We start from the raw sequence: 1,144,327 nt of genomic DNA on the forward strand, positions 1-1,144,327 counted from the left end.
GCCCAAAGTGTCACAATGGCTCCTTGCCTTCACATGCAACACCTGGGTCACAATGGTCTCCTTGATTCCATGAGGCCCCACTGTGTCACAATGGCTCCTTGGTTCCATCAGGTTCCGCAGTGTCACCATGGTCTCCTTTGATCCGCACTGTCATCATGGACAATTGGTTCCATGAGGCCCCGCAGTGTCACAATGGTCCCTTGCTTCCATAGCTTTTACGTTGTAACAATGGACTCCTTGCTTCTATGAGCTAGCCTGCTTTTTGCAGAGGTGTCTTTGGTTCCAACAAGGCCCCACTGTGTCTCAGTGCACCCTGGCTTCCATGCGGATGTGGAGTATCACAAAGGCTCCTTGGTTCCACCAGGTCCTGCTGTGTCACAATGGGTCCTGTGGTCCCTGAGGCCCTCCAAAGTCATTGTGGAGGCTTGCTTCCATGAGGTTCCATTATGTGCCAGTGGTCATCTTGGTTCCAGGAGTTTCCTTAGTGTCACAATGCTCTCCATGCTTCCATTAGGCCCTGCTTTGCCACAATGGTCCCCTTGTTTCCATGAGGCCCCGCTGTGTCACAATGGACGTACGGTTCCATGATGTTGCGTGGTGTCACCGTGCTCTTCTTGAATCCGCCGTGTAACCATGGACCATTGGTTCCATGCGGCCTGGCCGTGTCACAATGGGCTCCTTGATTCCATGATTCCCCACGGTGTCACAATGGAGCCTTGTTTCTAGGAGGTTCTGTACTGTCACAATTGCCTCCTTGATGCCATCAGCCCCTGCAGTGTCACAATGGCTCCTTGGTTCCATGAGGAACACAAGAGCTTGGCATAAGCATTGAGCAACAGCTGCTGAACACACCTGGCAACATCTGCTTGCATCAAAAGAGTGCTTCAAGCTGACAATGGCACCAGCAGCTTCCATCTGAAACAGAGACCCAGGAAAGGACAGGCTGTGCCGGTTTGGACAAATGTGGAGGAAAATATCCTCTGATAGAAGGCAGGTTACACCCAGCCCTCCCCCACCAGGTTTTTGGAAAAAACAACTTTCCTGGGAAGAAAGTGAAAGAGATAAAAACTATTTTTTTAACAAACACACAGGAAAAGGATAGCAATGCTAAATATTAAAAGCTCTCGCTGTGCAGAGAAAGCTGGGATAATTTGAGAGTCCTTCCGTGTTTCGGTGGGGTCTCCTGAAACATCCATAGACAGCGAGGCCCGTGCAAAGAAACAGGGAGCGATTCTTGAGAGAAGTTGCAGAGCTCTTTCTTCTCCAGCCACATGGGCGGGGCACTGCCAAAGAACTGAGCAATCACAGCACAACCAGGGCCCTCCTCGCACAGGGCAACACAAAATAAGCAGTGCTGAACAGGATTAGGGCACATGTGAGCAGGGAGCAGGGAGACCCCGTGCCCAGGCCATGCCTCTACCCCAGGGTCCCCTCTCCCATGACCTCATGGCAGGGGGGAGGAACCCCAACACTTCCGTAGGTGTAGTCTCTCTCTTCCTCCTTGCAGCTGGCTCATGGGCCCACATTCAGGGCCCCCACCTCGGGAGAAAATTCTCCCAATGTGGTCTGATGTTGAAAGAGTCAAGAAGAGAAGGGGAAAAAACCCCCAAAGTCCCAGGAAAACAAAGTTCAACTCTCCATCTCCCCCCAGAGAAAAGGAGCTGAAAACTGGCTAAAAAGAAACAAAGTTGCTTCCTCTGCTCTTGCTGCAAGCAGGATGCAGAGGAGCGTGTATGTGTGTCCTTGAAAAAACGCTCTGAGAAGTTTGTCCGGTTTTTTTCCTCTCCCCCCTCTCAGGCTCAGTTGAAAGGCACAGAAATGCACAAAGTTCACTTCTGGGCATAGAGCAGCAATAGGGGATACACACGATAAAGTCACCCCAAGACACAGGGACAGAGAATTCAGTGGAAAGACTCCGAGAATTCTGCTCCCAGAGATCATTCCTGCTCACACTGACCCTTGTAGAAAGGGGACATCGTTCCAGGCAGCCTGTACTGAGCATGTGGCTCCTGAGTGGGGTTTGTTGTTTAGGAAACCTGCTCAGGCTTTTCCATTCTTTCCTTCCAAACAGGAAAACTTCTCCTGGGGCTGTGTGCAGGCAGAGCCCTGAGGAGAGCAGGTGGCACATGGTGCGCTGGGCTGGGACAGCCAGCTGCAGAGCTCAAGGGAAGAAGCCCAAAGTGTCACAATGGCTCCTTGCCTTCACATGCAACACCTGGGTCACAATGGTCTCCTTGATTCCATGAGGCCCCACTGTGTCACAATGGCTCCTTGGTTCCATCAGGTTCCGCAGTGTCACCATGGTCTCCTTTGATCCGCATTGTCATCATGGACAATTGGTTCCATGAGGCCCCGCAGTGTCACAATGGTCCCTTGCTTCCATAGCTTTTACGTTGTAACAATGGACTCCTTGCTTCTATGAGCTAGCCTGCTTTTTGCAGAGGTGTCTTTGGTTCCCACAAGGCCCCGCTGTGTCTCAGTGCACCCTGGCTTCCATGTGGATGTGGAGTATCACAAAGGCTCCTTGGTTCCACCAGGTCCTGCTGTGTCACAATGGGTCCTGTGGTCCCTGAGGCCCTCCAAAGTCATTGTGGAGGCTTGCTTCCATGAGGTTCCATTATGTGCCAGTGGTCATCTTGGTTCCAGGAGTTTCCTTAGTGTCACAATGCTCTCCATGCTTCCATTAGGCCCTGCTTTCCCACAATGGTCCCCTTGTTTCCATGAGGCCCCGCTGTGTCACAATGGACCTATGGTTCCATGATGTTGCGTGGTGTCACCGTGCTCTTCTTGAATCCGCCGTGTAACCATGGACCATTGGTTCCATGCAGCCGTGTCACAATGGGCTCCTTGATTCCATGATTCCCCACGGTGTCACAATGGAGCCTTGTTTCTAGGAGGTTCTGTACTGTCACAATTGCCTCCTTGATGCCATCAGCCCCTGCAGTGTCACAATGGCTCCTTGGTTCCATGAGGAACACAATAGCTTGGCATAAGCATTGAGCAACAGCTGCTGAACACACCTGGCAACATCTGCTTGCATCAAAAGAGTGCTTCAAGCTGACAATGGCACCAGCAGCTTCCATCTGCAACAGAGACCCAGGAAAGGACAGGCTGTGCCGGTTTGGACAAATGTGGAGGAAAATATCCTCTGATAGAAGGCAGGTTACACCCAGCCCTCCCCCACCAGGTTTTTGGAAAAAAGAACTTTCCTGGGAAGAAAGTGAAAGAGATAAAAACTATTTTTTTAACAAACACACAGGAAAAGGATAGCAATGCTAAATATTAAAAGCTCTCGCTGTGCAGAGAAAGCTGGGATAATTTGAGAGTCCTTCCGTGTTTCGGTGGGGTCTCCTGAAACATCCATAGACAGCGAGGCCCGTGCAAAGAAACAGGGAGCGATTCTTGAGAGAAGTTGCAGAGCTCTTTCTTCTCCAGCCACATGGGCGGGGCACTGCCAAAGAACTGAGCAATCACGGCACAACCAGGGCCCTCCTCGCACAGGGCAACACAAAATAAGCAGTGCTGAACAGGATTAGGGCACATGTGAGCAGGGAGCAGGGAGACCCCGTGCCCAGGCCATGCCTCTACCCCAGGGTCCCCTCTCCCATGACCTCATGGCAGGGGGGAGGAACCCCAACACTTCCGTAGGTGTAGTCTCTCTCTTCCTCCTTGCAGCTGGCTCATGGGCCCACATTCAGGGCCCCCACCTCGGGAGAAAATTCTCCCAATGTGGTCTGATGTTGAAAGAGTCAAGAAGAGAAGGGGAAAAAACCCCCAAAGTCCCAGGAAAACAAAGTTCAACTCTCCATCTCCCCCCAGAGAAAAGGAGCTGAAAACTGGCTAAAAAGAAACAAAGTTGCTTCCTCTGCTCTTGCTGCAAGCAGGATGCAGAGGAGCGTGTATGTGTGTCCTTGAAAAAACGCTCTGAGAAGTTTGTCCGGTTTTTTTCCTCTCCCCCCTCTCAGGCTCAGTTGAAAGGCACAGAAATGCACAAAGTTCACTTCTGGGCATAGAGCAGCAATAGGGGATACACACGATAAAGTCACCCCAAGACACAGGGACAGAGAATTCAGTGGAAAGACTCCGAGAATTCTGCTCCCAGAGATCATTCCTGCTCACACTGACCCTTGTAGAAAGGGGACATCGTTCCAGGCAGCCTGTACTGAGCATGTGGCTCCTGAGTGGGGTTTGTTGTTTAGGAAACCTGCTCAGGCTTTTCCATTCTTTCCTTCCAAACAGGAAAACTTCTCCTGGGGCTGTGTGCAGGCAGAGCCCTGAGGAGAGCAGGTGGCACATGGTGCGCTGGGCTGGGACAGCCAGCTGCAGAGCTCAAGGGAAGAAGCCCAAAGTGTCACAATGGCTCCTTGCCTTCACATGCAACACCTGGGTCACAATGGTCTCCTTGATTCCATGAGGCCCCACTGTGTCACAATGGCTCCTTGGTTCCATCAGGTTCCGCAGTGTCACCATGGTCTCCTTTGATCCGCATTGTCATCATGGACAATTGGTTCCATGAGGCCCCGCAGTGTCACAATGGTCCCTTGCTTCCATAGCTTTTACGTTGTAACAATGGACTCCTTGCTTCTATGAGCTAGCCTGCTTTTTGCAGAGGTGTCTTTGGTTCCCACAAGGCCCCGCTGTGTCTCAGTGCACCCTGGCTTCCATGTGGATGTGGAGTATCACAAAGGCTCCTTGGTTCCACCAGGTCCTGCTGTGTCACAATGGGTCCTGTGGTCCCTGAGGCCCTCCAAAGTCATTGTGGAGGCTTGCTTCCATGAGGTTCCATTATGTGCCAGTGGTCATCTTGGTTCCAGGAGTTTCCTTAGTGTCACAATGCTCTCCATGCTTCCATTAGGCCCTGCTTTCCCACAATGGTCCCCTTGTTTCCATGAGGCCCCGCTGTGTCACAATGGACCTATGGTTCCATGATGTTGCGTGGTGTCACCGTGCTCTTCTTGAATCCGCCGTGTAACCATGGACCATTGGTTCCATGCAGCCGTGTCACAATGGGCTCCTTGATTCCATGATTCCCCACGGTGTCACAATGGAGCCTTGTTTCTAGGAGGTTCTGTACTGTCACAATTGCCTCCTTGATGCCATCAGCCCCTGCAGTGTCACAATGGCTCCTTGGTTCCATGAGGAACACAATAGCTTGGCATAAGCATTGAGCAACAGCTGCTGAACACACCTGGCAACATCTGCTTGCATCAAAAGAGTGCTTCAAGCTGACAATGGCACCAGCAGCTTCCATCTGCAACAGAGACCCAGGAAAGGATAGGCTGTGCCGGTTTGGACAAATGTGGAGGAAAATATCCTCTGATAGAAGGCAGGTTACACCCAGCCCTCCCCCACCAGGTTTTTGGAAAAAAGAACTTTCCTGGGAAGAAAGTGAAAGAGATAAAAACTATTTTTTTAACAAACACACAGGAAAAGGATAGCAATGCTAAATATTAAAAGCTCTCGCTGTGCAGAGAAAGCTGGGATAATTTGAGAGTCCTTCTGTGTTTCGGTGGGGTCTCCTGAAACATCCATAGACAGCGAGGCCCGTGCAAAGAAACAGGGAGCGATTCTTGAGAGAAGTTGCAGAGCTCTTTCTTCTCCAGCCACATGGGCGGGGCACTGCCAAAGAACTGAGCAATCACAGCACAACCAGGGCCCTCCTCGCACAGGGCAACACAAAATAAGCAGTGCTGAACAGGATTAGGGCACATGTGAGCAGGGAGCAGGGAGACCCCGTGCCCAGGCCATGCCTCTACCCCAGGGTCCCCTCTCCCATGACCTCATGGCAGGGGGGAGGAACCCCAACACTTCCGTAGGTGTAGTCTCTCTCCTCCTCCTTGCAGCTGGCTCATGGGCCCACATTCAGGGCCCCCACCTCGGGAGAAAATTCTCCCAATGTGCTCTGATGTTGAAAGAGTCAAGAAGAGAAGGGGAAAAAACCCCCAAAGTCCCAGGAAAACGAAGTTCAACTCTCCATCTCCCCCCAGAGAAAAGGAGCTGAAAACTGGCTAAAAAGAAACAAAGTTGCTTCCTCTGCTCTTGCTGCAAGCAGGATGCAGAGGAGTGTGTATGTGTGTCCTTGAACAAACGCTCTGAGAAGTTTGTCTGGCTTTTTTTTCCTCTCCCCCCTCTCAGGCTCAGTTGAAAGGCACAGAAACGCACAAAGTTCACTTCTGGGCATAGAGCAGCAATAGGGGATACACACGATAAAGTCACCCCAAGACACAGGGACAGAGAATTCAGTGGAAAGACTCCGAGAATTCTGCTCCCAGAGATCATTCCTGCTCACACTGACCCTTGTAGAAAGGGGACATCGTTCCAGGCAGCCTGTACTGAGCATGTGGCTCCTGAGTGGGGTTTGTTGTTTAGGAAACCTGCTCCGGCTTTTCCATTCTTTCCTTCCAAACAGGAAAACTTCTCCTGGGGCTGTGTGCAGGCAGAGCCCTGAGGAGAGCAGGTGGCACATGGTGCGCTGGGCTGGGACAGCCAGCTGCAGAGCTCAAGGGAAGAAGCCCAAAGTGTCACAATGGCTCCTTGCCTTCCCATGCAACACCTGGGTCACAATGGTCTCCTTGATTCCATGAGGCCCCACTGTGTCACAATGGCTCCTTGGTTCCATCAGGTTCCGCAGTGTCACCATGGTCTCCTTTGATCCGCACTGTCATCATGGACAATTGGTTCCATGAGGCCCCGCAGTGTCACAATGGTCCCTTGGTTCCATAGCTTTTACGTTGTAACAATGGACTCCTTGCTTCTATGAGCTAGCCTGCTTTTTGCAGAGGTGTCTTTGGTTCCAACAAGGCCCCGCTGTGTCTCAGTGCACCCTGGCTTCCATGTGGATCTGGAGTATCACAAAGGCTCCTTGGTTCCACCAGGTCCTGCTGTGTCACAATGGGTCCTGTGGTCCCTGAGGCCCTCCAAAGTCATTGTGGAGGCTTGCTTCCATGAGGTTCCATTATGTGCCAGTGGTCATCTTGGTTCCAGGAGTTTCCTTAGTGTCACAATGCCCTCCATGCTTCCATTAGGCCCTGCTTTGCCACAATGGTCCCCTTGTTTCCATGAGGCCCCGCTGTGTCACAATGGACCTATGGTTCCGTGATGTTGCGTGGTGTCACCGTGCTCTTCTTGAATCCGCCGTGTAACCATGGACCATTGGTTCCATGCAGCCGTGTCACAATGGGCTCCTTGATTCCATGATTCCCCACGGTGTCACAATGGAGCCTTGTTTCTAGGAGGTTCTGTACTGTCACAATTGCCTCCTTGATGCCATCAGCCCCTGCAGTGTCACAATGGCTCCTTGGTTCCATGAGGAACACAATAGCTTGGCATAAGCATTGAGCAACAGCTGCTGAACACACCTGGCAACATCTGCTTGCATCAAAAGAGTGCTTCAAGCTGACAATGGCACCAGCAGCTTCCATCTGCAACAGACACCCAGGGAAAGGACAGGCTGTGCCGGTTTGGACAAATGTGGAGGAAAATATCCTCTGATAGAAGGCAGGTTACACCCAGCCCTCCCCCACCAGCTTCGGGAAAAAAGAATTTTCCTGGGAAGAAAGTGAAAGAGATAAAAACTACTTTTTTAACAAACACACCGGAAAAGGATAACAATGCTAAATATTAAAAGCTCTCGCTGTGCAGAGAAAGCTGGGATAATTTGAGAGTCCTTCTGTGTTTCGGTGGGGTCTCCTGAAACATCCATAGACAGCGAGGCCCGTGCAAAGAAACAGGGAGCGATTCTTGAGAGAAGTTTCAGAGCTCTTTCTTCTCCAGCCACATGGGCGGGGCACTGCCAAAGAACTGAGCAATCACGGCACAACCAGGGCCCTCCTCACACAGGGCAACACAAAATAAGCAGTGCTGAACAGGGTTAGGGCACATGTGAGCAGGGAGCAGGGAGACCCCCCGTGCCCAGGCCATGCCTCTACCCCAGGGTCCCCTCTCCCATGACCGCATGGCAGGAGGGAGGAACCCCAACACTTCCGTAGGTGTAGTCTCTCTCCTCCTCCTTGCAGCTGGCTCATGGGCCCACATTCAGGGCCCCAACCTCGGGAGAAAATTCTCCCAATGTGGTCTGATGTTGAAAGAGTCAAGAAGAGGAGAAGGGAAAAAAACCCCCAAAGTCCCAGGAAAACAAAGTTCAACTCTCCATCTCCCCCCAGAGAAAAAGAGCTGAAAACTGGCTAAAAAGAAACAAGGTTGCTTCCTCCACTCTTGCTGCAAGCAGGATGCAGAGGAGTGTGTATGTGTGTCCTTGAACAAACGCTCTGAGAAGTTTGTCCGGTTTTTTTTCCTCTCCCCCCTCTCAGGCTCAGTTGAAAGGCACAGAAACGCACAAAGTTCACTTCTGGGCATAGAGCAGCAATAGGGGATACACACAATAAAGTCACCCCAAGACACAGGGACAGAGAATTCAGTGGAAAGACTCTGAGAATTCTGCTCCCAGAGATCATTCATTCCTGCTCACACTGACCCTTGTAGAAAGGGGACATCGTTCCAGGCAGCCTGTACTGAGCATGTGGCTCCTGAGTGGGGTTTGTTGTTTAGGAAACCTGCTCCGGCTTTTCCATTCTTTCCTTCCAAACAGGAAAACTTCTCCTGGGGCTGTGTGCAGGCAGAGCCCTGAGGAGAGCAGGTGGCACATGGTGCGCTTGTCTGGGACAGCCAGCTGCAGAGCTCAAGGGAAGAAGCCCAAAGTGTCACAATGGCTCCTTGCCTTCCCATGCAACACCTGGGTCACAATGGTCTCCTTGATTCCATGAGGCCCCACTGTGTCACAATGGCTCCTTGGTTCCATCAGGTTCCGCAGTGTCACCATGGTCTCCTTTGATCCGCACTGTCATCATGGACAATTGGTTCCATGAGGCCCCGCAGTGTCACAATGGTCCCTTGCTTCCATAGCTTTTACGTTGTAACAATGGACTCCTTGCTTCTATGAGCTAGCCTGCTTTTTGCAGAGGTGTCTTTGGTTCCAACAAGGCCCCACTGTGTCTCAGTGCACCCTGGCTTCCATGCGGATGTGGAGTATCACAAAGGCTCCTTGGTTCCACCAGGTCCTGCTGTGTCACAATGGGTCCTGTGGTCCCTGAGGCCCTCCAAAGTCATTGTGGAGGCTTGCTTCCATGAGGTTCCATTATGTGCCAGTGGTCATCTTGGTTCCAGGAGTTTCCTTAGTGTCACAATGCTCTCCATGTTTCCATGATTCCCCACAATGTCACAATGCTCTCCAGGCTTCCATTAGGCCCTGCTTTGCCACAATGGTCCCCTTGTTTCCATGCGGCCCCGCTGTGTCACAATGGACGTACGGTTCCATGATGTTGCGTGGTGTCACCGTGCTGTTCTTGAATCCGCCGTGTAACCATGGACCATTGGTTCCATGCGGCCTGGCCGTGTCACAATGGGCTCCGTGATTCCATGATTCCCCATGGTGTCACAATGGAGCCTTGTTTCTAGGAGGTTCTGTACTGTCACAATTGCCTCCTTGATGCCATCAGCCCCTGCAGTGTCACAATGGCTCCTTGGTTCCATGAGGAACACAATAGCTTGGCATAAGCATTGAGCAACAGCTGCTGAACACACCTGGCAACATCTGCTTGCATCAAAAGAGGGCTTCAAGCTGACAATGGCACCAGCAGCTTCCATCTGCAACAGAGACCCAGGGAAAGGACAGGCTGTGCCGGTTTGGACAAATGTGGAGGAAAATATCCTCTGATAGAAGGCAGGTTACACCCAGCCCTCCCCCACCAGGTTTTTGGAAAAAAGAATTTTCTGGGAAGAAAGTGAAAGAGATAAAAACTACTTTTTTAACAAACACACAGGAAAAGGATAACAATGCTAAATATTAAAAGCTCTCGCTGTGCAGAGAAAGCTGGGATAATTTGAGAGTCCTTCTGTGTTTCGGTGGGGTCTCCTGAAACATCCATAGACAGCGAGGCCCGTGCAAAGAAACAGGGAGCCATTCTTGAGAGAAGTTTCAGAGCTCTTTCTTCTCCAGCCACATGGGCGGGGCACTGCCAAAGAACTGAGCAATCACAGCACAACCAGGGCCCTCCTGGCACAGGGCAACACAAAATAAGCAGTGCTGAACAGGATTAGGGCACATGTGAGCAGGGAGCAGGGAGACCCCGTGCCCAGGCCATGCCTCTACCCCAGGGTCCCCTCTCCCATGACCTCATGGCAGGGGGGAGGAACCCCAACACTTCCGTAGGTGTAGTCTCTCTCCTCCTCCTTGCAGCTGGCTCATGGGCCCACATTCAGGGCCCCCACCTCGTGAGGAAATTCTCCCAATGTGCTCTGATGTTGAAAGAGTCAAGAAGAGAAGAAGGGAAAAAAAAACCCCGAAGTCCCAGGCAAACAAAGTTCAACTCTCCATCTCCCTCCAGAGAAAAGGAGCTGAAAACTGGCTAAAAAGAAACAAAGTTGCTTCCTCTGCTCTTGCTGCAAGCAGGATGCAAAGGAGTGTGTATGTGTCCTTGAACAAACGCTCTGAGAAGTTTGTCTGGCTTTTTTTTCCTCTCCCCCCTCTCAGGCTCAGTTGAAAGGCACAGAAATGCACAAAGTTCACTTCTGGGCATAGAGCAGCAATAGGGGGATACACATGATAAAGTCACCCCAAGACACAGGGAGAGAGAATTCAGTGGAAAGACTCCGAGAATTCTGCTCCCAGAGATCATTCATTCCTGCTCACACTGACCCTTGTAGAAAGGGGACATCGTTCCAGGCAGCCTGTACTGAGCATGTGGCTCCTGAGTGGGGTTTGTTGTTTAGGAAACCTGCTCCGGCTTTTCCATTCTTTCCTTGCAAACAGGAAAACTTCTCCTGGGGCTGTGTGCAGGCAGAGCCCTGAGGAGAGCAGGTGGCACATGGTGCGCTGGGCTGGGACAGCCAGCTGCAGAGCTCAAGGGAAGAAGCCCAAAGTGTCACAATGGCTCCTTGCCTTCACATGCAACACCTGGGTCACAATGGTCTCCTTGATTCCATGAGGCCCCACTGTGTCACAATGGCTCCTTGGTTCCATCAGGTTCCGCAGTGTCACCATGGTCTCCTTTGATCCGCACTGTCATCATGGACAATTGGTTCCATGAGGCCCCGCAGTGTCACAATGGTCCCTTGCTTCCATAGCTTTGATGTTGTAACAAAGGACTCCTTGCTTCTATGAGCTAGCCTGCTTTTTGCAGAGGTGTCTTTGGTTCCAACAAGGCCCCGCTGTGTCTCAGTGCACCCTGGCTTCCATGTGGATCTGGAGTATCACAAAGGCTCCTTGGTTCCACCAGGTCCTGCTGTGTCACAATGGGTCCTGTGGTCCCTGAGGCCCTCCAAAACCATCGTGGAGGCTTGCTTCCATGAGGTTCCATTATGTGCCAGTGGTCATCTTGGTTCCAGGAGTTTCCTTAGTGTCACAATGCCCTCCATGCTTCCATTAGGCCCTGCTTTGCCACAATGGTCCCCTTGTTTCCATGAGGCCCCGCTGTGTCACAATGGAGCTATGGTTCCGTGATGTTGCGTGGTGTCACCGTGCTCTTCTTGAATCCGCCGTGTAACCATGGACCATTGGTTCCATGCAGCCGTGTCACAATGGGCTCCTTGATTCCATGATTCCCCACGGTGTCACAATGGAGCCTTGTTTCTAGGAGGTTCTGTACTGTCACAATTGCCTCCTTGATGCCATCAGCCCCTGCAGTGTCACAATGGCTCCTTGGTTCCATGAGGAACACAATAGCTTGGCATAAGCATTGAGCAACAGCTGCTGAACACACCTGGCAACATCTGCTTGCATCAAAAGAGGGCTTCAAGCTGACAATGGCACCAGCAGCTTCCATCTGCAACAGACACCCAGGGAAAGGACAGGCTGTGCCGGTTTGGACAAATGTGGAGGAAAATATCCTCTGATAGAAGGCAGGTTACACCCAGCCCTCCCCCACCAGCTTCGGGAAAAAAGAATTTTCCTGGGAAGAAAGTGAAAGAGATAAAAACTACTTTTTTAACAAACACACAGGAAAAGGATAACAATGCTAAATATTAAAAGCTCTCGCTGTGCAGAGAACGCTGGTATAATTTGAGAGTCCTTCTGTGTTTCGGTGGGGTCTCCTGAAACATCCATAGACAGCGAGGCCCGTGCAAAGAAACAGGGAGCAATTCTTGAGAGAAGTTTCAGAGCTCTTTCTTCTCCAGCCACATGGGCGGGGCACTGCCAAAGAACTGAGCAATCACAGCACAACCAGGGCCCTCCTCGCACAGGGCAACACAAAATAAGCAGTGCTGAACAGGATTAGGGCACATGTGAGCAGGGAGCAGGGAGACCCCGTGCCCAGGCCATGCCTCTACCCCAGGGTCCCCTCTCCCATGACCTCATGGCAGGGGGGAGGAACCCCAACACTTCCGTAGGTGTAGTCTCTCTCCTCCTCCTTGCAGCTGGCTCATGGGCCCACATTCAGGGCCCCCACCTCGTGAGGAAATTCTCCCAATGTGCTCTGATGTTGAAAGAGTCAAGAAGAGAAGAAGGGAAAAAAAAACCCCGAAGTCCCAGGCAAACAAAGTTCAACTCTCCATCTCCCTCCAGAGAAAAGGAGCTGAAAACTGGCTAAAAAGAAACAAAGTTGCTTCCTCTGCTCTTGCTGCAAGCAGGATGCAGAGGAGTGTGTATGTGTGTCCTTGAACAAACGCTCTGAGAAGTTTGTCCGGTTTTTTTTCCTCTCCCCCCTCTCAGGCTCAGTTGAAAGGCACAGAAACGCACAAAGTTCACTTCTGGGCATAGAGCAGCAATAGGGGATACACACAATAAAGTCACCCCAAGACACAGGGACAGAGAATTCAGTGGAAAGACTCTGAGAATTCTGCTCCCAGAGATCATTCATTCCTGCTCACACTGACCCTTGTAGAAAGGGGACATCGTTCCAGGCAGCCTGTACTGAGCATGTGGCTCCTGAGTGGGGTTTGTTGTTTAGGAAACCTGCTCCGGCTTTTCCATTCTTTCCTTGCAAACAGGAAAACTTCTCCTGGGGCTGTGTGCAGGCAGAGCCCTGAGGAGAGCAGGTGGCACATGGTGCGCTTGTCTGGGACAGCCAGCTGCAGAGCTCAAGGGAAGAAGCCCAAAGTGTCACAATGGCTCCTTGCCTTCCCATGCAACACCTGGGTCACAATGGTCTCCTTGATTCCATGAGGCCCCACTGTGTCACAATGGCTCCTTGGTTCCATCAGGTTCCGCAGTGTCACCATGGTCTCCTTTGATCCGCACTGTCATCATGGACAATTGGTTCCATGAGGCCCCGCAGTGTCACAATGGTCCCTTGGTTCCATAGCTTTTACGTTGTAACAATGGACTCCTTGCTTCTATGAGCTAGCCTGCTTTTTGCAGAGGTGTCTTTGGTTCCAACAAGGCCCCACTGTGTCTCAGTGCACCCTGGCTTCCATGCGGATGTGGAGTATCACAAAGGCTCCTTGGTTCCACCAGGTCCTGCTGTGTCACAATGGGTCCTGTGGTCCCTGAGGCCCTCCAAAGTCATTGTGGAGGCTTGCTTCCATGAGGTTCCATTATGTGCCAGTGGTCATCTTGGTTCCAGGAGTTTCCTTAGTGTCACAATGCTCTCCATGTTTCCATGATTCCCCACAATGTCACAATGCTCTCCAGGCTTCCATTAGGCCCTGCTTTGCCACAATGGTCCCCTTGTTTCCATGCGGCCCCGCTGTGTCACAATGGACGTACGGTTCCATGATGTTGCGTGGTGTCACCGTGCTGTTCTTGAATCCGCCGTGTAACCATGGACCATTGGTTCCATGCGGCCTGGCCGTGTCACAATGGGCTCCGTGATTCCATGATTCCCCATGGTGTCACAATGGAGCCTTGTTTCTAGGAGGTTCTGTACTGTCACAATTGCCTCCTTGATGCCATCAGCCCCTGCAGTGTCACAATGGCTCCTTGGTTCCATGAGGAACACAATAGCTTGGCATAAGCATTGAGCAACAGCTGCTGAACACACCTGGCAACATCTGCTTGCATCAAAAGAGGGCTTCAAGCTGACAATGGCACCAGCAGCTTCCATCTGCAACAGAGACCCAGGGAAAGGACAGGCTGTGCCGGTTTGGACAAATGTGGAGGAAAATATCCTCTGATAGAAGGCAGGTTACACCCAGCCCTCCCCCACCAGGTTTTTGGAAAAAAGAATTTTCTGGGAAGAAAGTGAAAGAGATAAAAACTACTTTTTTAACAAACACACAGGAAAAGGATAACAATGCTAAATATTAAAAGCTCTCGCTGTGCAGAGAAAGCTGGGATAATTTGAGAGTCCTTCTGTGTTTCGGTGGGGTCTCCTGAAACATCCATAGACAGCGAGGCCCGTGCAAAGAAACAGGGAGCCATTCTTGAGAGAAGTTTCAGAGCTCTTTCTTCTCCAGCCACATGGGCGGGGCACTGCCAAAGAACTGAGCAATCACAGCACAACCAGGGCCCTCCTGGCACAGGGCAACACAAAATAAGCAGTGCTGAACAGGATTAGGGCACATGTGAGCAGGGAGCAGGGAGACCCCGTGCCCAGGCCATGCCTCTACCCCAGGGTCCCCTCTCCCATGACCTCATGGCAGGGGGGAGGAACCCCAACACTTCCGTAGGTGTAGTCTCTCTCCTCCTCCTTGCAGCTGGCTCATGGGCCCACATTCAGGGCCCCCACCTCGTGAGGAAATTCTCCCAATGTGCTCTGATGTTGAAAGAGTCAAGAAGAGAAGAAGGGAAAAAAAAACCCCGAAGTCCCAGGCAAACAAAGTTCAACTCTCCATCTCCCTCCAGAGAAAAGGAGCTGAAAACTGGCTAAAAAGAAACAAAGTTGCTTCCTCTGCTCTTGCTGCAAGCAGGATGCAAAGGAGTGTGTATGTGTCCTTGAACAAACGCTCTGAGAAGTTTGTCTGGCTTTTTTTTCCTCTCCCCCCTCTCAGGCTCAGTTGAAAGGCACAGAAATGCACAAAGTTCACTTCTGGGCATAGAGCAGCAATAGGGGGATACACATGATAAAGTCACCCCAAGACACAGGGACAGAGAATTCAGTGGAAAGACTCCGAGAATTCTGCTCCCAGAGATCATTCATTCCTGCTCACACTGACCCTTGTAGAAAGGGGACATCGTTCCAGGCAGCCTGTACTGAGCATGTGGCTCCTGAGTGGGGTTTGTTGTTTAGGAAACCTGCTCCGGCTTTTCCATTCTTTCCTTGCAAACAGGAAAACTTCTCCTGGGGCTGTGTGCAGGCAGAGCCCTGAGGAGAGCAGGTGGCACATGGTGCGCTGGGCTGGGACAGCCAGCTGCAGAGCTCAAGGGAAGAAGCCCAAAGTGTCACAATGGCTCCTTGCCTTCACATGCAACACCTGGGTCACAATGGTCTCCTTGATTCCATGAGGCCCCACTGTGTCACAATGGCTCCTTGGTTCCATCAGGTTCCGCAGTGTCACCATGGTCTCCTTTGATCCGCACTGTCATCATGGACAATTGGTTCCATGAGGCCCCGCAGTGTCACAATGGTCCCTTGCTTCCATAGCTTTGATGTTGTAACAAAGGACTCCTTGCTTCTATGAGCTAGCCTGCTTTTTGCAGAGGTGTCTTTGGTTCCAACAAGGCCCCGCTGTGTCTCAGTGCACCCTGGCTTCCATGTGGATCTGGAGTATCACAAAGGCTCCTTGGTTCCACCAGGTCCTGCTGTGTCACAATGGGTCCTGTGGTCCCTGAGGCCCTCCAAAACCATCGTGGAGGCTTGCTTCCATGAGGTTCCATTATGTGCCAGTGGTCATCTTGGTTCCAGGAGTTTCCTTAGTGTCACAATGCCCTCCATGCTTCCATTAGGCCCTGCTTTGCCACAATGGTCCCCTTGTTTCCATGAGGCCCCGCTGTGTCACAATGGACCTATGGTTCCGTGATGTTGCGTGGTGTCACCGTGCTCTTCTTGAATCCGCCGTGTAACCATGGACCATTGGTTCCATGCAGCCGTGTCACAATGGGCTCCTTGATTCCATGATTCCCCACGGTGTCACAATGGAGCCTTGTTTCTAGGAGGTTCTGTACTGTCACAATTGCCTCCTTGATGCCATCAGCCCCTGCAGTGTCACAATGGCTCCTTGGTTCCATGAGGAACACAATAGCTTGGCATAAGCATTGAGCAACAGCTGCTGAACACACCTGGCAACATCTGCTTGCATCAAAAGAGGGCTTCAAGCTGACAATGGCACCAGCAGCTTCCATCTGCAACAGACACCCAGGGAAAGGACAGGCTGTGCCGGTTTGGACAAATGTGGAGGAAAATATCCTCTGATAGAAGGCAGGTTACACCCAGCCCTCCCCCACCAGCTTCGGGAAAAAAGAATTTTCCTGGGAAGAAAGTGAAAGAGATAAAAACTACTTTTTTAACAAACACACAGGAAAAGGATAACAATGCTAAATATTAAAAGCTCTCGCTGTGCAGAGAAAGCTGGTATAATTTGAGAGTCCTTCTGTGTTTCGGTGGGGTCTCCTGAAACATCCATAGACAGCGAGGCCCGTGCAAAGAAACAGGGAGCAATTCTTGAGAGAAGTTTCAGAGCTCTTTCTTCTCCAGCCACATGGGCGGGGCACTGCCAAAGAACTGAGCAATCACAGCACAACCAGGGCCCTCCTCGCACAGGGCAACACAAAATAAGCAGTGCTGAACAGGATTAGGGCACATGTGAGCAGGGAGCAGGGAGACCCCGTGCCCAGGCCATGCCTCTACCCCAGGGTCCCCTCTCCCATGACCTCATGGCAGGGGGGAGGAACCCCAACACTTCCGTAGGTGTAGTCTCTCTCCTCCTCCTTGCAGCTGGCTCATGGGCCCACATTCAGGGCCCCCACCTCGTGAGGAAATTCTCCCAATGTGCTCTGATGTTGAAAGAGTCAAGAAGAGAAGAAGGGAAAAAAAAACCCCGAAGTCCCAGGCAAACAAAGTTCAACTCTCCATCTCCCTCCAGAGAAAAGGAGCTGAAAACTGGCTAAAAAGAAACAAAGTTGCTTCCTCTGCTCTTGCTGCAAGCAGGATGCAGAGGAGTGTGTATGTGTGTCCTTGAACAAACGCTCTGAGAAGTTTGTCTGGCTTTTTTTTCCTCTCCCCCCTCTCAGGCTCAGTTGAAAGGCACAGAAATGCACAAAGTTCACTTCTGGGCATAGAGCAGCAATAGGGGGATACACATGATAAAGTCACCCCAAGACACAGGGACAGAGAATTCAGTGGAAAGACTCCGAGAATTCTGCTCCCAGAGATCATTCATTCCTGCTCACACTGACCCTTGTAGAAAGGGGACATCGTTCCAGGCAGCCTGTACTGAGCATGTGGCTCCTGAGTGGGGTTTGTTGTTTAGGAAACCTGCTCCGGCTTTTCCATTCTTTCCTTGCAAACAGGAAAACTTCTCCTGGGGCTGTGTGCAGGCAGAGCCCTGAGGAGAGCAGGTGGCACATGGTGCGCTGGGCTGGGACAGCCAGCTGCAGAGCTCAAGGGAAGAAGCCCAAAGTGTCACAATGGCTCCTTGCCTTCCCATGCAACACCTGGGTCACAATGGTCTCCTTGATTCCATGAGGCCCCACTGTGTCACAATGGCTCCTTGGTTCCATCAGGTTCCGCAGTGTCACCATGGTCTCTTTTGATCCGCACTGTCATCATGGACAATTGGTTCCATGAGGCCCCGCAGTGTCACAATGGTCCCTTGCTTCCATAGCTTTGATGTTGTAACAAAGGACTCCTTGCTTCTATGAGCTAGCCTGCTTTTTGCAGAGGTGTCTTTGGTTCCAACAAGGCCCCGCTGTGTCTCAGTGCACCCTGGCTTCCATGTGGATCTGGAGTATCACAAAGGCTCCTTGGTTCCACCAGGTCCTGCTGTGTCACAATGGGTCCTGTGGTCCCTGACGCCGTCCAAAGTCATTGTGGAGGCTTGCTTCCATGAGGTTCCATTATGTGCCAGTGGTCATCTTGGTTCCAGGAGTTTCCTTAGTGTCACAATGCTCTCCATGCTTCCATTAGGCCCTGCTTTGCCACAATGGTCCCCTTGTTTCCATGAGGCCCCGCTGTGTCACAATGGACCTATGGTTCCGTGATGTTGCGTGGTGTCACCGTGCTCTTCTTGAATCCGCCGTGTAACCATGGACCATTGGTTCCGTGCAGCCGTGTCACAATGGGCTCCTTGATTCCATGATTCCCCACGGTGTCACAATGGAGCCTTGTTTCTAGGAGGTTCTGTACTGTCACAATTGCCTCCTTGATGCCATCAGCCCCTGCAGTGTCACAATGGCTCCTTGGTTCCATGAGGAACACAAGAGCTTGGCATAAGCATTGAGCAACAGCTGCTGAACACACCTGGCAACATCTGCTTGTATCAAAAGAGTGCTTCAAGCTGACAATGGCACCAGCAGCTTCCATCTGCAACAGAGACCCAGGAAAGGACAGGCTGTGCCGGTTTGGACAAATGTGGAGGAAAATATCCTCTGATAGAAGGCAGGTTACACCCAGCCCTCCCCCACCAGGTTTTTGGAAAAAACAACTTTCCTGGGAAGAAAGTGAAAGAGATAAAAACTATTTTTTTAACAAACACACAGGAAAAGGATAACAATGCTAAATATTAAAAGCTCTCGCTGTGCAGAGAAAGCTGGGATAATTTGAGAGTCCTTCTGTGTTTCGGTGGGGTCTCCTGAAACATCCATAGACAGCGAGGCCCGTGCAAAGAAACAGGGAGCGATTCTTGAGAGAAGTTGCAGAGCTCTTTCTTCTCCAGCCACATGGGCGGGGCACTGCCAAAGAACTGAGCAATCACGGCACAACCAGGGCCCTCCTCACACAGGGCAACACAAAATAAGCAGTGCTGAACAGGGTTAGGGCACATGTGAGCAGGGAGCAGGGAGACCCCCCGTGCCCAGGCCATGCCTCTACCCCAGGGTCCCCTCTCCCATGACCGCATGGCAGGAGGGAGGAACCCCAACACTTCCGTAGGTGTAGTCTCTCTCCTCCTCCTTGCAGCTGGCTCATGGGCCCACATTCAGGGCCCCAACCTCGGGAGAAAATTCTCCCAATGTGGTCTGATGTTGAAAGAGTCAAGAAGAGGAGAAGGGAAAAAAAACCCCCAAAGTCCCAGGCAAACAAAGTTCAACTCTCCATCTCCCCCCAGAGAAAAACAGCTGAAAACTGGCTAAAAAGAAACAAAGTTGCTTCCCTCTGCTCTTGCTGCAAGCAGGATGCAGAGGAGTGTGTATGTGTGTCCTTGAACAAACGCTCTGAGAAGTTTGTCCGGTTTTTTTTCCTCTCCCCCCTCTCAGGCTCAGTTGAAAGGCACAGAAATGCACAAAGTTCACTTCTGGGCATAGAGCAGCAATAGGGGATACACACAATAAAGTCACCCCAAGACACAGGGACAGAGAATTCAGTGGAAAGACTCCGAGAATTCTGCTCCCAGAGATCATTCCTGCTCACACTGACCCTTGTAGAAAGGGGACATCGTTCCAGGCAGCCTGTACTGAGCATGTGGCTCCTGAGTAGGGTTTGTTGTTTAGGAAACCTGCTCCGTCTTTTCCATTCTTTCCTTGCAAACAGGAAAACTTCTCCTGGGGCTGTGTGCAGGCAGAGCCCTGAGGAGAGCAGGTGGCACATGGTGCGCTGGGCTGGGACAGCCAGCTGCAGAGCTCAAGGGAAGAAGCCCAAAGTGTCACAATGGCTCCTTGCCTTCCCATGCAACACCTGGGTCACAATGGTCTCCTTGATTCCATGAGGCCCCACTGTGTCACAATGGCTCCTTGGTTCCATCAGGTTCCGCAGTGTCACCATGGTCTCCTTTGATCCGCACTGTCATCATGGACAATTGGTTCCATGAGGCCCCGCAGTGTCACAATGGTCCCTTGCTTCCATAGCTTTTACGTTGTAACAATGGACTCCTTGCTTCTATGAGCTAGCCTGCTTTTTGCAGAGGTGTCTTTGGTTCCAACAAGGCCCCGCTGTGTCTCAGTGCACCCTGGCTTCCATGTGGATCTGGAGTATCACAAAGGCTCCTTGGTTCCACCAGGTCCTGCTGTGTCACAATGGGTCCTGTGGTCCCTGAGGCCCTCCAAAACCATCGTGGAGGCTTGCTTCCATGAGGTTCCATTATGTGCCAGTGGTCATCTTGGTTCCAGGAGTTTCCTTAGTGTCACAATGCTCTCCATGTTTCCATGATTCCCCACAATGTCACAATGCTCTCCAGGCTTCCATTAGGCCCTGCTTTGCCACAATGGTCCCCTTGTTTCCATGCGGCCCCGCTGTGTCACAATGGACGTACGGTTCCATGATGTTGCGTGGTGTCACCGTGCTCTTCTTGAATCCGCCGTGTAACCATGGACCATTGGTTCCATGCGGCCTGGCCGTGTCACAATGGGCTCCGTGATTCCATGATTCCCCATGGTGTCACAATGGAGCCTTGTTTCTAGGAGGTTCTGTACTGTCACAATTGCCTCCTTGATGCCATCAGCCCCTGCAGTGTCACAATGGCTCCTTGGTTCCATGAGGAACACAATAGCTTGGCATAAGCATTGAGCAACAGCTGCTGAACACACCTGGCAACATCTGCTTGCATCAAAAGAGGGCTTCAAGCTGACAATGGCACCAGCAGCTTCCATCTGCAACAGAGACCCAGGGAAAGGACAGGCTGTGCCGGTTTGGACAAATGTGGAGGAAAATATCCTCTGATAGAAGGCAGGTTACACCCAGCCCTCCCCCACCAGGTTTTTGGAAAAAAGAATTTTCTGGGAAGAAAGTGAAAGAGATAAAAACTACTTTTTTAACAAACACACAGGAAAAGGATAACAATGCTAAATATTAAAAGCTCTCGCTGTGCAGAGAAAGCTGGGATAATTTGAGAGTCCTTCTGTGTTTCGGTGGGGTCTCCTGAAACATCCATAGACAGCGAGGCCCGTGCAAAGAAACAGGGAGCAATTCTTGAGAGAAGTTTCAGAGCTCTTTCTTCTCCAGCCACATGGGCGGGGCACTGCCAAAGAACTGAGCAATCACAGCACAACCAGGGCCCTCCTGGCACAGGGCAACACAAAATAAGCAGTGCTGAACAGGATTAGGGCACATGTGAGCAGGGAGCAGGGAGACCCCGTGCCCAGGCCATGCCTCTACCCCAGGGTCCCCTCTCCCATGACCTCATGGCAGGGGGGAGGAACCCCAACACTTCCGTAGGTGTAGTCTCTCTCCTCCTCCTTGCAGCTGGCTCATGGGCCCACATTCAGGGCCCCCACCTCGTGAGGAAATTCTCCCAATGTGCTCTGATGTTGAAAGAGTCAAGAAGAGAAGAAGGGAAAAAAAAACCCCGAAGTCCCAGGCAAACAAAGTTCAACTCTCCATCTCCCTCCAGAGAAAAGGAGCTGAAAACTGGCTAAAAAGAAACAAAGTTGCTTCCTCTGCTCTTGCTGCAAGCAGGATGCAGAGGAGTGTGTATGTGTGTCCTTGAACAAACGCTCTGAGAAGTTTGTCTGGCTTTTTTTTCCTCTCCCCCCTCTCAGGCTCAGTTGAAAGGCACAGAAATGCACAAAGTTCACTTCTGGGCATAGAGCAGCAATAGGGGGATACACATGATAAAGTCACCCCAAGACACAGGGAGAGAGAATTCAGTGGAAAGACTCCGAGAATTCTGCTCCCAGAGATCATTCATTCCTGCTCACACTGACCCTTGTAGAAAGGGGACATCGTTCCAGGCAGCCTGTACTGAGCATGTGGCTCCTGAGTAGGGTTTGTTGTTTAGGAAACCTGCTCCGGCTTTTCCATTCTTTCCTTGCAAACAGGAAAACTTCTCCTGGGGCTGTGTGCAGGCAGAGCCCTGAGGAGAGCAGGTGGCACATGGTGCGCTGGGCTGGGACAGCCAGCTGCAGAGCTCAAGGGAAGAAGCCCAAAGTGTCACAATGGCTCCTTGCCTTCCCATGCAACACCTGGGTCACAATGGTCTCCTTGATTCCATGAGGCCCCACTGTGTCACAATGGCTCCTTGGTTCCATCAGGTTCCGCAGTGTCACCATGGTCTCTTTTGATCCGCACTGTCATCATGGACAATTGGTTCCATGAGGCCCCGCAGTGTCACAATGGTCCCTTGCTTCCATAGCTTTGATGTTGTAACAAAGGACTCCTTGCTTCTATGAGCTAGCCTGCTTTTTGCAGAGGTGTCTTTGGTTCCAACAAGGCCCCGCTGTGTCTCAGTGCACCCTGGCTTCCATGTGGATCTGGAGTATCACAAAGGCTCCTTGGTTCCACCAGGTCCTGCTGTGTCACAATGGGTCCTGTGGTCCCTGACGCCGTCCAAAGTCATTGTGGAGGCTTGCTTCCATGAGGTTCCATTATGTGCCAGTGGTCATCTTGGTTCCAGGAGTTTCCTTAGTGTCACAATGCTCTCCATGCTTCCATTAGGCCCTGCTTTGCCACAATGGTCCCCTTGTTTCCATGAGGCCCCGCTGTGTCACAATGGACCTATGGTTCCGTGATGTTGCGTGGTGTCACCGTGCTCTTCTTGAATCCGCCGTGTAACCATGGACCATTGGTTCTGTGCAGCCGTGTCACAATGGGCTCCTTGATTCCATGATTCCCCACGGTGTCACAATGGAGCCTTGTTTCTAGGAGGTTCTTTACTGTCACAATTGCCTCATTGATGCCATCAGCCCCTGCAGTGTCACAATGGCTCCTTGGTTCCATGAGGAACACAAGAGCTTGGCATAAGCATTGAGCAACAGCTGCTGAACACACCTGGCAACATCTGCTTGCATCAAAAGAGTGCTTCAAGCTGACAATGGCACCAGCAGCTTCCATCTGCAACAGAGACCCAGGAAAGGACAGGCTGTGCCGGTTTGGACAAATGTGGAGGAAAATATCCTCTGATAGAAGGCAGGTTACACCCAGCCCTCCCCCACCAGGTTTTTGGAAAAAACAACTTTCCTGGGAAGAAAGTGAAAGAGATAAAAACTATTTTTTTAACAAACACACAGGAAAAGGATAACAATGCTAAATATTAAAAGCTCTCGCTGTGCAGAGAAAGCTGGGATAATTTGAGAGTCCTTCTGTGTTTCGGTGGGGTCTCCTGAAACATCCATAGACAGCGAGGCCCGTGCAAAGAAACAGGGAGCGATTCTTGAGAGAAGTTGCAGAGCTCTTTCTTCTCCAGCCACATGGGCGGGGCACTGCCAAAGAACTGAGCAATCACGGCACAACCAGGGCCCTCCTGGCACAGGGCAACACAAAATAAGCAGTGCTGAACAGGGTTAGGGCACATGTGAGCAGGGAGCAGGGAGACCCCGTGCCCAGGCCATGCCTCTACCCCAGGGTCCCCTCTCCCATGACCGCATGGCAGGAGGGAGGAACCCCAACACTTCCGTAGGTGTAGTCTCTCTCCTCCTCCTTGCAGCTGGCTCATGGGCCCACATTCAGGGCCCCAACCTCGGGAGAAAATTCTCCCAATGTGGTCTGATGTTGAAAGAGTCAAGAAGAGGAGAAGGGAAAAAAAAACCCCAAAGTCCCAGGAAAACAAAGTTCAACTCTCCATCTCCCCCCAGAGAAAAAGAGCTGAAAACTGGCTAAAAAGAAACAAAGTTGCTTCCTCCACTCTTGCTGCAAGCAGGATGCAGAGGAGTGTGTATGTGTGTCCTTGAACAAACGCTCTGAGAAGTTTGTCCGGTTTTTTTTCCTCTCCCCCCTCTCAGGCTCAGTTGAAAGGCACAGAAATGCACAAAGTTCACTTCTGGGCATAGAGCAGCAATAGGGGATACACACAATAAAGTCACCCCAAGACACAGGGAGAGAGAATTCAGTGGAAAGACTCCGAGAATTCTGCTCCCAGAGATCATTCATTCCTGCTCACACTGACCCTTGTAGAAAGGGGACATCGTTCCAGGCAGCCTGTACTGAGCATGTGGCTCCTGAGTGGGGTTTGTTGTTTAGGAAACCTGCTCCGGCTTTTCCATTCTTTCCTTCCAAACAGGAAAACTTCTCCTGGGGCTGTGTGCAGGCAGAGCCCTGAGGAGAGCAGGTGGCACATGGTGCGCTGGGCTGGGACAGCCAGCTGCAGAGCTCAAGGGAAGAAGCCCAAAGTGTCACAATGGCTCCTTGCCTTCCCATGCAACACCTGGGTCACAATGGTCTCCTTGATTCCATGAGGCCCCACTGTGTCACAATGGCTCCTTGGTTCCATCAGGTTCCGCAGTGTCACCATGGTCTCCTTTGATCCGCACTGTCATCATGGACAATTGGTTCCATGAGGCCCCGCAGTGTCACAATGGTCCCTTGCTTCCATAGCTTTTACGTTGTAACAATGGACTCCTTGCTTCTATGAGCTAGCCTGCTTTTTGCAGAGGTGTCTTTGGTTCCAACAAGGCCCCGCTGTGTCTCAGTGCACCCTGGCTTCCATGTGGATCTGGAGTATCACAAAGGCTCCTTGGTTCCACCAGGTCCTGCTGTGTCACAATGGGTCCTGTGGTCCCTGAGGCCCTCCAAAACCATCGTGGAGGCTTGCTTCCATGAGGTTCCATTATGTGCCAGTGGTCATCTTGGTTCCAGGAGTTTCCTTAGTGTCACAATGCTCTCCATGTTTCCATGATTCCCCACAATGTCACAATGCTCTCCAGGCTTCCATTAGGCCCTGCTTTGCCACAATGGTCCCCTTGTTTCCATGCGGCCCCGCTGTGTCACAATGGACGTACGGTTCCATGATGTTGCGTGGTGTCACCGTGCTCTTCTTGAATCCGCCGTGTAACCATGGACCATTGGTTCCATGCGGCCTGGCCGTGTCACAATGGGCTCCGTGATTCCATGATTCCCCATGGTGTCACAATGGAGCCTTGTTTCTAGGAGGTTCTGTACTGTCACAATTGCCTCCTTGATGCCATCAGCCCCTGCAGTGTCACAATGGCTCCTTGGTTCCATGAGGAACACAATAGCTTGGCATAAGCATTGAGCAACAGCTGCTGAACACACCTGGCAACATCTGCTTGCATCAAAAGAGGGCTTCAAGCTGACAATGGCACCAGCAGCTTCCATCTGCAACAGAGACCCAGGGAAAGGACAGGCTGTGCCGGTTTGGACAAATGTGGAGGAAAATATCCTCTGATAGAAGGCAGGTTACACCCAGCCCTCCCCCACCAGGTTTTTGGAAAAAAGAATTTTCTGGGAAGAAAGTGAAAGAGATAAAAACTACTTTTTTAACAAACACACAGGAAAAGGATAACAATGCTAAATATTAAAAGCTCTCGCTGTGCAGAGAAAGCTGGGATAATTTGAGAGTCCTTCTGTGTTTCGGTGGGGTCTCCTGAAACATCCATAGACAGCGAGGCCCGTGCAAAGAAACAGGGAGCGATTCTTGAGAGAAGTTGCAGAGCTCTTTCTTCTCCAGCCACATGGGCGGGGCACTGCCAAAGAACTGAGCAATCACGGCACAACCAGGGCCCTCCTGGCACAGGGCAACACAAAATAAGCAGTGCTGAACAGGGTTAGGGCACATGTGAGCAGGGAGCAGGGAGACCCCGTGCCCAGGCCATGCCTCTACCCCAGGGTCCCCTCTCCCATGACCGCATGGCAGGAGGGAGGAACCCCAACACTTCCGTAGGTGTAGTCTCTCTCCTCCTCCTTGCAGCTGGCTCATGGGCCCACATTCAGGGCCCCAACCTCGGGAGAAAATTCTCCCAATGTGGTCTGATGTTGAAAGAGTCAAGAAGAGGAGAAGGGAAAAAAAAACCCCAAAGTCCCAGGAAAACAAAGTTCAACTCTCCATCTCCCCCCAGAGAAAAAGAGCTGAAAACTGGCTAAAAAGAAACAAAGTTGCTTCCTCCACTCTTGCTGCAAGCAGGATGCAGAGGAGTGTGTATGTGTGTCCTTGAACAAACGCTCTGAGAAGTTTGTCCGGTTTTTTTTCCTCTCCCCCCTCTCAGGCTCAGTTGAAAGGCACAGAAATGCACAAAGTTCACTTCTGGGCATAGAGCAGCAATAGGGGATACACACAATAAAGTCACCCCAAGACACAGGGAGAGAGAATTCAGTGGAAAGACTCCGAGAATTCTGCTCCCAGAGATCATTCATTCCTGCTCACACTGACCCTTGTAGAAAGGGGACATCGTTCCAGGCAGCCTGTACTGAGCATGTGGCTCCTGAGTGGGGTTTGTTGTTTAGGAAACCTGCTCCGGCTTTTCCATTCTTTCCTTCCAAACAGGAAAACTTCTCCTGGGGCTGTGTGCAGGCAGAGCCCTGAGGAGAGCAGGTGGCACATGGTGCGCTGGGCTGGGACAGCCAGCTGCAGAGCTCAAGGGAAGAAGCCCAAAGTGTCACAATGGCTCCTTGCCTTCCCATGCAACACCTGGGTCACAATGGTCTCCTTGATTCCATGAGGCCCCACTGTGTCACAATGGCTCCTTGGTTCCATCAGGTTCCGCAGTGTCACCATGGTCTCCTTTGATCCGCACTGTCATCATGGACAATTGGTTCCATGAGGCCCCGCAGTGTCACAATGGTCCCTTGCTTCCATAGCTTTTACGTTGTAACAATGGACTCCTTGCTTCTATGAGCTAGCCTGCTTTTTGCAGAGGTGTCTTTGGTTCCAACAAGGCCCCGCTGTGTCTCAGTGCACCCTGGCTTCCATGTGGATCTGGAGTATCACAAAGGCTCCTTGGTTCCACCAGGTCCTGCTGTGTCACAATGGGTCCTGTGGTCCCTGAGGCCCTCCAAAACCATCGTGGAGGCTTGCTTCCATGAGGTTCCATTATGTGCCAGTGGTCATCTTGGTTCCAGGAGTTTCCTTAGTGTCACAATGCTCTCCATGTTTCCATGATTCCCCACAATGTCACAATGCTCTCCAGGCTTCCATTAGGCCCTGCTTTGCCACAATGGTCCCCTTGTTTCCATGCGGCCCCGCTGTGTCACAATGGACGTACGGTTCCATGATGTTGCGTGGTGTCACCGTGCTCTTCTTGAATCCGCCGTGTAACCATGGACCATTGGTTCCATGCGGCCTGGCCGTGTCACAATGGGCTCCGTGATTCCATGATTCCCCATGGTGTCACAATGGAGCCTTGTTTCTAGGAGGTTCTGTACTGTCACAATTGCCTCCTTGATGCCATCAGCCCCTGCAGTGTCACAATGGCTCCTTGGTTCCATGAGGAACACAATAGCTTGGCATAAGCATTGAGCAACAGCTGCTGAACACACCTGGCAACATCTGCTTGCATCAAAAGAGGGCTTCAAGCTGACAATGGCACCAGCAGCTTCCATCTGCAACAGAGACCCAGGGAAAGGACAGGCTGTGCCGGTTTGGACAAATGTGGAGGAAAATATCCTCTGATAGAAGGCAGGTTACACCCAGCCCTCCCCCACCAGGTTTTTGGAAAAAAGAATTTTCTGGGAAGAAAGTGAAAGAGATAAAAACTACTTTTTTAACAAACACACAGGAAAAGGATAACAATGCTAAATATTAAAAGCTCTCGCTGTGCAGAGAAAGCTGGGATAATTTGAGAGTCCTTCTGTGTTTCGGTGGGGTCTCCTGAAACATCCATAGACAGCGAGGCCCGTGCAAAGAAACAGGGAGCCATTCTTGAGAGAAGTTTCAGAGCTCTTTCTTCTCCAGCCACATGGGCGGGGCACTGCCAAAGAACTGAGCAATCACGGCACAACCAGGGCCCTCCTGGCACAGGGCAACACAAAATAAGCAGTGCTGAACAGGATTAGGGCACATGTGAGCAGGGAGCAGGGAGACCCCGTGCCCAGGCCATGCCTCTACCCCAGGGTCCCCTCTCCCATGACCTCATGGCAGGGGGGAGGAACCCCAACACTTCCGTAGGTGTAGTCTCTCTCCTCCTCCTTGTAGCTGGCTCATGGGCCCACATTCAGGGCCCCCACCTCGTGAGGAAATTCTCCCAATGTGCTCTGATGTTGAAAGAGTCAAGAAGAGAAGAAGGGAAAAAAAAACCCCGAAGTCCCAGGCAAACAAAGTTCAACTCTCCATCTCCCTCCAGAGAAAAGGAGCTGAAAACTGGCTAAAAAGAAACAAAGTTGCTTCCTCTGCTCTTGCTGCAAGCAGGATGCAGAGGAGTGTGTATGTGTGTCCTTGAACAAACGCTCTGAGAAGTTTGTCTGGCTTTTTTTTCCTCTCCCCCCTCTCAGGCTCAGTTGAAAGGCACAGAAATGCACAAAGTTCACTTCTGGGCATAGAGCAGCAATAGGGGGATACACATGATAAAGTCACCCCAAGACACAGGGACAGAGAATTCAGTGGAAAGACTCCGAGAATTCTGCTCCCAGAGATCATTCATTCCTGCTCACACTGACCCTTGTAGAAAGGGGACATCGTTCCCGGCAGCCTGTACTGAGCATGTGGCTCCTGAGTGGGGTTTGTTGTTTAGGAAACCTGCTCCGGCTTTTCCATTCTTTCCTTGCAAACAGGAAAACTTCTCCTGGGGCTGTGTGCAGGCAGAGCCCTGAGGAGAGCAGGTGGCACATGGTGCGCTGGGCTGGGACAGCCAGCTGCAGAGCTCAAGGGAAGAAGCCCAAAGTGTCACAATGGCTCCTTGCCTTCCCATGCAACACCTGGGTCACAATGGTCTCCTTGATTCCATGAGGCCCCACTGTGTCACAATGGCTCCTTGGTTCCATCAGGTTCCGCAGTGTCACCATGGTCTCTTTTGATCCGCACTGTCATCATGGACAATTGGTTCCATGAGGCCCCGCAGTGTCACAATGGTCCCTTGCTTCCATAGGTTTGATGTTGTAAGAAAGGACTCCTTGCTTCTATGAGCTAGCCTGCTTTTTGCAGAGGTGTCTTTGGTTCCAACAAGGCCCCGCTGTGTCTCAGTGCACCCTGGCTTCCATGTGGATCTGGAGTATCACAAAGGCTCCTTGGTTCCACCAGGTCCTGCTGTGTCACAATGGGTCCTGTGGTCCCTGAGGCCCTCCAAAACCATCGTGGAGGCTTGCTTCCATGAGGTTCCATTACGTGCCAGTGGTCATCTTGGTTCCAGGAGTTTCCTTAGTGTCACAATGCCCTCCATGCTTCCATTAGGCCCTGCTTTGCCACAATGGTCCCCTTGTTTCCATGAGGCCCCACTGTGTCACAATGGACCTATGGTTCCGTGATGTTGCGTGGTGTCACCGTGCTCTTCTTGAATCCGCCGTGTAACCATGGACCATTGGTTCCATGCAGCCGTGTCACAATGGGCGCCTTGATTCCATGATTCCCCACGGTGTCACAATGGAGCCTTGTTTCTAGGAGGTTCTGTACTGTCACAATTGCCTCCTTGATGCCATCAGCCCCTGCAGTGTCACAATGGCTCCTTGGTTCCATGAGGAACACAATAGCTTGGCATAAGCATTGAGCAACAGCTGCTGAACACACCTGGCAACATCTGCTTGCATCAAAAGAGTGCTTCAAGCTGACAATGGCACCAGCAGCTTCCATCTGCAACAGACACCCAGGGAAAGGACAGGCTGTGCCGGTTTGGACAAATGTGGAGGAAAATATCCTCTGATAGAAGGCAGGTTACACCCAGCCCTCCCCCACCAGCTTCGGGAAAAAAGAATTTTCCTGGGAAGAAAGTGAAAGAGATAAAAACTACTTTTTTAACAAACACACCAGAAAAGGATAACAATGCTAAATATTAAAAGCTCTCGCTGTGCAGAGAAAGCTGGGATAATTTGAGAGTCCTTCTGTGTTTCGGTGGGGTCTCCTGAAACATCCATAGACAGCGAGGCCCGTGCAAAGAAACAGGGAGCCATTCTTGAGAGAAGTTTCAGAGCTCTTTCTTCTCCAGCCACATGGGCGGGGCACTGCCAAAGAACTGAGCAATCACGGCACAACCAGGGCCCTCCTCACACAGGGCAACACAAAATAAGCAGTGCTGAACAGGGTTAGGGCACATGTGAGCAGGGAGCAGGGAGACCCCCCGTGCCCAGGCCATGCCTCTACCCCAGGGTCCCCTCTCCCATGACCGCATGGCAGGAGGGAGGAACCCCAACACTTCCGTAGGTGTAGTCTCTCTCCTCCTCCTTGCAGCTGGCTCATGGGCCCACATTCAGGGCCCCAACCTCGGGAGAAAATTCTCCCAATGTGGTCTGATGTTGAAAGAGTCAAGAAGAGGAGAAGGGAAAAAAACCCCCAAAGTCCCAGGAAAACAAAGTTCAACTCTCCATCTCCCCCCAGAGAAAAAGAGCTGAAAACTGGCTAAAAAGAAACAAGGTTGCTTCCTCCACTCTTGCTGCAAGCAGGATGCAGAGGAGTGTGTATGTGTGTCCTTGAACAAACGCTCTGAGAAGTTTGTCCGGTTTTTTTTCCTCTCCCCCCTCTCAGGCTCAGTTGAAAGGCACAGAAACGCACAAAGTTCACTTCTGGGCATAGAGCAGCAATAGGGGATACACACAATAAAGTCACCCCAAGACACAGGGACAGAGAATTCAGTGGAAAGACTCCGAGAATTCTGCTCCCAGAGATCATTCATTCCTGCTCACACTGACCCTTGTAGAAAGGGGACATCGTTCCAGGCAGCCTGTACTGAGCATGTGGCTCCTGAGTGGGGTTTGTTGTTTAGGAAACCTGCTCCGGCTTTTCCATTCTTTCCTTGCAAACAGGAAAACTTCTCCTGGGGCTGTGTGCAGGCAGAGCCCTGAGGAGAGCAGGTGGCACATGGTGCGCTGGGCTGGGACAGCCAGCTGCAGAGCTCAAGGGAAGAAGCCCAAAGTGTCACAATGGCTCCTTGCCTTCACATGCAACACCTGGGTCACAATGGTCTCCTTGATTCCATGAGGCCCCACTGTGTCACAATGGCTCCTTGGTTCCATCAGGTTCCGCAGTGTCACCATGGTCTCCTTTGATCCGCACTGTCATCATGGACAATTGGTTCCATGAGGCCCCGCAGTGTCACAATGGTCCCTTGCTTCCATAGCTTTTACGTTGTAACAATGGACTCCTTGCTTCTATGAGCTAGCCTGCTTTTTGCAGAGGTGTCTTTGGTTCCAACAAGGCCCCACTGTGTCTCAGTGCACCCTGGCTTCCATGCGGATGTGGAGTATCACAAAGGCTCCTTGGTTCCACCAGGTCCTGCTGTGTCACAATGGGTCCTGTGGTCCCTGAGGCCCTCCAAAGTCATTGTGGAGGCTTGCTTCCATGAGGTTCCATTATGTGCCAGTGGTCATCTTGGTTCCAGGAGTTTCCTTAGTGTCACAATGCTCTCCATGTTTCCATGATTCCCCACAATGTCACGATGCTCTCCAGGCTTCCATTAGGCCCTGCTTTGCCACAATGGTCCCCTTGTTTCCATGAGGCCCCGCTGTGTCACAATGGACGTACGGTTCCATGATGTTGCGTGGTGTCACCGTGCTCTTCTTGAATCCGCCGTGTAACCATGGACCATTGGTTCCATGCGGCCTGGCCGTGTCACAATGGGCTCCTTGATTCCATGATTCCCCACGGTGTCACAATGGAGCCTTGTTTCTAGGAGGTTCTGTACTGTCACAATTGCCTCCTTGATGCCATCAGCCCCTGCAGTGTCACAATGGCTCCTTGGTTCCATGAGGAACACAAGAGCTTGGCATAAGCATTGAGCAACAGCTGCTGAACACACCTGGCAACATCTGCTTGCATCAAAAGAGTGCTTCAAGCTGACAATGGCACCAGCAGCTTCCATCTGAAACAGAGACCCAGGAAAGGACAGGCTGTGCCGGTTTGGACAAATGTGGAGGAAAATATCCTCTGATAGAAGGCAGGTTACACCCAGCCCTCCCCCACCAGGTTTTTGGAAAAAACAACTTTCCTGGGAAGAAAGTGAAAGAGATAAAAACTATTTTTTTAACAAACACACAGGAAAAGGATAACAATGCTAAATATTAAAAGCTCTCGCTGTGCAGAGAAAGCTGGGATAATTTGAGAGTCCTTCCGTGTTTCGGTGGGGTCTCCTGAAACATCCATAGACAGCGAGGCCCGTGCAAAGAAACAGGGAGCGATTCTTGAGAGAAGTTGCAGAGCTCTTTCTTCTCCAGCCACATGGGCGGGGCACTGCCAAAGAACTGAGCAATCACAGCACAACCAGGGCCCTCCTCGCACAGGGCAACACAAAATAAGCAGTGCTGAACAGGATTAGGGCACATGTGAGCAGGGAGCAGGGAGACCCCGTGCCCAGGCCATGCCTCTACCCCAGGGTCCCCTCTCCCATGACCTCATGGCAGGGGGGAGGAACCCCAACACTTCCGTAGGTGTAGTCTCTCTCCTCCTCCTTGCAGCTGGCTCATGGGCCCACATTCAGGGCCCCCACCTCGGGAGAAAATTCTCCCAATGTGCTCTGATGTTGAAAGAGTCAAGAAGAGAAGAAGGGGAAAAAACCCCCAAAGTCCCAGGAAAACAAAGTTCAACTCTCCATCTCCTCCCAGAGAAAAGGAGCTGAAAACTGGCAAAAAAGAAACAAAGTTGCTTCCTCTGCTCTTGCTGCAAGCAGGATGCAGAGGAGTGTGTATGTGTGTCCTTGAAAAAACGCTCTGAGAAGTTTGTCCGGTTTTTTTCCTCTCCCCCCTCTCAGGCTCAGTTGAAAGGCACAGAAACGCACAAAGTTCACTTCTGGGCATAGAGCAGCAATAGGGGATACACACGATAAAGTCACCCCAAGACACAGGGACAGAGAATTCAGTGGAAAGACTCCGAGAATTCTGCTCCCAGAGATCATTCCTGCTCACACTGACCCTTGTAGAAAGGGGACATCGTTCCAGGCAGCCTGTACTGAGCATGTGGCTCCTGAGTGGGGTTTGTTGTTTAGGAAACCTGCTCCGGCTTTTCCACTCTTTCCTTCCAAACAGGAAAACTTCTCCTGGGGCTGTGTGCAGGCAGAGCCCTGAGGAGAGCAGGTGGCACATGGTGCGCTGGGCTGGGACAGCCAGCTGCAGAGCTCAAGGGAAGAAGCCCAAAGTGTCACAATGGCTCCTTGCCTTCACATGCAACACCTGGGTCACAATGGTCTCCTTGATTCCATGAGGCCCCACTGTGTCACAATGGCTCCTTGGTTCCATCAGGTTCCGCAGTGTCACCATGGTCTCCTTTGATCCGCATTGTCATCATGGACAATTGGTTCCATGAGGCCCCGCAGTGTCACAATGGTCCCTTGCTTCCATAGCTTTTACGTTGTAACAATGGACTCCTTGCTTCTATGAGCTAGCCTGCTTTTTGCAGAGGTGTCTTTGGTTCCCACAAGGCCCCGCTGTGTCTCAGTGCACCCTGGCTTCCATGTGGATCTGGAGTATCACAAAGGCTCCTTGGTTCCACCAGGTCCTGCTGTGTCACAATGGGTCCTGTGGTCCCTGAGGCCCTCCAAAGTCATTGTGGAGGCTTGCTTCCATGAGGTTCCATTATGTGCCAGTGGTCATCTTGGTTCCAGGAGTTTCCTTAGTGTCACAATGCTCTCCATGCTTCCATTAGGCCCTGCTTTGCCACAATGGTCCCCTTGTTTCCATGAGGCCCCGCTGTGTCACAATGGACCTATGGTTCCATGATGTTGCGTGGTGTCACCGTGCTCTTCTTGAATCCGCAGTGTAACCATGGACCATTGGTTCCATGCGGCCTGGCCGTGTCACAATGGGCTCCTTGATTCCATGATTCCCCACGGTGTCACAATGGAGCCTTGTTTCTAGGAGGTTCTGTACTGTCACAATTGCCTCCTTGATGCCATCAGCCCCTGCAGTGTCACAATGGCTCCTTGGTTCCATGAGGAACACAATAGCTTGGCATAAGCATTGAGCAACAGCTGCTGAACACACCTGGCAACATCTGCTTGCATCAAAAGAGGGCTTCAAGCTGACAATGGCACCAGCAGCTTCCATCTGCAACAGAGACCCAGGGAAAGGACAGGCTGTGCCGGTTTGGACAAATGTGGAGGAAAATATCCTCTGATAGAAGGCAGGTTACACCCAGCCCTCCCCCACCAGGTTTTTGGAAAAAAGAATTTTCTGGGAAGAAAGTGAAAGAGATAAAAACTACTTTTTTAACAAACACACAGGAAAAGGATAACAATGCTAAATATTAAAAGCTCTCGCTGTGCAGAGAAAGCTGGGATAATTTGAGAGTCCTTCTGTGTTTCGGTGGGGTCTCCTGAAACATCCATAGACAGCGAGGCCCGTGCAAAGAAACAGGGAGCAATTCTTGAGAGAAGTTTCAGAGCTCTTTCTTCTCCAGCCACATGGGCGGGGCACTGCCAAAGAACTGAGCAATCACAGCACAACCAGGGCCCTCCTGGCACAGGGCAACACAAAATAAGCAGTGCTGAACAGGATTAGGGCACATGTGAGCAGGGAGCAGGGAGACCCCGTGCCCAGGCCATGCCTCTACCCCAGGGTCCCCTCTCCCATGACCTCATGGCAGGGGGGAGGAACCCCAACACTTCCGTAGGTGTAGTCTCTCTCCTCCTCCTTGCAGCTGGCTCATGGGCCCACATTCAGGGCCCCCACCTCGTGAGGAAATTCTCCCAATGTGCTCTGATGTTGAAAGAGTCAAGAAGAGAAGAAGGGAAAAAAAAACCCCGAAGTCCCAGGCAAACAAAGTTCAACTCTCCATCTCCCTCCAGAGAAAAGGAGCTGAAAACTGGCTAAAAAGAAACAAAGTTGCTTCCTCTGCTCTTGCTGCAAGCAGGATGCAGAGGAGTGTGTATGTGTGTCCTTGAACAAACGCTCTGAGAAGTTTGTCTGGCTTTTTTTTCCTCTCCCCCCTCTCAGGCTCAGTTGAAAGGCACAGAAATGCACAAAGTTCACTTCTGGGCATAGAGCAGCAATAGGGGGATACACATGATAAAGTCACCCCAAGACACAGGGAGAGAGAATTCAGTGGAAAGACTCCGAGAATTCTGCTCCCAGAGATCATTCATTCCTGCTCACACTGACCCTTGTAGAAAGGGGACATCGTTCCAGGCAGCCTGTACTGAGCATGTGGCTCCTGAGTAGGGTTTGTTGTTTAGGAAACCTGCTCCGGCTTTTCCATTCTTTCCTTGCAAACAGGAAAACTTCTCCTGGGGCTGTGTGCAGGCAGAGCCCTGAGGAGAGCAGGTGGCACATGGTGCGCTGGGCTGGGACAGCCAGCTGCAGAGCTCAAGGGAAGAAGCCCAAAGTGTCACAATGGCTCCTTGCCTTCCCATGCAACACCTGGGTCACAATGGTCTCCTTGATTCCATGAGGCCCCACTGTGTCACAATGGCTCCTTGGTTCCATCAGGTTCCGCAGTGTCACCATGGTCTCTTTTGATCCGCACTGTCATCATGGACAATTGGTTCCATGAGGCCCCGCAGTGTCACAATGGTCCCTTGCTTCCATAGCTTTGATGTTGTAACAAAGGACTCCTTGCTTCTATGAGCTAGCCTGCTTTTTGCAGAGGTGTCTTTGGTTCCAACAAGGCCCCGCTGTGTCTCAGTGCACCCTGGCTTCCATGTGGATCTGGAGTATCACAAAGGCTCCTTGGTTCCACCAGGTCCTGCTGTGTCACAATGGGTCCTGTGGTCCCTGACGCCGTCCAAAGTCATTGTGGAGGCTTGCTTCCATGAGGTTCCATTATGTGCCAGTGGTCATCTTGGTTCCAGGAGTTTCCTTAGTGTCACAATGCTCTCCATGCTTCCATTAGGCCCTGCTTTGCCACAATGGTCCCCTTGTTTCCATGAGGCCCCGCTGTGTCACAATGGACCTATGGTTCCGTGATGTTGCGTGGTGTCACCGTGCTCTTCTTGAATCCGCCGTGTAACCATGGACCATTGGTTCTGTGCAGCCGTGTCACAATGGGCTCCTTGATTCCATGATTCCCCACGGTGTCACAATGGAGCCTTGTTTCTAGGAGGTTCTTTACTGTCACAATTGCCTCATTGATGCCATCAGCCCCTGCAGTGTCACAATGGCTCCTTGGTTCCATGAGGAACACAAGAGCTTGGCATAAGCATTGAGCAACAGCTGCTGAACACACCTGGCAACATCTGCTTGCATCAAAAGAGTGCTTCAAGCTGACAATGGCACCAGCAGCTTCCATCTGCAACAGAGACCCAGGAAAGGACAGGCTGTGCCGGTTTGGACAAATGTGGAGGAAAATATCCTCTGATAGAAGGCAGGTTACACCCAGCCCTCCCCCACCAGGTTTTTGGAAAAAACAACTTTCCTGGGAAGAAAGTGAAAGAGATAAAAACTATTTTTTTAACAAACACACAGGAAAAGGATAACAATGCTAAATATTAAAAGCTCTCGCTGTGCAGAGAAAGCTGGGATAATTTGAGAGTCCTTCTGTGTTTCGGTGGGGTCTCCTGAAACATCCATAGACAGCGAGGCCCGTGCAAAGAAACAGGGAGCGATTCTTGAGAGAAGTTGCAGAGCTCTTTCTTCTCCAGCCACATGGGCGGGGCACTGCCAAAGAACTGAGCAATCACGGCACAACCAGGGCCCTCCTGGCACAGGGCAACACAAAATAAGCAGTGCTGAACAGGGTTAGGGCACATGTGAGCAGGGAGCAGGGAGACCCCGTGCCCAGGCCATGCCTCTACCCCAGGGTCCCCTCTCCCATGACCGCATGGCAGGAGGGAGGAACCCCAACACTTCCGTAGGTGTAGTCTCTCTCCTCCTCCTTGCAGCTGGCTCATGGGCCCACATTCAGGGCCCCAACCTCGGGAGAAAATTCTCCCAATGTGGTCTGATGTTGAAAGAGTCAAGAAGAGGAGAAGGGAAAAAAAAACCCCAAAGTCCCAGGAAAACAAAGTTCAACTCTCCATCTCCCCCCAGAGAAAAAGAGCTGAAAACTGGCTAAAAAGAAACAAAGTTGCTTCCTCCACTCTTGCTGCAAGCAGGATGCAGAGGAGTGTGTATGTGTGTCCTTGAACAAACGCTCTGAGAAGTTTGTCCGGTTTTTTTTCCTCTCCCCCCTCTCAGGCTCAGTTGAAAGGCACAGAAATGCACAAAGTTCACTTCTGGGCATAGAGCAGCAATAGGGGATACACACAATAAAGTCACCCCAAGACACAGGGAGAGAGAATTCAGTGGAAAGACTCCGAGAATTCTGCTCCCAGAGATCATTCATTCCTGCTCACACTGACCCTTGTAGAAAGGGGACATCGTTCCAGGCAGCCTGTACTGAGCATGTGGCTCCTGAGTGGGGTTTGTTGTTTAGGAAACCTGCTCCGGCTTTTCCATTCTTTCCTTGCAAACAGGAAAACTTCTCCTGGGGCTGTGTGCAGGCAGAGCCCTGAGGAGAGCAGGTGGCACATGGTGCGCTGGGCTGGGACAGCCAGCTGCAGAGCTCAAGGGAAGAAGCCCAAAGTGTCACAATGGCTCCTTGCCTTCCCATGCAACACCTGGGTCACAATGGTCTCCTTGATTCCATGAGGCCCCACTGTGTCACAATGGCTCCTTGGTTCCATCAGGTTCCGCAGTGTCACCATGGTCTCCTTTGATCCGCACTGTCATCATGGACAATTGGTTCCATGAGGCCCCGCAGTGTCACAATGGTCCCTTGCTTCCATAGCTTTTACGTTGTAACAATGGACTCCTTGCTTCTATGAGCTAGCCTGCTTTTTGCAGAGGTGTCTTTGGTTCCAACAAGGCCCCGCTGTGTCTCAGTGCACCCTGGCTTCCATGTGGATCTGGAGTATCACAAAGGCTCCTTGGTTCCACCAGGTCCTGCTGTGTCACAATGGGTCCTGTGGTCCCTGAGGCCCTCCAAAACCATCGTGGAGGCTTGCTTCCATGAGGTTCCATTATGTGCCAGTGGTCATCTTGGTTCCAGGAGTTTCCTTAGTGTCACAATGCTCTCCATGTTTCCATGATTCCCCACAATGTCACAATGCTCTCCAGGCTTCCATTAGGCCCTGCTTTGCCACAATGGTCCCCTTGTTTCCATGCGGCCCCGCTGTGTCACAATGGACGTACGGTTCCATGATGTTGCGTGGTGTCACCGTGCTCTTCTTGAATCCGCCGTGTAACCATGGACCATTGGTTCCATGCGGCCTGGCCGTGTCACAATGGGCTCCGTGATTCCATGATTCCCCATGGTGTCACAATGGAGCCTTGTTTCTAGGAGGTTCTGTACTGTCACAATTGCCTCCTTGATGCCATCAGCCCCTGCAGTGTCACAATGGCTCCTTGGTTCCATGAGGAACACAATAGCTTGGCATAAGCATTGAGCAACAGCTGCTGAACACACCTGGCAACATCTGCTTGCATCAAAAGAGGGCTTCAAGCTGACAATGGCACCAGCAGCTTCCATCTGCAACAGAGACCCAGGGAAAGGACAGGCTGTGCCGGTTTGGACAAATGTGGAGGAAAATATCCTCTGATAGAAGGCAGGTTACACCCAGCCCTCCCCCACCAGGTTTTTGGAAAAAAGAATTTTCTGGGAAGAAAGTGAAAGAGATAAAAACTACTTTTTTAACAAACACACAGGAAAAGGATAACAATGCTAAATATTAAAAGCTCTCGCTGTGCAGAGAAAGCTGGGATAATTTGAGAGTCCTTCTGTGTTTCGGTGGGGTCTCCTGAAACATCCATAGACAGCGAGGCCCGTGCAAAGAAACAGGGAGCCATTCTTGAGAGAAGTTTCAGAGCTCTTTCTTCTCCAGCCACATGGGCGGGGCACTGCCAAAGAACTGAGCAATCACGGCACAACCAGGGCCCTCCTCACACAGGGCAACACAAAATAAGCAGTGCTGAACAGGGTTAGGGCACATGTGAGCAGGGAGCAGGGAGACCCCCCGTGCCCAGGCCATGCCTCTACCCCAGGGTCCCCTCTCCCATGACCGCATGGCAGGAGGGAGGAACCCCAACACTTCCGTAGGTGTAGTCTCTCTCCTCCTCCTTGCAGCTGGCTCATGGGCCCACATTCAGGGCCCCAACCTCGGGAGAAAATTCTCCCAATGTGGTCTGATGTTGAAAGAGTCAAGAAGAGGAGAAGGGAAAAAAACCCCCAAAGTCCCAGGAAAACAAAGTTCAACTCTCCATCTCCCCCCAGAGAAAAAGAGCTGAAAACTGGCTAAAAAGAAACAAGGTTGCTTCCTCCACTCTTGCTGCAAGCAGGATGCAGAGGAGTGTGTATGTGTGTCCTTGAACAAACGCTCTGAGAAGTTTGTCCGGTTTTTTTTCCTCTCCCCCCTCTCAGGCTCAGTTGAAAGGCACAGAAACGCACAAAGTTCACTTCTGGGCATAGAGCAGCAATAGGGGATACACACAATAAAGTCACCCCAAGACACAGGGACAGAGAATTCAGTGGAAAGACTCCGAGAATTCTGCTCCCAGAGATCATTCATTCCTGCTCACACTGACCCTTGTAGAAAGGGGACATCGTTCCAGGCAGCCTGTACTGAGCATGTGGCTCCTGAGTGGGGTTTGTTGTTTAGGAAACCTGCTCCGGCTTTTCCATTCTTTCCTTGCAAACAGGAAAACTTCTCCTGGGGCTGTGTGCAGGCAGAGCCCTGAGGAGAGCAGGTGGCACATGGTGCGCTGGGCTGGGACAGCCAGCTGCAGAGCTCAAGGGAAGAAGCCCAAAGTGTCACAATGGCTCCTTGCCTTCACATGCAACACCTGGGTCACAATGGTCTCCTTGATTCCATGAGGCCCCACTGTGTCACAATGGCTCCTTGGTTCCATCAGGTTCCGCAGTGTCACCATGGTCTCCTTTGATCCGCACTGTCATCATGGACAATTGGTTCCATGAGGCCCCGCAGTGTCACAATGGTCCCTTGCTTCCATAGCTTTTACGTTGTAACAATGGACTCCTTGCTTCTATGAGCTAGCCTGCTTTTTGCAGAGGTGTCTTTGGTTCCAACAAGGCCCCACTGTGTCTCAGTGCACCCTGGCTTCCATGCGGATGTGGAGTATCACAAAGGCTCCTTGGTTCCACCAGGTCCTGCTGTGTCACAATGGGTCCTGTGGTCCCTGAGGCCCTCCAAAGTCATTGTGGAGGCTTGCTTCCATGAGGTTCCATTATGTGCCAGTGGTCATCTTGGTTCCAGGAGTTTCCTTAGTGTCACAATGCTCTCCATGTTTCCATGATTCCCCACAATGTCACGATGCTCTCCAGGCTTCCATTAGGCCCTGCTTTGCCACAATGGTCCCCTTGTTTCCATGAGGCCCCGCTGTGTCACAATGGACGTACGGTTCCATGATGTTGCGTGGTGTCACCGTGCTCTTCTTGAATCCGCCGTGTAACCATGGACCATTGGTTCCATGCGGCCTGGCCGTGTCACAATGGGCTCCTTGATTCCATGATTCCCCACGGTGTCACAATGGAGCCTTGTTTCTAGGAGGTTCTGTACTGTCACAATTGCCTCCTTGATGCCATCAGCCCCTGCAGTGTCACAATGGCTCCTTGGTTCCATGAGGAACACAAGAGCTTGGCATAAGCATTGAGCAACAGCTGCTGAACACACCTGGCAACATCTGCTTGCATCAAAAGAGTGCTTCAAGCTGACAATGGCACCAGCAGCTTCCATCTGAAACAGAGACCCAGGAAAGGACAGGCTGTGCCGGTTTGGACAAATGTGGAGGAAAATATCCTCTGATAGAAGGCAGGTTACACCCAGCCCTCCCCCACCAGGTTTTTGGAAAAAACAACTTTCCTGGGAAGAAAGTGAAAGAGATAAAAACTATTTTTTTAACAAACACACAGGAAAAGGATAACAATGCTAAATATTAAAAGCTCTCGCTGTGCAGAGAAAGCTGGGATAATTTGAGAGTCCTTCCGTGTTTCGGTGGGGTCTCCTGAAACATCCATAGACAGCGAGGCCCGTGCAAAGAAACAGGGAGCGATTCTTGAGAGAAGTTGCAGAGCTCTTTCTTCTCCAGCCACATGGGCGGGGCACTGCCAAAGAACTGAGCAATCACAGCACAACCAGGGCCCTCCTCGCACAGGGCAACACAAAATAAGCAGTGCTGAACAGGATTAGGGCACATGTGAGCAGGGAGCAGGGAGACCCCGTGCCCAGGCCATGCCTCTACCCCAGGGTCCCCTCTCCCATGACCTCATGGCAGGGGGGAGGAACCCCAACACTTCCGTAGGTGTAGTCTCTCTCCTCCTCCTTGCAGCTGGCTCATGGGCCCACATTCAGGGCCCCCACCTCGGGAGAAAATTCTCCCAATGTGCTCTGATGTTGAAAGAGTCAAGAAGAGAAGAAGGGGAAAAAACCCCCAAAGTCCCAGGAAAACAAAGTTCAACTCTCCATCTCCTCCCAGAGAAAAGGAGCTGAAAACTGGCAAAAAAGAAACAAAGTTGCTTCCTCTGCTCTTGCTGCAAGCAGGATGCAGAGGAGTGTGTATGTGTGTCCTTGAAAAAACGCTCTGAGAAGTTTGTCCGGTTTTTTTCCTCTCCCCCCTCTCAGGCTCAGTTGAAAGGCACAGAAACGCACAAAGTTCACTTCTGGGCATAGAGCAGCAATAGGGGATACACACGATAAAGTCACCCCAAGACACAGGGACAGAGAATTCAGTGGAAAGACTCCGAGAATTCTGCTCCCAGAGATCATTCCTGCTCACACTGACCCTTGTAGAAAGGGGACATCGTTCCAGGCAGCCTGTACTGAGCATGTGGCTCCTGAGTGGGGTTTGTTGTTTAGGAAACCTGCTCCGGCTTTTCCACTCTTTCCTTCCAAACAGGAAAACTTCTCCTGGGGCTGTGTGCAGGCAGAGCCCTGAGGAGAGCAGGTGGCACATGGTGCGCTGGGCTGGGACAGCCAGCTGCAGAGCTCAAGGGAAGAAGCCCAAAGTGTCACAATGGCTCCTTGCCTTCACATGCAACACCTGGGTCACAATGGTCTCCTTGATTCCATGAGGCCCCACTGTGTCACAATGGCTCCTTGGTTCCATCAGGTTCCGCAGTGTCACCATGGTCTCCTTTGATCCGCATTGTCATCATGGACAATTGGTTCCATGAGGCCCCGCAGTGTCACAATGGTCCCTTGCTTCCATAGCTTTTACGTTGTAACAATGGACTCCTTGCTTCTATGAGCTAGCCTGCTTTTTGCAGAGGTGTCTTTGGTTCCCACAAGGCCCCGCTGTGTCTCAGTGCACCCTGGCTTCCATGTGGATCTGGAGTATCACAAAGGCTCCTTGGTTCCACCAGGTCCTGCTGTGTCACAATGGGTCCTGTGGTCCCTGAGGCCCTCCAAAGTCATTGTGGAGGCTTGCTTCCATGAGGTTCCATTATGTGCCAGTGGTCATCTTGGTTCCAGGAGTTTCCTTAGTGTCACAATGCTCTCCATGCTTCCATTAGGCCCTGCTTTGCCACAATGGTCCCCTTGTTTCCATGAGGCCCCGCTGTGTCACAATGGACCTATGGTTCCATGATGTTGCGTGGTGTCACCGTGCTCTTCTTGAATCCGCAGTGTAACCATGGACCATTGGTTCCATGCGGCCTGGCCGTGTCACAATGGGCTCCTTGATTCCATGATTCCCCACGGTGTCACAATGGAGCCTTGTTTCTAGGAGGTTCTGTACTGTCACAATTGCCTCCTTGATGCCATCAGCCCCTGCAGTGTCACAATGGCTCCTTGGTTCCATGAGGAACACAATAGCTTGGCATAAGCATTGAGCAACAGCTGCTGAACACACCTGGCAACATCTGCTTGCATCAAAAGAGGGCTTCAAGCTGACAATGGCACCAGCAGCTTCCATCTGCAACAGAGACCCAGGGAAAGGACAGGCTGTGCCGGTTTGGACAAATGTGGAGGAAAATATCCTCTGATAGAAGGCAGGTTACACCCAGCCCTCCCCCACCAGGTTTTTGGAAAAAAGAATTTTCTGGGAAGAAAGTGAAAGAGATAAAAACTACTTTTTTAACAAACACACAGGAAAAGGATAACAATGCTAAATATTAAAAGCTCTCGCTGTGCAGAGAAAGCTGGGATAATTTGAGAGTCCTTCTGTGTTTCGGTGGGGTCTCCTGAAACATCCATAGACAGCGAGGCCCGTGCAAAGAAACAGGGAGCAATTCTTGAGAGAAGTTTCAGAGCTCTTTCTTCTCCAGCCACATGGGCGGGGCACTGCCAAAGAACTGAGCAATCACAGCACAACCAGGGCCCTCCTGGCACAGGGCAACACAAAATAAGCAGTGCTGAACAGGATTAGGGCACATGTGAGCAGGGAGCAGGGAGACCCCGTGCCCAGGCCATGCCTCTACCCCAGGGTCCCCTCTCCCATGACCTCATGGCAGGGGGGAGGAACCCCAACACTTCCGTAGGTGTAGTCTCTCTCCTCCTCCTTGCAGCTGGCTCATGGGCCCACATTCAGGGCCCCCACCTCGTGAGGAAATTCTCCCAATGTGCTCTGATGTTGAAAGAGTCAAGAAGAGAAGAAGGGAAAAAAAAACCCCGAAGTCCCAGGCAAACAAAGTTCAACTCTCCATCTCCCTCCAGAGAAAAGGAGCTGAAAACTGGCTAAAAAGAAACAAAGTTGCTTCCTCTGCTCTTGCTGCAAGCAGGATGCAGAGGAGTGTGTATGTGTGTCCTTGAACAAACGCTCTGAGAAGTTTGTCTGGCTTTTTTTTCCTCTCCCCCCTCTCAGGCTCAGTTGAAAGGCACAGAAATGCACAAAGTTCACTTCTGGGCATAGAGCAGCAATAGGGGGATACACATGATAAAGTCACCCCAAGACACAGGGAGAGAGAATTCAGTGGAAAGACTCCGAGAATTCTGCTCCCAGAGATCATTCATTCCTGCTCACACTGACCCTTGTAGAAAGGGGACATCGTTCCAGGCAGCCTGTACTGAGCATGTGGCTCCTGAGTAGGGTTTGTTGTTTAGGAAACCTGCTCCGGCTTTTCCATTCTTTCCTTGCAAACAGGAAAACTTCTCCTGGGGCTGTGTGCAGGCAGAGCCCTGAGGAGAGCAGGTGGCACATGGTGCGCTGGGCTGGGACAGCCAGCTGCAGAGCTCAAGGGAAGAAGCCCAAAGTGTCACAATGGCTCCTTGCCTTCCCATGCAACACCTGGGTCACAATGGTCTCCTTGATTCCATGAGGCCCCACTGTGTCACAATGGCTCCTTGGTTCCATCAGGTTCCGCAGTGTCACCATGGTCTCTTTTGATCCGCACTGTCATCATGGACAATTGGTTCCATGAGGCCCCGCAGTGTCACAATGGTCCCTTGCTTCCATAGCTTTGATGTTGTAACAAAGGACTCCTTGCTTCTATGAGCTAGCCTGCTTTTTGCAGAGGTGTCTTTGGTTCCAACAAGGCCCCGCTGTGTCTCAGTGCACCCTGGCTTCCATGTGGATCTGGAGTATCACAAAGGCTCCTTGGTTCCACCAGGTCCTGCTGTGTCACAATGGGTCCTGTGGTCCCTGACGCCGTCCAAAGTCATTGTGGAGGCTTGCTTCCATGAGGTTCCATTATGTGCCAGTGGTCATCTTGGTTCCAGGAGTTTCCTTAGTGTCACAATGCTCTCCATGCTTCCATTAGGCCCTGCTTTGCCACAATGGTCCCCTTGTTTCCATGAGGCCCCGCTGTGTCACAATGGACCTATGGTTCCGTGATGTTGCGTGGTGTCACCGTGCTCTTCTTGAATCCGCCGTGTAACCATGGACCATTGGTTCTGTGCAGCCGTGTCACAATGGGCTCCTTGATTCCATGATTCCCCACGGTGTCACAATGGAGCCTTGTTTCTAGGAGGTTCTTTACTGTCACAATTGCCTCATTGATGCCATCAGCCCCTGCAGTGTCACAATGGCTCCTTGGTTCCATGAGGAACACAAGAGCTTGGCATAAGCATTGAGCAACAGCTGCTGAACACACCTGGCAACATCTGCTTGCATCAAAAGAGTGCTTCAAGCTGACAATGGCACCAGCAGCTTCCATCTGCAACAGAGACCCAGGAAAGGACAGGCTGTGCCGGTTTGGACAAATGTGGAGGAAAATATCCTCTGATAGAAGGCAGGTTACACCCAGCCCTCCCCCACCAGGTTTTTGGAAAAAACAACTTTCCTGGGAAGAAAGTGAAAGAGATAAAAACTATTTTTTTAACAAACACACAGGAAAAGGATAACAATGCTAAATATTAAAAGCTCTCGCTGTGCAGAGAAAGCTGGGATAATTTGAGAGTCCTTCTGTGTTTCGGTGGGGTCTCCTGAAACATCCATAGACAGCGAGGCCCGTGCAAAGAAACAGGGAGCGATTCTTGAGAGAAGTTGCAGAGCTCTTTCTTCTCCAGCCACATGGGCGGGGCACTGCCAAAGAACTGAGCAATCACGGCACAACCAGGGCCCTCCTGGCACAGGGCAACACAAAATAAGCAGTGCTGAACAGGGTTAGGGCACATGTGAGCAGGGAGCAGGGAGACCCCGTGCCCAGGCCATGCCTCTACCCCAGGGTCCCCTCTCCCATGACCGCATGGCAGGAGGGAGGAACCCCAACACTTCCGTAGGTGTAGTCTCTCTCCTCCTCCTTGCAGCTGGCTCATGGGCCCACATTCAGGGCCCCAACCTCGGGAGAAAATTCTCCCAATGTGGTCTGATGTTGAAAGAGTCAAGAAGAGGAGAAGGGAAAAAAAAACCCCAAAGTCCCAGGAAAACAAAGTTCAACTCTCCATCTCCCCCCAGAGAAAAAGAGCTGAAAACTGGCTAAAAAGAAACAAAGTTGCTTCCTCCACTCTTGCTGCAAGCAGGATGCAGAGGAGTGTGTATGTGTGTCCTTGAACAAACGCTCTGAGAAGTTTGTCCGGTTTTTTTTCCTCTCCCCCCTCTCAGGCTCAGTTGAAAGGCACAGAAATGCACAAAGTTCACTTCTGGGCATAGAGCAGCAATAGGGGATACACACAATAAAGTCACCCCAAGACACAGGGAGAGAGAATTCAGTGGAAAGACTCCGAGAATTCTGCTCCCAGAGATCATTCATTCCTGCTCACACTGACCCTTGTAGAAAGGGGACATCGTTCCAGGCAGCCTGTACTGAGCATGTGGCTCCTGAGTGGGGTTTGTTGTTTAGGAAACCTGCTCCGGCTTTTCCATTCTTTCCTTGCAAACAGGAAAACTTCTCCTGGGGCTGTGTGCAGGCAGAGCCCTGAGGAGAGCAGGTGGCACATGGTGCGCTGGGCTGGGACAGCCAGCTGCAGAGCTCAAGGGAAGAAGCCCAAAGTGTCACAATGGCTCCTTGCCTTCCCATGCAACACCTGGGTCACAATGGTCTCCTTGATTCCATGAGGCCCCACTGTGTCACAATGGCTCCTTGGTTCCATCAGGTTCCGCAGTGTCACCATGGTCTCCTTTGATCCGCACTGTCATCATGGACAATTGGTTCCATGAGGCCCCGCAGTGTCACAATGGTCCCTTGCTTCCATAGCTTTTACGTTGTAACAATGGACTCCTTGCTTCTATGAGCTAGCCTGCTTTTTGCAGAGGTGTCTTTGGTTCCAACAAGGCCCCGCTGTGTCTCAGTGCACCCTGGCTTCCATGTGGATCTGGAGTATCACAAAGGCTCCTTGGTTCCACCAGGTCCTGCTGTGTCACAATGGGTCCTGTGGTCCCTGAGGCCCTCCAAAACCATCGTGGAGGCTTGCTTCCATGAGGTTCCATTATGTGCCAGTGGTCATCTTGGTTCCAGGAGTTTCCTTAGTGTCACAATGCTCTCCATGTTTCCATGATTCCCCACAATGTCACAATGCTCTCCAGGCTTCCATTAGGCCCTGCTTTGCCACAATGGTCCCCTTGTTTCCATGCGGCCCCGCTGTGTCACAATGGACGTACGGTTCCATGATGTTGCGTGGTGTCACCGTGCTCTTCTTGAATCCGCCGTGTAACCATGGACCATTGGTTCCATGCGGCCTGGCCGTGTCACAATGGGCTCCGTGATTCCATGATTCCCCATGGTGTCACAATGGAGCCTTGTTTCTAGGAGGTTCTGTACTGTCACAATTGCCTCCTTGATGCCATCAGCCCCTGCAGTGTCACAATGGCTCCTTGGTTCCATGAGGAACACAATAGCTTGGCATAAGCATTGAGCAACAGCTGCTGAACACACCTGGCAACATCTGCTTGCATCAAAAGAGGGCTTCAAGCTGACAATGGCACCAGCAGCTTCCATCTGCAACAGAGACCCAGGGAAAGGACAGGCTGTGCCGGTTTGGACAAATGTGGAGGAAAATATCCTCTGATAGAAGGCAGGTTACACCCAGCCCTCCCCCACCAGGTTTTTGGAAAAAAGAATTTTCTGGGAAGAAAGTGAAAGAGATAAAAACTACTTTTTTAACAAACACACAGGAAAAGGATAACAATGCTAAATATTAAAAGCTCTCGCTGTGCAGAGAAAGCTGGGATAATTTGAGAGTCCTTCTGTGTTTCGGTGGGGTCTCCTGAAACATCCATAGACAGCGAGGCCCGTGCAAAGAAACAGGGAGCCATTCTTGAGAGAAGTTTCAGAGCTCTTTCTTCTCCAGCCACATGGGCGGGGCACTGCCAAAGAACTGAGCAATCACGGCACAACCAGGGCCCTCCTGGCACAGGGCAACACAAAATAAGCAGTGCTGAACAGGATTAGGGCACATGTGAGCAGGGAGCAGGGAGACCCCGTGCCCAGGCCATGCCTCTACCCCAGGGTCCCCTCTCCCATGACCTCATGGCAGGGGGGAGGAACCCCAACACTTCCGTAGGTGTAGTCTCTCTCCTCCTCCTTGTAGCTGGCTCATGGGCCCACATTCAGGGCCCCCACCTCGTGAGGAAATTCTCCCAATGTGCTCTGATGTTGAAAGAGTCAAGAAGAGAAGAAGGGAAAAAAAAACCCCGAAGTCCCAGGCAAACAAAGTTCAACTCTCCATCTCCCTCCAGAGAAAAGGAGCTGAAAACTGGCTAAAAAGAAACAAAGTTGCTTCCTCTGCTCTTGCTGCAAGCAGGATGCAGAGGAGTGTGTATGTGTGTCCTTGAACAAACGCTCTGAGAAGTTTGTCTGGCTTTTTTTTCCTCTCCCCCCTCTCAGGCTCAGTTGAAAGGCACAGAAATGCACAAAGTTCACTTCTGGGCATAGAGCAGCAATAGGGGGATACACATGATAAAGTCACCCCAAGACACAGGGACAGAGAATTCAGTGGAAAGACTCCGAGAATTCTGCTCCCAGAGATCATTCATTCCTGCTCACACTGACCCTTGTAGAAAGGGGACATCGTTCCCGGCAGCCTGTACTGAGCATGTGGCTCCTGAGTGGGGTTTGTTGTTTAGGAAACCTGCTCCGGCTTTTCCATTCTTTCCTTGCAAACAGGAAAACTTCTCCTGGGGCTGTGTGCAGGCAGAGCCCTGAGGAGAGCAGGTGGCACATGGTGCGCTGGGCTGGGACAGCCAGCTGCAGAGCTCAAGGGAAGAAGCCCAAAGTGTCACAATGGCTCCTTGCCTTCCCATGCAACACCTGGGTCACAATGGTCTCCTTGATTCCATGAGGCCCCACTGTGTCACAATGGCTCCTTGGTTCCATCAGGTTCCGCAGTGTCACCATGGTCTCTTTTGATCCGCACTGTCATCATGGACAATTGGTTCCATGAGGCCCCGCAGTGTCACAATGGTCCCTTGCTTCCATAGGTTTGATGTTGTAAGAAAGGACTCCTTGCTTCTATGAGCTAGCCTGCTTTTTGCAGAGGTGTCTTTGGTTCCAACAAGGCCCCGCTGTGTCTCAGTGCACCCTGGCTTCCATGTGGATCTGGAGTATCACAAAGGCTCCTTGGTTCCACCAGGTCCTGCTGTGTCACAATGGGTCCTGTGGTCCCTGAGGCCCTCCAAAACCATCGTGGAGGCTTGCTTCCATGAGGTTCCATTACGTGCCAGTGGTCATCTTGGTTCCAGGAGTTTCCTTAGTGTCACAATGCCCTCCATGCTTCCATTAGGCCCTGCTTTGCCACAATGGTCCCCTTGTTTCCATGAGGCCCCGCTGTGTCACAATGGACCTATGGTTCCGTGATGTTGCGTGGTGTCACCGTGCTCTTCTTGAATCCGCCGTGTAACCATGGACCATTGGTTCCATGCAGCCGTGTCACAATGGGCGCCTTGATTCCATGATTCCCCACGGTGTCACAATGGAGCCTTGTTTCTAGGAGGTTCTGTACTGTCACAATTGCCTCCTTGATGCCATCAGCCCCTGCAGTGTCACAATGGCTCCTTGGTTCCATGAGGAACACAATAGCTTGGCATAAGCATTGAGCAACAGCTGCTGAACACACCTGGCAACATCTGCTTGCATCAAAAGAGTGCTTCAAGCTGACAATGGCACCAGCAGCTTCCATCTGCAACAGACACCCAGGGAAAGGACAGGCTGTGCCGGTTTGGACAAATGTGGAGGAAAATATCCTCTGATAGAAGGCAGGTTACACCCAGCCCTCCCCCACCAGCTTCGGGAAAAAAGAATTTTCCTGGGAAGAAAGTGAAAGAGATAAAAACTACTTTTTTAACAAACACACCAGAAAAGGATAACAATGCTAAATATTAAAAGCTCTCGCTGTGCAGAGAAAGCTGGGATAATTTGAGAGTCCTTCTGTGTTTCGGTGGGGTCTCCTGAAACATCCATAGACAGCGAGGCCCGTGCAAAGAAACAGGGAGCCATTCTTGAGAGAAGTTTCAGAGCTCTTTCTTCTCCAGCCACATGGGCGGGGCACTGCCAAAGAACTGAGCAATCACGGCACAACCAGGGCCCTCCTCACACAGGGCAACACAAAATAAGCAGTGCTGAACAGGGTTAGGGCACATGTGAGCAGGGAGCAGGGAGACCCCCCGTGCCCAGGCCATGCCTCTACCCCAGGGTCCCCTCTCCCATGACCGCATGGCAGGAGGGAGGAACCCCAACACTTCCGTAGGTGTAGTCTCTCTCCTCCTCCTTGCAGCTGGCTCATGGGCCCACATTCAGGGCCCCAACCTCGGGAGAAAATTCTCCCAATGTGGTCTGATGTTGAAAGAGTCAAGAAGAGGAGAAGGGAAAAAAACCCCCAAAGTCCCAGGAAAACAAAGTTCAACTCTCCATCTCCCCCCAGAGAAAAAGAGCTGAAAACTGGCTAAAAAGAAACAAGGTTGCTTCCTCCACTCTTGCTGCAAGCAGGATGCAGAGGAGTGTGTATGTGTGTCCTTGAACAAACGCTCTGAGAAGTTTGTCCGGTTTTTTTTCCTCTCCCCCCTCTCAGGCTCAGTTGAAAGGCACAGAAACGCACAAAGTTCACTTCTGGGCATAGAGCAGCAATAGGGGATACACACAATAAAGTCACCCCAAGACACAGGGACAGAGAATTCAGTGGAAAGACTCCGAGAATTCTGCTCCCAGAGATCATTCATTCCTGCTCACACTGACCCTTGTAGAAAGGGGACATCGTTCCAGGCAGCCTGTACTGAGCATGTGGCTCCTGAGTGGGGTTTGTTGTTTAGGAAACCTGCTCCGGCTTTTCCATTCTTTCCTTGCAAACAGGAAAACTTCTCCTGGGGCTGTGTGCAGGCAGAGCCCTGAGGAGAGCAGGTGGCACATGGTGCGCTGGGCTGGGACAGCCAGCTGCAGAGCTCAAGGGAAGAAGCCCAAAGTGTCACAATGGCTCCTTGCCTTCACATGCAACACCTGGGTCACAATGGTCTCCTTGATTCCATGAGGCCCCACTGTGTCACAATGGCTCCTTGGTTCCATCAGGTTCCGCAGTGTCACCATGGTCTCCTTTGATCCGCACTGTCATCATGGACAATTGGTTCCATGAGGCCCCGCAGTGTCACAATGGTCCCTTGCTTCCATAGCTTTTACGTTGTAACAATGGACTCCTTGCTTCTATGAGCTAGCCTGCTTTTTGCAGAGGTGTCTTTGGTTCCAACAAGGCCCCACTGTGTCTCAGTGCACCCTGGCTTCCATGCGGATGTGGAGTATCACAAAGGCTCCTTGGTTCCACCAGGTCCTGCTGTGTCACAATGGGTCCTGTGGTCCCTGAGGCCCTCCAAAGTCATTGTGGAGGCTTGCTTCCATGAGGTTCCATTATGTGCCAGTGGTCATCTTGGTTCCAGGAGTTTCCTTAGTGTCACAATGCTCTCCATGTTTCCATGATTCCCCACAATGTCACGATGCTCTCCAGGCTTCCATTAGGCCCTGCTTTGCCACAATGGTCCCCTTGTTTCCATGAGGCCCCGCTGTGTCACAATGGACGTACGGTTCCATGATGTTGCGTGGTGTCACCGTGCTCTTCTTGAATCCGCCGTGTAACCATGGACCATTGGTTCCATGCGGCCTGGCCGTGTCACAATGGGCTCCTTGATTCCATGATTCCCCACGGTGTCACAATGGAGCCTTGTTTCTAGGAGGTTCTGTACTGTCACAATTGCCTCCTTGATGCCATCAGCCCCTGCAGTGTCACAATGGCTCCTTGGTTCCATGAGGAACACAAGAGCTTGGCATAAGCATTGAGCAACAGCTGCTGAACACACCTGGCAACATCTGCTTGCATCAAAAGAGTGCTTCAAGCTGACAATGGCACCAGCAGCTTCCATCTGAAACAGAGACCCAGGAAAGGACAGGCTGTGCCGGTTTGGACAAATGTGGAGGAAAATATCCTCTGATAGAAGGCAGGTTACACCCAGCCCTCCCCCACCAGGTTTTTGGAAAAAACAACTTTCCTGGGAAGAAAGTGAAAGAGATAAAAACTATTTTTTTAACAAACACACAGGAAAAGGATAACAATGCTAAATATTAAAAGCTCTCGCTGTGCAGAGAAAGCTGGGATAATTTGAGAGTCCTTCCGTGTTTCGGTGGGGTCTCCTGAAACATCCATAGACAGCGAGGCCCGTGCAAAGAAACAGGGAGCGATTCTTGAGAGAAGTTGCAGAGCTCTTTCTTCTCCAGCCACATGGGCGGGGCACTGCCAAAGAACTGAGCAGCCACGGCACAACCAGGGCCCTCCTCGCACAGGGCAACACAAAATAAGCAGTGCTGAACAGGATTAGGGCACATGTGAGCAGGGAGCAGGGAGACCCCGTGCCCAGGCCATGCCTCTACCCCAGGGTCCCCTCTCCCATGACCTCATGGCAGGGGGGAGGAACCCCAACACTTCCGTAGGTGTAGTCTCTCTCCTCCTCCTTGCAGCTGGCTCATGGGCCCACATTCAGGGCCCCCACCTCGGGAGAAAATTCTCCCAATGTGCTCTGATGTTGAAAGAGTCAAGAAGAGAAGAAGGGGAAAAAACCCCCAAAGTCCCAGGAAAACAAAGTTCAACTCTCCATCTCCTCCCAGAGAAAAGGAGCTGAAAACTGGCAAAAAAGAAACAAAGTTGCTTCCTCTGCTCTTGCTGCAAGCAGGATGCAGAGGAGTGTGTATGTGTGTCCTTGAAAAAACGCTCTGAGAAGTTTGTCCGGTTTTTTTCCTCTCCCCCCTCTCAGGCTCAGTTGAAAGGCACAGAAACGCACAAAGTTCACTTCTGGGCATAGAGCAGCAATAGGGGATACACACGATAAAGTCACCCCAAGACACAGGGACAGAGAATTCAGTGGAAAGACTCCGAGAATTCTGCTCCCAGAGATCATTCCTGCTCACACTGACCCTTGTAGAAAGGGGACATCGTTCCAGGCAGCCTGTACTGAGCATGTGGCTCCTGAGTGGGGTTTGTTGTTTAGGAAACCTGCTCCGGCTTTTCCACTCTTTCCTTCCAAACAGGAAAACTTCTCCTGGGGCTGTGTGCAGGCAGAGCCCTGAGGAGAGCAGGTGGCACATGGTGCGCTGGGCTGGGACAGCCAGCTGCAGAGCTCAAGGGAAGAAGCCCAAAGTGTCACAATGGCTCCTTGCCTTCCCATGCAACACCTGGGTCACAATGGTCTCCTTGATTCCATGAGGCCCCACTGTGTCACAATGGCTCCTTGGTTCCATCAGGTTCCGCAGTGTCACCATGGTCTCCTTTGATCCGCACTGTCATCATGGACAATTGGTTCCATGAGGCCCCGCAGTGTCACAATGGTCCCTTGGTTCCATAGCTTTTACGTTGTAACAATGGACTCCTTGCTTCTATGAGCTAGCCTGCTTTTTGCAGAGGTGTCTTTGGTTCCAACAAGGCCCCGCTGTGTCTCAGTGCATCCTGGCTTCCATGTGGATCTGGAGTATCACAAAGGCTCCTTGGTTCCACCAGGTCCTGCTGTGTCACAATGGGTCCTGTGGTCCCTGAGGCCCTCCAAAGTCATTGTGGAGGCTTGCTTCCATGAGGTTCCATTATGTGCCAGTGGTCATCTTGGTTCCAGGAGTTTCCTTAGTGTCACAATGCTCTCCATGCTTCCATTAGGCCCTGCTTTCCCACAATGGTCCCCTTGTTTCCATGAGGCCCCGCTGTGTCACAATGGACCTATGGTTCCATGATGTTGCGTGGTGTCACCGTTCTCTTCTTGAATCCGCCGTGTAACCATGGACCATTGGTTCCATGCAGCCGTGTCACAATGGGCTCCTTGATTCCATGATTCCCCACGGTGTCACAATGGAGCCTTGTTTCTAGGAGGTTCTGTACTGTCACAATTGCCTCCTTGATGCCATCAGCCCCTGCAGTGTCACAATGGCTCCTTGGTTCCATGAGGAACACAATAGCTTGGCATAAGCATTGAGCAACAGCTGCTGAACACACCTGGCAACATCTGCTTGCATCAAAAGAGTGCTTCAAGCTGACAATGGCACCAGCAGCTTCCATCTGCAACAGAGACCCAGGAAAGGACAGGCTGTGCCGGTTTGGACAAATGTGGAGGAAAATATCCTCTGATAGAAGGCAGGTTACACCCAGCCCTCCCCCACCAGGTTTTTGGAAAAAAGAACTTTCCTGGGAAGAAAGTGAAAGAGATAAAAACTATTTTTTTAACAAACACACAGGAAAAAAATAGCAATGCTAAATATTAAAAGCTCTCGCTGTGCAGAGAAAGCTGGGATAATTTGAGAGTCCTTCCGTGTTTCGGTGGGGTCTCCTGAAACATCCATAGACAGCGAGGCCCGTGCAAAGAAACAGGGAGCGATTCTTGAGAGAAGTTGCAGAGCTCTTTCTTCTCCAGCCACATGGGCGGGGCACTGCCAAAGAACTGAGCAATCACAGCACAACCAGGGCCCTCCTCGCACAGGGCAACACAAAATAAGCAGTGCTGAACAGGATTAGGGCACATGTGAGCAGGGAGCAGGGAGACCCCGTGCCCAGGCCATGCCTCTACCCCAGGGTCCCCTCTCCCATGACCTCATGGCAGGGGGGAGGAACCCCAACACTTCCGTAGGTGTAGTCTCTCTCTTCCTCCTTGCAGCTGGCTCATGGGCCCACATTCAGGGCCCCCACCTCGGGAGAAAATTCTCCCAATGTGGTCTGATGTTGAAAGAGTCAAGAAGAGAAGGGGAAAAAACCCCCAAAGTCCCAGGAAAACAAAGTTCAACTCTCCATCTCCCCCCAGAGAAAAGGAGCTGAAAACTGGCTAAAAAGAAACAAAGTTGCTTCCTCTGCTCTTGCTGCAAGCAGGATGCAGAGGAGCGTGTATGTGTGTCCTTGAAAAAACGCTCTGAGAAGTTTGTCCGGTTTTTTTCCTCTCCCCCCTCTCAGGCTCAGTTGAAAGGCACAGAAATGCACAAAGTTCACTTCTGGGCATAGAGCAGCAATAGGGGATACACACGATAAAGTCACCCCAAGACACAGGGACAGAGAATTCAGTGGAAAGACTCCGAGAATTCTGCTCCCAGAGATCATTCCTGCTCACACTGACCCTTGTAGAAAGGGGACATCGTTCCAGGCAGCCTGTACTGAGCATGTGGCTCCTGAGTGGGGTTTGTTGTTTAGGAAACCTGCTCAGGCTTTTCCATTCTTTCCTTGCAAACAGGAAAACTTCTCCTGGGGCTGTGTGCAGGCAGAGCCCTGAGGAGAGCAGGTGGCACATGGTGCGCTGGGCTGGGACAGCCAGCTGCAGAGCTCAAGGGAAGAAGCCCAAAGTGTCACAATGGCTCCTTGCCTTCACATGCAACACCTGGGTCACAATGGTCTCCTTGATTCCATGAGGCCCCACTGTGTCACAATGGCTCCTTGGTTCCATCAGGTTCCGCAGTGTCACCATGGTCTCCTTTGATCCGCATTGTCATCATGGACAATTGGTTCCATGAGGCCCCGCAGTGTCACAATGGTCCCTTGCTTCCATAGCTTTTACGTTGTAACAATGGACTCCTTGCTTCTATGAGCTAGCCTGCTTTTTGCAGAGGTGTCTTTGGTTCCCACAAGGCCCCGCTGTGTCTCAGTGCACCCTGGCTTCCATGTGGATGTGGAGTATCACAAAGGCTCCTTGGTTCCACCAGGTCCTGCTGTGTCACAATGGGTCCTGTGGTCCCTGAGGCCCTCCAAAGTCATTGTGGAGGCTTGCTTCCATGAGGTTCCATTATGTGCCAGTGGTCATCTTGGTTCCAGGAGTTTCCTTAGTGTCACAATGCTCTCCATGCTTCCATTAGGCCCTGCTTTCCCACAATGGTCCCCTTGTTTCCATGAGGCCCCGCTGTGTCACAATGGACCTATGGTTCCATGATGTTGCGTGGTGTCACCGTGCTCTTCTTGAATCCGCCGTGTAACCATGGACCATTGGTTCCATGCAGCCGTGTCACAATGGGCTCCTTGATTCCATGATTCCCCACGGTGTCACAATGGAGCCTTGTTTCTAGGAGGTTCTGTACTGTCACAATTGCCTCCTTGATGCCATCAGCCCCTGCAGTGTCACAATGGCTCCTTGGTTCCATGAGGAACACAATAGCTTGGCATAAGCATTGAGCAACAGCTGCTGAACACACCTGGCAACATCTGCTTGCATCAAAAGAGTGCTTCAAGCTGACAATGGCACCAGCAGCTTCCATCTGCAACAGAGACCCAGGAAAGGATAGGCTGTGCCGGTTTGGACAAATGTGGAGGAAAATATCCTCTGATAGAAGGCAGGTTACACCCAGCCCTCCCCCACCAGGTTTTTGGAAAAAAGAACTTTCCTGGGAAGAAAGTGAAAGAGATAAAAACTATTTTTTTAACAAACACACAGGAAAAGGATAGCAATGCTAAATATTAAAAGCTCTCGCTGTGCAGAGAAAGCTGGGATAATTTGAGAGTCCTTCCGTGTTTCGGTGGGGTCTCCTGAAACATCCATAGACAGCGAGGCCCGTGCAAAGAAACAGGGAGCGATTCTTGAGAGAAGTTGCAGAGCTCTTTCTTCTCCAGCCACATGGGCGGGGCACTGCCAAAGAACTGAGCAATCACGGCACAACCAGGGCCCTCCTCACACAGGGCAACACAAAATAAGCAGTGCTGAACAGGGTTAGGGCACATGTGAGCAGGGAGCAGGGAGACCCCCCGTGCCCAGGCCATGCCTCTACCCCAGGGTCCCCTCTCCCATGACCGCATGGCAGGAGGGAGGAACCCCAACACTTCCGTAGGTGTAGTCTCTCTCCTCCTCCTTGCAGCTGGCTCATGGGCCCACATTCAGGGCCCCAACCTCGGGAGAAAATTCTCCCAATGTGGTCTGATGTTGAAAGAGTCAAGAAGAGGAGAAGGGAAAAAAACCCCCAAAGTCCCAGGAAAACAAAGTTCAACTCTCCATCTCCCCCCAGAGAAAAAGAGCTGAAAACTGGCTAAAAAGAAACAAGGTTGCTTCCTCCACTCTTGCTGCAAGCAGGATGCAGAGGAGTGTGTATGTGTGTCCTTGAACAAACGCTCTGAGAAGTTTGTCCGGTTTTTTTTCCTCTCCCCCCTCTCAGGCTCAGTTGAAAGGCACAGAAACGCACAAAGTTCACTTCTGGGCATAGAGCAGCAATAGGGGATACACACAATAAAGTCACCCCAAGACACAGGGACAGAGAATTCAGTGGAAAGACTCCGAGAATTCTGCTCCCAGAGATCATTCATTCCTGCTCACACTGACCCTTGTAGAAAGGGGACATCGTTCCAGGCAGCCTGTACTGAGCATGTGGCTCCTGAGTGGGGTTTGTTGTTTAGGAAACCTGCTCCGGCTTTTCCATTCTTTCCTTCCAAACAGGAAAACTTCTCCTGGGGCTGTGTGCAGGCAGAGCCCTGAGGAGAGCAGGTGGCACATGGTGCGCTGGGCTGGGACAGCCAGCTGCAGAGCTCAAGGGAAGAAGCCCAAAGTGTCACAATGGCTCCTTGCCTTCCCATGCAACACCTGGGTCACAATGGTCTCCTTGATTCCATGAGGCCCCACTGTGTCACAATGGCTCCTTGGTTCCATCAGGTTCCGCAGTGTCACCATGGTCTCCTTTGATCCGCATTGTCATCATGGACAATTGGTTCCATGAGGCCCCGCAGTGTCACAATGGTCCCTTGGTTCCATAGCTTTTACGTTGTAACAATGGACTCCTTGCTTCTATGAGCTAGCCTGCTTTTTGCAGAGGTGTCTTTGGTTCCAACAAGGCCCCGCTGTGTCTCAGTGCACCCTGGCTTCCATGTGGATCTGGAGTATCACAAAGGCTCCTTGGTTCCACCAGGTCCTGCTGTGTCACAATGGGTCCTGTGGTCCCTGAGGCCCTCCAAAGTCATTGTGGAGGCTTGCTTCCATGAGGTTCCATTATGTGCCAGTGGTCATCTTGGTTCCAGGAGTTTCCTTAGTGTCACAATGCTCTCCATGCTTCCATTAGGCCCTGCTTTGCCACAATGGTCCCCTTGTTTCCATGAGGCCCCGCTGTGTCACAATGGACCTATGGTTCCGTGATGTTGCGTGGTGTCACCGTGCTCTTCTTGAATCCGCAGTGTAACCATGGACCATTGGTTCCATGCAGCCGTGTCACAATGGGCTCCTTGATTCCATGATTCCCCACGGTGTCACAATGGAGCCTTGTTTCTAGGAGGTTCTGTACTGTCACAATTGCCTCCTTGATGCCATCAGCCCCTGCAGTGTCACAATGGCTCCTTGGTTCCATGAGGAACACAATAGCTTGGCATAAGCATTGAGCAACAGCTGCTGAACACACCTGGCAACATCTGCTTGCATCAAAAGAGTGCTTCAAGCTGACAATGGCACCAGCAGCTTCCATCTGCAACAGAGACCCAGGAAAGGATAGGCTGTGCCGGTTTGGACAAATGTGGAGGAAAATATCCTCTGATAGAAGGCAGGTTACACCCAGCCCTCCCCCACCAGGTTTTTGGAAAAAAGAACTTTCCTGGGAAGAAAGTGAAAGAGATAAAAACTATTTTTTTAACAAACACACAGGAAAAGGATAGCAATGCTAAATATTAAAAGCTCTCGCTGTGCAGAGAAAGCTGGGATAATTTGAGAGTCCTTCCGTGTTTCGGTGGGGTCTCCTGAAACATCCATAGACAGCGAGGCCCGTGCAAAGAAACAGGGAGCGATTCTTGAGAGAAGTTGCAGAGCTCTTTCTTCTCCAGCCACATGGGCGGGGCACTGCCAAAGAACTGAGCAATCACGGCACAACCAGGGCCCTCCTCGCACAGGGCAACACAAAATAAGCAGTGCTGAACAGGATTAGGGCACATGTGAGCAGGGAGCAGGGAGACCCCGTGCCCAGGCCATGCCTCTACCCCAGGGTCCCCTCTCCCATGACCTCATGGCAGGGGGGAGGAACCCCAACACTTCCGTAGGTGTAGTCTCTCTCTTCCTCCTTGCAGCTGGCTCATGGGCCCACATTCAGGGCCCCCACCTCGGGAGAAAATTCTCCCAATGTGGTCTGATGTTGAAAGAGTCAAGAAGAGAAGGGGAAAAAACCCCCAAAGTCCCAGGAAAACAAAGTTCAACTCTCCATCTCCCCCCAGAGAAAAGGAGCTGAAAACTGGCTAAAAAGAAACAAAGTTGCTTCCTCTGCTCTTGCTGCAAGCAGGATGCAGAGGAGCGTGTATGTGTGTCCTTGAAAAAACGCTCTGAGAAGTTTGTCCGGTTTTTTTCCTCTCCCCCCTCTCAGGCTCAGTTGAAAGGCACAGAAATGCACAAAGTTCACTTCTGGGCATAGAGCAGCAATAGGGGATACACACGATAAAGTCACCCCAAGACACAGGGACAGAGAATTCAGTGGAAAGACTCCGAGAATTCTGCTCCCAGAGATCATTCCTGCTCACACTGACCCTTGTAGAAAGGGGACATCGTTCCAGGCAGCCTGTACTGAGCATGTGGCTCCTGAGTGGGGTTTGTTGTTTAGGAAACCTGCTCAGGCTTTTCCATTCTTTCCTTCCAAACAGGAAAACTTCTCCTGGGGCTGTGTGCAGGCAGAGCCCTGAGGAGAGCAGGTGGCACATGGTGCGCTGGGCTGGGACAGCCAGCTGCAGAGCTCAAGGGAAGAAGCCCAAAGTGTCACAATGGCTCCTTGCCTTCACATGCAACACCTGGGTCACAATGGTCTCCTTGATTCCATGAGGCCCCACTGTGTCACAATGGCTCCTTGGTTCCATCAGGTTCCGCAGTGTCACCATGGTCTCCTTTGATCCGCATTGTCATCATGGACAATTGGTTCCATGAGGCCCCGCAGTGTCACAATGGTCCCTTGCTTCCATAGCTTTTACGTTGTAACAATGGACTCCTTGCTTCTATGAGCTAGCCTGCTTTTTGCAGAGGTGTCTTTGGTTCCCACAAGGCCCCGCTGTGTCTCAGTGCACCCTGGCTTCCATGTGGATGTGGAGTATCACAAAGGCTCCTTGGTTCCACCAGGTCCTGCTGTGTCACAATGGGTCCTGTGGTCCCTGAGGCCCTCCAAAGTCATTGTGGAGGCTTGCTTCCATGAGGTTCCATTATGTGCCAGTGGTCATCTTGGTTCCAGGAGTTTCCTTAGTGTCACAATGCTCTCCATGCTTCCATTAGGCCCTGCTTTCCCACAATGGTCCCCTTGTTTCCATGAGGCCCCGCTGTGTCACAATGGACCTATGGTTCCATGATGTTGCGTGGTGTCACCGTGCTCTTCTTGAATCCGCCGTGTAACCATGGACCATTGGTTCCATGCAGCCGTGTCACAATGGGCTCCTTGATTCCATGATTCCCCACGGTGTCACAATGGAGCCTTGTTTCTAGGAGGTTCTGTACTGTCACAATTGCCTCCTTGATGCCATCAGCCCCTGCAGTGTCACAATGGCTCCTTGGTTCCATGAGGAACACAATAGCTTGGCATAAGCATTGAGCAACAGCTGCTGAACACACCTGGCAACATCTGCTTGCATCAAAAGAGTGCTTCAAGCTGACAATGGCACCAGCAGCTTCCATCTGCAACAGAGACCCAGGAAAGGATAGGCTGTGCCGGTTTGGACAAATGTGGAGGAAAATATCCTCTGATAGAAGGCAGGTTACACCCAGCCCTCCCCCACCAGGTTTTTGGAAGAAAGAACTTTCCTGGGAAGAAAGTGAAAGAGATAAAAACTATTTTTTTAACAAACACACAGGAAAAGGATAGCAATGCTAAATATTAAAAGCTCTCGCTGTGCAGAGAAAGCTGGGATAATTTGAGAGTCCTTCCGTGTTTCGGTGGGGTCTCCTGAAACATCCATAGACAGCGAGGCCCGTGCAAAGAAACAGGGAGCGATTCTTGAGAGAAGTTGCAGAGCTCTTTCTTCTCCAGCCACATGGGCGGGGCACTGCCAAAGAACTGAGCAATCACAGCACAACCAGGGCCCTCCTCGCACAGGGCAACACAAAATAAGCAGTGCTGAACAGGATTAGGGCACATGTGAGCAGGGAGCAGGGAGACCCCGTGCCCAGGCCATGCCTCTACCCCAGGGTCCCCTCTCCCATGACCTCATGGCAGGGGGGAGGAACCCCAACACTTCCGTAGGTGTAGTCTCTCTCCTCCTCCTTGCAGCTGGCTCATGGGCCCACATTCAGGGCCCCCACCTCGGGAGAAAATTCTCCCAATGTGCTCTGATGTTGAAAGAGTCAAGAAGAGAAGGGGAAAAAACCCCCAAAGTCCCAGGAAAACGAAGTTCAACTCTCCATCTCCCCCCAGAGAAAAGGAGCTGAAAACTGGCTAAAAAGAAACAAAGTTGCTTCCTCTGCTCTTGCTGCAAGCAGGATGCAGAGGAGTGTGTATGTGTGTCCTTGAACAAACGCTCTGAGAAGTTTGTCTGGCTTTTTTTTCCTCTCCCCCCTCTCAGGCTCAGTTGAAAGGCACAGAAACGCACAAAGTTCACTTCTGGGCATAGAGCAGCAATAGGGGATACACACGATAAAGTCACCCCAAGACACAGGGACAGAGAATTCAGTGGAAAGACTCCGAGAATTCTGCTCCCAGAGATCATTCCTGCTCACACTGACCCTTGTAGAAAGGGGACATCGTTCCAGGCAGCCTGTACTGAGCATGTGGCTCCTGAGTGGGGTTTGTTGTTTAGGAAACCTGCTCCGGCTTTTCCATTCTTTCCTTCCAAACAGGAAAACTTCTCCTGGGGCTGTGTGCAGGCAGAGCCCTGAGGAGAGCAGGTGGCACATGGTGCGCTGGGCTGGGACAGCCAGCTGCAGAGCTCAAGGGAAGAAGCCCAAAGTGTCACAATGGCTCCTTGCCTTCCCATGCAACACCTGGGTCACAATGGTCTCCTTGATTCCATGAGGCCCCACTGTGTCACAATGGCTCCTTGGTTCCATCAGGTTCCGCAGTGTCACCATGGTCTCCTTTGATCCGCACTGTCATCATGGACAATTGGTTCCATGAGGCCCCGCAGTGTCACAATGGTCCCTTGCTTCCATAGCTTTGATGTTGTAACAAAGGACTCCTTGCTTCTATGAGCTAGCCTGCTTTTTGCAGAGGTGTCTTTGGTTCCAACAAGGCCCCGCTGTGTCTCAGTGCACCCTGGCTTCCATGTGGATCTGGAGTATCACAAAGGCTCCTTGGTTCCACCAGGTCCTGCTGTGTCACAATGGGTCCTGTGGTCCCTGACGCCGTCCAAAGTCATTGTGGAGGCTTGCTTCCATGAGGTTCCATTATGTGCCAGTGGTCATCTTGGTTCCAGGAGTTTCCTTAGTGTCACAATGCTCTCCATGCTTCCATTAGGCCCTGCTTTGCCACAATGGTCCCCTTGTTTCCATGAGGCCCCGCTGTGTCACAATGGACCTATGGTTCCGTGATGTTGCGTGGTGTCACCGTGCTCTTCTTGAATCCGCCGTGTAACCATGGACCATTGGTTCTGTGCAGCCGTGTCACAATGGGCTCCTTGATTCCATGATTCCCCACGGTGTCACAATGGAGCCTTGTTTCTAGGAGGTTCTTTACTGTCACAATTGCCTCATTGATGCCATCAGCCCCTGCAGTGTCACAATGGCTCCTTGGTTCCATGAGGAACACAAGAGCTTGGCATAAGCATTGAGCAACAGCTGCTGAACACACCTGGCAACATCTGCTTGCATCAAAAGAGTGCTTCAAGCTGACAATGGCACCAGCAGCTTCCATCTGCAACAGAGACCCAGGAAAGGACAGGCTGTGCCGGTTTGGACAAATGTGGAGGAAAATATCCTCTGATAGAAGGCAGGTTACACCCAGCCCTCCCCCACCAGGTTTTTGGAAAAAACAACTTTCCTGGGAAGAAAGTGAAAGAGATAAAAACTATTTTTTTAACAAACACACAGGAAAAGGATAACAATGCTAAATATTAAAAGCTCTCGCTGTGCAGAGAAAGCTGGGATAATTTGAGAGTCCTTCTGTGTTTCGGTGGGGTCTCCTGAAACATCCATAGACAGCGAGGCCCGTGCAAAGAAACAGGGAGCGATTCTTGAGAGAAGTTGCAGAGCTCTTTCTTCTCCAGCCACATGGGCGGGGCACTGCCAAAGAACTGAGCAATCACGGCACAACCAGGGCCCTCCTGGCACAGGGCAACACAAAATAAGCAGTGCTGAACAGGGTTAGGGCACATGTGAGCAGGGAGCAGGGAGACCCCGTGCCCAGGCCATGCCTCTACCCCAGGGTCCCCTCTCCCATGACCGCATGGCAGGAGGGAGGAACCCCAACACTTCCGTAGGTGTAGTCTCTCTCCTCCTCCTTGCAGCTGGCTCATGGGCCCACATTCAGGGCCCCAACCTCGGGAGAAAATTCTCCCAATGTGGTCTGATGTTGAAAGAGTCAAGAAGAGGAGAAGGGAAAAAAAAACCCCAAAGTCCCAGGAAAACAAAGTTCAACTCTCCATCTCCCCCCAGAGAAAAAGAGCTGAAAACTGGCTAAAAAGAAACAAAGTTGCTTCCTCCACTCTTGCTGCAAGCAGGATGCAGAGGAGTGTGTATGTGTGTCCTTGAACAAACGCTCTGAGAAGTTTGTCCGGTTTTTTTTCCTCTCCCCCCTCTCAGGCTCAGTTGAAAGGCACAGAAATGCACAAAGTTCACTTCTGGGCATAGAGCAGCAATAGGGGATACACACAATAAAGTCACCCCAAGACACAGGGAGAGAGAATTCAGTGGAAAGACTCCGAGAATTCTGCTCCCAGAGATCATTCATTCCTGCTCACACTGACCCTTGTAGAAAGGGGACATCGTTCCCGGCAGCCTGTACTGAGCATGTGGCTCCTGAGTGGGGTTTGTTGTTTAGGAAACCTGCTCCGGCTTTTCCATTCTTTCCTTGCAAACAGGAAAACTTCTCCTGGGGCTGTGTGCAGGCAGAGCCCTGAGGAGAGCAGGTGGCACATGGTGCGCTGGGCTGGGACAGCCAGCTGCAGAGCTCAAGGGAAGAAGCCCAAAGTGTCACAATGGCTCCTTGCCTTCCCATGCAACACCTGGGTCACAATGGTCTCCTTGATTCCATGAGGCCCCACTGTGTCACAATGGCTCCTTGGTTCCATCAGGTTCCGCAGTGTCACCATGGTCTCTTTTGATCCGCACTGTCATCATGGACAATTGGTTCCATGAGGCCCCGCAGTGTCACAATGGTCCCTTGCTTCCATAGGTTTGATGTTGTAAGAAAGGACTCCTTGCTTCTATGAGCTAGCCTGCTTTTTGCAGAGGTGTCTTTGGTTCCAACAAGGCCCCGCTGTGTCTCAGTGCACCCTGGCTTCCATGTGGATCTGGAGTATCACAAAGGCTCCTTGGTTCCACCAGGTCCTGCTGTGTCACAATGGGTCCTGTGGTCCCTGAGGCCCTCCAAAACCATCGTGGAGGCTTGCTTCCATGAGGTTCCATTACGTGCCAGTGGTCATCTTGGTTCCAGGAGTTTCCTTAGTGTCACAATGCCCTCCATGCTTCCATTAGGCCCTGCTTTGCCACAATGGTCCCCTTGTTTCCATGAGGCCCCGCTGTGTCACAATGGACCTATGGTTCCGTGATGTTGCGTGGTGTCACCGTGCTCTTCTTGAATCCGCCGTGTAACCATGGACCATTGGTTCCATGCAGCCGTGTCACAATGGGCGCCTTGATTCCATGATTCCCCACGGTGTCACAATGGAGCCTTGTTTCTAGGAGGTTCTGTACTGTCACAATTGCCTCCTTGATGCCATCAGCCCCTGCAGTGTCACAATGGCTCCTTGGTTCCATGAGGAACACAATAGCTTGGCATAAGCATTGAGCAACAGCTGCTGAACACACCTGGCAACATCTGCTTGCATCAAAAGAGTGCTTCAAGCTGACAATGGCACCAGCAGCTTCCATCTGCAACAGACACCCAGGGAAAGGACAGGCTGTGCCGGTTTGGACAAATGTGGAGGAAAATATCCTCTGATAGAAGGCAGGTTACACCCAGCCCTCCCCCACCAGCTTCGGGAAAAAAGAATTTTCCTGGGAAGAAAGTGAAAGAGATAAAAACTACTTTTTTAACAAACACACCAGAAAAGGATAACAATGCTAAATATTAAAAGCTCTCGCTGTGCAGAGAAAGCTGGGATAATTTGAGAGTCCTTCTGTGTTTCGGTGGGGTCTCCTGAAACATCCATAGACAGCGAGGCCCGTGCAAAGAAACAGGGAGCCATTCTTGAGAGAAGTTTCAGAGCTCTTTCTTCTCCAGCCACATGGGCGGGGCACTGCCAAAGAACTGAGCAATCACGGCACAACCAGGGCCCTCCTCACACAGGGCAACACAAAATAAGCAGTGCTGAACAGGGTTAGGGCACATGTGAGCAGGGAGCAGGGAGACCCCCCGTGCCCAGGCCATGCCTCTACCCCAGGGTCCCCTCTCCCATGACCGCATGGCAGGAGGGAGGAACCCCAACACTTCCGTAGGTGTAGTCTCTCTCCTCCTCCTTGCAGCTGGCTCATGGGCCCACATTCAGGGCCCCAACCTCGGGAGAAAATTCTCCCAATGTGGTCTGATGTTGAAAGAGTCAAGAAGAGGAGAAGGGAAAAAAACCCCCAAAGTCCCAGGAAAACAAAGTTCAACTCTCCATCTCCCCCCAGAGAAAAAGAGCTGAAAACTGGCTAAAAAGAAACAAGGTTGCTTCCTCCACTCTTGCTGCAAGCAGGATGCAGAGGAGTGTGTATGTGTGTCCTTGAACAAACGCTCTGAGAAGTTTGTCCGGTTTTTTTTCCTCTCCCCCCTCTCAGGCTCAGTTGAAAGGCACAGAAACGCACAAAGTTCACTTCTGGGCATAGAGCAGCAATAGGGGATACACACAATAAAGTCACCCCAAGACACAGGGACAGAGAATTCAGTGGAAAGACTCCGAGAATTCTGCTCCCAGAGATCATTCATTCCTGCTCACACTGACCCTTGTAGAAAGGGGACATCGTTCCAGGCAGCCTGTACTGAGCATGTGGCTCCTGAGTGGGGTTTGTTGTTTAGGAAACCTGCTCCGGCTTTTCCATTCTTTCCTTGCAAACAGGAAAACTTCTCCTGGGGCTGTGTGCAGGCAGAGCCCTGAGGAGAGCAGGTGGCACATGGTGCGCTGGGCTGGGACAGCCAGCTGCAGAGCTCAAGGGAAGAAGCCCAAAGTGTCACAATGGCTCCTTGCCTTCACATGCAACACCTGGGTCACAATGGTCTCCTTGATTCCATGAGGCCCCACTGTGTCACAATGGCTCCTTGGTTCCATCAGGTTCCGCAGTGTCACCATGGTCTCCTTTGATCCGCACTGTCATCATGGACAATTGGTTCCATGAGGCCCCGCAGTGTCACAATGGTCCCTTGCTTCCATAGCTTTTACGTTGTAACAATGGACTCCTTGCTTCTATGAGCTAGCCTGCTTTTTGCAGAGGTGTCTTTGGTTCCAACAAGGCCCCACTGTGTCTCAGTGCACCCTGGCTTCCATGCGGATGTGGAGTATCACAAAGGCTCCTTGGTTCCACCAGGTCCTGCTGTGTCACAATGGGTCCTGTGGTCCCTGAGGCCCTCCAAAGTCATTGTGGAGGCTTGCTTCCATGAGGTTCCATTATGTGCCAGTGGTCATCTTGGTTCCAGGAGTTTCCTTAGTGTCACAATGCTCTCCATGTTTCCATGATTCCCCACAATGTCACGATGCTCTCCAGGCTTCCATTAGGCCCTGCTTTGCCACAATGGTCCCCTTGTTTCCATGAGGCCCCGCTGTGTCACAATGGACGTACGGTTCCATGATGTTGCGTGGTGTCACCGTGCTCTTCTTGAATCCGCCGTGTAACCATGGACCATTGGTTCCATGCGGCCTGGCCGTGTCACAATGGGCTCCTTGATTCCATGATTCCCCACGGTGTCACAATGGAGCCTTGTTTCTAGGAGGTTCTGTACTGTCACAATTGCCTCCTTGATGCCATCAGCCCCTGCAGTGTCACAATGGCTCCTTGGTTCCATGAGGAACACAAGAGCTTGGCATAAGCATTGAGCAACAGCTGCTGAACACACCTGGCAACATCTGCTTGCATCAAAAGAGTGCTTCAAGCTGACAATGGCACCAGCAGCTTCCATCTGAAACAGAGACCCAGGAAAGGACAGGCTGTGCCGGTTTGGACAAATGTGGAGGAAAATATCCTCTGATAGAAGGCAGGTTACACCCAGCCCTCCCCCACCAGGTTTTTGGAAAAAACAACTTTCCTGGGAAGAAAGTGAAAGAGATAAAAACTATTTTTTTAACAAACACACAGGAAAAGGATAACAATGCTAAATATTAAAAGCTCTCGCTGTGCAGAGAAAGCTGGGATAATTTGAGAGTCCTTCCGTGTTTCGGTGGGGTCTCCTGAAACATCCATAGACAGCGAGGCCCGTGCAAAGAAACAGGGAGCGATTCTTGAGAGAAGTTGCAGAGCTCTTTCTTCTCCAGCCACATGGGCGGGGCACTGCCAAAGAACTGAGCAATCACAGCACAACCAGGGCCCTCCTCGCACAGGGCAACACAAAATAAGCAGTGCTGAACAGGATTAGGGCACATGTGAGCAGGGAGCAGGGAGACCCCGTGCCCAGGCCATGCCTCTACCCCAGGGTCCCCTCTCCCATGACCTCATGGCAGGGGGGAGGAACCCCAACACTTCCGTAGGTGTAGTCTCTCTCCTCCTCCTTGCAGCTGGCTCATGGGCCCACATTCAGGGCCCCCACCTCGGGAGAAAATTCTCCCAATGTGCTCTGATGTTGAAAGAGTCAAGAAGAGAAGAAGGGGAAAAAACCCCCAAAGTCCCAGGAAAACAAAGTTCAACTCTCCATCTCCTCCCAGAGAAAAGGAGCTGAAAACTGGCAAAAAAGAAACAAAGTTGCTTCCTCTGCTCTTGCTGCAAGCAGGATGCAGAGGAGTGTGTATGTGTGTCCTTGAAAAAACGCTCTGAGAAGTTTGTCCGGTTTTTTTCCTCTCCCCCCTCTCAGGCTCAGTTGAAAGGCACAGAAACGCACAAAGTTCACTTCTGGGCATAGAGCAGCAATAGGGGATACACACGATAAAGTCACCCCAAGACACAGGGACAGAGAATTCAGTGGAAAGACTCCGAGAATTCTGCTCCCAGAGATCATTCCTGCTCACACTGACCCTTGTAGAAAGGGGACATCGTTCCAGGCAGCCTGTACTGAGCATGTGGCTCCTGAGTGGGGTTTGTTGTTTAGGAAACCTGCTCCGGCTTTTCCACTCTTTCCTTCCAAACAGGAAAACTTCTCCTGGGGCTGTGTGCAGGCAGAGCCCTGAGGAGAGCAGGTGGCACATGGTGCGCTGGGCTGGGACAGCCAGCTGCAGAGCTCAAGGGAAGAAGCCCAAAGTGTCACAATGGCTCCTTGCCTTCCCATGCAACACCTGGGTCACAATGGTCTCCTTGATTCCATGAGGCCCCACTGTGTCACAATGGCTCCTTGGTTCCATCAGGTTCCGCAGTGTCACCATGGTCTCCTTTGATCCGCACTGTCATCATGGACAATTGGTTCCATGAGGCCCCGCAGTGTCACAATGGTCCCTTGGTTCCATAGCTTTTACGTTGTAACAATGGACTCCTTGCTTCTATGAGCTAGCCTGCTTTTTGCAGAGGTGTCTTTGGTTCCAACAAGGCCCCGCTGTGTCTCAGTGCATCCTGGCTTCCATGTGGATCTGGAGTATCACAAAGGCTCCTTGGTTCCACCAGGTCCTGCTGTGTCACAATGGGTCCTGTGGTCCCTGAGGCCCTCCAAAGTCATTGTGGAGGCTTGCTTCCATGAGGTTCCATTATGTGCCAGTGGTCATCTTGGTTCCAGGAGTTTCCTTAGTGTCACAATGCTCTCCATGCTTCCATTAGGCCCTGCTTTCCCACAATGGTCCCCTTGTTTCCATGAGGCCCCGCTGTGTCACAATGGACCTATGGTTCCATGATGTTGCGTGGTGTCACCGTTCTCTTCTTGAATCCGCCGTGTAACCATGGACCATTGGTTCCATGCAGCCGTGTCACAATGGGCTCCTTGATTCCATGATTCCCCACGGTGTCACAATGGAGCCTTGTTTCTAGGAGGTTCTGTACTGTCACAATTGCCTCCTTGATGCCATCAGCCCCTGCAGTGTCACAATGGCTCCTTGGTTCCATGAGGAACACAATAGCTTGGCATAAGCATTGAGCAACAGCTGCTGAACACACCTGGCAACATCTGCTTGCATCAAAAGAGTGCTTCAAGCTGACAATGGCACCAGCAGCTTCCATCTGCAACAGAGACCCAGGAAAGGACAGGCTGTGCCGGTTTGGACAAATGTGGAGGAAAATATCCTCTGATAGAAGGCAGGTTACACCCAGCCCTCCCCCACCAGGTTTTTGGAAAAAAGAACTTTCCTGGGAAGAAAGTGAAAGAGATAAAAACTATTTTTTTAACAAACACACAGGAAAAAAATAGCAATGCTAAATATTAAAAGCTCTCGCTGTGCAGAGAAAGCTGGGATAATTTGAGAGTCCTTCCGTGTTTCGGTGGGGTCTCCTGAAACATCCATAGACAGCGAGGCCCGTGCAAAGAAACAGGGAGCGATTCTTGAGAGAAGTTGCAGAGCTCTTTCTTCTCCAGCCACATGGGCGGGGCACTGCCAAAGAACTGAGCAATCACAGCACAACCAGGGCCCTCCTCGCACAGGGCAACACAAAATAAGCAGTGCTGAACAGGATTAGGGCACATGTGAGCAGGGAGCAGGGAGACCCCGTGCCCAGGCCATGCCTCTACCCCAGGGTCCCCTCTCCCATGACCTCATGGCAGGGGGGAGGAACCCCAACACTTCCGTAGGTGTAGTCTCTCTCTTCCTCCTTGCAGCTGGCTCATGGGCCCACATTCAGGGCCCCCACCTCGGGAGAAAATTCTCCCAATGTGGTCTGATGTTGAAAGAGTCAAGAAGAGAAGGGGAAAAAACCCCCAAAGTCCCAGGAAAACAAAGTTCAACTCTCCATCTCCCCCCAGAGAAAAGGAGCTGAAAACTGGCTAAAAAGAAACAAAGTTGCTTCCTCTGCTCTTGCTGCAAGCAGGATGCAGAGGAGCGTGTATGTGTGTCCTTGAAAAAACGCTCTGAGAAGTTTGTCCGGTTTTTTTCCTCTCCCCCCTCTCAGGCTCAGTTGAAAGGCACAGAAATGCACAAAGTTCACTTCTGGGCATAGAGCAGCAATAGGGGATACACACGATAAAGTCACCCCAAGACACAGGGACAGAGAATTCAGTGGAAAGACTCCGAGAATTCTGCTCCCAGAGATCATTCCTGCTCACACTGACCCTTGTAGAAAGGGGACATCGTTCCAGGCAGCCTGTACTGAGCATGTGGCTCCTGAGTGGGGTTTGTTGTTTAGGAAACCTGCTCAGGCTTTTCCATTCTTTCCTTCCAAACAGGAAAACTTCTCCTGGGGCTGTGTGCAGGCAGAGCCCTGAGGAGAGCAGGTGGCACATGGTGCGCTGGGCTGGGACAGCCAGCTGCAGAGCTCAAGGGAAGAAGCCCAAAGTGTCACAATGGCTCCTTGCCTTCACATGCAACACCTGGGTCACAATGGTCTCCTTGATTCCATGAGGCCCCACTGTGTCACAATGGCTCCTTGGTTCCATCAGGTTCCGCAGTGTCACCATGGTCTCCTTTGATCCGCATTGTCATCATGGACAATTGGTTCCATGAGGCCCCGCAGTGTCACAATGGTCCCTTGCTTCCATAGCTTTTACGTTGTAACAATGGACTCCTTGCTTCTATGAGCTAGCCTGCTTTTTGCAGAGGTGTCTTTGGTTCCCACAAGGCCCCGCTGTGTCTCAGTGCACCCTGGCTTCCATGTGGATGTGGAGTATCACAAAGGCTCCTTGGTTCCACCAGGTCCTGCTGTGTCACAATGGGTCCTGTGGTCCCTGAGGCCCTCCAAAGTCATTGTGGAGGCTTGCTTCCATGAGGTTCCATTATGTGCCAGTGGTCATCTTGGTTCCAGGAGTTTCCTTAGTGTCACAATGCTCTCCATGCTTCCATTAGGCCCTGCTTTCCCACAATGGTCCCCTTGTTTCCATGAGGCCCCGCTGTGTCACAATGGACCTATGGTTCCATGATGTTGCGTGGTGTCACCGTGCTCTTCTTGAATCCGCCGTGTAACCATGGACCATTGGTTCCATGCAGCCGTGTCACAATGGGCTCCTTGATTCCATGATTCCCCACGGTGTCACAATGGAGCCTTGTTTCTAGGAGGTTCTGTACTGTCACAATTGCCTCCTTGATGCCATCAGCCCCTGCAGTGTCACAATGGCTCCTTGGTTCCATGAGGAACACAATAGCTTGGCATAAGCATTGAGCAACAGCTGCTGAACACACCTGGCAACATCTGCTTGCATCAAAAGAGTGCTTCAAGCTGACAATGGCACCAGCAGCTTCCATCTGCAACAGAGACCCAGGAAAGGATAGGCTGTGCCGGTTTGGACAAATGTGGAGGAAAATATCCTCTGATAGAAGGCAGGTTACACCCAGCCCTCCCCCACCAGGTTTTTGGAAAAAAGAACTTTCCTGGGAAGAAAGTGAAAGAGATAAAAACTATTTTTTTAACAAACACACAGGAAAAGGATAGCAATGCTAAATATTAAAAGCTCTCGCTGTGCAGAGAAAGCTGGGATAATTTGAGAGTCCTTCCGTGTTTCGGTGGGGTCTCCTGAAACATCCATAGACAGCGAGGCCCGTGCAAAGAAACAGGGAGCGATTCTTGAGAGAAGTTGCAGAGCTCTTTCTTCTCCAGCCACATGGGCGGGGCACTGCCAAAGAACTGAGCAATCACGGCACAACCAGGGCCCTCCTCACACAGGGCAACACAAAATAAGCAGTGCTGAACAGGGTTAGGGCACATGTGAGCAGGGAGCAGGGAGACCCCCCGTGCCCAGGCCATGCCTCTACCCCAGGGTCCCCTCTCCCATGACCGCATGGCAGGAGGGAGGAACCCCAACACTTCCGTAGGTGTAGTCTCTCTCCTCCTCCTTGCAGCTGGCTCATGGGCCCACATTCAGGGCCCCAACCTCGGGAGAAAATTCTCCCAATGTGGTCTGATGTTGAAAGAGTCAAGAAGAGGAGAAGGGAAAAAAACCCCCAAAGTCCCAGGAAAACAAAGTTCAACTCTCCATCTCCCCCCAGAGAAAAAGAGCTGAAAACTGGCTAAAAAGAAACAAGGTTGCTTCCTCCACTCTTGCTGCAAGCAGGATGCAGAGGAGTGTGTATGTGTGTCCTTGAACAAACGCTCTGAGAAGTTTGTCCGGTTTTTTTTCCTCTCCCCCCTCTCAGGCTCAGTTGAAAGGCACAGAAACGCACAAAGTTCACTTCTGGGCATAGAGCAGCAATAGGGGATACACACAATAAAGTCACCCCAAGACACAGGGACAGAGAATTCAGTGGAAAGACTCCGAGAATTCTGCTCCCAGAGATCATTCATTCCTGCTCACACTGACCCTTGTAGAAAGGGGACATCGTTCCAGGCAGCCTGTACTGAGCATGTGGCTCCTGAGTGGGGTTTGTTGTTTAGGAAACCTGCTCCGGCTTTTCCATTCTTTCCTTCCAAACAGGAAAACTTCTCCTGGGGCTGTGTGCAGGCAGAGCCCTGAGGAGAGCAGGTGGCACATGGTGCGCTGGGCTGGGACAGCCAGCTGCAGAGCTCAAGGGAAGAAGCCCAAAGTGTCACAATGGCTCCTTGCCTTCCCATGCAACACCTGGGTCACAATGGTCTCCTTGATTCCATGAGGCCCCACTGTGTCACAATGGCTCCTTGGTTCCATCAGGTTCCGCAGTGTCACCATGGTCTCCTTTGATCCGCATTGTCATCATGGACAATTGGTTCCATGAGGCCCCGCAGTGTCACAATGGTCCCTTGGTTCCATAGCTTTTACGTTGTAACAATGGACTCCTTGCTTCTATGAGCTAGCCTGCTTTTTGCAGAGGTGTCTTTGGTTCCAACAAGGCCCCGCTGTGTCTCAGTGCACCCTGGCTTCCATGTGGATCTGGAGTATCACAAAGGCTCCTTGGTTCCACCAGGTCCTGCTGTGTCACAATGGGTCCTGTGGTCCCTGAGGCCCTCCAAAGTCATTGTGGAGGCTTGCTTCCATGAGGTTCCATTATGTGCCAGTGGTCATCTTGGTTCCAGGAGTTTCCTTAGTGTCACAATGCTCTCCATGCTTCCATTAGGCCCTGCTTTGCCACAATGGTCCCCTTGTTTCCATGAGGCCCCGCTGTGTCACAATGGACCTATGGTTCCGTGATGTTGCGTGGTGTCACCGTGCTCTTCTTGAATCCGCAGTGTAACCATGGACCATTGGTTCCATGCAGCCGTGTCACAATGGGCTCCTTGATTCCATGATTCCCCACGGTGTCACAATGGAGCCTTGTTTCTAGGAGGTTCTGTACTGTCACAATTGCCTCCTTGATGCCATCAGCCCCTGCAGTGTCACAATGGCTCCTTGGTTCCATGAGGAACACAATAGCTTGGCATAAGCATTGAGCAACAGCTGCTGAACACACCTGGCAACATCTGCTTGCATCAAAAGAGTGCTTCAAGCTGACAATGGCACCAGCAGCTTCCATCTGCAACAGAGACCCAGGAAAGGATAGGCTGTGCCGGTTTGGACAAATGTGGAGGAAAATATCCTCTGATAGAAGGCAGGTTACACCCAGCCCTCCCCCACCAGGTTTTTGGAAAAAAGAACTTTCCTGGGAAGAAAGTGAAAGAGATAAAAACTATTTTTTTAACAAACACACAGGAAAAGGATAGCAATGCTAAATATTAAAAGCTCTCGCTGTGCAGAGAAAGCTGGGATAATTTGAGAGTCCTTCCGTGTTTCGGTGGGGTCTCCTGAAACATCCATAGACAGCGAGGCCCGTGCAAAGAAACAGGGAGCGATTCTTGAGAGAAGTTGCAGAGCTCTTTCTTCTCCAGCCACATGGGCGGGGCACTGCCAAAGAACTGAGCAATCACGGCACAACCAGGGCCCTCCTCGCACAGGGCAACACAAAATAAGCAGTGCTGAACAGGATTAGGGCACATGTGAGCAGGGAGCAGGGAGACCCCGTGCCCAGGCCATGCCTCTACCCCAGGGTCCCCTCTCCCATGACCTCATGGCAGGGGGGAGGAACCCCAACACTTCCGTAGGTGTAGTCTCTCTCTTCCTCCTTGCAGCTGGCTCATGGGCCCACATTCAGGGCCCCCACCTCGGGAGAAAATTCTCCCAATGTGGTCTGATGTTGAAAGAGTCAAGAAGAGAAGGGGAAAAAACCCCCAAAGTCCCAGGAAAACAAAGTTCAACTCTCCATCTCCCCCCAGAGAAAAGGAGCTGAAAACTGGCTAAAAAGAAACAAAGTTGCTTCCTCTGCTCTTGCTGCAAGCAGGATGCAGAGGAGCGTGTATGTGTGTCCTTGAAAAAACGCTCTGAGAAGTTTGTCCGGTTTTTTTCCTCTCCCCCCTCTCAGGCTCAGTTGAAAGGCACAGAAATGCACAAAGTTCACTTCTGGGCATAGAGCAGCAATAGGGGATACACACGATAAAGTCACCCCAAGACACAGGGACAGAGAATTCAGTGGAAAGACTCCGAGAATTCTGCTCCCAGAGATCATTCCTGCTCACACTGACCCTTGTAGAAAGGGGACATCGTTCCAGGCAGCCTGTACTGAGCATGTGGCTCCTGAGTGGGGTTTGTTGTTTAGGAAACCTGCTCAGGCTTTTCCATTCTTTCCTTCCAAACAGGAAAACTTCTCCTGGGGCTGTGTGCAGGCAGAGCCCTGAGGAGAGCAGGTGGCACATGGTGCGCTGGGCTGGGACAGGCAGCTGCAGAGCTCAAGGGAAGAAGCCCAAAGTGTCACAATGGCTCCTTGCCTTCACATGCAACACCTGGGTCACAATGGTCTCCTTGATTCCATGAGGCCCCACTGTGTCACAATGGCTCCTTGGTTCCATCAGGTTCCGCAGTGTCACCATGGTCTCCTTTGATCCGCATTGTCATCATGGACAATTGGTTCCATGAGGCCCCGCAGTGTCACAATGGTCCCTTGCTTCCATAGCTTTTACGTTGTAACAATGGACTCCTTGCTTCTATGAGCTAGCCTGCTTTTTGCAGAGGTGTCTTTGGTTCCCACAAGGCCCCGCTGTGTCTCAGTGCACCCTGGCTTCCATGTGGATGTGGAGTATCACAAAGGCTCCTTGGTTCCACCAGGTCCTGCTGTGTCACAATGGGTCCTGTGGTCCCTGAGGCCCTCCAAAGTCATTGTGGAGGCTTGCTTCCATGAGGTTCCATTATGTGCCAGTGGTCATCTTGGTTCCAGGAGTTTCCTTAGTGTCACAATGCTCTCCATGCTTCCATTAGGCCCTGCTTTCCCACAATGGTCCCCTTGTTTCCATGAGGCCCCGCTGTGTCACAATGGACCTATGGTTCCATGATGTTGCGTGGTGTCACCGTGCTCTTCTTGAATCCGCCGTGTAACCATGGACCATTGGTTCCATGCAGCCGTGTCACAATGGGCTCCTTGATTCCATGATTCCCCACGGTGTCACAATGGAGCCTTGTTTCTAGGAGGTTCTGTACTGTCACAATTGCCTCCTTGATGCCATCAGCCCCTGCAGTGTCACAATGGCTCCTTGGTTCCATGAGGAACACAATAGCTTGGCATAAGCATTGAGCAACAGCTGCTGAACACACCTGGCAACATCTGCTTGCATCAAAAGAGTGCTTCAAGCTGACAATGGCACCAGCAGCTTCCATCTGCAACAGAGACCCAGGAAAGGATAGGCTGTGCCGGTTTGGACAAATGTGGAGGAAAATATCCTCTGATAGAAGGCAGGTTACACCCAGCCCTCCCCCACCAGGTTTTTGGAAAAAAGAACTTTCCTGGGAAGAAAGTGAAAGAGATAAAAACTATTTTTTTAACAAACACACAGGAAAAGGATAGCAATGCTAAATATTAAAAGCTCTCGCTGTGCAGAGAAAGCTGGGATAATTTGAGAGTCCTTCCGTGTTTCGGTGGGGTCTCCTGAAACATCCATAGACAGCGAGGCCCGTGCAAAGAAACAGGGAGCGATTCTTGAGAGAAGTTGCAGAGCTCTTTCTTCTCCAGCCACATGGGCGGGGCACTGCCAAAGAACTGAGCAATCACAGCACAACCAGGGCCCTCCTCGCACAGGGCAACACAAAATAAGCAGTGCTGAACAGGATTAGGGCACATGTGAGCAGGGAGCAGGGAGACCCCGTGCCCAGGCCATGCCTCTACCCCAGGGTCCCCTCTCCCATGACCTCATGGCAGGGGGGAGGAACCCCAACACTTCCGTAGGTGTAGTCTCTCTCCTCCTCCTTGCAGCTGGCTCATGGGCCCACATTCAGGGCCCCCACCTCGGGAGAAAATTCTCCCAATGTGCTCTGATGTTGAAAGAGTCAAGAAGAGAAGGGGAAAAAACCCCCAAAGTCCCAGGAAAACGAAGTTCAACTCTCCATCTCCCCCCAGAGAAAAGGAGCTGAAAACTGGCTAAAAAGAAACAAAGTTGCTTCCTCTGCTCTTGCTGCAAGCAGGATGCAGAGGAGTGTGTATGTGTGTCCTTGAACAAACGCTCTGAGAAGTTTGTCTGGCTTTTTTTTCCTCTCCCCCCTCTCAGGCTCAGTTGAAAGGCACAGAAACGCACAAAGTTCACTTCTGGGCATAGAGCAGCAATAGGGGATACACACGATAAAGTCACCCCAAGACACAGGGACAGAGAATTCAGTGGAAAGACTCCGAGAATTCTGCTCCCAGAGATCATTCCTGCTCACACTGACCCTTGTAGAAAGGGGACATCGTTCCAGGCAGCCTGTACTGAGCATGTGGCTCCTGAGTGGGGTTTGTTGTTTAGGAAACCTGCTCCGGCTTTTCCATTCTTTCCTTCCAAACAGGAAAACTTCTCCTGGGGCTGTGTGCAGGCAGAGCCCTGAGGAGAGCAGGTGGCACATGGTGCGCTGGGCTGGGACAGCCAGCTGCAGAGCTCAAGGGAAGAAGCCCAAAGTGTCACAATGGCTCCTTGCCTTCCCATGCAACACCTGGGTCACAATGGTCTCCTTGATTCCATGAGGCCCCACTGTGTCACAATGGCTCCTTGGTTCCATCAGGTTCCGCAGTGTCACCATGGTCTCCTTTGATCCGCACTGTCATCATGGACAATTGGTTCCATGAGGCCCCGCAGTGTCACAATGGTCCCTTGGTTCCATAGCTTTTACGTTGTAACAATGGACTCCTTGCTTCTATGAGCTAGCCTGCTTTTTGCAGAGGTGTCTTTGGTTCCAACAAGGCCCCGCTGTGTCTCAGTGCACCCTGGCTTCCATGTGGATCTGGAGTATCACAAAGGCTCCTTGGTTCCACCAGGTCCTGCTGTGTCACAATGGGTCCTGTGGTCCCTGAGGCCCTCCAAAGTCATTGTGGAGGCTTGCTTCCATGAGGTTCCATTATGTGCCAGTGGTCATCTTGGTTCCAGGAGTTTCCTTAGTGTCACAATGCTCTCCATGCTTCCATTAGGCCCTGCTTTGCCACAATGGTCCCCTTGTTTCCATGAGGCCCCGCTGTGTCACAATGGACCTATGGTTCCGTGATGTTGCGTGGTGTCACCGTGCTCTTCTTGAATCCGCCGTGTAACCATGGACCATTGGTTCCATGCAGCCGTGTCACAATGGGCTCCTTGATTCCATGATTCCCCACGGTGTCACAATGGAGCCTTGTTTCTAGGAGGTTCTGTACTGTCACAATTGCCTCCTTGATGCCATCAGCCCCTGCAGTGTCACAATGGCTCCTTGGTTCCATGAGGAACACAAGAGCTTGGCATAAGCATTGAGCAACAGCTGCTGAACACACCTGGCAACATCTGCTTGCATCAAAAGAGTGCTTCAAGCTGACAATGGCACCAGCAGCTTCCATCTGCAACAGAGACCCAGGAAAGGACAGGCTGTGCCGGTTTGGACAAATGTGGAGGAAAATATCCTCTGATAGAAGGCAGGTTACACCCAGCCCTCCCCCACCAGGTTTTTGGAAAAAAGAACTTTCCTGGGAAGAAAGTGAAAGAGATAAAAACTATTTTTTTAACAAACACACAGGAAAAGGATAGCAATGCTAAATATTAAAAGCTCTCGCTGTGCAGAGAAAGCTGGGATAATTTGAGAGTCCTTCCGTGTTTCGGTGGGGTCTCCTGAAACATCCATAGACAGCGAGGCCCGTGCAAAGAAACAGGGAGCGATTCTTGAGAGAAGTTGCAGAGCTCTTTCTTCTCCAGCCACATGGGCGGGGCACTGCCAAAGAACTGAGCAATCACGGCACAACCAGGGCCCTCCTCGCACAGGGCAACACAAAATAAGCAGTGCTGAACAGGATTAGGGCACATGTGAGCAGGGAGCAGGGAGACCCCGTGCCCAGGCCATGCCTCTACCCCAGGGTCCCCTCTCCCATGACCTCATGGCAGGGGGGAGGAACCCCAACACTTCCGTAGGTGTAGTCTCTCTCTTCCTCCTTGCAGCTGGCTCATGGGCCCACATTCAGGGCCCCCACCTCGGGAGAAAATTCTCCCAATGTGGTCTGATGTTGAAAGAGTCAAGAAGAGAAGGGGAAAAAACCCCCAAAGTCCCAGGAAAACAAAGTTCAACTCTCCATCTCCCCCCAGAGAAAAGGAGCTGAAAACTGGCTAAAAAGAAACAAAGTTGCTTCCTCTGCTCTTGCTGCAAGCAGGATGCAGAGGAGCGTGTATGTGTGTCCTTGAAAAAACGCTCTGAGAAGTTTGTCCGGTTTTTTTCCTCTCCCCCCTCTCAGGCTCAGTTGAAAGGCACAGAAATGCACAAAGTTCACTTCTGGGCATAGAGCAGCAATAGGGGATACACACGATAAAGTCACCCCAAGACACAGGGACAGAGAATTCAGTGGAAAGACTCCGAGAATTCTGCTCCCAGAGATCATTCCTGCTCACACTGACCCTTGTAGAAAGGGGACATCGTTCCAGGCAGCCTGTACTGAGCATGTGGCTCCTGAGTGGGGTTTGTTGTTTAGGAAACCTGCTCAGGCTTTTCCATTCTTTCCTTGCAAACAGGAAAACTTCTCCTGGGGCTGTGTGCAGGCAGAGCCCTGAGGAGAGCAGGTGGCACATGGTGCGCTGGGCTGGGACAGCCAGCTGCAGAGCTCAAGGGAAGAAGCCCAAAGTGTCACAATGGCTCCTTGCCTTCACATGCAACACCTGGGTCACAATGGTCTCCTTGATTCCATGAGGCCCCACTGTGTCACAATGGCTCCTTGGTTCCATCAGGTTCCGCAGTGTCACCATGGTCTCCTTTGATCCGCATTGTCATCATGGACAATTGGTTCCATGAGGCCCCGCAGTGTCACAATGGTCCCTTGCTTCCATAGCTTTTACGTTGTAACAATGGACTCCTTGCTTCTATGAGCTAGCCTGCTTTTTGCAGAGGTGTCTTTGGTTCCCACAAGGCCCCGCTGTGTCTCAGTGCACCCTGGCTTCCATGTGGATGTGGAGTATCACAAAGGCTCCTTGGTTCCACCAGGTCCTGCTGTGTCACAATGGGTCCTGTGGTCCCTGAGGCCCTCCAAAGTCATTGTGGAGGCTTGCTTCCATGAGGTTCCATTATGTGCCAGTGGTCATCTTGGTTCCAGGAGTTTCCTTAGTGTCACAATGCTCTCCATGCTTCCATTAGGCCCTGCTTTCCCACAATGGTCCCCTTGTTTCCATGAGGCCCCGCTGTGTCACAATGGACCTATGGTTCCATGATGTTGCGTGGTGTCACCGTTCTCTTCTTGAATCCGCCGTGTAACCATGGACCATTGGTTCCATGCAGCCGTGTCACAATGGGCTCCTTGATTCCATGATTCCCCACGGTGTCACAATGGAGCCTTGTTTCTAGGAGGTTCTGTACTGTCACAATTGCCTCCTTGATGCCATCAGCCCCTGCAGTGTCACAATGGCTCCTTGGTTCCATGAGGAACACAATAGCTTGGCATAAGCATTGAGCAACAGCTGCTGAACACACCTGGCAACATCTGCTTGCATCAAAAGAGTGCTTCAAGCTGACAATGGCACCAGCAGCTTCCATCTGCAACAGAGACCCAGGAAAGGACAGGCTGTGCCGGTTTGGACAAATGTGGAGGAAAATATCCTCTGATAGAAGGCAGGTTACACCCAGCCCTCCCCCACCAGGTTTTTGGAAAAAAGAACTTTCCTGGGAAGAAAGTGAAAGAGATAAAAACTATTTTTTTAACAAACACACAGGAAAAGGATAGCAATGCTAAATATTAAAAGCTCTCGCTGTGCAGAGAAAGCTGGGATAATTTGAGAGTCCTTCCGTGTTTCGGTGGGGTCTCCTGAAACATCCATAGACAGCGAGGCCCGTGCAAAGAAACAGGGAGCGATTCTTGAGAGAAGTTGCAGAGCTCTTTCTTCTCCAGCCACATGGGCGGGGCACTGCCAAAGAACTGAGCAATCACAGCACAACCAGGGCCCTCCTCGCACAGGGCAACACAAAATAAGCAGTGCTGAACAGGATTAGGGCACATGTGAGCAGGGAGCAGGGAGACCCCGTGCCCAGGCCATGCCTCTACCCCAGGGTCCCCTCTCCCATGACCTCATGGCAGGGGGGAGGAACCCCAACACTTCCGTAGGTGTAGTCTCTCTCCTCCTCCTTGCAGCTGGCTCATGGGCCCACATTCAGGGCCCCCACCTCGGGAGAAAATTCTCCCAATGTGCTCTGATGTTGAAAGAGTCAAGAAGAGAAGGGGAAAAAACCCCCAAAGTCCCAGGAAAACGAAGTTCAACTCTCCATCTCCCCCCAGAGAAAAGGAGCTGAAAACTGGCTAAAAAGAAACAAAGTTGCTTCCTCTGCTCTTGCTGCAAGCAGGATGCAGAGGAGTGTGTATGTGTGTCCTTGAACAAACGCTCTGAGAAGTTTGTCTGGCTTTTTTTTCCTCTCCCCCCTCTCAGGCTCAGTTGAAAGGCACAGAAACGCACAAAGTTCACTTCTGGGCATAGAGCAGCAATAGGGGATACACACGATAAAGTCACCCCAAGACACAGGGACAGAGAATTCAGTGGAAAGACTCCGAGAATTCTGCTCCCAGAGATCATTCCTGCTCACACTGACCCTTGTAGAAAGGGGACATCGTTCCAGGCAGCCTGTACTGAGCATGTGGCTCCTGAGTGGGGTTTGTTGTTTAGGAAACCTGCTCCGGCTTTTCCATTCTTTCCTTCCAAACAGGAAAACTTCTCCTGGGGCTGTGTGCAGGCAGAGCCCTGAGGAGAGCAGGTGGCACATGGTGCGCTGGGCTGGGACAGCCAGCTGCAGAGCTCAAGGGAAGAAGCCCAAAGTGTCACAATGGCTCCTTGCCTTCCCATGCAACACCTGGGTCACAATGGTCTCCTTGATTCCATGAGGCCCCACTGTGTCACAATGGCTCCTTGGTTCCATCAGGTTCCGCAGTGTCACCATGGTCTCCTTTGATCCGCACTGTCATCATGGACAATTGGTTCCATGAGGCCCCGCAGTGTCACAATGGTCCCTTGGTTCCATAGCTTTTACGTTGTAACAATGGACTCCTTGCTTCTATGAGCTAGCCTGCTTTTTGCAGAGGTGTCTTTGGTTCCAACAAGGCCCCGCTGTGTCTCAGTGCACCCTGGCTTCCATGTGGATCTGGAGTATCACAAAGGCTCCTTGGTTCCACCAGGTCCTGCTGTGTCACAATGGGTCCTGTGGTCCCTGAGGCCCTCCAAAGTCATTGTGGAGGCTTGCTTCCATGAGGTTCCATTATGTGCCAGTGGTCATCTTGGTTCCAGGAGTTTCCTTAGTGTCACAATGCTCTCCATGCTTCCATTAGGCCCTGCTTTGCCACAATGGTCCCCTTGTTTCCATGAGGCCCCGCTGTGTCACAATGGACCTATGGTTCCGTGATGTTGCGTGGTGTCACCGTGCTCTTCTTGAATCCGCCGTGTAACCATGGACCATTGGTTCCATGCAGCCGTGTCACAATGGGCTCCTTGATTCCATGATTCCCCACGGTGTCACAATGGAGCCTTGTTTCTAGGAGGTTCTGTACTGTCACAATTGCCTCCTTGATGCCATCAGCCCCTGCAGTGTCACAATGGCTCCTTGGTTCCATGAGGAACACAATAGCTTGGCATAAGCATTGAGCAACAGCTGCTGAACACACCTGGCAACATCTGCTTGCATCAAAAGAGTGCTTCAAGCTGACAATGGCACCAGCAGCTTCCATCTGCAACAGAGACCCAGGAAAGGACAGGCTGTGCCGGTTTGGACAAATGTGGAGGAAAATATCCTCTGATAGAAGGCAGGTTACACCCAGCCCTCCCCCACCAGGTTTTTGGAAAAAAGAACTTTCCTGGGAAGAAAGTGAAAGAGATAAAAACTATTTTTTTAACAAACACACAGGAAAAGGATAGCAATGCTAAATATTAAAAGCTCTCGCTGTGCAGAGAAAGCTGGGATAATTTGAGAGTCCTTCCGTGTTTCGGTGGGGTCTCCTGAAACATCCATAGACAGCGAGGCCCGTGCAAAGAAACAGGGAGCGATTCTTGAGAGAAGTTGCAGAGCTCTTTCTTCTCCAGCCACATGGGCGGGGCACTGCCAAAGAACTGAGCAATCACGGCACAACCAGGGCCCTCCTCGCACAGGGCAACACAAAATAAGCAGTGCTGAACAGGATTAGGGCACATGTGAGCAGGGAGCAGGGAGACCCCGTGCCCAGGCCATGCCTCTACCCCAGGGTCCCCTCTCCCATGACCTCATGGCAGGGGGGAGGAACCCCAACACTTCCGTAGGTGTAGTCTCTCTCCTCCTCCTTGCAGCTGGCTCATGGGCCCACATTCAGGGCCCCCACCTCGGGAGAAAATTCTCCCAATGTGCTCTGATGTTGAAAGAGTCAAGAAGAGAAGGGGAAAAAACCCCCAAAGTCCCAGGAAAACAAAGTTCAACTCTCCATCTCCCCCCAGAGAAAAGGAGCTGAAAACTGGCTAAAAAGAAACAAAGTTGCTTCCTCTGCTCTTGCTGCAAGCAGGATGCAGAGGAGTGTGTATGTGTGTCCTTGAACAAACGCTCTGAGAAGTTTGTCTGGCTTTTTTTTCCTCTCCCCCCTCTCAGGCTCAGTTGAAAGGCACAGAAATGCACAAAGTTCACTTCTGGGCATAGAGCAGCAATAGGGGATACACACAATAAAGTCACCCCAAGACACAGGGACAGAGAATTCAGTGGAAAGACTCCGAGAATTCTGCTCCCAGAGATCATTCATTCCTGCTCACACTGACCCTTGTAGAAAGGGGACATCGTTCCAGGCAGCCTGTACTGAGCATGTGGCTCCTGAGTGGGGTTTGTTGTTTAGGAAACCTGCTCCGGCTTTTCCATTCTTTCCTTGCAAACAGGAAAACTTCTCCTGGGGCTGTGTGCAGGCAGAGCCCTGAGGAGAGCAGGTGGCACATGGTGCGCTGGGCTGGGACAGCCAGCTGCAGAGCTCAAGGGAAGAAGCCCAAAGTGTCACAATGGCTCCTTGCCTTCACATGCAACACCTGGGTCACAATGGTCTCCTTGATTCCATGAGGCCCCACTGTGTCACAATGGCTCCTTGGTTCCATCAGGTTCCGCAGTGTCACCATGGTCTCCTTTGATCCGCACTGTCATCATGGACAATTGGTTCCATGAGGCCCCGCAGTGTCACAATGGTCCCTTGCTTCCATAGCTTTTACGTTGTAACAATGGACTCCTTGCTTCTATGAGCTAGCCTGCTTTTTGCAGAGGTGTCTTTGGTTCCCACAAGGCCCCGCTGTGTCTCAGTGCACCCTGGCTTCCATGTGGATCTGGAGTATCACAAAGGCTCCTTGGTTCCACCAGGTCCTGCTGTGTCACAATGGGTCCTGTGGTCCCTGAGGCCCTCCAAAGTCATTGTGGAGGCTTGCTTCCATGAGGTTCCATTATGTGCCAGTGGTCATCTTGGTTCCAGGAGTTTCCTTAGTGTCACAATGCTCTCCATGCTTCCATTAGGCCCTGCTTTGCCACAATGGTCCCCTTGTTTCCATGAGGCCCCGCTGTGTCACAATGGACCTATGGTTCCATGATGTTGCGTGGTGTCACCGTGCTCTTCTTGAATCCGCAGTGTAACCATGGACCATTGGTTCCATGCAGCCGTGTCACAATGGGCTCCTTGATTCCATGATTCCCCACGGTGTCACAATGGAGCCTTGTTTCTAGGAGGTTCTGTACTGTCACAATTGCCTCCTTGATGCCATCAGCCCCTGCAGTGTCACAATGGCTCCTTGGTTCCATGAGGAACACAATAGCTTGGCATAAGCATTGAGCAACAGCTGCTGAACACACCTGGCAACATCTGCTTGCATCAAAAGAGTGCTTCAAGCTGACAATGGCACCAGCAGCTTCCATCTGCAACAGAGACCCAGGAAAGGACAGGCTGTGCCGGTTTGGACAAATGTGGAGGAAAATATCCTCTGATAGAAGGCAGGTTACACCCAGCCCTCCCCCACCAGGTTTTTGGAAAAAAGAACTTTCCTGGGAAGAAAGTGAAAGAGATAAAAACTATTTTTTTAACAAACACACAGGAAAAGGATAGCAATGCTAAATATTAAAAGCTCTCGCTGTGCAGAGAAAGCTGGGATAATTTGAGAGTCCTTCCGTGTTTCGGTGGGGTCTCCTGAAACATCCATAGACAGCGAGGCCCGTGCAAAGAAACAGGGAGCGATTCTTGAGAGAAGTTGCAGAGCTCTTTCTTCTCCAGCCACATGGGCGGGGCACTGCCAAAGAACTGAGCAATCACAGCACAACCAGGGCCCTCCTCGCACAGGGCAACACAAAATAAGCAGTGCTGAACAGGATTAGGGCACATGTGAGCAGGGAGCAGGGAGACCCCGTGCCCAGGCCATGCCTCTACCCCAGGGTCCCCTCTCCCATGACCTCATGGCAGGGGGGAGGAACCCCAACACTTCCGTAGGTGTAGTCTCTCTCCTCCTCCTTGCAGCTGGCTCATGGGCCCACATTCAGGGCCCCCACCTCGGGAGAAAATTCTCCCAATGTGGTCTGATGTTGAAAGAGTCAAGAAGAGAAGGGGAAAAAACCCCCGAAGTCCCAGGAAAACAAAGTTCAACTCTCCATCTCCCCCCAGAGAAAAGGAGCTGAAAACTGGCTAAAAAGAAACAAAGTTGCTTCCTCTGCTCTTGCTGCAAGCAGGATGCAGAGGAGTGTGTATGTGTGTCCTTGAACAAACGCTCTGAGAAGTTTGTCCGGTTTTTTTTCCTCTCCCCCCTCTCAGGCTCAGTTGAAAGGCACAGAAATGCACAAAGTTCACTTCTGGGCATAGAGCAGCAATAGGGGATACACACGATAAAGTCACCCCAAGACACAGGGACAGAGAATTCAGTGGAAAGACTCCGAGAATTCTGCTCCCAGAGATCATTCATTCCTGCTCACACTGACCCTTGTAGAAAGGGGACATCGTTCCAGGCAGCCTGTACTGAGCATGTGGCTCCTGAGTGGGGTTTGTTGTTTAGGAAACCTGCTCCGGCTTTTCCATTCTTTCCTTCCAAACAGGAAAACTTCTCCTGGGGCTGTGTGCAGGCAGAGCCCTGAGGAGAGCAGGTGGCACATGGTGCGCTGGGCTGGGACAGCCAGCTGCAGAGCTCAAGGGAAGAAGCCCAAAGTGTCACAATGGCTCCTTGCCTTCACATGCAACACCTGGGTCACAATGGTCTCCTTGATTCCATGAGGCCCCACTGTGTCACAATGGCTCCTTGGTTCCATCAGGTTCCGCAGTGTCACCATGGTCTCCTTTGATCCGCACTGTCATCATGGACAATTGGTTCCATGAGGCCCCGCAGTGTCACAATGGTCCCTTGCTTCCATAGCTTTTACGTTGTAACAATGGACTCCTTGCTTCTATGAGCTAGCCTGCTTTTTGCAGAGGTGTCTTTGGTTCCAACAAGGCCCCGCTGTGTCTCAGTGCACCCTGGCTTCCATGTGGATCTGGAGTATCACAAAGGCTCCTTGGTTCCACCAGGTCCTGCTGTGTCACAATGGGTCCTGTGGTCCCTGAGGCCCTCCAAAGTCATTGTGGAGGCTTGCTTCCATGAGGTTCCATTATGTGCCAGTGGTCATCTTGGTTCCAGGAGTTTCCTTAGTGTCACAATGCTCTCCATGCTTCCATTAGGCCCTGCTTTGCCACAATGGTCCCCTTGTTTCCATGAGGCCCCGCTGTGTCACAATGGACCTATGGTTCCATGATGTTGCGTGGTGTCACCGTGCTCTTCTTGAATCCGCCGTGTAACCATGGACCATTGGTTCCATGCAGCCGTGTCACAATGGGCTCCTTGATTCCATGATTCCCCACGGTGTCACAATGGAGCCTTGTTTCTAGGAGGTTCTGTACTGTCACAATTGCCTCCTTGATGCCATCAGCCCCTGCAGTGTCACAATGGCTCCTTGGTTCCATGAGGAACACAATAGCTTGGCATAAGCATTGAGCAACAGCTGCTGAACACACCTGGCAACATCTGCTTGCATCAAAAGAGGGCTTCAAGCTGACAATGGCACCAGCAGCTTCCATCTGCAACAGACACCCAGGGAAAGGACAGGCTGTGCCGGTTTGGACAAATGTGGAGGAAAATATCCTCTGATAGAAGGCAGGTTACACCCAGCCCTCCCCCACCAGCTTCGGGAAAAAAGAATTTTCCTGGGAAGAAAGTGAAAGAGATAAAAACTACTTTTTTAACAAACACACAGGAAAAGGATAACAATGCTAAATATTAAAACCTCTCGCTGTGCAGAGAAAGCCGGGATAATTTGAGAGTCCTTCTGTGTTTCGGTGGGGTCTCCTGAAACATCCATAGACAGCGAGGCCCGTGCAAAGAAACAGGGAGCGATTCTTGAGAGAAGTTTCAGAGCTCTTTCTTCTCCAGCCACATGGGCGGGGCACTGCCAAAGAACTGAGCAATCACGGTACAACCAGGGCCCTCCTGGCACAGGGCAACACAAAATAAGCAGTGCTGAACAGGATTAGGGCACATGTGAGCAGGGAGCAGGGAGACCCCCCGTGCCCAGGCCATGCCTCTACCCCAGGGTCCCCTCTCCCATGACCTCATGGCAGGGGGGAGGAACCCCAACACTTCCGTAGGTGTAGTCTCTCTCCTCCTCCTTGCAGCTGGCTCATGGGCCCACATTCAGGGCCCCCACCTCGGGAGAAAATTCTCCCAATGTGCTCTGATGTTGAAAGAGTCAAGAAGAGAAGAAGGGAAAAAAAACCCCCGAAGTCCCAGGAAAACAAAGTTCAACTCTCCATCTCCCCCCAGAGAAAAGGAGCTGAAAACTGGCTAAAAAGAAACAAAGTTGCTTCCTCTGCTCTTGCTGCAAGCAGGATGCAGAGGAGTGTGTATGTGTGTCCTTGAACAAACGCTCTGAGAAGTTTGTCTGGCTTTTTTTTCCTCTCCCCCCTCTCAGGCTCAGTTGAAAGGCACAGAAATGCACAAAGTTCACTTCTGGGCATAGAGCAGCAATAGGGGATACACACAATAAAGTCACCCCAAGACACAGGGACAGAGAATTCAGTGGAAAGACTCCGAGAATTCTGCTCCCAGAGATCATTCATTCCTGCTCACACTGACCCTTGTAGAAAGGGGACATCGTTCCAGGCAGCCTGTACTGAGCATGTGGCTCCTGAGTGGGGTTTGTTGTTTAGGAAACCTGCTCAGGCTTTTCCATTCTTTCCTTGCAAACAGGAAAACTTCTCCTGGGGCTGTGTGCAGGCAGAGCCCTGAGGAGAGCAGGTGGCACATGGTGCGCTGGGCTGGGACAGCCAGCTGCAGAGCTCAAGGGAAGAAGCCCAAAGTGTCACAATGGCTCCTTGCCTTCACATGCAACACCTGGGTCACAATGGTCTCCTTGATTCCATGAGGCCCCACTGTGTCACAATGGCTCCTTGGTTCCATCAGGTTCCGCAGTGTCACCATGGTCTCCTTTGATCCGCACTGTCATCATGGACAATTGGTTCCATGAGGCCCCGCAGTGTCACAATGGTCCCTTGCTTCCATAGCTTTTACGTTGTAACAATGGACTCCTTGCTTCTATGAGCTAGCCTGCTTTTTGCAGAGGTGTCTTTGGTTCCAACAAGGCCCCGCTGTGTCTCAGTGCACCCTGGCTTCCATGTGGATCTGGAGTATCACAAAGGCTCCTTGGTTCCACCAGGTCCTGCTGTGTCACAATGGGTCCTGTGGTCCCTGAGGCCCTCCAAAGTCATTGTGGAGGCTTGCTTCCATGAGGTTCCATTATGTGCCAGTGGTCATCTTGGTTCCAGGAGTTTCCTTAGTGTCACAATGCTCTCCATGCTTCCATTAGGCCCTGCTTTGCCACAATGGTCCCCTTGTTTCCATGAGGCCCCGCTGTGTCACAATGGACCTATGGTTCCATGATGTTGCGTGGTGTCACCGTGCTCTTCTTGAATCCGCAGTGTAACCATGGACCATTGGTTCCATGCAGCCGTGTCACAATGGGCTCCTTGATTCCATGATTCCCCACGGTGTCACAATGGAGCCTTGTTTCTAGGAGGTTCTGTACTGTCACAATTGCCTCCTTGATGCCATCAGCCCCTGCAGTGTCACAATGGCTCCTTGGTTCCATGAGGAACACAATAGCTTGGCATAAGCATTGAGCAACAGCTGCTGAACACACCTGGCAACATCTGCTTGCATCAAAAGAGTGCTTCAAGCTGACAATGGCACCAGCAGCTTCCATCTGCAACAGAGACCCAGGAAAGGACAGGCTGTGCCGGTTTGGACAAATGTGGAGGAAAATATCCTCTGATAGAAGGCAGGTTACACCCAGCCCTCCCCCACCAGGTTTTTGGAAAAAAGAACTTTCCTGGGAAGAAAGTGAAAGAGATAAAAACTATTTTTTTAACAAACACACAGGAAAAGGATAGCAATGCTAAATATTAAAGGTCTCGCTGTGCAGAGAAAGCTGGGATAATTTGAGAGTCCTTCTGTGTTTCGGTGGGGTCTCCTGAAACATCCATAGACAGCGAGGCCCGTGCAAAGAAACAGGGAGCGATTCTTGAGAGAAGTTTCAGAGCTCTTTCTTCTCCAGCCACATGGGTGGGGCACTGCCAAAGAACTGAGCAATCACGGCACAACCAGGGCCCTCCTCGCACAGGGCAACACAAAATAAGCAGTGCTGAACAGGATTAGGGCACATGTGAGCAGGGAGCAGGGAGACCCCGTGCCCAGGCCATGCCTCTACCCCAGGGTCCCCTCTCCCATGACCTCATGGCAGGGGGGAGGAACCCCAACACTTCCGTAGGTGTAGTCTCTCTCCTCCTCCTTGCAGCTGGCTCATGGGCCCACATTCAGGGCCCCCACCTCGGGAGAAAATTCTCCCAATGTGCTCTGATGTTGAAAGAGTCAAGAAGAGAAGGGGAAAAAACCCCCAAAGTCCCAGGAAAACAAAGTTCAACTCTCCATCTCCCCCCAGAGAAAAGGAGCTGAAAACTGGCTAAAAAGAAACAAAGTTGCTTCCTCTGCTCTTGCTGCAAGCAGGATGCAGAGGAGTGTGTATGTGTGTCCTTCAACAAACGCTCTGAGAAGTTTGTCTGGCTTTTTTTTCCTCTCCCCCCTCTCAGGCTCAGTTGAAAGGCACAGAAATGCACAAAGTTCACTTCTGGGCATAGAGCAGCAATAGGGGATACACACAATAAAGTCACCCCAAGACACAGGGACAGAGAATTCAGTGGAAAGACTCCGAGAATTCTGCTCCCAGAGATCATTCATTCCTGCTCACACTGACCCTTGTAGAAAGGGGACATCGTTCCAGGCAGCCTGTACTGAGCATGTGGCTCCTGAGTGGGGTTTGTTGTTTAGGAAACCTGCTCAGGCTTTTCCATTCTTTCCTTCCAAACAGGAAAACTTCTCCTGGGGCTGTGTGCAGGCAGAGCCCTGAGGAGAGCAGGTGGCACATGGTGCGCTGGGCTGGGACAGCCAGCTGCAGAGCTCAAGGGAAGAAGCCCAAAGTGTCACAATGGCTCCTTGCCTTCCCATGCAACACCTGGGTCACAATGGTCTCCTTGATTCCATGAGGCCCCACTGTGTCACAATGGCTCCTTGGTTCCATCAGGTTCCGCAGTGTCACCATGGTCTCCTTTGATCCGCACTGTCATCATGGACAATTGGTTCCATGAGGCCCCGCAGTGTCACAATGGTCCCTTGCTTCCATAGCTTTTACGTTGTAACAATGGACTCCTTGCTTCTATGAGCTAGCCTGCTTTTTGCAGAGGTGTCTTTGGTTCCCACAAGGCCCCGCTGTGTCTCAGTGCACCCTGGCTTCCATGTGGATGTGGAGTATCACAAAGGCTCCTTGGTTCCACCAGGTCCTGCTGTGTCACAATGGGTCCTGTGGTCCCTGAGGCCCTCCAAAGTCATTGTGGAGGCTTGCTTCCATGAGGTTCCATTATGTGCCAGTGGTCATCTTGGTTCCAGGAGTTTCCTTAGTGTCACAATGCTCTCCATGCTTCCATTAGGCCCTGCTTTGCCACAATGGTCCCCTTGTTTCCATGAGGCCCCGCTGTGTCACAATGGACCTATGGTTCCATGATGTTGCGTGGTGTCACCGTGCTCTTCTTGAATCCGCAGTGTAACCATGGACCATTGGTTCCATGCAGCCGTGTCACAATGGGCTCCTTGATTCCATGATTCCCCACGGTGTCACAATGGAGCCTTGTTTCTAGGAGGTTCTGTACTGTCACAATTGCCTCCTTGATGCCATCAGCCCCTGCAGTGTCACAATGGCTCCTTGGTTCCATGAGGAACACAATAGCTTGGCATAAGCATTGAGCAACAGCTGCTGAACACACCTGGCAACATCTGCTTGCATCAAAAGAGTGCTTCAAGCTGACAATGGCACCAGCAGCTTCCATCTGCAACAGAGACCCAGGAAAGGACAGGCTGTGCCGGTTTGGACAAATGTGGAGGAAAATATCCTCTGATAGAAGGCAGGTTACACCCAGCCCTCCCCCACCAGGTTTTTGGAAAAAAGAACTTTCCTGGGAAGAAAGTGAAAGAGATAAAAACTATTTTTTTAACAAACACACAGGAAAAGGATAGCAATGCTAAATATTAAAAGCTCTCGCTGTGCAGAGAAAGCTGGGATAATTTGAGAGTCCTTCCGTGTTTCGGTGGGGTCTCCTGAAACATCCATAGACAGCGAGGCCCGTGCAAAGAAACAGGGAGCCATTCTTGAGAGAAGTTTCAGAGCTCTTTCTTCTCCAGCCACATGGGCGGGGCACTGCCAAAGAACTGAGCAATCACAGCACAACCAGGGCCCTCCTCGCACAGGGCAACACAAAATAAGCAGTGCTGAACAGGATTAGGGCACATGTGAGCAGGGAGCAGGGAGACCCCGTGCCCAGGCCATGCCTCTACCCCAGGGTCCCCTCTCCCATGACCTCATGGCAGGGGGGAGGAACCCCAACACTTCCGTAGGTGTAGTCTCTCTCCTCCTCCTTGCAGCTGGCTCATGGGCCCACATTCAGGGCCCCCACCTCGGGAGAAAATTCTCCCAATGTGCTCTGATGTTGAAAGAGTCAAGAAGAGAAGGGGAAAAAACCCCCAAAGTCCCAGGAAAACAAAGTTCAACTCTCCATCTCCCCCCAGAGAAAAGGAGCTGAAAACTGGCTAAAAAGAAACAAAGTTGCTTCCTCTGCTCTTGCTGCAAGCAGGATGCAGAGGAGTGTGTATGTGTGTCCTTGAACAAACGCTCTGAGAAGTATTCCGGTTTTTTTTCCTCTCCCCCCTCTCAGGCTCAGTTGAAAGGCACAGAAATGCACAAAGTTCACTTCTGGGCATAGAGCAGCAATAGGGGATACACACGATAAAGTCACCCCAAGCCACAGGGAGAGAGAATTCAGTGGAAAGACTCCGAGAATTCTGCTCCCAGAGATCATTCATTCCTGCTCACACTGACCCTTGTAGAAAGGGGACATCGTTCCAGGCAGCCTGTACTGAGCATGTGGCTCCTGAGTGGGGTTTGTTGTTTAGGAAACCTGCTCCGGCTTTTCCATTCTTTCCTTCCAAACAGGAAAACTTCTCCTGGGGCTGTGTGCAGGCAGAGCCCTGAGGAGAGCAGGTGGCACATGGTGCGCTGGGCTGGGACAGCCAGCTGCAGAGCTCAAGGGAAGAAGCCCAAAGTGTCACAATGGCTCCTTGCCTTCACATGCAACACCTGGGTCACAATGGTCTCCTTGATTCCATGAGGCCCCACTGTGTCACAATGGCTCCTTGGTTCCATCAGGTTCCGCAGTGTCACCATGGTCTCCTTTGATCCGCATTGTCATCATGGACAATTGGTTCCATGAGGCCCCGCAGTGTCACAATGGTCCCTTGCTTCCATAGCTTTTACGTTGTAACAATGGACTCCTTGCTTCTATGAGCTAGCCTGCTTTTTGCAGAGGTGTCTTTGGTTCCCACAAGGCCCCGCTGTGTCTCAGTGCACCCTGGCTTCCATGTGGATCTGGAGTATCACAAAGGCTCCTTGGTTCCACCAGGTCCTGCTGTGTCACAATGGGTCCTGTGGTCCCTGAGGCCCTCCAAAGTCATTGTGGAGGCTTGCTTCCATGAGGTTCCATTATGTGCCAGTGGTCATCTTGGTTCCAGGAGTTTCCTTAGTGTCACAATGCTCTCCATGCTTCCATTAGGCCCTGCTTTCCCACAATGGTCCCCTTGTTTCCATGAGGCCCCGCTGTGTCACAATGGACCTATGGTTCCATGATGTTGCGTGGTGTCACCGTGCTCTTCTTGAATCCGCCGTGTAACCATGGACCATTGTTTCCATGCAGCCTGGCTGTGTCACAATGGGCTCCTTGATTCCATGATTCCCCACGGTGTCACAATGGAGCCTTGTTTCTAGGAGGTTCTGTACTGTCACAATTGCCTCCTTGATGCCATCAGCCCCTGCAGTGTCACAATGGCTCCTTGGTTCCATGAGGAACACAATAGCTTGGCATAAGCATTGAGCAACAGCTGCTGAACACACCTGGCAACATCTGCTTGCATCAAAAGAGGGCTTCAAGCTGACAATGGCACCAGCAGCTTCCATCTGCAACAGAGACCCAGGAAAGGACAGGCTGTGCCGGTTTGGACAAATGTGGAGGAAAATATCCTCTGATAGAAGGCAGGTTACACCCAGCCCTCCCCCACCAGGTTTTTGGAAGAAAGAACTTTCCTGGGAAGAAAGTGAAAGAGATAAAAACTATTTTTTTAACAAACACACAGGAAAAGGATAGCAATGCTAAATATTAAAAGCTCTCGCTGTGCAGAGAAAGCTGGGATAATTTGAGAGTCCTTCCGTGTTTCGGTGGGGTCTCCTGAAACATCCATAGACAGCGAGGCCCGTGCAAAGAAACAGGGAGCCATTCTTGAGAGAAGTTTCAGAGCTCTTTCTTCTCCAGCCACATGGGCGGGGCACTGCCAAAGAACTGAGCAATCACAGCACAACCAGGGCCCTCCTCGCACAGGGCAACACAAAATAAGCAGTGCTGAACAGGATTAGGGCACATGTGAGCAGGGAGCAGGGAGACCCCGTGCCCAGGCCATGCCTCTACCCCAGGGTCCCCTCTCCCATGACCTCATGGCAGGGGGGAGGAACCCCAACACTTCCGTAGGTGTAGTCTCTCTCCTCCTCCTTGCAGCTGGCTCATGGGCCCACATTCAGGGCCCCCACCTCGGGAGAAAATTCTCCCAATGTGCTCTGATGTTGAAAGAGTCAAGAAGAGAAGAAGGGAAAAAAACCCCCAAAGTCCCAGGAAAACAAAGTTCAACTCTCCATCTCCCCCCAGAGAAAAGGAGCTGAAAACTGGCTAAAAAGAAACCAAGTTGCTTCCTCCGCTCTTGCTGCAAGCAGGATGCAGAGGAGCGTGTATGTGTGTCCTTGAACAAACGCTCTGAGAAGTTTGTCTGGCTTTTTTTTCCTCTCCCCCCTCTCAGGCTCAGTTGAAAGGCACAGAAATGCACAAAGTTCACTTCTGGGCATAGAGCAGCAATAGGGGATACACACGATAAAGTCACCCCAAGACACAGGGACAGAGAATTCAGTGGAAAGACTCCGAGAATTCTGCTCCCAGAGATCATTCATTCCTGCTCACACTGACCCTTGTAGAAAGGGGACATCGTTCCAGGCAGCCTGTACTGAGCATGTGGCTCCTGAGTGGGGTTTGTTGTTTAGGAAACCTGCTCCGGCTTTTCCATTCTTTCCTTCCAAACAGGAAAACTTCTCCTGGGGCTGTGTGCAGGCAGAGCCCTGAGGAGAGCAGGTGGCACATGGTGCGCTGGGCTGGGACAGCCAGCTGCAGAGCTCAAGGGAAGAAGCCCAAAGTGTCACAATGGCTCCTTGCCTTCACATGCAACACCTGGGTCACAATGGTCTCCTTGATTCCATGAGGCCCCACTGTGTCACAATGGCTCCTTGGTTCCATCGGGTTCCGCAGTGTCACCATGGTCTCCTTTGATCCGCATTGTCATCATGGACAATTGGTTCCATGAGGCCCCGCAGTGTCACAATGGTCCCTTGCTTTCATAGCTTTTACGTTGTAACAATGGACTCCTTGCTTCTATGAGCTAGCCTGCTTTTTGCAGAGGTGTCTTTGGTTCCCACAAGGCCCCGCTGTGTCTCAGTGCACCCTGGCTTCCATGTGGATCTGGAGTATCACAAAGGCTCCTTGGTTCCACCAGGTCCTGCTGTGTCACAATGGGTCCTGTGGTCCCTGAGGCCCTCCAAAGTCATTGTGGAGGCTTGCTTCCATGAGGTTCCATTATGTGCCAGTGGTCATCTTGGTTCCAGGAGTTTCCTTAGTGTCACAATGCTCTCCATGCTTCCATTAGGCCCTGCTTTGCCACAATGGTCCCCTTGTTTCCATGAGGCCCCGCTGTGTCACAATGGACCTATGGTTCCATGATGTTGCGTGGTGTCACCGTGCTCTTCTTGAATCCGCAGTGTAACCATGGACCATTGGTTCCATGCAGCCGTGTCACAATGGGCTCCTTGATTCCATGATTCCCCACGGTGTCACAATGGAGCCTTGTTTCTAGGAGGTTCTGTACTGTCACAATTGCCTCCTTGATGCCATCAGCCCCTGCAGTGTCACAATGGCTCCTTGGTTCCATGAGGAACACAATAGCTTGGCATAAGCATTGAGCAACAGCTGCTGAACACACCTGGCAACATCTGCTTGCATCAAAAGAGTGCTTCAAGCTGACAATGGCACCAGCAGCTTCCATCTGCAACAGAGACCCAGGAAAGGACAGGCTGTGCCGGTTTGGACAAATGTGGAGGAAAATATCCTCTGATAGAAGGCAGGTTACACCCAGCCCTCCCCCACCAGGTTTTTGGAAAAAAGAACTTTCCTGGGAAGAAAGTGAAAGAGATAAAAACTATTTTTTTAACAAACACACAGGAAAAGGATAACAATGCTAAATATTAAAAGCTCTCGCTGTGCAGAGAAAGCTGGGATAATTTGAGAGTCCTTCTGTGTTTCGGTGGGGTCTCCTGAAACATCCATAGACAGCGAGGCCCATGCAAAGAAACAGGGAGCGATTCTTGAGAGAAGTTGCAGAGCTCTTTCTTCTCCAGCCACATGGGCGGGGCACTGCCAAAGAACTGAGCAATCACGGCACAACCAGGGCCCTCCTGGCACAGGGCAACACAAAATAAGCAGTGCTGAACAGGATTAGGGCACATGTGAGCAGGGAGCAGGGAGACCCCGTGCCCAGGCCATGCCTCTACCCCAGGGTCCCCTCTCCCATGACCTCATGGCAGGGGGGAGGAACCCCAACACTTCCGTAGGTGTAGTCTCTCTCCTCCTCCTTGCAGCTGGCTCATGGGCCCACATTCAGGGCCCCCACCTCGGGAGAAAATTCTCCCAATGTGGTCTGATGTTGAAAGAGTCAAGAAGAGAAGAAGGGAAAAAAAACCCCCGAAGTCCCAGGAAAACAAAGTTCAACTCTCCATCTCCCCCCAGAGAAAAGGAGCTGAAAACTGGCAAAAAAGAAACCAAGTTGCTTCCTCTGCTCTTGCTGCAAGCAGGATGCAGAGGAGCGTGTATGTGTGTCCTTGAACAAACGCTCTGAGAAGTTTGTCTGGCTTTTTTTTCCTCTCCCCCCTCTCAGGCTCAGTTGAAAGGCACAGAAATGCACAAAGTTCACTTCTGGGCATAGAGCAGCAATAGGGGATACACACAATAAAGTCACCCCAAGACACAGGGACAGAGAATTCAGTGGAAAGACTCCGAGAATTCTGCTCCCAGAGATCATTCATTCCTGCTCACACTGACCCTTGTAGAAAGGGGACATCGTTCCAGGCAGCCTGTACTGAGCATGTGGCTCCTGAGTGGCGTTTGTTGTTTAGGAAACCTGCTCAGGCTTTTCCATTCTTTCCTTGCAAACAGGAAAACTTCTCCTGGGGCTGTGTGCAGGCAGAGCCCTGAGGAGAGCAGGTGGCACATGGTGCGCTGGGCTGGGACAGCCAGCTGCAGAGCTCAAGGGAAGAAGCCCAAAGTGTCACAATGGCTCCTTGCCTTCACATGCAACACCTGGGTCACAATGGTCTCCTTGATTCCATGAGGCCCCACTGTGTCACAATGGCTCCTTGGTTCCATCAGGTTCCGCAGTGTCACCATGGTCTCCTTTGATCCGCACTGTCATCATGGACAATTGGTTCCATGAGGCCCCGCAGTGTCACAATGGTCCCTTGCTTCCATAGCTTTTACGTTGTAACAATGGACTCCTTGCTTCTATGAGCTAGCCTGCTTTTTGCAGAGGTGTCTTTGGTTCCAACAAGGCCCCGCTGTGTCTCAGTGCACCCTGGCTTCCATGTGGATGTGGAGTATCACAAAGGCTCCTTGGTTCCACCAGGTCCTGCTGTGTCACAATGGGTCCTGTGGTCCCTGAGGCCCTCCAAAGTCATTGTGGAGGCTTGCTTCCATGAGGTTCCATTATGTGCCAGTGGTCATCTTGGTTCCAGGAGTTTCCTTAGTGTCACAATGCTCTCCATGCTTCCATTAGGCCCTGCTTTGCCACAATGGTCCCCTTGTTTCCATGAGGCCCCGCTGTGTCACAATGGACCTATGGTTCCATGATGTTGCGTGGTGTCACCGTGCTCTTGAATCCGCCGTGTAACCATGGACCATTGGTTCCATGCAGCCGTGTCACAATGGGCTCCTTGATTCCATGATTCCCCACGGTGTCACAATGGAGCCTTGTTTCTAGGAGGTTCTGTACTGTCACAATTGCCTCCTTGATGCCATCAGCCCCTGCAGTGTCACAATGGCTCCTTGGTTCCATGAGGAACACAATAGCTTGGCATAAGCATTGAGCAACAGCTGCTGAACACACCTGGCAACATCTGCTTGCATCAAAAGAGTGCTTCAAGCTGACAATGGCACCAGCAGCTTCCATCTGCAACAGAGACCCAGGAAAGGACAGGCTGTGCCAGTTTGGACAAATGTGGAGGAAAATATCCTCTGATAGAAGGCAGGTTACACCCAGCCCTCCCCCACCAGCTTCGGGAAAAAAGAATTTTCCTGGGAAGAAAGTGAAAGAGATAAAAACTACTTTTTTAAAAAACACACAGGAAAAGGATAACAATGCTAAATATTAAAACCTCTCGCTGTGCAGAGAAAGCCGGGATAATTTGAGAGTCCTTCTGTGTTTCGGTGGGGTCTCCTGAAACATCCATAGACAGCGAGGCCCGTGCAAAGAAACAGGGAGCCATTCTTGAGAGAAGTTGCAGAGCTCTTTCTTCTCCAGCCACATGGGCGGGGCACTGCCAAAGAACTGAGCAATCACGGTACAACCAGGGCCCTCCTGGCACAGGGCAACACAAAATAAGCAGTGCTGAACAGGATTAGGGCACATGTGAGCAGGGAGCAGGGAGACCCCCCGTGCCCAGGCCATGCCTCTACCCCAGGGTCCCCTCTCCCATGACCTCATGGCAGGGGGGAGGAACCCCAACACTTCCGTAGGTGTAGTCTCTCTCCTCCTCCTTGCAGCTGGCTCATGGGCCCACATTCAGGGCCCCCACCTCGGGAGAAAATTCTCCCAATGTGGTCTGATGTTGAAAGAGTCAAGAAGAGAAGAAGGGAAAAAAAACCCCCGAAGTCCCAGGAAAACAAAGTTCAACTCTCCATCTCCCCCCAGAGAAAAGGAGCTGAAAACTGGCTAAAAAGAAACAAAGTTGCTTCCTCTGCTCTTGCTGCAAGCAGGATGCAGAGGAGTGTGTATGTGTGTCCTTGAACAAACGCTCTGAGAAGTTTGTCTGGCTTTTTTTTCCTCTCCCCCCTCTCAGGCTCAGTTGAAAGGCACAGAAATGCACAAAGTTCACTTCTGGGCATAGAGCAGCAATAGGGGATACACACAATAAAGTCACCCCAAGACACAGGGACAGAGAATTCAGTGGAAAGACTCCGAGAATTCTGCTCCCAGAGATCATTCATTCCTGCTCACACTGACCCTTGTAGAAAGGGGACATCGTTCCAGGCAGCCTGTACTGAGCATGTGGCTCCTGAGTGGGGTTTGTTGTTTAGGAAACCTGCTCCGGCTTTTCCATTCTTTCCTTGCAAACAGGAAAACTTCTCCTGGGGCTGTGTGCAGGCAGAGCCCTGAGGAGAGCAGGTGGCACATGGTGCGCTGGGCTGGGACAGCCAGCTGCAGAGCTCAAGGGAAGAAGCCCAAAGTGTCACAATGGCTCCTTGCCTTCACATGCAACACCTGGGTCACAATGGTCTCCTTGATTCCATGAGGCCCCACTGTGTCACAATGGCTCCTTGGTTCCATCAGGTTCCGCAGTGTCACCATGGTCTCCTTTGATCCGCATTGTCATCATGGACAATTGGTTCCATGAGGCCCCGCAGTGTCACAATGGTCCCTTGCTTCCATAGCTTTTACGTTGTAACAATGGACTCCTTGCTTCTATGAGCTAGCCTGCTTTTTGCAGAGGTGTCTTTGGTTCCAACAAGGCCCCGCTGTGTCTCAGTGCACCCTGGCTTCCATGTGGATGTGGAGTATCACAAAGGCTCCTTGGTTCCACCAGGTCCTGCTGTGTCACAATGGGTCCTGTGGTCCCTGAGGCCCTCCAAAGTCATTGTGGAGGCTTGCTTCCATGAGGTTCCATTATGTGCCAGTGGTCATCTTGGTTCCAGGAGTTTCCTTAGTGTCACAATGCTCTCCATGCTTCCATTAGGCCCTGCTTTGCCACAATGGTCCCCTTGTTTCCATGAGGCCCCGCTGTGTCACAATGGACCTATGGTTCCATGATGTTGCGTGGTGTCACCGTGCTCTTCTTGAATCCGCAGTGTAACCATGGACCATTGGTTCCATGCAGCCGTGTCACAATGGGCTCCTTGATTCCATGATTCCCCACGGTGTCACAATGGAGCCTTGTTTCTAGGAGGTTCTGTACTGTCACAATTGCCTCCTTGATGCCATCAGCCCCTGCAGTGTCACAATGGCTCCTTGGTTCCATGAGGAACACAATAGCTTGGCATAAGCATTGAGCAACAGCTGCTGAACACACCTGGCAACATCTGCTTGCATCAAAAGAGTGCTTCAAGCTGACAATGGCACCAGCAGCTTCCATCTGCAACAGAGACCCAGGAAAGGACAGGCTGTGCCGGTTTGGACAAATGTGGAGGAAAATATCCTCTGATAGAAGGCAGGTTACACCCAGCCCTCCCCCACCAGGTTTTTGGAAAAAAGAACTTTCCTGGGAAGAAAGTGAAAGAGATAAAAACTATTTTTTTAACAAACACACAGGAAAAGGATAGCAATGCTAAATATTAAAGGTCTCGCTGTGCAGAGAAAGCTGGGATAATTTGAGAGTCCTTCTGTGTTTCGGTGGGGTCTCCTGAAACATCCATAGACAGCGAGGCCCGTGCAAAGAAACAGGGAGCGATTCTTGAGAGAAGTTTCAGAGCTCTTTCTTCTCCAGCCACATGGGCGGGGCACTGCCAAAGAACTGAGCAATCACGGCACAACCAGGGCCCTCCTCGCACAGGGCAACACAAAATAAGCAGTGCTGAACAGGATTAGGGCACATGTGAGCAGGGAGCAGGGAGACCCCGTGCCCAGGCCATGCCTCTACCCCAGGGTCCCCTCTCCCATGACCTCATGGCAGGGGGGAGGAACCCCAACACTTCCGTAGGTGTAGTCTCTCTCCTCCTCCTTGCAGCTGGCTCATGGGCCCACATTCAGGGCCCCCACCTCGGGAGAAAATTCTCCCAATGTGCTCTGATGTTGAAAGAGTCAAGAAGAGAAGGGGAAAAAACCCCCAAAGTCCCAGGAAAACAAAGTTCAACTCTCCATCTCCCCCCAGAGAAAAGGAGCTGAAAACTGGCTAAAAAGAAACAAAGTTGCTTCCTCTGCTCTTGCTGCAAGCAGGATGCAGAGGAGTGTGTATGTGTGTCCTTGAACAAACGCTCTGAGAAGTTTGTCTGGCTTTTTTTTCCTCTCCCCCCTCTCAGGCTCAGTTGAAAGGCACAGAAATGCACAAAGTTCACTTCTGGGCATAGAGCAGCAATAGGGGATACACACAATAAAGTCACCCCAAGCCACAGGGACAGAGAATTCAGTGGAAAGACTCCGAGAATTCTGCTCCCAGAGATCATTCATTCCTGCTCACACTGACCCTTGTAGAAAGGGGACATCGTTCCAGGCAGCCTGTACTGAGCATGTGGCTCCTGAGTGGGGTTTGTTGTTTAGGAAACCTGCTCCGGCTTTTCCATTCTTTCCTTCCAAACAGGAAAACTTCTCCTGGGGCTGTGTGCAGGCAGAGCCCTGAGGAGAGCAGGTGGCACATGGTGCGCTGGGCTGGGACAGCCAGCTGCAGAGCTCAAGGGAAGAAGCCCAAAGTGTCACAATGGCTCCTTGCCTTCACATGCAACACCTGGGTCACAATGGTCTCCTTGATTCCATGAGGCCCCACTGTGTCACAATGGCTCCTTGGTTCCATCAGGTTCCGCAGTGTCACCATGGTCTCCTTTGATCCGCACTGTCATCATGGACAATTGGTTCCATGAGGCCCCGCAGTGTCACAATGGTCCCTTGCTTCCATAGCTTTTACGTTGTAACAATGGACTCCTTGCTTCTATGAGCTAGCCTGCTTTTTGCAGAGGTGTCTTTGGTTCCCACAAGGCCCCGCTGTGTCTCAGTGCACCCTGGCTTCCATGTGGATCTGGAGTATCACAAAGGCTCCTTGGTTCCACCAGGTCCTGCTGTGTCACAATGGGTCCTGTGGTCCCTGAGGCCCTCCAAAGTCATTGTGGAGGCTTGCTTCCATGAGGTTCCATTATGTGCCAGTGGTCATCTTGGTTCCAGGAGTTTCCTTAGTGTCACAATGCTCTCCATGCTTCCATTAGGCCCTGCTTTGCCACAATGGTCCCCTTGTTTCCATGAGGCCCCGCTGTGTCACAATGGACCTATGGTTCCATGATGTTGCGTGGTGTCACCGTGCTCTTCTTGAATCCGCAGTGTAACCATGGACCATTGGTTCCATGCAGCCGTGTCACAATGGGCTCCTTGATTCCATGATTCCCCACGGTGTCACAATGGAGCCTTGTTTCTAGGAGGTTCTGTACTGTCACAATTGCCTCCTTGATGCCATCAGCCCCTGCAGTGTCACAATGGCTCCTTGGTTCCATGAGGAACACAATAGCTTGGCATAAGCATTGAGCAACAGCTGCTGAACACACCTGGCAACATCTGCTTGCATCAAAAGAGTGCTTCAAGCTGACAATGGCACCAGCAGCTTCCATCTGCAACAGAGACCCAGGAAAGGACAGGCTGTGCCGGTTTGGACAAATGTGGAGGAAAATATCCTCTGATAGAAGGCAGGTTACACCCAGCCCTCCCCCACCAGGTTTTTGGAAAAAAGAACTTTCCTGGGAAGAAAGTGAAAGAGATAAAAACTATTTTTTTAACAAACACACAGGAAAAGGATAGCAATGCTAAATATTAAAAGCTCTCGCTGTGCAGAGAAAGCTGGGATAATTTGAGAGTCCTTCCGTGTTTCGGTGGGGTCTCCTGAAACATCCATAGACAGCGAGGCCCGTGCAAAGAAACAGGGAGCGATTCTTGAGAGAAGTTGCAGAGCTCTTTCTTCTCCAGCCACATGGGCGGGGCACTGCCAAAGAACTGAGCAATCACGGCACAACCAGGGCCCTCCTCGCACAGGGCAACACAAAATAAGCAGTGCTGAACAGGATTAGGGCACATGTGAGCAGGGAGCAGGGAGACCCCGTGCCCAGGCCATGCCTCTACCCCAGGGTCCCCTCTCCCATGACCTCATGGCAGGGGGGAGGAACCCCAACACTTCCGTAGGTGTAGTCTCTCTCCTCCTCCTTGCAGCTGGCTCATGGGCCCACATTCAGGGCCCCCACCTCGGGAGAAAATTCTCCCAATGTGCTCTGATGTTGAAAGAGTCAAGAAGAGAAGGGGAAAAAACCCCCAAAGTCCCAGGAAAACAAAGTTCAACTCTCCATCTCCCCCCAGAGAAAAGGAGCTGAAAACTGGCTAAAAAGAAACAAAGTTGCTTCCTCTGCTCTTGCTGCAAGCAGGATGCAGAGGAGTGTGTATGTGTGTCCTTCAACAAACGCTCTGAGAAGTTTGTCCGGTTTTTTTTCCTCTCCCCCCTCTCAGGCTCAGTTGAAAGGCACAGAAATGCACAAAGTTCACTTCTGGGCATAGAGCAGCAATAGGGGATACACATGATAAAGTCACCCCAAGACACAGGGACAGAGAATTCAGTGGAAAGACTCCGAGAATTCTGCTCCCAGAGATCATTCATTCCTGCTCACACTGACCCTTGTAGAAAGGGGACATCGTTCCAGGCAGCCTGTACTGAGCATGTGGCTCCTGAGTGGGGTTTGTTGTTTAGGAAACCTGCTCCGGCTTTTCCATTCTTTCCTTCCAAACAGGAAAACTTCTCCTGGGGCTGTGTGCAGGCAGAGCCCTGAGGAGAGCAGGTGGCACATGGTGCGCTGGGCTGGGACAGCCAGCTGCAGAGCTCAAGGGAAGAAGCCCAAAGTGTCACAATGGCTCCTTGCCTTCACATGCAACACCTGGGTCACAATGGTCTCCTTGATTCCATGAGGCCCCACTGTGTCACAATGGCTCCTTGGTTCCATCAGGTTCCGCAGTGTCACCATGGTCTCCTTTGATCCGCACTGTCATCATGGACAATTGGTTCCATGAGGCCCCGCAGTGTCACAATGGTCCCTTGCTTCCATAGCTTTTACGTTGTAACAATGGACTCCTTGCTTCTATGAGCTAGCCTGCTTTTTGCAGAGGTGTCTTTGGTTCCCACAAGGCCCCGCTGTGTCTCAGTGCACCCTGGCTTCCATGTGGATCTGGAGTATCACAAAGGCTCCTTGGTTCCACCAGGTCCTGCTGTGTCACAATGGGTCCTGTGGTCCCTGAGGCCCTCCAAAGTCATTGTGGAGGCTTGCTTCCATGAGGTTCCATTATGTGCCAGTGGTCATCTTGGTTCCAGGAGTTTCCTTAGTGTCACAATGCTCTCCATGCTTCCATTAGGCCCTGCTTTGCCACAATGGTCCCCTTGTTTCCATGAGGCCCCGCTGTGTCACAATGGACCTATGGTTCCATGATGTTGCGTGGTGTCACCGTGCTCTTCTTGAATCCGCAGTGTAACCATGGACCATTGGTTCCATGCAGCCGTGTCACAATGGGCTCCTTGATTCCATGATTCCCCACGGTGTCACAATGGAGCCTTGTTTCTAGGAGGTTCTGTACTGTCACAATTGCCTCCTTGATGCCATCAGCCCCTGCAGTGTCACAATGGCTCCTTGGTTCCATGAGGAACACAATAGCTTGGCATAAGCATTGAGCAACAGCTGCTGAACACACCTGGCAACATCTGCTTGCATCAAAAGAGGGCTTCAAGCTGACAATGGCACCAGCAGCTTCCATCTGCAACAGAGACCCAGGAAAGGACAGGCTGTGCCGGTTTGGACAAATGTGGAGGAAAATATCCTCTGATAGAAGGCAGGTTACACCCAGCCCTCCCCCACCAGGTTTTTGGAAAAAAGAACTTTCCTGGGAAGAAAGTGAAAGAGATAAAAACTATTTTTTTAACAAACACACAGGAAAAGGATAGCAATGCTAAATATTAAAAGCTCTCGCTGTGCAGAGAAAGCTGGGATAATTTGAGAGTCCTTCCGTGTTTCGGTGGGGTCTCCTGAAACATCCATAGACAGCGAGGCCCGTGCAAAGAAACAGGGAGCCATTCTTGAGAGAAGTTGCAGAGCTCTTTCTTCTCCAGCCACATGGGCGGGGCACTGCCAAAGAACTGAGCAATCACAGCACAACCAGGGCCCTCCTCGCACAGGGCAACACAAAATAAGCAGTGCTGAACAGGATTAGGGCACATGTGAGCAGGGAGCAGGGAGACCCCGTGCCCAGGCCATGCCTCTACCCCAGGGTCCCCTCTCCCATGACCTCATGGCAGGGGGGAGGAACCCCAACACTTCCGTAGGTGTAGTCTCTCTCCTCCTCCTTGCAGCTGGCTCATGGGCCCACATTCAGGGCCCCCACCTCGGGAGAAAATTCTCCCAATGTGCTCTGATGTTGAAAGAGTCAAGAAGAGAAGGGGAAAAAACCCCCAAAGTCCCAGGAAAACAAAGTTCAACTCTCCATCTCCCCCCAGAGAAAAGGAGCTGAAAACTGGCTAAAAAGAAACAAAGTTGCTTCCTCTGCTCTTGCTGCAAGCAGGATGCAGAGGAGTGTGTATGTGTGTCCTTCAACAAACGCTCTGAGAAGTTTGTCCGGTTTTTTTTCCTCTCCCCCCTCTCAGGCTCAGTTGAAAGGCACAGAAATGCACAAAGTTCACTTCTGGGCATAGAGCAGCAATAGGGGATACACATGATAAAGTCACCCCAAGACACAGGGACAGAGAATTCAGTGGAAAGACTCCGAGAATTCTGCTCCCAGAGATCATTCATTCCTGCTCACACTGACCCTTGTAGAAAGGGGACATCGTTCCAGGCAGCCTGTACTGAGCATGTGGCTCCTGAGTGGGGTTTGTTGTTTAGGAAACCTGCTCCGGCTTTTCCATTCTTTCCTTCCAAACAGGAAAACTTCTCCTGGGGCTGTGTGCAGGCAGAGCCCTGAGGAGAGCAGGTGGCACATGGTGCGCTGGGCTGGGACAGGCAGCTGCAGAGCTCAAGGGAAGAAGCCCAAAGTGTCACAATGGCTCCTTGCCTTCACATGCAACACCTGGGTCACAATGGTCTCCTTGATTCCATGAGGCCCCACTGTGTCACAATGGCTCCTTGGTTCCATCAGGTTCCGCAGTGTCACCATGGTCTCCTTTGATCCGCATTGTCATCATGGACAATTGGTTCCATGAGGCCCCGCAGTGTCACAATGGTCCCTTGCTTCCATAGCTTTTACGTTGTAACAATGGACTCCTTGCTTCTATGAGCTAGCCTGCTTTTTGCAGAGGTGTCTTTGGTTCCAACAAGGCCCCGCTGTGTCTCAGTGCACCCTGGCTTCCATGTGGATCTGGAGTATCACAAAGGCTCCTTGGTTCCACCAGGTCCTGCTGTGTCACAATGGGTCCTGTGGTCCCTGAGGCCCTCCAAAGTCATTGTGGAGGCTTGCTTCCATGAGGTTCCATTATGTGCCAGTGGTCATCTTGGTTCCAGGAGTTTCCTTAGTGTCACAATGCTCTCCATGCTTCCATTAGGCCCTGCTTTGCCACAATGGTCCCCTTGTTTCCATGAGGCCCCGCTGTGTCACAATGGACCTATGGTTCCATGATGTTGCGTGGTGTCACCGTGCTCTTCTTGAATCCGCCGTGTAACCATGGACCATTGGTTCCATGCAGCCGTGTCACAATGGGCTCCTTGATTCCATGATTCCCCACGGTGTCACAATGGAGCCTTGTTTCTAGGAGGTTCTGTACTGTCACAATTGCCTCCTTGATGCCATCAGCCCCTGCAGTGTCACAATGGCTCCTTGGTTCCATGAGGAACACAATAGCTTGGCATAAGCATTGAGCAACAGCTGCTGAACACACCTGGCAACATCTGCTTGCATCAAAAGAGTGCTTCAAGCTGACAATGGCACCAGCAGCTTCCATCTGCAACAGAGACCCAGGAAAGGACAGGCTGTGCCGGTTTGGACAAATGTGGAGGAAAATATCCTCTGATAGAAGGCAGGTTACACCCAGCCCTCCCCCACCAGGTTTTTGGAAAAAAGAACTTTCCTGGGAAGAAAGTGAAAGAGATAAAAACTATTTTTTTAACAAACACACAGGAAAAGGATAGCAATGCTAAATATTAAAAGCTCTCGCTGTGCAGAGAAAGCTGGGATAATTTGAGAGTCCTTCCGTGTTTCGGTGGGGTCTCCTGAAACATCCATAGACAGCGAGGCCCGTGCAAAGAAACAGGGAGCCATTCTTGAGAGAAGTTTCAGAGCTCTTTCTTCTCCAGCCACATGGGCGGGGCACTGCCAAAGAACTGAGCAATCACGGCACAACCAGGGCCCTCCTCGCACAGGGCAACACAAAATAAGCAGTGCTGAACAGGATTAGGGCACATGTGAGCAGGGAGCAGGGAGACCCCGTGCCCAGGCCATGCCTCTACCCCAGGGTCCCCTCTCCCATGACCTCATGGCAGGGGGGAGGAACCCCAACACTTCCGTAGGTGTAGTCTCTCTCCTCCTCCTTGCAGCTGGCTCATGGGCCCACATTCAGGGCCCCCACCTCGGGAGAAAATTCTCCCAATGTGCTCTGATGTTGAAAGAGTCAAGAAGAGAAGAAGGGGAAAAAACCCCCAAAGTCCCAGGAAAACAAAGTTCAACTCTCCATCTCCCCCCAGAGAAAAGGAGCTGAAAACTGGCTAAAAAGAAACAAAGTTGCTTCCTCTGCTCTTGCTGCAAGCAGGATGCAGAGGAGTGTGTATGTGTGTCCTTCAACAAACGCTCTGAGAAGTTTGTCCGGTTTTTTTTCCTCTCCCCCCTCTCAGGCTCAGTTGAAAGGCACAGAAATGCACAAAGTTCACTTCTGGGCATAGAGCAGCAATAGGGGATACACACAATAAAGTCACCCCAAGACACAGGGACAGAGAATTCAGTGGAAAGACTCCGAGAATTCTGCTCCCAGAGATCATTCATTCCTGCTCACACTGACCCTTGTAGAAAGGGGACATCGTTCCAGGCAGCCTGTACTGAGCATGTGGCTCCTGAGTGGGGTTTGTTGTTTAGGAAACCTGCTCCGGCTTTTCCATTCTTTCCTTCCAAACAGGAAAACTTCTCCTGGGGCTGTGTGCAGGCAGAGCCCTGAGGAGAGCAGGTGGCACATGGTGCGCTGGGCTGGGACAGGCAGCTGCAGAGCTCAAGGGAAGAAGCCCAAAGTGTCACAATGGCTCCTTGCCTTCACATGCAACACCTGGGTCACAATGGTCTCCTTGATTCCATGAGGCCCCACTGTGTCACAATGGCTCCTTGGTTCCATCAGGTTCCGCAGTGTCACCATGGTCTCCTTTGATCCGCATTGTCATCATGGACAATTGGTTCCATGAGGCCCCGCAGTGTCACAATGGTCCCTTGCTTCCATAGCTTTTACGTTGTAACAATGGACTCCTTGCTTCTATGAGCTAGCCTGCTTTTTGCAGAGGTGTCTTTGGTTCCAACAAGGCCCCGCTGTGTCTCAGTGCACCCTGGCTTCCATGTGGATCTGGAGTATCACAAAGGCTCCTTGGTTCCACCAGGTCCTGCTGTGTCACAATGGGTCCTGTGGTCCCTGAGGCCCTCCAAAGTCATTGTGGAGGCTTGCTTCCATGAGGTTCCATTATGTGCCAGTGGTCATCTTGGTTCCAGGAGTTTCCTTAGTGTCACAATGCTCTCCATGCTTCCATTAGGCCCTGCTTTGCCACAATGGTCCCCTTGTTTCCATGAGGCCCCGCTGTGTCACAATGGACCTACGGTTCCATGATGTTGCGTGGTGTCACCGTGCTCTTCTTGAATCCGCCGTGTAACCATGGACCATTGGTTCCATGCAGCCGTGTCACAATGGGCTCCTTGATTCCATGATTCCCCACGGTGTCACAATGGAGCCTTGTTTCTAGGAGGTTCTGTACTGTCACAATTGCCTCCTTGATGCCATCAGCCCCTGCAGTGTCACAATGGCTCCTTGGTTCCATGAGGAACACAATAGCTTGGCATAAGCATTGAGCAACAGCTGCTGAACACACCTGGCAACATCTGCTTGCATCAAAAGAGTGCTTCAAGCTGACAATGGCACCAGCAGCTTCCATCTGCAACAGAGACCCAGGAAAGGACAGGCTGTGCCGGTTTGGACAAATGTGGAGGAAAATATCCTCTGATAGAAGGCAGGTTACACCCAGCCCTCCCCCACCAGGTTTTTGGAAAAAAGAACTTTCCTGGGAAGAAAGTGAAAGAGATAAAAACTATTTTTTTAACAAACACACAGGAAAAGGATAGCAATGCTAAATATTAAAAGCTCTCGCTGTGCAGAGAAAGCTGGGATAATTTGAGAGTCCTTCCGTGTTTCGGTGGGGTCTCCTGAAACATCCATAGACAGCGAGGCCCGTGCAAAGAAACAGGGAGCCATTCTTGAGAGAAGTTTCAGAGCTCTTTCTTCTCCAGCCACATGGGCGGGGCACTGCCAAAGAACTGAGCAATCACGGCACAACCAGGGCCCTCCTCGCACAGGGCAACACAAAATAAGCAGTGCTGAACAGGATTAGGGCACATGTGAGCAGGGAGCAGGGAGACCCCGTGCCCAGGCCATGCCTCTACCCCAGGGTCCCCTCTCCCATGACCTCATGGCAGGGGGGAGGAACCCCAACACTTCCGTAGGTGTAGTCTCTCTCCTCCTCCTTGCAGCTGGCTCATGGGCCCACATTCAGGGCCCCCACCTCGGGAGAAAATTCTCCCAATGTGCTCTGATGTTGAAAGAGTCAAGAAGAGAAGAAGGGGAAAAAACCCCCAAAGTCCCAGGAAAACAAAGTTCAACTCTCCATCTCCCCCCAGAGAAAAGGAGCTGAAAACTGGCTAAAAAGAAACAAAGTTGCTTCCTCTGCTCTTGCTGCAAGCAGGATGCAGAGGAGTGTGTATGTGTGTCCTTGAACAAACGCTCTGAGAAGTTTGTCCGGTTTTTTTTCCTCTCCCCCCTCTCAGGCTCAGTTGAAAGGCACAGAAATGCACAAAGTTCACTTCTGGGCATAGAGCAGCAATAGGGGATACACACAATAAAGTCACCCCAAGACACAGGGACAGAGAATTCAGTGGAAAGACTCCGAGAATTCTGCTCCCAGAGATCATTCATTCCTGCTCACACTGACCCTTGTAGAAAGGGGACATCGTTCCAGGCAGCCTGTACTGAGCATGTGGCTCCTGAGTGGGGTTTGTTGTTTAGGAAACCTGCTCCGGCTTTTCCATTCTTTCCTTGCAAACAGGAAAACTTCTCCTGGGGCTGTGTGCAGGCAGAGCCCTGAGGAGAGCAGGTGGCACATGGTGCACTGGGCTGGGACAGCCAGCTGCAGAGCTCAAGGGAAGAAGCCCAAAGTGTCACAATGGCTCCTTGCCTTCACATGCAACACCTGGGTCACAATGGTCTCCTTGATTCCATGAGGCCCCACTGTGTCACAATGGCTCCTTGGTTCCATCAGGTTCCGCAGTGCCACCATGGTCTCCTTTGATCCGCATTGTCATCATGGACAATTGGTTCCATGAGGCCCCGCAGTGTCACAATGGTCCCTTGGTTCCATAGCTTTTACGTTGTAACAATGGACTCCTTGCTTCTATGAGCTAGCCTGCTTTTTGCAGAGGTGTCTTTGGTTCCCACAAGGCCCCGCTGTGTCTCAGTGCACCCTGGCTTCCATGTGGATGTGGAGTATCACAAAGGCTCCTTGGTTCCACCAGGTCCTGCTGTGTCACAATGGGTCCTGTGGTCCCTGAGGCCCTCCAAAGTCATTGTGGAGGCTTGCTTCCATGAGGTTCCATTATGTGCCAGTGGTCATCTTGGTTCCAGGAGTTTCCTTAGTGTCACAATGCTCTCCATGCTTCCATTAGGCCCTGCTTTGCCACAATGGTCCCCTTGTTTCCATGAGGCCCCGCTGTGTCACAATGGACCTATGGTTCCGTGATGTTGCGTGGTGTCACCGTGCTCTTCTTGAATCCGCCGTGTAACCATGGACCATTGGTTCTGTGCAGCCGTGTCACAATGGGCTCCTTGATTCCATGATTCCCCACGGTGTCACAATGGAGCCTTGTTTCTAGGAGGTTCTGTACTGTCACAATTGCCTCCTTGATGCCATCAGCCCCTGCAGTGTCACAATGGCTCCTTGGTTCCATGAGGAACACAATAGCTTGGCATAAGCATTGAGCAACAGCTGCTGAACACACCTGGCAACATCTGCTTGCATCAAAAGAGGGCTTCAAGCTGACAATGGCACCAGCAGCTTCCATCTGCAACAGACACCCAGGGAAAGGACAGGCTGTGCCGGTTTGGACAAATGTGGAGGAAAATATCCTCTGATAGAAGGCAGGTTACACCCAGCCCTCCCCCACCAGCTTCGGGAAAAAAGAATTTTCCTGGGAAGAAAGTGAAAGAGATAAAAACTACTTTTTTAACAAACACACAGGAAAAGGATAACAATGCTAAATATTAAAACCTCTCGCTGTGCAGAGAAAGCCGGGATAATTTGAGAGTCCTTCTGTGTTTCGGTGGGGTCTCCTGAAACATCCATAGACAGCGAGGCCCGTGCAAAGAAACAGGGAGCCATTCTTGAGAGAAGTTTCAGAGCTCTTTCTTCTCCAGCCACATGGGCGGGGCACTGCCAAAGAACTGAGCAATCACGGTACAACCAGGGCCCTCCTGGCACAGGGCAACACAAAATAAGCAGTGCTGAACAGGATTAGGGCACATGTGAGCAGGGAGCAGGGAGACCCCCCGTGCCCAGGCCATGCCTCTACCCCAGGGTCCCCTCTCCCATGACCTCATGGCAGGGGGGAGGAACCCCAACACTTCCGTAGGTGTAGTCTCTCTCCTCCTCCTTGCAGCTGGCTCATGGGCCCACATTCAGGGCCCCCACCTCGGGAGAAAATTCTCCCAATGTGCTCTGATGTTGAAAGAGTCAAGAAGAGAAGAAGGGAAAAAAAACCCCCGAAGTCCCAGGAAAACAAAGTTCAACTCTCCATCTCCCCCCAGAGAAAAGGAGCTGAAAACTGGCTAAAAAGAAACAAAGTTGCTTCCTCTGCTCTTGCTGCAAGCAGGATGCAGAGGAGCGTGTATGTGTGTCCTTGAACAAACGCTCTGAGAAGTTTGTCTGGCTTTTTTTTCCTCTCCCCCCTCTCAGGCTCAGTTGAAAGGCACAGAAATGCACAAAGTTCACTTCTGGGCATAGAGCAGCAATAGGGGATACACACAATAAAGTCACCCCAAGACACAGGGACAGAGAATTCAGTGGAAAGACTCCGAGAATTCTGCTCCCAGAGATCATTCATTCCTGCTCACACTGACCCTTGTAGAAAGGGGACATCGTTCCAGGCAGCCTGTACTGAGCATGTGGCTCCTGAGTGGGGTTTGTTGTTTAGGAAACCTGCTCCGGCTTTTCCATTCTTTCCTTGCAAACAGGAAAACTTCTCCTGGGGCTGTGTGCAGGCAGAGCCCTGAGGAGAGCAGGTGGCACATGGTGCGCTGGGCTGGGACAGCCAGCTGCAGAGCTCAAGGGAAGAAGCCCAAAGTGTCACAATGGCTCCTTGCCTTCACATGCAACACCTGGGTCACAATGGTCTCCTTGATTCCATGAGGCCCCACTGTGTCACAATGGCTCCTTGGTTCCATCAGGTTCCGCAGTGTCACCATGGTCTCCTTTGATCCGCATTGTCATCATGGACAATTGGTTCCATGAGGCCCCGCAGTGTCACAATGGTCCCTTGCTTCCATAGCTTTTACGTTGTAACAATGGACTCCTTGCTTCTATGAGCTAGCCTGCTTTTTGCAGAGGTGTCTTTGGTTCCAACAAGGCCCCGCTGTGTCTCAGTGCACCCTGGCTTCCATGTGGATGTGGAGTATCACAAAGGCTCCTTGGTTCCACCAGGTCCTGCTGTGTCACAATGGGTCCTGTGGTCCCTGAGGCCCTCCAAAGTCATTGTGGAGGCTTGCTTCCATGAGGTTCCATTATGTGCCAGTGGTCATCTTGGTTCCAGGAGTTTCCTTAGTGTCACAATGCTCTCCATGCTTCCATTAGGCCCTGCTTTGCCACAATGGTCCCCTTGTTTCCATGAGGCCCCGCTGTGTCACAATGGACCTATGGTTCCATGATGTTGCGTGGTGTCACCGTGCTCTTCTTGAATCCGCAGTGTAACCATGGACCATTGGTTCCATGCAGCCGTGTCACAATGGGCTCCTTGATTCCATGATTCCCCACGGTGTCACAATGGAGCCTTGTTTCTAGGAGGTTCTGTACTGTCACAATTGCCTCCTTGATGCCATCAGCCCCTGCAGTGTCACAATGGCTCCTTGGTTCCATGAGGAACACAATAGCTTGGCATAAGCATTGAGCAACAGCTGCTGAACACACCTGGCAACATCTGCTTGCATCAAAAGAGTGCTTCAAGCTGACAATGGCACCAGCAGCTTCCATCTGCAACAGAGACCCAGGAAAGGACAGGCTGTGCCGGTTTGGACAAATGTGGAGGAAAATATCCTCTGATAGAAGGCAGGTTACACCCAGCCCTCCCCCACCAGGTTTTTGGAAAAAAGAACTTTCCTGGGAAGAAAGTGAAAGAGATAAAAACTATTTTTTTAACAAACACACAGGAAAAGGATAGCAATGCTAAATATTAAAGGTCTCGCTGTGCAGAGAAAGCTGGGATAATTTGAGAGTCCTTCTGTGTTTCGGTGGGGTCTCCTGAAACATCCATAGACAGCGAGGCCCGTGCAAAGAAACAGGGAGCGATTCTTGAGAGAAGTTTCAGAGCTCTTTCTTCTCCAGCCACATGGGTGGGGCACTGCCAAAGAACTGAGCAATCACGGCACAACCAGGGCCCTCCTCGCACAGGGCAACACAAAATAAGCAGTGCTGAACAGGATTAGGGCACATGTGAGCAGGGAGCAGGGAGACCCCGTGCCCAGGCCATGCCTCTACCCCAGGGTCCCCTCTCCCATGACCTCATGGCAGGGGGGAGGAACCCCAACACTTCCGTAGGTGTAGTCTCTCTCCTCCTCCTTGCAGCTGGCTCATGGGCCCACATTCAGGGCCCCCACCTCGGGAGAAAATTCTCCCAATGTGCTCTGATGTTGAAAGAGTCAAGAAGAGAAGGGGAAAAAACCCCCAAAGTCCCAGGAAAACAAAGTTCAACTCTCCATCTCCCCCCAGAGAAAAGGAGCTGAAAACTGGCTAAAAAGAAACAAAGTTGCTTCCTCTGCTCTTGCTGCAAGCAGGATGCAGAGGAGTGTGTATGTGTGTCCTTGAACAAACGCTCTGAGAAGTTTGTCTGGCTTTTTTTTCCTCTCCCCCCTCTCAGGCTCAGTTGAAAGGCACAGAAATGCACAAAGTTCACTTCTGGGCATAGAGCAGCAATAGGGGATACACACAATAAAGTCACCCCAAGACACAGGGACAGAGAATTCAGTGGAAAGACTCCGAGAATTCTGCTCCCAGAGATCATTCATTCCTGCTCACACTGACCCTTGTAGAAAGGGGACATCGTTCCAGGCAGCCTGTACTGAGCATGTGGCTCCTGAGTGGGGTTTGTTGTTTAGGAAACCTGCTCAGGCTTTTCCATTCTTTCCTTCCAAACAGGAAAACTTCTCCTGGGGCTGTGTGCAGGCAGAGCCCTGAGGAGAGCAGGTGGCACATGGTGCGCTGGGCTGGGACAGCCAGCTGCAGAGCTCAAGGGAAGAAGCCCAAAGTGTCACAATGGCTCCTTGCCTTCACATGCAACACCTGGGTCACAATGGTCTCCTTGATTCCATGAGGCCCCACTGTGTCACAATGGCTCCTTGGTTCCATCAGGTTCCGCAGTGTCACCATGGTCTCCTTTGATCCGCACTGTCATCATGGACAATTGGTTCCATGAGGCCCCGCAGTGTCACAATGGTCCCTTGCTTCCATAGCTTTTACGTTGTAACAATGGACTCCTTGCTTCTATGAGCTAGCCTGCTTTTTGCAGAGGTGTCTTTGGTTCCAACAAGGCCCCGCTGTGTCTCAGTGCACCCTGGCTTCCATGTGGATGTGGAGTATCACAAAGGCTCCTTGGTTCCACCAGGTCCTGCTGTGTCACAATGGGTCCTGTGGTCCCTGAGGCCCTCCAAAGTCATTGTGGAGGCTTGCTTCCATGAGGTTCCATTATGTGCCAGTGGTCATCTTGGTTCCAGGAGTTTCCTTAGTGTCACAATGCTCTCCATGCTTCCATTAGGCCCTGCTTTGCCACAATGGTCCCCTTGTTTCCATGAGGCCCCGCTGTGTCACAATGGACCTATGGTTCCGTGATGTTGCGTGGTGTCACCGTGCTCTTCTTGAATCCGCAGTGTAACCATGGACCATTGGTTCCATGCAGCCGTGTCACAATGGGCTCCTTGATTCCATGATTCCCCACGGTGTCACAATGGAGCCTTGTTTCTAGGAGGTTCTGTACTGTCACAATTGCCTCCTTGATGCCATCAGCCCCTGCAGTGTCACAATGGCTCCTTGGTTCCATGAGGAACACAATAGCTTGGCATAAGCATTGAGCAACAGCTGCTGAACACACCTGGCAACATCTGCTTGCATCAAAAGAGTGCTTCAAGCTGACAATGGCACCAGCAGCTTCCATCTGCAACAGAGACCCAGGAAAGGACAGGCTGTGCCGGTTTGGACAAATGTGGAGGAAAATATCCTCTGATAGAAGGCAGGTTACACCCAGCCCTCCCCCACCAGGTTTTTGGAAAAAAGAACTTTCCTGGGAAGAAAGTGAAAGAGATAAAAACTATTTTTTTAACAAACACACAGGAAAAGGATAGCAATGCTAAATATTAAAAGCTCTCGCTGTGCAGAGAAAGCTGGGATAATTTGAGAGTCCTTCCGTGTTTCGGTGGGGTCTCCTGAAACATCCATAGACAGCGAGGCCCGTGCAAAGAAACAGGGAGCCATTCTTGAGAGAAGTTTCAGAGCTCTTTCTTCTCCAGCCACATGGGCGGGGCACTGCCAAAGAACTGAGCAATCACGGCACAACCAGGGCCCTCCTCGCACAGGGCAACACAAAATAAGCAGTGCTGAACAGGATTAGGGCACATGTGAGCAGGGAGCAGGGAGACCCCGTGCCCAGGCCATGCCTCTACCCCAGGGTCCCCTCTCCCATGACCTCATGGCAGGGGGGAGGAACCCCAACACTTCCGTAGGTGTAGTCTCTCTCCTCCTCCTTGCAGCTGGCTCATGGGCCCACATTCAGGGCCCCCACCTCGGGAGAAAATTCTCCCAATGTGCTCTGATGTTGAAAGAGTCAAGAAGAGAAGAAGGGGAAAAAACCCCCAAAGTCCCAGGAAAACAAAGTTCAACTCTCCATCTCCCCCCAGAGAAAAGGAGCTGAAAACTGGCTAAAAAGAAACAAAGTTGCTTCCTCTGCTCTTGCTGCAAGCAGGATGCAGAGGAGTGTGTATGTGTGTCCTTGAACAAACGCTCTGAGAAGTTTGTCCGGTTTTTTTTCCTCTCCCCCCTCTCAGGCTCAGTTGAAAGGCACAGAAATGCACAAAGTTCACTTCTGGGCATAGAGCAGCAATAGGGGATACACACAATAAAGTCACCCCAAGACACAGGGACAGAGAATTCAGTGGAAAGACTCCGAGAATTCTGCTCCCAGAGATCATTCATTCCTGCTCACACTGACCCTTGTAGAAAGGGGACATCGTTCCAGGCAGCCTGTACTGAGCATGTGGCTCCTGAGTGGGGTTTGTTGTTTAGGAAACCTGCTCCGGCTTTTCCATTCTTTCCTTGCAAACAGGAAAACTTCTCCTGGGGCTGTGTGCAGGCAGAGCCCTGAGGAGAGCAGGTGGCACATGGTGCACTGGGCTGGGACAGCCAGCTGCAGAGCTCAAGGGAAGAAGCCCAAAGTGTCACAATGGCTCCTTGCCTTCACATGCAACACCTGGGTCACAATGGTCTCCTTGATTCCATGAGGCCCCACTGTGTCACAATGGCTCCTTGGTTCCATCAGGTTCCGCAGTGCCACCATGGTCTCCTTTGATCCGCATTGTCATCATGGACAATTGGTTCCATGAGGCCCCGCAGTGTCACAATGGTCCCTTGGTTCCATAGCTTTTACGTTGTAACAATGGACTCCTTGCTTCTATGAGCTAGCCTGCTTTTTGCAGAGGTGTCTTTGGTTCCCACAAGGCCCCGCTGTGTCTCAGTGCACCCTGGCTTCCATGTGGATGTGGAGTATCACAAAGGCTCCTTGGTTCCACCAGGTCCTGCTGTGTCACAATGGGTCCTGTGGTCCCTGAGGCCCTCCAAAGTCATTGTGGAGGCTTGCTTCCATGAGGTTCCATTATGTGCCAGTGGTCATCTTGGTTCCAGGAGTTTCCTTAGTGTCACAATGCTCTCCATGCTTCCATTAGGCCCTGCTTTGCCACAATGGTCCCCTTGTTTCCATGAGGCCCCGCTGTGTCACAATGGACCTATGGTTCCGTGATGTTGCGTGGTGTCACCGTGCTCTTCTTGAATCCGCCGTGTAACCATGGACCATTGGTTCTGTGCAGCCGTGTCACAATGGGCTCCTTGATTCCATGATTCCCCACGGTGTCACAATGGAGCCTTGTTTCTAGGAGGTTCTGTACTGTCACAATTGCCTCCTTGATGCCATCAGCCCCTGCAGTGTCACAATGGCTCCTTGGTTCCATGAGGAACACAATAGCTTGGCATAAGCATTGAGCAACAGCTGCTGAACACACCTGGCAACATCTGCTTGCATCAAAAGAGGGCTTCAAGCTGACAATGGCACCAGCAGCTTCCATCTGCAACAGACACCCAGGGAAAGGACAGGCTGTGCCGGTTTGGACAAATGTGGAGGAAAATATCCTCTGATAGAAGGCAGGTTACACCCAGCCCTCCCCCACCAGCTTCGGGAAAAAAGAATTTTCCTGGGAAGAAAGTGAAAGAGATAAAAACTACTTTTTTAACAAACACACAGGAAAAGGATAACAATGCTAAATATTAAAACCTCTCGCTGTGCAGAGAAAGCCGGGATAATTTGAGAGTCCTTCTGTGTTTCGGTGGGGTCTCCTGAAACATCCATAGACAGCGAGGCCCGTGCAAAGAAACAGGGAGCCATTCTTGAGAGAAGTTTCAGAGCTCTTTCTTCTCCAGCCACATGGGCGGGGCACTGCCAAAGAACTGAGCAATCACGGTACAACCAGGGCCCTCCTGGCACAGGGCAACACAAAATAAGCAGTGCTGAACAGGATTAGGGCACATGTGAGCAGGGAGCAGGGAGACCCCCCGTGCCCAGGCCATGCCTCTACCCCAGGGTCCCCTCTCCCATGACCTCATGGCAGGGGGGAGGAACCCCAACACTTCCGTAGGTGTAGTCTCTCTCCTCCTCCTTGCAGCTGGCTCATGGGCCCACATTCAGGGCCCCCACCTCGGGAGAAAATTCTCCCAATGTGCTCTGATGTTGAAAGAGTCAAGAAGAGAAGAAGGGAAAAAAAACCCCCGAAGTCCCAGGAAAACAAAGTTCAACTCTCCATCTCCCCCCAGAGAAAAGGAGCTGAAAACTGGCTAAAAAGAAACAAAGTTGCTTCCTCTGCTCTTGCTGCAAGCAGGATGCAGAGGAGCGTGTATGTGTGTCCTTGAACAAACGCTCTGAGAAGTTTGTCTGGCTTTTTTTTCCTCTCCCCCCTCTCAGGCTCAGTTGAAAGGCACAGAAATGCACAAAGTTCACTTCTGGGCATAGAGCAGCAATAGGGGATACACACAATAAAGTCACCCCAAGACACAGGGACAGAGAATTCAGTGGAAAGACTCCGAGAATTCTGCTCCCAGAGATCATTCATTCCTGCTCACACTGACCCTTGTAGAAAGGGGACATCGTTCCAGGCAGCCTGTACTGAGCATGTGGCTCCTGAGTGGGGTTTGTTGTTTAGGAAACCTGCTCCGGCTTTTCCATTCTTTCCTTGCAAACAGGAAAACTTCTCCTGGGGCTGTGTGCAGGCAGAGCCCTGAGGAGAGCAGGTGGCACATGGTGCGCTGGGCTGGGACAGCCAGCTGCAGAGCTCAAGGGAAGAAGCCCAAAGTGTCACAATGGCTCCTTGCCTTCACATGCAACACCTGGGTCACAATGGTCTCCTTGATTCCATGAGGCCCCACTGTGTCACAATGGCTCCTTGGTTCCATCAGGTTCCGCAGTGTCACCATGGTCTCCTTTGATCCGCATTGTCATCATGGACAATTGGTTCCATGAGGCCCCGCAGTGTCACAATGGTCCCTTGCTTCCATAGCTTTTACGTTGTAACAATGGACTCCTTGCTTCTATGAGCTAGCCTGCTTTTTGCAGAGGTGTCTTTGGTTCCAACAAGGCCCCGCTGTGTCTCAGTGCACCCTGGCTTCCATGTGGATGTGGAGTATCACAAAGGCTCCTTGGTTCCACCAGGTCCTGCTGTGTCACAATGGGTCCTGTGGTCCCTGAGGCCCTCCAAAGTCATTGTGGAGGCTTGCTTCCATGAGGTTCCATTATGTGCCAGTGGTCATCTTGGTTCCAGGAGTTTCCTTAGTGTCACAATGCTCTCCATGCTTCCATTAGGCCCTGCTTTGCCACAATGGTCCCCTTGTTTCCATGAGGCCCCGCTGTGTCACAATGGACCTATGGTTCCATGATGTTGCGTGGTGTCACCGTGCTCTTCTTGAATCCGCAGTGTAACCATGGACCATTGGTTCCATGCAGCCGTGTCACAATGGGCTCCTTGATTCCATGATTCCCCACGGTGTCACAATGGAGCCTTGTTTCTAGGAGGTTCTGTACTGTCACAATTGCCTCCTTGATGCCATCAGCCCCTGCAGTGTCACAATGGCTCCTTGGTTCCATGAGGAACACAATAGCTTGGCATAAGCATTGAGCAACAGCTGCTGAACACACCTGGCAACATCTGCTTGCATCAAAAGAGTGCTTCAAGCTGACAATGGCACCAGCAGCTTCCATCTGCAACAGAGACCCAGGAAAGGACAGGCTGTGCCGGTTTGGACAAATGTGGAGGAAAATATCCTCTGATAGAAGGCAGGTTACACCCAGCCCTCCCCCACCAGGTTTTTGGAAAAAAGAACTTTCCTGGGAAGAAAGTGAAAGAGATAAAAACTATTTTTTTAACAAACACACAGGAAAAGGATAGCAATGCTAAATATTAAAGGTCTCGCTGTGCAGAGAAAGCTGGGATAATTTGAGAGTCCTTCTGTGTTTCGGTGGGGTCTCCTGAAACATCCATAGACAGCGAGGCCCGTGCAAAGAAACAGGGAGCGATTCTTGAGAGAAGTTTCAGAGCTCTTTCTTCTCCAGCCACATGGGTGGGGCACTGCCAAAGAACTGAGCAATCACGGCACAACCAGGGCCCTCCTCGCACAGGGCAACACAAAATAAGCAGTGCTGAACAGGATTAGGGCACATGTGAGCAGGGAGCAGGGAGACCCCGTGCCCAGGCCATGCCTCTACCCCAGGGTCCCCTCTCCCATGACCTCATGGCAGGGGGGAGGAACCCCAACACTTCCGTAGGTGTAGTCTCTCTCCTCCTCCTTGCAGCTGGCTCATGGGCCCACATTCAGGGCCCCCACCTCGGGAGAAAATTCTCCCAATGTGCTCTGATGTTGAAAGAGTCAAGAAGAGAAGGGGAAAAAACCCCCAAAGTCCCAGGAAAACAAAGTTCAACTCTCCATCTCCCCCCAGAGAAAAGGAGCTGAAAACTGGCTAAAAAGAAACAAAGTTGCTTCCTCTGCTCTTGCTGCAAGCAGGATGCAGAGGAGTGTGTATGTGTGTCCTTGAACAAACGCTCTGAGAAGTTTGTCTGGCTTTTTTTTCCTCTCCCCCCTCTCAGGCTCAGTTGAAAGGCACAGAAATGCACAAAGTTCACTTCTGGGCATAGAGCAGCAATAGGGGATACACACAATAAAGTCACCCCAAGACACAGGGACAGAGAATTCAGTGGAAAGACTCCGAGAATTCTGCTCCCAGAGATCATTCATTCCTGCTCACACTGACCCTTGTAGAAAGGGGACATCGTTCCAGGCAGCCTGTACTGAGCATGTGGCTCCTGAGTGGGGTTTGTTGTTTAGGAAACCTGCTCAGGCTTTTCCATTCTTTCCTTCCAAACAGGAAAACTTCTCCTGGGGCTGTGTGCAGGCAGAGCCCTGAGGAGAGCAGGTGGCACATGGTGCGCTGGGCTGGGACAGCCAGCTGCAGAGCTCAAGGGAAGAAGCCCAAAGTGTCACAATGGCTCCTTGCCTTCACATGCAACACCTGGGTCACAATGGTCTCCTTGATTCCATGAGGCCCCACTGTGTCACAATGGCTCCTTGGTTCCATCAGGTTCCGCAGTGTCACCATGGTCTCCTTTGATCCGCACTGTCATCATGGACAATTGGTTCCATGAGGCCCCGCAGTGTCACAATGGTCCCTTGCTTCCATAGCTTTTACGTTGTAACAATGGACTCCTTGCTTCTATGAGCTAGCCTGCTTTTTGCAGAGGTGTCTTTGGTTCCAACAAGGCCCCGCTGTGTCTCAGTGCACCCTGGCTTCCATGTGGATGTGGAGTATCACAAAGGCTCCTTGGTTCCACCAGGTCCTGCTGTGTCACAATGGGTCCTGTGGTCCCTGAGGCCCTCCAAAGTCATTGTGGAGGCTTGCTTCCATGAGGTTCCATTATGTGCCAGTGGTCATCTTGGTTCCAGGAGTTTCCTTAGTGTCACAATGCTCTCCATGCTTCCATTAGGCCCTGCTTTGCCACAATGGTCCCCTTGTTTCCATGAGGCCCCGCTGTGTCACAATGGACCTATGGTTCCGTGATGTTGCGTGGTGTCACCGTGCTCTTCTTGAATCCGCAGTGTAACCATGGACCATTGGTTCCATGCAGCCGTGTCACAATGGGCTCCTTGATTCCATGATTCCCCACGGTGTCACAATGGAGCCTTGTTTCTAGGAGGTTCTGTACTGTCACAATTGCCTCCTTGATGCCATCAGCCCCTGCAGTGTCACAATGGCTCCTTGGTTCCATGAGGAACACAATAGCTTGGCATAAGCATTGAGCAACAGCTGCTGAACACACCTGGCAACATCTGCTTGCATCAAAAGAGTGCTTCAAGCTGACAATGGCACCAGCAGCTTCCATCTGCAACAGAGACCCAGGAAAGGACAGGCTGTGCCGGTTTGGACAAATGTGGAGGAAAATATCCTCTGATAGAAGGCAGGTTACACCCAGCCCTCCCCCACCAGGTTTTTGGAAAAAAGAACTTTCCTGGGAAGAAAGTGAAAGAGATAAAAACTATTTTTTTAACAAACACACAGGAAAAGGATAGCAATGCTAAATATTAAAGGTCTCGCTGTGCAGAGAAAGCTGGGATAATTTGAGAGTCCTTCTGTGTTTCGGTGGGGTCTCCTGAAACATCCATAGACAGCGAGGCCCGTGCAAAGAAACAGGGAGCGATTCTTGAGAGAAGTTTCAGAGCTCTTTCTTCTCCAGCCACATGGGCGGGGCACTGCCAAAGAACTGAGCAATCACGGCACAACCAGGGCCCTCCTCGCACAGGGCAACACAAAATAAGCAGTGCTGAACAGGATTAGGGCACATGTGAGCAGGGAGCAGGGAGACCCCGTGCCCAGGCCATGCCTCTACCCCAGGGTCCCCTCTCCCATGACCTCATGGCAGGGGGGAGGAACCCCAACACTTCCGTAGGTGTAGTCTCTCTCCTCCTCCTTGCAGCTGGCTCATGGGCCCACATTCAGGGCCCCCACCTCGGGAGAAAATTCTCCCAATGTGCTCTGATGTTGAAAGAGTCAAGAAGAGAAGGGGAAAAAACCCCCAAAGTCCCAGGAAAACAAAGTTCAACTCTCCATCTCCCCCCAGAGAAAAGGAGCTGAAAACTGGCTAAAAAGAAACAAAGTTGCTTCCTCTGCTCTTGCTGCAAGCAGGATGCAGAGGAGTGTGTATGTGTGTCCTTGAACAAACGCTCTGAGAAGTTTGTCTGGCTTTTTTTTCCTCTCCCCCCTCTCAGGCTCAGTTGAAAGGCACAGAAATGCACAAAGTTCACTTCTGGGCATAGAGCAGCAATAGGGGATACACACAATAAAGTCACCCCAAGACACAGGGACAGAGAATTCAGTGGAAAGACTCCGAGAATTCTGCTCCCAGAGATCATTCATTCCTGCTCACACTGACCCTTGTAGAAAGGGGACATCGTTCCAGGCAGCCTGTACTGAGCATGTGGCTCCTGAGTGGGGTTTGTTGTTTAGGAAACCTGCTCAGGCTTTTCCATTCTTTCCTTCCAAACAGGAAAACTTCTCCTGGGGCTGTGTGCAGGCAGAGCCCTGAGGAGAGCAGGTGGCACATGGTGCGCTGGGCTGGGACAGCCAGCTGCAGAGCTCAAGGGAAGAAGCCCAAAGTGTCACAATGGCTCCTTGCCTTCACATGCAACACCTGGGTCACAATGGTCTCCTTGATTCCATGAGGCCCCACTGTGTCACAATGGCTCCTTGGTTCCATCAGGTTCCGCAGTGTCACCATGGTCTCCTTTGATCCGCACTGTCATCATGGACAATTGGTTCCATGAGGCCCCGCAGTGTCACAATGGTCCCTTGCTTCCATAGCTTTTACGTTGTAACAATGGACTCCTTGCTTCTATGAGCTAGCCTGCTTTTTGCAGAGGTGTCTTTGGTTCCAACAAGGCCCCGCTGTGTCTCAGTGCACCCTGGCTTCCATGTGGATGTGGAGTATCACAAAGGCTCCTTGGTTCCACCAGGTCCTGCTGTGTCACAATGGGTCCTGTGGTCCCTGAGGCCCTCCAAAGTCATTGTGGAGGCTTGCTTCCATGAGGTTCCATTATGTGCCAGTGGTCATCTTGGTTCCAGGAGTTTCCTTAGTGTCACAATGCTCTCCATGCTTCCATTAGGCCCTGCTTTGCCACAATGGTCCCCTTGTTTCCATGAGGCCCCGCTGTGTCACAATGGACCTATGGTTCCATGATGTTGCGTGGTGTCACCGTGCTCTTCTTGAATCCGCCGTGTAACCATGGACCATTGGTTCCATGCAGCCTGGCTGTGTCACAATGGGCTCCTTGATTCCATGATTCCCCACGGTGTCACAATGGAGCCTTGTTTCTAGGAGGTTCTGTACTGTCACAATTGCCTCCTTGATGCCATCAGCCCCTGCAGTGTCACAATGGCTCCTTGGTTCCATGAGGAACACAATAGCTTGGCATAAGCATTGAGCAACAGCTGCTGAACACACCTGGCAACATCTGCTTGCATCAAAAGAGTGCTTCAAGCTGACAATGGCACCAGCAGCTTCCATCTGCAACAGAGACCCAGGAAAGGACAGGCTGTGCCGGTTTGGACAAATGTGGAGGAAAATATCCTCTGATAGAAGGCAGGTTACACCCAGCCCTCCCCCACCAGGTTTTTGGAAAAAAGAACTTTCCTGGGAAGAAAGTGAAAGAGATAAAAACTATTTTTTTAACAAACACACAGGAAAAGGATAGCAATGCTAAATATTAAAAGCTCTCGCTGTGCAGAGAAAGCTGGGATAATTTGAGAGTCCTTCCGTGTTTCGGTGGGGTCTCCTGAAACATCCATAGACAGCGAGGCCCGTGCAAAGAAACAGGGAGCCATTCTTGAGAGAAGTTTCAGAGCTCTTTCTTCTCCAGCCACATGGGCGGGGCACTGCCAAAGAACTGAGCAATCACGGCACAACCAGGGCCCTCCTCGCCACAGCACAACCAGGGCCCTCCTCGCACAGGGCAACACAAAATAAGCAGTGCTGAACAGGATTAGGGCACATGTGAGCAGGGAGCAGGGAGACCCCGTGCCCAGGCCATGCCTCTACCCCAGGGTCCCCTCTCCCATGACCTCATGGCAGGGGGGAGGAACCCCAACACTTCCGTAGGTGTAGTCTCTCTCCTCCTCCTTGCAGCTGGCTCATGGGCCCACATTCAGGGCCCCCACCTCGGGAGAAAATTCTCCCAATGTGCTCTGATGTTGAAAGAGTCAAGAAGAGAAGAAGGGAAAAAAAACCCCCGAAGTCCCAGGAAAACAAAGTTCAACTCTCCATCTCCCTCCAGAGAAAAGGAGCTGAAAACTGGCTAAAAAGAAACAAAGTTGCTTCCTCTGCTCTTGCTGCAAGCAGGATGCAGAGGAGCGTGTATGTGTGTCCTTGAAAAAACGCTCTGAGAAGTTTGTCCGGTTTTTTTCCTCTCCCCCCTCTCAGGCTCAGTTGAAAGGCACAGAAACGCACAAAGTTCACTTCTGGGCATAGAGCAGCAATAGGGGATACACACGATAAAGTCACCCCAAGACACAGGGACAGAGAATTCAGTGGAAAGACTCCGAGAATTCTGCTCCCAGAGATCATTCCTGCTCACACTGACCCTTGTAGAAAGGGGACATCGTTCCAGGCAGCCTGTACTGAGCATGTGGCTCCTGAGTGGGGTTTGTTGTTTAGGAAACCTGCTCCGGCTTTTCCATTCTTTCCTTCCAAACAGGAAAACTTCTCCTGGGGCTGTGTGCAGGCAGAGCCCTGAGGAGAGCAGGTGGCACATGGTGCGCTGGGCTGGGACAGCCAGCTGCAGAGCTCAAGGGAAGAAGCCCAAAGTGTCACAATGGCTCCTTGCCTTCACATGCAACACCTGGGTCACAATGGTCTCCTTGATTCCATGAGGCCCCACTGTGTCACAATGGCTCCTTGGTTCCATCAGGTTCCGCAGTGTCACCATGGTCTCCTTTGATCCGCATTGTCATCATGGACAATTGGTTCCATGAGGCCCCGCAGTGTCACAATGGTCCCTTGCTTCCATAGCTTTTACGTTGTAACAATGGACTCCTTGCTTCTATGAGCTAGCCTGCTTTTTGCAGAGGTGTCTTTGGTTCCCACAAGGCCCCGCTGTGTCTCAGTGCACCCTGGCTTCCATGTGGATCTGGAGTATCACAAAGGCTCCTTGGTTCCACCAGGTCCTGCTGTGTCACAATGGGTCCTGTGGTCCCTGAGGCCCTCCAAAGTCATTGTGGAGGCTTGCTTCCATGAGGTTCCATTATGTGCCAGTGGTCATCTTGGTTCCAGGAGTTTCCTTAGTGTCACAATGCTCTCCATGCTTCCATTAGGCCCTGCTTTCCCACAATGGTCCCCTTGTTTCCATGAGGCCCCGCTGTGTCACAATGGACCTATGGTTCCATGATGTTGCGTGGTGTCACCGTGCTCTTCTTGAATCCGCCGTGTAACCATGGACCATTGGTTCCATGCAGCCGTGTCACAATGGGCTCCTTGATTCCATGATTCCCCACGGTGTCACAATGGAGCCTTGTTTCTAGGAGGTTCTGTACTGTCACAATTGCCTCCTTGATGCCATCAGCCCCTGCAGTGTCACAATGGCTCCTTGGTTCCATGAGGAACACAATAGCTTGGCATAAGCATTGAGCAACAGCTGCTGAACACACCTGGCAACATCTGCTTGCATCAAAAGAGGGCTTCAAGCTGACAATGGCACCAGCAGCTTCCATCTGCAACAGAGACCCAGGAAAGGACAGGCTGTGCCGGTTTGGACAAATGTGGAGGAAAATATCCTCTGATAGAAGGCAGGTTACACCCAGCCCTCCCCCACCAGGTTTTTGGAAGAAAGAACTTTCCTGGGAAGAAAGTGAAAGAGATAAAAACTATTTTTTTAACAAACACACAGGAAAAGGATAGCAATGCTAAATATTAAAAGCTCTCGCTGTGCAGAGAAAGCTGGGATAATTTGAGAGTCCTTCCGTGTTTCGGTGGGGTCTCCTGAAACATCCATAGACAGCGAGGCCCGTGCAAAGAAACAGGGAGCGATTCTTGAGAGAAGTTGCAGAGCTCTTTCTTCTCCAGCCACATGGGCGGGGCACTGCCAAAGAACTGAGCAATCACAGCACAACCAGGGCCCTCCTCGCACAGGGCAACACAAAATAAGCAGTGCTGAACAGGATTAGGGCACATGTGAGCAGGGAGCAGGGAGACCCCGTGCCCAGGCCATGCCTCTACCCCAGGGTCCCCTCTCCCATGACCTCATGGCAGGGGGGAGGAACCCCAACACTTCCGTAGGTGTAGTCTCTCTCCTCCTCCTTGCAGCTGGCTCATGGGCCCACATTCAGGGCCCCCACCTCGGGAGAAAATTCTCCCAATGTGCTCTGATGTTGAAAGAGTCAAGAAGAGAAGAAGGGGAAAAAACCCCCAAAGTCCCAGGAAAACAAAGTTCAACTCTCCATCTCCCCCCAGAGAAAAGGAGCTGAAAACTGGCAAAAAAGAAACAAAGTTGCTTCCTCTGCTCTTGCTGCAAGCAGGATGCAGAGGAGTGTGTATGTGTGTCCTTGAAAAAACGCTCTGAGAAGTTTGTCCGGTTTTTTTCCTCTCCCCCCTCTCAGGCTCAGTTGAAAGGCACAGAAACGCACAAAGTTCACTTCTGGGCATAGAGCAGCAATAGGGGATACACACGATAAAGTCACCCCAAGACACAGGGACAGAGAATTCAGTGGAAAGACTCCGAGAATTCTGCTCCCAGAGATCATTCCTGCTCACACTGACCCTTGTAGAAAGGGGACATCGTTCCAGGCAGCCTGTACTGAGCATGTGGCTCCTGAGTGGGGTTTGTTGTTTAGGAAACCTGCTCCAGCTTTTCCATTCTTTCCTTCCAAACAGGAAAACTTCTCCTGGGGCTGTGTGCAGGCAGAGCCCTGAGGAGAGCAGGTGGCACATGGTGCGCTGGGCTGGGACAGCCAGCTGCAGAGCTCAAGGGAAGAAGCCCAAAGTGTCACAATGGCTCCTTGCCTTCCCATGCAACACCTGGGTCACAATGGTCTCCTTGATTCCATGAGGCCCCACTGTGTCACAATGGCTCCTTGGTTCCATCAGGTTCCGCAGTGTCACCATGGTCTCCTTTGATCCGCATTGTCATCATGGACAATTGGTTCCATGAGGCCCCGCAGTGTCACAATGGTCCCTTGCTTCCATAGCTTTTACGTTGTAACAATGGACTCCTTGCTTCTATGAGCTAGCCTGCTTTTTGCAGAGGTGTCTTTGGTTCCCACAAGGCCCCGCTGTGTCTCAGTGCACCCTGGCTTCCATGTGGATCTGGAGTATCACAAAGGCTCCTTGGTTCCACCAGGTCCTGCTGTGTCACAATGGGTCCTGTGGTCCCTGAGGCCCTCCAAAGTCATTGTGGAGGCTTGCTTCCATGAGGTTCCATTATGTGCCAGTGGTCATCTTGGTTCCAGGAGTTTCCTTAGTGTCACAATGCTCTCCATGCTTCCATTAGGCCCTGCTTTGCCACAATGGTCCCCTTGTTTCCATGAGGCCCCGCTGTGTCACAATGGACCTATGGTTCCATGATGTTGCGTGGTGTCACCGTGCTCTTCTTGAATCCGCCGTGTAACCATGGACCATTGGTTCCATGCAGCCGTGTCACAATGGGCTCCTTGATTCCATGATTCCCCACGGTGTCACAATGGAGCCTTGTTTCTAGGAGGTTCTGTACTGTCACAATTGCCTCCTTGATGCCATCAGCCCCTGCAGTGTCACAATGGCTCCTTGGTTCCATGAGGAACACAATAGCTTGGCATAAGCATTGAGCAACAGCTGCTGAACACACCTGGCAACATCTGCTTGCATCAAAAGAGTGCTTCAAGCTGACAATGGCACCAGCAGCTTCCATCTGCAACAGAGACCCAGGAAAGGACAGGCTGTGCCGGTTTGGACAAATGTGGAGGAAAATATCCTCTGATAGAAGGCAGGTTACACCCAGCCCTCCCCCACCAGGTTTTTGGAAGAAAGAACTTTCCTGGGAAGAAAGTGAAAGAGATAAAAACTATTTTTTTAACAAACACACAGGAAAAGGATAGCAATGCTAAATATTAAAAGCTCTCGCTGTGCAGAGAAAGCTGGGATAATTTGAGAGTCCTTCCGTGTTTCGGTGGGGTCTCCTGAAACATCCATAGACAGCGAGGCCCGTGCAAAGAAACAGGGAGCGATTCTTGAGAGAAGTTGCAGAGCTCTTTCTTCTCCAGCCACATGGGCGGGGCACTGCCAAAGAACTGAGCAATCACGGCACAACCAGGGCCCTCCTCGCACAGGGCAACACAAAATAAGCAGTGCTGAACAGGATTAGGGCACATGTGAGCAGGGAGCAGGGAGACCCCGTGCCCAGGCCATGCCTCTACCCCAGGGTCCCCTCTCCCATGACCTCATGGCAGGGGGGAGGAACCCCAACACTTCCGTAGGTGTAGTCTCTCTCCTCCTCCTTGCAGCTGGCTCATGGGCCCACATTCAGGGCCCCCACCTCGGGAGAAAATTCTCCCAATGTGCTCTGATGTTGAAAGAGTCAAGAAGAGAAGGGGAAAAAACCCCCAAAGTCCCAGGAAAACAAAGTTCAACTCTCCATCTCCCCCCAGAGAAAAGGAGCTGAAAACTGGCTAAAAAGAAACAAAGTTGCTTCCTCTGCTCTTGCTGCAAGCAGGATGCAGAGGAGTGTGTATGTGTGTCCTTGAACAAACGCTCTGAGAAGTTTGTCTGGCTTTTTTTTCCTCTCCCCCCTCTCAGGCTCAGTTGAAAGGCACAGAAATGCACAAAGTTCACTTCTGGGCATAGAGCAGCAATAGGGGATACACACGATAAAGTCACCCCAAGACACAGGGACAGAGAATTCAGTGGAAAGACTCCGAGAATTCTGCTCCCAGAGATCATTCCTGCTCACACTGACCCTTGTAGAAAGGGGACATCGTTCCAGGCAGCCTGTACTGAGCATGTGGCTCCTGAGTGGGGTTTGTTGTTTAGGAAACCTGCTCCGGCTTTTCCATTCTTTCCTTGCAAACAGGAAAACTTCTCCTGGGGCTGTGTGCAGGCAGAGCCCTGAGGAGAGCAGGTGGCACATGGTGCGCTGGGCTGGGACAGCCAGCTGCAGAGCTCAAGGGAAGAAGCCCAAAGTGTCACAATGGCTCCTTGCCTTCCCATGCAACACCTGGGTCACAATGGTCTCCTTGATTCCATGAGGCCCCACTGTGTCACAATGGCTCCTTGGTTCCATCAGGTTCCGCAGTGTCACCATGGTCTCCTTTGATCCGCATTGTCATCATGGACAATTGGTTCCATGAGGCCCCGCAGTGTCACAATGGTCCCTTGCTTCCATAGCTTTTACGTTGTAACAATGGACTCCTTGCTTCTATGAGCTAGCCTGCTTTTTGCAGAGGTGTCTTTGGTTCCCACAAGGCCCCGCTGTGTCTCAGTGCACCCTGGCTTCCATGTGGATCTGGAGTATCACAAAGGCTCCTTGGTTCCACCAGGTCCTGCTGTGTCACAATGGGTCCTGTGGTCCCTGAGGCCCTCCAAAGTCATTGTGGAGGCTTGCTTCCATGAGGTTCCATTATGTGCCAGTGGTCATCTTGGTTCCAGGAGTTTCCTTAGTGTCACAATGCTCTCCATGCTTCCATTAGGCCCTGCTTTGCCACAATGGTCCCCTTGTTTCCATGAGGGCCCGCTGTGTCACAATGGACCTATGGTTCCATGATGTTGCGTGGTGTCACCGTGCTCTTCTTGAATCCGCCATGTAACCATGGACCATTGGTTCCATGCAGCCGTGTCACAATGGGCTCCTTGATTCCATGATTCCCCACGGTGTCACAATGGAGCCTTGTTTCTAGGAGGTTCTGTACTGTCACAATTGCCTCCTTGATGCCATCAGCCCCTGCAGTGTCACAATGGCTCCTTGGTTCCATGAGGAACACAATAGCTTGGCATAAGCATTGAGCAACAGCTGCTGAACACACCTGGCAACATCTGCTTGCATCAAAAGAGTGCTTCAAGCTGACAATGGCACCAGCAGCTTCCATCTGCAACAGAGACCCAGGAAAGGACAGGCTGTGCCGGTTTGGACAAATGTGGAGGAAAATATCCTCTGATAGAAGGCAGGTTACACCCAGCCCTCCCCCACCAGGTTTTTGGAAAAAAGAACTTTCCTGGGAAGAAAGTGAAAGAGATAAAAACTATTTTTTTAACAAACACGCAGGAAAAGGATAGCAATGCTAAATATTAAAAGCTCTCGCTGTGCAGAGAAAGCTGGGATAATTTGAGAGTCCTTCCATGTTTCGGTGGGGTCTCCTGAAACATCCATAGACAGCGAGGCCCGTGCAAAGAAACAGGGAGCGATTCTTGAGAGAAGTTGCAGAGCTCTTTCTTCTCCAGCCACATGGGCGGGGCACTGCCAAAGAACTGAGCAATCACGGCACAACCAGGGCCCTCCTCGCACAGGGCAACACAAAATAAGCAGTGCTGAACAGGATTAGGGCACATGTGAGCAGGGAGCAGGGAGACCCCGTGCCCAGGCCATGCCTCTACCCCAGGGTCCCCTCTCCCATGACCTCATGGCAGGGGGGAGGAACCCCAACACTTCCGTAGGTGTAGTCTCTCTCCTCCTCCTTGCAGCTGGCTCATGGGCCCACATTCAGGGCCCCCACCTCGGGAGAAAATTCTCCCAATGTGCTCTGATGTTGAAAGAGTCAAGAAGAGAAGGGGAAAAAACCCCCAAAGTCCCAGGAAAACAAAGTTCAACTCTCCATCTCCCCCCAGAGAAAAGGAGCTGAAAACTGGCTAAAAAGAAACAAAGTTGCTTCCTCTGCTCTTGCTGCAAGCAGGATGCAGAGGAGTGTGTATGTGTGTCCTTGAAAAAACGCTCTGAGAAGTTTGTCCGGTTTTTTTCCTCTCCCCCCTCTCAGGCTCAGTTGAAAGGCACAGAAACGCACAAAGTTCACTTCTGGGCATAGAGCAGCAATAGGGGATACACACGATAAAGTCACCCCAAGACACAGGGACAGAGAATTCAGTGGAAAGACTCCGAGAATTCTGCTCCCAGAGATCATTCCTGCTCACACTGACCCTTGTAGAAAGGGGACATCGTTCCAGGCAGCCTGTACTGAGCATGTGGCTCCTGAGTGGGGTTTGTTGTTTAGGAAACCTGCTCCGGCTTTTCCATTCTTTCCTTCCAAACAGGAAAACTTCTCCTGGGGCTGTGTGCAGGCAGAGCCCTGAGGAGAGCAGGTGGCACATGGTGCGCTGGGCTGGGACAGCCAGCTGCAGAGCTCAAGGGAAGAAGCCCAAAGTGTCACAATGGCTCCTTGCCTTCCCATGCAACACCTGGGTCACAATGGTCTCCTTGATTCCATGAGGCCCCACTGTGTCACAATGGCTCCTTGGTTCCATCAGGTTCCGCAGTGTCACCATGGTCTCCTTTGATCCGCATTGTCATCATGGACAATTGGTTCCATGAGGCCCCGCAGTGTCACAATGGTCCCTTGCTTCCATAGCTTTTACGTTGTAACAATGGACTCCTTGCTTCTATGAGCTAGCCTGCTTTTTGCAGAGGTGTCTTTGGTTCCCACAAGGCCCCGCTGTGTCTCAGTGCACCCTGGCTTCCATGTGGATCTGGAGTATCACAAAGGCTCCTTGGTTCCACCAGGTCCTGCTGTGTCACAATGGGTCCTGTGGTCCCTGAGGCCCTCCAAAGTCATTGTGGAGGCTTGCTTCCATGAGGTTCCATTATGTGCCAGTGGTCATCTTGGTTCCAGGAGTTTCCTTAGTGTCACAATGCTCTCCATGCTTCCATTAGGCCCTGCTTTGCCACAATGGTCCCCTTGTTTCCATGAGGCCCCGCTGTGTCACAATGGACCTATGGTTCCATGATGTTGCGTGGTGTCACCGTGCTCTTCTTGAATCCGCCGTGTAACCATGGACCATTGGTTCCATGCAGCCGTGTCACAATGGGCTCCTTGATTCCATGATTCCCCACGGTGTCACAATGGAGCCTTGTTTCTAGGAGGTTCTGTACTGTCACAATTGCCTCCTTGATGCCATCAGCCCCTGCAGTGTCACAATGGCTCCTTGGTTCCATGAGGAACACAATAGCTTGGCATAAGCATTGAGCAACAGCTGCTGAACACACCTGGCAACATCTGCTTGCATCAAAAGAGTGCTTCAAGCTGACAATGGCACCAGCAGCTTCCATCTGCAACAGAGACCCAGGAAAGGACAGGCTGTGCCGGTTTGGACAAATGTGGAGGAAAATATCCTCTGATAGAAGGCAGGTTACACCCAGCCCTCCCCCACCAGGTTTTTGAAGAAAGAACTTTCCTGGGAAGAAAGTGAAAGAGATAAAAACTATTTTTTTAACAAACACACAGGAAAAGGATAGCAATGCTAAATATTAAAAGCTCTCGCTGTGCAGAGAAAGCTGGGATAATTTGAGAGTCCTTCCGTGTTTCGGTGGGGTCTCCTGAAACATCCATAGACAGCGAGGCCCGTGCAAAGAAACAGGGAGCGATTCTTGAGAGAAGTTGCAGAGCTCTTTCTTCTCCAGCCACATGGGCGGGGCACTGCCAAAGAACTGAGCAATCACAGCACAACCAGGGCCCTCCTTGCACAGGGCAACACAAAATAAGCAGTGCTGAACAGGATTAGGGCACATGTGAGCAGGGAGCAGGGAGACCCCGTGCCCAGGCCATGCCTCTACCCCAGGGTCCCCTCTCCCATGACCTCATGGCAGGGGGGAGGAACCCCAACACTTCCGTAGGTGTAGTCTCTCTCCTCCTCCTTGCAGCTGGCTCATGGGCCCACATTCAGGGCCCCCACCTCGGGAGAAAATTCTCCCAATGTGCTCTGATGTTGAAAGAGTCAAGAAGAGAAGGGGAAAAAACCCCCAAAGTCCCAGGAAAACAAAGTTCAACTCTCCATCTCCCCCCAGAGAAAAGGAGCTGAAAACTGGCTAAAAAGAAACAAAGTTGCTTCCTCTGCTCTTGCTGCAAGCAGGATGCAGAGGAGTGTGTATGTGTGTCCTTGAACAAACGCTCTGAGAAGTTTGTCTGGCTTTTTTTTCCTCTCCCCCCTCTCAGGCTCAGTTGAAAGGCACAGAAATGCACAAAGTTCACTTCTGGGCATAGAGCAGCAATAGGGGATACACACAATAAAGTCACCCCAAGACACAGGGACAGAGAATTCAGTGGAAAGACTCCGAGAATTCTGCTCCCAGAGATCATTCATTCCTGCTCACACTGACCCTTGTAGAAAGGGGACATCGTTCCAGGCAGCCTGTACTGAGCATGTGGCTCCTGAGTGGGGTTTGTTGTTTAGGAAACCTGCTCCGGCTTTTCCATTCTTTCCTTCCAAACAGGAAAACTTCTCCTGGGGCTGTGTGCAGGCAGAGCCCTGAGGAGAGCAGGTGGCACATGGTGCGCTGGGCTGGGACAGCCAGCTGCAGAGCTCAAGGGAAGAAGCCCAAAGTGTCACAATGGCTCCTTGCCTTCACATGCAACACCTGGGTCACAATGGTCTCCTTGATTCCATGAGGCCCCACTGTGTCACAATGGCTCCTTGGTTCCATCAGGTTCCGCAGTGTCACCATGGTCTCCTTTGATCCGCACTGTCATCATGGACAATTGGTTCCATGAGGCCCCGCAGTGTCACAATGGTCCCTTGCTTCCATAGCTTTTACGTTGTAACAATGGACTCCTTGCTTCTATGAGCTAGCCTGCTTTTTGCAGAGGTGTCTTTGGTTCCAACAAGGCCCCGCTGTGTCTCAGTGCACCCTGGCTTCCATGTGGATCTGGAGTATCACAAAGGCTCCTTGGTTCCACCAGGTCCTGCTGTGTCACAATGGGTCCTGTGGTCCCTGAGGCCCTCCAAAGTCATTGTGGAGGCTTGCTTCCATGAGGTTCCATTATGTGCCAGTGGTCATCTTGGTTCCAGGAGTTTCCTTAGTGTCACAATGCTCTCCATGCTTCCATTAGGCCCTGCTTTGCCACAATGGTCCCCTTGTTTCCATGAGGCCCCGCTGTGTCACAATGGACCTATGGTTCCATGATGTTGCGTGGTGTCACCGTGCTCTTCTTGAATCCGCAGTGTAACCATGGACCATTGGTTCCATGCAGCCGTGTCACAATGGGCTCCTTGATTCCATGATTCCCCACGGTGTCACAATGGAGCCTTGTTTCTAGGAGGTTCTGTACTGTCACAATTGCCTCCTTGATGCCATCAGCCCCTGCAGTGTCACAATGGCTCCTTGGTTCCATGAGGAACACAATAGCTTGGCATAAGCATTGAGCAACAGCTGCTGAACACACCTGGCAACATCTGCTTGCATCAAAAGAGTGCTTCAAGCTGACAATGGCACCAGCAGCTTCCATCTGCAACAGAGACCCAGGAAAGGACAGGCTGTGCCGGTTTGGACAAATGTGGAGGAAAATATCCTCTGATAGAAGGCAGGTTACACCCAGCCCTCCCCCACCAGGTTTTTGGAAAAAAGAACTTTCCTGGGAAGAAAGTGAAAGAGATAAAAACTATTTTTTTAACAAACACACAGGAAAAGGATAGCAATGCTAAATATTAAAAGCTCTCGCTGTGCAGAGAAAGCTGGGATAATTTGAGAGTCCTTCCGTGTTTCGGTGGGGTCTCCTGAAACATCCATAGACAGCGAGGCCCGTGCAAAGAAACAGGGAGCGATTCTTGAGAGAAGTTGCAGAGCTCTTTCTTCTCCAGCCACATGGGCGGGGCACTGCCAAAGAACTGAGCAATCACAGCACAACCAGGGCCCTCCTCGCACAGGGCAACACAAAATAAGCAGTGCTGAACAGGATTAGGGCACATGTGAGCAGGGAGCAGGGAGACCCCGTGCCCAGGCCATGCCTCTACCCCAGGGTCCCCTCTCCCATGACCTCATGGCAGGGGGGAGGAACCCCAACACTTCCGTAGGTGTAGTCTCTCTCCTCCTCCTTGCAGCTGGCTCATGGGCCCACATTCAGGGCCCCCACCTCGGGAGAAAATTCTCCCAATGTGCTCTGATGTTGAAAGAGTCAAGAAGAGAAGGGGAAAAAACCCCCAAAGTCCCAGGAAAACAAAGTTCAACTCTCCATCTCCCCCCAGAGAAAAGGAGCTGAAAACTGGCTAAAAAGAAACAAAGTTGCTTCCTCTGCTCTTGCTGCAAGCAGGATGCAGAGGAGTGTGTATGTGTGTCCTTGAACAAACGCTCTGAGAAGTTTGTCTGGCTTTTTTTTCCTCTCCCCCCTCTCAGGCTCAGTTGAAAGGCACAGAAATGCACAAAGTTCACTTCTGGGCATAGAGCAGCAATAGGGGATACACACAATAAAGTCACCCCAAGACACAGGGACAGAGAATTCAGTGGAAAGACTCCGAGAATTCTGCTCCCAGAGATCATTCATTCCTGCTCACACTGACCCTTGTAGAAAGGGGACATCGTTCCAGGCAGCCTGTACTGAGCATGTGGCTCCTGAGTGGGGTTTGTTGTTTAGGAAACCTGCTCCGGCTTTTCCATTCTTTCCTTCCAAACAGGAAAACTTCTCCTGGGGCTGTGTGCAGGCAGAGCCCTGAGGAGAGCAGGTGGCACATGGTGCGCTGGGCTGGGACAGCCAGCTGCAGAGCTCAAGGGAAGAAGCCCAAAGTGTCACAATGGCTCCTTGCCTTCACATGCAACACCTGGGTCACAATGGTCTCCTTGATTCCATGAGGCCCCACTGTGTCACAATGGCTCCTTGGTTCCATCAGGTTCCGCAGTGTCACCATGGTCTCCTTTGATCCGCATTGTCATCATGGACAATTGGTTCCATGAGGCCCCGCAGTGTCACAATGGTCCCTTGCTTCCATAGCTTTTACGTTGTAACAATGGACTCCTTGCTTCTATGAGCTAGCCTGCTTTTTGCAGAGGTGTCTTTGGTTCCCACAAGGCCCCGCTGTGTCTCAGTGCACCCTGGCTTCCATGTGGATCTGGAGTATCACAAAGGCTCCTTGGTTCCACCAGGTCCTGCTGTGTCACAATGGGTCCTGTGGTCCCTGAGGCCCTCCAAAGTCATTGTGGAGGCTTGCTTCCATGAGGTTCCATTATGTGCCAGTGGTCATCTTGGTTCCAGGAGTTTCCTTAGTGTCACAATGCTCTCCATGCTTCCATTAGGCCCTGCTTTCCCACAATGGTCCCCTTGTTTCCATGAGGCCCCGCTGTGTCACAATGGACCTATGGTTCCATGATGTTGCGTGGTGTCACCGTGCTCTTCTTGAATCCGCCGTGTAACCATGGACCATTGGTTCCATGCAGCCGTGTCACAATGGGCTCCTTGATTCCATGATTCCCCACGGTGTCACAATGGAGCCTTGTTTCTAGGAGGTTCTGTACTGTCACAATTGCCTCCTTGATGCCATCAGCCCCTGCAGTGTCACAATGGCTCCTTGGTTCCATGAGGAACACAATAGCTTGGCATAAGCATTGAGCAACAGCTGCTGAACACACCTGGCAACATCTGCTTGCATCAAAAGAGGGCTTCAAGCTGACAATGGCACCAGCAGCTTCCATCTGCAACAGAGACCCAGGAAAGGACAGGCTGTGCCGGTTTGGACAAATGTGGAGGAAAATATCCTCTGATAGAAGGCAGGTTACACCCAGCCCTCCCCCACCAGGTTTTTGGAAGAAAGAACTTTCCTGGGAAGAAAGTGAAAGAGATAAAAACTATTTTTTTAACAAACACACAGGAAAAGGATAGCAATGCTAAATATTAAAAGCTCTCGCTGTGCAGAGAAAGCTGGGATAATTTGAGAGTCCTTCCGTGTTTCGGTGGGGTCTCCTGAAACATCCATAGACAGCGAGGCCCGTGCAAAGAAACAGGGAGCGATTCTTGAGAGAAGTTGCAGAGCTCTTTCTTCTCCAGCCACATGGGCGGGGCACTGCCAAAGAACTGAGCAATCACAGCACAACCAGGGCCCTCCTCGCACAGGGCAACACAAAATAAGCAGTGCTGAACAGGATTAGGGCACATGTGAGCAGGGAGCAGGGAGACCCCGTGCCCAGGCCATGCCTCTACCCCAGGGTCCCCTCTCCCATGACCTCATGGCAGGGGGGAGGAACCCCAACACTTCCGTAGGTGTAGTCTCTCTCCTCCTCCTTGCAGCTGGCTCATGGGCCCACATTCAGGGCCCCCACCTCGGGAGAAAATTCTCCCAATGTGCTCTGATGTTGAAAGAGTCAAGAAGAGAAGAAGGGGAAAAAACCCCCAAAGTCCCAGGAAAACAAAGTTCAACTCTCCATCTCCCCCCAGAGAAAAGGAGCTGAAAACTGGCTAAAAAGAAACAAAGTTGCTTCCTCTGCTCTTGCTGCAAGCAGGATGCAGAGGAGTGTGTATGTGTGTCCTTGAACAAACACTCTGAGAAGTTTGTCCGGTTTTTTTTCCTCTCCCCCCTCTCAGGCTCAGTTGAAAGGCACAGAAATGCACAAAGTTCACTTCTGGGCATAGAGCAGCAATAGGGGATACACACAATAAAGTCACCCCAAGACACAGGGACAGAGAATTCAGTGGAAAGACTCCGAGAATTCTGCTCCCAGAGATCATTCATTCCTGCTCACACTGACCCTTGTAGAAAGGGGACATCGTTCCAGGCAGCCTGTACTGAGCATGTGGCTCCTGAGTGGGGTTTGTTGTTTAGGAAACCTGCTCCGGCTTTTCCATTCTTTCCTTCCAAACAGGAAAACTTCTCCTGGGGCTGTGTGCAGGCAGAGCCCTGAGGAGAGCAGGTGGCACATGGTGCGCTGGGCTGGGACAGCCAGCTGCAGAGCTCAAGGGAAGAAGCCCAAAGTGTCACAATGGCTCCTTGCCTTCCCATGCAACACCTGGGTCACAATGGTCTCCTTGATTCCATGAGGCCCCACTGTGTCACAATGGCTCCTTGGTTCCATCAGGTTCCGCAGTGCCACCATGGTCTCCTTTGATCCGCATTGTCATCATGGACAATTGGTTCCATGAGGCCCCGCAGTGTCACAATGGTCCCTTGGTTCCATAGCTTTTACGTTGTAACAATGGACTCCTTGCTTCTATGAGCTAGCCTGCTTTTTGCAGAGGTGTCTTTGGTTCCCACAAGGCCCCGCTGTGTCTCAGTGCACCCTGGCTTCCATGTGGATGTGGAGTATCACAAAGGCTCCTTGGTTCCACCAGGTCCTGCTGTGTCACAATGGGTCCTGTGGTCCCTGAGGCCCTCCAAAGTCATTGTGGAGGCTTGCTTCCATGAGGTTCCATTATGTGCCAGTGGTCATCTTGGTTCCAGGAGTTTCCTTAGTGTCACAATGCTCTCCATGCTTCCATTAGGCCCTGCTTTGCCACAATGGTCCCCTTGTTTCCATGAGGCCCCGCTGTGTCACAATGGACCTATGGTTCCATGATGTTGCGTGGTGTCACCGTGCTCTTCTTGAATCCGCAGTGTAACCATGGACCATTGGTTCCATGCAGCCGTGTCACAATGGGCTCCTTGATTCCATGATTCCCCACGGTGTCACAATGGAGCCTTGTTTCTAGGAGGTTCTGTACTGTCACAATTGCCTCCTTGATGCCATCAGCCCCTGCAGTGTCACAATGGCTCCTTGGTTCCATGAGGAACACAATAGCTTGGCATAAGCATTGAGCAACAGCTGCTGAACACACCTGGCAACATCTGCTTGCATCAAAAGAGTGCTTCAAGCTGACAATGGCACCAGCAGCTTCCATCTGCAACAGAGACCCAGGAAAGGACAGGCTGTGCCAGTTTGGACAAATGTGGAGGAAAATATCCTCTGATAGAAGGCAGGTTACACCCAGCCCTCCCCCACCAGGTTTTTGGAAAAAAGAACTTTCCTGGGAAGAAAGTGAAAGAGATAAAAACTATTTTTTTAACAAACACACAGGAAAAGGATAGCAATGCTAAATATTAAAAGCTCTCGCTGTGCAGAGAAAGCTGGGATAATTTGAGAGTCCTTCCGTGTTTCGGTGGGGTCTCCTGAAACATCCATAGACAGCGAGGCCCGTGCAAAGAAACAGGGAGCGATTCTTGAGAGAAGTTTCAGAGCTCTTTCTTCTCCAGCCACATGGGCGGGGCACTGCCAAAGAACTGAGCAATCACGGCACAACCAGGGCCCTCCTCACACAGGGCAACACAAAATAAGCAGTGCTGAACAGGATTAGGGCACATGTGAGCAGGGAGCAGGGAGACCCCGTGCCCAGGCCATGCCTCTACCCCAGGGTCCCCTCTCCCATGACCTCATGGCAGGGGGGAGGAACCCCAACACTTCCGTAGGTGTAGTCTCTCTCCTCCTCCTTGCAGCTGGCTCATGGGCCCACATTCAGGGCCCCCACCTCGGGAGAAAATTCTCCCAATGTGGTCTGATGTTGAAAGAGTCAAGAAGAGAAGAAGGGAAAAAAAACCCCCGAAGTCCCAGGAAAACAAAGTTCAACTCTCCATCTCCTCCCAGAGAAAAGGAGCTGAAAACTGGCAAAAAAGAAACAAAGTTGCTTCCTCTGCTCTTGCTGCAAGCAGGATGCAGAGGAGTGTGTATGTGTGTCCTTGAAAAAACGCTCTGAGAAGTTTGTCCGGTTTTTTTCCTCTCCCCCCTCTCAGGCTCAGTTGAAAGGCACAGAAACGCACAAAGTTCACTTCTGGGCATAGAGCAGCAATAGGGGATACACACGATAAAGTCACCCCAAGACACAGGGACAGAGAATTCAGTGGAAAGACTCCAAGAATTCTGCTCCCAGAGATCATTCCTGCTCACACTGACCCTTGTAGAAAGGGGACATCGTTCCAGGCAGCCTGTACTGAGCATGTGGCTCCTGAGTGGGGTTTGTTGTTTAGGAAACCTGCTCCGGCTTTTCCATTCTTTCCTTCCAAACAGGAAAACTTCTCCTGGGGCTGTGTGCAGGCAGAGCCCTGAGGAGAGCAGGTGGCACATGGTGCGCTGGGCTGGGACAGCCAGCTGCAGAGCTCAAGGGAAGAAGCCCAAAGTGTCACAATGGCTCCTTGCCTTCCCATGCAACACCTGGGTCACAATGGTCTCCTTGATTCCATGAGGCCCCACTGTGTCACAATGGCTCCTTGGTTCCATCAGGTTCCGCAGTGTCACCATGGTCTCCTTTGATCCGCATTGTCATCATGGACAATTGGTTCCATGAGGCCCCGCAGTGTCACAATGGTCCCTTGGTTCCATAGCTTTTACGTTGTAACAATGGACTCCTTGCTTCTATGAGCTAGCCTGCTTTTTGCAGAGGTGTCTTTGGTTCCCACAAGGCCCCGCTGTGTCTCAGTGCACCCTGGCTTCCATGTGGATCTGGAGTATCACAAAGGCTCCTTGGTTCCACCAGGTCCTGCTGTGTCACAATGGGTCCTGTGGTCCCTGAGGCCCTCCAAAGTCATTGTGGAGGCTTGCTTCCATGAGGTTCCATTATGTGCCAGTGGTCATCTTGGTTCCAGGAGTTTCCTTAGTGTCACAATGCTCTCCATGCTTCCATTAGGCCCTGCTTTGCCACAATGGTCCCCTTGTTTCCATGAGGCCCCGCTGTGTCACAATGGACCTATGGTTCCGTGATGTTGCGTGGTGTCACCGTGCTCTTCTTGAATCCGCAGTGTAACCATGGACCATTGGTTCCATGCAGCCGTGTCACAATGGGCTCCTTGATTCCATGATTCCCCACGGTGTCACAATGGAGCCTTGTTTCTAGGAGGTTCTGTACTGTCACAATTGCCTCCTTGATGCCATCAGCCCCTGCAGTGTCACAATGGCTCCTTGGTTCCATGAGGAACACAATAGCTTGGCATAAGCATTGAGCAACAGCTGCTGAACACACCTGGCAACATCTGCTTGCATCAAAAGAGGGCTTCAAGCTGACAATGGCACCAGCAGCTTCCATCTGCAACAGAGACCCAGGAAAGGACAGGCTGTGCCAGTTTGGACAAATGTGGAGGAAAATATCCTCTGATGGAAGGCAGGTTACACCCAGCCCTCCCCCACCAGGTTTTTGGAAAAAAGAACTTTCCTGGGAAGAAAGTGAAAGAGATAAAAACTATTTTTTTAACAAACACACAGGAAAAGGATAGCAATGCTAAATATTAAAAGCTCTCGCTGTGCAGAGAAAGCTGGGATAATTTGAGAGTCCTTCCGTGTTTCGGTGGGGTCTCCTGAAACATCCATAGACAGCGAGGCCCGTGCAAAGAAACAGGGAGCGATTCTTGAGAGAAGTTGCAGAGCTCTTTCTTCTCCAGCCACATGGGCGGGGCACTGCCAAAGAACTGAGCAATCACAGCACAACCAGGGCCCTCCTGGCACAGGGCAACACAAAATAAGCAGTGCTGAACAGGATTAGGGCACATGTGAGCAGGGAGCAGGGAGACCCCGTGCCCAGGCCATGCCTCTACCCCAGGGTCCCCTCTCCCATGACCTCATGGCAGGGGGGAGGAACCCCAACACTTCCGTAGGTGTAGTCTCTCTCCTCCTCCTTGCAGCTGGCTCATGGGCCCACATTCAGGGCCCCCACCTCGGGAGAAAATTCTCCCAATGTGGTCTGATGTTGAAAGAGTCAAGAAGAGAAGAAGGGAAAAAAAACCCCCAAAGTCCCAGGAAAACAAAGTTCAACTCTCCATCTCCTCCCAGAGAAAAGGAGCTGAAAACTGGCAAAAAAGAAACAAAGTTGCTTCCTCTGCTCTTGCTGCAAGCAGGATGCAGAGGAGTGTGTATGTGTGTCCTTGAAAAAACGCTCTGAGAAGTTTGTCCGGTTTTTTTCCTCTCCCCCCTCTCAGGCTCAGTTGAAAGGCACAGAAACGCACAAAGTTCACTTCTGGGCATAGAGCAGCAATAGGGGATACACACGATAAAGTCACCCCAAGACACAGGGACAGAGAATTCAGTGGAAAGACTCCAAGAATTCTGCTCCCAGAGATCATTCCTGCTCACACTGACCCTTGTAGAAAGGGGACATCGTTCCAGGCAGCCTGTACTGAGCATGTGGCTCCTGAGTGGGGTTTGTTGTTTAGGAAACCTGCTCCGGCTTTTCCATTCTTTCCTTCCAAACAGGAAAACTTCTCCTGGGGCTGTGTGCAGGCAGAGCCCTGAGGAGAGCAGGTGGCACATGGTGCGCTGGGCTGGGACAGCCAGCTGCAGAGCTCAAGGGAAGAAGCCCAAAGTGTCACAATGGCTCCTTGCCTTCCCATGCAACACCTGGGTCACAATGGTCTCCTTGATTCCATGAGGCCCCACTGTGTCACAATGGCTCCTTGGTTCCATCAGGTTCCGCAGTGTCACCATGGTCTCCTTTGATCCGCATTGTCATCATGGACAATTGGTTCCATGAGGCCCCGCAGTGTCACAATGGTCCCTTGCTTCCATAGCTTTTACGTTGTAACAATGGACTCCTTGCTTCTATGAGCTAGCCTGCTTTTTGCAGAGGTGTCTTTGGTTCCCACAAGGCCCCGCTGTGTCTCAGTGCACCCTGGCTTCCATGTGGATCTGGAGTATCACAAAGGCTCCTTGGTTCCACCAGGTCCTGCTGTGTCACAATGGGTCCTGTGGTCCCTGAGGCCCTCCAAAGTCATTGTGGAGGCTTGCTTCCATGAGGTTCCATTATGTGCCAGTGGTCATCTTGGTTCCAGGAGTTTCCTTAGTGTCACAATGCTCTCCATGCTTCCATTAGGCCCTGCTTTGCCACAATGGTCCCCTTGTTTCCATGAGGCCCCGCTGTGTCACAATGGACCTATGGTTCCATGATGTTGCGTGGTGTCACCGTGCTCTTCTTGAATCCGCAGTGTAACCATGGACCATTGGTTCCATGCAGCCGTGTCACAATGGGCTCCTTGATTCCATGATTCCCCACGGTGTCACAATGGAGCCTTGTTTCTAGGAGGTTCTGTACTGTCACAATTGCCTCCTTGATGCCATCAGCCCCTGCAGTGTCACAATGGCTCCTTGGTTCCATGAGGAACACAATAGCTTGGCATAAGCATTGAGCAACAGCTGCTGAACACACCTGGCAACATCTGCTTGCATCAAAAGAGTGCTTCGAGCTGACAATGGCACCAGCAGCTTCCATCTGCAACAGAGACCCAGGAAAGGACAGGCTGTGCCGGTTTGGACAAATGTGGAGGAAAATATCCTCTGATAGAAGGCAGGTTACACCCAGCCCTCCCCCACCAGGTTTTTGGAAGAAAGAACTTTCCTGGGAAGAAAGTGAAAGAGATAAAAACTATTTTTTTAACAAACACACAGGAAAAGGATAGCAATGCTAAATATTAAAAGCTCTCGCTGTGCAGAGAAAGCTGGGATAATTTGAGAGTCCTTCCGTGTTTCGGTGGGGTCTCCTGAAACATCCATAGACAGCGAGGCCCGTGCAAAGAAACAGGGAGCGATTCTTGAGAGAAGTTGCAGAGCTCTTTCTTCTCCAGCCACATGGGCGGGGCACTGCCAAAGAACTGAGCAATCACGGCACAACCAGGGCCCTCCTCGCACAGGGCAACACAAAATAAGCAGTGCTGAACAGGATTAGGGCACATGTGAGCAGGGAGCAGGGAGACCCCGTGCCCAGGCCATGCCTCTACCCCAGGGTCCCCTCTCCCATGACCTCATGGCAGGGGGGAGGAACCCCAACACTTCCGTAGGTGTAGTCTCTCTCCTCCTCCTTGCAGCTGGCTCATGGGCCCACATTCAGGGCCCCCACCTCGGGAGAAAATTCTCCCAATGTGCTCTGATGTTGAAAGAGTCAAGAAGAGAAGGGGAAAAAACCCCCAAAGTCCCAGGAAAACAAAGTTCAACTCTCCATCTCCCCCCAGAGAAAAGGAGCTGAAAACTGGCTAAAAAGAAACAAAGTTGCTTCCTCTGCTCTTGCTGCAAGCAGGATGCAGAGGAGTGTGTATGTGTGTCCTTGAACAAACGCTCTGAGAAGTTTGTCTGGCTTTTTTTTCCTCTCCCCCCTCTCAGGCTCAGTTGAAAGGCACAGAAATGCACAAAGTTCACTTCTGGGCATAGAGCAGCAATAGGGGATACACACGATAAAGTCACCCCAAGACACAGGGACAGAGAATTCAGTGGAAAGACTCCGAGAATTCTGCTCCCAGAGATCATTCCTGCTCACACTGACCCTTGTAGAAAGGGGACATCGTTCCAGGCAGCCTGTACTGAGCATGTGGCTCCTGAGTGGGGTTTGTTGTTTAGGAAACCTGCTCCGGCTTTTCCATTCTTTCCTTGCAAACAGGAAAACTTCTCCTGGGGCTGTGTGCAGGCAGAGCCCTGAGGAGAGCAGGTGGCACATGGTGCGCTGGGCTGGGACAGCCAGCTGCAGAGCTCAAGGGAAGAAGCCCAAAGTGTCACAATGGCTCCTTGCCTTCACATGCAACACCTGGGTCACAATGGTCTCCTTGATTCCATGAGGCCCCACTGTGTCACAATGGCTCCTTGGTTCCATCAGGTTCCGCAGTGTCACCATGGTCTCCTTTGATCCGCACTGTCATCATGGACAATTGGTTCCATGAGGCCCCGCAGTGTCACAATGGTCCCTTGGTTCCATAGCTTTTACGTTGTAACAATGGACTCCTTGCTTCTATGAGCTAGCCTGCTTTTTGCAGAGGTGTCTTTGGTTCCCACAAGGCCCCGCTGTGTCTCAGTGCACCCTGGCTTCCATGTGGATCTGGAGTATCACAAAGGCTCCTTGGTTCCACCAGGTCCTGCTGTGTCACAATGGGTCCTGTGGTCCCTGAGGCCCTCCAAAGTCATTGTGGAGGCTTGCTTCCATGAGGTTCCATTATGTGCCAGTGGTCATCTTGGTTCCAGGAGTTTCCTTAGTGTCACAATGCTCTCCATGCTTCCATTAGGCCCTGCTTTGCCACAATGGTCCCCTTGTTTCCATGAGGGCCCGCTGTGTCACAATGGACCTATGGTTCCATGATGTTGCGTGGTGTCACCGTGCTCTTCTTGAATCCGCCGTGTAACCATGGACCATTGGTTCCATGCAGCCGTGTCACAATGGGCTCCTTGATTCCATGATTCCCCACGGTGTCACAATGGAGCCTTGTTTCTAGGAGGTTCTGTACTGTCACAATTGCCTCCTTGATGCCATCAGCCCCTGCAGTGTCACAATGGCTCCTTGGTTCCATGAGGAACACAATAGCTTGGCATAAGCATTGAGCAACAGCTGCTGAACACACCTGGCAACATCTGCTTGCATCAAAAGAGTGCTTCAAGCTGACAATGGCACCAGCAGCTTCCATCTGCAACAGAGACCCAGGAAAGGACAGGCTGTGCCGGTTTGGACAAATGTGGAGGAAAATATCCTCTGATAGAAGGCAGGTTACACCCAGCCCTCCCCCACCAGGTTTTTGGAAAAAAGAACTTTCCTGGGAAGAAAGTGAAAGAGATAAAAACTATTTTTTTAACAAACACACAGGAAAAGGATAGCAATGCTAAATATTAAAAGCTCTCGCTGTGCAGAGAAAGCTGGGATAATTTGAGAGTCCTTCCATGTTTCGGTGGGGTCTCCTGAAACATCCATAGACAGCGAGGCCCGTGCAAAGAAACAGGGAGCGATTCTTGAGAGAAGTTGCAGAGCTCTTTCTTCTCCAGCCACATGGGCGGGGCACTGCCAAAGAACTGAGCAATCACGGCACAACCAGGGCCCTCCTGGCACAGGGCAACACAAAATAAGCAGTGCTGAACAGGATTAGGGCACATGTGAGCAGGGAGCAGGGAGACCCCGTGCCCAGGCCATGCCTCTACCCCAGGGTCCCCTCTCCCATGACCTCATGGCAGGGGGGAGGAACCCCAACACTTCCGTAGGTGTAGTCTCTCTCCTCCTCCTTGCAGCTGGCTCATGGGCCCACATTCAGGGCCCCCACCTCGGGAGAAAATTCTCCCAATGTGCTCTGATGTTGAAAGAGTCAAGAAGAGAAGAAGGGGAAAAAACCCCCAAAGTCCCAGGAAAACAAAGTTCAACTCTCCATCTCCCCCCAGAGAAAAGGAGCTGAAAACTGGCTAAAAAGAAACAAAGTTGCTTCCTCTGCTCTTGCTGCAAGCAGGATGCAGAGGAGTGTGTATGTGTGTCCTTGAACAAACACTCTGAGAAGTTTGTCCGGTTTTTTTTCCTCTCCCCCCTCTCAGGCTCAGTTGAAAGGCACAGAAATGCACAAAGTTCACTTCTGGGCATAGAGCAGCAATAGGGGATACACACAATAAAGTCACCCCAAGCCACAGGGACAGAGAATTCAGTGGAAAGACTCCGAGAATTCTGCTCCCAGAGATCATTCATTCCTGCTCACACTGACCCTTGTAGAAAGGGGACATCGTTCCAGGCAGCCTGTACTGAGCATGTGGCTCCTGAGTGGGGTTTGTTGTTTAGGAAACCTGCTCCGGCTTTTCCATTCTTTCCTTCCAAACAGGAAAACTTCTCCTGGGGCTGTGTGCAGGCAGAGCCCTGAGGAGAGCAGGTGGCACATGGTGCGCTGGGCTGGGACAGCCAGCTGCAGAGCTCAAGGGAAGAAGCCCAAAGTGTCACAATGGCTCCTTGCCTTCCCATGCAACACCTGGGTCACAATGGTCTCCTTGATTCCATGAGGCCCCACTGTGTCACAATGGCTCCTTGGTTCCATCAGGTTCCGCAGTGTCACCATGGTCTCCTTTGATCCGCACTGTCATCATGGACAATTGGTTCCATGAGGCCCCGCAGTGTCACAATGGTCCCTTGCTTCCATAGCTTTTACGTTGTAACAATGGACTCCTTGCTTCTATGAGCTAGCCTGCTTTTTGCAGAGGTGTCTTTGGTTCCCACAAGGCCCCGCTGTGTCTCAGTGCACCCTGGCTTCCATGTGGATCTGGAGTATCACAAAGGCTCCTTGGTTCCACCAGGTCCTGCTGTGTCACAATGGGTCCTGTGGTCCCTGAGGCCCTCCAAAGTCATTGTGGAGGCTTGCTTCCATGAGGTTCCATTATGTGCCAGTGGTCATCTTGGTTCCAGGAGTTTCCTTAGTGTCACAATGCTCTCCATGCTTCCATTAGGCCCTGCTTTGCCACAATGGTCCCCTTGTTTCCATGAGGCCCCGCTGTGTCACAATGGACCTATGGTTCCATGATGTTGCGTGGTGTCACCGTGCTCTTCTTGAATCCGCAGTGTAACCATGGACCATTGGTTCCATGCAGCCGTGTCACAATGGGCTCCTTGATTCCATGATTCCCCACGGTGTCACAATGGAGCCTTGTTTCTAGGAGGTTCTGTACTGTCACAATTGCCTCCTTGATGCCATCAGCCCCTGCAGTGTCACAATGGCTCCTTGGTTCCATGAGGAACACAATAGCTTGGCATAAGCATTGAGCAACAGCTGCTGAACACACCTGGCAACATCTGCTTGCATCAAAAGAGTGCTTCAAGCTGACAATGGCACCAGCAGCTTCCATCTGCAACAGAGACCCAGGAAAGGACAAGCTGTGCCGGTTTGGACAAATTTGGAGGAAAATATCCTCTGATAGAAGGCAGGTTACACCCAGCCCTCCCCCACCAGGTTTTTGGAAAAAAGAACTTTCCTGGGAAGAAAGTGAAAGAGATAAAAACTATTTTTTTAACAAACACACAGGAAAAGGATAGCAATGCTAAATATTAAAAGCTCTCGCTGTGCAGAGAAAGCTGGGATAATTTGAGAGTCCTTCCGTGTTTCGGTGGGGTCTCCTGAAACATCCATAGACAGCGAGGCCCGTGCAAAGAAACAGGGAGCGATTCTTGAGAGAAGTTGCAGAGCTCTTTCTTCTCCAGCCACATGGGCGGGGCACTGCCAAAGAACTGAGCAATCACAGCACAACCAGGGCCCTCCTCGCACAGGGCAACACAAAATAAGCAGTGCTGAACAGGATTAGGGCACATGTGAGCAGGGAGCAGGGAGACCCCGTGCCCAGGCCATGCCTCTACCCCAGGGTCCCCTCTCCCATGACCTCATGGCAGGGGGGAGGAACCCCAACACTTCCGTAGGTGTAGTCTCTCTCCTCCTCCTTGCAGCTGGCTCATGGGCCCACATTCAGGGCCCCCACCTCGGGAGAAAATTCTCCCAATGTGCTCTGATGTTGAAAGAGTCAAGAAGAGAAGGGGAAAAAACCCCCAAAGTCCCAGGAAAACAAAGTTCAACTCTCCATCTCCCCCCAGAGAAAAGGAGCTGAAAACTGGCTAAAAAGAAACAAAGTTGCTTCCTCTGCTCTTGCTGCAAGCAGGATGCAGAGGAGTGTGTATGTGTGTCCTTGAAAAAACGCTCTGAGAAGTTTGTCCGGTTTTTTTCCTCTCCCCCCTCTCAGGCTCAGTTGAAAGGCACAGAAACGCACAAAGTTCACTTCTGGGCATAGAGCAGCAATAGGGGATACACACGATAAAGTCACCCCAAGACACAGGGACAGAGAATTCAGTGGAAAGACTCCGAGAATTCTGCTCCCAGAGATCATTCCTGCTCACACTGACCCTTGTAGAAAGGGGACATCGTTCCAGGCAGCCTGTACTGAGCATGTGGCTCCTGAGTGGGGTTTGTTGTTTAGGAAACCTGCTCCGGCTTTTCCATTCTTTCCTTCCAAACAGGAAAACTTCTCCTGGGGCTGTGTGCAGGCAGAGCCCTGAGGAGAGCAGGTGGCACATGGTGCGCTGGGCTGGGACAGCCAGCTGCAGAGCTCAAGGGAAGAAGCCCAAAGTGTCACAATGGCTCCTTGCCTTCACATGCAACACCTGGGTCACAATGGTCTCCTTGATTCCATGAGGCCCCACTGTGTCACAATGGCTCCTTGGTTCCATCAGGTTCCGCAGTGCCACCATGGTCTCCTTTGATCCGCACTGTCATCATGGACAATTGGTTCCATGAGGCCCCGCAGTGTCACAATGGTCCCTTGGTTCCATAGCTTTTACGTTGTAACAATGGACTCCTTGCTTCTATGAGCTAGCCTGCTTTTTGCAGAGGTGTCTTTGGTTCCCACAAGGCCCCGCTGTGTCTCAGTGCACCCTGGCTTCCATGTGGATGTGGAGTATCACAAAGGCTCCTTGGTTCCACCAGGTCCTGCTGTGTCACAATGGGTCCTGTGGTCCCTGAGGCCCTCCAAAGTCATTGTGGAGGCTTGCTTCCATGAGGTTCCATTATGTGCCAGTGGTCATCTTGGTTCCAGGAGTTTCCTTAGTGTCACAATGCTCTCCATGCTTCCATTAGGCCCTGCTTTGCCACAATGGTCCCCTTGTTTCCATGAGGCCCCGCTGTGTCACAATGGACCTATGGTTCCATGATGTTGCGTGGTGTCACCGTGCTCTTCTTGAATCCGCAGTGTAACCATGGACCATTGGTTCCATGCAGCCGTGTCACAATGGGCTCCTTGATTCCATGATTCCCCACGGTGTCACAATGGAGCCTTGTTTCTAGGAGGTTCTGTACTGTCACAATTGCCTCCTTGATGCCATCAGCCCCTGCAGTGTCACAATGGCTCCTTGGTTCCATGAGGAACACAATAGCTTGGCATAAGCATTGAGCAACAGCTGCTGAACACACCTGGCAACATCTGCTTGCATCAAAAGAGGGCTTCAAGCTGACAATGGCACCAGCAGCTTCCATCTGCAACAGAGACCCAGGAAAGGACAGGCTGTGCCAGTTTGGACAAATGTGGAGGAAAATATCCTCTGATGGAAGGCAGGTTACACCCAGCCCTCCCCCACCAGGTTTTTGGAAAAAAGAACTTTCCTGGGAAGAAAGTGAAAGAGATAAAAACTATTTTTTTAACAAACACACAGGAAAAGGATAGCAATGCTAAATATTAAAAGCTCTCGCTGTGCAGAGAAAGCTGGGATAATTTGAGAGTCCTTCCGTGTTTCGGTGGGGTCTCCTGAAACATCCATAGACAGCGAGGCCCGTGCAAAGAAACAGGGAGCGATTCTTGAGAGAAGTTGCAGAGCTCTTTCTTCTCCAGCCACATGGGCGGGGCACTGCCAAAGAACTGAGCAATCACGGCACAACCAGGGCCCTCCTCACACAGGGCAACACAAAATAAGCAGTGCTGAACAGGATTAGGGCACATGTGAGCAGGGAGCAGGGAGACCCCGTGCCCAGGCCATGCCTCTACCCCAGGGTCCCCTCTCCCATGACCTCATGGCAGGGGGGAGGAACCCCAACACTTCCGTAGGTGTAGTCTCTCTCCTCCTCCTTGCAGCTGGCTCATGGGCCCACATTCAGGGCCCCCACCTCGGGAGAAAATTCTCCCAATGTGCTCTGATGTTGAAAGAGTCAAGAAGAGAAGAAGGGAAAAAAAACCCCCAAAGTCCCAGGAAAACAAATTTCAACTCTCCATCTCCTCCCAGAGAAAAGGAGCTGAAAACTGGCAAAAAAGAAACAAAGTTGCTTCCTCTGCTCTTGCTGCAAGCAGGATGCAGAGGAGTGTGTATGTGTGTCCTTGAAAAAACGCTCTGAGAAGTTTGTCCGGTTTTTTTCCTCTCCCCCCTCTCAGGCTCAGTTGAAAGGCACAGAAACGCACAAAGTTCACTTCTGGGCATAGAGCAGCAATAGGGGATACACACGATAAAGTCACCCCAAGACACAGGGACAGAGAATTCAGTGGAAAGACTCCAAGAATTCTGCTCCCAGAGATCATTCCTGCTCACACTGACCCTTGTAGAAAGGGGACATCGTTCCAGGCAGCCTGTACTGAGCATGTGGCTCCTGAGTGGGGTTTGTTGTTTAGGAAACCTGCTCCGGCTTTTCCATTCTTTCCTTCCAAACAGGAAAACTTCTCCTGGGGCTGTGTGCAGGCAGAGCCCTGAGGAGAGCAGGTGGCACATGGTGCGCTGGGCTGGGACAGCCAGCTGCAGAGCTCAAGGGAAGAAGCCCAAAGTGTCACAATGGCTCCTTGCCTTCCCATGCAACACCTGGGTCACAATGGTCTCCTTGATTCCATGAGGCCCCACTGTGTCACAATGGCTCCTTGGTTCCATCAGGTTCCGCAGTGTCACCATGGTCTCCTTTGATCCGCACTGTCATCATGGACAATTGGTTCCATGAGGCCCCGCAGTGTCACAATGGTCCCTTGCTTCCATAGCTTTTACGTTGTAACAATGGACTCCTTGCTTCTATGAGCTAGCCTGCTTTTTGCAGAGGTGTCTTTGGTTCCCACAAGGCCCCGCTGTGTCTCAGTGCACCCTGGCTTCCATGTGGATCTGGAGTATCACAAAGGCTCCTTGGTTCCACCAGGTCCTGCTGTGTCACAATGGGTCCTGTGGTCCCTGAGGCCCTCCAAAGTCATTGTGGAGGCTTGCTTCCATGAGGTTCCATTATGTGCCAGTGGTCATCTTGGTTCCAGGAGTTTCCTTAGTGTCACAATGCTCTCCATGCTTCCATTAGGCCCTGCTTTGCCACAATGGTCCCCTTGTTTCCATGAGGCCCCGCTGTGTCACAATGGACCTATGGTTCCATGATGTTGCGTGGTGTCACCGTGCTCTTCTTGAATCCGCAGTGTAACCATGGACCATTGGTTCCATGCAGCCTGGCTGTGTCACAATGGGCTCCTTGATTCCATGATTCCCCACGGTGTCACAATGGAGCCTTGTTTCTAGGAGGTTCTGTACTGTCACAATTGCCTCCTTGATGCCATCAGCCCCTGCAGTGTCACAATGGCTCCTTGGTTCCATGAGGAACACAATAGCTTGGCATAAGCATTGAGCAACAGCTGCTGAACACACCTGGCAACATCTGCTTGCATCAAAAGAGGGCTTCAAGCTGACAATGGCACCAGCAGCTTCCATCTGCAACAGAGACCCAGGAAAGGACAGGCTGTGCCGGTTTGGACAAATGTGGAGGAAAATATCCTCTGATAGAAGGCAGGTTACACCCAGCCCTCCCCCACCAGGTTTTTGGAAAAAAGAACTTTCCTGGGAAGAAAGTGAAAGAGATAAAAACTATTTTTTTAACAAACACACAGGAAAAGGATAGCAATGCTAAATATTAAAAGCTCTCGCTGTGCAGAGAAAGCTGGGATAATTTGAGAGTCCTTCCGTGTTTCGGTGGGGTCTCCTGAAACATCCATAGACAGCGAGGCCCGTGCAAAGAAACAGGGAGCGATTCTTGAGAGAAGTTTCAGAGCTCTTTCTTCTCCAGCCACATGGGCGGGGCACTGCCAAAGAACTGAGCAATCACGGCACAACCAGGGCCCTCCTCGCACAGGGCAACACAAAATAAGCAGTGCTGAACAGGATTAGGGCACATGTGAGCAGGGAGCAGGGAGACCCCGTGCCCAGGCCATGCCTCTACCCCAGGGTCCCCTCTCCCATGACCTCATGGCAGGGGGGAGGAACCCCAACACTTCCGTAGGTGTAGTCTCTCTCCTCCTCCTTGCAGCTGGCTCATGGGCCCACATTCAGGGCCCCCACCTCGGGAGAAAATTCTCCCAATGTGCTCTGATGTTGAAAGAGTCAAGAAGAGAAGGGGAAAAAACCCCCAAAGTCCCAGGAAAACAAAGTTCAACTCTCCATCTCCCCCCAGAGAAAAGGAGCTGAAAACTGGCTAAAAAGAAACAAAGTTGCTTCCTCTGCTCTTGCTGCAAGCAGGATGCAGAGGAGTGTGTATGTGTGTCCTTGAACAAACGCTCTGAGAAGTTTGTCCGGTTTTTTTTCCTCTCCCCCCTCTCAGGCTCAGTTGAAAGGCACAGAAATGCACAAAGTTCACTTCTGGGCATAGAGCAGCAATAGGGGATACACATGATAAAGTCACCCCAAGACACAGGGACAGAGAATTCAGTGGAAAGACTCCGAGAATTCTGCTCCCAGAGATCATTCATTCCTGCTCACACTGACCCTTGTAGAAAGGGGACATCGTTCCAGGCAGCCTGTACTGAGCATGTGGCTCCTGAGTGGGGTTTGTTGTTTAGGAAACCTGCTCCGGCTTTTCCATTCTTTCCTTCCAAACAGGAAAACTTCTCCTGGGGCTGTGTGCAGGCAGAGCCCTGAGGAGAGCAGGTGGCACATGGTGCGCTGGGCTGGGACAGCCAGCTGCAGAGCTCAAGGGAAGAAGCCCAAAGTGTCACAATGGCTCCTTGCCTTCACATGCAACACCTGGGTCACAATGGTCTCCTTGATTCCATGAGGCCCCACTGTGTCACAATGGCTCCTTGGTTCCATCAGGTTCCACAGTGTCACCATGGTCTCCTTTGATCCGCATTGTCATCATGGACAATTGGTTCCATGAGGCCCCGCAGTGTCACAATGGTCCCTTGGTTCCATAGCTTTTACGTTGTAACAATGGACTCCTTGCTTCTATGAGCTAGCCTGCTTTTTGCAGAGGTGTCTTTGGTTCCAACAAGGCCCCGCTGTGTCTCAGTGCACCCTGGCTTCCATGTGGATCTGGAGTATCACAAAGGCTCCTTGGTTCCACCAGGTCCTGCTGTGTCACAATGGGTCCTGTGGTCCCTGAGGCCCTCCAAAGTCATTGTGGAGGCTTGCTTCCATGAGGTTCCATTATGTGCCAGTGGTCATCTTGGTTCCAGGAGTTTCCTTAGTGTCACAATGCTCTCCATGCTTCCATTAGGCCCTGCTTTGCCACAATGGTCCCCTTGTTTCCATGAGGCCCCGCTGTGTCACAATGGACCTATGGTTCCGTGATGTTGCGTGGTGTCACCGTGCTCTTCTTGAATCCGCCGTGTAACCATGGACCATTGGTTCCATGCAGCCTGGCTGTGTCACAATGGGCTCCTTGATTCCATGATTCCCCACGGTGTCACAATGGAGCCTTGTTTCTAGGAGGTTCTGTACTGTCACAATTGCCTCCTTGATGCCATCAGCCCCTGCAGTGTCACAATGGCTCCTTGGTTCCATGAGGAACACAATAGCTTGGCATAAGCATTGAGCAACAGCTGCTGAACACACCTGGCAACATCTGCTTGCATCAAAAGAGGGCTTCAAGCTGACAATGGCACCAGCAGCTTCCATCTGCAACAGAGACCCAGGAAAGGACAGGCTGTGCCGGTTTGGACAAATGTGGAGGAAAATATCCTCTGATAGAAGGCAGGTTACACCCAGCCCTCCCCCACCAGGTTTTTGGAAGAAAGAACTTTCCTGGGAAGAAAGTGAAAGAGATAAAAACTATTTTTTTAACAAACACACAGGAAAAGGATAGCAATGCTAAATATTAAAAGCTCTCGCTGTGCAGAGAAAGCTGGGATAATTTGAGAGTCCTTCCGTGTTTCGGTGGGGTCTCCTGAAACATCCATAGACAGCGAGGCCCGTGCAAAGAAACAGGGAGCGATTCTTGAGAGAAGTTTCAGAGCTCTTTCTTCTCCAGCCACATGGGCGGGGCACTGCCAAAGAACTGAGCAATCACGGCACAACCAGGGCCCTCCTCGCACAGGGCAACACAAAATAAGCAGTGCTGAACAGGATTAGGGCACATGTGAGCAGGGAGCAGGGAGACCCCGTGCCCAGGCCATGCCTCTACCCCAGGGTCCCCTCTCCCATGACCTCATGGCAGGGGGGAGGAACCCCAACACTTCCGTAGGTGTAGTCTCTCTCCTCCTCCTTGCAGCTGGCTCATGGGCCCACATTCAGGGCCCCCACCTCGGGAGAAAATTCTCCCAATGTGCTCTGATGTTGAAAGAGTCAAGAAGAGAAGAAGGGGAAAAAACCCCCAAAGTCCCAGGAAAACAAAGTTCAACTCTCCATCTCCCCCCAGAGAAAAGGAGCTGAAAACTGGCTAAAAAGAAACAAAGTTGCTTCCTCTGCTCTTGCTGCAAGCAGGATGCAGAGGAGTGTGTATGTGTGTCCTTGAACAAACACTCTGAGAAGTTTGTCCGGTTTTTTTTCCTCTCCCCCCTCTCAGGCTCAGTTGAAAGGCACAGAAATGCACAAAGTTCACTTCTGGGCATAGAGCAGCAATAGGGGATACACACGATAAAGTCACCCCAAGACACAGGGACAGAGAATTCAGTGGAAAGACTCCGAGAATTCTGCTCCCAGAGATCATTCATTCCTGCTCACACTGACCCTTGTAGAAAGGGGACATCGTTCCAGGCAGCCTGTACTGAGCATGTGGCTCCTGAGTGGGGTTTGTTGTTTAGGAAACCTGCTCCGGCTTTTCCATTCTTTCCTTCCAAACAGGAAAACTTCTCCTGGGGCTGTGTGCAGGCAGAGCCCTGAGGAGAGCAGGTGGCACATGGTGCGCTGGGCTGGGACAGCCAGCTGCAGAGCTCAAGGGAAGAAGCCCAAAGTGTCACAATGGCTCCTTGCCTTCCCATGCAACACCTGGGTCACAATGGTCTCCTTGATTCCATGAGGCCCCACTGTGTCACAATGGCTCCTTGGTTCCATCAGGTTCCGCAGTGTCACCATGGTCTCCTTTGATCCGCACTGTCATCATGGACAATTGGTTCCATGAGGCCCCGCAGTGTCACAATGGTCCCTTGCTTCCATAGCTTTTACGTTGTAACAATGGACTCCTTGCTTCTATGAGCTAGCCTGCTTTTTGCAGAGGTGTCTTTGGTTCCCACAAGGCCCCGCTGTGTCTCAGTGCACCCTGGCTTCCATGTGGATCTGGAGTATCACAAAGGCTCCTTGGTTCCACCAGGTCCTGCTGTGTCACAATGGGTCCTGTGGTCCCTGAGGCCCTCCAAAGTCATTGTGGAGGCTTGCTTCCATGAGGTTCCATTATGTGCCAGTGGTCATCTTGGTTCCAGGAGTTTCCTTAGTGTCACAATGCTCTCCATGCTTCCATTAGGCCCTGCTTTGCCACAATGGTCCCCTTGTTTCCATGAGGCCCCGCTGTGTCACAATGGACCTATGGTTCCATGATGTTGCGTGGTGTCACCGTGCTCTTCTTGAATCCGCAGTGTAACCATGGACCATTGGTTCCATGCAGCCTGGCTGTGTCACAATGGGCTCCTTGATTCCATGATTCCCCACGGTGTCACAATGGAGCCTTGTTTCTAGGAGGTTCTGTACTGTCACAATTGCCTCCTTGATGCCATCAGCCCCTGCAGTGTCACAATGGCTCCTTGGTTCCATGAGGAACACAATAGCTTGGCATAAGCATTGAGCAACAGCTGCTGAACACACCTGGCAACATCTGCTTGCATCAAAAGAGGGCTTCAAGCTGACAATGGCACCAGCAGCTTCCATCTGCAACAGAGACCCAGGAAAGGACAGGCTGTGCCGGTTTGGACAAATGTGGAGGAAAATATCCTCTGATAGAAGGCAGGTTACACCCAGCCCTCCCCCACCAGGTTTTTGGAAAAAAGAACTTTCCTGGGAAGAAAGTGAAAGAGATAAAAACTATTTTTTTAACAAACACACAGGAAAAGGATAGCAATGCTAAATATTAAAAGCTCTCGCTGTGCAGAGAAAGCTGGGATAATTTGAGAGTCCTTCCGTGTTTCGGTGGGGTCTCCTGAAACATCCATAGACAGCGAGGCCCGTGCAAAGAAACAGGGAGCGATTCTTGAGAGAAGTTTCAGAGCTCTTTCTTCTCCAGCCACATGGGCGGGGCACTGCCAAAGAACTGAGCAATCACGGCACAACCAGGGCCCTCCTCGCACAGGGCAACACAAAATAAGCAGTGCTGAACAGGATTAGGGCACATGTGAGCAGGGAGCAGGGAGACCCCGTGCCCAGGCCATGCCTCTACCCCAGGGTCCCCTCTCCCATGACCTCATGGCAGGGGGGAGGAACCCCAACACTTCCGTAGGTGTAGTCTCTCTCCTCCTCCTTGCAGCTGGCTCATGGGCCCACATTCAGGGCCCCCACCTCGGGAGAAAATTCTCCCAATGTGCTCTGATGTTGAAAGAGTCAAGAAGAGAAGGGGAAAAAACCCCCAAAGTCCCAGGAAAACAAAGTTCAACTCTCCATCTCACCCCAGAGAAAAGGAGCTGAAAACTGGCTAAAAAGAAACAAAGTTGCTTCCTCTGCTCTTGCTGCAAGCAGGATGCAGAGGAGTGTGTATGTGTGTCCTTGAACAAACGCTCTGAGAAGTTTGTCCGGTTTTTTTTCCTCTCCCCCCTCTCAGGCTCAGTTGAAAGGCACAGAAATGCACAAAGTTCACTTCTGGGCATAGAGCAGCAATAGGGGATACACATGATAAAGTCACCCCAAGACACAGGGACAGAGAATTCAGTGGAAAGACTCCGAGAATTCTGCTCCCAGAGATCATTCATTCCTGCTCACACTGACCCTTGTAGAAAGGGGACATCGTTCCAGGCAGCCTGTACTGAGCATGTGGCTCCTGAGTGGGGTTTGTTGTTTAGGAAACCTGCTCCGGCTTTTCCATTCTTTCCTTCCAAACAGGAAAACTTCTCCTGGGGCTGTGTGCAGGCAGAGCCCTGAGGAGAGCAGGTGGCACATGGTGCGCTGGGCTGGGACAGCCAGCTGCAGAGCTCAAGGGAAGAAGCCCAAAGTGTCACAATGGCTCCTTGCCTTCACATGCAACACCTGGGTCACAATGGTCTCCTTGATTCCATGAGGCCCCACTGTGTCACAATGGCTCCTTGGTTCCATCAGGTTCCACAGTGTCACCATGGTCTCCTTTGATCCGCATTGTCATCATGGACAATTGGTTCCATGAGGCCCCGCAGTGTCACAATGGTCCCTTGCTTCCATAGCTTTTACGTTGTAACAATGGACTCCTTGCTTCTATGAGCTAGCCTGCTTTTTGCAGAGGTGTCTTTGGTTCCAACAAGGCCCCGCTGTGTCTCAGTGCACCCTGGCTTCCATGTGGATCTGGAGTATCACAAAGGCTCCTTGGTTCCACCAGGTCCTGCTGTGTCACAATGGGTCCTGTGGTCCCTGAGGCCCTCCAAAGTCATTGTGGAGGCTTGCTTCCATGAGGTTCCATTATGTGCCAGTGGTCATCTTGGTTCCAGGAGTTTCCTTAGTGTCACAATGCTCTCCATGCTTCCATTAGGCCCTGCTTTGCCACAATGGTCCCCTTGTTTCCATGAGGCCCCGCTGTGTCACAATGGACCTATGGTTCCATGATGTTGCGTGGTGTCACCGTGCTCTTCTTGAATCCGCAGTGTAACCATGGACCATTGGTTCCATGCAGCCGTGTCACAATGGGCTCCTTGATTCCATGATTCCCCACGGTGTCACAATGGAGCCTTGTTTCTAGGAGGTTCTGTACTGTCACAATTGCCTCCTTGATGCCATCAGCCCCTGCAGTGTCACAATGGCTCCTTGGTTCCATGAGGAACACAATAGCTTGGCATAAGCATTGAGCAACAGCTGCTGAACACACCTGGCAACATCTGCTTGCATCAAAAGAGTGCTTCAAGCTGACAATGGCACCAGCAGCTTCCATCTGCAACAGAGACCCAGGAAAGGACAGGCTGTGCCGGTTTGGACAAATGTGGAGGAAAATATCCTCTGATAGAAGGCAGGTTACACCCAGCCCTCCCCCACCAGGTTTTTGGAAAAAAGAACTTTCCTCGGAAGAAAGTGAAAGAGATAAAAACTATTTTTTTAACAAACACACAGGAAAAGGATAGCAATGCTAAATATTAAAAGCTCTCGCTGTGCAGAGAAAGCTGGGATAATTTGAGAGTCCTTCCGTGTTTCGGTGGGGTCTCCTGAAACATCCATAGACAGCGAGGCCCGTGCAAAGAAACAGGGAGCCATTCTTGAGAGAAGTTGCAGAGCTCTTTCTTCTCCAGCCACATGGGCGGGGCACTGCCAAAGAACTGAGCAATCACAGCACAACCAGGGCCCTCCTCGCACAGGGCAACACAAAATAAGCAGTGCTGAACAGGATTAGGGCACATGTGAGCAGGGAGCAGGGAGACCCCGTGCCCAGGCCATGCCTCTACCCCAGGGTCCCCTCTCCCATGACCTCATGGCAGGGGGGAGGAACCCCAACACTTCCGTAGGTGTAGTCTCTCTCCTCCTCCTTGCAGCTGGCTCATGGGCCCACATTCAGGGCCCCCACCTCGGGAGAAAATTCTCCCAATGTGCTCTGATGTTGAAAGAGTCAAGAAGAGAAGAAGGGGAAAAAACCCCCAAAGTCCCAGGAAAACAAAGTTCAACTCTCCATCTCCCCCCAGAGAAAAGGAGCTGAAAACTGGCTAAAAAGAAACAAAGTTGCTTCCTCTGCTCTTGCTGCAAGCAGGATGCAGAGGAGTGTGTATGTGTGTCCTTGAACAAACGCTCTGAGAAGTTTGTCCGGTTTTTTTTCCTCTCCCCCCTCTCAGGCTCAGTTGAAAGGCACAGAAATGCACAAAGTTCACTTCTGGGCATAGAGCAGCAATAGGGGATACACACAATAAAGTCACCCCAAGACACAGGGACAGAGAATTCAGTGGAAAGACTCCGAGAATTCTGCTCCCAGAGATCATTCATTCCTGCTCACACTGACCCTTGTAGAAAGGGGACATCGTTCCAGGCAGCCTGTACTGAGCATGTGGCTCCTGAGTGGGGTTTGTTGTTTAGGAAACCTGCTCCGGCTTTTCCATTCTTTCCTTCCAAACAGGAAAACTTCTCCTGGGGCTGTGTGCAGGCAGAGCCCTGAGGAGAGCAGGTGGCACATGGTGCGCTGGGCTGGGACAGCCAGCTGCAGAGCTCAAGGGAAGAAGCCCAAAGTGTCACAATGGCTCCTTGCCTTCCCATGCAACACCTGGGTCACAATGGTCTCCTTGATTCCATGAGGCCCCACTGTGTCACAATGGCTCCTTGGTTCCATCAGGTTCCGCAGTGCCACCATGGTCTCCTTTGATCCGCATTGTCATCATGGACAATTGGTTCCATGAGGCCCCGCAGTGTCACAATGGTCCCTTGGTTCCATAGCTTTTACGTTGTAACAATGGACTCCTTGCTTCTATGAGCTAGCCTGCTTTTTGCAGAGGTGTCTTTGGTTCCCACAAGGCCCCGCTGTGTCTCAGTGCACCCTGGCTTCCATGTGGATGTGGAGTATCACAAAGGCTCCTTGGTTCCACCAGGTCCTGCTGTGTCACAATGGGTCCTGTGGTCCCTGAGGCCCTCCAAAGTCATTGTGGAGGCTTGCTTCCATGAGGTTCCATTATGTGCCAGTGGTCATCTTGGTTCCAGGAGTTTCCTTAGTGTCACAATGCTCTCCATGCTTCCATTAGGCCCTGCTTTGCCACAATGGTCCCCTTGTTTCCATGAGGCCCCGCTGTGTCACAATGGACCTATGGTTCCATGATGTTGCGTGGTGTCACCGTGCTCTTCTTGAATCCGCAGTGTAACCATGGACCATTGGTTCCATGCAGCCGTGTCACAATGGGCTCCTTGATTCCATGATTCCCCACGGTGTCACAATGGAGCCTTGTTTCTAGGAGGTTCTGTACTGTCACAATTGCCTCCTTGATGCCATCAGCCCCTGCAGTGTCACAATGGCTCCTTGGTTCCATGAGGAACACAATAGCTTGGCATAAGCATTGAGCAACAGCTGCTGAACACACCTGGCAACATCTGCTTGCATCAAAAGAGTGCTTCAAGCTGACAATGGCACCAGCAGCTTCCATCTGCAACAGAGACCCAGGAAAGGACAGGCTGTGCCAGTTTGGACAAATGTGGAGGAAAATATCCTCTGATAGAAGGCAGGTTACACCCAGCCCTCCCCCACCAGGTTTTTGGAAAAAAGAACTTTCCTGGGAAGAAAGTGAAAGAGATAAAAACTATTTTTTTAACAAACACACAGGAAAAGGATAGCAATGCTAAATATTAAAAGCTCTCGCTGTGCAGAGAAAGCTGGGATAATTTGAGAGTCCTTCCGTGTTTCGGTGGGGTCTCCTGAAACATCCATAGACAGCGAGGCCCGTGCAAAGAAACAGGGAGCGATTCTTGAGAGAAGTTGCAGAGCTCTTTCTTCTCCAGCCACATGGGCGGGGCACTGCCAAAGAACTGAGCAATCACGGCACAACCAGGGCCCTCCTCACACAGGGCAACACAAAATAAGCAGTGCTGAACAGGATTAGGGCACATGTGAGCAGGGAGCAGGGAGACCCCGTGCCCAGGCCATGCCTCTACCCCAGGGTCCCCTCTCCCATGACCTCATGGCAGGGGGGAGGAACCCCAACACTTCCGTAGGTGTAGTCTCTCTCCTCCTCCTTGCAGCTGGCTCATGGGCCCACATTCAGGGCCCCCACCTCGGGAGAAAATTCTCCCAATGTGGTCTGATGTTGAAAGAGTCAAGAAGAGAAGAAGGGAAAAAAAACCCCCGAAGTCCCAGGAAAACAAAGTTCAACTCTCCATCTCCTCCCAGAGAAAAGGAGCTGAAAACTGGCAAAAAAGAAACAAAGTTGCTTCCTCTGCTCTTGCTGCAAGCAGGATGCAGAGGAGTGTGTATGTGTGTCCTTGAAAAAACGCTCTGAGAAGTTTGTCCGGTTTTTTTCCTCTCCCCCCTCTCAGGCTCAGTTGAAAGGCACAGAAACGCACAAAGTTCACTTCTGGGCATAGAGCAGCAATAGGGGATACACACGATAAAGTCACCCCAAGACACAGGGACAGAGAATTCAGTGGAAAGACTCCGAGAATTCTGCTCCCAGAGATCATTCCTGCTCACACTGACCCTTGTAGAAAGGGGACATCGTTCCAGGCAGCCTGTACTGAGCATGTGGCTCCTGAGTGGGGTTTGTTGTTTAGGAAACCTGCTCCGGCTTTTCCATTCTTTCCTTCCAAACAGGAAAACTTCTCCTGGGGCTGTGTGCAGGCAGAGCCCTGAGGAGAGCAGGTGGCACATGGTGCGCTGGGCTGGGACAGCCAGCTGCAGAGCTCAAGGGAAGAAGCCCAAAGTGTCACAATGGCTCCTTGCCTTCCCATGCAACACCTGGGTCACAATGGTCTCCTTGATTCCATGAGGCCCCACTGTGTCACAATGGCTCCTTGGTTCCATCAGGTTCCGCAGTGTCACCATGGTCTCCTTTGATCCGCATTGTCATCATGGACAATTGGTTCCATGAGGCCCCGCAGTGTCACAATGGTCCCTTGCTTCCATAGCTTTTACGTTGTAACAATGGACTCCTTGCTTCTATGAGCTAGCCTGCTTTTTGCAGAGGTGTCTTTGGTTCCCACAAGGCCCCGCTGTGTCTCAGTGCACCCTGGCTTCCATGTGGATGTGGAGTATCACAAAGGCTCCTTGGTTCCACCAGGTCCTGCTGTGTCACAATGGGTCCTGTGGTCCCTGAGGCCCTCCAAAGTCATTGTGGAGGCTTGCTTCCATGAGGTTCCATTATGTGCCAGTGGTCATCTTGGTTCCAGGAGTTTCCTTAGTGTCACAATGCTCTCCATGCTTCCATTAGGCCCTGCTTTGCCACAATGGTCCCCTTGTTTCCATGAGGCCCCGCTGTGTCACAATGGACCTATGGTTCCGTGATGTTGCGTGGTGTCACCGTGCTCTTCTTGAATCCGCCGTGTAACCATGGACCATTGGTTCCATGCAGCCGTGTCACAATGGGCTCCTTGATTCCATGATTCCCCACGGTGTCACAATGGAGCCTTGTTTCTAGGAGGTTCTGTACTGTCACAATTGCCTCCTTGATGCCATCAGCCCCTGCAGTGTCACAATGGCTCCTTGGTTCCATGAGGAACACAATAGCTTGGCATAAGCATTGAGCAACAGCTGCTGAACACACCTGGCAACATCTGCTTGCATCAAAAGAGTGCTTCAAGCTGACAATGGCACCAGCAGCTTCCATCTGCAACAGAGACCCAGGAAAGGACAGGCTGTGCCGGTTTGGACAAATGTGGAGGAAAATATCCTCTGATAGAAGGCAGGTTACACCCAGCCCTCCCCCACCAGGTTTTTGGAAGAAAGAACTTTCCTGGGAAGAAAGTGAAAGAGATAAAAACTATTTTTTTAACAAACACACAGGAAAAGGATAGCAATGCTAAATATTAAAAGCTCTCGCTGTGCAGAGAAAGCTGGGATAATTTGAGAGTCCTTCCGTGTTTCGGTGGGGTCTCCTGAAACATCCATAGACAGCGAGGCCCGTGCAAAGAAACAGGGAGCGATTCTTGAGAGAAGTTGCAGAGCTCTTTCTTCTCCAGCCACATGGGCGGGGCACTGCCAAAGAACTGAGCAATCACGGCACAACCAGGGCCCTCCTCGCACAGGGCAACACAAAATAAGCAGTGCTGAACAGGATTAGGGCACATGTGAGCAGGGAGCAGGGAGACCCCGTGCCCAGGCCATGCCTCTACCCCAGGGTCCCCTCTCCCATGACCTCATGGCAGGGGGGAGGAACCCCAACACTTCCGTAGGTGTAGTCTCTCTCCTCCTCCTTGCAGCTGGCTCATGGGCCCACATTCAGGGCCCCCACCTCGGGAGAAAATTCTCCCAATGTGCTCTGATGTTGAAAGAGTCAAGAAGAGAAGGGGAAAAAACCCCCAAAGTCCCAGGAAAACAAAGTTCAACTCTCCATCTCCCCCCAGAGAAAAGGAGCTGAAAACTGGCTAAAAAGAAACAAAGTTGCTTCCTCTGCTCTTGCTGCAAGCAGGATGCAGAGGAGTGTGTATGTGTGTCCTTGAACAAACGCTCTGAGAAGTTTGTCTGGCTTTTTTTTCCTCTCCCCCCTCTCAGGCTCAGTTGAAAGGCACAGAAATGCACAAAGTTCACTTCTGGGCATAGAGCAGCAATAGGGGATACACACGATAAAGTCACCCCAAGACACAGGGACAGAGAATTCAGTGGAAAGACTCCGAGAATTCTGCTCCCAGAGATCATTCCTGCTCACACTGACCCTTGTAGAAAGGGGACATCGTTCCAGGCAGCCTGTACTGAGCATGTGGCTCCTGAGTGGGGTTTGTTGTTTAGGAAACCTGCTCCGGCTTTTCCATTCTTTCCTTGCAAACAGGAAAACTTCTCCTGGGGCTGTGTGCAGGCAGAGCCCTGAGGAGAGCAGGTGGCACATGGTGCGCTGGGCTGGGACAGCCAGCTGCAGAGCTCAAGGGAAGAAGCCCAAAGTGTCACAATGGCTCCTTGCCTTCCCATGCAACACCTGGGTCACAATGGTCTCCTTGATTCCATGAGGCCCCACTGTGTCACAATGGCTCCTTGGTTCCATCAGGTTCCGCAGTGTCACCATGGTCTCCTTTGATCCGCATTGTCATCATGGACAATTGGTTCCATGAGGCCCCGCAGTGTCACAATGGTCCCTTGCTTCCATAGCTTTTACGTTGTAACAATGGACTCCTTGCTTCTATGAGCTAGCCTGCTTTTTGCAGAGGTGTCTTTGGTTCCCACAAGGCCCCGCTGTGTCTCAGTGCACCCTGGCTTCCATGTGGATCTGGAGTATCACAAAGGCTCCTTGGTTCCACCAGGTCCTGCTGTGTCACAATGGGTCCTGTGGTCCCTGAGGCCCTCCAAAGTCATTGTGGAGGCTTGCTTCCATGAGGTTCCATTATGTGCCAGTGGTCATCTTGGTTCCAGGAGTTTCCTTAGTGTCACAATGCTCTCCATGCTTCCATTAGGCCCTGCTTTGCCACAATGGTCCCCTTGTTTCCATGAGGCCCCGCTGTGTCACAATGGACCTATGGTTCCATGATGTTGCGTGGTGTCACCGTGCTCTTCTTGAATCCGCAGTGTAACCATGGACCATTGGTTCCATGCAGCCGTGTCACAATGGGCTCCTTGATTCCATGATTCCCCACGGTGTCACAATGGAGCCTTGTTTCTAGGAGGTTCTGTACTGTCACAATTGCCTCCTTGATGCCATCAGCCCCTGCAGTGTCACAATGGCTCCTTGGTTCCATGAGGAACACAATAGCTTGGCATAAGCATTGAGCAACAGCTGCTGAACACACCTGGCAACATCTGCTTGCATCAAAAGAGTGCTTCAAGCTGACAATGGCACCAGCAGCTTCCATCTGCAACAGAGACCCAGGAAAGGACAGGCTGTGCCGGTTTGGACAAATGTGGAGGAAAATATCCTCTGATAGAAGGCAGGTTACACCCAGCCCTCCCCCACCAGGTTTTTGAAGAAAGAACTTTCCTGGGAAGAAAGTGAAAGAGATAAAAACTATTTTTTTAACAAACACACAGGAAAAGGATAGCAATGCTAAATATTAAAAGCTCTCGCTGTGCAGAGAAAGCTGGGATAATTTGAGAGTCCTTCCGTGTTTCGGTGGGGTCTCCTGAAACATCCATAGACAGCGAGGCCCGTGCAAAGAAACAGGGAGCGATTCTTGAGAGAAGTTGCAGAGCTCTTTCTTCTCCAGCCACATGGGCGGGGCACTGCCAAAGAACTGAGCAATCACAGCACAACCAGGGCCCTCCTTGCACAGGGCAACACAAAATAAGCAGTGCTGAACAGGATTAGGGCACATGTGAGCAGGGAGCAGGGAGACCCCGTGCCCAGGCCATGCCTCTACCCCAGGGTCCCCTCTCCCATGACCTCATGGCAGGGGGGAGGAACCCCAACACTTCCGTAGGTGTAGTCTCTCTCCTCCTCCTTGCAGCTGGCTCATGGGCCCACATTCAGGGCCCCCACCTCGGGAGAAAATTCTCCCAATGTGCTCTGATGTTGAAAGAGTCAAGAAGAGAAGGGGAAAAAACCCCCAAAGTCCCAGGAAAACAAAGTTCAACTCTCCATCTCCCCCCAGAGAAAAGGAGCTGAAAACTGGCTAAAAAGAAACAAAGTTGCTTCCTCTGCTCTTGCTGCAAGCAGGATGCAGAGGAGTGTGTATGTGTGTCCTTGAACAAACGCTCTGAGAAGTTTGTCTGGCTTTTTTTTCCTCTCCCCCCTCTCAGGCTCAGTTGAAAGGCACAGAAATGCACAAAGTTCACTTCTGGGCATAGAGCAGCAATAGGGGATACACACAATAAAGTCACCCCAAGACACAGGGACAGAGAATTCAGTGGAAAGACTCCGAGAATTCTGCTCCCAGAGATCATTCATTCCTGCTCACACTGACCCTTGTAGAAAGGGGACATCGTTCCAGGCAGCCTGTACTGAGCATGTGGCTCCTGAGTGGGGTTTGTTGTTTAGGAAACCTGCTCCGGCTTTTCCATTCTTTCCTTCCAAACAGGAAAACTTCTCCTGGGGCTGTGTGCAGGCAGAGCCCTGAGGAGAGCAGGTGGCACATGGTGCGCTGGGCTGGGACAGCCAGCTGCAGAGCTCAAGGGAAGAAGCCCAAAGTGTCACAATGGCTCCTTGCCTTCACATGCAACACCTGGGTCACAATGGTCTCCTTGATTCCATGAGGCCCCACTGTGTCACAATGGCTCCTTGGTTCCATCAGGTTCCGCAGTGTCACCATGGTCTCCTTTGATCCGCATTGTCATCATGGACAATTGGTTCCATGAGGCCCCGCAGTGTCACAATGGTCCCTTGCTTCCATAGCTTTTACGTTGTAACAATGGACTCCTTGCTTCTATGAGCTAGCCTGCTTTTTGCAGAGGTGTCTTTGGTTCCCACAAGGCCCCGCTGTGTCTCAGTGCACCCTGGCTTCCATGTGGATCTGGAGTATCACAAAGGCTCCTTGGTTCCACCAGGTCCTGCTGTGTCACAATGGGTCCTGTGGTCCCTGAGGCCCTCCAAAGTCATTGTGGAGGCTTGCTTCCATGAGGTTCCATTATGTGCCAGTGGTCATCTTGGTTCCAGGAGTTTCCTTAGTGTCACAATGCTCTCCATGCTTCCATTAGGCCCTGCTTTCCCACAATGGTCCCCTTGTTTCCATGAGGCCCCGCTGTGTCACAATGGACCTATGGTTCCATGATGTTGCGTGGTGTCACCGTGCTCTTCTTGAATCCGCCGTGTAACCATGGACCATTGGTTCCATGCAGCCGTGTCACAATGGGCTCCTTGATTCCATGATTCCCCACGGTGTCACAATGGAGCCTTGTTTCTAGGAGGTTCTGTACTGTCACAATTGCCTCCTTGATGCCATCAGCCCCTGCAGTGTCACAATGGCTCCTTGGTTCCATGAGGAACACAATAGCTTGGCATAAGCATTGAGCAACAGCTGCTGAACACACCTGGCAACATCTGCTTGCATCAAAAGAGGGCTTCAAGCTGACAATGGCACCAGCAGCTTCCATCTGCAACAGAGACCCAGGAAAGGACAGGCTGTGCCGGTTTGGACAAATGTGGAGGAAAATATCCTCTGATAGAAGGCAGGTTACACCCAGCCCTCCCCCACCAGGTTTTTGGAAGAAAGAACTTTCCTGGGAAGAAAGTGAAAGAGATAAAAACTATTTTTTTAACAAACACACAGGAAAAGGATAGCAATGCTAAATATTAAAAGCTCTCGCTGTGCAGAGAAAGCTGGGATAATTTGAGAGTCCTTCCGTGTTTCGGTGGGGTCTCCTGAAACATCCATAGACAGCGAGGCCCGTGCAAAGAAACAGGGAGCGATTCTTGAGAGAAGTTGCAGAGCTCTTTCTTCTCCAGCCACATGGGCGGGGCACTGCCAAAGAACTGAGCAATCACAGCACAACCAGGGCCCTCCTCGCACAGGGCAACACAAAATAAGCAGTGCTGAACAGGATTAGGGCACATGTGAGCAGGGAGCAGGGAGACCCCGTGCCCAGGCCATGCCTCTACCCCAGGGTCCCCTCTCCCATGACCTCATGGCAGGGGGGAGGAACCCCAACACTTCCGTAGGTGTAGTCTCTCTCCTCCTCCTTGCAGCTGGCTCATGGGCCCACATTCAGGGCCCCCACCTCGGGAGAAAATTCTCCCAATGTGCTCTGATGTTGAAAGAGTCAAGAAGAGAAGGGGAAAAAACCCCCAAAGTCCCAGGAAAACAAAGTTCAACTCTCCATCTCCCCCCAGAGAAAAGGAGCTGAAAACTGGCTAAAAAGAAACAAAGTTGCTTCCTCTGCTCTTGCTGCAAGCAGGATGCAGAGGAGTGTGTATGTGTGTCCTTGAACAAACGCTCTGAGAAGTTTGTCTGGCTTTTTTTTCCTCTCCCCCCTCTCAGGCTCAGTTGAAAGGCACAGAAATGCACAAAGTTCACTTCTGGGCATAGAGCAGCAATAGGGGATACACACAATAAAGTCACCCCAAGACACAGGGACAGAGAATTCAGTGGAAAGACTCCGAGAATTCTGCTCCCAGAGATCATTCATTCCTGCTCACACTGACCCTTGTAGAAAGGGGACATCGTTCCAGGCAGCCTGTACTGAGCATGTGGCTCCTGAGTGGGGTTTGTTGTTTAGGAAACCTGCTCCGGCTTTTCCATTCTTTCCTTCCAAACAGGAAAACTTCTCCTGGGGCTGTGTGCAGGCAGAGCCCTGAGGAGAGCAGGTGGCACATGGTGCGCTGGGCTGGGACAGCCAGCTGCAGAGCTCAAGGGAAGAAGCCCAAAGTGTCACAATGGCTCCTTGCCTTCCCATGCAACACCTGGGTCACAATGGTCTCCTTGATTCCATGAGGCCCCACTGTGTCACAATGGCTCCTTGGTTCCATCAGGTTCCACAGTGTCACCATGGTCTCCTTTGATCCGCACTGTCATCATGGACAATTGGTTCCATGAGGCCCCGCAGTGTCACAATGGTCCCTTGCTTCCATAGCTTTTACGTTGTAACAATGGACTCCTTGCTTCTATGAGCTAGCCTGCTTTTTGCAGAGGTGTCTTTGGTTCCAACAAGGCCCCGCTGTGTCTCAGTGCACCTTGGCTTCCATGTGGATGTGGAGTATCACAAAGGCTCCTTGGTTCCACCAGGTCCTGCTGTGTCACAATGGGTCCTGTGGTCCCTGAGGCCCTCCAAAGTCATTGTGGAGGCTTGCTTCCATGAGGTTCCATTATGTGCCAGTGGTCATCTTGGTTCCAGGAGTTTCCTTAGTGTCACAATGCTCTCCATGCTTCCATTAGGCCCTGCTTTGCCACAATGGTCCCCTTGTTTCCATGAGGCCCCGCTGTGTCACAATGGACCTATGGTTCCATGATGTTGCGTGGTGTCACCGTGCTCTTCTTGAATCCGCCGTGTAACCATGGACCATTGGTTCCATGCAGCCGTGTCACAATGGGCTCCTTGATTCCATGATTCCCCACGGTGTCACAATGGAGCCTTGTTTCTAGGAGGTTCTGTACTGTCACAATTGCCTCCTTGATGCCATCAGCCCCTGCAGTGTCACAATGGCTCCTTGGTTCCATGAGGAACACAATAGCTTGGCATAAGCATTGAGCAACAGCTGCTGAACACACCTGGCAACATCTGCTTGCATCAAAAGAGTGCTTCAAGCTGACAATGGCACCAGCAGCTTCCATCTGCAACAGAGACCCAGGAAAGGACAGGCTGTGCCGGTTTGGACAAATGTGGAGGAAAATATCCTCTGATAGAAGGCAGGTTACACCCAGCCCTCCCCCACCAGGTTTTTGGAAAAAAGAACTTTCCTGGGAAGAAAGTGAAAGAGATAAAAACTATTTTTTTAACAAACACACAGGAAAAGGATAGCAATGCTAAATATTAAAAGCTCTCGCTGTGCAGAGAAAGCTGGGATAATTTGAGAGTCCTTCCGTGTTTCGCTGGGGTCTCCTGAAACATCCATAGACAGCGAGGCCCGTGCAAAGAAACAGGGAGCCATTCTTGAGAGAAGTTGCAGAGCTCTTTCTTCTCCAGCCACATGGGCGGGGCACTGCCAAAGAACTGAGCAATCACAGCACAACCAGGGCCCTCCTCGCACAGGGCAACACAAAATAAGCAGTGCTGAACAGGATTAGGGCACATGTGAGCAGGGAGCAGGGAGACCCCGTGCCCAGGCCATGCCTCTACCCCAGGGTCCCCTCTCCCATGACCTCATGGCAGGGGGGAGGAACCCCAACACTTCCGTAGGTGTAGTCTCTCTCCTCCTCCTTGCAGCTGGCTCATGGGCCCACATTCAGGGCCCCCACCTCGGGAGAAAATTCTCCCAATGTGCTCTGATGTTGAAAGAGTCAAGAAGAGAAGAAGGGGAAAAAACCCCCAAAGTCCCAGGAAAACAAAGTTCAACTCTCCATCTCCCCCCAGAGAAAAGGAGCTGAAAACTGGCTAAAAAGAAACAAAGTTGCTTCCTCTGCTCTTGCTGCAAGCAGGATGCAGAGGAGTGTGTATGTGTGTCCTTGAACAAACACTCTGAGAAGTTTGTCCGGTTTTTTTTCCTCTCCCCCCTCTCAGGCTCAGTTGAAAGGCACAGAAATGCACAAAGTTCACTTCTGGGCATAGAGCAGCAATAGGGGATACACACAATAAAGTCACCCCAAGACACAGGGACAGAGAATTCAGTGGAAAGACTCCGAGAATTCTGCTCCCAGAGATCATTCATTCCTGCTCACACTGACCCTTGTAGAAAGGGGACATCGTTCCAGGCAGCCTGTACTGAGCATGTGGCTCCTGAGTGGGGTTTGTTGTTTAGGAAACCTGCTCCGGCTTTTCCATTCTTTCCTTCCAAACAGGAAAACTTCTCCTGGGGCTGTGTGCAGGCAGAGCCCTGAGGAGAGCAGGTGGCACATGGTGCGCTGGGCTGGGACAGCCAGCTGCAGAGCTCAAGGGAAGAAGCCCAAAGTGTCACAATGGCTCCTTGCCTTCCCATGCAACACCTGGGTCACAATGGTCTCCTTGATTCCATGAGGCCCCACTGTGTCACAATGGCTCCTTGGTTCCATCAGGTTCCGCAGTGCCACCATGGTCTCCTTTGATCCGCACTGTCATCATGGACAATTGGTTCCATGAGGCCCCGCAGTGTCACAATGGTCCCTTGCTTCCATAGCTTTTACGTTGTAACAATGGACTCCTTGCTTCTATGAGCTAGCCTGCTTTTTGCAGAGGTGTCTTTGGTTCCCACAAGGCCCCGCTGTGTCTCAGTGCACCCTGGCTTCCATGTGGATCTGGAGTATCACAAAGGCTCCTTGGTTCCACCAGGTCCTGCTGTGTCACAATGGGTCCTGTGGTCCCTGAGGCCCTCCAAAGTCATTGTGGAGGCTTGCTTCCATGAGGTTCCATTATGTGCCAGTGGTCATCTTGGTTCCAGGAGTTTCCTTAGTGTCACAATGCTCTCCATGCTTCCATTAGGCCCTGCTTTGCCACAATGGTCCCCTTGTTTCCATGAGGCCCCGCTGTGTCACAATGGACCTATGGTTCCATGATGTTGCGTGGTGTCACCGTGCTCTTCTTGAATCCGCAGTGTAACCATGGACCATTGGTTCCATGCAGCCGTGTCACAATGGGCTCCTTGATTCCATGATTCCCCACGGTGTCACAATGGAGCCTTGTTTCTAGGAGGTTCTGTACTGTCACAATTGCCTCCTTGATGCCATCAGCCCCTGCAGTGTCACAATGGCTCCTTGGTTCCATGAGGAACACAATAGCTTGGCATAAGCATTGAGCAACAGCTGCTGAACACACCTGGCAACATCTGCTTGCATCAAAAGAGTGCTTCAAGCTGACAATGGCACCAGCAGCTTCCATCTGCAACAGAGACCCAGGAAAGGACAGGCTGTGCCGGTTTGGACAAATGTGGAGGAAAATATCCTCTGATAGAAGGCAGGTTACACCCAGCCCTCCCCCACCAGGTTTTTGGAAAAAAGAACTTTCCTGGGAAGAAAGTGAAAGAGATAAAAACTATTTTTTTAACAAACACACAGGAAAAGGATAGCAATGCTAAATATTAAAAGCTCTCGCTGTGCAGAGAAAGCTGGGATAATTTGAGAGTCCTTCCGTGTTTCGGTGGGGTCTCCTGAAACATCCATAGACAGCGAGGCCCGTGCAAAGAAACAGGGAGCCATTCTTGAGAGAAGTTGCAGAGCTCTTTCTTCTCCAGCCACATGGGCGGGGCACTGCCAAAGAACTGAGCAATCACGGCACAACCAGGGCCCTCCTCGCACAGGGCAACACAAAATAAGCAGTGCTGAACAGGATTAGGGCACATGTGAGCAGGGAGCAGGGAGACCCCGTGCCCAGGCCATGCCTCTACCCCAGGGTCCCCTCTCCCATGACCTCATGGCAGGGGGGAGGAACCCCAACACTTCCGTAGGTGTAGTCTCTCTCCTCCTCCTTGCAGCTGGCTCATGGGCCCACATTCAGGGCCCCCACCTCGGGAGAAAATTCTCCCAATGTGCTCTGATGTTGAAAGAGTCAAGAAGAGAAGAAGGGAAAAAAAACCCCCGAAGTCCCAGGAAAACAAAGTTCAACTCTCCATCTCCTCCCAGAGAAAAGGAGCTGAAAACTGGCAAAAAAGAAACAAAGTTGCTTCCTCTGCTCTTGCTGCAAGCAGGATGCAGAGGAGTGTGTATGTGTGTCCTTGAAAAAACGCTCTGAGAAGTTTGTCCGGTTTTTTTCCTCTCCCCCCTCTCAGGCTCAGTTGAAAGGCACAGAAACGCACAAAGTTCACTTCTGGGCATAGAGCAGCAATAGGGGATACACATGATAAAGTCACCCCAAGACACAGGGACAGAGAATTCAGTGGAAAGACTCCAAGAATTCTGCTCCCAGAGATCATTCCTGCTCACACTGACCCTTGTAGAAAGGGGACATCGTTCCAGGCAGCCTGTACTGAGCATGTGGCTCCTGAGTGGGGTTTGTTGTTTAGGAAACCTGCTCCGGCTTTTCCATTCTTTCCTTCCAAACAGGAAAACTTCTCCTGGGGCTGTGTGCAGGCAGAGCCCTGAGGAGAGCAGGTGGCACATGGTGCGCTGGGCTGGGACAGCCAGCTGCAGAGCTCAAGGGAAGAAGCCCAAAGTGTCACAATGGCTCCTTGCCTTCCCATGCAACACCTGGGTCACAATGGTCTCCTTGATTCCATGAGGCCCCACTGTGTCACAATGGCTCCTTGGTTCCATCAGGTTCCGCAGTGTCACCATGGTCTCCTTTGATCCGCATTGTCATCATGGACAATTGGTTCCATGAGGCCCCGCAGTGTCACAATGGTCCCTTGGTTCCATAGCTTTTACGTTGTAACAATGGACTCCTTGCTTCTATGAGCTAGCCTGCTTTTTGCAGAGGTGTCTTTGGTTCCCACAAGGCCCCGCTGTGTCTCAGTGCACCCTGGCTTCCATGTGGATCTGGAGTATCACAAAGGCTCCTTGGTTCCACCAGGTCCTGCTGTGTCACAATGGGTCCTGTGGTCCCTGAGGCCCTCCAAAGTCATTGTGGAGGCTTGCTTCCATGAGGTTCCATTATGTGCCAGTGGTCATCTTGGTTCCAGGAGTTTCCTTAGTGTCACAATGCTCTCCATGCTTCCATTAGGCCCTGCTTTGCCACAATGGTCCCCTTGTTTCCATGAGGCCCCGCTGTGTCACAATGGACCTATGGTTCCGTGATGTTGCGTGGTGTCACCGTGCTCTTCTTGAATCCGCAGTGTAACCATGGACCATTGGTTCCATGCAGCCGTGTCACAATGGGCTCCTTGATTCCATGATTCCCCACGGTGTCACAATGGAGCCTTGTTTCTAGGAGGTTCTGTACTGTCACAATTGCCTCCTTGATGCCATCAGCCCCTGCAGTGTCACAATGGCTCCTTGGTTCCATGAGGAACACAATAGCTTGGCATAAGCATTGAGCAACAGCTGCTGAACACACCTGGCAACATCTGCTTGCATCAAAAGAGTGCTTCAAGCTGACAATGGCACCAGCAGCTTCCATCTGCAGCAGAGACCCAGGAAAGGACAGGCTGTGCTGGTTTGGACAAATGTGGAGGAAAATATCCTCTGATAGAAGGCAGGTTACACCCAGCCCTCCCCCACCAGGTTTTTGGAAGAAAGAACTTTCCTGGGAAGAAAGTGAAAGAGATAAAAACTATTTTTTTAACAAACACACAGGAAAAGGATAGCAATGCTAAATATTAAAAGCTCTCGCTGTGCAGAGAAAGCTGGGATAATTTGAGAGTCCTTCCGTGTTTCGGTGGGGTCTCCTGAAACATCCATAGACAGCGAGGCCCGTGCAAAGAAACAGGGAGCCATTCTTGAGAGAAGTTGCAGAGCTCTTTCTTCTCCAGCCACATGGGCGGGGCACTGCCAAAGAACTGAGCAATCACGGCACAACCAGGGCCCTCCTCGCACAGGGCAACACAAAATAAGCAGTGCTGAACAGGATTAGGGCACATGTGAGCAGGGAGCAGGGAGACCCCGTGCCCAGGCCATGCCTCTACCCCAGGGTCCCCTCTCCCATGACCTCATGGCAGGGGGGAGGAACCCCAACACTTCCGTAGGTGTAGTCTCTCTCCTCCTCCTTGCAGCTGGCTCATGGGCCCACATTCAGGGCCCCCACCTCGGGAGAAAATTCTCCCAATGTGCTCTGATGTTGAAAGAGTCAAGAAGAGAAGAAGGGGAAAAAACCCCCAAAGTCCCAGGAAAACAAAGTTCAACTCTCCATCTCCCCCCAGAGAAAAGGAGCTGAAAACTGGCTAAAAAGAAACAAAGTTGCTTCCTCTGCTCTTGCTGCAAGCAGGATGCAGAGGAGTGTGTATGTGTGTCCTTGAACAAACACTCTGAGAAGTTTGTCCGGTTTTTTTTCCTCTCCCCCCTCTCAGGCTCAGTTGAAAGGCACAGAAATGCACAAAGTTCACTTCTGGGCATAGAGCAGCAATAGGGGATACACACAATAAAGTCACCCCAAGACACAGAGACAGAGAATTCAGTGGAAAGACTCCGAGAATTCTGCTCCCAGAGATCATTCATTCCTGCTCACACTGACCCTTGTAGAAAGGGGACATCGTTCCAGGCAGCCTGTACTGAGCATGTGGCTCCTGAGTGGGGTTTGTTGTTTAGGAAACCTGCTCCGGCTTTTCCATTCTTTCCTTCCAAACAGGAAAACTTCTCCTGGGGCTGTGTGCAGGCAGAGCCCTGAGGAGAGCAGGTGGCACATGGTGCGCTGGGCTGGGACAGCCAGCTGCAGAGCTCAAGGGAAGAAGCCCAAAGTGTCACAATGGCTCCTTGCCTTCCCATGCAACACCTGGGTCACAATGGTCTCCTTGATTCCATGAGGCCCCACTGTGTCACAATGGCTCCTTGGTTCCATCAGGTTCCGCAGTGTCACCATGGTCTCCTTTGATCCGCATTGTCATCATGGACAATTGGTTCCATGAGGCCCCGCAGTGTCACAATGGTCCCTTGCTTCCATAGCTTTTACGTTGTAACAATGGACTCCTTGCTTCTATGAGCTAGCCTGCTTTTTGCAGAGGTGTCTTTGGTTCCCACAAGGCCCCGCTGTGTCTCAGTGCACCCTGGCTTCCATGTGGATGTGGAGTATCACAAAGGCTCCTTGGTTCCACCAGGTCCTGCTGTGTCACAATGGGTCCTGTGGTCCCTGAGGCCCTCCAAAGTCATTGTGGAGGCTTGCTTCCATGAGGTTCCATTATGTGCCAGTGGTCATCTTGGTTCCAGGAGTTTCCTTAGTGTCACAATGCTCTCCATGCTTCCATTAGGCCCTGCTTTGCCACAATGGTCCCCTTGTTTCCATGAGGCCCCGCTGTGTCACAATGGACCTATGGTTCCATGATGTTGCGTGGTGTCACCGTGCTCTTCTTGAATCCGCAGTGTAACCATGGACCATTGGTTCCATGCAGCCGTGTCACAATGGGCTCCTTGATTCCATGATTCCCCACGGTGTCACAATGGAGCCTTGTTTCTAGGAGGTTCTGTACTGTCACAATTGCCTCCTTGATGCCATCAGCCCCTGCAGTGTCACAATGGCTCCTTGGTTCCATGAGGAACACAATAGCTTGGCATAAGCATTGAGCAACAGCTGCTGAACACACCTGGCAACATCTGCTTGCATCAAAAGAGGGCTTCAAGCTGACAATGGCACCAGCAGCTTCCATCTGCAACAGAGACCCAGGAAAGGACAGGCTGTGCCAGTTTGGACAAATGTGGAGGAAAATATCCTCTGATGGAAGGCAGGTTACACCCAGCCCTCCCCCACCAGGTTTTTGGAAAAAAGAACTTTCCTGGGAAGAAAGTGAAAGAGATAAAAACTATTTTTTTAACAAACACACAGGAAAAGGATAGCAATGCTAAATATTAAAAGCTCTCGCTGTGCAGAGAAAGCTGGGATAATTTGAGAGTCCTTCCGTGTTTCGGTGGGGTCTCCTGAAACATCCATAGACAGCGAGGCCCGTGCAAAGAAACAGGGAGCGATTCTTGAGAGAAGTTGCAGAGCTCTTTCTTCTCCAGCCACATGGGCGGGGCACTGCCAAAGAACTGAGCAATCACGGCACAACCAGGGCCCTCCTCACACAGGGCAACACAAAATAAGCAGTGCTGAACAGGATTAGGGCACATGTGAGCAGGGAGCAGGGAGACCCCGTGCCCAGGCCATGCCTCTACCCCAGGGTCCCCTCTCCCATGACCTCATGGCAGGGGGGAGGAACCCCAACACTTCCGTAGGTGTAGTCTCTCTCCTCCTCCTTGCAGCTGGCTCATGGGCCCACATTCAGGGCCCCCACCTCGGGAGAAAATTCTCCCAATGTGCTCTGATGTTGAAAGAGTCAAGAAGAGAAGAAGGGAAAAAAAACCCCCGAAGTCCCAGGAAAACAAATTTCAACTCTCCATCTCCTCCCAGAGAAAAGGAGCTGAAAACTGGCAAAAAAGAAACAAAGTTGCTTCCTCTGCTCTTGCTGCAAGCAGGATGCAGAGGAGTGTGTATGTGTGTCCTTGAAAAAACGCTCTGAGAAGTTTGTCCGGTTTTTTTCCTCTCCCCCCTCTCAGGCTCAGTTGAAAGGCACAGAAACGCACAAAGTTCACTTCTGGGCATAGAGCAGCAATAGGGGATACACACGATAAAGTCACCCCAAGACACAGGGACAGAGAATTCAGTGGAAAGACTCCAAGAATTCTGCTCCCAGAGATCATTCCTGCTCACACTGACCCTTGTAGAAAGGGGACATCGTTCCAGGCAGCCTGTACTGAGCATGTGGCTCCTGAGTGGGGTTTGTTGTTTAGGAAACCTGCTCCGGCTTTTCCATTCTTTCCTTCCAAACAGGAAAACTTCTCCTGGGGCTGTGTGCAGGCAGAGCCCTGAGGAGAGCAGGTGGCACATGGTGCGCTGGGCTGGGACAGCCAGCTGCAGAGCTCAAGGGAAGAAGCCCAAAGTGTCACAATGGCTCCTTGCCTTCCCATGCAACACCTGGGTCACAATGGTCTCCTTGATTCCATGAGGCCCCACTGTGTCACAATGGCTCCTTGGTTCCATCAGGTTCCGCAGTGTCACCATGGTCTCCTTTGATCCGCATTGTCATCATGGACAATTGGTTCCATGAGGCCCCGCAGTGTCACAATGGTCCCTTGCTTCCATAGCTTTTACGTTGTAACAATGGACTCCTTGCTTCTATGAGCTAGCCTGCTTTTTGCAGAGGTGTCTTTGGTTCCCACAAGGCCCCGCTGTGTCTCAGTGCACCCTGGCTTCCATGTGGATCTGGAGTATCACAAAGGCTCCTTGGTTCCACCAGGTCCTGCTGTGTCACAATGGGTCCTGTGGTCCCTGAGGCCCTCCAAAGTCATTGTGGAGGCTTGCTTCCATGAGGTTCCATTATGTGCCAGTGGTCATCTTGGTTCCAGGAGTTTCCTTAGTGTCACAATGCTCTCCATGCTTCCATTAGGCCCTGCTTTGCCACAATGGTCCCCTTGTTTCCATGAGGCCCCGCTGTGTCACAATGGACCTATGGTTCCATGATGTTGCGTGGTGTCACCGTGCTCTTCTTGAATCCGCAGTGTAACCATGGACCATTGGTTCCATGCAGCCGTGTCACAATGGGCTCCTTGATTCCATGATTCCCCACGGTGTCACAATGGAGCCTTGTTTCTAGGAGGTTCTGTACTGTCACAATTGCCTCCTTGATGCCATCAGCCCCTGCAGTGTCACAATGGCTCCTTGGTTCCATGAGGAACACAATAGCTTGGCATAAGCATTGAGCAACAGCTGCTGAACACACCTGGCAACATCTGCTTGCATCAAAAGAGTGCTTCAAGCTGACAATGGCACCAGCAGCTTCCATCTGCAACAGAGACCCAGGAAAGGACAGGCTGTGCCGGTTTGGACAAATGTGGAGGAAAATATCCTCTGATAGAAGGCAGGTTACACCCAGCCCTCCCCCACCAGGTTTTTGGAAAAAAGAACTTTCCTGGGAAGAAAGTGAAAGAGATAAAAACTATTTTTTTAACAAACACACAGGAAAAGGATAGCAATGCTAAATATTAAAAGCTCTCGCTGTGCAGAGAAAGCTGGGATAATTTGAGAGTCCTTCCGTGTTTCGGTGGGGTCTCCTGAAACATCCATAGACAGCGAGGCCCGTGCAAAGAAACAGGGAGCCATTCTTGAGAGAAGTTGCAGAGCTCTTTCTTCTCCAGCCACATGGGCGGGGCACTGCCAAAGAACTGAGCAATCACAGCACAACCAGGGCCCTCCTCGCACAGGGCAACACAAAATAAGCAGTGCTGAACAGGATTAGGGCACATGTGAGCAGGGAGCAGGGAGACCCCGTGCCCAGGCCATGCCTCTACCCCAGGGTCCCCTCTCCCATGACCTCATGGCAGGGGGGAGGAACCCCAACACTTCCGTAGGTGTAGTCTCTCTCCTCCTCCTTGCAGCTGGCTCATGGGCCCACATTCAGGGCCCCCACCTCGGGAGAAAATTCTCCCAATGTGCTCTGATGTTGAAAGAGTCAAGAAGAGAAGAAGGGGAAAAAACCCCCAAAGTCCCAGGAAAACAAAGTTCAACTCTCCATCTCCCCCCAGAGAAAAGGAGCTGAAAACTGGCTAAAAAGAAACAAAGTTGCTTCCTCTGCTCTTGCTGCAAGCAGGATGCAGAGGAGTGTGTATGTGTGTCCTTGAACAAACACTCTGAGAAGTTTGTCCGGTTTTTTTTCCTCTCCCCCCTCTCAGGCTCAGTTGAAAGGCACAGAAATGCACAAAGTTCACTTCTGGGCATAGAGCAGCAATAGGGGATACACACAATAAAGTCACCCCAAGACACAGGGACAGAGAATTCAGTGGAAAGACTCCGAGAATTCTGCTCCCAGAGATCATTCATTCCTGCTCACACTGACCCTTGTAGAAAGGGGACATCGTTCCAGGCAGCCTGTACTGAGCATGTGGCTCCTGAGTGGGGTTTGTTGTTTAGGAAACCTGCTCCGGCTTTTCCATTCTTTCCTTCCAAACAGGAAAACTTCTCCTGGGGCTGTGTGCAGGCAGAGCCCTGAGGAGAGCAGGTGGCACATGGTGCGCTGGGCTGGGACAGCCAGCTGCAGAGCTCAAGGGAAGAAGCCCAAAGTGTCACAATGGCTCCTTGCCTTCCCATGCAACACCTGGGTCACAATGGTCTCCTTGATTCCATGAGGCCCCACTGTGTCACAATGGCTCCTTGGTTCCATCAGGTTCCGCAGTGCCACCATGGTCTCCTTTGATCCGCATTGTCATCATGGACAATTGGTTCCATGAGGCCCCGCAGTGTCACAATGGTCCCTTGGTTCCATAGCTTTTACGTTGTAACAATGGACTCCTTGCTTCTATGAGCTAGCCTGCTTTTTGCAGAGGTGTCTTTGGTTCCCACAAGGCCCCGCTGTGTCTCAGTGCACCCTGGCTTCCATGTGGATGTGGAGTATCACAAAGGCTCCTTGGTTCCACCAGGTCCTGCTGTGTCACAATGGGTCCTGTGGTCCCTGAGGCCCTCCAAAGTCATTGTGGAGGCTTGCTTCCATGAGGTTCCATTATGTGCCAGTGGTCATCTTGGTTCCAGGAGTTTCCTTAGTGTCACAATGCTCTCCATGCTTCCATTAGGCCCTGCTTTGCCACAATGGTCCCCTTGTTTCCATGAGGCCCCGCTGTGTCACAATGGACCTATGGTTCCATGATGTTGCGTGGTGTCACCGTGCTCTTCTTGAATCCGCAGTGTAACCATGGACCATTGGTTCCATGCAGCCGTGTCACAATGGGCTCCTTGATTCCATGATTCCCCACGGTGTCACAATGGAGCCTTGTTTCTAGGAGGTTCTGTACTGTCACAATTGCCTCCTTGATGCCATCAGCCCCTGCAGTGTCACAATGGCTCCTTGGTTCCATGAGGAACACAATAGCTTGGCATAAGCATTGAGCAACAGCTGCTGAACACACCTGGCAACATCTGCTTGCATCAAAAGAGTGCTTCAAGCTGACAATGGCACCAGCAGCTTCCATCTGCAACAGAGACCCAGGAAAGGACAGGCTGTGCCGGTTTGGACAAATGTGGAGGAAAATATCCTCTGATAGAAGGCAGGTTACACCCAGCCCTCCCCCACCAGGTTTTTGGAAAAAAGAACTTTCCTGGGAAGAAAGTGAAAGAGATAAAAACTATTTTTTTAACAAACACACAGGAAAAGGATAGCAATGCTAAATATTAAAAGCTCTCGCTGTGCAGAGAAAGCTGGGATAATTTGAGAGTCCTTCCGTGTTTCGGTGGGGTCTCCTGAAACATCCATAGACAGCGAGGCCCGTGCAAAGAAACAGGGAGCCATTCTTGAGAGAAGTTGCAGAGCTCTTTCTTCTCCAGCCACATGGGCGGGGCACTGCCAAAGAACTGAGCAATCACGGCACAACCAGGGCCCTCCTCGCACAGGGCAACACAAAATAAGCAGTGCTGAACAGGATTAGGGCACATGTGAGCAGGGAGCAGGGAGACCCCGTGCCCAGGCCATGCCTCTACCCCAGGGTCCCCTCTCCCATGACCTCATGGCAGGGGGGAGGAACCCCAACACTTCCGTAGGTGTAGTCTCTCTCCTCCTCCTTGCAGCTGGCTCATGGGCCCACATTCAGGGCCCCCACCTCGGGAGAAAATTCTCCCAATGTGCTCTGATGTTGAAAGAGTCAAGAAGAGAAGAAGGGAAAAAAAACCCCCGAAGTCCCAGGAAAACAAAGTTCAACTCTCCATCTCCTCCCAGAGAAAAGGAGCTGAAAACTGGCAAAAAAGAAACAAAGTTGCTTCCTCTGCTCTTGCTGCAAGCAGGATGCAGAGGAGTGTGTATGTGTGTCCTTGAAAAAACGCTCTGAGAAGTTTGTCCGGTTTTTTTCCTCTCCCCCCTCTCAGGCTCAGTTGAAAGGCACAGAAACGCACAAAGTTCACTTCTGGGCATAGAGCAGCAATAGGGGATACACATGATAAAGTCACCCCAAGACACAGGGACAGAGAATTCAGTGGAAAGACTCCAAGAATTCTGCTCCCAGAGATCATTCCTGCTCACACTGACCCTTGTAGAAAGGGGACATCGTTCCAGGCAGCCTGTACTGAGCATGTGGCTCCTGAGTGGGGTTTGTTGTTTAGGAAACCTGCTCCGGCTTTTCCATTCTTTCCTTCCAAACAGGAAAACTTCTCCTGGGGCTGTGTGCAGGCAGAGCCCTGAGGAGAGCAGGTGGCACATGGTGCGCTGGGCTGGGACAGCCAGCTGCAGAGCTCAAGGGAAGAAGCCCAAAGTGTCACAATGGCTCCTTGCCTTCCCATGCAACACCTGGGTCACAATGGTCTCCTTGATTCCATGAGGCCCCACTGTGTCACAATGGCTCCTTGGTTCCATCAGGTTCCGCAGTGTCACCATGGTCTCCTTTGATCCGCATTGTCATCATGGACAATTGGTTCCATGAGGCCCCGCAGTGTCACAATGGTCCCTTGGTTCCATAGCTTTTACGTTGTAACAATGGACTCCTTGCTTCTATGAGCTAGCCTGCTTTTTGCAGAGGTGTCTTTGGTTCCCACAAGGCCCCGCTGTGTCTCAGTGCACCCTGGCTTCCATGTGGATCTGGAGTATCACAAAGGCTCCTTGGTTCCACCAGGTCCTGCTGTGTCACAATGGGTCCTGTGGTCCCTGAGGCCCTCCAAAGTCATTGTGGAGGCTTGCTTCCATGAGGTTCCATTATGTGCCAGTGGTCATCTTGGTTCCAGGAGTTTCCTTAGTGTCACAATGCTCTCCATGCTTCCATTAGGCCCTGCTTTGCCACAATGGTCCCCTTGTTTCCATGAGGCCCCGCTGTGTCACAATGGACCTATGGTTCCGTGATGTTGCGTGGTGTCACCGTGCTCTTCTTGAATCCGCAGTGTAACCATGGACCATTGGTTCCATGCAGCCGTGTCACAATGGGCTCCTTGATTCCATGATTCCCCACGGTGTCACAATGGAGCCTTGTTTCTAGGAGGTTCTGTACTGTCACAATTGCCTCCTTGATGCCATCAGCCCCTGCAGTGTCACAATGGCTCCTTGGTTCCATGAGGAACACAATAGCTTGGCATAAGCATTGAGCAACAGCTGCTGAACACACCTGGCAACATCTGCTTGCATCAAAAGAGTGCTTCAAGCTGACAATGGCACCAGCAGCTTCCATCTGCAGCAGAGACCCAGGAAAGGACAGGCTGTGCTGGTTTGGACAAATGTGGAGGAAAATATCCTCTGATAGAAGGCAGGTTACACCCAGCCCTCCCCCACCAGGTTTTTGGAAGAAAGAACTTTCCTGGGAAGAAAGTGAAAGAGATAAAAACTATTTTTTTAACAAACACACAGGAAAAGGATAGCAATGCTAAATATTAAAAGCTCTCGCTGTGCAGAGAAAGCTGGGATAATTTGAGAGTCCTTCCGTGTTTCGGTGGGGTCTCCTGAAACATCCATAGACAGCGAGGCCCGTGCAAAGAAACAGGGAGCCATTCTTGAGAGAAGTTGCAGAGCTCTTTCTTCTCCAGCCACATGGGCGGGGCACTGCCAAAGAACTGAGCAATCACGGCACAACCAGGGCCCTCCTCGCACAGGGCAACACAAAATAAGCAGTGCTGAACAGGATTAGGGCACATGTGAGCAGGGAGCAGGGAGACCCCGTGCCCAGGCCATGCCTCTACCCCAGGGTCCCCTCTCCCATGACCTCATGGCAGGGGGGAGGAACCCCAACACTTCCGTAGGTGTAGTCTCTCTCCTCCTCCTTGCAGCTGGCTCATGGGCCCACATTCAGGGCCCCCACCTCGGGAGAAAATTCTCCCAATGTGCTCTGATGTTGAAAGAGTCAAGAAGAGAAGAAGGGGAAAAAACCCCCAAAGTCCCAGGAAAACAAAGTTCAACTCTCCATCTCCCCCCAGAGAAAAGGAGCTGAAAACTGGCTAAAAAGAAACAAAGTTGCTTCCTCTGCTCTTGCTGCAAGCAGGATGCAGAGGAGTGTGTATGTGTGTCCTTGAACAAACACTCTGAGAAGTTTGTCCGGTTTTTTTTCCTCTCCCCCCTCTCAGGCTCAGTTGAAAGGCACAGAAATGCACAAAGTTCACTTCTGGGCATAGAGCAGCAATAGGGGATACACACAATAAAGTCACCCCAAGACACAGAGACAGAGAATTCAGTGGAAAGACTCCGAGAATTCTGCTCCCAGAGATCATTCATTCCTGCTCACACTGACCCTTGTAGAAAGGGGACATCGTTCCAGGCAGCCTGTACTGAGCATGTGGCTCCTGAGTGGGGTTTGTTGTTTAGGAAACCTGCTCCGGCTTTTCCATTCTTTCCTTCCAAACAGGAAAACTTCTCCTGGGGCTGTGTGCAGGCAGAGCCCTGAGGAGAGCAGGTGGCACATGGTGCGCTGGGCTGGGACAGCCAGCTGCAGAGCTCAAGGGAAGAAGCCCAAAGTGTCACAATGGCTCCTTGCCTTCCCATGCAACACCTGGGTCACAATGGTCTCCTTGATTCCATGAGGCCCCACTGTGTCACAATGGCTCCTTGGTTCCATCAGGTTCCGCAGTGTCACCATGGTCTCCTTTGATCCGCATTGTCATCATGGACAATTGGTTCCATGAGGCCCCGCAGTGTCACAATGGTCCCTTGCTTCCATAGCTTTTACGTTGTAACAATGGACTCCTTGCTTCTATGAGCTAGCCTGCTTTTTGCAGAGGTGTCTTTGGTTCCCACAAGGCCCCGCTGTGTCTCAGTGCACCCTGGCTTCCATGTGGATGTGGAGTATCACAAAGGCTCCTTGGTTCCACCAGGTCCTGCTGTGTCACAATGGGTCCTGTGGTCCCTGAGGCCCTCCAAAGTCATTGTGGAGGCTTGCTTCCATGAGGTTCCATTATGTGCCAGTGGTCATCTTGGTTCCAGGAGTTTCCTTAGTGTCACAATGCTCTCCATGCTTCCATTAGGCCCTGCTTTGCCACAATGGTCCCCTTGTTTCCATGAGGCCCCGCTGTGTCACAATGGACCTATGGTTCCATGATGTTGCGTGGTGTCACCGTGCTCTTCTTGAATCCGCAGTGTAACCATGGACCATTGGTTCCATGCAGCCGTGTCACAATGGGCTCCTTGATTCCATGATTCCCCACGGTGTCACAATGGAGCCTTGTTTCTAGGAGGTTCTGTACTGTCACAATTGCCTCCTTGATGCCATCAGCCCCTGCAGTGTCACAATGGCTCCTTGGTTCCATGAGGAACACAATAGCTTGGCATAAGCATTGAGCAACAGCTGCTGAACACACCTGGCAACATCTGCTTGCATCAAAAGAGGGCTTCAAGCTGACAATGGCACCAGCAGCTTCCATCTGCAACAGAGACCCAGGAAAGGACAGGCTGTGCCAGTTTGGACAAATGTGGAGGAAAATATCCTCTGATGGAAGGCAGGTTACACCCAGCCCTCCCCCACCAGGTTTTTGGAAAAAAGAACTTTCCTGGGAAGAAAGTGAAAGAGATAAAAACTATTTTTTTAACAAACACACAGGAAAAGGATAGCAATGCTAAATATTAAAAGCTCTCGCTGTGCAGAGAAAGCTGGGATAATTTGAGAGTCCTTCCGTGTTTCGGTGGGGTCTCCTGAAACATCCATAGACAGCGAGGCCCGTGCAAAGAAACAGGGAGCGATTCTTGAGAGAAGTTGCAGAGCTCTTTCTTCTCCAGCCACATGGGCGGGGCACTGCCAAAGAACTGAGCAATCACGGCACAACCAGGGCCCTCCTCACACAGGGCAACACAAAATAAGCAGTGCTGAACAGGATTAGGGCACATGTGAGCAGGGAGCAGGGAGACCCCGTGCCCAGGCCATGCCTCTACCCCAGGGTCCCCTCTCCCATGACCTCATGGCAGGGGGGAGGAACCCCAACACTTCCGTAGGTGTAGTCTCTCTCCTCCTCCTTGCAGCTGGCTCATGGGCCCACATTCAGGGCCCCCACCTCGGGAGAAAATTCTCCCAATGTGCTCTGATGTTGAAAGAGTCAAGAAGAGAAGAAGGGAAAAAAAACCCCCGAAGTCCCAGGAAAACAAATTTCAACTCTCCATCTCCTCCCAGAGAAAAGGAGCTGAAAACTGGCAAAAAAGAAACAAAGTTGCTTCCTCTGCTCTTGCTGCAAGCAGGATGCAGAGGAGTGTGTATGTGTGTCCTTGAAAAAACGCTCTGAGAAGTTTGTCCGGTTTTTTTCCTCTCCCCCCTCTCAGGCTCAGTTGAAAGGCACAGAAACGCACAAAGTTCACTTCTGGGCATAGAGCAGCAATAGGGGATACACACGATAAAGTCACCCCAAGACACAGGGACAGAGAATTCAGTGGAAAGACTCCAAGAATTCTGCTCCCAGAGATCATTCCTGCTCACACTGACCCTTGTAGAAAGGGGACATCGTTCCAGGCAGCCTGTACTGAGCATGTGGCTCCTGAGTGGGGTTTGTTGTTTAGGAAACCTGCTCCGGCTTTTCCATTCTTTCCTTCCAAACAGGAAAACTTCTCCTGGGGCTGTGTGCAGGCAGAGCCCTGAGGAGAGCAGGTGGCACATGGTGCGCTGGGCTGGGACAGCCAGCTGCAGAGCTCAAGGGAAGAAGCCCAAAGTGTCACAATGGCTCCTTGCCTTCCCATGCAACACCTGGGTCACAATGGTCTCCTTGATTCCATGAGGCCCCACTGTGTCACAATGGCTCCTTGGTTCCATCAGGTTCCGCAGTGTCACCATGGTCTCCTTTGATCCGCATTGTCATCATGGACAATTGGTTCCATGAGGCCCCGCAGTGTCACAATGGTCCCTTGCTTCCATAGCTTTTACGTTGTAACAATGGACTCCTTGCTTCTATGAGCTAGCCTGCTTTTTGCAGAGGTGTCTTTGGTTCCCACAAGGCCCCGCTGTGTCTCAGTGCACCCTGGCTTCCATGTGGATCTGGAGTATCACAAAGGCTCCTTGGTTCCACCAGGTCCTGCTGTGTCACAATGGGTCCTGTGGTCCCTGAGGCCCTCCAAAGTCATTGTGGAGGCTTGCTTCCATGAGGTTCCATTATGTGCCAGTGGTCATCTTGGTTCCAGGAGTTTCCTTAGTGTCACAATGCTCTCCATGCTTCCATTAGGCCCTGCTTTGCCACAATGGTCCCCTTGTTTCCATGAGGCCCCGCTGTGTCACAATGGACCTATGGTTCCATGATGTTGCGTGGTGTCACCGTGCTCTTCTTGAATCCGCAGTGTAACCATGGACCATTGGTTCCATGCAGCCGTGTCACAATGGGCTCCTTGATTCCATGATTCCCCACGGTGTCACAATGGAGCCTTGTTTCTAGGAGGTTCTGTACTGTCACAATTGCCTCCTTGATGCCATCAGCCCCTGCAGTGTCACAATGGCTCCTTGGTTCCATGAGGAACACAATAGCTTGGCATAAGCATTGAGCAACAGCTGCTGAACACACCTGGCAACATCTGCTTGCATCAAAAGAGTGCTTCAAGCTGACAATGGCACCAGCAGCTTCCATCTGCAACAGAGACCCAGGAAAGGACAGGCTGTGCCGGTTTGGACAAATGTGGAGGAAAATATCCTCTGATAGAAGGCAGGTTACACCCAGCCCTCCCCCACCAGGTTTTTGGAAAAAAGAACTTTCCTGGGAAGAAAGTGAAAGAGATAAAAACTATTTTTTTAACAAACACACAGGAAAAGGATAGCAATGCTAAATATTAAAAGCTCTCGCTGTGCAGAGAAAGCTGGGATAATTTGAGAGTCCTTCCGTGTTTCGGTGGGGTCTCCTGAAACATCCATAGACAGCGAGGCCCGTGCAAAGAAACAGGGAGCCATTCTTGAGAGAAGTTGCAGAGCTCTTTCTTCTCCAGCCACATGGGCGGGGCACTGCCAAAGAACTGAGCAATCACAGCACAACCAGGGCCCTCCTCGCACAGGGCAACACAAAATAAGCAGTGCTGAACAGGATTAGGGCACATGTGAGCAGGGAGCAGGGAGACCCCGTGCCCAGGCCATGCCTCTACCCCAGGGTCCCCTCTCCCATGACCTCATGGCAGGGGGGAGGAACCCCAACACTTCCGTAGGTGTAGTCTCTCTCCTCCTCCTTGCAGCTGGCTCATGGGCCCACATTCAGGGCCCCCACCTCGGGAGAAAATTCTCCCAATGTGCTCTGATGTTGAAAGAGTCAAGAAGAGAAGAAGGGGAAAAAACCCCCAAAGTCCCAGGAAAACAAAGTTCAACTCTCCATCTCCCCCCAGAGAAAAGGAGCTGAAAACTGGCTAAAAAGAAACAAAGTTGCTTCCTCTGCTCTTGCTGCAAGCAGGATGCAGAGGAGTGTGTATGTGTGTCCTTGAACAAACACTCTGAGAAGTTTGTCCGGTTTTTTTTCCTCTCCCCCCTCTCAGGCTCAGTTGAAAGGCACAGAAATGCACAAAGTTCACTTCTGGGCATAGAGCAGCAATAGGGGATACACACAATAAAGTCACCCCAAGACACAGGGACAGAGAATTCAGTGGAAAGACTCCGAGAATTCTGCTCCCAGAGATCATTCATTCCTGCTCACACTGACCCTTGTAGAAAGGGGACATCGTTCCAGGCAGCCTGTACTGAGCATGTGGCTCCTGAGTGGGGTTTGTTGTTTAGGAAACCTGCTCCGGCTTTTCCATTCTTTCCTTCCAAACAGGAAAACTTCTCCTGGGGCTGTGTGCAGGCAGAGCCCTGAGGAGAGCAGGTGGCACATGGTGCGCTGGGCTGGGACAGCCAGCTGCAGAGCTCAAGGGAAGAAGCCCAAAGTGTCACAATGGCTCCTTGCCTTCCCATGCAACACCTGGGTCACAATGGTCTCCTTGATTCCATGAGGCCCCACTGTGTCACAATGGCTCCTTGGTTCCATCAGGTTCCGCAGTGCCACCATGGTCTCCTTTGATCCGCATTGTCATCATGGACAATTGGTTCCATGAGGCCCCGCAGTGTCACAATGGTCCCTTGGTTCCATAGCTTTTACGTTGTAACAATGGACTCCTTGCTTCTATGAGCTAGCCTGCTTTTTGCAGAGGTGTCTTTGGTTCCCACAAGGCCCCGCTGTGTCTCAGTGCACCCTGGCTTCCATGTGGATGTGGAGTATCACAAAGGCTCCTTGGTTCCACCAGGTCCTGCTGTGTCACAATGGGTCCTGTGGTCCCTGAGGCCCTCCAAAGTCATTGTGGAGGCTTGCTTCCATGAGGTTCCATTATGTGCCAGTGGTCATCTTGGTTCCAGGAGTTTCCTTAGTGTCACAATGCTCTCCATGCTTCCATTAGGCCCTGCTTTGCCACAATGGTCCCCTTGTTTCCATGAGGCCCCGCTGTGTCACAATGGACCTATGGTTCCATGATGTTGCGTGGTGTCACCGTGCTCTTCTTGAATCCGCAGTGTAACCATGGACCATTGGTTCCATGCAGCCGTGTCACAATGGGCTCCTTGATTCCATGATTCCCCACGGTGTCACAATGGAGCCTTGTTTCTAGGAGGTTCTGTACTGTCACAATTGCCTCCTTGATGCCATCAGCCCCTGCAGTGTCACAATGGCTCCTTGGTTCCATGAGGAACACAATAGCTTGGCATAAGCATTGAGCAACAGCTGCTGAACACACCTGGCAACATCTGCTTGCATCAAAAGAGTGCTTCAAGCTGACAATGGCACCAGCAGCTTCCATCTGCAACAGAGACCCAGGAAAGGACAGGCTGTGCCAGTTTGGACAAATGTGGAGGAAAATATCCTCTGATAGAAGGCAGGTTACACCCAGCCCTCCCCCACCAGGTTTTTGGAAAAAAGAACTTTCCTGGGAAGAAAGTGAAAGAGATAAAAACTATTTTTTTAACAAACACACAGGAAAAGGATAGCAATGCTAAATATTAAAAGCTCTCGCTGTGCAGAGAAAGCTGGGATAATTTGAGAGTCCTTCCGTGTTTCGGTGGGGTCTCCTGAAACATCCATAGACAGCGAGGCCCGTGCAAAGAAACAGGGAGCGATTCTTGAGAGAAGTTTCAGAGCTCTTTCTTCTCCAGCCACATGGGCGGGGCACTGCCAAAGAACTGAGCAATCACGGCACAACCAGGGCCCTCCTCACACAGGGCAACACAAAATAAGCAGTGCTGAACAGGATTAGGGCACATGTGAGCAGGGAGCAGGGAGACCCCGTGCCCAGGCCATGCCTCTACCCCAGGGTCCCCTCTCCCATGACCTCATGGCAGGGGGGAGGAACCCCAACACTTCCGTAGGTGTAGTCTCTCTCCTCCTCCTTGCAGCTGGCTCATGGGCCCACATTCAGGGCCCCCACCTCGGGAGAAAATTCTCCCAATGTGGTCTGATGTTGAAAGAGTCAAGAAGAGAAGAAGGGAAAAAAAACCCCCGAAGTCCCAGGAAAACAAAGTTCAACTCTCCATCTCCTCCCAGAGAAAAGGAGCTGAAAACTGGCAAAAAAGAAACAAAGTTGCTTCCTCTGCTCTTGCTGCAAGCAGGATGCAGAGGAGTGTGTATGTGTGTCCTTGAAAAAACGCTCTGAGAAGTTTGTCCGGTTTTTTTCCTCTCCCCCCTCTCAGGCTCAGTTGAAAGGCACAGAAACGCACAAAGTTCACTTCTGGGCATAGAGCAGCAATAGGGGATACACACGATAAAGTCACCCCAAGACACAGGGACAGAGAATTCAGTGGAAAGACTCCAAGAATTCTGCTCCCAGAGATCATTCCTGCTCACACTGACCCTTGTAGAAAGGGGACATCGTTCCAGGCAGCCTGTACTGAGCATGTGGCTCCTGAGTGGGGTTTGTTGTTTAGGAAACCTGCTCCGGCTTTTCCATTCTTTCCTTGCAAACAGGAAAACTTCTCCTGGGGCTGTGTGCAGGCAGAGCCCTGAGGAGAGCAGGTGGCACATGGTGCGCTGGGCTGGGACAGCCAGCTGCAGAGCTCAAGGGAAGAAGCCCAAAGTGTCACAATGGCTCCTTGCCTTCCCATGCAACACCTGGGTCACAATGGTCTCCTTGATTCCATGAGGCCCCACTGTGTCACAATGGCTCCTTGGTTCCATCAGGTTCCGCAGTGTCACCATGGTCTCCTTTGATCCGCACTGTCATCATGGACAATTGGTTCCATGAGGCCCCGCAGTGTCACAATGGTCCCTTGGTTCCATAGCTTTTACGTTGTAACAATGGACTCCTTGCTTCTATGAGCTAGCCTGCTTTTTGCAGAGGTGTCTTTGGTTCCCACAAGGCCCCGCTGTGTCTCAGTGCACCCTGGCTTCCATGTGGATCTGGAGTATCACAAAGGCTCCTTGGTTCCACCAGGTCCTGCTGTGTCACAATGGGTCCTGTGGTCCCTGAGGCCCTCCAAAGTCATTGTGGAGGCTTGCTTCCATGAGGTTCCATTATGTGCCAGTGGTCATCTTGGTTCCAGGAGTTTCCTTAGTGTCACAATGCTCTCCATGCTTCCATTAGGCCCTGCTTTGCCACAATGGTCCCCTTGTTTCCATGAGGCCCCGCTGTGTCACAATGGACCTATGGTTCCATGATGTTGCGTGGTGTCACCGTGCTCTTCTTGAATCCGCAGTGTAACCATGGACCATTGGTTCCATGCAGCCGTGTCACAATGGGCTCCTTGATTCCATGATTCCCCACGGTGTCACAATGGAGCCTTGTTTCTAGGAGGTTCTGTACTGTCACAATTGCCTCCTTGATGCCATCAGCCCCTGCAGTGTCACAATGGCTCCTTGGTTCCATGAGGAACACAATAGCTTGGCATAAGCATTGAGCAACAGCTGCTGAACACACCTGGCAACATCTGCTTGCATCAAAAGAGTGCTTCAAGCTGACAATGGCACCAGCAGCTTCCATCTGCAACAGAGACCCAGGAAAGGACAGGCTGTGCCAGTTTGGACAAATGTGGAGGAAAATATCCTCTGATAGAAGGCAGGTTACACCCAGCCCTCCCCCACCAGGTTTTTGGAAAAAAGAACTTTCCTGGGAAGAAAGTGAAAGAGATAAAAACTATTTTTTTAACAAACACACAGGAAAAGGATAGCAATGCTAAATATTAAAAGCTCTCGCTGTGCAGAGAAAGCTGGGATAATTTGAGAGTCCTTCCGTGTTTCGGTGGGGTCTCCTGAAACATCCATAGACAGCGAGGCCCGTGCAAAGAAACAGGGAGCGATTCTTGAGAGAAGTTTCAGAGCTCTTTCTTCTCCAGCCACATGGGCGGGGCACTGCCAAAGAACTGAGCAATCACGGCACAACCAGGGCCCTCCTCACACAGGGCAACACAAAATAAGCAGTGCTGAACAGGATTAGGGCACATGTGAGCAGGGAGCAGGGAGACCCCGTGCCCAGGCCATGCCTCTACCCCAGGGTCCCCTCTCCCATGACCTCATGGCAGGGGGGAGGAACCCCAACACTTCCGTAGGTGTAGTCTCTCTCCTCCTCCTTGCAGCTGGCTCATGGGCCCACATTCAGGGCCCCCACCTCGGGAGAAAATTCTCCCAATGTGGTCTGATGTTGAAAGAGTCAAGAAGAGAAGAAGGGAAAAAAAACCCCCGAAGTCCCAGGAAAACAAAGTTCAACTCTCCATCTCCTCCCAGAGAAAAGGAGCTGAAAACTGGCAAAAAAGAAACAAAGTTGCTTCCTCTGCTCTTGCTGCAAGCAGGATGCAGAGGAGTGTGTATGTGTGTCCTTGAAAAAACGCTCTGAGAAGTTTGTCCGGTTTTTTTCCTCTCCCCCCTCTCAGGCTCAGTTGAAAGGCACAGAAACGCACAAAGTTCACTTCTGGGCATAGAGCAGCAATAGGGGATACACACGATAAAGTCACCCCAAGACACAGGGACAGAGAATTCAGTGGAAAGACTCCAAGAATTCTGCTCCCAGAGATCATTCCTGCTCACACTGACCCTTGTAGAAAGGGGACATCGTTCCAGGCAGCCTGTACTGAGCATGTGGCTCCTGAGTGGGGTTTGTTGTTTAGGAAACCTGCTCCGGCTTTTCCATTCTTTCCTTGCAAACAGGAAAACTTCTCCTGGGGCTGTGTGCAGGCAGAGCCCTGAGGAGAGCAGGTGGCACATGGTGCGCTGGGCTGGGACAGCCAGCTGCAGAGCTCAAGGGAAGAAGCCCAAAGTGTCACAATGGCTCCTTGCCTTCCCATGCAACACCTGGGTCACAATGGTCTCCTTGATTCCATGAGGCCCCACTGTGTCACAATGGCTCCTTGGTTCCATCAGGTTCCGCAGTGTCACCATGGTCTCCTTTGATCCGCACTGTCATCATGGACAATTGGTTCCATGAGGCCCCGCAGTGTCACAATGGTCCCTTGGTTCCATAGCTTTTACGTTGTAACAATGGACTCCTTGCTTCTATGAGCTAGCCTGCTTTTTGCAGAGGTGTCTTTGGTTCCCACAAGGCCCCGCTGTGTCTCAGTGCACCCTGGCTTCCATGTGGATCTGGAGTATCACAAAGGCTCCTTGGTTCCACCAGGTCCTGCTGTGTCACAATGGGTCCTGTGGTCCCTGAGGCCCTCCAAAGTCATTGTGGAGGCTTGCTTCCATGAGGTTCCATTATGTGCCAGTGGTCATCTTGGTTCCAGGAGTTTCCTTAGTGTCACAATGCTCTCCATGCTTCCATTAGGCCCTGCTTTGCCACAATGGTCCCCTTGTTTCCATGAGGCCCCGCTGTGTCACAATGGACCTATGGTTCCGTGATGTTGCGTGGTGTCACCGTGCTCTTCTTGAATCCGCAGTGTAACCATGGACCATTGGTTCCATGCAGCCGTGTCACAATGGGCTCCTTGATTCCATGATTCCCCACGGTGTCACAATGGAGCCTTGTTTCTAGGAGGTTCTGTACTGTCACAATTGCCTCCTTGATGCCATCAGCCCCTGCAGTGTCACAATGGCTCCTTGGTTCCATGAGGAACACAATAGCTTGGCATAAGCATTGAGCAACAGCTGCTGAACACACCTGGCAACATCTGCTTGCATCAAAAGAGTGCTTCAAGCTGACAATGGCACCAGCAGCTTCCATCTGCAACAGAGACCCAGGAAAGGACAGGCTGTGCCGGTTTGGACAAATGTGGAGGAAAATATCCTCTGATAGAAGGCAGGTTACACCCAGCCCTCCCCCACCAGGTTTTTGGAAGAAAGAACTTTCCTGGGAAGAAAGTGAAAGAGATAAAAACTATTTTTTTAACAAACACACAGGAAAAGGATAGCAATGCTAAATATTAAAAGCTCTCGCTGTGCAGAGAAAGCTGGGATAATTTGAGAGTCCTTCCGTGTTTCGGTGGGGTCTCCTGAAACATCCATAGACAGCGAGGCCCGTGCAAAGAAACAGGGAGCCATTCTTGAGAGAAGTTGCAGAGCTCTTTCTTCTCCAGCCACATGGGCGGGGCACTGCCAAAGAACTGAGCAATCACGGCACAACCAGGGCCCTCCTGGCACAGGGCAACACAAAATAAGCAGTGCTGAACAGGATTAGGGCACATGTGAGCAGGGAGCAGGGAGACCCCGTGCCCAGGCCATGCCTCTACCCCAGGGTCCCCTCTCCCATGACCTCATGGCAGGGGGGAGGAACCCCAACACTTCCGTAGGTGTAGTCTCTCTCCTCCTCCTTGTAGCTGGCTCATGGGCCCACATTCAGGGCCCCCACCTCGGGAGAAAATTCTCCCAATGTGCTCTGATGTTGAAAGAGTCAAGAAGAGAAGAAGGGGAAAAAACCCCCAAAGTCCCAGGAAAACAAAGTTCAACTCTCCATCTCCCCCCAGAGAAAAGGAGCTGAAAACTGGCTAAAAAGAAACAAAGTTGCTTCCTCTGCTCTTGCTGCAAGCAGGATGCAGAGGAGTGTGTATGTGTGTCCTTGAACAAACACTCTGAGAAGTTTGTCCGGTTTTTTTTCCTCTCCCCCCTCTCAGGCTCAGTTGAAAGGCACAGAAATGCACAAAGTTCACTTCTGGGCATAGAGCAGCAATAGGGGATACACACAATAAAGTCACCCCAAGACACAGAGACAGAGAATTCAGTGGAAAGACTCCGAGAATTCTGCTCCCAGAGATCATTCATTCCTGCTCACACTGACCCTTGTAGAAAGGGGACATCGTTCCAGGCAGCCTGTACTGAGCATGTGGCTCCTGAGTGGGGTTTGTTGTTTAGGAAACCTGCTCCGGCTTTTCCATTCTTTCCTTCCAAACAGGAAAACTTCTCCTGGGGCTGTGTGCAGGCAGAGCCCTGAGGAGAGCAGGTGGCACATGGTGCGCTGGGCTGGGACAGCCAGCTGCAGAGCTCAAGGGAAGAAGCCCAAAGTGTCACAATGGCTCCTTGCCTTCCCATGCAACACCTGGGTCACAATGGTCTCCTTGATTCCATGAGGCCCCACTGTGTCACAATGGCTCCTTGGTTCCATCAGGTTCCGCAGTGTCACCATGGTCTCCTTTGATCCGCACTGTCATCATGGACAATTGGTTCCATGAGGCCCCGCAGTGTCACAATGGTCCCTTGGTTCCATAGCTTTTACGTTGTAACAATGGACTCCTTGCTTCTATGAGCTAGCCTGCTTTTTGCAGAGGTGTCTTTGGTTCCCACAAGGCCCCGCTGTGTCTCAGTGCACCCTGGCTTCCATGTGGATCTGGAGTATCACAAAGGCTCCTTGGTTCCACCAGGTCCTGCTGTGTCACAATGGGTCCTGTGGTCCCTGAGGCCCTCCAAAGTCATTGTGGAGGCTTGCTTCCATGAGGTTCCATTATGTGCCAGTGGTCATCTTGGTTCCAGGAGTTTCCTTAGTGTCACAATGCTCTCCATGCTTCCATTAGGCCCTGCTTTGCCACAATGGTCCCCTTGTTTCCATGAGGCCCCGCTGTGTCACAATGGACCTATGGTTCCATGATGTTGCGTGGTGTCACCGTGCTCTTCTTGAATCCGCAGTGTAACCATGGACCATTGGTTCCATGCAGCCGTGTCACAATGGGCTCCTTGATTCCATGATTCCCCACGGTGTCACAATGGAGCCTTGTTTCTAGGAGGTTCTGTACTGTCACAATTGCCTCCTTGATGCCATCAGCCCCTGCAGTGTCACAATGGCTCCTTGGTTCCATGAGGAACACAATAGCTTGGCATAAGCATTGAGCAACAGCTGCTGAACACACCTGGCAACATCTGCTTGCATCAAAAGAGGGCTTCAAGCTGACAATGGCACCAGCAGCTTCCATCTGCAACAGAGACCCAGGAAAGGACAGGCTGTGCCAGTTTGGACAAATGTGGAGGAAAATATCCTCTGATGGAAGGCAGGTTACACCCAGCCCTCCCCCACCAGGTTTTTGGAAAAAAGAACTTTCCTGGGAAGAAAGTGAAAGAGATAAAAACTATTTTTTTAACAAACACACAGGAAAAGGATAGCAATGCTAAATATTAAAAGCTCTCGCTGTGCAGAGAAAGCTGGGATAATTTGAGAGTCCTTCCGTGTTTCGGTGGGGTCTCCTGAAACATCCATAGACAGCGAGGCCCGTGCAAAGAAACAGGGAGCGATTCTTGAGAGAAGTTGCAGAGCTCTTTCTTCTCCAGCCACATGGGCGGGGCACTGCCAAAGAACTGAGCAATCACGGCACAACCAGGGCCCTCCTCACACAGGGCAACACAAAATAAGCAGTGCTGAACAGGATTAGGGCACATGTGAGCAGGGAGCAGGGAGACCCCGTGCCCAGGCCATGCCTCTACCCCAGGGTCCCCTCTCCCATGACCTCATGGCAGGGGGGAGGAACCCCAACACTTCCGTAGGTGTAGTCTCTCTCCTCCTCCTTGCAGCTGGCTCATGGGCCCACATTCAGGGCCCCCACCTCGGGAGAAAATTCTCCCAATGTGGTCTGATGTTGAAAGAGTCAAGAAGAGAAGAAGGGAAAAAAAACCCCCAAAGTCCCAGGAAAACAAATTTCAACTCTCCATCTCCTCCCAGAGAAAAGGAGCTGAAAACTGGCAAAAAAGAAACAAAGTTGCTTCCTCTGCTCTTGCTGCAAGCAGGATGCAGAGGAGTGTGTATGTGTGTCCTTGAAAAAACGCTCTGAGAAGTTTGTCCGGTTTTTTTCCTCTCCCCCCTCTCAGGCTCAGTTGAAAGGCACAGAAACGCACAAAGTTCACTTCTGGGCATAGAGCAGCAATAGGGGATACACACGATAAAGTCACCCCAAGACACAGGGACAGAGAATTCAGTGGAAAGACTCCAAGAATTCTGCTCCCAGAGATCATTCCTGCTCACACTGACCCTTGTAGAAAGGGGACATCGTTCCAGGCAGCCTGTACTGAGCATGTGGCTCCTGAGTGGGGTTTGTTGTTTAGGAAACCTGCTCCGGCTTTTCCATTCTTTCCTTGCAAACAGGAAAACTTCTCCTGGGGCTGTGTGCAGGCAGAGCCCTGAGGAGAGCAGGTGGCACATGGTGCGCTGGGCTGGGACAGCCAGCTGCAGAGCTCAAGGGAAGAAGCCCAAAGTGTCACAATGGCTCCTTGCCTTCCCATGCAACACCTGGGTCACAATGGTCTCCTTGATTCCATGAGGCCCCACTGTGTCACAATGGCTCCTTGGTTCCATCAGGTTCCGCAGTGTCACCATGGTCTCCTTTGATCCGCATTGTCATCATGGACAATTGGTTCCATGAGGCCCCGCAGTGTCACAATGGTCCCTTGCTTCCATAGCTTTTACGTTGTAACAATGGACTCCTTGCTTCTATGAGCTAGCCTGCTTTTTGCAGAGGTGTCTTTGGTTCCCACAAGGCCCCGCTGTGTCTCAGTGCACCCTGGCTTCCATGTGGATCTGGAGTATCACAAAGGCTCCTTGGTTCCACCAGGTCCTGCTGTGTCACAATGGGTCCTGTGGTCCCTGAGGCCCTCCAAAGTCATTGTGGAGGCTTGCTTCCATGAGGTTCCATTATGTGCCAGTGGTCATCTTGGTTCCAGGAGTTTCCTTAGTGTCACAATGCTCTCCATGCTTCCATTAGGCCCTGCTTTGCCACAATGGTCCCCTTGTTTCCATGAGGCCCCGCTGTGTCACAATGGACCTATGGTTCCGTGATGTTGCGTGGTGTCACCGTGCTCTTCTTGAATCCGCAGTGTAACCATGGACCATTGGTTCCATGCAGCCGTGTCACAATGGGCTCCTTGATTCCATGATTCCCCACGGTGTCACAATGGAGCCTTGTTTCTAGGAGGTTCTGTACTGTCACAATTGCCTCCTTGATGCCATCAGCCCCTGCAGTGTCACAATGGCTCCTTGGTTCCATGAGGAACACAATAGCTTGGCATAAGCATTGAGCAACAGCTGCTGAACACACCTGGCAACATCTGCTTGCATCAAAAGAGTGCTTCAAGCTGACAATGGCACCAGCAGCTTCCATCTGCAACAGAGACCCAGGAAAGGACAGGCTGTGCCGGTTTGGACAAATGTGGAGGAAAATATCCTCTGATAGAAGGCAGGTTACACCCAGCCCTCCCCCACCAGGTTTTTGGAAGAAAGAACTTTCCTGGGAAGAAAGTGAAAGAGATAAAAACTATTTTTTTAACAAACACACAGGAAAAGGATAGCAATGCTAAATATTAAAAGCTCTCGCTGTGCAGAGAAAGCTGGGATAATTTGAGAGTCCTTCCGTGTTTCGGTGGGGTCTCCTGAAACATCCATAGACAGCGAGGCCCGTGCAAAGAAACAGGGAGCCATTCTTGAGAGAAGTTGCAGAGCTCTTTCTTCTCCAGCCACATGGGCGGGGCACTGCCAAAGAACTGAGCAATCACGGCACAACCAGGGCCCTCCTCGCACAGGGCAACACAAAATAAGCAGTGCTGAACAGGATTAGGGCACATGTGAGCAGGGAGCAGGGAGACCCCGTGCCCAGGCCATGCCTCTACCCCAGGGTCCCCTCTCCCATGACCTCATGGCAGGGGGGAGGAACCCCAACACTTCCGTAGGTGTAGTCTCTCTCCTCCTCCTTGCAGCTGGCTCATGGGCCCACATTCAGGGCCCCCACCTCGGGAGAAAATTCTCCCAATGTGCTCTGATGTTGAAAGAGTCAAGAAGAGAAGGGGAAAAAACCCCCAAAGTCCCAGGAAAACAAAGTTCAACTCTCCATCTCCCCCCAGAGAAAAGGAGCTGAAAACTGGCTAAAAAGAAACAAAGTTGCTTCCTCTGCTCTTGCTGCAAGCAGGATGCAGAGGAGTGTGTATGTGTGTCCTTGAACAAACGCTCTGAGAAGTTTGTCTGGCTTTTTTTTCCTCTCCCCCCTCTCAGGCTCAGTTGAAAGGCACAGAAATGCACAAAGTTCACTTCTGGGCATAGAGCAGCAATAGGGGATACACACGATAAAGTCACCCCAAGACACAGGGACAGAGAATTCAGTGGAAAGACTCCGAGAATTCTGCTCCCAGAGATCATTCATTCCTGCTCACACTGACCCTTGTAGAAAGGGGACATCGTTCCAGGCAGCCTGTACTGAGCATGTGGCTCCTGAGTGGGGTTTGTTGTTTAGGAAACCTGCTCCGGCTTTTCCATTCTTTCCTTGCAAACAGGAAAACTTCTCCTGGGGCTGTGTGCAGGCAGAGCCCTGAGGAGAGCAGGTGGCACATGGTGCGCTGGGCTGGGACAGCCAGCTGCAGAGCTCAAGGGAAGAAGCCCAAAGTGTCACAATGGCTCCTTGCCTTCACATGCAACACCTGGGTCACAATGGTCTCCTTGATTCCATGAGGCCCCACTGTGTCACAATGGCTCCTTGGTTCCATCAGGTTCCGCAGTGTCACCATGGTCTCCTTTGATCCGCACTGTCATCATGGACAATTGGTTCCATGAGGCCCCGCAGTGTCACAATGGTCCCTTGGTTCCATAGCTTTTACGTTGTAACAATGGACTCCTTGCTTCTATGAGCTAGCCTGCTTTTTGCAGAGGTGTCTTTGGTTCCCACAAGGCCCCGCTGTGTCTCAGTGCACCCTGGCTTCCATGTGGATCTGGAGTATCACAAAGGCTCCTTGGTTCCACCAGGTCCTGCTGTGTCACAATGGGTCCTGTGGTCCCTGAGGCCCTCCAAAGTCATTGTGGAGGCTTGCTTCCATGAGGTTCCATTATGTGCCAGTGGTCATCTTGGTTCCAGGAGTTTCCTTAGTGTCACAATGCTCTCCATGCTTCCATTAGGCCCTGCTTTGCCACAATGGTCCCCTTGTTTCCATGAGGGCCCGCTGTGTCACAATGGACCTATGGTTCCATGATGTTGCGTGGTGTCACCGTGCTCTTCTTGAATCCGCCGTGTAACCATGGACCATTGGTTCCATGCAGCCGTGTCACAATGGGCTCCTTGATTCCATGATTCCCCACGGTGTCACAATGGAGCCTTGTTTCTAGGAGGTTCTGTACTGTCACAATTGCCTCCTTGATGCCATCAGCCCCTGCAGTGTCACAATGGCTCCTTGGTTCCATGAGGAACACAATAGCTTGGCATAAGCATTGAGCAACAGCTGCTGAACACACCTGGCAACATCTGCTTGCATCAAAAGAGTGCTTCAAGCTGACAATGGCACCAGCAGCTTCCATCTGCAACAGAGACCCAGGAAAGGACAGGCTGTGCCGGTTTGGACAAATGTGGAGGAAAATATCCTCTGATAGAAGGCAGGTTACACCCAGCCCTCCCCCACCAGGTTTTTGGAAAAAAGAACTTTCCTGGGAAGAAAGTGAAAGAGATAAAAACTATTTTTTTAACAAACACACAGGAAAAGGATAGCAATGCTAAATATTAAAAGCTCTCGCTGTGCAGAGAAAGCTGGGATAATTTGAGAGTCCTTCCATGTTTCGGTGGGGTCTCCTGAAACATCCATAGACAGCGAGGCCCGTGCAAAGAAACAGGGAGCGATTCTTGAGAGAAGTTGCAGAGCTCTTTCTTCTCCAGCCACATGGGCGGGGCACTGCCAAAGAACTGAGCAATCACGGCACAACCAGGGCCCTCCTGGCACAGGGCAACACAAAATAAGCAGTGCTGAACAGGATTAGGGCACATGTGAGCAGGGAGCAGGGAGACCCCGTGCCCAGGCCATGCCTCTACCCCAGGGTCCCCTCTCCCATGACCTCATGGCAGGGGGGAGGAACCCCAACACTTCCGTAGGTGTAGTCTCTCTCCTCCTCCTTGCAGCTGGCTCATGGGCCCACATTCAGGGCCCCCACCTCGGGAGAAAATTCTCCCAATGTGCTCTGATGTTGAAAGAGTCAAGAAGAGAAGAAGGGGAAAAAACCCCCAAAGTCCCAGGAAAACAAAGTTCAACTCTCCATCTCCCCCCAGAGAAAAGGAGCTGAAAACTGGCTAAAAAGAAACAAAGTTGCTTCCTCTGCTCTTGCTGCAAGCAGGATGCAGAGGAGTGTGTATGTGTGTCCTTGAACAAACACTCTGAGAAGTTTGTCCGGTTTTTTTTCCTCTCCCCCCTCTCAGGCTCAGTTGAAAGGCACAGAAATGCACAAAGTTCACTTCTGGGCATAGAGCAGCAATAGGGGATACACACAATAAAGTCACCCCAAGCCACAGGGACAGAGAATTCAGTGGAAAGACTCCGAGAATTCTGCTCCCAGAGATCATTCATTCCTGCTCACACTGACCCTTGTAGAAAGGGGACATCGTTCCAGGCAGCCTGTACTGAGCATGTGGCTCCTGAGTGGGGTTTGTTGTTTAGGAAACCTGCTCCGGCTTTTCCATTCTTTCCTTCCAAACAGGAAAACTTCTCCTGGGGCTGTGTGCAGGCAGAGCCCTGAGGAGAGCAGGTGGCACATGGTGCGCTGGGCTGGGACAGCCAGCTGCAGAGCTCAAGGGAAGAAGCCCAAAGTGTCACAATGGCTCCTTGCCTTCCCATGCAACACCTGGGTCACAATGGTCTCCTTGATTCCATGAGGCCCCACTGTGTCACAATGGCTCCTTGGTTCCATCAGGTTCCGCAGTGTCACCATGGTCTCCTTTGATCCGCACTGTCATCATGGACAATTGGTTCCATGAGGCCCCGCAGTGTCACAATGGTCCCTTGCTTCCATAGCTTTTACGTTGTAACAATGGACTCCTTGCTTCTATGAGCTAGCCTGCTTTTTGCAGAGGTGTCTTTGGTTCCAACAAGGCCCCGCTGTGTCTCAGTGCACCCTGGCTTCCATGTGGATCTGGAGTATCACAAAGGCTCCTTGGTTCCACCAGGTCCTGCTGTGTCACAATGGGTCCTGTGGTCCCTGAGGCCCTCCAAAGTCATTGTGGAGGCTTGCTTCCATGAGGTTCCATTATGTGCCAGTGGTCATCTTGGTTCCAGGAGTTTCCTTAGTGTCACAATGCTCTCCATGCTTCCATTAGGCCCTGCTTTGCCACAATGGTCCCCTTGTTTCCATGAGGCCCCGCTGTGTCACAATGGACCTATGGTTCCATGATGTTGCGTGGTGTCACCGTGCTCTTCTTGAATCCGCAGTGTAACCATGGACCATTGGTTCCATGCAGCCGTGTCACAATGGGCTCCTTGATTCCATGATTCCCCACGGTGTCACAATGGAGCCTTGTTTCTAGGAGGTTCTGTACTGTCACAATTGCCTCCTTGATGCCATCAGCCCCTGCAGTGTCACAATGGCTCCTTGGTTCCATGAGGAACACAATAGCTTGGCATAAGCATTGAGCAACAGCTGCTGAACACACCTGGCAACATCTGCTTGCATCAAAAGAGTGCTTCAAGCTGACAATGGCACCAGCAGCTTCCATCTGCAACAGAGACCCAGGAAAGGACAAGCTGTGCCGGTTTGGACAAATTTGGAGGAAAATATCCTCTGATAGAAGGCAGGTTACACCCAGCCCTCCCCCACCAGGTTTTTGGAAAAAAGAACTTTCCTGGGAAGAAAGTGAAAGAGATAAAAACTATTTTTTTAACAAACACACAGGAAAAGGATAGCAATGCTAAATATTAAAAGCTCTCGCTGTGCAGAGAAAGCTGGGATAATTTGAGAGTCCTTCCGTGTTTCGGTGGGGTCTCCTGAAACATCCATAGACAGCGAGGCCCGTGCAAAGAAACAGGGAGCGATTCTTGAGAGAAGTTGCAGAGCTCTTTCTTCTCCAGCCACATGGGCGGGGCACTGCCAAAGAACTGAGCAATCACAGCACAACCAGGGCCCTCCTCGCACAGGGCAACACAAAATAAGCAGTGCTGAACAGGATTAGGGCACATGTGAGCAGGGAGCAGGGAGACCCCGTGCCCAGGCCATGCCTCTACCCCAGGGTCCCCTCTCCCATGACCTCATGGCAGGGGGGAGGAACCCCAACACTTCCGTAGGTGTAGTCTCTCTCCTCCTCCTTGCAGCTGGCTCATGGGCCCACATTCAGGGCCCCCACCTCGGGAGAAAATTCTCCCAATGTGCTCTGATGTTGAAAGAGTCAAGAAGAGAAGGGGAAAAAACCCCCAAAGTCCCAGGAAAACAAAGTTCAACTCTCCATCTCCCCCCAGAGAAAAGGAGCTGAAAACTGGCTAAAAAGAAACAAAGTTGCTTCCTCTGCTCTTGCTGCAAGCAGGATGCAGAGGAGTGTGTATGTGTGTCCTTGAAAAAACGCTCTGAGAAGTTTGTCCGGTTTTTTTCCTCTCCCCCCTCTCAGGCTCAGTTGAAAGGCACAGAAATGCACAAAGTTCACTTCTGGGCATAGAGCAGCAATAGGGGATACACACGATAAAGTCACCCCAAGACACAGGGACAGAGAATTCAGTGGAAAGACTCCGAGAATTCTGCTCCCAGAGATCATTCCTGCTCACACTGACCCTTGTAGAAAGGGGACATCGTTCCAGGCAGCCTGTACTGAGCATGTGGCTCCTGAGTGGGGTTTGTTGTTTAGGAAACCTGCTCCGGCTTTTCCATTCTTTCCTTCCAAACAGGAAAACTTCTCCTGGGGCTGTGTGCAGGCAGAGCCCTGAGGAGAGCAGGTGGCACATGGTGCGCTGGGCTGGGACAGCCAGCTGCAGAGCTCAAGGGAAGAAGCCCAAAGTGTCACAATGGCTCCTTGCCTTCCCATGCAACACCTGGGTCACAATGGTCTCCTTGATTCCATGAGGCCCCACTGTGTCACAATGGCTCCTTGGTTCCATCAGGTTCCGCAGTGCCACCATGGTCTCCTTTGATCCGCACTGTCATCATGGACAATTGGTTCCATGAGGCCCCGCAGTGTCACAATGGTCCCTTGGTTCCATAGCTTTTACGTTGTAACAATGGACTCCTTGCTTCTATGAGCTAGCCTGCTTTTTGCAGAGGTGTCTTTGGTTCCCACAAGGCCCCGCTGTGTCTCAGTGCACCCTGGCTTCCATGTGGATGTGGAGTATCACAAAGGCTCCTTGGTTCCACCAGGTCCTGCTGTGTCACAATGGGTCCTGTGGTCCCTGAGGCCCTCCAAAGTCATTGTGGAGGCTTGCTTCCATGAGGTTCCATTATGTGCCAGTGGTCATCTTGGTTCCAGGAGTTTCCTTAGTGTCACAATGCTCTCCATGCTTCCATTAGGCCCTGCTTTGCCACAATGGTCCCCTTGTTTCCATGAGGCCCCGCTGTGTCACAATGGACCTATGGTTCCATGATGTTGCGTGGTGTCACCGTGCTCTTCTTGAATCCGCAGTGTAACCATGGACCATTGGTTCCATGCAGCCGTGTCACAATGGGCTCCTTGATTCCATGATTCCCCACGGTGTCACAATGGAGCCTTGTTTCTAGGAGGTTCTGTACTGTCACAATTGCCTCCTTGATGCCATCAGCCCCTGCAGTGTCACAATGGCTCCTTGGTTCCATGAGGAACACAATAGCTTGGCATAAGCATTGAGCAACAGCTGCTGAACACACCTGGCAACATCTGCTTGCATCAAAAGAGGGCTTCAAGCTGACAATGGCACCAGCAGCTTCCATCTGCAACAGAGACCCAGGAAAGGACAGGCTGTGCCAGTTTGGACAAATGTGGAGGAAAATATCCTCTGATGGAAGGCAGGTTACACCCAGCCCTCCCCCACCAGGTTTTTGGAAAAAAGAACTTTCCTGGGAAGAAAGTGAAAGAGATAAAAACTATTTTTTTAACAAACACACAGGAAAAGGATAGCAATGCTAAATATTAAAAGCTCTCGCTGTGCAGAGAAAGCTGGGATAATTTGAGAGTCCTTCCGTGTTTCGGTGGGGTCTCCTGAAACATCCATAGACAGCGAGGCCCGTGCAAAGAAACAGGGAGCGATTCTTGAGAGAAGTTGCAGAGCTCTTTCTTCTCCAGCCACATGGGCGGGGCACTGCCAAAGAACTGAGCAATCACGGCACAACCAGGGCCCTCCTCACACAGGGCAACACAAAATAAGCAGTGCTGAACAGGATTAGGGCACATGTGAGCAGGGAGCAGGGAGACCCCGTGCCCAGGCCATGCCTCTACCCCAGGGTCCCCTCTCCCATGACCTCATGGCAGGGGGGAGGAACCCCAACACTTCCGTAGGTGTAGTCTCTCTCCTCCTCCTTGCAGCTGGCTCATGGGCCCACATTCAGGGCCCCCACCTCGGGAGAAAATTCTCCCAATGTGCTCTGATGTTGAAAGAGTCAAGAAGAGAAGAAGGGAAAAAAAACCCCCAAAGTCCCAGGAAAACAAATTTCAACTCTCCATCTCCTCCCAGAGAAAAGGAGCTGAAAACTGGCAAAAAAGAAACAAAGTTGCTTCCTCTGCTCTTGCTGCAAGCAGGATGCAGAGGAGTGTGTATGTGTGTCCTTGAAAAAACGCTCTGAGAAGTTTGTCCGGTTTTTTTCCTCTCCCCCCTCTCAGGCTCAGTTGAAAGGCACAGAAACGCACAAAGTTCACTTCTGGGCATAGAGCAGCAATAGGGGATACACACGATAAAGTCACCCCAAGACACAGGGACAGAGAATTCAGTGGAAAGACTCCAAGAATTCTGCTCCCAGAGATCATTCCTGCTCACACTGACCCTTGTAGAAAGGGGACATCGTTCCAGGCAGCCTGTACTGAGCATGTGGCTCCTGAGTGGGGTTTGTTGTTTAGGAAACCTGCTCCGGCTTTTCCATTCTTTCCTTCCAAACAGGAAAACTTCTCCTGGGGCTGTGTGCAGGCAGAGCCCTGAGGAGAGCAGGTGGCACATGGTGCGCTGGGCTGGGACAGCCAGCTGCAGAGCTCAAGGGAAGAAGCCCAAAGTGTCACAATGGCTCCTTGCCTTCCCATGCAACACCTGGGTCACAATGGTCTCCTTGATTCCATGAGGCCCCACTGTGTCACAATGGCTCCTTGGTTCCATCAGGTTCCGCAGTGTCACCATGGTCTCCTTTGATCCGCATTGTCATCATGGACAATTGGTTCCATGAGGCCCCGCAGTGTCACAATGGTCCCTTGCTTCCATAGCTTTTACGTTGTAACAATGGACTCCTTGCTTCTATGAGCTAGCCTGCTTTTTGCAGAGGTGTCTTTGGTTCCCACAAGGCCCCGCTGTGTCTCAGTGCACCCTGGCTTCCATGTGGATCTGGAGTATCACAAAGGCTCCTTGGTTCCACCAGGTCCTGCTGTGTCACAATGGGTCCTGTGGTCCCTGAGGCCCTCCAAAGTCATTGTGGAGGCTTGCTTCCATGAGGTTCCATTATGTGCCAGTGGTCATCTTGGTTCCAGGAGTTTCCTTAGTGTCACAATGCTCTCCATGCTTCCATTAGGCCCTGCTTTGCCACAATGGTCCCCTTGTTTCCATGAGGCCCCGCTGTGTCACAATGGACCTATGGTTCCATGATGTTGCGTGGTGTCACCGTGCTCTTCTTGAATCCGCAGTGTAACCATGGACCATTGGTTCCATGCAGCCGTGTCACAATGGGCTCCTTGATTCCATGATTCCCCACGGTGTCACAATGGAGCCTTGTTTCTAGGAGGTTCTGTACTGTCACAATTGCCTCCTTGATGCCATCAGCCCCTGCAGTGTCACAATGGCTCCTTGGTTCCATGAGGAACACAATAGCTTGGCATAAGCATTGAGCAACAGCTGCTGAACACACCTGGCAACATCTGCTTGCATCAAAAGAGGGCTTCAAGCTGACAATGGCACCAGCAGCTTCCATCTGCAACAGAGACCCAGGAAAGGACAGGCTGTGCCAGTTTGGACAAATGTGGAGGAAAATATCCTCTGATAGAAGGCAGGTTACACCCAGCCCTCCCCCACCAGGTTTTTGGAAAAAAGAACTTTCCTGGGAAGAAAGTGAAAGAGATAAAAACTATTTTTTTAACAAACACACAGGAAAAGGATAGCAATGCTAAATATTAAAAGCTCTCGCTGTGCAGAGAAAGCTGGGATAATTTGAGAGTCCTTCCGTGTTTCGGTGGGGTCTCCTGAAACATCCATAGACAGCGAGGCCCGTGCAAAGAAACAGGGAGCGATTCTTGAGAGAAGTTTCAGAGCTCTTTCTTCTCCAGCCACATGGGCGGGGCACTGCCAAAGAACTGAGCAATCACGGCACAACCAGGGCCCTCCTCGCACAGGGCAACACAAAATAAGCAGTGCTGAACAGGATTAGGGCACATGTGAGCAGGGAGCAGGGAGACCCCGTGCCCAGGCCATGCCTCTACCCCAGGGTCCCCTCTCCCATGACCTCATGGAAGGGGGGAGGAACCCCAACACTTCCGTAGGTGTAGTCTCTCTCCTCCTCCTTGCAGCTGGCTCATGGGCCCACATTCAGGGCCCCCACCTCGGGAGAAAATTCTCCCAATGTGGTCTGATGTTGAAAGAGTCAAGAAGAGAAGAAGGGAAAAAAAACCCCCGAAGTCCCAGGAAAACAAAGTTCAACTCTCCATCTCCCCCCAGAGAAAAGGAGCTGAAAACTGGCAAAAAAGAAACAAAGTTGCTTCCTCTGCTCTTGCTGCAAGCAGGATGCAGAGGAGTGTGTATGTGTGTCCTTGAAAAAACGCTCTGAGAAGTTTGTCCGGTTTTTTTCCTCTCCCCCCTCTCAGGCTCAGTTGAAAGGCACAGAAACGCACAAAGTTCACTTCTGGGCATAGAGCAGCAATAGGGGATACACACGATAAAGTCACCCCAAGACACAGGGACAGAGAATTCAGTGGAAAGACTCCGAGAATTCTGCTCCCAGAGATCATTCCTGCTCACACTGACCCTTGTAGAAAGGGGACATCGTTCCAGGCAGCCTGTACTGAGCATGTGGCTCCTGAGTGGGGTTTGTTGTTTAGGAAACCTGCTCCAGCTTTTCCATTCTTTCCTTCCAAACAGGAAAACTTCTCCTGGGGCTGTGTGCAGGCAGAGCCCTGAGGAGAGCAGGTGGCACATGGTGCGCTGGGCTGGGACAGCCAGCTGCAGAGCTCAAGGGAAGAAGCCCAAAGTGTCACAATGGCTCCTTGCCTTCCCATGCAACACCTGGGTCACAATGGTCTCCTTGATTCCATGAGGCCCCACTGTGTCACAATGGCTCCTTGGTTCCATCAGGTTCCGCAGTGTCACCATGGTCTCCTTTGATCCGCATTGTCATCATGGACAATTGGTTCCATGAGGCCCCGCAGTGTCACAATGGTCCCTTGCTTCCATAGCTTTTACGTTGTAACAATGGACTCCTTGCTTCTATGAGCTAGCCTGCTTTTTGCAGAGGTGTCTTTGGTTCCCACAAGGCCCCGCTGTGTCTCAGTGCACCCTGGCTTCCATGTGGATCTGGAGTATCACAAAGGCTCCTTGGTTCCACCAGGTCCTGCTGTGTCACAATGGGTCCTGTGGTCCCTGAGGCCCTCCAAAGTCATTGTGGAGGCTTGCTTCCATGAGGTTCCATTATGTGCCAGTGGTCATCTTGGTTCCAGGAGTTTCCTTAGTGTCACAATGCTCTCCATGCTTCCATTAGGCCCTGCTTTGCCACAATGGTCCCCTTGTTTCCATGAGGCCCCGCTGTGTCACAATGGACCTATGGTTCCATGATGTTGCGTGGTGTCACCGTGCTCTTCTTGAATCCGCCGTGTAACCATGGACCATTGGTTCCATGCAGCCGTGTCACAATGGGCTCCTTGATTCCATGATTCCCCACGGTGTCACAATGGAGCCTTGTTTCTAGGAGGTTCTGTACTGTCACAATTGCCTCCTTGATGCCATCAGCCCCTGCAGTGTCACAATGGCTCCTTGGTTCCATGAGGAACACAATAGCTTGGCATAAGCATTGAGCAACAGCTGCTGAACACACCTGGCAACATCTGCTTGCATCAAAAGAGTGCTTCAAGCTGACAATGGCACCAGCAGCTTCCATCTGCAACAGAGACCCAGGAAAGGACAGGCTGTGCCGGTTTGGACAAATGTGGAGGAAAATATCCTCTGATAGAAGGCAGGTTACACCCAGCCCTCCCCCACCAGGTTTTTGGAAGAAAGAACTTTCCTGGGAAGAAAGTGAAAGAGATAAAAACTATTTTTTTAACAAACACACAGGAAAAGGATAGCAATGCTAAATATTAAAAGCTCTCGCTGTGCAGAGAAAGCTGGGATAATTTGAGAGTCCTTCCGTGTTTCGGTGGGGTCTCCTGAAACATCCATAGACAGCGAGGCCCGTGCAAAGAAACAGGGAGCGATTCTTGAGAGAAGTTGCAGAGCTCTTTCTTCTCCAGCCACATGGGCGGGGCACTGCCAAAGAACTGAGCAATCACGGCACAACCAGGGCCCTCCTCGCACAGGGCAACACAAAATAAGCAGTGCTGAACAGGATTAGGGCACATGTGAGCAGGGAGCAGGGAGACCCCGTGCCCAGGCCATGCCTCTACCCCAGGGTCCCCTCTCCCATGACCTCATGGCAGGGGGGAGGAACCCCAACACTTCCGTAGGTGTAGTCTCTCTCCTCCTCCTTGCAGCTGGCTCATGGGCCCACATTCAGGGCCCCCACCTCGGGAGAAAATTCTCCCAATGTGCTCTGATGTTGAAAGAGTCAAGAAGAGAAGGGGAAAAAACCCCCAAAGTCCCAGGAAAACAAAGTTCAACTCTCCATCTCCCCCCAGAGAAAAGGAGCTGAAAACTGGCTAAAAAGAAACAAAGTTGCTTCCTCTGCTCTTGCTGCAAGCAGGATGCAGAGGAGTGTGTATGTGTGTCCTTGAACAAACGCTCTGAGAAGTTTGTCTGGCTTTTTTTTCCTCTCCCCCCTCTCAGGCTCAGTTGAAAGGCACAGAAATGCACAAAGTTCACTTCTGGGCATAGAGCAGCAATAGGGGATACACACGATAAAGTCACCCCAAGACACAGGGACAGAGAATTCAGTGGAAAGACTCCGAGAATTCTGCTCCCAGAGATCATTCCTGCTCACACTGACCCTTGTAGAAAGGGGACATCGTTCCAGGCAGCCTGTACTGAGCATGTGGCTCCTGAGTGGGGTTTGTTGTTTAGGAAACCTGCTCCGGCTTTTCCATTCTTTCCTTGCAAACAGGAAAACTTCTCCTGGGGCTGTGTGCAGGCAGAGCCCTGAGGAGAGCAGGTGGCACATGGTGCGCTGGGCTGGGACAGCCAGCTGCAGAGCTCAAGGGAAGAAGCCCAAAGTGTCACAATGGCTCCTTGCCTTCCCATGCAACACCTGGGTCACAATGGTCTCCTTGATTCCATGAGGCCCCACTGTGTCACAATGGCTCCTTGGTTCCATCAGGTTCCGCAGTGTCACCATGGTCTCCTTTGATCCGCATTGTCATCATGGACAATTGGTTCCATGAGGCCCCGCAGTGTCACAATGGTCCCTTGCTTCCATAGCTTTTACGTTGTAACAATGGACTCCTTGCTTCTATGAGCTAGCCTGCTTTTTGCAGAGGTGTCTTTGGTTCCCACAAGGCCCCGCTGTGTCTCAGTGCACCCTGGCTTCCATGTGGATCTGGAGTATCACAAAGGCTCCTTGGTTCCACCAGGTCCTGCTGTGTCACAATGGGTCCTGTGGTCCCTGAGGCCCTCCAAAGTCATTGTGGAGGCTTGCTTCCATGAGGTTCCATTATGTGCCAGTGGTCATCTTGGTTCCAGGAGTTTCCTTAGTGTCACAATGCTCTCCATGCTTCCATTAGGCCCTGCTTTGCCACAATGGTCCCCTTGTTTCCATGAGGGCCCGCTGTGTCACAATGGACCTATGGTTCCATGATGTTGCGTGGTGTCACCGTGCTCTTCTTGAATCCGCCATGTAACCATGGACCATTGGTTCCATGCAGCCGTGTCACAATGGGCTCCTTGATTCCATGATTCCCCACGGTGTCACAATGGAGCCTTGTTTCTAGGAGGTTCTGTACTGTCACAATTGCCTCCTTGATGCCATCAGCCCCTGCAGTGTCACAATGGCTCCTTGGTTCCATGAGGAACACAATAGCTTGGCATAAGCATTGAGCAACAGCTGCTGAACACACCTGGCAACATCTGCTTGCATCAAAAGAGTGCTTCAAGCTGACAATGGCACCAGCAGCTTCCATCTGCAACAGAGACCCAGGAAAGGACAGGCTGTGCCGGTTTGGACAAATGTGGAGGAAAATATCCTCTGATAGAAGGCAGGTTACACCCAGCCCTCCCCCACCAGGTTTTTGGAAAAAAGAACTTTCCTGGGAAGAAAGTGAAAGAGATAAAAACTATTTTTTTAACAAACACGCAGGAAAAGGATAGCAATGCTAAATATTAAAAGCTCTCGCTGTGCAGAGAAAGCTGGGATAATTTGAGAGTCCTTCCATGTTTCGGTGGGGTCTCCTGAAACATCCATAGACAGCGAGGCCCGTGCAAAGAAACAGGGAGCGATTCTTGAGAGAAGTTGCAGAGCTCTTTCTTCTCCAGCCACATGGGCGGGGCACTGCCAAAGAACTGAGCAATCACGGCACAACCAGGGCCCTCCTCGCACAGGGCAACACAAAATAAGCAGTGCTGAACAGGATTAGGGCACATGTGAGCAGGGAGCAGGGAGACCCCGTGCCCAGGCCATGCCTCTACCCCAGGGTCCCCTCTCCCATGACCTCATGGCAGGGGGGAGGAACCCCAACACTTCCGTAGGTGTAGTCTCTCTCCTCCTCCTTGCAGCTGGCTCATGGGCCCACATTCAGGGCCCCCACCTCGGGAGAAAATTCTCCCAATGTGCTCTGATGTTGAAAGAGTCAAGAAGAGAAGGGGAAAAAACCCCCAAAGTCCCAGGAAAACAAAGTTCAACTCTCCATCTCCCCCCAGAGAAAAGGAGCTGAAAACTGGCTAAAAAGAAACAAAGTTGCTTCCTCTGCTCTTGCTGCAAGCAGGATGCAGAGGAGCGTGTATGTGTGTCCTTGAAAAAACGCTCTGAGAAGTTTGTCCGGTTTTTTTCCTCTCCCCCCTCTCAGGCTCAGTTGAAAGGCACAGAAACGCACAAAGTTCACTTCTGGGCATAGAGCAGCAATAGGGGATACACACGATAAAGTCACCCCAAGACACAGGGACAGAGAATTCAGTGGAAAGACTCCGAGAATTCTGCTCCCAGAGATCATTCCTGCTCACACTGACCCTTGTAGAAAGGGGACATCGTTCCAGGCAGCCTGTACTGAGCATGTGGCTCCTGAGTGGGGTTTGTTGTTTAGGAAACCTGCTCCGGCTTTTCCATTCTTTCCTTGCAAACAGGAAAACTTCTCCTGGGGCTGTGTGCAGGCAGAGCCCTGAGGAGAGCAGGTGGCACATGGTGCGCTGGGCTGGGACAGCCAGCTGCAGAGCTCAAGGGAAGAAGCCCAAAGTGTCACAATGGCTCCTTGCCTTCCCATGCAACACCTGGGTCACAATGGTCTCCTTGATTCCATGAGGCCCCACTGTGTCACAATGGCTCCTTGGTTCCATCAGGTTCCGCAGTGTCACCATGGTCTCCTTTGATCCGCATTGTCATCATGGACAATTGGTTCCATGAGGCCCCGCAGTGTCACAATGGTCCCTTGCTTCCATAGCTTTTACGTTGTAACAATGGACTCCTTGCTTCTATGAGCTAGCCTGCTTTTTGCAGAGGTGTCTTTGGTTCCCACAAGGCCCCGCTGTGTCTCAGTGCACCCTGGCTTCCATGTGGATCTGGAGTATCACAAAGGCTCCTTGGTTCCACCAGGTCCTGCTGTGTCACAATGGGTCCTGTGGTCCCTGAGGCCCTCCAAAGTCATTGTGGAGGCTTGCTTCCATGAGGTTCCATTATGTGCCAGTGGTCATCTTGGTTCCAGGAGTTTCCTTAGTGTCACAATGCTCTCCATGCTTCCATTAGGCCCTGCTTTGCCACAATGGTCCCCTTGTTTCCATGAGGCCCCGCTGTGTCACAATGGACCTATGGTTCCATGATGTTGCGTGGTGTCACCGTGCTCTTCTTGAATCCGCCGTGTAACCATGGACCATTGGTTCCATGCAGCCGTGTCACAATGGGCTCCTTGATTCCATGATTCCCCACGGTGTCACAATGGAGCCTTGTTTCTAGGAGGTTCTGTACTGTCACAATTGCCTCCTTGATGCCATCAGCCCCTGCAGTGTCACAATGGCTCCTTGGTTCCATGAGGAACACAATAGCTTGGCATAAGCATTGAGCAACAGCTGCTGAACACACCTGGCAACATCTGCTTGCATCAAAAGAGTGCTTCAAGCTGACAATGGCACCAGCAGCTTCCATCTGCAACAGAGACCCAGGAAAGGACAGGCTGTGCCGGTTTGGACAAATGTGGAGGAAAATATCCTCTGATAGAAGGCAGGTTACACCCAGCCCTCCCCCACCAGGTTTTTGAAGAAAGAACTTTCCTGGGAAGAAAGTGAAAGAGATAAAAACTATTTTTTTAACAAACACACAGGAAAAGGATAGCAATGCTAAATATTAAAAGCTCTCGCTGTGCAGAGAAAGCTGGGATAATTTGAGAGTCCTTCCGTGTTTCGGTGGGGTCTCCTGAAACATCCATAGACAGCGAGGCCCGTGCAAAGAAACAGGGAGCGATTCTTGAGAGAAGTTGCAGAGCTCTTTCTTCTCCAGCCACATGGGCGGGGCACTGCCAAAGAACTGAGCAATCACAGCACAACCAGGGCCCTCCTTGCACAGGGCAACACAAAATAAGCAGTGCTGAACAGGATTAGGGCACATGTGAGCAGGGAGCAGGGAGACCCCGTGCCCAGGCCATGCCTCTACCCCAGGGTCCCCTCTCCCATGACCTCATGGCAGGGGGGAGGAACCCCAACACTTCCGTAGGTGTAGTCTCTCTCCTCCTCCTTGCAGCTGGCTCATGGGCCCACATTCAGGGCCCCCACCTCGGGAGAAAATTCTCCCAATGTGCTCTGATGTTGAAAGAGTCAAGAAGAGAAGGGGAAAAAACCCCCAAAGTCCCAGGAAAACAAAGTTCAACTCTCCATCTCCCCCCAGAGAAAAGGAGCTGAAAACTGGCTAAAAAGAAACAAAGTTGCTTCCTCTGCTCTTGCTGCAAGCAGGATGCAGAGGAGTGTGTATGTGTGTCCTTGAACAAACGCTCTGAGAAGTTTGTCTGGCTTTTTTTTCCTCTCCCCCCTCTCAGGCTCAGTTGAAAGGCACAGAAATGCACAAAGTTCACTTCTGGGCATAGAGCAGCAATAGGGGATACACACAATAAAGTCACCCCAAGACACAGGGACAGAGAATTCAGTGGAAAGACTCCGAGAATTCTGCTCCCAGAGATCATTCATTCCTGCTCACACTGACCCTTGTAGAAAGGGGACATCGTTCCAGGCAGCCTGTACTGAGCATGTGGCTCCTGAGTGGGGTTTGTTGTTTAGGAAACCTGCTCCGGCTTTTCCATTCTTTCCTTCCAAACAGGAAAACTTCTCCTGGGGCTGTGTGCAGGCAGAGCCCTGAGGAGAGCAGGTGGCACATGGTGCGCTGGGCTGGGACAGCCAGCTGCAGAGCTCAAGGGAAGAAGCCCAAAGTGTCACAATGGCTCCTTGCCTTCACATGCAACACCTGGGTCACAATGGTCTCCTTGATTCCATGAGGCCCCACTGTGTCACAATGGCTCCTTGGTTCCATCAGGTTCCGCAGTGTCACCATGGTCTCCTTTGATCCGCACTGTCATCATGGACAATTGGTTCCATGAGGCCCCGCAGTGTCACAATGGTCCCTTGCTTCCATAGCTTTTACGTTGTAACAATGGACTCCTTGCTTCTATGAGCTAGCCTGCTTTTTGCAGAGGTGTCTTTGGTTCCAACAAGGCCCCGCTGTGTCTCAGTGCACCCTGGCTTCCATGTGGATCTGGAGTATCACAAAGGCTCCTTGGTTCCACCAGGTCCTGCTGTGTCACAATGGGTCCTGTGGTCCCTGAGGCCCTCCAAAGTCATTGTGGAGGCTTGCTTCCATGAGGTTCCATTATGTGCCAGTGGTCATCTTGGTTCCAGGAGTTTCCTTAGTGTCACAATGCTCTCCATGCTTCCATTAGGCCCTGCTTTGCCACAATGGTCCCCTTGTTTCCATGAGGCCCCGCTGTGTCACAATGGACCTATGGTTCCATGATGTTGCGTGGTGTCACCGTGCTCTTCTTGAATCCGCAGTGTAACCATGGACCATTGGTTCCATGCAGCCGTGTCACAATGGGCTCCTTGATTCCATGATTCCCCACGGTGTCACAATGGAGCCTTGTTTCTAGGAGGTTCTGTACTGTCACAATTGCCTCCTTGATGCCATCAGCCCCTGCAGTGTCACAATGGCTCCTTGGTTCCATGAGGAACACAATAGCTTGGCATAAGCATTGAGCAACAGCTGCTGAACACACCTGGCAACATCTGCTTGCATCAAAAGAGTGCTTCAAGCTGACAATGGCACCAGCAGCTTCCATCTGCAACAGAGACCCAGGAAAGGACAGGCTGTGCCGGTTTGGACAAATGTGGAGGAAAATATCCTCTGATAGAAGGCAGGTTACACCCAGCCCTCCCCCACCAGGTTTTTGGAAGAAAGAACTTTCCTGGGAAGAAAGTGAAAGAGATAAAAACTATTTTTTTAACAAACACACAGGAAAAGGATAGCAATGCTAAATATTAAAAGCTCTCGCTGTGCAGAGAAAGCTGGGATAATTTGAGAGTCCTTCCGTGTTTCGGTGGGGTCTCCTGAAACATCCATAGACAGCGAGGCCCGTGCAAAGAAACAGGGAGCGATTCTTGAGAGAAGTTGCAGAGCTCTTTCTTCTCCAGCCACATGGGCGGGGCACTGCCAAAGAACTGAGCAATCACAGCACAACCAGGGCCCTCCTCGCACAGGGCAACACAAAATAAGCAGTGCTGAACAGGATTAGGGCACATGTGAGCAGGGAGCAGGGAGACCCCGTGCCCAGGCCATGCCTCTACCCCAGGGTCCCCTCTCCCATGACCTCATGGCAGGGGGGAGGAACCCCAACACTTCCGTAGGTGTAGTCTCTCTCCTCCTCCTTGCAGCTGGCTCATGGGCCCACATTCAGGGCCCCCACCTCGGGAGAAAATTCTCCCAATGTGCTCTGATGTTGAAAGAGTCAAGAAGAGAAGGGGAAAAAACCCCCAAAGTCCCAGGAAAACAAAGTTCAACTCTCCATCTCCCCCCAGAGAAAAGGAGCTGAAAACTGGCTAAAAAGAAACAAAGTTGCTTCCTCTGCTCTTGCTGCAAGCAGGATGCAGAGGAGCGTGTATGTGTGTCCTTGAAAAAACGCTCTGAGAAGTTTGTCCGGTTTTTTTCCTCTCCCCCCTCTCAGGCTCAGTTGAAAGGCACAGAAACGCACAAAGTTCACTTCTGGGCATAGAGCAGCAATAGGGGATACACACGATAAAGTCACCCCAAGACACAGGGACAGAGAATTCAGTGGAAAGACTCCGAGAATTCTGCTCCCAGAGATCATTCCTGCTCACACTGACCCTTGTAGAAAGGGGACATCGTTCCAGGCAGCCTGTACTGAGCATGTGGCTCCTGAGTGGGGTTTGTTGTTTAGGAAACCTGCTCCGGCTTTTCCATTCTTTCCTTCCAAACAGGAAAACTTCTCCTGGGGCTGTGTGCAGGCAGAGCCCTGAGGAGAGCAGGTGGCACATGGTGCGCTGGGCTGGGACAGCCAGCTGCAGAGCTCAAGGGAAGAAGCCCAAAGTGTCACAATGGCTCCTTGCCTTCACATGCAACACCTGGGTCACAATGGTCTCCTTGATTCCATGAGGCCCCACTGTGTCACAATGGCTCCTTGGTTCCATCAGGTTCCGCAGTGTCACCATGGTCTCCTTTGATCCGCATTGTCATCATGGACAATTGGTTCCATGAGGCCCCGCAGTGTCACAATGGTCCCTTGCTTCCATAGCTTTTACGTTGTAACAATGGACTCCTTGCTTCTATGAGCTAGCCTGCTTTTTGCAGAGGTGTCTTTGGTTCCCACAAGGCCCCGCTGTGTCTCAGTGCACCCTGGCTTCCATGTGGATCTGGAGTATCACAAAGGCTCCTTGGTTCCACCAGGTCCTGCTGTGTCACAATGGGTCCTGTGGTCCCTGAGGCCCTCCAAAGTCATTGTGGAGGCTTGCTTCCATGAGGTTCCATTATGTGCCAGTGGTCATCTTGGTTCCAGGAGTTTCCTTAGTGTCACAATGCTCTCCATGCTTCCATTAGGCCCTGCTTTCCCACAATGGTCCCCTTGTTTCCATGAGGCCCCGCTGTGTCACAATGGACCTATGGTTCCATGATGTTGCGTGGTGTCACCGTGCTCTTCTTGAATCCGCCGTGTAACCATGGACCATTGGTTCCATGCAGCCGTGTCACAATGGGCTCCTTGATTCCATGATTCCCCACGGTGTCACAATGGAGCCTTGTTTCTAGGAGGTTCTGTACTGTCACAATTGCCTCCTTGATGCCATCAGCCCCTGCAGTGTCACAATGGCTCCTTGGTTCCATGAGGAACACAATAGCTTGGCATAAGCATTGAGCAACAGCTGCTGAACACACCTGGCAACATCTGCTTGCATCAAAAGAGGGCTTCAAGCTGACAATGGCACCAGCAGCTTCCATCTGCAACAGAGACCCAGGAAAGGACAGGCTGTGCCGGTTTGGACAAATGTGGAGGAAAATATCCTCTGATAGAAGGCAGGTTACACCCAGCCCTCCCCCACCAGGTTTTTGGAAGAAAGAACTTTCCTGGGAAGAAAGTGAAAGAGATAAAAACTATTTTTTTAACAAACACACAGGAAAAGGATAGCAATGCTAAATATTAAAAGCTCTCGCTGTGCAGAGAAAGCTGGGATAATTTGAGAGTCCTTCCGTGTTTCGGTGGGGTCTCCTGAAACATCCATAGACAGCGAGGCCCGTGCAAAGAAACAGGGAGCGATTCTTGAGAGAAGTTGCAGAGCTCTTTCTTCTCCAGCCACACGGGCGGGGCACTGCCAAAGAACTGAGCAATCACAGCACAACCAGGGCCCTCCTCGCACAGGGCAACACAAAATAAGCAGTGCTGAACAGGATTAGGGCACATGTGAGCAGGGAGCAGGGAGACCCCGTGCCCAGGCCATGCCTCTACCCCAGGGTCCCCTCTCCCATGACCTCATGGCAGGGGGGAGGAACCCCAACACTTCCGTAGGTGTAGTCTCTCTCCTCCTCCTTGCAGCTGGCTCATGGGCCCACATTCAGGGCCCCCACCTCGGGAGAAAATTCTCCCAATGTGCTCTGATGTTGAAAGAGTCAAGAAGAGAAGGGGAAAAAACCCCCAAAGTCCCAGGAAAACAAAGTTCAACTCTCCATCTCCCCCCAGAGAAAAGGAGCTGAAAACTGGCTAAAAAGAAACAAAGTTGCTTCCTCTGCTCTTGCTGCAAGCAGGATGCAGAGGAGTGTGTATGTGTGTCCTTGAACAAACGCTCTGAGAAGTTTGTCTGGCTTTTTTTTCCTCTCCCCCCTCTCAGGCTCAGTTGAAAGGCACAGAAATGCACAAAGTTCACTTCTGGGCATAGAGCAGCAATAGGGGATACACACAATAAAGTCACCCCAAGACACAGGGACAGAGAATTCAGTGGAAAGACTCCGAGAATTCTGCTCCCAGAGATCATTCATTCCTGCTCACACTGACCCTTGTAGAAAGGGGACATCGTTCCAGGCAGCCTGTACTGAGCATGTGGCTCCTGAGTGGGGTTTGTTGTTTAGGAAACCTGCTCCGGCTTTTCCATTCTTTCCTTCCAAACAGGAAAACTTCTCCTGGGGCTGTGTGCAGGCAGAGCCCTGAGGAGAGCAGGTGGCACATGGTGCGCTGGGCTGGGACAGCCAGCTGCAGAGCTCAAGGGAAGAAGCCCAAAGTGTCACAATGGCTCCTTGCCTTCCCATGCAACACCTGGGTCACAATGGTCTCCTTGATTCCATGAGGCCCCACTGTGTCACAATGGCTCCTTGGTTCCATCAGGTTCCACAGTGTCACCATGGTCTCCTTTGATCCGCACTGTCATCATGGACAATTGGTTCCATGAGGCCCCGCAGTGTCACAATGGTCCCTTGCTTCCATAGCTTTTACGTTGTAACAATGGACTCCTTGCTTCTATGAGCTAGCCTGCTTTTTGCAGAGGTGTCTTTGGTTCCAACAAGGCCCCGCTGTGTCTCAGTGCACCCTGGCTTCCATGTGGATGTGGAGTATCACAAAGGCTCCTTGGTTCCACCAGGTCCTGCTGTGTCACAATGGGTCCTGTGGTCCCTGAGGCCCTCCAAAGTCATTGTGGAGGCTTGCTTCCATGAGGTTCCATTATGTGCCAGTGGTCATCTTGGTTCCAGGAGTTTCCTTAGTGTCACAATGCTCTCCATGCTTCCATTAGGCCCTGCTTTGCCACAATGGTCCCCTTGTTTCCATGAGGCCCCGCTGTGTCACAATGGACCTATGGTTCCATGATGTTGCGTGGTGTCACCGTGCTCTTCTTGAATCCGCAGTGTAACCATGGACCATTGGTTCCATGCAGCCGTGTCACAATGGGCTCCTTGATTCCATGATTCCCCACGGTGTCACAATGGAGCCTTGTTTCTAGGAGGTTCTGTACTGTCACAATTGCCTCCTTGATGCCATCAGCCCCTGCAGTGTCACAATGGCTCCTTGGTTCCATGAGGAACACAATAGCTTGGCATAAGCATTGAGCAACAGCTGCTGAACACACCTGGCAACATCTGCTTGCATCAAAAGAGGGCTTCAAGATGACAATGGCACCAGCAGCTTCCATCTGCAACAGACACCCAGGGAAAGGACAGGCTGTGCTGGTTTGGACAAATGTGGAGGAAAATATCCTCTGATAGAAGGCAGGTTACACCCAGCCCTCCCCCACCAGGTTTTTGGAAAAAAGAACTTTCCTGGGAAGAAAGTGAAAGAGATAAAAACTATTTTTTTAACAAACACACAGGAAAAGGATAACAATGCTAAATATTAAAAGCTCTCGCTGTGCAGAGAAAGCTGGGATAATTTGAGAGTCCTTCTGTGTTTCGGTGGGGTCTCCTGAAACATCCATAGACAGCGAGGCCCGTGCAAAGAAACAGGGAGCGATTCTTGAGAGAAGTTTCAGAGCTCTTTCTTCTCCAGCCACATGGGCGGGGCACTGCCAAAGAACTGAGCAATCACAGCACAACCAGGGCCCTCCTCGCACAGGGCAACACAAAATAAGCAGTGCTGAACAGGATTAGGGCACATGTGAGCAGGGAGCAGGGAGACCCCGTGCCCAGGCCATGCCTCTACCCCAGGGTCCCCTCTCCCATGACCTCATGGCAGGGGGGAGGAACCCCAACACTTCCGTAGGTGTAGTCTCTCTCCTCCTCCTTGCAGCTGGCTCATGGGCCCACATTCAGGGCCCCCACCTCGGGAGAAAATTCTCCCAATGTGCTCTGATGTTGAAAGAGTCAAGAAGAGAAGGGGAAAAAACCCCCAAAGTCCCAGGAAAACAAAGTTCAACTCTCCATCTCCCCCCAGAGAAAAGGAGCTGAAAACTGGCTAAAAAGAAACAAAGTTGCTTCCTCTGCTCTTGCTGCAAGCAGGATGCAGAGGAGCGTGTATGTGTGTCCTTGAAAAAACGCTCTGAGAAGTTTGTCCGGTTTTTTTCCTCTCCCCCCTCTCAGGCTCAGTTGAAAGGCACAGAAACGCACAAAGTTCACTTCTGGGCATAGAGCAGCAATAGGGGATACACACGATAAAGTCACCCCAAGAACCAGGGACAGAGAATTCAGTGGAAAGACTCCGAGAATTCTGCTCCCAGAGATCATTCCTGCTCACACTGACCCTTGTAGAAAGGGGACATCGTTCCAGGCAGCCTGTACTGAGCATGTGGCTCCTGAGTGGGGTTTGTTGTTTAGGAAACCTGCTCCGGCTTTTCCATTCTTTCCTTCCAAACAGGAAAACTTCTCCTGGGGCTGTGTGCAGGCAGAGCCCTGAGGAGAGCAGGTGGCACATGGTGCGCTGGGCTGGGACAGCCAGCTGCAGAGCTCAAGGGAAGAAGCCCAAAGTGTCACAATGGCTCCTTGCCTTCCCATGCAACACCTGGGTCACAATGGTCTCCTTGATTCCATGAGGCCCCACTGTGTCACAATGGCTCCTTGGTTCCATCAGGTTCCGCAGTGTCACCATGGTCTCCTTTGATCCGCATTGTCATCATGGACAATTGGTTCCATGAGGCCCCGCAGTGTCACAATGGTCCCTTGGTTCCATAGCTTTTACGTTGTAACAATGGACTCCTTGCTTCTATGAGCTAGCCTGCTTTTTGCAGAGGTGTCTTTGGTTCCCACAAGGCCCCGCTGTGTCTCAGTGCACCCTGGCTTCCATGTGGATCTGGAGTATCACAAAGGCTCCTTGGTTCCACCAGGTCCTGCTGTGTCACAATGGGTCCTGTGGTCCCTGAGGCCCTCCAAAGTCATTGTGGAGGCTTGCTTCCATGAGGTTCCATTATGTGCCAGTGGTCATCTTGGTTCCAGGAGTTTCCTTAGTGTCACAATGCTCTCCATGCTTCCATTAGGCCCTGCTTTCCCACAATGGTCCCCTTGTTTCCATGAGGCCCCGCTGTGTCACAATGGACCTATGGTTCCATGATGTTGCGTGGTGTCACCGTGCTCTTCTTGAATCCGCCGTGTAACCATGGACCATTGGTTCCATGCAGCCGTGTCACAATGGGCTCCTTGATTCCATGATTCCCCACGGTGTCACAATGGAGCCTTGTTTCTAGGAGGTTCTGTACTGTCACAATTGCCTCCTTGATGCCATCAGCCCCTGCAGTGTCACAATGGCTCCTTGGTTCCATGAGGAACACAATAGCTTGGCATTAGCATTGAGCAACAGCTGCTGAACACACCTGGCAACATCTGCTTGCATCAAAAGAGGGCTTCAAGCTGACAATGGCACCAGCAGCTTCCATCTGCAACAGAGACCCAGGAAAGGACAGGCTGTGCCGGTTTGGACAAATGTGGAGGAAAATATCCTCTGATAGAAGGCAGGTTACACCCAGCCCTCCCCCACCAGGTTTTTGGAAGAAAGAACTTTCCTGGGAAGAAAGTGAAAGAGATAAAAACTATTTTTTTAACAAACACACAGGAAAAGGATAGCAATGCTAAATATTAAAAGCTCTCGCTGTGCAGAGAAAGCTGGGATAATTTGAGAGTCCTTCCGTGTTTCGGTGGGGTCTCCTGAAACATCCATAGACAGCGAGGCCCGTGCAAAGAAACAGGGAGCGATTCTTGAGAGAAGTTGCAGAGCTCTTTCTTCTCCAGCCACATGGGCGGGGCACTGCCAAAGAACTGAGCAATCACAGCACAACCAGGGCCCTCCTCGCACAGGGCAACACAAAATAAGCAGTGCTGAACAGGATTAGGGCACATGTGAGCAGGGAGCAGGGAGACCCCGTGCCCAGGCCATGCCTCTACCCCAGGGTCCCCTCTCCCATGACCTCATGGCAGGGGGGAGGAACCCCAACACTTCCGTAGGTGTAGTCTCTCTCCTCCTCCTTGCAGCTGGCTCATGGGCCCACATTCAGGGCCCCCACCTCGGGAGAAAATTCTCCCAATGTGCTCTGATGTTGAAAGAGTCAAGAAGAGAAGGGGAAAAAACCCCCAAAGTCCCAGGAAAACAAAGTTCAACTCTCCATCTCCCCCCAGAGAAAAGGAGCTGAAAACTGGCTAAAAAGAAACAAAGTTGCTTCCTCTGCTCTTGCTGCAAGCAGGATGCAGAGGAGTGTGTATGTGTGTCCTTGAACAAACGCTCTGAGAAGTTTGTCTGGCTTTTTTTTCCTCTCCCCCCTCTCAGGCTCAGTTGAAAGGCACAGAAATGCACAAAGTTCACTTCTGGGCATAGAGCAGCAATAGGGGATACACACAATAAAGTCACCCCAAGACACAGGGACAGAGAATTCAGTGGAAAGACTCCGAGAATTCTGCTCCCAGAGATCATTCCTGCTCACACTGACCCTTGTAGAAAGGGGACATCGTTCCAGGCAGCCTGTACTGAGCATGTGGCTCCTGAGTGGGGTTTGTTGTTTAGGAAACCTGCTCCGGCTTTTCCATTCTTTCCTTGCAAACAGGAAAACTTCTCCTGGGGCTGTGTGCAGGCAGAGCCCTGAGGAGAGCAGGTGGCACATGGTGCGCTGGGCTGGGACAGCCAGCTGCAGAGCTCAAGGGAAGAAGCCCAAAGTGTCACAATGGCTCCTTGCCTTCCCATGCAACACCTGGGTCACAATGGTCTCCTTGATTCCATGAGGCCCCACTGTGTCACAATGGCTCCTTGGTTCCATCAGGTTCCGCAGTGTCACCATGGTCTCCTTTGATCCGCACTGTCATCATGGACAATTGGTTCCATGAGGCCCCGCAGTGTCACAATGGTCCCTTGGTTGCATAGCTTTTACGTTGTAACAATGGACTCCTTGCTTCTATGAGCTAGCCTCCTTTTTGCAGAGGTGTCTTTGGTTCCAACAAGGCCCCACTGTGTCTCAGTGCACCCTGGCTTCCATGTGGATCTGGAGTATCACAAAGGCTCCTTGGTTCCACCAGGTCCTGCTGTGTCACAATGGGTCCTGTGGTCCCTGAGGCCCTCCAAAGTCATCATGGATGCTTGCTTCCATGAGGTTCCATTATGTGCCAGTGGTCATCTTGGTTCCAGGAGTTTCCTTAGTGTCACAATGCTCTCCATGCTTCCATTAGGCCCTGCTTTGCCACAATGGTCCCCTTGTTTCCATGAGGCCCCGCTGTGTCACAATGGACCTATGGTTCCGTGATGTTGCGTGGTGTCACCGTGCTCTTCTTGAATCCGCCGTGTAACCATGGACCATTGGTTCCATGCAGCTGTGTCACAATGGGCTCCTTGATTCCATGATTCCCCACGGTGTCACAATGGAGCCTTGTTTCTAGGAGGTTCTGTACTGTCACAATTGCCTCCTTGATGCCATCAGCCCCTGCAGTGTCACAATGGCTCCTTGGTTCCATGAGGAACACAATAGCTTGGCATAAGCATTGAGCAACAGCTGCTGAACACACCTGGCAACATCTGCTTGCATCAAAAGAGGGCTTCAAGCTGACAATGGCACCAGCAGCTTCCATCTGCAACAGAGACCCAGGAAAGGACAGGCTGTGCCGGTTTGGACAAATGTGGAGGAAAATATCCTCTGATAGAAGGCAGGTTACACCCAGCCCTCCCCCACCAGGTTTTTGGAAAAAAGAACTTTCCTGGGAAGAAAGTGAAAGAGATAAAACCTATTTTTTTAACAAACACACAGGAAAAGGATAACAATGCTAAATATTAAAAGCTCTCGCTGTGCAGAGAAAGCTGGGATAATTTGAGAGTCCTTCCGTGTTTCGGTGGGGTCTCCTGAAACATCCATAGACAGCGAGGCCCGTGCAAAGAAACAGGGAGCGATTCTTGAGAGAAGTTTCAGAGCTCTTTCTTCTCCAGCCACATGGGCGGGGCACTGCCAAAGAACTGAGCAATCACAGCACAACCAGGGCCCTCCTGGCACAGGGCAACACAAAATAAGCAGTGCTGAACAGGGTTAGGGCACATGTGAGCAGGGAGCAGGGAGACCCCCGTGCCCAGGCCATGCCTCTACCCCAGGGTCCCCTCTCCCATGACCGCATGGCAGGAGGGAGGAACCCCAACACTTCCGTAGGTGCAGTCTCTCTCCTCCTCCTTGCAGCTGGCTCATGGGCCCACATTCAGGGCCCCCACCTCGGGAGAAAATTCTCCCAATGTGCTCTGATGTTGAAAGAGTCAAGAAGAGAAGAAGGGAAAAAAACCCCCGAAGTCCCAGGAAAACAAAGTTCAACTCTCCATCTCCTCCCAGAGAAAAGGAGCTGAAAACTGGCTAAAAAGAAACAAAGTTGCTTCCCTCTGCTCTTGCTGCAAGCAGGATGCAGAGGAGTGTGTATGTGTGTCCTTGAACAAACGCTCTGAGAAGTTTGTCCGGTTTTTTTTCCTCTCCCCCCTCTCAGGCTCAGTTGAAAGGCACAGAAATGCACAAAGTTCACTTCTGGGCATAGAGCAGCAATAGGGGATACACATGATAAAGTCACCCCAAGACACAGGGAGAGAGAATTCAGTGGAAAGACTCCGAGAATTCTGCTCCCAGAGATCATTCCTGCTCACACTGACCCTTGTAGAAAGGGGACATCGTTCCAGGCAGCCTGTACTGAGCATGTGGCTCCTGAGTGGGGTTTGTTGTTTAGGAAACCTGCTCCGGCTTTTCCATTCTTTCCTTGCAAACAGGAAAACTTCTCCTGGGGCTGTGTGCAGGCAGAGCCCTGAGGAGAGCAGGTGGCACATGGTGTGCTGGGCTGGGACAGCCAGCTGCAGAGCTCAAGGGAAGAAGCCCAAAGTGTCACAATGGCTCCTTGCCTTCCCATGCAACACCTGGGTCACAATGGTCTCCTTGATTCCATGAGGCCCCACTGTGTCACAATGGCTCCTTGGTTCCATCAGGTTCCGCAGTGTCACCATGGTCTCCTTTGATCCGCACTGTCATCATGGACAATTGGTTCCATGAGGCCCCGCAGTGTCACAATGGTCCCTTGCTTCCATAGGTTTGATGTTGTAACAAAGGACTCCTTGCTTCTATGAGCTAGCCTGCTTTTTGCAGAGGTGTCTTTGGTTCCAACAAGGCCCCGCTGTGTCTCAGTGCACCCTGGCTTCCATGTGGATCTGGAGTATCACAAAGGCTCCTTGGTTCCACCAGGTCCTGCTGTGTCACAATGGGTCCTGTGGTCCCTGAGGCCCTCCAAAGTCATCATGGATGCTTGCTTCCATGAGGTTCCATTATGTGCCAGTGGTCATCTTGGTTCCAGGAGTTTCCTTAGTGTCACAATGCTCTCCATGCTTCCATTAGGCCCTGCTTTGCCACAATGGTCCCCTTGTTTCCATGAGGCCCCGCTGTGTCACAATGGACCTATGGTTCCGTGATGTTGCGTGGTGTCACCGTGCTCTTCTTGAATCCGCCGTGTAACCATGGACCATTGGTTCCATGCAGCCGTGTCACAATGGGCTCCTTGATTCCATGATTCCCCACGGTGTCACAATGGAGCCTTGTTTCTAGGAGGTTCTGTACTGTCACAATTGCCTCCTTGATGCCATCAGCCCCTGCAGTGTCACAATGGCTCCTTGGTTCCATGAGGAACACAATAGCTTGGCATAAGCATTGAGCAACAGCTGCTGAACACACCTGGCAACATCTGCTTGCATCAAAAGAGGGCTTCAAGCTGACAATGGCACCAGCAGCTTCCATCTGCAACAGAGACCCAGGAAAGGACAGGCTGTGCCGGTTTGGACAAATGTGGAGGAAAATATCCTCTGATAGAAGGCAGGTTACACCCAGCCCTCCCCCACCAGGTTTTTGGAAAAAAGAACTTTCCTGGGAAGAAAGTGAAAGAGATAAAAACTACTTTTTTAACAAACACACAGGAAAAGGATAACAATGCTAAATATTAAAAGCTCTCGCTGTGCAGAGAAACCTGGGATAATTTGAGAGTCCTTCCGTGTTTCGGTGGGGTCTCCTGAAACATCCATAGACAGCGAGGCCCGTGCAAAGAAACAGGGAGCGATTCTTGAGAGAAGTTTCAGAGCTCTTTCTTCTCCAGCCACATGGGCGGGGCACTGCCAAAGAACTGAGCAATCACGGCACAACCAGGGCCCTCCTCACACAGGGCAACACAAAATAAGCAGTGCTGAACAGGGTTAGGGCACATGTGAGCAGGGAGCAGGGAGACCCCCGTGCCCAGGCCATGCCTCTACCCCAGGGTCCCCTCTCCCATGACCGCATGGCAGGAGGGAGGAACCCCAACACTTCCGTAGGTGCAGTCTCTCTCCTCCTCCTTGCAGCTGGCTCATGGGCCCACATTCAGGGCCCCCACCTCGGGAGAAAATTCTCCCAATGTGCTCTGATGTTGAAAGAGTCAAGAAGAGAAGAAGGGAAAAAAAAACCCCGAAGTCCCAGGAAAACAAAGTTCAACTCTCCATCTCCCCCCAGAGAAAAGGAGCTGAAAACTGGCTAAAAAGAAACAAAGTTGCTTCCCTCTGCTCTTGCTGCAAGCAGGATGCAGAGGAGTGTGTATGTGTGTCCTTGAACAAACGCTCTGAGAAGTTTGTCCGGTTTTTTTTCCTCTCCCCCCTCTCAGGCTCAGTTGAAAGGCACAGAAATGCACAAAGTTCACTTCTGGGCATAGAGCAGCAATAGGGGATACACATGATAAAGTCACCCCAAGACACAGGGAGAGAGAATTCAGTGGAAAGACTCCGAGAATTCTGCTCCCAGAGATCATTCCTGCTCACACTGACCCTTGTAGAAAGGGGACATCGTTCCAGGCAGCCTGTACTGAGCATGTGGCTCCTGAGTGGGGTTTGTTGTTTAGGAAACCTGCTCCGGCTTTTCCATTCTTTCCTTGCAAACAGGAAAACTTCTCCTGGGGCTGTGTGCAGGCAGAGCCCTGAGGAGAGCAGGTGGCACATGGTGCGCTGGGCTGGGACAGCCAGCTGCAGAGCTCAAGGGAAGAAGCCCAAAGTGTCACAATGGCTCCTTGCCTTCACATGCAACACCTGGGTCACAATGGTCTCCTTGATTCCATGAGGCCCCACTGTGTCACAATGGCTCCTTGGTTCCATCAGGTTCCGCAGTGTCACCATGGTCTCCTTTGATCCGCACTGTCATCATGGACAATTGGTTCCATGAGGCCCCGCAGTGTCACAATGGTCCCTTGCTTCCATAGCTTTTACGTTGTAACAATGGACTCCTTGCTTCTATGAGCTAGCCTGCTTTTTGCAGAGGTGTCTTTGGTTCCAACAAGGCCCCACTGTGTCTCAGTGCACCCTGGCTTCCATGTGGATGTGGAGTATCACAAAGGCTCCTTGGTTCCACCAGGTCCTGCTGTGTCACAATGGGTCCTGTGGTCCCTGAGGCCCTCCAAAGTCATCATGGATGCTTGCTTCCATGAGGTTCCATTATGTGCCAGTGGTCATCTTGGTTCCAGGAGTTTCCTTAGTGTCACAATGCTCTCCATGCTTCCATTAGGCCCTGCTTTGCCACAATGGTCCCCTTGTTTCCATGAGGCCCCGCTGTGTCACAATGGACCTATGGTTCCGTGATGTTGCGTGGTGTCACCGTGCTCTTCTTGAATCCGCCGTGTAACCATGGACCATTGGTTCCATGCAGCCGTGTCACAATGGGCTCCTTGATTCCATGATTCCCCACGGTGTCACAATGGAGCCTTGTTTCTAGGAGGTTCTGTACTGTCACAATTGCCTCCTTGATGCCATCAGCCCCTGCAGTGTCACAATGGCTCCTTGGTTCCATGAGGAACACAATAGCTTGGCATAAGCATTGAGCAACAGCTGCTGAACACACCTGGCAACATCTGCTTGCATCAAAAGAGGGCTTCAAGCTGACAATGGCACCAGCAGCTTCCATCTGCAACAGAGACCCAGGAAAGGACAGGCTGTGCCGGTTTGGACAAATGTGGAGGAAAATATCCTCTGATAGAAGGCAGGTTACACCCAGCCCTCCCCCACCAGGTTTTTGGAAAAAAGAACTTTCCTGGGAAGAAAGTGAAAGAGATAAAACCTATTTTTTTAACAAACACACAGGAAAAGGATAACAATGCTAAATATTAAAAGCTCTCGCTGTGCAGAGAAACCTGGGATAATTTGAGAGTCCTTCCGTGTTTCGGTGGGGTCTCCTGAAACATCCATAGACAGCGAGGCCCGTGCAAAGAAACAGGGAGCGATTCTTGAGAGAAGTTTCAGAGCTCTTTCTTCTCCAGCCACATGGGCGGGGCACTGCCAAAGAACTGAGCAATCACAGCACAACCAGGGCCCTCCTGGCACAGGGCAACACAAAATAAGCAGTGCTGAACAGGGTTAGGGCACATGTGAGCAGGGAGCAGGGAGACCCCCGTGCCCAGGCCATGCCTCTACCCCAGGGTCCCCTCTCCCATGACCGCATGGCAGGAGGGAGGAACCCCAACACTTCCGTAGGTGCAGTCTCTCTCCTCCTCCTTGCAGCTGGCTCATGGGCCCACATTCAGGGCCCCCACCTCGGGAGAAAATTCTCCCAATGTGCTCTGATGTTGAAAGAGTCAAGAAGAGAAGAAGGGAAAAAAACCCCCGAAGTCCCAGGAAAACAAAGTTCAACTCTCCATCTCCTCCCAGAGAAAAGGAGCTGAAAACTGGCTAAAAAGAAACAAAGTTGCTTCCCTCTGCTCTTGCTGCAAGCAGGATGCAGAGGAGTGTGTATGTGTGTCCTTGAACAAACGCTCTGAGAAGTTTGTCCGGTTTTTTTTCCTCTCCCCCCTCTCAGGCTCAGTTGAAAGGCACAGAAATGCACAAAGTTCACTTCTGGGCATAGAGCAGCAATAGGGGATACACATGATAAAGTCACCCCAAGACACAGGGAGAGAGAATTCAGTGGAAAGACTCCGAGAATTCTGCTCCCAGAGATCATTCCTGCTCACACTGACCCTTGTAGAAAGGGGACATCGTTCCAGGCAGCCTGTACTGAGCATGTGGCTCCTGAGTGGGGTTTGTTGTTTAGGAAACCTGCTCCGGCTTTTCCATTCTTTCCTTGCAAACAGGAAAACTTCTCCTGGGGCTGTGTGCAGGCAGAGCCCTGAGGAGAGCAGGTGGCACATGGTGTGCTGGGCTGGGACAGCCAGCTGCAGAGCTCAAGGGAAGAAGCCCAAAGTGTCACAATGGCTCCTTGCCTTCCCATGCAACACCTGGGTCACAATGGTCTCCTTGATTCCATGAGGCCCCACTGTGTCACAATGGCTCCTTGGTTCCATCAGGTTCCGCAGTGTCACCATGGTCTCCTTTGATCCGCACTGTCATCATGGACAATTGGTTCCATGAGGCCCCGCAGTGTCACAATGGTCCCTTGCTTCCATAGGTTTGATGTTGTAACAAAGGACTCCTTGCTTCTATGAGCTAGCCTGCTTTTTGCAGAGGTGTCTTTGGTTCCAACAAGGCCCCACTGTGTCTCAGTGCACCCTGGCTTCCATGTGGATCTGGAGTATCACAAAGGCTCCTTGGTTCCACCAGGTCCTGCTGTGTCACAATGGGTCCTGTGGTCCCTGAGGCCCTCCAAAGTCATCATGGATGCTTGCTTCCATGAGGTTCCATTATGTGCCAGTGGTCATCTTGGTTCCAGGAGTTTCCTTAGTGTCACAATGCTCTCCATGCTTCCATTAGGCCCTGCTTTGCCACAATGGTCCCCTTGTTTCCATGAGGCCCCGCTGTGTCACAATGGACCTATGGTTCCGTGATGTTGCGTGGTGTCACCGTGCTCTTCTTGAATCCGCCGTGTAACCATGGACCATTGGTTCCATGCAGCCGTGTCACAATGGGCTCCTTGATTCCATGATTCCCCACGGTGTCACAATGGAGCCTTGTTTCTAGGAGGTTCTGTACTGTCACAATTGCCTCCTTGATGCCATCAGCCCCTGCAGTGTCACAATGGCTCCTTGGTTCCATGAGGAACACAATAGCTTGGCATAAGCATTGAGCAACAGCTGCTGAACACACCTGGCAACATCTGCTTGCATCAAAAGAGGGCTTCAAGCTGACAATGGCACCAGCAGCTTCCATCTGCAACAGAGACCCAGGAAAGGACAGGCTGTGCCGGTTTGGACAAATGTGGAGGAAAATATCCTCTGATAGAAGGCAGGTTACACCCAGCCCTCCCCCACCAGGTTTTTGGAAAAAAGAACTTTCCTGGGAAGAAAGTGAAAGAGATAAAAACTACTTTTTTAACAAACACACAGGAAAAGGATAACAATGCTAAATATTAAAAGCTCTCGCTGTGCAGAGAAACCTGGGATAATTTGAGAGTCCTTCCGTGTTTCGGTGGGGTCTCCTGAAACATCCATAGACAGCGAGGCCCGTGCAAAGAAACAGGGAGCGATTCTTGAGAGAAGTTGCAGAGCTCTTTCTTCTCCAGCCACATGGGCGGGGCACTGCCAAAGAACTGAGCAATCACGGCACAACCAGGGCCCTCCTCACACAGGGCAACACAAAATAAGCAGTGCTGAACAGGGTTAGGGCACATGTGAGCAGGGAGCAGGGAGACCCCCGTGCCCAGGCCATGCCTCTACCCCAGGGTCCCCTCTCCCATGACCGCATGGCAGGAGGGAGGAACCCCAACACTTCCGTAGGTGCAGTCTCTCTCCTCCTCCTTGCAGCTGGCTCATGGGCCCACATTCAGGGCCCCCACCTCGGGAGAAAATTCTCCCAATGTGCTCTGATGTTGAAAGAGTCAAGAAGAGAAGAAGGGAAAAAAAAACCCCGAAGTCCCAGGAAAACAAAGTTCAACTCTCCATCTCCCCCCAGAGAAAAGGAGCTGAAAACTGGCTAAAAAGAAACAAAGTTGCTTCCCTCTGCTCTTGCTGCAAGCAGGATGCAGAGGAGTGTGTATGTGTGTCCTTGAACAAACGCTCTGAGAAGTTTGTCCGGTTTTTTTTCCTCTCCCCCCTCTCAGGCTCAGTTGAAAGGCACAGAAATGCACAAAGTTCACTTCTGGGCATAGAGCAGCAATAGGGGATACACATGATAAAGTCACCCCAAGACACAGGGAGAGAGAATTCAGTGGAAAGACTCCGAGAATTCTGCTCCCAGAGATCATTCCTGCTCACACTGACCCTTGTAGAAAGGGGACATCGTTCCAGGCAGCCTGTACTGAGCATGTGGCTCCTGAGTGGGGTTTGTTGTTTAGGAAACCTGCTCCGGCTTTTCCATTCTTTCCTTGCAAACAGGAAAACTTCTCCTGGGGCTGTGTGCAGGCAGAGCCCTGAGGAGAGCAGGTGGCACATGGTGCGCTGGGCTGGGACAGCCAGCTGCAGAGCTCAAGGGAAGAAGCCCAAAGTGTCACAATGGCTCCTTGCCTTCCCATGCAACACCTGGGTCACAATGGTCTCCTTGATTCCATGAGGCCCCACTGTGTCACAATGGCTCCTTGGTTCCATCAGGTTCCGCAGTGTCACCATGGTCTCCTTTGATCCGCACTGTCATCATGGACAATTGGTTCCATGAGGCCCCGCAGTGTCACAATGGTCCCTTGCTTCCATAGCTTTTACGTTGTAACAATGGACTCCTTGCTTCTATGAGCTAGCCTGCTTTTTGCAGAGGTGTCTTTGGTTCCAACAAGGCCCCACTGTGTCTCAGTGCACCCTGGCTTCCATGTGGATGTGGAGTATCACAAAGGCTCCTTGGTTCCACCAGGTCCTGCTGTGTCACAATGGGTCCTGTGGTCCCTGAGGCCCTCCAAAGTCATCATGGATGCTTGCTTCCATGAGGTTCCATTATGTGCCAGTGGTCATCTTGGTTCCAGGAGTTTCCTTAGTGTCACAATGCTCTCCATGCTTCCATTAGGCCCTGCTTTGCCACAATGGTCCCCTTGTTTCCATGAGGCCCCGCTGTGTCACAATGGACCTATGGTTCCGTGATGTTGCGTGGTGTCACCGTGCTCTTCTTGAATCCGCCGTGTAACCATGGACCATTGGTTCCATGCAGCCGTGTCACAATGGGCTCCTTGATTCCATGATTCCCCACGGTGTCACAATGGAGCCTTGTTTCTAGGAGGTTCTGTACTGTCACAATTGCCTCCTTGATGCCATCAGCCCCTGCAGTGTCACAATGGCTCCTTGGTTCCATGAGGAACACAATAGCTTGGCATAAGCATTGAGCAACAGCTGCTGAACACACCTGGCAACATCTGCTTGCATCAAAAGAGGGCTTCAAGCTGACAATGGCACCAGCAGCTTCCATCTGCAACAGAGACCCAGGAAAGGACAGGCTGTGCCGGTTTGGACAAATGTGGAGGAAAATATCCTCTGATAGAAGGCAGGTTACACCCAGCCCTCCCCCACCAGGTTTTTGGAAAAAAGAACTTTCCTGGGAAGAAAGTGAAAGAGATAAAAACTATTTTTTTAACAAACACACAGGAAAAGGATAACAATGCTAAATATTAAAAGCTCTCGCTGTGCAGAGAAACCTGGGATAATTTGAGAGTCCTTCCGTGTTTCGGTGGGGTCTCCTGAAACATCCATAGACAGCGAGGCCCGTGCAAAGAAACAGGGAGCGATTCTTGAGAGAAGTTTCAGAGCTCTTTCTTCTCCAGCCACATGGGCGGGGCACTGCCAAAGAACTGAGCAATCACAGCACAACCAGGGCCCTCCTGGCACAGGGCAACACAAAATAAGCAGTGCTGAACAGGGTTAGGGCACATGTGAGCAGGGAGCAGGGAGACCCCCGTGCCCAGGCCATGCCTCTACCCCAGGGTCCCCTCTCCCATGACCGCATGGCAGGAGGGAGGAACCCCAACACTTCCGTAGGTGCAGTCTCTCTCCTCCTCCTTGCAGCTGGCTCATGGGCCCACATTCAGGGCCCCCACCTCGGGAGAAAATTCTCCCAATGTGCTCTGATGTTGAAAGAGTCAAGAAGAGAAGAAGGGAAAAAAACCCCCGAAGTCCCAGGAAAACAAAGTTCAACTCTCCATCTCCTCCCAGAGAAAAGGAGCTGAAAACTGGCTAAAAAGAAACAAAGTTGCTTCCCTCTGCTCTTGCTGCAAGCAGGATGCAGAGGAGTGTGTATGTGTGTCCTTGAACAAACGCTCTGAGAAGTTTGTCCGGTTTTTTTTCCTCTCCCCCCTCTCAGGCTCAGTTGAAAGGCACAGAAATGCACAAAGTTCACTTCTGGGCATAGAGCAGCAATAGGGGATACACATGATAAAGTCACCCCAAGACACAGGGAGAGAGAATTCAGTGGAAAGACTCCGAGAATTCTGCTCCCAGAGATCATTCCTGCTCACACTGACCCTTGTAGAAAGGGGACATCGTTCCAGGCAGCCTGTACTGAGCATGTGGCTCCTGAGTGGGGTTTGTTGTTTAGGAAACCTGCTCCGGCTTTTCCATTCTTTCCTTGCAAACAGGAAAACTTCTCCTGGGGCTGTGTGCAGGCAGAGCCCTGAGGAGAGCAGGTGGCACATGGTGTGCTGGGCTGGGACAGCCAGCTGCAGAGCTCAAGGGAAGAAGCCCAAAGTGTCACAATGGCTCCTTGCCTTCCCATGCAACACCTGGGTCACAATGGTCTCCTTGATTCCATGAGGCCCCACTGTGTCACAATGGCTCCTTGGTTCCATCAGGTTCCGCAGTGTCACCATGGTCTCCTTTGATCCGCACTGTCATCATGGACAATTGGTTCCATGAGGCCCCGCAGTGTCACAATGGTCCCTTGCTTCCATAGGTTTGATGTTGTAACAAAGGACTCCTTGCTTCTATGAGCTAGCCTGCTTTTTGCAGAGGTGTCTTTGGTTCCAACAAGGCCCCACTGTGTCTCAGTGCACCCTGGCTTCCATGTGGATGTGGAGTATCACAAAGGCTCCTTGGTTCCACCAGGTCCTGCTGTGTCACAATGGGTCCTGTGGTCCCTGAGGCCCTCCAAAGTCATCATGGATGCTTGCTTCCATGAGGTTCCATTATGTGCCAGTGGTCATCTTGGTTCCAGGAGTTTCCTTAGTGTCACAATGCTCTCCATGCTTCCATTAGGCCCTGCTTTGCCACAATGGTCCCCTTGTTTCCATGCGGCCTTGCTGTGTCACAATGGACGTACGGTTCCATGATGTTGCGTGGTGTCACCGTGCTCTTCTTGAATCCGCCGTGTAACCATGGACCATTGGTTCCATGCAGCCGTGTCACAATGGGCTCCTTGATTCCATGATTCCCCACGGTGTCACAATGGAGCCTTGTTTCTAGGAGGTTCTGTACTGTCACAATTGCCTCCTTGATGCCATCAGCCCCTGCAGTGTCACAATGGCTCCTTGGTTCCATGAGGAACACAATAGCTTGGCATAAGCATTGAGCAACAGCTGCTGAACACACCTGGCAACATCTGCTTGCATCAAAAGAGGGCTTCAAGCTGACAATGGCACCAGCAGCTTCCATCTGCAACAGACACCCAGGGAAAGGACAGGCTGTGCCGGTTTGGACAAATGTGGAGGAAAATATCCTCTGATAGAAGGCAGGTTACACCCAGCCCTCCCCCACCAGCTTCGGGAAAAAAGAATTTTCCTGGGAAGAAAGTGAAAGAGATAAAAACTACTTTTTTAACAAACACACAGGAAAAGGATAACAATGCTAAATATTAAAACCTCTCGCTGTGCAGAGAAAGCTGGGATAATTTGAGAGTCCTTCTGTGTTTCGGTGGGGTCTCCTGAAACATCCATAGACAGCGAGGCCCGTGCAAAGAAACAGGGAGCGATTCTTGAGAGAAGTTTCAGAGCTCTTTCTTCTCCAGCCACATGGGCGGGGCACTGCCAAAGAACTGAGCAATCACGGCACAACCAGGGCCCTCCTCACACAGGGCAACACAAAATAAGCAGTGCTGAACAGGGTTAGGGCACATGTGAGCAGGGAGCAGGGAGACCCCGTGCCCAGGCCATGCCTCTACCCCAGGGTACCCTCTCCCATGACCTCATGGCAGGGGGGAGGAACCCCAACACTTCCGTAGGTGCAGTCTCTCTCCTCCTCCTTGCAGCTGGCTCATGGGCCCACATTCAAGGGCCCCCACCTCGGGAGAAAATTCTCCCAATGTGCTCTGATGTTGAAAGAGTCAAGAAGAGAAGAAGGGAAAAAAAACCCCCGAAGTCCCAGGAAAACAAAGTTCAACTCTCCATCTCCCCCCAGAGAAAAGGAGTTGAAAACTGGCTAAAAAGAAACAAAGTTGCTTCCCTCTGCTCTTGCTGCAAGCAGGATGCAGAGGAGTGTGTATGTGTGTCCTTGAACAAACGCTCTGAGAAGTTTGTCCGGTTTTTTTTCCTCTCCCCCCTCTCAGGCTCAGTTGAAAGGCACAGAAATGCACAAAGTTCACTTCTGGGCATAGAGCAGCAATAGGGGATACACATGATAAAGTCACCCCAAGACACAGGGAGAGAGAATTCAGTGGAAAGACTCCGAGAATTCTGCTCCCAGAGATCATTCCTGCTCACACTGACCCTTGTAGAAAGGGGACATCGTTCCAGGCAGCCTGTACTGAGCATGTGGCTCCTGAGTGGGGTTTGTTGTTTAGGAAACCTGCTCCGGCTTTTCCATTCTTTCCTTGCAAACAGGAAAACTTCTCCTGGGGCTGTGTGCAGGCAGAGCCCTGAGGAGAGCAGGTGGCACATGGTGTGCTGGGCTGGGACAGCCAGCTGCAGAGCTCAAGGGAAGAAGCCCAAAGTGTCACAATGGCTCCTTGCCTTCCCATGCAACACCTGGGTCACAATGGTCTCCTTGATTCCATGAGGCCCCACTGTGTCACAATGGCTCCTTGGTTCCATCAGGTTCCGCAGTGTCACCATGGTCTCCTTTGATCCGCACTGTCATCATGGACAATTGGTTCCATGAGGCCCCGCAGTGTCACAATGGTCCCTTGCTTCCATAGGTTTGATGTTGTAACAAAGGACTCCTTGCTTCTATGAGCTAGCCTGCTTTTTGCAGAGGTGTCTTTGGTTCCAACAAGGCCCCACTGTGTCTCAGTGCACCCTGGCTTCCATGTGGATGTGGAGTATCACAAAGGCTCCTTGGTTCCACCAGGTCCTGCTGTGTCACAATGGGTCCTGTGGTCCCTGAGGCCCTCCAAAGTCATCATGGATGCTTGCTTCCATGAGGTTCCATTATGTGCCAGTGGTCATCTTGGTTCCAGGAGTTTCCTTAGTGTCACAATGCTCTCCATGCTTCCATTAGGCCCTGCTTTGCCACAATGGTCCCCTTGTTTCCATGAGGCCCCGCTGTGTCACAATGGACCTATGGTTCCGTGATGTTGCGTGGTGTCACCGTGCTCTTCTTGAATCCGCCGTGTAACCATGGACCATTGGTTCCATGCAGCCGTGTCACAATGGGCTCCTTGATTCCATGATTCCCCACGGTGTCACAATGGAGCCTTGTTTCTAGGAGGTTCTGTACTGTCACAATTGCCTCCTTGATGCCATCAGCCCCTGCAGTGTCACAATGGCTCCTTGGTTCCATGAGGAACACAATAGCTTGGCATAAGCATTGAGCAACAGCTGCTGAACACACCTGGCAACATCTGCTTGCATCAAAAGAGGGCTTCAAGCTGACAATGGCACCAGCAGCTTCCATCTGCAACAGACACCCAGGGAAAGGACAGGCTGTGCCGGTTTGGACAAATGTGGAGGAAAATATCCTCTGATAGAAGGCAGGTTACACCCAGCCCTCCCCCACCAGCTTCGGGAAAAAAGAATTTTCCTGGGAAGAAAGTGAAAGAGATAAAAACTACTTTTTTAACAAACACACAGGAAAAGGATAACAATGCTAAATATTAAAACCTCTCGCTGTGCAGAGAAAGCTGGGATAATTTGAGAGTCCTTCTGTGTTTCGGTGGGGTCTCCTGAAACATCCATAGACAGCGAGGCCCGTGCAAAGAAACAGGGAGCGATTCTTGAGAGAAGTTTCAGAGCTCTTTCTTCTCCAGCCACATGGGCGGGGCACTGCCAAAGAACTGAGCAATCACAGCACAACCAGGGCCCTCCTCACACAGGGCAACACAAAATAAGCAGTGCTGAACAGGGTTAGGGCACATGTGAGCAGGGAGCAGGGAGACCCCGTGCCCAGGCCATGCCTCTACCCCAGGGTCCCCTCTCCCATGACCTCATGGCAGGGGGGAGGAACCCCAACACTTCCGTAGGTGCAGTCTCTTTCCTCCTCCTTGCAGCTGGCTCATGGGCCCACATTCAGGGCCCCCACCTCGGGAGAAAATTCTCCCAATGTGCTCTGATGTTGAAAGAGTCAAGAAGAGAAGAAGGGAAAAAAAACCCCCGAAGTCCCAGGAAAACAAAGTTCAACTCTCCATCTCCCCCCAGAGAAAAGGAGCTGAAAACTGGCTAAAAAGAAACAAAGTTGCTTCCCTCTGCTCTTGCTGCAAGCAGGATGCAGAGGAGTGTGTATGTGTGTCCTTGAACAAACGCTCTGAGAAGTTTGTCCGGTTTTTTTTCCTCTCCCCCCTCTCAGGCTCAGTTGAAAGGCACAGAAACGCACAAAGTTCACTTCTGGGCATAGAGCAGCAATAGGGGATACACACGATAAAGTCACCCCAAGACACAGGGAGAGAGAATTCAGTGGAAAGACTCCGAGAATTCTGCTCCCAGAGATCATTCATTCCTGCTCACACTGACCCTTGTAGAAAGGGGACATCGTTCCAGGCAGCCTGTACTGAGCATGTGGCTCCTGAGTGGGGTTTGTTGTTTAGGAAACCTGCTCCGGCTTTTCCATTCTTTCCTTGCAAACAGGAAAACTTCTCCTGGGGCTGTGTGCAGGCAGAGCCCTGAGGAGAGCAGGTGGCACATGGTGCGCTGGGCTGGGACAGCCAGCTGCAGAGCTCAAGGGAAGAAGCCCAAAGTGTCACAATGGCTCCTTGCCTTCCCATGCAACACCTGGGTCACAATGGTCTCCTTGATTCCATGAGGCCCCACTGTGTCACAATGGCTCCTTGGTTCCATCAGGTTCCGCAGTGTCACCATGGTCTCCTTTGATCCGCACTGTCATCATGGACAATTGGTTCCATGAGGCCCCGCAGTGTCACAATGGTCCCTTGGTTGCATAGCTTTTACGTTGTAACAATGGACTCCTTGCTTCTATGAGCTAGCCTGCTTTTTGCAGAGGTGTCTTTGGTTCCAACAAGGCCCCGCTGTGTCTCAGTGCACCCTGGCTTCCATGTGGATCTGGAGTATCACAAAGGCTCCTTGGTTCCACCAGGTCCTGCTGTGTCACAATGGGTCCTGTGGTCCCTGAGGCCCTCCAAAGTCATTGTGGAGGCTTGCTTCCATGAGGTTCCATTATGTGCCAGTGGTCGTCTTGGTTCCAGGAGTTTCCTTAGTGTCACAATGCTCTCCATGCTTCCATTAGGCCCTGCTTTGCCACAATGGTCCCCTTGTTTCCATGAGGCCCCGCTGTGTCACAATGGACCTATGGTTCCATGATGTTGAGTGGTGTCACCGTGCTCTTCTTGAATCCGCCGTGTAACCATGGACCATTGGTTCCATGTGGCCTGGCTGTGTCACAATGGGCTCCTTGATTCCATGATTCCCCACGGTGTCACAATGGAGCCTTGTTTCTAGGAGGTTCTGTACTGTCACAATTGCCTCCTTGATGCCATCAGCCCCTGCAGTGTCACAATGGCTCCTTGGTTCCATGAGGAACACAATAGCTTGGCATAAGCATTGAGCAACAGCTGCTGAACACACCTGGCAACATCTGCTTGCATCAAAAGAGGGCTTCAAGCTGACAATGGCACCAGCAGCTTCCATCTGCAACAGAGACCCAGGAAAGGACAGGCTGTGCCGGTTTGGACAAATGTGGAGGAAAATATCCTCTGATAGAAGGCAGGTTACACCCAGCCCTCCCCCACCAGGTTTTTGGAAAAAAGAACTTTCCTGGGAAGAAAGTGAAAGAGATAAAACCTATTTTTTTAACAAACACACAGGAAAAGGATAACAATGCTAAATATTAAAAGCTCTCGCTGTGCAGAGAAACCTGGGATAATTTGAGAGTCCTTCCGTGTTTCGGTGGGGTCTCCTGAAACATCCATAGACAGCGAGGCCCGTGCAAAGAAACAGGGAGCGATTCTTGAGAGAAGTTTCAGAGCTCTTTCTTCTCCAGCCACATGGGCGGGGCACTGCCAAAGAACTGAGCAATCACGGCACAACCAGGGCCCTCCTCACACAGGGCAACACAAAATAAGCAGTGCTGAACAGGGTTAGGGCACATGTGAGCAGGGAGCAGGGAGACCCCCGTGCCCAGGCCATGCCTCTACCCCAGGGTCCCCTCTCCCATGACCGCATGGCAGGAGGGAGGAACCCCAACACTTCCGTAGGTGCAGTCTCTCTCCTCCTCCTTGCAGCTGGCTCATGGGCCCACATTCAGGGCACCCACCTCGGGAGAAAATTCTCCCAATGTGCTCTGATGTTGAAAGAGTCAAGAAGAGAAGAAGGGAAAAAAACCCCCGAAGTCCCAGGAAAACAAAGTTCAACTCTCCATCTCCCCCCAGAGAAAAGGAGCTGAAAACTGGCTAAAAAGAAACAAAGTTGCTTCCCTCTGCTCTTGCTGCAAGCAGGATGCAGAGGAGTGTGTATGTGTGTCCTTGAACAAACGCTCTGAGAAGTTTGTCCGGTTTTTTTTCCTCTCCCCCCTCTCAGGCTCAGTTGAAAGGCACAGAAATGCACAAAGTTCACTTCTGGGCATAGAGCAGCAATAGGGGATACACATGATAAAGTCACCCCAAGACACAGGGAGAGAGAATTCAGTGGAAAGACTCCGAGAATTCTGCTCCCAGAGATCATTCCTGCTCACACTGACCCTTGTAGAAAGGGGACATCGTTCCAGGCAGCCTGTACTGAGCATGTGGCTCCTGAGTGGGGTTTGTTGTTTAGGAAACCTGCTCCGGCTTTTCCATTCTTTCCTTGCAAACAGGAAAACTTCTCCTGGGGCTGTGTGCAGGCAGAGCCCTGAGGAGAGCAGGTGGCACATGGTGCGCTGGGCTGGGACAGCCAGCTGCAGAGCTCAAGGGAAGAAGCCCAAAGTGTCACAATGGCTCCTTGCCTTCCCATGCAACACCTGGGTCACAATGGTCTCCTTGATTCCATGAGGCCCCACTGTGTCACAATGGCTCCTTGGTTCCATCAGGTTCCGCAGGGTCACCATGGTCTCCTTTGATCCGCACTGTCATCATGGACAATTGGTTCCATGAGGCCCCGCAGTGTCACAATGGTCCCTTGGTTGCATAGCTTTTACGTTGTAACAATGGACTCCTTGCTTCTATGAGCTAGCCTGCTTTTTGCAGAGGTGTCTTTGGTTCCAACAAGGCCCCACTGTGTCTCAGTGCACCCTGGCTTCCATGTGGATCTGGAGTATCACAAAGGCTCCTTGGTTCCACCAGGTCCTGCTGTGTCACAATGGGTCCTGTGGTCCCTGAGGCCCTCCAAAGTCATCATGGATGCTTGCTTCCATGAGGTTCCATTATGTGCCAGTGGTCATCTTGGTTCCAGGAGTTTCCTTAGTGTCACAGTGCTCTCCATGCTTCCATTAGGCCCTGCTTTGCCACAATGGTCCCCTTGTTTCCATGAGGCCCCGCTGTGTCACAATGGACCTATGGTTCCGTGATGTTGCGTGGTGTCACCGTGCTCTTCTTGAATCCGCCGTGTAACCATGGACCATTGGTTCCATGCAGCCGTGTCACAATGGGCTCCTTGATTCCATGATTCCCCACGGTGTCACAATGGAGCCTTGTTTCTAGGAGGTTCTGTACTGTCACAATTGCCTCCTTGATGCCATCAGCCCCTGCAGTGTCACAATGGCTCCTTGGTTCCATGAGGAACACAATAGCTTGGCATAAGCATTGAGCAACAGCTGCTGAACACACCTGGCAACATCTGCTTGCATCAAAAGAGGGCTTCAAGCTGACAATGGCACCAGCAGCTTCCATCTGCAACAGAGACCCAGGAAAGGACAGGCTGTGCCGGTTTGGACAAATGTGGAGGAAAATATCCTCTGATAGAAGGCAGGTTACACCCAGCCCTCCCCCACCAGGTTTTTGGAAAAAAGAACTTTCCTGGGAAGAAAGTGAAAGAGATAAAACCTATTTTTTTAACAAACACACAGGAAAAGGATAACAATGCTAAATATTAAAAGCTCTCGCTGTGCAGAGAAAGCTGGGATAATTTGAGAGTCCTTCTGTGTTTCGGTGGGGTCTCCTGAAACATCCATAGACAGCGAGGCCCGTGCAAAGAAACAGGGAGCGATTCTTGAGAGAAGTTTCAGAGCTCTTTCTTCTCCAGCCACATGGGCGGGGCACTGCCAAAGAACTGAGCAATCACGGCACAACCAGGGCCCTCCTCACACAGGGCAACACAAAATAAGCAGTGCTGAACAGGATTAGGGCACATGTCAGCAGGGAGCAGGGAGACCCCGTGCCCAGGCCATGCCTCTACCCCAGGGTCCCCTCTCCCATGACCTCATGGCAGGGGGGAGGAACCCCAACACTTCCGTAGGTGCAGTCTCTTTCCTCCTCCTTGCAGCTGGCTCATGGGCCCACATTCAGGGCCCCCACCTCGGGAGAAAATTCTCCCAATGTGCTCTGATGTTGAAAGAGTCAAGAAGAGAAGAAGGGAAAAAAAACCCCCGAAGTCCCAGGAAAACAAAGTTCAACTCTCCATCTCCCCCCAGAGAAAAGGAGCTGAAAACTGGCTAAAAAGAAACAAAGTTGCTTCCCTCTGCTCTTGCTGCAAGCAGGATGCAGAGGAGTGTGTATGTGTGTCCTTGAACAAACGCTCTGAGAAGTTTGTCCGGTTTTTTTTCCTCTCCCCCCTCTCAGGCTCAGTTGAAAGGCACAGAAACGCACAAAGTTCACTTCTGGGCATAGAGCAGCAATAGGGGATACACATGATAAAGTCACCCCAAGACACAGGGAGAGAGAATTCAGTGGAAAGACTCCGAGAATTCTGCTCCCAGAGATCATTCCTGCTCACACTGACCCTTGTAGAAAGGGGACATCGTTCCAGGCAGCCTGTACTGAGCATGTGGCTCCTGAGTGGGGTTTGTTGTTTAGGAAACCTGCTCCGGCTTTTCCATTCTTTCCTTGCAAACAGGAAAACTTCTCCTGGGGCTGTGTGCAGGCAGAGCCCTGAGGAGAGCAGGTGGCACATGGTGCGCTGGGCTGGGACAGCCAGCTGCAGAGCTCAAGGGAAGAAGCCCAAAGTGTCACAATGGCTCCTTGCCTTCCCATGCAACACCTGGGTCACAATGGTCTCCTTGATTCCATGAGGCCCCACTGTGTCACAATGGCTCCTTGGTTCCATCAGGTTCCGCAGTGTCACCATGGTCTCCTTTGATCCGCACTGTCATCATGGACAATTGGTTCCATGAGGCCCCGCAGTGTCACAATGGTCCCTTGCTTCCATAGGTTTGATGTTGTAACAAAGGACTCCTTGCTTCTACGAGCTAGCCTGCTTTTTGCAGAGGTGTCTTTGGTTCCAACAAGGCCCCGCTGTGTCTCAGTGCACCCTGGCTTCCATGTGGATGTGGAGTATCACAAAGGCTCCTTGGTTCCACCAGGTCCTGCTGTGTCACAATGGGTCCTGTGGTCCCTGAGGCCCTCCAAAGTCATCATGGATGCTTGCTTCCATGAGGTTCCATTATGTGCCAAGTGTCATCTTGGTTCCAGGAGTTTCCTTAGTGTCACAATGCTCTCCATGCTTCCATTAGGCCCTGCTTTGCCACAATGGTCCCCTTGTTTCCATGAGGCCCCGCTGTGTCACAATGGACCTATGGTTCCGTGATGTTGCGTGGTGTCACCGTGCTCTTCTTGAATCCGCCGTGTAACCATGGACCATTGGTTCCATGCAGCCGTGTCACAATGGGCTCCTTGATTCCATGATTCCCCACGGTGTCACAATGGAGCCTTGTTTCTAGGAGGTTCTGTACTGTCACAATTGCCTCCTTGATGCCATCAGCCCCTGCAGTGTCACAATGGCTCCTTGGTTCCATGAGGAACACAATAGCTTGGCATAAGCATTGAGCAACAGCTGCTGAACACACCTGGCAACATCTGCTTGCATCAAAAGAGGGCTTCAAGCTGACAATGGCACCAGCAGCTTCCATCTGCAACAGAGACCCAGGAAAGGACAGGCTGTGCCGGTTTGGACAAATGTGGAGGAAAATATCCTCTGATAGAAGGCAGGTTACACCCAGCCCTCCCCCACCAGGTTTTTGGAAAAAAGAACTTTCCTGGGAAGAAAGTGAAAGAGATAAAACCTATTTTTTTAACAAACACACAGGAAAAGGATAACAATGCTAAATATTAAAAGCTCTCGCTGTGCAGAGAAACCTGGGATAATTTGAGAGTCCTTCCGTGTTTCGGTGGGGTCTCCTGAAACATCCATAGACAGCGAGGCCCGTGCAAAGAAACAGGGAGCGATTCTTGAGAGAAGTTTCAGAGCTCTTTCTTCTCCAGCCACATGGGCGGGGCACTGCCAAAGAACTGAGCAATCACGGCACAACCAGGGCCCTCCTCACACAGGGCAACACAAAATAAGCAGTGCTGAACAGGGTTAGGGCACATGTGAGCAGGGAGCAGGGAGACCCCCGTGCCCAGGCCATGCCTCTACCCCAGGGTCCCCTCTCCCATGACCGCATGGCAGGAGGGAGGAACCCCAACACTTCCGTAGGTGCAGTCCCTCTCCTCCTCCTTGCAGCTGGCTCATGGGCCCACATTCAGGGCACCCACCTCGGGAGAAAATTCTCCCAATGTGCTCTGATGTTGAAAGAGTCAAGAAGAGAAGAAGGGAAAAAAACCCCCGAAGTCCCAGGAAAACAAAGTTCAACTCTCCATCTCCCCCCAGAGAAAAGGAGCTGAAAACTGGCTAAAAAGAAACAAAGTTGCTTCCCTCTGCTCTTGCTGCAAGCAGGATGCAGAGGAGTGTGTATGTGTGTCCTTGAACAAACGCTCTGAGAAGTTTGTCCGGTTTTTTTTCCTCTCCCCCCTCTCAGGCTCAGTTGAAAGGCACAGAAATGCACAAAGTTCACTTCTGGGCATAGAGCAGCAATAGGGGATACACATGATAAAGTCACCCCAAGACACAGGGAGAGAGAATTCAGTGGAAAGACTCCGAGAATTCTGCTCCCAGAGATCATTCCTGCTCACACTGACCCTTGTAGAAAGGGGACATCGTTCCAGGCAGCCTGTACTGAGCATGTGGCTCCTGAGTGGGGTTTGTTGTTTAGGAAACCTGCTCCGGCTTTTCCATTCTTTCCTTGCAAACAGGAAAACTTCTCCTGGGGCTGTGTGCAGGCAGAGCCCTGAGGAGAGCAGGTGGCACATGGTGCGCTGGGCTGGGACAGCCAGCTGCAGAGCTCAAGGGAAGAAGCCCAAAGTGTCACAATGGCTCCTTGCCTTCCCATGCAACACCTGGGTCACAATGGTCTCCTTGATTCCATGAGGCCCCACTGTGTCACAATGGCTCCTTGGTTCCATCAGGTTCCGCAGTGTCACCATGGTCTCCTTTGATCCGCACTGTCATCATGGACAATTGGTTCCATGAGGCCCCGCAGTGTCACAATGGTCCCTTGCTTCCATAGCTTTTACGTTGTAACAATGGACTCCTTGCTTCTATGAGCTAGCCTGCTTTTTGCAGAGGTGTCTTTGGTTCCAACAAGGCCCCACTGTGTCTCAGTGCACCCTGGCTTCCATGTGGATCTGGAGTATCACAAAGGCTCCTTGGTTCCACCAGGTCCTGCTGTGTCACAATGGGTCCTGTGGTCCCTGAGGCCCTCCAAAGTCATCATGGATGCTTGCTTCCATGAGGTTCCATTATGTGCCAGTGGTCATCTTGGTTCCAGGAGTTTCCTTAGTGTCACAATGCTCTCCATGCTTCCATTAGGCCCTGCTTTGCCACAATGGTCCCCTTGTTTCCATGCGGCCTTGCTGTGTCACAATGGACGTACGGTTCCATGATGTTGCGTGGTGTCACCGTGCTCTTCTTGAATCCGCCGTGTAACCATGGACCATTGGTTCCATGCAGCCGTGTCACAATGGGCTCCTTGATTCCATGATTCCCCACGGTGTCACAATGGAGCCTTGTTTCTAGGAGGTTCTGTACTGTCACAATTGCCTCCTTGATGCCATCAGCCCCTGCAGTGTCACAATGGCTCCTTGGTTCCATGAGGAACACAATAGCTTGGCATAAGCATTGAGCAACAGCTGCTGAACACACCTGGCAACATCTGCTTGCATCAAAAGAGGGCTTCAAGCTGACAATGGCACCAGCAGCTTCCATCTGCAACAGACACCCAGGGAAAGGACAGGCTGTGCCGGTTTGGACAAATGTGGAGGAAAATATCCTCTGATAGAAGGCAGGTTACACCCAGCCCTCCCCCACCAGGTTTTTGGAAAAAAGAACTTTCCTGGGAAGAAAGTGAAAGAGATAAAACCTATTTTTTTAACAAACACACAGGAAAAGGATAACAATGCTAAATATTAAAAGCTCTCGCTGTGCAGAGAAACCTGGGATAATTTGAGAGTCCTTCCGTGTTTCGGTGGGGTCTCCTGAAACATCCATAGACAGCGAGGCCCGTGCAAAGAAACAGGGAGCGATTCTTGAGAGAAGTTTCAGAGCTCTTTCTTCTCCAGCCACATGGGCGGGGCACTGCCAAAGAACTGAGCAATCACGGCACAACCAGGGCCCTCCTCACACAGGGCAACACAAAATAAGCAGTGCTGAACAGGGTTAGGGCACATGTGAGCAGGGAGCAGGGAGACCCCCGTGCCCAGGCCATGCCTCTACCCCAGGGTCCCCTCTCCCATGACCGCATGGCAGGAGGGAGGAACCCCAACACTTCCGTAGGTGCAGTCTCTCTCCTCCTCCTTGCAGCTGGCTCATGGGCCCACATTCAGGGCACCCACCTCGGGAGAAAATTCTCCCAATGTGCTCTGATGTTGAAAGAGTCAAGAAGAGAAGAAGGGAAAAAAACCCCCGAAGTCCCAGGAAAACAAAGTTCAACTCTCCATCTCCCCCCAGAGAAAAGGAGCTGAAAACTGGCTAAAAAGAAACAAAGTTGCTTCCCTCTGCTCTTGCTGCAAGCAGGATGCAGAGGAGTGTGTATGTGTGTCCTTGAACAAACGCTCTGAGAAGTTTGTCCGGTTTTTTTTCCTCTCCCCCCTCTCAGGCTCAGTTGAAAGGCACAGAAATGCACAAAGTTCACTTCTGGGCATAGAGCAGCAATAGGGGATACACATGATAAAGTCACCCCAAGACACAGGGAGAGAGAATTCAGTGGAAAGACTCCGAGAATTCTGCTCCCAGAGATCATTCCTGCTCACACTGACCCTTGTAGAAAGGGGACATCGTTCCAGGCAGCCTGTACTGAGCATGTGGCTCCTGAGTGGGGTTTGTTGTTTAGGAAACCTGCTCCGGCTTTTCCATTCTTTCCTTGCAAACAGGAAAACTTCTCCTGGGGCTGTGTGCAGGCAGAGCCCTGAGGAGAGCAGGTGGCACATGGTGCGCTGGGCTGGGACAGCCAGCTGCAGAGCTCAAGGGAAGAAGCCCAAAGTGTCACAATGGCTCCTTGCCTTCCCATGCAACACCTGGGTCACAATGGTCTCCTTGATTCCATGAGGCCCCACTGTGTCACAATGGCTCCTTGGTTCCATCAGGTTCCGCAGTGTCACCATGGTCTCCTTTGATCCGCACTGTCATCATGGACAATTGGTTCCATGAGGCCCCGCAGTGTCACAATGGTCCCTTGGTTGCATAGCTTTTACGTTGTAACAATGGACTCCTTGCTTCTATGAGCTAGCCTGCTTTTTGCAGAGGTGTCTTTGGTTCCAACAAGGCCCCACTGTGTCTCAGTGCACCCTGGCTTCCATGTGGATCTGGAGTATCACAAAGGCTCCTTGGTTCCACCAGGTCCTGCTGTGTCACAATGGGTCCTGTGGTCCCTGAGGCCCTCCAAAGTCATCATGGATGCTTGCTTCCATGAGGTTCCATTATGTGCCAGTGGTCATCTTGGTTCCAGGAGTTTCCTTAGTGTCACAATGCTCTCCATGCTTCCATTAGGCCCTGCTTTGCCACAATGGTCCCCTTGTTTCCATGCGGCCTTGCTGTGTCACAATGGACGTACGGTTCCATGATGTTGCGTGGTGTCACCGTGCTCTTCTTGAATCCGCCGTGTAACCATGGACCATTGGTTCCATGCAGCCGTGTCACAATGGGCTCCTTGATTCCATGATTCCCCACGGTGTCACAATGGAGCCTTGTTTCTAGGAGGTTCTGTACTGTCACAATTGCCTCCTTGATGCCATCAGCCCCTGCAGTGTCACAATGGCTCCTTGGTTCCATGAGGAACACAATAGCTTGGCATAAGCATTGAGCAACAGCTGCTGAACACACCTGGCAACATCTGCTTGCATCAAAAGAGGGCTTCAAGCTGACAATGGCACCAGCAGCTTCCATCTGCAACAGACACCCAGGGAAAGGACAGGCTGTGCCGGTTTGGACAAATGTGGAGGAAAATATCCTCTGATAGAAGGCAGGTTACACCCAGCCCTCCCCCACCAGGTTTTTGGAAAAAAGAACTTTCCTGGGAAGAAAGTGAAAGAGATAAAACCTATTTTTTTAACAAACACACAGGAAAAGGATAACAATGCTAAATATTAAAAGCTCTCGCTGTGCAGAGAAACCTGGGATAATTTGAGAGTCCTTCCGTGTTTCGCTGGGGTCTCCTGAAACATCCATAGACAGCGAGGCCCGTGCAAAGAAACAGGGAGCGATTCTTGAGAGAAGTTTCAGAGCTCTTTCTTCTCCAGCCACATGGGCGGGGCACTGCCAAAGAACTGAGCAATCACGGCACAACCAGGGCCCTCCTCACACAGGGCAACACAAAATAAGCAGTGCTGAACAGGGTTAGGGCACATGTGAGCAGGGAGCAGGGAGACCCCCGTGCCCAGGCCATGCCTCTACCCCAGGGTCCCCTCTCCCATGACCGCATGGCAGGAGGGAGGAACCCCAACACTTCCGTAGGTGTAGTCTCTCTCCTCCTCCTTGCAGCTGGCTCATGGGCCCACATTCAGGGCCCCCACCTCGGGAGAAAATTCTCCCAATGTGCTCTGATGTTGAAAGAGTCAAGAAGAGAAGAAGGGAAAAAAAACCCCCGAAGTCCCAGGAAAACAAAGTTCAACTCTCCATCTCCCTCCAGAGAAAAGGAGCTGAAAACTGGCTAAAAAGAAACAAAGTTGCTTCCCTCTGCTCTTGCTGCAAGCAGGATGCAGAGGAGTGTGTATGTGTGTCCTTGAACAAACGCTCTGAGAAGTTTGTCCGGTTTTTTTTCCTCTCCCCCCTCTCAGGCTCAGTTGAAAGGCACAGAAATGCACAAAGTTCACTTCTGGGCATAGAGCAGCAATAGGGGATACACATGATAAAGTCACCCCAAGACACAGGGAGAGAGAATTCAGTGGAAAGACTCCGAGAATTCTGCTCCCAGAGATCATTCCTGCTCACACTGACCCTTGTAGAAAGGGGACATCGTTCCCGGCAGCCTGTACTGAGCATGTGGCTCCTGAGTGGGGTTTGTTGTTTAGGAAACCTGCTCCGGCTTTTCCATTCTTTCCTTGCAAACAGGAAAACTTCTCCTGGGGCTGTGTGCAGGCAGAGCCCTGAGGAGAGCAGGTGGCACATGGTGCGCTGGGCTGGGACAGCCAGCTGCAGAGCTCAAGGGAAGAAGCCCAAAGTGTCACAATGGCTCCTTGCCTTCCCATGCAACACCTGGGTCACAATGGTCTCCTTGATTCCATGAGGCCCCACTGTGTCACAATGGCTCCTTGGTTCCATCAGGTTCCGCAGTGTCACCATGGTCTCCTTTGATCCGCACTGTCATCATGGACAATTGGTTCCATGAGGCCCCGCAGTGTCACAATGGTCCCTTGGTTGCATAGCTTTTACGTTGTAACAATGGACTCCTTGCTTCTATGAGCTAGCCTGCTTTTTGCAGAGGTGTCTTTGGTTCCAACAAGGCCCCACTGTGTCTCAGTGCACCCTGGCTTCCATGTGGATCTGGAGTATCACAAAGGCTCCTTGGTTCCACCAGGTCCTGCTGTGTCACAATGGGTCCTGTGGTCCCTGAGGCCCTCCAAAGTCATCATGGATGCTTGCTTCCATGAGGTTCCATTATGTGCCAGTGGTCATCTTGGTTCCAGGAGTTTCCTTAGTGTCACAATGCTCTCCATGCTTCCATTAGGCCCTGCTTTGCCACAATGGTCCCCTTGTTTCCATGAGGCCCCGCTGTGTCACAATGGACCTATGGTTCCGTGATGTTGCGTGGTGTCACCGTGCTCTTCTTGAATCCGCCGTGTAACCATGGACCATTGGTTCCATGCAGCCGTGTCACAATGGGCTCCTTGATTCCATGATTCCCCACGGTGTCACAATGGAGCCTTGTTTCTAGGAGGTTCTGTACTGTCACAATTGCCTCCTTGATGCCATCAGCCCCTGCAGTGTCACAATGGCTCCTTGGTTCCATGAGGAACACAATAGCTTGGCATAAGCATTGAGCAACAGCTGCTGAACACACCTGGCAACATCTGCTTGCATCAAAAGAGGGCTTCAAGCTGACAATGGCACCAGCAGCTTCCATCTGCAACAGAGACCCAGGAAAGGACAGGCTGTGCCGGTTTGGACAAATGTGGAGGAAAATATCCTCTGATAGAAGGCAGGTTACACCCAGCCCTCCCCCACCAGGTTTTTGGAAAAAAGAACTTTCCTGGGAAGAAAGTGAAAGAGATAAAACCTATTTTTTTAACAAACACACAGGAAAAGGATAACAATGCTAAATATTAAAAGCTCTCGCTGTGCAGAGAAACCTGGGATAATTTGAGAGTCCTTCCGTGTTTCGGTGGGGTCTCCTGAAACATCCATAGACAGCGAGGCCCGTGCAAAGAAACAGGGAGCGATTCTTGAGAGAAGTTTCAGAGCTCTTTCTTCTCCAGCCACATGGGCGGGGCACTGCCAAAGAACTGAGCAATCACGGCACAACCAGGGCCCTCCTCACACAGGGCAACACAAAATAAGCAGTGCTGAACAGGGTTAGGGCACATGTGAGCAGGGAGCAGGGAGACCCCCGTGCCCAGGCCATGCCTCTACCCCAGGGTCCCCTCTCCCATGACCGCATGGCAGGAGGGAGGAACCCCAACACTTCCGTAGGTGCAGTCTCTCTCCTCCTCCTTGCAGCTGGCTCATGGGCCCACATTCAGGGCCCCCACCTCGGGAGAAAATTCTCCCAATGTGCTCTGATGTTGAAAGAGTCAAGAAGAGAAGAAGGGAAAAAAACCCCCGAAGTCCCAGGAAAACAAAGTTCAACTCTCCATCTCCCCCCAGAGAAAAGGAGCTGAAAACTGGCTAAAAAGAAACAAAGTTGCTTCCCTCTGCTCTTGCTGCAAGCAGGATGCAGAGGAGTGTGTATGTGTGTCCTTGAACAAACGCTCTGAGAAGTTTGTCCGGTTTTTTTTCCTCTCCCCCCTCTCAGGCTCAGTTGAAAGGCACAGAAATGCACAAAGTTCACTTCTGGGCATAGAGCAGCAATAGGGGATACACATGATAAAGTCACCCCAAGACACAGGGACAGAGAATTCAGTGGAAAGACTCCGAGAATTCTGCTCCCAGAGATCATTCCTGCTCACACTGACCCTTGTAGAAAGGGGACATCGTTCCAGGCAGCCTGTACTGAGCATGTGGCTCCTGAGTGGGGTTTGTTGTTTAGGAAACCTGCTCCGGCTTTTCCATTCTTTCCTTGCAAACAGGAAAACTTCTCCTGGGGCTGTGTGCAGGCAGAGACCTGAGGAGAGCAGGTGGCACATGGTGCGCTGGGCTGGGACAGCCAGCTGCAGAGCTCAAGGGAAGAAGCCCAAAGTGTCACAATGGCTCCTTGCCTTCCCATGCAACACCTGGGTCACAATGGTCTCCTTGATTCCATGAGGCCCCACTGTGTCACAATGGCTCCTTGGTTCCATCAGGTTCCGCAGTGTCACCATGGTCTCCTTTGATCCGCACTGTCATCATGGACAATTGGTTCCATGAGGCCCCGCAGTGTCACAATGGTCCCTTGCTTCCATAGCTTTTACGTTGTAACAAAGGACTCCTTGCTTCTATGAGCTAGCCTGCTTTTTGCAGAGGTGTCTTTGGTTCCAACAAGGCCCCACTGTGTCTCAGTGCACCCTGGCTTCCATGTGGATGTGGAGTATCACAAAGGCTCCTTGGTTCCACCAGGTCCTGCTGTGTCACAATGGGTCCTGTGGTCCCTGAGGCCCTCCAAAACCATCGTGGATGCTTGCTTCCATGAGGTTCCATTATGTGCCAGTGGTCATCTTGGTTCCAGGAGTTTCCTTAGTGTCACAATGCTCTCCATGTTTCCATGATTCCCCACAATGTCACAATGCTCTCCAGGCTTCCATTAGGCCCTGCTTTGCCACAATGGTCCCCTTGTTTCCATGCGGCCTTGCTGTGTCACAATGGACGTACGGTTCCATGATGTTGCGTGGTGTCACCGTGCTCTTCTTGAATCCGCCGTGTAACCATGGACCATTGGTTCCATGCAGCCGTGTCACAATGGGCTCCTTGATTCCATGATTCCCCACGGTGTCACAATGGAGCCTTGTTTCTAGGAGGTTCTGTACTGTCACAATTGCCTCCTTGATGCCATCAGCCCCTGCAGTGTCACAATGGCTCCTTGGTTCCATGAGGAACACAATAGCTTGGCATAAGCATTGAGCAACAGCTGCTGAACACACCTGGCAACATCTGCTTGCATCAAAAGAGGGCTTCAAGCTGACAATGGCACCAGCAGCTTCCATCTGCAACAGACACCCAGGGAAAGGACAGGCTGTGCCGGTTTGGACAAATGTGGAGGAAAATATCCCCTGATAGAAGGCAGGTTACACCCAGCCCTCCCCCACCAGCTTCGGGAAAAAAGAATTTTCCTGGGAAGAAAGTGAAAGAGATAAAAACTACTTTTTTAACAAACACACAGGAAAAGGATAACAATGCTAAATATTAAAACCTCTCGCTGTGCAGAGAAAGCTGGGATAATTTGAGAGTCCTTCTGTGTTTCGGTGGGGTCTCCTGAAACATCCATAGACAGCGAGGCCCGTGCAAAGAAACAGGGAGCGATTCTTGAGAGAAGTTTCAGAGCTCTTTCTTCTCCAGCCACATGGGCGGGGCACTGCCAAAGAACTGAGCAATCACAGCACAACCAGGGCCCTCCTCACACAGGGCAACACAAAATAAGCAGTGCTGAACAGGGTTAGGGCACATGTGAGCAGGGAGCAGGGAGACCCCGTGCCCAGGCCATGCCTCTACCCCAGGGTCCCCTCTCCCATGACCTCATGGCAGGGGGGAGGAACCCCAACACTTCCGTAGGTGCAGTCTCTTTCCTCCTCCTTGCAGCTGGCTCATGGGCCCACATTCAGGGCCCCCACCTCGGGAGAAAATTCTCCCAATGTGCTCTGATGTTGAAAGAGTCAAGAAGAGAAGAAGGGAAAAAAAACCCCCGAAGTCCCAGGAAAACAAAGTTCAACTCTCCATCTCCCCCCAGAGAAAAGGAGCTGAAAACTGGCTAAAAAGAAACAAAGTTGCTTCCCTCTGCTCTTGCTGCAAGCAGGATGCAGAGGAGTGTGTATGTGTGTCCTTGAACAAACGCTCTGAGAAGTTTGTCCGGTTTTTTTTCCTCTCCCCCCTCTCAGGCTCAGTTGAAAGGCACAGAAACGCACAAAGTTCACTTCTGGGCATAGAGCAGCAATAGGGGATACACACGATAAAGTCACCCCAAGACACAGGGAGAGAGAATTCAGTGGAAAGACTCCGAGAATTCTGCTCCCAGAGATCATTCCTGCTCACACTGACCCTTGTAGAAAGGGGACATCGTTCCAGGCAGCCTGTACTGAGCATGTGGCTCCTGAGTGGGGTTTGTTGTTTAGGAAACCTGCTCCGGCTTTTCCATTCTTTCCTTGCAAACAGGAAAACTTCTCCTGGGGCTGTGTGCAGGCAGAGCCCTGAGGAGAGCAGGTGGCACATGGTGCGCTGGGCTGGGACAGCCAGCTGCAGAGCTCAAGGGAAGAAGCCCAAAGTGTCACAATGGCTCCTTGCCTTCCCATGCAACACCTGGGTCACAATGGTCTCCTTGATTCCATGAGGCCCCACTGTGTCACAATGGCTCCTTGGTTCCATCAGGTTCCGCAGTGTCACCATGGTCTCCTTTGATCCGCACTGTCATCATGGACAATTGGTTCCATGAGGCCCCGCAGTGTCACAATGGTCCCTTGCTTCCATAGGTTTGATGTTGTAACAAAGGACTCCTTGCTTCTATGAGCTAGCCTGCTTTTTGCAGAGGTGTCTTTGGTTCCAACAAGGCCCCGCTGTGTCTCAGTGCACCCTGGCTTCCATGTGGATGTGGAGTATCACAAAGGCTCCTTGGTTCCACCAGGTCCTGCTGTGTCACAATGGGTCCTGTGGTCCCTGAGGCCCTCCAAAGTCATCATGGATGCTTGCTTCCATGAGGTTCCATTATGTGCCAAGTGTCATCTTGGTTCCAGGAGTTTCCTTAGTGTCACAATGCTCTCCATGCTTCCATTAGGCCCTGCTTTGCCACAATGGTCCCCTTGTTTCCATGAGGCCCCGCTGTGTCACAATGGACCTATGGTTCCGTGATGTTGCGTGGTGTCACCGTGCTCTTCTTGAATCCGCCGTGTAACCATGGACCATTGGTTCCATGCAGCCGTGTCACAATGGGCTCCTTGATTCCATGATTCCCCACGGTGTCACAATGGAGCCTTGTTTCTAGGAGGTTCTGTACTGTCACAATTGCCTCCTTGATGCCATCAGCCCCTGCAGTGTCACAATGGCTCCTTGGTTCCATGAGGAACACAATAGCTTGGCATAAGCATTGAGCAACAGCTGCTGAACACACCTGGCAACATCTGCTTGCATCAAAAGAGGGCTTCAAGCTGACAATGGCACCAGCAGCTTCCATCTGCAACAGAGACCCAGGAAAGGACAGGCTGTGCCGGTTTGGACAAATGTGGAGGAAAATATCCTCTGATAGAAGGCAGGTTACACCCAGCCCTCCCCCACCAGGTTTTTGGAAAAAAGAACTTTCCTGGGAAGAAAGTGAAAGAGATAAAAACTATTTTTTTAACAAACACACAGGAAAAGGATAGCAATGCTAAATATTAAAAGCTCTCGCTGTGCAGAGAAAGCTGGGATAATTTGAGAGTCCTTCCGTGTTTCGCTGGGGTCTCCTGAAACATCCATAGACAGCGAGGCCCGTGCAAAGAAACAGGGAGCGATTCTTGAGAGAAGTTTCAGAGCTCTTTCTTCTCCAGCCACATGGGCGGGGCACTGCCAAAGAACTGAGCAATCACAGCACAACCAGGGCCCTCCTCGCACAAGGCAACACAAAATAAGCAGTGCTGAACAGGGTTAGGGCACATGTGAGCACGGAGCAGGGAGACCCCCGTGCCCAGGCCATGCCTCTACCCCAGGGTCCCCTCTCCCATGACCTCATGGCAGGGGGGAGGAACCCCAACACTTCCGTAGGTGTAGTCTCTCTCCTCCTCCTTGCAGCTGGCTCATGGGCCCACATTCAGGGCCCCCACCTCGGGAGAAAATTCTCCCAATGTGCTCTGATGTTGAAAGAGTCAAGAAGAGAAGAAGGGGAAAAAAACCCCCGAAGTCCCAGGAAAACAAAGTTCAACTCTCCATCTCCTCCCAGAGAAAAGGAGCTGAAAACTGGCTAAAAAGAAACAAAGTTGCTTCCTCTGCTCTTGCTGCAAGCAGGATGCAGAGGAGTGTGTATGTGTGTCCTTGAACAAACGCTCTGAGAAGTTTGTCCGGTTTTTTTTCCTCTCCCCCCTCTCAGGCTCAGTTGAAAGGCACAGAAACGCACAAAGTTCACTTCTGGGCATAGAGCAGCAATAGGGGATACACACAATAAAGTCACCCCAAGACACAGGGACAGAGAATTCCGTGGAAAGACTCCGAGAATTCTGCTCCCAGAGATCATTCATTCCTGCTCACACTGACCCTTGTAGAAAGGGGACATCGTTCCAGGCAGCCTGTACTGAGCATGTGGCTCCTGAGTGGGGTTTGTTGTTTAGGAAACCTGCTCCGGCTTTTCCATTCTTTCCTTGCAAACAGGAAAACTTCTCCTGGGGCTGTGTGCAGGCAGAGCCCTGAGGAGAGCAGGTGGCACATGGTGCGCTGGGCTGGGACAGCCAGCTGCAGAGCTCAAGGGAAGAAGCCCAAAGTGTCACAATGGCTCCTTGCCTTCCCATGCAACACCTGGGTCACAATGGTCTCCTTGATTCCATGAGGCCCCACTGTGTCACAATGGCTCCTTGGTTCCATCAGGTTCCGCAGTGTCACCATGGTCTCCTTTGATCCGCACTGTCATCATGGACAATTGGTTCCATGAGGCCCCGCAGTGTCACAATGGTCCCTTGCTTCCATAGCTTTTACGTTGTAACAATGGACTCCTTGCTTCTATGAGCTAGCCTGCTTTTTGCAGAGGTGTCTTTGGTTCCAACAAGGCCCCGCTGTGTCTCAGTGCACCCTGGCTTCCATGTGGATCTGGAGTATCACAAAGGCTCCTTGGTTCCACCAGGTCCTGCTGTGTCACAATGGGTCCTGTGGTCCCTGAGGCCCTCCAAAGTCATTGTGGAGGCTTGCTTCCATGAGGTTCCATTATGTGCCAGTGGTCATCTTGGTTCCAGGAGTTTCCTTAGTGTCACAATGCTCTCCATGCTTCCATTAGGCCCTGCTTTGCCACAATGGTCCCCTTGTTTCCATGAGGCCCCGCTGTGTCACAATGGACCTATGGTTCCATGATGTTGCGTGGTGTCACCGTGCTCTTTTTGAATCCGCCGTGTAACCATGGACCATTGGTTCCATGCAGCCGTGTCACAATGGGCTCCTTGATTCCATGATTCCCCACGGTGTCACAATGGAGCCTTGTTTCTAGGAGGTTCTGTACTGTCACAATTGCCTCCTTGATGCCATCAGCCCCTGCAGTGTCACAATGGCTCCTTGGTTCCATGAGGAACACAATAGCTTGGCATAAGCATTGAGCAACAGCTGCTGAACACACCTGGCAACATCTGCTTGCATCAAAAGAGTGCTTCAAGCTGACAATGGCACCAGCAGCTTCCATCTGCAACAGAGACCCAGGAAAGGACAGGCTGTGCCGGTTTGGACAAATGTGGAGGAAAATATCCTCTGATAGAAGGCAGGTTACACCCAGCCCTCCCCCACCAGGTTTTGGAAAAAAGAACTTTCCTGGGAAGAAAGTGAAAGAGATAAAACCTATTTTTTTAACAAACACACAGGAAAAGGATAACAATGCTAAATATTAAAACCTCTCGCTGTGCAGAGAAACCTGGGATAATTTGAGAGTCCTTCCGTGTTTCGGTGGGGTCTCCTGAAACATCCATAGACAGCGAGGCCCGTGCAAAGAAACAGGGAGCGATTCTTGAGAGAAGTTTCAGAGCTCTTTCTTCTCCAGCCACATGGGCGGGGCACTGCCAAAGAACTGAGCAATCACGGCACAACCAGGGCCCTCCTCACACAGGGCAACACAAAATAAGCAGTGCTGAACAGGGTTAGGGCACATGTGAGCAGGGAGCAGGGAGACCCCCGTGCCCAGGCCATGCCTCTACCCCAGGGTCCCCTCTCCCATGACCGCATGGCAGGAGGGAGGAACCCCAACACTTCCGTAGGTGCAGTCTCTCTCCTCCTCCTTGCAGCTGGCTCATGGGCCCACATTCAGGGCCCCCACCTCGGGAGAAAATTCTCCCAATGTGCTCTGATGTTGAAAGAGTCAAGAAGAGAAGAAGGGAAAAAAACCCCCGAAGTCCCAGGAAAACAAAGTTCAACTCTCCATCTCCCCCCAGAGAAAAGGAGCTGAAAACTGGCTAAAAAGAAACAAAGTTGCTTCCCTCTGCTCTTGCTGCAAGCAGGATGCAGAGGAGTGTGTATGTGTGTCCTTGAACAAACGCTCTGAGAAGTTTGTCCGGTTTTTTTTCCTCTCCCCCCTCTCAGGCTCAGTTGAAAGGCACAGAAATGCACAAAGTTCACTTCTGGGCATAGAGCAGCAATAGGGGATACACATGATAAAGTCACCCCAAGACACAGGGACAGAGAATTCAGTGGAAAGACTCCGAGAATTCTGCTCCCAGAGATCATTCCTGCTCACACTGACCCTTGTAGAAAGGGGACATCGTTCCAGGCAGCCTGTACTGAGCATGTGGCTCCTGAGTGGGGTTTGTTGTTTAGGAAACCTGCTCCGGCTTTTCCATTCTTTCCTTGCAAACAGGAAAACTTCTCCTGGGGCTGTGTGCAGGCAGAGACCTGAGGAGAGCAGGTGGCACATGGTGCGCTGGGCTGGGACAGCCAGCTGCAGAGCTCAAGGGAAGAAGCCCAAAGTGTCACAATGGCTCCTTGCCTTCCCATGCAACACCTGGGTCACAATGGTCTCCTTGATTCCATGAGGCCCCACTGTGTCACAATGGCTCCTTGGTTCCATCAGGTTCCGCAGTGTCACCATGGTCTCCTTTGATCCGCACTGTCATCATGGACAATTGGTTCCATGAGGCCCCGCAGTGTCACAATGGTCCCTTGCTTCCATAGCTTTTACGTTGTAACAAAGGACTCCTTGCTTCTATGAGCTAGCCTGCTTTTTGCAGAGGTGTCTTTGGTTCCAACAAGGCCCCACTGTGTCTCAGTGCACCCTGGCTTCCATGTGGATGTGGAGTATCACAAAGGCTCCTTGGTTCCACCAGGTCCTGCTGTGTCACAATGGGTCCTGTGGTCCCTGAGGCCCTCCAAAACCATCGTGGATGCTTGCTTCCATGAGGTTCCATTATGTGCCAGTGGTCATCTTGGTTCCAGGAGTTTCCTTAGTGTCACAATGCTCTCCATGTTTCCATGATTCCCCACAATGTCACAATGCTCTCCAGGCTTCCATTAGGCCCTGCTTTGCCACAATGGTCCCCTTGTTTCCATGCGGCCTTGCTGTGTCACAATGGACGTACGGTTCCATGATGTTGCGTGGTGTCACCGTGCTCTTCTTGAATCCGCCGTGTAACCATGGACCATTGGTTCCATGCAGCCGTGTCACAATGGGCTCCTTGATTCCATGATTCCCCACGGTGTCACAATGGAGCCTTGTTTCTAGGAGGTTCTGTACTGTCACAATTGCCTCCTTGATGCCATCAGCCCCTGCAGTGTCACAATGGCTCCTTGGTTCCATGAGGAACACAATAGCTTGGCATAAGCATTGAGCAACAGCTGCTGAACACACCTGGCAACATCTGCTTGCATCAAAAGAGGGCTTCAAGCTGACAATGGCACCAGCAGCTTCCATCTGCAACAGACACCCAGGGAAAGGACAGGCTGTGCCGGTTTGGACAAATGTGGAGGAAAATATCCCCTGATAGAAGGCAGGTTACACCCAGCCCTCCCCCACCAGCTTCGGGAAAAAAGAATTTTCCTGGGAAGAAAGTGAAAGAGATAAAAACTACTTTTTTAACAAACACACAGGAAAAGGATAACAATGCTAAATATTAAAACCTCTCGCTGTGCAGAGAAAGCTGGGATAATTTGGGAGTCCTTCTGTGTTTCGGTGGGGTCTCCTGAAACATCCATAGACAGCGAGGCCCGTGCAAAGAAACAGGGAGCGATTCTTGAGAGAAGTTTCAGAGCTCTTTCTTCTCCAGCCACATGGGCGGGGCACTGCCAAAGAACTGAGCAATCACAGCACAACCAGGGCCCTCCTCACACAGGGCAACACAAAATAAGCAGTGCTGAACAGGGTTAGGGCACATGTGAGCAGGGAGCAGGGAGACCCCGTGCCCAGGCCATGCCTCTACCCCAGGGTCCCCTCTCCCATGACCTCATGGCAGGGGGGAGGAACCCCAACACTTCCGTAGGTGCAGTCTCTTTCCTCCTCCTTGCAGCTGGCTCATGGGCCCACATTCAGGGCCCCCACCTCGGGAGAAAATTCTCCCAATGTGCTCTGATGTTGAAAGAGTCAAGAAGAGAAGAAGGGAAAAAAAACCCCCGAAGTCCCAGGAAAACAAAGTTCAACTCTCCATCTCCCCCCAGAGAAAAGGAGCTGAAAACTGGCTAAAAAGAAACAAAGTTGCTTCCCTCTGCTCTTGCTGCAAGCAGGATGCAGAGGAGTGTGTATGTGTGTCCTTGAACAAACGCTCTGAGAAGTTTGTCCGGTTTTTTTTCCTCTCCCCCCTCTCAGGCTCAGTTGAAAGGCACAGAAACGCACAAAGTTCACTTCTGGGCATAGAGCAGCAATAGGGGATACACACGATAAAGTCACCCCAAGACACAGGGAGAGAGAATTCAGTGGAAAGACTCCGAGAATTCTGCTCCCAGAGATCATTCCTGCTCACACTGACCCTTGTAGAAAGGGGACATCGTTCCAGGCAGCCTGTACTGAGCATGTGGCTCCTGAGTGGGGTTTGTTGTTTAGGAAACCTGCTCCGGCTTTTCCATTCTTTCCTTGCAAACAGGAAAACTTCTCCTGGGGCTGTGTGCAGGCAGAGCCCTGAGGAGAGCAGGTGGCACATGGTGCGCTGGGCTGGGACAGCCAGCTGCAGAGCTCAAGGGAAGAAGCCCAAAGTGTCACAATGGCTCCTTGCCTTCCCATGCAACACCTGGGTCACAATGGTCTCCTTGATTCCATGAGGCCCCACTGTGTCACAATGGCTCCTTGGTTCCATCAGGTTCCGCAGTGTCACCATGGTCTCCTTTGATCCGCACTGTCATCATGGACAATTGGTTCCATGAGGCCCCGCAGTGTCACAATGGTCCCTTGCTTCCATAGGTTTGATGTTGTAACAAAGGACTCCTTGCTTCTATGAGCTAGCCTGCTTTTTGCAGAGGTGTCTTTGGTTCCAACAAGGCCCCGCTGTGTCTCAGTGCACCCTGGCTTCCATGTGGATGTGGAGTATCACAAAGGCTCCTTGGTTCCACCAGGTCCTGCTGTGTCACAATGGGTCCTGTGGTCCCTGAGGCCCTCCAAAGTCATCATGGATGCTTGCTTCCATGAGGTTCCATTATGTGCCAAGTGTCATCTTGGTTCCAGGAGTTTCCTTAGTGTCACAATGCTCTCCATGCTTCCATTAGGCCCTGCTTTGCCACAATGGTCCCCTTGTTTCCATGAGGCCCCGCTGTGTCACAATGGACCTATGGTTCCGTGATGTTGCGTGGTGTCACCGTGCTCTTCTTGAATCCGCCGTGTAACCATGGACCATTGGTTCCATGCAGCCGTGTCACAATGGGCTCCTTGATTCCATGATTCCCCACGGTGTCACAATGGAGCCTTGTTTCTAGGAGGTTCTGTACTGTCACAATTGCCTCCTTGATGCCATCAGCCCCTGCAGTGTCACAATGGCTCCTTGGTTCCATGAGGAACACAATAGCTTGGCATAAGCATTGAGCAACAGCTGCTGAACACACCTGGCAACATCTGCTTGCATCAAAAGAGGGCTTCAAGCTGACAATGGCACCAGCAGCTTCCATCTGCAACAGAGACCCAGGAAAGGACAGGCTGTGCCGGTTTGGACAAATGTGGAGGAAAATATCCTCTGATAGAAGGCAGGTTACACCCAGCCCTCCCCCACCAGGTTTTTGGAAAAAAGAACTTTCCTGGGAAGAAAGTGAAAGAGATAAAAACTATTTTTTTAACAAACACACAGGAAAAGGATAGCAATGCTAAATATTAAAAGCTCTCGCTGTGCAGAGAAAGCTGGGATAATTTGAGAGTCCTTCCGTGTTTCGCTGGGGTCTCCTGAAACATCCATAGACAGCGAGGCCCGTGCAAAGAAACAGGGAGCGATTCTTGAGAGAAGTTTCAGAGCTCTTTCTTCTCCAGCCACATGGGCGGGGCACTGCCAAAGAACTGAGCAATCACAGCACAACCAGGGCCCTCCTCGCACAAGGCAACACAAAATAAGCAGTGCTGAACAGGGTTAGGGCACATGTGAGCACGGAGCAGGGAGACCCCCGTGCCCAGGCCATGCCTCTACCCCAGGGTCCCCTCTCCCATGACCTCATGGCAGGGGGGAGGAACCCCAACACTTCCGTAGGTGTAGTCTCTCTCCTCCTCCTTGCAGCTGGCTCATGGGCCCACATTCAGGGCCCCCACCTCGGGAGAAAATTCTCCCAATGTGCTCTGATGTTGAAAGAGTCAAGAAGAGAAGAAGGGGAAAAAAACCCCCGAAGTCCCAGGAAAACAAAGTTCAACTCTCCATCTCCTCCCAGAGAAAAGGAGCTGAAAACTGGCTAAAAAGAAACAAAGTTGCTTCCTCTGCTCTTGCTGCAAGCAGGATGCAGAGGAGTGTGTATGTGTGTCCTTGAACAAACGCTCTGAGAAGTTTGTCCGGTTTTTTTTCCTCTCCCCCCTCTCAGGCTCAGTTGAAAGGCACAGAAACGCACAAAGTTCACTTCTGGGCATAGAGCAGCAATAGGGGATACACACAATAAAGTCACCCCAAGACACAGGGACAGAGAATTCCGTGGAAAGACTCCGAGAATTCTGCTCCCAGAGATCATTCATTCCTGCTCACACTGACCCTTGTAGAAAGGGGACATCGTTCCAGGCAGCCTGTACTGAGCATGTGGCTCCTGAGTGGGGTTTGTTGTTTAGGAAACCTGCTCCGGCTTTTCCATTCTTTCCTTGCAAACAGGAAAACTTCTCCTGGGGCTGTGTGCAGGCAGAGCCCTGAGGAGAGCAGGTGGCACATGGTGCGCTGGGCTGGGACAGCCAGCTGCAGAGCTCAAGGGAAGAAGCCCAAAGTGTCACAATGGCTCCTTGCCTTCCCATGCAACACCTGGGTCACAATGGTCTCCTTGATTCCATGAGGCCCCACTGTGTCACAATGGCTCCTTGGTTCCATCAGGTTCCGCAGTGTCACCATGGTCTCCTTTGATCCGCACTGTCATCATGGACAATTGGTTCCATGAGGCCCCGCAGTGTCACAATGGTCCCTTGCTTCCATAGCTTTTACGTTGTAACAATGGACTCCTTGCTTCTATGAGCTAGCCTGCTTTTTGCAGAGGTGTCTTTGGTTCCAACAAGGCCCCGCTGTGTCTCAGTGCACCCTGGCTTCCATGTGGATCTGGAGTATCACAAAGGCTCCTTGGTTCCACCAGGTCCTGCTGTGTCACAATGGGTCCTGTGGTCCCTGAGGCCCTCCAAAGTCATTGTGGAGGCTTGCTTCCATGAGGTTCCATTATGTGCCAGTGGTCATCTTGGTTCCAGGAGTTTCCTTAGTGTCACAATGCTCTCCATGCTTCCATTAGGCCCTGCTTTGCCACAATGGTCCCCTTGTTTCCATGAGGCCCCGCTGTGTCACAATGGACCTATGGTTCCATGATGTTGCGTGGTGTCACCGTGCTCTTTTTGAATCCGCCGTGTAACCATGGACCATTGGTTCCATGCGGCATGTCACAATGGGCTCCTTGATTCCATGATTCCCCACGGTGTCACAATGGAGCCTTGTTTCTAGGAGGTTCTGTACTGTCACAATTGCCTCCTTGATGCCATCAGCCCCTGCAGTGTCACAATGGCTCCTTGGTTCCATGAGGAACACAATAGCTTGGCATAAGCATTGAGCAACAGCTGCTGAACACACCTGGCAACATCTGCTTGCATCAAAAGAGTGCTTCAAGCTGACAATGGCACCAGCAGCTTCCATCTGCAACAGAGACCCAGGAAAGGACAGGCTGTGCCGGTTTGGACAAATGTGGAGGAAAATATCCTCTGATAGAAGGCAGGTTACACCCAGCCCTCCCCCACCAGGTTTTTGGAAAAAAGAACTTTCCTGGGAAGAAAGTGAAAGAGATAAAAACTATTTTTTTAACAAACACACAGGAAAAGGATAACAATGCTAAATATTAAAAGCTCTCGCTGTGCAGAGAAAGCTGGGATAATTTGAGAGTCCTTCTGTGTTTCGGTGGGGTCTCCTGAAACATCCATAGACAGCGAGGCCCGTGCAAAGAAACAGGGAGCGATTCTTGAGAGAAGTTTCAGAGCTCTTTCTTCTCCAGCCACATGGGCGGGGCACTGCCAAAGAACTGAGCAATCACAGCACAACCAGGGCCCTCCTCGCACAAGGCAACACAAAATAAGCAGTGCTGAACAGGGTTAGGGCACATGTGAGCAGGGAGCAGGGAGACCCCCGTGCCCAGGCCATGCCTCTACCCCAGGGTCCCCTCTCCCATGACCTCATGGCAGGGGGGAGGAACCCCAACACTTCCGTAGGTGTAGTCTCTCTCCTCCTCCTTGCAGCTGGCTCATGGGCCCACATTCAGGGCCCCCACCTCGGGAGAAAATTCTCCCAATGTGCTCTGATGTTGAAAGAGTCAAGAAGAGAAGAAGGGGAAAAAAACCCCCGAAGTCCCAGGAAAACAAAGTTCAACTCTCCATCTCCTCCCAGAGAAAAGGAGCTGAAAACTGGCTAAAAAGAAACAAAGTTGCTTCCTCTGCTCTTGCTGCAAGCAGGATGCAGAGGAGTGTGTATGTGTGTCCTTGAACAAACGCTCTGCGAAGTTTGTCCGGTTTTTTTTCCTCTCCCCCCTCTCAGGCTCAGTTGAAAGGCACAGAAACGCACAAAGTTCACTTCTGGGCATAGAGCAGCAATAGGGGATACACACAATAAAGTCACCCCAAGACACAGGGACAGAGAATTCCGTGGAAAGACTCCGAGAATTCTGCTCCCAGAGATCATTCATTCCTGCTCACACTGACCCTTGTAGAAAGGGGACATCGTTCCAGGCAGCCTGTACTGAGCATGTGGCTCCTGAGTGGGGTTTGTTGTTTAGGAAACCTGCTCCGGCTTTTCCATTCTTTCCTTGCAAACAGGAAAACTTCTCCTGGGGCTGTGTGCAGGCAGAGCCCTGAGGAGAGCAGGTGGCACATGGTGCGCTGGGCTGGGACAGCCAGCTGCAGAGCTCAAGGGAAGAAGCCCAAAGTGTCACAATGGCTCCTTGCCTTCCCATGCAACACCTGGGTCACAATGGTCTCCTTGATTCCATGAGGCCCCACTGTGTCACAATGGCTCCTTGGTTCCATCAGGTTCCGCAGGGTCACCATGGTCTCCTTTGATCCGCACTGTCATCATGGACAATTGGTTCCATGAGGCCCCGCAGTGTCACAATGGTCCCTTGCTTCCATAGCTTTTACGTTGTAACAATGGACTCCTTGCTTCTATGAGCTAGCCTGCTTTTTGCAGAGGTGTCTTTGGTTCCAACAAGGCCCCGCTGTGTCTCAGTGCACCCTGGCTTCCATGTGGATCTGGAGTATCACAAAGGCTCCTTGGTTCCACCAGGTCCTGCTGTGTCACAATGGGTCCTGTGGTCCCTGAGGCCCTCCAAAGTCATTGTGGAGGCTTGCTTCCATGAGGTTCCATTATGTGCCAGTGGTCATCTTGGTTCCAGGAGTTTCCTTAGTGTCACAATGCTCTCCATGCTTCCATTAGGCCCTGCTTTGCCACAATGGTCCCCTTGTTTCCATGAGGCCCCGCTGTGTCACAATGGACCTATGGTTCCATGATGTTGCGTGGTGTCACCGTGCTCTTTTTGAATCCGCCGTGTAACCATGGACCATTGGTTCCATGCGGCATGTCACAATGGGCTCCTTGATTCCATGATTCCCCACGGTGTCACAATGGAGCCTTGTTTCTAGGAGGTTCTGTACTGTCACAATTGCCTCCTTGATGCCATCAGCCCCTGCAGTGTCACAATGGCTCCTTGGTTCCATGAGGAACACAATAGCTTGGCATAAGCATTGAGCAACAGCTGCTGAACACACCTGGCAACATCTGCTTGCATCAAAAGAGTGCTTCAAGCTGACAATGGCACCAGCAGCTTCCATCTGCAACAGAGACCCAGGAAAGGACAGGCTGTGCCGGTTTGGACAAATGTGGAGGAAAATATCCTCTGATAGAAGGCAGGTTACACCCAGCCCTCCCCCACCAGGTTTTTGGAAAAAAGAACTTTCCTGGGAAGAAAGTGAAAGAGATAAAAACTATTTTTTTAACAAACACACAGGAAAAGGATAACAATGCTAAATATTAAAAGCTCTCGCTGTGCAGAGAAAGCTGGGATAATTTGAGAGTCCTTCTGTGTTTCGGTGGGGTCTCCTGAAACATCCATAGACAGCGAGGCCCGTGCAAAGAAACAGGGAGCGATTCTTGAGAGAAGTTTCAGAGCTCTTTCTTCTCCAGCCACATGGGCGGGGCACTGCCAAAGAACTGAGCAATCACGGCACAACCAGGGCCCTCCTCGCACAAGGCAACACAAAATAAGCAGTGCTGAACAGGGTTAGGGCACATGTGAGCAGGGAGCAGGGAGACCCCCGTGCCCAGGCCATGCCTCTACCCCAGGGTCCCCTCTCCCATGACCTCATGGCAGGAGGGAGGAACCCCAACACTTCCGTAGGTGTAGTCTCTCTCCTCCTCCTTGCAGCTGGCTCATGGGCCCACATTCAGGGCCCCCACCTCGGGAGAAAATTCTCCCAATGTGCTCTGATGTTGAAAGAGTCAAGAAGAGAAGAAGGGGAAAAAAACCCCCGAAGTCCCAGGAAAACAAAGTTCAACTCTCCATCTCCTCCCAGAGAAAAGGAGCTGAAAACTGGCTAAAAAGAAACAAAGTTGCTTCCTCTGCTCTTGCTGCAAGCAGGATGCAGAGGAGTGTGTATGTGTGTCCTTGAAAAAACGCTCTGAGAAGTTTGTCCGGTTTTTTTTCCTCTCCCCCCTCTCAGGCTCAGTTGAAAGGCACAGAAACGCACAAAGTTCACTTCTGGGCATAGAGCAGCAATAGGGGATACACACAATAAAGTCACCCCAAGACACAGGGACAGAGAATTCCGTGGAAAGACTCCGAGAATTCTGCTCCCAGAGATCATTCATTCCTGCTCACACTGACCCTTGTAGAAAGGGGACATCGTTCCAGGCAGCCTGTACTGAGCATGTGGCTCCTGAGTGGGGTTTGTTGTTTAGGAAACCTGCTCCGGCTTTTCCATTCTTTCCTTGCAAACAGGAAAACTTCTCCTGGGGCTGTGTGCAGGCAGAGCCCTGAGGAGAGCAGGTGGCACATGGTGCGCTGGGCTGGGACAGCCAGCTGCAGAGCTCAAGGGAAGAAGCCCAAAGTGTCACAATGGCTCCTTGCCTTCCCATGCAACACCTGGGTCACAATGGTCTCCTTGATTCCATGAGGCCCCACTGTGTCACAATGGCTCCTTGGTTCCATCAGGTTCCGCAGGGTCACCATGGTCTCCTTTGATCCGCACTGTCATCATGGACAATTGGTTCCATGAGGCCCCGCAGTGTCACAATGGTCCCTTGCTTCCATAGCTTTTACGTTGTAACAATGGACTCCTTGCTTCTATGAGCTAGCCTGCTTTTTGCAGAGGTGTCTTTGGTTCCAACAAGGCCCCGCTGTGTCTCAGTGCACCCTGGCTTCCATGTGGATCTGGAGTATCACAAAGGCTCCTTGGTTCCACCAGGTCCTGCTGTGTCACAATGGGTCCTGTGGTCCCTGAGGCCCTCCAAAGTCATTGTGGAGGCTTGCTTCCATGAGGTTCCATTATGTGCCAGTGGTCATCTTGGTTCCAGGAGTTTCCTTAGTGTCACAATGCTCTCCATGTTTCCATGATTCCCCACAATGTCACAATGCTCTCCAGGCTTCCATTAGGCCCTGCTTTGCCACAATGGTCCCCTTGTTTCCATGCGGCCTTGCTGTGTCACAATGGACGTACGGTTCCATGATGTTGCGTGGTGTCACCGTGCTCTTCTTGAATCCGCCGTGTAACCATGGACCATTGGTTCCATGCAGCCGTGTCACAATGGGCTCCTTGATTCCATGATTCCCCACGGTGTCACAATGGAGCCTTGTTTCTAGGAGGTTCTGTACTGTCACAATTGCCTCCTTGATGCCATCAGCCCCTGCAGTGTCACAATGGCTCCTTGGTTCCATGAGGAACACAATAGCTTGGCATAAGCATTGAGCAACAGCTGCTGAACACACCTGGCAACATCTGCTTGCATCAAAAGAGGGCTTCAAGCTGACAATGGCACCAGCAGCTTCCATCTGCAACAGACACCCAGGGAAAGGACAGGCTGTGCCGGTTTGGACAAATGTGGAGGAAAATATCCCCTGATAGAAGGCAGGTTACACCCAGCCCTCCCCCACCAGCTTCGGGAAAAAAGAATTTTCCTGGGAAGAAAGTGAAAGAGATAAAAACTACTTTTTTAACAAACACACAGGAAAAGGATAACAATGCTAAATATTAAAACCTCTCGCTGTGCAGAGAAAGCTGGGATAATTTGAGAGTCCTTCTGTGTTTCGGTGGGGTCTCCTGAAACATCCATAGACAGCGAGGCCCGTGCAAAGAAACAGGGAGCGATTCTTGAGAGAAGTTTCAGAGCTCTTTCTTCTCCAGCCACATGGGCGGGGCACTGCCAAAGAACTGAGCAATCACAGCACAACCAGGGCCCTCCTCACACAGGGCAACACAAAATAAGCAGTGCTGAACAGGGTTAGGGCACATGTGAGCAGGGAGCAGGGAGACCCCGTGCCCAGGCCATGCCTCTACCCCAGGGTCCCCTCTCCCATGACCTCATGGCAGGGGGGAGGAACCCCAACACTTCCGTAGGTGCAGTCTCTTTCCTCCTCCTTGCAGCTGGCTCATGGGCCCACATTCAGGGCCCCCACCTCGGGAGAAAATTCTCCCAATGTGCTCTGATGTTGAAAGAGTCAAGAAGAGAAGAAGGGAAAAAAAACCCCCGAAGTCCCAGGAAAACAAAGTTCAACTCTCCATCTCCCCCCAGAGAAAAGGAGCTGAAAACTGGCTAAAAAGAAACAAAGTTGCTTCCCTCTGCTCTTGCTGCAAGCAGGATGCAGAGGAGTGTGTATGTGTGTCCTTGAACAAACGCTCTGAGAAGTTTGTCCGGTTTTTTTTCCTCTCCCCCCTCTCAGGCTCAGTTGAAAGGCACAGAAACGCACAAAGTTCACTTCTGGGCATAGAGCAGCAATAGGGGATACACACGATAAAGTCACCCCAAGACACAGGGAGAGAGAATTCAGTGGAAAGACTCCGAGAATTCTGCTCCCAGAGATCATTCATTCCTGCTCACACTGACCCTTGTAGAAAGGGGACATCGTTCCAGGCAGCCTGTACTGAGCATGTGGCTCCTGAGTGGGGTTTGTTGTTTAGGAAACCTGCTCCGGCTTTTCCATTCTTTCCTTGCAAACAGGAAAACTTCTCCTGGGGCTGTGTGCAGGCAGAGCCCTGAGGAGAGCAGGTGGCACATGGTGCGCTGGGCTGGGACAGCCAGCTGCAGAGCTCAAGGGAAGAAGCCCAAAGTGTCACAATGGCTCCTTGCCTTCCCATGCAACACCTGGGTCACAATGGTCTCCTTGATTCCATGAGGCCCCACTGTGTCACAATGGCTCCTTGGTTCCATCAGGTTCCGCAGTGTCACCATGGTCTCCTTTGATCCGCACTGTCATCATGGACAATTGGTTCCATGAGGCCCCGCAGTGTCACAATGGTCCCTTGCTTCCATAGGTTTGATGTTGTAACAAAGGACTCCTTGCTTCTATGAGCTAGCCTGCTTTTTGCAGAGGTGTCTTTGGTTCCAACAAGGCCCCGCTGTGTCTCAGTGCACCCTGGCTTCCATGTGGATGTGGAGTATCACAAAGGCTCCTTGGTTCCACCAGGTCCTGCTGTGTCACAATGGGTCCTGTGGTCCCTGAGGCCCTCCAAAGTCATCATGGATGCTTGCTTCCATGAGGTTCCATTATGTGCCAAGTGTCATCTTGGTTCCAGGAGTTTCCTTAGTGTCACAATGCTCTCCATGCTTCCATTAGGCCCTGCTTTGCCACAATGGTCCCCTTGTTTCCATGAGGCCCCGCTGTGTCACAATGGACCTATGGTTCCGTGATGTTGCGTGGTGTCACCGTGCTCTTCTTGAATCCGCCGTGTAACCATGGACCATTGGTTCCATGCAGCCGTGTCACAATGGGCTCCTTGATTCCATGATTCCCCACGGTGTCACAATGGAGCCTTGTTTCTAGGAGGTTCTGTACTGTCACAATTGCCTCCTTGATGCCATCAGCCCCTGCAGTGTCACAATGGCTCCTTGGTTCCATGAGGAACACAATAGCTTGGCATAAGCATTGAGCAACAGCTGCTGAACACACCTGGCAACATCTGCTTGCATCAAAAGAGGGCTTCAAGCTGACAATGGCACCAGCAGCTTCCATCTGCAACAGAGACCCAGGAAAGGACAGGCTGTGCCGGTTTGGACAAATGTGGAGGAAAATATCCTCTGATAGAAGGCAGGTTACACCCAGCCCTCCCCCACCAGGTTTTTGGAAAAAAGAACTTTCCTGGGAAGAAAGTGAAAGAGATAAAAACTATTTTTTTAACAAACACACAGGAAAAGGATAGCAATGCTAAATATTAAAAGCTCTCGCTGTGCAGAGAAAGCTGGGATAATTTGAGAGTCCTTCCGTGTTTCGGTGGGGTCTCCTGAAACATCCATAGACAGCGAGGCCCGTGCAAAGAAACAGGGAGCGATTCTTGAGAGAAGTTTCAGAGCTCTTTCTTCTCCAGCCACATGGGCGGGGCACTGCCAAAGAACTGAGCAATCACAGCACAACCAGGGCCCTCCTCGCACAAGGCAACACAAAATAAGCAGTGCTGAACAGGGTTAGGGCACATGTGAGCACGGAGCAGGGAGACCCCCGTGCCCAGGCCATGCCTCTACCCCAGGGTCCCCTCTCCCATGACCTCATGGCAGGGGGGAGGAACCCCAACACTTCCGTAGGTGTAGTCTCTCTCCTCCTCCTTGCAGCTGGCTCATGGGCCCACATTCAGGGCCCCCACCTCGGGAGAAAATTCTCCCAATGTGCTCTGATGTTGAAAGAGTCAAGAAGAGAAGAAGGGAAAAAAAACCCCCGAAGTCCCAGGAAAACAAAGTTCAACTCTCCATCTCCTCCCAGAGAAAAGGAGCTGAAAACTGGCTAAAAAGAAACAAAGTTGCTTCCTCTGCTCTTGCTGCAAGCAGGATGCAGAGGAGTGTGTATGTGTGTCCTTGAACAAACGCTCTGAGAAGTTTGTCCGGTTTTTTTTCCTCTCCCCCCTCTCAGGCTCAGTTGAAAGGCACAGAAACGCACAAAGTTCACTTCTGGGCATAGAGCAGCAATAGGGGATACACACAATAAAGTCACCCCAAGACACAGGGACAGAGAATTCCGTGGAAAGACTCCGAGAATTCTGCTCCCAGAGATCATTCATTCCTGCTCACACTGACCCTTGTAGAAAGGGGACATCGTTCCAGGCAGCCTGTACTGAGCATGTGGCTCCTGAGTGGGGTTTGTTGTTTAGGAAACCTGCTCCGGCTTTTCCATTCTTTCCTTGCAAACAGGAAAACTTCTCCTGGGGCTGTGTGCAGGCAGAGCCCTGAGGAGAGCAGGTGGCACATGGTGCGCTGGGCTGGGACAGCCAGCTGCAGAGCTCAAGGGAAGAAGCCCAAAGTGTCACAATGGCTCCTTGCCTTCCCATGCAACACCTGGGTCACAATGGTCTCCTTGATTCCATGAGGCCCCACTGTGTCACAATGGCTCCTTGGTTCCATCAGGTTCCGCAGTGTCACCATGGTCTCCTTTGATCCGCACTGTCATCATGGACAATTGGTTCCATGAGGCCCCGCAGTGTCACAATGGTCCCTTGCTTCCATAGCTTTTACGTTGTAACAATGGACTCCTTGCTTCTATGAGCTAGCCTGCTTTTTGCAGAGGTGTCTTTGGTTCCAACAAGGCCCCGCTGTGTCTCAGTGCACCCTGGCTTCCATGTGGATCTGGAGTATCACAAAGGCTCCTTGGTTCCACCAGGTCCTGCTGTGTCACAATGGGTCCTGTGGTCCCTGAGGCCCTCCAAAGTCATTGTGGAGGCTTGCTTCCATGAGGTTCCATTATGTGCCAGTGGTCATCTTGGTTCCAGGAGTTTCCTTAGTGTCACAATGCTCTCCATGCTTCCATTAGGCCCTGCTTTGCCACAATGGTCCCCTTGTTTCCATGAGGCCCCGCTGTGTCACAATGGACCTATGGTTCCATGATGTTGCGTGGTGTCACCGTGCTCTTTTTGAATCCGCCGTGTAACCATGGACCATTGGTTCCATGCGGCATGTCACAATGGGCTCCTTGATTCCATGATTCCCCACGGTGTCACAATGGAGCCTTGTTTCTAGGAGGTTCTGTACTGTCACAATTGCCTCCTTGATGCCATCAGCCCCTGCAGTGTCACAATGGCTCCTTGGTTCCATGAGGAACACAATAGCTTGGCATAAGCATTGAGCAACAGCTGCTGAACACACCTGGCAACATCTGCTTGCATCAAAAGAGTGCTTCAAGCTGACAATGGCACCAGCAGCTTCCATCTGCAACAGAGACCCAGGAAAGGACAGGCTGTGCCGGTTTGGACAAATGTGGAGGAAAATATCCTCTGATAGAAGGCAGGTTACACCCAGCCCTCCCCCACCAGGTTTTTGGAAAAAAGAACTTTCCTGGGAAGAAAGTGAAAGAGATAAAAACTATTTTTTTAACAAACACACAGGAAAAGGATAACAATGCTAAATATTAAAAGCTCTCGCTGTGCAGAGAAAGCTGGGATAATTTGAGAGTCCTTCTGTGTTTCGGTGGGGTCTCCTGAAACATCCATAGACAGCGAGGCCCGTGCAAAGAAACAGGGAGCGATTCTTGAGAGAAGTTTCAGAGCTCTTTCTTCTCCAGCCACATGGGCGGGGCACTGCCAAAGAACTGAGCAATCACAGCACAACCAGGGCCCTCCTCGCACAAGGCAACACAAAATAAGCAGTGCTGAACAGGGTTAGGGCACATGTGAGCAGGGAGCAGGGAGACCCCCGTGCCCAGGCCATGCCTCTACCCCAGGGTCCCCTCTCCCATGACCTCATGGCAGGGGGGAGGAACCCCAACACTTCCGTAGGTGTAGTCTCTCTCCTCCTCCTTGCAGCTGGCTCATGGGCCCACATTCAGGGCCCCCACCTCGGGAGAAAATTCTCCCAATGTGCTCTGATGTTGAAAGAGTCAAGAAGAGAAGAAGGGGAAAAAAACCCCCGAAGTCCCAGGAAAACAAAGTTCAACTCTCCATCTCCTCCCAGAGAAAAGGAGCTGAAAACTGGCTAAAAAGAAACAAAGTTGCTTCCTCTGCTCTTGCTGCAAGCAGGATGCAGAGGAGTGTGTATGTGTGTCCTTGAACAAACGCTCTGAGAAGTTTGTCCGGTTTTTTTTCCTCTCCCCCCTCTCAGGCTCAGTTGAAAGGCACAGAAACGCACAAAGTTCACTTCTGGGCATAGAGCAGCAATAGGGGATACACATGATAAAGTCACCCCAAGACACAGGGAGAGAGAATTCAGTGGAAAGACTCCGAGAATTCTGCTCCCAGAGATCATTCCTGCTCACACTGACCCTTGTAGAAAGGGGACATCGTTCCAGGCAGCCTGTACTGAGCATGTGGCTCCTGAGTGGGGTTTGTTGTTTAGGAAACCTGCTCCGGCTTTTCCATTCTTTCCTTGCAAACAGGAAAACTTCTCCTGGGGCTGTGTGCAGGCAGAGCCCTGAGGAGAGCAGGTGGCACATGGTGCGCTGGGCTGGGACAGCCAGCTGCAGAGCTCAAGGGAAGAAGCCCAAAGTGTCACAATGGCTCCTTGCCTTCCCATGCAACACCTGGGTCACAATGGTCTCCTTGATTCCATGAGGCCCCACTGTGTCACAATGGCTCCTTGGTTCCATCAGGTTCCGCAGTGTCACCATGGTCTCCTTTGATCCGCACTGTCATCATGGACAATTGGTTCCATGAGGCCCCGCAGTGTCACAATGGTCCCTTGCTTCCATAGGTTTGATGTTGTAACAAAGGACTCCTTGCTTCTACGAGCTAGCCTGCTTTTTGCAGAGGTGTCTTTGGTTCCAACAAGGCCCCGCTGTGTCTCAGTGCACCCTGGCTTCCATGTGGATGTGGAGTATCACAAAGGCTCCTTGGTTCCACCAGGTCCTGCTGTGTCACAATGGGTCCTGTGGTCCCTGAGGCCCTCCAAAGTCATCATGGATGCTTGCTTCCATGAGGTTCCATTATGTGCCAAGTGTCATCTTGGTTCCAGGAGTTTCCTTAGTGTCACAATGCTCTCCATGCTTCCATTAGGCCCTGCTTTGCCACAATGGTCCCCTTGTTTCCATGAGGCCCCGCTGTGTCACAATGGACCTATGGTTCCGTGATGTTGCGTGGTGTCACCGTGCTCTTCTTGAATCCGCCGTGTAACCATGGACCATTGGTTCCATGCAGCCGTGTCACAATGGGCTCCTTGATTCCATGATTCCCCACGGTGTCACAATGGAGCCTTGTTTCTAGGAGGTTCTGTACTGTCACAATTGCCTCCTTGATGCCATCAGCCCCTGCAGTGTCACAATGGCTCCTTGGTTCCATGAGGAACACAATAGCTTGGCATAAGCATTGAGCAACAGCTGCTGAACACACCTGGCAACATCTGCTTGCATCAAAAGAGGGCTTCAAGCTGACAATGGCACCAGCAGCTTCCATCTGCAACAGAGACCCAGGAAAGGACAGGCTGTGCCGGTTTGGACAAATGTGGAGGAAAATATCCTCTGATAGAAGGCAGGTTACACCCAGCCCTCCCCCACCAGGTTTTTGGAAAAAAGAACTTTCCTGGGAAGAAAGTGAAAGAGATAAAACCTATTTTTTTAACAAACACACAGGAAAAGGATAACAATGCTAAATATTAAAAGCTCTCGCTGTGCAGAGAAACCTGGGATAATTTGAGAGTCCTTCCGTGTTTCGGTGGGGTCTCCTGAAACATCCATAGACAGCGAGGCCCGTGCAAAGAAACAGGGAGCGATTCTTGAGAGAAGTTTCAGAGCTCTTTCTTCTCCAGCCACATGGGCGGGGCACTGCCAAAGAACTGAGCAATCACGGCACAACCAGGGCCCTCCTCACACAGGGCAACACAAAATAAGCAGTGCTGAACAGGGTTAGGGCACATGTGAGCAGGGAGCAGGGAGACCCCCGTGCCCAGGCCATGCCTCTACCCCAGGGTCCCCTCTCCCATGACCGCATGGCAGGAGGGAGGAACCCCAACACTTCCGTAGGTGCAGTCCCTCTCCTCCTCCTTGCAGCTGGCTCATGGGCCCACATTCAGGGCACCCACCTCGGGAGAAAATTCTCCCAATGTGCTCTGATGTTGAAAGAGTCAAGAAGAGAAGAAGGGAAAAAAACCCCCGAAGTCCCAGGAAAACAAAGTTCAACTCTCCATCTCCCCCCAGAGAAAAGGAGCTGAAAACTGGCTAAAAAGAAACAAAGTTGCTTCCCTCTGCTCTTGCTGCAAGCAGGATGCAGAGGAGTGTGTATGTGTGTCCTTGAACAAACGCTCTGAGAAGTTTGTCCGGTTTTTTTTCCTCTCCCCCCTCTCAGGCTCAGTTGAAAGGCACAGAAATGCACAAAGTTCACTTCTGGGCATAGAGCAGCAATAGGGGATACACATGATAAAGTCACCCCAAGACACAGGGAGAGAGAATTCAGTGGAAAGACTCCGAGAATTCTGCTCCCAGAGATCATTCCTGCTCACACTGACCCTTGTAGAAAGGGGACATCGTTCCAGGCAGCCTGTACTGAGCATGTGGCTCCTGAGTGGGGTTTGTTGTTTAGGAAACCTGCTCCGGCTTTTCCATTCTTTCCTTGCAAACAGGAAAACTTCTCCTGGGGCTGTGTGCAGGCAGAGCCCTGAGGAGAGCAGGTGGCACATGGTGCGCTGGGCTGGGACAGCCAGCTGCAGAGCTCAAGGGAAGAAGCCCAAAGTGTCACAATGGCTCCTTGCCTTCCCATGCAACACCTGGGTCACAATGGTCTCCTTGATTCCATGAGGCCCCACTGTGTCACAATGGCTCCTTGGTTCCATCAGGTTCCGCAGTGTCACCATGGTCTCCTTTGATCCGCACTGTCATCATGGACAATTGGTTCCATGAGGCCCCGCAGTGTCACAATGGTCCCTTGCTTCCATAGCTTTTACGTTGTAACAATGGACTCCTTGCTTCTATGAGCTAGCCTGCTTTTTGCAGAGGTGTCTTTGGTTCCAACAAGGCCCCACTGTGTCTCAGTGCACCCTGGCTTCCATGTGGATCTGGAGTATCACAAAGGCTCCTTGGTTCCACCAGGTCCTGCTGTGTCACAATGGGTCCTGTGGTCCCTGAGGCCCTCCAAAGTCATCATGGATGCTTGCTTCCATGAGGTTCCATTATGTGCCAGTGGTCATCTTGGTTCCAGGAGTTTCCTTAGTGTCACAATGCTCTCCATGCTTCCATTAGGCCCTGCTTTGCCACAATGGTCCCCTTGTTTCCATGCGGCCTTGCTGTGTCACAATGGACGTACGGTTCCATGATGTTGCGTGGTGTCACCGTGCTCTTCTTGAATCCGCCGTGTAACCATGGACCATTGGTTCCATGCAGCCGTGTCACAATGGGCTCCTTGATTCCATGATTCCCCACGGTGTCACAATGGAGCCTTGTTTCTAGGAGGTTCTGTACTGTCACAATTGCCTCCTTGATGCCATCAGCCCCTGCAGTGTCACAATGGCTCCTTGGTTCCATGAGGAACACAATAGCTTGGCATAAGCATTGAGCAACAGCTGCTGAACACACCTGGCAACATCTGCTTGCATCAAAAGAGGGCTTCAAGCTGACAATGGCACCAGCAGCTTCCATCTGCAACAGACACCCAGGGAAAGGACAGGCTGTGCCGGTTTGGACAAATGTGGAGGAAAATATCCTCTGATAGAAGGCAGGTTACACCCAGCCCTCCCCCACCAGGTTTTTGGAAAAAAGAACTTTCCTGGGAAGAAAGTGAAAGAGATAAAACCTATTTTTTTAACAAACACACAGGAAAAGGATAACAATGCTAAATATTAAAAGCTCTCGCTGTGCAGAGAAACCTGGGATAATTTGAGAGTCCTTCCGTGTTTCGGTGGGGTCTCCTGAAACATCCATAGACAGCGAGGCCCGTGCAAAGAAACAGGGAGCGATTCTTGAGAGAAGTTTCAGAGCTCTTTCTTCTCCAGCCACATGGGCGGGGCACTGCCAAAGAACTGAGCAATCACGGCACAACCAGGGCCCTCCTCACACAGGGCAACACAAAATAAGCAGTGCTGAACAGGGTTAGGGCACATGTGAGCAGGGAGCAGGGAGACCCCCGTGCCCAGGCCATGCCTCTACCCCAGGGTCCCCTCTCCCATGACCGCATGGCAGGAGGGAGGAACCCCAACACTTCCGTAGGTGCAGTCTCTCTCCTCCTCCTTGCAGCTGGCTCATGGGCCCACATTCAGGGCACCCACCTCGGGAGAAAATTCTCCCAATGTGCTCTGATGTTGAAAGAGTCAAGAAGAGAAGAAGGGAAAAAAACCCCCGAAGTCCCAGGAAAACAAAGTTCAACTCTCCATCTCCCCCCAGAGAAAAGGAGCTGAAAACTGGCTAAAAAGAAACAAAGTTGCTTCCCTCTGCTCTTGCTGCAAGCAGGATGCAGAGGAGTGTGTATGTGTGTCCTTGAACAAACGCTCTGAGAAGTTTGTCCGGTTTTTTTTCCTCTCCCCCCTCTCAGGCTCAGTTGAAAGGCACAGAAATGCACAAAGTTCACTTCTGGGCATAGAGCAGCAATAGGGGATACACATGATAAAGTCACCCCAAGACACAGGGAGAGAGAATTCAGTGGAAAGACTCCGAGAATTCTGCTCCCAGAGATCATTCCTGCTCACACTGACCCTTGTAGAAAGGGGACATCGTTCCAGGCAGCCTGTACTGAGCATGTGGCTCCTGAGTGGGGTTTGTTGTTTAGGAAACCTGCTCCGGCTTTTCCATTCTTTCCTTGCAAACAGGAAAACTTCTCCTGGGGCTGTGTGCAGGCAGAGCCCTGAGGAGAGCAGGTGGCACATGGTGCGCTGGGCTGGGACAGCCAGCTGCAGAGCTCAAGGGAAGAAGCCCAAAGTGTCACAATGGCTCCTTGCCTTCCCATGCAACACCTGGGTCACAATGGTCTCCTTGATTCCATGAGGCCCCACTGTGTCACAATGGCTCCTTGGTTCCATCAGGTTCCGCAGTGTCACCATGGTCTCCTTTGATCCGCACTGTCATCATGGACAATTGGTTCCATGAGGCCCCGCAGTGTCACAATGGTCCCTTGGTTGCATAGCTTTTACGTTGTAACAATGGACTCCTTGCTTCTATGAGCTAGCCTGCTTTTTGCAGAGGTGTCTTTGGTTCCAACAAGGCCCCACTGTGTCTCAGTGCACCCTGGCTTCCATGTGGATCTGGAGTATCACAAAGGCTCCTTGGTTCCACCAGGTCCTGCTGTGTCACAATGGGTCCTGTGGTCCCTGAGGCCCTCCAAAGTCATCATGGATGCTTGCTTCCATGAGGTTCCATTATGTGCCAGTGGTCATCTTGGTTCCAGGAGTTTCCTTAGTGTCACAATGCTCTCCATGCTTCCATTAGGCCCTGCTTTGCCACAATGGTCCCCTTGTTTCCATGCGGCCTTGCTGTGTCACAATGGACGTACGGTTCCATGATGTTGCGTGGTGTCACCGTGCTCTTCTTGAATCCGCCGTGTAACCATGGACCATTGGTTCCATGCAGCCGTGTCACAATGGGCTCCTTGATTCCATGATTCCCCACGGTGTCACAATGGAGCCTTGTTTCTAGGAGGTTCTGTACTGTCACAATTGCCTCCTTGATGCCATCAGCCCCTGCAGTGTCACAATGGCTCCTTGGTTCCATGAGGAACACAATAGCTTGGCATAAGCATTGAGCAACAGCTGCTGAACACACCTGGCAACATCTGCTTGCATCAAAAGAGGGCTTCAAGCTGACAATGGCACCAGCAGCTTCCATCTGCAACAGACACCCAGGGAAAGGACAGGCTGTGCCGGTTTGGACAAATGTGGAGGAAAATATCCTCTGATAGAAGGCAGGTTACACCCAGCCCTCCCCCACCAGGTTTTTGGAAAAAAGAACTTTCCTGGGAAGAAAGTGAAAGAGATAAAACCTATTTTTTTAACAAACACACAGGAAAAGGATAACAATGCTAAATATTAAAAGCTCTCGCTGTGCAGAGAAACCTGGGATAATTTGAGAGTCCTTCCGTGTTTCGCTGGGGTCTCCTGAAACATCCATAGACAGCGAGGCCCGTGCAAAGAAACAGGGAGCGATTCTTGAGAGAAGTTTCAGAGCTCTTTCTTCTCCAGCCACATGGGCGGGGCACTGCCAAAGAACTGAGCAATCACGGCACAACCAGGGCCCTCCTCACACAGGGCAACACAAAATAAGCAGTGCTGAACAGGGTTAGGGCACATGTGAGCAGGGAGCAGGGAGACCCCCGTGCCCAGGCCATGCCTCTACCCCAGGGTCCCCTCTCCCATGACCGCATGGCAGGAGGGAGGAACCCCAACACTTCCGTAGGTGTAGTCTCTCTCCTCCTCCTTGCAGCTGGCTCATGGGCCCACATTCAGGGCCCCCACCTCGGGAGAAAATTCTCCCAATGTGCTCTGATGTTGAAAGAGTCAAGAAGAGAAGAAGGGAAAAAAAACCCCCGAAGTCCCAGGAAAACAAAGTTCAACTCTCCATCTCCCTCCAGAGAAAAGGAGCTGAAAACTGGCTAAAAAGAAACAAAGTTGCTTCCCTCTGCTCTTGCTGCAAGCAGGATGCAGAGGAGTGTGTATGTGTGTCCTTGAACAAACGCTCTGAGAAGTTTGTCCGGTTTTTTTTCCTCTCCCCCCTCTCAGGCTCAGTTGAAAGGCACAGAAATGCACAAAGTTCACTTCTGGGCATAGAGCAGCAATAGGGGATACACATGATAAAGTCACCCCAAGACACAGGGAGAGAGAATTCAGTGGAAAGACTCCGAGAATTCTGCTCCCAGAGATCATTCCTGCTCACACTGACCCTTGTAGAAAGGGGACATCGTTCCCGGCAGCCTGTACTGAGCATGTGGCTCCTGAGTGGGGTTTGTTGTTTAGGAAACCTGCTCCGGCTTTTCCATTCTTTCCTTGCAAACAGGAAAACTTCTCCTGGGGCTGTGTGCAGGCAGAGCCCTGAGGAGAGCAGGTGGCACATGGTGCGCTGGGCTGGGACAGCCAGCTGCAGAGCTCAAGGGAAGAAGCCCAAAGTGTCACAATGGCTCCTTGCCTTCCCATGCAACACCTGGGTCACAATGGTCTCCTTGATTCCATGAGGCCCCACTGTGTCACAATGGCTCCTTGGTTCCATCAGGTTCCGCAGTGTCACCATGGTCTCCTTTGATCCGCACTGTCATCATGGACAATTGGTTCCATGAGGCCCCGCAGTGTCACAATGGTCCCTTGGTTGCATAGCTTTTACGTTGTAACAATGGACTCCTTGCTTCTATGAGCTAGCCTGCTTTTTGCAGAGGTGTCTTTGGTTCCAACAAGGCCCCACTGTGTCTCAGTGCACCCTGGCTTCCATGTGGATCTGGAGTATCACAAAGGCTCCTTGGTTCCACCAGGTCCTGCTGTGTCACAATGGGTCCTGTGGTCCCTGAGGCCCTCCAAAGTCATCATGGATGCTTGCTTCCATGAGGTTCCATTATGTGCCAGTGGTCATCTTGGTTCCAGGAGTTTCCTTAGTGTCACAATGCTCTCCATGCTTCCATTAGGCCCTGCTTTGCCACAATGGTCCCCTTGTTTCCATGAGGCCCCGCTGTGTCACAATGGACCTATGGTTCCGTGATGTTGCGTGGTGTCACCGTGCTCTTCTTGAATCCGCCGTGTAACCATGGACCATTGGTTCCATGCAGCCGTGTCACAATGGGCTCCTTGATTCCATGATTCCCCACGGTGTCACAATGGAGCCTTGTTTCTAGGAGGTTCTGTACTGTCACAATTGCCTCCTTGATGCCATCAGCCCCTGCAGTGTCACAATGGCTCCTTGGTTCCATGAGGAACACAATAGCTTGGCATAAGCATTGAGCAACAGCTGCTGAACACACCTGGCAACATCTGCTTGCATCAAAAGAGGGCTTCAAGCTGACAATGGCACCAGCAGCTTCCATCTGCAACAGAGACCCAGGAAAGGACAGGCTGTGCCGGTTTGGACAAATGTGGAGGAAAATATCCTCTGATAGAAGGCAGGTTACACCCAGCCCTCCCCCACCAGGTTTTTGGAAAAAAGAACTTTCCTGGGAAGAAAGTGAAAGAGATAAAACCTATTTTTTTAACAAACACACAGGAAAAGGATAACAATGCTAAATATTAAAAGCTCTCGCTGTGCAGAGAAACCTGGGATAATTTGAGAGTCCTTCCGTGTTTCGGTGGGGTCTCCTGAAACATCCATAGACAGCGAGGCCCGTGCAAAGAAACAGGGAGCGATTCTTGAGAGAAGTTTCAGAGCTCTTTCTTCTCCAGCCACATGGGCGGGGCACTGCCAAAGAACTGAGCAATCACGGCACAACCAGGGCCCTCCTCACACAGGGCAACACAAAATAAGCAGTGCTGAACAGGGTTAGGGCACATGTGAGCAGGGAGCAGGGAGACCCCCGTGCCCAGGCCATGCCTCTACCCCAGGGTCCCCTCTCCCATGACCGCATGGCAGGAGGGAGGAACCCCAACACTTCCGTAGGTGCAGTCTCTCTCCTCCTCCTTGCAGCTGGCTCATGGGCCCACATTCAGGGCCCCCACCTCGGGAGAAAATTCTCCCAATGTGCTCTGATGTTGAAAGAGTCAAGAAGAGAAGAAGGGAAAAAAACCCCCGAAGTCCCAGGAAAACAAAGTTCAACTCTCCATCTCCCCCCAGAGAAAAGGAGCTGAAAACTGGCTAAAAAGAAACAAAGTTGCTTCCCTCTGCTCTTGCTGCAAGCAGGATGCAGAGGAGTGTGTATGTGTGTCCTTGAACAAACGCTCTGAGAAGTTTGTCCGGTTTTTTTTCCTCTCCCCCCTCTCAGGCTCAGTTGAAAGGCACAGAAATGCACAAAGTTCACTTCTGGGCATAGAGCAGCAATAGGGGATACACATGATAAAGTCACCCCAAGACACAGGGACAGAGAATTCAGTGGAAAGACTCCGAGAATTCTGCTCCCAGAGATCATTCCTGCTCACACTGACCCTTGTAGAAAGGGGACATCGTTCCAGGCAGCCTGTACTGAGCATGTGGCTCCTGAGTGGGGTTTGTTGTTTAGGAAACCTGCTCCGGCTTTTCCATTCTTTCCTTGCAAACAGGAAAACTTCTCCTGGGGCTGTGTGCAGGCAGAGACCTGAGGAGAGCAGGTGGCACATGGTGCGCTGGGCTGGGACAGCCAGCTGCAGAGCTCAAGGGAAGAAGCCCAAAGTGTCACAATGGCTCCTTGCCTTCCCATGCAACACCTGGGTCACAATGGTCTCCTTGATTCCATGAGGCCCCACTGTGTCACAATGGCTCCTTGGTTCCATCAGGTTCCGCAGTGTCACCATGGTCTCCTTTGATCCGCACTGTCATCATGGACAATTGGTTCCATGAGGCCCCGCAGTGTCACAATGGTCCCTTGCTTCCATAGCTTTTACGTTGTAACAAAGGACTCCTTGCTTCTATGAGCTAGCCTGCTTTTTGCAGAGGTGTCTTTGGTTCCAACAAGGCCCCACTGTGTCTCAGTGCACCCTGGCTTCCATGTGGATGTGGAGTATCACAAAGGCTCCTTGGTTCCACCAGGTCCTGCTGTGTCACAATGGGTCCTGTGGTCCCTGAGGCCCTCCAAAACCATCGTGGATGCTTGCTTCCATGAGGTTCCATTATGTGCCAGTGGTCATCTTGGTTCCAGGAGTTTCCTTAGTGTCACAATGCTCTCCATGTTTCCATGATTCCCCACAATGTCACAATGCTCTCCAGGCTTCCATTAGGCCCTGCTTTGCCACAATGGTCCCCTTGTTTCCATGCGGCCTTGCTGTGTCACAATGGACGTACGGTTCCATGATGTTGCGTGGTGTCACCGTGCTCTTCTTGAATCCGCCGTGTAACCATGGACCATTGGTTCCATGCAGCCGTGTCACAATGGGCTCCTTGATTCCATGATTCCCCACGGTGTCACAATGGAGCCTTGTTTCTAGGAGGTTCTGTACTGTCACAATTGCCTCCTTGATGCCATCAGCCCCTGCAGTGTCACAATGGCTCCTTGGTTCCATGAGGAACACAATAGCTTGGCATAAGCATTGAGCAACAGCTGCTGAACACACCTGGCAACATCTGCTTGCATCAAAAGAGGGCTTCAAGCTGACAATGGCACCAGCAGCTTCCATCTGCAACAGACACCCAGGGAAAGGACAGGCTGTGCCGGTTTGGACAAATGTGGAGGAAAATATCCCCTGATAGAAGGCAGGTTACACCCAGCCCTCCCCCACCAGCTTCGGGAAAAAAGAATTTTCCTGGGAAGAAAGTGAAAGAGATAAAAACTACTTTTTTAACAAACACACAGGAAAAGGATAACAATGCTAAATATTAAAACCTCTCGCTGTGCAGAGAAAGCTGGGATAATTTGAGAGTCCTTCTGTGTTTCGGTGGGGTCTCCTGAAACATCCATAGACAGCGAGGCCCGTGCAAAGAAACAGGGAGCGATTCTTGAGAGAAGTTTCAGAGCTCTTTCTTCTCCAGCCACATGGGCGGGGCACTGCCAAAGAACTGAGCAATCACAGCACAACCAGGGCCCTCCTCACACAGGGCAACACAAAATAAGCAGTGCTGAACAGGGTTAGGGCACATGTGAGCAGGGAGCAGGGAGACCCCGTGCCCAGGCCATGCCTCTACCCCAGGGTCCCCTCTCCCATGACCTCATGGCAGGGGGGAGGAACCCCAACACTTCCGTAGGTGCAGTCTCTTTCCTCCTCCTTGCAGCTGGCTCATGGGCCCACATTCAGGGCCCCCACCTCGGGAGAAAATTCTCCCAATGTGCTCTGATGTTGAAAGAGTCAAGAAGAGAAGAAGGGAAAAAAAACCCCCGAAGTCCCAGGAAAACAAAGTTCAACTCTCCATCTCCCCCCAGAGAAAAGGAGCTGAAAACTGGCTAAAAAGAAACAAAGTTGCTTCCCTCTGCTCTTGCTGCAAGCAGGATGCAGAGGAGTGTGTATGTGTGTCCTTGAACAAACGCTCTGAGAAGTTTGTCCGGTTTTTTTTCCTCTCCCCCCTCTCAGGCTCAGTTGAAAGGCACAGAAACGCACAAAGTTCACTTCTGGGCATAGAGCAGCAATAGGGGATACACACGATAAAGTCACCCCAAGACACAGGGAGAGAGAATTCAGTGGAAAGACTCCGAGAATTCTGCTCCCAGAGATCATTCCTGCTCACACTGACCCTTGTAGAAAGGGGACATCGTTCCAGGCAGCCTGTACTGAGCATGTGGCTCCTGAGTGGGGTTTGTTGTTTAGGAAACCTGCTCCGGCTTTTCCATTCTTTCCTTGCAAACAGGAAAACTTCTCCTGGGGCTGTGTGCAGGCAGAGCCCTGAGGAGAGCAGGTGGCACATGGTGCGCTGGGCTGGGACAGCCAGCTGCAGAGCTCAAGGGAAGAAGCCCAAAGTGTCACAATGGCTCCTTGCCTTCCCATGCAACACCTGGGTCACAATGGTCTCCTTGATTCCATGAGGCCCCACTGTGTCACAATGGCTCCTTGGTTCCATCAGGTTCCGCAGTGTCACCATGGTCTCCTTTGATCCGCACTGTCATCATGGACAATTGGTTCCATGAGGCCCCGCAGTGTCACAATGGTCCCTTGCTTCCATAGGTTTGATGTTGTAACAAAGGACTCCTTGCTTCTATGAGCTAGCCTGCTTTTTGCAGAGGTGTCTTTGGTTCCAACAAGGCCCCGCTGTGTCTCAGTGCACCCTGGCTTCCATGTGGATGTGGAGTATCACAAAGGCTCCTTGGTTCCACCAGGTCCTGCTGTGTCACAATGGGTCCTGTGGTCCCTGAGGCCCTCCAAAGTCATCATGGATGCTTGCTTCCATGAGGTTCCATTATGTGCCAAGTGTCATCTTGGTTCCAGGAGTTTCCTTAGTGTCACAATGCTCTCCATGCTTCCATTAGGCCCTGCTTTGCCACAATGGTCCCCTTGTTTCCATGAGGCCCCGCTGTGTCACAATGGACCTATGGTTCCGTGATGTTGCGTGGTGTCACCGTGCTCTTCTTGAATCCGCCGTGTAACCATGGACCATTGGTTCCATGCAGCCGTGTCACAATGGGCTCCTTGATTCCATGATTCCCCACGGTGTCACAATGGAGCCTTGTTTCTAGGAGGTTCTGTACTGTCACAATTGCCTCCTTGATGCCATCAGCCCCTGCAGTGTCACAATGGCTCCTTGGTTCCATGAGGAACACAATAGCTTGGCATAAGCATTGAGCAACAGCTGCTGAACACACCTGGCAACATCTGCTTGCATCAAAAGAGGGCTTCAAGCTGACAATGGCACCAGCAGCTTCCATCTGCAACAGAGACCCAGGAAAGGACAGGCTGTGCCGGTTTGGACAAATGTGGAGGAAAATATCCTCTGATAGAAGGCAGGTTACACCCAGCCCTCCCCCACCAGGTTTTTGGAAAAAAGAACTTTCCTGGGAAGAAAGTGAAAGAGATAAAAACTATTTTTTTAACAAACACACAGGAAAAGGATAGCAATGCTAAATATTAAAAGCTCTCGCTGTGCAGAGAAAGCTGGGATAATTTGAGAGTCCTTCCGTGTTTCGCTGGGGTCTCCTGAAACATCCATAGACAGCGAGGCCCGTGCAAAGAAACAGGGAGCGATTCTTGAGAGAAGTTTCAGAGCTCTTTCTTCTCCAGCCACATGGGCGGGGCACTGCCAAAGAACTGAGCAATCACAGCACAACCAGGGCCCTCCTCGCACAAGGCAACACAAAATAAGCAGTGCTGAACAGGGTTAGGGCACATGTGAGCACGGAGCAGGGAGACCCCCGTGCCCAGGCCATGCCTCTACCCCAGGGTCCCCTCTCCCATGACCTCATGGCAGGGGGGAGGAACCCCAACACTTCCGTAGGTGTAGTCTCTCTCCTCCTCCTTGCAGCTGGCTCATGGGCCCACATTCAGGGCCCCCACCTCGGGAGAAAATTCTCCCAATGTGCTCTGATGTTGAAAGAGTCAAGAAGAGAAGAAGGGGAAAAAAACCCCCGAAGTCCCAGGAAAACAAAGTTCAACTCTCCATCTCCTCCCAGAGAAAAGGAGCTGAAAACTGGCTAAAAAGAAACAAAGTTGCTTCCTCTGCTCTTGCTGCAAGCAGGATGCAGAGGAGTGTGTATGTGTGTCCTTGAACAAACGCTCTGAGAAGTTTGTCCGGTTTTTTTTCCTCTCCCCCCTCTCAGGCTCAGTTGAAAGGCACAGAAACGCACAAAGTTCACTTCTGGGCATAGAGCAGCAATAGGGGATACACACAATAAAGTCACCCCAAGACACAGGGACAGAGAATTCCGTGGAAAGACTCCGAGAATTCTGCTCCCAGAGATCATTCATTCCTGCTCACACTGACCCTTGTAGAAAGGGGACATCGTTCCAGGCAGCCTGTACTGAGCATGTGGCTCCTGAGTGGGGTTTGTTGTTTAGGAAACCTGCTCCGGCTTTTCCATTCTTTCCTTGCAAACAGGAAAACTTCTCCTGGGGCTGTGTGCAGGCAGAGCCCTGAGGAGAGCAGGTGGCACATGGTGCGCTGGGCTGGGACAGCCAGCTGCAGAGCTCAAGGGAAGAAGCCCAAAGTGTCACAATGGCTCCTTGCCTTCCCATGCAACACCTGGGTCACAATGGTCTCCTTGATTCCATGAGGCCCCACTGTGTCACAATGGCTCCTTGGTTCCATCAGGTTCCGCAGTGTCACCATGGTCTCCTTTGATCCGCACTGTCATCATGGACAATTGGTTCCATGAGGCCCCGCAGTGTCACAATGGTCCCTTGCTTCCATAGCTTTTACGTTGTAACAATGGACTCCTTGCTTCTATGAGCTAGCCTGCTTTTTGCAGAGGTGTCTTTGGTTCCAACAAGGCCCCGCTGTGTCTCAGTGCACCCTGGCTTCCATGTGGATCTGGAGTATCACAAAGGCTCCTTGGTTCCACCAGGTCCTGCTGTGTCACAATGGGTCCTGTGGTCCCTGAGGCCCTCCAAAGTCATTGTGGAGGCTTGCTTCCATGAGGTTCCATTATGTGCCAGTGGTCATCTTGGTTCCAGGAGTTTCCTTAGTGTCACAATGCTCTCCATGCTTCCATTAGGCCCTGCTTTGCCACAATGGTCCCCTTGTTTCCATGAGGCCCCGCTGTGTCACAATGGACCTATGGTTCCATGATGTTGCGTGGTGTCACCGTGCTCTTTTTGAATCCGCCGTGTAACCATGGACCATTGGTTCCATGCGGCATGTCACAATGGGCTCCTTGATTCCATGATTCCCCACGGTGTCACAATGGAGCCTTGTTTCTAGGAGGTTCTGTACTGTCACAATTGCCTCCTTGATGCCATCAGCCCCTGCAGTGTCACAATGGCTCCTTGGTTCCATGAGGAACACAATAGCTTGGCATAAGCATTGAGCAACAGCTGCTGAACACACCTGGCAACATCTGCTTGCATCAAAAGAGTGCTTCAAGCTGACAATGGCACCAGCAGCTTCCATCTGCAACAGAGACCCAGGAAAGGACAGGCTGTGCCGGTTTGGACAAATGTGGAGGAAAATATCCTCTGATAGAAGGCAGGTTACACCCAGCCCTCCCCCACCAGGTTTTTGGAAAAAAGAACTTTCCTGGGAAGAAAGTGAAAGAGATAAAACCTATTTTTTTAACAAACACACAGGAAAAGGATAACAATGCTAAATATTAAAACCTCTCGCTGTGCAGAGAAACCTGGGATAATTTGAGAGTCCTTCCGTGTTTCGGTGGGGTCTCCTGAAACATCCATAGACAGCGAGGCCCGTGCAAAGAAACAGGGAGCGATTCTTGAGAGAAGTTTCAGAGCTCTTTCTTCTCCAGCCACATGGGCGGGGCACTGCCAAAGAACTGAGCAATCACGGCACAACCAGGGCCCTCCTCACACAGGGCAACACAAAATAAGCAGTGCTGAACAGGGTTAGGGCACATGTGAGCAGGGAGCAGGGAGACCCCCGTGCCCAGGCCATGCCTCTACCCCAGGGTCCCCTCTCCCATGACCGCATGGCAGGAGGGAGGAACCCCAACACTTCCGTAGGTGCAGTCTCTCTCCTCCTCCTTGCAGCTGGCTCATGGGCCCACATTCAGGGCCCCCACCTCGGGAGAAAATTCTCCCAATGTGCTCTGATGTTGAAAGAGTCAAGAAGAGAAGAAGGGAAAAAAACCCCCGAAGTCCCAGGAAAACAAAGTTCAACTCTCCATCTCCCCCCAGAGAAAAGGAGCTGAAAACTGGCTAAAAAGAAACAAAGTTGCTTCCCTCTGCTCTTGCTGCAAGCAGGATGCAGAGGAGTGTGTATGTGTGTCCTTGAACAAACGCTCTGAGAAGTTTGTCCGGTTTTTTTTCCTCTCCCCCCTCTCAGGCTCAGTTGAAAGGCACAGAAATGCACAAAGTTCACTTCTGGGCATAGAGCAGCAATAGGGGATACACATGATAAAGTCACCCCAAGACACAGGGACAGAGAATTCAGTGGAAAGACTCCGAGAATTCTGCTCCCAGAGATCATTCCTGCTCACACTGACCCTTGTAGAAAGGGGACATCGTTCCAGGCAGCCTGTACTGAGCATGTGGCTCCTGAGTGGGGTTTGTTGTTTAGGAAACCTGCTCCGGCTTTTCCATTCTTTCCTTGCAAACAGGAAAACTTCTCCTGGGGCTGTGTGCAGGCAGAGACCTGAGGAGAGCAGGTGGCACATGGTGCGCTGGGCTGGGACAGCCAGCTGCAGAGCTCAAGGGAAGAAGCCCAAAGTGTCACAATGGCTCCTTGCCTTCCCATGCAACACCTGGGTCACAATGGTCTCCTTGATTCCATGAGGCCCCACTGTGTCACAATGGCTCCTTGGTTCCATCAGGTTCCGCAGTGTCACCATGGTCTCCTTTGATCCGCACTGTCATCATGGACAATTGGTTCCATGAGGCCCCGCAGTGTCACAATGGTCCCTTGCTTCCATAGCTTTTACGTTGTAACAAAGGACTCCTTGCTTCTATGAGCTAGCCTGCTTTTTGCAGAGGTGTCTTTGGTTCCAACAAGGCCCCACTGTGTCTCAGTGCACCCTGGCTTCCATGTGGATGTGGAGTATCACAAAGGCTCCTTGGTTCCACCAGGTCCTGCTGTGTCACAATGGGTCCTGTGGTCCCTGAGGCCCTCCAAAACCATCGTGGATGCTTGCTTCCATGAGGTTCCATTATGTGCCAGTGGTCATCTTGGTTCCAGGAGTTTCCTTAGTGTCACAATGCTCTCCATGTTTCCATGATTCCCCACAATGTCACAATGCTCTCCAGGCTTCCATTAGGCCCTGCTTTGCCACAATGGTCCCCTTGTTTCCATGCGGCCTTGCTGTGTCACAATGGACGTACGGTTCCATGATGTTGCGTGGTGTCACCGTGCTCTTCTTGAATCCGCCGTGTAACCATGGACCATTGGTTCCATGCAGCCGTGTCACAATGGGCTCCTTGATTCCATGATTCCCCACGGTGTCACAATGGAGCCTTGTTTCTAGGAGGTTCTGTACTGTCACAATTGCCTCCTTGATGCCATCAGCCCCTGCAGTGTCACAATGGCTCCTTGGTTCCATGAGGAACACAATAGCTTGGCATAAGCATTGAGCAACAGCTGCTGAACACACCTGGCAACATCTGCTTGCATCAAAAGAGGGCTTCAAGCTGACAATGGCACCAGCAGCTTCCATCTGCAACAGACACCCAGGGAAAGGACAGGCTGTGCCGGTTTGGACAAATGTGGAGGAAAATATCCCCTGATAGAAGGCAGGTTACACCCAGCCCTCCCCCACCAGCTTCGGGAAAAAAGAATTTTCCTGGGAAGAAAGTGAAAGAGATAAAAACTACTTTTTTAACAAACACACAGGAAAAGGATAACAATGCTAAATATTAAAACCTCTCGCTGTGCAGAGAAAGCTGGGATAATTTGAGAGTCCTTCTGTGTTTCGGTGGGGTCTCCTGAAACATCCATAGACAGCGAGGCCCGTGCAAAGAAACAGGGAGCGATTCTTGAGAGAAGTTTCAGAGCTCTTTCTTCTCCAGCCACATGGGCGGGGCACTGCCAAAGAACTGAGCAATCACAGCACAACCAGGGCCCTCCTCACACAGGGCAACACAAAATAAGCAGTGCTGAACAGGGTTAGGGCACATGTGAGCAGGGAGCAGGGAGACCCCGTGCCCAGGCCATGCCTCTACCCCAGGGTCCCCTCTCCCATGACCTCATGGCAGGGGGGAGGAACCCCAACACTTCCGTAGGTGCAGTCTCTTTCCTCCTCCTTGCAGCTGGCTCATGGGCCCACATTCAGGGCCCCCACCTCGGGAGAAAATTCTCCCAATGTGCTCTGATGTTGAAAGAGTCAAGAAGAGAAGAAGGGAAAAAAAACCCCCGAAGTCCCAGGAAAACAAAGTTCAACTCTCCATCTCCCCCCAGAGAAAAGGAGCTGAAAACTGGCTAAAAAGAAACAAAGTTGCTTCCCTCTGCTCTTGCTGCAAGCAGGATGCAGAGGAGTGTGTATGTGTGTCCTTGAACAAACGCTCTGAGAAGTTTGTCCGGTTTTTTTTCCTCTCCCCCCTCTCAGGCTCAGTTGAAAGGCACAGAAACGCACAAAGTTCACTTCTGGGCATAGAGCAGCAATAGGGGATACACACGATAAAGTCACCCCAAGACACAGGGAGAGAGAATTCAGTGGAAAGACTCCGAGAATTCTGCTCCCAGAGATCATTCCTGCTCACACTGACCCTTGTAGAAAGGGGACATCGTTCCAGGCAGCCTGTACTGAGCATGTGGCTCCTGAGTGGGGTTTGTTGTTTAGGAAACCTGCTCCGGCTTTTCCATTCTTTCCTTGCAAACAGGAAAACTTCTCCTGGGGCTGTGTGCAGGCAGAGCCCTGAGGAGAGCAGGTGGCACATGGTGCGCTGGGCTGGGACAGCCAGCTGCAGAGCTCAAGGGAAGAAGCCCAAAGTGTCACAATGGCTCCTTGCCTTCCCATGCAACACCTGGGTCACAATGGTCTCCTTGATTCCATGAGGCCCCACTGTGTCACAATGGCTCCTTGGTTCCATCAGGTTCCGCAGTGTCACCATGGTCTCCTTTGATCCGCACTGTCATCATGGACAATTGGTTCCATGAGGCCCCGCAGTGTCACAATGGTCCCTTGCTTCCATAGGTTTGATGTTGTAACAAAGGACTCCTTGCTTCTATGAGCTAGCCTGCTTTTTGCAGAGGTGTCTTTGGTTCCAACAAGGCCCCGCTGTGTCTCAGTGCACCCTGGCTTCCATGTGGATGTGGAGTATCACAAAGGCTCCTTGGTTCCACCAGGTCCTGCTGTGTCACAATGGGTCCTGTGGTCCCTGAGGCCCTCCAAAGTCATCATGGATGCTTGCTTCCATGAGGTTCCATTATGTGCCAAGTGTCATCTTGGTTCCAGGAGTTTCCTTAGTGTCACAATGCTCTCCATGCTTCCATTAGGCCCTGCTTTGCCACAATGGTCCCCTTGTTTCCATGAGGCCCCGCTGTGTCACAATGGACCTATGGTTCCGTGATGTTGCGTGGTGTCACCGTGCTCTTCTTGAATCCGCCGTGTAACCATGGACCATTGGTTCCATGCAGCCGTGTCACAATGGGCTCCTTGATTCCATGATTCCCCACGGTGTCACAATGGAGCCTTGTTTCTAGGAGGTTCTGTACTGTCACAATTGCCTCCTTGATGCCATCAGCCCCTGCAGTGTCACAATGGCTCCTTGGTTCCATGAGGAACACAATAGCTTGGCATAAGCATTGAGCAACAGCTGCTGAACACACCTGGCAACATCTGCTTGCATCAAAAGAGGGCTTCAAGCTGACAATGGCACCAGCAGCTTCCATCTGCAACAGAGACCCAGGAAAGGACAGGCTGTGCCGGTTTGGACAAATGTGGAGGAAAATATCCTCTGATAGAAGGCAGGTTACACCCAGCCCTCCCCCACCAGGTTTTTGGAAAAAAGAACTTTCCTGGGAAGAAAGTGAAAGAGATAAAAACTATTTTTTTAACAAACACACAGGAAAAGGATAGCAATGCTAAATATTAAAAGCTCTCGCTGTGCAGAGAAAGCTGGGATAATTTGAGAGTCCTTCCGTGTTTCGCTGGGGTCTCCTGAAACATCCATAGACAGCGAGGCCCGTGCAAAGAAACAGGGAGCGATTCTTGAGAGAAGTTTCAGAGCTCTTTCTTCTCCAGCCACATGGGCGGGGCACTGCCAAAGAACTGAGCAATCACAGCACAACCAGGGCCCTCCTCGCACAAGGCAACACAAAATAAGCAGTGCTGAACAGGGTTAGGGCACATGTGAGCACGGAGCAGGGAGACCCCCGTGCCCAGGCCATGCCTCTACCCCAGGGTCCCCTCTCCCATGACCTCATGGCAGGGGGGAGGAACCCCAACACTTCCGTAGGTGTAGTCTCTCTCCTCCTCCTTGCAGCTGGCTCATGGGCCCACATTCAGGGCCCCCACCTCGGGAGAAAATTCTCCCAATGTGCTCTGATGTTGAAAGAGTCAAGAAGAGAAGAAGGGGAAAAAAACCCCCGAAGTCCCAGGAAAACAAAGTTCAACTCTCCATCTCCTCCCAGAGAAAAGGAGCTGAAAACTGGCTAAAAAGAAACAAAGTTGCTTCCTCTGCTCTTGCTGCAAGCAGGATGCAGAGGAGTGTGTATGTGTGTCCTTGAACAAACGCTCTGAGAAGTTTGTCCGGTTTTTTTTCCTCTCCCCCCTCTCAGGCTCAGTTGAAAGGCACAGAAACGCACAAAGTTCACTTCTGGGCATAGAGCAGCAATAGGGGATACACACAATAAAGTCACCCCAAGACACAGGGACAGAGAATTCCGTGGAAAGACTCCGAGAATTCTGCTCCCAGAGATCATTCATTCCTGCTCACACTGACCCTTGTAGAAAGGGGACATCGTTCCAGGCAGCCTGTACTGAGCATGTGGCTCCTGAGTGGGGTTTGTTGTTTAGGAAACCTGCTCCGGCTTTTCCATTCTTTCCTTGCAAACAGGAAAACTTCTCCTGGGGCTGTGTGCAGGCAGAGCCCTGAGGAGAGCAGGTGGCACATGGTGCGCTGGGCTGGGACAGCCAGCTGCAGAGCTCAAGGGAAGAAGCCCAAAGTGTCACAATGGCTCCTTGCCTTCCCATGCAACACCTGGGTCACAATGGTCTCCTTGATTCCATGAGGCCCCACTGTGTCACAATGGCTCCTTGGTTCCATCAGGTTCCGCAGTGTCACCATGGTCTCCTTTGATCCGCACTGTCATCATGGACAATTGGTTCCATGAGGCCCCGCAGTGTCACAATGGTCCCTTGCTTCCATAGCTTTTACGTTGTAACAATGGACTCCTTGCTTCTATGAGCTAGCCTGCTTTTTGCAGAGGTGTCTTTGGTTCCAACAAGGCCCCGCTGTGTCTCAGTGCACCCTGGCTTCCATGTGGATCTGGAGTATCACAAAGGCTCCTTGGTTCCACCAGGTCCTGCTGTGTCACAATGGGTCCTGTGGTCCCTGAGGCCCTCCAAAGTCATTGTGGAGGCTTGCTTCCATGAGGTTCCATTATGTGCCAGTGGTCATCTTGGTTCCAGGAGTTTCCTTAGTGTCACAATGCTCTCCATGCTTCCATTAGGCCCTGCTTTGCCACAATGGTCCCCTTGTTTCCATGAGGCCCCGCTGTGTCACAATGGACCTATGGTTCCATGATGTTGCGTGGTGTCACCGTGCTCTTTTTGAATCCGCCGTGTAACCATGGACCATTGGTTCCATGCGGCATGTCACAATGGGCTCCTTGATTCCATGATTCCCCACGGTGTCACAATGGAGCCTTGTTTCTAGGAGGTTCTGTACTGTCACAATTGCCTCCTTGATGCCATCAGCCCCTGCAGTGTCACAATGGCTCCTTGGTTCCATGAGGAACACAATAGCTTGGCATAAGCATTGAGCAACAGCTGCTGAACACACCTGGCAACATCTGCTTGCATCAAAAGAGTGCTTCAAGCTGACAATGGCACCAGCAGCTTCCATCTGCAACAGAGACCCAGGAAAGGACAGGCTGTGCCGGTTTGGACAAATGTGGAGGAAAATATCCTCTGATAGAAGGCAGGTTACACCCAGCCCTCCCCCACCAGGTTTTTGGAAAAAAGAACTTTCCTGGGAAGAAAGTGAAAGAGATAAAAACTATTTTTTTAACAAACACACAGGAAAAGGATAACAATGCTAAATATTAAAAGCTCTCGCTGTGCAGAGAAAGCTGGGATAATTTGAGAGTCCTTCTGTGTTTCGGTGGGGTCTCCTGAAACATCCATAGACAGCGAGGCCCGTGCAAAGAAACAGGGAGCGATTCTTGAGAGAAGTTTCAGAGCTCTTTCTTCTCCAGCCACATGGGCGGGGCACTGCCAAAGAACTGAGCAATCACAGCACAACCAGGGCCCTCCTCGCACAAGGCAACACAAAATAAGCAGTGCTGAACAGGGTTAGGGCACATGTGAGCAGGGAGCAGGGAGACCCCCGTGCCCAGGCCATGCCTCTACCCCAGGGTCCCCTCTCCCATGACCTCATGGCAGGGGGGAGGAACCCCAACACTTCCGTAGGTGTAGTCTCTCTCCTCCTCCTTGCAGCTGGCTCATGGGCCCACATTCAGGGCCCCCACCTCGGGAGAAAATTCTCCCAATGTGCTCTGATGTTGAAAGAGTCAAGAAGAGAAGAAGGGGAAAAAAACCCCCGAAGTCCCAGGAAAACAAAGTTCAACTCTCCATCTCCTCCCAGAGAAAAGGAGCTGAAAACTGGCTAAAAAGAAACAAAGTTGCTTCCTCTGCTCTTGCTGCAAGCAGGATGCAGAGGAGTGTGTATGTGTGTCCTTGAACAAACGCTCTGCGAAGTTTGTCCGGTTTTTTTTCCTCTCCCCCCTCTCAGGCTCAGTTGAAAGGCACAGAAACGCACAAAGTTCACTTCTGGGCATAGAGCAGCAATAGGGGATACACACAATAAAGTCACCCCAAGACACAGGGACAGAGAATTCCGTGGAAAGACTCCGAGAATTCTGCTCCCAGAGATCATTCATTCCTGCTCACACTGACCCTTGTAGAAAGGGGACATCGTTCCAGGCAGCCTGTACTGAGCATGTGGCTCCTGAGTGGGGTTTGTTGTTTAGGAAACCTGCTCCGGCTTTTCCATTCTTTCCTTGCAAACAGGAAAACTTCTCCTGGGGCTGTGTGCAGGCAGAGCCCTGAGGAGAGCAGGTGGCACATGGTGCGCTGGGCTGGGACAGCCAGCTGCAGAGCTCAAGGGAAGAAGCCCAAAGTGTCACAATGGCTCCTTGCCTTCCCATGCAACACCTGGGTCACAATGGTCTCCTTGATTCCATGAGGCCCCACTGTGTCACAATGGCTCCTTGGTTCCATCAGGTTCCGCAGGGTCACCATGGTCTCCTTTGATCCGCACTGTCATCATGGACAATTGGTTCCATGAGGCCCCGCAGTGTCACAATGGTCCCTTGCTTCCATAGCTTTTACGTTGTAACAATGGACTCCTTGCTTCTATGAGCTAGCCTGCTTTTTGCAGAGGTGTCTTTGGTTCCAACAAGGCCCCGCTGTGTCTCAGTGCACCCTGGCTTCCATGTGGATCTGGAGTATCACAAAGGCTCCTTGGTTCCACCAGGTCCTGCTGTGTCACAATGGGTCCTGTGGTCCCTGAGGCCCTCCAAAGTCATTGTGGAGGCTTGCTTCCATGAGGTTCCATTATGTGCCAGTGGTCATCTTGGTTCCAGGAGTTTCCTTAGTGTCACAATGCTCTCCATGCTTCCATTAGGCCCTGCTTTGCCACAATGGTCCCCTTGTTTCCATGAGGCCCCGCTGTGTCACAATGGACCTATGGTTCCATGATGTTGCGTGGTGTCACCGTGCTCTTTTTGAATCCGCCGTGTAACCATGGACCATTGGTTCCATGCGGCATGTCACAATGGGCTCCTTGATTCCATGATTCCCCACGGTGTCACAATGGAGCCTTGTTTCTAGGAGGTTCTGTACTGTCACAATTGCCTCCTTGATGCCATCAGCCCCTGCAGTGTCACAATGGCTCCTTGGTTCCATGAGGAACACAATAGCTTGGCATAAGCATTGAGCAACAGCTGCTGAACACACCTGGCAACATCTGCTTGCATCAAAAGAGTGCTTCAAGCTGACAATGGCACCAGCAGCTTCCATCTGCAACAGAGACCCAGGAAAGGACAGGCTGTGCCGGTTTGGACAAATGTGGAGGAAAATATCCTCTGATAGAAGGCAGGTTACACCCAGCCCTCCCCCACCAGGTTTTTGGAAAAAAGAACTTTCCTGGGAAGAAAGTGAAAGAGATAAAAACTATTTTTTTAACAAACACACAGGAAAAGGATAACAATGCTAAATATTAAAAGCTCTCGCTGTGCAGAGAAAGCTGGGATAATTTGAGAGTCCTTCTGTGTTTCGGTGGGGTCTCCTGAAACATCCATAGACAGCGAGGCCCGTGCAAAGAAACAGGGAGCGATTCTTGAGAGAAGTTTCAGAGCTCTTTCTTCTCCAGCCACATGGGCGGGGCACTGCCAAAGAACTGAGCAATCACGGCACAACCAGGGCCCTCCTCGCACAAGGCAACACAAAATAAGCAGTGCTGAACAGGGTTAGGGCACATGTGAGCAGGGAGCAGGGAGACCCCCGTGCCCAGGCCATGCCTCTACCCCAGGGTCCCCTCTCCCATGACCTCATGGCAGGAGGGAGGAACCCCAACACTTCCGTAGGTGTAGTCTCTCTCCTCCTCCTTGCAGCTGGCTCATGGGCCCACATTCAGGGCCCCCACCTCGGGAGAAAATTCTCCCAATGTGCTCTGATGTTGAAAGAGTCAAGAAGAGAAGAAGGGGAAAAAAACCCCCGAAGTCCCAGGAAAACAAAGTTCAACTCTCCATCTCCTCCCAGAGAAAAGGAGCTGAAAACTGGCTAAAAAGAAACAAAGTTGCTTCCTCTGCTCTTGCTGCAAGCAGGATGCAGAGGAGTGTGTATGTGTGTCCTTGAAAAAACGCTCTGAGAAGTTTGTCCGGTTTTTTTTCCTCTCCCCCCTCTCAGGCTCAGTTGAAAGGCACAGAAACGCACAAAGTTCACTTCTGGGCATAGAGCAGCAATAGGGGATACACACAATAAAGTCACCCCAAGACACAGGGACAGAGAATTCCGTGGAAAGACTCCGAGAATTCTGCTCCCAGAGATCATTCATTCCTGCTCACACTGACCCTTGTAGAAAGGGGACATCGTTCCAGGCAGCCTGTACTGAGCATGTGGCTCCTGAGTGGGGTTTGTTGTTTAGGAAACCTGCTCCGGCTTTTCCATTCTTTCCTTGCAAACAGGAAAACTTCTCCTGGGGCTGTGTGCAGGCAGAGCCCTGAGGAGAGCAGGTGGCACATGGTGCGCTGGGCTGGGACAGCCAGCTGCAGAGCTCAAGGGAAGAAGCCCAAAGTGTCACAATGGCTCCTTGCCTTCCCATGCAACACCTGGGTCACAATGGTCTCCTTGATTCCATGAGGCCCCACTGTGTCACAATGGCTCCTTGGTTCCATCAGGTTCCGCAGGGTCACCATGGTCTCCTTTGATCCGCACTGTCATCATGGACAATTGGTTCCATGAGGCCCCGCAGTGTCACAATGGTCCCTTGCTTCCATAGCTTTTACGTTGTAACAATGGACTCCTTGCTTCTATGAGCTAGCCTGCTTTTTGCAGAGGTGTCTTTGGTTCCAACAAGGCCCCGCTGTGTCTCAGTGCACCCTGGCTTCCATGTGGATCTGGAGTATCACAAAGGCTCCTTGGTTCCACCAGGTCCTGCTGTGTCACAATGGGTCCTGTGGTCCCTGAGGCCCTCCAAAGTCATTGTGGAGGCTTGCTTCCATGAGGTTCCATTATGTGCCAGTGGTCATCTTGGTTCCAGGAGTTTCCTTAGTGTCACAATGCTCTCCATGTTTCCATGATTCCCCACAATGTCACAATGCTCTCCAGGCTTCCATTAGGCCCTGCTTTGCCACAATGGTCCCCTTGTTTCCATGCGGCCTTGCTGTGTCACAATGGACGTACGGTTCCATGATGTTGCGTGGTGTCACCGTGCTCTTCTTGAATCCGCCGTGTAACCATGGACCATTGGTTCCATGCAGCCGTGTCACAATGGGCTCCTTGATTCCATGATTCCCCACGGTGTCACAATGGAGCCTTGTTTCTAGGAGGTTCTGTACTGTCACAATTGCCTCCTTGATGCCATCAGCCCCTGCAGTGTCACAATGGCTCCTTGGTTCCATGAGGAACACAATAGCTTGGCATAAGCATTGAGCAACAGCTGCTGAACACACCTGGCAACATCTGCTTGCATCAAAAGAGGGCTTCAAGCTGACAATGGCACCAGCAGCTTCCATCTGCAACAGACACCCAGGGAAAGGACAGGCTGTGCCGGTTTGGACAAATGTGGAGGAAAATATCCCCTGATAGAAGGCAGGTTACACCCAGCCCTCCCCCACCAGCTTCGGGAAAAAAGAATTTTCCTGGGAAGAAAGTGAAAGAGATAAAAACTACTTTTTTAACAAACACACAGGAAAAGGATAACAATGCTAAATATTAAAACCTCTCGCTGTGCAGAGAAAGCTGGGATAATTTGAGAGTCCTTCTGTGTTTCGGTGGGGTCTCCTGAAACATCCATAGACAGCGAGGCCCGTGCAAAGAAACAGGGAGCGATTCTTGAGAGAAGTTTCAGAGCTCTTTCTTCTCCAGCCACATGGGCGGGGCACTGCCAAAGAACTGAGCAATCACAGCACAACCAGGGCCCTCCTCACACAGGGCAACACAAAATAAGCAGTGCTGAACAGGGTTAGGGCACATGTGAGCAGGGAGCAGGGAGACCCCGTGCCCAGGCCATGCCTCTACCCCAGGGTCCCCTCTCCCATGACCTCATGGCAGGGGGGAGGAACCCCAACACTTCCGTAGGTGCAGTCTCTTTCCTCCTCCTTGCAGCTGGCTCATGGGCCCACATTCAGGGCCCCCACCTCGGGAGAAAATTCTCCCAATGTGCTCTGATGTTGAAAGAGTCAAGAAGAGAAGAAGGGAAAAAAAACCCCCGAAGTCCCAGGAAAACAAAGTTCAACTCTCCATCTCCCCCCAGAGAAAAGGAGCTGAAAACTGGCTAAAAAGAAACAAAGTTGCTTCCCTCTGCTCTTGCTGCAAGCAGGATGCAGAGGAGTGTGTATGTGTGTCCTTGAACAAACGCTCTGAGAAGTTTGTCCGGTTTTTTTTCCTCTCCCCCCTCTCAGGCTCAGTTGAAAGGCACAGAAACGCACAAAGTTCACTTCTGGGCATAGAGCAGCAATAGGGGATACACACGATAAAGTCACCCCAAGACACAGGGAGAGAGAATTCAGTGGAAAGACTCCGAGAATTCTGCTCCCAGAGATCATTCATTCCTGCTCACACTGACCCTTGTAGAAAGGGGACATCGTTCCAGGCAGCCTGTACTGAGCATGTGGCTCCTGAGTGGGGTTTGTTGTTTAGGAAACCTGCTCCGGCTTTTCCATTCTTTCCTTGCAAACAGGAAAACTTCTCCTGGGGCTGTGTGCAGGCAGAGCCCTGAGGAGAGCAGGTGGCACATGGTGCGCTGGGCTGGGACAGCCAGCTGCAGAGCTCAAGGGAAGAAGCCCAAAGTGTCACAATGGCTCCTTGCCTTCCCATGCAACACCTGGGTCACAATGGTCTCCTTGATTCCATGAGGCCCCACTGTGTCACAATGGCTCCTTGGTTCCATCAGGTTCCGCAGTGTCACCATGGTCTCCTTTGATCCGCACTGTCATCATGGACAATTGGTTCCATGAGGCCCCGCAGTGTCACAATGGTCCCTTGCTTCCATAGGTTTGATGTTGTAACAAAGGACTCCTTGCTTCTATGAGCTAGCCTGCTTTTTGCAGAGGTGTCTTTGGTTCCAACAAGGCCCCGCTGTGTCTCAGTGCACCCTGGCTTCCATGTGGATGTGGAGTATCACAAAGGCTCCTTGGTTCCACCAGGTCCTGCTGTGTCACAATGGGTCCTGTGGTCCCTGAGGCCCTCCAAAGTCATCATGGATGCTTGCTTCCATGAGGTTCCATTATGTGCCAAGTGTCATCTTGGTTCCAGGAGTTTCCTTAGTGTCACAATGCTCTCCATGCTTCCATTAGGCCCTGCTTTGCCACAATGGTCCCCTTGTTTCCATGAGGCCCCGCTGTGTCACAATGGACCTATGGTTCCGTGATGTTGCGTGGTGTCACCGTGCTCTTCTTGAATCCGCCGTGTAACCATGGACCATTGGTTCCATGCAGCCGTGTCACAATGGGCTCCTTGATTCCATGATTCCCCACGGTGTCACAATGGAGCCTTGTTTCTAGGAGGTTCTGTACTGTCACAATTGCCTCCTTGATGCCATCAGCCCCTGCAGTGTCACAATGGCTCCTTGGTTCCATGAGGAACACAATAGCTTGGCATAAGCATTGAGCAACAGCTGCTGAACACACCTGGCAACATCTGCTTGCATCAAAAGAGGGCTTCAAGCTGACAATGGCACCAGCAGCTTCCATCTGCAACAGAGACCCAGGAAAGGACAGGCTGTGCCGGTTTGGACAAATGTGGAGGAAAATATCCTCTGATAGAAGGCAGGTTACACCCAGCCCTCCCCCACCAGGTTTTTGGAAAAAAGAACTTTCCTGGGAAGAAAGTGAAAGAGATAAAAACTATTTTTTTAACAAACACACAGGAAAAGGATAACAATGCTAAATATTAAAAGCTCTCGCTGTGCAGAGAAAGCTGGGATAATTTGAGAGTCCTTCCGTGTTTCGGTGGGGTCTCCTGAAACATCCATAGACAGCGAGGCCCGTGCAAAGAAACAGGGAGCGATTCTTGAGAGAAGTTTCAGAGCTCTTTCTTCTCCAGCCACATGGGCGGGGCACTGCCAAAGAACTGAGCAATCACAGCACAACCAGGGCCCTCCTCGCACAAGGCAACACAAAATAAGCAGTGCTGAACAGGGTTAGGGCACATGTGAGCACGGAGCAGGGAGACCCCCGTGCCCAGGCCATGCCTCTACCCCAGGGTCCCCTCTCCCATGACCTCATGGCAGGGGGGAGGAACCCCAACACTTCCGTAGGTGTAGTCTCTCTCCTCCTCCTTGCAGCTGGCTCATGGGCCCACATTCAGGGCCCCCACCTCGGGAGAAAATTCTCCCAATGTGCTCTGATGTTGAAAGAGTCAAGAAGAGAAGAAGGGAAAAAAAACCCCCGAAGTCCCAGGAAAACAAAGTTCAACTCTCCATCTCCTCCCAGAGAAAAGGAGCTGAAAACTGGCTAAAAAGAAACAAAGTTGCTTCCTCTGCTCTTGCTGCAAGCAGGATGCAGAGGAGTGTGTATGTGTGTCCTTGAACAAACGCTCTGAGAAGTTTGTCCGGTTTTTTTTCCTCTCCCCCCTCTCAGGCTCAGTTGAAAGGCACAGAAACGCACAAAGTTCACTTCTGGGCATAGAGCAGCAATAGGGGATACACACAATAAAGTCACCCCAAGACACAGGGACAGAGAATTCCGTGGAAAGACTCCGAGAATTCTGCTCCCAGAGATCATTCATTCCTGCTCACACTGACCCTTGTAGAAAGGGGACATCGTTCCAGGCAGCCTGTACTGAGCATGTGGCTCCTGAGTGGGGTTTGTTGTTTAGGAAACCTGCTCCGGCTTTTCCATTCTTTCCTTGCAAACAGGAAAACTTCTCCTGGGGCTGTGTGCAGGCAGAGCCCTGAGGAGAGCAGGTGGCACATGGTGCGCTGGGCTGGGACAGCCAGCTGCAGAGCTCAAGGGAAGAAGCCCAAAGTGTCACAATGGCTCCTTGCCTTCCCATGCAACACCTGGGTCACAATGGTCTCCTTGATTCCATGAGGCCCCACTGTGTCACAATGGCTCCTTGGTTCCATCAGGTTCCGCAGTGTCACCATGGTCTCCTTTGATCCGCACTGTCATCATGGACAATTGGTTCCATGAGGCCCCGCAGTGTCACAATGGTCCCTTGCTTCCATAGCTTTTACGTTGTAACAATGGACTCCTTGCTTCTATGAGCTAGCCTGCTTTTTGCAGAGGTGTCTTTGGTTCCAACAAGGCCCCGCTGTGTCTCAGTGCACCCTGGCTTCCATGTGGATCTGGAGTATCACAAAGGCTCCTTGGTTCCACCAGGTCCTGCTGTGTCACAATGGGTCCTGTGGTCCCTGAGGCCCTCCAAAGTCATTGTGGAGGCTTGCTTCCATGAGGTTCCATTATGTGCCAGTGGTCATCTTGGTTCCAGGAGTTTCCTTAGTGTCACAATGCTCTCCATGCTTCCATTAGGCCCTGCTTTGCCACAATGGTCCCCTTGTTTCCATGAGGCCCCGCTGTGTCACAATGGACCTATGGTTCCATGATGTTGCGTGGTGTCACCGTGCTCTTTTTGAATCCGCCGTGTAACCATGGACCATTGGTTCCATGCGGCATGTCACAATGGGCTCCTTGATTCCATGATTCCCCACGGTGTCACAATGGAGCCTTGTTTCTAGGAGGTTCTGTACTGTCACAATTGCCTCCTTGATGCCATCAGCCCCTGCAGTGTCACAATGGCTCCTTGGTTCCATGAGGAACACAATAGCTTGGCATAAGCATTGAGCAACAGCTGCTGAACACACCTGGCAACATCTGCTTGCATCAAAAGAGTGCTTCAAGCTGACAATGGCACCAGCAGCTTCCATCTGCAACAGAGACCCAGGAAAGGACAGGCTGTGCCGGTTTGGACAAATGTGGAGGAAAATATCCTCTGATAGAAGGCAGGTTACACCCAGCCCTCCCCCACCAGGTTTTTGGAAAAAAGAACTTTCCTGGGAAGAAAGTGAAAGAGATAAAAACTATTTTTTTAACAAACACACAGGAAAAGGATAACAATGCTAAATATTAAAAGCTCTCGCTGTGCAGAGAAAGCTGGGATAATTTGAGAGTCCTTCTGTGTTTCGGTGGGGTCTCCTGAAACATCCATAGACAGCGAGGCCCGTGCAAAGAAACAGGGAGCGATTCTTGAGAGAAGTTTCAGAGCTCTTTCTTCTCCAGCCACATGGGCGGGGCACTGCCAAAGAACTGAGCAATCACAGCACAACCAGGGCCCTCCTCGCACAAGGCAACACAAAATAAGCAGTGCTGAACAGGGTTAGGGCACATGTGAGCAGGGAGCAGGGAGACCCCCGTGCCCAGGCCATGCCTCTACCCCAGGGTCCCCTCTCCCATGACCTCATGGCAGGGGGGAGGAACCCCAACACTTCCGTAGGTGTAGTCTCTCTCCTCCTCCTTGCAGCTGGCTCATGGGCCCACATTCAGGGCCCCCACCTCGGGAGAAAATTCTCCCAATGTGCTCTGATGTTGAAAGAGTCAAGAAGAGAAGAAGGGGAAAAAAACCCCCGAAGTCCCAGGAAAACAAAGTTCAACTCTCCATCTCCTCCCAGAGAAAAGGAGCTGAAAACTGGCTAAAAAGAAACAAAGTTGCTTCCTCTGCTCTTGCTGCAAGCAGGATGCAGAGGAGTGTGTATGTGTGTCCTTGAACAAACGCTCTGAGAAGTTTGTCCGGTTTTTTTTCCTCTCCCCCCTCTCAGGCTCAGTTGAAAGGCACAGAAACGCACAAAGTTCACTTCTGGGCATAGAGCAGCAATAGGGGATACACACAATAAAGTCACCCCAAGACACAGGGACAGAGAATTCCGTGGAAAGACTCCGAGAATTCTGCTCCCAGAGATCATTCATTCCTGCTCACACTGACCCTTGTAGAAAGGGGACATCGTTCCAGGCAGCCTGTACTGAGCATGTGGCTCCTGAGTGGGGTTTGTTGTTTAGGAAACCTGCTCCGGCTTTTCCATTCTTTCCTTGCAAACAGGAAAACTTCTCCTGGGGCTGTGTGCAGGCAGAGCCCTGAGGAGAGCAGGTGGCACATGGTGCGCTGGGCTGGGACAGCCAGCTGCAGAGCTCAAGGGAAGAAGCCCAAAGTGTCACAATGGCTCCTTGCCTTCCCATGCAACACCTGGGTCACAATGGTCTCCTTGATTCCATGAGGCCCCACTGTGTCACAATGGCTCCTTGGTTCCATCAGGTTCCGCAGGGTCACCATGGTCTCCTTTGATCCGCACTGTCATCATGGACAATTGGTTCCATGAGGCCCCGCAGTGTCACAATGGTCCCTTGCTTCCATAGCTTTTACGTTGTAACAATGGACTCCTTGCTTCTATGAGCTAGCCTGCTTTTTGCAGAGGTGTCTTTGGTTCCAACAAGGCCCCGCTGTGTCTCAGTGCACCCTGGCTTCCATGTGGATCTGGAGTATCACAAAGGCTCCTTGGTTCCACCAGGTCCTGCTGTGTCACAATGGGTCCTGTGGTCCCTGAGGCCCTCCAAAGTCATTGTGGAGGCTTGCTTCCATGAGGTTCCATTATGTGCCAGTGGTCATCTTGGTTCCAGGAGTTTCCTTAGTGTCACAATGCTCTCCATGCTTCCATTAGGCCCTGCTTTGCCACAATGGTCCCCTTGTTTCCATGAGGCCCCGCTGTGTCACAATGGACCTATGGTTCCATGATGTTGCGTGGTGTCACCGTGCTCTTTTTGAATCCGCCGTGTAACCATGGACCATTGGTTCCATGCGGCATGTCACAATGGGCTCCTTGATTCCATGATTCCCCACGGTGTCACAATGGAGCCTTGTTTCTAGGAGGTTCTGTACTGTCACAATTGCCTCCTTGATGCCATCAGCCCCTGCAGTGTCACAATGGCTCCTTGGTTCCATGAGGAACACAATAGCTTGGCATAAGCATTGAGCAACAGCTGCTGAACACACCTGGCAACATCTGCTTGCATCAAAAGAGTGCTTCAAGCTGACAATGGCACCAGCAGCTTCCATCTGCAACAGAGACCCAGGAAAGGACAGGCTGTGCCGGTTTGGACAAATGTGGAGGAAAATATCCTCTGATAGAAGGCAGGTTACACCCAGCCCTCCCCCACCAGGTTTTTGGAAAAAAGAACTTTCCTGGGAAGAAAGTGAAAGAGATAAAAACTATTTTTTTAACAAACACACAGGAAAAGGATAACAATGCTAAATATTAAAAGCTCTCGCTGTGCAGAGAAAGCTGGGATAATTTGAGAGTCCTTCTGTGTTTCGGTGGGGTCTCCTGAAACATCCATAGACAGCGAGGCCCGTGCAAAGAAACAGGGAGCGATTCTTGAGAGAAGTTTCAGAGCTCTTTCTTCTCCAGCCACATGGGCGGGGCACTGCCAAAGAACTGAGCAATCACAGCACAACCAGGGCCCTCCTCGCACAAGGCAACACAAAATAAGCAGTGCTGAACAGGGTTAGGGCACATGTGAGCAGGGAGCAGGGAGACCCCCGTGCCCAGGCCATGCCTCTACCCCAGGGTCCCCTCTCCCATGACCTCATGGCAGGAGGGAGGAACCCCAACACTTCCGTAGGTGTAGTCTCTCTCCTCCTCCTTGCAGCTGGCTCATGGGCCCACATTCAGGGCCCCCACCTCGGGAGAAAATTCTCCCAATGTGCTCTGATGTTGAAAGAGTCAAGAAGAGAAGAAGGGGAAAAAAACCCCCGAAGTCCCAGGAAAACAAAGTTCAACTCTCCATCTCCTCCCAGAGAAAAGGAGCTGAAAACTGGCTAAAAAGAAACAAAGTTGCTTCCTCTGCTCTTGCTGCAAGCAGGATGCAGAGGAGTGTGTATGTGTGTCCTTGAACAAACGCTCTGAGAAGTTTGTCCGGTTTTTTTTCCTCTCCCCCCTCTCAGGCTCAGTTGAAAGGCACAGAAACGCACAAAGTTCACTTCTGGGCATAGAGCAGCAATAGGGGATACACACAATAAAGTCACCCCAAGACACAGGGACAGAGAATTCCGTGGAAAGACTCCGAGAATTCTGCTCCCAGAGATCATTCATTCCTGCTCACACTGACCCTTGTAGAAAGGGGACATCGTTCCAGGCAGCCTGTACTGAGCATGTGGCTCCTGAGTGGGGTTTGTTGTTTAGGAAACCTGCTCCGGCTTTTCCATTCTTTCCTTGCAAACAGGAAAACTTCTCCTGGGGCTGTGTGCAGGCAGAGCCCTGAGGAGAGCAGGTGGCACATGGTGCGCTGGGCTGGGACAGCCAGCTGCAGAGCTCAAGGGAAGAAGCCCAAAGTGTCACAATGGCTCCTTGCCTTCCCATGCAACACCTGGGTCACAATGGTCTCCTTGATTCCATGAGGCCCCACTGTGTCACAATGGCTCCTTGGTTCCATCAGGTTCCGCAGGGTCACCATGGTCTCCTTTGATCCGCACTGTCATCATGGACAATTGGTTCCATGAGGCCCCGCAGTGTCACAATGGTCCCTTGCTTCCATAGCTTTTACGTTGTAACAATGGACTCCTTGCTTCTATGAGCTAGCCTGCTTTTTGCAGAGGTGTCTTTGGTTCCAACAAGGCCCCGCTGTGTCTCAGTGCACCCTGGCTTCCATGTGGATCTGGAGTATCACAAAGGCTCCTTGGTTCCACCAGGTCCTGCTGTGTCACAATGGGTCCTGTGGTCCCTGAGGCCCTCCAAAGTCATTGTGGAGGCTTGCTTCCATGAGGTTCCATTATGTGCCAGTGGTCATCTTGGTTCCAGGAGTTTCCTTAGTGTCACAATGCTCTCCATGCTTCCATTAGGCCCTGCTTTGCCACAATGGTCCCCTTGTTTCCATGAGGCCCCGCTGTGTCACAATGGACCTATGGTTCCATGATGTTGCGTGGTGTCACCGTGCTCTTCTTGAATCCGCAGTGTAACCATGGACCATTGGTTCCATGCGGCCTGGCTGTGTCACAATGGGCTCCTTGATTCCATGATTCCCCACGGTGTCACAATGGAGCCTTGTTTCTAGGAGGTTCTGTACTGTCACAATTGCCTCCTTGATGCCATCAGCCCCTGCAGTGTCACAATGGCTCCTTGGTTCCATGAGGAACACAATAGCTTGGCATAAGCATTGAGCAACAGCTGCTGAACACACCTGGCAACATCTGCTTGCATCAAAAGAGGGCTTCAAGCTGACAATGGCACCAGCAGCTTCCATCTGCAACAGAGACCCAGGAAAGGACAGGCTGTGCCGGTTTGGACAAATGTGGAGGAAAATATCCTCTGATAGAAGGCAGGTTACACCCAGCCCTCCCCCACCAGGTTTTTGGAAAAAAGAACTTTCCTGGGAAGAAAGTGAAAGAGATAAAAACTATTTTTTTAACAAACACACAGGAAAAGGATAGCAATGCTAAATATTAAAAGCTCTCGCTGTGCAGAGAAAGCTGGGATAATTTGAGAGTCCTTCCGTGTTTCGCTGGGGTCTCCTGAAACATCCATAGACAGCGAGGCCCGTGCAAAGAAACAGGGAGCGATTCTTGAGAGAAGTTTCAGAGCTCTTTCTTCTCCAGCCACATGGGCGGGGCACTGCCAAAGAACTGAGCAATCACAGCACAACCAGGGCCCTCCTCGCACAAGGCAACACAAAATAAGCAGTGCTGAAAAGGGTTAGGGCACATGTGAGCAGGGAGCAGGGAGACCCCCGTGCCCAGGCCATGCCTCTACCCCAGGGTCCCCTCTCCCATGACCTCATGGCAGGAGGGAGGAACCCCAACACTTCCGTAGGTGTAGTCTCTCTCCTCCTCCTTGCAGCTGGCTCATGGGCCCACATTCAGGGCCCCCACCTCGGGAGAAAATTCTCCCAATGTGCTCTGATGTTGAAAGAGTCAAGAAGAGAAGAAGGGAAAAAAAACCCCCGAAGTCCCAGGAAAACAAAGTTCAACTCTCCATCTCCTCCCAGAGAAAAGGAGCTGAAAACTGGCTAAAAAGAAACAAAGTTGCTTCCTCTGCTCTTGCTGCAAGCAGGATGCAGAGGAGTGTGTATGTGTGTCCTTGAACAAACGCTCTGAGAAGTTTGTCCGGTTTTTTTTCCTCTCCCCCCTCTCAGGCTCAGTTGAAAGGCACAGAAACGCACAAAGTTCACTTCTGGGCATAGAGCAGCAATAGGGGATACACACAATAAAGTCACCCCAAGACACAGGGACAGAGAATTCCGTGGAAAGACTCCGAGAATTCTGCTCCCAGAGATCATTCATTCCTGCTCACACTGACCCTTGTAGAAAGGGGACATCGTTCCAGGCAGCCTGTACTGAGCATGTGGCTCCTGAGTGGGGTTTGTTGTTTAGGAAACCTGCTCCGGCTTTTCCATTCTTTCCTTGCAAACAGGAAAACTTCTCCTGGGGCTGTGTGCAGGCAGAGCCCTGAGGAGAGCAGGTGGCACATGGTGCGCTGGGCTGGGACAGCCAGCTGCAGAGCTCAAGGGAAGAAGCCCAAAGTGTCACAATGGCTCCTTGCCTTCCCATGCAACACCTGGGTCACAATGGTCTCCTTGATTCCATGAGGCCCCACTGTGTCACAATGGCTCCTTGGTTCCATCAGGTTCCGCAGTGTCACCATGGTCTCCTTTGATCCGCACTGTCATCATGGACAATTGGTTCCATGAGGCCCCGCAGTGTCACAATGGTCCCTTGCTTCCATAGGTTTGATGTTGTAACAAAGGACTCCTTGCTTCTATGAGCTAGCCTGCTTTTTGCAGAGGTGTCTTTGGTTCCAACAAGGCCCCGCTGTGTCTCAGTGCACCCTGGCTTCCATGTGGATCTGGAGTATCACAAAGGCTCCTTGGTTCCACCAGGTCCTGCTGTGTCACAATGGGTCCTGTGGTCCCTGAGGCCCTCCAAAGTCATTGTGGAGGCTTGCTTCCATGAGGTTCCATTATGTGCCAGTGGTCATCTTGGTTCCAGGAGTTTCCTTAGTGTCACAATGCTCTCCATGCTTCCATTAGGCCCTGCTTTGCCACAATGGTCCCCTTGTTTCCATGAGGCCCCGCTGTGTCACAATGGACCTATGGTTCCATGATGTTGCGTGGTGTCACCGTGCTCTTCTTGAATCCGCCGTGTAACCATGGACCATTGGTTCCATGCGGCCTGGCTGTGTCACAATGGGCTCCTTGATTCCATGATTCCCCACGGTGTCACAATGGAGCCTTGTTTCTAGGAGGTTCTGTACTGTCACAATTGCCTCCTTGATGCCATCAGCCCCTGCAGTGTCACAATGGCTCCTTGGTTCCATGAGGAACACAATAGCTTGGCATAAGCATTGAGCAACAGCTGCTGAACACACCTGGCAACATCTGCTTGCATCAAAAGAGTGCTTCAAGCTGACAATGGCACCAGCAGCTTCCATCTGCAACAGAGACCCAGGAAAGGACAGGCTGTGCCGGTTTGGACAAATGTGGAGGAAAATATCCTCTGATAGAAGGCAGGTTACACCCAGCCCTCCCCCACCAGGTTTTTGGAAAAAAGAACTTTCCTGGGAAGAAAGTGAAAGAGATAAAAACTATTTTTTTAACAAACACACAGGAAAAGGATAACAATGCTAAATATTAAAAGCTCTCGCTGTGCAGAGAAAGCTGGGATAATTTGAGAGTCCTTCTGTGTTTCGGTGGGGTCTCCTGAAACATCCATAGACAGCGAGGCCCGTGCAAAGAAACAGGGAGCGATTCTTGAGAGAAGTTTCAGAGCTCTTTCTTCTCCAGCCACATGGGCGGGGCACTGCCAAAGAACTGAGCAATCACAGCACAACCAGGGCCCTCCTCGCACAGGGCAACACAAAATAAGCAGTGCTGAACAGGATTAGGGCACATGTGAGCAGGGAGCAGGGAGACCCCGTGCCCAGGCCATGCCTCTACCCCAGGGTCCCCTCTCCCATGACCTCATGGCAGGGGGGAGGAACCCCAACACTTCCGTAGGTGTAGCCTCTCTCCTCCTCCTTGCAGCTGGCTCATGGGCCCACATTCAGGGCCCCCACCTCGGGAGAAAATTCTCCCAATGTGCTCTGATGTTGAAAGAGTCAAGAAGAGAAGAAGGGAAAAAAAACCCCCGAAGTCCCAGGAAAACAAAGTTCAACTCTCCATCTCCTCCCAGAGAAAAGGAGCTGAAAACTGGCTAAAAAGAAACCAAGTTGCTTCCTCTGCTCTTGCTGCAAGCAGGATGCAGAGGAGTGTGTATGTGTGTCCTTGAAAAAACGCTCTGAGAAGTTTGTCCGGTTTTTTTTCCTCTCCCCCCTCTCAGGCTCAGTTGAAAGGCACAGAAACGCACAAAGTTCACTTCTGGGCATAGAGCAGCAATAGGGGATACACACGATAAAGTCACCCCAAGACACAGGGAGAGAGAATTCAGTGGAAAGACTCCGAGAATTCTGCTCCCAGAGATCATTCCTGCTCACACTGACCCTTGTAGAAAGGGGACATCGTTCCAGGCAGCCTGTACTGAGCATGTGGCTCCTGAGTGGGGTTTGTTGTTTAGGAAACCTGCTCTGGCTTTTCCATTCTTTCCTTGCAAACAGGAAAACTTCTCCTGGGGCTGTGTGCAGGCAGAGCCCTGAGGAGAGCAGGTGGCACATGGTGCGCTGGGCTGGGACAGCCAGCTGCAGAGCTCAAGGGAAGAAGCCCAAAGTGTCACAATGGCTCCTTGCCTTCCCATGCAACACCTGGGTCACAATGGTCTCCTTGATTCCATGAGGCCCCACTGTGTCACAATGGCTCCTTGGTTCCATCAGGTTCCGCAGTGTCACCATGGTCTCCTTTGATCCGCACTGTCATCATGGACAATTGGTTCCATGAGGCCCCGCAGTGTCACAATGGTCCCTTGCTTCCATAGGTTTGATGTTGTAACAAAGGACTCCTTGCTTCTATGAGCTAGCCTGCTTTTTGCAGAGGTGTCTTTGGTTCCAACAAGGCCCCGCTGTGTCTCAGTGCACCCTGGCTTCCATGTGGATCTGGAGTATCACAAAGGCTCCTTGGTTCCACCAGGTCCTGCTGTGTCACAATGGGTCCTGTGGTCCCTGAGGCCCTCCAAAGTCATCATGGATGCTTGCTTCCATGAGGTTCCATTATGTGCCAAGTGTCATCTTGGTTCCAGGAGTTTCCTTAGTGTCACAATGCTCTCCATGCTTCCATTAGGCCCTGCTTTGCCACAATGGTCCCCTTGTTTCCATGAGGCCCCGCTGTGTCACAATGGACCTATGGTTCCGTGATGTTGCGTGGTGTCACCGTGCTCTTCTTGAATCCGCCGTGTAACCATGGACCATTGGTTCCATGCAGCCGTGTCACAATGGGCTCCTTGATTCCATGATTCCCCACGGTGTCACAATGGAGCCTTGTTTCTAGGAGGTTCTGTACTGTCACAATTGCCTCCTTGATGCCATCAGCCCCTGCAGTGTCACAATGGCTCCTTGGTTCCATGAGGAACACAATAGCTTGGCATAAGCATTGAGCAACAGCTGCTGAACACACCTGGCAACATCTGCTTGCATCAAAAGAGGGCTTCAAGCTGACAATGGCACCAGCAGCTTCCATCTGCAACAGAGACCCAGGAAAGGACAGGCTGTGCCGGTTTGGACAAATGTGGAGGAAAATATCCTCTGATAGAAGGCAGGTTACACCCAGCCCTCCCCCACCAGGTTTTTGGAAAAAAGAACTTTCCTGGGAAGAAAGTGAAAGAGATAAAAACTATTTTTTTAACAAACACACAGGAAAAGGATAGCAATGCTAAATATTAAAAGCTCTCGCTGTGCAGAGAAAGCTGGGATAATTTGAGAGTCCTTCCGTGTTTCGGTGGGGTCTCCTGAAACATCCATAGACAGCGAGGCCCGTGCAAAGAAACAGGGAGCGATTCTTGAGAGAAGTTTCAGAGCTCTTTCTTCTCCAGCCACATGGGCGGGGCACTGCCAAAGAACTGAGCAATCACAGCACAACCAGGGCCCTCCTCGCACAAGGCAACACAAAATAAGCAGTGCTGAACAGGGTTAGGGCACATGTGAGCACGGAGCAGGGAGACCCCCGTGCCCAGGCCATGCCTCTACCCCAGGGTCCCCTCTCCCATGACCTCATGGCAGGGGGGAGGAACCCCAACACTTCCGTAGGTGTAGTCTCTCTCCTCCTCCTTGCAGCTGGCTCATGGGCCCACATTCAGGGCCCCCACCTCGGGAGAAAATTCTCCCAATGTGCTCTGATGTTGAAAGAGTCAAGAAGAGAAGAAGGGAAAAAAAACCCCCGAAGTCCCAGGAAAACAAAGTTCAACTCTCCATCTCCTCCCAGAGAAAAGGAGCTGAAAACTGGCTAAAAAGAAACAAAGTTGCTTCCTCTGCTCTTGCTGCAAGCAGGATGCAGAGGAGTGTGTATGTGTGTCCTTGAACAAACGCTCTGAGAAGTTTGTCCGGTTTTTTTTCCTCTCCCCCCTCTCAGGCTCAGTTGAAAGGCACAGAAACGCACAAAGTTCACTTCTGGGCATAGAGCAGCAATAGGGGATACACACAATAAAGTCACCCCAAGACACAGGGACAGAGAATTCCGTGGAAAGACTCCGAGAATTCTGCTCCCAGAGATCATTCATTCCTGCTCACACTGACCCTTGTAGAAAGGGGACATCGTTCCAGGCAGCCTGTACTGAGCATGTGGCTCCTGAGTGGGGTTTGTTGTTTAGGAAACCTGCTCCGGCTTTTCCATTCTTTCCTTGCAAACAGGAAAACTTCTCCTGGGGCTGTGTGCAGGCAGAGCCCTGAGGAGAGCAGGTGGCACATGGTGCGCTGGGCTGGGACAGCCAGCTGCAGAGCTCAAGGGAAGAAGCCCAAAGTGTCACAATGGCTCCTTGCCTTCCCATGCAACACCTGGGTCACAATGGTCTCCTTGATTCCATGAGGCCCCACTGTGTCACAATGGCTCCTTGGTTCCATCAGGTTCCGCAGTGTCACCATGGTCTCCTTTGATCCGCACTGTCATCATGGACAATTGGTTCCATGAGGCCCCGCAGTGTCACAATGGTCCCTTGCTTCCATAGGTTTGATGTTGTAACAATGGACTCCTTGCTTCTATGAGCTAGCCTGCTTTTTGCAGAGGTGTCTTTGGTTCCAACAAGGCCCCGCTGTGTCTCAGTGCACCCTGGCTTCCATGTGGATGTGGAGTATCACAAAGGCTCCTTGGTTCCACCAGGTCCTGCTGTGTCACAATGGGTCCTGTGGTCCCTGAGGCCCTCCAAAGTCATTGTGGAGGCTTGCTTCCATGAGGTTCCATTATGTGCCAGTGGTCATCTTGGTTCCAGGAGTTTCCTTAGTGTCACAATGCTCTCCATGCTTCCATTAGGCCCTGCTTTGCCACAATGGTCCCCTTGTTTCCATGAGGCCCCGCTGTGTCACAATGGACCTATGGTTCCATGATGTTGCGTGGTGTCACCGTGCTCTTTTTGAATCCGCCGTGTAACCATGGACCATTGGTTCCATGCGGCATGTCACAATGGGCTCCTTGATTCCATGATTCCCCACGGTGTCACAATGGAGCCTTGTTTCTAGGAGGTTCTGTACTGTCACAATTGCCTCCTTGATGCCATCAGCCCCTGCAGTGTCACAATGGCTCCTTGGTTCCATGAGGAACACAATAGCTTGGCATAAGCATTGAGCAACAGCTGCTGAACACACCTGGCAACATCTGCTTGCATCAAAAGAGTGCTTCAAGCTGACAATGGCACCAGCAGCTTCCATCTGCAACAGAGACCCAGGAAAGGACAGGCTGTGCCGGTTTGGACAAATGTGGAGGAAAATATCCTCTGATAGAAGGCAGGTTACACCCAGCCCTCCCCCACCAGGTTTTTGGAAAAAAGAACTTTCCTGGGAAGAAAGTGAAAGAGATAAAAACTATTTTTTTAACAAACACAGAGGAAAAGGATAACAATGCTAAATATTAAAAGCTCTCGCTGTGCAGAGAAAGCTGGGATAATTTGAGAGTCCTTCTGTGTTTCGGTGGGGTCTCCTGAAACATCCATAGACAGCGAGGCCCGTGCAAAGAAACAGGGAGCGATTCTTGAGAGAAGTTTCAGAGCTCTTTCTTCTCCAGCCACATGGGCGGGGCACTGCCAAAGAACTGAGCAATCACAGCACAACCAGGGCCCTCCTCGCACAAGGCAACACAAAATAAGCAGTGCTGAACAGGGTTAGGGCACATGTGAGCAGGGAGCAGGGAGACCCCCGTGCCCAGGCCATGCCTCTACCCCAGGGTCCCCTCTCCCATGACCTCATGGCAGGGGGGAGGAACCCCAACACTTCCGTAGGTGTAGTCTCTCTCCTCCTCCTTGCAGCTGGCTCATGGGCCCACATTCAGGGCCCCCACCTCGGGAGAAAATTCTCCCAATGTGCTCTGATGTTGAAAGAGTCAAGAAGAGAAGAAGGGGAAAAAAACCCCCGAAGTCCCAGGAAAACAAAGTTCAACTCTCCATCTCCTCCCAGAGAAAAGGAGCTGAAAACTGGCTAAAAAGAAACAAAGTTGCTTCCTCTGCTCTTGCTGCAAGCAGGATGCAGAGGAGTGTGTATGTGTGTCCTTGAACAAACGCTCTGAGAAGTTTGTCCGGTTTTTTTTCCTCTCCCCCCTCTCAGGCTCAGTTGAAAGGCACAGAAACGCACAAAGTTCACTTCTGGGCATAGAGCAGCAATAGGGGATACACACAATAAAGTCACCCCAAGACACAGGGACAGAGAATTCCGTGGAAAGACTCCGAGAATTCTGCTCCCAGAGATCATTCATTCCTGCTCACACTGACCCTTGTAGAAAGGGGACATCGTTCCAGGCAGCCTGTACTGAGCATGTGGCTCCTGAGTGGGGTTTGTTGTTTAGGAAACCTGCTCCGGCTTTTCCATTCTTTCCTTGCAAACAGGAAAACTTCTCCTGGGGCTGTGTGCAGGCAGAGCCCTGAGGAGAGCAGGTGGCACATGGTGCGCTGGGCTGGGACAGCCAGCTGCAGAGCTCAAGGGAAGAAGCCCAAAGTGTCACAATGGCTCCTTGCCTTCCCATGCAACACCTGGGTCACAATGGTCTCCTTGATTCCATGAGGCCCCACTGTGTCACAATGGCTCCTTGGTTCCATCAGGTTCCGCAGGGTCACCATGGTCTCCTTTGATCCGCACTGTCATCATGGACAATTGGTTCCATGAGGCCCCGCAGTGTCACAATGGTCCCTTGCTTCCATAGCTTTTACGTTGTAACAATGGACTCCTTGCTTCTATGAGCTAGCCTGCTTTTTGCAGAGGTGTCTTTGGTTCCAACAAGGCCCCGCTGTGTCTCAGTGCACCCTGGCTTCCATGTGGATCTGGAGTATCACAAAGGCTCCTTGGTTCCACCAGGTCCTGCTGTGTCACAATGGGTCCTGTGGTCCCTGAGGCCCTCCAAAGTCATTGTGGAGGCTTGCTTCCATGAGGTTCCATTATGTGCCAGTGGTCATCTTGGTTCCAGGAGTTTCCTTAGTGTCACAATGCTCTCCATGCTTCCATTAGGCCCTGCTTTGCCACAATGGTCCCCTTGTTTCCATGAGGCCCCGCTGTGTCACAATGGACCTATGGTTCCATGATGTTGCGTGGTGTCACCGTGCTCTTTTTGAATCCGCCGTGTAACCATGGACCATTGGTTCCATGCGGCATGTCACAATGGGCTCCTTGATTCCATGATTCCCCACGGTGTCACAATGGAGCCTTGTTTCTAGGAGGTTCTGTACTGTCACAATTGCCTCCTTGATGCCATCAGCCCCTGCAGTGTCACAATGGCTCCTTGGTTCCATGAGGAACACAATAGCTTGGCATAAGCATTGAGCAACAGCTGCTGAACACACCTGGCAACATCTGCTTGCATCAAAAGAGTGCTTCAAGCTGACAATGGCACCAGCAGCTTCCATCTGCAACAGAGACCCAGGAAAGGACAGGCTGTGCCGGTTTGGACAAATGTGGAGGAAAATATCCTCTGATAGAAGGCAGGTTACACCCAGCCCTCCCCCACCAGGTTTTTGGAAAAAAGAACTTTCCTGGGAAGAAAGTGAAAGAGATAAAAACTATTTTTTTAACAAACACACAGGAAAAGGATAACAATGCTAAATATTAAAAGCTCTCGCTGTGCAGAGAAAGCTGGGATAATTTGAGAGTCCTTCTGTGTTTCGGTGGGGTCTCCTGAAACATCCATAGACAGCGAGGCCCGTGCAAAGAAACAGGGAGCGATTCTTGAGAGAAGTTTCAGAGCTCTTTCTTCTCCAGCCACATGGGCGGGGCACTGCCAAAGAACTGAGCAATCACAGCACAACCAGGGCCCTCCTCGCACAAGGCAACACAAAATAAGCAGTGCTGAACAGGGTTAGGGCACATGTGAGCAGGGAGCAGGGAGACCCCCGTGCCCAGGCCATGCCTCTACCCCAGGGTCCCCTCTCCCATGACCTCATGGCAGGGGGGAGGAACCCCAACACTTCCGTAGGTGTAGTCTCTCTCCTCCTCCTTGCAGCTGGCTCATGGGCCCACATTCAGGGCCCCCACCTCGGGAGAAAATTCTCCCAATGTGCTCTGATGTTGAAAGAGTCAAGAAGAGAAGAAGGGGAAAAAAACCCCCGAAGTCCCAGGAAAACAAAGTTCAACTCTCCATCTCCTCCCAGAGAAAAGGAGCTGAAAACTGGCTAAAAAGAAACAAAGTTGCTTCCTCTGCTCTTGCTGCAAGCAGGATGCAGAGGAGTGTGTATGTGTGTCCTTGAAAAAACGCTCTGAGAAGTTTGTCCGGTTTTTTTTCCTCTCCCCCCTCTCAGGCTCAGTTGAAAGGCACAGAAACGCACAAAGTTCACTTCTGGGCATAGAGCAGCAATAGGGGATACACACAATAAAGTCACCCCAAGACACAGGGACAGAGAATTCCGTGGAAAGACTCCGAGAATTCTGCTCCCAGAGATCATTCATTCCTGCTCACACTGACCCTTGTAGAAAGGGGACATCGTTCCAGGCAGCCTGTACTGAGCATGTGGCTCCTGAGTGGGGTTTGTTGTTTAGGAAACCTGCTCCGGCTTTTCCATTCTTTCCTTGCAAACAGGAAAACTTCTCCTGGGGCTGTGTGCAGGCAGAGCCCTGAGGAGAGCAGGTGGCACATGGTGCGCTGGGCTGGGACAGCCAGCTGCAGAGCTCAAGGGAAGAAGCCCAAAGTGTCACAATGGCTCCTTGCCTTCCCATGCAACACCTGGGTCACAATGGTCTCCTTGATTCCATGAGGCCCCACTGTGTCACAATGGCTCCTTGGTTCCATCAGGTTCCGCAGGGTCACCATGGTCTCCTTTGATCCGCACTGTCATCATGGACAATTGGTTCCATGAGGCCCCGCAGTGTCACAATGGTCCCTTGCTTCCATAGCTTTTACGTTGTAACAATGGACTCCTTGCTTCTATGAGCTAGCCTGCTTTTTGCAGAGGTGTCTTTGGTTCCAACAAGGCCCCGCTGTGTCTCAGTGCACCCTGGCTTCCATGTGGATCTGGAGTATCACAAAGGCTCCTTGGTTCCACCAGGTCCTGCTGTGTCACAATGGGTCCTGTGGTCCCTGAGGCCCTCCAAAGTCATTGTGGAGGCTTGCTTCCATGAGGTTCCATTATGTGCCAGTGGTCATCTTGGTTCCAGGAGTTTCCTTAGTGTCACAATGCTCTCCATGCTTCCATTAGGCCCTGCTTTGCCACAATGGTCCCCTTGTTTCCATGAGGCCCCGCTGTGTCACAATGGACCTATGGTTCCATGATGTTGCGTGGTGTCACCGTGCTCTTTTTGAATCCGCCGTGTAACCATGGACCATTGGTTCCATGCGGCATGTCACAATGGGCTCCTTGATTCCATGATTCCCCACGGTGTCACAATGGAGCCTTGTTTCTAGGAGGTTCTGTACTGTCACAATTGCCTCCTTGATGCCATCAGCCCCTGCAGTGTCACAATGGCTCCTTGGTTCCATGAGGAACACAATAGCTTGGCATAAGCATTGAGCAACAGCTGCTGAACACACCTGGCAACATCTGCTTGCATCAAAAGAGTGCTTCAAGCTGACAATGGCACCAGCAGCTTCCATCTGCAACAGAGACCCAGGAAAGGACAGGCTGTGCCGGTTTGGACAAATGTGGAGGAAAATATCCTCTGATAGAAGGCAGGTTACACCCAGCCCTCCCCCACCAGGTTTTTGGAAAAAAGAACTTTCCTGGGAAGAAAGTGAAAGAGATAAAAACTATTTTTTTAACAAACACACAGGAAAAGGATAACAATGCTAAATATTAAAAGCTCTCGCTGTGCAGAGAAAGCTGGGATAATTTGAGAGTCCTTCTGTGTTTCGGTGGGGTCTCCTGAAACATCCATAGACAGCGAGGCCCGTGCAAAGAAACAGGGAGCGATTCTTGAGAGAAGTTTCAGAGCTCTTTCTTCTCCAGCCACATGGGCGGGGCACTGCCAAAGAACTGAGCAATCACAGCACAACCAGGGCCCTCCTCGCACAAGGCAACACAAAATAAGCAGTGCTGAACAGGGTTAGGGCACATGTGAGCAGGGAGCAGGGAGACCCCCGTGCCCAGGCCATGCCTCTACCCCAGGGTCCCCTCTCCCATGACCTCATGGCAGGAGGGAGGAACCCCAACACTTCCGTAGGTGTAGTCTCTCTCCTCCTCCTTGCAGCTGGCTCATGGGCCCACATTCAGGGCCCCCACCTCGGGAGAAAATTCTCCCAATGTGCTCTGATGTTGAAAGAGTCAAGAAGAGAAGAAGGGGAAAAAAACCCCCGAAGTCCCAGGAAAACAAAGTTCAACTCTCCATCTCCTCCCAGAGAAAAGGAGCTGAAAACTGGCTAAAAAGAAACAAAGTTGCTTCCTCTGCTCTTGCTGCAAGCAGGATGCAGAGGAGTGTGTATGTGTGTCCTTGAACAAACGCTCTGAGAAGTTTGTCCGGTTTTTTTTCCTCTCCCCCCTCTCAGGCTCAGTTGAAAGGCACAGAAACGCACAAAGTTCACTTCTGGGCATAGAGCAGCAATAGGGGATACACACAATAAAGTCACCCCAAGACACAGGGACAGAGAATTCCGTGGAAAGACTCCGAGAATTCTGCTCCCAGAGATCATTCATTCCTGCTCACACTGACCCTTGTAGAAAGGGGACATCGTTCCAGGCAGCCTGTACTGAGCATGTGGCTCCTGAGTGGGGTTTGTTGTTTAGGAAACCTGCTCCGGCTTTTCCATTCTTTCCTTGCAAACAGGAAAACTTCTCCTGGGGCTGTGTGCAGGCAGAGCCCTGAGGAGAGCAGGTGGCACATGGTGCGCTGGGCTGGGACAGCCAGCTGCAGAGCTCAAGGGAAGAAGCCCAAAGTGTCACAATGGCTCCTTGCCTTCCCATGCAACACCTGGGTCACAATGGTCTCCTTGATTCCATGAGGCCCCACTGTGTCACAATGGCTCCTTGGTTCCATCAGGTTCCGCAGGGTCACCATGGTCTCCTTTGATCCGCACTGTCATCATGGACAATTGGTTCCATGAGGCCCCGCAGTGTCACAATGGTCCCTTGCTTCCATAGCTTTTACGTTGTAACAATGGACTCCTTGCTTCTATGAGCTAGCCTGCTTTTTGCAGAGGTGTCTTTGGTTCCAACAAGGCCCCGCTGTGTCTCAGTGCACCCTGGCTTCCATGTGGATCTGGAGTATCACAAAGGCTCCTTGGTTCCACCAGGTCCTGCTGTGTCACAATGGGTCCTGTGGTCCCTGAGGCCCTCCAAAGTCATTGTGGAGGCTTGCTTCCATGAGGTTCCATTATGTGCCAGTGGTCATCTTGGTTCCAGGAGTTTCCTTAGTGTCACAATGCTCTCCATGCTTCCATTAGGCCCTGCTTTGCCACAATGGTCCCCTTGTTTCCATGAGGCCCCGCTGTGTCACAATGGACCTATGGTTCCATGATGTTGCGTGGTGTCACCGTGCTCTTCTTGAATCCGCAGTGTAACCATGGACCATTGGTTCCATGCGGCCTGGCTGTGTCACAATGGGCTCCTTGATTCCATGATTCCCCACGGTGTCACAATGGAGCCTTGTTTCTAGGAGGTTCTGTACTGTCACAATTGCCTCCTTGATGCCATCAGCCCCTGCAGTGTCACAATGGCTCCTTGGTTCCATGAGGAACACAATAGCTTGGCATAAGCATTGAGCAACAGCTGCTGAACACACCTGGCAACATCTGCTTGCATCAAAAGAGGGCTTCAAGCTGACAATGGCACCAGCAGCTTCCATCTGCAACAGAGACCCAGGAAAGGACAGGCTGTGCCGGTTTGGACAAATGTGGAGGAAAATATCCTCTGATAGAAGGCAGGTTACACCCAGCCCTCCCCCACCAGGTTTTTGGAAAAAAGAACTTTCCTGGGAAGAAAGTGAAAGAGATAAAAACTATTTTTTTAACAAACACACAGGAAAAGGATAACAATGCTAAATATTAAAAGCTCTCGCTGTGCAGAGAAAGCTGGGATAATTTGAGAGTCCTTCCGTGTTTCGCTGGGGTCTCCTGAAACATCCATAGACAGCGAGGCCCGTGCAAAGAAACAGGGAGCGATTCTTGAGAGAAGTTTCAGAGCTCTTTCTTCTCCAGCCACATGGGCGGGGCACTGCCAAAGAACTGAGCAATCACAGCACAACCAGGGCCCTCCTCGCACAAGGCAACACAAAATAAGCAGTGCTGAAAAGGGTTAGGGCACATGTGAGCAGGGAGCAGGGAGACCCCCGTGCCCAGGCCATGCCTCTACCCCAGGGTCCCCTCTCCCATGACCTCATGGCAGGAGGGAGGAACCCCAACACTTCCGTAGGTGTAGTCTCTCTCCTCCTCCTTGCAGCTGGCTCATGGGCCCACATTCAGGGCCCCCACCTCGGGAGAAAATTCTCCCAATGTGCTCTGATGTTGAAAGAGTCAAGAAGAGAAGAAGGGAAAAAAAACCCCCGAAGTCCCAGGAAAACAAAGTTCAACTCTCCATCTCCTCCCAGAGAAAAGGAGCTGAAAACTGGCTAAAAAGAAACAAAGTTGCTTCCTCTGCTCTTGCTGCAAGCAGGATGCAGAGGAGTGTGTATGTGTGTCCTTGAACAAACGCTCTGAGAAGTTTGTCCGGTTTTTTTTCCTCTCCCCCCTCTCAGGCTCAGTTGAAAGGCACAGAAACGCACAAAGTTCACTTCTGGGCATAGAGCAGCAATAGGGGATACACACAATAAAGTCACCCCAAGACACAGGGACAGAGAATTCCGTGGAAAGACTCCGAGAATTCTGCTCCCAGAGATCATTCATTCCTGCTCACACTGACCCTTGTAGAAAGGGGACATCGTTCCAGGCAGCCTGTACTGAGCATGTGGCTCCTGAGTGGGGTTTGTTGTTTAGGAAACCTGCTCCGGCTTTTCCATTCTTTCCTTGCAAACAGGAAAACTTCTCCTGGGGCTGTGTGCAGGCAGAGCCCTGAGGAGAGCAGGTGGCACATGGTGCGCTGGGCTGGGACAGCCAGCTGCAGAGCTCAAGGGAAGAAGCCCAAAGTGTCACAATGGCTCCTTGCCTTCCCATGCAACACCTGGGTCACAATGGTCTCCTTGATTCCATGAGGCCCCACTGTGTCACAATGGCTCCTTGGTTCCATCAGGTTCCGCAGTGTCACCATGGTCTCCTTTGATCCGCACTGTCATCATGGACAATTGGTTCCATGAGGCCCCGCAGTGTCACAATGGTCCCTTGCTTCCATAGGTTTGATGTTGTAACAAAGGACTCCTTGCTTCTATGAGCTAGCCTGCTTTTTGCAGAGGTGTCTTTGGTTCCAACAAGGCCCCGCTGTGTCTCAGTGCACCCTGGCTTCCATGTGGATCTGGAGTATCACAAAGGCTCCTTGGTTCCACCAGGTCCTGCTGTGTCACAATGGGTCCTGTGGTCCCTGAGGCCCTCCAAAGTCATTGTGGAGGCTTGCTTCCATGAGGTTCCATTATGTGCCAGTGGTCATCTTGGTTCCAGGAGTTTCCTTAGTGTCACAATGCTCTCCATGCTTCCATTAGGCCCTGCTTTGCCACAATGGTCCCCTTGTTTCCATGAGGCCCCGCTGTGTCACAATGGACCTATGGTTCCATGATGTTGCGTGGTGTCACCGTGCTCTTCTTGAATCCGCCGTGTAACCATGGACCATTGGTTCCATGCGGCCTGGCTGTGTCACAATGGGCTCCTTGATTCCATGATTCCCCACGGTGTCACAATGGAGCCTTGTTTCTAGGAGGTTCTGTACTGTCACAATTGCCTCCTTGATGCCATCAGCCCCTGCAGTGTCACAATGGCTCCTTGGTTCCATGAGGAACACAATAGCTTGGCATAAGCATTGAGCAACAGCTGCTGAACACACCTGGCAACATCTGCTTGCATCAAAAGAGTGCTTCAAGCTGACAATGGCACCAGCAGCTTCCATCTGCAACAGAGACCCAGGAAAGGACAGGCTGTGCCGGTTTGGACAAATGTGGAGGAAAATATCCTCTGATAGAAGGCAGGTTACACCCAGCCCTCCCCCACCAGGTTTTTGGAAAAAAGAACTTTCCTGGGAAGAAAGTGAAAGAGATAAAAACTATTTTTTTAACAAACACACAGGAAAAGGATAACAATGCTAAATATTAAAAGCTCTCGCTGTGCAGAGAAAGCTGGGATAATTTGAGAGTCCTTCTGTGTTTCGGTGGGGTCTCCTGAAACATCCATAGACAGCGAGGCCCGTGCAAAGAAACAGGGAGCGATTCTTGAGAGAAGTTTCAGAGCTCTTTCTTCTCCAGCCACATGGGCGGGGCACTGCCAAAGAACTGAGCAATCACAGCACAACCAGGGCCCTCCTCGCACAGGGCAACACAAAATAAGCAGTGCTGAACAGGATTAGGGCACATGTGAGCAGGGAGCAGGGAGACCCCGTGCCCAGGCCATGCCTCTACCCCAGGGTCCCCTCTCCCATGACCTCATGGCAGGGGGGAGGAACCCCAACACTTCCGTAGGTGTAGCCTCTCTCCTCCTCCTTGCAGCTGGCTCATGGGCCCACATTCAGGGCCCCCACCTCGGGAGAAAATTCTCCCAATGTGCTCTGATGTTGAAAGAGTCAAGAAGAGAAGAAGGGAAAAAAAACCCCCGAAGTCCCAGGAAAACAAAGTTCAACTCTCCATCTCCTCCCAGAGAAAAGGAGCTGAAAACTGGCTAAAAAGAAACCAAGTTGCTTCCTCTGCTCTTGCTGCAAGCAGGATGCAGAGGAGTGTGTATGTGTGTCCTTGAAAAAACGCTCTGAGAAGTTTGTCCGGTTTTTTTTCCTCTCCCCCCTCTCAGGCTCAGTTGAAAGGCACAGAAACGCACAAAGTTCACTTCTGGGCATAGAGCAGCAATAGGGGATACACACGATAAAGTCACCCCAAGACACAGGGAGAGAGAATTCAGTGGAAAGACTCCGAGAATTCTGCTCCCAGAGATCATTCCTGCTCACACTGACCCTTGTAGAAAGGGGACATCGTTCCAGGCAGCCTGTACTGAGCATGTGGCTCCTGAGTGGGGTTTGTTGTTTAGGAAACCTGCTCTGGCTTTTCCATTCTTTCCTTGCAAACAGGAAAACTTCTCCTGGGGCTGTGTGCAGGCAGAGCCCTGAGGAGAGCAGGTGGCACATGGTGCGCTGGGCTGGGACAGCCAGCTGCAGAGCTCAAGGGAAGAAGCCCAAAGTGTCACAATGGCTCCTTGCCTTCCCATGCAACACCTGGGTCACAATGGTCTCCTTGATTCCATGAGGCCCCACTGTGTCACAATGGCTCCTTGGTTCCATCAGGTTCCGCAGTGTCACCATGGTCTCCTTTGATCCGCACTGTCATCATGGACAATTGGTTCCATGAGGCCCCGCAGTGTCACAATGGTCCCTTGCTTCCATAGGTTTGATGTTGTAACAAAGGACTCCTTGCTTCTATGAGCTAGCCTGCTTTTTGCAGAGGTGTCTTTGGTTCCAACAAGGCCCCGCTGTGTCTCAGTGCACCCTGGCTTCCATGTGGATCTGGAGTATCACAAAGGCTCCTTGGTTCCACCAGGTCCTGCTGTGTCACAATGGGTCCTGTGGTCCCTGAGGCCCTCCAAAGTCATCATGGATGCTTGCTTCCATGAGGTTCCATTATGTGCCAAGTGTCATCTTGGTTCCAGGAGTTTCCTTAGTGTCACAATGCTCTCCATGCTTCCATTAGGCCCTGCTTTGCCACAATGGTCCCCTTGTTTCCATGAGGCCCCGCTGTGTCACAATGGACCTATGGTTCCGTGATGTTGCGTGGTGTCACCGTGCTCTTCTTGAATCCGCCGTGTAACCATGGACCATTGGTTCCATGCAGCCGTGTCACAATGGGCTCCTTGATTCCATGATTCCCCACGGTGTCACAATGGAGCCTTGTTTCTAGGAGGTTCTGTACTGTCACAATTGCCTCCTTGATGCCATCAGCCCCTGCAGTGTCACAATGGCTCCTTGGTTCCATGAGGAACACAATAGCTTGGCATAAGCATTGAGCAACAGCTGCTGAACACACCTGGCAACATCTGCTTGCATCAAAAGAGGGCTTCAAGCTGACAATGGCACCAGCAGCTTCCATCTGCAACAGAGACCCAGGAAAGGACAGGCTGTGCCGGTTTGGACAAATGTGGAGGAAAATATCCTCTGATAGAAGGCAGGTTACACCCAGCCCTCCCCCACCAGGTTTTTGGAAAAAAGAACTTTCCTGGGAAGAAAGTGAAAGAGATAAAAACTATTTTTTTAACAAACACACAGGAAAAGGATAGCAATGCTAAATATTAAAAGCTCTCGCTGTGCAGAGAAAGCTGGGATAATTTGAGAGTCCTTCCGTGTTTCGGTGGGGTCTCCTGAAACATCCATAGACAGCGAGGCCCGTGCAAAGAAACAGGGAGCGATTCTTGAGAGAAGTTTCAGAGCTCTTTCTTCTCCAGCCACATGGGCGGGGCACTGCCAAAGAACTGAGCAATCACAGCACAACCAGGGCCCTCCTCGCACAAGGCAACACAAAATAAGCAGTGCTGAACAGGGTTAGGGCACATGTGAGCACGGAGCAGGGAGACCCCCGTGCCCAGGCCATGCCTCTACCCCAGGGTCCCCTCTCCCATGACCTCATGGCAGGGGGGAGGAACCCCAACACTTCCGTAGGTGTAGTCTCTCTCCTCCTCCTTGCAGCTGGCTCATGGGCCCACATTCAGGGCCCCCACCTCGGGAGAAAATTCTCCCAATGTGCTCTGATGTTGAAAGAGTCAAGAAGAGAAGAAGGGAAAAAAAACCCCCGAAGTCCCAGGAAAACAAAGTTCAACTCTCCATCTCCTCCCAGAGAAAAGGAGCTGAAAACTGGCTAAAAAGAAACAAAGTTGCTTCCTCTGCTCTTGCTGCAAGCAGGATGCAGAGGAGTGTGTATGTGTGTCCTTGAACAAACGCTCTGAGAAGTTTGTCCGGTTTTTTTTCCTCTCCCCCCTCTCAGGCTCAGTTGAAAGGCACAGAAACGCACAAAGTTCACTTCTGGGCATAGAGCAGCAATAGGGGATACACACAATAAAGTCACCCCAAGACACAGGGACAGAGAATTCCGTGGAAAGACTCCGAGAATTCTGCTCCCAGAGATCATTCATTCCTGCTCACACTGACCCTTGTAGAAAGGGGACATCGTTCCAGGCAGCCTGTACTGAGCATGTGGCTCCTGAGTGGGGTTTGTTGTTTAGGAAACCTGCTCCGGCTTTTCCATTCTTTCCTTGCAAACAGGAAAACTTCTCCTGGGGCTGTGTGCAGGCAGAGCCCTGAGGAGAGCAGGTGGCACATGGTGCGCTGGGCTGGGACAGCCAGCTGCAGAGCTCAAGGGAAGAAGCCCAAAGTGTCACAATGGCTCCTTGCCTTCCCATGCAACACCTGGGTCACAATGGTCTCCTTGATTCCATGAGGCCCCACTGTGTCACAATGGCTCCTTGGTTCCATCAGGTTCCGCAGTGTCACCATGGTCTCCTTTGATCCGCACTGTCATCATGGACAATTGGTTCCATGAGGCCCCGCAGTGTCACAATGGTCCCTTGCTTCCATAGGTTTGATGTTGTAACAATGGACTCCTTGCTTCTATGAGCTAGCCTGCTTTTTGCAGAGGTGTCTTTGGTTCCAACAAGGCCCCGCTGTGTCTCAGTGCACCCTGGCTTCCATGTGGATGTGGAGTATCACAAAGGCTCCTTGGTTCCACCAGGTCCTGCTGTGTCACAATGGGTCCTGTGGTCCCTGAGGCCCTCCAAAGTCATTGTGGAGGCTTGCTTCCATGAGGTTCCATTATGTGCCAGTGGTCATCTTGGTTCCAGGAGTTTCCTTAGTGTCACAATGCTCTCCATGCTTCCATTAGGCCCTGCTTTGCCACAATGGTCCCCTTGTTTCCATGAGGCCCCGCTGTGTCACAATGGACCTATGGTTCCATGATGTTGCGTGGTGTCACCGTGCTCTTTTTGAATCCGCCGTGTAACCATGGACCATTGGTTCCATGCGGCATGTCACAATGGGCTCCTTGATTCCATGATTCCCCACGGTGTCACAATGGAGCCTTGTTTCTAGGAGGTTCTGTACTGTCACAATTGCCTCCTTGATGCCATCAGCCCCTGCAGTGTCACAATGGCTCCTTGGTTCCATGAGGAACACAATAGCTTGGCATAAGCATTGAGCAACAGCTGCTGAACACACCTGGCAACATCTGCTTGCATCAAAAGAGTGCTTCAAGCTGACAATGGCACCAGCAGCTTCCATCTGCAACAGAGACCCAGGAAAGGACAGGCTGTGCCGGTTTGGACAAATGTGGAGGAAAATATCCTCTGATAGAAGGCAGGTTACACCCAGCCCTCCCCCACCAGGTTTTTGGAAAAAAGAACTTTCCTGGGAAGAAAGTGAAAGAGATAAAAACTATTTTTTTAACAAACACAGAGGAAAAGGATAACAATGCTAAATATTAAAAGCTCTCGCTGTGCAGAGAAAGCTGGGATAATTTGAGAGTCCTTCTGTGTTTCGGTGGGGTCTCCTGAAACATCCATAGACAGCGAGGCCCGTGCAAAGAAACAGGGAGCGATTCTTGAGAGAAGTTTCAGAGCTCTTTCTTCTCCAGCCACATGGGCGGGGCACTGCCAAAGAACTGAGCAATCACAGCACAACCAGGGCCCTCCTCGCACAAGGCAACACAAAATAAGCAGTGCTGAACAGGGTTAGGGCACATGTGAGCAGGGAGCAGGGAGACCCCCGTGCCCAGGCCATGCCTCTACCCCAGGGTCCCCTCTCCCATGACCTCATGGCAGGGGGGAGGAACCCCAACACTTCCGTAGGTGTAGTCTCTCTCCTCCTCCTTGCAGCTGGCTCATGGGCCCACATTCAGGGCCCCCACCTCGGGAGAAAATTCTCCCAATGTGCTCTGATGTTGAAAGAGTCAAGAAGAGAAGAAGGGGAAAAAAACCCCCGAAGTCCCAGGAAAACAAAGTTCAACTCTCCATCTCCTCCCAGAGAAAAGGAGCTGAAAACTGGCTAAAAAGAAACAAAGTTGCTTCCTCTGCTCTTGCTGCAAGCAGGATGCAGAGGAGTGTGTATGTGTGTCCTTGAACAAACGCTCTGAGAAGTTTGTCCGGTTTTTTTTCCTCTCCCCCCTCTCAGGCTCAGTTGAAAGGCACAGAAACGCACAAAGTTCACTTCTGGGCATAGAGCAGCAATAGGGGATACACACAATAAAGTCACCCCAAGACACAGGGACAGAGAATTCCGTGGAAAGACTCCGAGAATTCTGCTCCCAGAGATCATTCATTCCTGCTCACACTGACCCTTGTAGAAAGGGGACATCGTTCCAGGCAGCCTGTACTGAGCATGTGGCTCCTGAGTGGGGTTTGTTGTTTAGGAAACCTGCTCCGGCTTTTCCATTCTTTCCTTGCAAACAGGAAAACTTCTCCTGGGGCTGTGTGCAGGCAGAGCCCTGAGGAGAGCAGGTGGCACATGGTGCGCTGGGCTGGGACAGCCAGCTGCAGAGCTCAAGGGAAGAAGCCCAAAGTGTCACAATGGCTCCTTGCCTTCCCATGCAACACCTGGGTCACAATGGTCTCCTTGATTCCATGAGGCCCCACTGTGTCACAATGGCTCCTTGGTTCCATCAGGTTCCGCAGGGTCACCATGGTCTCCTTTGATCCGCACTGTCATCATGGACAATTGGTTCCATGAGGCCCCGCAGTGTCACAATGGTCCCTTGCTTCCATAGCTTTTACGTTGTAACAATGGACTCCTTGCTTCTATGAGCTAGCCTGCTTTTTGCAGAGGTGTCTTTGGTTCCAACAAGGCCCCGCTGTGTCTCAGTGCACCCTGGCTTCCATGTGGATCTGGAGTATCACAAAGGCTCCTTGGTTCCACCAGGTCCTGCTGTGTCACAATGGGTCCTGTGGTCCCTGAGGCCCTCCAAAGTCATTGTGGAGGCTTGCTTCCATGAGGTTCCATTATGTGCCAGTGGTCATCTTGGTTCCAGGAGTTTCCTTAGTGTCACAATGCTCTCCATGCTTCCATTAGGCCCTGCTTTGCCACAATGGTCCCCTTGTTTCCATGAGGCCCCGCTGTGTCACAATGGACCTATGGTTCCATGATGTTGCGTGGTGTCACCGTGCTCTTTTTGAATCCGCCGTGTAACCATGGACCATTGGTTCCATGCGGCATGTCACAATGGGCTCCTTGATTCCATGATTCCCCACGGTGTCACAATGGAGCCTTGTTTCTAGGAGGTTCTGTACTGTCACAATTGCCTCCTTGATGCCATCAGCCCCTGCAGTGTCACAATGGCTCCTTGGTTCCATGAGGAACACAATAGCTTGGCATAAGCATTGAGCAACAGCTGCTGAACACACCTGGCAACATCTGCTTGCATCAAAAGAGTGCTTCAAGCTGACAATGGCACCAGCAGCTTCCATCTGCAACAGAGACCCAGGAAAGGACAGGCTGTGCCGGTTTGGACAAATGTGGAGGAAAATATCCTCTGATAGAAGGCAGGTTACACCCAGCCCTCCCCCACCAGGTTTTTGGAAAAAAGAACTTTCCTGGGAAGAAAGTGAAAGAGATAAAAACTATTTTTTTAACAAACACACAGGAAAAGGATAACAATGCTAAATATTAAAAGCTCTCGCTGTGCAGAGAAAGCTGGGATAATTTGAGAGTCCTTCTGTGTTTCGGTGGGGTCTCCTGAAACATCCATAGACAGCGAGGCCCGTGCAAAGAAACAGGGAGCGATTCTTGAGAGAAGTTTCAGAGCTCTTTCTTCTCCAGCCACGTGGGCGGGGCACTGCCAAAGAACTGAGCAATCACAGCACAACCAGGGCCCTCCTCGCACAAGGCAACACAAAATAAGCAGTGCTGAACAGGGTTAGGGCACATGTGAGCAGGGAGCAGGGAGACCCCCGTGCCCAGGCCATGCCTCTACCCCAGGGTCCCCTCTCCCATGACCTCATGGCAGGGGGGAGGAACCCCAACACTTCCGTAGGTGTAGTCTCTCTCCTCCTCCTTGCAGCTGGCTCATGGGCCCACATTCAGGGCCCCCACCTCGGGAGAAAATTCTCCCAATGTGCTCTGATGTTGAAAGAGTCAAGAAGAGAAGAAGGGGAAAAAAACCCCCGAAGTCCCAGGAAAACAAAGTTCAACTCTCCATCTCCTCCCAGAGAAAAGGAGCTGAAAACTGGCTAAAAAGAAACAAAGTTGCTTCCTCTGCTCTTGCTGCAAGCAGGATGCAGAGGAGTGTGTATGTGTGTCCTTGAAAAAACGCTCTGAGAAGTTTGTCCGGTTTTTTTTCCTCTCCCCCCTCTCAGGCTCAGTTGAAAGGCACAGAAACGCACAAAGTTCACTTCTGGGCATAGAGCAGCAATAGGGGATACACACAATAAAGTCACCCCAAGACACAGGGACAGAGAATTCCGTGGAAAGACTCCGAGAATTCTGCTCCCAGAGATCATTCATTCCTGCTCACACTGACCCTTGTAGAAAGGGGACATCGTTCCAGGCAGCCTGTACTGAGCATGTGGCTCCTGAGTGGGGTTTGTTGTTTAGGAAACCTGCTCCGGCTTTTCCATTCTTTCCTTGCAAACAGGAAAACTTCTCCTGGGGCTGTGTGCAGGCAGAGCCCTGAGGAGAGCAGGTGGCACATGGTGCGCTGGGCTGGGACAGCCAGCTGCAGAGCTCAAGGGAAGAAGCCCAAAGTGTCACAATGGCTCCTTGCCTTCCCATGCAACACCTGGGTCACAATGGTCTCCTTGATTCCATGAGGCCCCACTGTGTCACAATGGCTCCTTGGTTCCATCAGGTTCCGCAGGGTCACCATGGTCTCCTTTGATCCGCACTGTCATCATGGACAATTGGTTCCATGAGGCCCCGCAGTGTCACAATGGTCCCTTGCTTCCATAGCTTTTACGTTGTAACAATGGACTCCTTGCTTCTATGAGCTAGCCTGCTTTTTGCAGAGGTGTCTTTGGTTCCAACAAGGCCCCGCTGTGTCTCAGTGCACCCTGGCTTCCATGTGGATCTGGAGTATCACAAAGGCTCCTTGGTTCCACCAGGTCCTGCTGTGTCACAATGGGTCCTGTGGTCCCTGAGGCCCTCCAAAGTCATTGTGGAGGCTTGCTTCCATGAGGTTCCATTATGTGCCAGTGGTCATCTTGGTTCCAGGAGTTTCCTTAGTGTCACAATGCTCTCCATGCTTCCATTAGGCCCTGCTTTGCCACAATGGTCCCCTTGTTTCCATGAGGCCCCGCTGTGTCACAATGGACCTATGGTTCCATGATGTTGCGTGGTGTCACCGTGCTCTTCTTGAATCCGCAGTGTAACCATGGACCATTGGTTCCATGCAGCCGTGTCACAATGGGCTCCTTGATTCCATGATTCCCCACGGTGTCACAATGGAGCCTTGTTTCTAGGAGGTTCTGTACTGTCACAATTGCCTCCTTGATGCCATCAGCCCCTGCAGTGTCACAATGGCTCCTTGGTTCCATGAGGAACACAATAGCTTGGCATAAGCATTGAGCAACAGCTGCTGAACACACCTGGCAACATCTGCTTGCATCAAAAGAGGGCTTCAAGCTGACAATGGCACCAGCAGCTTCCATCTGCAACAGAGACCCAGGAAAGGACAGGCTGTGCCGGTTTGGACAAATGTGGAGGAAAATATCCTCTGATAGAAGGCAGGTTACACCCAGCCCTCCCCCACCAGGTTTTTGGAAAAAAGAACTTTCCTGGGAAGAAAGTGAAAGAGATAAAAACTATTTTTTTAACAAACACACAGGAAAAGGATAGCAATGCTAAATATTAAAAGCTCTCGCTGTGCAGAGAAAGCTGGGATAATTTGAGAGTCCTTCCGTGTTTCGCTGGGGTCTCCTGAAACATCCATAGACAGCGAGGCCCGTGCAAAGAAACAGGGAGCGATTCTTGAGAGAAGTTTCAGAGCTCTTTCTTCTCCAGCCACATGGGCGGGGCACTGCCAAAGAACTGAGCAATCACAGCAACACCAGGGCCCTACTCGCACAAGGCAACACAAAATAAGCAGTGCTGAACAGGGTTAGGGCACATGTGAGCAGGGAGCAGGGAGACCCCCGTGCCCAGGCCATGCCTCTACCCCAGGGTCCCCTCTCCCATGACCTCATGGCAGGAGGGAGGAACCCCAACACTTCCGTAGGTGTAGTCTCTCTCCTCCTCCTTGCAGCTGGCTCATGGGCCCACATTCAGGGCCCCCACCTCGGGAGAAAATTCTCCCAATGTGCTCTGATGTTGAAAGAGTCAAGAAGAGAAGAAGGGAAAAAAAACCCCCGAAGTCCCAGGAAAACAAAGTTCAACTCTCCATCTCCTCCCAGAGAAAAGGAGCTGAAAACTGGCTAAAAAGAAACAAAGTTGCTTCCTCTGCTCTTGCTGCAAGCAGGATGCAGAGGAGTGTGTATGTGTGTCCTTGAACAAACGCTCTGAGAAGTTTGTCCGGTTTTTTTTCCTCTCCCCCCTCTCAGGCTCAGTTGAAAGGCACAGAAACGCACAAAGTTCACTTCTGGGCATAGAGCAGCAATAGGGGATACACACAATAAAGTCACCCCAAGACACAGGGACAGAGAATTCAGTGGAAAGACTCCGAGAATTCTGCTCCCAGAGATCATTCATTCCTGCTCACACTGACCCTTGTAGAAAGGGGACATCGTTCCAGGCAGCCTGTACTGAGCATGTGGCTCCTGAGTGGGGTTTGTTGTTTAGGAAACCTGCTCCGGCTTTTCCATTCTTTCCTTGCAAACAGGAAAACTTCTCCTGGGGCTGTGTGCAGGCAGAGCCCTGAGGAGAGCAGGTGGCACATGGTGCGCTGGGCTGGGACAGCCAGCTGCAGAGCTCAAGGGAAGAAGCCCAAAGTGTCACAATGGCTCCTTGCCTTCCCATGCAACACCTGGGTCACAATGGTCTCCTTGATTCCATGAGGCCCCACTGTGTCACAATGGCTCCTTGGTTCCATCAGGTTCCGCAGTGTCACCATGGTCTCCTTTGATCCGCACTGTCATCATGGACAATTGGTTCCATGAGGCCCCGCAGTGTCACAATGGTCCCTTGGTTCCATAGGTTTGATGTTGTAACAAAGGACTCCTTGCTTCTATGAGCTAGCCTGCTTTTTGCAGAGGTGTCTTTGGTTCCAACAAGGCCCCGCTGTGTCTCAGTGCACCCTGGCTTCCATGTGGATCTGGAGTATCACAAAGGCTCCTTGGTTCCACCAGGTCCTGCTGTGTCACAATGGGTCCTGTGGTCCCTGAGGCCCTCCAAAGTCATTGTGGAGGCTTGCTTCCATGAGGTTCCATTATGTGCCAGTGGTCATCTTGGTTCCAGGAGTTTCCTTAGTGTCACAATGCTCTCCATGCTTCCATTAGGCCCTGCTTTGCCACAATGGTCCCCTTGTTTCCATGAGGCCCCGCTGTGTCACAATGGACCTATGGTTCCATGATGTTGCGTGGTGTCACCGTGCTCTTCTTGAATCCGCCGTGTAACCATGGACCATTGGTTCCATGCGGCCTGGCTGTGTCACAATGGGCTCCTTGATTCCATGATTCCCCACGGTGTCACAATGGAGCCTTGTTTCTAGGAGGTTCTGTACTGTCACAATTGCCTCCTTGATGCCATCAGCCCCTGCAGTGTCACAATGGCTCCTTGGTTCCATGAGGAACACAATAGCTTGGCATAAGCATTGAGCAACAGCTGCTGAACACACCTGGCAACATCTGCTTGCATCAAAAGAGTGCTTCAAGCTGACAATGGCACCAGCAGCTTCCATCTGCAACAGAGACCCAGGAAAGGACAGGCTGTGCCGGTTTGGACAAATGTGGAGGAAAATATCCTCTGATAGAAGGCAGGTTACACCCAGCCCTCCCCCACCAGGTTTTTGGAAAAAAGAACTTTCCTGGGAAGAAAGTGAAAGAGATAAAAACTATTTTTTTAACAAACACACAGGAAAAGGATAACAATGCTAAATATTAAAAGCTCTCGCTGTGCAGAGAAAGCTGGGATAATTTGAGAGTCCTTCTGTGTTTCGGTGGGGTCTCCTGAAACATCCATAGACAGCGAGGCCCGTGCAAAGAAACAGGGAGCGATTCTTGAGAGAAGTTTCAGAGCTCTTTCTTCTCCAGCCACATGGGCGGGGCACTGCCAAAGAACTGAGCAATCACAGCACAACCAGGGCCCTCCTCGCACAGGGCAACACAAAATAAGCAGTGCTGAACAGGATTAGGGCACATGTGAGCAGGGAGCAGGGAGACCCCCGTGCCCAGGCCATGCCTCTACCCCAGGGTCCCCTCTCCCATGACCTCATGGCAGGGGGGAGGAACCCCAACACTTCCGTAGGTGTAGCCTCTCTCCTCCTCCTTGCAGCTGGCTCATGGGCCCACATTCAGGGCCCCCACCTCGGGAGAAAATTCTCCCAATGTGCTCTGATGTTGAAAGAGTCAAGAAGAGAAGAAGGGAAAAAAAACCCCCGAAGTCCCAGGAAAACAAAGTTCAACTCTCCATCTCCTCCCAGAGAAAAGGAGCTGAAAACTGGCTAAAAAGAAACAAAGTTGCTTCCTCTGCTCTTGCTGCAAGCAGGATGCAGAGGAGTGTGTATGTGTGTCCTTGAAAAAACGCTCTGAGAAGTTTGTCCGGTTTTTTTTCCTCTCCCCCCTCTCAGGCTCAGTTGAAAGGCACAGAAATGCACAAAGTTCACTTCTGGGCATAGAGCAGCAATAGGGGATACACACGATAAAGTCACCCCAAGACACAGGGACAGAGAATTCCGTGGAAAGACTCCGAGAATTCTGCTCCCAGAGATCATTCATTCCTGCTCACACTGACCCTTGTAGAAAGGGGACATCGTTCCAGGCAGCCTGTACTGAGCATGTGGCTCCTGAGTGGGGTTTGTTGTTTAGGAAACCTGCTCCGGCTTTTCCATTCTTTCCTTGCAAACAGGAAAACTTCTCCTGGGGCTGTGTGCAGGCAGAGCCCTGAGGAGAGCAGGTGGCACATGGTGCGCTGGGCTGGGACAGCCAGCTGCAGAGCTCAAGGGAAGAAGCCCAAAGTGTCACAATGGCTCCTTGCCTTCCCATGCAACACCTGGGTCACAATGGTCTCCTTGATTCCATGAGGCCCCACTGTGTCACAATGGCTCCTTGGTTCCATCAGGTTCCGCAGTGTCACCATGGTCTCCTTTGATCCGCACTGTCATCATGGACAATTGGTTCCATGAGGCCCCGCAGTGTCACAATGGTCCCTTGCTTCCATAGGTTTGATGTTGTAACAATGGACTCCTTGCTTCTATGAGCTAGCCTGCTTTTTGCAGAGGTGTCTTTGGTTCCAACAAGGCCCCGCTGTGTCTCAGTGCACCCTGGCTTCCATGTGGATCTGGAGTATCACAAAGGCTCCTTGGTTCCACCAGGTCCTGCTGTGTCACAATGGGTCCTGTGGTCCCTGAGGCCCTCCAAAGTCATTGTGGAGGCTTGCTTCCATGAGGTTCCATTATGTGCCAGTGGTCGTCTTGGTTCCAGGAGTTTCCTTAGTGTCACAATGCTCTCCATGCTTCCATTAGGCCCTGCTTTGCCACAATGGTCCCCTTGTTTCCATGAGGCCCCGCTGTGTCACAATGGACCTATGGTTCCATGATGTTGAGTGGTGTCACCGTGCTCTTCTTGAATCCGCCGTGTAACCATGGACCATTGGTTCCATGCGGCCTGGCTGTGTCACAATGGGCTCCTTGATTCCATGATTCCCCACGGTGTCACAATGGAGCCTTGTTTCTAGGAGGTTCTGTACTGTCACAATTGCCTCCTTGATGCCATCAGCCCCTGCAGTGTCACAATGGCTCCTTGGTTCCATGAGGAACACAATAGCTTGGCATAAGCATTGAGCAACAGCTGCTGAACACACCTGGCAACATCTGCTTGCATCAAAAGAGGGCTTCAAGCTGACAATGGCACCAGCAGCTTCCATCTGCAACAGAGACCCAGGAAAGGACAGGCTGTGCCGGTTTGGACAAATGTGGAGGAAAATATCCTCTGATAGAAGGCAGGTTACACCCAGCCCTCCCCCACCAGGTTTTTGGAAAAAAGAACTTTCCTGGGAAGAAAGTGAAAGAGATAAAAACTATTTTTTTAACAAACACACAGGAAAAGGATAGCAATGCTAAATATTAAAAGCTCTCGCTGTGCAGAGAAAGCTGGGATAATTTGAGAGTCCTTCCGTGTTTCGGTGGGGTCTCCTGAAACATCCATAGACAGCGAGGCCCGTGCAAAGAAACAGGGAGCGATTCTTGAGAGAAGTTTCAGAGCTCTTTCTTCTCCAGCCACACGGGCGGGGCACTGCCAAAGAACTGAGCAATCACAGCACAACCAGGGCCCTCCTCGCACAAGGCAACACAAAATAAGCAGTGCTGAACAGGGTTAGGGCACATGTGAGCAGGGAGCAGGGAGACCCCCGTGCCCAGGCCATGCCTCTACCCCAGGGTCCCCTCTCCCATGACCTCATGGCAGGGGGGAGGAACCCCAACACTTCCGTAGGTGTAGTCTCTCTCCTCCTCCTTGCAGCTGGCTCATGGGCCCACATTCAGGGCCCCCACCTCGGGAGAAAATTCTCCCAATGTGCTCTGATGTTGAAAGAGTCAAGAAGAGAAGAAGGGAAAAAAAACCCCCGAAGTCCCAGGAAAACAAAGTTCAACTCTCCATCTCCTCCCAGAGAAAAGGAGCTGAAAACTGGCTAAAAAGAAACAAAGTTGCTTCCTCTGCTCTTGCTGCAAGCAGGATGCAGAGGAGTGTGTATGTGTGTCCTTGAAAAAACGCTCTGAGAAGTTTGTCCGGTTTTTTTTCCTCTCCCCCCTCTCAGGCTCAGTTGAAAGGCACAGAAATGCACAAAGTTCACTTCTGGGCATAGAGCAGCAATAGGGGATACACACGATAAAGTCACCCCAAGACACAGGGACAGAGAATTCCGTGGAAAGACTCCGAGAATTCTGCTCCCAGAGATCATTCATTCCTGCTCACACTGACCCTTGTAGAAAGGGGACATCGTTCCAGGCAGCCTGTACTGAGCATGTGGCTCCTGAGTGGGGTTTGTTGTTTAGGAAACCTGCTCCGGCTTTTCCATTCTTTCCTTGCAAACAGGAAAACTTCTCCTGGGGCTGTGTGCAGGCAGAGCCCTGAGGAGAGCAGGTGGCACATGGTGCGCTGGGCTGGGACAGCCAGCTGCAGAGCTCAAGGGAAGAAGCCCAAAGTGTCACAATGGCTCCTTGCCTTCCCATGCAACACCTGGGTCACAATGGTCTCCTTGATTCCATGAGGCCCCACTGTGTCACAATGGCTCCTTGGTTCCATCAGGTTCCGCAGTGTCACCATGGTCTCCTTTGATCCGCACTGTCATCATGGACAATTGGTTCCATGAGGCCCCGCAGTGTCACAATGGTCCCTTGCTTCCATAGGTTTGATGTTGTAACAATGGACTCCTTGCTTCTATGAGCTAGCCTGCTTTTTGCAGAGGTGTCTTTGGTTCCAACAAGGCCCCGCTGTGTCTCAGTGCACCCTGGCTTCCATGTGGATCTGGAGTATCACAAAGGCTCCTTGGTTCCACCAGGTCCTGCTGTGTCACAATGGGTCCTGTGGTCCCTGAGGCCCTCCAAAGTCATTGTGGAGGCTTGCTTCCATGAGGTTCCATTATGTGCCAGTGGTCGTCTTGGTTCCAGGAGTTTCCTTAGTGTCACAATGCTCTCCATGCTTCCATTAGGCCCTGCTTTGCCACAATGGTCCCCTTGTTTCCATGAGGCCCCGCTGTGTCACAATGGACCTATGGTTCCATGATGTTGAGTGGTGTCACCGTGCTCTTCTTGAATCCGCCGTGTAACCATGGACCATTGGTTCCATGCGGCCTGGCTGTGTCACAATGGGCTCCTTGATTCCATGATTCCCCACGGTGTCACAATGGAGCCTTGTTTCTAGGAGGTTCTGTACTGTCACAATTGCCTCCTTGATGCCATCAGCCCCTGCAGTGTCACAATGGCTCCTTGGTTCCATGAGGAACACAATAGCTTGGCATAAGCATTGAGCAACAGCTGCTGAACACACCTGGCAACATCTGCTTGCATCAAAAGAGGGCTTCAAGCTGACAATGGCACCAGCAGCTTCCATCTGCAACAGAGACCCAGGAAAGGACAGGCTGTGCCGGTTTGGACAAATGTGGAGGAAAATATCCTCTGATAGAAGGCAGGTTACACCCAGCCCTCCCCCACCAGGTTTTTGGAAAAAAGAACTTTCCTGGGAAGAAAGTGAAAGAGATAAAAACTATTTTTTTAACAAACACACAGGAAAAGGATAGCAATGCTAAATATTAAAAGCTCTCGCTGTGCAGAGAAAGCTGGGATAATTTGAGAGTCCTTCCGTGTTTCGGTGGGGTCTCCTGAAACATCCATAGACAGCGAGGCCCGTGCAAAGAAACAGGGAGCGATTCTTGAGAGAAGTTTCAGAGCTCTTTCTTCTCCAGCCACACGGGCGGGGCACTGCCAAAGAACTGAGCAATCACAGCACAACCAGGGCCCTCCTCGCACAAGGCAACACAAAATAAGCAGTGCTGAACAGGGTTAGGGCACATGTGAGCAGGGAGCAGGGAGACCCCCGTGCCCAGGCCATGCCTCTACCCCAGGGTCCCCTCTCCCATGACCTCATGGCAGGGGGGAGGAACCCCAACACTTCCGTAGGTGTAGTCTCTCTCCTCCTCCTTGCAGCTGGCTCATGGGCCCACATTCAGGGCCCCCACCTCGGGAGAAAATTCTCCCAATGTGCTCTGATGTTGAAAGAGTCAAGAAGAGAAGAAGGGAAAAAAAACCCCCGAAGTCCCAGGAAAACAAAGTTCAACTCTCCATCTCCTCCCAGAGAAAAGGAGCTGAAAACTGGCTAAAAAGAAACAAAGTTGCTTCCTCTGCTCTTGCTGCAAGCAGGATGCAGAGGAGTGTGTATGTGTGTCCTTGAAAAAACGCTCTGAGAAGTTTGTCCGGTTTTTTTTCCTCTCCCCCCTCTCAGGCTCAGTTGAAAGGCACAGAAATGCACAAAGTTCACTTCTGGGCATAGAGCAGCAATAGGGGATACACACGATAAAGTCACCCCAAGACACAGGGACAGAGAATTCCGTGGAAAGACTCCGAGAATTCTGCTCCCAGAGATCATTCATTCCTGCTCACACTGACCCTTGTAGAAAGGGGACATCGTTCCAGGCAGCCTGTACTGAGCATGTGGCTCCTGAGTGGGGTTTGTTGTTTAGGAAACCTGCTCCGGCTTTTCCATTCTTTCCTTGCAAACAGGAAAACTTCTCCTGGGGCTGTGTGCAGGCAGAGCCCTGAGGAGAGCAGGTGGCACATGGTGCGCTGGGCTGGGACAGCCAGCTGCAGAGCTCAAGGGAAGAAGCCCAAAGTGTCACAATGGCTCCTTGCCTTCCCATGCAACACCTGGGTCACAATGGTCTCCTTGATTCCATGAGGCCCCACTGTGTCACAATGGCTCCTTGGTTCCATCAGGTTCCGCAGTGTCACCATGGTCTCCTTTGATCCGCATTGTCATCATGGACAATTGGTTCCATGAGGCCCCGCAGTGTCACAATGGTCCCTTGCTTCCATAGGTTTGATGTTGTAACAATGGACTCCTTGCTTCTATGAGCTAGCCTGCTTTTTGCAGAGGTGTCTTTGGTTCCAACAAGGCCCCGCTGTGTCTCAGTGCACCCTGGCTTCCATGTGGATCTGGAGTATCACAAAGGCTCCTTGGTTCCACCAGGTCCTGCTGTGTCACAATGGGTCCTGTGGTCCCTGAGGCCCTCCAAAGTCATTGTGGAGGCTTGCTTCCATGAGGTTCCATTATGTGCCAGTGGTCGTCTTGGTTCCAGGAGTTTCCTTAGTGTCACAATGCTCTCCATGCTTCCATTAGGCCCTGCTTTGCCACAATGGTCCCCTTGTTTCCATGAGGCCCCGCTGTGTCACAATGGACCTATGGTTCCATGATGTTGAGTGGTGTCACCGTGCTCTTCTTGAATCCGCCGTGTAACCATGGACCATTGGTTCCATGCGGCCTGGCTGTGTCACAATGGGCTCCTTGATTCCATGATTCCCCACGGTGTCACAATGGAGCCTTGTTTCTAGGAGGTTCTGTACTGTCACAATTGCCTCCTTGATGCCATCAGCCCCTGCAGTGTCACAATGGCTCCTTGGTTCCATGAGGAACACAATAGCTTGGCATAAGCATTGAGCAACAGCTGCTGAACACACCTGGCAACATCTGCTTGCATCAAAAGAGGGCTTCAAGCTGACAATGGCACCAGCAGCTTCCATCTGCAACAGAGACCCAGGAAAGGACAGGCTGTGCCGGTTTGGACAAATGTGGAGGAAAATATCCTCTGATAGAAGGCAGGTTACACCCAGCCCTCCCCCACCAGGTTTTTGGAAAAAAGAACTTTCCTGGGAAGAAAGTGAAAGAGATAAAAACTATTTTTTTAACAAACACACAGGAAAAGGATAGCAATGCTAAATATTAAAAGCTCTCGCTGTGCAGAGAAAGCTGGGATAATTTGAGAGTCCTTCCGTGTTTCGGTGGGGTCTCCTGAAACATCCATAGACAGCGAGGCCCGTGCAAAGAAACAGGGAGCGATTCTTGAGAGAAGTTTCAGAGCTCTTTCTTCTCCAGCCACGTGGGCGGGGCACTGCCAAAGAACTGAGCAATCACAGCACAACCAGGGCCCTCCTCGCACAAGGCAACACAAAATAAGCAGTGCTGAACAGGGTTAGGGCACATGTGAGCAGGGAGCAGGGAGACCCCCGTGCCCAGGCCATGCCTCTACCCCAGGGTCCCCTCTCCCATGACCTCATGGCAGGGGGGAGGAACCCCAACACTTCCGTAGGTGTAGTCTCTCTCCTCCTCCTTGCAGCTGGCTCATGGGCCCACATTCAGGGCCCCCACCTCGGGAGAAAATTCTCCCAATGTGCTCTGATGTTGAAAGAGTCAAGAAGAGAAGAAGGGAAAAAAAACCCCCGAAGTCCCAGGAAAACAAAGTTCAACTCTCCATCTCCTCCCAGAGAAAAGGAGCTGAAAACTGGCTAAAAAGAAACAAAGTTGCTTCCTCTGCTCTTGCTGCAAGCAGGATGCAGAGGAGTGTGTATGTGTGTCCTTGAACAAACGCTCTGAGAAGTTTGTCCGGTTTTTTTTCCTCTCCCCCCTCTCAGGCTCAGTTGAAAGGCACAGAAACGCACAAAGTTCACTTCTGGGCATAGAGCAGCAATAGGGGATACACATGATAAAGTCACCCCAAGACACAGGGACAGAGAATTCAGTGGAAAGACTCCGAGAATTCTGCTCCCAGAGATCATTCATTCCTGCTCACACTGACCCTTGTAGAAAGGGGACATCGTTCCAGGCAGCCTGTACTGAGCATGTGGCTCCTGAGTGGGGTTTGTTGTTTAGGAAACCTGCTCCGGCTTTTCCATTCTTTCCTTGCAAACAGGAAAACTTCTCCTGGGGCTGTGTGCAGGCAGAGCCCTGAGGAGAGCAGGTGGCACATGGTGCGCTGGGCTGGGACAGCCAGCTGCAGAGCTCAAGGGAAGAAGCCCAAAGTGTCACAATGGCTCCTTGCCTTCCCATGCAACACCTGGGTCACAATGGTCTCCTTGATTCCATGAGGCCCCACTGTGTCACAATGGCTCCTTGGTTCCATCAGGTTCCGCAGTGTCACCATGGTCTCCTTTGATCCGCACTGTCATCATGGACAATTGGTTCCATGAGGCCCCGCAGTGTCACAATGGTCCCTTGGTTGCATAGGTTTGATGTTGTAACAATGGACTCCTTGCTTCTATGAGCTAGCCTGCTTTTTGCAGAGGTGTCTTTGGTTCCAACAAGGCCCCGCTGTGTCTCAGTGCACCCTGGCTTCCATGTGGATCTGGAGTATCACAAAGGCTCCTTGGTTCCACCAGGTCCTGCTGTGTCACAATGGGTCCTGTGGTCCCTGAGGCCCTCCAAAGTCATTGTGGAGGCTTGCTTCCATGAGGTTCCATTATGTGCCAGTGGTCATCTTGGTTCCAGGAGTTTCCTTAGTGTCACAATGCTCTCCATGCTTCCATTAGGCCCTGCTTTGCCACAATGGTCCCCTTGTTTCCATGAGGCCCCGCTGTGTCACAATGGACCTATGGTTCCATGATGTTGCGTGGTGTCACCGTGCTCTTCTTGAATCCGCAGTGTAACCATGGACCATTGGTTCCATGCAGCCGTGTCACAATGGGCTCCTTGATTCCATGATTCCCCACGGTGTCACAATGGAGCCTTGTTTCTAGGAGGTTCTGTACTGTCACAATTGCCTCCTTGATGCCATCAGCCCCTGCAGTGTCACAATGGCTCCTTGGTTCCATGAGGAACACAATAGCTTGGCATAAGCATTGAGCAACAGCTGCTGAACACACCTGGCAACATCTGCTTGCATCAAAAGAGTGCTTCAAGCTGACAATGGCACCAGCAGCTTCCATCTTCAACAGAGACCCAGGAAAGGACAGGCTGTGCCGGTTTGGACAAATGTGGAGGAAAATATCCTCTGATAGAAGGCAGGTTACACCCAGCCCTCCCCCACCAGGTTTTTGGAAAAAAGAACTTTCCTGGGAAGAAAGTGAAAGAGATAAAAACTATTTTTTTAACAAACACACAGGAAAAGGATAGCAATGCTAAATATTAAAAGCTCTCGCTGTGCAGAGAAAGCTGGGATAATTTGAGAGTCCTTCCGTGTTTCGGTGGGGTCTCCTGAAACATCCATAGACAGCGAGGCCCGTGCAAAGAAACAGGGAGCGATTCTTGAGAGAAGTTTCAGAGCTCTTTCTTCTCCAGCCACACGGGCGGGGCACTGCCAAAGAACTGAGCAATCACAGCACAACCAGGGCCCTCCTCGCACAAGGCAACACAAAATAAGCAGTGCTGAACAGGGTTAGGGCACATGTGAGCAGGGAGCAGGGAGACCCCCGTGCCCAGGCCATGCCTCTACCCCAGGGTCCCCTCTCCCATGACCTCATGGCAGGGGGGAGGAACCCCAACACTTCCGTAGGTGTAGTCTCTCTCCTCCTCCTTGCAGCTGGCTCATGGGCCCACATTCAGGGCCCCCACCTCGGGAGAAAATTCTCCCAATGTGCTCTGATGTTGAAAGAGTCAAGAAGAGAAGAAGGGGAAAAAAACCCCCGAAGTCCCAGGAAAACAAAGTTCAACTCTCCATCTCCCCCCAGAGAAAAGGAGCTGAAAACTGGCTAAAAAGAAACAAAGTTGCTTCCTCTGCTCTTGCTGCAAGCAGGATGCAGAGGAGTGTGTATGTGTGTCCTTGAACAAACGCTCTGAGAAGTTTGTCCGGTTTTTTTTCCTCTCCCCCCTCTCAGGCTCAGTTGAAAGGCACAGAAACGCACAAAGTTCACTTCTGGGCATAGAGCAGCAATAGGGGATACACACAATAAAGTCACCCCAAGACACAGGGACAGAGAATTCAGTGGAAAGACTCCGAGAATTCTGCTCCCAGAGATCATTCATTCCTGCTCACACTGACCCTTGTAGAAAGGGGACATCGTTCCAGGCAGCCTGTACTGAGCATGTGGCTCCTGAGTGGGGTTTGTTGTTTAGGAAACCTGCTCCGGCTTTTCCATTCTTTCCTTGCAAACAGGAAAACTTCTCCTGGGGCTGTGTGCAGGCAGAGCCCTGAGGAGAGCAGGTGGCACATGGTGCGCTGGGCTGGGACAGCCAGCTGCAGAGCTCAAGGGAAGAAGCCCAAAGTGTCACAATGGCTCCTTGCCTTCCCATGCAACACCTGGGTCACAATGGTCTCCTTGATTCCATGAGGCCCCACTGTGTCACAATGGCTCCTTGGTTCCATCAGGTTCCGCAGTGTCACCATGGTCTCCTTTGATCCGCATTGTCATCATGGACAATTGGTTCCATGAGGCCCCGCAGTGTCACAATGGTCCCTTGCTTCCATAGGTTTGATGTTGTAACAATGGACTCCTTGCTTCTATGAGCTAGCCTGCTTTTTGCAGAGGTGTCTTTGGTTCCAACAAGGCCCCGCTGTGTCTCAGTGCACCCTGGCTTCCATGTGGATCTGGAGTATCACAAAGGCTCCTTGGTTCCACCAGGTCCTGCTGTGTCACAATGGGTCCTGTGGTCCCTGAGGCCCTCCAAAGTCATTGTGGAGGCTTGCTTCCATGAGGTTCCATTATGTGCCAGTGGTCATCTTGGTTCCAGGAGTTTCCTTAGTGTCACAATGCTCTCCATGCTTCCATTAGGCCCTGCTTTGCCACAATGGTCCCCTTGTTTCCATGAGGCCCCGCTGTGTCACAATGGACCTATGGTTCCATGATGTTGCGTGGTGTCACCGTGCTCTTCTTGAATCCGCAGTGTAACCATGGACCATTGGTTCCATGCAGCCGTGTCACAATGGGCTCCTTGATTCCATGATTCCCCACGGTGTCACAATGGAGCCTTGTTTCTAGGAGGTTCTGTACTGTCACAATTGCCTCCTTGATGCCATCAGCCCCTGCAGTGTCACAATGGCTCCTTGGTTCCATGAGGAACACAATAGCTTGGCATAAGCATTGAGCAACAGCTGCTGAACACACCTGGCAACATCTGCTTGCATCAAAAGAGGGCTTCAAGCTGACAATGGCACCAGCAGCTTCCATCTTCAACAGAGACCCAGGAAAGGACAGGCTGTGCCGGTTTGGACAAATGTGGAGGAAAATATCCTCTGATAGAAGGCAGGTTACACCCAGCCCTCCCCCACCAGGTTTTTGGAAAAAAGAACTTTCCTGGGAAGAAAGTGAAAGAGATAAAAACTATTTTTTTAACAAACACACAGGAAAAGGATAGCAATGCTAAATATTAAAAGCTCTCGCTGTGCAGAGAAAGCTGGGATAATTTGAGAGTCCTTCCGTGTTTCGGTGGGGTCTCCTGAAACATCCATAGACAGCGAGGCCCGTGCAAAGAAACAGGGAGCGATTCTTGAGAGAAGTTTCAGAGCTCTTTCTTCTCCAGCCACATGGGCGGGGCACTGCCAAAGAACTGAGCAATCAAGGGACAACCAGGGCCCTCCTCGCACAAGGCAACACAAAATAAGCAGTGCTGAACAGGGTTAGGGCACATGTGAGCAGGGAGCAGGGAGACCCCCGTGCCCAGGCCATGCCTCTACCCCAGGGTCCCCTCTCCCATGACCTCATGGCAGGAGGGAGGAACCCCAACACTTCCGTAGGTGTAGTCTCTCTCCTCCTCCTTGCAGCTGGCTCATGGGCCCACATTCAGGGCCCCCACCTCGGGAGAAAATTCTCCCAATGTGCTCTGATGTTGAAAGAGTCAAGAAGAGAAGAAGGGAAAAAAAACCCCCGAAGTCCCAGGAAAACAAAGTTCAACTCTCCATCTCCTCCCAGAGAAAAGGAGCTGAAAACTGGCTAAAAAGAAACAAAGTTGCTTCCTCTGCTCTTGCTGCAAGCAGGATGCAGAGGAGTGTGTATGTGTGTCCTTGAACAAACGCTCTGAGAAGTTTGTCCGGTTTTTTTTCCTCTCCCCCCTCTCAGGCTCAGTTGAAAGGCACAGAAACGCACAAAGTTCACTTCTGGGCATAGAGCAGCAATAGGGGATACACACAATAAAGTCACCCCAAGACACAGGGACAGAGAATTCAGTGGAAAGACTCCGAGAATTCTGCTCCCAGAGATCATTCATTCCTGCTCACACTGACCCTTGTAGAAAGGGGACATCGTTCCAGGCAGCCTGTACTGAGCATGTGGCTCCTGAGTGGGGTTTGTTGTTTAGGAAACCTGCTCCGGCTTTTCCATTCTTTCCTTGCAAACAGGAAAACTTCTCCTGGGGCTGTGTGCAGGCAGAGCCCTGAGGAGAGCAGGTGGCACATGGTGCGCTGGGCTGGGACAGCCAGCTGCAGAGCTCAAGGGAAGAAGCCCAAAGTGTCACAATGGCTCCTTGCCTTCCCATGCAACACCTGGGTCACAATGGTCTCCTTGATTCCATGAGGCCCCACTGTGTCACAATGGCTCCTTGGTTCCATCAGGTTCCGCAGTGTCACCATGGTCTCCTTTGATCCGCATTGTCATCATGGACAATTGGTTCCATGAGGCCCCGCAGTGTCACAATGGTCCCTTGCTTCCATAGGTTTGATGTTGTAACAATGGACTCCTTGCTTCTATGAGCTAGCCTGCTTTTTGCAGAGGTGTCTTTGGTTCCAACAAGGCCCCGCTGTGTCTCAGTGCACCCTGGCTTCCATGTGGATCTGGAGTATCACAAAGGCTCCTTGGTTCCACCAGGTCCTGCTGTGTCACAATGGGTCCTGTGGTCCCTGAGGCCCTCCAAAGTCATTGTGGAGGCTTGCTTCCATGAGGTTCCATTATGTGCCAGTGGTCATCTTGGTTCCAGGAGTTTCCTTAGTGTCACAATGCTCTCCATGCTTCCATTAGGCCCTGCTTTGCCACAATGGTCCCCTTGTTTCCATGAGGCCCCGCTGTGTCACAATGGACCTATGGTTCCATGATGTTGCGTGGTGTCACCGTGCTCTTCTTGAATCCGCAGTGTAACCATGGACCATTGGTTCCATGCAGCCGTGTCACAATGGGCTCCTTGATTCCATGATTCCCCACGGTGTCACAATGGAGCCTTGTTTCTAGGAGGTTCTGTACTGTCACAATTGCCTCCTTGATGCCATCAGCCCCTGCAGTGTCACAATGGCTCCTTGGTTCCATGAGGAACACAATAGCTTGGCATAAGCATTGAGCAACAGCTGCTGAACACACCTGGCAACATCTGCTTGCATCAAAAGAGGGCTTCAAGCTGACAATGGCACCAGCAGCTTCCATCTGCAACAGAGACCCAGGAAAGGACAGGCTGTGCCGGTTTGGACAAATGTGGAGGAAAATATCCTCTGATAGAAGGCAGGTTACACCCAGCCCTCCCCCACCAGGTTTTTGGAAAAAAGAACTTTCCTGGGAAGAAAGTGAAAGAGATAAAAACTATTTTTTTAACAAACACACAGGAAAAGGATAGCAATGTTAAATATTAAAAGCTCTCGCTGTGCAGAGAAAGCTGGGATAATTTGAGAGTCCTTCCGTGTTTCGGTGGGGTCTCCTGAAACATCCATAGACAGCGAGGCCCGTGCAAAGAAACAGGGAGCGATTCTTGAGAGAAGTTTCAGAGCTCTTTCTTCTCCAGCCACATGGGCGGGGCACTGCCAAAGAACTGAGCAATCAAGGGACAACCAGGGCCCTCCTCGCACAAGGCAACACAAAATAAGCAGTGCTGAACAGGGTTAGGGCACATGTGAGCAGGGAGCAGGGAGACCCCCGTGCCCAGGCCATGCCTCTACCCCAGGGTCCCCTCTCCCATGACCTCATGGCAGGAGGGAGGAACCCCAACACTTCCGTAGGTGTAGTCTCTCTCCTCCTCCTTGCAGCTGGCTCATGGGCCCACATTCAGGGCCCCCACCTCGGGAGAAAATTCTCCCAATGTGCTCTGATGTTGAAAGAGTCAAGAAGAGAAGAAGGGAAAAAAAACCCCCGAAGTCCCAGGAAAACAAAGTTCAACTCTCCATCTCCTCCCAGAGAAAAGGAGCTGAAAACTGGCTAAAAAGAAACAAAGTTGCTTCCTCTGCTCTTGCTGCAAGCAGGATGCAGAGGAGTGTGTATGTGTGTCCTTGAACAAACGCTCTGAGAAGTTTGTCCGGTTTTTTTTCCTCTCCCCCCTCTCAGGCTCAGTTGAAAGGCACAGAAACGCACAAAGTTCACTTCTGGGCATAGAGCAGCAATAGGGGATACACACAATAAAGTCACCCCAAGACACAGGGACAGAGAATTCAGTGGAAAGACTCCGAGAATTCTGCTCCCAGAGATCATTCATTCCTGCTCACACTGACCCTTGTAGAAAGGGGACATCGTTCCAGGCAGCCTGTACTGAGCATGTGGCTCCTGAGTGGGGTTTGTTGTTTAGGAAACCTGCTCCGGCTTTTCCATTCTTTCCTTGCAAACAGGAAAACTTCTCCTGGGGCTGTGTGCAGGCAGAGCCCTGAGGAGAGCAGGTGGCACATGGTGCGCTGGGCTGGGACAGCCAGCTGCAGAGCTCAAGGGAAGAAGCCCAAAGTGTCACAATGGCTCCTTGCCTTCACATGCAACACCTGGGTCACAATGGTCTCCTTGATTCCATGAGGCCCCACTGTGTCACAATGGCTCCTTGGTTCCATCAGGTTCCGCAGTGTCACCATGGTCTCTTTTGATCCGCACTGTCATCATGGACAATTGGTTCCATGAGGCCCCGCAGTGTCACAATGGTCCCTTGCTTCCATAGGTTTGATGTTGTAACAATGGACTCCTTGCTTCTATGAGCTAGCCTGCTTTTTGCAGAGGTGTCTTTGGTTCCAACAAGGCCCCGCTGTGTCTCAGTGCACCCTGGCTTCCATGTGGATCTGGAGTATCACAAAGGCTCCTTGGTTCCACCAGGTCCTGCTGTGTCACAATGGGTCCTGTGGTCCCTGAGGCCCTCCAAAGTCATTGTGGAGGCTTGCTTCCATGAGGTTCCATTATGTGCCAGTGGTCATCTTGGTTCCAGGAGTTTCCTTAGTGTCACAATGCTCTCCATGCTTCCATTAGGCCCTGCTTTGCCACAATGGTCCCCTTGTTTCCATGAGGCCCCGCTGTGTCACAATGGACCTATGGTTCCATGATGTTGCGTGGTGTCACCGTGCTCTTCTTGAATCCGCCGTGTAACCATGGACCATTGGTTCCATGCGGCCTGGCTGTGTCACAATGGGCTCCTTGATTCCATGATTCCCCACGGTGTCACAATGGAGCCTTGTTTCTAGGAGGTTCTGTACTGTCACAATTGCCTCCTTGATGCCATCAGCCCCTGCAGTGTCACAATGGCTCCTTGGTTCCATGAGGAACACAATAGCTTGGCATAAGCATTGAGCAACAGCTGCTGAACACACCTGGCAACATCTGCTTGCATCAAAAGAGGGCTTCAAGCTGACAATGGCACCAGCAGCTTCCATCTGCAACAGACACCCAGGAAAGGACAGGCTGTGCCGGTTTGGACAAATGTGGAGGAAAATATCCTCTGATAGAAGGCAGGTTACACCCAGCCCTCCCCCACCAGGTTTTTGGAAAAAAGAACTTTCCTGGGAAGAAAGTGAAAGAGATAAAAACTATTTTTTTAACAAACACACAGGAAAAGGATAGCAATGCTAAATATTAAAAGCTCTCGCTGTGCAGAGAAAGCTGGGATAATTTGAGAGTCCTTCCGTGTTTCGGTGGGGTCTCCTGAAACATCCATAGACAGCGAGGCCCGTGCAAAGAAACAGGGAGCGATTCTTGAGAGAAGTTTCAGAGCTCTTTCTTCTCCAGCCACATGGGCGGGGCACTGCCAAAGAACTGAGCAATCACAGCACAACCAGGGCCCTCCTCGCACAAGGCAACACAAAATAAGCAGTGCTGAACAGGGTTAGGGCACATGTGAGCAGGGAGCAGGGAGACCCCCCGTGCCCAGGCCATGCCTCTACCCCAGGGTCCCCTCTCCCATGACCTCATGGCAGGGGGGAGGAACCCCAACACTTCCGTAGGTGTAGTCTCTCTCCTCCTCCTTGCAGCTGGCTCATGGGCCCACATTCAGGGCCCCCACCTCGGGAGAAAATTCTCCCAATGTGCTCTGATGTTGAAAGAGTCAAGAAGAGAAGAAGGGAAAAAAAACCCCCGAAGTCCCAGGAAAACGAAGTTCAACTCTCCATCTCCTCCCAGAGAAAAGGAGCTGAAAACTGGCTAAAAAGAAACAAAGTTGCTTCCTCTGCTCTTGCTGCAAGCAGGATGCAGAGGAGTGTGTATGTGTGTCCTTGAACAAACGCTCTGAGAAGTTTGTCCGGTTTTTTTTCCTCTCCCCCCTCTCAGGCTCAGTTGAAAGGCACAGAAACGCACAAAGTTCACTTCTGGGCATAGAGCAGCAATAGGGGATACACACAATAAAGTCACCCCAAGACACAGGGACAGAGAATTCAGTGGAAAGACTCCGAGAATTCTGCTCCCAGAGATCATTCATTCCTGCTCACACTGACCCTTGTAGAAAGGGGACATCGTTCCAGGCAGCCTGTACTGAGCATGTGGCTCCTGAGTGGGGTTTGTTGTTTAGGAAACCTGCTCCGGCTTTTCCATTCTTTCCTTGCAAACAGGAAAACTTCTCCTGGGGCTGTGTGCAGGCAGAGCCCTGAGGAGAGCAGGTGGCACATGGTGCGCTGGGCTGGGACAGCCAGCTGCAGAGCTCAAGGGAAGAAGCCCAAAGTGTCACAATGGCTCCTTGCCTTCCCATGCAACACCTGGGTCACAATGGTCTCCTTGATTCCATGAGGCCCCACTGTGTCACAATGGCTCCTTGGTTCCATCAGGTTCCGCAGGGTCACCATGGTCTCCTTTGATCCGCACTGTCATCATGGACAATTGGTTCCATGAGGCCCCGCAGTGTCACAATGGTCCCTTGGTTGCATAGCTTTTACGTTGTAACAATGGACTCCTTGCTTCTATGAGCTAGCCTGCTTTTTGCAGAGGTGTCTTTGGTTCCAACAAGGCCCCGCTGTGTCTCAGTGCACCCTGGCTTCCATGTGGATCTGGAGTATCACAAAGGCTCCTTGGTTCCACCAGGTCCTGCTGTGTCACAATGGGTCCTGTGGTCCCTGAGGCCCTCCAAAGTCATCATGGATGCTTGCTTCCATGAGGTTCCATTATGTGCCAGTGGTCATCTTGGTTCCAGGAGTTTCCTTAGTGTCACAATGCTCTCCATGTTTCCATGATTCCCCACAATGTCACAATGCTCTCCAGGCTTCCATTAGGCCCTGCTTTGCCACAATGGTCCCCTTGTTTCCATGCGGCCTTGCTGTGTCACAATGGACGTACGGTTCCATGATGTTGCGTGGTGTCACCGTGCTCTTCTTGAATCCGCCGTGTAACCATGGACCATTGGTTCCATGCAGCCGTGTCACAATGGGCTCCTTGATTCCATGATTCCCCACGGTGTCACAATGGAGCCTTGTTTCTAGGAGGTTCTGTACTGTCACAATTGCCTCCTTGATGCCATCAGCCCCTGCAGTGTCACAATGGCTCCTTGGTTCCATGAGGAACACAATAGCTTGGCATAAGCATTGAGCAACAGCTGCTGAACACACCTGGCAACATCTGCTTGCATCAAAAGAGGGCTTCAAGCTGACAATGGCACCAGCAGCTTCCATCTGCAACAGACACCCAGGGAAAGGACAGGCTGTGCCGGTTTGGACAAATGTGGAGGAAAATATCCTCTGATAGAAGGCAGGTTACACCCAGCCCTCCCCCACCAGGTTTTTGGAAAAAAGAACTTTCCTGGGAAGAAAGTGAAAGAGATAAAACCTATTTTTTTAACAAACACACAGGAAAAGGATAACAATGCTAAATATTAAAACCTCTCGCTGTGCAGAGAAAGCTGGGATAATTTGAGAGTCCTTCCGTGTTTCGGTGGGGTCTCCTGAAACATCCATAGACAGCGAGGCCCGTGCAAAGAAACAGGGAGGGATTCTTGAGAGAAGTTTCAGAGCTCTTTCTTCTCCAGCCACATGGGCGGGGCACTGCCAAAGAACTGAGCAATCACGGCACAACCAGGGCCCTCCTCACACAGGGCAACACAAAATAAGCAGTGCTGAACAGGGTTAGGGCACATGTGAGCAGGGAGCAGGGAGACCCCCCGTGCCCAGGCCATGCCTCTACCCCAGGGTCCCCTCTCCCATGACCTCATGGCAGGAGGGAGGAACCCCAACACTTCCGTAGGTGCAGTCTCTCTCCTCCTCCTTGCAGCTGGCTCATGGGCCCACATTCAGGGCCCCCACCTCGGGAGAAAATTCTCCCAATGTGCTCTGATGTTGAAAGAGTCAAGAAGAGAAGAAGGGAAAAAAAACCCTGAAGTCCCAGGAAAACGAAGTTTAACTCTCCATCTCCCCCCAGAGAAAAGGAGCTGAAAACTGGCTAAAAAGAAACAAAGTTGCTTCCCTCTGCTCTTGCTGCAAGCAGGATGCAGAGGAGTGTGTATGTGTGTCCTTGAACAAACGCTCTGAGAAGTTTGTCCGGTTTTTTTTCCTCTCCCCCCTCTCAGGCTCAGTTGAAAGGCACAGAAATGCACAAAGTTCACTTCTGGGCATAGAGCAGCAATAGGGGATACACATGATAAAGTCACCCCAAGACACAGGGACAGAGAATTCAGTGGAAAGACTCCGAGAATTCTGCTCCCAGAGATCATTCCTGCTCACACTGACCCTTGTAGAAAGGGGACATCGTTCCAGGCAGCCTGTACTGAGCATGTGGCTCCTGAGTGGGGTTTGTTGTTTAGGAAACCTGCTCCGGCTTTTCCATTCTTTCCTTGCAAACAGGAAAACTTCTCCTGGGGCTGTGTGCAGGCAGAGCCCTGAGGAGAGCAGGTGGCACATGGTGCGCTGGGCTGGGACAGCCAGCTGCAGAGCTCAAGGGAAGAAGCCCAAAGTGTCACAATGGCTCCTTGCCTTCCCATGCAACACCTGGGTCACAATGGTCTCCTTGATTCCATGAGGCCCCACTGTGTCACAATGGCTCCTTGGTTCCATCAGGTTCCGCAGTGTCACCATGGTCTCCTTTGATCCGCACTGTCATCATGGACAATTGGTTCCATGAGGCCCCGCAGTGTCACAATGGTCCCTTGGTTGCATAGCTTTTACGTTGTAACAATGGACTCCTTGCTTCTATGAGCTAGCCTGCTTTTTGCAGAGGTGTCTTTGGTTCCAACAAGGCCCCACTGTGTCTCAGTGCACCCTGGCTTCCATGTGGATCTGGAGTATCACAAAGGCTCCTTGGTTCCACCAGGTCCTGCTGTGTCACAATGGGTCCTGTGGTCCCTGAGGCCCTCCAAAGTCATCATGGATGCTTGCTTCCATGAGGTTCCATTATGTGCCAGTGGTCATCTTGGTTCCCGGAGTTTCCTTAGTGTCACAATGCTCTCCATGTTTCCATGATTCCCCACAATGTCACAATGCTCTCCAGGCTTCCATTAGGCCCTGCTTTGCCACAATGGTCCCCTTGTTTCCATGCGGCCCCGCTGTGTCACAATGGACGTACGGTTCCATGATGTTGCGTGGTGTCACCGTGCTCTTCTTGAATCCGCCGTGTAACCATGGACCATTGGTTCCATGCAGCCGTGTCACAATGGGCTCCTTGATTCCATGATTCCCCACGGTGTCACAATGGAGCCTTGTTTCTAGGAGGTTCTGTACTGTCACAATTGCCTCCTTGATGCCATCAGCCCCTGCAGTGTCACAATGGCTCCTTGGTTCCATGAGGAACACAATAGCTTGGCATAAGCATTGAGCAACAGCTGCTGAACACACCTGGCAACATCTGCTTGCATCAAAAGAGGGCTTCAAGCTGACAATGGCACCAGCAGCTTCCATCTGCAACAGACACCCAGGAAAGGACAGGCTGTGCCGGTTTGGACAAATGTGGAGGAAAATATCCTCTGATAGAAGGCAGGTTACACCCAGCCCTCCCCCACCAGGTTTTTGGAAAAAAGAACTTTCCTGGGAAGAAAGTGAAAGAGATAAAAACTATTTTTTTAACAAACACACAGGAAAAGGATAGCAATGCTAAATATTAAAAGCTCTCGCTGTGCAGAGAAAGCTGGGATAATTTGAGAGTCCTTCCGTGTTTCGGTGGGGTCTCCTGAAACATCCATAGACAGCGAGGCCCGTGCAAAGAAACAGGGAGCGATTCTTGAGAGAAGTTTCAGAGCTCTTTCTTCTCCAGCCACATGGGCGGGGCACTGCCAAAGAACTGAGCAATCACAGCACAACCAGGGCCCTCCTCGCACAAGGCAACACAAAATAAGCAGTGCTGAACAGGGTTAGGGCACATGTGAGCAGGGAGCAGGGAGACCCCCCGTGCCCAGGCCATGCCTCTACCCCAGGGTCCCCTCTCCCATGACCTCATGGCAGGGGGGAGGAACCCCAACACTTCCGTAGGTGTAGTCTCTCTCCTCCTCCTTGCAGCTGGCTCATGGGCCCACATTCAGGGCCCCCACCTCGGGAGAAAATTCTCCCAATGTGCTCTGATGTTGAAAGAGTCAAGAAGAGAAGAAGGGAAAAAAAACCCCCGAAGTCCCAGGAAAACGAAGTTCAACTCTCCATCTCCTCCCAGAGAAAAGGAGCTGAAAACTGGCTAAAAAGAAACAAAGTTGCTTCCTCTGCTCTTGCTGCAAGCAGGATGCAGAGGAGTGTGTATGTGTGTCCTTGAACAAACGCTCTGAGAAGTTTGTCCGGTTTTTTTTCCTCTCCCCCCTCTCAGGCTCAGTTGAAAGGCACAGAAACGCACAAAGTTCACTTCTGGGCATAGAGCAGCAATAGGGGATACACACAATAAAGTCACCCCAAGACACAGGGACAGAGAATTCAGTGGAAAGACTCCGAGAATTCTGCTCCCAGAGATCATTCATTCCTGCTCACACTGACCCTTGTAGAAAGGGGACATCGTTCCAGGCAGCCTGTACTGAGCATGTGGCTCCTGAGTGGGGTTTGTTGTTTAGGAAACCTGCTCCGGCTTTTCCATTCTTTCCTTGCAAACAGGAAAACTTCTCCTGGGGCTGTGTGCAGGCAGAGCCCTGAGGAGAGCAGGTGGCACATGGTGCGCTGGGCTGGGACAGCCAGCTGCAGAGCTCAAGGGAAGAAGCCCAAAGTGTCACAATGGCTCCTTGCCTTCCCATGCAACACCTGGGTCACAATGGTCTCCTTGATTCCATGAGGCCCCACTGTGTCACAATGGCTCCTTGGTTCCATCAGGTTCCGCAGGGTCACCATGGTCTCCTTTGATCCGCACTGTCATCATGGACAATTGGTTCCATGAGGCCCCGCAGTGTCACAATGGTCCCTTGGTTGCATAGCTTTTACGTTGTAACAATGGACTCCTTGCTTCTATGAGCTAGCCTGCTTTTTGCAGAGGTGTCTTTGGTTCCAACAAGGCCCCGCTGTGTCTCAGTGCACCCTGGCTTCCATGTGGATCTGGAGTATCACAAAGGCTCCTTGGTTCCACCAGGTCCTGCTGTGTCACAATGGGTCCTGTGGTCCCTGAGGCCCTCCAAAGTCATCATGGATGCTTGCTTCCATGAGGTTCCATTATGTGCCAGTGGTCATCTTGGTTCCAGGAGTTTCCTTAGTGTCACAATGCTCTCCATGTTTCCATGATTCCCCACAATGTCACAATGCTCTCCAGGCTTCCATTAGGCCCTGCTTTGCCACAATGGTCCCCTTGTTTCCATGCGGCCTTGCTGTGTCACAATGGACGTACGGTTCCATGATGTTGCGTGGTGTCACCGTGCTCTTCTTGAATCCGCCGTGTAACCATGGACCATTGGTTCCATGCAGCCGTGTCACAATGGGCTCCTTGATTCCATGATTCCCCACGGTGTCACAATGGAGCCTTGTTTCTAGGAGGTTCTGTACTGTCACAATTGCCTCCTTGATGCCATCAGCCCCTGCAGTGTCACAATGGCTCCTTGGTTCCATGAGGAACACAATAGCTTGGCATAAGCATTGAGCAACAGCTGCTGAACACACCTGGCAACATCTGCTTGCATCAAAAGAGGGCTTCAAGCTGACAATGGCACCAGCAGCTTCCATCTGCAACAGACACCCAGGGAAAGGACAGGCTGTGCCGGTTTGGACAAATGTGGAGGAAAATATCCTCTGATAGAAGGCAGGTTACACCCAGCCCTCCCCCACCAGGTTTTTGGAAAAAAGAACTTTCCTGGGAAGAAAGTGAAAGAGATAAAACCTATTTTTTTAACAAACACACAGGAAAAGGATAACAATGCTAAATATTAAAACCTCTCGCTGTGCAGAGAAAGCTGGGATAATTTGAGAGTCCTTCTGTGTTTCGGTGGGGTCTCCTGAAACATCCATAGACAGCGAGGCCCGTGCAAAGAAACAGGGAGGGATTCTTGAGAGAAGTTTCAGAGCTCTTTCTTCTCCAGCCACATGGGCGGGGCACTGCCAAAGAACTGAGCAATCACGGCACAACCAGGGCCCTCCTCACACAGGGCAACACAAAATAAGCAGTGCTGAACAGGGTTAGGGCACATGTGAGCAGGGAGCAGGGAGACCCCCCGTGCCCAGGCCATGCCTCTACCCCAGGGTCCCCTCTCCCATGACCTCATGGCAGGAGGGAGGAACCCCAACACTTCCGTAGGTGCAGTCTCTCTCCTCCTCCTTGCAGCTGGCTCATGGGCCCACATTCAGGGCCCCCACCTCGGGAGAAAATTCTCCCAATGTGCTCTGATGTTGAAAGAGTCAAGAAGAGAAGAAGGGAAAAAAAACCCTGAAGTCCCAGGAAAACGAAGTTTAACTCTCCATCTCCCCCCAGAGAAAAGGAGCTGAAAACTGGCTAAAAAGAAACAAAGTTGCTTCCCTCTGCTCTTGCTGCAAGCAGGATGCAGAGGAGTGTGTATGTGTGTCCTTGAACAAACGCTCTGAGAAGTTTGTCCGGTTTTTTTTCCTCTCCCCCCTCTCAGGCTCAGTTGAAAGGCACAGAAATGCACAAAGTTCACTTCTGGGCATAGAGCAGCAATAGGGGATACACATGATAAAGTCACCCCAAGACACAGGGACAGAGAATTCAGTGGAAAGACTCCGAGAATTCTGCTCCCAGAGATCATTCCTGCTCACCCTGACCCTTGTAGAAAGGGGACATCGTTCCAGGCAGCCTGTACTGAGCATGTGGCTCCTGAGTGGGGTTTGTTGTTTAGGAAACCTGCTCCGGCTTTTCCATTCTTTCCTTGCAAACAGGAAAACTTCTCCTGGGGCTGTGTGCAGGCAGAGCCCTGAGGAGAGCAGGTGGCACATGGTGCGCTGGGCTGGGACAGCCAGCTGCAGAGCTCAAGGGAAGAAGCCCAAAGTGTCACAATGGCTCCTTGCCTTCCCATGCAACACCTGGGTCACAATGGTCTCCTTGATTCCATGAGGCCCCACTGTGTCACAATGGCTCCTTGGTTCCATCAGGTTCCGCAGTGTCACCATGGTCTCCTTTGATCCGCACTGTCATCATGGACAATTGGTTCCATGAGGCCCCGCAGTGTCACAATGGTCCCTTGGTTGCATAGCTTTTACGTTGTAACAATGGACTCCTTGCTTCTATGAGCTAGCCTGCTTTTTGCAGAGGTGTCTTTGGTTCCAACAAGGCCCCACTGTGTCTCAGTGCACCCTGGCTTCCATGTGGATCTGGAGTATCACAAAGGCTCCTTGGTTCCACCAGGTCCTGCTGTGTCACAATGGGTCCTGTGGTCCCTGAGGCCCTCCAAAGTCATCATGGATGCTTGCTTCCATGAGGTTCCATTATGTGCCAGTGGTCATCTTGGTTCCCGGAGTTTCCTTAGTGTCACAATGCTCTCCATGTTTCCATGATTCCCCACAATGTCACAATGCTCTCCAGGCTTCCATTAGGCCCTGCTTTGCCACAATGGTCCCCTTGTTTCCATGCGGCCCCGCTGTGTCACAATGGACGTACGGTTCCATGATGTTGCGTGGTGTCACCGTGCTCTTCTTGAATCCGCCGTGTAACCATGGACCATTGGTTCCATGCAGCCGTGTCACAATGGGCTCCTTGATTCCATGATTCCCCACGGTGTCACAATGGAGCCTTGTTTCTAGGAGGTTCTGTACTGTCACAATTGCCTCCTTGATGCCATCAGCCCCTGCAGTGTCACAATGGCTCCTTGGTTCCATGAGGAACACAATAGCTTGGCATAAGCATTGAGCAACAGCTGCTGAACACACCTGGCAACATCTGCTTGCATCAAAAGAGTGCTTCAAGCTGACAATGGCACCAGCAGCTTCCATCTGCAACAGAGACCCAGGAAAGGACAGGCTGTGCCGGTTTGGACAAATGTGGAGGAAAATATCCTCTGATAGAAGGCAGGTTACACCCAGCCCTCCCCCACCAGGTTTTTGGAAAAAAGAACTTTCCTGGGAAGAAAGTGAAAGAGATAAAAACTATTTTTTTAACAAACACACAGGAAAAGGATAACAATGCTAAATATTAAAACCTCTCGCTGTGCAGAGAAAGCTGGGATAATTTGAGAGTCCTTCTGTGTTTCGGTGGGGTCTCCTGAAACATCCATAGACAGCGAGGCCCGTGCAAAGAAACAGGGAGCGATTCTTGAGAGAAGTTGCAGAGCTCTTTCTTCTCCAGCCACATGGGCGGGGCACTGCCAAAGAACTGAGCAATCACAGCACAACCAGGGCCCTCCTGGCACAGGGCAACACAAAATAAGCAGTGCTGAACAGGATTAGGGCACATGTGAGCAGGGAGCAGGGAGACCCCGTGCCCAGGCCATGCCTCTACCCCAGGGTCCCCTCTCCCATGACCTCATGGCAGGGGGGAGGAACCCCAACACTTCCGTAGGTGCAGTCTCTCTCCTCCTCCTTGCAGCTGGCTCATGGGCCCACATTCAGGGCCCCCACCTCGGGAGAAAATTCTCCCAATGTGCTCTGATGTTGAAAGAGTCAAGAAGAGAAGAAGGGAAAAAAAACCCCCGAAGTCCCAGGAAAACAAAGTTCAACTCTCCATCTCCCCCCAGAGAAAAGGAGCTGAAAACTGGCTAAAAAGAAACAAAGTTGCTTCCCTCTGCTCTTGCTGCAAGCAGGATGCAGAGGAGTGCGTATGTGTGTCCTTGAACAAACGCTCTGAGAAGTTTGTCCGGTTTTTTTTCCTCTCCCCCCTCTCAGGCTCAGTTGAAAGGCACAGAAATGCACAAAGTTCACTTCTGGGCATAGAGCAGCAATAGGGGATACACATGATAAAGTCACCCCAAGACACAGGGAGAGAGAATTCAGTGGAAAGACTCCGAGAATTCTGCTCCCAGAGATCATTCCTGCTCACACTGACCCTTGTAGAAAGGGGACATCGTTCCAGGCAGCCTGTACTGAGCATGTGGCTCCTGAGTGGGGTTTGTTGTTTAGGAAACCTGCTCCGGCTTTTCCATTCTTTCCTTGCAAACAGGAAAACTTCTCCTGGGGCTGTGTGCAGGCAGAGCCCTGAGGAGAGCAGGTGGCACATGGTGCGCTGGGCTGGGACAGCCAGCTGCAGAGCTCAAGGGAAGAAGCCCAAAGTGTCACAATGGCTCCTTGCCTTCCCATGCAACACCTGGGTCACAATGGTCTCCTTGATTCCATGAGGCCCCACTGTGTCACAATGGCTCCTTGGTTCCATCAGGTTCCGCAGTGTCACCATGGTCTCCTTTGATCCGCACTGTCATCATGGACAATTGGTTCCATGAGGCCCCGCAGTGTCACAATGGTCCCTTGGTTGCATAGCTTTTACGTTGTAACAATGGACTCCTTGCTTCTATGAGCTAGCCTGCTTTTTGCAGAGGTGTCTTTGGTTCCAACAAGGCCCCACTGTGTCTCAGTGCACCCTGGCTTCCATGTGGATCTGGAGTATCACAAAGGCTCCTTGGTTCCACCAGGTCCTGCTGTGTCACAATGGGTCCTGTGGTCCCTGAGGCCCTCCAAAGTCATCATGGATGCTTGCTTCCATGAGGTTCCATTATGTGCCAGTGGTCATCTTGGTTCCAGGAGTTTCCTTAGTGTCACAATGCTCTCCATGTTTCCATGATTCCCCACAATGTCACAATGCTCTCCAGGCTTCCATTAGGCCCTGCTTTGCCACAATGGTCCCCTTGTTTCCATGCGGCCTTGCTGTGTCACAATGGACGTACGGTTCCATGATGTTGCGTGGTGTCACCGTGCTCTTCTTGAATCCGCCGTGTAACCATGGACCATTGGTTCCATGCAGCCGTGTCACAATGGGCTCCTTGATTCCATGATTCCCCACGGTGTCACAATGGAGCCTTGTTTCTAGGAGGTTCTGTACTGTCACAATTGCCTCCTTGATGCCATCAGCCCCTGCAGTGTCACAATGGCTCCTTGGTTCCATGAGGAACACAATAGCTTGGCATAAGCATTGAGCAACAGCTGCTGAACACACCTGGCAACATCTGCTTGCATCAAAAGAGGGCTTCAAGCTGACAATGGCACCAGCAGCTTCCATCTGCAACAGACACCCAGGGAAAGGACAGGCTGTGCCGGTTTGGACAAATGTGGAGGAAAATATCCTCTGATAGAAGGCAGGTTACACCCAGCCCTCCCCCACCAGCTTCGGGAAAAAAGAATTTTCCTGGGAAGAAAGTGAAAAAGATAAAAACTACTTTTTTAACAAACACACAGGAAAAGGATAACAATGCTAAATATTAAAAGCTCTCGCTGTGCAGAGAAAGCTGGGATAATTTGAGAGTCCTTCTGTGTTTCGGTGGGGTCTCCTGAAACATCCATAGACAGCGAGGCCCGTGCAAAGAAACAGGGAGCGATTCTTGAGAGAAGTTTCAGAGCTCTTTCTTCTCCAGCCACATGGGCGGGGCACTGCCAAAGAACTGAGCAATCACAGCACAACCAGGGCCCTCCTGGCACAGGGCAACACAAAATAAGCAGTGCTGAACAGGGTTAGGGCACATGTGAGCAGGGAGCAGGGAGACCCCCCGTGCCCAGGCCATGCCTCTACCCCAGGGTCCCCTCTCCCATGACCTCATGGCAGGGGGGAGGAACCCCAACACTTCCGTAGGTGTAGTCTCTCTCCTCCTCCTTGCAGCTGGCTCATGGGCCCACATTCAGGGCCCCCACCTCGGGAGAAAATTCTCCCAATGTGCTCTGATGTTGAAAGAGTCAAGAAGAGAAGAAGGGAAAAAAAACCCCCGAAGTCCCAGGAAAACAAAGTTCAACTCTCCATCTCCCTCCAGAGAAAAGGAGCTGAAAACTGGCTAAAAAGAAACCAAGTTGCTTCCTCTGCTCTTGCTGCAAGCAGGATGCAGAGGAGTGTGTATGTGTGTCCTTGAACAAACGCTCTGAGAAGTTTGTCTGGCTTTTTTTTCCTCTCCCCCCTCTCAGGCTCAGTTGAAAGGCACAGAAATGCACAAAGTTCACTTCTGGGCATAGAGCAGCAATAGGGGGATACACATGATAAAGTCACCCCAAGACACAGGGAGAGAGAATTCAGTGGAAAGACTCCGAGAATTCTGCTCCCAGAGATCATTCATTCCTGCTCACACTGACCCTTGTAGAAAGGGGACATCGTTCCCGGCAGCCTGTACTGAGCATGTGGCTCCTGAGTGGGGTTTGTTGTTTAGGAAACCTGCTCCGGCTTTTCCATTCTTTCCTTGCAAACAGGAAAACTTCTCCTGGGGCTGTGTGCAGGCAGAGCCCTGAGGAGAGCAGGTGGCACATGGTGCGCTGGGCTGGGACAGCCAGCTGCAGAGCTCAAGGGAAGAAGCCCAAAGTGTCACAATGGCTCCTTGCCTTCCCATGCAACACCTGGGTCACAATGGTCTCCTTGATTCCATGAGGCCCCACTGTGTCACAATGGCTCCTTGGTTCCATCAGGTTCCGCAGTGTCACCATGGTCTCCTTTGATCCGCACTGTCATCATGGACAATTGGTTCCATGAGGCCCCGCAGTGTCACAATGGTCCCTTGCTTCCATAGGTTTGATGTTGTAAGAAAGGACTCCTTGCTTCTATGAGCTAGCCTGCTTTTTGCAGAGGTGTCTTTGGTTCCAACAAGGCCCCGCTGTGTCTCAGTGCACCCTGGCTTCCATGTGGATCTGGAGTATCACAAAGGCTCCTTGGTTCCACCAGGTCCTGCTGTGTCACAATGGGTCCTGTGGTCCCTGAGGCCCTCCAAAACCATCGTGGAGGCTTGCTTCCATGAGGTTCCATTATGTGCCAGTGGTCATCTTGGTTCCAGGAGTTTCCTTAGTGTCACAATGCTCTCCATGCTTCCATTAGGCCCTGCTTTGCCACAATGGTCCCCTTGTTTCCATGAGGCCCCGCTGTGTCACAATGGAACTATGGTTCCGTGATGTTGCGTGGTGTCACCGTGCTCTTCTTGAATCCGCCGTGTAACCATGGACCATTGGTTCCATGCAGCCGTGTCACAATGGGCTCCTTGATTCCATGATTCCCCACGGTGTCACAATGGAGCCTTGTTTCTAGGAGGTTCTGTACTGTCACAATTGCCTCCTTGATGCCATCAGCCCCTGCAGTGTCACAATGGCTCCTTGGTTCCATGAGGAACACAATAGCTTGGCATAAGCATTGAGCAACAGCTGCTGAACACACCTGGCAACATCTGCTTGCATCAAAAGAGGGCTTCAAGCTGACAATGGCACCAGCAGCTTCCATCTGCAACAGACACCCAGGGAAAGGACAGGCTGTGCCGGTTTGGACAAATGTGGAGGAAAATATCCTCTGATAGAAGGCAGGTTACACCCAGCCCTCCCCCACCAGCTTCGGGAAAAAAGAATTTTCCTGGGAAGAAAGTGAAAGAGATAAAAACTACTTTTTTAACAAACACACAGGAAAAGGATAACAATGCTAAATATTAAAACCTCTCGCTGTGCAGAGAAAGCTGGGATAATTTGAGAGTCCTTCCGTGTTTCGGTGGGGTCTCCTGAAACATCCATAGACAGCGAGGCCCGTGCAAAGAAACAGGGAGCGATTCTTGAGAGAAGTTGCAGAGCTCTTTCTTCTCCAGCCACATGGGCGGGGCACTGCCAAAGAACTGAGCAATCACAGCACAACCAGGGCCCTCCTGGCACAGGGCAACACAAAATAAGCAGTGCTGAACAGGGTTAGGGCACATGTGAGCAGGGAGCAGGGAGACCCCCCGTGCCCAGGCCATGCCTCTACCCCAGGGTCCCCTCTCCCATGACCTCATGGCAGGGGGGAGGAACCCCAACACTTCCGTAGGTGTAGTCTCTCTCCTCCTCCTTGCAGCTGGCTCATGGGCCCACATTCAGGGCCCCCACCTCGGGAGAAAATTCTCCCAATGTGCTCTGATGTTGAAAGAGTCAAGAAGAGAAGAAGGGAAAAAAAACCCCCGAAGTCTCAGGAAAACAAAGTTCAACTCTCCATCTCCCCCCAGAGAAAAGGAGCTGAAAACTGGCTAAAAAGAAACAAAGTTGCTTCCCTCTGCTCTTGCTGCAAGCAGGATGCAGAGGAGTGTGTATGTGTGTCCTTGAACAAACGCTCTGAGAAGTTTGTCCGGTTTTTTTTCCTCTCCCCCCTCTCAGGCTCAGTTGAAAGGCACAGAAACGCACAAAGTTCACTTCTGGGCATAGAGCAGCAATAGGGGATACACACAATAAAGTCACCCCAAGACACAGGGACAGAGAATTCAGTGGAAAGACTCCGAGAATTCTGCTCCCAGAGATCATTCATTCCTGCTCACACTGACCCTTGTAGAAAGGGGACATCGTTCCAGGCAGCCTGTACTGAGCATGTGGCTCCTGAGTGGGGTTTGTTGTTTAGGAAACCTGCTCCGGCTTTTCCATTCTTTCCTTGCAAACAGGAAAACTTCTCCTGGGGCTGTGTGCAGGCAGAGCCCTGAGGAGAGCAGGTGGCACATGGTGCGCTGGGCTGGGACAGCCAGCTGCAGAGCTCAAGGGAAGAAGCCCAAAGTGTCACAATGGCTCCTTGCCTTCCCATGCAACACCTGGGTCACAATGGTCTCCTTGATTCCATGAGGCCCCACTGTGTCACAATGGCTCCTTGGTTCCATCAGGTTCCGCAGTGTCACCATGGTCTCCTTTGATCCGCATTGTCATCATGGACAATTGGTTCCATGAGGCCCCGCAGTGTCACAATGGTCCCTTGCTTCCATAGGTTTGATGTTGTAACAATGGACTCCTTGCTTCTATGAGCTAGCCTGCTTTTTGCAGAGGTGTCTTTGGTTCCAACAAGGCCCCGCTGTGTCTCAGTGCACCCTGGCTTCCATGTGGATCTGGAGTATCACAAAGGCTCCTTGGTTCCACCAGGTCCTGCTGTGTCACAATGGGTCCTGTGGTCCCTGAGGCCCTCCAAAGTCATTGTGGAGGCTTGCTTCCATGAGGTTCCATTATGTGCCAGTGGTCATCTTGGTTCCAGGAGTTTCCTTAGTGTCACAATGCTCTCCATGCTTCCATTAGGCCCTGCTTTGCCACAATGGTCCCCTTGTTTCCATGAGGCCCCGCTGTGTCACAATGGACCTATGGTTCCATGATGTTGCGTGGTGTCACCGTGCTCTTCTTGAATCCGCAGTGTAACCATGGACCATTGGTTCCATGCAGCCGTGTCACAATGGGCTCCTTGATTCCATGATTCCCCACGGTGTCACAATGGAGCCTTGTTTCTAGGAGGTTCTGTACTGTCACAATTGCCTCCTTGATGCCATCAGCCCCTGCAGTGTCACAATGGCTCCTTGGTTCCATGAGGAACACAATAGCTTGGCATAAGCATTGAGCAACAGCTGCTGAACACACCTGGCAACATCTGCTTGCATCAAAAGAGGGCTTCAAGCTGACAATGGCACCAGCAGCTTCCATCTTCAACAGAGACCCAGGAAAGGACAGGCTGTGCCGGTTTGGACAAATGTGGAGGAAAATATCCTCTGATAGAAGGCAGGTTACACCCAGCCCTCCCCCACCAGGTTTTTGGAAAAAAGAACTTTCCTGGGAAGAAAGTGAAAGAGATAAAAACTATTTTTTTAACAAACACACAGGAAAAGGATAGCAATGCTAAATATTAAAAGCTCTCGCTGTGCAGAGAAAGCTGGGATAATTTGAGAGTCCTTCCGTGTTTCGGTGGGGTCTCCTGAAACATCCATAGACAGCGAGGCCCGTGCAAAGAAACAGGGAGCGATTCTTGAGAGAAGTTTCAGAGCTCTTTCTTCTCCAGCCACATGGGCGGGGCACTGCCAAAGAACTGAGCAATCAAGGGACAACCAGGGCCCTCCTCGCACAAGGCAACACAAAATAAGCAGTGCTGAACAGGGTTAGGGCACATGTGAGCAGGGAGCAGGGAGACCCCCGTGCCCAGGCCATGCCTCTACCCCAGGGTCCCCTCTCCCATGACCTCATGGCAGGAGGGAGGAACCCCAACACTTCCGTAGGTGTAGTCTCTCTCCTCCTCCTTGCAGCTGGCTCATGGGCCCACATTCAGGGCCCCCACCTCGGGAGAAAATTCTCCCAATGTGCTCTGATGTTGAAAGAGTCAAGAAGAGAAGAAGGGAAAAAAAACCCCCGAAGTCCCAGGAAAACAAAGTTCAACTCTCCATCTCCTCCCAGAGAAAAGGAGCTGAAAACTGGCTAAAAAGAAACAAAGTTGCTTCCTCTGCTCTTGCTGCAAGCAGGATGCAGAGGAGTGTGTATGTGTGTCCTTGAACAAACGCTCTGAGAAGTTTGTCCGGTTTTTTTTCCTCTCCCCCCTCTCAGGCTCAGTTGAAAGGCACAGAAACGCACAAAGTTCACTTCTGGGCATAGAGCAGCAATAGGGGATACACACAATAAAGTCACCCCAAGACACAGGGACAGAGAATTCAGTGGAAAGACTCCGAGAATTCTGCTCCCAGAGATCATTCATTCCTGCTCACACTGACCCTTGTAGAAAGGGGACATCGTTCCAGGCAGCCTGTACTGAGCATGTGGCTCCTGAGTGGGGTTTGTTGTTTAGGAAACCTGCTCCGGCTTTTCCATTCTTTCCTTGCAAACAGGAAAACTTCTCCTGGGGCTGTGTGCAGGCAGAGCCCTGAGGAGAGCAGGTGGCACATGGTGCGCTGGGCTGGGACAGCCAGCTGCAGAGCTCAAGGGAAGAAGCCCAAAGTGTCACAATGGCTCCTTGCCTTCACATGCAACACCTGGGTCACAATGGTCTCCTTGATTCCATGAGGCCCCACTGTGTCACAATGGCTCCTTGGTTCCATCAGGTTCCGCAGTGTCACCATGGTCTCTTTTGATCCGCACTGTCATCATGGACAATTGGTTCCATGAGGCCCCGCAGTGTCACAATGGTCCCTTGCTTCCATAGGTTTGATGTTGTAACAATGGACTCCTTGCTTCTATGAGCTAGCCTGCTTTTTGCAGAGGTGTCTTTGGTTCCAACAAGGCCCCGCTGTGTCTCAGTGCACCCTGGCTTCCATGTGGATCTGGAGTATCACAAAGGCTCCTTGGTTCCACCAGGTCCTGCTGTGTCACAATGGGTCCTGTGGTCCCTGAGGCCCTCCAAAGTCATTGTGGAGGCTTGCTTCCATGAGGTTCCATTATGTGCCAGTGGTCATCTTGGTTCCAGGAGTTTCCTTAGTGTCACAATGCTCTCCATGCTTCCATTAGGCCCTGCTTTGCCACAATGGTCCCCTTGTTTCCATGAGGCCCCGCTGTGTCACAATGGACCTATGGTTCCATGATGTTGCGTGGTGTCACCGTGCTCTTCTTGAATCCGCCGTGTAACCATGGACCATTGGTTCCATGCGGCCTGGCTGTGTCACAATGGGCTCCTTGATTCCATGATTCCCCACGGTGTCACAATGGAGCCTTGTTTCTAGGAGGTTCTGTACTGTCACAATTGCCTCCTTGATGCCATCAGCCCCTGCAGTGTCACAATGGCTCCTTGGTTCCATGAGGAACACAATAGCTTGGCATAAGCATTGAGCAACAGCTGCTGAACACACCTGGCAACATCTGCTTGCATCAAAAGAGGGCTTCAAGCTGACAATGGCACCAGCAGCTTCCATCTGCAACAGACACCCAGGAAAGGACAGGCTGTGCCGGTTTGGACAAATGTGGAGGAAAATATCCTCTGATAGAAGGCAGGTTACACCCAGCCCTCCCCCACCAGGTTTTTGGAAAAAAGAACTTTCCTGGGAAGAAAGTGAAAGAGATAAAAACTATTTTTTTAACAAACACACAGGAAAAGGATAGCAATGCTAAATATTAAAAGCTCTCGCTGTGCAGAGAAAGCTGGGATAATTTGAGAGTCCTTCCGTGTTTCGGTGGGGTCTCCTGAAACATCCATAGACAGCGAGGCCCGTGCAAAGAAACAGGGAGCGATTCTTGAGAGAAGTTTCAGAGCTCTTTCTTCTCCAGCCACATGGGCGGGGCACTGCCAAAGAACTGAGCAATCACAGCACAACCAGGGCCCTCCTCGCACAAGGCAACACAAAATAAGCAGTGCTGAACAGGGTTAGGGCACATGTGAGCAGGGAGCAGGGAGACCCCCCGTGCCCAGGCCATGCCTCTACCCCAGGGTCCCCTCTCCCATGACCTCATGGCAGGGGGGAGGAACCCCAACACTTCCGTAGGTGTAGTCTCTCTCCTCCTCCTTGCAGCTGGCTCATGGGCCCACATTCAGGGCCCCCACCTCGGGAGAAAATTCTCCCAATGTGCTCTGATGTTGAAAGAGTCAAGAAGAGAAGAAGGGAAAAAAAACCCCCGAAGTCCCAGGAAAACGAAGTTCAACTCTCCATCTCCTCCCAGAGAAAAGGAGCTGAAAACTGGCTAAAAAGAAACAAAGTTGCTTCCTCTGCTCTTGCTGCAAGCAGGATGCAGAGGAGTGTGTATGTGTGTCCTTGAACAAACGCTCTGAGAAGTTTGTCCGGTTTTTTTTCCTCTCCCCCCTCTCAGGCTCAGTTGAAAGGCACAGAAACGCACAAAGTTCACTTCTGGGCATAGAGCAGCAATAGGGGATACACACAATAAAGTCACCCCAAGACACAGGGACAGAGAATTCAGTGGAAAGACTCCGAGAATTCTGCTCCCAGAGATCATTCATTCCTGCTCACACTGACCCTTGTAGAAAGGGGACATCGTTCCAGGCAGCCTGTACTGAGCATGTGGCTCCTGAGTGGGGTTTGTTGTTTAGGAAACCTGCTCCGGCTTTTCCATTCTTTCCTTGCAAACAGGAAAACTTCTCCTGGGGCTGTGTGCAGGCAGAGCCCTGAGGAGAGCAGGTGGCACATGGTGCGCTGGGCTGGGACAGCCAGCTGCAGAGCTCAAGGGAAGAAGCCCAAAGTGTCACAATGGCTCCTTGCCTTCCCATGCAACACCTGGGTCACAATGGTCTCCTTGATTCCATGAGGCCCCACTGTGTCACAATGGCTCCTTGGTTCCATCAGGTTCCGCAGGGTCACCATGGTCTCCTTTGATCCGCACTGTCATCATGGACAATTGGTTCCATGAGGCCCCGCAGTGTCACAATGGTCCCTTGGTTGCATAGCTTTTACGTTGTAACAATGGACTCCTTGCTTCTATGAGCTAGCCTGCTTTTTGCAGAGGTGTCTTTGGTTCCAACAAGGCCCCGCTGTGTCTCAGTGCACCCTGGCTTCCATGTGGATCTGGAGTATCACAAAGGCTCCTTGGTTCCACCAGGTCCTGCTGTGTCACAATGGGTCCTGTGGTCCCTGAGGCCCTCCAAAGTCATCATGGATGCTTGCTTCCATGAGGTTCCATTATGTGCCAGTGGTCATCTTGGTTCCAGGAGTTTCCTTAGTGTCACAATGCTCTCCATGTTTCCATGATTCCCCACAATGTCACAATGCTCTCCAGGCTTCCATTAGGCCCTGCTTTGCCACAATGGTCCCCTTGTTTCCATGCGGCCTTGCTGTGTCACAATGGACGTACGGTTCCATGATGTTGCGTGGTGTCACCGTGCTCTTCTTGAATCCGCCGTGTAACCATGGACCATTGGTTCCATGCAGCCGTGTCACAATGGGCTCCTTGATTCCATGATTCCCCACGGTGTCACAATGGAGCCTTGTTTCTAGGAGGTTCTGTACTGTCACAATTGCCTCCTTGATGCCATCAGCCCCTGCAGTGTCACAATGGCTCCTTGGTTCCATGAGGAACACAATAGCTTGGCATAAGCATTGAGCAACAGCTGCTGAACACACCTGGCAACATCTGCTTGCATCAAAAGAGGGCTTCAAGCTGACAATGGCACCAGCAGCTTCCATCTGCAACAGACACCCAGGGAAAGGACAGGCTGTGCCGGTTTGGACAAATGTGGAGGAAAATATCCTCTGATAGAAGGCAGGTTACACCCAGCCCTCCCCCACCAGGTTTTTGGAAAAAAGAACTTTCCTGGGAAGAAAGTGAAAGAGATAAAACCTATTTTTTTAACAAACACACAGGAAAAGGATAACAATGCTAAATATTAAAACCTCTCGCTGTGCAGAGAAAGCTGGGATAATTTGAGAGTCCTTCCGTGTTTCGGTGGGGTCTCCTGAAACATCCATAGACAGCGAGGCCCGTGCAAAGAAACAGGGAGGGATTCTTGAGAGAAGTTTCAGAGCTCTTTCTTCTCCAGCCACATGGGCGGGGCACTGCCAAAGAACTGAGCAATCACGGCACAACCAGGGCCCTCCTCACACAGGGCAACACAAAATAAGCAGTGCTGAACAGGGTTAGGGCACATGTGAGCAGGGAGCAGGGAGACCCCCCGTGCCCAGGCCATGCCTCTACCCCAGGGTCCCCTCTCCCATGACCTCATGGCAGGAGGGAGGAACCCCAACACTTCCGTAGGTGCAGTCTCTCTCCTCCTCCTTGCAGCTGGCTCATGGGCCCACATTCAGGGCCCCCACCTCGGGAGAAAATTCTCCCAATGTGCTCTGATGTTGAAAGAGTCAAGAAGAGAAGAAGGGAAAAAAAACCCTGAAGTCCCAGGAAAACGAAGTTTAACTCTCCATCTCCCCCCAGAGAAAAGGAGCTGAAAACTGGCTAAAAAGAAACAAAGTTGCTTCCCTCTGCTCTTGCTGCAAGCAGGATGCAGAGGAGTGTGTATGTGTGTCCTTGAACAAACGCTCTGAGAAGTTTGTCCGGTTTTTTTTCCTCTCCCCCCTCTCAGGCTCAGTTGAAAGGCACAGAAATGCACAAAGTTCACTTCTGGGCATAGAGCAGCAATAGGGGATACACATGATAAAGTCACCCCAAGACACAGGGACAGAGAATTCAGTGGAAAGACTCCGAGAATTCTGCTCCCAGAGATCATTCCTGCTCACACTGACCCTTGTAGAAAGGGGACATCGTTCCAGGCAGCCTGTACTGAGCATGTGGCTCCTGAGTGGGGTTTGTTGTTTAGGAAACCTGCTCCGGCTTTTCCATTCTTTCCTTGCAAACAGGAAAACTTCTCCTGGGGCTGTGTGCAGGCAGAGCCCTGAGGAGAGCAGGTGGCACATGGTGCGCTGGGCTGGGACAGCCAGCTGCAGAGCTCAAGGGAAGAAGCCCAAAGTGTCACAATGGCTCCTTGCCTTCCCATGCAACACCTGGGTCACAATGGTCTCCTTGATTCCATGAGGCCCCACTGTGTCACAATGGCTCCTTGGTTCCATCAGGTTCCGCAGTGTCACCATGGTCTCCTTTGATCCGCACTGTCATCATGGACAATTGGTTCCATGAGGCCCCGCAGTGTCACAATGGTCCCTTGGTTGCATAGCTTTTACGTTGTAACAATGGACTCCTTGCTTCTATGAGCTAGCCTGCTTTTTGCAGAGGTGTCTTTGGTTCCAACAAGGCCCCACTGTGTCTCAGTGCACCCTGGCTTCCATGTGGATCTGGAGTATCACAAAGGCTCCTTGGTTCCACCAGGTCCTGCTGTGTCACAATGGGTCCTGTGGTCCCTGAGGCCCTCCAAAGTCATCATGGATGCTTGCTTCCATGAGGTTCCATTATGTGCCAGTGGTCATCTTGGTTCCCGGAGTTTCCTTAGTGTCACAATGCTCTCCATGTTTCCATGATTCCCCACAATGTCACAATGCTCTCCAGGCTTCCATTAGGCCCTGCTTTGCCACAATGGTCCCCTTGTTTCCATGCGGCCCCGCTGTGTCACAATGGACGTACGGTTCCATGATGTTGCGTGGTGTCACCGTGCTCTTCTTGAATCCGCCGTGTAACCATGGACCATTGGTTCCATGCAGCCGTGTCACAATGGGCTCCTTGATTCCATGATTCCCCACGGTGTCACAATGGAGCCTTGTTTCTAGGAGGTTCTGTACTGTCACAATTGCCTCCTTGATGCCATCAGCCCCTGCAGTGTCACAATGGCTCCTTGGTTCCATGAGGAACACAATAGCTTGGCATAAGCATTGAGCAACAGCTGCTGAACACACCTGGCAACATCTGCTTGCATCAAAAGAGGGCTTCAAGCTGACAATGGCACCAGCAGCTTCCATCTGCAACAGACACCCAGGAAAGGACAGGCTGTGCCGGTTTGGACAAATGTGGAGGAAAATATCCTCTGATAGAAGGCAGGTTACACCCAGCCCTCCCCCACCAGGTTTTTGGAAAAAAGAACTTTCCTGGGAAGAAAGTGAAAGAGATAAAAACTATTTTTTTAACAAACACACAGGAAAAGGATAGCAATGCTAAATATTAAAAGCTCTCGCTGTGCAGAGAAAGCTGGGATAATTTGAGAGTCCTTCCGTGTTTCGGTGGGGTCTCCTGAAACATCCATAGACAGCGAGGCCCGTGCAAAGAAACAGGGAGCGATTCTTGAGAGAAGTTTCAGAGCTCTTTCTTCTCCAGCCACATGGGCGGGGCACTGCCAAAGAACTGAGCAATCACAGCACAACCAGGGCCCTCCTCGCACAAGGCAACACAAAATAAGCAGTGCTGAACAGGGTTAGGGCACATGTGAGCAGGGAGCAGGGAGACCCCCCGTGCCCAGGCCATGCCTCTACCCCAGGGTCCCCTCTCCCATGACCTCATGGCAGGGGGGAGGAACCCCAACACTTCCGTAGGTGTAGTCTCTCTCCTCCTCCTTGCAGCTGGCTCATGGGCCCACATTCAGGGCCCCCACCTCGGGAGAAAATTCTCCCAATGTGCTCTGATGTTGAAAGAGTCAAGAAGAGAAGAAGGGAAAAAAAACCCCCGAAGTCCCAGGAAAACGAAGTTCAACTCTCCATCTCCTCCCAGAGAAAAGGAGCTGAAAACTGGCTAAAAAGAAACAAAGTTGCTTCCTCTGCTCTTGCTGCAAGCAGGATGCAGAGGAGTGTGTATGTGTGTCCTTGAACAAACGCTCTGAGAAGTTTGTCCGGTTTTTTTTCCTCTCCCCCCTCTCAGGCTCAGTTGAAAGGCACAGAAACGCACAAAGTTCACTTCTGGGCATAGAGCAGCAATAGGGGATACACACAATAAAGTCACCCCAAGACACAGGGACAGAGAATTCAGTGGAAAGACTCCGAGAATTCTGCTCCCAGAGATCATTCATTCCTGCTCACACTGACCCTTGTAGAAAGGGGACATCGTTCCAGGCAGCCTGTACTGAGCATGTGGCTCCTGAGTGGGGTTTGTTGTTTAGGAAACCTGCTCCGGCTTTTCCATTCTTTCCTTGCAAACAGGAAAACTTCTCCTGGGGCTGTGTGCAGGCAGAGCCCTGAGGAGAGCAGGTGGCACATGGTGCGCTGGGCTGGGACAGCCAGCTGCAGAGCTCAAGGGAAGAAGCCCAAAGTGTCACAATGGCTCCTTGCCTTCCCATGCAACACCTGGGTCACAATGGTCTCCTTGATTCCATGAGGCCCCACTGTGTCACAATGGCTCCTTGGTTCCATCAGGTTCCGCAGGGTCACCATGGTCTCCTTTGATCCGCACTGTCATCATGGACAATTGGTTCCATGAGGCCCCGCAGTGTCACAATGGTCCCTTGCTTCCATAGCTTTTACGTTGTAACAATGGACTCCTTGCTTCTATGAGCTAGCCTGCTTTTTGCAGAGGTGTCTTTGGTTCCAACAAGGCCCCGCTGTGTCTCAGTGCACCCTGGCTTCCATGTGGATCTGGAGTATCACAAAGGCTCCTTGGTTCCACCAGGTCCTGCTGTGTCACAATGGGTCCTGTGGTCCCTGAGGCCCTCCAAAGTCATCATGGATGCTTGCTTCCATGAGGTTCCATTATGTGCCAGTGGTCATCTTGGTTCCAGGAGTTTCCTTAGTGTCACAATGCTCTCCATGTTTCCATGATTCCCCACAATGTCACAATGCTCTCCAGGCTTCCATTAGGCCCTGCTTTGCCACAATGGTCCCCTTGTTTCCATGCGGCCTTGCTGTGTCACAATGGACGTACGGTTCCATGATGTTGCGTGGTGTCACCGTGCTCTTCTTGAATCCGCCGTGTAACCATGGACCATTGGTTCCATGCAGCCGTGTCACAATGGGCTCCTTGATTCCATGATTCCCCACGGTGTCACAATGGAGCCTTGTTTCTAGGAGGTTCTGTACTGTCACAATTGCCTCCTTGATGCCATCAGCCCCTGCAGTGTCACAATGGCTCCTTGGTTCCATGAGGAACACAATAGCTTGGCATAAGCATTGAGCAACAGCTGCTGAACACACCTGGCAACATCTGCTTGCATCAAAAGAGGGCTTCAAGCTGACAATGGCACCAGCAGCTTCCATCTGCAACAGACACCCAGGGAAAGGACAGGCTGTGCCAGTTTGGACAAATGTGGAGGAAAATATCCTCTGATAGAAGGCAGGTTACACCCAGCCCTCCCCCACCAGGTTTTTGGAAAAAAGAACTTTCCTGGGAAGAAAGTGAAAGAGATAAAACCTATTTTTTTAACAAACACACAGGAAAAGGATAACAATGCTAAATATTAAAACCTCTCGCTGTGCAGAGAAAGCTGGGATAATTTGAGAGTCCTTCTGTGTTTCGGTGGGGTCTCCTGAAACATCCATAGACAGCGAGGCCCGTGCAAAGAAACAGGGAGGGATTCTTGAGAGAAGTTTCAGAGCTCTTTCTTCTCCAGCCACATGGGCGGGGCACTGCCAAAGAACTGAGCAATCACGGCACAACCAGGGCCCTCCTCACACAGGGCAACACAAAATAAGCAGTGCTGAACAGGGTTAGGGCACATGTGAGCAGGGAGCAGGGAGACCCCCCGTGCCCAGGCCATGCCTCTACCCCAGGGTCCCCTCTCCCATGACCTCATGGCAGGAGGGAGGAACCCCAACACTTCCGTAGGTGCAGTCTCTCTCCTCCTCCTTGCAGCTGGCTCATGGGCCCACATTCAGGGCCCCCACCTCGGGAGAAAATTCTCCCAATGTGCTCTGATGTTGAAAGAGTCAAGAAGAGAAGAAGGGAAAAAAAACCCTGAAGTCCCAGGAAAACGAAGTTTAACTCTCCATCTCCCCCCAGAGAAAAGGAGCTGAAAACTGGCTAAAAAGAAACAAAGTTGCTTCCCTCTGCTCTTGCTGCAAGCAGGATGCAGAGGAGTGTGTATGTGTGTCCTTGAACAAACGCTCTGAGAAGTTTGTCCGGTTTTTTTTCCTCTCCCCCCTCTCAGGCTCAGTTGAAAGGCACAGAAATGCACAAAGTTCACTTCTGGGCATAGAGCAGCAATAGGGGATACACATGATAAAGTCACCCCAAGACACAGGGACAGAGAATTCAGTGGAAAGACTCCGAGAATTCTGCTCCCAGAGATCATTCCTGCTCACCCTGACCCTTGTAGAAAGGGGACATCGTTCCAGGCAGCCTGTACTGAGCATGTGGCTCCTGAGTGGGGTTTGTTGTTTAGGAAACCTGCTCCGGCTTTTCCATTCTTTCCTTGCAAACAGGAAAACTTCTCCTGGGGCTGTGTGCAGGCAGAGCCCTGAGGAGAGCAGGTGGCACATGGTGCGCTGGGCTGGGACAGCCAGCTGCAGAGCTCAAGGGAAGAAGCCCAAAGTGTCACAATGGCTCCTTGCCTTCCCATGCAACACCTGGGTCACAATGGTCTCCTTGATTCCATGAGGCCCCACTGTGTCACAATGGCTCCTTGGTTCCATCAGGTTCCGCAGTGTCACCATGGTCTCCTTTGATCCGCACTGTCATCATGGACAATTGGTTCCATGAGGCCCCGCAGTGTCACAATGGTCCCTTGGTTGCATAGCTTTTACGTTGTAACAATGGACTCCTTGCTTCTATGAGCTAGCCTGCTTTTTGCAGAGGTGTCTTTGGTTCCAACAAGGCCCCACTGTGTCTCAGTGCACCCTGGCTTCCATGTGGATCTGGAGTATCACAAAGGCTCCTTGGTTCCACCAGGTCCTGCTGTGTCACAATGGGTCCTGTGGTCCCTGAGGCCCTCCAAAGTCATCATGGATGCTTGCTTCCATGAGGTTCCATTATGTGCCAGTGGTCATCTTGGTTCCCGGAGTTTCCTTAGTGTCACAATGCTCTCCATGTTTCCATGATTCCCCACAATGTCACAATGCTCTCCAGGCTTCCATTAGGCCCTGCTTTGCCACAATGGTCCCCTTGTTTCCATGCGGCCCCGCTGTGTCACAATGGACGTACGGTTCCATGATGTTGCGTGGTGTCACCGTGCTCTTCTTGAATCCGCCGTGTAACCATGGACCATTGGTTCCATGCAGCCGTGTCACAATGGGCTCCTTGATTCCATGATTCCCCACGGTGTCACAATGGAGCCTTGTTTCTAGGAGGTTCTGTACTGTCACAATTGCCTCCTTGATGCCATCAGCCCCTGCAGTGTCACAATGGCTCCTTGGTTCCATGAGGAACACAATAGCTTGGCATAAGCATTGAGCAACAGCTGCTGAACACACCTGGCAACATCTGCTTGCATCAAAAGAGTGCTTCAAGCTGACAATGGCACCAGCAGCTTCCATCTGCAACAGAGACCCAGGAAAGGACAGGCTGTGCCGGTTTGGACAAATGTGGAGGAAAATATCCTCTGATAGAAGGCAGGTTACACCCAGCCCTCCCCCACCAGGTTTTTGGAAAAAAGAACTTTCCTGGGAAGAAAGTGAAAGAGATAAAAACTATTTTTTTAACAAACACACAGGAAAAGGATAACAATGCTAAATATTAAAACCTCTCGCTGTGCAGAGAAAGCTGGGATAATTTGAGAGTCCTTCTGTGTTTCGGTGGGGTCTCCTGAAACATCCATAGACAGCGAGGCCCGTGCAAAGAAACAGGGAGCGATTCTTGAGAGAAGTTGCAGAGCTCTTTCTTCTCCAGCCACATGGGCGGGGCACTGCCAAAGAACTGAGCAATCACAGCACAACCAGGGCCCTCCTGGCACAGGGCAACACAAAATAAGCAGTGCTGAACAGGATTAGGGCACATGTGAGCAGGGAGCAGGGAGACCCCGTGCCCAGGCCATGCCTCTACCCCAGGGTCCCCTCTCCCATGACCTCATGGCAGGGGGGAGGAACCCCAACACTTCCGTAGGTGCAGTCTCTCTCCTCCTCCTTGCAGCTGGCTCATGGGCCCACATTCAGGGCCCCCACCTCGGGAGAAAATTCTCCCAATGTGCTCTGATGTTGAAAGAGTCAAGAAGAGAAGAAGGGAAAAAAAACCCCCGAAGTCCCAGGAAAACAAAGTTCAACTCTCCATCTCCCCCCAGAGAAAAAGAGCTGAAAACTGGCTAAAAAGAAACAAAGTTGCTTCCCTCTGCTCTTGCTGCAAGCAGGATGCAGAGGAGTGTGTATGTGTGTCCTTGAACAAACGCTCTGAGAAGTTTGTCCGGTTTTTTTTCCTCTCCCCCCTCTCAGGCTCAGTTGAAAGGCACAGAAATGCACAAAGTTCACTTCTGGGCATAGAGCAGCAATAGGGGATACACATGATAAAGTCACCCCAAGACACAGGGAGAGAGAATTCAGTGGAAAGACTCCGAGAATTCTGCTCCCAGAGATCATTCCTGCTCACACTGACCCTTGTAGAAAGGGGACATCGTTCCAGGCAGCCTGTACTGAGCATGTGGCTCCTGAGTGGGGTTTGTTGTTTAGGAAACCTGCTCCGGCTTTTCCATTCTTTCCTTGCAAACAGGAAAACTTCTCCTGGGGCTGTGTGCAGGCAGAGCCCTGAGGAGAGCAGGTGGCACATGGTGCGCTGGGCTGGGACAGCCAGCTGCAGAGCTCAAGGGAAGAAGCCCAAAGTGTCACAATGGCTCCTTGCCTTCCCATGCAACACCTGGGTCACAATGGTCTCCTTGATTCCATGAGGCCCCACTGTGTCACAATGGCTCCTTGGTTCCATCAGGTTCCGCAGTGTCACCATGGTCTCCTTTGATCCGCACTGTCATCATGGACAATTGGTTCCATGAGGCCCCGCAGTGTCACAATGGTCCCTTGGTTGCATAGCTTTTACGTTGTAACAATGGACTCCTTGCTTCTATGAGCTAGCCTGCTTTTTGCAGAGGTGTCTTTGGTTCCAACAAGGCCCCACTGTGTCTCAGTGCACCCTGGCTTCCATGTGGATCTGGAGTATCACAAAGGCTCCTTGGTTCCACCAGGTCCTGCTGTGTCACAATGGGTCCTGTGGTCCCTGAGGCCCTCCAAAGTCATCATGGATGCTTGCTTCCATGAGGTTCCATTATGTGCCAGTGGTCATCTTGGTTCCAGGAGTTTCCTTAGTGTCACAATGCTCTCCATGTTTCCATGATTCCCCACAATGTCACAATGCTCTCCAGGCTTCCATTAGGCCCTGCTTTGCCACAATGGTCCCCTTGTTTCCATGCGGCCTTGCTGTGTCACAATGGACGTACGGTTCCATGATGTTGCGTGGTGTCACCGTGCTCTTCTTGAATCCGCCGTGTAACCATGGACCATTGGTTCCATGCAGCCGTGTCACAATGGGCTCCTTGATTCCATGATTCCCCACGGTGTCACAATGGAGCCTTGTTTCTAGGAGGTTCTGTACTGTCACAATTGCCTCCTTGATGCCATCAGCCCCTGCAGTGTCACAATGGCTCCTTGGTTCCATGAGGAACACAATAGCTTGGCATAAGCATTGAGCAACAGCTGCTGAACACACCTGGCAACATCTGCTTGCATCAAAAGAGGGCTTCAAGCTGACAATGGCACCAGCAGCTTCCATCTGCAACAGACACCCAGGGAAAGGACAGGCTGTGCCGGTTTGGACAAATGTGGAGGAAAATATCCTCTGATAGAAGGCAGGTTACACCCAGCCCTCCCCCACCAGCTTCGGGAAAAAAGAATTTTCCTGGGAAGAAAGTGAAAAAGATAAAAACTACTTTTTTAACAAACACACAGGAAAAGGATAACAATGCTAAATATTAAAACCTCTCGCTGTGCAGAGAAAGCTGGGATAATTTGAGAGTCCTTCTGTGTTTCGGTGGGGTCTCCTGAAACATCCATAGACAGCGAGGCCCGTGCAAAGAAACAGGGAGCGATTCTTGAGAGAAGTTTCAGAGCTCTTTCTTCTCCAGCCACATGGGCGGGGCACTGCCAAAGAACTGAGCAATCACAGCACAACCAGGGCCCTCCTGGCACAGGGCAACACAAAATAAGCAGTGCTGAACAGGGTTAGGGCACATGTGAGCAGGGAGCAGGGAGACCCCCCGTGCCCAGGCCATGCCTCTACCCCAGGGTCCCCTCTCCCATGACCTCATGGCAGGGGGGAGGAACCCCAACACTTCCGTAGGTGTAGTCTCTCTCCTCCTCCTTGCAGCTGGCTCATGGGCCCACATTCAGGGCCCCCACCTCGGGAGAAAATTCTCCCAATGTGCTCTGATGTTGAAAGAGTCAAGAAGAGAAGAAGGGAAAAAAAACCCCCGAAGTCCCAGGAAAACAAAGTTCAACTCTCCATCTCCCTCCAGAGAAAAGGAGCTGAAAACTGGCTAAAAAGAAACCAAGTTGCTTCCTCTGCTCTTGCTGCAAGCAGGATGCAGAGGAGTGTGTATGTGTGTCCTTGAACAAACGCTCTGAGAAGTTTGTCTGGCTTTTTTTTCCTCTCCCCCCTCTCAGGCTCAGTTGAAAGGCACAGAAATGCACAAAGTTCACTTCTGGGCATAGAGCAGCAATAGGGGGATACACATGATAAAGTCACCCCAAGACACAGGGAGAGAGAATTCAGTGGAAAGACTCCGAGAATTCTGCTCCCAGAGATCATTCATTCCTGCTCACACTGACCCTTGTAGAAAGGGGACATCGTTCCCGGCAGCCTGTACTGAGCATGTGGCTCCTGAGTGGGGTTTGTTGTTTAGGAAACCTGCTCCGGCTTTTCCATTCTTTCCTTGCAAACAGGAAAACTTCTCCTGGGGCTGTGTGCAGGCAGAGCCCTGAGGAGAGCAGGTGGCACATGGTGCGCTGGGCTGGGACAGCCAGCTGCAGAGCTCAAGGGAAGAAGCCCAAAGTGTCACAATGGCTCCTTGCCTTCCCATGCAACACCTGGGTCACAATGGTCTCCTTGATTCCATGAGGCCCCACTGTGTCACAATGGCTCCTTGGTTCCATCAGGTTCCGCAGTGTCACCATGGTCTCCTTTGATCCGCACTGTCATCATGGACAATTGGTTCCATGAGGCCCCGCAGTGTCACAATGGTCCCTTGCTTCCATAGGTTTGATGTTGTAAGAAAGGACTCCTTGCTTCTATGAGCTAGCCTGCTTTTTGCAGAGGTGTCTTTGGTTCCAACAAGGCCCCGCTGTGTCTCAGTGCACCCTGGCTTCCATGTGGATCTGGAGTATCACAAAGGCTCCTTGGTTCCACCAGGTCCTGCTGTGTCACAATGGGTCCTGTGGTCCCTGAGGCCCTCCAAAACCATCGTGGAGGCTTGCTTCCATGAGGTTCCATTATGTGCCAGTGGTCATCTTGGTTCCAGGAGTTTCCTTAGTGTCACAATGCTCTCCATGCTTCCATTAGGCCCTGCTTTGCCACAATGGTCCCCTTGTTTCCATGAGGCCCCGCTGTGTCACAATGGAACTATGGTTCCGTGATGTTGCGTGGTGTCACCGTGCTCTTCTTGAATCCGCCGTGTAACCATGGACCATTGGTTCCATGCAGCCGTGTCACAATGGGCTCCTTGATTCCATGATTCCCCACGGTGTCACAATGGAGCCTTGTTTCTAGGAGGTTCTGTACTGTCACAATTGCCTCCTTGATGCCATCAGCCCCTGCAGTGTCACAATGGCTCCTTGGTTCCATGAGGAACACAATAGCTTGGCATAAGCATTGAGCAACAGCTGCTGAACACACCTGGCAACATCTGCTTGCATCAAAAGAGGGCTTCAAGCTGACAATGGCACCAGCAGCTTCCATCTGCAACAGACACCCAGGGAAAGGACAGGCTGTGCCGGTTTGGACAAATGTGGAGGAAAATATCCTCTGATAGAAGGCAGGTTACACCCAGCCCTCCCCCACCAGCTTCGGGAAAAAAGAATTTTCCTGGGAAGAAAGTGAAAGAGATAAAAACTACTTTTTTAACAAACACACAGGAAAAGGATAACAATGCTAAATATTAAAACCTCTCGCTGTGCAGAGAAAGCTGGGATAATTTGAGAGTCCTTCCGTGTTTCGGTGGGGTCTCCTGAAACATCCATAGACAGCGAGGCCCGTGCAAAGAAACAGGGAGCGATTCTTGAGAGAAGTTGCAGAGCTCTTTCTTCTCCAGCCACATGGGCGGGGCACTGCCAAAGAACTGAGCAATCACAGCACAACCAGGGCCCTCCTGGCACAGGGCAACACAAAATAAGCAGTGCTGAACAGGGTTAGGGCACATGTGAGCAGGGAGCAGGGAGACCCCCCGTGCCCAGGCCATGCCTCTACCCCAGGGTCCCCTCTCCCATGACCTCATGGCAGGGGGGAGGAACCCCAACACTTCCGTAGGTGTAGTCTCTCTCCTCCTCCTTGCAGCTGGCTCATGGGCCCACATTCAGGGCCCCCACCTCGGGAGAAAATTCTCCCAATGTGCTCTGATGTTGAAAGAGTCAAGAAGAGAAGAAGGGAAAAAAAACCCCCGAAGTCCCAGGAAAACAAAGTTCAACTCTCCATCTCCCTCCAGAGAAAAGGAGCTGAAAACTGGCTAAAAAGAAACAAAGTTGCTTCCTCTGCTCTTGCTGCAAGCAGGATGCAGAGGAGTGTGTATGTGTTTCCTTGAACAAACGCTCTGAGAAGTTTGTCTGGCTTTTTTTTCCTCTCCCCCCTCTCAGGCTCAGTTGAAAGGCACAGAAATGCACAAAGTTCACTTCTGGGCATAGAGCAGCAATAGGGGGATACACATGATAAAGTCACCCCAAGACACAGGGACAGAGAATTCAGTGGAAAGACTCCGAGAATTCTGCTCCCAGAGATCATTCATTCCTGCTCACACTGACCCTTGTAGAAAGGGGACATCGTTCCCGGCAGCCTGTACTGAGCATGTGGCTCCTGAGTGGGGTTTGTTGTTTAGGAAACCTGCTCCGGCTTTTCCATTCTTTCCTTGCAAACAGGAAAACTTCTCCTGGGGCTGTGTGCAGGCAGAGCCCTGAGGAGAGCAGGTGGCACATGGTGCGCTGGGCTGGGACAGCCAGCTGCAGAGCTCAAGGGAAGAAGCCCAAAGTGTCACAATGGCTCCTTGCCTTCACATGCAACACCTGGGTCACAATGGTCTCCTTGATTCCATGAGGCCCCACTGTGTCACAATGGCTCCTTGGTTCCATCAGGTTCCGCAGTGTCACCATGGTCTCTTTTGATCCGCACTGTCATCATGGACAATTGGTTCCATGAGGCCCCGCAGTGTCACAATGGTCCCTTGCTTCCATAGGTTTGATGTTGTAACAAAGGACTCCTTGCTTCTATGAGCTAGCCTGCTTTTTGCAGAGGTGTCTTTGGTTCCAACAAGGCCCCGCTGTGTCTCAGTGCACCCTGGCTTCCATGTGGATCTGGAGTATCACAAAGGCTCCTTGGTTCCACCAGGTCCTGCTGTGTCACAATGGGTCCTGTGGTCCCTGAGGCCCTCCAAAACCATCGTGGAGGCTTGCTTCCATGAGGTTCCATTATGTGCCAGTGGTCATCTTGGTTCCAGGAGTTTCCTTAGTGTCACAATGCTCTCCATGCTTCCATTAGGCCCTGCTTTGCCACAATGGTCCCCTTGTTTCCATGAGGCCCCGCTGTGTCACAATGGAACTATGGTTCCGTGATGTTGCGTGGTGTCACCGTGCTCTTCTTGAATCCGCCGTGTAACCATGGACCATTGGTTCCATGCAGCCGTGTCACAATGGGCTCCTTGATTCCATGATTCCCCACGGTGTCACAATGGAGCCTTGTTTCTAGGAGGTTCTGTACTGTCACAATTGCCTCCTTGATGCCATCAGCCCCTGCAGTGTCACAATGGCTCCTTGGTTCCATGAGGAACACAATAGCTTGGCATAAGCATTGAGCAACAGCTGCTGAACACACCTGGCAACATCTGCTTGCATCAAAAGAGGGCTTCAAGCTGACAATGGCACCAGCAGCTTCCATCTGCAACAGAGACCCAGGAAAGGACAGGCTGTGCCGGTTTGGACAAATGTGGAGGAAAATATCCTCTGATAGAAGGCAGGTTACACCCAGCCCTCCCCCACCAGGTTTTTGGAAAAAAGAACTTTCCTGGGAAGAAAGTGAAAGAGATAAAACCTATTTTTTTAACAAACACACAGGAAAAGGATAACAATGCTAAATATTAAAACCTCTCGCTGTGCAGAGAAAGCTGGGATAATTTGAGAGTCCTTCTGTGTTTCGGTGGGGTCTCCTGAAACATCCATAGACAGCGAGGCCCGTGCAAAGAAACAGGGAGCGATTCTTGAGAGAAGTTTCAGAGCTCTTTCTTCTCCAGCCACATGGGCGGGGCACTGCCAAAGAACTGAGCAATCACAGCACAACCAGGGCCCTCCTGGCACAGGGCAACACAAAATAAGCAGTGCTGAACAGGATTAGGGCACATGTGAGCAGGGAGCAGGGAGACCCCGTGCCCAGGCCATGCCTCTACCCCAGGGTCCCCTCTCCCATGACCTCATGGCAGGGGGGAGGAACCCCAACACTTCCGTAGGTGCAGTCTCTCTCCTCCTCCTTGCAGCTGGCTCATGGGCCCACATTCAGGGCCCCCACCTCGGGAGAAAATTCTCCCAATGTGCTCTGATGTTGAAAGAGTCAAGAAGAGAAGAAGGGAAAAAAAACCCCCGAAGTCCCAGGAAAACAAAGTTCAACTCTCCATCTCCCCCCAGAGAAAAGGAGCTGAAAACTGGCTAAAAAGAAACAAAGTTGCTTCCCTCTGCTCTTGCTGCAAGCAGGATGCAGAGGAGTGTGTATGTGTGTCCTTGAACAAACGCTCTGAGAAGTTTGTCCGGTTTTTTTTCCTCTCCCCCCTCTCAGGCTCAGTTGAAAGGCACAGAAATGCACAAAGTTCACTTCTGGGCATAGAGCAGCAATAGGGGATACACATGATAAAGTCACCCCAAGACACAGGGAGAGAGAATTCAGTGGAAAGACTCCGAGAATTCTGCTCCCAGAGATCATTCCTGCTCACACTGACCCTTGTAGAAAGGGGACATCGTTCCAGGCAGCCTGTACTGAGCATGTGGCTCCTGAGTGGGGTTTGTTGTTTAGGAAACCTGCTCCGGCTTTTCCATTCTTTCCTTGCAAACAGGAAAACTTCTCCTGGGGCTGTGTGCAGGCAGAGCCCTGAGGAGAGCAGGTGGCACATGGTGCGCTGGGCTGGGACAGCCAGCTGCAGAGCTCAAGGGAAGAAGCCCAAAGTGTCACAATGGCTCCTTGCCTTCCCATGCAACACCTGGGTCACAATGGTCTCCTTGATTCCATGAGGCCCCACTGTGTCACAATGGCTCCTTGGTTCCATCAGGTTCCGCAGTGTCACCATGGTCTCCTTTGATCCGCACTGTCATCATGGACAATTGGTTCCATGAGGCCCCGCAGTGTCACAATGGTCCCTTGGTTGCATAGCTTTTACGTTGTAACAATGGACTCCTTGCTTCTATGAGCTAGCCTGCTTTTTGCAGAGGTGTCTTTGGTTCCAACAAGGCCCCACTGTGTCTCAGTGCACCCTGGCTTCCATGTGGATCTGGAGTATCACAAAGGCTCCTTGGTTCCACCAGGTCCTGCTGTGTCACAATGGGTCCTGTGGTCCCTGAGGCCCTCCAAAGTCATCATGGATGCTTGCTTCCATGAGGTTCCATTATGTGCCAGTGGTCATCTTGGTTCCAGGAGTTTCCTTAGTGTCACAATGCTCTCCATGTTTCCATGATTCCCCACAATGTCACAATGCTCTCCAGGCTTCCATTAGGCCCTGCTTTGCCACAATGGTCCCCTTGTTTCCATGCGGCCTTGCTGTGTCACAATGGACGTACGGTTCCATGATGTTGCGTGGTGTCACCGTGCTCTTCTTGAATCCGCCGTGTAACCATGGACCATTGGTTCCATGCAGCCGTGTCACAATGGGCTCCTTGATTCCATGATTCCCCACGGTGTCACAATGGAGCCTTGTTTCTAGGAGGTTCTGTACTGTCACAATTGCCTCCTTGATGCCATCAGCCCCTGCAGTGTCACAATGGCTCCTTGGTTCCATGAGGAACACAATAGCTTGGCATAAGCATTGAGCAACAGCTGCTGAACACACCTGGCAACATCTGCTTGCATCAAAAGAGGGCTTCAAGCTGACAATGGCACCAGCAGCTTCCATCTGCAACAGACACCCAGGGAAAGGACAGGCTGTGCCGGTTTGGACAAATGTGGAGGAAAATATCCTCTGATAGAAGGCAGGTTACACCCAGCCCTCCCCCACCAGCTTCGGGAAAAAAGAATTTTCCTGGGAAGAAAGTGAAAGAGATAAAAACTACTTTTTTAACAAACACACAGGAAAAGGATAACAATGCTAAATATTAAAACCTCTCGCTGTGCAGAGAAAGCTGGGATAATTTGAGAGTCCTTCCGTGTTTCGGTGGGGTCTCCTGAAACATCCATAGACAGCGAGGCCCGTGCAAAGAAACAGGGAGCGATTCTTGAGAGAAGTTGCAGAGCTCTTTCTTCTCCAGCCACATGGGCGGGGCACTGCCAAAGAACTGAGCAATCACAGCACAACCAGGGCCCTCCTGGCACAGGGCAACACAAAATAAGCAGTGCTGAACAGGGTTAGGGCACATGTGAGCAGGGAGCAGGGAGACCCCCCGTGCCCAGGCCATGCCTCTACCCCAGGGTCCCCTCTCCCATGACCTCATGGCAGGGGGGAGGAACCCCAACACTTCCGTAGGTGTAGTCTCTCTCCTCCTCCTTGCAGCTGGCTCATGGGCCCACATTCAGGGCCCCCACCTCGGGAGAAAATTCTCCCAATGTGCTCTGATGTTGAAAGAGTCAAGAAGAGAAGAAGGGAAAAAAAACCCCCGAAGTCCCAGGAAAACAAAGTTCAACTCTCCATCTCCCTCCAGAGAAAAGGAGCTGAAAACTGGCTAAAAAGAAACAAAGTTGCTTCCTCTGCTCTTGCTGCAAGCAGGATGCAGAGGAGTGTGTATGTGTGTCCTTGAACAAACGCTCTGAGAAGTTTGTCTGGCTTTTTTTTCCTCTCCCCCCTCTCAGGCTCAGTTGAAAGGCACAGAAATGCACAAAGTTCACTTCTGGGCATAGAGCAGCAATAGGGGGATACACATGATAAAGTCACCCCAAGACACAGGGACAGAGAATTCAGTGGAAAGACTCCGAGAATTCTGCTCCCAGAGATCATTCATTCCTGCTCACCCTGACCCTTGTAGAAAGGGGACATCGTTCCCGGCAGCCTGTACTGAGCATGTGGCTCCTGAGTGGGGTTTGTTGTTTAGGAAACCTGCTCCGGCTTTTCCATTCTTTCCTTGCAAACAGGAAAACTTCTCCTGGGGCTGTGTGCAGGCAGAGCCCTGAGGAGAGCAGGTGGCACATGGTGCGCTGGGCTGGGACAGCCAGCTGCAGAGCTCAAGGGAAGAAGCCCAAAGTGTCACAATGGCTCCTTGCCTTCCCATGCAACACCTGGGTCACAATGGTCTCCTTGATTCCATGAGGCCCCACTGTGTCACAATGGCTCCTTGGTTCCATCAGGTTCCGCAGTGTCACCATGGTCTCTTTTGATCCGCACTGTCATCATGGACAATTGGTTCCATGAGGCCCCGCAGTGTCACAATGGTCCCTTGCTTCCATAGGTTTGATGTTGTAACAAAGGACTCCTTGCTTCTATGAGCTAGCCTGCTTTTTGCAGAGGTGTCTTTGGTTCCAACAAGGCCCCGCTGTGTCTCAGTGCACCCTGGCTTCCATGTGGATGTGGAGTATCACAAAGGCTCCTTGGTTCCACCACGTCCTGCTGTGTCACAATGGGTCCTGTGGTCCCTGAGGCCCTCCAAAACCATCGTGGAGGCTTGCTTCCATGAGGTTCCATTATGTGCCAGTGGTCATCTTGGTTCCAGGAGTTTCCTTAGTGTCACAATGCTCTCCATGTTTCCATGATTCCCCACAATATCACAATGCTCTCCATGCTTCCATTAGGCCCTGCTTTGCCACAATGGTCCCCTTGTTTCCATGAGGCCCCGCTGTGTCACAATGGAACTATGGTTCCGTGATGTTGCGTGGTGTCACCGTGCTCTTCTTGAATCCGCCGTGTAACCATGGACCATTGGTTCCATGCAGCCGTGTCACAATGGGCTCCTTGATTCCATGATTCCCCACGGTGTCACAATGGAGCCTTGTTTCTAGGAGGTTCTGTACTGTCACAATTGCCTCCTTGATGCCATCAGCCCCTGCAGTGTCACAATGGCTCCTTGGTTCCATGAGGAACACAATAGCTTGGCATAAGCATTGAGCAACAGCTGCTGAACACACCTGGCAACATCTGCTTGCATCAAAAGAGGGCTTCAAGCTGACAATGGCACCAGCAGCTTCCATCTGCAACAGAGACCCAGGAAAGGACAGGCTGTGCCGGTTTGGACAAATTTGGAGGAAAATATCCTCTTATAGAAGGCAGGTTACACCCAGCCCTCCCCCACCAGGTTTTTGGAAAAAAGAACTTTCCTGGGAAGAAAGTGAAAGAGATAAAACCTATTTTTTTAACAAACACACAGGAAAAGGATAACAATGCTAAATATTAAAAGCTCTCGCTGTGCAGAGAAAGCTGGGATAATTTGAGAGTCCTTCCGTGTTTCGGTGGGGTCTCCTGAAACATCCATAGACAGCGAGGCCCGTGCAAAGAAACAGGGAGCGATTCTTGAGAGAAGTTTCAGAGCTCTTTCTTCTCCAGCCACATGGGCGGGGCACTGCCAAAGAACTGAGCAATCACAGCACAACCAGGGCCCTCCTGGCACAGGGCAACACAAAATAAGCAGTGCTGAACAGGATTAGGGCACATGTGAGCAGGGAGCAGGGAGACCCCGTGCCCAGGCCATGCCTCTACCCCAGGGTCCCCTCTCCCATGACCTCATGGCAGGGGGGAGGAACCCCAACACTTCCGTAGGTGCAGTCTCTCTCCTCCTCCTTGCAGCTGGCTCATGGGCCCACATTCAGGGCCCCCACCTCGGGAGAAAATTCTCCCAATGTGCTCTGATGTTGAAAGAGTCAAGAAGAGAAGAAGGGAAAAAAAACCCCCGAAGTCCCAGGAAAACAAAGTTCAACTCTCCATCTCCCTCCAGAGAAAAGGAGCTGAAAACTGGCTAAAAAGAAACAAAGTTGCTTCCCTCTGCTCTTGCTGCAAGCAGGATGCAGAGGAGTGTGTATGTGTGTCCTTGAACAAACGCTCTGAGAAGTTTGTCTGGCTTTTTTTTCCTCTCCCCCCTCTCAGGCTCAGTTGAAAGGCACAGAAATGCACAAAGTTCACTTCTGGGCATAGAGCAGCAATAGGGGGATACACATGATAAAGTCACCCCAAGACACAGGGACAGAGAATTCAGTGGAAAGACTCCGAGAATTCTGCTCCCAGAGATCATTCCTGCTCACACTGACCCTTGTAGAAAGGGGACATCGTTCCCGGCAGCCTGTACTGAGCATGTGGCTCCTGAGTGGGGTTTGTTGTTTAGGAAACCTGCTCCGGCTTTTCCATTCTTTCCTTGCAAACAGGAAAACTTCTCCTGGGGCTGTGTGCAGGCAGAGCCCTGAGGAGAGCAGGTGGCACATGGTGCGCTGGGCTGGGACAGCCAGCTGCAGAGCTCAAGGGAAGAAGCCCAAAGTGTCACAATGGCTCCTTGCCTTCCCATGCAACACCTGGGTCACAATGGTCTCCTTGATTCCATGAGGCCCCACTGTGTCACAATGGCTCCTTGGTTCCATCAGGTTCCGCAGTGTCACCATGGTCTCCTTTGATCCGCACTGTCATCATGGACAATTGGTTCCATGAGGCCCCGCAGTGTCACAATGGTCCCTTGCTTCCATAGCTTTTACGTTGTAACAATGGACTCCTTGCTTCTATGAGCTAGCCTGCTTTTTGCAGAGGTGTCTTTGGTTCCAACAAGGCCCCACTGTGTCTCAGTGCACCCTGGCTTCCATGTGGATCTGGAGTATCACAAAGGCTCCTTGGTTCCACCAGGTCCTGCTGTGTCACAATGGGTCCTGTGGTCCCTGAGGCCCTCCAAAGTCATCATGGATGCTTGCTTCCATGAGGTTCCATTATGTGCCAGTGGTCATCTTGGTTCCAGGAGTTTCCTTAGTGTCACAATGCTCTCCATGTTTCCATGATTCCCCACAATGTCACAATGCTCTCCAGGCTTCCATTAGGCCCTGCTTTGCCACAATGGTCCCCTTGTTTCCATGCGGCCTTGCTGTGTCACAATGGACGTACGGTTCCATGATGTTGCGTGGTGTCACCGTGCTCTTCTTGAATCCGCCGTGTAACCATGGACCATTGGTTCCATGCAGCCGTGTCACAATGGGCTCCTTGATTCCATGATTCCCCACGGTGTCACAATGGAGCCTTGTTTCTAGGAGGTTCTGTACTGTCACAATTGCCTCCTTGATGCCATCAGCCCCTGCAGTGTCACAATGGCTCCTTGGTTCCATGAGGAACACAATAGCTTGGCATAAGCATTGAGCAACAGCTGCTGAACACACCTGGCAACATCTGCTTGCATCAAAAGAGGGCTTCAAGCTGACAATGGCACCAGCAGCTTCCATCTGCAACAGACACCCAGGGAAAGGACAGGCTGTGCCGGTTTGGACAAATGTGGAGGAAAATATCCTCTGATAGAAGGCAGGTTACACCCAGCCCTCCCCCACCAGCTTCGGGAAAAAAGAATTTTCCTGGGAAGAAAGTGAAAGAGATAAAAACTACTTTTTTAACAAACACACAGGAAAAGGATAACAATGCTAAATATTAAAACCTCTCGCTGTGCAGAGAAAGCTGGGATAATTTGAGAGTCCTTCCGTGTTTCGGTGGGGTCTCCTGAAACATCCATAGACAGCGAGGCCCGTGCAAAGAAACAGGGAGCGATTCTTGAGAGAAGTTTCAGAGCTCTTTCTTCTCCAGCCACATGGGCGGGGCACTGCCAAAGAACTGAGCAATCACAGCACAACCAGGGCCCTCCTGGCACAGGGCAACACAAAATAAGCAGTGCTGAACAGGGTTAGGGCACATGTGAGCAGGGAGCAGGGAGACCCCCCGTGCCCAGGCCATGCCTCTACCCCAGGGTCCCCTCTCCCATGACCTCATGGCAGGGGGGAGGAACCCCAACACTTCCGTAGGTGTAGTCTCTCTCCTCCTCCTTGCAGCTGGCTCATGGGCCCACATTCAGGGCCCCCACCTCGGGAGAAAATTCTCCCAATGTGCTCTGATGTTGAAAGAGTCAAGAAGAGAAGAAGGGAAAAAAAACCCCCGAAGTCCCAGGAAAACAAAGTTCAACTCTCCATCTCCCCCCAGAGAAAAGGAGCTGAAAACTGGCTAAAAAGAAACAAAGTTGCTTCCTCTGCTCTTGCTGCAAGCAGGATGCAGAGGAGTGTGTATGTGTGTCCTTGAACAAACGCTCTGAGAAGTTTGTCTGGCTTTTTTTTCCTCTCCCCCCTCTCAGGCTCAGTTGAAAGGCACAGAAATGCACAAAGTTCACTTCTGGGCATAGAGCAGCAATAGGGGGATACACATGATAAAGTCACCCCAAGACACAGGGACAGAGAATTCAGTGGAAAGACTCCGAGAATTCTGCTCCCAGAGATCATTCATTCCTGCTCACACTGACCCTTGTAGAAAGGGGACATCGTTCCCGGCAGCCTGTACTGAGCATGTGGCTCCTGAGTGGGGTTTGTTGTTTAGGAAACCTGCTCCGGCTTTTCCATTCTTTCCTTGCAAACAGGAAAACTTCTCCTGGGGCTGTGTGCAGGCAGAGCCCTGAGGAGAGCAGGTGGCACATGGTGCGCTGGGCTGGGACAGCCAGCTGCAGAGCTCAAGGGAAGAAGCCCAAAGTGTCACAATGGCTCCTTGCCTTCCCATGCAACACCTGGGTCACAATGGTCTCCTTGATTCCATGAGGCCCCACTGTGTCACAATGGCTCCTTGGTTCCATCAGGTTCCGCAGTGTCACCATGGTCTCTTTTGATCCGCACTGTCATCATGGACAATTGGTTCCATGAGGCCCCGCAGTGTCACAATGGTCCCTTGCTTCCATAGGTTTGATGTTGTAACAAAGGACTCCTTGCTTCTATGAGCTAGCCTGCTTTTTGCAGAGGTGTCTTTGGTTCCAACAAGGCCCCACTGTGTCTCAGTGCACCCTGGCTTCCATGTGGATCTGGAGTATCACAAAGGCTCCTTGGTTCCACCAGGTCCTGCTGTGTCACAATGGGTCCTGTGGTCCCTGAGGCCCTCCAAAACCATCGTGGAGGCTTGCTTCCATGAGGTTCCATTATGTGCCAGTGGTCATCTTGGTTCCAGGAGTTTCCTTAGTGTCACAATGCTCTCCATGCTTCCATTAGGCCCTGCTTTGCCACAATGGTCCCCTTGTTTCCATGAGGCCCCGCTCTGTCACAATGGACCTATGGTTCCGTGATGTTGCGTGGTGTCACCGTGCTCTTCTTGAATCCGCCGTGTAACCATGGACCATTGGTTCCATGCAGCCGTGTCACAATGGGCTCCTTGATTCCATGATTCCCCACGGTGTCACAATGGAGCCTTGTTTCTAGGAGGTTCTGTACTGTCACAATTGCCTCATTGATGCCATCAGCCCCTGCAGTGTCACAATGGCTCCTTGGTTCCATGAGGAACACAATAGCTTGGCATAAGCATTGAGCAACAGCTGCTGAACACACCTGGCAACATCTGCTTGCATCAAAAGAGGGCTTCAAGCTGACAATGGCACCAGCAGCTTCCATCTGCAACAGAGACCCAGGAAAGGACAGGCTGTGCCGGTTTGGACAAATTTGGAGGAAAATATCCTCTTATAGAAGGCAGGTTACACCCAGCCCTCCCCCACCAGCTTCGGTAAAAAAGAATTTTCCTGGGAAGAAAGTGAAAGAGATAAAAACTACTTTTTTAACAAACACACAGGAAAAGGATAACAATGCTAAATATTAAAACCTCTCGCTGTGCAGAGAAAGCTGGGATAATTTGAGAGTCCTTCCGTGTTTCGGTGGGGTCTCCTGAAACATCCATAGACAGCGAGGCCCGTGCAAAGAAACAGGGAGCGATTCTTGAGAGAAGTTTCAGAGCTCTTTCTTCTCCAGCCACATGGGCGGGGCACTGCCAAAGAACTGAGCAATCACAGCACAACCAGGGCCCTCCTGGCACAGGGCAACACAAAATAAGCAGTGCTGAACAGGGTTAGGGCACATGTGAGCAGGGAGCAGGGAGACCCCCCGTGCCCAGGCCATGCCTCTACCCCAGGGTCCCCTCTCCCATGACCTCATGGCAGGAGGGAGGAACCCCAACACTTCCGTAGGTGTAGTCTCTCTCCTCCTCCTTGCAGCTGGCTCATGGGCCCACATTCAGGGCCCCCACCTCGGGAGAAAATTCTCCCAATGTGCTCTGATGTTGAAAGAGTCAAGAAGAGAAGAAGGGAAAAAAAACCCCCGAAGTCCCAGGAAAACAAAGTTCAACTCTCCATCTCCCTCCAGAGAAAAGGAGCTGAAAACTGGCTAAAAAGAAACAAAGTTGCTTCCTCTGCTCTTGCTGCAAGCAGGATGCAGAGGAGTGTGTATGTGTGTCCTTGAACAAACGCTCTGAGAAGTTTGTCTGGCTTTTTTTTCCTCTCCCCCCTCTCAGGCTCAGTTGAAAGGCACAGAAATGCACAAAGTTCACTTCTGGGCATAGAGCAGCAATAGGGGGATACACATGATAAAGTCACCCCAAGACACAGGGACAGAGAATTCAGTGGAAAGACTCCGAGAATTCTGCTCCCAGAGATCATTCATTCCTGCTCACCCTGACCCTTGTAGAAAGGGGACATCGTTCCCGGCAGCCTGTACTGAGCATGTGGCTCCTGAGTGGGGTTTGTTGTTTAGGAAACCTGCTCCGGCTTTTCCATTCTTTCCTTGCAAACAGGAAAACTTCTCCTGGGGCTGTGTGCAGGCAGAGCCCTGAGGAGAGCAGGTGGCACATGGTGCGCTGGGCTGGGACAGCCAGCTGCAGAGCTCAAGGGAAGAAGCCCAAAGTGTCACAATGGCTCCTTGCCTTCCCATGCAACACCTGGGTCACAATGGTCTCCTTGATTCCATGAGGCCCCACTGTGTCACAATGGCTCCTTGGTTCCATCAGGTTCCGCAGTGTCACCATGGTCTCTTTTGATCCGCACTGTCATCATGGACAATTGGTTCCATGAGGCCCCGCAGTGTCACAATGGTCCCTTGCTTCCATAGGTTTGATGTTGTAACAAAGGACTCCTTGCTTCTATGAGCTAGCCTGCTTTTTGCAGAGGTGTCTTTGGTTCCAACAAGGCCCCGCTGTGTCTCAGTGCACCCTGGCTTCCATGTGGATCTGGAGTATCACAAAGGCTCCTTGGTTCCACCAGGTCCTGCTGTGTCACAATGGGTCCTGTGGTCCCTGAGGCCCTCCAAAGTCATCATGGATGCTTGCTTCCATGAGGTTCCATTATGTGCCAGTGGTCATCTTGGTTCCAGGAGTTTCCTTAGTGTCACAATGCTCTCCATGCTTCCATTAGGCCCTGCTTTGCCACAATGGTCCCCTTGTTTCCATGAGGCCCCGCTGTGTCACAATGGACCTATGGTTCCGTGATGTTGCGTGGTGTCACCGTGCTCTTCTTGAATCCGCCGTGTAACCATGGACCATTGGTTCCATGCAGCCGTGTCACAATGGGCTCCTTGATTCCATGATTCCCCACGGTGTCACAATGGAGCCTTGTTTCTAGGAGGTTCTGTACTGTCACAATTGCCTCCTTGATGCCATCAGCCCCTGCAGTGTCACAATGGCTCCTTGGTTCCATGAGGAACACAATAGCTTGGCATAAGCATTGAGCAACAGCTGCTGAACACACCTGGCAACATCTGCTTGCATCAAAAGAGGGCTTCAAGCTGACAATGGCACCAGCAGCTTCCATCTGCAACAGAGACCAAGGAAAGGACAGGCTGTGCCGGTTTGGACAAATTTGGAGGAAAATATCCTCTTATAGAAGGCAGGTTACACCCAGCCCTCCCCCACCAGGTTTTTGGAAAAAAGAACTTTCCTGGGAAGAAAGTGAAAGAGATAAAACCTATTTTTTTAACAAACACACAGGAAAAGGATAACAATGCTAAATATTAAAAGCTCTCGCTGTGCAGAGAAAGCTGGGATAATTTGAGAGTCCTTCTGTGTTTCGGTGGGGTCTCCTGAAACATCCATAGACAGCGAGGCCCGTGCAAAGAAACAGGGAGCGATTCTTGAGAGAAGTTTCAGAGCTCTTTCTTCTCCAGCCACATGGGCGGGGCACTGCCAAAGAACTGAGCAATCACAGCACAACCAGGGCCCTCCTCGCACAGGGCAACACAAAATAAGCAGTGCTGAACAGGGTTAGGGCACATGTGAGCAGGGAGCAGGGAGACCCCGTGCCCAGGCCATGCCTCTACCCCAGGGTCCCCTCTCCCATGACCTCATGGCAGGGGGGAGGAACCCCAAACTTCCGTAGGTGCAGTCTCTCTCCTCCTCCTTGCAGCTGGCTCATGGGCCCACATTCAGGGCCCCCACCTCGGGAGAAAATTCTCCCAATGTGCTCTGATGTTGAAAGAGTCAAGAAGAGAAGAAGGGAAAAAAAACCCCCGAAGTCCCAGGAAAACAAAGTTCAACTCTCCATCTCCCCCCAGAGAAAAAGAGCTGAAAACTGGCTAAAAAGAAACAAAGTTGCTTCCCTCTGCTCTTGCTGCAAGCAGGATGCAGAGGAGTGTGTATGTGTGTCCTTGAACAAACGCTCTGAGAAGTTTGTCCGGTTTTTTTTCCTCTCCCCCCTCTCAGGCTCAGTTGAAAGGCACAGAAATGCACAAAGTTCACTTCTGGGCATAGAGCAGCAATAGGGGATACACATGATAAAGTCACCCCAAGACACAGGGAGAGAGAATTCAGTGGAAAGACTCCGAGAATTCTGCTCCCAGAGATCATTCCTGCTCACCCTGACCCTTGTAGAAAGGGGACATCGTTCCAGGCAGCCTGTACTGAGCATGTGGCTCCTGAGTGGGGTTTGTTGTTTAGGAAACCTGCTCCGGCTTTTCCATTCTTTCCTTGCAAACAGGAAAACTTCTCCTGGGGCTGTGTGCAGGCAGAGCCCTGAGGAGAGCAGGTGGCACATGGTGCGCTGGGCTGGGACAGCCAGCTGCAGAGCTCAAGGGAAGAAGCCCAAAGTGTCACAATGGCTCCTTGCCTTCCCATGCAACACCTGGGTCACAATGGTCTCCTTGATTCCATGAGGCCCCACTGTGTCACAATGGCTCCTTGGTTCCATCAGGTTCCGCAGTGTCACCATGGTCTCCTTTGATCCGCACTGTCATCATGGACAATTGGTTCCATGAGGCCCCGCAGTGTCACAATGGTCCCTTGGTTGCATAGCTTTTACGTTGTAACAATGGACTCCTTGCTTCTATGAGCTAGCCTGCTTTTTGCAGAGGTGTCTTTGGTTCCAACAAGGCCCCGCTGTGTCTCAGTGCACCCTGGCTTCCATGTGGATCTGGAGTATCACAAAGGCTCCTTGGTTCCACCAGGTCCTGCTGTGTCACAATGGGTCCTGTGGTCCCTGAGGCCCTCCAAAGTCATCATGGATGCTTGCTTCCATGAGGTTCCATTATGTGCCAGTGGTCATCTTGGTTCCAGGAGTTTCCTTAGTGTCACAATGCTCTCCATGTTTCCATGATTCCCCACAATGTCACAATGCTCTCCAGGCTTCCATTAGGCCCTGCTTTGCCACAATGGTCCCCTTGTTTCCATGCGGCCTTGCTGTGTCACAATGGACGTACGGTTCCATGATGTTGCGTGGTGTCACCGTGCTCTTCTTGAATCCGCCGTGTAACCATGGACCATTGGTTCCATGCAGCCGTGTCACAATGGGCTCCTTGATTCCATGATTCCCCACGGTGTCACAATGGAGCCTTGTTTCTAGGAGGTTCTGTACTGTCACAATTGCCTCCTTGATGCCATCAGCCCCTGCAGTGTCACAATGGCTCCTTGGTTCCATGAGGAACACAATAGCTTGGCATAAGCATTGAGCAACAGCTGCTGAACACACCTGGCAACATCTGCTTGCATCAAAAGAGGGCTTCAAGCTGACAATGGCACCAGCAGCTTCCATCTGCAACAGACACCCAGGGAAAGGACAGGCTGTGCCGGTTTGGACAAATGTGGAGGAAAATATCCTCTGATAGAAGGCAGGTTACACCCAGCCCTCCCCCACCAGCTTCGGGAAAAAAGAATTTTCCTGGGAAGAAAGTGAAAGAGATAAAAACTACTTTTTTAACAAACACACAGGAAAAGGATAACAATGCTAAATATTAAAACCTCTCGCTGTGCAGAGAAAGCTGGGATAATTTGAGAGTCCTTCCGTGTTTCGGTGGGGTCTCCTGAAACATCCATAGACAGCGAGGCCCGTGCAAAGAAACAGGGAGCGATTCTTGAGAGAAGTTTCAGAGCTCTTTCTTCTCCAGCCACATGGGCGGGGCACTGCCAAAGAACTGAGCAATCACAGCACAACCAGGGCCCTCCTGGCACAGGGCAACACAAAATAAGCAGTGCTGAACAGGGTTAGGGCACATGTGAGCAGGGAGCAGGGAGACCCCCCGTGCCCAGGCCATGCCTCTACCCCAGGGTCCCCTCTCCCATGACCTCATGGCAGGGGGGAGGAACCCCAACACTTCCGTAGGTGTAGTCTCTCTCCTCCTCCTTGCAGCTGGCTTATGGGCCCACATTCAGGGCCCCCACCTCGGGAGAAAATTCTCCCAATGTGCTCTGATGTTGAAAGAGTCAAGAAGAGAAGAAGGGAAAAAAAACCCCCGAAGTCCCAGGAAAACAAAGTTCAACTCTCCATCTCCCTCCAGAGAAAAGGAGCTGAAAACTGGCTAAAAAGAAACAAAGTTGCTTCCTCTGCTCTTGCTGCAAGCAGGATGCAGAGGAGTGTGTATGTGTGTCCTTGAACAAACGCTCTGAGAAGTTTGTCTGGCTTTTTTTTCCTCTCCCCCCTCTCAGGCTCAGTTGAAAGGCACAGAAATGCACAAAGTTCACTTCTGGGCATAGAGCAGCAATAGGGGGATACACATGATAAAGTCACCCCAAGACACAGGGACAGAGAATTCAGTGGAAAGACTCCGAGAATTCTGCTCCCAGAGATCATTCATTCCTGCTCACCCTGACCCTTGTAGAAAGGGGACATCGTTCCCGGCAGCCTGTACTGAGCATGTGGCTCCTGAGTGGGGTTTGTTGTTTAGGAAACCTGCTCCGGCTTTTCCATTCTTTCCTTGCAAACAGGAAAACTTCTCCTGGGGCTGTGTGCAGGCAGAGCCCTGAGGAGAGCAGGTGGCACATGGTGCGCTGGGCTGGGACAGCCAGCTGCAGAGCTCAAGGGAAGAAGCCCAAAGTGTCACAATGGCTCCTTGCCTTCCCATGCAACACCTGGGTCACAATGGTCTCCTTGATTCCATGAGGCCCCACTGTGTCACAATGGCTCCTTGGTTCCATCAGGTTCCGCAGTGTCACCATGGTCTCTTTTGATCCGCACTGTCATCATGGACAATTGGTTCCATGAGGCCCCGCAGTGTCACAATGGTCCCTTGGTTCCATAGCTTTGATGTTGTAACAAAGGACTCCTTGCTTCTATGAGCTAGCCTGCTTTTTGCAGAGGTGTCTTTGGTTCCAACAAGGCCCCGCTGTGTCTCAGTGCACCCTGGCTTCCATGTGGATGTGGAGTATCACAAAGGCTCCTTGGTTCCACCAGGTCCTGCTGTGTCACAATGGGTCCTGTGGTCCCTGAGGCCCTCCAAAACCATCGTGGAGGCTTGCTTCCATGAGGTTCCATTATGTGCCAGTGGTCATCTTGGTTCCAGGAGTTTCCTTAGTGTCACAATGCTCTCCATGTTTCCATGATTCCCCACAATATCACAATGCTCTCCATGCTTCCATTAGGCCCTGCTTTGCCACAATGGTCCCCTTGTTTCCATGAGGCCCCGCTGTGTCACAATGGAACTATGGTTCCGTGATGTTGCGTGGTGTCACCGTGCTCTTCTTGAATCCGCCGTGTAACCATGGACCATTGGTTCCATGCAGCCGTGTCACAATGGGCTCCTTGATTCCATGATTCCCCACGGTGTCACAATGGAGCCTTGTTTCTAGGAGGTTCTGTACTGTCACAATTGCCTCCTTGATGCCATCAGCCCCTGCAGTGTCACAATGGCTCCTTGGTTCCATGAGGAACACAATAGCTTGGCATAAGCATTGAGCAACAGCTGCTGAACACACCTGGCAACATCTGCTTGCATCAAAAGAGGGCTTCAAGCTGACAATGGCACCAGCAGCTTCCATCTGCAACAGAGACCCAGGAAAGGACAGGCTGTGCCGGTTTGGACAAATTTGGAGGAAAATATCCTCTTATAGAAGGCAGGTTACACCCAGCCCTCCCCCACCAGGTTTTTGGAAAAAAGAACTTTCCTGGGAAGAAAGTGAAAGAGATAAAACCTATTTTTTTAACAAACACACAGGAAAAGGATAACAATGCTAAATATTAAAACCTCTCGCTGTGCAGAGAAAGCTGGGATAATTTGAGAGTCCTTCCGTGTTTCGGTGGGGTCTCCTGAAACATCCATAGACAGCGAGGCCCGTGCAAAGAAACAGGGAGCGATTCTTGAGAGAAGTTTCAGAGCTCTTTCTTCTCCAGCCACATGGGCGGGGCACTGCCAAAGAACTGAGCAATCACAGCACAACCAGGGCCCTCCTGGCACAGGGCAACACAAAATAAGCAGTGCTGAACAGGATTAGGGCACATGTGAGCAGGGAGCAGGGAGACCCCGTGCCCAGGCCATGCCTCTACCCCAGGGTCCCCTCTCCCATGACCTCATGGCAGGGGGGAGGAACCCCAACACTTCCGTAGGTGCAGTCTCTCTCCTCCTCCTTGCAGCTGGCTCATGGGCCCACATTCAGGGCCCCCACCTCGGGAGAAAATTCTCCCAATGTGCTCTGATGTTGAAAGAGTCAAGAAGAGAAGAAGGGAAAAAAAACCCCCGAAGTCCCAGGAAAACAAAGTTCAACTCTCCATCTCCCTCCAGAGAAAAGGAGCTGAAAACTGGCTAAAAAGAAACAAAGTTGCTTCCCTCTGCTCTTGCTGCAAGCAGGATGCAGAGGAGTGTGTATGTGTGTCCTTGAACAAACGCTCTGAGAAGTTTGTCTGGCTTTTTTTTCCTCTCCCCCCTCTCAGGCTCAGTTGAAAGGCACAGAAATGCACAAAGTTCACTTCTGGGCATAGAGCAGCAATAGGGGGATACACATGATAAAGTCACCCCAAGACACAGGGACAGAGAATTCAGTGGAAAGACTCCGAGAATTCTGCTCCCAGAGATCATTCCTGCTCACACTGACCCTTGTAGAAAGGGGACATCGTTCCCGGCAGCCTGTACTGAGCATGTGGCTCCTGAGTGGGGTTTGTTGTTTAGGAAACCTGCTCCGGCTTTTCCATTCTTTCCTTGCAAACAGGAAAACTTCTCCTGGGGCTGTGTGCAGGCAGAGCCCTGAGGAGAGCAGGTGGCACATGGTGCGCTGGGCTGGGACAGCCAGCTGCAGAGCTCAAGGGAAGAAGCCCAAAGTGTCACAATGGCTCCTTGCCTTCCCATGCAACACCTGGGTCACAATGGTCTCCTTGATTCCATGAGGCCCCACTGTGTCACAATGGCTCCTTGGTTCCATCAGGTTCCGCAGTGTCACCATGGTCTCCTTTGATCCACACTGTCATCATGGACAATTGGTTCCATGAGGCCCCGCAGTGTCACAATGGTCCCTTGCTTCCATAGCTTTTACGTTGTAACAATGGACTCCTTGCTTCTATGAGCTAGCCTGCTTTTTGCAGAGGTGTCTTTGGTTCCAACAAGGCCCCACTGTGTCTCAGTGCACCCTGGCTTCCATGTGGATGTGGAGTATCACAAAGGCTCCTTGGTTCCACCAGGTCCTGCTGTGTCACAATGGGTCCTGTGGTCCCTGAGGCCCTCCAAAACCATCGTGGAGGCTTGCTTCCATGAGGTTCCATTATGTGCCAGTGGTCATCTTGGTTCCAGGAGTTTCCTTAGTGTCACAATGCTCTCCATGCTTCCATTAGGCCCTGCTTTGCCACAATGGTCCCCTTGTTTCCATGAGGCCCCGCTCTGTCACAATGGACCTATGGTTCCGTGATGTTGCGTGGTGTCACCGTGCTCTTCTTGAATCCGCCGTGTAACCATGGACCATTGGTTCCATGCAGCCGTGTCACAATGGGCTCCTTGATTCCATGATTCCCCACGGTGTCACAATGGAGCCTTGTTTCTAGGAGGTTCTGTACTGTCACAATTGCCTCATTGATGCCATCAGCCCCTGCAGTGTCACAATGGCTCCTTGGTTCCATGAGGAACACAATAGCTTGGCATAAGCATTGAGCAACAGCTGCTGAACACACCTGGCAACATCTGCTTGCATCAAAAGAGGGCTTCAAGCTGACAATGGCACCAGCAGCTTCCATCTGCAACAGAGACCCAGGAAAGGACAGGCTGTGCCGGTTTGGACAAATTTGGAGGAAAATATCCTCTTATAGAAGGCAGGTTACACCCAGCCCTCCCCCACCAGCTTCGGTAAAAAAGAATTTTCCTGGGAAGAAAGTGAAAGAGATAAAAACTACTTTTTTAACAAACACACAGGAAAAGGATAACAATGCTAAATATTAAAACCTCTCGCTGTGCAGAGAAAGCTGGGATAATTTGAGAGTCCTTCCGTGTTTCGGTGGGGTCTCCTGAAACATCCATAGACAGCGAGGCCCGTGCAAAGAAACAGGGAGCGATTCTTGAGAGAAGTTTCAGAGCTCTTTCTTCTCCAGCCACATGGGCGGGGCACTGCCAAAGAACTGAGCAATCACAGCACAACCAGGGCCCTCCTGGCACAGGGCAACACAAAATAAGCAGTGCTGAACAGGGTTAGGGCACATGTGAGCAGGGAGCAGGGAGACCCCCCGTGCCCAGGCCATGCCTCTACCCCAGGGTCCCCTCTCCCATGACCTCATGGCAGGGGGGAGGAACCCCAACACTTCCGTAGGTGTAGTCTCTCTCCTCCTCCTTGCAGCTGGCTCATGGGCCCACATTCAGGGCCCCCACCTCGGGAGAAAATTCTCCCAATGTGCTCTGATGTTGAAAGAGTCAAGAAGAGAAGAAGGGAAAAAAAACCCCCGAAGTCCCAGGAAAACAAAGTTCAACTCTCCATCTCCCTCCAGAGAAAAGGAGCTGAAAACTGGCTAAAAAGAAACCAAGTTGCTTCCTCTGCTCTTGCTGCAAGCAGGATGCAGAGGAGTGTGTATGTGTGTCCTTGAACAAACGCTCTGAGAAGTTTGTCTGGCTTTTTTTTCCTCTCCCCCCTCTCAGGCTCAGTTGAAAGGCACAGAAATGCACAAAGTTCACTTCTGGGCATAGAGCAGCAATAGGGGGATACACATGATAAAGTCACCCCAAGACACAGGGACAGAGAATTCAGTGGAAAGACTCCGAGAATTCTGCTCCCAGAGATCATTCATTCCTGCTCACACTGACCCTTGTAGAAAGGGGACATCGTTCCCGGCAGCCTGTACTGAGCATGTGGCTCCTGAGTGGGGTTTGTTGTTTAGGAAACCTGCTCCGGCTTTTCCATTCTTTCCTTGCAAACAGGAAAACTTCTCCTGGGGCTGTGTGCAGGCAGAGCCCTGAGGAGAGCAGGTGGCACATGGTGCGCTGGGCTGGGACAGCCAGCTGCAGAGCTCAAGGGAAGAAGCCCAAAGTGTCACAATGGCTCCTTGCCTTCCCATGCAACACCTGGGTCACAATGGTCTCCTTGATTCCATGAGGCCCCACTGTGTCACAATGGCTCCTTGGTTCCATCAGGTTCCGCAGTGTCACCATGGTCTCTTTTGATCCGCACTGTCATCATGGACAATTGGTTCCATGAGGCCCCGCAGTGTCACAATGGTCCCTTGCTTCCATAGGTTTGATGTTGTAACAAAGGACTCCTTGCTTCTATGAGCTAGCCTGCTTTTTGCAGAGGTGTCTTTGGTTCCAACAAGGCCCCGCTGTGTCTCAGTGCACCCTGGCTTCCATGTGGATGTGGAGTATCACAAAGGCTCCTTGGTTCCACCAGGTCCTGCTGTGTCACAATGGGTCCTGTGGTCCCTGAGGCCCTCCAAAACCATCGTGGAGGCTTGCTTCCATGAGGTTCCATTATGTGCCAGTGGTCATCTTGGTTCCAGGAGTTTCCTTAGTGTCACAATGCTCTCCATGCTTCCATTAGGCCCTGCTTTGCCACAATGGTCCCCTTGTTTCCATGAGGCCCCGCTGTGTCACAATGGACCTATGGTTCCATGATGTTGCGTGGTGTCACCGTGCTCTTCTTGAATCCGCCGTGTAACCATGGACCATTGGTTCCATGCAGCCGTGTCACAATGGGCTCCTTGATTCCATGATTCCCCACGGTGTCACAATGGAGCCTTGTTTCTAGGAGGTTCTGTACTGTCACAATTGCCTCCTTGATGCCATCAGCCCCTGCAGTGTCACAATGGCTCCTTGGTTCCATGAGGAACACAATAGCTTGGCATAAGCATTGAGCAACAGCTGCTGAACACACCTGGCAACATCTGCTTGCATCAAAAGAGGGCTTCAAGCTGACAATGGCACCAGCAGCTTCCATCTGCAACAGACACCCAGGGAAAGGACAGGCTGTGCCGGTTTGGACAAATGTGGAGGAAAATATCCTCTGATAGAAGGCAGGTTACACCCAGCCCTCCACCACCAGGTTTTTGGAAAAAAGAACTTTCCTGGGAAGAAAGTGAAAGAGATAAAAACTACTTTTTTAACAAACACACAGGAAAAGGATAACAATGCTAAATATTAAAACCTCTCGCTGTGCAGAGAAAGCTGGGATAATTTGAGAGTCCTTCCGTGTTTCGGTGGGGTCTCCTGAAACATCCATAGACAGCGAGGCCCGTGCAAAGAAACAGGGAGCGATTCTTGAGAGAAGTTGCAGAGCTCTTTCTTCTCCAGCCACATGGGCGGGGCACTGCCAAAGAACTGAGCAATCACAGCACAACCAGGGCCCTCCTGGCACAGGGCAACACAAAATAAGCAGTGCTGAACAGGGTTAGGGCACATGTGAGCAGGGAGCAGGGAGACCCCCCGTGCCCAGGCCATGCCTCTACCCCAGGGTCCCCTCTCCCATGACCTCATGGCAGGGGGGAGGAACCCCAACACTTCCGTAGGTGTAGTCTCTCTCCTCCTCCTTGCAGCTGGCTCATGGGCCCACATTCAGGGCCCCCACCTCGGGAGAAAATTCTCCCAATGTGCTCTGATGTTGAAAGAGTCAAGAAGAGAAGAAGGGAAAAAAAACCCCCGAAGTCCCAGGAAAACAAAGTTCAACTCTCCATCTCCCTCCAGAGAAAAGGAGCTGAAAACTGGCTAAAAAGAAACCAAGTTGCTTCCTCTGCTCTTGCTGCAAGCAGGATGCAGAGGAGTGTGTATGTGTGTCCTTGAACAAACGCTCTGAGAAGTTTGTCTGGCTTTTTTTTCCTCTCCCCCCTCTCAGGCTCAGTTGAAAGGCACAGAAATGCACAAAGTTCACTTCTGGGCATAGAGCAGCAATAGGGGGATACACATGATAAAGTCACCCCAAGACACAGGGACAGAGAATTCAGTGGAAAGACTCCGAGAATTCTGCTCCCAGAGATCATTCATTCCTGCTCACCCTGACCCTTGTAGAAAGGGGACATCGTTCCCGGCAGCCTGTACTGAGCATGTGGCTCCTGAGTGGGGTTTGTTGTTTAGGAAACCTGCTCCGGCTTTTCCATTCTTTCCTTGCAAACAGGAAAACTTCTCCTGGGGCTGTGTGCAGGCAGAGCCCTGAGGAGAGCAGGTGGCACATGGTGCGCTGGGCTGGGACAGCCAGCTGCAGAGCTCAAGGGAAGAAGCCCAAAGTGTCACAATGGCTCCTTGCCTTCCCATGCAACACCTGGGTCACAATGGTCTCCTTGATTCCATGAGGCCCCACTGTGTCACAATGGCTCCTTGGTTCCATCAGGTTCCGCAGTGTCACCATGGTCTCCTTTGATCCGCACTGTCATCATGGACAATTGGTTCCATGAGGCCCCGCAGTGTCACAATGGTCCCTTGGTTCCATAGCTTTTACGTTGTAACAATGGACTCCTTGCTTCTATGAGCTAGCCTGCTTTTTGCAGAGGTGTCTTTGGTTCCAACAAGGCCCCACTGTGTCTCAGTGCACCCTGGCTTCCATGTGGATCTGGAGTATCACAAAGGCTCCTTGGTTCCACCAGGTCCTGCTGTGTCACAATGGGTCCTGTGGTCCCTGAGGCCCTCCAAAACCATCGTGGAGGCTTGCTTCCATGAGGTTCCATTATGTGCCAGTGGTCATCTTGGTTCCAGGAGTTTCCTTAGTGTCACAATGCTCTCCATGTTTCCATGATTCCCCACAATGTCACAATGCTCTCCAGGCTTCCATTAGGCCCTGCTTTGCCACAATGGTCCCCTTGTTTCCATGAGGCCCCGCTGTGTCACAATGGACGTACGGTTCCATGATGTTGCGTGGTGTCACCGTGCTCTTCTTGAATCCGCCGTGTAACCATGGACCATTGGTTCCATGCAGCCGTGTCACAATGGGCTCCTTGATTCCATGATTCCCCACGGTGTCACAATGGAGCCTTGTTTCTAGGAGGTTCTGTACTGTCACAATTGCCTCCTTGATGCCATCAGCCCCTGCAGTGTCACAATGGCTCCTTGGTTCCATGAGGAACACAATAGCTTGGCATAAGCATTGAGCAACAGCTGCTGAACACACCTGGCAACATCTGCTTGCATCAAAAGAGGGCTTCAAGCTGACAATGGCACCAGCAGCTTCCATCTGCAACAGACACCCAGGGAAAGGACAGGCTGTGCCGGTTTGGACAAATGTGGAGGAAAATATCCTCTGATAGAAGGCAGGTTACACCCAGCCCTCCCCCACCAGCTTCGGGAAAAAAGAATTTTCCTGGGAAGAAAGTGAAAGAGATAAAAACTACTTTTTTAACAAACACACAGGAAAAGGATAACAATGCTAAATATTAAAACCTCTCGCTGTGCAGAGAAAGCTGGGATAATTTGAGAGTCCTTCCGTGTTTCGGTGGGGTCTCCTGAAACATCCATAGACAGCGAGGCCCGTGCAAAGAAACAGGGAGCGATTCTTGAGAGAAGTTTCAGAGCTCTTTCTTCTCCAGCCACATGGGCGGGGCACTGCCAAAGAACTGAGCAATCACGGCACAACCAGGGCCCTCCTGGCACAGGGCAACACAAAATAAGCAGTGCTGAACAGGATTAGGGCACATGTGAGCAGGGAGCAGGGAGACCCCCCGTGCCCAGGCCATGCCTCTACCCCAGGGTCCCCTCTCCCATGACCTCATGGCAGGGGGGAGGAACCCCAACACTTCCGTAGGTGCAGTCTCTCTCCTCCTCCTTGCAGCTGGCTCATGGGCCCACATTCAGGGCCCCCACCTCGGGAGAAAATTCTCCCAATGTGCTCTGATGTTGAAAGAGTCAAGAAGAGAAGAAGGGAAAAAAAACCCCCGAAGTCCCAGGAAAACAAAGTTCAACTCTCCATCTCCCTCCAGAGAAAAGGAGCTGAAAACTGGCTAAAAAGAAACCAAGTTGCTTCCTCTGCTCTTGCTGCAAGCAGGATGCAGAGGAGTGTGTATGTGTGTCCTTGAACAAACGCTCTGAGAAGTTTGTCTGGCTTTTTTTTCCTCTCCCCCCTCTCAGGCTCAGTTGAAAGGCACAGAAATGCACAAAGTTCACTTCTGGGCATAGAGCAGCAATAGGGGGATACACATGATAAAGTCACCCCAAGACACAGGGACAGAGAATTCAGTGGAAAGACTCCGAGAATTCTGCTCCCAGAGATCATTCATTCCTGCTCACACTGACCCTTGTAGAAAGGGGACATCGTTCCCGGCAGCCTGTACTGAGCATGTGGCTCCTGAGTGGGGTTTGTTGTTTAGGAAACCTGCTCCGGCTTTTCCATTCTTTCCTTGCAAACAGGAAAACTTCTCCTGGGGCTGTGTGCAGGCAGAGCCCTGAGGAGAGCAGGTGGCACATGGTGCGCTGGGCTGGGACAGCCAGCTGCAGAGCTCAAGGGAAGAAGCCCAAAGTGTCACAATGGCTCCTTGCCTTCCCATGCAACACCTGGGTCACAATGGTCTCCTTGATTCCATGAGGCCCCACTGTGTCACAATGGCTCCTTGGTTCCATCAGGTTCCGCAGTGTCACCATGGTCTCTTTTGATCCGCACTGTCATCATGGACAATTGGTTCCATGAGGCCCCGCAGTGTCACAATGGTCCCTTGCTTCCATAGGTTTGATGTTGTAACAAAGGACTCCTTGCTTCTATGAGCTAGCCTGCTTTTTGCAGAGGTGTCTTTGGTTCCAACAAGGCCCCGCTGTGTCTCAGTGCACCCTGGCTTCCATGTGGATGTGGAGTATCACAAAGGCTCCTTGGTTCCACCAGGTCCTGCTGTGTCACAATGGGTCCTGTGGTCCCTGAGGCCCTCCAAAACCATCGTGGAGGCTTGCTTCCATGAGGTTCCATTATGTGCCAGTGGTCATCTTGGTTCCAGGAGTTTCCTTAGTGTCACAATGCTCTCCATGCTTCCATTAGGCCCTGCTTTGCCACAATGGTCCCCTTGTTTCCATGAGGCCCCGCTGTGTCACAATGGAACTATGGTTCCGTGATGTTGCGTGGTGTCACCGTGCTCTTCTTGAATCCGCCGTGTAACCATGGACCATTGGTTCCATGCAGCCGTGTCACAATGGGCTCCTTGATTCCATGATTCCCCACGGTGTCACAATGGAGCCTTGTTTCTAGGAGGTTCTGTACTGTCACAATTGCCTCCTTGATGCCATCAGCCCCTGCAGTGTCACAATGGCTCCTTGGTTCCATGAGGAACACAATAGCTTGGCATAAGCATTGAGCAACAGCTGCTGAACACACCTGGCAACATCTGCTTGCATCAAAAGAGGGCTTCAAGCTGACAATGGCACCAGCAGCTTCCATCTGCAACAGAGACCCAGGAAAGGACAGGCTGTGCCGGTTTGACAAATTTGGAGGAAAATATCCTCTTATAGAAGGCAGGTTACACCCAGCCCTCCCCCACCAGGTTTTTGGAAAAAAGAACTTTCCTGGGAAGAAAGTGAAAGAGATAAAAACTATTTTTTTAACAAACACACAGGAAAAGGATAGCAATGCTAAATATTAAAAGCTCTCGCTGTGCAGAGAAAGCTGGGATAATTTGAGAGTCCTTCCGTGTTTCGGTGGGGTCTCCTGAAACATCCATAGACAGCGAGGCCCGTGCAAAGAAACAGGGAGCGATTCTTGAGAGAAGTTTCAGAGCTCTTTCTTCTCCAGCCACATGGGCGGGGCACTGCCAAAGAACTGAGCAATCACAGCACAACCAGGGCCCTCCTGGCACAGGGCAACACAAAATAAGCAGTGCTGAACAGGATTAGGGCACATGTGAGCAGGGAGCAGGGAGACCCCGTGCCCAGGCCATGCCTCTACCCCAGGGTCCCCTCTCCCATGACCTCATGGCAGGGGGGAGGAACCCCAACACTTCCGTAGGTGCAGTCTCTCTCCTCCTCCTTGCAGCTGGCTCATGGGCCCACATTCAGGGCCCCCACCTCGGGAGAAAATTCTCCCAATGTGCTCTGATGTTGAAAGAGTCAAGAAGAGAAGAAGGGAAAAAAAACCCCCGAAGTCTCAGGAAAACAAAGTTCAACTCTCCATCTCCCCCCAGAGAAAAGGAGCTGAAAACTGGCTAAAAAGAAACAAAGTTGCTTCCCTCTGCTCTTGCTGCAAGCAGGATGCAGAGGAGTGTGTATGTGTGTCCTTGAACAAACGCTCTGAGAAGTTTGTCCGGTTTTTTTTCCTCTCCCCCCTCTCAGGCTCAGTTGAAAGGCACAGAAATGCACAAAGTTCACTTCTGGGCATAGAGCAGCAATAGGGGATACACATGATAAAGTCACCCCAAGACACAGGGAGAGAGAATTCAGTGGAAAGACTCCGAGAATTCTGCTCCCAGAGATCATTCCTGCTCACACTGACCCTTGTAGAAAGGGGACATCGTTCCCGGCAGCCTGTACTGAGCATGTGGCTCCTGAGTGGGGTTTGTTGTTTAGGAAACCTGCTCCGGCTTTTCCATTCTTTCCTTGCAAACAGGAAAACTTCTCCTGGGGCTGTGTGCAGGCAGAGCCCTGAGGAGAGCAGGTGGCACATGGTGCGCTGGGCTGGGACAGCCAGCTGCAGAGCTCAAGGGAAGAAGCCCAAAGTGTCACAATGGCTCCTTGCCTTCACATGCAACACCTGGGTCACAATGGTCTCCTTGATTCCATGAGGCCCCACTGTGTCACAATGGCTCCTTGGTTCCATCAGGTTCCGCAGTGTCACCATGGTCTCCTTTGATCCGCACTGTCATCATGGACAATTGGTTCCATGAGGCCCCGCAGTGTCACAATGGTCCCTTGGTTGCATAGCTTTTACGTTGTAACAATGGACTCCTTGCTTCTATGAGCTAGCCTGCTTTTTGCAGAGGTGTCTTTGGTTCCAACAAGGCCCCACTGTGTCTCAGTGCACCCTGGCTTCCATGTGGATCTGGAGTATCACAAAGGCTCCTTGGTTCCACCAGGTCCTGCTGTGTCACAATGGGTCCTGTGGTCCCTGAGGCCCTCCAAAGTCATCATGGATGCTTGCTTCCATGAGGTTCCATTATGTGCCAGTGGTCATCTTGGTTCCAGGAGTTTCCTTAGTGTCACAATGCTCTCCATGTTTCCATGATTCCCCACAATGTCACAATGCTCTCCAGGCTTCCATTAGGCCCTGCTTTGCCACAATGGTCCCCTTGTTTCCATGAGGCCCCGCTGTGTCACAATGGACGTACGGTTCCATGATGTTGCGTGGTGTCACCGTGCTCTTCTTGAATCCGCCGTGTAACCATGGACCATTGGTTTCATGCAGCCGTGTCACAATGGGCTCCTTGATTCCATGATTCCCCACGGTGTCACAATGGAGCCTTGTTTCTAGGAGGTTCTGTACTGTCACAATTGCCTCCTTGATGCCATCAGCCCCTGCAGTGTCACAATGGCTCCTTGGTTCCATGAGGAACACAATAGCTTGGCATAAGCATTGAGCAACAGCTGCTGAACACACCTGGCAACATCTGCTTGCATCAAAAGAGGGCTTCAAGCTGACAATGGCACCAGCAGCTTCCATCTGCAACAGACACCCAGGGAAAGGACAGGCTGTGCCGGTTTGGACAAATGTGGAGGAAAATATCCTCTGATAGAAGGCAGGTTACACCCAGCCCTCCCCCACCAGGTTTTTGGAAAAAAGAACTTTCCTGGGAAGAAAGTGAAAGAGATAAAACCTATTTTTTTAACAAACACACAGGAAAAGGATAACAATGCTAAATATTAAAACCTCTCGCTGTGCAGAGAAAGCTGGGATAATTTGAGAGTCCTTCTGTGTTTCGGTGGGGTCTCCTGAAACATCCATAGACAGCGAGGCCCGTGCAAAGAAACAGGGAGCGATTCTTGAGAGAAGTTTCAGAGCTCTTTCTTCTCCAGCCACATGGGCGGGGCACTGCCAAAGAACTGAGCAATCACAGCACAACCAGGGCCCTCCTGGCACAGGGCAACACAAAATAAGCAGTGCTGAACAGGATTAGGGCACATGTCAGCAGGGAGCAGGGAGACCCCGTGCCCAGGCCATGCCTCTACCCCAGGGTCCCCTCTCCCATGACCTCATGGCAGGGGGGAGGAACCCCAACACTTCCGTAGGTGCAGTCTCTCTCCTCCTCCTTGCAGCTGGCTCATGGGCCCACATTCAGGGCCCCCACCTCGGGAGAAAATTCTCCCAATGTGCTCTGATGTTGAAAGAGTCAAGAAGAGAAGAAGGGAAAAAAAACCCCCGAAGTCCCAGGAAAACAAAGTTCAACTCTCCATCTCCCTCCAGAGAAAAGGAGCTGAAAACTGGCTAAAAAGAAACAAAGTTGCTTCCCTCTGCTCTTGCTGCAAGCAGGATGCAGAGGAGTGTGTATGTGTGTCCTTGAACAAACGCTCTGAGAAGTTTGTCTGGATTTTTTTTCCTCTCCCCCCTCTCAGGCTCAGTTGAAAGGCACAGAAATGCACAAAGTTCACTTCTGGGCATAGAGCAGCAATAGGGGGATACACATGATAAAGTCACCCCAAGACACAGGGAGAGAGAATTCAGTGGAAAGACTCCGAGAATTCTGCTCCCAGAGATCATTCATTCCTGCTCACACTGACCCTTGTAGAAAGGGGACATCGTTCCCGGCAGCCTGTACTGAGCATGTGGCTCCTGAGTGGGGTTTGTTGTTTAGGAAACCTGCTCAGGCTTTTCCATTCTTTCCTTGCAAACAGGAAAACTTCTCCTGGGGCTGTGTGCAGGCAGAGCCCTGAGGAGAGCAGGTGGCACATGGTGCGCTGGGCTGGGACAGCCAGCTGCAGAGCTCAAGGGAAGAAGCCCAAAGTGTCACAATGGCTCCTTGCCTTCCCATGCAACACCTGGGTCACAATGGTCTCCTTGATTCCATGAGGCCCCACTGTGTCACAATGGCTCCTTGGTTCCATCAGGTTCCGCAGTGTCACCATGGTCTCCTTTGATCCGCACTGTCATCATGGACAATTGGTTCCATGAGGCCCCGCAGTGTCACAATGGTCCCTTGGTTGCATAGCTTTTACGTTGTAACAATGGACTCCTTGCTTCTATGAGCTAGCCTGCTTTTTGCAGAGGTGTCTTTGGTTCCAACAAGGCCCCACTGTGTCTCAGTGCACCCTGGCTTCCATGTGGATCTGGAGTATCACAAAGGCTCCTTGGTTCCACCAGGTCCTGCTGTGTCACAATGGGTCCTGTGGTCCCTGAGGCCCTCCAAAGTCATCATGGATGCTTGCTTCCATGAGGTTCCATTATGTGCCAGTGGTCATCTTGGTTCCAGGAGTTTCCTTAGTGTCACAATGCTCTCCATGTTTCCATGATTCCCCACAATGTCACAATGCTCTCCAGGCTTCCATTAGGCCCTGCTTTGCCACAATGGTCCCCTTGTTTCCATGAGGCCCCGCTGTGTCACAATGGACCTATGGTTCCATGATGTTGCGTGGTGTCACCGTGCTCTTCTTGAATCCGCCGTGTAACCATGGACCATTGGTTCCATGCAGCCGTGTCACAATGGGCTCCTTGATTCCATGATTCCCCACGGTGTCACAATGGAGCCTTGTTTCTAGGAGGTTCTGTACTGTCACAATTGCCTCCTTGATGCCATCAGCCCCTGCAGTGTCACAATGGCTCCTTGGTTCCATGAGGAACACAAGAGCTTGGCATAAGCATTGAGCAACAGCTGCTGAACACACCTGGCAACATCTGCTTGCATCAAAAGAGGGCTTCAAGCTGACAATGGCACCAGCAGCTTCCATCTGCAACAGACACCCAGGGAAAGGACAGGCTGTGCCGGTTTGGACAAATGTGGAGGAAAATATCCTCTGATAGAAGGCAGGTTACACCCAGCCCTCCCCCACCAGGTTTTTGGAAAAAAGAACTTTCCTGGGAAGAAAGTGAAAGAGATAAAAACTACTTTTTTAACAAACACACAGGAAAAGGATAACAATGCTAAATATTAAAACCTCTCGCTGTGCAGAGATAGCTGGGATAATTTGAGAGTCCTTCCGTGTTTCGGTGGGGTCTCCTGAAACATCCATAGACAGCGAGGCCCGTGCAAAGAAACAGGGAGCGATTCTTGAGAGAAGTTGCAGAGCTCTTTCTTCTCCAGCCACATGGGCGGGGCACTGCCAAAGAACTGAGCAATCACAGCACAACCAGGGCCCTCCTGGCACAGGGCAACACAAAATAAGCAGTGCTGAACAGGGTTAGGGAACATGTGAGCAGGGAGCAGGGAGACCCCCCGTGCCCAGGCCATGCCTCTACCCCAGGGTCCCCTCTCCCATGACCTCATGGCAGGGGGGAGGAACCCCAACACTTCCGTAGGTGTAGTCTCTCTCCTCCTCCTTGCAGCTGGCTCATGGGCCCACATTCAGGGCCCCCACCTCGGGAGAAAATTCTCCCAATGTGCTCTGATGTTGAAAGAGTCAAGAAGAGAAGAAGGGAAAAAAAACCCCCGAAGTCCCAGGAAAACAAAGTTCAACTCTCCATCTCCCTCCAGAGAAAAGGAGCTGAAAACTGGCTAAAAAGAAACCAAGTTGCTTCCTCTGCTCTTGCTGCAAGCAGGATGCAGAGGAGTGTGTATGTGTGTCCTTGAACAAACGCTCTGAGAAGTTTGTCTGGCTTTTTTTTCCTCTCCCCCCTCTCAGGCTCAGTTGAAAGGCACAGAAATGCACAAAGTTCACTTCTGGGCATAGAGCAGCAATAGGGGGATACACATGATAAAGTCACCCCAAGACACAGGGACAGAGAATTCAGTGGAAAGACTCCGAGAATTCTGCTCCCAGAGATCATTCATTCCTGCTCACCCTGACCCTTGTAGAAAGGGGACATCGTTCCCGGCAGCCTGTACTGAGCATGTGGCTCCTGAGTGGGGTTTGTTGTTTAGGAAACCTGCTCCGGCTTTTCCATTCTTTCCTTGCAAACAGGAAAACTTCTCCTGGGGCTGTGTGCAGGCAGAGCCCTGAGGAGAGCAGGTGGCACATGGTGCGCTGGGCTGGGACAGCCAGCTGCAGAGCTCAAGGGAAGAAGCCCAAAGTGTCACAATGGCTCCTTGCCTTCCCATGCAACACCTGGGTCACAATGGTCTCCTTGATTCCATGAGGCCCCACTGTGTCACAATGGCTCCTTGGTTCCATCAGGTTCCGCAGTGTCACCATGGTCTCTTTTGATCCGCACTGTCATCATGGACAATTGGTTCCATGAGGCCCCGCAGTGTCACAATGGTCCCTTGCTTCCATAGGTTTGATGTTGTAACAAAGGACTCCTTGCTTCTATGAGCTAGCCTGCTTTTTGCAGAGGTGTCTTTGGTTCCAACAAGGCCCCGCTGTGTCTCAGTGCACCCTGGCTTCCATGTGGATGTGGAGTATCACAAAGGCTCCTTGGTTCCACCAGGTCCTGCTGTGTCACAATGGGTCCTGTGGTCCCTGAGGCCCTCCAAAACCATCGTGGAGGCTTGCTTCCATGAGGTTCCATTATGTGCCAGTGGTCATCTTGGTTCCAGGAGTTTCCTTAGTGTCACAATGCTCTCCATGCTTCCATTAGGCCCTGCTTTGCCACAATGGTCCCCTTGTTTCCATGAGGCCCCGCTGTGTCACAATGGAACTATGGTTCCGTGATGTTGCGTGGTGTCACCGTGCTCTTCTTGAATCCGCCGTGTAACCATGGACCATTGGTTCCATGCAGCCGTGTCACAATGGGCTCCTTGATTCCATGATTCCCCACGGTGTCACAATGGAGCCTTGTTTCTAGGAGGTTCTGTACTGTCACAATTGCCTCCTTGATGCCATCAGCCCCTGCAGTGTCACAATGGCTCCTTGGTTCCATGAGGAACACAATAGCTTGGCATAAGCATTGAGCAACAGCTGCTGAACACACCTGGCAACATCTGCTTGCATCAAAAGAGGGCTTCAAGCTGACAATGGCACCAGCAGCTTCCATCTGCAACAGAGACCCAGGAAAGGACAGGCTGTGCCGGTTTGGACAAATGTGGAGGAAAATATCCTCTGATAGAAGGCAGGTTACACCCAGCCCTCCCCCACCAGGTTTTTGGAAAAAAGAACTTTCCTGGGAAGAAAGTGAAAGAGATAAAAACTATTTTTTTAACAAACACACAGGAAAAGGATAACAATGCTAAATATTAAAACCTCTCGCTGTGCAGAGAAAGCTGGGATAATTTGAGAGTCCTTCCGTGTTTCGGTGGGGTCTCCTGAAACATCCATAGACAGCGAGGCCCGTGCAAAGAAACAGGGAGCGATTCTTGAGAGAAGTTGCAGAGCTCTTTCTTCTCCAGCCACATGGGCGGGGCACTGCCAAAGAACTGAGCAATCACAGCACAACCAGGGCCCTCCTGGCACAGGGCAACACAAAATAAGCAGTGCTGAACAGGATTAGGGCACATGTGAGCAGGGAGCAGGGAGACCCCGTGCCCAGGCCATGCCTCTACCCCAGGGTCCCCTCTCCCATGACCTCATGGCAGGGGGGAGGAACCCCAACACTTCCGTAGGTGCAGTCTCTCTCCTCCTCCTTGCAGCTGGCTCATGGGCCCACATTCAGGGCCCCCACCTCGGGAGAAAATTCTCCCAATGTGCTCTGATGTTGAAAGAGTCAAGAAGAGAAGAAGGGAAAAAAAACCCCCGAAGTCTCAGGAAAACAAAGTTCAACTCTCCATCTCCCCCCAGAGAAAAGGAGCTGAAAACTGGCTAAAAAGAAACAAAGTTGCTTCCCTCTGCTCTTGCTGCAAGCAGGATGCAGAGGAGTGTGTATGTGTGTCCTTGAACAAACGCTCTGAGAAGTTTGTCCGGTTTTTTTTCCTCTCCCCCCTCTCAGGCTCAGTTGAAAGGCACAGAAATGCACAAAGTTCACTTCTGGGCATAGAGCAGCAATAGGGGATACACATGATAAAGTCACCCCAAGACACAGGGAGAGAGAATTCAGTGGAAAGACTCCGAGAATTCTGCTCCCAGAGATCATTCCTGCTCACACTGACCCTTGTAGAAAGGGGACATCGTTCCAGGCAGCCTGTACTGAGCATGTGGCTCCTGAGTGGGGTTTGTTGTTTAGGAAACCTGCTCCGGCTTTTCCATTCTTTCCTTGCAAACAGGAAAACTTCTCCTGGGGCTGTGTGCAGGCAGAGCCCTGAGGAGAGCAGGTGGCACATGGTGCGCTGGGCTGGGACAGCCAGCTGCAGAGCTCAAGGGAAGAAGCCCAAAGTGTCACAATGGCTCCTTGCCTTCACATGCAACACCTGGGTCACAATGGTCTCCTTGATTCCATGAGGCCCCACTGTGTCACAATGGCTCCTTGGTTCCATCAGGTTCCGCAGTGTCACCATGGTCTCCTTTGATCCGCACTGTCATCATGGACAATTGGTTCCATGAGGCCCCGCAGTGTCACAATGGTCCCTTGGTTGCATAGCTTTTACGTTGTAACAATGGACTCCTTGCTTCTATGAGCTAGCCTGCTTTTTGCAGAGGTGTCTTTGGTTCCAACAAGGCCCCACTGTGTCTCAGTGCACCCTGGCTTCCATGTGGATCTGGAGTATCACAAAGGCTCCTTGGTTCCACCAGGTCCTGCTGTGTCACAATGGGTCCTGTGGTCCCTGAGGCCCTCCAAAGTCATCATGGATGCTTGCTTCCATGAGGTTCCATTATGTGCCAGTGGTCATCTTGGTTCCAGGAGTTTCCTTAGTGTCACAATGCTCTCCATGTTTCCATGATTCCCCACAATGTCACAATGCTCTCCAGGCTTCCATTAGGCCCTGCTTTGCCACAATGGTCCCCTTGTTTCCATGAGGCCCCGCTGTGTCACAATGGACGTACGGTTCCATGATGTTGCGTGGTGTCACCGTGCTCTTCTTGAATCCGCCGTGTAACCATGGACCATTGGTTTCATGCAGCCGTGTCACAATGGGCTCCTTGATTCCATGATTCCCCACGGTGTCACAATGGAGCCTTGTTTCTAGGAGGTTCTGTACTGTCACAATTGCCTCCTTGATGCCATCAGCCCCTGCAGTGTCACAATGGCTCCTTGGTTCCATGAGGAACACAATAGCTTGGCATAAGCATTGAGCAACAGCTGCTGAACACACCTGGCAACATCTGCTTGCATCAAAAGAGGGCTTCAAGCTGACAATGGCACCAGCAGCTTCCATCTGCAACAGAGACCCAGGAAAGGACAGGCTGTGCCGGTTTGGACAAATGTGGAGGAAAATATCCTCTGATAGAAGGCAGGTTACACCCAGCCCTCCCCCACCAGGTTTTTGGAAAAAAGAACTTTCCTGGGAAGAAAGTGAAAGAGATAAAACCTATTTTTCTAACAAACACACAGGAAAAGGATAACAATGCTAAATATTAAAACCTCTCGCTGTGCAGAGAAAGCTGGGATAATTTGAGAGTCCTTCTGTGTTTCGGTGGGGTCTCCTGAAACATCCATAGACAGCGAGGCCCGTGCAAAGAAACAGGGAGCGATTCTTGAGAGAAGTTTCAGAGCTCTTTCTTCTCCAGCCACATGGGCGGGGCACTGCCAAAGAACTGAGCAATCACAGCACAACCAGGGCCCTCCTGGCACAGGGCAACACAAAATAAGCAGTGCTGAACAGGATTAGGGCACATGTCAGCAGGGAGCAGGGAGACCCCGTGCCCAGGCCATGCCTCTACCCCAGGGTCCCCTCTCCCATGACCTCATGGCAGGGGGGAGGAACCCCAACACTTCCGTAGGTGCAGTCTCTCTCCTCCTCCTTGCAGCTGGCTCATGGGCCCACATTCAGGGCCCCCACCTCGGGAGAAAATTCTCCCAATGTGCTCTGATGTTGAAAGAGTCAAGAAGAGAAGAAGGGAAAAAAAACCCCCGAAGTCCCAGGAAAACAAAGTTCAACTCTCCATCTCCCTCCAGAGAAAAGGAGCTGAAAACTGGCTAAAAAGAAACAAAGTTGCTTCCCTCTGCTCTTGCTGCAAGCAGGATGCAGAGGAGTGTGTATGTGTGTCCTTGAACAAACGCTCTGAGAAGTTTGTCTGGCTTTTTTTTCCTCTCCCCCCTCTCAGGCTCAGTTGAAAGGCACAGAAATGCACAAAGTTCACTTCTGGGCATAGAGCAGCAATAGGGGGATACACATGATAAAGTCACCCCAAGACACAGGGAGAGAGAATTCAGTGGAAAGACTCCGAGAATTCTGCTCCCAGAGATCATTCATTCCTGCTCACCCTGACCCTTGTAGAAAGGGGACATCGTTCCCGGCAGCCTGTACTGAGCATGTGGCTCCTGAGTGGGGTTTGTTGTTTAGGAAACCTGCTCAGGCTTTTCCATTCTTTCCTTGCAAACAGGAAAACTTCTCCTGGGGCTGTGTGCAGGCAGAGCCCTGAGGAGAGCAGGTGGCACATGGTGCGCTGGGCTGGGACAGCCAGCTGCAGAGCTCAAGGGAAGAAGCCCAAAGTGTCACAATGGCTCCTTGCCTTCCCATGCAACACCTGGGTCACAATGGTCTCCTTGATTCCATGAGGCCCCACTGTGTCACAATGGCTCCTTGGTTCCATCAGGTTCCGCAGTGTCACCATGGTCTCCTTTGATCCGCACTGTCATCATGGACAATTGGTTCCATGAGGCCCCGCAGTGTCACAATGGTCCCTTGGTTGCATAGCTTTTACGTTGTAACAATGGACTCCTTGCTTCTATGAGCTAGCCTGCTTTTTGCAGAGGTGTCTTTGGTTCCAACAAGGCCCCACTGTGTCTCAGTGCACCCTGGCTTCCATGTGGATCTGGAGTATCACAAAGGCTCCTTGGTTCCACCAGGTCCTGCTGTGTCACAATGGGTCCTGTGGTCCCTGAGGCCCTCCAAAGTCATCATGGATGCTTGCTTCCATGAGGTTCCATTATGTGCCAGTGGTCATCTTGGTTCCAGGAGTTTCCTTAGTGTCACAATGCTCTCCATGTTTCCATGATTCCCCACAATGTCACAATGCTCTCCAGGCTTCCATTAGGCCCTGCTTTGCCACAATGGTCCCCTTGTTTCCATGAGGCCCCGCTGTGTCACAATGGACCTATGGTTCCATGATGTTGCGTGGTGTCACCGTGCTCTTCTTGAATCCGCCGTGTAACCATGGACCATTGGTTCCATGCAGCCGTGTCACAATGGGCTCCTTGATTCCATGATTCCCCACGGTGTCACAATGGAGCCTTGTTTCTAGGAGGTTCTGTACTGTCACAATTGCCTCCTTGATGCCATCAGCCCCTGCAGTGTCACAATGGCTCCTTGGTTCCATGAGGAACACAATAGCTTGGCATAAGCATTGAGCAACAGCTGCTGAACACACCTGGCAACATCTGCTTGCATCAAAAGAGGGCTTCAAGCTGACAATGGCACCAGCAGCTTCCATCTGCAACAGACACCCAGGGAAAGGACAGGCTGTGCCGGTTTGGACAAATGTGGAGGAAAATATCCTCTGATAGAAGGCAGGTTACACCCAGCCCTCCCCCACCAGGTTTTTGGAAAAAAGAACTTTCCTGGGAAGAAAGTGAAAGAGATAAAAACTACTTTTTTAACAAACACACAGGAAAAGGATAACAATGCTAAATATTAAAACCTCTCGCTGTGCAGAGATAGCTGGGATAATTTGAGAGTCCTTCCGTGTTTCGGTGGGGTCTCCTGAAACATCCATAGACAGCGAGGCCCGTGCAAAGAAACAGGGAGCGATTCTTGAGAGAAGTTGCAGAGCTCTTTCTTCTCCAGCCACATGGGCGGGGCACTGCCAAAGAACTGAGCAATCACAGCACAACCAGGGCCCTCCTGGCACAGGGCAACACAAAATAAGCAGTGCTGAACAGGGTTAGGGAACATGTGAGCAGGGAGCAGGGAGACCCCCCGTGCCCAGGCCATGCCTCTACCCCAGGGTCCCCTCTCCCATGACCTCATGGCAGGGGGGAGGAACCCCAACACTTCCGTAGGTGTAGTCTCTCTCCTCCTCCTTGCAGCTGGCTCATGGGCCCACATTCAGGGCCCCCACCTCGGGAGAAAATTCTCCCAATGTGCTCTGATGTTGAAAGAGTCAAGAAGAGAAGAAGGGAAAAAAAACCCCCGAAGTCCCAGGAAAACAAAGTTCAACTCTCCATCTCCCTCCAGAGAAAAGGAGCTGAAAACTGGCTAAAAAGAAACCAAGTTGCTTCCTCTGCTCTTGCTGCAAGCAGGATGCAGAGGAGTGTGTATGTGTGTCCTTGAACAAACGCTCTGAGAAGTTTGTCTGGCTTTTTTTTCCTCTCCCCCCTCTCAGGCTCAGTTGAAAGGCACAGAAATGCACAAAGTTCACTTCTGGGCATAGAGCAGCAATAGGGGGATACACATGATAAAGTCACCCCAAGACACAGGGACAGAGAATTCAGTGGAAAGACTCCGAGAATTCTGCTCCCAGAGATCATTCATTCCTGCTCACCCTGACCCTTGTAGAAAGGGGACATCGTTCCCGGCAGCCTGTACTGAGCATGTGGCTCCTGAGTGGGGTTTGTTGTTTAGGAAACCTGCTCCGGCTTTTCCATTCTTTCCTTGCAAACAGGAAAACTTCTCCTGGGGCTGTGTGCAGGCAGAGCCCTGAGGAGAGCAGGTGGCACATGGTGCGCTGGGCTGGGACAGCCAGCTGCAGAGCTCAAGGGAAGAAGCCCAAAGTGTCACAATGGCTCCTTGCCTTCACATGCAACACCTGGGTCACAATGGTCTCCTTGATTCCATGAGGCCCCACTGTGTCACAATGGCTCCTTGGTTCCATCAGGTTCCGCAGTGTCACCATGGTCTCCTTTGATCCGCACTGTCATCATGGACAATTGGTTCCATGAGGCCCCGCAGTGTCACAATGGTCCCTTGGTTGCATAGCTTTTACGTTGTAACAATGGACTCCTTGCTTCTATGAGCTAGCCTGCTTTTTGCAGAGGTGTCTTTGGTTCCAACAAGGCCCCACTGTGTCTCAGTGCACCCTGGCTTCCATGTGGATCTGGAGTATCACAAAGGCTCCTTGGTTCCACCAGGTCCTGCTGTGTCACAATGGGTCCTGTGGTCCCTGAGGCCCTCCAAAGTCATCATGGATGCTTGCTTCCATGAGGTTCCATTATGTGCCAGTGGTCATCTTGGTTCCAGGAGTTTCCTTAGTGTCACAATGCTCTCCATGTTTCCATGATTCCCCACAATGTCACAATGCTCTCCAGGCTTCCATTAGGCCCTGCTTTGCCACAATGGTCCCCTTGTTTCCATGAGGCCCCGCTGTGTCACAATGGACGTACGGTTCCATGATGTTGCGTGGTGTCACCGTGCTCTTCTTGAATCCGCCGTGTAACCATGGACCATTGGTTTCATGCAGCCGTGTCACAATGGGCTCCTTGATTCCATGATTCCCCACGGTGTCACAATGGAGCCTTGTTTCTAGGAGGTTCTGTACTGTCACAATTGCCTCCTTGATGCCATCAGCCCCTGCAGTGTCACAATGGCTCCTTGGTTCCATGAGGAACACAATAGCTTGGCATAAGCATTGAGCAACAGCTGCTGAACACACCTGGCAACATCTGCTTGCATCAAAAGAGGGCTTCAAGCTGACAATGGCACCAGCAGCTTCCATCTGCAACAGAGACCCAGGAAAGGACAGGCTGTGCCGGTTTGGACAAATGTGGAGGAAAATATCCTCTGATAGAAGGCAGGTTACACCCAGCCCTCCCCCACCAGGTTTTTGGAAAAAAGAACTTTCCTGGGAAGAAAGTGAAAGAGATAAAACCTATTTTTCTAACAAACACACAGGAAAAGGATAACAATGCTAAATATTAAAACCTCTCGCTGTGCAGAGAAAGCTGGGATAATTTGAGAGTCCTTCTGTGTTTCGGTGGGGTCTCCTGAAACATCCATAGACAGCGAGGCCCGTGCAAAGAAACAGGGAGCGATTCTTGAGAGAAGTTTCAGAGCTCTTTCTTCTCCAGCCACATGGGCGGGGCACTGCCAAAGAACTGAGCAATCACAGCACAACCAGGGCCCTCCTGGCACAGGGCAACACAAAATAAGCAGTGCTGAACAGGATTAGGGCACATGTCAGCAGGGAGCAGGGAGACCCCGTGCCCAGGCCATGCCTCTACCCCAGGGTCCCCTCTCCCATGACCTCATGGCAGGGGGGAGGAACCCCAACACTTCCGTAGGTGCAGTCTCTCTCCTCCTCCTTGCAGCTGGCTCATGGGCCCACATTCAGGGCCCCCACCTCGGGAGAAAATTCTCCCAATGTGCTCTGATGTTGAAAGAGTCAAGAAGAGAAGAAGGGAAAAAAAAACCCCCGAAGTCCCAGGAAAACAAAGTTCAACTCTCCATCTCCCTCCAGAGAAAAGGAGCTGAAAACTGGCTAAAAAGAAACAAAGTTGCTTCCCTCTGCTCTTGCTGCAAGCAGGATGCAGAGGAGTGTGTATGTGTGTCCTTGAACAAACGCTCTGAGAAGTTTGTCTGGCTTTTTTTTCCTCTCCCCCCTCTCAGGCTCAGTTGAAAGGCACAGAAATGCACAAAGTTCACTTCTGGGCATAGAGCAGCAATAGGGGGATACACATGATAAAGTCACCCCAAGACACAGGGAGAGAGAATTCAGTGGAAAGACTCCGAGAATTCTGCTCCCAGAGATCATTCATTCCTGCTCACACTGACCCTTGTAGAAAGGGGACATCGTTCCCGGCAGCCTGTACTGAGCATGTGGCTCCTGAGTGGGGTTTGTTGTTTAGGAAACCTGCTCAGGCTTTTCCATTCTTTCCTTGCAAACAGGAAAACTTCTCCTGGGGCTGTGTGCAGGCAGAGCCCTGAGGAGAGCAGGTGGCACATGGTGCGCTGGGCTGGGACAGCCAGCTGCAGAGCTCAAGGGAAGAAGCCCAAAGTGTCACAATGGCTCCTTGCCTTCCCATGCAACACCTGGGTCACAATGGTCTCCTTGATTCCATGAGGCCCCACTGTGTCACAATGGCTCCTTGGTTCCATCAGGTTCCGCAGTGTCACCATGGTCTCCTTTGATCCGCACTGTCATCATGGACAATTGGTTCCATGAGGCCCCGCAGTGTCACAATGGTCCCTTGGTTGCATAGCTTTTACGTTGTAACAATGGACTCCTTGCTTCTATGAGCTAGCCTGCTTTTTGCAGAGGTGTCTTTGGTTCCAACAAGGCCCCACTGTGTCTCAGTGCACCCTGGCTTCCATGTGGATCTGGAGTATCACAAAGGCTCCTTGGTTCCACCAGGTCCTGCTGTGTCACAATGGGTCCTGTGGTCCCTGAGGCCCTCCAAAGTCATCATGGATGCTTGCTTCCATGAGGTTCCATTATGTGCCAGTGGTCATCTTGGTTCCAGGAGTTTCCTTAGTGTCACAATGCTCTCCATGTTTCCATGATTCCCCACAATGTCACAATGCTCTCCAGGCTTCCATTAGGCCCTGCTTTGCCACAATGGTCCCCTTGTTTCCATGAGGCCCCGCTGTGTCACAATGGACCTATGGTTCCATGATGTTGCGTGGTGTCACCGTGCTCTTCTTGAATCCGCCGTGTAACCATGGACCATTGGTTCCATGCAGCCGTGTCACAATGGGCTCCTTGATTCCATGATTCCCCACGGTGTCACAATGGAGCCTTGTTTCTAGGAGGTTCTGTACTGTCACAATTGCCTCCTTGATGCCATCAGCCCCTGCAGTGTCACAATGGCTCCTTGGTTCCATGAGGAACACAATAGCTTGGCATAAGCATTGAGCAACAGCTGCTGAACACACCTGGCAACATCTGCTTGCATCAAAAGAGGGCTTCAAGCTGACAATGGCACCAGCAGCTTCCATCTGCAACAGACACCCAGGGAAAGGACAGGCTGTGCCGGTTTGGACAAATGTGGAGGAAAATATCCTCTGATAGAAGGCAGGTTACACCCAGCCCTCCCCCACCAGGTTTTTGGAAAAAAGAACTTTCCTGGGAAGAAAGTGAAAGAGATAAAAACTACTTTTTTAACAAACACACAGGAAAAGGATAACAATGCTAAATATTAAAACCTCTCGCTGTGCAGAGATAGCTGGGATAATTTGAGAGTCCTTCCGTGTTTCGGTGGGGTCTCCTGAAACATCCATAGACAGCGAGGCCCGTGCAAAGAAACAGGGAGCGATTCTTGAGAGAAGTTGCAGAGCTCTTTCTTCTCCAGCCACATGGGCGGGGCACTGCCAAAGAACTGAGCAATCACAGCACAACCAGGGCCCTCCTGGCACAGGGCAACACAAAATAAGCAGTGCTGAACAGGGTTAGGGAACATGTGAGCAGGGAGCAGGGAGACCCCCCGTGCCCAGGCCATGCCTCTACCCCAGGGTCCCCTCTCCCATGACCTCATGGCAGGGGGGAGGAACCCCAACACTTCCGTAGGTGTAGTCTCTCTCCTCCTCCTTGCAGCTGGCTCATGGGCCCACATTCAGGGCCCCCACCTCGGGAGAAAATTCTCCCAATGTGCTCTGATGTTGAAAGAGTCAAGAAGAGAAGAAGGGAAAAAAAACCCCCGAAGTCCCAGGAAAACAAAGTTCAACTCTCCATCTCCCTCCAGAGAAAAGGAGCTGAAAACTGGCTAAAAAGAAACCAAGTTGCTTCCTCTGCTCTTGCTGCAAGCAGGATGCAGAGGAGTGTGTATGTGTGTCCTTGAACAAACGCTCTGAGAAGTTTGTCTGGCTTTTTTTTCCTCTCCCCCCTCTCAGGCTCAGTTGAAAGGCACAGAAATGCACAAAGTTCACTTCTGGGCATAGAGCAGCAATAGGGGGATACACATGATAAAGTCACCCCAAGACACAGGGACAGAGAATTCAGTGGAAAGACTCCGAGAATTCTGCTCCCAGAGATCATTCATTCCTGCTCACCCTGACCCTTGTAGAAAGGGGACATCGTTCCCGGCAGCCTGTACTGAGCATGTGGCTCCTGAGTGGGGTTTGTTGTTTAGGAAACCTGCTCCGGCTTTTCCATTCTTTCCTTGCAAACAGGAAAACTTCTCCTGGGGCTGTGTGCAGGCAGAGCCCTGAGGAGAGCAGGTGGCACATGGTGCGCTGGGCTGGGACAGCCAGCTGCAGAGCTCAAGGGAAGAAGCCCAAAGTGTCACAATGGCTCCTTGCCTTCACATGCAACACCTGGGTCACAATGGTCTCCTTGATTCCATGAGGCCCCACTGTGTCACAATGGCTCCTTGGTTCCATCAGGTTCCGCAGTGTCACCATGGTCTCCTTTGATCCGCACTGTCATCATGGACAATTGGTTCCATGAGGCCCCGCAGTGTCACAATGGTCCCTTGGTTGCATAGCTTTTACGTTGTAACAATGGACTCCTTGCTTCTATGAGCTAGCCTGCTTTTTGCAGAGGTGTCTTTGGTTCCAACAAGGCCCCGCTGTGTCTCAGTGCACCCTGGCTTCCATGTGGATCTGGAGTATCACAAAGGCTCCTTGGTTCCACCAGGTCCTGCTGTGTCACAATGGGTCCTGTGGTCCCTGAGGCCCTCCAAAACCATCGTGGAGGCTTGCTTCCATGAGGTTCCATTATGTGCCAGTGGTCATCTTGGTTCCAGGAGTTTCCTTAGTGTCACAATGCTCTCCATGTTTCCATGATTCCCCACAATGTCACAATGCTCTCCAGGCTTCCATTAGGCCCTGCTTTGCCACAATGGTCCCCTTGTTTCCATGCGGCCTTGCTGTGTCACAATGGACGTACGGTTCCATGATGTTGCGTGGTGTCACCGTGCTCTTCTTGAATCCGCCGTGTAACCATGGACCATTGGTTCCATGCAGCCGTGTCACAATGGGCTCCTTGATTCCATGATTCCCCACGGTGTCACAATGGAGCCTTGTTTCTAGGAGGTTCTGTACTGTCACAATTGCCTCCTTGATGCCATCAGCCCCTGCAGTGTCACAATGGCTCCTTGGTTCCATGAGGAACACAATAGCTTGGCATAAGCATTGAGCAACAGCTGCTGAACACACCTGGCAACATCTGCTTGCATCAAAAGAGGGCTTCAAGCTGACAATGGCACCAGCAGCTTCCATCTGCAACAGACACCCAGGGAAAGGACAGGCTGTGCCGGTTTGGACAAATGTGGAGGAAAATATCCTCTGATAGAAGGCAGGTTACACCCAGCCCTCCCCCACCAGCTTCGGGAAAAAAGAATTTTCCTGGGAAGAAAGTGAAAGAGATAAAAACTACTTTTTTAACAAACACACAGGAAAAGGATAACAATGCTAAATATTAAAACCTCTCGCTGTGCAGAGAAAGCTGGGATAATTTGAGAGTCCTTCCGTGTTTCGGTGGGGTCTCCTGAAACATCCATAGACAGCGAGGCCCGTGCAAAGAAACAGGGAGCGATTCTTGAGAGAAGTTTCAGAGCTCTTTCTTCTCCAGCCACATGGGCGGGGCACTGCCAAAGAACTGAGCAATCACGGCACAACCAGGGCCCTCCTGGCACAGGGCAACACAAAATAAGCAGTGCTGAACAGGATTAGGGCACATGTGAGCAGGGAGCAGGGAGACCCCCCGTGCCCAGGCCATGCCTCTACCCCAGGGTCCCCTCTCCCATGACCTCATGGCAGGGGGGAGGAACCCCAACACTTCCGTAGGTGTAGTCTCTCTCCTCCTCCTTGCAGCTGGCTCATGGGCCCACATTCAGGGCCCCCACCTCGGGAGAAAATTCTCCCAATGTGCTCTGATGTTGAAAGAGTCAAGAAGAGAAGAAGGGAAAAAAAACCCCCGAAGTCCCAGGAAAACAAAGTTCAACTCTCCATCTCCCTCCAGAGAAAAGGAGCTGAAAACTGGCTAAAAAGAAACCAAGTTGCTTCCTCTGCTCTTGCTGCAAGCAGGATGCAGAGGAGTGTGTATGTGTGTCCTTGAACAAACGCTCTGAGAAGTTTGTCTGGCTTTTTTTTCCTCTCCCCCCTCTCAGGCTCAGTTGAAAGGCACAGAAATGCACAAAGTTCACTTCTGGGCATAGAGCAGCAATAGGGGGATACACATGATAAAGTCACCCCAAGACACAGGGACAGAGAATTCAGTGGAAAGACTCCGAGAATTCTGCTCCCAGAGATCATTCCTGCTCACACTGACCCTTGTAGAAAGGGGACATCGTTCCAGGCAGCCTGTACTGAGCATGTGGCTCCTGAGTGGGGTTTGTTGTTTAGGAAACCTGCTCGGGCTTTTCCATTCTTTCCTTGCAAACAGGAAAACTTCTCCTGGGGCTGTGTGCAGGCAGAGCCCTGAGGAGAGCAGGTGGCACATGGTGCGCTGGGCTGGGACAGCCAGCTGCAGAGCTCAAGGGAAGAAGCCCAAAGTGTCACAATGGCTCCTTGCCTTCCCATGCAACACCTGGGTCACAATGGTCTCCTTGATTCCATGAGGCCCCACTGTGTCACAATGGCTCCTTGGTTCCATCAGGTTCCGCAGTGTCACCATGGTCTCTTTTGATCCGCACTGTCATCATGGACAATTGGTTCCATGAGGCCCCGCAGTGTCACAATGGTCCCTTGCTTCCATAGGTTTGATGTTGTAACAAAGGACTCCTTGCTTCTATGAGCTAGCCTGCTTTTTGCAGAGGTGTCTTTGGTTCCAACAAGGCCCCGCTGTGTCTCAGTGCACCCTGGCTTCCATGTGGATGTGGAGTATCACAAAGGCTCCTTGGTTCCACCAGGTCCTGCTGTGTCACAATGGGTCCTGTGGTCCCTGAGGCCCTCCAAAACCATCGTGGAGGCTTGCTTCCATGAGGTTCCATTATGTGCCAGTGGTCATCTTGGTTCCAGGAGTTTCCTTAGTGTCACAATGCTCTCCATGCTTCCATTAGGCCCTGCTTTGCCACAATGGTCCCCTTGTTTCCATGAGGCCCCGCTGTGTCACAATGGAACTATGGTTCCGTGATGTTGCGTGGTGTCACCGTGCTCTTCTTGAATCCGCCGTGTAACCATGGACCATTGGTTCCATGCAGCCGTGTCACAATGGGCTCCTTGATTCCATGATTCCCCACGGTGTCACAATGGAGCCTTGTTTCTAGGAGGTTCTGTACTGTCACAATTGCCTCCTTGATGCCATCAGCCCCTGCAGTGTCACAATGGCTCCTTGGTTCCATGAGGAACACAATAGCTTGGCATAAGCATTGAGCAACAGCTGCTGAACACACCTGGCAACATCTGCTTGCATCAAAAGAGGGCTTCAAGCTGACAATGGCACCAGCAGCTTCCATCTGCAACAGAGACCCAGGAAAGGACAGGCTGTGCCGGTTTGGACAAATGTGGAGGAAAATATCCTCTTATAGAAGGCAGGTTACACCCAGCCCTCCCCCACCAGGTTTTTGGAAAAAAGAACTTTCCTGGGAAGAAAGTGAAAGAGATAAAACCTATTTTTTTAACAAACACACAGGAAAAGGATAACAATGCTAAATATTAAAAGCTCTCGCTGTGCAGAGAAAGCTGGGATAATTTGAGAGTCCTTCTGTGTTTCGGTGGGGTCTCCTGAAACATCCATAGACAGCGAGGCCCGTGCAAAGAAACAGGGAGCGATTCTTGAGAGAAGTTTCAGAGCTCTTTCTTCTCCAGCCACATGGGCGGGGCACTGCCAAAGAACTGAGCAATCACAGCACAACCAGGGCCCTCCTGGCACAGGGCAACACAAAATAAGCAGTGCTGAACAGGATTAGGGCACATGTGAGCAGGGAGCAGGGAGACCCCGTGCCCAGGCCATGCCTCTACCCCAGGGTCCCCTCTCCCATGACCTCATGGCAGGGGGGAGGAACCCCAACACTTCCGTAGGTGCAGTCTCTCTCCTCCTCCTTGCAGCTGGCTCATGGGCCCACATTCAGGGCCCCCACCTCGGGAGAAAATTCTCCCAATGTGCTCTGATGTTGAAAGAGTCAAGAAGAGAAGAAGGGAAAAAAAACCCCCGAAGTCTCAGGAAAACAAAGTTCAACTCTCCATCTCCCCCCAGAGAAAAGGAGCTGAAAACTGGCTAAAAAGAAACAAAGTTGCTTCCCTCTGCTCTTGCTGCAAGCAGGATGCAGAGGAGTGTGTATGTGTGTCCTTGAACAAACGCTCTGAGAAGTTTGTCCGGTTTTTTTTCCTCTCCCCCCTCTCAGGCTCAGTTGAAAGGCACAGAAATGCACAAAGTTCACTTCTGGGCATAGAGCAGCAATAGGGGATACACATGATAAAGTCACCCCAAGACACAGGGAGAGAGAATTCAGTGGAAAGACTCGGAGAATTCTGCTCCCAGAGATCATTCCTGCTCACACTGACCCTTGTAGAAAGGGGACATCGTTCCAGGCAGCCTGTACTGAGCATGTGGCTCCTGAGTGGGGTTTGTTGTTTAGGAAACCTGCTCCGGCTTTTCCATTCTTTCCTTGCAAACAGGAAAACTTCTCCTGGGGCTGTGTGCAGGCAGAGCCCTGAGGAGAGCAGGTGGCACATGGTGCGCTGGGCTGGGACAGCCAGCTGCAGAGCTCAAGGGAAGAAGCCCAAAGTGTCACAATGGCTCCTTGCCTTCACATGCAACACCTGGGTCACAATGGTCTCCTTGATTCCATGAGGCCCCACTGTGTCACAATGGCTCCTTGGTTCCATCAGGTTCCGCAGTGTCACCATGGTCTCCTTTGATCCGCACTGTCATCATGGACAATTGGTTCCATGAGGCCCCGCAGTGTCACAATGGTCCCTTGGTTGCATAGCTTTTACGTTGTAACAATGGACTCCTTGCTTCTATGAGCTAGCCTGCTTTTTGCAGAGGTGTCTTTGGTTCCAACAAGGCCCCACTGTGTCTCAGTGCACCCTGGCTTCCATGTGGATCTGGAGTATCACAAAGGCTCCTTGGTTCCACCAGGTCCTGCTGTGTCACAATGGGTCCTGTGGTCCCTGAGGCCCTCCAAAGTCATCATGGATGCTTGCTTCCATGAGGTTCCATTATGTGCCAGTGGTCATCTTGGTTCCAGGAGTTTCCTTAGTGTCACAATGCTCTCCATGTTTCCATGATTCCCCACAATGTCACAATGCTCTCCAGGCTTCCATTAGGCCCTGCTTTGCCACAATGGTCCCCTTGTTTCCATGAGGCCCCGCTGTGTCACAATGGACGTACGGTTCCATGATGTTGCGTGGTGTCACCGTGCTCTTCTTGAATCCGCCGTGTAACCATGGACCATTGTTTCCATGCAGCCGTGTCACAATGGGCTCCTTGATTCCATGATTCCCCACGGTGTCACAATGGAGCCTTGTTTCTAGGAGGTTCTGTACTGTCACAATTGCCTCCTTGATGCCATCAGCCCCTGCAGTGTCACAATGGCTCCTTGGTTCCATGAGGAACACAATAGCTTGGCATAAGCATTGAGCAACAGCTGCTGAACACACCTGGCAACATCTGCTTGCATCAAAAGAGGGCTTCAAGCTGACAATGGCACCAGCAGCTTCCATCTGCAACAGACACCCAGGAAAGGACAGGCTGTGCCGGTTTGGACAAATGTGGAGGAAAATATCCTCTTATAGAAGGCAGGTTACACCCAGCCCTCCCCCACCAGGTTTTTGGAAAAAAGAACTTTCCTGGGAAGAAAGTGAAAGAGATAAAAACTATTTTTTTAACAAACACACAGGAAAAGGATAACAATGCTAAATATTAAAAGCTCTCGCTGTGCAGAGAAAGCTGGGATAATTTGAGAGTCCTTCTGTGTTTCGGTGGGGTCTCCTGAAACATCCATAGACAGCGAGGCCCGTGCAAAGAAACAGGGAGCGATTCTTGAGAGAAGTTTCAGAGCTCTTTCTTCTCCAGCCACATGGGCGGGGCACTGCCAAAGAACTGAGCAATCACAGCACAACCAGGGCCCTCCTGGCACAGGGCAACACAAAATAAGCAGTGCTGAACAGGATTAGGGCACATGTCAGCAGGGAGCAGGGAGACCCCGTGCCCAGGCCATGCCTCTACCCCAGGGTCCCCTCTCCCATGACCTCATGGCAGGGGGGAGGAACCCCAACACTTCCGTAGGTGCAGTCTCTCTCCTCCTCCTTGCAGCTGGCTCATGGGCCCACATTCAGGGCCCCCACCTCGGGAGAAAATTCTCCCAATGTGCTCTGATGTTGAAAGAGTCAAGAAGAGAAGAAGGGAAAAAAAACCCCCGAAGTCCCAGGAAAACAAAGTTCAACTCTCCATCTCCCTCCAGAGAAAAGGAGCTGAAAACTGGCTAAAAAGAAACAAAGTTGCTTCCTCTGCTCTTGCTGCAAGCAGGATGCAGAGGAGTGTGTATGTGTGTCCTTGAACAAACGCTCTGAGAAGTTTGTCCGGTTTTTTTTCCTCTCCCCCCTCTCAGGCTCAGTTGAAAGGCACAGAAATGCACAAAGTTCACTTCTGGGCATAGAGCAGCAATAGGGGATACACATGATAAAGTCACCCCAAGACACAGGGAGAGAGAATTCAGTGGAAAGACTCCGAGAATTCTGCTCCCAGAGATCATTCCTGCTCACACTGACCCTTGTAGAAAGGGGACATCGTTCCAGGCAGCCTGTACTGAGCATGTGGCTCCTGAGTGGGGTTTGTTGTTTAGGAAACCTGCTCCGGCTTTTCCATTCTTTCCTTGCAAACAGGAAAACTTCTCCTGGGGCTGTGTGCAGGCAGAGCCCTGAGGAGAGCAGGTGGCACATGGTGCGCTGGGCTGGGACAGCCAGCTGCAGAGCTCAAGGGAAGAAGCCCAAAGTGTCACAATGGCTCCTTGCCTTCCCATGCAACACCTGGGTCACAATGGTCTCCTTGATTCCATGAGGCCCCACTGTGTCACAATGGCTCCTTGGTTCCATCAGGTTCCGCAGTGTCACCATGGTCTCCTTTGATCCGCACTGTCATCATGGACAATTGGTTCCATGAGGCCCCGCAGTGTCACAATGGTCCCTTGGTTGCATAGCTTTTACGTTGTAACAATGGACTCCTTGCTTCTATGAGCTAGCCTGCTTTTTGCAGAGGTGTCTTTGGTTCCAACAAGGCCCCACTGTGTCTCAGTGCACCCTGGCTTCCATGTGGATCTGGAGTATCACAAAGGCTCCTTGGTTCCACCAGGTCCTGCTGTGTCACAATGGGTCCTGTGGTCCCTGAGGCCCTCCAAAGTCATCATGGATGCTTGCTTCCATGAGGTTCCATTATGTGCCAGTGGTCATCTTGGTTCCAGGAGTTTCCTTAGTGTCACAATGCTCTCCATGTTTCCATGATTCCCCACAATGTCACAATGCTCTCCAGGCTTCCATTAGGCCCTGCTTTGCCACAATGGTCCCCTTGTTTCCATGCGGCCTTGCTGTGTCACAATGGACCTATGGTTCCGTGATGTTGCGTGGTGTCACCGTGCTCTTCTTGAATCCGCCGTGTAACCATGGACCATTGGTTCCATGCAGCCGTGTCACAATGGGCTCCTTGATTCCATGATTCCCCACGGTGTCACAATGGAGCCTTGTTTCTAGGAGGTTCTGTACTGTCACAATTGCCTCCTTGATGCCATCAGCCCCTGCAGTGTCACAATGGCTCCTTGGTTCCATGAGGAACACAATAGCTTGGCATAAGCATTGAGCAACAGCTGCTGAACACACCTGGCAACATCTGCTTGCATCAAAAGAGGGCTTCAAGCTGACAATGGCACCAGCAGCTTCCATCTGCAACAGAGACCCAGGAAAGGACAGGCTGTGCCGGTTTGGACAAATGTGGAGGAAAATATCCTCTGATAGAAGGCAGGTTACACCCAGCCCTCCCCCACCAGGTTTTTGGAAAAAAGAACTTTCCTGGGAAGAAAGTGAAAGAGATAAAAACTATTTTTTTAACAAACACACAGGAAAAGGATAACAATGCTAAATATTAAAACCTCTCGCTGTGCAGAGAAAGCTGGGATAATTTGAGAGTCCTTCTGTGTTTCGGTGGGGTCTCCTGAAACATCCATAGACAGCAAGGCCCGTGCAAAGAAACAGGGAGCGATTCTTGAGAGAAGTTTCAGAGCTCTTTCTTCTCCAGCCACATGGGCGGGGCACTGCCAAAGAACTGAGCAATCACAGCACAACCAGGGCCCTCCTGGCACAGGGCAACACAAAATAAGCAGTGCTGAACAGGATTAGGGCACATGTGAGCAGGGAGCAGGGAGACCCCGTGCCCAGGCCATGCCTCTACCCCAGGGTCCCCTCTCCCATGACCTCATGGCAGGGGGGAGGAACCCCAACACTTCCGTAGGTGCAGTCTCTCTCCTCCTCCTTGCAGCTGGCTCATGGGCCCACATTCAGGGCCCCCACCTCGGGAGAAAATTCTCCCAATGTGCTCTGATGTTGAAAGAGTCAAGAAGAGAAGAAGGGAAAAAAAACCCCCGAAGTCTCAGGAAAACAAAGTTCAACTCTCCATCTCCCCCCAGAGAAAAGGAGCTGAAAACTGGCTAAAAAGAAACAAAGTTGCTTCCCTCTGCTCTTGCTGCAAGCAGGATGCAGAGGAGTGTGTATGTGTGTCCTTGAACAAACGCTCTGAGAAGTTTGTCCGGTTTTTTTTCCTCTCCCCCCTCTCAGGCTCAGTTGAAAGGCACAGAAATGCACAAAGTTCACTTCTGGGCATAGAGCAGCAATAGGGGATACACATGATAAAGTCACCCCAAGACACAGGGAGAGAGAATTCAGTGGAAAGACTCCGAGAATTCTGCTCCCAGAGATCATTCCTGCTCACACTGACCCTTGTAGAAAGGGGACATCGTTCCAGGCAGCCTGTACTGAGCATGTGGCTCCTGAGTGGGGTTTGTTGTTTAGGAAACCTGCTCCGGCTTTTCCATTCTTTCCTTGCAAACAGGAAAACTTCTCCTGGGGCTGTGTGCAGGCAGAGCCCTGAGGAGAGCAGGTGGCACATGGTGCGCTGGGCTGGGACAGCCAGCTGCAGAGCTCAAGGGAAGAAGCCCAAAGTGTCACAATGGCTCCTTGCCTTCACATGCAACACCTGGGTCACAATGGTCTCCTTGATTCCATGAGGCCCCACTGTGTCACAATGGCTCCTTGGTTCCATCAGGTTCCGCAGTGTCACCATGGTCTCCTTTGATCCGCACTGTCATCATGGACAATTGGTTCCATGAGGCCCCGCAGTGTCACAATGGTCCCTTGGTTGCATAGCTTTTACGTTGTAACAATGGACTCCTTGCTTCTATGAGCTAGCCTGCTTTTTGCAGAGGTGTCTTTGGTTCCAACAAGGCCCCACTGTGTCTCAGTGCACCCTGGCTTCCATGTGGATCTGGAGTATCACAAAGGCTCCTTGGTTCCACCAGGTCCTGCTGTGTCACAATGGGTCCTGTGGTCCCTGAGGCCCTCCAAAGTCATCATGGATGCTTGCTTCCATGAGGTTCCATTATGTGCCAGTGGTCATCTTGGTTCCAGGAGTTTCCTTAGTGTCACAATGCTCTCCATGTTTCCATGATTCCCCACAATGTCACAATGCTCTCCAGGCTTCCATTAGGCCCTGCTTTGCCACAATGGTCCCCTTGTTTCCATGAGGCCCCGCTGTGTCACAATGGACGTACGGTTCCATGATGTTGCGTGGTGTCACCGTGCTCTTCTTGAATCCGCCGTGTAACCATGGACCATTGGTTCCATGCAGCCGTGTCACAATGGGCTCCTTGATTCCATGATTCCCCACGGTGTCACAATGGAGCCTTGTTTCTAGGAGGTTCTGTACTGTCACAATTGCCTCCTTGATGCCATCAGCCCCTGCAGTGTCACAATGGCTCCTTGGTTCCATGAGGAACACAATAGCTTGGCATAAGCATTGAGCAACAGCTGCTGAACACACCTGGCAACATCTGCTTGCATCAAAAGAGGGCTTCAAGCTGACAATGGCACCAGCAGCTTCCATCTGCAACAGAGACCCAGGAAAGGACAGGCTGTGCCGGTTTGGACAAATGTGGAGGAAAATATCCTCTTATAGAAGGCAGGTTACACCCAGCCCTCCCCCACCAGGTTTTTGGAAAAAAGAACTTTCCTGGGAAGAAAGTGAAAGAGATAAAAACTATTTTTTTAACAAACACACAGGAAAAGGATAACAATGCTAAATATTAAAACCTCTCGCTGTGCAGAGAAAGCTGGGATAATTTGAGAGTCCTTCTGTGTTTCGGTGGGGTCTCCTGAAACATCCATAGACAGCGAGGCCCGTGCAAAGAAACAGGGAGCGATTCTTGAGAGAAGTTTCAGAGCTCTTTCTTCTCCAGCCACATGGGCGGGGCACTGCCAAAGAACTGAGCAATCACAGCACAACCAGGGCCCTCCTGGCACAGGGCAACACAAAATAAGCAGTGCTGAACAGGATTAGGGCACATGTGAGCAGGGAGCAGGGAGACCCCGTGCCCAGGCCATGCCTCTACCCCAGGGTCCCCTCTCCCATGACCTCATGGCAGGGGGGAGGAACCCCAACACTTCCGTAGGTGCAGTCTCTCTCCTCCTCCTTGCAGCTGGCTCATGGGCCCACATTCAGGGCCCCCACCTCGGGAGAAAATTCTCCCAATGTGCTCTGATGTTGAAAGAGTCAAGAAGAGAAGAAGGGAAAAAAAACCCCCAAAGTCCCAGGAAAACAAAGTTCAACTCTCCATCTCCCTCCAGAGAAAAGGAGCTGAAAACTGGCTAAAAAGAAACAAAGTTGCTTCCTCTGCTCTTGCTGCAAGCAGGATGCAGAGGAGTGTGTATGTGTGTCCTTGAACAAACGCTCTGAGAAGTTTGTCCGGTTTTTTTTCCTCTCCCCCCTCTCAGGCTCAGTTGAAAGGCACAGAAATGCACAAAGTTCACTTCTGGGCATAGAGCAGCAATAGGGGATACACATGATAAAGTCACCCCAAGACACAGGGAGAGAGAATTCAGTGGAAAGACTCCGAGAATTCTGCTCCCAGAGATCATTCCTGCTCACACTGACCCTTGTAGAAAGGGGACATCGTTCCAGGCAGCCTGTACTGAGCATGTGGCTCCTGAGTGGGGTTTGTTGTTTAGGAAACCTGCTCCGGCTTTTCCATTCTTTCCTTGCAAACAGGAAAACTTCTCCTGGGGCTGTGTGCAGGCAGAGCCCTGAGGAGAGCAGGTGGCACATGGTGCGCTGGGCTGGGACAGCCAGCTGCAGAGCTCAAGGGAAGAAGCCCAAAGTGTCACAATGGCTCCTTGCCTTCCCATGCAACACCTGGGTCACAATGGTCTCCTTGATTCCATGAGGCCCCACTGTGTCACAATGGCTCCTTGGTTCCATCAGGTTCCGCAGTGTCACCATGGTCTCCTTTGATCCGCACTGTCATCATGGACAATTGGTTCCATGAGGCCCCGCAGTGTCACAATGGTCCCTTGGTTGCATAGCTTTTACGTTGTAACAATGGACTCCTTGCTTCTATGAGCTAGCCTGCTTTTTGCAGAGGTGTCTTTGGTTCCAACAAGGCCCCACTGTGTCTCAGTGCACCCTGGCTTCCATGTGGATCTGGAGTATCACAAAGGCTCCTTGGTTCCACCAGGTCCTGCTGTGTCACAATGGGTCCTGTGGTCCCTGAGGCCCTCCAAAGTCATCATGGATGCTTGCTTCCATGAGGTTCCATTATGTGCCAGTGGTCATCTTGGTTCCAGGAGTTTCCTTAGTGTCACAATGCTCTCCATGTTTCCATGATTCCCCACAATGTCACAATGCTCTCCAGGCTTCCATTAGGCCCTGCTTTGCCACAATGGTCCCCTTGTTTCCATGCGGCCTTGCTGTGTCACAATGGACCTATGGTTCCGTGATGTTGCGTGGTGTCACCGTGCTCTTCTTGAATCCGCCGTGTAACCATGGACCATTGGTTCCATGCAGCCGTGTCACAATGGGCTCCTTGATTCCATGATTCCCCACGGTGTCACAATGGAGCCTTGTTTCTAGGAGGTTCTGTACTGTCACAATTGCCTCCTTGATGCCATCAGCCCCTGCAGTGTCACAATGGCTCCTTGGTTCCATGAGGAACACAATAGCTTGGCATAAGCATTGAGCAACAGCTGCTGAACACACCTGGCAACATCTGCTTGCATCAAAAGAGGGATTCAAGCTGACAATGGCACCAGCAGCTTCCATCTGCAACAGAGACCCAGGAAAGGACAGGCTGTGCCGGTTTGGACAAATGTGGAGGAAAATATCCTCTGATAGAAGGCAGGTTACACCCAGCCCTCCCCCACCAGGTTTTTGGAAAAAAGAACTTTCCTGGGAAGAAAGTGAAAGAGATAAAACCTATTTTTTTAACAAACACACAGGAAAAGGATAACAATGCTAAATATTAAAACCTCTCGCTGTGCAGAGAAAGCTGGGATAATTTGAGAGTCCTTCTGTGTTTCGGTGGGGTCTCCTGAAACATCCATAGACAGCGAGGCCCGTGCAAAGAAACAGGGAGCGATTCTTGAGAGAAGTTTCAGAGCTCTTTCTTCTCCAGCCACATGGGCGGGGCACTGCCAAAGAACTGAGCAATCACAGCACAACCAGGGCCCTCCTGGCACAGGGCAACACAAAATAAGCAGTGCTGAACAGGATTAGGGCACATGTCAGCAGGGAGCAGGGAGACCCCGTGCCCAGGCCATGCCTCTACCCCAGGGTCCCCTCTCCCATGACCTCATGGCAGGGGGGAGGAACCCCAACACTTCCGTAGGTGCAGTCTCTCTCCTCCTCCTTGCAGCTGGCTCATGGGCCCACATTCAGGGCCCCCACCTCGGGAGAAAATTCTCCCAATGTGCTCTGATGTTGAAAGAGTCAAGAAGAGAAGAAGGGAAAAAAAACCCCCGAAGTCCCAGGAAAACAAAGTTCAACTCTCCATCTCCCTCCAGAGAAAAGGAGCTGAAAACTGGCTAAAAAGAAACAAAGTTGCTTCCCTCTGCTCTTGCTGCAAGCAAGATGCAGAGGAGTGTGTATGTGTGTCCTTGAACAAACGCTCTGAGAAGTTTGTCTGGCTTTTTTTTCCTCTCCCCCCTCTCAGGCTCAGTTGAAAGGCACAGAAATGCACAAAGTTCACTTCTGGGCATAGAGCAGCAATAGGGGGATACACATGATAAAGTCACCCCAAGACACAGGGAGAGAGAATTCAGTGGAAAGACTCCGAGAATTCTGCTCCCAGAGATCATTCATTCCTGCTCACACTGACCCTTGTAGAAAGGGGACATCGTTCCCGGCAGCCTGTACTGAGCATGTGGCTCCTGAGTGGGGTTTGTTGTTTAGGAAACCTGCTCAGGCTTTTCCATTCTTTCCTTGCAAACAGGAAAACTTCTCCTGGGGCTGTGTGCAGGCAGAGCCCTGAGGAGAGCAGGTGGCACATGGTGCGCTGGGCTGGGACAGCCAGCTGCAGAGCTCAAGGGAAGAAGCCCAAAGTGTCACAATGGCTCCTTGCCTTCACATGCAACACCTGGGTCACAATGGTCTCCTTGATTCCATGAGGCCCCACTGTGTCACAATGGCTCCTTGGTTCCATCAGGTTCCGCAGTGTCACCATGGTCTCTTTTGATCCGCACTGTCATCATGGACAATTGGTTCCATGAGGCCCCGCAGTGTCACAATGGTCCCTTGCTTCCATAGGTTTGATGTTGTAACAAAGGACTCCTTGCTTCTATGAGCTAGCCTGCTTTTTGCAGAGGTGTCTTTGGTTCCAACAAGGCCCCGCTGTGTCTCAGTGCACCCTGGCTTCCATGTGGATCTGGAGTATCACAAAGGCTCCTTGGTTCCACCAGGTCCTGCTGTGTCACAATGGGTCCTGTGGTCCCTGAGGCCCTCCAAAACCATCGTGGAGGCTTGCTTCCATGAGGTTCCATTATGTGCCAGTGGTCATCTTGGTTCCAGGAGTTTCCTTAGTGTCACAATGCTCTCCATGCTTCCATTAGGCCCTGCTTTGCCACAATGGTCCCCTTGTTTCCATGAGGCCCCGCTGTGTCACAATGGACGTACGGTTCCATGATGTTGCGTGGTGTCACCGTGCTCTTCTTGAATCCGCCGTGTAACCATGGACCATTGGTTCCATGCAGCCGTGTCACAATGGGCTCCTTGATTCCATGATTCCCCACGGTGTCACAATGGAGCCTTGTTTCTAGGAGGTTCTGTACTGTCACAATTGCCTCCTTGATGCCATCAGCCCCTGCAGTGTCACAATGGCTCCTTGGTTCCATGAGGAACACAATAGCTTGGCATAAGCATTGAGCAACAGCTGCTGAACACACCTGGCAACATCTGCTTGCATCAAAAGAGGGCTTCAAGCTGACAATGGCACCAGCAGCTTCCATCTGCAACAGAGACCCAGGAAAGGACAGGCTGTGCCGGTTTGGACAAATGTGGAGGAAAATATCCTCTGATAGAAGGCAGGTTACACCCAGCCCTCCCCCACCAGGTTTTTGGAAAAAAGAACTTTCCTGGGAAGAAAGTGAAAGAGATAAAACCTATTTTTTTAACAAACACACAGGAAAAGGATAACAATGCTAAATATTAAAACCTCTCGCTGTGCAGAGAAAGCTGGGATAATTTGAGAGTCCTTCTGTGTTTCGGTGGGGTCTCCTGAAACATCCATAGACAGCGAGGCCCGTGCAAAGAAACAGGGAGCGATTCTTGAGAGAAGTTTCAGAGCTCTTTCTTCTCCAGCCACATGGGCGGGGCACTGCCAAAGAACTGAGCAATCACAGCACAACCAGGGCCCTCTTCGCACAGGGCAACACAAAATAAACAGTGCTGAACAGGGTTAGGGCACATGTGAGCAGGGAGCAGGGAGACCCCCCGTGCCCAGGCCATGCCTCTACCCCAGGGTCCCCTCTCCCATGACCGCATGGCAGGAGGGAGGAACCCCAACACTTCCGTAGGTGCAGTCTCTCTCCTCCTCCTTGCAGCTGGCTCATGGGCCCACATTCAGGGCCCCCACCTCGGGAGAAAATTCTCCCAATGTGCTCTGATGTTGAAAGAGTCAAGAAGAGAAGAAGGGAAAAAAAACCCCCGAAGTCCCAGGAAAACAAAGTTCAACTCTCCATCTCCCTCCAGAGAAAAGGAGCTGAAAACTGGCTAAAAAGAAACAAAGTTGCTTCCCTCTGCTCTTGCTGCAAGCAGGATGCAGAGGAGTGTGTATGTGTGTCCTTGAACAAACGCTCTGAGAAGTTTGTCCGGTTTTTTTTCCTCTCCCCCCTCTCAGGCTCAGTTGAAAGGCACAGAAATGCACAAAGTTCACTTCTGGGCATAGAGCAGCAATAGGGGATACACATGATAAAGTCACCCCAAGACACAGGGAGAGAGAATTCAGTGGAAAGACTCCGAGAATTCTGCTCCCAGAGATCATTCCTGCTCACACTGACCCTTGTAGAAAGGGGACATCGTTCCAGGCAGCCTGTACTGAGCATGTGGCTCCTGAGTGGGGTTTGTTGTTTAGGAAACCTGCTCCGGCTTTTCCATTCTTTCCTTGCAAACAGGAAAACTTCTCCTGGGGCTGTGTGCAGGCAGAGCCCTGAGGAGAGCAGGTGGCACATGGTGCGCTGGGCTGGGACAGCCAGCTGCAGAGCTCAAGGGAAGAAGCCCAAAGTGTCACAATGGCTCCTTGCCTTCCCATGCAACACCTGGGTCACAATGGTCTCCTTGATTCCATGAGGCCCCACTGTGTCACAATGGCTCCTTGGTTCCATCAGGTTCCGCAGTGTCACCATGGTCTCCTTTGATCCGCACTGTCATCATGGACAATTGGTTCCATGAGGCCCCGCAGTGTCACAATGGTCCCTTGGTTGCATAGCTTTTACGTTGTAACAATGGACTCCTTGCTTCTATGAGCTAGCCTGCTTTTTGCAGAGGTGTCTTTGGTTCCAACAAGGCCCCACTGTGTCTCAGTGCACCCTGGCTTCCATGTGGATCTGGAGTATCACAAAGGCTCCTTGGTTCCACCAGGTCCTGCTGTGTCACAATGGGTCCTGTGGTCCCTGAGGCCCTCCAAAGTCATCATGGATGCTTGCTTCCATGAGGTTCCATTATGTGCCAGTGGTCATCTTGGTTCCAGGAGTTTCCTTAGTGTCACAATGCTCTCCATGTTTCCATGATTCCCCACAATGTCACAATGCTCTCCAGGCTTCCATTAGGCCCTGCTTTGCCACAATGGTCCCCTTGTTTCCATGAGGCCCCGCTGTGTCACAATGGACGTACGGTTCCATGATGTTGCGTGGTGTCACCGTGCTCTTCTTGAATCCGCCGTGTAACCATGGACCATTGGTTCCATGCAGCCGTGTCACAATGGGCTCCTTGATTCCATGATTCCCCACGGTGTCACAATGGAGCCTTGTTTCTAGGAGGTTCTGTACTGTCACAATTGCCTCCTTGATGCCATCAGCCCCTGCAGTGTCACAATGGCTCCTTGGTTCCATGAGGAACACAATAGCTTGGCATAAGCATTGAGCAACAGCTGCTGAACACACCTGGCAACATCTGCTTGCATCAAAAGAGGGCTTCAAGCTGACAATGGCACCAGCAGCTTCCATCTGCAACAGACACCCAGGGAAAGGACAGGCTGTGCCGGTTTGGACAAATGTGGAGGAAAATATCCTCTGATAGAAGGCAGGTTACACCCAGCCCTCCCCCACCAGCTTCGGGAAAAAAGAATTTTCCTGGGAAGAAAGTGAAAGAGATAAAAACTACTTTTTTAACAAACACACAGGAAAAGGATAACAATGCTAAATATTAAAACCTCTCGCTGTGCAGAGAAAGCTGGGATAATTTGAGAGTCCTTCTGTGTTTCGGTGGGGTCTCCTGAAACATCCATAGACAGCGAGGCCCGTGCAAAGAAACAGGGAGCGATTCTTGAGAGAAGTTTCAGAGCTCTTTCTTCTCCAGCCACATGGGCGGGGCACTGCCAAAGAACTGAGCAATCACAGCACAACCAGGGCCCTCCTGGCACAGGGCAACACAAAATAAGCAGTGCTGAACAGGATTAGGGCACATGTGAGCAGGGAGCAGGGAGACCCCGTGCCCAGGCCATGCCTCTACCCCAGGGTCCCCTCTCCCATGACCTCATGGCAGGGGGGAGGAACCCCAACACTTCCGTAGGTGTAGTCTCTCTCCTCCTCCTTGCAGCTGGCTCATGGGCCCACATTCAGGGCCCCCACCTCGGGAGAAAATTCTCCCAATGTGCTCTGATGTTGAAAGAGTCAAGAAGAGAAGAAGGGAAAAAAAACCCCCGAAGTCCCAGGAAAACAAAGTTCAACTCTCCATCTCCCTCCAGAGAAAAGGAGCTGAAAACTGGCTAAAAAGAAACCAAGTTGCTTCCTCTGCTCTTGCTGCAAGCAGGATGCAGAGGAGTGTGTATGTGTGTCCTTGAACAAACGCTCTGAGAAGTTTGTCTGGCTTTTTTTTCCTCTCCCCCCTCTCAGGCTCAGTTGAAAGGCACAGAAATGCACAAAGTTCACTTCTGGGCATAGAGCAGCAATAGGGGGATACACATGATAAAGTCACCCCAAGACACAGGGACAGAGAATTCAGTGGAAAGACTCCGAGAATTCTGCTCCCAGAGATCATTCATTCCTGCTCACACTGACCCTTGTAGAAAGGGGACATCGTTCCCGGCAGCCTGTACTGAGCATGTGGCTCCTGAGTGGGGTTTGTTGTTTAGGAAACCTGCTCCGGCTTTTCCATTCTTTCCTTGCAAACAGGAAAACTTCTCCTGGGGCTGTGTGCAGGCAGAGCCCTGAGGAGAGCAGGTGGCACATGGTGCGCTGGGCTGGGACAGCCAGCTGCAGAGCTCAAGGGAAGAAGCCCAAAGTGTCACAATGGCTCCTTGCCTTCCCATGCAACACCTGGGTCACAATGGTCTCCTTGATTCCATGAGGCCCCACTGTGTCACAATGGCTCCTTGGTTCCATCAGGTTCCGCAGTGTCACCATGGTCTCTTTTGATCCGCACTGTCATCATGGACAATTGGTTCCATGAGGCCCCGCAGTGTCACAATGGTCCCTTGGTTCCATAGCTTTGATGTTGTAACAAAGGACTCCTTGCTTCTATGAGCTAGCCTGCTTTTTGCAGAGGTGTCTTTGGTTCCAACAAGGCCCCGCTGTGTCTCAGTGCACCCTGGCTTCCATGTGGATGTGGAGTATCACAAAGGCTCCTTGGTTCCACCAGGTCCTGCTGTGTCACAATGGGTCCTGTGGTCCCTGAGGCCCTCCAAAACCATCGTGGAGGCTTGCTTCCATGAGGTTCCATTATGTGCCAGTGGTCATCTTGGTTCCAGGAGTTTCCTTAGTGTCACAATGCTCTCCATGCTTCCATTAGGCCCTGCTTTGCCACAATGGTCCCCTTGTTTCCATGAGGCCCCGCTGTGTCACAATGGAACTATGGTTCCGTGATGTTGCGTGGTGTCACCGTGCTCTTCTTGAATCCGCCGTGTAACCATGGACCATTGGTTCCATGCAGCCGTGTCACAATGGGCTCCTTGATTCCATGATTCCCCACGGTGTCACAATGGAGCCTTGTTTCTAGGAGGTTCTGTACTGTCACAATTGCCTCCTTGATGCCATCAGCCCCTGCAGTGTCACAATGGCTCCTTGGTTCCATGAGGAACACAATAGCTTGGCATAAGCATTGAGCAACAGCTGCTGAACACACCTGGCAACATCTGCTTGCATCAAAAGAGGGCTTCAAGCTGACAATGGCACCAGCAGCTTCCATCTGCAACAGAGACCCAGGAAAGGACAGGCTGTGCCGGTTTGGACAAATTTGGAGGAAAATATCCTCTGATAGAAGGCAGGTTACACCCAGCCCTCCCCCACCAGGTTTTTGGAAAAAAGAACTTTCCTGGGAAGAAAGTGAAAGAGATAAAACCTATTTTTTTAACAAACACACAGGAAAAGGATAACAATGCTAAATATTAAAAGCTCTCGCTGTGCAGAGAAAGCTGGGATAATTTGAGAGTCCTTCTGTGTTTCGGTGGGGTCTCCTGAAACATCCATAGACAGCGAGGCCCGTGCAAAGAAACAGGGAGCGATTCTTGAGAGAAGTTTCAGAGCTCTTTCTTCTCCAGCCACATGGGCGGGGCACTGCCAAAGAACTGAGCAATCACAGCACAACCAGGGCCCTCCTGGCACAGGGCAACACAAAATAAGCAGTGCTGAACAGGATTAGGGCACATGTGAGCAGGGAGCAGGGAGACCCCGTGCCCAGGCCATGCCTCTACCCCAGGGTCCCCTCTCCCATGACCTCATGGCAGGGGGGAGGAACCCCAACACTTCCGTAGGTGCAGTCTCTCTCCTCCTCCTTGCAGCTGGCTCATGGGCCCACATTCAGGGCCCCCACCTCGGGAGAAAATTCTCCCAATGTGCTCTGATGTTGAAAGAGTCAAGAAGAGAAGAAGGGAAAAAAAACCCCCGAAGTCTCAGGAAAACAAAGTTCAACTCTCCATCTCCCCCCAGAGAAAAGGAGCTGAAAACTGGCTAAAAAGAAACAAAGTTGCTTCCCTCTGCTCTTGCTGCAAGCAGGATGCAGAGGAGTGTGTATGTGTGTCCTTGAACAAACGCTCTGAGAAGTTTGTCCGTTTTTTTTTTCCTCTCCCCCCTCTCAGGCTCAGTTGAAAGGCACAGAAATGCACAAAGTTCACTTCTGGGCATAGAGCAGCAATAGGGGATACACATGATAAAGTCACCCCAAGACACAGGGACAGAGAATTCAGTGGAAAGACTCCGAGAATTCTGCTCCCAGAGATCATTCCTGCTCACACTGACCCTTGTAGAAAGGGGACATCGTTCCAGGCAGCCTGTACTGAGCATGTGGCTCCTGAGTGGGGTTTGTTGTTTAGGAAACCTGCTCCGGCTTTTCCATTCTTTCCTTGCAAACAGGAAAACTTCTCCTGGGGCTGTGTGCAGGCAGAGCCCTGAGGAGAGCAGGTGGCACATGGTGCGCTGGGCTGGGACAGCCAGCTGCAGAGCTCAAGGGAAGAAGCCCAAAGTGTCACAATGGCTCCTTGCCTTCCCATGCAACACCTGGGTCACAATGGTCTCCTTGATTCCATGAGGCCCCACTGTGTCACAATGGCTCCTTGGTTCCATCAGGTTCCGCAGTGTCACCATGGTCTCCTTTGATCCGCACTGTCATCATGGACAATTGGTTCCATGAGGCCCCGCAGTGTCACAATGGTCCCTTGGTTGCATAGCTTTTACGTTGTAACAATGGACTCCTTGCTTCTATGAGCTAGCCTGCTTTTTGCAGAGGTGTCTTTGGTTCCAACAAGGCCCCACTGTGTCTCAGTGCACCCTGGCTTCCATGTGGATGTGGAGTATCACAAAGGCTCCTTGGTTCCACCAGGTCCTGCTGTGTCACAATGGGTCCTGTGGTCCCTGAGGCCCTCCAAAGTCATCATGGATGCTTGCTTCCATGAGGTTCCATTATGTGCCAGTGGTCATCTTGGTTCCAGGAGTTTCCTTAGTGTCACAATGCTCTCCATGTTTCCATGATTCCCCACAATGTCACAATGCTCTCCAGGCTTCCATTAGGCCCTGCTTTGCCACAATGGTCCCCTTGTTTCCATGAGGCCCCGCTGTGTCACAATGGACGTACGGTTCCATGATGTTGCGTGGTGTCACCGTGCTCTTCTTGAATCCGCCGTGTAACCATGGACCATTGGTTCCATGCAGCCGTGTCACAATGGGCTCCTTGATTCCATGATTCCCCACGGTGTCACAATGGAGCCTTGTTTCTAGGAGGTTCTGTACTGTCACAATTGCCTCCTTGATGCCATCAGCCCCTGCAGTGTCACAATGGCTCCTTGGTTCCATGAGGAACACAATAGCTTGGCATAAGCATTGAGCAACAGCTGCTGAACACACCTGGCAACATCTGCTTGCATCAAAAGAGGGCTTCAAGCTGACAATGGCACCAGCAGCTTCCATCTGCAACAGAGACCCAGGAAAGGACAGGCTGTGCCGGTTTGGACAAATGTGGAGGAAAATATCCTCTTATAGAAGGCAGGTTACACCCAGCCCTCCCCCACCAGGTTTTTGGAAAAAAGAACTTTCCTGGGAAGAAAGTGAAAGAGATAAAAACTATTTTTTTAACAAACACACAGGAAAAGGATAACAATGCTAAATATTAAAACCTCTCGCTGTGCAGAGAAAGCTGGGATAATTTGAGAGTCCTTCTGTGTTTCGGTGGGGTCTCCTGAAACATCCATAGACAGCGAGGCCCGTGCAAAGAAACAGGGAGCGATTCTTGAGAGAAGTTTCAGAGCTCTTTCTTCTCCAGCCACATGGGCGGGGCACTGCCAAAGAACTGAGCAATCACAGCACAACCAGGGCCCTCCTGGCACAGGGCAACACAAAATAAGCAGTGCTGAACAGGATTAGGGCACATGTGAGCAGGGAGCAGGGAGACCCCGTGCCCAGGCCATGCCTCTACCCCAGGGTCCCCTCTCCCATGACCTCATGGCAGGGGGGAGGAACCCCAACACTTCCGTAGGTGCAGTCTCTCTCCTCCTCCTTGCAGCTGGCTCATGGGCCCACATTCAGGGCCCCCACCTCGGGAGAAAATTCTCCCAATGTGCTCTGATGTTGAAAGAGTCAAGAAGAGAAGAAGGGAAAAAAAACCCCCGAAGTCTCAGGAAAACAAAGTTCAACTCTCCATCTCCCCCCAGAGAAAAGGAGCTGAAAACTGGCTAAAAAGAAACAAAGTTGCTTCCCTCTGCTCTTGCTGCAAGCAGGATGCAGAGGAGTGTGTATGTGTGTCCTTGAACAAACGCTCTGAGAAGTTTGTCCGGTTTTTTTTCCTCTCCCCCCTCTCAGGCTCAGTTGAAAGGCACAGAAATGCACAAAGTTCACTTCTGGGCATAGAGCAGCAATAGGGGATACACATGATAAAGTCACCCCAAGACACAGGGAGAGAGAATTCAGTGGAAAGACTCCGAGAATTCTGCTCCCAGAGATCATTCCTGCTCACACTGACCCTTGTAGAAAGGGGACATCGTTCCAGGCAGCCTGTACTGAGCATGTGGCTCCTGAGTGGGGTTTGTTGTTTAGGAAACCTGCTCCGGCTTTTCCATTCTTTCCTTGCAAACAGGAAAACTTCTCCTGGGGCTGTGTGCAGGCAGAGCCCTGAGGAGAGCAGGTGGCACATGGTGCGCTGGGCTGGGACAGCCAGCTGCAGAGCTCAAGGGAAGAAGCCCAAAGTGTCACAATGGCTCCTTGCCTTCACATGCAACACCTGGGTCACAATGGTCTCCTTGATTCCATGAGGCCCCACTGTGTCACAATGGCTCCTTGGTTCCATCAGGTTCCGCAGTGTCACCATGGTCTCCTTTGATCCGCACTGTCATCATGGACAATTGGTTCCATGAGGCCCCGCAGTGTCACAATGGTCCCTTGGTTGCATAGCTTTTACGTTGTAACAATGGACTCCTTGCTTCTATGAGCTAGCCTGCTTTTTGCAGAGGTGTCTTTGGTTCCAACAAGGCCCCACTGTGTCTCAGTGCACCCTGGCTTCCATGTGGATCTGGAGTATCACAAAGGCTCCTTGGTTCCACCAGGTCCTGCTGTGTCACAATGGGTCCTGTGGTCCCTGAGGCCCTCCAAAGTCATCATGGATGCTTGCTTCCATGAGGTTCCATTATGTGCCAGTGGTCATCTTGGTTCCAGGAGTTTCCTTAGTGTCACAATGCTCTCCATGTTTCCATGATTCCCCACAATGTCACAATGCTCTCCAGGCTTCCATTAGGCCCTGCTTTGCCACAATGGTCCCCTTGTTTCCATGAGGCCCCGCTGTGTCACAATGGACGTACGGTTCCATGATGTTGCGTGGTGTCACCGTGCTCTTCTTGAATCCGCCGTGTAACCATGGACCATTGGTTCCATGCAGCCGTGTCACAATGGGCTCCTTGATTCCATGATTCCCCACGGTGTCACAATGGAGCCTTGTTTCTAGGAGGTTCTGTACTGTCACAATTGCCTCCTTGATGCCATCAGCCCCTGCAGTGTCACAATGGCTCCTTGGTTCCATGAGGAACACAATAGCTTGGCATAAGCATTGAGCAACAGCTGCTGAACACACCTGGCAACATCTGCTTGCATCAAAAGAGGGCTTCAAGCTGACAATGGCACCAGCAGCTTCCATCTGCAACAGACACCCAGGGAAAGGACAGGCTGTGCCGGTTTGGACAAATGTGGAGGAAAATATCCTCTTATAGAAGGCAGGTTACACCCAGCCCTCCCCCACCAGGTTTTTGGAAAAAAGAACTTTCCTGGGAAGAAAGTGAAAGAGATAAAAACTATTTTTTTAACAAACACACAGGAAAAGGATAACAATGCTAAATATTAAAACCTCTCGCTGTGCAGAGAAAGCTGGGATAATTTGAGAGTCCTTCTGTGTTTCGGTGGGGTCTCCTGAAACATCCATAGACAGCGAGGCCCGTGCAAAGAAACAGGGAGCGATTCTTGAGAGAAGTTTCAGAGCTCTTTCTTCTCCAGCCACATGGGCGGGGCACTGCCAAAGAACTGAGCAATCACAGCACAACCAGGGCCCTCCTGGCACAGGGCAACACAAAATAAGCAGTGCTGAACAGGATTAGGGCACATGTGAGCAGGGAGCAGGGAGACCCCGTGCCCAGGCCATGCCTCTACCCCAGGGTCCCCTCTCCCATGACCTCATGGCAGGGGGGAGGAACCCCAACACTTCCGTAGGTGCAGTCTCTCTCCTCCTCCTTGCAGCTGGCTCATGGGCCCACATTCAGGGCCCCCACCTCGGGAGAAAATTCTCCCAATGTGCTCTGATGTTGAAAGAGTCAAGAAGAGAAGAAGGGAAAAAAAACCCCCGAAGTCTCAGGAAAACAAAGTTCAACTCTCCATCTCCCCCCAGAGAAAAGGAGCTGAAAACTGGCTAAAAAGAAACAAAGTTGCTTCCCTCTGCTCTTGCTGCAAGCAGGATGCAGAGGAGTGTGTATGTGTGTCCTTGAACAAACGCTCTGAGAAGTTTGTCCGGTTTTTTTTCCTCTCCCCCCTCTCAGGCTCAGTTGAAAGGCACAGAAATGCACAAAGTTCACTTCTGGGCATAGAGCAGCAATAGGGGATACACATGATAAAGTCACCCCAAGACACAGGGAGAGAGAATTCAGTGGAAAGACTCCGAGAATTCTGCTCCCAGAGATCATTCCTGCTCACACTGACCCTTGTAGAAAGGGGACATCGTTCCAGGCAGCCTGTACTGAGCATGTGGCTCCTGAGTGGGGTTTGTTGTTTAGGAAACCTGCTCCGGCTTTTCCATTCTTTCCTTGCAAACAGGAAAACTTCTCCTGGGGCTGTGTGCAGGCAGAGCCCTGAGGAGAGCAGGTGGCACATGGTGCGCTGGGCTGGGACAGCCAGCTGCAGAGCTCAAGGGAAGAAGCCCAAAGTGTCACAATGGCTCCTTGCCTTCCCATGCAACACCTGGGTCACAATGGTCTCCTTGATTCCATGAGGCCCCACTGTGTCACAATGGCTCCTTGGTTCCATCAGGTTCCGCAGTGTCACCATGGTCTCCTTTGATCCGCACTGTCATCATGGACAATTGGTTCCATGAGGCCCCGCAGTGTCACAATGGTCCCTTGGTTGCATAGCTTTTACGTTGTAACAATGCACTCCTTGCTTCTATGAGCTAGCCTGCTTTTTGCAGAGGTGTCTTTGGTTCCAACAAGGCCCCACTGTGTCTCAGTGCACCCTGGCTTCCATGTGGATCTGGAGTATCACAAAGGCTCCTTGGTTCCACCAGGTCCTGCTGTGTCACAATGGGTCCTGTGGTCCCTGAGGCCCTCCAAAGTCATCATGGATGCTTGCTTCCATGAGGTTCCATTATGTGCCAGTGGTCATCTTGGTTCCAGGAGTTTCCTTAGTGTCACAATGCTCTCCATGTTTCCATGATTCCCCACAATGTCACAATGCTCTCCAGGCTTCCATTAGGCCCTGCTTTGCCACAATGGTCCCCTTGTTTCCATGCGGCCTTGCTGTGTCACAATGGACCTATGGTTCCGTGATGTTGCGTGGTGTCACCGTGCTCTTCTTGAATCCGCCGTGTAACCATGGACCATTGGTTCCATGCAGCCGTGTCACAATGGGCTCCTTGATTCCATGATTCCCCACGGTGTCACAATGGAGCCTTGTTTCTAGGAGGTTCTGTACTGTCACAATTGCCTCCTTGATGCCATCAGCCCCTGCAGTGTCACAATGGCTCCTTGGTTCCATGAGGAACACAATAGCTTGGCATAAGCATTGAGCAACAGCTGCTGAACACACCTGGCAACATCTGCTTGCATCAAAAGAGGGCTTCAAGCTGACAATGGCACCAGCAGCTTCCATCTGCAACAGAGACCCAGGAAAGGACAGGCTGTGCCGGTTTGGACAAATGTGGAGGAAAATATCCTCTGATAGAAGGCAGGTTACACCCAGCCCTCCCCCACCAGGTTTTTGGAAAAAAGAACTTTCCTGGGAAGAAAGTGAAAGAGATAAAACCTATTTTTTTAACAAACACACAGGAAAAGGATAACAATGCTAAATATTAAAACCTCTCGCTGTGCAGAGAAAGCTGGGATAATTTGAGAGTCCTTCTGTGTTTCGGTGGGGTCTCCTGAAACATCCATAGACAGCGAGGCCCGTGCAAAGAAACAGGGAGCGATTCTTGAGAGAAGTTTCAGAGCTCTTTCTTCTCCAGCCACATGGGCGGGGCACTGCCAAAGAACTGAGCAATCACAGCACAACCAGGGCCCTCCTGGCACAGGGCAACACAAAATAAGCAGTGCTGAACAGGATTAGGGCACATGTCAGCAGGGAGCAGGGAGACCCCGTGCCCAGGCCATGCCTCTACCCCAGGGTCCCCTCTCCCATGACCTCATGGCAGGGGGGAGGAACCCCAACACTTCCGTAGGTGCAGTCTCTCTCCTCCTCCTTGCAGCTGGCTCATGGGCCCACATTCAGGGCCCCCACCTCGGGAGAAAATTCTCCCAATGTGCTCTGATGTTGAAAGAGTCAAGAAGAGAAGAAGGGAAAAAAAACCCCCGAAGTCCCAGGAAAACAAAGTTCAACTCTCCATCTCCCTCCAGAGAAAAGGAGCTGAAAACTGGCTAAAAAGAAACAAAGTTGCTTCCCTCTGCTCTTGCTGCAAGCAGGATGCAGAGGAGTGTGTATGTGTGTCCTTGAACAAACGCTCTGAGAAGTTTGTCCGGTTTTTTTTCCTCTCCCCCCTCTCAGGCTCAGTTGAAAGGCACAGAAATGCACAAAGTTCACTTCTGGGCATAGAGCAGCAATAGGGGGATACACATGATAAAGTCACCCCAAGACACAGGGAGAGAGAATTCAGTGGAAAGACTCCGAGAATTCTGCTCCCAGAGATCATTCATTCCTGCTCACACTGACCCTTGTAGAAAGGGGACATCGTTCCCGGCAGCCTGTACTGGGCATGTGGCTCCTGAGTGGGGTTTGTTGTTTAGGAAACCTGCTCAGGCTTTTCCATTCTTTCCTTGCAAACAGGAAAACTTCTCCTGGGGCTGTGTGCAGGCAGAGCCCTGAGGAGAGCAGGTGGCACATGGTGCGCTGGGCTGGGACAGCCAGCTGCAGAGCTCAAGGGAAGAAGCCCAAAGTGTCACAATGGCTCCTTGCCTTCACATGCAACACCTGGGTCACAATGGTCTCCTTGATTCCATGAGGCCCCACTGTGTCACAATGGCTCCTTGGTTCCATCAGGTTCCGCAGTGTCACCATGGTCTCTTTTGATCCGCACTGTCATCATGGACAATTGGTTCCATGAGGCCCCGCAGTGTCACAATGGTCCCTTGCTTCCATAGGTTTGATGTTGTAACAAAGGACTCCTTGCTTCTATGAGCTAGCCTGCTTTTTGCAGAGGTGTCTTTGGTTCCAACAAGGCCCCGCTGTGTCTCAGTGCACCCTGGCTTCCATGTGGATCTGGAGTATCACAAAGGCTCCTTGGTTCCACCAGGTCCTGCTGTGTCACAATGGGTCCTGTGGTCCCTGAGGCCCTCCAAAACCATCGTGGAGGCTTGCTTCCATGAGGTTCCATTATGTGCCAGTGGTCATCTTGGTTCCAGGAGTTTCCTTAGTGTCACAATGCTCTCCATGCTTCCATTAGGCCCTGCTTTGCCACAATGGTCCCCTTGTTTCCATGAGGCCCCGCTGTGTCACAATGGACGTACGGTTCCATGATGTTGCGTGGTGTCACCGTGCTCTTCTTGAATCCGCCGTGTAACCATGGACCATTGGTTCCATGCAGCCGTGTCACAATGGGCTCCTTGATTCCATGATTCCCCACGGTGTCACAATGGAGCCTTGTTTCTAGGAGGTTCTGTACTGTCACAATTGCCTCCTTGATGCCATCAGCCCCTGCAGTGTCACAATGGCTCCTTGGTTCCATGAGGAACACAATAGCTTGGCATAAGCATTGAGCAACAGCTGCTGAACACACCTGGCAACATCTGCTTGCATCAAAAGAGGGCTTCAAGCTGACAATGGCACCAGCAGCTTCCATCTGCAACAGAGACCCAGGAAAGGACAGGCTGTGCCGGTTTGGACAAATGTGGAGGAAAATATCCTCTGATAGAAGGCAGGTTACACCCAGCCCTCCCCCACCAGGTTTTTGGAAAAAAGAACTTTCCTGGGAAGAAAGTGAAAGAGATAAAAACTATTTTTTTAACAAACACACAGGAAAAGGATAACAATGCTAAATATTAAAACCTCTCGCTGTGCAGAGAAAGCTGGGATAATTTGAGAGTCCTTCTGTGTTTCGGTGGGGTCTCCTGAAACATCCATAGACAGCGAGGCCCGTGCAAAGAAACAGGGAGCGATTCTTGAGAGAAGTTTCAGAGCTCTTTCTTCTCCAGCCACATGGGCGGGGCACTGCCAAAGAACTGAGCAATCACAGCACAACCAGGGCCCTCTTCGCACAGGGCAACACAAAATAAACAGTGCTGAACAGGGTTAGGGCACATGTGAGCAGGGAGCAGGGAGACCCCCCGTGCCCAGGCCATGCCTCTACCCCAGGGTCCCCTCTCCCATGACCGCATGGCAGGAGGGAGGAACCCCAACACTACCGTAGGTGCAGTCTCTCTCCTCCTCCTTGCAGCTGGCTCATGGGCCCACATTCAGGGCCCCCACCTCGGGAGAAAATTCTCCCAATGTGCTCTGATGTTGAAAGAGTCAAGAAGAGAAGAAGGGAAAAAAAACCCCCGAAGTCCCAGGAAAACAAAGTTCAACTCTCCATCTCCCCCCAGAGAAAAGGAGCTGAAAACTGGCTAAAAAGAAACAAAGTTGCTTCCCTCTGCTCTTGCTGCAAGCAGGATGCAGAGGAGTGTGTATGTGTGTCCTTGAACAAACGCTCTGAGAAGTTTGTCCGGTTTTTTTTCCTCTCCCCCCTCTCAGGCTCAGTTGAAAGGCACAGAAATGCACAAAGTTCACTTCTGGGCATAGAGCAGCAATAGGGGATACACATGATAAAGTCACCCCAAGACACAGGGAGAGAGAATTCAGTGGAAAGACTCCGAGAATTCTGCTCCCAGAGATCATTCCTGCTCACACTGACCCTTGTAGAAAGGGGACCTCGTTCCAGGCAGCCTGTACTGAGCATGTGGCTCCTGAGTGGGGTTTGTTGTTTAGGAAACCTGCTCCGGCTTTTCCATTCTTTCCTTGCAAACAGGAAAACTTCTCCTGGGGCTGTGTGCAGGCAGAGCCCTGAGGAGAGCAGGTGGCACATGGTGCGCTGGGCTGGGACAGCCAGCTGCAGAGCTCAAGGGAAGAAGCCCAAAGTGTCACAATGGCTCCTTGCCTTCCCATGCAACACCTGGGTCACAATGGTCTCCTTGATTCCATGAGGCCCCACTGTGTCACAATGGCTCCTTGGTTCCATCAGGTTCCGCAGTGTCACCATGGTCTCCTTTGATCCGCACTGTCATCATGGACAATTGGTTCCATGAGGCCCCGCAGTGTCACAATGGTCCCTTGGTTGCATAGCTTTTACGTTGTAACAATGGACTCCTTGCTTCTATGAGCTAGCCTGCTTTTTGCAGAGGTGTCTTTGGTTCCAACAAGGCCCCACTGTGTCTCAGTGCACCCTGGCTTCCATGTGGATCTGGAGTATCACAAAGGCTCCTTGGTTCCACCAGGTCCTGCTGTGTCACAATGGGTCCTGTGGTCCCTGAGGCCCTCCAAAGTCATCATGGATGCTTGCTTCCATGAGGTTCCATTATGTGCCAGTGGTCATCTTGGTTCCAGGAGTTTCCTTAGTGTCACAATGCTCTCCATGTTTCCATGATTCCCCACAATGTCACAATGCTCTCCAGGCTTCCATTAGGCCCTGCTTTGCCACAATGGTCCCCTTGTTTCCATGAGGCCCCGCTGTGTCACAATGGACGTACGGTTCCATGATGTTGCGTGGTGTCACCGTGCTCTTCTTGAATCCGCCGTGTAACCATGGACCATTGGTTCCATGCAGCCGTGTCACAATGGGCTCCTTGATTCCATGATTCCCCACGGTGTCACAATGGAGCCTTGTTTCTAGGAGGTTCTGTACTGTCACAATTGCCTCCTTGATGCCATCAGCCCCTGCAGTGTCACAATGGCTCCTTGGTTCCATGAGGAACACAATAGCTTGGCATAAGCATTGAGCAACAGCTGCTGAACACACCTGGCAACATCTGCTTGCATCAAAAGAGGGCTTCAAGCTGACAATGGCACCAGCAGCTTCCATCTGCAACAGAGACCCAGGAAAGGACAGGCTGTGCCGGTTTGGACAAATGTGGAGGAAAATATCCTCTGATAGAAGGCAGGTTACACCCAGCCCTCCCCCACCAGGTTTTTGGAAAAAAGAACTTTCCTGGGAAGAAAGTGAAAGAGATAAAACCTATTTTTTTAACAAACACACAGGAAAAGGATAACAATGCTAAATATTAAAACCTCTCGCTGTGCAGAGAAAGCTGGGATAATTTGAGAGTCCTTCCGTGTTTCGGTGGGGTCTCCTGAAACATCCATAGACAGCGAGGCCCGTGCAAAGAAACAGGGAGCGATTCTTGAGAGAAGTTTCAGAGCTCTTTCTTCTCCAGCCACATGGGCGGGGCACTGCCAAAGAACTGAGCAATCACAGCACAACCAGGGCCCTCCTGGCACAGGGCAACACAAAATAAGCAGTGCTGAACAGGATTAGGGCACATGTGAGCAGGGAGCAGGGAGACCCCGTGCCCAGGCCATGCCTCTACCCCAGGGTCCCCTCTCCCATGACCTCATGGCAGGGGGGAGGAACCCCAACACTTCCGTAGGTGTAGTCTCTCTCCTCCTCCTTGCAGCTGGCTCATGGGCCCACATTCAGGGCCCCCACCTCGGGAGAAAATTCTCCCAATGTGCTCTGATGTTGAAAGAGTCAAGAAGAGAAGAAGGGAAAAAAAACCCCCGAAGTCCCAGGAAAACAAAGTTCAACTCTCCATCTCCCTCCAGAGAAAAGGAGCTGAAAACTGGCTAAAAAGAAACCAAGTTGCTTCCTCTGCTCTTGCTGCAAGCAGGATGCAGAGGAGTGTGTATGTGTGTCCTTGAACAAACGCTCTGAGAAGTTTGTCTGGCTTTTTTTTCCTCTCCCCCCTCTCAGGCTCAGTTGAAAGGCACAGAAATGCACAAAGTTCACTTCTGGGCATAGAGCAGCAATAGGGGGATACACATGATAAAGTCACCCCAAGACACAGGGACAGAGAATTCAGTGGAAAGACTCCGAGAATTCTGCTCCCAGAGATCATTCATTCCTGCTCACACTGACCCTTGTAGAAAGGGGACATCGTTCCCGGCAGCCTGTACTGAGCATGTGGCTCCTGAGTGGGGTTTGTTGTTTAGGAAACCTGCTCCGGCTTTTCCATTCTTTCCTTGCAAACAGGAAAACTTCTCCTGGGGCTGTGTGCAGGCAGAGCCCTGAGGAGAGCAGGTGGCACATGGTGCGCTGGGCTGGGACAGCCAGCTGCAGAGCTCAAGGGAAGAAGCCCAAAGTGTCACAATGGCTCCTTGCCTTCCCATGCAACACCTGGGTCACAATGGTCTCCTTGATTCCATGAGGCCCCACTGTGTCACAATGGCTCCTTGGTTCCATCAGGTTCCGCAGTGTCACCATGGTCTCTTTTGATCCGCACTGTCATCATGGACAATTGGTTCCATGAGGCCCCGCAGTGTCACAATGGTCCCTTGGTTCCATAGCTTTGATGTTGTAACAAAGGACTCCTTGCTTCTATGAGCTAGCCTGCTTTTTGCAGAGGTGTCTTTGGTTCCAACAAGGCCCCGCTGTGTCTCAGTGCACCCTGGCTTCCATGTGGATGTGGAGTATCACAAAGGCTCCTTGGTTCCACCAGGTCCTGCTGTGTCACAATGGGTCCTGTGGTCCCTGAGGCCCTCCAAAACCATCGTGGAGGCTTGCTTCCATGAGGTTCCATTATGTGCCAGTGGTCATCTTGGTTCCAGGAGTTTCCTTAGTGTCACAATGCTCTCCATGCTTCCATTAGGCCCTGCTTTGCCACAATGGTCCCCTTGTTTCCATGAGGCCCCGCTGTGTCACAATGGACCTATGGTTCCGTGATGTTGCGTGGTGTCACCGTGCTCTTCTTGAATCCGCCGTGTAACCATGGACCATTGGTTCCATGCAGCCGTGTCACAATGGGCTCCTTGATTCCATGATTCCCCACGGTGTCACAATGGAGCCTTGTTTCTAGGAGGTTCTGTACTGTCACAATTGCCTCCTTGATGCCATCAGCCCCTGCAGTGTCACAATGGCTCCTTGGTTCCATGAGGAACACAATAGCTTGGCATAAGCATTGAGCAACAGCTGCTGAACACACCTGGCAACATCTGCTTGCATCAAAAGAGTGCTTCAAGCTGACAATGGCACCAGCAGCTTCCATCTGCAACAGAGACCCAGGAAAGGACAGGCTGTGCCGGTTTGGACAAATGTGGAGGAAAATATCCTCTGATAGAAGGCAGGTTACACCCAGCCCTCCCCCACCAGGTTTTTGGAAAAAAGAACTTTCCTGGGAAGAAAGTGAAAGAGATAAAACCTATTTTTTTAACAAACACACAGGAAAAGGATAACAATGCTAAATATTAAAACCTCTCGCTGTGCAGAGAAAGCTGGGATAATTTGAGAGTCCTTCTGTGTTTCGGTGGGGTCTCCTGAAACATCCATAGACAGCGAGGCCCGTGCAAAGAAACAGGGAGCGATTCTTGAGAGAAGTTTCAGAGCTCTTTCTTCTCCAGCCACATGGGCGGGGCACTGCCAAAGAACTGAGCAATCACGGCACAACCAGGGCCCTCCTCACACAGGGCAACACAAAATAAGCAGTGCTGAACAGGGTTAGGGCACATGTGAGCAGGGAGCAGGGAGACCCCCCGTGCCCAGGCCATGCCTCTACCCCAGGGTCCCCTCTCCCATGACCTCATGGCAGGGGGGAGGAACCCCAACACTTCCGTAGGTGTAGTCTCTCTCCTCCTCCTTGCAGCTGGCTCATGGGCCCACATTCAGGGCCCCCACCTCGGGAGAAAATTCTCCCAATGTGCTCTGATGTTGAAAGAGTCAAGAAGAGAAGAAGGGAAAAAAAACCCCCGAAGTCCCAGGAAAACAAAGTTCAACTCTCCATCTCCCCCCAGAGAAAAGGAGCTGAAAACTGGCTAAAAAGAAACAAAGTTGCTTCCCTCTGCTCTTGCTGCAAGCAGGATGCAGAGGAGTGTGTATGTGTGTCCTTGAACAAACGCTCTGAGAAGTTTGTCCGGTTTTTTTTCCTCTCCCCCCTCTCAGGCTCAGTTGAAAGGCACAGAAATGCACAAAGTTCACTTCTGGGCATAGAGCAGCAATAGGGGGATACACATGATAAAGTCACCCCAAGACACAGGGACAGAGAATTCAGTGGAAAGACTCCGAGAATTCTGCTCCCAGAGATCATTCCTGCTCACACTGACCCTTGTAGAAAGGGGACATCGTTCCAGGCAGCCTGTACTGAGCATGTGGCTCCTGAGTGGGGTTTGTTGTTTAGGAAACCTGCTCCAGCTTTTCCATTCTTTCCTTGCAAACAGGAAAACTTCTCCTGGGGCTGTGTGCAGGCAGAGCCCTGAGGAGAGCAGGTGGCACATGGTGCGCTGGGCTGGGACAGCCAGCTGCAGAGCTCAAGGGAAGAAGCCCAAAGTGTCACAATGGCTCCTTGCCTTCCCATGCAACACCTGGGTCACAATGGTCTCCTTGATTCCATGAGGCCCCACTGTGTCACAATGGCTCCTTGGTTCCATCAGGTTCTGCAGTGTCACCATGGTCTCCTTTGATCCGCACTGTCATCATGGACAATTGGTTCCATGAGGCCCCGCAGTGTCACAATGGTCCCTTGGTTGCATAGCTTTTACGTTGTAACAATGGACTCCTTGCTTCTATGAGCTAGCCTGCTTTTTGCAGAGGTGTCTTTGGTTCCAACAAGGCCCCACTGTGTCTCAGTGCACCCTGGCTTCCATGTGGATCTGGAGTATCACAAAGGCTCCTTGGTTCCACCAGGTCCTGCTGTGTCACAATGGGTCCTGTGGTCCCTGAGGCCCTCCAAAGTCATCATGGATGCTTGCTTCCATGAGGTTCCATTATGTGCCAGTGGTCATCTTGGTTCCAGGAGTTTCCTTAGTGTCACAATGCTCTCCATGTTTCCATGATTCCCCACAATGTCACAATGCTCTCCAGGCTTCCATTAGGCCCTGCTTTGCCACAATGGTCCCCTTGTTTCCATGAGGCCCCGCTGTGTCACAATGGACGTACGGTTCCATGATGTTGCGTGGTGTCACCGTGCTCTTCTTGAATCCGCCGTGTAACCATGGACCATTGGTTCCATGCAGCCGTGTCACAATGGGCTCCTTGATTCCATGATTCCCCACGGTGTCACAATGGAGCCTTGTTTCTAGGAGGTTCTGTACTGTCACAATTGCCTCCTTGATGCCATCAGCCCCTGCAGTGTCACAATGGCTCCTTGGTTCCATGAGGAACACAATAGCTTGGCATAAGCATTGAGCAACAGCTGCTGAACACACCTGGCAACATCTGCTTGCATCAAAAGAGTGCTTCAAGCTGACAATGGCACCAGCAGCTTCCATCTGCAACAGAGACCCAGGAAAGGACAGGCTGTGCCGGTTTGGACAAATGTGGAGGAAAATATCCTCTGATAGAAGGCAGGTTACACCCAGCCCTCCCCCACCAGGTTTTTGGAAAAAAGAACTTTCCTGGGAAGAAAGTGAAAGAGATAAAACCTATTTTTTTAACAAACACACAGGAAAAGGATAACAATGCTAAATATTAAAACCTCTCGCTGTGCAGAGAAAGCTGGGATAATTTGAGAGTCCTTCCGTGTTTCGGTGGGGTCTCCTGAAACATCCATAGACAGCGAGGCCCGTGCAAAGAAACAGGGAGCGATTCTTGAGAGAAGTTTCAGAGCTCTTTCTTCTCCAGCCACATGGGCGGGGCACTGCCAAAGAACTGAGCAATCACAGCACAACCAGGGCCCTCTTCGCACAGGGCAACACAAAATAAACAGTGCTGAACAGGGTTAGGGCACATGTGAGCAGGGAGCAGGGAGACCCCCCGTGCCCAGGCCATGCCTCTACCCCAGGGTCCCCTCTCCCATGACCGCATGGCAGGAGGGAGGAACCCCAACACTTCCGTAGGTGCAGTCTCTCTCCTCCTCCTTGCAGCTGGCTCATGGGCCCACATTCAGGGCCCCCACCTCGGGAGAAAATTCTCCCAATGTGCTCTGATGTTGAAAGAGTCAAGAAGAGAAGAAGGGAAAAAAAACCCCCGAAGTCCCAGGAAAACAAAGTTCAACTCTCCATCTCCCCCCAGAGAAAAGGAGCTGAAAACTGGCTAAAAAGAAACAAAGTTGCTTCCCTCTGCTCTTGCTGCAAGCAGGATGCAGAGGAGTGTGTATGTGTGTCCTTGAACAAACGCTCTGAGAAGTTTGTCCGGTTTTTTTTCCTCTCCCCCCTCTCAGGCTCAGTTGAAAGGCACAGAAATGCACAAAGTTCACTTCTGGGCATAGAGCAGCAATAGGGGATACACATGATAAAGTCACCCCAAGACACAGGGAGAGAGAATTCAGTGGAAAGACTCCGAGAATTCTGCTCCCAGAGATCATTCCTGCTCACACTGACCCTTGTAGAAAGGGGACATCGTTCCAGGCAGCCTGTACTGAGCATGTGGCTCCTGAGTGGGGTTTGTTGTTTAGGAAACCTGCTCAGGCTTTTCCATTCTTTCCTTGCAAACAGGAAAACTTCTCCTGGGGCTGTGTGCAGGCAGAGCCCTGAGGAGAGCAGGTGGCACATGGTGCGCTGGGCTGGGACAGCCAGCTGCAGAGCTCAAGGGAAGAAGCCCAAAGTGTCACAATGGCTCCTTGCCTTCCCATGCAACACCTGGGTCACAATGGTCTCCTTGATTCCATGAGGCCCCACTGTGTCACAATGGCTCCTTGGTTCCATCAGGTTCCGCAGTGTCACCATGGTCTCCTTTGATCCGCACTGTCATCATGGACAATTGGTTCCATGAGGCCCCGCAGTGTCACAATGGTCCCTTGGTTGCATAGCTTTTACGTTGTAACAATGGACTCCTTGCTTCTATGAGCTAGCCTGCTTTTTGCAGAGGTGTCTTTGGTTCCAACAAGGCCCCACTGTGTCTCAGTGCACCCTGGCTTCCATGTGGATCTGGAGTATCACAAAGGCTCCTTGGTTCCACCAGGTCCTGCTGTGTCACAATGGGTCCTGTGGTCCCTGAGGCCCTCCAAAGTCATCATGGATGCTTGCTTCCATGAGGTTCCATTATGTGCCAGTGGTCATCTTGGTTCCAGGAGTTTCCTTAGTGTCACAATGCTCTCCATGTTTCCATGATTCCCCACAATGTCACAATGCTCTCCAGGCTTCCATTAGGCCCTGCTTTGCCACAATGGTCCCCTTGTTTCCATGAGGCCCCGCTGTGTCACAATGGACGTACGGTTCCATGATGTTGCGTGGTGTCACCGTGCTCTTCTTGAATCCGCCGTGTAACCATGGACCATTGGTTCCATGCAGCCGTGTCACAATGGGCTCCTTGATTCCATGATTCCCCACGGTGTCACAATGGAGCCTTGTTTCTAGGAGGTTCTGTACTGTCACAATTGCCTCCTTGATGCCATCAGCCCCTGCAGTGTCACAATGGCTCCTTGGTTCCATGAGGAACACAATAGCTTGGCATAAGCATTGAGCAACAGCTGCTGAACACACCTGGCAACATCTGCTTGCATCAAAAGAGGGCTTCAAGCTGACAATGGCACCAGCAGCTTCCATCTGCAACAGAGACCCAGGAAAGGACAGGCTGTGCCGGTTTGGACAAATGTGGAGGAAAATATCCTCTGATAGAAGGCAGGTTACACCCAGCCCTCCCCCACCAGGTTTTTGGAAAAAAGAACTTTCCTGGGAAGAAAGTGAAAGAGATAAAACCTATTTTTTTAACAAACACACAGGAAAAGGATAACAATGCTAAATATTAAAACCTCTCGCTGTGCAGAGAAAGCTGGGATAATTTGAGAGTCCTTCCGTGTTTCGGTGGGGTCTCCTGAAACATCCATAGACAGCGAGGCCCGTGCAAAGAAACAGGGAGCGATTCTTGAGAGAAGTTTCAGAGCTCTTTCTTCTCCAGCCACATGGGCGGGGCACTGCCAAAGAACTGAGCAATCACAGCACAACCAGGGCCCTCCTGGCACAGGGCAACACAAAATAAGCAGTGCTGAACAGGATTAGGGCACATGTCAGCAGGGAGCAGGGAGACCCCGTGCCCAGGCCATGCCTCTACCCCAGGGTCCCCTCTCCCATGACCTCATGGCAGGGGGGAGGAACCCCAACACTTCCGTAGGTGTAGTCTCTCTCCTCCTCCTTGCAGCTGGCTCATGGGCCCACATTCAGGGCCCCCACCTCGGGAGAAAATTCTCCCAATGTGCTCTGATGTTGAAAGAGTCAAGAAGAGAAGAAGGGAAAAAAAACCCCCGAAGTCCCAGGAAAACAAAGTTCAACTCTCCATCTCCCTCCAGAGAAAAGGAGCTGAAAACTGGCTAAAAAGAAACCAAGTTGCTTCCTCTGCTCTTGCTGCAAGCAGGATGCAGAGGAGTGTGTATGTGTGTCCTTGAACAAACGCTCTGAGAAGTTTGTCTGGCTTTTTTTTCCTCTCCCCCCTCTCAGGCTCAGTTGAAAGGCACAGAAATGCACAAAGTTCACTTCTGGGCATAGAGCAGCAATAGGGGGATACACATGATAAAGTCACCCCAAGACACAGGGACAGAGAATTCAGTGGAAAGACTCCGAGAATTCTGCTCCCAGAGATCATTCATTCCTGCTCACACTGACCCTTGTAGAAAGGGGACATCGTTCCCGGCAGCCTGTACTGAGCATGTGGCTCCTGAGTGGGGTTTGTTGTTTAGGAAACCTGCTCCGGCTTTTCCATTCTTTCCTTGCAAACAGGAAAACTTCTCCTGGGGCTGTGTGCAGGCAGAGCCCTGAGGAGAGCAGGTGGCACATGGTGCGCTGGGCTGGGACAGCCAGCTGCAGAGCTCAAGGGAAGAAGCCCAAAGTGTCACAATGGCTCCTTGCCTTCCCATGCAACACCTGGGTCACAATGGTCTCCTTGATTCCATGAGGCCCCACTGTGTCACAATGGCTCCTTGGTTCCATCAGGTTCCGCAGTGTCACCATGGTCTCTTTTGATCCGCACTGTCATCATGGACAATTGGTTCCATGAGGCCCCGCAGTGTCACAATGGTCCCTTGGTTCCATAGCTTTGATGTTGTAACAAAGGACTCCTTGCTTCTATGAGCTAGCCTGCTTTTTGCAGAGGTGTCTTTGGTTCCAACAAGGCCCCGCTGTGTCTCAGTGCACCCTGGCATCCATGTGGATGTGGAGTATCACAAAGGCTCCTTGGTTCCACCAGGTCCTGCTGTGTCACAATGGGTCCTGTGGTCCCTGAGGCCCTCCAAAACCATCGTGGAGGCTTGCTTCCATGAGGTTCCATTATGTGCCAGTGGTCATCTTGGTTCCAGGAGTTTCCTTAGTGTCACAATGCTCTCCATGCTTCCATTAGGCCCTGCTTTGCCACAATGGTCCCCTTGTTTCCATGAGGCCCCGCTGTGTCACAATGGACCTATGGTTCCGTGATGTTGCGTGGTGTCACCGTGCTCTTCTTGAATCCGCCGTGTAACCATGGACCATTGGTTCCATGCAGCCGTGTCACAATGGGCTCCTTGATTCCATGATTCCCCACGGTGTCACAATGGAGCCTTGTTTCTAGGAGGTTCTGTACTGTCACAATTGCCTCCTTGATGCCATCAGCCCCTGCAGTGTCACAATGGCTCCTTGGTTCCATGAGGAACACAATAGCTTGGCATAAGCATTGAGCAACAGCTGCTGAACACACCTGGCAACATCTGCTTGCATCAAAAGAGTGCTTCAAGCTGACAATGGCACCAGCAGCTTCCATCTGCAACAGAGACCCAGGAAAGGACAGGCTGTGCCGGTTTGGACAAATGTGGAGGAAAATATCCTCTGATAGAAGGCAGGTTACACCCAGCCCTCCCCCACCAGGTTTTTGGAAAAAAGAACTTTCCTGGGAAGAAAGTGAAAGAGATAAAACCTATTTTTTTAACAAACACACAGGAAAAGGATAACAATGCTAAATATTAAAACCTCTCGCTGTGCAGAGAAAGCTGGGATAATTTGAGAGTCCTTCTGTGTTTCGGTGGGGTCTCCTGAAACATCCATAGACAGCGAGGCCCGTGCAAAGAAACAGGGAGCGATTCTTGAGAGAAGTTTCAGAGCTCTTTCTTCTCCAGCCACATGGGCGGGGCACTGCCAAAGAACTGAGCAATCACGGCACAACCAGGGCCCTCCTCACACAGGGCAACACAAAATAAGCAGTGCTGAACAGGGTTAGGGCACATGTGAGCAGGGAGCAGGGAGACCCCCCGTGCCCAGGCCATGCCTCTACCCCAGGGTCCCCTCTCCCATGACCTCATGGCAGGGGGGAGGAACCCCAACACTTCCGTAGGTGTAGTCTCTCTCCTCCTCCTTGCAGCTGGCTCATGGGCCCACATTCAGGGCCCCCACCTCGGGAGAAAATTCTCCCAATGTGCTCTGATGTTGAAAGAGTCAAGAAGAGAAGAAGGGAAAAAAAACCCCCGAAGTCCCAGGAAAACAAAGTTCAACTCTCCATCTCCCCCCAGAGAAAAGGAGCTGAAAACTGGCTAAAAAGAAACAAAGTTGCTTCCCTCTGCTCTTGCTGCAAGCAGGATGCAGAGGAGTGTGTATGTGTGTCCTTGAACAAACGCTCTGAGAAGTTTGTCCGGTTTTTTTTCCTCTCCCCCCTCTCAGGCTCAGTTGAAAGGCACAGAAATGCACAAAGTTCACTTCTGGGCATAGAGCAGCAATAGGGGGATACACATGATAAAGTCACCCCAAGACACAGGGACAGAGAATTCAGTGGAAAGACTCCGAGAATTCTGCTCCCAGAGATCATTCCTGCTCACACTGACCCTTGTAGAAAGGGGACATCGTTCCAGGCAGCCTGTACTGAGCATGTGGCTCCTGAGTGGGGTTTGTTGTTTAGGAAACCTGCTCCAGCTTTTCCATTCTTTCCTTGCAAACAGGAAAACTTCTCCTGGGGCTGTGTGCAGGCAGAGCCCTGAGGAGAGCAGGTGGCACATGGTGCGCTGGGCTGGGACAGCCAGCTGCAGAGCTCAAGGGAAGAAGCCCAAAGTGTCACAATGGCTCCTTGCCTTCCCATGCAACACCTGGGTCACAATGGTCTCCTTGATTCCATGAGGCCCCACTGTGTCACAATGGCTCCTTGGTTCCATCAGGTTCTGCAGTGTCACCATGGTCTCCTTTGATCCGCACTGTCATCATGGACAATTGGTTCCATGAGGCCCCGCAGTGTCACAATGGTCCCTTGGTTGCATAGCTTTTACGTTGTAACAATGGACTCCTTGCTTCTATGAGCTAGCCTGCTTTTTGCAGAGGTGTCTTTGGTTCCAACAAGGCCCCACTGTGTCTCAGTGCACCCTGGCTTCCATGTGGATCTGGAGTATCACAAAGGCTCCTTGGTTCCACCAGGTCCTGCTGTGTCACAATGGGTCCTGTGGTCCCTGAGGCCCTCCAAAGTCATCATGGATGCTTGCTTCCATGAGGTTCCATTATGTGCCAGTGGTCATCTTGGTTCCAGGAGTTTCCTTAGTGTCACAATGCTCTCCATGTTTCCATGATTCCCCACAATGTCACAATGCTCTCCAGGCTTCCATTAGGCCCTGCTTTGCCACAATGGTCCCCTTGTTTCCATGAGGCCCCGCTGTGTCACAATGGACGTACGGTTCCATGATGTTGCGTGGTGTCACCGTGCTCTTCTTGAATCCGCCGTGTAACCATGGACCATTGGTTCCATGCAGCCGTGTCACAATGGGCTCCTTGATTCCATGATTCCCCACGGTGTCACAATGGAGCCTTGTTTCTAGGAGGTTCTGTACTGTCACAATTGCCTCCTTGATGCCATCAGCCCCTGCAGTGTCACAATGGCTCCTTGGTTCCATGAGGAACACAATAGCTTGGCATAAGCATTGAGCAACAGCTGCTGAACACACCTGGCAACATCTGCTTGCATCAAAAGAGGGCTTCAAGCTGACAATGGCACCAGCAGCTTCCATCTGCAACAGAGACCCAGGAAAGGACAGGCTGTGCCGGTTTGGACAAATGTGGAGGAAAATATCCTCTGATAGAAGGCAGGTTACACCCAGCCCTCCCCCACCAGGTTTTTGGAAAAAAGAACTTTCCTGGGAAGAAAGTGAAAGAGATAAAACCTATTTTTTTAACAAACACACAGGAAAAGGATAACAATGCTAAATATTAAAACCTCTCGCTGTGCAGAGAAAGCTGGGATAATTTGAGAGTCCTTCCGTGTTTCGGTGGGGTCTCCTGAAACATCCATAGACAGCGAGGCCCGTGCAAAGAAACAGGGAGCGATTCTTGAGAGAAGTTTCAGAGCTCTTTCTTCTCCAGCCACATGGGCGGGGCACTGCCAAAGAACTGAGCAATCACAGCACAACCAGGGCCCTCCTGGCACAGGGCAACACAAAATAAGCAGTGCTGAACAGGATTAGGGCACATGTGAGCAGGGAGCAGGGAGACCCCGTGCCCAGGCCATGCCTCTACCCCAGGGTCCCCTCTCCCATGACCTCATGGCAGGGGGGAGGAACCCCAACACTTCCGTAGGTGTAGTCTCTCTCCTCCTCCTTGCAGCTGGCTCATGGGCCCACATTCAGGGCCCCCACCTCGGGAGAAAATTCTCCCAATGTGCTCTGATGTTGAAAGAGTCAAGAAGAGAAGAAGGGAAAAAAAACCCCCGAAGTCCCAGGAAAACAAAGTTCAACTCTCCATCTCCCTCCAGAGAAAAGGAGCTGAAAACTGGCTAAAAAGAAACCAAGTTGCTTCCTCTGCTCTTGCTGCAAGCAGGATGCAGAGGAGTGTGTATGTGTGTCCTTGAACAAACGCTCTGAGAAGTTTGTCTGGCTTTTTTTTCCTCTCCCCCCTCTCAGGCTCAGTTGAAAGGCACAGAAATGCACAAAGTTCACTTCTGGGCATAGAGCAGCAATAGGGGGATACACATGATAAAGTCACCCCAAGACACAGGGACAGAGAATTCAGTGGAAAGACTCCGAGAATTCTGCTCCCAGAGATCATTCATTCCTGCTCACACTGACCCTTGTAGAAAGGGGACATCGTTCCCGGCAGCCTGTACTGAGCATGTGGCTCCTGAGTGGGGTTTGTTGTTTAGGAAACCTGCTCCGGCTTTTCCATTCTTTCCTTGCAAACAGGAAAACTTCTCCTGGGGCTGTGTGCAGGCAGAGCCCTGAGGAGAGCAGGTGGCACATGGTGCGCTGGGCTGGGACAGCCAGCTGCAGAGCTCAAGGGAAGAAGCCCAAAGTGTCACAATGGCTCCTTGCCTTCCCATGCAACACCTGGGTCACAATGGTCTCCTTGATTCCATGAGGCCCCACTGTGTCACAATGGCTCCTTGGTTCCATCAGGTTCCGCAGTGTCACCATGGTCTCTTTTGATCCGCACTGTCATCATGGACAATTGGTTCCATGAGGCCCCGCAGTGTCACAATGGTCCCTTGGTTCCATAGCTTTGATGTTGTAACAAAGGACTCCTTGCTTCTATGAGCTAGCCTGCTTTTTGCAGAGGTGTCTTTGGTTCCAACAAGGCCCCGCTGTGTCTCAGTGCACCCTGGCTTCCATGTGGATGTGGAGTATCACAAAGGCTCCTTGGTTCCACCAGGTCCTGCTGTGTCACAATGGGTCCTGTGGTCCCTGAGGCCCTCCAAAACCATCGTGGAGGCTTGCTTCCATGAGGTTCCATTATGTGCCAGTGGTCATCTTGGTTCCAGGAGTTTCCTTAGTGTCACAATGCTCTCCATGCTTCCATTAGGCCCTGCTTTGCCACAATGGTCCCCTTGTTTCCATGAGGCCCCGCTGTGTCACAATGGACCTATGGTTCCGTGATGTTGCGTGGTGTCACCGTGCTCTTCTTGAATCCGCCGTGTAACCATGGACCATTGGTTCCATGCAGCCGTGTCACAATGGGCTCCTTGATTCCATGATTCCCCACGGTGTCACAATGGAGCCTTGTTTCTAGGAGGTTCTGTACTGTCACAATTGCCTCCTTGATGCCATCAGCCCCTGCAGTGTCACAATGGCTCCTTGGTTCCATGAGGAACACAATAGCTTGGCATAAGCATTGAGCAACAGCTGCTGAACACACCTGGCAACATCTGCTTGCATCAAAAGAGTGCTTCAAGCTGACAATGGCACCAGCAGCTTCCATCTGCAACAGAGACCCAGGAAAGGACAGGCTGTGCCGGTTTGGACAAATGTGGAGGAAAATATCCTCTGATAGAAGGCAGGTTACACCCAGCCCTCCCCCACCAGGTTTTTGGAAAAAAGAACTTTCCTGGGAAGAAAGTGAAAGAGATAAAACCTATTTTTTTAACAAACACACAGGAAAAGGATAACAATGCTAAATATTAAAACCTCTCGCTGTGCAGAGAAAGCTGGGATAATTTGAGAGTCCTTCTGTGTTTCGGTGGGGTCTCCTGAAACATCCATAGACAGCGAGGCCCGTGCAAAGAAACAGGGAGCGATTCTTGAGAGAAGTTTCAGAGCTCTTTCTTCTCCAGCCACATGGGCGGGGCACTGCCAAAGAACTGAGCAATCACGGCACAACCAGGGCCCTCCTCACACAGGGCAACACAAAATAAGCAGTGCTGAACAGGGTTAGGGCACATGTGAGCAGGGAGCAGGGAGACCCCCCGTGCCCAGGCCATGCCTCTACCCCAGGGTCCCCTCTCCCATGACCTCATGGCAGGGGGGAGGAACCCCAACACTTCCGTAGGTGTAGTCTCTCTCCTCCTCCTTGCAGCTGGCTCATGGGCCCACATTCAGGGCCCCCACCTCGGGAGAAAATTCTCCCAATGTGCTCTGATGTTGAAAGAGTCAAGAAGAGAAGAAGGGAAAAAAAACCCCCGAAGTCCCAGGAAAACAAAGTTCAACTCTCCATCTCCCCCCAGAGAAAAGGAGCTGAAAACTGGCTAAAAAGAAACAAAGTTGCTTCCCTCTGCTCTTGCTGCAAGCAGGATGCAGAGGAGTGTGTATGTGTGTCCTTGAACAAACGCTCTGAGAAGTTTGTCCGGTTTTTTTTCCTCTCCCCCCTCTCAGGCTCAGTTGAAAGGCACAGAAATGCACAAAGTTCACTTCTGGGCATAGAGCAGCAATAGGGGGATACACATGATAAAGTCACCCCAAGACACAGGGACAGAGAATTCAGTGGAAAGACTCCGAGAATTCTGCTCCCAGAGATCATTCCTGCTCACACTGACCCTTGTAGAAAGGGGACATCGTTCCAGGCAGCCTGTACTGAGCATGTGGCTCCTGAGTGGGGTTTGTTGTTTAGGAAACCTGCTCCGGCTTTTCCATTCTTTCCTTGCAAACAGGAAAACTTCTCCTGGGGCTGTGTGCAGGCAGAGCCCTGAGGAGAGCAGGTGGCACATGGTGCGCTGGGCTGGGACAGCCAGCTGCAGAGCTCAAGGGAAGAAGCCCAAAGTGTCACAATGGCTCCTTGCCTTCCCATGCAACACCTGGGTCACAATGGTCTCCTTGATTCCATGAGGCCCCACTGTGTCACAATGGCTCCTTGGTTCCATCAGGTTCCGCAGTGTCACCATGGTCTCCTTTGATCCGCACTGTCATCATGGACAATTGGTTCCATGAGGCCCCGCAGTGTCACAATGGTCCCTTGGTTGCATAGCTTTTACGTTGTAACAATGGACTCCTTGCTTCTATGAGCTAGCCTGCTTTTTGCAGAGGTGTCTTTGGTTCCAACAAGGCCCCACTGTGTCTCAGTGCACCCTGGCTTCCATGTGGATCTGGAGTATCACAAAGGCTCCTTGGTTCCACCAGGTCCTGCTGTGTCACAATGGGTCCTGTGGTCCCTGAGGCCCTCCAAAGTCATCATGGATGCTTGCTTCCATGAGGTTCCATTATGTGCCAGTGGTCATCTTGGTTCCAGGAGTTTCCTTAGTGTCACAATGCTCTCCATGTTTCCATGATTCCCCACAATGTCACAATGCTCTCCAGGCTTCCATTAGGCCCTGCTTTGCCACAATGGTCCCCTTGTTTCCATGCGGCCTTGCTGTGTCACAATGGACGTACGGTTCCATGATGTTGCGTGGTGTCACCGTGCTCTTCTTGAATCCGCCGTGTAACCATGGACCATTGGTTCCATGCAGCCGTGTCACAATGGGCTCCTTGATTCCATGATTCCCCACGGTGTCACAATGGAGCCTTGTTTCTAGGAGGTTCTGTACTGTCACAATTGCCTCCTTGATGCCATCAGCCCCTGCAGTGTCACAATGGCTCCTTGGTTCCATGAGGAACACAATAGCTTGGCATAAGCATTGAGCAACAGCTGCTGAACACACCTGGCAACATCTGCTTGCATCAAAAGAGTGCTTCAAGCTGACAATGGCACCAGCAGCTTCCATCTGCAACAGAGACCCAGGAAAGGACAGGCTGTGCCGGTTTGGACAAATGTGGAGGAAAATATCCTCTGATAGAAGGCAGGTTACACCCAGCCCTCCCCCACCAGGTTTTTGGAAAAAAGAACTTTCCTGGGAAGAAAGTGAAAGAGATAAAACCTATTTTTTTAACAAACACACAGGAAAAGGATAACAATGCTAAATATTAAAACCTCTCGCTGTGCAGAGAAAGCTGGGATAATTTGAGAGTCCTTCTGTGTTTCGGTGGGGTCTCCTGAAACATCCATAGACAGCGAGGCCCGTGCAAAGAAACAGGGAGCAATTCTTGAGAGAAGTTTCAGAGCTCTTTCTTCTCCAGCCACATGGGCGGGGCACTGCCAAAGAACTGAGCAATCACAGCACAACCAGGGCCCTCCTGGCACAGGGCAACACAAAATAAGCAGTGCTGAACAGGATTAGGGCACATGTCAGCAGGGAGCAGGGAGACCCCGTGCCCAGGCCATGCCTCTACCCCAGGGTCCCCTCTCCCATGACCTCATGGCAGGGGGGAGGAACCCCAACACTTCCGTAGGTGCAGTCTCTCTCCTCCTCCTTGCAGCTGGCTCATGGGCCCACATTCAGGGCCCCCACCTCGGGAGAAAATTCTCCCAATGTGCTCTGATGTTGAAAGAGTCAAGAAGAGAAGAAGGGAAAAAAAACCCCCGAAGTCCCAGGAAAACAAAGTTCAACTCTCCATCTCCCCCCAGAGAAAAGGAGCTGAAAACTGGCTAAAAAGAAACAAAGTTGCTTCCCTCTGCTCTTGCTGCAAGCAGGATGCAGAGGAGTGTGTATGTGTGTCCTTGAACAAACCCTCTGAGAAGTTTGTCCGGTTTTTTTTCCTCTCCCCCCTCTCAGGCTCAGTTGAAAGGCACAGAAATGCACAAAGTTCACTTCTGGGCATAGAGCAGCAATAGGGGATACACATGATAAAGTCACCCCAAGACACAGGGACAGAGAATTCAGTGGAAAGACTCCGAGAATTCTGCTCCCAGAGATCATTCCTGCTCACACTGACCCTTGTAGAAAGGGGACATCGTTCCAGGCAGCCTGTACTGAGCATGTGGCTCCTGAGTGGGGTTTGTTGTTTAGGAAACCTGCTCAGGCTTTTCCATTCTTTCCTTGCAAACAGGAAAACTTCTCCTGGGGCTGTGTGCAGGCAGAGCCCTGAGGAGAGCAGGTGGCACATGGTGCGCTGGGCTGGGACAGCCAGCTGCAGAGCTCAAGGGAAGAAGCCCAAAGTGTCACAATGGCTCCTTGCCTTCCCATGCAACACCTGGGTCACAATGGTCTCCTTGATTCCATGAGGCCCCACTGTGTCACAATGGCTCCTTGGTTCCATCAGGTTCCGCAGTGTCACCATGGTCTCCTTTGATCCGCACTGTCATCATGGACAATTGGTTCCATGAGGCCCCGCAGTGTCACAATGGTCCCTTGGTTGCATAGCTTTTACGTTGTAACAATGGACTCCTTGCTTCTATGAGCTAGCCTGCTTTTTGCAGAGGTGTCTTTGGTTCCAACAAGGCCCCACTGTGTCTCAGTGCACCCTGGCTTCCATGTGGATCTGGAGTATCACAAAGGCTCCTTGGTTCCACCAGGTCCTGCTGTGTCACAATGGGTCCTGTGGTCCCTGAGGCCCTCCAAAGTCATCATGGATGCTTGCTTCCATGAGGTTCCATTATGTGCCAGTGGTCATCTTGGTTCCAGGAGTTTCCTTAGTGTCACAATGCTCTCCATGTTTCCATGATTCCCCACAATGTCACAATGCTCTCCAGGCTTCCATTAGGCCCTGCTTTGCCACAATGGTCCCCTTGTTTCCATGCGGCCTTGCTGTGTCACAATGGACGTACGGTTCCATGATGTTGCGTGGTGTCACCGTGCTCTTCTTGAATCCGCCGTGTAACCATGGACCATTGGTTCCATGCAGCCGTGTCACAATGGGCTCCTTGATTCCATGATTCCCCACGGTGTCACAATGGAGCCTTGTTTCTAGGAGGTTCTGTACTGTCACAATTGCCTCCTTGATGCCATCAGCCCCTGCAGTGTCACAATGGCTCCTTGGTTCCATGAGGAACACAATAGCTTGGCATAAGCATTGAGCAACAGCTGCTGAACACACCTGGCAACATCTGCTTGCATCAAAAGAGGGCTTCAAGCTGACAATGGCACCAGCAGCTTCCATCTGCAACAGAGACCCAGGAAAGGACAGGCTGTGCCGGTTTGGACAAATGTGGAGGAAAATATCCTCTGATAGAAGGCAGGTTACACCCAGCCCTCCCCCACCAGGTTTTTGGAAAAAAGAACTTTCCTGGGAAGAAAGTGAAAGAGATAAAACCTATTTTTTTAACAAACACACAGGAAAAGGATAACAATGCTAAATATTAAAACCTCTCGCTGTGCAGAGAAAGCTGGGATAATTTGAGAGTCCTTCCGTGTTTCGGTGGGGTCTCCTGAAACATCCATAGACAGCGAGGCCCGTGCAAAGAAACAGGGAGCGATTCTTGAGAGAAGTTTCAGAGCTCTTTCTTCTCCAGCCACATGGGCGGGGCACTGCCAAAGAACTGAGCAATCACAGCACAACCAGGGCCCTCCTGGCACAGGGCAACACAAAATAAGCAGTGCTGAACAGGATTAGGGCACATGTGAGCAGGGAGCAGGGAGACCCCGTGCCCAGGCCATGCCTCTACCCCAGGGTCCCCTCTCCCATGACCTCATGGCAGGGGGGAGGAACCCCAACACTTCCGTAGGTGTAGTCTCTCTCCTCCTCCTTGCAGCTGGCTCATGGGCCCACATTCAGGGCCCCCACCTCGGGAGAAAATTCTCCCAATGTGCTCTGATGTTGAAAGAGTCAAGAAGAGAAGAAGGGAAAAAAAACCCCCGAAGTCCCAGGAAAACAAAGTTCAACTCTCCATCTCCCTCCAGAGAAAAGGAGCTGAAAACTGGCTAAAAAGAAACCAAGTTGCTTCCTCTGCTCTTGCTGCAAGCAGGATGCAGAGGAGTGTGTATGTGTGTCCTTGAACAAACGCTCTGAGAAGTTTGTCTGGCTTTTTTTTCCTCTCCCCCCTCTCAGGCTCAGTTGAAAGGCACAGAAATGCACAAAGTTCACTTCTGGGCATAGAGCAGCAATAGGGGGATACACATGATAAAGTCACCCCAAGACACAGGGACAGAGAATTCAGTGGAAAGACTCCGAGAATTCTGCTCCCAGAGATCATTCATTCCTGCTCACACTGACCCTTGTAGAAAGGGGACATCGTTCCCGGCAGCCTGTACTGAGCATGTGGCTCCTGAGTGGGGTTTGTTGTTTAGGAAACCTGCTCCGGCTTTTCCATTCTTTCCTTGCAAACAGGAAAACTTCTCCTGGGGCTGTGTGCAGGCAGAGCCCTGAGGAGAGCAGGTGGCACATGGTGCGCTGGGCTGGGACAGCCAGCTGCAGAGCTCAAGGGAAGAAGCCCAAAGTGTCACAATGGCTCCTTGCCTTCCCATGCAACACCTGGGTCACAATGGTCTCCTTGATTCCATGAGGCCCCACTGTGTCACAATGGCTCCTTGGTTCCATCAGGTTCCGCAGTGTCACCATGGTCTCTTTTGATCCGCACTGTCATCATGGACAATTGGTTCCATGAGGCCCCGCAGTGTCACAATGGTCCCTTGGTTCCATAGCTTTGATGTTGTAACAAAGGACTCCTTGCTTCTATGAGCTAGCCTGCTTTTTGCAGAGGTGTCTTTGGTTCCAACAAGGCCCCGCTGTGTCTCAGTGCACCCTGGCATCCATGTGGATGTGGAGTATCACAAAGGCTCCTTGGTTCCACCAGGTCCTGCTGTGTCACAATGGGTCCTGTGGTCCCTGAGGCCCTCCAAAACCATCGTGGAGGCTTGCTTCCATGAGGTTCCATTATGTGCCAGTGGTCATCTTGGTTCCAGGAGTTTCCTTAGTGTCACAATGCTCTCCATGCTTCCATTAGGCCCTGCTTTGCCACAATGGTCCCCTTGTTTCCATGAGGCCCCGCTGTGTCACAATGGACCTATGGTTCCGTGATGTTGCGTGGTGTCACCGTGCTCTTCTTGAATCCGCCGTGTAACCATGGACCATTGGTTCCATGCAGCCGTGTCACAATGGGCTCCTTGATTCCATGATTCCCCACGGTGTCACAATGGAGCCTTGTTTCTAGGAGGTTCTGTACTGTCACAATTGCCTCCTTGATGCCATCAGCCCCTGCAGTGTCACAATGGCTCCTTGGTTCCATGAGGAACACAATAGCTTGGCATAAGCATTGAGCAACAGCTGCTGAACACACCTGGCAACATCTGCTTGCATCAAAAGAGTGCTTCAAGCTGACAATGGCACCAGCAGCTTCCATCTGCAACAGAGACCCAGGAAAGGACAGGCTGTGCCGGTTTGGACAAATGTGGAGGAAAATATCCTCTGATAGAAGGCAGGTTACACCCAGCCCTCCCCCACCAGGTTTTTGGAAAAAAGAACTTTCCTGGGAAGAAAGTGAAAGAGATAAAACCTATTTTTTTAACAAACACACAGGAAAAGGATAACAATGCTAAATATTAAAACCTCTCGCTGTGCAGAGAAAGCTGGGATAATTTGAGAGTCCTTCTGTGTTTCGGTGGGGTCTCCTGAAACATCCATAGACAGCGAGGCCCGTGCAAAGAAACAGGGAGCGATTCTTGAGAGAAGTTTCAGAGCTCTTTCTTCTCCAGCCACATGGGCGGGGCACTGCCAAAGAACTGAGCAATCACGGCACAACCAGGGCCCTCCTCACACAGGGCAACACAAAATAAGCAGTGCTGAACAGGGTTAGGGCACATGTGAGCAGGGAGCAGGGAGACCCCCCGTGCCCAGGCCATGCCTCTACCCCAGGGTCCCCTCTCCCATGACCTCATGGCAGGGGGGAGGAACCCCAACACTTCCGTAGGTGTAGTCTCTCTCCTCCTCCTTGCAGCTGGCTCATGGGCCCACATTCAGGGCCCCCACCTCGGGAGAAAATTCTCCCAATGTGCTCTGATGTTGAAAGAGTCAAGAAGAGAAGAAGGGAAAAAAAACCCCCGAAGTCCCAGGAAAACAAAGTTCAACTCTCCATCTCCCCCCAGAGAAAAGGAGCTGAAAACTGGCTAAAAAGAAACAAAGTTGCTTCCCTCTGCTCTTGCTGCAAGCAGGATGCAGAGGAGTGTGTATGTGTGTCCTTGAACAAACGCTCTGAGAAGTTTGTCCGGTTTTTTTTCCTCTCCCCCCTCTCAGGCTCAGTTGAAAGGCACAGAAATGCACAAAGTTCACTTCTGGGCATAGAGCAGCAATAGGGGGATACACATGATAAAGTCACCCCAAGACACAGGGACAGAGAATTCAGTGGAAAGACTCCGAGAATTCTGCTCCCAGAGATCATTCCTGCTCACACTGACCCTTGTAGAAAGGGGACATCGTTCCAGGCAGCCTGTACTGAGCATGTGGCTCCTGAGTGGGGTTTGTTGTTTAGGAAACCTGCTCCAGCTTTTCCATTCTTTCCTTGCAAACAGGAAAACTTCTCCTGGGGCTGTGTGCAGGCAGAGCCCTGAGGAGAGCAGGTGGCACATGGTGCGCTGGGCTGGGACAGCCAGCTGCAGAGCTCAAGGGAAGAAGCCCAAAGTGTCACAATGGCTCCTTGCCTTCCCATGCAACACCTGGGTCACAATGGTCTCCTTGATTCCATGAGGCCCCACTGTGTCACAATGGCTCCTTGGTTCCATCAGGTTCTGCAGTGTCACCATGGTCTCCTTTGATCCGCACTGTCATCATGGACAATTGGTTCCATGAGGCCCCGCAGTGTCACAATGGTCCCTTGGTTGCATAGCTTTTACGTTGTAACAATGGACTCCTTGCTTCTATGAGCTAGCCTGCTTTTTGCAGAGGTGTCTTTGGTTCCAACAAGGCCCCACTGTGTCTCAGTGCACCCTGGCTTCCATGTGGATCTGGAGTATCACAAAGGCTCCTTGGTTCCACCAGGTCCTGCTGTGTCACAATGGGTCCTGTGGTCCCTGAGGCCCTCCAAAGTCATCATGGATGCTTGCTTCCATGAGGTTCCATTATGTGCCAGTGGTCATCTTGGTTCCAGGAGTTTCCTTAGTGTCACAATGCTCTCCATGTTTCCATGATTCCCCACAATGTCACAATGCTCTCCAGGCTTCCATTAGGCCCTGCTTTGCCACAATGGTCCCCTTGTTTCCATGAGGCCCCGCTGTGTCACAATGGACGTACGGTTCCATGATGTTGCGTGGTGTCACCGTGCTCTTCTTGAATCCGCCGTGTAACCATGGACCATTGGTTCCATGCAGCCGTGTCACAATGGGCTCCTTGATTCCATGATTCCCCACGGTGTCACAATGGAGCCTTGTTTCTAGGAGGTTCTGTACTGTCACAATTGCCTCCTTGATGCCATCAGCCCCTGCAGTGTCACAATGGCTCCTTGGTTCCATGAGGAACACAATAGCTTGGCATAAGCATTGAGCAACAGCTGCTGAACACACCTGGCAACATCTGCTTGCATCAAAAGAGGGCTTCAAGCTGACAATGGCACCAGCAGCTTCCATCTGCAACAGAGACCCAGGAAAGGACAGGCTGTGCCGGTTTGGACAAATGTGGAGGAAAATATCCTCTGATAGAAGGCAGGTTACACCCAGCCCTCCCCCACCAGGTTTTTGGAAAAAAGAACTTTCCTGGGAAGAAAGTGAAAGAGATAAAACCTATTTTTTTAACAAACACACAGGAAAAGGATAACAATGCTAAATATTAAAAGCTCTCGCTGTGCAGAGAAAGCTGGGATAATTTGAGAGTCCTTCCGTGTTTCGGTGGGGTCTCCTGAAACATCCATAGACAGCGAGGCCCGTGCAAAGAAACAGGGAGCGATTCTTGAGAGAAGTTTCAGAGCTCTTTCTTCTCCAGCCACATGGGCGGGGCACTGCCAAAGAACTGAGCAATCACAGCACAACCAGGGCCCTCCTGGCACAGGGCAACACAAAATAAGCAGTGCTGAACAGGATTAGGGCACATGTGAGCAGGGAGCAGGGAGACCCCGTGCCCAGGCCATGCCTCTACCCCAGGGTCCCCTCTCCCATGACCTCATGGCAGGGGGGAGGAACCCCAACACTTCCGTAGGTGTAGTCTCTCTCCTCCTCCTTGCAGCTGGCTCATGGGCCCACATTCAGGGCCCCCACCTCGGGAGAAAATTCTCCCAATGTGCTCTGATGTTGAAAGAGTCAAGAAGAGAAGAAGGGAAAAAAAACCCCCGAAGTCCCAGGAAAACAAAGTTCAACTCTCCATCTCCCTCCAGAGAAAAGGAGCTGAAAACTGGCTAAAAAGAAACCAAGTTGCTTCCTCTGCTCTTGCTGCAAGCAGGATGCAGAGGAGTGTGTATGTGTGTCCTTGAACAAACGCTCTGAGAAGTTTGTCTGGCTTTTTTTTCCTCTCCCCCCTCTCAGGCTCAGTTGAAAGGCACAGAAATGCACAAAGTTCACTTCTGGGCATAGAGCAGCAATAGGGGGATACACATGATAAAGTCACCCCAAGACACAGGGACAGAGAATTCAGTGGAAAGACTCCGAGAATTCTGCTCCCAGAGATCATTCATTCCTGCTCACACTGACCCTTGTAGAAAGGGGACATCGTTCCCGGCAGCCTGTACTGAGCATGTGGCTCCTGAGTGGGGTTTGTTGTTTAGGAAACCTGCTCCGGCTTTTCCATTCTTTCCTTGCAAACAGGAAAACTTCTCCTGGGGCTGTGTGCAGGCAGAGCCCTGAGGAGAGCAGGTGGCACATGGTGCGCTGGGCTGGGACAGCCAGCTGCAGAGCTCAAGGGAAGAAGCCCAAAGTGTCACAATGGCTCCTTGCCTTCCCATGCAACACCTGGGTCACAATGGTCTCCTTGATTCCATGAGGCCCCACTGTGTCACAATGGCTCCTTGGTTCCATCAGGTTCCGCAGTGTCACCATGGTCTCTTTTGATCCGCACTGTCATCATGGACAATTGGTTCCATGAGGCCCCGCAGTGTCACAATGGTCCCTTGGTTCCATAGCTTTGATGTTGTAACAAAGGACTCCTTGCTTCTATGAGCTAGCCTGCTTTTTGCAGAGGTGTCTTTGGTTCCAACAAGGCCCCGCTGTGTCTCAGTGCACCCTGGCTTCCATGTGGATGTGGAGTATCACAAAGGCTCCTTGGTTCCACCAGGTCCTGCTGTGTCACAATGGGTCCTGTGGTCCCTGAGGCCCTCCAAAACCATCGTGGAGGCTTGCTTCCATGAGGTTCCATTATGTGCCAGTGGTCATCTTGGTTCCAGGAGTTTCCTTAGTGTCACAATGCTCTCCATGCTTCCATTAGGCCCTGCTTTGCCACAATGGTCCCCTTGTTTCCATGAGGCCCCGCTGTGTCACAATGGACCTATGGTTCCGTGATGTTGCGTGGTGTCACCGTGCTCTTCTTGAATCCGCCGTGTAACCATGGACCATTGGTTCCATGCAGCCGTGTCACAATGGGCTCCTTGATTCCATGATTCCCCACGGTGTCACAATGGAGCCTTGTTTCTAGGAGGTTCTGTACTGTCACAATTGCCTCCTTGATGCCATCAGCCCCTGCAGTGTCACAATGGCTCCTTGGTTCCATGAGGAACACAATAGCTTGGCATAAGCATTGAGCAACAGCTGCTGAACACACCTGGCAACATCTGCTTGCATCAAAAGAGTGCTTCAAGCTGACAATGGCACCAGCAGCTTCCATCTGCAACAGAGACCCAGGAAAGGACAGGCTGTGCCGGTTTGGACAAATGTGGAGGAAAATATCCTCTGATAGAAGGCAGGTTACACCCAGCCCTCCCCCACCAGGTTTTTGGAAAAAAGAACTTTCCTGGGAAGAAAGTGAAAGAGATAAAACCTATTTTTTTAACAAACACACAGGAAAAGGATAACAATGCTAAATATTAAAACCTCTCGCTGTGCAGAGAAAGCTGGGATAATTTGAGAGTCCTTCTGTGTTTCGGTGGGGTCTCCTGAAACATCCATAGACAGCGAGGCCCGTGCAAAGAAACAGGGAGCGATTCTTGAGAGAAGTTTCAGAGCTCTTTCTTCTCCAGCCACATGGGCGGGGCACTGCCAAAGAACTGAGCAATCACGGCACAACCAGGGCCCTCCTCACACAGGGCAACACAAAATAAGCAGTGCTGAACAGGGTTAGGGCACATGTGAGCAGGGAGCAGGGAGACCCCCCGTGCCCAGGCCATGCCTCTACCCCAGGGTCCCCTCTCCCATGACCTCATGGCAGGGGGGAGGAACCCCAACACTTCCGTAGGTGTAGTCTCTCTCCTCCTCCTTGCAGCTGGCTCATGGGCCCACATTCAGGGCCCCCACCTCGGGAGAAAATTCTCCCAATGTGCTCTGATGTTGAAAGAGTCAAGAAGAGAAGAAGGGAAAAAAAACCCCCGAAGTCCCAGGAAAACAAAGTTCAACTCTCCATCTCCCCCCAGAGAAAAGGAGCTGAAAACTGGCTAAAAAGAAACAAAGTTGCTTCCCTCTGCTCTTGCTGCAAGCAGGATGCAGAGGAGTGTGTATGTGTGTCCTTGAACAAACGCTCTGAGAAGTTTGTCCGGTTTTTTTTCCTCTCCCCCCTCTCAGGCTCAGTTGAAAGGCACAGAAATGCACAAAGTTCACTTCTGGGCATAGAGCAGCAATAGGGGGATACACATGATAAAGTCACCCCAAGACACAGGGACAGAGAATTCAGTGGAAAGACTCCGAGAATTCTGCTCCCAGAGATCATTCCTGCTCACACTGACCCTTGTAGAAAGGGGACATCGTTCCAGGCAGCCTGTACTGAGCATGTGGCTCCTGAGTGGGGTTTGTTGTTTAGGAAACCTGCTCCGGCTTTTCCATTCTTTCCTTGCAAACAGGAAAACTTCTCCTGGGGCTGTGTGCAGGCAGAGCCCTGAGGAGAGCAGGTGGCACATGGTGCGCTGGGCTGGGACAGCCAGCTGCAGAGCTCAAGGGAAGAAGCCCAAAGTGTCACAATGGCTCCTTGCCTTCCCATGCAACACCTGGGTCACAATGGTCTCCTTGATTCCATGAGGCCCCACTGTGTCACAATGGCTCCTTGGTTCCATCAGGTTCCGCAGTGTCACCATGGTCTCCTTTGATCCGCACTGTCATCATGGACAATTGGTTCCATGAGGCCCCGCAGTGTCACAATGGTCCCTTGGTTGCATAGCTTTTACGTTGTAACAATGGACTCCTTGCTTCTATGAGCTAGCCTGCTTTTTGCAGAGGTGTCTTTGGTTCCAACAAGGCCCCACTGTGTCTCAGTGCACCCTGGCTTCCATGTGGATCTGGAGTATCACAAAGGCTCCTTGGTTCCACCAGGTCCTGCTGTGTCACAATGGGTCCTGTGGTCCCTGAGGCCCTCCAAAGTCATCATGGATGCTTGCTTCCATGAGGTTCCATTATGTGCCAGTGGTCATCTTGGTTCCAGGAGTTTCCTTAGTGTCACAATGCTCTCCATGTTTCCATGATTCCCCACAATGTCACAATGCTCTCCAGGCTTCCATTAGGCCCTGCTTTGCCACAATGGTCCCCTTGTTTCCATGCGGCCTTGCTGTGTCACAATGGACGTACGGTTCCATGATGTTGCGTGGTGTCACCGTGCTCTTCTTGAATCCGCCGTGTAACCATGGACCATTGGTTCCATGCAGCCGTGTCACAATGGGCTCCTTGATTCCATGATTCCCCACGGTGTCACAATGGAGCCTTGTTTCTAGGAGGTTCTGTACTGTCACAATTGCCTCCTTGATGCCATCAGCCCCTGCAGTGTCACAATGGCTCCTTGGTTCCATGAGGAACACAATAGCTTGGCATAAGCATTGAGCAACAGCTGCTGAACACACCTGGCAACATCTGCTTGCATCAAAAGAGGGCTTCAAGCTGACAATGGCACCAGCAGCTTCCATCTGCAACAGACACCCAGGGAAAGGACAGGCTGTGCCGGTTTGGACAAATGTGGAGGAAAATATCCTCTGATAGAAGGCAGGTTACACCCAGCCCTCCCCCACCAGGTTTTTGGAAAAAAGAACTTTCCTGGGAAGAAAGTGAAAGAGATAAAACCTATTTTTTTAACAAACACACAGGAAAAGGATAACAATGCTAAATATTAAAACCTCTCGCTGTGCAGAGAAAGCTGGGATAATTTGAGAGTCCTTCTGTGTTTCGGTGGGGTCTCCTGAAACATCCATAGACAGCGAGGCCCGTGCAAAGAAACAGGGAGCAATTCTTGAGAGAAGTTTCAGAGCTCTTTCTTCTCCAGCCACATGGGCGGGGCACTGCCAAAGAACTGAGCAATCACAGCACAACCAGGGCCCTCCTGGCACAGGGCAACACAAAATAAGCAGTGCTGAACAGGATTAGGGCACATGTCAGCAGGGAGCAGGGAGACCCCGTGCCCAGGCCATGCCTCTACCCCAGGGTCCCCTCTCCCATGACCTCATGGCAGGGGGGAGGAACCCCAACACTTCCGTAGGTGCAGTCTCTCTCCTCCTCCTTGCAGCTGGCTCATGGGCCCACATTCAGGGCCCCCACCTCGGGAGAAAATTCTCCCAATGTGCTCTGATGTTGAAAGAGTCAAGAAGAGAAGAAGGGAAAAAAAACCCCCGAAGTCCCAGGAAAACAAAGTTCAACTCTCCATCTCCCCCCAGAGAAAAGGAGCTGAAAACTGGCTAAAAAGAAACAAAGTTGCTTCCCTCTGCTCTTGCTGCAAGCAGGATGCAGAGGAGTGTGTATGTGTGTCCTTGAACAAACCCTCTGAGAAGTTTGTCCGGTTTTTTTTCCTCTCCCCCCTCTCAGGCTCAGTTGAAAGGCACAGAAATGCACAAAGTTCACTTCTGGGCATAGAGCAGCAATAGGGGATACACATGATAAAGTCACCCCAAGACACAGGGACAGAGAATTCAGTGGAAAGACTCCGAGAATTCTGCTCCCAGAGATCATTCCTGCTCACACTGACCCTTGTAGAAAGGGGACATCGTTCCAGGCAGCCTGTACTGAGCATGTGGCTCCTGAGTGGGGTTTGTTGTTTAGGAAACCTGCTCAGGCTTTTCCATTCTTTCCTTGCAAACAGGAAAACTTCTCCTGGGGCTGTGTGCAGGCAGAGCCCTGAGGAGAGCAGGTGGCACATGGTGCGCTGGGCTGGGACAGCCAGCTGCAGAGCTCAAGGGAAGAAGCCCAAAGTGTCACAATGGCTCCTTGCCTTCCCATGCAACACCTGGGTCACAATGGTCTCCTTGATTCCATGAGGCCCCACTGTGTCACAATGGCTCCTTGGTTCCATCAGGTTCCGCAGTGTCACCATGGTCTCCTTTGATCCGCACTGTCATCATGGACAATTGGTTCCATGAGGCCCCGCAGTGTCACAATGGTCCCTTGGTTGCATAGCTTTTACGTTGTAACAATGGACTCCTTGCTTCTATGAGCTAGCCTGCTTTTTGCAGAGGTGTCTTTGGTTCCAACAAGGCCCCACTGTGTCTCAGTGCACCCTGGCTTCCATGTGGATCTGGAGTATCACAAAGGCTCCTTGGTTCCACCAGGTCCTGCTGTGTCACAATGGGTCCTGTGGTCCCTGAGGCCCTCCAAAGTCATCATGGATGCTTGCTTCCATGAGGTTCCATTATGTGCCAGTGGTCATCTTGGTTCCAGGAGTTTCCTTAGTGTCACAATGCTCTCCATGTTTCCATGATTCCCCACAATGTCACAATGCTCTCCAGGCTTCCATTAGGCCCTGCTTTGCCACAATGGTCCCCTTGTTTCCATGCGGCCTTGCTGTGTCACAATGGACGTACGGTTCCATGATGTTGCGTGGTGTCACCGTGCTCTTCTTGAATCCGCCGTGTAACCATGGACCATTGGTTCCATGCAGCCGTGTCACAATGGGCTCCTTGATTCCATGATTCCCCACGGTGTCACAATGGAGCCTTGTTTCTAGGAGGTTCTGTACTGTCACAATTGCCTCCTTGATGCCATCAGCCCCTGCAGTGTCACAATGGCTCCTTGGTTCCATGAGGAACACAATAGCTTGGCATAAGCATTGAGCAACAGCTGCTGAACACACCTGGCAACATCTGCTTGCATCAAAAGAGGGCTTCAAGCTGACAATGGCACCAGCACCTTCCATCTGCAACAGACACCCAGGGAAAGGACAGGCTGTGCCGGTTTGGACAAATGTGGAGGAAAATATCCTCTGATAGAAGGCAGGTTACACCCAGCCCTCCCCCACCAGCTTCGGGAAAAAAGAATTTTCCTGGGAAGAAAGTGAAAGAGATAAAAACTACTTTTTTAACAAACACACAGGAAAAGGATAACAATGCTAAATATTAAAACCTCTCGCTGTGCAGAGAAAGCTGGGATAATTTGAGAGTCCTTCCGTGTTTCGGTGGGGTCTCCTGAAACATCCATAGACAGCGAGGCCCGTGCAAAGAAACAGGGAGCGATTCTTGAGAGAAGTTTCAGAGCTCTTTCTTCTCCAGCCACATGGGCGGGGCACTGCCAAAGAACTGAGCAATCACAGCACAACCAGGGCCCTCCTGGCACAGGGCAACACAAAATAAGCAGTGCTGAACAGGATTAGGGCACATGTGAGCAGGGAGCAGGGAGACCCCGTGCCCAGGCCATGCCTCTACCCCAGGGTCCCCTCTCCCATGACCTCATGGCAGGGGGGAGGAACCCCAACACTTCCGTAGGTGTAGTCTCTCTCCTCCTCCTTGCAGCTGGCTCATGGGCCCACATTCAGGGCCCCCACCTCGGGAGAAAATTCTCCCAATGTGCTCTGATGTTGAAAGAGTCAAGAAGAGAAGAAGGGAAAAAAAACCCCCGAAGTCCCAGGAAAACAAAGTTCAACTCTCCATCTCCCTCCAGAGAAAAGGAGCTGAAAACTGGCTAAAAAGAAACCAAGTTGCTTCCTCTGCTCTTGCTGCAAGCAGGATGCAGAGGAGTGTGTATGTGTGTCCTTGAACAAACGCTCTGAGAAGTTTGTCTGGCTTTTTTTTCCTCTCCCCCCTCTCAGGCTCAGTTGAAAGGCACAGAAATGCACAAAGTTCACTTCTGGGCATAGAGCAGCAATAGGGGGATACACATGATAAAGTCACCCCAAGACACAGGGACAGAGAATTCAGTGGAAAGACTCCGAGAATTCTGCTCCCAGAGATCATTCATTCCTGCTCACACTGACCCTTGTAGAAAGGGGACATCGTTCCCGGCAGCCTGTACTGAGCATGTGGCTCCTGAGTGGGGTTTGTTGTTTAGGAAACCTGCTCCGGCTTTTCCATTCTTTCCTTGCAAACAGGAAAACTTCTCCTGGGGCTGTGTGCAGGCAGAGCCCTGAGGAGAGCAGGTGGCACATGGTGCGCTGGGCTGGGACAGCCAGCTGCAGAGCTCAAGGGAAGAAGCCCAAAGTGTCACAATGGCTCCTTGCCTTCCCATGCAACACCTGGGTCACAATGGTCTCCTTGATTCCATGAGGCCCCACTGTGTCACAATGGCTCCTTGGTTCCATCAGGTTCCGCAGTGTCACCATGGTCTCTTTTGATCCGCACTGTCATCATGGACAATTGGTTCCATGAGGCCCCGCAGTGTCACAATGGTCCCTTGGTTCCATAGCTTTGATGTTGTAACAAAGGACTCCTTGCTTCTATGAGCTAGCCTGCTTTTTGCAGAGGTGTCTTTGGTTCCAACAAGGCCCCGCTGTGTCTCAGTGCACCCTGGCTTCCATGTGGATGTGGAGTATCACAAAGGCTCCTTGGTTCCACCAGGTCCTGCTGTGTCACAATGGGTCCTGTGGTCCCTGAGGCCCTCCAAAACCATCGTGGAGGCTTGCTTCCATGAGGTTCCATTATGTGCCAGTGGTCATCTTGGTTCCAGGAGTTTCCTTAGTGTCACAATGCTCTCCATGTTTCCATGATTCCCCACAATGTCACAATGCTCTCCAGGCTTCCATTAGGCCCTGCTTTGCCACAATGGTCCCCTTGTTTCCATGCGGCCTTGCTGTGTCACAATGGACGTACGGTTCCATGATGTTGCGTGGTGTCACCGTGCTCTTCTTGAATCCGCCGTGTAACCATGGACCATTGGTTCCATGCAGCCGTGTCACAATGGGCTCCTTGATTCCATGATTCCCCACGGTGTCACAATGGAGCCTTGTTTCTAGGAGGTTCTGTACTGTCACAATTGCCTCCTTGATGCCATCAGCCCCTGCAGTGTCACAATGGCTCCTTGGTTCCATGAGGAACACAATAGCTTGGCATAAGCATTGAGCAACAGCTGCTGAACACACCTGGCAACATCTGCTTGCATCAAAAGAGGGCTTCAAGCTGACAATGGCACCAGCAGCTTCCATCTGCAACAGAGACCCAGGAAAGGACAGGCTGTGCCGGTTTGGACAAATGTGGAGGAAAATATCCTCTGATAGAAGGCAGGTTACACCCAGCCCTCCCCCACCAGGTTTTTGGAAAAAAGAACTTTCCTGGGAAGAAAGTGAAAGAGATAAAACCTATTTTTTTAACAAACACACAGGAAAAGGATAACAATGCTAAATATTAAAACCTCTCGCTGTGCAGAGAAAGCTGGGATAATTTGAGAGTCCTTCTGTGTTTCGGTGGGGTCTCCTGAAACATCCATAGACAGCGAGGCCCGTGCAAAGAAACAGGGAGCGATTCTTGAGAGAAGTTTCAGAGCTCTTTCTTCTCCAGCCACATGGGCGGGGCACTGCCAAAGAACTGAGCAATCACAGCACAACCAGGGCCCTCCTCGCACAGGGCAACACAAAATAAGCAGTGCTGAACAGGATTAGGGCACATGTCAGCAGGGAGCAGGGAGACCCCGTGCCCAGGCCATGCCTCTACCCCAGGGTCCCCTCTCCCATGACCTCATGGCAGGGGGGAGGAACCCCAACACTTCCGTAGGTGCAGTCTCTCTCCTCCTCCTTGCAGCTGGCTCATGGGCCCACATTCAGGGCCCCCACCTCGGGAGAAAATTCTCCCAATGTGCTCTGATGTTGAAAGAGTCAAGAAGAGAAGAAGGGAAAAAAAACCCCCGAAGTCCCAGGAAAACAAAGTTCAACTCTCCATCTCCCCCCAGAGAAAAGGAGCTGAAAACTGGCTAAAAAGAAACAAAGTTGCTTCCCTCTGCTCTTGCTGCAAGCAGGATGCAGAGGAGTGTGTATGTGTGTCCTTGAACAAACGCTCTGAGAAGTTTGTCCGGTTTTTTTTCCTCTCCCCCCTCTCAGGCTCAGTTGAAAGGCACAGAAATGCACAAAGTTCACTTCTGGGCATAGAGCAGCAATAGGGGGATACACATGATAAAGTCACCCCAAGACACAGGGACAGAGAATTCAGTGGAAAGACTCCGAGAATTCTGCTCCCAGAGATCATTCCTGCTCACACTGACCCTTGTAGAAAGGGGACATCGTTCCAGGCAGCCTGTACTGAGCATGTGGCTCCTGAGTGGGGTTTGTTGTTTAGGAAACCTGCTCCAGCTTTTCCATTCTTTCCTTGCAAACAGGAAAACTTCTCCTGGGGCTGTGTGCAGGCAGAGCCCTGAGGAGAGCAGGTGGCACATGGTGCGCTGGGCTGGGACAGCCAGCTGCAGAGCTCAAGGGAAGAAGCCCAAAGTGTCACAATGGCTCCTTGCCTTCCCATGCAACACCTGGGTCACAATGGTCTCCTTGATTCCATGAGGCCCCACTGTGTCACAATGGCTCCTTGGTTCCATCAGGTTCCGCAGTGTCACCATGGTCTCCTTTGATCCGCACTGTCATCATGGACAATTGGTTCCATGAGGCCCCGCAGTGTCACAATGGTCCCTTGGTTGCATAGCTTTTACGTTGTAACAATGGACTCCTTGCTTCTATGAGCTAGCCTGCTTTTTGCAGAGGTGTCTTTGGTTCCAACAAGGCCCCACTGTGTCTCAGTGCACCCTGGCTTCCATGTGGATCTGGAGTATCACAAAGGCTCCTTGGTTCCACCAGGTCCTGCTGTGTCACAATGGGTCCTGTGGTCCCTGAGGCCCTCCAAAGTCATCATGGATGCTTGCTTCCATGAGGTTCCATTATGTGCCAGTGGTCATCTTGGTTCCAGGAGTTTCCTTAGTGTCACAATGCTCTCCATGTTTCCATGATTCCCCACAATGTCACAATGCTCTCCAGGCTTCCATTAGGCCCTGCTTTGCCACAATGGTCCCCTTGTTTCCATGAGGCCCCGCTGTGTCACAATGGACGTACGGTTCCATGATGTTGCGTGGTGTCACCGTGCTCTTCTTGAATCCGCCGTGTAACCATGGACCATTGGTTCCATGCAGCCGTGTCACAATGGGCTCCTTGATTCCATGATTCCCCACGGTGTCACAATGGAGCCTTGTTTCTAGGAGGTTCTGTACTGTCACAATTGCCTCCTTGATGCCATCAGCCCCTGCAGTGTCACAATGGCTCCTTGGTTCCATGAGGAACACAATAGCTTGGCATAAGCATTGAGCAACAGCTGCTGAACACACCTGGCAACATCTGCTTGCATCAAAAGAGGGCTTCAAGCTGACAATGGCACCAGCAGCTTCCATCTGCAACAGAGACCCAGGAAAGGACAGGCTGTGCCGGTTTGGACAAATGTGGAGGAAAATATCCTCTGATAGAAGGCAGGTTACACCCAGCCCTCCCCCACCAGGTTTTTGGAAAAAAGAACTTTCCTGGGAAGAAAGTGAAAGAGATAAAACCTATTTTTTTAACAAACACACAGGAAAAGGATAACAATGCTAAATATTAAAACCTCTCGCTGTGCAGAGAAAGCTGGGATAATTTGAGAGTCCTTCCGTGTTTCGGTGGGGTCTCCTGAAACATCCATAGACAGCGAGGCCCGTGCAAAGAAACAGGGAGCGATTCTTGAGAGAAGTTTCAGAGCTCTTTCTTCTCCAGCCACATGGGCGGGGCACTGCCAAAGAACTGAGCAATCACAGCACAACCAGGGCCCTCCTGGCACAGGGCAACACAAAATAAGCAGTGCTGAACAGGATTAGGGCACATGTGAGCAGGGAGCAGGGAGACCCCGTGCCCAGGCCATGCCTCTACCCCAGGGTCCCCTCTCCCATGACCTCATGGCAGGGGGGAGGAACCCCAACACTTCCGTAGGTGTAGTCTCTCTCCTCCTCCTTGCAGCTGGCTCATGGGCCCACATTCAGGGCCCCCACCTCGGGAGAAAATTCTCCCAATGTGCTCTGATGTTGAAAGAGTCAAGAAGAGAAGAAGGGAAAAAAAACCCCCGAAGTCCCAGGAAAACAAAGTTCAACTCTCCATCTCCCTCCAGAGAAAAGGAGCTGAAAACTGGCTAAAAAGAAACCAAGTTGCTTCCTCTGCTCTTGCTGCAAGCAGGATGCAGAGGAGTGTGTATGTGTGTCCTTGAACAAACGCTCTGAGAAGTTTGTCTGGCTTTTTTTTCCTCTCCCCCCTCTCAGGCTCAGTTGAAAGGCACAGAAATGCACAAAGTTCACTTCTGGGCATAGAGCAGCAATAGGGGGATACACATGATAAAGTCACCCCAAGACACAGGGACAGAGAATTCAGTGGAAAGACTCCGAGAATTCTGCTCCCAGAGATCATTCATTCCTGCTCACACTGACCCTTGTAGAAAGGGGACATCGTTCCCGGCAGCCTGTACTGAGCATGTGGCTCCTGAGTGGGGTTTGTTGTTTAGGAAACCTGCTCCGGCTTTTCCATTCTTTCCTTGCAAACAGGAAAACTTCTCCTGGGGCTGTGTGCAGGCAGAGCCCTGAGGAGAGCAGGTGGCACATGGTGCGCTGGGCTGGGACAGCCAGCTGCAGAGCTCAAGGGAAGAAGCCCAAAGTGTCACAATGGCTCCTTGCCTTCCCATGCAACACCTGGGTCACAATGGTCTCCTTGATTCCATGAGGCCCCACTGTGTCACAATGGCTCCTTGGTTCCATCAGGTTCCGCAGTGTCACCATGGTCTCTTTTGATCCGCACTGTCATCATGGACAATTGGTTCCATGAGGCCCCGCAGTGTCACAATGGTCCCTTGGTTCCATAGCTTTGATGTTGTAACAAAGGACTCCTTGCTTCTATGAGCTAGCCTGCTTTTTGCAGAGGTGTCTTTGGTTCCAACAAGGCCCCGCTGTGTCTCAGTGCACCCTGGCTTCCATGTGGATGTGGAGTATCACAAAGGCTCCTTGGTTCCACCAGGTCCTGCTGTGTCACAATGGGTCCTGTGGTCCCTGAGGCCCTCCAAAACCATCGTGGAGGCTTGCTTCCATGAGGTTCCATTATGTGCCAGTGGTCATCTTGGTTCCAGGAGTTTCCTTAGTGTCACAATGCTCTCCATGCTTCCATTAGGCCCTGCTTTGCCACAATGGTCCCCTTGTTTCCATGAGGCCCCGCTGTGTCACAATGGACCTATGGTTCCGTGATGTTGCGTGGTGTCACCGTGCTCTTCTTGAATCCGCCGTGTAACCATGGACCATTGGTTCCATGCAGCCGTGTCACAATGGGCTCCTTGATTCCATGATTCCCCACGGTGTCACAATGGAGCCTTGTTTCTAGGAGGTTCTGTACTGTCACAATTGCCTCCTTGATGCCATCAGCCCCTGCAGTGTCACAATGGCTCCTTGGTTCCATGAGGAACACAATAGCTTGGCATAAGCATTGAGCAACAGCTGCTGAACACACCTGGCAACATCTGCTTGCATCAAAAGAGTGCTTCAAGCTGACAATGGCACCAGCAGCTTCCATCTGCAACAGAGACCCAGGAAAGGACAGGCTGTGCCGGTTTGGACAAATGTGGAGGAAAATATCCTCTGATAGAAGGCAGGTTACACCCAGCCCTCCCCCACCAGGTTTTTGGAAAAAAGAACTTTCCTGGGAAGAAAGTGAAAGAGATAAAACCTATTTTTTTAACAAACACACAGGAAAAGGATAACAATGCTAAATATTAAAACCTCTCGCTGTGCAGAGAAAGCTGGGATAATTTGAGAGTCCTTCTGTGTTTCGGTGGGGTCTCCTGAAACATCCATAGACAGCGAGGCCCGTGCAAAGAAACAGGGAGCGATTCTTGAGAGAAGTTTCAGAGCTCTTTCTTCTCCAGCCACATGGGCGGGGCACTGCCAAAGAACTGAGCAATCACGGCACAACCAGGGCCCTCCTCACACAGGGCAACACAAAATAAGCAGTGCTGAACAGGGTTAGGGCACATGTGAGCAGGGAGCAGGGAGACCCCCCGTGCCCAGGCCATGCCTCTACCCCAGGGTCCCCTCTCCCATGACCTCATGGCAGGGGGGAGGAACCCCAACACTTCCGTAGGTGTAGTCTCTCTCCTCCTCCTTGCAGCTGGCTCATGGGCCCACATTCAGGGCCCCCACCTCGGGAGAAAATTCTCCCAATGTGCTCTGATGTTGAAAGAGTCAAGAAGAGAAGAAGGGAAAAAAAACCCCCGAAGTCCCAGGAAAACAAAGTTCAACTCTCCATCTCCCCCCAGAGAAAAGGAGCTGAAAACTGGCTAAAAAGAAACAAAGTTGCTTCCCTCTGCTCTTGCTGCAAGCAGGATGCAGAGGAGTGTGTATGTGTGTCCTTGAACAAACGCTCTGAGAAGTTTGTCCGGTTTTTTTTCCTCTCCCCCCTCTCAGGCTCAGTTGAAAGGCACAGAAATGCACAAAGTTCACTTCTGGGCATAGAGCAGCAATAGGGGGATACACATGATAAAGTCACCCCAAGACACAGGGACAGAGAATTCAGTGGAAAGACTCCGAGAATTCTGCTCCCAGAGATCATTCCTGCTCACACTGACCCTTGTAGAAAGGGGACATCGTTCCAGGCAGCCTGTACTGAGCATGTGGCTCCTGAGTGGGGTTTGTTGTTTAGGAAACCTGCTCCGGCTTTTCCATTCTTTCCTTGCAAACAGGAAAACTTCTCCTGGGGCTGTGTGCAGGCAGAGCCCTGAGGAGAGCAGGTGGCACATGGTGCGCTGGGCTGGGACAGCCAGCTGCAGAGCTCAAGGGAAGAAGCCCAAAGTGTCACAATGGCTCCTTGCCTTCCCATGCAACACCTGGGTCACAATGGTCTCCTTGATTCCATGAGGCCCCACTGTGTCACAATGGCTCCTTGGTTCCATCAGGTTCCGCAGTGTCACCATGGTCTCCTTTGATCCGCACTGTCATCATGGACAATTGGTTCCATGAGGCCCCGCAGTGTCACAATGGTCCCTTGGTTGCATAGCTTTTACGTTGTAACAATGGACTCCTTGCTTCTATGAGCTAGCCTGCTTTTTGCAGAGGTGTCTTTGGTTCCAACAAGGCCCCACTGTGTCTCAGTGCACCCTGGCTTCCATGTGGATCTGGAGTATCACAAAGGCTCCTTGGTTCCACCAGGTCCTGCTGTGTCACAATGGGTCCTGTGGTCCCTGAGGCCCTCCAAAGTCATCATGGATGCTTGCTTCCATGAGGTTCCATTATGTGCCAGTGGTCATCTTGGTTCCAGGAGTTTCCTTAGTGTCACAATGCTCTCCATGTTTCCATGATTCCCCACAATGTCACAATGCTCTCCAGGCTTCCATTAGGCCCTGCTTTGCCACAATGGTCCCCTTGTTTCCATGCGGCCTTGCTGTGTCACAATGGACGTACGGTTCCATGATGTTGCGTGGTGTCACCGTGCTCTTCTTGAATCCGCCGTGTAACCATGGACCATTGGTTCCATGCAGCCGTGTCACAATGGGCTCCTTGATTCCATGATTCCCCACGGTGTCACAATGGAGCCTTGTTTCTAGGAGGTTCTGTACTGTCACAATTGCCTCCTTGATGCCATCAGCCCCTGCAGTGTCACAATGGCTCCTTGGTTCCATGAGGAACACAATAGCTTGGCATAAGCATTGAGCAACAGCTGCTGAACACACCTGGCAACATCTGCTTGCATCAAAAGAGGGCTTCAAGCTGACAATGGCACCAGCAGCTTCCATCTGCAACAGACACCCAGGGAAAGGACAGGCTGTGCCGGTTTGGACAAATGTGGAGGAAAATATCCTCTGATAGAAGGCAGGTTACACCCAGCCCTCCCCCACCAGGTTTTTGGAAAAAAGAACTTTCCTGGGAAGAAAGTGAAAGAGATAAAACCTATTTTTTTAACAAACACACAGGAAAAGGATAACAATGCTAAATATTAAAACCTCTCGCTGTGCAGAGAAAGCTGGGATAATTTGAGAGTCCTTCTGTGTTTCGGTGGGGTCTCCTGAAACATCCATAGACAGCGAGGCCCGTGCAAAGAAACAGGGAGCAATTCTTGAGAGAAGTTTCAGAGCTCTTTCTTCTCCAGCCACATGGGCGGGGCACTGCCAAAGAACTGAGCAATCACAGCACAACCAGGGCCCTCCTGGCACAGGGCAACACAAAATAAGCAGTGCTGAACAGGATTAGGGCACATGTCAGCAGGGAGCAGGGAGACCCCGTGCCCAGGCCATGCCTCTACCCCAGGGTCCCCTCTCCCATGACCTCATGGCAGGGGGGAGGAACCCCAACACTTCCGTAGGTGCAGTCTCTCTCCTCCTCCTTGCAGCTGGCTCATGGGCCCACATTCAGGGCCCCCACCTCGGGAGAAAATTCTCCCAATGTGCTCTGATGTTGAAAGAGTCAAGAAGAGAAGAAGGGAAAAAAAACCCCCGAAGTCCCAGGAAAACAAAGTTCAACTCTCCATCTCCCCCCAGAGAAAAGGAGCTGAAAACTGGCTAAAAAGAAACAAAGTTGCTTCCCTCTGCTCTTGCTGCAAGCAGGATGCAGAGGAGTGTGTATGTGTGTCCTTGAACAAACCCTCTGAGAAGTTTGTCCGGTTTTTTTTCCTCTCCCCCCTCTCAGGCTCAGTTGAAAGGCACAGAAATGCACAAAGTTCACTTCTGGGCATAGAGCAGCAATAGGGGATACACATGATAAAGTCACCCCAAGACACAGGGACAGAGAATTCAGTGGAAAGACTCCGAGAATTCTGCTCCCAGAGATCATTCCTGCTCACACTGACCCTTGTAGAAAGGGGACATCGTTCCAGGCAGCCTGTACTGAGCATGTGGCTCCTGAGTGGGGTTTGTTGTTTAGGAAACCTGCTCAGGCTTTTCCATTCTTTCCTTGCAAACAGGAAAACTTCTCCTGGGGCTGTGTGCAGGCAGAGCCCTGAGGAGAGCAGGTGGCACATGGTGCGCTGGGCTGGGACAGCCAGCTGCAGAGCTCAAGGGAAGAAGCCCAAAGTGTCACAATGGCTCCTTGCCTTCCCATGCAACACCTGGGTCACAATGGTCTCCTTGATTCCATGAGGCCCCACTGTGTCACAATGGCTCCTTGGTTCCATCAGGTTCCGCAGTGTCACCATGGTCTCCTTTGATCCGCACTGTCATCATGGACAATTGGTTCCATGAGGCCCCGCAGTGTCACAATGGTCCCTTGGTTGCATAGCTTTTACGTTGTAACAATGGACTCCTTGCTTCTATGAGCTAGCCTGCTTTTTGCAGAGGTGTCTTTGGTTCCAACAAGGCCCCACTGTGTCTCAGTGCACCCTGGCTTCCATGTGGATCTGGAGTATCACAAAGGCTCCTTGGTTCCACCAGGTCCTGCTGTGTCACAATGGGTCCTGTGGTCCCTGAGGCCCTCCAAAGTCATCATGGATGCTTGCTTCCATGAGGTTCCATTATGTGCCAGTGGTCATCTTGGTTCCAGGAGTTTCCTTAGTGTCACAATGCTCTCCATGTTTCCATGATTCCCCACAATGTCACAATGCTCTCCAGGCTTCCATTAGGCCCTGCTTTGCCACAATGGTCCCCTTGTTTCCATGCGGCCTTGCTGTGTCACAATGGACGTACGGTTCCATGATGTTGCGTGGTGTCACCGTGCTCTTCTTGAATCCGCCGTGTAACCATGGACCATTGGTTCCATGCAGCCGTGTCACAATGGGCTCCTTGATTCCATGATTCCCCACGGTGTCACAATGGAGCCTTGTTTCTAGGAGGTTCTGTACTGTCACAATTGCCTCCTTGATGCCATCAGCCCCTGCAGTGTCACAATGGCTCCTTGGTTCCATGAGGAACACAATAGCTTGGCATAAGCATTGAGCAACAGCTGCTGAACACACCTGGCAACATCTGCTTGCATCAAAAGAGGGCTTCAAGCTGACAATGGCACCAGCACCTTCCATCTGCAACAGACACCCAGGGAAAGGACAGGCTGTGCCGGTTTGGACAAATGTGGAGGAAAATATCCTCTGATAGAAGGCAGGTTACACCCAGCCCTCCCCCACCAGCTTCGGGAAAAAAGAATTTTCCTGGGAAGAAAGTGAAAGAGATAAAAACTACTTTTTTAACAAACACACAGGAAAAGGATAACAATGCTAAATATTAAAACCTCTCGCTGTGCAGAGAAAGCTGGGATAATTTGAGAGTCCTTCCGTGTTTCGGTGGGGTCTCCTGAAACATCCATAGACAGCGAGGCCCGTGCAAAGAAACAGGGAGCGATTCTTGAGAGAAGTTTCAGAGCTCTTTCTTCTCCAGCCACATGGGCGGGGCACTGCCAAAGAACTGAGCAATCACAGCACAACCAGGGCCCTCCTGGCACAGGGCAACACAAAATAAGCAGTGCTGAACAGGATTAGGGCACATGTGAGCAGGGAGCAGGGAGACCCCGTGCCCAGGCCATGCCTCTACCCCAGGGTCCCCTCTCCCATGACCTCATGGCAGGGGGGAGGAACCCCAACACTTCCGTAGGTGTAGTCTCTCTCCTCCTCCTTGCAGCTGGCTCATGGGCCCACATTCAGGGCCCCCACCTCGGGAGAAAATTCTCCCAATGTGCTCTGATGTTGAAAGAGTCAAGAAGAGAAGAAGGGAAAAAAAACCCCCGAAGTCCCAGGAAAACAAAGTTCAACTCTCCATCTCCCTCCAGAGAAAAGGAGCTGAAAACTGGCTAAAAAGAAACCAAGTTGCTTCCTCTGCTCTTGCTGCAAGCAGGATGCAGAGGAGTGTGTATGTGTGTCCTTGAACAAACGCTCTGAGAAGTTTGTCTGGCTTTTTTTTCCTCTCCCCCCTCTCAGGCTCAGTTGAAAGGCACAGAAATGCACAAAGTTCACTTCTGGGCATAGAGCAGCAATAGGGGGATACACATGATAAAGTCACCCCAAGACACAGGGACAGAGAATTCAGTGGAAAGACTCCGAGAATTCTGCTCCCAGAGATCATTCATTCCTGCTCACACTGACCCTTGTAGAAAGGGGACATCGTTCCCGGCAGCCTGTACTGAGCATGTGGCTCCTGAGTGGGGTTTGTTGTTTAGGAAACCTGCTCCGGCTTTTCCATTCTTTCCTTGCAAACAGGAAAACTTCTCCTGGGGCTGTGTGCAGGCAGAGCCCTGAGGAGAGCAGGTGGCACATGGTGCGCTGGGCTGGGACAGCCAGCTGCAGAGCTCAAGGGAAGAAGCCCAAAGTGTCACAATGGCTCCTTGCCTTCCCATGCAACACCTGGGTCACAATGGTCTCCTTGATTCCATGAGGCCCCACTGTGTCACAATGGCTCCTTGGTTCCATCAGGTTCCGCAGTGTCACCATGGTCTCTTTTGATCCGCACTGTCATCATGGACAATTGGTTCCATGAGGCCCCGCAGTGTCACAATGGTCCCTTGGTTCCATAGCTTTGATGTTGTAACAAAGGACTCCTTGCTTCTATGAGCTAGCCTGCTTTTTGCAGAGGTGTCTTTGGTTCCAACAAGGCCCCGCTGTGTCTCAGTGCACCCTGGCTTCCATGTGGATGTGGAGTATCACAAAGGCTCCTTGGTTCCACCAGGTCCTGCTGTGTCACAATGGGTCCTGTGGTCCCTGAGGCCCTCCAAAACCATCGTGGAGGCTTGCTTCCATGAGGTTCCATTATGTGCCAGTGGTCATCTTGGTTCCAGGAGTTTCCTTAGTGTCACAATGCTCTCCATGTTTCCATGATTCCCCACAATGTCACAATGCTCTCCAGGCTTCCATTAGGCCCTGCTTTGCCACAATGGTCCCCTTGTTTCCATGCGGCCTTGCTGTGTCACAATGGACGTACGGTTCCATGATGTTGCGTGGTGTCACCGTGCTCTTCTTGAATCCGCCGTGTAACCATGGACCATTGGTTCCATGCAGCCGTGTCACAATGGGCTCCTTGATTCCATGATTCCCCACGGTGTCACAATGGAGCCTTGTTTCTAGGAGGTTCTGTACTGTCACAATTGCCTCCTTGATGCCATCAGCCCCTGCAGTGTCACAATGGCTCCTTGGTTCCATGAGGAACACAATAGCTTGGCATAAGCATTGAGCAACAGCTGCTGAACACACCTGGCAACATCTGCTTGCATCAAAAGAGGGCTTCAAGCTGACAATGGCACCAGCAGCTTCCATCTGCAACAGAGACCCAGGAAAGGACAGGCTGTGCCGGTTTGGACAAATGTGGAGGAAAATATCCTCTGATAGAAGGCAGGTTACACCCAGCCCTCCCCCACCAGGTTTTTGGAAAAAAGAACTTTCCTGGGAAGAAAGTGAAAGAGATAAAACCTATTTTTTTAACAAACACACAGGAAAAGGATAACAATGCTAAATATTAAAACCTCTCGCTGTGCAGAGAAAGCTGGGATAATTTGAGAGTCCTTCTGTGTTTCGGTGGGGTCTCCTGAAACATCCATAGACAGCGAGGCCCGTGCAAAGAAACAGGGAGCGATTCTTGAGAGAAGTTTCAGAGCTCTTTCTTCTCCAGCCACATGGGCGGGGCACTGCCAAAGAACTGAGCAATCACAGCACAACCAGGGCCCTCCTCGCACAGGGCAACACAAAATAAGCAGTGCTGAACAGGATTAGGGCACATGTCAGCAGGGAGCAGGGAGACCCCGTGCCCAGGCCATGCCTCTACCCCAGGGTCCCCTCTCCCATGACCTCATGGCAGGGGGGAGGAACCCCAACACTTCCGTAGGTGCAGTCTCTCTCCTCCTCCTTGCAGCTGGCTCATGGGCCCACATTCAGGGCCCCCACCTCGGGAGAAAATTCTCCCAATGTGCTCTGATGTTGAAAGAGTCAAGAAGAGAAGAAGGGAAAAAAAACCCCCGAAGTCCCAGGAAAACAAAGTTCAACTCTCCATCTCCCCCCAGAGAAAAGGAGCTGAAAACTGGCTAAAAAGAAACAAAGTTGCTTCCCTCTGCTCTTGCTGCAAGCAGGATGCAGAGGAGTGTGTATGTGTGTCCTTGAACAAACGCTCTGAGAAGTTTGTCCGGTTTTTTTTCCTCTCCCCCCTCTCAGGCTCAGTTGAAAGGCACAGAAATGCACAAAGTTCACTTCTGGGCATAGAGCAGCAATAGGGGGATACACATGATAAAGTCACCCCAAGACACAGGGACAGAGAATTCAGTGGAAAGACTCCGAGAATTCTGCTCCCAGAGATCATTCCTGCTCACACTGACCCTTGTAGAAAGGGGACATCGTTCCAGGCAGCCTGTACTGAGCATGTGGCTCCTGAGTGGGGTTTGTTGTTTAGGAAACCTGCTCCAGCTTTTCCATTCTTTCCTTGCAAACAGGAAAACTTCTCCTGGGGCTGTGTGCAGGCAGAGCCCTGAGGAGAGCAGGTGGCACATGGTGCGCTGGGCTGGGACAGCCAGCTGCAGAGCTCAAGGGAAGAAGCCCAAAGTGTCACAATGGCTCCTTGCCTTCCCATGCAACACCTGGGTCACAATGGTCTCCTTGATTCCATGAGGCCCCACTGTGTCACAATGGCTCCTTGGTTCCATCAGGTTCCGCAGTGTCACCATGGTCTCCTTTGATCCGCACTGTCATCATGGACAATTGGTTCCATGAGGCCCCGCAGTGTCACAATGGTCCCTTGGTTGCATAGCTTTTACGTTGTAACAATGGACTCCTTGCTTCTATGAGCTAGCCTGCTTTTTGCAGAGGTGTCTTTGGTTCCAACAAGGCCCCACTGTGTCTCAGTGCACCCTGGCTTCCATGTGGATCTGGAGTATCACAAAGGCTCCTTGGTTCCACCAGGTCCTGCTGTGTCACAATGGGTCCTGTGGTCCCTGAGGCCCTCCAAAGTCATCATGGATGCTTGCTTCCATGAGGTTCCATTATGTGCCAGTGGTCATCTTGGTTCCAGGAGTTTCCTTAGTGTCACAATGCTCTCCATGTTTCCATGATTCCCCACAATGTCACAATGCTCTCCAGGCTTCCATTAGGCCCTGCTTTGCCACAATGGTCCCCTTGTTTCCATGAGGCCCCGCTGTGTCACAATGGACGTACGGTTCCATGATGTTGCGTGGTGTCACCGTGCTCTTCTTGAATCCGCCGTGTAACCATGGACCATTGGTTCCATGCAGCCGTGTCACAATGGGCTCCTTGATTCCATGATTCCCCACGGTGTCACAATGGAGCCTTGTTTCTAGGAGGTTCTGTACTGTCACAATTGCCTCCTTGATGCCATCAGCCCCTGCAGTGTCACAATGGCTCCTTGGTTCCATGAGGAACACAATAGCTTGGCATAAGCATTGAGCAACAGCTGCTGAACACACCTGGCAACATCTGCTTGCATCAAAAGAGGGCTTCAAGCTGACAATGGCACCAGCAGCTTCCATCTGCAACAGAGACCCAGGAAAGGACAGGCTGTGCCGGTTTGGACAAATGTGGAGGAAAATATCCTCTGATAGAAGGCAGGTTACACCCAGCCCTCCCCCACCAGGTTTTTGGAAAAAAGAACTTTCCTGGGAAGAAAGTGAAAGAGATAAAACCTATTTTTTTAACAAACACACAGGAAAAGGATAACAATGCTAAATATTAAAACCTCTCGCTGTGCAGAGAAAGCTGGGATAATTTGAGAGTCCTTCCGTGTTTCGGTGGGGTCTCCTGAAACATCCATAGACAGCGAGGCCCGTGCAAAGAAACAGGGAGCGATTCTTGAGAGAAGTTTCAGAGCTCTTTCTTCTCCAGCCACATGGGCGGGGCACTGCCAAAGAACTGAGCAATCACAGCACAACCAGGGCCCTCCTGGCACAGGGCAACACAAAATAAGCAGTGCTGAACAGGATTAGGGCACATGTGAGCAGGGAGCAGGGAGACCCCGTGCCCAGGCCATGCCTCTACCCCAGGGTCCCCTCTCCCATGACCTCATGGCAGGGGGGAGGAACCCCAACACTTCCGTAGGTGTAGTCTCTCTCCTCCTCCTTGCAGCTGGCTCATGGGCCCACATTCAGGGCCCCCACCTCGGGAGAAAATTCTCCCAATGTGCTCTGATGTTGAAAGAGTCAAGAAGAGAAGAAGGGAAAAAAAACCCCCGAAGTCCCAGGAAAACAAAGTTCAACTCTCCATCTCCCTCCAGAGAAAAGGAGCTGAAAACTGGCTAAAAAGAAACCAAGTTGCTTCCTCTGCTCTTGCTGCAAGCAGGATGCAGAGGAGTGTGTATGTGTGTCCTTGAACAAACGCTCTGAGAAGTTTGTCTGGCTTTTTTTTCCTCTCCCCCCTCTCAGGCTCAGTTGAAAGGCACAGAAATGCACAAAGTTCACTTCTGGGCATAGAGCAGCAATAGGGGGATACACATGATAAAGTCACCCCAAGACACAGGGACAGAGAATTCAGTGGAAAGACTCCGAGAATTCTGCTCCCAGAGATCATTCATTCCTGCTCACACTGACCCTTGTAGAAAGGGGACATCGTTCCCGGCAGCCTGTACTGAGCATGTGGCTCCTGAGTGGGGTTTGTTGTTTAGGAAACCTGCTCCGGCTTTTCCATTCTTTCCTTGCAAACAGGAAAACTTCTCCTGGGGCTGTGTGCAGGCAGAGCCCTGAGGAGAGCAGGTGGCACATGGTGCGCTGGGCTGGGACAGCCAGCTGCAGAGCTCAAGGGAAGAAGCCCAAAGTGTCACAATGGCTCCTTGCCTTCCCATGCAACACCTGGGTCACAATGGTCTCCTTGATTCCATGAGGCCCCACTGTGTCACAATGGCTCCTTGGTTCCATCAGGTTCCGCAGTGTCACCATGGTCTCTTTTGATCCGCACTGTCATCATGGACAATTGGTTCCATGAGGCCCCGCAGTGTCACAATGGTCCCTTGGTTCCATAGCTTTGATGTTGTAACAAAGGACTCCTTGCTTCTATGAGCTAGCCTGCTTTTTGCAGAGGTGTCTTTGGTTCCAACAAGGCCCCGCTGTGTCTCAGTGCACCCTGGCTTCCATGTGGATGTGGAGTATCACAAAGGCTCCTTGGTTCCACCAGGTCCTGCTGTGTCACAATGGGTCCTGTGGTCCCTGAGGCCCTCCAAAACCATCGTGGAGGCTTGCTTCCATGAGGTTCCATTATGTGCCAGTGGTCATCTTGGTTCCAGGAGTTTCCTTAGTGTCACAATGCTCTCCATGCTTCCATTAGGCCCTGCTTTGCCACAATGGTCCCCTTGTTTCCATGAGGCCCCGCTGTGTCACAATGGACCTATGGTTCCGTGATGTTGCGTGGTGTCACCGTGCTCTTCTTGAATCCGCCGTGTAACCATGGACCATTGGTTCCATGCAGCCGTGTCACAATGGGCTCCTTGATTCCATGATTCCCCACGGTGTCACAATGGAGCCTTGTTTCTAGGAGGTTCTGTACTGTCACAATTGCCTCCTTGATGCCATCAGCCCCTGCAGTGTCACAATGGCTCCTTGGTTCCATGAGGAACACAATAGCTTGGCATAAGCATTGAGCAACAGCTGCTGAACACACCTGGCAACATCTGCTTGCATCAAAAGAGTGCTTCAAGCTGACAATGGCACCAGCAGCTTCCATCTGCAACAGAGACCCAGGAAAGGACAGGCTGTGCCGGTTTGGACAAATGTGGAGGAAAATATCCTCTGATAGAAGGCAGGTTACACCCAGCCCTCCCCCACCAGGTTTTTGGAAAAAAGAACTTTCCTGGGAAGAAAGTGAAAGAGATAAAACCTATTTTTTTAACAAACACACAGGAAAAGGATAACAATGCTAAATATTAAAACCTCTCGCTGTGCAGAGAAAGCTGGGATAATTTGAGAGTCCTTCTGTGTTTCGGTGGGGTCTCCTGAAACATCCATAGACAGCGAGGCCCGTGCAAAGAAACAGGGAGCGATTCTTGAGAGAAGTTTCAGAGCTCTTTCTTCTCCAGCCACATGGGCGGGGCACTGCCAAAGAACTGAGCAATCACGGCACAACCAGGGCCCTCCTCACACAGGGCAACACAAAATAAGCAGTGCTGAACAGGGTTAGGGCACATGTGAGCAGGGAGCAGGGAGACCCCCCGTGCCCAGGCCATGCCTCTACCCCAGGGTCCCCTCTCCCATGACCTCATGGCAGGGGGGAGGAACCCCAACACTTCCGTAGGTGTAGTCTCTCTCCTCCTCCTTGCAGCTGGCTCATGGGCCCACATTCAGGGCCCCCACCTCGGGAGAAAATTCTCCCAATGTGCTCTGATGTTGAAAGAGTCAAGAAGAGAAGAAGGGAAAAAAAACCCCCGAAGTCCCAGGAAAACAAAGTTCAACTCTCCATCTCCCCCCAGAGAAAAGGAGCTGAAAACTGGCTAAAAAGAAACAAAGTTGCTTCCCTCTGCTCTTGCTGCAAGCAGGATGCAGAGGAGTGTGTATGTGTGTCCTTGAACAAACGCTCTGAGAAGTTTGTCCGGTTTTTTTTCCTCTCCCCCCTCTCAGGCTCAGTTGAAAGGCACAGAAATGCACAAAGTTCACTTCTGGGCATAGAGCAGCAATAGGGGGATACACATGATAAAGTCACCCCAAGACACAGGGACAGAGAATTCAGTGGAAAGACTCCGAGAATTCTGCTCCCAGAGATCATTCCTGCTCACACTGACCCTTGTAGAAAGGGGACATCGTTCCAGGCAGCCTGTACTGAGCATGTGGCTCCTGAGTGGGGTTTGTTGTTTAGGAAACCTGCTCCGGCTTTTCCATTCTTTCCTTGCAAACAGGAAAACTTCTCCTGGGGCTGTGTGCAGGCAGAGCCCTGAGGAGAGCAGGTGGCACATGGTGCGCTGGGCTGGGACAGCCAGCTGCAGAGCTCAAGGGAAGAAGCCCAAAGTGTCACAATGGCTCCTTGCCTTCCCATGCAACACCTGGGTCACAATGGTCTCCTTGATTCCATGAGGCCCCACTGTGTCACAATGGCTCCTTGGTTCCATCAGGTTCCGCAGTGTCACCATGGTCTCCTTTGATCCGCACTGTCATCATGGACAATTGGTTCCATGAGGCCCCGCAGTGTCACAATGGTCCCTTGGTTGCATAGCTTTTACGTTGTAACAATGGACTCCTTGCTTCTATGAGCTAGCCTGCTTTTTGCAGAGGTGTCTTTGGTTCCAACAAGGCCCCACTGTGTCTCAGTGCACCCTGGCTTCCATGTGGATCTGGAGTATCACAAAGGCTCCTTGGTTCCACCAGGTCCTGCTGTGTCACAATGGGTCCTGTGGTCCCTGAGGCCCTCCAAAGTCATCATGGATGCTTGCTTCCATGAGGTTCCATTATGTGCCAGTGGTCATCTTGGTTCCAGGAGTTTCCTTAGTGTCACAATGCTCTCCATGTTTCCATGATTCCCCACAATGTCACAATGCTCTCCAGGCTTCCATTAGGCCCTGCTTTGCCACAATGGTCCCCTTGTTTCCATGCGGCCTTGCTGTGTCACAATGGACGTACGGTTCCATGATGTTGCGTGGTGTCACCGTGCTCTTCTTGAATCCGCCGTGTAACCATGGACCATTGGTTCCATGCAGCCGTGTCACAATGGGCTCCTTGATTCCATGATTCCCCACGGTGTCACAATGGAGCCTTGTTTCTAGGAGGTTCTGTACTGTCACAATTGCCTCCTTGATGCCATCAGCCCCTGCAGTGTCACAATGGCTCCTTGGTTCCATGAGGAACACAATAGCTTGGCATAAGCATTGAGCAACAGCTGCTGAACACACCTGGCAACATCTGCTTGCATCAAAAGAGGGCTTCAAGCTGACAATGGCACCAGCAGCTTCCATCTGCAACAGACACCCAGGGAAAGGACAGGCTGTGCCGGTTTGGACAAATGTGGAGGAAAATATCCTCTGATAGAAGGCAGGTTACACCCAGCCCTCCCCCACCAGGTTTTTGGAAAAAAGAACTTTCCTGGGAAGAAAGTGAAAGAGATAAAACCTATTTTTTTAACAAACACACAGGAAAAGGATAACAATGCTAAATATTAAAACCTCTCGCTGTGCAGAGAAAGCTGGGATAATTTGAGAGTCCTTCTGTGTTTCGGTGGGGTCTCCTGAAACATCCATAGACAGCGAGGCCCGTGCAAAGAAACAGGGAGCAATTCTTGAGAGAAGTTTCAGAGCTCTTTCTTCTCCAGCCACATGGGCGGGGCACTGCCAAAGAACTGAGCAATCACAGCACAACCAGGGCCCTCCTGGCACAGGGCAACACAAAATAAGCAGTGCTGAACAGGATTAGGGCACATGTCAGCAGGGAGCAGGGAGACCCCGTGCCCAGGCCATGCCTCTACCCCAGGGTCCCCTCTCCCATGACCTCATGGCAGGGGGGAGGAACCCCAACACTTCCGTAGGTGCAGTCTCTCTCCTCCTCCTTGCAGCTGGCTCATGGGCCCACATTCAGGGCCCCCACCTCGGGAGAAAATTCTCCCAATGTGCTCTGATGTTGAAAGAGTCAAGAAGAGAAGAAGGGAAAAAAAACCCCCGAAGTCCCAGGAAAACAAAGTTCAACTCTCCATCTCCCCCCAGAGAAAAGGAGCTGAAAACTGGCTAAAAAGAAACAAAGTTGCTTCCCTCTGCTCTTGCTGCAAGCAGGATGCAGAGGAGTGTGTATGTGTGTCCTTGAACAAACCCTCTGAGAAGTTTGTCCGGTTTTTTTTCCTCTCCCCCCTCTCAGGCTCAGTTGAAAGGCACAGAAATGCACAAAGTTCACTTCTGGGCATAGAGCAGCAATAGGGGATACACATGATAAAGTCACCCCAAGACACAGGGACAGAGAATTCAGTGGAAAGACTCCGAGAATTCTGCTCCCAGAGATCATTCCTGCTCACACTGACCCTTGTAGAAAGGGGACATCGTTCCAGGCAGCCTGTACTGAGCATGTGGCTCCTGAGTGGGGTTTGTTGTTTAGGAAACCTGCTCAGGCTTTTCCATTCTTTCCTTGCAAACAGGAAAACTTCTCCTGGGGCTGTGTGCAGGCAGAGCCCTGAGGAGAGCAGGTGGCACATGGTGCGCTGGGCTGGGACAGCCAGCTGCAGAGCTCAAGGGAAGAAGCCCAAAGTGTCACAATGGCTCCTTGCCTTCCCATGCAACACCTGGGTCACAATGGTCTCCTTGATTCCATGAGGCCCCACTGTGTCACAATGGCTCCTTGGTTCCATCAGGTTCCGCAGTGTCACCATGGTCTCCTTTGATCCGCACTGTCATCATGGACAATTGGTTCCATGAGGCCCCGCAGTGTCACAATGGTCCCTTGGTTGCATAGCTTTTACGTTGTAACAATGGACTCCTTGCTTCTATGAGCTAGCCTGCTTTTTGCAGAGGTGTCTTTGGTTCCAACAAGGCCCCACTGTGTCTCAGTGCACCCTGGCTTCCATGTGGATCTGGAGTATCACAAAGGCTCCTTGGTTCCACCAGGTCCTGCTGTGTCACAATGGGTCCTGTGGTCCCTGAGGCCCTCCAAAGTCATCATGGATGCTTGCTTCCATGAGGTTCCATTATGTGCCAGTGGTCATCTTGGTTCCAGGAGTTTCCTTAGTGTCACAATGCTCTCCATGTTTCCATGATTCCCCACAATGTCACAATGCTCTCCAGGCTTCCATTAGGCCCTGCTTTGCCACAATGGTCCCCTTGTTTCCATGCGGCCTTGCTGTGTCACAATGGACGTACGGTTCCATGATGTTGCGTGGTGTCACCGTGCTCTTCTTGAATCCGCCGTGTAACCATGGACCATTGGTTCCATGCAGCCGTGTCACAATGGGCTCCTTGATTCCATGATTCCCCACGGTGTCACAATGGAGCCTTGTTTCTAGGAGGTTCTGTACTGTCACAATTGCCTCCTTGATGCCATCAGCCCCTGCAGTGTCACAATGGCTCCTTGGTTCCATGAGGAACACAATAGCTTGGCATAAGCATTGAGCAACAGCTGCTGAACACACCTGGCAACATCTGCTTGCATCAAAAGAGGGCTTCAAGCTGACAATGGCACCAGCACCTTCCATCTGCAACAGACACCCAGGGAAAGGACAGGCTGTGCCGGTTTGGACAAATGTGGAGGAAAATATCCTCTGATAGAAGGCAGGTTACACCCAGCCCTCCCCCACCAGCTTCGGGAAAAAAGAATTTTCCTGGGAAGAAAGTGAAAGAGATAAAAACTACTTTTTTAACAAACACACAGGAAAAGGATAACAATGCTAAATATTAAAACCTCTCGCTGTGCAGAGAAAGCTGGGATAATTTGAGAGTCCTTCCGTGTTTCGGTGGGGTCTCCTGAAACATCCATAGACAGCGAGGCCCGTGCAAAGAAACAGGGAGCGATTCTTGAGAGAAGTTTCAGAGCTCTTTCTTCTCCAGCCACATGGGCGGGGCACTGCCAAAGAACTGAGCAATCACAGCACAACCAGGGCCCTCCTGGCACAGGGCAACACAAAATAAGCAGTGCTGAACAGGATTAGGGCACATGTGAGCAGGGAGCAGGGAGACCCCGTGCCCAGGCCATGCCTCTACCCCAGGGTCCCCTCTCCCATGACCTCATGGCAGGGGGGAGGAACCCCAACACTTCCGTAGGTGTAGTCTCTCTCCTCCTCCTTGCAGCTGGCTCATGGGCCCACATTCAGGGCCCCCACCTCGGGAGAAAATTCTCCCAATGTGCTCTGATGTTGAAAGAGTCAAGAAGAGAAGAAGGGAAAAAAAACCCCCGAAGTCCCAGGAAAACAAAGTTCAACTCTCCATCTCCCTCCAGAGAAAAGGAGCTGAAAACTGGCTAAAAAGAAACCAAGTTGCTTCCTCTGCTCTTGCTGCAAGCAGGATGCAGAGGAGTGTGTATGTGTGTCCTTGAACAAACGCTCTGAGAAGTTTGTCTGGCTTTTTTTTCCTCTCCCCCCTCTCAGGCTCAGTTGAAAGGCACAGAAATGCACAAAGTTCACTTCTGGGCATAGAGCAGCAATAGGGGGATACACATGATAAAGTCACCCCAAGACACAGGGACAGAGAATTCAGTGGAAAGACTCCGAGAATTCTGCTCCCAGAGATCATTCATTCCTGCTCACACTGACCCTTGTAGAAAGGGGACATCGTTCCCGGCAGCCTGTACTGAGCATGTGGCTCCTGAGTGGGGTTTGTTGTTTAGGAAACCTGCTCCGGCTTTTCCATTCTTTCCTTGCAAACAGGAAAACTTCTCCTGGGGCTGTGTGCAGGCAGAGCCCTGAGGAGAGCAGGTGGCACATGGTGCGCTGGGCTGGGACAGCCAGCTGCAGAGCTCAAGGGAAGAAGCCCAAAGTGTCACAATGGCTCCTTGCCTTCCCATGCAACACCTGGGTCACAATGGTCTCCTTGATTCCATGAGGCCCCACTGTGTCACAATGGCTCCTTGGTTCCATCAGGTTCCGCAGTGTCACCATGGTCTCTTTTGATCCGCACTGTCATCATGGACAATTGGTTCCATGAGGCCCCGCAGTGTCACAATGGTCCCTTGGTTCCATAGCTTTGATGTTGTAACAAAGGACTCCTTGCTTCTATGAGCTAGCCTGCTTTTTGCAGAGGTGTCTTTGGTTCCAACAAGGCCCCGCTGTGTCTCAGTGCACCCTGGCTTCCATGTGGATGTGGAGTATCACAAAGGCTCCTTGGTTCCACCAGGTCCTGCTGTGTCACAATGGGTCCTGTGGTCCCTGAGGCCCTCCAAAACCATCGTGGAGGCTTGCTTCCATGAGGTTCCATTATGTGCCAGTGGTCATCTTGGTTCCAGGAGTTTCCTTAGTGTCACAATGCTCTCCATGTTTCCATGATTCCCCACAATGTCACAATGCTCTCCAGGCTTCCATTAGGCCCTGCTTTGCCACAATGGTCCCCTTGTTTCCATGCGGCCTTGCTGTGTCACAATGGACGTACGGTTCCATGATGTTGCGTGGTGTCACCGTGCTCTTCTTGAATCCGCCGTGTAACCATGGACCATTGGTTCCATGCAGCCGTGTCACAATGGGCTCCTTGATTCCATGATTCCCCACGGTGTCACAATGGAGCCTTGTTTCTAGGAGGTTCTGTACTGTCACAATTGCCTCCTTGATGCCATCAGCCCCTGCAGTGTCACAATGGCTCCTTGGTTCCATGAGGAACACAATAGCTTGGCATAAGCATTGAGCAACAGCTGCTGAACACACCTGGCAACATCTGCTTGCATCAAAAGAGGGCTTCAAGCTGACAATGGCACCAGCAGCTTCCATCTGCAACAGAGACCCAGGAAAGGACAGGCTGTGCCGGTTTGGACAAATGTGGAGGAAAATATCCTCTGATAGAAGGCAGGTTACACCCAGCCCTCCCCCACCAGGTTTTTGGAAAAAAGAACTTTCCTGGGAAGAAAGTGAAAGAGATAAAACCTATTTTTTTAACAAACACACAGGAAAAGGATAACAATGCTAAATATTAAAACCTCTCGCTGTGCAGAGAAAGCTGGGATAATTTGAGAGTCCTTCTGTGTTTCGGTGGGGTCTCCTGAAACATCCATAGACAGCGAGGCCCGTGCAAAGAAACAGGGAGCGATTCTTGAGAGAAGTTTCAGAGCTCTTTCTTCTCCAGCCACATGGGCGGGGCACTGCCAAAGAACTGAGCAATCACAGCACAACCAGGGCCCTCCTCGCACAGGGCAACACAAAATAAGCAGTGCTGAACAGGATTAGGGCACATGTCAGCAGGGAGCAGGGAGACCCCGTGCCCAGGCCATGCCTCTACCCCAGGGTCCCCTCTCCCATGACCTCATGGCAGGGGGGAGGAACCCCAACACTTCCGTAGGTGCAGTCTCTCTCCTCCTCCTTGCAGCTGGCTCATGGGCCCACATTCAGGGCCCCCACCTCGGGAGAAAATTCTCCCAATGTGCTCTGATGTTGAAAGAGTCAAGAAGAGAAGAAGGGAAAAAAAACCCCCGAAGTCCCAGGAAAACAAAGTTCAACTCTCCATCTCCCCCCAGAGAAAAGGAGCTGAAAACTGGCTAAAAAGAAACAAAGTTGCTTCCCTCTGCTCTTGCTGCAAGCAGGATGCAGAGGAGTGTGTATGTGTGTCCTTGAACAAACGCTCTGAGAAGTTTGTCCGGTTTTTTTTCCTCTCCCCCCTCTCAGGCTCAGTTGAAAGGCACAGAAATGCACAAAGTTCACTTCTGGGCATAGAGCAGCAATAGGGGGATACACATGATAAAGTCACCCCAAGACACAGGGAGAGAGAATTCAGTGGAAAGACTCCGAGAATTCTGCTCCCAGAGATCATTCCTGCTCACACTGACCCTTGTAGAAAGGGGACATCGTTCCAGGCAGCCTGTACTGAGCATGTGGCTCCTGAGTGGGGTTTGTTGTTTAGGAAACCTGCTCCGGCTTTTCCATTCTTTCCTTGCAAACAGGAAAACTTCTCCTGGGGCTGTGTGCAGGCAGAGCCCTGAGGAGAGCAGGTGGCACATGGTGCGCTGGGCTGGGACAGCCAGCTGCAGAGCTCAAGGGAAGAAGCCCAAAGTGTCACAATGGCTCCTTGCCTTCCCATGCAACACCTGGGTCACAATGGTCTCCTTGATTCCATGAGGCCCCACTGTGTCACAATGGCTCCTTGGTTCCATCAGGTTCCGCAGTGTCACCATGGTCTCCTTTGATCCGCACTGTCATCATGGACAATTGGTTCCATGAGGCCCCGCAGTGTCACAATGGTCCCTTGGTTGCATAGCTTTTACGTTGTAACAATGGACTCCTTGCTTCTATGAGCTAGCCTGCTTTTTGCAGAGGTGTCTTTGGTTCCAACAAGGCCCCACTGTGTCTCAGTGCACCCTGGCTTCCATGTGGATCTGGAGTATCACAAAGGCTCCTTGGTTCCACCAGGTCCTGCTGTGTCACAATGGGTCCTGTGGTCCCTGAGGCCCTCCAAAGTCATCATGGATGCTTGCTTCCATGAGGTTCCATTATGTGCCAGTGGTCATCTTGGTTCCAGGAGTTTCCTTAGTGTCACAATGCTCTCCATGTTTCCATGATTCCCCACAATGTCACAATGCTCTCCAGGCTTCCATTAGGCCCTGCTTTGCCACAATGGTCCCCTTGTTTCTATGCGGCCTTGCTGTGTCACAATGGACGTACGGTTCCATGATGTTGCGTGGTGTCACCGTGCTCTTCTTGAATCCGCCGTGTAACCATGGACCATTGGTTCCATGCAGCCGTGTCACAATGGGCTCCTTGATTCCATGATTCCCCACGGTGTCACAATGGAGCCTTGTTTCTAGGAGGTTCTGTACTGTCACAATTGCCTCCTTGATGCCATCAGCCCCTGCAGTGTCACAATGGCTCCTTGGTTCCATGAGGAACACAATAGCTTGGCATAAGCATTGAGCAACAGCTGCTGAACACACCTGGCAACATCTGCTTGCATCAAAAGAGGGCTTCAAGCTGACAATGGCACCAGCAGCTTCCATCTGCAACAGACACCCAGGGAAAGGACAGGCTGTGCCGGTTTGGACAAATGTGGAGGAAAATATCCTCTGATAGAAGGCAGGTTACACCCAGCCCTCCCCCACCAGCTTCGGGAAAAAAGAATTTTCCTGGGAAGAAAGTGAAAGAGATAAAAACTACTTTTTTAACAAACACACAGGAAAAGGATAACAATGCTAAATATTAAAACCTCTCGCTGTGCAGAGAAAGCTGGGATAATTTGAGAGTCCTTCCGTGTTTCGGTGGGGTCTCCTGAAACATCCATAGACAGCGAGGCCCATGCAAAGAAACAGGGAGCGATTCTTGAGAGAAGTTTCAGAGCTCTTTCTTCTCCAGCCACATGGGCGGGGCACTGCCAAAGAACTGAGCAATCACAGCACAACCAGGGCCCTCCTGGCACAGGGCAACACAAAATAAGCAGTGCTGAACAGGGTTAGGGCACATGTGAGCAGGGAGCAGGGAGACCCCCCGTGCCCAGGCCATGCCTCTACCCCAGGGTCCCCTCTCCCATGACCTCATGGCAGGTGAGAGGAACCCCAACACTTCCGTAGGTGTAGTCTCTCTCCTCCTCCTTGCAGCTGGCTCATGGGCCCACATTCAGGGCCCCCACCTCGGGAGAAAATTCTCCCAATGTGCTCTGATGTTGAAAGAGTCAAGAAGAGAAGAAGGGAAAAAAAACCCCCGAAGTCCCAGGAAAACAAAGTTCAACTCTCCATCTCCCTCCAGAGAAAAGGAGCTGAAAACTGGCTAAAAAGAAACAAAGTTGCTTCCTCTGCTCTTGCTGCAAGCAGGATGCAGAGGAGTGTGTATGTGTGTCCTTGAACAAACGCTCTGAGAAGTTTGTCTGGCTTTTTTTTCCTCTCCCCCCTCTCAGGCTCAGTTGAAAGGCACAGAAATGCACAAAGTTCACTTCTGGGCATAGAGCAGCAATAGGGGGATACACATGATAAAGTCACCCCAAGACACAGGGACAGAGAATTCAGTGGAAAGACTCCGAGAATTCTGCTCCCAGAGATCATTCATTCCTGCTCACACTGACCCTTGTAGAAAGGGGACATCGTTCCCGGCAGCCTGTACTGAGCATGTGGCTCCTGAGTGGGGTTTGTTGTTTAGGAAACCTGCTCAGGCTTTTCCATTCTTTCCTTGCAAACAGGAAAACTTCTCCTGGGGCTGTGTGCAGGCAGAGCCCTGAGGAGAGCAGGTGGCACATGGTGCGCTGGGCTGGGACAGCCAGCTGCAGAGCTCAAGGGAAGAAGCCCAAAGTGTCACAATGGCTCCTTGCCTTCACATGCAACACCTGGGTCACAATGGTCTCCTTGATTCCATGAGGCCCCACTGTGTCACAATGGCTCCTTGGTTCCATCAGGTTCCGCAGTGTCACCATGGTCTCTTTTGATCCGCACTGTCATCATGGACAATTGGTTCCATGAGGCCCCGCAGTGTCACAATGGTCCCTTGGTTCCATAGCTTTGATGTTGTAACAAAGGACTCCTTGCTTCTATGAGCTAGCCTGCTTTTTGCAGAGGTGTCTTTGGTTCCAACAAGGCCCCGCTGTGTCTCAGTGCACCCTGGCTTCCATGTGGATGTGGAGTATCACAAAGGCTCCTTGGTTCCACCAGGTCCTGCTGTGTCACAATGGGTCCTGTGGTCCCTGAGGCCCTCCAAAGTCATCATGGATGCTTGCTTCCATGAGGTTCCATTATGTGCCAGTGGTCATCTTGGTTCCAGGAGTTTCCTTAGTGTCACAATGCTCTCCATGTTTCCATGATTCCCCACAATGTCACAATGCTCTCCAGGCTTCCATTAGGCCCTGCTTTGCCACAATGGTCCCCTTGTTTCCATGAGGCCCCGCTGTGTCACAATGGACGTACGGTTCCATGATGTTGCGTGGTGTCACCGTGCTCTTCTTGAATCCGCCGTGTAACCATGGACCATTGGTTCCATGCAGCCGTGTCACAATGGGCTCCTTGATTCCATGATTCCCCACGGTGTCACAATGGAGCCTTGTTTCTAGGAGGTTCTGTACTGTCACAATTGCCTCCTTGATGCCATCAGCCCCTGCAGTGTCACAATGGCTCCTTGGTTCCATGAGGAACACAATAGCTTGGCATAAGCATTGAGCAACAGCTGCTGAACACACCTGGCAACATCTGCTTGCATCAAAAGAGGGCTTCAAGCTGACAATGGCACCAGCAGCTTCCATCTGCAACAGAGACCCAGGAAAGGACAGGCTGTGCCGGTTTGGACAAATGTGGAGGAAAATATCCTCTGATAGAAGGCAGGTTACACCCAGCCCTCCCCCACCAGGTTTTTGGAAAAAAGAACTTTCCTGGGAAGAAAGTGAAAGAGATAAAAACTATTTTTTTAACAAACACACAGGAAAAGGATAACAATGCTAAATATTAAAACCTCTCGCTGTGCAGAGAAAGCTGGGATAATTTGAGAGTCCTTCCGAGTTTCGGTGGGGTCTCCTGAAACATCCATAGACAGCGAGGCCCGTGCAAAGAAACAGGGAGCGATTCTTGAGAGAAGTTGCAGAGCTCTTTCTTCTCCAGCCACATGGGCGGGGCACTGCCAAAGAACTGAGCAATCACAGCACAACCAGGGCCCTCTTCGCACAGGGCAACACAAAATAAGCAGTGCTGAACAGGGTTAGGGCACATGTCAGCAGGGAGCAGGGAGACCCCGTGCCCAGGCCATGCCTCTACCCCAGGGTCCCCTCTCCCATGACCGCATGGCAGGAGGGAGGAACCCCAACACTTCCGTAGGTGCAGTCTCTCTGCTCCTCCTTGCAGCTGGCTCATGGGCCCACATTCAGGGCCCCCACCTCGGGAGAAAATTCTCCCAATGTGCTCTGATGTTGAAAGAGTCAAGAAGAGAAGAAGGGAAAAAAAACCCCCGAAGTCCCAGGAAAACAAAGTTCAACTCTCCATCTCCCCCCAGAGAAAAGGAGCTGAAAACTGGCTAAAAAGAAACAAAGTTGCTTCCCTCTGCTCTTGCTGCAAGCAGGATGCAGAGGAGTGTGTATGTGTGTCCTTGAACAAACGCTCTGAGAAGTTTGTCCGTTTTTTTTTCCTCTCCCCCCTCTCAGGCTCAGTTGAAAGGCACAGAAATGCACAAAGTTCACTTCTGGGCATAGAGCAGCAATAGGGGATACACATGATAAAGTCACCCCAAGACACAGGGAGAGAGAATTCAGTGGAAAGACTCCGAGAATTCTGCTCCCAGAGATCATTCCTGCTCACACTGACCCTTGTAGAAAGGGGACATCGTTCCAGGCAGCCTGTACTGAGCATGTGGCTCCTGAGTGGGGTTTGTTGTTTAGGAAACCTGCTCCGGCTTTTCCATTCTTTCCTTGCAAACAGGAAAACTTCTCCTGGGGCTGTGTGCAGGCAGAGCCCTGAGGAGAGCAGGTGGCACATGGTGCGCTGGGCTGGGACAGCCAGCTGCAGAGCTCAAGGGAAGAAGCCCAAAGTGTCACAATGGCTCCTTGCCTTCCCATGCAACACCTGGGTCACAATGGTCTCCTTGATTCCATGAGGCCCCACTGTGTCACAATGGCTCCTTGGTTCCATCAGGTTCCGCAGTGTCACCATGGTCTCCTTTGATCCGCACTGTCATCATGGACAATTGGTTCCATGAGGCCCCGCAGTGTCACAATGGTCCCTTGGTTGCATAGCTTTTACGTTGTAACAATGGACTCCTTGCTTCTATGAGCTAGCCTGCTTTTTGCAGAGGTGTCTTTGGTTCCAACAAGGCCCCACTGTGTCTCAGTGCACCCTGGCTTCCATGTGGATCTGGAGTATCACAAAGGCTCCTTGGTTCCACCAGGTCCTGCTGTGTCACAATGGGTCCTGTGGTCCCTGAGGCCCTCCAAAGTCATCATGGATGCTTGCTTCCATGAGGTTCCATTATGTGCCAGTGGTCATCTTGGTTCCAGGAGTTTCCTTAGTGTCACAATGCTCTCCATGTTTCCATGATTCCCCACAATGTCACAATGCTCTCCAGGCTTCCATTAGGCCCTGCTTTGCCACAATGGTCCCCTTGTTTCCATGAGGCCCCGCTGTGTCACAATGGACGTACGGTTCCATGATGTTGCGTGGTGTCACCGTGCTCTTCTTGAATCCGCCGTGTAACCATGGACCATTGGTTCCATGCAGCCGTGTCACAATGGGCTCCTTGATTCCATGATTCCCCACGGTGTCACAATGGAGCCTTGTTTCTAGGAGGTTCTGTACTGTCACAATTGCCTCCTTGATGCCATCAGCCCCTGCAGTGTCACAATGGCTCCTTGGTTCCATGAGGAACACAATAGCTTGGCATAAGCATTGAGCAACAGCTGCTGAACACACCTGGCAACATCTGCTTGCATCAAAAGAGGGCTTCAAGCTGACAATGGCACCAGCAGCTTCCATCTGCAACAGACACCCAGGGAAAGGACAGGCTGTGCCGGTTTGGACAAATGTGGAGGAAAATATCCTCTGATAGAAGGCAGGTTACACCCAGCCCTCCCCCACCAGCTTCGGGAAAAAAGAATTTTCCTGGGAAGAAAGTGAAAGAGATAAAAACTACTTTTTTAACAAACACACAGGAAAAGGATAACAATGCTAAATATTAAAACCTCTCGCTGTGCAGAGAAAGCTGGGATAATTTGAGAGTCCTTCCGTGTTTCGGTGGGGTCTCCTGAAACATCCATAGACAGCGAGGCCCGTGCAAAGAAACAGGGAGCGATTCTTGAGAGAAGTTTCAGAGCTCTTTCTTCTCCAGCCACATGGGCGGGGCACTGCCAAAGAACTGAGCAATCACAGCACAACCAGGGCCCTCCTGGCACAGGGCAACACAAAATAAGCAGTGCTGAACAGGATTAGGGCACATGTGAGCAGGGAGCAGGGAGACCCCCCGTGCCCAGGCCATGCCTCTACCCCAGGGTCCCCTCTCCCATGACCTCATGGCAGGGGGGAGGAACCCCAACACTTCCGTAGGTGTAGTCTCTCTCCTCCTCCTTGCAGCTGGCTCATGGGCCCACATTCAGGGCCCCCACCTCGGGAGAAAATTCTCCCAATGTGCTCTGATGTTGAAAGAGTCAAGAAGAGAAGAAGGGAAAAAAAACCCCCGAAGTCCCAGGAAAACAAAGTTCAACTCTCCATCTCCCTCCAGAGAAAAGGAGCTGAAAACTGGCTAAAAAGAAACAAAGTTGCTTCCTCTGCTCTTGCTGCAAGCAGGATGCAGAGGAGTGTGTATGTGTGTCCTTGAACAAACGCTCTGAGAAGTTTGTCTGGCTTTTTTTTCCTCTCCCCCCTCTCAGGCTCAGTTGAAAGGCACAGAAATGCACAAAGTTCACTTCTGGGCATAGAGCAGCAATAGGGGGATACACATGATAAAGTCACCCCAAGACACAGGGACAGAGAATTCAGTGGAAAGACTCCGAGAATTCTGCTCCCAGAGATCATTCATTCCTGCTCACACTGACCCTTGTAGAAAGGGGACATCGTTCCCGGCAGCCTGTACTGAGCATGTGGCTCCTGAGTGGGGTTTGTTGTTTAGGAAACCTGCTCCGGCTTTTCCATTCTTTCCTTGCAAACAGGAAAACTTCTCCTGGGGCTGTGTGCAGGCAGAGCCCTGAGGAGAGCAGGTGGCACATGGTGCGCTGGGCTGGGACAGCCAGCTGCAGAGCTCAAGGGAAGAAGCCCAAAGTGTCACAATGGCTCCTTGCCTTCCCATGCAACACCTGGGTCACAATGGTCTCCTTGATTCCATGAGGCCCCACTGTGTCACAATGGCTCCTTGGTTCCATCAGGTTCCGCAGTGTCACCATGGTCTCTTTTGATCCGCACTGTCATCATGGACAATTGGTTCCATGAGGCCCCGCAGTGTCACAATGGTCCCTTGGTTCCATAGCTTTGATGTTGTAACAAAGGACTCCTTGCTTCTATGAGCTAGCCTGCTTTTTGCAGAGGTGTCTTTGGTTCCAACAAGGCCCCGCTGTGTCTCAGTGCACCCTGGCTTCCATGTGGATGTGGAGTATCACAAAGGCTCCTTGGTTCCACCAGGTCCTGCTGTGTCACAATGGGTCCTGTGGTCCCTGAGGCCCTCCAAAACCATCGTGGAGGCTTGCTTCCATGAGGTTCCATTATGTGCCAGTGGTCATCTTGGTTCCAGGAGTTTCCTTAGTGTCACAATGCTCTCCATGCTTCCATTAGGCCCTGCTTTGCCACAATGGTCCCCTTGTTTCCATGAGGCCCCGCTGTGTCACAATGGACCTATGGTTCCGTGATGTTGCGTGGTGTCACCGTGCTCTTCTTGAATCCGCCGTGTAACCATGGACCATTGGTTCCATGCAGCCGTGTCACAATGGGCTCCTTGATTCCATGATTCCCCACGGTGTCACAATGGAGCCTTGTTTCTAGGAGGTTCTGTACTGTCACAATTGCCTCCTTGATGCCATCAGCCCCTGCAGTGTCACAATGGCTCCTTGGTTCCATGAGGAACACAATAGCTTGGCATAAGCATTGAGCAACAGCTGCTGAACACACCTGGCAACATCTGCTTGCATCAAAAGAGTGCTTCAAGCTGACAATGGCACCAGCAGCTTCCATCTGCAACAGAGACCCAGGAAAGGACAGGCTGTGCCGGTTTGGACAAATGTGGAGGAAAATATCCTCTGATAGAAGGCAGGTTACACCCAGCCCTCCCCCACCAGGTTTTTGGAAAAAAGAACTTTCCTGGGAAGAAAGTGAAAGAGATAAAAACTATTTTTTTAACAAACACACAGGAAATGGATAACAATGCTAAATATTAAAACCTCTCGCTGTGCAGAGAAAGCTGGGATAATTTGAGAGTCCTTCTGTGTTTCGGTGGGGTCTCCTGAAACATCCATAGACAGCGAGGCCCGTGCAAAGAAACAGGGAGCGATTGTTGAGAGAAGTTTCAGAGCTCTTTCTTCTCCAGCCACATGGGCGGGGCACTGCCAAAGAACTGAGCAATCACGGCACAACCAGGGCCCTCCTCACACAGGGCAACACAAAATAAGCAGTGCTGAACAGGGTTAGGGCACATGTGAGCAGGGAGCAGGGAGACCCCCCGTGCCCAGGCCATGCCTCTACCCCAGGGTCCCCTCTCCCATGACCTCATGGCAGGGGGGAGGAACCCCAACACTTCCGTAGGTGCAGTCTCTCTCCTCCTCCTTGCAGCTGGCTCATGGGCCCACATTCAGGGCCCCCACCTCGGGAGAAAATTCTCCCAATGTGCTCTGATGTTGAAAGAGTCAAGAAGAGAAGAAGGGAAAAAAAACCCCCGAAGTCCCAGGAAAACAAAGTTCAACTCTCCATCTCCCCCCAGAGAAAAGGAGCTGAAAACTGGCTAAAAAGAAACAAAGTTGCTTCCCTCTGCTCTTGCTGCAAGCAGGATGCAGAGGAGTGTGTATGTGTGTCCTTGAACAAACGCTCTGAGAAGTTTGTCCGGTTTTTTTTCCTCTCCCCCCTCTCAGGCTCAGTTGAAAGGCACAGAAATGCACAAAGTTCACTTCTGGGCATAGAGCAGCAATAGGGGGATACACATGATAAAGTCACCCCAAGACACAGGGAGAGAGAATTCAGTGGAAAGACTCCGAGAATTCTGCTCCCAGAGATCATTCCTGCTCACACTGACCCTTGTAGAAAGGGGACATCGTTCCAGGCAGCCTGTACTGAGCATGTGGCTCCTGAGTGGGGTTTGTTGTTTAGGAAACCTGCTCCGGCTTTTCCATTCTTTCCTTGCAAACAGGAAAACTTCTCCTGGGGCTGTGTGCAGGCAGAGCCCTGAGGAGAGCAGGTGGCACATGGTGCACTGGGCTGGGACAGCCAGCTGCAGAGCTCAAGGGAAGAAGCCCAAAGTGTCACAATGGCTCCTTGCCTTCCCATGCAACACCTGGGTCACAATGGTCTCCTTGATTCCATGAGGCCCCACTGTGTCACAATGGCTCCTTGGTTCCATCAGGTTCCGCAGTGTCACCATGGTCTCCTTTGATCCGCACTGTCATCATGGACAATTGGTTCCATGAGGCCCCGCAGTGTCACAATGGTCCCTTGGTTCCATAGCTTTTACGTTGTAACAATGGACTCCTTGCTTCTATGAGCTAGCCTGCTTTTTGCAGAGGTGTCTTTGGTTCCAACAAGGCCCCACTGTGTCTCAGTGCACCCTGGCTTCCATGTGGATCTGGAGTATCACAAAGGCTCCTTGGTTCCACCAGGTCCTGCTGTGTCACAATGGGTCCTGTGGTCCCTGAGGCCCTCCAAAGTCATCATGGATGCTTGCTTCCATGAGGTTCCATTATGTGCCAGTGGTCATCTTGGTTCCAGGAGTTTCCTTAGTGTCACAATGCTCTCCATGTTTCCATGATTCCCCACAATGTCACAATGCTCTCCAGGCTTCCATTAGGCCCTGCTTTGCCACAATGGTCCCCTTGTTTCCATGCGGCCTTGCTGTGTCACAATGGACGTACGGTTCCATGATGTTGCGTGGTGTCACCGTGCTCTTCTTGAATCCGCCGTGTAACCATGGACCATTGGTTCCATGCAGCCGTGTCACAATGGGCTCCTTGATTCCATGATTCCCCACGGTGTCACAATGGAGCCTTGTTTCTAGGAGGTTCTGTACTGTCACAATTGCCTCCTTGATGCCATCAGCCCCTGCAGTGTCACAATGGCTCCTTGGTTCCATGAGGAACACAATAGCTTGGCATAAGCATTGAGCAACAGCTGCTGAACACACCTGGCAACATCTGCTTGCATCAAAAGAGTGCTTCAAGCTGACAATGGCACCAGCAGCTTCCATCTGCAACAGAGACCCAGGAAAGGACAGGCTGTGCCGGTTTGGACAAATGTGGAGGAAAATATCCTCTGATAGAAGGCAGGTTACACCCAGCCCTCCCCCACCAGGTTTTTGGAAAAAAGAACTTTCCTGGGAAGAAAGTGAAAGAGATAAAACCTATTTTTTTAACAAACACACAGGAAAAGGATAACAATGCTAAATATTAAAACCTCTCGCTGTGCAGAGAAAGCTGGGATAATTTGAGAGTCCTTCTGTGTTTCGGTGGGGTCTCCTGAAACATCCATAGACAGCGAGGCCCGTGCAAAGAAACAGGGAGCGATTCTTGAGAGAAGTTGCAGAGCTCTTTCTTCTCCAGCCACATGGGCGGGGCACTGCCAAAGAACTGAGCAATCACGGCACAACCAGGGCCCTCCTCACACAGGGCAACACAAAATAAGCAGTGCTGAACAGGGTTAGGGCACATGTGAGCAGGGAGCAGGGAGACCCCCCGTGCCCAGGCCATGCCTCTACCCCAGGGTCCCCTCTCCCATGACCTCATGGCAGGAGGGAGGAACCCCAACACTTCCGTAGGTGCAGTCTCTCTCCTCCTCCTTGCAGCTGGCTCATGGGCCCACATTCAGGGCCCCCACCTCGGGAGAAAATTCTCCCAATGTGCTCTGATGTTGAAAGAGTCAAGAAGAGAAGAAGGGAAAAAAAACCCCCGAAGTCCCAGGAAAACAAAGTTCAACTCTCCATCTCCCCCCAGAGAAAAGGAGCTGAAAACTGGCTAAAAAGAAACAAAGTTGCTTCCCTCTGCTCTTGCTGCAAGCAGGATGCAGAGGAGTGTGTATGTGTGTCCTTGAACAAACGCTCTGAGAAGTTTGTCCGGTTTTTTTTCCTCTCCCCCCTCTCAGGCTCAGTTGAAAGGCACAGAAATGCACAAAGTTCACTTCTGGGCATAGAGCAGCAATAGGGGATACACATGATAAAGTCACCCCAAGACACAGGGAGAGAGAATTCAGTGGAAAGACTCCGAGAATTCTGCTCCCAGAGATCATTCCTGCTCACACTGACCCTTGTAGAAAGGGGACATCGTTCCAGGCAGCCTGTACTGAGCATGTGGCTCCTGAGTGGGGTTTGTTGTTTAGGAAACCTGCTCCGGCTTTTCCATTCTTTCCTTGCAAACAGGAAAACTTCTCCTGGGGCTGTGTGCAGGCAGAGCCCTGAGGAGAGCAGGTGGCACATGGTGCGCTGGGCTGGGACAGCCAGCTGCAGAGCTCAAGGGAAGAAGCCCAAAGTGTCACAATGGCTCCTTGCCTTCCCATGCAACACCTGGGTCACAATGGTCTCCTTGATTCCATGAGGCCCCACTGTGTCACAATGGCTCCTTGGTTCCATCAGGTTCCGCAGTGTCACCATGGTCTCCTTTGATCCGCACTGTCATCATGGACAATTGGTTCCATGAGGCCCCGCAGTGTCACAATGGTCCCTTGGTTGCATAGCTTTTACGTTGTAACAATGGACTCCTTGCTTCTATGAGCTAGCCTGCTTTTTGCAGAGGTGTCTTTGGTTCCAACAAGGCCCCACTGTGTCTCAGTGCACCCTGGCTTCCATGTGGATCTGGAGTATCACAAAGGCTCCTTGGTTCCACCAGGTCCTGCTGTGTCACAATGGGTCCTGTGGTCCCTGAGGCCCTCCAAAGTCATCATGGATGCTTGCTTCCATGAGGTTCCATTATGTGCCAGTGGTCATCTTGGTTCCAGGAGTTTCCTTAGTGTCACAATGCTCTCCATGTTTCCATGATTCCCCACAATGTCACAATGCTCTCCAGGCTTCCATTAGGCCCTGCTTTGCCACAATGGTCCCCTTGTTTCTATGCGGCCTTGCTGTGTCACAATGGACGTACGGTTCCATGATGTTGCGTGGTGTCACCGTGCTCTTCTTGAATCCGCCGTGTAACCATGGACCATTGGTTCCATGCAGCCGTGTCACAATGGGCTCCTTGATTCCATGATTCCCCACGGTGTCACAATGGAGCCTTGTTTCTAGGAGGTTCTGTACTGTCACAATTGCCTCCTTGATGCCATCAGCCCCTGCAGTGTCACAATGGCTCCTTGGTTCCATGAGGAACACAATAGCTTGGCATAAGCATTGAGCAACAGCTGCTGAACACACCTGGCAACATCTGCTTGCATCAAAAGAGGGCTTCAAGCTGACAATGGCACCAGCAGCTTCCATCTGCAACAGACACCCAGGGAAAGGACAGGCTGTGCCGGTTTGGACAAATGTGGAGGAAAATATCCTCTGATAGAAGGCAGGTTACACCCAGCCCTCCCCCACCAGCTTCGGGAAAAAAGAATTTTCCTGGGAAGAAAGTGAAAGAGATAAAAACTACTTTTTTAACAAACACACAGGAAAAGGATAACAATGCTAAATATTAAAACCTCTCGCTGTGCAGAGAAAGCTGGGATAATTTGAGAGTCCTTCCGTGTTTCGGTGGGGTCTCCTGAAACATCCATAGACAGCGAGGCCCATGCAAAGAAACAGGGAGCGATTCTTGAGAGAAGTTTCAGAGCTCTTTCTTCTCCAGCCACATGGGCGGGGCACTGCCAAAGAACTGAGCAATCACAGCACAACCAGGGCCCTCCTGGCACAGGGCAACACAAAATAAGCAGTGCTGAACAGGGTTAGGGCACATGTGAGCAGGGAGCAGGGAGACCCCCCGTGCCCAGGCCATGCCTCTACCCCAGGGTCCCCTCTCCCATGACCTCATGGCAGGGGAGAGGAACCCCAACACTTCCGTAGGTGTAGTCTCTCTCCTCCTCCTTGCAGCTGGCTCATGGGCCCACATTCAGGGCCCCCACCTCGGGAGAAAATTCTCCCAATGTGCTCTGATGTTGAAAGAGTCAAGAAGAGAAGAAGGGAAAAAAAACCCCCGAAGTCCCAGGAAAACAAAGTTCAACTCTCCATCTCCCTCCAGAGAAAAGGAGCTGAAAACTGGCTAAAAAGAAACAAAGTTGCTTCCTCTGCTCTTGCTGCAAGCAGGATGCAGAGGAGTGTGTATGTGTGTCCTTGAACAAACGCTCTGAGAAGTTTGTCTGGCTTTTTTTTCCTCTCCCCCCTCTCAGGCTCAGTTGAAAGGCACAGAAATGCACAAAGTTCACTTCTGGGCATAGAGCAGCAATAGGGGGATACACATGATAAAGTCACCCCAAGACACAGGGACAGAGAATTCAGTGGAAAGACTCCGAGAATTCTGCTCCCAGAGATCATTCATTCCTGCTCACACTGACCCTTGTAGAAAGGGGACATCGTTCCCGGCAGCCTGTACTGAGCATGTGGCTCCTGAGTGGGGTTTGTTGTTTAGGAAACCTGCTCCGGCTTTTCCATTCTTTCCTTGCAAACAGGAAAACTTCTCCTGGGGCTGTGTGCAGGCAGAGCCCTGAGGAGAGCAGGTGGCACATGGTGCGCTGGGCTGGGACAGCCAGCTGCAGAGCTCAAGGGAAGAAGCCCAAAGTGTCACAATGGCTCCTTGCCTTCACATGCAACACCTGGGTCACAATGGTCTCCTTGATTCCATGAGGCCCCACTGTGTCACAATGGCTCCTTGGTTCCATCAGGTTCCGCAGTGTCACCATGGTCTCTTTTGATCCGCACTGTCATCATGGACAATTGGTTCCATGAGGCCCCGCAGTGTCACAATGGTCCCTTGGTTCCATAGCTTTGATGTTGTAACAAAGGACTCCTTGCTTCTATGAGCTAGCCTGCTTTTTGCAGAGGTGTCTTTGGTTCCAACAAGGCCCCACTGTGTCTCAGTGCACCCTGGCTTCCATGTGGATCTGGAGTATCACAAAGGCTCCTTGGTTCCACCAGGTCCTGCTGTGTCACAATGGGTCCTGTGGTCCCTGAGGCCCTCCAAAGTCATCATGGATGCTTGCTTCCATGAGGTTCCATTATGTGCCAGTGGTCATCTTGGTTCCAGGAGTTTCCTTAGTGTCACAATGCTCTCCATGTTTCCATGATTCCCCACAATGTCACAATGCTCTCCAGGCTTCCATTAGGCCCTGCTTTGCCACAATGGTCCCCTTGTTTCCATGCGGCCTTGCTGTGTCACAATGGACGTACGGTTCCATGATGTTGCGTGGTGTCACCGTGCTCTTCTTGAATCCGCCGTGTAACCATGGACCATTGGTTCCATGCAGCCGTGTCACAATGGGCTCCTTGATTCCATGATTCCCCACGGTGTCACAATGGAGCCTTGTTTCTAGGAGGTTCTGTACTGTCACAATTGCCTCCTTGATGCCATCAGCCCCTGCAGTGTCACAATGGCTCCTTGGTTCCATGAGGAACACAATAGCTTGGCATAAGCATTGAGCAACAGCTGCTGAACACACCTGGCAACATCTGCTTGCATCAAAAGAGTGCTTCAAGCTGACAATGGCACCAGCAGCTTCCATCTGCAACAGAGACCCAGGGAAAGGACAGGCTGTGCCGGTTTGGACAAATGTGGAGGAAAATATCCTCTGATAGAAGGCAGGTTACACCCAGCCCTCCCCCACCAGGTTTTTGGAAAAAAGAACTTTCCTGGGAAGAAAGTGAAAGAGATAAAAACTATTTTTTTAACAAACACACAGGAAAAGGATAACAATGCTAAATATTAAAACCTCTCGCTGTGCAGAGAAAGCTGGGATAATTTGAGAGTCCTTCTGTGTTTCGGTGGGGTCTCCTGAAACATCCATAGACAGCGAGGCCCGTGCAAAGAAACAGGGAGCGATTCTTGAGAGAAGTTGCAGAGCTCTTTCTTCTCCAGCCACATGGGCGGGGCACTGCCAAAGAACTGAGCAATCACGGCACAACCAGGGCCCTCCTCACACAGGGCAACACAAAATAAGCAGTGCTGAACAGGGTTAGGGCACATGTGAGCAGGGAGCAGGGAGACCCCCCGTGCCCAGGCCATGCCTCTACCCCAGGGTCCCCTCTCCCATGACCTCATGGCAGGAGGGAGGAACCCCAACACTTCCGTAGGTGCAGTCTCTCTCCTCCTCCTTGCAGCTGGCTCATGGGCCCACATTCAGGGCCCCCACCTCGGGAGAAAATTCTCCCAATGTGCTCTGATGTTGAAAGAGTCAAGAAGAGAAGAAGGGAAAAAAAACCCCCGAAGTCCCAGGAAAACAAAGTTCAACTCTCCATCTCCCCCCAGAGAAAAGGAGCTGAAAACTGGCTAAAAAGAAACAAAGTTGCTTCCCTCTGCTCTTGCTGCAAGCAGGATGCAGAGGAGTGTGTATGTGTGTCCTTGAACAAACGCTCTGAGAAGTTTGTCCGGTTTTTTTTCCTCTCCCCCCTCTCAGGCTCAGTTGAAAGGCACAGAAATGCACAAAGTTCACTTCTGGGCATAGAGCAGCAATAGGGGATACACATGATAAAGTCACCCCAAGACACAGGGAGAGAGAATTCAGTGGAAAGACTCCGAGAATTCTGCTCCCAGAGATCATTCCTGCTCACACTGACCCTTGTAGAAAGGGGACATCGTTCCAGGCAGCCTGTACTGAGCATGTGGCTCCTGAGTGGGGTTTGTTGTTTAGGAAACCTGCTCCGGCTTTTCCATTCTTTCCTTGCAAACAGGAAAACTTCTCCTGGGGCTGTGTGCAGGCAGAGCCCTGAGGAGAGCAGGTGGCACATGGTGCGCTGGGCTGGGACAGCCAGCTGCAGAGCTCAAGGGAAGAAGCCCAAAGTGTCACAATGGCTCCTTGCCTTCCCATGCAACACCTGGGTCACAATGGTCTCCTTGATTCCATGAGGCCCCACTGTGTCACAATGGCTCCTTGGTTCCATCAGGTTCCGCAGTGTCACCATGGTCTCCTTTGATCCGCACTGTCATCATGGACAATTGGTTCCATGAGGCCCCGCAGTGTCACAATGGTCCCTTGGTTGCATAGCTTTTACGTTGTAACAATGGACTCCTTGCTTCTATGAGCTAGCCTGCTTTTTGCAGAGGTGTCTTTGGTTCCAACAAGGCCCCACTGTGTCTCAGTGCACCCTGGCTTCCATGTGGATCTGGAGTATCACAAAGGCTCCTTGGTTCCACCAGGTCCTGCTGTGTCACAATGGGTCCTGTGGTCCCTGAGGCCCTCCAAAGTCATCATGGATGCTTGCTTCCATGAGGTTCCATTATGTGCCAGTGGTCATCTTGGTTCCAGGAGTTTCCTTAGTGTCACAATGCTCTCCATGTTTCCATGATTCCCCACAATGTCACAATGCTCTCCAGGCTTCCATTAGGCCCTGCTTTGCCACAATGGTCCCCTTGTTTCTATGCGGCCTTGCTGTGTCACAATGGACGTACGGTTCCATGATGTTGCGTGGTGTCACCGTGCTCTTCTTGAATCCGCCGTGTAACCATGGACCATTGGTTCCATGCAGCCGTGTCACAATGGGCTCCTTGATTCCATGATTCCCCACGGTGTCACAATGGAGCCTTGTTTCTAGGAGGTTCTGTACTGTCACAATTGCCTCCTTGATGCCATCAGCCCCTGCAGTGTCACAATGGCTCCTTGGTTCCATGAGGAACACAATAGCTTGGCATAAGCATTGAGCAACAGCTGCTGAACACACCTGGCAACATCTGCTTGCATCAAAAGAGGGCTTCAAGCTGACAATGGCACCAGCAGCTTCCATCTGCAACAGACACCCAGGGAAAGGACAGGCTGTGCCGGTTTGGACAAATGTGGAGGAAAATATCCTCTGATAGAAGGCAGGTTACACCCAGCCCTCCCCCACCAGCTTCGGGAAAAAAGAATTTTCCTGGGAAGAAAGTGAAAGAGATAAAAACTACTTTTTTAACAAACACACAGGAAAAGGATAACAATGCTAAATATTAAAACCTCTCGCTGTGCAGAGAAAGCTGGGATAATTTGAGAGTCCTTCCGTGTTTCGGTGGGGTCTCCTGAAACATCCATAGACAGCGAGGCCCGTGCAAAGAAACAGGGAGCGATTCTTGAGAGAAGTTTCAGAGCTCTTTCTTCTCCAGCCACATGGGCGGGGCACTGCCAAAGAACTGAGCAATCACAGCACAACCAGGGCCCTCCTGGCACAGGGCAACACAAAATAAGCAGTGCTGAACAGGGTTAGGGCACATGTGAGCAGGGAGCAGGGAGACCCCCCGTGCCCAGGCCATGCCTCTACCCCAGGGTCCCCTCTCCCATGACCTCATGGCAGGGGAGAGGAACCCCAACACTTCCGTAGGTGTAGTCTCTCTCCTCCTCCTTGCAGCTGGCTCATGGGCCCACATTCAGGGCCCCCACCTCGGGAGAAAATTCTCCCAATGTGCTCTGATGTTGAAAGAGTCAAGAAGAGAAGAAGGGAAAAAAAACCCCCGAAGTCCCAGGAAAACAAAGTTCAACTCTCCATCTCCCTCCAGAGAAAAGGAGCTGAAAACTGGCTAAAAAGAAACAAAGTTGCTTCCTCTGCTCTTGCTGCAAGCAGGATGCAGAGGAGTGTGTATGTGTGTCCTTGAACAAACGCTCTGAGAAGTTTGTCTGGCTTTTTTTTCCTCTCCCCCCTCTCAGGCTCAGTTGAAAGGCACAGAAATGCACAAAGTTCACTTCTGGGCATAGAGCAGCAATAGGGGGATACACATGATAAAGTCACCCCAAGACACAGGGACAGAGAATTCAGTGGAAAGACTCCGAGAATTCTGCTCCCAGAGATCATTCATTCCTGCTCACACTGACCCTTGTAGAAAGGGGACATCGTTCCCGGCAGCCTGTACTGAGCATGTGGCTCCTGAGTGGGGTTTGTTGTTTAGGAAACCTGCTCAGGCTTTTCCATTCTTTCCTTGCAAACAGGAAAACTTCTCCTGGGGCTGTGTGCAGGCAGAGCCCTGAGGAGAGCAGGTGGCACATGGTGCGCTGGGCTGGGACAGCCAGCTGCAGAGCTCAAGGGAAGAAGCCCAAAGTGTCACAATGGCTCCTTGCCTTCACATGCAACACCTGGGTCACAATGGTCTCCTTGATTCCATGAGGCCCCACTGTGTCACAATGGCTCCTTGGTTCCATCAGGTTCCGCAGTGTCACCATGGTCTCTTTTGATCCGCACTGTCATCATGGACAATTGGTTCCATGAGGCCCCGCAGTGTCACAATGGTCCCTTGGTTCCATAGCTTTGATGTTGTAACAAAGGACTCCTTGCTTCTATGAGCTAGCCTGCTTTTTGCAGAGGTGTCTTTGGTTCCAACAAGGCCCCACTGTGTCTCAGTGCACCCTGGCTTCCATGTGGATGTGGAGTATCACAAAGGCTCCTTGGTTCCACCAGGTCCTGCTGTGTCACAATGGGTCCTGTGGTCCCTGAGGCCCTCCAAAGTCATCATGGATGCTTGCTTCCATGAGGTTCCATTATGTGCCAGTGGTCATCTTGGTTCCAGGAGTTTCCTTAGTGTCACAATGCTCTCCATGTTTCCATGATTCCCCACAATGTCACAATGCTCTCCAGGCTTCCATTAGGCCCTGCTTTGCCACAATGGTCCCCTTGTTTCCATGAGGCCCCGCTGTGTCACAATGGACGTACGGTTCCATGATGTTGCGTGGTGTCACCGTGCTCTTCTTGAATCCGCCGTGTAACCATGGACCATTGGTTCCATGCAGCCGTGTCACAATGGGCTCCTTGATTCCATGATTCCCCACGGTGTCACAATGGAGCCTTGTTTCTAGGAGGTTCTGTACTGTCACAATTGCCTCCTTGATGCCATCAGCCCCTGCAGTGTCACAATGGCTCCTTGGTTCCATGAGGAACACAATAGCTTGGCATAAGCATTGAGCAACAGCTGCTGAACACACCTGGCAACATCTGCTTGCATCAAAAGAGGGCTTCAAGCTGACAATGGCACCAGCAGCTTCCATCTGCAACAGAGACCCAGGAAAGGACAGGCTGTGCCGGTTTGGACAAATGTGGAGGAAAATATCCTCTGATAGAAGGCAGGTTACACCCAGCCCTCCCCCACCAGGTTTTTGGAAAAAAGAACTTTCCTGGGAAGAAAGTGAAAGAGATAAAAACTATTTTTTTAACAAACACACAGGAAAAGGATAACAATGCTAAATATTAAAACCTCTCGCTGTGCAGAGAAAGCTGGGATAATTTGAGAGTCCTTCCGAGTTTCGGTGGGGTCTCCTGAAACATCCATAGACAGCGAGGCCCGTGCAAAGAAACAGGGAGCGATTCTTGAGAGAAGTTGCAGAGCTCTTTCTTCTCCAGCCACATGGGCGGGGCACTGCCAAAGAACTGAGCAATCACAGCACAACCAGGGCCCTCTTCGCACAGGGCAACACAAAATAAGCAGTGCTGAACAGGGTTAGGGCACATGTCAGCAGGGAGCAGGGAGACCCCGTGCCCAGGCCATGCCTCTACCCCAGGGTCCCCTCTCCCATGACCGCATGGCAGGAGGGAGGAACCCCAACACTTCCGTAGGTGCAGTCTCTCTGCTCCTCCTTGCAGCTGGCTCATGGGCCCACATTCAGGGCCCCCACCTCGGGAGAAAATTCTCCCAATGTGCTCTGATGTTGAAAGAGTCAAGAAGAGAAGAAGGGAAAAAAAACCCCCGAAGTCCCAGGAAAACAAAGTTCAACTCTCCATCTCCCCCCAGAGAAAAGGAGCTGAAAACTGGCTAAAAAGAAACAAAGTTGCTTCCCTCTGCTCTTGCTGCAAGCAGGATGCAGAGGAGTGTGTATGTGTGTCCTTGAACAAACGCTCTGAGAAGTTTGTCCGGTTTTTTTTCCTCTCCCCCCTCTCAGGCTCAGTTGAAAGGCACAGAAATGCACAAAGTTCACTTCTGGGCATAGAGCAGCAATAGGGGATACACATGATAAAGTCACCCCAAGACACAGGGAGAGAGAATTCAGTGGAAAGACTCCGAGAATTCTGCTCCCAGAGATCATTCCTGCTCACACTGACCCTTGTAGAAAGGGGACCTCGTTCCAGGCAGCCTGTACTGAGCATGTGGCTCCTGAGTGGGGTTTGTTGTTTAGGAAACCTGCTCCGGCTTTTCCATTCTTTCCTTGCAAACAGGAAAACTTCTCCTGGGGCTGTGTGCAGGCAGAGCCCTGAGGAGAGCAGGTGGCACATGGTGCGCTGGGCTGGGACAGCCAGCTGCAGAGCTCAAGGGAAGAAGCCCAAAGTGTCACAATGGCTCCTTGCCTTCCCATGCAACACCTGGGTCACAATGGTCTCCTTGATTCCATGAGGCCCCACTGTGTCACAATGGCTCCTTGGTTCCATCAGGTTCCGCAGTGTCACCATGGTCTCCTTTGATCCGCACTGTCATCATGGACAATTGGTTCCATGAGGCCCCGCAGTGTCACAATGGTCCCTTGGTTCCATAGCTTTTACGTTGTAACAATGGACTCCTTGCTTCTATGAGCTAGCCTGCTTTTTGCAGAGGTGTCTTTGGTTCCAACAAGGCCCCACTGTGTCTCAGTGCACCCTGGCTTCCATGTGGATCTGGAGTATCACAAAGGCTCCTTGGTTCCACCAGGTCCTGCTGTGTCACAATGGGTCCTGTGGTCCCTGAGGCCCTCCAAAGTCATCATGGATGCTTGCTTCCATGAGGTTCCATTATGTGCCAGTGGTCATCTTGGTTCCAGGAGTTTCCTTAGTGTCACAATGCTCTCCATGTTTCCATGATTCCCCACAATGTCACAATGCTCTCCAGGCTTCCATTAGGCCCTGCTTTGCCACAATGGTCCCCTTGTTTCCATGAGGCCCCGCTGTGTCACAATGGACGTACGGTTCCATGATGTTGCGTGGTGTCACCGTGCTCTTCTTGAATCCGCCGTGTAACCATGGACCATTGGTTCCATGCAGCCGTGTCACAATGGGCTCCTTGATTCCATGATTCCCCACGGTGTCACAATGGAGCCTTGTTTCTAGGAGGTTCTGTACTGTCACAATTGCCTCCTTGATGCCATCAGCCCCTGCAGTGTCACAATGGCTCCTTGGTTCCATGAGGAACACAATAGCTTGGCATAAGCATTGAGCAACAGCTGCTGAACACACCTGGCAACATCTGCTTGCATCAAAAGAGGGCTTCAAGCTGACAATGGCACCAGCAGCTTCCATCTGCAACAGACACCCAGGGAAAGGACAGGCTGTGCCGGTTTGGACAAATGTGGAGGAAAATATCCTCTGATAGAAGGCAGGTTACACCCAGCCCTCCCCCACCAGCTTCGGGAAAAAAGAATTTTCCTGGGAAGAAAGTGAAAGAGATAAAAACTACTTTTTTAACAAACACACAGGAAAAGGATAACAATGCTAAATATTAAAACCTCTCGCTGTGCAGAGAAAGCTGGGATAATTTGAGAGTCCTTCCGTGTTTCGGTGGGGTCTCCTGAAACATCCATAGACAGCGAGGCCCGTGCAAAGAAACAGGGAGCGATTCTTGAGAGAAGTTTCAGAGCTCTTTCTTCTCCAGCCACATGGGCGGGGCACTGCCAAAGAACTGAGCAATCACAGCACAACCAGGGCCCTCCTGGCACAGGGCAACACAAAATAAGCAGTGCTGAACAGGATTAGGGCACATGTGAGCAGGGAGCAGGGAGACCCCCCGTGCCCAGGCCATGCCTCTACCCCAGGGTCCCCTCTCCCATGACCTCATGGCAGGGGGGAGGAACCCCAACACTTCCGTAGGTGTAGTCTCTCTCCTCCTCCTTGCAGCTGGCTCATGGGCCCACATTCAGGGCCCCCACCTCGGGAGAAAATTCTCCCAATGTGCTCTGATGTTGAAAGAGTCAAGAAGAGAAGAAGGGAAAAAAAACCCCCGAAGTCCCAGGAAAACAAAGTTCAACTCTCCATCTCCCTCCAGAGAAAAGGAGCTGAAAACTGGCTAAAAAGAAACAAAGTTGCTTCCTCTGCTCTTGCTGCAAGCAGGATGCAGAGGAGTGTGTATGTGTGTCCTTGAACAAACGCTCTGAGAAGTTTGTCTGGCTTTTTTTTCCTCTCCCCCCTCTCAGGCTCAGTTGAAAGGCACAGAAATGCACAAAGTTCACTTCTGGGCATAGAGCAGCAATAGGGGGATACACATGATAAAGTCACCCCAAGACACAGGGACAGAGAATTCAGTGGAAAGACTCCGAGAATTCTGCTCCCAGAGATCATTCATTCCTGCTCACACTGACCCTTGTAGAAAGGGGACATCGTTCCCGGCAGCCTGTACTGAGCATGTGGCTCCTGAGTGGGGTTTGTTGTTTAGGAAACCTGCTCCGGCTTTTCCATTCTTTCCTTGCAAACAGGAAAACTTCTCCTGGGGCTGTGTGCAGGCAGAGCCCTGAGGAGAGCAGGTGGCACATGGTGCGCTGGGCTGGGACAGCCAGCTGCAGAGCTCAAGGGAAGAAGCCCAAAGTGTCACAATGGCTCCTTGCCTTCCCATGCAACACCTGGGTCACAATGGTCTCCTTGATTCCATGAGGCCCCACTGTGTCACAATGGCTCCTTGGTTCCATCAGGTTCCGCAGTGTCACCATGGTCTCTTTTGATCCGCACTGTCATCATGGACAATTGGTTCCATGAGGCCCCGCAGTGTCACAATGGTCCCTTGGTTCCATAGCTTTGATGTTGTAACAAAGGACTCCTTGCTTCTATGAGCTAGCCTGCTTTTTGCAGAGGTGTCTTTGGTTCCAACAAGGCCCCGCTGTGTCTCAGTGCACCCTGGCTTCCATGTGGATGTGGAGTATCACAAAGGCTCCTTGGTTCCACCAGGTCCTGCTGTGTCACAATGGGTCCTGTGGTCCCTGAGGCCCTCCAAAACCATCGTGGAGGCTTGCTTCCATGAGGTTCCATTATGTGCCAGTGGTCATCTTGGTTCCAGGAGTTTCCTTAGTGTCACAATGCTCTCCATGCTTCCATTAGGCCCTGCTTTGCCACAATGGTCCCCTTGTTTCCATGAGGCCCCGCTGTGTCACAATGGACCTATGGTTCCGTGATGTTGCGTGGTGTCACCGTGCTCTTCTTGAATCCGCCGTGTAACCATGGACCATTGGTTCCATGCAGCCGTGTCACAATGGGCTCCTTGATTCCATGATTCCCCACGGTGTCACAATGGAGCCTTGTTTCTAGGAGGTTCTGTACTGTCACAATTGCCTCCTTGATGCCATCAGCCCCTGCAGTGTCACAATGGCTCCTTGGTTCCATGAGGAACACAATAGCTTGGCATAAGCATTGAGCAACAGCTGCTGAACACACCTGGCAACATCTGCTTGCATCAAAAGAGTGCTTCAAGCTGACAATGGCACCAGCAGCTTCCATCTGCAACAGAGACCCAGGAAAGGACAGGCTGTGCCGGTTTGGACAAATGTGGAGGAAAATATCCTCTGATAGAAGGCAGGTTACACCCAGCCCTCCCCCACCAGGTTTTTGGAAAAAAGAACTTTCCTGGGAAGAAAGTGAAAGAGATAAAACCTATTTTTTTAACAAACACACAGGAAATGGATAACAATGCTAAATATTAAAACCTCTCGCTGTGCAGAGAAAGCTGGGATAATTTGAGAGTCCTTCTGTGTTTCGGTGGGGTCTCCTGAAACATCCATAGACAGCGAGGCCCGTGCAAAGAAACAGGGAGCGATTGTTGAGAGAAGTTTCAGAGCTCTTTCTTCTCCAGCCACATGGGCGGGGCACTGCCAAAGAACTGAGCAATCACGGCACAACCAGGGCCCTCCTCACACAGGGCAACACAAAATAAGCAGTGCTGAACAGGGTTAGGGCACATGTGAGCAGGGAGCAGGGAGACCCCCCGTGCCCAGGCCATGCCTCTACCCCAGGGTCCCCTCTCCCATGACCTCATGGCAGGGGGGAGGAACCCCAACACTTCCGTAGGTGCAGTCTCTCTCCTCCTCCTTGCAGCTGGCTCATGGGCCCACATTCAGGGCCCCCACCTCGGGAGAAAATTCTCCCAATGTGCTCTGATGTTGAAAGAGTCAAGAAGAGAAGAAGGGAAAAAAAACCCCCGAAGTCCCAGGAAAACAAAGTTCAACTCTCCATCTCCCCCCAGAGAAAAGGAGCTGAAAACTGGCTAAAAAGAAACAAAGTTGCTTCCTCTGCTCTTGCTGCAAGCAGGATGCAGAGGAGTGTGTATGTGTGTCCTTGAACAAACGCTCTGAGAAGTTTGTCCGGTTTTTTTTCCTCTCCCCCCTCTCAGGCTCAGTTGAAAGGCACAGAAATGCACAAAGTTCACTTCTGGGCATAGAGCAGCAATAGGGGGATACACATGATAAAGTCACCCCAAGACACAGGGACAGAGAATTCAGTGGAAAGACTCCGAGAATTCTGCTCCCAGAGATCATTCCTGCTCACACTGACCCTTGTAGAAAGGGGACATCGTTCCAGGCAGCCTGTACTGAGCATGTGGCTCCTGAGTGGGGTTTGTTGTTTAGGAAACCTGCTCCGGCTTTTCCATTCTTTCCTTGCAAACAGGAAAACTTCTCCTGGGGCTGTGTGCAGGCAGAGCCCTGAGGAGAGCAGGTGGCACATGGTGCACTGGGCTGGGACAGCCAGCTGCAGAGCTCAAGGGAAGAAGCCCAAAGTGTCACAATGGCTCCTTGCCTTCCCATGCAACACCTGGGTCACAATGGTCTCCTTGATTCCATGAGGCCCCACTGTGTCACAATGGCTCCTTGGTTCCATCAGGTTCCGCAGTGTCACCATGGTCTCCTTTGATCCGCACTGTCATCATGGACAATTGGTTCCATGAGGCCCCGCAGTGTCACAATGGTCCCTTGGTTCCATAGCTTTTACGTTGTAACAATGGACTCCTTGCTTCTATGAGCTAGCCTGCTTTTTGCAGAGGTGTCTTTGGTTCCAACAAGGCCCCACTGTGTCTCAGTGCACCCTGGCTTCCATGTGGATCTGGAGTATCACAAAGGCTCCTTGGTTCCACCAGGTCCTGCTGTGTCACAATGGGTCCTGTGGTCCCTGAGGCCCTCCAAAGTCATCATGGATGCTTGCTTCCATGAGGTTCCATTATGTGCCAGTGGTCATCTTGGTTCCAGGAGTTTCCTTAGTGTCACAATGCTCTCCATGTTTCCATGATTCCCCACAATGTCACAATGCTCTCCAGGCTTCCATTAGGCCCTGCTTTGCCACAATGGTCCCCTTGTTTCCATGCGGCCTTGCTGTGTCACAATGGACGTACGGTTCCATGATGTTGCGTGGTGTCACCGTGCTCTTCTTGAATCCGCCGTGTAACCATGGACCATTGGTTCCATGCAGCCGTGTCACAATGGGCTCCTTGATTCCATGATTCCCCACGGTGTCACAATGGAGCCTTGTTTCTAGGAGGTTCTGTACTGTCACAATTGCCTCCTTGATGCCATCAGCCCCTGCAGTGTCACAATGGCTCCTTGGTTCCATGAGGAACACAATAGCTTGGCATAAGCATTGAGCAACAGCTGCTGAACACACCTGGCAACATCTGCTTGCATCAAAAGAGTGCTTCAAGCTGACAATGGCACCAGCAGCTTCCATCTGCAACAGAGACCCAGGAAAGGACAGGCTGTGCCGGTTTGGACAAATGTGGAGGAAAATATCCTCTGATAGAAGGCAGGTTACACCCAGCCCTCCCCCACCAGGTTTTTGGAAAAAAGAACTTTCCTGGGAAGAAAGTGAAAGAGATAAAACCTATTTTTTTAACAAACACACAGGAAAAGGATAACAATGCTAAATATTAAAACCTCTCGCTGTGCAGAGAAAGCTGGGATAATTTGAGAGTCCTTCTGTGTTTCGGTGGGGTCTCCTGAAACATCCATAGACAGCGAGGCCCGTGCAAAGAAACAGGGAGCGATTCTTGAGAGAAGTTGCAGAGCTCTTTCTTCTCCAGCCACATGGGCGGGGCACTGCCAAAGAACTGAGCAATCACGGCACAACCAGGGCCCTCCTCACACAGGGCAACACAAAATAAGCAGTGCTGAACAGGGTTAGGGCACATGTGAGCAGGGAGCAGGGAGACCCCCCGTGCCCAGGCCATGCCTCTACCCCAGGGTCCCCTCTCCCATGACCTCATGGCAGGGGGGAGGAACCCCAACACTTCCGTAGGTGCAGTCTCTCTCCTCCTCCTTGCAGCTGGCTCATGGGCCCACATTCAGGGCCCCCACCTCGGGAGAAAATTCTCCCAATGTGCTCTGATGTTGAAAGAGTCAAGAAGAGAAGAAGGGAAAAAAAACCCCCGAAGTCCCAGGAAAACAAAGTTCAACTCTCCATCTCCCCCCAGAGAAAAAGAGGCTGAAAACTGGCTAAAAAGAAACAAAGTTGCTTCCCTCTGCTCTTGCTGCAAGCAGGATGCAGAGGAGTGTGTATGTGTGTCCTTGAACAAACGCTCTGAGAAGTTTGTCCGGTTTTTTTTCCTCTCCCCCCTCTCAGGCTCAGTTGAAAGGCACAGAAATGCACAAAGTTCACTTCTGGGCATAGAGCAGCAATAGGGGATACACATGATAAAGTCACCCCAAGACACAGGGAGAGAGAATTCAGTGGAAAGACTCCGAGAATTCTGCTCCCAGAGATCATTCCTGCTCACACTGACCCTTGTAGAAAGGGGACATCGTTCCAGGCAGCCTGTACTGAGCATGTGGCTCCTGAGTGGGGTTTGTTGTTTAGGAAACCTGCTCCGGCTTTTCCATTCTTTCCTTGCAAACAGGAAAACTTCTCCTGGGGCTGTGTGCAGGCAGAGCCCTGAGGAGAGCAGGTGGCACATGGTGCGCTGGGCTGGGACAGCCAGCTGCAGAGCTCAAGGGAAGAAGCCCAAAGTGTCACAATGGCTCCTTGCCTTCCCATGCAACACCTGGGTCACAATGGTCTCCTTGATTCCATGAGGCCCCACTGTGTCACAATGGCTCCTTGGTTCCATCAGGTTCCGCAGTGTCACCATGGTCTCCTTTGATCCGCACTGTCATCATGGACAATTGGTTCCATGAGGCCCCGCAGTGTCACAATGGTCCCTTGGTTGCATAGCTTTTACGTTGTAACAATGGACTCCTTGCTTCTATGAGCTAGCCTGCTTTTTGCAGAGGTGTCTTTGGTTCCAACAAGGCCCCACTGTGTCTCAGTGCACCCTGGCTTCCATGTGGATCTGGAGTATCACAAAGGCTCCTTGGTTCCACCAGGTCCTGCTGTGTCACAATGGGTCCTGTGGTCCCTGAGGCCCTCCAAAGTCATCATGGATGCTTGCTTCCATGAGGTTCCATTATGTGCCAGTGGTCATCTTGGTTCCAGGAGTTTCCTTAGTGTCACAATGCTCTCCATGTTTCCATGATTCCCCACAATGTCACAATGCTCTCCAGGCTTCCATTAGGCCCTGCTTTGCCACAATGGTCCCCTTGTTTCCATGAGGCCCCGCTGTGTCACAATGGACGTACGGTTCCATGATGTTGCGTGGTGTCACCGTGCTCTTCTTGAATCCGCCGTGTAACCATGGACCATTGGTTCCATGCAGCCGTGTCACAATGGGCTCCTTGATTCCATGATTCCCCACGGTGTCACAATGGAGCCTTGTTTCTAGGAGGTTCTGTACTGTCACAATTGCCTCCTTGATGCCATCAGCCCCTGCAGTGTCACAATGGCTCCTTGGTTCCATGAGGAACACAATAGCTTGGCATAAGCATTGAGCAACAGCTGCTGAACACACCTGGCAACATCTGCTTGCATCAAAAGAGGGCTTCAAGCTGACAATGGCACCAGCAGCTTCCATCTGCAACAGACACCCAGGGAAAGGACAGGCTGTGCCGGTTTGGACAAATGTGGAGGAAAATATCCTCTGATAGAAGGCAGGTTACACCCAGCCCTCCCCCACCAGCTTCGGGAAAAAAGAATTTTCCTGGGAAGAAAGTGAAAGAGATAAAAACTACTTTTTTAACAAACACACAGGAAAAGGATAACAATGCTAAATATTAAAACCTCTCGCTGTGCAGAGAAAGCTGGGATAATTTGAGAGTCCTTCCGTGTTTCGGTGGGGTCTCCTGAAACATCCATAGACAGCGAGGCCCGTGCAAAGAAACAGGGAGCGATTCTTGAGAGAAGTTTCAGAGCTCTTTCTTCTCCAGCCACATGGGCGGGGCACTGCCAAAGAACTGAGCAATCACAGCACAACCAGGGCCCTCCTGGCACAGGGCAACACAAAATAAGCAGTGCTGAACAGGATTAGGGCACATGTGAGCAGGGAGCAGGGAGACCCCCCGTGCCCAGGCCATGCCTCTACCCCAGGGTCCCCTCTCCCATGACCTCATGGCAGGGGGGAGGAACCCCAACACTTCCGTAGGTGTAGTCTCTCTCCTCCTCCTTGCAGCTGGCTCATGGGCCCACATTCAGGGCCCCCACCTCGGGAGAAAATTCTCCCAATGTGCTCTGATGTTGAAAGAGTCAAGAAGAGAAGAAGGGAAAAAAAACCCCCGAAGTCCCAGGAAAACAAAGTTCAACTCTCCATCTCCCTCCAGAGAAAAGGAGCTGAAAACTGGCTAAAAAGAAACAAAGTTGCTTCCTCTGCTCTTGCTGCAAGCAGGATGCAGAGGAGTGTGTATGTGTGTCCTTGAACAAACGCTCTGAGAAGTTTGTCTGGCTTTTTTTTCCTCTCCCCCCTCTCAGGCTCAGTTGAAAGGCACAGAAATGCACAAAGTTCACTTCTGGGCATAGAGCAGCAATAGGGGGATACACATGATAAAGTCACCCCAAGACACAGGGACAGAGAATTCAGTGGAAAGACTCCGAGAATTCTGCTCCCAGAGATCATTCATTCCTGCTCACACTGACCCTTGTAGAAAGGGGACATCGTTCCCGGCAGCCTGTACTGAGCATGTGGCTCCTGAGTGGGGTTTGTTGTTTAGGAAACCTGCTCCGGCTTTTCCATTCTTTCCTTGCAAACAGGAAAACTTCTCCTGGGGCTGTGTGCAGGCAGAGCCCTGAGGAGAGCAGGTGGCACATGGTGCGCTGGGCTGGGACAGCCAGCTGCAGAGCTCAAGGGAAGAAGCCCAAAGTGTCACAATGGCTCCTTGCCTTCCCATGCAACACCTGGGTCACAATGGTCTCCTTGATTCCATGAGGCCCCACTGTGTCACAATGGCTCCTTGGTTCCATCAGGTTCCGCAGTGTCACCATGGTCTCTTTTGATCCGCACTGTCATCATGGACAATTGGTTCCATGAGGCCCCGCAGTGTCACAATGGTCCCTTGGTTCCATAGCTTTGATGTTGTAACAAAGGACTCCTTGCTTCTATGAGCTAGCCTGCTTTTTGCAGAGGTGTCTTTGGTTCCAACAAGGCCCCGCTGTGTCTCAGTGCACCCTGGCTTCCATGTGGATGTGGAGTATCACAAAGGCTCCTTGGTTCCACCAGGTCCTGCTGTGTCACAATGGGTCCTGTGGTCCCTGAGGCCCTCCAAAACCATCGTGGAGGCTTGCTTCCATGAGGTTCCATTATGTGCCAGTGGTCATCTTGGTTCCAGGAGTTTCCTTAGTGTCACAATGCTCTCCATGCTTCCATTAGGCCCTGCTTTGCCACAATGGTCCCCTTGTTTCCATGAGGCCCCGCTGTGTCACAATGGACCTATGGTTCCGTGATGTTGCGTGGTGTCACCGTGCTCTTCTTGAATCCGCCGTGTAACCATGGACCATTGGTTCCATGCAGCCGTGTCACAATGGGCTCCTTGATTCCATGATTCCCCACGGTGTCACAATGGAGCCTTGTTTCTAGGAGGTTCTGTACTGTCACAATTGCCTCCTTGATGCCATCAGCCCCTGCAGTGTCACAATGGCTCCTTGGTTCCATGAGGAACACAATAGCTTGGCATAAGCATTGAGCAACAGCTGCTGAACACACCTGGCAACATCTGCTTGCATCAAAAGAGTGCTTCAAGCTGACAATGGCACCAGCAGCTTCCATCTGCAACAGAGACCCAGGAAAGGACAGGCTGTGCCGGTTTGGACAAATGTGGAGGAAAATATCCTCTGATAGAAGGCAGGTTACACCCAGCCCTCCCCCACCAGGTTTTTGGAAAAAAGAACTTTCCTGGGAAGAAAGTGAAAGAGATAAAACCTATTTTTTTAACAAACACACAGGAAATGGATAACAATGCTAAATATTAAAACCTCTCGCTGTGCAGAGAAAGCTGGGATAATTTGAGAGTCCTTCTGTGTTTCGGTGGGGTCTCCTGAAACATCCATAGACAGCGAGGCCCGTGCAAAGAAACAGGGAGCGATTGTTGAGAGAAGTTTCAGAGCTCTTTCTTCTCCAGCCACATGGGCGGGGCACTGCCAAAGAACTGAGCAATCACGGCACAACCAGGGCCCTCCTCACACAGGGCAACACAAAATAAGCAGTGCTGAACAGGGTTAGGGCACATGTGAGCAGGGAGCAGGGAGACCCCCCGTGCCCAGGCCATGCCTCTACCCCAGGGTCCCCTCTCCCATGACCTCATGGCAGGGGGGAGGAACCCCAACACTTCCGTAGGTGCAGTCTCTCTCCTCCTCCTTGCAGCTGGCTCATGGGCCCACATTCAGGGCCCCCACCTCGGGAGAAAATTCTCCCAATGTGCTCTGATGTTGAAAGAGTCAAGAAGAGAAGAAGGGAAAAAAAACCCCCGAAGTCCCAGGAAAACAAAGTTCAACTCTCCATCTCCCCCCAGAGAAAAGGAGCTGAAAACTGGCTAAAAAGAAACAAAGTTGCTTCCTCTGCTCTTGCTGCAAGCAGGATGCAGAGGAGTGTGTATGTGTGTCCTTGAACAAACGCTCTGAGAAGTTTGTCCGGTTTTTTTTCCTCTCCCCCCTCTCAGGCTCAGTTGAAAGGCACAGAAATGCACAAAGTTCACTTCTGGGCATAGAGCAGCAATAGGGGGATACACATGATAAAGTCACCCCAAGACACAGGGACAGAGAATTCAGTGGAAAGACTCCGAGAATTCTGCTCCCAGAGATCATTCCTGCTCACACTGACCCTTGTAGAAAGGGGACATCGTTCCAGGCAGCCTGTACTGAGCATGTGGCTCCTGAGTGGGGTTTGTTGTTTAGGAAACCTGCTCCGGCTTTTCCATTCTTTCCTTGCAAACAGGAAAACTTCTCCTGGGGCTGTGTGCAGGCAGAGCCCTGAGGAGAGCAGGTGGCACATGGTGCACTGGGCTGGGACAGCCAGCTGCAGAGCTCAGGGGAAGAAGCCCAAAGTGTCACAATGGCTCCTTGCCTTCCCATGCAACACCTGGGTCACAATGGTCTCCTTGATTCCATGAGGCCCCACTGTGTCACAATGGCTCCTTGGTTCCATCAGGTTCCGCAGTGTCACCATGGTCTCCTTTGATCCGCACTGTCATCATGGACAATTGGTTCCATGAGGCCCCGCAGTGTCACAATGGTCCCTTGGTTCCATAGCTTTTACGTTGTAACAATGGACTCCTTGCTTCTATGAGCTAGCCTGCTTTTTGCAGAGGTGTCTTTGGTTCCAACAAGGCCCCACTGTGTCTCAGTGCACCCTGGCTTCCATGTGGATCTGGAGTATCACAAAGGCTCCTTGGTTCCACCAGGTCCTGCTGTGTCACAATGGGTCCTGTGGTCCCTGAGGCCCTCCAAAGTCATCATGGATGCTTGCTTCCATGAGGTTCCATTATGTGCCAGTGGTCATCTTGGTTCCAGGAGTTTCCTTAGTGTCACAATGCTCTCCATGTTTCCATGATTCCCCACAATGTCACAATGCTCTCCAGGCTTCCATTAGGCCCTGCTTTGCCACAATGGTCCCCTTGTTTCCATGCGGCCTTGCTGTGTCACAATGGACGTACGGTTCCATGATGTTGCGTGGTGTCACCGTGCTCTTCTTGAATCCGCCGTGTAACCATGGACCATTGGTTCCATGCAGCCGTGTCACAATGGGCTCCTTGATTCCATGATTCCCCACGGTGTCACAATGGAGCCTTGTTTCTAGGAGGTTCTGTACTGTCACAATTGCCTCCTTGATGCCATCAGCCCCTGCAGTGTCACAATGGCTCCTTGGTTCCATGAGGAACACAATAGCTTGGCATAAGCATTGAGCAACAGCTGCTGAACACACCTGGCAACATCTGCTTGCATCAAAAGAGTGCTTCAAGCTGACAATGGCACCAGCAGCTTCCATCTGCAACAGAGACCCAGGAAAGGACAGGCTGTGCCGGTTTGGACAAATGTGGAGGAAAATATCCTCTGATAGAAGGCAGGTTACACCCAGCCCTCCCCCACCAGGTTTTTGGAAAAAAGAACTTTCCTGGGAAGAAAGTGAAAGAGATAAAACCTATTTTTTTAACAAACACACAGGAAAAGGATAACAATGCTAAATATTAAAACCTCTCGCTGTGCAGAGAAAGCTGGGATAATTTGAGAGTCCTTCTGTGTTTCGGTGGGGTCTCCTGAAACATCCATAGACAGCGAGGCCCGTGCAAAGAAACAGGGAGCGATTCTTGAGAGAAGTTGCAGAGCTCTTTCTTCTCCAGCCACATGGGCGGGGCACTGCCAAAGAACTGAGCAATCACGGCACAACCAGGGCCCTCCTCACACAGGGCAACACAAAATAAGCAGTGCTGAACAGGGTTAGGGCACATGTGAGCAGGGAGCAGGGAGACCCCCCGTGCCCAGGCCATGCCTCTACCCCAGGGTCCCCTCTCCCATGACCTCATGGCAGGGGGGAGGAACCCCAACACTTCCGTAGGTGCAGTCTCTCTCCTCCTCCTTGCAGCTGGCTCATGGGCCCACATTCAGGGCCCCCACCTCGGGAGAAAATTCTCCCAATGTGCTCTGATGTTGAAAGAGTCAAGAAGAGAAGAAGGGAAAAAAAACCCCCGAAGTCCCAGGAAAACAAAGTTCAACTCTCCATCTCCCCCCAGAGAAAAAGAGGCTGAAAACTGGCTAAAAAGAAACAAAGTTGCTTCCCTCTGCTCTTGCTGCAAGCAGGATGCAGAGGAGTGTGTATGTGTGTCCTTGAACAAACGCTCTGAGAAGTTTGTCCGGTTTTTTTTCCTCTCCCCCCTCTCAGGCTCAGTTGAAAGGCACAGAAATGCACAAAGTTCACTTCTGGGCATAGAGCAGCAATAGGGGATACACATGATAAAGTCACCCCAAGACACAGGGAGAGAGAATTCAGTGGAAAGACTCCGAGAATTCTGCTCCCAGAGATCATTCCTGCTCACACTGACCCTTGTAGAAAGGGGACATCGTTCCAGGCAGCCTGTACTGAGCATGTGGCTCCTGAGTGGGGTTTGTTGTTTAGGAAACCTGCTCCGGCTTTTCCATTCTTTCCTTGCAAACAGGAAAACTTCTCCTGGGGCTGTGTGCAGGCAGAGCCCTGAGGAGAGCAGGTGGCACATGGTGCGCTGGGCTGGGACAGCCAGCTGCAGAGCTCAAGGGAAGAAGCCCAAAGTGTCACAATGGCTCCTTGCCTTCCCATGCAACACCTGGGTCACAATGGTCTCCTTGATTCCATGAGGCCCCACTGTGTCACAATGGCTCCTTGGTTCCATCAGGTTCCGCAGTGTCACCATGGTCTCCTTTGATCCGCACTGTCATCATGGACAATTGGTTCCATGAGGCCCCGCAGTGTCACAATGGTCCCTTGGTTGCATAGCTTTTACGTTGTAACAATGGACTCCTTGCTTCTATGAGCTAGCCTGCTTTTTGCAGAGGTGTCTTTGGTTCCAACAAGGCCCCACTGTGTCTCAGTGCACCCTGGCTTCCATGTGGATCTGGAGTATCACAAAGGCTCCTTGGTTCCACCAGGTCCTGCTGTGTCACAATGGGTCCTGTGGTCCCTGAGGCCCTCCAAAGTCATCATGGATGCTTGCTTCCATGAGGTTCCATTATGTGCCAGTGGTCATCTTGGTTCCAGGAGTTTCCTTAGTGTCACAATGCTCTCCATGTTTCCATGATTCCCCACAATGTCACAATGCTCTCCAGGCTTCCATTAGGCCCTGCTTTGCCACAATGGTCCCCTTGTTTCCATGAGGCCCCGCAGTGTCACAATGGTCCCTTGGTTCCATAGCTTTGATGTTGTAACAAAGGACTCCTTGCTTCTATGAGCTAGCCTGCTTTTTGCAGAGGTGTCTTTGGTTCCAACAAGGCCCCGCTGTGTCTCAGTGCACCCTGGCTTCCATGTGGATGTGGAGTATCACAAAGGCTCCTTGGTTCCACCAGGTCCTGCTGTGTCACAATGGGTCCTGTGGTCCCTGAGGCCCTCCAAAACCATCGTGGAGGCTTGCTTCCATGAGGTTCCATTATGTGCCAGTGGTCATCTTGGTTCCAGGAGTTTCCTTAGTGTCACAATGCTCTCCATGCTTCCATTAGGCCCTGCTTTGCCACAATGGTCCCCTTGTTTCCATGAGGCCCCGCTGTGTCACAATGGACCTATGGTTCCGTGATGTTGCGTGGTGTCACCGTGCTCTTCTTGAATCCGCCGTGTAACCATGGACCATTGGTTCCATGCAGCCGTGTCACAATGGGCTCCTTGATTCCATGATTCCCCACGGTGTCACAATGGAGCCTTGTTTCTAGGAGGTTCTGTACTGTCACAATTGCCTCCTTGATGCCATCAGCCCCTGCAGTGTCACAATGGCTCCTTGGTTCCATGAGGAACACAATAGCTTGGCATAAGCATTGAGCAACAGCTGCTGAACACACCTGGCAACATCTGCTTGCATCAAAAGAGTGCTTCAAGCTGACAATGGCACCAGCAGCTTCCATCTGCAACAGAGACCCAGGAAAGGACAGGCTGTGCCGGTTTGGACAAATGTGGAGGAAAATATCCTCTGATAGAAGGCAGGTTACACCCAGCCCTCCCCCACCAGGTTTTTGGAAAAAAGAACTTTCCTGGGAAGAAAGTGAAAGAGATAAAAACTATTTTTTTAACAAACACACAGGAAAAGGATAACAATGCTAAATATTAAAACCTCTCGCTGTGCAGAGAAAGCTGGGATAATTTGAGAGTCCTTCTGTGTTTCGGTGGGGTCTCCTGAAACATCCATAGACAGCGAGGCCCGTGCAAAGAAACAGGGAGCGATTCTTGAGAGAAGTTGCAGAGCTCTTTCTTCTCCAGCCACATGGGCGGGGCACTGCCAAAGAACTGAGCAATCACGGCACAACCAGGGCCCTCCTCACACAGGGCAACACAAAATAAGCAGTGCTGAACAGGGTTAGGGCACATGTGAGCAGGGAGCAGGGAGACCCCCCGTGCCCAGGCCATGCCTCTACCCCAGGGTCCCCTCTCCCATGACCTCATGGCAGGGGGGAGGAACCCCAACACTTCCGTAGGTGCAGTCTCTCTCCTCCTCCTTGCAGCTGGCTCATGGGCCCACATTCAGGGCCCCCACCTCGGGAGAAAATTCTCCCAATGTGCTCTGATGTTGAAAGAGTCAAGAAGAGAAGAAGGGAAAAAAAACCCCCGAAGTCCCAGGAAAACAAAGTTCAACTCTCCATCTCCCCCCAGAGAAAAGGAGCTGAAAACTGGCTAAAAAGAAACAAAGTTGCTTCCCTCTGCTCTTGCTGCAAGCAGGATGCAGAGGAGTGTGTATGTGTGTCCTTGAACAAACGCTCTGAGAAGTTTGTCCGGTTTTTTTTCCTTTCCCCCCTCTCAGGCTCAGTTGAAAGGCACAGAAATGCACAAAGTTCACTTCTGGGCATAGAGCAGCAATAGGGGGATACACATGATAAAGTCACCCCAAGACACAGGGAGAGAGAATTCAGTGGAAAGACTCCGAGAATTCTGCTCCCAGAGATCATTCCTGCTCACACTGACCCTTGTAGAAAGGGGACCTCGTTCCAGGCAGCCTGTACTGAGCATGTGGCTCCTGAGTGGGGTTTGTTGTTTAGGAAACCTGCTCCGGCTTTTCCATTCTTTCCTTGCAAACAGGAAAACTTCTCCTGGGGCTGTGTGCAGGCAGAGCCCTGAGGAGAGCAGGTGGCACATGGTGCGCTGGGCTGGGACAGCCAGCTGCAGAGCTCAAGGGAAGAAGCCCAAAGTGTCACAATGGCTCCTTGCCTTCCCATGCAACACCTGGGTCACAATGGTCTCCTTGATTCCATGAGGCCCCACTGTGTCACAATGGCTCCTTGGTTCCATCAGGTTCCGCAGTGTCACCATGGTCTCCTTTGATCCGCACTGTCATCATGGACAATTGGTTCCATGAGGCCCCGCAGTGTCACAATGGTCCCTTGGTTGCATAGCTTTTACGTTGTAACAATGGACTCCTTGCTTCTATGAGCTAGCCTGCTTTTTGCAGAGGTGTCTTTGGTTCCAACAAGGCCCCACTGTGTCTCAGTGCACCCTGGCTTCCATGTGGATCTGGAGTATCACAAAGGCTCCTTGGTTCCACCAGGTCCTGCTGTGTCACAATGGGTCCTGTGGTCCCTGAGGCCCTCCAAAGTCATCATGGATGCTTGCTTCCATGAGGTTCCATTATGTGCCAGTGGTCATCTTGGTTCCAGGAGTTTCCTTAGTGTCACAATGCTCTCCATGTTTCCATGATTCCCCACAATGTCACAATGCTCTCCAGGCTTCCATTAGGCCCTGCTTTGCCACAATGGTCCCCTTGTTTCCATGAGGCCCCGCTGTGTCACAATGGACGTACGGTTCCATGATGTTGCGTGGTGTCACCGTGCTCTTCTTGAATCCGCCGTGTAACCATGGACCATTGGTTCCATGCAGCCGTGTCACAATGGGCTCCTTGATTCCATGATTCCCCACGGTGTCACAATGGAGCCTTGTTTCTAGGAGGTTCTGTACTGTCACAATTGCCTCCTTGATGCCATCAGCCCCTGCAGTGTCACAATGGCTCCTTGGTTCCATGAGGAACACAATAGCTTGGCATAAGCATTGAGCAACAGCTGCTGAACACACCTGGCAACATCTGCTTGCATCAAAAGAGGGCTTCAAGCTGACAATGGCACCAGCAGCTTCCATCTGCAACAGACACCCAGGGAAAGGACAGGCTGTGCCGGTTTGGACAAATGTGGAGGAAAATATCCTCTGATAGAAGGCAGGTTACACCCAGCCCTCCCCCACCAGCTTCGGGAAAAAAGAATTTTCCTGGGAAGAAAGTGAAAGAGATAAAAACTACTTTTTTAACAAACACACAGGAAAAGGATAACAATGCTAAATATTAAAACCTCTCGCTGTGCAGAGAAAGCTGGGATAATTTGAGAGTCCTTCCGTGTTTCGGTGGGGTCTCCTGAAACATCCATAGACAGCGAGGCCCGTGCAAAGAAACAGGGAGCGATTCTTGAGAGAAGTTTCAGAGCTCTTTCTTCTCCAGCCACATGGGCGGGGCACTGCCAAAGAACTGAGCAATCACAGCACAACCAGGGCCCTCCTGGCACAGGGCAACACAAAATAAGCAGTGCTGAACAGGATTAGGGCACATGTGAGCAGGGAGCAGGGAGACCCCCCGTGCCCAGGCCATGCCTCTACCCCAGGGTCCCCTCTCCCATGACCTCATGGCAGGGGGGAGGAACCCCAACACTTCCGTAGGTGTAGTCTCTCTCCTCCTCCTTGCAGCTGGCTCATGGGCCCACATTCAGGGCCCCCACCTCGGGAGAAAATTCTCCCAATGTGCTCTGATGTTGAAAGAGTCAAGAAGAGAAGAAGGGAAAAAAAACCCCCGAAGTCCCAGGAAAACAAAGTTCAACTCTCCATCTCCCTCCAGAGAAAAGGAGCTGAAAACTGGCTAAAAAGAAACAAAGTTGCTTCCTCTGCTCTTGCTGCAAGCAGGATGCAGAGGAGTGTGTATGTGTGTCCTTGAACAAACGCTCTGAGAAGTTTGTCTGGCTTTTTTTTCCTCTCCCCCCTCTCAGGCTCAGTTGAAAGGCACAGAAATGCACAAAGTTCACTTCTGGGCATAGAGCAGCAATAGGGGGATACACATGATAAAGTCACCCCAAGACACAGGGACAGAGAATTCAGTGGAAAGACTCCGAGAATTCTGCTCCCAGAGATCATTCATTCCTGCTCACACTGACCCTTGTAGAAAGGGGACATCGTTCCCGGCAGCCTGTACTGAGCATGTGGCTCCTGAGTGGGGTTTGTTGTTTAGGAAACCTGCTCCGGCTTTTCCATTCTTTCCTTGCAAACAGGAAAACTTCTCCTGGGGCTGTGTGCAGGCAGAGCCCTGAGGAGAGCAGGTGGCACATGGTGCGCTGGGCTGGGACAGCCAGCTGCAGAGCTCAAGGGAAGAAGCCCAAAGTGTCACAATGGCTCCTTGCCTTCCCATGCAACACCTGGGTCACAATGGTCTCCTTGATTCCATGAGGCCCCACTGTGTCACAATGGCTCCTTGGTTCCATCAGGTTCCGCAGTGTCACCATGGTCTCTTTTGATCCGCACTGTCATCATGGACAATTGGTTCCATGAGGCCCCGCAGTGTCACAATGGTCCCTTGGTTCCATAGCTTTGATGTTGTAACAAAGGACTCCTTGCTTCTATGAGCTAGCCTGCTTTTTGCAGAGGTGTCTTTGGTTCCAACAAGGCCCCGCTGTGTCTCAGTGCACCCTGGCTTCCATGTGGATGTGGAGTATCACAAAGGCTCCTTGGTTCCACCAGGTCCTGCTGTGTCACAATGGGTCCTGTGGTCCCTGAGGCCCTCCAAAACCATCGTGGAGGCTTGCTTCCATGAGGTTCCATTATGTGCCAGTGGTCATCTTGGTTCCAGGAGTTTCCTTAGTGTCACAATGCTCTCCATGCTTCCATTAGGCCCTGCTTTGCCACAATGGTCCCCTTGTTTCCATGAGGCCCCGCTGTGTCACAATGGACCTATGGTTCCGTGATGTTGCGTGGTGTCACCGTGCTCTTCTTGAATCCGCCGTGTAACCATGGACCATTGGTTCCATGCAGCCGTGTCACAATGGGCTCCTTGATTCCATGATTCCCCACGGTGTCACAATGGAGCCTTGTTTCTAGGAGGTTCTGTACTGTCACAATTGCCTCCTTGATGCCATCAGCCCCTGCAGTGTCACAATGGCTCCTTGGTTCCATGAGGAACACAATAGCTTGGCATAAGCATTGAGCAACAGCTGCTGAACACACCTGGCAACATCTGCTTGCATCAAAAGAGTGCTTCAAGCTGACAATGGCACCAGCAGCTTCCATCTGCAACAGAGACCCAGGAAAGGACAGGCTGTGCCGGTTTGGACAAATGTGGAGGAAAATATCCTCTGATAGAAGGCAGGTTACACCCAGCCCTCCCCCACCAGGTTTTTGGAAAAAAGAACTTTCCTGGGAAGAAAGTGAAAGAGATAAAACCTATTTTTTTAACAAACACACAGGAAATGGATAACAATGCTAAATATTAAAACCTCTCGCTGTGCAGAGAAAGCTGGGATAATTTGAGAGTCCTTCTGTGTTTCGGTGGGGTCTCCTGAAACATCCATAGACAGCGAGGCCCGTGCAAAGAAACAGGGAGCGATTGTTGAGAGAAGTTTCAGAGCTCTTTCTTCTCCAGCCACATGGGCGGGGCACTGCCAAAGAACTGAGCAATCACGGCACAACCAGGGCCCTCCTCACACAGGGCAACACAAAATAAGCAGTGCTGAACAGGGTTAGGGCACATGTGAGCAGGGAGCAGGGAGACCCCCCGTGCCCAGGCCATGCCTCTACCCCAGGGTCCCCTCTCCCATGACCTCATGGCAGGGGGGAGGAACCCCAACACTTCCGTAGGTGCAGTCTCTCTCCTCCTCCTTGCAGCTGGCTCATGGGCCCACATTCAGGGCCCCCACCTCGGGAGAAAATTCTCCCAATGTGCTCTGATGTTGAAAGAGTCAAGAAGAGAAGAAGGGAAAAAAAACCCCCGAAGTCCCAGGAAAACAAAGTTCAACTCTCCATCTCCCCCCAGAGAAAAGGAGCTGAAAACTGGCTAAAAAGAAACAAAGTTGCTTCCTCTGCTCTTGCTGCAAGCAGGATGCAGAGGAGTGTGTATGTGTGTCCTTGAACAAACGCTCTGAGAAGTTTGTCCGGTTTTTTTTCCTCTCCCCCCTCTCAGGCTCAGTTGAAAGGCACAGAAATGCACAAAGTTCACTTCTGGGCATAGAGCAGCAATAGGGGGATACACATGATAAAGTCACCCCAAGACACAGGGACAGAGAATTCAGTGGAAAGACTCCGAGAATTCTGCTCCCAGAGATCATTCCTGCTCACACTGACCCTTGTAGAAAGGGGACATCGTTCCAGGCAGCCTGTACTGAGCATGTGGCTCCTGAGTGGGGTTTGTTGTTTAGGAAACCTGCTCCGGCTTTTCCATTCTTTCCTTGCAAACAGGAAAACTTCTCCTGGGGCTGTGTGCAGGCAGAGCCCTGAGGAGAGCAGGTGGCACATGGTGCACTGGGCTGGGACAGCCAGCTGCAGAGCTCAAGGGAAGAAGCCCAAAGTGTCACAATGGCTCCTTGCCTTCCCATGCAACACCTGGGTCACAATGGTCTCCTTGATTCCATGAGGCCCCACTGTGTCACAATGGCTCCTTGGTTCCATCAGGTTCCGCAGTGTCACCATGGTCTCCTTTGATCCGCACTGTCATCATGGACAATTGGTTCCATGAGGCCCCGCAGTGTCACAATGGTCCCTTGGTTCCATAGCTTTTACGTTGTAACAATGGACTCCTTGCTTCTATGAGCTAGCCTGCTTTTTGCAGAGGTGTCTTTGGTTCCAACAAGGCCCCACTGTGTCTCAGTGCACCCTGGCTTCCATGTGGATCTGGAGTATCACAAAGGCTCCTTGGTTCCACCAGGTCCTGCTGTGTCACAATGGGTCCTGTGGTCCCTGAGGCCCTCCAAAGTCATCATGGATGCTTGCTTCCATGAGGTTCCATTATGTGCCAGTGGTCATCTTGGTTCCAGGAGTTTCCTTAGTGTCACAATGCTCTCCATGTTTCCATGATTCCCCACAATGTCACAATGCTCTCCAGGCTTCCATTAGGCCCTGCTTTGCCACAATGGTCCCCTTGTTTCCATGCGGCCTTGCTGTGTCACAATGGACGTACGGTTCCATGATGTTGCGTGGTGTCACCGTGCTCTTCTTGAATCCGCCGTGTAACCATGGACCATTGGTTCCATGCAGCCGTGTCACAATGGGCTCCTTGATTCCATGATTCCCCACGGTGTCACAATGGAGCCTTGTTTCTAGGAGGTTCTGTACTGTCACAATTGCCTCCTTGATGCCATCAGCCCCTGCAGTGTCACAATGGCTCCTTGGTTCCATGAGGAACACAATAGCTTGGCATAAGCATTGAGCAACAGCTGCTGAACACACCTGGCAACATCTGCTTGCATCAAAAGAGTGCTTCAAGCTGACAATGGCACCAGCAGCTTCCATCTGCAACAGAGACCCAGGAAAGGACAGGCTGTGCCGGTTTGGACAAATGTGGAGGAAAATATCCTCTGATAGAAGGCAGGTTACACCCAGCCCTCCCCCACCAGGTTTTTGGAAAAAAGAACTTTCCTGGGAAGAAAGTGAAAGAGATAAAACCTATTTTTTTAACAAACACACAGGAAAAGGATAACAATGCTAAATATTAAAACCTCTCGCTGTGCAGAGAAAGCTGGGATAATTTGAGAGTCCTTCTGTGTTTCGGTGGGGTCTCCTGAAACATCCATAGACAGCGAGGCCCGTGCAAAGAAACAGGGAGCGATTCTTGAGAGAAGTTGCAGAGCTCTTTCTTCTCCAGCCACATGGGCGGGGCACTGCCAAAGAACTGAGCAATCACGGCACAACCAGGGCCCTCCTCACACAGGGCAACACAAAATAAGCAGTGCTGAACAGGGTTAGGGCACATGTGAGCAGGGAGCAGGGAGACCCCCCGTGCCCAGGCCATGCCTCTACCCCAGGGTCCCCTCTCCCATGACCTCATGGCAGGGGGGAGGAACCCCAACACTTCCGTAGGTGCAGTCTCTCTCCTCCTCCTTGCAGCTGGCTCATGGGCCCACATTCAGGGCCCCCACCTCGGGAGAAAATTCTCCCAATGTGCTCTGATGTTGAAAGAGTCAAGAAGAGAAGAAGGGAAAAAAAACCCCCGAAGTCCCAGGAAAACAAAGTTCAACTCTCCATCTCCCCCCAGAGAAAAAGAGGCTGAAAACTGGCTAAAAAGAAACAAAGTTGCTTCCCTCTGCTCTTGCTGCAAGCAGGATGCAGAGGAGTGTGTATGTGTGTCCTTGAACAAACGCTCTGAGAAGTTTGTCCGTTTTTTTTTCCTCTCCCCCCTCTCAGGCTCAGTTGAAAGGCACAGAAATGCACAAAGTTCACTTCTGGGCATAGAGCAGCAATAGGGGATACACATGATAAAGTCACCCCAAGACACAGGGAGAGAGAATTCAGTGGAAAGACTCCGAGAATTCTGCTCCCAGAGATCATTCCTGCTCACACTGACCCTTGTAGAAAGGGGACATCGTTCCAGGCAGCCTGTACTGAGCATGTGGCTCCTGAGTGGGGTTTGTTGTTTAGGAAACCTGCTCCGGCTTTTCCATTCTTTCCTTGCAAACAGGAAAACTTCTCCTGGGGCTGTGTGCAGGCAGAGCCCTGAGGAGAGCAGGTGGCACATGGTGCGCTGGGCTGGGACAGCCAGCTGCAGAGCTCAAGGGAAGAAGCCCAAAGTGTCACAATGGCTCCTTGCCTTCCCATGCAACACCTGGGTCACAATGGTCTCCTTGATTCCATGAGGCCCCACTGTGTCACAATGGCTCCTTGGTTCCATCAGGTTCCGCAGTGTCACCATGGTCTCCTTTGATCCGCACTGTCATCATGGACAATTGGTTCCATGAGGCCCCGCAGTGTCACAATGGTCCCTTGGTTGCATAGCTTTTACGTTGTAACAATGGACTCCTTGCTTCTATGAGCTAGCCTGCTTTTTGCAGAGGTGTCTTTGGTTCCAACAAGGCCCCACTGTGTCTCAGTGCACCCTGGCTTCCATGTGGATCTGGAGTATCACAAAGGCTCCTTGGTTCCACCAGGTCCTGCTGTGTCACAATGGGTCCTGTGGTCCCTGAGGCCCTCCAAAGTCATCATGGATGCTTGCTTCCATGAGGTTCCATTATGTGCCAGTGGTCATCTTGGTTCCAGGAGTTTCCTTAGTGTCACAATGCTCTCCATGTTTCCATGATTCCCCACAATGTCACAATGCTCTCCAGGCTTCCATTAGGCCCTGCTTTGCCACAATGGTCCCCTTGTTTCCATGAGGCCCCGCAGTGTCACAATGGTCCCTTGGTTCCATAGCTTTGATGTTGTAACAAAGGACTCCTTGCTTCTATGAGCTAGCCTGCTTTTTGCAGAGGTGTCTTTGGTTCCAACAAGGCCCCGCTGTGTCTCAGTGCACCCTGGCTTCCATGTGGATGTGGAGTATCACAAAGGCTCCTTGGTTCCACCAGGTCCTGCTGTGTCACAATGGGTCCTGTGGTCCCTGAGGCCCTCCAAAACCATCGTGGAGGCTTGCTTCCATGAGGTTCCATTATGTGCCAGTGGTCATCTTGGTTCCAGGAGTTTCCTTAGTGTCACAATGCTCTCCATGCTTCCATTAGGCCCTGCTTTGCCACAATGGTCCCCTTGTTTCCATGAGGCCCCGCTGTGTCACAATGGACCTATGGTTCCGTGATGTTGCGTGGTGTCACCGTGCTCTTCTTGAATCCGCCGTGTAACCATGGACCATTGGTTCCATGCAGCCGTGTCACAATGGGCTCCTTGATTCCATGATTCCCCACGGTGTCACAATGGAGCCTTGTTTCTAGGAGGTTCTGTACTGTCACAATTGCCTCCTTGATGCCATCAGCCCCTGCAGTGTCACAATGGCTCCTTGGTTCCATGAGGAACACAATAGCTTGGCATAAGCATTGAGCAACAGCTGCTGAACACACCTGGCAACATCTGCTTGCATCAAAAGAGTGCTTCAAGCTGACAATGGCACCAGCAGCTTCCATCTGCAACAGAGACCCAGGAAAGGACAGGCTGTGCCGGTTTGGACAAATGTGGAGGAAAATATCCTCTGATAGAAGGCAGGTTACACCCAGCCCTCCCCCACCAGGTTTTTGGAAAAAAGAACTTTCCTGGGAAGAAAGTGAAAGAGATAAAACCTATTTTTTTAACAAACACACAGGAAAAGGATAACAATGCTAAATATTAAAACCTCTCGCTGTGCAGAGAAAGCTGGGATAATTTGAGAGTCCTTCTGTGTTTCGGTGGGGTCTCCTGAAACATCCATAGACAGCGAGGCCCGTGCAAAGAAACAGGGAGCGATTCTTGAGAGAAGTTGCAGAGCTCTTTCTTCTCCAGCCACATGGGCGGGGCACTGCCAAAGAACTGAGCAATCACGGCACAACCAGGGCCCTCCTCACACAGGGCAACACAAAATAAGCAGTGCTGAACAGGGTTAGGGCACATGTGAGCAGGGAGCAGGGAGACCCCCCGTGCCCAGGCCATGCCTCTACCCCAGGGTCCCCTCTCCCATGACCTCATGGCAGGGGGGAGGAACCCCAACACTTCCGTAGGTGCAGTCTCTCTCCTCCTCCTTGCAGCTGGCTCATGGGCCCACATTCAGGGCCCCCACCTCGGGAGAAAATTCTCCCAATGTGCTCTGATGTTGAAAGAGTCAAGAAGAGAAGAAGGGAAAAAAAACCCCCGAAGTCCCAGGAAAACAAAGTTCAACTCTCCATCTCCCCCCAGAGAAAAGGAGCTGAAAACTGGCTAAAAAGAAACAAAGTTGCTTCCCTCTGCTCTTGCTGCAAGCAGGATGCAGAGGAGTGTGTATGTGTGTCCTTGAACAAACGCTCTGAGAAGTTTGTCCGGTTTTTTTTCCTCTCCCCCCTCTCAGGCTCAGTTGAAAGGCACAGAAATGCACAAAGTTCACTTCTGGGCATAGAGCAGCAATAGGGGGATACACATGATAAAGTCACCCCAAGACACAGGGACAGAGAATTCAGTGGAAAGACTCCGAGAATTCTGCTCCCAGAGATCATTCCTGCTCACACTGACCCTTGTAGAAAGGGGACATCGTTCCAGGCAGCCTGTACTGAGCATGTGGCTCCTGAGTGGGGTTTGTTGTTTAGGAAACCTGCTCCGGCTTTTCCATTCTTTCCTTGCAAACAGGAAAACTTCTCCTGGGGCTGTGTGCAGGCAGAGCCCTGAGGAGAGCAGGTGGCACATGGTGCACTGGGCTGGGACAGCCAGCTGCAGAGCTCAAGGGAAGAAGCCCAAAGTGTCACAATGGCTCCTTGCCTTCCCATGCAACACCTGGGTCACAATGGTCTCCTTGATTCCATGAGGCCCCACTGTGTCACAATGGCTCCTTGGTTCCATCAGGTTCCGCAGTGTCACCATGGTCTCCTTTGATCCACACTGTCATCATGGACAATTGGTTCCATGAGGCCCCGCAGTGTCACAATGGTCCCTTGGTTGCATAGCTTTTACGTTGTAACAATGGACTCCTTGCTTCTATGAGCTAGCCTGCTTTTTGCAGAGGTGTCTTTGGTTCCAACAAGGCCCCACTGTGTCTCAGTGCACCCTGGCTTCCATGTGGATCTGGAGTATCACAAAGGCTCCTTGGTTCCACCAGGTCCTGCTGTGTCACAATGGGTCCTGTGGTCCCTGAGGCCCTCCAAAGTCATCATGGATGCTTGCTTCCATGAGGTTCCATTATGTGCCAGTGGTCATCTTGGTTCCAGGAGTTTCCTTAGTGTCACAATGCTCTCCATGTTTCCATGATTCCCCACAATGTCACAATGCTCTCCAGGCTTCCATTAGGCCCTGCTTTGCCACAATGGTCCCCTTGTTTCCATGCGGCCTTGCTGTGTCACAATGGACGTACGGTTCCATGATGTTGCGTGGTGTCACCGTGCTCTTCTTGAATCCGCCGTGTAACCATGGACCATTGGTTCCATGCAGCCGTGTCACAATGGGCTCCTTGATTCCATGATTCCCCACGGTGTCACAATGGAGCCTTGTTTCTAGGAGGTTCTGTACTGTCACAATTGCCTCCTTGATGCCATCAGCCCCTGCAGTGTCACAATGGCTCCTTGGTTCCATGAGGAACACAATAGCTTGGCATAAGCATTGAGCAACAGCTGCTGAACACACCTGGCAACATCTGCTTGCATCAAAAGAGTGCTTCAAGCTGACAATGGCACCAGCAGCTTCCATCTGCAACAGAGACCCAGGAAAGGACAGGCTGTGCCGGTTTGGACAAATGTGGAGGAAAATATCCTCTGATAGAAGGCAGGTTACACCCAGCCCTCCCCCACCAGGTTTTTGGAAAAAAGAACTTTCCTGGGAAGAAAGTGAAAGAGATAAAACCTATTTTTTTAACAAACACACAGGAAAAGGATAACAATGCTAAATATTAAAACCTCTCGCTGTGCAGAGAAAGCTGGGATAATTTGAGAGTCCTTCTGTGTTTCGGTGGGGTCTCCTGAAACATCCATAGACAGCGAGGCCCGTGCAAAGAAACAGGGAGCGATTCTTGAGAGAAGTTTCAGAGCTCTTTCTTCTCCAGCCACATGGGCGGGGCACTGCCAAAGAACTGAGCAATCACGGCACAACCAGGGCCCTCCTCACACAGGGCAACACAAAATAAGCAGTGCTGAACAGGGTTAGGGCACATGTGAGCAGGGAGCAGGGAGACCCCCCGTGCCCAGGCCATGCCTCTACCCCAGGGTCCCCTCTCCCATGACCTCATGGCAGGAGGGAGGAACCCCAACACTTCCGTAGGTGCAGTCTCTCTCCTCCTCCTTGCAGCTGGCTCATGGGCCCACATTCAGGGCCCCCACCTCGGGAGAAAATTCTCCCAATGTGCTCTGATGTTGAAAGAGTCAAGAAGAGAAGAAGGGAAAAAAAACCCCCGAAGTCCCAGGAAAACAAAGTTCAACTCTCCATCTCCCCCCAGAGAAAAGGAGCTGAAAACTTGTTAAAAAGAAACAAAGTTGCTTCCCTCTGCTCTTGCTGCAAGCAGGATGCAGAGGAGTGTGTATGTGTGTCCTTGAACAAACCCTCTGAGAAGTTTGTCCGGTTTTTTTTCCTCTCCCCCCTCTCAGGCTCAGTTGAAAGGCACAGAAATGCACAAAGTTCACTTCTGGGCATAGAGCAGCAATAGGGGATACACATGATAAAGTCACCCCAAGACACAGGGAGAGAGAATTCAGTGGAAAGACTCCGAGAATTCTGCTCCCAGAGATCATTCCTGCTCACACTGACCCTTGTAGAAAGGGGACATCGTTCCAGGCAGCCTGTACTGAGCATGTGGCTCCTGAGTGGGGTTTGTTGTTTAGGAAACCTGCTCCGGCTTTTCCATTCTTTCCTTGCAAACAGGAAAACTTCTCCTGGGGCTGTGTGCAGGCAGAGCCCTGAGGAGAGCAGGTGGCACATGGTGCGCTGGGCTGGGACAGCCAGCTGCAGAGCTCAAGGGAAGAAGCCCAAAGTGTCACAATGGCTCCTTGCCTTCCCATGCAACACCTGGGTCACAATGGTCTCCTTGATTCCATGAGGCCCCACTGTGTCACAATGGCTCCTTGGTTCCATCAGGTTCCGCAGTGTCACCATGGTCTCCTTTGATCCGCACTGTCATCATGGACAATTGGTTCCATGAGGCCCCGCAGTGTCACAATGGTCCCTTGGTTGCATAGCTTTTACGTTGTAACAATGGACTCCTTGCTTCTATGAGCTAGCCTGCTTTTTGCAGAGGTGTCTTTGGTTCCAACAAGGCCCCACTGTGTCTCAGTGCACCCTGGCTTCCATGTGGATCTGGAGTATCACAAAGGCTCCTTGGTTCCACCAGGTCCTGCTGTGTCACAATGGGTCCTGTGGTCCCTGAGGCCCTCCAAAGTCATCATGGATGCTTGCTTCCATGAGGTTCCATTATGTGCCAGTGGTCATCTTGGTTCCAGGAGTTTCCTTAGTGTCACAATGCTCTCCATGTTTCCATGATTCCCCACAATGTCACAATGCTCTCCAGGCTTCCATTAGGCCCTGCTTTGCCACAATGGTCCCCTTGTTTCCATGCGGCCTTGCTGTGTCACAATGGACGTACGGTTCCATGATGTTGCGTGGTGTCACCGTGCTCTTCTTGAATCCGCCGTGTAACCATGGACCATTGGTTCCATGCAGCCGTGTCACAATGGGCTCCTTGATTCCATGATTCCCCACGGTGTCACAATGGAGCCTTGTTTCTAGGAGGTTCTGTACTGTCACAATTGCCTCCTTGATGCCATCAGCCCCTGCAGTGTCACAATGGCTCCTTGGTTCCATGAGGAACACAATAGCTTGGCATAAGCATTGAGCAACAGCTGCTGAACACACCTGGCAACATCTGCTTGCATCAAAAGAGGGCTTCAAGCTGACAATGGCACCAGCAGCTTCCATCTGCAACAGACACCCAGGGAAAGGACAGGCTGTGCCGGTTTGGACAAATGTGGAGGAAAATATCCTCTGATAGAAGGCAGGTTACACCCAGCCCTCCCCCACCAGCTTCGGGAAAAAAGAATTTTCCTGGGAAGAAAGTGAAAGAGATAAAAACTACTTTTTTAACAAACACACAGGAAAAGGATAACAATGCTAAATATTAAAACCTCTCGCTGTGCAGAGAAAGCTGGGATAATTTGAGAGTCCTTCCGTGTTTCGGTGGGGTCTCCTGAAACATCCATAGACAGCGAGGCCCGTGCAAAGAAACAGGGAGCGATTCTTGAGAGAAGTTTCAGAGCTCTTTCTTCTCCAGCCACATGGGCGGGGCACTGCCAAAGAACTGAGCAATCACAGCACAACCAGGGCCCTCCTGGCACAGGGCAACACAAAATAAGCAGTGCTGAACAGGATTAGGGCACATGTGAGCAGGGAGCAGGGAGACCCCGTGCCCAGGCCATGCCTCTACCCCAGGGTCCCCTCTCCCATGACCTCATGGCAGGGGGGAGGAACCCCAACACTTCCGTAGGTGTAGTCTCTCTCCTCCTCCTTGCAGCTGGCTCATGGGCCCACATTCAGGGCCCCCACCTCGGGAGAAAATTCTCCCAATGTGCTCTGATGTTGAAAGAGTCAAGAAGAGAAGAAGGGAAAAAAAACCCCCGAAGTCCCAGGAAAACAAAGTTCAACTCTCCATCTCCCTCCAGAGAAAAGGAGCTGAAAACTGGCTAAAAAGAAACAAAGTTGCTTCCTCTGCTCTTGCTGCAAGCAGGATGCAGAGGAGTGTGTATGTGTGTCCTTGAACAAACGCTCTGAGAAGTTTGTCTGGCTTTTTTTTCCTCTCCCCCCTCTCAGGCTCAGTTGAAAGGCACAGAAATGCACAAAGTTCACTTCTGGGCATAGAGCAGCAATAGGGGGATACACATGATAAAGTCACCCCAAGACACAGGGACAGAGAATTCAGTGGAAAGACTCCGAGAATTCTGCTCCCAGAGATCATTCATTCCTGCTCACACTGACCCTTGTAGAAAGGGGACATCGTTCCCGGCAGCCTGTACTGAGCATGTGGCTCCTGAGTGGGGTTTGTTGTTTAGGAAACCTGCTCCGGCTTTTCCATTCTTTCCTTGCAAACAGGAAAACTTCTCCTGGGGCTGTGTGCAGGCAGAGCCCTGAGGAGAGCAGGTGGCACATGGTGCGCTGGGCTGGGACAGCCAGCTGCAGAGCTCAAGGGAAGAAGCCCAAAGTGTCACAATGGCTCCTTGCCTTCACATGCAACACCTGGGTCACAATGGTCTCCTTGATTCCATGAGGCCCCACTGTGTCACAATGGCTCCTTGGTTCCATCAGGTTCCGCAGTGTCACCATGGTCTCTTTTGATCCGCACTGTCATCATGGACAATTGGTTCCATGAGGCCCCGCAGTGTCACAATGGTCCCTTGGTTCCATAGCTTTGATGTTGTAACAAAGGACTCCTTGCTTCTATGAGCTAGCCTGCTTTTTGCAGAGGTGTCTTTGGTTCCAACAAGGCCCCGCTGTGTCTCAGTGCACCCTGGCTTCCATGTGGATGTGGAGTATCACAAAGGCTCCTTGGTTCCACCAGGTCCTGCTGTGTCACAATGGGTCCTGTGGTCCCTGAGGCCCTCCAAAACCATCGTGGAGGCTTGCTTCCATGAGGTTCCATTATGTGCCAGTGGTCATCTTGGTTCCAGGAGTTTCCTTAGTGTCACAATGCTCTCCATGCTTCCATTAGGCCCTGCTTTGCCACAATGGTCCCCTTGTTTCCATGAGGCCCCGCTGTGTCACAATGGACCTATGGTTCCGTGATGTTGCGTGGTGTCACCGTGCTCTTCTTGAATCCGCCGTGTAACCATGGACCATTGGTTCCATGCAGCCGTGTCACAATGGGCTCCTTGATTCCATGATTCCCCACGGTGTCACAATGGAGCCTTGTTTCTAGGAGGTTCTGTACTGTCACAATTGCCTCCTTGATGCCATCAGCCCCTGCAGTGTCACAATGGCTCCTTGGTTCCATGAGGAACACAATAGCTTGGCATAAGCATTGAGCAACAGCTGCTGAACACACCTGGCAACATCTGCTTGCATCAAAAGAGGGCTTCAAGCTGACAATGGCACCAGCAGCTTCCATCTGCAACAGAGACCCAGGAAAGGACAGGCTGTGCCGGTTTGGACAAATGTGGAGGAAAATATCCTCTGATAGAAGGCAGGTTACACCCAGCCCTCCCCCACCAGGTTTTTGGAAAAAAGAACTTTCCTGGGAAGAAAGTGAAAGAGATAAAAACTATTTTTTTAACAAACACACAGGAAAAGGATAACAATGCTAAATATTAAAACCTCTCGCTGTGCAGAGAAAGCTGGGATAATTTGAGAGTCCTTCTGTGTTTCGGTGGGGTCTCCTGAAACATCCATAGACAGCGAGGCCCGTGCAAAGAAACAGGGAGCGATTCTTGAGAGAAGTTGCAGAGCTCTTTCTTCTCCAGCCACATGGGCGGGGCACTGCCAAAGAACTGAGCAATCACGGCACAACCAGGGCCCTCCTCACACAGGGCAACACAAAATAAGCAGTGCTGAACAGGGTTAGGGCACATGTGAGCAGGGAGCAGGGAGACCCCCAGTGCCCAGGCCATGCCTCTACTCCAGGGTCCCCTCTCCCATGACCTCATGGCAGGGGGGAGGAACCCCAACACTTCCGTAGGTGTAGTCTCTCTCCTCCTCCTTGCAGCTGGCTCATGGGCCCACATTCAGGGCCCCCACCTCGGGAGAAAATTCTCCCAATGTGCTCTGATGTTGAAAGAGTCAAGAAGAGAAGAAGGGAAAAAAAACCCCCGAAGTCCCAGGAAAACAAAGTTCAACTCTCCATCTCCCCCCAGAGAAAAGGAGCTGAAAACTGGCTAAAAAGAAACAAAGTTGCTTCCCTCTGCTCTTGCTGCAAGCAGGATGCAGAGGAGTGTGTATGTGTGTCCTTGAACAAACGCTCTGAGAAGTTTGTCCGGTTTTTTTTCCTCTCCCCCCTCTCAGGCTCAGTTGAAAGGCACAGAAATGCACAAAGTTCACTTCTGGGCATAGAGCAGCAATAGGGGATACACATGATAAAGTCACCCCAAGACACAGGGAGAGAGAATTCAGTGGAAAGACTCCGAGAATTCTGCTCCCAGAGATCATTCATTCCTGCTCACACTGACCCTTGTAGAAAGGGGACATCGTTCCAGGCAGCCTGTACTGAGCATGTGGCTCCTGAGTGGGGTTTGTTGTTTAGGAAACCTGCTCCGGCTTTTCCATTCTTTCCTTGCAAACAGGAAAACTTCTCCTGGGGCTGTGTGCAGGCAGAGCCCTGAGGAGAGCAGGTGGCACATGGTGCGCTGGGCTGGGACAGCCAGCTGCAGAGCTCAAGGGAAGAAGCCCAAAGTGTCACAATGGCTCCTTGCCTTCCCATGCAACACCTGGGTCACAATGGTCTCCTTGATTCCATGAGGCCCCACTGTGTCACAATGGCTCCTTGGTTCCATCAGGTTCCGCAGTGTCACCATGGTCTCTTTTGATCCGCACTGTCATCATGGACAATTGGTTCCATGAGGCCCCGCAGTGTCACAATGGTCCCTTGGTTCCATAGCTTTGATGTTGTAACAAAGGACTCCTTGCTTCTATGAGCTAGCCTGCTTTTTGCAGAGGTGTCTTTGGTTCCAACAAGGCCCCGCTGTGTCTCAGTGCACCCTGGCTTCCATGTGGATGTGGAGTATCACAAAGGCTCCTTGGTTCCACCAGGTCCTGCTGTGTCACAATGGGTCCTGTGGTCCCTGAGGCCCTCCAAAACCATCGTGGAGGCTTGCTTCCATGAGGTTCCATTATGTGCCAGTGGTCATCTTGGTTCCAGGAGTTTCCTTAGTGTCACAATGCTCTCCATGCTTCCATTAGGCCCTGCTTTGCCACAATGGTCCCCTTGTTTCCATGAGGCCCCGCTGTGTCACAATGGACCTATGGTTCCGTGATGTTGCGTGGTGTCACCGTGCTCTTCTTGAATCCGCCGTGTAACCATGGACCATTGGTTCCATGCAGCCGTGTCACAATGGGCTCCTTGATTCCATGATTCCCCACGGTGTCACAATGGAGCCTTGTTTCTAGGAGGTTCTGTACTGTCACAATTGCCTCCTTGATGCCATCAGCCCCTGCAGTGTCACAATGGCTCCTTGGTTCCATGAGGAACACAATAGCTTGGCATAAGCATTGAGCAACAGCTGCTGAACACACCTGGCAACATCTGCTTGCATCAAAAGAGTGCTTCAAGCTGACAATGGCACCAGCAGCTTCCATCTGCAACAGAGACCCAGGAAAGGACAGGCTGTGCCGGTTTGGACAAATGTGGAGGAAAATATCCTCTGATAGAAGGCAGGTTACACCCAGCCCTCCCCCACCAGGTTTTTGGAAAAAAGAACTTTCCTGGGAAGAAAGTGAAAGAGATAAAAACTATTTTTTTAACAAACACACAGGAAAAGGATAACAATGCTAAATATTAAAACCTCTCGCTGTGCAGAGAAAGCTGGGATAATTTGAGAGTCCTTCTGTGTTTCGGTGGGGTCTCCTGAAACATCCATAGACAGCGAGGCCCGTGCAAAGAAACAGGGAGCGATTCTTGAGAGAAGTTGCAGAGCTCTTTCTTCTCCAGCCACATGGGCGGGGCACTGCCAAAGAACTGAGCAATCACGGCACAACCAGGGCCCTCCTCACACAGGGCAACACAAAATAAGCAGTGCTGAACAGGGTTAGGGCACATGTGAGCAGGGAGCAGGGAGACCCCCCGTGCCCAGGCCATGCCTCTACCCCAGGGTCCCCTCTCCCATGACCTCATGGCAGGAGGGAGGAACCCCAACACTTCCGTAGGTGCAGTCTCTCTCCTCCTCCTTGCAGCTGGCTCATGGGCCCACATTCAGGGCCCCCACCTCGGGAGAAAATTCTCCCAATGTGCTCTGATGTTGAAAGAGTCAAGAAGAGAAGAAGGGAAAAAAAACCCCCGAAGTCCCAGGAAAACAAAGTTCAACTCTCCATCTCCCCCCAGAGAAAAGGAGCTGAAAACTGGCTAAAAAGAAACAAAGTTGCTTCCCTCTGCTCTTGCTGCAAGCAGGATGCAGAGGAGTGTGTATGTGTGTCCTTGAACAAACGCTCTGAGAAGTTTGTCCGGTTTTTTTTCCTCTCCCCCCTCTCAGGCTCAGTTGAAAGGCACAGAAATGCACAAAGTTCACTTCTGGGCATAGAGCAGCAATAGGGGATACACATGATAAAGTCACCCCAAGACACAGGGAGAGAGAATTCAGTGGAAAGACTCCGAGAATTCTGCTCCCAGAGATCATTCCTGCTCACACTGACCCTTGTAGAAAGGGGACATCGTTCCAGGCAGCCTGTACTGAGCATGTGGCTCCTGAGTGGGGTTTGTTGTTTAGGAAACCTGCTCCGGCTTTTCCATTCTTTCCTTGCAAACAGGAAAACTTCTCCTGGGGCTGTGTGCAGGCAGAGCCCTGAGGAGAGCAGGTGGCACATGGTGCGCTGGGCTGGGACAGCCAGCTGCAGAGCTCAAGGGAAGAAGCCCAAAGTGTCACAATGGCTCCTTGCCTTCCCATGCAACACCTGGGTCACAATGGTCTCCTTGATTCCATGAGGCCCCACTGTGTCACAATGGCTCCTTGGTTCCATCAGGTTCCGCAGTGTCACCATGGTCTCCTTTGATCCGCACTGTCATCATGGACAATTGGTTCCATGAGGCCCCGCAGTGTCACAATGGTCCCTTGCTTCCATAGCTTTTACGTTGTAACAATGGACTCCTTGCTTCTATGAGCTAGCCTGCTTTTTGCAGAGGTGTCTTTGGTTCCAACAAGGCCCCACTGTGTCTCAGTGCACCCTGGCTTCCATGTGGATCTGGAGTATCACAAAGGCTCCTTGGTTCCACCAGGTCCTGCTGTGTCACAATGGGTCCTGTGGTCCCTGAGGCCCTCCAAAGTCATCATGGATGCTTGCTTCCATGAGGTTCCATTATGTGCCAGTGGTCATCTTGGTTCCAGGAGTTTCCTTAGTGTCACAATGCTCTCCATGTTTCCATGATTCCCCACAATGTCACAATGCTCTCCAGGCTTCCATTAGGCCCTGCTTTGCCACAATGGTCCCCTTGTTTCCATGCGGCCTTGCTGTGTCACAATGGACGTACGGTTCCATGATGTTGCGTGGTGTCACCGTGCTCTTCTTGAATCCGCCGTGTAACCATGGACCATTGGTTCCATGCAGCCGTGTCACAATGGGCTCCTTGATTCCATGATTCCCCACGGTGTCACAATGGAGCCTTGTTTCTAGGAGGTTCTGTACTGTCACAATTGCCTCCTTGATGCCATCAGCCCCTGCAGTGTCACAATGGCTCCTTGGTTCCATGAGGAACACAATAGCTTGGCATAAGCATTGAGCAACAGCTGCTGAACACACCTGGCAACATCTGCTTGCATCAAAAGAGGGCTTCAAGCTGACAATGGCACCAGCAGCTTCCATCTGCAACAGACACCCAGGGAAAGGACAGGCTGTGCCGGTTTGGACAAATGTGGAGGAAAATATCCTCTGATAGAAGGCAGGTTACACCCAGCCCTCCCCCACCAGCTTCGGGAAAAAAGAATTTTCCTGGGAAGAAAGTGAAAGAGATAAAAACTACTTTTTTAACAAACACACAGGAAAAGGATAACAATGCTAAATATTAAAACCTCTCGCTGTGCAGAGAAAGCTGGGATAATTTGAGAGTCCTTCCGTGTTTCGGTGGGGTCTCCTGAAACATCCATAGACAGCGAGGCCCGTGCAAAGAAACAGGGAGCGATTCTTGAGAGAAGTTTCAGAGCTCTTTCTTCTCCAGCCACATGGGCGGGGCACTGCCAAAGAACTGAGCAATCACAGCACAACCAGGGCCCTCCTCGCACAGGGCAACACAAAATAAGCAGTGCTGAACAGGATTAGGGCACATGTGAGCAGGGAGCAGGGAGACCCCCCGTGCCCAGGCCATGCCTCTACCCCAGGGTCCCCTCTCCCATGACCTCATGGCAGGGGGGAGGAACCCCAACACTTCCGTAGGTGCAGTCTCTCTCCTCCTCCTTGCAGCTGGCTCATGGGCCCACATTCAGGGCCCCCACCTCGGGAGAAAATTCTCCCAATGTGCTCTGATGTTGAAAGAGTCAAGAAGAGAAGAAGGGAAAAAAAACCCCCGAAGTCCCAGGAAAACAAAGTTCAACTCTCCATCTCCCTCCAGAGAAAAGGAGCTGAAAACTGGCTAAAAAGAAACAAAGTTGCTTCCTCTGCTCTTGCTGCAAGCAGGATGCAGAGGAGTGTGTATGTGTGTCCTTGAACAAACGCTCTGAGAAGTTTGTCTGGCTTTTTTTATCCTCTCCCCCCTCTCAGGCTCAGTTGAAAGGCACAGAAATGCACAAAGTTCACTTCTGGGCATAGAGCAGCAATAGGGGGATACACATGATAAAGTCACCCCAAGACACAGGGACAGAGAATTCAGTGGAAAGACTCCGAGAATTCTGCTCCCAGAGATCATTCATTCCTGCTCACACTGACCCTTGTAGAAAGGGGACATCGTTCCCGGCAGCCTGTACTGAGCATGTGGCTCCTGAGTGGGGTTTGTTGTTTAGGAAACCTGCTCCGGCTTTTCCATTCTTTCCTTGCAAACAGGAAAACTTCTCCTGGGGCTGTGTGCAGGCAGAGCCCTGAGGAGAGCAGGTGGCACATGGTGCGCTGGGCTGGGACAGCCAGCTGCAGAGCTCAAGGGAAGAAGCCCAAAGTGTCACAATGGCTCCTTGCCTTCACATGCAACACCTGGGTCACAATGGTCTCCTTGATTCCATGAGGCCCCACTGTGTCACAATGGCTCCTTGGTTCCATCAGGTTCCGCAGTGTCACCATGGTCTCTTTTGATCCGCACTGTCATCATGGACAATTGGTTCCATGAGGCCCCGCAGTGTCACAATGGTCCCTTGGTTCCATAGCTTTGATGTTGTAACAATGGACTCCTTGCTTCTATGAGCTAGCCTGCTTTTTGCAGAGGTGTCTTTGGTTCCAACAAGGCCCCACTGTGTCTCAGTGCACCCTGGCTTCCATGTGGCTCTGGAGTATCACAAAGGCTCCTTGGTTCCACCAGGTCCTGCTGTGTCACAATGGGTCCTGTGGTCCCTGAGGCCCTCCAAAGTCATCATGGATGCTTGCTTCCATGAGGTTCCATTATGTGCCAGTGGTCATCTTGGTTCCAGGAGTTTCCTTAGTGTCACAATGCTCTCCATGTTTCCATGATTCCCCACAATGTCACAATGCTCTCCAGGCTTCCATTAGGCCCTGCTTTGCCACAATGGTCCCCTTGTTTCCATGCGGCCTTGCTGTGTCACAATGGACGTACGGTTCCATGATGTTGCGTGGTGTCACCGTGCTCTTCTTGAATCCGCCGTGTAACCATGGACCATTGGTTCCATGCAGCCGTGTCACAATGGGCTCCTTGATTCCATGATTCCCCACGGTGTCACAATGGAGCCTTGTTTCTAGGAGGTTCTGTACTGTCACAATTGCCTCCTTGATGCCATCAGCCCCTGCAGTGTCACAATGGCTCCTTGGTTCCATGAGGAACACAATAGCTTGGCATAAGCATTGAGCAACAGCTGCTGAACACACCTGGCAACATCTGCTTGCATCAAAAGAGGGCTTCAAGCTGACAATGGCACCAGCAGCTTCCATCTGCAACAGACACCCAGGGAAAGGACAGGCTGTGCCGGTTTGGACAAATGTGGAGGAAAATATCCTCTGATAGAAGGCAGGTTACACCCAGCCCTCCCCCACCAGCTTCGGGAAAAAAGAATTTTCCTGGGAAGAAAGTGAAAGAGATAAAAACTACTTTTTTAACAAACACACAGGAAAAGGATAACAATGCTAAATATTAAAACCTCTCGCTGTGCAGAGAAAGCTGGGATAATTTGAGAGTCCTTCCGTGTTTCGGTGGGGTCTCCTGAAACATCCATAGACAGCGAGGCCCGTGCAAAGAAACAGGGAGCGATTCTTGAGAGAAGTTTCAGAGCTCTTTCTTCTCCAGCCACATGGGCGGGGCACTGCCAAAGAACTGAGCAATCACAGCACAACCAGGGCCCTCCTGGCACAGGGCAACACAAAATAAGCAGTGCTGAACAGGATTAGGGCACATGTGAGCAGGGAGCAGGGAGACCCCGTGCCCAGGCCATGCCTCTACCCCAGGGTCCCCTCTCCCATGACCTCATGGCAGGGGGGAGGAACCCCAACACTTCCGTAGGTGTAGTCTCTCTCCTCCTCCTTGCAGCTGGCTCATGGGCCCACATTCAGGGCCCCCACCTCGGGAGAAAATTCTCCCAATGTGCTCTGATGTTGAAAGAGTCAAGAAGAGAAGAAGGGAAAAAAAACCCCCGAAGTCCCAGGAAAACAAAGTTCAACTCTCCATCTCCCTCCAGAGAAAAGGAGCTGAAAACTGGCTAAAAAGAAACCAAGTTGCTTCCTCTGCTCTTGCTGCAAGCAGGATGCAGAGGAGTGTGTATGTGTGTCCTTGAACAAACGCTCTGAGAAGTTTGTCTGGCTTTTTTTTCCTCTCCCCCCTCTCAGGCTCAGTTGAAAGGCACAGAAATGCACAAAGTTCACTTCTGGGCATAGAGCAGCAATAGGGGGATACACATGATAAAGTCACCCCAAGACACAGGGACAGAGAATTCAGTGGAAAGACTCCGAGAATTCTGCTCCCAGAGATCATTCATTCCTGCTCACACTGACCCTTGTAGAAAGGGGACATCGTTCCCGGCAGCCTGTACTGAGCATGTGGCTCCTGAGTGGGGTTTGTTGTTTAGGAAACCTGCTCCGGCTTTTCCATTCTTTCCTTGCAAACAGGAAAACTTCTCCTGGGGCTGTGTGCAGGCAGAGCCCTGAGGAGAGCAGGTGGCACATGGTGCGCTGGGCTGGGACAGCCAGCTGCAGAGCTCAAGGGAAGAAGCCCAAAGTGTCACAATGGCTCCTTGCCTTCACATGCAACACCTGGGTCACAATGGTCTCCTTGATTCCATGAGGCCCCACTGTGTCACAATGGCTCCTTGGTTCCATCAGGTTCCGCAGTGTCACCATGGTCTCTTTTGATCCGCACTGTCATCATGGACAATTGGTTCCATGAGGCCCCGCAGTGTCACAATGGTCCCTTGGTTCCATAGCTTTGATGTTGTAACAAAGGACTCCTTGCTTCTATGAGCTAGCCTGCTTTTTGCAGAGGTGTCTTTGGTTCCAACAAGGCCCCGCTGTGTCTCAGTGCACCCTGGCTTCCATGTGGATGTGGAGTATCACAAAGGCTCCTTGGTTCCACCAGGTCCTGCTGTGTCACAATGGGTCCTGTGGTCCCTGAGGCCCTCCAAAACCATCGTGGAGGCTTGCTTCCATGAGGTTCCATTATGTGCCAGTGGTCATCTTGGTTCCAGGAGTTTCCTTAGTGTCACAATGCTCTCCATGCTTCCATTAGGCCCTGCTTTGCCACAATGGTCCCCTTGTTTCCATGAGGCCCCGCTGTGTCACAATGGACCTATGGTTCCGTGATGTTGCGTGGTGTCACCGTGCTCTTCTTGAATCCGCCGTGTAACCATGGACCATTGGTTCCATGCAGCCGTGTCACAATGGGCTCCTTGATTCCATGATTCCCCACGGTGTCACAATGGAGCCTTGTTTCTAGGAGGTTCTGTACTGTCACAATTGCCTCCTTGATGCCATCAGCCCCTGCAGTGTCACAATGGCTCCTTGGTTCCATGAGGAACACAATAGCTTGGCATAAGCATTGAGCAACAGCTGCTGAACACACCTGGCAACATCTGCTTGCATCAAAAGAGTGCTTCAAGCTGACAATGGCACCAGCAGCTTCCATCTGCAACAGAGACCCAGGAAAGGACAGGCTGTGCCGGTTTGGACAAATGTGGAGGAAAATATCCTCTGATAGAAGGCAGGTTACACCCAGCCCTCCCCCACCAGGTTTTTGGAAAAAAGAACTTTCCTGGGAATAAAGTGAAAGAGATAAAAACTATTTTTTTAACAAACACACAGGAAAAGGATAACAATGCTAAATATTAAAACCTCTCGCTGTGCAGAGAAAGCTGGGATAATTTGAGAGTCCTTCTGTGTTTCGGTGGGGTCTCCTGAAACATCCATAGACAGCGAGGCCCGTGCAAAGAAACAGGGAGCGATTCTTGAGAGAAGTTGCAGAGCTCTTTCTTCTCCAGCCACATGGGCGGGGCACTGCCAAAGAACTGAGCAATCACGGCACAACCAGGGCCCTCCTCACACAGGGCAACACAAAATAAGCAGTGCTGAACAGGGTTAGGGCACATGTGAGCAGGGAGCAGGGAGACCCCCCGTGCCCAGGCCATGCCTCTACCCCAGGGTCCCCTCTCCCATGACCTCATGGCAGGGGGGAGGAACCCCAACACTTCCGTAGGTGCAGTCTCTCTCCTCCTCCTTGCAGCTGGCTCATGGGCCCACATTCAGGGCCCCCACCTCGGGAGAAAATTCTCCCAATGTGCTCTGATGTTGAAAGAGTCAAGAAGAGAAGAAGGGAAAAAAAACCCCCGAAGTCCCAGGAAAACAAAGTTCAACTCTCCATCTCCCCCCAGAGAAAAGGAGCTGAAAACTGGCTAAAAAGAAACAAAGTTGCTTCCCTCTGCTCTTGCTGCAAGCAGGATGCAGAGGAGTGTGTATGTGTGTCCTTGAACAAACGCTCTGAGAAGTTTGTCCGGTTTTTTTTCCTCTCCCCCCTCTCAGGCTCAGTTGAAAGGCACAGAAATGCACAAAGTTCACTTCTGGGCATAGAGCAGCAATAGGGGGATACACATGATAAAGTCACCCCAAGACACAGGGACAGAGAATTCAGTGGAAAGACTCCGAGAATTCTGCTCCCAGAGATCATTCCTGCTCACACTGACCCTTGTAGAAAGGGGACCTCGTTCCAGGCAGCCTGTACTGAGCATGTGGCTCCTGAGTGGGGTTTGTTGTTTAGGAAACCTGCTCCGGCTTTTCCATTCTTTCCTTGCAAACAGGAAAACTTCTCCTGGGGCTGTGTGCAGGCAGAGCCCTGAGGAGAGCAGGTGGCACATGGTGCGCTGGGCTGGGACAGCCAGCTGCAGAGCTCAAGGGAAGAAGCCCAAAGTGTCACAATGGCTCCTTGCCTTCCCATGCAACACCTGGGTCACAATGGTCTCCTTGATTCCATGAGGCCCCACTGTGTCACAATGGCTCCTTGGTTCCATCAGGTTCCGCAGTGTCACCATGGTCTCCTTTGATCCGCACTGTCATCATGGACAATTGGTTCCATGAGGCCCCGCAGTGTCACAATGGTCCCTTGGTTGCATAGCTTTTACGTTGTAACAATGGACTCCTTGCTTCTATGAGCTAGCCTGCTTTTTGCAGAGGTGTCTTTGGTTCCAACAAGGCCCCACTGTGTCTCAGTGCACCCTGGCTTCCATGTGGATCTGGAGTATCACAAAGGCTCCTTGGTTCCACCAGGTCCTGCTGTGTCACAATGGGTCCTGTGGTCCCTGAGGCCCTCCAAAGTCATCATGGATGCTTGCTTCCATGAGGTTCCATTATGTGCCAGTGGTCATCTTGGTTCCAGGAGTTTCCTTAGTGTCACAATGCTCTCCATGTTTCCATGATTCCCCACAATGTCACAATGCTCTCCAGGCTTCCATTAGGCCCTGCTTTGCCACAATGGTCCCCTTGTTTCCATGCGGCCTTGCTGTGTCACAATGGACGTACGGTTCCATGATGTTGCGTGGTGTCACCGTGCTCTTCTTGAATCCGCCGTGTAACCATGGACCATTGGTTCCATGCAGCCGTGTCACAATGGGCTCCTTGATTCCATGATTCCCCACGGTGTCACAATGGAGCCTTGTTTCTAGGAGGTTCTGTACTGTCACAATTGCCTCCTTGATGCCATCAGCCCCTGCAGTGTCACAATGGCTCCTTGGTTCCATGAGGAACACAATAGCTTGGCATAAGCATTGAGCAACAGCTGCTGAACACACCTGGCAACATCTGCTTGCATCAAAAGAGTGCTTCAAGCTGACAATGGCACCAGCAGCTTCCATCTGCAACAGAGACCCAGGAAAGGACAGGCTGTGCCGGTTTGGACAAATGTGGAGGAAAATATCCTCTGATAGAAGGCAGGTTACACCCAGCCCTCCCCCACCAGGTTTTTGGAAAAAAGAACTTTCCTGGGAAGAAAGTGAAAGAGATAAAAACTATTTTTTTAACAAACACACAGGAAAAGGATAACAATGCTAAATATTAAAACCTCTCGCTGTGCAGAGAAAGCTGGGATAATTTGAGAGTCCTTCTGTGTTTCGGTGGGGTCTCCTGAAACATCCATAGACAGCGAGGCCCGTGCAAAGAAACAGGGAGCGATTCTTGAGAGAAGTTTCAGAGCTCTTTCTTCTCCAGCCACATGGGCGGGGCACTGCCAAAGAACTGAGCAATCACGGCACAACCAGGGCCCTCCTGGCACAGGGCAACACAAAATAAGCAGTGCTGAACAGGATTAGGGCACATGTGAGCAGGGAGCAGGGAGACCCCCCGTGCCCAGGCCATGCCTCTACCCCAGGGTCCCCTCTCCCATGACCTCATGGCAGGGGGGAGGAACCCCAACACTTCCGTAGGTGCAGTCTCTCTCCTCCTCCTTGCAGCTGGCTCATGGGCCCACATTCAGGGCCCCCACCTCGGGAGAAAATTCTCCCAATGTGCTCTGATGTTGAAAGAGTCAAGAAGAGAAGAAGGGAAAAAAAAACCCCGAAGTCCCAGGAAAACAAAGTTCAACTCTCCATCTCCCTCCAGAGAAAAGGAGCTGAAAACTGGCTAAAAAGAAACAAAGTTGCTTCCTCTGCTCTTGCTGCAAGCAGGATGCAGAGGAGTGTGTATGTGTGTCCTTGAACAAACGCTCTGAGAAGTTTGTCTGGCTTTTTTTATCCTCTCCCCCCTCTCAGGCTCAGTTGAAAGGCACAGAAATGCACAAAGTTCACTTCTGGGCATAGAGCAGCAATAGGGGGATACACATGATAAAGTCACCCCAAGACACAGGGACAGAGAATTCAGTGGAAAGACTCCGAGAATTCTGCTCCCAGAGATCATTCATTCCTGCTCACACTGACCCTTGTAGAAAGGGGACATCGTTCCCGGCAGCCTGTACTGAGCATGTGGCTCCTGAGTGGGGTTTGTTGTTTAGGAAACCTGCTCCGGCTTTTCCATTCTTTCCTTGCAAACAGGAAAACTTCTCCTGGGGCTGTGTGCAGGCAGAGCCCTGAGGAGAGCAGGTGGCACATGGTGCGCTGGGCTGGGACAGCCAGCTGCAGAGCTCAAGGGAAGAAGCCCAAAGTGTCACAATGGCTCCTTGCCTTCACATGCAACACCTGGGTCACAATGGTCTCCTTGATTCCATGAGGCCCCACTGTGTCACAATGGCTCCTTGGTTCCATCAGGTTCCGCAGTGTCACCATGGTCTCTTTTGATCCGCACTGTCATCATGGACAATTGGTTCCATGAGGCCCCGCAGTGTCACAATGGTCCCTTGGTTCCATAGCTTTTACGTTGTAACAATGGACTCCTTGCTTCTATGAGCTAGCCTGCTTTTTGCAGAGGTGTCTTTGGTTCCAACAAGGCCCCACTGTGTCTCAGTGCACCCTGGCTTCCATGTGGCTCTGGAGTATCACAAAGGCTCCTTGGTTCCACCAGGTCCTGCTGTGTCACAATGGGTCCTGTGGTCCCTGAGGCCCTCCAAAGTCATCATGGATGCTTGCTTCCATGAGGTTCCATTATGTGCCAGTGGTCATCTTGGTTCCAGGAGTTTCCTTAGTGTCACAATGCTCTCCATGTTTCCATGATTCCCCACAATGTCACAATGCTCTCCAGGCTTCCATTAGGCCCTGCTTTGCCACAATGGTCCCCTTGTTTCCATGCGGCCTTGCTGTGTCACAATGGACGTACGGTTCCATGATGTTGCGTGGTGTCACCGTGCTCTTCTTGAATCCGCCGTGTAACCATGGACCATTGGTTCCATGCAGCCGTGTCACAATGGGCTCCTTGATTCCATGATTCCCCACGGTGTCACAATGGAGCCTTGTTTCTAGGAGGTTCTGTACTGTCACAATTGCCTCCTTGATGCCATCAGCCCCTGCAGTGTCACAATGGCTCCTTGGTTCCATGAGGAACACAATAGCTTGGCATAAGCATTGAGCAACAGCTGCTGAACACACCTGGCAACATCTGCTTGCATCAAAAGAGGGCTTCAAGCTGACAATGGCACCAGCAGCTTCCATCTGCAACAGACACCCAGGGAAAGGACAGGCTGTGCCGGTTTGGACAAATGTGGAGGAAAATATCCTCTGATAGAAGGCAGGTTACACCCAGCCCTCCCCCACCAGCTTCGGGAAAAAAGAATTTTCCTGGGAAGAAAGTGAAAGAGATAAAAACTACTTTTTTAACAAACACACAGGAAAAGGATAACAATGCTAAATATTAAAACCTCTCGCTGTGCAGAGAAAGCTGGGATAATTTGAGAGTCCTTCCGTGTTTCGGTGGGGTCTCCTGAAACATCCATAGACAGCGAGGCCCGTGCAAAGAAACAGGGAGCGATTCTTGAGAGAAGTTTCAGAGCTCTTTCTTCTCCAGCCACATGGGCGGGGCACTGCCAAAGAACTGAGCAATCACAGCACAACCAGGGCCCTCCTGGCACAGGGCAACACAAAATAAGCAGTGCTGAACAGGATTAGGGCACATGTGAGCAGGGAGCAGGGAGACCCCGTGCCCAGGCCATGCCTCTACCCCAGGGTCCCCTCTCCCATGACCTCATGGCAGGGGGGAGGAACCCCAACACTTCCGTAGGTGTAGTCTCTCTCCTCCTCCTTGCAGCTGGCTCATGGGCCCACATTCAGGGCCCCCACCTCGGGAGAAAATTCTCCCAATGTGCTCTGATGTTGAAAGAGTCAAGAAGAGAAGAAGGGAAAAAAAACCCCCGAAGTCCCAGGAAAACAAAGTTCAACTCTCCATCTCCCTCCAGAGAAAAGGAGCTGAAAACTGGCTAAAAAGAAACCAAGTTGCTTCCTCTGCTCTTGCTGCAAGCAGGATGCAGAGGAGTGTGTATGTGTGTCCTTGAACAAACGCTCTGAGAAGTTTGTCTGGCTTTTTTTTCCTCTCCCCCCTCTCAGGCTCAGTTGAAAGGCACAGAAATGCACAAAGTTCACTTCTGGGCATAGAGCAGCAATAGGGGGATACACATGATAAAGTCACCCCAAGACACAGGGACAGAGAATTCAGTGGAAAGACTCCGAGAATTCTGCTCCCAGAGATCATTCATTCCTGCTCACACTGACCCTTGTAGAAAGGGGACATCGTTCCCGGCAGCCTGTACTGAGCATGTGGCTCCTGAGTGGGGTTTGTTGTTTAGGAAACCTGCTCCGGCTTTTCCATTCTTTCCTTGCAAACAGGAAAACTTCTCCTGGGGCTGTGTGCAGGCAGAGCCCTGAGGAGAGCAGGTGGCACATGGTGCGCTGGGCTGGGACAGCCAGCTGCAGAGCTCAAGGGAAGAAGCCCAAAGTGTCACAATGGCTCCTTGCCTTCCCATGCAACACCTGGGTCACAATGGTCTCCTTGATTCCATGAGGCCCCACTGTGTCACAATGGCTCCTTGGTTCCATCAGGTTCCGCAGTGTCACCATGGTCTCTTTTGATCCGCACTGTCATCATGGACAATTGGTTCCATGAGGCCCCGCAGTGTCACAATGGTCCCTTGGTTCCATAGCTTTGATGTTGTAACAAAGGACTCCTTGCTTCTATGAGCTAGCCTGCTTTTTGCAGAGGTGTCTTTGGTTCCAACAAGGCCCCGCTGTGTCTCAGTGCACCCTGGCTTCCATGTGGATGTGGAGTATCACAAAGGCTCCTTGGTTCCACCAGGTCCTGCTGTGTCACAATGGGTCCTGTGGTCCCTGAGGCCCTCCAAAACCATCGTGGAGGCTTGCTTCCATGAGGTTCCATTATGTGCCAGTGGTCATCTTGGTTCCAGGAGTTTCCTTAGTGTCACAATGCTCTCCATGCTTCCATTAGGCCCTGCTTTGCCACAATGGTCCCCTTGTTTCCATGAGGCCCCGCTGTGTCACAATGGACCTATGGTTCCGTGATGTTGCGTGGTGTCACCGTGCTCTTCTTGAATCCGCCGTGTAACCATGGACCATTGGTTCCATGCAGCCGTGTCACAATGGGCTCCTTGATTCCATGATTCCCCACGGTGTCACAATGGAGCCTTGTTTCTAGGAGGTTCTGTACTGTCACAATTGCCTCCTTGATGCCATCAGCCCCTGCAGTGTCACAATGGCTCCTTGGTTCCATGAGGAACACAATAGCTTGGCATAAGCATTGAGCAACAGCTGCTGAACACACCTGGCAACATCTGCTTGCATCAAAAGAGTGCTTCAAGCTGACAATGGCACCAGCAGCTTCCATCTGCAACAGAGACCCAGGAAAGGACAGGCTGTGCCGGTTTGGACAAATGTGGAGGAAAATATCCTCTGATAGAAGGCAGGTTACACCCAGCCCTCCCCCACCAGGTTTTTGGAAAAAAGAACTTTCCTGGGAAGAAAGTGAAAGAGATAAAAACTATTTTTTTAACAAACACACAGGAAAAGGATAACAATGCTAAATATTAAAAGCTCTCGCTGTGCAGAGAAAGCTGGGATAATTTGAGAGTCCTTCTGTGTTTCGGTGGGGTCTCCTGAAACATCCATAGACAGCGAGGCCCGTGCAAAGAAACAGGGAGCGATTGAGAGAAGTTGCAGAGCTCTTTCTTCTCCAGCCACATGGGCGGGGCACTGCCAAAGAACTGAGCAATCACGGCACAACCAGGGCCCTCCTCACACAGGGCAACACAAAATAAGCAGTGCTGAACAGGGTTAGGGCACATGTGAGCAGGGAGCAGGGAGACCCCCCGTGCCCAGGCCATGCCTCTACCCCAGGGTCCCCTCTCCCATGACCGCATGGCAGGAGGGAGGAACCCCAACACTTCCGTAGGTGCAGTCTCTCTCCTCCTCCTTGCAGCTGGCTCATGGGCCCACATTCAGGGCCCCCACCTCGGGAGAAAATTCTCCCAATGTGCTCTGATGTTGAAAGAGTCAAGAAGAGAAGAAGGGAAAAAAAAACCCCGAAGTCCCAGGAAAACAAAGTTCAACTCTCCATCTCCCCCCAGAGAAAAGGAGCTGAAAACTGGCTAAAAAGAAACAAAGTTGCTTCCCTCTGCTCTTGCTGCAAGCAGGATGCAGAGGAGTGTGTATGTGTGTCCTTGAACAAACGCTCTGAGAAGTTTGTCCGGTTTTTTTTCCTCTCCCCCCTCTCAGGCTCAGTTGAAAGGCACAGAAATGCACAAAGTTCACTTCTGGGCATAGAGCAGCAATAGGGGATACACATGATAAAGTCACCCCAAGACACAGGGAGAGAGAATTCAGTGGAAAGACTCCGAGAATTCTGCTCCCAGAGATCATTCCTGCTCACACTGACCCTTGTAGAAAGGGGACATCGTTCCAGGCAGCCTGTACTGAGCATGTGGCTCCTGAGTGGGGTTTGTTGTTTAGGAAACCTGCTCCGGCTTTTCCATTCTTTCCTTGCAAACAGGAAAACTTCTCCTGGGGCTGTGTGCAGGCAGAGCCCTGAGGAGAGCAGGTGGCACATGGTGCGCTGGGCTGGGACAGCCAGCTGCAGAGCTCAAGGGAAGAAGCCCAAAGTGTCACAATGGCTCCTTGCCTTCCCATGCAACACCTGGGTCACAATGGTCTCCTTGATTCCATGAGGCCCCACTGTGTCACAATGGCTCCTTGGTTCCATCAGGTTCCGCAGTGTCACCATGGTCTCCTTTGATCCGCACTGTCATCATGGACAATTGGTTCCATGAGGCCCCGCAGTGTCACAATGGTCCCTTGGTTGCATAGCTTTTACGTTGTAACAATGGACTCCTTGCTTCTATGAGCTAGCCTGCTTTTTGCAGAGGTGTCTTTGGTTCCAACAAGGCCCCACTGTGTCTCAGTGCACCCTGGCTTCCATGTGGATCTGGAGTATCACAAAGGCTCCTTGGTTCCACCAGGTCCTGCTGTGTCACAATGGGTCCTGTGGTCCCTGAGGCCCTCCAAAGTCATCATGGATGCTTGCTTCCATGAGGTTCCATTATGTGCCAGTGGTCATCTTGGTTCCAGGAGTTTCCTTAGTGTCACAATGCTCTCCATGTTTCCATGATTCCCCACAATGTCACAATGCTCTCCAGGCTTCCATTAGGCCCTGCTTTGCCACAATGGTCCCCTTGTTTCCATGCGGCCTTGCTGTGTCACAATGGACGTACGGTTCCATGATGTTGCGTGGTGTCACCGTGCTCTTCTTGAATCCGCCGTGTAACCATGGACCATTGGTTCCATGCAGCCGTGTCACAATGGGCTCCTTGATTCCATGATTCCCCACGGTGTCACAATGGAGCCTTGTTTCTAGGAGGTTCTGTACTGTCACAATTGCCTCCTTGATGCCATCAGCCCCTGCAGTGTCACAATGGCTCCTTGGTTCCATGAGGAACACAATAGCTTGGCATAAGCATTGAGCAACAGCTGCTGAACACACCTGGCAACATCTGCTTGCATCAAAAGAGGGCTTCAAGCTGACAATGGCACCAGCAGCTTCCATCTGCAACAGACACCCAGGGAAAGGACAGGCTGTGCCGGTTTGGACAAATGTGGAGGAAAATATCCTCTGATAGAAGGCAGGTTACACCCAGCCCTCCCCCACCAGCTTCGGGAAAAAAGAATTTTCCTGGGAAGAAAGTGAAAGAGATAAAAACTACTTTTTTAACAAACACACAGGAAAAGGATAACAATGCTAAATATTAAAACCTCTCGCTGTGCAGAGAAAGCTGGGATAATTTGAGAGTCCTTCCGTGTTTCGGTGGGGTCTCCTGAAACATCCATAGACAGCGAGGCCCGTGCAAAGAAACAGGGAGCGATTCTTGAGAGAAGTTTCAGAGCTCTTTCTTCTCCAGCCACATGGGCGGGGCACTGCCAAAGAACTGAGCAATCACAGCACAACCAGGGCCCTCCTGGCACAGGGCAACACAAAATAAGCAGTGCTGAACAGGATTAGGGCACATGTGAGCAGGGAGCAGGGAGACCCCCCGTGCCCAGGCCATGCCTCTACCCCAGGGTCCCCTCTCCCATGACCTCATGGCAGGGGGGAGGAACCGCAACACTTCCGTAGGTGCAGTCTCTCTCCTCCTCCTTGCAGCTGGCTCATGGGCCCACATTCAGGGCCCCCACCTCGGGAGAAAATTCTCCCAATGTGCTCTGATGTTGAAAGAGTCAAGAAGAGAAGAAGGGAAAAAAAAACCCCGAAGTCCCAGGAAAACAAAGTTCAACTCTCCATCTCCCTCCAGAGAAAAGGAGCTGAAAACTGGCTAAAAAGAAACAAAGTTGCTTCCTCTGCTCTTGCTGCAAGCAGGATGCAGAGGAGTGTGTATGTGTGTCCTTGAACAAACGCTCTGAGAAGTTTGTCTGGCTTTTTTTATCCTCTCCCCCCTCTCAGGCTCAGTTGAAAGGCACAGAAATGCACAAAGTTCACTTCTGGGCATAGAGCAGCAATAGGGGGATACACATGATAAAGTCACCCCAAGACACAGGGACAGAGAATTCAGTGGAAAGACTCCGAGAATTCTGCTCCCAGAGATCATTCATTCCTGCTCACACTGACCCTTGTAGAAAGGGGACATCGTTCCCGGCAGCCTGTACTGAGCATGTGGCTCCTGAGTGGGGTTTGTTGTTTAGGAAACCTGCTCCGGCTTTTCCATTCTTTCCTTGCAAACAGGAAAACTTCTCCTGGGGCTGTGTGCAGGCAGAGCCCTGAGGAGAGCAGGTGGCACATGGTGCGCTGGGCTGGGACAGCCAGCTGCAGAGCTCAAGGGAAGAAGCCCAAAGTGTCACAATGGCTCCTTGCCTTCACATGCAACACCTGGGTCACAATGGTCTCCTTGATTCCATGAGGCCCCACTGTGTCACAATGGCTCCTTGGTTCCATCAGGTTCCGCAGTGTCACCATGGTCTCCTTTGATCCGCACTGTCATCATGGACAATTGGTTCCATGAGGCCCCGCAGTGTCACAATGGTCCCTTGGTTCCATAGCTTTGATGTTGTAACAATGGACTCCTTGCTTCTATGAGCTAGCCTGCTTTTTGCAGAGGTGTCTTTGGTTCCAACAAGGCCCCACTGTGTCTCAGTGCACCCTGGCTTCCATGTGGCTCTGGAGTATCACAAAGGCTCCTTGGTTCCACCAGGTCCTGCTGTGTCACAATGGGTCCTGTGGTCCCTGAGGCCCTCCAAAGTCATCATGGATGCTTGCTTCCATGAGGTTCCATTATGTGCCAGTGGTCATCTTGGTTCCAGGAGTTTCCTTAGTGTCACAATGCTCTCCATGTTTCCATGATTCCCCACAATGTCACAATGCTCTCCAGGCTTCCATTAGGCCCTGCTTTGCCACAATGGTCCCCTTGTTTCCATGCGGCCTTGCTGTGTCACAATGGACGTACGGTTCCATGATGTTGCGTGGTGTCACCGTGCTCTTCTTGAATCCGCCGTGTAACCATGGACCATTGGTTCCATGCAGCCGTGTCACAATGGGCTCCTTGATTCCATGATTCCCCACGGTGTCACAATGGAGCCTTGTTTCTAGGAGGTTCTGTACTGTCACAATTGCCTCCTTGATGCCATCAGCCCCTGCAGTGTCACAATGGCTCCTTGGTTCCATGAGGAACACAATAGCTTGGCATAAGCATTGAGCAACAGCTGCTGAACACACCTGGCAACATCTGCTTGCATCAAAAGAGGGCTTCAAGCTGACAATGGCACCAGCAGCTTCCATCTGCAACAGACACCCAGGGAAAGGACAGGCTGTGCCGGTTTGGACAAATGTGGAGGAAAATATCCTCTGATAGAAGGCAGGTTACACCCAGCCCTCCCCCACCAGCTTCGGGAAAAAAGAATTTTCCTGGGAAGAAAGTGAAAGAGATAAAAACTACTTTTTTAACAAACACACAGGAAAAGGATAACAATGCTAAATATTAAAACCTCTCGCTGTGCAGAGAAAGCTGGGATAATTTGAGAGTCCTTCCGTGTTTCGGTGGGGTCTCCTGAAACATCCATAGACAGCGAGGCCCGTGCAAAGAAACAGGGAGCGATTCTTGAGAGAAGTTTCAGAGCTCTTTCTTCTCCAGCCACATGGGCGGGGCACTGCCAAAGAACTGAGCAATCACAGCACAACCAGGGCCCTCCTGGCACAGGGCAACACAAAATAAGCAGTGCTGAACAGGATTAGGGCACATGTGAGCAGGGAGCAGGGAGACCCCGTGCCCAGGCCATGCCTCTACCCCAGGGTCCCCTCTCCCATGACCTCATGGCAGGGGGGAGGAACCCCAACACTTCCGTAGGTGTAGTCTCTCTCCTCCTCCTTGCAGCTGGCTCATGGGCCCACATTCAGGGCCCCCACCTCGGGAGAAAATTCTCCCAATGTGCTCTGATGTTGAAAGAGTCAAGAAGAGAAGAAGGGAAAAAAAACCCCCGAAGTCCCAGGAAAACAAAGTTCAACTCTCCATCTCCCTCCAGAGAAAAGGAGCTGAAAACTGGCTAAAAAGAAACCAAGTTGCTTCCTCTGCTCTTGCTGCAAGCAGGATGCAGAGGAGTGTGTATGTGTGTCCTTGAACAAACGCTCTGAGAAGTTTGTCTGGCTTTTTTTTCCTCTCCCCCCTCTCAGGCTCAGTTGAAAGGCACAGAAATGCACAAAGTTCACTTCTGGGCATAGAGCAGCAATAGGGGGATACACATGATAAAGTCACCCCAAGACACAGGGACAGAGAATTCAGTGGAAAGACTCCGAGAATTCTGCTCCCAGAGATCATTCATTCCTGCTCACACTGACCCTTGTAGAAAGGGGACATCGTTCCCGGCAGCCTGTACTGAGCATGTGGCTCCTGAGTGGGGTTTGTTGTTTAGGAAACCTGCTCCGGCTTTTCCATTCTTTCCTTGCAAACAGGAAAACTTCTCCTGGGGCTGTGTGCAGGCAGAGCCCTGAGGAGAGCAGGTGGCACATGGTGCGCTGGGCTGGGACAGCCAGCTGCAGAGCTCAAGGGAAGAAGCCCAAAGTGTCACAATGGCTCCTTGCCTTCCCATGCAACACCTGGGTCACAATGGTCTCCTTGATTCCATGAGGCCCCACTGTGTCACAATGGCTCCTTGGTTCCATCAGGTTCCGCAGTGTCACCATGGTCTCTTTTGATCCGCACTGTCATCATGGACAATTGGTTCCATGAGGCCCCGCAGTGTCACAATGGTCCCTTGGTTCCATAGCTTTGATGTTGTAACAAAGGACTCCTTGCTTCTATGAGCTAGCCTGCTTTTTGCAGAGGTGTCTTTGGTTCCAACAAGGCCCCGCTGTGTCTCAGTGCACCCTGGCTTCCATGTGGATGTGGAGTATCACAAAGGCTCCTTGGTTCCACCAGGTCCTGCTGTGTCACAATGGGTCCTGTGGTCCCTGAGGCCCTCCAAAACCATCGTGGAGGCTTGCTTCCATGAGGTTCCATTATGTGCCAGTGGTCATCTTGGTTCCAGGAGTTTCCTTAGTGTCACAATGCTCTCCATGCTTCCATTAGGCCCTGCTTTGCCACAATGGTCCCCTTGTTTCCATGAGGCCCCGCTGTGTCACAATGGACCTATGGTTCCGTGATGTTGCGTGGTGTCACCGTGCTCTTCTTGAATCCGCCGTGTAACCATGGACCATTGGTTCCATGCAGCCGTGTCACAATGGGCTCCTTGATTCCATGATTCCCCACGGTGTCACAATGGAGCCTTGTTTCTAGGAGGTTCTGTACTGTCACAATTGCCTCCTTGATGCCATCAGCCCCTGCAGTGTCACAATGGCTCCTTGGTTCCATGAGGAACACAATAGCTTGGCATAAGCATTGAGCAACAGCTGCTGAACACACCTGGCAACATCTGCTTGCATCAAAAGAGTGCTTCAAGCTGACAATGGCACCAGCAGCTTCCATCTGCAACAGAGACCCAGGAAAGGACAGGCTGTGCCGGTTTGGACAAATGTGGAGGAAAATATCCTCTGATAGAAGGCAGGTTACACCCAGCCCTCCCCCACCAGGTTTTTGGAAAAAAGAACTTTCCTGGGAAGAAAGTGAAAGAGATAAAAACTATTTTTTTAACAAACACACAGGAAAAGGATAACAATGCTAAATATTAAAAGCTCTCGCTGTGCAGAGAAAGCTGGGATAATTTGAGAGTCCTTCTGTGTTTCGGTGGGGTCTCCTGAAACATCCATAGACAGCGAGGCCCGTGCAAAGAAACAGGGAGCGATTGAGAGAAGTTGCAGAGCTCTTTCTTCTCCAGCCACATGGGCGGGGCACTGCCAAAGAACTGAGCAATCACGGCACAACCAGGGCCCTCCTCACACAGGGCAACACAAAATAAGCAGTGCTGAACAGGGTTAGGGCACATGTGAGCAGGGAGCAGGGAGACCCCCCGTGCCCAGGCCATGCCTCTACCCCAGGGTCCCCTCTCCCATGACCGCATGGCAGGAGGGAGGAACCCCAACACTTCCGTAGGTGCAGTCTCTCTCCTCCTCCTTGCAGCTGGCTCATGGGCCCACATTCAGGGCCCCCACCTCGGGAGAAAATTCTCCCAATGTGCTCTGATGTTGAAAGAGTCAAGAAGAGAAGAAGGGAAAAAAAAACCCCGAAGTCCCAGGAAAACAAAGTTCAACTCTCCATCTCCCCCCAGAGAAAAGGAGCTGAAAACTGGCTAAAAAGAAACAAAGTTGCTTCCCTCTGCTCTTGCTGCAAGCAGGATGCAGAGGAGTGTGTATGTGTGTCCTTGAACAAACGCTCTGAGAAGTTTGTCCGGTTTTTTTTCCTCTCCCCCCTCTCAGGCTCAGTTGAAAGGCACAGAAATGCACAAAGTTCACTTCTGGGCATAGAGCAGCAATAGGGGATACACATGATAAAGTCACCCCAAGACACAGGGAGAGAGAATTCAGTGGAAAGACTCCGAGAATTCTGCTCCCAGAGATCATTCCTGCTCACACTGACCCTTGTAGAAAGGGGACATCGTTCCAGGCAGCCTGTACTGAGCATGTGGCTCCTGAGTGGGGTTTGTTGTTTAGGAAACCTGCTCCGGCTTTTCCATTCTTTCCTTGCAAACAGGAAAACTTCTCCTGGGGCTGTGTGCAGGCAGAGCCCTGAGGAGAGCAGGTGGCACATGGTGCGCTGGGCTGGGACAGCCAGCTGCAGAGCTCAAGGGAAGAAGCCCAAAGTGTCACAATGGCTCCTTGCCTTCCCATGCAACACCTGGGTCACAATGGTCTCCTTGATTCCATGAGGCCCCACTGTGTCACAATGGCTCCTTGGTTCCATCAGGTTCCGCAGTGTCACCATGGTCTCCTTTGATCCGCACTGTCATCATGGACAATTGGTTCCATGAGGCCCCGCAGTGTCACAATGGTCCCTTGGTTGCATAGCTTTTACGTTGTAACAATGGACTCCTTGCTTCTATGAGCTAGCCTGCTTTTTGCAGAGGTGTCTTTGGTTCCAACAAGGCCCCACTGTGTCTCAGTGCACCCTGGCTTCCATGTGGATCTGGAGTATCACAAAGGCTCCTTGGTTCCACCAGGTCCTGCTGTGTCACAATGGGTCCTGTGGTCCCTGAGGCCCTCCAAAGTCATCATGGATGCTTGCTTCCATGAGGTTCCATTATGTGCCAGTGGTCATCTTGGTTCCAGGAGTTTCCTTAGTGTCACAATGCTCTCCATGTTTCCATGATTCCCCACAATGTCACAATGCTCTCCAGGCTTCCATTAGGCCCTGCTTTGCCACAATGGTCCCCTTGTTTCCATGCGGCCTTGCTGTGTCACAATGGACGTACGGTTCCATGATGTTGCGTGGTGTCACCGTGCTCTTCTTGAATCCGCCGTGTAACCATGGACCATTGGTTCCATGCAGCCGTGTCACAATGGGCTCCTTGATTCCATGATTCCCCACGGTGTCACAATGGAGCCTTGTTTCTAGGAGGTTCTGTACTGTCACAATTGCCTCCTTGATGCCATCAGCCCCTGCAGTGTCACAATGGCTCCTTGGTTCCATGAGGAACACAATAGCTTGGCATAAGCATTGAGCAACAGCTGCTGAACACACCTGGCAACATCTGCTTGCATCAAAAGAGGGCTTCAAGCTGACAATGGCACCAGCAGCTTCCATCTGCAACAGACACCCAGGGAAAGGACAGGCTGTGCCGGTTTGGACAAATGTGGAGGAAAATATCCTCTGATAGAAGGCAGGTTACACCCAGCCCTCCCCCACCAGCTTCGGGAAAAAAGAATTTTCCTGGGAAGAAAGTGAAAGAGATAAAAACTACTTTTTTAACAAACACACAGGAAAAGGATAACAATGCTAAATATTAAAACCTCTCGCTGTGCAGAGAAAGCTGGGATAATTTGAGAGTCCTTCCGTGTTTCGGTGGGGTCTCCTGAAACATCCATAGACAGCGAGGCCCGTGCAAAGAAACAGGGAGCGATTCTTGAGAGAAGTTTCAGAGCTCTTTCTTCTCCAGCCACATGGGCGGGGCACTGCCAAAGAACTGAGCAATCACAGCACAACCAGGGCCCTCCTGGCACAGGGCAACACAAAATAAGCAGTGCTGAACAGGATTAGGGCACATGTGAGCAGGGAGCAGGGAGACCCCCCGTGCCCAGGCCATGCCTCTACCCCAGGGTCCCCTCTCCCATGACCTCATGGCAGGGGGGAGGAACCGCAACACTTCCGTAGGTGCAGTCTCTCTCCTCCTCCTTGCAGCTGGCTCATGGGCCCACATTCAGGGCCCCCACCTCGGGAGAAAATTCTCCCAATGTGCTCTGATGTTGAAAGAGTCAAGAAGAGAAGAAGGGAAAAAAAAACCCCGAAGTCCCAGGAAAACAAAGTTCAACTCTCCATCTCCCTCCAGAGAAAAGGAGCTGAAAACTGGCTAAAAAGAAACAAAGTTGCTTCCTCTGCTCTTGCTGCAAGCAGGATGCAGAGGAGTGTGTATGTGTGTCCTTGAACAAACGCTCTGAGAAGTTTGTCTGGCTTTTTTTATCCTCTCCCCCCTCTCAGGCTCAGTTGAAAGGCACAGAAATGCACAAAGTTCACTTCTGGGCATAGAGCAGCAATAGGGGGATACACATGATAAAGTCACCCCAAGACACAGGGACAGAGAATTCAGTGGAAAGACTCCGAGAATTCTGCTCCCAGAGATCATTCATTCCTGCTCACACTGACCCTTGTAGAAAGGGGACATCGTTCCCGGCAGCCTGTACTGAGCATGTGGCTCCTGAGTGGGGTTTGTTGTTTAGGAAACCTGCTCCGGCTTTTCCATTCTTTCCTTGCAAACAGGAAAACTTCTCCTGGGGCTGTGTGCAGGCAGAGCCCTGAGGAGAGCAGGTGGCACATGGTGCGCTGGGCTGGGACAGCCAGCTGCAGAGCTCAAGGGAAGAAGCCCAAAGTGTCACAATGGCTCCTTGCCTTCACATGCAACACCTGGGTCACAATGGTCTCCTTGATTCCATGAGGCCCCACTGTGTCACAATGGCTCCTTGGTTCCATCAGGTTCCGCAGTGTCACCATGGTCTCCTTTGATCCGCACTGTCATCATGGACAATTGGTTCCATGAGGCCCCGCAGTGTCACAATGGTCCCTTGGTTCCATAGCTTTGATGTTGTAACAATGGACTCCTTGCTTCTATGAGCTAGCCTGCTTTTTGCAGAGGTGTCTTTGGTTCCAACAAGGCCCCACTGTGTCTCAGTGCACCCTGGCTTCCATGTGGCTCTGGAGTATCACAAAGGCTCCTTGGTTCCACCAGGTCCTGCTGTGTCACAATGGGTCCTGTGGTCCCTGAGGCCCTCCAAAGTCATCATGGATGCTTGCTTCCATGAGGTTCCATTATGTGCCAGTGGTCATCTTGGTTCCAGGAGTTTCCTTAGTGTCACAATGCTCTCCATGTTTCCATGATTCCCCACAATGTCACAATGCTCTCCAGGCTTCCATTAGGCCCTGCTTTGCCACAATGGTCCCCTTGTTTCCATGCGGCCTTGCTGTGTCACAATGGACGTACGGTTCCATGATGTTGCGTGGTGTCACCGTGCTCTTCTTGAATCCGCCGTGTAACCATGGACCATTGGTTCCATGCAGCCGTGTCACAATGGGCTCCTTGATTCCATGATTCCCCACGGTGTCACAATGGAGCCTTGTTTCTAGGAGGTTCTGTACTGTCACAATTGCCTCCTTGATGCCATCAGCCCCTGCAGTGTCACAATGGCTCCTTGGTTCCATGAGGAACACAATAGCTTGGCATAAGCATTGAGCAACAGCTGCTGAACACACCTGGCAACATCTGCTTGCATCAAAAGAGGGCTTCAAGCTGACAATGGCACCAGCAGCTTCCATCTGCAACAGACACCCAGGGAAAGGACAGGCTGTGCCGGTTTGGACAAATGTGGAGGAAAATATCCTCTGATAGAAGGCAGGTTACACCCAGCCCTCCCCCACCAGCTTCGGGAAAAAAGAATTTTCCTGGGAAGAAAGTGAAAGAGATAAAAACTACTTTTTTAACAAACACACAGGAAAAGGATAACAATGCTAAATATTAAAACCTCTCGCTGTGCAGAGAAAGCTGGGATAATTTGAGAGTCCTTCCGTGTTTCGGTGGGGTCTCCTGAAACATCCATAGACAGCGAGGCCCGTGCAAAGAAACAGGGAGCGATTCTTGAGAGAAGTTTCAGAGCTCTTTCTTCTCCAGCCACATGGGCGGGGCACTGCCAAAGAACTGAGCAATCACAGCACAACCAGGGCCCTCCTGGCACAGGGCAACACAAAATAAGCAGTGCTGAACAGGATTAGGGCACATGTGAGCAGGGAGCAGGGAGACCCCGTGCCCAGGCCATGCCTCTACCCCAGGGTCCCCTCTCCCATGACCTCATGGCAGGGGGGAGGAACCCCAACACTTCCGTAGGTGTAGTCTCTCTCCTCCTCCTTGCAGCTGGCTCATGGGCCCACATTCAGGGCCCCCACCTCGGGAGAAAATTCTCCCAATGTGCTCTGATGTTGAAAGAGTCAAGAAGAGAAGAAGGGAAAAAAAACCCCCGAAGTCCCAGGAAAACAAAGTTCAACTCTCCATCTCCCTCCAGAGAAAAGGAGCTGAAAACTGGCTAAAAAGAAACCAAGTTGCTTCCTCTGCTCTTGCTGCAAGCAGGATGCAGAGGAGTGTGTATGTGTGTCCTTGAACAAACGCTCTGAGAAGTTTGTCTGGCTTTTTTTTCCTCTCCCCCCTCTCAGGCTCAGTTGAAAGGCACAGAAATGCACAAAGTTCACTTCTGGGCATAGAGCAGCAATAGGGGGATACACATGATAAAGTCACCCCAAGACACAGGGACAGAGAATTCAGTGGAAAGACTCCGAGAATTCTGCTCCCAGAGATCATTCATTCCTGCTCACACTGACCCTTGTAGAAAGGGGACATCGTTCCCGGCAGCCTGTACTGAGCATGTGGCTCCTGAGTGGGGTTTGTTGTTTAGGAAACCTGCTCCGGCTTTTCCATTCTTTCCTTGCAAACAGGAAAACTTCTCCTGGGGCTGTGTGCAGGCAGAGCCCTGAGGAGAGCAGGTGGCACATGGTGCGCTGGGCTGGGACAGCCAGCTGCAGAGCTCAAGGGAAGAAGCCCAAAGTGTCACAATGGCTCCTTGCCTTCCCATGCAACACCTGGGTCACAATGGTCTCCTTGATTCCATGAGGCCCCACTGTGTCACAATGGCTCCTTGGTTCCATCAGGTTCCGCAGTGTCACCATGGTCTCTTTTGATCCGCACTGTCATCATGGACAATTGGTTCCATGAGGCCCCGCAGTGTCACAATGGTCCCTTGGTTCCATAGCTTTGATGTTGTAACAAAGGACTCCTTGCTTCTATGAGCTAGCCTGCTTTTTGCAGAGGTGTCTTTGGTTCCAACAAGGCCCCGCTGTGTCTCAGTGCACCCTGGCTTCCATGTGGATGTGGAGTATCACAAAGGCTCCTTGGTTCCACCAGGTCCTGCTGTGTCACAATGGGTCCTGTGGTCCCTGAGGCCCTCCAAAACCATCGTGGAGGCTTGCTTCCATGAGGTTCCATTATGTGCCAGTGGTCATCTTGGTTCCAGGAGTTTCCTTAGTGTCACAATGCTCTCCATGCTTCCATTAGGCCCTGCTTTGCCACAATGGTCCCCTTGTTTCCATGAGGCCCCGCTGTGTCACAATGGACCTATGGTTCCGTGATGTTGCGTGGTGTCACCGTGCTCTTCTTGAATCCGCCGTGTAACCATGGACCATTGGTTCCATGCAGCCGTGTCACAATGGGCTCCTTGATTCCATGATTCCCCACGGTGTCACAATGGAGCCTTGTTTCTAGGAGGTTCTGTACTGTCACAATTGCCTCCTTGATGCCATCAGCCCCTGCAGTGTCACAATGGCTCCTTGGTTCCATGAGGAACACAATAGCTTGGCATAAGCATTGAGCAACAGCTGCTGAACACACCTGGCAACATCTGCTTGCATCAAAAGAGTGCTTCAAGCTGACAATGGCACCAGCAGCTTCCATCTGCAACAGAGACCCAGGAAAGGACAGGCTGTGCCGGTTTGGACAAATGTGGAGGAAAATATCCTCTGATAGAAGGCAGGTTACACCCAGCCCTCCCCCACCAGGTTTTTGGAAAAAAGAACTTTCCTGGGAAGAAAGTGAAAGAGATAAAAACTATTTTTTTAACAAACACACAGGAAAAGGATAACAATGCTAAATATTAAAACCTCTCGCTGTGCAGAGAAAGCTGGGATAATTTGAGAGTCCTTCTGTGTTTCGGTGGGGTCTCCTGAAACATCCATAGACAGCGAGGCCCGTGCAAAGAAACAGGGAGCGATTCTTGAGAGAAGTTGCAGAGCTCTTTCTTCTCCAGCCACATGGGCGGGGCACTGCCAAAGAACTGAGCAATCACGGCACAACCAGGGCCCTCCTCACACAGGGCAACACAAAATAAGCAGTGCTGAACAGGGTTAGGGCACATGTGAGCAGGGAGCAGGGAGACCCCCCGTGCCCAGGCCATGCCTCTACCCCAGGGTCCCCTCTCCCATGACCTCATGGCAGGGGGGAGGAACCCCAACACTTCCGTAGGTGCAGTCTCTCTCCTCCTCCTTGCAGCTGGCTCATGGGCCCACATTCAGGGCCCCCACCTCGGGAGAAAATTCTCCCAATGTGCTCTGATGTTGAAAGAGTCAAGAAGAGAAGAAGGGAAAAAAAACCCCCGAAGTCCCAGGAAAACAAAGTTCAACTCTCCATCTCCCCCCAGAGAAAAGGAGCTGAAAACTGGCTAAAAAGAAACAAAGTTGCTTCCCTCTGCTCTTGCTGCAAGCAGGATGCAGAGGAGTGTGTATGTGTGTCCTTGAACAAACGCTCTGAGAAGTTTGTCCGGTTTTTTTTCCTCTCCCCCCTCTCAGGCTCAGTTGAAAGGCACAGAAATGCACAAAGTTCACTTCTGGGCATAGAGCAGCAATAGGGGGATACACATGATAAAGTCACCCCAAGACACAGGGACAGAGAATTCAGTGGAAAGACTCCGAGAATTCTGCTCCCAGAGATCATTCCTGCTCACACTGACCCTTGTAGAAAGGGGACCTCGTTCCAGGCAGCCTGTACTGAGCATGTGGCTCCTGAGTGGGGTTTGTTGTTTAGGAAACCTGCTCCGGCTTTTCCATTCTTTCCTTGCAAACAGGAAAACTTCTCCTGGGGCTGTGTGCAGGCAGAGCCCTGAGGAGAGCAGGTGGCACATGGTGCGCTGGGCTGGGACAGCCAGCTGCAGAGCTCAAGGGAAGAAGCCCAAAGTGTCACAATGGCTCCTTGCCTTCCCATGCAACACCTGGGTCACAATGGTCTCCTTGATTCCATGAGGCCCCACTGTGTCACAATGGCTCCTTGGTTCCATCAGGTTCCGCAGTGTCACCATGGTCTCCTTTGATCCGCACTGTCATCATGGACAATTGGTTCCATGAGGCCCCGCAGTGTCACAATGGTCCCTTGGTTCCATAGCTTTTACGTTGTAACAATGGACTCCTTGCTTCTATGAGCTAGCCTGCTTTTTGCAGAGGTGTCTTTGGTTCCAACAAGGCCCCACTGTGTCTCAGTGCACCCTGGCTTCCATGTGGATCTGGAGTATCACAAAGGCTCCTTGGTTCCACCAGGTCCTGCTGTGTCACAATGGGTCCTGTGGTCCCTGAGGCCCTCCAAAGTCATCATGGATGCTTGCTTCCATGAGGTTCCATTATGTGCCAGTGGTCATCTTGGTTCCAGGAGTTTCCTTAGTGTCACAATGCTCTCCATGTTTCCATGATTCCCCACAATGTCACAATGCTCTCCAGGCTTCCATTAGGCCCTGCTTTGCCACAATGGTCCCCTTGTTTCCATGCGGCCTTGCTGTGTCACAATGGACGTACGGTTCCATGATGTTGCGTGGTGTCACCGTGCTCTTCTTGAATCCGCCGTGTAACCATGGACCATTGGTTCCATGCAGCCGTGTCACAATGGGCTCCTTGATTCCATGATTCCCCACGGTGTCACAATGGAGCCTTGTTTCTAGGAGGTTCTGTACTGTCACAATTGCCTCCTTGATGCCATCAGCCCCTGCAGTGTCACAATGGCTCCTTGGTTCCATGAGGAACACAATAGCTTGGCATAAGCATTGAGCAACAGCTGCTGAACACACCTGGCAACATCTGCTTGCATCAAAAGAGTGCTTCAAGCTGACAATGGCACCAGCAGCTTCCATCTGCAACAGAGACCCAGGAAAGGACAGGCTGTGCCGGTTTGGACAAATGTGGAGGAAAATATCCTCTGATAGAAGGCAGGTTACACCCAGCCCTCCCCCACCAGGTTTTTGGAAAAAAGAACTTTCCTGGGAAGAAAGTGAAAGAGATAAAAACTATTTTTTTAACAAACACACAGGAAAAGGATAACAATGCTAAATATTAAAAGCTCTCGCTGTGCAGAGAAAGCTGGGATAATTTGAGAGTCCTTCTGTGTTTCGGTGGGGTCTCCTGAAACATCCATAGACAGCGAGGCCCGTGCAAAGAAACAGGGAGCGATTCTTGAGAGAAGTTGCAGAGCTCTTTCTTCTCCAGCCACATGGGCGGGGCACTGCCAAAGAACTGAGCAATCACGGCACAACCAGGGCCCTCCTCACACAGGGCAACACAAAATAAGCAGTGCTGAACAGGGTTAGGGCACATGTGAGCAGGGAGCAGGGAGACCCCCCGTGCCCAGGCCATGCCTCTACCCCAGGGTCCCCTCTCCCATGACCGCATGGCAGGAGGGAGGAACCCCAACACTTCCGTAGGTGCAGTCTCTCTCCTCCTCCTTGCAGCTGGCTCATGGGCCCACATTCAGGGCCCCCACCTCGGGAGAAAATTCTCCCAATGTGCTCTGATGTTGAAAGAGTCAAGAAGAGAAGAAGGGAAAAAAAACCCCCGAAGTCCCAGGAAAACAAAGTTCAACTCTCCATCTCCCCCCAGAGAAAAGGAGCTGAAAACTGGCTAAAAAGAAACAAAGTTGCTTCCCTCTGCTCTTGCTGCAAGCAGGATGCAGAGGAGTGTGTATGTGTGTCCTTGAACAAACGCTCTGAGAAGTTTGTCCGGTTTTTTTTCCTCTCCCCCCTCTCAGGCTCAGTTGAAAGGCACAGAAATGCACAAAGTTCACTTCTGGGCATAGAGCAGCAATAGGGGATACACATGATAAAGTCACCCCAAGACACAGGGAGAGAGAATTCAGTGGAAAGACTCCGAGAATTCTGCTCCCAGAGATCATTCCTGCTCACACTGACCCTTGTAGAAAGGGGACATCGTTCCAGGCAGCCTGTACTGAGCATGTGGCTCCTGAGTGGGGTTTGTTGTTTAGGAAACCTGCTCCGGCTTTTCCATTCTTTCCTTGCAAACAGGAAAACTTCTCCTGGGGCTGTGTGCAGGCAGAGCCCTGAGGAGAGCAGGTGGCACATGGTGCGCTGGGCTGGGACAGCCAGCTGCAGAGCTCAAGGGAAGAAGCCCAAAGTGTCACAATGGCTCCTTGCCTTCCCATGCAACACCTGGGTCACAATGGTCTCCTTGATTCCATGAGGCCCCACTGTGTCACAATGGCTCCTTGGTTCCATCAGGTTCCGCAGTGTCACCATGGTCTCCTTTGATCCGCACTGTCATCATGGACAATTGGTTCCATGAGGCCCCGCAGTGTCACAATGGTCCCTTGCTTCCATAGCTTTTACGTTGTAACAATGGACTCCTTGCTTCTATGAGCTAGCCTGCTTTTTGCAGAGGTGTCTTTGGTTCCAACAAGGCCCCACTGTGTCTCAGTGCACCCTGGCTTCCATGTGGATCTGGAGTATCACAAAGGCTCCTTGGTTCCACCAGGTCCTGCTGTGTCACAATGGGTCCTGTGGTCCCTGAGGCCCTCCAAAGTCATCATGGATGCTTGCTTCCATGAGGTTCCATTATGTGCCAGTGGTCATCTTGGTTCCAGGAGTTTCCTTAGTGTCACAATGCTCTCCATGTTTCCATGATTCCCCACAATGTCACAATGCTCTCCAGGCTTCCATTAGGCCCTGCTTTGCCACAATGGTCCCCTTGTTTCCATGCGGCCTTGCTGTGTCACAATGGACGTACGGTTCCATGATGTTGCGTGGTGTCACCGTGCTCTTCTTGAATCCGCCGTGTAACCATGGACCATTGGTTCCATGCAGCCGTGTCACAATGGGCTCCTTGATTCCATGATTCCCCACGGTGTCACAATGGAGCCTTGTTTCTAGGAGGTTCTGTACTGTCACAATTGCCTCCTTGATGCCATCAGCCCCTGCAGTGTCACAATGGCTCCTTGGTTCCATGAGGAACACAATAGCTTGGCATAAGCATTGAGCAACAGCTGCTGAACACACCTGGCAACATCTGCTTGCATCAAAAGAGGGCTTCAAGCTGACAATGGCACCAGCAGCTTCCATCTGCAACAGACACCCAGGGAAAGGACAGGCTGTGCCGGTTTGGACAAATGTGGAGGAAAATATCCTCTGATAGAAGGCAGGTTACACCCAGCCCTCCCCCACCAGCTTCGGGAAAAAAGAATTTTCCTGGGAAGAAAGTGAAAGAGATAAAAACTACTTTTTTAACAAACACACAGGAAAAGGATAACAATGCTAAATATTAAAAGCTCTCGCTGTGCAGAGAAAGCTGGGATAATTTGAGAGTCCTTCTGTGTTTCGGTGGGGTCTCCTGAAACATCCATAGACAGCGAGGCCCGTGCAAAGAAACAGGGAGCGATTCTTGAGAGAAGTTTCAGAGCTCTTTCTTCTCCAGCCACATGGGCGGGGCACTGCCAAAGAACTGAGCAATCACAGCACAACCAGGGCCCTCCTGGCACAGGGCAACACAAAATAAGCAGTGCTGAACAGGATTAGGGCACATGTGAGCAGGGAGCAGGGAGACCCCCCGTGCCCAGGCCATGCCTCTACCCCAGGGTCCCCTCTCCCATGACCTCATGGCAGGGGGGAGGAACCCCAACACTTCCGTAGGTGCAGTCTCTCTCCTCCTCCTTGCAGCTGGCTCATGGGCCCACATTCAGGGCCCCCACCTCGGGAGAAAATTCTCCCAATGTGCTCTGATGTTGAAAGAGTCAAGAAGAGAAGAAGGGAAAAAAAAACCCCGAAGTCCCAGGAAAACAAAGTTCAACTCTCCATCTCCCTCCAGAGAAAAGGAGCTGAAAACTGGCTAAAAAGAAACAAAGTTGCTTCCTCTGCTCTTGCTGCAAGCAGGATGCAGAGGAGTGTGTATGTGTGTCCTTGAACAAACGCTCTGAGAAGTTTGTCTGGCTTTTTTTATCCTCTCCCCCCTCTCAGGCTCAGTTGAAAGGCACAGAAATGCACAAAGTTCACTTCTGGGCATAGAGCAGCAATAGGGGGATACACATGATAAAGTCACCCAAAGACACAGGGACAGAGAATTCAGTGGAAAGACTCCGAGAATTCTGCTCCCAGAGATCATTCATTCCTGCTCACACTGACCCTTGTAGAAAGGGGACATCGTTCCCGGCAGCCTGTACTGAGCATGTGGCTCCTGAGTGGGGTTTGTTGTTTAGGAAACCTGCTCCGGCTTTTCCATTCTTTCCTTGCAAACAGGAAAACTTCTCCTGGGGCTGTGTGCAGGCAGAGCCCTGAGGAGAGCAGGTGGCACATGGTGCGCTGGGCTGGGACAGCCAGCTGCAGAGCTCAAGGGAAGAAGCCCAAAGTGTCACAATGGCTCCTTGCCTTCACATGCAACACCTGGGTCACAATGGTCTCCTTGATTCCATGAGGCCCCACTGTGTCACAATGGCTCCTTGGTTCCATCAGGTTCCGCAGTGTCACCATGGTCTCTTTTGATCCGCACTGTCATCATGGACAATTGGTTCCATGAGGCCCCGCAGTGTCACAATGGTCCCTTGGTTCCATAGCTTTGATGTTGTAACAATGGACTCCTTGCTTCTATGAGCTAGCCTGCTTTTTGCAGAGGTGTCTTTGGTTCCAACAAGGCCCCACTGTGTCTCAGTGCACCCTGGCTTCCATGTGGCTCTGGAGTATCACAAAGGCTCCTTGGTTCCACCAGGTCCTGCTGTGTCACAATGGGTCCTGTGGTCCCTGAGGCCCTCCAAAGTCATCATGGATGCTTGCTTCCATGAGGTTCCATTATGTGCCAGTGGTCATCTTGGTTCCAGGAGTTTCCTTAGTGTCACAATGCTCTCCATGTTTCCATGATTCCCCACAATGTCACAATGCTCTCCAGGCTTCCATTAGGCCCTGCTTTGCCACAATGGTCCCCTTGTTTCCATGCGGCCTTGCTGTGTCACAATGGACGTACGGTTCCATGATGTTGCGTGGTGTCACCGTGCTCTTCTTGAATCCGCCGTGTAACCATGGACCATTGGTTCCATGCAGCCGTGTCACAATGGGCTCCTTGATTCCATGATTCCCCACGGTGTCACAATGGAGCCTTGTTTCTAGGAGGTTCTGTACTGTCACAATTGCCTCCTTGATGCCATCAGCCCCTGCAGTGTCACAATGGCTCCTTGGTTCCATGAGGAACACAATAGCTTGGCATAAGCATTGAGCAACAGCTGCTGAACACACCTGGCAACATCTGCTTGCATCAAAAGAGGGCTTCAAGCTGACAATGGCACCAGCAGCTTCCATCTGCAACAGACACCCAGGGAAAGGACAGGCTGTGCCGGTTTGGACAAATGTGGAGGAAAATATCCTCTGATAGAAGGCAGGTTACACCCAGCCCTCCCCCACCAGCTTCGGGAAAAAAGAATTTTCCTGGGAAGAAAGTGAAAGAGATAAAAACTACTTTTTTAACAAACACACAGGAAAAGGATAACAATGCTAAATATTAAAACCTCTCGCTGTGCAGAGAAAGCTGGGATAATTTGAGAGTCCTTCCGTGTTTCGGTGGGGTCTCCTGAAACATCCATAGACAGCGAGGCCCGTGCAAAGAAACAGGGAGCGATTCTTGAGAGAAGTTTCAGAGCTCTTTCTTCTCCAGCCACATGGGCGGGGCACTGCCAAAGAACTGAGCAATCACAGCACAACCAGGGCCCTCCTGGCACAGGGCAACACAAAATAAGCAGTGCTGAACAGGATTAGGGCACATGTGAGCAGGGAGCAGGGAGACCCCGTGCCCAGGCCATGCCTCTACCCCAGGGTCCCCTCTCCCATGACCTCATGGCAGGGGGGAGGAACCCCAACACTTCCGTAGGTGTAGTCTCTCTCCTCCTCCTTGCAGCTGGCTCATGGGCCCACATTCAGGGCCCCCACCTCGGGAGAAAATTCTCCCAATGTGCTCTGATGTTGAAAGAGTCAAGAAGAGAAGAAGGGAAAAAAAACCCCCGAAGTCCCAGGAAAACAAAGTTCAACTCTCCATCTCCCTCCAGAGAAAAGGAGCTGAAAACTGGCTAAAAAGAAACCAAGTTGCTTCCTCTGCTCTTGCTGCAAGCAGGATGCAGAGGAGTGTGTATGTGTGTCCTTGAACAAACGCTCTGAGAAGTTTGTCTGGCTTTTTTTTCCTCTCCCCCCTCTCAGGCTCAGTTGAAAGGCACAGAAATGCACAAAGTTCACTTCTGGGCATAGAGCAGCAATAGGGGGATACACATGATAAAGTCACCCCAAGACACAGGGACAGAGAATTCAGTGGAAAGACTCCGAGAATTCTGCTCCCAGAGATCATTCATTCCTGCTCACACTGACCCTTGTAGAAAGGGGACATCGTTCCAGGCAGCCTGTACTGAGCATGTGGCTCCTGAGTGGGGTTTGTTGTTTAGGAAACCTGCTCCGGCTTTTCCATTCTTTCCTTGCAAACAGGAAAACTTCTCCTGGGGCTGTGTGCAGGCAGAGCCCTGAGGAGAGCAGGTGGCACATGGTGCGCTGGGCTGGGACAGCCAGCTGCAGAGCTCAAGGGAAGAAGCCCAAAGTGTCACAATGGCTCCTTGCCTTCCCATGCAACACCTGGGTCACAATGGTCTCCTTGATTCCATGAGGCCCCACTGTGTCACAATGGCTCCTTGGTTCCATCAGGTTCCGCAGTGTCACCATGGTCTCCTTTGATCCGCACTGTCATCATGGACAATTGGTTCCATGAGGCCCCGCAGTGTCACAATGGTCCCTTGCTTCCATAGGTTTGATGTTGTAACAAAGGACTCCTTGCTTCTATGAGCTAGCCTGCTTTTTGCAGAGGTGTCTTTGGTTCCAACAAGGCCCCGCTGTGTCTCAGTGCACCCTGGCTTCCATGTGGATCTGGAGTATCACAAAGGCTCCTTGGTTCCACCAGGTCCTGCTGTGTCACAATGGGTCCTGTGGTCCCTGAGGCCCTCCAAAACCATCGTGGAGGCTTGCTTCCATGAGGTTCCATTATGTGCCAGTGGTCATCTTGGTTCCAGGAGTTTCCTTAGTGTCACAATGCTCTCCATGTTTCCATGATTCCCCACAATGTCACAATGCTCTCCAGGCTTCCATTAGGCCCTGCTTTGCCACAATGGTCCCCTTGTTTCCATGCGGCCTTGCTGTGTCACAATGGACGTACGGTTCCATGATGTTGCGTGGTGTCACCGTGCTCTTCTTGAATCCGCCGTGTAACCATGGACCATTGGTTCCATGCAGCCGTGTCACAATGGGCTCCGTGATTCCATGATTCCCCACGGTGTCACAATGGAGCCTTGTTTCTAGGAGGTTCTGTACTGTCACAATTGCCTCCTTGATGCCATCAGCCCCTGCAGTGTCACAATGGCTCCTTGGTTCCATGAGGAACACAATAGCTTGGCATAAGCATTGAGCAACAGCTGCTGAACACACCTGGCAACATCTGCTTGCATCAAAAGAGGGCTTCAAGCTGACAATGGCACCAGCAGCTTCCATCTGCAACAGACACCCAGGGAAAGGACAGGCTGTGCCGGCTTGGACAAATGTGGAGGAAAATATCCTCTGATAGAAGGCAGGTTACACCCAGCCCTCCCCCACCAGGTTTTTGGAAAAAAGAACTTTCCTGGGAAGAAAGTGAAAGAGATAAAAACTATTTTTTTAACAAACACACAGGAAAAGGATAACAATGCTAAATATTAAAAGCTCTCGCTGTGCAGAGAAAGCTGGGATAATTTGAGAGTCCTTCTGTGTTTCGGTGGGGTCTCCTGAAACATCCATAGACAGCGAGGCCCGTGCAAAGAAATAGGGAGCGATTCTTGAGAGAAGTTTCAGAGCTCTTTCTTCTCCAGCCACATGGGCGGGGCACTGCCAAAGAACTGAGCAATCAAGGGACAACCAGGGCCCTCCTCGCACAGGGCAACACCAATAAGCAGTGCTGAACAGGATTAGAGCGGCACGGCCCGGCAGTGCCCGCCCGGCCCCGCGCAGCGCGTGGTGGAGCGAGCCCCGTGAGCGCCCGAACGAGAGGGGCGGTGCGCGGGCGGCTGGCGGCGGCGGAGCGGAGCCGTGGCCAGCCGAGACGCGCGCTGGAGCGGGGCACGGGGGGGTCATCGCCTGGGGGCCCGGCCGAGATGCAGCACCTGGCAGTGGCAACGCAGCTGCGACCAGAGGAGGCGACGCACGGAGAGTTCCTCGGCAGAGCCCGGCCATGCGGCTGGGGAAATAAACATCTCTGAAACATCTAGCAAGAATCCGTCCGTATATATTTGTTTCTTTTCCACGGGACTCCTGGTTTGATATAGGCGTGTTGCAGTATCCCCGCTGCAACATAATGGTGGAGAATTGAGGCCAGAACGATCCCCGATCCCTAAGCGACTTTGTGTGAGTAAACCCTGGAAACTTTGGATTCTTCTTCTTGGTTTTGTTTTGCTATTCCATATCTAAACTATGGAGGAACCGTGGGAAGACTCTTGGCTTTCAGAGCCGCATATGGACATTTATCTTAAACTTAAAATGATTCTTGAACAACGATTTGTAAATTTTAGCTTGATTCAAGCTCAGAAAGAACTGAAACACTTCCTGGCATGGTTGTTTAAGAACTTTTTCTATGTTTCTTGGGATCTAATTCTTACCAAGAGCTTTTGGAAGACCGTTTGGACCCAGTTAATATTTGAGTCAAAATATATGCCGATGGAAGAATATTTTCGTGAATATTATTTAATAACCGAGACTGTTGAGCAATGTCAGCTGTGTTCTGGCGAAGGCAAGCCTGGCTCAGGGACCGTGCGGCCTCGGCCACGTGCACCGAGCGCTCTCCGAGCAGCAGCGAGACGGTTCCCGTGCGCGGGCGGAGCCACGCGGGCCGCAGTGTCGGTGGCGGAGCGAGGCGCGGCAGGAGCGGCACGGCCCGGCAGTGCCCGCCCGGCCCCGCGCAGCGCGTGGTGGAGCGAGCCCCGTGAGCGCCCGAACGAGAGGGGCGGTGCGCGGGCGGCTGGCGGCGGCGGAGCGGAGCCGTGCCCAGCCGAGACGCGCGCTGGAGCGGGGCACGGGGGGGTCATCGCCTGGGGGCCCGGCCGAGATGCAGCACCTGGCAGTGGCAACGCAGCTGCGACCAGAGGAGGCGACGCACGGAGAGTTCCTCGGCAGAGCCCGGCCATGCGGCTGGGGAAATAAACATCTCTGAAACATCTAGCAAGAATCCGTCCGTATATATTTGTTTCTTTTCCACGGGACTCCTGGTTTGATATAGGCGTGTTGCAGTATCCCCGCTGCAACAGATTAGGGCACATGTGAGCAGGGAGCAGGGAGACCCCGTGCCCAGGCCATGCCTCTACCCCAGGGTCCCCTCTCCCATGACCTCATGGCAGGAGGGAGGAACCCCAACACTTCCGTAGGTGTAGTCTCTCTCCTCCTCCTTGCAGCTGGCTCATGGGCCCACATTCAGGGCCCCCACCTCGGGAGAAAATTCTCCCAATGTGCTCTGATGTTGAAAGAGTCAAGAAGAGTAGAAGGGAAAAAAAACCCCCGAAGTCCCAGGAAAACAAAGTTCAACTCTCCATCTCCCCCCAGAGAAAAGGAGCTGAAAACTGGCTAAAAAGAAACCAAGTTGCTTCCCTCTGCTCTTGCTGCAAGCAGGATGCAGAGGAGTGTGTATGTGTGTCCTTGAACAAACGCTCTGAGAAGTTTGTCCGGTTTTTTTTCCTCTCCCCCCTCTCAGGCTCAGTTGAAAGGCACAGAAATGCACAAAGTTCACTTCTGGGCATAGAGCAGCAATAGGGGATACACACGATAAAGTCACCCCAAGACACAGGGACAGAGAATTCAGTGGAAAGACTCCGAGAATTCTGCTCCCAGAGATCATTCATTCCTGCTCACACTGACCCTTGTAGAAAGGGGACATCGTTCCAGGCAGCCTGTACTGAGCATGTGGCTCCTGAGTGGGGTTTGTTGTTTAGGAAACCTGCTCCGGCTTTTCCATTCCTTCCTTCCAAACAGGAAAACTTCTCCTGGGGCTGTGTGCAGGCAGAGCCCTGAGGAGAGCAGGTGGCACATGGTGCGCTGGGCTGGGACAGCCAGCTGCAGAGCTCAAGGGAAGAAGCCCAAAGTGTCACAATGGCTCCTTGCCTTCCCATGCAACACCTGGGTCACAATGGTCTCCTTGATTCCATGAGGCCCCACTGTGTCACAATGGCTCCTTGGTTCCATCAGGTTCCGCAGTGTCACCATGGTCTCCTTTGATCCGCACTGTCATCATGGACAATTGGTTCCATGAGGCCCCGCAGTGTCACAATGGTCCCTTGCTTCCATAGCTTTGATGTTGTAACAATGGACTCCTTGCTTCTATGAGCTAGCCTGCTTTTTGCAGAGGTGTCTTTGGTTCCAACAAGGCCCCGCTGTGTCTCAGTGCACCCTGGCTTCCATGTGGATCTGGAGTATCACAAAGGCTCCTTGGTTCCACCAGGTCCTGCTGTGTCACAATGGGTCCTGTGGTCCCTGAGGCCCTCCAAAACCATCGTGGAGGCTTGCTTCCATGAGGTTCCATTATGTGCCAGTGGTCATCTTGGTTCCAGGAGTTTCCTTAGTGTCACAATGCTCTCCATGTTTCCATGATTCCCCACAATGTCACAATGCTCTCCAGGCTTCCATTAGGCCCTGCTTTGCCACAATGGTCCCCTTGTTTCCATGCGGCCTTGCTGTGTCACAATGGACCTATGGTTCCATGATGTTGCGTGGTGTCACCGTGCTCTTCTTGAATCCGCCGTGTAACCATGGACCATTGGTTCCATGCAGCCGTGTCACAATGGGCTCCGTGATTCCATGATTCCCCACGGTGTCACAATGGAGCCTTGTTTCTAGGAGGTTCTGTACTGTCACAATTGCCTCCTTGATGCCATCAGCCCCTGCAGTGTCACAATGGCTCCTTGGTTCCATGAGGAACACAATAGCTTGGCATAAGCATTGAGCAACAGCTGCTGAACACACCTGGCAACATCTGCTTGCATCAAAAGAGGGCTTCAAGCTGACAATGGCACCAGCAGCTTCCATCTGCAACAGACACCCAGGAAAGGACAGGCTGTGCCGGTTTGGACAAATGTGGAGGAAAATATCCTCTGATAGAAGGCAGGTTACACCCAGCCCTCCCCCACCAGGTTTTTGGAAAAAAGAACTTTCCTGGGAAGAAAGTGAAAGAGATAAAAACTATTTTTTTAACAAACACACAGGAAATGGATAACAATGCTAAATATTAAAACCTCTCGCTGTGCAGAGAAAGCTGGGATAATTTGAGAGTCCTTCTGTGTTTCGGTGGGGTCTCCTGAAACATCCATAGACAGCGAGGCCCGTGCAAAGAAATAGGGAGCGATTCTTGAGAGAAGTTTCAGAGCTCTTTCTTCTCCAGCCACATGGGCGGGGCACTGCCAAAGAACTGAGCAATCAAGGGACAACCAGGGCCCTCCTCGCACAGGGCAACACAAAATAAGCAGTGCTGAACAGGGTTAGGGCACATGTGAGCAGGGAGCAGGGAGACCCCGTGCCCAGGCCATGCCTCTACCCCAGGGTCCCCTCTCCCATGACCTCATGGCAGGGGGGAGGAACCCCAACACTTCCGTAGGTGCAGTCTCTCTCCTCCTCCTTGCAGCTGGCTCATGGGCCCACATTCAGGGCCCCCACCTCGGGAGAAAATTCTCCCAATGTGCTCTGATGTTGAAAGAGTCAAGAAGAGAAGAAGGGAAAAAAAACCCCCGAAGTCCCAGGAAAACAAAGTTCAACTCTCCATCTCCCCCCAGAGAAAAGGAGCTGAAAACTGGCTAAAAAGAAACAAAGTTGCTTCCCTCTGCTCTTGCTGCAAGCAGGATGCAGAGGAGTGTGTATGTGTGTCCTTGAACAAACGCTCTGAGAAGTTTGTCCGGTTTTTTTTCCTCTCCCCCCTCTCAGGCTCAGTTGAAAGGCACAGAAATGCACAAAGTTCACTTCTGGGCATAGAGCAGCAATAGGGGATACACACAATAAAGTCACCCCAAGACACAGGGACAGAGAATTCAGTGGAAAGACTCCGAGAATTCTGCTCCCAGAGATCATTCCTGCTCACACTGACCCTTGTAGAAAGGGGACATCGTTCCAGGCAGCCTGTACTGAGCATGTGGCTCCTGAGTGGGGTTTGTTGTTTAGGAAACCTGCTCCGGCTTTTCCATTCTTTCCTTGCAAACAGGAAAACTTCTCCTGGGGCTGTGTGCAGGCAGAGCCCTGAGGAGAGCAGGTGGCACATGGTGCGCTGGGCTGGGACAGCCAGCTGCAGAGCTCAAGGGAAGAAGCCCAAAGTGTCACAATGGCTCCTTGCCTTCCCATGCAACACCTGGGTCACAATGGTCTCCTTGATTCCATGAGGCCCCACTGTGTCACAATGGCTCCTTGGTTCCATCAGGTTCCGCAGTGTCACCATGGTCTCCTTTGATCCGCACTGTCATCATGGACAATTGGTTCCATGAGGCCCCGCAGTGTCACAATGGTCCCTTGGTTGCATAGCTTTTACGTTGTAACAATGGACTCCTTGCTTCTATGAGCTAGCCTGCTTTTTGCAGAGGTGTCTTTGGTTCCAACAAGGCCCCACTGTGTCTCAGTGCACCCTGGCTTCCATGTGGATCTGGAGTATCACAAAGGCTCCTTGGTTCCACCAGGTCCTGCTGTGTCACAATGGGTCCTGTGGTCCCTGAGGCCCTCCAAAGTCATCATGGATGCTTGCTTCCATGAGGTTCCATTATGTGCCAGTGGTCATCTTGGTTCCAGGAGTTTCCTTAGTGTCACAATGCTCTCCATGTTTCCATGATTCCCCACAATGTCACAATGCTCTCCAGGCTTCCATTAGGCCCTGCTTTGCCACAATGGTCCCCTTGTTTCCATGCGGCCTTGCTGTGTCACAATGGACGTACGGTTCCATGATGTTGCGTGGTGTCACCGTGCTCTTCTTGAATCCGCCGTGTAACCATGGACCATTGGTTCCATGCAGCCGTGTCACAATGGGCTCCTTGATTCCATGATTCCCCACGGTGTCACAATGGAGCCTTGTTTCTAGGAGGTTCTGTACTGTCACAATTGCCTCCTTGATGCCATCAGCCCCTGCAGTGTCACAATGGCTCCTTGGTTCCATGAGGAACACAATAGCTTGGCATAAGCATTGAGCAACAGCTGCTGAACACACCTGGCAACATCTGCTTGCATCAAAAGAGGGCTTCAAGCTGACAATGGCACCAGCAGCTTCCATCTGCAACAGACACCCAGGGAAAGGACAGGCTGTGCCGGTTTGGACAAATGTGGAGGAAAATATCCTCTGATAGAAGGCAGGTTACACCCAGCCCTCCCCCACCAGCTTCGGGAAAAAAGAATTTTCCTGGGAAGAAAGTGAAAGAGATAAAAACTACTTTTTTAACAAACACACAGGAAAAGGATAACAATGCTAAATATTAAAACCTCTCGCTGTGCAGAGAAAGCTGGGATAATTTGAGAGTCCTTCCGTGTTTCGGTGGGGTCTCCTGAAACATCCATAGACAGCGAGGCCCGTGCAAAGAAACAGGGAGCGATTCTTGAGAGAAGTTGCAGAGCTCTTTCTTCTCCAGCCACATGGGCGGGGCACTGCCAAAGAACTGAGCAATCACGGCACAACCAGGGCCCTCCTGGCACAGGGCAACACAAAATAAGCAGTGCTGAACAGGATTAGGGCACATGTGAGCAGGGAGCAGGGAGACCCCGTGCCCAGGCCATGCCTCTACCCCAGGGTCCCCTCTCCCATGACCTCATGGCAGGGGGGAGGAACCCCAACACTTCCGTAGGTGTAGTCTCTCTCCTCCTCCTTGCAGCTGGCTCATGGGCCCACATTCAGGGCCCCCACCTCGGGAGAAAATTCTCCCAATGTGCTCTGATGTTGAAAGAGTCAAGAAGAGAAGAAGGGAAAAAAAACCCCCGAAGTCCCAGGAAAACAAAGTTCAACTCTCCATCTCCCTCCAGAGAAAAGGAGCTGAAAACTGGCTAAAAAGAAACAAAGTTGCTTCCTCTGCTCTTGCTGCAAGCAGGATGCAGAGGAGTGTGTATGTGTGTCCTTGAACAAACGCTCTGAGAAGTTTGTCTGGCTTTTTTTTCCTCTCCCCCCTCTCAGGCTCAGTTGAAAGGCACAGAAATGCACAAAGTTCACTTCTGGGCATAGAGCAGCAATAGGGGGATACACATGATAAAGTCACCCCAAGACACAGGGACAGAGAATTCAGTGGAAAGACTCCGAGAATTCTGCTCCCAGAGATCATTCATTCCTGCTCACACTGACCCTTGTAGAAAGGGGACATCGTTCCCGGCAGCCTGTACTGAGCATGTGGCTCCTGAGTGGGGTTTGTTGTTTAGGAAACCTGCTCCGGCTTTTCCATTCTTTCCTTGCAAACAGGAAAACTTCTCCTGGGGCTGTGTGCAGGCAGAGCCCTGAGGAGAGCAGGTGGCACATGGTGCGCTGGGCTTGGACAGCCAGCTGCAGAGCTCAAGGGAAGAAGCCCAAAGTGTCACAATGGCTCCTTGCCTTCCCATGCAACACCTGGGTCACAATGGTCTCCTTGATTCCATGAGGCCCCACTGTGTCACAATGGCTCCTTGGTTCCATCAGGTTCCGCAGTGTCACCATGGTCTCTTTTGATCCGCACTGTCATCATGGACAATTGGTTCCATGAGGCCCCGCAGTGTCACAATGGTCCCTTGCTTCCATAGGTTTGATGTTGTAACAAAGGACTCCTTGCTTCTATGAGCTAGCCTGCTTTTTGCAGAGGTGTCTTTGGTTCCAACAAGGCCCCGCTGTGTCTCAGTGCACCCTGGCTTCCATGTGGATCTGGAGTATCACAAAGGCTCCTTGGTTCCACCAGGTCCTGCTGTGTCACAATGGGTCCTGTGGTCCCTGAGGCCCTCCAAAACCATCGTGGAGGCTTGCTTCCATGAGGTTCCATTATGTGCCAGTGGTCATCTTGGTTCCAGGAGTTTCCTTAGTGTCACAATGCTCTCCATGTTTCCATGATTCCCCACAATGTCACAATGCTCTCCAGGCTTCCATTAGGCCCTGCTTTGCCACAATGGTCCCCTTGTTTCCATGCGGCCTTGCTGTGTCACAATGGACGTACGGTTCCATGATGTTGCGTGGTGTCACCGTGCTCTTCTTGAATCCGCCGTGTAACCATGGACTATTGGTTCCATGCAGCCGTGTCACAATGGGCTCCGTGATTCCATGATTCCCCACGGTGTCACAATGGAGCCTTGTTTCTAGGAGGTTCTGTACTGTCACAATTGCCTCCTTGATGCCATCAGCCCCTGCAGTGTCACAATGGCTCCTTGGTTCCATGAGGAACACAATAGCTTGGCATAAGCATTGAGCAACAGCTGCTGAACACACCTGGCAACATCTGCTTGCATCAAAAGAGGGCTTCAAGCTGACAATGGCACCAGCAGCTTCCATCTGCAACAGACACCCAGGGAAAGGACAGGCTGTGCCGGCTTGGACAAATGTGGAGGAAAATATCCTCTGATAGAAGGCAGGTTACACCCAGCCCTCCCCCACCAGGTTTTTGGAAAAAAGAACTTTCCTGGGAAGAAAGTGAAAGAGATAAAAACTATTTTTTTAACAAACACACAGGAAAAGGATAACAATGCTAAATATTAAAAGCTCTCGCTGTGCAGAGAAAGCTGGGATAATTTGAGAGTCCTTCCGTGTTTCGGTGGGGTCTCCTGAAACATCCATAGACAGCGAGGCCCGTGCAAAGAAATAGGGAGCGATTCTTGAGAGAAGTTTCAGAGCTCTTTCTTCTCCAGCCACATGGGCGGGGCACTGCCAAAGAACTGAGCAATCAAGGGACAACCAGGGCCCTCCTCGCACAGGGCAACACCAATAAGCAGTGCTGAACAGGATTAGAGCGGCACGGCCCGGCAGTGCCCGCCCGGCCCCGCGCAGCGCGTGGTGGAGCGAGCCCCGTGAGCGCCCGAACGAGAGGGGCGGTGCGCGGGCGGCTGGCGGCGGCGGAGCGGAGCCGTGCCCAGCCGAGACGCGCGCTGGAGCGGGGCACGGGGGGGTCATCGCCTGGGGGCCCGGCCGAGATGCAGCACCTGGCAGTGGCAACGCAGCTGCGACCAGAGGAGGCGACGCACGGAGAGTTCCTCGGCAGAGCCCGGCCATGCGGCTGGGGAAATAAACATCTCTGAAACATCTAGCAAGAATCCGTCCGTATATATTTGTTTCTTTTCCACGGGACTCCTGGTTTGATATAGGCGTGTTGCAGTATCCCCGCTGCAACATAATGGTGGAGAATTGAGGCCAGAACGATCCCCGATCCCTAAGCGACTTTGTGTGAGTAAACCCTGGAAACTTTGGATTCTTCTTCTTGGTTTTGTTTTGCTATTCCATATCTAAACTATGGAGGAACCGTGGGAAGACTCTTGGCTTTCAGAGCCGCATATGGACATTTATCTTAAACTTAAAATGATTCTTGAACAACGATTTGTAAATTTTAGCTTGATTCAAGCTCAGAAAGAACTGAAACACTTCCTGGCATGGTTGTTTAAGAACTTTTTCTATGTTTCTTGGGATCTAATTCTTACCAAGAGCTTTTGGAAGACCGTTTGGACCCAGTTAATATTTGAGTCAAAATATATGCCGATGGAAGAATATTTTCGTGAATATTATTTAATAACCGAGACTGTTGAGCAATGTCAGCTGTGTTCTGGCGAAGGCAAGCCTGGCTCAGGGACCGTGCGGCCTCGGCCACGTGCACCGAGCGCTCTCCGAGCAGCAGCGAGACGGTTCCCGTGCGCGGGCGGAGCCACGCGGGCCGCAGTGTCGGTGGCGGAGCGAGGCGCGGCAGGAGCGGCACGGCCCGGCAGTGCCCGCCCGGCCCCGCGCAGCGCGTGGTGGAGCGAGCCCCGTGAGCGCCCGAACGAGAGGGGCGGTGCGCGGGCGGCTGGCGGCGGCGGAGCGGAGCCGTGCCCAGCCGAGACGCGCGCTGGAGCGGGGCACGGGGGGGTCATCGCCTGGGGGCCCGGCCGAGATGCAGCACCTGGCAGTGGCAACGCAGCTGCGACCAGAGGAGGCGACGCACGGAGAGTTCCTCGGCAGAGCCCGGCCATGCGGCTGGGGAAATAAACATCTCTGAAACATCTAGCAAGAATCCGTCCGTATATATTTGTTTCTTTTCCACGGGACTCCTGGTTTGATATAGGCGTGTTGCAGTATCCCCGCTGCAACAGATTAGGGCACATGTGAGCAGGGAGCAGGGAGACCCCGTGCCCAGGCCATGCCTCTACCCCAGGGTCCCCTCTCCCATGACCTCATGGCAGGAGGGAGGAACCCCAACACTTCCGTAGGTGTAGTCTCTCTCCTCCTCCTTGCAGCTGGCTCATGGGCCCACATTCAGGGCCCCCACCTCGGGAGAAAATTCTCCCAATGTGCTCTGATGTTGAAAGAGTCAAGAAGAGTAGAAGGGAAAAAAAACCCCCGAAGTCCCAGGAAAACAAAGTTCAACTCTCCATCTCCCCCCAGAGAAAAGGAGCTGAAAACTGGCTAAAAAGAAACCAAGTTGCTTCCTCTGCTCTTGCTGCAAGCAGGATGCAGAGGAGTGTGTATGTGTGTCCTTGAACAAACGCTCTGAGAAGTTTGTCCGGTTTTTTTTCCTCTCCCCCCTCTCAGGCTCAGTTGAAAGGCACAGAAACGCACAAAGTTCACTTCTGGGCATAGAGCAGCAATAGGGGATACACAGGATAAAGTCACCCCAAGACACAGGGACAGAGAATTCAGTGGAAAGACTCCGAGAATTCTGCTCCCAGAGATCATTCATTCCTGCTCACACTGACCCTTGTAGAAAGGGGACATCGTTCCCGGCAGCCTGTACTGAGCATGTGGCTCCTGAGTGGGGTTTGTTGTTTAGGAAACCTGCTCCGGCTTTTCCATTCCTTCCTTCCAAACAGGAAAACTTCTCCTGGGGCTGTGTGCAGGCAGAGCCCTGAGGAGAGCAGGTGGCACATGGTGCGCTGGGCTGGGACAGCCAGCTGCAGAGCTCAAGGGAAGAAGCCCAAAGTGTCACAATGGCTCCTTGCCTTCCCATGCAACACCTGGGTCACAATGGTCTCCTTGATTCCATGAGGCCCCACTGTGTCACAATGGCTCCTTGGTTCCATCAGGTTCCGCAGTGTCACCATGGTCTCCTTTGATCCGCACTGTCATCATGGACAATTGGTTCCATGAGGCCCCGCAGTGTCACAATGGTCCCTTGCTTCCATAGCTTTGATGTTGTAACAATGGACTCCTTGCTTCTATGAGCTAGCCTGCTTTTTGCAGAGGTGTCTTTGGTTCCAACAAGGCCCCGCTGTGTCTCAGTGCACCCTGGCTTCCATGTGGATCTGGAGTATCACAAAGGCTCCTTGGTTCCACCAGGTCCTGCTGTGTCACAATGGGTCCTGTGGTCCCTGAGGCCCTCCAAAACCATCGTGGAGGCTTGCTTCCATGAGGTTCCATTATGTGCCAGTGGTCATCTTGGTTCCAGGAGTTTCCTTAGTGTCACAATGCTCTCCATGTTTCCATGATTCCCCACAATGTCACAATGCTCTCCAGGCTTCCATTAGGCCCTGCTTTGCCACAATGGTCCCCTTGTTTCCATGCGGCCTTGCTGTGTCACAATGGACGTACGGTTCCATGATGTTGCGTGGTGTCACCGTGCTCTTCTTGAATCCGCCGTGTAACCATGGACCATTGGTTCCATGCAGCCGTGTCACAATGGGCTCCGTGATTCCATGATTCCCCACGGTGTCACAATGGAGCCTTGTTTCTAGGAGGTTCTGTACTGTCACAATTGCCTCCTTGATGCCATCAGCCCCTGCAGTGTCACAATGGCTCCTTGGTTCCATGAGGAACACAATAGCTTGGCATAAGCATTGAGCAACAGCTGCTGAACACACCTGGCAACATCTGCTTGCATCAAAAGAGGGCTTCAAGCTGACAATGGCACCAGCAGCTTCCATCTGCAACAGAGACCCAGGAAAGGACAGGCTGTGCCGGTTTGGACAAATGTGGAGGAAAATATCCTCTGATAGAAGGCAGGTTACACCCAGCCCTCCCCCACCAGGTTTTTGGAAAAAAGAACTTTCCTGGGAAGAAAGTGAAAGAGATAAAAACTATTTTTTTAACAAACACACAGGAAATGGATAACAATGCTAAATATTAAAACCTCTCGCTGTGCAGAGAAAGCTGGGATAATTTGAGAGTCCTTCTGTGTTTCGGTGGGGTCTCCTGAAACATCCATAGACAGCGAGGCCCGTGCAAAGAAATAGGGAGCGATTCTTGAGAGAAGTTTCAGAGCTCTTTCTTCTCCAGCCACATGGGCGGGGCACTGCCAAAGAACTGAGCAATCAAGGGACAACCAGGGCCCTCCTCGCACAGGGCAACACAAAATAAGCAGTGCTGAACAGGGTTAGGGCACATGTGAGCAGGGAGCAGGGAGACCCCGTGCCCAGGCCATGCCTCTACCCCAGGGTCCCCTCTCCCATGACCTCATGGCAGGGGGGAGGAACCCCAACACTTCCGTAGGTGCAGTCTCTCTCCTCCTCCTTGCAGCTGGCTCATGGGCCCACATTCAGGGCCCCCACCTCGGGAGAAAATTCTCCCAATGTGCTCTGATGTTGAAAGAGTCAAGAAGAGAAGAAGGGAAAAAAAACCCCCGAAGTCCCAGGAAAACAAAGTTCAACTCTCCATCTCCCCCCAGAGAAAAGGAGCTGAAAACTGGCTAAAAAGAAACAAAGTTGCTTCCCTCTGCTCTTGCTGCAAGCAGGATGCAGAGGAGTGTGTATGTGTGTCCTTGAACAAACGCTCTGAGAAGTTTGTCCGGTTTTTTTTCCTCTCCCCCCTCTCAGGCTCAGTTGAAAGGCACAGAAATGCACAAAGTTCACTTCTGGGCATAGAGCAGCAATAGGGGATACACATGATAAAGTCACCCCAAGACACAGGGAGAGAGAATTCAGTGGAAAGACTCCGAGAATTCTGCTCCCAGAGATCATTCATTCCTGCTCACCCTGACCCTTGTAGAAAGGGGACATCGTTCCAGGCAGCCTGTACTGAGCATGTGGCTCCTGAGTGGGGTTTGTTGTTTAGGAAACCTGCTCCGGCTTTTCCATTCTTTCCTTGCAAACAGGAAAACTTCTCCTGGGGCTGTGTGCAGGCAGAGCCCTGAGGAGAGCAGGTGGCACATGGTGCGCTGGGCTGGGACAGCCAGCTGCAGAGCTCAAGGGAAGAAGCCCAAAGTGTCACAATGGCTCCTTGCCTTCCCATGCAACACCTGGGTCACAATGGTCTCCTTGATTCCATGAGGCCCCACTGTGTCACAATGGCTCCTTGGTTCCATCAGGTTCCGCAGTGTCACCATGGTCTCCTTTGATCCGCACTGTCATCATGGACAATTGGTTCCATGAGGCCCCGCAGTGTCACAATGGTCCCTTGGTTGCATAGCTTTTACGTTGTAACAATGGACTCCTTGCTTCTATGAGCTAGCCTGCTTTTTGCAGAGGTGTCTTTGGTTCCAACAAGGCCCCACTGTGTCTCAGTGCACCCTGGCTTCCATGTGGATCTGGAGTATCACAAAGGCTCCTTGGTTCCACCAGGTCCTGCTGTGTCACAATGGGTCCTGTGGTCCCTGAGGCCCTCCAAAGTCATCATGGATGCTTGCTTCCATGAGGTTCCATTATGTGCCAGTGGTCATCTTGGTTCCAGGAGTTTCCTTAGTGTCACAATGCTCTCCAGGCTTCCATTAGGCCCTGCTTTGCCACAATGGTCCCCTTGTTTCCATGCGGCCTTGCTGTGTCACAATGGACGTACGGTTCCATGATGTTGCGTGGTGTCACCGTGCTCTTCTTGAATCCGCCGTGTAACCATGGACCATTGGTTCCATGCAGCCGTGTCACAATGGGCTCCTTGATTCCATGATTCCCCACGGTGTCACAATGGAGCCTTGTTTCTAGGAGGTTCTGTACTGTCACAATTGCCTCCTTGATGCCATCAGCCCCTGCAGTGTCACAATGGCTCCTTGGTTCCATGAGGAACACAATAGCTTGGCATAAGCATTGAGCAACAGCTGCTGAACACACCTGGCAACATCTGCTTGCATCAAAAGAGGGCTTCAAGCTGACAATGGCACCAGCAGCTTCCATCTGCAACAGACACCCAGGGAAAGGACAGGCTGTGCCGGTTTGGACAAATGTGGAGGAAAATATCCTCTGATAGAAGGCAGGTTACACCCAGCCCTCCCCCACCAGCTTCGGGAAAAAAGAATTTTCCTGGGAAGAAAGTGAAAGAGATAAAAACTACTTTTTTAACAAACACACAGGAAAAGGATAACAATGCTAAATATTAAAACCTCTCGCTGTGCAGAGAAAGCTGGGATAATTTGAGAGTCCTTCCGTGTTTCGGTGGGGTCTCCTGAAACATCCATAGACAGCGAGGCCCGTGCAAAGAAACAGGGAGCGATTCTTGAGAGAAGTTGCAGAGCTCTTTCTTCTCCAGCCACATGGGCGGGGCACTGCCAAAGAACTGAGCAATCACGGCACAACCAGGGCCCTCCTGGCACAGGGCAACACAAAATAAGCAGTGCTGAACAGGATTAGGGCACATGTGAGCAGGGAGCAGGGAGACCCCGTGCCCAGGCCATGCCTCTACCCCAGGGTCCCCTCTCCCATGACCTCATGGCAGGGGGGAGGAACCCCAACACTTCCGTAGGTGTAGTCTCTCTCCTCCTCCTTGCAGCTGGCTCATGGGCCCACATTCAGGGCCCCCACCTCGGGAGAAAATTCTCCCAATGTGCTCTGATGTTGAAAGAGTCAAGAAGAGAAGAAGGGAAAAAAAACCCCCGAAGTCCCAGGAAAACAAAGTTCAACTCTCCATCTCCCTCCAGAGAAAAGGAGCTGAAAACTGGCTAAAAAGAAACCAAGTTGCTTCCTCTGCTCTTGCTGCAAGCAGGATGCAGAGGAGTGTGTATGTGTGTCCTTGAACAAACGCTCTGAGAAGTTTGTCTGGCTTTTTTTTCCTCTCCCCCCTCTCAGGCTCAGTTGAAAGGCACAGAAATGCACAAAGTTCACTTCTGGGCATAGAGCAGCAATAGGGGGATACACATGATAAAGTCACCCCAAGACACAGGGACAGAGAATTCAGTGGAAAGACTCCGAGAATTCTGCTCCCAGAGATCATTCATTCCTGCTCACACTGACCCTTGTAGAAAGGGGACATCGTTCCCGGCAGCCTGTACTGAGCATGTGGCTCCTGAGTGGGGTTTGTTGTTTAGGAAACCTGCTCCGGCTTTTCCATTCTTTCCTTGCAAACAGGAAAACTTCTCCTGGGGCTGTGTGCAGGCAGAGCCCTGAGGAGAGCAGGTGGCACATGGTGCGCTGGGCTGGGACAGCCAGCTGCAGAGCTCAAGGGAAGAAGCCCAAAGTGTCACAATGGCTCCTTGCCTTCCCATGCAACACCTGGGTCACAATGGTCTCCTTGATTCCATGAGGCCCCACTGTGTCACAATGGCTCCTTGGTTCCATCAGGTTCCGCAGTGTCACCATGGTCTCTTTTGATCCGCACTGTCATCATGGACAATTGGTTCCATGAGGCCCCGCAGTGTCACAATGGTCCCTTGCTTCCATAGGTTTGATGTTGTAACAAAGGACTCCTTGCTTCTATGAGCTAGCCTGCTTTTTGCAGAGGTGTCTTTGGTTCCAACAAGGCCCCGCTGTGTCTCAGTGCACCCTGGCTTCCATGTGGATGTGGAGTATCACAAAGGCTCCTTGGTTCCACCAGGTCCTGCTGTGTCACAATGGGTCCTGTGGTCCCTGAGGCCCTCCAAAACCATCGTGGAGGCTTGCTTCCATGAGGTTCCATTATGTGCCAGTGGTCATCTTGGTTCCAGGAGTTTCCTTAGTGTCACAATGCTCTCCATGTTTCCATGATTCCCCACAATGTCACAATGCTCTCCAGGCTTCCATTAGGCCCTGCTTTGCCACAATGGTCCCCTTGTTTCCATGCGGCCTTGCTGTGTCACAATGGACGTACGGTTCCATGATGTTGCGTGGTGTCACCGTGCTCTTCTTGAATCCGCCGTGTAACCATGGACTATTGGTTCCATGCAGCCGTGTCACAATGGGCTCCGTGATTCCATGATTCCCCACGGTGTCACAATGGAGCCTTGTTTCTAGGAGGTTCTGTACTGTCACAATTGCCTCCTTGATGCCATCAGCCCCTGCAGTGTCACAATGGCTCCTTGGTTCCATGAGGAACACAATAGCTTGGCATAAGCATTGAGCAACAGCTGCTGAACACACCTGGCAACATCTGCTTGCATCAAAAGAGGGCTTCAAGCTGACAATGGCACCAGCAGCTTCCATCTGCAACAGACACCCAGGGAAAGGACAGGCTGTGCCGGCTTGGACAAATGTGGAGGAAAATATCCTCTGATAGAAGGCAGGTTACACCCAGCCCTCCCCCACCAGGTTTTTGGAAAAAAGAACTTTCCTGGGAAGAAAGTGAAAGAGATAAAAACTATTTTTTTAACAAACACACAGGAAAAGGATAACAGTGCTAAATATTAAAAGCTCTCGCTGTGCAGAGAAAGCTGGGATAATTAGAGAGTCCTTCCGTGTTTCGGTGGGGTCTCCTGAAACATCCATAGACAGCGAGGCCCGTGCAAAGAAATAGGGAGCGATTCTTGAGAGAAGTTTCAGAGCTCTTTCTTCTCCAGCCACATGGGCGGGGCACTGCCAAAGAACTGAGCAATCAAGGGACAACCAGGGCCCTCCTCGCACAGGGCAACACCAATAAGCAGTGCTGAACAGGATTAGAGCGGCACGGCCCGGCAGTGCCCGCCCGGCCCCGCGCAGCGCGTGGTGGAGCGAGCCCCGTGAGCGCCCGAACGAGAGGGGCGGTGCGCGGGCGGCTGGCGGCGGCGGAGCGGAGCCGTGGCCAGCCGAGACGCGCGCTGGAGCGGGGCACGGGGGGGTCATCGCCTGGGGGCCCGGCCGAGATGCAGCACCTGGCAGTGGCAACGCAGCTGCGACCAGAGGAGGCGACGCACGGAGAGTTCCTCGGCAGAGCCCGGCCATGCGGCTGGGGAAATAAACATCTCTGAAACATCTAGCAAGAATCCGTCCGTATATATTTGTTTCTTTTCCACGGGACTCCTGGTTTGATATAGGCGTGTTGCAGTATCCCCGCTGCAACAGATTAGGGCACATGTGAGCAGGGAGCAGGGAGACCCCGTGCCCAGGCCATGCCTCTACCCCAGGGTCCCCTCTCCCATGACCTCATGGCAGGAGGGAGGAACCCCAACACTTCCGTAGGTGTAGTCTCTCTCCTTCTCCTTGCAGCTGGCTCATGGGCCCACATTCAGGGCCCCCACCTCGGGAGAAAATTCTCCCAATGTGCTCTGATGTTGAAAGAGTCAAGAAGAGTAGAAGGGAAAAAAAACCCCCGAAGTCCCAGGAAAACAAAGTTCAACTCTCCATCTCCCCCCAGAGAAAAGGAGCTGAAAACTGGCTAAAAAGAAACAAAGTTGCTTCCTCTGCTCTTGCTGCAAGCAGGATGCAGAGGAGTGTGTATGTGTGTCCTTGAACAAACGCTCTGAGAAGTTTGTCCGGTTTTTTTCCTCTCCCCCCTCTCAGGCTCAGTTGAAAGGCACAGAAACGCACAAAGTTCACTTCTGGGCATAGAGCAGCAATAGGGGATACACACGATAAAGTCACCCCAAGACACAGGGACAGAGAATTCAGTGGAAAGAATCCGAGAATTCTGCTCCCAGAGATCATTCATTCCTGCTCACACTGACCCTTGTAGAAAGGGGACATCGTTCCAGGCAGCCTGTACTGAGCATGTGGCTCCTGAGTGGGGTTTGTTGTTTAGGAAACCTGCTCCGGCTTTTCCATTCCTTCCTTCCAAACAGGAAAACTTCTCCTGGGGCTGTGTGCAGGCAGAGCCCTGAGGAGAGCAGGTGGCACATGGTGCGCTGGGCTGGGACAGCCAGCTGCAGAGCTCAAGGGAAGAAGCCCAAAGTGTCACAATGGCTCCTTGCCTTCCCATGCAACACCTGGGTCACAATGGTCTCCTTGATTCCATGAGGCCCCACTGTGTCACAATGGCTCCTTGGTTCCATCAGGTTCCGCAGTGTCACCATGGTCTCCTTTGATCCGCACTGTCATCATGGACAATTGGTTCCATGAGGCCCCGCAGTGTCACAATGGTCCCTTGGTTCCATAGCTTTGATGTTGTAACAAAGGACTCCTTGCTTCTATGAGCTAGCCTGCTTTTTGCAGAGGTGTCTTTGGTTCCAACAAGGCCCCGCTGTGTCTCAGTGCACCCTGGCTTCCATGTGGATCTGGAGTATCACAAAGGCTCCTTGGTTCCACCAGGTCCTGCTGTGTCACAATGGGTCCTGTGGTCCCTGAGGCCCTCCAAAACCATCGTGGAGGCTTGCTTCCATGAGGTTCCATTATGTGCCAGTGGTCATCTTGGTTCCAGGAGTTTCCTTAGTGTCACAATGCTCTCCATGTTTCCATGATTCCCCACAATGTCACAATGCTCTCCAGGCTTCCATTAGGCCCTGCTTTGCCACAATGGTCCCCTTGTTTCCATGCGGCCTTGCTGTGTCACAATGGACGTACGGTTCCATGATGTTGCGTGGTGTCACCGTGCTCTTCTTGAATCCGCCGTGTAACCATGGACCATTGGTTCCATGCAGCCGTGTCACAATGGGCTCCTTGATTCCATGATTCCCCACGGTGTCACAATGGAGCCTTGTTTCTAGGAGGTTCTGTACTGTCACAATTGCCTCCTTGATGCCATCAGCCCCTGCAGTGTCACAATGGCTCCTTGGTTCCATGAGGAACACAATAGCTTGGCATAAGCATTGAGCAACAGCTGCTGAACACACCTGGCAACATCTGCTTGCATCAAAAGAGGGCTTCAAGCTGACAATGGCACCAGCAGCTTCCATCTGCAACAGAGACCCAGGAAAGGACAGGCTGTGCCGGTTTGGACAAATGTGGAGGAAAATATCCTCTGATAGAAGGCAGGTTACACCCAGCCCTCCCCCACCAGGTTTTTGGAAAAAAGAACTTTCCTGGGAAGAAAGTGAAAGAGATAAAAACTATTTTTTTAACAAACACACAGGAAATGGATAACAATGCTAAATATTAAAACCTCTCGCTGTGCAGAGAAAGCTGGGATAATTTGAGAGTCCTTCTGTGTTTCGGTGGGGTCTCCTGAAACATCCATAGACAGCGAGGCCCGTGCAAAGAAATAGGGAGCGATTCTTGAGAGAAGTTTCAGAGCTCTTTCTTCTCCAGCCACATGGGCGGGGCACTGCCAAAGAACTGAGCAATCAAGGGACAACCAGGGCCCTCCTCGCACAGGGCAACACAAAATAAGCAGTGCTGAACAGGGTTAGGGCACATGTGAGCAGGGAGCAGGGAGACCCCGTGCCCAGGCCATGCCTCTACCCCAGGGTCCCCTCTCCCATGACCTCATGGCAGGGGGGAGGAACCCCAACACTTCCGTAGGTGCAGTCTCTCTCCTCCTCCTTGCAGCTGGCTCATGGGCCCACATTCAGGGCCCCCACCTCGGGAGAAAATTCTCCCAATGTGCTCTGATGTTGAAAGAGTCAAGAAGAGAAGAAGGGAAAAAAAACCCCCGAAGTCCCAGGAAAACAAAGTTCAACTCTCCATCTCCCCCCAGAGAAAAGGAGCTGAAAACTGGCTAAAATGAAACAAAGTTGCTTCCCTCTGCTCTTGCTGCAAGCAGGATGCAGAGGAGTGTGTATGTGTGTCCTTGAACAAACGCTCTGAGAAGTTTGTCCGGTTTTTTTTCCTCTCCCCCCTCTCAGGCTCAGTTGAAAGGCACAGAAATGCACAAAGTTCACTTCTGGGCATAGAGCAGCAATAGGGGATACACACAATAAAGTCACCCCAAGACACAGGGACAGAGAATTCAGTGGAAAGACTCGGAGAATTCTGCTCCCAGAGATCATTCCTGCTCACACTGACCCTTGTAGAAAGGGGACATCGTTCCAGGCAGCCTGTACTGAGCATGTGGCTCCTGAGTGGGGTTTGTTGTTTAGGAAACCTGCTCCGGCTTTTCCATTCTTTCCTTGCAAACAGGAAAACTTCTCCTGGGGCTGTGTGCAGGCAGAGCCCTGAGGAGAGCAGGTGGCACATGGTGCGCTGGGCTGGGACAGCCAGCTGCAGAGCTCAAGGGAAGAAGCCCAAAGTGTCACAATGGCTCCTTGCCTTCCCATGCAACACCTGGGTCACAATGGTCTCCTTGATTCCATGAGGCCCCACTGTGTCACAATGGCTCCTTGGTTCCATCAGGTTCCGCAGTGTCACCATGGTCTCCTTTGATCCGCACTGTCATCATGGACAATTGGTTCCATGAGGCCCCGCAGTGTCACAATGGTCCCTTGGTTCCATAGCTTTTACGTTGTAACAATGGACTCCTTGCTTCTATGAGCTAGCCTGCTTTTTGCAGAGGTGTCTTTGGTTCCAACAAGGCCCCACTGTGTCTCAGTGCACCCTGGCTTCCATGTGGATCTGGAGTATCACAAAGGCTCCTTGGTTCCACCAGGTCCTGCTGTGTCACAATGGGTCCTGTGGTCCCTGAGGCCCTCCAAAGTCATCATGGATGCTTGCTTCCATGAGGTTCCATTATGTGCCAGTGGTCATCTTGGTTCCAGGAGTTTCCTTAGTGTCACAATGCTCTCCATGTTTCCATGATTCCCCACAATGTCACAATGCTCTCCAGGCTTCCATTAGGCCCTGCTTTGCCACAATGGTCCCCTTGTTTCCATGCGGCCTTGCTGTGTCACAATGGACGTACGGTTCCATGATGTTGCGTGGTGTCACCGTGCTCTTCTTGAATCCGCCGTGTAACCATGGACCATTGGTTCCATGCAGCCGTGTCACAATGGGCTCCTTGATTCCATGATTCCCCACGGTGTCACAATGGAGCCTTGTTTCTAGGAGGTTCTGTACTGTCACAATTGCCTCCTTGATGCCATCAGCCCCTGCAGTGTCACAATGGCTCCTTGGTTCCATGAGGAACACAATAGCTTGGCATAAGCATTGAGCAACAGCTGCTGAACACACCTGGCAACATCTGCTTGCATCAAAAGAGGGCTTCAAGCTGACAATGGCACCAGCAGCTTCCATCTGCAACAGACACCCAGGGAAAGGACAGGCTGTGCCGGTTTGGACAAATGTGGAGGAAAATATCCTCTGATAGAAGGCAGGTTACACCCAGCCCTCCCCCACCAGCTTCGGGAAAAAAGAATTTTCCTGGGAAGAAAGTGAAAGAGATAAAAACTACTTTTTTAACAAACACACAGGAAAAGGATAACAATGCTAAATATTAAAACCTCTCGCTGTGCAGAGAAAGCTGGGATAATTTGAGAGTCCTTCCGTGTTTCGGTGGGGTCTCCTGAAACATCCATAGACAGCGAGGCCCGTGCAAAGAAACAGGGAGCGATTCTTGAGAGAAGTTTCAGAGCTCTTTCTTCTCCAGCCACATGGGCGGGGCACTGCCAAAGAACTGAGCAATCACGGCACAACCAGGGCCCTCCTCGCACAAGGCAACACAAAATAAGCAGTGCTGAACAGGATTAGGGCACATGTGAGCAGGGAGCAGGGAGACCCCGTGCCCAGGCCATGCCTCTACCCCAGGGTCCCCTCTCCCATGACCTCATGGCAGGGGGGAGGAACCCCAACACTTCCGTAGGTGTAGTCTCTCTCCTCCTCCTTGCAGCTGGCTCATGGGCCCACATTCAGGGCCCCCACCTCGGGAGAAAATTCTCCCAATGTGCTCTGATGTTGAAAGAGTCAAGAAGAGAAGAAGGGAAAAAAAACCCCCGAAGTCCCAGGAAAACAAAGTTCAACTCTCCATCTCCCTCCAGAGAAAAGGAGCTGAAAACTGGCTAAAAAGAAACCAAGTTGCTTCCTCTGCTCTTGCTGCAAGCAGGATGCAGAGGAGTGTGTATGTGTGTCCTTGAACAAACGCTCTGAGAAGTTTGTCTGGCTTTTTTTTCCTCTCCCCCCTCTCAGGCTCAGTTGAAAGGCACAGAAATGCACAAAGTTCACTTCTGGGCATAGAGCAGCAATAGGGGGATACACATGATAAAGTCACCCCAAGACACAGGGACAGAGAATTCAGTGGAAAGACTCCGAGAATTCTGCTCCCAGAGATCATTCATTCCTGCTCACACTGACCCTTGTAGAAAGGGGACATCGTTCCCGGCAGCCTGTACTGAGCATGTGGCTCCTGAGTGGGGTTTGTTGTTTAGGAAACCTGCTCCGGCTTTTCCATTCTTTCCTTGCAAACAGGAAAACTTCTCCTGGGGCTGTGTGCAGGCAGAGCCCTGAGGAGAGCAGGTGGCACATGGTGCGCTGGGCTGGGACAGCCAGCTGCAGAGCTCAAGGGAAGAAGCCCAAAGTGTCACAATGGCTCCTTGCCTTCCCATGCAACACCTGGGTCACAATGGTCTCCTTGATTCCATGAGGCCCCACTGTGTCACAATGGCTCCTTGGTTCCATCAGGTTCCGCAGTGTCACCATGGTCTCTTTTGATCCGCACTGTCATCATGGACAATTGGTTCCATGAGGCCCCGCAGTGTCACAATGGTCCCTTGCTTCCATAGGTTTGATGTTGTAACAAAGGACTCCTTGCTTCTATGAGCTAGCCTGCTTTTTGCAGAGGTGTCTTTGGTTCCAACAAGGCCCCGCTGTGTCTCAGTGCACCCTGGCTTCCATGTGGATGTGGAGTATCACAAAGGCTCCTTGGTTCCACCAGGTCCTGCTGTGTCACAATGGGTCCTGTGGTCCCTGAGGCCCTCCAAAACCATCGTGGAGGCTTGCTTCCATGAGGTTCCATTATGTGCCAGTGGTCATCTTGGTTCCAGGAGTTTCCTTAGTGTCACAATGCTCTCCATGCTTCCATTAGGCCCTGCTTTGCAACAATGGTCCCCTTGTTTCCATGAGGCCCCGCTGTGTCACAATGGACCTATGGTTCCGTGATGTTGCGTGGTGTCACCGTGCTCTTCTTGAATCCGCCGTGTAACCATGGACCATTGGTTCCATGCAGCCGTGTCACAATGGGCTCCTTGATTCCATGATTCCCCACGGTGTCACAATGGAGCCTTGTTTCTAGGAGGTTCTGTACTGTCACAATTGCCTCCTTGATGCCATCAGCCCCTGCAGTGTCACAATGGCTCCTTGGTTCCATGAGGAACACAAGAGCTTGGCATAAGCATTGAGCAACAGCTGCTGAACACACCTGGCAACATCTGCTTGCATCAAAAGAGGGCTTCAAGCTGACAATGGCACCAGCAGCTTCCATCTGCAACAGACACCCAGGAAAGGACAGGCTGTGCTGGTTTGGACAAATGTGGAGGAAAATATCCTCTGATAGAAGGCAGGTTACACCCAGCCCTCCCCCACCAGGTTTTTGGAAAAAAGAACTTTCCTGGGAAGAAAGTGAAAGAGATAAAACCTATTTTTTTAACAAACACACAGGAAAAGGATAACAATGCTAAATATTAAAAGCTCTCGCTGTGCAGAGAAAGCTGGGATAATTTGAGAGTCCTTCTGTGTTTCGGTGGGGTCTCCTGAAACATCCATAGACAGCGAGGCCCGTGCAAAGAAACAGGGAGCGATTCTTGAGAGAAGTTTCAGAGCTCTTTCTTCTCCAGCCACATGGGCGGGGCACTGCCAAAGAACTGAGCAATCACAGCACAACCAGGGCCCTCCTGGCACAGGGCAACACAAAATAAGCAGTGCTGAACAGGATTAGGGCACATGTGAGCAGGGAGCAGGGAGACCCCGTGCCCAGGCCATGCCTCTACCCCAGGGTCCCCTCTCCCATGACCTCATGGCAGGGGGGAGGAACCCCAACACTTCCGTAGGTGCAGTCTCTCTCCTCCTCCTTGCAGCTGGCTCATGGGCCCACATTCAGGGCCCCCACCTCGGGAGAAAATTCTCCCAATGTGCTCTGATGTTGAAAGAGTCAAGAAGAGAAGAAGGGAAAAAAAACCCCCGAAGTCCCAGGAAAACAAAGTTCAACTCTCCATCTCCCCCCAGAGAAAAGGAGCTGAAAACTGGCTAAAAAGAAACAAAGTTGCTTCCCTCTGCTCTTGCTGCAAGCAGGATGCAGAGGAGTGTGTATGTGTGTCCTTGAACAAACGCTCTGAGAAGTTTGTCCGGTTTTTTTCCTCTCCCCCCTCTCAGGCTCAGTTGAAAGGCACAGAAATGCACAAAGTTCACTTCTGGGCATAGAGCAGCAATAGGGGATACACATGATAAAGTCACCCCAAGACACAGGGACAGAGAATTCAGTGGAAAGACTCCGAGAATTCTGCTCCCAGAGATCATTCATTCCTGCTCACACTGACCCTTGTAGAAAGGGGACATCGTTCCAGGCAGCCTGTACTGAGCATGTGGCTCCTGAGTGGGGTTTGTTGTTTAGGAAACCTGCTCCGGCTTTTCCATTCTTTCCTTGCAAACAGGAAAACTTCTCCTGGGGCTGTGTGCAGGCAGAGCCCTGAGGAGAGCAGGTGGCACATGGTGCGCTGGGCTGGGACAGCCAGCTGCAGAGCTCAAGGGAAGAAGCCCAAAGTGTCACAATGGCTCCTTGCCTTCCCATGCAACACCTGGGTCACAATGGTCTCCTTGATTCCATGAGGCCCCACTGTGTCACAATGGCTCCTTGGTTCCATCAGGTTCCGCAGTGTCACCATGGTCTCCTTTGATCCGCACTGTCATCATGGACAATTGGTTCCATGAGGCCCCGCAGTGTCACAATGGTCCCTTGGTTGCATAGCTTTTACGTTGTAACAATGGACTCCTTGCTTCTATGAGCTAGCCTGCTTTTTGCAGAGGTGTCTTTGGTTCCAACAAGGCCCCACTGTGTCTCAGTGCACCCTGGCTTCCATGTGGATCTGGAGTATCACAAAGGCTCCTTGGTTCCACCAGGTCCTGCTGTGTCACAATGGGTCCTGTGGTCCCTGAGGCCCTCCAAAGTCATCATGGATGCTTGCTTCCATGAGGTTCCATTATGTGCCAGTGGTCATCTTGGTTCCAGGAGTTTCCTTAGTGTCACAATGCTCTCCATGTTTCCATGATTCCCCACAATGTCACAATGCTCTCCAGGCTTCCATTAGGCCCTGCTTTGCCACAATGGTCCCCTTGTTTCCATGCGGCCTTGCTGTGTCACAATGGACATACGGTTCCATGATGTTGCGTGGTGTCACCGTGCTCTTCTTGAATCCGCCGTGTAACCATGGACCATTGGTTCCATGCAGCCGTGTCACAATGGGCTCCTTGATTCCATGATTCCCCACGGTGTCACAATGGAGCCTTGTTTCTAGGAGGTTCTGTACTGTCACAATTGCCTCCTTGATGCCATCAGCCCCTGCAGTGTCACAATGGCTCCTTGGTTCCATGAGGAACACAATAGCTTGGCATAAGCATTGAGCAACAGCTGCTGAACACACCTGGCAACATCTGCTTGCATCAAAAGAGGGCTTCAAGCTGACAATGGCACCAGCAGCTTCCATCTGCAACAGACACCCAGGGAAAGGACAGGCTGTGCCGGTTTGGACAAATGTGGAGGAAAATATCCTCTGATAGAAGGCAGGTTACACCCAGCCCTCCCCCACCAGCTTCGGGAAAAAAGAATTTTCCTGGGAAGAAAGTGAAAGAGATAAAAACTACTTTTTTAACAAACACACAGGAAAAGGATAACAATGCTAAATATTAAAACCTCTCGCTGTGCAGAGAAAGCTGGGATAATTTGAGAGTCCTTCCGTGTTTCGGTGGGGTCTCCTGAAACATCCATAGACAGCGAGGCCCGTGCAAAGAAACAGGGAGCGATTCTTGAGAGAAGTTTCAGAGCTCTTTCTTCTCCAGCCACATGGGCGGGGCACTGCCAAAGAACTGAGCAATCACAGCACAACCAGGGCCCTCCTGGCACAGGGCAACACAAAATAAGCAGTGCTGAACAGGATTAGGGCACATGTGAGCAGGGAGCAGGGAGACCCCGTGCCCAGGCCATGCCTCTACCCCAGGGTCCCCTCTCCCATGACCTCATGGCAGGGGGGAGGAACCCCAACACTTCCGTAGGTGTAGTCTCTCTCCTCCTCCTTGCAGCTGGCTCATGGGCCCACATTCAGGGCCCCCACCTCGGGAGAAAATTCTCCCAATGTGCTCTGATGTTGAAAGAGTCAAGAAGAGAAGAAGGGAAAAAAAACCCCCGAAGTCCCAGGAAAACAAAGTTCAACTCTCCATCTCCCCCCAGAGAAAAGGAGCTGAAAACTGGCTAAAAAGAAACCAAGTTGCTTCCTCTGCTCTTGCTGCAAGCAGGATGCAGAGGAGTGTGTATGTGTGTCCTTGAACAAACGCTCTGAGAAGTTTGTCCGGTTTTTTTTCCTCTCCCCCCTCTCAGGCTCAGTTGAAAGGCACAGAAATGCACAAAGTTCACTTCTGGGCATAGAGCAGCAATAGGGGATACACATGATAAAGTCACCCCAAGACACAGGGAGAGAGAATTCAGTGGAAAGACTCCGAGAATTCTGCTCCCAGAGATCATTCATTCCTGCTCACACTGACCCTTGTAGAAAGGGGACATCGTTCCAGGCAGCCTGTACTGAGCATGTGGCTCCTGAGTGGGGTTTGTTGTTTAGGAAACCTGCTCCGGCTTTTCCATTCTTTCCTTGCAAACAGGAAAACTTCTCCTGGGGCTGTGTGCAGGCAGAGCCCTGAGGAGAGCAGGTGGCACATGGTGCGCTGGGCTGGGACAGCCAGCTGCAGAGCTCAAGGGAAGAAGCCCAAAGTGTCACAATGGCTCCTTGCCTTCCCATGCAACACCTGGGTCACAATGGTCTCCTTGATTCCATGAGGCCCCACTGTGTCACAATGGCTCCTTGGTTCCATCAGGTTCCGCAGTGTCACCATGGTCTCCTTTGATCCGCACTGTCATCATGGACAATTGGTTCCATGAGGCCCCGCAGTGTCACAATGGTCCCTTGGTTGCATAGCTTTTACGTTGTAACAATGGACTCCTTGCTTCTATGAGCTAGCCTGCTTTTTGCAGAGGTGTCTTTGGTTCCAACAAGGCCCCACTGTGTCTCAGTGCACCCTGGCTTCCATGTGGATCTGGAGTATCACAAAGGCTCCTTGGTTCCACCAGGTCCTGCTGTGTCACAATGGGTCCTGTGGTCCCTGAGGCCCTCCAAAGTCATCATGGATGCTTGCTTCCATGAGGTTCCATTATGTGCCAGTGGTCATCTTGGTTCCAGGAGTTTCCTTAGTGTCACAATGCTCTCCATGTTTCCATGATTCCCCACAATGTCACAATGCTCTCCAGGCTTCCATTAGGCCCTGCTTTGCCACAATGGTCCCCTTGTTTCCATGCGGCCTTGCTGTGTCACAATGGACGTACGGTTCCATGATGTTGCGTGGTGTCACCGTGCTCTTCTTGAATCCGCCGTGTAACCATGGACCATTGGTTCCATGCAGCCGTGTCACAATGGGCTCCTTGATTCCATGATTCCCCACGGTGTCACAATGGAGCCTTGTTTCTAGGAGGTTCTGTACTGTCACAATTGCCTCCTTGATGCCATCAGCCCCTGCAGTGTCACAATGGCTCCTTGGTTCCATGAGGAACACAATAGCTTGGCATAAGCATTGAGCAACAGCTGCTGAACACACCTGGCAACATCTGCTTGCATCAAAAGAGGGCTTCAAGCTGACAATGGCACCAGCAGCTTCCATCTGCAACAGACACCCAGGGAAAGGACAGGCTGTGCCGGTTTGGACAAATGTGGAGGAAAATATCCTCTGATAGAAGGCAGGTTACACCCAGCCCTCCCCCACCAGCTTCGGGAAAAAAGAATTTTCCTGGGAAGAAAGTGAAAGAGATAAAAACTACTTTTTTAACAAACACACAGGAAAAGGATAACAATGCTAAATATTAAAACCTCTCGCTGTGCAGAGAAAGCTGGGATAATTTGAGAGTCCTTCCGTGTTTCGGTGGGGTCTCCTGAAACATCCATAGACAGCGAGGCCCGTGCAAAGAAACAGGGAGCGATTCTTGAGAGAAGTTTCAGAGCTCTTTCTTCTCCAGCCACATGGGCGGGGCACTGCCAAAGAACTGAGCAATCACAGCACAACCAGGGCCCTCCTGGCACAGGGCAACACAAAATAAGCAGTGCTGAACAGGATTAGGGCACATGTGAGCAGGGAGCAGGGAGACCCCGTGCCCAGGCCATGCCTCTACCCCAGGGTCCCCTCTCCCATGACCTCATGGCAGGGGGGAGGAACCCCAACACTTCCGTAGGTGTAGTCTCTCTCCTCCTCCTTGCAGCTGGCTCATGGGCCCACATTCAGGGCCCCCACCTCGGGAGAAAATTCTCCCAATGTGCTCTGATGTTGAAAGAGTCAAGAAGAGAAGAAGGGAAAAAAAACCCCCGAAGTCCCAGGAAAACAAAGTTCAACTCTCCATCTCCCTCCAGAGAAAAGGAGCTGAAAACTGGCTAAAAAGAAACCAAGTTGCTTCCTCTGCTCTTGCTGCAAGCAGGATGCAGAGGAGTGTGTATGTGTGTCCTTGAACAAACGCTCTGAGAAGTTTGTCTGGCTTTTTTTTCCTCTCCCCCCTCTCAGGCTCAGTTGAAAGGCACAGAAATGCACAAAGTTCACTTCTGGGCATAGAGCAGCAATAGGGGGATACACATGATAAAGTCACCCCAAGACACAGGGACAGAGAATTCAGTGGAAAGACTCCGAGAATTCTGCTCCCAGAGATCATTCATTCCTGCTCACACTGACCCTTGTAGAAAGGGGACATCGTTCCAAGCAGCCTGTACTGAGCATGTGGCTCCTGAGTGGGGTTTGTTGTTTAGGAAACCTGCTCCGGCTTTTCCATTCTTTCCTTGCAAACAGGAAAACTTCTCCTGGGGCTGTGTGCAGGCAGAGCCCTGAGGAGAGCAGGTGGCACATGGTGCGCTGGGCTGGGACAGCCAGCTGCAGAGCTCAAGGGAAGAAGCCCAAAGTGTCACAATGGCTCCTTGCCTTCCCATGCAACACCTGGGTCACAATGGTCTCCTTGATTCCATGAGGCCCCACTGTGTCACAATGGCTCCTTGGTTCCATCAGGTTCCGCAGTGTCACCATGGTCTCTTTTGATCCGCACTGTCATCATGGACAATTGGTTCCATGAGGCCCCGCAGTGTCACAATGGTCCCTTGCTTCCATAGGTTTGATGTTGTAACAAAGGACTCCTTGCTTCTATGAGCTAGCCTGCTTTTTGCAGAGGTGTCTTTGGTTCCAACAAGGCCCCACTGTGTCTCAGTGCACCCTGGCTTCCATGTGGATCTGGAGTATCACAAAGGCTCCTTGGTTCCACCAGGTCCTGCTGTGTCACAATGGGTCCTGTGGTCCCTGAGGCCCTCCAAAGTCATCATGGATGCTTGCTTCCATGAGGTTCCATTATGTGCCAGTGGTCATCTTGGTTCCAGGAGTTTCCTTAGTGTCACAATGCTCTCCATGTTTCCATGATTCCCCACAATGTCACAATGCTCTCCAGGCTTCCATTAGGCCCTGCTTTGCCACAATGGTCCCCTTGTTTCCATGCGGCCTTGCTGTGTCACAATGGACGTACGGTTCCATGATGTTGCGTGGTGTCACCGTGCTCTTCTTGAATCCGCCGTGTAACCATGGACCATTGGTTCCATGCAGCCGTGTCACAATGGGCTCCTTGATTCCATGATTCCCCACGGTGTCACAATGGAGCCTTGTTTCTAGGAGGTTCTGTACTGTCACAATTGCCTCCTTGATGCCATCAGCCCCTGCAGTGTCACAATGGCTCCTTGGTTCCATGAGGAACACAATAGCTTGGCATAAGCATTGAGCAACAGCTGCTGAACACACCTGGCAACATCTGCTTGCATCAAAAGAGGGCTTCAAGCTGACAATGGCACCAGCAGCTTCCATCTGCAACAGACACCCAGGGAAAGGACAGGCTGTGCCGGTTTGGACAAATGTGGAGGAAAATATCCTCTGATAGAAGGCAGGTTACACCCAGCCCTCCCCCACCAGCTTCGGGAAAAAAGAATTTTCCTGGGAAGAAAGTGAAAGAGATAAAAACTACTTTTTTAACAAACACACAGGAAAAGGATAACAATGCTAAATATTAAAAGCTCTCGCTGTGCAGAGAAAGCTGGGATAATTTGAGAGTCCTTCCGTGTTTCGGTGGGGTCTCCTGAAACATCCATAGACAGCGAGGCCCGTGCAAAGAAACAGGGAGCGATTCTTGAGAGAAGTTGCAGAGCTCTTTCTTCTCCAGCCACATGGGCGGGGCACTGCCAAAGAACTGAGCAATCACGGCACAACCAGGGCCCTCCTGGCACAGGGCAACACAAAATAAGCAGTGCTGAACAGGATTAGGGCACATGTGAGCAGGGAGCAGGGAGACCCCGTGCCCAGGCCATGCCTCTACCCCAGGGTCCCCTCTCCCATGACCTCATGGCAGGGGGGAGGAACCCCAACACTTCCGTAGGTGTAGTCTCTCTCCTCCTCCTTGCAGCTGGCTCATGGGCCCACATTCAGGGCCCCCACCTCGGGAGAAAATTCTCCCAATGTGCTCTGATGTTGAAAGAGTCAAGAAGAGAAGAAGGGAAAAAAAACCCCCGAAGTCCCAGGAAAACAAAGTTCAACTCTCCATCTCCCTCCAGAGAAAAGGAGCTGAAAACTGGCTAAAAAGAAACCAAGTTGCTTCCTCTGCTCTTGCTGCAAGCAGGATGCAGAGGAGTGTGTATGTGTGTCCTTGAACAAACGCTCTGAGAAGTTTGTCTGGCTTTTTTTTCCTCTCCCCCCTCTCAGGCTCAGTTGAAAGGCACAGAAATGCACAAAGTTCACTTCTGGGCATAGAGCAGCAATAGGGGGATACACATGATAAAGTCACCCCAAGACACAGGGACAGAGAATTCAGTGGAAAGACTCCGAGAATTCTGCTCCCAGAGATCATTCATTCCTGCTCACACTGACCCTTGTAGAAAGGGGACATCGTTCCCGGCAGCCTGTACTGAGCATGTGGCTCCTGAGTGGGGTTTGTTGTTTAGGAAACCTGCTCCGGCTTTTCCATTCTTTCCTTGCAAACAGGAAAACTTCTCCTGGGGCTGTGTGCAGGCAGAGCCCTGAGGAGAGCAGGTGGCACATGGTGCGCTGGGCTGGGACAGCCAGCTGCAGAGCTCAAGGGAAGAAGCCCAAAGTGTCACAATGGCTCCTTGCCTTCCCATGCAACACCTGGGTCACAATGGTCTCCTTGATTCCATGAGGCCCCACTGTGTCACAATGGCTCCTTGGTTCCATCAGGTTCCGCAGTGTCACCATGGTCTCCTTTGATCCGCACTGTCATCATGGACAATTGGTTCCATGAGGCCCCGCAGTGTCACAATGGTCCCTTGCTTCCATAGGTTTGATGTTGTAACAAAGGACTCCTTGCTTCTATGAGCTAGCCTGCTTTTTGCAGAGGTGTCTTTGGTTCCAACAAGGCCCCACTGTGTCTCAGTGCACCCTGGCTTCCATGTGGATCTGGAGTATCACAAAGGCTCCTTGGTTCCACCAGGTCCTGCTGTGTCACAATGGGTCCTGTGGTCCCTGAGGCCCTCCAAAACCATCATGGATGCTTGCTTCCATGAGGTTCCATTATGTGCCAGTGGTCATCTTGGTTCCAGGAGTTTCCTTAGTGTCCCAATGCTCTCCATGCTTCCATTAGGCCCTGCTTTGCAACAATGGTCCCCTTGTTTCCATGAGGCCCCGCTGTGTCACAATGGACCTATGGTTCCGTGATGTTGCGTGGTGTCACCGTGCTCTTCTTGAATCCGCCGTGTAACCATGGACCATTGGTTCCATGCAGCCGTGTCACAATGGGCTCCTTGATTCCATGATTCCCCACGGTGTCACAATGGAGCCTTGTTTCTAGGAGGTTCTGTACTGTCACAATTGCCTCCTTGATGCCATCAGCCCCTGCAGTGTCACAATGGCTCCTTGGTTCCATGAGGAACACAAGAGCTTGGCATAAGCATTGAGCAACAGCTGCTGAACACACCTGGCAACATCTGCTTGCATCAAAAGAGGGCTTCAAGCTGACAATGGCACCAGCAGCTTCCATCTGCAACAGAGACCCAGGAAAGGACAGGCTGTGCTGGTTTGGACAAATGTGGAGGAAAATATCCTCTTATAGAAGGCAGGTTACACCCAGCCCTCCCCCACCAGGTTTTTGGAAAAAAGAACTTTCCTGGGAAGAAAGTGAAAGAGATAAAACCTATTTTTTTAACAAACACACAGGAAAAGGATAACAATGCTAAATATTAAAACCTCTCGCTGTGCAGAGAAAGCTGGGATAATTTGAGAGTCCTTCTGTGTTTCGGTGGGGTCTCCTGAAACATCCATAGACAGCGAGGCCCGTGCAAAGAAACAGGGAGCGATTCTTGAGAGAAGTTTCAGAGCTCTTTCTTCTCCAGCCACATGGGCGGGGCACTGCCAAAGAACTGAGCAATCACAGCACAACCAGGGCCCTCCTCGCACAGGGCAACACAAAATAAGCAGTGCTGAACAGGATTAGGGCACATGTGAGCAGGGAGCAGGGAGACCCCGTGCCCAGGCCATGCCTCTACCCCAGGGTCCCCTCTCCCATGACCTCATGGCAGGGGGGAGGAACCCCAACACTTCCGTAGGTGCAGTCTCTCTCCTCCTCCTTGCAGCTGGCTCATGGGCCCACATTCAGGGCCCCCACCTCGGGAGAAAATTCTCCCAATGTGCTCTGATGTTGAAAGAGTCAAGAAGAGAAGAAGGGAAAAAAAACCCCCGAAGTCCCAGGAAAACAAAGTTCAACTCTCCATCTCCCCCCAGAGAAAAGGAGCTGAAAACTGGCTAAAAAGAAACCAAGTTGCTTCCTCTGCTCTTGCTGCAAGCAGGATGCAGAGGAGTGTGTATGTGTGTCCTTGAACAAACGCTCTGAGAAGTTTGTCTGGCTTTTTTTTCCTCTCCCCCCTCTCAGGCTCAGTTGAAAGGCACAGAAATGCACAAAGTTCACTTCTGGGCATAGAGCAGCAATAGGGGGATACACATGATAAAGTCACCCCAAGACACAGGGACAGAGAATTCAGTGGAAAGACTCCGAGAATTCTGCTCCCAGAGATCATTCATTCCTGCTCACACTGACCCTTGTAGAAAGGGGACATCGTTCCCGGCAGCCTGTACTGAGCATGTGGCTCCTGAGTGGGGTTTGTTGTTTAGGAAACCTGCTCCGGCTTTTCCATTCTTTCCTTGCAAACAGGAAAACTTCTCCTGGGGCTGTGTGCAGGCAGAGCCCTGAGGAGAGCAGGTGGCACATGGTGCGCTGGGCTGGGACAGCCAGCTGCAGAGCTCAAGGGAAGAAGCCCAAAGTGTCACAATGGCTCCTTGCCTTCCCATGCAACACCTGGGTCACAATGGTCTCCTTGATTCCATGAGGCCCCACTGTGTCACAATGGCTCCTTGGTTCCATCAGGTTCCGCAGTGTCACCATGGTCTCTTTTGATCCGCACTGTCATCATGGACAATTGGTTCCATGAGGCCCCGCAGTGTCACAATGGTCCCTTGCTTCCATAGGTTTGATGTTGTAACAAAGGACTCCTTGCTTCTATGAGCTAGCCTGCTTTTTGCAGAGGTGTCTTTGGTTCCAACAAGGCCCCGCTGTGTCTCAGTGCACCCTGGCTTCCATGTGGATCTGGAGTATCACAAAGGCTCCTTGGTTCCACCAGGTCCTGCTGTGTCACAATGGGTCCTGTGGTCCCTGAGGCCCTCCAAAACCATCGTGGAGGCTTGCTTCCATGAGGTTCCATTATGTGCCAGTGGTCATCTTGGTTCCAGGAGTTTCCTTAGTGTCACAATGCTCTCCAGGCTTCCATTAGGCCCTGCTTTGCCACAATGGTCCCCTTGTTTCCATCAGGCCCCGCTGTGTCACAATGGACCTATGGTTCCGTGATGTTGCGTGGTGTCACCGTGCTCTTCTTGAATCCGCCGTGTAACCATGGACCATTGGTTCCATGCAGCCGTGTCACAATGGGCTCCTTGATTCCATGATTCCCCACGGTGTCACAATGGAGCCTTGTTTCTAGGAGGTTCTGTACTGTCACAATTGCCTCCTTGATGCCATCAGCCCCTGCAGTGTCACAATGGCTCCTTGGTTCCATGAGGAACACAAGAGCTTGGCATAAGCATTGAGCAACAGCTGCTGAACACACCTGGCAACATCTGCTTGCATCAAAAGAGGGCTTCAAGCTGACAATGGCACCAGCAGCTTCCATCTGCAACAGACACCCAGGAAAGGACAGGCTGTGCTGGTTTGGACAAATGTGGAGGAAAATATCCTCTGATAGAAGGCAGGTTACACCCAGCCCTCCCCCACCAGGTTTTTGGAAAAAAGAACTTTCCTGGGAAGAAAGTGAAAGAGATAAAACCTATTTTTTTAACAAACACACAGGAAATGGATAACAATGCTAAATATTAAAACCTCTCGCTGTGCAGAGAAAGCTGGGATAATTTGAGAGTCCTTCTGTGTTTCGGTGGGGTCTCCTGAAACATCCATAGACAGCGAGGCCCGTGCAAAGAAACAGGGAGCGATTCTTGAGAGAAGTTTCAGAGCTCTTTCTTCTCCAGCCACATGGGCGGGGCACTGCCAAAGAACTGAGCAATCACAGCACAACCAGGGCCCTCCTGGCACAGGGCAACACAAAATAAGCAGTGCTGAACAGGATTAGGGCACATGTGAGCAGGGAGCAGGGAGACCCCGTGCCCAGGCCATGCCTCTACCCCAGGGTCCCCTCTCCCATGACCTCATGGCAGGGGGGAGGAACCCCAACACTTCCGTAGGTGCAGTCTCTCTCCTCCTCCTTGCAGCTGGCTCATGGGCCCACATTCAGGGCCCCCACCTCGGGAGAAAATTCTCCCAATGTGCTCTGATGTTGAAAGAGTCAAGAAGAGAAGAAGGGAAAAAAAACCCCCGAAGTCCCAGGAAAACAAAGTTCAACTCTCCATCTCCCCCCAGAGAAAAGGAGCTGAAAACTGGCTAAAAAGAAACAAAGTTGCTTCCCTCTGCTCTTGCTGCAAGCAGGATGCAGAGGAGTGTGTATGTGTGTCCTTGAACAAACGCTCTGAGAAGTTTGTCCGGTTTTTTTTCCTCTCCCCCCTCTCAGGCTCAGTTGAAAGGCACAGAAATGCACAAAGTTCACTTCTGGGCATAGAGCAGCAATAGGGGATACACATGATAAAGTCACCCCAAGACACAGGGAGAGAGAATTCAGTGGAAAGACTCCGAGAATTCTGCTCCCAGAGATCATTCATTCCTGCTCACACTGACCCTTGTAGAAAGGGGACATCGTTCCAGGCAGCCTGTACTGAGCATGTGGCTCCTGAGTGGGGTTTGTTGTTTAGGAAACCTGCTCCGGCTTTTCCATTCTTTCCTTGCAAACAGGAAAACTTCTCCTGGGGCTGTGTGCAGGCAGAGCCCTGAGGAGAGCAGGTGGCACATGGTGCGCTGGGCTGGGACAGCCAGCTGCAGAGCTCAAGGGAAGAAGCCCAAAGTGTCACAATGGCTCCTTGCCTTCCCATGCAACACCTGGGTCACAATGGTCTCCTTGATTCCATGAGGCCCCACTGTGTCACAATGGCTCCTTGGTTCCATCAGGTTCCGCAGTGTCACCATGGTCTCCTTTGATCCGCACTGTCATCATGGACAATTGGTTCCATGAGGCCCCGCAGTGTCACAATGGTCCCTTGGTTGCATAGCTTTTACGTTGTAACAATGGACTCCTTGCTTCTATGAGCTAGCCTGCTTTTTGCAGAGGTGTCTTTGGTTCCAACAAGGCCCCACTGTGTCTCAGTGCACCCTGGCTTCCATGTGGATCTGGAGTATCACAAAGGCTCCTTGGTTCCACCAGGTCCTGCTGTGTCACAATGGGTCCTGTGGTCCCCGAGGCCCTCCAAAGTCATCATGGATGCTTGCTTCCATGAGGTTCCATTATGTGCCAGTGGTCATCTTGGTTCCAGGAGTTTCCTTAGTGTCACAATGCTCTCCATGTTTCCATGATTCCCCACAATGTCACAATGCTCTCCAGGCTTCCATTAGGCCCTGCTTTGCCACAATGGTCCCCTTGTTTCCATGCGGCCTTGCTGTGTCACAATGGACGTACGGTTCCATGATGTTGCGTGGTGTCACCGTGCTCTTCTTGAATCCGCCGTGTAACCATGGACCATTGGTTCCATGCAGCCGTGTCACAATGGGCTCCTTGATTCCATGATTCCCCACGGTGTCACAATGGAGCCTTGTTTCTAGGAGGTTCTGTACTGTCACAATTGCCTCCTTGATGCCATCAGCCCCTGCAGTGTCACAATGGCTCCTTGGTTCCATGAGGAACACAAGAGCTTGGCATAAGCATTGAGCAACAGCTGCTGAACACACCTGGCAACATCTGCTTGCATCAAAAGAGGGCTTCAAGCTGACAATGGCACCAGCAGCTTCCATCTGCAACAGACACCCAGGGAAAGGACAGGCTGTGCCGGTTTGGACAAATGTGGAGGAAAATATCCTCTGATAGAAGGCAGGTTACACCCAGCCCTCCCCCACCAGCTTCGGGAAAAAAGAATTTTCCTGGGAAGAAAGTGAAAGAGATAAAAACTACTTTTTTAACAAACACACAGGAAAAGGATAACAATGCTAAATATTAAAAGCTCTCGCTGTGCAGAGAAAGCTGGGATAATTTGAGAGTCCTTCTGTGTTTCGGTGGGGTCTCCTGAAACATCCATAGACAGCGAGGCCCGTGCAAAGAAACAGGGAGCGATTCTTGAGAGAAGTTTCAGAGCTCTTTCTTCTCCAGCCACATGGGCGGGGCACTGCCAAAGAACTGAGCAATCACGGCACAACCAGGGCCCTCCTCGCACAAGGCAACACAAAATAAGCAGTGCTGAACAGGATTAGGGCACATGTGAGCAGGGAGCAGGGAGACCCCGTGCCCAGGCCATGCCTCTACCCCAGGGTCCCCTCTCCCATGACCTCATGGCAGGGGGGAGGAACCCCAACACTTCCGTAGGTGTAGTCTCTCTCCTCCTCCTTGCAGCTGGCTCATGGGCCCACATTCAGGGCCCCCACCTCGGGAGAAAATTCTCCCAATGTGCTCTGATGTTGAAAGAGTCAAGAAGAGAAGAAGGGAAAAAAAACCCCCGAAGTCCCAGGAAAACAAAGTTCAACTCTCCATCTCCCTCCAGAGAAAAGGAGCTGAAAACTGGCTAAAAAGAAACCAAGTTGCTTCCTCTGCTCTTGCTGCAAGCAGGATGCAGAGGACTGTGTATGTGTGTCCTTGAACAAACGCTCTGAGAAGTTTGTCTGGCTTTTTTTTCCTCTCCCCCCTCTCAGGCTCAGTTGAAAGGCACAGAAATGCACAAAGTTCACTTCTGGGCATAGAGCAGCAATAGGGGGATACACATGATAAAGTCACCCCAAGACACAGGGACAGAGAATTCAGTGGAAAGACTCCGAGAATTCTGCTCCCAGAGATCATTCATTCCTGCTCACACTGACCCTTGTAGAAAGGGGACATCGTTCCCGGCAGCCTGTACTGAGCATGTGGCTCCTGAGTGGGGTTTGTTGTTTAGGAAACCTGCTCCGGCTTTTCCATTCTTTCCTTGCAAACAGGAAAACTTCTCCTGGGGCTGTGTGCAGGCAGAGCCCTGAGGAGAGCAGGTGGCACATGGTGCGCTGGGCTGGGACAGCCAGCTGCAGAGCTCAAGGGAAGAAGCCCAAAGTGTCACTGTCTCGGTTTGAAAGACAGGTGTCTGCTAAGGAAGGCAGGAGCCTCCCTTGGAGTGGCAGAGATAACCCCTTTCCCTCTGAGTTATTATAATTTTGAAATCAAGGGTCTTTAGGCAAAGATGTGGGAAATAGGAATAACAGTTCTTTACTATATATATATAGATGTATATATATAACTAGTCAAACAAAACAGCAACAACTGTGACAGTAACAGCAAACACAAACCCAGTCCCAGCCTTCTCGGCTGTCAGGCTATTTCCCCTCGGGTGCAGTTCCGCTCGCAGCCGGCAGGGATCGCTGGCGGCTCCCGGTGAGCAGGGCAGGTGCGATGGTTCCCCCGCGGCTGCAGGGGGCGCTCCGGAGCGAGCTCGGGGAACACGCGGCTGCTCTGATGCCCTGGGATCCCGGGGAAGGATGGAACAAAGGAGCTCCACAAACCGGTGGGCAGCTGGTCCCGGTTCCCGGAAACAGCAGGCTGGACTGGTAGGCTGGAGCGGCAGGCACAAACACAAATCCCGGGTGGCAGACGAGATGTATCCAAAAGGGGAACCCCCCGGGGCTCCAGGCAGGCAGGGCAAGCACGGCTACAGCGTAGCGAAGGCTCGAAGCAGCAGCGGGGCGGGCGGCCGCAGCCCAGCCTCCAGCAGGGCAGGGAAAGCAGCCCTGGGATCCCCGGTGTTGTTCCCAGCAGAAAGGAAAGACGCCGAAAACGGGAACCAGCAGCTCCTCTCTCCGCGGCTTCTCTCTCCAGACGCTGAGAGCGAACTGAACTGCCCGCCAGGTGAGAACAAAAGCCTGGACGGGCCCTTTTGTCCTTTCTTAAGTATGGCTATCTCCTCTCAAGTATGGCCATTTATCTCCTAGCAACATGCTATGGGAAAAAATTCCTTTAACAGAAAAAAAAAAAAAAAACTAGGACTAAACTAAAACCCCAACATTATCCACCCCGAATTTTTTTCCATACTAACATGTTACATGAAACTTAACTTTTTAACCATATAAATACAAGCATCACCTAAGTTATATACATATGTACATGCTGATACTGATACAAGTACAGAGCCATGGGTAGTTCACCCTAAAACAAGGTCCCCTTGAGGTATGCATCGGGTCTCTCCATCCCTTTGCATCACCCACCAGGTACAACCTGGTCCCTGAGCAAAAACAACCCCACGGATGGGTTTGTCTTTGCTCAAGGCAGACTTTACCCAAACAGTTTTTCCAAGCATACCTCTCATGTGCACCACTGGAACCTTATCCCCATCTGTTGTTTGTAGGGGTTCGGATTGGGCAGGGCCGGCTCGGCTGGTGGAGCCTCGGGTGTTAACTAACCAGGTGGCTTTTGCTAAATGCACCTCCCAGTTTTTGAAACTCCCCCCACCCAGTGCCTTCAAGGTGATTTTAAGCAGTCCATTACACCGCTCAACCTTCCCAGCTGCTGGTGCATGGTAAGGGATGTGGTACACCCACTCAATGCCATGTTCTCTAGCCCAGGTGTTTATAAGGCTGTTCTTGAAGTGAGTCCCATTGTCAGATTCAATCCTCTCAGGGGTACCATGCCTCCAAAGGACTTGCTTTTCAAGGCCCAGGATGGTGTTCCGGGCAGTAGCGTGAGGCACAGGGTAGGTCTCCAGCCATCCTGTGGTGGCTTCTACCATTGTGAGCACATGGCGCTTGCCTTGGCGGGTTTGAGGCAGTGTGATGTAATCAACCTGCCAGGCCTCCCCATACTTATATTTGGACCACCGCCCACCATACCACAGGGGCTTCACCCGCTTGGCCTGCTTGATCGCAGCGCATGTCTCACAGTCATGGATGACCTGGGAGATACTGTCCATGGTCAGATCCACCCCTCGGTCTCGTGCCCACTTATAGGTGGCATCTCTGCCCTGATGGCCTGAGGCATCATGGGCCCATCGAGCTAGGAACAACTCTCCTTTATGTTGCCAATCCAGGTCTATCTGGGACACCTCTATTTTCGCAGCCTGATCTACCTGCTTGTTATTACGATGTTCTTCATTAGCCCGGCTCTTGGGAATGTGAGCATCTACATGACGGACCTTCACAGATAGCTTCTCTACTCGAGCGGCAATGTCTTTCCACTCCTCAGCAGCCCAGATTGGTTTTCCTCTGCGCTGCCATTTTGCCTTATTCCACCTTTCCAGCCAACCCCACAGAGCATTGGCTACCATCCATGAATCAGTGTAAAGGTAGAGCTTTGGCCACTTCTCTCTTTCAGCAATGTCCAGAGCTAATTGAACGGCTTTGAGTTCAGCAAATTGGCTCGATCCACCTTCTCCTTCCGTAGCCTGTGCAACTTGTCGTGTGGGGCTCCATACAGCGGCTTTCCATTTCCGGCTAGCGCCTACAATTCGGCAGGAACCATCAGTGAAGAGGGCATATTGTTTTTCACTCTCTGGTAGCTCGTTATACGGTGGGGCTTCTTCGGCACGCGTCACCTGCTCCTCTTCTTCTTCAGAAGATAACCCAAAAGTCTCACCTTCTGGCCAGTTCGTAATTATTTCCAAGATCCCAGGGCGACTTGGGTTTCCAATTCGGGCGCGCTGCGTGATGAGGGCGATCCATTTGCTCCAAGTAGCATCGGTGGCGTGATGCGTGGAGGGAACCTTTCCTTTGAACATCCACCCCAGCACCGGTAGTCGGGGTGCCAGGAGGAGTTGTGCCTCAGTTCCAATTACCTCTGAGGCAGCTTGGACTCCTTCATAAGCTGCCAAGATTTCTTTCTCTGTGGGAGTGTAGTTGGCTTCGGACCCTCTGTAGCTTCGGCTCCAGAATCCCAGCGGTCGGCCCCGAGTCTCACCAGGCACCTTCTGCCAGAGGCTCCAGGACAGACCATTGTTCCCGGCTGCAGAGTAGAGCACGTTCTTCACCTCTGGTCCTGTCCTGACTGGGCCAAGGGCTACGGCGTGAGCGATTTCCTGCTTGATCTGGGCAAAGGCTTGCTGCTGTTCAGGGCCCCAGTGGAAATCGTTCTTCTTGCGGGTAACCAGGTAGAGAGGGCTCACAATCTGGCTGTACTCAGGAATGTGCATCCTCCAGAAACCTATGGCGCCTAGGAAAGCTTGTGTTTCCTTCTTGTTGGTTGGTGGAGACATCGCAGTGATCTTATTGATGACCTCAGTGGGAATCTGACGCCGTCCATCTTGCCACTTCACTCCCAGGAACTGGATCTCTCGGGCAGGCCCCTTGACTTTGCTCTTCTTGATGGCGAAACCAGCTTTTAGGAGAATTTGGATTATTCTCTCTCCTTTCTCAAACACTTCTGTTGCGGTGTTCCCCCACACAATGATGTCATCAATGTACTGCAGATGTTCTGGGGCCTCACCCTTTTCCAGTGCAGCCTGGATCAGTCCGTGGCAGATGGTGGGACTGTGCTTCCACCCCTGGGGCAGTCGGTTCCAGGTGTACTGCACACCCCTCCAGGTGAAAGCAAACTGGGGCCTGCACTCTGCTGCCAGAGGAATGGAGAAAAATGCATTGGCAATGTCAATGGTGGCATACCACTTTGCTGCTTTGGACTCCAGCTCATACTGGAGCTCCAACATGTCGGGCACAGCAGCGCTCAGCGGTGGAGTCACTTCATTCAAGCCACGATAGTCCACAGTCAATCTCCATTCCCCATCAGACTTGCGCACAGGCCAAATGGGGCTGTTGAAGGGTGAGTGGGTCTTGCTGACCACCCCTTGGCTCTCTAGCTCACGAATCATCTTGTGGATGGGAATCACAGCATCTCGATTTGTCCGATACTGCCGGCGGTGCACTGTCGAGGTGGCAATTGGCACTCGTTGCTCTTCCACTTTCAGGAGCCCAACTGCAGAAGGATTCTCAGACAGTCCAGACAGGGTGTTCAACTGCCTAATGCCCTCTGCCTCCACAGCAGCAATCCCAAACGCCCACCTGAGTCCCTTTGGGTCTTTGTAATAGCCATTCCGCAGGAAGTCTATGCCCAGAATACACGGGGCCTCTGGGCCGGTCACAATCGGATGCTTTTGCCACTCCTTCCCAGTCAGGCTCACCTCAGCTTCCAAAAGGGTCAACTGCTGTGATCCCCCGGTCACCCCAGCAATGGATACAGGTTCTGCCCCCACATGTCCCGATGGCATTAAAGTACACTGTGCCCCAGTATCAACCAATGCATCATATTTTTGTGGCTCTGATGTGCCAGGCCATCGGATCCACACTGTCCAGAAAACCCGGTTCTCCCGTGCCTCTTCCTGGCTAGAGGCAGGGCCCCTCTAGCCCTGGTTATCATTCTTTCCCTGGGCATACATACTAGAGGTACCTTCGAGGGGATCTGACATATCATCCTCCTGTCTGTAATACCTGGCAGCTCGGTCACGGGAGGCTGAGGCTACTTTCACCTTAGCGGAACCCCCTCGGTTAGTGCCTCCCTCCTTGAGTTCACGCACCCGCGCTGCCAGGACAGAAGTGGGTTTCCCATCCCACCTTCTCATGTCTTCCCCATGCTCACACAGGAAAAACCAGAGCTCAGCTCGTGGGGTGTACCCTCTCTCTCTCGCAGGGGGACGACGGGCTCTGACCTGGGGGCCTGTGACTCGCACTGGTGCCACACTGACCTTCCTCATCTCCTCCATCTCCTCCCTCATTTCCTTCCTCATCTCCTTCATCTCCTCTTTGAGGTCCTGGACCACAGCAGAGACATGAGCTTTCAGTGGACCATTGACCATGCTGTCATAATTCCTGAGCTTGTTGGCAACAGAGCCCACTGTTTCTCGGTTATTGTCAGCATCAATGGTTGCAATGAAGGTGGTGTATTGCGATGGCCCTAGTCTTGCCAGGTTCCACATCATCTGTCCTGTGCACCTGACCTTATCGGGGTCATTACCGTGCTGTCCATCCCTCCCAAAGAGTACCTCTAATACTGCCACCTCTCTTAGCTGTTGGATCCCTTCCTCAAGTGTCTTCCACTGCATTCTATGATGGTACTCCTGCATTCTCTCTTTGTGAATGAACCTTTCTCTCACACTCATTAAGAGCCGGTCCCAGAGAGAAAGGGGTCCTGGCTCCCTCACAAATATCTGGTTCACACCTGGGTCCTGGGTCAACGATCCCAGATACCTTGCCTCACCACTATCCAGTTGCACACTTGTGCCCATGAGGTCCCAAACCCGAAGCAGCCAGGTGGTATAAGGCTCACGCCCCCTTCGCACAATGTCGTCTCGCATACCACGGAGACTGTCGTACGACAGGGACTCAATGATGATTTCTGGCTCTGGCTCCCCTGCTGGTTGTGAGGGCCCTGGTTCCCCATCATCATTAACTGGTCGTACTGATTTGGTCTTACACTTCCTCCTTTGCACAGGGGCGACTGCTGCTGGCTGTACTTGTCCTTGGGGTTCAGCTGAAACCTGGGCGGTTGTAACATCCGTGGGTTCCGCTGCTGCACCGTCGGACTCACCCTCTTTGGGGCAGGGAGAGGTTTTTTCACTAGCTGAGGAGGTGTATTCCCTTAGCAATTGGCATATCTCCTGGCGCACCTGGCCCATCTCCTGGCACATCTCCTTGCGCACCTGGCCCATCTCCTGGCACATCTCCTTGCGCACCTGGCCCATCTCCTGGCACATCTCCTGCATCCCTTTCGCCAGTACCCCCACCCATTTCGGGTAGTCCATTTCTGAGGTGGGCTGTTGGGCGGTATCAGGCTGTGGGGCAGGGTCTCTAGTGTCTGGGGCTGTGTCAGGCTCTGGGGCTGAATCAGGCTCTGGGGTAGGATCTCTAGTGTCTGGGGCCGTGTCAGGTTCCGGGGCAGGATCAGGCTCTGGGGTAGGAACTCTACTCTCTGGGGCCATGTCAGGTTCTGGGGCAGGGTCAGGCTCTGGGGCAGGATCTCTAGTCTCTGGGGCTGGTGTCTGGGTAGTTATCCAAGCCAGTCTCAATTTATCCTTGAATGCTAAATAGAGTAGGCCTACCAGCAGCAGGTGGTTAGTATTCAGAAGGAATCTAAACCCTTCAAAAATTGATGGGGTGGGTCCAAAGAACTGGTTGAGGGGTTGGGGGAAAACTTCCCCTGGTGTCATTTCCTCACAGAAGGTACCATTGTTAACATAACCCCAAAAACATGCGCTCAGTGTGTGATAGCCATTTATCCACGTGCCCACATTCCGGAGGAAGTTAAAAACCCATGAATTCCTCACCTTCTCGACCCACAGCACGAGCTGGATAACAGCAATGGTAGCCTTAGTGAGAGGACCCATATTCAAGTAGGGAGCTGCAAAGGGGAAGAATATAGCCACGGCCACATGCCACCCGAACCAGGGCAAAGTAGACCACATAGTGCTGCCTACCAAGGTTCCTATATCACACACACCAAATTAAGTTATCCAGGAACTGTTATTCCTTTTTCACCTCTCTCTCTTAATGCCCTCAGGCCCCACGGTTGGGCGCCAAGATCTGTCTCGGTTTGAAAGACAGGTGTCTGCTAAGGAAGGCAGGAGCCTCCCTTGGAGTGGCAGAGATAACCCCTTTCCCTCTGAGTTATTATAATTTTGAAATCAAGGGTCTTTAGGCAAAGATGTGGGAAATAGGAATAACAGTTCTTTACTATATATATATAGATGTATATATATAACTAGTCAAACAAAACAGCAACAACTGTGACAGTAACAGCAAACACAAACCCAGTCCCAGCCTTCTCGGCTGTCAGGCTATTTCCCCTCGGGTGCAGTTCCGCTCGCAGCCGGCAGGGATCGCTGGCGGCTCCCGGTGAGCAGGGCAGGTGCGATGGTTCCCCCGCGGCTGCAGGGGGCGCTCCGGAGCGAGCTCGGGGAACACGCGGCTGCTCTGATGCCCTGGGATCCCGGGGAAGGATGGAACAAAGGAGCTTCAGAAACCGGTGGGCAGCTGGTCCCGGTTCCCGGAAACAGCAGGCTGGACTGGTAGGCTGGAGCGGCAGGCACAAACACAAATCCCGGGTGGCAGACGAGATGTATCCAAAAGGGGAACCCCCCGGGGCTCCAGGCAGGCAGGGCAAGCACGGCTACAGCGTAGCGAAGGCTCGAAGCAGCAGCGGGGCGGGCGGCCGCAGCCCAGCCTCCAGCAGGGCAGGGAAAGCAGCCCTGGGATCCCCGGTGTTGTTCCCAGCAGAAAGGAAAGACGCCGAAAACGGGAACCAGCAGCTCCTCTCTCCGCGGCTTCTCTCTCCAGACGCTGAGAGCGAACTGAACTGCCCGCCAGGTGAAAACAAAAGCCTGGACGGGCCCTTTTGTCCTTTCTTAAGTATGGCTATCTCCTCTCAAGTATGGCCATTTATCTCCTAGCAACATGCTATGGGAAAAAATTCCTTTAACAGAAAAAAAAAAAAAAAAACTAGGACTAAACTAAAACCCCAACAGTCACAATGGCTCCTTGCCTTCCCATGCAACACCTGGGTCACAATGGTCTCCTTGATTCCATGAGGCCCCACTGTGTCACAATGGCTCCTTGGTTCCATCAGGTTCCGCAGTGTCACCATGGTCTCTTTTGATCCGCACTGTCATCATGGACAATTGGTTCCATGAGGCCCCGCAGTGTCACAATGGTCCCTTGCTTCCATAGGTTTGATGTTGTAACAAAGGACTCCTTGCTTCTATGAGCTAGCCTGCTTTTTGCAGAGGTGTCTTTGGTTCCAACAAGGCCCCGCTGTGTCTCAGTGCACCTTGGCTTCCATGTGGATGTGGAGTATCACAAAGGCTCCTTGGTTCCACCAGGTCCTGCTGTGTCACAATGGGTCCTGTGGTCCCTGAGGCCCTCCAAAACCATCGTGGAGGCTTGCTTCCATGAGGTTCCATTATGTGCCAGTGGTCATCTTGGTTCCAGGAGTTTCCTTAGTGTCACAATGCTCTCCATGCTTCCATTAGGCCCTGCTTTGCAACAATGGTCCCCTTGTTTCCATGAGGCCCCGCTGTGTCACAATGGACCTATGGTTCCGTGATGTTGCGTGGTGTCACCGTGCTCTTCTTGAATCCGCCGTGTAACCATGGACCATTGGTTCCATGCAGCCGTGTCACAATGGGCTCCTTGATTCCATGATTCCCCACGGTGTCACAATGGAGCCTTGTTTCTAGGAGGTTCTGTACTGTCACAATTGCCTCCTTGATGCCATCAGCCCCTACAGTGTCACAATGGCTCCTTGGTTCCATGAGGAACACAAGAGCTTGGCATAAGCATTGAGCAACAGCTGCTGAACACACCTGGCAACATCTGCTTGCATCAAAAGAGGGCTTCAAGCTGACAATGGCACCAGCAGCTTCCATCTGCAACAGAGACCCAGGAAAGGACAGGCTGTGCTGGTTTGGACAAATGTGGAGGAAAATATCCTCTTATAGAAGGCAGGTTACACCCAGCCCTCCCCCACCAGGTTTTTGGAAAAAAGAACTTTCCTGGGAAGAAAGTGAAAGAGATAAAACCTATTTTTTTAACAAACACACAGGAAAAGGATAACAATGCTAAATATTAAAACCTCTCGCTGTGCAGAGAAAGCTGGGATAATTTGAGAGTCCTTCTGTGTTTCGGTGGGGTCTCCTGAAACATCCATAGACAGCGAGGCCCGTGCAAAGAAACAGGGAGCGATTCTTGAGAGAAGTTTCAGAGCTCTTTCTTCTCCAGCCACATGGGCGGGGCACTGCCAAAGAACTGAGCAATCACAGCACAACCAGGGCCCTCCTGGCACAGGGCAACACAAAATAAGCAGTGCTGAACAGGATTAGGGCACATGTGAGCAGGGAGCAGGGAGACCCCGTGCCCAGGCCATGCCTCTACCCCAGGGTCCCCTCTCCCATGACCTCATGGCAGGGGGGAGGAACCCCAACACTTCCGTAGGTGCAGTCTCTCTCCTCCTCCTTGCAGCTGGCTCATGGGCCCACATTCAGGGCCCCCACCTCGGGAGAAAATTCTCCCAATGTGCTCTGATGTTGAAAGAGTCAAGAAGAGAAGAAGGGAAAAAAAACCCCCGAAGTCCCAGGAAAACAAAGTTCAACTCTCCATCTCCCCCCAGAGAAAAGGAGCTGAAAACTGGCTAAAAAGAAACAAAGTTGCTTCCCTCTGCTCTTGCTGCAAGCAGGATGCAGAGGAGTGTGTATGTGTGTCCTTGAACAAACGCTCTGAGAAGTTTGTCCGGTTTTTTTTCCTCTCCCCCCTCTCAGGCTCAGTTGAAAGGCACAGAAATGCACAAAGTTCACTTCTGGGCATAGAGCAGCAATAGGGGATACACATGATAAAGTCACCCCAAGACACAGGGAGAGAGAATTCAGTGGAAAGACTCCGAGAATTCTGCTCCCAGAGATCATTCATTCCTGCTCACACTGACCCTTGTAGAAAGGGGACATCGTTCCAGGCAGCCTGTACTGAGCATGTGGCTCCTGAGTGGGGTTTGTTGTTTAGGAAACCTGCTCCGGCTTTTCCATTCTTTCCTTGCAAACAGGAAAACTTCTCCTGGGGCTGTGTGCAGGCAGAGCCCTGAGGAGAGCAGGTGGCACATGGTGCGCTGGGCTGGGACAGCCAGCTGCAGAGCTCAAGGGAAGAAGCCCAAAGTGTCACAATGGCTCCTTGCCTTCCCATGCAACACCTGGGTCACAATGGTCTCCTTGATTCCATGAGGCCCCACTGTGTCACAATGGCTCCTTGGTTCCATCAGGTTCCGCAGTGTCACCATGGTCTCCTTTGATCCGCACTGTCATCATGGACAATTGGTTCCATGAGGCCCCGCAGTGTCACAATGGTCCCTTGGTTGCATAGCTTTTACGTTGTAACAATGGACTCCTTGCTTCTATGAGCTAGCCTGCTTTTTGCAGAGGTGTCTTTGGTTCCAACAAGGCCCCACTGTGTCTCAGTGCACCCTGGCTTCCATGTGGATCTGGAGTATCACAAAGGCTCCTTGGTTCCACCAGGTCCTGCTGTGTCACAATGGGTCCTGTGGTCCCTGAGGCCCTCCAAAGTCATCATGGATGCTTGCTTCCATGAGGTTCCATTATGTGCCAGTGGTCATCTTGGTTCCAGGAGTTTCCTTAGTGTCACAATGCTCTCCATGTTTCCATGATTCCCCACAATGTCACAATGCTCTCCAGGCTTCCATTAGGCCCTGCTTTGCCACAATGGTCCCCTTGTTTCCATGCGGCCTTGCTGTGTCACAATGGACGTACGGTTCCATGATGTTGCGTGGTGTCACCGTGCTCTTCTTGAATCCGCCGTGTAACCATGGACCATTGGTTCCATGCAGCCGTGTCACAATGGGCTCCTTGATTCCATGATTCCCCACGGTGTCACAATGGAGCCTTGTTTCTAGGAGGTTCTGTACTGTCACAATTGCCTCCTTGATGCCATCAGCCCCTGCAGTGTCACAATGGCTCCTTGGTTCCATGAGGAACACAATAGCTTGGCATAAGCATTGAGCAACAGCTGCTGAACACACCTGGCAACATCTGCTTGCATCAAAAGAGGGCTTCAAGCTGACAATGGCACCAGCAGCTTCCATCTGCAACAGACACCCAGGGAAAGGACAGGCTGTGCCGGTTTGGACAAATGTGGAGGAAAATATCCTCTGATAGAAGGCAGGTTACACCCAGCCCTCCCCCACCAGCTTCGGGAAAAAAGAATTTTCCTGGGAAGAAAGTGAAAGAGATAAAAACTACTTTTTTAACAAACACACAGGAAAAGGATAACAATGCTAAATATTAAAACCTCTCGCTGTGCAGAGAAAGCTGGGATAATTTGAGAGTCCTTCCGTGTTTCGGTGGGGTCTCCTGAAACATCCATAGACAGCGAGGCCCGTGCAAAGAAACAGGGAGCGATTCTTGAGAGAAGTTTCAGAGCTCTTTCTTCTCCAGCCACATGGGCGGGGCACTGCCAAAGAACTGAGCAATCACAGCACAACCAGGGCCCTCCTGGCACAGGGCAACACAAAATAAGCAGTGCTGAACAGGATTAGGGCACATGTGAGCAGGGAGCAGGGAGACCCCGTGCCCAGGCCATGCCTCTACCCCAGGGTCCCCTCTCCCATGACCTCATGGCAGGGGGGAGGAACCCCAACACTTCCGTAGGTGTAGTCTCTCTCCTCCTCCTTGCAGCTGGCTCATGGGCCCACATTCAGGGCCCCCACCTCGGGAGAAAATTCTCCCAATGTGCTCTGATGTTGAAAGAGTCAAGAAGAGAAGAAGGGAAAAAAAACCCCCGAAGTCCCAGGAAAACAAAGTTCAACTCTCCATCTCCCCCCAGAGAAAAGGAGCTGAAAACTGGCTAAAAAGAAACCAAGTTGCTTCCTCTGCTCTTGCTGCAAGCAGGATGCAGAGGAGTGTGTATGTGTGTCCTTGAACAAACGCTCTGAGAAGTTTGTCCGGTTTTTTTTCCTCTCCCCCCTCTCAGGCTCAGTTGAAAGGCACAGAAATGCACAAAGTTCACTTCTGGGCATAGAGCAGCAATAGGGGATACACACAATAAAGTCACCCCAAGACACAGGGACAGAGAATTCAGTGGAAAGACTCCGAGAATTCTGCTCCCAGAGATCATTCATTCCTGCTCACACTGACCCTTGTAGAAAGGGGACATCGTTCCAGGCAGCCTGTACTGAGCATGTGGCTCCTGAGTGGGGTTTGTTGTTTAGGAAACCTGCTCCGGCTTTTCCATTCTTTCCTTGCAAACAGGAAAACTTCTCCTGGGGCTGTGTGCAGGCAGAGCCCTGAGGAGAGCAGGTGGCACATGGTGCGCTGGGCTGGGACAGCCAGCTGCAGAGCTCAAGGGAAGAAGCCCAAAGTGTCACAATGGCTCCTTGCCTTCCCATGCAACACCTGGGTCACAATGGTCTCCTTGATTCCATGAGGCCCCACTGTGTCACAATGGCTCCTTGGTTCCATCAGGTTCCGCAGTGTCACCATGGTCTCCTTTGATCCGCACTGTCATCATGGACAATTGGTTCCATGAGGCCCCGCAGTGTCACAATGGTCCCTTGGTTGCATAGCTTTTACGTTGTAACAATGGACTCCTTGCTTCTATGAGCTAGCCTGCTTTTTGCAGAGGTGTCTTTGGTTCCAACAAGGCCCCACTGTGTCTCAGTGCACCCTGGCTTCCATGTGGATCTGGAGTATCACAAAGGCTCCTTGGTTCCACCAGGTCCTGCTGTGTCACAATGGGTCCTGTGGTCCCTGAGGCCCTCCAAAGTCATCATGGATGCTTGCTTCCATGAGGTTCCATTATGTGCCAGTGGTCATCTTGGTTCCAGGAGTTTCCTTAGTGTCACAATGCTCTCCATGTTTCCATGATTCCCCACAATGTCACAATGCTCTCCAGGCTTCCATTAGGCCCTGCTTTGCCACAATGGTCCCCTTGTTTCCATGCGGCCTTGCTGTGTCACAATGGACGTACGGTTCCATGATGTTGCGTGGTGTCACCGTGCTCTTCTTGAATCCGCCGTGTAACCATGGACCATTGGTTCCATGCAGCCGTGTCACAATGGGCTCCTTGATTCCATGATTCCCCACGGTGTCACAATGGAGCCTTGTTTCTAGGAGGTTCTGTACTGTCACAATTGCCTCCTTGATGCCATCAGCCCCTGCAGTGTCACAATGGCTCCTTGGTTCCATGAGGAACACAATAGCTTGGCATAAGCATTGAGCAACAGCTGCTGAACACACCTGGCAACATCTGCTTGCATCAAAAGAGGGCTTCAAGCTGACAATGGCACCAGCAGCTTCCATCTGCAACAGAGACCCAGGAAAGGACAGGCTGTGCTGGTTTGGACAAATGTGGAGGAAAATATCCTCTTATAGAAGGCAGGTTACACCCAGCCCTCCCCCACCAGGTTTTTGGAAAAAAGAACTTTCCTGGGAAGAAAGTGAAAGAGATAAAACCTATTTTTTTAACAAACACACAGGAAAAGGATAACAATGCTAAATATTAAAAGCTCTCGCTGTGCAGAGAAAGCTGGGATAATTTGAGAGTCCTTCTGTGTTTCGGTGGGGTCTCCTGAAACATCCATAGACAGCGAGGCCCGTGCAAAGAAACAGGGAGCGATTCTTGAGAGAAGTTTCAGAGCTCTTTCTTCTCCAGCCACATGGGCGGGGCACTGCCAAAGAACTGAGCAATCACAGCACAACCAGGGCCCTCCTGGCACAGGGCAACACAAAATAAGCAGTGCTGAACAGGATTAGGGCACATGTGAGCAGGGAGCAGGGAGACCCCGTGCCCAGGCCATGCCTCTACCCCAGGGTCCCCTCTCCCATGACCTCATGGCAGGGGGGAGGAACCCCAACACTTCCGTAGGTGCAGTCTCTCTCCTCCTCCTTGCAGCTGGCTCATGGGCCCACATTCAGGGCCCCCACCTCGGGAGAAAATTCTCCCAATGTGCTCTGATGTTGAAAGAGTCAAGAAGAGAAGAAGGGAAAAAAAACCCCCGAAGTCCCAGGAAAACAAAGTTCAACTCTCCATCTCCCCCCAGAGAAAAGGAGCTGAAAACTGGCTAAAAAGAAACAAAGTTGCTTCCCTCTGCTCTTGCTGCAAGCAGGATGCAGAGGAGTGTGTATGTGTGTCCTTGAACAAACGCTCTGAGAAGTTTGTCCGGTTTTTTTTCCTCTCCCCCCTCTCAGGCTCAGTTGAAAGGCACAGAAATGCACAAAGTTCACTTCTGGGCATAGAGCAGCAATAGGGGATACACATGATAAAGTCACCCCAAGACACAGGGAGAGAGAATTCAGTGGAAAGACTCCGAGAATTCTGCTCCCAGAGATCATTCATTCCTGCTCACACTGACCCTTGTAGAAAGGGGACATCGTTCCAGGCAGCCTGTACTGAGCATGTGGCTCCTGAGTGGGGTTTGTTGTTTAGGAAACCTGCTCCGGCTTTTCCATTCTTTCCTTGCAAACAGGAAAACTTCTCCTGGGGCTGTGTGCAGGCAGAGCCCTGAGGAGAGCAGGTGGCACATGGTGCGCTGGGCTGGGACAGCCAGCTGCAGAGCTCAAGGGAAGAAGCCCAAAGTGTCACAATGGCTCCTTGCCTTCCCATGCAACACCTGGGTCACAATGGTCTCCTTGATTCCATGAGGCCCCACTGTGTCACAATGGCTCCTTGGTTCCATCAGGTTCCGCAGTGTCACCATGGTCTCCTTTGATCCGCACTGTCATCATGGACAATTGGTTCCATGAGGCCCCGCAGTGTCACAATGGTCCCTTGGTTGCATAGCTTTTACGTTGTAACAATGGACTCCTTGCTTCTATGAGCTAGCCTGCTTTTTGCAGAGGTGTCTTTGGTTCCAACAAGGCCCCACTGTGTCTCAGTGCACCCTGGCTTCCATGTGGATCTGGAGTATCACAAAGGCTCCTTGGTTCCACCAGGTCCTGCTGTGTCACAATGGGTCCTGTGGTCCCTGAGGCCCTCCAAAGTCATCATGGATGCTTGCTTCCATGAGGTTCCATTATGTGCCAGTGGTCATCTTGGTTCCAGGAGTTTCCTTAGTGTCACAATGCTCTCCATGTTTCCATGATTCCCCACAATGTCACAATGCTCTCCAGGCTTCCATTAGGCCCTGCTTTGCCACAATGGTCCCCTTGTTTCCATGCGGCCTTGCTGTGTCACAATGGACGTACGGTTCCATGATGTTGCGTGGTGTCACCGTGCTCTTCTTGAATCCGCCGTGTAACCATGGACCATTGGTTCCATGCAGCCGTGTCACAATGGGCTCCTTGATTCCATGATTCCCCACGGTGTCACAATGGAGCCTTGTTTCTAGGAGGTTCTGTACTGTCACAATTGCCTCCTTGATGCCATCAGCCCCTGCAGTGTCACAATGGCTCCTTGGTTCCATGAGGAACACAATAGCTTGGCATAAGCATTGAGCAACAGCTGCTGAACACACCTGGCAACATCTGCTTGCATCAAAAGAGGGCTTCAAGCTGACAATGGCACCAGCAGCTTCCATCTGCAACAGACACCCAGGGAAAGGACAGGCTGTGCCGGTTTGGACAAATGTGGAGGAAAATATCCTCTGATAGAAGGCAGGTTACACCCAGCCCTCCCCCACCAGCTTCGGGAAAAAAGAATTTTCCTGGGAAGAAAGTGAAAGAGATAAAAACTACTTTTTTAACAAACACACAGGAAAAGGATAACAATGCTAAATATTAAAACCTCTCGCTGTGCAGAGAAAGCTGGGATAATTTGAGAGTCCTTCTGTGTTTCGGTGGGGTCTCCTGAAACATCCATAGACAGCGAGGCCCGTGCAAAGAAACAGGGAGCGATTCTTGAGAGAAGTTTCAGAGCTCTTTCTTCTCCAGCCACATGGGCGGGGCACTGCCAAAGAACTGAGCAATCACAGCACAACCAGGGCCCTCCTGGCACAGGGCAACACAAAATAAGCAGTGCTGAACAGGATTAGGGCACATGTGAGCAGGGAGCAGGGAGACCCCGTGCCCAGGCCATGCCTCTACCCCAGGGTCCCCTCTCCCATGACCTCATGGCAGGGGGGAGGAACCCCAACACTTCCGTAGGTGTAGTCTCTCTCCTCCTCCTTGCAGCTGGCTCATGGGCCCACATTCAGGGCCCCCACCTCGGGAGAAAATTCTCCCAATGTGCTCTGATGTTGAAAGAGTCAAGAAGAGAAGAAGGGAAAAAAAACCCCCGAAGTCCCAGGAAAACAAAGTTCAACTCTCCATCTCCCTCCAGAGAAAAGGAGCTGAAAACTGGCTAAAAAGAAACAAAGTTGCTTCCTCTGCTCTTGCTGCAAGCAGGATGCAGAGGAGTGTGTATGTGTGTCCTTGAACAAACGCTCTGAGAAGTTTGTCTGGCTTTTTTTTCCTCTCCCCCCTCTCAGGCTCAGTTGAAAGGCACAGAAATGCACAAAGTTCACTTCTGGGCATAGAGCAGCAATAGGGGGATACACATGATAAAGTCACCCCAAGACACAGGGACAGAGAATTCAGTGGAAAGACTCCGAGAATTCTGCTCCCAGAGATCATTCATTCCTGCTCACACTGACCCTTGTAGAAAGGGGACATCGTTCCCGGCAGCCTGTACTGAGCATGTGGCTCCTGAGTGGGGTTTGTTGTTTAGGAAACCTGCTCCGGCTTTTCCATTCTTTCCTTGCAAACAGGAAAACTTCTCCTGGGGCTGTGTGCAGGCAGAGCCCTGAGGAGAGCAGGTGGCACATGGTGCGCTGGGCTGGGACAGCCAGCTGCAGAGCTCAAGGGAAGAAGCCCAAAGTGTCACAATGGCTCCTTGCCTTCCCATGCAACACCTGGGTCACAATGGTCTCCTTGATTCCATGAGGCCCCACTGTGTCACAATGGCTCCTTGGTTCCATCAGGTTCCGCAGTGTCACCATGGTCTCTTTTGATCCGCACTGTCATCATGGACAATTGGTTCCATGAGGCCCCGCAGTGTCACAATGGTCCCTTGCTTCCATAGGTTTGATGTTGTAACAAAGGACTCCTTGCTTCTATGAGCTAGCCTGCTTTTTGCAGAGGTGTCTTTGGTTCCAACAAGGCCCCGCTGTGTCTCAGTGCACCCTGGCTTCCATGTGGATCTGGAGTATCACAAAGGCTCCTTGGTTCCACCAGGTCCTGCTGTGTCACAATGGGTCCTGTGGTCCCTGAGGCCCTCCAAAACCATCGTGGAGGCTTGCTTCCATGAGGTTCCATTATGTGCCAGTGGTCATCTTGGTTCCAGGAGTTTCCTTAGTGTCACAATGCTCTCCATGCTTCCATTAGGCCCTGCTTTGCAACAATGGTCCCCTTGTTTCCATGAGGCCCCGCTGTGTCACAATGGACCTATGGTTCCGTGATGTTGCGTGGTGTCACCGTGCTCTTCTTGAATCCGCCGTGTAACCATGGACCATTGGTTCCATGCAGCCGTGTCACAATGGGCTCCTTGATTCCATGATTCCCCACGGTGTCACAATGGAGCCTTGTTTCTAGGAGGTTCTGTACTGTCACAATTGCCTCCTTGATGCCATCAGCCCCTGCAGTGTCACAATGGCTCCTTGGTTCCATGAGGAACACAATAGCTTGGCATAAGCATTGAGCAACAGCTGCTGAACACACCTGGCAACATCTGCTTGCATCAAAAGAGGGCTTCAAGCTGACAATGGCACCAGCAGCTTCCATCTGCAACAGAGACCCAGGAAAGGACAGGCTGTGCTGGTTTGGACAAATGTGGAGGAAAATATCCTCTTATAGAAGGCAGGTTACACCCAGCCCTCCCCCACCAGGTTTTTGGAAAAAAGAACTTTCCTGGGAAGAAAGTGAAAGAGATAAAACCTATTTTTTTAACAAACACACAGGAAAAGGATAACAATGCTAAATATTAAAAGCTCTCTCTGTGCAGAGAAAGCTGGGATAATTTGAGAGTCCTTCTGTGTTTCGGTGGGGTCTCCTGAAACATCCATAGACAGCGAGGCCCGTGCAAAGAAACAGGGAGCGATTCTTGAGAGAAGTTTCAGAGCTCTTTCTTCTCCAGCCACATGGGCGGGGCACTGCCAAAGAACTGAGCAATCACAGCACAACCAGGGCCCTCCTGGCACAGGGCAACACAAAATAAGCAGTGCTGAACAGGATTAGGGCACATGTGAGCAGGGAGCAGGGAGACCCCGTGCCCAGGCCATGCCTCTACCCCAGGGTCCCCTCTCCCATGACCTCATGGCAGGGGGGAGGAACCCCAACACTTCCGTAGGTGCAGTCTCTCTCCTCCTCCTTGCAGCTGGCTCATGGGCCCACATTCAGGGCCCCCACCTCGGGAGAAAATTCTCCCAATGTGCTCTGATGTTGAAAGAGTCAAGAAGAGAAGAAGGGAAAAAAAACCCCCGAAGTCCCAGGAAAACAAAGTTCAACTCTCCATCTCCCCCCAGAGAAAAGGAGCTGAAAACTGGCTAAAAAGAAACAAAGTTGCTTCCCTCTGCTCTTGCTGCAAGCAGGATGCAGAGGAGTGTGTATGTGTGTCCTTGAACAAACGCTCTGAGAAGTTTGTCCGGTTTTTTTTCCTCTCCCCCCTCTCAGGCTCAGTTGAAAGGCACAGAAATGCACAAAGTTCACTTCTGGGCATAGAGCAGCAATAGGGGATACACATGATAAAGTCACCCCAAGACACAGGGAGAGAGAATTCAGTGGAAAGACTCCGAGAATTCTGCTCCCAGAGATCATTCATTCCTGCTCACACTGACCCTTGTAGAAAGGGGACATCGTTCCAGGCAGCCTGTACTGAGCATGTGGCTCCTGAGTGGGGTTTGTTGTTTAGGAAACCTGCTCCGGCTTTTCCATTCTTTCCTTGCAAACAGGAAAACTTCTCCTGGGGCTGTGTGCAGGCAGAGCCCTGAGGAGAGCAGGTGGCACATGGTGCGCTGGGCTGGGACAGCCAGCTGCAGAGCTCAAGGGAAGAAGCCCAAAGTGTCACAATGGCTCCTTGCCTTCCCATGCAACACCTGGGTCACAATGGTCTCCTTGATTCCATGAGGCCCCACTGTGTCACAATGGCTCCTTGGTTCCATCAGGTTCCGCAGTGTCACCATGGTCTCCTTTGATCCGCACTGTCATCATGGACAATTGGTTCCATGAGGCCCCGCAGTGTCACAATGGTCCCTTGGTTGCATAGCTTTTACGTTGTAACAATGGACTCCTTGCTTCTATGAGCTAGCCTGCTTTTTGCAGAGGTGTCTTTGGTTCCAACAAGGCCCCACTGTGTCTCAGTGCACCCTGGCTTCCATGTGGATCTGGAGTATCACAAAGGCTCCTTGGTTCCACCAGGTCCTGCTGTGTCACAATGGGTCCTGTGGTCCCTGAGGCCCTCCAAAGTCATCATGGATGCTTGCTTCCATGAGGTTCCATTATGTGCCAGTGGTCATCTTGGTTCCAGGAGTTTCCTTAGTGTCACAATGCTCTCCATGTTTCCATGATTCCCCACAATGTCACAATGCTCTCCAGGCTTCCATTAGGCCCTGCTTTGCCACAATGGTCCCCTTGTTTCCATGCGGCCTTGCTGTGTCACAATGGACGTACGGTTCCATGATGTTGCGTGGTGTCACCGTGCTCTTCTTGAATCCGCCGTGTAACCATGGACCATTGGTTCCATGCAGCCGTGTCACAATGGGCTCCTTGATTCCATGATTCCCCACGGTGTCACAATGGAGCCTTGTTTCTAGGAGGTTCTGTACTGTCACAATTGCCTCCTTGATGCCATCAGCCCCTGCAGTGTCACAATGGCTCCTTGGTTCCATGAGGAACACAATAGCTTGGCATAAGCATTGAGCAACAGCTGCTGAACACACCTGGCAACATCTGCTTGCATCAAAAGAGGGCTTCAAGCTGACAATGGCACCAGCAGCTTCCATCTGCAACAGACACCCAGGGAAAGGACAGGCTGTGCCGGTTTGGACAAATGTGGAGGAAAATATCCTCTGATAGAAGGCAGGTTACACCCAGCCCTCCCCCACCAGCTTCGGGAAAAAAGAATTTTCCTGGGAAGAAAGTGAAAGAGATAAAAACTACTTTTTTAACAAACACACAGGAAAAGGATAACAATGCTAAATATTAAAACCTCTCGCTGTGCAGAGAAAGCTGGGATAATTTGAGAGTCCTTCCGTGTTTCGGTGGGGTCTCCTGAAACATCCATAGACAGCGAGGCCCGTGCAAAGAAACAGGGAGCGATTCTTGAGAGAAGTTTCAGAGCTCTTTCTTCTCCAGCCACATGGGCGGGGCACTGCCAAAGAACTGAGCAATCACAGCACAACCAGGGCCCTCCTGGCACAGGGCAACACAAAATAAGCAGTGCTGAACAGGATTAGGGCACATGTGAGCAGGGAGCAGGGAGACCCCGTGCCCAGGCCATGCCTCTACCCCAGGGTCCCCTCTCCCATGACCTCATGGCAGGGGGGAGGAACCCCAACACTTCCGTAGGTGTAGTCTCTCTCCTCCTCCTTGCAGCTGGCTCATGGGCCCACATTCAGGGCCCCCACCTCGGGAGAAAATTCTCCCAATGTGCTCTGATGTTGAAAGAGTCAAGAAGAGAAGAAGGGAAAAAAAAACCCCGAAGTCCCAGGAAAACAAAGTTCAACTCTCCATCTCCCCCCAGAGAAAAGGAGCTGAAAACTGGCTAAAAAGAAACCAAGTTGCTTCCTCTGCTCTTGCTGCAAGCAGGATGCAGAGGAGTGTGTATGTGTGTCCTTGAACAAACGCTCTGAGAAGTTTGTCCGGTTTTTTTTCCTCTCCCCCCTCTCAGGCTCAGTTGAAAGGCACAGAAATGCACAAAGTTCACTTCTGGGCATAGAGCAGCAATAGGGGATACACATGATAAAGTCACCCCAAGACACAGGGAGAGAGAATTCAGTGGAAAGACTCCGAGAATTCTGCTCCCAGAGATCATTCATTCCTGCTCACACTGACCCTTGTAGAAAGGGGACATCGTTCCAGGCAGCCTGTACTGAGCATGTGGCTCCTGAGTGGGGTTTGTTGTTTAGGAAACCTGCTCCGGCTTTTCCATTCTTTCCTTGCAAACAGGAAAACTTCTCCTGGGGCTGTGTGCAGGCAGAGCCCTGAGGAGAGCAGGTGGCACATGGTGCGCTGGGCTGGGACAGCCAGCTGCAGAGCTCAAGGGAAGAAGCCCAAAGTGTCACAATGGCTCCTTGCCTTCCCATGCAACACCTGGGTCACAATGGTCTCCTTGATTCCATGAGGCCCCACTGTGTCACAATGGCTCCTTGGTTCCATCAGGTTCCGCAGTGTCACCATGGTCTCCTTTGATCCGCACTGTCATCATGGACAATTGGTTCCATGAGGCCCCGCAGTGTCACAATGGTCCCTTGGTTGCATAGCTTTTACGTTGTAACAATGGACTCCTTGCTTCTATGAGCTAGCCTGCTTTTTGCAGAGGTGTCTTTGGTTCCAACAAGGCCCCGCTGTGTCTCAGTGCACCCTGGCTTCCATGTGGATCTGGAGTATCACAAAGGCTCCTTGGTTCCACCAGGTCCTGCTGTGTCACAATGGGTCCTGTGGTCCCTGAGGCCCTCCAAAGTCATCATGGATGCTTGCTTCCATGAGGTTCCATTATGTGCCAGTGGTCATCTTGGTTCCAGGAGTTTCCTTAGTGTCACAATGCTCTCCATGTTTCCATGATTCCCCACAATGTCACAATGCTCTCCAGGCTTCCATTAGGCCCTGCTTTGCCACAATGGTCCCCTTGTTTCCATGCGGCCTTGCTGTGTCACAATGGACGTACGGTTCCATGATGTTGCGTGGTGTCACCGTGCTCTTCTTGAATCCGCCGTGTAACCATGGACCATTGGTTCCATGCAGCCGTGTCACAATGGGCTCCTTGATTCCATGATTCCCCACGGTGTCACAATGGAGCCTTGTTTCTAGGAGGTTCTGTACTGTCACAATTGCCTCCTTGATGCCATCAGCCCCTGCAGTGTCACAATGGCTCCTTGGTTCCATGAGGAACACAATAGCTTGGCATAAGCATTGAGCAACAGCTGCTGAACACACCTGGCAACATCTGCTTGCATCAAAAGAGGGCTTCAAGCTGACAATGGCACCAGCAGCTTCCATCTGCAACAGACACCCAGGGAAAGGACAGGCTGTGCCGGTTTGGACAAATGTGGAGGAAAATATCCTCTGATAGAAGGCAGGTTACACCCAGCCCTCCCCCACCAGCTTCGGGAAAAAAGAATTTTCCTGGGAAGAAAGTGAAAGAGATAAAAACTACTTTTTTAACAAACACACAGGAAAAGGATAACAATGCTAAATATTAAAACCTCTCGCTGTGCAGAGAAAGCTGGGATAATTTGAGAGTCCTTCCGTGTTTCGGTGGGGTCTCCTGAAACATCCATAGACAGCGAGGCCCGTGCAAAGAAACAGGGAGCGATTCTTGAGAGAAGTTTCAGAGCTCTTTCTTCTCCAGCCACATGGGCGGGGCACTGCCAAAGAACTGAGCAATCACAGCACAACCAGGGCCCTCCTCGCACAGGGCAACACAAAATAAGCAGTGCTGAACAGGATTAGGGCACATGTGAGCAGGGAGCAGGGAGACCCCGTGCCCAGGCCATGCCTCTACCCCAGGGTCCCCTCTCCCATGACCTCATGGCAGGGGGGAGGAACCCCAACACTTCCGTAGGTGTAGTCTCTCTCCTCCTCCTTGCAGCTGGCTCATGGGCCCACATTCAGGGCCCCCACCTCGGGAGAAAATTCTCCCAATGTGCTCTGATGTTGAAAGAGTCAAGAAGAGAAGAAGGGAAAAAAAAACCCCGAAGTCCCAGGAAAACAAAGTTCAACTCTCCATCTCCCCCCAGAGAAAAGGAGCTGAAAACTGGCTAAAAAGAAACCAAGTTGCTTCCTCTGCTCTTGCTGCAAGCAGGATGCAGAGGAGTGTGTATGTGTGTCCTTGAACAAACGCTCTGAGAAGTTTGTCCGGTTTTTTTTCCTCTCCCCCCTCTCAGGCTCAGTTGAAAGGCACAGAAATGCACAAAGTTCACTTCTGGGCATAGAGCAGCAATAGGGGATACACATGATAAAGTCACCCCAAGACACAGGGAGAGAGAATTCAGTGGAAAGACTCCGAGAATTCTGCTCCCAGAGATCATTCATTCCTGCTCACACTGACCCTTGTAGAAAGGGGACATCGTTCCAGGCAGCCTGTACTGAGCATGTGGCTCCTGAGTGGGGTTTGTTGTTTAGGAAACCTGCTCCGGCTTTTCCATTCTTTCCTTGCAAACAGGAAAACTTCTCCTGGGGCTGTGTGCAGGCAGAGCCCTGAGGAGAGCAGGTGGCACATGGTGCGCTGGGCTGGGACAGCCAGCTGCAGAGCTCAAGGGAAGAAGCCCAAAGTGTCACAATGGCTCCTTGCCTTCCCATGCAACACCTGGGTCACAATGGTCTCCTTGATTCCATGAGGCCCCACTGTGTCACAATGGCTCCTTGGTTCCATCAGGTTCCGCAGTGTCACCATGGTCTCCTTTGATCCGCACTGTCATCATGGACAATTGGTTCCATGAGGCCCCGCAGTGTCACAATGGTCCCTTGGTTGCATAGCTTTTACGTTGTAACAATGGACTCCTTGCTTCTATGAGCTAGCCTGCTTTTTGCAGAGGTGTCTTTGGTTCCAACAAGGCCCCGCTGTGTCTCAGTGCACCCTGGCTTCCATGTGGATCTGGAGTATCACAAAGGCTCCTTGGTTCCACCAGGTCCTGCTGTGTCACAATGGGTCCTGTGGTCCCTGAGGCCCTCCAAAGTCATCATGGATGCTTGCTTCCATGAGGTTCCATTATGTGCCAGTGGTCATCTTGGTTCCAGGAGTTTCCTTAGTGTCACAATGCTCTCCATGTTTCCATGATTCCCCACAATGTCACAATGCTCTCCAGGCTTCCATTAGGCCCTGCTTTGCCACAATGGTCCCCTTGTTTCCATGCGGCCTTGCTGTGTCACAATGGACGTACGGTTCCATGATGTTGCGTGGTGTCACCGTGCTCTTCTTGAATCCGCCGTGTAACCATGGACCATTGGTTCCATGCAGCCGTGTCACAATGGGCTCCTTGATTCCATGATTCCCCACGGTGTCACAATGGAGCCTTGTTTCTAGGAGGTTCTGTACTGTCACAATTGCCTCCTTGATGCCATCAGCCCCTGCAGTGTCACAATGGCTCCTTGGTTCCATGAGGAACACAATAGCTTGGCATAAGCATTGAGCAACAGCTGCTGAACACACCTGGCAACATCTGCTTGCATCAAAAGAGGGCTTCAAGCTGACAATGGCACCAGCAGCTTCCATCTGCAACAGACACCCAGGGAAAGGACAGGCTGTGCCGGTTTGGAGAAATGTGGAGGAAAATATCCTCTGATAGAAGGCAGGTTACACCCAGCCCTCCCCCACCAGCTTCGGGAAAAAAGAATTTTCCTGGGAAGAAAGTGAAAGAGATAAAAACTACTTTTTTAACAAACACACAGGAAAAGGATAACAATGCTAAATATTAAAACCTCTCGCTGTGCAGAGAAAGCTGGGATAATTTGAGAGTCCTTCTGTGTTTCGGTGGGGTCTCCTGAAACATCCATAGACAGCGAGGCCCGTGCAAAGAAACAGGGAGCGATTCTTGAGAGAAGTTTCAGAGCTCTTTCTTCTCCAGCCACATGGGCGGGGCACTGCCAAAGAACTGAGCAATCACGGCACAACCAGGGCCCTCCTGGCACAGGGCAACACAAAATAAGCAGTGCTGAACAGGATTAGGGCACATGTGAGCAGGGAGCAGGGAGACCCCGTGCCCAGGCCATGCCTCTACCCCAGGGTCCCCTCTCCCATGACCTCATGGCAGGGGGGAGGAACCCCAACACTTCCGTAGGTGTAGTCTCTCTCCTCCTCCTTGCAGCTGGCTCATGGGCCCACATTCAGGGCCCCCACCTCGCGAGAAAATTCTCCCAATGTGCTCTGATGTTGAAAGAGTCAAGAAGAGAAGAAGGGAAAAAAAACCCCCGAAGTCCCAGGAAAACAAAGTTCAACTCTCCATCTCCCTCCAGAGAAAAGGAGCTGAAAACTGGCTAAAAAGAAACAAAGTTGCTTCCTCTGCTCTTGCTGCAAGCAGGATGCAGAGGAGTGTGTATGTGTGTCCTTGAACAAACGCTCTGAGAAGTTTGTCTGGCTTTTTTTTCCTCTCCCCCCTCTCAGGCTCAGTTGAAAGGCACAGAAATGCACAAACTTCACTTCTGGGCATAGAGCAGCAATAGGGGGATACACATGATAAAGTCACCCCAAGACACAGGGAGAGAGAATTCAGTGGAAAGACTCCGAGAATTCTGCTCCCAGAGATCATTCATTCCTGCTCACACTGACCCTTGTAGAAAGGGGACATCGTTCCCGGCAGCCTGTACTGAGCATGTGGCTCCTGAGTGGGGTTTGTTGTTTAGGAAACCTGCTCCGGCTTTTCCATTCTTTCCTTGCAAACAGGAAAACTTCTCCTGGGGCTGTGTGCAGGCAGAGCCCTGAGGAGAGCAGGTGGCACATGGTGCGCTGGGCTGGGACAGCCAGCTGCAGAGCTCAAGGGAAGAAGCCCAAAGTGTCACAATGGCTCCTTGCCTTCCCATGCAACACCTGGGTCACAATGGTCTCCTTGATTCCATGAGGCCCCACTGTGTCACAATGGCTCCTTGGTTCCATCAGGTTCCGCAGTGTCACCATGGTCTCTTTTGATCCGCACTGTCATCATGGACAATTGGTTCCATGAGGCCCCGCAGTGTCACAATGGTCCCTTGCTTCCATAGGTTTGATGTTGTAACAAAGGACTCCTTGCTTCTATGAGCTAGCCTGCTTTTTGCAGAGGTGTCTTTGGTTCCAACAAGGCCCCGCTGTGTCTCAGTGCACCCTGGCTTCCATGTGGATCTGGAGTATCACAAAGGCTCCTTGGTTCCACCAGGTCCTGCTGTGTCACAATGGGTCCTGTGGTCCCTGAGGCCCTCCAAAACCATCGTGGAGGCTTGCTTCCATGAGGTTCCATTATGTGCCAGTGGTCATCTTGGTTCCAGGAGTTTCCTTAGTGTCACAATGCTCTCCATGCTTCCATTAGGCCCTGCTTTGCCACAATGGTCCCCTTGTTTCCATGAGGCCCCGCTGTGTCACAATGGACCTATGGTTCCGTGATGTTGCGTGGTGTCACCGTGCTCTTCTTGAATCCGCCGTGTAACCATGGACCATTGGTTCCATGCAGCCGTGTCACAATGGGCTCCTTGATTCCATGATTCCCCACGGTGTCACAATGGAGCCTTGTTTCTAGGAGGTTCTGTACTGTCACAATTGCCTCATTGATGCCATCAGCCCCTGCAGTGTCACAATGGCTCCTTGGTTCCATGAGGAACACAATAGCTTGGCATAAGCATTGAGCAACAGCTGCTGAACACACCTGGCAACATCTGCTTGCATCAAAAGAGGGCTTCAAGCTGACAATGGCACCAGCAGCTTCCATCTGCAACAGAGACCCAGGAAAGGACAGGCTGTGCCGGTTTGGACAAATGTGGAGAAAAATATCCTCTTATAGAAGGCAGGTTACACCCAGCCCTCCCCCACCAGGTTTTGGAAAAAAGAACTTTCCTGGGAAGAAAGTGAAAGAGATAAAACCTATTTTTCTAACAAACACACAGGAAAAGGATAACAATGCTAAATATTAAAACCTCTCGCTGTGCAGAGAAAGCTGGGATAATTTGAGAGTCCTTCTATGTTTCGGTGGGGTCTCCTGAAACATCCATAGACAGCGAGGCCCGTGCAAAGAAACAGGGAGCGATTCTTGAGAGAAGTTGCAGAGCTCTTTCTTCTCCAGCCACATGGGCGGGGCACTGCCAAAGAACTGAGCAATCACAGCACAACCAGGGCCCTCCTGGCACAGGGCAACACAAAATAAGCAGTGCTGAACAGGATTAGGGCACATGTGAGCAGGGAGCAGGGAGACCCTGTGCCCAGGCCATGCCTCTACCCCAGGGTCCCCTCTCCCATGACCTCATGGCAGGGGGGAGGAACCCCAACACTTCCGTAGGTGCAGTCTCTCTCCTCCTCCTTGCAGCTGGCTCATGGGCCCACATTCAGGGCCCCCACCTCGGGAGAAAATTCTCCCAATGTGCTCTGATGTTGAAAGAGTCAAGAAGAGAAGAAGGGAAAAAAAACCCCCGAAGTCCCAGGAAAACAAAGTTCAACTCTCCATCTCCCTCCAGAGAAAAGGAGCTGAAAACTGGCTAAAAAGAAACAAAGTTGCTTCCTCTGCTCTTGCTGCAAGCAGGATGCAGAGGAGTGTGTATGTGTGTCCTTGAACAAACGCTCTGAGAAGTTTGTCTGGCTTTTTTTTCCTCTCCCCCCTCTCAGGCTCAGTTGAAAGGCACAGAAATGCACAAACTTCACTTCTGGGCATAGAGCAGCAATAGGGGGATACACATGATAAAGTCACCCCAAGACACAGGGACAGAGAATTCAGTGGAAAGACTCCGAGAATTCTGCTCCCAGAGATCATTCCTGCTCACACTGACCCTTGTAGAAAGGGGACATCGTTCCCGGCAGCCTGTACTGAGCATGTGGCTCCTGAGTGGGGTTTGTTGTTTAGGAAACCTGCTCCGGCTTTTCCATTCTTTCCTTGCAAACAGGAAAACTTCTCCTGGGGCTGTGTGCAGGCAGAGCCCTGAGGAGAGCAGGTGGCACATGGTGCGCTGGGCTGGGACAGCCAGCTGCAGAGCTCAAGGGAAGAAGCCCAAAGTGTCACAATGGCTCCTTGCCTTCCCATGCAACACCTGGGTCACAATGGTCTCCTTGATTCCATGAGGCCCCACTGTGTCACAATGGCTCCTTGGTTCCATCAGGTTCCGCAGTGTCACCATGGTCTCCTTTGATCCGCACTGTCATCATGGACAATTGGTTCCATGAGGCCCCGCAGTGTCACAATGGTCCCTTGGTTGCATAGCTTTTACGTTGTAACAATGGACTCCTTGCTTCTATGAGCTAGCCTGCTTTTTGCAGAGGTGTCTTTGGTTCCAACAAGGTCCCACTGTGTCTCAGTGCACCCTGGCTTCCATGTGGATCTGGAGTATCACAAAGGCTCCTTGGTTCCACCAGGTCCTGCTGTGTCACAATGGGTCCTGTGGTCCCTGAGGCCCTCCAAAGTCATCATGGATGCTTGCTTCCATGAGGTTCCATTATGTGCCAGTGGTCATCTTGGTTCCAGGAGTTTCTTTAGTGTCACAATGCTCTCCATGTTTCCATGATTCCCCACAATGTCACAATGCTCTCCAGGCTTCCATTAGGCCCTGCTTTGCCACAATGGTCCCCTTGTTTCCATGCGGCCTTGCTGTGTCACAATGGACGTACGGTTCCATGATGTTGCGTGGTGTCACCGTGCTCTTCTTGAATCCGCCGTGTAACCATGGACCATTGGTTCCATGCAGCCGTGTCACAATGGGCTCCTTGATTCCATGATTCCCCACGGTGTCACAATGGAGCCTTGTTTCTAGGAGGTTCTGTACTGTCACAATTGCCTCCTTGATGCCATCAGCCCCTGCAGTGTCACAATGGCTCCTTGGTTCCATGAGGAACACAATAGCTTGGCATAAGCATTGAGCAACAGCTGCTGAACACACCTGGCAACATCTGCTTGCATCAAAAGAGGGCTTCAAGCTGACAATGGCACCAGCAGCTTCCATCTGCAACAGACACCCAGGGAAAGGACAGGCTGTGCCGGTTTGGAGAAATGTGGAGGAAAATATCCTCTGATAGAAGGCAGGTTACACCCAGCCCTCCCCCACCAGCTTCGGGAAAAAAGAACTTTCCTGGGAAGAAAGTGAAAGAGATAAAAACTACTTTTTTAACAAACACACAGGAAAAGGATAACAATGCTAAATATTAAAACCTCTCGCTGTGCAGAGAAAGCTGGGATAATTTGAGAGTCCTTCCGTGTTTCGGTGGGGTCTCCTGAAACATCCATAGACAGCGAGGCCCGTGCAAAGAAACAGGGAGCGATTCTTGAGAGAAGTTTCAGAGCTCTTTCTTCTCCAGCCACATGGGCGGGGCACTGCCAAAGAACTGAGCAATCACGGCACAACCAGGGCCCTCCTGGCACAGGGCAACACAAAATAAGCAGTGCTGAACAGGATTAGGGCACATGTGAGCAGGGAGCAGGGAGACCCCGTGCCCAGGCCATGCCTCTACCCCAGGGTCCCCTCTCCCATGACCTCATGGCAGGGGGGAGGAACCCCAACACTTCCGTAGGTGTAGTCTCTCTCCTCCTCCTTGCAGCTGGCTCATGGGCCCACATTCAGGGCCCCCACCTCGCGAGAAAATTCTCCCAATGTGCTCTGATGTTGAAAGAGTCAAGAAGAGAAGAAGGGAAAAAAAACCCCCGAAGTCCCAGGAAAACAAAGTTCAACTCTCCATCTCCCTCCAGAGAAAAGGAGCTGAAAACTGGCTAAAAAGAAACCAAGTTGCTTCCTCTGCTCTTGCTGCAAGCAGGATGCAGAGGAGTGTGTATGTGTGTCCTTGAACAAACGCTCTGAGAAGTTTGTCTGGCTTTTTTTTCCTCTCCCCCCTCTCAGGCTCAGTTGAAAGGCACAGAAATGCACAAAGTTCACTTCTGGGCATAGAGCAGCAATAGGGGGATACACATGATAAAGTCACCCCAAGACACAGGGACAGAGAATTCAGTGGAAAGACTCCGAGAATTCTGCTCCCAGAGATCATTCCTGCTCACACTGACCCTTGTAGAAAGGGGACATCGTTCCCGGCAGCCTGTACTGAGCATGTGGCTCCTGAGTGGGGTTTGTTGTTTAGGAAACCTGCTCCGGCTTTTCCATTCTTTCCTTGCAAACAGGAAAACTTCTCCTGGGGCTGTGTGCAGGCAGAGCCCTGAGGAGAGCAGGTGGCACATGGTGCGCTGGGCTGGGACAGCCAGCTGCAGAGCTCAAGGGAAGAAGCCCAAAGTGTCACAATGGCTCCTTGCCTTCCCATGCAACACCTGGGTCACAATGGTCTCCTTGATTCCATGAGGCCCCACTGTGTCACAATGGCTCCTTGGTTCCATCAGGTTCCGCAGTGTCACCATGGTCTCTTTTGATCCGCACTGTCATCATGGACAATTGGTTCCATGAGGCCCCGCAGTGTCACAATGGTCCCTTGCTTCCATAGGTTTGATGTTGTAACAAAGGACTCCTTGCTTCTATGAGCTAGCCTGCTTTTTGCAGAGGTGTCTTTGGTTCCAACAAGGCCCCGCTGTGTCTCAGTGCACCCTGGCTTCCATGTGGATCTGGAGTATCACAAAGGCTCCTTGGTTCCACCAGGTCCTGCTGTGTCACAATGGGTCCTGTGGTCCCTGAGGCCCTCCAAAACCATCGTGGAGGCTTGCTTCCATGAGGTTCCATTATGTGCCAGTGGTCATCTTGGTTCCAGGAGTTTCCTTAGTGTCACAATGCTCTCCAGGCTTCCATTAGGCCCTGCTTTGCAACAATGGTCCCCTTGTTTCCATGAGGCCCCGCTGTGTCACAATGGACCTATGGTTCCGTGATGTTGCATGGTGTCACCGTGCTCTTCTTGAATCCGCCGTGTAACCATGGACCATTGGTTCCATGCAGCCGTGTCACAATGGGCTCCTTGATTCCATGATTCCCCACGGTGTCACAATGGAGCCTTGTTTCTAGGAGGTTCTGTACTGTCACAATTGCCTCATTGATGCCATCAGCCCCTGCAGTGTCACAATGGCTCCTTGGTTCCATGAGGAACACAATAGCTTGGCATAAGCATTGAGCAACAGCTGCTGAACACACCTGGCAACATCTGCTTGCATCAAAAGAGGGCTTCAAGCTGACAATGGCACCAGCAGCTTCCATCTGCAACAGAGACCCAGGAAAGGACAGGCTGTGCCGGTTTGGACAAATGTGGAGGAAAATATCCTCTTATAGAAGGCAGGTTACACCCAGCCCTCCCCCACCAGGTTTTGGAAAAAAGAACTTTCCTGGGAAGAAAGTGAAAGAGATAAAACCTATTTTTCTAACAAACACACAGGAAAAGGATAACAATGCTAAATATTAAAACCTCTCGCTGTGCAGAGAAAGCTGGGATAATTTGAGAGTCCTTCTGTGTTTCGGTGGGGTCTCCTGAAACATCCATAGACAGCGAGGCCCGTGCAAAGAAACAGGGAGCGATTCTTGAGAGAAGTTTCAGAGCTCTTTCTTCTCCAGCCACATGGGCGGGGCACTGCCAAAGAACTGAGCAATCACAGCACAACCAGGGCCCTCCTCGCACAGGGCAACACAAAATAAGCAGTGCTGAACAGGATTAGGGCACATGTGAGCAGGGAGCAGGGAGACCCCGTGCCCAAACCATGCCTCTACCCCAGGGTCCCCTCTCCCATGACCTCATGGCAGGGGGGAGGAACCCCAACACTTCCGTAGGTGCAGTCTCTCTCCTCCTCCTTGCAGCTGGCTCATGGGCCCACATTCAGGGCCCCCACCTCGGGAGAAAATTCTCCCAATGTGCTCTGATGTTGAAAGAGTCAAGAAGAGAAGAAGGGAAAAAAAACCCCCGAAGTCCCAGGAAAACAAAGTTCAACTCTCCATCTCCCTCCAGAGAAAAGGAGCTGAAAACTGGCTAAAAAGAAACAAAGTTGCTTCCCTCTGCTCTTGCTGCAAGCAGGATGCAGAGGAGTGTGTATGTGTGTCCTTGAACAAACGCTCTGAGAAGTTTGTCCGGTTTTTTTTCCTCTCCCCCCTCTCAGGCTCAGTTGAAAGGCACAGAAATGCACAAAGTTCACTTCTGGGCATAGAGCAGCAATAGGGGGATACACATGATAAAGTCACCCCAAGACACAGGGACAGAGAATTCAGTGGAAAGACTCCGAGAATTCTGCTCCCAGAGATCATTCCTGCTCACACTGACCCTTGTAGAAAGGGGACATCGTTCCAGGCAGCCTGTACTGAGCATGTGGCTCCTGAGTGGGGTTTGTTGTTTAGGAAACCTGCTCCGGCTTTTCCATTCTTTCCTTGCAAACAGGAAAACTTCTCCTGGGGCTGTGTGCAGGCAGAGCCCTGAGGAGAGCAGGTGGCACATGGTGCGCTGGGCTGGGACAGCCAGCTGCAGAGCTCAAGGGAAGAAGCCCAAAGTGTCACAATGGCTCCTTGCCTTCCCATGCAACACCTGGGTCACAATGGTCTCCTTGATTCCATGAGGCCCCACTGTGTCACAATGGCTCCTTGGTTCCATCAGGTTCCGCAGTGTCACCATGGTCTCCTTTGATCCACACTGTCATCATGGACAATTGGTTCCATGAGGCCCCGCAGTGTCACAATGGTCCCTTGGTTGCATAGCTTTTACGTTGTAACAATGGACTCCTTGCTTCTATGAGCTAGCCTGCTTTTTGCAGAGGTGTCTTTGGTTCCAACAAGGCCCCACTGTGTCTCAGTGCACCCTGGCTTCCATGTGGATCTGGAGTATCACAAAGGCTCCTTGGTTCCACCAGGTCCTGCTGTGTCACAATGGGTCCTGTGGTCCCTGAGGCCCTCCAAAGTCATCATGGATGCTTGCTTCCATGAGGTTCCATTATGTGCCAGTGGTCATCTTGGTTCCAGGAGTTTCCTTAGTGTCACAATGCTCTCCATGTTTCCATGATTCCCCACAATGTCACAATGCTCTCCAGGCTTCCATTAGGCCCTGCTTTGCCACAATGGTCCCCTTGTTTCCATGCGGCCTTGCTGTGTCACAATGGACGTACGGTTCCATGATGTTGCGTGGTGTCACCGTGCTCTTCTTGAATCCGCCGTGTAACCATGGACCATTGGTTCCATGCAGCCGTGTCACAATGGGCTCCTTGATTCCATGATTCCCCACGGTGTCACAATGGAGCCTTGTTTCTAGGAGGTTCTGTACTGTCACAATTGCCTCCTTGATGCCATCAGCCCCTGCAGTGTCACAATGGCTCCTTGGTTCCATGAGGAACACAATAGCTTGGCATAAGCATTGAGCAACAGCTGCTGAACACACCTGGCAACATCTGCTTGCATCAAAAGAGGGCTTCAAGCTGACAATGGCACCAGCAGCTTCCATCTGCAACAGACACCCAGGGAAAGGACAGGCTGTGCCGGTTTGGACAAATGTGGAGGAAAATATCCTCTGATAGAAGGCAGGTTACACCCAGCCCTCCCCCACCAGCTTCGGGAAAAAAGAACTTTCCTGGGAAGAAAGTGAAAGAGATAAAAACTACTTTTTTAACAAACACACAGGAAAAGGATAACAATGCTAAATATTAAAACCTCTCGCTGTGCAGAGAAAGCTGGGATAATTTGAGAGTCCTTCCGTGTTTCGGTGGGGTCTCCTGAAACATCCATAGACAGCGAGGCCCGTGCAAAGAAACAGGGAGCGATTCTTGAGAGAAGTTTCAGAGCTCTTTCTTCTCCAGCCACATGGGCGGGGCACTGCCAAAGAACTGAGCAATCACGGCACAACCAGGGCCCTCCTGGCACAGGGCAACACAAAATAAGCAGTGCTGAACAGGATTAGGGCACATGTGAGCAGGGAGCAGGGAGACCCCGTGCCCAGGCCATGCCTCTACCCCAGGGTCCCCTCTCCCATGACCTCATGGCAGGGGGGAGGAACCCCAACACTTCCGTAGGTGTAGTCTCTCTCCTCCTCCTTGCAGCTGGCTCATGGGCCCACATTCAGGGCCCCCACCTCGGGAGAAAATTCTCCCAATGTGGTCTGATGTTGAAAGAGTCAAGAAGAGAAGAAGGGAAAAAAAAACCCCGAAGTCCCAGGAAAACAAAGTTCAACTCTCCATCTCCCTCCAGAGAAAAGGAGCTGAAAACTGGCTAAAAAGAAACAAAGTTGCTTCCTCTGCTCTTGCTGCAAGCAGGATGCAGAGGAGTGTGTATGTGTGTCCTTGAACAAACGCTCTGAGAAGTTTGTCCGGTTTTTTTTCCTCTCCCCCCTCTCAGGCTCAGTTGAAAGGCACAGAAATGCACAAAGTTCACTTCTGGGCATAGAGCAGCAATAGGGGGATACACATGATAAAGTCACCCCAAGACACAGGGACAGAGAATTCAGTGGAAAGACTCCGAGAATTCTGCTCCCAGAGATCATTCCTGCTCACACTGACCCTTGTAGAAAGGGGACATCGTTCCAGGCAGCCTGTACTGAGCATGTGGCTCCTGAGTAGGGTTTGTTGTTTAGGAAACCTGCTCCGGCTTTTCCATTCTTTCCTTGCAAACAGGAAAACTTCTCCTGGGGCTGTGTGCAGGCAGAGCCCTGAGGAGAGCAGGTGGCACATGGTGCGCTGGGCTGGGACAGCCAGCTGCAGAGCTCAAGGGAAGAAGCCCAAAGTGTCACAATGGCTCCTTGCCTTCCCATGCAACACCTGGGTCACAATGGTCTCCTTGATTCCATGAGGCCCCACTGTGTCACAATGGCTCCTTGGTTCCATCAGGTTCCGCAGTGTCACCATGGTCTCCTTTGATCCGCACTGTCATCATGGACAATTGGTTCCATGAGGCCCCGCAGTGTCACAATGGTCCCTTGGTTGCATAGCTTTTACGTTGTAACAATGGACTCCTTGCTTCTATGAGCTAGCCTGCTTTTTGCAGAGGTGTCTTTGGTTCCAACAAGGCCCCACTGTGTCTCAGTGCACCCTGGCTTCCATGTGGATCTGGAGTATCACAAAGGCTCCTTGGTTCCACCAGGTCCTGCTGTGTCACAATGGGTCCTGTGGTCCCTGAGGCCCTCCAAAGTCATTGTGGAGGCTTGCTTCCATGAGGTTCCATTATGTGCCAGTGGTCATCTTGGTTCCAGGAGTTTCCTTAGTGTCACAATGCTCTCCATGTTTCCATGATTCCCCACAATGTCACAATGCTCTCCAGGCTTCCATTAGGCCCTGCTTTGCCACAATGGTCCCCTTGTTTCCATGAGGCCCCGCTGTGTCACAATGGACGTACGGTTCCATGATGTTGCGTGGTGTCACCGTGCTCTTCTTGAATCCGCCGTGTAACAATGGACCATTGGTTCCATGCAGCCGTGTCACAATGGGCTCCTTGATTCCATGATTCCCCACGGTGTCACAATGGAGCCTTGTTTCTAGGAGGTTCTGTACTGTCACAATTGCCTCCTTGATGCCATCAGCCCCTGCAGTGTCACAATGGCTCCTTGGTTCCATGAGGAACACAATAGCTTGGCATAAGCATTGAGCAACAGCTGCTGAACACACCTGGCAACATCTGCTTGCATCAAAAGAGGGCTTCAAGCTGACAATGGCACCAGCAGCTTCCATCTGCAACAGACACCCAGGGAAAGGACAGGCTGTGCCGGTTTGGACAAATGTGGAGGAAAATATCCTCTGATAGAAGGCAGGTTACACCCAGCCCTCCCCCACCAGGTTTTTGGAAAAAAGAACTTTCCTGGGAAGAAAGTGAAAGAGATAAAAACTACTTTTTTAACAAACACACAGGAAAAGGATAACAATGCTAAATATTAAAACCTCTCGCTGTGCAGAGAAAGCTGGGATAATTTGAGAGTCCTTCCGTGTTTCGCTGGGGTCTCCTGAAACATCCATAGACAGCGAGGCCCGTGCAAAGAAACAGGGAGCGATTCTTGAGAGAAGTTTCAGAGCTCTTTCTTCTCCAGCCACATGGGCGGGGCACTGCCAAAGAACTGAGCAATCACGGCACAACCAGGGCCCTCCTGGCACAGGGCAACACAAAATAAGCAGTGCTGAACAGGATTAGGGCACATGTGAGCAGGGAGCAGGGAGACCCCGTGCCCAGGCCATGCCTCTACCCCAGGGTCCCCTCTCCCATGACCTCATGGCAGGGGGGAGGAACCCCAACACTTCCGTAGGTGTAGTCTCTCTCCTCCTCCTTGCAGCTGGCTCATGGGCCCACATTCAGGGCCCCCACCTCGGGAGAAAATTCTCCCAATGTGCTCTGATGTTGAAAGAGTCAAGAAGAGAAGAAGGGAAAAAAAACCCCCGAAGTCCCAGGAAAACAAAGTTCAACTCTCCATCTCCCTCCAGAGAAAAGGAGCTGAAAACTGGCTAAAAAGAAACAAAGTTGCTTCCTCTGCTCTTGCTGCAAGCAGGATGCAGAGGAGTGTGTATGTGTGTCCTTGAACAAACGCTCTGAGAAGTTTGTCCGGTTTTTTTTCCTCTCCCCCCTCTCAGGCTCAGTTGAAAGGCACAGAAATGCACAAAGTTCACTTCTGGGCATAGAGCAGCAATAGGGGGATACACATGATAAAGTCACCCCAAGACACAGGGACAGAGAATTCAGTGGAAAGACTCCGAGAATTCTGCTCCCAGAGATCATTCCTGCTCACACTGACCCTTGTAGAAAGGGGACATCGTTCCAGGCAGCCTGTACTGAGCATGTGGCTCCTGAGTAGGGTTTGTTGTTTAGGAAACCTGCTCCGGCTTTTCCATTCTTTCCTTGCAAACAGGAAAACTTCTCCTGGGGCTGTGTGCAGGCAGAGCCCTGAGGAGAGCAGGTGGCACATGGTGCGCTGGGCTGGGACAGCCAGCTGCAGAGCTCAAGGGAAGAAGCCCAAAGTGTCACAATGGCTCCTTGCCTTCCCATGCAACACCTGGGTCACAATGGTCTCCTTGATTCCATGAGGCCCCACTGTGTCACAATGGCTCCTTGGTTCCATCAGGTTCCGCAGTGTCACCATGGTCTCCTTTGATCCGCACTGTCATCATGGACAATTGGTTCCATGAGGCCCCGCAGTGTCACAATGGTCCCTTGGTTGCATAGCTTTTACGTTGTAACAATGGACTCCTTGCTTCTATGAGCTAGCCTGCTTTTTGCAGAGGTGTCTTTGGTTCCAACAAGGCCCCACTGTGTCTCAGTGCACCCTGGCTTCCATGTGGATCTGGAGTATCACAAAGGCTCCTTGGTTCCACCAGGTCCTGCTGTGTCACAATGGGTCCTGTGGTCCCTGAGGCCCTCCAAAGTCATTGTGGAGGCTTGCTTCCATGAGGTTCCATTATGTGCCAGTGGTCATCTTGGTTCCAGGAGTTTCCTTAGTGTCACAATGCTCTCCATGTTTCCATGATTCCCCACAATGTCACAATGCTCTCCAGGCTTCCATTAGGCCCTGCTTTGCCACAATGGTCCCCTTGTTTCCATGCGGCCTTGCTGTGTCACAATGGACGTACGGTTCCATGATGTTGCGTGGTGTCACCGTGCTCTTCTTGAATCCGCCGTGTAACCATGGACCATTGGTTCCATGCAGCCGTGTCACAATGGGCTCCTTGATTCCATGATTCCCCACGGTGTCACAATGGAGCCTTGTTTCTAGGAGGTTCTGTACTGTCACAATTGCCTCATTGATGCCATCAGCCCCTGCAGTGTCACAATGGCTCCTTGGTTCCATGAGGAACACAATAGCTTGGCATAAGCATTGAGCAACAGCTGCTGAACACACCTGGCAACATCTGCTTGCATCAAAAGAGGGCTTCAAGCTGACAATGGCACCAGCAGCTTCCATCTGCAACAGAGACCCAGGAAAGGACAGGCTGTGCCGGTTTGGACAAATGTGGAGGAAAATATCCTCTTATAGAAGGCAGGTTACACCCAGCCCTCCCCCACCAGGTTTTGGAAAAAAGAACTTTCCTGGGAAGAAAGTGAAAGAGATAAAACCTATTTTTCTAACAAACACACAGGAAAAGGATAACAATGCTAAATATTAAAACCTCTCGCTGTGCAGAGAAAGCTGGGATAATTTGAGAGTCCTTCTGTGTTTCGGTGGGGTCTCCTGAAACATCCATAGACAGCGAGGCCCGTGCAAAGAAACAGGGAGCGATTCTTGAGAGAAGTTGCAGAGCTCTTTCTTCTCCAGCCACATGGGCGGGGCACTGCCAAAGAACTGAGCAATCACGGCACAACCAGGGCCCTCCTGGCACAGGGCAACACAAAATAAGCAGTGCTGAACAGGATTAGGGCACATGTGAGCAGGGAGCAGGGAGACCCCGTGCCCAGGCCATGCCTCTACCCCAGGGTCCCCTCTCCCATGACCTCATGGCAGGGGGGAGGAACCCCAACACTTCCGTAGGTGTAGTCTCTCTCCTCCTCCTTGCAGCTGGCTCATGGGCCCACATTCAGGGCCCCCACCTCGCGAGAAAATTCTCCCAATGTGCTCTGATGTTGAAAGAGTCAAGAAGAGAAGAAGGGGAAAAAAACCCCCGAAGTCCCAGGAAAACAAAGTTCAACTCTCCATCTCCTCCCAGAGAAAAGGAGCTGAAAACTGGCTAAAAAGAAACAAAGTTGCTTCCTCTGCTCTTGCTGCAAGCAGGATGCAGAGGAGTGTGTATGTGTGTCCTTGAACAAACGCTCTGAGAAGTTTGTCCGGTTTTTTTTCCTCTCCCCCCTCTCAGGCTCAGTTGAAAGGCACAGAAACGCACAAAGTTCACTTCTGGGCATAGAGCAGCAATAGGGGATACACACAATAAAGTCACCCCAAGACACAGGGACAGAGAATTCCGTGGAAAGACTCCGAGAATTCTGCTCCCAGAGATCATTCATTCCTGCTCACACTGACCCTTGTAGAAAGGGGACATCGTTCCAGGCAGCCTGTACTGAGCATGTGGCTCCTGAGTGGGGTTTGTTGTTTAGGAAACCTGCTCCGGCTTTTCCATTCTTTCCTTGCAAACAGGAAAACTTCTCCTGGGGCTGTGTGCAGGCAGAGCCCTGAGGAGAGCAGGTGGCACATGGTGCGCTGGGCTGGGACAGCCAGCTGCAGAGCTCAAGGGAAGAAGCCCAAAGTGTCACAATGGCTCCTTGCCTTCCCATGCAACACCTGGGTCACAATGGTCTCCTTGATTCCATGAGGCCCCACTGTGTCACAATGGCTCCTTGGTTCCATCAGGTTCCGCAGTGTCACCATGGTCTCTTTTGATCCGCACTGTCATCATGGACAATTGGTTCCATGAGGCCCCGCAGTGTCACAATGGTCCCTTGCTTCCATAGGTTTGATGTTGTAACAAAGGACTCCTTGCTTCTATGAGCTAGCCTGCTTTTTGCAGAGGTGTCTTTGGTTCCAACAAGGCCCCGCTGTGTCTCAGTGCACCCTGGCTTCCATGTGGATGTGGAGTATCACAAAGGCTCCTTGGTTCCACCAGGTCCTGCTGTGTCACAATGGGTCCTGTGGTCCCTGAGGCCCTCCAAAACCATCGTGGAGGCTTGCTTCCATGAGGTTCCATTATGTGCCAGTGGTCATCTTGGTTCCAGGAGTTTCCTTAGTGTCACAATGCTCTCCAGGCTTCCATTAGGCCCTGCTTTGCCACAATGGTCCCCTTGTTTCCATGAGGCCCCGCTGTGTCACAATGGACCTATGGTTCCGTGATGTTGCGTGGTGTCACCGTGCTCTTCTTGAATCCGCCGTGTAACCATGGACCATTGGTTCCATGCAGCCGTGTCACAATGGGCTCCTTGATTCCATGATTCCCCACGGTGTCACAATGGAGCCTTGTTTCTAGGAGGTTCTGTACTGTCACAATTGCCTCATTGATGCCATCAGCCCCTGCAGTGTCACAATGGCTCCTTGGTTCCATGAGGAACACAATAGCTTGGCATAAGCATTGAGCAACAGCTGCTGAACACACCTGGCAACATCTGCTTGCATCAAAAGAGGGCTTCAAGCTGACAATGGCACCAGCAGCTTCCATCTGCAACAGAGACCCAGGAAAGGACAGGCTGTGCCGGTTTGGACAAATGTGGAGGAAAATATCCTCTTATAGAAGGCAGGTTACACCCAGCCCTCCCCCACCAGGTTTTGGAAAAAAGAACTTTCCTGGGAAGAAAGTGAAAGAGATAAAACCTATTTTTCTAACAAACACACAGGAAAAGGATAACAATGCTAAATATTAAAACCTCTCGCTGTGCAGAGAAAGCTGGGATAATTTGAGAGTCCTTCTATGTTTCGGTGGGGTCTCCTGAAACATCCATAGACAGCGAGGCCCGTGCAAAGAAACAGGGAGCGATTCTTGAGAGAAGTTGCAGAGCTCTTTCTTCTCCAGCCACATGGGCGGGGCACTGCCAAAGAACTGAGCAATCACAGCACAACCAGGGCCCTCCTGGCACAGGGCAACACAAAATAAGCAGTGCTGAACAGGATTAGGGCACATGTGAGCAGGGAGCAGGGAGACCCCGTGCCCAGGCCATGCCTCTACCCCAGGGTCCCCTCTCCCATGACCTCATGGCAGGGGGGAGGAACCCCAACACTTCCGTAGGTGCAGTCTCTCTCCTCCTCCTTGCAGCTGGCTCATGGGCCCACATTCAGGGCCCCCACCTCGGGAGAAAATTCTCCCAATGTGCTCTGATGTTGAAAGAGTCAAGAAGAGAAGAAGGGAAAAAAAACCCCCGAAGTCCCAGGAAAACAAAGTTCAACTCTCCATCTCCCCCCAGAGAAAAGGAGCTGAAAACTGGCTAAAAAGAAACAAAGTTGCTTCCCTCTGCTCTTGCTGCAAGCAGGATGCAGAGGAGTGTGTATGTGTGTCCTTGAACAAACGCTCTGAGAAGTTTGTCCGGTTTTTTTTCCTCTCCCCCCTCTCAGGCTCAGTTGAAAGGCACAGAAATGCACAAAGTTCACTTCTGGGCATAGAGCAGCAATAGGGGGATACACATGATAAAGTCACCCCAAGACACAGGGACAGAGAATTCAGTGGAAAGACTCCGAGAATTCTGCTCCCAGAGATCATTCCTGCTCACACTGACCCTTGTAGAAAGGGGACATCGTTCCCGGCAGCCTGTACTGAGCATGTGGCTCCTGAGTGGGGTTTGTTGTTTAGGAAACCTGCTCCGGCTTTTCCATTCTTTCCTTGCAAACAGGAAAACTTCTCCTGGGGCTGTGTGCAGGCAGAGCCCTGAGGAGAGCAGGTGGCACATGGTGCGCTGGGCTGGGACAGCCAGCTGCAGAGCTCAAGGGAAGAAGCCCAAAGTGTCACAATGGCTCCTTGCCTTCACATGCAACACCTGGGTCACAATGGTCTCCTTGATTCCATGAGGCCCCACTGTGTCACAATGGCTCCTTGGTTCCATCAGGTTCCGCAGTGTCACCATGGTCTCTTTTGATCCGCACTGTCATCATGGACAATTGGTTCCATGAGGCCCCGCAGTGTCACAATGGTCCCTTGCTTCCATAGGTTTGATGTTGTAACAAAGGACTCCTTGCTTCTATGAGCTAGCCTGCTTTTTGCAGAGGTGTCTTTGGTTCCAACAAGGCCCCGCTGTGTCTCAGTGCACCCTGGCTTCCATGTGGATCTGGAGTATCACAAAGGCTCCTTGGTTCCACCAGGTCCTGCTGTGTCACAATGGGTCCTGTGGTCCCTGAGGCCCTCCAAAACCATCGTGGAGGCTTGCTTCCATGAGGTTCCATTATGTGCCAGTGGTCATCTTGGTTCCAGGAGTTTCCTTAGTGTCACAATGCTCTCCAGGCTTCCATTAGGCCCTGCTTTGCCACAATGGTCCCCTTGTTTCCATGAGGCCCCGCTGTGTCACAATGGACCTATGGTTCCGTGATGTTGCGTGGTGTCACCGTGCTCTTCTTGAATCCGCCGTGTAACCATGGACCATTGGTTCCATGCAGCCGTGTCACAATGGGCTCCTTGATTCCATGATTCCCCACGGTGTCACAATGGAGCCTTGTTTCTAGGAGGTTCTGTACTGTCACAATTGCCTCATTGATGCCATCAGCCCCTGCAGTGTCACAATGGCTCCTTGGTTCCATGAGGAACACAAGAGCTTGGCATAAGCATTGAGCAACAGCTGCTGAACACACCTGGCAACATCTGCTTGCATCAAAAGAGGGCTTCAAGCTGACAATGGCACCAGCAGCTTCCATCTGCAACAGAGACCCAGGAAAGGACAGGCTGTGCCGGTTTGGACAAATGTGGAGGAAAATATCCTCTGATAGAAGGCAGGTTACACCCAGCCCTCCCCCACCAGCTTCGGGAAAAAAGAACTTTCCTGGGAAGAAAGTGAAAGAGATAAAAACTACTTTTTTAACAAACACACAGGAAAAGGATAACAATGCTAAATATTAAAACCTCTCGCTGTGCAGAGAAAGCTGGGATAATTTGAGAGTCCTTCCGTGTTTCGCTGGGGTCTCCTGAAACATCCATAGACAGCGAGGCCCGTGCAAAGAAACAGGGAGCGATTCTTGAGAGAAGTTTCAGAGCTCTTTCTTCTCCAGCCACATGGGCGGGGCACTGCCAAAGAACTGAGCAATCACGGCACAACCAGGGCCCTCCTGGCACAGGGCAACACAAAATAAGCAGTGCTGAACAGGATTAGGGCACATGTGAGCAGGGAGCAGGGAGACCCCGTGCCCAGGCCATGCCTCTACCCCAGGGTCCCCTCTCCCATGACCTCATGGCAGGGGGGAGGAACCCCAACACTTCCGTAGGTGTAGTCTCTCTCCTCCTCCTTGCAGCTGGCTCATGGGCCCACATTCAGGGCCCCCACCTCGCGAGAAAATTCTCCCAATGTGCTCTGATGTTGAAAGAGTCAAGAAGAGAAGAAGGGAAAAAAAACCCCCGAAGTCCCAGGAAAACAAAGTTCAACTCTCCATCTCCCTCCAGAGAAAAGGAGCTGAAAACTGGCTAAAAAGAAACAAAGTTGCTTCCTCTGCTCTTGCTGCAAGCAGGATGCAGAGGAGTGTGTATGTGTGTCCTTGAACAAACGCTCTGAGAAGTTTGTCTGGCTTTTTTTTCCTCTCCCCCCTCTCAGGCTCAGTTGAAAGGCACAGAAATGCACAAAGTTCACTTCTGGGCATAGAGCAGCAATAGGGGGATACACATGATAAAGTCACCCCAAGACACAGGGACAGAGAATTCAGTGGAAAGACTCCGAGAATTCTGCTCCCAGAGATCATTCCTGCTCACACTGACCCTTGTAGAAAGGGGACATCGTTCCCGGCAGCCTGTACTGAGCATGTGGCTCCTGAGTGGGGTTTGTTGTTTAGGAAACCTGCTCCGGCTTTTCCATTCTTTCCTTGCAAACAGGAAAACTTCTCCTGGGGCTGTGTGCAGGCAGAGCCCTGAGGAGAGCAGGTGGCACATGGTGCGCTGGGCTGGGACAGCCAGCTGCAGAGCTCAAGGGAAGAAGCCCAAAGTGTCACAATGGCTCCTTGCCTTCCCATGCAACACCTGGGTCACAATGGTCTCCTTGATTCCATGAGGCCCCACTGTGTCACAATGGCTCCTTGGTTCCATCAGGTTCCGCAGTGTCACCATGGTCTCTTTTGATCCGCACTGTCATCATGGACAATTGGTTCCATGAGGCCCCGCAGTGTCACAATGGTCCCTTGCTTCCATAGGTTTGATGTTGTAACAAAGGACTCCTTGCTTCTATGAGCTAGCCTGCTTTTTGCAGAGGTGTCTTTGGTTCCAACAAGGCCCCGCTGTGTCTCAGTGCACCCTGGCTTCCATGTGGATCTGGAGTATCACAAAGGCTCCTTGGTTCCACCAGGTCCTGCTGTGTCACAATGGGTCCTGTGGTCCCTGAGGCCCTCCAAAACCATCGTGGAGGCTTGCTTCCATGAGGTTCCATTATGTGCCAGTGGTCATCTTGGTTCCAGGAGTTTCCTTAGTGTCACAATGCTCTCCAGGCTTCCATTAGGCCCTGCTTTGCCACAATGGTCCCCTTGTTTCCATGAGGCCCCGCTGTGTCACAATGGACCTATGGTTCCGTGATGTTGCATGGTGTCACCGTGCTCTTCTTGAATCCGCCGTGTAACCATGGACCATTGGTTCCATGCAGCCGTGTCACAATGGGCTCCTTGATTCCATGATTCCCCACGGTGTCACAATGGAGCCTTGTTTCTAGGAGGTTCTGTACTGTCACAATTGCCTCATTGATGCCATCAGCCCCTGCAGTGTCACAATGGCTCCTTGGTTCCATGAGGAACACAATAGCTTGGCATAAGCATTGAGCAACAGCTGCTGAACACACCTGGCAACATCTGCTTGCATCAAAAGAGGGCTTCAAGCTGACAATGGCACCAGCAGCTTCCATCTGCAACAGAGACCCAGGAAAGGACAGGCTGTGCCGGTTTGGACAAATGTGGAGGAAAATATCCTCTTATAGAAGGCAGGTTACACCCAGCCCTCCCCCACCAGGTTTTGGAAAAAAGAACTTTCCTGGGAAGAAAGTGAAAGAGATAAAACCTATTTTTCTAACAAACACACAGGAAAAGGATAACAATGCTAAATATTAAAACCTCTCGCTGTGCAGAGAAAGCTGGGATAATTTGAGAGTCCTTCTGTGTTTCGGTGGGGTCTCCTGAAACATCCATAGACAGCGAGGCCCGTGCAAAGAAACAGGGAGCGATTCTTGAGAGAAGTTGCAGAGCTCTTTCTTCTCCAGCCACATGGGCGGGGCACTGCCAAAGAACTGAGCAATCACAGCACAACCAGGGCCCTCCTCGCACAGGGCAACACAAAATAAGCAGTGCTGAACAGGATTAGGGCACATGTGAGCAGGGAGCAGGGAGACCCCGTGCCCAAACCATGCCTCTACCCCAGGGTCCCCTCTCCCATGACCTCATGGCAGGGGGGAGGAACCCCAACACTTCCGTAGGTGTAGTCTCTCTCCTCCTCCTTGCAGCTGGCTCATGGGCCCACATTCAGGGCCCCCACCTCGGGAGAAAATTCTCCCAATGTGCTCTGATGTTGAAAGAGTCAAGAAGAGAAGAAGGGAAAAAAAACCCCCGAAGTCCCAGGAAAACAAAGTTCAACTCTCCATCTCCCTCCAGAGAAAAGGAGCTGAAAACTGGCTAAAAAGAAACAAAGTTGCTTCCCTCTGCTCTTGCTGCAAGCAGGATGCAGAGGAGTGTGTATGTGTGTCCTTGAACAAACGCTCTGAGAAGTTTGTCCGGTTTTTTTTCCTCTCCCCCCTCTCAGGCTCAGTTGAAAGGCACAGAAATGCACAAAGTTCACTTCTGGGCATAGAGCAGCAATAGGGGGATACACATGATAAAGTCACCCCAAGATACAGGGACAGAGAATTCAGTGGAAAGACTCCGAGAATTCTGCTCCCAGAGATCATTCCTGCTCACACTGACCCTTGTAGAAAGGGGACATCGTTCCAGGCAGCCTGTACTGAGCATGTGGCTCCTGAGTAGGGTTTGTTGTTTAGGAAACCTGCTCCGGCTTTTCCATTCTTTCCTTGCAAACAGGAAAACTTCTCCTGGGGCTGTGTGCAGGCAGAGCCCTGAGGAGAGCAGGTGGCACATGGTGCGCTGGGCTGGGACAGCCAGCTGCAGAGCTCAAGGGAAGAAGCCCAAAGTGTCACAATGGCTCCTTGCCTTCCCATGCAACACCTGGGTCACAATGGTCTCCTTGATTCCATGAGGCCCCACTGTGTCACAATGGCTCCTTGGTTCCATCAGGTTCCGCAGTGTCACCATGGTCTCCTTTGATCCACACTGTCATCATGGACAATTGGTTCCATGAGGCCCCGCAGTGTCACAATGGTCCCTTGGTTGCATAGCTTTTACGTTGTAACAATGGACTCCTTGCTTCTATGAGCTAGCCTGCTTTTTGCAGAGGTGTCTTTGGTTCCAACAAGGCCCCACTGTGTCTCAGTGCACCCTGGCTTCCATGTGGATCTGGAGTATCACAAAGGCTCCTTGGTTCCACCAGGTCCTGCTGTGTCACAATGGGTCCTGTGGTCCCTGAGGCCCTCCAAAGTCATCATGGATGCTTGCTTCCATGAGGTTCCATTATGTGCCAGTGGTCATCTTGGTTCCAGGAGTTTCCTTAGTGTCACAATGCTCTCCATGTTTCCATGATTCCCCACAATGTCACAATGCTCTCCAGGCTTCCATTAGGCCCTGCTTTGCCACAATGGTCCCCTTGTTTCCATGAGGCCCCGCTGTGTCACAATGGACGTACGGTTCCATGATGTTGCGTGGTGTCACCGTGCTCTTCTTGAATCCGCCGTGTAACAATGGACCATTGGTTCCATGCAGCCGTGTCACAATGGGCTCCTTGATTCCATGATTCCCCACGGTGTCACAATGGAGCCTTGTTTCTAGGAGGTTCTGTACTGTCACAATTGCCTCCTTGATGCCATCAGCCCCTGCAGTGTCACAATGGCTCCTTGGTTCCATGAGGAACACAATAGCTTGGCATAAGCATTGAGCAACAGCTGCTGAACACACCTGGCAACATCTGCTTGCATCAAAAGAGGGCTTCAAGCTGACAATGGCACCAGCAGCTTCCATCTGCAACAGACACCCAGGGAAAGGACAGGCTGTGCCGGTTTGGACAAATGTGGAGGAAAATATCCTCTGATAGAAGGCAGGTTACACCCAGCCCTCCCCCACCAGCTTCGGGAAAAAAGAACTTTCCTGGGAAGAAAGTGAAAGAGATAAAAACTACTTTTTTAACAAACACACAGGAAAAGGATAACAATGCTAAATATTAAAACCTCTCGCTGTGCAGAGAAAGCTGGGATAATTTGAGAGTCCTTCCGTGTTTCGGTGGGGTCTCCTGAAACATCCATAGACAGCGAGGCCCGTGCAAAGAAACAGGGAGCGATTCTTGAGAGAAGTTTCAGAGCTCTTTCTTCTCCAGCCACATGGGCGGGGCACTGCCAAAGAACTGAGCAATCACGGCACAACCAGGGCCCTCCTGGCACAGGGCAACACAAAATAAGCAGTGCTGAACAGGATTAGGGCACATGTGAGCAGGGAGCAGGGAGACCCCGTGCCCAGGCCATGCCTCTACCCCAGGGTCCCCTCTCCCATGACCTCATGGCAGGGGGGAGGAACCCCAACACTTCCGTAGGTGTAGTCTCTCTCCTCCTCCTTGCAGCTGGCTCATGGGCCCACATTCAGGGCCCCCACCTCGGGAGAAAATTCTCCCAATGTGCTCTGATGTTGAAAGAGTCAAGAAGAGAAGAAGGGAAAAAAAACCCCCGAAGTCCCAGGAAAACAAAGTTCAACTCTCCATCTCCCCCCAGAGAAAAGGAGCTGAAAACTGGCTAAAAAGAAACCAAGTTGCTTCCTCTGCTCTTGCTGCAAGCAGGATGCAGAGGAGTGTGTATGTGTGTCCTTGAACAAACGCTCTGAGAAGTTTGTCCGGTTTTTTTTCCTCTCCCCCCTCTCAGGCTCAGTTGAAAGGCACAGAAATGCACAAAGTTCACTTCTGGGCATAGAGCAGCAATAGGGGGATACACATGATAAAGTCACCCCAAGACACAGGGAGAGAGAATTCAGTGGAAAGACTCCGAGAATTCTGCTCCCAGAGATCATTCCTGCTCACACTGACCCTTGTAGAAAGGGGACATCGTTCCCGGCAGCCTGTACTGAGCATGTGGCTCCTGAGTGGGGTTTGTTGTTTAGGAAACCTGCTCCGGCTTTTCCATTCTTTCCTTGCAAACAGGAAAACTTCTCCTGGGGCTGTGTGCAGGCAGAGCCCTGAGGAGAGCAGGTGGCACATGGTGCGCTGGGCTGGGACAGCCAGCTGCAGAGCTCAAGGGAAGAAGCCCAAAGTGTCACAATGGCTCCTTGCCTTCCCATGCAACACCTGGGTCACAATGGTCTCCTTGATTCCATGAGGCCCCACTGTGTCACAATGGCTCCTTGGTTCCATCAGGTTCCGCAGTGTCACCATGGTCTCTTTTGATCCGCACTGTCATCATGGACAATTGGTTCCATGAGGCCCCGCAGTGTCACAATGGTCCCTTGCTTCCATAGGTTTGATGTTGTAACAAAGGACTCCTTGCTTCTATGAGCTAGCCTGCTTTTTGCAGAGGTGTCTTTGGTTCCAACAAGGCCCCGCTGTGTCTCAGTGCACCCTGGCTTCCATGTGGATGTGGAGTATCACAAAGGCTCCTTGGTTCCACCAGGTCCTGCTGTGTCACAATGGGTCCTGTGGTCCCTGAGGCCCTCCAAAACCATCGTGGAGGCTTGCTTCCATGAGGTTCCATTATGTGCCAGTGGTCATCTTGGTTCCAGGAGTTTCCTTAGTGTCACAATGCTCTCCAGGCTTCCATTAGGCCCTGCTTTGCCACAATGGTCCCCTTGTTTCCATGAGGCCCCGCTGTGTCACAATGGACCTATGGTTCCGTGATGTTGCGTGGTGTCACCGTGCTCTTCTTGAATCCGCCGTGTAACCATGGACCATTGGTTCCATGCAGCCGTGTCACAATGGGCTCCTTGATTCCATGATTCCCCACGGTGTCACAATGGAGCCTTGTTTCTAGGAGGTTCTGTACTGTCACAATTGCCTCATTGATGCCATCAGCCCCTGCAGTGTCACAATGGCTCCTTGGTTCCATGAGGAACACAATAGCTTGGCATAAGCATTGAGCAACAGCTGCTGAACACACCTGGCAACATCTGCTTGCATCAAAAGAGGGCTTCAAGCTGACAATGGCACCAGCAGCTTCCATCTGCAACAGACACCCAGGGAAAGGACAGGCTGTGCCGGTTTGGACAAATGTGGAGGAAAATATCCTCTGATAGAAGGCAGGTTACACCCAGCCCTCCCCCACCAGCTTCGGGAAAAAAGAACTTTCCTGGGAAGAAAGTGAAAGAGATAAAAACTACTTTTTTAACAAACACACAGGAAAAGGATAACAATGCTAAATATTAAAACCTCTCGCTGTGCAGAGAAAGCTGGGATAATTTGAGAGTCCTTCCGTGTTTCGGTGGGGTCTCCTGAAACATCCATAGACAGCGAGGCCCGTGCAAAGAAACAGGGAGCGATTCTTGAGAGAAGTTTCAGAGCTCTTTCTTCTCCAGCCACATGGGCGGGGCACTGCCAAAGAACTGAGCAATCACGGCACAACCAGGGCCCTCCTGGCACAGGGCAACACAAAATAAGCAGTGCTGAACAGGATTAGGGCACATGTGAGCAGGGAGCAGGGAGACCCCGTGCCCAGGCCATGCCTCTACCCCAGGGTCCCCTCTCCCATGACCTCATGGCAGGGGGGAGGAACCCCAACACTTCCGTAGGTGTAGTCTCTCTCCTCCTCCTTGCAGCTGGCTCATGGGCCCACATTCAGGGCCCCCACCTCGGGAGAAAATTCTCCCAATGTGCTCTGATGTTGAAAGAGTCAAGAAGAGAAGAAGGGAAAAAAAACCCCCGAAGTCCCAGGAAAACAAAGTTCAACTCTCCATCTCCCCCCAGAGAAAAGGAGCTGAAAACTGGCTAAAAAGAAACAAAGTTGCTTCCTCTGCTCTTGCTGCAAGCAGGATGCAGAGGAGTGTGTATGTGTGTCCTTGAACAAACGCTCTGAGAAGTTTGTCCGGTTTTTTTTCCTCTCCCCCCTCTCAGGCTCAGTTGAAAGGCACAGAAATGCACAAAGTTCACTTCTGGGCATAGAGCAGCAATAGGGGGATACACATGATAAAGTCACCCCAAGACACAGGGACAGAGAATTCAGTGGAAAGACTCCGAGAATTCTGCTCCCAGAGATCATTCCTGCTCACACTGACCCTTGTAGAAAGGGGACATCGTTCCAGGCAGCCTGTACTGAGCATGTGGCTCCTGAGTAGGGTTTGTTGTTTAGGAAACCTGCTCCGGCTTTTCCATTCTTTCCTTGCAAACAGGAAAACTTCTCCTGGGGCTGTGTGCAGGCAGAGCCCTGAGGAGAGCAGGTGGCACATGGTGCGCTGGGCTGGGACAGCCAGCTGCAGAGCTCAAGGGAAGAAGCCCAAAGTGTCACAATGGCTCCTTGCCTTCCCATGCAACACCTGGGTCACAATGGTCTCCTTGATTCCATGAGGCCCCACTGTGTCACAATGGCTCCTTGGTTCCATCAGGTTCCGCAGTGTCACCATGGTCTCCTTTGATCCGCACTGTCATCATGGACAATTGGTTCCATGAGGCCCCGCAGTGTCACAATGGTCCCTTGGTTGCATAGCTTTTACGTTGTAACAATGGACTCCTTGCTTCTATGAGCTAGCCTGCTTTTTGCAGAGGTGTCTTTGGTTCCAACAAGGCCCCACTGTGTCTCAGTGCACCCTGGCTTCCATGTGGATCTGGAGTATCACAAAGGCTCCTTGGTTCCACCAGGTCCTGCTGTGTCACAATGGGTCCTGTGGTCCCTGAGGCCCTCCAAAGTCATTGTGGAGGCTTGCTTCCATGAGGTTCCATTATGTGCCAGTGGTCATCTTGGTTCCAGGAGTTTCCTTAGTGTCACAATGCTCTCCATGTTTCCATGATTCCCCACAATGTCACAATGCTCTCCAGGCTTCCATTAGGCCCTGCTTTGCCACAATGGTCCCCTTGTTTCCATGCGGCCTTGCTGTGTCACAATGGACGTACGGTTCCATGATGTTGCGTGGTGTCACCGTGCTCTTCTTGAATCCGCCGTGTAACAATGGACCATTGGTTCCATGCAGCCGTGTCACAATGGGCTCCTTGATTCCATGATTCCCCACGGTGTCACAATGGAGCCTTGTTTCTAGGAGGTTCTGTACTGTCACAATTGCCTCATTGATGCCATCAGCCCCTGCAGTGTCACAATGGCTCCTTGGTTCCATGAGGAACACAATAGCTTGGCATAAGCATTGAGCAACAGCTGCTGAACACACCTGGCAACATCTGCTTGCATCAAAAGAGGGCTTCAAGCTGACAATGGCACCAGCAGCTTCCATCTGCAACAGAGACCCAGGAAAGGACAGGCTGTGCCGGTTTGGACAAATGTGGAGGAAAATATCCTCTTATAGAAGGCAGGTTACACCCAGCCCTCCCCCACCAGGTTTTGGAAAAAAGAACTTTCCTGGGAAGAAAGTGAAAGAGATAAAACCTATTTTTCTAACAAACACACAGGAAAAGGATAACAATGCTAAATATTAAAACCTCTCGCTGTGCAGAGAAAGCTGGGATAATTTGAGAGTCCTTCTGTGTTTCGGTGGGGTCTCCTGAAACATCCATAGACAGCGAGGCCCGTGCAAAGAAACAGGGAGCGATTCTTGAGAGAAGTTGCAGAGCTCTTTCTTCTCCAGCCACATGGGCGGGGCACTGCCAAAGAACTGAGCAATCACAGCACAACCAGGGCCCTCCTGGCACAGGGCAACACAAAATAAGCAGTGCTGAACAGGATTAGGGCACATGTGAGCAGGGAGCAGGGAGACCCCGTGCCCAGGCCATGCCTCTACCCCAGGGTCCCCTCTCCCATGACCTCATGGCAGGGGGGAGGAACCCCAACACTTCCGTAGGTGTAGTCTCTCTCCTCCTCCTTGCAGCTGGCTCATGGGCCCACATTCAGGGCCCCCACCTCGGGAGAAAATTCTCCCAATGTGCTCTGATGTTGAAAGAGTCAAGAAGAGAAGAAGGGAAAAAAAACCCCCGAAGTCCCAGGAAAACAAAGTTCAACTCTCCATCTCCCTCCAGAGAAAAGGAGCTGAAAACTGGCTAAAAAGAAACAAAGTTGCTTCCTCTGCTCTTGCTGCAAGCAGGATGCAGAGGAGTGTGTATGTGTGTCCTTGAACAAACGCTCTGAGAAGTTTGTCTGGCTTTTTTTTCCTCTCCCCCCTCTCAGGCTCAGTTGAAAGGCACAGAAATGCACAAAGTTCACTTCTGGGCATAGAGCAGCAATAGGGGGATACACATGATAAAGTCACCCCAAGACACAGGGACAGAGAATTCAGTGGAAAGACTCCGAGAATTCTGCTCCCAGAGATCATTCATTCCTGCTCACACTGACCCTTGTAGAAAGGGGACATCGTTCCCGGCAGCCTGTACTGAGCATGTGGCTCCTGAGTGGGGTTTGTTGTTTAGGAAACCTGCTCCGGCTTTTCCATTCTTTCCTTGCAAACAGGAAAACTTCTCCTGGGGCTGTGTGCAGGCAGAGCCCTGAGGAGAGCAGGTGGCACATGGTGCGCTGGGCTGGGACAGCCAGCTGCAGAGCTCAAGGGAAGAAGCCCAAAGTGTCACAATGGCTCCTTGCCTTCCCATGCAACACCTGGGTCACAATGGTCTCCTTGATTCCATGAGGCCCCACTGTGTCACAATGGCTCCTTGGTTCCATCAGGTTCCGCAGTGTCACCATGGTCTCTTTTGATCCGCACTGTCATCATGGACAATTGGTTCCATGAGGCCCCGCAGTGTCACAATGGTCCCTTGCTTCCATAGGTTTGATGTTGTAACAAAGGACTCCTTGCTTCTATGAGCTAGCCTGCTTTTTGCAGAGGTGTCTTTGGTTCCAACAAGGCCCCGCTGTGTCTCAGTGCACCCTGGCTTCCATGTGGATGTGGAGTATCACAAAGGCTCCTTGGTTCCACCAGGTCCTGCTGTGTCACAATGGGTCCTGTGGTCCCTGAGGCCCTCCAAAACCATCGTGGAGGCTTGCTTCCATGAGGTTCCATTATGTGCCAGTGGTCATCTTGGTTCCAGGAGTTTCCTTAGTGTCACAATGCTCTCCAGGCTTCCATTAGGCCCTGCTTTGCCACAATGGTCCCCTTGTTTCCATGAGGCCCCGCTGTGTCACAATGGACCTATGGTTCCGTGATGTTGCGTGGTGTCACCGTGCTCTTCTTGAATCCGCCGTGTAACCATGGACCATTGGTTCCATGCAGCCGTGTCACAATGGGCTCCTTGATTCCATGATTCCCCACGGTGTCACAATGGAGCCTTGTTTCTAGGAGGTTCTGTACTGTCACAATTGCCTCATTGATGCCATCAGCCCCTGCAGTGTCACAATGGCTCCTTGGTTCCATGAGGAACACAATAGCTTGGCATAAGCATTGAGCAACAGCTGCTGAACACACCTGGCAACATCTGCTTGCATCAAAAGAGGGCTTCAAGCTGACAATGGCACCAGCAGCTTCCATCTGCAACAGAGACCCAGGAAAGGACAGGCTGTGCCGGTTTGGACAAATGTGGAGGAAAATATCCTCTTATAGAAGGCAGGTTACACCCAGCCCTCCCCCACCAGGTTTTGGAAAAAAGAACTTTCCTGGGAAGAAAGTGAAAGAGATAAAACCTATTTTTCTAACAAACACACAGGAAAAGGATAACAATGCTAAATATTAAAACCTCTCGCTGTGCAGAGAAAGCTGGGATAATTTGAGAGTCCTTCTATGTTTCGGTGGGGTCTCCTGAAACATCCATAGACAGCGAGGCCCGTGCAAAGAAACAGGGAGCGATTCTTGAGAGAAGTTTCAGAGCTCTTTCTTCTCCAGCCACATGGGCGGGGCACTGCCAAAGAACTGAGCAATCACAGCACAACCAGGGCCCTCCTCGCACAGGGCAACACAAAATAAGCAGTGCTGAACAGGATTAGGGCACATGTGAGCAGGGAGCAGGGAGACCCCGTGCCCAGGCCATGCCTCTACCCCAGGGTCCCCTCTCCCATGACCTCATGGCAGGGGGGAGGAACCCCAACACTTCCGTAGGTGCAGTCTCTCTCCTCCTCCTTGCAGCTGGCTCATGGGCCCACATTCAGGGCCACCACCTCGGGAGAAAATTCTCCCAATGTGCTCTGATGTTGAAAGAGTCAAGAAGAGAAGAAGGGAAAAAAAAACCCCGAAGTCCCAGGAAAACAAAGTTCAACTCTCCATCTCCCCCCAGAGAAAAGGAGCTGAAAACTGGCTAAAAAGAAACAAAGTTGCTTCCCTCTGCTCTTGCTGCAAGCAGGATGCAGAGGAGTGTGTATGTGTGTCCTTGAACAAACGCTCTGAGAAGTTTGTCCGGTTTTTTTTCCTCTCCCCCCTCTCAGGCTCAGTTGAAAGGCACAGAAATGCACAAAGTTCACTTCTGGGCATAGAGCAGCAATAGGGGATACACATGATAAAGTCACCCCAAGACACAGGGACAGAGAATTCAGTGGAAAGACTCCGAGAATTCTGCTCCCAGAGATCATTCCTGCTCACACTGACCCTTGTAGAAAGGGGACATCGTTCCAGGCAGCCTGTACTGAGCATGTGGCTCCTGAGTGGGGTTTGTTGTTTAGGAAACCTGCTCCGGCTTTTCCATTCTTTCCTTGCAAACAGGAAAACTTCTCCTGGGGCTGTGTGCAGGCAGAGCCCTGAGGAGAGCAGGTGGCACATGGTGCGCTGGGCTGGGACAGCCAGCTGCAGAGCTCAAGGGAAGAAGCCCAAAGTGTCACAATGGCTCCTTGCCTTCCCATGCAACACCTGGGTCACAATGGTCTCCTTGATTCCATGAGGCCCCACTGTGTCACAATGGCTCCTTGGTTCCATCAGGTTCCGCAGTGTCACCATGGTCTCCTTTGATCCGCACTGTCATCATGGACAATTGGTTCCATGAGGCCCCGCAGTGTCACAATGGTCCCTTGGTTGCATAGCTTTTACGTTGTAACAATGGACTCCTTGCTTCTATGAGCTAGCCTGCTTTTTGCAGAGGTGTCTTTGGTTCCAACAAGGCCCCACTGTGTCTCAGTGCACCCTGGCTTCCATGTGGATCTGGAGTATCACAAAGGCTCCTTGGTTCCACCAGGTCCTGCTGTGTCACAATGGGTCCTGTGGTCCCTGAGGCCCTCCAAAGTCATCATGGATGCTTGCTTCCATGAGGTTCCATTATGTGCCAGTGGTCATCTTGGTTCCAGGAGTTTCCTTAGTGTCACAATGCTCTCCAGGCTTCCATTCGGCCCTGCTTTGCCACAATGGTCCCCTTGTTTCCATGAGGCCCCGCTGTGTCACAATGGACCTATGGTTCCGTGATGTTGCGTGGTGTCACCGTGCTCTTCTTGAATCCGCCGTGTAACCATGGACCATTGGTTCCATGCAGCCGTGTCACAATGGGCTCCTTGATTCCATGATTCCCCACGGTGTCACAATGGAGCCTTGTTTCTAGGAGGTTCTGTACTGTCACAATTGCCTCATTGATGCCATCAGCCCCTGCAGTGTCACAATGGCTCCTTGGTTCCATGAGGAACACAATAGCTTGGCATAAGCATTGAGCAACAGCTGCTGAACACACCTGGCAACATCTGCTTGCATCAAAAGAGGGCTTCAAGCTGACAATGGCACCAGCAGCTTCCATCTGCAACAGAGACCCAGGAAAGGACAGGCTGTGCCGGTTTGGACAAATGTGGAGGAAAATATCCTCTTATAGAAGGCAGGTTACACCCAGCCCTCCCCCACCAGGTTTTTGGAAAAAAGAACTTTCCTGGGAAGAAAGTGAAAGAGATAAAACCTATTTTTCTAACAAACACACAGGAAAAGGATAACAATGCTAAATATTAAAACCTCTCGCTGTGCAGAGAAAGCTGGGATAATTTGAGAGTCCTTCTGTGTTTCGGTGGGGTCTCCTGAAACATCCATAGACAGCGAGGCCCGTGCAAAGAAACAGGGAGCGATTCTTGAGAGAAGTTTCAGAGCTCTTTCTTCTCCAGCCACATGGGCGGGGCACTGCCAAAGAACTGAGCAATCACAGCACAACCAGGGCCCTCCTGGCACAGGGCAACACAAAATAAGCAGTGCTGAACAGGATTAGGGCACATGTGAGCAGGGAGCAGGGAGACCCCGTGCCCAGGCCATGCCTCTACCCCAGGGTCCCCTCTCCCATGACCTCATGGCAGGGGGGAGGAACCCCAACACTTCCGTAGGTGTAGTCTCTCTCCTCCTCCTTGCAGCTGGCTCATGGGCCCACATTCAGGGCCCCCACCTCGGGAGAAAATTCTCCCAATGTGCTCTGATGTTGAAAGAGTCAAGAAGAGAAGAAGGGAAAAAAAACCCCCGAAGTCCCAGGAAAACAAAGTTCAACTCTCCATCTCCCTCCAGAGAAAAGGAGCTGAAAACTGGCTAAAAAGAAACAAAGTTGCTTCCTCTGCTCTTGCTGCAAGCAGGATGCAGAGGAGTGTGTATGTGTGTCCTTGAACAAACGCTCTGAGAAGTTTGTCTGGCTTTTTTTTCCTCTCCCCCCTCTCAGGCTCAGTTGAAAGGCACAGAAATGCACAAAGTTCACTTCTGGGCATAGAGCAGCAATAGGGGGATACACATGATAAAGTCACCCCAAGACACAGGGACAGAGAATTCAGTGGAAAGACTCCGAGAATTCTGCTCCCAGAGATCATTCATTCCTGCTCACACTGACCCTTGTAGAAAGGGGACATCGTTCCCGGCAGCCTGTACTGAGCATGTGGCTCCTGAGTGGGGTTTGTTGTTTAGGAAACCTGCTCCGGCTTTTCCATTCTTTCCTTGCAAACAGGAAAACTTCTCCTGGGGCTGTGTGCAGGCAGAGCCCTGAGGAGAGCAGGTGGCACATGGTGCGCTGGGCTGGGACAGCCAGCTGCAGAGCTCAAGGGAAGAAGCCCAAAGTGTCACAATGGCTCCTTGCCTTCCCATGCAACACCTGGGTCACAATGGTCTCCTTGATTCCATGAGGCCCCACTGTGTCACAATGGCTCCTTGGTTCCATCAGGTTCCGCAGTGTCACCATGGTCTCTTTTGATCCGCACTGTCATCATGGACAATTGGTTCCATGAGGCCCCGCAGTGTCACAATGGTCCCTTGCTTCCATAGGTTTGATGTTGTAACAAAGGACTCCTTGCTTCTATGAGCTAGCCTGCTTTTTGCAGAGGTGTCTTTGGTTCCAACAAGGCCCCGCTGTGTCTCAGTGCACCCTGGCTTCCATGTGGATCTGGAGTATCACAAAGGCTCCTTGGTTCCACCAGGTCCTGCTGTGTCACAATGGGTCCTGTGGTCCCTGAGGCCCTCCAAAACCATCGTGGAGGCTTGCTTCCATGAGGTTCCATTATGTGCCAGTGGTCATCTTGGTTCCAGGAGTTTCCTTAGTGTCACAATGCTCTCCAGGCTTCCATTAGGCCCTGCTTTGCCACAATGGTCCCCTTGTTTCCATGAGGCCCCGCTGTGTCACAATGGACCTATGGTTCCGTGATGTTGCGTGGTGTCACCGTGCTCTTCTTGAATCCGCCGTGTAACCATGGACCATTGGTTCCATGCAGCCGTGTCACAATGGGCTCCTTGATTCCATGATTCCCCACGGTGTCACAATGGAGCCTTGTTTCTAGGAGGTTCTGTACTGTCACAATTGCCTCATTGATGCCATCAGCCCCTGCAGTGTCACAATGGCTCCTTGGTTCCATGAGGAACACAATAGCTTGGCATAAGCATTGAGCAACAGCTGCTGAACACACCTGGCAACATCTGCTTGCATCAAAAGAGGGCTTCAAGCTGACAATGGCACCAGCAGCTTCCATCTGCAACAGAGACCCAGGAAAGGACAGGCTGTGCCGGTTTGGACAAATGTGGAGGAAAATATCCTCTTATAGAAGGCAGGTTACACCCAGCCCTCCCCCACCAGGTTTTGGAAAAAAGAACTTTCCTGGGAAGAAAGTGAAAGAGATAAAACCTATTTTTCTAACAAACACACAGGAAAAGGATAACAATGCTAAATATTAAAACCTCTCGCTGTGCAGAGAAAGCTGGGATAATTTGAGAGTCCTTCTATGTTTCGGTGGGGTCTCCTGAAACATCCATAGACAGCGAGGCCCGTGCAAAGAAACAGGGAGCGATTCTTGAGAGAAGTTGCAGAGCTCTTTCTTCTCCAGCCACATGGGCGGGGCACTGCCAAAGAACTGAGCAATCACAGCACAACCAGGGCCCTCCTCGCACAGGGCAACACAAAATAAGCAGTGCTGAACAGGATTAGGGCACATGTGAGCAGGGAGCAGGGAGACCCCGTGCCCAGGCCATGCCTCTACCCCAGGGTCCCCTCTCCCATGACCTCATGGCAGGGGGGAGGAACCCCAACACTTCCGTAGGTGCAGTCTCTCTCCTCCTCCTTGCAGCTGGCTCATGGGCCCACATTCAGGGCCACCACCTCGGGAGAAAATTCTCCCAATGTGCTCTGATGTTGAAAGAGTCAAGAAGAGAAGAAGGGAAAAAAAAACCCCGAAGTCCCAGGAAAACAAAGTTCAACTCTCCATCTCCCTCCAGAGAAAAGGAGCTGAAAACTGGCTAAAAAGAAACAAAGTTGCTTCCCTCTGCTCTTGCTGCAAGCAGGATGCAGAGGAGTGTGTATGTGTGTCCTTGAACAAACGCTCTGAGAAGTTTGTCCGGTTTTTTTTCCTCTCCCCCCTCTCAGGCTCAGTTGAAAGGCACAGAAATGCACAAAGTTCACTTCTGGGCATAGAGCAGCAATAGGGGATACACATGATAAAGTCACCCCAAGACACAGGGACAGAGAATTCAGTGGAAAGACTCCGAGAATTCTGCTCCCAGAGATCATTCCTGCTCACACTGACCCTTGTAGAAAGGGGACATCGTTCCAGGCAGCCTGTACTGAGCATGTGGCTCCTGAGTGGGGTTTGTTGTTTAGGAAACCTGCTCCGGCTTTTCCATTCTTTCCTTGCAAACAGGAAAACTTCTCCTGGGGCTGTGTGCAGGCAGAGCCCTGAGGAGAGCAGGTGGCACATGGTGCGCTGGGCTGGGACAGCCAGCTGCAGAGCTCAAGGGAAGAAGCCCAAAGTGTCACAATGGCTCCTTGCCTTCCCATGCAACACCTGGGTCACAATGGTCTCCTTGATTCCATGAGGCCCCACTGTGTCACAATGGCTCCTTGGTTCCATCAGGTTCCGCAGTGTCACCATGGTCTCCTTTGATCCGCACTGTCATCATGGACAATTGGTTCCATGAGGCCCCGCAGTGTCACAATGGTCCCTTGGTTGCATAGCTTTTACGTTGTAACAATGGACTCCTTGCTTCTATGAGCTAGCCTGCTTTTTGCAGAGGTGTCTTTGGTTCCAACAAGGCCCCACTGTGTCTCAGTGCACCCTGGCTTCCATGTGGATCTGGAGTATCACAAAGGCTCCTTGGTTCCACCAGGTCCTGCTGTGTCACAATGGGTCCTGTGGTCCCTGAGGCCCTCCAAAGTCATCATGGATGCTTGCTTCCATGAGGTTCCATTATGTGCCAGTGGTCATCTTGGTTCCAGGAGTTTCCTTAGTGTCACAATGCTCTCCAGGCTTCCATTCGGCCCTGCTTTGCCACAATGGTCCCCTTGTTTCCATGAGGCCCCGCTGTGTCACAATGGACCTATGGTTCCGTGATGTTGCGTGGTGTCACCGTGCTCTTCTTGAATCCGCCGTGTAACCATGGACCATTGGTTCCATGCAGCCGTGTCACAATGGGCTCCTTGATTCCATGATTCCCCACGGTGTCACAATGGAGCCTTGTTTCTAGGAGGTTCTGTACTGTCACAATTGCCTCATTGATGCCATCAGCCCCTGCAGTGTCACAATGGCTCCTTGGTTCCATGAGGAACACAATAGCTTGGCATAAGCATTGAGCAACAGCTGCTGAACACACCTGGCAACATCTGCTTGCATCAAAAGAGGGCTTCAAGCTGACAATGGCACCAGCAGCTTCCATCTGCAACAGACACCCAGGAAAGGACAGGCTGTGCCGGTTTGGACAAATGTGGAGGAAAATATCCTCTTATAGAAGGCAGGTTACACCCAGCCCTCCCCCACCAGGTTTTTGGAAAAAAGAACTTTCCTGGGAAGAAAGTGAAAGAGATAAAACCTATTTTTCTAACAAACACACAGGAAAAGGATAACAATGCTAAATATTAAAACCTCTCGCTGTGCAGAGAAAGCTGGGATAATTTGAGAGTCCTTCTGTGTTTCGGTGGGGTCTCCTGAAACATCCATAGACAGCGAGGCCCGTGCAAAGAAACAGGGAGCGATTCTTGAGAGAAGTTGCAGAGCTCTTTCTTCTCCAGCCACATGGGCGGGGCACTGCCAAAGAACTGAGCAATCACAGCACAACCAGGGCCCTCCTCGCACAGGGCAACACAAAATAAGCAGTGCTGAACAGGATTAGGGCACATGTGAGCAGGGAGCAGGGAGACCCCGTGCCCAGGCCATGCCTCTACCCCAGGGTCCCCTCTCCCATGACCTCATGGCAGGGGGGAGGAACCCCAACACTTCCGTAGGTGCAGTCTCTCTCCTCCTCCTTGCAGCTGGCTCATGGGCCCACATTCAGGGCCCCCACCTCTGGAGAAAATTCTCCCAATGTGCTCTGATGTTGAAAGAGTCAAGAAGAGAAGAAGGGAAAAAAACCCCCCGAAGTCCCAGGAAAACAAAGTTCAACTCTCCATCTCCCCCCAGAGAAAAGGAGCTGAAAACTGGCTAAAAAGAAACAAAGTTGCTTCCCTCTGCTCTTGCTGCAAGCAGGATGCAGAGGAGTGTGTATGTGTGTCCTTGAACAAACGCTCTGAGAAGTTTGTCTGGCTTTTTTTTCCTCTCCCCCCTCTCAGGCTCAGTTGAAAGGCACAGAAATGCACAAAGTTCACTTCTGGGCATAGAGCAGCAATAGGGGGATACACATGATAAAGTCACCCCAAGACACAGGGACAGAGAATTCAGTGGAAAGACTCCGAGAATTCTGCTCCCAGAGATCATTCCTGCTCACACTGACCCTTGTAGAAAGGGGACATCGTTCCAGGCAGCCTGTACTGAGCATGTGGCTCCTGAGTGGGGTTTGTTGTTTAGGAAACCTGCTCCGGCTTTTCCATTCTTTCCTTGCAAACAGGAAAACTTCTCCTGGGGCTGTGTGCAGGCAGAGCCCTGAGGAGAGCAGGTGGCACATGGTGCGCTGGGCTGGGACAGCCAGCTGCAGAGCTCAAGGGAAGAAGCCCAAAGTGTCACAATGGCTCCTTGCCTTCCCATGCAACACCTGGGTCACAATGGTCTCCTTGATTCCATGAGGCCCCACTGTGTCACAATGGCTCCTTGGTTCCATCAGGTTCCGCAGTGTCACCATGGTCTCCTTTGATCCGCACTGTCATCATGGACAATTGGTTCCATGAGGCCCCGCAGTGTCACAATGGTCCCTTGGTTGCATAGCTTTTACGTTGTAACAATGGACTCCTTGCTTCTATGAGCTAGCCTGCTTTTTGCAGAGGTGTCTTTGGTTCCAACAAGGCCCCACTGTGTCTCAGTGCACCCTGGCTTCCATGTGGATCTGGAGTATCACAAAGGCTCCTTGGTTCCACCAGGTCCTGCTGTGTCACAATGGGTCCTGTGGTCCCTGAGGCCCTCCAAAGTCATCATGGATGCTTGCTTCCATGAGGTTCCATTATGTGCCAGTGGTCATCTTGGTTCCAGGAGTTTCCTTAGTGTCACAATGCTCTCCAGGCTTCCATTCGGCCCTGCTTTGCCACAATGGTCCCCTTGTTTCCATGAGGCCCCGCTGTGTCACAATGGACCTATGGTTCCGTGATGTTGCGTGGTGTCACCGTGCTCTTCTTGAATCCGCCGTGTAACCATGGACCATTGGTTCCATGCAGCCGTGTCACAATGGGCTCCTTGATTCCATGATTCCCCACGGTGTCACAATGGAGCCTTGTTTCTAGGAGGTTCTGTACTGTCACAATTGCCTCATTGATGCCATCAGCCCCTGCAGTGTCACAATGGCTCCTTGGTTCCATGAGGAACACAATAGCTTGGCATAAGCATTGAGCAACAGCTGCTGAACACACCTGGCAACATCTGCTTGCATCAAAAGAGGGCTTCAAGCTGACAATGGCACCAGCAGCTTCCATCTGCAACAGAGACCCAGGAAAGGACAGGCTGTGCCGGTTTGGACAAATGTGGAGGAAAATATCCTCTTATAGAAGGCAGGTTACACCCAGCCCTCCCCCACCAGGTTTTTGGAAAAAAGAACTTTCCTGGGAAGAAAGTGAAAGAGATAAAACCTATTTTTCTAACAAACACACAGGAAAAGGATAACAATGCTAAATATTAAAACCTCTCGCTGTGCAGAGAAAGCTGGGATAATTTGAGAGTCCTTCTGTGTTTCGGTGGGGTCTCCTGAAACATCCATAGACAGCGAGGCCCGTGCAAAGAAACAGGGAGCGATTCTTGAGAGAAGTTGCAGAGCTCTTTCTTCTCCAGCCACATGGGCGGGGCACTGCCAAAGAACTGAGCAATCACAGCACAACCAGGGCCCTCCTCGCACAGGGCAACACAAAATAAGCAGTGCTGAACAGGATTAGGGCACATGTGAGCAGGGAGCAGGGAGACCCCGTGCCCAGGCCATGCCTCTACCCCAGGGTCCCCTCTCCCATGACCTCATGGCAGGGGGGAGGAACCCCAACACTTCCGTAGGTGCAGTCTCTCTCCTCCTCCTTGCAGCTGGCTCATGGGCCCACATTCAGGGCCCCCACCTCGGGAGAAAATTCTCCCAATGTGCTCTGATGTTGAAAGAGTCAAGAAGAGAAGAAGGGAAAAAAAACCCCCGAAGTCCCAGGAAAACAAAGTTCAACTCTCCATCTCCCCCCAGAGAAAAGGAGCTGAAAACTGGCTAAAAAGAAACAAAGTTGCTTCCCTCTGCTCTTGCTGCAAGCAGGATGCAGAGGAGTGTGTATGTGTGTCCTTGAACAAACGCTCTGAGAAGTTTGTCTGGCTTTTTTTTCCTCTCCCCCCTCTCAGGCTCAGTTGAAAGGCACAGAAATGCACAAAGTTCACTTCTGGGCATAGAGCAGCAATAGGGGGATACACATGATAAAGTCACCCCAAGACACAGGGACAGAGAATTCAGTGGAAAGACTCCGAGAATTCTGCTCCCAGAGATCATTCCTGCTCACACTGACCCTTGTAGAAAGGGGACATCGTTCCAGGCAGCCTGTACTGAGCATGTGGCTCCTGAGTGGGGTTTGTTGTTTAGGAAACCTGCTCCGGCTTTTCCATTCTTTCCTTGCAAACAGGAAAACTTCTCCTGGGGCTGTGTGCAGGCAGAGCCCTGAGGAGAGCAGGTGGCACATGGTGCGCTGGGCTGGGACAGCCAGCTGCAGAGCTCAAGGGAAGAAGCCCAAAGTGTCACAATGGCTCCTTGCCTTCCCATGCAACACCTGGGTCACAATGGTCTCCTTGATTCCATGAGGCCCCACTGTGTCACAATGGCTCCTTGGTTCCATCAGGTTCCGCAGTGTCACCATGGTCTCCTTTGATCCGCACTGTCATCATGGACAATTGGTTCCATGAGGCCCCGCAGTGTCACAATGGTCCCTTGGTTGCATAGCTTTTACGTTGTAACAATGGACTCCTTGCTTCTATGAGCTAGCCTGCTTTTTGCAGAGGTGTCTTTGGTTCCAACAAGGCCCCACTGTGTCTCAGTGCACCCTGGCTTCCATGTGGATCTGGAGTATCACAAAGGCTCCTTGGTTCCACCAGGTCCTGCTGTGTCACAATGGGTCCTGTGGTCCCTGAGGCCCTCCAAAGTCATCATGGATGCTTGCTTCCATGAGGTTCCATTATGTGCCAGTGGTCATCTTGGTTCCAGGAGTTTCCTTAGTGTCACAATGCTCTCCATGTTTCCATGATTCCCCACAATGTCACAATGCTCTCCAGGCTTCCATTAGGCCCTGCTTTGCCACAATGGTCCCCTTGTTTCCATGCGGCCTTGCTGTGTCACAATGGACGTACGGTTCCATGATGTTGCGTGGTGTCACCGTGCTCTTCTTGAATCCGCCGTGTAACCATGGACCATTGGTTCCATGCAGCCGTGTCACAATGGGCTCCTTGATTCCATGATTCCCCACGGTGTCACAATGGAGCCTTGTTTCTAGGAGGTTCTGTACTGTCACAATTGCCTCCTTGATGCCATCAGCCCCTGCAGTGTCACAATGGCTCCTTGGTTCCATGAGGAACACAATAGCTTGGCATAAGCATTGAGCAACAGCTGCTGAACACACCTGGCAACATCTGCTTGCATCAAAAGAGGGCTTCAAGCTGACAATGGCACCAGCAGCTTCCATCTGCAACAGACACCCAGGGAAAGGACAGGCTGTGCCGGTTTGGACAAATGTGGAGGAAAATATCCTCTGATAGAAGGCAGGTTACACCCAGCCCTCCCCCACCAGCTTCGGGAAAAAAGAATTTTCCTGGGAAGAAAGTGAAAGAGATAAAAACTACTTTTTTAACAAACACACAGGAAAAGGATAACAATGCTAAATATTAAAACCTCTCGCTGTGCAGAGAAAGCTGGGATAATTTGAGAGTCCTTCCGTGTTTCGGTGGGGTCTCCTGAAACATCCATAGACAGCGAGGCCCGTGCAAAGAAACAGGGAGCGATTCTTGAGAGAAGTTGCAGAGCTCTTTCTTCTCCAGCCACATGGGCGGGGCACTGCCAAAGAACTGAGCAATCACGGCACAACCAGGGCCCTCCTGGCACAGGGCAACACAAAATAAGCAGTGCTGAACAGGATTAGGGCACATGTGAGCAGGGAGCAGGGAGACCCCGTGCCCAGGCCATGCCTCTACCCCAGGGTCCCCTCTCCCATGACCTCATGGCAGGGGGGAGGAACCCCAACACTTCCGTAGGTGTAGTCTCTCTCCTCCTCCTTGCAGCTGGCTCATGGGCCCACATTCAGGGCCCCCACCTCGGGAGAAAATTCTCCCAATGTGCTCTGATGTTGAAAGAGTCAAGAAGAGAAGAAGGGAAAAAAAACCCCCGAAGTCCCAGGAAAACAAAGTTCAACTCTCCATCTCCCTCCAGAGAAAAGGAGCTGAAAACTGGCTAAAAAGAAACAAAGTTGCTTCCTCTGCTCTTGCTGCAAGCAGGATGCAGAGGAGTGTGTATGTGTGTCCTTGAACAAACGCTCTGAGAAGTTTGTCTGGCTTTTTTTTCCTCTCCCCCCTCTCAGGCTCAGTTGAAAGGCACAGAAATGCACAAAGTTCACTTCTGGGCATAGAGCAGCAATAGGGGGATACACATGATAAAGTCACCCCAAGACACAGGGACAGAGAATTCAGTGGAAAGACTCCGAGAATTCTGCTCCCAGAGATCATTCATTCCTGCTCACACTGACCCTTGTAGAAAGGGGACATCGTTCCCGGCAGCCTGTACTGAGCATGTGGCTCCTGAGTGGGGTTTGTTGTTTAGGAAACCTGCTCCGGCTTTTCCATTCTTTCCTTGCAAACAGGAAAACTTCTCCTGGGGCTGTGTGCAGGCAGAGCCCTGAGGAGAGCAGGTGGCACATGGTGCGCTGGGCTGGGACAGCCAGCTGCAGAGCTCAAGGGAAGAAGCCCAAAGTGTCACAATGGCTCCTTGCCTTCCCATGCAACACCTGGGTCACAATGGTCTCCTTGATTCCATGAGGCCCCACTGTGTCACAATGGCTCCTTGGTTCCATCAGGTTCCGCAGTGTCACCATGGTCTCTTTTGATCCGCACTGTCATCATGGACAATTGGTTCCATGAGGCCCCGCAGTGTCACAATGGTCCCTTGCTTCCATAGGTTTGATGTTGTAACAAAGGACTCCTTGCTTCTATGAGCTAGCCTGCTTTTTGCAGAGGTGTCTTTGGTTCCAACAAGGCCCCACTGTGTCTCAGTGCACCCTGGCTTCCATGTGGATGTGGAGTATCACAAAGGCTCCTTGGTTCCACCAGGTCCTGCTGTGTCACAATGGGTCCTGTGGTCCCTGAGGCCCTCCAAAACCATCGTGGAGGCTTGCTTCCATGAGGTTCCATTATGTGCCAGTGGTCATCTTGGTTCCAGGAGTTTCCTTAGTGTCACAATGCTCTCCATGCTTCCATTAGGCCCTGCTTTGCCACAATGGTCCCCTTGTTTCCATGAGGCCCCGCTGTGTCACAATGGACCTATGGTTCCGTGATGTTGCATGGTGTCACCGTGCTCTTCTTGAATCCGCCGTGTAACCATGGACCATTGGTTCCATGCAGCCGTGTCACAATGGGCTCCTTGATTCCATGATTCCCCACGGTGTCACAATGGAGCCTTGTTTCTAGGAGGTTCTGTACTGTCACAATTGCCTCCTTGATGCCATCAGCCCCTGCAGTGTCACAATGGCTCCTTGGTTCCATGAGGAACACAATAGCTTGGCATAAGCATTGAGCAACAGCTGCTGAACACACCTGGCAACATCTGCTTGCATCAAAAGAGGGCTTCAAGCTGACAATGGCACCAGCAGCTTCCATCTGCAACAGACACCCAGGGAAAGGACAGGCTGTGCCGGTTTGGACAAATGTGGAGGAAAATATCCTCTTATAGAAGGCAGGTTACACCCAGCCCTCCCCCACCAGGTTTTTGGAAAAAAGAACTTTCCTGGGAAGAAAGTGAAAGAGATAAAACCTATTTTTCTAACAAACACACAGGAAAAGGATAACAATGCTAAATATTAAAACCTCTCGCTGTGCAGAGAAAGCTGGGATAATTTGAGAGTCCTTCTGTGTTTCGGTGGGGTCTCCTGAAACATCCATAGACAGCGAGGCCCGTGCAAAGAAACAGGGAGCGATTCTTGAGAGAAGTTTCAGAGCTCTTTCTTCTCCAGCCACATGGGCGGGGCACTGCCAAAGAACTGAGCAATCACAGCACAACCAGGGCCCTCCTCGCACAGGGCAACACAAAATAAGCAGTGCTGAACAGGATTAGGGCACATGTGAGCAGGGAGCAGGGAGACCCCGTGCCCAGGCCATGCCTCTACCCCAGGGTCCCCTCTCCCATGACCTCATGGCAGGGGGGAGGAACCCCAACACTTCCGTAGGTGCAGTCTCTCTCCTCCTCCTTGCAGCTGGCTCATGGGCCCACATTCAGGGCCCCCACCTCGGGAGAAAATTCTCCCAATGTGCTCTGATGTTGAAAGAGTCAAGAAGAGAAGAAGGGAAAAAAAACCCCCGAAGTCCCAGGAAAACAAAGTTCAACTCTCCATCTCCCCCCAGAGAAAAGGAGCTGAAAACTGGCTAAAAAGAAACAAAGTTGCTTCCCTCTGCTCTTGCTGCAAGCAGGATGCAGAGGAGTGTGTATGTGTGTCCTTGAACAAACGCTCTGAGAAGTTTGTCTGGCTTTTTTTTCCTCTCCCCCCTCTCAGGCTCAGTTGAAAGGCACAGAAATGCACAAAGTTCACTTCTGGGCATAGAGCAGCAATAGGGGGATACACATGATAAAGTCACCCCAAGACACAGGGACAGAGAATTCAGTGGAAAGACTCCGAGAATTCTGCTCCCAGAGATCATTCCTGCTCACACTGACCCTTGTAGAAAGGGGACATCGTTCCAGGCAGCCTGTACTGAGCATGTGGCTCCTGAGTGGGGTTTGTTGTTTAGGAAACCTGCTCCGGCTTTTCCATTCTTTCCTTGCAAACAGGAAAACTTCTCCTGGGGCTGTGTGCAGGCAGAGCCCTGAGGAGAGCAGGTGGCACATGGTGCGCTGGGCTGGGACAGCCAGCTGCAGAGCTCAAGGGAAGAAGCCCAAAGTGTCACAATGGCTCCTTGCCTTCCCATGCAACACCTGGGTCACAATGGTCTCCTTGATTCCATGAGGCCCCACTGTGTCACAATGGCTCCTTGGTTCCATCAGGTTCCGCAGTGTCACCATGGTCTCCTTTGATCCGCACTGTCATCATGGACAATTGGTTCCATGAGGCCCCGCAGTGTCACAATGGTCCCTTGGTTCCATAGCTTTTACGTTGTAACAATGGACTCCTTGCTTCTATGAGCTAGCCTGCTTTTTGCAGAGGTGTCTTTGGTTCCAACAAGGCCCCACTGTGTCTCAGTGCACCCTGGCTTCCATGTGGATCTGGAGTATCACAAAGGCTCCTTGGTTCCACCAGGTCCTGCTGTGTCACAATGGGTCCTGTGGTCCCTGAGGCCCTCCAAAGTCATCATGGATGCTTGCTTCCATGAGGTTCCATTATGTGCCAGTGGTCATCTTGGTTCCAGGAGTTTCCTTAGTGTCACAATGCTCTCCATGTTTCCATGATTCCCCACAATGTCACAATGCTCTCCAGGCTTCCATTAGGCCCTGCTTTGCCACAATGGTCCCCTTGTTTCCATGAGGCCCCGCTGTGTCACAATGGACGTACGGTTCCATGATGTTGCGTGGTGTCACCGTGCTCTTCTTGAATCCGCCGTGTAACCATGGACCATTGGTTCCATGCAGCCGTGTCACAATGGGCTCCGTGATTCCATGATTCCCCACGGTGTCACAATGGAGCCTTGTTTCTAGGAGGTTCTGTACTGTCACAATTGCCTCCTTGATGCCATCAGCCCCTGCAGTGTCACAATGGCTCCTTGGTTCCATGAGGAACACAATAGCTTGGCATAAGCATTGAGCAACAGCTGCTGAACACACCTGGCAACATCTGCTTGCATCAAAAGAGGGCTTCAAGCTGACAATGGCACCAGCAGCTTCCATCTGCAACAGACACCCAGGGAAAGGACAGGCTGTGCCGGTTTGGACAAATGTGGAGGAAAATATCCTCTGATAGAAGGCAGGTTACACCCAGCCCTCCCCCACCAGCTTCGGGAAAAAAGAATTTTCCTGGGAAGAAAGTGAAAGAGATAAAAACTACTTTTCTAACAAACACACAGGAAAAGGATAACAATGCTAAATATTAAAACCTCTCGCTGTGCAGAGAAAGCTGGGATAATTTGAGAGTCCTTCCGTGTTTCGGTGGGGTCTCCTGAAACATCCATAGACAGCGAGGCCCGTGCAAAGAAACAGGGAGCGATTCTTGAGAGAAGTTTCAGAGCTCTTTCTTCTCCAGCCACATGGGCGGGGCACTGCCAAAGAACTGAGCAATCACGGCACAACCAGGGCCCTCCTGGCACAGGGCAACACAAAATAAGCAGTGCTGAACAGGATTAGGGCACATGTGAGCAGGGAGCAGGGAGACCCCGTGCCCAGGCCATGCCTCTACCCCAGGGTCCCCTCTCCCATGGCCTCATGGCAGGGGGGAGGAACCCCAACACTTCCGTAGGTGCAGTCTCTCTCCTCCTCCTTGCAGCTGGCTCATGGGCCCACATTCAGGGCCCCCACCTCGGGAGAAAATTCTCCCAATGTGCTCTGATGTTGAAAGAGTCAAGAAGAGAAGAAGGGAAAAAAAACCCCCGAAGTCCCAGGAAAACAAAGTTCAACTCTCCATCTCCCTCCAGAGAAAAGGAGCTGAAAACTGGCTAAAAAGAAACAAAGTTGCTTCCTCTGCTCTTGCTGCAAGCAGGATGCAGAGGAGTGTGTATGTGTGTCCTTGAACAAACGCTCTGAGAAGTTTGTCCGGTTTTTTTTCCTCTCCCCCCTCTCAGGCTCAGTTGAAAGGCACAGAAATGCACAAAGTTCACTTCTGGGCATAGAGCAGCAATAGGGGGATACACATGATAAAGTCACCCCAAGACACAGGGACAGAGAATTCAGTGGAAAGACTCCGAGAATTCTGCTCCCAGAGATCATTCCTGCTCACACTGACCCTTGTAGAAAGGGGACATCGTTCCAGGCAGCCTGTACTGAGCATGTGGCTCCTGAGTGGGGTTTGTTGTTTAGGAAACCTGCTCCGGCTTTTCCATTCTTTCCTTGCAAACAGGAAAACTTCTCCTGGGGCTGTGTGCAGGCAGAGCCCTGAGGAGAGCAGGTGGCACATGGTGCGCTGGGCTGGGACAGCCAGCTGCAGAGCTCAAGGGAAGAAGCCCAAAGTGTCACAATGGCTCCTTGCCTTCCCATGCAACACCTGGGTCACAATGGTCTCCTTGATTCCATGAGGCCCCACTGTGTCACAATGGCTCCTTGGTTCCATCAGGTTCCGCAGTGTCACCATGGTCTCTTTTGATCCGCACTGTCATCATGGACAATTGGTTCCATGAGGCCCCGCAGTGTCACAATGGTCCCTTGCTTCCATAGGTTTGATGTTGTAACAAAGGACTCCTTGCTTCTATGAGCTAGCCTGCTTTTTGCAGAGGTGTCTTTGGTTCCAACAAGGCCCCGCTGTGTCTCAGTGCACCCTGGCTTCCATGTGGATGTGGAGTATCACAAAGGCTCCTTGGTTCCACCAGGTCCTGCTGTGTCACAATGGGTCCTGTGGTCCCTGAGGCCCTCCAAAACCATCGTGGAGGCTTGCTTCCATGAGGTTCCATTATGTGCCAGTGGTCATCTTGGTTCCAGGAGTTTCCTTAGTGTCACAATGCTCTCCATGCTTCCATTAGGCCCTGCTTTGCCACAATGGTCCCCTTGTTTCCATGAGGCCCCGCTGTGTCACAATGGACCTATGGTTCCGTGATGTTGCATGGTGTCACCGTGCTCTTCTTGAATCCGCCGTGTAACCATGGACCATTGGTTCCATGCAGCCGTGTCACAATGGGCTCCTTGATTCCATGATTCCCCACGGTGTCACAATGGAGCCTTGTTTCTAGGAGGTTCTGTACTGTCACAATTGCCTCATTGATGCCATCAGCCCCTGCAGTGTCACAATGGCTCCTTGGTTCCATGAGGAACACAATAGCTTGGCATAAGCATTGAGCAACAGCTGCTGAACACACCTGGCAACATCTGCTTGCATCAAAAGAGGGCTTCAAGCTGACAATGGCACCAGCAGCTTCCATCTGCAACAGAGACCCAGGAAAGGACAGGCTGTGCCGGTTTGGACAAATGTGGAGGAAAATATCCTCTTATAGAAGGCAGGTTACACCCAGCCCTCCCCCACCAGGTTTTTGGAAAAAAGAACTTTCCTGGGAAGAAAGTGAAAGAGATAAAACCTATTTTTCTAACAAACACACAGGAAAAGGATAACAATGCTAAATATTAAAAGCTCTCGCTGTGCAGAGAAAGCTGGGATAATTTGAGAGTCCTTCTGTGTTTCGGTGGGGTCTCCTGAAACATCCATAGACAGCGAGGCCCGTGCAAAGAAACAGGGAGCGATTCTTGAGAGAAGTTGCAGAGCTCTTTCTTCTCCAGCCACATGGGCGGGGCACTGCCAAAGAACTGAGCAATCACAGCACAACCAGGGCCCTCCTGGCACAGGGCAACACAAAATAAGCAGTGCTGAACAGGATTAGGGCACATGTGAGCAGGGAGCAGGGAGACCCCGTGCCCAGGCCATGCCTCTACCCCAGGGTCCCCTCTCCCATGACCTCATGGCAGGGGGGAGGAACCCCAACACTTCCGTAGGTGCAGTCTCTCTCCTCCTCCTTGCAGCTGGCTCATGGGCCCACATTCAGGGCCCCCACCTCGGGAGAAAATTCTCCCAATGTGCTCTGATGTTGAAAGAGTCAAGAAGAGAAGAAGGGAAAAAAAACCCCCGAAGTCCCAGGAAAACAAAGTTCAACTCTCCATCTCCCCCCAGAGAAAAGGAGCTGAAAACTGGCTAAAAAGAAACAAAGTTGCTTCCCTCTGCTCTTGCTGCAAGCAGGATGCAGAGGAGTGTGTATGTGTGTCCTTGAACAAACGCTCTGAGAAGTTTGTCTGGCTTTTTTTTCCTCTCCCCCCTCTCAGGCTCAGTTGAAAGGCACAGAAATGCACAAAGTTCACTTCTGGGCATAGAGCAGCAATAGGGGATACACATGATAAAGTCACCCCAAGACACAGGGACAGAGAATTCAGTGGAAAGACTCCGAGAATTCTGCTCCCAGAGATCATTCCTGCTCACACTGACCCTTGTAGAAAGGGGACATCGTTCCAGGCAGCCTGTACTGAGCATGTGGCTCCTGAGTGGGGTTTGTTGTTTAGGAAACCTGCTCCGGCTTTTCCATTCTTTCCTTGCAAACAGGAAAACTTCTCCTGGGGCTGTGTGCAGGCAGAGCCCTGAGGAGAGCAGGTGGCACATGGTGCGCTGGGCTGGGACAGCCAGCTGCAGAGCTCAAGGGAAGAAGCCCAAAGTGTCACAATGGCTCCTTGCCTTCCCATGCAACACCTGGGTCACAATGGTCTCCTTGATTCCATGAGGCCCCACTGTGTCACAATGGCTCCTTGGTTCCATCAGGTTCCGCAGTGTCACCATGGTCTCCTTTGATCCGCACTGTCATCATGGACAATTGGTTCCATGAGGCCCCGCAGTGTCACAATGGTCCCTTGGTTGCATAGCTTTTACGTTGTAACAATGGACTCCTTGCTTCTATGAGCTAGCCTGCTTTTTGCAGAGGTGTCTTTGGTTCCAACAAGGCCCCACTGTGTCTCAGTGCACCCTGGCTTCCATGTGGATCTGGAGTATCACAAAGGCTCCTTGGTTCCACCAGGTCCTGCTGTGTCACAATGGGTCCTGTGGTCCCTGAGGCCCTCCAAAGTCATCATGGATGCTTGCTTCCATGAGGTTCCATTATGTGCCAGTGGTCATCTTGGTTCCAGGAGTTTCCTTAGTGTCACAATGCTCTCCATGTTTCCATGATTCCCCACAATGTCACAATGCTCTCCAGGCTTCCATTAGGCCCTGCTTTGCCACAATGGTCCCCTTGTTTCCATGCGGCCTTGCTGTGTCACAATGGACGTACGGTTCCATGATGTTGCGTGGTGTCACCGTGCTCTTCTTGAATCCGCCGTGTAACCATGGACCATTGGTTCCATGCAGCCGTGTCACAATGGGCTCCTTGATTCCATGATTCCCCACGGTGTCACAATGGAGCCTTGTTTCTAGGAGGTTCTGTACTGTCACAATTGCCTCCTTGATGCCATCAGCCCCTGCAGTGTCACAATGGCTCCTTGGTTCCATGAGGAACACAATAGCTTGGCATAAGCATTGAGCAACAGCTGCTGAACACACCTGGCAACATCTGCTTGCATCAAAAGAGGGCTTCAAGCTGACAATGGCACCAGCAGCTTCCATCTGCAACAGACACCCAGGGAAAGGACAGGCTGTGCCGGTTTGGACAAATGTGGAGGAAAATATCCTCTGATAGAAGGCAGGTTACACCCAGCCCTCCCCCACCAGCTTCGGGAAAAAAGAATTTTCCTGGGAAGAAAGTGAAAGAGATAAAAACTACTTTTTTAACAAACACACAGGAAAAGGATAACAATGCTAAATATTAAAACCTCTCGCTGTGCAGAGAAAGCTGGGATAATTTGAGAGTCCTTCCGTGTTTCGGTGGGGTCTCCTGAAACATCCATAGACAGCGAGGCCCGTGCAAAGAAACAGGGAGCGATTCTTGAGAGAAGTTGCAGAGCTCTTTCTTCTCCAGCCACATGGGCGGGGCACTGCCAAAGAACTGAGCAATCACGGCACAACCAGGGCCCTCCTGGCACAGGGCAACACAAAATAAGCAGTGCTGAACAGGATTAGGGCACATGTGAGCAGGGAGCAGGGAGACCCCGTGCCCAGGCCATGCCTCTACCCCAGGGTCCCCTCTCCCATGACCTCATGGCAGGGGGGAGGAACCCCAACACTTCCGTAGGTGCAGTCTCTCTCCTCCTCCTTGCAGCTGGCTCATGGGCCCACATTCAGGGCCCCCACCTCGGGAGAAAATTCTCCCAATGTGCTCTGATGTTGAAAGAGTCAAGAAGAGAAGAAGGGAAAAAAAACCCCCGAAGTCCCAGGAAAACAAAGTTCAACTCTCCATCTCCCTCCAGAGAAAAGGAGCTGAAAACTGGCTAAAAAGAAACAAAGTTGCTTCCTCTGCTCTTGCTGCAAGCAGGATGCAGAGGAGTGTGTATGTGTGTCCTTGAACAAACGCTCTGAGAAGTTTGTCTGGCTTTTTTTTCCTCTCCCCCCTCTCAGGCTCAGTTGAAAGGCACAGAAATGCACAAAGTTCACTTCTGGGCATAGAGCAGCAATAGGGGGATACACATGATAAAGTCACCCCAAGACACAGGGAGAGAGAATTCAGTGGAAAGACTCCGAGAATTCTGCTCCCAGAGATCATTCATTCCTGCTCACACTGACCCTTGTAGAAAGGGGACATCGTTCCCGGCAGCCTGTACTGAGCATGTGGCTCCTGAGTGGGGTTTGTTGTTTAGGAAACCTGCTCCGGCTTTTCCATTCTTTCCTTGCAAACAGGAAAACTTCTCCTGGGGCTGTGTGCAGGCAGAGCCCTGAGGAGAGCAGGTGGCACATGGTGCGCTGGGCTGGGACAGCCAGCTGCAGAGCTCAAGGGAAGAAGCCCAAAGTGTCACAATGGCTCCTTGCCTTCCCATGCAACACCTGGGTCACAATGGTCTCCTTGATTCCATGAGGCCCCACTGTGTCACAATGGCTCCTTGGTTCCATCAGGTTCCGCAGTGTCACCATGGTCTCTTTTGATCCGCACTGTCATCATGGACAATTGGTTCCATGAGGCCCCGCAGTGTCACAATGGTCCCTTGCTTCCATAGGTTTGATGTTGTAACAAAGGACTCCTTGCTTCTATGAGCTAGCCTGCTTTTTGCAGAGGTGTCTTTGGTTCCAACAAGGCCCCGCTGTGTCTCAGTGCACCCTGGCTTCCATGTGGATCTGGAGTATCACAAAGGCTCCTTGGTTCCACCAGGTCCTGCTGTGTCACAATGGGTCCTGTGGTCCCTGAGGCCCTCCAAAACCATCGTGGAGGCTTGCTTCCATGAGGTTCCATTATGTGCCAGTGGTCATCTTGGTTCCAGGAGTTTCCTTAGTGTCACAATGCTCTCCATGCTTCCATTAGGCCCTGCTTTGCCACAATGGTCCCCTTGTTTCCATGAGGCCCCGCTGTGTCACAATGGACCTATGGTTCCGTGATGTTGCGTGGTGTCACCGTGCTCTTCTTGAATCCGCCGTGTAACCATGGACCATTGGTTCCATGCAGCCGTGTCACAATGGGCTCCTTGATTCCATGATTCCCCACGGTGTCACAATGGAGCCTTGTTTCTAGGAGGTTCTGTACTGTCACAATTGCCTCATTGATGCCATCAGCCCCTGCAGTGTCACAATGGCTCCTTGGTTCCATGAGGAACACAATAGCTTGGCATAAGCATTGAGCAACAGCTGCTGAACACACCTGGCAACATCTGCTTGCATCAAAAGAGGGCTTCAAGCTGACAATGGCACCAGCAGCTTCCATCTGCAACAGACACCCAGGGAAAGGACAGGCTGTGCCGGTTTGGACAAATGTGGAGGAAAATATCCTCTGATAGAAGGCAGGTTACACCCAGCCCTCCCCCACCAGGTTTTGGAAAAAAGAACTTTCCTGGGAAGAAAGTGAAAGAGATAAAACCTATTTTTCTAACAAACACACAGGAAAAGGATAACAATGCTAAATATTAAAACCTCTCGCTGTGCAGAGAAAGCTGGGATAATTTGAGAGTCCTTCCGTGTTTCGCTGGGGTCTCCTGAAACATCCATAGACAGCGAGGCCCGTGCAAAGAAACAGGGAGCGATTCTTGAGAGAAGTTTCAGAGCTCTTTCTTCTCCAGCCACATGGGCGGGGCACTGCCAAAGAACTGAGCAATCACAGCACAACCAGGGCCCTCCTCGCACAGGGCAACACAAAATAAGCAGTGTTGAACAGGATTAGGGCACATGTGAGCAGGGAGCAGGGAGACCCCGTGCCCAGGCCATGCCTCTACCCCAGGGTCCCCTCTCCCATGACCTCATGGCAGGGGGGAGGAACCCCAACACTTCCGTAGGTGCAGTCTCTCTCCTCCTCCTTGCAGCTGGCTCATGGGCCCACATTCAGGGCTCCCACCTCGGGAGAAAATTCTCCCAATGTGCTCTGATGTTGAAAGAGTCAAGAAGAGAAGAAGGGAAAAAAAACCCCCGAAGTCCCAGGAAAACAAAGTTCAACTCTCCATCTCCCCCCAGAGAAAAGGAGCTGAAAACTGGCTAAAAAGAAACAAAGTTGCTTCCCTCTGCTCTTGCTGCAAGCAGGATGCAGAGGAGTGTGTATGTGTGTCCTTGAACAAACGCTCTGAGAAGTTTGTCCGGTTTTTTTTCCTCTCCCCCCTCTCAGGCTCAGTTGAAAGGCACAGAAATGCACAAAGTTCACTTCTGGGCATAGAGCAGCAATAGGGGATACACATGATAAAGTCACCCCAAGACACAGGGACAGAGAATTCAGTGGAAAGACTCCGAGAATTCTGCTCCCAGAGATCATTCCTGCTCACACTGACCCTTGTAGAAAGGGGACATCGTTCCAGGCAGCCTGTACTGAGCATGTGGCTCCTGAGTGGGGTTTGTTGTTTAGGAAACCTGCTCCGGCTTTTCCATTCTTTCCTTGCAAACAGGAAAACTTCTCCTGGGGCTGTGTGCAGGCAGAGCCCTGAGGAGAGCAGGTGGCACATGGTGCGCTGGGCTGGGACAGCCAGCTGCAGAGCTCAAGGGAAGAAGCCCAAAGTGTCACAATGGCTCCTTGCCTTCCCATGCAACACCTGGGTCACAATGGTCTCCTTGATTCCATGAGGCCCCACTGTGTCACAATGGCTCCTTGGTTCCATCAGGTTCCGCAGTGTCACCATGGTCTCCTTTGATCCGCACTGTCATCATGGACAATTGGTTCCATGAGGCCCCGCAGTGTCACAATGGTCCCTTGGTTGCATAGCTTTTACGTTGTAACAATGGACTCCTTGCTTCTATGAGCTAGCCTGCTTTTTGCAGAGGTGTCTTTGGTTCCAACAAGGCCCCACTGTGTCTCAGTGCACCCTGGCTTCCATGTGGATCTGGAGTATCACAAAGGCTCCTTGGTTCCACCAGGTCCTGCTGTGTCACAATGGGTCCTGTGGTCCCTGAGGCCCTCCAAAGTCATCATGGATGCTTGCTTCCATGAGGTTCCATTATGTGCCAGTGGTCATCTTGGTTCCAGGAGTTTCCTTAGTGTCACAATGCTCTCCATGTTTCCATGATTCCCCACAATGTCACAATGCTCTCCAGGCTTCCATTAGGCCCTGCTTTGCCACAATGGTCCCCTTGTTTCCATGCGGCCTTGCTGTGTCACAATGGACGTACGGTTCCATGATGTTGCGTGGTGTCACCGTGCTCTTCTTGAATCCGCCGTGTAACCATGGACCATTGGTTCCATGCAGCCGTGTCACAATGGGCTCCTTGATTCCATGATTCCCCACGGTGTCACAATGGAGCCTTGTTTCTAGGAGGTTCTGTACTGTCACAATTGCCTCCTTGATGCCATCAGCCCCTGCAGTGTCACAATGGCTCCTTGGTTCCATGAGGAACACAATAGCTTGGCATAAGCATTGAGCAACAGCTGCTGAACACACCTGGCAACATCTGCTTGCATCAAAAGAGGGCTTCAAGCTGACAATGGCACCAGCAGCTTCCATCTGCAACAGAGACCCAGGAAAGGACAGGCTGTGCCGGTTTGGACAAATGTGGAGGAAAATATCCTCTTATAGAAGGCAGGTTACACCCAGCCCTCCCCCACCAGGTTTTTGGAAAAAAGAACTTTCCTGGGAAGAAAGTGAAAGAGATAAAACCTATTTTTCTAACAAACACACAGGAAAAGGATAACAATGCTAAATATTAAAAGCTCTCGCTGTGCAGAGAAAGCTGGGATAATTTGAGAGTCCTTCTGTGTTTCGGTGGGGTCTCCTGAAACATCCATAGACAGCGAGGCCCGTGCAAAGAAACAGGGAGCGATTCTTGAGAGAAGTTGCAGAGCTCTTTCTTCTCCAGCCACATGGGCGGGGCACTGCCAAAGAACTGAGCAATCACAGCACAACCAGGGCCCTCCTGGCACAGGGCAACACAAAATAAGCAGTGCTGAACAGGATTAGGGCACATGTGAGCAGGGAGCAGGGAGACCCCGTGCCCAGGCCATGCCTCTACCCCAGGGTCCCCTCTCCCATGACCTCATGGCAGGGGGGAGGAACCCCAACACTTCCGTAGGTGCAGTCTCTCTCCTCCTCCTTGCAGCTGGCTCATGGGCCCACATTCAGGGCCCCCACCTCGGGAGAAAATTCTCCCAATGTGCTCTGATGTTGAAAGAGTCAAGAAGAGAAGAAGGGAAAAAAAACCCCCGAAGTCCCAGGAAAACAAAGTTCAACTCTCCATCTCCCCCCAGAGAAAAGGAGCTGAAAACTGGCTAAAAAGAAACAAAGTTGCTTCCCTCTGCTCTTGCTGCAAGCAGGATGCAGAGGAGTGTGTATGTGTGTCCTTGAACAAACGCTCTGAGAAGTTTGTCTGGCTTTTTTTTCCTCTCCCCCCTCTCAGGCTCAGTTGAAAGGCACAGAAATGCACAAAGTTCACTTCTGGGCATAGAGCAGCAATAGGGGATACACATGATAAAGTCACCCCAAGACACAGGGACAGAGAATTCAGTGGAAAGACTCCGAGAATTCTGCTCCCAGAGATCATTCCTGCTCACACTGACCCTTGTAGAAAGGGGACATCGTTCCAGGCAGCCTGTACTGAGCATGTGGCTCCTGAGTGGGGTTTGTTGTTTAGGAAACCTGCTCCGGCTTTTCCATTCTTTCCTTGCAAACAGGAAAACTTCTCCTGGGGCTGTGTGCAGGCAGAGCCCTGAGGAGAGCAGGTGGCACATGGTGCGCTGGGCTGGGACAGCCAGCTGCAGAGCTCAAGGGAAGAAGCCCAAAGTGTCACAATGGCTCCTTGCCTTCCCATGCAACACCTGGGTCACAATGGTCTCCTTGATTCCATGAGGCCCCACTGTGTCACAATGGCTCCTTGGTTCCATCAGGTTCCGCAGTGTCACCATGGTCTCCTTTGATCCGCACTGTCATCATGGACAATTGGTTCCATGAGGCCCCGCAGTGTCACAATGGTCCCTTGGTTGCATAGCTTTTACGTTGTAACAATGGACTCCTTGCTTCTATGAGCTAGCCTGCTTTTTGCAGAGGTGTCTTTGGTTCCAACAAGGCCCCACTGTGTCTCAGTGCACCCTGGCTTCCATGTGGATCTGGAGTATCACAAAGGCTCCTTGGTTCCACCAGGTCCTGCTGTGTCACAATGGGTCCTGTGGTCCCTGAGGCCCTCCAAAGTCATCATGGATGCTTGCTTCCATGAGGTTCCATTATGTGCCAGTGGTCATCTTGGTTCCAGGAGTTTCCTTAGTGTCACAATGCTCTCCATGTTTCCATGATTCCCCACAATGTCACAATGCTCTCCAGGCTTCCATTAGGCCCTGCTTTGCCACAATGGTCCCCTTGTTTCCATGCGGCCTTGCTGTGTCACAATGGACGTACGGTTCCATGATGTTGCGTGGTGTCACCGTGCTCTTCTTGAATCCGCCGTGTAACCATGGACCATTGGTTCCATGCAGCCGTGTCACAATGGGCTCCTTGATTCCATGATTCCCCACGGTGTCACAATGGAGCCTTGTTTCTAGGAGGTTCTGTACTGTCACAATTGCCTCCTTGATGCCATCAGCCCCTGCAGTGTCACAATGGCTCCTTGGTTCCATGAGGAACACAATAGCTTGGCATAAGCATTGAGCAACAGCTGCTGAACACACCTGGCAACATCTGCTTGCATCAAAAGAGGGCTTCAAGCTGACAATGGCACCAGCAGCTTCCATCTGCAACAGACACCCAGGGAAAGGACAGGCTGTGCCGGTTTGGACAAATGTGGAGGAAAATATCCTCTGATAGAAGGCAGGTTACACCCAGCCCTCCCCCACCAGCTTCGGGAAAAAAGAATTTTCCTGGGAAGAAAGTGAAAGAGATAAAAACTACTTTTTTAACAAACACACAGGAAAAGGATAACAATGCTAAATATTAAAACCTCTCGCTGTGCAGAGAAAGCTGGGATAATTTGAGAGTCCTTCCGTGTTTCGGTGGGGTCTCCTGAAACATCCATAGACAGCGAGGCCCGTGCAAAGAAACAGGGAGCGATTCTTGAGAGAAGTTTCAGAGCTCTTTCTTCTCCAGCCACATGGGCGGGGCACTGCCAAAGAACTGAGCAATCACAGCACAACCAGGGCCCTCCTGGCACAGGGCAACACAAAATAAGCAGTGCTGAACAGGATTAGGGCACATGTGAGCAGGGAGCAGGGAGACCCCGTGCCCAGGCCATGCCTCTACCCCAGGGTCCCCTCTCCCATGACCTCATGGCAGGGGGGAGGAACCCCAACACTTCCGTAGGTGCAGTCTCTCTCCTCCTCCTTGCAGCTGGCTCATGGGCCCACATTCAGGGCCCCCACCTCGGGAGAAAATTCTCCCAATGTGCTCTGATGTTGAAAGAGTCAAGAAGAGAAGAAGGGAAAAAAAACCCCCGAAGTCCCAGGAAAACAAAGTTCAACTCTCCATCTCCCTCCAGAGAAAAGGAGCTGAAAACTGGCTAAAAAGAAACAAAGTTGCTTCCTCTGCTCTTGCTGCAAGCAGGATGCAGAGGAGTGTGTATGTGTGTCCTTGAACAAACGCTCTGAGAAGTTTGTCTGGCTTTTTTTTCCTCTCCCCCCTCTCAGGCTCAGTTGAAAGGCACAGAAATGCACAAAGTTCACTTCTGGGCATAGAGCAGCAATAGGGGGATACACATGATAAAGTCACCCCAAGACACAGGGAGAGAGAATTCAGTGGAAAGACTCCGAGAATTCTGCTCCCAGAGATCATTCATTCCTGCTCACACTGACCCTTGTAGAAAGGGGACATCGTTCCCGGCAGCCTGTACTGAGCATGTGGCTCCTGAGTGGGGTTTGTTGTTTAGGAAACCTGCTCCGGCTTTTCCATTCTTTCCTTGCAAACAGGAAAACTTCTCCTGGGGCTGTGTGCAGGCAGAGCCCTGAGGAGAGCAGGTGGCACATGGTGCGCTGGGCTGGGACAGCCAGCTGCAGAGCTCAAGGGAAGAAGCCCAAAGTGTCACAATGGCTCCTTGCCTTCCCATGCAACACCTGGGTCACAATGGTCTCCTTGATTCCATGAGGCCCCACTGTGTCACAATGGCTCCTTGGTTCCATCAGGTTCCGCAGTGTCACCATGGTCTCTTTTGATCCGCACTGTCATCATGGACAATTGGTTCCATGAGGCCCCGCAGTGTCACAATGGTCCCTTGCTTCCATAGGTTTGATGTTGTAACAAAGGACTCCTTGCTTCTATGAGCTAGCCTGCTTTTTGCAGAGGTGTCTTTGGTTCCAACAAGGCCCCGCTGTGTCTCAGTGCACCCTGGCTTCCATGTGGATCTGGAGTATCACAAAGGCTCCTTGGTTCCACCAGGTCCTGCTGTGTCACAATGGGTCCTGTGGTCCCTGAGGCCCTCCAAAACCATCGTGGAGGCTTGCTTCCATGAGGTTCCATTATGTGCCAGTGGTCATCTTGGTTCCAGGAGTTTCCTTAGTGTCACAATGCTCTCCAGGCTTCCATTAGGCCCTGCTTTGCCACAATGGTCCCCTTGTTTCCATGCGGCCTTGCTGTGTCACAATGGACGTACGGTTCCATGATGTTGCGTGGTGTCACCGTGCTCTTCTTGAATCCGCCGTGTAACCATGGACCATTGGTTCCATGCAGCCGTGTCACAATGGGCTCCTTGATTCCATGATTCCCCACGGTGTCACAATGGAGCCTTGTTTCTAGGAGGTTCTGTACTGTCACAATTGCCTCCTTGATGCCATCAGCCCCTGCAGTGTCACAATGGCTCCTTGGTTCCATGAGGAACACAATAGCTTGGCATAAGCATTGAGCAACAGCTGCTGAACACACCTGGCAACATCTGCTTGCATCAAAAGAGGGCTTCAAGCTGACAATGGCACCAGCAGCTTCCATCTGCAACAGACACTCAGGGAAAGGACAGGCTGTGCCGGTTTGGACAAATGTGGAGGAAAATATCCTCTGATAGAAGGCAGGTTACACCCAGCCCTCCCCCACCAGGTTTTGGAAAAAAGAACTTTCCTGGGAAGAAAGTGAAAGAGATAAAACCTATTTTTCTAACAAACACACAGGAAAAGGATAACAATGCTAAATATTAAAACCTCTCGCTGTGCAGAGAAAGCTGGGATAATTTGAGAGTCCTTCCGTGTTTCGCTGGGGTCTCCTGAAACATCCATAGACAGCGAGGCCCGTGCAAAGAAACAGGGAGCGATTCTTGAGAGAAGTTTCAGAGCTCTTTCTTCTCCAGCCACATGGGCGGGGCACTGCCAAAGAACTGAGCAATCACAGCACAACCAGGGCCCTCCTCGCACAGGGCAACACAAAATAAGCAGTGTTGAACAGGATTAGGGCACATGTGAGCAGGGAGCAGGGAGACCCCGTGCCCAGGCCATGCCTCTACCCCAGGGTCCCCTCTCCCATGACCTCATGGCAGGGGGGAGGAACCCCAACACTTCCGTAGGTGCAGTCTCTCTCCTCCTCCTTGCAGCTGGCTCATGGGCCCACATTCAGGGCCCCCACCTCGGGAGAAAATTCTCCCAATGTGCTCTGATGTTGAAAGAGTCAAGAAGAGAAGAAGGGAAAAAAAACCCCCGAAGTCCCAGGAAAACAAAGTTCAACTCTCCATCTCCCTCCAGAGAAAAGGAGCTGAAAACTGGCTAAAAAGAAACAAAGTTGCTTCCTCTGCTCTTGCTGCAAGCAGGATGCAGAGGAGTGTGTATGTGTGTCCTTGAACAAACGCTCTGAGAAGTTTGTCTGGCTTTTTTTTCCTCTCCCCCCTCTCAGGCTCAGTTGAAAGGCACAGAAATGCACAAAGTTCACTTCTGGGCATAGAGCAGCAATAGGGGGATACACATGATAAAGTCACCCCAAGACACAGGGACAGAGAATTCAGTGGAAAGACTCCGAGAATTCTGCTCCCAGAGATCATTCATTCCTGCTCACACTGACCCTTGTAGAAAGGGGACATCGTTCCCGGCAGCCTGTACTGAGCATGTGGCTCCTGAGTGGGGTTTGTTGTTTAGGAAACCTGCTCCGGCTTTTCCATTCTTTCCTTGCAAACAGGAAAACTTCTCCTGGGGCTGTGTGCAGGCAGAGCCCTGAGGAGAGCAGGTGGCACATGGTGCGCTGGGCTGGGACAGCCAGCTGCAGAGCTCAAGGGAAGAAGCCCAAAGTGTCACAATGGCTCCTTGCCTTCCCATGCAACACCTGGGTCACAATGGTCTCCTTGATTCCATGAGGCCCCACTGTGTCACAATGGCTCCTTGGTTCCATCAGGTTCCGCAGTGTCACCATGGTCTCTTTTGATCCGCACTGTCATCATGGACAATTGGTTTCATGAGGCCCCGCAGTGTCACAATGGTCCCTTGCTTCCATAGGTTTGATGTTGTAACAAAGGACTCCTTGCTTCTATGAGCTAGCCTGCTTTTTGCAGAGGTGTCTTTGGTTCCAACAAGGCCCCGCTGTGTCTCAGTGCACCCTGGCTTCCATGTGGATGTGGAGTATCACAAAGGCTCCTTGGTTCCACCAGGTCCTGCTGTGTCACAATGGGTCCTGTGGTCCCTGAGGCCCTCCAAAACCATCGTGGAGGCTTGCTTCCATGAGGTTCCATTATGTGCCAGTGGTCATCTTGGTTCCAGGAGTTTCCTTAGTGTCACAATGCTCTCCATGCTTCCATTAGGCCCTGCTTTGCCACAATGGTCCCCTTGTTTCCATGAGGCCCCGCTGTGTCACAATGGACCTATGGTTCCGTGATGTTGCGTGGTGTCACCGTGCTCTTCTTGAATCCGCCGTGTAACCATGGACCATTGGTTCCATGCAGCCGTGTCACAATGGGCTCCTTGATTCCATGATTCCCCACGGTGTCACAATGGAGCCTTGTTTCTAGGAGGTTCTGTACTGTCACAATTGCCTCCTTGATGCCATCAGCCCCTGCAGTGTCACAATGGCTCCTTGGTTCCATGAGGAACACAATAGCTTGGCATAAGCATTGAGCAACAGCTGCTGAACACACCTGGCAACATCTGCTTGCATCAAAAGAGGGCTTCAAGCTGACAATGGCACCAGCAGCTTCCATCTGCAACAGAGACCCAGGAAAGGACAGGCTGTGCCGGTTTGGACAAATGTGGAGGAAAATATCCTCTTATAGAAGGCAGGTTACACCCAGCCCTCCCCCACCAGGTTTTGGAAAAAAGAACTTTCCTGGGAAGAAAGTGAAAGAGATAAAACCTATTTTTCTAACAAACACACAGGAAAAGGATAACAATGCTAAATATTAAAACCTCTCGCTGTGCAGAGAAAGCTGGGATAATTTGAGAGTCCTTCCGTGTTTCGGTGGGGTCTCCTGAAACATCCATAGACAGCGAGGCCCGTGCAAAGAAACAGGGAGCGATTCTTGAGAGAAGTTGCAGAGCTCTTTCTTCTCCAGCCACATGGGCGGGGCACTGCCAAAGAACTGAGCAATCACAGCACAACCAGGGCCCTCCTGGCACAGGGCAACACAAAATAAGCAGTGCTGAACAGGGTTAGGGCACATGTGAGCAGGGAGCAGGGAGACCCCGTGCCCAGGCCATGCCTCTACCCCAGGGTCCCCTCTCCCATGACCTCATGGCAGGGGGGAGGAACCCCAACACTTCCGTAGGTGTAGTCTCTCTCCTCCTCCTTGCAGCTGGCTCATGGGCCCACATTCAGGGCCCCCACCTCGGGAGAAAATTCTCCCAATGTGCTCTGATGTTGAAAGAGTCAAGAAGAGAAGAAGGGAAAAAAAACCCCCGAAGTCCCAGGAAAACAAAGTTCAACTCTCCATCTCTCTCCAGAGAAAAGGAGCTGAAAACTGGCTAAAAAGAAACAAAGTTGCTTCCCTCTGCTCTTGCTGCAAGCAGGATGCAGAGGAGTGTGTATGTGTGTCCTTGAACAAACGCTCTGAGAAGTTTGTCTGGCTTTTTTTTCCTCTCCCCCCTCTCAGGCTCAGTTGAAAGGCACAGAAATGCACAAAGTTCACTTCTGGGCATAGAGCAGCAATAGGGGGATACACATGATAAAGTCACCCCAAGACACAGGGAGAGAGAATTCAGTGGAAAGACTCCGAGAATTCTGCTCCCAGAGATCATTCATTCCTGCTCACACTGACCCTTGTAGAAAGGGGACATCGTTCCCGGCAGCCTGTACTGAGCATGTGGCTCCTGAGTGGGGTTTGTTGTTTAGGAAACCTGCTCCGGCTTTTCCATTCTTTCCTTGCAAACAGGAAAACTTCTCCTGGGGCTGTGTGCAGGCAGAGCCCTGAGGAGAGCAGGTGGCACATGGTGCGCTGGGCTGGGACAGCCAGCTGCAGAGCTCAAGGGAAGAAGCCCAAAGTGTCACAATGGCTCCTTGCCTTCCCATGCAACACCTGGGTCACAATGGTCTCCTTGATTCCATGAGGCCCCACTGTGTCACAATGGCTCCTTGGTTCCATCAGGTTCCGCAGTGTCACCATGGTCTCCTTTGATCCGCACTGTCATCATGGACAATTGGTTCCATGAGGCCCCGCAGTGTCACAATGGTCCCTTGCTTCCATAGGTTTGATGTTGTAACAAAGGACTCCTTGCTTCTATGAGCTAGCCTGCTTTTTGCAGAGGTGTCTTTGGTTCCAACAAGGCCCCGCTGTGTCTCAGTGCACCCTGGCTTCCATGTGGATCTGGAGTATCACAAAGGCTCCTTGGTTCCACCAGGTCCTGCTGTGTCACAATGGGTCCTGTGGTCCCTGAGGCCCTCCAAAACCATCGTGGAGGCTTGCTTCCATGAGGTTCCATTATGTGCCAGTGGTCATCTTGGTTCCAGGAGTTTCCTTAGTGTCACAATGCTCTCCATGCTTCCATTAGGCCCTGCTTTGCCACAATGGTCCCCTTGTTTCCATGAGGCCCCGCTGTGTCACAATGGACCTATGGTTCCGTGATGTTGCGTGGTGTCACCGTGCTCTTCTTGAATCCGCCGTGTAACCATGGACCATTGGTTCCATGCAGCCGTGTCACAATGGGCTCCTTGATTCCATGATTCCCCACGGTGTCACAATGGAGCCTTGTTTCTAGGAGGTTCTGTACTGTCACAATTGCCTCATTGATGCCATCAGCCCCTGCAGTGTCACAATGGCTCCTTGGTTCCATGAGGAACACAATAGCTTGGCATAAGCATTGAGCAACAGCTGCTGAACACACCTGGCAACATCTGCTTGCATCAAAAGAGGGCTTCAAGCTGACAATGGCACCAGCAGCTTCCATCTGCAACAGAGACCCAGGAAAGGACAGGCTGTGCCGGTTTGGACAAATGTGGAGGAAAATATCCTCTTATAGAAGGCAGGTTACACCCAGCCCTCCCCCACCAGGTTTTGGAAAAAAGAACTTTCCTGGGAAGAAAGTGAAAGAGATAAAACCTATTTTTCTAACAAACACACAGGAAAAGGATAACAATGCTAAATATTAAAACCTCTCGCTGTGCAGAGAAAGCTGGGATAATTTGAGAGTCCTTCCGTGTTTCGCTGGGGTCTCCTGAAACATCCATAGACAGCGAGGCCCGTGCAAAGAAACAGGGAGCGATTCTTGAGAGAAGTTGCAGAGCTCTTTCTTCTCCAGCCACATGGGCGGGGCACTGCCAAAGAACTGAGCAATCACAGCACAACCAGGGCCCTCCTCGCACAGGGCAACACAAAATAAGCAGTGTTGAACAGGATTAGGGCACATGTGAGCAGGGAGCAGGGAGACCCCGTGCCCAGGCCATGCCTCTACCCCAGGGTCCCCTCTCCCATGACCTCATGGCAGGGGGGAGGAACCCCAACACTTCCGTAGGTGCAGTCTCTCTCCTCCTCCTTGCAGCTGGCTCATGGGCCCACATTCAGGGCTCCCACCTCGGGAGAAAATTCTCCCAATGTGCTCTGATGTTGAAAGAGTCAAGAAGAGAAGAAGGGAAAAAAAACCCCCGAAGTCCCAGGAAAACAAAGTTCAACTCTCCATCTCCCCCCAGAGAAAAGGAGCTGAAAACTGGCTAAAAAGAAACAAAGTTGCTTCCCTCTGCTCTTGCTGCAAGCAGGATGCAGAGGAGTGTGTATGTGTGTCCTTGAACAAACGCTCTGAGAAGTTTGTCCGGTTTTTTTTCCTCTCCCCCCTCTCAGGCTCAGTTGAAAGGCACAGAAATGCACAAAGTTCACTTCTGGGCATAGAGCAGCAATAGGGGATACACATGATAAAGTCACCCCAAGACACAGGGACAGAGAATTCAGTGGAAAGACTCCGAGAATTCTGCTCCCAGAGATCATTCCTGCTCACACTGACCCTTGTAGAAAGGGGACATCGTTCCAGGCAGCCTGTACTGAGCATGTGGCTCCTGAGTGGGGTTTGTTGTTTAGGAAACCTGCTCCGGCTTTTCCATTCTTTCCTTGCAAACAGGAAAACTTCTCCTGGGGCTGTGTGCAGGCAGAGCCCTGAGGAGAGCAGGTGGCACATGGTGCGCTGGGCTGGGACAGCCAGCTGCAGAGCTCAAGGGAAGAAGCCCAAAGTGTCACAATGGCTCCTTGCCTTCCCATGCAACACCTGGGTCACAATGGTCTCCTTGATTCCATGAGGCCCCACTGTGTCACAATGGCTCCTTGGTTCCATCAGGTTCCGCAGTGTCACCATGGTCTCCTTTGATCCGCACTGTCATCATGGACAATTGGTTCCATGAGGCCCCGCAGTGTCACAATGGTCCCTTGGTTGCATAGCTTTTACGTTGTAACAATGGACTCCTTGCTTCTATGAGCTAGCCTGCTTTTTGCAGAGGTGTCTTTGGTTCCAACAAGGCCCCACTGTGTCTCAGTGCACCCTGGCTTCCATGTGGATCTGGAGTATCACAAAGGCTCCTTGGTTCCACCAGGTCCTGCTGTGTCACAATGGGTCCTGTGGTCCCTGAGGCCCTCCAAAGTCATCATGGATGCTTGCTTCCATGAGGTTCCATTATGTGCCAGTGGTCATCTTGGTTCCAGGAGTTTCCTTAGTGTCACAATGCTCTCCATGTTTCCATGATTCCCCACAATGTCACAATGCTCTCCAGGCTTCCATTAGGCCCTGCTTTGCCACAATGGTCCCCTTGTTTCCATGCGGCCTTGCTGTGTCACAATGGACGTACGGTTCCATGATGTTGCGTGGTGTCACCGTGCTCTTCTTGAATCCGCCGTGTAACCATGGACCATTGGTTCCATGCAGCCGTGTCACAATGGGCTCCTTGATTCCATGATTCCCCACGGTGTCACAATGGAGCCTTGTTTCTAGGAGGTTCTGTACTGTCACAATTGCCTCCTTGATGCCATCAGCCCCTGCAGTGTCACAATGGCTCCTTGGTTCCATGAGGAACACAATAGCTTGGCATAAGCATTGAGCAACAGCTGCTGAACACACCTGGCAACATCTGCTTGCATCAAAAGAGGGCTTCAAGCTGACAATGGCACCAGCAGCTTCCATCTGCAACAGACACTCAGGGAAAGGACAGGCTGTGCCGGTTTGGACAAATGTGGAGGAAAATATCCTCTGATAGAAGGCAGGTTACACCCAGCCCTCCCCCACCAGCTTCGGGAAAAAAGAATTTTCCTGGGAAGAAAGTGAAAGAGATAAAAACTACTTTTTTAACAAACAAACAGGAAAAGGATAACAATGCTAAATATTAAAACCTCTCGCTGTGCAGAGAAAGCTGGGATAATTTGAGAGTCCTTCCGTGTTTCGGTGGGGTCTCCTGAAACATCCATAGACAGCGAGGCCCGTGCAAAGAAACAGGGAGCGATTCTTGAGAGAAGTTGCAGAGCTCTTTCTTCTCCAGCCACATGGGCGGGGCACTGCCAAAGAACTGAGCAATCACAGCACAACCAGGGCCCTCCTGGCACAGGGCAACACAAAATAAGCAGTGCTGAACAGGATTAGGGCACATGTGAGCAGGGAGCAGGGAGACCCCGTGCCCAGGCCATGCCTCTACCCCAGGGTCCCCTCTCCCATGACCTCATGGCAGGGGGGAGGAACCCCAACACTTCCGTAGGTGCAGTCTCTCTCCTCCTCCTTGCAGCTGGCTCATGGGCCCACATTCAGGGCCCCCACCTCGGGAGAAAATTCTCCCAATGTGCTCTGATGTTGAAAGAGTCAAGAAGAGAAGAAGGGAAAAAAAACCCCCGAAGTCCCAGGAAAACAAAGTTCAACTCTCCATCTCCCTCCAGAGAAAAGGAGCTGAAAACTGGCTAAAAAGAAACAAAGTTGCTTCCTCTGCTCTTGCTGCAAGCAGGATGCAGAGGAGTGTGTATGTGTGTCCTTGAACAAACGCTCTGAGAAGTTTGTCTGGCTTTTTTTTCCTCACCCCCCTCTCAGGCTCAGTTGAAAGGCACAGAAATGCACAAAGTTCACTTCTGGGCATAGAGCAGCAATAGGGGGATACACATGATAAAGTCACCCCAAGACACAGGGACAGAGAATTCAGTGGAAAGACTCCGAGAATTCTGCTCCCAGAGATCATTCATTCCTGCTCACACTGACCCTTGTAGAAAGGGGACATCGTTCCCGGCAGCCTGTACTGAGCATGTGGCTCCTGAGTGGGGTTTGTTGTTTAGGAAACCTGCTCCGGCTTTTCCATTCTTTCCTTGCAAACAGGAAAACTTCTCCTGGGGCTGTGTGCAGGCAGAGCCCTGAGGAGAGCAGGTGGCACATGGTGCGCTGGGCTGGGACAGCCAGCTGCAGAGCTCAAGGGAAGAAGCCCAAAGTGTCACAATGGCTCCTTGCCTTCCCATGCAACACCTGGGTCACAATGGTCTCCTTGATTCCATGAGGCCCCACTGTGTCACAATGGCTCCTTGGTTCCATCAGGTTCCGCAGTGTCACCATGGTCTCTTTTGATCCGCACTGTCATCATGGACAATTGGTTCCATGAGGCCCCGCAGTGTCACAATGGTCCCTTGCTTCCATAGGTTTGATGTTGTAACAAAGGACTCCTTGCTTCTATGAGCTAGCCTGCTTTTTGCAGAGGTGTCTTTGGTTCCAACAAGGCCCCGCTGTGTCTCAGTGCACCCTGGCTTCCATGTGGATGTGGAGTATCACAAAGGCTCCTTGGTTCCACCAGGTCCTGCTGTGTCACAATGGGTCCTGTGGTCCCTGAGGCCCTCCAAAACCATCGTGGAGGCTTGCTTCCATGAGGTTCCATTATGTGCCAGTGGTCATCTTGGTTCCAGGAGTTTCCTTAGTGTCACAATGCTCTCCATGCTTCCATTAGGCCCTGCTTTGCCACAATGGTCCCCTTGTTTCCATGAGGCCCCGCTGTGTCACAATGGACCTATGGTTCCGTGATGTTGCGTGGTGTCACCGTGCTCTTCTTGAATCCGCCGTGTAACCATGGACCATTGGTTCCATGCAGCCGTGTCACAATGGGCTCCTTGATTCCATGATTCCCCACGGTGTCACAATGGAGCCTTGTTTCTAGGAGGTTCTGTACTGTCACAATTGCCTCCTTGATGCCATCAGCCCCTGCAGTGTCACAATGGCTCCTTGGTTCCATGAGGAACACAATAGCTTGGCATAAGCATTGAGCAACAGCTGCTGAACACACCTGGCAACATCTGCTTGCATCAAAAGAGGGCTTCAAGCTGACAATGGCACCAGCAGCTTCCATCTGCAACAGAGACCCAGGAAAGGACAGGCTGTGCCGGTTTGGACAAATGTGGAGGAAAATATCCTCTTATAGAAGGCAGGTTACACCCAGCCCTCCCCCACCAGGTTTTGGAAAAAAGAACTTTCCTGGGAAGAAAGTGAAAGAGATAAAACCTATTTTTCTAACAAACACACAGGAAAAGGATAACAATGCTAAATATTAAAACCTCTCGCTGTGCAGAGAAAGCTGGGATAATTTGAGAGTCCTTCCGTGTTTCGGTGGGGTCTCCTGAAACATCCATAGACAGCGAGGCCCGTGCAAAGAAACAGGGAGCGATTCTTGAGAGAAGTTTCAGAGCTCTTTCTTCTCCAGCCACATGGGCGGGGCACTGCCAAAGAACTGAGCAATCACGGCACAACCAGGGCCCTCCTGGCACAGGGCAACACAAAATAAGCAGTGCTGAACAGGGTTAGGGCACATGTGAGCAGGGAGCAGGGAGACCCCGTGCCCAGGCCATGCCTCTACCCCAGGGTCCCCTCTCCCATGACCTCATGGCAGGGGGGAGGAACCCCAACACTTCCGTAGGTGTAGTCTCTCTCCTCCTCCTTGCAGCTGGCTCATGGGCCCACATTCAGGGCCCCCACCTCGGGAGAAAATTCTCCCAATGTGCTCTGATGTTGAAAGAGTCAAGAAGAGAAGAAGGGAAAAAAAACCCCCGAAGTCCCAGGAAAACAAAGTTCAACTCTCCATCTCCCTCCAGAGAAAAGGAGCTGAAAACTGGCTAAAAAGAAACAAAGTTGCTTCCCTCTGCTCTTGCTGCAAGCAGGATGCAGAGGAGTGTGTATGTGTGTCCTTGAACAAACGCTCTGAGAAGTTTGTCTGGCTTTTTTTTCCTCTCCCCCCTCTCAGGCTCAGTTGAAAGGCACAGAAATGCACAAAGTTCACTTCTGGGCATAGAGCAGCAATAGGGGGATACACATGATAAAGTCACCCCAAGACACAGGGAGAGAGAATTCAGTGGAAAGACTCCGAGAATTCTGCTCCCAGAGATCATTCATTCCTGCTCACACTGACCCTTGTAGAAAGGGGACATCGTTCCCGGCAGCCTGTACTGAGCATGTGGCTCCTGAGTGGGGTTTGTTGTTTAGGAAACCTGCTCCGGCTTTTCCATTCTTTCCTTGCAAACAGGAAAACTTCTCCCGGGGCTGTGTGCAGGCAGAGCCCTGAGGAGAGCAGGTGGCACATGGTGCGCTGGGCTGGGACAGCCAGCTGCAGAGCTCAAGGGAAGAAGCCCAAAGTGTCACAATGGCTCCTTGCCTTCCCATGCAACACCTGGGTCACAATGGTCTCCTTGATTCCATGAGGCCCCACTGTGTCACAATGGCTCCTTGGTTCCATCAGGTTCCGCAGTGTCACCATGGTCTCCTTTGATCCGCACTGTCATCATGGACAATTGGTTCCATGAGGCCCCGCAGTGTCACAATGGTCCCTTGGTTGCATAGCTTTTACGTTGTAACAATGGACTCCTTGCTTCTATGAGCTAGCCTGCTTTTTGCAGAGGTGTCTTTGGTTCCAACAAGGCCCCACTGTGTCTCAGTGCACCCTGGCTTCCATGTGGATCTGGAGTATCACAAAGGCTCCTTGGTTCCACCAGGTCCTGCTGTGTCACAATGGGTCCTGTGGTCCCTGAGGCCCTCCAAAGTCATCATGGATGCTTGCTTCCATGAGGTTCCATTATGTGCCAGTGGTCATCTTGGTTCCAGGAGTTTCCTTAGTGTCACAATGCTCTCCATGTTTCCATGATTCCCCACAATGTCACAATGCTCTCCATGCTTCCATTAGGCCCTGCTTTGCCACAATGGTCCCCTTGTTTCCATGCGGCCTTGCTGTGTCACAATGGACGTACGGTTCCATGATGTTGCATGGTGTCACCGTGCTCTTCTTGAATCCGCCGTGTAACCATGGACCATTGGTTCCATGCAGCCGTGTCACAATGGGCTCCTTGATTCCATGATTCCCCACGGTGTCACAATGGAGCCTTGTTTCTAGGAGGTTCTGTACTGTCACAATTGCCTCCTTGATGCCATCAGCCCCTGCAGTGTCACAATGGCTCCTTGGTTCCATGAGGAACACAATAGCTTGGCATAAGCATTGAGCAACAGCTGCTGAACACACCTGGCAACATCTGCTTGCATCAAAAGAGGGCTTCAAGCTGACAATGGCACCAGCAGCTTCCATCTGCAACAGACACCCAGGAAAGGACAGGCTGTGCCGGTTTGGACAAATGTGGAGGAAAATATCCTCTGATAGAAGGCAGGTTACACCCAGCCCTCCCCCACCAGCTTCGGGAAAAAAGAATTTTCCTGGGAAGAAAGTGAAAGAGATAAAAACTACTTTTTTAACAAACACACAGGAAAAGGATAACAATGCTAAATATTAAAACCTCTCGCTGTGCAGAGAAAGCTGGGATAATTTGAGAGTCCTTCCGTGTTTCGGTGGGGTCTCCTGAAACATCCATAGACAGCGAGGCCCGTGCAAAGAAACAGGGAGCGATTCTTGAGAGAAGTTTCAGAGCTCTTTCTTCTCCAGCCACACGGGCGGGGCACTGCCAAAGAACTGAGCAATCACAGCACAACCAGGGCCCTCCTCGCACAGGGCAACACAAAATAAGCAGTGCTGAACAGGATTAGGGCACATGTGAGCAGGGAGCAGGGAGACCCCGTGCCCAGGCCATGCCTCTACCCCAGGGTCCCCTCTCCCATGACCTCATGGCAGGGGGGAGGAAGCCCAACACTTCCGTAGGTGTAGTCTCTCTCCTCCTCCTTGCAGCTGGCTCATGGGCCCACATTCAGGGCCCCCACCTCGGGAGAAAATTCTCCCAATGTGCTCTGATGTTGAAAGAGTCAAGAAGAGAAGAAGGGAAAAAAAACCCCCGAAGTCCCAGGAAAACAAAGTTCAACTCTCCATCTCCCTCCAGAGAAAAGGAGCTGAAAACTGGCTAAAAAGAAACAAAGTTGCTTCCTCTGCTCTTGCTGCAAGCAGGATGCAGAGGAGTGTGTATGTGTGTCCTTGAACAAACGCTCTGAGAAGTTTGTCTGGCTTTTTTTTCCTCTCCCCCCTCTCAGGCTCAGTTGAAAGGCACAGAAATGCACAAAGTTCACTTCTGGGCATAGAGCAGCAATAGGGGGATACACATGATAAAGTCACCCCAAGACACAGGGACAGAGAATTCAGTGGAAAGACTCCGAGAATTCTGCTCCCAGAGATCATTCATTCCTGCTCACACTGACCCTTGTAGAAAGGGGACATCGTTCCCGGCAGCCTGTACTGAGCATGTGGCTCCTGAGTGGGGTTTGTTGTTTAGGAAACCTGCTCAGGCTTTTCCATTCTTTCCTTGCAAACAGGAAAACTTCTCCTGGGGCTGTGTGCAGGCAGAGCCCTGAGGAGAGCAGGTGGCACATGGTGCGCTGGGCTGGGACAGCCAGCTGCAGAGCTCAAGGGAAGAAGCCCAAAGTGTCACAATGGCTCCTTGCCTTCCCATGCAACACCTGGGTCACAATGGTCTCCTTGATTCCATGAGGCCCCACTGTGTCACAATGGCTCCTTGGTTCCATCAGGTTCCGCAGTGTCACCATGGTCTCTTTTGATCCGCACTGTCATCATGGACAATTGGTTCCATGAGGCCCCGCAGTGTCACAATGGTCCCTTGCTTCCATAGGTTTGATGTTGTAACAAAGGACTCCTTGCTTCTATGAGCTAGCCTGCTTTTTGCAGAGGTGTCTTTGGTTCCAACAAGGCCCCGCTGTGTCTCAGTGCACCCTGGCTTCCATGTGGATGTGGAGTATCACAAAGGCTCCTTGGTTCCACCAGGTCCTGCTGTGTCACAATGGGTCCTGTGGTCCCTGAGGCCCTCCAAAACCATCGTGGAGGCTTGCTTCCATGAGGTTCCATTATGTGCCAGTGGTCATCTTGGTTCCAGGAGTTTCCTTAGTGTCACAATGCTCTCCATGCTTCCATTAGGCCCTGCTTTGCCACAATGGTCCCCTTGTTTCCATGAGGCCCCGCTGTGTCACAATGGACCTATGGTTCCGTGATGTTGCGTGGTGTCACCGTGCTCTTCTTGAATCCGCCGTGTAACCATGGACCATTGGTTCCATGCAGCCGTGTCACAATGGGCTCCTTGATTCCATGATTCCCCACGGTGTCACAATGGAGCCTTGTTTCTAGGAGGTTCTGTACTGTCACAATTGCCTCATTGATGCCATCAGCCCCTGCAGTGTCACAATGGCTCCTTGGTTCCATGAGGAACACAATAGCTTGGCATAAGCATTGAGCAACAGCTGCTGAACACACCTGGCAACATCTGCTTGCATCAAAAGAGGGCTTCAAGCTGACAATGGCACCAGCAGCTTCCATCTGCAACAGAGACCCAGGAAAGGACAGGCTGTGCCGGTTTGGACAAATGTGGAGGAAAATATCCTCTTATAGAAGGCAGGTTACACCCAGCCCTCCCCCACCAGGTTTTGGAAAAAAGAACTTTCCTGGGAAGAAAGTGAAAGAGATAAAACCTATTTTTCTAACAAACACACAGGAAAAGGATAACAATGCTAAATATTAAAACCTCTCGCTGTGCAGAGAAAGCTGGGATAATTTGAGAGTCCTTCTGTGTTTCGGTGGGGTCTCCTGAAACATCCATAGACAGCGAGGCCCGTGCAAAGAAACAGGGAGCGATTCTTGAGAGAAGTTGCAGAGCTCTTTCTTCTCCAGCCACATGGGCGGGGCACTGCCAAAGAACTGAGCAATCACAGCACAACCAGGGCCCTCCTCGCACAGGGCAACACAAAATAAGCAGTGCTGAACAGGATTAGGGCACATGTGAGCAGGGAGCAGGGAGACCCCGTGCCCAGGCCATGCCTCTACCCCAGGGTCCCCTCTCCCATGACCTCATGGCAGGGGGGAGGAACCCCAACACTTCCGTAGGTGTAGTCTCTCTCCTCCTCCTTGCAGCTGGCTCATGGGCCCACATTCAGGGCCCCCACCTCGGGAGAAAATTCTCCCAATGTGCTCTGATGTTGAAAGAGTCAAGAAGAGAAGAAGGGAAAAAAAACCCCCGAAGTCCCAGGAAAACAAAGTTCAACTCTCCATCTCCCTCCAGAGAAAAGGAGCTGAAAACTGGCTAAAAAGAAACAAAGTTGCTTCCTCTGCTCTTGCTGCAAGCAGGATGCAGAGGAGTGTGTATGTGTGTCCTTGAACAAACGCTCTGAGAAGTTTGTCTGGCTTTTTTTTCCTCTCCCCCCTCTCAGGCTCAGTTGAAAGGCACAGAAATGCACAAAGTTCACTTCTGGGCATAGAGCAGCAATAGGGGGATACACATGATAAAGTCACCCCAAGACACAGGGACAGAGAATTCAGTGGAAAGACTCCGAGAATTCTGCTCCCAGAGATCATTCATTCCTGCTCACACTGACCCTTGTAGAAAGGGGACATCGTTCCCGGCAGCCTGTACTGAGCATGTGGCTCCTGAGTGGGGTTTGTTGTTTAGGAAACCTGCTCCGGCTTTTCCATTCTTTCCTTGCAAACAGGAAAACTTCTCCTGGGGCTGTGTGCAGGCAGAGCCCTGAGGAGAGCAGGTGGCACATGGTGCGCTGGGCTGGGACAGCCAGCTGCAGAGCTCAAGGGAAGAAGCTCAAAGTGTCACAATGGCTCCTTGCCTTCCCATGCAACACCTGGGTCACAATGGTCTCCTTGATTCCATGAGGCCCCACTGTGTCACAATGGCTCCTTGGTTCCATCAGGTTCCGCAGTGTCACCATGGTCTCTTTTGATCCGCACTGTCATCATGGACAATTGGTTCCATGAGGCCCCGCAGTGTCACAATGGTCCCTTGCTTCCATAGGTTTGATGTTGTAACAAAGGACTCCTTGCTTCTATGAGCTAGCCTGCTTTTTGCAGAGGTGTCTTTGGTTCCAACAAGGCCCCGCTGTGTCTCAGTGCACCCTGGCTTCCATGTGGATGTGGAGTATCACAAAGGCTCCTTGGTTCCACCAGGTCCTGCTGTGTCACAATGGGTCCTGTGGTCCCTGAGGCCCTCCAAAACCATCGTGGAGGCTTGCTTCCATGAGGTTCCATTATGTGCCAGTGGTCATCTTGGTTCCAGGAGTTTCCTTAGTGTCACAATGCTCTCCATGCTTCCATTAGGCCCTGCTTTGCCACAATGGTCCCCTTGTTTCCATGAGGCCCCGCTGTGTCACAATGGACCTATGGTTCCGTGATGTTGCGTGGTGTCACCGTGCTCTTCTTGAATCCGCCGTGTAACCATGGACCATTGGTTCCATGCAGCCGTGTCACAATGGGCTCCTTGATTCCATGATTCCCCACGGTGTCACAATGGAGCCTTGTTTCTAGGAGGTTCTGTACTGTCACAATTGCCTCCTTGATGCCATCAGCCCCTGCAGTGTCACAATGGCTCCTTGGTTCCATGAGGAACACAATAGCTTGGCATAAGCATTGAGCAACAGCTGCTGAACACACCTGGCAACATCTGCTTGCATCAAAAGAGGGCTTCAAGCTGACAATGGCACCAGCAGCTTCCATCTGCAACAGAGACCCAGGAAAGGACAGGCTGTGCCGGTTTGGACAAATGTGGAGGAAAATATCCTCTTATAGAAGGCAGGTTACACCCAGCCCTCCCCCACCAGGTTTTTGGAAAAAAGAACTTTCCTGGGAAGAAAGTGAAAGAGATAAAACCTATTTTTCTAACAAACACACAGGAAAAGGATAACAATGCTAAATATTAAAACCTCTCGCTGTGCAGAGAAAGCTGGGATAATTTGAGAGTCCTTCCGTGTTTCGGTGGGGTCTCCTGAAACATCCATAGACAGCGAGGCCCGTGCAAAGAAACAGGGAGCGATTCTTGAGAGAAGTTTCAGAGCTCTTTCTTCTCCAGCCACATGGGCGGGGCACTGCCAAAGAACTGAGCAATCACGGCACAACCAGGGCCCTCCTGGCACAGGGCAACACAAAATAAGCAGTGCTGAACAGGGTTAGGGCACATGTGAGCAGGGAGCAGGGAGACCCCGTGCCCAGGCCATGCCTCTACCCCAGGGTCCCCTCTCCCATGACCTCATGGCAGGGGGGAGGAACCCCAACACTTCCGTAGGTGTAGTCTCTCTCCTCCTCCTTGCAGCTGGCTCATGGGCCCACATTCAGGGCCCCCACCTCGGGAGAAAATTCTCCCAATGTGCTCTGATGTTGAAAGAGTCAAGAAGAGAAGAAGGGAAAAAAAACCCCCGAAGTCCCAGGAAAACAAAGTTCAACTCTCCATCTCCCTCCAGAGAAAAGGAGCTGAAAACTGGCTAAAAAGAAACAAAGTTGCTTCCCTCTGCTCTTGCTGCAAGCAGGATGCAGAGGAGTGTGTATGTGTGTCCTTGAACAAACGCTCTGAGAAGTTTGTCTGGCTTTTTTTTCCTCTCCCCCCTCTCAGGCTCAGTTGAAAGGCACAGAAATGCACAAAGTTCACTTCTGGGCATAGAGCAGCAATAGGGGGATACACATGATAAAGTCACCCCAAGACACAGGGAGAGAGAATTCAGTGGAAAGACTCCGAGAATTCTGCTCCCAGAGATCATTCATTCCTGCTCACACTGACCCTTGTAGAAAGGGGACATCGTTCCCGGCAGCCTGTACTGAGCATGTGGCTCCTGAGTGGGGTTTGTTGTTTAGGAAACCTGCTCCGGCTTTTCCATTCTTTCCTTGCAAACAGGAAAACTTCTCCCGGGGCTGTGTGCAGGCAGAGCCCTGAGGAGAGCAGGTGGCACATGGTGCGCTGGGCTGGGACAGCCAGCTGCAGAGCTCAAGGGAAGAAGCCCAAAGTGTCACAATGGCTCCTTGCCTTCCCATGCAACACCTGGGTCACAATGGTCTCCTTGATTCCATGAGGCCCCACTGTGTCACAATGGCTCCTTGGTTCCATCAGGTTCCGCAGTGTCACCATGGTCTCCTTTGATCCGCACTGTCATCATGGACAATTGGTTCCATGAGGCCCCGCAGTGTCACAATGGTCCCTTGGTTGCATAGCTTTTACGTTGTAACAATGGACTCCTTGCTTCTATGAGCTAGCCTGCTTTTTGCAGAGGTGTCTTTGGTTCCAACAAGGCCCCACTGTGTCTCAGTGCACCCTGGCTTCCATGTGGATCTGGAGTATCACAAAGGCTCCTTGGTTCCACCAGGTCCTGCTGTGTCACAATGGGTCCTGTGGTCCCTGAGGCCCTCCAAAGTCATCATGGATGCTTGCTTCCATGAGGTTCCATTATGTGCCAGTGGTCATCTTGGTTCCAGGAGTTTCCTTAGTGTCACAATGCTCTCCATGTTTCCATGATTCCCCACAATGTCACAATGCTCTCCATGCTTCCATTAGGCCCTGCTTTGCCACAATGGTCCCCTTGTTTCCATGCGGCCTTGCTGTGTCACAATGGACGTACGGTTCCATGATGTTGCATGGTGTCACCGTGCTCTTCTTGAATCCGCCGTGTAACCATGGACCATTGGTTCCATGCAGCCGTGTCACAATGGGCTCCTTGATTCCATGATTCCCCACGGTGTCACAATGGAGCCTTGTTTCTAGGAGGTTCTGTACTGTCACAATTGCCTCCTTGATGCCATCAGCCCCTGCAGTGTCACAATGGCTCCTTGGTTCCATGAGGAACACAATAGCTTGGCATAAGCATTGAGCAACAGCTGCTGAACACACCTGGCAACATCTGCTTGCATCAAAAGAGGGCTTCAAGCTGACAATGGCACCAGCAGCTTCCATCTGCAACAGACACCCAGGGAAAGGACAGGCTGTGCCGGTTTGGACAAATGTGGAGGAAAATATCCTCTGATAGAAGGCAGGTTACACCCAGCCCTCCCCCACCAGCTTCGGGAAAAAAGAATTTTCCTGGGAAGAAAGTGAAAGAGATAAAAACTACTTTTTTAACAAACACACAGGAAAAGGATAACAATGCTAAATATTAAAACCTCTCGCTGTGCAGAGAAAGCTGGGATAATTTGAGAGTCCTTCCGTGTTTCGGTGGGGTCTCCTGAAACATCCATAGACAGCGAGGCCCGTGCAAAGAAACAGGGAGCGATTCTTGAGAGAAGTTTCAGAGCTCTTTCTTCTCCAGCCACACGGGCGGGGCACTGCCAAAGAACTGAGCAATCACAGCACAACCAGGGCCCTCCTCGCACAGGGCAACACAAAATAAGCAGTGCTGAACAGGATTAGGGCACATGTGAGCAGGGAGCAGGGAGACCCCGTGCCCAGGCCATGCCTCTACCCCAGGGTCCCCTCTCCCATGACCTCATGGCAGGGGGGAGGAAGCCCAACACTTCCGTAGGTGTAGTCTCTCTCCTCCTCCTTGCAGCTGGCTCATGGGCCCACATTCAGGGCCCCCACCTCGGGAGAAAATTCTCCCAATGTGCTCTGATGTTGAAAGAGTCAAGAAGAGAAGAAGGGAAAAAAAACCCCCGAAGTCCCAGGAAAACAAAGTTCAACTCTCCATCTCCCTCCAGAGAAAAGGAGCTGAAAACTGGCTAAAAAGAAACAAAGTTGCTTCCTCTGCTCTTGCTGCAAGCAGGATGCAGAGGAGTGTGTATGTGTGTCCTTGAACAAACGCTCTGAGAAGTTTGTCTGGCTTTTTTTTCCTCTCCCCCCTCTCAGGCTCAGTTGAAAGGCACAGAAATGCACAAAGTTCACTTCTGGGCATAGAGCAGCAATAGGGGGATACACATGATAAAGTCACCCCAAGACACAGGGACAGAGAATTCAGTGGAAAGACTCCGAGAATTCTGCTCCCAGAGATCATTCATTCCTGCTCACACTGACCCTTGTAGAAAGGGGACATCGTTCCCGGCAGCCTGTACTGAGCATGTGGCTCCTGAGTGGGGTTTGTTGTTTAGGAAACCTGCTCAGGCTTTTCCATTCTTTCCTTGCAAACAGGAAAACTTCTCCTGGGGCTGTGTGCAGGCAGAGCCCTGAGGAGAGCAGGTGGCACATGGTGCGCTGGGCTGGGACAGCCAGCTGCAGAGCTCAAGGGAAGAAGCCCAAAGTGTCACAATGGCTCCTTGCCTTCCCATGCAACACCTGGGTCACAATGGTCTCCTTGATTCCATGAGGCCCCACTGTGTCACAATGGCTCCTTGGTTCCATCAGGTTCCGCAGTGTCACCATGGTCTCTTTTGATCCGCACTGTCATCATGGACAATTGGTTCCATGAGGCCCCGCAGTGTCACAATGGTCCCTTGCTTCCATAGGTTTGATGTTGTAACAAAGGACTCCTTGCTTCTATGAGCTAGCCTGCTTTTTGCAGAGGTGTCTTTGGTTCCAACAAGGCCCCGCTGTGTCTCAGTGCACCCTGGCTTCCATGTGGATGTGGAGTATCACAAAGGCTCCTTGGTTCCACCAGGTCCTGCTGTGTCACAATGGGTCCTGTGGTCCCTGAGGCCCTCCAAAACCATCGTGGAGGCTTGCTTCCATGAGGTTCCATTATGTGCCAGTGGTCATCTTGGTTCCAGGAGTTTCCTTAGTGTCACAATGCTCTCCATGCTTCCATTAGGCCCTGCTTTGCCACAATGGTCCCCTTGTTTCCATGAGGCCCCGCTGTGTCACAATGGACCTATGGTTCCGTGATGTTGCGTGGTGTCACCGTGCTCTTCTTGAATCCGCCGTGTAACCATGGACCATTGGTTCCATGCAGCCGTGTCACAATGGGCTCCTTGATTCCATGATTCCCCACGGTGTCACAATGGAGCCTTGTTTCTAGGAGGTTCTGTACTGTCACAATTGCCTCATTGATGCCATCAGCCCCTGCAGTGTCACAATGGCTCCTTGGTTCCATGAGGAACACAATAGCTTGGCATAAGCATTGAGCAACAGCTGCTGAACACACCTGGCAACATCTGCTTGCATCAAAAGAGGGCTTCAAGCTGACAATGGCACCAGCAGCTTCCATCTGCAACAGAGACCCAGGAAAGGACAGGCTGTGCCGGTTTGGACAAATGTGGAGGAAAATATCCTCTTATAGAAGGCAGGTTACACCCAGCCCTCCCCCACCAGGTTTTGGAAAAAAGAACTTTCCTGGGAAGAAAGTGAAAGAGATAAAACCTATTTTTCTAACAAACACACAGGAAAAGGATAACAATGCTAAATATTAAAACCTCTCGCTGTGCAGAGAAAGCTGGGATAATTTGAGAGTCCTTCTGTGTTTCGGTGGGGTCTCCTGAAACATCCATAGACAGCGAGGCCCGTGCAAAGAAACAGGGAGCGATTCTTGAGAGAAGTTGCAGAGCTCTTTCTTCTCCAGCCACATGGGCGGGGCACTGCCAAAGAACTGAGCAATCACAGCACAACCAGGGCCCTCCTCGCACAGGGCAACACAAAATAAGCAGTGCTGAACAGGATTAGGGCACATGTGAGCAGGGAGCAGGGAGACCCCGTGCCCAGGCCATGCCTCTACCCCAGGGTCCCCTCTCCCATGACCTCATGGCAGGGGGGAGGAACCCCAACACTTCCGTAGGTGTAGTCTCTCTCCTCCTCCTTGCAGCTGGCTCATGGGCCCACATTCAGGGCCCCCACCTCGGGAGAAAATTCTCCCAATGTGCTCTGATGTTGAAAGAGTCAAGAAGAGAAGAAGGGAAAAAAAACCCCCGAAGTCCCAGGAAAACAAAGTTCAACTCTCCATCTCCCTCCAGAGAAAAGGAGCTGAAAACTGGCTAAAAAGAAACAAAGTTGCTTCCTCTGCTCTTGCTGCAAGCAGGATGCAGAGGAGTGTGTATGTGTGTCCTTGAACAAACGCTCTGAGAAGTTTGTCTGGCTTTTTTTTCCTCTCCCCCCTCTCAGGCTCAGTTGAAAGGCACAGAAATGCACAAAGTTCACTTCTGGGCATAGAGCAGCAATAGGGGGATACACATGATAAAGTCACCCCAAGACACAGGGACAGAGAATTCAGTGGAAAGACTCCGAGAATTCTGCTCCCAGAGATCATTCATTCCTGCTCACACTGACCCTTGTAGAAAGGGGACATCGTTCCCGGCAGCCTGTACTGAGCATGTGGCTCCTGAGTGGGGTTTGTTGTTTAGGAAACCTGCTCCGGCTTTTCCATTCTTTCCTTGCAAACAGGAAAACTTCTCCTGGGGCTGTGTGCAGGCAGAGCCCTGAGGAGAGCAGGTGGCACATGGTGCGCTGGGCTGGGACAGCCAGCTGCAGAGCTCAAGGGAAGAAGCTCAAAGTGTCACAATGGCTCCTTGCCTTCCCATGCAACACCTGGGTCACAATGGTCTCCTTGATTCCATGAGGCCCCACTGTGTCACAATGGCTCCTTGGTTCCATCAGGTTCCGCAGTGTCACCATGGTCTCTTTTGATCCGCACTGTCATCATGGACAATTGGTTCCATGAGGCCCCGCAGTGTCACAATGGTCCCTTGCTTCCATAGGTTTGATGTTGTAACAAAGGACTCCTTGCTTCTATGAGCTAGCCTGCTTTTTGCAGAGGTGTCTTTGGTTCCAACAAGGCCCCGCTGTGTCTCAGTGCACCCTGGCTTCCATGTGGATGTGGAGTATCACAAAGGCTCCTTGGTTCCACCAGGTCCTGCTGTGTCACAATGGGTCCTGTGGTCCCTGAGGCCCTCCAAAACCATCGTGGAGGCTTGCTTCCATGAGGTTCCATTATGTGCCAGTGGTCATCTTGGTTCCAGGAGTTTCCTTAGTGTCACAATGCTCTCCATGCTTCCATTAGGCCCTGCTTTGCCACAATGGTCCCCTTGTTTCCATGAGGCCCCGCTGTGTCACAATGGACCTATGGTTCCGTGATGTTGCGTGGTGTCACCGTGCTCTTCTTGAATCCGCCGTGTAACCATGGACCATTGGTTCCATGCAGCCGTGTCACAATGGGCTCCTTGATTCCATGATTCCCCACGGTGTCACAATGGAGCCTTGTTTCTAGGAGGTTCTGTACTGTCACAATTGCCTCATTGATGCCATCAGCCCCTGCAGTGTCACAATGGCTCCTTGGTTCCATGAGGAACACAATAGCTTGGCATAAGCATTGAGCAACAGCTGCTGAACACACCTGGCAACATCTGCTTGCATCAAAAGAGGGCTTCAAGCTGACAATGGCACCAGCAGCTTCCATCTGCAACAGAGACCCAGGAAAGGACAGGCTGTGCCGGTTTGGACAAATGTGGAGGAAAATATCCTCTTATAGAAGGCAGGTTACACCCAGCCCTCCCCCACCAGGTTTTTGGAAAAAAGAACTTTCCTGGGAAGAAAGTGAAAGAGATAAAACCTATTTTTCTAACAAACACACAGGAAAAGGATAACAATGCTAAATATTAAAACCTCTCGCTGTGCAGAGAAAGCTGGGATAATTTGAGAGTCCTTCTGTGTTTCGGTGGGGTCTCCTGAAACATCCATAGACAGCGAGGCCCGTGCAAAGAAACAGGGAGCGATTCTTGAGAGAAGTTTCAGAGCTCTTTCTTCTCCAGCCACATGGGCGGGGCACTGCCAAAGAACTGAGCAATCACAGCACAACCAGGGCCCTCCTCGCACAGGGCAACACAAAATAAGCAGTGCTGAACAGGATTAGGGCACATGTGAGCAGGGAGCAGGGAGACCCCGTGCCCAGGCCATGCCTCTACCCCAGGGTCCCCTCTCCCATGACCTCATGGCAGGGGGGAGGAACCCCAACACTTCCGTAGGTGCAGTCTCTCTCCTCCTCCTTGCAGCTGGCTCATGGGCCCACATTCAGGGCCCCCACCTCGGGAGAAAATTCTCCCAATGTGCTCTGATGTTGAAAGAGTCAAGAAGAGAAGAAGGGAAAAAAAACCCCCGAAGTCCCAGGAAAACAAAGTTCAACTCTCCATCTCCCCCCAGAGAAAAGGAGCTGAAAACTGGCTAAAAAGAAACCAAGTTGCTTCCTCTGCTCTTGCTGCAAGCAGGATGCAGAGGAGTGTGTATGTGTGTCCTTGAACAAACGCTCTGAGAAGTTTGTCCGGTTTTTTTTCCTCTCCCCCCTCTCAGGCTCAGTTGAAAGGCACAGAAATGCACAAAGTTCACTTCTGGGCATAGAGCAGCAATAGGGGATACACATGATAAAGTCACCCCAAGACACAGGGACAGAGAATTCAGTGGAAAGACTCCGAGAATTCTGCTCCCAGAGATCATTCCTGCTCACACTGACCCTTGTAGAAAGGGGACATCGTTCCAGGCAGCCTGTACTGAGCATGTGGCTCCTGAGTAGGGTTTGTTGTTTAGGAAACCTGCTCCGGCTTTTCCATTCTTTCCTTGCAAACAGGAAAACTTCTCCTGGGGCTGTGTGCAGGCAGAGCCCTGAGGAGAGCAGGTGGCACATGGTGCGCTGGGCTGGGACAGCCAGCTGCAGAGCTCAAGGGAAGAAGCCCAAAGTGTCACAATGGCTCCTTGCCTTCCCATGCAACACCTGGGTCACAATGGTCTCCTTGATTCCATGAGGCCCCACTGTGTCACAATGGCTCCTTGGTTCCATCAGGTTCCGCAGTGTCACCATGGTCTCCTTTGATCCGCACTGTCATCATGGACAATTGGTTCCATGAGGCCCCGCAGTGTCACAATGGTCCCTTGGTTGCATAGCTTTTACGTTGTAACAATGGACTCCTTGCTTCTATGAGCTAGCCTGCTTTTTGCAGAGGTGTCTTTGGTTCCAACAAGGCCCCACTGTGTCTCAGTGCACCCTGGCTTCCATGTGGATCTGGAGTATCACAAAGGCTCCTTGGTTCCACCAGGTCCTGCTGTGTCACAATGGGTCCTGTGGTCCCTGAGGCCCTCCAAAGTCATCATGGATGCTTGCTTCCATGAGGTTCCATTATGTGCCAGTGGTCATCTTGGTTCCAGGAGTTTCCTTAGTGTCACAATGCTCTCCATGTTTCCATGATTCCCCACAATGTCACAATGCTCTCCAGGCTTCCATTAGGCCCTGCTTTGCCACAATGGTCCCCTTGTTTCCATGCGGCCTTGCTGTGTCACAATGGACGTACGGTTCCATGATGTTGCGTGGTGTCACCGTGCTCTTCTTGAATCCGCCGTGTAACCATGGACCATTGGTTCCATGCAGCCGTGTCACAATGGGCTCCTTGATTCCATGATTCCCCACGGTGTCACAATGGAGCCTTGTTTCTAGGAGGTTCTGTACTGTCACAATTGCCTCCTTGATGCCATCAGCCCCTGCAGTGTCACAATGGCTCCTTGGTTCCATGAGGAACACAATAGCTTGGCATAAGCATTGAGCAACAGCTGCTGAACACACCTGGCAACATCTGCTTGCATCAAAAGAGGGCTTCAAGCTGACAATGGCACCAGCAGCTTCCATCTGCAACAGACACCCAGGGAAAGGACAGGCTGTGCCGGTTTGGACAAATGTGGAGGAAAATATCCTCTGATAGAAGGCAGGTTACACCCAGCCCTCCCCCACCAGCTTCGGGAAAAAAGAATTTTCCTGGGAAGAAAGTGAAAGAGATAAAAACTACTTTTTTAACAAACACACAGGAAAAGGATAACAATGCTAAATATTAAAACCTCTCGCTGTGCAGAGAAAGCTGGGATAATTTGAGAGTCCTTCCGTGTTTCGGTGGGGTCTCCTGAAACATCCATAGACAGCGAGGCCCGTGCAAAGAAACAGGGAGCGATTCTTGAGAGAAGTTTCAGAGCTCTTTCTTCTCCAGCCACATGGGCGGGGCACTGCCAAAGAACTGAGCAATCACGGCACAACCAGGGCCCTCCTGGCACAGGGCAACACAAAATAAGCAGTGCTGAACAGGATTAGGGCACATGTGAGCAGGGAGCAGGGAGACCCCGTGCCCAGGCCATGCCTCTACCCCAGGGTCCCCTCTCCCATGACCTCATGGCAGGGGGGAGGAACCCCAACACTTCCGTAGGTGCAGTCTCTCTCCTCCTCCTTGCAGCTGGCTCATGGGCCCACATTCAGGGCCCCCACCTCGGGAGAAAATTCTCCCAATGTGCTCTGATGTTGAAAGAGTCAAGAAGAGAAGAAGGGAAAAAAACCCCCCGAAGTCCCAGGAAAACAAAGTTCAACTCTCCATCTCCCTCCAGAGAAAAGGAGCTGAAAACTGGCTAAAAAGAAACAAAGTTGCTTCCTCTGCTCTTGCTGCAAGCAGGATGCAGAGGAGTGTGTATGTGTGTCCTTGAACAAACGCTCTGAGAAGTTTGTCTGGCTTTTTTTTCCTCTCCCCCCTCTCAGGCTCAGTTGAAAGGCACAGAAATGCACAAAGTTCACTTCTGGGCATAGAGCAGCAATAGGGGGATACACATGATAAAGTCACCCCAAGACACAGGGACAGAGAATTCAGTGGAAAGACTCCGAGAATTCTGCTCCCAGAGATCATTCATTCCTGCTCACACTGACCCTTGTAGAAAGGGGACATCGTTCCAGGCAGCCTGTACTGAGCATGTGGCTCCTGAGTGGGGTTTGTTGTTTAGGAAACCTGCTCCGGCTTTTCCATTCTTTCCTTGCAAACAGGAAAACTTCTCCTGGGGCTGTGTGCAGGCAGAGCCCTGAGGAGAGCAGGTGGCACATGGTGCGCTGGGCTGGGACAGCCAGCTGCAGAGCTCAAGGGAAGAAGCCCAAAGTGTCACAATGGCTCCTTGCCTTCCCATGCAACACCTGGGTCACAATGGTCTCCTTGATTCCATGAGGCCCCACTGTGTCACAATGGCTCCTTGGTTCCATCAGGTTCCGCAGTGTCACCATGGTCTCTTTTGATCCGCACTGTCATCATGGACAATTGGTTCCATGAGGCCCCGCAGTGTCACAATGGTCCCTTGCTTCCATAGGTTTGATGTTGTAACAAAGGACTCCTTGCTTCTATGAGCTAGCCTGCTTTTTGCAGAGGTGTCTTTGGTTCCAACAAGGCCCCGCTGTGTCTCAGTGCACCCTGGCTTCCATGTGGATGTGGAGTATCACAAAGGCTCCTTGGTTCCACCAGGTCCTGCTGTGTCACAATGGGTCCTGTGGTCCCTGAGGCCCTCCAAAACCATCGTGGAGGCTTGCTTCCATGAGGTTCCATTATGTGCCAGTGGTCATCTTGGTTCCAGGAGTTTCCTTAGTGTCACAATGCTCTCCATGCTTCCATTAGGCCCTGCTTTGCCACAATGGTCCCCTTGTTTCCATGAGGCCCCGCTGTGTCACAATGGACCTATGGTTCCATGATGTTGCGTGGTGTCACCGTGCTCTTCTTGAATCCGCCGTGTAACCATGGACCATTGGTTCCATGCAGCCGTGTCACAATGGGCTCCTTGATTCCATGATTCCCCACGGTGTCACAATGGAGCCTTGTTTCTAGGAGGTTCTGTACTGTCACAATTGCCTCCTTGATGCCATCAGCCCCTGCAGTGTCACAATGGCTCCTTGGTTCCATGAGGAACACAATAGCTTGGCATAAGCATTGAGCAACAGCTGCTGAACACACCTGGCAACATCTGCTTGCATCAAAAGAGGGCTTCAAGCTGACAATGGCACCAGCAGCTTCCATCTGCAACAGAGACCCAGGAAAGGACAGGCTGTGCCGGTTTGGACAAATGTGGAGGAAAATATCCTCTTATAGAAGGCAGGTTACACCCAGCCCTCCCCCACCAGGTTTTGGAAAAAAGAACTTTCCTGGGAAGAAAGTGAAAGAGATAAAAACTATTTTTCTAACAAACACACAGGAAAAGGATAACAATGCTAAATATTAAAACCTCTCGCTGTGCAGAGAAAGCTGGGATAATTTGAGAGTCCTTCCGTGTTTCGGTGGGGTCTCCTGAAACATCCATAGACAGCGAGGCCCGTGCAAAGAAACAGGGAGCGATTCTTGAGAGAAGTTGCAGAGCTCTTTCTTCTCCAGCCACATGGGCGGGGCACTGCCAAAGAACTGAGCAATCACGGCACAACCAGGGCCCTCCTGGCACAGGGCAACACAAAATAAGCAGTGCTGAACAGGGTTAGGGCACATGTGAGCAGGGAGCAGGGAGACCCCGTGCCCAGGCCATGCCTCTACCCCAGGGTCCCCTCTCCCATGACCTCATGGCAGGGGGGAGGAACCCCAACACTTCCGTAGGTGCAGTCTCTCTCCTCCTCCTTGCAGCTGGCTCATGGGCCCACATTCAGGGCCCCCACCTCGGGAGAAAATTCTCCCAATGTGCTCTGATGTTGAAAGAGTCAAGAAGAGAAGAAGGGAAAAAAAACCCCCGAAGTCCCAGGAAAACAAAGTTCAACTCTCCATCTCCCTCCAGAGAAAAGGAGCTGAAAACTGGCTAAAAAGAAACAAAGTTGCTTCCCTCTGCTCTTGCTGCAAGCAGGATGCAGAGGAGTGTGTATGTGTGTCCTTGAACAAACGCTCTGAGAAGTTTGTCTGGCTTTTTTTTCCTCTCCCCCCTCTCAGGCTCAGTTGAAAGGCACAGAAATGCACAAAGTTCACTTCTGGGCATAGAGCAGCAATAGGGGGATACACATGATAAAGTCACCCCAAGACACAGGGAGAGAGAATTCAGTGGAAAGACTCCGAGAATTCTGCTCCCAGAGATCATTCATTCCTGCTCACACTGACCCTTGTAGAAAGGGGACATCGTTCCCGGCAGCCTGTACTGAGCATGTGGCTCCTGAGTGGGGTTTGTTGTTTAGGAAACCTGCTCCGGCTTTTCCATTCTTTCCTTGCAAACAGGAAAACTTCTCCTGGGGCTGTGTGCAGGCAGAGCCCTGAGGAGAGCAGGTGGCACATGGTGCGCTGGGCTGGGACAGCCAGCTGCAGAGCTCAAGGGAAGAAGCCCAAAGTGTCACAATGGCTCCTTGCCTTCCCATGCAACACCTGGGTCACAATGGTCTCCTTGATTCCATGAGGCCCCACTGTGTCACAATGGCTCCTTGGTTCCATCAGGTTCCGCAGTGTCACCATGGTCTCCTTTGATCCGCACTGTCATCATGGACAATTGGTTCCATGAGGCCCCGCAGTGTCACAATGGTCCCTTGGTTGCATAGCTTTTACGTTGTAACAATGGACTCCTTGCTTCTATGAGCTAGCCTGCTTTTTGCAGAGGTGTCTTTGGTTCCAACAAGGCCCCACTGTGTCTCAGTGCACCCTGGCTTCCATGTGGATCTGGAGTATCACAAAGGCTCCTTGGTTCCACCAGGTCCTGCTGTGTCACAATGGGTCCTGTGGTCCCTGAGGCCCTCCAAAGTCATCATGGATGCTTGCTTCCATGAGGTTCCATTATGTGCCAGTGGTCATCTTGGTTCCAGGAGTTTCCTTAGTGTCACAATGCTCTCCATGTTTCCATGATTCCCCACAATGTCACAATGCTCTCCAGGCTTCCATTAGGCCCTGCTTTGCCACAATGGTCCCCTTGTTTCCATGCGGCCTTGCTGTGTCACAATGGACGTACGGTTCCATGATGTTGCGTGGTGTCACCGTGCTCTTCTTGAATCCGCCGTGTAACCATGGACCATTGGTTCCATGCAGCCGTGTCACAATGGGCTCCTTGATTCCATGATTCCCCACGGTGTCACAATGGAGCCTTGTTTCTAGGAGGTTCTGTACTGTCACAATTGCCTCCTTGATGCCATCAGCCCCTGCAGTGTCACAATGGCTCCTTGGTTCCATGAGGAACACAATAGCTTGGCATAAGCATTGAGCAACAGCTGCTGAACACACCTGGCAACATCTGCTTGCATCAAAAGAGGGCTTCAAGCTGACAATGGCACCAGCAGCTTCCATCTGCAACAGACACCCAGGGAAAGGACAGGCTGTGCCGGTTTGGACAAATGTGGAGGAAAATATCCTCTGATAGAAGGCAGGTTACACCCAGCCCTCCCCCACCAGCTTCGGGAAAAAAGAATTTTCCTGGGAAGAAAGTGAAAGAGATAAAAACTACTTTTTTAACAAACACACAGGAAAAGGATAACAATGCTAAATATTAAAACCTCTCGCTGTGCAGAGAAAGCTGGGATAATTTGAGAGTCCTTCCGTGTTTCGGTGGGGTCTCCTGAAACATCCATAGACAGCGAGGCCCGTGCAAAGAAACAGGGAGCGATTCTTGAGAGAAGTTGCAGAGCTCTTTCTTCTCCAGCCACATGGGCGGGGCACTGCCAAAGAACTGAGCAATCACGGCACAACCAGGGCCCTCCTGGCACAGGGCAACACAAAATAAGCAGTGCTGAACAGGATTAGGGCACATGTGAGCAGGGAGCAGGGAGACCCCGTGCCCAGGCCATGCCTCTACCCCAGGGTCCCCTCTCCCATGACCTCATGGCAGGGGGGAGGAACCCCAACACTTCCGTAGGTGTAGTCTCTCTCCTCCTCCTTGCAGCTGGCTCATGGGCCCACATTCAGGGCCCCCACCTCGGGAGAAAATTCTCCCAATGTGCTCTGATGTTGAAAGAGTCAAGAAGAGAAGAAGGGAAAAAAAACCCCCGAAGTCCCAGGAAAACAAAGTTCAACTCTCCATCTCCCTCCAGAGAAAAGGAGCTGAAAACTGGCTAAAAAGAAACAAAGTTGCTTCCTCTGCTCTTGCTGCAAGCAGGATGCAGAGGAGTGTGTATGTGTGTCCTTGAACAAACGCTCTGAGAAGTTTGTCTGGCTTTTTTTTCCTCTCCCCCCTCTCAGGCTCAGTTGAAAGGCACAGAAATGCACAAAGTTCACTTCTGGGCATAGAGCAGCAATAGGGGGATACACATGATAAAGTCACCCCAAGACACAGGGAGAGAGAATTCAGTGGAAAGACTCCGAGAATTCTGCTCCCAGAGATCATTCATTCCTGCTCACACTGACCCTTGTAGAAAGGGGACATCGTTCCCGGCAGCCTGTACTGAGCATGTGGCTCCTGAGTGGGGTTTGTTGTTTAGGAAACCTGCTCCGGCTTTTCCATTCTTTCCTTGCAAACAGGAAAACTTCTCCTGGGGCTGTGTGCAGGCAGAGCCCTGAGGAGAGCAGGTGGCACATGGTGCGCTGGGCTGGGACAGCCAGCTGCAGAGCTCAAGGGAAGAAGCCCAAAGTGTCACAATGGCTCCTTGCCTTCCCATGCAACACCTGGGTCACAATGGTCTCCTTGATTCCATGAGGCCCCACTGTGTCACAATGGCTCCTTGGTTCCATCAGGTTCCGCAGTGTCACCATGGTCTCTTTTGATCCGCACTGTCATCATGGACAATTGGTTCCATGAGGCCCCGCAGTGTCACAATGGTCCCTTGCTTCCATAGGTTTGATGTTGTAACAAAGGACTCCTTGCTTCTATGAGCTAGCCTGCTTTTTGCAGAGGTGTCTTTGGTTCCAACAAGGCCCCGCTGTGTCTCAGTGCACCCTGGCTTCCATGTGGATCTGGAGTATCACAAAGGCTCCTTGGTTCCACCAGGTCCTGCTGTGTCACAATGGGTCCTGTGGTCCCTGAGGCCCTCCAAAACCATCGTGGAGGCTTGCTTCCATGAGGTTCCATTATGTGCCAGTGGTCATCTTGGTTCCAGGAGTTTCCTTAGTGTCACAATGCTCTCCATGCTTCCATTAGGCCCTGCTTTGCCACAATGGTCCCCTTGTTTCCATGAGGCCCCGCTGTGTCACAATGGACCTATGGTTCCGTGATGTTGCGTGGTGTCACCGTGCTCTTCTTGAATCCGCCGTGTAACCATGGACCATTGGTTCCATGCAGCCGTGTCACAATGGGCTCCTTGATTCCATGATTCCCCACGGTGTCACAATGGAGCCTTGTTTCTAGGAGGTTCTGTACTGTCACAATTGCCTCCTTGATGCCATCAGCCCCTGCAGTGTCACAATGGCTCCTTGGTTCCATGAGGAACACAATAGCTTGGCATAAGCATTGAGCAACAGCTGCTGAACACACCTGGCAACATCTGCTTGCATCAAAAGAGGGCTTCAAGCTGACAATGGCACCAGCAGCTTCCATCTGCAACAGAGACCCAGGAAAGGACAGGCTGTGCCGGTTTGGACAAATGTGGAGGAAAATATCCTCTTATAGAAGGCAGGTTACACCCAGCCCTCCCCCACCAGGTTTTGGAAGAAAGAACTTTCCTGGGAAGAAAGTGAAAGAGATAAAACCTATTTTTCTAACAAACACACAGGAAAAGGATAACAATGCTAAATATTAAAACCTCTCGCTGTGCAGAGAAAGCTGGGATAATTTGAGAGTCCTTCTGTGTTTCGGTGGGGTCTCCTGAAACATCCATAGACAGCGAGGCCCGTGCAAAGAAACAGGGAGCGATTCTTGAGAGAAGTTGCAGAGCTCTTTCTTCTCCAGCCACATGGGCGGGGCACTGCCAAAGAACTGAGCAATCACGGCACAACCAGGGCCCTCCTCGCACAGGGCAACACAAAATAAGCAGTGCTGAACAGGATTAGGGCACATGTGAGCAGGGAGCAGGGAGACCCCGTGCCCAGGCCATGCCTCTACCCCAGGGTCCCCTCTCCCATGACCTCATGGCAGGGGGGAGGAACCCCAACACTTCCGTAGGTGTAGTCTCTCTCCTCCTCCTTGCAGCTGGCTCATGGGCCCACATTCAGGGCCCCCACCTCGGGAGAAAATTCTCCCAATGTGCTCTGATGTTGAAAGAGTCAAGAAGAGAAGAAGGGAAAAAAAACCCCCGAAGTCCCAGGAAAACAAAGTTCAACTCTCCATCTCCCTCCAGAGAAAAGGAGCTGAAAACTGGCTAAAAAGAAACAAAGTTGCTTCCTCTGCTCTTGCTGCAAGCAGGATGCAGAGGAGTGTGTATGTGTGTCCTTGAACAAACGCTCTGAGAAGTTTGTCTGGCTTTTTTTTCCTCTCCCCCCTCTCAGGCTCAGTTGAAAGGCACAGAAATGCACAAAGTTCACTTCTGGGCATAGAGCAGCAATAGGGGGATACACATGATAAAGTCACCCCAAGACACAGGGAGAGAGAATTCAGTGGAAAGACTCCGAGAATTCTGCTCCCAGAGATCATTCATTCCTGCTCACACTGACCCTTGTAGAAAGGGGACATCGTTCCCGGCAGCCTGTACTGAGCATGTGGCTCCTGAGTGGGGTTTGTTGTTTAGGAAACCTGCTCCGGCTTTTCCATTCTTTCCTTGCAAACAGGAAAACTTCTCCCGGGGCTGTGTGCAGGCAGAGCCCTGAGGAGAGCAGGTGGCACATGGTGCGCTGGGCTGGGACAGCCAGCTGCAGAGCTCAAGGGAAGAAGCCCAAAGTGTCACAATGGCTCCTTGCCTTCCCATGCAACACCTGGGTCACAATGGTCTCCTTGATTCCATGAGGCCCCACTGTGTCACAATGGCTCCTTGGTTCCATCAGGTTCCGCAGTGTCACCATGGTCTCTTTTGATCCGCACTGTCATCATGGACAATTGGTTCCATGAGGCCCCGCAGTGTCACAATGGTCCCTTGGGTCCATAGGTTTGATGTTGTAACAAAGGACTCCTTGCTTCTATGAGCTAGCCTGCTTTTTGCAGAGGTGTCTTTGGTTCCAACAAGGCCCCGCTGTGTCTCAGTGCACCCTGGCTTCCATGTGGATGTGGAGTATCACAAAGGCTCCTTGGTTCCACCAGGTCCTGCTGTGTCACAATGGGTCCTGTGGTCCCTGAGGCCCTCCAAAACCATCGTGGAGGCTTGCTTCCATGAGGTTCCATTATGTGCCAGTGGTCATCTTGGTTCCAGGAGTTTCCTTAGTGTCACAATGCTCTCCATGCTTCCATTAGGCCCTGCTTTGCCACAATGGTCCCCTTGTTTCCATGAGGCCCCGCTGTGTCACAATGGACCTATGGTTCCGTGATGTTGCGTGGTGTCACCGTGCTCTTCTTGAATCCGCCGTGTAACCATGGACCATTGGTTCCATGCAGCCGTGTCACAATGGGCTCCTTGATTCCATGATTCCCCACGGTGTCACAATGGAGCCTTGTTTCTAGGAGGTTCTGTACTGTCACAATTGCCTCATTGATGCCATCAGCCCCTGCAGTGTCACAATGGCTCCTTGGTTCCATGAGGAACACAATAGCTTGGCATAAGCATTGAGCAACAGCTGCTGAACACACCTGGCAACATCTGCTTGCATCAAAAGAGGGCTTCAAGCTGACAATGGCACCAGCAGCTTCCATCTGCAACAGAGACCCAGGAAAGGACAGGCTGTGCCGGTTTGGACAAATGTGGAGGAAAATATCCTCTTATAGAAGGCAGGTTACACCCAGCCCTCCCCCACCAGGTTTTTGGAAAAAAGAACTTTCCTGGGAAGAAAGTGAAAGAGATAAAACCTATTTTTCTAACAAACACACAGGAAAAGGATAACAATGCTAAATATTAAAACCTCTCGCTGTGCAGAGAAAGCTGGGATAATTTGAGAGTCCTTCTGTGTTTCGGTGGGGTCTCCTGAAACATCCATAGACAGCGAGGCCCGTGCAAAGAAACAGGGAGCGATTCTTGAGAGAAGTTTCAGAGCTCTTTCTTCTCCAGCCACATGGGCGGGGCACTGCCAAAGAACTGAGCAATCACGGCACAACCAGGGCCCTCCTGGCACAGGGCAACACAAAATAAGCAGTGCTGAACAGGATTAGGGCACATGTGAGCAGGGAGCAGGGAGACCCCGTGCCCAGGCCATGCCTCTACCCCAGGGTCCCCTCTCCCATGACCTCATGGCAGGGGGGAGGAACCCCAACACTTCCGTAGGTGCAGTCTCTCTCCTCCTCCTTGCAGCTGGCTCATGGGCCCACATTCAGGGCCCCCACCTCGGGAGAAAATTCTCCCAATGTGCTCTGATGTTGAAAGAGTCAAGAAGAGAAGAAGGGAAAAAAAACCCCCGAAGTCCCAGGAAAACAAAGTTCAACTCTCCATCTCCCCCCAGAGAAAAGGAGCTGAAAACTGGCTAAAAAGAAACCAAGTTGCTTCCTCTGCTCTTGCTGCAAGCAGGATGCAGAGGAGTGTGTATGTGTGTCCTTGAACAAACGCTCTGAGAAGTTTGTCCGGTTTTTTTTCCTCTCCCCCCTCTCAGGCTCAGTTGAAAGGCACAGAAATGCACAAAGTTCACTTCTGGGCATAGAGCAGCAATAGGGGATACACATGATAAAGTCACCCCAAGACACAGGGAGAGAGAATTCAGTGGAAAGACTCCGAGAATTCTGCTCCCAGAGATCATTCCTGCTCACACTGACCCTTGTAGAAAGGGGACATCGTTCCAGGCAGCCTGTACTGAGCATGTGGCTCCTGAGTAGGGTTTGTTGTTTAGGAAACCTGCTCCGGCTTTTCCATTCTTTCCTTGCAAACAGGAAAACTTCTCCTGGGGCTGTGTGCAGGCAGAGCCCTGAGGAGAGCAGGTGGCACATGGTGCGCTGGGCTGGGACAGCCAGCTGCAGAGCTCAAGGGAAGAAGCCCAAAGTGTCACAATGGCTCCTTGCCTTCCCATGCAACACCTGGGTCACAATGGTCTCCTTGATTCCATGAGGCCCCACTGTGTCACAATGGCTCCTTGGTTCCATCAGGTTCCGCAGTGTCACCATGGTCTCCTTTTATCCGCACTGTCATCATGGACAATTGGTTCCATGAGGCCCCGCAGTGTCACAATGGTCCCTTGGTTGCATAGCTTTTACGTTGTAACAATGGACTCCTTGCTTCTATGAGCTAGCCTGCTTTTTGCAGAGGTGTCTTTGGTTCCAACAAGGCCCCACTGTGTCTCAGTGCACCCTGGCTTCCATGTGGATCTGGAGTATCACAAAGGCTCCTTGGTTCCACCAGGTCCTGCTGTGTCACAATGGGTCCTGTGGTCCCTGAGGCCCTCCAAAGTCATCATGGATGCTTGCTTCCATGAGGTTCCATTATGTGCCAGTGGTCATCTTGGTTCCAGGAGTTTCCTTAGTGTCACAATGCTCTCCATGTTTCCATGATTCCCCACAATGTCACAATGCTCTCCAGGCTTCCATTAGGCCCTGCTTTGCCACAATGGTCCCCTTGTTTCCATGCGGCCTTGCTGTGTCACAATGGACGTACGGTTCCATGATGTTGCGTGGTGTCACCGTGCTCTTCTTGAATCCGCCGTGTAACCATGGACCATTGGTTCCATGCAGCCGTGTCACAATGGGCTCCTTGATTCCATGATTCCCCACGGTGTCACAATGGAGCCTTGTTTCTAGGAGGTTCTGTACTGTCACAATTGCCTCCTTGATGCCATCAGCCCCTGCAGTGTCACAATGGCTCCTTGGTTCCATGAGGAACACAATAGCTTGGCATAAGCATTGAGCAACAGCTGCTGAACACACCTGGCAACATCTGCTTGCATCAAAAGAGGGCTTCAAGCTGACAATGGCACCAGCAGCTTCCATCTGCAACAGAGACCCAGGAAAGGACAGGCTGTGCCGGTTTGGACAAATGTGGAGGAAAATATCCTCTGATAGAAGGCAGGTTACACCCAGCCCTCCCCCACCAGCTTCGGGAAAAAAGAATTTTCCTGGGAAGAAAGTGAAAGAGATAAAAACTACTTTTTTAACAAACACACAGGAAAAGGATAACAATGCTAAATATTAAAACCTCTCGCTGTGCAGAGAAAGCCGGGATAATTTGAGAGTCCTTCTGTGTTTCGGTGGGGTCTCCTGAAACATCCATAGACAGCGAGGCCCGTGCAAAGAAACAGGGAGCGATTCTTGAGAGAAGTTTCAGAGCTCTTTCTTCTCCAGCCACATGGGCGGGGCACTGCCAAAGAACTGAGCAATCACGGCACAACCAGGGCCCTCCTGGCACAGGGCAACACAAAATAAGCAGTGCTGAACAGGATTAGGGCACATGTGAGCAGGGAGCAGGGAGACCCCGTGCCCAGGCCATGCCTCTACCCCAGGGTCCCCTCTCCCATGACCTCATGGCAGGGGGGAGGAACCCCAACACTTCCGTAGGTGTAGTCTCTCTCCTCCTCCTTGCAGCTGGCTCATGGGCCCACATTCAGGGCCCCCACCTCGGGAGAAAATTCTCCCAATGTGCTCTGATGTTGAAAGAGTCAAGAAGAGAAGAAGGGAAAAAAAACCCCCGAAGTCCCAGGAAAACAAAGTTCAACTCTCCATCTCCCGCCAGAGAAAAGGAGCTGAAAACTGGCTAAAAAGAAACAAAGTTGCTTCCTCTGCTCTTGCTGCAAGCAGGATGCAGAGGAGTGTGTATGTGTGTCCTTGAACAAACGCTCTGAGAAGTTTGTCTGGCTTTTTTTTCCTCTCCCCCCTCTCAGGCTCAGTTGAAAGGCACAGAAATGCACAAAGTTCACTTCTGGGCATAGAGCAGCAATAGGGGATACACATGATAAAGTCACCCCAAGACACAGGGACAGAGAATTCAGTGGAAAGACTCCGAGAATTCTGCTCCCAGAGATCATTCATTCCTGCTCACACTGACCCTTGTAGAAAGGGGACATCGTTCCCGGCAGCCTGTACTGAGCATGTGGCTCCTGAGTGGGGTTTGTTGTTTAGGAAACCTGCTCCGGCTTTTCCATTCTTTCCTTGCAAACAGGAAAACTTCTCCTGGGGCTGTGTGCAGGCAGAGCCCTGAGGAGAGCAGGTGGCACATGGTGCGCTGGGCTGGGACAGCCAGCTGCAGAGCTCAAGGGAAGAAGCCCAAAGTGTCACAATGGCTCCTTGCCTTCCCATGCAACACCTGGGTCACAATGGTCTCCTTGATTCCATGAGGCCCCACTGTGTCACAATGGCTCCTTGGTTCCATCAGGTTCCGCAGTGTCACCATGGTCTCTTTTGATCCGCACTGTCATCATGGACAATTGGTTCCATGAGGCCCCGCAGTGTCACAATGGTCCCTTGCTTCCATAGGTTTGATGTTGTAACAAAGGACTCCTTGCTTCTATGAGCTAGCCTGCTTTTTGCAGAGGTGTCTTTGGTTCCAACAAGGCCCCGCTGTGTCTCAGTGCACCCTGGCTTCCATGTGGATGTGGAGTATCACAAAGGCTCCTTGGTTCCACCAGGTCCTGCTGTGTCACAATGGGTCCTGTGGTCCCTGAGGCCCTCCAAAACCATCGTGGAGGCTTGCTTCCATGAGGTTCCATTATGTGCCAGTGGTCATCTTGGTTCCAGGAGTTTCCTTAGTGTCACAATGCTCTCCATGCTTCCATTAGGCCCTGCTTTGCCACAATGGTCCCCTTGTTTCCATGAGGCCCCGCTGTGTCACAATGGACCTATGGTTCCATGATGTTGCGTGGTGTCACCGTGCTCTTCTTGAATCCGCCGTGTAACCATGGACCATTGGTTCCATGCAGCCGTGTCACAATGGGCTCCTTGATTCCATGATTCCCCACGGTGTCACAATGGAGCCTTGTTTCTAGGAGGTTCTGTACTGTCACAATTGCCTCCTTGATGCCATCAGCCCCTGCAGTGTCACAATGGCTCCTTGGTTCCATGAGGAACACAATAGCTTGGCATAAGCATTGAGCAACAGCTGCTGAACACACCTGGCAACATCTGCTTGCATCAAAAGAGGGCTTCAAGCTGACAATGGCACCAGCAGCTTCCATCTGCAACAGACACCCAGGGAAAGGACAGGCTGTGCCGGTTTGGACAAATGTGGAGGAAAATATCCTCTTATAGAAGGCAGGTTACACCCAGCCCTCCCCCACCAGGTTTTGGAAGAAAGAACTTTCCTGGGAAGAAAGTGAAAGAGATAAAACCTATTTTTCTAACAAACACACAGGAAAAGGATAACAATGCTAAATATTAAAACCTCTCGCTGTGCAGAGAAAGCTGGGATAATTTGAGAGTCCTTCTGTGTTTCGGTGGGGTCTCCTGAAACATCCATAGACAGCGAGGCCCGTGCAAAGAAACAGGGAGCGATTCTTGAGAGAAGTTGCAGAGCTCTTTCTTCTCCAGCCACATGGGCGGGGCACTGCCAAAGAACTGAGCAATCATGGCACAACCAGGGCCCTCCTGGCACAGGGCAACACAAAATAAGCAGTGCTGAACAGGATTAGGGCACATGTGAGCAGGGAGCAGGGAGACCCCGTGCCCAGGCCATGCCTCTACCCCAGGGTCCCCTCTCCCATGACCTCATGGCAGGGGGGAGGAACCCCAACACTTCCGTAGGTGTAGTCTCTCTCCTCCTCCTTGCAGCTGGCTCATGGGCCCACATTCAGGGCCCCCACCTCGGGAGAAAATTCTCCCAATGTGCTCTGATGTTGAAAGAGTCAAGAAGAGAAGAAGGGAAAAAAAACCCCCGAAGTCCCAGGAAAACAAAGTTCAACTCTCCATCTCCCTCCAGAGAAAAGGAGCTGAAAACTGGCTAAAAAGAAACAAAGTTGCTTCCTCTGCTCTTGCTGCAAGCAGGATGCAGAGGAGTGTGTATGTGTGTCCTTGAACAAACGCTCTGAGAAGTTTGTCTGGCTTTTTTTTCCTCTCCCCCCTCTCAGGCTCAGTTGAAAGGCACAGAAATGCACAAAGTTCACTTCTGGGCATAGAGCAGCAATAGGGGGATACACATGATAAAGTCACCCCAAGACACAGGGACAGAGAATTCAGTGGAAAGACTCCGAGAATTCTGCTCCCAGAGATCATTCATTCCTGCTCACACTGACCCTTGTAGAAAGGGGACATCGTTCCCGGCAGCCTGTACTGAGCATGTGGCTCCTGAGTGGGGTTTGTTGTTTAGGAAACCTGCTCCGGCTTTTCCATTCTTTCCTTGCAAACAGGAAAACTTCTCCTGGGGCTGTGTGCAGGCAGAGCCCTGAGGAGAGCAGGTGGCACATGGTGCGCTGGGCTGGGACAGCCAGCTGCAGAGCTCAAGGGAAGAAGCCCAAAGTGTCACAATGGCTCCTTGCCTTCCCATGCAACACCTGGGTCACAATGGTCTCCTTGATTCCATGAGGCCCCACTGTGTCACAATGGCTCCTTGGTTCCATCAGGTTCCGCAGTGTCACCATGGTCTCTTTTGATCCGCACTGTCATCATGGACAATTGGTTCCATGAGGCCCCGCAGTGTCACAATGGTCCCTTGCTTCCATAGGTTTGATGTTGTAACAAAGGACTCCTTGCTTCTATGAGCTAGCCTGCTTTTTGCAGAGGTGTCTTTGGTTCCAACAAGGCCCCGCTGTGTCTCAGTGCACCCTGGCTTCCATGTGGATGTGGAGTATCACAAAGGCTCCTTGGTTCCACCAGGTCCTGCTGTGTCACAATGGGTCCTGTGGTCCCTGAGGCCCTCCAAAACCATCGTGGAGGCTTGCTTCCATGAGGTTCCATTATGTGCCAGTGGTCATCTTGGTTCCAGGAGTTTCCTTAGTGTCACAATGCTCTCCATGCTTCCATTAGGCCCTGCTTTGCCACAATGGTCCCCTTGTTTCCATGAGGCCCCGCTGTGTCACAATGGACCTATGGTTCCATGATGTTGCGTGGTGTCACCGTGCTCTTCTTGAATCCGCCGTGTAACCATGGACCATTGGTTCCATGCAGCCGTGTCACAATGGGCTCCTTGATTCCATGATTCCCCACGGTGTCACAATGGAGCCTTGTTTCTAGGAGGTTCTGTACTGTCACAATTGCCTCCTTGATGCCATCAGCCCCTGCAGTGTCACAATGGCTCCTTGGTTCCATGAGGAACACAATAGCTTGGCATAAGCATTGAGCAACAGCTGCTGAACACACCTGGCAACATCTGCTTGCATCAAAAGAGGGCTTCAAGCTGACAATGGCACCAGCAGCTTCCATCTGCAACAGAGACCCAGGAAAGGACAGGCTGTGCCGGTTTGGACAAATGTGGAGGAAAATATCCTCTTATAGAAGGCAGGTTACACCCAGCCCTCCCCCACCAGGTTTTGGAAAAAAGAACTTTCCTGGGAAGAAAGTGAAAGAGATAAAACCTATTTTTCTAACAAACACACAGGAAAAGGATAACAATGCTAAATATTAAAACCTCTCGCTGTGCAGAGAAAGCTGGGATAATTTGAGAGTCCTTCTGTGTTTCGGTGGGGTCTCCTGAAACATCCATAGACAGCGAGGCCCGTGCAAAGAAACAGGGAGCGATTCTTGAGAGAAGTTTCAGAGCTCTTTCTTCTCCAGCCACATGGGCGGGGCACTGCCAAAGAACTGAGCAATCACGGCACAACCAGGGCCCTCCTCGCACAGGGCAACACAAAATAAGCAGTGCTGAACAGGATTAGGGCACATGTGAGCAGGGAGCAGGGAGACCCCGTGCCCAGGCCATGCCTCTACCCCAGGGTCCCCTCTCCCATGACCTCATGGCAGGGGGGAGGAACCCCAACACTTCCGTAGGTGCAGTCTCTCTCCTCCTCCTTGCAGCTGGCTCATGGGCCCACATTCAGGGCCCCCACCTCGGGAGAAAATTCTCCCAATGTGCTCTGATGTTGAAAGAGTCAAGAAGAGAAGAAGGGAAAAAAAACCCCCGAAGTCCCAGGAAAACAAAGTTCAACTCTCCATCTCCCCCCAGAGAAAAGGAGCTGAAAACTGGCTAAAAAGAAACCAAGTTGCTTCCTCTGCTCTTGCTGCAAGCAGGATGCAGAGGAGTGTGTATGTGTGTCCTTGAACAAACGCTCTGAGAAGTTTGTCCGGTTTTTTTTCCTCTCCCCCCTCTCAGGCTCAGTTGAAAGGCACAGAAATGCACAAAGTTCACTTCTGGGCATAGAGCAGCAATAGGGGATACACATGATAAAGTCACCCCAAGACACAGGGAGAGAGAATTCAGTGGAAAGACTCCGAGAATTCTGCTCCCAGAGATCATTCCTGCTCACACTGACCCTTGTAGAAAGGGGACATCGTTCCAGGCAGCCTGTACTGAGCATGTGGCTCCTGAGTAGGGTTTGTTGTTTAGGAAACCTGCTCCGGCTTTTCCATTCTTTCCTTGCAAACAGGAAAACTTCTCCTGGGGCTGTGTGCAGGCAGAGCCCTGAGGAGAGCAGGTGGCACATGGTGCGCTGGGCTGGGACAGCCAGCTGCAGAGCTCAAGGGAAGAAGCCCAAAGTGTCACAATGGCTCCTTGCCTTCCCATGCAACACCTGGGTCACAATGGTCTCCTTGATTCCATGAGGCCCCACTGTGTCACAATGGCTCCTTGGTTCCATCAGGTTCCGCAGTGTCACCATGGTCTCCTTTTATCCGCACTGTCATCATGGACAATTGGTTCCATGAGGCCCCGCAGTGTCACAATGGTCCCTTGGTTGCATAGCTTTTACGTTGTAACAATGGACTCCTTGCTTCTATGAGCTAGCCTGCTTTTTGCAGAGGTGTCTTTGGTTCCAACAAGGCCCCACTGTGTCTCAGTGCACCCTGGCTTCCATGTGGATCTGGAGTATCACAAAGGCTCCTTGGTTCCACCAGGTCCTGCTGTGTCACAATGGGTCCTGTGGTCCCTGAGGCCCTCCAAAGTCATCATGGATGCTTGCTTCCATGAGGTTCCATTATGTGCCAGTGGTCATCTTGGTTCCAGGAGTTTCCTTAGTGTCACAATGCTCTCCATGTTTCCATGATTCCCCACAATGTCACAATGCTCTCCAGGCTTCCATTAGGCCCTGCTTTGCCACAATGGTCCCCTTGTTTCCATGCGGCCTTGCTGTGTCACAATGGACGTACGGTTCCATGATGTTGCGTGGTGTCACCGTGCTCTTCTTGAATCCGCCGTGTAACAATGGACCATTGGTTCCATGCGGCGTGTCACAATGGGCTCCTTGATTCCATGATTCCCCACGGTGTCACAATGGAGCCTTGTTTCTAGGAGGTTCTGTACTGTCACAATTGCCTCCTTGATGCCATCAGCCCCTGCAGTGTCACAATGGCTCCTTGGTTCCATGAGGAACACAATAGCTTGGCATAAGCATTGAGCAACAGCTGCTGAACACACCTGGCAACATCTGCTTGCATCAAAAGAGGGCTTCAAGCTGACAATGGCACCAGCAGCTTCCATCTGCAACAGACACCCAGGGAAAGGACAGGCTGTGCCGGTTTGGACAAATGTGGAGGAAAATATCCTCTGATAGAAGGCAGGTTACACCCAGCCCTCCCCCACCAGCTTCGGGAAAAAAGAATTTTCCTGGGAAGAAAGTGAAAGAGATAAAAACTACTTTTTTAACAAACACACAGGAAAAGGATAACAATGCTAAATATTAAAACCTCTCGCTGTGCAGAGAAAGCTGGGATAATTTGAGAGTCCTTCCATGTTTCGGTGGGGTCTCCTGAAACATCCATAGACAGCGAGGCCCGTGCAAAGAAACAGGGAGCGATTCTTGAGAGAAGTTTCAGAGCTCTTTCTTCTCCAGCCACATGGGCGGGGCACTGCCAAAGAACTGAGCAATCACGGCACAACCAGGGCCCTCCTGGCACAGGGCAACACAAAATAAGCAGTGCTGAACAGGATTAGGGCACATGTGAGCAGGGAGCAGGGAGACCCCGTGCCCAGGCCATGCCTCTACCCCAGGGTCCCCTCTCCCATGACCTCATGGCAGGGGGGAGGAACCCCAACACTTCCGTAGGTGTAGTCTCTCTCCTCCTCCTTGCAGCTGGCTCATGGGCCCACATTCAGGGCCCCCACCTCGCGAGAAAATTCTCCCAATGTGCTCTGATGTTGAAAGAGTCAAGAAGAGAAGAAGGGAAAAAAAACCCCCGAAGTCCCAGGAAAACAAAGTTCAACTCTCCATCTCCCTCCAGAGAAAAGGAGCTGAAAACTGGCTAAAAAGAAACAAAGTTGCTTCCTCTGCTCTTGCTGCAAGCAGGATGCAGAGGAGTGTGTATGTGTGTCCTTGAACAAACGCTCTGAGAAGTTTGTCTGGCTTTTTTTTCCTCTCCCCCCTCTCAGGCTCAGTTGAAAGGCACAGAAATGCACAAAGTTCACTTCTGGGCATAGAGCAGCAATAGGGGGATACACATGATAAAGTCACCCCAAGACACAGGGACAGAGAATTCAGTGGAAAGACTCCGAGAATTCTGCTCCCAGAGATCATTCATTCCTGCTCACACTGACCCTTGTAGAAAGGGGACATCGTTCCAGGCAGCCTGTACTGAGCATGTGGCTCCTGAGTGGGGTTTGTTGTTTAGGAAACCTGCTCCGGCTTTTCCATTCTTTCCTTGCAAACAGGAAAACTTCTCCTGGGGCTGTGTGCAGGCAGAGCCCTGAGGAGAGCAGGTGGCACATGGTGCGCTGGGCTGGGACAGCCAGCTGCAGAGCTCAAGGGAAGAAGCCCAAAGTGTCACAATGGCTCCTTGCCTTCCCATGCAACACCTGGGTCACAATGGTCTCCTTGATTCCATGAGGCCCCACTGTGTCACAATGGCTCCTTGGTTCCATCAGGTTCCGCAGTGTCACCATGGTCTCTTTTGATCCGCACTGTCATCATGGACAATTGGTTCCATGAGGCCCCGCAGTGTCACAATGGTCCCTTGCTTCCATAGGTTTGATGTTGTAACAAAGGACTCCTTGCTTCTATGAGCTAGCCTGCTTTTTGCAGAGGTGTCTTTGGTTCCAACAAGGCCCCGCTGTGTCTCAGTGCACCCTGGCTTCCATGTGGATGTGGAGTATCACAAAGGCTCCTTGGTTCCACCAGGTCCTGCTGTGTCACAATGGGTCCTGTGGTCCCTGAGGCCCTCCAAAACCATCGTGGAGGCTTGCTTCCATGAGGTTCCATTATGTGCCAGTGGTCATCTTGGTTCCAGGAGTTTCCTTAGTGTCACAATGCTCTCCATGCTTCCATTAGGCCCTGCTTTGCCACAATGGTCCCCTTGTTTCCATGAGGCCCCGCTGTGTCACAATGGACCTATGGTTCCATGATGTTGCGTGGTGTCACCGTGCTCTTCTTGAATCCGCCGTGTAACCATGGACCATTGGTTCCATGCAGCCGTGTCACAATGGGCTCCTTGATTCCATGATTCCCCACGGTGTCACAATGGAGCCTTGTTTCTAGGAGGTTCTGTACTGTCACAATTGCCTCCTTGATGCCATCAGCCCCTGCAGTGTCACAATGGCTCCTTGGTTCCATGAGGAACACAATAGCTTGGCATAAGCATTGAGCAACAGCTGCTGAACACACCTGGCAACATCTGCTTGCATCAAAAGAGGGCTTCAAGCTGACAATGGCACCAGCAGCTTCCATCTGCAACAGAGACCCAGGAAAGGACAGGCTGTGCCGGTTTGGACAAATGTGGAGGAAAATATCCTCTTATAGAAGGCAGGTTACACCCAGCCCTCCCCCACCAGGTTTTGGAAGAAAGAACTTTCCTGGGAAGAAAGTGAAAGAGATAAAACCTATTTTTCTAACAAACACACAGGAAAAGGATAACAATGCTAAATATTAAAACCTCTCGCTGTGCAGAGAAAGCTGGGATAATTTGAGAGTCCTTCTGTGTTTCGGTGGGGTCTCCTGAAACATCCATAGACAGCGAGGCCCGTGCAAAGAAACAGGGAGCGATTCTTGAGAGAAGTTTCAGAGCTCTTTCTTCTCCAGCCACATGGGCGGGGCACTGCCAAAGAACTGAGCAATCACAGCACAACCAGGGCCCTCCTCGCACAGGGCAACACAAAATAAGCAGTGCTGAACAGGATTAGGGCACATGTGAGCAGGGAGCAGGGAGACCCCGTGCCCAGGCCATGCCTCTACCCCAGGGTCCCCTCTCCCATGACCTCATGGCAGGGGGGAGGAACCCCAACACTTCCGTAGGTGCAGTCTCTCTCCTCCTCCTTGCAGTTGGCTCATGGGCCCACATTCAGGGCCCCCACCTCGGGAGAAAATTCTCCCAATGTGCTCTGATGTTGAAAGAGTCAAGAAGAGAAGAAGGGAAAAAAAACCCCCGAAGTCCCAGGAAAACAAAGTTCAACTCTCCATCTCCCTCCAGAGAAAAGGAGCTGAAAACTGGCTAAAAAGAAACAAAGTTGCTTCCCTCTGCTCTTGCTGCAAGCAGGATGCAGAGGAGTGTGTATGTGTGTCCTTGAACAAACGCTCTGAGAAGTTTGTCCGGTTTTTTTTCCTCTCCCCCCTCTCAGGCTCAGTTGAAAGGCACAGAAATGCACAAAGTTCACTTCTGGGCATAGAGCAACAATAGGGGATACACATGATAAAGTCACCCCAAGACACAGGGACAGAGAATTCAGTGGAAAGACTCCGAGAATTCTGCTCCCAGAGATCATTCCTGCTCACACTGACCCTTGTAGAAAGGGGACATCGTTCCAGGCAGCCTGTACTGAGCATGTGGCTCCTGAGTAGGGTTTGTTGTTTAGGAAACCTGCTCCGGCTTTTCCATTCTTTCCTTGCAAACAGGAAAACTTCTCCTGGGGCTGTGTGCAGGCAGAGCCCTGAGGAGAGCAGGTGGCACATGGTGCGCTGGGCTGGGACAGCCAGCTGCAGAGCTCAAGGGAAGAAGCCCAAAGTGTCACAATGGCTCCTTGCCTTCCCATGCAACACCTGGGTCACAATGGTCTCCTTGATTCCATGAGGCCCCACTGTGTCACAATGGCTCCTTGGTTCCATCAGGTTCCGCAGTGTCACCATGGTCTCCTTTGATCCGCACTGTCATCATGGACAATTGGTTCCATGAGGCCCCGCAGTGTCACAATGGTCCCTTGGTTGCATAGCTTTTACGTTGTAACAATGGACTCCTTGCTTCTATGAGCTAGCCTGCTTTTTGCAGAGGTGTCTTTGGTTCCAACAAGGCCCCACTGTGTCTCAGTGCACCCTGGCTTCCATGTGGATCTGGAGTATCACAAAGGCTCCTTGGTTCCACCAGGTCCTGCTGTGTCACAATGGGTCCTGTGGTCCCTGAGGCCCTCCAAAGTCATCATGGATGCTTGCTTCCATGAGGTTCCATTATGTGCCAGTGGTCATCTTGGTTCCAGGAGTTTCCTTAGTGTCACAATGCTCTCCATGTTTCCATGATTCCCCACAATGTCACAATGCTCTCCAGGCTTCCATTAGGCCCTGCTTTGCCACAATGGTCCCCTTGTTTCCATGCGGCCTTGCTGTGTCACAATGGACGTACGGTTCCATGATGTTGCGTGGTGTCACCGTGCTCTTCTTGAATCCGCCGTGTAACAATGGACCATTGGTTCCATGCAGCCGTGTCACAATGGGCTCCTTGATTCCATGATTCCCCACGGTGTCACAATGGAGCCTTGTTTCTAGGAGGTTCTGTACTGTCACAATTGCCTCCTTGATGCCATCAGCCCCTGCAGTGTCACAATGGCTCCTTGGTTCCATGAGGAACACAATAGCTTGGCATAAGCATTGAGCAACAGCTGCTGAACACACCTGGCAACATCTGCTTGCATCAAAAGAGGGCTTCAAGCTGACAATGGCACCAGCAGCTTCCATCTGCAACAGACACCCAGGGAAAGGACAGGCTGTGCCGGTTTGGACAAATGTGGAGGAAAATATCCTCTGATAGAAGGCAGGTTACACCCAGCCCTCCCCCACCAGCTTCGGGAAAAAAGAATTTTCCTGGGAAGAAAGTGAAAGAGATAAAAACTACTTTTTTAACAAACACACAGGAAAAGGATAACAATGCTAAATATTAAAACCTCTCGCTGTGCAGAGAAAGCTGGGATAATTTGAGAGTCCTTCCGTGTTTCGGTGGGGTCTCCTGAAACATCCATAGACAGCGAGGCCCGTGCAAAGAAACAGGGAGCGATTCTTGAGAGAAGTTTCAGAGCTCTTTCTTCTCCAGCCACATGGGCGGGGCACTGCCAAAGAACTGAGCAATCACGGCACAACCAGGGCCCTCCTGGCACAGGGCAACACAAAATAAGCAGTGCTGAACAGGATTAGGGCACATGTGAGCAGGGAGCAGGGAGACCCCGTGCCCAGGCCATGCCTCTACCCCAGGGTCCCCTCTCCCATGACCTCATGGCAGGGGGGAGGAACCCCAACACTTCCGTAGGTGTAGTCTCTCTCCTCCTCCTTGCAGCTGGCTCATGGGCCCACATTCAGGGCCCCCACCTCGGGAGAAAATTCTCCCAATGTGCTCTGATGTTGAAAGAGTCAAGAAGAGAAGAAGGGAAAAAAAACCCCCGAAGTCCCAGGAAAACAAAGTTCAACTCTCCATCTCCCTCCAGAGAAAAGGAGCTGAAAACTGGCTAAAAAGAAACAAAGTTGCTTCCTCTGCTCTTGCTGCAAGCAGGATGCAGAGGAGTGTGTATGTGTGTCCTTGAACAAACGCTCTGAGAAGTTTGTCTGGCTTTTTTTTCCTCTCCCCCCTCTCAGGCTCAGTTGAAAGGCACAGAAATGCACAAACTTCACTTCTGGGCATAGAGCAGCAATAGGGGGATACACATGATAAAGTCACCCCAAGACACAGGGACAGAGAATTCAGTGGAAAGACTCCGAGAATTCTGCTCCCAGAGATCATTCATTCCTGCTCACACTGACCCTTGTAGAAAGGGGACATCGTTCCCGGCAGCCTGTACTGAGCATGTGGCTCCTGAGTGGGGTTTGTTGTTTAGGAAACCTGCTCCGGCTTTTCCATTCTTTCCTTGCAAACAGGAAAACTTCTCCTGGGGCTGTGTGCAGGCAGAGCCCTGAGGAGAGCAGGTGGCACATGGTGCGCTGGGCTGGGACAGCCAGCTGCAGAGCTCAAGGGAAGAAGCCCAAAGTGTCACAATGGCTCCTTGCCTTCCCATGCAACACCTGGGTCACAATGGTCTCCTTGATTCCATGAGGCCCCACTGTGTCACAATGGCTCCTTGGTTCCATCAGGTTCCGCAGTGTCACCATGGTCTCTTTTGATCCGCACTGTCATCATGGACAATTGGTTCCATGAGGCCCCGCAGTGTCACAATGGTCCCTTGCTTCCATAGGTTTGATGTTGTAACAAAGGACTCCTTGCTTCTATGAGCTAGCCTGCTTTTTGCAGAGGTGTCTTTGGTTCCAACAAGGCCCCGCTGTGTCTCAGTGCACCCTGGCTTCCATGTGGATCTGGAGTATCACAAAGGCTCCTTGGTTCCACCAGGTCCTGCTGTGTCACAATGGGTCCTGTGGTCCCTGAGGCCCTCCAAAACCATCGTGGAGGCTTGCTTCCATGAGGTTCCATTATGTGCCAGTGGTCATCTTGGTTCCAGGAGTTTCCTTAGTGTCACAATGCTCTCCATGCTTCCATTAGGCCCTGCTTTGCCACAATGGTCCCCTTGTTTCCATGAGGCCCCGCTGTGTCACAATGGACCTATGGTTCCGTGATGTTGCGTGGTGTCACCGTGCTCTTCTTGAATCCGCCGTGTAACCATGGACCATTGGTTCCATGCAGCCGTGTCACAATGGGCTCCTTGATTCCATGATTCCCCACGGTGTCACAATGGAGCCTTGTTTCTAGGAGGTTCTGTACTGTCACAATTGCCTCCTTGATGCCATCAGCCCCTGCAGTGTCACAATGGCTCCTTGGTTCCATGAGGAACACAATAGCTTGGCATAAGCATTGAGCAACAGCTGCTGAACACACCTGGCAACATCTGCTTGCATCAAAAGAGGGCTTCAAGCTGACAATGGCACCAGCAGCTTCCATCTGCAACAGAGACCCAGGAAAGGACAGGCTGTGCCGGTTTGGACAAATGTGGAGGAAAATATCCTCTTATAGAAGGCAGGTTACACCCAGCCCTCCCCCACCAGGTTTTGGAAGAAAGAACTTTCCTGGGAAGAAAGTGAAAGAGATAAAAACTATTTTTCTAACAAACACACAGGAAAAGGATAACAATGCTAAATATTAAAACCTCTCGCTGTGCAGAGAAAGCTGGGATAATTTGAGAGTCCTTCTGTGTTTCGGTGGGGTCTCCTGAAACATCCATAGACAGCGAGGCCCGTGCAAAGAAACAGGGAGCGATTCTTGAGAGAAGTTGCAGAGCTCTTTCTTCTCCAGCCACATGGGCGGGGCACTGCCAAAGAACTGAGCAATCACAGCACAACCAGGGCCCTCCTCGCACAGGGCAACACAAAATAAGCAGTGCTGAACAGGATTAGGGCACATGTGAGCAGGGAGCAGGGAGACCCCGTGCCCAGGCCATGCCTCTACCCCAGGGTCCCCTCTCCCATGACCTCATGGCAGGGGGGAGGAACCCCAACACTTCCGTAGGTGTAGTCTCTCTCCTCCTCCTTGCAGCTGGCTCATGGGCCCACATTCAGGGCCCCCACCTCGCGAGAAAATTCTCCCAATGTGCTCTGATGTTGAAAGAGTCAAGAAGAGAAGAAGGGAAAAAAAACCCCCGAAGTCCCAGGAAAACAAAGTTCAACTCTCCATCTCCCTCCAGAGAAAAGGAGCTGAAAACTGGCTAAAAAGAAACAAAGTTGCTTCCTCTGCTCTTGCTGCAAGCAGGATGCAGAGGAGTGTGTATGTGTGTCCTTGAACAAACGCTCTGAGAAGTTTGTCTGGCTTTTTTTTCCTCTCCCCCCTCTCAGGCTCAGTTGAAAGGCACAGAAATGCACAAAGTTCACTTCTGGGCATAGAGCAGCAATAGGGGATACACATGATAAAGTCACCCCAAGACACAGGGAGAGAGAATTCAGTGGAAAGACTCCGAGAATTCTGCTCCCAGAGATCATTCATTCCTGCTCACACTGACCCTTGTAGAAAGGGGACATCGTTCCCGGCAGCCTGTACTGAGCATGTGGCTCCTGAGTGGGGTTTGTTGTTTAGGAAACCTGCTCCGGCTTTTCCATTCTTTCCTTGCAAACAGGAAAACTTCTCCTGGGGCTGTGTGCAGGCAGAGCCCTGAGGAGAGCAGGTGGCACATGGTGCGCTGGGCTGGGACAGCCAGCTGCAGAGCTCAAGGGAAGAAGCCCAAAGTGTCACAATGGCTCCTTGCCTTCCCATGCAACACCTGGGTCACAATGGTCTCCTTGATTCCATGAGGCCCCACTGTGTCACAATGGCTCCTTGGTTCCATCAGGTTCCGCAGTGTCACCATGGTCTCTTTTGATCCGCACTGTCATCATGGACAATTGGTTCCATGAGGCCCCGCAGTGTCACAATGGTCCCTTGCTTCCATAGGTTTGATGTTGTAACAAAGGACTCCTTGCTTCTATGAGCTAGCCTGCTTTTTGCAGAGGTGTCTTTGGTTCCAACAAGGCCCCGCTGTGTCTCAGTGCACCCTGGCTTCCATGTGGATGTGGAGTATCACAAAGGCTCCTTGGTTCCACCAGGTCCTGCTGTGTCACAATGGGTCCTGTGGTCCCTGAGGCCCTCCAAAACCATCGTGGAGGCTTGCTTCCATGAGGTTCCATTATGTGCCAGTGGTCATCTTGGTTCCAGGAGTTTCCTTAGTGTCACAATGCTCTCCATGCTTCCATTAGGCCCTGCTTTGCCACAATGGTCCCCTTGTTTCCATGAGGCCCCGCTGTGTCACAATGGACCTATGGTTCCGTGATGTTGCGTGGTGTCACCGTGCTCTTCTTGAATCCGCCGTGTAACCATGGACCATTGGTTCCATGCAGCCGTGTCACAATGGGCTCCTTGATTCCATGATTCCCCACGGTGTCACAATGGAGCCTTGTTTCTAGGAGGTTCTGTACTGTCACAATTGCCTCCTTGATGCCATCAGCCCCTGCAGTGTCACAATGGCTCCTTGGTTCCATGAGGAACACAATAGCTTGGCATAAGCATTGAGCAACAGCTGCTGAACACACCTGGCAACATCTGCTTGCATCAAAAGAGGGCTTCAAGCTGACAATGGCACCAGCAGCTTCCATCTGCAACAGAGACCCAGGAAAGGACAGGCTGTGCCGGTTTGGACAAATGTGGAGGAAAATATCCTCTTATAGAAGGCAGGTTACACCCAGCCCTCCCCCACCAGGTTTTGGAAAAAAGAACTTTCCTGGGAAGAAAGTGAAAGAGATAAAAACTATTTTTCTAACAAACACACAGGAAAAGGATAACAATGCTAAATATTAAAACCTCTCGCTGTGCAGAGAAAGCTGGGATAATTTGAGAGTCCTTCTGTGTTTCGGTGGGGTCTCCTGAAACATCCATAGACAGCGAGGCCCGTGCAAAGAAACAGGGAGCGATTCTTGAGAGAAGTTGCAGAGCTCTTTCTTCTCCAGCCACATGGGCGGGGCACTGCCAAAGAACTGAGCAATCACAGCACAACCAGGGCCCTCCTGGCACAGGGCAACACAAAATAAGCAGTGCTGAACAGGATTAGGGCACATGTGAGCAGGGAGCAGGGAGACCCCGTGCCCAGGCCATGCCTCTACCCCAGGGTCCCCTCTCCCATGACCTCATGGCAGGGGGGAGGAACCCCAACACTTCCGTAGGTGTAGTCTCTCTCCTCCTCCTTGCAGCTGGCTCATGGGCCCACATTCAGGGCCCCCACCTCGGGAGAAAATTCTCCCAATGTGCTCTGATGTTGAAAGAGTCAAGAAGAGAAGAAGGGAAAAAAAACCCCCGAAGTCCCAGGAAAACAAAGTTCAACTCTCCATCTCCCTCCAGAGAAAAGGAGCTGAAAACTGGCTAAAAAGAAACAAAGTTGCTTCCTCTGCTCTTGCTGCAAGCAGGATGCAGAGGAGTGTGTATGTGTGTCCTTGAACAAACGCTCTGAGAAGTTTGTCTGGCTTTTTTTTCCTCTCCCCCCTCTCAGGCTCAGTTGAAAGGCACAGAAATGCACAAACTTCACTTCTGGGCATAGAGCAGCAATAGGGGATACACATGATAAAGTCACCCCAAGACACAGGGAGAGAGAATTCAGTGGAAAGACTCCGAGAATTCTGCTCCCAGAGATCATTCATTCCTGCTCACACTGACCCTTGTAGAAAGGGGACATCGTTCCCGGCAGCCTGTACTGAGCATGTGGCTCCTGAGTGGGGTTTGTTGTTTAGGAAACCTGCTCCGGCTTTTCCATTCTTTCCTTGCAAACAGGAAAACTTCTCCTGGGGCTGTGTGCAGGCAGAGCCCTGAGGAGAGCAGGTGGCACATGGTGCGCTGGGCTGGGACAGCCAGCTGCAGAGCTCAAGGGAAGAAGCCCAAAGTGTCACAATGGCTCCTTGCCTTCCCATGCAACACCTGGGTCACAATGGTCTCCTTGATTCCATGAGGCCCCACTGTGTCACAATGGCTCCTTGGTTCCATCAGGTTCCGCAGTGTCACCATGGTCTCTTTTGATCCGCACTGTCATCATGGACAATTGGTTCCATGAGGCCCCGCAGTGTCACAATGGTCCCTTGCTTCCATAGGTTTGATGTTGTAACAAAGGACTCCTTGCTTCTATGAGCTAGCCTGCTTTTTGCAGAGGTGTCTTTGGTTCCAACAAGGCCCCGCTGTGTCTCAGTGCACCCTGGCTTCCATGTGGATCTGGAGTATCACAAAGGCTCCTTGGTTCCACCAGGTCCTGCTGTGTCACAATGGGTCCTGTGGTCCCTGAGGCCCTCCAAAACCATCGTGGAGGCTTGCTTCCATGAGGTTCCATTATGTGCCAGTGGTCATCTTGGTTCCAGGAGTTTCCTTAGTGTCACAATGCTCTCCATGCTTCCATTAGGCCCTGCTTTGCCACAATGGTCCCCTTGTTTCCATGAGGCCCCGCTGTGTCACAATGGACCTATGGTTCCGTGATGTTGCGTGGTGTCACCGTGCTCTTCTTGAATCCGCCGTGTAACCATGGACCATTGGTTCCATGCAGCCGTGTCACAATGGGCTCCTTGATTCCATGATTCCCCACGGTGTCACAATGGAGCCTTGTTTCTAGGAGGTTCTGTACTGTCACAATTGCCTCATTGATGCCATCAGCCCCTGCAGTGTCACAATGGCTCCTTGGTTCCATGAGGAACACAATAGCTTGGCATAAGCATTGAGCAACAGCTGCTGAACACACCTGGCAACATCTGCTTGCATCAAAAGAGGGCTTCAAGCTGACAATGGCACCAGCAGCTTCCATCTGCAACAGAGACCCAGGAAAGGACAGGCTGTGCCGGTTTGGACAAATGTGGAGGAAAATATCCTCTTATAGAAGGCAGGTTACACCCAGCCTTCCCCCACCAGGTTTTTGGAAAAAAGAACTTTCCTGGGAAGAAAGTGAAAGAGATAAAAACTATTTTTCTAACAAACACACAGGAAAAGGATAACAATGCTAAATATTAAAACCTCTCGCTGTGCAGAGAAAGCTGGGATAATTTGAGAGTCCTTCTGTGTTTCGGTGGGGTCTCCTGAAACATCCATAGACAGCGAGGCCCGTGCAAAGAAACAGGGAGCGATTCTTGAGAGAAGTTGCAGAGCTCTTTCTTCTCCAGCCACACGGGCGGGGCACTGCCAAAGAACTGAGCAATCACAGCACAACCAGGGCCCTCCTCGCACAGGGCAACACAAAATAAGCAGTGCTGAACAGGATTAGGGCACATGTGAGCAGGGAGCAGGGAGACCCCGTGCCCAGGCCATGCCTCTACCCCAGGGTCCCCTCTCCCATGACCTCATGGCAGGGGGGAGGAACCCCAACACTTCCGTAGGTGTAGTCTCTCTCCTCCTCCTTGCAGCTGGCTCATGGGCCCACATTCAGGGCCCCCACCTCGGGAGAAAATTCTCCCAATGTGCTCTGATGTTGAAAGAGTCAAGAAGAGAAGAAGGGAAAAAAAACCCCCGAAGTCCCAGGAAAACAAAGTTCAACTCTCCATCTCCCTCCAGAGAAAAGGAGCTGAAAACTGGCTAAAAAGAAACAAAGTTGCTTCCTCTGCTCTTGCTGCAAGCAGGATGCAGAGGAGTGTGTATGTGTGTCCTTGAACAAACGCTCTGAGAAGTTTGTCTGGCTTTTTTTTCCTCTCCCCCCTCTCAGGCTCAGTTGAAAGGCACAGAAATGCACAAACTTCACTTCTGGGCATAGAGCAGCAATAGGGGGATACACATGATAAAGTCACCCCAAGACACAGGGAGAGAGAATTCAGTGGAAAGACTCCGAGAATTCTGCTCCCAGAGATCATTCATTCCTGCTCACACTGACCCTTGTAGAAAGGGGACATCGTTCCCGGCAGCCTGTACTGAGCATGTGGCTCCTGAGTGGGGTTTGTTGTTTAGGAAACCTGCTCCGGCTTTTCCATTCTTTCCTTGCAAACAGGAAAACTTCTCCTGGGGCTGTGTGCAGGCAGAGCCCTGAGGAGAGCAGGTGGCACATGGTGCGCTGGGCTGGGACAGCCAGCTGCAGAGCTCAAGGGAAGAAGCCCAAAGTGTCACAATGGCTCCTTGCCTTCCCATGCAACACCTGGGTCACAATGGTCTCCTTGATTCCATGAGGCCCCACTGTGTCACAATGGCTCCTTGGTTCCATCAGGTTCCGCAGTGTCACCATGGTCTCTTTTGATCCGCATTGTCATCATGGACAATTGGTTCCATGAGGCCCCGCAGTGTCACAATGGTCCCTTGCTTCCATAGGTTTGATGTTGTAACAAAGGACTCCTTGCTTCTATGAGCTAGCCTGCTTTTTGCAGAGGTGTCTTTGGTTCCAACAAGGCCCCGCTGTGTCTCAGTGCACCCTGGCTTCCATGTGGATCTGGAGTATCACAAAGGCTCCTTGGTTCCACCAGGTCCTGCTGTGTCACAATGGGTCCTGTGGTCCCTGAGGCCCTCCAAAACCATTGTGGAGGCTTGCTTCCATGAGGTTCCATTATGTGCCAGTGGTCATCTTGGTTCCAGGAGTTTCCTTAGTGTCACAATGCTCTCCATGCTTCCATTAGGCCCTGCTTTGCCACAATGGTCCCCTTGTTTCCATGAGGCCCCGCTGTGTCACAATGGACCTATGGTTCCGTGATGTTGCGTGGTGTCACCGTGCTCTTCTTGAATCCGCCGTGTAACCATGGACCATTGGTTCCATGCAGCCGTGTCACAATGGGCTCCTTGATTCCATGATTCCCCACGGTGTCACAATGGAGCCTTGTTTCTAGGAGGTTCTGTACTGTCACAATTGCCTCATTGATGCCATCAGCCCCTGCAGTGTCACAATGGCTCCTTGGTTCCATGAGGAACACAATAGCTTGGCATAAGCATTGAGCAACAGCTGCTGAACACACCTGGCAACATCTGCTTGCATCAAAAGAGGGCTTCAAGCTGACAATGGCACCAGCAGCTTCCATCTGCAACAGAGACCCAGGAAAGGACAGGCTGTGCCGGTTTGGACAAATGTGGAGGAAAATATCCTCTTATAGAAGGCAGGTTACACCCAGCCTTCCCCCACCAGGTTTTTGGAAAAAAGAACTTTCCTGGGAAGAAAGTGAAAGAGATAAAAACTATTTTTCTAACAAACACACAGGAAAAGGATAACAATGCTAAATATTAAAACCTCTCGCTGTGCAGAGAAAGCTGGGATAATTTGAGAGTCCTTCTGTGTTTCGGTGGGGTCTCCTGAAACATCCATAGACAGCGAGGCCCGTGCAAAGAAACAGGGAGCGATTCTTGAGAGAAGTTGCAGAGCTCTTTCTTCTCCAGCCACACGGGCGGGGCACTGCCAAAGAACTGAGCAATCACAGCACAACCAGGGCCCTCCTCGCACAGGGCAACACAAAATAAGCAGTGCTGAACAGGATTAGGGCACATGTGAGCAGGGAGCAGGGAGACCCCGTGCCCAGGCCATGCCTCTACCCCAGGGTCCCCTCTCCCATGACCTCATGGCAGGGGGGAGGAACCCCAACACTTCCGTAGGTGTAGTCTCTCTCCTCCTCCTTGCAGCTGGCTCATGGGCCCACATTCAGGGCCCCCACCTCGGGAGAAAATTCTCCCAATGTGCTCTGATGTTGAAAGAGTCAAGAAGAGAAGAAGGGAAAAAAAACCCCCGAAGTCCCAGGAAAACAAAGTTCAACTCTCCATCTCCCTCCAGAGAAAAGGAGCTGAAAACTGGCTAAAAAGAAACAAAGTTGCTTCCTCTGCTCTTGCTGCAAGCAGGATGCAGAGGAGTGTGTATGTGTGTCCTTGAACAAACGCTCTGAGAAGTTTGTCTGGCTTTTTTTTCCTCTCCCCCCTCTCAGGCTCAGTTGAAAGGCACAGAAATGCACAAACTTCACTTCTGGGCATAGAGCAGCAATAGGGGGATACACATGATAAAGTCACCCCAAGACACAGGGAGAGAGAATTCAGTGGAAAGACTCCGAGAATTCTGCTCCCAGAGATCATTCATTCCTGCTCACACTGACCCTTGTAGAAAGGGGACATCGTTCCCGGCAGCCTGTACTGAGCATGTGGCTCCTGAGTGGGGTTTGTTGTTTAGGAAACCTGCTCAGGCTTTTCCATTCTTTCCTTGCAAACAGGAAAACTTCTCCTGGGGCTGTGTGCAGGCAGAGCCCTGAGGAGAGCAGGTGGCACATGGTGCGCTGGGCTGGGACAGCCAGCTGCAGAGCTCAAGGGAAGAAGCCCAAAGTGTCACAATGGCTCCTTGCCTTCCCATGCAACACCTGGGTCACAATGGTCTCCTTGATTCCATGAGGCCCCACTGTGTCACAATGGCTCCTTGGTTCCATCAGGTTCCGCAGTGTCACCATGGTCTCTTTTGATCCGCATTGTCATCATGGACAATTGGTTCCATGAGGCCCCGCAGTGTCACAATGGTCCCTTGCTTCCATAGGTTTGATGTTGTAACAAAGGACTCCTTGCTTCTATGAGCTAGCCTGCTTTTTGCAGAGGTGTCTTTGGTTCCAACAAGGCCCCGCTGTGTCTCAGTGCACCCTGGCTTCCATGTGGATCTGGAGTATCACAAAGGCTCCTTGGTTCCACCAGGTCCTGCTGTGTCACAATGGGTCCTGTGGTCCCTGAGGCCCTCCAAAACCATCGTGGAGGCTTGCTTCCATGAGGTTCCATTATGTGCCAGTGGTCATCTTGGTTCCAGGAGTTTCCTTAGTGTCACAATGCTCTCCATGCTTCCATTAGGCCCTGCTTTGCCACAATGGTCCCCTTGTTTCCATGAGGCCCCGCTGTGTCACAATGGACCTATGGTTCCGTGATGTTGCGTGGTGTCACCGTGCTCTTCTTGAATCCGCCGTGTAACCATGGACCATTGGTTCCATGCAGCCGTGTCACAATGGGCTCCTTGATTCCATGATTCCCCACGGTGTCACAATGGAGCCTTGTTTCTAGGAGGTTCTGTACTGTCACAATTGCCTCCTTGATGCCATCAGCCCCTGCAGTGTCACAATGGCTCCTTGGTTCCATGAGGAACACAATAGCTTGGCATAAGCATTGAGCAACAGCTGCTGAACACACCTGGCAACATCTGCTTGCATCAAAAGAGGGCTTCAAGCTGACAATGGCACCAGCAGCTTCCATCTGCAACAGAGACCCAGGAAAGGACAGGCTGTGCCGGTTTGGACAAATGTGGAGGAAAATATCCTCTTATAGAAGGCAGGTTACACCCAGCCTTCCCCCACCAGGTTTTTGGAAAAAAGAACTTTCCTGGGAAGAAAGTGAAAGAGATAAAAACTATTTTTCTAACAAACACACAGGAAAAGGATAACAATGCTAAATATTAAAACCTCTCGCTGTGCAGAGAAAGCTGGGATAATTTGAGAGTCCTTCTGTGTTTCGGTGGGGTCTCCTGAAACATCCATAGACAGCGAGGCCCGTGCAAAGAAACAGGGAGCGATTCTTGAGAGAAGTTGCAGAGCTCTTTCTTCTCCAGCCACACGGGCGGGGCACTGCCAAAGAACTGAGCAATCACAGCACAACCAGGGCCCTCCTCGCACAGGGCAACACAAAATAAGCAGTGCTGAACAGGATTAGGGCACATGTGAGCAGGGAGCAGGGAGACCCCGTGCCCAGGCCATGCCTCTACCCCAGGGTCCCCTCTCCCATGACCTCATGGCAGGGGGGAGGAACCCCAACACTTCCGTAGGTGTAGTCTCTCTCCTCCTCCTTGCAGCTGGCTCATGGGCCCACATTCAGGGCCCCCACCTCGGGAGAAAATTCTCCCAATGTGCTCTGATGTTGAAAGAGTCAAGAAGAGAAGAAGGGAAAAAAAACCCCCGAAGTCCCAGGAAAACAAAGTTCAACTCTCCATCTCCCTCCAGAGAAAAGGAGCTGAAAACTGGCTAAAAAGAAACAAAGTTGCTTCCTCTGCTCTTGCTGCAAGCAGGATGCAGAGGAGTGTGTATGTGTGTCCTTGAACAAACGCTCTGAGAAGTTTGTCTGGCTTTTTTTTCCTCTCCCCCCTCTCAGGCTCAGTTGAAAGGCACAGAAATGCACAAAGTTCACTTCTGGGCATAGAGCAGCAATAGGGGGATACACATGATAAAGTCACCCCAAGACACAGGGAGAGAGAATTCAGTGGAAAGACTCCGAGAATTCTGCTCCCAGAGATCATTCATTCCTGCTCACACTGACCCTTGTAGAAAGGGGACATCGTTCCCGGCAGCCTGTACTGAGCATGTGGCTCCTGAGTGGGGTTTGTTGTTTAGGAAACCTGCTCAGGCTTTTCCATTCTTTCCTTGCAAACAGGAAAACTTCTCCTGGGGCTGTGTGCAGGCAGAGCCCTGAGGAGAGCAGGTGGCACATGGTGCGCTGGGCTGGGACAGCCAGCTGCAGAGCTCAAGGGAAGAAGCCCAAAGTGTCACAATGGCTCCTTGCCTTCCCATGCAACACCTGGGTCACAATGGTCTCCTTGATTCCATGAGGCCCCACTGTGTCACAATGGCTCCTTGGTTCCATCAGGTTCCGCAGTGTCACCATGGTCTCTTTTGATCCGCATTGTCATCATGGACAATTGGTTCCATGAGGCCCCGCAGTGTCACAATGGTCCCTTGCTTCCATAGGTTTGATGTTGTAACAAAGGACTCCTTGCTTCTATGAGCTAGCCTGCTTTTTGCAGAGGTGTCTTTGGTTCCAACAAGGCCCCGCTGTGTCTCAGTGCACCCTGGCTTCCATGTGGATCTGGAGTATCACAAAGGCTCCTTGGTTCCACCAGGTCCTGCTGTGTCACAATGGGTCCTGTGGTCCCTGAGGCCCTCCAAAACCATTGTGGAGGCTTGCTTCCATGAGGTTCCATTATGTGCCAGTGGTCATCTTGGTTCCAGGAGTTTCCTTAGTGTCACAATGCTCTCCATGCTTCCATTAGGCCCTGCTTTGCCACAATGGTCCCCTTGTTTCCATGAGGCCCCGCTGTGTCACAATGGACCTATGGTTCCGTGATGTTGCGTGGTGTCACCGTGCTCTTCTTGAATCCGCCGTGTAACCATGGACCATTGGTTCCATGCAGCCGTGTCACAATGGGCTCCTTGATTCCATGATTCCCCACGGTGTCACAATGGAGCCTTGTTTCTAGGAGGTTCTGTACTGTCACAATTGCCTCCTTGATGCCATCAGCCCCTGCAGTGTCACAATGGCTCCTTGGTTCCATGAGGAACACAATAGCTTGGCATAAGCATTGAGCAACAGCTGCTGAACACACCTGGCAACATCTGCTTGCATCAAAAGAGGGCTTCAAGCTGACAATGGCACCAGCAGCTTCCATCTGCAACAGAGACCCAGGAAAGGACAGGCTGTGCCGGTTTGGACAAATGTGGAGGAAAATATCCTCTGATAGAAGGCAGGTTACACCCAGCCCTCCCCCACCAGGTTTTTGGAAAAAAGAACTTTCCTGGGAAGAAAGTGAAAGATATAAAAACTATTTTTCTAACAAACACACAGGAAAAGGATAACAATGCTAAATATTAAAACCTCTCGCTGTGCAGAGAAAGCTGGGATAATTTGAGAGTCCTTCTGTGTTTCGGTGGGGTCTCCTGAAACATCCATAGACAGCGAGGCCCGTGCAAAGAAACAGGGAGCGATTCTTGAGAGAAGTTGCAGAGCTCTTTCTTCTCCAGCCACACGGGCGGGGCACTGCCAAAGAACTGAGCAATCACAGCACAACCAGGGCCCTCCTCGCACAGGGCAACACAAAATAAGCAGTGCTGAACAGGATTAGGGCACATGTGAGCAGGGAGCAGGGAGACCCCGTGCCCAGGCCATGCCTCTACCCCAGGGTCCCCTCTCCCATGACCTCATGGCAGGGGGGAGGAACCCCAACACTTCCGTAGGTGTAGTCTCTCTCCTCCTCCTTGCAGCTGGCTCATGGGCCCACATTCAGGGCCCCCACCTCGGGAGAAAATTCTCCCAATGTGCTCTGATGTTGAAAGAGTCAAGAAGAGAAGAAGGGAAAAAAAAACCCCCGAAGTCCCAGGAAAACAAAGTTCAACTCTCCATCTCCCTCCAGAGAAAAGGAGCTGAAAACTGGCTAAAAAGAAACAAAGTTGCTTCCTCTGCTCTTGCTGCAAGCAGGATGCAGAGGAGTGTGTATGTGTGTCCTTGAACAAACGCTCTGAGAAGTTTGTCTGGCTTTTTTTTCCTCTCCCCCCTCTCAGGCTCAGTTGAAAGGCACAGAAATGCACAAACTTCACTTCTGGGCATAGAGCAGCAATAGGGGGATACACATGATAAAGTCACCCCAAGACACAGGGAGAGACAATTCAGTGGAAAGACTCCGAGAATTCTGCTCCCAGAGATCATTCATTCCTGCTCACACTGACCCTTGTAGAAAGGGGACATCGTTCCCGGCAGCCTGTACTGAGCATGTGGCTCCTGAGTGGGGTTTGTTGTTTAGGAAACCTGCTCAGGCTTTTCCATTCTTTCCTTGCAAACAGGAAAACTTCTCCTGGGGCTGTGTGCAGGCAGAGCCCTGAGGAGAGCAGGTGGCACATGGTGCGCTGGGCTGGGACAGCCAGCTGCAGAGCTCAAGGGAAGAAGCCCAAAGTGTCACAATGGCTCCTTGCCTTCCCATGCAACACCTGGGTCACAATGGTCTCCTTGATTCCATGAGGCCCCACTGTGTCACAATGGCTCCTTGGTTCCATCAGGTTCCGCAGTGTCACCATGGTCTCTTTTGATCCGCATTGTCATCATGGACAATTGGTTCCATGAGGCCCCGCAGTGTCACAATGGTCCCTTGCTTCCATAGGTTTGATGTTGTAACAAAGGACTCCTTGCTTCTATGAGCTAGCCTGCTTTTTGCAGAGGTGTCTTTGGTTCCAACAAGGCCCCGCTGTGTCTCAGTGCACCCTGGCTTCCATGTGGATCTGGAGTATCACAAAGGCTCCTTGGTTCCACCAGGTCCTGCTGTGTCACAATGGGTCCTGTGGTCCCTGAGGCCCTCCAAAACCATTGTGGAGGCTTGCTTCCATGAGGTTCCATTATGTGCCAGTGGTCATCTTGGTTCCAGGAGTTTCCTTAGTGTCACAATGCTCTCCATGCTTCCATTAGGCCCTGCTTTGCCACAATGGTCCCCTTGTTTCCATCAGGCCCCGCTGTGTCACAATGGACCTATGGTTCCGTGATGTTGCGTGGTGTCACCGTGCTCTTCTTAAATCCGCCGTGTAACCATGGACCATTGGTTCCATGCAGCCGTGTCACAATGGGCTCCTTGATTCCATGATTCCCCACGGTGTCACAATGGAGCCTTGTTTCTAGGAGGTTCTGTACTGTCACAATTGCCTCCTTGATGCCATCAGCCCCTGCAGTGTCACAATGGCTCCTTGGTTCCATGAGGAACACAATAGCTTGGCATAAGCATTGAGCAACAGCTGCTGAACACACCTGGCAACATCTGCTTGCATCAAAAGAGGGCTTCAAGCTGACAATGGCACCAGCAGCTTCCATCTGCAACAGAGACCCAGGAAAGGACAGGCTGTGCCGGTTTGGACAAATGTGGAGGAAAATATCCTCTTATAGAAGGCAGGTTACACCCAGCCCTCCCCCACCAGGTTTTGGAAGAAAGAACTTTCCTGGGAAGAAAGTGAAAGAGATAAAACCTATTTTTCTAACAAACACACAGGAAAAGGATAACAATGCTAAATATTAAAACCTCTCGCTGTGCAGAGAAAGCTGGGATAATTTGAGAGTCCTTCTGTGTTTCGGTGGGGTCTCCTGAAACATCCATAGACAGCGAGGCCCGTGCAAAGAAACAGGGAGCGATTCTTGAGAGAAGTTGCAGAGCTCTTTCTTCTCCAGCCACATGGGCGGGGCACTGCCAAAGAACTGAGCAATCACGGCACAACCAGGGCCCTCCTGGCACAGGGCAACACAAAATAAGCAGTGCTGAACAGGATTAGGGCACATGTGAGCAGGGAGCAGGGAGACCCCGTGCCCAGGCCATGCCTCTACCCCAGGGTCCCCTCTCCCATGACCTCATGGCAGGGGGGAGGAACCCCAACACTTCCGTAGGTGTAGTCTCTCTCCTCCTCCTTGCAGCTGGCTCATGGGCCCACATTCAGGGCCCCCACCTCGGGAGAAAATTCTCCCAATGTGCTCTGATGTTGAAAGAGTCAAGAAGAGAAGAAGGGAAAAAAAACCCCCGAAGTCCCAGGAAAACAAAGTTCAACTCTCCATCTCCCTCCAGAGAAAAGGAGCTGAAAACTGGCTAAAAAGAAACAAAGTTGCTTCCTCTGCTCTTGCTGCAAGCAGGATGCAGAGGAGTGTGTATGTGTGTCCTTGAACAAACGCTCTGAGAAGTTTGTCTGGCTTTTTTTTCCTCTCCCCCCTCTCAGGCTCAGTTGAAAGGCACAGAAATGCACAAAGTTCACTTCTGGGCATAGAGCAGCAATAGGGGGATACACATGATAAAGTCACCCCAAGACACAGGGACAGAGAATTCAGTGGAAAGACTCCGAGAATTCTGCTCCCAGAGATCATTCATTCCTGCTCACACTGACCCTTGTAGAAAGGGGACATCGTTCCAGGCAGCCTGTACTGAGCATGTGGCTCCTGAGTAGGGTTTGTTGTTTAGGAAACCTGCTCCGGCTTTTCCATTCTTTCCTTGCAAACAGGAAAACTTCTCCTGGGGCTGTGTGCAGGCAGAGCCCTGAGGAGAGCAGGTGGCACATGGTGCGCTGGGCTGGGACAGCCAGCTGCAGAGCTCAAGGGAAGAAGCCCAAAGTGTCACAATGGCTCCTTGCCTTCCCATGCAACACCTGGGTCACAATGGTCTCCTTGATTCCATGAGGCCCCACTGTGTCACAATGGCTCCTTGGTTCCATCAGGTTCCGCAGTGTCACCATGGTCTCCTTTGATCCGCACTGTCATCATGGACAATTGGTTCCATGAGGCCCCGCAGTGTCACAATGGTCCCTTGCTTCCATAGCTTTGATGTTGTAAGAAAGGACTCCTTGCTTCTATGAGCTAGCCTGCTTTTTGCAGAGGTGTCTTTGGTTCCAACAAGGCCCCGCTGTGTCTCAGTGCACCCTGGCTTCCATGTGGATGTGGAGTATCACAAAGGCTCCTTGGTTCCACCAGGTCCTGCTGTGTCACAATGGGTCCTGTGGTCCCTGAGGCCCTCCAAAACCATCGTGGAGGCTTGCTTCCATGAGGTTCCATTATGTGCCAGTGGTCATCTTGGTTCCAGGAGTTTCCTTAGTGTCACAATGCCCTCCATGCTTCCATTAGGCCCTGCTTTGCCACAATGGTCCCCTTGTTTCCATGAGGCCCCGCTGTGTCACAATGGACGTACGGTTCCATGATGTTGCGTGGTGTCACCGTGCTCTTCTTGAATCCGCAGTGTAACCATGGACCATTGGTTCCATGCGGCCTGGCAGTGTCACAATGGGCTCCTTGATTCCATGATTCCCCACGGTGTCACAATGGAGCCTTGTTTCTAGGAGGTTCTGTACTGTGACAATTGTCTCATTGATGCCATCAGCCCCTGCAGTGTCACAATGGCTCCTTGGTTCCATGAGGAACACAATAGCTTGGCATAAGCATTGAGCAACAGCTGCTGAACACACCTGGCAACATCTGCTTGCATCAAAAGAGGGCTTCAAGCTGACAATGGCACCAGCAGCTTCCATCTGCAACAGAGACCCAGGAAAGGACAGGCTGTGCCGGTTTGGACAAATTTGGAGGAAAATATCCTCTGATAGAAGGCAGGTTACACCCAGCCCTCCCCCACCAGGATTTTGGAAAAAAGAACTTTCCTGGGAAGAAAGTGAAAGAGATAAAAACTATTTTTTTAACAAACACACAGGAAAAGGATAGCAATGCTAAATATTAAAACCTCTCGCTGTGCAGAGAAAGCTGGGATAATTTGAGAGTCCTTCTGTGTTTCGGTGGGGTCTCCTGAAACATCCATAGACAGCGAGGCCCGTGCAAAGAAACAGGGAGCGATTCTTGAGAGAAGTTGCAGAGCTCTTTCTTCTCCAGCCACATGGGCGGGGCACTGCCAAAGAACTGAGCAATCACAGCACAACCAGGGCCCTCCTCGCACAAGGCAACACAAAATAAGCAGTGCTGAACAGGGTTAGGGCACATGTGAGCAGGGAGCAGGGAGACCCCCGTGCCCAGGCCATGCCTCTACCCCAGGGTCCCCTCTCCCATGACCTCATGGCAGGGGGGAGGAACCCCAACACTTCCGTAGGTGTAGCCTCTCTCCTCCTCCTTGCAGCTGGCTCATGGGCCCACATTCAGGGCCCCCACCTCGGGAGAAAATTCTCCCAATGTGCTCTGATGTTGAAAGAGTCAAGAAGAGAAGAAGGGAAAAAAAACCCCCGAAGTCCCAGGAAAACAAAGTTCAACTCTCCATCTCCCCCCAGAGAAAAGGAGCTGAAAACTGGCTAAAAAGAAACAAAGTTGCTTCCCTCTGCTCTTGCTGCAAGCAGGATGCAGAGGAGTGTGTATGTGTGTCCTTGAACAAACGCTCTGAGAAGTTTGTCCGGTTTTTTTTCCTCTCCCCCCTCTCAGGCTCAGTTGAAAGGCACAGAAATGCACAAAGTTCACTTCTGGGCATAGAGCAGCAATAGGGGATACACATGATAAAGTCACCCCAAGACACAGGGACAGAGAATTCAGTGGAAAGACTCCGAGAATTCTGCTCCCAGAGATCATTCCTGCTCACACTGACCCTTGTAGAAAGGGGACATCGTTCCAGGCAGCCTGTACTGAGCATGTGGCTCCTGAGTGGGGTTTGTTGTTTAGGAAACCTGCTCCGGCTTTTCCATTCTTTCCTTGCAAACAGGAAAACTTCTCCTGGGGCTGTGTGCAGGCAGAGCCCTGAGGAGAGCAGGTGGCACATGGTGCGCTGGGCTGGGACAGCCAGCTGCAGAGCTCAAGGGAAGAAGCCCAAAGTGTCACAATGGCTCCTTGCCTTCCCATGCAACACCTGGGTCACAATGGTCTCCTTGATTCCATGAGGCCCCACTGTGTCACAATGGCTCCTTGGTTCCATCAGGTTCCGCAGTGTCACCATGGTCTCCTTTGATCCGCACTGTCATCATGGACAATTGGTTCCATGAGGCCCCGCAGTGTCACAATGGTCCCTTGCTTCCATAGCTTTTACGTTGTAACAATGGACTCCTTGCTTCTATGAGCTAGCCTGCTTTTTGCAGAGGTGTCTTTGGTTCCAACAAGGCCCCGCTGTGTCTCAGTGCACCCTGGCTTCCATGTGGATCTGGAGTATCACAAAGGCTCCTTGGTTCCACCAGGTCCTGCTGTGTCACAATGGGTCCTGTGGTCCCTGAGGCCCTCCAAAGTCATCATGGAGGCTTGCTTCCATGAGGTTCCATTATGTGCCAGTGGTCATCTTGGTTCCAGGAGTTTCCTTAGTGTCACAATGCTCTCCATGTTTCCATGATTCCCCACAATGTCACAATGCTCTCCAGGCTTCCATTAGGCCCTGCTTTGCCACAATGGTCCCCTTGTTTCCATCAGGCCCCGCTGTGTCACAATGGACCTATGGTTCCGTGATGTTGCGTGGTGTCACCGTGCTCTTCTTGAATCCGCCGTGTAACCATGGACCATTGGTTCCATGCAGCCGTGTCACAATGGGCTCCTTGATTCCATGATTCCCCACGGTGTCACAATGGAGCCTTGTTTCTAGGAGGTTCTGTACTGTCACAATTGCCTCCTTGATGCCATCAGCCCCTGCAGTGTCACAATGGCTCCTTGGTTCCATGAGGAACACAAGAGCTTGGCATAAGCATTGAGCAACAGCTGCTGAACACACCTGGCAACATCTGCTTGCATCAAAAGAGGGCTTCAAGCTGACAATGGCACCAGCAGCTTCCATCTGCAACAGAGACCCAGGAAAGGACAGGCTGTGCCGGTTTGGACAAATGTGGAGGAAAATATCCTCTGATAGAAGGCAGGTTACACCCAGCCCTCCCCCACCAGGTTTTTGGAAAAAAGAACTTTCCTGGGAAGAAAGTGAAAGAGATAAAACCTATTTTTTTAACAAACACACAGGAAAAGGATAACAATGCTAAATATTAAAACCTCTCGCTGTGCAGAGAAAGCTGGGATAATTTGAGAGTCCTTCCGTGTTTCGGTGGGGTCTCCTGAAACATCCATAGACAGCGAGGCCCGTGCAAAGAAACAGGGAGCGATTCTTGAGAGAAGTTTCAGAGCTCTTTCTTCTCCAGCCACATGGGCGGGGCACTGCCAAAGAACTGAGCAATCACGGAACAACCAGGGCCCTCCTCGCACAAGGCAACACAAAATAAGCAGTGCTGAACAGGGTTAGGGCACATGTGAGCAGGGAGCAGGGAGACCCCGTGCCCAGGCCATGCCTCTACCCCAGGGTCCCCTCTCCCATGACCGCATGGCAGGGGGGAGGAACCCCAACACTTCCGTAGGTGTAGTCTCTCTCCTCCTCCTTGCAGCTGGCTCATGGGCCCACATTCAGGGCCCCCACCTCGGGAGAAAATTCTCCCAATGTGCTCTGATGTTGAAAGAGTCAAGAAGAGAAGAAGGGAAAAAAACCCCCCAAAGTCCCAGGAATACAAAGTTCAACTCTCCATCTCCCCCCAGAGAAAAGGAGCTGAAAACTGGCTAAAAAGAAACCAAGTTGCTTCCTCCGCTCTTGCTGCAAGCAGGATGCCGAGGAGTGTGTATGTGTGTCCTTGAACAAACGCTCTGAGAAGTTTGTCCGGTTTTTTTTCCTCTCCCCCCTCTCAGGCTCAGTTGAAAGGCACAGAAATGCACAAAGTTCACTTCTGGGCATAGAGCAGCAATAGGGGATACACACAATAAAGTCACCCCAAGACACAGGGACAGAGAATTCAGTGGAAAGACTCCGAGAATTCTGCTCCCAGAGATCATTCATTCCTGCTCACACTGACCCTTGTAGAAAGGGGACATCGTTCCAGGCAGCCTGTACTGAGCATGTGGCTCCTGAGTGGGGTTTGTTGTTTAGGAAACCTGCTCCGGCTTTTCCATTCTTTCCTTGCAAACAGGAAAACTTCTCCTGGGGCTGTGTGCAGGCAGAGCCCTGAGGAGAGCAGGTGGCACATGGTGCGCTGGGCTGGGACAGCCAGCTGCAGAGCTCAAGGGAAGAAGCCCAAAGTGTCACAATGGCTCCTTGCCTTCCCATGCAACACCTGGGTCACAATGGTCTCCTTGATTCCATGAGGCCCCACTGTGTCACAATGGCTCCTTGGTTCCATCAGGTTCCGCAGTGTCACCATGGTCTCCTTTGATCCGCACTGTCATCATGGACAATTGGTTCCATGAGGCCCCGCAGTGTCACAATGGTCCCTTGCTTCCATAGCTTTTACGTTGTAACAATGGACTCCTTGCTTCTATGAGCTAGCCTGCTTTTTGCAGAGGTGTCTTTGGTTCCAACAAGGCCCCGCTGTGTCTCAGTGCACCCTGGCTTCCATGTGGATGTGGAGTATCACAAAGGCTCCTTGGTTCCACCAGGTCCTGCTGTGTCACAATGGGTCCTGTGGTCCCTGAGGCCCTCCAAAACCATCGTGGAGGCTTGCTTCCATGAGGTTCCATTATGTGCCAGTGGTCATTTTGGTTCCAGGAGTTTCCTTAGTGTCACAATGCTCTCCATGCTTCCATTAGGCCCTGCTTTGCCACAATGGTCCCCTTGTTTCCATGAGGCCCCGCTGTGTCACAATGGACCTATGGTTCCGTGATGTTGCGTGGTGTCACCGTGCTCTTCTTGAATCCGCCGTGTAACCATGGACCATTGGTTCCATGCAGCCGTGTCACAATGGGCTCCTTGATTCCATGATTCCCCACGGTGTCACAATGGAGCCTTGTTTCTAGGAGGTTCTGTACTGTGACAATTGTCTCCTTGATGCCATCAGCCCCTGCAGTGTCACAATGGCTCCTTGGTTCCATGAGGAACACAATAGCTTGGCATAAGCATTGAGCAACAGCTGCTGAACACACCTGGCAACATCTGCTTGCATCAAAAGAGGGCTTCAAGCTGACAATGGCACCAGCAGCTTCCATCTGCAACAGAGACCCAGGAAAGGACAGGCTGTGCCGGTTTGGACAAATGTGGAGGAAAATATCCTCTTATAGAAGGCAGGTTACACCCAGCCCTCCCCCACCAGGTTTTTGGAAAAAAGAACTTTCCTGGGAAGAAAGTGAAAGAGATAAAAACTATTTTTCTAACAAACACACAGGAAAAGGATAACAATGCTAAATATTAAAACCTCTCGCTGTGCAGAGAAAGCTGGGATAATTTGAGAGTCCTTCTGTGTTTCGGTGGGGTCTCCTGAAACATCCATAGACAGCGAGGCCCGTGCAAAGAAACAGGGAGCGATTCTTGAGAGAAGTTGCAGAGCTCTTTCTTCTCCAGCCACATGGGCGGGGCACTGCCAAAGAACTGAGCAATCACAGCACAACCAGGGCCCTCCTCGCACAGGGCAACACAAAATAAGCAGTGCTGAACAGGATTAGGGCACATGTGAGCAGGGAGCAGGGAGACCCCGTGCCCAGGCCATGCCTCTACCCCAGGGTCCCCTCTCCCATGACCTCATGGCAGGGGGGAGGAACCCCAACACTTCCGTAGGTGTAGTCTCTCTCCTCCTCCTTGCAGCTGGCTCATGGGCCCACATTCAGGGCCCCCACCTCGCGAGAAAATTCTCCCAATGTGCTCTGATGTTGAAAGAGTCAAGAAGAGAAGAAGGGAAAAAAAACCCCCGAAGTCCCAGGAAAACAAAGTTCAACTCTCCATCTCCCTCCAGAGAAAAGGAGCTGAAAACTGGCTAAAAAGAAACAAAGTTGCTTCCTCTGCTCTTGCTGCAAGCAGGATGCAGAGGAGTGTGTATGTGTGTCCTTGAACAAACGCTCTGAGAAGTTTGTCTGGCTTTTTTTTCCTCTCCCCCCTCTCAGGCTCAGTTGAAAGGCACAGAAATGCACAAAGTTCACTTCTGGGCATAGAGCAGCAATAGGGGATACACATGATAAAGTCACCCCAAGACACAGGGACAGAGAATTCAGTGGAAAGACTCCGAGAATTCTGCTCCCAGAGATCATTCATTCCTGCTCACACTGACCCTTGTAGAAAGGGGACATCGTTCCCGGCAGCCTGTACTGAGCATGTGGCTCCTGAGTGGGGTTTGTTGTTTAGGAAACCTGCTCCGGCTTTTCCATTCTTTCCTTGCAAACAGGAAAACTTCTCCTGGGGCTGTGTGCAGGCAGAGCCCTGAGGAGAGCAGGTGGCACATGGTGCGCTGGGCTGGGACAGCCAGCTGCAGAGCTCAAGGGAAGAAGCCCAAAGTGTCACAATGGCTCCTTGCCTTCCCATGCAACACCTGGGTCACAATGGTCTCCTTGATTCCATGAGGCCCCACTGTGTCACAATGGCTCCTTGGTTCCATCAGGTTCCGCAGTGTCACCATGGTCTCTTTTGATCCGCACTGTCATCATGGACAATTGGTTCCATGAGGCCCCGCAGTGTCACAATGGTCCCTTGCTTCCATAGGTTTGATGTTGTAACAAAGGACTCCTTGCTTCTATGAGCTAGCCTGCTTTTTGCAGAGGTGTCTTTGGTTCCAACAAGGCCCCGCTGTGTCTCAGTGCACCCTGGCTTCCATGTGGATCTGGAGTATCACAAAGGCTCCTTGGTTCCACCAGGTCCTGCTGTGTCACAATGGGTCCTGTGGTCCCTGAGGCCCTCCAAAACCATCGTGGAGGCTTGCTTCCATGAGGTTCCATTATGTGCCAGTGGTCATCTTGGTTCCAGGAGTTTCCTTAGTGTCACAATGCTCTCCATGCTTCCATTAGGCCCTGCTTTGCCACAATGGTCCCCTTGTTTCCATGAGGCCCCGCTGTGTCACAATGGACCTATGGTTCCGTGATGTTGCGTGGTGTCACCGTGCTCTTCTTGAATCCGCCGTGTAACCATGGACCATTGGTTCCATGCAGCCGTGTCACAATGGGCTCCTTGATTCCATGATTCCCCACGGTGTCACAATGGAGCCTTGTTTCTAGGAGGTTCTGTACTGTCACAATTGCCTCATTGATGCCATCAGCCCCTGCAGTGTCACAATGGCTCCTTGGTTCCATGAGGAACACAATAGCTTGGCATAAGCATTGAGCAACAGCTGCTGAACACACCTGGCAACATCTGCTTGCATCAAAAGAGGGCTTCAAGCTGACAATGGCACCAGCAGCTTCCATCTGCAACAGAGACCCAGGAAAGGACAGGCTGTGCCGGTTTGGACAAATGTGGAGGAAAATATCCTCTGATAGAAGGCAGGTTACACCCAGCCCTCCCCCACCAGGTTTTTGGAAAAAAGAACTTTCCTGGGAAGAAAGTGAAAGAGATAAAAACTATTTTTCTAACAAACGCACAGGAAAAGGATAACAATGCTAAATATTAAAACCTCTCGCTGTGCAGAGAAAGCTGGGATAATTTGAGAGTCCTTCCGTGTTTCGGTGGGGTCTCCTGAAACATCCATAGACAGCGAGGCCCGTGCAAAGAAACAGGGAGCGATTCTTGAGAGAAGTTGCAGAGCTCTTTCTTCTCCAGCCACACGGGCGGGGCACTGCCAAAGAACTGAGCAATCACAGCACAACCAGGGCCCTCCTCGCACAGGGCAACACAAAATAAGCAGTGCTGAACAGGATTAGGGCACATGTGAGCAGGGAGCAGGGAGACCCCGTGCCCAGGCCATGCCTCTACCCCAGGGTCCCCTCTCCCATGACCTCATGGCAGGGGGGAGGAACCCCAACACTTCCGTAGGTGTAGTCTCTCTCCTCCTCCTTGCAGCTGGCTCATGGGCCCACATTCAGGGCCCCCACCTCGGGAGAAAATTCTCCCAATGTGCTCTGATGTTGAAAGAGTCAAGAAGAGAAGAAGGGAAAAAAAACCCCCGAAGTCCCAGGAAAACAAAGTTCAACTCTCCATCTCCCTCCAGAGAAAAGGAGCTGAAAACTGGCTAAAAAGAAACAAAGTTGCTTCCTCTGCTCTTGCTGCAAGCAGGATGCAGAGGAGTGTGTATGTGTGTCCTTGAACAAACGCTCTGAGAAGTTTGTCTGGCTTTTTTTTCCTCTCCCCCCTCTCAGGCTCAGTTGAAAGGCACAGAAATGCACAAACTTCACTTCTGGGCATAGAGCAGCAATAGGGGGATACACATGATAAAGTCACCCCAAGACACAGGGAGAGAGAATTCAGTGGAAAGACTCCGAGAATTCTGCTCCCAGAGATCATTCATTCCTGCTCACACTGACCCTTGTAGAAAGGGGACATCGTTCCCGGCAGCCTGTACTGAGCATGTGGCTCCTGAGTGGGGTTTGTTGTTTAGGAAACCTGCTCAGGCTTTTCCATTCTTTCCTTGCAAACAGGAAAACTTCTCCTGGGGCTGTGTGCAGGCAGAGCCCTGAGGAGAGCAGGTGGCACATGGTGCGCTGGGCTGGGACAGCCAGCTGCAGAGCTCAAGGGAAGAAGCCCAAAGTGTCACAATGGCTCCTTGCCTTCCCATGCAACACCTGGGTCACAATGGTCTCCTTGATTCCATGAGGCCCCACTGTGTCACAATGGCTCCTTGGTTCCATCAGGTTCCGCAGTGTCACCATGGTCTCTTTTGATCCGCACTGTCATCATGGACAATTGGTTCCATGAGGCCCCGCAGTGTCACAATGGTCCCTTGCTTCCATAGGTTTGATGTTGTAACAAAGGACTCCTTGCTTCTATGAGCTAGCCTGCTTTTTGCAGAGGTGTCTTTGGTTCCAACAAGGCCCCGCTGTGTCTCAGTGCACCCTGGCTTCCATGTGGATGTGGAGTATCACAAAGGCTCCTTGGTTCCACCAGGTCCTGCTGTGTCACAATGGGTCCTGTGGTCCCTGAGGCCCTCCAAAACCATCGTGGAGGCTTGCTTCCATGAGGTTCCATTATGTGCCAGTGGTCATCTTGGTTCCAGGAGTTTCCTTAGTGTCACAATGCTCTCCATGCTTCCATTAGGCCCTGCTTTGCCACAATGGTCCCCTTGTTTCCATGAGGCCCCGCTGTGTCACAATGGACCTATGGTTCCGTGATGTTGCGTGGTGTCACCGTGCTCTTCTTGAATCCGCCGTGTAACCATGGACCATTGGTTCCATGCAGCCGTGTCACAATGGGCTCCTTGATTCCATGATTCCCCACGGTGTCACAATGGAGCCTTGTTTCTAGGAGGTTCTGTACTGTCACAATTGCCTCATTGATGCCATCAGCCCCTGCAGTGTCACAATGGCTCCTTGGTTCCATGAGGAACACAATAGCTTGGCATAAGCATTGAGCAACAGCTGCTGAACACACCTGGCAACATCTGCTTGCATCAAAAGAGGGCTTCAAGCTGACAATGGCACCAGCAGCTTCCATCTGCAACAGAGACCCAGGAAAGGACAGGCTGTGCCGGTTTGGACAAATGTGGAGGAAAATATCCTCTTATAGAAGGCAGGTTACACCCAGCCCTCCCCCACCAGGTTTTGGAAAAAAGAACTTTCCTGGGAAGAAAGTGAAAGAGATAAAACCTATTTTTCTAACAAACACACAAGAAAAGGATAACAATGCTAAATATTAAAACCTCTCGCTGTGCAGAGAAAGCTGGGATAATTTGAGAGTCCTTCTGTGTTTCGGTGGGGTCTCCTGAAACATCCATAGACAGCGAGGCCCGTGCAAAGAAACAGGGAGCGATTCTTGAGAGAAGTTGCAGAGCTCTTTCTTCTCCAGCCACATGGGCGGGGCACTGCCAAAGAACTGAGCAATCACGGCACAACCAGGGCCCTCCTGGCACAGGGCAACACAAAATAAGCAGTGCTGAACAGGATTAGGGCACATGTGAGCAGGGAGCAGGGAGACCCCGTGCCCAGGCCATGCCTCTACCCCAGGGTCCCCTCTCCCATGACCTCATGGCAGGGGGGAGGAACCCCAACACTTCCGTAGGTGTAGTCTCTCTCCTCCTCCTTGCAGCTGGCTCATGGGCCCACATTCAGGGCCCCCACCTCGGGAGAAAATTCTCCCAATGTGCTCTGATGTTGAAAGAGTCAAGAAGAGAAGAAGGGAAAAAAAACCCCCGAAGTCCCAGGAAAACAAAGTTCAACTCTCCATCTCCCTCCAGAGAAAAGGAGCTGAAAACTGGCTAAAAAGAAACCAAGTTGCTTCCTCTGCTCTTGCTGCAAGCAGGATGCAGAGGAGTGTGTATGTGTGTCCTTGAACAAACGCTCTGAGAAGTTTGTCTGGCTTTTTTTTCCTCTCCCCCCTCTCAGGCTCAGTTGAAAGGCACAGAAATGCACAAAGTTCACTTCTGGGCATAGAGCAGCAATAGGGGGATACACATGATAAAGTCACCCCAAGACACAGGGACAGAGAATTCAGTGGAAAGACTCTGAGAATTCTGCTCCCAGAGATCATTCATTCCTGCTCACACTGACCCTTGTAGAAAGGGGACATCGTTCCCGGCAGCCTGTACTGAGCATGTGGCTCCTGAGTGGGGTTTGTTGTTTAGGAAACCTGCTCCGGCTTTTCCATTCTTTCCTTGCAAACAGGAAAACTTCTCCTGGGGCTGTGTGCAGGCAGAGCCCTGAGGAGAGCAGGTGGCACATGGTGCGCTGGGCTGGGACAGCCAGCTGCAGAGCTCAAGGGAAGAAGCCCAAAGTGTCACAATGGCTCCTTGCCTTCCCATGCAACACCTGGGTCACAATGGTCTCCTTGATTCCATGAGGCCCCACTGTGTCACAATGGCTCCTTGGTTCCATCAGGTTCCGCAGTGTCACCATGGTCTCTTTTGATCCGCACTGTCATCATGGACAATTGGTTCCATGAGGCCCCGCAGTGTCACAATGGTCCCTTGCTTCCATAGCTTTGATGTTGTAACAAAGGACTCCCTGCTTCTATGAGCTAGCCTGCTTTTTGCAGAGGTGTCTTTGGTTCCAACAAGGCCCCGCTGTGTCTCAGTGCACCCTGGCTTCCATGTGGATGTGGAGTATCACAAAGGCTCCTTGGTTCCACCAGGTCCTGCTGTGTCACAATGGGTCCTGTGGTCCCTGAGGCCCTCCAAAACCATCGTGGAGGCTTGCTTCCATGAGGTTCCATTATGTGCCAGTGGTCATCTTGGTTCCAGGAGTTTCCTTAGTGTCACAATGCTCTCCATGCTTCCATTAGGCCCTGCTTTGCCACAATGGTCCCCTTGTTTCCATGAGGCCCCGCTGTGTCACAATGGACCTATGGTTCCGTGATGTTGCGTGGTGTCACCGTGCTCTTCTTGAATCCGCCGTGTAACCATGGACCATTGGTTCCATGCAGCCGTGTCACAATGGGCTCCTTGATTCCATGATTCCCCACGGTGTCACAATGGAGCCTTGTTTCTAGGAGGTTCTGTACTGTCACAATTGCCTCCTTGATGCCATCAGCCCCTGCAGTGTCACAATGGCTCCTTGGTTCCATGAGGAACACAATAGCTTGGCATAAGCATTGAGCAACAGCTGCTGAACACACCTGGCAACATCTGCTTGCATCAAAAGAGGGCTTCAAGCTGACAATGGCACCAGCAGCTTCCATCTGCAACAGAGACCCAGGAAAGGACAGGCTGTGCCGGTTTGGACAAATGTGGAGGAAAATATCCTCTTATAGAAGGCAGGTTACACCCAGCCCTCCCCCACCAGGTTTTTGGAAAAAAGAACTTTCCTGGGAAGAAAGTGAAAGAGATAAAACCTATTTTTCTAACAAACACACAGGAAAAGGATAACAATGCTAAATATTAAAACCTCTCGCTGTGCAGAGAAAGCTGGGATAATTTGAGAGTCCTTCTGTGTTTCGGTGGGGTCTCCTGAAACATCCATAGACAGCGAGGCCCGTGCAAAGAAACAGGGAGCGATTCTTGAGAGAAGTTTCAGAGCTCTTTCTTCTCCAGCCACATGGGCGGGGCACTGCCAAAGAACTGAGCAATCACGGCACAACCAGGGCCCTCCTGACACAGGGCAACACAAAATAAGCAGTGCTGAACAGGATTAGGGCACATGTGAGCAGGGAGCAGGGAGACCCCGTGCCCAGGCCATGCCTCTACCCCAGGGTCCCCTCTCCCATGACCTCATGGCAGGGGGGAGGAACCCCAACACTTCCGTAGGTGTAGTCTCTCTCCTCCTCCTTGCAGCTGGCTCATGGGCCCACATTCAGGGCCCCCACCTCGGGAGAAAATTCTCCCAATGTGCTCTGATGTTGAAAGAGTCAAGAAGAGAAGAAGGGAAAAAAAACCCCCGAAGTCCCAGGAAAACAAAGTTCAACTCTCCATCTCCCTCCAGAGAAAAGGAGCTGAAAACTGGCTAAAAAGAAACAAAGTTGCTTCCCTCTGCTCTTGCTGCAAGCAGGATGCAGAGGAGTGTGTATGTGTGTCCTTGAACAAACGCTCTGAGAAGTTTGTCCGGTTTTTTTTCCTCTCCCCCCTCTCAGGCTCAGTTGAAAGGCACAGAAATGCACAAAGTTCACTTCTGGGCATAGAGCAGCAATAGGGGGATACACATGATAAAGTCACCCCAAGACACAGGGACAGAGAATTCAGTGGAAAGACTCCGAGAATTCTGCTCCCAGAGATCATTCCTGCTCACACTGACCCTTGTAGAAAGGGGACATCGTTCCAGGCAGCCTGTACTGAGCATGTGGCTCCTGAGTAGGGTTTGTTGTTTAGGAAACCTGCTCCGGCTTTTCCATTCTTTCCTTGCAAACAGGAAAACTTCTCCTGGGGCTGTGTGCAGGCAGAGCCCTGAGGAGAGCAGGTGGCACATGGTGCGCTGGGCTGGGACAGCCAGCTGCAGAGCTCAAGGGAAGAAGCCCAAAGTGTCACAATGGCTCCTTGCCTTCCCATGCAACACCTGGGTCACAATGGTCTCCTTGATTCCATGAGGCCCCACTGTGTCACAATGGCTCCTTGGTTCCATCAGGTTCCGCAGTGTCACCATGGTCTCCTTTGATCCGCACTGTCATCATGGACAATTGGTTCCATGAGGCCCCGCAGTGTCACAATGGTCCCTTGCTTCCATAGCTTTGATGTTGTAAGAAAGGACTCCTTGCTTCTATGAGCTAGCCTGCTTTTTGCAGAGGTGTCTTTGGTTCCAACAAGGCCCCGCTGTGTCTCAGTGCACCCTGGCTTCCATGTGGATCTGGAGTATCACAAAGGCTCCTTGGTTCCACCAGGTCCTGCTGTGTCACAATGGGTCCTGTGGTCCCTGAGGCCCTCCAAAGTCATCATGGAGGCTTGCTTCCATGAGGTTCCATTATGTGCCAGTGGTCATCTTGGTTCCAGGAGTTTCCTTAGTGTCACAATGCTCTCCATGTTTCCATGATTCCCCACAATGTCACAATGCTCTCCAGGCTTCCATTAGGCCCTGCTTTGCCACAATGGTCCCCTTGTTTCCATGAGGCCCCGCTGTGTCACAATGGACCTATGGTTCCGTGATGTTGCGTGGTGTCACCGTGCTCTTCTTGAATCCGCCGTGTAACCATGGACCATTGGTTCCATGCAGCCGTGTCACAATGGGCTCCTTGATTCCATGATTCCCCACGGTGTCACAATGGAGCCTTGTTTCTAGGAGGTTCTGTACTGTCACAATTGCCTCCTTGATGCCATCAGCCCCTGCAGTGTCACAATGGCTCCTTGGTTCCATGAGGAACACAATAGCTTGGCATAAGCATTGAGCAACAGCTGCTGAACACACCTGGCAACATCTGCTTGCATCAAAAGAGGGCTTCAAGCTGACAATGGCACCAGCAGCTTCCATCTGCAACAGAGACCCAGGAAAGGACAGGCTGTGCCGGTTTGGACAAATGTGGAGGAAAATATCCTCTGATAGAAGGCAGGTTACACCCAGCCCTCCCCCACCAGGTTTTTGGAAAAAAGAACTTTCCTGGGAAGAAAGTGAAAGAGATAAAAACTATTTTTTTAACAAACACACAGGAAAAGGATAACAATGCTAAATATTAAAACCTCTCGCTGTGCAGAGAAAGCTGGGATAATTTGAGAGTCCTTCCGTGTTTCGGTGGGGTCTCCTGAAACATCCATAGACAGCGAGGCCCGTGCAAAGAAACAGGGAGCGATTCTTGAGAGAAGTTTCAGAGCTCTTTCTTCTCCAGCCACATGGGCGGGGCACTGCCAAAGAACTGAGCAATCACGGAACAACCAGGGCCCTCCTTGCACAAGGCAACACAAAATAAGCAGTGCGGAACAGGATTAGGGCACATGTGAGCAGGGAGCAGGGAGACCCCGTGCCCAGGCCATGCCTCTACCCCAGGGTCCCCTCTCCCATGACCTCATGGCAGGGGGGAGGAACCCCAACACTTCCGTAGGTGTAGTCTCTCTCCTCCTCCTTGCAGCTGGCTCATGGGCCCACATTCAGGGCCCCCACCTCGGGAGAAAATTCTCCCAATGTGCTCTGATGTTGAAAGAGTCAAGAAGAGAAGAAGGGAAAAAAACCCCCAAAGTCCCAGGAAAACAAAGTTCAACTCTCCATCTCCCCCCAGAGAAAAGGAGCTGAAAACTGGCTAAAAAGAAACCAAGTTGCTTCCTCTGCTCTTGCTGCAAGCAGGATGCAGAGGAGTGTGTATGTGTGTCCTTGAACAAACGCTCTGAGAAGTTTGTCTGGCTTTTTTTTCCTCTCCCCCCTCTCAGGCTCAGTTGAAAGGCACAGAAATGCACAAAGTTCACTTCTGGGCATAGAGCAGCAATAGGGGATACACATGATAAAGTCACCCCAAGACACAGGGACAGAGAATTCAGTGGAAAGACTCCGAGAATTCTGCTCCCAGAGATCATTCATTCCTGCTCACACTGACCCTTGTAGAAAGGGGACATCGTTCCAGGCAGCCTGTACTGAGCATGTGGCTCCTGAGTGGGGTTTGTTGTTTAGGAAACCTGCTCAGGCTTTTCCATTCTTTCCTTGCAAACAGGAAAACTTCTCCTGGGGCTGTGTGCAGGCAGAGCCCTGAGGAGAGCAGGTGGCACATGGTGCGCTGGGCTGGGACAGCCAGCTGCAGAGCTCAAGGGAAGAAGCCCAAAGTGTCACAATGGCTCCTTGCCTTCCCATGCAACACCTGGGTCACAATGGTCTCCTTGATTCCATGAGGCCCCACTGTGTCACAATGGCTCCTTGGTTCCATCAGGTTCCGCAGTGTCACCATGGTCTCCTTTGATCCGCACTGTCATCATGGACAATTGGTTCCATGAGGCCCCGCAGTGTCACAATGGTCCCTTGCTTCCATAGCTTTTACGTTGTAACAATGGACTCCTTGCTTCTATGAGCTAGCCTGCTTTTTGCAGAGGTGTCTTTGGTTCCAACAAGGCCCCGCTGTGTCTCAGTGCACCCTGGCTTCCATGTGGATCTGGAGTATCACAAAGGCTCCTTGGTTCCACCAGGTCCTGCTGTGTCACAATGGGTCCTGTGGTCCCTGAGGCCCTCCAAAGTCATCATGGAGGCTTGCTTCCATGAGGTTCCATTATGTGCCAGTGGTCATCTTGGTTCCAGGAGTTTCCTTAGTGTCACAATGCTCTCCATGTTTCCATGATTCCCCACAATGTCACAATGCTCTCCAGGCTTCCATTAGGCCCTGCTTTGCCACAATGGTCCCCTTGTTTCCATGAGGCCCCGCTGTGTCACAATGGACCTATGGTTCCGTGATGTTGCGTGGTGTCACCGTGCTCTTCTTGAATCCGCCGTGTAACCATGGACCATTGGTTCCATGCAGCCGTGTCACAATGGGCTCCTTGATTCCATGATTCCCCACGGTGTCACAATGGAGCCTTGTTTCTAGGAGGTTCTGTACTGTCACAATTGCCTCCTTGATGCCATCAGCCCCTGCAGTGTCACAATGGCTCCTTGGTTCCATGAGGAACACAATAGCTTGGCATAAGCATTGAGCAACAGCTGCTGAACACACCTGGCAACATCTGCTTGCATCAAAAGAGGGCTTCAAGCTGACAATGGCACCAGCAGCTTCCATCTGCAACAGAGACCCAGGAAAGGACAGGCTGTGCCGGTTTGGACAAATGTGGAGGAAAATATCCTCTGATAGAAGGCAGGTTACACCCAGCCCTCCCCCACCAGGTTTTTGGAAAAAAGAACTTTCCTGGGAAGAAAGTGAAAGAGATAAAACCTATTTTTTTAACAAACACACAGGAAAAGGATAACAATGCTAAATATTAAAACCTCTCGCTGTGCAGAGAAAGCTGGGATAATTTGAGAGTCCTTCCGTGTTTCGGTGGGGTCTCCTGAAACATCCATAGACAGCGAGGCCCGTGCAAAGAAACAGGGAGCGATTCTTGAGAGAAGTTTCAGAGCTCTTTCTTCTCCAGCCACATGGGCGGGGCACTGCCAAAGAACTGAGCAATCACGGAACAACCAGGGCCCTCCTCGCACAAGGCAACACAAAATAAGCAGTGCTGAACAGGATTAGGGCACATGTGAGCAGGGAGCAGGGAGACCCCGTGCCCAGGCCATGCCTCTACCCCAGGGTCCCCTCTCCCATGACCTCATGGCAGGGGGGAGGAACCCCAACACTTCCGTAGGTGTAGTCTCTCTCCTCCTCCTTGCAGCTGGCTCATGGGCCCACATTCAGGGCCCCCACCTCGGGAGAAAATTCTCCCAATGTGCTCTGATGTTGAAAGAGTCAAGAAGAGAAGAAGGGAAAAAAACCCCCAAAGTCCCAGGAAAACAAAGTTCAACTCTCCATCTCCCCCCAGAGAAAAGGAGCTGAAAACTGGCTAAAAAGAAACCAAGTTGCTTCCTCTGCTCTTGCTGCAAGCAGGATGCAGAGGAGTGTGTATGTGTGTCCTTGAACAAACGCTCTGAGAAGTTTGTCTGGCTTTTTTTTCCTCTCCCCCCTCTCAGGCTCAGTTGAAAGGCACAGAAATGCACAAAGTTCACTTCTGGGCATAGAGCAGCAATAGGGGATACACATGATAAAGTCACCCCAAGACACAGGGACAGAGAATTCAGTGGAAAGACTCCGAGAATTCTGCTCCCAGAGATCATTCATTCCTGCTCACACTGACCCTTGTAGAAAGGGGACATCGTTCCAGGCAGCCTGTACTGAGCATGTGGCTCCTGAGTGGGGTTTGTTGTTTAGGAAACCTGCTCCGGCTTTTCCATTCTTTCCTTGCAAACAGGAAAACTTCTCCTGGGGCTGTGTGCAGGCAGAGCCCTGAGGAGAGCAGGTGGCACATGGTGCGCTGGGCTGGGACAGCCAGCTGCAGAGCTCAAGGGAAGAAGCCCAAAGTGTCACAATGGCTCCTTGCCTTCCCATGCAACACCTGGGTCACAATGGTCTCCTTGATTCCATGAGGCCCCACTGTGTCACAATGGCTCCTTGGTTCCATCAGGTTCCGCAGTGTCACCATGGTCTCCTTTGATCTGCACTGTCATCATGGACAATTGGTTCCATGAGGCCCCGCAGTGTCACAATGGTCCCTTGCTTCCATAGCTTTTACGTTGTAACAATGGACTCCTTGCTTCTATGAGCTAGCCTGCTTTTTGCAGAGGTGTCTTTGGTTCCAACAAGGCCCCGCTGTGTCTCAGTGCACCCTGGCTTCCATGCGGATCTGGAGTATCACAAAGGCTCCTTGGTTCCACCAGGTCCTGCTGTGTCACAATGGGTCCTGTGGTCCCTGAGGCCCTCCAAAGTCATTGTGGAGGCTTGCTTCCATGAGGTTCCATTATGTGCCAGTGGTCATCTTGGTTCCAGGAGTTTCCTTAGTGTCACAATGCTCTCCATGCTTCCATTAGGCCCTGCTTTGCCACAATGGTCCCCTTGTTTCCATGAGGCCCCGCTGTGTCACAATGGACCTATGGTTCCATGATGTTGCGTGGTGTCACCGTGCTCTTCTTGAATCCGCCGTGTAACCATGGACCATTGGTTCCATGCAGCCGTGTCACAATGGGCTCCTTGATTCCATGATTCCCCACGGTGTCACAATGGAGCCTTGTTTCTAGGAGGTTCTGTACTGTCACAATTGCCTCCTTGATGCCATCAGCCCCTGCAGTGTCACAATGGCTCCTTGGTTCCATGAGGAACACAATAGCTTGGCATAAGCATTGAGCAACAGCTGCTGAACACACCTGGCAACATCTGCTTGCATCAAAAGAGGGCTTCAAGCTGACAATGGCACCAGCAGCTTCCATCTGCAACAGAGACCCAGGAAAGGACAGGCTGTGCCGGTTTGGACAAATTTGGAGGAAAATATCCTCTGATAGAAGGCAGGTTACACCCAGCCCTCCCCCACCAGCTTCGGGAAAAAAGAACTTTCCTGGGAAGAAAGTGAAAGAGATAAAAACTATTTTTTTACCAAACACACAGGAAAAGGATAGCAATGCTAAATATTAAAAGCTCTCGCTGTGCAGAGAAAGCTGGGATAATTTGAGAGTCCTTCCGTGTTTCGCTGGGGTCTCCTGAAACATCCATAGACAGCGAGGCCCGTGCAAAGAAACAGGGAGCGATTCTTGAGAGAAGTTTCAGAGCTCTTTCTTCTCCAGCCACATGGGCGGGGCACTGCCAAAGAACTGAGCAATCACAGCACAACCAGGGCCCTCCTCGCACAAGGCAACACAAAATAAGCAGTGCTGAACAGGGTTAGGGCACATGTGAGCAGGGAGCAGGGAGACCCCGTGCCCAGGCCATGCCTCTACCCCAGGGTCCCCTCTCCCATGACCTCATGGCAGGGGGGAGGAACCCCAACACTTCCGTAGGTGTAGTCTCTCTCCTCCTCCTTGCAGCTGGCTCATGGGCCCACATTCAGGGCCCCCACCTCGGGAGAAAATTCTCCCAATGTGCTCTGATGTTGAAAGAGTCAAGAAGAGAAGAAGGGAAAAAAACCCCCCGAAGTCCCAGGAAAACAAAGTTCAACTCTCCATCTCCCCCCAGAGAAAAGGAGCTGAAAACTGGCTAAAAAGAAACCAAGTTGCTTCCTCTGCTCTTGCTGCAAGCAGGATGCAGAGGAGTGTGTATGTGTGTCCTTGAACAAACGCTCTGAGAAGTTTGTCCGGTTTTTTTTCCTCTCCCCCCTCTCAGGCTCAGTTGAAAGGCACAGAAATGCACAAAGTTCACTTCTGGGCATAGAGCAGCAATAGGGGATACACACAATAAAGTCACCCCAAGACACAGGGACAGAGAATTCAGTGGAAAGACTCCGAGAATTCTGCTCCCAGAGATCATTCATTCCTGCTCACACTGACCCTTGTAGAAAGGGGACATCGTTCCAGGCAGCCTGTACTGAGCATGTGGCTCCTGAGTGGGGTTTGTTGTTTAGGAAACCTGCTCAGGCTTTTCCATTCTTTCCTTGCAAACAGGAAAACTTCTCCTGGGGCTGTGTGCAGGCAGAGCCCTGAGGAGAGCAGGTGGCACATGGTGCGCTGGGCTGGGACAGCCAGCTGCAGAGCTCAAGGGAAGAAGCCCAAAGTGTCACAATGGCTCCTTGCCTTCCCATGCAACACCTGGGTCACAATGGTCTCCTTGATTCCATGAGGCCCCACTGTGTCACAATGGCTCCTTGGTTCCATCAGGTTCCGCAGTGTCACCGTGGTCTCCCTTGATCCGCACTGTCATCATGGACAATTGGTTCCATGAGGCCCCGCAGTGTCACAATGGTCCCTTGCTTCCATAGCTTTTACGTTGTAACAATGGACTCCTTGCTTCTATGAGCTAGCCTGCTTTTTGCAGAGGTGTCTTTGGTTCCAACAAGGCCCCGCTGTGTCTCAGTGCACCCTGGCTTCCATGTGGATCTGGAGTATCACAAAGGCTCCTTGGTTCCACCAGGTCCTGCTGTGTCACAATGGGTCCTGTGGTCCCTGAGGCCCTCCAAAACCATCGTGGAGGCTTGCTTCCATGAGGTTCCATTATGTGCCAGTGGTCATCTTGGTTCCAGGAGTTTCCTTAGTGTCACAATGCCCTCCATGCTTCCATTAGGCCCTGCTTTGCCACAATGGTCCCCTTGTTTCCATGAGGCCCCGCTGTGTCACAATGGACCTATGGTTCCATGATGTTGCGTGGTGTCACCGTGCTCTTCTTGAATCCGCCGTGTAACCATGGACCATTGGTTCCATGCAGCCGTGTCACAATGGGCTCCTTGATTCCATGATTCCCCACGGTGTCACAATGGAGCCTTGTTTCTAGGAGGTTCTGTACTGTCACAATTGCCTCCTTGATGCCATCAGCCCCTGCAGTGTCACAATGGCTCCTTGGTTCCATGAGGAACACAATAGCTTGGCATAAGCATTGAGCAACAGCTGCTGAACACACCTGGCAACATCTGCTTGCATCAAAAGAGGGCTTCAAGCTGACAATGGCACCAGCAGCTTCCATCTGCAACAGAGACCCAGGAAAGGACAGGCTGTGCCGGTTTGGACAAATGTGGAGGAAAATATCCTCTGATAGAAGGCAGGTTACACCCAGCCCTCCCCCACCAGGTTTTTGGAAAAAAGAACTTTCCTGGGAAGAAAGTGAAAGAGATAAAAACTATTTTTTTAACAAACACACAGGAAAAGGATAACAATGCTAAATATTAAAAGCTCTCGCTGTGCAGAGAAAGCTGGGATAATTTGAGAGTCCTTCTGTGTTTCGGTGGGGTCTCCTGAAACATCCATAGACAGCGAGGCCCGTGCAAAGAAACAGGGAGTGATTCTTGAGAGAAGTTTCAGAGCTCTTTCTTCTCCAGCCACATGGGCGGGGCACTGCCAAAGAACTGAGCAATCACAGCACAACCAGGGCCCTCCTGGCACAGGGCAACACAAAATAAGCAGTGCTGAACAGGATTAGGGCACATGTGAGCAGGGAGCAGGGAGACCCCGTGCCCAGGCCATGCCTCTACCCCAGGGTCCCCTCTCCCATGACCGCATGGCAGGAGGGAGGAACCCCAACACTTCCGTAGGTGTAGTCTCTCTCCTCCTCCTTGCAGCTGGCTCATGGGCCCACATTCAGGGCCCCCACCTCGGGAGAAAATTCTCCCAATGTGGTCTGATGTTGAAAGAGTCAAGAAGAGAAGAAGGGAAAAAAACCCCCGAAGTCCCAGGAAAACAAAGTTCAACTCTCCATCTCCCCCCAGAGAAAAGGAGCTGAAAACTGGCTAAAAAGAAACCAAGTTGCTTCCTCTGCTCTTGCTGCAAGCAGGATGCAGAGGAGTGTGTATGTGTGTCCTTGAACAAACGCTCTGAGAAGTTTGTCTGGCTTTTTTTTCCTCTCCCCCCTCTCAGGCTCAGTTGAAAGGCACAGAAATGCACAAACTTCACTTCTGGGCATAGAGCAGCAATAGGGGATACACATGATAAAGTCACCCCAAGACACAGGGACAGAGAATTCAGTGGAAAGACTCCGAGAATTCTGCTCCCAGAGATCATTCATTCCTGCTCACACTGACCCTTGTAGAAAGGGGACATCGTTCCCGGCAGCCTGTACTGAGCATGTAGCTCCTGAGTGGGGTTTGTTGTTTAGGAAACCTGCTCCGGCTTTTCCATTCTTTCCTTGCAAACAGGAAAACTTCTCCTGGGGCTGTGTGCAGGCAGAGCCCTGAGGAGAGCAGGTGGCACATGGTGCGCTGGGCTGGGACAGCCAGCTGCAGAGCTCAAGGGAAGAAGCCCAAAGTGTCACAATGGCTCCTTGCCTTCCCATGCAACACCTGGGTCACAATGGTCTCTTTGATTCCATGAGGCCCCACTGTGTCACAATGGCTCCTTGGTTCCATCAGGTTCCGCAGTGTCACCATGGTCTCCTTTGATCCGCACTGTCATCATGGACAATTGGTTCCATGAGGCCCCGCAGTGTCACAATGGTCCCTTGCTTCCATAGCTTTGATGTTGTAAGAAAGGACTCCTTGCTTCTATGAGCTAGCCTGCTTTTTGCAGAGGTGTCTTTGGTTCCAACAAGGCCCCGCTGTGTCTCAGTGCACCCTGGCTTCCATGTGGATGTGGAGTATCACAAAGGCTCCTTGGTTCCACCAGGTCCTGCTGTGTCACAATGGGTCCTGTGGTCCCTGAGGCCCTCCAAAACCATCGTGGAGGCTTGCTTCCATGAGGTTCCATTATGTGCCAGTGGTCATCTTGGTTCCAGGAGTTTCCTTAGTGTCACAATGCCCTCCATGCTTCCATTAGGCCCTGCTTTGCCACAATGGTCCCCTTGTTTCCATGAGGCCCCGCTGTGTCACAATGGACCTATGGTTCCATGATGTTGCGTGGTGTCACCGTGCTCTTCTTGAATCCGCCGTGTAACCATGGACCATTGGTTCCATGCAGCCGTGTCACAATGGGCTCCTTGATTCCATGATTCCCCACGGTGTCACAATGGAGCCTTGTTTCTAGGAGGTTCTGTACTGTCACAATTGCCTCCTTGATGCCATCAGCCCCTGCAGTGTCACAATGGCTCCTTGGTTCCATGAGGAACACAATAGCTTGGCTTAAGCATTGAGCAACAGCTGCTGAACACACCTGGCAACATCTGCTTGCATCAAAAGAGGGCTTCAAGCTGACAATGGCACCAGCAGCTTCCATCTGCAACAGAGACCCAGGAAAGGACAGGCTGTGCCGGTTTGGACAAATGTGGAGGAAAATATCCTCTGATAGAAGGCAGGTTACACCCAGCCCTCCCCCACCAGGTTTTTGGAAAAAAGAACTTTCCTGGGAAGAAAGTGAAAGAGATAAAAACTATTTTTTTAACAAACACACAGGAAAAGGATAACAATGCTAAATATTAAAAGCTCTCGCTGTGCAGAGAAACCTGGGATAATTTGAGAGTCCTTCCGTGTTTCGGTGGGGTCTCCTGAAACATCCATAGACAGCGAGGCCCGTGCAAAGAAACAGGGAGCGATTCTTGAGAGAAGTTGCAGAGCTCTTTCTTCTCCAGCCACATGGGCGGGGCACTGCCAAAGAACTGAGCAATCACGGAACAACCAGGGCCCTCCTCGCACAAGGCAACACAAAATAAGCAGTGCTGAACAGGATTAGGGCACATGTGAGCAGGGAGCAGGGAGACCCCGTGCCCAGGCCATGCCTCTACCCCAGGGTCCCCTCTCCCATGACCTCATGGCAGGGGGGAGGAACCCCAACACTTCCGTAGGTGTAGTCTCTCTCCTCCTCCTTGCAGCTGGCTCATGGGCCCACATTCAGGGCCCCCACCTCGGGAGAAAATTCTCCCAATGTGGTCTGATGTTGAAAGAGTCAAGAAGAGAAGAAGGGAAAAAAACCCCCAAAGTCCCAGGAAAACAAAGTTCAACTCTCCATCTCCCCCCAGAGAAAAGGAGCTGAAAACTGGCTAAAAAGAAACCAAGTTGCTTCCTCTGCTCTTGCTGCAAGCAGGATGCAGAGGAGTGTGTATGTGTGTCCTTGAACAAACGCTCTGAGAAGTTTGTCCGGTTTTTTTTCCTCTCCCCCCTCTCAGGCTCAGTTGAAAGGCACAGAAATGCACAAAGTTCACTTCTGGGCATAGAGCAGCAATAGGGGATACACATGATAAAGTCACCCCAAGACACAGGGACAGAGAATTCAGTGGAAAGACTCCGAGAATTCTGCTCCCAGAGATCATTCATTCCTGCTCACCCTGACCCTTGTAGAAAGGGGACATCGTTCCCGGCAGCCTGTACTGAGCATGTGGCTCCTGAGTGGGGTTTGTTGTTTAGGAAACCTGCTCCGGCTTTTCCATTCTTTCCTTGCAAACAGGAAAACTTCTCCTGGGGCTGTGTGCAGGCAGAGCCCTGAGGAGAGCAGGTGGCACATGGTGCGCTGGGCTGGGACAGCCAGCTGCAGAGCTCAAGGGAAGAAGCCCAAAGTGTCACAATGGCTCCTTGCCTTCCCATGCAACACCTGGGTCACAATGGTCTCGTTGATTCCATGATTCCCCACGGTGTCACAATGGAGCCTTGTTTCTAGGAGGTTCTGTACTGTCACAATTGCCTCCTTGATGCCATCAGCCCCTGCAGTGTCACAATGGCTCCTTGGTTCCATGAGGAACACAATAGCTTGGCATAAGCATTGAGCAACAGCTGCTGAACACACCTGGCAACATCTGCTTGCATCAAAAGAGGACTTCAAGCTGACAATGGCACCAGCAGCTTCCATCTGCAACAGAGACCCAGGAAAGGACAGGCTGTGCCGGTTTGGACAAATGTGGAGGAAAATATCCTCTGATAGAAGGCAGGTTACACCCAGCCCTCCCCCACCAGGTTTTTGGAAAAAAGAACTTTCCTGGGAAGAAAGTGAAAGAGATAAAAACTATTTTTTTAACAAACACACAGGAAAAGGATAGCAATGCTAAATATTAAAAGCTCTCGCTGTGCAGAGAAAGCTGGGATAATTTGAGAGTCCTTCCGTGTTTCGGTGGGGTCTCCTGAAACATCCATAGACAGCGAGGCCCGTGCAAAGAAACAGGGAGCAATTCTTGAGAGAAGTTTCAGAGCTCTTTCTTCTCCAGCCACATGGGCGGGGCACTGCCAAAGAACTGAGCAATCACAGCACAACCAGGGCCCTCCTCGCACAAGGCAACACAAAATAAGCAGTGCTGAACAGGGTTAGGGCACATGTGAGCAGGGAGCAGGGAGACCCCCGTGCCCAGGCCATGCCTCTACCCCAGGGTCCCCTCTCCCATGACCTCATGGCAGGGGGGAGGAACCCCAACACTTCCGTAGGTGTAGTCTCTCTCCTCCTCCTTGCAGCTGGCTCATGGGCCCACATTCAGGGCCCCCACCTCGGGAGAAAATTCTCCCAATGTGCTCTGATGTTGAAAGAGTCAAGAAGAGAAGAAGGGAAAAAAACCCCCCGAAGTCCCAGGAAAACAAAGTTCAACTCTCCATCTCCCCCCAGAGAAAAGGAGCTGAAAACTGGCTAAAAAGAAACCAAGTTGCTTCCTCTGCTCTTGCTGCAAGCAGGATGCAGAGGAGTGTGTATGTGTGTCCTTGAACAAACGCTCTGAGAAGTTTGTCCGGTTTTTTTTCCTCTCCCCCCTCTCAGGCTCAGTTGAAAGGCACAGAAATGCACAAAGTTCACTTCTGGGCATAGAGCAGCAATAGGGGATACACACAATAAAGTCACCCCAAGACACAGGGACAGAGAATTCAGTGGAAAGACTCCGAGAATTCTGCTCCCAGAGATCATTCATTCCTGCTCACACTGACCCTTGTAGAAAGGGGACATCGTTCCAGGCAGCCTGTACTGAGCATGTGGCTCCTGAGTGGGGTTTGTTGTTTAGGAAACCTGCTCCGGATTTTCCATTCTTTCCTTGCAAACAGGAAAACTTCTCCTGGGGCTGTGTGCAGGCAGAGCCCTGAGGAGAGCAGGTGGCACATGGTGCGCTGGGCTGGGACAGCCAGCTGCAGAGCTCAAGGGAAGAAGCCCAAAGTGTCACAATGGCTCCTTGCCTTCCCATGCAACACCTGGGTCACAATGGTCTCCTTGATTCCATGAGGCCCCACTGTGTCACAATGGCTCCTTGGTTCCATCAGGTTCCGCAGTGTCACCATGGTCTCCTTTGATCCGCACTGTCATCATGGACAATTGGTTCCATGAGGCCCCGCAGTGTCACAATGGTCCCTTGCTTCCATAGGTTTGATGTTGTAACAATGGACTCCTTGCTTCTATGAGCTAGCCTGCTTTTTGCAGAGGTGTCTTTGGTTCCAACAAGGCCCCGCTGTGTCTCAGTGCACCCTGGCTTCCATGTGGATCTGGAGTATCACAAAGGCTCCTTGGTTCCACCAGGTCCTGCTGTGTCACAATGGGTCCTGTGGTCCCTGAGGCCCTCCAAAGTCATTGTGGAGGCTTGCTTCCATGAGGTTCCATTATGTGCCAGTGGTCATCTTGGTTCCAGGAGTTTCCTTAGTGTCACAATGCTCTCCATGCTTCCGTTAGGCCCTGCTTTGCCACAATGGTCCCCTTGTTTCCATGAGGCCCCGCTGTGTCACAATGGACCTATGGTTCCATGATGTTGCGTGGTGTCACCGTGCTCTTCTTGAATCCGCCGTGTAACCATGGACCATTGGTTCCATGCAGCCGTGTCACAATGGGCTCCTTGATTCCATGATTCCCCACGGTGTCACAATGGAGCCTTGTTTCTAGGAGGTTCTGTACTGTCACAATTGCCTCCTTGATGCCATCAGCCCCTGCAGTGTCACAATGGCTCCTTGGTTCCATGAGGAACACAAGAGCTTGGCATAAGCATTGAGCAACAGCTGCTGAACACACCTGGCAACATCTGCTTGCATCAAAAGAGGGCTTCAAGCTGACAATGGCACCAGCAGCTTCCATCTGCAACAGAGACCCAGGAAAGGACAGGCTGTGCTGGTTTGGACAAATGTGGAGGAAAATATCCTCTGATAGAAGGCAGGTTACACCCAGCCCTCCCCCACCAGCTTCGGGAAAAAAGAATTTTCCTGGGAAGAAAGTGAAAGAGATAAAAACTACTTTTTTAACAAACACACAGGAAAAGGATAACAATGCTAAATATTAAAACCTCTCGCTGTGCAGAGAAAGCTGGGATAATTTGAGAGTCCTTCCGTGTTTCGGTGGGGTCTCCTGAAACATCCATAGACAGCGAGGCCCGTGCAAAGAAACAGGGAGCGATTCTTGAGAGAAGTTTCAGAGCTCTTTCTTCTCCAGCCACATGGGCGGGGCACTGCCAAAGAACTGAGCAATCACAGCACAACCAGGGCCCTCCTGGCACAGGGCAACACAAAATAAGCAGTGCTGAACAGGGTTAGGGCACATGTGAGCAGGGAGCAGGGAGACCCCCCGTGCCCAGGCCATGCCTCTACCCCAGGGTCCCCTCTCCCATGACCTCATGGCAGGGGGGAGGAACCCCAACACTTCCGTAGGTGTAGTCTCTCTCCTCCTCCTTGCAGCTGGCTCATGGGCCCACATTCAGGGCCCCCACCTCGGGAGAAAATTCTCCCAATGTGCTCTGATGTTGAAAGAGTCAAGAAGAGAAGAAGGGAAAAAAAACCCCCGAAGTCCCAGGAAAACAAAGTTCAACTCTCCATCTCCCTCCAGAGAAAAGGAGCTGAAAACTGGCTAAAAAGAAACCAAGTTGCTTCCTCTGCTCTTGCTGCAAGCAGGATGCAGAGGAGTGTGTATGTGTGTCCTTGAACAAACGCTCTGAGAAGTTTGTCTGGCTTTTTTTTCCTCTCCCCCCTCTCAGGCTCAGTTGAAAGGCACAGAAATGCACAAAGTTCACTTCTGGGCATAGAGCAGCAATAGGGGATACACATGATAAAGTCACCCCAAGACACAGGGACAGAGAATTCAGTGGAAAGACTCCGAGAATTCTGCTCCCAGAGATCATTCATTCCTGCTCACACTGACCCTTGTAGAAAGGGGACATCGTTCCCGGCAGCCTGTACTGAGCATGTGGCTCCTGAGTGGGGTTTGTTGTTTAGGAAACCTGCTCCGGCTTTTCCATTCTTTCCTTGCAAACAGGAAAACTTCTCCTGGGGCTGTGTGCAGGCAGAGCCCTGAGGAGAGCAGGTGGCACATGGTGCGCTGGGCTGGGACAGCCAGCTGCAGAGCTCAAGGGAAGAAGCCCAAAGTGTCACAATGGCTCCTTGCCTTCCCATGCAACACCTGGGTCACAATGGTCTCCTTGATTCCATGAGGCCCCACTGTGTCACAATGGCTCCTTGGTTCCATCAGGTTCCGCAGTGTCACCATGGTCTCTTTTGATCCGCACTGTCATCATGGACAATTGGTTCCATGAGGCCCCGCAGTGTCACAATGGTCCCTTGCTTCCATAGCTTTGATGTTGTATCAAAGGACTCCTTGCTTCTATGAGCTAGCCTGCTTTTTGCAGAGGTGTCTTTGGTTCCAACAAGGCCCCGCTGTGTCTCAGTGCACCCTGGCTTCCATGTGGATCTGGAGTATCACAAAGGCTCCTTGGTTCCACCAGGTCCTGCTGTGTCACAATGGGTCCTGTGGTCCCTGAGGCCCTCCAAAACCATCGTGGAGGCTTGCTTCCATGAGGTTCCATTATGTGCCAGTGGTCATCTTGGTTCCAGGAGTTTCCTTAGTGTCACAATGCTCTCCATGCTTCCATTAGGCCCTGCTTTGCCACAATGGTCCCCTTGTTTCCATGAGGCCCCGCTGTGTCACAATGGACGCATGGTTCCGTGATGTTGCGTGGTGTCACCGTGCTCTTCTTGAATCCGCCGTGTAACCATGGACCATTGGTTCCATGCAGCCGTGTCACAATGGGCTCCGTGATTCCATGATTCCCCACGGTGTCACAATGGAGCCTTGTTTCTAGGAGGTTCTGTACTGTCACAATTGTCTCCTTGATGCCATCAGCCCCTGCAGTGTCACAATGGCTCCTTGGTTCCATGAGGAACACAATAGCTTGGCATAAGCATTGAGCAACAGCTGCTGAACACACCTGGCAACATCTGCTTGCATCAAAAGAGGGCTTCAAGCTGACAATGGCACCAGCAGCTTCCATCTGCAACAGACACCCAGGGAAAGGACAGGCTGTGCCGGTTTGGACAAATGTGGAGGAAAATATCCTCTGATAGAAGGCAGGTTACACCCAGCCCTCCCCCACCAGGTTTTTGGAAAAAAGAACTTTCCTGGGAAGAAAGTGAAAGAGATAAAAACTACTTTTTTAACAAACACACAGGAAAAGGATAACAATGCTAAATATTAAAACCTCTCGCTGTGCAGAGAAAGCTGGGATAATTTGAGAGTCCTTCTGTGTTTCGGTGGGGTCTCCTGAAACATCCATAGACAGCGAGGCCCGTGCAAAGAAATAGGGAGCGATTCTTGAGAGAAGTTTCAGAGCTCTTTCTTCTCCAGCCACATGGGCGGGGCACTGCCAAAGAACTGAGCAATCAAGGGACAACCAGGGCCCTCCTCGCACAGGGCAACACAAAATAAGCAGTGCTGAACAGGATTAGGGCACATGTGAGCAGGGAGCAGGGAGACCCCGTGCCCAGGCCATGCCTCTACCCCAGGGTCCCCTCTCCCATGACCTCATGACAGGAGGGAGGAACCCCAACACTTCCGTAGGTGTAGTCTCTCTCCTCCTCCTTGCAGCTGGCTCATGGGCCCACATTCAGGGCCCCCACCTCGGGAGAAAATTCTCCCAATGTGCTCTGATGTTGAAAGAGTCAAGAAGAGAAGAAGGGAAAAAAAACCCCCGAAGTCCCAGGAAAACAAAGTTCAACTCTCCATCTCCCCCCAGAGAAAAGGAGCTGAAAACTGGCTAAAAAGAAACCAAGTTGCTTCCTCTGCTCTTGCTGCAAGCAGGATGCAGAGGAGTGTGTATGTGTGTCCTTGAACAAACGCTCTGAGAAGTTTGTCCGGTTTTTTTCCTCTCCCCCCTCTCAGGCTCAGTTGAAAGGCACAGAAACGCACAAAGTTCACTTCTGGGCATAGAGCAGCAATAGGGGATACACATGATAAAGTCACCCCAAGACACAGGGACAGAGAATTCAGTGGAAAGACTCCGAGAATTCTGCTCCCAGAGATCATTCATTCCTGCTCACACTGACCCTTGTAGAAAGGGGACATCGTTCCAGGCAGCCTGTACTGAGCATGTGGCTCCTGAGTGGGGTTTGTTGTTTAGGAAACCTGCTCCGGCTTTTCCATTCTTTCCTTGCAAACAGGAAAACTTCTCCTGGGGCTGTGTGCAGGCAGAGCCCTGAGGAGAGCAGGTGGCACATGGTGCACTGGGCTGGGACAGCCAGCTGCAGAGCTCAAGGGAAGAAGCCCAAAGTGTCACAATGGCTCCTTGCCTTCACATGCAACACCTGGGTCACAATGGTCTCCTTGATTCCATGAGGCCCCACTGTGTCACAATGGCTCCTTGGTTCCATCAGGTTCCGCAGTGTCACCATGGTCTCCTTTGATCCGCACTGTCATCATGGACAATTGGTTCCATGAGGCCCCGCAGTGTCACAATGGTCCCTTGGTTCCATAGCTTTGATGTTGTAACAAAGGACTCCTTGCTTCTATGAGCTAGCCTGCTTTTTGCAGAGGTGTCTTTGGTTCCAACAAGGCCCCGCTGTGTCTCAGTGCACCCTGGCTTCCATGTGGATGTGGAGTATCACAAAGGCTCCTTGGTTCCACCAGGTCCTGCTGTGTCACAATGGGTCCTGTGGTCCCCGAGGCCCTCCAAAGTCATCGTGGAGGCTTGGTTCCATGAGGTTCCATTATGTGCCAGTGGTCATCTTGGTTCCAGGAGTTTCCTTAGTGTCACAATGCTCTCCATGCTTCCATGATTCCCCACAATGTCACAATGCTCTCCAGGCTTCCATTAGGCCATGCTTTGCCACAATGGTCCACTTGTTTCCATGAGGCCCCGCTGTGTCACAATGGACCTATGGTTCCATGATGTTGCGTGGTGTCACCGTGCTCTTCTTGAATCCGCCGTGTAACCATGGACCATTGGTTCCATGCGGCGTGTCACAATGGGCTCCTTGATTCCATGATTCCCCACGGTGTCACAATGGAGCCTTGTTTCTAGGAGGTTCTGTACTGTCACAATTGCCTCCTTGATGCCATCAGCCCCTGCAGTGTCACAATGGCTCCTTGGTTCCATGAGGAACATAATAGCTTGGCATAAGCATTGAGCAACAGCTGCTGAACACACCTGGCAACATCTGCTTGCATCAAAAGAGGGCTTCAAGCTGACAATGGCACCAGCAGCTTCCATCTGCAACAGAGACCCAGGAAAGGACAGGCTGTGCCGGTTTGGACAAATGTGGAGGAAAATATCCTCTGATAGAAGGCAGGTTACACCCAGCCCTCCCCCACCAGCTTCGGGAAAAAAGAATTTTCCTGGGAAGAAAGTGAAAGACATAAAAACTACTTTTTTAACAAACACACAGGAAAAGGATAACAATGCTAAATATTAAAACCTCTCGCTGTGCAGAGAAAGCTGGGATAATTTGAGAGTCCTTCTGTGTTTCGGTGGGGTCTCCTGAAACATCCATAGACAGCGAGGCCCGTGCAAAGAAACAGGGAGCGATTCTTGAGAGAAGTTTCAGAGCTCTTTCTTCTCCAGCCACATGGGCGGGGCACTGCCAAAGAACTGAGCAATCACGGCACAACCAGGGCCCTCCTCGCACAGGGCAACACAAAATAAGCAGTGCTGAACAGGATTAGGGCACATGTGAGCAGGGAGCAGGGAGACCCCGTGCCCAGGCCATGCCTCTACCCCAGGGTCCCCTCTCCCATGACCTCATGGCAGGGGGGAGGAACCCCAACACTTCCGTAGGTGTAGTCTCTCTCCTCCTCCTTGCAGCTGGCTCATGGGCCCACATTCAGGGCCCCCACCTCGGGAGAAAATTCTCCCAATGTGCTCTGATGTTGAAAGAGTCAAGAAGAGAAGAAGGGAAAAAAAACCCCCGAAGTCCCAGGAAAACAAAGTTCAACTCTCCATCTCCCCCCAGAGAAAAGGAGCTGAAAACTGGCTAAAAAGAAACAAAGTTGCTTCCTCTGCTCTTGCTGCAAGCAGGATGCAGAGGAGTGTGTATGTGTGTCCTTGAACAAACGCTCTGAGAAGTTTGTCCGGTTTTTTTCCTCTCCCCCCTCTCAGGCTCAGTTGAAAGGCACAGAAATGCACAAAGTTCACTTCTGGGCATAGAGCAGCAATAGGGGATACACACGATAAAGTCACCCCAAGACACAGGGACAGAGAATTCAGTGGAAAGACTCCGAGAATTCTGCTCCCAGAGATCATTCATTCCTGCTCACACTGACCCTTGTAGAAAGGGGACATCGTTCCAGGCAGCCTGTACTGAGCATGTGGCTCCTGAGTGGGGTTTGTTGTTTAGGAAACCTGCTCCGGCTTTTCCATTCTTTCCTTGCAAACAGGAAAACTTCTCCTGGGGCTGTGTGCAGGCAGAGCCCTGAGGAGAGCAGGTGGCACATGGTGCGCTGGGCTGGGACAGCCAGCTGCAGAGCTCAAGGGAAGAAGCCCAAAGTGTCACAATGGCTCCTTGCCTTCCCATGCAACACCTGGGTCACAATGGTCTCCTTGATTCCATGAGGCCCCACTGTGTCACAATGGCTCCTTGGTTCCATCAGGTTCCGCAGTGTCACCATGGTCTCCTTTGATCCGCACTGTCATCATGGACAATTGGTTCCCTGAGGCCCCGCAGTGTCACAATGGTCCCTTGGTTCCATAGCTTTGATGTTGTAACAAAGGACTCCTTGCTTCTATGAGCTAGCCTGCTTTTTGCAGAGGTGTCTTTGGTTCCAACAAGGCCCCGCTGTGTCTCAGTGCACCCTGGCTTCCATGTGGATCTGGAGTATCACAAAGGCTCCTTGGTTCCACCAGGTCCTGCTGTGTCACAATGGGTCCTGTGGTCCCCGAGGCCCTCCAAAGTCATCGTGGAGGCTTGGTTCCATGAGGTTCCATTATGTGCCAGTGGTCATCTTGGTTCCAGGAGTTTCCTTAGTGTCACAATGCTCTCCAGGCTTCCATTAGGCCCTGCTTTGCCACAATGGTCCCCTTGTTTCCATGAGGCCCCGCTGTGTCACAATGGACCTATGGTTCCATGATGTTGCGTGGTGTCACCGTGCTCTTCTTGAATCCGCCGTGTAACCATGGACCATTGGTTCCATGCAGCCGTGTCACAATGGGCTCCTTGATTCCATGATTCCCCACGGTGTCACAATGGAGCCTTGTTTCTAGGAGGTTCTGTACTGTCACAATTGCCTCCTTGATGCCATCAGCCCCTGCAGTGTCACAATGGCTCCTTGGTTCCATGAGGAACACAATAGCTTGGCATAAGCATTGAGCAACAGCTGCTGAACACACCTGGCAACATCTGCTTGCATCAAAAGAGGGCTTCAAGCTGACAATGGCACCAGCAGCTTCCATCTGCAACAGAGACCCAGGAAAGGACAGGCTGTGCCGGTTTGGACAAATGTGGAGGAAAATATCCTCTTATAGAAGGCAAGTTACACCCAGCCCTCCCCCACCAGGTTTTTGGAAAAAAGAACTTTCCTGGGAAGAAAGTGAAAGAGATAAAACCTATTTTTTTAACAAACACACAGGAAAAGGATAACAATGCTAAATATTAAAACCTCTCGTTGTGCAGAGAAAGCTGGGATAATTTGAGAGTCCTTCTGTGTTTCGGTGGGGTCTCCTGAAACATCCATAGACAGCGAGGCCCGTGCAAAGAAACAGGGAGCGATTCTTGAGAGAAGTTGCAGAGCTCTTTCTTCTCCAGCCACATGGGCGGGGCACTGCCAAAGAACTGAGCAATCACAGCACAACCAGGGCCCTCCTGGCACAGGGCAACACAAAATAAGCAGTGCTGAACAGGATTAGGGCACATGTGAGCAGGGAGCAGGGAGACCCCCGTGCCCAGGCCATGCCTCTACCCCAGGGTCCCCTCTCCCATGACCTCATGGCAGGGGGGAGGAACCCCAACACTTCCGTAGGTGTAGTCTCTCTCCTCCTCCTTGCAGCTGGCTCATGGGCCCACATTCAGGGCCCCCACCTCGGGAGAAAATTCTCCCAATGTGCTCTGATGTTGAAAGAGTCAAGAAGAGAAGAAGGGAAAAAAAACCCCCGAAGTCCCAGGAAAACAAAGTTCAACTCTCCATCTCCCCCCAGAGAAAAGGAGCTGAAAACTGGCTAAAAAGAAACAAAGTTGCTTCCCTCTGCTCTTGCTGCAAGCAGGATGCAGAGGAGTGTGTATGTGTGTCCTTGAACAAACGCTCTGAGAAGTTTGTCCGGTTTTTTTTCCTCTCCCCCCTCTCAGGCTCAGTTGAAAGGCACAGAAATGCACAAAGTTCACTTCTGGGCATAGAGCAGCAATAGGGGATACACATGATAAAGTCACCCCAAGACACAGGGACAGAGAATTCAGTGGAAAGACTCCGAGAATTCTGCTCCCAGAGATCATTCATTCCTGCTCACACTGACCCTTGTAGAAAGGGGACATCGTTCCAGGCAGCCTGTACTGAGCATGTGGCTCCTGAGTGGGGTTTGTTGTTTAGGAAACCTGCTCCGGCTTTTCCATTCTTTCCTTGCAAACAGGAAAACTTCTCCTGGGGCTGTGTGCAGGCAGAGCCCTGAGGAGAGCAGGTGGCACATGGTGCGCTGGGCTGGGACAGCCAGCTGCAGAGCTCAAGGGAAGAAGCCCAAAGTGTCACAATGGCTCCTTGCCTTCCCATGCAACACCTGGGTCACAATGGTCTCCTTGATTCCATGAGGCCCCACTGTGTCACAATGGCTCCTTGGTTCCATCAGGTTCCGCAGTGTCACCATGGTCTCCTTTGATCCGCACTGTCATCATGGACAATTGGTTCCATGAGGCCCCGCAGTGTCACAATGGTCCCTTGCTTCCATAGCTTTTACGTTGTAACAATGGACTCCTTGCTTCTATGAGCTAGCCTGCTTTTTGCAGAGGTGTCTTTGGTTCCAACAAGGCCCCGCTGTGTCTCAGTGCACCCTGGCTTCCATGTGGATCTGGAGTATCACAAAGGCTCCTTGGTTCCACCAGGTCCTGCTGTGTCACAATGGGTCCTGTGGTCCCCGAGGCCCTCCAAAGTCATCGTGGAGGCTTGGTTCCATGAGGTTCCATTATGTGCCAGTGGTCATCTTGGTTCCAGGAGTTTCCTTAGTGTCACAATGCTCTCCATGCTTCCATGATTCCCCACAATGTCACAATGCTCTCCAGGCTTCCATTAGGCCCTGCTTTGCCACAATGGTCCCCTTGTTTCCATCAGGCCCCGCTGTGTCACAATGGACCTATGGTTCCATGATGTTGCGTGGTGTCACCGTGCTCTTCTTGAATCCGCCGTGTAACCATGGACCATTGGTTCCATGCGGCGTGTCACAATAGGCTCCTTGATTCCATGATTCCCCACGGTGTCACAATGGAGCCTTGTTTCTAGGAGGTTCTGTACTGTCACAATTGCCTCCTTGATGCCATCAGCCCCTGCAGTGTCACAATGGCTCCTTGGTTCCATGAGGAACACAATAGCTTGGCATAAGCATTGAGCAACAGCTGCTGAACACACCTGGCAACATCTGCTTGCATCAAAAGAGGGCTTCAAGCTGACAATGGCACCAGCAGCTTCCATCTGCAACAGAGACCCAGGAAAGGACAGGCTGTGCCGGTTTGGAGAAATGTGGAGGAAAATATCCTCTGATAGAAGGCAGGTTACACCCAGCCCTCCCCCACCAGCTTCGGGAAAAAAGAATTTTCCTGGGAAGAAAGTGAAAGAGATAAAAACTACTTTTTTAACAAACACACAGGAAAAGGATAACAATGCTAAATATTAAAACCTCTCGCTGTGCAGAGAAAGCCGGGATAATTTGAGAGTCCTTCTGTGTTTCGGTGGGGTCTCCTGAAACATCCATAGACAGCGAGGCCCGTGCAAAGAAACAGGGAGCAATTCTTGAGAGAAGTTTCAGAGCTCTTTCTTCTCCAGCCACATGGGCGGGGCACTGCCAAAGAACTGAGCAATCACGGCACAACCAGGGCCCTCCTGGCACAGGGCAACACAAAATAAGCAGTGCTGAACAGGGTTAGGGCACATGTGAGCAGGGAGCAGGGAGACCCCGTGCCCAGGCCATGCCTCTACCCCAGGGTCCCCTCTCCCATGACCTCATGGCAGGGGGGAGGAACCCCAACACTTCCGTAGGTGTAGTCTCTCTCCTCCTCCTTGCAGCTGGCTCATGGGCCCACATTCAGGGCCCCAACCTTGGGAGAAAGTTCTCCCAATGTGGTCTGATGTTGAAAGAGTCAAGAAGAGGAGAAGGGAAAAAAACCCCCAAAGTCCCAGGAAAACAAAGTTCAACTCTCCATCTCCCCCCAGAGAAAAAGAGCTGAAAACTGGCTAAAAAGAAACAAAGTTGCTTCCTCTGCTCTTGCTGCAAGCAGGATGCAGAGGAGTGTGTATGTGTGTCCTTGAACAAACGCTCTGAGAAGTTTGTCCAGTTTTTTTTCCTCTCCCTCCTCTCAGGCTCAGTTGAAAGGCACAGAAATGCACAAAGTTCACTTCTGGGCATAGAGCAGCAATAGGGGATACACACAATAAAGTCACCCCAAGACACAGGGAGAGAGAATTCAGTGGAAAGACTCCGAGAATTCTGCTCCCAGAGATCATTCATTCCTGCTCACACTGACCCTTGTAGAAAGGGGACATCGTTCCAGGCAGCCTGTACTGAGCATGTGGCTCCTGAGTGGGGTTTGTTGTTTAGGAAACCTGCTCCGGCTTTTCCATTCTTTCCTTGCAAACAGGAAAACTTCTCCTGGGGCTGTGTGCAGGCAGAGCCCTGAGGAGAGCAGGTGGCACATGGTGCGCTGGGCTGGGACAGCCAGCTGCAGAGCTCAAGGGAAGAAGCCCAAAGTGTCACAATGGCTCCTTGCCTTCCCATGCAACACCTGGGTCACAATGGTCTCCTTGATTCCATGAGGCCCCATTGTGTCACAATGGCTCCTTGGTTCCATCAGGTTCCGCAGTGTCACCATGGTCTCCTTTGATCCGCACTGTCATCATGGACAATTGGTTCCATGAGGCCCCGCAGTGTCACAATGGTCCCTTGGGTCCATAGCTTTGATGTTGTAACAAAGGACTCCTTGCTTCTATGAGCTAGCCTGCTTTTTGCAGAGGTGTCTTTGGTTCCAACAAGGCCCCGCTGTGTCTCAGTGCACCCTGGCTTCCATGTGGATCTGGAGTATCACAAAGGCTCCTTGGTTCCACCAGGTCCTGCTGTGTCACAATGGGTCCTGTGGTCCCTGAGGCCCTCCAAAACCATCGTGGAGGCTTGCTTCCATGAGGTTCCATTATGTGCCAGTGGTCATCTTGGTTCCAGGAGTTTCCTTAGTGTCACAATGCTCTCCATGTTTCCATGATTCCCCACAATGTCACAATGCTCTCCAGGCTTCCATTAGGCCCTGCTTTGCCACAATGGTCCCCTTGTTTCCATGCGGCCTTGCTGTGTCACAATGGACGTACGGTTCCATGATGTTGCGTGGTGTCACCGTGCTCTTCTTGAATCCGCCGTGTAACCATGGACTATTGGTTCCATGCAGCCGTGTCACAATGGGCTCCGTGATTCCATGATTCCCCACGGTGTCACAATGGAGCCTTGTTTCTAGGAGGTTCTGTACTGTCACAATTGCCTCCTTGATGCCATCAGCCCCTGCAGTGTCACAATGGCTCCTTGGTTCCATGAGGAACACAATAGCTTGGCATAAGCATTGAGCAACAGCTGCTGAACACACCTGGCAACATCTGCTTGCATCAAAAGAGGGCTTCAAGCTGACAATGGCACCAGCAGCTTCCATCTGCAACAGACACCCAGGAAAGGACAGGCTGTGCCGGTTTGGACAAATGTGGAGGAAAATATCCTCTGATAGAAGGCAGGTTACACCCAGCCCTCCCCCACCAGGTTTTTGGAAAAAAGAACTTTCCTGGGAAGAAAGTGAAAGAGATAAAAACTATTTTTTTAACAAACACACAGGAAAAGGATAACAATGCTAAATATTAAAAGCTCTCGCTGTGCAGAGAAAGCTGGGATAATTTGAGAGTCCTTCTGTGTTTCGGTGGGGTCTCCTGAAACATCCATAGACAGCGAGGCCCGTGCAAAGAAATAGGGAGCGATTCTTGAGAGAAGTTTCAGAGCTCTTTCTTCTCCAGCCACATGGGCGGGGCACTGCCAAAGAACTGAGCAATCAAGGGACAACCAGGGCCCTCCTCGCACAGGGCAACACCAATAAGCAGTGCTGAACAGGATTAGAGCGGCACGGCCCGGCAGTGCCCGCCCGGCCCCGCGCAGCGCGTGGTGGAGCGAGCCCCGTGAGCGCCCGAACGAGAGGGGCGGTGCGCGGGCGGCTGGCGGCGGCGGAGCGGAGCCGTGCCCAGCCGAGACGCGCGCTGGAGCGGGGCACGGGGGGGTCATCGCCTGGGGGCCCGGCCGAGATGCAGCACCTGGCAGTGGCAACGCAGCTGCGACCAGAGGAGGCGACGCACGGAGAGTTCCTCGGCAGAGCCCGGCCATGCGGCTGGGGAAATAAACATCTCTGAAACATCTAGCAAGAATCCGTCCGTATATATTTGTTTCTTTTCCACGGGACTCCTGGTTTGATATAGGCGTGTTGCAGTATCCCCGCTGCAACAGATTAGGGCACATGTGAGCAGGGAGCAGGGAGACCCCGTGCCCAGGCCATGCCTCTACCCCAGGGTCCCCTCTCCCATGACCTCATGGCAGGAGGGAGGAACCCCAACACTTCCGTAGGTGTAGTCTCTCTCCTCCTCCTTGCAGCTGGCTCATGGGCCCACATTCAGGGCCCCCACCTCGGGAGAAAATTCTCCCAATGTGCTCTGATGTTGAAAGAGTCAAGAAGAGTAGAAGGGAAAAAAAACCCCCGAAGTCCCAAAAAAACAAAGTTCAACTCTCCATCTCCCCCCAGAGAAAAGGAGCTGAAAACTGGCTAAAAAGAAACAAAGTTGCTTCCTCTGCTCTTGCTGCAAGCAGGATGCAGAGGAGTGTGTATGTGTGTCCTTGAACAAACGCTCTGAGAAGTTTGTCCGGTTTTTTTCCTCTCCCCCCTCTCAGGCTCAGTTGAAAGGCACAGAAACGCACAAAGTTCACTTCTGGGCATAGAGCAGCAATAAGGGATACACATGATAAAGTCACCCCAAGACACAGGGACAGAGAATTCAGTGGAAAGACTCCGAGAATTCTGCTCCCAGAGATCATTCATTCCTGCTCACACTGACCCTTGTAGAAAGGGGACATCGTTCCAGGCAGCCTGTACTGAGCATGTGGCTCCTGAGTGGGGTTTGTTGTTTAGGAAACCTGCTCCGGCTTTTCCATTCTTTCCTTGCAAACAGGAAAACTTCTCCTGGGGCTGTGTGCAGGCAGAGCCCTGAGGAGAGCAGGTGGCACATGGTGCGCTGGGCTGGGACAGCCAGCTGCAGAGCTCAAGGGAAGAAGCCCAAAGTGTCACAATGGCTCCTTGCCTTCCCATGCAACACCTGGGTCACAATGGTCTCCTTGATTCCATGAGGCCCCATTGTGTCACAATGGCTCCTTGGTTCCATCAGGTTCCGCAGTGTCACCATGGTCTCCTTTGATCCGCACTGTCATCATGGACAATTGGTTCCATGAGGCCCCGCAGTGTCACAATGGTCCCTTGGGTCCATAGCTTTGATGTTGTAACAAAGGACTCCTTGCTTCTATGAGCTAGCCTGCTTTTTGCAGAGGTGTCTTTGGTTCCAACAAGGCCCCGCTGTGTCTCAGTGCACCCTGGCTTCCATGTGGATCTGGAGTATCACAAAGGCTCCTTGGTTCCACCAGGTCCTGCTGTGTCACAATGGGTCCTGTGGTCCCTGAGGCCCTCCAAAACCATCGTGGAGGCTTGCTTCCATGAGGTTCCATTATGTGCCAGTGGTCATCTTGGTTCCAGGAGTTTCCTTAGTGTCACAATGCTCTCCATGTTTCCATGATTCCCCACAATGTCACAATGCTCTCCAGGCTTCCATTAGGCCCTGCTTTGCCACAATGGTCCCCTTGTTTCCATCAGGCCCCGCTGTGTCACAATGGACGTACGGTTCCATGATGTTGCGTGGTGTCACCGTGCTCTTCTTGAATCCGCCGTGTAACCATGGACTATTGGTTCCATGCAGCCGTGTCACAATGGGCTCCGTGATTCCATGATTCCCCACGGTGTCACAATGGAGCCTTGTTTCTAGGAGGTTCTGTACTGTCACAATTGCCTCCTTGATGCCATCAGCCCCTGCAGTGTCACAATGGCTCCTTGGTTCCATGAGGAACACAATAGCTTGGCATAAGCATTGAGCAACAGCTGCTGAACACACCTGGCAACATCTGCTTGCATCAAAAGAGGGCTTCAAGCTGACAATGGCACCAGCAGCTTCCATCTGCAACAGAGACCCAGGAAAGGACAGGCTGTGCCGGTTTGGACAAATGTGGAGGAAAATATCCTCTGATAGAAGGCAGGTTACACCCAGCCCTCCCCCACCAGGTTTTTGGAAAAAAGAACTTTCCTGGGAAGAAAGTGAAAGAGATAAAAACTATTTTTTTAACAAACACACAGGAAAAGGATAACAATGCTAAATATTAAAAGCTCTCGCTGTGCAGAGAAAGCTGGGATAATTTGAGAGTCCTTCTGTGTTTCGGTGGGGTCTCCTGAAACATCCATAGACAGCGAGGCCCGTGCAAAGAAATAGGGAGCGATTCTTGAGAGAAGTTTCAGAGCTCTTTCTTCTCCAGCCACATGGGCGGGGCACTGCCAAAGAACTGAGCAATCAAGGGACAACCAGGGCCCTCCTCGCACAGGGCAACACCAATAAGCAGTGCTGAACAGGATTAGAGCGGCACGGCCCGGCAGTGCCCGCCCGGCCCCGCGCAGCGCGTGGTGGAGCGAGCCCCGTGAGCGCCCGAACGAGAGGGGCGGTGCGCGGGCGGCTGGCGGCGGCGGAGCGGAGCCGTGCCCAGCCGAGACGCGCGCTGGAGCGGGGCACGGGGGGGTCATCGCCTGGGGGCCCGGCCGAGATGCAGCACCTGGCAGTGGCAACGCAGCTGCGACCAGAGGAGGCGACGCACGGAGAGTTCCTCGGCAGAGCCCGGCCATGCGGCTGGGGAAATAAACATCTCTGAAACATCTAGCAAGAATCCGTCCGTATATATTTGTTTCTTTTCCACGGGACTCCTGGTTTGATATAGGCGTGTTGCAGTATCCCCGCTGCAACATAATGGTGGAGAATTGAGGCCAGAACGATCCCCGATCCCTAAGCGACTTTGTGTGAGTAAACCCTGGAAACTTTGGATTCTTCTTCTTGGTTTTGTTTTGCTATTCCATATCTAAACTATGGAGGAACCGTGGGAAGACTCTTGGCTTTCAGAGCCGCATATGGACATTTATCTTAAACTTAAAATGATTCTTGAACAACGATTTGTAAATTTTAGCTTGATTCAAGCTCAGAAAGAACTGAAACACTTCCTGGCATGGTTGTTTAAGAACTTTTTCTATGTTTCTTGGGATCTAATTCTTACCAAGAGCTTTTGGAAGACCGTTTGGACCCAGTTAATATTTGAGTCAAAATATATGCCGATGGAAGAATATTTTCGTGAATATTATTTAATAACCGAGACTGTTGAGCAATGTCAGCTGTGTTCTGGCGAAGGCAAGCCTGGCTCAGGGACCGTGCGGCCTCGGCCACGTGCACCGAGCGCTCTCCGAGCAGCAGCGAGACGGTTCCCGTGCGCGGGCGGAGCCACGCGGGCCGCAGTGTCGGTGGCGGAGCGAGGCGCGGCAGGAGCGGCACGGCCCGGCAGTGCCCGCCCGGCCCCGCGCAGCGCGTGGTGGAGCGAGCCCCGTGAGCGCCCGAACGAGAGGGGCGGTGCGCGGGCGGCTGGCGGCGGCGGAGCGGAGCCGTGCCCAGCCGAGACGCGCGCTGGAGCGGGGCACGGGGGGGTCATCGCCTGGGGGCCCGGCCGAGATGCAGCACCTGGCAGTGGCAACGCAGCTGCGACCAGAGGAGGCGACGCACGGAGAGTTCCTCGGCAGAGCCCGGCCATGCGGCTGGGGAAATAAACATCTCTGAAACATCTAGCAAGAATCCGTCCGTATATATTTGTTTCTTTTCCACGGGACTCCTGGTTTGATATAGGCGTGTTGCAGTATCCCCGCTGCAACAGATTAGGGCACATGTGAGCAGGGAGCAGGGAGACCCCGTGCCCAGGCCATGCCTCTACCCCAGGGTCCCCTCTCCCATGACCTCATGGCAGGGGGGAGGAACCCCAACACTTCCGTAGGTGTAGTCTCTCTCCTCCTCCTTGCAGCTGGCTCATGGGCCCACATTCAGGGCCCCCACCTCGGGAGAAAATTCTCCCAATGTGCTCTGATGTTGAAAGAGTCAAGAAGAGAAGAAGGGAAAAAAACCCCCAAAGTCCCAGGAAAACAAAGTTCAACTCTCCATCTCCCCCCAGAGAAAAGGAGCTGAAAACTGGCTAAAAAGAAACCAAGTTGCTTCCTCTGCTCTTGCTGCAAGCAGGATGCAGAGGAGTGTGTATGTGTGTCCTTGAACAAACGCTCTGAGAAGTTTGTCTGGCTTTTTTTTCCTCTCCCCCCTCTCAGGCTCAGTTGAAAGGCACAGAAATGCACAAAGTTCACTTCTGGGCATAGAGCAGCAATAGGGGATACACATGATAAAGTCACCCCAAGACACAGGGACAGAGAATTCAGTGGAAAGACTCCGAGAATTCTGCTCCCAGAGATCATTCATTCCTGCTCACACTGACCCTTGTAGAAAGGGGACATCGTTCCAGGCAGCCTGTACTGAGCATGTGGCTCCTGAGTGGGGTTTGTTGTTTAGGAAACCTGCTCCGGCTTTTCCATTCTTTCCTTGCAAACAGGAAAACTTCTCCTGGGGCTGTGTGCAGGCAGAGCCCTGAGGAGAGCAGGTGGCACATGGTGCGCTGGGCTGGGACAGCCAGCTGCAGAGCTCAAGGGAAGAAGCCCAAAGTGTCACAATGGCTCCTTGCCTTCCCATGCAACACCTGGGTCACAATGGTCTCCTTGATTCCATGAGGCCCCACTGTGTCACAATGGCTCCTTGGTTCCATCAGGTTCCGCAGTGTCACCATGGTCTCCTTTGATCTGCACTGTCATCATGGACAATTGGTTCCATGAGGCCCCGCAGTGTCACAATGGTCCCTTGCTTCCATAGCTTTTACGTTGTAACAATGGACTCCTTGCTTCTATGAGCTAGCCTGCTTTTTGCAGAGGTGTCTTTGGTTCCAACAAGGCCCCGCTGTGTCTCAGTGCACCCTGGCTTCCATGCGGATCTGGAGTATCACAAAGGCTCCTTGGTTCCACCAGGTCCTGCTGTGTCACAATGGGTCCTGTGGTCCCTGAGGCCCTCCAAAGTCATTGTGGAGGCTTGCTTCCATGAGGTTCCATTATGTGCCAGTGGTCATCTTGGTTCCAGGAGTTTCCTTAGTGTCACAATGCTCTCCATGCTTCCATTAGGCCCTGCTTTGCCACAATGGTCCCCTTGTTTCCATGAGGCCCCGCTGTGTCACAATGGACCTATGGTTCCATGATGTTGCGTGGTGTCACCGTGCTCTTCTTGAATCCGCCGTGTAACCATGGACCATTGGTTCCATGCAGCCGTGTCACAATGGGCTCCTTGATTCCATGATTCCCCACGGTGTCACAATGGAGCCTTGTTTCTAGGAGGTTCTGTACTGTCACAATTGCCTCCTTGATGCCATCAGCCCCTGCAGTGTCACAATGGCTCCTTGGTTCCATGAGGAACACAATAGCTTGGCATAAGCATTGAGCAACAGCTGCTGAACACACCTGGCAACATCTGCTTGCATCAAAAGAGGGCTTCAAGCTGACAATGGCACCAGCAGCTTCCATCTGCAACAGAGACCCAGGAAAGGACAGGCTGTGCCGGTTTGGACAAATTTGGAGGAAAATATCCTCTGATAGAAGGCAGGTTACACCCAGCCCTCCCCCACCAGCTTCGGGAAAAAAGAACTTTCCTGGGAAGAAAGTGAAAGAGATAAAAACTATTTTTTTACCAAACACACAGGAAAAGGATAGCAATGCTAAATATTAAAAGCTCTCGCTGTGCAGAGAAAGCTGGGATAATTTGAGAGTCCTTCCGTGTTTCGCTGGGGTCTCCTGAAACATCCATAGACAGCGAGGCCCGTGCAAAGAAACAGGGAGCGATTCTTGAGAGAAGTTTCAGAGCTCTTTCTTCTCCAGCCACATGGGCGGGGCACTGCCAAAGAACTGAGCAATCACAGCACAACCAGGGCCCTCCTCGCACAAGGCAACACAAAATAAGCAGTGCTGAACAGGGTTAGGGCACATGTGAGCAGGGAGCAGGGAGACCCCGTGCCCAGGCCATGCCTCTACCCCAGGGTCCCCTCTCCCATGACCTCATGGCAGGGGGGAGGAACCCCAACACTTCCGTAGGTGTAGTCTCTCTCCTCCTCCTTGCAGCTGGCTCATGGGCCCACATTCAGGGCCCCCACCTCGGGAGAAAATTCTCCCAATGTGCTCTGATGTTGAAAGAGTCAAGAAGAGAAGAAGGGAAAAAAACCCCCCGAAGTCCCAGGAAAACAAAGTTCAACTCTCCATCTCCCCCCAGAGAAAAGGAGCTGAAAACTGGCTAAAAAGAAACCAAGTTGCTTCCTCTGCTCTTGCTGCAAGCAGGATGCAGAGGAGTGTGTATGTGTGTCCTTGAACAAACGCTCTGAGAAGTTTGTCCGGTTTTTTTTCCTCTCCCCCCTCTCAGGCTCAGTTGAAAGGCACAGAAATGCACAAAGTTCACTTCTGGGCATAGAGCAGCAATAGGGGATACACACAATAAAGTCACCCCAAGACACAGGGACAGAGAATTCAGTGGAAAGACTCCGAGAATTCTGCTCCCAGAGATCATTCATTCCTGCTCACACTGACCCTTGTAGAAAGGGGACATCGTTCCAGGCAGCCTGTACTGAGCATGTGGCTCCTGAGTGGGGTTTGTTGTTTAGGAAACCTGCTCAGGCTTTTCCATTCTTTCCTTGCAAACAGGAAAACTTCTCCTGGGGCTGTGTGCAGGCAGAGCCCTGAGGAGAGCAGGTGGCACATGGTGCGCTGGGCTGGGACAGCCAGCTGCAGAGCTCAAGGGAAGAAGCCCAAAGTGTCACAATGGCTCCTTGCCTTCCCATGCAACACCTGGGTCACAATGGTCTCCTTGATTCCATGAGGCCCCACTGTGTCACAATGGCTCCTTGGTTCCATCAGGTTCCGCAGTGTCACCGTGGTCTCCCTTGATCCGCACTGTCATCATGGACAATTGGTTCCATGAGGCCCCGCAGTGTCACAATGGTCCCTTGCTTCCATAGCTTTTACGTTGTAACAATGGACTCCTTGCTTCTATGAGCTAGCCTGCTTTTTGCAGAGGTGTCTTTGGTTCCAACAAGGCCCCGCTGTGTCTCAGTGCACCCTGGCTTCCATGTGGATCTGGAGTATCACAAAGGCTCCTTGGTTCCACCAGGTCCTGCTGTGTCACAATGGGTCCTGTGGTCCCTGAGGCCCTCCAAAACCATCGTGGAGGCTTGCTTCCATGAGGTTCCATTATGTGCCAGTGGTCATCTTGGTTCCAGGAGTTTCCTTAGTGTCACAATGCCCTCCATGCTTCCATTAGGCCCTGCTTTGCCACAATGGTCCCCTTGTTTCCATGAGGCCCCGCTGTGTCACAATGGACCTATGGTTCCATGATGTTGCGTGGTGTCACCGTGCTCTTCTTGAATCCGCCGTGTAACCATGGACCATTGGTTCCATGCAGCCGTGTCACAATGGGCTCCTTGATTCCATGATTCCCCACGGTGTCACAATGGAGCCTTGTTTCTAGGAGGTTCTGTACTGTCACAATTGCCTCCTTGATGCCATCAGCCCCTGCAGTGTCACAATGGCTCCTTGGTTCCATGAGGAACACAATAGCTTGGCATAAGCATTGAGCAACAGCTGCTGAACACACCTGGCAACATCTGCTTGCATCAAAAGAGGGCTTCAAGCTGACAATGGCACCAGCAGCTTCCATCTGCAACAGAGACCCAGGAAAGGACAGGCTGTGCCGGTTTGGACAAATGTGGAGGAAAATATCCTCTGATAGAAGGCAGGTTACACCCAGCCCTCCCCCACCAGGTTTTTGGAAAAAAGAACTTTCCTGGGAAGAAAGTGAAAGAGATAAAAACTATTTTTTTAACAAACACACAGGAAAAGGATAACAATGCTAAATATTAAAAGCTCTCGCTGTGCAGAGAAAGCTGGGATAATTTGAGAGTCCTTCTGTGTTTCGGTGGGGTCTCCTGAAACATCCATAGACAGCGAGGCCCGTGCAAAGAAACAGGGAGTGATTCTTGAGAGAAGTTTCAGAGCTCTTTCTTCTCCAGCCACATGGGCGGGGCACTGCCAAAGAACTGAGCAATCACAGCACAACCAGGGCCCTCCTGGCACAGGGCAACACAAAATAAGCAGTGCTGAACAGGATTAGGGCACATGTGAGCAGGGAGCAGGGAGACCCCGTGCCCAGGCCATGCCTCTACCCCAGGGTCCCCTCTCCCATGACCGCATGGCAGGAGGGAGGAACCCCAACACTTCCGTAGGTGTAGTCTCTCTCCTCCTCCTTGCAGCTGGCTCATGGGCCCACATTCAGGGCTCCCACCTCGGGAGAAAATTCTCCCAATGTGGTCTGATGTTGAAAGAGTCAAGAAGAGAAGAAGGGAAAAAAACCCCCGAAGTCCCAGGAAAACAAAGTTCAACTCTCCATCTCCCCCCAGAGAAAAGGAGCTGAAAACTGGCTAAAAAGAAACCAAGTTGCTTCCTCTGCTCTTGCTGCAAGCAGGATGCAGAGGAGTGTGTATGTGTGTCCTTGAACAAACGCTCTGAGAAGTTTGTCTGGCTTTTTTTTCCTCTCCCCCCTCTCAGGCTCAGTTGAAAGGCACAGAAATGCACAAACTTCACTTCTGGGCATAGAGCAGCAATAGGGGATACACATGATAAAGTCACCCCAAGACACAGGGACAGAGAATTCAGTGGAAAGACTCCGAGAATTCTGCTCCCAGAGATCATTCATTCCTGCTCACACTGACCCTTGTAGAAAGGGGACATCGTTCCCGGCAGCCTGTACTGAGCATGTAGCTCCTGAGTGGGGTTTGTTGTTTAGGAAACCTGCTCCGGCTTTTCCATTCTTTCCTTGCAAACAGGAAAACTTCTCCTGGGGCTGTGTGCAGGCAGAGCCCTGAGGAGAGCAGGTGGCACATGGTGCGCTGGGCTGGGACAGCCAGCTGCAGAGCTCAAGGGAAGAAGCCCAAAGTGTCACAATGGCTCCTTGCCTTCCCATGCAACACCTGGGTCACAATGGTCTCTTTGATTCCATGAGGCCCCACTGTGTCACAATGGCTCCTTGGTTCCATCAGGTTCCGCAGTGTCACCATGGTCTCCTTTGATCCGCACTGTCATCATGGACAATTGGTTCCATGAGGCCCCGCAGTGTCACAATGGTCCCTTGCTTCCATAGCTTTGATGTTGTAAGAAAGGACTCCTTGCTTCTATGAGCTAGCCTGCTTTTTGCAGAGGTGTCTTTGGTTCCAACAAGGCCCCGCTGTGTCTCAGTGCACCCTGGCTTCCATGTGGATGTGGAGTATCACAAAGGCTCCTTGGTTCCACCAGGTCCTGCTGTGTCACAATGGGTCCTGTGGTCCCTGAGGCCCTCCAAAACCATCGTGGAGGCTTGCTTCCATGAGGTTCCATTATGTGCCAGTGGTCATCTTGGTTCCAGGAGTTTCCTTAGTGTCACAATGCCCTCCATGCTTCCATTAGGCCCTGCTTTGCCACAATGGTCCCCTTGTTTCCATGAGGCCCCGCTGTGTCACAATGGACCTATGGTTCCATGATGTTGCGTGGTGTCACCGTGCTCTTCTTGAATCCGCCGTGTAACCATGGACCATTGGTTCCATGCAGCCGTGTCACAATGGGCTCCTTGATTCCATGATTCCCCACGGTGTCACAATGGAGCCTTGTTTCTAGGAGGTTCTGTACTGTCACAATTGCCTCCTTGATGCCATCAGCCCCTGCAGTGTCACAATGGCTCCTTGGTTCCATGAGGAACACAATAGCTTGGCTTAAGCATTGAGCAACAGCTGCTGAACACACCTGGCAACATCTGCTTGCATCAAAAGAGGGCTTCAAGCTGACAATGGCACCAGCAGCTTCCATCTGCAACAGAGACCCAGGAAAGGACAGGCTGTGCCGGTTTGGACAAATGTGGAGGAAAATATCCTCTGATAGAAGGCAGGTTACACCCAGCCCTCCCCCACCAGGTTTTTGGAAAAAAGAACTTTCCTGGGAAGAAAGTGAAAGAGATAAAAACTATTTTTTTAACAAACACACAGGAAAAGGATAACAATGCTAAATATTAAAAGCTCTCGCTGTGCAGAGAAACCTGGGATAATTTGAGAGTCCTTCCGTGTTTCGGTGGGGTCTCCTGAAACATCCATAGACAGCGAGGCCCGTGCAAAGAAACAGGGAGCGATTCTTGAGAGAAGTTGCAGAGCTCTTTCTTCTCCAGCCACATGGGCGGGGCACTGCCAAAGAACTGAGCAATCACGGAACAACCAGGGCCCTCCTCGCACAAGGCAACACAAAATAAGCAGTGCTGAACAGGATTAGGGCACATGTGAGCAGGGAGCAGGGAGACCCCGTGCCCAGGCCATGCCTCTACCCCAGGGTCCCCTCTCCCATGACCTCATGGCAGGGGGGAGGAACCCCAACACTTCCGTAGGTGTAGTCTCTCTCCTCCTCCTTGCAGCTGGCTCATGGGCCCACATTCAGGGCCCCCACCTCGGGAGAAAATTCTCCCAATGTGGTCTGATGTTGAAAGAGTCAAGAAGAGAAGAAGGGAAAAAAACCCCCAAAGTCCCAGGAAAACAAAGTTCAACTCTCCATCTCCCCCCAGAGAAAAGGAGCTGAAAACTGGCTAAAAAGAAACCAAGTTGCTTCCTCTGCTCTTGCTGCAAGCAGGATGCAGAGGAGTGTGTATGTGTGTCCTTGAACAAACGCTCTGAGAAGTTTGTCCGGTTTTTTTTCCTCTCCCCCCTCTCAGGCTCAGTTGAAAGGCACAGAAATGCACAAAGTTCACTTCTGGGCATAGAGCAGCAATAGGGGATACACATGATAAAGTCACCCCAAGACACAGGGACAGAGAATTCAGTGGAAAGACTCCGAGAATTCTGCTCCCAGAGATCATTCATTCCTGCTCACCCTGACCCTTGTAGAAAGGGGACATCGTTCCCGGCAGCCTGTACTGAGCATGTGGCTCCTGAGTGGGGTTTGTTGTTTAGGAAACCTGCTCCGGCTTTTCCATTCTTTCCTTGCAAACAGGAAAACTTCTCCTGGGGCTGTGTGCAGGCAGAGCCCTGAGGAGAGCAGGTGGCACATGGTGCGCTGGGCTGGGACAGCCAGCTGCAGAGCTCAAGGGAAGAAGCCCAAAGTGTCACAATGGCTCCTTGCCTTCCCATGCAACACCTGGGTCACAATGGTCTCGTTGATTCCATGATTCCCCACGGTGTCACAATGGAGCCTTGTTTCTAGGAGGTTCTGTACTGTCACAATTGCCTCCTTGATGCCATCAGCCCCTGCAGTGTCACAATGGCTCCTTGGTTCCATGAGGAACACAATAGCTTGGCATAAGCATTGAGCAACAGCTGCTGAACACACCTGGCAACATCTGCTTGCATCAAAAGAGGACTTCAAGCTGACAATGGCACCAGCAGCTTCCATCTGCAACAGAGACCCAGGAAAGGACAGGCTGTGCCGGTTTGGACAAATGTGGAGGAAAATATCCTCTGATAGAAGGCAGGTTACACCCAGCCCTCCCCCACCAGGTTTTTGGAAAAAAGAACTTTCCTGGGAAGAAAGTGAAAGAGATAAAAACTATTTTTTTAACAAACACACAGGAAAAGGATAGCAATGCTAAATATTAAAAGCTCTCGCTGTGCAGAGAAAGCTGGGATAATTTGAGAGTCCTTCCGTGTTTCGGTGGGGTCTCCTGAAACATCCATAGACAGCGAGGCCCGTGCAAAGAAACAGGGAGCAATTCTTGAGAGAAGTTTCAGAGCTCTTTCTTCTCCAGCCACATGGGCGGGGCACTGCCAAAGAACTGAGCAATCACAGCACAACCAGGGCCCTCCTCGCACAAGGCAACACAAAATAAGCAGTGCTGAACAGGGTTAGGGCACATGTGAGCAGGGAGCAGGGAGACCCCCGTGCCCAGGCCATGCCTCTACCCCAGGGTCCCCTCTCCCATGACCTCATGGCAGGGGGGAGGAACCCCAACACTTCCGTAGGTGTAGTCTCTCTCCTCCTCCTTGCAGCTGGCTCATGGGCCCACATTCAGGGCCCCCACCTCGGGAGAAAATTCTCCCAATGTGCTCTGATGTTGAAAGAGTCAAGAAGAGAAGAAGGGAAAAAAACCCCCCGAAGTCCCAGGAAAACAAAGTTCAACTCTCCATCTCCCCCCAGAGAAAAGGAGCTGAAAACTGGCTAAAAAGAAACCAAGTTGCTTCCTCTGCTCTTGCTGCAAGCAGGATGCAGAGGAGTGTGTATGTGTGTCCTTGAACAAACGCTCTGAGAAGTTTGTCCGGTTTTTTTTCCTCTCCCCCCTCTCAGGCTCAGTTGAAAGGCACAGAAATGCACAAAGTTCACTTCTGGGCATAGAGCAGCAATAGGGGATACACACAATAAAGTCACCCCAAGACACAGGGACAGAGAATTCAGTGGAAAGACTCCGAGAATTCTGCTCCCAGAGATCATTCATTCCTGCTCACACTGACCCTTGTAGAAAGGGGACATCGTTCCAGGCAGCCTGTACTGAGCATGTGGCTCCTGAGTGGGGTTTGTTGTTTAGGAAACCTGCTCCGGATTTTCCATTCTTTCCTTGCAAACAGGAAAACTTCTCCTGGGGCTGTGTGCAGGCAGAGCCCTGAGGAGAGCAGGTGGCACATGGTGCGCTGGGCTGGGACAGCCAGCTGCAGAGCTCAAGGGAAGAAGCCCAAAGTGTCACAATGGCTCCTTGCCTTCCCATGCAACACCTGGGTCACAATGGTCTCCTTGATTCCATGAGGCCCCACTGTGTCACAATGGCTCCTTGGTTCCATCAGGTTCCGCAGTGTCACCATGGTCTCCTTTGATCCGCACTGTCATCATGGACAATTGGTTCCATGAGGCCCCGCAGTGTCACAATGGTCCCTTGCTTCCATAGGTTTGATGTTGTAACAATGGACTCCTTGCTTCTATGAGCTAGCCTGCTTTTTGCAGAGGTGTCTTTGGTTCCAACAAGGCCCCGCTGTGTCTCAGTGCACCCTGGCTTCCATGTGGATCTGGAGTATCACAAAGGCTCCTTGGTTCCACCAGGTCCTGCTGTGTCACAATGGGTCCTGTGGTCCCTGAGGCCCTCCAAAGTCATTGTGGAGGCTTGCTTCCATGAGGTTCCATTATGTGCCAGTGGTCATCTTGGTTCCAGGAGTTTCCTTAGTGTCACAATGCTCTCCATGCTTCCGTTAGGCCCTGCTTTGCCACAATGGTCCCCTTGTTTCCATGAGGCCCCGCTGTGTCACAATGGACCTATGGTTCCATGATGTTGCGTGGTGTCACCGTGCTCTTCTTGAATCCGCCGTGTAACCATGGACCATTGGTTCCATGCAGCCGTGTCACAATGGGCTCCTTGATTCCATGATTCCCCACGGTGTCACAATGGAGCCTTGTTTCTAGGAGGTTCTGTACTGTCACAATTGCCTCCTTGATGCCATCAGCCCCTGCAGTGTCACAATGGCTCCTTGGTTCCATGAGGAACACAAGAGCTTGGCATAAGCATTGAGCAACAGCTGCTGAACACACCTGGCAACATCTGCTTGCATCAAAAGAGGGCTTCAAGCTGACAATGGCACCAGCAGCTTCCATCTGCAACAGAGACCCAGGAAAGGACAGGCTGTGCTGGTTTGGACAAATGTGGAGGAAAATATCCTCTGATAGAAGGCAGGTTACACCCAGCCCTCCCCCACCAGCTTCGGGAAAAAAGAATTTTCCTGGGAAGAAAGTGAAAGAGATAAAAACTACTTTTTTAACAAACACACAGGAAAAGGATAACAATGCTAAATATTAAAACCTCTCGCTGTGCAGAGAAAGCTGGGATAATTTGAGAGTCCTTCCGTGTTTCGGTGGGGTCTCCTGAAACATCCATAGACAGCGAGGCCCGTGCAAAGAAACAGGGAGCGATTCTTGAGAGAAGTTTCAGAGCTCTTTCTTCTCCAGCCACATGGGCGGGGCACTGCCAAAGAACTGAGCAATCACAGCACAACCAGGGCCCTCCTGGCACAGGGCAACACAAAATAAGCAGTGCTGAACAGGGTTAGGGCACATGTGAGCAGGGAGCAGGGAGACCCCCCGTGCCCAGGCCATGCCTCTACCCCAGGGTCCCCTCTCCCATGACCTCATGGCAGGGGGGAGGAACCCCAACACTTCCGTAGGTGTAGTCTCTCTCCTCCTCCTTGCAGCTGGCTCATGGGCCCACATTCAGGGCCCCCACCTCGGGAGAAAATTCTCCCAATGTGCTCTGATGTTGAAAGAGTCAAGAAGAGAAGAAGGGAAAAAAAACCCCCGAAGTCCCAGGAAAACAAAGTTCAACTCTCCATCTCCCTCCAGAGAAAAGGAGCTGAAAACTGGCTAAAAAGAAACCAAGTTGCTTCCTCTGCTCTTGCTGCAAGCAGGATGCAGAGGAGTGTGTATGTGTGTCCTTGAACAAACGCTCTGAGAAGTTTGTCTGGCTTTTTTTTCCTCTCCCCCCTCTCAGGCTCAGTTGAAAGGCACAGAAATGCACAAAGTTCACTTCTGGGCATAGAGCAGCAATAGGGGATACACATGATAAAGTCACCCCAAGACACAGGGACAGAGAATTCAGTGGAAAGACTCCGAGAATTCTGCTCCCAGAGATCATTCATTCCTGCTCACACTGACCCTTGTAGAAAGGGGACATCGTTCCCGGCAGCCTGTACTGAGCATGTGGCTCCTGAGTGGGGTTTGTTGTTTAGGAAACCTGCTCCGGCTTTTCCATTCTTTCCTTGCAAACAGGAAAACTTCTCCTGGGGCTGTGTGCAGGCAGAGCCCTGAGGAGAGCAGGTGGCACATGGTGCGCTGGGCTGGGACAGCCAGCTGCAGAGCTCAAGGGAAGAAGCCCAAAGTGTCACAATGGCTCCTTGCCTTCCCATGCAACACCTGGGTCACAATGGTCTCCTTGATTCCATGAGGCCCCACTGTGTCACAATGGCTCCTTGGTTCCATCAGGTTCCGCAGTGTCACCATGGTCTCTTTTGATCCGCACTGTCATCATGGACAATTGGTTCCATGAGGCCCCGCAGTGTCACAATGGTCCCTTGCTTCCATAGCTTTGATGTTGTAACAAAGGACTCCTTGCTTCTATGAGCTAGCCTGCTTTTTGCAGAGGTGTCTTTGGTTCCAACAAGGCCCCGCTGTGTCTCAGTGCACCCTGGCTTCCATGTGGATCTGGAGTATCACAAAGGCTCCTTGGTTCCACCAGGTCCTGCTGTGTCACAATGGGTCCTGTGGTCCCTGAGGCCCTCCAAAACCATCGTGGAGGCTTGCTTCCATGAGGTTCCATTATGTGCCAGTGGTCATCTTGGTTCCAGGAGTTTCCTTAGTGTCACAATGCTCTCCATGCTTCCATTAGGCCCTGCTTTGCCACAATGGTCCCCTTGTTTCCATGAGGCCCCGCTGTGTCACAATGGACGCATGGTTCCGTGATGTTGCGTGGTGTCACCGTGCTCTTCTTGAATCCGCCGTGTAACCATGGACCATTGGTTCCATGCAGCCGTGTCACAATGGGCTCCGTGATTCCATGATTCCCCACGGTGTCACAATGGAGCCTTGTTTCTAGGAGGTTCTGTACTGTCACAATTGCCTCCTTGATGCCATCAGCCCCTGCAGTGTCACAATGGCTCCTTGGTTCCATGAGGAACACAATAGCTTGGCATAAGCATTGAGCAACAGCTGCTGAACACACCTGGCAACATCTGCTTGCATCAAAAGAGGGCTTCAAGCTGACAATGGCACCAGCAGCTTCCATCTGCAACAGAGACCCAGGAAAGGACAGGCTGTGCCGGTTTGGACAAATGTGGAGGAAAATATCCTCTTATAGAAGGCAAGTTACACCCAGCCCTCCCCCACCAGGTTTTTGGAAAAAAGAACTTTCCTGGGAAGAAAGTGAAAGAGATAAAACCTATTTTTTTAACAAACACACAGGAAAAGGATAACAATGCTAAATATTAAAACCTCTCGTTGTGCAGAGAAAGCTGGGATAATTTGAGAGTCCTTCTGTGTTTCGGTGGGGTCTCCTGAAACATCCATAGACAGCGAGGCCCGTGCAAAGAAACAGGGAGCGATTCTTGAGAGAAGTTGCAGAGCTCTTTCTTCTCCAGCCACATGGGCGGGGCACTGCCAAAGAACTGAGCAATCACAGCACAACCAGGGCCCTCCTGGCACAGGGCAACACAAAATAAGCAGTGCTGAACAGGATTAGGGCACATGTGAGCAGGGAGCAGGGAGACCCCCGTGCCCAGGCCATGCCTCTACCCCAGGGTCCCCTCTCCCATGACCTCATGGCAGGGGGGAGGAACCCCAACACTTCCGTAGGTGTAGTCTCTCTCCTCCTCCTTGCAGCTGGCTCATGGGCCCACATTCAGGGCCCCCACCTCGGGAGAAAATTCTCCCAATGTGCTCTGATGTTGAAAGAGTCAAGAAGAGAAGAAGGGAAAAAAAACCCCCGAAGTCCCAGGAAAACAAAGTTCAACTCTCCATCTCCCCCCAGAGAAAAGGAGCTGAAAACTGGCTAAAAAGAAACAAAGTTGCTTCCCTCTGCTCTTGCTGCAAGCAGGATGCAGAGGAGTGTGTATGTGTGTCCTTGAACAAACGCTCTGAGAAGTTTGTCCGGTTTTTTTTCCTCTCCCCCCTCTCAGGCTCAGTTGAAAGGCACAGAAATGCACAAAGTTCACTTCTGGGCATAGAGCAGCAATAGGGGATACACATGATAAAGTCACCCCAAGACACAGGGACAGAGAATTCAGTGGAAAGACTCCGAGAATTCTGCTCCCAGAGATCATTCATTCCTGCTCACACTGACCCTTGTAGAAAGGGGACATCGTTCCAGGCAGCCTGTACTGAGCATGTGGCTCCTGAGTGGGGTTTGTTGTTTAGGAAACCTGCTCCGGCTTTTCCATTCTTTCCTTGCAAACAGGAAAACTTCTCCTGGGGCTGTGTGCAGGCAGAGCCCTGAGGAGAGCAGGTGGCACATGGTGCGCTGGGCTGGGACAGCCAGCTGCAGAGCTCAAGGGAAGAAGCCCAAAGTGTCACAATGGCTCCTTGCCTTCCCATGCAACACCTGGGTCACAATGGTCTCCTTGATTCCATGAGGCCCCACTGTGTCACAATGGCTCCTTGGTTCCATCAGGTTCCGCAGTGTCACCATGGTCTCCTTTGATCCGCACTGTCATCATGGACAATTGGTTCCATGAGGCCCCGCAGTGTCACAATGGTCCCTTGCTTCCATAGCTTTTACGTTGTAACAATGGACTCCTTGCTTCTATGAGCTAGCCTGCTTTTTGCAGAGGTGTCTTTGGTTCCAACAAGGCCCCGCTGTGTCTCAGTGCACCCTGGCTTCCATGTGGATCTGGAGTATCACAAAGGCTCCTTGGTTCCACCAGGTCCTGCTGTGTCACAATGGGTCCTGTGGTCCCCGAGGCCCTCCAAAGTCATCGTGGAGGCTTGGTTCCATGAGGTTCCATTATGTGCCAGTGGTCATCTTGGTTCCAGGAGTTTCCTTAGTGTCACAATGCTCTCCATGCTTCCATGATTCCCCACAATGTCACAATGCTCTCCAGGCTTCCATTAGGCCCTGCTTTGCCACAATGGTCCCCTTGTTTCCATCAGGCCCCGCTGTGTCACAATGGACCTATGGTTCCATGATGTTGCGTGGTGTCACCGTGCTCTTCTTGAATCCGCCGTGTAACCATGGACCATTGGTTCCATGCGGCGTGTCACAATAGGCTCCTTGATTCCATGATTCCCCACGGTGTCACAATGGAGCCTTGTTTCTAGGAGGTTCTGTACTGTCACAATTGCCTCCTTGATGCCATCAGCCCCTGCAGTGTCACAATGGCTCCTTGGTTCCATGAGGAACACAATAGCTTGGCATAAGCATTGAGCAACAGCTGCTGAACACACCTGGCAACATCTGCTTGCATCAAAAGAGGGCTTCAAGCTGACAATGGCACCAGCAGCTTCCATCTGCAACAGAGACCCAGGAAAGGACAGGCTGTGCCGGTTTGGAGAAATGTGGAGGAAAATATCCTCTGATAGAAGGCAGGTTACACCCAGCCCTCCCCCACCAGCTTCGGGAAAAAAGAATTTTCCTGGGAAGAAAGTGAAAGAGATAAAAACTACTTTTTTAACAAACACACAGGAAAAGGATAACAATGCTAAATATTAAAACCTCTCGCTGTGCAGAGAAAGCCGGGATAATTTGAGAGTCCTTCTGTGTTTCGGTGGGGTCTCCTGAAACATCCATAGACAGCGAGGCCCGTGCAAAGAAACAGGGAGCAATTCTTGAGAGAAGTTTCAGAGCTCTTTCTTCTCCAGCCACATGGGCGGGGCACTGCCAAAGAACTGAGCAATCACGGCACAACCAGGGCCCTCCTGGCACAGGGCAACACAAAATAAGCAGTGCTGAACAGGGTTAGGGCACATGTGAGCAGGGAGCAGGGAGACCCCGTGCCCAGGCCATGCCTCTACCCCAGGGTCCCCTCTCCCATGACCTCATGGCAGGGGGGAGGAACCCCAACACTTCCGTAGGTGTAGTCTCTCTCCTCCTCCTTGCAGCTGGCTCATGGGCCCACATTCAGGGCCCCAACCTTGGGAGAAAGTTCTCCCAATGTGGTCTGATGTTGAAAGAGTCAAGAAGAGGAGAAGGGAAAAAAACCCCCAAAGTCCCAGGAAAACAAAGTTCAACTCTCCATCTCCCCCCAGAGAAAAAGAGCTGAAAACTGGCTAAAAAGAAACAAAGTTGCTTCCTCTGCTCTTGCTGCAAGCAGGATGCAGAGGAGTGTGTATGTGTGTCCTTGAACAAACGCTCTGAGAAGTTTGTCCAGTTTTTTTTCCTCTCCCTCCTCTCAGGCTCAGTTGAAAGGCACAGAAATGCACAAAGTTCACTTCTGGGCATAGAGCAGCAATAGGGGATACACACAATAAAGTCACCCCAAGACACAGGGAGAGAGAATTCAGTGGAAAGACTCCGAGAATTCTGCTCCCAGAGATCATTCATTCCTGCTCACACTGACCCTTGTAGAAAGGGGACATCGTTCCAGGCAGCCTGTACTGAGCATGTGGCTCCTGAGTGGGGTTTGTTGTTTAGGAAACCTGCTCCGGCTTTTCCATTCTTTCCTTGCAAACAGGAAAACTTCTCCTGGGGCTGTGTGCAGGCAGAGCCCTGAGGAGAGCAGGTGGCACATGGTGCGCTGGGCTGGGACAGCCAGCTGCAGAGCTCAAGGGAAGAAGCCCAAAGTGTCACAATGGCTCCTTGCCTTCCCATGCAACACCTGGGTCACAATGGTCTCCTTGATTCCATGAGGCCCCATTGTGTCACAATGGCTCCTTGGTTCCATCAGGTTCCGCAGTGTCACCATGGTCTCCTTTGATCCGCACTGTCATCATGGACAATTGGTTCCATGAGGCCCCGCAGTGTCACAATGGTCCCTTGGGTCCATAGCTTTGATGTTGTAACAAAGGACTCCTTGCTTCTATGAGCTAGCCTGCTTTTTGCAGAGGTGTCTTTGGTTCCAACAAGGCCCCGCTGTGTCTCAGTGCACCCTGGCTTCCATGTGGATCTGGAGTATCACAAAGGCTCCTTGGTTCCACCAGGTCCTGCTGTGTCACAATGGGTCCTGTGGTCCCTGAGGCCCTCCAAAACCATCGTGGAGGCTTGCTTCCATGAGGTTCCATTATGTGCCAGTGGTCATCTTGGTTCCAGGAGTTTCCTTAGTGTCACAATGCTCTCCATGTTTCCATGATTCCCCACAATGTCACAATGCTCTCCAGGCTTCCATTAGGCCCTGCTTTGCCACAATGGTCCCCTTGTTTCCATGCGGCCTTGCTGTGTCACAATGGACGTACGGTTCCATGATGTTGCGTGGTGTCACCGTGCTCTTCTTGAATCCGCCGTGTAACCATGGACTATTGGTTCCATGCAGCCGTGTCACAATGGGCTCCGTGATTCCATGATTCCCCACGGTGTCACAATGGAGCCTTGTTTCTAGGAGGTTCTGTACTGTCACAATTGCCTCCTTGATGCCATCAGCCCCTGCAGTGTCACAATGGCTCCTTGGTTCCATGAGGAACACAATAGCTTGGCATAAGCATTGAGCAACAGCTGCTGAACACACCTGGCAACATCTGCTTGCATCAAAAGAGGGCTTCAAGCTGACAATGGCACCAGCAGCTTCCATCTGCAACAGACACCCAGGAAAGGACAGGCTGTGCCGGTTTGGACAAATGTGGAGGAAAATATCCTCTGATAGAAGGCAGGTTACACCCAGCCCTCCCCCACCAGGTTTTTGGAAAAAAGAACTTTCCTGGGAAGAAAGTGAAAGAGATAAAAACTATTTTTTTAACAAACACACAGGAAAAGGATAACAATGCTAAATATTAAAAGCTCTCGCTGTGCAGAGAAAGCTGGGATAATTTGAGAGTCCTTCTGTGTTTCGGTGGGGTCTCCTGAAACATCCATAGACAGCGAGGCCCGTGCAAAGAAATAGGGAGCGATTCTTGAGAGAAGTTTCAGAGCTCTTTCTTCTCCAGCCACATGGGCGGGGCACTGCCAAAGAACTGAGCAATCAAGGGACAACCAGGGCCCTCCTCGCACAGGGCAACACCAATAAGCAGTGCTGAACAGGATTAGAGCGGCACGGCCCGGCAGTGCCCGCCCGGCCCCGCGCAGCGCGTGGTGGAGCGAGCCCCGTGAGCGCCCGAACGAGAGGGGCGGTGCGCGGGCGGCTGGCGGCGGCGGAGCGGAGCCGTGCCCAGCCGAGACGCGCGCTGGAGCGGGGCACGGGGGGGTCATCGCCTGGGGGCCCGGCCGAGATGCAGCACCTGGCAGTGGCAACGCAGCTGCGACCAGAGGAGGCGACGCACGGAGAGTTCCTCGGCAGAGCCCGGCCATGCGGCTGGGGAAATAAACATCTCTGAAACATCTAGCAAGAATCCGTCCGTATATATTTGTTTCTTTTCCACGGGACTCCTGGTTTGATATAGGCGTGTTGCAGTATCCCCGCTGCAACAGATTAGGGCACATGTGAGCAGGGAGCAGGGAGACCCCGTGCCCAGGCCATGCCTCTACCCCAGGGTCCCCTCTCCCATGACCTCATGGCAGGAGGGAGGAACCCCAACACTTCCGTAGGTGTAGTCTCTCTCCTCCTCCTTGCAGCTGGCTCATGGGCCCACATTCAGGGCCCCCACCTCGGGAGAAAATTCTCCCAATGTGCTCTGATGTTGAAAGAGTCAAGAAGAGTAGAAGGGAAAAAAAACCCCCGAAGTCCCAAAAAAACAAAGTTCAACTCTCCATCTCCCCCCAGAGAAAAGGAGCTGAAAACTGGCTAAAAAGAAACAAAGTTGCTTCCTCTGCTCTTGCTGCAAGCAGGATGCAGAGGAGTGTGTATGTGTGTCCTTGAACAAACGCTCTGAGAAGTTTGTCCGGTTTTTTTCCTCTCCCCCCTCTCAGGCTCAGTTGAAAGGCACAGAAACGCACAAAGTTCACTTCTGGGCATAGAGCAGCAATAAGGGATACACATGATAAAGTCACCCCAAGACACAGGGACAGAGAATTCAGTGGAAAGACTCCGAGAATTCTGCTCCCAGAGATCATTCATTCCTGCTCACACTGACCCTTGTAGAAAGGGGACATCGTTCCAGGCAGCCTGTACTGAGCATGTGGCTCCTGAGTGGGGTTTGTTGTTTAGGAAACCTGCTCCGGCTTTTCCATTCTTTCCTTGCAAACAGGAAAACTTCTCCTGGGGCTGTGTGCAGGCAGAGCCCTGAGGAGAGCAGGTGGCACATGGTGCGCTGGGCTGGGACAGCCAGCTGCAGAGCTCAAGGGAAGAAGCCCAAAGTGTCACAATGGCTCCTTGCCTTCCCATGCAACACCTGGGTCACAATGGTCTCCTTGATTCCATGAGGCCCCATTGTGTCACAATGGCTCCTTGGTTCCATCAGGTTCCGCAGTGTCACCATGGTCTCCTTTGATCCGCACTGTCATCATGGACAATTGGTTCCATGAGGCCCCGCAGTGTCACAATGGTCCCTTGGGTCCATAGCTTTGATGTTGTAACAAAGGACTCCTTGCTTCTATGAGCTAGCCTGCTTTTTGCAGAGGTGTCTTTGGTTCCAACAAGGCCCCGCTGTGTCTCAGTGCACCCTGGCTTCCATGTGGATCTGGAGTATCACAAAGGCTCCTTGGTTCCACCAGGTCCTGCTGTGTCACAATGGGTCCTGTGGTCCCTGAGGCCCTCCAAAACCATCGTGGAGGCTTGCTTCCATGAGGTTCCATTATGTGCCAGTGGTCATCTTGGTTCCAGGAGTTTCCTTAGTGTCACAATGCTCTCCATGTTTCCATGATTCCCCACAATGTCACAATGCTCTCCAGGCTTCCATTAGGCCCTGCTTTGCCACAATGGTCCCCTTGTTTCCATCAGGCCCCGCTGTGTCACAATGGACGTACGGTTCCATGATGTTGCGTGGTGTCACCGTGCTCTTCTTGAATCCGCCGTGTAACCATGGACTATTGGTTCCATGCAGCCGTGTCACAATGGGCTCCGTGATTCCATGATTCCCCACGGTGTCACAATGGAGCCTTGTTTCTAGGAGGTTCTGTACTGTCACAATTGCCTCCTTGATGCCATCAGCCCCTGCAGTGTCACAATGGCTCCTTGGTTCCATGAGGAACACAATAGCTTGGCATAAGCATTGAGCAACAGCTGCTGAACACACCTGGCAACATCTGCTTGCATCAAAAGAGGGCTTCAAGCTGACAATGGCACCAGCAGCTTCCATCTGCAACAGAGACCCAGGAAAGGACAGGCTGTGCCGGTTTGGACAAATGTGGAGGAAAATATCCTCTGATAGAAGGCAGGTTACACCCAGCCCTCCCCCACCAGGTTTTTGGAAAAAAGAACTTTCCTGGGAAGAAAGTGAAAGAGATAAAAACTATTTTTTTAACAAACACACAGGAAAAGGATAACAATGCTAAATATTAAAAGCTCTCGCTGTGCAGAGAAAGCTGGGATAATTTGAGAGTCCTTCTGTGTTTCGGTGGGGTCTCCTGAAACATCCATAGACAGCGAGGCCCGTGCAAAGAAATAGGGAGCGATTCTTGAGAGAAGTTTCAGAGCTCTTTCTTCTCCAGCCACATGGGCGGGGCACTGCCAAAGAACTGAGCAATCAAGGGACAACCAGGGCCCTCCTCGCACAGGGCAACACCAATAAGCAGTGCTGAACAGGATTAGAGCGGCACGGCCCGGCAGTGCCCGCCCGGCCCCGCGCAGCGCGTGGTGGAGCGAGCCCCGTGAGCGCCCGAACGAGAGGGGCGGTGCGCGGGCGGCTGGCGGCGGCGGAGCGGAGCCGTGCCCAGCCGAGACGCGCGCTGGAGCGGGGCACGGGGGGGTCATCGCCTGGGGGCCCGGCCGAGATGCAGCACCTGGCAGTGGCAACGCAGCTGCGACCAGAGGAGGCGACGCACGGAGAGTTCCTCGGCAGAGCCCGGCCATGCGGCTGGGGAAATAAACATCTCTGAAACATCTAGCAAGAATCCGTCCGTATATATTTGTTTCTTTTCCACGGGACTCCTGGTTTGATATAGGCGTGTTGCAGTATCCCCGCTGCAACATAATGGTGGAGAATTGAGGCCAGAACGATCCCCGATCCCTAAGCGACTTTGTGTGAGTAAACCCTGGAAACTTTGGATTCTTCTTCTTGGTTTTGTTTTGCTATTCCATATCTAAACTATGGAGGAACCGTGGGAAGACTCTTGGCTTTCAGAGCCGCATATGGACATTTATCTTAAACTTAAAATGATTCTTGAACAACGATTTGTAAATTTTAGCTTGATTCAAGCTCAGAAAGAACTGAAACACTTCCTGGCATGGTTGTTTAAGAACTTTTTCTATGTTTCTTGGGATCTAATTCTTACCAAGAGCTTTTGGAAGACCGTTTGGACCCAGTTAATATTTGAGTCAAAATATATGCCGATGGAAGAATATTTTCGTGAATATTATTTAATAACCGAGACTGTTGAGCAATGTCAGCTGTGTTCTGGCGAAGGCAAGCCTGGCTCAGGGACCGTGCGGCCTCGGCCACGTGCACCGAGCGCTCTCCGAGCAGCAGCGAGACGGTTCCCGTGCGCGGGCGGAGCCACGCGGGCCGCAGTGTCGGTGGCGGAGCGAGGCGCGGCAGGAGCGGCACGGCCCGGCAGTGCCCGCCCGGCCCCGCGCAGCGCGTGGTGGAGCGAGCCCCGTGAGCGCCCGAACGAGAGGGGCGGTGCGCGGGCGGCTGGCGGCGGCGGAGCGGAGCCGTGCCCAGCCGAGACGCGCGCTGGAGCGGGGCACGGGGGGGTCATCGCCTGGGGGCCCGGCCGAGATGCAGCACCTGGCAGTGGCAACGCAGCTGCGACCAGAGGAGGCGACGCACGGAGAGTTCCTCGGCAGAGCCCGGCCATGCGGCTGGGGAAATAAACATCTCTGAAACATCTAGCAAGAATCCGTCCGTATATATTTGTTTCTTTTCCACGGGACTCCTGGTTTGATATAGGCGTGTTGCAGTATCCCCGCTGCAACAGATTAGGGCACATGTGAGCAGGGAGCAGGGAGACCCCGTGCCCAGGCCATGCCTCTACCCCAGGGTCCCCTCTCCCATGACCTCATGGCAGGGGGGAGGAACCCCAACACTTCCGTAGGTGTAGTCTCTCTCCTCCTCCTTGCAGCTGGCTCATGGGCCCACATTCAGGGCCCCCACCTCGGGAGAAAATTCTCCCAATGTGCTCTGATGTTGAAAGAGTCAAGAAGAGTAGAAGGGAAAAAAAACCCCCGAAGTCCCAGGAAAACAAAGTTCAACTCTCCATCTCCCCCCAGAGAAAAGGAGCTGAAAACTGGCTAAAAAGAAACCAAGTTGCTTCCTCTGCTCTTGCTGCAAGCAGGATGCAGAGGAGTGTGTATGTGTGTCCTTGAACAAACGCTCTGAGAAGTTTGTCCGGTTTTTTTCCTCTCCCCCCTCTCAGGCTCAGTTGAAAGGCACAGAAACGCACAAAGTTCACTTCTGGGCATAGAGCAGCAATAGGGGATACACACAATAAAGTCACCCCAAGACACAGGGACAGAGAATTCAGTGGAAAGACTCCGAGAATTCTGCTCCCAGAGATCATTCATTCCTGCTCACACTGACCCTTGTAGAAAGGGGACATCGTTCCAGGCAGCCTGTACTGAGCATGTGGCTCCTGAGTGGGGTTTGTTGTTTAGGAAACCTGCTCAGGCTTTTCCATTCTTTCCTTGCAAACAGGAAAACTTCTCCTGGGGCTGTGTGCAGGCAGAGCCCTGAGGAGAGCAGGTGGCACATGGTGCACTGGGCTGGGACAGCCAGCTGCAGAGCACAAGGGAAGAAGCCCAAAGTGTCACAATGGCTCCTTGCCTTCCCATGCAACACCTGGGTCACAATGGTCTCCTTGATTCCATGAGGCCCCACTGTGTCACAATGGCTCCTTGGTTCCATCAGGTTCCGCAGTGTCACCATGGTCTCCTTTGATCCGCACTGTCATCATGGACAATTGGTTCCATGAGGCCCCGCAGTGTCACAATGGTCCCTTGCTTCCATAGCTTTTACGTTGTAACAATGGACTCCTTGCTTCTATGAGCTAGCCTGCTTTTTGCAGAGGTGTCTTTGGTTCCAACAAGGCCCCGCTGTGTCTCAGTGCACCCTGGCTTCCATGTGGATCTGGAGTATCACAAAGGCTCCTTGGTTCCACCAGGTCCTGCTGTGTCACAATGGGTCCTGTGGTCCCCGAGGCCCTCCAAAACCATCGTGGAGGCTTGGTTCCATGAGGTTCCATTATGTGCCAGTGGTCATCTTGGTTCCAGGAGTTTCCTTAGTGTCACAATGCTCCCATGCTTCCATGATTCCCCACAATGTCACAATGCTCTCCAGGCTTCCATTAGGCCCTGCTTTGCCACAATGGTCCCCTTGTTTCCATCAGGCCCCGCTGTGTCACAATGGACCTATGGTTCCATGATGTTGCGTGGTGTCACCGTGCTCTTCTTGAATCCGCAGTGTAACCATGGACCATTGGTTCCATGCAGCCGTGTCACAATGGGCTCCGTGATTCCATGATTCCCCATGGTGTCACAATGGAGCCTTGTTTCTAGGAGGTTCTGTACTGTCACAATTGCCTCCTTGATGCCATCAGCCCCTGCAGTGTCACAATGGCTCCTTGGTTCCATGAGGAACACAATAGCTTGGCATAAGCATTGAGCAACAGCTGCTGAACACACCTGGCAACATCTGCTTGCATCAAAAGAGGGCTTCAGGCTGACAATGGCACCAGCAGCTTCCATCTGCAACAGACACCCAGGAAAGGACAGGCTGTGCCGGTTTGGACAAATGTGGAGGAAAATATCCTCTGATAGAAGGCAGGTTACACCCAGCCCTCCCCCACCAGGTTTTTGGAAAAAAGAACTTTCCTGGGAAGAAAGTGAAAGAGATAAAACCTATTTTTTTAACAAACACACAGGAAAAGGATAACAATGCTAAATATTAAAAGCTCTCGCTGTGCAGAGAAAGCTGGGATAATTTGAGAGTCCTTCTGTGTTTCGGTGGGGTCTCCTGAAACATCCATAGACAGCGAGGCCCGTGCAAAGAAACAGGGAGCGATTCTTGAGAGAAGTTTCAGAGCTCTTTCTTCTCCAGCCACATGGGCGGGGCACTGCCAAAGAACTGAGCAATCACAGCACAACCAGGGCCCTCCTGGCACAGGGCAACACAAAATAAGCAGTGCTGAACAGGATTAGGGCACATGTGAGCAGGGAGCAGGGAGACCCCCGTGCCCAGGCCATGCCTCTACCCCAGGGTCCCCTCTCCCATGACCTCATGGCAGGGGGGAGGAACCCCAACACTTCCGTAGGTGTAGTCTCTCTCCTCCTCCTTGCAGCTGGCTCATGGGCCCACATTCAGGGCCCCCACCTCGGGAGAAAATTCTCCCAATGTGCTCTGATGTTGAAAGAGTCAAGAAGAGAAGAAGGGAAAAAAAACCCCCGAAGTCCCAGGAAAACAAAGTTCAACTCTCCATCTCCCCCCAGAGAAAAGGAGCTGAAAACTGGCTAAAAAGAAACAAAGTTGCTTCCCTCTGCTCTTGCTGCAAGCAGGATGCAGAGGAGTGTGTATGTGTGTCCTTGAACAAACGCTCTGAGAAGTTTGTCCGGTTTTTTTTCCTCTCCCCCCTCTCAGGCTCAGTTGAAAGGCACAGAAATGCACAAAGTTCACTTCTGGGCATAGAGCAGCAATAGGGGATACACATGATAAAGTCACCCCAAGACACAGGGAGAGAGAATTCAGTGGAAAGACTCCGAGAATTCTGCTCCCAGAGATCATTCCTGCTCACACTGACCCTTGTAGAAAGGGGACATCGTTCCAGGCAGCCTGTACTGAGCATGTGGCTCCTGAGTGGGGTTTGTTGTTTAGGAAACCTGCTCCGGCTTTTCCATTCTTTCCTTGCAAACAGGAAAACTTCTCCTGGGGCTGTGTGCAGGCAGAGCCCTGAGGAGAGCAGGTGGCACATGGTGCGCTGGGCTGGGACAGCCAGCTGCAGAGCTCAAGGGAAGAAGCCCAAAGTGTCACAATGGCTCCTTGCCTTCCCATGCAACACCTGGGTCACAATGGTCTCCTTGATTCCATGAGGCCCCACTGTGTCACAATGGCTCCTTGGTTCCATCAGGTTCCGCAGTGTCACCATGGTCTCCTTTGATCCGCACTGTCATCATGGACAATTGGTTCCATGAGGCCCCGCAGTGTCACAATGGTCCCTTGCTTCCATAGCTTTTACGTTGTAACAATGGACTCCTTGCTTCTATGAGCTAGCCTGCTTTTTGCAGAGGTGTCTTTGGTTCCAACAAGGCCCCGCTGTGTCTCAGTGCACCCTGGCTTCCATGTGGATCTGGAGTATCACAAAGGCTCCTTGGTTCCACCAGGTCCTGCTGTGTCACAATGGGTCCTGTGGTCCCCGAGGCCCTCCAAAGTCATCGTGGAGGCTTGGTTCCATGAGGTTCCATTATGTGCCAGTGGTCATCTTGGTTCCAGGAGTTTCCTTAGTGTCACAATGCTCTCCATGCTTCCATGATTCCCCACAATGTCACAATGCTCTCCAGGCTTCCATTAGGCCCTGCTTTGCCACAATGGTCCCCTTGTTTCCATCAGGCCCCGCTGTGTCACAATGGACCTATGGTTCCATGATGTTGCGTGGTGTCACCGTGCTCTTCTTGAATCCGCCGTGTAACCATGGACCATTGGTTCCATGCGGCGTGTCACAATAGGCTCCTTGATTCCATGATTCCCCACGGTGTCACAATGGAGCCTTGTTTCTAGGAGGTTCTGTACTGTCACAATTGCCTCCTTGATGCCATCAGCCCCTGCAGTGTCACAATGGCTCCTTGGTTCCATGAGGAACACAATAGCTTGGCATAAGCATTGAGCAACAGCTGCTGAACACACCTGGCAACATCTGCTTGCATCAAAAGAGGGCTTCAAGCTGACAATGGCACCAGCAGCTTCCATCTGCAACAGAGACCCAGGAAAGGACAGGCTGTGCCGGTTTGGACAAATGTGGAGGAAAATATCCTCTGATAGAAGGCAGGTTACACCCAGCCCTCCCCCACCAGCTTCGGGAAAAAAGAATTTTCCTGGGAAGAAAGTGAAAGAGATAAAAACTACTTTTTTAACAAACACACAGGAAAAGGATAACAATGCTAAATATTAAAACCTCTCGCTGTGCAGAGAAAGCTGGGATAATTTGAGAGTCCTTCTGTGTTTCGGTGGGGTCTCCTGAAACATCCATAGACAGCGAGGCCCGTGCAAAGAAACAGGGGGCAATTCTTGAGAGAAGTTTCAGAGCTCTTTCTTCTCCAGCCACATGGGCGGGGCACTGCCAAAGAACTGAGCAATCACGGCACAACCAGGGCCCTCCTGGCACAGGGCAACACAAAATAAGCAGTGCTGAACAGGATTAGGGCACATGTGAGCAGGGAGCAGGGAGACCCCCCGTGCCCAGGCCATGCCTCTACCCCAGGGTCCCCTCTCCCATGACCTCATGGCAGGGGGGAGGAACCCCAACACTTCCGTAGGTGTAGTCTCTCTCCTCCTCCTTGCAGCTGGCTCATGGGCCCACATTCAGGGCCCCCACCTCGGGAGAAAATTCTCCCAATGTGCACTGATGTTGAAAGAGTCAAGAAGAGTAGAAGGGAAAAAAAACCCCCGAAGTCCCAGGAAAACAAAGTTCAACTCTCCATCTCCCCCCAGAGAAAAGGAGCTGAAAACTGGCTAAAAAGAAACCAAGTTGCTTCCTCTGCTCTTGCTGCAAGCAGGATGCAGAGGAGTGTGTATGTGTGTCCTTGAACAAACGCTCTGAGAAGTTTGTCCGGTTTTTTTCCTCTCCCCCCTCTCAGGCTCAGTTGAAAGGCACAGAAACGCACAAAGTTCACTTCTGGGCATAGAGCAGCAATAGGGGATACACACGATAAAGTCACCCCAAGACACAGGGACAGAGAATTCAGTGGAAAGACTCCGAGAATTCTGCTCCCAGAGATCATTCATTCCTGCTCACACTGACCCTTGTAGAAAGGGGACATCGTTCCAGGCAGCCTGTACTGAGCATGTGGCTCCTGAGTGGGGTTTGTTGTTTAGGAAACCTGCTCAGGCTTTTCCATTCTTTCCTTGCAAACAGGAAAACTTCTCCTGGGGCTGTGTGCAGGCAGAGCCCTGAGGAGAGCAGGTGGCACATGGTGCACTGGGCTGGGACAGCCAGCTGCAGAGCACAAGGGAAGAAGCCCAAAGTGTCACAATGGCTCCTTGCCTTCCCATGCAACACCTGGGTCACAATGGTCTCCTTGATTCCATGAGGCCCCATTGTGTCACAATGGCTCCTTGGTTCCATCAGGTTCCGCAGTGTCACCATGGTCTCCTTTGATCCGCACTGTCATCATGGACAATTGGTTCCATGAGGCCCCGCAGTGTCACAATGGTCCCTTGGGTCCATAGCTTTGATGTTGTAACAAAGGACTCCTTGCTTCTATGAGCTAGCCTGCTTTTTGCAGAGGTGTCTTTGGTTCCAACAAGGCCCCGCTGTGTCTCAGTGCACCCTGGCTTCCATGTGGATCTGGAGTATCACAAAGGCTCCTTGGTTCCACCAGGTCCTGCTGTGTCACAATGGGTCCTGTGGTCCCTGAGGCCCTCCAAAACCATCGTGGAGGCTTGCTTCCATGAGGTTCCATTATGTGCCAGTGGTCATCTTGGTTCCAGGAGTTTCCTTAGTGTCACAATGCTCTCCATGTTTCCATGATTCCCCACAATGTCACAATGCTCTCCAGGCTTCCATTAGGCCCTGCTTTGCCACAATGGTCCCCTTGTTTCCATCAGGCCCCGCTGTGTCACAATGGACGTACGGTTCCATGATGTTGCGTGGTGTCACCGTGCTCTTCTTGAATCCGCCGTGTAACCATGGACTATTGGTTCCATGCAGCCGTGTCACAATGGGCTCCGTGATTCCATGATTCCCCACGGTGTCACAATGGAGCCTTGTTTCTAGGAGGTTCTGTACTGTCACAATTGCCTCCTTGATGCCATCAGCCCCTGCAGTGTCACAATGGCTCCTTGGTTCCATGAGGAACACAAGAGCTTGGCATAAGCATTGAGCAACAGCTGCTGAACACACCTGGCAACATCTGCTTGCATCAAAAGAGGGCTTCAAGCTGACAATGGCACCAGCAGCTTCCATCTGCAACAGACACCCAGGAAAGGACAGGCTGTGCCGGTTTGGACAAATGTGGAGGAAAATATCCTCTGATAGAAGGCAGGTTACACCCAGCCCTCCCCCACCAGGTTTTTGGAAAAAAGAACTTTCCTGGGAAGAAAGTGAAAGAGATAAAAACTACTTTTTTAACAAACACACAGGAAAAGGATAACAATGCTAAATATTAAAACCTCTCGCTGTGCAGAGAAAGCTGGGATAATTTGAGAGTCCTTCTGTGTTTCGGTGGGGTCTCCTGAAACATCCATAGACAGCGAGGCCCGTGCAAAGAAATAGGGAGCGATTCTTGAGAGAAGTTTCAGAGCTCTTTCTTCTCCAGCCACATGGGCGGGGCACTGCCAAAGAACTGAGCAATCAAGGGACAACCAGGGCCCTCCTCGCACAGGGCAACACCAATAAGCAGTGCTGAACAGGATTAGAGCGGCACGGCCCGGCAGTGCCCGCCCGGCCCCGCGCAGCGCGTGGTGGAGCGAGCCCCGTGAGCGCCCGAACGAGAGGGGCGGTGCGCGGGCGGCTGGCGGCGGCGGAGCGGAGCCGTGCCCAGCCGAGACGCGCGCTGGAGCGGGGCACGGGGGGGTCATCGCCTGGGGGCCCGGCCGAGATGCAGCACCTGGCAGTGGCAACGCAGCTGCGACCAGAGGAGGCGACGCACGGAGAGTTCCTCGGCAGAGCCCGGCCATGCGGCTGGGGAAATAAACATCTCTGAAACATCTAGCAAGAATCCGTCCGTATATATTTGTTTCTTTTCCACGGGACTCCTGGTTTGATATAGGCGTGTTGCAGTATCCCCGCTGCAACATAATGGTGGAGAATTGAGGCCAGAACGATCCCCGATCCCTAAGCGACTTTGTGTGAGTAAACCCTGGAAACTTTGGATTCTTCTTCTTGGTTTTGTTTTGCTATTCCATATCTAAACTATGGAGGAACCGTGGGAAGACTCTTGGCTTTCAGAGCCGCATATGGACATTTATCTTAAACTTAAAATGATTCTTGAACAACGATTTGTAAATTTTAGCTTGATTCAAGCTCAGAAAGAACTGAAACACTTCCTGGCATGGTTGTTTAAGAACTTTTTCTATGTTTCTTGGGATCTAATTCTTACCAAGAGCTTTTGGAAGACCGTTTGGACCCAGTTAATATTTGAGTCAAAATATATGCCGATGGAAGAATATTTTCGTGAATATTATTTAATAACCGAGACTGTTGAGCAATGTCAGCTGTGTTCTGGCGAAGGCAAGCCTGGCTCAGGGACCGTGCGGCCTCGGCCACGTGCACCGAGCGCTCTCCGAGCAGCAGCGAGACGGTTCCCGTGCGCGGGCGGAGCCACGCGGGCCGCAGTGTCGGTGGCGGAGCGAGGCGCGGCAGGAGCGGCACGGCCCGGCAGTGCCCGCCCGGCCCCGCGCAGCGCGTGGTGGAGCGAGCCCCGTGAGCGCCCGAACGAGAGGGGCGGTGCGCGGGCGGCTGGCGGCGGCGGAGCGGAGCCGTGCCCAGCCGAGACGCGCGCTGGAGCGGGGCACGGGGGGGTCATCGCCTGGGGGCCCGGCCGAGATGCAGCACCTGGCAGTGGCAACGCAGCTGCGACCAGAGGAGGCGACGCACGGAGAGTTCCTCGGCAGAGCCCGGCCATGCGGCTGGGGAAATAAACATCTCTGAAACATCTAGCAAGAATCCGTCCGTATATATTTGTTTCTTTTCCACGGGACTCCTGGTTTGATATAGGCGTGTTGCAGTATCCCCGCTGCAACAGATTAGGGCACATGTGAGCAGGGAGCAGGGAGACCCCGTGCCCAGGCCATGCCTCTACCCCAGGGTCCCCTCTCCCATGACCTCATGGCAGGAGGGAGGAACCCCAACACTTCCGTAGGTGTAGTCTCTCTCCTCCTCCTTGCAGCTGGCTCATGGGCCCACATTCAGGGCCCCCACCTCGGGAGAAAATTCTCCCAATGTGCTCTGATGTTGAAAGAGTCAAGAAGAGAAGAAGGGAAAAAAAACCCCCGAAGTCCCAGGAAAACAAAGTTCAACTCTCCATCTCCCCCCAGAGAAAAGGAGCTGAAAACTGGCTAAAAAGAAACAAAGTTGCTTCCTCTGCTCTTGCTGCAAGCAGGATGCAGAGGAGTGTGTATGTGTGTCCTTGAACAAACGCTCTGAGAAGTTTGTCCGGTTTTTTTCCTCTCCCCCCTCTCAGGCTCAGTTGAAAGGCACAGAAACGCACAAAGTTCACTTCTGGGCATAGAGCAGCAATAGGGGATACACACGATAAAGTCACCCCAAGACACAGGGACAGAGAATTCAGTGGAAAGACTCCGAGAATTCTGCTCCCAGAGATCATTCATTCCTGCTCACACTGACCCTTGTAGAAAGGGGACATCGTTCCAGGCAGCCTGTACTGAGCATGTGGCTCCTGAGTGGGGTTTGTTGTTTAGGAAACCTGCTCAGGCTTTTCCATTCTTTCCTTGCAAACAGGAAAACTTCTCCTGGGGCTGTGTGCAGGCAGAGCCCTGAGGAGAGCAGGTGGCACATGGTGCACTGGGCTGGGACAGCCAGCTGCAGAGCACAAGGGAAGAAGCCCAAAGTGTCACAATGGCTCCTTGCCTTCCCATGCAACACCTGGGTCACAATGGTCTCCTTGATTCCATGAGGCCCCATTGTGTCACAATGGCTCCTTGGTTCCATCAGGTTCCGCAGTGTCACCATGGTCTCCTTTGATCCGCACTGTCATCATGGACAATTGGTTCCATGAGGCCCCGCAGTGTCACAATGGTCCCTTGGGTCCATAGCTTTGATGTTGTAACAAAGGACTCCTTGCTTCTATGAGCTAGCCTGCTTTTTGCAGAGGTGTCTTTGGTTCCAACAAGGCCCCGCTGTGTCTCAGTGCACCCTGGCTTCCATGTGGATCTGGAGTATCACAAAGGCTCCTTGGTTCCACCAGGTCCTGCTGTGTCACAATGGGTCCTGTGGTCCCTGAGGCCCTCCAAAACCATCGTGGAGGCTTGCTTCCATGAGGTTCCATTATGTGCCAGTGGTCATCTTGGTTCCAGGAGTTTCCTTAGTGTCACAATGCTCTCCATGTTTCCATGATTCCCCACAATGTCACAATGCTCTCCAGGCTTCCATTAGGCCCTGCTTTGCCACAATGGTCCCCTTGTTTCCATCAGGCCCCGCTGTGTCACAATGGACGTACGGTTCCATGATGTTGCGTGGTGTCACCGTGCTCTTCTTGAATCCGCCGTGTAACCATGGACTATTGGTTCCATGCAGCCGTGTCACAATGGGCTCCGTGATTCCATGATTCCCCACGGTGTCACAATGGAGCCTTGTTTCTAGGAGGTTCTGTACTGTCACAATTGCCTCCTTGATGCCATCAGCCCCTGCAGTGTCACAATGGCTCCTTGGTTCCATGAGGAACACAAGAGCTTGGCATAAGCATTGAGCAACAGCTGCTGAACACACCTGGCAACATCTGCTTGCATCAAAAGAGGGCTTCAAGCTGACAATGGCACCAGCAGCTTCCATCTGCAACAGACACCCAGGAAAGGACAGGCTGTGCCGGTTTGGACAAATGTGGAGGAAAATATCCTCTGATAGAAGGCAGGTTACACCCAGCCCTCCCCCACCAGGTTTTTGGAAAAAAGAACTTTCCTGGGAAGAAAGTGAAAGAGATAAAAACTACTTTTTTAACAAACACACAGGAAAAGGATAACAATGCTAAATATTAAAACCTCTCGCTGTGCAGAGAAAGCTGGGATAATTTGAGAGTCCTTCTGTGTTTCGGTGGGGTCTCCTGAAACATCCATAGACAGCGAGGCCCGTGCAAAGAAATAGGGAGCGATTCTTGAGAGAAGTTTCAGAGCTCTTTCTTCTCCAGCCACATGGGCGGGGCACTGCCAAAGAACTGAGCAATCAAGGGACAACCAGGGCCCTCCTCGCACAGGGCAACACCAATAAGCAGTGCTGAACAGGATTAGAGCGGCACGGCCCGGCAGTGCCCGCCCGGCCCCGCGCAGCGCGTGGTGGAGCGAGCCCCGTGAGCGCCCGAACGAGAGGGGCGGTGCGCGGGCGGCTGGCGGCGGCGGAGCGGAGCCGTGCCCAGCCGAGACGCGCGCTGGAGCGGGGCACGGGGGGGTCATCGCCTGGGGGCCCGGCCGAGATGCAGCACCTGGCAGTGGCAACGCAGCTGCGACCAGAGGAGGCGACGCACGGAGAGTTCCTCGGCAGAGCCCGGCCATGCGGCTGGGGAAATAAACATCTCTGAAACATCTAGCAAGAATCCGTCCGTATATATTTGTTTCTTTTCCACGGGACTCCTGGTTTGATATAGGCGTGTTGCAGTATCCCCGCTGCAACATAATGGTGGAGAATTGAGGCCAGAACGATCCCCGATCCCTAAGCGACTTTGTGTGAGTAAACCCTGGAAACTTTGGATTCTTCTTCTTGGTTTTGTTTTGCTATTCCATATCTAAACTATGGAGGAACCGTGGGAAGACTCTTGGCTTTCAGAGCCGCATATGGACATTTATCTTAAACTTAAAATGATTCTTGAACAACGATTTGTAAATTTTAGCTTGATTCAAGCTCAGAAAGAACTGAAACACTTCCTGGCATGGTTGTTTAAGAACTTTTTCTATGTTTCTTGGGATCTAATTCTTACCAAGAGCTTTTGGAAGACCGTTTGGACCCAGTTAATATTTGAGTCAAAATATATGCCGATGGAAGAATATTTTCGTGAATATTATTTAATAACCGAGACTGTTGAGCAATGTCAGCTGTGTTCTGGCGAAGGCAAGCCTGGCTCAGGGACCGTGCGGCCTCGGCCACGTGCACCGAGCGCTCTCCGAGCAGCAGCGAGACGGTTCCCGTGCGCGGGCGGAGCCACGCGGGCCGCAGTGTCGGTGGCGGAGCGAGGCGCGGCAGGAGCGGCACGGCCCGGCAGTGCCCGCCCGGCCCCGCGCAGCGCGTGGTGGAGCGAGCCCCGTGAGCGCCCGAACGAGAGGGGCGGTGCGCGGGCGGCTGGCGGCGGCGGAGCGGAGCCGTGCCCAGCCGAGACGCGCGCTGGAGCGGGGCACGGGGGGGTCATCGCCTGGGGGCCCGGCCGAGATGCAGCACCTGGCAGTGGCAACGCAGCTGCGACCAGAGGAGGCGACGCACGGAGAGTTCCTCGGCAGAGCCCGGCCATGCGGCTGGGGAAATAAACATCTCTGAAACATCTAGCAAGAATCCGTCCGTATATATTTGTTTCTTTTCCACGGGACTCCTGGTTTGATATAGGCGTGTTGCAGTATCCCCGCTGCAACAGATTAGGGCACATGTGAGCAGGGAGCAGGGAGACCCCGTGCCCAGGCCATGCCTCTACCCCAGGGTCCCCTCTCCCATGACCTCATGGCAGGAGGGAGGAACCCCAACACTTCCGTAGGTGTAGTCTCTCTCCTCCTCCTTGCAGCTGGCTCATGGGCCCACATTCAGGGCCCCCACCTCGGGAGAAAATTCTCCCAATGTGCTCTGATGTTGAAAGAGTCAAGAAGAGTAGAAGGGAAAAAAAACCCCCGAAGTCCCAGGAAAACAAAGTTCAACTCTCCATCTCCCCCCAGAGAAAAGGAGCTGAAAACTGGCTAAAAAGAAACAAAGTTGCTTCCTCTGCTCTTGCTGCAAGCAGGATGCAGAGGAGTGTGTATGTGTGTCCTTGAACAAACGCTCTGAGAAGTTTGTCCGGTTTTTTTCCTCTCCCCCCTCTCAGGCTCAGTTGAAAGGCACAGAAACGCACAAAGTTCACTTCTGGGCATAGAGCAACAATAGGGGATACACACGATAAAGTCACCCCAAGACACAGGGACAGAGAATTCAGTGGAAAGACTCCGAGAATTCTGCTCCCAGAGATCATTCATTCCTGCTCACACTGACCCTTGTAGAAAGGGGACATCGTTCCAGGCAGCCTGTACTGAGCATGTGGCTCCTGAGTGGGGTTTGTTGTTTAGGAAACCTGCTCCGGCTTTTCCATTCTTTCCTTGCAAACAGGAAAACTTCTCCTGGGGCTGTGTGCAGGCAGAGCCCTGAGGAGAGCAGGTGGCACATGGTGCACTGGGCTGGGACAGCCAGCTGCAGAGCACAAGGGAAGAAGCCCAAAGTGTCACAATGGCTCCTTGCCTTCCCATGCAACACCTGGGTCACAATGGTCTCCTTGATTCCATGAGGCCCCATTGTGTCACAATGGCTCCTTGGTTCCATCAGGTTCCGCAGTGTCACCATGGTCTCCTTTGATCCGCACTGTCATCATGGACAATTGGTTCCATGAGGCCCCGCAGTGTCACAATGGTCCCTTGCTTCCATAGCTTTTACGTTGTAACAATGGACTCCTTGCTTCTATGAGCTAGCCTGCTTTTTGCAGAGGTGTCTTTGGTTCCAACAAGGCCCCGCTGTGTCTCAGTGCACCCTGGCTTCCATGTGGATGTGGAGTATCACAAAGGCTCCTTGGTTCCACCAGGTCCTGCTGTGTCACAATGGGTCCTGTGGTCCCCGAGGCCCTCCAAAACCATCGTGGAGGCTTGGTTCCATGAGGTTCCATTATGTGCCAGTGGTCATCTTGGTTCCAGGAGTTTCCTTAGTGTCACAATGCTCTCCATGCTTCCATGATTCCCCACAATGTCACAATGCTCTCCAGGCTTCCATTAGGCCCTGCTTTGCCACAATGGTCCCCTTGTTTCCATGAGGCCCCGCTGTGTCACAATGGACGTACGGTTCCATGATGTTGCGTGGTGTCACCGTGCTCTTCTTGAATCCGCCGTGTAACCATGGACCATTGGTTCCATGCAGCCGTGTCACAATGGGCTCCTTGATTCCATGATTCCCCACGGTGTCACAATGGAGCCTTGTTTCTAGGAGGTTCTGTACTGTCACAATTGCCTCCTTGATGCCATCAGCCCCTGCAGTGTCACAATGGCTCCTTGGTTCCATGAGGAACACAATAGCTTGGCATAAGCATTGAGCAACAGCTGCTGAACACACCTGGCAACATCTGCTTGCATCAAAAGAGGGCTTCAAGCTGACAATGGCACCAGCAGCTTCCATCTGCAACAGAGACCCAGGAAAGGACAGGCTGTGCCGGTTTGGACAAATGTGGAGGAAAATATCCTCTGATAGAAGGCAGGTTACACCCAGCCCTCCCCCACCAGGTTTTTGGAAAAAAGAACTTTCCTGGGAAGAAAGTGAAAGAGATAAAACCTATTTTTTTAACAAACACACAGGAAAAGGATAACAATGCTAAATATTAAAAGCTCTCGCTGTGCAGAGAAAGCTGGGATAATTTGAGAGTCCTTCTGTGTTTCGGTGGGGTCTCCTGAAACATCCATAGACAGCGAGGCCCGTGCAAAGAAACAGGGAGCGATTCTTGAGAGAAGTTTCAGAGCTCTTTCTTCTCCAGCCACATGGGCGGGGCACTGCCAAAGAACTGAGCAATCACAGCACAACCAGGGCCCTCCTGGCACAGGGCAACACAAAATAAGCAGTGCTGAACAGGATTAGGGCACATGTGAGCAGGGAGCAGGGAGACCCCCGTGCCCAGGCCATGCCTCTACCCCAGGGTCCCCTCTCCCATGACCTCATGGCAGGGGGGAGGAACCCCAACACTTCCGTAGGTGTAGTCTCTCTCCTCCTCCTTGCAGCTGGCTCATGGGCCCACATTCAGGGCCCCCACCTCGGGAGAAAATTCTCCCAATGTGCTCTGATGTTGAAAGAGTCAAGAAGAGAAGAAGGGAAAAAAAACCCCCGAAGTCCCAGGAAAACAAAGTTCAACTCTCCATCTCCCCCCAGAGAAAAGGAGCTGAAAACTGGCTAAAAAGAAACAAAGTTGTTTCCCTCTGCTCTTGCTGCAAGCAGGATGCAGAGGAGTGTGTATGTGTGTCCTTGAACAAACGCTCTGAGAAGTTTGTCCGGTTTTTTTTCCTCTCCCCCCTCTCAGGCTCAGTTGAAAGGCACAGAAATGCACAAAGTTCACTTCTGGGCATAGAGCAGCAATAGGGGATACACATGATAAAGTCACCCCAAGACACAGGGAGAGAGAATTCAGTGGAAAGACTCCGAGAATTCTGCTCCCAGAGATCATTCCTGCTCACACTGACCCTTGTAGAAAGGGGACATCGTTCCAGGCAGCCTGTACTGAGCATGTGGCTCCTGAGTGGGGTTTGTTGTTTAGGAAACCTTCTCCGGCTTTTCCATTCTTTCCTTGCAAACAGGAAAACTTCTCCTGGGGCTGTGTGCAGGCAGAGCCCTGAGGAGAGCAGGTGGCACATGGTGCGCTGGGCTGGGACAGCCAGCTGCAGAGCTCAAGGGAAGAAGCCCAAAGTGTCACAATGGCTCCTTGCCTTCCCATGCAACACCTGGGTCACAATGGTCTCCTTGATTCCATGAGGCCCCACTGTGTCACAATGGCTCCTTGGTTCCATCAGGTTCCGCAGTGTCACCATGGTCTCCTTTGATCCGCACTGTCATCATGGACAATTGGTTCCATGAGGCCCCGCAGTGTCACAATGGTCCCTTGCTTCCATAGCTTTTACGTTGTAACAATGGACTCCTTGCTTCTATGAGCTAGCCTGCTTTTTGCAGAGGTGTCTTTGGTTCCAACAAGGCCCCGCTGTGTCTCAGTGCACCCTGGCTTCCATGTGGATCTGGAGTATCACAAAGGCTCCTTGGTTCCACCAGGTCCTGCTGTGTCACAATGGGTCCTGTGGTCCCCGAGGCCCTCCAAAACCATCGTGGAGGCTTGGTTCCATGAGGTTCCATTATGTGCCAGTGGTCATCTTGGTTCCAGGAGTTTCCTTAGTGTCACAATGCCCTCCATGCTTCCATGATTCCCCACAATGTCACAATGCTCTCCAGGCTTCCATTAGGCCCTGCTTTGCCACAATGGTCCCCTTGTTTCCATGAGGCCCCGCTGTGTCACAATGGACCTATGGTTCCATGATGTTGCGTGGTGTCACCGTGCTCTTCTTGAATCCGCAGTGTAACCATGGACCATTGGTTCCATGCAGCCGTGTCACAATGGGCTCCGTGATTCCATGATTCCCCACGGTGTCACAATGGAGCCTTGTTTCTAGGAGGTTCTGTACTGTCACAATTGCCTCCTTGATGCCATCAGCCCCTGCAGTGTCACAATGGCTCCTTGGTTCCATGAGGAACACAATAGCTTGGCATAAGCATTGAGCAACAGCTGCTGAACACACCTGGCAACATCTGCTTGCATCAAAAGAGGGCTTCAAGCTGACAATGGCACCAGCAGCTTCCATCTGCAACAGAGACCCAGGGAAAGGACAGGCTGTGCCGGTTTGGACAAATGTGGAGGAAAATATCCTCTGATAGAAGGCAGGTTACACCCAGCCCTCCCCCACCAGGTTTTTGGAAAAAAGAACTTTCCTGGGAAGAAAGTGAAAGAGATAAAACCTATTTTTTTAACAAACACACAGGAAAAGGATAACAATGCTAAATATTAAAACCTCTCGCTGTGCAGAGAAAGCTGGGATAATTTGAGAGTCCTTCTGTGTTTCGGTGGGGTCTCCTGAAACATCCATAGACAGCGAGGCCCGTGCAAAGAAACAGGGAGCGATTCTTGAGAGAAGTTGCAGAGCTCTTTCTTCTCCAGCCACATGGGCGGGGCACTGCCAAAGAACTGAGCAATCACAGCACAACCAGGGCCCTCCTGGCACAGGGCAACACAAAATAAGCAGTGCTGAACAGGATTAGGGCACATGTGAGCAGGGAGCAGGGAGACCCCCGTGCCCAGGCCATGCCTCTACCCCAGGGTCCCCTCTCCCATGACCTCATGGCAGGGGGGAGGAACCCCAACACTTCCGTAGGTGTAGTCTCTCTCCTCCTCCTTGCAGCTGGCTCATGGGCCCACATTCAGGGCCCCCACCTCGGGAGAAAATTCTCCCAATGTGCTCTGATGTTGAAAGAGTCAAGAAGAGAAGAAGGGAAAAAAAACCCCCGAAGTCCCAGGAAAACAAAGTTCAACTCTCCATCTCCCCCCAGAGAAAAGGAGCTGAAAACTGGCTAAAAAGAAACAAAGTTGTTTCCCTCTGCTCTTGCTGCAAGCAGGATGCAGAGGAGTGTGTATGTGTGTCCTTGAACAAACGCTCTGAGAAGTTTGTCCGGTTTTTTTTCCTCTCCCCCCTCTCAGGCTCAGTTGAAAGGCACAGAAATGCACAAAGTTCACTTCTGGGCATAGAGCAGCAATAGGGGATACACATGATAAAGTCACCCCAAGACACAGGGAGAGAGAATTCAGTGGAAAGACTCCGAGAATTCTGCTCCCAGAGATCATTCCTGCTCACACTGACCCTTGTAGAAAGGGGACATCGTTCCAGGCAGCCTGTACTGAGCATGTGGCTCCTGAGTGGGGTTTGTTGTTTAGGAAACCTGCTCCGGCTTTTCCATTCTTTCCTTGCAAACAGGAAAACTTCTCCTGGGGCTGTGTGCAGGCAGAGCCCTGAGGAGAGCAGGTGGCACATGGTGCGCTGGGCTGGGACAGCCAGCTGCAGAGCTCAAGGGAAGAAGCCCAAAGTGTCACAATGGCTCCTTGCCTTCCCATGCAACACCTGGGTCACAATGGTCTCCTTGATTCCATGAGGCCCCACTGTGTCACAATGGCTCCTTGGTTCCATCAGGTTCCGCAGTGTCACCATGGTCTCCTTTGATCCGCACTGTCATCATGGACAATTGGTTCCATGAGGCCCCGCAGTGTCACAATGGTCCCTTGCTTCCATAGCTTTTACGTTGTAACAATGGACTCCTTGCTTCTATGAGCTAGCCTGCTTTTTGCAGAGGTGTCTTTGGTTCCAACAAGGCCCCGCTGTGTCTCAGTGCACCCTGGCTTCCATGTGGATCTGGAGTATCACAAAGGCTCCTTGGTTCCACCAGGTCCTGCTGTGTCACAATGGGTCCTGTGGTCCCCGAGGCCCTCCAAAGTCATCGTGGAGGCTTGGTTCCATGAGGTTCCATTATGTGCCAGTGGTCATCTTGGTTCCAGGAGTTTCCTTAGTGTCACAATGCTCTCCATGCTTCCATGATTCCCCACAATGTCACAATGCTCTCCAGGCTTCCATTAGGCCCTGCTTTGCCACAATGGTCCCCTTGTTTCCATCAGGCCCCGCTGTGTCACAATGGACCTATGGTTCCGTGATGTTGCGTGGTGTCACCGTGCTCTTCTTGAATCCGCCGTGTAACCATGGACCATTGGTTCCATGCAGCCGTGTCACAATGGGCTCCTTGATTCCATGATTCCCCACGGTGTCACAATGGAGCCTTGTTTCTAGGAGGTTCTGTACTGTCACAATTGCCTCCTTGATGCCATCAGCCCCTGCAGTGTCACAATGGCTCCTTGGTTCCATGAGGAACACAAGAGCTTGGCATAAGCATTGAGCAACAGCTGCTGAACACACCTGGCAACATCTGCTTGCATCAAAAGAGGGCTTCAAGCTGACAATGGCACCAGCAGCTTCCATCTGCAACAGAGACCCAGGAAAGGACAGGCTGTGCCGGTTTGGACAAATGTGGAGGAAAATATCCTCTGATAGAAGGCAGGTTACACCCAGCCCTCCCCCACCAGCTTCGGGAAAAAAGAATTTTCCTGGGAAGAAAGTGAAAGAGATAAAAACTACTTTTTTAACAAACACACAGGAAAAGGATAACAATGCTAAATATTAAAACCTCTCGCTGTGCAGAGAAAGCCGGGATAATTTGAGAGTCCTTCTGTGTTTCGGTGGGGTCTCCTGAAACATCCATAGACAGCGAGGCCCGTGCAAAGAAACAGGGGGCAATTCTTGAGAGAAGTTTCAGAGCTCTTTCTTCTCCAGCCACATGGGCGGGGCACTGCCAAAGAACTGAGCAATCACGGCACAACCAGGGCCCTCCTGGCACAGGGCAACACAAAATAAGCAGTGCTGAACAGGATTAGGGCACATGTGAGCAGGGAGCAGGGAGACCCCCCGTGCCCAGGCCATGCCTCTACCCCAGGGTCCCCTCTCCCATGACCTCATGGCAGGGGGGAGGAACCCCAACACTTCCGTAGGTGTAGTCTCTCTCCTCCTCCTTGCAGCTGGCTCATGGGCCCACATTCAGGGCCCCAACCTTGGGAGAAAGTTCTCCCAATGTGGTCTGATGTTGAAAGAGTCAAGAAGAGGAGAAGGGAAAAAAACCCCCAAAGTCCCAGGAAAACAAAGTTCAACTCTCCATCTCCCTCCAGAGAAAAGGAGCTGAAAACTGGCTAAAAAGAAACCAAGTTGCTTCCTCTGCTCTTGCTGCAAGCAGGATGCAGAGGAGTGTGTATGTGTGTCCTTGAACAAACGCTCTGAGAAGTTTGTCCAGTTTTTTTTCCTCTCCCTCCTCTCAGGCTCAGTTGAAAGGCACAGAAATGCACAAAGTTCACTTCTGGGCATAGAGCAGCAATAGGGGATACACACAATAAAGTCACCCCAAGACACAGGGACAGAGAATTCAGTGGAAAGACTCCGAGAATTCTGCTCCCAGAGATCATTCATTCCTGCTCACACTGACCCTTGTAGAAAGGGGACATCGTTCCAGGCAGCCTGTACTGAGCATGTGGCTCCTGAGTGGGGTTTGTTGTTTAGGAAACCTGCTCCGGCTTTTCCATTCTTTCCTTGCAAACAGGAAAACTTCTCCTGGGGCTGTGTGCAGGCAGAGCCCTGAGGAGAGCAGGTGGCACATGGTGCGCTGGGCTGGGACAGCCAGCTGCAGAGCTCAAGGGAAGAAGCCCAAAGTGTCACAATGGCTCCTTGCCTTCCCATGCAACACCTGGGTCACAATGGTCTCCTTGATTCCATGAGGCCCCACTGTGTCACAATGGCTCCTTGGTTCCATCAGGTTCCGCAGTGTCACCATGGTCTCCTTTGATCCGCACTGTCATCATGGACAATTGGTTCCATGAGGCCCCGCAGTGTCACAATGGTCCCTTGGGTCCATAGCTTTGATGTTGTAACAAAGGACTCCTTGCTTCTATGAGCTAGCCTGCTTTTTGCAGAGGTGTCTTTGGTTCCAACAAGGCCCCGCTGTGTCTCAGTGCACCCTGGCTTCCATGTGGATCTGGAGTATCACAAAGGCTCCTTGGTTCCACCAGGTCCTGCTGTGTCACAATGGGTCCTGTGGTCCCTGAGGCCCTCCAAAACCATCGTGGAGGCTTGCTTCCATGAGGTTCCATTATGTGCCAGTGGTCATCTTGGTTCCAGGAGTTTCCTTAGTGTCACAATGCTCTCCATGTTTCCATGATTCCCCACAATGTCACAATGCTCTCCAGGCTTCCATTAGGCCCTGCTTTGCCACAATGGTCCCCTTGTTTCCATCAGGCCCCGCTGTGTCACAATGGACGTACGGTTCCATGATGTTGCGTGGTGTCACCGTGCTCTTCTTGAATCCGCCGTGTAACCATGGACTATTGGTTCCATGCAGCCGTGTCACAATGGGCTCCGTGATTCCATGATTCCCCACGGTGTCACAATGGAGCCTTGTTTCTAGGAGGTTCTGTACTGTCACAATTGCCTCCTTGATGCCATCAGCCCCTGCAGTGTCACAATGGCTCCTTGGTTCCATGAGGAACACAAGAGCTTGGCATAAGCATTGAGCAACAGCTGCTGAACACACCTGGCAACATCTGCTTGCATCAAAAGAGGGCTTCAAGCTGACAATGGCACCAGCAGCTTCCATCTGCAACAGAGACCCAGGAAAGGACAGGCTGTGCCGGTTTGGACAAATGTGGAGGAAAATATCCTCTGATAGAAGGCAGGTTACACCCAGCCCTCCCCCACCAGGTTTTTGGAAAAAAGAACTTTCCTGGGAAGAAAGTGAAAGAGATAAAAACTATTTTTTTAACAAACACACAGGAAAAGGATAACAATGCTAAATATTAAAAGCTCTCGCTGTGCAGAGAAAGCTGGGATAATTTGAGAGTCCTTCTGTGTTTCGGTGGGGTCTCCTGAAACATCCATAGACAGCGAGGCCCGTGCAAAGAAATAGGGAGCGATTCTTGAGAGAAGTTTCAGAGCTCTTTCTTCTCCAGCCACATGGGCGGGGCACTGCCAAAGAACTGAGCAATCAAGGGACAACCAGGGCCCTCCTCGCACAGGGCAACACCAATAAGCAGTGCTGAACAGGATTAGAGCGGCACGGCCCGGCAGTGCCCGCCCGGCCCCGCGCAGCGCGTGGTGGAGCGAGCCCCGTGAGCGCCCGAACGAGAGGGGCGGTGCGCGGGCGGCTGGCGGCGGCGGAGCGGAGCCGTGCCCAGCCGAGACGCGCGCTGGAGCGGGGCACGGGGGGGTCATCGCCTGGGGGCCCGGCCGAGATGCAGCACCTGGCAGTGGCAACGCAGCTGCGACCAGAGGAGGCGACGCACGGAGAGTTCCTCGGCAGAGCCCGGCCATGCGGCTGGGGAAATAAACATCTCTGAAACATCTAGCAAGAATCCGTCCGTATATATTTGTTTCTTTTCCACGGGACTCCTGGTTTGATATAGGCGTGTTGCAGTATCCCCGCTGCAACATAATGGTGGAGAATTGAGGCCAGAACGATCCCCGATCCCTAAGCGACTTTGTGTGAGTAAACCCTGGAAACTTTGGATTCTTCTTCTTGGTTTTGTTTTGCTATTCCATATCTAAACTATGGAGGAACCGTGGGAAGACTCTTGGCTTTCAGAGCCGCATATGGACATTTATCTTAAACTTAAAATGATTCTTGAACAACGATTTGTAAATTTTAGCTTGATTCAAGCTCAGAAAGAACTGAAACACTTCCTGGCATGGTTGTTTAAGAACTTTTTCTATGTTTCTTGGGATCTAATTCTTACCAAGAGCTTTTGGAAGACCGTTTGGACCCAGTTAATATTTGAGTCAAAATATATGCCGATGGAAGAATATTTTCGTGAATATTATTTAATAACCGAGACTGTTGAGCAATGTCAGCTGTGTTCTGGCGAAGGCAAGCCTGGCTCAGGGACCGTGCGGCCTCGGCCACGTGCACCGAGCGCTCTCCGAGCAGCAGCGAGACGGTTCCCGTGCGCGGGCGGAGCCACGCGGGCCGCAGTGTCGGTGGCGGAGCGAGGCGCGGCAGGAGCGGCACGGCCCGGCAGTGCCCGCCCGGCCCCGCGCAGCGCGTGGTGGAGCGAGCCCCGTGAGCGCCCGAACGAGAGGGGCGGTGCGCGGGCGGCTGGCGGCGGCGGAGCGGAGCCGTGCCCAGCCGAGACGCGCGCTGGAGCGGGGCACGGGGGGGTCATCGCCTGGGGGCCCGGCCGAGATGCAGCACCTGGCAGTGGCAACGCAGCTGCGACCAGAGGAGGCGACGCACGGAGAGTTCCTCGGCAGAGCCCGGCCATGCGGCTGGGGAAATAAACATCTCTGAAACATCTAGCAAGAATCCGTCCGTATATATTTGTTTCTTTTCCACGGGACTCCTGGTTTGATATAGGCGTGTTGCAGTATCCCCGCTGCAACAGATTAGGGCACATGTGAGCAGGGAGCAGGGAGACCCCGTGCCCAGGCCATGCCTCTACCCCAGGGTCCCCTCTCCCATGACCTCATGGCAGGAGGGAGGAACCCCAACACTTCCGTAGGTGTAGTCTCTCTCCTCCTCCTTGCAGCTGGCTCATGGGCCCACATTCAGGGCCCCCACCTCGGGAGAAAATTCTCCCAATGTGCACTGATGTTGAAAGAGTCAAGAAGAGTAGAAGGGAAAAAAAACCCCCGAAGTCCCAGGAAAACAAAGTTCAACTCTCCATCTCCCCCCAGAGAAAAGGAGCTGAAAACTGGCTAAAAAGAAACAAAGTTGCTTCCTCTGCTCTTGCTGCAAGCAGGATGCAGAGGAGTGTGTATGTGTGTCCTTGAACAAACGCTCTGAGAAGTTTGTCCGGTTTTTTTCCTCTCCCCCCTCTCAGGCTCAGTTGAAAGGCACAGAAACGCACAAAGTTCACTTCTGGGCATAGAGCAGCAATAGGGGATACACACGATAAAGTCACCCCAAGACACAGGGACAGAGAATTCAGTGGAAAGACTCCGAGAATTCTGCTCCCAGAGATCATTCATTCCTGCTCACACTGACCCTTGTAGAAAGGGGACATCGTTCCAGGCAGCCTGTACTGAGCATGTGGCTCCTGAGTGGGGTTTGTTGTTTAGGAAACCTGCTCAGGCTTTTCCATTCTTTCCTTGCAAACAGGAAAACTTCTCCTGGGGCTGTGTGCAGGCAGAGCCCTGAGGAGAGCAGGTGGCACATGGTGCGCTGGGCTGGGACAGCCAGCTGCAGAGCACAAGGGAAGAAGCCCAAAGTGTCACAATGGCTCCTTGCCTTCCCATGCAACACCTGGGTCACAATGGTCTCCTTGATTCCATGAGGCCCCACTGTGTCACAATGGCTCCTTGGTTCCATCAGGTTCCGCAGTGTCACCATGGTCTCCTTTGATCCGCACTGTCATCATGGACAATTGGTTCCATGAGGCCCCGCAGTGTCACAATGGTCCCTTGGTTCCATAGCTTTGATGTTGTAACAAAGGACTCCTTGCTTCTATGAGCTAGCCTGCTTTTTGCAGAGGTGTCTTTGGTTCCAACAAGGCCCCGCTGTGTCTCAGTGCACCCTGGCTTCCATGTGGATCTGGAGTATCACAAAGGCTCCTTGGTTCCACCAGGTCCTGCTGTGTCACAATGGGTCCTGTGGTCCCCGAGGCCCTCCAAAACCATCGTGGAGGCTTGGTTCCATGAGGTTCCATTATGTGCCAGTGGTCATCTTGGTTCCAGGAGTTTCCTTAGTGTCACAATGCTCTCCATGCTTCCATGATTCCCCACAATGTCACAATGCTCTCCAGGCTTCCATTAGGCCCTGCTTTGCCACAATGGTCCCCTTGTTTCCATCAGGCCCCGCTGTGTCACAATGGACCTATGGTTCCATGATGTTGCGTGGTGTCACCGTGCTCTTCTTGAATCCGCAGTGTAACCATGGACCATTGGTTCCATGCAGCCGTGTCACAATGGGCTCCGTGATTCCATGATTCCCCACGGTGTCACAATGGAGCCTTGTTTCTAGGAGGTTCTGTACTGTCACAATTGCCTCCTTGATGCCATCAGCCCCTGCAGTGTCACAATGGCTCCTTGGTTCCATGAGGAACACAATAGCTTGGCATAAGCATTGAGCAACAGCTGCTGAACACACCTGGCAACATCTGCTTGCATCAAAAGCGGGCTTCAAGCTGACAATGGCACCAGCAGCTTCCATCTGCAACAGAGACCCAGGAAAGGACAGGCTGTGCCGGTTTGGACAAATGTGGAGGAAAATATCCTCTGATAGAAGGCAGGTTACACCCAGCCCTCCCCCACCAGGTTTTTGGAAAAAAGAACTTTCCTGGGAAGAAAGTGAAAGAGATAAAACCTATTTTTTTAACAAACACACAGGAAAAGGATAACAATGCTAAATATTAAAAGCTCTCGCTGTGCAGAGAAAGCCGGGATAATTTGAGAGTCCTTCTGTGTTTCGGTGGGGTCTCCTGAAACATCCATAGACAGCGAGGCCCGTGCAAAGAAACAGGGAGCGATTCTTGAGAGAAGTTTCAGAGCTCTTTCTTCTCCAGCCACATGGGCGGGGCACTGCCAAAGAACTGAGCAATCACAGCACAACCAGGGCCCTCCTCGCACAGGGCAACACAAAATAAGCAGTGCTGAACAGGATTAGGGCACATGTGAGCAGGGAGCAGGGAGACCCCCGTGCCCAGGCCATGCCTCTACCCCAGGGTCCCCTCTCCCATGACCTCATGGCAGGGGGGAGGAACCCCAACACTTCCGTAGGTGTAGTCTCTCTCCTCCTCCTTGCAGCTGGCTCATGGGCCCACATTCAGGGCCCCCACCTCGGGAGAAAATTCTCCCAATGTGCTCTGATGTTGAAAGAGTCAAGAAGAGAAGAAGGGAAAAAAAACCCCCGAAGTCCCAGGAAAACAAAGTTCAACTCTCCATCTCCCCCCAGAGAAAAGGAGCTGAAAACTGGCTAAAAAGAAACAAAGTTGTTTCCCTCTGCTCTTGCTGCAAGCAGGATGCAGAGGAGTGTGTATGTGTGTCCTTGAACAAACGCTCTGAGAAGTTTGTCCGGTTTTTTTTCCTCTCCCCCCTCTCAGGCTCAGTTGAAAGGCACAGAAATGCACAAAGTTCACTTCTGGGCATAGAGCAGCAATAGGGGATACACATGATAAAGTCACCCCAAGACACAGGGAGAGAGAATTCAGTGGAAAGACTCCGAGAATTCTGCTCCCAGAGATCATTCCTGCTCACACTGACCCTTGTAGAAAGGGGACATCGTTCCAGGCAGCCTGTACTGAGCATGTGGCTCCTGAGTGGGGTTTGTTGTTTAGGAAACCTGCTCCGGCTTTTCCATTCTTTCCTTGCAAACAGGAAAACTTCTCCTGGGGCTGTGTGCAGGCAGAGCCCTGAGGAGAGCAGGTGGCACATGGTGCGCTGGGCTGGGACAGCCAGCTGCAGAGCTCAAGGGAAGAAGCCCAAAGTGTCACAATGGCTCCTTGCCTTCCCATGCAACACCTGGGTCACAATGGTCTCCTTGATTCCATGAGGCCCCACTGTGTCACAATGGCTCCTTGGTTCCATCAGGTTCCGCAGTGTCACCATGGTCTCCTTTGATCCGCACTGTCATCATGGACAATTGGTTCCATGAGGCCCCGCAGTGTCACAATGGTCCCTTGGTTGCATAGCTTTTACGTTGTAACAATGGACTCCTTGCTTCTATGAGCTAGCCTGCTTTTTGCAGAGGTGTCTTTGGTTCCAACAAGGCCCCACTGTGTCTCAGTGCACCCTGGCTTCCATGTGGATCTGGAGTATCACAAAGGCTCCTTGGTTCCACCAGGTCCTGCTGTGTCACAATGGGTCCTGTGGTCCCTGAGGCCCTCCAAAGTCATCATGGATGCTTGCTTCCATGAGGTTCCATTATGTGCCAGTGGTCATCTTGGTTCCAGGAGTTTCCTTAGTGTCACAATGCTCTCCATGTTTCCATGATTCCCCACAATGTCACAATGCTCTCCAGGCTTCCATTAGGCCCTGCTTTGCAACAATGGTCCCCTTGTTTCCATGCGGCCTTGCTGTGTCACAATGGACGTACGGTTCCATGATGTTGCGTGGTGTCACCGTGCTCTTCTTGAATCCGCAGTGTAACCATGGACCATTGGTTCCATGCAGCCGTGTCACAATGGGCTCCTTGATTCCATGATTCCCCACGGTGTCACAATGGAGCCTTGTTTCTAGGAGGTTCTGTACTGTCACAATTGCCTCCTTGATGCCATCAGCCCCTGCAGTGTCACAATGGCTCCTTGGTTCCATGAGGAACACAATAGCTTGGCATAAGCATTGAGCAACAGCTGCTGAACACACCTGGCAACATCTGCTTGCATCAAAAGAGGGCTTCAAGCTGACAATGGCACCAGCAGCTTCCATCTGCAACAGACACCCAGGGAAAGGACAGGCTGTGCCGGTTTGGACAAATGTGGAGGAAAATATCCTCTGATAGAAGGCAGGTTACACCCAGCCCTCCCCCACCAGCTTCGGGAAAAAAGAATTTTCCTGGGAAGAAAGTGAAAGAGATAAAAACTACTTTTTTAACAAACACACAGGAAAAGGATAACAATGCTAAATATTAAAACCTCTCGCTGTGCAGAGAAAGCTGGGATAATTTGAGAGTCCTTCTGTGTTTCGGAGGGGTCTCCTGAAACATCCATAGACAGCGAGGCCCGTGCAAAGAAACAGGGAGCGATTCTTGAGAGAAGTTTCAGAGCTCTTTCTTCTCCAGCCACATGGGCGGGGCACTGCCAAAGAACTGAGCAATCACAGCACAACCAGGGCCCTCCTGGCACAGGGCAACACAAAATAAGCAGTGCTGAACAGGATTAGGGCACATGTGAGCAGGGAGCAGGGAGACCCCGTGCCCAGGCCATGCCTCTACCCCAGGGTCCCCTCTCCCATGACCTCATGGCAGGGGGGAGGAACCCCAACACTTCCGTAGGTGTAGTCTCTCTCCTCCTCCTTGCAGCTGGCTCATGGGCCCACATTCAGGGCCCCCACCTCGGGAGAAAATTCTCCCAATGTGGTCTGATGTTGAAAGAGTCAAGAAGAGAAGAAGGGAAAAAAAACCCCCGAAGTCCCAGGAAAACAAAGTTCAACTCTCCATCTCCCTCCAGAGAAAAGGAGCTGAAAACTGGCTAAAAAGAAACCAAGTTGCTTCCTCTGCTCTTGCTGCAAGCAGGATGCAGAGGAGTGTGTATGTGTGTCCTTGAACAAACGCTCTGAGAAGTTTGTCTGGCTTTTTTTTCCTCTCCCCCCTCTCAGGCTCAGTTGAAAGGCACAGAAATGCACAAAGTTCACTTCTGGGCATAGAGCAGCAATAGGGGGATACACATGATAAAGTCACCCCAAGACACAGGGACAGAGAATTCAGTGGAAAGACTCCGAGAATTCTGCTCCCAGAGATCATTCATTCCTGCTCACACTGACCCTTGTAGAAAGGGGACATCGTTCCCGGCAGCCTGTACTGAGCATGTGGCTCCTGAGTGGGGTTTGTTGTTTAGGAAACCTGCTCCGGCTTTTCCATTCTTTCCTTGCAAACAGGAAAACTTCTCCTGGGGCTGTGTGCAGGCAGAGCCCTGAGGAGAGCAGGTGGCACATGGTGCGCTGGGCTGGGACAGCCAGCTGCAGAGCTCAAGGGAAGAAGCCCAAAGTGTCACAATGGCTCCTTGCCTTCCCATGCAACACCTGGGTCACAATGGTCTCCTTGATTCCATGAGGCCCCACTGTGTCACAATGGCTCCTTGGTTCCATCAGGTTCCGCAGTGTCACCATGGTCTCTTTTGATCCGCACTGTCATCATGGACAATTGGTTCCATGAGGCCCCGCAGTGTCACAATGGTCCCTTGCTTCCATAGCTTTGATGTTGTAACAAAGGACTCCTTGCTTCTATGAGCTAGCCTGCTTTTTGCAGAGGTGTCTTTGGTTCCAACAAGGCCCCGCTGTGTCTCAGTGCACCCTGGCTTCCATGTGGATCTGGAGTATCACAAAGGCTCCTTGGTTCCACCAGGTCCTGCTGTGTCACAATGGGTCCTGTGGTCCCTGAGGCCCTCCAAAACCATCGTGGAGGCTTGCTTCCATGAGGTTCCATTATGTGCCAGTGGTCATCTTGGTTCCAGGAGTTTCCTTAGTGTCACAATGCTCTCCATGCTTCCATTAGGCCCTGCTTTGCAACAATGGTCCCCTTGTTTCCATGAGGCCCCGCTGTGTCACAATGGACCTATGGTTCCGTGATGGTGCGTGGTGTCACCGTGCTCTTCTTGAATCCGCCGTGTAACCATGGACCATTGGTTCCATGCAGCCGTGTCACAATGGGCTCCTTGATTCCATGATTCCCCACGGTGTCACAATGGAGCCTTGTTTCTAGGAGGTTCTGTACTGTCACAATTGCCTCCTTGATGCCATCAGCCCCTGCAGTGTCACAATGGCTCCTTGGTTCCATGAGGAACACAAGAGCTTGGCATAAGCATTGAGCAACAGCTGCTGAACACACCTGGCAACATCTGCTTGCATCAAAAGAGGGCTTCAAGCTGACAATGGCACCAGCAGCTTCCATCTGCAACAGAGACCCAGGAAAGGACAGGCTGTGCTGGTTTGGACAAATGTGGAGGAAAATATCCTCTTATAGAAGGCAGGTTACACCCAGCCCTCCCCCACCAGGTTTTTGGAAAAAAGAACTTTCCTGGGAAGAAAGTGAAAGAGATAAAACCTATTTTTTTAACAAACACACAGGAAAAGGATAACAATGCTAAATATTAAAAGCTCTCGCTGTGCAGAGAAAGCTGGGATAATTTGAGAGTCCTTCTGTGTTTCGGTGGGGTCTCCTGAAACATCCATAGACAGCGAGGCCCGTGCAAAGAAACAGGGAGCGATTCTTGAGAGAAGTTTCAGAGCTCTTTCTTCTCCAGCCACATGGGCGGGGCACTGCCAAAGAACTGAGCAATCACAGCACAACCAGGGCCCTCCTCGCACAGGGCAACACAAAATAAGCAGTGCTGAACAGGATTAGGGCACATGTGAGCAGGGAGCAGGGAGACCCCGTGCCCAGGCCATGCCTCTACCCCAGGGTCCCCTCTCCCATGACCTCATGGCAGGGGGGAGGAACCCCAACACTTCCGTAGGTGCAGTCTCTCTCCTCCTCCTTGCAGCTGGCTCATGGGCCCACATTCAGGGCCCCCACCTCGGGAGAAAATTCTCCCAATGTGCTCTGATGTTGAAAGAGTCAAGAAGAGAAGAAGGGAAAAAAAACCCCCGAAGTCCCAGGAAAACAAAGTTCAACTCTCCATCTCCCCCCAGAGAAAAGGAGCTGAAAACTGGCTAAAAAGAAACAAAGTTGCTTCCCTCTGCTCTTGCTGCAAGCAGGATGCAGAGGAGTGTGTATGTGTGTCCTTGAACAAACGCTCTGAGAAGTTTGTCCGGTTTTTTTTCCTCTCCCCCCTCTCAGGCTCAGTTGAAAGGCACAGAAATGCACAAAGTTCACTTCTGGGCATAGAGCAGCAATAGGGGATACACATGATAAAGTCACCCCAAGACACAGGGACAGAGAATTCAGTGGAAAGACTCCGAGAATTCTGCTCCCAGAGATCATTCATTCCTGCTCATACTGACCCTTGTAGAAAGGGGACATCGTTCCCGGCAGCCTGTACTGAGCATGTGGCTCCTGAGTGGGGTTTGTTGTTTAGGAAACCTGCTCCGGCTTTTCCATTCTTTCCTTGCAAACAGGAAAACTTCTCCTGGGGCTGTGTGCAGGCAGAGCCCTGAGGAGAGCAGGTGGCACATGGTGCGCTGGGCTGGGACAGCCAGCTGCAGAGCTCAAGGGAAGAAGCCCAAAGTGTCACAATGGCTCCTTGCCTTCCCATGCAACACCTGGGTCACAATGGTCTCCTTGATTCCATGAGGCCCCACTGTGTCACAATGGCTCCTTGGTTCCATCAGGTTCCGCAGTGTCACCATGGTCTCCTTTGATCCGCACTGTCATCATGGACAATTGGTTCCATGAGGCCCCGCAGTGTCACAATGGTCCCTTGGTTGCATAGCTTTTACGTTGTAACAATGGACTCCTTGCTTCTATGAGCTAGCCTGCTTTTTGCAGAGGTGTCTTTGGTTCCAACAAGGCCCCACTGTGTCTCAGTGCACCCTGGCTTCCATGTGGATCTGGAGTATCACAAAGGCTCCTTGGTTCCACCAGGTCCTGCTGTGTCACAATGGGTCCTGTGGTCCCTGAGGCCCTCCAAAGTCATCATGGATGCTTGCTTCCATGAGGTTCCATTATGTGCCAGTGGTCATCTTGGTTCCAGGAGTTTCCTTAGTGTCACAATGCTCTCCATGTTTCCATGATTCCCCACAATGTCACAATGCTCTCCAGGCTTCCATTAGGCCCTGCTTTGCCACAATGGTCCCCTTGTTTCCATGCGGCCTTGCTGTGTCACAATGGACGTACGGTTCCATGATGTTGCGTGGTGTCACCGTGCTCTTCTTGAATCCGCCGTGTAACCATGGACCATTGGTTCCATGCAGCCGTGTCACAATGGGCTCCTTGATTCCATGATTCCCCACGGTGTCACAATGGAGCCTTGTTTCTAGGAGGTTCTGTACTGTCACAATTGCCTCCTTGATGCCATCAGCCCCTGCAGTGTCACAATGGCTCCTTGGTTCCATGAGGAACACAATAGCTTGGCATAAGCATTGAGCAACAGCTGCTGAACACACCTGGCAACATCTGCTTGCATCAAAAGAGGGCTTCAAGCTGACAATGGCACCAGCAGCTTCCATCTGCAACAGACACCCAGGGAAAGGACAGGCTGTGCCGGTTTGGACAAATGTGGAGGAAAATATCCTCTGATAGAAGGCAGGTTACACCCAGCCCTCCCCCACCAGCTTCGGGAAAAAAGAATTTTCCTGGGAAGAAAGTGAAAGAGATAAAAACTACTTTTTTAACAAACACACAGGAAAAGGATAACAATGCTAAATATTAAAACCTCTCGCTGTGCAGAGAAAGCTGGGATAATTTGAGAGTCCTTCCGTGTTTCGGTGGGGTCTCCTGAAACATCCATAGACAGCGAGGCCCGTGCAAAGAAACAGGGAGCGATTCTTGAGAGAAGTTTCAGAGCTCTTTCTTCTCCAGCCACATGGGCGGGGCACTGCCAAAGAACTGAGCAATCACAGCACAACCAGGGCCCTCCTCGCACAGGGCAACACAAAATAAGCAGTGCTGAACAGGATTAGGGCACATGTGAGCAGGGAGCAGGGAGACCCCGTGCCCAGGCCATGCCTCTACCCCAGGGTCCCCTCTCCCATGACCTCATGGCAGGGGGGAGGAACCCCAACACTTCCGTAGGTGTAGTCTCTCTCCTCCTCCTTGCAGCTGGCTCATGGGCCCACATTCAGGGCCCCCACCTCGGGAGAAAATTCTCCCAATGTGCTCTGATGTTGAAAGAGTCAAGAAGAGAAGAAGGGAAAAAAAAACCCCGAAGTCCCAGGAAAACAAAGTTCAACTCTCCATCTCCCCCCAGAGAAAAGGAGCTGAAAACTGGCTAAAAAGAAACCAAGTTGCTTCCTCTGCTCTTGCTGCAAGCAGGATGCAGAGGAGTGTGTATGTGTGTCCTTGAACAAACGCTCTGAGAAGTTTGTCCGGTTTTTTTTCCTCTCCCCCCTCTCAGGCTCAGTTGAAAGGCACAGAAATGCACAAAGTTCACTTCTGGGCATAGAGCAGCAATAGGGGATACACATGATAAAGTCACCCCAAGACACAGGGAGAGAGAATTCAGTGGAAAGACTCCGAGAATTCTGCTCCCAGAGATCATTCCTGCTCACACTGACCCTTGTAGAAAGGGGACATCGTTCCAGGCAGCCTGTACTGAGCATGTGGCTCCTGAGTGGGGTTTGTTGTTTAGGAAACCTGCTCCGGCTTTTCCATTCTTTCCTTGCAAACAGGAAAACTTCTCCTGGGGCTGTGTGCAGGCAGAGCCCTGAGGAGAGCAGGTGGCACATGGTGCGCTGGGCTGGGACAGCCAGCTGCAGAGCTCAAGGGAAGAAGCCCAAAGTGTCACAATGGCTCCTTGCCTTCCCATGCAACACCTGGGTCACAATGGTCTCCTTGATTCCATGAGGCCCCACTGTGTCACAATGGCTCCTTGGTTCCATCAGGTTCCGCAGTGTCACCATGGTCTCCTTTGATCCGCATTGTCATCATGGACAATTGGTTCCATGAGGCCCCGCAGTGTCACAATGGTCCCTTGGTTGCATAGCTTTTACGTTGTAACAATGGACTCCTTGCTTCTATGAGCTAGCCTGCTTTTTGCAGAGGTGTCTTTGGTTCCAACAAGGCCCCACTGTGTCTCAGTGCACCCTGGCTTCCATGTGGATCTGGAGTATCACAAAGGCTCCTTGGTTCCACCAGGTCCTGCTGTGTCACAATGGGTCCTGTGGTCCCTGAGGCCCTCCAAAGTCATCATGGATGCTTGCTTCCATGAGGTTCCATTATGTGCCAGTGGTCATCTTGGTTCCAGGAGTTTCCTTAGTGTCACAATGCTCTCCATGTTTCCATGATTCCCCACAATGTCACAATGCTCTCCAGGCTTCCATTAGGCCCTGCTTTGCCACAATGGTCCCCTTGTTTCCATGCGGCCTTGCTGTGTCACAATGGACGTACGGTTCCATGATGTTGCGTGGTGTCACCGTGCTCTTCTTGAATCCGCCGTGTAACCATGGACCATTGGTTCCATGCAGCCGTGTCACAATGGGCTCCTTGATTCCATGATTCCCCACGGTGTCACAATGGAGCCTTGTTTCTAGGAGGTTCTGTACTGTCACAATTGCCTCCTTGATGCCATCAGCCCCTGCAGTGTCACAATGGCTCCTTGGTTCCATGAGGAACACAAGAGCTTGGCATAAGCATTGAGCAACAGCTGCTGAACACACCTGGCAACATCTGCTTGCATCAAAAGAGGGCTTCAAGCTGACAATGGCACCAGCAGCTTCCATCTGCAACAGACACCCAGGGAAAGGACAGGCTGTGCCGGTTTGGACAAATGTGGAGGAAAATATCCTCTGATAGAAGGCAGGTTACACCCAGCCCTCCCCCACCAGCTTCGGGAAAAAAGAATTTTCCTGGGAAGAAAGTGAAAGAGATAAAAACTACTTTTTTAACAAACACACAGGAAAAGGATAACAATGCTAAATATTAAAAGCTCTCGCTGTGCAGAGAAAGCTGGGATAATTTGAGAGTCCTTCTGTGTTTCGGTGGGGTCTCCTGAAACATCCATAGACAGCGAGGCCCGTGCAAAGAAACAGGGAGCGATTCTTGAGAGAAGTTTCAGAGCTCTTTCTTCTCCAGCCACATGGGCGGGGCACTGCCAAAGGACTGAGCAATCACAGCACAACCAGGGCCCTCCTGGCACAGGGCAACACAAAATAAGCAGTGCTGAACAGGATTAGGGCACATGTGAGCAGGGAGCAGGGAGACCCCGTGCCCAGGCCATGCCTCTACCCCAGGGTCCCCTCTCCCATGACCTCATGGCAGGGGGGAGGAACCCCAACACTTCCGTAGGTGTAGTCTCTCTCCTCCTCCTTGCAGCTGGCTCATGGGCCCACATTCAGGGCCCCCACCTCGGGAGAAAATTCTCCCAATGTGCTCTGATGTTGAAAGAGTCAAGAAGAGAAGAAGGGAAAAAAAACCCCCGAAGTCCCAGGAAAACAAAGTTCAACTCTCCATCTCCCTCCAGAGAAAAGGAGCTGAAAACTGGCTAAAAAGAAACCAAGTTGCTTCCTCTGCTCTTGCTGCAAGCAGGATGCAGAGGAGTGTGTATGTGTGTCCTTGAACAAACGCTCTGAGAAGTTTGTCTGGCTTTTTTTTCCTCTCCCCCCTCTCAGGCTCAGTTGAAAGGCACAGAAATGCACAAAGTTCACTTCTGGGCATAGAGCAGCAATAGGGGGATACACATGATAAAGTCACCCCAAGACACAGGGACAGAGAATTCAGTGGAAAGACTCCGAGAATTCTGCTCCCAGAGATCATTCATTCCTGCTCACACTGACCCTTGTAGAAAGGGGACATCGTTCCCGGCAGCCTGTACTGAGCATGTGGCTCCTGAGTGGGGTTTGTTGTTTAGGAAACCTGCTCCGGCTTTTCCATTCTTTCCTTGCAAACAGGAAAACTTCTCCTGGGGCTGTGTGCAGGCAGAGCCCTGAGGAGAGCAGGTGGCACATGGTGCGCTGGGCTGGGACAGCCAGCTGCAGAGCTCAAGGGAAGAAGCCCAAGTGTCACAATGGCTCCTTGCCTTCCCATGCAACACCTGGGTCACAATGGTCTCCTTGATTCCATGAGGCCCCACTGTGTCACAATGGCTCCTTGGTTCCATCAGGTTCCGCAGTGTCACCATGGTCTCTTTTGATCCGCACTGTCATCATGGACAATTGGTTCCATGAGGCCCCGCAGTGTCACAATGGTCCCTTGCTTCCATAGGTTTGATGTTGTAACAAAGGACTCCTTGCTTCTATGAGCTAGCCTGCTTTTTGCAGAGGTGTCTTTGGTTCCAACAAGGCCCCGCTGTGTCTCAGTGCACCCTGGCTTCCATGTGGATCTGGAGTATCACAAAGGCTCCTTGGTTCCACCAGGTCCTGCTGTGTCACAATGGGTCCTGTGGTCCCTGAGGCCCTCCAAAACCATCGTGGAGGCTTGCTTCCATGAGGTTCCATTATGTGCCAGTGGTCATCTTGGTTCCAGGAGTTTCCTTAGTGTCACAATGCTCTCCATGCTTCCATTAGGCCCTGCTTTGCAACAATGGTCCCCTTGTTTCCATGAGGCCCCGCTGTGTCACAATGGACCTATGGTTCCGTGATGGTGCGTGGTGTCACCGTGCTCTTCTTGAATCCGCCGTGTAACCATGGACCATTGGTTCCATGCAGCCGTGTCACAATGGGCTCCTTGATTCCATGATTCCCCACGGTGTCACAATGGAGCCTTGTTTCTAGGAGGTTCTGTACTGTCACAATTGCCTCCTTGATGCCATCAGCCCCTGCAGTGTCACAATGGCTCCTTGGTTCCATGAGGAACACAATAGCTTGGCATAAGCATTGAGCAACAGCTGCTGAACACACCTGGCAACATCTGCTTGCATCAAAAGAGGGCTTCAAGCTGACAATGGCACCAGCAGCTTCCATCTGCAACAGAGACCCAGGAAAGGACAGGCTGTGCTGGTTTGGACAAATGTGGAGGAAAATATCCTCTTATAGAAGGCAGGTTACACCCAGCCCTCCCCCACCAGGTTTTTGGAAAAAAGAACTTTCCTGGGAAGAAAGTGAAAGAGATAAAAACTACTTTTTTAACAAACACACAGGAAAAGGATAACAATGCTAAATATTAAAACCTCTCGCTGTGCAGAGAAAGCTGGGATAATTTGAGAGTCCTTCTGTGTTTCGGTGGGGTCTCCTGAAACATCCATAGACAGCGAGGCCCGTGCAAAGAAACAGGGAGCGATTCTTGAGAGAAGTTTCAGAGCTCTTTCTTCTCCAGCCACATGGGCGGGGCACTGCCAAAGAACTGAGCAATCACAGCACAACCAGGGCCCTCCTGGCACAGGGCAACACAAAATAAGCAGTGCTGAACAGGATTAGGGCACATGTGAGCAGGGAGCAGGGAGACCCCATGCCCAGGCCATGCCTCTACCCCAGGGTCCCCTCTCCCATGACCTCATGGCAGGGGGGAGGAACCCCAACACTTCCGTAGGTGTAGTCTCTCTCCTCCTCCTTGCAGCTGGCTCATGGGCCCACATTCAGGGCCCCCACCTCGGGAGAAAATTCTCCCAATGTGGTCTGATGTTGAAAGAGTCAAGAAGAGAAGAAGGGAAAAAAAACCCCCGAAGTCCCAGGAAAACAAAGTTCAACTCTCCATCTCCCTCCAGAGAAAAGGAGCTGAAAACTGGCTAAAAAGAAACCAAGTTGCTTCCTCTGCTCTTGCTGCAAGCAGGATGCAGAGGAGTGTGTATGTGTGTCCTTGAACAAACGCTCTGAGAAGTTTGTCTGGCTTTTTTTTCCTCTCCCCCCTCTCAGGCTCAGTTGAAAGGCACAGAAATGCACAAAGTTCACTTCTGGGCATAGAGCAGCAATAGGGGGATACACATGATAAAGTCACCCCAAGACACAGGGACAGAGAATTCAGTGGAAAGACTCCGAGAATTCTGCTCCCAGAGATCATTCATTCCTGCTCACACTGACCCTTGTAGAAAGGGGACATCGTTCCCGGCAGCCTGTACTGAGCATGTGGCTCCTGAGTGGGGTTTGTTGTTTAGGAAACCTGCTCCGGCTTTTCCATTCTTTCCTTGCAAACAGGAAAACTTCTCCTGGGGCTGTGTGCAGGCAGAGCCCTGAGGAGAGCAGGTGGCACATGGTGCGCTGGGCTGGGACAGCCAGCTGCAGAGCTCAAGGGAAGAAGCCCAAAGTGTCACAATGGCTCCTTGCCTTCCCATGCAACACCTGGGTCACAATGGTCTCCTTGATTCCATGAGGCCCCACTGTGTCACAATGGCTCCTTGGTTCCATCAGGTTCCGCAGTGTCACCATGGTCTCTTTTGATCCGCACTGTCATCATGGACAATTGGTTCCATGAGGCCCCGCAGTGTCACAATGGTCCCTTGCTTCCATAGGTTTGATGTTGTAACAAAGGACTCCTTGCTTCTATGAGCTAGCCTGCTTTTTGCAGAGGTGTCTTTGGTTCCAACAAGGCCCCGCTGTGTCTCAGTGCACCCTGGCTTCCATGTGGATCTGGAGTATCACAAAGGCTCCTTGGTTCCACCAGGTCCTGCTGTGTCACAATGGGTCCTGTGGTCCCTGAGGCCCTCCAAAACCATCGTGGAGGCTTGCTTCCATGAGGTTCCATTATGTGCCAGTGGTCATCTTGGTTCCAGGAGTTTCCTTAGTGTCACAATGCTCTCCATGCTTCCATTAGGCCCTGCTTTGCAACAATGGTCCCCTTGTTTCCATGAGGCCCCGCTGTGTCACAATGGACCTATGGTTCCGTGATGGTGCGTGGTGTCACCGTGCTCTTCTTGAATCCGCCGTGTAACCATGGACCATTGGTTCCATGCAGCCGTGTCACAATGGGCTCCTTGATTCCATGATTCCCCACGGTGTCACAATGGAGCCTTGTTTCTAGGAGGTTCTGTACTGTCACAATTGCCTCCTTGATGCCATCAGCCCCTGCAGTGTCACAATGGCTCCTTGGTTCCATGAGGAACACAAGAGCTTGGCATAAGCATTGAGCAACAGCTGCTGAACACACCTGGCAACATCTGCTTGCATCAAAAGAGGGCTTCAAGCTGACAATGGCACCAGCAGCTTCCATCTGCAACAGAGACCCAGGAAAGGACAGGCTGTGCTGGTTTGGACAAATGTGGAGGAAAATATCCTCTTATAGAAGGCAGGTTACACCCAGCCCTCCCCCACCAGGTTTTTGGAAAAAAGAACTTTCCTGGGAAGAAAGTGAAAGAGATAAAACCTATTTTTTTAACAAACACACAGGAAAAGGATAACAATGCTAAATATTAAAAGCTCTCGCTGTGCAGAGAAAGCTGGGATAATTTGAGAGTCCTTCTGTGTTTCGGTGGGGTCTCCTGAAACATCCATAGACAGCGAGGCCCGTGCAAAGAAACAGGGAGCGATTCTTGAGAGAAGTTTCAGAGCTCTTTCTTCTCCAGCCACATGGGCGGGGCACTGCCAAAGAACTGAGCAATCACAGCACAACCAGGGCCCTCCTCGCACAGGGCAACACAAAATAAGCAGTGCTGAACAGGATTAGGGCACATGTGAGCAGGGAGCAGGGAGACCCCGTGCCCAGGCCATGCCTCTACCCCAGGGTCCCCTCTCCCATGACCTCATGGCAGGGGGGAGGAACCCCAACACTTCCGTAGGTGCAGTCTCTCTCCTCCTCCTTGCAGCTGGCTCATGGGCCCACATTCAGGGCCCCCACCTCGGGAGAAAATTCTCCCAATGTGCTCTGATGTTGAAAGAGTCAAGAAGAGAAGAAGGGAAAAAAAACCCCCGAAGTCCCAGGAAAACAAAGTTCAACTCTCCATCTCCCCCCAGAGAAAAGGAGCTGAAAACTGGCTAAAAAGAAACCAAGTTGCTTCCCTCTGCTCTTGCTGCAAGCAGGATGCAGAGGAGTGTGTATGTGTGTCCTTGAACAAACGCTCTGAGAAGTTTGTCCGGTTTTTTTTCCTCTCCCCCCTCTCAGGCTCAGTTGAAAGGCACAGAAATGCACAAAGTTCACTTCTGGGCATAGAGCAGCAATAGGGGATACACATGATAAAGTCACCCCAAGACACAGGGACAGAGAATTCAGTGGAAAGACTCCGAGAATTCTGCTCCCAGAGATCATTCCTGCTCACACTGACCCTTGTAGAAAGGGGACATCGTTCCAGGCAGCCTGTACTGAGCATGTGGCTCCTGAGTGGGGTTTGTTGTTTAGGAAACCTGCTCCGGCTTTTCCATTCTTTCCTTGCAAACAGGAAAACTTCTCCTGGGGCTGTGTGCAGGCAGAGCCCTGAGGAGAGCAGGTGGCACATGGTGCGCTGGGCTGGGACAGCCAGCTGCAGAGCTCAAGGGAAGAAGCCCAAAGTGTCACAATGGCTCCTTGCCTTCCCATGCAACACCTGGGTCACAATGGTCTCCTTGATTCCATGAGGCCCCACTGTGTCACAATGGCTCCTTGGTTCCATCAGGTTCCGCAGTGTCACCATGGTCTCCTTTGATCCGCACTGTCATCATGGACAATTGGTTCCATGAGGCCCCGCAGTGTCACAATGGTCCCTTGGTTGCATAGCTTTTACGTTGTAACAATGGACTCCTTGCTTCTATGAGCTAGCCTGCTTTTTGCAGAGGTGTCTTTGGTTCCAACAAGGCCCCACTGTGTCTCAGTGCACCCTGGCTTCCATGTGGATCTGGAGTATCACAAAGGCTCCTTGGTTCCACCAGGTCCTGCTGTGTCACAATGGGTCCTGTGGTCCCTGAGGCCCTCCAAAGTCATCATGGATGCTTGCTTCCATGAGGTTCCATTATGTGCCAGTGGTCATCTTGGTTCCAGGAGTTTCCTTAGTGTCACAATGCTCTCCATGTTTCCATGATTCCCCACAATGTCACAATGCTCTCCAGGCTTCCATTAGGCCCTGCTTTGCCACAATGGTCCCCTTGTTTCCATGCGGCCTTGCTGTGTCACAATGGACGTACGGTTCCATGATGTTGCGTGGTGTCACCGTGCTCTTCTTGAATCCGCCGTGTAACCATGGACCATTGGTTCCATGCAGCCGTGTCACAATGGGCTCCTTGATTCCATGATTCCCCACGGTGTCACAATGGAGCCTTGTTTCTAGGAGGTTCTGTACTGTCACAATTGCCTCCTTGATGCCATCAGCCCCTGCAGTGTCACAATGGCTCCTTGGTTCCATGAGGAACACAAGAGCTTGGCATAAGCATTGAGCAACAGCTGCTGAACACACCTGGCAACATCTGCTTGCATCAAAAGAGGGCTTCAAGCTGACAATGGCACCAGCAGCTTCCATCTGCAACAGACACCCAGGGAAAGGACAGGCTGTGCCGGTTTGGACAAATGTGGAGGAAAATATCCTCTGATAGAAGGCAGGTTACACCCAGCCCTCCCCCACCAGCTTTGGGAAAAAAGAATTTTCCTGGGAAGAAAGTGAAAGAGATAAAAACTACTTTTTTAACAAACACACAGGAAAAGGATAACAATGCTAAATATTAAAACCTCTCGCTGTGCAGAGAAAGCTGGGATAATTTGAGAGTCCTTCTGTGTTTCGGTGGGGTCTCCTGAAACATCCATAGACAGCGAGGCCCGTGCAAAGAAACAGGGAGCGATTCTTGAGAGAAGTTTCAGAGCTCTTTCTTCTCCAGCCACATGGGCGGGGCACTGCCAAAGGACTGAGCAATCACAGCACAACCAGGGCCCTCCTGGCACAGGGCAACACAAAATAAGCAGTGCTGAACAGGATTAGGGCACATGTGAGCAGGGAGCAGGGAGACCCCGTGCCCAGGCCATGCCTCTACCCCAGGGTCCCCTCTCCCATGACCTCATGGCAGGGGGGAGGAACCCCAACACTTCCGTAGGTGTAGTCTCTCTCCTCCTCCTTGCAGCTGGCTCATGGGCCCACATTCAGGGCCCCCACCTCGGGAGAAAATTCTCCCAATGTGCTCTGATGTTGAAAGAGTCAAGAAGAGAAGAAGGGAAAAAAAACCCCCGAAGTCCCAGGAAAACAAAGTTCAACTCTCCATCTCCCTCCAGAGAAAAGGAGCTGAAAACTGGCTAAAAAGAAACCAAGTTGCTTCCTCTGCTCTTGCTGCAAGCAGGATGCAGAGGAGTGTGTATGTGTGTCCTTGAACAAACGCTCTGAGAAGTTTGTCTGGCTTTTTTTTCCTCTCCCCCCTCTCAGGCTCAGTTGAAAGGCACAGAAATGCACAAAGTTCACTTCTGGGCATAGAGCAGCAATAGGGGGATACACATGATAAAGTCACCCCAAGACACAGGGACAGAGAATTCAGTGGAAAGACTCCGAGAATTCTGCTCCCAGAGATCATTCATTCCTGCTCACACTGACCCTTGTAGAAAGGGGACATCGTTCCCGGCAGCCTGTACTGAGCATGTGGCTCCTGAGTGGGGTTTGTTGTTTAGGAAACCTGCTCCGGCTTTTCCATTCTTTCCTTGCAAACAGGAAAACTTCTCCTGGGGCTGTGTGCAGGCAGAGCCCTGAGGAGAGCAGGTGGCACATGGTGCGCTGGGCTGGGACAGCCAGCTGCAGAGCTCAAGGGAAGAAGCCCAAGTGTCACAATGGCTCCTTGCCTTCCCATGCAACACCTGGGTCACAATGGTCTCCTTGATTCCATGAGGCCCCACTGTGTCACAATGGCTCCTTGGTTCCATCAGGTTCCGCAGTGTCACCATGGTCTCTTTTGATCCGCACTGTCATCATGGACAATTGGTTCCATGAGGCCCCGCAGTGTCACAATGGTCCCTTGCTTCCATAGGTTTGATGTTGTAACAAAGGACTCCTTGCTTCTATGAGCTAGCCTGCTTTTTGCAGAGGTGTCTTTGGTTCCAACAAGGCCCCGCTGTGTCTCAGTGCACCCTGGCTTCCATGTGGATCTGGAGTATCACAAAGGCTCCTTGGTTCCACCAGGTCCTGCTGTGTCACAATGGGTCCTGTGGTCCCTGAGGCCCTCCAAAACCATCGTGGAGGCTTGCTTCCATGAGGTTCCATTATGTGCCAGTGGTCATCTTGGTTCCAGGAGTTTCCTTAGTGTCACAATGCTCTCCATGCTTCCATTAGGCCCTGCTTTGCAACAATGGTCCCCTTGTTTCCATGAGGCCCCGCTGTGTCACAATGGACCTATGGTTCCGTGATGGTGCGTGGTGTCACCGTGCTCTTCTTGAATCCGCCGTGTAACCATGGACCATTGGTTCCATGCAGCCGTGTCACAATGGGCTCCTTGATTCCATGATTCCCCACGGTGTCACAATGGAGCCTTGTTTCTAGGAGGTTCTGTACTGTCACAATTGCCTCCTTGATGCCATCAGCCCCTGCAGTGTCACAATGGCTCCTTGGTTCCATGAGGAACACAATAGCTTGGCATAAGCATTGAGCAACAGCTGCTGAACACACCTGGCAACATCTGCTTGCATCAAAAGAGGGCTTCAAGCTGACAATGGCACCAGCAGCTTCCATCTGCAACAGAGACCCAGGAAAGGACAGGCTGTGCTGGTTTGGACAAATGTGGAGGAAAATATCCTCTTATAGAAGGCAGGTTACACCCAGCCCTCCCCCACCAGGTTTTTGGAAAAAAGAACTTTCCTGGGAAGAAAGTGAAAGAGATAAAAACTACTTTTTTAACAAACACACAGGAAAAGGATAACAATGCTAAATATTAAAACCTCTCGCTGTGCAGAGAAAGCTGGGATAATTTGAGAGTCCTTCTGTGTTTCGGTGGGGTCTCCTGAAACATCCATAGACAGCGAGGCCCGTGCAAAGAAACAGGGAGCGATTCTTGAGAGAAGTTTCAGAGCTCTTTCTTCTCCAGCCACATGGGCGGGGCACTGCCAAAGAACTGAGCAATCACAGCACAACCAGGGCCCTCCTGGCACAGGGCAACACAAAATAAGCAGTGCTGAACAGGATTAGGGCACATGTGAGCAGGGAGCAGGGAGACCCCATGCCCAGGCCATGCCTCTACCCCAGGGTCCCCTCTCCCATGACCTCATGGCAGGGGGGAGGAACCCCAACACTTCCGTAGGTGTAGTCTCTCTCCTCCTCCTTGCAGCTGGCTCATGGGCCCACATTCAGGGCCCCCACCTCGGGAGAAAATTCTCCCAATGTGGTCTGATGTTGAAAGAGTCAAGAAGAGAAGAAGGGAAAAAAAACCCCCGAAGTCCCAGGAAAACAAAGTTCAACTCTCCATCTCCCTCCAGAGAAAAGGAGCTGAAAACTGGCTAAAAAGAAACCAAGTTGCTTCCTCTGCTCTTGCTGCAAGCAGGATGCAGAGGAGTGTGTATGTGTGTCCTTGAACAAACGCTCTGAGAAGTTTGTCTGGCTTTTTTTTCCTCTCCCCCCTCTCAGGCTCAGTTGAAAGGCACAGAAATGCACAAAGTTCACTTCTGGGCATAGAGCAGCAATAGGGGGATACACATGATAAAGTCACCCCAAGACACAGGGACAGAGAATTCAGTGGAAAGACTCCGAGAATTCTGCTCCCAGAGATCATTCATTCCTGCTCACACTGACCCTTGTAGAAAGGGGACATCGTTCCCGGCAGCCTGTACTGAGCATGTGGCTCCTGAGTGGGGTTTGTTGTTTAGGAAACCTGCTCCGGCTTTTCCATTCTTTCCTTGCAAACAGGAAAACTTCTCCTGGGGCTGTGTGCAGGCAGAGCCCTGAGGAGAGCAGGTGGCACATGGTGCGCTGGGCTGGGACAGCCAGCTGCAGAGCTCAAGGGAAGAAGCCCAAAGTGTCACAATGGCTCCTTGCCTTCCCATGCAACACCTGGGTCACAATGGTCTCCTTGATTCCATGAGGCCCCACTGTGTCACAATGGCTCCTTGGTTCCATCAGGTTCCGCAGTGTCACCATGGTCTCTTTTGATCCGCACTGTCATCATGGACAATTGGTTCCATGAGGCCCCGCAGTGTCACAATGGTCCCTTGCTTCCATAGCTTTGATGTTGTAACAAAGGACTCCTTGCTTCTATGAGCTAGCCTGCTTTTTGCAGAGGTGTCTTTGGTTCCAACAAGGCCCCGCTGTGTCTCAGTGCACCCTGGCTTCCATGTGGATCTGGAGTATCACAAAGGCTCCTTGGTTCCACCAGGTCCTGCTGTGTCACAATGGGTCCTGTGGTCCCTGAGGCCCTCCAAAACCATCGTGGAGGCTTGCTTCCATGAGGTTCCATTATGTGCCAGTGGTCATCTTGGTTCCAGGAGTTTCCTTAGTGTCACAATGCTCTCCATGCTTCCATTAGGCCCTGCTTTGCAACAATGGTCCCCTTGTTTCCATGAGGCCCCGCTGTGTCACAATGGACCTATGGTTCCGTGATGGTGCGTGGTGTCACCGTGCTCTTCTTGAATCCGCCGTGTAACCATGGACCATTGGTTCCATGCAGCCGTGTCACAATGGGCTCCTTGATTCCATGATTCCCCACGGTGTCACAATGGAGCCTTGTTTCTAGGAGGTTCTGTACTGTCACAATTGCCTCCTTGATGCCATCAGCCCCTGCAGTGTCACAATGGCTCCTTGGTTCCATGAGGAACACAAGAGCTTGGCATAAGCATTGAGCAACAGCTGCTGAACACACCTGGCAACATCTGCTTGCATCAAAAGAGGGCTTCAAGCTGACAATGGCACCAGCAGCTTCCATCTGCAACAGACACCCAGGGAAAGGACAGGCTGTGCCGGTTTGGACAAATGTGGAGGAAAATATCCTCTGATAGAAGGCAGGTTACACCCAGCCCTCCCCCACCAGCTTCGGGAAAAAAGAATTTTCCTGGGAAGAAAGTGAAAGAGATAAAAACTACTTTTTTAACAAACACACAGGAAAAGGATAACAATGCTAAATATTAAAACCTCTCGCTGTGCAGAGAAAGCTGGGATAATTTGAGAGTCCTTCCGTGTTTCGGTGGGGTCTCCTGAAACATCCATAGACAGCGAGGCCCGTGCAAAGAAACAGGGAGCGATTCTTGAGAGAAGTTTCAGAGCTCTTTCTTCTCCAGCCACATGGGCGGGGCACTGCCAAAGAACTGAGCAATCACAGCACAACCAGGGCCCTCCTCGCACAGGGCAACACAAAATAAGCAGTGCTGAACAGGATTAGGGCACATGTGAGCAGGGAGCAGGGAGACCCCGTGCCCAGGCCATGCCTCTACCCCAGGGTCCCCTCTCCCATGACCTCATGGCAGGGGGGAGGAACCCCAACACTTCCGTAGGTGTAGTCTCTCTCCTCCTCCTTGCAGCTGGCTCATGGGCCCACATTCAGGGCCCCCACCTCGGGAGAAAATTCTCCCAATGTGCTCTGATGTTGAAAGAGTCAAGAAGAGAAGAAGGGAAAAAAAAACCCCGAAGTCCCAGGAAAACAAAGTTCAACTCTCCATCTCCCCCCAGAGAAAAGGAGCTGAAAACTGGCTAAAAAGAAACCAAGTTGCTTCCTCTGCTCTTGCTGCAAGCAGGATGCAGAGGAGTGTGTATGTGTGTCCTTGAACAAACGCTCTGAGAAGTTTGTCCGGTTTTTTTTCCTCTCCCCCCTCTCAGGCTCAGTTGAAAGGCACAGAAATGCACAAAGTTCACTTCTGGGCATAGAGCAGCAATAGGGGATACACATGATAAAGTCACCCCAAGACACAGGGAGAGAGAATTCAGTGGAAAGACTCCGAGAATTCTGCTCCCAGAGATCATTCCTGCTCACACTGACCCTTGTAGAAAGGGGACATCGTTCCAGGCAGCCTGTACTGAGCATGTGGCTCCTGAGTGGGGTTTGTTGTTTAGGAAACCTGCTCCGGCTTTTCCATTCTTTCCTTGCAAACAGGAAAACTTCTCCTGGGGCTGTGTGCAGGCAGAGCCCTGAGGAGAGCAGGTGGCACATGGTGCGCTGGGCTGGGACAGCCAGCTGCAGAGCTCAAGGGAAGAAGCCCAAAGTGTCACAATGGCTCCTTGCCTTCCCATGCAACACCTGGGTCACAATGGTCTCCTTGATTCCATGAGGCCCCACTGTGTCACAATGGCTCCTTGGTTCCATCAGGTTCCGCAGTGTCACCATGGTCTCCTTTGATCCGCATTGTCATCATGGACAATTGGTTCCATGAGGCCCCGCAGTGTCACAATGGTCCCTTGGTTGCATAGCTTTTACGTTGTAACAATGGACTCCTTGCTTCTATGAGCTAGCCTGCTTTTTGCAGAGGTGTCTTTGGTTCCAACAAGGCCCCACTGTGTCTCAGTGCACCCTGGCTTCCATGTGGATCTGGAGTATCACAAAGGCTCCTTGGTTCCACCAGGTCCTGCTGTGTCACAATGGGTCCTGTGGTCCCTGAGGCCCTCCAAAGTCATCATGGATGCTTGCTTCCATGAGGTTCCATTATGTGCCAGTGGTCATCTTGGTTCCAGGAGTTTCCTTAGTGTCACAATGCTCTCCATGTTTCCATGATTCCCCACAATGTCACAATGCTCTCCAGGCTTCCATTAGGCCCTGCTTTGCCACAATGGTCCCCTTGTTTCCATGCGGCCTTGCTGTGTCACAATGGACGTACGGTTCCATGATGTTGCGTGGTGTCACCGTGCTCTTCTTGAATCCGCCGTGTAACCATGGACCATTGGTTCCATGCAGCCGTGTCACAATGGGCTCCTTGATTCCATGATTCCCCACGGTGTCACAATGGAGCCTTGTTTCTAGGAGGTTCTGTACTGTCACAATTGCCTCCTTGATGCCATCAGCCCCTGCAGTGTCACAATGGCTCCTTGGTTCCATGAGGAACACAAGAGCTTGGCATAAGCATTGAGCAACAGCTGCTGAACACACCTGGCAACATCTGCTTGCATCAAAAGAGGGCTTCAAGCTGACAATGGCACCAGCAGCTTCCATCTGCAACAGACACCCAGGGAAAGGACAGGCTGTGCCGGTTTGGACAAATGTGGAGGAAAATATCCTCTGATAGAAGGCAGGTTACACCCAGCCCTCCCCCACCAGCTTCGGGAAAAAAGAATTTTCCTGGGAAGAAAGTGAAAGAGATAAAAACTACTTTTTTAACAAACACACAGGAAAAGGATAACAATGCTAAATATTAAAAGCTCTCGCTGTGCAGAGAAAGCTGGGATAATTTGAGAGTCCTTCTGTGTTTCGGTGGGGTCTCCTGAAACATCCATAGACAGCGAGGCCCGTGCAAAGAAACAGGGAGCGATTCTTGAGAGAAGTTTCAGAGCTCTTTCTTCTCCAGCCACATGGGCGGGGCACTGCCAAAGGACTGAGCAATCACAGCACAACCAGGGCCCTCCTGGCACAGGGCAACACAAAATAAGCAGTGCTGAACAGGATTAGGGCACATGTGAGCAGGGAGCAGGGAGACCCCGTGCCCAGGCCATGCCTCTACCCCAGGGTCCCCTCTCCCATGACCTCATGGCAGGGGGGAGGAACCCCAACACTTCCGTAGGTGTAGTCTCTCTCCTCCTCCTTGCAGCTGGCTCATGGGCCCACATTCAGGGCCCCCACCTCGGGAGAAAATTCTCCCAATGTGCTCTGATGTTGAAAGAGTCAAGAAGAGAAGAAGGGAAAAAAAACCCCCGAAGTCCCAGGAAAACAAAGTTCAACTCTCCATCTCCCTCCAGAGAAAAGGAGCTGAAAACTGGCTAAAAAGAAACCAAGTTGCTTCCTCTGCTCTTGCTGCAAGCAGGATGCAGAGGAGTGTGTATGTGTGTCCTTGAACAAACGCTCTGAGAAGTTTGTCTGGCTTTTTTTTCCTCTCCCCCCTCTCAGGCTCAGTTGAAAGGCACAGAAATGCACAAAGTTCACTTCTGGGCATAGAGCAGCAATAGGGGGATACACATGATAAAGTCACCCCAAGACACAGGGACAGAGAATTCAGTGGAAAGACTCCGAGAATTCTGCTCCCAGAGATCATTCATTCCTGCTCACACTGACCCTTGTAGAAAGGGGACATCGTTCCCGGCAGCCTGTACTGAGCATGTGGCTCCTGAGTGGGGTTTGTTGTTTAGGAAACCTGCTCCGGCTTTTCCATTCTTTCCTTGCAAACAGGAAAACTTCTCCTGGGGCTGTGTGCAGGCAGAGCCCTGAGGAGAGCAGGTGGCACATGGTGCGCTGGGCTGGGACAGCCAGCTGCAGAGCTCAAGGGAAGAAGCCCAAGTGTCACAATGGCTCCTTGCCTTCCCATGCAACACCTGGGTCACAATGGTCTCCTTGATTCCATGAGGCCCCACTGTGTCACAATGGCTCCTTGGTTCCATCAGGTTCCGCAGTGTCACCATGGTCTCTTTTGATCCGCACTGTCATCATGGACAATTGGTTCCATGAGGCCCCGCAGTGTCACAATGGTCCCTTGCTTCCATAGGTTTGATGTTGTAACAAAGGACTCCTTGCTTCTATGAGCTAGCCTGCTTTTTGCAGAGGTGTCTTTGGTTCCAACAAGGCCCCGCTGTGTCTCAGTGCACCCTGGCTTCCATGTGGATCTGGAGTATCACAAAGGCTCCTTGGTTCCACCAGGTCCTGCTGTGTCACAATGGGTCCTGTGGTCCCTGAGGCCCTCCAAAACCATCGTGGAGGCTTGCTTCCATGAGGTTCCATTATGTGCCAGTGGTCATCTTGGTTCCAGGAGTTTCCTTAGTGTCACAATGCTCTCCATGCTTCCATTAGGCCCTGCTTTGCAACAATGGTCCCCTTGTTTCCATGAGGCCCCGCTGTGTCACAATGGACCTATGGTTCCGTGATGGTGCGTGGTGTCACCGTGCTCTTCTTGAATCCGCCGTGTAACCATGGACCATTGGTTCCATGCAGCCGTGTCACAATGGGCTCCTTGATTCCATGATTCCCCACGGTGTCACAATGGAGCCTTGTTTCTAGGAGGTTCTGTACTGTCACAATTGCCTCCTTGATGCCATCAGCCCCTGCAGTGTCACAATGGCTCCTTGGTTCCATGAGGAACACAATAGCTTGGCATAAGCATTGAGCAACAGCTGCTGAACACACCTGGCAACATCTGCTTGCATCAAAAGAGGGCTTCAAGCTGACAATGGCACCAGCAGCTTCCATCTGCAACAGAGACCCAGGAAAGGACAGGCTGTGCTGGTTTGGACAAATGTGGAGGAAAATATCCTCTTATAGAAGGCAGGTTACACCCAGCCCTCCCCCACCAGGTTTTTGGAAAAAAGAACTTTCCTGGGAAGAAAGTGAAAGAGATAAAAACTACTTTTTTAACAAACACACAGGAAAAGGATAACAATGCTAAATATTAAAACCTCTCGCTGTGCAGAGAAAGCTGGGATAATTTGAGAGTCCTTCTGTGTTTCGGTGGGGTCTCCTGAAACATCCATAGACAGCGAGGCCCGTGCAAAGAAACAGGGAGCGATTCTTGAGAGAAGTTTCAGAGCTCTTTCTTCTCCAGCCACATGGGCGGGGCACTGCCAAAGAACTGAGCAATCACAGCACAACCAGGGCCCTCCTGGCACAGGGCAACACAAAATAAGCAGTGCTGAACAGGATTAGGGCACATGTGAGCAGGGAGCAGGGAGACCCCATGCCCAGGCCATGCCTCTACCCCAGGGTCCCCTCTCCCATGACCTCATGGCAGGGGGGAGGAACCCCAACACTTCCGTAGGTGTAGTCTCTCTCCTCCTCCTTGCAGCTGGCTCATGGGCCCACATTCAGGGCCCCCACCTCGGGAGAAAATTCTCCCAATGTGGTCTGATGTTGAAAGAGTCAAGAAGAGAAGAAGGGAAAAAAAACCCCCGAAGTCCCAGGAAAACAAAGTTCAACTCTCCATCTCCCTCCAGAGAAAAGGAGCTGAAAACTGGCTAAAAAGAAACCAAGTTGCTTCCTCTGCTCTTGCTGCAAGCAGGATGCAGAGGAGTGTGTATGTGTGTCCTTGAACAAACGCTCTGAGAAGTTTGTCTGGCTTTTTTTTCCTCTCCCCCCTCTCAGGCTCAGTTGAAAGGCACAGAAATGCACAAAGTTCACTTCTGGGCATAGAGCAGCAATAGGGGGATACACATGATAAAGTCACCCCAAGACACAGGGACAGAGAATTCAGTGGAAAGACTCCGAGAATTCTGCTCCCAGAGATCATTCATTCCTGCTCACACTGACCCTTGTAGAAAGGGGACATCGTTCCCGGCAGCCTGTACTGAGCATGTGGCTCCTGAGTGGGGTTTGTTGTTTAGGAAACCTGCTCCGGCTTTTCCATTCTTTCCTTGCAAACAGGAAAACTTCTCCTGGGGCTGTGTGCAGGCAGAGCCCTGAGGAGAGCAGGTGGCACATGGTGCGCTGGGCTGGGACAGCCAGCTGCAGAGCTCAAGGGAAGAAGCCCAAAGTGTCACAATGGCTCCTTGCCTTCCCATGCAACACCTGGGTCACAATGGTCTCCTTGATTCCATGAGGCCCCACTGTGTCACAATGGCTCCTTGGTTCCATCAGGTTCCGCAGTGTCACCATGGTCTCTTTTGATCCGCACTGTCATCATGGACAATTGGTTCCATGAGGCCCCGCAGTGTCACAATGGTCCCTTGCTTCCATAGCTTTGATGTTGTAACAAAGGACTCCTTGCTTCTATGAGCTAGCCTGCTTTTTGCAGAGGTGTCTTTGGTTCCAACAAGGCCCCGCTGTGTCTCAGTGCACCCTGGCTTCCATGTGGATCTGGAGTATCACAAAGGCTCCTTGGTTCCACCAGGTCCTGCTGTGTCACAATGGGTCCTGTGGTCCCTGAGGCCCTCCAAAACCATCGTGGAGGCTTGCTTCCATGAGGTTCCATTATGTGCCAGTGGTCATCTTGGTTCCAGGAGTTTCCTTAGTGTCACAATGCTCTCCATGCTTCCATTAGGCCCTGCTTTGCAACAATGGTCCCCTTGTTTCCATGAGGCCCCGCTGTGTCACAATGGACCTATGGTTCCGTGATGGTGCGTGGTGTCACCGTGCTCTTCTTGAATCCGCCGTGTAACCATGGACCATTGGTTCCATGCAGCCGTGTCACAATGGGCTCCTTGATTCCATGATTCCCCACGGTGTCACAATGGAGCCTTGTTTCTAGGAGGTTCTGTACTGTCACAATTGCCTCCTTGATGCCATCAGCCCCTGCAGTGTCACAATGGCTCCTTGGTTCCATGAGGAACACAAGAGCTTGGCATAAGCATTGAGCAACAGCTGCTGAACACACCTGGCAACATCTGCTTGCATCAAAAGAGGGCTTCAAGCTGACAATGGCACCAGCAGCTTCCATCTGCAACAGAGACCCAGGAAAGGACAGGCTGTGCTGGTTTGGACAAATGTGGAGGAAAATATCCTCTTATAGAAGGCAGGTTACACCCAGCCCTCCCCCACCAGGTTTTTGGAAAAAAGAACTTTCCTGGGAAGAAAGTGAAAGAGATAAAACCTATTTTTTTAACAAACACACAGGAAAAGGATAACAATGCTAAATATTAAAAGCTCTCGCTGTGCAGAGAAAGCTGGGATAATTTGAGAGTCCTTCTGTGTTTCGGTGGGGTCTCCTGAAACATCCATAGACAGCGAGGCCCGTGCAAAGAAACAGGGAGCGATTCTTGAGAGAAGTTTCAGAGCTCTTTCTTCTCCAGCCACATGGGCGGGGCACTGCCAAAGAACTGAGCAATCACAGCACAACCAGGGCCCTCCTCGCACAGGGCAACACAAAATAAGCAGTGCTGAACAGGATTAGGGCACATGTGAGCAGGGAGCAGGGAGACCCCGTGCCCAGGCCATGCCTCTACCCCAGGGTCCCCTCTCCCATGACCTCATGGCAGGGGGGAGGAACCCCAACACTTCCGTAGGTGCAGTCTCTCTCCTCCTCCTTGCAGCTGGCTCATGGGCCCACATTCAGGGCCCCCACCTCGGGAGAAAATTCTCCCAATGTGCTCTGATGTTGAAAGAGTCAAGAAGAGAAGAAGGGAAAAAAAACCCCCGAAGTCCCAGGAAAACAAAGTTCAACTCTCCATCTCCCCCCAGAGAAAAGGAGCTGAAAACTGGCTAAAAAGAAACCAAGTTGCTTCCCTCTGCTCTTGCTGCAAGCAGGATGCAGAGGAGTGTGTATGTGTGTCCTTGAACAAACGCTCTGAGAAGTTTGTCCGGTTTTTTTTCCTCTCCCCCCTCTCAGGCTCAGTTGAAAGGCACAGAAATGCACAAAGTTCACTTCTGGGCATAGAGCAGCAATAGGGGATACACATGATAAAGTCACCCCAAGACACAGGGACAGAGAATTCAGTGGAAAGACTCCGAGAATTCTGCTCCCAGAGATCATTCCTGCTCACACTGACCCTTGTAGAAAGGGGACATCGTTCCAGGCAGCCTGTACTGAGCATGTGGCTCCTGAGTGGGGTTTGTTGTTTAGGAAACCTGCTCCGGCTTTTCCATTCTTTCCTTGCAAACAGGAAAACTTCTCCTGGGGCTGTGTGCAGGCAGAGCCCTGAGGAGAGCAGGTGGCACATGGTGCGCTGGGCTGGGACAGCCAGCTGCAGAGCTCAAGGGAAGAAGCCCAAAGTGTCACAATGGCTCCTTGCCTTCCCATGCAACACCTGGGTCACAATGGTCTCCTTGATTCCATGAGGCCCCACTGTGTCACAATGGCTCCTTGGTTCCATCAGGTTCCGCAGTGTCACCATGGTCTCCTTTGATCCGCACTGTCATCATGGACAATTGGTTCCATGAGGCCCCGCAGTGTCACAATGGTCCCTTGGTTGCATAGCTTTTACGTTGTAACAATGGACTCCTTGCTTCTATGAGCTAGCCTGCTTTTTGCAGAGGTGTCTTTGGTTCCAACAAGGCCCCACTGTGTCTCAGTGCACCCTGGCTTCCATGTGGATCTGGAGTATCACAAAGGCTCCTTGGTTCCACCAGGTCCTGCTGTGTCACAATGGGTCCTGTGGTCCCTGAGGCCCTCCAAAGTCATCATGGATGCTTGCTTCCATGAGGTTCCATTATGTGCCAGTGGTCATCTTGGTTCCAGGAGTTTCCTTAGTGTCACAATGCTCTCCATGTTTCCATGATTCCCCACAATGTCACAATGCTCTCCAGGCTTCCATTAGGCCCTGCTTTGCCACAATGGTCCCCTTGTTTCCATGCGGCCTTGCTGTGTCACAATGGACGTACGGTTCCATGATGTTGCGTGGTGTCACCGTGCTCTTCTTGAATCCGCCGTGTAACCATGGACCATTGGTTCCATGCAGCCGTGTCACAATGGGCTCCTTGATTCCATGATTCCCCACGGTGTCACAATGGAGCCTTGTTTCTAGGAGGTTCTGTACTGTCACAATTGCCTCCTTGATGCCATCAGCCCCTGCAGTGTCACAATGGCTCCTTGGTTCCATGAGGAACACAAGAGCTTGGCATAAGCATTGAGCAACAGCTGCTGAACACACCTGGCAACATCTGCTTGCATCAAAAGAGGGCTTCAAGCTGACAATGGCACCAGCAGCTTCCATCTGCAACAGACACCCAGGGAAAGGACAGGCTGTGCCGGTTTGGACAAATGTGGAGGAAAATATCCTCTGATAGAAGGCAGGTTACACCCAGCCCTCCCCCACCAGCTTTGGGAAAAAAGAATTTTCCTGGGAAGAAAGTGAAAGAGATAAAAACTACTTTTTTAACAAACACACAGGAAAAGGATAACAATGCTAAATATTAAAACCTCTCGCTGTGCAGAGAAAGCTGGGATAATTTGAGAGTCCTTCTGTGTTTCGGTGGGGTCTCCTGAAACATCCATAGACAGCGAGGCCCGTGCAAAGAAACAGGGAGCGATTCTTGAGAGAAGTTTCAGAGCTCTTTCTTCTCCAGCCACATGGGCGGGGCACTGCCAAAGGACTGAGCAATCACAGCACAACCAGGGCCCTCCTGGCACAGGGCAACACAAAATAAGCAGTGCTGAACAGGATTAGGGCACATGTGAGCAGGGAGCAGGGAGACCCCGTGCCCAGGCCATGCCTCTACCCCAGGGTCCCCTCTCCCATGACCTCATGGCAGGGGGGAGGAACCCCAACACTTCCGTAGGTGTAGTCTCTCTCCTCCTCCTTGCAGCTGGCTCATGGGCCCACATTCAGGGCCCCCACCTCGGGAGAAAATTCTCCCAATGTGCTCTGATGTTGAAAGAGTCAAGAAGAGAAGAAGGGAAAAAAAACCCCCGAAGTCCCAGGAAAACAAAGTTCAACTCTCCATCTCCCTCCAGAGAAAAGGAGCTGAAAACTGGCTAAAAAGAAACCAAGTTGCTTCCTCTGCTCTTGCTGCAAGCAGGATGCAGAGGAGTGTGTATGTGTGTCCTTGAACAAACGCTCTGAGAAGTTTGTCTGGCTTTTTTTTCCTCTCCCCCCTCTCAGGCTCAGTTGAAAGGCACAGAAATGCACAAAGTTCACTTCTGGGCATAGAGCAGCAATAGGGGGATACACATGATAAAGTCACCCCAAGACACAGGGACAGAGAATTCAGTGGAAAGACTCCGAGAATTCTGCTCCCAGAGATCATTCATTCCTGCTCACACTGACCCTTGTAGAAAGGGGACATCGTTCCCGGCAGCCTGTACTGAGCATGTGGCTCCTGAGTGGGGTTTGTTGTTTAGGAAACCTGCTCCGGCTTTTCCATTCTTTCCTTGCAAACAGGAAAACTTCTCCTGGGGCTGTGTGCAGGCAGAGCCCTGAGGAGAGCAGGTGGCACATGGTGCACTGGGCTGGGACAGCCAGCTGCAGAGCTCAAGGGAAGAAGCCCAAGTGTCACAATGGCTCCTTGCCTTCCCATGCAACACCTGGGTCACAATGGTCTCCTTGATTCCATGAGGCCCCACTGTGTCACAATGGCTCCTTGGTTCCATCAGGTTCCGCAGTGTCACCATGGTCTCTTTTGATCCGCACTGTCATCATGGACAATTGGTTCCATGAGGCCCCGCAGTGTCACAATGGTCCCTTGCTTCCATAGGTTTGATGTTGTAACAAAGGACTCCTTGCTTCTATGAGCTAGCCTGCTTTTTGCAGAGGTGTCTTTGGTTCCAACAAGGCCCCGCTGTGTCTCAGTGCACCCTGGCTTCCATGTGGATCTGGAGTATCACAAAGGCTCCTTGGTTCCACCAGGTCCTGCTGTGTCACAATGGGTCCTGTGGTCCCTGAGGCCCTCCAAAACCATCGTGGAGGCTTGCTTCCATGAGGTTCCATTATGTGCCAGTGGTCATCTTGGTTCCAGGAGTTTCCTTAGTGTCACAATGCTCTCCATGCTTCCATTAGGCCCTGCTTTGCAACAATGGTCCCCTTGTTTCCATGAGGCCCCGCTGTGTCACAATGGACCTATGGTTCCGTGATGGTGCGTGGTGTCACCGTGCTCTTCTTGAATCCGCCGTGTAACCATGGACCATTGGTTCCATGCAGCCGTGTCACAATGGGCTCCTTGATTCCATGATTCCCCACGGTGTCACAATGGAGCCTTGTTTCTAGGAGGTTCTGTACTGTCACAATTGCCTCCTTGATGCCATCAGCCCCTGCAGTGTCACAATGGCTCCTTGGTTCCATGAGGAACACAATAGCTTGGCATAAGCATTGAGCAACAGCTGCTGAACACACCTGGCAACATCTGCTTGCATCAAAAGAGGGCTTCAAGCTGACAATGGCACCAGCAGCTTCCATCTGCAACAGAGACCCAGGAAAGGACAGGCTGTGCTGGTTTGGACAAATGTGGAGGAAAATATCCTCTTATAGAAGGCAGGTTACACCCAGCCCTCCCCCACCAGGTTTTTGGAAAAAAGAACTTTCCTGGGAAGAAAGTGAAAGAGATAAAAACTACTTTTTTAACAAACACACAGGAAAAGGATAACAATGCTAAATATTAAAACCTCTCGCTGTGCAGAGAAAGCTGGGATAATTTGAGAGTCCTTCTGTGTTTCGGTGGGGTCTCCTGAAACATCCATAGACAGCGAGGCCCGTGCAAAGAAACAGGGAGCGATTCTTGAGAGAAGTTTCAGAGCTCTTTCTTCTCCAGCCACATGGGCGGGGCACTGCCAAAGAACTGAGCAATCACAGCACAACCAGGGCCCTCCTGGCACAGGGCAACACAAAATAAGCAGTGCTGAACAGGATTAGGGCACATGTGAGCAGGGAGCAGGGAGACCCCATGCCCAGGCCATGCCTCTACCCCAGGGTCCCCTCTCCCATGACCTCATGGCAGGGGGGAGGAACCCCAACACTTCCGTAGGTGTAGTCTCTCTCCTCCTCCTTGCAGCTGGCTCATGGGCCCACATTCAGGGCCCCCACCTCGGGAGAAAATTCTCCCAATGTGGTCTGATGTTGAAAGAGTCAAGAAGAGAAGAAGGGAAAAAAAACCCCCGAAGTCCCAGGAAAACAAAGTTCAACTCTCCATCTCCCTCCAGAGAAAAGGAGCTGAAAACTGGCTAAAAAGAAACCAAGTTGCTTCCTCTGCTCTTGCTGCAAGCAGGATGCAGAGGAGTGTGTATGTGTGTCCTTGAACAAACGCTCTGAGAAGTTTGTCTGGCTTTTTTTTCCTCTCCCCCCTCTCAGGCTCAGTTGAAAGGCACAGAAATGCACAAAGTTCACTTCTGGGCATAGAGCAGCAATAGGGGGATACACATGATAAAGTCACCCCAAGACACAGGGACAGAGAATTCAGTGGAAAGACTCCGAGAATTCTGCTCCCAGAGATCATTCATTCCTGCTCACACTGACCCTTGTAGAAAGGGGACATCGTTCCCGGCAGCCTGTACTGAGCATGTGGCTCCTGAGTGGGGTTTGTTGTTTAGGAAACCTGCTCCGGCTTTTCCATTCTTTCCTTGCAAACAGGAAAACTTCTCCTGGGGCTGTGTGCAGGCAGAGCCCTGAGGAGAGCAGGTGGCACATGGTGCGCTGGGCTGGGACAGCCAGCTGCAGAGCTCAAGGGAAGAAGCCCAAAGTGTCACAATGGCTCCTTGCCTTCCCATGCAACACCTGGGTCACAATGGTCTCCTTGATTCCATGAGGCCCCACTGTGTCACAATGGCTCCTTGGTTCCATCAGGTTCCGCAGTGTCACCATGGTCTCTTTTGATCCGCACTGTCATCATGGACAATTGGTTCCATGAGGCCCCGCAGTGTCACAATGGTCCCTTGCTTCCATAGCTTTGATGTTGTAACAAAGGACTCCTTGCTTCTATGAGCTAGCCTGCTTTTTGCAGAGGTGTCTTTGGTTCCAACAAGGCCCCGCTGTGTCTCAGTGCACCCTGGCTTCCATGTGGATCTGGAGTATCACAAAGGCTCCTTGGTTCCACCAGGTCCTGCTGTGTCACAATGGGTCCTGTGGTCCCTGAGGCCCTCCAAAACCATCGTGGAGGCTTGCTTCCATGAGGTTCCATTATGTGCCAGTGGTCATCTTGGTTCCAGGAGTTTCCTTAGTGTCACAATGCTCTCCATGCTTCCATTAGGCCCTGCTTTGCAACAATGGTCCCCTTGTTTCCATGAGGCCCCGCTGTGTCACAATGGACCTATGGTTCCGTGATGGTGCGTGGTGTCACCGTGCTCTTCTTGAATCCGCCGTGTAACCATGGACCATTGGTTCCATGCAGCCGTGTCACAATGGGCTCCTTGATTCCATGATTCCCCACGGTGTCACAATGGAGCCTTGTTTCTAGGAGGTTCTGTACTGTCACAATTGCCTCCTTGATGCCATCAGCCCCTGCAGTGTCACAATGGCTCCTTGGTTCCATGAGGAACACAAGAGCTTGGCATAAGCATTGAGCAACAGCTGCTGAACACACCTGGCAACATCTGCTTGCATCAAAAGAGGGCTTCAAGCTGACAATGGCACCAGCAGCTTCCATCTGCAACAGAGACCCAGGAAAGGACAGGCTGTGCTGGTTTGGACAAATGTGGAGGAAAATATCCTCTTATAGAAGGCAGGTTACACCCAGCCCTCCCCCACCAGGTTTTTGGAAAAAAGAACTTTCCTGGGAAGAAAGTGAAAGAGATAAAAACTACTTTTTTAACAAACACACAGGAAAAGGATAACAATGCTAAATATTAAAACCTCTCGCTGTGCAGAGAAAGCTGGGATAATTTGAGAGTCCTTCTGTGTTTCGGTGGGGTCTCCTGAAACATCCATAGACAGCGAGGCCCGTGCAAAGAAACAGGGAGCGATTCTTGAGAGAAGTTTCAGAGCTCTTTCTTCTCCAGCCACATGGGCGGGGCACTGCCAAAGAACTGAGCAATCACAGCACAACCAGGGCCCTCCTCGCACAGGGCAACACAAAATAAGCAGTGCTGAACAGGATTAGGGCACATGTGAGCAGGGAGCAGGGAGACCCCGTGCCCAGGCCATGCCTCTACCCCAGGGTCCCCTCTCCCATGACCTCATGGCAGGGGGGAGGAACCCCAACACTTCCGTAGGTGCAGTCTCTCTCCTCCTCCTTGCAGCTGGCTCATGGGCCCACATTCAGGGCCCCCACCTCGGGAGAAAATTCTCCCAATGTGCTCTGATGTTGAAAGAGTCAAGAAGAGAAGAAGGGAAAAAAAACCCCCGAAGTCCCAGGAAAACAAAGTTCAACTCTCCATCTCCCCCCAGAGAAAAGGAGCTGAAAACTGGCTAAAAAGAAACCAAGTTGCTTCCCTCTGCTCTTGCTGCAAGCAGGATGCAGAGGAGTGTGTATGTGTGTCCTTGAACAAACGCTCTGAGAAGTTTGTCCGGTTTTTTTTCCTCTCCCCCCTCTCAGGCTCAGTTGAAAGGCACAGAAATGCACAAAGTTCACTTCTGGGCATAGAGCAGCAATAGGGGATACACATGATAAAGTCACCCCAAGACACAGGGACAGAGAATTCAGTGGAAAGACTCCGAGAATTCTGCTCCCAGAGATCATTCATTCCTGCTCACACTGACCCTTGTAGAAAGGGGACATCGTTCCAGGCAGCCTGTACTGAGCATGTGGCTCCTGAGTGGGGTTTGTTGTTTAGGAAACCTGCTCCGGCTTTTCCATTCTTTCCTTGCAAACAGGAAAACTTCTCCTGGGGCTGTGTGCAGGCAGAGCCCTGAGGAGAGCAGGTGGCACATGGTGCGCTGGGCTGGGACAGCCAGCTGCAGAGCTCAAGGGAAGAAGCCCAAAGTGTCACAATGGCTCCTTGCCTTCCCATGCAACACCTGGGTCACAATGGTCTCCTTGATTCCATGAGGCCCCACTGTGTCACAATGGCTCCTTGGTTCCATCAGGTTCCGCAGTGTCACCATGGTCTCCTTTGATCCGCACTGTCATCATGGACAATTGGTTCCATGAGGCCCCGCAGTGTCACAATGGTCCCTTGGTTGCATAGCTTTTACGTTGTAACAATGGACTCCTTGCTTCTATGAGCTAGCCTGCTTTTTGCAGAGGTGTCTTTGGTTCCAACAAGGCCCCACTGTGTCTCAGTGCACCCTGGCTTCCATGTGGATCTGGAGTATCACAAAGGCTCCTTGGTTCCACCAGGTCCTGCTGTGTCACAATGGGTCCTGTGGTCCCTGAGGCCCTCCAAAGTCATCATGGATGCTTGCTTCCATGAGGTTCCATTATGTGCCAGTGGTCATCTTGGTTCCAGGAGTTTCCTTAGTGTCACAATGCTCTCCATGTTTCCATGATTCCCCACAATGTCACAATGCTCTCCAGGCTTCCATTAGGCCCTGCTTTGCCACAATGGTCCCCTTGTTTCCATGCGGCCTTGCTGTGTCACAATGGACGTACGGTTCCATGATGTTGCGTGGTGTCACCGTGCTCTTCTTGAATCCGCCGTGTAACCATGGACCATTGGTTCCATGCAGCCGTGTCACAATGGGCTCCTTGATTCCATGATTCCCCACGGTGTCACAATGGAGCCTTGTTTCTAGGAGGTTCTGTACTGTCACAATTGCCTCCTTGATGCCATCAGCCCCTGCAGTGTCACAATGGCTCCTTGGTTCCATGAGGAACACAATAGCTTGGCATAAGCATTGAGCAACAGCTGCTGAACACACCTGGCAACATCTGCTTGCATCAAAAGAGGGCTTCAAGCTGACAATGGCACCAGCAGCTTCCATCTGCAACAGACACCCAGGGAAAGGACAGGCTGTGCCGGTTTGGACAAATGTGGAGGAAAATATCCTCTGATAGAAGGCAGGTTACACCCAGCCCTCCCCCACCAGCTTCGGGAAAAAAGAATTTTCCTGGGAAGAAAGTGAAAGAGATAAAAACTACTTTTTTAACAAACACACAGGAAAAGGATAACAATGCTAAATATTAAAACCTCTCGCTGTGCAGAGAAAGCTGGGATAATTTGAGAGTCCTTCTGTGTTTCGGAGGGGTCTCCTGAAACATCCATAGACAGCGAGGCCCGTGCAAAGAAACAGGGAGCGATTCTTGAGAGAAGTTTCAGAGCTCTTTCTTCTCCAGCCACATGGGCGGGGCACTGCCAAAGAACTGAGCAATCACAGCACAACCAGGGCCCTCCTGGCACAGGGCAACACAAAATAAGCAGTGCTGAACAGGATTAGGGCACATGTGAGCAGGGAGCAGGGAGACCCCGTGCCCAGGCCATGCCTCTACCCCAGGGTCCCCTCTCCCATGACCTCATGGCAGGGGGGAGGAACCCCAACACTTCCGTAGGTGTAGTCTCTCTCCTCCTCCTTGCAGCTGGCTCATGGGCCCACATTCAGGGCCCCCACCTCGGGAGAAAATTCTCCCAATGTGCTCTGATGTTGAAAGAGTCAAGAAGAGAAGAAGGGAAAAAAAACCCCCGAAGTCCCAGGAAAACAAAGTTCAACTCTCCATCTCCCTCCAGAGAAAAGGAGCTGAAAACTGGCTAAAAAGAAACCAAGTTGCTTCCTCTGCTCTTGCTGCAAGCAGGATGCAGAGGAGTGTGTATGTGTGTCCTTGAACAAACGCTCTGAGAAGTTTGTCTGGCTTTTTTTTCCTCTCCCCCCTCTCAGGCTCAGTTGAAAGGCACAGAAATGCACAAAGTTCACTTCTGGGCATAGAGCAGCAATAGGGGGATACACATGATAAAGTCACCCCAAGACACAGGGACAGAGAATTCAGTGGAAAGACTCCGAGAATTCTGCTCCCAGAGATCATTCATTCCTGCTCACACTGACCCTTGTAGAAAGGGGACATCGTTCCCGGCAGCCTGTACTGAGCATGTGGCTCCTGAGTGGGGTTTGTTGTTTAGGAAACCTGCTCCGGCTTTTCCATTCTTTCCTTGCAAACAGGAAAACTTCTCCTGGGGCTGTGTGCAGGCAGAGCCCTGAGGAGAGCAGGTGGCACATGGTGCGCTGGGCTGGGACAGCCAGCTGCAGAGCTCAAGGGAAGAAGCCCAAAGTGTCACAATGGCTCCTTGCCTTCCCATGCAACACCTGGGTCACAATGGTCTCCTTGATTCCATGAGGCCCCACTGTGTCACAATGGCTCCTTGGTTCCATCAGGTTCCGCAGTGTCACCATGGTCTCTTTTGATCCGCACTGTCATCATGGACAATTGGTTCCATGAGGCCCCGCAGTGTCACAATGGTCCCTTGCTTCCATAGCTTTGATGTTGTAACAAAGGACTCCTTGCTTCTATGAGCTAGCCTGCTTTTTGCAGAGGTGTCTTTGGTTCCAACAAGGCCCCGCTGTGTCTCAGTGCACCCTGGCTTCCATGTGGATCTGGAGTATCACAAAGGCTCCTTGGTTCCACCAGGTCCTGCTGTGTCACAATGGGTCCTGTGGTCCCTGAGGCCCTCCAAAACCATCGTGGAGGCTTGCTTCCATGAGGTTCCATTATGTGCCAGTGGTCATCTTGGTTCCAGGAGTTTCCTTAGTGTCACAATGCTCTCCATGCTTCCATTAGGCCCTGCTTTGCAACAATGGTCCCCTTGTTTCCATGAGGCCCCGCTGTGTCACAATGGACCTATGGTTCCGTGATGGTGCGTGGTGTCACCGTGCTCTTCTTGAATCCGCCGTGTAACCATGGACCATTGGTTCCATGCAGCCGTGTCACAATGGGCTCCTTGATTCCATGATTCCCCACGGTGTCACAATGGAGCCTTGTTTCTAGGAGGTTCTGTACTGTCACAATTGCCTCCTTGATGCCATCAGCCCCTGCAGTGTCACAATGGCTCCTTGGTTCCATGAGGAACACAAGAGCTTGGCATAAGCATTGAGCAACAGCTGCTGAACACACCTGGCAACATCTGCTTGCATCAAAAGAGGGCTTCAAGCTGACAATGGCACCAGCAGCTTCCATCTGCAACAGAGACCCAGGAAAGGACAGGCTATGCTGGTTTGGACAAATGTGGAGGAAAATATCCTCTTATAGAAGGCAGGTTACACCCAGCCCTCCCCCACCAGGTTTTTGGAAAAAAGAACTTTCCTGGGAAGAAAGTGAAAGAGATAAAACCTATTTTTTTAACAAACACACAGGAAAAGGATAACAATGCTAAATATTAAAAGCTCTCGCTGTGCAGAGAAAGCTGGGATAATTTGAGAGTCCTTCTGTGTTTCGGTGGGGTCTCCTGAAACATCCATAGACAGCGAGGCCCGTGCAAAGAAACAGGGAGCGATTCTTGAGAGAAGTTTCAGAGCTCTTTCTTCTCCAGCCACATGGGCGGGGCACTGCCAAAGAACTGAGCAATCACAGCACAACCAGGGCCCTCCTCGCACAGGGCAACACAAAATAAGCAGTGCTGAACAGGATTAGGGCACATGTGAGCAGGGAGCAGGGAGACCCCGTGCCCAGGCCATGCCTCTACCCCAGGGTCCCCTCTCCCATGACCTCATGGCAGGGGGGAGGAACCCCAACACTTCCGTAGGTGCAGTCTCTCTCCTCCTCCTTGCAGCTGGCTCATGGGCCCACATTCAGGGCCCCCACCTCGGGAGAAAATTCTCCCAATGTGCTCTGATGTTGAAAGAGTCAAGAAGAGAAGAAGGGAAAAAAAACCCCCGAAGTCCCAGGAAAACAAAGTTCAACTCTCCATCTCCCCCCAGAGAAAAGGAGCTGAAAACTGGCTAAAAAGAAACAAAGTTGCTTCCCTCTGCTCTTGCTGCAAGCAGGATGCAGAGGAGTGTGTATGTGTGTCCTTGAACAAACGCTCTGAGAAGTTTGTCCGGTTTTTTTTCCTCTCCCCCCTCTCAGGCTCAGTTGAAAGGCACAGAAATGCACAAAGTTCACTTCTGGGCATAGAGCAGCAATAGGGGATACACATGATAAAGTCACCCCAAGACACAGGGACAGAGAATTCAGTGGAAAGACTCCGAGAATTCTGCTCCCAGAGATCATTCATTCCTGCTCACACTGACCCTTGTAGAAAGGGGACATCGTTCCCGGCAGCCTGTACTGAGCATGTGGCTCCTGAGTGGGGTTTGTTGTTTAGGAAACCTGCTCCGGCTTTTCCATTCTTTCCTTGCAAACAGGAAAACTTCTCCTGGGGCTGTGTGCAGGCAGAGCCCTGAGGAGAGCAGGTGGCACATGGTGCGCTGGGCTGGGACAGCCAGCTGCAGAGCTCAAGGGAAGAAGCCCAAAGTGTCACAATGGCTCCTTGCCTTCCCATGCAACACCTGGGTCACAATGGTCTCCTTGATTCCATGAGGCCCCACTGTGTCACAATGGCTCCTTGGTTCCATCAGGTTCCGCAGTGTCACCATGGTCTCCTTTGATCCGCACTGTCATCATGGACAATTGGTTCCATGAGGCCCCGCAGTGTCACAATGGTCCCTTGGTTGCATAGCTTTTACGTTGTAACAAAGGACTCCTTGCTTCTATGAGCTAGCCTGCTTTTTGCAGAGGTGTCTTTGGTTCCAACAAGGCCCCACTGTGTCTCAGTGCACCCTGGCTTCCATGTGGATCTGGAGTATCACAAAGGCTCCTTGGTTCCACCAGGTCCTGCTGTGTCACAATGGGTCCTGTGGTCCCTGAGGCCCTCCAAAGTCATCATGGATGCTTGCTTCCATGAGGTTCCATTATGTGCCAGTGGTCATCTTGGTTCCAGGAGTTTCCTTAGTGTCACAATGCTCTCCATGTTTCCATGATTCCCCACAATGTCACAATGCTCTCCAGGCTTCCATTAGGCCCTGCTTTGCCACAATGGTCCCCTTGTTTCCATGCGGCCTTGCTGTGTCACAATGGACGTACGGTTCCATGATGTTGCGTGGTGTCACCGTGCTCTTCTTGAATCCGCCGTGTAACCATGGACCATTGGTTCCATGCAGCCGTGTCACAATGGGCTCCTTGATTCCATGATTCCCCACGGTGTCACAATGGAGCCTTGTTTCTAGGAGGTTCTGTACTGTCACAATTGCCTCCTTGATGCCATCAGCCCCTGCAGTGTCACAATGGCTCCTTGGTTCCATGAGGAACACAATAGCTTGGCATAAGCATTGAGCAACAGCTGCTGAACACACCTGGCAACATCTGCTTGCATCAAAAGAGGGCTTCAAGCTGACAATGGCACCAGCAGCTTCCATCTGCAACAGACACCCAGGGAAAGGACAGGCTGTGCCGGTTTGGACAAATGTGGAGGAAAATATCCTCTGATAGAAGGCAGGTTACACCCAGCCCTCCCCCACCAGCTTCGGGAAAAAAGAATTTTCCTGGGAAGAAAGTGAAAGAGATAAAAACTACTTTTTTAACAAACACACAGGAAAAGGATAACAATGCTAAATATTAAAACCTCTCGCTGTGCAGAGAAAGCTGGGATAATTTGAGAGTCCTTCCGTGTTTCGGTGGGGTCTCCTGAAACATCCATAGACAGCGAGGCCCGTGCAAAGAAACAGGGAGCGATTCTTGAGAGAAGTTTCAGAGCTCTTTCTTCTCCAGCCACATGGGCGGGGCACTGCCAAAGAACTGAGCAATCACAGCACAACCAGGGCCCTCCTCGCACAGGGCAACACAAAATAAGCAGTGCTGAACAGGATTAGGGCACATGTGAGCAGGGAGCAGGGAGACCCCGTGCCCAGGCCATGCCTCTACCCCAGGGTCCCCTCTCCCATGACCTCATGGCAGGGGGGAGGAACCCCAACACTTCCGTAGGTGTAGTCTCTCTCCTCCTCCTTGCAGCTGGCTCATGGGCCCACATTCAGGGCCCCCACCTCGGGAGAAAATTCTCCCAATGTGCTCTGATGTTGAAAGAGTCAAGAAGAGAAGAAGGGAAAAAAAAACCCCGAAGTCCCAGGAAAACAAAGTTCAACTCTCCATCTCCCCCCAGAGAAAAGGAGCTGAAAACTGGCTAAAAAGAAACCAAGTTGCTTCCTCTGTTCTTGCTGCAAGCAGGATGCAGAGGAGTGTGTATGTGTGTCCTTGAACAAACGCTCTGAGAAGTTTGTCCGGTTTTTTTTCCTCTCCCCCCTCTCAGGCTCAGTTGAAAGGCACAGAAATGCACAAAGTTCACTTCTGGGCATAGAGCAGCAATAGGGGATACACATGATAAAGTCACCCCAAGACACAGGGAGAGAGAATTCAGTGGAAAGACTCCGAGAATTCTGCTCCCAGAGATCATTCCTGCTCACACTGACCCTTGTAGAAAGGGGACATCGTTCCAGGCAGCCTGTACTGAGCATGTGGCTCCTGAGTGGGGTTTGTTGTTTAGGAAACCTGCTCCGGCTTTTCCATTCTTTCCTTGCAAACAGGAAAACTTCTCCTGGGGCTGTGTGCAGGCAGAGCCCTGAGGAGAGCAGGTGGCACATGGTGCGCTGGGCTGGGACAGCCAGCTGCAGAGCTCAAGGGAAGAAGCCCAAAGTGTCACAATGGCTCCTTGCCTTCCCATGCAACACCTGGGTCACAATGGTCTCCTTGATTCCATGAGGCCCCACTGTGTCACAATGGCTCCTTGGTTCCATCAGGTTCCGCAGTGTCACCATGGTCTCCTTTGATCCGCACTGTCATCATGGACAATTGGTTCCATGAGGCCCCGCAGTGTCACAATGGTCCCTTGGTTGCATAGCTTTTACGTTGTAACAATGGACTCCTTGCTTCTATGAGCTAGCCTGCTTTTTGCAGAGGTGTCTTTGGTTCCAACAAGGCCCCACTGTGTCTCAGTGCACCCTGGCTTCCATGTGGATCTGGAGTATCACAAAGGCTCCTTGGTTCCACCAGGTCCTGCTGTGTCACAATGGGTCCTGTGGTCCCTGAGGCCCTCCAAAGTCATCATGGATGCTTGCTTCCATGAGGTTCCATTATGTGCCAGTGGTCATCTTGGTTCCAGGAGTTTCCTTAGTGTCACAATGCTCTCCATGTTTCCATGATTCCCCACAATGTCACAATGCTCTCCAGGCTTCCATTAGGCCCTGCTTTGCCACAATGGTCCCCTTGTTTCCATGCGGCCTTGCTGTGTCACAATGGACGTACGGTTCCATGATGTTGCGTGGTGTCACCGTGCTCTTCTTGAATCCGCCGTGTAACCATGGACCATTGGTTCCATGCAGCCGTGTCACAATGGGCTCCTTGATTCCATGATTCCCCACGGTGTCACAATGGAGCCTTGTTTCTAGGAGGTTCTGTACTGTCACAATTGCCTCCTTGATGCCATCAGCCCCTGCAGTGTCACAATGGCTCCTTGGTTCCATGAGGAACACAAGAGCTTGGCATAAGCATTGAGCAACAGCTGCTGAACACACCTGGCAACATCTGCTTGCATCAAAAGAGGGCTTCAAGCTGACAATGGCACCAGCAGCTTCCATCTGCAACAGACACCCAGGGAAAGGACAGGCTGTGCCGGTTTGGACAAATGTGGAGGAAAATATCCTCTGATAGAAGGCAGGTTACACCCAGCCCTCCCCCACCAGCTTCGGGAAAAAAGAATTTTCCTGGGAAGAAAGTGAAAGAGATAAAAACTACTTTTTTAACAAACACACAGGAAAAGGATAACAATGCTAAATATTAAAACCTCTCGCTGTGCAGAGAAAGCTGGGATAATTTGAGAGTCCTTCTGTGTTTCGGTGGGGTCTCCTGAAACATCCATAGACAGCGAGGCCCGTGCAAAGAAACAGGGAGCGATTCTTGAGAGAAGTTTCAGAGCTCTTTCTTCTCCAGCCACATGGGCGGGGCACTGCCAAAGGACTGAGCAATCACAGCACAACCAGGGCCCTCCTGGCACAGGGCAACACAAAATAAGCAGTGCTGAACAGGATTAGGGCACATGTGAGCAGGGAGCAGGGAGACCCCGTGCCCAGGCCATGCCTCTACCCCAGGGTCCCCTCTCCCATGACCTCATGGCAGGGGGGAGGAACCCCAACACTTCCGTAGGTGTAGTCTCTCTCCTCCTCCTTGCAGCTGGCTCATGGGCCCACATTCAGGGCCCCCACCTCGGGAGAAAATTCTCCCAATGTGCTCTGATGTTGAAAGAGTCAAGAAGAGAAGAAGGGAAAAAAAACCCCCGAAGTCCCAGGAAAACAAAGTTCAACTCTCCATCTCCCTCCAGAGAAAAGGAGCTGAAAACTGGCTAAAAAGAAACCAAGTTGCTTCCTCTGCTCTTGCTGCAAGCAGGATGCAGAGGAGTGTGTATGTGTGTCCTTGAACAAACGCTCTGAGAAGTTTGTCTGGCTTTTTTTTCCTCTCCCCCCTCTCAGGCTCAGTTGAAAGGCACAGAAATGCACAAAGTTCACTTCTGGGCATAGAGCAGCAATAGGGGGATACACATGATAAAGTCACCCCAAGACACAGGGAGAGAGAATTCAGTGGAAAGACTCCGAGAATTCTGCTCCCAGAGATCATTCATTCCTGCTCACACTGACCCTTGTAGAAAGGGGACATCGTTCCCGGCAGCCTGTACTGAGCATGTGGCTCCTGAGTGGGGTTTGTTGTTTAGGAAACCTGCTCCGGCTTTTCCATTCTTTCCTTGCAAACAGGAAAACTTCTCCTGGGGCTGTGTGCAGGCAGAGCCCTGAGGAGAGCAGGTGGCACATGGTGCGCTGGGCTGGGACAGCCAGCTGCAGAGCTCAAGGGAAGAAGCCCAAGTGTCACAATGGCTCCTTGCCTTCCCATGCAACACCTGGGTCACAATGGTCTCCTTGATTCCATGAGGCCCCACTGTGTCACAATGGCTCCTTGGTTCCATCAGGTTCCGCAGTGTCACCATGGTCTCTTTTGATCCGCACTGTCATCATGGACAATTGGTTCCATGAGGCCCCGCAGTGTCACAATGGTCCCTTGCTTCCATAGGTTTGATGTTGTAACAAAGGACTCCTTGCTTCTATGAGCTAGCCTGCTTTTTGCAGAGGTGTCTTTGGTTCCAACAAGGCCCCGCTGTGTCTCAGTGCACCCTGGCTTCCATGTGGATCTGGAGTATCACAAAGGCTCCTTGGTTCCACCAGGTCCTGCTGTGTCACAATGGGTCCTGTGGTCCCTGAGGCCCTCCAAAACCATCGTGGAGGCTTGCTTCCATGAGGTTCCATTATGTGCCAGTGGTCATCTTGGTTCCAGGAGTTTCCTTAGTGTCACAATGCTCTCCATGCTTCCATTAGGCCCTGCTTTGCAACAATGGTCCCCTTGTTTCCATGAGGCCCCGCTGTGTCACAATGGACCTATGGTTCCGTGATGGTGCGTGGTGTCACCGTGCTCTTCTTGAATCCGCCGTGTAACCATGGACCATTGGTTCCATGCAGCCGTGTCACAATGGGCTCCTTGATTCCATGATTCCCCACGGTGTCACAATGGAGCCTTGTTTCTAGGAGGTTCTGTACTGTCACAATTGCCTCCTTGATGCCATCAGCCCCTGCAGTGTCACAATGGCTCCTTGGTTCCATGAGGAACACAATAGCTTGGCATAAGCATTGAGCAACAGCTGCTGAACACACCTGGCAACATCTGCTTGCATCAAAAGAGGGCTTCAAGCTGACAATGGCACCAGCAGCTTCCATCTGCAACAGAGACCCAGGAAAGGACAGGCTGTGCTGGTTTGGACAAATGTGGAGGAAAATATCCTCTTATAGAAGGCAGGTTACACCCAGCCCTCCCCCACCAGGTTTTTGGAAAAAAGAACTTTCCTGGGAAGAAAGTGAAAGAGATAAAAACTACTTTTTTAACAAACACACAGGAAAAGGATAACAATGCTAAATATTAAAACCTCTCGCTGTGCAGAGAAAGCTGGGATAATTTGAGAGTCCTTCTGTGTTTCGGTGGGGTCTCCTGAAACATCCATAGACAGCGAGGCCCGTGCAAAGAAACAGGGAGCGATTCTTGAGAGAAGTTTCAGAGCTCTTTCTTCTCCAGCCACATGGGCGGGGCACTGCCAAAGAACTGAGCAATCACAGCACAACCAGGGCCCTCCTGGCACAGGGCAACACAAAATAAGCAGTGCTGAACAGGATTAGGGCACATGTGAGCAGGGAGCAGGGAGACCCCATGCCCAGGCCATGCCTCTACCCCAGGGTCCCCTCTCCCATGACCTCATGGCAGGGGGGAGGAACCCCAACACTTCCGTAGGTGTAGTCTCTCTCCTCCTCCTTGCAGCTGGCTCATGGGCCCACATTCAGGGCCCCCACCTCGGGAGAAAATTCTCCCAATGTGGTCTGATGTTGAAAGAGTCAAGAAGAGAAGAAGGGAAAAAAAACCCCCGAAGTCCCAGGAAAACAAAGTTCAACTCTCCATCTCCCTCCAGAGAAAAGGAGCTGAAAACTGGCTAAAAAGAAACCAAGTTGCTTCCTCTGCTCTTGCTGCAAGCAGGATGCAGAGGAGTGTGTATGTGTGTCCTTGAACAAACGCTCTGAGAAGTTTGTCTGGCTTTTTTTTCCTCTCCCCCCTCTCAGGCTCAGTTGAAAGGCACAGAAATGCACAAAGTTCACTTCTGGGCATAGAGCAGCAATAGGGGGATACACATGATAAAGTCACCCCAAGACACAGGGACAGAGAATTCAGTGGAAAGACTCCGAGAATTCTGCTCCCAGAGATCATTCATTCCTGCTCACACTGACCCTTGTAGAAAGGGGACATCGTTCCCGGCAGCCTGTACTGAGCATGTGGCTCCTGAGTGGGGTTTGTTGTTTAGGAAACCTGCTCCGGCTTTTCCATTCTTTCCTTGCAAACAGGAAAACTTCTCCTGGGGCTGTGTGCAGGCAGAGCCCTGAGGAGAGCAGGTGGCACATGGTGCGCTGGGCTGGGACAGCCAGCTGCAGAGCTCAAGGGAAGAAGCCCAAAGTGTCACAATGGCTCCTTGCCTTCCCATGCAACACCTGGGTCACAATGGTCTCCTTGATTCCATGAGGCCCCACTGTGTCACAATGGCTCCTTGGTTCCATCAGGTTCCGCAGTGTCACCATGGTCTCTTTTGATCCGCACTGTCATCATGGACAATTGGTTCCATGAGGCCCCGCAGTGTCACAATGGTCCCTTGCTTCCATAGCTTTGATGTTGTAACAAAGGACTCCTTGCTTCTATGAGCTAGCCTGCTTTTTGCAGAGGTGTCTTTGGTTCCAACAAGGCCCCGCTGTGTCTCAGTGCACCCTGGCTTCCATGTGGATCTGGAGTATCACAAAGGCTCCTTGGTTCCACCAGGTCCTGCTGTGTCACAATGGGTCCTGTGGTCCCTGAGGCCCTCCAAAACCATCGTGGAGGCTTGCTTCCATGAGGTTCCATTATGTGCCAGTGGTCATCTTGGTTCCAGGAGTTTCCTTAGTGTCACAATGCTCTCCATGCTTCCATTAGGCCCTGCTTTGCAACAATGGTCCCCTTGTTTCCATGAGGCCCCGCTGTGTCACAATGGACCTATGGTTCCGTGATGGTGCGTGGTGTCACCGTGCTCTTCTTGAATCCGCCGTGTAACCATGGACCATTGGTTCCATGCAGCCGTGTCACAATGGGCTCCTTGATTCCATGATTCCCCACGGTGTCACAATGGAGCCTTGTTTCTAGGAGGTTCTGTACTGTCACAATTGCCTCCTTGATGCCATCAGCCCCTGCAGTGTCACAATGGCTCCTTGGTTCCATGAGGAACACAAGAGCTTGGCATAAGCATTGAGCAACAGCTGCTGAACACACCTGGCAACATCTGCTTGCATCAAAAGAGGGCTTCAAGCTGACAATGGCACCAGCAGCTTCCATCTGCAACAGAGACCCAGGAAAGGACAGGCTGTGCTGGTTTGGACAAATGTGGAGGAAAATATCCTCTTATAGAAGGCAGGTTACACCCAGCCCTCCCCCACCAGGTTTTTGGAAAAAAGAACTTTCCTGGGAAGAAAGTGAAAGAGATAAAACCTATTTTTTTAACAAACACACAGGAAAAGGATAACAATGCTAAATATTAAAAGCTCTCGCTGTGCAGAGAAAGCTGGGATAATTTGAGAGTCCTTCTGTGTTTCGGTGGGGTCTCCTGAAACATCCATAGACAGCGAGGCCCGTGCAAAGAAACAGGGAGCGATTCTTGAGAGAAGTTTCAGAGCTCTTTCTTCTCCAGCCACATGGGCGGGGCACTGCCAAAGAACTGAGCAATCACAGCACAACCAGGGCCCTCCTCGCACAGGGCAACACAAAATAAGCAGTGCTGAACAGGATTAGGGCACATGTGAGCAGGGAGCAGGGAGACCCCGTGCCCAGGCCATGCCTCTACCCCAGGGTCCCCTCTCCCATGACCTCATGGCAGGGGGGAGGAACCCCAACACTTCCGTAGGTGCAGTCTCTCTCCTCCTCCTTGCAGCTGGCTCATGGGCCCACATTCAGGGCCCCCACCTCGGGAGAAAATTCTCCCAATGTGCTCTGATGTTGAAAGAGTCAAGAAGAGAAGAAGGGAAAAAAAACCCCCGAAGTCCCAGGAAAACAAAGTTCAACTCTCCATCTCCCCCCAGAGAAAAGGAGCTGAAAACTGGCTAAAAAGAAACAAAGTTGCTTCCCTCTGCTCTTGCTGCAAGCAGGATGCAGAGGAGTGTGTATGTGTGTCCTTGAACAAACGCTCTGAGAAGTTTGTCCGGTTTTTTTTCCTCTCCCCCCTCTCAGGCTCAGTTGAAAGGCACAGAAATGCACAAAGTTCACTTCTGGGCATAGAGCAGCAATAGGGGATACACATGATAAAGTCACCCCAAGACACAGGGACAGAGAATTCAGTGGAAAGACTCCGAGAATTCTGCTCCCAGAGATCATTCATTCCTGCTCACACTGACCCTTGTAGAAAGGGGACATCGTTCCAGGCAGCCTGTACTGAGCATGTGGCTCCTGAGTGGGGTTTGTTGTTTAGGAAACCTGCTCCGGCTTTTCCATTCTTTCCTTGCAAACAGGAAAACTTCTCCTGGGGCTGTGTGCAGGCAGAGCCCTGAGGAGAGCAGGTGGCACATGGTGCGCTGGGCTGGGACAGCCAGCTGCAGAGCTCAAGGGAAGAAGCCCAAAGTGTCACAATGGCTCCTTGCCTTCCCATGCAACACCTGGGTCACAATGGTCTCCTTGATTCCATGAGGCCCCACTGTGTCACAATGGCTCCTTGGTTCCATCAGGTTCCGCAGTGTCACCATGGTCTCCTTTGATCCGCACTGTCATCATGGACAATTGGTTCCATGAGGCCCCGCAGTGTCACAATGGTCCCTTGGTTGCATAGCTTTTACGTTGTAACAATGGACTCCTTGCTTCTATGAGCTAGCCTGCTTTTTGCAGAGGTGTCTTTGGTTCCAACAAGGCCCCACTGTGTCTCAGTGCACCCTGGCTTCCATGTGGATCTGGAGTATCACAAAGGCTCCTTGGTTCCACCAGGTCCTGCTGTGTCACAATGGGTCCTGTGGTCCCTGAGGCCCTCCAAAGTCATCATGGATGCTTGCTTCCATGAGGTTCCATTATGTGCCAGTGGTCATCTTGGTTCCAGGAGTTTCCTTAGTGTCACAATGCTCTCCATGTTTCCATGATTCCCCACAATGTCACAATGCTCTCCAGGCTTCCATTAGGCCCTGCTTTGCCACAATGGTCCCCTTGTTTCCATGCGGCCTTGCTGTGTCACAATGGACGTACGGTTCCATGATGTTGCGTGGTGTCACCGTGCTCTTCTTGAATCCGCCGTGTAACCATGGACCATTGGTTCCATGCAGCCGTGTCACAATGGGCTCCTTGATTCCATGATTCCCCACGGTGTCACAATGGAGCCTTGTTTCTAGGAGGTTCTGTACTGTCACAATTGCCTCCTTGATGCCATCAGCCCCTGCAGTGTCACAATGGCTCCTTGGTTCCATGAGGAACACAATAGCTTGGCATAAGCATTGAGCAACAGCTGCTGAACACACCTGGCAACATCTGCTTGCATCAAAAGAGGGCTTCAAGCTGACAATGGCACCAGCAGCTTCCATCTGCAACAGACACCCAGGGAAAGGACAGGCTGTGCCGGTTTGGACAAATGTGGAGGAAAATATCCTCTGATAGAAGGCAGGTTACACCCAGCCCTCCCCCACCAGCTTCGGGAAAAAAGAATTTTCCTGGGAAGAAAGTGAAAGAGATAAAAACTACTTTTTTAACAAACACACAGGAAAAGGATAACAATGCTAAATATTAAAACCTCTCGCTGTGCAGAGAAAGCTGGGATAATTTGAGAGTCCTTCCGTGTTTCGGTGGGGTCTCCTGAAACATCCATAGACAGCGAGGCCCGTGCAAAGAAACAGGGAGCGATTCTTGAGAGAAGTTTCAGAGCTCTTTCTTCTCCAGCCACATGGGCGGGGCACTGCCAAAGAACTGAGCAATCACAGCACAACCAGGGCCCTCCTCGCACAGGGCAACACAAAATAAGCAGTGCTGAACAGGATTAGGGCACATGTGAGCAGGGAGCAGGGAGACCCCGTGCCCAGGCCATGCCTCTACCCCAGGGTCCCCTCTCCCATGACCTCATGGCAGGGGGGAGGAACCCCAACACTTCCGTAGGTGTAGTCTCTCTCCTCCTCCTTGCAGCTGGCTCATGGGCCCACATTCAGGGCCCCCACCTCGGGAGAAAATTCTCCCAATGTGCTCTGATGTTGAAAGAGTCAAGAAGAGAAGAAGGGAAAAAAAAACCCCGAAGTCCCAGGAAAACAAAGTTCAACTCTCCATCTCCCTCCAGAGAAAAGGAGCTGAAAACTGGCTAAAAAGAAACCAAGTTGCTTCCTCTGCTCTTGCTGCAAGCAGGATGCAGAGGAGTGTGTATGTGTGTCCTTGAACAAACGCTCTGAGAAGTTTGTCCGGTTTTTTTTCCTCTCCCCCCTCTCAGGCTCAGTTGAAAGGCACAGAAATGCACAAAGTTCACTTCTGGGCATAGAGCAGCAATAGGGGATACACATGATAAAGTCACCCCAAGACACAGGGAGAGAGAATTCAGTGGAAAGACTCCGAGAATTCTGCTCCCAGAGATCATTCCTGCTCACACTGACCCTTGTAGAAAGGGGACATCGTTCCAGGCAGCCTGTACTGAGCATGTGGCTCCTGAGTGGGGTTTGTTGTTTAGGAAACCTGCTCCGGCTTTTCCATTCTTTCCTTGCAAACAGGAAAACTTCTCCTGGGGCTGTGTGCAGGCAGAGCCCTGAGGAGAGCAGGTGGCACATGGTGCGCTGGGCTGGGACAGCCAGCTGCAGAGCTCAAGGGAAGAAGCCCAAAGTGTCACAATGGCTCCTTGCCTTCCCATGCAACACCTGGGTCACAATGGTCTCCTTGATTCCATGAGGCCCCACTGTGTCACAATGGCTCCTTGGTTCCATCAGGTTCCGCAGTGTCACCATGGTCTCCTTTGATCCGCACTGTCATCATGGACAATTGGTTCCATGAGGCCCCGCAGTGTCACAATGGTCCCTTGGTTGCATAGCTTTTACGTTGTAACAATGGACTCCTTGCTTCTATGAGCTAGCCTGCTTTTTGCAGAGGTGTCTTTGGTTCCAACAAGGCCCCACTGTGTCTCAGTGCACCCTGGCTTCCATGTGGATCTGGAGTATCACAAAGGCTCCTTGGTTCCACCAGGTCCTGCTGTGTCACAATGGGTCCTGTGGTCCCTGAGGCCCTCCAAAGTCATCATGGATGCTTGCTTCCATGAGGTTCCATTATGTGCCAGTGGTCATCTTGGTTCCAGGAGTTTCCTTAGTGTCACAATGCTCTCCATGTTTCCATGATTCCCCACAATGTCACAATGCTCTCCAGGCTTCCATTAGGCCCTGCTTTGCCACAATGGTCCCCTTGTTTCCATGCGGCCTTGCTGTGTCACAATGGACGTACGGTTCCATGATGTTGCGTGGTGTCACCGTGCTCTTCTTGAATCCGCCGTGTAACCATGGACCATTGGTTCCATGCAGCCGTGTCACAATGGGCTCCTTGATTCCATGATTCCCCACGGTGTCACAATGGAGCCTTGTTTCTAGGAGGTTCTGTACTGTCACAATTGCCTCCTTGATGCCATCAGCCCCTGCAGTGTCACAATGGCTCCTTGGTTCCATGAGGAACACAAGAGCTTGGCATAAGCATTGAGCAACAGCTGCTGAACACACCTGGCAACATCTGCTTGCATCAAAAGAGGGCTTCAAGCTGACAATGGCACCAGCAGCTTCCATCTGCAACAGACACCCAGGGAAAGGACAGGCTGTGCCGGTTTGGACAAATGTGGAGGAAAATATCCTCTGATAGAAGGCAGGTTACACCCAGCCCTCCCCCACCAGCTTTGGGAAAAAAGAATTTTCCTGGGAAGAAAGTGAAAGAGATAAAAACTACTTTTTTAACAAACACACAGGAAAAGGATAACAATGCTAAATATTAAAACCTCTCGCTGTGCAGAGAAAGCTGGGATAATTTGAGAGTCCTTCTGTGTTTCGGTGGGGTCTCCTGAAACATCCATAGACAGCGAGGCCCGTGCAAAGAAACAGGGAGCGATTCTTGAGAGAAGTTTCAGAGCTCTTTCTTCTCCAGCCACATGGGCGGGGCACTGCCAAAGGACTGAGCAATCACAGCACAACCAGGGCCCTCCTGGCACAGGGCAACACAAAATAAGCAGTGCTGAACAGGATTAGGGCACATGTGAGCAGGGAGCAGGGAGACCCCGTGCCCAGGCCATGCCTCTACCCCAGGGTCCCCTCTCCCATGACCTCATGGCAGGGGGGAGGAACCCCAACACTTCCGTAGGTGTAGTCTCTCTCCTCCTCCTTGCAGCTGGCTCATGGGCCCACATTCAGGGCCCCCACCTCGGGAGAAAATTCTCCCAATGTGCTCTGATGTTGAAAGAGTCAAGAAGAGAAGAAGGGAAAAAAAACCCCCGAAGTCCCAGGAAAACAAAGTTCAACTCTCCATCTCCCTCCAGAGAAAAGGAGCTGAAAACTGGCTAAAAAGAAACCAAGTTGCTTCCTCTGCTCTTGCTGCAAGCAGGATGCAGAGGAGTGTGTATGTGTGTCCTTGAACAAACGCTCTGAGAAGTTTGTCTGGCTTTTTTTTCCTCTCCCCCCTCTCAGGCTCAGTTGAAAGGCACAGAAATGCACAAAGTTCACTTCTGGGCATAGAGCAGCAATAGGGGGATACACATGATAAAGTCACCCCAAGACACAGGGACAGAGAATTCAGTGGAAAGACTCCGAGAATTCTGCTCCCAGAGATCATTCATTCCTGCTCACACTGACCCTTGTAGAAAGGGGACATCGTTCCCGGCAGCCTGTACTGAGCATGTGGCTCCTGAGTGGGGTTTGTTGTTTAGGAAACCTGCTCCGGCTTTTCCATTCTTTCCTTGCAAACAGGAAAACTTCTCCTGGGGCTGTGTGCAGGCAGAGCCCTGAGGAGAGCAGGTGGCACATGGTGCGCTGGGCTGGGACAGCCAGCTGCAGAGCTCAAGGGAAGAAGCCCAAGTGTCACAATGGCTCCTTGCCTTCCCATGCAACACCTGGGTCACAATGGTCTCCTTGATTCCATGAGGCCCCACTGTGTCACAATGGCTCCTTGGTTCCATCAGGTTCCGCAGTGTCACCATGGTCTCTTTTGATCCGCACTGTCATCATGGACAATTGGTTCCATGAGGCCCCGCAGTGTCACAATGGTCCCTTGCTTCCATAGCTTTGATGTTGTAACAAAGGACTCCTTGCTTCTATGAGCTAGCCTGCTTTTTGCAGAGGTGTCTTTGGTTCCAACAAGGCCCCGCTGTGTCTCAGTGCACCCTGGCTTCCATGTGGATCTGGAGTATCACAAAGGCTCCTTGGTTCCACCAGGTCCTGCTGTGTCACAATGGGTCCTGTGGTCCCTGAGGCCCTCCAAAACCATCGTGGAGGCTTGCTTCCATGAGGTTCCATTATGTGCCAGTGGTCATCTTGGTTCCAGGAGTTTCCTTAGTGTCACAATGCTCTCCATGCTTCCATTAGGCCCTGCTTTGCAACAATGGTCCCCTTGTTTCCATGAGGCCCCGCTGTGTCACAATGGACCTATGGTTCCGTGATGGTGCGTGGTGTCACCGTGCTCTTCTTGAATCCGCCGTGTAACCATGGACCATTGGTTCCATGCAGCCGTGTCACAATGGGCTCCTTGATTCCATGATTCCCCACGGTGTCACAATGGAGCCTTGTTTCTAGGAGGTTCTGTACTGTCACAATTGCCTCCTTGATGCCATCAGCCCCTGCAGTGTCACAATGGCTCCTTGGTTCCATGAGGAACACAATAGCTTGGCATAAGCATTGAGCAACAGCTGCTGAACACACCTGGCAACATCTGCTTGCATCAAAAGAGGGCTTCAAGCTGACAATGGCACCAGCAGCTTCCATCTGCAACAGAGACCCAGGAAAGGACAGGCTGTGCTGGTTTGGACAAATGTGGAGGAAAATATCCTCTTATAGAAGGCAGGTTACACCCAGCCCTCCCCCACCAGGTTTTTGGAAAAAAGAACTTTCCTGGGAAGAAAGTGAAAGAGATAAAAACTACTTTTTTAACAAACACACAGGAAAAGGATAACAATGCTAAATATTAAAACCTCTCGCTGTGCAGAGAAAGCTGGGATAATTTGAGAGTCCTTCTGTGTTTCGGTGGGGTCTCCTGAAACATCCATAGACAGCGAGGCCCGTGCAAAGAAACAGGGAGCGATTCTTGAGAGAAGTTTCAGAGCTCTTTCTTCTCCAGCCACATGGGCGGGGCACTGCCAAAGAACTGAGCAATCACAGCACAACCAGGGCCCTCCTGGCACAGGGCAACACAAAATAAGCAGTGCTGAACAGGATTAGGGCACATGTGAGCAGGGAGCAGGGAGACCCCGTGCCCAGGCCATGCCTCTACCCCAGGGTCCCCTCTCCCATGACCTCATGGCAGGGGGGAGGAACCCCAACACTTCCGTAGGTGTAGTCTCTCTCCTCCTCCTTGCAGCTGGCTCATGGGCCCACATTCAGGGCCCCCACCTCGGGAGAAAATTCTCCCAATGTGGTCTGATGTTGAAAGAGTCAAGAAGAGAAGAAGGGAAAAAAAACCCCCGAAGTCCCAGGAAAACAAAGTTCAACTCTCCATCTCCCTCCAGAGAAAAGGAGCTGAAAACTGGCTAAAAAGAAACCAAGTTGCTTCCTCTGCTCTTGCTGCAAGCAGGATGCAGAGGAGTGTGTATGTGTGTCCTTGAACAAACGCTCTGAGAAGTTTGTCTGGCTTTTTTTTCCTCTCCCCCCTCTCAGGCTCAGTTGAAAGGCACAGAAATGCACAAAGTTCACTTCTGGGCATAGAGCAGCAATAGGGGGATACACATGATAAAGTCACCCCAAGACACAGGGACAGAGAATTCAGTGGAAAGACTCCGAGAATTCTGCTCCCAGAGATCATTCATTCCTGCTCACACTGACCCTTGTAGAAAGGGGACATCGTTCCCGGCAGCCTGTACTGAGCATGTGGCTCCTGAGTGGGGTTTGTTGTTTAGGAAACCTGCTCCGGCTTTTCCATTCTTTCCTTGCAAACAGGAAAACTTCTCCTGGGGCTGTGTGCAGGCAGAGCCCTGAGGAGAGCAGGTGGCACATGGTGCGCTGGGCTGGGACAGCCAGCTGCAGAGCTCAAGGGAAGAAGCCCAAAGTGTCACAATGGCTCCTTGCCTTCCCATGCAACACCTGGGTCACAATGGTCTCCTTGATTCCATGAGGCCCCACTGTGTCACAATGGCTCCTTGGTTCCATCAGGTTCCGCAGTGTCACCATGGTCTCTTTTGATCCGCACTGTCATCATGGACAATTGGTTCCATGAGGCCCCGCAGTGTCACAATGGTCCCTTGCTTCCATAGCTTTGATGTTGTAACAAAGGACTCCTTGCTTCTATGAGCTAGCCTGCTTTTTGCAGAGGTGTCTTTGGTTCCAACAAGGCCCCGCTGTGTCTCAGTGCACCCTGGCTTCCATGTGGATCTGGAGTATCACAAAGGCTCCTTGGTTCCACCAGGTCCTGCTGTGTCACAATGGGTCCTGTGGTCCCTGAGGCCCTCCAAAACCATCGTGGAGGCTTGCTTCCATGAGGTTCCATTATGTGCCAGTGGTCATCTTGGTTCCAGGAGTTTCCTTAGTGTCACAATGCTCTCCATGCTTCCATTAGGCCCTGCTTTGCAACAATGGTCCCCTTGTTTCCATGAGGCCCCGCTGTGTCACAATGGACCTATGGTTCCGTGATGGTGCGTGGTGTCACCGTGCTCTTCTTGAATCCGCCGTGTAACCATGGACCATTGGTTCCATGCAGCCGTGTCACAATGGGCTCCTTGATTCCATGATTCCCCACGGTGTCACAATGGAGCCTTGTTTCTAGGAGGTTCTGTACTGTCACAATTGCCTCCTTGATGCCATCAGCCCCTGCAGTGTCACAATGGCTCCTTGGTTCCATGAGGAACACAAGAGCTTGGCATAAGCATTGAGCAACAGCTGCTGAACACACCTGGCAACATCTGCTTGCATCAAAAGAGGGCTTCAAGCTGACAATGGCACCAGCAGCTTCCATCTGCAACAGAGACCCAGGAAAGGACAGGCTGTGCTGGTTTGGACAAATGTGGAGGAAAATATCCTCTTATAGAAGGCAGGTTACACCCAGCCCTCCCCCACCAGGTTTTTGGAAAAAAGAACTTTCCTGGGAAGAAAGTGAAAGAGATAAAACCTATTTTTTTAACAAACACACAGGAAAAGGATAACAATGCTAAATATTAAAAGCTCTCGCTGTGCAGAGAAAGCTGGGATAATTTGAGAGTCCTTCTGTGTTTCGGTGGGGTCTCCTGAAACATCCATAGACAGCGAGGCCCGTGCAAAGAAACAGGGAGCGATTCTTGAGAGAAGTTTCAGAGCTCTTTCTTCTCCAGCCACATGGGCGGGGCACTGCCAAAGAACTGAGCAATCACAGCACAACCAGGGCCCTCCTCGCACAGGGCAACACAAAATAAGCAGTGCTGAACAGGATTAGGGCACATGTGAGCAGGGAGCAGGGAGACCCCGTGCCCAGGCCATGCCTCTACCCCAGGGTCCCCTCTCCCATGACCTCATGGCAGGGGGGAGGAACCCCAACACTTCCGTAGGTGCAGTCTCTCTCCTCCTCCTTGCAGCTGGCTCATGGGCCCACATTCAGGGCCCCCACCTCGGGAGAAAATTCTCCCAATGTGCTCTGATGTTGAAAGAGTCAAGAAGAGAAGAAGGGAAAAAAAACCCCCGAAGTCCCAGGAAAACAAAGTTCAACTCTCCATCTCCCCCCAGAGAAAAGGAGCTGAAAACTGGCTAAAAAGAAACAAAGTTGCTTCCCTCTGCTCTTGCTGCAAGCAGGATGCAGAGGAGTGTGTATGTGTGTCCTTGAACAAACGCTCTGAGAAGTTTGTCCGGTTTTTTTTCCTCTCCCCCCTCTCAGGCTCAGTTGAAAGGCACAGAAATGCACAAAGTTCACTTCTGGGCATAGAGCAGCAATAGGGGATACACATGATAAAGTCACCCCAAGACACAGGGACAGAGAATTCAGTGGAAAGACTCCGAGAATTCTGCTCCCAGAGATCATTCATTCCTGCTCACACTGACCCTTGTAGAAAGGGGACATCGTTCCAGGCAGCCTGTACTGAGCATGTGGCTCCTGAGTGGGGTTTGTTGTTTAGGAAACCTGCTCCGGCTTTTCCATTCTTTCCTTGCAAACAGGAAAACTTCTCCTGGGGCTGTGTGCAGGCAGAGCCCTGAGGAGAGCAGGTGGCACATGGTGCGCTGGGCTGGGACAGCCAGCTGCAGAGCTCAAGGGAAGAAGCCCAAAGTGTCACAATGGCTCCTTGCCTTCCCATGCAACACCTGGGTCACAATGGTCTCCTTGATTCCATGAGGCCCCACTGTGTCACAATGGCTCCTTGGTTCCATCAGGTTCCGCAGTGTCACCATGGTCTCCTTTGATCCGCACTGTCATCATGGACAATTGGTTCCATGAGGCCCCGCAGTGTCACAATGGTCCCTTGGTTGCATAGCTTTTACGTTGTAACAATGGACTCCTTGCTTCTATGAGCTAGCCTGCTTTTTGCAGAGGTGTCTTTGGTTCCAACAAGGCCCCACTGTGTCTCAGTGCACCCTGGCTTCCATGTGGATCTGGAGTATCACAAAGGCTCCTTGGTTCCACCAGGTCCTGCTGTGTCACAATGGGTCCTGTGGTCCCTGAGGCCCTCCAAAGTCATCATGGATGCTTGCTTCCATGAGGTTCCATTATGTGCCAGTGGTCATCTTGGTTCCAGGAGTTTCCTTAGTGTCACAATGCTCTCCATGTTTCCATGATTCCCCACAATGTCACAATGCTCTCCAGGCTTCCATTAGGCCCTGCTTTGCCACAATGGTCCCCTTGTTTCCATGCGGCCTTGCTGTGTCACAATGGACGTACGGTTCCATGATGTTGCGTGGTGTCACCGTGCTCTTCTTGAATCCGCCGTGTAACCATGGACCATTGGTTCCATGCAGCCGTGTCACAATGGGCTCCTTGATTCCATGATTCCCCACGGTGTCACAATGGAGCCTTGTTTCTAGGAGGTTCTGTACTGTCACAATTGCCTCCTTGATGCCATCAGCCCCTGCAGTGTCACAATGGCTCCTTGGTTCCATGAGGAACACAAGAGCTTGGCATAAGCATTGAGCAACAGCTGCTGAACACACCTGGCAACATCTGCTTGCATCAAAAGAGGGCTTCAAGCTGACAATGGCACCAGCAGCTTCCATCTGCAACAGACACCCAGGGAAAGGACAGGCTGTGCCGGTTTGGACAAATGTGGAGGAAAATATCCTCTGATAGAAGGCAGGTTACACCCAGCCCTCCCCCACCAGCTTTGGGAAAAAAGAATTTTCCTGGGAAGAAAGTGAAAGAGATAAAAACTACTTTTTTAACAAACACACAGGAAAAGGATAACAATGCTAAATATTAAAACCTCTCGCTGTGCAGAGAAAGCTGGGATAATTTGAGAGTCCTTCTGTGTTTCGGTGGGGTCTCCTGAAACATCCATAGACAGCGAGGCCCGTGCAAAGAAACAGGGAGCGATTCTTGAGAGAAGTTTCAGAGCTCTTTCTTCTCCAGCCACATGGGCGGGGCACTGCCAAAGAACTGAGCAATCACAGCACAACCAGGGCCCTCCTGGCACAGGGCAACACAAAATAAGCAGTGCTGAACAGGATTAGGGCACATGTGAGCAGGGAGCAGGGAGACCCCGTGCCCAGGCCATGCCTCTACCCCAGGGTCCCCTCTCCCATGACCTCATGGCAGGGGGGAGGAACCCCAACACTTCCGTAGGTGTAGTCTCTCTCCTCCTCCTTGCAGCTGGCTCATGGGCCCACATTCAGGGCCCCCACCTCGGGAGAAAATTCTCCCAATGTGGTCTGATGTTGAAAGAGTCAAGAAGAGAAGAAGGGAAAAAAAACCCCCGAAGTCCCAGGAAAACAAAGTTCAACTCTCCATCTCCCTCCAGAGAAAAGGAGCTGAAAACTGGCTAAAAAGAAACCAAGTTGCTTCCTCTGCTCTTGCTGCAAGCAGGATGCAGAGGAGTGTGTATGTGTGTCCTTGAACAAACGCTCTGAGAAGTTTGTCTGGCTTTTTTTTCCTCTCCCCCCTCTCAGGCTCAGTTGAAAGGCACAGAAATGCACAAAGTTCACTTCTGGGCATAGAGCAGCAATAGGGGGATACACATGATAAAGTCACCCCAAGACACAGGGACAGAGAATTCAGTGGAAAGACTCCGAGAATTCTGCTCCCAGAGATCATTCATTCCTGCTCACACTGACCCTTGTAGAAAGGGGACATCGTTCCCGGCAGCCTGTACTGAGCATGTGGCTCCTGAGTGGGGTTTGTTGTTTAGGAAACCTGCTCCGGCTTTTCCATTCTTTCCTTGCAAACAGGAAAACTTCTCCTGGGGCTGTGTGCAGGCAGAGCCCTGAGGAGAGCAGGTGGCACATGGTGCGCTGGGCTGGGACAGCCAGCTGCAGAGCTCAAGGGAAGAAGCCCAAAGTGTCACAATGGCTCCTTGCCTTCCCATGCAACACCTGGGTCACAATGGTCTCCTTGATTCCATGAGGCCCCACTGTGTCACAATGGCTCCTTGGTTCCATCAGGTTCCGCAGTGTCACCATGGTCTCTTTTGATCCGCACTGTCATCATGGACAATTGGTTCCATGAGGCCCCGCAGTGTCACAATGGTCCCTTGCTTCCATAGCTTTGATGTTGTAACAAAGGACTCCTTGCTTCTATGAGCTAGCCTGCTTTTTGCAGAGGTGTCTTTGGTTCCAACAAGGCCCCGCTGTGTCTCAGTGCACCCTGGCTTCCATGTGGATCTGGAGTATCACAAAGGCTCCTTGGTTCCACCAGGTCCTGCTGTGTCACAATGGGTCCTGTGGTCCCTGAGGCCCTCCAAAACCATCGTGGAGGCTTGCTTCCATGAGGTTCCATTATGTGCCAGTGGTCATCTTGGTTCCAGGAGTTTCCTTAGTGTCACAATGCTCTCCATGCTTCCATTAGGCCCTGCTTTGCAACAATGGTCCCCTTGTTTCCATGAGGCCCCGCTGTGTCACAATGGACCTATGGTTCCGTGATGGTGCGTGGTGTCACCGTGCTCTTCTTGAATCCGCCGTGTAACCATGGACCATTGGTTCCATGCAGCCGTGTCACAATGGGCTCCTTGATTCCATGATTCCCCACGGTGTCACAATGGAGCCTTGTTTCTAGGAGGTTCTGTACTGTCACAATTGCCTCCTTGATGCCATCAGCCCCTGCAGTGTCACAATGGCTCCTTGGTTCCATGAGGAACACAAGAGCTTGGCATAAGCATTGAGCAACAGCTGCTGAACACACCTGGCAACATCTGCTTGCATCAAAAGAGGGCTTCAAGCTGACAATGGCACCAGCAGCTTCCATCTGCAACAGAGACCCAGGAAAGGACAGGCTGTGCTGGTTTGGACAAATGTGGAGGAAAATATCCTCTTATAGAAGGCAGGTTACACCCAGCCCTCCCCCACCAGGTTTTTGGAAAAAAGAACTTTCCTGGGAAGAAAGTGAAAGAGATAAAACCTATTTTTTTAACAAACACACAGGAAAAGGATAACAATGCTAAATATTAAAAGCTCTCGCTGTGCAGAGAAAGCTGGGATAATTTGAGAGTCCTTCTGTGTTTCGGTGGGGTCTCCTGAAACATCCATAGACAGCGAGGCCCGTGCAAAGAAACAGGGAGCGATTCTTGAGAGAAGTTTCAGAGCTCTTTCTTCTCCAGCCACATGGGCGGGGCACTGCCAAAGAACTGAGCAATCACAGCACAACCAGGGCCCTCCTCGCACAGGGCAACACAAAATAAGCAGTGCTGAACAGGATTAGGGCACATGTGAGCAGGGAGCAGGGAGACCCCGTGCCCAGGCCATGCCTCTACCCCAGGGTCCCCTCTCCCATGACCTCATGGCAGGGGGGAGGAACCCCAACACTTCCGTAGGTGCAGTCTCTCTCCTCCTCCTTGCAGCTGGCTCATGGGCCCACATTCAGGGCCCCCACCTCGGGAGAAAATTCTCCCAATGTGCTCTGATGTTGAAAGAGTCAAGAAGAGAAGAAGGGAAAAAAAACCCCCGAAGTCCCAGGAAAACAAAGTTCAACTCTCCATCTCCCCCCAGAGAAAAGGAGCTGAAAACTGGCTAAAAAGAAACAAAGTTGCTTCCCTCTGCTCTTGCTGCAAGCAGGATGCAGAGGAGTGTGTATGTGTGTCCTTGAACAAACGCTCTGAGAAGTTTGTCCGGTTTTTTTTCCTCTCCCCCCTCTCAGGCTCAGTTGAAAGGCACAGAAATGCACAAAGTTCACTTCTGGGCATAGAGCAGCAATAGGGGATACACATGATAAAGTCACCCCAAGACACAGGGACAGAGAATTCAGTGGAAAGACTCCGAGAATTCTGCTCCCAGAGATCATTCATTCCTGCTCACACTGACCCTTGTAGAAAGGGGACATCGTTCCAGGCAGCCTGTACTGAGCATGTGGCTCCTGAGTGGGGTTTGTTGTTTAGGAAACCTGCTCCGGCTTTTCCATTCTTTCCTTGCAAACAGGAAAACTTCTCCTGGGGCTGTGTGCAGGCAGAGCCCTGAGGAGAGCAGGTGGCACATGGTGCGCTGGGCTGGGACAGCCAGCTGCAGAGCTCAAGGGAAGAAGCCCAAAGTGTCACAATGGCTCCTTGCCTTCCCATGCAACACCTGGGTCACAATGGTCTCCTTGATTCCATGAGGCCCCACTGTGTCACAATGGCTCCTTGGTTCCATCAGGTTCCGCAGTGTCACCATGGTCTCCTTTGATCCGCACTGTCATCATGGACAATTGGTTCCATGAGGCCCCGCAGTGTCACAATGGTCCCTTGGTTGCATAGCTTTTACGTTGTAACAATGGACTCCTTGCTTCTATGAGCTAGCCTGCTTTTTGCAGAGGTGTCTTTGGTTCCAACAAGGCCCCACTGTGTCTCAGTGCACCCTGGCTTCCATGTGGATCTGGAGTATCACAAAGGCTCCTTGGTTCCACCAGGTCCTGCTGTGTCACAATGGGTCCTGTGGTCCCTGAGGCCCTCCAAAGTCATCATGGATGCTTGCTTCCATGAGGTTCCATTATGTGCCAGTGGTCATCTTGGTTCCAGGAGTTTCCTTAGTGTCACAATGCTCTCCATGTTTCCATGATTCCCCACAATGTCACAATGCTCTCCAGGCTTCCATTAGGCCCTGCTTTGCCACAATGGTCCCCTTGTTTCCATGCGGCCTTGCTGTGTCACAATGGACGTACGGTTCCATGATGTTGCGTGGTGTCACCGTGCTCTTCTTGAATCCGCCGTGTAACCATGGACCATTGGTTCCATGCAGCCGTGTCACAATGGGCTCCTTGATTCCATGATTCCCCACGGTGTCACAATGGAGCCTTGTTTCTAGGAGGTTCTGTACTGTCACAATTGCCTCCTTGATGCCATCAGCCCCTGCAGTGTCACAATGGCTCCTTGGTTCCATGAGGAACACAATAGCTTGGCATAAGCATTGAGCAACAGCTGCTGAACACACCTGGCAACATCTGCTTGCATCAAAAGAGGGCTTCAAGCTGACAATGGCACCAGCAGCTTCCATCTGCAACAGACACCCAGGGAAAGGACAGGCTGTGCCGGTTTGGACAAATGTGGAGGAAAATATCCTCTGATAGAAGGCAGGTTACACCCAGCCCTCCCCCACCAGCTTCGGGAAAAAAGAATTTTCCTGGGAAGAAAGTGAAAGAGATAAAAACTACTTTTTTAACAAACACACAGGAAAAGGATAACAATGCTAAATATTAAAACCTCTCGCTGTGCAGAGAAAGCTGGGATAATTTGAGAGTCCTTCCGTGTTTCGGTGGGGTCTCCTGAAACATCCATAGACAGCGAGGCCCGTGCAAAGAAACAGGGAGCGATTCTTGAGAGAAGTTTCAGAGCTCTTTCTTCTCCAGCCACATGGGCGGGGCACTGCCAAAGAACTGAGCAATCACAGCACAACCAGGGCCCTCCTCGCACAGGGCAACACAAAATAAGCAGTGCTGAACAGGATTAGGGCACATGTGAGCAGGGAGCAGGGAGACCCCGTGCCCAGGCCATGCCTCTACCCCAGGGTCCCCTCTCCCATGACCTCATGGCAGGGGGGAGGAACCCCAACACTTCCGTAGGTGTAGTCTCTCTCCTCCTCCTTGCAGCTGGCTCATGGGCCCACATTCAGGGCCCCCACCTCGGGAGAAAATTCTCCCAATGTGCTCTGATGTTGAAAGAGTCAAGAAGAGAAGAAGGGAAAAAAAAACCCCGAAGTCCCAGGAAAACAAAGTTCAACTCTCCATCTCCCCCCAGAGAAAAGGAGCTGAAAACTGGCTAAAAAGAAACCAAGTTGCTTCCTCTGCTCTTGCTGCAAGCAGGATGCAGAGGAGTGTGTATGTGTGTCCTTGAACAAACGCTCTGAGAAGTTTGTCCGGTTTTTTTTCCTCTCCCCCCTCTCAGGCTCAGTTGAAAGGCACAGAAATGCACAAAGTTCACTTCTGGGCATAGAGCAGCAATAGGGGATACACATGATAAAGTCACCCCAAGACACAGGGAGAGAGAATTCAGTGGAAAGACTCCGAGAATTCTGCTCCCAGAGATCATTCCTGCTCACACTGACCCTTGTAGAAAGGGGACATCGTTCCAGGCAGCCTGTACTGAGCATGTGGCTCCTGAGTGGGGTTTGTTGTTTAGGAAACCTGCTCCGGCTTTTCCATTCTTTCCTTGCAAACAGGAAAACTTCTCCTGGGGCTGTGTGCAGGCAGAGCCCTGAGGAGAGCAGGTGGCACATGGTGCGCTGGGCTGGGACAGCCAGCTGCAGAGCTCAAGGGAAGAAGCCCAAAGTGTCACAATGGCTCCTTGCCTTCCCATGCAACACCTGGGTCACAATGGTCTCCTTGATTCCATGAGGCCCCACTGTGTCACAATGGCTCCTTGGTTCCATCAGGTTCCGCAGTGTCACCATGGTCTCCTTTGATCCGCACTGTCATCATGGACAATTGGTTCCATGAGGCCCCGCAGTGTCACAATGGTCCCTTGGTTGCATAGCTTTTACGTTGTAACAATGGACTCCTTGCTTCTATGAGCTAGCCTGCTTTTTGCAGAGGTGTCTTTGGTTCCAACAAGGCCCCACTGTGTCTCAGTGCACCCTGGCTTCCATGTGGATCTGGAGTATCACAAAGGCTCCTTGGTTCCACCAGGTCCTGCTGTGTCACAATGGGTCCTGTGGTCCCTGAGGCCCTCCAAAGTCATCATGGATGCTTGCTTCCATGAGGTTCCATTATGTGCCAGTGGTCATCTTGGTTCCAGGAGTTTCCTTAGTGTCACAATGCTCTCCATGTTTCCATGATTCCCCACAATGTCACAATGCTCTCCAGGCTTCCATTAGGCCCTGCTTTGCCACAATGGTCCCCTTGTTTCCATGCGGCCTTGCTGTGTCACAATGGACGTACGGTTCCATGATGTTGCGTGGTGTCACCGTGCTCTTCTTGAATCCGCCGTGTAACCATGGACCATTGGTTCCATGCAGCCGTGTCACAATGGGCTCCTTGATTCCATGATTCCCCACGGTGTCACAATGGAGCCTTGTTTCTAGGAGGTTCTGTACTGTCACAATTGCCTCCTTGATGCCATCAGCCCCTGCAGTGTCACAATGGCTCCTTGGTTCCATGAGGAACACAAGAGCTTGGCATAAGCATTGAGCAACAGCTGCTGAACACACCTGGCAACATCTGCTTGCATCAAAAGAGGGCTTCAAGCTGACAATGGCACCAGCAGCTTCCATCTGCAACAGACACCCAGGGAAAGGACAGGCTGTGCCGGTTTGGACAAATGTGGAGGAAAATATCCTCTGATAGAAGGCAGGTTACACCCAGCCCTCCCCCACCAGCTTCGGGAAAAAAGAATTTTCCTGGGAAGAAAGTGAAAGAGATAAAAACTACTTTTTTAACAAACACACAGGAAAAGGATAACAATGCTAAATATTAAAACCTCTCGCTGTGCAGAGAAAGCTGGGATAATTTGAGAGTCCTTCTGTGTTTCGGTGGGGTCTCCTGAAACATCCATAGACAGCGAGGCCCGTGCAAAGAAACAGGGAGCGATTCTTGAGAGAAGTTTCAGAGCTCTTTCTTCTCCAGCCACATGGGCGGGGCACTGCCAAAGGACTGAGCAATCACAGCACAACCAGGGCCCTCCTGGCACAGGGCAACACAAAATAAGCAGTGCTGAACAGGATTAGGGCACATGTGAGCAGGGAGCAGGGAGACCCCGTGCCCAGGCCATGCCTCTACCCCAGGGTCCCCTCTCCCATGACCTCATGGCAGGGGGGAGGAACCCCAACACTTCCGTAGGTGTAGTCTCTCTCCTCCTCCTTGCAGCTGGCTCATGGGCCCACATTCAGGGCCCCCACCTCGGGAGAAAATTCTCCCAATGTGCTCTGATGTTGAAAGAGTCAAGAAGAGAAGAAGGGAAAAAAAACCCCCGAAGTCCCAGGAAAACAAAGTTCAACTCTCCATCTCCCTCCAGAGAAAAGGAGCTGAAAACTGGCTAAAAAGAAACCAAGTTGCTTCCTCTGCTCTTGCTGCAAGCAGGATGCAGAGGAGTGTGTATGTGTGTCCTTGAACAAACGCTCTGAGAAGTTTGTCTGGCTTTTTTTTCCTCTCCCCCCTCTCAGGCTCAGTTGAAAGGCACAGAAATGCACAAAGTTCACTTCTGGGCATAGAGCAGCAATAGGGGGATACACATGATAAAGTCACCCCAAGACACAGGGACAGAGAATTCAGTGGAAAGACTCCGAGAATTCTGCTCCCAGAGATCATTCATTCCTGCTCACACTGACCCTTGTAGAAAGGGGACATCGTTCCCGGCAGCCTGTACTGAGCATGTGGCTCCTGAGTGGGGTTTGTTGTTTAGGAAACCTGCTCCGGCTTTTCCATTCTTTCCTTGCAAACAGGAAAACTTCTCCTGGGGCTGTGTGCAGGCAGCGCCCTGAGGAGAGCAGGTGGCACATGGTGCGCTGGGCTGGGACAGCCAGCTGCAGAGCTCAAGGGAAGAAGCCCAAGTGTCACAATGGCTCCTTGCCTTCCCATGCAACACCTGGGTCACAATGGTCTCCTTGATTCCATGAGGCCCCACTGTGTCACAATGGCTCCTTGGTTCCATCAGGTTCCGCAGTGTCACCATGGTCTCTTTTGATCCGCACTGTCATCATGGACAATTGGTTCCATGAGGCCCCGCAGTGTCACAATGGTCCCTTGCTTCCATAGGTTTGATGTTGTAACAAAGGACTCCTTGCTTCTATGAGCTAGCCTGCTTTTTGCAGAGGTGTCTTTGGTTCCAACAAGGCCCCGCTGTGTCTCAGTGCACCCTGGCTTCCATGTGGATCTGGAGTATCACAAAGGCTCCTTGGTTCCACCAGGTCCTGCTGTGTCACAATGGGTCCTGTGGTCCCTGAGGCCCTCCAAAACCATCGTGGAGGCTTGCTTCCATGAGGTTCCATTATGTGCCAGTGGTCATCTTGGTTCCAGGAGTTTCCTTAGTGTCACAATGCTCTCCATGCTTCCATTAGGCCCTGCTTTGCAACAATGGTCCCCTTGTTTCCATGAGGCCCCGCTGTGTCACAATGGACCTATGGTTCCGTGATGGTGCGTGGTGTCACCGTGCTCTTCTTGAATCCGCCGTGTAACCATGGACCATTGGTTCCATGCAGCCGTGTCACAATGGGCTCCTTGATTCCATGATTCCCCACGGTGTCACAATGGAGCCTTGTTTCTAGGAGGTTCTGTACTGTCACAATTGCCTCCTTGATGCCATCAGCCCCTGCAGTGTCACAATGGCTCCTTGGTTCCATGAGGAACACAATAGCTTGGCATAAGCATTGAGCAACAGCTGCTGAACACACCTGGCAACATCTGCTTGCATCAAAAGAGGGCTTCAAGCTGACAATGGCACCAGCAGCTTCCATCTGCAACAGAGACCCAGGAAAGGACAGGCTGTGCTGGTTTGGACAAATGTGGAGGAAAATATCCTCTTATAGAAGGCAGGTTACACCCAGCCCTCCCCCACCAGGTTTTTGGAAAAAAGAACTTTCCTGGGAAGAAAGTGAAAGAGATAAAACCTATTTTTTTAACAAACACACAGGAAAAGGATAACAATGCTAAATATTAAAACCTCTCGCTGTGCAGAGAAAGCTGGGGTAATTTGAGAGTCCTTCTGTGTTTCGGTGGGGTCTCCTGAAACATCCATAGACAGCGAGGCCCGTGCAAAGAAACAGGGAGCGATTCTTGAGAGAAGTTTCAGAGCTCTTTCTTCTCCAGCCACATGGGCGGGGCACTGCCAAAGAACTGAGCAATCACAGCACAACCAGGGCCCTCCTGGCACAGGGCAACACAAAATAAGCAGTGCTGAACAGGATTAGGGCACATGTGAGCAGGGAGCAGGGAGACCCCGTGCCCAGGCCATGCCTCTACCCCAGGGTCCCCTCTCCCATGACCTCATGGCAGGGGGGAGGAACCCCAACACTTCCGTAGGTGCAGTCTCTCTCCTCCTCCTTGCAGCTGGCTCATGGGCCCACATTCAGGGCCCCCACCTCGGGAGAAAATTCTCCCAATGTGCTCTGATGTTGAAAGAGTCAAGAAGAGAAGAAGGGAAAAAAAACCCCCGAAGTCCCAGGAAAACAAAGTTCAACTCTCCATCTCCCTCCAGAGAAAAGGAGCTGAAAACTGGCTAAAAAGAAACCAAGTTGCTTCCTCTGCTCTTGCTGCAAGCAGGATGCAGAGGAGTGTGTATGTGTGTCCTTGAACAAACGCTCTGAGAAGTTTGTCTGGCTTTTTTTTCCTCTCCCCCCTCTCAGGCTCAGTTGAAAGGCACAGAAATGCACAAAGTTCACTTCTGGGCATAGAGCAGCAATAGGGGGATACACATGATAAAGTCACCCCAAGACACAGGGACAGAGAATTCAGTGGAAAGACTCCGAGAATTCTGCTCCCAGAGATCATTCATTCCTGCTCACACTGACCCTTGTAGAAAGGGGACATCGTTCCCGGCAGCCTGTACTGAGCATGTGGCTCCTGAGTGGGGTTTGTTGTTTAGGAAACCTGCTCCGGCTTTTCCATTCTTTCCTTGCAAACAGGAAAACTTCTCCTGGGGCTGTGTGCAGGCAGAGCCCTGAGGAGAGCAGGTGGCACATGGTGCGCTGGGCTGGGACAGCCAGCTGCAGAGCTCAAGGGAAGAAGCCCAAAGTGTCACAATGGCTCCTTGCCTTCCCATGCAACACCTGGGTCACAATGGTCTCCTTGATTCCATGAGGCCCCACTGTGTCACAATGGCTCCTTGGTTCCATCAGGTTCCGCAGTGTCACCATGGTCTCCTTTGATCCGCACTGTCATCATGGACAATTGGTTCCATGAGGCCCCGCAGTGTCACAATGGTCCCTTGGTTGCATAGCTTTTACGTTGTAACAATGGACTCCTTGCTTCTATGAGCTAGCCTGCTTTTTGCAGAGGTGTCTTTGGTTCCAACAAGGCCCCACTGTGTCTCAGTGCACCCTGGCTTCCATGTGGATCTGGAGTATCACAAAGGCTCCTTGGTTCCACCAGGTCCTGCTGTGTCACAATGGGTCCTGTGGTCCCTGAGGCCCTCCAAAGTCATCATGGATGCTTGCTTCCATGAGGTTCCATTATGTGCCAGTGGTCATCTTGGTTCCAGGAGTTTCCTTAGTGTCACAATGCTCTCCATGTTTCCATGATTCCCCACAATGTCACAATGCTCTCCAGGCTTCCATTAGGCCCTGCTTTGCCACAATGGTCCCCTTGTTTCCATGCGGCCTTGCTGTGTCACAATGGACGTACGGTTCCATGATGTTGCGTGGTGTCACCGTGCTCTTCTTGAATCCGCCGTGTAACCATGGACCATTGGTTCCATGCAGCCGTGTCACAATGGGCTCCTTGATTCCATGATTCCCCACGGTGTCACAATGGAGCCTTGTTTCTAGGAGGTTCTGTACTGTCACAATTGCCTCCTTGATGCCATCAGCCCCTGCAGTGTCACAATGGCTCCTTGGTTCCATGAGGAACACAAGAGCTTGGCATAAGCATTGAGCAACAGCTGCTGAACACACCTGGCAACATCTGCTTGCATCAAAAGAGGGCTTCAAGCTGACAATGGCACCAGCAGCTTCCATCTGCAACAGACACCCAGGGAAAGGACAGGCTGTGCCGGTTTGGACAAATGTGGAGGAAAATATCCTCTGATAGAAGGCAGGTTACACCCAGCCCTCCCCCACCAGCTTCGGGAAAAAAGAATTTTCCTGGGAAGAAAGTGAAAGAGATAAAAACTACTTTTTTAACAAACACACAGGAAAAGGATAACAATGCTAAATATTAAAACCTCTCGCTGTGCAGAGAAAGCTGGGATAATTTGAGAGTCCTTCTGTGTTTCGGTGGGGTCTCCTGAAACATCCATAGACAGCGAGGCCCGTGCAAAGAAACAGGGAGCGATTCTTGAGAGAAGTTTCAGAGCTCTTTCTTCTCCAGCCACGTGGGCGGGGCACTGCCAAAGAACTGAGCAATCACGGCACAACCAGGGCCCTCCTCGCACAGGGCAACACAAAATAAGCAGTGCTGAACAGGATTAGGGCACATGTGAGCAGGGAGCAGGGAGACCCCGTGCCCAGGCCATGCCTCTACCCCAGGGTCCCCTCTCCCATGACCTCATGGCAGGGGGGAGGAACCCCAACACTTCCGTAGGTGTAGTCTCTCTCCTCCTCCTTGCAGCTGGCTCATGGGCCCACATTCAGGGCCCCCACCTCGGGAGAAAATTCTCCCAATGTGCTCTGATGTTGAAAGAGTCAAGAAGAGAAGAAGGGAAAAAAAACCCCCGAAGTCCCAGGAAAACAAAGTTCAACTCTCCATCTCCCTCCAGAGAAAAGGAGCTGAAAACTGGCTAAAAAGAAACCAAGTTGCTTCCTCTGCTCTTGCTGCAAGCAGGATGCAGAGGAGTGTGTATGTGTGTCCTTGAACAAACGCTCTGAGAAGTTTGTCTGGCTTTTTTTTCCTCTCCCCCCTCTCAGGCTCAGTTGAAAGGCACAGAAATGCACAAAGTTCACTTCTGGGCATAGAGCAGCAATAGGGGGATACACATGATAAAGTCACCCCAAGACACAGGGACAGAGAATTCAGTGGAAAGACTCCGAGAATTCTGCTCCCAGAGATCATTCATTCCTGCTCACACTGACCCTTGTAGAAAGGGGACATCGTTCCCGGCAGCCTGTACTGAGCATGTGGCTCCTGAGTGGGGTTTGTTGTTTAGGAAACCTGCTCCGGCTTTTCCATTCTTTCCTTGCAAACAGGAAAACTTCTCCTGGGGCTGTGTGCAGGCAGAGCCCTGAGGAGAGCAGGTGGCACATGGTGCGCTGGGCTGGGACAGCCAGCTGCAGAGCTCAAGGGAAGAAGCCCAAGTGTCACAATGGCTCCTTGCCTTCCCATGCAACACCTGGGTCACAATGGTCTCCTTGATTCCATGAGGCCCCACTGTGTCACAATGGCTCCTTGGTTCCATCAGGTTCCGCAGTGTCACCATGGTCTCCTTTGATCCGCACTGTCATCATGGACAATTGGTTCCATGAGGCCCCGCAGTGTCACAATGGTCCCTTGCTTCCATAGGTTTGATGTTGTAACAAAGGACTCCTTGCTTCTATGAGCTAGCCTGCTTTTTGCAGAGGTGTCTTTGGTTCCAACAAGGCCCCGCTGTGTCTCAGTGCACCCTGGCTTCCATGTGGATCTGGAGTATCACAAAGGCTCCTTGGTTCCACCAGGTCCTGCTGTGTCACAATGGGTCCTGTGGTCCCTGAGGCCCTCCAAAACCATCGTGGAGGCTTGCTTCCATGAGGTTCCATTATGTGCCAGTGGTCATCTTGGTTCCAGGAGTTTCCTTAGTGTCACAATGCTCTCCATGCTTCCATTAGGCCCTGCTTTGCAACAATGGTCCCCTTGTTTCCATGAGGCCCCGCTGTGTCACAATGGACCTATGGTTCCGTGATGGTGCGTGGTGTCACCGTGCTCTTCTTGAATCCGCCGTGTAACCATGGACCATTGGTTCCATGCAGCCGTGTCACAATGGGCTCCTTGATTCCATGATTCCCCACGGTGTCACAATGGAGCCTTGTTTCTAGGAGGTTCTGTACTGTCACAATTGCCTCCTTGATGCCATCAGCCCCTGCAGTGTCACAATGGCTCCTTGGTTCCATGAGGAACACAAGAGCTTGGCATAAGCATTGAGCAACAGCTGCTGAACACACCTGGCAACATCTGCTTGCATCAAAAGAGGGCTTCAAGCTGACAATGGCACCAGCAGCTTCCATCTGCAACAGAGACCCAGGAAAGGACAGGCTGTGCTGGTTTGGACAAATGTGGAGGAAAATATCCTCTTATAGAAGGCAGGTTACACCCAGCCCTCCCCCACCAGGTTTTTGGAAAAAAGAACTTTCCTGGGAAGAAAGTGAAAGAGATAAAACCTATTTTTTTAACAAACACACAGGAAAAGGATAACAATGCTAAATATTAAAACCTCTCGCTGTGCAGAGAAAGCTGGGGTAATTTGAGAGTCCTTCTGTGTTTCGGTGGGGTCTCCTGAAACATCCATAGACAGCGAGGCCCGTGCAAAGAAACAGGGAGCGATTCTTGAGAGAAGTTTCAGAGCTCTTTCTTCTCCAGCCACATGGGCGGGGCACTGCCAAAGAACTGAGCAATCACAGCACAACCAGGGCCCTCCTGGCACAGGGCAACACAAAATAAGCAGTGCTGAACAGGATTAGGGCACATGTGAGCAGGGAGCAGGGAGACCCCGTGCCCAGGCCATGCCTCTACCCCAGGGTCCCCTCTCCCATGACCTCATGGCAGGGGGGAGGAACCCCAACACTTCCGTAGGTGCAGTCTCTCTCCTCCTCCTTGCAGCTGGCTCATGGGCCCACATTCAGGGCCCCCACCTCGGGAGAAAATTCTCCCAATGTGCTCTGATGTTGAAAGAGTCAAGAAGAGAAGAAGGGAAAAAAAACCCCCGAAGTCCCAGGAAAACAAAGTTCAACTCTCCATCTCCCTCCAGAGAAAAGGAGCTGAAAACTGGCTAAAAAGAAACAAAGTTGCTTCCTCTGCTCTTGCTGCAAGCAGGATGCAGAGGAGTGTGTATGTGTGTCCTTGAACAAACGCTCTGAGAAGTTTGTCTGGCTTTTTTTTCCTCTCCCCCCTCTCAGGCTCAGTTGAAAGGCACAGAAATGCACAAAGTTCACTTCTGGGCATAGAGCAGCAATAGGGGGATACACATGATAAAGTCACCCCAAGACACAGGGACAGAGAATTCAGTGGAAAGACTCCGAGAATTCTGCTCCCAGAGATCATTCATTCCTGCTCACACTGACCCTTGTAGAAAGGGGACATCGTTCCCGGCAGCCTGTACTGAGCATGTGGCTCCTGAGTGGGGTTTGTTGTTTAGGAAACCTGCTCCGGCTTTTCCATTCTTTCCTTGCAAACAGGAAAACTTCTCCTGGGGCTGTGTGCAGGCAGAGCCCTGAGGAGAGCAGGTGGCACATGGTGCGCTGGGCTGGGACAGCCAGCTGCAGAGCTCAAGGGAAGAAGCCCAAAGTGTCACAATGGCTCCTTGCCTTCCCATGCAACACCTGGGTCACAATGGTCTCCTTGATTCCATGAGGCCCCACTGTGTCACAATGGCTCCTTGGTTCCATCAGGTTCCGCAGTGTCACCATGGTCTCTTTTGATCCGCAATGTCATCATGGACAATTGGTTCCATGAGGCCCCGCAGTGTCACAATGGTCCCTTGCTTCCATAGGTTTGATGTTGTAACAAAGGACTCCTTGCTTCTATGAGCTAGCCTGCTTTTTGCAGAGGTGTCTTTGGTTCCAACAAGGCCCCGCTGTGTCTCAGTGCACCCTGGCTTCCATGTGGATCTGGAGTATCACAAAGGCTCCTTGGTTCCACCAGGTCCTGCTGTGTCACAATGGGTCCTGTGGTCCCTGAGGCCCTCCAAAACCATCGTGGAGGCTTGCTTCCATGAGGTTCCATTATGTGCCAGTGGTCATCTTGGTTCCAGGAGTTTCCTTAGTGTCACAATGCTCTCCATGTTTCCATGATTCCCCACAATGTCACAATGCTCTCCAGGCTTCCATTAGGCCCTGCTTTGCCACAATGGTCCCCTTGTTTCCATGCGGCCTTGCTGTGTCACAATGGACGTACGGTTCCGTGATGTTGCGTGGTGTCACCGTGCTCTTCTTGAATCCGCCGTGTAACCATGGACCATTGGTTCCATGCAGCCGTGTCACAATGGGCTCCTTGATTCCATGATTCCCCACAGTGTCACAATGGAGCCTTGTTTCTAGGAGGTTCTGTACTGTCACAATTGCCTCCTTGATGCCATCAGCCCCTGCAGTGTCACAATGGCTCCTTGGTTCCATGAGGAACACAATAGCTTGGCATAAGCATTGAGCAACAGCTGCTGAACACACCTGGCAACATCTGCTTGCATCAAAAGAGGGCTTCAAGCTGACAATGGCACCAGCAGCTTCCATCTGCAACAGACACCCAGGGAAAGGACAGGCTGTGCCGGTTTGGACAAATGTGGAGGAAAATATCCTCTGATAGAAGGCAGGTTACACCCAGCCCTCCCCCACCAGCTTCGGGAAAAAAGAATTTTCCTGGGAAGAAAGTGAAAGAGATAAAACCTATTTTTTTAACAAACACACAGGAAAAGGATAACAATGCTAAATATTAAAACCTCTCGCTGTGCAGAGAAAGCTGGGATAATTTGAGAGTCCTTCTGTGTTTCGGTGGGGTCTCCTGAAACATCCATAGACAGCGAGGCCCGTGCAAAGAAACAGGGAGCGATTCTTGAGAGAAGTTTCAGAGCTCTTTCTTCTCCAGCCACATGGGCGGGGCACTGCCAAAGAACTGAGCAATCACGGCACAACCAGGGCCCTCCTGGCACAGGGCAACACAAAATAAGCAGTGCTGAACAGGATTAGGGCACATGTGAGCAGGGAGCAGGGAGACCCCGTGCCCAGGCCATGCCTCTACCCCAGGGTCCCCTCTCCCATGACCTCATGGCAGGGGGGAGGAACCCCAACACTTCCGTAGGTGTAGTCTCTCTCCTCCTCCTTGCAGCTGGCTCATGGGCCCACATTCAGGGCCCCAACCTCGGGAGAAAATTCTCCCAATGTGCTCTGATGTTGAAAGAGTCAGAAGAGAAGAAGGGAAAAAAAACCCCCGAAGTCCCAGGAAAACAAAGTTCAACTCTCCATCTCCCTCCAGAGAAAAGGAGCTGAAAACTGGCTAAAAAGAAACAAAGTTGCTTCCTCTGCTCTTGCTGCAAGCAGGATGCAGAGGAGTGTGTATGTGTGTCCTTGAACAAACGCTCTGAGAAGTTTGTCTGGCTTTTTTTTCCTCTCCCCCCTCTCAGGCTCAGTTGAAAGGCACAGAAATGCACAAAGTTCACTTCTGGGCATAGAGCAGCAATAGGGGGATACACATGATAAAGTCACCCCAAGACACAGGGACAGAGAATTCAGTGGAAAGACTCCGAGAATTCTGCTCCCAGAGATCATTCATTCCTGCTCACACTGACCCTTGTAGAAAGGGGACATCGTTCCCGGCAGCCTGTACTGAGCATGTGGCTCCTGAGTGGGGTTTGTTGTTTAGGAAACCTGCTCCGGCTTTTCCATTCTTTCCTTGCAAACAGGAAAACTTCTCCTGGGGCTGTGTGCAGGCAGAGCCCTGAGGAGAGCAGGTGGCACATGGTGCGCTGGGCTGGGACAGCCAGCTGCAGAGCTCAAGGGAAGAAGCCCAAAGTGTCACAATGGCTCCTTGCCTTCCCATGCAACACCTGGGTCACAATGGTCTCCTTGATTCCATGAGGCCCCACTGTGTCACAATGGCTCCTTGGTTCCATCAGGTTCCGCAGTGTCACCATGGTCTCTTTTGATCCGCATTGTCATCATGGACAATTGGTTCCATGAGGCCCCGCAGTGTCACAATGGTCCCTTGCTTCCATAGGTTTGATGTTGTAACAAAGGACTCCTTGCTTCTATGAGCTAGCCTGCTTTTTGCAGAGGTGTCTTTGGTTCCAACAAGGCCCCGCTGTGTCTCAGTGCACCCTGGCTTCCATGTGGATGTGGAGTATCACAAAGGCTCCTTGGTTCCACCAGGTCCTGCTGTGTCACAATGGGTCCTGTGGTCCCTGAGGCCCTCCAAAACCATCGTGGAGGCTTGCTTCCATGAGGTTCCATTATGTGCCAGTGGTCATCTTGGTTCCAGGAGTTTCCTTAGTGTCACAATGCTCTCCATGCTTCCATTAGGCCCTGCTTTGCAACAATGGTCCCCTTGTTTCCATGAGGCCCCGCTGTGTCACAATGGACCTATGGTTCCGTGATGTTGCGTGGTGTCACCGTGCTCTTCTTGAATCCGCCGTGTAACCATGGACCATTGGTTCCATGCAGCCGTGTCACAATGGGCTCCTTGATTCCATGATTCCCCACGGTGTCACAATGGAGCCTTGTTTCTAGGAGGTTCTGTACTGTCACAATTGCCTCCTTGATGCCATCAGCCCCTGCAGTGTCACAATGGCTCCTTGGTTCCATGAGGAACACAAGAGCTTGGCATAAGCATTGAGCAACAGCTGCTGAACACACCTGGCAACATCTGCTTGCATCAAAAGAGGGCTTCAAGCTGACAATGGCACCAGCAGCTTCCATCTGCAACAGAGACCCAGGAAAGGACAGGCTGTGCTGGTTTGGACAAATGTGGAGGAAAATATCCTCTTATAGAAGGCAGGTTACACCCAGCCCTCCCCCACCAGGTTTTTGGAAAAAAGAACTTTCCTGGGAAGAAAGTGAAAGAGATAAAACCTATTTTTTTAACAAACACACAGGAAAAGGATAACAATGCTAAATATTAAAAGCTCTCGCTGTGCAGAGAAAGCTGGGATAATTTGAGAGTCCTTCTGTGTTTCGGTGGGGTCTCCTGAAACATCCATAGACAGCGAGGCCCGTGCAAAGAAACAGGGAGCGATTCTTGAGAGAAGTTTCAGAGCTCTTTCTTCTCCAGCCACATGGGCGGGGCACTGCCAAAGAACTGAGCAATCACGGCACAACCAGGGCCCTCCTCGCACAGGGCAACACAAAATAAGCAGTGCTGAACAGGATTAGGGCACATGTGAGCAGGGAGCAGGGAGACCCCGTGCCCAGGCCATGCCTCTACCCCAGGGTCCCCTCTCCCATGACCTCATGGCAGGGGGGAGGAACCCCAACACTTCCGTAGGTGCAGTCTCTCTCCTCCTCCTTGCAGCTGGCTCATGGGCCCACATTCAGGGCCCCCACCTCGGGAGAAAATTCTCCCAATGTGCTCTGATGTTGAAAGAGTCAAGAAGAGAAGAAGGGAAAAAAAACCCCCGAAGTCCCAGGAAAACAAAGTTCAACTCTCCATCTCCCCCCAGAGAAAAGGAGCTGAAAACTGGCTAAAAAGAAACAAAGTTGCTTCCCTCTGCTCTTGCTGCAAGCAGGATGCAGAGGAGTGTGTATGTGTGTCCTTGAACAAACGCTCTGAGAAGTTTGTCTGGCTTTTTTTTCCTCTCCCCCCTCTCAGGCTCAGTTGAAAGGCACAGAAATGCACAAAGTTCACTTCTGGGCATAGAGCAGCAATAGGGGATACACACGATAAAGTCACCCCAAGACACAGGGACAGAGAATTCAGTGGAAAGACTCCGAGAATTCTGCTCCCAGAGATCATTCATTCCTGCTCACACTGACCCTTGTAGAAAGGGGACATCGTTCCAGGCAGCCTGTACTGAGCATGTGGCTCCTGAGTGGGGTTTGTTGTTTAGGAAACCTGCTCCGGCTTTTCCATTCTTTCCTTGCAAACAGGAAAACTTCTCCTGGGGCTGTGTGCAGGCAGAGCCCTGAGGAGAGCAGGTGGCACATGGTGCGCTGGGCTGGGACAGCCAGCTGCAGAGCTCAAGGGAAGAAGCCCAAAGTGTCACAATGGCTCCTTGCCTTCCCATGCAACACCTGGGTCACAATGGTCTCCTTGATTCCATGAGGCCCCACTGTGTCACAATGGCTCCTTGGTTCCATCAGGTTCCGCAGTGTCACCATGGTCTCTTTTGATCCGCACTGTCATCATGGACAATTGGTTCCATGAGGCCCCGCAGTGTCACAATGGTCCCTTGCTTCCATAGGTTTGACGTTGTAACAATGGACTCCTTGCTTCTATGAGCTAGCCTGCTTTTTGCAGAGGTGTCTTTGGTTCCAACAAGGCCCCACTGTGTCTCAGTGCACCCTGGCTTCCATGTGGATCTGGAGTATCACAAAGGCTCCTTGGTTCCACCAGGTCCTGCTGTGTCACAATGGGTCCTGTGGTCCCTGAGGCCCTCCAAAGTCATCATGGATGCTTGCTTCCATGAGGTTCCATTATGTGCCAGTGGTCATCTTGGTTCCAGGAGTTTCCTTAGTGTCACAATGCTCTCCATGTTTCCATGATTCCCCACAATGTCACAATGCTCTCCAGGCTTCCATTAGGCCCTGCTTTGCCACAATGGTCCCCTTGTTTCCATGCGGCCTTGCTGTGTCACAATGGACGTACGGTTCCATGATGTTGCGTGGTGTCACCGTGCTCTTCTTGAATCCGCCGTGTAACCATGGACCATTGGTTCCATGCAGCCGTGTCACAATGGGCTCCTTGATTCCATGATTCCCCACGGTGTCACAATGGAGCCTTGTTTCTAGGAGGTTCTGTACTGTCACAATTGCCTCCTTGATGCCATCAGCCCCTGCAGTGTCACAATGGCTCCTTGGTTCCATGAGGAACACAAGAGCTTGGCATAAGCATTGAGCAACAGCTGCTGAACACACCTGGCAACATCTGCTTGCATCAAAAGAGGGCTTCAAGCTGACAATGGCACCAGCAGCTTCCATCTGCAACAGACACCCAGGGAAAGGACAGGCTGTGCCGGTTTGGACAAATGTGGAGGAAAATATCCTCTGATAGAAGGCAGGTTACACCCAGCCCTCCCCCACCAGCTTTGGGAAAAAAGAATTTTCCTGGGAAGAAAGTGAAAGAGATAAAAACTACTTTTTTAACAAACACACAGGAAAAGGATAACAATGCTAAATATTAAAACCTCTCGCTGTGCAGAGAAAGCTGGGATAATTTGAGAGTCCTTCTGTGTTTCGGTGGGGTCTCCTGAAACATCCATAGACAGCGAGGCCCGTGCAAAGAAACAGGGAGCGATTCTTGAGAGAAGTTTCAGAGCTCTTTCTTCTCCAGCCACATGGGCGGGGCACTGCCAAAGGACTGAGCAATCACAGCACAACCAGGGCCCTCCTGGCACAGGGCAACACAAAATAAGCAGTGCTGAACAGGATTAGGGCACATGTGAGCAGGGAGCAGGGAGACCCCGTGCCCAGGCCATGCCTCTACCCCAGGGTCCCCTCTCCCATGACCTCATGGCAGGGGGGAGGAACCCCAACACTTCCGTAGGTGTAGTCTCTCTCCTCCTCCTTGCAGCTGGCTCATGGGCCCACATTCAGGGCCCCCACCTCGGGAGAAAATTCTCCCAATGTGCTCTGATGTTGAAAGAGTCAAGAAGAGAAGAAGGGAAAAAAAACCCCCGAAGTCCCAGGAAAACAAAGTTCAACTCTCCATCTCCCTCCAGAGAAAAGGAGCTGAAAACTGGCTAAAAAGAAACCAAGTTGCTTCCTCTGCTCTTGCTGCAAGCAGGATGCAGAGGAGTGTGTATGTGTGTCCTTGAACAAACGCTCTGAGAAGTTTGTCTGGCTTTTTTTTCCTCTCCCCCCTCTCAGGCTCAGTTGAAAGGCACAGAAATGCACAAAGTTCACTTCTGGGCATAGAGCAGCAATAGGGGGATACACATGATAAAGTCACCCCAAGACACAGGGACAGAGAATTCAGTGGAAAGACTCCGAGAATTCTGCTCCCAGAGATCATTCATTCCTGCTCACACTGACCCTTGTAGAAAGGGGACATCGTTCCCGGCAGCCTGTACTGAGCATGTGGCTCCTGAGTGGGGTTTGTTGTTTAGGAAACCTGCTCCGGCTTTTCCATTCTTTCCTTGCAAACAGGAAAACTTCTCCTGGGGCTGTGTGCAGGCAGAGCCCTGAGGAGAGCAGGTGGCACATGGTGCGCTGGGCTGGGACAGCCAGCTGCAGAGCTCAAGGGAAGAAGCCCAAGTGTCACAATGGCTCCTTGCCTTCCCATGCAACACCTGGGTCACAATGGTCTCCTTGATTCCATGAGGCCCCACTGTGTCACAATGGCTCCTTGGTTCCATCAGGTTCCGCAGTGTCACCATGGTCTCCTTTGATCCGCATTGTCATCATGGACAATTGGTTCCATGAGGCCCCGCAGTGTCACAATGGTCCCTTGCTTCCATAGCTTTGATGTTGTAACAAAGGACTCCTTGCTTCTATGAGCTAGCCTGCTTTTTGCAGAGGTGTCTTTGGTTCCAACAAGGCCCCGCTGTGTCTCAGTGCACCCTGGCTTCCATGTGGATCTGGAGTATCACAAAGGCTCCTTGGTTCCACCAGGTCCTGCTGTGTCACAATGGGTCCTGTGGTCCCTGAGGCCCTCCAAAACCATCGTGGAGGCTTGCTTCCATGAGGTTCCATTATGTGCCAGTGGTCATCTTGGTTCCAGGAGTTTCCTTAGTGTCACAATGCTCTCCATGCTTCCATTAGGCCCTGCTTTGCAACAATGGTCCCCTTGTTTCCATGAGGCCCCGCTGTGTCACAATGGACCTATGGTTCCGTGATGGTGCGTGGTGTCACCGTGCTCTTCTTGAATCCGCCGTGTAACCATGGACCATTGGTTCCATGCAGCCGTGTCACAATGGGCTCCTTGATTCCATGATTCCCCACGGTGTCACAATGGAGCCTTGTTTCTAGGAGGTTCTGTACTGTCACAATTGCCTCCTTGATGCCATCAGCCCCTGCAGTGTCACAATGGCTCCTTGGTTCCATGAGGAACACAATAGCTTGGCATAAGCATTGAGCAACAGCTGCTGAACACACCTGGCAACATCTGCTTGCATCAAAAGAGGGCTTCAAGCTGACAATGGCACCAGCAGCTTCCATCTGCAACAGAGACCCAGGAAAGGACAGGCTGTGCTGGTTTGGACAAATGTGGAGGAAAATATCCTCTTATAGAAGGCAGGTTACACCCAGCCCTCCCCCACCAGGTTTTTGGAAAAAAGAACTTTCCTGGGAAGAAAGTGAAAGAGATAAAAACTACTTTTTTAACAAACACACAGGAAAAGGATAACAATGCTAAATATTAAAACCTCTCGCTGTGCAGAGAAAGCTGGGATAATTTGAGAGTCCTTCTGTGTTTCGGTGGGGTCTCCTGAAACATCCATAGACAGCGAGGCCCGTGCAAAGAAACAGGGAGCGATTCTTGAGAGAAGTTTCAGAGCTCTTTCTTCTCCAGCCACATGGGCGGGGCACTGCCAAAGAACTGAGCAATCACAGCACAACCAGGGCCCTCCTGGCACAGGGCAACACAAAATAAGCAGTGCTGAACAGGATTAGGGCACATGTGAGCAGGGAGCAGGGAGACCCCATGCCCAGGCCATGCCTCTACCCCAGGGTCCCCTCTCCCATGACCTCATGGCAGGGGGGAGGAACCCCAACACTTCCGTAGGTGTAGTCTCTCTCCTCCTCCTTGCAGCTGGCTCATGGGCCCACATTCAGGGCCCCCACCTCGGGAGAAAATTCTCCCAATGTGGTCTGATGTTGAAAGAGTCAAGAAGAGAAGAAGGGAAAAAAAACCCCCGAAGTCCCAGGAAAACAAAGTTCAACTCTCCATCTCCCTCCAGAGAAAAGGAGCTGAAAACTGGCTAAAAAGAAACCAAGTTGCTTCCTCTGCTCTTGCTGCAAGCAGGATGCAGAGGAGTGTGTATGTGTGTCCTTGAACAAACGCTCTGAGAAGTTTGTCTGGCTTTTTTTTCCTCTCCCCCCTCTCAGGCTCAGTTGAAAGGCACAGAAATGCACAAAGTTCACTTCTGGGCATAGAGCAGCAATAGGGGGATACACATGATAAAGTCACCCCAAGACACAGGGACAGAGAATTCAGTGGAAAGACTCCGAGAATTCTGCTCCCAGAGATCATTCATTCCTGCTCACACTGACCCTTGTAGAAAGGGGACATCGTTCCCGGCAGCCTGTACTGAGCATGTGGCTCCTGAGTGGGGTTTGTTGTTTAGGAAACCTGCTCCGGCTTTTCCATTCTTTCCTTGCAAACAGGAAAACTTCTCCTGGGGCTGTGTGCAGGCAGAGCCCTGAGGAGAGCAGGTGGCACATGGTGCGCTGGGCTGGGACAGCCAGCTGCAGAGCTCAAGGGAAGAAGCCCAAAGTGTCACAATGGCTCCTTGCCTTCCCATGCAACACCTGGGTCACAATGGTCTCCTTGATTCCATGAGGCCCCACTGTGTCACAATGGCTCCTTGGTTCCATCAGGTTCCGCAGTGTCACCATGGTCTCTTTTGATCCGCACTGTCATCATGGACAATTGGTTCCATGAGGCCCCGCAGTGTCACAATGGTCCCTTGCTTCCATAGCTTTGATGTTGTAACAAAGGACTCCTTGCTTCTATGAGCTAGCCTGCTTTTTGCAGAGGTGTCTTTGGTTCCAACAAGGCCCCGCTGTGTCTCAGTGCACCCTGGCTTCCATGTGGATCTGGAGTATCACAAAGGCTCCTTGGTTCCACCAGGTCCTGCTGTGTCACAATGGGTCCTGTGGTCCCTGAGGCCCTCCAAAACCATCGTGGAGGCTTGCTTCCATGAGGTTCCATTATGTGCCAGTGGTCATCTTGGTTCCAGGAGTTTCCTTAGTGTCACAATGCTCTCCATGCTTCCATTAGGCCCTGCTTTGCAACAATGGTCCCCTTGTTTCCATGAGGCCCCGCTGTGTCACAATGGACCTATGGTTCCGTGATGGTGCGTGGTGTCACCGTGCTCTTCTTGAATCCGCCGTGTAACCATGGACCATTGGTTCCATGCAGCCGTGTCACAATGGGCTCCTTGATTCCATGATTCCCCACGGTGTCACAATGGAGCCTTGTTTCTAGGAGGTTCTGTACTGTCACAATTGCCTCCTTGATGCCATCAGCCCCTGCAGTGTCACAATGGCTCCTTGGTTCCATGAGGAACACAAGAGCTTGGCATAAGCATTGAGCAACAGCTGCTGAACACACCTGGCAACATCTGCTTGCATCAAAAGAGGGCTTCAAGCTGACAATGGCACCAGCAGCTTCCATCTGCAACAGAGACCCAGGAAAGGACAGGCTGTGCTGGTTTGGACAAATGTGGAGGAAAATATCCTCTTATAGAAGGCAGGTTACACCCAGCCCTCCCCCACCAGGTTTTTGGAAAAAAGAACTTTCCTGGGAAGAAAGTGAAAGAGATAAAACCTATTTTTTTAACAAACACACAGGAAAAGGATAACAATGCTAAATATTAAAAGCTCTCGCTGTGCAGAGAAAGCTGGGATAATTTGAGAGTCCTTCTGTGTTTCGGTGGGGTCTCCTGAAACATCCATAGACAGCGAGGCCCGTGCAAAGAAACAGGGAGCGATTCTTGAGAGAAGTTTCAGAGCTCTTTCTTCTCCAGCCACATGGGCGGGGCACTGCCAAAGAACTGAGCAATCACAGCACAACCAGGGCCCTCCTCGCACAGGGCAACACAAAATAAGCAGTGCTGAACAGGATTAGGGCACATGTGAGCAGGGAGCAGGGAGACCCCGTGCCCAGGCCATGCCTCTACCCCAGGGTCCCCTCTCCCATGACCTCATGGCAGGGGGGAGGAACCCCAACACTTCCGTAGGTGCAGTCTCTCTCCTCCTCCTTGCAGCTGGCTCATGGGCCCACATTCAGGGCCCCCACCTCGGGAGAAAATTCTCCCAATGTGCTCTGATGTTGAAAGAGTCAAGAAGAGAAGAAGGGAAAAAAAACCCCCGAAGTCCCAGGAAAACAAAGTTCAACTCTCCATCTCCCCCCAGAGAAAAGGAGCTGAAAACTGGCTAAAAAGAAACAAAGTTGCTTCCCTCTGCTCTTGCTGCAAGCAGGATGCAGAGGAGTGTGTATGTGTGTCCTTGAACAAACGCTCTGAGAAGTTTGTCCGGTTTTTTTTCCTCTCCCCCCTCTCAGGCTCAGTTGAAAGGCACAGAAATGCACAAAGTTCACTTCTGGGCATAGAGCAGCAATAGGGGATACACATGATAAAGTCACCCCAAGACACAGGGACAGAGAATTCAGTGGAAAGACTCCGAGAATTCTGCTCCCAGAGATCATTCATTCCTGCTCACACTGACCCTTGTAGAAAGGGGACATCGTTCCAGGCAGCCTGTACTGAGCATGTGGCTCCTGAGTGGGGTTTGTTGTTTAGGAAACCTGCTCCGGCTTTTCCATTCTTTCCTTGCAAACAGGAAAACTTCTCCTGGGGCTGTGTGCAGGCAGAGCCCTGAGGAGAGCAGGTGGCACATGGTGCGCTGGGCTGGGACAGCCAGCTGCAGAGCTCAAGGGAAGAAGCCCAAAGTGTCACAATGGCTCCTTGCCTTCCCATGCAACACCTGGGTCACAATGGTCTCCTTGATTCCATGAGGCCCCACTGTGTCACAATGGCTCCTTGGTTCCATCAGGTTCCGCAGTGTCACCATGGTCTCCTTTGATCCGCACTGTCATCATGGACAATTGGTTCCATGAGGCCCCGCAGTGTCACAATGGTCCCTTGGTTGCATAGCTTTTACGTTGTAACAATGGACTCCTTGCTTCTATGAGCTAGCCTGCTTTTTGCAGAGGTGTCTTTGGTTCCAACAAGGCCCCACTGTGTCTCAGTGCACCCTGGCTTCCATGTGGATCTGGAGTATCACAAAGGCTCCTTGGTTCCACCAGGTCCTGCTGTGTCACAATGGGTCCTGTGGTCCCTGAGGCCCTCCAAAGTCATCATGGATGCTTGCTTCCATGAGGTTCCATTATGTGCCAGTGGTCATCTTGGTTCCAGGAGTTTCCTTAGTGTCACAATGCTCTCCATGTTTCCATGATTCCCCACAATGTCACAATGCTCTCCAGGCTTCCATTAGGCCCTGCTTTGCCACAATGGTCCCCTTGTTTCCATGCGGCCTTGCTGTGTCACAATGGACGTACGGTTCCATGATGTTGCGTGGTGTCACCGTGCTCTTCTTGAATCCGCCGTGTAACCATGGACCATTGGTTCCATGCAGCCGTGTCACAATGGGCTCCTTGATTCCATGATTCCCCACGGTGTCACAATGGAGCCTTGTTTCTAGGAGGTTCTGTACTGTCACAATTGCCTCCTTGATGCCATCAGCCCCTGCAGTGTCACAATGGCTCCTTGGTTCCATGAGGAACACAATAGCTTGGCATAAGCATTGAGCAACAGCTGCTGAACACACCTGGCAACATCTGCTTGCATCAAAAGAGGGCTTCAAGCTGACAATGGCACCAGCAGCTTCCATCTGCAACAGACACCCAGGGAAAGGACAGGCTGTGCCGGTTTGGACAAATGTGGAGGAAAATATCCTCTGATAGAAGGCAGGTTACACCCAGCCCTCCCCCACCAGCTTCGGGAAAAAAGAATTTTCCTGGGAAGAAAGTGAAAGAGATAAAAACTACTTTTTTAACAAACACACAGGAAAAGGATAACAATGCTAAATATTAAAACCTCTCGCTGTGCAGAGAAAGCTGGGATAATTTGAGAGTCCTTCCGTGTTTCGGTGGGGTCTCCTGAAACATCCATAGACAGCGAGGCCCGTGCAAAGAAACAGGGAGCGATTCTTGAGAGAAGTTTCAGAGCTCTTTCTTCTCCAGCCACATGGGCGGGGCACTGCCAAAGAACTGAGCAATCACAGCACAACCAGGGCCCTCCTCGCACAGGGCAACACAAAATAAGCAGTGCTGAACAGGATTAGGGCACATGTGAGCAGGGAGCAGGGAGACCCCGTGCCCAGGCCATGCCTCTACCCCAGGGTCCCCTCTCCCATGACCTCATGGCAGGGGGGAGGAACCCCAACACTTCCGTAGGTGTAGTCTCTCTCCTCCTCCTTGCAGCTGGCTCATGGGCCCACATTCAGGGCCCCCACCTCGGGAGAAAATTCTCCCAATGTGCTCTGATGTTGAAAGAGTCAAGAAGAGAAGAAGGGAAAAAAAAACCCCGAAGTCCCAGGAAAACAAAGTTCAACTCTCCATCTCCCCCCAGAGAAAAGGAGCTGAAAACTGGCTAAAAAGAAACCAAGTTGCTTCCTCTGCTCTTGCTGCAAGCAGGATGCAGAGGAGTGTGTATGTGTGTCCTTGAACAAACGCTCTGAGAAGTTTGTCCAGTTTTTTTTCCTCTCCCCCCTCTCAGGCTCAGTTGAAAGGCACAGAAATGCACAAAGTTCACTTCTGGGCATAGAGCAGCAATAGGGGATACACATGATAAAGTCACCCCAAGACACAGGGACAGAGAATTCAGTGGAAAGACTCCGAGAATTCTGCTCCCAGAGATCATTCCTGCTCACACTGACCCTTGTAGAAAGGGGACATCGTTCCAGGCAGCCTGTACTGAGCATGTGGCTCCTGAGTGGGGTTTGTTGTTTAGGAAACCTGCTCCGGCTTTTCCATTCTTTCCTTGCAAACAGGAAAACTTCTCCTGGGGCTGTGTGCAGGCAGAGCCCTGAGGAGAGCAGGTGGCACATGGTGCGCTGGGCTGGGACAGCCAGCTGCAGAGCTCAAGGGAAGAAGCCCAAAGTGTCACAATGGCTCCTTGCCTTCCCATGCAACACCTGGGTCACAATGGTCTCCTTGATTCCATGAGGCCCCACTGTGTCACAATGGCTCCTTGGTTCCATCAGGTTCCGCAGTGTCACCATGGTCTCCTTTGATCCGCACTGTCATCATGGACAATTGGTTCCATGAGGCCCCGCAGTGTCACAATGGTCCCTTGCTTCCATAGCTTTTACGTTGTAACAATGGACTCCTTGCTTCTATGAGCTAGCCTGCTTTTTGCAGAGGTGTCTTTGGTTCCAACAAGGCCCCACTGTGTCTCAGTGCACCCTGGCTTCCATGTGGATCTGGAGTATCACAAAGGCTCCTTGGTTCCACCAGGTCCTGCTGTGTCACAATGGGTCCTGTGGTCCCTGAGGCCCTCCAAAGTCATCATGGATGCTTGCTTCCATGAGGTTCCATTATGTGCCAGTGGTCATCTTGGTTCCAGGAGTTTCCTTAGTGTCACAATGCTCTCCATGTTTCCATGATTCCCCACAATGTCACAATGCTCTCCAGGCTTCCATTAGGCCCTGCTTTGCCACAATGGTCCCCTTGTTTCCATGCGGCCTTGCTGTGTCACAATGGACGTACGGTTCCATGATGTTGCGTGGTGTCACCGTGCTCTTCTTGAATCCGCCGTGTAACCATGGACCATTGGTTCCATGCAGCCGTGTCACAATGGGCTCCTTGATTCCATGATTCCCCACGGTGTCACAATGGAGCCTTGTTTCTAGGAGGTTCTGTACTGTCACAATTGCCTCCTTGATGCCATCAGCCCCTGCAGTGTCACAATGGCTCCTTGGTTCCATGAGGAACACAAGAGCTTGGCATAAGCATTGAGCAACAGCTGCTGAACACACCTGGCAACATCTGCTTGCATCAAAAGAGGGCTTCAAGCTGACAATGGCACCAGCAGCTTCCATCTGCAACAGACACCCAGGGAAAGGACAGGCTGTGCCGGTTTGGACAAATGTGGAGGAAAATATCCTCTGATAGAAGGCAGGTTACACCCAGCCCTCCCCCACCAGCTTCGGGAAAAAAGAATTTTCCTGGGAAGAAAGTGAAAGAGATAAAAACTACTTTTTTAACAAACACACAGGAAAAGGATAACAATGCTAAATATTAAAACCTCTCGCTGTGCAGAGAAAGCTGGGATAATTTGAGAGTCCTTCTGTGTTTCGGTGGGGTCTCCTGAAACATCCATAGACAGCGAGGCCCGTGCAAAGAAACAGGGAGCGATTCTTGAGAGAAGTTTCAGAGCTCTTTCTTCTCCAGCCACATGGGCGGGGCACTGCCAAAGGACTGAGCAATCACAGCACAACCAGGGCCCTCCTGGCACAGGGCAACACAAAATAAGCAGTGCTGAACAGGATTAGGGCACATGTGAGCAGGGAGCAGGGAGACCCCGTGCCCAGGCCATGCCTCTACCCCAGGGTCCCCTCTCCCATGACCTCATGGCAGGGGGGAGGAACCCCAACACTTCCGTAGGTGTAGTCTCTCTCCTCCTCCTTGCAGCTGGCTCATGGGCCCACATTCAGGGCCCCCACCTCGGGAGAAAATTCTCCCAATGTGGTCTGATGTTGAAAGAGTCAAGAAGAGAAGAAGGGAAAAAAAACCCCCGAAGTCCCAGGAAAACAAAGTTCAACTCTCCATCTCCCTCCAGAGAAAAGGAGCTGAAAACTGGCTAAAAAGAAACCAAGTTGCTTCCTCTGCTCTTGCTGCAAGCAGGATGCAGAGGAGTGTGTATGTGTGTCCTTGAACAAACGCTCTGAGAAGTTTGTCTGGCTTTTTTTTCCTCTCCCCCCTCTCAGGCTCAGTTGAAAGGCACAGAAATGCACAAAGTTCACTTCTGGGCATAGAGCAGCAATAGGGGGATACACATGATAAAGTCACCCCAAGACACAGGGACAGAGAATTCAGTGGAAAGACTCCGAGAATTCTGCTCCCAGAGATCATTCATTCCTGCTCACACTGACCCTTGTAGAAAGGGGACATCGTTCCCGGCAGCCTGTACTGAGCATGTGGCTCCTGAGTGGGGTTTGTTGTTTAGGAAACCTGCTCCGGCTTTTCCATTCTTTCCTTGCAAACAGGAAAACTTCTCCTGGGGCTGTGTGCAGGCAGCGCCCTGAGGAGAGCAGGTGGCACATGGTGCGCTGGGCTGGGACAGCCAGCTGCAGAGCTCAAGGGAAGAAGCCCAAGTGTCACAATGGCTCCTTGCCTTCCCATGCAACACCTGGGTCACAATGGTCTCCTTGATTCCATGAGGCCCCACTGTGTCACAATGGCTCCTTGGTTCCATCAGGTTCCGCAGTGTCACCATGGTCTCTTTTGATCCGCACTGTCATCATGGACAATTGGTTCCATGAGGCCCCGCAGTGTCACAATGGTCCCTTGCTTCCATAGGTTTGATGTTGTAACAAAGGACTCCTTGCTTCTATGAGCTAGCCTGCTTTTTGCAGAGGTGTCTTTGGTTCCAACAAGGCCCCGCTGTGTCTCAGTGCACCCTGGCTTCCATGTGGATCTGGAGTATCACAAAGGCTCCTTGGTTCCACCAGGTCCTGCTGTGTCACAATGGGTCCTGTGGTCCCTGAGGCCCTCCAAAACCATCGTGGAGGCTTGCTTCCATGAGGTTCCATTATGTGCCAGTGGTCATCTTGGTTCCAGGAGTTTCCTTAGTGTCACAATGCTCTCCATGCTTCCATTAGGCCCTGCTTTGCAACAATGGTCCCCTTGTTTCCATGAGGCCCCGCTGTGTCACAATGGACCTATGGTTCCGTGATGGTGCGTGGTGTCACCGTGCTCTTCTTGAATCCGCCGTGTAACCATGGACCATTGGTTCCATGCAGCCGTGTCACAATGGGCTCCTTGATTCCATGATTCCCCACGGTGTCACAATGGAGCCTTGTTTCTAGGAGGTTCTGTACTGTCACAATTGCCTCCTTGATGCCATCAGCCCCTGCAGTGTCACAATGGCTCCTTGGTTCCATGAGGAACACAAGAGCTTGGCATAAGCATTGAGCAACAGCTGCTGAACACACCTGGCAACATCTGCTTGCATCAAAAGAGGGCTTCAAGCTGACAATGGCACCAGCAGCTTCCATCTGCAACAGAGACCCAGGAAAGGACAGGCTGTGCTGGTTTGGACAAATGTGGAGGAAAATATCCTCTTATAGAAGGCAGGTTACACCCAGCCCTCCCCCACCAGGTTTTTGGAAAAAAGAACTTTCCTGGGAAGAAAGTGAAAGAGATAAAACCTATTTTTTTAACAAACACACAGGAAAAGGATAACAATGCTAAATATTAAAACCTCTCGCTGTGCAGAGAAAGCTGGGGTAATTTGAGAGTCCTTCTGTGTTTCGGTGGGGTCTCCTGAAACATCCATAGACAGCGAGGCCCGTGCAAAGAAACAGGGAGCGATTCTTGAGAGAAGTTTCAGAGCTCTTTCTTCTCCAGCCACATGGGCGGGGCACTGCCAAAGAACTGAGCAATCACAGCACAACCAGGGCCCTCCTGGCACAGGGCAACACAAAATAAGCAGTGCTGAACAGGATTAGGGCACATGTGAGCAGGGAGCAGGGAGACCCCGTGCCCAGGCCATGCCTCTACCCCAGGGTCCCCTCTCCCATGACCTCATGGCAGGGGGGAGGAACCCCAACACTTCCGTAGGTGCAGTCTCTCTCCTCCTCCTTGCAGCTGGCTCATGGGCCCACATTCAGGGCCCCCACCTCGGGAGAAAATTCTCCCAATGTGCTCTGATGTTGAAAGAGTCAAGAAGAGAAGAAGGGAAAAAAAACCCCCGAAGTCCCAGGAAAACAAAGTTCAACTCTCCATCTCCCTCCAGAGAAAAGGAGCTGAAAACTGGCTAAAAAGAAACCAAGTTGCTTCCCTCTGCTCTTGCTGCAAGCAGGATGCAGAGGAGTGTGTATGTGTGTCCTTGAACAAACGCTCTGAGAAGTTTGTCTGGCTTTTTTTTCCTCTCCCCCCTCTCAGGCTCAGTTGAAAGGCACAGAAATGCACAAAGTTCACTTCTGGGCATAGAGCAGCAATAGGGGGATACACATGATAAAGTCACCCCAAGACACAGGGAGAGAGAATTCAGTGGAAAGACTCCGAGAATTCTGCTCCCAGAGATCATTCATTCCTGCTCACACTGACCCTTGTAGAAAGGGGACATCGTTCCCGGCAGCCTGTACTGAGCATGTGGCTCCTGAGTGGGGTTTGTTGTTTAGGAAACCTGCTCCGGCTTTTCCATTCTTTCCTTGCAAACAGGAAAACTTCTCCTGGGGCTGTGTGCAGGCAGAGCCCTGAGGAGAGCAGGTGGCACATGGTGCGCTGGGCTGGGACAGCCAGCTGCAGAGCTCAAGGGAAGAAGCCCAAAGTGTCACAATGGCTCCTTGCCTTCCCATGCAACACCTGGGTCACAATGGTCTCCTTGATTCCATGAGGCCCCACTGTGTCACAATGGCTCCTTGGTTCCATCAGGTTCCGCAGTGTCACCATGGTCTCCTTTGATCCGCACTGTCATCATGGACAATTGGTTCCATGAGGCCCCGCAGTGTCACAATGGTCCCTTGGTTGCATAGCTTTTACGTTGTAACAATGGACTCCTTGCTTCTATGAGCTAGCCTGCTTTTTGCAGAGGTGTCTTTGGTTCCAACAAGGCCCCACTGTGTCTCAGTGCACCCTGGCTTCCATGTGGATCTGGAGTATCACAAAGGCTCCTTGGTTCCACCAGGTCCTGCTGTGTCACAATGGGTCCTGTGGTCCCTGAGGCCCTCCAAAGTCATCATGGATGCTTGCTTCCATGAGGTTCCATTATGTGCCAGTGGTCATCTTGGTTCCAGGAGTTTCCTTAGTGTCACAATGCTCTCCATGTTTCCATGATTCCCCACAATGTCACAATGCTCTCCAGGCTTCCATTAGGCCCTGCTTTGCCACAATGGTCCCCTTGTTTCCATGCGGCCTTGCTGTGTCACAATGGACGTACGGTTCCATGATGTTGCGTGGTGTCACCGTGCTCTTCTTGAATCCGCCGTGTAACCATGGACCATTGGTTCCATGCAGCCGTGTCACAATGGGCTCCTTGATTCCATGATTCCCCACGGTGTCACAATGGAGCCTTGTTTCTAGGAGGTTCTGTACTGTCACAATTGCCTCCTTGATGCCATCAGCCCCTGCAGTGTCACAATGGCTCCTTGGTTCCATGAGGAACACAAGAGCTTGGCATAAGCATTGAGCAACAGCTGCTGAACACACCTGGCAACATCTGCTTGCATCAAAAGAGGGCTTCAAGCTGACAATGGCACCAGCAGCTTCCATCTGCAACAGACACCCAGGGAAAGGACAGGCTGTGCCGGTTTGGACAAATGTGGAGGAAAATATCCTCTGATAGAAGGCAGGTTACACCCAGCCCTCCCCCACCAGCTTCGGGAAAAAAGAATTTTCCTGGGAAGAAAGTGAAAGAGATAAAAACTACTTTTTTAACAAACACACAGGAAAAGGATAACAATGCTAAATATTAAAACCTCTCGCTGTGCAGAGAAAGCTGGGATAATTTGAGAGTCCTTCTGTGTTTCGGTGGGGTCTCCTGAAACATCCATAGACAGCGAGGCCCGTGCAAAGAAACAGGGAGCGATTCTTGAGAGAAGTTTCAGAGCTCTTTCTTCTCCAGCCACGTGGGCGGGGCACTGCCAAAGAACTGAGCAATCACGGCACAACCAGGGCCCTCCTCGCACAGGGCAACACAAAATAAGCAGTGCTGAACAGGATTAGGGCACATGTGAGCAGGGAGCAGGGAGACCCCGTGCCCAGGCCATGCCTCTACCCCAGGGTCCCCTCTCCCATGACCTCATGGCAGGGGGGAGGAACCCCAACACTTCCGTAGGTGTAGTCTCTCTCCTCCTCCTTGCAGCTGGCTCATGGGCCCACATTCAGGGCCCCCACCTCGGGAGAAAATTCTCCCAATGTGCTCTGATGTTGAAAGAGTCAAGAAGAGAAGAAGGGAAAAAAAACCCCCGAAGTCCCAGGAAAACAAAGTTCAACTCTCCATCTCCCTCCAGAGAAAAGGAGCTGAAAACTGGCTAAAAAGAAACCAAGTTGCTTCCTCTGCTCTTGCTGCAAGCAGGATGCAGAGGAGTGTGTATGTGTGTCCTTGAACAAACGCTCTGAGAAGTTTGTCTGGCTTTTTTTTCCTCTCCCCCCTCTCAGGCTCAGTTGAAAGGCACAGAAATGCACAAAGTTCACTTCTGGGCATAGAGCAGCAATAGGGGGATACACATGATAAAGTCACCCCAAGACACAGGGACAGAGAATTCAGTGGAAAGACTCCGAGAATTCTGCTCCCAGAGATCATTCATTCCTGCTCACACTGACCCTTGTAGAAAGGGGACATCGTTCCCGGCAGCCTGTACTGAGCATGTGGCTCCTGAGTGGGGTTTGTTGTTTAGGAAACCTGCTCCGGCTTTTCCATTCTTTCCTTGCAAACAGGAAAACTTCTCCTGGGGCTGTGTGCAGGCAGAGCCCTGAGGAGAGCAGGTGGCACATGGTGCGCTGGGCTGGGACAGCCAGCTGCAGAGCTCAAGGGAAGAAGCCCAAGTGTCACAATGGCTCCTTGCCTTCCCATGCAACACCTGGGTCACAATGGTCTCCTTGATTCCATGAGGCCCCACTGTGTCACAATGGCTCCTTGGTTCCATCAGGTTCCGCAGTGTCACCATGGTCTCTTTTGATCCGCACTGTCATCATGGACAATTGGTTCCATGAGGCCCCGCAGTGTCACAATGGTCCCTTGCTTCCATAGGTTTGATGTTGTAACAAAGGACTCCTTGCTTCTATGAGCTAGCCTGCTTTTTGCAGAGGTGTCTTTGGTTCCAACAAGGCCCCGCTGTGTCTCAGTGCACCCTGGCTTCCATGTGGATCTGGAGTATCACAAAGGCTCCTTGGTTCCACCAGGTCCTGCTGTGTCACAATGGGTCCTGTGGTCCCTGAGGCCCTCCAAAACCATCGTGGAGGCTTGCTTCCATGAGGTTCCATTATGTGCCAGTGGTCATCTTGGTTCCAGGAGTTTCCTTAGTGTCACAATGCTCTCCATGCTTCCATTAGGCCCTGCTTTGCAACAATGGTCCCCTTGTTTCCATGAGGCCCCGCTGTGTCACAATGGACCTATGGTTCCGTGATGGTGCGTGGTGTCACCGTGCTCTTCTTGAATCCGCCGTGTAACCATGGACCATTGGTTCCATGCAGCCGTGTCACAATGGGCTCCTTGATTCCATGATTCCCCACGGTGTCACAATGGAGCCTTGTTTCTAGGAGGTTCTGTACTGTCACAATTGCCTCCTTGATGCCATCAGCCCCTGCAGTGTCACAATGGCTCCTTGGTTCCATGAGGAACACAAGAGCTTGGCATAAGCATTGAGCAACAGCTGCTGAACACACCTGGCAACATCTGCTTGCATCAAAAGAGGGCTTCAAGCTGACAATGGCACCAGCAGCTTCCATCTGCAACAGAGACCCAGGAAAGGACAGGCTGTGCTGGTTTGGACAAATGTGGAGGAAAATATCCTCTTATAGAAGGCAGGTTACACCCAGCCCTCCCCCACCAGGTTTTTGGAAAAAAGAACTTTCCTGGGAAGAAAGTGAAAGAGATAAAACCTATTTTTTTAACAAACACACAGGAAAAGGATAACAATGCTAAATATTAAAACCTCTCGCTGTGCAGAGAAAGCTGGGGTAATTTGAGAGTCCTTCTGTGTTTCGGTGGGGTCTCCTGAAACATCCATAGACAGCGAGGCCCGTGCAAAGAAACAGGGAGCGATTCTTGAGAGAAGTTTCAGAGCTCTTTCTTCTCCAGCCACATGGGCGGGGCACTGCCAAAGAACTGAGCAATCACAGCACAACCAGGGCCCTCCTGGCACAGGGCAACACAAAATAAGCAGTGCTGAACAGGATTAGGGCACATGTGAGCAGGGAGCAGGGAGACCCCGTGCCCAGGCCATGCCTCTACCCCAGGGTCCCCTCTCCCATGACCTCATGGCAGGGGGGAGGAACCCCAACACTTCCGTAGGTGCAGTCTCTCTCCTCCTCCTTGCAGCTGGCTCATGGGCCCACATTCAGGGCCCCCACCTCGGGAGAAAATTCTCCCAATGTGCTCTGATGTTGAAAGAGTCAAGAAGAGAAGAAGGGAAAAAAAACCCCCGAAGTCCCAGGAAAACAAAGTTCAACTCTCCATCTCCCTCCAGAGAAAAGGAGCTGAAAACTGGCTAAAAAGAAACAAAGTTGCTTCCTCTGCTCTTGCTGCAAGCAGGATGCAGAGGAGTGTGTATGTGTGTCCTTGAACAAACGCTCTGAGAAGTTTGTCTGGCTTTTTTTTCCTCTCCCCCCTCTCAGGCTCAGTTGAAAGGCACAGAAATGCACAAAGTTCACTTCTGGGCATAGAGCAGCAATAGGGGGATACACATGATAAAGTCACCCCAAGACACAGGGACAGAGAATTCAGTGGAAAGACTCCGAGAATTCTGCTCCCAGAGATCATTCATTCCTGCTCACACTGACCCTTGTAGAAAGGGGACATCGTTCCCGGCAGCCTGTACTGAGCATGTGGCTCCTGAGTGGGGTTTGTTGTTTAGGAAACCTGCTCCGGCTTTTCCATTCTTTCCTTGCAAACAGGAAAACTTCTCCTGGGGCTGTGTGCAGGCAGAGCCCTGAGGAGAGCAGGTGGCACATGGTGCGCTGGGCTGGGACAGCCAGCTGCAGAGCTCAAGGGAAGAAGCCCAAAGTGTCACAATGGCTCCTTGCCTTCCCATGCAACACCTGGGTCACAATGGTCTCCTTGATTCCATGAGGCCCCACTGTGTCACAATGGCTCCTTGGTTCCATCAGGTTCCGCAGTGTCACCATGGTCTCTTTTGATCCGCAATGTCATCATGGACAATTGGTTCCATGAGGCCCCGCAGTGTCACAATGGTCCCTTGCTTCCATAGGTTTGATGTTGTAACAAAGGACTCCTTGCTTCTATGAGCTAGCCTGCTTTTTGCAGAGGTGTCTTTGGTTCCAACAAGGCCCCGCTGTGTCTCAGTGCACCCTGGCTTCCATGTGGATCTGGAGTATCACAAAGGCTCCTTGGTTCCACCAGGTCCTGCTGTGTCACAATGGGTCCTGTGGTCCCTGAGGCCCTCCAAAACCATCGTGGAGGCTTGCTTCCATGAGGTTCCATTATGTGCCAGTGGTCATCTTGGTTCCAGGAGTTTCCTTAGTGTCACAATGCTCTCCATGTTTCCATGATTCCCCACAATGTCACAATGCTCTCCAGGCTTCCATTAGGCCCTGCTTTGCCACAATGGTCCCCTTGTTTCCATGCGGCCTTGCTGTGTCACAATGGACGTACGGTTCCGTGATGTTGCGTGGTGTCACCGTGCTCTTCTTGAATCCGCCGTGTAACCATGGACCATTGGTTCCATGCAGCCGTGTCACAATGGGCTCCTTGATTCCATGATTCCCCACAGTGTCACAATGGAGCCTTGTTTCTAGGAGGTTCTGTACTGTCACAATTGCCTCCTTGATGCCATCAGCCCCTGCAGTGTCACAATGGCTCCTTGGTTCCATGAGGAACACAATAGCTTGGCATAAGCATTGAGCAACAGCTGCTGAACACACCTGGCAACATCTGCTTGCATCAAAAGAGGGCTTCAAGCTGACAATGGCACCAGCAGCTTCCATCTGCAACAGACACCCAGGGAAAGGACAGGCTGTGCCGGTTTGGACAAATGTGGAGGAAAATATCCTCTGATAGAAGGCAGGTTACACCCAGCCCTCCCCCACCAGCTTCGGGAAAAAAGAATTTTCCTGGGAAGAAAGTGAAAGAGATAAAACCTATTTTTTTAACAAACACACAGGAAAAGGATAACAATGCTAAATATTAAAACCTCTCGCTGTGCAGAGAAAGCTGGGATAATTTGAGAGTCCTTCTGTGTTTCGGTGGGGTCTCCTGAAACATCCATAGACAGCGAGGCCCGTGCAAAGAAACAGGGAGCGATTCTTGAGAGAAGTTTCAGAGCTCTTTCTTCTCCAGTCACATGGGCGGGGCACTGCCAAAGAACTGAGCAATCACGGCACAACCAGGGCCCTCCTGGCACAGGGCAACACAAAATAAGCAGTGCTGAACAGGATTAGGGCACATGTGAGCAGGGAGCAGGGAGACCCCGTGCCCAGGCCATGCCTCTACCCCAGGGTCCCCTCTCCCATGACCTCATGGCAGGGGGGAGGAACCCCAACACTTCCGTAGGTGTAGTCTCTCTCCTCCTCCTTGCAGCTGGCTCATGGGCCCACATTCAGGGCCCCAACCTCGGGAGAAAATTCTCCCAATGTGCTCTGATGTTGAAAGAGTCAGAAGAGAAGAAGGGAAAAAAAACCCCCGAAGTCCCAGGAAAACAAAGTTCAACTCTCCATCTCCCTCCAGAGAAAAGGAGCTGAAAACTGGCTAAAAAGAAACCAAGTTGCTTCCTCTGCTCTTGCTGCAAGCAGGATGCAGAGGAGTGTGTATGTGTGTCCTTGAACAAACGCTCTGAGAAGTTTGTCTGGCTTTTTTTTCCTCTCCCCCCTCTCAGGCTCAGTTGAAAGGCACAGAAATGCACAAAGTTCACTTCTGGGCATAGAGCAGCAATAGGGGGATACACATGATAAAGTCACCCCAAGACACAGGGACAGAGAATTCAGTGGAAAGACTCCGAGAATTCTGCTCCCAGAGATCATTCATTCCTGCTCACACTGACCCTTGTAGAAAGGGGACATCGTTCCCGGCAGCCTGTACTGAGCATGTGGCTCCTGAGTGGGGTTTGTTGTTTAGGAAACCTGCTCCGGCTTTTCCATTCTTTCCTTGCAAACAGGAAAACTTCTCCTGGGGCTGTGTGCAGGCAGAGCCCTGAGGAGAGCAGGTGGCACATGGTGCGCTGGGCTGGGACAGCCAGCTGCAGAGCTCAAGGGAAGAAGCCCAAAGTGTCACAATGGCTCCTTGCCTTCCCATGCAACACCTGGGTCACAATGGTCTCCTTGATTCCATGAGGCCCCACTGTGTCACAATGGCTCCTTGGTTCCATCAGGTTCCGCAGTGTCACCATGGTCTCTTTTGATCCGCATTGTCATCATGGACAATTGGTTCCATGAGGCCCCGCAGTGTCACAATGGTCCCTTGCTTCCATAGGTTTGATGTTGTAACAAAGGACTCCTTGCTTCTATGAGCTAGCCTGCTTTTTGCAGAGGTGTCTTTGGTTCCAACAAGGCCCCGCTGTGTCTCAGTGCACCCTGGCTTCCATGTGGATGTGGAGTATCACAAAGGCTCCTTGGTTCCACCAGGTCCTGCTGTGTCACAATGGGTCCTGTGGTCCCTGAGGCCCTCCAAAACCATCGTGGAGGCTTGCTTCCATGAGGTTCCATTATGTGCCAGTGGTCATCTTGGTTCCAGGAGTTTCCTTAGTGTCACAATGCTCTCCATGCTTCCATTAGGCCCTGCTTTGCAACAATGGTCCCCTTGTTTCCATGAGGCCCCGCTGTGTCACAATGGACCTATGGTTCCGTGATGTTGCGTGGTGTCACCGTGCTCTTCTTGAATCCGCCGTGTAACCATGGACCATTGGTTCCATGCAGCCGTGTCACAATGGGCTCCTTGATTCCATGATTCCCCACGGTGTCACAATGGAGCCTTGTTTCTAGGAGGTTCTGTACTGTCACAATTGCCTCCTTGATGCCATCAGCCCCTGCAGTGTCACAATGGCTCCTTGGTTCCATGAGGAACACAAGAGCTTGGCATAAGCATCGAGCAACAGCTGCTGAACACACCTGGCAACATCTGCTTGCATCAAAAGAGGGCTTCAAGCTGACAATGGCACCAGCAGCTTCCATCTGCAACAGAGACCCAGGAAAGGACAGGCTGTGCTGGTTTGGACAAATGTGGAGGAAAATATCCTCTTATAGAAGGCAGGTTACACCCAGCCCTCCCCCACCAGGTTTTTGGAAAAAAGAACTTTCCTGGGAAGAAAGTGAAAGAGATAAAACCTATTTTTTTAACAAACACACAGGAAAAGGATAACAATGCTAAATATTAAAAGCTCTCGCTGTGCAGAGAAAGCTGGGATAATTTGAGAGTCCTTCTGTGTTTCGGTGGGGTCTCCTGAAACATCCATAGACAGCGAGGCCCGTGCAAAGAAACAGGGAGCGATTCTTGAGAGAAGTTTCAGAGCTCTTTCTTCTCCAGCCACATGGGCGGGGCACTGCCAAAGAACTGAGCAATCACGGCACAACCAGGGCCCTCCTCGCACAGGGCAACACAAAATAAGCAGTGCTGAACAGGATTAGGGCACATGTGAGCAGGGAGCAGGGAGACCCCGTGCCCAGGCCATGCCTCTACCCCAGGGTCCCCTCTCCCATGACCTCATGGCAGGGGGGAGGAACCCCAACACTTCCGTAGGTGCAGTCTCTCTCCTCCTCCTTGCAGCTGGCTCATGGGCCCACATTCAGGGCCCCCACCTCGGGAGAAAATTCTCCCAATGTGCTCTGATGTTGAAAGAGTCAAGAAGAGAAGAAGGGAAAAAAAACCCCCGAAGTCCCAGGAAAACAAAGTTCAACTCTCCATCTCCCCCCAGAGAAAAGGAGCTGAAAACTGGCTAAAAAGAAACAAAGTTGCTTCCCTCTGCTCTTGCTGCAAGCAGGATGCAGAGGAGTGTGTATGTGTGTCCTTGAACAAACGCTCTGAGAAGTTTGTCTGGCTTTTTTTTCCTCTCCCCCCTCTCAGGCTCAGTTGAAAGGCACAGAAATGCACAAAGTTCACTTCTGGGCATAGAGCAGCAATAGGGGATACACACGATAAAGTCACCCCAAGACACAGGGAGAGAGAATTCAGTGGAAAGACTCCGAGAATTCTGCTCCCAGAGATCATTCATTCCTGCTCACACTGACCCTTGTAGAAAGGGGACATCGTTCCCGGCAGCCTGTACTGAGCATGTGGCTCCTGAGTGGGGTTTGTTGTTTAGGAAACCTGCTCCGGCTTTTCCATTCTTTCCTTGCAAACAGGAAAACTTCTCCTGGGGCTGTGTGCAGGCAGAGCCCTGAGGAGAGCAGGTGGCACATGGTGCGCTGGGCTGGGACAGCCAGCTGCAGAGCTCAAGGGAAGAAGCCCAAAGTGTCACAATGGCTCCTTGCCTTCCCATGCAACACCTGGGTCACAATGGTCTCCTTGATTCCATGAGGCCCCACTGTGTCACAATGGCTCCTTGGTTCCATCAGGTTCCGCAGTGTCACCATGGTCTCCTTTGATCCGCACTGTCATCATGGACAATTGGTTCCATGAGGCCCCGCAGTGTCACAATGGTCCCTTGGTTGCATAGCTTTTACGTTGTAACAATGGACTCCTTGCTTCTATGAGCTAGCCTGCTTTTTGCAGAGGTGTCTTTGGTTCCAACAAGGCCCCACTGTGTCTCAGTGCACCCTGGCTTCCATGTGGATCTGGAGTATCACAAAGGCTCCTTGGTTCCACCAGGTCCTGCTGTGTCACAATGGGTCCTGTGGTCCCTGAGGCCCTCCAAAGTCATCGTGGATGCTTGCTTCCATGAGGTTCCATTATGTGCCAGTGGTCATCTTGGTTCCAGGAGTTTCCTTAGTGTCACAATGCTCTCCATGTTTCCATGATTCCCCACAATGTCACAATGCTCTCCAGGCTTCCATTAGGCCCTGCTTTGCCACAATGGTCCCCTTGTTTCCATGCGGCCTTGCTGTGTCACAATGGACGTACGGTTCCATGATGTTGCGTGGTGTCACCGTGCTCTTCTTGAATCCGCCGTGTAACCATGGACCATTGGTTCCATGCAGCCGTGTCACAATGGGCTCCTTGATTCCATGATTCCCCACGGTGTCACAATGGAGCCTTGTTTCTAGGAGGTTCTGTACTGTCACAATTGCCTCCTTGATGCCATCAGCCCCTGCAGTGTCACAATGGCTCCTTGGTTCCATGAGGAACACAAGAGCTTGGCATAAGCATTGAGCAACAGCTGCTGAACACACCTGGCAACATCTGCTTGCATCAAAAGAGGGCTTCAAGCTGACAATGGCACCAGCAGCTTCCATCTGCAACAGACACCCAGGGAAAGGACAGGCTGTGCCGGTTTGGACAAATGTGGAGGAAAATATCCTCTGATAGAAGGCAGGTTACACCCAGCCCTCCCCCACCAGCTTCGGGAAAAAAGAATTTTCCTGGGAAGAAAGTGAAAGAGATAAAAACTACTTTTTTAACAAACACACAGGAAAAGGATAACAATGCTAAATATTAAAACCTCTCGCTGTGCAGAGAAAGCTGGGATAATTTGAGAGTCCTTCTGTGTTTCGGTGGGGTCTCCTGAAACATCCATAGACAGCGAGGCCCGTGCAAAGAAACAGGGAGCGATTCTTGAGAGAAGTTTCAGAGCTCTTTCTTCTCCAGCCACGTGGGCGGGGCACTGCCAAAGAACTGAGCAATCACGGCACAACCAGGGCCCTCCTCGCACAGGGCAACACAAAATAAGCAGTGCTGAACAGGATTAGGGCACATGTGAGCAGGGAGCAGGGAGACCCCGTGCCCAGGCCATGCCTCTACCCCAGGGTCCCCTCTCCCATGACCTCATGGCAGGGGGGAGGAACCCCAACACTTCCGTAGGTGTAGTCTCTCTCCTCCTCCTTGCAGCTGGCTCATGGGCCCACATTCAGGGCCCCCACCTCGGGAGAAAATTCTCCCAATGTGCTCTGATGTTGAAAGAGTCAAGAAGAGAAGAAGGGAAAAAAAACCCCCGAAGTCCCAGGAAAACAAAGTTCAACTCTCCATCTCCCTCCAGAGAAAAGGAGCTGAAAACTGGCTAAAAAGAAACCAAGTTGCTTCCTCTGCTCTTGCTGCAAGCAGGATGCAGAGGAGTGTGTATGTGTGTCCTTGAACAAACGCTCTGAGAAGTTTGTCTGGCTTTTTTTTCCTCTCCCCCCTCTCAGGCTCAGTTGAAAGGCACAGAAATGCACAAAGTTCACTTCTGGGCATAGAGCAGCAATAGGGGGATACACATGATAAAGTCACCCCAAGACACAGGGACAGAGAATTCAGTGGAAAGACTCCGAGAATTCTGCTCCCAGAGATCATTCATTCCTGCTCACACTGACCCTTGTAGAAAGGGGACATCGTTCCCGGCAGCCTGTACTGAGCATGTGGCTCCTGAGTGGGGTTTGTTGTTTAGGAAACCTGCTCCGGCTTTTCCATTCTTTCCTTGCAAACAGGAAAACTTCTCCTGGGGCTGTGTGCAGGCAGAGCCCTGAGGAGAGCAGGTGGCACATGGTGCGCTGGGCTGGGACAGCCAGCTGCAGAGCTCAAGGGAAGAAGCCCAAGTGTCACAATGGCTCCTTGCCTTCCCATGCAACACCTGGGTCACAATGGTCTCCTTGATTCCATGAGGCCCCACTGTGTCACAATGGCTCCTTGGTTCCATCAGGTTCCGCAGTGTCACCATGGTCTCTTTTGATCCGCACTGTCATCATGGACAATTGGTTCCATGAGGCCCCGCAGTGTCACAATGGTCCCTTGCTTCCATAGGTTTGATGTTGTAACAAAGGACTCCTTGCTTCTATGAGCTAGCCTGCTTTTTGCAGAGGTGTCTTTGGTTCCAACAAGGCCCCGCTGTGTCTCAGTGCACCCTGGCTTCCATGTGGATCTGGAGTATCACAAAGGCTCCTTGGTTCCACCAGGTCCTGCTGTGTCACAATGGGTCCTGTGGTCCCTGAGGCCCTCCAAAACCATCGTGGAGGCTTGCTTCCATGAGGTTCCATTATGTGCCAGTGGTCATCTTGGTTCCAGGAGTTTCCTTAGTGTCACAATGCTCTCCATGCTTCCATTAGGCCCTGCTTTGCAACAATGGTCCCCTTGTTTCCATGAGGCCCCGCTGTGTCACAATGGACCTATGGTTCCGTGATGGTGCGTGGTGTCACCGTGCTCTTCTTGAATCCGCCGTGTAACCATGGACCATTGGTTCCATGCAGCCGTGTCACAATGGGCTCCTTGATTCCATGATTCCCCACGGTGTCACAATGGAGCCTTGTTTCTAGGAGGTTCTGTACTGTCACAATTGCCTCCTTGATGCCATCAGCCCCTGCAGTGTCACAATGGCTCCTTGGTTCCATGAGGAACACAAGAGCTTGGCATAAGCATTGAGCAACAGCTGCTGAACACACCTGGCAACATCTGCTTGCATCAAAAGAGGGCTTCAAGCTGACAATGGCACCAGCAGCTTCCATCTGCAACAGAGACCCAGGAAAGGACAGGCTGTGCTGGTTTGGACAAATGTGGAGGAAAATATCCTCTTATAGAAGGCAGGTTACACCCAGCCCTCCCCCACCAGGTTTTTGGAAAAAAGAACTTTCCTGGGAAGAAAGTGAAAGAGATAAAACCTATTTTTTTAACAAACACACAGGAAAAGGATAACAATGCTAAATATTAAAACCTCTCGCTGTGCAGAGAAAGCTGGGGTAATTTGAGAGTCCTTCTGTGTTTCGGTGGGGTCTCCTGAAACATCCATAGACAGCGAGGCCCGTGCAAAGAAACAGGGAGCGATTCTTGAGAGAAGTTTCAGAGCTCTTTCTTCTCCAGCCACATGGGCGGGGCACTGCCAAAGAACTGAGCAATCACAGCACAACCAGGGCCCTCCTGGCACAGGGCAACACAAAATAAGCAGTGCTGAACAGGATTAGGGCACATGTGAGCAGGGAGCAGGGAGACCCCGTGCCCAGGCCATGCCTCTACCCCAGGGTCCCCTCTCCCATGACCTCATGGCAGGGGGGAGGAACCCCAACACTTCCGTAGGTGCAGTCTCTCTCCTCCTCCTTGCAGCTGGCTCATGGGCCCACATTCAGGGCCCCCACCTCGGGAGAAAATTCTCCCAATGTGCTCTGATGTTGAAAGAGTCAAGAAGAGAAGAAGGGAAAAAAAACCCCCGAAGTCCCAGGAAAACAAAGTTCAACTCTCCATCTCCCTCCAGAGAAAAGGAGCTGAAAACTGGCTAAAAAGAAACAAAGTTGCTTCCTCTGCTCTTGCTGCAAGCAGGATGCAGAGGAGTGTGTATGTGTGTCCTTGAACAAACGCTCTGAGAAGTTTGTCTGGCTTTTTTTTCCTCTCCCCCCTCTCAGGCTCAGTTGAAAGGCACAGAAATGCACAAAGTTCACTTCTGGGCATAGAGCAGCAATAGGGGGATACACATGATAAAGTCACCCCAAGACACAGGGACAGAGAATTCAGTGGAAAGACTCCGAGAATTCTGCTCCCAGAGATCATTCATTCCTGCTCACACTGACCCTTGTAGAAAGGGGACATCGTTCCCGGCAGCCTGTACTGAGCATGTGGCTCCTGAGTGGGGTTTGTTGTTTAGGAAACCTGCTCCGGCTTTTCCATTCTTTCCTTGCAAACAGGAAAACTTCTCCTGGGGCTGTGTGCAGGCAGAGCCCTGAGGAGAGCAGGTGGCACATGGTGCGCTGGGCTGGGACAGCCAGCTGCAGAGCTCAAGGGAAGAAGCCCAAAGTGTCACAATGGCTCCTTGCCTTCCCATGCAACACCTGGGTCACAATGGTCTCCTTGATTCCATGAGGCCCCACTGTGTCACAATGGCTCCTTGGTTCCATCAGGTTCCGCAGTGTCACCATGGTCTCTTTTGATCCGCAATGTCATCATGGACAATTGGTTCCATGAGGCCCCGCAGTGTCACAATGGTCCCTTGCTTCCATAGGTTTGATGTTGTAACAAAGGACTCCTTGCTTCTATGAGCTAGCCTGCTTTTTGCAGAGGTGTCTTTGGTTCCAACAAGGCCCCGCTGTGTCTCAGTGCACCCTGGCTTCCATGTGGATCTGGAGTATCACAAAGGCTCCTTGGTTCCACCAGGTCCTGCTGTGTCACAATGGGTCCTGTGGTCCCTGAGGCCCTCCAAAACCATCGTGGAGGCTTGCTTCCATGAGGTTCCATTATGTGCCAGTGGTCATCTTGGTTCCAGGAGTTTCCTTAGTGTCACAATGCTCTCCATGTTTCCATGATTCCCCACAATGTCACAATGCTCTCCAGGCTTCCATTAGGCCCTGCTTTGCCACAATGGTCCCCTTGTTTCCATGCGGCCTTGCTGTGTCACAATGGACGTACGGTTCCGTGATGTTGCGTGGTGTCACCGTGCTCTTCTTGAATCCGCCGTGTAACCATGGACCATTGGTTCCATGCAGCCGTGTCACAATGGGCTCCTTGATTCCATGATTCCCCACAGTGTCACAATGGAGCCTTGTTTCTAGGAGGTTCTGTACTGTCACAATTGCCTCCTTGATGCCATCAGCCCCTGCAGTGTCACAATGGCTCCTTGGTTCCATGAGGAACACAATAGCTTGGCATAAGCATTGAGCAACAGCTGCTGAACACACCTGGCAACATCTGCTTGCATCAAAAGAGGGCTTCAAGCTGACAATGGCACCAGCAGCTTCCATCTGCAACAGACACCCAGGGAAAGGACAGGCTGTGCCGGTTTGGACAAATGTGGAGGAAAATATCCTCTGATAGAAGGCAGGTTACACCCAGCCCTCCCCCACCAGCTTCGGGAAAAAAGAATTTTCCTGGGAAGAAAGTGAAAGAGATAAAACCTATTTTTTTAACAAACACACAGGAAAAGGATAACAATGCTAAATATTAAAACCTCTCGCTGTGCAGAGAAAGCTGGGATAATTTGAGAGTCCTTCTGTGTTTCGGTGGGGTCTCCTGAAACATCCATAGACAGCGAGGCCCGTGCAAAGAAACAGGGAGCGATTCTTGAGAGAAGTTTCAGAGCTCTTTCTTCTCCAGTCACATGGGCGGGGCACTGCCAAAGAACTGAGCAATCACGGCACAACCAGGGCCCTCCTGGCACAGGGCAACACAAAATAAGCAGTGCTGAACAGGATTAGGGCACATGTGAGCAGGGAGCAGGGAGACCCCGTGCCCAGGCCATGCCTCTACCCCAGGGTCCCCTCTCCCATGACCTCATGGCAGGGGGGAGGAACCCCAACACTTCCGTAGGTGTAGTCTCTCTCCTCCTCCTTGCAGCTGGCTCATGGGCCCACATTCAGGGCCCCAACCTCGGGAGAAAATTCTCCCAATGTGCTCTGATGTTGAAAGAGTCAGAAGAGAAGAAGGGAAAAAAAACCCCCGAAGTCCCAGGAAAACAAAGTTCAACTCTCCATCTCCCTCCAGAGAAAAGGAGCTGAAAACTGGCTAAAAAGAAACAAAGTTGCTTCCTCTGCTCTTGCTGCAAGCAGGATGCAGAGGAGTGTGTATGTGTGTCCTTGAACAAACGCTCTGAGAAGTTTGTCTGGCTTTTTTTTCCTCTCCCCCCTCTCAGGCTCAGTTGAAAGGCACAGAAATGCACAAAGTTCACTTCTGGGCATAGAGCAGCAATAGGGGGATACACATGATAAAGTCACCCCAAGACACAGGGACAGAGAATTCAGTGGAAAGACTCCGAGAATTCTGCTCCCAGAGATCATTCATTCCTGCTCACACTGACCCTTGTAGAAAGGGGACATCGTTCCCGGCAGCCTGTACTGAGCATGTGGCTCCTGAGTGGGGTTTGTTGTTTAGGAAACCTGCTCCGGCTTTTCCATTCTTTCCTTGCAAACAGGAAAACTTCTCCTGGGGCTGTGTGCAGGCAGAGCCCTGAGGAGAGCAGGTGGCACATGGTGCGCTGGGCTGGGACAGCCAGCTGCAGAGCTCAAGGGAAGAAGCCCAAAGTGTCACAATGGCTCCTTGCCTTCCCATGCAACACCTGGGTCACAATGGTCTCCTTGATTCCATGAGGCCCCACTGTGTCACAATGGCTCCTTGGTTCCATCAGGTTCCGCAGTGTCACCATGGTCTCTTTTGATCCGCATTGTCATCATGGACAATTGGTTCCATGAGGCCCCGCAGTGTCACAATGGTCCCTTGCTTCCATAGGTTTGATGTTGTAACAAAGGACTCCTTGCTTCTATGAGCTAGCCTGCTTTTTGCAGAGGTGTCTTTGGTTCCAACAAGGCCCCGCTGTGTCTCAGTGCACCCTGGCTTCCATGTGGATGTGGAGTATCACAAAGGCTCCTTGGTTCCACCAGGTCCTGCTGTGTCACAATGGGTCCTGTGGTCCCTGAGGCCCTCCAAAACCATCGTGGAGGCTTGCTTCCATGAGGTTCCATTATGTGCCAGTGGTCATCTTGGTTCCAGGAGTTTCCTTAGTGTCACAATGCTCTCCATGCTTCCATTAGGCCCTGCTTTGCAACAATGGTCCCCTTGTTTCCATGAGGCCCCGCTGTGTCACAATGGACCTATGGTTCCGTGATGTTGCGTGGTGTCACCGTGCTCTTCTTGAATCCGCCGTGTAACCATGGACCATTGGTTCCATGCAGCCGTGTCACAATGGGCTCCTTGATTCCATGATTCCCCACGGTGTCACAATGGAGCCTTGTTTCTAGGAGGTTCTGTACTGTCACAATTGCCTCCTTGATGCCATCAGCCCCTGCAGTGTCACAATGGCTCCTTGGTTCCATGAGGAACACAAGAGCTTGGCATAAGCATCGAGCAACAGCTGCTGAACACACCTGGCAACATCTGCTTGCATCAAAAGAGGGCTTCAAGCTGACAATGGCACCAGCAGCTTCCATCTGCAACAGAGACCCAGGAAAGGACAGGCTGTGCTGGTTTGGACAAATGTGGAGGAAAATATCCTCTTATAGAAGGCAGGTTACACCCAGCCCTCCCCCACCAGGTTTTTGGAAAAAAGAACTTTCCTGGGAAGAAAGTGAAAGAGATAAAACCTATTTTTTTAACAAACACACAGGAAAAGGATAACAATGCTAAATATTAAAAGCTCTCGCTGTGCAGAGAAAGCTGGGATAATTTGAGAGTCCTTCTGTGTTTCGGTGGGGTCTCCTGAAACATCCATAGACAGCGAGGCCCGTGCAAAGAAACAGGGAGCGATTCTTGAGAGAAGTTTCAGAGCTCTTTCTTCTCCAGCCACATGGGCGGGGCACTGCCAAAGAACTGAGCAATCACAGCACAACCAGGGCCCTCCTCGCACAGGGCAACACAAAATAAGCAGTGCTGAACAGGATTAGGGCACATGTGAGCAGGGAGCAGGGAGACCCCGTGCCCAGGCCATGCCTCTACCCCAGGGTCCCCTCTCCCATGACCTCATGGCAGGGGGGAGGAACCCCAACACTTCCGTAGGTGCAGTCTCTCTCCTCCTCCTTGCAGCTGGCTCATGGGCCCACATTCAGGGCCCCCACCTCGGGAGAAAATTCTCCCAATGTGCTCTGATGTTGAAAGAGTCAAGAAGAGAAGAAGGGAAAAAAAACCCCCGAAGTCCCAGGAAAACAAAGTTCAACTCTCCATCTCCCCCCAGAGAAAAGGAGCTGAAAACTGGCTAAAAAGAAACAAAGTTGCTTCCCTCTGCTCTTGCTGCAAGCAGGATGCAGAGGAGTGTGTATGTGTGTCCTTGAACAAACGCTCTGAGAAGTTTGTCTGGCTTTTTTTTCCTCTCCCCCCTCTCAGGCTCAGTTGAAAGGCACAGAAATGCACAAAGTTCACTTCTGGGCATAGAGCACCAATAGGGGATACACACGATAAAGTCACCCCAAGACACAGGGACAGAGAATTCAGTGGAAAGACTCCGAGAATTCTGCTCCCAGAGATCATTCATTCCTGCTCACACTGACCCTTGTAGAAAGGGGACATCGTTCCAGGCAGCCTGTACTGAGCATGTGGCTCCTGAGTGGGGTTTGTTGTTTAGGAAACCTGCTCCGGCTTTTCCATTCTTTCCTTGCAAACAGGAAAACTTCTCCTGGGGCTGTGTGCAGGCAGAGCCCTGAGGAGAGCAGGTGGCACATGGTGCGCTGGGCTGGGACAGCCAGCTGCAGAGCTCAAGGGAAGAAGCCCAAAGTGTCACAATGGCTCCTTGCCTTCCCATGCAACACCTGGGTCACAATGGTCTCCTTGATTCCATGAGGCCCCACTGTGTCACAATGGCTCCTTGGTTCCATCAGGTTCCGCAGTGTCACCATGGTCTCTTTTGATCCGCACTGTCATCATGGACAATTGGTTCCATGAGGCCCCGCAGTGTCACAATGGTCCCTTGCTTCCATAGGTTTGATGTTGTAACAAAGGACTCCTTGCTTCTATGAGCTAGCCTGCTTTTTGCAGAGGTGTCTTTGGTTCCAACAAGGCCCCGCTGTGTCTCAGTGCACCCTGGCTTCCATGTGGATGTGGAGTATCACAAAGGCTCCTTGGTTCCACCAGGTCCTGCTGTGTCACAATGGGTCCTGTGGTCCCTGAGGCCCTCCAAAACCATCGTGGAGGCTTGCTTCCATGAGGTTCCATTATGTGCCAGTGGTCATCTTGGTTCCAGGAGTTTCCTTAGTGTCACAATGCTCTCCATGTTTCCATGATTCCCCACAATGTCACAATGCTCTCCAGGCTTCCATTAGGCCCTGCTTTGCCACAATGGTCCCCTTGTTTCCATGCGGCCTTGCTGTGTCACAATGGACGTACGGTTCCGTGATGTTGCGTGGTGTCTCCGTGCTCTTCTTGAATCCGCCGTGTAACCATGGACCATTGGTTCCATGCAGCCGTGTCACAATGGGCTCCTTGATTCCATGATTCCCCACGGTGTCACAATGGAGCCTTGTTTCTAGGAGGTTCTGTACTGTCACAATTGCCTCCTTGATGCCATCAGCCCCTGCAGTGTCACAATGGCTCCTTGGTTCCATGAGGAACACAATAGCTTGGCATAAGCATTGAGCAACAGCTGCTGAACACACCTGGCAACATCTGCTTGCATCAAAAGAGGGCTTCAAGCTGACAATGGCACCAGCAGCTTCCATCTGCAACAGACACCCAGGGAAAGGACAGGCTGTGCCGGTTTGGACAAATGTGGAGGAAAATATCCTCTGATAGAAGGCAGGTTACACCCAGCCCTCCCCCACCAGCTTCGGGAAAAAAGAATTTTCCTGGGAAGAAAGTGAAAGAGATAAAAACTACTTTTTTAACAAACACACAGGAAAAGGATAACAATGCTAAATATTAAAACCTCTCGCTGTGCAGAGAAAGCTGGGATAATTTGAGAGTCCTTCTGTGTTTCGGTGGGGTCTCCTGAAACATCCATAGACAGCGAGGCCCGTGCAAAGAAACAGGGAGCGATTCTTGAGAGAAGTTTCAGAGCTCTTTCTTCTCCAGCCACATGGGCGGGGCACTGCCAAAGAACTGAGCAATCACGGCACAACCAGGGCCCTCCTCGCACAGGGCAACACAAAATAAGCAGTGCTGAACAGGATTAGGGCACATGTGAGCAGGGAGCAGGGAGACCCCGTGCCCAGGCCATGCCTCTACCCCAGGGTCCCCTCTCCCATGACCTCATGGCAGGGGGGAGGAACCCCAACACTTCCGTAGGTGTAGTCTCTCTCCTCCTCCTTGCAGCTGGCTCATGGGCCCACATTCAGGGCCCCAACCTCGGGAGAAAATTCTCCCAATGTGCTCTGATGTTGAAAGAGTCAGAAGAGAAGAAGGGAAAAAAAACCCCCGAAGTCCCAGGAAAACAAAGTTCAACTCTCCATCTCCCTCCAGAGAAAAGGAGCTGAAAACTGGCTAAAAAGAAACAAAGTTGCTTCCTCTGCTCTTGCTGCAAGCAGGATGCAGAGGAGTGTGTATGTGTGTCCTTGAACAAACGCTCTGAGAAGTTTGTCTGGCTTTTTTTTCCTCTCCCCCCTCTCAGGCTCAGTTGAAAGGCACAGAAATGCACAAAGTTCACTTCTGGGCATAGAGCAGCAATAGGGGGATACACATGATAAAGTCACCCCAAGACACAGGGACAGAGAATTCAGTGGAAAGACTCCGAGAATTCTGCTCCCAGAGATCATTCATTCCTGCTCACACTGACCCTTGTAGAAAGGGGACATCGTTCCCGGCAGCCTGTACTGAGCATGTGGCTCCTGAGTGGGGTTTGTTGTTTAGGAAACCTGCTCCGGCTTTTCCATTCTTTCCTTGCAAACAGGAAAACTTCTCCTGGGGCTGTGTGCAGGCAGAGCCCTGAGGAGAGCAGGTGGCACATGGTGCGCTGGGCTGGGACAGCCAGCTGCAGAGCTCAAGGGAAGAAGCCCAAAGTGTCACAATGGCTCCTTGCCTTCCCATGCAACACCTGGGTCACAATGGTCTCCTTGATTCCATGAGGCCCCACTGTGTCACAATGGCTCCTTGGTTCCATCAGGTTCCGCAGTGTCACCATGGTCTCTTTTGATCCGCACTGTCATCATGGACAATTGGTTCCATGAGGCCCCGCAGTGTCACAATGGTCCCTTGCTTCCATAGGTTTGATGTTGTAACAAAGGACTCCTTGCTTCTATGAGCTAGCCTGCTTTTTGCAGAGGTGTCTTTGGTTCCAACAAGGCCCCGCTGTGTCTCAGTGCACCCTGGCTTCCATGTGGATCTGGAGTATCACAAAGGCTCCTTGGTTCCACCAGGTCCTGCTGTGTCACAATGGGTCCTGTGGTCCCTGAGGCCCTCCAAAACCATCGTGGAGGCTTGCTTCCATGAGGTTCCATTATGTGCCAGTGGTCATCTTGGTTCCAGGAGTTTCCTTAGTGTCACAATGCTCTCCATGCTTCCATTAGGCCCTGCTTTGCAACAATGGTCCCCTTGTTTCCATGAGGCCCCGCTGTGTCACAATGGACCTATGGTTCCGTGATGTTGCGTGGTGTCACCGTGCTCTTCTTGAATCCGCCGTGTAACCATGGACCATTGGTTCCATGCAGCCGTGTCACAATGGGCTCCTTGATTCCATGATTCCCCACGGTGTCACAATGGAGCCTTGTTTCTAGGAGGTTCTGTACTGTCACAATTGCCTCCTTGATGCCATCAGCCCCTGCAGTGTCACAATGGCTCCTTGGTTCCATGAGGAACACAAGAGCTTGGCATAAGCATTGAGCAACAGCTGCTGAACACACCTGGCAACATCTGCTTGCATCAAAAGAGGGCTTCAAGCTGACAATGGCACCAGCAGCTTCCATCTGCAACAGAGACCCAGGAAAGGACAGGCTGTGCTGGTTTGGACAAATTTGGAGGAAAATATCCTCTTATAGAAGGCAGGTTACACCCAGCCCTCCCCCACCAGGTTTTTGGAAAAAAGAACTTTCCTGGGAAGAAAGTGAAAGAGATAAAACCTATTTTTTTAACAAACACACAGGAAAAGGATAACAATGCTAAATATTAAAAGCTCTCGCTGTGCAGAGAAAGCTGGGATAATTTGAGAGTCCTTCTGTGTTTCGGTGGGGTCTCCTGAAACATCCATAGACAGCGAGGCCCGTGCAAAGAAACAGGGAGCGATTCTTGAGAGAAGTTTCAGAGCTCTTTCTTCTCCAGCCACATGGGCGGGGCACTGCCAAAGAACTGAGCAATCACAGCACAACCAGGGCCCTCCTCGCACAGGGCAACACAAAATAAGCAGTGCTGAACAGGATTAGGGCACATGTGAGCAGGGAGCAGGGAGACCCCGTGCCCAGGCCATGCCTCTACCCCAGGGTCCCCTCTCCCATGACCTCATGGCAGGGGGGAGGAACCCCAACACTTCCGTAGGTGCAGTCTCTCTCCTCCTCCTTGCAGCTGGCTCATGGGCCCACATTCAGGGCCCCCACCTCGGGAGAAAATTCTCCCAATGTGCTCTGATGTTGAAAGAGTCAAGAAGAGAAGAAGGGAAAAAAAACCCCCGAAGTCCCAGGAAAACAAAGTTCAACTCTCCATCTCCCCCCAGAGAAAAGGAGCTGAAAACTGGCTAAAAAGAAACAAAGTTGCTTCCCTCTGCTCTTGCTGCAAGCAGGATGCAGAGGAGTGTGTATGTGTGTCCTTGAACAAACGCTCTGAGAAGTTTGTCCGGTTTTTTTTCCTCTCCCCCCTCTCAGGCTCAGTTGAAAGGCACAGAAATGCACAAAGTTCACTTCTGGGCATAGAGCAGCAATAGGGGATACACATGATAAAGTCACCCCAAGACACAGGGAGAGAGAATTCAGTGGAAAGACTCCGAGAATTCTGCTCCCAGAGATCATTCATTCCTGCTCACACTGACCCTTGTAGAAAGGGGACATCGTTCCAGGCAGCCTGTACTGAGCATGTGGCTCCTGAGTGGGGTTTGTTGTTTAGGAAACCTGCTCCGGCTTTTCCATTCTTTCCTTGCAAACAGGAAAACTTCTCCTGGGGCTGTGTGCAGGCAGAGCCCTGAGGAGAGCAGGTGGCACATGGTGCGCTGGGCTGGGACAGCCAGCTGCAGAGCTCAAGGGAAGAAGCCCAAAGTGTCACAATGGCTCCTTGCCTTCCCATGCAACACCTGGGTCACAATGGTCTCCTTGATTCCATGAGGCCCCACTGTGTCACAATGGCTCCTTGGTTCCATCAGGTTCCGCAGTGTCACCATGGTCTCCTTTGATCCGCACTGTCATCATGGACAATTGGTTCCATGAGGCCCCGCAGTGTCACAATGGTCCCTTGGTTGCATAGCTTTTACGTTGTAACAATGGACTCCTTGCTTCTATGAGCTAGCCTGCTTTTTGCAGAGGTGTCTTTGGTTCCAACAAGGCCCCGCTGTGTCTCAGTGCACCCTGGCTTCCATGTGGATCTGGAGTATCACAAAGGCTCCTTGGTTCCACCAGGTCCTGCTGTGTCACAATGGGTCCTGTGGTCCCTGAGGCCCTCCAAAGTCATCATGGATGCTTGCTTCCATGAGGTTCCATTATGTGCCAGTGGTCATCTTGGTTCCAGGAGTTTCCTTAGTGTCACAATGCTCTCCATGTTTCCATGATTCCCCACAATGTCACAATGCTCTCCAGGCTTCCATTAGGCCCTGCTTTGCCACAATGGTCCCCTTGTTTCCATGCGGCCTTGCTGTGTCACAATGGACGTACGGTTCCATGATGTTGCGTGGTGTCACCGTGCTCTTCTTGAATCCGCCGTGTAACCATGGACCATTGGTTCCATGCAGCCGTGTCACAATGGGCTCCTTGATTCCATGATTCCCCACGGTGTCACAATGGAGCCTTGTTTCTAGGAGGTTCTGTACTGTCACAATTGCCTCCTTGATGCCATCAGCCCCTGCAGTGTCACAATGGCTCCTTGGTTCCATGAGGAACACAAGAGCTTGGCATAAGCATTGAGCAACAGCTGCTGAACACACCTGGCAACATCTGCTTGCATCAAAAGAGGGCTTCAAGCTGACAATGGCACCAGCAGCTTCCATCTGCAACAGACACCCAGGGAAAGGACAGGCTGTGCCGGTTTGGACAAATGTGGAGGAAAATATCCTCTGATAGAAGGCAGGTTACACCCAGCCCTCCCCCACCAGCTTCGGGAAAAAAGAATTTTCCTGGGAAGAAAGTGAAAGAGATAAAAACTACTTTTTTAACAAACACACAGGAAAAGGATAACAATGCTAAATATTAAAACCTCTCGCTGTGCAGAGAAAGCTGGGATAATTTGAGAGTCCTTCTGTGTTTCGGTGGGGTCTCCTGAAACATCCATAGACAGCGAGGCCCGTGCAAAGAAACAGGGAGCGATTCTTGAGAGAAGTTTCAGAGCTCTTTCTTCTCCAGCCACGTGGGCGGGGCACTGCCAAAGAACTGAGCAATCACGGCACAACCAGGGCCCTCCTCGCACAGGGCAACACAAAATAAGCAGTGCTGAACAGGATTAGGGCACATGTGAGCAGGGAGCAGGGAGACCCCGTGCCCAGGCCATGCCTCTACCCCAGGGTCCCCTCTCCCATGACCTCATGGCAGGGGGGAGGAACCCCAACACTTCCGTAGGTGTAGTCTCTCTCCTCCTCCTTGCAGCTGGCTCATGGGCCCACATTCAGGGCCCCCACCTCGGGAGAAAATTCTCCCAATGTGCTCTGATGTTGAAAGAGTCAAGAAGAGAAGAAGGGAAAAAAAACCCCCGAAGTCCCAGGAAAACAAAGTTCAACTCTCCATCTCCCTCCAGAGAAAAGGAGCTGAAAACTGGCTAAAAAGAAACCAAGTTGCTTCCTCTGCTCTTGCTGCAAGCAGGATGCAGAGGAGTGTGTATGTGTGTCCTTGAACAAACGCTCTGAGAAGTTTGTCTGGCTTTTTTTTCCTCTCCCCCCTCTCAGGCTCAGTTGAAAGGCACAGAAATGCACAAAGTTCACTTCTGGGCATAGAGCAGCAATAGGGGGATACACATGATAAAGTCACCCCAAGACACAGGGAGAGAGAATTCAGTGGAAAGACTCCGAGAATTCTGCTCCCAGAGATCATTCATTCCTGCTCACACTGACCCTTGTAGAAAGGGGACATCGTTCCCGGCAGCCTGTACTGAGCATGTGGCTCCTGAGTGGGGTTTGTTGTTTAGGAAACCTGCTCCGGCTTTTCCATTCTTTCCTTCCAAACAGGAAAACTTCTCCTGGGGCTGTGTGCAGGCAGAGCCCTGAGGAGAGCAGGTGGCACATGGTGCGCTGGGCTGGGACAGCCAGCTGCAGAGCTCAAGGGAAGAAGCCCAAGTGTCACAATGGCTCCTTGCCTTCCCATGCAACACCTGGGTCACAATGGTCTCCTTGATTCCATGAGGCCCCACTGTGTCACAATGGCTCCTTGGTTCCATCAGGTTCCGCAGTGTCACCATGGTCTCTTTTGATCCGCACTGTCATCATGGACAATTGGTTCCATGAGGCCCCGCAGTGTCACAATGGTCCCTTGCTTCCATAGGTTTGATGTTGTAACAAAGGACTCCTTGCTTCTATGAGCTAGCCTGCTTTTTGCAGAGGTGTCTTTGGTTCCAACAAGGCCCCGCTGTGTCTCAGTGCACCCTGGCTTCCATGTGGATCTGGAGTATCACAAAGGCTCCTTGGTTCCACCAGGTCCTGCTGTGTCACAATGGGTCCTGTGGTCCCTGAGGCCCTCCAAAACCATCGTGGAGGCTTGCTTCCATGAGGTTCCATTATGTGCCAGTGGTCATCTTGGTTCCAGGAGTTTCCTTAGTGTCACAATGCTCTCCATGCTTCCATTAGGCCCTGCTTTGCAACAATGGTCCCCTTGTTTCCATGAGGCCCCGCTGTGTCACAATGGACCTATGGTTCCGTGATGGTGCGTGGTGTCACCGTGCTCTTCTTGAATCCGCCGTGTAACCATGGACCATTGGTTCCATGCAGCCGTGTCACAATGGGCTCCTTGATTCCATGATTCCCCACGGTGTCACAATGGAGCCTTGTTTCTAGGAGGTTCTGTACTGTCACAATTGCCTCCTTGATGCCATCAGCCCCTGCAGTGTCACAATGGCTCCTTGGTTCCATGAGGAACACAAGAGCTTGGCATAAGCATTGAGCAACAGCTGCTGAACACACCTGGCAACATCTGCTTGCATCAAAAGAGGGCTTCAAGCTGACAATGGCACCAGCAGCTTCCATCTGCAACAGAGACCCAGGAAAGGACAGGCTGTGCTGGTTTGGACAAATGTGGAGGAAAATATCCTCTTATAGAAGGCAGGTTACACCCAGCCCTCCCCCACCAGGTTTTTGGAAAAAAGAACTTTCCTGGGAAGAAAGTGAAAGAGATAAAACCTATTTTTTTAACAAACACACAGGAAAAGGATAACAATGCTAAATATTAAAACCTCTCGCTGTGCAGAGAAAGCTGGGGTAATTTGAGAGTCCTTCTGTGTTTCGGTGGGGTCTCCTGAAACATCCATAGACAGCGAGGCCCGTGCAAAGAAACAGGGAGCGATTCTTGAGAGAAGTTTCAGAGCTCTTTCTTCTCCAGCCACATGGGCGGGGCACTGCCAAAGAACTGAGCAATCACAGCACAACCAGGGCCCTCCTGGCACAGGGCAACACAAAATAAGCAGTGCTGAACAGGATTAGGGCACATGTGAGCAGGGAGCAGGGAGACCCCGTGCCCAGGCCATGCCTCTACCCCAGGGTCCCCTCTCCCATGACCTCATGGCAGGGGGGAGGAACCCCAACACTTCCGTAGGTGTAGTCTCTCTCCTCCTCCTTGCAGCTGGCTCATGGGCCCACATTCAGGGCCCCAACCTCGGGAGAAAATTCTCCCAATGTGCTCTGATGTTGAAAGAGTCAGAAGAGAAGAAGGGAAAAAAAACCCCCGAAGTCCCAGGAAAACAAAGTTCAACTCTCCATCTCCCTCCAGAGAAAAGGAGCTGAAAACTGGCTAAAAAGAAACAAAGTTGCTTCCTCTGCTCTTGCTGCAAGCAGGATGCAGAGGAGTGTGTATGTGTGTCCTTGAACAAACGCTCTGAGAAGTTTGTCTGGCTTTTTTTTCCTCTCCCCCCTCTCAGGCTCAGTTGAAAGGCACAGAAATGCACAAAGTTCACTTCTGGGCATAGAGCAGCAATAGGGGGATACACATGATAAAGTCACCCCAAGACACAGGGACAGAGAATTCAGTGGAAAGACTCCGAGAATTCTGCTCCCAGAGATCATTCATTCCTGCTCACACTGACCCTTGTAGAAAGGGGACATCGTTCCCGGCAGCCTGTACTGAGCATGTGGCTCCTGAGTGGGGTTTGTTGTTTAGGAAACCTGCTCCGGCTTTTCCATTCTTTCCTTGCAAACAGGAAAACTTCTCCTGGGGCTGTGTGCAGGCAGAGCCCTGAGGAGAGCAGGTGGCACATGGTGCGCTGGGCTGGGACAGCCAGCTGCAGAGCTCAAGGGAAGAAGCCCAAAGTGTCACAATGGCTCCTTGCCTTCCCATGCAACACCTGGGTCACAATGGTCTCCTTGATTCCATGAGGCCCCACTGTGTCACAATGGCTCCTTGGTTCCATCAGGTTCCGCAGTGTCACCATGGTCTCTTTTGATCCGCATTGTCATCATGGACAATTGGTTCCATGAGGCCCCGCAGTGTCACAATGGTCCCTTGCTTCCATAGGTTTGATGTTGTAACAAAGGACTCCTTGCTTCTATGAGCTAGCCTGCTTTTTGCAGAGGTGTCTTTGGTTCCAACAAGGCCCCGCTGTGTCTCAGTGCACCCTGGCTTCCATGTGGATCTGGAGTATCACAAAGGCTCCTTGGTTCCACCAGGTCCTGCTGTGTCACAATGGGTCCTGTGGTCCCTGAGGCCCTCCAAAACCATCGTGGAGGCTTGCTTCCATGAGGTTCCATTATGTGCCAGTGGTCATCTTGGTTCCAGGAGTTTCCTTAGTGTCACAATGCTCTCCATGCTTCCATTAGGCCCTGCTTTGCAACAATGGTCCCCTTGTTTCCATGAGGCCCCGCTGTGTCACAATGGACCTATGGTTCCGTGATGTTGCGTGGTGTCACCGTGCTCTTCTTGAATCCGCCGTGTAACCATGGACCATTGGTTCCATGCAGCCGTGTCACAATGGGCTCCTTGATTCCATGATTCCCCACGGTGTCACAATGGAGCCTTGTTTCTAGGAGGTTCTGTACTGTCACAATTGCCTCCTTGATGCCATCAGCCCCTGCAGTGTCACAATGGCTCCTTGGTTCCATGAGGAACACAAGAGCTTGGCATAAGCATCGAGCAACAGCTGCTGAACACACCTGGCAACATCTGCTTGCATCAAAAGAGGGCTTCAAGCTGACAATGGCACCAGCAGCTTCCATCTGCAACAGAGACCCAGGAAAGGACAGGCTGTGCTGGTTTGGACAAATGTGGAGGAAAATATCCTCTTATAGAAGGCAGGTTACACCCAGCCCTCCCCCACCAGGTTTTTGGAAAAAAGAACTTTCCTGGGAAGAAAGTGAAAGAGATAAAACCTATTTTTTTAACAAACACACAGGAAAAGGATAACAATGCTAAATATTAAAAGCTCTCGCTGTGCAGAGAAAGCTGGGATAATTTGAGAGTCCTTCTGTGTTTCGGTGGGGTCTCCTGAAACATCCATAGACAGCGAGGCCCGTGCAAAGAAACAGGGAGCGATTCTTGAGAGAAGTTTCAGAGCTCTTTCTTCTCCAGCCACATGGGCGGGGCACTGCCAAAGAACTGAGCAATCACAGCACAACCAGGGCCCTCCTCGCACAGGGCAACACAAAATAAGCAGTGCTGAACAGGATTAGGGCACATGTGAGCAGGGAGCAGGGAGACCCCGTGCCCAGGCCATGCCTCTACCCCAGGGTCCCCTCTCCCATGACCTCATGGCAGGGGGGAGGAACCCCAACACTTCCGTAGGTGCAGTCTCTCTCCTCCTCCTTGCAGCTGGCTCATGGGCCCACATTCAGGGCCCCCACCTCGGGAGAAAATTCTCCCAATGTGCTCTGATGTTGAAAGAGTCAAGAAGAGAAGAAGGGAAAAAAAACCCCCGAAGTCCCAGGAAAACAAAGTTCAACTCTCCATCTCCCCCCAGAGAAAAGGAGCTGAAAACTGGCTAAAAAGAAACAAAGTTGCTTCCCTCTGCTCTTGCTGCAAGCAGGATGCAGAGGAGTGTGTATGTGTGTCCTTGAACAAACGCTCTGAGAAGTTTGTCTGGCTTTTTTTTCCTCTCCCCCCTCTCAGGCTCAGTTGAAAGGCACAGAAATGCACAAAGTTCACTTCTGGGCATAGAGCACCAATAGGGGATACACACGATAAAGTCACCCCAAGACACAGGGACAGAGAATTCAGTGGAAAGACTCCGAGAATTCTGCTCCCAGAGATCATTCATTCCTGCTCACACTGACCCTTGTAGAAAGGGGACATCGTTCCAGGCAGCCTGTACTGAGCATGTGGCTCCTGAGTGGGGTTTGTTGTTTAGGAAACCTGCTCCGGCTTTTCCATTCTTTCCTTGCAAACAGGAAAACTTCTCCTGGGGCTGTGTGCAGGCAGAGCCCTGAGGAGAGCAGGTGGCACATGGTGCGCTGGGCTGGGACAGCCAGCTGCAGAGCTCAAGGGAAGAAGCCCAAAGTGTCACAATGGCTCCTTGCCTTCCCATGCAACACCTGGGTCACAATGGTCTCCTTGATTCCATGAGGCCCCACTGTGTCACAATGGCTCCTTGGTTCCATCAGGTTCCGCAGTGTCACCATGGTCTCTTTTGATCCGCACTGTCATCATGGACAATTGGTTCCATGAGGCCCCGCAGTGTCACAATGGTCCCTTGCTTCCATAGGTTTGATGTTGTAACAAAGGACTCCTTGCTTCTATGAGCTAGCCTGCTTTTTGCAGAGGTGTCTTTGGTTCCAACAAGGCCCCGCTGTGTCTCAGTGCACCCTGGCTTCCATGTGGATGTGGAGTATCACAAAGGCTCCTTGGTTCCACCAGGTCCTGCTGTGTCACAATGGGTCCTGTGGTCCCTGAGGCCCTCCAAAACCATCGTGGAGGCTTGCTTCCATGAGGTTCCATTATGTGCCAGTGGTCATCTTGGTTCCAGGAGTTTCCTTAGTGTCACAATGCTCTCCATGTTTCCATGATTCCCCACAATGTCACAATGCTCTCCAGGCTTCCATTAGGCCCTGCTTTGCCACAATGGTCCCCTTGTTTCCATGCGGCCTTGCTGTGTCACAATGGACGTACGGTTCCGTGATGTTGCGTGGTGTCTCCGTGCTCTTCTTGAATCCGCCGTGTAACCATGGACCATTGGTTCCATGCAGCCGTGTCACAATGGGCTCCTTGATTCCATGATTCCCCACGGTGTCACAATGGAGCCTTGTTTCTAGGAGGTTCTGTACTGTCACAATTGCCTCCTTGATGCCATCAGCCCCTGCAGTGTCACAATGGCTCCTTGGTTCCATGAGGAACACAATAGCTTGGCATAAGCATTGAGCAACAGCTGCTGAACACACCTGGCAACATCTGCTTGCATCAAAAGAGGGCTTCAAGCTGACAATGGCACCAGCAGCTTCCATCTGCAACAGACACCCAGGGAAAGGACAGGCTGTGCCGGTTTGGACAAATGTGGAGGAAAATATCCTCTGATAGAAGGCAGGTTACACCCAGCCCTCCCCCACCAGCTTCGGGAAAAAAGAATTTTCCTGGGAAGAAAGTGAAAGAGATAAAAACTACTTTTTTAACAAACACACAGGAAAAGGATAACAATGCTAAATATTAAAACCTCTCGCTGTGCAGAGAAAGCTGGGATAATTTGAGAGTCCTTCTGTGTTTCGGTGGGGTCTCCTGAAACATCCATAGACAGCGAGGCCCGTGCAAAGAAACAGGGAGCGATTCTTGAGAGAAGTTTCAGAGCTCTTTCTTCTCCAGCCACATGGGCGGGGCACTGCCAAAGAACTGAGCAATCACGGCACAACCAGGGCCCTCCTCGCACAGGGCAACACAAAATAAGCAGTGCTGAACAGGATTAGGGCACATGTGAGCAGGGAGCAGGGAGACCCCGTGCCCAGGCCATGCCTCTACCCCAGGGTCCCCTCTCCCATGACCTCATGGCAGGGGGGAGGAACCCCAACACTTCCGTAGGTGTAGTCTCTCTCCTCCTCCTTGCAGCTGGCTCATGGGCCCACATTCAGGGCCCCAACCTCGGGAGAAAATTCTCCCAATGTGCTCTGATGTTGAAAGAGTCAGAAGAGAAGAAGGGAAAAAAAACCCCCGAAGTCCCAGGAAAACAAAGTTCAACTCTCCATCTCCCTCCAGAGAAAAGGAGCTGAAAACTGGCTAAAAAGAAACAAAGTTGCTTCCTCTGCTCTTGCTGCAAGCAGGATGCAGAGGAGTGTGTATGTGTGTCCTTGAACAAACGCTCTGAGAAGTTTGTCTGGCTTTTTTTTCCTCTCCCCCCTCTCAGGCTCAGTTGAAAGGCACAGAAATGCACAAAGTTCACTTCTGGGCATAGAGCAGCAATAGGGGGATACACATGATAAAGTCACCCCAAGACACAGGGACAGAGAATTCAGTGGAAAGACTCCGAGAATTCTGCTCCCAGAGATCATTCATTCCTGCTCACACTGACCCTTGTAGAAAGGGGACATCGTTCCCGGCAGCCTGTACTGAGCATGTGGCTCCTGAGTGGGGTTTGTTGTTTAGGAAACCTGCTCCGGCTTTTCCATTCTTTCCTTGCAAACAGGAAAACTTCTCCTGGGGCTGTGTGCAGGCAGAGCCCTGAGGAGAGCAGGTGGCACATGGTGCGCTGGGCTGGGACAGCCAGCTGCAGAGCTCAAGGGAAGAAGCCCAAAGTGTCACAATGGCTCCTTGCCTTCCCATGCAACACCTGGGTCACAATGGTCTCCTTGATTCCATGAGGCCCCACTGTGTCACAATGGCTCCTTGGTTCCATCAGGTTCCGCAGTGTCACCATGGTCTCTTTTGATCCGCACTGTCATCATGGACAATTGGTTCCATGAGGCCCCGCAGTGTCACAATGGTCCCTTGCTTCCATAGGTTTGATGTTGTAACAAAGGACTCCTTGCTTCTATGAGCTAGCCTGCTTTTTGCAGAGGTGTCTTTGGTTCCAACAAGGCCCCGCTGTGTCTCAGTGCACCCTGGCTTCCATGTGGATCTGGAGTATCACAAAGGCTCCTTGGTTCCACCAGGTCCTGCTGTGTCACAATGGGTCCTGTGGTCCCTGAGGCCCTCCAAAACCATCGTGGAGGCTTGCTTCCATGAGGTTCCATTATGTGCCAGTGGTCATCTTGGTTCCAGGAGTTTCCTTAGTGTCACAATGCTCTCCATGCTTCCATTAGGCCCTGCTTTGCAACAATGGTCCCCTTGTTTCCATGAGGCCCCGCTGTGTCACAATGGACCTATGGTTCCGTGATGTTGCGTGGTGTCACCGTGCTCTTCTTGAATCCGCCGTGTAACCATGGACCATTGGTTCCATGCAGCCGTGTCACAATGGGCTCCTTGATTCCATGATTCCCCACGGTGTCACAATGGAGCCTTGTTTCTAGGAGGTTCTGTACTGTCACAATTGCCTCCTTGATGCCATCAGCCCCTGCAGTGTCACAATGGCTCCTTGGTTCCATGAGGAACACAAGAGCTTGGCATAAGCATTGAGCAACAGCTGCTGAACACACCTGGCAACATCTGCTTGCATCAAAAGAGGGCTTCAAGCTGACAATGGCACCAGCAGCTTCCATCTGCAACAGAGACCCAGGAAAGGACAGGCTGTGCTGGTTTGGACAAATTTGGAGGAAAATATCCTCTTATAGAAGGCAGGTTACACCCAGCCCTCCCCCACCAGGTTTTTGGAAAAAAGAACTTTCCTGGGAAGAAAGTGAAAGAGATAAAACCTATTTTTTTAACAAACACACAGGAAAAGGATAACAATGCTAAATATTAAAAGCTCTCGCTGTGCAGAGAAAGCTGGGATAATTTGAGAGTCCTTCTGTGTTTCGGTGGGGTCTCCTGAAACATCCATAGACAGCGAGGCCCGTGCAAAGAAACAGGGAGCGATTCTTGAGAGAAGTTTCAGAGCTCTTTCTTCTCCAGCCACATGGGCGGGGCACTGCCAAAGAACTGAGCAATCACAGCACAACCAGGGCCCTCCTCGCACAGGGCAACACAAAATAAGCAGTGCTGAACAGGATTAGGGCACATGTGAGCAGGGAGCAGGGAGACCCCGTGCCCAGGCCATGCCTCTACCCCAGGGTCCCCTCTCCCATGACCTCATGGCAGGGGGGAGGAACCCCAACACTTCCGTAGGTGCAGTCTCTCTCCTCCTCCTTGCAGCTGGCTCATGGGCCCACATTCAGGGCCCCCACCTCGGGAGAAAATTCTCCCAATGTGCTCTGATGTTGAAAGAGTCAAGAAGAGAAGAAGGGAAAAAAAACCCCCGAAGTCCCAGGAAAACAAAGTTCAACTCTCCATCTCCCCCCAGAGAAAAGGAGCTGAAAACTGGCTAAAAAGAAACAAAGTTGCTTCCCTCTGCTCTTGCTGCAAGCAGGATGCAGAGGAGTGTGTATGTGTGTCCTTGAACAAACGCTCTGAGAAGTTTGTCCGGTTTTTTTTCCTCTCCCCCCTCTCAGGCTCAGTTGAAAGGCACAGAAATGCACAAAGTTCACTTCTGGGCATAGAGCAGCAATAGGGGATACACATGATAAAGTCACCCCAAGACACAGGGAGAGAGAATTCAGTGGAAAGACTCCGAGAATTCTGCTCCCAGAGATCATTCATTCCTGCTCACACTGACCCTTGTAGAAAGGGGACATCGTTCCAGGCAGCCTGTACTGAGCATGTGGCTCCTGAGTGGGGTTTGTTGTTTAGGAAACCTGCTCCGGCTTTTCCATTCTTTCCTTGCAAACAGGAAAACTTCTCCTGGGGCTGTGTGCAGGCAGAGCCCTGAGGAGAGCAGGTGGCACATGGTGCGCTGGGCTGGGACAGCCAGCTGCAGAGCTCAAGGGAAGAAGCCCAAAGTGTCACAATGGCTCCTTGCCTTCCCATGCAACACCTGGGTCACAATGGTCTCCTTGATTCCATGAGGCCCCACTGTGTCACAATGGCTCCTTGGTTCCATCAGGTTCCGCAGTGTCACCATGGTCTCCTTTGATCCGCACTGTCATCATGGACAATTGGTTCCATGAGGCCCCGCAGTGTCACAATGGTCCCTTGGTTGCATAGCTTTTACGTTGTAACAATGGACTCCTTGCTTCTATGAGCTAGCCTGCTTTTTGCAGAGGTGTCTTTGGTTCCAACAAGGCCCCGCTGTGTCTCAGTGCACCCTGGCTTCCATGTGGATCTGGAGTATCACAAAGGCTCCTTGGTTCCACCAGGTCCTGCTGTGTCACAATGGGTCCTGTGGTCCCTGAGGCCCTCCAAAGTCATCATGGATGCTTGCTTCCATGAGGTTCCATTATGTGCCAGTGGTCATCTTGGTTCCAGGAGTTTCCTTAGTGTCACAATGCTCTCCATGTTTCCATGATTCCCCACAATGTCACAATGCTCTCCAGGCTTCCATTAGGCCCTGCTTTGCCACAATGGTCCCCTTGTTTCCATGCGGCCTTGCTGTGTCACAATGGACGTACGGTTCCATGATGTTGCGTGGTGTCACCGTGCTCTTCTTGAATCCGCCGTGTAACCATGGACCATTGGTTCCATGCAGCCGTGTCACAATGGGCTCCTTGATTCCATGATTCCCCACGGTGTCACAATGGAGCCTTGTTTCTAGGAGGTTCTGTACTGTCACAATTGCCTCCTTGATGCCATCAGCCCCTGCAGTGTCACAATGGCTCCTTGGTTCCATGAGGAACACAAGAGCTTGGCATAAGCATTGAGCAACAGCTGCTGAACACACCTGGCAACATCTGCTTGCATCAAAAGAGGGCTTCAAGCTGACAATGGCACCAGCAGCTTCCATCTGCAACAGACACCCAGGGAAAGGACAGGCTGTGCCGGTTTGGACAAATGTGGAGGAAAATATCCTCTGATAGAAGGCAGGTTACACCCAGCCCTCCCCCACCAGCTTCGGGAAAAAAGAATTTTCCTGGGAAGAAAGTGAAAGAGATAAAAACTACTTTTTTAACAAACACACAGGAAAAGGATAACAATGCTAAATATTAAAACCTCTCGCTGTGCAGAGAAAGCTGGGATAATTTGAGAGTCCTTCTGTGTTTCGGTGGGGTCTCCTGAAACATCCATAGACAGCGAGGCCCGTGCAAAGAAACAGGGAGCGATTCTTGAGAGAAGTTTCAGAGCTCTTTCTTCTCCAGCCACGTGGGCGGGGCACTGCCAAAGAACTGAGCAATCACGGCACAACCAGGGCCCTCCTCGCACAGGGCAACACAAAATAAGCAGTGCTGAACAGGATTAGGGCACATGTGAGCAGGGAGCAGGGAGACCCCGTGCCCAGGCCATGCCTCTACCCCAGGGTCCCCTCTCCCATGACCTCATGGCAGGGGGGAGGAACCCCAACACTTCCGTAGGTGTAGTCTCTCTCCTCCTCCTTGCAGCTGGCTCATGGGCCCACATTCAGGGCCCCCACCTCGGGAGAAAATTCTCCCAATGTGCTCTGATGTTGAAAGAGTCAAGAAGAGAAGAAGGGAAAAAAAACCCCCGAAGTCCCAGGAAAACAAAGTTCAACTCTCCATCTCCCTCCAGAGAAAAGGAGCTGAAAACTGGCTAAAAAGAAACCAAGTTGCTTCCTCTGCTCTTGCTGCAAGCAGGATGCAGAGGAGTGTGTATGTGTGTCCTTGAACAAACGCTCTGAGAAGTTTGTCTGGCTTTTTTTTCCTCTCCCCCCTCTCAGGCTCAGTTGAAAGGCACAGAAATGCACAAAGTTCACTTCTGGGCATAGAGCAGCAATAGGGGGATACACATGATAAAGTCACCCCAAGACACAGGGAGAGAGAATTCAGTGGAAAGACTCCGAGAATTCTGCTCCCAGAGATCATTCATTCCTGCTCACACTGACCCTTGTAGAAAGGGGACATCGTTCCCGGCAGCCTGTACTGAGCATGTGGCTCCTGAGTGGGGTTTGTTGTTTAGGAAACCTGCTCCGGCTTTTCCATTCTTTCCTTCCAAACAGGAAAACTTCTCCTGGGGCTGTGTGCAGGCAGAGCCCTGAGGAGAGCAGGTGGCACATGGTGCGCTGGGCTGGGACAGCCAGCTGCAGAGCTCAAGGGAAGAAGCCCAAGTGTCACAATGGCTCCTTGCCTTCCCATGCAACACCTGGGTCACAATGGTCTCCTTGATTCCATGAGGCCCCACTGTGTCACAATGGCTCCTTGGTTCCATCAGGTTCCGCAGTGTCACCATGGTCTCTTTTGATCCGCACTGTCATCATGGACAATTGGTTCCATGAGGCCCCGCAGTGTCACAATGGTCCCTTGCTTCCATAGGTTTGATGTTGTAACAAAGGACTCCTTGCTTCTATGAGCTAGCCTGCTTTTTGCAGAGGTGTCTTTGGTTCCAACAAGGCCCCGCTGTGTCTCAGTGCACCCTGGCTTCCATGTGGATCTGGAGTATCACAAAGGCTCCTTGGTTCCACCAGGTCCTGCTGTGTCACAATGGGTCCTGTGGTCCCTGAGGCCCTCCAAAACCATCGTGGAGGCTTGCTTCCATGAGGTTCCATTATGTGCCAGTGGTCATCTTGGTTCCAGGAGTTTCCTTAGTGTCACAATGCTCTCCATGCTTCCATTAGGCCCTGCTTTGCAACAATGGTCCCCTTGTTTCCATGAGGCCCCGCTGTGTCACAATGGACCTATGGTTCCGTGATGGTGCGTGGTGTCACCGTGCTCTTCTTGAATCCGCCGTGTAACCATGGACCATTGGTTCCATGCAGCCGTGTCACAATGGGCTCCTTGATTCCATGATTCCCCACGGTGTCACAATGGAGCCTTGTTTCTAGGAGGTTCTGTACTGTCACAATTGCCTCCTTGATGCCATCAGCCCCTGCAGTGTCACAATGGCTCCTTGGTTCCATGAGGAACACAAGAGCTTGGCATAAGCATTGAGCAACAGCTGCTGAACACACCTGGCAACATCTGCTTGCATCAAAAGAGGGCTTCAAGCTGACAATGGCACCAGCAGCTTCCATCTGCAACAGAGACCCAGGAAAGGACAGGCTGTGCTGGTTTGGACAAATGTGGAGGAAAATATCCTCTTATAGAAGGCAGGTTACACCCAGCCCTCCCCCACCAGGTTTTTGGAAAAAAGAACTTTCCTGGGAAGAAAGTGAAAGAGATAAAACCTATTTTTTTAACAAACACACAGGAAAAGGATAACAATGCTAAATATTAAAACCTCTCGCTGTGCAGAGAAAGCTGGGGTAATTTGAGAGTCCTTCTGTGTTTCGGTGGGGTCTCCTGAAACATCCATAGACAGCGAGGCCCGTGCAAAGAAACAGGGAGCGATTCTTGAGAGAAGTTTCAGAGCTCTTTCTTCTCCAGCCACATGGGCGGGGCACTGCCAAAGAACTGAGCAATCACAGCACAACCAGGGCCCTCCTGGCACAGGGCAACACAAAATAAGCAGTGCTGAACAGGATTAGGGCACATGTGAGCAGGGAGCAGGGAGACCCCGTGCCCAGGCCATGCCTCTACCCCAGGGTCCCCTCTCCCATGACCTCATGGCAGGGGGGAGGAACCCCAACACTTCCGTAGGTGCAGTCTCTCTCCTCCTCCTTGCAGCTGGCTCATGGGCCCACATTCAGGGCCCCCACCTCGGGAGAAAATTCTCCCAATGTGCTCTGATGTTGAAAGAGTCAAGAAGAGAAGAAGGGAAAAAAAACCCCCGAAGTCCCAGGAAAACAAAGTTCAACTCTCCATCTCCCTCCAGAGAAAAGGAGCTGAAAACTGGCTAAAAAGAAACAAAGTTGCTTCCTCTGCTCTTGCTGCAAGCAGGATGCAGAGGAGTGTGCATGTGTGTCCTTGAACAAACGCTCTGAGAAGTTTGTCTGGCTTTTTTTTCCTCTCCCCCCTCTCAGGCTCAGTTGAAAGGCACAGAAATGCACAAAGTTCACTTCTGGGCATAGAGCAGCAATAGGGGGATACACATGATAAAGTCACCCCAAGACACAGGGACAGAGAATTCAGTGGAAAGACTCCGAGAATTCTGCTCCCAGAGATCATTCATTCCTGCTCACACTGACCCTTGTAGAAAGGGGACATCGTTCCCGGCAGCCTGTACTGAGCATGTGGCTCCTGAGTGGGGTTTGTTGTTTAGGAAACCTGCTCCGGCTTTTCCATTCTTTCCTTGCAAACAGGAAAACTTCTCCTGGGGCTGTGTGCAGGCAGAGCCCTGAGGAGAGCAGGTGGCACATGGTGCGCTGGGCTGGGACAGCCAGCTGCAGAGCTCAAGGGAAGAAGCCCAAAGTGTCACAATGGCTCCTTGCCTTCCCATGCAACACCTGGGTCACAATGGTCTCCTTGATTCCATGAGGCCCCACTGTGTCACAATGGCTCCTTGGTTCCATCAGGTTCCGCAGTGTCACCATGGTCTCTTTTGATCCGCAATGTCATCATGGACAATTGGTTCCATGAGGCCCCGCAGTGTCACAATGGTCCCTTGCTTCCATAGGTTTGATGTTGTAACAAAGGACTCCTTGCTTCTATGAGCTAGCCTGCTTTTTGCAGAGGTGTCTTTGGTTCCAACAAGGCCCCGCTGTGTCTCAGTGCACCCTGGCTTCCATGTGGATCTGGAGTATCACAAAGGCTCCTTGGTTCCACCAGGTCCTGCTGTGTCACAATGGGTCCTGTGGTCCCTGAGGCCCTCCAAAACCATCGTGGAGGCTTGCTTCCATGAGGTTCCATTATGTGCCAGTGGTCATCTTGGTTCCAGGAGTTTCCTTAGTGTCACAATGCTCTCCATGTTTCCATGATTCCCCACAATGTCACAATGCTCTCCAGGCTTCCATTAGGCCCTGCTTTGCCACAATGGTCCCCTTGTTTCCATGCGGCCTTGCTGTGTCACAATGGACGTACGGTTCCGTGATGTTGCGTGGTGTCACCGTGCTCTTCTTGAATCCGCCGTGTAACCATGGACCATTGGTTCCATGCAGCCGTGTCACAATGGGCTCCTTGATTCCATGATTCCCCACAGTGTCACAATGGAGCCTTGTTTCTAGGAGGTTCTGTACTGTCACAATTGCCTCCTTGATGCCATCAGCCCCTGCAGTGTCACAATGGCTCCTTGGTTCCATGAGGAACACAATAGCTTGGCATAAGCATTGAGCAACAGCTGCTGAACACACCTGGCAACATCTGCTTGCATCAAAAGAGGGCTTCAAGCTGACAATGGCACCAGCAGCTTCCATCTGCAACAGACACCCAGGGAAAGGACAGGCTGTGCCGGTTTGGACAAATGTGGAGGAAAATATCCTCTGATAGAAGGCAGGTTACACCCAGCCCTCCCCCACCAGCTTCGGGAAAAAAGAATTTTCCTGGGAAGAAAGTGAAAGAGATAAAACCTATTTTTTTAACAAACACACAGGAAAAGGATAACAATGCTAAATATTAAAACCTCTCGCTGTGCAGAGAAAGCTGGGATAATTTGAGAGTCCTTCTGTGTTTCGGTGGGGTCTCCTGAAACATCCATAGACAGCGAGGCCCGTGCAAAGAAACAGGGAGCGATTCTTGAGAGAAGTTTCAGAGCTCTTTCTTCTCCAGCCACATGGGCGGGGCACTGCCAAAGAACTGAGCAATCACGGCACAACCAGGGCCCTCCTCGCACAGGGCAACACAAAATAAGCAGTGCTGAACAGGATTAGGGCACATGTGAGCAGGGAGCAGGGAGACCCCGTGCCCAGGCCATGCCTCTACCCCAGGGTCCCCTCTCCCATGACCTCATGGCAGGAGGGAGGAACCCCAACACTTCCGTAGGTGTAGTCTCTCTCCTCCTCCTTGCAGCTGGCTCATGGGCCCACATTCAGGGCCCCAACCTCGGGAGAAAATTCTCCCAATGTGCTCTGATGTTGAAAGAGTCAGAAGAGAAGAAGGGAAAAAAAACCCCCGAAGTCCCAGGAAAACAAAGTTCAACTCTCCATCTCCCTCCAGAGAAAAGGAGCTGAAAACTGGCTAAAAAGAAACAAAGTTGCTTCCTCTGCTCTTGCTGCAAGCAGGATGCAGAGGAGTGTGTATGTGTGTCCTTGAACAAACGCTCTGAGAAGTTTGTCTGGCTTTTTTTTCCTCTCCCCCCTCTCAGGCTCAGTTGAAAGGCACAGAAATGCACAAAGTTCACTTCTGGGCATAGAGCAGCAATAGGGGGATACACATGATAAAGTCACCCCAAGACACAGGGACAGAGAATTCAGTGGAAAGACTCCGAGAATTCTGCTCCCAGAGATCATTCATTCCTGCTCACACTGACCCTTGTAGAAAGGGGACATCGTTCCCGGCAGCCTGTACTGAGCATGTGGCTCCTGAGTGGGGTTTGTTGTTTAGGAAACCTGCTCCGGCTTTTCCATTCTTTCCTTGCAAACAGGAAAACTTCTCCTGGGGCTGTGTGCAGGCAGAGCCCTGAGGAGAGCAGGTGGCACATGGTGCGCTGGGCTGGGACAGCCAGCTGCAGAGCTCAAGGGAAGAAGCCCAAAGTGTCACAATGGCTCCTTGCCTTCCCATGCAACACCTGGGTCACAATGGTCTCCTTGATTCCATGAGGCCCCACTGTGTCACAATGGCTCCTTGGTTCCATCAGGTTCCGCAGTGTCACCATGGTCTCTTTTGATCCGCATTGTCATCATGGACAATTGGTTCCATGAGGCCCCGCAGTGTCACAATGGTCCCTTGCTTCCATAGGTTTGATGTTGTAACAAAGGACTCCTTGCTTCTATGAGCTAGCCTGCTTTTTGCAGAGGTGTCTTTGGTTCCAACAAGGCCCCGCTGTGTCTCAGTGCACCCTGGCTTCCATGTGGATGTGGAGTATCACAAAGGCTCCTTGGTTCCACCAGGTCCTGCTGTGTCACAATGGGTCCTGTGGTCCCTGAGGCCCTCCAAAACCATCGTGGAGGCTTGCTTCCATGAGGTTCCATTATGTGCCAGTGGTCATCTTGGTTCCAGGAGTTTCCTTAGTGTCACAATGCTCTCCATGCTTCCATTAGGCCCTGCTTTGCAACAATGGTCCCCTTGTTTCCATGAGGCCCCGCTGTGTCACAATGGACCTATGGTTCCGTGATGTTGCGTGGTGTCACCGTGCTCTTCTTGAATCCGCCGTGTAACCATGGACCATTGGTTCCATGCAGCCGTGTCACAATGGGCTCCTTGATTCCATGATTCCCCACGGTGTCACAATGGAGCCTTGTTTCTAGGAGGTTCTGTACTGTCACAATTGCCTCCTTGATGCCATCAGCCCCTGCAGTGTCACAATGGCTCCTTGGTTCCATGAGGAACACAAGAGCTTGGCATAAGCATTGAGCAACAGCTGCTGAACACACCTGGCAACATCTGCTTGCATCAAAAGAGGGCTTCAAGCTGACAATGGCACCAGCAGCTTCCATCTGCAACAGAGACCCAGGAAAGGACAGGCTGTGCTGGTTTGGACAAATGTGGAGGAAAATATCCTCTTATAGAAGGCAGGTTACACCCAGCCCTCCCCCACCAGGTTTTTGGAAAAAAGAACTTTCCTGGGAAGAAAGTGAAAGAGATAAAACCTATTTTTTTAACAAACACACAGGAAAAGGATAACAATGCTAAATATTAAAACCTCTCGCTGTGCAGAGAAAGCTGGGATAATTTGAGAGTCCTTCTGTGTTTCGGTGGGGTCTCCTGAAACATCCATAGACAGCGAGGCCCGTGCAAAGAAACAGGGAGCGATTCTTGAGAGAAGTTTCAGAGCTCTTTCTTCTCCAGCCACATGGGCGGGGCACTGCCAAAGAACTGAGCAATCACGGCACAACCAGGGCCCTCCTCGCACAGGGCAACACAAAATAAGCAGTGCTGAACAGGATTAGGGCACATGTGAGCAGGGAGCAGGGAGACCCCGTGCCCAGGCCATGCCTCTACCCCAGGGTCCCCTCTCCCATGACCTCATGGCAGGGGGGAGGAACCCCAACACTTCCGTAGGTGCAGTCTCTCTCCTCCTCCTTGCAGCTGGCTCATGGGCCCACATTCAGGGCCCCCACCTCGGGAGAAAATTCTCCCAATGTGCTCTGATGTTGAAAGAGTCAAGAAGAGAAGAAGGGAAAAAAAACCCCCGAAGTCCCAGGAAAACAAAGTTCAACTCTCCATCTCCCCCCAGAGAAAAGGAGCTGAAAACTGGCTAAAAAGAAACAAAGTTGCTTCCCTCTGCTCTTGCTGCAAGCAGGATGCAGAGGAGTGTGTATGTGTGTCCTTGAACAAACGCTCTGAGAAGTTTGTCTGGCTTTTTTTTCCTCTCCCCCCTCTCAGGCTCAGTTGAAAGGCACAGAAATGCACAAAGTTCACTTCTGGGCATAGAGCAGCAATAGGGGATACACACGATAAAGTCACCCCAAGACACAGGGACAGAGAATTCAGTGGAAAGACTCCGAGAATTCTGCTCCCAGAGATCATTCATTCCTGCTCACACTGACCCTTGTAGAAAGGGGACATCGTTCCCGGCAGCCTGTACTGAGCATGTGGCTCCTGAGTGGGGTTTGTTGTTTAGGAAACCTGCTCCGGCTTTTCCATTCTTTCCTTGCAAACAGGAAAACTTCTCCTGGGGCTGTGTGCAGGCAGAGCCCTGAGGAGAGCAGGTGGCACATGGTGCGCTGGGCTGGGACAGCCAGCTGCAGAGCTCAAGGGAAGAAGCCCAAAGTGTCACAATGGCTCCTTGCCTTCCCATGCAACACCTGGGTCACAATGGTCTCCTTGATTCCATGAGGCCCCACTGTGTCACAATGGCTCCTTGGTTCCATCAGGTTCCGCAGTGTCACCATGGTCTCTTTTGATCCGCACTGTCATCATGGACAATTGGTTCCATGAGGCCCCGCAGTGTCACAATGGTCCCTTGCTTCCATAGGTTTGATGTTGTAACAAAGGACTCCTTGCTTCTATGAGCTAGCCTGCTTTTTGCAGAGGTGTCTTTGGTTCCAACAAGGCCCCGCTGTGTCTCAGTGCACCCTGGCTTCCATGTGGATGTGGAGTATCACAAAGGCTCCTTGGTTCCACCAGGTCCTGCTGTGTCACAATGGGTCCTGTGGTCCCTGAGGCCCTCCAAAACCATCGTGGAGGCTTGCTTCCATGAGGTTCCATTATGTGCCAGTGGTCATCTTGGTTCCAGGAGTTTCCTTAGTGTCACAATGCTCTCCATGTTTCCATGATTCCCCACAATGTCACAATGCTCTCCAGGCTTCCATTAGGCCCTGCTTTGCCACAATGGTCCCCTTGTTTCCATGCGGCCTTGCTGTGTCACAATGGACGTACGGTTCCGTGATGTTGCGTGGTGTCACCGTGCTCTTCTTGAATCCGCAGTGTAACCATGGACCATTGGTTCCATGCAGCCGTGTCACAATGGGCTCCTTGATTCCATGATTCCCCACAGTGTCACAATGGAGCCTTGTTTCTAGGAGGTTCTGTACTGTCACAATTGCCTCCTTGATGCCATCAGCCCCTGCAGTGTCACAATGGCTCCTTGGTTCCATGAGGAACACAATAGCTTGGCATAAGCATTGAGCAACAGCTGCTGAACACACCTGGCAACATCTGCTTGCATCAAAAGAGGGCTTCAAGCTGACAATGGCACCAGCAGCTTCCATCTGCAACAGACACCCAGGGAAAGGACAGGCTGTGCCGGTTTGGACAAATGTGGAGGAAAATATCCTCTGATAGAAGGCAGGTTACACCCAGCCCTCCCCCACCAGCTTCGGGAAAAAAGAATTTTCCTGGGAAGAAAGTGAAAGAGATAAAAACTACTTTTTTAACAAACACACAGGAAAAGGATAACAATGCTAAATATTAAAACCTCTCGCTGTGCAGAGAAAGCTGGGATAATTTGAGAGTCCTTCTGTGTTTCGGTGGGGTCTCCTGAAACATCCATAGACAGCGAGGCCCGTGCAAAGAAACAGGGAGCGATTCTTGAGAGAAGTTTCAGAGCTCTTTCTTCTCCAGCCACATGGGCGGGGCACTGCCAAAGAACTGAGCAATCACGGCACAACCAGGGCCCTCCTCGCACAGGGCAACACAAAATAAGCAGTGCTGAACAGGATTAGGGCACATGTGAGCAGGGAGCAGGGAGACCCCGTGCCCAGGCCATGCCTCTACCCCAGGGTCCCCTCTCCCATGACCTCATGGCAGGGGGGAGGAACCCCAACACTTCCGTAGGTGTAGTCTCTCTCCTCCTCCTTGCAGCTGGCTCATGGGCCCACATTCAGGGCCCCAACCTCGGGAGAAAATTCTCCCAATGTGCTCTGATGTTGAAAGAGTCAGAAGAGAAGAAGGGAAAAAAAACCCCCGAAGTCCCAGGAAAACAAAGTTCAACTCTCCATCTCCCTCCAGAGAAAAGGAGCTGAAAACTGGCTAAAAAGAAACAAAGTTGCTTCCTCTGCTCTTGCTGCAAGCAGGATGCAGAGGAGTGTGTATGTGTGTCCTTGAACAAACGCTCTGAGAAGTTTGTCTGGCTTTTTTTTCCTCTCCCCCCTCTCAGGCTCAGTTGAAAGGCACAGAAATGCACAAAGTTCACTTCTGGGCATAGAGCAGCAATAGGGGGATACACATGATAAAGTCACCCCAAGACACAGGGACAGAGAATTCAGTGGAAAGACTCCGAGAATTCTGCTCCCAGAGATCATTCATTCCTGCTCACACTGACCCTTGTAGAAAGGGGACATCGTTCCCGGCAGCCTGTACTGAGCATGTGGCTCCTGAGTGGGGTTTGTTGTTTAGGAAACCTGCTCCGGCTTTTCCATTCTTTCCTTGCAAACAGGAAAACTTCTCCTGGGGCTGTGTGCAGGCAGAGCCCTGAGGAGAGCAGGTGGCACATGGTGCGCTGGGCTGGGACAGCCAGCTGCAGAGCTCAAGGGAAGAAGCCCAAAGTGTCACAATGGCTCCTTGCCTTCCCATGCAACACCTGGGTCACAATGGTCTCCTTGATTCCATGAGGCCCCACTGTGTCACAATGGCTCCTTGGTTCCATCAGGTTCCGCAGTGTCACCATGGTCTCTTTTGATCCGCACTGTCATCATGGACAATTGGTTCCATGAGGCCCCGCAGTGTCACAATGGTCCCTTGCTTCCATAGGTTTGATGTTGTAACAAAGGACTCCTTGCTTCTATGAGCTAGCCTGCTTTTTGCAGAGGTGTCTTTGGTTCCAACAAGGCCCCGCTGTGTCTCAGTGCACCCTGGCTTCCATGTGGATCTGGAGTATCACAAAGGCTCCTTGGTTCCACCAGGTCCTGCTGTGTCACAATGGGTCCTGTGGTCCCTGAGGCCCTCCAAAACCATCGTGGAGGCTTGCTTCCATGAGGTTCCATTATGTGCCAGTGGTCATCTTGGTTCCAGGAGTTTCCTTAGTGTCACAATGCTCTCCATGCTTCCATTAGGCCCTGCTTTGCAACAATGGTCCCCTTGTTTCCATGAGGCCCCGCTGTGTCACAATGGACCTATGGTTCCGTGATGTTGCGTGGTGTCACCGTGCTCTTCTTGAATCCGCCGTGTAACCATGGACCATTGGTTCCATGCAGCCGTGTCACAATGGGCTCCTTGATTCCATGATTCCCCACGGTGTCACAATGGAGCCTTGTTTCTAGGAGGTTCTGTACTGTCACAATTGCCTCCTTGATGCCATCAGCCCCTGCAGTGTCACAATGGCTCCTTGGTTCCATGAGGAACACAAGAGCTTGGCATAAGCATTGAGCAACAGCTGCTGAACACACCTGGCAACATCTGCTTGCATCAAAAGAGGGCTTCAAGCTGACAATGGCACCAGCAGCTTCCATCTGCAACAGAGACCCAGGAAAGGACAGGCTGTGCTGGTTTGGACAAATGTGGAGGAAAATATCCTCTGATAGAAGGCAGGTTACACCCAGCCCTCCCCCACCAGGTTTTTGGAAAAAAGAACTTTCCTGGGAAGAAAGTGAAAGAGATAAAACCTATTTTTTTAACAAACACACAGGAAAAGGATAACAATGCTAAATATTAAAAGCTCTCGCTGTGCAGAGAAAGCTGGGATAATTTGAGAGTCCTTCTGTGTTTCGGTGGGGTCTCCTGAAACATCCATAGACAGCGAGGCCCGTGCAAAGAAACAGGGAGCGATTCTTGAGAGAAGTTTCAGAGCTCTTTCTTCTCCAGCCACATGGGCGGGGCACTGCCAAAGAACTGAGCAATCACAGCACAACCAGGGCCCTCCTCGCACAGGGCAACACAAAATAAGCAGTGCTGAACAGGATTAGGGCACATGTGAGCAGGGAGCAGGGAGACCCCGTGCCCAGGCCATGCCTCTACCCCAGGGTCCCCTCTCCCATGACCTCATGGCAGGGGGGAGGAACCCCAACACTTCCGTAGGTGCAGTCTCTCTCCTCCTCCTTGCAGCTGGCTCATGGGCCCACATTCAGGGCCCCCACCTCGGGAGAAAATTCTCCCAATGTGCTCTGATGTTGAAAGAGTCAAGAAGAGAAGAAGGGAAAAAAAACCCCCGAAGTCCCAGGAAAACAAAGTTCAACTCTCCATCTCCCTCCAGAGAAAAGGAGCTGAAAACTGGCTAAAAAGAAACCAAGTTGCTTCCCTCTGCTCTTGCTGCAAGCAGGATGCAGAGGAGTGTGTATGTGTGTCCTTGAACAAACGCTCTGAGAAGTTTGTCCGGTTTTTTTTCCTCTCCCCCCTCTCAGGCTCAGTTGAAAGGCACAGAAATGCACAAAGTTCACTTCTGGGCATAGAGCAGCAATAGGGGATACACATGATAAAGTCACCCCAAGACACAGGGAGAGAGAATTCAGTGGAAAGACTCCGAGAATTCTGCTCCCAGAGATCATTCATTCCTGCTCACACTGACCCTTGTAGAAAGGGGACATCGTTCCAGGCAGCCTGTACTGAGCATGTGGCTCCTGAGTGGGGTTTGTTGTTTAGGAAACCTGCTCCGGCTTTTCCATTCTTTCCTTGCAAACAGGAAAACTTCTCCTGGGGCTGTGTGCAGGCAGAGCCCTGAGGAGAGCAGGTGGCACATGGTGCGCTGGGCTGGGACAGCCAGCTGCAGAGCTCAAGGGAAGAAGCCCAAAGTGTCACAATGGCTCCTTGCCTTCCCATGCAACACCTGGGTCACAATGGTCTCCTTGATTCCATGAGGCCCCACTGTGTCACAATGGCTCCTTGGTTCCATCAGGTTCCGCAGTGTCACCATGGTCTCCTTTGATCCGCACTGTCATCATGGACAATTGGTTCCATGAGGCCCCGCAGTGTCACAATGGTCCCTTGGTTGCATAGCTTTTACGTTGTAACAATGGACTCCTTGCTTCTATGAGCTAGCCTGCTTTTTGCAGAGGTGTCTTTGGTTCCAACAAGGCCCCGCTGTGTCTCAGTGCACCCTGGCTTCCATGTGGATCTGGAGTATCACAAAGGCTCCTTGGTTCCACCAGGTCCTGCTGTGTCACAATGGGTCCTGTGGTCCCTGAGGCCCTCCAAAGTCATCATGGATGCTTGCTTCCATGAGGTTCCATTATGTGCCAGTGGTCATCTTGGTTCCAGGAGTTTCCTTAGTGTCACAATGCTCTCCATGTTTCCATGATTCCCCACAATGTCACAATGCTCTCCAGGCTTCCATTAGGCCCTGCTTTGCCACAATGGTCCCCTTGTTTCCATGCGGCCTTGCTGTGTCACAATGGACGTACGGTTCCATGATGTTGCGTGGTGTCACCGTGCTCTTCTTGAATCCGCCGTGTAACCATGGACCATTGGTTCCATGCAGCCGTGTCACAATGGGCTCCTTGATTCCATGATTCCCCACGGTGTCACAATGGAGCCTTGTTTCTAGGAGGTTCTGTACTGTCACAATTGCCTCCTTGATGCCATCAGCCCCTGCAGTGTCACAATGGCTCCTTGGTTCCATGAGGAACACAATAGCTTGGCATAAGCATTGAGCAACAGCTGCTGAACACACCTGGCAACATCTGCTTGCATCAAAAGAGGGCTTCAAGCTGACAATGGCACCAGCAGCTTCCATCTGCAACAGACACCCAGGGAAAGGACAGGCTGTGCCGGTTTGGACAAATGTGGAGGAAAATATCCTCTGATAGAAGGCAGGTTACACCCAGCCCTCCCCCACCAGCTTCGGGAAAAAAGAATTTTCCTGGGAAGAAAGTGAAAGAGATAAAAACTACTTTTTTAACAAACACACAGGAAAAGGATAACAATGCTAAATATTAAAACCTCTCGCTGTGCAGAGAAAGCTGGGATAATTTGAGAGTCCTTCCGTGTTTCGGTGGGGTCTCCTGAAACATCCATAGACAGCGAGGCCCGTGCAAAGAAACAGGGAGCGATTCTTGAGAGAAGTTTCAGAGCTCTTTCTTCTCCAGCCACATGGGCGGGGCACTGCCAAAGAACTGAGCAATCACAGCACAACCAGGGCCCTCCTGGCACAGGGCAACACAAAATAAGCAGTGCTGAACAGGATTAGGGCACATGTGAGCAGGGAGCAGGGAGACCCCGTGCCCAGGCCATGCCTCTACCCCAGGGTCCCCTCTCCCATGACCTCATGGCAGGGGGGAGGAACCCCAACACTTCCGTAGGTGTAGTCTCTCTCCTCCTCCTTGCAGCTGGCTCATGGGCCCACATTCAGGGCCCCCACCTCGGGAGAAAATTCTCCCAATGTGCTCTGATGTTGAAAGAGTCAAGAAGAGAAGAAGGGAAAAAAAACCCCCGAAGTCCCAGGAAAACAAAGTTCAACTCTCCATCTCCCCCCAGAGAAAAGGAGCTGAAAACTGGCTAAAAAGAAACCAAGTTGCTTCCTCTGCTCTTGCTGCAAGCAGGATGCAGAGGAGTGTGTATGTGTGTCCTTGAACAAACGCTCTGAGAAGTTTGTCCGGTTTTTTTTCCTCTCCCCCCTCTCAGGCTCAGTTGAAAGGCACAGAAATGCACAAAGTTCACTTCTGGGCATAGAGCAGCAATAGGGGATACACATGATAAAGTCACCCCAAGACACAGGGAGAGAGAATTCAGTGGAAAGACTCCGAGAATTCTGCTCCCAGAGATCATTCCTGCTCACACTGACCCTTGTAGAAAGGGGACATCGTTCCAGGCAGCCTGTACTGAGCATGTGGCTCCTGAGTGGGGTTTGTTGTTTAGGAAACCTGCTCCGGCTTTTCCATTCTTTCCTTGCAAACAGGAAAACTTCTCCTGGGGCTGTGTGCAGGCAGAGCCCTGAGGAGAGCAGGTGGCACATGGTGCGCTGGGCTGGGACAGCCAGCTGCAGAGCTCAAGGGAAGAAGCCCAAAGTGTCACAATGGCTCCTTGCCTTCCCATGCAACACCTGGGTCACAATGGTCTCCTTGATTCCATGAGGCCCCACTGTGTCACAATGGCTCCTTGGTTCCATCAGGTTCCGCAGTGTCACCATGGTCTCCTTTGATCCGCACTGTCATCATGGACAATTGGTTCCATGAGGCCCCGCAGTGTCACAATGGTCCCTTGGTTGCATAGCTTTTACGTTGTAACAAAGGACTCCTTGCTTCTATGAGCTAGCCTGCTTTTTGCAGAGGTGTCTTTGGTTCCAACAAGGCCCCACTGTGTCTCAGTGCACCCTGGCTTCCATGTGGATCTGGAGTATCACAAAGGCTCCTTGGTTCCACCAGGTCCTGCTGTGTCACAATGGGTCCTGTGGTCCCTGAGGCCCTCCAAAGTCATCATGGATGCTTGCTTCCATGAGGTTCCATTATGTGCCAGTGGTCATCTTGGTTCCAGGAGTTTCCTTAGTGTCACAATGCTCTCCATGTTTCCATGATTCCCCACAATGTCACAATGCTCTCCAGGCTTCCATTAGGCCCTGCTTTGCCACAATGGTCCCCTTGTTTCCATGCGGCCTTGCTGTGTCACAATGGACGTACGGTTCCATGATGTTGCGTGGTGTCACCGTGCTCTTCTTGAATCCGCCGTGTAACCATGGACCATTGGTTCCATGCAGCCGTGTCACAATGGGCTCCTTGATTCCATGATTCCCCACGGTGTCACAATGGAGCCTTGTTTCTAGGAGGTTCTGTACTGTCACAATTGCCTCCTTGATGCCATCAGCCCCTGCAGTGTCACAATGGCTCCTTGGTTCCATGAGGAACACAAGAGCTTGGCATAAGCATTGAGCAACAGCTGCTGAACACACCTGGCAACATCTGCTTGCATCAAAAGAGGGCTTCAAGCTGACAATGGCACCAGCAGCTTCCATCTGCAACAGACACCCAGGGAAAGGACAGGCTGTGCCGGTTTGGACAAATGTGGAGGAAAATATCCTCTGATAGAAGGCAGGTTACACCCAGCCCTCCCCCACCAGCTTCGGGAAAAAAGAATTTTCCTGGGAAGAAAGTGAAAGAGATAAAAACTACTTTTTTAACAAACACACAGGAAAAGGATAACAATGCTAAATATTAAAACCTCTCGCTGTGCAGAGAAAGCTGGGATAATTTGAGAGTCCTTCTGTGTTTCGGTGGGGTCTCCTGAAACATCCATAGACAGCGAGGCCCGTGCAAAGAAACAGGGAGCGATTCTTGAGAGAAGTTTCAGAGCTCTTTCTTCTCCAGCCACATGGGCGGGGCACTGCCAAAGAACTGAGCAATCACGGCACAACCAGGGCCCTCCTCGCACAGGGCAACACAAAATAAGCAGTGCTGAACAGGATTAGGGCACATGTGAGCAGGGAGCAGGGAGACCCCGTGCCCAGGCCATGCCTCTACCCCAGGGTCCCCTCTCCCATGACCTCATGGCAGGGGGGAGGAACCCCAACACTTCCGTAGGTGTAGTCTCTCTCCTCCTCCTTGCAGCTGGCTCATGGGCCCACATTCAGGGCCCCAACCTCGGGAGAAAATTCTCCCAATGTGCTCTGATGTTGAAAGAGTCAGAAGAGAAGAAGGGAAAAAAAACCCCCGAAGTCCCAGGAAAACAAAGTTCAACTCTCCATCTCCCTCCAGAGAAAAGGAGCTGAAAACTGGCTAAAAAGAAACAAAGTTGCTTCCTCTGCTCTTGCTGCAAGCAGGATGCAGAGGAGTGTGTATGTGTGTCCTTGAACAAACGCTCTGAGAAGTTTGTCTGGCTTTTTTTTCCTCTCCCCCCTCTCAGGCTCAGTTGAAAGGCACAGAAATGCACAAAGTTCACTTCTGGGCATAGAGCAGCAATAGGGGGATACACACGATAAAGTCACCCCAAGACACAGGGACAGAGAATTCAGTGGAAAGACTCCGAGAATTCTGCTCCCAGAGATCATTCATTCCTGCTCACACTGACCCTTGTAGAAAGGGGACATCGTTCCCGGCAGCCTGTACTGAGCATGTGGCTCCTGAGTGGGGTTTGTTGTTTAGGAAACCTGCTCCGGCTTTTCCATTCTTTCCTTGCAAACAGGAAAACTTCTCCTGGGGCTGTGTGCAGGCAGAGCCCTGAGGAGAGCAGGTGGCACATGGTGCGCTGGGCTGGGACAGCCAGCTGCAGAGCTCAAGGGAAGAAGCCCAAAGTGTCACAATGGCTCCTTGCCTTCCCATGCAACACCTGGGTCACAATGGTCTCCTTGATTCCATGAGGCCCCACTGTGTCACAATGGCTCCTTGGTTCCATCAGGTTCCGCAGTGTCACCATGGTCTCTTTTGATCCGCACTGTCATCATGGACAATTGGTTCCATGAGGCCCCGCAGTGTCACAATGGTCCCTTGCTTCCATAGGTTTGATGTTGTAACAAAGGACTCCTTGCTTCTATGAGCTAGCCTGCTTTTTGCAGAGGTGTCTTTGGTTCCAACAAGGCCCCGCTGTGTCTCAGTGCACCCTGGCTTCCATGTGGATCTGGAGTATCACAAAGGCTCCTTGGTTCCACCAGGTCCTGCTGTGTCACAATGGGTCCTGTGGTCCCTGAGGCCCTCCAAAACCATCGTGGAGGCTTGCTTCCATGAGGTTCCATTATGTGCCAGTGGTCATCTTGGTTCCAGGAGTTTCCTTAGTGTCACAATGCTCTCCATGCTTCCATTAGGCCCTGCTTTGCAACAATGGTCCCCTTGTTTCCATGAGGCCCCGCTGTGTCACAATGGACCTATGGTTCCGTGATGTTGCGTGGTGTCACCGTGCTCTTCTTGAATCCGCCGTGTAACCATGGACCATTGGTTCCATGCAGCCGTGTCACAATGGGCTCCTTGATTCCATGATTCCCCACGGTGTCACAATGGAGCCTTGTTTCTAGGAGGTTCTGTACTGTCACAATTGCCTCCTTGATGCCATCAGCCCCTGCAGTGTCACAATGGCTCCTTGGTTCCATGAGGAACACAAGAGCTTGGCATAAGCATTGAGCAACAGCTGCTGAACACACCTGGCAACATCTGCTTGCATCAAAAGAGGGCTTCAAGCTGACAATGGCACCAGCAGCTTCCATCTGCAACAGAGACCCAGGAAAGGACAGGCTGTGCTGGTTTGGACAAATGTGGAGGAAAATATCCTCTTATAGAAGGCAGGTTACACCCAGCCCTCCCCCACCAGGTTTTTGGAAAAAAGAACTTTCCTGGGAAGAAAGTGAAAGAGATAAAACCTATTTTTTTAACAAACACACAGGAAAAGGATAACAATGCTAAATATTAAAAGCTCTCGCTGTGCAGAGAAAGCTGGGATAATTTGAGAGTCCTTCTGTGTTTCGGTGGGGTCTCCTGAAACATCCATAGACAGCGAGGCCCGTGCAAAGAAACAGGGAGCGATTCTTGAGAGAAGTTTCAGAGCTCTTTCTTCTCCAGCCACATGGGCGGGGCACTGACAAAGAACTGAGCAATCACAGCACAACCAGGGCCCTCCTCGCACAGGGCAACACAAAATAAGCAGTGCTGAACAGGATTAGGGCACATGTGAGCAGGGAGCAGGGAGACCCCGTGCCCAGGCCATGCCTCTACCCCAGGGTCCCCTCTCCCATGACCTCATGGCAGGGGGGAGGAACCCCAACACTTCCGTAGGTGCAGTCTCTCTCCTCCTCCTTGCAGCTGGCTCATGGGCCCACATTCAGGGCCCCCACCTCGGGAGAAAATTCTCCCAATGTGCTCTGATGTTGAAAGAGTCAAGAAGAGAAGAAGGGAAAAAAAACCCCCGAAGTCCCAGGAAAACAAAGTTCAACTCTCCATCTCCCCCCAGAGAAAAGGAGCTGAAAACTGGCTAAAAAGAAACAAAGTTGCTTCCCTCTGCTCTTGCTGCAAGCAGGATGCAGAGGAGTGTGTATGTGTGTCCTTGAACAAACGCTCTGAGAAGTTTGTCCAGTTTTTTTTCCTCTCCCCCCTCTCAGGCTCAGTTGAAAGGCACAGAAATGCACAAAGTTCACTTCTGGGCATAGAGCAGCAATAGGGGATACACATGATAAAGTCACCCCAAGACACAGGGACAGAGAATTCAGTGGAAAGACTCCGAGAATTCTGCTCCCAGAGATCATTCATTCCTGCTCACACTGACCCTTGTAGAAAGGGGACATCGTTCCAGGCAGCCTGTACTGAGCATGTGGCTCCTGAGTGGGGTTTGTTGTTTAGGAAACCTGCTCCGGCTTTTCCATTCTTTCCTTGCAAACAGGAAAACTTCTCCTGGGGCTGTGTGCAGGCAGAGCCCTGAGGAGAGCAGGTGGCACATGGTGCGCTGGGCTGGGACAGCCAGCTGCAGAGCTCAAGGGAAGAAGCCCAAAGTGTCACAATGGCTCCTTGCCTTCCCATGCAACACCTGGGTCACAATGGTCTCCTTGATTCCATGAGGCCCCACTGTGTCACAATGGCTCCTTGGTTCCATCAGGTTCCGCAGTGTCACCATGGTCTCCTTTGATCCGCACTGTCATCATGGACAATTGGTTCCATGAGGCCCCGCAGTGTCACAATGGTCCCTTGGTTGCATAGCTTTTACGTTGTAACAATGGACTCCTTGCTTCTATGAGCTAGCCTGCTTTTTGCAGAGGTGTCTTTGGTTCCAACAAGGCCCCGCTGTGTCTCAGTGCACCCTGGCTTCCATGTGGATCTGGAGTATCACAAAGGCTCCTTGGTTCCACCAGGTCCTGCTGTGTCACAATGGGTCCTGTGGTCCCTGAGGCCCTCCAAAGTCATCATGGATGCTTGCTTCCATGAGGTTCCATTATGTGCCAGTGGTCATCTTGGTTCCAGGAGTTTCCTTAGTGTCACAATGCTCTCCATGTTTCCATGATTCCCCACAATGTCACAATGCTCTCCAGGCTTCCATTAGGCCCTGCTTTGCCACAATGGTCCCCTTGTTTCCATGCGGCCTTGCTGTGTCACAATGGACGTACGGTTCCATGATGTTGCGTGGTGTCACCGTGCTCTTCTTGAATCCGCCGTGTAACCATGGACCATTGGTTCCATGCAGCCGTGTCACAATGGGCTCCTTGATTCCATGATTCCCCACGGTGTCACAATGGAGCCTTGTTTCTAGGAGGTTCTGTACTGTCACAATTGCCTCCTTGATGCCATCAGCCCCTGCAGTGTCACAATGGCTCCTTGGTTCCATGAGGAACACAATAGCTTGGCATAAGCATTGAGCAACAGCTGCTGAACACACCTGGCAACATCTGCTTGCATCAAAAGAGGGCTTCAAGCTGACAATGGCACCAGCAGCTTCCATCTGCAACAGACACCCAGGGAAAGGACAGGCTGTGCCGGTTTGGACAAATGTGGAGGAAAATATCCTCTGATAGAAGGCAGGTTACACCCAGCCCTCCCCCACCAGCTTCGGGAAAAAAGAATTTTCCTGGGAAGAAAGTGAAAGAGATAAAAACTACTTTTTTAACAAACACACAGGAAAAGGATAACAATGCTAAATATTAAAACCTCTCGCTGTGCAGAGAAAGCTGGGATAATTTGAGAGTCCTTCCGTGTTTCGGTGGGGTCTCCTGAAACATCCATAGACAGCGAGGCCCGTGCAAAGAAACAGGGAGCGATTCTTGAGAGAAGTTTCAGAGCTCTTTCTTCTCCAGCCACATGGGCGGGGCACTGCCAAAGAACTGAGCAATCACAGCACAACCAGGGCCCTCCTGGCACAGGGCAACACAAAATAAGCAGTGCTGAACAGGATTAGGGCACATGTGAGCAGGGAGCAGGGAGACCCCGTGCCCAGGCCATGCCTCTACCCCAGGGTCCCCTCTCCCATGACCTCATGGCAGGGGGGAGGAACCCCAACACTTCCGTAGGTGTAGTCTCTCTCCTCCTCCTTGCAGCTGGCTCATGGGCCCACATTCAGGGCCCCCACCTCGGGAGAAAATTCTCCCAATGTGCTCTGATGTTGAAAGAGTCAAGAAGAGAAGAAGGGAAAAAAAAACCCCGAAGTCCCAGGAAAACAAAGTTCAACTCTCCATCTCCCCCCAGAGAAAAGGAGCTGAAAACTGGCTAAAAAGAAACCAAGTTGCTTCCTCTGCTCTTGCTGCAAGCAGGATGCAGAGGAGTGTGTATGTGTGTCCTTGAACAAACGCTCTGAGAAGTTTGTCCGGTTTTTTTTCCTCTCCCCCCTCTCAGGCTCAGTTGAAAGGCACAGAAATGCACAAAGTTCACTTCTGGGCATAGAGCAGCAATAGGGGATACACATGATAAAGTCACCCCAAGACACAGGGACAGAGAATTCAGTGGAAAGACTCCGAGAATTCTGCTCCCAGAGATCATTCCTGCTCACACTGACCCTTGTAGAAAGGGGACATCGTTCCAGGCAGCCTGTACTGAGCATGTGGCTCCTGAGTGGGGTTTGTTGTTTAGGAAACCTGCTCCGGCTTTTCCATTCTTTCCTTGCAAACAGGAAAACTTCTCCTGGGGCTGTGTGCAGGCAGAGCCCTGAGGAGAGCAGGTGGCACATGGTGCGCTGGGCTGGGACAGCCAGCTGCAGAGCTCAAGGGAAGAAGCCCAAAGTGTCACAATGGCTCCTTGCCTTCCCATGCAACACCTGGGTCACAATGGTCTCCTTGATTCCATGAGGCCCCACTGTGTCACAATGGCTCCTTGGTTCCATCAGGTTCCGCAGTGTCACCATGGTCTCCTTTGATCCGCACTGTCATCATGGACAATTGGTTCCATGAGGCCCCGCAGTGTCACAATGGTCCCTTGGTTGCATAGCTTTTACGTTGTAACAATGGACTCCTTGCTTCTATGAGCTAGCCTGCTTTTTGCAGAGGTGTCTTTGGTTCCAACAAGGCCCCACTGTGTCTCAGTGCACCCTGGCTTCCATGTGGATCTGGAGTATCACAAAGGCTCCTTGGTTCCACCAGGTCCTGCTGTGTCACAATGGGTCCTGTGGTCCCTGAGGCCCTCCAAAGTCATCATGGATGCTTGCTTCCATGAGGTTCCATTATGTGCCAGTGGTCATCTTGGTTCCAGGAGTTTCCTTAGTGTCACAATGCTCTCCATGTTTCCATGATTCCCCACAATGTCACAATGCTCTCCAGGCTTCCATTAGGCCCTGCTTTGCCACAATGGTCCCCTTGTTTCCATGCGGCCTTGCTGTGTCACAATGGACGTACGGTTCCATGATGTTGCGTGGTGTCACCGTGCTCTTCTTGAATCCGCCGTGTAACCATGGACCATTGGTTCCATGCAGCCGTGTCACAATGGGCTCCTTGATTCCATGATTCCCCACGGTGTCACAATGGAGCCTTGTTTCTAGGAGGTTCTGTACTGTCACAATTGCCTCCTTGATGCCATCAGCCCCTGCAGTGTCACAATGGCTCCTTGGTTCCATGAGGAACACAATAGCTTGGCATAAGCATTGAGCAACAGCTGCTGAACACACCTGGCAACATCTGCTTGCATCAAAAGAGGGCTTCAAGCTGACAATGGCACCAGCAGCTTCCATCTGCAACAGACACCCAGGGAAAGGACAGGCTGTGCCGGTTTGGACAAATGTGGAGGAAAATATCCTCTGATAGAAGGCAGGTTACACCCAGCCCTCCCCCACCAGCTTCGGGAAAAAAGAATTTTCCTGGGAAGAAAGTGAAAGAGATAAAAACTACTTTTTTAACAAACACACAGGAAAAGGATAACAATGCTAAATATTAAAACCTCTCGCTGTGCAGAGAAAGCTGGGATAATTTGAGAGTCCTTCCGTGTTTCGGTGGGGTCTCCTGAAACATCCATAGACAGCGAGGCCCGTGCAAAGAAACAGGGAGCGATTCTTGAGAGAAGTTTCAGAGCTCTTTCTTCTCCAGCCACATGGGCGGGGCACTGCCAAAGAACTGAGCAATCACAGCACAACCAGGGCCCTCCTGGCACAGGGCAACACAAAATAAGCAGTGCTGAACAGGATTAGGGCACATGTGAGCAGGGAGCAGGGAGACCCCGTGCCCAGGCCATGCCTCTACCCCAGGGTCCCCTCTCCCATGACCTCATGGCAGGGGGGAGGAACCCCAACACTTCCGTAGGTGTAGTCTCTCTCCTCCTCCTTGCAGCTGGCTCATGGGCCCACATTCAGGGCCCCCACCTCGGGAGAAAATTCTCCCAATGTGCTCTGATGTTGAAAGAGTCAAGAAGAGAAGAAGGGAAAAAAAAACCCCGAAGTCCCAGGAAAACAAAGTTCAACTCTCCATCTCCCCCCAGAGAAAAGGAGCTGAAAACTGGCTAAAAAGAAACCAAGTTGCTTCCTCTGCTCTTGCTGCAAGCAGGATGCAGAGGAGTGTGTATGTGTGTCCTTGAACAAACGCTCTGAGAAGTTTGTCCGGTTTTTTTTCCTCTCCCCCCTCTCAGGCTCAGTTGAAAGGCACAGAAATGCACAAAGTTCACTTCTGGGCATAGAGCAGCAATAGGGGATACACATGATAAAGTCACCCCAAGACACAGGGAGAGAGAATTCAGTGGAAAGACTCCGAGAATTCTGCTCCCAGAGATCATTCCTGCTCACACTGACCCTTGTAGAAAGGGGACATCGTTCCAGGCAGCCTGTACTGAGCATGTGGCTCCTGAGTGGGGTTTGTTGTTTAGGAAACCTGCTCCGGCTTTTCCATTCTTTCCTTGCAAACAGGAAAACTTCTCCTGGGGCTGTGTGCAGGCAGAGCCCTGAGGAGAGCAGGTGGCACATGGTGCGCTGGGCTGGGACAGCCAGCTGCAGAGCTCAAGGGAAGAAGCCCAAAGTGTCACAATGGCTCCTTGCCTTCCCATGCAACACCTGGGTCACAATGGTCTCCTTGATTCCATGAGGCCCCACTGTGTCACAATGGCTCCTTGGTTCCATCAGGTTCCGCAGTGTCACCATGGTCTCCTTTGATCCGCACTGTCATCATGGACAATTGGTTCCATGAGGCCCCGCAGTGTCACAATGGTCCCTTGGTTGCATAGCTTTTACGTTGTAACAATGGACTCCTTGCTTCTATGAGCTAGCCTGCTTTTTGCAGAGGTGTCTTTGGTTCCAACAAGGCCCCACTGTGTCTCAGTGCACCCTGGCTTCCATGTGGATCTGGAGTATCACAAAGGCTCCTTGGTTCCACCAGGTCCTGCTGTGTCACAATGGGTCCTGTGGTCCCTGAGGCCCTCCAAAGTCATCATGGATGCTTGCTTCCATGAGGTTCCATTATGTGCCAGTGGTCATCTTGGTTCCAGGAGTTTCCTTAGTGTCACAATGCTCTCCATGTTTCCATGATTCCCCACAATGTCACAATGCTCTCCAGGCTTCCATTAGGCCCTGCTTTGCCACAATGGTCCCCTTGTTTCCATGCGGCCTTGCTGTGTCACAATGGACGTACGGTTCCATGATGTTGCGTGGTGTCACCGTGCTCTTCTTGAATCCGCCGTGTAACCATGGACCATTGGTTCCATGCAGCCGTGTCACAATGGGCTCCTTGATTCCATGATTCCCCACGGTGTCACAATGGAGCCTTGTTTCTAGGAGGTTCTGTACTGTCACAATTGCCTCCTTGATGCCATCAGCCCCTGCAGTGTCACAATGGCTCCTTGGTTCCATGAGGAACACAAGAGCTTGGCATAAGCATTGAGCAACAGCTGCTGAACACACCTGGCAACATCTGCTTGCATCAAAAGAGGGCTTCAAGCTGACAATGGCACCAGCAGCTTCCATCTGCAACAGACACCCAGGGAAAGGACAGGCTGTGCCGGTTTGGACAAATGTGGAGGAAAATATCCTCTGATAGAAGGCAGGTTACACCCAGCCCTCCCCCACCAGCTTCGGGAAAAAAGAATTTTCCTGGGAAGAAAGTGAAAGAGATAAAAACTACTTTTTTAACAAACACACAGGAAAAGGATAACAATGCTAAATATTAAAACCTCTCGCTGTGCAGAGAAAGCTGGGATAATTTGAGAGTCCTTCTGTGTTTCGGTGGGGTCTCCTGAAACATCCATAGACAGCGAGGCCCGTGCAAAGAAACAGGGAGCGATTCTTGAGAGAAGTTTCAGAGCTCTTTCTTCTCCAGCCACATGGGCGGGGCACTGCCAAAGAACTGAGCAATCACAGCACAACCAGGGCCCTCCTGGCACAGGGCAACACAAAATAAGCAGTGCTGAACAGGATTAGGGCACATGTGAGCAGGGAGCAGGGAGACCCCGTGCCCAGGCCATGCCTCTACCCCAGGGTCCCCTCTCCCATGACCTCATGGCAGGGGGGAGGAACCCCAACACTTCCGTAGGTGTAGTCTCTCTCCTCCTCCTTGCAGCTGGCTCATGGGCCCACATTCAGGGCCCCCACCTCGGGAGAAAATTCTCCCAATGTGCTCTGATGTTGAAAGAGTCAAGAAGAGAAGAAGGGAAAAAAAACCCCCGAAGTCCCAGGAAAACAAAGTTCAACTCTCCATCTCCCTCCAGAGAAAAGGAGCTGAAAACTGGCTAAAAAGAAACAAAGTTGCTTCCTCTGCTCTTGCTGCAAGCAGGATGCAGAGGAGTGTGTATGTGTGTCCTTGAACAAACGCTCTGAGAAGTTTGTCTGGCTTTTTTTTCCTCTCCCCCCTCTCAGGCTCAGTTGAAAGGCACAGAAATGCACAAAGTTCACTTCTGGGCATAGAGCAGCAATAGGGGGATACACATGATAAAGTCACCCCAAGACACAGGGACAGAGAATTCAGTGGAAAGACTCCGAGAATTCTGCTCCCAGAGATCATTCATTCCTGCTCACACTGACCCTTGTAGAAAGGGGACATCGTTCCCGGCAGCCTGTACTGAGCATGTGGCTCCTGAGTGGGGTTTGTTGTTTAGGAAACCTGCTCCGGCTTTTCCATTCTTTCCTTGCAAACAGGAAAACTTCTCCTGGGGCTGTGTGCAGGCAGAGCCCTGAGGAGAGCAGGTGGCACATGGTGCGCTGGGCTGGGACAGCCAGCTGCAGAGCTCAAGGGAAGAAGCCCAAAGTGTCACAATGGCTCCTTGCCTTCCCATGCAACACCTGGGTCACAATGGTCTCCTTGATTCCATGAGGCCCCACTGTGTCACAATGGCTCCTTGGTTCCATCAGGTTCCGCAGTGTCACCATGGTCTCTTTTGATCCGCACTGTCATCATGGACAATTGGTTCCATGAGGCCCCGCAGTGTCACAATGGTCCCTTGCTTCCATAGGTTTGATGTTGTAACAAAGGACTCCTTGCTTCTATGAGCTAGCCTGCTTTTTGCAGAGGTGTCTTTGGTTCCAACAAGGCCCCGCTGTGTCTCAGTGCACCCTGGCTTCCATGTGGATGTGGAGTATCACAAAGGCTCCTTGGTTCCACCAGGTCCTGCTGTGTCACAATGGGTCCTGTGGTCCCTGAGGCCCTCCAAAACCATCGTGGAGGCTTGCTTCCATGAGGTTCCATTATGTGCCAGTGGTCATCTTGGTTCCAGGAGTTTCCTTAGTGTCACAATGCTCTCCATGCTTCCATTAGGCCCTGCTTTGCCACAATGGTCCCCTTGTTTCCATGAGGCCCCGCTGTGTCACAATGGACCTATGGTTCCGTGATGTTGCGTGGTGTCACCGTGCTCTTCTTGAATCCGCCGTGTAACCATGGACCATTGGTTCCATGCAGCCGTGTCACAATGGGCTCCTTGATTCCATGATTCCCCACGGTGTCACAATGGAGCCTTGTTTCTAGGAGGTTCTGTACTGTCACAATTGCCTCCTTGATGCCATCAGCCCCTGCAGTGTCACAATGGCTCCTTGGTTCCATGAGGAACACAAGAGCTTGGCATAAGCATTGAGCAACAGCTGCTGAACACACCTGGCAACATCTGCTTGCATCAAAAGAGGGCTTCAAGCTGACAATGGCACCAGCAGCTTCCATCTGCAACAGAGACCCAGGAAAGGACAGGCTGTGCCAGTTTGGACAAATGTGGAGGAAAATATCCTCTTATAGAAGGCAGGTTACACCCAGCCCTCCCCCACCAGGTTTTTGGAAAAAAGAACTTTCCTGGGAAGAAAGTGAAAGAGATAAAAACTATTTTTTTAACAAACACACAGGAAAAGGATAACAATGCTAAATATTAAAACCTCTCGCTGTGCAGAGAAAGCTGGGATAATTTGAGAGTCCTTCTGTGTTTCGGTGGGGTCTCCTGAAACATCCATAGACAGCGAGGCCCGTGCAAAGAAACAGGGAGCGATTCTTGAGAGAAGTTTCAGAGCTCTTTCTTCTCCAGCCACATGGGCGGGGCACTGCCAAAGAACTGAGCAATCACAGCACAACCAGGGCCCTCCTGGCACAGGGCAACACAAAATAAGCAGTGCTGAACAGGATTAGGGCACATGTGAGCAGGGAGCAGGGAGACCCCGTGCCCAGGCCATGCCTCTACCCCAGGGTCCCCTCTCCCATGACCTCATGGCAGGGGGGAGGAACCCCAACACTTCCGTAGGTGCAGTCTCTCTCCTCCTCCTTGCAGCTGGCTCATGGGCCCACATTCAGGGCCCCCACCTCGGGAGAAAATTCTCCCAATGTGCTCTGATGTTGAAAGAGTCAAGAAGAGAAGAAGGGAAAAAAAACCCCCGAAGTCCCAGGAAAACAAAGTTCAACTCTCCATCTCCCCCCAGAGAAAAGGAGCTGAAAACTGGCTAAAAAGAAACCAAGTTGCTTCCTCTGCTCTTGCTGCAAGCAGGATGCAGAGGAGTGTGTATGTGTGTCCTTGAACAAACGCTCTGAGAAGTTTGTCTGGCTTTTTTTTCCTCTCCCCCCTCTCAGGCTCAGTTGAAAGGCACAGAAATGCACAAAGTTCACTTCTGGGCATAGAGCAGCAATAGGGGGATACACATGATAAAGTCACCCCAAGACACAGGGACAGAGAATTCAGTGGAGAGACTCCGAGAATTCTGCTCCCAGAGATCATTCATTCCTGCTCACACTGACCCTTGTAGAAAGGGGACATCGTTCCCGGCAGCCTGTACTGAGCATGTGGCTCCTGAGTGGGGTTTGTTGTTTAGGAAACCTGCTCCGGCTTTTCCATTCTTTCCTTGCAAACAGGAAAACTTCTCCTGGGGCTGTGTGCAGGCAGAGCCCTGAGGAGAGCAGGTGGCACATGGTGCGCTGGGCTGGGACAGCCAGCTGCAGAGCTCAAGGGAAGAAGCCCAAAGTGTCACAATGGCTCCTTGCCTTCCCATGCAACACCTGGGTCACAATGGTCTCCTTGATTCCATGAGGCCCCACTGTGTCACAATGGCTCCTTGGTTCCATCAGGTTCCGCAGTGTCACCATGGTCTCTTTTGATCCGCACTGTCATCATGGACAATTGGTTCCATGAGGCCCCGCAGTGTCACAATGGTCCCTTGCTTCCATAGGTTTGATGTTGTAACAAAGGACTCCTTGCTTCTATGAGCTAGCCTGCTTTTTGCAGAGGTGTCTTTGGTTCCAACAAGGCCCCGCTGTGTCTCAGTGCACCCTGGCTTCCATGTGGATCTGGAGTATCACAAAGGCTCCTTGGTTCCACCAGGTCCTGCTGTGTCACAATGGGTCCTGTGGTCCCTGAGGCCCTCCAAAACCATCGTGGAGGCTTGCTTCCATGAGGTTCCATTATGTGCCAGTGGTCATCTTGGTTCCAGGAGTTTCCTTAGTGTCACAATGCTCTCCATGCTTCCATTAGGCCCTGCTTTGCAACAATGGTCCCCTTGTTTCCATGAGGCCCCGCTGTGTCACAATGGACGTACGGTTCCATGATGTTGCGTGGTGTCACCGTGCTCTTCTTGAATCCGCCGTGTAACCATGGACCATTGGTTCCATGCAGCCGTGTCACAATGGGCTCCTTGATTCCATGATTCCCCACGGTGTCACAATGGAGCCTTGTTTCTAGGAGGTTCTGTACTGTCACAATTGCCTCCTTGATGCCATCAGCCCCTGCAGTGTCACAATGGCTCCTTGGTTCCATGAGGAACACAATAGCTTGGCATAAGCATTGAGCAACAGCTGCTGAACACACCTGGCAACATCTGCTTGCATCAAAAGAGGGCTTCAAGCTGACAATGGCACCAGCAGCTTCCATCTGCAACAGACACCCAGGGAAAGGACAGGCTGTGCCGGTTTGGACAAATGTGGAGGAAAATATCCTCTGATAGAAGGCAGGTTACACCCAGCCCTCCCCCACCAGCTTCGGGAAAAAAGAATTTTCCTGGGAAGAAAGTGAAAGAGATAAAAACTACTTTTTTAACAAACACACAGGAAAAGGATAACAATGCTAAATATTAAAACCTCTCGCTGTGCAGAGAAAGCTGGGATAATTTGAGAGTCCTTCCGTGTTTCGGTGGGGTCTCCTGAAACATCCATAGACAGCGAGGCCCGTGCAAAGAAACAGGGAGCGATTCTTGAGAGAAGTTTCAGAGCTCTTTCTTCTCCAGCCACATGGGCGGGGCACTGCCAAAGAACTGAGCAATCACAGCACAACCAGGGCCCTCCTGGCACAGGGCAACACAAAATAAGCAGTGCTGAACAGGATTAGGGCACATGTGAGCAGGGAGCAGGGAGACCCCGTGCCCAGGCCATGCCTCTACCCCAGGGTCCCCTCTCCCATGACCTCATGGCAGGGGGGAGGAACCCCAACACTTCCGTAGGTGTAGTCTCTCTCCTCCTCCTTGCAGCTGGCTCATGGGCCCACATTCAGGGCCCCCACCTCGGGAGAAAATTCTCCCAATGTGCTCTGATGTTGAAAGAGTCAAGAAGAGAAGAAGGGAAAAAAAAACCCCGAAGTCCCAGGAAAACAAAGTTCAACTCTCCATCTCCCCCCAGAGAAAAGGAGCTGAAAACTGGCTAAAAAGAAACCAAGTTGCTTCCTCTGCTCTTGCTGCAAGCAGGATGCAGAGGAGTGTGTATGTGTGTCCTTGAACAAACGCTCTGAGAAGTTTGTCCGGTTTTTTTTCCTCTCCCCCCTCTCAGGCTCAGTTGAAAGGCACAGAAATGCACAAAGTTCACTTCTGGGCATAGAGCAGCAATAGGGGATACACATGATAAAGTCACCCCAAGACACAGGGAGAGAGAATTCAGTGGAAAGACTCCGAGAATTCTGCTCCCAGAGATCATTCCTGCTCACACTGACCCTTGTAGAAAGGGGACATCGTTCCAGGCAGCCTGTACTGAGCATGTGGCTCCTGAGTGGGGTTTGTTGTTTAGGAAACCTGCTCCGGCTTTTCCATTCTTTCCTTGCAAACAGGAAAACTTCTCCTGGGGCTGTGTGCAGGCAGAGCCCTGAGGAGAGCAGGTGGCACATGGTGCGCTGGGCTGGGACAGCCAGCTGCAGAGCTCAAGGGAAGAAGCCCAAAGTGTCACAATGGCTCCTTGCCTTCCCATGCAACACCTGGGTCACAATGGTCTCCTTGATTCCATGAGGCCCCACTGTGTCACAATGGCTCCTTGGTTCCATCAGGTTCCGCAGTGTCACCATGGTCTCCTTTGATCCGCACTGTCATCATGGACAATTGGTTCCATGAGGCCCCGCAGTGTCACAATGGTCCCTTGGTTGCATAGCTTTTACGTTGTAACAATGGACTCCTTGCTTCTATGAGCTAGCCTGCTTTTTGCAGAGGTGTCTTTGGTTCCAACAAGGCCCCACTGTGTCTCAGTGCACCCTGGCTTCCATGTGGATCTGGAGTATCACAAAGGCTCCTTGGTTCCACCAGGTCCTGCTGTGTCACAATGGGTCCTGTGGTCCCTGAGGCCCTCCAAAGTCATCATGGATGCTTGCTTCCATGAGGTTCCATTATGTGCCAGTGGTCATCTTGGTTCCAGGAGTTTCCTTAGTGTCACAATGCTCTCCATGTTTCCATGATTCCCCACAATGTCACAATGCTCTCCAGGCTTCCATTAGGCCCTGCTTTGCCACAATGGTCCCCTTGTTTCCATGCGGCCTTGCTGTGTCACAATGGACGTACGGTTCCATGATGTTGCGTGGTGTCACCGTGCTCTTCTTGAATCCGCCGTGTAACCATGGACCATTGGTTCCATGCAGCCGTGTCACAATGAGCTCCTTGATTCCATGATTCCCCACGGTGTCACAATGGAGCCTTGTTTCTAGGAGGTTCTGTACTGTCACAATTGCCTCCTTGATGCCATCAGCCCCTGCAGTGTCACAATGGCTCCTTGGTTCCATGAGGAACACAAGAGCTTGGCATAAGCATTGAGCAACAGCTGCTGAACACACCTGGCAACATCTGCTTGCATCAAAAGAGGGCTTCAAGCTGACAATGGCACCAGCAGCTTCCATCTGCAACAGACACCCAGGGAAAGGACAGGCTGTGCCGGTTTGGACAAATGTGGAGGAAAATATCCTCTGATAGAAGGCAGGTTACACCCAGCCCTCCCCCACCAGCTTCGGGAAAAAAGAATTTTCCTGGGAAGAAAGTGAAAGAGATAAAAACTACTTTTTTAACAAACACACAGGAAAAGGATAACAATGCTAAATATTAAAACCTCTCGCTGTGCAGAGAAAGCTGGGATAATTTGAGAGTCCTTCTGTGTTTCGGTGGGGTCTCCTGAAACATCCATAGACAGCGAGGCCCGTGCAAAGAAACAGGGAGCGATTCTTGAGAGAAGTTGCAGAGCTCTTTCTTCTCCAGCCACATGGGCGGGGCACTGCCAAAGAACTGAGCAATCACAGCACAACCAGGGCCCTCCTGGCACAGGGCAACACAAAATAAGCAGTGCTGAACAGGATTAGGGCACATGTGAGCAGGGAGCAGGGAGACCCCGTGCCCAGGCCATGCCTCTACCCCAGGGTCCCCTCTCCCATGACCTCATGGCAGGGGGGAGGAACCCCAACACTTCCGTAGGTGTAGTCTCTCTCCTCCTCCTTGCAGCTGGCTCATGGGCCCACATTCAGGGCCCCCACCTCGGGAGAAAATTCTCCCAATGTGCTCTGATGTTGAAAGAGTCAAGAAGAGAAGAAGGGAAAAAAAACCCCCGAAGTCCCAGGAAAACAAAGTTCAACTCTCCATCTCCCTCCAGAGAAAAGGAGCTGAAAACTGGCTAAAAAGAAACCAAGTTGCTTCCTCTGCTCTTGCTGCAAGCAGGATGCAGAGGAGTGTGTATGTGTGTCCTTGAACAAACGCTCTGAGAAGTTTGTCTGGCTTTTTTTTCCTCTCCCCCCTCTCAGGCTCAGTTGAAAGGCACAGAAATGCACAAAGTTCACTTCTGGGCATAGAGCAGCAATAGGGGGATACACATGATAAAGTCACCCCAAGACACAGGGACAGAGAATTCAGTGGAAAGACTCCGAGAATTCTGCTCCCAGAGATCATTCATTCCTGCTCACACTGACCCTTGTAGAAAGGGGACATCGTTCCCGGCAGCCTGTACTGAGCATGTGGCTCCTGAGTGGGGTTTGTTGTTTAGGAAACCTGCTCCGGCTTTTCCATTCTTTCCTTGCAAACAGGAAAACTTCTCCTGGGGCTGTGTGCAGGCAGAGCCCTGAGGAGAGCAGGTGGCACATGGTGCGCTGGGCTGGGACAGCCAGCTGCAGAGCTCAAGGGAAGAAGCCCAAAGTGTCACAATGGCTCCTTGCCTTCCCATGCAACACCTGGGTCACAATGGTCTCCTTGATTCCATGAGGCCCCACTGTGTCACAATGGCTCCTTGGTTCCATCAGGTTCCGCAGTGTCACCATGGTCTCCTTTGATCCGCACTGTCATCATGGACAATTGGTTCCATGAGGCCCCGCAGTGTCACAATGGTCCCTTGCTTCCATAGGTTTGATGTTGTAACAAAGGACTCCTTGCTTCTATGAGCTAGCCTGCTTTTTGCAGAGGTGTCTTTGGTTCCAACAAGGCCCCACTGTGTCTCAGTGCACCCTGGCTTCCATGTGGATCTGGAGTATCACAAAGGCTCCTTGGTTCCACCAGGTCCTGCTGTGTCACAATGGGTCCTGTGGTCCCTGAGGCCCTCCAAAACCATCATGGATGCTTGCTTCCATGAGGTTCCATTATGTGCCAGTGGTCATCTTGGTTCCAGGAGTTTCCTTAGTGTCCCAATGCTCTCCATGCTTCCATTAGGCCCTGCTTTGCAACAATGGTCCCCTTGTTTCCATGAGGCCCCGCTGTGTCACAATGGACCTATGGTTCCGTGATGTTGCGTGGTGTCACCGTGCTCTTCTTGAATCCGCCGTGTAACCATGGACCATTGGTTCCATGCAGCCGTGTCACAATGGGCTCCTTGATTCCATGATTCCCCACGGTGTCACAATGGAGCCTTGTTTCTAGGAGGTTCTGTACTGTCACAATTGCCTCCTTGATGCCATCAGCCCCTGCAGTGTCACAATGGCTCCTTGGTTCCATGAGGAACACAAGAGCTTGGCATAAGCATTGAGCAACAGCTGCTGAACACACCTGGCAACATCTGCTTGCATCAAAAGAGGGCTTCAAGCTGACAATGGCACCAGCAGCTTCCATCTGCAACAGAGACCCAGGAAAGGACAGGCTGTGCTGGTTTGGACAAATGTGGAGGAAAATATCCTCTTATAGAAGGCAGGTTACACCCAGCCCTCCCCCACCAGGTTTTTGGAAAAAAGAACTTTCCTGGGAAGAAAGTGAAAGAGATAAAACCTATTTTTTTAACAAACACACAGGAAAAGGATAACAATGCTAAATATTAAAACCTCTCGCTGTGCAGAGAAAGCTGGGATAATTTGAGAGTCCTTCTGTGTTTCGGTGGGGTCTCCTGAAACATCCATAGACAGCGAGGCCCGTGCAAAGAAACAGGGAGCGATTCTTGAGAGAAGTTTCAGAGCTCTTTCTTCTCCAGCCACATGGGCGGGGCACTGCCAAAGAACTGAGCAATCACAGCACAACCAGGGCCCTCCTCGCACAGGGCAACACAAAATAAGCAGTGCTGAACAGGATTAGGGCACATGTGAGCAGGGAGCAGGGAGACCCCGTGCCCAGGCCATGCCTCTACCCCAGGGTCCCCTCTCCCATGACCTCATGGCAGGGGGGAGGAACCCCAACACTTCCGTAGGTGCAGTCTCTCTCCTCCTCCTTGCAGCTGGCTCATGGGCCCACATTCAGGGCCCCCACCTCGGGAGAAAATTCTCCCAATGTGCTCTGATGTTGAAAGAGTCAAGAAGAGAAGAAGGGAAAAAAAACCCCCGAAGTCCCAGGAAAACAAAGTTCAACTCTCCATCTCCCCCCAGAGAAAAGGAGCTGAAAACTGGCTAAAAAGAAACCAAGTTGCTTCCTCTGCTCTTGCTGCAAGCAGGATGCAGAGGAGTGTGTATGTGTGTCCTTGAACAAACGCTCTGAGAAGTTTGTCTGGCTTTTTTTTCCTCTCCCCCCTCTCAGGCTCAGTTGAAAGGCACAGAAATGCACAAAGTTCACTTCTGGGCATAGAGCAGCAATAGGGGGATACACATGATAAAGTCACCCCAAGACACAGGGACAGAGAATTCAGTGGAAAGACTCCGAGAATTCTGCTCCCAGAGATCATTCATTCCTGCTCACACTGACCCTTGTAGAAAGGGGACATCGTTCCCGGCAGCCTGTACTGAGCATGTGGCTCCTGAGTGGGGTTTGTTGTTTAGGAAACCTGCTCCGGCTTTTCCATTCTTTCCTTGCAAACAGGAAAACTTCTCCTGGGGCTGTGTGCAGGCAGAGCCCTGAGGAGAGCAGGTGGCACATGGTGCGCTGGGCTGGGACAGCCAGCTGCAGAGCTCAAGGGAAGAAGCCCAAAGTGTCACAATGGCTCCTTGCCTTCCCATGCAACACCTGGGTCACAATGGTCTCCTTGATTCCATGAGGCCCCACTGTGTCACAATGGCTCCTTGGTTCCATCAGGTTCCGCAGTGTCACCATGGTCTCTTTTGATCCGCACTGTCATCATGGACAATTGGTTCCATGAGGCCCCGCAGTGTCACAATGGTCCCTTGCTTCCATAGGTTTGATGTTGTAACAAAGGACTCCTTGCTTCTATGAGCTAGCCTGCTTTTTGCAGAGGTGTCTTTGGTTCCAACAAGGCCCCGCTGTGTCTCAGTGCACCCTGGCTTCCATGTGGATCTGGAGTATCACAAAGGCTCCTTGGTTCCACCAGGTCCTGCTGTGTCACAATGGGTCCTGTGGTCCCTGAGGCCCTCCAAAACCATCGTGGAGGCTTGCTTCCATGAGGTTCCATTATGTGCCAGTGGTCATCTTGGTTCCAGGAGTTTCCTTAGTGTCACAATGCTCTCCAGGCTTCCATTAGGCCCTGCTTTGCCACAATGGTCCCCTTGTTTCCATCAGGCCCCGCTGTGTCACAATGGACCTATGGTTCCGTGATGTTGCGTGGTGTCACCGTGCTCTTCTTGAATCCGCCGTGTAACCATGGACCATTGGTTCCATGCAGCCGTGTCACAATGGGCTCCTTGATTCCATGATTCCCCACGGTGTCACAATGGAGCCTTGTTTCTAGGAGGTTCTGTACTGTCACAATTGCCTCCTTGATGCCATCAGCCCCTGCAGTGTCACAATGGCTCCTTGGTTCCATGAGGAACACAAGAGCTTGGCATAAGCATTGAGCAACAGCTGCTGAACACACCTGGCAACATCTGCTTGCATCAAAAGAGGGCTTCAAGCTGACAATGGCACCAGCAGCTTCCATCTGCAACAGACACCCAGGAAAGGACAGGCTGTGCTGGTTTGGACAAATGTGGAGGAAAATATCCTCTGATAGAAGGCAGGTTACACCCAGCCCTCCCCCACCAGGTTTTTGGAAAAAAGAACTTTCCTGGGAAGAAAGTGAAAGAGATAAAACCTATTTTTTTAACAAACACACAGGAAATGGATAACAATGCTAAATATTAAAACCTCTCGCTGTGCAGAGAAAGCTGGGATAATTTGAGAGTCCTTCTGTGTTTCGGTGGGGTCTCCTGAAACATCCATAGACAGCGAGGCCCGTGCAAAGAAACAGGGAGCGATTCTTGAGAGAAGTTTCAGAGCTCTTTCTTCTCCAGCCACATGGGCGGGGCACTGCCAAAGAACTGAGCAATCACAGCACAACCAGGGCCCTCCTGGCACAGGGCAACACAAAATAAGCAGTGCTGAACAGGATTAGGGCACATGTGAGCAGGGAGCAGGGAGACCCCGTGCCCAGGCCATGCCTCTACCCCAGGGTCCCCTCTCCCATGACCTCATGGCAGGGGGGAGGAACCCCAACACTTCCGTAGGTGCAGTCTCTCTCCTCCTCCTTGCAGCTGGCTCATGGGCCCACATTCAGGGCCCCCACCTCGGGAGAAAATTCTCCCAATGTGCTCTGATGTTGAAAGAGTCAAGAAGAGAAGAAGGGAAAAAAAACCCCCGAAGTCCCAGGAAAACAAAGTTCAACTCTCCATCTCCCCCCAGAGAAAAGGAGCTGAAAACTGGCTAAAAAGAAACAAAGTTGCTTCCCTCTGCTCTTGCTGCAAGCAGGATGCAGAGGAGTGTGTATGTGTGTCCTTGAACAAACGCTCTGAGAAGTTTGTCCGGTTTTTTTTCCTCTCCCCCCTCTCAGGCTCAGTTGAAAGGCACAGAAATGCACAAAGTTCACTTCTGGGCATAGAGCAGCAATAGGGGATACACATGATAAAGTCACCCCAAGACACAGGGAGAGAGAATTCAGTGGAAAGACTCCGAGAATTCTGCTCCCAGAGATCATTCATTCCTGCTCACACTGACCCTTGTAGAAAGGGGACATCGTTCCAGGCAGCCTGTACTGAGCATGTGGCTCCTGAGTGGGGTTTGTTGTTTAGGAAACCTGCTCCGGCTTTTCCATTCTTTCCTTGCAAACAGGAAAACTTCTCCTGGGGCTGTGTGCAGGCAGAGCCCTGAGGAGAGCAGGTGGCACATGGTGCGCTGGGCTGGGACAGCCAGCTGCAGAGCTCAAGGGAAGAAGCCCAAAGTGTCACAATGGCTCCTTGCCTTCCCATGCAACACCTGGGTCACAATGGTCTCCTTGATTCCATGAGGCCCCACTGTGTCACAATGGCTCCTTGGTTCCATCAGGTTCCGCAGTGTCACCATGGTCTCCTTTGATCCGCACTGTCATCATGGACAATTGGTTCCATGAGGCCCCGCAGTGTCACAATGGTCCCTTGGTTGCATAGCTTTTACGTTGTAACAATGGACTCCTTGCTTCTATGAGCTAGCCTGCTTTTTGCAGAGGTGTCTTTGGTTCCAACAAGGCCCCACTGTGTCTCAGTGCACCCTGGCTTCCATGTGGATCTGGAGTATCACAAAGGCTCCTTGGTTCCACCAGGTCCTGCTGTGTCACAATGGGTCCTGTGGTCCCCGAGGCCCTCCAAAGTCATCATGGATGCTTGCTTCCATGAGGTTCCATTATGTGCCAGTGGTCATCTTGGTTCCAGGAGTTTCCTTAGTGTCACAATGCTCTCCATGTTTCCATGATTCCCCACAATGTCACAATGCTCTCCAGGCTTCCATTAGGCCCTGCTTTGCCACAATGGTCCCCTTGTTTCCATGCGGCCTTGCTGTGTCACAATGGACGTACGGTTCCATGATGTTGCGTGGTGTCACCGTGCTCTTCTTGAATCCGCCGTGTAACCATGGACCATTGGTTCCATGCAGCCGTGTCACAATGGGCTCCTTGATTCCATGATTCCCCACGGTGTCACAATGGAGCCTTGTTTCTAGGAGGTTCTGTACTGTCACAATTGCCTCCTTGATGCCATCAGCCCCTGCAGTGTCACAATGGCTCCTTGGTTCCATGAGGAACACAAGAGCTTGGCATAAGCATTGAGCAACAGCTGCTGAACACACCTGGCAACATCTGCTTGCATCAAAAGAGGGCTTCAAGCTGACAATGGCACCAGCAGCTTCCATCTGCAACAGACACCCAGGGAAAGGACAGGCTGTGCCGGTTTGGACAAATGTGGAGGAAAATATCCTCTGATAGAAGGCAGGTTACACCCAGCCCTCCCCCACCAGCTTCGGGAAAAAAGAATTTTCCTGGGAAGAAAGTGAAAGAGATAAAAACTACTTTTTTAACAAACACACAGGAAAAGGATAACAATGCTAAATATTAAAAGCTCTCGCTGTGCAGAGAAAGCTGGGATAATTTGAGAGTCCTTCTGTGTTTCGGTGGGGTCTCCTGAAACATCCATAGACAGCGAGGCCCGTGCAAAGAAACAGGGAGCGATTCTTGAGAGAAGTTTCAGAGCTCTTTCTTCTCCAGCCACATGGGCGGGGCACTGCCAAAGAACTGAGCAATCACGGCACAACCAGGGCCCTCCTCGCACAAGGCAACACAAAATAAGCAGTGCTGAACAGGATTAGGGCACATGTGAGCAGGGAGCAGGGAGACCCCGTGCCCAGGCCATGCCTCTACCCCAGGGTCCCCTCTCCCATGACCTCATGGCAGGGGGGAGGAACCCCAACACTTCCGTAGGTGTAGTCTCTCTCCTCCTCCTTGCAGCTGGCTCATGGGCCCACATTCAGGGCCCCCACCTCGGGAGAAAATTCTCCCAATGTGCTCTGATGTTGAAAGAGTCAAGAAGAGAAGAAGGGAAAAAAAACCCCCGAAGTCCCAGGAAAACAAAGTTCAACTCTCCATCTCCCTCCAGAGAAAAGGAGCTGAAAACTGGCTAAAAAGAAACCAAGTTGCTTCCTCTGCTCTTGCTGCAAGCAGGATGCAGAGGACTGTGTATGTGTGTCCTTGAACAAACGCTCTGAGAAGTTTGTCTGGCTTTTTTTTCCTCTCCCCCCTCTCAGGCTCAGTTGAAAGGCACAGAAATGCACAAAGTTCACTTCTGGGCATAGAGCAGCAATAGGGGGATACACATGATAAAGTCACCCCAAGACACAGGGACAGAGAATTCAGTGGAAAGACTCCGAGAATTCTGCTCCCAGAGATCATTCATTCCTGCTCACACTGACCCTTGTAGAAAGGGGACATCGTTCCCGGCAGCCTGTACTGAGCATGTGGCTCCTGAGTGGGGTTTGTTGTTTAGGAAACCTGCTCCGGCTTTTCCATTCTTTCCTTGCAAACAGGAAAACTTCTCCTGGGGCTGTGTGCAGGCAGAGCCCTGAGGAGAGCAGGTGGCACATGGTGCGCTGGGCTGGGACAGCCAGCTGCAGAGCTCAAGGGAAGAAGCCCAAAGTGTCACAATGGCTCCTTGCCTTCCCATGCAACACCTGGGTCACAATGGTCTCCTTGATTCCATGAGGCCCCACTGTGTCACAATGGCTCCTTGGTTCCATCAGGTTCCGCAGTGTCACCATGGTCTCCTTTGATCCGCACTGTCATCATGGACAATTGGTTCCATGAGGCCCCGCAGTGTCACAATGGTCCCTTGGTTGCATAGCTTTTACGTTGTAACAATGGACTCCTTGCTTCTATGAGCTAGCCTGCTTTTTGCAGAGGTGTCTTTGGTTCCAACAAGGCCCCACTGTGTCTCAGTGCACCCTGGCTTCCATGTGGATCTGGAGTATCACAAAGGCTCCTTGGTTCCACCAGGTCCTGCTGTGTCACAATGGGTCCTGTGGTCCCTGAGGCCCTCCAAAGTCATCATGGATGCTTGCTTCCATGAGGTTCCATTATGTGCCAGTGGTCATCTTGGTTCCAGGAGTTTCCTTAGTGTCACAATGCTCTCCATGTTTCCATGATTCCCCACAATGTCACAATGCTCTCCAGGCTTCCATTAGGCCCTGCTTTGCCACAATGGTCCCCTTGTTTCCATGCGGCCTTGCTGTGTCACAATGGACGTACGGTTCCATGATGTTGCGTGGTGTCACCGTGCTCTTCTTGAATCCGCCGTGTAACCATGGACCATTGGTTCCATGCAGCCGTGTCACAATGGGCTCCTTGATTCCATGATTCCCCACGGTGTCACAATGGAGCCTTGTTTCTAGGAGGTTCTGTACTGTCACAATTGCCTCCTTGATGCCATCAGCCCCTGCAGTGTCACAATGGCTCCTTGGTTCCATGAGGAACACAATAGCTTGGCATAAGCATTGAGCAACAGCTGCTGAACACACCTGGCAACATCTGCTTGCATCAAAAGAGGGCTTCAAGCTGACAATGGCACCAGCAGCTTCCATCTGCAACAGACACCCAGGGAAAGGACAGGCTGTGCCGGTTTGGACAAATGTGGAGGAAAATATCCTCTGATAGAAGGCAGGTTACACCCAGCCCTCCCCCACCAGCTTCGGGAAAAAAGAATTTTCCTGGGAAGAAAGTGAAAGAGATAAAAACTACTTTTTTAACAAACACACAGGAAAAGGATAACAATGCTAAATATTAAAACCTCTCGCTGTGCAGAGAAAGCTGGGATAATTTGAGAGTCCTTCCGTGTTTCGGTGGGGTCTCCTGAAACATCCATAGACAGCGAGGCCCGTGCAAAGAAACAGGGAGCGATTCTTGAGAGAAGTTTCAGAGCTCTTTCTTCTCCAGCCACATGGGCGGGGCACTGCCAAAGAACTGAGCAATCACAGCACAACCAGGGCCCTCCTGGCACAGGGCAACACAAAATAAGCAGTGCTGAACAGGATTAGGGCACATGTGAGCAGGGAGCAGGGAGACCCCGTGCCCAGGCCATGCCTCTACCCCAGGGTCCCCTCTCCCATGACCTCATGGCAGGGGGGAGGAACCCCAACACTTCCGTAGGTGTAGTCTCTCTCCTCCTCCTTGCAGCTGGCTCATGGGCCCACATTCAGGGCCCCCACCTCGGGAGAAAATTCTCCCAATGTGCTCTGATGTTGAAAGAGTCAAGAAGAGAAGAAGGGAAAAAAAACCCCCGAAGTCCCAGGAAAACAAAGTTCAACTCTCCATCTCCCCCCAGAGAAAAGGAGCTGAAAACTGGCTAAAAAGAAACCAAGTTGCTTCCTCTGCTCTTGCTGCAAGCAGGATGCAGAGGAGTGTGTATGTGTGTCCTTGAACAAACGCTCTGAGAAGTTTGTCCGGTTTTTTTTCCTCTCCCCCCTCTCAGGCTCAGTTGAAAGGCACAGAAATGCACAAAGTTCACTTCTGGGCATAGAGCAGCAATAGGGGATACACATGATAAAGTCACCCCAAGACACAGGGAGAGAGAATTCAGTGGAAAGACTCCGAGAATTCTGCTCCCAGAGATCATTCATTCCTGCTCACACTGACCCTTGTAGAAAGGGGACATCGTTCCAGGCAGCCTGTACTGAGCATGTGGCTCCTGAGTGGGGTTTGTTGTTTAGGAAACCTGCTCCGGCTTTTCCATTCTTTCCTTGCAAACAGGAAAACTTCTCCTGGGGCTGTGTGCAGGCAGAGCCCTGAGGAGAGCAGGTGGCACATGGTGCGCTGGGCTGGGACAGCCAGCTGCAGAGCTCAAGGGAAGAAGCCCAAAGTGTCACAATGGCTCCTTGCCTTCCCATGCAACACCTGGGTCACAATGGTCTCCTTGATTCCATGAGGCCCCACTGTGTCACAATGGCTCCTTGGTTCCATCAGGTTCCGCAGTGTCACCATGGTCTCCTTTGATCCGCACTGTCATCATGGACAATTGGTTCCATGAGGCCCCGCAGTGTCACAATGGTCCCTTGGTTGCATAGCTTTTACGTTGTAACAATGGACTCCTTGCTTCTATGAGCTAGCCTGCTTTTTGCAGAGGTGTCTTTGGTTCCAACAAGGCCCCACTGTGTCTCAGTGCACCCTGGCTTCCATGTGGATCTGGAGTATCACAAAGGCTCCTTGGTTCCACCAGGTCCTGCTGTGTCACAATGGGTCCTGTGGTCCCTGAGGCCCTCCAAAGTCATCATGGATGCTTGCTTCCATGAGGTTCCATTATGTGCCAGTGGTCATCTTGGTTCCAGGAGTTTCCTTAGTGTCACAATGCTCTCCATGTTTCCATGATTCCCCACAATGTCACAATGCTCTCCAGGCTTCCATTAGGCCCTGCTTTGCCACAATGGTCCCCTTGTTTCCATGCGGCCTTGCTGTGTCACAATGGACGTACGGTTCCATGATGTTGCGTGGTGTCACCGTGCTCTTCTTGAATCCGCCGTGTAACCATGGACCATTGGTTCCATGCAGCCGTGTCACAATGGGCTCCTTGATTCCATGATTCCCCACGGTGTCACAATGGAGCCTTGTTTCTAGGAGGTTCTGTACTGTCACAATTGCCTCCTTGATGCCATCAGCCCCTGCAGTGTCACAATGGCTCCTTGGTTCCATGAGGAACACAAGAGCTTGGCATAAGCATTGAGCAACAGCTGCTGAACACACCTGGCAACATCTGCTTGCATCAAAAGAGGGCTTCAAGCTGACAATGGCACCAGCAGCTTCCATCTGCAACAGACACCCAGGGAAAGGACAGGCTGTGCCGGTTTGGACAAATGTGGAGGAAAATATCCTCTGATAGAAGGCAGGTTACACCCAGCCCTCCCCCACCAGCTTTGGGAAAAAAGAATTTTCCTGGGAAGAAAGTGAAAGAGATAAAAACTACTTTTTTAACAAACACACAGGAAAAGGATAACAATGCTAAATATTAAAACCTCTCGCTGTGCAGAGAAAGCTGGGATAATTTGAGAGTCCTTCTGTGTTTCGGTGGGGTCTCCTGAAACATCCATAGACAGTGAGGCCCGTGCAAAGAAACAGGGAGCGATTCTTGAGAGAAGTTTCAGAGCTCTTTCTTCTCCAGCCACATGGGCGGGGCACTGCCAAAGAACTGAGCAATCACAGCACAACCAGGGCCCTCCTGGCACAGGGCAACACAAAATAAGCAGTGCTGAACAGGATTAGGGCACATGTGAGCAGGGAGCAGGGAGACCCCGTGCCCAGGCCATGCCTCTACCCCAGGGTCCCCTCTCCCATGACCTCATGGCAGGGGGGAGGAACCCCAACACTTCCGTAGGTGTAGTCTCTCTCCTCCTCCTTGCAGCTGGCTCATGGGCCCACATTCAGGGCCCCCACCTCGGGAGAAAATTCTCCCAATGTGCTCTGATGTTGAAAGAGTCAAGAAGAGAAGAAGGGAAAAAAAACCCCCGAAGTCCCAGGAAAACAAAGTTCAACTCTCCATCTCCCTCCAGAGAAAAGGAGCTGAAAACTGGCTAAAAAGAAACCAAGTTGCTTCCTCTGCTCTTGCTGCAAGCATGATGCAGAGGAGTGTGTATGTGTGTCCTTGAACAAACGCTCTGAGAAGTTTGTCTGGCTTTTTTTTCCTCTCCCCCCTCTCAGGCTCAGTTGAAAGGCACAGAAATGCACAAAGTTCACTTCTGGGCATAGAGCAGCAATAGGGGGATACACATGATAAAGTCACCCCAAGACACAGGGACAGAGAATTCAGTGGAAAGACTCCGAGAATTCTGCTCCCAGAGATCATTCATTCCTGCTCACACTGACCCTTGTAGAAAGGGGACATCGTTCCCGGCAGCCTGTACTGAGCATGTGGCTCCTGAGTGGGGTTTGTTGTTTAGGAAACCTGCTCCGGCTTTTCCATTCTTTCCTTGCAAACAGGAAAACTTCTCCTGGGGCTGTGTGCAGGCAGAGCCCTGAGGAGAGCAGGTGGCACATGGTGCGCTGGGCTGGGACAGCCAGCTGCAGAGCTCAAGGGAAGAAGCCCAAAGTGTCACAATGGCTCCTTGCCTTCCCATGCAACACCTGGGTCACAATGGTCTCCTTGATTCCATGAGGCCCCACTGTGTCACAATGGCTCCTTGGTTCCATCAGGTTCCGCAGTGTCACCATGGTCTCCTTTGATCCGCACTGTCATCATGGACAATTGGTTCCATGAGGCCCCGCAGTGTCACAATGGTCCCTTGCTTCCATAGGTTTGATGTTGTAACAAAGGACTCCTTGCTTCTATGAGCTAGCCTGCTTTTTGCAGAGGTGTCTTTGGTTCCAACAAGGCCCCGCTGTGTCTCAGTGCACCCTGGCTTCCATGTGGATGTGGAGTATCACAAAGGCTCCTTGGTTCCACCAGGTCCTGCTGTGTCACAATGGGTCCTGTGGTCCCTGAGGCCCTCCAAAACCATCGTGGAGGCTTGCTTCCATGAGGTTCCATTATGTGCCAGTGGTCATCTTGGTTCCAGGAGTTTCCTTAGTGTCACAATGCTCTCCATGCTTCCATTAGGCCCTGCTTTGCAACAATGGTCCCCTTGTTTCCATGAGGCCCCGCTGTGTCACAATGGACCTATGGTTCCGTGATGTTGCGTGGTGTCACCGTGCTCTTCTTGAATCCGCCGTGTAACCATGGACCATTGGTTCCATGCAGCCGTGTCACAATGGGCTCCTTGATTCCATGATTCCCCACGGTGTCACAATGGAGCCTTGTTTCTAGGAGGTTCTGTACTGTCACAATTGCCTCCTTGATGCCATCAGCCCCTGCAGTGTCACAATGGCTCCTTGGTTCCATGAGGAACACAAGAGCTTGGCATAAGCATTGAGCAACAGCTGCTGAACACACCTGGCAACATCTGCTTGCATCAAAAGAGGGCTTCAAGCTGACAATGGCACCAGCAGCTTCCATCTGCAACAGAGACCCAGGAAAGGACAGGCTGTGCTGGTTTGGACAAATGTGGAGGAAAATATCCTCTTATAGAAGGCAGGTTACACCCAGCCCTCCCCCACCAGGTTTTTGGAAAAAAGAACTTTCCTGGGAAGAAAGTGAAAGAGATAAAACCTATTTTTTTAACAAACACACAGGAAAAGGATAACAATGCTAAATATTAAAACCTCTCGCTGTGCAGAGAAAGCTGGGATAATTTGAGAGTCCTTCCGTGTTTCGGTGGGGTCTCCTGAAACATCCATAGACAGCGAGGCCCGTGCAAAGAAACAGGGAGCGATTCTTGAGAGAAGTTTCAGAGCTCTTTCTTCTCCAGCCACATGGGCGGGGCACTGCCAAAGAACTGAGCAATCACAGCACAACCAGGGCCCTCCTCGCACAGGGCAACACAAAATAAGCAGTGCTGAACAGGATTAGGGCACATGTGAGCAGGGAGCAGGGAGACCCCGTGCCCAGGCCATGCCTCTACCCCAGGGTCCCCTCTCCCATGACCTCATGGCAGGGGGGAGGAACCCCAACACTTCCGTAGGTGCAGTCTCTCTCCTCCTCCTTGCAGCTGGCTCATGGGCCCACATTCAGGGCCCCCACCTCGGGAGAAAATTCTCCCAATGTGCTCTGATGTTGAAAGAGTCAAGAAGAGAAGAAGGGAAAAAAAACCCCCGAAGTCCCAGGAAAACAAAGTTCAACTCTCCATCTCCCCCCAGAGAAAAGGAGCTGAAAACTGGCTAAAAAGAAACCAAGTTGCTTCCTCTGCTCTTGCTGCAAGCAGGATGCAGAGGAGTGTGTATGTGTGTCCTTGAACAAACGCTCTGAGAAGTTTGTCTGGCTTTTTTTTCCTCTCCCCCCTCTCAGGCTCAGTTGAAAGGCACAGAAATGCACAAAGTTCACTTCTGGGCATAGAGCAGCAATAGGGGGATACACATGATAAAGTCACCCCAAGACACAGGGACAGAGAATTCAGTGGAAAGACTCCGAGAATTCTGCTCCCAGAGATCATTCATTCCTGCTCACACTGACCCTTGTAGAAAGGGGACATCGTTCCCGGCAGCCTGTACTGAGCATGTGGCTCCTGAGTGGGGTTTGTTGTTTAGGAAACCTGCTCCGGCTTTTCCATTCTTTCCTTGCAAACAGGAAAACTTCTCCTGGGGCTGTGTGCAGGCAGAGCCCTGAGGAGAGCAGGTGGCACATGGTGCGCTGGGCTGGGACAGCCAGCTGCAGAGCTCAAGGGAAGAAGCCCAAAGTGTCACAATGGCTCCTTGCCTTCCCATGCAACACCTGGGTCACAATGGTCTCCTTGATTCCATGAGGCCCCACTGTGTCACAATGGCTCCTTGGTTCCATCAGGTTCCGCAGTGTCACCATGGTCTCTTTTGATCCGCACTGTCATCATGGACAATTGGTTCCATGAGGCCCCGCAGTGTCACAATGGTCCCTTGCTTCCATAGGTTTGATGTTGTAACAAAGGACTCCTTGCTTCTATGAGCTAGCCTGCTTTTTGCAGAGGTGTCTTTGGTTCCAACAAGGCCCCGCTGTGTCTCAGTGCACCCTGGCTTCCATGTGGATCTGGAGTATCACAAAGGCTCCTTGGTTCCACCAGGTCCTGCTGTGTCACAATGGGTCCTGTGGTCCCTGAGGCCCTCCAAAACCATCGTGGAGGCTTGCTTCCATGAGGTTCCATTATGTGCCAGTGGTCATCTTGGTTCCAGGAGTTTCCTTAGTGTCACAATGCTCTCCATGTTTCCATGATTCCCCACAATGTCACAATGCTCTCCAGGCTTCCATTAGGCCCTGCTTTGCCACAATGGTCCCCTTGTTTCCATGCGGCCTTGCTGTGTCACAATGGACGTACGGTTCCATGATGTTGCGTGGTGTCACCGTGCTCTTCTTGAATCCGCCGTGTAACCATGGACCATTGGTTCCATGCAGCCGTGTCACAATGGGCTCCTTGATTCCATGATTCCCCACGGTGTCACAATGGAGCCTTGTTTCTAGGAGGTTCTGTACTGTCACAATTGCCTCCTTGATGCCATCAGCCCCTGCAGTGTCACAATGGCTCCTTGGTTCCATGAGGAACACAATAGCTTGGCATAAGCATTGAGCAACAGCTGCTGAACACACCTGGCAACATCTGCTTGCATCAAAAGAGGGCTTCAAGCTGACAATGGCACCAGCAGCTTCCATCTGCAACAGACACCCAGGGAAAGGACAGGCTGTGCCGGTTTGGACAAATGTGGAGGAAAATATCCTCTGATAGAAGGCAGGTTACACCCAGCCCTCCCCCACCAGCTTCGGGAAAAAAGAATTTTCCTGGGAAGAAAGTGAAAGAGATAAAAACTACTTTTTTAACAAACACACAGGAAAAGGATAACAATGCTAAATATTAAAACCTCTCGCTGTGCAGAGAAAGCTGGGATAATTTGAGAGTCCTTCCGTGTTTCGGTGGGGTCTCCTGAAACATCCATAGACAGCGAGGCCCGTGCAAAGAAACAGGGAGCGATTCTTGAGAGAAGTTTCAGAGCTCTTTCTTCTCCAGCCACATGGGCGGGGCACTGCCAAAGAACTGAGCAATCACAGCACAACCAGGGCCCTCCTGGCACAGGGCAACACAAAATAAGCAGTGCTGAACAGGATTAGGGCACATGTGAGCAGGGAGCAGGGAGACCCCGTGCCCAGGCCATGCCTCTACCCCAGGGTCCCCTCTCCCATGACCTCATGGCAGGGGGGAGGAACCCCAACACTTCCGTAGGTGTAGTCTCTCTCCTCCTCCTTGCAGCTGGCTCATGGGCCCACATTCAGGGCCCCCACCTCGGGAGAAAATTCTCCCAATGTGCTCTGATGTTGAAAGAGTCAAGAAGAGAAGAAGGGAAAAAAAAACCCCGAAGTCCCAGGAAAACAAAGTTCAACTCTCCATCTCCCCCCAGAGAAAAGGAGCTGAAAACTGGCTAAAAAGAAACCAAGTTGCTTCCTCTGCTCTTGCTGCAAGCAGGATGCAGAGGAGTGTGTATGTGTGTCCTTGAACAAACGCTCTGAGAAGTTTGTCCGGTTTTTTTTCCTCTCCCCCCTCTCAGGCTCAGTTGAAAGGCACAGAAATGCACAAAGTTCACTTCTGGGCATAGAGCAGCAATAGGGGATACACATGATAAAGTCACCCCAAGACACAGGGAGAGAGAATTCAGTGGAAAGACTCCGAGAATTCTGCTCCCAGAGATCATTCCTGCTCACACTGACCCTTGTAGAAAGGGGACATCGTTCCAGGCAGCCTGTACTGAGCATGTGGCTCCTGAGTGGGGTTTGTTGTTTAGGAAACCTGCTCCGGCTTTTCCATTCTTTCCTTGCAAACAGGAAAACTTCTCCTGGGGCTGTGTGCAGGCAGAGCCCTGAGGAGAGCAGGTGGCACATGGTGCGCTGGGCTGGGACAGCCAGCTGCAGAGCTCAAGGGAAGAAGCCCAAAGTGTCACAATGGCTCCTTGCCTTCCCATGCAACACCTGGGTCACAATGGTCTCCTTGATTCCATGAGGCCCCACTGTGTCACAATGGCTCCTTGGTTCCATCAGGTTCCGCAGTGTCACCATGGTCTCCTTTGATCCGCACTGTCATCATGGACAATTGGTTCCATGAGGCCCCGCAGTGTCACAATGGTCCCTTGGTTGCATAGCTTTTACGTTGTAACAATGGACTCCTTGCTTCTATGAGCTAGCCTGCTTTTTGCAGAGGTGTCTTTGGTTCCAACAAGGCCCCACTGTGTCTCAGTGCACCCTGGCTTCCATGTGGATCTGGAGTATCACAAAGGCTCCTTGGTTCCACCAGGTCCTGCTGTGTCACAATGGGTCCTGTGGTCCCTGAGGCCCTCCAAAGTCATCATGGATGCTTGCTTCCATGAGGTTCCATTATGTGCCAGTGGTCATCTTGGTTCCAGGAGTTTCCTTAGTGTCACAATGCTCTCCATGTTTCCATGATTCCCCACAATGTCACAATGCTCTCCAGGCTTCCATTAGGCCCTGCTTTGCCACAATGGTCCCCTTGTTTCCATGCGGCCTTGCTGTGTCACAATGGACGTACGGTTCCATGATGTTGCGTGGTGTCACCGTGCTCTTCTTGAATCCGCCGTGTAACCATGGACCATTGGTTCCATGCAGCCGTGTCACAATGGGCTCCTTGATTCCATGATTCCCCACGGTGTCACAATGGAGCCTTGTTTCTAGGAGGTTCTGTACTGTCACAATTGCCTCCTTGATGCCATCAGCCCCTGCAGTGTCACAATGGCTCCTTGGTTCCATGAGGAACACAAGAGCTTGGCATAAGCATTGAGCAACAGCTGCTGAACACACCTGGCAACATCTGCTTGCATCAAAAGAGGGCTTCAAGCTGACAATGGCACCAGCAGCTTCCATCTGCAACAGACACCCAGGGAAAGGACAGGCTGTGCCGGTTTGGACAAATGTGGAGGAAAATATCCTCTGATAGAAGGCAGGTTACACCCAGCCCTCCCCCACCAGCTTTGGGAAAAAAGAATTTTCCTGGGAAGAAAGTGAAAGAGATAAAAACTACTTTTTTAACAAACACACAGGAAAAGGATAACAATGCTAAATATTAAAACCTCTCGCTGTGCAGAGAAAGCTGGGATAATTTGAGAGTCCTTCTGTGTTTCGGTGGGGTCTCCTGAAACATCCATAGACAGCGAGGCCCGTGCAAAGAAACAGGGAGCGATTCTTGAGAGAAGTTTCAGAGCTCTTTCTTCTCCAGCCACATGGGCGGGGCACTGCCAAAGAACTGAGCAATCACAGCACAACCAGGGCCCTCCTGGCACAGGGCAACACAAAATAAGCAGTGCTGAACAGGATTAGGGCACATGTGAGCAGGGAGCAGGGAGACCCCGTGCCCAGGCCATGCCTCTACCCCAGGGTCCCCTCTCCCATGACCTCATGGCAGGGGGGAGGAACCCCAACACTTCCGTAGGTGTAGTCTCTCTCCTCCTCCTTGCAGCTGGCTCATGGGCCCACATTCAGGGCCCCCACCTCGGGAGAAAATTCTCCCAATGTGCTCTGATGTTGAAAGAGTCAAGAAGAGAAGAAGGGAAAAAAAACCCCCGAAGTCCCAGGAAAACAAAGTTCAACTCTCCATCTCCCTCCAGAGAAAAGGAGCTGAAAACTGGCTAAAAAGAAACCAAGTTGCTTCCTCTGCTCTTGCTGCAAGCAGGATGCAGAGGAGTGTGTATGTGTGTCCTTGAACAAACGCTCTGAGAAGTTTGTCTGGCTTTTTTTTCCTCTCCCCCCTCTCAGGCTCAGTTGAAAGGCACAGAAATGCACAAAGTTCACTTCTGGGCATAGAGCAGCAATAGGGGGATACACATGATAAAGTCACCCCAAGACACAGGGAGAGAGAATTCAGTGGAAAGACTCCGAGAATTCTGCTCCCAGAGATCATTCATTCCTGCTCACACTGACCCTTGTAGAAAGGGGACATCGTTCCCGGCAGCCTGTACTGAGCATGTGGCTCCTGAGTGGGGTTTGTTGTTTAGGAAACCTGCTCCGGCTTTTCCATTCTTTCCTTGCAAACAGGAAAACTTCTCCTGGGGCTGTGTGCAGGCAGAGCCCTGAGGAGAGCAGGTGGCACATGGTGCGCTGGGCTGGGACAGCCAGCTGCAGAGCTCAAGGGAAGAAGCCCAAAGTGTCACAATGGCTCCTTGCCTTCCCATGCAACACCTGGGTCACAATGGTCTCCTTGATTCCATGAGGCCCCACTGTGTCACAATGGCTCCTTGGTTCCATCAGGTTCCGCAGTGTCACCATGGTCTCCTTTGATCCGCACTGTCATCATGGACAATTGGTTCCATGAGGCCCCGCAGTGTCACAATGGTCCCTTGCTTCCATAGGTTTGATGTTGTAACAAAGGACTCCTTGCTTCTATGAGCTAGCCTGCTTTTTGCAGAGGTGTCTTTGGTTCCAACAAGGCCCCGCTGTGTCTCAGTGCACCCTGGCTTCCATGTGGATGTGGAGTATCACAAAGGCTCCTTGGTTCCACCAGGTCCTGCTGTGTCACAATGGGTCCTGTGGTCCCTGAGGCCCTCCAAAACCATCGTGGAGGCTTGCTTCCATGAGGTTCCATTATGTGCCAGTGGTCATCTTGGTTCCAGGAGTTTCCTTAGTGTCACAATGCTCTCCATGCTTCCATTAGGCCCTGCTTTGCAACAATGGTCCCCTTGTTTCCATGAGGCCCCGCTGTGTCACAATGGACCTATGGTTCCGTGATGTTGCGTGGTGTCACCGTGCTCTTCTTGAATCCGCCGTGTAACCATGGACCATTGGTTCCATGCAGCCGTGTCACAATGGGCTCCTTGATTCCATGATTCCCCACGGTGTCACAATGGAGCCTTGTTTCTAGGAGGTTCTGTACTGTCACAATTGCCTCCTTGATGCCATCAGCCCCTGCAGTGTCACAATGGCTCCTTGGTTCCATGAGGAACACAAGAGCTTGGCATAAGCATTGAGCAACAGCTGCTGAACACACCTGGCAACATCTGCTTGCATCAAAAGAGGGCTTCAAGCTGACAATGGCACCAGCAGCTTCCATCTGCAACAGAGACCCAGGAAAGGACAGGCTGTGCTGGTTTGGACAAATGTGGAGGAAAATATCCTCTTATAGAAGGCAGGTTACACCCAGCCCTCCCCCACCAGGTTTTTGGAAAAAAGAACTTTCCTGGGAAGAAAGTGAAAGAGATAAAACCTATTTTTTTAACAAACACACAGGAAAAGGATAGCAATGCTAAATATTAAAAGCTCTCGCTGTGCAGAGAAAGCTGGGATAATTTGAGAGTCCTTCTGTGTTTCGGTGGGGTCTCCTGAAACATCCATAGACAGCGAGGCCCGTGCAAAGAAACAGGGAGCGATTCTTGAGAGAAGTTTCAGAGCTCTTTCTTCTCCAGCCACATGGGCGGGGCACTGCCAAAGAACTGAGCAATCACAGCACAACCAGGGCCCTCCTCGCACAGGGCAACACAAAATAAGCAGTGCTGAACAGGATTAGGGCACATGTGAGCAGGGAGCAGGGAGACCCCGTGCCCAGGCCATGCCTCTACCCCAGGGTCCCCTCTCCCATGACCTCATGGCAGGGGGGAGGAACCCCAACACTTCCGTAGGTGCAGTCTCTCTCCTCCTCCTTGCAGCTGGCTCATGGGCCCACATTCAGGGCCCCCACCTCGGGAGAAAATTCTCCCAATGTGCTCTGATGTTGAAAGAGTCAAGAAGAGAAGAAGGGAAAAAAAACCCCCGAAGTCCCAGGAAAACAAAGTTCAACTCTCCATCTCCCCCCAGAGAAAAGGAGCTGAAAACTGGCTAAAAAGAAACCAAGTTGCTTCCTCTGCTCTTGCTGCAAGCAGGATGCAGAGGAGTGTGTATGTGTGTCCTTGAACAAACGCTCTGAGAAGTTTGTCTGGCTTTTTTTTCCTCTCCCCCCTCTCAGGCTCAGTTGAAAGGCACAGAAATGCACAAAGTTCACTTCTGGGCATAGAGCAGCAATAGGGGGATACACATGATAAAGTCACCCCAAGACACAGGGACAGAGAATTCAGTGGAGAGACTCCGAGAATTCTGCTCCCAGAGATCATTCATTCCTGCTCACACTGACCCTTGTAGAAAGGGGACATCGTTCCCGGCAGCCTGTACTGAGCATGTGGCTCCTGAGTGGGGTTTGTTGTTTAGGAAACCTGCTCCGGCTTTTCCATTCTTTCCTTGCAAACAGGAAAACTTCTCCTGGGGCTGTGTGCAGGCAGAGCCCTGAGGAGAGCAGGTGGCACATGGTGCGCTGGGCTGGGACAGCCAGCTGCAGAGCTCAAGGGAAGAAGCCCAAAGTGTCACAATGGCTCCTTGCCTTCCCATGCAACACCTGGGTCACAATGGTCTCCTTGATTCCATGAGGCCCCACTGTGTCACAATGGCTCCTTGGTTCCATCAGGTTCCGCAGTGTCACCATGGTCTCTTTTGATCCGCACTGTCATCATGGACAATTGGTTCCATGAGGCCCCGCAGTGTCACAATGGTCCCTTGCTTCCATAGGTTTGATGTTGTAACAAAGGACTCCTTGCTTCTATGAGCTAGCCTGCTTTTTGCAGAGGTGTCTTTGGTTCCAACAAGGCCCCGCTGTGTCTCAGTGCACCCTGGCTTCCATGTGGATCTGGAGTATCACAAAGGCTCCTTGGTTCCACCAGGTCCTGCTGTGTCACAATGGGTCCTGTGGTCCCTGAGGCCCTCCAAAACCATCGTGGAGGCTTGCTTCCATGAGGTTCCATTATGTGCCAGTGGTCATCTTGGTTCCAGGAGTTTCCTTAGTGTCACAATGCTCTCCATGCTTCCATTAGGCCCTGCTTTGCAACAATGGTCCCCTTGTTTCCATGAGGCCCCGCTGTGTCACAATGGACGTACGGTTCCATGATGTTGCGTGGTGTCACCGTGCTCTTCTTGAATCCGCCGTGTAACCATGGACCATTGGTTCCATGCAGCCGTGTCACAATGGGCTCCTTGATTCCATGATTCCCCACGGTGTCACAATGGAGCCTTGTTTCTAGGAGGTTCTGTACTGTCACAATTGCCTCCTTGATGCCATCAGCCCCTGCAGTGTCACAATGGCTCCTTGGTTCCATGAGGAACACAATAGCTTGGCATAAGCATTGAGCAACAGCTGCTGAACACACCTGGCAACATCTGCTTGCATCAAAAGAGGGCTTCAAGCTGACAATGGCACCAGCAGCTTCCATCTGCAACAGACACCCAGGGAAAGGACAGGCTGTGCCGGTTTGGACAAATGTGGAGGAAAATATCCTCTGATAGAAGGCAGGTTACACCCAGCCCTCCCCCACCAGCTTCGGGAAAAAAGAATTTTCCTGGGAAGAAAGTGAAAGAGATAAAAACTACTTTTTTAACAAACACACAGGAAAAGGATAACAATGCTAAATATTAAAACCTCTCGCTGTGCAGAGAAAGCTGGGATAATTTGAGAGTCCTTCCGTGTTTCGGTGGGGTCTCCTGAAACATCCATAGACAGCGAGGCCCGTGCAAAGAAACAGGGAGCGATTCTTGAGAGAAGTTTCAGAGCTCTTTCTTCTCCAGCCACATGGGCGGGGCACTGCCAAAGAACTGAGCAATCACAGCACAACCAGGGCCCTCCTGGCACAGGGCAACACAAAATAAGCAGTGCTGAACAGGATTAGGGCACATGTGAGCAGGGAGCAGGGAGACCCCGTGCCCAGGCCATGCCTCTACCCCAGGGTCCCCTCTCCCATGACCTCATGGCAGGGGGGAGGAACCCCAACACTTCCGTAGGTGTAGTCTCTCTCCTCCTCCTTGCAGCTGGCTCATGGGCCCACATTCAGGGCCCCCACCTCGGGAGAAAATTCTCCCAATGTGCTCTGATGTTGAAAGAGTCAAGAAGAGAAGAAGGGAAAAAAAAACCCCGAAGTCCCAGGAAAACAAAGTTCAACTCTCCATCTCCCCCCAGAGAAAAGGAGCTGAAAACTGGCTAAAAAGAAACCAAGTTGCTTCCTCTGCTCTTGCTGCAAGCAGGATGCAGAGGAGTGTGTATGTGTGTCCTTGAACAAACGCTCTGAGAAGTTTGTCCGGTTTTTTTTCCTCTCCCCCCTCTCAGGCTCAGTTGAAAGGCACAGAAATGCACAAAGTTCACTTCTGGGCATAGAGCAGCAATAGGGGATACACATGATAAAGTCACCCCAAGACACAGGGAGAGAGAATTCAGTGGAAAGACTCCGAGAATTCTGCTCCCAGAGATCATTCCTGCTCACACTGACCCTTGTAGAAAGGGGACATCGTTCCAGGCAGCCTGTACTGAGCATGTGGCTCCTGAGTGGGGTTTGTTGTTTAGGAAACCTGCTCCGGCTTTTCCATTCTTTCCTTGCAAACAGGAAAACTTCTCCTGGGGCTGTGTGCAGGCAGAGCCCTGAGGAGAGCAGGTGGCACATGGTGCGCTGGGCTGGGACAGCCAGCTGCAGAGCTCAAGGGAAGAAGCCCAAAGTGTCACAATGGCTCCTTGCCTTCCCATGCAACACCTGGGTCACAATGGTCTCCTTGATTCCATGAGGCCCCACTGTGTCACAATGGCTCCTTGGTTCCATCAGGTTCCGCAGTGTCACCATGGTCTCCTTTGATCCGCACTGTCATCATGGACAATTGGTTCCATGAGGCCCCGCAGTGTCACAATGGTCCCTTGGTTGCATAGCTTTTACGTTGTAACAATGGACTCCTTGCTTCTATGAGCTAGCCTGCTTTTTGCAGAGGTGTCTTTGGTTCCAACAAGGCCCCACTGTGTCTCAGTGCACCCTGGCTTCCATGTGGATCTGGAGTATCACAAAGGCTCCTTGGTTCCACCAGGTCCTGCTGTGTCACAATGGGTCCTGTGGTCCCTGAGGCCCTCCAAAGTCATCATGGATGCTTGCTTCCATGAGGTTCCATTATGTGCCAGTGGTCATCTTGGTTCCAGGAGTTTCCTTAGTGTCACAATGCTCTCCATGTTTCCATGATTCCCCACAATGTCACAATGCTCTCCAGGCTTCCATTAGGCCCTGCTTTGCCACAATGGTCCCCTTGTTTCCATGCGGCCTTGCTGTGTCACAATGGACGTACGGTTCCATGATGTTGCGTGGTGTCACCGTGCTCTTCTTGAATCCGCCGTGTAACCATGGACCATTGGTTCCATGCAGCCGTGTCACAATGAGCTCCTTGATTCCATGATTCCCCACGGTGTCACAATGGAGCCTTGTTTCTAGGAGGTTCTGTACTGTCACAATTGCCTCCTTGATGCCATCAGCCCCTGCAGTGTCACAATGGCTCCTTGGTTCCATGAGGAACACAAGAGCTTGGCATAAGCATTGAGCAACAGCTGCTGAACACACCTGGCAACATCTGCTTGCATCAAAAGAGGGCTTCAAGCTGACAATGGCACCAGCAGCTTCCATCTGCAACAGACACCCAGGGAAAGGACAGGCTGTGCCGGTTTGGACAAATGTGGAGGAAAATATCCTCTGATAGAAGGCAGGTTACACCCAGCCCTCCCCCACCAGCTTCGGGAAAAAAGAATTTTCCTGGGAAGAAAGTGAAAGAGATAAAAACTACTTTTTTAACAAACACACAGGAAAAGGATAACAATGCTAAATATTAAAACCTCTCGCTGTGCAGAGAAAGCTGGGATAATTTGAGAGTCCTTCTGTGTTTCGGTGGGGTCTCCTGAAACATCCATAGACAGCGAGGCCCGTGCAAAGAAACAGGGAGCGATTCTTGAGAGAAGTTGCAGAGCTCTTTCTTCTCCAGCCACATGGGCGGGGCACTGCCAAAGAACTGAGCAATCACAGCACAACCAGGGCCCTCCTGGCACAGGGCAACACAAAATAAGCAGTGCTGAACAGGATTAGGGCACATGTGAGCAGGGAGCAGGGAGACCCCGTGCCCAGGCCATGCCTCTACCCCAGGGTCCCCTCTCCCATGACCTCATGGCAGGGGGGAGGAACCCCAACACTTCCGTAGGTGTAGTCTCTCTCCTCCTCCTTGCAGCTGGCTCATGGGCCCACATTCAGGGCCCCCACCTCGGGAGAAAATTCTCCCAATGTGCTCTGATGTTGAAAGAGTCAAGAAGAGAAGAAGGGAAAAAAAACCCCCGAAGTCCCAGGAAAACAAAGTTCAACTCTCCATCTCCCTCCAGAGAAAAGGAGCTGAAAACTGGCTAAAAAGAAACCAAGTTGCTTCCTCTGCTCTTGCTGCAAGCAGGATGCAGAGGAGTGTGTATGTGTGTCCTTGAACAAACGCTCTGAGAAGTTTGTCTGGCTTTTTTTTCCTCTCCCCCCTCTCAGGCTCAGTTGAAAGGCACAGAAATGCACAAAGTTCACTTCTGGGCATAGAGCAGCAATAGGGGGATACACATGATAAAGTCACCCCAAGACACAGGGACAGAGAATTCAGTGGAAAGACTCCGAGAATTCTGCTCCCAGAGATCATTCATTCCTGCTCACACTGACCCTTGTAGAAAGGGGACATCGTTCCCGGCAGCCTGTACTGAGCATGTGGCTCCTGAGTGGGGTTTGTTGTTTAGGAAACCTGCTCCGGCTTTTCCATTCTTTCCTTGCAAACAGGAAAACTTCTCCTGGGGCTGTGTGCAGGCAGAGCCCTGAGGAGAGCAGGTGGCACATGGTGCGCTGGGCTGGGACAGCCAGCTGCAGAGCTCAAGGGAAGAAGCCCAAAGTGTCACAATGGCTCCTTGCCTTCCCATGCAACACCTGGGTCACAATGGTCTCCTTGATTCCATGAGGCCCCACTGTGTCACAATGGCTCCTTGGTTCCATCAGGTTCCGCAGTGTCACCATGGTCTCCTTTGATCCGCACTGTCATCATGGACAATTGGTTCCATGAGGCCCCGCAGTGTCACAATGGTCCCTTGCTTCCATAGGTTTGATGTTGTAACAAAGGACTCCTTGCTTCTATGAGCTAGCCTGCTTTTTGCAGAGGTGTCTTTGGTTCCAACAAGGCCCCACTGTGTCTCAGTGCACCCTGGCTTCCATGTGGATCTGGAGTATCACAAAGGCTCCTTGGTTCCACCAGGTCCTGCTGTGTCACAATGGGTCCTGTGGTCCCTGAGGCCCTCCAAAACCATCATGGATGCTTGCTTCCATGAGGTTCCATTATGTGCCAGTGGTCATCTTGGTTCCAGGAGTTTCCTTAGTGTCCCAATGCTCTCCATGCTTCCATTAGGCCCTGCTTTGCAACAATGGTCCCCTTGTTTCCATGAGGCCCCGCTGTGTCACAATGGACCTATGGTTCCGTGATGTTGCGTGGTGTCACCGTGCTCTTCTTGAATCCGCCGTGTAACCATGGACCATTGGTTCCATGCAGCCGTGTCACAATGGGCTCCTTGATTCCATGATTCCCCACGGTGTCACAATGGAGCCTTGTTTCTAGGAGGTTCTGTACTGTCACAATTGCCTCCTTGATGCCATCAGCCCCTGCAGTGTCACAATGGCTCCTTGGTTCCATGAGGAACACAAGAGCTTGGCATAAGCATTGAGCAACAGCTGCTGAACACACCTGGCAACATCTGCTTGCATCAAAAGAGGGCTTCAAGCTGACAATGGCACCAGCAGCTTCCATCTGCAACAGAGACCCAGGAAAGGACAGGCTGTGCTGGTTTGGACAAATGTGGAGGAAAATATCCTCTTATAGAAGGCAGGTTACACCCAGCCCTCCCCCACCAGGTTTTTGGAAAAAAGAACTTTCCTGGGAAGAAAGTGAAAGAGATAAAACCTATTTTTTTAACAAACACACAGGAAAAGGATAACAATGCTAAATATTAAAACCTCTCGCTGTGCAGAGAAAGCTGGGATAATTTGAGAGTCCTTCTGTGTTTCGGTGGGGTCTCCTGAAACATCCATAGACAGCGAGGCCCGTGCAAAGAAACAGGGAGCGATTCTTGAGAGAAGTTTCAGAGCTCTTTCTTCTCCAGCCACATGGGCGGGGCACTGCCAAAGAACTGAGCAATCACAGCACAACCAGGGCCCTCCTCGCACAGGGCAACACAAAATAAGCAGTGCTGAACAGGATTAGGGCACATGTGAGCAGGGAGCAGGGAGACCCCGTGCCCAGGCCATGCCTCTACCCCAGGGTCCCCTCTCCCATGACCTCATGGCAGGGGGGAGGAACCCCAACACTTCCGTAGGTGCAGTCTCTCTCCTCCTCCTTGCAGCTGGCTCATGGGCCCACATTCAGGGCCCCCACCTCGGGAGAAAATTCTCCCAATGTGCTCTGATGTTGAAAGAGTCAAGAAGAGAAGAAGGGAAAAAAAACCCCCGAAGTCCCAGGAAAACAAAGTTCAACTCTCCATCTCCCCCCAGAGAAAAGGAGCTGAAAACTGGCTAAAAAGAAACCAAGTTGCTTCCTCTGCTCTTGCTGCAAGCAGGATGCAGAGGAGTGTGTATGTGTGTCCTTGAACAAACGCTCTGAGAAGTTTGTCTGGCTTTTTTTTCCTCTCCCCCCTCTCAGGCTCAGTTGAAAGGCACAGAAATGCACAAAGTTCACTTCTGGGCATAGAGCAGCAATAGGGGGATACACATGATAAAGTCACCCCAAGACACAGGGACAGAGAATTCAGTGGAAAGACTCCGAGAATTCTGCTCCCAGAGATCATTCATTCCTGCTCACACTGACCCTTGTAGAAAGGGGACATCGTTCCCGGCAGCCTGTACTGAGCATGTGGCTCCTGAGTGGGGTTTGTTGTTTAGGAAACCTGCTCCGGCTTTTCCATTCTTTCCTTGCAAACAGGAAAACTTCTCCTGGGGCTGTGTGCAGGCAGAGCCCTGAGGAGAGCAGGTGGCACATGGTGCGCTGGGCTGGGACAGCCAGCTGCAGAGCTCAAGGGAAGAAGCCCAAAGTGTCACAATGGCTCCTTGCCTTCCCATGCAACACCTGGGTCACAATGGTCTCCTTGATTCCATGAGGCCCCACTGTGTCACAATGGCTCCTTGGTTCCATCAGGTTCCGCAGTGTCACCATGGTCTCTTTTGATCCGCACTGTCATCATGGACAATTGGTTCCATGAGGCCCCGCAGTGTCACAATGGTCCCTTGCTTCCATAGGTTTGATGTTGTAACAAAGGACTCCTTGCTTCTATGAGCTAGCCTGCTTTTTGCAGAGGTGTCTTTGGTTCCAACAAGGCCCCGCTGTGTCTCAGTGCACCCTGGCTTCCATGTGGATCTGGAGTATCACAAAGGCTCCTTGGTTCCACCAGGTCCTGCTGTGTCACAATGGGTCCTGTGGTCCCTGAGGCCCTCCAAAACCATCGTGGAGGCTTGCTTCCATGAGGTTCCATTATGTGCCAGTGGTCATCTTGGTTCCAGGAGTTTCCTTAGTGTCACAATGCTCTCCAGGCTTCCATTAGGCCCTGCTTTGCCACAATGGTCCCCTTGTTTCCATCAGGCCCCGCTGTGTCACAATGGACCTATGGTTCCGTGATGTTGCGTGGTGTCACCGTGCTCTTCTTGAATCCGCCGTGTAACCATGGACCATTGGTTCCATGCAGCCGTGTCACAATGGGCTCCTTGATTCCATGATTCCCCACGGTGTCACAATGGAGCCTTGTTTCTAGGAGGTTCTGTACTGTCACAATTGCCTCCTTGATGCCATCAGCCCCTGCAGTGTCACAATGGCTCCTTGGTTCCATGAGGAACACAAGAGCTTGGCATAAGCATTGAGCAACAGCTGCTGAACACACCTGGCAACATCTGCTTGCATCAAAAGAGGGCTTCAAGCTGACAATGGCACCAGCAGCTTCCATCTGCAACAGACACCCAGGAAAGGACAGGCTGTGCTGGTTTGGACAAATGTGGAGGAAAATATCCTCTGATAGAAGGCAGGTTACACCCAGCCCTCCCCCACCAGGTTTTTGGAAAAAAGAACTTTCCTGGGAAGAAAGTGAAAGAGATAAAACCTATTTTTTTAACAAACACACAGGAAATGGATAACAATGCTAAATATTAAAACCTCTCGCTGTGCAGAGAAAGCTGGGATAATTTGAGAGTCCTTCTGTGTTTCGGTGGGGTCTCCTGAAACATCCATAGACAGCGAGGCCCGTGCAAAGAAACAGGGAGCGATTCTTGAGAGAAGTTTCAGAGCTCTTTCTTCTCCAGCCACATGGGCGGGGCACTGCCAAAGAACTGAGCAATCACAGCACAACCAGGGCCCTCCTGGCACAGGGCAACACAAAATAAGCAGTGCTGAACAGGATTAGGGCACATGTGAGCAGGGAGCAGGGAGACCCCGTGCCCAGGCCATGCCTCTACCCCAGGGTCCCCTCTCCCATGACCTCATGGCAGGGGGGAGGAACCCCAACACTTCCGTAGGTGCAGTCTCTCTCCTCCTCCTTGCAGCTGGCTCATGGGCCCACATTCAGGGCCCCCACCTCGGGAGAAAATTCTCCCAATGTGCTCTGATGTTGAAAGAGTCAAGAAGAGAAGAAGGGAAAAAAAACCCCCGAAGTCCCAGGAAAACAAAGTTCAACTCTCCATCTCCCCCCAGAGAAAAGGAGCTGAAAACTGGCTAAAAAGAAACAAAGTTGCTTCCCTCTGCTCTTGCTGCAAGCAGGATGCAGAGGAGTGTGTATGTGTGTCCTTGAACAAACGCTCTGAGAAGTTTGTCCGGTTTTTTTTCCTCTCCCCCCTCTCAGGCTCAGTTGAAAGGCACAGAAATGCACAAAGTTCACTTCTGGGCATAGAGCAGCAATAGGGGATACACATGATAAAGTCACCCCAAGACACAGGGAGAGAGAATTCAGTGGAAAGACTCCGAGAATTCTGCTCCCAGAGATCATTCATTCCTGCTCACACTGACCCTTGTAGAAAGGGGACATCGTTCCAGGCAGCCTGTACTGAGCATGTGGCTCCTGAGTGGGGTTTGTTGTTTAGGAAACCTGCTCCGGCTTTTCCATTCTTTCCTTGCAAACAGGAAAACTTCTCCTGGGGCTGTGTGCAGGCAGAGCCCTGAGGAGAGCAGGTGGCACATGGTGCGCTGGGCTGGGACAGCCAGCTGCAGAGCTCAAGGGAAGAAGCCCAAAGTGTCACAATGGCTCCTTGCCTTCCCATGCAACACCTGGGTCACAATGGTCTCCTTGATTCCATGAGGCCCCACTGTGTCACAATGGCTCCTTGGTTCCATCAGGTTCCGCAGTGTCACCATGGTCTCCTTTGATCCGCACTGTCATCATGGACAATTGGTTCCATGAGGCCCCGCAGTGTCACAATGGTCCCTTGGTTGCATAGCTTTTACGTTGTAACAATGGACTCCTTGCTTCTATGAGCTAGCCTGCTTTTTGCAGAGGTGTCTTTGGTTCCAACAAGGCCCCACTGTGTCTCAGTGCACCCTGGCTTCCATGTGGATCTGGAGTATCACAAAGGCTCCTTGGTTCCACCAGGTCCTGCTGTGTCACAATGGGTCCTGTGGTCCCCGAGGCCCTCCAAAGTCATCATGGATGCTTGCTTCCATGAGGTTCCATTATGTGCCAGTGGTCATCTTGGTTCCAGGAGTTTCCTTAGTGTCACAATGCTCTCCATGTTTCCATGATTCCCCACAATGTCACAATGCTCTCCAGGCTTCCATTAGGCCCTGCTTTGCCACAATGGTCCCCTTGTTTCCATGCGGCCTTGCTGTGTCACAATGGACGTACGGTTCCATGATGTTGCGTGGTGTCACCGTGCTCTTCTTGAATCCGCCGTGTAACCATGGACCATTGGTTCCATGCAGCCGTGTCACAATGGGCTCCTTGATTCCATGATTCCCCACGGTGTCACAATGGAGCCTTGTTTCTAGGAGGTTCTGTACTGTCACAATTGCCTCCTTGATGCCATCAGCCCCTGCAGTGTCACAATGGCTCCTTGGTTCCATGAGGAACACAAGAGCTTGGCATAAGCATTGAGCAACAGCTGCTGAACACACCTGGCAACATCTGCTTGCATCAAAAGAGGGCTTCAAGCTGACAATGGCACCAGCAGCTTCCATCTGCAACAGACACCCAGGGAAAGGACAGGCTGTGCCGGTTTGGACAAATGTGGAGGAAAATATCCTCTGATAGAAGGCAGGTTACACCCAGCCCTCCCCCACCAGCTTCGGGAAAAAAGAATTTTCCTGGGAAGAAAGTGAAAGAGATAAAAACTACTTTTTTAACAAACACACAGGAAAAGGATAACAATGCTAAATATTAAAAGCTCTCGCTGTGCAGAGAAAGCTGGGATAATTTGAGAGTCCTTCTGTGTTTCGGTGGGGTCTCCTGAAACATCCATAGACAGCGAGGCCCGTGCAAAGAAACAGGGAGCGATTCTTGAGAGAAGTTTCAGAGCTCTTTCTTCTCCAGCCACATGGGCGGGGCACTGCCAAAGAACTGAGCAATCACGGCACAACCAGGGCCCTCCTCGCACAAGGCAACACAAAATAAGCAGTGCTGAACAGGATTAGGGCACATGTGAGCAGGGAGCAGGGAGACCCCGTGCCCAGGCCATGCCTCTACCCCAGGGTCCCCTCTCCCATGACCTCATGGCAGGGGGGAGGAACCCCAACACTTCCGTAGGTGTAGTCTCTCTCCTCCTCCTTGCAGCTGGCTCATGGGCCCACATTCAGGGCCCCCACCTCGGGAGAAAATTCTCCCAATGTGCTCTGATGTTGAAAGAGTCAAGAAGAGAAGAAGGGAAAAAAAACCCCCGAAGTCCCAGGAAAACAAAGTTCAACTCTCCATCTCCCTCCAGAGAAAAGGAGCTGAAAACTGGCTAAAAAGAAACCAAGTTGCTTCCTCTGCTCTTGCTGCAAGCAGGATGCAGAGGACTGTGTATGTGTGTCCTTGAACAAACGCTCTGAGAAGTTTGTCTGGCTTTTTTTTCCTCTCCCCCCTCTCAGGCTCAGTTGAAAGGCACAGAAATGCACAAAGTTCACTTCTGGGCATAGAGCAGCAATAGGGGGATACACATGATAAAGTCACCCCAAGACACAGGGACAGAGAATTCAGTGGAAAGACTCCGAGAATTCTGCTCCCAGAGATCATTCATTCCTGCTCACACTGACCCTTGTAGAAAGGGGACATCGTTCCCGGCAGCCTGTACTGAGCATGTGGCTCCTGAGTGGGGTTTGTTGTTTAGGAAACCTGCTCCGGCTTTTCCATTCTTTCCTTGCAAACAGGAAAACTTCTCCTGGGGCTGTGTGCAGGCAGAGCCCTGAGGAGAGCAGGTGGCACATGGTGCGCTGGGCTGGGACAGCCAGCTGCAGAGCTCAAGGGAAGAAGCCCAAAGTGTCACAATGGCTCCTTGCCTTCCCATGCAACACCTGGGTCACAATGGTCTCCTTGATTCCATGAGGCCCCACTGTGTCACAATGGCTCCTTGGTTCCATCAGGTTCCGCAGTGTCACCATGGTCTCCTTTGATCCGCACTGTCATCATGGACAATTGGTTCCATGAGGCCCCGCAGTGTCACAATGGTCCCTTGGTTGCATAGCTTTTACGTTGTAACAATGGACTCCTTGCTTCTATGAGCTAGCCTGCTTTTTGCAGAGGTGTCTTTGGTTCCAACAAGGCCCCACTGTGTCTCAGTGCACCCTGGCTTCCATGTGGATCTGGAGTATCACAAAGGCTCCTTGGTTCCACCAGGTCCTGCTGTGTCACAATGGGTCCTGTGGTCCCTGAGGCCCTCCAAAGTCATCATGGATGCTTGCTTCCATGAGGTTCCATTATGTGCCAGTGGTCATCTTGGTTCCAGGAGTTTCCTTAGTGTCACAATGCTCTCCATGTTTCCATGATTCCCCACAATGTCACAATGCTCTCCAGGCTTCCATTAGGCCCTGCTTTGCCACAATGGTCCCCTTGTTTCCATGCGGCCTTGCTGTGTCACAATGGACGTACGGTTCCATGATGTTGCGTGGTGTCACCGTGCTCTTCTTGAATCCGCCGTGTAACCATGGACCATTGGTTCCATGCAGCCGTGTCACAATGGGCTCCTTGATTCCATGATTCCCCACGGTGTCACAATGGAGCCTTGTTTCTAGGAGGTTCTGTACTGTCACAATTGCCTCCTTGATGCCATCAGCCCCTGCAGTGTCACAATGGCTCCTTGGTTCCATGAGGAACACAATAGCTTGGCATAAGCATTGAGCAACAGCTGCTGAACACACCTGGCAACATCTGCTTGCATCAAAAGAGGGCTTCAAGCTGACAATGGCACCAGCAGCTTCCATCTGCAACAGACACCCAGGGAAAGGACAGGCTGTGCCGGTTTGGACAAATGTGGAGGAAAATATCCTCTGATAGAAGGCAGGTTACACCCAGCCCTCCCCCACCAGCTTCGGGAAAAAAGAATTTTCCTGGGAAGAAAGTGAAAGAGATAAAAACTACTTTTTTAACAAACACACAGGAAAAGGATAACAATGCTAAATATTAAAACCTCTCGCTGTGCAGAGAAAGCTGGGATAATTTGAGAGTCCTTCCGTGTTTCGGTGGGGTCTCCTGAAACATCCATAGACAGCGAGGCCCGTGCAAAGAAACAGGGAGCGATTCTTGAGAGAAGTTTCAGAGCTCTTTCTTCTCCAGCCACATGGGCGGGGCACTGCCAAAGAACTGAGCAATCACAGCACAACCAGGGCCCTCCTGGCACAGGGCAACACAAAATAAGCAGTGCTGAACAGGATTAGGGCACATGTGAGCAGGGAGCAGGGAGACCCCGTGCCCAGGCCATGCCTCTACCCCAGGGTCCCCTCTCCCATGACCTCATGGCAGGGGGGAGGAACCCCAACACTTCCGTAGGTGTAGTCTCTCTCCTCCTCCTTGCAGCTGGCTCATGGGCCCACATTCAGGGCCCCCACCTCGGGAGAAAATTCTCCCAATGTGCTCTGATGTTGAAAGAGTCAAGAAGAGAAGAAGGGAAAAAAAACCCCCGAAGTCCCAGGAAAACAAAGTTCAACTCTCCATCTCCCCCCAGAGAAAAGGAGCTGAAAACTGGCTAAAAAGAAACCAAGTTGCTTCCTCTGCTCTTGCTGCAAGCAGGATGCAGAGGAGTGTGTATGTGTGTCCTTGAACAAACGCTCTGAGAAGTTTGTCCGGTTTTTTTTCCTCTCCCCCCTCTCAGGCTCAGTTGAAAGGCACAGAAATGCACAAAGTTCACTTCTGGGCATAGAGCAGCAATAGGGGATACACATGATAAAGTCACCCCAAGACACAGGGAGAGAGAATTCAGTGGAAAGACTCCGAGAATTCTGCTCCCAGAGATCATTCATTCCTGCTCACACTGACCCTTGTAGAAAGGGGACATCGTTCCAGGCAGCCTGTACTGAGCATGTGGCTCCTGAGTGGGGTTTGTTGTTTAGGAAACCTGCTCCGGCTTTTCCATTCTTTCCTTGCAAACAGGAAAACTTCTCCTGGGGCTGTGTGCAGGCAGAGCCCTGAGGAGAGCAGGTGGCACATGGTGCGCTGGGCTGGGACAGCCAGCTGCAGAGCTCAAGGGAAGAAGCCCAAAGTGTCACAATGGCTCCTTGCCTTCCCATGCAACACCTGGGTCACAATGGTCTCCTTGATTCCATGAGGCCCCACTGTGTCACAATGGCTCCTTGGTTCCATCAGGTTCCGCAGTGTCACCATGGTCTCCTTTGATCCGCACTGTCATCATGGACAATTGGTTCCATGAGGCCCCGCAGTGTCACAATGGTCCCTTGGTTGCATAGCTTTTACGTTGTAACAATGGACTCCTTGCTTCTATGAGCTAGCCTGCTTTTTGCAGAGGTGTCTTTGGTTCCAACAAGGCCCCACTGTGTCTCAGTGCACCCTGGCTTCCATGTGGATCTGGAGTATCACAAAGGCTCCTTGGTTCCACCAGGTCCTGCTGTGTCACAATGGGTCCTGTGGTCCCTGAGGCCCTCCAAAGTCATCATGGATGCTTGCTTCCATGAGGTTCCATTATGTGCCAGTGGTCATCTTGGTTCCAGGAGTTTCCTTAGTGTCACAATGCTCTCCATGTTTCCATGATTCCCCACAATGTCACAATGCTCTCCAGGCTTCCATTAGGCCCTGCTTTGCCACAATGGTCCCCTTGTTTCCATGCGGCCTTGCTGTGTCACAATGGACGTACGGTTCCATGATGTTGCGTGGTGTCACCGTGCTCTTCTTGAATCCGCCGTGTAACCATGGACCATTGGTTCCATGCAGCCGTGTCACAATGGGCTCCTTGATTCCATGATTCCCCACGGTGTCACAATGGAGCCTTGTTTCTAGGAGGTTCTGTACTGTCACAATTGCCTCCTTGATGCCATCAGCCCCTGCAGTGTCACAATGGCTCCTTGGTTCCATGAGGAACACAAGAGCTTGGCATAAGCATTGAGCAACAGCTGCTGAACACACCTGGCAACATCTGCTTGCATCAAAAGAGGGCTTCAAGCTGACAATGGCACCAGCAGCTTCCATCTGCAACAGACACCCAGGGAAAGGACAGGCTGTGCCGGTTTGGACAAATGTGGAGGAAAATATCCTCTGATAGAAGGCAGGTTACACCCAGCCCTCCCCCACCAGCTTTGGGAAAAAAGAATTTTCCTGGGAAGAAAGTGAAAGAGATAAAAACTACTTTTTTAACAAACACACAGGAAAAGGATAACAATGCTAAATATTAAAACCTCTCGCTGTGCAGAGAAAGCTGGGATAATTTGAGAGTCCTTCTGTGTTTCGGTGGGGTCTCCTGAAACATCCATAGACAGTGAGGCCCGTGCAAAGAAACAGGGAGCGATTCTTGAGAGAAGTTTCAGAGCTCTTTCTTCTCCAGCCACATGGGCGGGGCACTGCCAAAGAACTGAGCAATCACAGCACAACCAGGGCCCTCCTGGCACAGGGCAACACAAAATAAGCAGTGCTGAACAGGATTAGGGCACATGTGAGCAGGGAGCAGGGAGACCCCGTGCCCAGGCCATGCCTCTACCCCAGGGTCCCCTCTCCCATGACCTCATGGCAGGGGGGAGGAACCCCAACACTTCCGTAGGTGTAGTCTCTCTCCTCCTCCTTGCAGCTGGCTCATGGGCCCACATTCAGGGCCCCCACCTCGGGAGAAAATTCTCCCAATGTGCTCTGATGTTGAAAGAGTCAAGAAGAGAAGAAGGGAAAAAAAACCCCCGAAGTCCCAGGAAAACAAAGTTCAACTCTCCATCTCCCTCCAGAGAAAAGGAGCTGAAAACTGGCTAAAAAGAAACCAAGTTGCTTCCTCTGCTCTTGCTGCAAGCATGATGCAGAGGAGTGTGTATGTGTGTCCTTGAACAAACGCTCTGAGAAGTTTGTCTGGCTTTTTTTTCCTCTCCCCCCTCTCAGGCTCAGTTGAAAGGCACAGAAATGCACAAAGTTCACTTCTGGGCATAGAGCAGCAATAGGGGGATACACATGATAAAGTCACCCCAAGACACAGGGACAGAGAATTCAGTGGAAAGACTCCGAGAATTCTGCTCCCAGAGATCATTCATTCCTGCTCACACTGACCCTTGTAGAAAGGGGACATCGTTCCCGGCAGCCTGTACTGAGCATGTGGCTCCTGAGTGGGGTTTGTTGTTTAGGAAACCTGCTCCGGCTTTTCCATTCTTTCCTTGCAAACAGGAAAACTTCTCCTGGGGCTGTGTGCAGGCAGAGCCCTGAGGAGAGCAGGTGGCACATGGTGCGCTGGGCTGGGACAGCCAGCTGCAGAGCTCAAGGGAAGAAGCCCAAAGTGTCACAATGGCTCCTTGCCTTCCCATGCAACACCTGGGTCACAATGGTCTCCTTGATTCCATGAGGCCCCACTGTGTCACAATGGCTCCTTGGTTCCATCAGGTTCCGCAGTGTCACCATGGTCTCCTTTGATCCGCACTGTCATCATGGACAATTGGTTCCATGAGGCCCCGCAGTGTCACAATGGTCCCTTGCTTCCATAGGTTTGATGTTGTAACAAAGGACTCCTTGCTTCTATGAGCTAGCCTGCTTTTTGCAGAGGTGTCTTTGGTTCCAACAAGGCCCCGCTGTGTCTCAGTGCACCCTGGCTTCCATGTGGATGTGGAGTATCACAAAGGCTCCTTGGTTCCACCAGGTCCTGCTGTGTCACAATGGGTCCTGTGGTCCCTGAGGCCCTCCAAAACCATCGTGGAGGCTTGCTTCCATGAGGTTCCATTATGTGCCAGTGGTCATCTTGGTTCCAGGAGTTTCCTTAGTGTCACAATGCTCTCCATGCTTCCATTAGGCCCTGCTTTGCAACAATGGTCCCCTTGTTTCCATGAGGCCCCGCTGTGTCACAATGGACCTATGGTTCCGTGATGTTGCGTGGTGTCACCGTGCTCTTCTTGAATCCGCCGTGTAACCATGGACCATTGGTTCCATGCAGCCGTGTCACAATGGGCTCCTTGATTCCATGATTCCCCACGGTGTCACAATGGAGCCTTGTTTCTAGGAGGTTCTGTACTGTCACAATTGCCTCCTTGATGCCATCAGCCCCTGCAGTGTCACAATGGCTCCTTGGTTCCATGAGGAACACAAGAGCTTGGCATAAGCATTGAGCAACAGCTGCTGAACACACCTGGCAACATCTGCTTGCATCAAAAGAGGGCTTCAAGCTGACAATGGCACCAGCAGCTTCCATCTGCAACAGAGACCCAGGAAAGGACAGGCTGTGCTGGTTTGGACAAATGTGGAGGAAAATATCCTCTTATAGAAGGCAGGTTACACCCAGCCCTCCCCCACCAGGTTTTTGGAAAAAAGAACTTTCCTGGGAAGAAAGTGAAAGAGATAAAACCTATTTTTTTAACAAACACACAGGAAAAGGATAACAATGCTAAATATTAAAACCTCTCGCTGTGCAGAGAAAGCTGGGATAATTTGAGAGTCCTTCCGTGTTTCGGTGGGGTCTCCTGAAACATCCATAGACAGCGAGGCCCGTGCAAAGAAACAGGGAGCGATTCTTGAGAGAAGTTTCAGAGCTCTTTCTTCTCCAGCCACATGGGCGGGGCACTGCCAAAGAACTGAGCAATCACAGCACAACCAGGGCCCTCCTGGCACAGGGCAACACAAAATAAGCAGTGCTGAACAGGATTAGGGCACATGTGAGCAGGGAGCAGGGAGACCCCGTGCCCAGGCCATGCCTCTACCCCAGGGTCCCCTCTCCCATGACCTCATGGCAGGGGGGAGGAACCCCAACACTTCCGTAGGTGCAGTCTCTCTCCTCCTCCTTGCAGCTGGCTCATGGGCCCACATTCAGGGCCCCCACCTCGGGAGAAAATTCTCCCAATGTGCTCTGATGTTGAAAGAGTCAAGAAGAGAAGAAGGGAAAAAAAACCCCCGAAGTCCCAGGAAAACAAAGTTCAACTCTCCATCTCCCCCCAGAGAAAAGGAGCTGAAAACTGGCTAAAAAGAAACCAAGTTGCTTCCTCTGCTCTTGCTGCAAGCAGGATGCAGAGGAGTGTGTATGTGTGTCCTTGAACAAACGCTCTGAGAAGTTTGTCTGGCTTTTTTTTCCTCTCCCCCCTCTCAGGCTCAGTTGAAAGGCACAGAAATGCACAAAGTTCACTTCTGGGCATAGAGCAGCAATAGGGGGATACACATGATAAAGTCACCCCAAGACACAGGGACAGAGAATTCAGTGGAAAGACTCCGAGAATTCTGCTCCCAGAGATCATTCATTCCTGCTCACACTGACCCTTGTAGAAAGGGGACATCGTTCCCGGCAGCCTGTACTGAGCATGTGGCTCCTGAGTGGGGTTTGTTGTTTAGGAAACCTGCTCCGGCTTTTCCATTCTTTCCTTGCAAACAGGAAAACTTCTCCTGGGGCTGTGTGCAGGCAGAGCCCTGAGGAGAGCAGGTGGCACATGGTGCGCTGGGCTGGGACAGCCAGCTGCAGAGCTCAAGGGAAGAAGCCCAAAGTGTCACAATGGCTCCTTGCCTTCCCATGCAACACCTGGGTCACAATGGTCTCCTTGATTCCATGAGGCCCCACTGTGTCACAATGGCTCCTTGGTTCCATCAGGTTCCGCAGTGTCACCATGGTCTCTTTTGATCCGCACTGTCATCATGGACAATTGGTTCCATGAGGCCCCGCAGTGTCACAATGGTCCCTTGCTTCCATAGGTTTGATGTTGTAACAAAGGACTCCTTGCTTCTATGAGCTAGCCTGCTTTTTGCAGAGGTGTCTTTGGTTCCAACAAGGCCCCGCTGTGTCTCAGTGCACCCTGGCTTCCATGTGGATCTGGAGTATCACAAAGGCTCCTTGGTTCCACCAGGTCCTGCTGTGTCACAATGGGTCCTGTGGTCCCTGAGGCCCTCCAAAACCATCGTGGAGGCTTGCTTCCATGAGGTTCCATTATGTGCCAGTGGTCATCTTGGTTCCAGGAGTTTCCTTAGTGTCACAATGCTCTCCATGTTTCCATGATTCCCCACAATGTCACAATGCTCTCCAGGCTTCCATTAGGCCCTGCTTTGCCACAATGGTCCCCTTGTTTCCATGCGGCCTTGCTGTGTCACAATGGACGTACGGTTCCATGATGTTGCGTGGTGTCACCGTGCTCTTCTTGAATCCGCCGTGTAACCATGGACCATTGGTTCCATGCAGCCGTGTCACAATGGGCTCCTTGATTCCATGATTCCCCACGGTGTCACAATGGAGCCTTGTTTCTAGGAGGTTCTGTACTGTCACAATTGCCTCCTTGATGCCATCAGCCCCTGCAGTGTCACAATGGCTCCTTGGTTCCATGAGGAACACAATAGCTTGGCATAAGCATTGAGCAACAGCTGCTGAACACACCTGGCAACATCTGCTTGCATCAAAAGAGGGCTTCAAGCTGACAATGGCACCAGCAGCTTCCATCTGCAACAGACACCCAGGGAAAGGACAGGCTGTGCCGGTTTGGACAAATGTGGAGGAAAATATCCTCTGATAGAAGGCAGGTTACACCCAGCCCTCCCCCACCAGCTTCGGGAAAAAAGAATTTTCCTGGGAAGAAAGTGAAAGAGATAAAAACTACTTTTTTAACAAACACACAGGAAAAGGATAACAATGCTAAATATTAAAACCTCTCGCTGTGCAGAGAAAGCTGGGATAATTTGAGAGTCCTTCCGTGTTTCGGTGGGGTCTCCTGAAACATCCATAGACAGCGAGGCCCGTGCAAAGAAACAGGGAGCGATTCTTGAGAGAAGTTTCAGAGCTCTTTCTTCTCCAGCCACATGGGCGGGGCACTGCCAAAGAACTGAGCAATCACAGCACAACCAGGGCCCTCCTGGCACAGGGCAACACAAAATAAGCAGTGCTGAACAGGATTAGGGCACATGTGAGCAGGGAGCAGGGAGACCCCGTGCCCAGGCCATGCCTCTACCCCAGGGTCCCCTCTCCCATGACCTCATGGCAGGGGGGAGGAACCCCAACACTTCCGTAGGTGTAGTCTCTCTCCTCCTCCTTGCAGCTGGCTCATGGGCCCACATTCAGGGCCCCCACCTCGGGAGAAAATTCTCCCAATGTGCTCTGATGTTGAAAGAGTCAAGAAGAGAAGAAGGGAAAAAAAAACCCCGAAGTCCCAGGAAAACAAAGTTCAACTCTCCATCTCCCCCCAGAGAAAAGGAGCTGAAAACTGGCTAAAAAGAAACCAAGTTGCTTCCTCTGCTCTTGCTGCAAGCAGGATGCAGAGGAGTGTGTATGTGTGTCCTTGAACAAACGCTCTGAGAAGTTTGTCCGGTTTTTTTTCCTCTCCCCCCTCTCAGGCTCAGTTGAAAGGCACAGAAATGCACAAAGTTCACTTCTGGGCATAGAGCAGCAATAGGGGATACACATGATAAAGTCACCCCAAGACACAGGGAGAGAGAATTCAGTGGAAAGACTCCGAGAATTCTGCTCCCAGAGATCATTCCTGCTCACACTGACCCTTGTAGAAAGGGGACATCGTTCCAGGCAGCCTGTACTGAGCATGTGGCTCCTGAGTGGGGTTTGTTGTTTAGGAAACCTGCTCCGGCTTTTCCATTCTTTCCTTGCAAACAGGAAAACTTCTCCTGGGGCTGTGTGCAGGCAGAGCCCTGAGGAGAGCAGGTGGCACATGGTGCGCTGGGCTGGGACAGCCAGCTGCAGAGCTCAAGGGAAGAAGCCCAAAGTGTCACAATGGCTCCTTGCCTTCCCATGCAACACCTGGGTCACAATGGTCTCCTTGATTCCATGAGGCCCCACTGTGTCACAATGGCTCCTTGGTTCCATCAGGTTCCGCAGTGTCACCATGGTCTCCTTTGATCCGCACTGTCATCATGGACAATTGGTTCCATGAGGCCCCGCAGTGTCACAATGGTCCCTTGGTTGCATAGCTTTTACGTTGTAACAATGGACTCCTTGCTTCTATGAGCTAGCCTGCTTTTTGCAGAGGTGTCTTTGGTTCCAACAAGGCCCCACTGTGTCTCAGTGCACCCTGGCTTCCATGTGGATCTGGAGTATCACAAAGGCTCCTTGGTTCCACCAGGTCCTGCTGTGTCACAATGGGTCCTGTGGTCCCTGAGGCCCTCCAAAGTCATCATGGATGCTTGCTTCCATGAGGTTCCATTATGTGCCAGTGGTCATCTTGGTTCCAGGAGTTTCCTTAGTGTCACAATGCTCTCCATGTTTCCATGATTCCCCACAATGTCACAATGCTCTCCAGGCTTCCATTAGGCCCTGCTTTGCCACAATGGTCCCCTTGTTTCCATGCGGCCTTGCTGTGTCACAATGGACGTACGGTTCCATGATGTTGCGTGGTGTCACCGTGCTCTTCTTGAATCCGCCGTGTAACCATGGACCATTGGTTCCATGCAGCCGTGTCACAATGGGCTCCTTGATTCCATGATTCCCCACGGTGTCACAATGGAGCCTTGTTTCTAGGAGGTTCTGTACTGTCACAATTGCCTCCTTGATGCCATCAGCCCCTGCAGTGTCACAATGGCTCCTTGGTTCCATGAGGAACACAAGAGCTTGGCATAAGCATTGAGCAACAGCTGCTGAACACACCTGGCAACATCTGCTTGCATCAAAAGAGGGCTTCAAGCTGACAATGGCACCAGCAGCTTCCATCTGCAACAGACACCCAGGGAAAGGACAGGCTGTGCCGGTTTGGACAAATGTGGAGGAAAATATCCTCTGATAGAAGGCAGGTTACACCCAGCCCTCCCCCACCAGCTTTGGGAAAAAAGAATTTTCCTGGGAAGAAAGTGAAAGAGATAAAAACTACTTTTTTAACAAACACACAGGAAAAGGATAACAATGCTAAATATTAAAACCTCTCGCTGTGCAGAGAAAGCTGGGATAATTTGAGAGTCCTTCTGTGTTTCGGTGGGGTCTCCTGAAACATCCATAGACAGCGAGGCCCGTGCAAAGAAACAGGGAGCGATTCTTGAGAGAAGTTTCAGAGCTCTTTCTTCTCCAGCCACATGGGCGGGGCACTGCCAAAGAACTGAGCAATCACAGCACAACCAGGGCCCTCCTGGCACAGGGCAACACAAAATAAGCAGTGCTGAACAGGATTAGGGCACATGTGAGCAGGGAGCAGGGAGACCCCGTGCCCAGGCCATGCCTCTACCCCAGGGTCCCCTCTCCCATGACCTCATGGCAGGGGGGAGGAACCCCAACACTTCCGTAGGTGTAGTCTCTCTCCTCCTCCTTGCAGCTGGCTCATGGGCCCACATTCAGGGCCCCCACCTCGGGAGAAAATTCTCCCAATGTGCTCTGATGTTGAAAGAGTCAAGAAGAGAAGAAGGGAAAAAAAACCCCCGAAGTCCCAGGAAAACAAAGTTCAACTCTCCATCTCCCTCCAGAGAAAAGGAGCTGAAAACTGGCTAAAAAGAAACCAAGTTGCTTCCTCTGCTCTTGCTGCAAGCAGGATGCAGAGGAGTGTGTATGTGTGTCCTTGAACAAACGCTCTGAGAAGTTTGTCTGGCTTTTTTTTCCTCTCCCCCCTCTCAGGCTCAGTTGAAAGGCACAGAAATGCACAAAGTTCACTTCTGGGCATAGAGCAGCAATAGGGGGATACACATGATAAAGTCACCCCAAGACACAGGGAGAGAGAATTCAGTGGAAAGACTCCGAGAATTCTGCTCCCAGAGATCATTCATTCCTGCTCACACTGACCCTTGTAGAAAGGGGACATCGTTCCCGGCAGCCTGTACTGAGCATGTGGCTCCTGAGTGGGGTTTGTTGTTTAGGAAACCTGCTCCGGCTTTTCCATTCTTTCCTTGCAAACAGGAAAACTTCTCCTGGGGCTGTGTGCAGGCAGAGCCCTGAGGAGAGCAGGTGGCACATGGTGCGCTGGGCTGGGACAGCCAGCTGCAGAGCTCAAGGGAAGAAGCCCAAAGTGTCACAATGGCTCCTTGCCTTCCCATGCAACACCTGGGTCACAATGGTCTCCTTGATTCCATGAGGCCCCACTGTGTCACAATGGCTCCTTGGTTCCATCAGGTTCCGCAGTGTCACCATGGTCTCCTTTGATCCGCACTGTCATCATGGACAATTGGTTCCATGAGGCCCCGCAGTGTCACAATGGTCCCTTGCTTCCATAGGTTTGATGTTGTAACAAAGGACTCCTTGCTTCTATGAGCTAGCCTGCTTTTTGCAGAGGTGTCTTTGGTTCCAACAAGGCCCCGCTGTGTCTCAGTGCACCCTGGCTTCCATGTGGATGTGGAGTATCACAAAGGCTCCTTGGTTCCACCAGGTCCTGCTGTGTCACAATGGGTCCTGTGGTCCCTGAGGCCCTCCAAAACCATCGTGGAGGCTTGCTTCCATGAGGTTCCATTATGTGCCAGTGGTCATCTTGGTTCCAGGAGTTTCCTTAGTGTCACAATGCTCTCCATGCTTCCATTAGGCCCTGCTTTGCAACAATGGTCCCCTTGTTTCCATGAGGCCCCGCTGTGTCACAATGGACCTATGGTTCCGTGATGTTGCGTGGTGTCACCGTGCTCTTCTTGAATCCGCCGTGTAACCATGGACCATTGGTTCCATGCAGCCGTGTCACAATGGGCTCCTTGATTCCATGATTCCCCACGGTGTCACAATGGAGCCTTGTTTCTAGGAGGTTCTGTACTGTCACAATTGCCTCCTTGATGCCATCAGCCCCTGCAGTGTCACAATGGCTCCTTGGTTCCATGAGGAACACAAGAGCTTGGCATAAGCATTGAGCAACAGCTGCTGAACACACCTGGCAACATCTGCTTGCATCAAAAGAGGGCTTCAAGCTGACAATGGCACCAGCAGCTTCCATCTGCAACAGAGACCCAGGAAAGGACAGGCTGTGCTGGTTTGGACAAATGTGGAGGAAAATATCCTCTTATAGAAGGCAGGTTACACCCAGCCCTCCCCCACCAGGTTTTTGGAAAAAAGAACTTTCCTGGGAAGAAAGTGAAAGAGATAAAACCTATTTTTTTAACAAACACACAGGAAAAGGATAGCAATGCTAAATATTAAAAGCTCTCGCTGTGCAGAGAAAGCTGGGATAATTTGAGAGTCCTTCTGTGTTTCGGTGGGGTCTCCTGAAACATCCATAGACAGCGAGGCCCGTGCAAAGAAACAGGGAGCGATTCTTGAGAGAAGTTTCAGAGCTCTTTCTTCTCCAGCCACATGGGCGGGGCACTGCCAAAGAACTGAGCAATCACAGCACAACCAGGGCCCTCCTCGCACAGGGCAACACAAAATAAGCAGTGCTGAACAGGATTAGGGCACATGTGAGCAGGGAGCAGGGAGACCCCGTGCCCAGGCCATGCCTCTACCCCAGGGTCCCCTCTCCCATGACCTCATGGCAGGGGGGAGGAACCCCAACACTTCCGTAGGTGCAGTCTCTCTCCTCCTCCTTGCAGCTGGCTCATGGGCCCACATTCAGGGCCCCCACCTCGGGAGAAAATTCTCCCAATGTGCTCTGATGTTGAAAGAGTCAAGAAGAGAAGAAGGGAAAAAAAACCCCCGAAGTCCCAGGAAAACAAAGTTCAACTCTCCATCTCCCTCCAGAGAAAAGGAGCTGAAAACTGGCTAAAAAGAAACCAAGTTGCTTCCTCTGCTCTTGCTGCAAGCAGGATGCAGAGGAGTGTGTATGTGTGTCCTTGAACAAACGCTCTGAGAAGTTTGTCTGGCTTTTTTTTCCTCTCCCCCCTCTCAGGCTCAGTTGAAAGGCACAGAAATGCACAAAGTTCACTTCTGGGCATAGAGCAGCAATAGGGGGATACACATGATAAAGTCACCCCAAGACACAGGGACAGAGAATTCAGTGGAAAGACTCCGAGAATTCTGCTCCCAGAGATCATTCATTCCTGCTCACACTGACCCTTGTAGAAAGGGGACATCGTTCCCGGCAGCCTGTACTGAGCATGTGGCTCCTGAGTGGGGTTTGTTGTTTAGGAAACCTGCTCCGGCTTTTCCATTCTTTCCTTGCAAACAGGAAAACTTCTCCTGGGGCTGTGTGCAGGCAGAGCCCTGAGGAGAGCAGGTGGCACATGGTGCGCTGGGCTGGGACAGCCAGCTGCAGAGCTCAAGGGAAGAAGCCCAAAGTGTCACAATGGCTCCTTGCCTTCCCATGCAACACCTGGGTCACAATGGTCTCCTTGATTCCATGAGGCCCCACTGTGTCACAATGGCTCCTTGGTTCCATCAGGTTCCGCAGTGTCACCATGGTCTCTTTTGATCCGCACTGTCATCATGGACAATTGGTTCCATGAGGCCCCGCAGTGTCACAATGGTCCCTTGCTTCCATAGGTTTGATGTTGTAACAAAGGACTCCTTGCTTCTATGAGCTAGCCTGCTTTTTGCAGAGGTGTCTTTGGTTCCAACAAGGCCCCGCTGTGTCTCAGTGCACCCTGGCTTCCATGTGGATGTGGAGTATCACAAAGGCTCCTTGGTTCCACCAGGTCCTGCTGTGTCACAATGGGTCCTGTGGTCCCTGAGGCCCTCCAAAACCATCGTGGAGGCTTGCTTCCATGAGGTTCCATTATGTGCCAGTGGTCATCTTGGTTCCAGGAGTTTCCTTAGTGTCACAATGCTCTCCATGTTTCCATGATTCCCCACAATGTCACAATGCTCTCCAGGCTTCCATTAGGCCCTGCTTTGCCACAATGGTCCCCTTGTTTCCATGAGGCCCCGCTGTGTCACAATGGACCTATGGTTCCGTGATGTTGCGTGGTGTCACCGTGCTCTTCTTGAATCCGCCGTGTAACCATGGACCATTGGTTCCATGCAGCCGTGTCACAATGGGCTCCTTGATTCCATGATTCCCCACGGTGTCACAATGGAGCCTTGTTTCTAGGAGGTTCTGTACTGTCACAATTGCCTCCTTGATGCCATCAGCCCCTGCAGTGTCACAATGGCTCCTTGGTTCCATGAGGAACACAAGAGCTTGGCATAAGCATTGAGCAACAGCTGCTGAACACACCTGGCAACATCTGCTTGCATCAAAAGAGGGCTTCAAGCTGACAATGGCACCAGCAGCTTCCATCTGCAACAGAGACCCAGGAAAGGACAGGCTGTGCCGGTTTGGACAAATGTGGAGGAAAATATCCTCTGATAGAAGGCAGGTTACACCCAGCCCTCCCCCACCAGGTTTTTGGAAAAAAGAACTTTCCTGGGAAGAAAGTGAAAGAGATAAAACCTATTTTTTTAACAAACACACAGGAAAAGGATAACAATGCTAAATATTAAAACCTCTCGCTGTGCAGAGAAAGCTGGGATAATTTGAGAGTCCTTCTGTGTTTCGGTGGGGTCTCCTGAAACATCCATAGACAGCGAGGCCCGTTCAAAGAAACAGGGAGCGATTCTTGAGAGAAGTTTCAGAGCTCTTTCTTCTCCAGCCACATGGGCGGGGCACTGCCAAAGAACTGAGCAATCACGGCACAACCAGGGCCCTCCTCACACAGGGCAACACAAAATAAGCAGTGCTGAACAGGATTAGGGCACATGTGAGCAGGGAGCAGGGAGACCCCCGTGCCCAGGCCATGCCTCTACCCCAGGGTCCCCTCTCCCATGACCTCATGGCAGGGGGGAGGAACCCCAACACTTCCGTAGGTGCAGTCTCTCTCCTCCTCCTTGCAGCTGGCTCATGGGCCCACATTCAGGGCCCCCACCTCGGGAGAAAATTCTCCCAATGTGCTCTGATGTTGAAAGAGTCAAGAAGAGAAGAAGGGAAAAAAAACCCCCGAAGTCCCAGGAAAACAAAGTTCAACTCTCCATCTCCCTCCAGAGAAAAGGAGCTGAAAACTGGCTAAAAAGAAACCAAGTTGCTTCCTCTGCTCTTGCTGCAAGCAGGATGCAGAGGAGTGTGTATGTGTGTCCTTGAACAAACGCTCTGAGAAGTTTGTCTGGCTTTTTTTTCCTCTCCCCCCTCTCAGGCTCAGTTGAAAGGCACAGAAATGCACAAAGTTCACTTCTGGGCATAGAGCAGCAATAGGGGGATACACATGATAAAGTCACCCCAAGACACAGGGACAGAGAATTCAGTGGAAAGACTCCGAGAATTCTGCTCCCAGAGATCATTCCTGCTCACACTGACCCTTGTAGAAAGGGGACATCGTTCCCGGCAGCCTGTACTGAGCATGTGGCTCCTGAGTGGGGTTTGTTGTTTAGGAAACCTGCTCCGGCTTTTCCATTCTTTCCTTGCAAACAGGAAAACTTCTCCTGGGGCTGTGTGCAGGCAGAGCCCTGAGGAGAGCAGGTGGCACATGGTGCGCTGGGCTGGGACAGCCAGCTGCAGAGCTCAAGGGAAGAAGCCCAAAGTGTCACAATGGCTCCTTGCCTTCCCATGCAACACCTGGGTCACAATGGTCTCCTTGATTCCATGAGGCCCCACTGTGTCACAATGGCTCCTTGGTTCCATCAGGTTCCGCAGTGTCACCATGGTCTCTTTTGATCCGCACTGTCATCATGGACAATTGGTTCCATGAGGCCCCGCAGTGTCACAATGGTCCCTTGCTTCCATAGGTTTGATGTTGTAACAAAGGACTCCTTGCTTCTATGAGCTAGCCTGCTTTTTGCAGAGGTGTCTTTGGTTCCAACAAGGCCCCGCTGTGTCTCAGTGCACCCTGGCTTCCATGTGGATCTGGAGTATCACAAAGGCTCCTTGGTTCCACCAGGTCCTGCTGTGTCACAATGGGCCCTGTGGTCCCTGAGGCCCTCCAAAACCATCGTGGAGTCTTGCTTCCATGAGGTTCCATTATGTGCCAGTGGTCATCTTGGTTCCAGGAGTTTCCTTAGTGTCACAATGCTCTCCATGCTTCCATTAGGCCCTGCTTTGCCACAATGGTCCCCTTGTTTCCATGAGGCCCCGCTGTGTCACAATGGACCTATGGTTCCGTGATGTTGCGTGGTGTCACCGTGCTCTTCTTGAATCCGCCGTGTAACCATGGACCATTGGTTCCATGCAGCCGTGTCACAATGGGCTCCTTGATTCCATGATTCCCCACGGTGTCACAATGGAGCCTTGTTTCTAGGAGGTTCTGTACTGTCACAATTGCCTCATTGATGCCATCAGCCCCTGCAGTGTCACAATGGCTCCTTGGTTCCATGAGGAACACAAGAGCTTGGCATAAGCATTGAGCAACAGCTGCTGAACACACCTGGCAACATCTGCTTGCATCAAAAGAGGGCTTCAAGCTGACAATGGCACCAGCAGCTTCCATCTGCAACAGAGACCCAGGAAAGGACAGGCTGTGCCGGTTTGGACAAATGTGGAGGAAAATATCCTCTGATAGAAGGCAGGTTACACCCAGCCCTCCCCCACCAGGTTTTTGGAAAAAAGAACTTTCCTGGGAAGAAAGTGAAAGAGATAAAACCTATTTTTTTAACAAACACACAGGAAAAGGATAACAATGCTAAATATTAAAACCTCTCGCTGTGCAGAGAAAGCTGGGATAATTTGAGAGTCCTTCTGTGTTTCGGTGGGGTCTCCTGAAACATCCATAGACAGCGAGGCCCGTGCAAAGAAACAGGGAGCGATTCTTGAGAGAAGTTGCAGAGCTCTTTCTTCTCCAGCCACATGGGCGGGGCACTGCCAAAGAACTGAGCAATCACAGCACAACCAGGGCCCTCCTCACACAGGGCAACACAAAATAAGCAGTGCTGAACAGGATTAGGGCACATGTGAGCAGGGAGCAGGGAGACCCCGTGCCCAGGCCATGCCTCTACCCCAGGGTCCCCTCTCCCATGACCTCATGGCAGGGGGGAGGAACCCCAACACTTCCGTAGGTGCAGTCTCTCTCCTCCTCCTTGCAGCTGGCTCATGGGCCCACATTCAGGGCCCCCACCTCGGGAGAAAATTCTCCCAATGTGCTCTGATGTTGAAAGAGTCAAGAAGAGAAGAAGGGAAAAAAAACCCCCGAAGTCCCAGGAAAACAAAGTTCAACTCTCCATCTCCCTCCAGAGAAAAGGAGCTGAAAACTGGCTAAAAAGAAACAAAGTTGCTTCCCTCTGCTCTTGCTGCAAGCAGGATGCAGAGGAGTGTGTATGTGTGTCCTTGAACAAACGCTCTGAGAAGTTTGTCCGGTTTTTTTTCCTCTCCCCCCTCTCAGGCTCAGTTGAAAGGCACAGAAATGCACAAAGTTCACTTCTGGGCATAGAGCAGCAATAGGGGATACACATGATAAAGTCACCCCAAGACACAGGGAGAGAGAATTCAGTGGAAAGACTCCGAGAATTCTGCTCCCAGAGATCATTCATTCCTGCTCACACTGACCCTTGTAGAAAGGGGACATCGTTCCAGGCAGCCTGTACTGAGCATGTGGCTCCTGAGTGGGGTTTGTTGTTTAGGAAACCTGCTCCGGCTTTTCCATTCTTTCCTTGCAAACAGGAAAACTTCTCCTGGGGCTGTGTGCAGGCAGAGCCCTGAGGAGAGCAGGTGGCACATGGTGCGCTGGGCTGGGACAGCCAGCTGCAGAGCTCAAGGGAAGAAGCCCAAAGTGTCACAATGGCTCCTTGCCTTCCCATGCAACACCTGGGTCACAATGGTCTCCTTGATTCCATGAGGCCCCACTGTGTCACAATGGCTCCTTGGTTCCATCAGGTTCCGCAGTGTCACCATGGTCTCTTTTGATCCGCACTGTCATCATGGACAATTGGTTCCATGAGGCCCCGCAGTGTCACAATGGTCCCTTGCTTCCATAGGTTTGATGTTGTAACAAAGGACTCCTTGCTTCTATGAGCTAGCCTGCTTTTTGCAGAGGTGTCTTTGGTTCCAACAAGGCCCCGCTGTGTCTCAGTGCACCCTGGCTTCCATGTGGATCTGGAGTATCACAAAGGCTCCTTGGTTCCACCAGGTCCTGCTGTGTCACAATGGGTCCTGTGGTCCCTGAGGCCCTCCAAAACCATCGTGGAGGCTTGCTTCCATGAGGTTCCATTATGTGCCAGTGGTCATCTTGGTTCCAGGAGTTTCCTTAGTGTCACAATGCTCTCCATGTTTCCATGATTCCCCACAATGTCACAATGCTCTCCAGGCTTCCATTAGGCCCTGCTTTGCCACAATGGTCCCCTTGTTTCCATGCGGCCTTGCTGTGTCACAATGGACGTACGGTTCCATGATGTTGCGTGGTGTCACCGTGCTCTTCTTGAATCCGCCGTGTAACCATGGACCATTGGTTCCATGCAGCCGTGTCACAATGGGCTCCTTGATTCCATGATTCCCCACGGTGTCACAATGGAGCCTTGTTTCTAGGAGGTTCTGTACTGTCACAATTGCCTCCTTGATGCCATCAGCCCCTGCAGTGTCACAATGGCTCCTTGGTTCCATGAGGAACACAATAGCTTGGCATAAGCATTGAGCAACAGCTGCTGAACACACCTGGCAACATCTGCTTGCATCAAAAGAGGGCTTCAAGCTGACAATGGCACCAGCAGCTTCCATCTGCAACAGACACCCAGGGAAAGGACAGGCTGTGCCGGTTTGGACAAATGTGGAGGAAAATATCCTCTGATAGAAGGCAGGTTACACCCAGCCCTCCCCCACCAGCTTCGGGAAAAAAGAATTTTCCTGGGAAGAAAGTGAAAGAGATAAAAACTACTTTTTTAACAAACACACAGGAAAAGGATAACAATGCTAAATATTAAAACCTCTCGCTGTGCAGAGAAAGCTGGGATAATTTGAGAGTCCTTCCGTGTTTCGGTGGGGTCTCCTGAAACATCCATAGACAGCGAGGCCCGTGCAAAGAAACAGGGAGCGATTCTTGAGAGAAGTTTCAGAGCTCTTTCTTCTCCAGCCACATGGGCGGGGCACTGCCAAAGAACTGAGCAATCACAGCACAACCAGGGCCCTCCTGGCACAGGGCAACACAAAATAAGCAGTGCTGAACAGGATTAGGGCACATGTGAGCAGGGAGCAGGGAGACCCCGTGCCCAGGCCATGCCTCTACCCCAGGGTCCCCTCTCCCATGACCTCATGGCAGGGGGGAGGAACCCCAACACTTCCGTAGGTGTAGTCTCTCTCCTCCTCCTTGCAGCTGGCTCATGGGCCCACATTCAGGGCCCCCACCTCGGGAGAAAATTCTCCCAGTGTGCTCTGATGTTGAAAGAGTCAAGAAGAGAAGAAGGGAAAAAAAAACCCCGAAGTCCCAGGAAAACAAAGTTCAACTCTCCATCTCCCCCCAGAGAAAAGGAGCTGAAAACTGGCTAAAAAGAAACCAAGTTGCTTCCTCTGCTCTTGCTGCAAGCAGGATGCAGAGGAGTGTGTATGTGTGTCCTTGAACAAACGCTCTGAGAAGTTTGTCCGGTTTTTTTTCCTCTCCCCCCTCTCAGGCTCAGTTGAAAGGCACAGAAATGCACAAAGTTCACTTCTGGGCATAGAGCAGCAATAGGGGATACACATGATAAAGTCACCCCAAGACACAGGGAGAGAGAATTCAGTGGAAAGACTCCGAGAATTCTGCTCCCAGAGATCATTCCTGCTCACACTGACCCTTGTAGAAAGGGGACATCGTTCCCGGCAGCCTGTACTGAGCATGTGGCTCCTGAGTGGGGTTTGTTGTTTAGGAAACCTGCTCCGGCTTTTCCATTCTTTCCTTGCAAACAGGAAAACTTCTCCTGGGGCTGTGTGCAGGCAGAGCCCTGAGGAGAGCAGGTGGCACATGGTGCGCTGGGCTGGGACAGCCAGCTGCAGAGCTCAAGGGAAGAAGCCCAAAGTGTCACAATGGCTCCTTGCCTTCCCATGCAACACCTGGGTCACAATGGTCTCCTTGATTCCATGAGGCCCCACTGTGTCACAATGGCTCCTTGGTTCCATCAGGTTCCGCAGTGTCACCATGGTCTCCTTTGATCCGCACTGTCATCATGGACAATTGGTTCCATGAGGCCCCGCAGTGTCACAATGGTCCCTTGGTTGCATAGCTTTTACGTTGTAACAATGGACTCCTTGCTTCTATGAGCTAGCCTGCTTTTTGCAGAGGTGTCTTTGGTTCCAACAAGGCCCCACTGTGTCTCAGTGCACCCTGGCTTCCATGTGGATCTGGAGTATCACAAAGGCTCCTTGGTTCCACCAGGTCCTGCTGTGTCACAATGGGTCCTGTGGTCCCTGAGGCCCTCCAAAGTCATCATGGATGCTTGCTTCCATGAGGTTCCATTATGTGCCAGTGGTCATCTTGGTTCCAGGAGTTTCCTTAGTGTCACAATGCTCTCCATGTTTCCATGATTCCCCACAATGTCACAATGCTCTCCAGGCTTCCATTAGGCCCTGCTTTGCCACAATGGTCCCCTTGTTTCCATGCGGCCTTGCTGTGTCACAATGGACGTACGGTTCCATGATGTTGCGTGGTGTCACCGTGCTCTTCTTGAATCCGCCGTGTAACCATGGACCATTGGTTCCATGCAGCCGTGTCACAATGGGCTCCTTGATTCCATGATTCCCCACGGTGTCACAATGGAGCCTTGTTTCTAGGAGGTTCTGTACTGTCACAATTGCCTCCTTGATGCCATCAGCCCCTGCAGTGTCACAATGGCTCCTTGGTTCCATGAGGAACACAAGAGCTTGGCATAAGCATTGAGCAACAGCTGCTGAACACACCTGGCAACATCTGCTTGCATCAAAAGAGGGCTTCAAGCTGACAATGGCACCAGCAGCTTCCATCTGCAACAGACACCCAGGGAAAGGACAGGCTGTGCCGGTTTGGACAAATGTGGAGGAAAATATCCTCTGATAGAAGGCAGGTTACACCCAGCCCTCCCCCACCAGCTTTGGGAAAAAAGAATTTTCCTGGGAAGAAAGTGAAAGAGATAAAAACTACTTTTTTAACAAACACACAGGAAAAGGATAACAATGCTAAATATTAAAACCTCTCGCTGTGCAGAGAAAGCTGGGATAATTTGAGAGTCCTTCTGTGTTTCGGTGGGGTCTCCTGAAACATCCATAGACAGCGAGGCCCGTGCAAAGAAACAGGGAGCGATTCTTGAGAGAAGTTTCAGAGCTCTTTCTTCTCCAGCCACATGGGCGGGGCACTGCCAAAGAACTGAGCAATCACAGCACAACCAGGGCCCTCCTGGCACAGGGCAACACAAAATAAGCAGTGCTGAACAGGATTAGGGCACATGTGAGCAGGGAGCAGGGAGACCCCGTGCCCAGGCCATGCCTCTACCCCAGGGTCCCCTCTCCCATGACCTCATGGCAGGGGGGAGGAACCCCAACACTTCCGTAGGTGTAGTCTCTCTCCTCCTCCTTGCAGCTGGCTCATGGGCCCACATTCAGGGCCCCCACCTCGGGAGAAAATTCTCCCAATGTGCTCTGATGTTGAAAGAGTCAAGAAGAGAAGAAGGGAAAAAAAACCCCCGAAGTCCCAGGAAAACAAAGTTCAACTCTCCATCTCCCTCCAGAGAAAAGGAGCTGAAAACTGGCTAAAAAGAAACCAAGTTGCTTCCTCTGCTCTTGCTGCAAGCAGGATGCAGAGGAGTGTGTATGTGTGTCCTTGAACAAACGCTCTGAGAAGTTTGTCTGGCTTTTTTTTCCTCTCCCCCCTCTCAGGCTCAGTTGAAAGGCACAGAAATGCACAAAGTTCACTTCTGGGCATAGAGCAGCAATAGGGGGATACACATGATAAAGTCACCCCAAGACACAGGGACAGAGAATTCAGTGGAAAGACTCCGAGAATTCTGCTCCCAGAGATCATTCCTGCTCACACTGACCCTTGTAGAAAGGGGACATCGTTCCCGGCAGCCTGTACTGAGCATGTGGCTCCTGAGTGGGGTTTGTTGTTTAGGAAACCTGCTCCGGCTTTTCCATTCTTTCCTTGCAAACAGGAAAACTTCTCCTGGGGCTGTGTGCAGGCAGAGCCCTGAGGAGAGCAGGTGGCACATGGTGCGCTGGGCTGGGACAGCCAGCTGCAGAGCTCAAGGGAAGAAGCCCAAAGTGTCACAATGGCTCCTTGCCTTCCCATGCAACACCTGGGTCACAATGGTCTCCTTGATTCCATGAGGCCCCACTGTGTCACAATGGCTCCTTGGTTCCATCAGGTTCCGCAGTGTCACCATGGTCTCCTTTGATCCGCACTGTCATCATGGACAATTGGTTCCATGAGGCCCCGCAGTGTCACAATGGTCCCTTGCTTCCATAGGTTTGATGTTGTAACAAAGGACTCCTTGCTTCTATGAGCTAGCCTGCTTTTTGCAGAGGTGTCTTTGGTTCCAACAAGGCCCCGCTGTGTCTCAGTGCACCCTGGCTTCCATGTGGATCTGGAGTATCACAAAGGCTCCTTGGTTCCACCAGGTCCTGCTGTGTCACAATGGGTCCTGTGGTCCCTGAGGCCCTCCAAAACCATCGTGGAGGCTTGCTTCCATGAGGTTCCATTATGTGCCAGTGGTCATCTTGGTTCCAGGAGTTTCCTTAGTGTCACAATGCTCTCCATGCTTCCATTAGGCCCTGCTTTGCAACAATGGTCCCCTTGTTTCCATGAGGCCCCGCTGTGTCACAATGGACCTATGGTTCCGTGATGTTGCGTGGTGTCACCGTGCTCTTCTTGAATCCGCCGTGTAACCATGGACCATTGGTTCCATGCAGCCGTGTCACAATGGGCTCCTTGATTCCATGATTCCCCACGGTGTCACAATGGAGCCTTGTTTCTAGGAGGTTCTGTACTGTCACAATTGCCTCCTTGATGCCATCAGCCCCTGCAGTGTCACAATGGCTCCTTGGTTCCATGAGGAACACAAGAGCTTGGCATAAGCATTGAGCAACAGCTGCTGAACACACCTGGCAACATCTGCTTGCATCAAAAGAGGGCTTCAAGCTGACAATGGCACCAGCAGCTTCCATCTGCAACAGAGACCCAGGAAAGGACAGGCTGTGCTGGTTTGGACAAATGTGGAGGAAAATATCCTCTTATAGAAGGCAGGTTACACCCAGCCCTCCCCCACCAGGTTTTTGGAAAAAAGAACTTTCCTGGGAAGAAAGTGAAAGAGATAAAACCTATTTTTTTAACAAACACACAGGAAAAGGATAACAATGCTAAATATTAAAACCTCTCGCTGTGCAGAGAAAGCTGGGATAATTTGAGAGTCCTTCCGTGTTTCGGTGGGGTCTCCTGAAACATCCATAGACAGCGAGGCCCGTGCAAAGAAACAGGGAGCGATTCTTGAGAGAAGTTTCAGAGCTCTTTCTTCTCCAGCCACATGGGCGGGGCACTGCCAAAGAACTGAGCAATCACAGCACAACCAGGGCCCTCCTCGCACAGGGCAACACAAAATAAGCAGTGCTGAACAGGATTAGGGCACATGTGAGCAGGGAGCAGGGAGACCCCGTGCCCAGGCCATGCCTCTACCCCAGGGTCCCCTCTCCCATGACCTCATGGCAGGGGGGAGGAACCCCAACACTTCCGTAGGTGCAGTCTCTCTCCTCCTCCTTGCAGCTGGCTCATGGGCCCACATTCAGGGCCCCCACCTCGGGAGAAAATTCTCCCAATGTGCTCTGATGTTGAAAGAGTCAAGAAGAGAAGAAGGGAAAAAAAACCCCCGAAGTCCCAGGAAAACAAAGTTCAACTCTCCATCTGCCCCCAGAGAAAAGGAGCTGAAAACTGGCTAAAAAGAAACCAAGTTGCTTCCTCTGCTCTTGCTGCAAGCAGGATGCAGAGGAGTGTGTATGTGTGTCCTTGAACAAACGCTCTGAGAAGTTTGTCTGGCTTTTTTTTCCTCTCCCCCCTCTCAGGCTCAGTTGAAAGGCACAGAAATGCACAAAGTTCACTTCTGGGCATAGAGCAGCAATAGGGGGATACACATGATAAAGTCACCCCAAGACACAGGGACAGAGAATTCAGTGGAAAGACTCCGAGAATTCTGCTCCCAGAGATCATTCATTCCTGCTCACACTGACCCTTGTAGAAAGGGGACATCGTTCCCGGCAGCCTGTACTGAGCATGTGGCTCCTGAGTGGGGTTTGTTGTTTAGGAAACCTGCTCCGGCTTTTCCATTCTTTCCTTGCAAACAGGAAAACTTCTCCTGGGGCTGTGTGCAGGCAGAGCCCTGAGGAGAGCAGGTGGCACATGGTGCGCTGGGCTGGGACAGCCAGCTGCAGAGCTCAAGGGAAGAAGCCCAAAGTGTCACAATGGCTCCTTGCCTTCCCATGCAACACCTGGGTCACAATGGTCTCCTTGATTCCATGAGGCCCCACTGTGTCACAATGGCTCCTTGGTTCCATCAGGTTCCGCAGTGTCACCATGGTCTCTTTTGATCCGCACTGTCATCATGGACAATTGGTTCCATGAGGCCCCGCAGTGTCACAATGGTCCCTTGCTTCCATAGGTTTGATGTTGTAACAAAGGACTCCTTGCTTCTATGAGCTAGCCTGCTTTTTGCAGAGGTGTCTTTGGTTCCAACAAGGCCCCGCTGTGTCTCAGTGCACCCTGGCTTCCATGTGGATCTGGAGTATCACAAAGGCTCCTTGGTTCCACCAGGTCCTGCTGTGTCACAATGGGTCCTGTGGTCCCTGAGGCCCTCCAAAACCATCGTGGAGGCTTGCTTCCATGAGGTTCCATTATGTGCCAGTGGTCATCTTGGTTCCAGGAGTTTCCTTAGTGTCACAATGCTCTCCATGTTTCCATGATTCCCCACAATGTCACAATGCTCTCCAGGCTTCCATTAGGCCCTGCTTTGCCACAATGGTCCCCTTGTTTCCATGAGGCCCCGCTGTGTCACAATGGACCTATGGTTCCGTGATGTTGCGTGGTGTCACCGTGCTCTTCTTGAATCCGCCGTGTAACCATGGACCATTGGTTCCATGCAGCCGTGTCACAATGGGCTCCTTGATTCCATGATTCCCCACGGTGTCACAATGGAGCCTTGTTTCTAGGAGGTTCTGTACTGTCACAATTGCCTCCTTGATGCCATCAGCCCCTGCAGTGTCACAATGGCTCCTTGGTTCCATGAGGAACACAAGAGCTTGGCATAAGCATTGAGCAACAGCTGCTGAACACACCTGGCAACATCTGCTTGCATCAAAAGAGGGCTTCAAGCTGACAATGGCACCAGCAGCTTCCATCTGCAACAGAGACCCAGGAAAGGACAGGCTGTGCCGGTTTGGACAAATGTGGAGGAAAATATCCTCTGATAGAAGGCAGGTTACACCCAGCCCTCCCCCACCAGGTTTTTGGAAAAAAGAACTTTCCTGGGAAGAAAGTGAAAGAGATAAAACCTATTTTTTTAACAAACACACAGGAAAAGGATAACAATGCTAAATATTAAAACCTCTCGCTGTGCAGAGAAAGCTGGGATAATTTGAGAGTCCTTCTGTGTTTCGGTGGGGTCTCCTGAAACATCCATAGACAGCGAGGCCCGTTCAAAGAAACAGGGAGCGATTCTTGAGAGAAGTTTCAGAGCTCTTTCTTCTCCAGCCACATGGGCGGGGCACTGCCAAAGAACTGAGCAATCACGGCACAACCAGGGCCCTCCTGGCACAGGGCAACACAAAATAAGCAGTGCTGAACAGGATTAGGGCACATGTGAGCAGGGAGCAGGGAGACCCCCGTGCCCAGGCCATGCCTCTACCCCAGGGTCCCCTCTCCCATGACCTCATGGCAGGGGGGAGGAACCCCAACACTTCCGTAGGTGCAGTCTCTCTCCTCCTCCTTGCAGCTGGCTCATGGGCCCACATTCAGGGCCCCCACCTCGGGAGAAAATTCTCCCAATGTGCTCTGATGTTGAAAGAGTCAAGAAGAGAAGAAGGGAAAAAAAACCCCCGAAGTCCCAGGAAAACAAAGTTCAACTCTCCATCTCCCTCCAGAGAAAAGGAGCTGAAAACTGGCTAAAAAGAAACCAAGTTGCTTCCTCTGCTCTTGCTGCAAGCAGGATGCAGAGGAGTGTGTATGTGTGTCCTTGAACAAACGCTCTGAGAAGTTTGTCTGGCTTTTTTTTCCTCTCCCCCCTCTCAGGCTCAGTTGAAAGGCACAGAAATGCACAAAGTTCACTTCTGGGCATAGAGCAGCAATAGGGGGATACACATGATAAAGTCACCCCAAGACACAGGGACAGAGAATTCAGTGGAAAGACTCCGAGAATTCTGCTCCCAGAGATCATTCATTCCTGCTCACACTGACCCTTGTAGAAAGGGGACATCGTTCCCGGCAGCCTGTACTGAGCATGTGGCTCCTGAGTGGGGTTTGTTGTTTAGGAAACCTGCTCCGGCTTTTCCATTCTTTCCTTGCAAACAGGAAAACTTCTCCTGGGGCTGTGTGCAGGCAGAGCCCTGAGGAGAGCAGGTGGCACATGGTGCGCTGGGCTGGGACAGCCAGCTGCAGAGCTCAAGGGAAGAAGCCCAAAGTGTCACAATGGCTCCTTGCCTTCCCATGCAACACCTGGGTCACAATGGTCTCCTTGATTCCATGAGGCCCCACTGTGTCACAATGGCTCCTTGGTTCCATCAGGTTCCGCAGTGTCACCATGGTCTCTTTTGATCCGCACTGTCATCATGGACAATTGGTTCCATGAGGCCCCGCAGTGTCACAATGGTCCCTTGCTTCCATAGGTTTGATGTTGTAACAAAGGACTCCTTGCTTCTATGAGCTAGCCTGCTTTTTGCAGAGGTGTCTTTGGTTCCAACAAGGCCCCGCTGTGTCTCAGTGCACCCTGGCTTCCATGTGGATGTGGAGTATCACAAAGGCTCCTTGGTTCCACCAGGTCCTGCTGTGTCACAATGGGCCCTGTGGTCCCTGAGGCCCTCCAAAACCATCGTGGAGTCTTGCTTCCATGAGGTTCCATTATGTGCCAGTGGTCATCTTGGTTCCAGGAGTTTCCTTAGTGTCACAATGCTCTCCATGCTTCCATTAGGCCCTGCTTTGCCACAATGGTCCCCTTGTTTCCATGAGGCCCCGCTGTGTCACAATGGACCTATGGTTCCGTGATGTTGCGTGGTGTCACCGTGCTCTTCTTGAATCCGCCGTGTAACCATGGACCATTGGTTCCATGCAGCCGTGTCACAATGGGCTCCTTGATTCCATGATTCCCCACGGTGTCACAATGGAGCCTTGTTTCTAGGAGGTTCTGTACTGTCACAATTGCCTCATTGATGCCATCAGCCCCTGCAGTGTCACAATGGCTCCTTGGTTCCATGAGGAACACAAGAGCTTGGCATAAGCATTGAGCAACAGCTGCTGAACACACCTGGCAACATCTGCTTGCATCAAAAGAGGGCTTCAAGCTGACAATGGCACCAGCAGCTTCCATCTGCAACAGAGACCCAGGAAAGGACAGGCTGTGCCGGTTTGGACAAATGTGGAGGAAAATATCCTCTGATAGAAGGCAGGTTACACCCAGCCCTCCCCCACCAGGTTTTTGGAAAAAAGAACTTTCCTGGGAAGAAAGTGAAAGAGATAAAACCTATTTTTTTAACAAACACACAGGAAAAGGATAACAATGCTAAATATTAAAACCTCTCGCTGTGCAGAGAAAGCTGGGATAATTTGAGAGTCCTTCTGTGTTTCGGTGGGGTCTCCTGAAACATCCATAGACAGCGAGGCCCGTTCAAAGAAACAGGGAGCGATTCTTGAGAGAAGTTGCAGAGCTCTTTCTTCTCCAGCCACATGGGCGGGGCACTGCCAAAGAACTGAGCAATCACAGCACAACCAGGGCCCTCCTCACACAGGGCAACACAAAATAAGCAGTGCTGAACAGGATTAGGGCACATGTGAGCAGGGAGCAGGGAGACCCCGTGCCCAGGCCATGCCTCTACCCCAGGGTCCCCTCTCCCATGACCTCATGGCAGGGGGGAGGAACCCCAACACTTCCGTAGGTGCAGTCTCTCTCCTCCTCCTTGCAGCTGGCTCATGGGCCCACATTCAGGGCCCCCACCTCGGGAGAAAATTCTCCCAATGTGCTCTGATGTTGAAAGAGTCAAGAAGAGAAGAAGGGAAAAAAAACCCCCGAAGTCCCAGGAAAACAAAGTTCAACTCTCCATCTCCCTCCAGAGAAAAGGAGCTGAAAACTGGCTAAAAAGAAACAAAGTTGCTTCCCTCTGCTCTTGCTGCAAGCAGGATGCAGAGGAGTGTGTATGTGTGTCCTTGAACAAACGCTCTGAGAAGTTTGTCCGGTTTTTTTTCCTCTCCCCCCTCTCAGGCTCAGTTGAAAGGCACAGAAATGCACAAAGTTCACTTCTGGGCATAGAGCAGCAATAGGGGATACACATGATAAAGTCACCCCAAGACACAGGGAGAGAGAATTCAGTGGAAAGACTCCGAGAATTCTGCTCCCAGAGATCATTCATTCCTGCTCACACTGACCCTTGTAGAAAGGGGACATCGTTCCCGGCAGCCTGTACTGAGCATGTGGCTCCTGAGTGGGGTTTGTTGTTTAGGAAACCTGCTCCGGCTTTTCCATTCTTTCCTTGCAAACAGGAAAACTTCTCCTGGGGCTGTGTGCAGGCAGAGCCCTGAGGAGAGCAGGTGGCACATGGTGCGCTGGGCTGGGACAGCCAGCTGCAGAGCTCAAGGGAAGAAGCCCAAAGTGTCACAATGGCTCCTTGCCTTCCCATGCAACACCTGGGTCACAATGGTCTCCTTGATTCCATGAGGCCCCACTGTGTCACAATGGCTCCTTGGTTCCATCAGGTTCCGCAGTGTCACCATGGTCTCTTTTGATCCGCACTGTCATCATGGACAATTGGTTCCATGAGGCCCCGCAGTGTCACAATGGTCCCTTGCTTCCATAGGTTTGATGTTGTAACAAAGGACTCCTTGCTTCTATGAGCTAGCCTGCTTTTTGCAGAGGTGTCTTTGGTTCCAACAAGGCCCCGCTGTGTCTCAGTGCACCCTGGCTTCCATGTGGATCTGGAGTATCACAAAGGCTCCTTGGTTCCACCAGGTCCTGCTGTGTCACAATGGGTCCTGTGGTCCCTGAGGCCCTCCAAAACCATCGTGGAGGCTTGCTTCCATGAGGTTCCATTATGTGCCAGTGGTCATCTTGGTTCCAGGAGTTTCCTTAGTGTCACAATGCTCTCCATGTTTCCATGATTCCCCACAATGTCACAATGCTCTCCAGGCTTCCATTAGGCCCTGCTTTGCCACAATGGTCCCCTTGTTTCCATGCGGCCTTGCTGTGTCACAATGGACGTACGGTTCCATGATGTTGCGTGGTGTCACCGTGCTCTTCTTGAATCCGCCGTGTAACCATGGACCATTGGTTCCATGCAGCCGTGTCACAATGGGCTCCTTGATTCCATGATTCCCCACGGTGTCACAATGGAGCCTTGTTTCTAGGAGGTTCTGTACTGTCACAATTGCCTCCTTGATGCCATCAGCCCCTGCAGTGTCACAATGGCTCCTTGGTTCCATGAGGAACACAAGAGCTTGGCATAAGCATTGAGCAACAGCTGCTGAACACACCTGGCAACATCTGCTTGCATCAAAAGAGGGCTTCAAGCTGACAATGGCACCAGCAGCTTCCATCTGCAACAGACACCCAGGGAAAGGACAGGCTGTGCCGGTTTGGACAAATGTGGAGGAAAATATCCTCTGATAGAAGGCAGGTTACACCCAGCCCTCCCCCACCAGCTTTGGGAAAAAAGAATTTTCCTGGGAAGAAAGTGAAAGAGATAAAAACTACTTTTTTAACAAACACACAGGAAAAGGATAACAATGCTAAATATTAAAACCTCTCGCTGTGCAGAGAAAGCTGGGATAATTTGAGAGTCCTTCTGTGTTTCGGTGGGGTCTCCTGAAACATCCATAGACAGCGAGGCCCGTGCAAAGAAACAGGGAGCGATTCTTGAGAGAAGTTTCAGAGCTCTTTCTTCTCCAGCCACATGGGCGGGGCACTGCCAAAGAACTGAGCAATCACAGCACAACCAGGGCCCTCCTGGCACAGGGCAACACAAAATAAGCAGTGCTGAACAGGATTAGGGCACATGTGAGCAGGGAGCAGGGAGACCCCGTGCCCAGGCCATGCCTCTACCCCAGGGTCCCCTCTCCCATGACCTCATGGCAGGGGGGAGGAACCCCAACACTTCCGTAGGTGTAGTCTCTCTCCTCCTCCTTGCAGCTGGCTCATGGGCCCACATTCAGGGCCCCCACCTCGGGAGAAAATTCTCCCAATGTGCTCTGATGTTGAAAGAGTCAAGAAGAGAAGAAGGGAAAAAAAACCCCCGAAGTCCCAGGAAAACAAAGTTCAACTCTCCATCTCCCTCCAGAGAAAAGGAGCTGAAAACTGGCTAAAAAGAAACCAAGTTGCTTCCTCTGCTCTTGCTGCAAGCAGGATGCAGAGGAGTGTGTATGTGTGTCCTTGAACAAACGCTCTGAGAAGTTTGTCTGGCTTTTTTTTCCTCTCCCCCCTCTCAGGCTCAGTTGAAAGGCACAGAAATGCACAAAGTTCACTTCTGGGCATAGAGCAGCAATAGGGGGATACACATGATAAAGTCACCCCAAGACACAGGGACAGAGAATTCAGTGGAAAGACTCCGAGAATTCTGCTCCCAGAGATCATTCATTCCTGCTCACACTGACCCTTGTAGAAAGGGGACATCGTTCCCGGCAGCCTGTACTGAGCATGTGGCTCCTGAGTGGGGTTTGTTGTTTAGGAAACCTGCTCCGGCTTTTCCATTCTTTCCTTGCAAACAGGAAAACTTCTCCTGGGGCTGTGTGCAGGCAGAGCCCTGAGGAGAGCAGGTGGCACATGGTGCGCTGGGCTGGGACAGCCAGCTGCAGAGCTCAAGGGAAGAAGCCCAAAGTGTCACAATGGCTCCTTGCCTTCCCATGCAACACCTGGGTCACAATGGTCTCCTTGATTCCATGAGGCCCCACTGTGTCACAATGGCTCCTTGGTTCCATCAGGTTCCGCAGTGTCACCATGGTCTCCTTTGATCCGCACTGTCATCATGGACAATTGGTTCCATGAGGCCCCGCAGTGTCACAATGGTCCCTTGCTTCCATAGGTTTGATGTTGTAACAAAGGACTCCTTGCTTCTATGAGCTAGCCTGCTTTTTGCAGAGGTGTCTTTGGTTCCAACAAGGCCCCGCTGTGTCTCAGTGCACCCTGGCTTCCATGTGGATGTGGAGTATCACAAAGGCTCCTTGGTTCCACCAGGTCCTGCTGTGTCACAATGGGTCCTGTGGTCCCTGAGGCCCTCCAAAACCATCGTGGAGGCTTGCTTCCATGAGGTTCCATTATGTGCCAGTGGTCATCTTGGTTCCAGGAGTTTCCTTAGTGTCACAATGCTCTCCATGCTTCCATTAGGCCCTGCTTTGCAACAATGGTCCCCTTGTTTCCATGAGGCCCCGCTGTGTCACAATGGACCTATGGTTCCGTGATGTTGCGTGGTGTCACCGTGCTCTTCTTGAATCCGCCGTGTAACCATGGACCATTGGTTCCATGCAGCCGTGTCACAATGGGCTCCTTGATTCCATGATTCCCCACGGTGTCACAATGGAGCCTTGTTTCTAGGAGGTTCTGTACTGTCACAATTGCCTCCTTGATGCCATCAGCCCCTGCAGTGTCACAATGGCTCCTTGGTTCCATGAGGAACACAAGAGCTTGGCATAAGCATTGAGCAACAGCTGCTGAACACACCTGGCAACATCTGCTTGCATCAAAAGAGGGCTTCAAGCTGACAATGGCACCAGCAGCTTCCATCTGCAACAGAGACCCAGGAAAGGACAGGCTGTGCTGGTTTGGACAAATGTGGAGGAAAATATCCTCTTATAGAAGGCAGGTTACACCCAGCCCTCCCCCACCAGGTTTTTGGAAAAAAGAACTTTCCTGGGAAGAAAGTGAAAGAGATAAAACCTATTTTTTTAACAAACACACAGGAAAAGGATAACAATGCTAAATATTAAAACCTCTCGCTGTGCAGAGAAAGCTGGGATAATTTGAGAGTCCTTCCGTGTTTCGGTGGGGTCTCCTGAAACATCCATAGACAGCGAGGCCCGTGCAAAGAAACAGGGAGCGATTCTTGAGAGAAGTTTCAGAGCTCTTTCTTCTCCAGCCACATGGGCGGGGCACTGCCAAAGAACTGAGCAATCACAGCACAACCAGGGCCCTCCTGGCACAGGGCAACACAAAATAAGCAGTGCTGAACAGGATTAGGGCACATGTGAGCAGGGAGCAGGGAGACCCCGTGCCCAGGCCATGCCTCTACCCCAGGGTCCCCTCTCCCATGACCTCATGGCAGGGGGGAGGAACCCCAACACTTCCGTAGGTGCAGTCTCTCTCCTCCTCCTTGCAGCTGGCTCATGGGCCCACATTCAGGGCCCCCACCTCGGGAGAAAATTCTCCCAATGTGCTCTGATGTTGAAAGAGTCAAGAAGAGAAGAAGGGAAAAAAAACCCCCGAAGTCCCAGGAAAACAAAGTTCAACTCTCCATCTCCCTCCAGAGAAAAGGAGCTGAAAACTGGCTAAAAAGAAACCAAGTTGCTTCCTCTGCTCTTGCTGCAAGCAGGATGCAGAGGAGTGTGTATGTGTGTCCTTGAACAAACGCTCTGAGAAGTTTGTCTGGCTTTTTTTTCCTCTCCCCCCTCTCAGGCTCAGTTGAAAGGCACAGAAATGCACAAAGTTCACTTCTGGGCATAGAGCAGCAATAGGGGGATACACATGATAAAGTCACCCCAAGACACAGGGACAGAGAATTCAGTGGAAAGACTCCGAGAATTCTGCTCCCAGAGATCATTCATTCCTGCTCACACTGACCCTTGTAGAAAGGGGACATCGTTCCCGGCAGCCTGTACTGAGCATGTGGCTCCTGAGTGGGGTTTGTTGTTTAGGAAACCTGCTCCGGCTTTTCCATTCTTTCCTTGCAAACAGGAAAACTTCTCCTGGGGCTGTGTGCAGGCAGAGCCCTGAGGAGAGCAGGTGGCACATGGTGCGCTGGGCTGGGACAGCCAGCTGCAGAGCTCAAGGGAAGAAGCCCAAAGTGTCACAATGGCTCCTTGCCTTCCCATGCAACACCTGGGTCACAATGGTCTCCTTGATTCCATGAGGCCCCACTGTGTCACAATGGCTCCTTGGTTCCATCAGGTTCCGCAGTGTCACCATGGTCTCCTTTGATCCGCACTGTCATCATGGACAATTGGTTCCATGAGGCCCCGCAGTGTCACAATGGTCCCTTGGTTGCATAGCTTTTACGTTGTAACAATGGACTCCTTGCTTCTATGAGCTAGCCTGCTTTTTGCAGAGGTGTCTTTGGTTCCAACAAGGCCCCGCTGTGTCTCAGTGCACCCTGGCTTCCATGTGGATCTGGAGTATCACAAAGGCTCCTTGGTTCCACCAGGTCCTGCTGTGTCACAATGGGTCCTGTGGTCCCTGAGGCCCTCCAAAACCATCGTGGAGGCTTGCTTCCATGAGGTTCCATTATGTGCCAGTGGTCATCTTGGTTCCAGGAGTTTCCTTAGTGTCACAATGCTCTCCATGTTTCCATGATTCCCCACAATGTCACAATGCTCTCCAGGCTTCCATTAGGCCCTGCTTTGCCACAATGGTCCCCTTGTTTCCATGAGGCCCCGCTGTGTCACAATGGACCTATGGTTCCGTGATGTTGCGTGGTGTCACCGTGCTCTTCTTGAATCCGCCGTGTAACCATGGACCATTGGTTCCATGCAGCCGTGTCACAATGGGCTCCTTGATTCCATGATTCCCCACGGTGTCACAATGGAGCCTTGTTTCTAGGAGGTTCTGTACTGTCACAATTGCCTCCTTGATGCCATCAGCCCCTGCAGTGTCACAATGGCTCCTTGGTTCCATGAGGAACACAAGAGCTTGGCATAAGCATTGAGCAACAGCTGCTGAACACACCTGGCAACATCTGCTTGCATCAAAAGAGGGCTTCAAGCTGACAATGGCACCAGCAGCTTCCATCTGCAACAGAGACCCAGGAAAGGACAGGCTGTGCCGGTTTGGACAAATGTGGAGGAAAATATCCTCTGATAGAAGGCAGGTTACACCCAGCCCTCCCCCACCAGGTTTTTGGAAAAAAGAACTTTCCTGGGAAGAAAGTGAAAGAGATAAAACCTATTTTTTTAACAAACACACAGGAAACGGATAACAATGCTAAATATTAAAACCTCTCGCTGTGCAGAGAAAGCTGGGATAATTTGAGAGTCCTTCTGTGTTTCGGTGGGGTCTCCTGAAACATCCATAGACAGCGAGGCCCGTTCAAAGAAACAGGGAGCGATTCTTGAGAGAAGTTTCAGAGCTCTTTCTTCTCCAGCCACATGGGCGGGGCACTGCCAAAGAACTGAGCAATCACGGCACAACCAGGGCCCTCCTCGCACAGGGCAACACAAAATAAGCAGTGCTGAACAGGATTAGGGCACATGTGAGCAGGGAGCAGGGAGACCCCCGTGCCCAGGCCATGCCTCTACCCCAGGGTCCCCTCTCCCATGACCTCATGGCAGGGGGGAGGAACCCCAACACTTCCGTAGGTGCAGTCTCTCTCCTCCTCCTTGCAGCTGGCTCATGGGCCCACATTCAGGGCCCCCACCTCGGGAGAAAATTCTCCCAATGTGCTCTGATGTTGAAAGAGTCAAGAAGAGAAGAAGGGAAAAAAAACCCCCGAAGTCCCAGGAAAACAAAGTTCAACTCTCCATCTCCCTCCAGAGAAAAGGAGCTGAAAACTGGCTAAAAAGAAACCAAGTTGCTTCCTCTGCTCTTGCTGCAAGCAGGATGCAGAGGAGTGTGTATGTGTGTCCTTGAACAAACGCTCTGAGAAGTTTGTCTGGCTTTTTTTTCCTCTCCCCCCTCTCAGGCTCAGTTGAAAGGCACAGAAATGCACAAAGTTCACTTCTGGGCATAGAGCAGCAATAGGGGGATACACATGATAAAGTCACCCCAAGACACAGGGAGAGAGAATTCAGTGGAAAGACTCCGAGAATTCTGCTCCCAGAGATCATTCCTGCTCACACTGACCCTTGTAGAAAGGGGACATCGTTCCAGGCAGCCTGTACTGAGCATGTGGCTCCTGAGTGGGGTTTGTTGTTTAGGAAACCTGCTCTGGCTTTTCCATTCTTTCCTTGATACAGGAAAACTTCTCCTGGGGCTGTGTGCAGGCAGAGCCCTGAGGAGAGCAGGTGGCACATGGTGCGCTGGGCTGGGACAGCCAGCTGCAGAGCTCAAGGGAAGAAGCCCAAAGTGTCACAATGGCTCCTTGCCTTCCCATGCAACACCTGGGTCACAATGGTCTCCTTGATTCCATGAGGCCCCACTGTGTCACAATGGCTCCTTGGTTCCATCAGGTTCCGCAGTGTCACCATGGTCTCCTTTGATCCGCACTGTCATCATGGACAATTGGTTCCATGAGGCCCCGCAGTGTCACAATGGTCCCTTGCTTCCATAGCTTTTACGTTGTAACAATGGACTCCTTGCTTCTATGAGCTAGCCTGCTTTTTGCAGAGGTGTCTTTGGTTCCAACAAGGCCCCACTGTGTCTCAGTGCACCCTGGCTTCCATGTGGATCTGGAGTATCACAAAGGCTCCTTGGTTCCACCAGGTCCTGCTGTGTCACAATGGGTCCTGTGGTCCCTGAGGCCCTCCAAAACCATCGTGGAGGCTTGCTTCCATGAGGTTCCATTATGTGCCAGTGGTCATCTTGGTTCCAGGAGTTTCCTTAGTGTCACAATGCTCTCCATGCTTCCATGATTCCCCACAATGTCACAATGCTCTCCAGGCTTCCATTAGGCCCTGCTTTGCCACAATGGTCCCCTTGTTTCCATGCGGCCTTGCTGTGTCACAATGGACGTACGGTTCCATGATGTTGCGTGGTGTCACTGTGCTCTTCTTGAATCCGCCGTGTAACCATGGACCATTGGTTCCATGCAGCCGTGTCACAATGGGCTCCTTGATTCCATGATTCCCCACGGTGTCACAATGGAGCCTTGTTTCTAGGAGGTTCTGTACTGTCACAATTGCCTCCTTGATGCCATCAGCCCCTGCAGTGTCACAATGGCTCCTTGGTTCCATGAGGAACACAATAGCTTGGCATAAGCATTGAGCAACAGCTGCTGAACACACCTGGCAACATCTGCTTGCATCAAAAGAGGGCTTCAAGCTGACAATGGCACCAGCAGCTTCCATCTGCAACAGACACCCAGGGAAAGGACAGGCTGTGCCGGTTTGGACAAATGTGGAGGAAAATATCCTCTGATAGAAGGCAGGTTACACCCAGCCCTCCCCCACCAGCTTCGGGAAAAAAGAATTTTCCTGGGAAGAAAGTGAAAGAGATAAAAACTACTTTTTTAACAAACACACAGGAAAAGGATAACAATGCTAAATATTAAAACCTCTCGCTGTGCAGAGAAAGCTGGGATAATTTGAGAGTCCTTCCGTGTTTCGGTGGGGTCTCCTGAAACATCCATAGACAGCGAGGCCCGTGCAAAGAAACAGGGAGCGATTCTTGAGAGAAGTTTCAGAGCTCTTTCTTCTCCAGCCACATGGGCGGGGCACTGCCAAAGAACTGAGCAATCACGGCACAACCAGGGCCCTCCTGGCACAGGGCAACACAAAATAAGCAGTGCTGAACAGGATTAGGGCACATGTGAGCAAGGAGCAGGGAGACCCCGTGCCCAGGCCATGCCTCTACCCCAGGGTCCCCTCTCCCATGACCTCATGGCAGGGGGGAGGAACCCCAACACTTCCGTAGGTGTAGTCTCTCTCCTCCTCCTTGCAGCTGGCTCATGGGCCCACATTCAGGGCCCCCACCTCGGGAGAAAATTCTCCCAATGTGCTCTGATGTTGAAAGAGTCAAGAAGAGAAGAAGGGAAAAAAAACCCCCGAAGTCCCAGGAAAACAAAGTTCAACTCTCCATCTCCCTCCAGAGAAAAGGAGCTGAAAACTGGCTAAAAAGAAACCAAGTTGCTTCCTCTGCTCTTGCTGCAAGCATGATGCAGAGGAGTGTGTATGTGTGTCCTTGAACAAACGCTCTGAGAAGTTTGTCTGGCTTTTTTTTCCTCTCCCCCCTCTCAGGCTCAGTTGAAAGGCACAGAAATGCACAAAGTTCACTTCTGGGCATAGAGCAGCAATAGGGGGATACACACGATAAAGTCACCCCAAGACACAGGGACAGAGAATTCAGTGGAAAGACTCCGAGAATTCTGCTCCCAGAGATCATTCATTCCTGCTCACACTGACCCTTGTAGAAAGGGGACATCGTTCCCGGCAGCCTGTACTGAGCATGTGGCTCCTGAGTGGGGTTTGTTGTTTAGGAAACCTGCTCCGGCTTTTCCATTCTTTCCTTGCAAACAGGAAAACTTCTCCTGGGGCTGTGTGCAGGCAGAGCCCTGAGGAGAGCAGGTGGCACATGGTGCACTGGGCTGGGACAGCCAGCTGCAGAGCTCAAGGGAAGAAGCCCAAAGTGTCACAATGGCTCCTTGCCTTCCCATGCAACACCTGGGTCACAATGGTCTCCTTGATTCCATGAGGCCCCACTGTGTCACAATGGCTCCTTGGTTCCATCAGGTTCCGCAGTGTCACCATGGTCTCTTTTGATCCGCACTGTCATCATGGACAATTGGTTCCATGAGGCCCCGCAGTGTCACAATGGTCCCTTGCTTCCATAGGTTTGATGTTGTAACAAAGGACTCCTTGCTTCTATGAGCTAGCCTGCTTTTTGCAGAGGTGTCTTTGGTTCCAACAAGGCCCCGCTGTGTCTCAGTGCACCCTGGCTTCCATGTGGATGTGGAGTATCACAAAGGCTCCTTGGTTCCACCAGGTCCTGCTGTGTCACAATGGGTCCTGTGGTCCCTGAGGCCCTCCAAAACCATCGTGGAGGCTTGCTTCCATGAGGTTCCATTATGTGCCAGTGGTCATCTTGGTTCCAGGAGTTTCCTTAGTGTCACAATGCTCTCCATGCTTCCATTAGGCCCTGCTTTGCCACAATGGTCCCCTTGTTTCCATGAGGCCCCGCTGTGTCACAATGGACCTATGGTTCCGTGATGTTGCGTGGTGTCACCATGCTCTTCTTGAATCCGCCGTGTAACCATGGACCATTGGTTCCATGCAGCCGTGTCACAATGGGCTCCTTGATTCCATGATTCCCCACGGTGTCACAATGGAGCCTTGTTTCTAGGAGGTTCTGTACTGTCACAATTGCCTCCTTGATGCCATCAGCCCCTGCAGTGTCACAATGGCTCCTTGGTTCCATGAGGAACACAATAGCTTGGCATAAGCATTGAGCAACAGCTGCTGAACACACCTGGCAACATCTGCTTGCATCAAAAGAGGGCTTCAAGCTGACAATGGCACCAGCAGCTTCCATCTGCAACAGAGACCCAGGAAAGGACAGGCTGTGCTGGTTTGGACAAATGTGGAGGAAAATATCCTCTTATAGAAGGCAGGTTACACCCAGCCCTCCCCCACCAGGTTTTTGGAAAAAAGAACTTTCCTGGGAAGAAAGTGAAAGAGATAAAACCTATTTTTTTAACAAACACACAGGAAAAGGATAACAATGCTAAATATTAAAACCTCTCGCTGTGCAGAGAAAGCTGGGGTAATTTGAGAGTCCTTCTGTGTTTCGGTGGGGTCTCCTGAAACATCCATAGACAGCGAGGCCCGTGCAAAGAAACAGGGAGCGATTCTTGAGAGAAGTTTCAGAGCTCTTTCTTCTCCAGCCACATGGGCGGGGCACTGCCAAAGAACTGAGCAATCACAGCACAACCAGGGCCCTCCTGGCACAGGGCAACACAAAATAAGCAGTGCTGAACAGGATTAGGGCACATGTGAGCAGGGAGCAGGGAGACCCCGTGCCCAGGCCATGCCTCTACCCCAGGGTCCCCTCTCCCATGACCTCATGGCAGGGGGGAGGAACCCCAACACTTCCGTAGGTGCAGTCTCTCTGCTCCTCCTTGCAGCTGGCTCATGGGCCCACATTCAGGGCCCCCACCTCGGGAGAAAATTCTCCCAATGTGCTCTGATGTTGAAAGAGTCAAGAAGAGAAGAAGGGAAAAAAAACCCCCGAAGTCCCAGGAAAACAAAGTTCAACTCTCCATCTCCCCCCAGAGAAAAGGAGCTGAAAACTGGCTAAAAAGAAACAAAGTTGCTTCCTCTGCTCTTGCTGCAAGCAGGATGCAGAGGAGTGTGTATGTGTGTCCTTGAACAAACGCTCTGAGAAGTTTGTCTGGCTTTTTTTTCCTCTCCCCCCTCTCAGGCTCAGTTGAAAGGCACAGAAATGCACAAAGTTCACTTCTGGGCATAGAGCAGCAATAGGGGGATACACATGATAAAGTCACCCCAAGACACAGGGACAGAGAATTCAGTGGAAAGACTCCGAGAATTCTGCTCCCAGAGATCATTCATTCCTGCTCACACTGACCCTTGTAGAAAGGGGACATCGTTCCCGGCAGCCTGTACTGAGCATGTGGCTCCTGAGTGGGGTTTGTTGTTTAGGAAACCTGCTCCGGCTTTTCCATTCTTTCCTTGCAAACAGGAAAACTTCTCCTGGGGCTGTGTGCAGGCAGAGCCCTGAGGAGAGCAGGTGGCACATGGTGCGCTGGGCTGGGACAGCCAGCTGCAGAGCTCAAGGGAAGAAGCCCAAAGTGTCACAATGGCTCCTTGCCTTCCCATGCAACACCTGGGTCACAATGGTCTCCTTGATTCCATGAGGCCCCACTGTGTCACAATGGCTCCTTGGTTCCATCAGGTTCCGCAGTGTCACCATGGTCTCTTTTGATCCGCACTGTCATCATGGACAATTGGTTCCATGAGGCCCCGCAGTGTCACAATGGTCCCTTGCTTCCATAGGTTTGATGTTGTAACAAAGGACTCCTTGCTTCTATGAGCTAGCCTGCTTTTTGCAGAGGTGTCTTTGGTTCCAACAAGGCCCCGCTGTGTCTCAGTGCACCCTGGCTTCCATGTGGATCTGGAGTATCACAAAGGCTCCTTGGTTCCACCAGGTCCTGCTGTGTCACAATGGGTCCTGTGGTCCCTGAGGCCCTCCAAAACCATCGTGGAGGCTTGCTTCCATGAGGTTCCATTATGTGCCAGTGGTCATCTTGGTTCCAGGAGTTTCCTTAGTGTCACAATGCTCTCCATGCTTCCATTAGGCCCTGCTTTGCCACAATGGTCCCCTTGTTTCCATGAGGCCCCGCTGTGTCACAATGGACCTATGGTTCCGTGATGTTGCATGGTGTCACCGTGCTCTTCTTGAATCCGCCGTGTAACCATGGACCATTGGTTCCATGCAGCCGTGTCACAATGGGCTCCTTGATTCCATGATTCCCCACGGTGTCACAATGGAGCCTTGTTTCTAGGAGGTTCTGTACTGTCACAATTGCCTCCTTGATGCCATCAGCCCCTGCAGTGTCACAATGGCTCCTTGGTTCCATGAGGAACACAATAGCTTGGCATAAGCATTGAGCAACAGCTGCTGAACACACCTGGCAACATCTGCTTGCATCAAAAGAGTGCTTCAAGCTGACAATGGCACCAGCAGCTTCCATCTGCAACAGAGACCCAGGAAAGGACAGGCTGTGCCAGTTTGGACAAATGTGGAGGAAAATATCCTCTGATAGAAGGCAGGTTACACCCAGCCCTCCCCCACCAGGTTTTTGGAAAAAAGAACTTTCCTGGGAAGAAAGTGAAAGAGATAAAAACTATTTTTTTTAACAAACACACAGGAAAAGGATAGCAATGCTAAATATTAAAACCTCTCGCTGTGCAGAGAAAGCTGGGATAATTTGAGAGTCCTTCTGTGTTTCGGTGGGGTCTCCTGAAACATCCATAGACAGCGAGGCCCGTGCAAAGAAACAGGGAGCGATTCTTGAGAGAAGTTTCAGAGCTCTTTCTTCTCCAGCCACATGGGCGGGGCACTGCCAAAGAACTGAGCAATCACAGCACAACCAGGGCCCTCCTGGCACAGGGCAACACAAAATAAGCAGTGCTGAACAGGATTAGGGCACATGTCAGCAGGGAGAAGGGAGACCCCGTGCCCAGGCCATGCCTCTACCCCAGGGTCCCCTCTCCCATGACCGCATGGCAGGAGGGAGGAACCCCAACACTTCCGTAGGTGTAGTCTCTCTCCTCCTCCTTGCAGCTGGCTCATGGGCCCACATTCAGGGCCCCCACCTCGGGAGAAAATTCTCCCAATGTGCTCTGATGTTGAAAGAGTCAAGAAGAGAAGAAGGGAAAAAAAACCCCCGAAGTCCCAGGAAAACAAAGTTCAACTCTCCATCTCCCCCCAGAGAAAAGGAGCTGAAAACTGGCTAAAAAGAAACAAAGTTGCTTCCTCTGCTCTTGCTGCAAGCAGGATGCAGAGGAGTGTGTATGTGTGTCCTTGAACAAACGCTCTGAGAAGTTTGTCCGGTTTTTTTCCTCTCCCCCCTCTCAGGCTCAGTTGAAAGGCACAGAAACGCACAAAGTTCACTTCTGGGCATAGAGCAGCAATAGGGGATACACATGATAAAGTCACCCCAAGACACAGGGACAGAGAATTCAGTGGAAAGACTCCGAGAATTCTGCTCCCAGAGATCATTCATTCCTGCTCACACTGACCCTTGTAGAAAGGGGACATCGTTCCAGGCAGCCTGTACTGAGCATGTGGCTCCTGAGTGGGGTTTGTTGTTTAGGAAACCTGCTCCGGCTTTTCCATTCTTTCCTTCCAAACAGGAAAACTTCTCCTGGGGCTGTGTGCAGGCAGAGCCCTGAGGAGAGCAGGTGGCACATGGTGCGCTGGGCTGGGACAGCCAGCTGCAGAGCTCAAGGGAAGAAGCCCAAAGTGTCACAATGGCTCCTTGCCTTCCCATGCAACACCTGGGTCACAATGGTCTCCTTGATTCCATGAGGCCCCACTGTGTCACAATGGCTCCTTGGTTCCATCAGGTTCCGCAGTGTCACCATGGTCTCCTTTGATCCGCATTGTCATCATGGACAATTGGTTCCATGAGGCCCCGCAGTGTCACAATGGTCCCTTGCTTCCATAGCTTTTACGTTGTAACAATGGACTCCTTGCTTCTATGAGCTAGCCTGCTTTTTGCAGAGGTGTCTTTGGTTCCAACAAGGCCCCGCTGTGTCTCAGTGCACCCTGGCTTCCATGTGGATGTGGAGTATCACAAAGGCTCCTTGGTTCCACCAGGTCCTGCTGTGTCACAATGGGTCCTGTGGTCCCTGAGGCCCTCCAAAGTCATTGTGGAGGCTTGCTTCCATGAGGTTCCATTATGTGCCAGTGGTCATCTTGGTTCCAGGAGTTTCCTTAGTGTCACAATGCTCTCCATGCTTCCATTAGGCCCTGCTTTGCCACAATGGTCCCCTTGTTTCCATGAGGCCCCGCTGTGTCACAATGGACCTATGGTTCCGTGATGTTGCGTGGTGTCACCGTGCTCTTCTTGAATCCGCAGTGTAACCATGGACCATTGGTTCCATGCAGCCGTGTCACAATGGGCTCCTTGATTCCATGATTCCCCACGGTGTCACAATGGAGCCTTGTTTCTAGGAGGTTCTGTACTGTCACAATTGCCTCCTTGATGCCATCAGCCCCTGCAGTGTCACAATGGCTCCTTGGTTCCATGAGGAACACAATAGCTTGGCATAAGCATTGAGCAACAGCTGCTGAACACACCTGGCAACATCTGCTTGCATCAAAAGAGTGCTTCGAGCTGACAATGGCACCAGCAGCTTCCATCTGCAACAGAGACCCAGGAAAGGACAGGCTGTGCCGGTTTGGACAAATGTGGAGGAAAATATCCTCTGATAGAAGGCAGGTTACACCCAGCCCTCCCCCACCAGGTTTTTGGAAAAAAGAACTTTCCTGGGAAGAAAGTGAAAGAGATAAAAACTATTTTTTTAACAAACACACAGGAAAAGGATAACAATGCTAAATATTAAAAGCTCTCGCTGTGCAGAGAAAGCTGGGATAATTTGAGAGTCCTTCTGTGTTTCGGTGAGGTCTCCTGAAACATCCATAGACAGCGAGGCCCGTGCAAAGAAACAGGGAGCGATTCTTGAGAGAAGTTTCAGAGCTCTTTCTTCTCCAGCCACATGGGCGGGGCACTGCCAAAGAACTGAGCAATCATAGCACAACCAGGGCCCTCCTGGCACAGGGCAACACAAAATAAGCAGTGCTGAACAGGATTAGGGCACATGTGAGCAGGGAGCAGGGAGACCCCGTGCCCAGGCCATGCCTCTTCCCCAGGGTCCCCTCTCCCATGACCTCATGGCAGGGGGGAGGAACCCCAACACTTCCGTAGGTATAGTCTCTCTCCTCCTCCTTGCAGCTGGCTCATGGGCCCACATTCAGGGCCCCCACCTCGGGAGAAAATTTTCCCAATGTGCTCTGATGTTGAAAGAGTCAAGAAGAGAAGAAGGGAAAAAAAACCCCCGAAGTCCCAGGAAAACAAAGTTCAACTCTCCATCTCCCCCCAGAGAAAAGGAGCTGAAAACTGGCTAAAAAGAAACAAAGTTGCTTCCTCTGCTCTTGCTGCAAGCAGGATGCAGAGGAGTGTGTATGTGTGTCCTTGAACAAACGCTCTGAGAAGTTTGTCCGGTTTTTTTTCCTCTCCCCCCTCTCAGGCTCAGTTGAAAGGCACAGAAATGCACAAAGTTCACTTCTGGGCATAGAGCAGCGATAGGGGATACACATGATAAAGTCACCCCAAGACACAGGGACAGAGAATTCAGTGGAAAGACTCCGAGAATTCTGCTCCCAGAGATCATTCATTCCTGCTCACACTGACCCTTGTAGAAAGGGGACATCGTTCCAGGCAGCCTGTACTGAGCATGTGGCTCCTGAGTGGGGTTTGTTGTTTAGGAAACCTGCTCAGGCTTTTCCATTCTTTCCTTCCAAACAGGAAAACTTCTCCTGGGGCTGTGTGCAGGCAGAGCCCTGAGGAGAGCAGGTGGCACATGGTGCGCTGGGCTGGGACAGCCAGCTGCAGAGCTCAAGGGAAGAAGCCCAAAGTGTCACAATGGCTCCTTGCCTTCCCATGCAACACCTGGGTCACAATGGTCTCCTTGATTCCATGAGGCCCCACTGTGTCACAATGGCTCCTTGGTTCCATCAGGTTCCGCAGTGTCACCATGGTCTCCTTTGATCCGCACTGTCATCATGGACAATTGGTTCCATGAGGCCCCGCAGTGTCACAATGGTCCCTTGCTTCCATAGCTTTTACGTTGTAACAATGGACTCCTTGCTTCTATGAGCTAGCCTGCTTTTTGCAGAGGTGTCTTTGGTTCCAACAAGGCCCCGCTGTGTCTCAGTGCACCCTGGCTTCCATGTGGATCTGGAGTATCACAAAGGCTCCTTGGTTCCACCAGGTCCTGCTGTGTCACAATGGGTCCTGTGGTCCCTGAGGCCCTCCAAAACCATCGTGGAGGCTTGCTTCCATGAGGTTCCATTATGTGCCAGTGGTCATCTTGGTTCCAGGAGTTTCCTTAGTGTCACAATGCCCTCCATGCTTCCATTAGGCCCTGCTTTGCCACAATGGTCCCCTTGTTTCCATGAGGCCCCGCTGTGTCACAATGGACCTATGGTTCCATGATGTTGCGTGGTGTCACCGTGCTCTTCTTGAATCCGCCGTGTAACCATGGACCATTGGTTCCATGCAGCCGTGTCACAATGGGCTCCTTGATTCCATGATTCCCCACGGTGTCACAATGGAGCCTTGTTTCTAGGAGGTTCTGTACTGTCACAATTGCCTCCTTGATGCCATCAGCCCCTGCAGTGTCACAATGGCTCCTTGGTTCCATGAGGAACACAATAGCTTGGCATAAGCATTGAGCAACAGCTGCTGAACACACCTGGCAACATCTGCTTGCATCAAAAGAGTGCTTCGAGCTGACAATGGCACCAGCAGCTTCCATCTGCAACAGAGACCCAGGAAAGGACAGGCTGTGCCGGTTTGGACAAATGTGGAGGAAAATATCCTCTGATAGAAGGCAGGTTACACCCAGCCCTCCCCCACCAGGTTTTTGGAAAAAAGAACTTTCCTGGGAAGAAAGTGAAAGAGATAAAAACTATTTTTTTAACAAACACACAGGAAAAGGATAGCAATGCTAAATATTAAAACCTCTCGCTGTGCAGAGAAAGCTGGGATAATTTGAGAGTCCTTCTGTGTTTCGGTGGGGTCTCCTGAAACATCCATAGACAGCGAGGCCCGTGCAAAGAAACAGGGAGCGATTCTTGAGAGAAGTTTCAGAGCTCTTTCTTCTCCAGCCACATGGGCGGGGCACTGCCAAAGAACTGAGCAATCACAGCACAACCAGGGCCCTCCTGGCACAGGGCAACACAAAATAAGCAGTGCTGAACAGGATTAGGGCACATGTGAGCAGGGAGCAGGGAGACCCCGTGCCCAGGCCATGCCTCTACCCCAGGGTCCCCTCTCCCATGACCTCATGGCAGGGGGGAGGAACCCCAACACTTCCGTAGGTGTAGTCTCTCTCCTCCTCCTTGCAGCTGGCTCATGGGCCCACATTCAGGGCCCCCACCTCGGGAGAAAATTCTCCCAATGTGCTCTGATGTTGAAAGAGTCAAGAAGAGAAGAAGGGAAAAAAAACCCCCGAAGTCCCAGGAAAACAAAGTTCAACTCTCCATCTCCCCCCAGAGAAAAGGAGCTGAAAACTGGCTAAAAAGAAACAAAGTTGCTTCCTCTGCTCTTGCTGCAAGCAGGATGCAGAGGAGCGTGTATGTGTGTCCTTGAACAAACGCTCTGAGAAGTTTGTCCGGTTTTTTTCCTCTCCCCCCTCTCAGGCTCAGTTGAAAGGCACAGAAATGCACAAAGTTCACTTCTGGGCATAGAGCAGCAATAGGGGATACACACGATAAAGTCACCCCAAGACACAGGGACAGAGAATTCAGTGGAAAGACTCCGAGAATTCTGCTCCCAGAGATCATTCATTCCTGCTCACACTGACCCTTGTAGAAAGGGGACATCGTTCCCGGCAGCCTGTACTGAGCATGTGGCTCCTGAGTGGGGTTTGTTGTTTAGGAAACCTGCTCCGGCTTTTCCATTCTTTCCTTGCAAACAGGAAAACTTCTCCTGGGGCTGTGTGCAGGCAGAGCCCTGAGGAGAGCAGGTGGCACATGGTGCGCTGGGCTGGGACAGCCAGCTGCAGAGCTCAAGGGAAGAAGCCCAAAGTGTCACAATGGCTCCTTGCCTTCCCATGCAACACCTGGGTCACAATGGTCTCCTTGATTCCATGAGGCCCCACTGTGTCACAATGGCTCCTTGGTTCCATCAGGTTCCGCAGTGTCACCATGGTCTCCTTTGATCCGCATTGTCATCATGGACAATTGGTTCCATGAGGCCCCGCAGTGTCACAATGGTCCCTTGCTTCCATAGCTTTTACGTTGTAACAATGGACTCCTTGCTTCTATGAGCTAGCCTGCTTTTTGCAGAGGTGTCTTTGGTTCCAACAAGGCCCCGCTGTGTCTCAGTGCACCCTGGCTTCCATGTGGATGTGGAGTATCACAAAGGCTCCTTGGTTCCACCAGGTCCTGCTGTGTCACAATGGGTCCTGTGGTCCCTGAGGCCCTCCAAAGTCATTGTGGAGGCTTGCTTCCATGAGGTTCCATTATGTGCCAGTGGTCATCTTGGTTCCAGGAGTTTCCTTAGTGTCACAATGCTCTCCATGCTTCCATTAGGCCCTGCTTTGCCACAATGGTCCCCTTGTTTCCATGAGGCCCCGCTGTGTCACAATGGACCTATGGTTCCGTGATGTTGCGTGGTGTCACCGTGCTCTTCTTGAATCCGCAGTGGAACCATGGACCATTGGTTCCATGCAGCCGTGTCACAATGGGCTCCTTGATTCCATGATTCCCCACGGTGTCACAATGGAGCCTTGTTTCTAGGAGGTTCTGTACTGTCACAATTGCCTCCTTGATGCCATCAGCCCCTGCAGTGTCACAATGGCTCCTTGGTTCCATGAGGAACACAATAGCTTGGCATAAGCATTGAGCAACAGCTGCTGAACACACCTGGCAACATCTGCTTGCATCAAAAGAGGGCTTCAAGCTGACAATGGCACCAGCAGCTTCCATCTGCAACAGAGACCCAGGAAAGGACAGGCTGTGCCGGTTTGGACAAATGTGGAGGAAAATATCCTCTGATAGAAGGCAGGTTACACCCAGCCCTCCCCCACCAGGTTTTTGGAAAAAAGAACTTTCCTGGGAAGAAAGTGAAAGAGATAAAAACTATTTTTTTAACAAACACACAGGAAAAGGATAACAATGCTAAATATTAAAACCTCTCGCTGTGCAGAGAAAGCTGGGATAATTTGAGAGTCCTTCTGTGTTTCGGTGGGGTCTCCTGAAACATCCATAGACAGCGAGGCCCGTGCAAAGAAACAGGGAGCGATTCTTGAGAGAAGTTTCAGAGCTCTTTCTTCTCCAGCCACACGGGCGGGGCACTGCCAAAGAACTGAGCAATCACGGCACAACCAGGGCCCTCCTGGCACAGGGCAACACAAAATAAGCAGTGCTGAACAGGATTAGGGCACATGTAAGCAGGGAGACCCCCGTGCCCAGGCCATGCCTCTACCCCAGGGTCCCCTCTCCCATGACCTCATGGCAGGGGGGAGGAACCCCAACACTTCCGTAGGTGTAGTCTCTCTCCTCCTCCTTGCAGCTGGCTCATGGGCCACCATTCAGGGCCCCCACCTCGGGAGAAAATTCTCCCAATGTGGTCTGATGTTGAAAGAGTCAAGAAGAGAAGAAGGGAAAAAAACCCCCAAAGTCCCAGGAAAACAAAGTTCAACTCTCCATCTCCCCCCAGAGAAAAAGAGCTGAAAACTGGCTAAAAAGAAACAAGGTTGCTTCCTCTGCTCTTGCTGCAAGCAGGATGCAGAGGAGTGTGTATGTGTGTCCTTGAACAAACGCTCTGAGAAGTTTGTCCGGTTTTTTTTCCTCTCCCCCCTCTCAGGCTCAGTTGAAAGGCACAGAAATGCACAAAGTTCACTTCTGGGCATAGAGCAGCAATAGGGGATACACACGATAAAGTCACCCCAAGACACAGGGACAGAGAATTCAGTGGAAAGACTCCGAGAATTCTGCTCCCAGAGATCATTCATTCCTGCTCACACTGACCCTTGTAGAAAGGGGACATCGTTCCAGACAGCCTGTACTGAGCATGTGGCTCCTGAGTGGGGTTTGTTGTTTAGGAAACCTGCTCCGGCTTTTCCATTCTTTCCTTGCAAACAGGAAAACTTCTCCTGGGGCTGTGTGCAGGCAGAGCCCTGAGGAGAGCAGGTGGCACATGGTGCGCTGGGCTGGGACAGCCAGCTGCAGAGCTCAAGGGAAGAAGCCCAAAGTGTCACAATGGCTCCTTGCCTTCCCATGCAACACCTGGGTCACAATGGTCTCCTTGATTCCATGAGGCCCCACTGTGTCACAATGGCTCCTTGGTTCCATCAGGTTCCGCAGTGTCACCATGGTCTCCTTTGATCCGCACTGTCATCATGGACAATTGGTTCCATGAGGCCCCGCAGTGTCACAATGGTCCCTTGCTTCCATAGCTTTTACGTTGTAACAATGGACTCCTTGCTTCTATGAGCTAGCCTGCTTTTTGCAGAGGTGTCTTTGGTTCCAACAAGGCCCCGCTGTGTCTCAGTGCACCCTGGCTTCCATGTGGATGTGGAGTATCACAAAGGCTCCTTGGTTCCACCAGGTCCTGCTGTGTCACAATGGGTCCTGTGGTCCCCGAGGCCCTCCAAAGTCATCGTGGAGGCTTGCTTCCATGAGGTTCCATTATGTGCCAGTGGTCATCTTGGTTCCAGGAGTTTCCTTAGTGTCACAATGCTCTCCAGGCTTCCATTAGGCCCTGCTTTGCCACAATGGTCCCCTTGTTTCCATGAGGCCCCGCTGTGTCACAATGGACGTACGGTTCCATGATGTTGCGTGGTGTCACCGTGCTCTTCTTGAATCCGCAGTGTAACCATGGACCATTGGTTCCATGCAGCCGTGTCACAATGGGCTCCTTGATTCCATGATTCCCCACGGTGTCACAATGGAGCCTTGTTTCTAGGAGGTTCTGTACTGTCACAATTGCCTCCTTGATGCCAGCAGCCCCTGCAGTGTCACAATGGCTCCTTGGTTCCATGAGGAACACAATAGCTTGGCATAAGCATTGAGCAACAGCTGCTGAACACACCTGGCAACATCTGCTTGCATCAAAAGAGGGCTTCAAGCTGACAATGGCACCAGCAGCTTCCATCTGCAACAGAGACCCAGGAAAGGACAGGCTGTGCCGGTTTGGACAAATTTGGAGGAAAATATCCTCTGATAGAAGGCAGGTTACACCCAGCCCTCCCCCACCAGGTTTTTGGAAAAAAGAACTTTCCTGGGAAGAAAGTGAAAGAGATAAAACCTATTTTTCTAACAAACACACAGGAAAAGGATAACAATGCTAAATATTAAAACCTCTCGCTGTGCAGAGAAAGCTGGGATAATTTGAGAGTCCTTCCGTGTTTCGGTGGGGTCTCCTGAAACATCCATAGACAGCGAGGCCCGTGCAAAGAAACAGGGAGCCATTCTTGAGAGAAGTTTCAGAGCTCTTTCTTCTCCAGCCACACGGGCGGGGCACTGCCAAAGAACTGAGCAATCACAGCACAACCAGGGCCCTCCTGGCACAGGGCAACACAAAATAGGCAGTGCTGAACAGGGTTAGGTCACATGTAAGCAGGGAGACCCCCGTGCCCAGGCCATGCCTCTACCCCAGGGTCCCCTCTCCCATGACCTCATGGCAGGGGGGAGGAACCCCAACACTTCCGTAGGTGTAGTCTCTCTCCTCCTCCTTGCAGCTGGCTCATGGGCCACCATTCAGGGCCCCCACCTCGGGAGAAAATTCTCCCAATGTGCTCTGATGTTGAAAGAGTCAAGAAGAGGAGAAGGGAAAAAAACCCCCAAAGTCCCAGGAAAACAAAGTTCAACTCTCCATCTCCCCCCAGAGAAAAAGAGCTGAAAACTGGCTAAAAAGAAACAAGGTTGCTTCCTCTGCTCTTGCTGCAAGCAGGATGCAGAGGAGTGTGTATGTGTGTCCTTGAACAAACGCTTTGAGAAGTTTGTCCGGTTTTTTTTCCTCTCCCCCCTCTCAGGCTCAGTTGAAAGGCACAGAAATGCACAAAGTTCACTTCTGGGCATAGAGCAGCAATAGGGGATACACATGATAAAGTCACCCCAAGACACAGGGACAGAGAATTCAGTGGAAAGACTCCGAGAATTCTGCTCCCAGAGATCATTCATTCCTGCTCACACTGACCCTTGTAGAAAGGGGACATCGTTCCAGACAGCCTGTACTGAGCATGTGGCTCCTGAGTGGGGTTTGTTGTTTAGGAAACCTGCTCCGGCTTTTCCATTCTTTCCTTGCAAACAGGAAAACTTCTCCTGGGGCTGTGTGCAGGCAGAGCCCTGAGGAGAGCAGGTGGCACATGGTGCGCTGGGCTGGGACAGCCAGCTGCAGAGCTCAAGGGAAGAAGCCCAAAGTGTCACAATGGCTCCTTGCCTTCACATGCAACACCTGGGTCACAATGGTCTCCTTGATTCCATGAGGCCCCACTGTGTCACAATGGCTCCTTGGTTCCATCAGGTTCCGCAGTGTCACCATGGTCTCTTTTGATCCGCACTGTCATCATGGACAATTGGTTCCATGAGGCCCCGCAGTGTCACAATGGTCCCTTGGTTGCATAGCTTTTACGTTGTAACAATGGACTCCTTGCTTCTATGAGCTAGCCTGCTTTTTGCAGAGGTGTCTTTGGTTCCAACAAGGCCCCGCTGTGTCTCAGTGCACCCTGGCTTCCATGTGGATGTGGAGTATCACAAAGGCTCCTTGGTTCCACCAGGTCCTGCTGTGTCACAATGGGTCCTGTGGTCCCTGAGGCCCTCCAAAGTCATTGTGGAGGCTTGCTTCCATGAGGTTCCATTATGTGCCAGTTGTCATCTTGGTTCCAGGAGTTTCCTTAGTGTCACAATGCTCTCCAGGCTTCCATTAGGCCCTGCTTTGCCACAATGGTCCCCTTGTTTCCATGAGGCCCCGCTGTGTCACAATGGACGTACGGTTCCATGATGTTGCGTGGTGTCACCGTGCTCTTCTTGAATCCGCAGTGTAACCATGGACCATTGGTTCCATGCAGCCGTGTCACAATGGGCTCCTTGATTCCATGATTCCCCACGGTGTCACAATGGAGCCTTGTTTCTAGGAGGTTCTGTACTGTCACAATTGTCTCCTTGATGCCATCAGCCCCTGCAGTGTCACAATGGCTCCTTGGTTCCATGAGGAACACAATAGCTTGGCATAAGCATTGAGCAACAGCTGCTGAACACACCTGGCAACATCTGCTTGCATCAAAAGAGGGCTTCAAGCTGACAATGGCACCAGCAGCTTCCATCTGCAACAGAGACCCAGGAAAGGACAGGCTGTGCCGGTTTGGACAAATGTGGAGGAAAATATCCTCTTATAGAAGGCAGGTTACACCCAGCCCTCCCCCACCAGGTTTTTGGAAAAAAGAACTTTCCTGGGAAGAAAGTGAAAGAGATAAAAACTATTTTTTTAACAAACACACAGGAAAAGGATAGCAATGCTAAATATTAAAAGCTCTCGCTGTGCAGAGAAAGCTGGGATAATTTGAGAGTCCTTCTGTGTTTCGGTGGGGTCTCCTGAAACATCCATAGACAGCGAGGCCCGTGCAAAGAAACAGGGAGCGATTCTTGAGAGAAGTTTCAGAGCTCTTTCTTCTCCAGCCACATGGGCGGGGCACTGCCAAAGAACTGAGCAATCACAGCACAACCAGGGCCCTCCTGGCACAGGGCAACACAAAATAACCAGTGCTGAACAGGATTAGGGCACATGTCAGCAGGGAGCAGGGAGACCCCGTGCCCAGGCCATGCCTCTACCCCAGGGTCCCCTCTCCCATGACCTCATGGCAGGGGGGAGGAACCCCAACACTTCCGTAGGTGCAGTCTCTCTCCTCCTTCTTGCAGCTGGCTCATGGGCCCACATTCAGGGCCCCCACCTCGGGAGAAAATTCTCCCAATGTGCTCTGATGTTGAAAGAGTCAAGAAGAGAAGAAGGGAAAAAAAACCCCCGAAGTCCCAGGAAAACAAAGTTCAACTCTCCATCTCCCCCCAGAGAAAAGGAGCTGAAAACTGGCTAAAAAGAAACAAAGTTGCTTCCTCTGCTCTTGCTGCAAGCAGGATGCAGAGGAGCGTGTATGTGTGTCCTTGAACAAACGCTCTGAGAAGTTTGTCCGGTTTTTTTCCTCTCCCCCCTCTCAGGCTCAGTTGAAAGGCACAGAAACGCACAAAGTTCACTTCTGGGCATAGAGCAGCAATAGGGGATACACACGATAAAGTCACCCCCAAGACACAGGGACAGAGAATTCAGTGGAAAGACTCCGAGAATTCTGCTCCCAGAGATCATTCATTCCTGCTCACACTGACCCTTGTAGAAAGGGGACATCGTTCCAGGCAGCCTGTACTGAGCATGTGGCTCCTGAGTGGGGTTTGTTGTTTAGGAAACCTGCTCAGGCTTTTCCATTCTTTCCTTCCAAACAGGAAAACTTCTCCTGGGGCTGTGTGCAGGCAGAGCCCTGAGGAGAGCAGGTGGCACATGGTGCGCTGGGCTGGGACAGCCAGCTGCAGAGCTCAAGGGAAGAAGCCCAAAGTGTCACAATGGCTCCTTGCCTTCCCATGCAACACCTGGGTCACAATGGTCTCCTTGATTCCATGAGGCCCCACTGTGTCACAATGGCTCCTTGGTTCCATCAGGTTCCGCAGTGTCACCATGGTCTCCTTTGATCCGCACTGTCATCATGGACAATTGGTTCCATGAGGCCCCGCAGTGTCACAATGGTCCCTTGCTTCCATAGCTTTTACGTTGTAACAATGGACTCCTTGCTTCTATGAGCTAGCCTGCTTTTTGCAGAGGTGTCTTTGGTTCCAACAAGGCCCCGCTGTGTCTCAGTGCACCCTGGCTTCCATGTGGATCTGGAGTATCACAAAGGCTCCTTGGTTCCACCAGGTCCTGCTGTGTCACAATGGGTCCTGTGGTCCCCGAGGCCCTCCAAAGTCATCGTGGAGGCTTGCTTCCATGAGGTTCCATTATGTGCCAGTGGTCATCTTGGTTCCAGGAGTTTCCTTAGTGTCACAATGCTCTCCATGTTTCCATGATTCCCCACAATGTCACAATGCTCTCCAGGCTTCCATTAGGCCCTGCTTTGCCACAATGGTCCCCTTGTTTCCATGCGGCCTTGCTGTGTCACAATGGACGTACGGTTCCATGATGTTGCGTGGTGTCACCGTGCTCTTCTTGAATCCGCCGTGTAACCATGGACCATTGGTTCCATGCAGCCGTGTCACAATGGGCTCCTTGATTCCATGATTCCCCACGGTGTCACAATGGAGCCTTGTTTCTAGGAGGTTCTGTACTGTCACAATTGCCTCCTTGATGCCATCAGCCCCTGCAGTGTCACAATGGCTCCTTGGTTCCATGAGGAACACAATAGCTTGGCATAAGCATTGAGCAACAGCTGCTGAACACACCTGGCAACATCTGCTTGCATCAAAAGAGGGCTTCAAGCTGACAATGGCACCAGCAGCTTCCATCTGCAACAGACACCCAGGGAAAGGACAGGCTGTGCCGGTTTGGACAAATGTGGAGGAAAATATCCTCTGATAGAAGGCAGGTTACACCCAGCCCTCCCCCACCAGCTTCGGGAAAAAAGAATTTTCCTGGGAAGAAAGTGAAAGAGATAAAAACTACTTTTTTAACAAACACACAGGAAAAGGATAACAATGCTAAATATTAAAAGCTCTCGCTGTGCAGAGAAAGCTGGGATAATTTGAGAGTCCTTCCGTGTTTCGGTGGGGTCTCCTGAAACATCCATAGACAGCGAGGCCCGTGCAAAGAAACAGGGAGCGATTCTTGAGAGAAGTTTCAGAGCTCTTTCTTCTCCAGCCACATGGGCGGGGCACTGCCAAAGAACTGAGCAATCACAGCACAACCAGGGCCCTCCTCGCACAGGGCAACACAAAATAAGCAGTGCTGAACAGGATTAGGGCACATGTGAGCAGGGAGCAGGGAGACCCCGTGCCCAGGCCATGCCTCTACCCCAGGGTCCCCTCTCCCATGACCTCATGGCAGGGGGGAGGAACCCCAACACTTCCGTAGGTGTAGTCTCTCTCCTCCTCCTTGCAGCTGGCTCATGGGCCCACATTCAGGGCCCCCACCTCGGGAGAAAATTCTCCCAATGTGCTCTGATGTTGAAAGAGTCAAGAAGAGAAGAAGGGAAAAAAAACCCCCGAAGTCCCAGGAAAACAAAGTTCAACTCTCCATCTCCCCCCAGAGAAAAGGAGCTGAAAACTGGCTAAAAAGAAACAAAGTTGCTTCCTCTGCTCTTGCTGCAAGCAGGATGCAGAGGAGTGTGTATGTGTGTCCTTGAACAAACGCTCTGAGAAGTTTGTCCGGTTTTTTTCCTCTCCCCCCTCTCAGGCTCAGTTGAAAGGCACAGAAATGCACAAAGTTCACTTCTGGGCATAGAGCAGCAATAGGGGATACACACGATAAAGTCACCCCAAGACACAGGGACAGAGAATTCAGTGGAAAGACTCCGAGAATTCTGCTCCCAGAGATCATTCATTCCTGCTCACACTGACCCTTGTAGAAAGGGGACATCGTTCCCGGCAGCCTGTACTGAGCATGTGGCTCCTGAGTGGGGTTTGTTGTTTAGGAAACCTGCTCCGGCTTTTCCATTCTTTCCTTGCAAACAGGAAAACTTCTCCTGGGGCTGTGTGCAGGCAGAGCCCTGAGGAGAGCAGGTGGCACATGGTGCGCTGGGCTGGGACAGCCAGCTGCAGAGCTCAAGGGAAGAAGCCCAAAGTGTCACAATGGCTCCTTGCCTTCCCATGCAACACCTGGGTCACAATGGTCTCCTTGATTCCATGAGGCCCCACTGTGTCACAATGGCTCCTTGGTTCCATCAGGTTCCGCAGTGTCACCATGGTCTCCTTTGATCCGCATTGTCATCATGGACAATTGGTTCCATGAGGCCCCGCAGTGTCACAATGGTCCCTTGCTTCCATAGCTTTTACGTTGTAACAATGGACTCCTTGCTTCTATGAGCTAGCCTGCTTTTTGCAGAGGTGTCTTTGGTTCCAACAAGGCCCCGCTGTGTCTCAGTGCACCCTGGCTTCCATGTGGATGTGGAGTATCACAAAGGCTCCTTGGTTCCACCAGGTCCTGCTGTGTCACAATGGGTCCTGTGGTCCCTGAGGCCCTCCAAAGTCATTGTGGAGGCTTGCTTCCATGAGGTTCCATTATGTGCCAGTGGTCATCTTGGTTCCAGGAGTTTCCTTAGTGTCACAATGCTCTCCATGCTTCCATTAGGCCCTGCTTTGCCACAATGGTCCCCTTGTTTCCATGAGGCCCCGCTGTGTCACAATGGACCTATGGTTCCGTGATGTTGCGTGGTGTCACCGTGCTCTTCTTGAATCCGCAGTGGAACCATGGACCATTGGTTCCATGCAGCCGTGTCACAATGGGCTCCTTGATTCCATGATTCCCCACGGTGTCACAATGGAGCCTTGTTTCTAGGAGGTTCTGTACTGTCACAATTGCCTCCTTGATGCCATCAGCCCCTGCAGTGTCACAATGGCTCCTTGGTTCCATGAGGAACACAATAGCTTGGCATAAGCATTGAGCAACAGCTGCTGAACACACCTGGCAACATCTGCTTGCATCAAAAGAGGGCTTCAAGCTGACAATGGCACCAGCAGCTTCCATCTGCAACAGAGACCCAGGAAAGGACAGGCTGTGCCGGTTTGGACAAATGTGGAGGAAAATATCCTCTGATAGAAGGCAGGTTACACCCAGCCCTCCCCCACCAGGTTTTTGGAAAAAAGAACTTTCCTGGGAAGAAAGTGAAAGAGATAAAAACTATTTTTTTAACAAACACACAGGAAAAGGATAACAATGCTAAATATTAAAACCTCTCGCTGTGCAGAGAAAGCTGGGATAATTTGAGAGTCCTTCTGTGTTTCGGTGGGGTCTCCTGAAACATCCATAGACAGCGAGGCCCGTGCAAAGAAACAGGGAGCGATTCTTGAGAGAAGTTTCAGAGCTCTTTCTTCTCCAGCCACACGGGCGGGGCACTGCCAAAGAACTGAGCAATCACGGCACAACCAGGGCCCTCCTGGCACAGGGCAACACAAAATAAGCAGTGCTGAACAGGATTAGGGCACATGTAAGCAGGGAGACCCCCGTGCCCAGGCCATGCCTCTACCCCAGGGTCCCCTCTCCCATGACCTCATGGCAGGGGGGAGGAACCCCAACACTTCCGTAGGTGTAGTCTCTCTCCTCCTCCTTGCAGCTGGCTCATGGGCCCACATTCAGGGCCCCCACCTCGGGAGAAAATTCTCCCAATGTGGTCTGATGTTGAAAGAGTCAAGAAGAGAAGAAGGGAAAAAAACCCCCAAAGTCCCAGGAAAACAAAGTTCAACTCTCCATCTCCCCCCAGAGAAAAAGAGCTGAAAACTGGCTAAAAAGAAACAAGGTTGCTTCCTCTGCTCTTGCTGCAAGCAGGATGCAGAGGAGTGTGTATGTGTGTCCTTGAACAAACGCTCTGAGAAGTTTGTCCGGTTTTTTTTCCTCTCCCCCCTCTCAGGCTCAGTTGAAAGGCACAGAAATGCACAAAGTTCACTTCTGGGCATAGAGCAGCAATAGGGGATACACACGATAAAGTCACCCCAAGACACAGGGACAGAGAATTCAGTGGAAAGACTCCGAGAATTCTGCTCCCAGAGATCATTCATTCCTGCTCACACTGACCCTTGTAGAAAGGGGACATCGTTCCAGGCAGCCTGTACTGAGCATGTGGCTCCTGAGTGGGGTTTGTTGTTTAGGAAACCTGCTCCGGCTTTTCCATTCTTTCCTTCCAAACAGGAAAACTTCTCCTGGGGCTGTGTGCAGGCAGAGCCCTGAGGAGAGCAGGTGGCACATGGTGCGCTGGGCTGGGACAGCCAGCTGCAGAGCTCAAGGGAAGAAGCCCAAAGTGTCACAATGGCTCCTTGCCTTCCCATGCAACACCTGGGTCACAATGGTCTCCTTGATTCCATGAGGCCCCACTGTGTCACAATGGCTCCTTGGTTCCATCAGGTTCCGCAGTGTCACCATGGTCTCCTTTGATCCGCACTGTCATCATGGACAATTGGTTCCATGAGGCCCCGCAGTGTCACAATGGTCCCTTGCTTCCATAGCTTTTACGTTGTAACAATGGACTCCTTGCTTCTATGAGCTAGCCTGCTTTTTGCAGAGGTGTCTTTGGTTCCAACAAGGCCCCGCTGTGTCTCAGTGCACCCTGGCTTCCATGTGGATCTGGAGTATCACAAAGGCTCCTTGGTTCCACCAGGTCCTGCTGTGTCACAATGGGTCCTGTGGTCCCCGAGGCCCTCCAAAGTCATCGTGGAGGCTTGCTTCCATGAGGTTCCATTATGTGCCAGTGGTCATCTTGGTTCCAGGAGTTTCCTTAGTGTCACAATGCTCTCCAGGCTTCCATTAGGCCCTGCTTTGCCACAATGGTCCCCTTGTTTCCATGAGGCCCCGCTGTGTCACAATGGACGTACGGTTCCATGATGTTGCGTGGTGTCACCGTGCTCTTCTTGAATCCGCAGTGTAACCATGGACCATTGGTTCCATGCAGCCGTGTCACAATGGGCTCCTTGATTCCATGATTCCCCACGGTGTCACAATGGAGCCTTGTTTCTAGGAGGTTCTGTACTGTCACAATTGCCTCCTTGATGCCAGCAGCCCCTGCAGTGTCACAATGGCTCCTTGGTTCCATGAGGAACACAATAGCTTGGCATAAGCATTGAGCAACAGCTGCTGAACACACCTGGCAACATCTGCTTGCATCAAAAGAGGGCTTCAAGCTGACAATGGCACCAGCAGCTTCCATCTGCAACAGAGACCCAGGAAAGGACAGGCTGTGCCGGTTTGGACAAATTTGGAGGAAAATATCCTCTGATAGAAGGCAGGTTACACCCAGCCCTCCCCCACCAGGTTTTTGGAAAAAAGAACTTTCCTGGGAAGAAAGTGAAAGAGATAAAACCTATTTTTCTAACAAACACACAGGAAAAGGATAACAATGCTAAATATTAAAACCTCTCGCTGTGCAGAGAAAGCTGGGATAATTTGAGAGTCCTTCCGTGTTTCGGTGGGGTCTCCTGAAACATCCATAGACAGCGAGGCCCGTGCAAAGAAACAGGGAGCCATTCTTGAGAGAAGTTTCAGAGCTCTTTCTTCTCCAGCCACACGGGCGGGGCACTGCCAAAGAACTGAGCAATCACAGCACAACCAGGGCCCTCCTGGCACAGGGCAACACAAAATAGGCAGTGCTGAACAGGGTTAGGTCACATGTAAGCAGGGAGACCCCCGTGCCCAGGCCATGCCTCTACCCCAGGGTCCCCTCTCCCATGACCTCATGGCAGGGGGGAGGAACCCCAACACTTCCGTAGGTGTAGTCTCTCTCCTCCTCCTTGCAGCTGGCTCATGGGCCACCATTCAGGGCCCCCACCTCGGGAGAAAATTCTCCCAATGTGCTCTGATGTTGAAAGAGTCAAGAAGAGGAGAAGGGAAAAAAACCCCCAAAGTCCCAGGAAAACAAAGTTCAACTCTCCATCTCCCCCCAGAGAAAAAGAGCTGAAAACTGGCTAAAAAGAAACAAGGTTGCTTCCTCTGCTCTTGCTGCAAGCAGGATGCAGAGGAGTGTGTATGTGTGTCCTTGAACAAACGCTTTGAGAAGTTTGTCCGGTTTTTTTTCCTCTCCCCCCTCTCAGGCTCAGTTGAAAGGCACAGAAATGCACAAAGTTCACTTCTGGGCATAGAGCAGCAATAGGGGATACACATGATAAAGTCACCCCAAGACACAGGGACAGAGAATTCAGTGGAAAGACTCCGAGAATTCTGCTCCCAGAGATCATTCATTCCTGCTCACACTGACCCTTGTAGAAAGGGGACATCGTTCCAGACAGCCTGTACTGAGCATGTGGCTCCTGAGTGGGGTTTGTTGTTTAGGAAACCTGCTCCGGCTTTTCCATTCTTTCCTTGCAAACAGGAAAACTTCTCCTGGGGCTGTGTGCAGGCAGAGCCCTGAGGAGAGCAGGTGGCACATGGTGCGCTGGGCTGGGACAGCCAGCTGCAGAGCTCAAGGGAAGAAGCCCAAAGTGTCACAATGGCTCCTTGCCTTCACATGCAACACCTGGGTCACAATGGTCTCCTTGATTCCATGAGGCCCCACTGTGTCACAATGGCTCCTTGGTTCCATCAGGTTCCGCAGTGTCACCATGGTCTCTTTTGATCCGCACTGTCATCATGGACAATTGGTTCCATGAGGCCCCGCAGTGTCACAATGGTCCCTTGGTTGCATAGCTTTTACGTTGTAACAATGGACTCCTTGCTTCTATGAGCTAGCCTGCTTTTTGCAGAGGTGTCTTTGGTTCCAACAAGGCCCCGCTGTGTCTCAGTGCACCCTGGCTTCCATGTGGATGTGGAGTATCACAAAGGCTCCTTGGTTCCACCAGGTCCTGCTGTGTCACAATGGGTCCTGTGGTCCCTGAGGCCCTCCAAAGTCATTGTGGAGGCTTGCTTCCATGAGGTTCCATTATGTGCCAGTTGTCATCTTGGTTCCAGGAGTTTCCTTAGTGTCACAATGCTCTCCATGCTTCCATTAGGCCCTGCTTTGCCACAATGGTCCCCTTGTTTCCATGAGGCCCCGCTGTGTCACAATGGACGTACGGTTCCATGATGTTGCGTGGTGTCACCGTGCTCTTCTTGAATCCGCAGTGTAACCATGGACCATTGGTTCCATGCAGCCGTGTCACAATGGGCTCCTTGATTCCATGATTCCCCACGGTGTCACAATGGAGCCTTGTTTCTAGGAGGTTCTGTACTGTCACAATTGTCTCCTTGATGCCATCAGCCCCTGCAGTGTCACAATGGCTCCTTGGTTCCATGAGGAACACAATAGCTTGGCATAAGCATTGAGCAACAGCTGCTGAACACACCTGGCAACATCTGCTTGCATCAAAAGAGGGCTTCAAGCTGACAATGGCACCAGCAGCTTCCATCTGCAACAGAGACCCAGGAAAGGACAGGCTGTGCCGGTTTGGACAAATGTGGAGGAAAATATCCTCTTATAGAAGGCAGGTTACACCCAGCCCTCCCCCACCAGGTTTTTGGAAAAAAGAACTTTCCTGGGAAGAAAGTGAAAGAGATAAAAACTATTTTTTTAACAAACACACAGGAAAAGGATAGCAATGCTAAATATTAAAAGCTCTCGCTGTGCAGAGAAAGCTGGGATAATTTGAGAGTCCTTCTGTGTTTCGGTGGGGTCTCCTGAAACATCCATAGACAGCGAGGCCCGTGCAAAGAAACAGGGAGCGATTCTTGAGAGAAGTTTCAGAGCTCTTTCTTCTCCAGCCACATGGGCGGGGCACTGCCAAAGAACTGAGCAATCACAGCACAACCAGGGCCCTCCTGGCACAGGGCAACACAAAATAACCAGTGCTGAACAGGATTAGGGCACATGTGAGCAGGGAGCAGGGAGACCCCGTGCCCAGGCCATGCCTCTACCCCAGGGTCCCCTCTCCCATGACCTCATGGCAGGGGGGAGGAACCCCAACACTTCCGTAGGTGCAGTCTCTCTCCTCCTTCTTGCAGCTGGCTCATGGGCCCACATTCAGGGCCCCCACCTCGGGAGAAAATTCTCCCAATGTGCTCTGATGTTGAAAGAGTCAAGAAGAGAAGAAGGGAAAAAAAACCCCCGAAGTCCCAGGAAAACAAAGTTCAACTCTCCATCTCCCCCCAGAGAAAAGGAGCTGAAAACTGGCTAAAAAGAAACAAAGTTGCTTCCTCTGCTCTTGCTGCAAGCAGGATGCAGAGGAGCGTGTATGTGTGTCCTTGAACAAACGCTCTGAGAAGTTTGTCCGGTTTTTTTCCTCTCCCCCCTCTCAGGCTCAGTTGAAAGGCACAGAAACGCACAAAGTTCACTTCTGGGCATAGAGCAGCAATAGGGGATACACACGATAAAGTCACCCCCAAGACACAGGGACAGAGAATTCAGTGGAAAGACTCCGAGAATTCTGCTCCCAGAGATCATTCATTCCTGCTCACACTGACCCTTGTAGAAAGGGGACATCGTTCCAGGCAGCCTGTACTGAGCATGTGGCTCCTGAGTGGGGTTTGTTGTTTAGGAAACCTGCTCAGGCTTTTCCATTCTTTCCTTCCAAACAGGAAAACTTCTCCTGGGGCTGTGTGCAGGCAGAGCCCTGAGGAGAGCAGGTGGCACATGGTGCGCTGGGCTGGGACAGCCAGCTGCAGAGCTCAAGGGAAGAAGCCCAAAGTGTCACAATGGCTCCTTGCCTTCCCATGCAACACCTGGGTCACAATGGTCTCCTTGATTCCATGAGGCCCCACTGTGTCACAATGGCTCCTTGGTTCCATCAGGTTCCGCAGTGTCACCATGGTCTCCTTTGATCCGCACTGTCATCATGGACAATTGGTTCCATGAGGCCCCGCAGTGTCACAATGGTCCCTTGCTTCCATAGCTTTTACGTTGTAACAATGGACTCCTTGCTTCTATGAGCTAGCCTGCTTTTTGCAGAGGTGTCTTTGGTTCCAACAAGGCCCCGCTGTGTCTCAGTGCACCCTGGCTTCCATGTGGATGTGGAGTATCACAAAGGCTCCTTGGTTCCACCAGGTCCTGCTGTGTCACAATGGGTCCTGTGGTCCCCGAGGCCCTCCAAAGTCATCGTGGAGGCTTGCTTCCATGAGGTTCCATTATGTGCCAGTGGTCATCTTGGTTCCAGGAGTTTCCTTAGTGTCACAATGCTCTCCATGTTTCCATGATTCCCCACAATGTCACAATGCTCTCCAGGCTTCCATTAGGCCCTGCTTTGCCACAATGGTCCCCTTGTTTCCATGCGGCCTTGCTGTGTCACAATGGACGTACGGTTCCATGATGTTGCGTGGTGTCACCGTGCTCTTCTTGAATCCGCCGTGTAACCATGGACCATTGGTTCCATGCAGCCGTGTCACAATGGGCTCCTTGATTCCATGATTCCCCACGGTGTCACAATGGAGCCTTGTTTCTAGGAGGTTCTGTACTGTCACAATTGCCTCCTTGATGCCATCAGCCCCTGCAGTGTCACAATGGCTCCTTGGTTCCATGAGGAACACAATAGCTTGGCATAAGCATTGAGCAACAGCTGCTGAACACACCTGGCAACATCTGCTTGCATCAAAAGAGGGCTTCAAGCTGACAATGGCACCAGCAGCTTCCATCTGCAACAGACACCCAGGGAAAGGACAGGCTGTGCCGGTTTGGACAAATGTGGAGGAAAATATCCTCTGATAGAAGGCAGGTTACACCCAGCCCTCCCCCACCAGCTTCGGGAAAAAAGAATTTTCCTGGGAAGAAAGTGAAAGAGATAAAAACTACTTTTTTAACAAACACACAGGAAAAGGATAACAATGCTAAATATTAAAAGCTCTCGCTGTGCAGAGAAAGCTGGGATAATTTGAGAGTCCTTCCGTGTTTCGGTGGGGTCTCCTGAAACATCCATAGACAGCGAGGCCCGTGCAAAGAAACAGGGAGCGATTCTTGAGAGAAGTTTCAGAGCTCTTTCTTCTCCAGCCACATGGGCGGGGCACTGCCAAAGAACTGAGCAATCACAGCACAACCAGGGCCCTCCTCGCACAGGGCAACACAAAATAAGCAGTGCTGAACAGGATTAGGGCACATGTGAGCAGGGAGCAGGGAGACCCCGTGCCCAGGCCATGCCTCTACCCCAGGGTCCCCTCTCCCATGACCTCATGGCAGGGGGGAGGAACCCCAACACTTCCGTAGGTGTAGTCTCTCTCCTCCTCCTTGCAGCTGGCTCATGGGCCCACATTCAGGGCCCCCACCTCGGGAGAAAATTCTCCCAATGTGCTCTGATGTTGAAAGAGTCAAGAAGAGAAGAAGGGAAAAAAAACCCCCGAAGTCCCAGGAAAACAAAGTTCAACTCTCCATCTCCCCCCAGAGAAAAGGAGCTGAAAACTGGCTAAAAAGAAACAAAGTTGCTTCCTCTGCTCTTGCTGCAAGCAGGATGCAGAGGAGCGTGTATGTGTGTCCTTGAACAAACGCTCTGAGAAGTTTGTCCGGTTTTTTTCCTCTCCCCCCTCTCAGGCTCAGTTGAAAGGCACAGAAATGCACAAAGTTCACTTCTGGGCATAGAGCAGCAATAGGGGATACACACGATAAAGTCACCCCAAGACACAGGGACAGAGAATTCAGTGGAAAGACTCCGAGAATTCTGCTCCCAGAGATCATTCATTCCTGCTCACACTGACCCTTGTAGAAAGGGGACATCGTTCCCGGCAGCCTGTACTGAGCATGTGGCTCCTGAGTGGGGTTTGTTGTTTAGGAAACCTGCTCCGGCTTTTCCATTCTTTCCTTGCAAACAGGAAAACTTCTCCTGGGGCTGTGTGCAGGCAGAGCCCTGAGGAGAGCAGGTGGCACATGGTGCGCTGGGCTGGGACAGCCAGCTGCAGAGCTCAAGGGAAGAAGCCCAAAGTGTCACAATGGCTCCTTGCCTTCCCATGCAACACCTGGGTCACAATGGTCTCCTTGATTCCATGAGGCCCCACTGTGTCACAATGGCTCCTTGGTTCCATCAGGTTCCGCAGTGTCACCATGGTCTCCTTTGATCCGCATTGTCATCATGGACAATTGGTTCCATGAGGCCCCGCAGTGTCACAATGGTCCCTTGCTTCCATAGCTTTCACGTTGTAACAATGGACTCCTTGCTTCTATGAGCTAGCCTGCTTTTTGCAGAGGTGTCTTTGGTTCCAACAAGGCCCCGCTGTGTCTCAGTGCACCCTGGCTTCCATGTGGATGTGGAGTATCACAAAGGCTCCTTGGTTCCACCAGGTCCTGCTGTGTCACAATGGGTCCTGTGGTCCCTGAGGCCCTCCAAAGTCATTGTGGAGGCTTGCTTCCATGAGGTTCCATTATGTGCCAGTGGTCATCTTGGTTCCAGGAGTTTCCTTAGTGTCACAATGCTCTCCATGCTTCCATTAGGCCCTGCTTTGCCACAATGGTCCCCTTGTTTCCATGAGGCCCCGCTGTGTCACAATGGACCTATGGTTCCGTGATGTTGCGTGGTGTCACCGTGCTCTTCTTGAATCCGCAGTGGAACCATGGACCATTGGTTCCATGCAGCCGTGTCACAATGGGCTCCTTGATTCCATGATTCCCCACGGTGTCACAATGGAGCCTTGTTTCTAGGAGGTTCTGTACTGTCACAATTGCCTCCTTGATGCCATCAGCCCCTGCAGTGTCACAATGGCTCCTTGGTTCCATGAGGAACACAATAGCTTGGCATAAGCATTGAGCAACAGCTGCTGAACACACCTGGCAACATCTGCTTGCATCAAAAGAGGGCTTCAAGCTGACAATGGCACCAGCAGCTTCCATCTGCAACAGAGACCCAGGAAAGGACAGGCTGTGCCGGTTTGGACAAATGTGGAGGAAAATATCCTCTGATAGAAGGCAGGTTACACCCAGCCCTCCCCCACCAGGTTTTTGGAAAAAAGAACTTTCCTGGGAAGAAAGTGAAAGAGATAAAAACTATTTTTTTAACAAACACACAGGAAAAGGATAACAATGCTAAATATTAAAACCTCTCGCTGTGCAGAGAAAGCTGGGATAATTTGAGAGTCCTTCTGTGTTTCGGTGGGGTCTCCTGAAACATCCATAGACAGCGAGGCCCGTGCAAAGAAACAGGGAGCGATTCTTGAGAGAAGTTTCAGAGCTCTTTCTTCTCCAGCCACACGGGCGGGGCACTGCCAAAGAACTGAGCAATCACGGCACAACCAGGGCCCTCCTGGCACAGGGCAACACAAAATAAGCAGTGCTGAACAGGATTAGGGCACATGTAAGCAGGGAGACCCCCGTGCCCAGGCCATGCCTCTACCCCAGGGTCCCCTCTCCCATGACCTCATGGCAGGGGGGAGGAACCCCAACACTTCCGTAGGTGTAGTCTCTCTCCTCCTCCTTGCAGCTGGCTCATGGGCCCACATTCAGGGCCCCCACCTCGGGAGAAAATTCTCCCAATGTGGTCTGATGTTGAAAGAGTCAAGAAGAGAAGAAGGGAAAAAAACCCCCAAAGTCCCAGGAAAACAAAGTTCAACTCTCCATCTCCCCCCAGAGAAAAAGAGCTGAAAACTGGCTAAAAAGAAACAAGGTTGCTTCCTCTGCTCTTGCTGCAAGCAGGATGCAGAGGAGTGTGTATGTGTGTCCTTGAACAAACGCTCTGAGAAGTTTGTCCGGTTTTTTTTCCTCTCCCCCCTCTCAGGCTCAGTTGAAAGGCACAGAAATGCACAAAGTTCACTTCTGGGCATAGAGCAGCAATAGGGGATACACACGATAAAGTCACCCCAAGACACAGGGACAGAGAATTCAGTGGAAAGACTCTGAGAATTCTGCTCCCAGAGATCATTCATTCCTGCTCACACTGACCCTTGTAGAAAGGGGACATCGTTCCAGGCAGCCTGTACTGAGCATGTGGCTCCTGAGTGGGGTTTGTTGTTTAGGAAACCTGCTCCGGCTTTTCCATTCTTTCCTTCCAAACAGGAAAACTTCTCCTGGGGCTGTGTGCAGGCAGAGCCCTGAGGAGAGCAGGTGGCACATGGTGCGCTGGGCTGGGACAGCCAGCTGCAGAGCTCAAGGGAAGAAGCCCAAAGTGTCACAATGGCTCCTTGCCTTCCCATGCAACACCTGGGTCACAATGGTCTCCTTGATTCCATGAGGCCCCACTGTGTCACAATGGCTCCTTGGTTCCATCAGGTTCCGCAGTGTCACCATGGTCTCCTTTGATCCGCACTGTCATCATGGACAATTGGTTCCATGAGGCCCCGCAGTGTCACAATGGTCCCTTGCTTCCATAGCTTTTACGTTGTAACAATGGACTCCTTGCTTCTATGAGCTAGCCTGCTTTTTGCAGAGGTGTCTTTGGTTCCAACAAGGCCCCGCTGTGTCTCAGTGCACCCTGGCTTCCATGTGGATGTGGAGTATCACAAAGGCTCCTTGGTTCCACCAGGTCCTGCTGTGTCACAATGGGTCCTGTGGTCCCCGAGGCCCTCCAAAGTCATCGTGGAGGCTTGCTTCCATGAGGTTCCATTATGTGCCAGTGGTCATCTTGGTTCCAGGAGTTTCCTTAGTGTCACAATGCTCTCCAGGCTTCCATTAGGCCCTGCTTTGCCACAATGGTCCCCTTGTTTCCATGAGGCCCCGCTGTGTCACAATGGACGTACGGTTCCATGATGTTGCGTGGTGTCACCGTGCTCTTCTTGAATCCGCAGTGTAACCATGGACCATTGGTTCCATGCAGCCGTGTCACAATGGGCTCCTTGATTCCATGATTCCCCACGGTGTCACAATGGAGCCTTGTTTCTAGGAGGTTCTGTACTGTCACAATTGCCTCCTTGATGCCAGCAGCCCCTGCAGTGTCACAATGGCTCCTTGGTTCCATGAGGAACACAATAGCTTGGCATAAGCATTGAGCAACAGCTGCTGAACACACCTGGCAACATCTGCTTGCATCAAAAGAGGGCTTCAAGCTGACAATGGCACCAGCAGCTTCCATCTGCAACAGAGACCCAGGAAAGGACAGGCTGTGCCGGTTTGGACAAATGTGGAGGAAAATATCCTCTTATAGAAGGCAGGTTACACCCAGCCCTCCCCCACCAGGTTTTTGGAAAAAAGAACTTTCCTGGGAAGAAAGTGAAAGAGATAAAAACTATTTTTTTAACAAACACACAGGAAAAGGATAGCAATGCTAAATATTAAAAGCTCTCGCTGTGCAGAGAAAGCTGGGATAATTTGAGAGTCCTTCTGTGTTTCGGTGGGGTCTCCTGAAACATCCATAGACAGCGAGGCCCGTGCAAAGAAACAGGGAGCGATTCTTGAGAGAAGTTTCAGAGCTCTTTCTTCTCCAGCCACATGGGCGGGGCACTGCCAAAGAACTGAGCAATCACAGCACAACCAGGGCCCTCCTGGCACAGGGCAACACAAAATAACCAGTGCTGAACAGGATTAGGGCACATGTCAGCAGGGAGCAGGGAGACCCCGTGCCCAGGCCATGCCTCTACCCCAGGGTCCCCTCTCCCATGACCTCATGGCAGGGGGGAGGAACCCCAACACTTCCGTAGGTGCAGTCTCTCTCCTCCTCCTTGCAGCTGGCTCATGGGCCCACATTCAGGGCCCCCACCTCGGGAGAAAATTCTCCCAATGTGCTCTGATGTTGAAAGAGTCAAGAAGAGAAGAAGGGAAAAAAAACCCCCGAAGTCCCAGGAAAACAAAGTTCAACTCTCCATCTCCCCCCAGAGAAAAGGAGCTGAAAACTGGCTAAAAAGAAACAAAGTTGCTTCCTCTGCTCTTGCTGCAAGCAGGATGCAGAGGAGCGTGTATGTGTGTCCTTGAACAAACGCTCTGAGAAGTTTGTCCGGTTTTTTTCCTCTCCCCCCTCTCAGGCTCAGTTGAAAGGCACAGAAACGCACAAAGTTCACTTCTGGGCATAGAGCAGCAATAGGGGATACACACGATAAAGTCACCCCCAAGACACAGGGACAGAGAATTCAGTGGAAAGACTCCGAGAATTCTGCTCCCAGAGATCATTCATTCCTGCTCACACTGACCCTTGTAGAAAGGGGACATCGTTCCAGGCAGCCTGTACTGAGCATGTGGCTCCTGAGTGGGGTTTGTTGTTTAGGAAACCTGCTCAGGCTTTTCCATTCTTTCCTTCCAAACAGGAAAACTTCTCCTGGGGCTGTGTGCAGGCAGAGCCCTGAGGAGAGCAGGTGGCACATGGTGCGCTGGGCTGGGACAGCCAGCTGCAGAGCTCAAGGGAAGAAGCCCAAAGTGTCACAATGGCTCCTTGCCTTCCCATGCAACACCTGGGTCACAATGGTCTCCTTGATTCCATGAGGCCCCACTGTGTCACAATGGCTCCTTGGTTCCATCAGGTTCCGCAGTGTCACCATGGTCTCCTTTGATCCGCACTGTCATCATGGACAATTGGTTCCATGAGGCCCCGCAGTGTCACAATGGTCCCTTGCTTCCATAGCTTTTACGTTGTAACAATGGACTCCTTGCTTCTATGAGCTAGCCTGCTTTTTGCAGAGGTGTCTTTGGTTCCAACAAGGCCCCGCTGTGTCTCAGTGCACCCTGGCTTCCATGTGGATGTGGAGTATCACAAAGGCTCCTTGGTTCCACCAGGTCCTGCTGTGTCACAATGGGTCCTGTGGTCCCCGAGGCCCTCCAAAGTCATCGTGGAGGCTTGCTTCCATGAGGTTCCATTATGTGCCAGTGGTCATCTTGGTTCCAGGAGTTTCCTTAGTGTCACAATGCTCTCCATGTTTCCATGATTCCCCACAATGTCACAATGCTCTCCAGGCTTCCATTAGGCCCTGCTTTGCCACAATGGTCCCCTTGTTTCCATGCGGCCTTGCTGTGTCACAATGGACGTACGGTTCCATGATGTTGCGTGGTGTCACCGTGCTCTTCTTGAATCCGCCGTGTAACCATGGACCATTGGTTCCATGCAGCCGTGTCACAATGGGCTCCTTGATTCCATGATTCCCCACGGTGTCACAATGGAGCCTTGTTTCTAGGAGGTTCTGTACTGTCACAATTGCCTCCTTGATGCCATCAGCCCCTGCAGTGTCACAATGGCTCCTTGGTTCCATGAGGAACACAATAGCTTGGCATAAGCATTGAGCAACAGCTGCTGAACACACCTGGCAACATCTGCTTGCATCAAAAGAGGGCTTCAAGCTGACAATGGCACCAGCAGCTTCCATCTGCAACAGACACCCAGGGAAAGGACAGGCTGTGCCGGTTTGGACAAATGTGGAGGAAAATATCCTCTGATAGAAGGCAGGTTACACCCAGCCCTCCCCCACCAGCTTCGGGAAAAAAGAATTTTCCTGGGAAGAAAGTGAAAGAGATAAAAACTACTTTTTTAACAAACACACAGGAAAAGGATAACAATGCTAAATATTAAAACCTCTCGCTGTGCAGAGAAAGCTGGGATAATTTGAGAGTCCTTCCGTGTTTCGGTGGGGTCTCCTGAAACATCCATAGACAGCGAGGCCCGTGCAAAGAAACAGGGAGCGATTCTTGAGAGAAGTTGCAGAGCTCTTTCTTCTCCAGCCACATGGGCGGGGCACTGCCAAAGAACTGAGCAATCACAGCACAACCAGGGCCCTCCTCGCACAAGGCAACACAAAATAAGCAGTGCTGAACAGGATTAGGGCACATGTGAGCAGGGAGCAGGGAGACCCCGTGCCCAGGCCATGCCTCTACCCCAGGGTCCCCTCTCCCATGACCTCATGGCAGGGGGGAGGAACCCCAACACTTCCGTAGGTGTAGTCTCTCTCCTCCTCCTTGCAGCTGGCTCATGGGCCCACATTCAGGGCCCCCACCTCGGGAGAAAATTCTCCCAATGTGCTCTGATGTTGAAAGAGTCAAGAAGAGAAGAAGGGAAAAAAAACCCCCGAAGTCCCAGGAAAACAAAGTTCAACTCTCCATCTCCCTCCAGAGAAAAGGAGCTGAAAACTGGCTAAAAAGAAACCAAGTTGCTTCCTCTGCTCTTGCTGCAAGCAGGATGCAGAGGAGTGTGTATGTGTGTCCTTGAACAAACGCTCTGAGAAGTTTGTCTGGCTTTTTTTTCCTCTCCCCCCTCTCAGGCTCAGTTGAAAGGCACAGAAATGCACAAAGTTCACTTCTGGGCATAGAGCAGCAATAGGGGGATACACATGATAAAGTCACCCCAAGACACAGGGACAGAGAATTCAGTGGAAAGACTCCGAGAATTCTGCTCCCAGAGATCATTCATTCCTGCTCACACTGACCCTTGTAGAAAGGGGACATCGTTCCCGGCAGCCTGTACTGAGCATGTGGCTCCTGAGTGGGGTTTGTTGTTTAGGAAACCTGCTCCGGCTTTTCCATTCTTTCCTTGCAAACAGGAAAACTTCTCCTGGGGCTGTGTGCAGGCAGAGCCCTGAGGAGAGCAGGTGGCACATGGTGCGCTGGGCTGGGACAGCCAGCTGCAGAGCTCAAGGGAAGAAGCCCAAAGTGTCACAATGGCTCCTTGCCTTCCCATGCAACACCTGGGTCACAATGGTCTCCTTGATTCCATGAGGCCCCACTGTGTCACAATGGCTCCTTGGTTCCATCAGGTTCCGCAGTGTCACCATGGTCTCTTTTGATCCGCACTGTCATCATGGACAATTGGTTCCATGAGGCCCCGCAGTGTCACAATGGTCCCTTGCTTCCATAGGTTTGATGTTGTAACAAAGGACTCCTTGCTTCTATGAGCTAGCCTGCTTTTTGCAGAGGTGTCTTTGGTTCCAACAAGGCCCCGCTGTGTCTCAGTGCACCCTGGCTTCCATGTGGATGTGGAGTATCACAAAGGCTCCTTGGTTCCACCAGGTCCTGCTGTGTCACAATGGGTCCTGTGGTCCCTGAGGCCCTCCAAAACCATCGTGGAGGCTTGCTTCCATGAGGTTCCATTATGTGCCAGTGGTCATCTTGGTTCCAGGAGTTTCCTTAGTGTCACAATGCTCTCCATGCTTCCATTAGGCCCTGCTTTGCCACAATGGTTTCCATGAGGCCCCGCTGTGTCACAATGGACCTATGGTTCCGTGATGTTGCGTGGTGTCACCGTGCTCTTCTTGAATCCGCCGTGTAACCATGGACCATTGGTTCCATGCAGCCGTGTCACAATGGGCTCCTTGATTCCATGATTCCCCACGGTGTCACAATGGAGCCTTGTTTCTAGGAGGTTCTGTACTGTCACAATTGCCTCCTTGATGCCATCAGCCCCTGCAGTGTCACAATGGCTCCTTGGTTCCATGAGGAACACAAGAGCTTGGCATAAGCATTGAGCAACAGCTGCTGAACACACCTGGCAACATCTGCTTGCATCAAAAGAGGGCTTCAAGCTGACAATGGCACCAGCAGCTTCCATCTGCAACAGAGACCCAGGAAAGGACAGGCTGTGCCGGTTTGGACAAATGTGGAGGAAAATATCCTCTGATAGAAGGCAGGTTACACCCAGCCCTCCCCCACCAGGTTTTTGGAAAAAAGAACTTTCCTGGGAAGAAAGTGAAAGAGATAAAACCTATTTTTCTAACAAACACACAGGAAAAGGATAACAATGCTAAATATTAAAACCTCTCGCTGTGCAGAGAAAGCTGGGATAATTTGAGAGTCCTTCTGTGTTTCGGTGGGGTCTCCTGAAACATCCATAGACAGCGAGGCCCGTGCAAAGAAACAGGGAGCGATTCTTGAGAGAAGTTGCAGAGCTCTTTCTTCTCCAGCCACATGGGCGGGGCACTGCCAAAGAACTGAGCAATCAAGGGACAACCAGGGCCCTCCTGGCACAGGGCAACACCAATAAGCAGTGCTGAACAGGATTAGGGCACATGTGAGCAGGGAGCAGGGAGACCCCGTGCCCAGGCCATGCCTCTACCCCAGGGTCCCCTCTCCCATGACCTCATGGCAGGGGGGAGGAACCCCAACACTTCCGTAGGTGCAGTCTCTCTCCTCCTCCTTGCAGCTGGCTCATGGGCCCACATTCAGGGCCCCCACCTCGGGAGAAAATTCTCCCAATGTGCTCTGATGTTGAAAGAGTCAAGAAGAGAAGAAGGGAAAAAAAACCCCCGAAGTCCCAGGAAAACAAAGTTCAACTCTCCATCTCCCCCCAGAGAAAAGGAGCTGAAAACTGGCTAAAAAGAAACCAAGTTGCTTCCTCTGCTCTTGCTGCAAGCAGGATGCAGAGGAGTGTGTATGTGTGTCCTTGAACAAACGCTCTGAGAAGTTTGTCCGGTTTTTTTTCCTCTCCCCCCTCTCAGGCTCAGTTGAAAGGCACAGAAATGCACAAAGTTCACTTCTGGGCATAGAGCAGCAATAGGGGATACACATGATAAAGTCACCCCAAGACACAGGGAGAGAGAATTCAGTGGAAAGACTCCGAGAATTCTGCTCCCAGAGATCATTCCTGCTCACACTGACCCTTGTAGAAAGGGGACATCGTTCCAGGCAGCCTGTACTGAGCATGTGGCTCCTGAGTGGGGTTTGTTGTTTAGGAAACCTGCTCCGGCTTTTCCATTCTTTCCTTGCAAACAGGAAAACTTCTCCTGGGGCTGTGTGCAGGCAGAGCCCTGAGGAGAGCAGGTGGCACATGGTGCGCTGGGCTGGGACAGCCAGCTGCAGAGCTCAAGGGAAGAAGCCCAAAGTGTCACAATGGCTCCTTGCCTTCCCATGCAACACCTGGGTCACAATGGTCTCCTTGATTCCATGAGGCCCCACTGTGTCACAATGGCTCCTTGGTTCCATCAGGTTCCGCAGTGTCACCATGGTCTCCTTTGATCCGCACTGTCATCATGGACAATTGGTTCCATGAGGCCCCGCAGTGTCACAATGGTCCCTTGGTTGCATAGCTTTTACGTTGTAACAATGGACTCCTTGCTTCTATGAGCTAGCCTGCTTTTTGCAGAGGTGTCTTTGGTTCCAACAAGGCCCCACTGTGTCTCAGTGCACCCTGGCTTCCATGTGGATGTGGAGTATCACAAAGGCTCCTTGGTTCCACCAGGTCCTGCTGTGTCACAATGGGTCCTGTGGTCCCTGAGGCCCTCCAAAGTCATCATGGATGCTTGCTTCCATGAGGTTCCATTATGTGCCAGTGGTCATCTTGGTTCCAGGAGTTTCCTTAGTGTCACAATGCTCTCCATGTTTCCATGATTCCCCACAATGTCACAATGCTCTCCAGGCTTCCATTAGGCCCTGCTTTGCCACAATGGTCCCCTTGTTTCCATGCGGCCTTGCTGTGTCACAATGGACGTACGGTTCCATGATGTTGCGTGGTGTCACCGTGCTCTTCTTGAATCCGCCGTGTAACCATGGACCATTGGTTCCATGCAGCCGTGTCACAATGGGCTCCTTGATTCCATGATTCCCCACGGTGTCACAATGGAGCCTTGTTTCTAGGAGGTTCTGTACTGTCACAATTGCCTCCTTGATGCCATCAGCCCCTGCAGTGTCACAATGGCTCCTTGGTTCCATGAGGAACACAATAGCTTGGCATAAGCATTGAGCAACAGCTGCTGAACACACCTGGCAACATCTGCTTGCATCAAAAGAGGGCTTCAAGCTGACAATGGCACCAGCAGCTTCCATCTGCAACAGACACCCAGGGAAAGGACAGGCTGTGCCGGTTTGGACAAATGTGGAGGAAAATATCCTCTGATAGAAGGCAGGTTACACCCAGCCCTCCCCCACCAGCTTCGGGAAAAAAGAATTTTCCTGGGAAGAAAGTGAAAGAGATAAAAACTACTTTTTTAACAAACACACAGGAAAAGGATAACAATGCTAAATATTAAAACCTCTCGCTGTGCAGAGAAAGCTGGGATAATTTGAGAGTCCTTCTGTGTTTCGGTGGGGTCTCCTGAAACATCCATAGACAGCGAGGCCCGTGCAAAGAAACAGGGAGCGATTCTTGAGAGAAGTTGCAGAGCTCTTTCTTCTCCAGCCACATGGGCGGGGCACTGCCAAAGAACTGAGCAATCACAGCACAACCAGGGCCCTCCTGGCACAGGGCAACACAAAATAACCAGTGCTGAACAGGATTAGGGCACATGTGAGCAGGGAGCAGGGAGACCCCGTGCCCAGGCCATGCCTCTACCCCAGGGTCCCCTCTCCCATGACCTCATGGCAGGGGGGAGGAACCCCAACACTTCCGTAGGTGCAGTCTCTCTCCTCCTCCTTGCAGCTGGCTCATGGGCCCACATTCAGGGCCCCCACCTCGGGAGAAAATTCTCCCAATGTGCTCTGATGTTGAAAGAGTCAAGAAGAGAAGAAGGGAAAAAAAACCCCCGAAGTCCCAGGAAAACAAAGTTCAACTCTCCATCTCCCCCCAGAGAAAAGGAGCTGAAAACTGGCTAAAAAGAAACCAAGTTGCTTCCTCTGCTCTTGCTGCAAGCAGGATGCAGAGGAGTGTGTATGTGTGTCCTTGAACAAACGCTCTGAGAAGTTTGTCCGGTTTTTTTTCCTCTCCCCCCTCTCAGGCTCAGTTGAAAGGCACAGAAATGCACAAAGTTCACTTCTGGGCATAGAGCAGCAATAGGGGATACACATGATAAAGTCACCCCAAGACACAGGGACAGAGAATTCAGTGGAAAGACTCCGAGAATTCTGCTCCCAGAGATCATTCCTGCTCACACTGACCCTTGTAGAAAGGGGACATCGTTCCAGGCAGCCTGTACTGAGCATGTGGCTCCTGAGTGGGGTTTGTTGTTTAGGAAACCTGCTCCGGCTTTTCCATTCTTTCCTTGCAAACAGGAAAACTTCTCCTGGGGCTGTGTGCAGGCAGAGCCCTGAGGAGAGCAGGTGGCACATGGTGCGCTGGGCTGGGACAGCCAGCTGCAGAGCTCAAGGGAAGAAGCCCAAAGTGTCACAATGGCTCCTTGCCTTCCCATGCAACACCTGGGTCACAATGGTCTCCTTGATTCCATGAGGCCCCACTGTGTCACAATGGCTCCTTGGTTCCATCAGGTTCCGCAGTGTCACCATGGTCTCTTTTGATCCGCACTGTCATCATGGACAATTGGTTCCATGAGGCCCCGCAGTGTCACAATGGTCCCTTGCTTCCATAGGTTTGATGTTGTAACAAAGGACTCCTTGCTTCTATGAGCTAGCCTGCTTTTTGCAGAGGTGTCTTTGGTTCCAACAAGGCCCCGCTGTGTCTCAGTGCACCCTGGCTTCCATGTGGATCTGGAGTATCACAAAGGCTCCTTGGTTCCACCAGGTCCTGCTGTGTCACAATGGGTCCTGTGGTCCCTGAGGCCCTCCAAAACCATCGTGGAGGCTTGCTTCCATGAGGTTCCATTATGTGCCAGTGGTCATCTTGGTTCCAGGAGTTTCCTTAGTGTCACAATGCTCTCCATGCTTCCATTAGGCCCTGCTTTGCAACAATGGTCCCCTTGTTTCCATGAGGCCCCGCTGTGTCACAATGGACCTATGGTTCCGTGATGTTGCGTGGTGTCACCGTGCTCTTCTTGAATCCGCCGTGTAACCATGGACCATTGGTTCCATGCAGCCGTGTCACAATGGGCTCCTTGATTCCATGATTCCCCACGGTGTCACAATGGAGCCTTGTTTCTAGGAGGTTCTGTACTGTCACAATTGCCTCCTTGATGCCATCAGCCCCTGCAGTGTCACAATGGCTCCTTGGTTCCATGAGGAACACAAGAGCTTGGCATAAGCATTGAGCAACAGCTGCTGAACACACCTGGCAACATCTGCTTGCATCAAAAGAGGGCTTCAAGCTGACAATGGCACCAGCAGCTTCCATCTGCAACAGACACCCAGGGAAAGGACAGGCTGTGCCGGTTTGGACAAATGTGGAGGAAAATATCCTCTGATAGAAGGCAGGTTACACCCAGCCCTCCCCCACCAGGTTTTTGGAAAAAAGAACTTTCCTGGGAAGAAAGTGAAAGAGATAAAACCTATTTTTCTAACAAACACACAGGAAAAGGATAACAATGCTAAATATTAAAACCTCTCGCTGTGCAGAGAAAGCTGGGATAATTTGAGAGTCCTTCTGTGTTTCGGTGGGGTCTCCTGAAACATCCATAGACAGCGAGGCCCGTGCAAAGAAACAGGGAGCGATTCTTGAGAGAAGTTTCAGAGCTCTTTCTTCTCCAGCCACATGGGCGGGGCACTGCCAAAGAACTGAGCAATCACAGCACAACCAGGGACCTCCTGGCACAGGGCAACACAAAATAAGCAGTGCTGAACAGGATTAGGGCACATGTGAGCAGGGAGCAGGGAGACCCCGTGCCCAGGCCATGCCTCTACCCCAGGGTCCCCTCTCCCATGACCTCATGGCAGGGGGGAGGAACCCCAACACTTCCGTAGGTGCAGTCTCTCTCCTCCTCCTTGCAGCTGGCTCATGGGCCCACATTCAGGGCCCCCACCTCGGGAGAAAATTCTCCCAATGTGCTCTGATGTTGAAAGAGTCAAGAAGAGAAGAAGGGAAAAAAAACCCCCGAAGTCCCAGGAAAACAAAGTTCAACTCTCCATCTCCCCCCAGAGAAAAGGAGCTGAAAACTGGCTAAAAAGAAACAAAGTTGCTTCCTCTGCTCTTGCTGCAAGCAGGATGTAGAGGAGCGTGTATGTGTGTCCTTGAACAAACGCTCTGAGAAGTTTGTCCGGTTTTTTTCCTCTCCCCCCTCTCAGGCTCAGTTGAAAGGCACAGAAATGCACAAAGTTCACTTCTGGGCATAGAGCAGCAATAGGGGGATACACACGATAAAGTCACCCCAAGACACAGGGACAGAGAATTCAGTGGAAAGACTCCGAGAATTCTGCTCCCAGAGATCATTCATTCCTGCTCACACTGACCCTTGTAGAAAGGGGACATCGTTCCCGGCAGCCTGTACTGAGCATGTGGCTCCTGAGTGGGGTTTGTTGTTTAGGAAACCTGCTCCGGCTTTTCCATTCTTTCCTTGCAAACAGGAAAACTTCTCCTGGGGCTGTGTGCAGGCAGAGCCCTGAGGAGAGCAGGTGGCACATGGTGCGCTGGGCTGGGACAGCCAGCTGCAGAGCTCAAGGGAAGAAGCCCAAAGTGTCACAATGGCTCCTTGCCTTCCCATGCAACACCTGGGTCACAATGGTCTCCTTGATTCCATGAGGCCCCACTGTGTCACAATGGCTCCTTGGTTCCATCAGGTTCCGCAGTGTCACCATGGTCTCCTTTGATCCGCATTGTCATCATGGACAATTGGTTCCATGAGGCCCCGCAGTGTCACAATGGTCCCTTGCTTCCATAGCTTTTACGTTGTAACAATGGACTCCTTGCTTCTATGAGCTAGCCTGCTTTTTGCAGAGGTGTCTTTGGTTCCAACAAGGCCCCGCTGTGTCTCAGTGCACCCTGGCTTCCATGTGGATGTGGAGTATCACAAAGGCTCCTTGGTTCCACCAGGTCCTGCTGTGTCACAATGGGTCCTGTGGTCCCCGAGGCCCTCCAAAGTCATCGTGGAGGCTTGCTTCCATGAGGTTCCATTATGTGCCAGTGGTCATCTTGGTTCCAGGAGTTTCCTTAGTGTCACAATGCTCTCCATGCTTCCATTAGGCCCTGCTTTGCCACAATGGTCCCCTTGTTTCCATGAGGCCCCGCTGTGTCACAATGGACGTACGGTTCCATGATGTTGCGTGGTGTCACCGTGCTCTTCTTGAATCCGCCGTGTAACCATGGACCATTGGTTCCATGCAGCCGTGTCACAATGGGCTCCTTGATTCCATGATTCCCCACGGTGTCACAATGGAGCCTTGTTTCTAGGAGGTTCTGTACTGTCACAATTGCCTCCTTGATGCCATCAGCCCCTGCAGTGTCACAATGGCTCCTTGGTTCCATGAGGAACACAATAGCTTGGCATAAGCATTGAGCAACAGCTGCTGAACACACCTGGCAACATCTGCTTGCATCAAAAGAGGGCTTCAAGCTGACAATGGCACCAGCAGCTTCCATCTGCAACAGAGACCCAGGAAAGGACAGGCTGTGCCGGTTTGGACAAATTTGGAGGAAAATATCCTCTGATAGAAGGCAGGTTACACCCAGCCCTCCCCCACCAGGTTTTTGGAAAAAAGAATTTTCCTGGGAAGAAAGTGAAAGAGATAAAAACTATTTTTTTAACAAACACACAGGAAAAGGATAACAATGCTAAATATTAAAAGCTCTCGCTGTGCAGAGAAAGCTGGGATAATTTGAGAGTCCTTCCGTGTTTCGGTGGGGTCTCCTGAAACATCCATAGACAGCGAGGCCCGTGCAAAGAAACAGGGAGCCATTCTTGAGAGAAGTTTCAGAGCTCTTTCTTCTCCAGCCACACGGGCGGGGCACTGCCAAAGAACTGAGCAATCACGGCACAACCAGGGCCCTCCTGGCACAGGGCAACACAAAATAGGCAGTGCTGAACAGGGTTAGGTCACATGTAAGCAGGGAGACCCCCGTGCCCAGGCCATGCCTCTACCCCAGGGTCCCCTCTCCCATGACCTCATGGCAGGGGGGAGGAACCCCAACACTTCCGTAGGTGTAGTCTCTCTCCTCCTCCTTGCAGCTGGCTCATGGGCCACCATTCAGGGCCCCCACCTCGGGAGAAAATTCTCCCAATGTGCTCTGATGTTGAAAGAGTCAAGAAGAGGAGAAGGGAAAAAAACCCCCAAAGTCCCAGGAAAACAAAGTTCAACTCTCCATCTCCCCCCAGAGAAAAAGAGCTGAAAACTGGCTAAAAAGAAACAAGGTTGCTTCCTCTGCTCTTGCTGCAAGCAGGATGCAGAGGAGTGTGTATGTGTGTCCTTGAACAAACGCTTTGAGAAGTTTGTCCGGTTTTTTTTCCTCTCCCCCCTCTCAGGCTCAGTTGAAAGGCACAGAAATGCACAAAGTTCACTTCTGGGCATAGAGCAGCAATAGGGGATACACATGATAAAGTCACCCCAAGACACAGGGACAGAGAATTCAGTGGAAAGACTCCGAGAATTCTGCTCCCAGAGATCATTCATTCCTGCTCACACTGACCCTTGTAGAAAGGGGACATCGTTCCCGGCAGCCTGTACTGAGCATGTGGCTCCTGAGTGGGGTTTGTTGTTTAGGAAACCTGCTCCGGCTTTTCCATTCTTTCCTTGCAAACAGGAAAACTTCTCCTGGGGCTGTGTGCAGGCAGAGCCCTGAGGAGAGCAGGTGGCACATGGTGCGCTGGGCTGGGACAGCCAGCTGCAGAGCTCAAGGGAAGAAGCCCAAAGTGTCACAATGGCTCCTTGCCTTCACATGCAACACCTGGGTCACAATGGTCTCCTTGATTCCATGAGGCCCCACTGTGTCACAATGGCTCCTTGGTTCCATCAGGTTCCGCAGTGTCACCATGGTCTCTTTTGATCCGCACTGTCATCATGGACAATTGGTTCCATGAGGCCCCGCAGTGTCACAATGGTCCCTTGGTTGCATAGCTTTTACGTTGTAACAATGGACTCCTTGCTTCTATGAGCTAGCCTGCTTTTTGCAGAGGTGTCTTTGGTTCCAACAAGGCCCCGCTGTGTCTCAGTGCACCCTGGCTTCCATGTGGATGTGGAGTATCACAAAGGCTCCTTGGTTCCACCAGGTCCTGCTGTGTCACAATGGGTCCTGTGGTCCCTGAGGCCCTCCAAAGTCATCGTGGAGGCTTGCTTCCATGAGGTTCCATTATGTGCCAGTGGTCATCTTGGTTCCAGGAGTTTCCTTAGTGTCACAATGCTCTCCATGCTTCCATTAGGCCCTGCTTTGCCACAATGGTCCCCTTGTTTCCATGAGGCCCCGCTGTGTCACAATGGACGTACGGTTCCATGATGTTGCGTGGTGTCACCGTGCTCTTCTTGAATCCGCCGTGTAACCATGGACCATTGGTTCCATGCAGCCGTGTCACAATGGGCTCCTTGATTCCATGATTCCCCACGGTGTCACAATGGAGCCTTGTTTCTAGGAGGTTCTGTACTGTCACAATTGCCTCCTTGATGCCATCAGCCCCTGCAGTGTCACAATGGCTCCTTGGTTCCATGAGGAACACAATAGCTTGGCATAAGCATTGAGCAACAGCTGCTGAACACACCTGGCAACATCTGCTTGCATCAAAAGAGGGCTTCAAGCTGACAATGGCACCAGCAGCTTCCATCTGCAACAGAGACCCAGGAAAGGACAGGCTGTGCCGGTTTGGACAAATTTGGAGGAAAATATCCTCTGATAGAAGGCAGGTTACACCCAGCCCTCCCCCACCAGGTTTTTGGAAAAAAGAATTTTCCTGGGAAGAAAGTGAAAGAGATAAAAACTATTTTTTTAACAAACACACAGGAAAAGGATAACAATGCTAAATATTAAAAGCTCTCGCTGTGCAGAGAAAGCTGGGATAATTTGAGAGTCCTTCCGTGTTTCGGTGGGGTCTCCTGAAACATCCATAGACAGCGAGGCCCGTGCAAAGAAACAGGGAGCCATTCTTGAGAGAAGTTTCAGAGCTCTTTCTTCTCCAGCCACACGGGCGGGGCACTGCCAAAGAACTGAGCAATCACGGCACAACCAGGGCCCTCCTGGCACAGGGCAACACAAAATAGGCAGTGCTGAACAGGGTTAGGTCACATGTAAGCAGGGAGACCCCCGTGCCCAGGCCATGCCTCTACCCCAGGGTCCCCTCTCCCATGACCTCATGGCAGGGGGGAGGAACCCCAACACTTCCGTAGGTGTAGTCTCTCTCCTCCTCCTTGCAGCTGGCTCATGGGCCACCATTCAGGGCCCCCACCTCGGGAGAAAATTCTCCCAATGTGCTCTGATGTTGAAAGAGTCAAGAAGAGGAGAAGGGAAAAAAACCCCCAAAGTCCCAGGAAAACAAAGTTCAACTCTCCATCTCCCCCCAGAGAAAAAGAGCTGAAAACTGGCTAAAAAGAAACAAGGTTGCTTCCTCTGCTCTTGCTGCAAGCAGGATGCAGAGGAGTGTGTATGTGTGTCCTTGAACAAACGCTTTGAGAAGTTTGTCCGGTTTTTTTTCCTCTCCCCCCTCTCAGGCTCAGTTGAAAGGCACAGAAATGCACAAAGTTCACTTCTGGGCATAGAGCAGCAATAGGGGATACACATGATAAAGTCACCCCAAGACACAGGGACAGAGAATTCAGTGGAAAGACTCCGAGAATTCTGCTCCCAGAGATCATTCATTCCTGCTCACACTGACCCTTGTAGAAAGGGGACATCGTTCCCGGCAGCCTGTACTGAGCATGTGGCTCCTGAGTGGGGTTTGTTGTTTAGGAAACCTGCTCCGGCTTTTCCATTCTTTCCTTGCAAACAGGAAAACTTCTCCTGGGGCTGTGTGCAGGCAGAGCCCTGAGGAGAGCAGGTGGCACATGGTGCGCTGGGCTGGGACAGCCAGCTGCAGAGCTCAAGGGAAGAAGCCCAAAGTGTCACAATGGCTCCTTGCCTTCACATGCAACACCTGGGTCACAATGGTCTCCTTGATTCCATGAGGCCCCACTGTGTCACAATGGCTCCTTGGTTCCATCAGGTTCCGCAGTGTCACCATGGTCTCTTTTGATCCGCACTGTCATCATGGACAATTGGTTCCATGAGGCCCCGCAGTGTCACAATGGTCCCTTGGTTGCATAGCTTTTACGTTGTAACAATGGACTCCTTGCTTCTATGAGCTAGCCTGCTTTTTGCAGAGGTGTCTTTGGTTCCAACAAGGCCCCGCTGTGTCTCAGTGCACCCTGGCTTCCATGTGGATGTGGAGTATCACAAAGGCTCCTTGGTTCCACCAGGTCCTGCTGTGTCACAATGGGTCCTGTGGTCCCTGAGGCCCTCCAAAACCATCGTGGAGGCTTGCTTCCATGAGGTTCCATTATGTGCCAGTGGTCATCTTGGTTCCAGGAGTTTCCTTAGTGTCACAATGCCCTCCATGCTTCCATTAGGCCCTGCTTTGCCACAATGGTCCCCTTGTTTCCATGAGGCCCCGCTGTGTCACAATGGACCTATGGTTCCGTGATGGTGCGTGGTGTCACCGTGCTCTTCTTGAATCCGCCGTGTAACCATGGACCATTGGTTCCATGCAGCCGTGTCACAATGGGCTCCTTGATTCCATGATTCCCCACGGTGTCACAATGGAGCCTTGTTTCTAGGAGGTTCTGTACTGTCACAATTGCCTCCTTGATGCCAGCAGCCCCTGCAGTGTCACAATGGCTCCTTGGTTCCATGAGGAACACAATAGCTTGGCATAAGCATTGAGCAACAGCTGCTGAACACACCTGGCAACATCTGCTTGCATCAAAAGAGTGCTTCGAGCTGACAATGGCACCAGCAGCTTCCATCTGCAACAGAGACCCAGGGAAAGGACAGGCTGTGCCGGTTTGGACAAATGTGGAGGAAAATATCCTCTTATAGAAGGCAGGTTACACCCAGCCCTCCCCCACCAGGTTTTTGGAAAAAAGAACTTTCCTGGGAAGAAAGTGAAAGAGATAAAAACTATTTTTTTAACAAACACACAGGAAAAGGATAACAATGCTAAATATTAAAAGCTCTCGCTGTGCAGAGAAAGCTGGGATAATTTGAGAGTCCTTCTGTGTTTCGGTGGGGTCTCCTGAAACATCCATAGACAGCGAGGCCCGTGCAAAGAAACAGGGAGCGATTCTTGAGAGAAGTTTCAGAGCTCTTTCTTCTCCAGCCACACGGGCGGGGCACTGCCAAAGAACTGAGCAATCACGGCACAACCAGGGCCCTCCTGGCACAGGGCAACACAAAATAAGCAGTGCTGAACAGGATTAGGGCACATGTAAGCAGGGAGACCCCCGTGCCCAGGCCATGCCTCTACCCCAGGGTCCCCTCTCCCATGACCTCATGGCAGGGGGGAGGAACCCCAACACTTCCGTAGGTGTAGTCTCTCTCCTCCTCCTTGCAGCTGGCTCATGGGCCCACATTCAGGGCCCCCACCTCGGGAGAAAATTCTCCCAATGTGCTCTGATGTTGAAAGAGTCAAGAAGAGAAGAAGGGAAAAAAACCCCCAAAGTCCCAGGAAAACAAAGTTCAACTCTCCATCTCCCCCCAGAGAAAAAGAGCTGAAAACTGGCTAAAAAGAAACAAGGTTGCTTCCTCTGCTCTTGCTGCAAGCAGGATGCAGAGGAGTGTGTATGTGTGTCCTTGAACAAACGCTCTGAGAAGTTTGTCCGGTTTTTTTTCCTCTCCCCCCTCTCAGGCTCAGTTGAAAGGCACAGAAATGCACAAAGTTCACTTCTGGGCATAGAGCAGCAATAGGGGATACACACGATAAAGTCACCCCAAGACACAGGGACAGAGAATTCAGTGGAAAGACTCCGAGAATTCTGCTCCCAGAGATCATTCATTCCTGCTCACACTGACCCTTGTAGAAAGGGGACATCGTTCCCGGCAGCCTGTACTGAGCATGTGGCTCCTGAGTGGGGTTTGTTGTTTAGGAAACCTGCTCCGGCTTTTCCATTCTTTCCTTCCAAACAGGAAAACTTCTCCTGGGGCTGTGTGCAGGCAGAGCCCTGAGGAGAGCAGGTGGCACATGGTGCGCTGGGCTGGGACAGCCAGCTGCAGAGCTCAAGGGAAGAAGCCCAAAGTGTCACAATGGCTCCTTGCCTTCCCATGCAACACCTGGGTCACAATGGTCTCCTTGATTCCATGAGGCCCCACTGTGTCACAATGGCTCCTTGGTTCCATCAGGTTCCGCAGTGTCACCATGGTCTCCTTTGATCCGCATTGTCATCATGGACAATTGGTTCCATGAGGCCCCGCAGTGTCACAATGGTCCCTTGCTTCCATAGCTTTTACGTTGTAACAATGGACTCCTTGCTTCTATGAGCTAGCCTGCTTTTTGCAGAGGTGTCTTTGGTTCCAACAAGGCCCCGCTGTGTCTCAGTGCACCCTGGCTTCCATGTGGATGTGGAGTATCACAAAGGCTCCTTGGTTCCACCAGGTCCTGCTGTGTCACAATGGGTCCTGTGGTCCCCGAGGCCCTCCAAAGTCATCGTGGAGGCTTGCTTCCATGAGGTTCCATTATGTGCCAGTGGTCATCTTGGTTCCAGGAGTTTCCTTAGTGTCACAATGCTCTCCATGCTTCCATTAGGCCCTGCTTTGCCACAATGGTCCCCTTGTTTCCATGAGGCCCCGCTGTGTCACAATGGACGTACGGTTCCATGATGTTGCGTGGTGTCACCGTGCTCTTCTTGAATCCGCCGTGTAACCATGGACCATTGGTTCCATGCAGCCGTGTCACAATGGGCTCCTTGATTCCATGATTCCCCACGGTGTCACAATGGAGCCTTGTTTCTAGGAGGTTCTGTACTGTCACAATTGCCTCCTTGATGCCATCAGCCCCTGCAGTGTCACAATGGCTCCTTGGTTCCATGAGGAACACAATAGCTTGGCATAAGCATTGAGCAACAGCTGCTGAACACACCTGGCAACATCTGCTTGCATCAAAAGAGGGCTTCAAGCTGACAATGGCACCAGCAGCTTCCATCTGCAACAGAGACCCAGGAAAGGACAGGCTGTGCCGGTTTGGACAAATTTGGAGGAAAATATCCTCTGATAGAAGGCAGGTTACACCCAGCCCTCCCCCACCAGGTTTTTGGAAAAAAGAATTTTCCTGGGAAGAAAGTGAAAGAGATAAAAACTATTTTTTTAACAAACACACAGGAAAAGGATAACAATGCTAAATATTAAAAGCTCTCGCTGTGCAGAGAAAGCTGGGATAATTTGAGAGTCCTTCCGTGTTTCGGTGGGGTCTCCTGAAACATCCATAGACAGCGAGGCCCGTGCAAAGAAACAGGGAGCCATTCTTGAGAGAAGTTTCAGAGCTCTTTCTTCTCCAGCCACACGGGCGGGGCACTGCCAAAGAACTGAGCAATCACGGCACAACCAGGGCCCTCCTGGCACAGGGCAACACAAAATAGGCAGTGCTGAACAGGGTTAGGTCACATGTAAGCAGGGAGACCCCCGTGCCCAGGCCATGCCTCTACCCCAGGGTCCCCTCTCCCATGACCTCATGGCAGGGGGGAGGAACCCCAACACTTCCGTAGGTGTAGTCTCTCTCCTCCTCCTTGCAGCTGGCTCATGGGCCACCATTCAGGGCCCCCACCTCGGGAGAAAATTCTCCCAATGTGCTCTGATGTTGAAAGAGTCAAGAAGAGGAGAAGGGAAAAAAACCCCCAAAGTCCCAGGAAAACAAAGTTCAACTCTCCATCTCCCCCCAGAGAAAAAGAGCTGAAAACTGGCTAAAAAGAAACAAGGTTGCTTCCTCTGCTCTTGCTGCAAGCAGGATGCAGAGGAGTGTGTATGTGTGTCCTTGAACAAACGCTCTGAGAAGTTTGTCCGGTTTTTTTTCCTCTCCCCCCTCTCAGGCTCAGTTGAAAGGCACAGAAATGCACAAAGTTCACTTCTGGGCATAGAGCAGCAATAGGGGATACACATGATAAAGTCACCCCAAGACACAGGGACAGAGAATTCAGTGGAAAGACTCCGAGAATTCTGCTCCCAGAGATCATTCATTCCTGCTCACACTGACCCTTGTAGAAAGGGGACATCGTTCCAGACAGCCTGTACTGAGCATGTGGCTCCTGAGTGGGGTTTGTTGTTTAGGAAACCTGCTCAGGCTTTTCCATTCTTTCCTTGCAAACAGGAAAACTTCTCCTGGGGCTGTGTGCAGGCAGAGCCCTGAGGAGAGCAGGTGGCACATGGTGCGCTGGGCTGGGACAGCCAGCTGCAGAGCTCAAGGGAAGAAGCCCAAAGTGTCACAATGGCTCCTTGCCTTCACATGCAACACCTGGGTCACAATGGTCTCCTTGATTCCATGAGGCCCCACTGTGTCACAATGGCTCCTTGGTTCCATCAGGTTCCGCAGTGTCACCATGGTCTCTTTTGATCCGCACTGTCATCATGGACAATTGGTTCCATGAGGCCCCGCAGTGTCACAATGGTCCCTTGGTTGCATAGCTTTTACGTTGTAACAATGGACTCCTTGCTTCTATGAGCTAGCCTGCTTTTTGCAGAGGTGTCTTTGGTTCCAACAAGGCCCCGCTGTGTCTCAGTGCACCCTGGCTTCCATGTGGATGTGGAGTATCACAAAGGCTCCTTGGTTCCACCAGGTCCTGCTGTGTCACAATGGGTCCTGTGGTCCCTGAGGCCCTCCAAAACCATCGTGGAGGCTTGCTTCCATGAGGTTCCATTATGTGCCAGTGGTCATCTTGGTTCCAGGAGTTTCCTTAGTGTCACAATGCCCTCCATGCTTCCATTAGGCCCTGCTTTGCCACAATGGTCCCCTTGTTTCCATGAGGCCCCGCTGTGTCACAATGGACCTATGGTTCCGTGATGGTGCGTGGTGTCACAGTGCTCTTCTTGAATCCGCCGTGTAACCATGGACCATTGGTTCCATGCAGCCGTGTCACAATGGGCTCCTTGATTCCATGATTCCCCACGGTGTCACAATGGAGCCTTGTTTCTAGGAGGTTCTGTACTGTCACAATTGCCTCCTTGATGCCAGCAGCCCCTGCAGTGTCACAATGGCTCCTTGGTTCCATGAGGAACACAAGAGCTTGGCATAAGCATTGAGCAACAGCTGCTGAACACACCTGGCAACATCTGCTTGCATCAAAAGAGTGCTTCGAGCTGACAATGGCACCAGCAGCTTCCATCTGCAACAGAGACCCAGGGAAAGGACAGGCTGTGCCGGTTTGGACAAATGTGGAGGAAAATATCCTCTTATAGAAGGCAGGTTACACCCAGCCCTCCCCCACCAGGTTTTTGGAAAAAAGAACTTTCCTGGGAAGAAAGTGAAAGAGATAAAAACTATTTTTTTAACAAACACACAGGAAAAGGATAACAATGCTAAATATTAAAAGCTCTCGCTGTGCAGAGAAAGCTGGGATAATTTGAGAGTCCTTCTGTGTTTCGGTGGGGTCTCCTGAAACATCCATAGACAGCGAGGCCCGTGCAAAGAAACAGGGAGCGATTCTTGAGAGAAGTTTCAGAGCTCTTTCTTCTCCAGCCACATGGGCGGGGCACTGCCAAAGAACTGAGCAATCACGGCACAACCAGGGCCCTCCTGGCACAGGGCAACACAAAATAAGCAGTGCTGAACAGGATTAGGGCACATGTAAGCAGGGAGACCCCCGTGCCCAGGCCATGCCTCTACCCCAGGGTCCCCTCTCCCATGACCTCATGGCAGGGGGGAGGAACCCCAACACTTCCGTAGGTGTAGTCTCTCTCCTCCTCCTTGCAGCTGGCTCATGGGCCCACATTCAGGGCCCCCACCTCGGGAGAAAATTCTCCCAATGTGCTCTGATGTTGAAAGAGTCAAGAAGAGAAGAAGGGAAAAAAACCCCCAAAGTCCCAGGAAAACAAAGTTCAACTCTCCATCTCCCCCCAGAGAAAAAGAGCTGAAAACTGGCTAAAAAGAAACAAGGTTGCTTCCTCTGCTCTTGCTGCAAGCAGGATGCAGAGGAGTGTGTATGTGTGTCCTTGAACAAACGCTCTGAGAAGTTTGTCCGGTTTTTTTTCCTCTCCCCCCTCTCAGGCTCAGTTGAAAGGCACAGAAATGCACAAAGTTCACTTCTGGGCATAGAGCAGCAATAGGGGATACACACGATAAAGTCACCCCAAGACACAGGGACAGAGAATTCAGTGAAAAGACTCCGAGAATTCTGCTCCCAGAGATCATTCATTCCTGCTCACACTGACCCTTGTAGAAAGGGGACATCGTTCCCGGCAGCCTGTACTGAGCATGTGGCTCCTGAGTGGGGTTTGTTGTTTAGGAAACCTGCTCAGGCTTTTCCATTCTTTCCTTCCAAACAGGAAAACTTCTCCTGGGGCTGTGTGCAGGCAGAGCCCTGAGGAGAGCAGGTGGCACATGGTGCGCTGGGCTGGGACAGCCAGCTGCAGAGCTCAAGGGAAGAAGCCCAAAGTGTCACAATGGCTCCTTGCCTTCCCATGCAACACCTGGGTCACAATGGTCTCCTTGATTCCATGAGGCCCCACTGTGTCACAATGGCTCCTTGGTTCCATCAGGTTCCGCAGTGTCACCATGGTCTCCTTTGATCCGCACTGTCATCATGGACAATTGGTTCCATGAGGCCCCGCAGTGTCACAATGGTCCCTTGCTTCCATAGCTTTTACGTTGTAACAATGGACTCCTTGCTTCTATGAGCTAGCCTGCTTTTTGCAGAGGTGTCTTTGGTTCCAACAAGGCCCCGCTGTGTCTCAGTGCACCCTGGCTTCCATGTGGATCTGGAGTATCACAAAGGCTCCTTGGTTCCACCAGGTCCTGCTGTGTCACAATGGGTCCTGTGGTCCCCGAGGCCCTCCAAAGTCATCGTGGAGGCTTGCTTCCATGAGGTTCCATTATGTGCCAGTGGTCATCTTGGTTCCAGGAGTTTCCTTAGTGTCACAATGCTCTCCATGCTTCCATTAGGCCCTGCTTTGCCACAATGGTCCCCTTGTTTCCATGAGGCCCCGCTGTGTCACAATGGACGTACGGTTCCATGATGTTGCGTGGTGTCACCGTGCTCTTCTTGAATCCGCCGTGTAACCATGGACCATTGGTTCCATGCAGCCGTGTCACAATGGGCTCCTTGATTCCATGATTCCCCACGGTGTCACAATGGAGCCTTGTTTCTAGGAGGTTCTGTACTGTCACAATTGCCTCCTTGATGCCATCAGCCCCTGCAGTGTCACAATGGCTCCTTGGTTCCATGAGGAACACAATAGCTTGGCATAAGCATTGAGCAACAGCTGCTGAACACACCTGGCAACATCTGCTTGCATCAAAAGAGGGCTTCAAGCTGACAATGGCACCAGCAGCTTCCATCTGCAACAGAGACCCAGGAAAGGACAGGCTGTGCCGGTTTGGACAAATTTGGAGGAAAATATCCTCTGATAGAAGGCAGGTTACACCCAGCCCTCCCCCACCAGGTTTTTGGAAAAAAGAACTTTCCTGGGAAGAAAGTGAAAGAGATAAAACCTATTTTTCTAACAAACACACAGGAAAAGGATAACAATGCTAAATATTAAAACCTCTCGCTGTGCAGAGAAAGCTGGGATAATTTGAGAGTCCTTCCGTGTTTCGGTGGGGTCTCCTGAAACATCCATAGACAGCGAGGCCCGTGCAAAGAAACAGGGAGCCATTCTTGAGAGAAGTTTCAGAGCTCTTTCTTCTCCAGCCACATGGGCGGGGCACTGCCAAAGAACTGAGCAATCACAGCACAACCAGGGCCCTCCTGGCACAGGGCAACACAAAATAGGCAGTGCTGAACAGGGTTAGGTCACATGTAAGCAGGGAGACCCCCGTGCCCAGGCCATGCCTCTACCCCAGGGTCCCCTCTCCCATGACCTCATGGCAGGGGGGAGGAACCCCAACACTTCCGTAGGTGTAGTCTCTCTCCTCCTCCTTGCAGCTGGCTCATGGGCCACCATTCAGGGCCCCCACCTCGGGAGAAAATTCTCCCAATGTGCTCTGATGTTGAAAGAGTCAAGAAGAGGAGAAGGGAAAAAAACCCCCAAAGTCCCAGGAAAACAAAGTTCAACTCTCCATCTCCCCCCAGAGAAAAAGAGCTGAAAACTGGCTAAAAAGAAACAAGGTTGCTTCCTCTGCTCTTGCTGCAAGCAGGATGCAGAGGAGTGTGTATGTGTGTCCTTGAACAAACGCTTTGAGAAGTTTGTCCGGTTTTTTTTCCTCTCCCCCCTCTCAGGCTCAGTTGAAAGGCACAGAAATGCACAAAGTTCACTTCTGGGCATAGAGCAGCAATAGGGGATACACATGATAAAGTCACCCCAAGACACAGGGACAGAGAATTCAGTGGAAAGACTCCGAGAATTCTGCTCCCAGAGATCATTCATTCCTGCTCACACTGACCCTTGTAGAAAGGGGACATCGTTCCCGGCAGCCTGTACTGAGCATGTGGCTCCTGAGTGGGGTTTGTTGTTTAGGAAACCTGCTCCGGCTTTTCCATTCTTTCCTTGCAAACAGGAAAACTTCTCCTGGGGCTGTGTGCAGGCAGAGCCCTGAGGAGAGCAGGTGGCACATGGTGCGCTGGGCTGGGACAGCCAGCTGCAGAGCTCAAGGGAAGAAGCCCAAAGTGTCACAATGGCTCCTTGCCTTCACATGCAACACCTGGGTCACAATGGTCTCCTTGATTCCATGAGGCCCCACTGTGTCACAATGGCTCCTTGGTTCCATCAGGTTCCGCAGTGTCACCATGGTCTCTTTTGATCCGCACTGTCATCATGGACAATTGGTTCCATGAGGCCCCGCAGTGTCACAATGGTCCCTTGGTTGCATAGCTTTTACGTTGTAACAATGGACTCCTTGCTTCTATGAGCTAGCCTGCTTTTTGCAGAGGTGTCTTTGGTTCCAACAAGGCCCCACTGTGTCTCAGTGCACCCTGGCTTCCATGTGGATCTGGAGTATCACAAAGGCTCCTTGGTTCCACCAGGTCCTGCTGTGTCACAATGGGTCCTGTGGTCCCTGAGGCCCTCCAAAGTCATCATGGATGCTTGCTTCCATGAGGTTCCATTATGTGCCAGTGGTCATCTTGGTTCCAGGAGTTTCCTTAGTGTCACAATGCTCTCCATGTTTCCATGATTCCCCAAAATGTCACAATGCTCTCCAGGCTTCCATTAGGCCCTGCTTTGCCACAATGGTCCCCTTGTTTCCATGCGGCCTTGCTGTGTCACAATGGACGTACGGTTCCATGATGTTGCGTGGTGTCACCGTGCTCTTCTTGAATCCGCCGTGTAACCATGGACCATTGGTTCCATGCAGCCGTGTCACAATGGGCTCCTTGATTCCATGATTCCCCACGGTGTCACAATGGAGCCTTGTTTCTAGGAGGTTCTGTACTGTCACAATTGCCTCCTTGATGCCATCAGCCCCTGCAGTGTCACAATGGCTCCTTGGTTCCATGAGGAACACAAGAGCTTGGCATAAGCATTGAGCAACAGCTGCTGAACACACCTGGCAACATCTGCTTGCATCAAAAGAGGGCTTCAAGCTGACAATGGCACCAGCAGCTTCCATCTGCAACAGACACCCAGGGAAAGGACAGGCTGTGCCGGTTTGGACAAATGTGGAGGAAAATATCCTCTGATAGAAGGCAGGTTACACCCAGCCCTCCCCCACCAGCTTCGGGAAAAAAGAATTTTCCTGGGAAGAAAGTGAAAGAGATAAAAACTACTTTTTTAACAAACACACAGGAAAAGGATAACAATGCTAAATATTAAAACCTCTCGCTGTGCAGAGAAAGCTGGGATAATTTGAGAGTCCTTCCGTGTTTCGGTGGGGTCTCCTGAAACATCCATAGACAGCGAGGCCCGTGCAAAGAAACAGGGAGCGATTCTTGAGAGAAGTTTCAGAGCTCTTTCTTCTCCAGCCACATGGGCGGGGCACTGCCAAAGAACTGAGCAATCACAGCACAACCAGGGCCCTCCTGGCACAGGGCAACACAAAATAAGCAGTGCTGAACAGGATTAGGGCACATGTGAGCAGGGAGCAGGGAGACCCCGTGCCCAGGCCATGCCTCTACCCCAGGGTCCCCTCTCCCATGACCTCATGGCAGGGGGGAGGAACCCCAACACTTCCGTAGGTGCAGTCTCTCTCCTCCTCCTTGCAGCTGGCTCATGGGCCCACATTCAGGGCCCCCACCTCGGGAGAAAATTCTCCCAATGTGCTCTGATGTTGAAAGAGTCAAGAAGAGAAGAAGGGAAAAAAAAACCCCGAAGTCCCAGGAAAACAAAGTTCAACTCTCCATCTCCCTCCAGAGAAAAGGAGCTGAAAACTGGCTCAAAAGAAACAAAGTTGCTTCCTCTGCTCTTGCTGCAAGCAGGATGCAGAGGAGTGTGTATGTGTGTCCTTAAACAAACGCTCTGAGAAGTTTGTCCGGTTTTTTTTTCCTCTCCCCCCTTTCAGGCTCAGTTGAAAGGCACAGAAATGCACAAAGTTCACTTCTGGGCATAGAGCAGCGATAGGGGATACACATGATAAAGTCACCCCAAGACACAGGGACAGAGCATTCAGTGGAAAGACTCCGAGAATTCTGCTCCCAGAGATCATTCCTGCTCACACTGACCCTTGTAGGAAGGGGACATCGTTCCAGGCAGCCCGTACTGAGCATGTGGCTCCTGAGTGGGGTTTGTTGTTTAGGAAACCTGCTCCGGCTTTTCCATTCTTTCCTTCCAAACAGGAAAACTTCCCCTGGGGCTGTGTGCAGGCAGAGCCCTGAGGAGAGCAGGTGGCACATGGTGCGCTGGGCTGGGACAGCCAGCTGCAGAGCTCAAGGGAAGAAGCCCAAAGTGTCACCATGGCTCCTTGCCTTCACATGCAACACCTGGGTCACAATGGTCTCCTTGATTCCATGAGGCCCCGCAGTGTCACAATGGTCCCTTGGTTCCATAGGTTTGATGTTGTAACAAAGGACTCCTTGCTTCTATGAGCTAGCCTGCTTTTTGCAGAGGTGTCTTTGGTTCCAACAAGGCCCCGCTGTGTCTCAGTGCACCCTGGCTTCCATGTGGATCTGAAGAATCACAAAGGCTCCTTGGTTCCACCAGGTCCTGCTGTGTCACAATGGGTCCTGTGGTCCCTGAGGCCCTCCAAAGACATCATGGAGGCTTGGTGCCATGAGGTTCCATTATGTGCCAGTGGTCATCTTGGTTCCAGGAGTTTCCTTAGTGTCCCAATGCTCTCCATGCTTCCATTAGGCCCTGCTTTGCCACAATGGTCCCCTTGTTTCCATGAGGCCCCGCTGTGTCACAATGGACGCATGGTTCCGTGATGTTGCGTGGTGTCACCGTGCTCTTCTTGAATCCGCAGTGGAACCATGGACCATTGGTTCCGTGTGGCCTGGCCGTGTCACAATGGGCTCCTTGATTCCATGATTCCCCACGGTGTCACAATGGAGCCTTGTTTCTAGGAGGTTCTGTACTGTCACAATTGTCTCCTTGAAGGCATCAGTCCCTGCAGTGTCACAATGGTTCCTTGGTTCCATGAGGAACACAAGAGCTTGGCATAAGCATTGAGCAACAGCTGCTGAACACACCTGGCAACATCTGCTTGCATCAAAAGAGGGCTTCAAGCTGAGAATGGCACCAGCAGCTTCCATCTGCAACAGACACCCAGGCAAAGGACAGGCTGTGCCGGTTTGGACAAATGTGGAGGAAAATATCTTCTGATAGAAGGCAGGTTACACCCAGCCCTCCCCCACCAGGTTCGGGAAAAAAGAATTTTCCTGGGAAGAAAGTGAAAGAGATATAATCTATTTTTTTAACAAACAGACAGGAAAAGGAGAACAATGCTAAATATTAAAACCTCTCCCTGTGGAGAGAAAGCTGGGATAATTTGAGAGTCCTTCCGTGTTTCGATGGGGTCTCCTGAAACATCCATAGACAGCGAGGCCCGTGCAAAGAAACAGGGAGCGATTCTTGAGAGAAGTTTCAGAGCTCTTTCTTCTCCAGCCACATGGGCGGGGCATTGCCAAAGAACTGAGCAATCACGGCACAAGCAGGGCCCTCCTGGCACAGGGCAACACAAAATAACCAGTGCTGAACAGGATTAGGGCACATGTGAGCAGGGAGCAGGGAGACGCCCGTGCCCAGGCCATGCCTCTACCCCAGGGTCCCCTCTCCCATGACCTCATGGCAGGGGGGAGGAACCCCAACACTTCCGTAGGTGTAGTCTCTCTCCTCCTCCTTGCAGCTGGCTCATGGGCCCACATTCAGGGCCCCCACCTGGGTAGAAAATTCTCCCAATGTGGTCTGATGTTGAAACAGTCAAGAAGAGAAGAAGGGAAAAAAACCCCCAAAGTCCCAGGAAAACAAAGTTCAACTCTCCATCTCCCTCCAGAGAAAAGGAGCTGAAAACTGGCTCAAAAGAAACAAGGTTGCTTCCTCTGCTCTTGCTGCAAGCAGGATGCAGAGGAGTGTGTGAGTGTCCTTGAACAAATGGTCTGAGAAGTTTGTCCGGTTTTTTTTTCCTCTCCCCCCTCTCAGGTTCAGTTGAAAGGCACAGAAATGCACAAAGTTAACTTCTGGGCATAGAGCAGCAATAGGGGATACACATGATAAAGTCACCCCAAGACACAGGGACAGAGAATTCAGTGGAAAGACTCTGAGAATTCTGCTCCCAGAGATCATTCATTCCTGCTCACACTGACCCTTGTAGAAAGGGGACCTCGTTCCAGGCAGCCAGTACTGAGCATGTGGCTCCTGAGTGGGGTTTGTTGTTTAGGAAACCTGCTCAGGCTTTTCCATTCTTTCCTTCCAAACAGGAAAACTTCTCCTGGGGCTGTGTGCAGGCAGAGCCCTGAGGAGAGCAGGTGGCACATGGTGCGCTGGGCTGGGACAGCCAGCTGCAGAGCTCAAGGGAAGAAGCCCAAAGTGTCACAATGGCTCCTTGCCTTCCCATGCAACACCTGGGTCACAATGGTCTCCTTGATTCCATGAGGCCCCACTGTGTCACAATGGCTCCTTGGTTCCATCAGGTTCCGCAGTGTCACCATGGTCTCCTTTGATCCGCATTGTCATCATGGACAATTGGTTCCATGAGGCCTCGCAGTGTCACAATGGTCCCTTGCTTCCATAGGTTTGATGTTGTAACAATGGACTCCTTGCTTCTATGAGCTAGCCTGCTTTTTGCAGAGGTGTCTTTGGTTCCAAAAAGGTCCTGCTGTGTCTCAGTGCACCCTGGCTTCCATGTGGATGTGGAGTATCACAAAGGCTCCTTGGTTCCACCAGGTCCTGCTGTGTCACAATGGGTCCTGTGGTCCCTGAGGCCCTCCAAAGTCATTGTGGAGGCTTGCTTCCATGAGGTTCCATTATGTGCCAGTGGTCATCTTGGTTCCAGGAGTTCCCTTAGTGTCACAATGCTCTCCATGCTTCCATGATTCCCCACAATGTCCCAATGCTCTCCATGCTTCCATTAGGCCCTGCTTTGCCACAATGGTCCCCTTGTTTCCATGAGGCCCCGCTGTGTCACAATGGACGCATGGTTCCGTGATGTTGCGTGGTGTCACCGTGCTCTTCTTGAATCCGCAGTGGAACCATGGACCATTGGTTCCGTGTGGCCTGGCCGTGTCACAATGGGCTCCTTGATTCCATGATTCCCCACGGTGTCACAATGGAGCCTTGTTTCTAGGAGGTTCTGTACTGTCACAATTGTCTCCTTGAAGGCATCAGTCCCTGCAGTGTCACAATGGCTCCTTGGTTCCATGAGGAACACAATAGCTTGGCATAAGCATTGAGCAACAGCTGCTGAACACACCTGGCAACATCTGCTTGCATCAAAAGAGGGCGTCAAGCTGACAATGGCACCAGCAGCTTCCATCTGCAACAGACACCCAGGGAAAGGACAGGCTGTGCCGGTTTGGACAAATGTGGAGGAAAATATCCTCTGATAGAAGGCAGGTTACACCCAGCCCTCCCCCACCAGGTTCGGGAAAAAAGAATTTTCCTGGGAAGAAAGTGAAAGAGATAAAACCTATTTTTTTAACAAACACACAGGAAAAGGAGAACAATGCTAAATATTAAAACCTCCCGCTGTGGAGAGAAACCTGGGATAATTTGAGAGTCCTTCCGTGTTTCGATGGGGTCTCCTGAAACATCCATAGACAGCGAGGCCCGTGCAAAGAAACAGGGAGCGATTCTTGAGAGAAGTTGCAGAGCTCTTTCTTCTCCAGCCACATGGGCGGGGCATTGCCAAAGAACTGAGCAATCACGGCACAACCAGGGCCCTCCTGGCACAGGGCAACACAAAATAACCAGTGCTGAACAGGATTAGGGCACATGTCAGCAGGGAGCAGGGAGACGCCCGTGCCCAGGCCATGCCTCTACCCCAGGGTCCCCTCTCCCATGACCTCATGGCAGGGGGGAGGAACCCCAACACTTCCGTAGGTGTAGTCTCTCTCCTCCTCCTTGGAGCTGGCTCATGGGCCCACATTCAGGGCCCCCACCTGGGTAGAAAATTCTCCCAATGTGGTCTGATGTTGAAACAGTCAAGAAGAGAAGAAGGGAAAAAAACCCCCAAAGTCCCAGGAAAACAAAGTTCAACTCTCCATCTCCCTCCAGAGAAAAGGAGCTGAAAACTGGCTCAAAAGAAACAAGGTTGCTTCCTCTGCTCTTGCTGCAAGCAGGATGCAGAGGAGTGTGTATGTGTGTCCTTGAACAAACGCTCTGAGAAGTTTGTCCGGTTTTTTTTTCCTCTCCCCCCTCTCAGGCTCAGTTGAAAGGCACAGAAATGCACAAAGTTCACTTCTGGGCATAGAGCAGCAATAGGGGATACACATGATAAAGTCACCCCAAGACACAGGGACAGAGAATTCAGTGGAAAGACTCTGAGAATTCTGCTCCCAGAGATCATTCATTCCTGCTCACACTGACCCTTGTAGAAAGGGGACCTCGTTCCAGGCAGCCAGTACTGAGCATGTGGCTCCTGAGTGGGGTTTGTTGTTTAGGAAACCTGCTCCGGCTTTTCCATTCTTTCCTTCCAAACAGGAAAACTTCTCCTGGGGCTGTGTGCAGGCAGAGCCCTGAGGAGAGCAGGTGGCACATGGTGCGCTGGGCTGGGACAGCCAGCTGCAGAGCTCAAGGGAAGAAGCCCAAAGTGTCACAATGGCTCCTTGCCTTCACATGCAACACCTGGGTCACAATGGTCTCCTTGATTCCATGAGGCCCCACTGTGTCACAATGGCTCCTTGGTTCCATCAGGTTCCGCAGTGTCACCATGGTCTCCTTTGATCCGCATTGTCATCATGGACAATTGGTTCCATGAGGCCCCGCAGTGTCACAATGGTCCCTTGCTTCCATAGCTTTTATGTTGTAACAATGGACTCCTTGCTTCTATGAGCTAGCCTGCTTTTTGCAGAGGTGTCTTTGGTTCCTAAAAGGTCCTGCTGTGTCTCAGTGCACCCTGGCTTCCATGTGGATGTGGAGTATCACAAAGGCTCCTTGGTTCCACCAGGTCCTGCTGTGTCACAATGGGTCCTGTGGTCCCTGAGGCCCTCCAAAGTCATTGTGGAGGCTTGCTTCCATGAGGTTCCATTATGTGCCAGTGGTCATCTTGGTTCCAGGAGTTTCCTTAGTGTCCCAATGCTCTCCATGCTTCCATTAGGCCCTGCTTTGCCACAATGGTCCCCTTGTTTCCATGAGGCCCCGCTGTGTCACAATGGACGCATGGTTCCGTGATGTTGCGTGGTGTCACCGTGCTCTTCTTGAATCCGCAGTGGAACCATGGACCATTGGTTCCGTGCGGCCTGGCCGTGTCACAATGGGCTCCTTGATTCCATGATTCCCCACGGTGTCACAATGGAGCCTTGTTTCTAGGAGGTTCTGTACTGTCACAATTGCCTCCTTGATGCCATCAGCCCCTGCAGTGTCACAATGGCTCCTTGGTTCCATGAGGAACACAATAGCTTGGCATAAGCATTGAGCAACAGCTGCTGAACACACCTGGCAACATCTGCTTGCATCAAAAGAGGGCTTCAAGCTGAGAATGGCACCAGCAGCTTCCATCTGCAACAGAGACCCAGGGAAAGGACAGGCTGTGCCGGTTTGGACAAATGTGGACGAAAATATCCTCTGATAGAAGGCAGGTTACACCCAGCCCTCCCCCACCAGGTTCGGGAAAAAAGAATTTTCCTGGGAAGAAAGTGAAAGAGATAAAAACTATTTTTTTAACAAACAGACAGGAAAAGGAGAACAATGCTAAATATTAAAACCTCTCGCTGTGGAGAGAAACCTGGGATAATTTGAGAGTCCTTCCGTGTTTCGGTGGGGTCTCCTGAAACATCCATAGACAGCGAGGCCCGTGCAAAGAAACAGGGAGCGATTCTTGAGAGAAGTTTCAGAGCTCTTTCTTCTCCAGCCACATGGGCGGGGCACTGCCAAAGAACTGAGCAATCACGGCACAACCAGGGCCCTCCTCGCACAAGGCAACACAAAATAACCAGTGCTGAACAGGATTAGGGCACATGTCAGCAGGGAGCAGGGAGACCCCCGTGCCCAGGCCATGCCTCTACCCCAGGGTCCCCTCTCCCATGACCTCATGGCAGGGGGGAGGAACCCCAACACTTCCGTAGGTGCAGTCTCTCTCCTCCTCCTTGCAGCTGGCTCATGGGCCCACATTCAGGGCCCCCACCTCGGGAGAAAATTCTCCCAATGTGGTCTGATGTTGAAACAGTCAAGAAGAGAAGAAGGGAAAAAAACCCCCGAAGTCCCAGGAAAACAAAGTTCAACTCTCCATCTCCCTCCAGAGAAAAGGAGCTGAAAACTGGCTCAAAAGAAACAAGGTTGCTTCCTCTGCTCTTGCTGCAAGCAGGATGCAGAGGAGTGTGTGAGTGTCCTTGAACAAATGGTCTGAGAAGTTTGTCCGGTTTTTTTTTCCTCTCCCCCCTCTCAGGTTCAGTTGAAAGGCACAGAAATGCACAAAGTTCACTTCTGGGCATAGAGCAGCAATAGGGGATACACATGATAAAGTCACCCCAAGACACAGGGACAGAGAATTCAGTGGAAAGACTCTGAGAATTCTGCTCCCAGAGATCATTCATTCCTGCTCACACTGACCCTTGTAGAAAGGGGACCTCGTTCCAGGCAGCCAGTACTGAGCATGTGGCTCCTGAGTGGGGTTTGTTGTTTAGGAAACCTGCTCAGGCTTTTCCATTCTTTCCTTCCAAACAGGAAAACTTCTCCTGGGGCTGTGTGCAGGCAGAGCCCTGAGGAGAGCAGGTGGCACATGGTGCGCTGGGCTGGGACAGCCAGCTGCAGAGCTCAAGGGAAGAAGCCCAAAGTGTCACAATGGCTCCTTGCCTTCCCATGCAACACCTGGGTCACAATGGTCTCCTTGATTCCATGAGGCCCCACTGTGTCACAATGGCTCCTTGGTTCCATCAGGTTCCGCAGTGTCACCATGGTCTCCTTTGATCCGCATTGTCATCATGGACAATTGGTTCCATGAGGCCTCGCAGTGTCACAATGGTCCCTTGCTTCCATAGCTTTTATGTTGTAACAATGGACTCCTTGCTTCTATGAGCT

The sequence above is a fragment of the Aphelocoma coerulescens genome, unplaced genomic scaffold (assembly GCF_041296385.1).
Source record: "Aphelocoma coerulescens isolate FSJ_1873_10779 unplaced genomic scaffold, UR_Acoe_1.0 HiC_scaffold_83, whole genome shotgun sequence".
Classification (NCBI taxonomy): Eukaryota; Metazoa; Chordata; class Aves; order Passeriformes; family Corvidae; genus Aphelocoma; species Aphelocoma coerulescens.